The following is a 1,066,111-nucleotide window of genomic DNA, read 5'->3' as shown; positions in this document are numbered from 1 at the left end:
TACACCCAAATTTGAATACTGGTGGGGTTGATTTTGTCATTTGGGAACTGTTGTTGTTGTTCATTTGTTCAGTCATCTCCGACTCTTCGTGACCTCATGGACCAGCCCACGCCAGAGCTCCCTGTCGGCCGTCAGCACTCCCAGCTCCTTCAAGGTCATTCCAGTCACTTCAACGATGCCATCCATCCATCTTGCCCTTGGTCGGCCAATCTTCCTTTTTCCTTCTACTTTCCCCAGCATCATTGTCTTCTCTAGGCTTTCCTGTCTCCTCATGATGTGGCCAAAGTACTTCAGCTTTGTCTCTAGTCTCCTTCCCTCCAGTGAGCAGTCGGGCTTTCTTTCCTGGAGGATGGACTGGTTGGATCTTCCCGCAGTCCAAGGCACTCTCAGAACTTTCCTCCAACACCACAGCTCAAAAGCATCTCTCTTCCTTCGCTCAGCCTTCCCTAAGGTCCAGCTCTCACATCCGTAGGTTACTCCAGGGAATACCATGGCTTTTTTGGGAACTGTAGTTGCTGGGTTTTAGAGTTCACCTACCATCAAAGAGCATTCTGAACTCCACCAACCATGGAATTGACCAACAAAAAATACTGGAAGGGTTTGGTGGGCATTGACCTTGAGTTTGGGAGTTGTAGTTCACCTACATCCAGAGAGCACTGTGGACACAAACAATGATGAATCAGGATCAAACTTGGCACGGATACTTAATATGTCCAAATGTGAACACTGGTAGAGTTTGTGGAAAATAGGCTTGGCATTTGGGAGTTGTAATTGCTGGGATTTATAGTTCACCTACAATCAAAGAGCATTCTGAACCCCACAAACAATAGAATTGGGCCAAACTTCCCACACAGAACCCCCATGACCAACAGAAACTACTGTGTTGTTGTAGGTTTTTTCAGGTTATATGGCCATGTTCTAGAGGCATTCTCTCCTGACGTTTCGCCTGCATCTATGGCAAGCATCCTCAGAGGTAGTGAGGTCTGTTGGAACTAGGAAAAGGGTTTATATATCTGTGGAATGACCAGGGTGGGACAAAGGACTCTTGTCTGCTGGAACTAGGTGTGAATATTTCAACTGACCACCTTGATTAGCGTTTGATGGCCTGGCAGTGCCTGGGGCAATCTTTTGTTGAGAGGTGATTAGATTAGAAACTACTGTGTTTTCTGATGGTCTTTGGTGACCCTTCTGAGGCCCCCTCATGACTTCCCCAGGGATCCTGACCCCCAGGTTAAGAAACACTGCCCTATAGGGACTCAAAATGTCTAACAAGCACACACAGTAACAACAATGTAAAACAAATGCAAACATTTAAAATAATTAAATATTAGTGTGGATATAAATTTACGATCAAGAAATCAAAAAAAGAAGAAGAAAATAGTGAAGATGATGGATCCATCTACACTGTAGAATTAATGCAGTTTGACACCACTTCAACTGCCATGCTCAATGCTAGGAAATCCTGGGGTGGTGAGAAGACTTGCAAAGTGGCCTATGATTCCAAGAGTGTGCAGCCGTAGCAATTAAAGTGGGATCCAACTGCATTAATTCTACCGTGTATATGCCCTAGGCATTGATTCCCTGCTCAGTCCTGAGATCCATAGGCTAACCTTGGGTGAGCCACACACTCTTGGCCCCAGAAAACCCATAAGTTGGAAGTGAAGGCACATGACAACAAAGCAAGATGTATCATAGAATCATAGAATCAAAGAGTTGGAAGAGACCTCATGAGCCATCCAGTCCAACCCCATTCTGCCAAGAAGCAGGAATATTGCATTCAAAGCACCCCTGACAGATGGCCATACAGCCTCTGTTTAAAAGCTTCCAAAGAAGGAGCCTCCACCACACTCCGGGCCAGAGAGTTCCACTGCTGAACGACTCTCACAAACAGGAAGTTCTTCCTCATGTTCAGATGGAATCTCCTTTCTTGTAGTTTGAAGCCATTGTTCCATTGCGTCCTAGTCTCCAAGGAAGCAGAAAACAAGCTTGCTCCCTCCTCCCTGTGGCTTCCTCTCACATATTTATACATGGCTATCATATCTCCTCTCAGCCTTCTCTTCTTCAGGCTAAACATGCCCAGCTCCTTAAGCCGCTCCTCATAGGGCTTGTTCTCCAGACCCTTGAACATTTTAGTCGCCCTCCTCTGGACACATTCCAGCTTGTCAATATCTCTCTTGAATTGTGGTGCCCGGAACTGGACACAATATTCCAGGTGTGGTCTATCCTTTCCACCCCCTTTTCCATGGCCCTCCACAAAGTCTGTGCTGCTTTTCTGTCTCCATTTCCTCAAAGGGTAGCTTGGTGATGAGGTTGCCTTCATGCATTTGGGTCAATGGGACTCTCATTGCCGACTTGGGAGCCTTTTGGTCCTTCTCCCCGCTTTCTTTCTGGCCCTTCTGTCCTGTGCCTATGGAGCGGCTGCTCTGGCGCAGCTTTTGCCGACGCAGCACAAACCCTCCCCTTGGCCTTCGGAAGCGACTGCGGATCTCTCTCTCTGGCAGGCGCCGGAGCCAAGATGCTATAGATAAACGCAAAGTGAGCAAGACAGTTTTAAATAAAGGATGGCTTCTGGAAGGGAGGCATAATTATCATCTCGGGATGCCAAGGCCAGATTAGCTATTATGCTAAGTACACCATAGCAGGGGACTCCGAGGCAAAGCCTTCCAACCAAACACGGTGTACTCTTCCCTTTCCGCATTGAGTGCCACTCTTTTCGGGGATTGTCCCCGGGCTCAGAGGTTGAGAAGCCAAAACCCAAGACTGTGGGGTGATGTCATTAAACATTGTGCATTATGCAATGCACACAGGTTGCTATTCAAACGCACACATTTCCCTGTTTGGGTATTACAACAGAACTCTTTGGCTCCATCCAGACCATCCTATGATGTCATGTGAACTACATGATATGGTCAGCATAGACACATGAATATATGAATCTACACTGCCATACAAGGGTTGAATGAAAAGTAATGCCTCCACCTTTGTAACTCCTCAACAGATGGCAGTACTGGTATGCGGCAGGTACTGGCTTGTTCGGTAGACTCTCCTCTACAGTTCCATTTTGGTGGGAAGCCTTAGCCTCCACCTTCGTAACTCCTCAACAGATGGCAGTACTGGTATGCGGAAGGTATTGGCTTGTTCAGTAGATTCTCCTTTACAGTTCTATTTTGGCAGGAAGCCTTGGCATTAAATGGTTGTGTTGTTAAAGTGCAAAGTATGGAACCCTGCACAGACAGTCTGTCAATGCAACTTAAGCAATGTGCAGAAGGTGTTGCGGCTTATCAGTCTATGCGAAAGCTACCCAGTAGTCTTCCCAGCCCTCTAGTTGAATCACACAGAGTCAGAGTAAAAGGAAAAACAAAATTTACTCTTGAGTAGTCAGAGATAAATATGCAGCTTTACAAAATAACCAGCCTTGCAAATAAACTTAGTCCATTGCAGCAAAATAACTCACACAAAAGTCCAATGTATTAAAATCGTGCATTCTCTGTTTCTTCATTGGTGCAAGTAGTCTTGTAGTAAATTGTTCAGGATCTTCAGCAAGTCCTGTAGTATATGATATATGATACCAAAATGATAAAAGGTCTGGAGAACAAGCCCTATGAGGAGCGGCTTAAGGAGCTGGGCATGTTTAGCCTGAAGAAAAGAAGGCTGAGAGGGGATATGATAGCCATGTATAAATATGTGAGAGGAAGCCACAGGGAGGAAGGAGCAAGCTTGTTTTCTGCTTCCTTGGAGACTAGGACGCGGAACAATGGCTTCAAGCTACAAGAGAGGAGATTCCATCTGAACATGAGGAAGAACTTCCTGACTGTAAGAGCCGTTCAGCAGTGGAACTCTCTTCCCCGGAGTGTGGTGGAGGCTCGTTCTTTGGAAGCTTTTAAACAGAGGCTGGATGGCCATCTGTCAGGGGTGATTTGAATGCAATATTCCTGCTTCTTGGCAGAATGGGGTTGGACTGGATGAAGGCCCATGAGGTCTCTTCCAACTCTTTGATTCTATGATTCTATAAAAGTCCCATCTGGTCTCTTCCTGATCATCTGATTACCATCTCTGAATACACCATAAAGCACTCCTTGTGTTATACTCCATGCAGGGAGTGGCTCAAGCTTAATTGCTTAATTGTCCAGGTGTTCTTCCTCAACACGCATCCATACAGGTAAAAACTTAGCATACATATGCACGTCCTGTAATATTTATTTATTTATTTATTTATTTTTTGCATTTATTGACCGCCCCTCTCAGCCCGAAGGCGACTCGGGGCGGTGAACAGCAACATAAAGAACAGTGTACAATAAATTCCGACAATACAGACGAGACAATACAAACATGACATATACTTATGCTAAAAATCCGCTTCGTCGAAGTTCTGGGGTCATAGCCAAAATTCATAGTCCTAGTCCATTCCAGTGTCGTTTCAGGGTAACTTAGTTGAAGGCCTGCTCGAAGAGCCATGTTTTCAGGCCCCTACGAAAGGCCATCAAGGAGGGCGCCTGTCTAACTTCAACAGGGAGGGTGTTCCACAGCCGGGGGGCCACCACCGAGAAGGCCCGCTCTCTCGTCCCCGCCAGACGTGCCTGTGAGGCAGGCGGGACCGAGAGAAGGGTCTCCCCGGATGATCTCAAGGCCCTCGTGGGCTCATAGGCCGAGATGCGGTCTGCAAGGTATTTTGGGCCGGAACCGTTCAGGGCTTTGTAGGATAACACCAGCACCTTAAATTGGGCCCGGTAGCGAATCGGCAGCCAGTGGAGCTGGGACAGCAGGGGCGTTGTATGCTCTCTGCGTCCTGCTCCCGTTAACAACATGGCTGCCGCGCGTTGGACTAGCTGAAGCTTCCGGGCCGTCTTCAAGGGCAGCCCCACGTAGAGAGCGTTGCAGTAGTCGAGGCGGGATGTGACCAAAGCGTGTACCACCGTGGCCAAGTCAGACTTCCCAAGATACGGGCGCAGCTGGCGCACGAGCCTAAGCTGTGCAAATGCTCCCCTGGTCACCGCTGAAACCTGGGGCTCCAGGCTCAGCGATGAGTCCAGGGTCACACCCAAGCTGCGAACCTGTGCCTTCAAGGGGAGTGCGACCCCGTCCAGCACAGGCTGTAACCCTATACCCTGTTCGGCCTTGCGACTGACCAGGAGTACCTCTGTCTTGTCTGGATTTAGTTTCAGTTTGTTCGCCCTCATCCAGACCATTACAGCGGCCAGGCACCGGTTCAGGACTTCGACGGCCTCCTTAGTAGCAGGTGGGAAGGAGTGACAGAGTTGGACATCATCTGCGTACAGGTGACACCGCACCCCGAAACTCCGGATGATCTCACCCAGCGGCTTCATGTAGATGTTAAACAGCAAGGGGGACAAGATGGAACCCTGAGGAACGCCACAGATCAACGGCTGTGGCGCTGAACAGGAGTCCCCCAGCAACACCTTCTGGGTACGACCCTCCAGAAATGACCGGAGCCACTGCAAAGCAGTGCCCCCAAGAGCCATCTCTGCAAGGCGCCCCAGAAGAATACCGTGGTCGACGGTATCGAAGGCCGCTGAGAGGTCCAGGAGCACCAACAGGGACACACTCCCCCTGTCTAGCTCCCGGCGCAGATCATCGACTAAGGCGACCAAGACCGTCTCGGTACCATGTCCCGGTCTGAAACCAGACTGTGCCGGATCTAGATTATCCGTGTCTCTCAAGAATACCTGGAGTTGTGAGGCCACCACGCTTTCCATGACTTTGCCCAAAAAGGGAAGATTGGAAACAGGCCGAAAGTTGTCCAATTTAGTGGGGTCGAGTGATGGTTTCTTCAACAGCGGCTTTACAACAGCCTGTTTGAGGCTCGCTGGAATCTTGCCTTCCCGAACGGAGGCATTAACCACCACCGTTACCCACTCGGCCAATCCCCCTCTGGCCTCCTTCAGAAGCCAGGATGGGCAGGGGTCTAGGATGGACGTGGTGGGTCTCATTCCTCCAAGTATCTTGTCCACATCCTCGGGTTTCACAAACTGAAAAGAATCCAACAAAATCGGACAAGCAGGTGCTTGTGTCACATCCACAGAGACTGCATCTAATGTGGCGTCCAGCCCAGAGCGGATCAAAGCGACTTTGTCTGCAAAGAACCGAGCAAATGCTTCACAGCGCGCTGCCGAGTTGTCAGGGCTCCCACCTGAAGTAGGGGGAGTTAACAGACCTCTGACAACCCGAAACAACTCCGCCGGACGGTTTTTTGCAGACGCAATAGTGGCCGCAAAGAAAGTTTTCTTTGCGGCTTTTATTGCCGCGGCATATGCCCTTAAAAAGGACACAAACCGTGTTCGGTTTGACTCGCTTGGGTCTGAGCGCCACACGCTCTCTAGAACCCTCTTCTTTCGCTTCATCGCTGCCAGCTCCTCAGTAAACCAAGGGGCTGGTTTAGCTCGGTTACTCGAGAGGGGACGTTCCGGAGCGATCTTGTCAATAGCCCTGGTCATCTCCCCATTCCAGAGAGCGACCAAGGCCTCGACATGATCACCTACCGCGGCGGCGGGAAACTCCCCAAGAGCCGTCAGGAATCCACTCGGATCCATTAGCCTCCTGGGGCGGACCATCCTAATGGGTCCTCCACCCTTGCGGAGGTTAGGGGGCGCAGTGAGCCTAAATCTAATCAGGAAGTGGTCGGACCATGGCAACGGAGAGATAGACAACTCCTCCACACCGCCACTCTGCTCCCATCCCTGACAGAAAACCAAGTCCAATGTGTGTCCAGCACAGTGGGTGGGGCCAGTTATTCGTTGGGACAGCCCCATGGTTGCCATGGCGGACATGAAGTCCTGAGCCGCACCTGTGAGGGTTGCCTCGGCGTGAATGTTGAAGTCCCCCAGCACAAGAAGCCGTTGGGACTCCACCGCCAGGCTCGAGACCACCCCCGCTAGCTCAGGTAGGGAGACTGTAGTGCAGCGAGGTGGACGGTACACTAGCAGAATCCCTATTCTGTCCCGGTCACCCACCCTCAGGTGGACGCATTCAAAATTTGTGGTCTGCGGGATGGGGCTCCTGGTTAGATGGATGGAATCTCTATAGACCACTGCGACCCCGCCTCCCCGTCCTCCAGCTCTTGGTTGGTGTTGCACGGAGAAACCTGGAGGACAGAGCTGGGAGAGGTTTACGCCCCCCGCTTCATCCAACCAGGTCTCCGTGATGCACGCCAGATCTGCCCGCTCCTCCAGGATTAAATCCTGGATCCAAGATGTCTTTCCGTTGACAGACCTGGCGTTCAACAACACCACCTTCAATAGGTGTCACCCCAAAGGAGATTCGTCAGAGAATGCAAGCTGTTTATGATGATTGTGTTGATGTGAGTACTGCGTGATGTTGGGTAAGTTTAAAGATGTTGAGGTTGGAACACTTGAATTGCGCGACAAACAAAGAGTTGGATGTCCTGTGTCAGCAACCACTGAGTTTCACAAGCAAAAAGTTGACAATGTATTGTCGAAGGCTTTCATGACTGGAATCACTAGGTTCTTGTGGGGTTTTTCGGGCTATAGGGCCATGTTCTGGAGGTATTTCTCCTGACATTTCGCCTGCATCTATGGCAAGCATCCTCACTACCTCTGAGGATGCTTGCCATAGATGCAGGCGAAACGTCAAGAGAAATGCCTCTAGAACATGGCCCTATAGCCCGAAAAAACCCACAAGAACCTAAAAAGTTGACAGATTGATTCAGGACGATTGTCGTATCACTCAGAGAGAAATTTCAAGCATAATCAGCATTTCAGAAGAATGTGTGGGTCGCATTATTGCTTTGCTTGGCTATTGGAAGATCTGTGCACGATGGGCACCCAGGATGCTGATGCTGGTTGCGGAAACAGAGTGTCGACTTCTTCCGTGACAGCTTCAGGAAACTTGTTCATCCTTGGCAAAAATATATCCAATTGTCTGGTGATTACGTGGAAAAGTGAATAGTGGTAGTTAAAGAGCACATTCTAAGGATTATTCCTGCATTTGATGTATTAAAGCAATGTATCAAAACATAACCATTTTTAAAATACCAGAGACAAAAGGGAAAACACAATAAACACAGAATATTATTTCAAAGTCATGGTAGGCCAATGGTGATGATGACGATTATGCCATTTTGTCTTGCTTAACAAAGACTAAAAGTGGCAAAGAGACTTCAAAGCTAAACAATAGACAATATAAAACCTAATAAACATGATTACAATAGGATTAAATGTAAACAATGTGTAGCAGGCACTGCTTGCTCTCTTCTAGGCCCCTTCCAGGGTCGCCCATGAGGAATTCCTCCTCTTACCACTTGCTCCAGAGCAAACTCCAATATTGTGTGAGGCTTCTGCCAGTTGTCTTCGGAGAAGCAGAGTCTCCGATTGGCCCCGATTCAGCAAAACACTTAAGCGCATGAATCACTGCCTCAGCACCCTCTCATCCATTATTTGATTAAATCTCCCCTCCTTTTAGAAAAGCGAGATTCTGCTCCTCTCTCTCTCTCCCTGAGTCAAAATTAATAGCCACGTTGCTGTCAGTAGATTGATCCCCCCAAGTTTTTTTTTCTGAATGCCAATGCATTTTTAAGAAATATGCTATCTACCACCTTTCTCTGCATAAATTCCCTTCTGCATATATTGGGACTTAAAGAGATTTGCCAATAAAGATGAGGGAGGAAAATGGCTGGAGAACGAGCACCTTGAGCCTAAAGAAGAGGAGGTTGAGGCAAAGGAAGGACAGCTGTCTCTAAAGAGCGGATGTTGTCATACTCCAGAGCAGAAACACCTCTGACCTTAGACACCACACCAGCTTGGTAAAATCAGCAAGCAGTTTATTGAAGGTTATATGTAAGCATAGCAGTAAAAATAGCAAAAACAATAAAGGTCCAATATAAAAATAGTCCATAGGCTTCACAGGAAAACAAAATCCATGAGTACATTAAACAAGGTACCTGAATCCATGAAACAAGACAGCAAAAAAATCTCATAGGCAAATCTTGAGCTTGGCAAAAACTTGGTACATGAAACTCAGAGCACTTGAAAGCAAGACCATGAGAAAATAACAACATTGACCCGACTGAGGTAACTCTCTCCCATGAATCATTATAAAGCTTTTTCAGATCCCCAAACTGAAAGTGCTTTTCTTGACCTTCCCACCAACAAATATGTATTATCTCTCTTTTGCTTTAGCCCAGTGCTTCTCAACCTATGGGTCCTCAGGTGTTTTGGCCTACAACTCCGAAAAATCCCAGCCAATTTATAGTTCACCTACAATCAAAGAGCATTCTGAACTCACCAACGATGGAATTGAACCAAACTTGGCACACAGAACTCCCAATGACCATGAAAGAATCCTGGAAGGGTTTGGTGGACATTGACCTTTAGTTTTGGAGTTGTAGTTCACCTACATCTAGAGAGCAGTGTGGACTCAAAAACAATGGTGGATCTGGACCAAACTTGGCATGAATACTTAATATGCCCAAATGTAGACACTGGTGGAGTTTGGGGGAAATAGACCTTGACATTTGGGAGTTGTCATTGCTGGGATTTATAGTTCACCTACAAGCAAAGAGCCTTCTGAACCCCACCAACGATAGAATTGGGCCAAACTTCCCACATGGAATCTCCATGATCAACAGAAACTACTGATGGTCTTTGGTGACTCTCTGACACCTCCTCGTGAACCTCACCCCCTCAGGGTCCCGATTTCCAGGTTGAGAAACACTGATCTAGTCACTATGCTCCTTTTGATGTACCCCTTTTTTTAGCAGCCACATCACACTGTTGGCTCATACTGCCTTGGCTCACTGCTATTGACTAATGGAATTTGTAGCTCGCAGAGGCACCAACCCTCTTTGACAGAGATGGCTGAAGATCTTGCAAAGCTACATCTCGCATGATTCCATTGTAATGAATGATGGCAGTTAAAAGTGGTGTCTGCTTCAGAGCTATGTTTTGGGGTGGCTCAAGCTTTAGATTCTGTGGACTTAGAAGAAACCGGAATGACCCACAGCATAGCCTCCCATTCTAGGTCTCCTGTTATGAGGAAAGTAAACTGTGCCAAGAAGAAAGACTGGTTCGTGAATGCACAGGGCAAGACTTGAATGCGGAAAGGGCAGCTCTTTGCATATGCCTTTTGTACCAGACGTTGCTGGGTGGGTCTCGAGGGTCAAGCAAAGAAGCCAAGTAGACCTGCCCTTCCTCAGATGTAGAAGTCTACGGTGTCTTCCCTATTTCCTTGCTCTCTGCGTGGCCCCAGGAACGCCCGCAGCGAGATCTGAACAGGGCAAGGACGGAGGCCAGGATCAAGTGGTGCCCCTGTTTTTGATCCAACACTAACAAAATGGGGACTTTCTTCTCCTCTGCCTCATGCTGCACTGGTACTCAGCACTTGCTCCAAAGAGCTTCCGGGACAGACTTTTAGGGGGCTGAGAAGAGATGCAAGAGGAAGAGGGAATCAGTGATATTGGGAAAAGCAATGGGATCCCTCTAAGGATTCCTGGCCACATGATTCCAAGCCTGAGGGCTTCGATTGATAGATTTTGGAGATTAAAAAATCAAAGCAGACTAAGATCTGCTGGCAAGGCCCTCCTCTCGGTCCGTCACCATCACAAGCATGGTTTGTGGGGACGAGAGAGAGGGTTTCTCGGTGGTGGCCCCACAGTTTTGGATCTCTCTCCCCAGGGAAATGAGACAGGCTCCCACACTGTCTTCCTTCCATAGAGACTTTAAGATGTGGCTCTTCAATCAAGCCTTTGAGAATGTTTAGTCCCTAGTTCTCCTGCATAGTAGTTGCACATCCTGCATTATCCCACGCCCCCCCCCCCCCCTCCATTATTGCAGCTGGCACTTATTTTATTCCTAATGTTTGCAGCTTGGCCATGTTTACAGCAATTTACTGCCACAGTTAGAGGACCATGGTATGATTGAATCTGAGTTGATGCTTTTGTATGTGCATAACAAAATGAAGTTCAACAGGGACAAATGCAAGATACTCTACTTAGGCAGAAAAAACGAAATGCAAAGATACAGAATGGGGGTCAATGCCTGGCTTGAGAGCAGTACGTGTGAAAGAGATCTTGGAGTCCTCGTGGACAGCAAGTTAAACATGAGCCAACAATGTGATGTGGCGGCAAAAAAAGCCAATGAGATTTTGGTCTGCATCAAGAGGAGCATAGTGTCTAAGTCCAGGGAAGTAATGCTACCCCTCTATTCTGCTTTGGTTAGACCACACCTGGAATATTGTGTCCAATTCTGGGCACCACAATTGAAGAGAGATATTGACAAGCTGGAATGTGTCCAGAGGAAGGCGACTAAAATGATCAAGGGTCTGGAGAACAAGCCCTATGAGGAGCGGCTAAAGGACCTGGGTATTGTATTGTCGAAGGCTTTCATGGCTGGAATCACTAGGTTCTTGTGGGTTTTTTCGGGCTATAGGGCCATGTTCTAGAGGCATTTCTCCTGACGTTTTGCCTGCATCTATGGCAAGCATCCTCAGAGGTAGTGAGGTTCAGCCTGAAGAAGAGAAGGATGAGAGGAGATATGATAACTATGTATAAATATGTGAGAGGAAGCCACAGGGAGGAGGGAGCAAGCTTGTTTTTTGCTGCCCTGGAGACTAGGACACGGAGCAATGGCTTCAAACTACAAGAGAGGAGATTCCATCTGAACACGAGGAAGAACTTCCTGACTGTGAGGGCCATTCAGCAGTGGAACTCTCTGCCCCAGAGTGTGGTGGAGGCTTCTTCTTTGGAGGCTTTTAAACAGAGGCTGGATGGCCATCTGTCAGGGGTGATTTGAATGCAATATTCCTGCTTCTTGGCAGGGGGTTGGACTGGATGGCCCATGAGGTCTCTTCCAACTCTAGGATTCTATGAAAACCATTTTTCAAAGGAAAACATAATGTGCTATTGTTACAATACACATTTCTCTGTAGTATTTTAGAAATTCAGAATTTGGGGGTGGGGGCAGAAATATTTGGTAATATTTATTTTCTTCTACTATGGGGAGGATATTACCTAAATTTCTTCGAGTATATGTATAGCAAGGGATGACTTTGCTTGGTGACCAGAAGCGCAATGAATGCTTATCCAGGAGCAGCCATTGCGAACTTGGTCCCAATAACTATGACCGATTGATAACTTTTCTGCCGTGTTCTTCTTCTTTACCAAAAAATTGGACAGCCACTTAAGATTAACTGTCTTTTTCTCCCTACCCTCCATTCCTGTCCAATAATATTTTGTATTTAGCCACAAAAAAGAGGGGGGACACTCCCTCGAGTAGGTTTGGATGATTGAGGGTCAGAAGGAATTTCTCAGACAGATCCATTTCCTGGGATGGCGGGACCCATTATGCAAATCCAACTGGGAGAGAAGTTTAAAAGGCTGGAACCGCCATAGATCTTTATTCCATTAACAACAGCCCAAAGCGGGAGAGTTAATGTGACAAAATGAACTCAATTTCGGTGCTTACCCAAACAGCTCTTTTATAAATTAACAAGATTTGTGATTTTCCTCTCTAACAAGGGACCCCAAATGGCTGTATTAGGAAGGAAGAAGTTTTGCGAGTTGATAGATTTCCATGCTGAACACAGTGCAGTGTTTCAAGGGCTGGACCAGGAGAGAAGGACTCGAGTCCTCACTTCCGTTGTGGAAACCCACTGGAGAAGTCACACTCCACCAAAGAGGAAGGTGATGACAATCTTCATAGAATCATAGTCCTGTTCAACATCTTTATTAATGACTTGGATGAAGGGTTAGAAGGCATGATCATCAAGTTTGCAGACGACACCAAATTGGGAGGGATAGCCAAGACTCCAGAGGACAGGAGCAGGATTCAAAACGATCTTGACAGATTAGAGAGATGATGGGCCAAAACTAACAAAATGAAGTTCAGCAGGGACAAATGCAAGATACTCCACTCGGATTTCTAGTTCACTTACAATCAACCCCACCAATGATAGAATTGGGCCAAACTTGGCACACAGAACTCCCGTGACCAACAGAAAATACAGGAAGGGTTTGATGGGCATTGACCTTGAGTTTGGGTGTTGTAGTTCACCTACATCCAGAAAGGATCGTGAACTCAAATGATGGATCTGGATGAAACTAGGCACAAATACTCAGTATGCCCAAATGTGAACACTGATGGAGTTTGGGGAAAACAGACCTTGACATTTGGGAGTTGTAGTTGCTGGGATTTCTAGTTCACCTACAATCAAAAAGCATTCTGAACCCCACCAATGATAGAATTGGGCCAAACTTGGCACTCAGAACTCCCATGACCAACAGAAAATACTGGAAGAATTTGGTGAGCATTGACCTTGAGTTTGAGAATTGTAGTTCACCAACATCCACAGAGCACTGTGGACACAAACAATGATGGATCTAGATGAAACTAGGGACAAATACTCAATATGCCCAAATTTGAACACTAGTGGAATTTGGGGAAAATAGACCTTGACATTTGGGAGTTGTAATTGCGGAGATTTCTAGTTCACCTACAATCAAAAGGCATTCTGAACCTCACCAATGATAGAATTGGGCCAAACTTGGCATTCAGAACTCCCATGACCAACAGAAAATACTGGAAGAATTGAGTGAGCATTGACCTTGAGTTTGAGAATTGTAGTTCACCAACATCCAGAGAGCACTGTGGACACAAACAATGATGGATCTAGATGAAACTAGGCACAAATACTCAATATGCCCAAATTTGAACACTAGTGGAATTTGGGGAAAATAGACCTTGACATTTGGGAGTTGCTGTTGCTGGGATTCCTAGTTCACTTACAATCAAAAAGCATTCTGAACCCCACCAATGATATAATTGGCCAAAGTTCCCACAGAGAATCCCCATGACCAGCAGAAAATACTGTTTCCTCTAATAGTCTTTGGCCCCTTTGACACCCCTCATGACCCTCTCCCCCCAGTGGTTCCAACCCCCAGGTGAGAAACGCTAGGCTAACAGAAGAAGTGTAGCTTTGGAAAGAGATGTATCAGTGCTTTACACATCATGTCGGCAATGAAACCCATAGACTGCCTTTGGGCAAGTCACACTCTCTCACCCTCAAAGGAAGAAGACAAGCGCACATGCCTTTGACTAGGACTTGCCAAGAAAAAACCCCACTGTTGAGTCTCCTTAGGTTCACCCTAATTCAGACGTGACTAGTTTTGCCCCTGAAGCCAGTTCAAGGCAGAGAGCACCTGATCTCGATTTGGGAGGCATGAACCCTCGTCGGTCAGTCCTTTGCTGTAAAGAACCTGAACATTTTAATTACCTTCAGCCCTACCCGGTGGCTCTCCATTTCAAGCCAGAACAGATCTAACTTTAGCTCCCAGCCATTAAATCCCTGTTATTTGCAAAGTTCACAAGACGGATGAGCTGTCAGCACCAAGCAAACTCAAATGCAGCAAGAAGGAGGGAAAGAGAGGGAAGCAAGCCCAGGAAAGTTAAAAGGTTTCGGTGAGTAGAGAGCTGTCCATGGTAGCTGATCTCAACTGTACTTGGAGGCAAAGTACATGCTGCTTTCTCCTCTTATTTTGGAGGACAGTCCCAGAAATGGAAGGCAAAACATACGTTAGATGATCCTTGAAGTTAGAAGAGACGTCGTCCCCCCCCTGACTATCCAGTCCAACTCCAGTCTGCAGCAAGACACAATCGAAGCTTTCCTGACAGATGGCCACCCAGCTTCTGTTTAAAAGCATGCAGAACAGAAGACGGTATCAAAATCCAAGGCATAATATTTCACTATTGAACAGGTCATAGAATCATAGAATCAAAGAGTTGGAAGAGACCTCATGGGCCATCCAGTCCAACCCCCTGCCAAGAAGCAGGAATATTGCATTCAAATCACCCCTGACAGATGGTCATCCAGCCTCTGTTTAAAAGCTTCCAAAGAAGGAGCCTCCACCACACTCATATGATTCAGGTGGAATCTCTAAGTTTGAATCCATTGTTTTATGCCCAAGCCCAGTGGTTCTCAACCTTGCTAATGCCGCAACCCCTTAATACAGTTCCTCATGTTGTGGAGACCCCCAACCATACAATTATTTTTGTTGCTACTTCATGACTGTAATTTTGCTCCTGTTATGAATCATCATGTAAATATTCAATATGCAGGATGTATTCACATTCACTGGACTAAATTTGGCACAAATACCCAATATGCCAAAATGTGAATACTGGTGGGGTTGGAGGGGACTGATTTTGTGGTTTGGGAGTTGTAGTTGTTGGGATTTATAGTTTGCCTACAATCAAAGAGCATTCATAGAATCATAGACTCAAAGAGTTGGAAGAAACCTCATGGGCCATCCAGTCCAACCCCCTGCAAAGAAGCAGGAATATTGCATTCAAATCACCCCTGACAGATGGCCATCCAGCCCCTGTTTAAAAGCTTCCAAAGAAGGAGCCTCTACCACACTCCGGGGCAGAGAGTTCCGCTGCTGAACGGCTCTCACAGTCAGGAAGTTCTTCCTCATGTTCAGATGAAATCTCCTCTCTTGTAGTTTGAAGTCATTGTTCTGCGTCCTAGTCTCCAAGGAAGCAGAAAACAAGCTTGCTCCCTCCTCCCTGTGGCTTCCTCTCACATATTTATACATGGCTATCATATCTCCTCTCAGCCTTCTCTTCTGAGCTCCACCAATCTTGACACACAGAACTCCCATGACCAACAGAAAATACTGGAAGGGTTTGATGGGCACTGACCTTGAGTTTGGGAGTTGTAGTTCACCTACATCCAGAGAGCTCTGTGGACTCAAACAATGATGGATCAGGAGCAAACTTAGCACTAATACTCAATATGCCCAAATGTGAACACTGGTGGAGTTTGGGGAAAACAGACCTTGACATTTGGGAGTTGTCGTTGTTGGGATTTACAGTTCACCTACAATCAAAGAGCATTCTGAACCCTACCAATGATAGAATTGGGCCAAACTTCCCACAAAGTACCCCTATGACCAACAGAAAGTATTGTGTTTTCTGATGGTCTTTGGTGATCCCTCTGACACTTCACTTCACTTCACTTTATTTCTTAATTAGTCGCTCTCCACCAAGGTGCTCCGAGCGACTTACAATCTAAAAATTACCATTTACACAATATAAAAACATTCAACATAAAAACATTCAGCAGTGACTATTTGGCAAATTAGATCTGATTACTTGAATGCACAACCAAACAGCCAAGTCTAGAGTGCCTTTACAAAAGGTCGCAACTCCGACATTGCTCTAATGTATGGAGGCAATGAGTTCCACAGAATTGGAGCATAGGTTGAAAAGCAATTGGAGCATAGGTATGTATAGGAGATTTTCCTGGGTGGATTGAAGTGACCGCTGATGGGGAAAAGGAATGAGGCGGTCCCTAAGATATAAAGGTCCTTGGCCATTTTGAGCTCTAAATGTCAGGATCAATATCTTTGAAGAGATCTGATGTTCTATTGGTAGCCAATGCAGTTGTTGCAGAATCGGTGTAACCCGTTTAGACTACTGCAACGCTCTCTATGTGGGGTTGCCTTTGAAAACAGCTCGGAAGCTTCAACTAGTCCAACGCTCGGCAGCCATGATACTAACAGGAGCGGGACGCAGGGAGCATACAACCCCCCTGTTGCGCCAACTCCACTGGCTGCCGACTTGCTACCGGGCTCAATTCAAAGTGCTGGTGTTGACCTTTAAAACCCTAAACGGTTCCGGCCCAAGCTACCTTTCCGACCGCATCTCGGCCTATGAACCCACCAGGACTTTGAGATCTTCCAGGGAGGCCCTGCTCTCGATCTCTCCAGCTTCACAAGCTCGACTGGCGGGGACGAGAGACAGGGCCTTCTCGGTGGTGGCTCCCCGGCTGTGGAACGCCCTTCCCACAGATATTAGATTAGCACCATCTCTTATGGTCTTCCGCAAAAAAGTAAATACCTGGTTATTTGTGCAGGCGTTCGAATAATGAGTGCAAGACTGGTAATGACATAGGAATAGAACAATGGATGACGAACCTGGATCATGTTTTTAGTGACGAGACACTAGTGAATGGTTTCATAGTAATTGTGTATTAATTGTGTATTAGATTAGGTTATTAACTGTTTTATATTGGTGTTTGAATTCTGCTGTGTTCTGTGAACCGCTGTGAGTCGCCTTCGGGCTGAGAACAGCGGTATAGAAGCAAAGCAAATAAATAAATAAATAAATAAATAAATAAATAAATATGGGATCTTATAGATGATCCCGCTAGCAGCCTGCCCCCCCCCCCCCCCCGGTTGGTCCCGAACCCCAGGTTGAGAAATGCTGGGCTAACAGAAGAAATGTAGATTTGGAAAGAGAGGTATCAATGCATTACACATCATTTCGGCCATGAAACCTATAGGCTGCCTTTGGGCAAGCCACATTCTCTCAGCCTCAGAGGAAAAGGCAACAGGATATGCCTTTGAACAGGTCTTGTCAAGAAAAACCCACAGTTGAGTCTCTAATTCAGACCCCCAGGTTGAGAAACGCTGCCCCAAAGTCTCATTGTTCCTCTTTGTTGACCTATACATCTGGTAGCCGGAAGCCTGTTATGGTTGCCCTTGAAAACTCCATTTGCTTGTCCAGAATGGAGGCCTCATTGCTGACATGTCTCTTGGGCTGGGTATGCGTGCATTTCGGAGGTTGTGCTCCAAATCTTAAACACCGGTGCTTCCGCTCTGTGCACCCACCGCCCCGCTGAGACCCGTCGGACGCCCATTTCCCACGGAAGAGCTCTCCTCCCTCTTTCCCCGGAGGAGGCTGACTTCCATCTCAGGGGTCCAGGGCTTTTGTTTTACGGAGCCTTGACTCCTCACCTCCATTTGCCAATTCCCGGTCCCCAGCTGGGCCGAACCCCGCCGGCTCTGCATCAAGTGGAGTTTAATTCATCTTCCTGCTCAGTGATGTTTCTCATTCGTTTCTCGCACACGGTTCAAAAATAAGAGAAGGGACTCATTTTACCCAGCAGACTCGCAACACCCTCCCAATTGCTGCGCTGTATGGATGTGCAGGACCGATAGGTTTTTAATGGGATGGCTCCTGAGTGTGGGTGGGAAGACGACAGCCATTTCGACTGCCTGGAGCTATAATGGATGGCGCCAGAATCAGCTGTCTGGCTGCAAGGATTGCTGGTTTTTTTAACACTTCATAGGATGGGGCCATGCTTAGTTATTTTTGAACAACTTAAAGGCAAACACAACCTTCAGTATCCTTGAACCCTAACATTCTATGGAAATTTGCATCAGAATGATAATATTGATTATATTAATGATGGATTGAGAGAACCCGGTGGTGCAGTGGGCTAAACCACTGAGCTGCGGAGCTTTTTGACCAAAAGGTCGCAGGTTCAAATATTTGTTGGCCCTGTTTTAAAGGGAAGGTCTCAGCATTCAGAGTAAACCCAAGAAGACTGTCTTGATAAAACCAAAACAACAAACCCCACAACAAGGAAACGGAGGGCGAATGTCAACTCGCTGCCCACCGGGCTCAGAGTTGCTCCCAGCTGGGAACGTTTCTCTGCTCTGCGGGAGGAGAAGCGGGTGATGGATGCCTTGCCAAAAGGCAAACGCTTGTTGCATTGACCTTTCTGGAAGACAGGGCAGAGCTGTGTCTTTGGGAAGCAAAACCCACATCCTCCGATGGCCACACTTTGCAGTGTCAACATTTGGATATAGAGGAAGTGGTTCCTCCTCCTTTTCTTTCCTAACTCATCTCCATCAATCCATAGCTTTGTGGAGCCTTCTTCTCCACTGGTTCTTTCTGCTTCCAATTTGATTTTGCACAAGATGGAAACAGGGACTTTGTGACGAACATGCTAAAACCCAACTTGGAAAAATAAATCCCTTTATTTGGATTTGTACAGCTCCTAGAATTCTCCAATGGCCATTCTAGGGGATTCTGAGAAGAATTGGTTCTCTGCATCTGATGGACTTAGGGAAATAGGACTCTTGCTAATGTGAAAAACCATAAATAAAAATGGTACTTGTTACCAGACACAAAAAAAGCCCGACTACTCAGTGGAGGGAAGGTCTCTTTCAACTCTAGCATTCTATGGAGTTGTACATGTCCAGGAAAGGCTGGTATTCGTACATTTATGGACATCCACCCACACAATGTAACTTGGCATATGTTTTGGTCCAACTAGGATCTAGGGGAGGAATGGGGCTGCTGTATTCCTTTAGATCTGGTTGTAGATCCATTCTCTATTCTCAGCTGTTGCTCCTTTGACCTTTTATGTCAGGAAGCGCAAGAGGCTGGACCCAGAGCATCTCTAGAGGCAGACAGGGCCCACTGCAGCTCAGGAATGCGTAGAGTTCACCGCGAAAGCCGACCAGGGTTCATTTTAATTACTCAGGAAAGGATTTCTCAAACTGGGCTTGGGAGTCACATAGGTTAGAGATGAGAGCCATCATTGGTGGGAAAAGCTCGTTTTAAGCAACATGATTTTGGGTAATAAAGATGGAGAAATGGCAAAAACTCAGCCAGATAAAATTCAGACTTTGATGCCACCTGTGATAGTTGTGTTAGGAGAAAAATAGAAATGTGGCATCACTTATAAGACAGAGTTGTATTTCTTCGAAGTGGGTTCATATCCACGAAAGCTCATGCTGAAAGAAAAGCCACTTCGTCTCAAAGTGAAGCCACATTCCTATTTTTCTCTCCTTCACTTTCTTCTTTATGACACAAATTTAGTCATATTTTGTGCCATTTCTAATGCAAAGTATCCTAATTCTGGATCTGAGGGCACAAAAGGCCCCATAGAAGGGATGGCCAAATTGCTCCATTGGTGGGGCTGAGCAACAGGGAAACTATCCATGGCTTCGGAGGTATATTTCACCTCCTCTCCCCGTTTGTAGGAAGACTAAGTCTGTTACACACTGACAACAGTGGCTTAGGCCACCTAATCCCTCCTTTACTTGACTTTGGGCTATTTTGAGCAGGAGATTAAAAGCGATTATCGACATCACCTGAGATGTTGCCTTTTCTCTCCCCCGCATGCCCTCCCCTCCCAAAGCTGGCAGTGAGTCTCTGGTATCATCGCAGTTACGTGCTCCTTGGCAAATGGAGGAAACCTCCGCCGCCGAGCTGCCCAATCGGAGGAAGGGCCTGCTTTGCTGGATGCAATCCGCCATCCATGGCAGAAGAATGCAGCACTCGAATTGCTCCATTAATAAAAGTGACGGGAGTGGGAAAACCTAGGAGCTTTCTGTCCCGTGGGATGCAGTGTTCTTTTTGGAACGAATCCGTGAGAGACATGTTTAGGGACGCTTCTAAAAAAGAGGTTTACTCCTTGGCCTCTTTAATGTTACTAGATAGCATCAAGGCCATGCTTGTTTGAGGAAGGACATTCCCAAAAGAGATGTTTACTCATTTGGGTCTTAAATTTTACTAGCTTGCATTCAGGAAAACAAAATCGGCAAAAGTATGATAGCTGGGACCCTATGCATAGCGGTTGTGCAATGCGCGTCAGAATTATTTATTTATTTACTTACTTATTTACTTTATTTATATACCGCTTTTCTCAGCCCTCAGGCGACTCAAAGCAGTGAACAACATCAATACAAAACATCATGAGATAAGTATAGGGCAATTAAAAACAATTGTAACATAAATCATTAAACATCCGTATAACAATCATAGAATCATAGAATCAAAGAGTTGGAAGAGACCTCATGGGCCACCCAGTCCAACCCCCTGCCAAGAAGCAGGAATATTGCATTCAAATCACCCCTGACAGATGGCCATCCAGCCTCTGTTTAAAAGCTTCCAAAGAAGGAGCCTCCACCACACTCTGGGGCAGAGAGTTCCACTGCTGAACGGCTCTCAATCATTAGCGCCTCAACAGTAAAATCAGAATCCAGTCTCATCATCCATTATTCCGTTTTCCTAATCAAATACTTGTTCGAACAGCCAGGTCTTCACTTTCCTCCAAAACGCCAGCAGGGAGGGGGCCGATCTGATATCTGCAGGCAGGGCATTCCACAGCCAAGGGGTCATCACTGAGAAGGGCCTGTCTCTCGTCCCCGCCAAGCACATTTGTGATGCAGGTGGGACAGAGAGCAGGGCCTCCCCAGATGAAGGGAAGTCCACTTGGACTGCTCCCAGCTTCCGGGGCTGCTTTCTTTGAAGGGTGGAAAGTGTGCTGGTGACCGGGGAAGGTTTTTACAAGCACTGTTTCTCAACCTGGGGGTCGAGGGGATCATGAGGGGATGTCAAAGGGGTCGCCAAAGACCATCAGAAAACATAGTATTTTCTGTTGGTCATGGGGATTCCATGTGGGAAGTCTGACCCAATTCTGTAGTTGGTAGAATTCAGAATGCTCTTTGATTGTAGGTGAACTATAAATCCCAACAACTACAACTCCCAAATGTCAAGATCTATTTTCCCCAGACTCCACCAGAGTTCACATTTGAGCATATTGAGTATTCATGCTAAGTTTGGCCCCGATCCATCATTGTGTGAATCGACAGCGCTCCTCTGGATGCAGGTGAACTACAACTCCCAAACTCAAGGTCAATGTCCACCAAACCCTTCTAGTGTTTTCTGTTGGTCATGGGAGTCCTGTGTGCCAAGTTTGGTTCAAATCCATCGCTGGTGGAGTTGAAATTATAGGTGAAGTATAAATCCCAACAAGCACAGCACCCAAATTACAAAATCAATCCTCTCCCAACCCCACTAGCATTCACATTTGGGTGTATTGGGTATTTGTGCTCAATTTAGTCCAGTGAATGAAAATACATCCTGCATATCAGATATTTACATTACAATTTATAACAGTAGTAAAATGACAGATATCAAGTAGCAACAAAAGCAGTATTATGGTTGGGGGTCACCACAACATAAGGAACTGTATTAAGGGGTCACGGCATTAGGAAGGTTGAGAACCACTGCCGTAGTGTGAACAGAGTAGCAGGAACCAGATTTCCCCCCCCCCCCCCCCGCTTCCCCTCTTCTTGTGCTTTCCCCTACCCGCTTTCTGACAGTGGAAGAGCCGAGGCTCCGGGAGGGCAGGACATGTGAACCATAGACTCCCTCCTCCTCCCTCCCTTGCAGCTGTGTCAGTCACTCACTGTGCTGTCTTGTGCATGTGTTCCTTCGTGAATTCGGTGCACAACTAGCGTAGGGTCCCAGCTATCATACTTTTGCCACAAAATCTTTTTTTGGGGATTACAATTCTCACAATCTCCCAACATAAGATATTTGATGATTTGTTGTTCCAAAAAGGATGCTTACCAATTGTTTCCATGCTATGAAGCACCACCCAGTCCGGTGCACCAAAATACAGATTCTACGGTTGTCTCTGGGGTTTCCAGGCCAAAACATGAGACCTATGGATGGATCTTTGTGATGTGACAAAGTTAGGGCAGGAGTTGGTTTTGGGCGGTAGGCTTGTTAACAAAAGACCCTCCTCATAAATATATAGCAGAGTAATTTATTAGCAACATGTAAATGTGAGTAGATCAATCGGTACCACTCGGGTGGGAAGGTAATGGCACTCCATGCTAGCCACATGACCTTGGAGGTGTCTACAGATAACACCGGCTCTTCAGCTTAGAAATGGAGATGAGCACCAACCCCCAGAGTCAGACACGAAAACCTTTACCTAACCTTTACCTAATTTATTAGCAGCAGCATGACCCAGCACCAGTAGGCCAAAGTGATACAAATAACAAAGACACACAGACCAATGTTATCTCTTCCTTAGGAGGCTTTTCTTTGTAGTAAAATAATAGGGTTGTACTATTTGCAAAAACAAGGTTTCCATAACAAAAATAAAGTTCTTTAGTGGTATCAAACAGGATTCATTCTACGGTGTAGATCATCATCATCACTTTATTTCTTAATTAGTCGCTCTCCACCAAGGTGCTCCGAGCGACTTACAATTTAAAACAGTTTATACACAATATAAAACATTCAATATAAAACATTCAGTATAAAAACATTCAACATAAAAACAATCAGCAGTGACTATGGCAAAATTTGATCCGGTTACTTAAATGCACAACCAAACAGCCAAGTCTTGAGCGCCTTTGCAAAAGGTCGCAACTCTGACATTGCTCTAATATATGGAGGCAATGAGTTCCACAGAATTGGAGCATTGATTGAAAAAGCTCTACGCCTTGCAGCTTCCAAATGTGCCTCCCTAGGGCCCGGTATGTAGAGGAGATTTTCCTGAGTGGATCGAGGTGACCACTGATGGGGAAAAGGAATGAGGCGGTCCCTAAGATATAAAGGTCCTTGGCCATTTTGAGCTCTAAATGTCAGGATCAGTATCTTGTAAGAGATCCGATGTTCTATTGGTAGCCAATGCAGTTGTTGCAGAATCGGTGTAATATGGGATCTTATAGATGATCCCGCTAGCAGCCTGGTTGCCGCATTTTGGACCATCCGAATCTTCTGGGTCGTTGACTTCGGAAGGCCGGCATATAAGGCATTGCAATAGTCCAACCTCCTGGTGACTGTTGCGTGGATTACTGTTGCCAGTGCTTCTACCGAAAGGTAGGATGCCAATTTCGTTGCCTGGCGAAGATGAAAAAAGGCCTGCTTACTTATGGCAGTGACCTGAGCCTCCATCATCAGCGATGAGTCCAACACAACCCCAAGGCTTTTAACAGTGGCAGACGGAACCAGAGCTTCCCCATCAAAATCAGGCAGAGACTGGGTTAATTCTGGCGGCTGGCTGGGCCAGAGTATCTCAGTTTTTGCAGGGTTGACTTTTAGTCTGCTTGCTCGTAGCCAACTCATCACTGCTTCCAGACACAGCTTAAAGTTCTCAGGAATCGCAGTTGTTCCAGGTTCGAGACACAAGAGTAGCTGGTAGGCCTGGGTAACAACGCAAAAATTTGTTTCTAAAATCGATTTGTATTTGGGGTTTTTTTTTTGTTTCGATATTTAAAATCATTACAAAATTTTCCTTTTAAAAAGTTCGATATTTACGAAATTTCGTAAATGGTAAAAAATTAACGAATCGATTTCCGAAACAATAACGAATCAATTCGTTAATGGCGGACGCAACCGCGAAATACGCTAAAAAACCTCCAAAAACTTCTGAAGCTTCCCTCTCCCTCTGTTCTTGACTGTTGGTGTGATATTATAATTTTTTTTCACTAATTAAACCATAAAACTGGCCCAGACATGCGGAAATAATAACGAAAGACCTCAGAACAATAACGAAACGAATACAATAACGAAATATGAAGCATTTACAAAACGTGTTTAAAAATTCAGTTTTTTTTAATGATTGCTCCAGAATGGTTCGTTATCGTTTTGTAATTGGAAAAATTAACGAATTGTTAACGAATTACGAATTAACGAAACGAAACCGCCCAGGCCTAGTAGCTGGGTATCATCTGCATACTGGTAGGATCAGTATCTTGTAAGATGCCAAAGCTCCGCACCAGTCCAGCAAGTGGTCGGACGTAGATGTTAAATAACAGGGGCGAGAGGATAGCACCCTGGGGAACTCACTCCACAGCAAAGGCAGGAGCTTTCAGAGCTTTGGCCTGACCACTTCACCCTCTGTCTCCGGTCCCGGAGGAATGAATTGAACCATTTGAGGGCTAAACCTCGTACACCAGACATAGCCAATGTCTGGTGCACCCTAGTTCCATAGAGCCCTGCATAGGGAACACAGGTTGTTATTATTTTCTGTGCAAAAAGCAAAGTGAGATCTGTGAAAACGAATGACTTGCAAAGGAAACGTCCCTCACAGCAAACATTCTGTTTTGCACATCTTCCCAAATCCACCGCTCTCCTTGAAAATGGCACCAGGTCAGGCTTTGCTTCCATCTGCCACTTTGGAAATTAATAGCAATCATTAAAGAGCAGAAGGAGCATCAGCAGCAACAACAAAAAGGAACAACAAACAGGGCCCAAGGTAAACTAATAAAAACAACAACATCATAAAAATGTAGGGCTGTTTCTGCCAAGCAAAAAATTAAAAGTATTTAGACATTGAGCAAGTCGTTTATTACTGCGTTTTTTTCCCTCTTCCACCTGGGGTTTAAATCTCATTACAGTTTGTCCAAAACAGATGTTACCCTTTTAGCGTTTGATTATTAACGACAAAACTCCATTCCTCCAGAGAGAATCGGTGACAGCAATCTCGGGTTTGGGACAGCTTTGTCTTGAGAATGCTCCGACCTGTTCCAATGCTCATGGTCAAAGTTTGGGCAGGCAACTCATCTCCTGAGATCAAAGGTCTGGTTCTGTTTGGATTTCTTGGACAACGTAACCATCACCATGCCAGGAAAGAGATTAAATAGGTGTAGTAACCAGGCAGATGGTGTTATGCGTCCTTGTTAGCATTGTGACCAAAGGTTAACATCCTTGTTGTGTTCTTTCTGGTCACTTCTGACGTACAAGGACCTAAAGGTGAGATTTTCTTGGCAGGATTGGGTTAGAAATTGCCATTGCATTCCCCTGAGACCATGGGAGAATGACTTGTCGAAGGTCATCCAGTGAGTCTTCATGGCTGAGCAACAACCTGAACATGAGGAAGAACTTCCTAACTGTGAGAGCTGTTCGGCAGTGGAACTCTCTGCCTGGAGTGTGGTGGAGGCTCCTTCCTTGGATGCTTTTAAGCAGAGGCTGGATGGCCATCTGTTGGGGCTGCTTTAAATGCGATTTTCCTACTGGATGGCCCACAAGGTCTCTTCTAACTCTAGGCTCTCTGCTGAACGGCTCTCATAGTCAGGAAGTTCTTCCTCATGTTCAAATGGAATCTCCTTTCTTGTAGTTTGAAGCCATTATTCCATTGCGTCCTAGTCTCCACGGAAGCAGGAAACAAGCTTGCTCCCTCCTCCCTCTCACATATTTATACATGGCTATCATGTCTCCTCTCAGCCTTCTCTTCTTCAGGCTAAACATGCCCAGCTCCTCCTCATAGGGCTTGTTCTCTAGACCCTTGATCATCTGAGTTGCCCTTCTCTGGACACATTCCAGCTTGTCAACATCTCTCTTGAATTGTGGTGCCCAGAATTGGACACAGTATGATTCCAGGTGTGGTCTAACCAAGGCAGAATAGAGGGGTAGCATGACTTCCCTGGAGCTAGACACTAGACACCTATTGATGCAGGCCAAAATCCCGTTGGCTTTTTTTGCTCCTCAAAGCTGGCTATGGGTCCACCTCTCCCATTTCCTGAGGACCATAGAAAATGGATCCCCAAGGTGTGAACAGAGCCAGAGAAATTGGCCTTGGAGAATAGAGCTTGGAGAAATTGGGAAAGAGAAGAGAAGGGTTGTAAGAGGGTTGAATGAAAAGAAATGCCTCCACCTTCATAACTCAACAGATGGCAGTACTGATATGCGACAGGTACTGGCTTGTTCAGTAGACTCTCCTCTACAGTTCTGTTTTGGCAGGAAGCCTTAGCATTGAGCGGTTGTGTCGTTAAAGTGCGAAGTATGGAACCCTGCGGATGGTTGGTCAATGTGACTTAAGCAACATGCAGTCATTGAAAGTGTCACCCCAAAGGAGATTCATCAGAGAATGCAAGCTGTTTATTGTGATTGTGTTGATGTGAGTACTGTGCATCATTGGGAGAGTAAGTTTAAAGATGTTGAGATGACACCTTCTGCTGTCAAGAATTCAATGTCTGCATGTTGCTTAAGTCCGTTAACAACACAACCGCTCAATGCTAAGGCTTCCCGCCAAAATGGAACTGTAGAGGAGAGTCTACTGAACAAGCCAGTACCTGCCGCATAGCAGTACTGCCATCTGTTGAGTTACGAAGGTGGAGGCATTACATTTCATTCAACCCTCGTAAATCCAATACGACACATGTAGAACTTCGCTATCCCATGTCCGCCTCCTAAAGAGGAATTCTGAACTGGAAATTAATCCAGGTGTAGACCTAGAGAGCTCTTTTCTACTCTGCGGCAATTCTAAGCTAGAGACGATGCCTTGCAAGTGTGTGGAGACCATGCCAGGAGAATGCCTAACGTGAGCGGGAGAGAGAGACGTGAGCGGATGCCTGCCTAGGAACATCCTTTCCGCACCTGACATCTCCAAAGTGGACGTTGCAGCCATTTAGTGGAGGCTTCATCATTAATAAATGTTTGCCATGCCATCTTAGAGATGTCTCCTTTGATTATTTTACAAGTAACGAATAGCCTTGGCTCATTTTAACGTTTGGTGCCTGCGAGCCAAATCTCCCCCTTCCTCACCCATCTCTTTGCATGATTAAACATTTATCATCCGTAATGGATCGCCGTTGCACTGTCATTGCTCTCTTTTTGTAAAAAGGCAGCTCCCTCATTTATTGATAAACTGACCTGGGTGACGGGGAAGGAGACTCTCCGAGTCTCCTTCCCCGTCACCCAGGAAGGAGGCACAGTGCAGGTGGCAACCTGGAAGGAGGCACAGTGCAGGTGGCAAAAAAGTGGGGTTTGCTATGGAGACAAAGGCACAGGACTGCAAATTGGAATACTGGTGGTGTTGGGGATTGAATTTGTCATTTGGGAGTTGTAGTTGCTGGGATTTAGAGTTCACCTACAATCAAAGAGCATTCCAAACTCCACCAATGTCAGGATTGAACAAAACTTGGCACACAGAACTCCCATGACCAACAGAAAATACTGGAAGGATTTTAGTGAGCATTGACCTAGAGTTTGGGAGTTGTAGTTCACTTACATCCAGAGAGCACTGTGGACTCAAAACAATGACAGATCTGGACCAAACTTCACACGGATACTCAATATGCCCAAATGTGAACACTGGTGGAGTTTGGGGAAAATAGACCTTGTCATTTGGGAGTTGTAGTTGCTGGGATTTATAGTTCACCTACAATCAAAGAGCATTCCAAACTCCACCAATGTCAGGATTGAACAAAACTTTGCACACAGATCTCCCATGACCAACAGGAAGCGTTTGGGAGGTACTGACCTTAAGTTTGGGAGTTGTAGTTCACCTACATCCAGAGAACACTGTGGACTCAAAACTATAATATATCTGGACCAAACTTCACATGGATACTCAATATGCCCAAATGTGAACATTGGTGGAGTTTGGGGAAAATAGACCTTGGGTTGTTGTAGGTTTCTTCGGGCTATATGGCCATGTTCTAGATGCATTCTCTCCTGACGTTTTGCCTGCATCTATGGCAAGCATCATCAAAGGTAGTGAAGACCTCACTACCTCTGAGGATGCTTGCCATAGATGCAGGCGAAACATTAGGTGAGAATGCCTCTAGAACATGGCCATATAGCCCGAAAAAACCGACAACAACCCAGAGATTCCGGCCATGAAAGCCTTCGACAATAAAATAGAACTTGTCATTTGGGAGTTGTACTTGCTGGGATTTATAGTTCACCTACAATCAAAGAATATTCTGAACTCCACCAATGATGGAACTGAACCAAAATTGGCACACAGAACTTTTATGACTAAGTGAAAATACTGGAAGGGTTTGGTGGGCATTGACCTTGAGTTTGGGAGTTGTAGTTCACCTACATCCAGAGAGCACTGTGGACTCAAAACAATGATATATCTGGATCAAACTTCACACGGATACTCAATATGGCCAAATGTGAAAATTGGTGGAGTTTGGGGAAAACAGACCTTGATGTTTTGGAGTTGTAGTTGCTGGGATTTATAGTTCACCTAAAACCAAAGAGCATCCTGAACCCCACCAACAAAGGAATCAAACCAAACCTGGCACACAGAACTCCCATGACTAGCAAAATATTCACTCCTAATTGAAAATGGGTAGCCTGACAGATGGGACTCCCATTGGGAAAAACTAATAAGCAAGCAATAATGGTGTAGTTTTCCTCTGGTTTGCAGCATCCCAGTCGTGGCCAAATGCCAGGAAGGTGCCTTGCTGTTATTGCCTACCAGCATTTGGCCACAATTGGGCTGATATAGAGCTGCATGCATCCACAGGATCTCAGCCAGAGTTTCCTGGAAACTTGCTCCAAACCAGCGGCCAGCAGCTTAAGTCCTAGCACAGATCCATAGACCACCACTTTGAGTCAAACTGTTTAATTTAAAGTAACTCTATGATTGACAATAACTGAGTGATTTTAGACAATTGAAATTAGTACTTCACACCCTCTAAGCCAGTGGCTCTCAACCTTCTTAATGCCGTGACCCCTTAATACAGTTCCTCATGTTGTGGTGACCCCCAAACATAATATTATTTCCATTGCTACTTCATAAATGTAATTTTGCTACTGTTATTAATCATAATGTAATATCTGATATGCAGGATGTATTTTGATTCAATGGGCCAAATTTGGCACAAATACCCCATACACCCAAATTTGAATACTGGTGCAGTTAGGGGTTGATTTCATAGAATCATAGAATCAAAGAGTTGGAAGAGACCTCCTGGGCCATCCAGTCCAACCCCCTGCCAAGAAGCAGGAATATTGCATTCAAAGTACCCCTGACAGATGGCCATCCAGCCCCTGTTTAAAAGCTTCCAAAGAAGGAGCCTCCACCACACTCCGGGGCAGAGAGTTCCACTGCTGAACGGCTCTCACAGTCAGGAAGTTCTTCCTCGTGTTCAGATGGAATCTCCTTTCTTGCAGTTTGAAGCCATTGTTTCGTGTCCTAGTCAGCAAGGAAGCAGAAAACAAGCTTGCTCCCTCCTCCCTGTGGCTTCCTCTCACATATTTATACATGGCTATCATATCTCCTCTCAGCCTTCTCCTCTCAGCCTTTGTCATTTGGGAGTTGTAGTTGCTGGGATTTATAGTTCACCTACAATCAAAGAGGATACTGGACTCCACCAACGATGGAATTTAACCAGTCTTGGCACACCAAACTCCCATTACCCACAGAAAATACTGAAAGGGTTTGGTGGGCATTGACCTTGAGTTTGGGAATTGTAGTTCACCTACATCAGGAGAGCACTGTGGACTTAAACAATGATAGATCTGGAACAAACTTCACACGAATACTCAATATGATCAAATGTGAACACTGGTGGAGTTTGGGGGAAATAGAGCTTGACATTTTGGAGTTGTAGTTGCTGGGATTTATAGTTCACCTACAATCAAAGAGCATTCTGAACCTCACCAACAATAAAATTGAGTCAAACTTCCCACACAGAACCCCCATGCCTTGAAGGGACTCATTGGCACGAGCCTCCCTTCATCCTAGTGTGCTCTCCCTCACCCACACATGCGCACCATACTGCCACATGCCAAGCACGCCTGCTCTCCTCACTTGGAGTCTCAAAAATGGCCTTCCCCTTGGCTGAGAGGCCAGGCAATCACAGCGGTGGGCTATTGGTGGGAAGATTGGTCTCCAAAAAGGAAGAGGAGGATCATTGGAGGGATCTTCAGCCTTCTCTGCCAAAAGGGTTCCTAAGACCATCAGAAAAATATGTTTTCTGATGGTCTTCGGTGACCCCTGTGACACCCCCTTGCACCCCCCCCCAGGGGTCCTGACCCCCAGGTAGAATCAAAGAATCAAAGAGTTGGAAGAGACCTCATGGGCCATCCAGTCCAACCCCATTCTGCCAAGAAGCAGGAATATTGCATTCAAATCACCCCTGACAGATGGCCATCCAGCCTCTGTTTAAAAGCTTCCAAAGAAGGAGCCTCCACCACACTCCAGGGCAGAGAGTTCCACTGCTGAACGGCTCTCACAGTCAGGAAGTTCTTCCTCGTGTTCAGGTGGAATCTCCTCTCTTATAGTTTGAAGCCATTGTTCCGCGTCCTAGTCTCCAAGGAAGCAGAAAACAAGCTTGCTCTCTCCTCCCTGTGGCTTCCTCTCACATATTTATACATGGCTATCATATCTCCTCTCAGCCTTCTCTTCTTCAGGCTAAACATGCCCAGCTCCTTAAGCCGCTCCTCATAGGGCTTGTTCTCCAGACCTTTTATCATTTTAGTCGCCCTCCTCTGGACACATTCCAGCTTGTCAATATCTCTCTTGAATTGTGGTGCCCAGAATTGGACACAATATTCCAAATGTGGTCTAACCAAAACAGAATAGAGGGGTAGCATGACTTCCCTAGGTTGCAAAACCTACAAGGTACAGTACAGTAGTTTAGAGTTTAATACAGAAAAATGCAGCTTCCCAGATCGTCCCAGTTAGCATAACCAGTGATCAAGCTTGCTGTGGGATTTTGAGTTGTAGTCCAAAATCTAGCTTCCCCAAGCCATTCTTAACTTTTTTTTCCCCATTTTGACAAAATGCCTCAAAATGTTAATGTTCTTTCTTTGCTTCAACAGGAGCCCCAAATAACCTGGCACACACGGCGTGGAGAGGTAGAGGAACTGAGGACAAGAATGACGGAACGGGACCCCCGAACCAGAATGGGGTCCGGCAGCAAGAAGAAAACAAGACAGACTGGCACCGAGAAGGAGAGGAGAGCTCGCGCCTGAGTTTCGACACTTCCGCCCCACCTTCTCCAGAGTGACTTTAAAGAAAACTGGATATGATGGAGGAAAAATCAACTTCCCGGGAGGAGTTTTGCTGAAGCTTTGGCTGGTGGTGCCTGGCCAAGACTCAAGACGCGAGAAGCTCTTCCTTCACCAGACACTTCCCTTCATGGTTGGAAACCATGGAGAGAAAGGCAAGAATGGCAAAGCTCTCCACGAAACACTAGCCAAAGGCAGGGCTGTGCCGTCCAAGGAACCTCCCTCCTGTTCCCCTTCCGGCAGATAAAGGGCAAGTCCCCCCAGCTCTGCGCGGCCCTTCCAAATGGCAGGCCATCGCTGGGCCGTGACATCAGCACTGTGCACATGCATGGCGGCCATGTCTCTTCTGTACGTGGGCAAGGTGCAGGCCGACTGCTGGCTGATCGAGGGCGAGAAGGGCTTTGTGTGGCTGGCCATCTGTAGCCAGAACCAACCCCCATACGAGTCCATCCCCCAGCAAATCAACAGCACCATCTTGGACTTGCGGCTGAATGACAACAAGATCAAAAGCGTGCAGTTCTCCTCCCTCAGCCGCTTCAGTAACCTCACATACCTCAACCTGACCAAGAACGAGATCTCGTACATCGAGGACGGTGCCTTTTCGGGACAGTACAACCTGCAGGTGCTGCAGCTGGGCTACAACCGCTTGAGGAACCTGACGGAGGGGATCCTGCGGGGACTGGGGAAGCTGGAGTACCTCTACCTCCAGGCCAACCTGATTGAGACTGTCACCCCCAATGCCTTCGGAGAGTGCCCCAACATCGTGAACATTGACCTGTCCATGAATAGGATCCAGCGCCTGGACAGCAACACCTTCAGGGGCTTGACCAAGCTCTCGGTCTGTGAACTCTACAGCAACCCTTTCTATTGCTCCTGCGAGCTCCTGGGCTTCCTTCAGTGGCTTGAGGGCTTCACCAACATGACCCGTACCTATGACCGCATGCAGTGTGACTCCCCGCCGGACTACTCCGGCTACTACCTTTTAGGCCAAGGGCGGAGCGGATATCGCAACGCCCTGGGCATGCTCTCCTCTCTCTGCACCGGTGGCCCCTACACCATGCCGCCTTTTGTTATCCTACCCAAGAACCCAGTGACCACTGCTCTTCCGGAGAGCCCATGCCCTGAGGAAGAGTGCTTCTCTGGTGACGGCACCACACCACAAATCTCACTCCACACACCTGTGATCGACCCGGGTTTGTATCCGACCATGAAAGTCAAGCATGTGACTCACAACTCAGCTGTGCTGAGCGTGCAGATCCCAGCTCCTTACAGCAAGATGTACACACTGGCCCAGTTCGAGAACGGTCGCTACAACATCCTTGCCAAGCTCTTGAAGAAGAAAGAGGAAATTGAGCTGACCGACCTGGGCCCCAACGAAGACTACACCTACTGCGTGACCTCCTCCAACCGAATCGGGCGGTATAACTACACTTGCCTCACCCTCAACCTCAACAAGCAAAACAGGGAAGAGCCAATACCCAGCCCGTCCACTGCCACTCACTACATCATGACCATACTGGGCTGCATGTTCGGCATGGTGATCGTCTTGGGTGTGGTGTACTATTGCCTCCGGAAGAAGCGCCACCAGGAAGAGAAGCACAAGCAAGCTGCCATCAACATGAAGAAAACCATCATTGAGCTGAAATATGGGCCAGAGATGGAGACCACCAGCATCTCTCAGCTGTCCCAAGGCCAGATGTTGGGTGGGGAGACCATGACCCGTATCCCTTACCTCCCATCTGTGGGGGAGGTTGAGCAGTACAAGCTGATTGACAGCAGCGAGACCCCCAAAGCTACCAAGGGCAACTACATGGAAGTACGAACTGGCGAGCAGCCCGAACGGAGGGACTGCGAGCTCCCTATGCCGCCGGACAGCCAAAGCTCTGTGGCAGAGATCTCCACCATCACGAAAGAGGTGGACAAGGTGAACCAGATCATCAACAACTGCATCGATGCCTTGAAGTCAGAATCCACGTCTTTCCAGGGGGTGAAGTCGGGAGCGGTGTCTACTGCCGAACCCCAGCTGGTGCTCTTATCCGAACAGATCCCCAGCAAACACAGCTTCCTCACTCCCGTCTACAAGGAGAGCTACAACCACCCGCTCCAGCGGCACCACAGCATGGAGGGCCCCCCAAAACGTTCCAGCACTTCTTCCAGCGGCTCCGTCCGCAGCCCCAGATCCTTCCGCTCCGAGGGCTCCGGCCACAAATCAGAAGCCAAATATATCGAGAAGACATCTCCGACCGCTGATACCATCCTCACTGTGACGCCGGCGGCTGCTATCTTACGGGCCGAGGCCGAGAAGATCCGGCAGTACAGCGAGCACCGGCACTCGTACCCAGGGTCCCACCAGGCGGAGCAGCACGAGAGCGGCATGGGTGGGCGCAAGCCTTCCATTTTGGAACCCTTGACCCGCCCCCGCCCAAGAGACTTGGCCTACTCTCAGCTTTCTCCCCAGTACCACAACCTGAGCTACAGCTCCAGCCCCGAGTACACCTGCAAACCCTCCCACAGCATCTGGGAGCGCTTTAAACTGAACCGCAAGCGGCACAAAGACGAGGAGGAGTACATGGCCGCCGGCCACGCCCTGCGCAAAAAGGTCCAGTTTGCCAAAGACGAGGATCTCCACGACATCTTAGACTACTGGAAAGGGGTTTCCGCCCAGCACAAGTCCTGAGTCCTCGGCCTATTCGTGACTTAACCTTGGACCAAACGAAAGACACCAGAATAATAATAATAATAATTGGAAGAAAAAAAATCAGCAGCAGCAGCTATTTCTTTTTAACCCAGACTTCTCTTCGAAAAGGAAAACGAAGAAATAACTTATGAGAATCTACAGCTATTCTATATAATGTATCAGAGAGATGGGGGAGGGAGTATGAGGAAAGAAAGAAGGAAGGAAGCAAAGGGGATGAAAAGGTATGAAAAGGCTGGTCTGACCATTGTGGAATCTGCACCAAATTGGAAGAGCAGGGGAGCCCTTTCCCCCAAATACTTAAATGTGGGGAAGGGGAAGAGTTTATGTTTCTTTTTCTAAAAAAAAAACACAGAAAATTGAATAAAAAAGGAAGGAAGAAAAGAAAGGAAAGAATGGGAGAGAAACCAAAAGTGTGGGAGAGCCAGGCAGAAAACCAAAGGAGTACGGAGTAAACCACCAACACATCGCATGGCTCCTTCTTCTGTGTTCTTGTGGACTCTATGTACAGTTTTGTCTTCTTCTTCTTCCTTTCAGTAACCAAAAAAAGGAAAACTAAACAAACAAAAAACAAAGAGGTAAACCAGGAAAAAAAAGAGTTAGCAGAAGGATTTTAAAAAATAATAATAAAAAATATATCCTTTTGGGCCTTTTGCAAATGGAGTCTTCCAGTTTAGACTATTAATTGCCTGAAGCCCCATTTGTGCAATTTTGATGAGGGTTTGTTCTCTTTTTTCTTTGGTTTTGTTTCTTTGGCGGAAGGATCCGCCGCAATCTCGCATTGTAAAGCGGATGCTGTTCTAATTGTACAGAGAGAAGAGAAATTCTATATTTGCAAAATGTTTGCTGTATAATGAGAGAGAGAGAAAGAGAAAGGAAAAAAATATTACATCTACTAAAAGAAATATATCTATATATTCACCTGTTTGTACCAGGTTTTAATCATGGATTTTAGAAAAAAAGAGAAAAAAAAACCTACCGCTGGGCTTGGTTTGAAGTTTTTTGTTTCTTTGAAGGGGTATTTTGGGGAGGGAAGGGGAGGGGAGGGGGGTCTTGATCCGTTATTCACTGTGGACAGGTGGGGTGTTTCTTGCTTTCAATGAATGTTTGTGACTTCAGTTCTGGTCAATTCCAAGTGCACTGAGAAAAAAAAGACACATTCTGTAAGAGAAACAAAACCCAGAGTTGCTTTCGTTATTCAAGGGTCGAGGGGAACGCTGCCTTCCAGAGCTAAAAAGGGGAAGGGGCAATGGGGGAGGAAGGCCTTCTCAGTGCTGTGACCCAAGCATTTGCAAAAGGAAAGAGACTCCTCCTAGAGATGGTTCCTTCTGCCATCCCTTCTCTCTCACAACACATGCTAGTCATTGTTGTTCTCATGTCCCTCCAACCAATGGTTCCCAGCCTGTGGTCCATGGACCACCAGGGGTCCACAAAAACGAAAATATGGTCCGTGGCCTCACCATTACTACACAGTTGCCTCAAAACCATGTGGCAATGAGAGTAACTGGTCTCATAAAGCCCTCTTATAATGCCGAGGCAATGGGGGTTGTCCGTGGATCACAAATGGTCCACAAGAATGAAAATATGGTCAGCAGACTCACCACTAGTACACCATTGCCTCAAAACCATGCAGCAACAAGAGTGACTGGTCTCATGAAACCTTATTATAGTGACGAGGCAACGGGAGTGGTCTGCGGACCACCAGTGGTCCACAAGAATGAAAATATGGTCCGCAGTCTCACCATTACTACACAGTTGCCTTGAAACCATGAGGCAATGAGAGTGACTGATCTCATTAAGCCCTCTTATAGAGCTGAGACAACAGGGGTGGTCCATGGACCACCAGTGGTCCACAAGAATGAAAATATGGTCTGCAGTCTCACCATTACTACACAGTTGCCTTGAAACCATGAGGCAAAGAGAGTGACTGGTCTCATTAAGCCCTCTTATACGGTTGAGACAACAGGGGTGGTCCGTGGACCACCAGTGGTCCACAAGAATGAAAATATGGTCCATAGCCTCACCATTACTACACCATTGCCTCAAAAATATGTGGCAACGAGAGTGACTGGTCTCATGAAGCCCTCTTATAATGCTGAGGCAATGGGGGTGGTCTGTGGATCACCAATAGTCTACAAGAATTAAAATATGGTCCGCAATCTCACCATTACTGCTCGCTGCCCCATGGTTTTGAGGCAACAGTGTAGTAATGGTGAGGCCGTGGACCATATTTTCATTCTTGCGGACCAGTGGTGGTCCAAAGACCACCCCCGTTGCCTCGAAACCATGAGGCAATGAGAGTGACTGGTGTCATGAATCCTTATTATAGTGACGAGGCAACAGGAGTGGTCTGCAGACCACCAGTGGTACACAAGAATGAAAATATGGTCTCATCATTATTACACAATTGCCTTGAAACCATGTGGCAATGAGAGTGACTGGTCTCATGAAGCCCTCTTATAGTGACGAGGCAATGGGGGTGGTCCGTGGATCACCAGTGGTCCACAAGAATGAAAATATGGTCCACAGTCTTACCGTTACTACTAGTTGCCACATTGTTTTGAGGCAACAGTGTAGTAATGGTGAGGCTGTGGACCATATTTTCATTCTTGTGGACTACTGGTGGTCAACAGACCAGTAGTCCACAAGAATGAAAATATGGTCCAGAGCCAAGACAATGGGTGGTCCATGGACCACCAGTGGTCCACAAGAATGAAAATATGATCCGCAGACTCACCATTACTACACCATTGCCTCAAAACCACATGGCAACATGAGTGACTGGTCTCATGAAATCCTCTTATAGTGCCGAGGCAACAGGGGTGGTCTGTGGACCACGCCTAGTCTCCTGCCATCTTGTCACAGGACTCAATACCATGCTTGTTTTCCCTTATCTCTTTCTCTGTGAGAAATGTCCAGTTTGATAGTGGTCACCGTTTTCGTTTTATATCCCACTTTTAGGAGAAATAGGACAAATGTTCTAGGCACCACAATTGAAGAGAGATATTGACAAACTGAAATGTGTCCAGAGGAGGGTGACTAAAATGATCAAGGTTCTGGAGAACAAGCCCTATGAGGAGCAGCTTAAAGAGCTGGGCACGTTTAGACTGAAGAAGAGAAGGCTGAGAGGAGACATGAGAGCCATGTATAAATATGTGAGAGAAAGTCATAGGGAGGAGGGAGAAAACTTGTTTTCTGCTGCCCCAGAGACTAGGATGTGGAACAATGGCTTCAAACGACAGGAAAGGAGATTCCACCTGAACATGAGGAAGAACTTCCTGACTGAGAGCTATTCACCAGTGGAACTCGCTCTCTGCCCCGGAATATGATAGAGGCTTCTTCTTTGGAGGCTTTGAAACAGAAGCTGGATAGCCATCTGTCAGGGGTGCTTTGAATGCAATTATCCAGCTTCTTGGCAGAACAGGGTTGGATTGGATGGCCCATGAGGTCTCTTCCAACTCTAGGATTCTATGATTCTATAATAAGCAAAACCCTGTAAATTAGACAAAAGATGGGCATTCAATTCTGGACAAGCGACGCTTAGAATCATAGAATCATAGAATCAAAGAGTTGGAAGAGACCTCATGGGCCATCCAGTCCAACCCCCTGCCAAGAAGCAGGAATATTGCATTCAAATCACCCCTGACAGATGGCCATCCAGCCTCTGCTTAAAAGCTTCCAAAGAAGGAGCCTCCACCACACTCCGGGGCAAAGAGTTCCACTGCTGAACGGCTCTCACAGTCAGGAAGTTCTTCCTAATGTTCAGATGGAATCTCCTCTCTTGTAGTTTGAAGCCATTGTTCCATTGCATCCTAGTCTCCAAGGAAGCAGAAAACAAGCTTGCTCCCTCCTCCCTGTGGCTTCCTCTCACATATTTATACATGGCTATCATATCTCCTCTCAGCCTTCTCTTCTTCAGGCTAAACATGCCCAGTTCCCTAAGCCGCTCCTCATAGGGCTTGTTCTCCAGACCCTTGATCATTTTAGTCGCCCTCCTCTGGACACATTCCAGCTTGTCAATATCCCGCATCATTCTGGGACTTTGTGGGAATGCAATTTCCAATAAAATGAGAGGTGCAGGCATTAGCAGGAGACTCTGCTGGAGCCCTGCAGCTTCCTAAAGGTAGGCAAAGTTGCTTTTTGCAGTAAAAGTGCCAGTGCCCCAGAATGCTGGCTCTGGTATTCTAGTACCTTTAGTCCCAAAATGTAATTTCCACAACGTCTGGGGAGGTGCTGAAGAATCTACATGTGATCACTGGACCTTGAACTGCATCAACTTGGCACTCACATCAAGAACCAGGATGAGCCACAAATTTTGAAATTGAAATGTTGGACAACCAGAGATGTGTGCAAGACAACAAAACATTTGATCATAAAACCTTTGAGTTGTAAGAGACCTCATGAGCAATTCAGTCCAACCCCATTCTGCCATGAAGTAGTAATTCCAAAGCAGGAGCCTCCACCACAATCTGGGGTGGTGTGTGGTGATCAAACCCGGACAACCTCCAGATGCTTTGGACTTCAGCTCCCAGACTATTGAACAAGCTAGCCAGGGCTTCTGGGAGTTGGAGGCCCAAACACCTGGAGAACTGCAGGTTGTGCAGGCCTGTATCAGATGCACAAAGCTGCTTACCCCATAGCAATCTTGTTTTTGAACAATCCACTGTAACATGTACATCATGGATGCCCAGGTTCACCAGCCACGACACTCCTCTGCACTTATTTCCATGCCTCAAAGCTGTTTTGACAAGCCTTCTTGCAAAAGGTTGCATGTATTTTGAAGGCAGCAGGGAGAAAACAGAGAGATCCGGATAAGGAGTAAAGGGTTGGCACACACAGGTTCATCCCCTCTCTCTCCCGGTATTTATTTGTATGGACAAGGAGTCATTCGTGGGAATTTATAATGAACAGCACATCCACTCGACATAAAGAAAAAGCCGTTTTCAATCCTTTCCCCTCAGTTCTGCCCTGACTTGTGGAGCCCATGAGGTCACTCCCTGGTACACAGCTTTCGACGTGATTTCCTTGAGGCTGGGCAAAATAAAGACATTGCCTTCCAAATAAGAAGTCTTCCACCCTCCATGAATTTTGCCTTCGGCCCCCACATTTCTAACAGAGAGATATGCTAAAAGTCCTTCAGTGCACCCACTCTTCTATTATTGGGTTGCTGTGAGTTTTCCGGGCTGTATGACCATGTTCCAAAAGCATTCTCTCCTGACGTTTCACCCACATCTATGGCAGGCATCCTTAGAGGTTGTGAGGTCTGTTGGAAACTTAAGTGAGGTTTATATATCTGTGGAATGTCCAGGTTGGGGGAAAGAACTCTTGTCTGCTAGAGGCACATGTGAATGTTGCAATTGGCCACCTTGATTGGCACTGAATGGCCCTGCAGATTCAAAGCCTGGCTGCTTCCTGCTCGAGGGAATCCTTTCTTGGGAGGTGTAACACCTGCAAGGTGGCCAATTGCAACATTCACACTTGCCTCCAATAAACAGGTCTTTCTCCAAACCTGGACATTATTCCACAGGTAGATAAGCCACACTTGCCTAGTTTCCAACAGACCTCACAACCTCTGAGGATGCCTGCCATTGATGCAGATTCAAAGCCTGGCTGCTTCCTGCTCGAGGGAATCCTTTGTTGGGAGGTGTAACACCTGCAAGGTGGCCAATTGCAACATTCACACTTGCCTCCAATAGACAAGAGGTCTTTCTCCAAACCTGGACATTATTCCACAGGTGCATAAGCCACACTTGCCTAGTTTCCAACAGACCTCACAACCTCTGAGGATGCCTGCCATAGATGCAGGTGAAAGCCTGGCTGCTTCCTGCTCGAGGGAATCCTTTGTTGGGAGGTGTAGCACCTGCAAGGTGGCCAGTTGCAACATTCCCACTAGCCTCCAACAGACAAGAGGTCTTTCTCCAAACCTGGACATTATTCCACAGGTACATAAGCCACACTTTCCTAGTTTCCAACAGACCTCACAACCTCTGAGGATGCCTGCCATTGATGCAGATTCAAAGCCTGGCTGCTTCCTGCTCGAGGGAATCCTTTGTTTGGAGGTGTAACACCTGCAAGGTGGCCAATTGCAGCATTCACACTTGCCTCCAATAGACAAGAGGTCTTTCTTCAAACCTGGACATTATTCCACAGGTGCATAAGCCACACTTGCCTAGTTTCCAACAGACCTCACAACCTCTGAGCATGCCTGCCTTAGATGCAGGTGAAACGTCAGGAGAGAATGCTTCTAGAACATGGCCATACAGTCCAAAAAACCTACAATAACCCTGTGATTCTGGCCATGAAAGCCTTCAACAATACAATATCAACAGAGCGCTTGTTTCCTGACCCAGCCTACCCAACTGGGCAACGAATCCTGTGTTCCTCCAAAGCACTCCATCAATGCCAGCGAATATTACCAATTATTTAAATTATTCAATCCTTTCCCTCTATCGTAACCGATCGCTGCCGCCGCAACGTAAACGTTCTCTACCCCAAACCTCCTAAAATAATTTCCTGTATTTAATCACTTGAATATAGACTCCGGGAGGGAGGGGGGGGGGAGTACAGAAGCTGCTATTACTGTGAACAGCAAGACGAGTGGATGTCAAAAGGATGCCCACGCTTTCATGTCTGCGGTTTAAGAGCGTGGTGCCAGTCGAGGGCAACACTGAAAACAAGCCGCAGACACAGCCTGAGTTGGGAATTAAATGCAAGTCTACAAAAGGGTCAGACGGGAGGTCTACAAGCAAAGAGAGCGGAGAAGAAATGGCACCGAGGATGCTCAAAGCCGGAGGAAAATGCAGCCGGCTGTACAGGTTTGCAAGAGAAGTTATATTCATGGCAGTTGTTTATGGACCTGGCTAGCAATAGGGGAAATTTAAGAAATGGCCTCCCATGGTGTACAATAGGCCAGCTAGCATCCTGGATTAGGGAAAAATTGCTGCAGATTCGTAGCCAGAAAAAACAAAACTTGGGAAGTGCTGCCCATGCGAGAATCTGAGACTTGCGGTGCTAATGGGAACATCCAAAAGGAAAGGCAAACACACTCACGTTAGGTACATAACTAACCCACCCCATTAGGCATTTATGTCAGCCATAAACTGAGTTACGATCCCATAAAGGTGAAATGTGACATTGCACAACGCTCCCTTTCTGAGGAAGGGAGAGAAACGTAGTTGAACACATGCCACCATCATTATTATATTTATCTGCACACTGCTTTTTTCCCTCAGTATCGAGACCCAAAGCAGATCACGGTAAAGCAGTGTTTCTCAACCTTCCTAATGCCGCGACCCCTTAATACAGTTCCACATGTTGTGATGACCCCATAACCATAACATTTTCGTTGCTACTTCACAACTGTAATTTTGCTAGTGTTGTGAATCATAATATAAATATCTGATATGCAGGATGTATTTTCATTCACTGGATCAAATTTGGCACAAATACCCGACACGCCCAAATTTGAATACTGATGGGGTTGGGGTGTGTGGGGAGGATGATGTTGTCATTTGGGAGATGTAATAGCTGGGATTTATAGTTCACCTACAATCAAAGAGCATTCTGACTACAAAACACCAATAATGGATCAGGACCAAAGTTGGCACAAATAATCAATATGCCCAAATGTAAACACCGGTGGAGTTTAGCGTAAATAGATTTGACATTTGGGAGTTGCAGTTGCATTTGGGATTTATAGTACACCTACAATCAAAGAGCATTCTGAACTACGACTCCAAAACACCAATAATGGATCAGGACCATACTTGGCACAAATAATCAATATGCCCAAATGTAAATACCGGTGGAGTTTAGGGTAAATAGATTTGACATTTGGGAGTTGCAGTTGCTGGGATTTATAGTTCACCTACAATAAAAAAAAGCATCCTGAACTCTGGTGGAATTGAACCAAACTTGGCACACAGAATTCCAATGACCATCAGGGTTTGGTGGGCAAACCTTGAGTTTTGGAGTTGTAGTTCACCTACATCCAGAGAGCGCCGTGGACTCAAACAATGATGGATCTTGACCAAACGTGCCACAAATACTCAATATGCCAAAATGTGAACACTGGTGGAGCTTGGGGTAAGTAGACTTGACATTTGGCAGTTGTAGTTGCTGGGATTTATAGTTCACCTAAATCAAAGATCATTCTGAACTACGACTCCAAAACACCAATAATGGATCAGGACCAAACTTGGCACAAATAATCAACATGCCCAAATGTAAACACTGGTGGTGTTTGGGGTAAATAGATTTGACATTTGGGACTTGTAGTTGCTGGGATTTATAGTACACCTACAATCAAAGAGCATTCTGAACTCTACCAGTGATAGAATTGAACCAAACTTGGCACACAGAACTCCCATGACCAGCAGGGCATGGACCTTGAGTTTTGGAGTTGTAGTTCACCTACATCCAAAGAGCACTGTGATGGATCTGGACCAAACTTGGCACAAATAGTCAATATGCCCAAATTTAAACACTGGCGGTGTTTGGGGTAAATAGACTTCACATTTGGGAGTTGTAGTTGCTGGGATTTATAGTTCACCTACAAACAAAGAGTATTCTAAACTCCACCAATGATGGAATTGAACCAAACTTGGCACACAGAACTCCCATGATGAAGAAAAAATACTGGAAGGGTTTGGTGGACATTGACCTTGAGTTTTGGAGTTGTAGTTCACCTACAACCAGAGAGCACTGTATGTAGGTGAAGTACAACTCCAAAACTCCAATGATGGGTCTGGACTAACTTGGCACAAATACTCAATATGCCCAAATGTGAACACTGGTGGAGTTTGGGGTAAAGAGACTTGACATTTGGGAGTTGGAGTTACTGGGATTTATAGTTCACCTGCAATCAAAGAGCATTCTGAACTGGGCCAAACTGAGCATTTTGAACTAGAATCAGGCCAAACTTCTCACACATAATCCCCATAACCCCATGTTTTCTGATGGTCTTTGGAGACACCCCCTTGCGACCCACCCCAGGGGTCCCAATCCCCAGATTGAGAAATGCTACTGTAAAGAAATATAATGCAATGACTACAACAGTCAACACATTCCCACAGTCTCCTTCTCTGGAAGGTTTTAAGCAGAGGCTGAATGGCCATCTGTCAAGAGGACTTGGATTGTGCTTTTCAGCGTGGCAAAACAGATTTGGACTGGATTACCCTTGTGGTTTCTTCCAGCACTAGGATTCTATGGTTCTAACTTCAACATCCACAAAACAACATCAGCAGATATAGTTTATTAACTCCACTTAATGTATTACTGCTCTCCTGTCTTACTATTAGTGGACCCTCCATGGTGTGAGGCAGTATAGCCTACTTGGCTGAGAAAAACACACAAATTGCTTTAATATTTGGAAGTTTCCAAGAGACATTTTGCTGACTATTGTGGAAAAAGAGGAACCTGAAGTGTGAACAAGGTATGGTGACAAGACTCAAAGAGGAACATCTAGGGGGGAGAGAAGAAAAGGGGATCTTCAAGGGATCTTGGGGCCTCTTTGGAGACCTAACTGCCTGGCTTTGCCCCAGGAAAAGACAGCGCAGTGAGAGTAATTTACAGCTGGACGCAGTGCGTTCCTCCTCCTATTTTTAGCCTCCGGCGATCTGCGCCTATTTGGAAACCCAGCTCAGAATCTATTAACATTTCTGAGGGCTCCCTGAAAGGAGCAAGGGATGATAAAGTAGGCAAAACATGCCCATAATTTCCAAACACTCCTCCTTGGTTGGCAGCCCTGTTTCTCATTCCGCTGTTAACGCAGTCCTTAATGCAGCGTTACCTGTTCCAGGTGAATATCCATATGGAGGGAAGGCATCTCTCATGGAGCTATACATTCCTTTTCGTGGAAGCAAGGGTCACAAGATCCCCAACAGAAAAAGGCTGACCTGGGAGACCACATTTCTAAGAATCTTTAGGCCCTCCAGCCTTGCTCCATGGCCAACTCTCAGCAGAAGTTGACTACAGGGTCACGCAGGAGGACCAAAAGATTCCTTACAGGGAATGCAATGATGTTGTTGTTCATCCGTTCAGTCGTCTCCGACTCTTCGTGACCTCATGGACCAGACCACGCCAGAGCTCCCTCTCGGCCGTCACCACCCCCAGCTCCTTCAAGGTCAGTCCAGCCACTTCTAGGATGCCATCCATCCATCTTGCCCTTGGTCGGCCCCTCTTCCTTTTGCCTTCCACTTTCCCCGGCATCATTGTCTTCTCTAGGCTTTGCTGTCTCCTCATGATGTGGCCAAAGTACTTCAACTTTGTCTCTAGTCTCCTTCCCTCCAATGAGCAGCCGGGCTTTATTTCCTGGAGGATGGACTGGTTGGATCTTCTCGCTGTCCAAGGCACTCTCAGCACTTTCCCCCAACACCACAGTTCAAAGGCATCTATCTTCCTTCACTCAGCCTTCCCTAAGGTCCAGCTCTCACATCTGTAGGTTACTACAGGGAATATCATGGCTTTGACTAGGCAATGATACAATCCATGAATAATTAAATTGGCACAAGTGAAACCTAGGCCAACATGCTCATCTATAGTGCTAGGATTCCTCATGGACTGCCAGGACAGTGTTTCTCAACCTTCCTAATGCTACGACCCCTTAATACAGTTCCTCATGTTGTGGTGACCCCCAACCATAAAATTATTTTCGTTGCTACTTCATAACTGTAATTTTGCTACTGTTAAGAATTGTCATGTAAATGGATATATTTTCATTCACTGGACCAAATTTGGCACAAATACACAGTACTCCCAAAACTGGTCGGGTTGGGGAGATTGATTTTGTCATTTGGAAGTTGTAGTTGCTGGGATTTATAGTTCACCTACAATCAAAGAGCATTCTGAACTTCAACAATGATGGAATTGAACCAAACTTAGCACACAGAACTCCCATGACCAAGAGAAAATGCTGGAAGGTTTGGTGGCTGCTGACCTTGAGTTTTGGAGTTGTAGTTCACCTACATCCAGAGACTCAAACAATGATGGATCTGGTCCAAACTTGGCATGAATTCTCAATATGCCCAAATGTGAACACTGGTGGAGTTTGGGGGAAATAGACCTTGGCATTTGGGAGTTGGAGTTGCTGGGGATTTATAGTTCACCTACAATCAAAGAGAATTCTGAACTCTACCAACAATGAAATTGAACCAAACTTGGCACACAGAACTCCTATGACCAAGAGAAAATACTGGAAGGATTCGGTGGGCATTGACCTTGAGTTTTGGAGTTGTAGTTCACCTACATCCAGAGACTCAAACAATGATGGATCTGGACCAAACTTGGCACGAATTCTCAATATGCCCAAATGTGAACACTGGTGGTGTTTGTAGTAGCTGGAATTTATAGTTCACCTTAATCAAAGAGCATTCTGAACCTCACCAACGATAGAATTGGGCCAAGCCCCACACAGAACCTCCATGACCAACAGAAAATGCTCCAGCAACCCCTCTGACACCCCTCATGACCCCCCCCCCCCAGGAGTCAGACCCCCCAGGTTGAGAAACACTGACCTAGAGGTTCCTTACAGTGAAAGTAACAATAAAATGCATGAATAATCAAATGTGCAGAAGTGAAACCTAGGCCAAGGGTACACATTTATAGTGCTATGATTACAAGGCTTGTCCCCTTGTAAGGCACCCTGAGTCCCCTTTGGAGAGATGGTGGTGGAAATAAAGTTGCTATATTATTATTATTTTATTAATAATATAATAACAACAATATTTTATTACACATATATTACTTACTTACTTACTTAATTACTTAGGTGATCCCTCGTTATCCGAGTAGGATTGTCCTCCAGGATCAGTGTACTGGCAGTGAGTATGTAGGTGACTGTGGTGCCCTATTCTTGACCTGCATGTTCTCCTGCAATGAGGGCATTAGTTTCCAGGTGGAAGGCGGTTTTGGTCAGGGTTGGCTTGACATGCCTTCCTCTTGGCATGTTTCTCCCTTACGCCATCCATTCCTGTCTCTTCAAATTCTGCAGCATTGCTGGTCACAGCTGACCTCCAGCTAGAGCGCTCAAGGGCCAGGGCTTCCCAGTTCCCAGTGCATATGCCAGAGTTTTTAAGGTTGGCTTTGAGCCCATCTTTCAACCTTTTTCCTGTCCACCAACATTCCGTTAGGAGTAGAGTATCTGCTTTGGGAGACAGTGGTTGGATTCGGACAATGTGGCTGGTTCAGCGGAGTTGATGGCAGAGGACCATCATTCAATGCTGGTGGTCTTTGCTTCTTCAAGCACACTGACATTTGTCCACTTGTCTTCCCAAGAGATTTGCAGGATTTTTCAGAGGCAACATTGATGGAATCATTCTAGGAGTTGCATATGACATCTGTAGATGGTCTACGCCTTGCAGGCATATAGCAGGGTTGGAAGGACAATGTATTTATGATCAAGCCCTTTGGTATCCCTATGGATGTCCTGGTCCTCAAACACTCTGTGTTTCATTCAGAAAAATGCTGCACTCGCAGAGCTTAGGCGGCATTGTATTTCATTGTCAATGTTGATTTTATTATTATTATTATTATTATTATTATTATTATTATTATTATTATTATTCCGCATTGACTGCCATGCTAATAACCTAGGAAGGCTTGGGATTTTGGCAGGAATATTTGGAATTCTAAGCCAGGTTCTGAAAATGACAAATGGGATGTTGCCACAGGAGTTAGAATGGGATCACAGGGCTATTCTATGTCTCCTTCCCACTCTCCCTCTTTTGTCCTTTCTTCAATCATGGCAAACTTTTTTTTATCATGTCAGGCAACCAAACAGTTGCATTACATTTTTGGCAGAACAAACAAACAAACAAACATATAAAAGACACAGAGTTTGCAAGCTTGGTAGTTGATTAAATGTCCTTTGACCAGTATCTGACCACTTGGAGTTGCCGCAAGGAGGTCCTCCATGGTGCATGTGGCAGGGCTCAGGTTGCATTGCAGCAGGTGGTCTGTGGTTTGCTCTTCTCCACACTCGCATGTCGTGGATTCCACTTTGTAGCCCCATTTCTTGAGGTTGGCTCTGCATCTCGTGGTGCCAGAGCGCAGTCTATTCGGGCCTTCCAAGTCGCCCATTTTTCTATGTGTCCAGGGGGGAGTCTCACATTGGGTATCAGCCATTGATTGACGTTCTGGGTTTGAGCCTGCCACTTTTGGACTCTCGCTTGCTGAGGTGTTCCAGCGAGTATCTGGAACACCTCAGCAAACTGAGCTCAAAGTGAAAATTAGTTTGTACCCTATCACCTCAACAAGTTAGAGAGCGAGGAAGAACAAAATTTTGCCCTTTCCAGTGGGGTGAGTCTAAAGCAAACAGCTGCTGCCTCTCCTCGCTTGCGTGTGCTCCCTCGGGAATACCTTTTGCCACCTTCAATCCCTACTTGTTTTGCCATATGTGTCCCAATGAGAGGTCAGAAGCTGTGCCATTGTCTTGAGCTGCCTACAGAACACACAGTTTGTGTCCCAAGGCTTGGTGACACACTTCAAAACCTCAGCTTTGTTGGCCTTGCCCTTCGAGAGGAAACGTGAGAGCAACATGTCTCACATTGCCAAGGTGCGAAGGGTTGTTTCAGGGGAAAAGGGACACGATTACAGAGCTGCCCTTTCAACGCCTGACACTTTACCCTTTTCAAACGAGAGGGAATGGGAACAAATGCTCGCCTTAAGGGCAGGATGGCAGGAAAGAGGAAGAGGAGGAGGAGGAAGAAGAGGAGAAAAACAGGGTACGGAAAGAGCCAATTTAGCTCCCAGACAAGCAAGGCACTGTTCAAAAAAACCCTTGTTATGCGGCAAAAACGACGAAGCAAATGCCAGCGGAGAGACCGGACCCTTCCAGGTCAAGGTACATCTTGTCCCTGCCAAGGAAAGACCCAGATGGGCCTTCGTTTCGTAAGGAGCAAGACTGGCGGCAGCGGAGGAAAAACAAGAAATGGAAATGGGGGGAAAGAGCTGCAAATGTAAAAGATTAGAACTGAGAGAAGAGTCTAAATCAGGGTGGTTTGGGCTGTGAAAAGAGTCCAAATCAGGGTGGGAATTGTCAGGCTCCCCAAATGTTATGCATGAGTCAATGTGGTGCTGGAGTCGTGAGATTTGGGCTACAATAAATCAACAGGGCTCAACAATCTGTTCCCAAATGAAACAATCAGAGACAGCTAATCACCTCCCAACAAAGGATTCCCCCAGGCAGTAAGAAACCACGCCTTGGAAACTGCTAGGCCATTAAATGCTTCGCATATTAGAATCATAGAATCAAAGAGTTGGAAGAGACCTCATGGGCCATCCAGTCCAACCCCCTGCCAAGAAGCAGGAATATTGCATTCAAATCACCCCTGACAGATGGCCATCCAGCCTCTGTTTCAAAGCTTCCAAAGAAGGAGCCTCCACCACACTCCGGGGCAGAGAGTTCCACTGCTGAACGGCTCTCACAGTCAGGAAGTTTTTCCTCATGTTCAGATGGAATCTCCTCTCTTGTAGTTTGAAGCCATTGTTCTGCGTCCTAGTCTCCAAGGAAGCAATCTGTTCCCAAATGAATCAATCAGAGATAGCTAATCACCTCCCAACAAAGGATTCCCCCAGGCAGTAAGAAACCACACCTTGGAAACTGCTAGGCCATTAAATGCTTATCAAAGTGGCCAATTGAAACGTTCACACATGTTGGTTGTGAGAGTGGTCCAGCATTTCTGTGTTCTCAAATAATATCCTGTGCCCAGGTTGGTTCACCAAGTGTTCTTCTATGGCTGACCTCTTTGGTTGAAGTAGTCTTCAATCAAAGTGGCGAACTGGTTTTTAGGTCTTCTTCTGAGTGTGCTCAGACAACGTTATCATTCGCATATTAGAATCATAGAATCAAAGAGTTGGAAGAGACCTCATGGGCCATCCAGTCCAACCCCATTCTGCCAAGAAGCAGGAATATTGCATTCAAATCACCCCTGACAGATGGCCATCCAGCCTCTGTTTAAAAGCTTCTGAAGAAGGAGCCTCCACCACACTCCGGGGCAGAGAGTTCCACTGCTGAACGGCTCTCACAGTCAGGAAGTTCTTCCTCATGTTCAGATGGAATCTCCTCTCTTGTAGTTTGAAGCCATTGTTTCGTGTCCTAATCTCCATGGAAGCAGAAAACAAGCTTGCTCCCTCCTCCCTGTGGCTTCCTCGCACGTATTTATACATGGCTATCATATCTCCTCTCATCCTTCTCTTCTTCAGGGTAAACATGCCCAGCTCCTTAAGCCGCTCCTCAAAGGGCTTGTTCTCCAGACCCTTCCTTGATCATTTTAGTCACCCTCCTCTGGACACATTCCAGCTTGTCAATATCTCTCTTGAATTGTGGTGCCCAGAATTGGACACAATATTCCAGGTGTGGTCTAATCAAGGCAGAATAGAGGAGGAGCATTACTTCCCTAGATCTAGACACTAGGCTCCTATTGATGCAGGCCATTGGCTTTTTTGCTGCCACTTCACATTGCTGGCTCATGTTATTGGCGTTCTATAAAAGATGTTGTTGTGACCTTGGTTTTGGCTTTCAGTCTGCTGAGGTTAAATAGCTCAAATAAAAACCACAGAATCATAAGAGTTGGAAGAGATCCTAAGGGCCATTCTGTCCAACCTCTTCTGCGAGGCAGGAACATACCATGAAAGCACTCCCAATAGCTGCAAGGCTATTCAATGCTATTCAAGGTGGTCAGTTGCAACATTCACACCTACCTCCAACAGACAAGAGTTCTTTCTCCCACCCTGGATATTATTCCACAGATATATAAATCCCATTTTCTTTGTTTCCAATAGATCTCACAACCTCTGAGGATTCCTGCCATAGATGTGGGCAAAATGTCAGGAGAGAATGCTTCTGGAACAGCCTGAAAAACCTACAGCAACCCTGTGACTCTGGTCATGAAAGCCTTCGACAATACATTGTTCCCAAATTGCCACCAAAGATATATGAGAGTGTATTTTGCTGTCCTCTGACGTTGCACTCCTAAACTGTTGAACTACAACTCTCATCATCCCCAAGGAGCCCCCGGTGGCGCAATGGGTTAAATCCTTGTGTTGGCTGAACCGCTTACCAAAAGGTCACCAGTTCGAATTTGGGAAGTGGGGTGAGCTTCCATCTGTCAGCTCCAGCTTCTCATGCAGGGACATGAGAGAAGCCTCCCACAGGATGGTAAAAATATCTGAGCATACCCTAGGTAACATCCTTGCAGACGGCCAATTATCTCACACCAGAAGCAACTTGCAGTTTCTCAAGTTGCTCCTGACACAAAAAAAGAAATCCTCCCCAAACCTCACACAAACACATGCCAGCTGTGCTGGATGGGGAGAATAAAACCTGTTTTCCAACACATCCAAAAGCTACCGGGTTAGTGAAGGATGCATTACAAGTCAATATTACATTACAAACACTGTGTTGGAAAATAAAATGTAAATATGTACTGATATATTACATTCATAACTTCTTCGAAAGCCAGCATCGCGCCAGATTTGGCGTACCTGAAGGATGATGTACTCGGCATCTCCATAGCAACATTTTGCAATGGGAAAACCCATATTTAAAAAATATTCACACTAAAGCTCAAAGTTGCTAGCTTTTGAGAAGACACTTGTATCAAGACAAATGGATCAAATAGGAATATGGTTGGATTGGATTGAGTTAGGCCAGGATAGCTCACCAGCTTCTTCCATTGGAAGGACAGGAGCAGGTTTCAAAACGATCTTGACAGATTAGAGAGATGATGGGCCAAAACTAACAAAATGAAGTTCAACAGTGACAAATGCAAGATACTCCACTTTGGCAGGAAAAACGAAATGCAAAGATACAGAATGGGGGATGCCTGGCTCGAGAGCAGTACGTGTGAAAAAGATCTTGGAGTCCTCGTGGACAAGTTAAACATGAGCCAACAATGTGATGTGGCGGCAAAAAAAGCCAATGGGATTTTGGCCTGCATCAATAGGAGCATAGTGTCTAGATCTAGGGAAGTCACGCTACCCCTCTATTCCACTTTGGTTAGACCACATCTGGAATATTGTGTCCAATTCTGGGCACCACAATTGAAGAGAGATATTGACAAGCTGGAATGTGTCCAGAGGAGGGCGACTAAAATGATCAAGGGTCTGGAGAACAAGCCCTATGAGGAGCGGCTTAAGGAGCTGGGCATGTTTAGCCTGAAGAAGAGAAGGCTGAGAGGGGATATGATAGCCATGTATAAATATGTGAGAGGAAACCACAGGGAGGAGGGAGCAAGCTTGTTTTCTGCTTCCATGGAGACTAGGACGCGGAACAATGGCTTCAAACTACAAGAGAGGAGATTCCATCTGAACATGAGGAAGAACTTCCTGACTGTGAGGGCCGTTCAGCAGTGGAACTCTCTGCCCCGGAGTGTGGTGGAGGCTCCTTCTTTGGAAGCTTTTAAACAGAGGCTGGATGGCCATCTGTCAGGGGTGATTTGAATGCAATAGTCCTGCTTCTTGGCAGAATGGGGTTGGACTGGATGGCCCATGAGGTCTCTTCCAACTCTTTGATTCTATAATTCTATGATTCTATGATTCTAAGGAGATGCATCTAAAGGGGGAAAACAGGTTATTGGAGTCACAACTTCCAGGTCGTCACCTGGTTTGCTTGAGAATATCTATCTGCCCAGAAAGTTCAGACTTCCCTCCTCTCCAAAAAGAGAGAAGCAGAAGAGTGCCAAGAACAAAGGCATGAAAGGACGGCCAAACCTTTTCCTCCTTCCACTGAATCCACGCCGTCTTCCCCTTTGAGATCTGGCTTGCCTTTGATCCACAAAGAAGCCACAAGCTCTATGTGGAAGTTCAGATATCCCTTCAAAGAAAAGTGTGTGCCCCAAAAGTTTCAGTGTTGTGACAGGCAACCATGACAGCAAAGACCAACGTAACATCTTCCTGAGGCTGAAGTGCCTGCCGAAGAGAACAAACCATCCACAAAGTCTCTTGAACATCCTCAGCAAACAAATAAGATTTTTAGAAACCTGCAGTCTGTGACTCCAACAGTTTTACTATGAAAAAAAACAACCCTATGGATAATAGTACAGTGAAAGCATGCCATAGAATCACACTTGAGGACCAAGACATTGCATAGAGCAGTGGTTCCCAACCTTTTCTTGACCAGGGACCGCTTTGACGAGGGACCGCTTTCCAACATTAGCACCAAAAGGGTTACGAATCAGTTTTCGGTCAACTTTAGATTCAGTTTGGTTATTTGGGGCACTGATTCAGAAAATTGCATTGGATAGACAACATCAGCTCTAGTTTCTGATACAGAACATATGCCATCCAGTAGTTGCCATCTGCTCGCCCACAGAAAACTATATTTAATCAGCTTCGGCACTATAACAGGGTTTATTTGTCGTGTCAGGACAACCAGTCAATTGTATTACATTTCTAACAGAACAAAACAAACAGACAGACAAAATACAGAATTTGCTAGTTTGGTAGTTGATTAAATGTCCTTTGACCAGTATCTGGCCACTTGGAGTGCCACAAGGAGGTCCTCCATTGTACATGTGGCAGGGCTCAGGTTGCATTGCAGCAGGTGGTCAGTGGTTTGCTCCTCTCCACACTCGCATGTCGTGGATTCCACTTTGTGGCCCCATTTCTTGAGGTTGGCTCTGCATCTCGTGGTGCCAGAGTGCAGTCTGTTCAGCGCCTTCCAAGTCGCCCAGTCTTCTGAGTGCCCAGGGGGGAGTCTCTCATCTGGTATCACCCACGGATTGAGGTGCTGGGTTTGAGCCTGCCACTTTTGGACTCTCACTTGCTGAGTGTCTCTGTAGATTTTAAAAAACTATTTCTTGATTTAAGTAGTTGACGTGCTGGCTGATACCCAAACAAGGGATGAGCTGGAGATTGTCTCTGCCTTGGTCCTTTCACTATTGGCTGTTACTTCTCGGCAGATGTCAGGTGGTGCAATACCGGCTAAGCAGTGTAATTTCTCCAGTGGTGTAGGGCGCAGACACCCCGTGATAATGCGGCATGTCTCATTAAGAGCCACATCTACTGTTTTAGCATGGTGAGATGTGTTCCACACTGGGCATGCGTACTCAACAGCAGAGTAGCATAGCGCTTCTTGGCAGGGGGTTAGACTGGATGGCCCATGAGGTGACTTCCAACTCTTTGATTCTATTATTCTAAGGGCAGATGTCTTCACTGTATCTGGTTGTGATCCCCAGGTTGTGCCAGTCAGCTTTCGTATGATATTGTTTCTAGCACCCGCTTTTTGCTTGATGCTCAGGCAGTGCTTTTTGTAGGTAAGAGCACAGTCCAGAGTGACTCCCAGGTATTTGGGTGCGCTGCAATGCTCCAGTGGGATTCCTTCCCAGGTGATCCTCAGAGCTCGGGATGCTTGTCTGCTCTTAAGGTGAAAGGCGCATGTCTGTGTTTTAGATGGATTAGGGATCAGTTGGTTTTCCCTGTAATAGGCAGTAAGAGCACCTAGAGCTTCGGAGAGCTTCTGTTCTACCATCTCAAAGCTCCCTGCTTGAGCAGTAATGGCACGATCATCAGCATAGATGAAACTCTCTGTCCCTTCTGGCAGTGGCTGGTCATTTGTGTAGATGTTGAACATGGATGGAGCAAGCACGCTCCCCTGAGGCAGGCCATTCTTCTGTTTCCGCCATCTGCTTCTCTGGCCCTGGAACTCAACAAAGAAGCTCCTGTTTTGTAGCAGGTTTCCTATGAGGCGGGTGAGGTGGTAGTCCTTTGTGATATTATACATTTTTCTCAGGAGGAGGCGGTGGTTCACAGTATCATAAGCCGCTGACAGGTCTATGAAGACAGCTCCTGTGATCTGCTGCCTTTCAAAGCCATCTTCTATGTGCTGAGTCAGGTTCAGCATTTGCGATGTGCAGCTTTCACCTTTCCTGAAGCCAGCTTGCTGTGGAATCAGACAGGGGTCTATATTTTCCATAATTCTATGCAAAATAAGTCTCTCCTGAACTTTGTAGAGGTTCTGGAGTGAGAATATAACAGGGCTTTGAGTGACTAGTCGCTCCAATGGTGTAGTAACGGTGAAGCTGAGGAGCATATTTTAGTTCTTGCGAACCACCGATGGCCCACGGACCACAGGTTGGGAACCACTGGGATAGAGAGTACATATCTCTGGCATTTCTGGGCCCTCCAACACAATTCTAACTGAACAGCATCTTTGGGCAAGGGGGAGGTATGGCTGGGGAGGTGGGAGAGGGGACCGCCAGGCACTGTGCTTTGGTACCTTGCAAGCTTGGTTCTCATCTGCCTCCTTGCCCAAACTGTATTTACACTGCCAGTGACGGATGGAGCCAGCCTCCAGTGCCCCCCACATTGTTCACTGTTCGCTTTCCCAGTCTGGCCCCCTCTCTCTCCAAAAGCCGGGAGGCACTGGGCAGCTGTCCAAGCGGCGATAAAAATGAAAGTATTTTGTGTTTGTTTTACTTAAGAAATAAACAACTCTCCATATCTGCTGAGCCAGCAATTTCATAAATGCCGCAGAGCAAGAGTTTAACCTCAGCTGTTTTCTGGGCGAGTTTTCCTTCGGCTGCAGCACGGAAAGCCATGACAGAGGTGCAAGATTGCCCGAAGGCAGGAAAGGGCCCAGGCCGCAAGGTCGGCCCTTTCTGTCTGAGGCTTTGCTTTAACAAAGATGTCAAGGTGCAAACAATATGCCGAGGCCAGGTGTCATTTCAGCCAAAAGACCAGATTCCAAGGCTTTGCTTCTTTCTTTCACATCAGCAAACTCCCAAATCCAAAGCAAGAAATAATGTAGGAGCCAAGAAATTGAATTTTTTGGGGGGATAGCAATGGGGAGCACAAAAGAATGACACTGCCCTCAAAACACCCATCCAAAAACATATAAGTCAGTGTTTCTCAACCTGGGGTTGGGACCCCCTGGGGGGGAGGTGTCACGAGGGGGTGTCAGAGGGTCACCAAATACCATCAGAAAACACAGTATTTTATGTTGGTCGTGGGGGTTTTGTGTGGGAAGTTTGGTCCAAATCTATCATTAGTGGAGTTCAGCATGCTCTTTGATTGAAGGTGAACTATAAATCCCAGCAACTACAACTCCCAAATGTCAAGGTCTATTTTCCCCAAACTCTACCAGTGTTCACATTTGGGCATACTGAGGATTCATGCCAAGTTTGGTCCAGATCCATCATAGTTTGAGTCCACAGTGCTCTCTGGATGGAGGTGAACTACAACTCCAAAACTCAAGATCAGTGCCCATCAAACCCTTCCAGTATTTTCTGTTTGTCATGGGAGAACTGTGTGCCAAATTTGGTTCAATTCCATCATTGATGGAGATCAGAATACTCTTTGATACACCAGTATTCAAATTTGAGAGTATCGTATATTTGTGCCAAATCCACTTATATCCCCATACGAAAAAAGGGAAATGCGAAAGACTGCTCAAACTTCCGTACAGTGGCCCTTATTTCTCATGCCAGTAAGGTAATGCTCAAGATCCTGCAAGGAAGACTCCAGCAATACATGGAGCGAGAGTTGCCAGATGGACAAGCTGGGTTCAGAAAAGGCAGAGGAACGAGAGACCAGATTGCCAATATCCGGATGCTGGATAATGGAGAAAGGCAGGGAGTTTCAGAAAAACATTTATTTCTATTTTATTGCCTATTCGAAAGCCTTTAACTGTGTGGATCATAATAAATTGTAGCAAGTTCTTGGTGGTATGGGCATACCAAGCCACCTTGGCTCTCTCCTGAAGAATCTGCATAAGGATCAAGTAGCAACACTAAGAACTGACCGTGGAAGAACAGACTGGTTCAAGATTGGGAAAGGCGAATGGCAGGGTTGTATACTCTCACCCAACCTATTCAACTTTTATGCAGAACACATCATGCAACGTGCGGGGCCTGACGAATGCAAGGCTGGGGTGAAAATTACTGGAAGAAACATTAACAACCTTAGATATGCAGATGACACTACTTTGATGGCCAAAAGGAGGAGCTGAGGAGCCTTTTAACCAAGGTGGAAGAAGAAAGCGCAAAAGCTGGGTTGCAGCTAAACATAAAAAACCCCAAAGATTCTGATAACTGGACTGATTGACAATTGGCAAATAGAGGGAGAAAATGGAGGCCATGACAGACTTTGTATTTCTAGGTACTGGAGACGCAGAGTGCAGCCAGGAAATCAGGAGACACTTCCTTCTTGCAAGGAGAGCAAGGACCAATCTTGATAAAACAGCGAAGAGTACAGACATCACACTGGCAACAAACATCCACACAGTTAAAGCCATGGTATTCCCCGTAGTAACCCACGGATGTGAGAGCTGGACCATAAGGAAGGCTGAGCGAAGGAAGATAGATGTTTTTGAACTGTGGTGTTGGAGGAAAATTCTGAGAGTGCCTTGGACAGCAAGAAGATCCAACCAGTCCATACTTCAAGAAATAAAACCTGACTGCTCATTGGAGGGAAGGATAGTAGAGACAAAGTACTTTGTCCACAAAATGAGAAGACAGGAAAGCTTAGAGAAGACAATGATGCTGGGGAAAATGGAAGGAAAAAGGAAGAGGGGCCGACTAAGGACAAGATGATGGATGGTATCCTTGAAGTGACTGGATTGACCTTGAAGAAGCTGGGGGTGGTGAAGGCCGACAGGGAGCTCCTGCCTGGGCTGGTCCAGGAGGTCACGAGGTCGGAAGCGACTGAACGAATAAACAACAACAAATTTCCAACAATAACTAAATGCAAATTTTGCATAGAGTAAGTCTGAAAGTTTTCATCAATACCGGAAAGCCCCACCAGGATTTTCAGGCACTCCAGAAACACATTATTCAACCATTTTTCAAATATTGTTTCCATCCCTACCCCACTCCATGCTGTCTCGCTGGGAAGCATTGAAATACGAAGGAATCCTGCTGTTGTTGATATACAATTATATCTGTCATTGTTTTTGTACAGGGACAGAATGTCTGCAGTCACAGAAAGAAAATGATATCAAGTGCATACTTGCCTGTTTTACCTGTCTTTCTACAAGGAATTCACGGCATCCCGCAACGCTATATTAAAGTGGCAGGGTAATAAGATCAAGACGCAAATTAATATTAAACACGTATCGATGCAGATAGAAACAAAAGGCATGTGTAAGTAACAGCAAAGCAGAGCTTGTGGAGGTAGCACAAAAGAGCCTGAGATTCTTTGCCCATTCTTGCCCACTTTAATTCCTTCTCGGCGTCTCCTTTGTCTCTCGTACTAGATGATAACCTGTCTGGGCAAGGAACGGATGTTTTTCAACTCATTCTTTTAAAAAGTAAACACCACTGCATAATACTTTAAAAGTATGGGATCATTTTGTGGATGGGAATGAATGCAAGAGCCAATACTCAATGGTCCACCTCAGGCATGGGTCAACTTGGGCCCTTCAGGGGTTTTGGATCTAGAATCATAGAATCATAGAATCAAAGAGTTGGAAGAGACCTCCTGGGCCATCCAGTCCAACCCCATTCTGCCAAGAAGCAGGAATATTGCATTCAAATCACCCCTGACAGATGGCCATCCAGCCTCTGTTTAAAAGCTTCCAAAGAAGGAGCCTCCACCGCACTCCGGGGCAGAGAGTTCCACTGCTGAACGGCTCTCACAGTCAGGAAGTTCTTCCTCATGTTCAGATGGAATCTCCTCTCTTGTAGTTTGAAGCCATTGTTCAACTCTCACAATTCCTAACAGTCTTGGGTCCCTTCCTTTTCCCCCTCAGCCGCTTAAGCTTTGGATATATGAGATGATGTGACTCAATGGAAAAGAAAATAACACCCTTTAGGAAAAGAGGAGATTGAATTCCATTCAGGAGTTTGCAAGATTCATAGAATCATAAAGTTGAGACCTCGTGGGCCACCCAGTCCAACCCCATTCTGCCAAGAAGCAGGAAAATCACACTCGAAGCACCCCCGACAGATGGACATCTAGCCTCTGTTTAAAAAGCCTCCAAAGAAGGAGCCTCCACCACATACTGGGGAAGAGAGTTCCACTGCTGAACAGCTCTCTCACACACAGAAAGTTCTTCCTCATGTTCAGGTGGAATCATCTTTCCTGTCCTTTGAAGCCATTGCTTCATTTGATCCTAGTCTCCAGGGCAGAAGAAAACATGTTTGCTCCCTCCTCCCTATGACTTCCCCTCACCTCTTGATTTTTTTTTAAGTCATGTCAGGAGTGACTGCAAGTTGCTTCTGGTGTGAGAGAACTGACCGTCTGCAAGGATGTTGCCCAGGGGATTCCCGGATGTTTTGATGTGTTACCACCTTGTGGGAGGCTTCTCTTATGTCCTCTGATTGCGGGAGCGCATCTGCACTCTCCCTGGATTCAAACCTGTGACCTGGTGGTGTTCAGTCCTGCCGACACAGGGGTTTTACCCACCTTGCCACTGGGGGCTCCTCTAGATACATGGCCCTCATCATGTCTCCTCTCAGCCTTCTCTTCCAAAGGCTAAACATGCCCAGCTCTTTAAGCCACTCCTCACAGGGCTTGTTCTCCAGACCCTTGACCAGACTTGACCAGGATTCATGGAGGTGTCTCATTCATAGGTTTTCCATAAGTCCCAAGTCCACCTGATGGCAAACAGCAACTCTTCTTTCCCATTCCCTTTTTCAAAACCTTTCCCTATAATTCCTCTTTTAAACTCAAACGTGACTTCCTTGGCCATCTTTTACATCCAAATCCACCGTGATTGTGGAGTTCAGCAAAGAGCAACACAAGAAGATTAAAATACTAGTAAATGCAAAGGTAAAGGTTTTCCCCTGATATTAAATCTGGTAGTGTCCGACTCTGGGATTTGGTGTTCATCTCCATTTCTAAGCCAAAGAGCCAGCGTTGTCCATAGACACCTCTAAGGTCATGCAGCCGGCATGACTGCATGGAGTGCCATTACCTTCCTGCCAAAGTAGTACCTATTGATCTACTCACATTTGAATGTTTTTGAATTACTAGGTTGGCAGAAGTTGGGGCTAACAGTGAGAGCTCACCCTGCTCCCCGGATTCAAACCACTGACCTTTCAGTCAGCAAGTTCAGCAACTCAGTGGTTTAACCCACTGCGCCACCAGGGGCTCCATAATAAATAAATAATAATATTTATTGTATTGGGTTGTTGTAGGTTTTTCCGGGCTATATGGCCATGTTCTGGAGGCAATTTTTCTCCTGACGTTTCGCCTGCATCTATGGCAAGCATCCTCAGAGGCAGTGAGGTTTTCAGAGGAAAAATTGCCTCCAGAACATGGCCATATAGCCCGGAAAAACCTACAACAACCCAGTGATCCTGGCCATGAAAGCCTTCGACAATACATTTATTGTATTGTTGAAGGCTTTCATGGCTGGAATCACTGGGTTGTTGTAGGTTTTTCAGGCTACATGGCCATGTTCTAGAAGCATTGTCTCCTGACATTTCGCCTGCATCTATGGCAAGCATCCTCAGAGGTTGTGAGACATGCTTCTGGAACATTGACATATAGCCTGAAAAACCTACAACAACCCAAAAATATTTATTTTATTAAATATTTTTTTTAAAAAAAACTAACAACCTCGACTATGATCTTTAATATAGCATAGATTACAATAATGGATGTCTCAGTTCAAACTCGTGGACAGCAAGTTAAACATGAGCCAACAATGTGATGTGGCGGCAAAAAAAGCCAATGGGATTTTGGCCTGCATCAATAGGAGCATAGTGTCTAGATCTAAGGAAGTCATGCTCCCCATGCTCTATTCTGCTTTGGTTAGACCACATCTGGAATATTGTGTCCAATTCTGGGCACCACAATTCAAGAGAGATATTGACAAGCTGGAATGTGTCCAGAGGAGGGCGACTAAAATGATCAAGGGTCTGGAGAACAAGCCCTATGAGGAGCGGCTTAAGGAGCTGGGCATGTTTAGCCTGAAGAAGAGAAGGCTGAGAGGAGATATGATAGCCATGTATAAATATGTGAGAAGAAGCCACAGGGAAGAGGAGGGAGCAAGCTTGTTCTCTGCTTCCTTGGAGACTAGGACGCGGAACAATGGCTTCAAACTACAAAAGAGGAGATTCCATCTGAACACGAGGAAGAACTTCCTGACTGTGAGAGCCGTTCAGCAGTGGAACTCTCTGCCCCGGAGTGTGGTGGAGGCTCCTTCTTTGGAAGCTTTTAAACAGAGGCTGGATGGCCATCTGTCAGGGGTGATTTGAATGCAATATTCCTGCTTCTTGGCAGAATGGGGTTGGACTGGATGGCCCAAGAGGTCTCTTCCAACTCTTTGATTCTATGATTCTATGATTCTATGAAACCCAGGAAGATATAACAGCCTTTCCCGCCGCATGCAAAACGTTGCCGAGACATGCCTCCCTCATCTATATGTATGTTCTCCTATGTGGTTAAGTGAGAAGTGCGGCACTGTATTATTTTCCAGATACAAAAACAAATAGTTTTGGCAATCCTCAATGCGCACCGACTTGAATTATTCAGACTTTTGCTGTGAAGGCTGTCTCTTAGAAAACAGCAAAAACAAACAAATCAATCCCCTCTTTTCCTCTTGCTAGTAAAACATAAAATAATATGATGGAAATGGATGCTACAACTTCCCCAGCACTTTGGGAAAGGGGAAGAGAAGGCGTGCCACATTCGTAACCTACGTTTTCTCACCTGGGAACAAAGATTACCTTCTGATCCTCTGTTTGGTCTCCCTGAATTCTGCCTTGCTTTCCAAGGCGGCTGGCATTGCCGGGATGCCCAGAGTTAAGCAACTCTCCCTATGCAAATGAGAGTTAATTAATCCTTCTCATCAGCCGCAAATACACCTTCTGAACCCGATTAACATCATGAATATGCAAATCGCACCTTTTCAAGGATCCGGCGTCAAGCTTGATTGTTTGGGTTCTAGTTAGCAGCCTGTAAACCTAGGTGCAAAATTTAATTTCCATTTTAAGTTTCATATATATATATATATATCGGTTGGTAATTAAGTTAATTACAGTTGTTACACTGGGAGAGGAGACAAACAAGAAGGACAAGATCATTCATTATGCTTAATGCCGGCAAGGGAGCCCACGGCTAGGTTTTGCGTCTGTCTGGCATCAGGCAATTACACCGTGGTGCATTTCCCCAAAGTGGAAACCCATTCTGAATCTTTGGTCCAGTAGACTGAGCAGTCAAAGCCTTCTCCAACTCTGAGTACAAAATTACTACACTGTGGCCTCGAAACCTCAAGGCAACAAGAACTAATGGTCTCGAGAAACTCTTATAGTGGGTTGTTGTAGGTTTTTTCGGACTATCTGGCCATGTTCTAGAGGCATTTTCTCCTGACGTTTCGCCTGCATCTATGGCAAGCATCCTCAGAGGTAGTGAGGTCTGTTGGAACTAGGAAAATTGGGTTTATATATCTGTGGAATGACCAGGGTGGGACAAAGAACTCTTGTCTCTTGTAGTGCCGAGGCAACAAGCATGTTGGGAGGGGAGAGGCTGACTACTCACAAAATATTACTACTACCACATCAGCTCTAGATTATTAAATATGGTTTTCTGTGGGTGAGCAGATGGCAACTACTGGATGACATATGTTCTGTATCAGGAACTAGAGTTGATGTGGTCTATCCAATGCAATTTTCTGAATCTGCACCCCAAGTAATCAAACCGAATCTAAAGTTGACTAAAACTTGATTTGTAAGCCTTTAGGTACTAATGTTGGAGAGTGGTCCCTAGTCAAAATGGTCTCTGGTCCAAGTGGATCCTGGTCCAAGTGGTCCCAGGTCAACATGATCCCTGGTCAAAGTGGTCCCTGGTCAAGTCGTCCCTGGTCTAAGTGATCCCTGTTCAAGTGGTCACTGGTCAAAGTGGTCCCAGGTTAATTTGATCCCTGGTCAAAGTGGTCCCTGGTAAAGTCGTCCCTGGTCTAAGTGATCCCAGGTCAAAGTGATCCCTGTACAAGTGGTCACTGGTTAAAGTGGTCCCAGGTCAACGTGATCCCAGGTCAAAGTGATCCCTGTTCAAGTGGTCACTGGTCAAGTGGTCCCTAGTTAAAGTGGTCCTTGGTCAAAGTGGTCCCTAGTCAAAGTAGTCCCTGGTCAAAGTGATCCCTGTTCAAGTGGTCACTGTTCAAGTGGTCACTGGTCAAGTTGTCTCTGGTCAAGGTGGTCCCTGGTCTAGTGGTCCTTAGTCAAAGTAGTCCCTGGTCAAAGTGATCCCTGTTCAAGTGGTCACTGGTCAAGTTGTCTCTGGTCAACGTGGTCCCTGGTCAAGTGGTCCCTAGTCAAAGTGGTCTATGGTCAAAGTACTCCCTGGTCAAAGTGATCCCTGTTCAAGTGGTCACTGGTCAAGTTGTCTCTGGTCAAGTGGTCCCTAGTCAAAGTGGTCCTTGGTCAAAGTAGCCACTGGTCACATTGGTCCCTAGTCGAAGTGGTCCCTAGTTGAAGTTGTCCTTAGTCAAAGTAGTCCCTGGACAAAGTGATCCCTGTTCAAGTGGTCACTGGTCAAGTGGCCTCTGGTCAAGGTGGTTCCTGGTCAAGTGTTCTCTGGTCTATTAAAGTTTGGGAACCACTGCACTAGAGCAGAAATGTTAGTCCCATGCTTAAGGATTTACAGAGGATCCCTGATAAGCTAGCTTTCCCAGATAATATAACATTCCAACATGAAATCCCATGTTCAAACATGTTAGTACCACTTTTAAGGATTTATCACAGGATCCCTGATAAGCTAGCTCTCCTCATAGGCTAGCTTTTCTTGATAGTCTAGCGTTCCAGCAGGAGATCTTTTGCAGAGTAGATTAAAATGTTCAAACATTTAAATCTCATACCGAGGACCGAGATGCGTCTTTCTCTCCCTGCTCAATCATGCAGTTCAATAGTAGCCAATCTCATTTGCAACTACTTTGCCTAAACAGCCAATTTTCCACTCGTGCTAAATGCTGAGCCAGTCCTGGGCCTGTCGATAGTTTCTTCCAAGGGACGGCTGCTGGCCCTCAAAATCTTAGGTTGCATATTACAAAACACCGAAATCTATTTCTTTCTATATTCAGGAAACACTGTTCACGACATCAAGTAACCAAACGCGAATTCTCATAAATCATTCACTGCGATTAAGTTAAGTGCTACACCGTGCAAAGCTTGGGAATACAGAGCTGTTTTTGTTGTTGTTTACTTGCTTGTTTGTCCTCAACTACAGCTTCTACAATTCCTCAACCATCATGACCACTGAGGATTAATCAGAACCATCCAAAATTGGAAAAGCATAAGACAACCAGAATAGATTTTCAAAGAACTTTTAACTGGGCTAAGCACTGAACTGCTGAACTTACTGACCGAAAGGACACAGGTTCAAATCCAGGGAGCAGCATGAGCTCCCACTATTAGCCCCAGCTTCTGCCAACCTAGTGGTTTGAAAACATGCAAATGTGAGTAGATCAATAGGTACCACTCCAGCGGGAAGGTCATTTCCATTTCTGCTTCTCCACAGAGCAATTTGGATCCCTATCCATTTGTGGTTACCCATGCTACCATGTGAGTAGATAAAGGATGGCAAAACATCAAAAACATCCGGGCATCCCCTGGGCAACGTCCTTGCAGATGGCCAATTCTCTCACACCAGAAGTGACTTGCAGTTTCTCAAGTCGATTCTGACATGACCAAAAAAAAAAGCAGTAGTTACTGCTCTGGCGGGAAGGTAATGGGACTCCACACAGTCATGCTGGCCACATGACTTTGGAGGTATCTATGGACAACGCCAACTCTTCGGCTTTGAAATTGAGATGAGCACCAATCCCCAGAGTCAGACACAACTGGACTTAATGTCAGGGGAAAACCCTTACCTTTATTTTAAACAACCCCCCTGCTTAAGCGATGCCTAATTTCTCTACTCACAGCTCCAACTGTTTTCGAACTGCATAGGTGGACAGTAAGCTGGGCTGAAGGTCGAGTGCTCACCCGGACCTGGGCTCGAACTCCCAACCTTTTGGTTGGGAAAGCTCTATTACTGCTGGTGATTAACCGGCTGTGCTAAAGCCCGGCCCTGAGCTTTTAAATAAAATTGCCATTGTAATTTTATTGTAGTCATGTCACAAATATTTAATTGTTTTTTAATTTTGTATTTACCTTTTTTTTTACATGTTTGTAAGTTATTGTTAACTGCCTTGAGTCCCTATGGAGAGAGAGACAGGATAGAAATAAATTTCATTGAACAAACAAATAAAAAAATTAAGGCTCGTAAGTATCAATTTTTGCTTTGGAACCAACCATAGGTCTGCACTTTGTTTCAAGTTCAAGGTGCATTGGTTTTATTTGGCATGGCCAAAGCTTCTTTTAAATTCATGAACATTATTATTTCGTGTCAAAAGCACTGCATACATATGTATAAAACTAATAAAAATAGAAGGAGCACAAGTGGCTAAATAATTTTTGATCAAAACCGCGCAACAGCGACTGCATTGTCCGTAGCTTTAAACAATTCTTCCTCTGCACATAAGGCAGGGCATTGTGGGCAAGCATACAGATGCGGAGTTGTTTGTTCTGCTCCACAGTTGCACAAGGTGGAGGATTCTTCTCCGTAGTACCATTTTGCAAGGTTGTCTTTCGAACTGCCCACTCCACTTCTGAGTCTGCTCAGGGACTTCCAAGTTGCCAGTTCTTGGTTTGCCCCTGGAGGAAAACCCTCCGGGGGGGGGGGGGGGATCCAATGATGAGGGTTGAATGAAAAGTAATGCCTCCGCTTTCCGTTATTTCGGTTTGGATGGGAATATTTTAATAAACCAAATGCAGAAATAATCCTTAGAATCTGCTCTTTAACTACCACTATTCCCTTTTTGACATAATCACCAGACAACTGGATACTTTTCTGCCAACAATGAACAGGTTTTTGGAAGCCATCACGGAAGAAGTCGACACTCTTTTTCCGCCACCCATTGTGCACAGATCTTCCAATAGCCAAGCAAAGCAATAATGTGACCCACTTATTCTTGTGAAATGACAATTATGCTTGAAATTTCTCTCTGAGTGATACGACAATCGTCCTGAATCAATTTGTCAACCTTTTGCTTGTGAAACTCAGTGGTTGCTGTCACGGGATGTCCAACTTTTTTTTTGTCATGCAAGTCAGATGTTCCCACCTCAACATCTTTAAACTTACTCGCCCAACGACGCACAGTACTCACATCAACACAATCACAGTACTCACATCAACACAACACAAACACAAACAGCTTGGATTCTCTGATGAAGCTCCTTTGGGGTGACACTTTCTACTGTCAATAATTCAATGACTGCACGTTGCTTAAGTCGCATTGACAGACTGTCTGTGCAGGGTTTCATACTTCACACTTTAACAACACAACCGTTCAATGCTAAGGCTTCCCACCAAAATGGAACTGTAGAGGAGAGTCTACTGAACAAGCCAGTACCTGCCACATACCAGTACTGCCATCTGTTGAGGAGTTACAAAGGTGGAGTCATTACTTTTCATTCAACCCTCGTAAGATTGCCTGATTTAGCTGCCCACTGGCATGCTCTTGCTGTTGCTGGGAGAACGTTAGAAGGAGTGGTGGTTCTCGTGAAGCTTTTCCTTGATCTGAGTTGTCATGTTGCCAGGGATCTATCTTGTTTAGGTAGAGATTAATCAAACTCCCAGTTTTAACAAACAGTTTAATTAAAACACAAAGCTAGCACACAGCTACGGAATAAACAAAAACTGATAGCAAAAATAACTTCGTAGTCAAAAGGGTCTAGTCCAATGGTTCTCAACCTGTGGGTCCCCAGATGTTTTGGCCTACAACTCCCAGAAATCTCAGTCAATTACCAGCTGTTAGGATTTCTGGGAGTTGAAGGCCAAAACATCTGGGGACCCCAGGTTGAGAACCACTGGTCTAGTCCAATGGTCAAATGCCGAGAGTTCAATAAACAAAGAGTCTATAACGTAGTCAAAAGCCAGTCCAAAAGTTCAAGGTTCCAGGATTCCAAGATTACAGGAGACAGGTCAGGATACCGAAAAATCCAACACTTGGGGGGAAAACCAGCAGTATTCCAACACCAAAATGTAACATATACTTTTCTCCCAAAGATCAGTGCCAAGGATAGCTCCTTATATCCAGAAACACCCAGCTGCAACCCATCTGTTGCATACCTCCACCCTTAATTGCTTTCACGCATGAACTCTTACTTACAGATTACTAAACCCTTTACATCAGTGGTTCTCAACCTGGGGTCCCCAGATGTTTTTGGCCTACAACTCCCAGAAATCCCAGCCAGTCTACCAGCTGTTAGGACTTCTGGGAGTTGAAGGCCAAAAACATCTGGGGACCCCAGGTTGAGAACCACTGCTTTACATTAACCCTTCCATAACCAAGCACCATCAACTGCAGAACATATGACATGAGTCTACTGGGAGGGGACTGATAGCCATGCAATGGGTGGCTTTCACAGTGTTCAACCTTATTTCACTCACAGTTAGCAGCAACTTCCTGTTGCACATGGGGGGGGGGGGTATTTCTCTCACAGCTAGCAGCACATTGGGGGGGGGGGGGGCAATGCCAGCTATCTTATAAATCACAAGCAAAGTGTCCTGCACTTGAATTTGGGCTTGATTCTTATCCTCATTGGCTCTGCATGCATCGATGCATGGTCAGAAAGTTGGACCATGACTTCGGCAAAGGGGTCGGGGGCCTCGTAACGCTCAGCCTTCTCCGCCGCATGGCTCCAGCGTAATTAAATAGGACGCACCGTTCTAAATGGTTAATTATGGTTTACCATGGCAATAATCCCTTAAAATCGGTCATTAGCACGCTTAAGGACTATTCTGTATGTGACATATTCTAATGAGTTAGCGTAGTTAACGAGTGATTTGTTAGAGCCATAATCCACTCAAAGCACCACCTCAGGGTTGTTAACCAACAAATAGTGGCTCTCTGCACAACCATCTGCAGCACCGAAGGATGATGGGAGGGATAATTGTGAAGAAAGCCAGAAAGAAGATGCTGAGGGGGGTCACTCAGTCGGTCCAGAAATTGAGTATTCCTTAACAGTGGCATGTAAACCCCGCCTGCAGAATTGACTCTGACATTCAGATCAGGCCAAACGCATCCCACGGTGGTTCTGTTTTGCCACTCTTCATGCTAAAATCTTTTATTTCAATCCCCGCTTGACAGCTGGAACAGAGTGAATTTGACATAACTTTATGGGCAGGTTTATTAAATCCACGCCGGAAAGACTTGAGAGAAAAGGGAGATGCTACCTGGGGATCATTTATCAACCTGCCCGTTCCAACGCTGCTGACATGCCCGGTTATATTATTTCATTTTCTCATTCCTCTCTCCCATTTTTTTTTTTGGCAAAAGAAACATAAAATTCCCATAATCTTAGAAAAAGGAGCTGTCATTTCAAAAAGCACAACAGTGTTTTTAAGTAGCGATGTTTGCCAACCATGGAATAGGACTCTGCCACAAATGTCCATGAAGCAATCACATAAGACTTCAGGGTTGCGAGACATAAGTCATCTTGCCTTCCAACATTTCCTCAGATGGAAACTGAGACCACGTGGTCAAGATGGCAAAAATTATTAATTAGGAAGTCACACAAGCTAGAAAGGTTGCAGCAGTTTGCTTTTGCCTGAGCCTATTGGGAAGGGCAAGATCTATACGGCTCCGGCCCAGCTTACTTGTCCGAACGTATCTCCCTCTATGTTCCACTGGGCCGGCCACGTTGTCCGGATGCCTGACCACCGTCTCCCAAAGCAGTTGCTCTACTCTGAACTTAAGAACGGAAAACGGAACGTTGGTGGACAGGAAAAGAGATTTAAAGATGGGCTCAAAGCCAACCTTAAAAACTCTGGCATAGACACTGAGAACTGGGAAGCCCTGGCCCTTGAGCGCTCCAGTTGGAGGTCAGCTGTGACCAGCAGTGCTGCAGAATTTGAAGAGGCACAAATGGAGGGTGAAAGAGAAAAACCTGCCAAGAGGAAAGCACGTCAAGCCAACCCCAACCGGGATCGCCTTCCACCTGGAAACCAATGCCCTCACTGCGGAAGAAGATGCAGAGCAAGAATAGGGCTCCACAGCCACATACGGACCCACAGGGAAACCCATGATGGAAGACCATCTTACTCGTCCAATGAGGGATCACCTAAGTAATTTAAGATCCACTGGGGAGGCCCTGCTCTCAGTCCCATCAGCCTTGCAAACACATCTGATGGGGACGAGGGGCAGTGCCTTCTCAGTGGTGACCCCCCGCTTGTGGAATTTGTTGCCCAGCGAGATTAGATTAGCGTCCTCTCTCCTTTCCTTTAGGAAAAAACTGAAATCATGGTTTTGGAACCAGGCTTGTGGCTAGCAGGCACAACGGCACATTGGACATTGAACTGGACCATATGATTATTATGATAATGAAAACGGCTGAATGACTGCATAATTAATGTTATTTGTATTGTCGAAGGCTTTCATGGCCGGAATCACTGGGTTGTTGTAGGTTTTTTCAGGCTATATGGCCATGTTCTAGAGGCATTCTCTCCTGACATTTCGCCTGCATCTATGGCAAGCATCCTCAGAGGTAGTGAGGTCTGTTGGAACTAGGAAAAAGGGTTTATATATCTGTGGAAAGACCAGGGTGGGACAAAGAACTATTGTCTGCTGGAGCTAGGTGGTTAGTTGAAACATTCACTGAGAAGAGTGGGGTAGAAACATTGTAAATAAATAATAAATAATAACCTTCTCCTGCCCTCTCCCTACATTTGCACTCCAAACTCCTATATTGATGCTGTCATTCTGTGCCTTCAAATCATTTCCAACTCATGGTAACTCTATAGCAGTGTTTCTCAACCTTCCTAATGCCGCAACCCCTTAATACAGTTCCTGATGTTGTGGTGACCCCCAACCATAAACTTATTTTCATTGCCACTTCATTACTGTAATTTTGCTACTGTTATGAATTGTTATGTAAATATCAGATAGGCAGGATGTATTTTCACTCACTTGACCAAATTTGGCACAAATACTCGATATGCCCAAATTTGAATACTGGTGAGGCGGATTGATTTTGTCATTTGAGAGTTGAAGTTTCTAGGATTTATAGTTCACCTACAATCAAAGAGCATTCTGAACTCCGCCAATAATGGAATTGAACCAAACTTAGTACTTAGAACTCCCATGAGCAACAGAAAATACTGGAAGGTTTTGGTGGGCATTGACCTTGAGTTTTGGAGTTGGAGTTCACCTACATCCTGAGAGCACTGTGGACTCAAACAATGATGGATCTGGACCAAACTTGGCACTGATGCCAAAATGTGAACACTGGTAGAGTTTTGGGAAGATAGACATTTGAGAGTAGTAGTTGCTTGGATTTATAGTTCACCTACCACCAAAAAGCATTCTGAACGCCACCAACGATGAAATTGAACCAAACTTGGCACACAGAATTCCACTGAACCACAGAAAATACTGGAAAGATTTGGTCGGCATTGACCTTGAGTTTTGGAGTTGTAGTTCACCTACATTCTGAGAGACACAAACCATGATGGATCTGGACCAAACTTGGCACGAATACTCAATATGCCCAAATGTGAACACTGGTAGAGTTTGGGGAAAATAGACCTTGACATTTGGGAGTTGACATTGCTGGGATTTATAGTTCACCTACAATCAAAGAGTATTCTGAACCATACCAACGATAGAATTAGGCCAAATTTCCCACACAGAACCCTCATCACCAACAGAATAAATAAAAATACTGTATTTTCTAATGGTCGTTGGTGACCCCCCCCCCCCAAGAGTCCCAACCCCAAAGTTGAGAAACACTGCTGTATGGCCAACCCTGATCTCCACAGTTATATCCCATTGCTCAAATCACTGCACCATGTTGGCTCTTGCTAACAAATATATATTTGCCATTTATGAAGAAAGAAAGAATTGAAGCCGGACAGTAGAAAAATAGAGGGATTAGAGTCAAAGGTCTGATGGTTCCCCGGCCTTCTTGCAGAAGACAGACAGACTTGATCCATTAGCCATGGTCTCTTGCACAACTCCATTGAATAGAACATGATCCGTGCACGGTCTGCTCCTGGGGACGTCAGCAGCCAATCCAATAGAGGTAATTGCGCCAAGCTTTGGGAGGGGAGCGAGGGGTGGAGAATGGCCTTCTCAATCCCTGCAGGCAATCAACCTGCTCCCTGAAGCATGAGAAGCAATTGCCCTTATTATTTTAAGCTGGCGTCCCAGCCAACGTTGTTGCTAATGGTCATAAAATTACCCAGCCCTTATTTAAACCCAGCTCTTCTCGGCGTCGAGATAACCTCCCCATGGGCTGTGGGCAGCCTGCCAGGCAAGGAGGAAAGGGAGAGGAGAAACTGGGAGGCCTGGGAGAATGATGTGTTGGTGGGTGAGAAGGCTCCACAGCCCACACAAGCCAAGGAGAAACTGAGTGCCTTGAAATGTGAACACAGAGAGCAAGACTAATGGGGACGCACGTAATCAATTAACCAGAAACTTCAAAAAAGGGACCTGGGTAAAACAGGTAAAATAGCTATGTCAATAAACACTACCTGGGCAATGGAGAACCCCACATTTCGTAGAAGACACTGCTTTGCATATAATATATGAAGAGGGGGGTGTCAGAAATGTTAAAAATTAATTAGTAATTTGTATTGTCGAAGGCTTTCATGGCCGGAATCACTGGGTTGTTGTAGGTTTTTCCGGGCTATATGGCCATGTTCTAGAGGCATTTTCTCCTGACGTTTCGCCTGCATCTATGGTAAGCATCCTCAGAGGTAGTGAGGTGCTTGCCATAGATGCAGGCGAAACGTCAGGAGAAAATGCCTCTAGAACATGGCCATATAGCCCGGAAAAATCTACAACCCAGTAATTAGTAATTTTTAATTATAAAAGGATGAGTCAAGCACTGGAAAGGGTTAAACGGATGCAATGACTCCACAAAAGCTGCAATTCAACATATGCCAGTGTGAGGTAGGCCTCAGTGTGAGGAAGGTCTCAGTGTTAGCAGACCTCAGAGAGAGAGGCCTCAATGTGAGGAAGGCCTCAGTGGGAGAAAGTCCTCAGTGTAAAGTAGGCCTCAGTGTTAGTAGGCCTCAGTTTGAGAAGACCTGGTGTGAGAAGTTCTGGTGAGAGGAAGCCCCAGGTTGAAGGCCTCGTGTGAAGCTCCAGTGTGAAGGCTGTGTGTAAAAATAATTCAAAAAAATTGTTGGAGAGGGTGTCAAGAACCAGGAACATACATACATATGTGGTGGCAATGTAAATAAGTAAATAATTTTTGGGGGAAAGTATTTAGAGAAATAGAAGATATAATGAATATGAAAATTGAGAAAAGCCCTAGTACAGCTTTATTATCATTATATAACAATATACAATTGAAAAAGGAGGATAAAGAAGTGATAACAAACTTATTAACAATAGCAAGATTGCTTATAGCAAGGAATTGGAAAAAAGAAATAAATATACAAATAGAAGAGTGGTACAAGGAAGTATGAAAACTGGCAATAAATGATAAGCTTACATGTATATTAAAAGTTTAAAAAGGTATATGGAAACAAAGTGATTTTAATGTTGTATGGGGAAAATTTGTTGTAAATGGTTTAAAAAACAAAGAAGGAAAGTTACCGTCACAAGAAGAATTGAAATTTTGGACAGACGATATGTAAAAGTTGTGGCTTGATATGGGGGGAGGGGAGCACAGTGGTGGGAAAAAAGGGGGAAAATGCTTAAGCAGAATAATAAGATTATACGTTAAAGAGTGTGTTGAATAATATGTAACTGCTATAACCAAACACATAACAAATGTAATAACTATGATAAAACAATAAAAAAAAATTTAAAAAGTAAAGTTCGGTGTGAGAAGAGGCTCTGTGAAAGCAAAGCTGTTTATCTGCATGAGAAAGTAGCCCAGCGTGGAAGCAAAGAGGAAGTATAAATATATTGTTGAAGGCTTTCATGGCCGGAATCCATGGGTTGTTGTAGGTTTTTCTGGGCTATATGGCTATGTTCTGGAGGCAATTTTTCTCCTGACGTTTCGCCTGCATCTATGGCAAGCATCCTCAGAGGTAATAAGGTTTACCTCTGAGGATGCTTGCCATAGATGCAGGCGAAACGTCAGGAGAAAAATTGCCTCCAGAACATGGCCATATAGCCCGGAAAAACCTACAACAACCTGAAGTATAAATAACTTTATTTGTGTTGTAGAAACCTTGTTCTTGTAAATAGTGCAACCATATTATTTTGCTATAAAGGAAATCCTCCTATGGAAGAGATAACATTGGTCTGTGTGTTTTTGTTCTTTCTATCACCTGTGAGTACTGGTGCTGTGTCACGCTGCTGCTAATAAGTTACTCTGCTATATATTTATGAGGAGGGTCTTTTGTTAATAAGCCCACTTGCCCAACAGGGATTTGAATTCAGCATGGGGGACTTTTATAGCCTGGAGAGGCATCTATCTCTTCTTTCAAGCTGCTTCTGCATCTAGTGCTCCTACCATGATGATGGGGCTTCCAAAAACTACAATGTTTGTCAAGAGAAAATATTAATATCTTTATATGAATTATCTGGAGTAGCCTTATCTTGACTCAGACAACCAACTCACCTGCTGTATTACTGTCTGCTCTGAGAGGTCTTGCAGATTCAGGATCACAAGTGGAGCTCTTCCTCAGAGTTGCTGGGCTCCAACTGCAGAAGGACAGAACAGACCCTGGTATTTTTCATGGAAAGCATGCACAAAGGTATGAAAATGCATAAACACATTAAGCTGCTTTATATATCCATCCAACCCAGTACTGACTACTCTTCCCAGACAGAATCCATGCCTTTGTCATCTCCTTCTAACTTGAAATGGCAGAAATTGATCTTGAAATCATCTAGATCCCAAACACACACTTTGTTCAAAAGGTGGGCAACTTCTTTCCACCTGAGAACCCAATGCAATTTCAGAATTTTCTCTAGGGCCACATCCCAGGGGTCAAAGTTGGGACCTTCTAGATACCAACATGTTTTAAGCTCTAAGCTCTTACTGTCAATAAACGAAGCAGTAGGAGAAACTTTGCTGCCCTGATGGATCTCCTTCTCTGGGGGTTTGAAGCAGAAACTGGATAGACATCTGATAGGGGTGCTTTGAGTATGTTTGTTTCTGTGTAGCAAAGGGTTGGACTGGATAGCCTCAGCGTCTCTTCTAACTCTGTGATGCTATGGTAATTACGAGGGTTGAATGAAAAGTAATGCCTCCACCAGATGGCAGTACTGGTATATGGCAGGTACTGGCTTGCTCAGTAGACTCTCCTCTACAGTTCCATTTCGGCCAGAAGCCTTAGCATTGAACGGTTGTGTTGTTAAAGTGCGAAGTATGGAACCTTGCACAGACAGTTGGTCAACCACCGAGTTTCACAAGCAAAAGGTTGACAGATTGATTCAGGATGATCATTGTATCACTCAGAGAGAAATTTCAAGCACAATCGGCATTTCACAAGAACACGTGGGTCACATTATTGCTTTGTTTGGCTATTGGAAGGTCTGTGCACGATGGATACCTAGGATGCTGACGCTTGAAATGAAAGCGCACAGACTCCTTCCGTGACGGCTTCAGAAACCTTGTTCTTCGTTGGCAGAAATGTATCCAATTGTCTGGTGATTATGTGGAAAAGTGAATAGTGGTAGTTAAAGAGCACATTCTAAGGATTATTTCTGCATTTGATTTATTAAAATATTCCCATCCAAACCCAAGTAACACAGGTGGAGGTACTACTTTTCATTCAACTCTCAGACATCCTTTTAGAACCCATACAAAAGCAGGGGAACCCATACAAAAGCAGAGGAACGGTCAACTATGATGTGGCCATCTGAGGATCCCTAGGTGGTCCAAACTAGGATCTGGGAAGGCCAGATTTGGACCAAAGCTTGAGAGATCAGGACCCCTGGAGGGGGGGGGGATAGCAAGGGGGCGTCTGAGGGGTCACCAAAGACCATCAGAAAACACAGTATTTTCTGTTGGTCATGGGTCATGATTAGTTCTGGGTGGCAATTTTGAGCAGTTCTATCGTTGGTAGAGTTCAGAATGCTCTTTGATTGTAGGTGGACTATAAATCCCAGCAACTACAACTCCCAAATGTCAATTCTATTTTTCCCAAACTCTACCAGTGTTCACATCTGGACATATTGAGTACTCATGCCAAGTTTGGTCCATATCCATCATTGTTTGAGTCCAGTGATCTCTGGATGTAGGTGAATTACAACTCCAAAACTCAAGGTCAATTCACACCAAACCCTTCCAGTATTTTCTGTTACAGCTCTTTTCCATGGGAGGTGAGAATACCTAAAGTGGCTTGTGAGTCCATCATGAGGTTTGGCTACACAACTTCTGGTGAAATAAATGGGAGCAGCAGAAAGCACAACTGCTTCTGTGAGGTTCACAACTCCCCCAAGCATCCAGAGCTCGATATTATCAGAATCGTTTCCCGCTTTCCTGTCTTTAATGCTATCAAAATGATTCTACTTGGTGCAGTCACTTACCTCCCTGTGTTTCATAGCAGGGATGGCTCACTTTACAGGTTGTTTCAATCTTAAACTCCATTTAGATGCTGTTGGATGTGTTCCCAAATCCTTCCCTATGGGGAAACACAGTGAAAGGGGAAGAAGCTCCTGGAAATGAAATTCTTAAAAAAAGCCACTGAGCTCAGTCACAGATTTCTATAAATTTTGCAACAGGCTTCTGCTGTTCCATTAAAAAAAATGGGGAGGAGGGGAGAGGAAAGTGCTTCCAAGCTCCGCGTGAGCCCAGAAGGCCCTCGTTCAAAACAGAAGAAACGAGATATTCAGATGATATTTTTAGACATTTCTGTTAAAGCGATTTGGACGTAAGCCACATAGACGCACAGCTTTCCCCGACGAGGAAAGGGGAGGATTTGAGCAGAAATAATACCAAAAAGGGAAAAGCCGGTCTCTTGTTTGCACCAGGTGCTGTTTGCTACTTGGAAAACATCAGACGCATGTAAGTACTGTTGCAGTTAAATTCCAATCTGCTGCAAAAGCAGAAGGCTTCACCAGATGAGCCTAGTTTGCTCAGAAGCAAGGCTTGCAAAGCACCCACCGTTTCCATCCAGAGCGTCAGTGAAATACTTATTTGCCAGTCTGCAGGCTTGGATTCGAACCCAGTGGATGCCAGACAAGCGGGAATGCTGCCCCACTTGAATAGCTGGATAGTTCCACTTTGTTACTTGTGACCACTGTTGCAAGCAGACACCGCTTTCATTCACCCTCGTTCTCAGCTATTTACTAGGCTTGGGCAGTTTCGTTCGTTAATTTCATAATTTGTTATTAATTCGTATTTAAATTAGCTTACGATCCAATATTGAGCCATGCAGGAATAGTGTGAGGAGTAAATTAGATTCGAAACAATTTTTTCAATTTATTTCATAATTGTTTCGTTATTATTTCGTTATTATTTCGTAATTATTTCGTAATTATTTTGTAATTATTTTTGCATGTCTGGTGCAAGTTTTATAGTTGCTGTTTGTTTTATCACACCAACAGTCAACAACAGAGGGAGAGGGAAGCGTCAGAAGTTCCCCCTGTCCCATTTGGAGGTTTTTTTTAGCATATTGCGCAATCGCGTCCGCCATTAACGAATCGATTCGTAATTATACGAAATTTTGTAAATTTCGAAAATTTTAAAAGGAAAATTTCGGAATTCTTTTAAAAAACGAAACGCAATGGACCCCTAAAAACGAAACAAGTTTAGAAACAAGTTTTTCCATTGTTACCCAGGCCTACTATTTACTTATTGTATCAGAAGCAAACTGAGAGTACCGTTGTAATGTATTTAAAAAACACAAAGTTTTAAAAACTTGGCATTATGCTAAATGTCCTTTGAGGCTGACCACTTGGAGTGCCTCTGGTGTTGCCACAAGAAGGTCCTCCATTGTGCATGTGGCAGGGCTCAGGTGTTGTGACTCAGCTTGACTCTGAGTCTGAAGCTGAGCTCTTTGGGCCTTCTGAGCCAGAATTCCTACAGGATGATGGGTTACAGATTTCTGTACATGCTTCAGACAGGGCTGACGATGGGGCTGCTGAAGGAGAAACAGAAGTCAGTTCCCAGGGGAAAGGAATGTTAGTGAGACTGATAACGAGAGTGAATTCCCACACGGCCAGGTGGAGACGTCTTTTCCTCCCCACAGCTGGACCAAGATAAGGGGTTACATAGCCTTGAAGATAATTAATTAATGAGCAGGCAAGATTGTCTGCAATTAAGTCTCCGGAGAAGCACTCGCTTGGCTAGCAAGCGAGAAGCCAAGGGTGCCAAAGGTCATTGCAATGCGTTCATGTCTGCAAAGGGTATTTAGCCTTATAGCTGACAAGCAGGGGTTGTCAGTCCAATGTAGCTTTTCCCATGCAAACTTCTGTGGATTAACTTTGGCTTTTAGCAGTATGCTTCTAGCTTCCTGAGTCTGGGATTTGGGCCTTGTTTTCAACTGTTTTCCATGGACTCTTGTTTGACCATTGCTAAAGGATTATGCTTCATGTTTTTGCCTTTGGATCTTGGGAACTTTGTCTTTGCATTTAAGCCTTTGTCCTGCCTATGGAACTTTTGCATTTTTTTATACTTTGTTTTGATTTTGCCTTTTTCTCAATAAACTACAAAACCTTCAGCTTTGGTGTGGTGGTGTCTGGAGCAAGGTGAAAGCTACCCTGAGTTGCAGCATCAGGCTGCATTATAATAGGCGGTCTGTGGTTTGCTCTTCTCCATACTCTCATGCCGTGGACTCCACTTTGTGGCCTCATTTCTTAAGGTTGGCTCTGCATGTTATGCTGCCAGGGTGCAGTGTGTTCAACGCCCTCCAGGTCTTCCAGTATTCTGTGAGCCCAGGAGGAAGTATAACATTTAGTATCAGCCATGGATTGAGGTTCTGGGTTTTAGCCTGCCACTTCTGGACTCTCGCTTGCTGAGGTGTTCCTTTGAGTATATCTGTAGATCTTAGAAAACTATTTCTTGATTTAAGGCATTGGCTTGCTGGCTGATATCCAAATAGATGATGGGCCAGAGATGTCACTGCCTTGGTCCTTTCATTATTTGCTGCTACTTCCTGGTGGATATCAGGTGGTGCAGTATCAGCAAGACAGTATTTCTCCAGCGGTGTGAAGCATAGACATCCTGTGATAATTAAGAGCCACATTCACTGTTTTAGCGTGGTGAGATGTGTTCCACACTGGGCATGCTCAGCTAAGAAGATAAGAAACAGATGATGCATTTAATAAACAGAACTGAAAAATATAAATGCAAATTTTGTTGGAAGATATGGCTAAAATACACACTTTTTTTTTTTTGCTCCAAAACATGTTTTTTGAGCAGAAAAATACAAATACATTTTCTCTTTGGCAGGAAAGCTTAGAGAAGACAATGATTCTTCGGAAAATGGAAGGAAAAAGGAAGAGGGGCAGACCAAGGGCAAGGCGGATGGATGGTATCCTTGAAGTGACTGGCTCGTCCCTGAAGGAGCTGGGGGTGGTGACGGCCAACAGGGACCTCTGGCTTGGGCTGGTCTAGGAGGCCATGAAGAGTCAGAAGCGACTGAAAAAATAAACAACAACTAACATTTTCTCTGACGAAGTTCCAAATGCTGAAAATTTCAACATATATAGACGGACACACAGAGGCTATTTAACATTCCAGCTTTGTTAGGGTATGCTCGAATTCTGGCCACCGGGGGAGCTGTCGCTTCACCATCCACTTGTGACACCAATGGAATACTTCCTTATTCTTTTGCACACTGCTGGAGATTTTTATGGAGTTGTAAATTAGTTAAATAAGCTTCCCCACATAAAGCGGTACCTAAATTTCCTACTTGACAGATGCAAAGGTCAATAGCAAGCTAGACAAATGGTCAGGAGCTTACTCCGACCTGGGCTGGCTTCGAACTCATGACCTTTTAGTCACTAGTGATTTTAATGCATCTGATTCCCAACCAGCTGTGCCACAATCAAACCCATGCTCACTTTGCAGAAAGTCTGCACTGTTTTGAAGCTCTGTCATGTCCTTTTGTTTTCATGTCCTGGTGTCATTTCTCCCCGTTGCATTCATGCGCTTCCCCTGTCTTTATGCAATTACATTCCCATCATTCCCAATAAAGAGAAGCTGCCTTTTTTGCACAAGATATTGAAGCTGGCATTGGATCAATTTTTTAAAAAAATCAACACGATTCCATAGTGGGAGCATTAAAAAATATTAATGTGTGTTATCACAACCCCGCATCGGGGGAAAGAACACTGTCAAGGAGTGAATCAAATTAAATGTAATAATCTGTAAAATAGCACTTTGGAAAGCAGAATTTCCATTAGCTGGAGGGATCATTGGTCTGGGACCTAAGACATATCAAAATAGCATTTTTTAAAAACCTCCTTTAACTCCATAAATCGGGATATTAAAAAAGGGGAAGGAAGAATTTTCCCTTGGAGTCTCTCCCTGCAAGAGACAGCGTGATAATTATCACCTACTATAATTTCTGGATGGAATCTGTTCATAAAATGCAGCTGGCTAAACCACACTCGAATGGGACCCTGAAGGAAGCGGCTCTGCTATCAAAGGCTCAAAAAGATTTATTTCATCCAGACACGTTTTTAGAAAGGAAGGCGTTTAGCAAAGACCTGGAAGCGCTGGATTGTTGGAAATTGTATCGTGCAACTTTATAAATTACCATTAAAATTACTCACAAACAAGAACCAAATGGAAAGCAAACAGTACTAGGAAAGGGAGCAGAACAGCAGAAAGGGAGACAGATATGGAGGGGAGCAAGAAGGTATGGCCCTCTTCATTAGAAGTCTGTCCCCAATGACATTTTTCTTCAGCCACAAAATTTCTAGCAAGTGAAAGCTTAAAACTTCAACAAAACATTTAGAAGGAGAGTTTAGGCATCCAAAGAAAAGGGACAGACAAAGTGACTGAGGGAATGCAAACATAGCAAAGAGTATAGCAGTGGTCCTCATTCTTTTATAAACCAGGGACCACTTGAATAGGGACCATTTGACCAGGAACCACTTTGACCTGGGAGCACTTGAATAGGGACTTCTTGAAAAGAGATCACTTGACCAGGGACCACTTTGACCAGAAACCACTTTGTACAGGGACCATTTCAATGAGGAACCACTTTGACGAGGGACCACTTGACCAGGGACCACTTTGACGAGGGACCACTTTGACCGGGGACCACTTGAACGGGAACCACTTGACAAGGGACCACGTTGACCAGGACCACTTAAACAGGGACCACTTAAACAAGGGCCATTTGACCAGGGACCACTTTGACCAGGGACCACTTTGAAAAGGGACCATTTGACCTGGGACCACTTGAATAGGGACTACTGGAAAAGAGATCACTTGACCAGGGACCACTTTGACCAGGAACCACTTTGTACAGGGACCATTTCGATGAGGAACCACTTCGACGAGGGACCACTTGACCAGGGACCACTTAGACCAGGGACCACTTGAACAGGAACCACTTAAACAGGGACCACTTTGACCAGGGACCACTTGAACAGGGATGACTTGACCAGGGACCACTTTGACCAGGGACCACTTGAACAGGGACCATTTTGACAAGGAACCACTTCGACAAAGGACCATCTGAACAGGCACCACTCGAACAGGGACCACTTTGACCAGGTACCACTTTGACCAGGTACCACTTAAACAGGGACCACTTTGACCTGGGACCACTTGAACAGGAACCACTTAAACAGGGACCATTTTGACAGGGAACCACTTCGACAAGGGACCACTTGACCAAGGACCACTTTGACCAGGGACCACTTGAATGGGAACCACTTGACCAGCGACCATGTTGACCAGGACCACTTAAACAGGAACCACTTAAACAGGGGCCACTTGACCAGGGACCACTTTGACCAGGGACCAATGGGGAAATCCTTTGTTCCAGATAAGAAACAATCAGGGATAGCTAATCACCTCTCAACAAAGGATTCCCCCAGGCAGGAACAAACTACACCTAAAAATTGTCAGGACCTCAAATGCTAATCAAGGTGGCCAATTGAATCATTCTCACCTAGCTCCAACAGACAAGAGTTCTTCCTCCCATCCTGGACATCATTCCACAAACATATCAACCCCATTTTCCTAGTTTCCAACAGATCTCACAACCTCTGAGGATGCTTGTCATAGAGGCAGGTGAAACATCAGGAGAGAATGCTTCCAGAACATGGCCATACAGCCTGAAAAACCTACAACAACCCAGTTTCCATTCATTGCTGCTGGAAGGTAGATTTAGGGGCAGGAGACACAAGAAGTTCGGAATTGGGCATGCTTATTTATTGAGCCAATGTTCAAATTACATTTGGGATTGACTCATAAAATCCATCCCATCTCCAACTCACCATTTAGAAACCCCAGCGAGACCACCTGAGCCCATCACATTCTTGTTTTGTTCTCAGTGTCTTTCCGTAAACTAGCTTTGTTCCAACAGAACTTCCACTCTTTTCAACTAGCCTAGAAAAACAGCTTAAATCTCCACCCTGGGGTTCAGCCAAAGTTTTCTATGACTGCTCTGCCTCTAGAGATACGTTGGAGCTTGCCCCACAAATCGGCTTTTGTGCCCCACATCAGAACAAACATATTCCTATCCCCAGAAATGTGACCTTCCGCCGCATCTAGGCAGTCAATGAGCAACAAAGAGGAAGCTTCATCCCCAAACACAAGAGAAGGCAGCAGTCGGGTCTCCGACTCCAGTTTGCTCGCCCTGACCCTAGGAAGAGATGAAAGCACCAAACAAACGGGTCTTAAAGGCTTTCTGTAATCTGTCCCTTCCCACCCACCTCGCCTTCCACGCCACCTGCAAGAAATCCGCAAGAGAGGATGGGGAAAAAGAGGCTTTCGTCTCTCCTCTCCTGTCACCGAGAGATGAAGTGATGCTTCCTAGCCCAGTCCACCCCCTTCATGGAAAGCCCTTTGAGAGCGTTTGAAGCAGAAACACCAAACCCTGACCCCTTCTCTCAAATACCCCAAGTCAAATGGGATGCCTCAAAGTGAGAGAGAAGAGCAGATATAAAAGTAACTCTTGAAGCCTGCCACAGAGGGGGAAATTCACCAAATCTCTGTAACAATTGACGTTGTTGGAGACCCAAGCAGCCCATATAGAAGTGACAGTCCTTGTGATCAACTTGCTATTACTCCCATAGATTTGGGCTGACAAGGGCGGCCACAGGGAGTTCGGCTCAGCCTGCCCCCGGATTCAGTAAATCGGAGCATGACAATGACGGGAACAGCTGCAATCTTCTCATCTTCCTTCCTCTAATGCACTGGCCTCTCCATGGAAGCAGGGATGACACTGAGAGAAGATAGTCTCCGAAACGAACAAGCAGGACCTTGTTCGTAACAGTAAATAAAGATCAAAACTCAAACACAGGGGAACTCCAGACAACAATCAGGAACAGCTAATCACCACTCAACAAAGGATTCCCTCAGGTAGGAACAAGCCACAACTAAAAACTGTCAGGCCATCAAATGTTACTCAAGGTGGCCAATTGAAACATTCACACCTAACTCCAACAGACAAAAGTTCTTTCTCCCACCCTGGACATTATTCCACAGATATAATAACCCAATTTCCCTAGTTTCCAACAGACCTCACAAGCTCTGAGGATGCCTGCCATAAATGCTGGTAAAAAGTCAGGAGAAAATGCTTCTAGAACGTGGCCAGACAGCCCGCAAAACCTACAACAACCCAAGCAGGACCTGTTTGAGAATGGCGAGACATGGATAACCAACCACCCATGACTTTCCCCAGGATTTGGATGTACCTTTGTCAGGACAAGATATACCATTTTAGAAAGGAATATTAGGAAGAATTTTCTCACTGTAAAGAGAGCTGTTCAGCAGTGGAATTCTCTGCCCTGGAGTGTAGTGGAGGCTCCTTCTTTGGAGGCTTTTAAGCAGAGGCTGGATGGCCATCTGTCGGGGGTACTTTGAATGTGACTTTCCTGCTTCTTGGCAGAAAGGGGTTGAACTAGATCAGTGTTTCTCAACCTTCCTAATGCCAAAGACCCTTAATACAGTTCCTCATGTTGTGGTGACCCCCAACCATAACATTATTTTCATTGCTACTTCATAATTGTAATTTTGCTACTGTTATGAATCATCATGTAAATATCTGAGATGTAGGATGTATTTTCATTCATTGGACCAAATTTGGCACAAATACCTGATATACCCAAATTTGAATCGTGGTGGGATTTGTGTGCAGGGGGTGGTGGTGGGGGGACTGATTTTGTCATTTGGGACTTGTAGTTGCTCGGATTTATAGTTCACCTACATTCGGAGAGCATTCTGAACTCCACCAATGATGGAATTGAGCCAAACTTGGTACACAGAACAACAGAAAATAATGGAAGGGTTTGGTGGGAATTGACCTTGAGTTTTGGAGTTGTAGTTCACCTACATCCAGAGATCACTGTGGACTCAAACAATGATGGATATGGACCAAACTTGGCACGAGTACTCAATATGTCCAGATGTGAACACTGGTAGAGTTTGGGAAAAATAGAATTGACATTTGGGAGTTGTAGTTGCTGGGATTTATAGTTCATCTACAATCAAAGAGCATTCTGAACTCTAACAACGATAGAACTGCCCAAAATTCCCACCCAGAACCCCCATGACCAACAGAAAATACTGTGTTTTCTGATGGTCTTCAGAAACCCCTCAGACACCCCATCGCTATCCCCCCCCCCCCCCCAGGGGTCCTGATCCTCAGGTTGAGAAGCTCTGGACTAGATGGCCAACGAGGTCTCTTCCAACTCTACAGTTCAACGAGTGTAATCTCTTAAAATAATACAGTGTTGTGCCCTTGTGAAGTTGAACAAAATAAAACCTTCCTACTTCTCCCTGTCTCCATCCCTCTCCAAGCCAACCTTCCCTTGAAGACACAGATTGGGATTACTTTGGTTGTATATTCTTGCTTGGCAGATTGAGTTAGATTGGATAGAACTCTTATGTTTCTGTCCACTGATGTTCACCAGGATTCTCTGGAAGTCTTGATGGACAATGTAACCATTTTGGACCTATCCAACCCTGTTATATGTCTGGGAAACATGGACTGTCTACAAAATCACATGGAACTCCTGGAATAATTCCATCAGCTTTGCCTTCGAAAAATCCTGTAAATCTCTTGGGAAGACAGGCGGTGTGATGTCAGTGTGATGGAAGAAGCAAAGACCACCAGCACTGAAGCGATGGTCCTAAGTCATCAACTCCACTGAACTGGTCACTTTGTCTGAATGCCCGATCACCATTGCCTAAAGCAGTTACTATACTCTCAACTTAAAAATGGGAAACATAATGTTGGTGGACAGGAAAAGAGATTGAAAGATGGGCTTAAAGCCAACCTTAACAACTGTGGCATAGACACTGAGAACTGGGAAGCTCTGGCCCTCGAGCGCACTAACTGGAGGTCAGCTGTGACCAGCAGTGCTGCAGAATTTGAAGAGGCATGAATGGAGGGAGAAAGGGAGAAACATGCCAAAAGGAAGGCACATCAAGCCAACTACCTTCCACTTGGAAACCGATGTCCTCACTGCGGGAGAACACGCGGATCAAGGATAGTCCACAGTCACCTACAGACCCACTGCCAAGGCAATACGTTTGGAGGACCATCATCCTTGGGCTACGAGGGATCACCTAAGTAAGTATGGGGGTAGAGCTGGATGCTTTCCCTATCTCGCTGCAGTCTTCATCAATAATGGAATGGCCCCATGATGGATTCCCCCCCCCAGCAAAACCTTGAGTCCTGGGGTAACTTTGGTAATTGTGGAAGACAGAAAAGAAGAAGAACCTCCATGATGACAAAAATGGGTATTATATAGGCATTCGGGTGAAGCTATGGTTCCACATATCAGTAACGGGATGCTCAGAGTGGAATAGAAGAAGCTTGCTCCCCAGCTGAAAAGTTTCCAGCCTGTATTTCTTTAATGCAGTTTCTCATTCCTTTTAAGTTTGAGGACTCTACTCCCTGAAGGGTGGCAGGCTCGTTGTCAGTTTCCAACACGGCTTCTGCCCGCCTCCCCTCCCCTCCACCTCTGTTTAGCCAAGATAGTAGGTTTATTGTAAATTTATTAATTACTTCATTTCTCCTGTAAGAAGCCTGCGGAACGATATTTTTTCCAGAGGCAGCTGTGGCTCTGCCATTGTGTCGACCGAGGCGCCGTGAGCAGCTGACGTCACAATTCATTTTCTCCATGACTGATGAAGGCGGCTCTCGGTGCCACGCCGTGCATATGAATCAGGACGTGTTCCCCTGGCAGAGAATGCCAGGCCATCCATCTTCACACCCAGACTTTGAACAGCCAAGACAGTATGGAGGGAGAGGAAACTTTGGAGTTGTTCTCCTTGCAAAGAAATCGGAACAATGTCTCCTCCAAGCCATGCTTCAGACCATGCCGTGGCATAAGGTAAAGGTAAAGGTTTCCCCTGACATTAAGTCCAGTGGTGTCCGACTCTGGGGGTTGGTGCTCATCTCCATTTCTAAGTCGAAGAGCTGGCGTTGTCCATAGACACCTCCAAGGTCATGTGGCCAGCATGACTGCACGGAGTGCCGTTACCTTCCCGCCAGAGTGGTGAATCCTGCTAAAATTGAGATACTCTGGCCTGGCCAGCCACCAGAATTAACTCAGTCTCTGCCTGATTTCGATGGGGAAGCTCTGGTTCCGTCTGCCACTGTTAAAAGCCTTGGGGTTGTGTTGGACTCATCGCTGACAATGGAGGCCCAGATCACGGCCATAAGTAAGCAAGCCTTTTTTCATCTTCACCAGACAAGGAAATTGGCATCCTACCTTTCAGTAGAAGCTTTGGCAACGGTAATCCACACAACAGTCACCACGAGGTTGGACTATTGCAACGCCTTATATGCCGGCCTTCCGAAGTCAACCTCCCAGAAGATTCGGATGGTCCAAAATGCGGTGGCCAGGCTGCTAGCGGGATCATCTATAAGATCCCATATTACACCGATTCTGCAACAACTGCATTGGCTACCAATAGAACATCGGATCTCTTACAAGAGACTGATCCTGACATTTAGAGCTCAAAATGGCCAAGGACCTTTATATCTTAGGGACCGCCTCATTCCTTTTCCCCATCAGTGGTCACCTCGATCCACCCAGGAAAATCTCCTATACATACCAGACCCTAGGGAGGTACACCTGGAAGCTACAAGGTGTAGAGCTTTTTCGACCTATGCTCCAGTTCTGTGGAACTCATTGCCTCCATACATTAGAGCAATGTCGGAGTTGCGACCTTTTGTAAAGGCACTCAAGACTTGGCTGTTTGGTTGTGCATTTAAGTAATCAGATCTAATTTGCCAAATAGTCACTGTTGAATGTTTTTATGTTGAAGGTTTTTATATTGTGTAAATGCTGTTTTAGATTGTAAGTCGCTCGGAGCACCTTGGTGGAGAGCGACTAATTAAGAAATAAAGTGAAGTGAAGTGAAGTACCTATTGCTCTACTCACGTTAGCATATTTTTGAACTGCTAGGTTGCCAGAAGCTAGGGCTGACAGCGGGAGCTTATGCCGCTCCCCGGATTCGAACATGTAACCTTTCAATTAACAAGTTTAGCAGCTCAGCCATGGCATAGCACCCGTCTACAATAGTAGTCCAGATTGAGTTCTTAGCATCTGGGTTTTTTTTTGTTTCCTAAGCTTTTTTCACATGGCTGGAGTGGCGCTACAGAGGACAGAATTCAAGGTCCACCACCATGAGCCCACACATGGAGACTTGAACCTTTTCTATTCTGCTTCTCCACAGTGCAATTTGGAGCCCTATCCATTTGTGGGTACCCATGCTATGAGTTAGTCTGTTAGGGAGAGGGTGTTAAGAGTATGTAAAAATCATTTGGTGAGTGTGTTAACCGAAAAATGCAAAGCACGAAGCTGATTGGTTGGGCTATGCCTGGGGTGCTAGCTGAGCCTGGGAGTTTCGGCAACAGTTACATATTGAGGTTTTCTGTGCAAGAGCTTGCCAAGACAAATTAGCATATTTTCTGCTTCTTTTTTAAAATATTTTTATTGATAGGCTTTTGATACATAAAAAACATGAGGGGAAGAAGAAAAAAAATGAGAGAAGGTCTTAGGGGAAAGGGAAGGTAAACTAAAAAATAAACACAAGGGTTTGTTTTTTTTGTCGTGTCAGGAGCAACCACTCCTGTTGTGAGAGAATTGGCCGTCTGCAAGGACGTTGCCCAGGGGACACCTGGATGATTTTTGATGTTTTATCATCCTTGTGGGAGGCTTCTCTCATGTCCCCGCATGAGTAGCTGGAGCTAATAGAGGGAGCTCATCCGCCTCTCCCCGGATTCGAACCTGCGACCTGTCGGTCCTCAGTCCTGTCGCCACAGTGCTTTAGCCCACTGCGCCACTGGGGGCACCAACACAAGAGGTGGAAGAGGGGAAGGGTAATGAACTGGGGGAAAAAGGGGGAAGATGGGTTTTAGGTGTGTGGGGAGGGAAGGGTAGATAATGGAAGGTTGGGGAAGGTTAAAAAAAGGGGGGGGGGGTTCTTCCCTGTCTCTTCATAGTAGTTTTCTCCAATTTGTTGGTCTTCGCTTCTTCGTATTTTACCTTCCTATCTTCTTTCTCCTTGTGGTGGTTCTTTCTGTCTTAATGTTTATATATATATCAGTATTTTCATTTTATTATCTTTACTAATGTACAGTATATTTTCTGCTTCTGAGCTGCTGGAAGGAGATCTTTCACATGGACACCCAAGGACCATTTGGACCTCTCTCAAAGGACATTGTGTGACTCAATGCAACTGTTCCCATGACTCCATATATATATGTTGCTCTGCATAACAAAAAGTAAATACCTTATTCTTTACTGATCTTCTGCGTAGCATATCTTTTCTCCAGCAAGACAGTGTGTGGATTGGTAAAGACATGAATCTTGCGTGATTTTCATTTCACCACAAAATAGGAATAGGATTTGATGATGACGCTCATCAACCTATTCATGTAACTTGGTGTTTGGATCAGACCTACTGGTGTTCCTGGATGCTCTTATTCCTTCTCCATATTGTCTTCCTTTACCAAAACTTCTCATCCTCTTCTTTCCATGGCAGGCTCTTTAGGCAAACATTATGTACAAATATTTGGGACAGGTAAGAGGCCTTTTGGGGAAGGTAGGAGGCCCCCTGAAACATCTACAAAAGCTTGGCCCTAGAAGTGAAGCTTCCCTTTTGTCCCAGGAGTTTGGTTCCCAGTATTCAAAAAACTTCAGGGAGGATATCAAGCCTGGAGAGCCACCTGGCCGGTATGCTCAAACGTCCAAGTTCTCTACAGCCACAAAGGGACATGCAGTGAGGAACATAGGTTCTTGTCAATGACACATAGCAAAGGCTCGTGACAGGTACAAGGTACATAGCCTTCTTTTGCCTAGGAATGAAATCCATATTCTGGCTCTCCAAAATTCTAGTTCAAGGTCACATCTCCAGCATCCAGGTCTTCATGAAGACTGCACAAATATCTTCTAGTCCCAGAATTCAGGAATGGCCCATGGTCCTAGCCTGGTCCTCGGAGCAGAAGCAAATCAACCATCTTTGAATATATTTTCAACTTAAGATATTATTTGCCTTTCACTTTTTTGATTTTGTGGCTATTGCAAACTAACCTGGGCAGGGCCGTAGCCAGGAAAAAAATTCGGGAGGGGTTGAATTTTTTTTGGGGGGGGGGGTTGAAACTTGCCTCTTAGTTCATGGGTCAGGAACCTTCGGCCCTCCAGGTGTGGTGGACTTCAACTCCCACAATTCCTTGAGGCTCGGTAAGCCTTTGGGGCGAATGCCGAGCCTCAAGGAATTGTGGGAGTTGAAGTCCACCACACCTGGAGGGCCGAAGGTTCCCCATGCCTGTCTTAGTTCATACTGAAGCAAAAACCACAGCAGTAAGCAGAGCAGCCTTCAATAGCCTGCAGCTTCGCCCCTGTCAACCACCTCCACCAAGTCTGGCCTCCTTAATGAGAGCATTCAATACACACACACACCCAACTTGGTTGCTTCACTACATCGGCTATTGCTGCAAGTAATAACAGTGTGAATAAATTGTCAATATTGGCTTGAGATAGTGCTTGCAGTTCTGGAGGGACTCTTAATTTTTTTGCATCTCATAGACTTAGCATGGGGATTTGGTTAACCAGTTAAAATTCATGAGTAACCAGGTTTTTTTAAAAAATCTGAAACATTTCAGGGGGGGGGGGGGTTGAACCCCCTAACCCCCCCCCCCCCCTTTCGCTACAGGCCTGAACCTGGGGTATCTTTTTAAAAACGGAAAGGAGGCATTACATAGCTAAAAACACAGATAGGACAGAAGCTGTTGCTGACCCTCAGCTTCTGCATTTGGTGGTCCCTATGTAGACTTGTCCACAGTTGAATGGGATATGCCAGACTCCTGAAGAGGTGAAAGGACCCCCCTCTTGTCCTTTGCTGAATGTAGAATTTGTTGGATTTGCTTAGTGGGTCTGTAGATAGTTTGTATGCTGTGTTTTGTCATCAGCTTCCCTATGTGGTCAGTGGTTTCCTTGATGTATGGCAAGAACAGTGCCCAAACATGAATCAAGGAACATGAGAAGCACTGCAGACTAATTCAAGCAGAGAAGTCAGCCATAGCAGAGCACCTGATGACCCAAACTGGGCACAGAATATTATTTGAGAACACAGAAATGCTAACCAATCCAACTACCATGTCAGACTACAGAGAAGCCATTGAAATCCACAACCAGGTGGACAATTTCAACAAAAAGGAGGAAAACATGAAAATGAACAAAATCTGGTGACCAGTATTTAAAAACTCTAAAATCAGGGCAGTAAATAAAGAACAGAGGAATTCAAGACAAGAATCAATCAGGGCCATTAACACCTCCCAACAAAGGATTCTCCCAGGCAGGAAGCAGCCAGGCTTTGAGACTGCAAGGCTATTCAATGCTAATCAAGCTGGACAATTGCAACATTCACATTTGCCTCAAGCAGACAGGAGTTTTTTCTCCCACCCTGAACATCATTCCACAGATATATAAACCCCACTTGCCTAGTTTCCAACAGACCTCTCAATCTCTGAGTGCCTGGCATAGATGTGGGCGAAATGTCAGGTTAGAATGCTTCTGGAACATGGCCAGACAGCCCGGAAAACTCACAGGAACCTACAAAAATTTGCTTTGCTTCGGAATTTCAATGAGATCAATAAAGAGAGACCTTGAGAGGACAACAGGCCAGGTCAGACTCATGGCCACCTCAAATAGAATCATAGAATCATAGAATCAAAGAGTTGGAAGAGACCTCATGGGCCATCGAGTCCAACTCCCTGCCAAGAAGCAGGAATATTGCATTCAAATCACCCCTGACAGATGGCCATCCAGCCTCTGTTTAAAAGCTTCCAAAGAAGGAGCCTCCACCACACTCCGGGGCAGAGAGTTCCACTGCTGAACGGCTCTCACAGTCAGGAAGTTCTTCCTCATGTTCAGATGGAATCTCCTCTCTTGTAGTTTGAAGCCATTGTTCCACGTCCTAGTCTCCAGGGAAGCAGAAAACAAGCTTGCTCCCTCCTCCCTGTGGCTTCCTCTCACATATTTATACATGGCTATCATATCCCCTCTTTGCCTTCTCTTCTTCAGGCTAAACATGCCCAGCTCCTTAAGCCGCTCCTCATAGGGCTTGTTCTCCAGACCCTTTATCATTTTAGTCGCTCTCCTCTGGACACATTCCAGCTTGTCAATATCTCTCTTCAATTGTAGTGCCCAGAATTGGAAACAATATTCCAGGAAATAGGAAAATGAAAAGCTCACCTTGTGATGAGGAATGAAGTATCCTTCTCTTTCGATGGTAATAGGTACCTTGGGATCCCCATTCAGCATGTTTTATCAATGCAAGAGCTACTACTCAGTTGGAGTAGGAGCAGAGTTGGAGCTTCAGCCTGGAAATGAAGATGTTAATGCATGCACACATATGGACACACAATCCCAGTATACAAGTGGTGCTTTATTGGTAAAATCTTCTTGAAAAATCTTGACAAGGTACAGTGCACAAGTAACAAAAGGTGAAAATGTTCAGGTAGATGCCAAAATCCCAGAGTCCTCCCTTGAGGCAAGTACACCAAACAGAAACACAGGCTAGAGATGCCTCTGTGGATCTGAAGTCGAACCTGAGAAGTCCTAGGCAAGGGAGGAGGAAACAGGAAAACAACAAGGAAGGAAAGTAAAAGAGGCCAGACAGGTTTGGATATAAAAAAGGCCTGAGTGATCATATGAAACATCTATACACTATATCCTTAATCTACCTAATCTCAAAAGCTAACAGGGTTTTGTCTCACATATGCCAACAAGAAGAGAGGCATTGAATTTCTCACATATTGGGTCCCCCTTCGATCTCTGCCAGGGTCATGAGATGTCCGACTCCTAGGCCCCTTTTGAACCACTTCATTGTAGCACTGATTCCAAACTAAAAAATGCAGGAATTTGCAGTTCAGTGACACACTACAGCTCTCCAACTGAGCATTCTAGGATTCCATAGGATGTCTTGTCGAAGGCTTTCATGGCCAGAATCAATGAGTTGCTGTGAGATTTCCGGGCTGTCTGGCCATGTTCCAGAAGCACTCTCCCCTGACGTTTCGCCCACATCTATGGCAGCCATCCTCAGAGGTTGAGGGGACCTCTCAACCACTGCCATAGATGTGGGTGAAAAGTTAGGAGAGAATGCTTCTGGAACACGACCATTCAGGCCAGAAAACTCACAGCAACCCATTGTATAGAACATTTCCAAATCAGTTGGCGTGGAGCCACAGTGACTGCATAGTGAGAAAGAACCCCAGAAATGAGCAAGATCCAGAAGCACTCTCTCCTGATTTTTGCCCACATCTGCCATAGATGCGGACAAAATGTCAGGAGAGAATGATTCTGGAATATGGCCATTCAGCCCAGAAAACTCACAGCAACCCATTGTATAGGATGTTTCCAAATTAGTTGGCGTAGACCCACAGTGAATGCATAGTGAGAAAGAGGCCCAGAAATGAGCAAGATCCAGAAGCACTGTCTCCTGATGTTTTGCCCACATCTGCCATAGATGTGGATGAAATGTCAGGACAGAATGCTTCTGGAATATGGCCATTCAGCTTGGAAAACTCATAGCAACCCATTGTATAGGACATTTCCAAATCAATTAGCATGGACCCACAGCACAATGAATGCATAGTGAAAAAGGGCCCCGGAAATGAGCAAGTTCCAGAAATGAGCAAGTTCCAGAAGCACTCTCTCCTGACGTTTCGCCCACATCTATGACAGGCATCCCCAACCTCTGCCATAGACGTGGGCAAAATGTCAGGAGAGAATGCTACTGGAGCATGGTCATTCAGCTTGGAAAATTCACAGCAACCCATTCCATAGGACGTTTCCAAAGCAGTTGGCGTGGACCCACAGCACAGTGAATGCATAATGAAAAAGGGCCCCAGAAATGAGCAAGTTCCAGAAGCACTCTCTCCCGACGTTTCGCCCACATCTATGGCAGGCGTCCTCAACCTCTGCCATAGATGTGGGTGAAGCATGAGGAGAGAATGCTTCTGGAACATGGCCATTCAGCTTGGAAAACTCACAGCAACCCATTCTATTTGACGTTTCCAAATCAGTTGGCGTGGACCCACAGCACAGTGAATGCACAATGAGAAAGGGCCCCAGAAATGAGCAAGATCCAGCCCTCCAAATTCTTATCAGCCTGAAATTCCCATCATTGCAACAGAGTCAATAGTAAGGAAGGCAGTGAGCTTCTGTTCCACATCTGGAAGGCCACCAATAGTGTACCTCCATTGGCAGACCAGGCACAGGCAAACTTGGCCCCTCCAGGTGTTTTGGACTTCAACTCCCACAATTCCTGACAGCCTAGCGGCTGTCAGGAATTGTGGGAGTTGAAGTCCAAAACACCTGGAGGGCCCAAGTTTGCCCATGCCTGCCTTAGACTCTACAAAACATCAGATGTTACTACTATTTGAGTTCTGGTCACAGTTAGGTGATGGTTTGTCGGCTGAAGAGGTCGAGGGTGACGGCGCTTAGGAACGCGGGGATGCTGTCCTGCTGCAGCAGGTGGAGGTCAATCAACTCGCGGACCGTGCGAGAAAACTCGGTTTCCAAAAGCTGCATCTTTGCTCCGGAGGATCTGGAGGCCTGTGGGGAGAGCAAAAGAGGGGCGGGGAAGAAGAAAACAAAAAAAAAAAAAAAGAAGAGGGGAAAAAAGCCTGTTAATTCACAACTGTTTGTCCTTTCCTGGCACATCCCCGCAACTTTGCCGCTGAGCCTCTTCCAGCGTATCATATTCTAATCAAGGTAACGCTCGCGACTGCTGGGCAGGTGTTCAACACACAATTTAATTGGGCCATTATTAAGATTCTGAATTTCCAAAATCTCTCAGCATCACCCCCTGCATGAGCCTCAGATGAATAATGAATTACGGAGCGGTGGGAAGAATGTGGAGAACGTTTTGAAAACAAACTTGAAAGGGGCTGTCGAGCTCACAGGCTGAAAAGGAGGAGGAGGAGGAGGAAGGGGAAGGAGAAGAAGAAGAAGGAGCGCCACAGAAAGTAATCTATCAATAAAGCCCCTCTCCATGGGACTGAAATATATAAACAGCCCTATCCCTGTCCCATGCAAGATTGATGGTCTTCACCCCTGAGCCCTTCCCTTCTTCCTCTCCTATTCTGTGTGCATGTGTGTGTTTTGAGATCTGCTCATTCAACCCGCAGCACTTTCATTAGATTTCTAAACAGCTCAGCGGCAGTCGCCTTTTGATGAAGGGTTCGTTCCCCCCTGTCAGGGAAGACATCTGCTCAAGAGGAACAACAGGCTTGCTTCATTCCTTGGAAATGTGCATGGAAGAAGCACGTACCTGGGCTCCCTTGGGGATGCCCAACATAAAACAGTTGCCCACCTCACAGAGGTTGGCCAGGAAAGTAGCCTGAGATGCCACCACCCCGCTGAGTAGGTAAACAGTAAGAGAAGGCTTAGACAGGACTAAGATTTTGCAAAAAGGAGTAACTAAATCAAAGGTGACCCCATATTGGCCTCCTTGTTGGATTTATACCCTGCTTTCCTCCCCCAATGAGTCCCAGAATGGCCAACACATCAGCTAAAACTAACCGCTAATTAAAATCTTTTAGAATCTTGTATAAATAAAAATGTAATGTTCGTTTGTGGGATTAACATAACTCAAAAACCACTGGACCAACTGACACCAAATTTGGACACAATACACCTACTAACCCAAGGTTTGTCATTTGTGAGTTGTAGTTGTGGGATTTATAGTTCACCTACAAACAAAGAGCATTCTGAACTCCACCAATGATGGAATTGAACCAAACATGGCACACAGGACTCGCATGACCAACAGAAAACACTAAAAGGGGCTGGGACACAAAAAGCAAGAACAATGGCTTCAAACTACAAGAAAGGAGATTCCATCTGAACATTATGAAGAATTTCCTGGCTGTGAGAGCTGTTTAGCAGTGGAACTCTCTGCCCCTGAGTGTGGTGGAGGCTCCTTCTTTGGAGGCTTTTAAACAGAGGCTGGATGGCCATCTGTTGGGGGTGTTTTGAATGCAATTTTCCTGCTTCTTGGCAGAGGGTTGGACTGGATGGCCCATGAGGTCTCTTCCAACTCTATGATTCTATTTCTGGTCCCAACATAAAGTAGTATTGGAGTGATCTCTCTAGAAATTTGCTAGGTCTTCTAATGCAACTCTAGAATAACTCGGAGGACCTAGAGGGATCATTCCCCTCCGAGTGTGCATTGGCGCATGGGTCCTGCAGTTACAGAGACCTCACTCAACGTTGGCTATAAACTCCGAGCATTATTTCATCCTGTGTGGTAGGACCGAGGAGGAACCGGGCTCCTCGCTTTGCACTATATGACGGTGCCAAGTTCTGGCATCCCTGGGAGAAAAAAGCCTTTAACATAACCGCTTTCCTGCCTGAGACAAGATTAGCTCCCCTCAGGGAGAAGAGAAACATCATCAATCTTCCTTTTAACACTGGGAATCAGTAAATTATTCAGTGCTTTATATTTTTTAATATATATTCCTTTTGGGCGGCGGAGGCTTGTGCAAGAGATCCAGCTGAGTGCCAAGGCTCAGTCCTGGAGAGAGATGGGCGATCCTTTTAGCTGTACAGGGCACATCCGCCTGGGAAGGAGATGAAAGCTGGAGGGGAGCCAAAGCCTCTGAGAAATGGCTGCTCCCGAGGAGGGAGAAACCCTGGGATCAAAGCGCCTCTTTGCTCCAGAATAAGCTATTTTCCTCATCCATTCCTGCTGTCTCATCTTTCCCATTTACACTTATTTTCTCTAATCTGGCCCCAAGAATGTGACTCTCCTCCTCATGCACCCCACATCTATCAATGTCAACAGATGAACTGATGGGGTGGGAGCTAGAAAACTCATGTCAAAGCGAACAAAGGCAAGACCAAATCATTGCTTCTCAACCTGTTTATGTCTAAGACCCCTACCTTTATCCGAAGACATGCACTTGAAGACACAGTTCTTGAACATTTCTTTTGACTAGACATTCGTGTGATGTTTGTGATGTTTGGAATTGTTTGAATGCAGTCTGTATTTAAAATTGAATCAATACACTGTCCACCAACCAGTTATCCATTAAAAAACACAAAACAATAATGCACAAGATGTTGACAAGCTGGAATATGTTGAGAGGAGGGTGACTAAAAAGATCAAGGTTCTGGAGAACAGGCCCTATGAGGAGTGGCTTAAAGAACTGGGCATCTTTAGTCTGCAGAAGAGAAGGCTGGGAGGAGACATGATGAAGGCCATGGATCAAGAGGTGAGGGGAAGTCATATTGAGGAGGAAGCAAGCTTGTTTTCTGCTACCCTGAAGACTAGATAAAGGTAAAGGTTTTCCCTTGGCATTAAATCCAGTCATGTCCTATGACAAGCTGGTATATGTTGAGAGGAGGGTGACTAAAAAGATCAAGGTTCTGGAGAACAAGCCCTATGAGGAGTGGCTTAAAGAGCTGGGCATGTTTAGCCTTTGGAAGAGAAGGTTGAGAGGAGACATGATGAAGGCCATGGATCAAGAGGTGAGGGGAAATCATATTGCGGAGGAAGCAACCTTGTTTTCTGCTGCCCTGAAGACTAGATAAAGGTAAAGGTTTTCCTCTGACATTAAGTCCAGTCGTGTCCGACTCTGGAGATTAGTGCTCATCTCCATTTCTAAGCCAAAGAGCCGGTGTTGTCCATAGATGCCTCCAAGGTCATGTGGCCAGCATGACTGCATGGAGCGCCGTACCTTCCCGCCACAGCGGTACCTATTGATCTATTCACATTTGCAGGTTTTCGAATTGCTAGGTTGGTAGAAGTTGGGTCTAACAGCAGGAGCTAACCCCGCTCTCTGGATTCGAACTGCCAACCTTTTGGTCAGCAAGTTCAGCAGCTCAGCAGGTTAACCCACTGTGCCACTGGAGGCCCCGCCCTGGTTACTAGGACACGAAACAATGCCTTCCAACTACAGGAAAGGAAATTCCACCTGAATATGGGGAAGAACTGTGAGAGCTGTTCAGCAGTGGAACTCTCTGCCCTAGAGTGTGGTAGAGGCTCCTTCTTTGGAGGCTTTTAAGCAGAAGCTGGATGGCCATCTGTCAAGGGTGCTTTGAATGCAATTTTCCTGCTTCTTGGCAGAATGGGGTTGGACTGGATGGACCACAAGGTCTCTTCCAACCTTAAGATTCTATGAAACCCTGTCCCTTCATCATGGTTCATCAGCAAGTTTCATCTTATATGGAATCAGAGTAGAGATGCTTGTCGTATAGTTTGGTATATAATTGTTATCAAGCATGTCTCTGGTTCAAGGTAAAGTTAAAGGTTTTCCCTGACATTAAGTCTAGTCACATCCGACCTTGGGGGACCTAGTGCTCATCTCCATTTCTAAGCTGAAGAGCCAACGTTGTCCATAGACGCCTCCAAGGTCATCTGGCCAGCATGACTGCATGGAGTGCCGTTACCTTCCCACCAAAGTGGCACCTATAGATCTACTCATATTTGCATGTTTTTGAACTGCTAGGGGCCCTTCCAGACAAGCTCTATATCCCAAGATCCGATCTCAGGTTTTCTGTTTATGACAGATTATCTGGCAGTGGGGACTCATATAATTCAGTTTAAAGCAGAAAACCTGGGATTGCACTCTAGGATATAAGGCTTGTCTAGAAGGGCCCTAGGTTGGCAGAAGATGGGGCTTACAGCATGAGCTCACCCTGCTCCCTGGATTTGAACCGCCGATCTTTCGGTCAGTAAGTTCAGCATCTCAGCAGTTTGATCTGCTGCACATTGTCTGTGGTTATTTAAGTATAAGTATTATTTTTATTTTTTATTTGTGTTTATCTTCTGTTCAAAAAGTAATTAAAATATTGAAAAAGGATTCTGTAATATTAGGCAAAATAATGGTGCTTTGGAGAACTGAATCACTCTGCATGTCAATTAATACTAATGAGATTTGATGCATCGATGTAAACTGTGATTGGACAACATTTCCCAGCATTCCTTTCCATTGGAGATGATGGTTAGGACTTTACATCCTGGATGTCTGAATAATTCCCACCAGTACCTTAACATGATACAATATTGGGGTCTGGAATGTCCAAAAGTAGGAATTCCTGTTGTCCTTAATATATAATGATGGCAATGATGATGCTTAGAACAATGGGTTGTTGTAGGTTTTTTGGGTTGTATGGCATGGTTCCAGAAGCATTCTCTCCTGACGTTTCGCCTGCATCTGTGGCAAGCATCCTCAGAGGTTGTGAGGTTTAGAACAGCTTGGCAGCTTGACTCTTTGCAGACATGATGGCCTTTAGATTTGTGAATCCCAAAAAGCAAACACCGATGCAGTCATCACATTTGCTGGGGTTAGAGATGCAAGATCTCAATGAAAGTAGGAGAAAACAACAAATAGAAAAGACCCACTGTGTTGTCCAAGGCTTTCATGGCTGGAATCACTGGGTTGATTTGAGTTTTCCAGGCTGTATGGCCATGTTCCAGAAGCATCCTTTTCTAATGTTTCACACCAGGTAGGAAGCAGCCAGGCTTTGAAGCTGCAAGGCCATTCAATGCATTGCAATTGCAACATTCACACTTGCCTCCAAAAGACAAGAGTTTGTCTTCCATCCTGGACATTATTCCGCAGATATATAAACACCACTTACACAGCTTCCAACAGACCTCACAACCTCTGAGGATGCCTGCCATAGATGTGGGCAAAACATCAGAAGAGAATGCTTCTGGTGCGTGGCCAGACAGCCTGGAAAACTCACAGCAACTTGAGAGACTATATTTCTAGAGATCTCTAGTTCTTCTAGCACAGCTGCGTGATCAACCTCTGTAGACATCGACCATAGAATCCCACTAGAGATTCCATTTTAATCCAATCTTCAAATAATCCAATCTGCAAATGTCAAGACCGCAAACATGGAAGACTGGCTTTTTGGCTGTATTGGAAATCTTTCATAAATGGCTTGAGGGAAACTGATCTACTCCACTCGTAGCATTATTTTTTTCCCCAAGCAGCTCTGATGAGTTGTTACTTTCGGAATGTGTAGAAGGACACAAAATCAAAATGATCCAGGTTGTAACCTTTTCGAATGTCATTTCAAAAAGGGGGTCGAAGATGTTAGAAAAATCACTAATGGCACACGTTGTTGTTATGACTTGCTATTCTATGCAGTTTTATTGGCTTTATGATTAGATATCATCACGTTGCTCCTGTTTTCCTTTGGAAATGGTAAATGGTCTGGAGACTAAATAAGTTCAATACAATTAAACAATGAGCCAAGCCACAGAATATAAAGACAAAACTTGTTTATTCGTTCAGTCGCTTCCGACTCTTCATGACCTCATGGACTAGCCCAGGCCAGAGCTCCCTGTCGGCCGTGGTCACCTCCAGCTCCTACAAATGATCAAGGGTCTGGAGAACAAGCCCTATGAGGAGCGGCTTAAGGAGCTGGGCATGTTTAGCCTGAAGAAGAGAAGGCTGAGAGGAGATATGATTGCCATGTATAAATATGTGAGAGGAAGCCACAGGGAGGAGGGAGCAAGCTTGTTTTCTGCTTCCCTGGAGACTAGGACGTGGAACAATGGCTTCAAACTACAAGAGAGGAGATTCCATCTGAACATTAGGAAGAACTTCCTGATTGTGAGAGCCATTCAGCAGTGGAACTCTCTGCCCCGGAGTGTGGTGGAGGCTCCTTCTTTGGAAGCTTTTAAACAGGGGCTGGGTGGCCATCTGTCAGGGGTGATTTGAATGCAATATTCCTGCTTCTTGGCAGAATGGGGTTGGACTGGATGGCCCATGAGGTCTCTTCCAACTCTTTGATTCTATGATTCTATGATTCAAGGTCAATCCAGTCACTTCAAGGATGCCATCCATCCATCTTGCCCTTGGTCGGCCCCTCTTCCTTTTTCTTCTATTTTCTCCAGCATCATTCTCTTCTCCAAGCTTTCCTGTCTTCTCATTATGTGGCCAAAGTGCTTCATCTTTGCCTCTAATATCCTTCCCTCCAGTGAGCAGTTGGGATTTATTTCCTGGAAGATAGACTGGTTGGATCTTCCTGCAGTCCAAGGCACTCTTAGCATTTTCCTCCAACACCCCAGTTCAAAAGCATATCTCTTCCTTCGTTCAGCCTTCCTTATGGTCCAGCTCTCAGATCCATAGGTTACTATCGGGAATACCATTGCTTTGACTATGCGGATCTTCATTGCCAGCGTGATGTCTCTACTCTTCACTATCTTATCGAGATTGGTCCTTGCTCTCCTCCCAAGAAGGAAACATCTTCTGATTTCCTAGCTGCAGTCTGCATCTGCAGTAATCTTTGCATCTAGAAATACAAAGTCTGTCACTGCCTCCACGTCCCCGTCCCCCCTTTTTGCCAGTTATCAATCAGTTTGCTTGCCAGAATCTTGGTTTTTTGGATGTTGAACTGCAACCCAACTTTTCCCCTTTCTTCTTTCACCTTGGTTAGAAGGCTCCTCAGCTCCTCCTCACTTTTGGCCATCAAAGTGGTATCATTTGCATATCTAAGACTGTTCATATTTATTCCAGCAATTTTAACTCCAGCCTTGGATTTGTCAAGCCATGCATGTTGCATGATGTGCTCTGCATACAAGTTGAATCAGTCGGGTGAGAGTAGAGAGCCCTGCAACAATCCTTTCCCAATTTTGAACCAGTCTATTCTTCCATGGTCTGTTCTTACTGTTGCTACTTGGTCGTTAAACAGATTCCTCAGGAGAGAGACAAGGTGGCTTGGTATCCCCATACCACCAAGGACTTGCTAGAATTTATTATGATCCACACTAGCAGAAGAGATAAAACTAGCAGAAGAGAATACAACCGTTTGACATATAAAACCAAACAAAAACCAGCTGCAGGGTAAGAGAGGAAAGGTGTTGAAGCACTAAAATGTCGAGGAGAGCAGTTCTTAAAATACAAAGGTCTCCAGATGTCTAAGGTATGTACAAGACACATCAATGTATCAAATCACATTAGTATTAATTGAAACATTAATTGTAATGGGTCTCAAACCACCATCTGAAGGCCAATAAATGGACCGGCTATGCAGAAGCCTTAACTGCCTTCACATCAGCTTCAAGGCTGAAGCCATGGAACTTCACATAGCTTTTGCTCCCATCCATAAAAGCAAAGTCAAGGGTTCATTCCATCTCTCACTTGGTCTGTCACATAACAACCAGAACTTGAAAAAGTGTGGACAACAACTCCAAGAATCTTCCAGTGGCAGGATGGCTGGAGACATTTAAGAGCTATAGTCCTCAAAAGAACTTCCCCAAGCTCTGCTCAGAACCACTTCATTGTGTTCCATCAAACACCACAATAAAGATTTTTCTGGAATGTGCAACTCTGTTCTACAATGGTATGGGTTATTTTTATAAAAAATATTTTCTTTTGCCCCAATGGGAAGACTATTGTGCATATATTGAATTGCACAGAACATAAACACAACTATTAAACTTGCAAGTAGCTCTGTTGAGAGTGGCTCAGGACTTCATGTCTGCCATGACAACCATGGGTCCATCCCAATTGGTATCTGGTCCCACACATGCTGTTGGACACACTGTAAACCAGTGTTTCTCAACCTGGGGGTCGGGACCCCTGGGAGGTCATGAGGAGGTGTCAGAGGGGTCACCAAAGACCCCTCATCATTGTTTGAGTTCCCTGTTCTCTTTGGATGTAGGTGAACAATTCCAAAACTCAAGGTCAATACCCATCAAACGCTTCCAGTCACAGGAGTTCTATGTGCCAAGTTTGGTTCAATTCCATCATTGGTGGGGTTCAGAATGCTCTTTGATTGTAGGCAAACTATAAATCCCAGCAACTACAACTCCCAAATGACAAAATGAATCCCTTCCCAACCCCACCAGTATTCAAATTTGGGCGTATCTGCTATTTGTGCCAAATTTGGTCCAGTGAATGAAAATATATCTTGCATATGAGATATTTAAATTACAATTCATAACAGTAACAAAAGTACAATTGTGAAGTAGCAACGAAAATAATGTTATGGTTGGGGGTCACCACAACACAAAGAACTGTAGTAAGGGGTCATGGCACTAGGAAGGTTGAGAAACACTGCATTCATGTTTTTTTTTCATTCCATATTACAATATTCAAGTATGATCCTTTCCATCTCCATGTTAAATGGCATTGCCTAGCACAGAGACATGCGCAGTTGACTACCACCCTGAGGAATAGGGTCCAAATCTTACTCAGCCATGAAAACACAGTGAGTGATCTTGGGTGAGTCTCAGAAAACCTATTATAGGACCACTTTAGGGTCCATAAGTCAGAAATGACGTGGATGCATATAGCAATGACGACGGAGTAAAAATAGTGAAGCTCCAAAGATTGAGTCATCTCATTATCACCCAAGATAATTCACGGGTGTTCCTTCATTCTGTGGTGAGCCAGTTCCTTGGAGAAGTCTGAGCTGCTTTCGTAGCTGTCAACTGGCAACGAGGCACCCCCTCATCCTTGACGCGAGCCAAGAGGGAAGTCAGCCATGCTCTTCAGCTCTCCATGCAGGCATGTGTCAGTCGCCACATCGATATAATAATACAAAAATCCAACCTTCCTCCTTGCAAGGTCACTTTTGTTGACTGGCAGGGCCATGCCGATGTCTGTTAAGGCAATGTGGGAACAAGCGAGCGACAAAGGAGGATCAATGTTGTCACTCCGGAATGAAACATACACGGCTCCAGAGCAGGGGAGCCTTGCTAGACTTGTGGATGGAGTGACAGGACGTGTAGAAACATGACACTTGTCAAAGATTTCAAAAACGTAACCTCCTGAACCTGAACTTCTCTTGACTTTTCCAGCTCCAAGATAATAGAGATGGATGTTTAATTCTCTCCAAGGTGTAGAACAAATGGACGGAGAGACATGTCCCTCCCTCTCAGAGTCGGAGTAGTCAAAACCTCAAGGTTAATCTTGTGGTCAATGCTGCACTGGAATTCTATAGGTGGGTCTCCCCACATCACCTTTACCATGAAAATGGCTGCGGATGTATCTCTTCTGCCCATGCCACCTTTCTGCTGAAAATCTTTCCAAACCTTGCCCGGAAATGTCATTGTTTTGGTGTGCAAAAGGGGCAATGCATTATTTTCAGTGCCGAAATGGAATGAGTCCTCCTCGCTGGATCATCATCTTGTCATGGTGAGAGGAGATGTGTGTTCCAGTGAACCTGTGAGCAAAGCCATTGGGAGTTATGTACTTCCAGCGGAGGTTCCCATGGCAGCAAGGTCACAGGGGAGAAACCAGATCAAGCATGATCTGAAGACCGAAGACCTCAATGGCGGAGCAGGCAAATGATAACATGGTACATGTTACAACAGCTGTGATAGGGGATGAAAACTGCCACAGGTAAGAGGCCACTGGTTGTCATGTTAACCATGCCATTGGATCAAAACCTCTTACTGTGAAGATTATGTGTGGGTTGCTGTACACCAGCTCCACACATAAAACTAATTTGTGCACTGGCGTCTTCCAAGACAAATCAAAACCAACAATGATGAGCAGTGAGTGGTGATGGGGGTAGGTTTGTAAAATCTGGAAGCCCCTAGCCCATGAAACGGCACATGGGCAGTGGATATGGACTCAGTCATTCTAATGGAACCTTTATTGATGACTGAGCAGCCCTATTTAAGATCCACTCTGCTCACCTCATACTGGGTAAGGTAAAGGTAAAGATTTTCCCTTGACATTAAGTCTAAATGTGTCCAACGCTGGAGGTTAGTGCTCATCTCCATTTCTAAGCCAAAGAGCTGGCATCGTCTGAAGACACCTCCAAGGTCATGACTGCATGGAGTGCCGTTACCTTCCTGCAGAAGCAGTACCTATTTATCTACTCACATTTGCAGGTTTTCGAACTGCTGGGTTGGCAGAAGCTGGGGCTAACAGCAGGAGCTAACCCTGCTATCTGGATTCGAACCGCCAACCTTTCGGTCAGCAAGTTCAGCAGCTCAGCAGTTTAACCCGCTGGGAGGAGGCAAGAAAATGTGCCCTAAGCATAGTCTGCTGGACTGTTGGGTCCAGAGTGGTTACCACTTTGCTGAGCTCCTGGTAGCACAATGGGTGAAATACTTATGCTGGCAGGACTGCTGACCGAAATGTCAGTGGTTCGAATCTGAGGAGTGGTTCCATCTGAACATGAGGAAGAACTTCCTGACTGTGAGAACTGTTCAGCAGTGGAACTCTCTGCCCCGGAGTGTGGTGGAGGCTCCTTCTTTGGAAGCTTTTAAACAGGGGCTGGATGGCCATCTGTCAGGGGTGATTTGAATGCAATATTCCTGCTTCTTGGCAGAGGGTTGGACTGGATGGCCCATGAGGTCTCTTCCAACTCTTTGCTTCTATGATTCTATGATTCTATGAGTGGGATGAGCTGCTGTCTGTCAGCTCCAGCTTCCCATGTGGGGAAATGAGAGAAGCCTCCCACAGGATGGTAAATTCTCTCACGCCAGAAGTGACTTGCAGTTTCTCAAGTCACTCCTGACATGAAAACAAAACACTTTATAGTTAAAAAAAGAACTTTGAAACCTGGACCATTTGAACACTATTAGACAACATATTGTCGAAGGCTTTCATGGCTGGAATCACTAGGTTCTTGTAGGTTTTTTTGGGCTATAGGGCCATATTCTAGAGGCATTTCTCCTGACGTTTCGCCTGCATCTATGGCAAGCATCCTCAGAGGTAGTGAGGTCTGTTGGAAATAGGAAAATGGGTTTATATATCTGGGGCAAAGAGCTCTCTGCTGAAGCTAGGTGTGAATGTTTCAGCTGACCACCTTCATTAGCATTTGAAGGCCTGCCTGAGCCTGGGAAAATGTTCTGTTGAGAGGTGTTAAGATGTGCCTGGTTGTTTCCTCTCTGCTGTTTTGCTGTTGTAATTCATAGTTTATGAATGTCCTGAATGTAGGACTGCTATTACTGCAAGGGAGCTGTGATGCTTTAACATTGATATAGAAATAGAGACACAGGCACTAAGAAAGGAACAGTCGAAGGAAGTAAAAGGAGGCTACACCTTTCTTGGAAGGGGACTGACTGAGCAAGAACAACAAATGCACGGAGCCAGCTTTGCTATCAAAATAACCTGGTGAAGCATCTGTTTGAAGCACCCATCGACATTAGCAAACAACTCTCAACCCTCCAAATTAATCTTGCCAAAAACCAGCAGGCAACTATCACAAGTGTAAAACGAACTCCCAAGCCCTTCAAGAGCCCTCTAAACAAGCTCTTCTCCAAACAATGCGTAAGGATCATCTATCCAAAAAACACCCTGAAAATGTTGAGGAATTTTGGAATAAACGGACGACCTCTATCATTACAGCCTACTAATCTGGATTATGCTTCTTCCTATGCCTGCTTTAGTAATGGTGGATATCAATTGAAATGGCAGAATAGATGGAAGATTGAATTATGTATCACCTCTAGCGTCAAAGACAATTTGCACTTGCACACTGGTTGAGTATCTCTTATCCAAAATGTTTGGGAGTATCTTGGAGACGGGAACACAAAACCTGCTGATATTTCCCATCACTGAATACACATTTCCCTAAAGGTAAGTTTAGACAATATTATTAACAAAGTTCTACAGAAAAAAGTTTATGAACTTTGAACAATCAGAAAGCAAAGCAGTCCCTATCTCAACCATCCATGTGGTATTGTCAAAGGCTTTCATGGCCGGAATCAATAGGTTGTTGTGCGTTTTCTGGTCTGTATCACCATGTTCCAGCCGCATTCTCTTCTGATGTTTCACCCACATCTATGGCAGGCATCCTCAGAAGTTGTGAGGTCTGTTGGAAAGTAGGCAAGTGGGGTTTATATATCTGTGGAATAATGTCCAGGGTGGGAGAAAGAACTCTTGTCTGTTGGAGGTAGGTGTGAATGTTGCAATTGACCACCTTGATTAGCACTGAATAGCCTTGCAGCTGTTGTAAGTGCTTTGATGGTATGTTCCTGACTCTCAGAAGATGTTGGTCAGAATGGCCCATAGGGTCTCTTCCAACTCTATGATTCTGTAGTTTTTATATGAGCTATTTAACCTCAGCAGACTGAAAGCCAAAACCAAGGTCTCAACAACATCTGTTATAGAACTCCAATATGCTAATGATAACGTAGTTTGTGTGCACTCAGAAGAAGACCTACACCTTGATTGCAGACTACTTCAACTAGTGAAGTCAGCCATAGCAGAGCACCTGATGAACCAACCTGGACAAACCATATTATTTGAGAACACAGAAATACTGGATCACTCTCACAACCACCATGTCAGACTGAATAGAGAATCAATTGAAATCCACAAGCATGTGGACAATTTCGACAGAAAGGGAGAAACCATGAAAATGATCAAAATCTGGCTAACAGTATTTTTTAAAACTCTAAAATTATAGCTGTAAATAAAGAACAAAACTCAAACACAGGGGAACTCCAGACAACAAACAATCAGGAACAGCTAATCACCTCTCAACAAAGGATTCCCCCAGGCAGGAACAAGTCACACCTAAAAACTGTCAGGCCATCAAATGCTAATCAAGGTGGCCACTTACAGCATTCACATTTGCCTCAAGCAGACAAGAGTTCTTTCTCCCACTCTGGATATTATTCCAAAGATATATGAATCCCATTTTTCTAGTTTCCAGAAGACCTCACAATCTCTGAGGATGCCTGCCATAGATGTGGGTGATACGTCAGGAGAGAATGCTTCTGGAACATGGCCAGACAGCCTGGATAACTCACAACAACCCATCCATGTGGACAATTCTGGATTTAGGATTTTTGGATAAGAGATTCTCAACCTGTATTGTTTTCTTGGAAATAAGAGAAGGGTATAGGCAATGAACAAAATGATAGACCAGAAAGGACTTTGATTTGGACTTAACGTGGCTCTTCTTCTGCACAAAACACCAACTAAATTTAATGTACACCTTTGATTGTCAACTTGCAGATGTTGCATTAAAAATAGTGCAGGGAAATAAGGCATTTCGCCCAATGCATAATTCATTGGTTAAGCTCAAGGCCAGGGCATACCGGCTGGAATGGCATTAAAAAGGACTAGGTGGATACAGTGGTATCGGCGCAGGAGAATAACCGGGTGCACTGTGTCACATTTGCGCTGCCTTCAAAAGGAAAATTTTATGGCATTTTCAACATCAGTTTGCAACATCTTGCTGCTGGACGTTTTCAGTGCCCTGACTTGGTCTGTATTTCCTAATCTCCAACTGCAGCAGTCTTAGATCTTTTCACCAACCAACAAACCAATGTTAAAACATTATTTCTTTTCTGAAACACACACACACACCAGCGTTGACCTTTCAGCACGAAAATCCTTTGGTTTCTGCCTCTCGCTTTAGATTCTCAGATTTTTCTAAATGTCAGGAGCTCACTGTCCAGGCACAGCTTGTCTCTAAAAACGGCACAGCCGCCTCGCAGAGAGACTGTCGGCTCGTTCTGCAATGTTGACACACAAAAAGGGCAGGCCAGGAAACACAGGCAAAGTAGCAAACAATCCATTCCACAGCTGCAACCATTTAAAATCACAACCATTTTTCATTACACAACTGGGAAAACCAGGAGACGAGGAAGCCCAGCTGGGCAGCAAGTCCCACCAACAAAATTAGCTGGGATTTTGCAGATCTGTCCTTCTTGGATCTCCAAAAGGCTTCTATCCTCAAGAGAGATATTGACAAGCTGGAATGTGTTCAGAGGAGGGCGACTAAAATGATCAAGGGTCTGGAGAACAAGCCCTACGAGGAGCGGCTTAGGGAACTGGGCATGTTTAGCCTGAAGAAGAGAAGGCTGAGAGGAGATATGATAGCCATGTATAAAAATGTGAGAGGAAGCCACAGAGAGGAGGGAGCAAGCTTGTTTTCTGCTTCCTTGGAGACTAGGACGTGGAACAATTACTTCAAACTACAAGAGAGGAGATTCCATCTGAACATGAGGAAGAACTTCCTGACTGTGAGAGCCATTCGGCAGTGGAACTCTCTGCCCCGGAGTGTGGTGGAGTCTCCTTCTTTGGAAGCTTTTAAGCAGAGGCTGGATGGCCATCTGTCAGGGGTGATTTGAATGCAATATTCCTGCTTCTTAGCAGGGGGTTGGACTGGATGGCCCATGAGGTCTCTTCCAACTCTTTGATTCTATGATTCTATGATCCTGTTGACCACTGGAAGGGGCTGGAGAGGACCTGAAGATTTCCGATGCTAAAACTGGAATTGGTAGAATATACGTAGATGCACTTAGAGAAGAGAGTCTTGTCTGGAGACACTCCAGAGCAGTCATGGGCAAACTTTCTAACTTGGGGGCCGCATAGCGGGCCGGACCAGGGTGGCCCCCCCCGGGGGGGGGGTGTCTCCCCATGTCCTCTCCCTGCGCTTTCCTCCCCTTCCTCTTCTCTTTCAGAGGCAGAAAGTAAAGGAAAGTCACAAAACAGTTGGATCCCAAAAGGGTTAACCTTGGTCAGGATGAGATGGTGGACTGGAGAGAAAAATTAGACCCTGTATTGCCTACTCCTGATATACAATCCTAGAATCTTAGAGGTGGAAGAGACCCCCAAGGGCCATCCAGTCCAATCCCCTGCCATGCAAGAAGGCATAATCAAAGCACTCCCAATAGACAGCCTCTGCGGAATAGCCTTCAGAGAAGGAGACTCCGCCACGCTCCAAGGCAGCCTACACCACACTCTCCAACAGCTCTTACTCTCAGGAAGTTCTTCCTAAACATTTCAGTCAAATATCTTTCTCTACCATTTGAACCCATTGCGCTCTTGTGCCCTGGTCTCTAGAGCAGCAGAAAAACAGTTTTTCCCCTCCCTCCTCCTCCTCAGAGTAGAGACATCACACTGGCAACGAAGGTCCACATAGTTAAAGCAATGGTATTCCCCGCAGTAACCTGATGCTCCTCTAGTTTGGTTACTATTTCATCTCCTACTGTGGCTTTACCACACTTCTGATACTATTTAGTAGCCAGCATAGCCAATGATGAGGAATGCTGTGAGATGTAGCCTCACTAGATCTGGAGGGCAATCGTTTCTTGTACTCTATCTGGTCCAACAGTAGATCCCTCACAAATACCAAACCCATCTTTCAGAAGCCTAGGAATGGTATTCCCCATAGTAACCTATGGATGTGAGAGCTGGACCATAAGGAAGGCTGAGCGAAGGAAGATAGATGGTTTTGAACTGTGGTGTTGGAGGAAAATGCCTTGGATTGCGAGTAGATCCAACCAGTCCATCCTCTAGGAAATAAAGCCCGACTGCTCATTGGAGGGAAGGATATTAGAAGCAAAGATGAAGTATAATGAGAAGACCATGATACTGGGGGAGGAGGAAGGAAAAAGGAAGAGGGCAAGATGGATGGATGCTATCCTTGAAGTGACTGGCTTGACTCTGAAGGAGCTGCGGGTGGTGACGGCCAACAGGGAGCTCTTCCATGGGCTGGTCCATGAGGTGACGAAGAGTCAGAAGCGACTGAACAAATAAACAACAACCTTCTCCTCAATGGGACACCCTTTGAAATCTGGAAACATGGTTCCCATGTTCGTGTACCTTCTCTTCTCCCAGCTAAACATCCCCCAGGAGGAAAGGAAGAAGGAAAAAGAAAAGGAAGGAAGGGTGGAGGAGGGTGGGAATGGAGGAGGGTGGAAAGAGAGAAGGAAGAAAAGTCAAAAGGAAAGGAAGGAAGGAAGGAAGGAAGGAAGGAAGGAAGGAAGGAAGGAAGGAGAAAGAGACAGGGAGAAGTAGGCAGGAAAGGGGGAAGGCAGAGAGGATGAAAGGGTGGAAGGGAAGGAATGTGAAAAAGGAAAATAAAGAAAGGAGCGAGGGAGGAAGGGAAGATGGAAGAAAAAAGGGAAGGCAGGAAGGATAGGATAGTGAGAGAGAGGAGGATCTGAGAAAAGTTCCCAAGCGGCCACATCCAGCTCCTGGGCCTGGGTTTGCCTATTCCTGGTTCAGAGAGAAGAACTAGTATGAAAGATGGTAGACATTGTGTTGTCGAAGACTTTCATGGCTGGAATCACTGGGTTGCTGTGAGTTTTCTGGGCTATATGGCCATGTTCTTCTTCTTCTTGTTATTTGAAACACAACAAGATTAGTACACAGCAAACAAGATCACTATGCTGGCTGTTGTATTGAATGTGTCTAGGATTGTGTGATGTATCAGTGAATAATGCACGCAGATCTGAGTAGGGGGACCCTTTGCAGCTGACAGATGGTAATTTTGTCAGCGCCGACTGTGTTTAAGTGCAGGCCAAGGTCTTCAGGCACTGCACTCAGTGTGCCAATCACCACTGGGACCACCTTTACAGGCTTGTTTCAGAGTTTTTTTGCTATTATTATTATTATTACTATTACTATTAGTATTATTACTACTACTATTATTTGAAACACAACAAGGTGAGTCCACAGCAGACAAGATCACTCTGCTGGCTGTTGTATTGGATCACACGTCGGACACTTCCCAAGTGTCTAGGACTGTGTGATGTATCGGCGAATGATGCGTGCAGATCCCAGTAAGGTGGCCTTCTGCAGCTGGCAGATGGTAATTTTGTCAGCGTCAATTGAGTTTAAGTGCAGGCCAAGGTCTTTAGGCACTGCACCCAGTGTGCCGATCACCACTGGGACCACCTTTACTGGTTTGTGCCAGAGCCTTTGCAGTTCAATGTTTAAATCCTCATATTGTGTCAGCTTTTCCAGTTGTTTCTCTTCAATCCTGCTGTCACTCGGGATTGCAACATTGATAATCCATACTTTGCTTTTTAACATGATCGTGAGATCCGGAGCATTGTGCTCCAAAACTCTGTCAGTCTGCATTCAGAAGTCCCACAGTAGTTTAATATTTTGTTGTTGTTGTTGTTGTTGTTGTTGTTATTGGTCTGATGCAAGAACCCGGTCTTTATTTCTTTCTTAAGCACAGATAGAAACTCCAACTGACAAATCTCTTCTGTGGGTCATTCCACAACCGTGTGTGTGTGTGTGCATGTGTGATGGAAGGGGAGTTGTGCCTTCAGCCAATGTCTCCCAGAAGCCAATGTCTCCCAGAAAACCCGAGTCTGGATGATACAGAAGAAGGCAGTTCTGCAAGATACCTGGACTGGAACCACGTAGGGCTTTAAAAGGTAATAGCCTACACTCTGTGCTTTGCCCAGGAACAAATTGGCAGCCGGTGTAATACTAAGCGTAACAGCAGCAACAACAGCAGCATTATTTATGCCCTTGCCTTTCCCCCCAAATCGGCACTTAAGGCAGTAAACAAATTGAATCACAACATGATTCAAGCATAAAAAAAAATCAATATTAAAATGGAGTTCAACTACCAAGAACATTTCAAAACAATTTAGAACATACAGTTAAAAATGATGAAAAACCATTTGAAACGGAACAGTTAAAGCAATACAGCCCTTTCCATAAAGCCCCTTCTTGCAGAAACCTCCAGTTTGCATAAGAACTATGGAATGCTTAAAAATTGCTTGAGGAGAGGGTCTCCACCTCCCTAGAAAGGGAATTGCAGTGCCTTCAGAGCAGCTACCAAGAAGGTCCTATCACATCCCATCGAAGATGTCCAAGATGGTGTGGATTTCCAATGCAAGATCTCGTGTAAAAGAGCAAGAGTCCCAGGAGCTAATTTGATAGTATTTTGTGTCTAATAGTACACAAGGAAATGTCTTTCCAGTCATTTATGGATCTGCCGCTAAGACTCTACCTCTGGAAGACAATCATACTTGCTTGTGATGACTCATAGAATTATAGGATCATAGAATCAAAGAGTTGGAAGAGACCTCATGGGCCATCCAGTCCAACCCCCTGTCAAGAAGCAGGAATATTGCATTCAAATCACCCCCGACAGATGGCCATCCAGCCTCTGTTTAAAAGCTTCCAAAGAAGGAGCCTCCACCACACTCTGAAGCAGAGTTCCACTGCTGAACGGCTCTCACAGTCAGGAAGTTCTTCCTCGTGTTCAGATGGAATCTCCTCTCTTGTAGTTTGAAGCCATTGTTTCATTGCATCCTAGTCTCCAAGGGAGCAGAAAACAAGCTTGCTCCCTCATCCTCCCTGTGGCTTCCTCTCACATTTTTATACATGGCTATCATGTCTCCTCTCAGCCTTCACTTCTTCAGGCTAAACATGCCCAGCTCCTGAAGCCACTCCTCATAGGGCTTGTTCTCCAGACCCTTGATCATTTTAGTCACCCTCCTCTGGATACATTCCAGCTTGTCAATATCTCTCTTGAATTGTGGTGCCCAGAATTGGACACAATATTCCAGGTGTGGTCTAACCAAAGCAGAATAGAGGGGGAGCATGACTTCCTTAGATCTAGACACTAGGCTCCTATTGATGCAGGCCAAAATCCCAAGCTCAAGGCCAGACAGTGTTGTTGTCACTCCCAAAAGTAGGGAAGGAATCTCACTCGTACCTTTCCCTATCCTTGGCAATATAAATACAATAATACAAATAAACATAAAGAGGGAGAATGTTATGTTCCAGATCAGTGTTTCACAACCTGGGGGGTTGGGACTCCTGGGGGGAGTCATGAAGGGGTTTCAGAGGGGTCACCAAAGACCATAAGAAAACATGTATTTGTGATGGTCTTAGGAACCCCTTTGGCAGAGAAGGCTGAAGATCTCTCCACCTGTCCTTCTCTTCCTTTTTGGAAACAGATCAGGAATCCTCCAACCAAAAGCCCTCCTCCACTGTGAGCCTCCCAGCCAAGGGGAGGGCTATTTCTGAGACTCCAAGTGGCGAGGGGAGAGCAGGTGTGCTTGGCACATAGCAGCGTGGTCCACATGCGCGGGCGAGGGAGAGCATGCGAGGCTGGAGGGAGGCTTGCACCAGTGAGTCCCTTCAAGGCACAGGGGATCTGTGTGGGAAGATTGGCCCAATTCTATCACTGGTGAGGTTCAGAATGTTCTTTGATTTTAGGTGAACTATAAATCCCAGCAACTACAACTCCCAAATATCAAGGTCTACTTCCCCCAAACTCTCCCAGTGTTCACATTTGGGTATATTGAGGATTTGTGCCAAGTTTGGTTGAGATCCGTCATTGTTGGAGTCCACAGTGCTCTCTGGAGGTAGGTGAACTACAACTCCAAAATTCAAGGTCAATGCTCACCGAACCTTCCCAGTATTTTCTGTTAGTCATGGAAGTTCTGTGTGCCAAGTTTGGTTCAATTCCATTGTTGGTGGGAGTTCAGAATGCTCTTTGATTGTAGATTAACTATAAATCCCAGCAGCTACAACTCCCAAATGACAAAATCAATGTCCCCCCCCCCCCCAACCCCACCAGAATTCAAATTTGAGCGTATCATGTATTTGTGCCAAATTTGGTCCAGTGAATGAAAATACACAATGCATATCATATATTTTCATTACAATTCATAACAGTAGCAAAATTACAGTTATGAAGTAGCAACAAATATAGTGTTATGGTTGGGGGTCACCACAACATGAGGCACTGTATTAAGGGGTCACAGCATTAGGAAGGTTGAGAAACACTATTGTAAATTGAGTGTCTTAGAACAAATCTGGGAGATTAGAGATGAAATCTCACTGGACCATGAAAACCCATTGGGTGTCCCTTGGGCAAGTTATACTCTCTCAGCCTGAGAGGAAGGCAATGGGAGCCTCTCTCCAAACTAATTTTGCCAAAATAACCCCACGGTAGGTTAGCCTTAGGGTTGCCACATGTCAGAAATGACTAGTAGGCACACAACAACAACAACAGCAGCAACAACAGTGGGTTGTTGTAGGTTTTTCCGGGCTATATGGCCATGTTCTGGAGGCAATTTTTCTCCTGACGTTTCGCCTGCATCTATGGCAAGCATCCTCAGAGGTAGTGAGGTCTGTTGGAAGTAGGAAAAATGGGTTTATGTATCTGGTTTATATAGGCGAAACGTCAGGAGAAAAATTGCCTCCAGAACATGGCCATATAGCCCGGAAAAACCTACAACAACCCAGTGATCCCGGCCATGAAAACCTTCGACAATACAGCAGCAACAACAGTTTGCTATTATTCTATGACACTCAAAAGCCGCTAACAAAATAGACATTGTGGAGCTGACCCTGCAGCTTAGACAGGTATCCAAGGCAGCACATTTTGTGTTGTTATGATGATCATGATGTTATTTATACCATGTTTTTTCTTTCCACAAGGAGACTCAAAGCGGCTTACATGGAAAGCATTTCAGTACTATTTAATATACACATAGAAAGATCAGCGGTACGAATCCAGGAAATGGAGTGACCTTCTGCTGTTAGCTCCAGCTTTCTGCCAAACTAGCAGTTTGAAAACATGCAAATGTGAGTAGATCAATAGGTATTGCTTCAGCAGGAAGGTAACCATGCCCCATGCAGTCATGCCGGCCACATGATCTTGGAGGTATCTATGGACAATGCCGGCTTTTCAGCTTCAAAATGGAGATGAGTCGGACACGACTAGACTTAATGTCAAGGGAATACCTTTACCTTTACCTTTAAACGCTGAAACAGAATTAAATATCACGGGTATTTTAGAAATTCAATTAAAATCAATACATACACATTCAAACTAAAATCCACAGCAACCCCTGACTTAATCTTTAAAACCATCTTATTTAAAAGCCTGTCTGAGTGAAAAGGTTTCAGCCGGAAGGACAGCAGGGAGGGGGCCGTTCTGTTAAGTGCAAAGAGCTCATTCTAACACTAAGAAATGGAATCTGCAAGGAACCGAAACACTCATTTGACTTTTGAAAGACTCTCGTGCCCTGCGACTGTCCTGCTGCATAAAGAATTGATAGGAATTGAATGGCAGGGAAAGAAGGGGAACGTAATCAGAAAGGATCAAGCACTTCGGTCTTGCAATTCAATCAGAGGAGAGTTCCAAGGAGCTGCATAATTGCTCGGAAGTTTGCTCTCCTGAGCGCTGATATCATTATCAAAATCCCCCCCGATTGAATCATGCTCCGCTGAGCGGTCTCTCCAAAGCATTCGGCCTTGCTCAAATATCATGTCCCCAGGTAGCGAGTAAATCACTGTAATTAGAAGCCGTTCATTTAAAAATGATAGAAATATGTGAAACACAAAACAAGACAAATTGGCCCACCTGGGTCAGGCGGGTAAGGCGTCGCTTCGGAAGCCCTTCTGCCTATTGTTCCTAGATTTCCCAGTCTTCGTAACTGGCAGGTTTTGATGCCCCCTTGCATCACCCTGTCCTTGTCTCCCATGGGAGAGTTTAACAATGCCGCCTCTAATAAGGATGCTTTGCCATCCATCAATCAGAGGAGAGAGGGTTTTTTCTTCTTCCCCTGGCAATAACCTCCTGCATTTGCTGCTACGCTCATCTTGCCTCAAATATTCTCTTTGTAAGCCAAGAGTGGCCGGCCGGCTCTTTAGAATAATTGCTTCTTGCCAAGACCTCTGACCTCCTGTTGCTGGCTTGATATATAAAGTGAATTTACGAGGAGAAAGGGGGAATAGATGACTACAAAATGACTTCCAGGGAATGTAATAAAAAGAAGCAAATCTTTCAGGGTTGGGCAAGGCAGAGATGTTGGTTAGCTGGGTCACAAAGGCAACGGAATAACAGGGTTGGAGAGGTGAAGAACAACAGTTCAAACACCATCTCTTGCAAACACATTCTATCCTGTTTACACATTTTCTCATGTATGTAGTTTTTTGAAAATTCACCATGATCCGCTCTGTCATATAAGGTGAGTCTATACGAAGAAGAAAAAGTGGGCTTGCCTCAAACTACCATTGGCAATCCCCATGACACACGAGGGGCCTTTATTAAAGACTTCACCTGACCCACTTCCTGTGGACTGAGAGCAATGAAACTTGACAGCGTTCTGAGTCCTTCTCTCCACGGGTGCCACTTCGGGGTACACTCATAATAATAATAATGACACAATATGATGACTTAAAGATCGAACTGCAAAGACTCTGGCACAAACTAGTCAAGGTGGTCCCAGTGGTGATTGGCACACTGGGTGCAGTGCCTAAAGACCTTGGCCTGCACTTAAACACAATTGGCGCTGACAAAATTAACATCTGCCAGCTGCAGAAGGCCACCATACTCAGATCTGCACGCATTATTCGCCGATACATCACACAGTCCTATTTATTTATTTACTTTATTTGTATACCGCTGTTCTCAGCCCTTAGGCGACTCACAGCGGTTAACAACAAGAACAAAATTCAATGCTACCACAACACGGTATAAAAAACAGTTAACATCATAACATATTATAGAAAAGTATACAATTAACAACAATATACAATTAACACTGATAGCCATTCGCTAGCGTCTCATCACTAAAAACATGATCCAGATCCGTCATCCATTGTTCCATTCCTATGTTCCCTGGGAAGTGTCTGACGTGTGATCCAATTCAACAGCCAGCAGAGTGTCTACCGTGAATTCATCTTGTTGTGTTTCAAATAATAATAATAATCATCATCATCATCATCATCATCATCATCTTTATTTATACCCTACCACCATCTCCCCATAGGGACAGGAAAAGAGATTTAAAGATAAGCTCAAAGCCAACCTTAAAAACTCTGGCATAGACACTGAGAACTGGGAAGCCCTGGCCCTTGAGCGCTCCAGCTGGAGGTCAGTTGTGACCAGCAGTGCTGCAGAATTTGAAGAGGCATGAATGGAGGGTGAAAGAGAGAAACGTGCCAAGAGGAAGGCGCATCAAGCCAACCCCGACCGAGACCGCCTCCCCTCTGGAAACCAATCCCCTCACTGTGGGAGAAGATGCAGGTAAAGAATAGGGCTCTTCAGCAACCTACAAACCCACTCCCAGGACACCAAACTTGGAGGATCATCATCCTCGGACTACGAGGGATCGCGTAAGTAAGTAAGTAAGTAAGTAAGCATAGGGGACTTGGAGCAGCTAACATCCGAGAGGCCAAGGGATATATGGTCACTCTCCAAAGGCACGTCCAAAAAGCCAAATTTTTAGATCTTTCTTAAAGGCTACTAGGGTGGGGTCTTGCCTAATCTCACCAGGTAGCAAGTTCCAGAACACACACACACACTTCTCCCATCTTTTTAAGCAACTGTAAACACGTCGCTTGTAGAAGTCGACTGGTTGCTCCAAAAGCCATTCTGACTTTGGAAATCAGAGTCTTATCATCTGAAAAATGCTTGCCCTTCAAAAATAACTTCCTTGTTGGAAAGAGTTGGAAATCAGATGGTGTGAGGTTGGGTGAATAAGGGGGATGCGGTAGAGTTTTAAACCCACAACTGGACTTTAGTTTCAGGATCATAGTGATGCAGTCAGCTTTCACCCTGTGTGATCAGTCTGTTGAAAAAGTCTTATTGGTTTCCATGGCACATAATTGTCAATAGAGCCTGAGAGCATTCGACTCGTTCCTGCTTTTGGAAAGACGTGAGCAGCTGAAGGATCCATCAAGAGGATACCTTATGCATGTGAAGATGGTCTTGGGTGATTTTTCCCCCATGGACTCCACACTAATTTTGACATTTTGGGCTAGGTGGCGAATGGTTATATGGCGATTTTCCAAAATGGCACCCTCTACTTGTTGGTGTGTTCACCAATAGCAGAGTGGGGTCACCCAGGAATTGGAACTGTTTGCACCAAAGTCCGACCACATTGGAATTGATGATGCCAGTTCTTGACTCCATCATATGATGGGGAATCCTCACCATAAGCCTCATTCATCTCATCAAACGTCTCCTTTGGTGTGTGGTCTTTCAAGGAAAGAAACTTGATTTTTTGTGTGTACTATTGTACCCTTACTTGAATTGGCCATCTGCAAGGCCGTTACTCAAGGGACACCCAGATGTTTGAAGTTTTACCATCCTTGTGGAAGACTTCTCTCATGTCCCCGTATTGGAAGCGGGAGCTGATAGAGGAAGCTCAACCTGCTCTCCCCAGATTCAAACCGCTGACCTCTCAGTCAGGGTTTAACCCATTGCACCACTGCAATACACCACTTTGTATTCCACTGGGTCCATTCTCAAACCTCACACCCCTTCAGCATCTGTAAAATCAAGACCGTTCTGAGTTGTAAATTGGCACGTAACCTGTAGAATATTATATCATTCCACATGTGTGGTTTTAGCATTCTGTGATAAATAGAAGTGGGTCAGGGGAAATCTTTAATGAATGCCCCTCATAGGTGAGTATCACAGGTTTTCTTGCTTGAATCTGGCAGTTTCAACAGCCTGACAGAATTTGATTCATCCCCAATGGACACCTTTCCCTGTGTTTATTAGTCTATTTCCTTCTTGCTGGTTGCACAAGTGTCTGTTATAATATCAGAGATAGCTGTGCTTGCATGGAGATCAGTGGCCAGCAAGGAGAGGCATCAGTGGGTCCATATGTTCTTGGCCTGGCTGGATGCCACTGGAGAAGGTTTGGCCAAATGTCCACCATCACGGTTGCACTGGGATACTTTGAACGGCTTTGAAATAGCTGATGTAGATTCACCCTAACATGCCAGTTTTCTCCTGACACTAGGGATAATATGAATTGGGTATTCCATACCAATGAGCTCCTGTCTATACCATGGCTGGAAAAAGATAGGAAGCTGGCTGTCTTGTGCTTACAGGCAGCACATGTCAGGAGAAGCATTTACGAGTGAGTCATGTCAGTCTGGCTCATAATATGAGATCAAAGAAGTATACCAAGGTGGAAATTTAAGCCTCAGCCACTCCAGAATCCAGCCACAAAGGAAAGGCAAAGAGTCACAATCAACTAGCCCAGAGGTCAAGAATCCAAATACATCCGGGAGGCATAAAAGCCAGAAAAATGAACAGTTGCAAACTACAAAAGTACTCAGTAATTGTTGTGGGATTTATAGGTGCTTGAGCACAAAGTGCCAGGTGCCTAATTGCTCAGTGTTATTGAAAAGATTTTGATTTCCTTGCCACTATTCCTTGTCCTGATGGAGTACATCTTCAATGTTCTGGAGAACAAGCCCTATGAGTAGCAGGCATGTTTAGCCTGCAGAAGAGAAGGCTGAGAGGAGACATGATGAGGGCCAGGGATCAAGATTTGAGGGGAATTCATAGGGAGGAGGGAGCAGGCTTCCTTTCTGCTGCCCTGGAGACTAGGACGCAATGGAACAATGACTTCAAATTACAGGAAAGGAAATTCCACCTGAACTTTAGGAAGAACTTCCTGACTGTGAGAGCTGCTCAGCAGTGGAACTCTCTGCCCCAGAGTGTGGTGGAGGCTCCTTCTTTGGAGGCTTTTGAACAGAGGCTGGATGGCTATCTGTCAAAGGTGCTTTGAATGTGATTTTTCTGTTTCTTGGTGGCGGTTAGTCTGGATGGCCCAAGAGGTATGTTCCAGCTCTAGGATTCTATGATTCTATGGTTTTTCAACTTTAGCTGAGGCGATGGTCCACCTTACTAAAGTTCCTCATCCACTGTATTGTCTACCATCTACTCAGAATTTAGGGACAGGAGGAGTCATCTAGAGCCAGAGGTCCTTTTATGTCTGACTGCTCTATGTTGGAATCCTCTGATTTCACTGGACGACCAATGATAGTGCCTTACATAGAGACAACCTCCTAGTCTAACTCATTTGGCACGGACTCTCAAGTATCTTAGGTGGCATTTTCCCCATTGCTTGTTTACCTTCTCCATCCCACCAGCTTCTCTTTTCGCTTTCCTCTAGACTAGTCACAACAAAAGTACAAGCGAAAACTCCTAATCCAAGGTAAGAAAGAGGACTTCAGATGTGATTCACAGTGCAGGTGGGCTGGAGAAGACCTCAGGATGTGGTGACTGTCATCTCAAAATGAATTCTCTTTTTTTCCAGCCAGAGACTCATCTCCTTGAAAGAAACTGTGGGGGTGAAAACAAACAAGGGGAATGGGAGGCAGTAGAGAAGGGAACAGGAACAGAGTGGTATCTTAATGACTATTGCTTTTCAATCATGTAGAAGAATAGCAGGGTATGATTAATCCGTGGAGCTGTTGTTTTTCATATTGTTAATACTCTAAAGGGGAACAGAGTGGGCAGAGAGACAGAACGTGTTGACCAAGATCCCGGGAGTGATGCTGTTTTAGGAAATCCACTGACACTCAGTGTAGGTCAATGCACGGAAGCTTCAATTGAATTTATGTAAAGCAGTGAGAGTAGGGCATGGTTGATCTCCATCTTCAAAGCATCCTAGTTTCAGAGCAACAACGTACGCACTCAACAGCAACTCTCCTCTCTACTCCATGCTTGGTTTAGTCATATTCACTCTACCAAGTTCTTATTTTATCTCAGCCTAGTGCCCTTAGGCAGAACCTCGAGATAAATTAAGAAACAAGAAGAGCAGCATGTGCTTAGTCACTTCCATGCATAGCCACTGATGCTGAATAGAGACGGTTGGGTCTAGAAAGGAAAGAGCGGAAGGAGTTACCATTCTTCATATGGGAGGAGAGGGCTATCCAAAAAAGATGGGGAAAATTCACTCATTAGAAGATTTCTAGTGACTAGTTTATTGTTTGTAAGACACAGGATGTGTTGGGACTCAACAGCTAGCTTCAAATAGCACAGCTTGTTTTGTACAAGGAGCTGTTTAGGGTAGTGCTTCATAGGTATTGAGTTTCATCCTTGACTGCAAAGTCTCCAGCCCTCAATGAGTAGTTAGCCTAGATAGATTAGAATGAGGCATTCCTTGCCCAAGTTGCCTTTGCATGCCACTATCTCCTCCCCCTTTGAATACTTAGCAATGTGATCTCTTCAGGGAAAACGTAACTTCCTCTTTAAAGGTATTTTTATTGCCCTGGGCTGGCCATGTGGCCTATCTCCATTTCTGGATATCTTCTTCCTTTGTTATTCTAGAGTAAGGAGGCATCTTGCCATTCTCCAGACAAGATGTAGTAGATATGGCTATTTTGTTATTTTTTCCTTCTTCTTTTCCTTAGAAGATAGTTCAGTGAAGCTAGTTAGTTCCAAGAATCTTAACAAGAATGGATTTCTTTTGACTTTAATAAACATATTATTTTTGATCCTATGAAGTTGTGGATCTGTAATCCTGTTCCATCCTGTTGAGTGAGCCAATCCTTGCTCACTGCACACAAGCTTTTGTTGGTTATGAACGGTCCTTCTGGCACTCTGCTATATTTTTGTGGAATCACCCCCAAGTGAGGGTTATTTTTGAACCTAACAGCTCCTGATTCCCAACAGGTTATACAAAGTGGTGCACCAGCACTTCTATCCTGCCCTGATACGCTCTGGTTACATCCCGTATAGACTACTGCAACACGCTCTACGTGGGGTGCTTTTGAAGACTGTCTGGAAACTTCAAATGGTCCAATGAATGGCAGCCAGATTGCTAACAGGACCATTGCTCAGGGAGCGTACAACCCCTCTGTTGCGCCAGCTCCACTGGCTGCCAGTTTGCTACAATTCAAAGTGCTGGCTTTAGCCTATAAAGCCCTAAATGGTTCTGGCCCAACTTACATGTCTGAATGCATCTCCCCTTATGAACCATCTAGGATCTTAAGATTGTCTGGGAGGCACTGCTCTCATTACTGCCTTCCTCACAAGTACGTTTGACGAGACGGGGCCTTCTCGGTGGTGGCCCCTCAGCTATGGAATGCCCTCCCTGTAGATATTAGCTCGGCCACCTCCCTTTTAACATTCCGGAAAAAAGTCAAGACGTGGCTTTCTGAACGAGAATTGCAGATGCAGAATAACTGACACAGGAAAATGGAATGACTAGACAATGAGTCCGGACAATGTTTTTAACAAGGAGACACTATGAATTTATATTGTATTGATTTGTCTGGTTTTTATTAGATGTTATGTTTTTAAATGTATTTAAGACATTGTAAGCATTGAATTTTGCCCTGTTAACCGCCTTGAGTCGCCTGCGAGCTAAGAAAGGCGGTATACAAATACAGCAAATATAAATAAATAAATGTGTTATAAAGTAGAGTCTCGCTTATCCGACCTTCGCTTATCCGACATTCCATCTGATCCAAGGCTCTTATTTGATGCCTCCCATTTTCCTCCAGCATTTTCCCTTCAATTAAAAGAGTGCTCCCCAACTCTTTCTCCATTCCCAATAAGTGAAAAAGGCAAGACAAGGAGAAGGAGAAGGAAGGAAAGGGGGAAAAGAGGCAGGACCAGAAGCAGAAGTATCCTCCCTCCCTCCCTCTGTGATTTCCACACTCTTCTTCCGCATCCGGGCACCTCCTGCTGGCCCCTCTAGCCCTGAGGTGTTGCCTTGCCTTAACTCTTTGAGTCCCTATTGTTAGTATTCTAGGTGTCTAGCACTGTGTCGGACGGGGAACAGGAGGAGACTCCATATTATCCGACATTTCCGTTTATCCAATGTTCTGCCAGCCTGGTTATGTCAGATATGCGAGACTCTACTATTCTTGTTCCCAGGATAGAAGAACCACCTCTTCTTTCTCAATTTTGGAGTCTTAACACGATCACCACTGCACAGACCCAGCTTGAATCCAGGCTTATCCCGACAATGCTCTGCCTGTCACAAGATAACTGTCTGTATGGCTGAACTGTAAAGCTTTGAAAACTTCATCTCGTACGTTGCTACGATTGCCAAGCACCTACCTTGAGACCAAAGCATCCCCAAGGCAATCAGCTTCAGATATAAACTAATTGAAGCCTTGTTTTCTGAGTTCAGCATAGCACTTGAATGGTTATAACACACAAGGTACTGTGTTGACTGCAAAAATGATTCAACAAGATGACCAAGCCATGCGTGGCAGAGAACAGAACAGTGGGATGCTGGGAAGATCAATTAATTTGGCATCCCTCAACGATATTTTCTCCCTCTCAAACTCTGCCTTGAAATTCATTGTTGTATAAACATTCAGAAGCTGAGAATCATAGACTGTTGTGTTTACATCAGGCTAATTCCCTGCTTTCTCTAGAAACCACTGCCTTCTCTAGAAGCTTCCCTCAGCTTTTCAAAGAAACCCATAGCTAATTTCAGCATGTGGTTATCATTGGGGTGATCAGATGCACAACAAAAGCCCAGAGCCTGAAGATGGAATGACAGCTATGGGTAAATTTGATTGAAATGACAACTTCACCTTCCAAAAATCATATCCTGGTGTTTGTTCCCTTAATGTTTTAATACAGTTGGCCCTTGAATGCTCCAACACAGGATCCTTGTTGTCATTGAAGGAACAGGAGGAAGGATCGAAAGTTTGAAGCAGGAGGAACAAGAGACTCTGCCAAATCAGCAAGGACAGGGGAGATGCCCGGTTTTACAATGGTCTAATTCAAACCTTGATCCACAAAATCCACAAAAGAGTGACAGCTTTATCAGCCATTCCAAAAAATGTTGTGGTTATTGTCCAGGAGGAGACCCATGTCTGACCAAGAAGCCAAGATTTGAGGAACCAAGCAGTTTCTTTTGGGTGTGTTGCTACCACATTATGAACATGGAAAACAGAGTCTGAGGTTACCTTCTCCATAACCTTCAGTGCTCTGATGCCTGAAAACTGGGAGACAATTAAGAAGACTATTGATGTTTCAGGGGCCTTCAAATTCTCAATGGCCAGATACGACCTTTACACTGTTTCTTGCTAAAACTGGAAATCCAACTCTCATTGTAGCCCATAAATAATATGGATGGGTCACATGCAGGTTGGGGCATATATTTTTGAAATCACCAATTAATAGTTGGAGGGGGGGTGTTAAAAATCCTCTACTTCCAGAAGGCTCTTGGAGGCATGGTTCTGACAGTAATTGCTCTTTCAAGATGCCATCCCTGAAACAGGAAGGAATAGTAATAATACCTCACAGGAGACAGAAAGGAATAGTAATAGTACCTCACTACCTCTGAGGATGCTTGCCATAGATGCAGGCGAAACGTCAGGAGAAAATGCCTTTAGAACATGGCCATATAGCCCGAAAAAACCTACAACAACCCAATAGTAATAATAATAATTGTTGTTGTTGTTGTTGTGGCAATAATAATAATAATAATAGTTCTTATTGTTCTGGCCATAATAATAATAAGAATATTATTATTATTATTATTCTGGCCATCGAAGTCAGCGACAGATTCCAAGTGTAGACTCTGCAAGGAAGCAGATGAAACAATGGATCACATACTCAGCTACTGCAAGAAGATCGCGCAGATGGACTACAAGCAGAGGCACAACACAATTGCTCAGAGGATTCATTGGAATTTGTGCCACAAATACCATCTACCTGTGACAAAGAACTGGTGGGATCACAAGCCTGAAAAAGTTATGGAAAATGAACATGTCAAACTACTCTGGGAATTCAGAGTTTTGGAGCACAATACTCCTCACAATCATGGGAAAAAGCCAAGTATGGATCATCAGTGTTGCAATCCCAGGCAACAGTAGGATTGAAGATAAACAACTGGAAAAGCTGACACAATATGAGGATTTAAAGATTGAACTGCAAAGACTCTGGCACAAGCCAGTAAAGGTGGTCTCAGTGGTGATCGGCACACTGGGTGCAGTGCCTAAAGACCTTGGCCTGCACTTAAAAACAATCGGAACTCTCAAAATTACCATCTGTCAGCTGCAAAAGGCCACCCTACTCGGATCTGCATGTATTATTCGCCAATACATCACACAGTCCTAGACACTTGGGAAGTGTCCGATGTGTGATCAAATACAAAAAGGCAGCATTGTGATCTTGTTTGCTGTGTACTAATCTTGTTATGTATCAAATAATAATACCCAGAAGTACCTAGTTTTGGTTCTGGAAAATAGCAGACTCTGTGGTGTTCTGGAGCACCTGAAAACATGGAAGGTGCAGCCCTCTGACCTTCTGGGGATGCCCATCACATTCCACTCCCTCCATTTGAATCTTGCTGTCTTAATCTGTGATAATTATAGAAATGCCACATTGTGGATCATAGAGAAACCAAAGCCTGTCCAATAAATCTGCTCCAAACATGGAGATCCCTATTGTTGTGGCTGCTGTAAGACTCTCCTAATGCCATCACTCACTCTCTTGAGTTGATAGCCCATTGTGATGAAGACATGAGTAACTTCTTTCCCTCAGAGCTTCTCCGGTGACAGGGATGCGATCCTCTGGTGCAGCTCTTATAGCTGGAGGTGCACCGGGGGAAAGATTTATGCAGACACCATCTCTGCCATTACGAAGAGAGACGAAACGACGCCCAGATCTCATGCGAATGATGCATTTTTGCCAGCAGGCCTCTCCGCATCGTAGATCCTGTAACAGCTGTCACACTTGGGTCTCGTCTGAGCTCCAATCCTGCCTGGGCTTGATGAAATGCACTTTCGGTGAGATCCCATCTCCTCCCTTCGCCGCCCGCTTCCCTGATGTGACCATATTCTCTTCTCCATATGCCACTGGCTGACAGGAAATGTCCCAACTTCAAAGGGGAGGCGGAGGGATCAGTCGCTGTTTCACAGCGCGGCATTGAATTTTTAATGCCGGCTTCTTTCGGCAACACACAGCTAATTAGCAATGACCTCGAGGCAGCCAGATCGTTCAAACAGCAATCGCTGCAACCCTTGGGCATTCCTTAAAATCTGGCCTTTCTCGCTGCATCACATCTTCCAGCGATCACTGCTAATGCCCAAACAGGCAATCTGTTCCTTCTCAGAGTGGGCTGAGAAAAGGACAGGAGGGTCTGTTGAGAGCCCTACGTTCCTAATTTTTCCTCCCAAAGGGAAAGGGAGAAGTCTCTCTCCAAATATTTCTCCTGACTGAGAACCTGCCCTCTAACCCACCTTTCATGCATTCCACGCGTTGCTTTCTTCCTGTCAATATATATTTATTGCTCTAAAATTAACTGCAGAGCAGATCTTCTCTTGGCATCAAATGGATTTTCAGACAGAAGGAGGGAAAAATGATTTTTTTTACCCAAATATTTTTTATCTAAAGACATAAAGACCTTGAACACCCTTCTGCAAATGGGCGTTTTGTGCTTCTCTCAGATGAAAGGTTCCTAACAACTGCCAAAGTACTTTACAGCCGCCACGCTGTAGATTTTTCAAAACAGTATGGTATTTTCCAAGTGGGGTGCTGATAGAGGCCCTCTCAGAACGCAGTGTGCATGTGTGGTCAAGTAGTTTGTCGACTTATGGTGATCCCATGAATTTCACAGAATTTTTAAAGGTAACGAACAGCGTTCTTTTAGAACAGAGAATACAGTACCCAGTATTCCTTGGCAGTCTCCTTTCTTTACTTACTTACTTAGGTGATTCCTCATGGCCTGAGGATAATGGTTCTCCAAGTGTACTGTCTTAGTGATGGATCCATAGGTGGCTGTGGAGCCGTATTCTTGATTTGCATGTTCTCTTGCAGTGAGGACATCAGTTTCCAGGTGGAAGGTAGTCCCGATCAGGGTTGGCTTGATGCGCCTTCCTCTTGGCAAGTTTCTCCCTTTCACCCTCCATTCATTCCTCTTTGAATTCTGCAGCACTGCTGGTCACAGCTGATCTCCAGTTAGAGCACTCAAGGGCCAGGGCTTCCCAGTTCTTGGTGTCTATGACACAGTTTTAAAGTTTGGCTTTAAACCAATCTTTAAACCTCATTTCCTGTCTACAAACATTACATTTCCTATTCTTGAGTTTGGAGTATAGTAACTGCTTTGGGAGACGATGACTGGGCATTCAGACAACATGGCCTGACCAGCGGAATTGATGGCATAGGATCATCGCTTCAATGCTGGTGGTCTTTGCTTCTTCCAAGAATGCTGACATTTGTCCTCCTGTCTTCCAAAGAGATTTACAGGATTTTTTGGAGGCATTGCTGATGGAATCATTCCAGGAGTTGAGGTTGACATTTGTATACAGTCCACATTTTGCAGGCATATAGCAGGGTTGTGAGGACAATAGCTTGATAAACAAGCACGTTGGTCTTTCTACAAATGTCCCAATCCTCAAACACTCTCTGCTTCATTCGGGAAAATGCTGCACTTGTAGAGCTCAGACGGTGTTGTATTTCAGTGTCAATGCTGACTTTTGTAGAGAGGTGGCTACCAAGGTAGCAGAAATGTTCAACATTTTCTAATGTTACATCATTAAGCTGTAATTCTGGCATTGCAGAGGGATTGGCTGGTGATTACTGGAAGAGCACTTTGGTTTTCTTGATGTTCAATGACAGGCAGAGCTTCTCGTATACTTCTGCAAAGGTGTTTAGAGTGGCTTGTAGTTCTTCTGAATGGGCACAGACAATGTTATCATCAGCATATTGGAGTTCTATAAAAGATGTTGTGACCTAGGTTTTGGCTTTCAGTCTACTGAGGTTAAATACCTTGCCATCTGTCCGATAGATGATTTCCACTCCAGAAATCTCCTTTCTAAGGATTAAGTGGGCCTGATGGAGGTACTTCAATTGTGCTTTTCCTGAATGGCAGGGGGTTAGACTAGATGGCCCATGTGGTCTCTTCCAACTCTATGATTTTATGATTCTGTTTACTTTGCAAGATCATATATGATCTGGATGGATAAAATGACACTCATAAGAGCCCATTTCATAACTGGTAAAAGTCACCAATTTGTAATGGAGCCACTAGTAAAATCTCCATGACCTAACAACAAACAAATATTTATCCCAATAGTTAATTATCAATTATCTGGATATGGTAGTCGATATACAGTGGTCCAGGAGCTGCTGTAAAGACAGATAAAGTCTTCTATGTTCTTAGAATAGTTTCTGACCTTTGCAATGAAGAGCAACCTCAGTGTTACGTCACAAAGTACTTCTGGAAAAATGTCCTGATTTCTAAATGAGGTCTGTTTCCTGTCCAGGAGCTCTGTTTCTGAAGAACATCACAAAGCTTCCAGAGCAGAAGTGTCACCAATGGTCAGAAGAGCTTTTTGAGACCAACCCAACCCAAGCCCTAATTCCAACTAGGGTAAACTCACTGGATCAATAGAGCTTACAAGACAAGCTGTGTAACCAAATTGTCACTGATTCAATTGGCCTGTTCCTTCCTCCGCTGTACTACTTTGGAAGGAAAACTTGGAAACTCAATTCTGGACTCTATAATCAGACACAGGGACCAAGAGAAATTGCACCCCACACACACATATCCTTAATTATTTTACAATTCTGTATGAATTCAAAGTATAAGTCACCTCTGAAACAGTCTCAGCCTTCATCTTGTTTTTTTCCTGCAACCACCCGGTGGGGTAAAGCGCCGAAGCTGAGAATCAGATCTTCCCTGCTCTCCCTTCCAGCCAAGCAAAATGTTTACACTGAGATGAATGGAGACGTTTTATGTCTCTCCAACAGCCTCAAAAATGATATCACCTGCATCGAAGAAAGCGCTCGGTATTTATGATCCAATCTCACTTCCAAGGGAATGCACTTTGTGCTTTTATGGTGTTTATATAGTAAATTCAGCTATGTTAAACATACAAGCATTAGGGCACCTTTTCACAGACTGCATAAAGCAGAGTCAGGTAGCTGTTGACTTCCAGAACAAAGCTGGCTCCAAATCATATCCCTTTTCACCGCAACCGTACAGTAGAGACTATTTCACAAATTGCAGGCAAGGTCTGGTTTGAACATCTACTGAGTTATGTTGCCATCCATTTGTCCATCCTATTATCCTTTGCTCTGACTGGCAGTTATTTTCTGGGGTCTTACGTAAAGGTAAGTAAAGGTACAGTGGCACTTATTTCACATGCCGGTAAGGTAATGCTCAAGATCCTGCAAGGAAGACTCCAGCAATACATGGAGAGAGAGAGTGGCTAGATGTACAAGCTGGGTTTAGAACAGGCAGAGGAACAAGAGACCAAATTGCCAATATCCACTGGATAATGGAGGAAGGCAGGGAGTTTCAGAAAACCATCTATTTCTCTTTTATTGACTGTTCTAAAGCTTTTGACTATGTGGATTATAATAAATTGTGGCAAGTTCTTGGTGGTCTGGGCATACCAAATCACCTTGTCTGTCTCCTGAGGAATCTGTATAAGGACCAAGTAGCAACAGTCAGAACAGACCATGGTACAACAGACTGGTTCAAGACTGGGAAAGGAGTATGACAGGGCTGTATATTCTCACCCGACCTATTCCACTTGTATGCATAACACATCATGCAACGTACGTGGCTTGATGAATCCTACGCTGGAGTTAAAATTGTTGGAAGAAACATTAACAACCTGAGATATGCAGATGATAACACTTTGATGGCTGAAAGAAAGAGGAGGTGAGGAGCCTTCTAACCAAGGTGAAAGAAGAAAGTGCAAAAGCTGGGTTGCAGTGAAACATCAAAACAACCAAGATTATGGCAACCAGGCTGATTGATAACTGGCAATTAAGAGGGAGAAAACATGGAGGCAGTGACAGACTTTGTATTCCTGGGTGCAAAGATTACTGCAGATGGAGACTTTAGCCAGGAAATCAGAAGATGTTTTCTTCTTGGGAGGAGAGTAATGATCAATCTCAATAAAATAGTAATGAGTAGAGACATCACACTGTCAACAAAGATCCAAAAAAGCAATGGTATTCCCTGTAGTGACCTATGGATAAGAGAGCTGAGCCACAAGGAAGGCTGTGCAAAGGAAGATAGACCCATTTGAACTGTGGTGCTGGAGGAAAATCCTGAGAGTGTCTTAGACCGCAAGAAGATCCAACCAGTCCATCCTCCAGGAAATAAAGCCTGACTGCTAACTGGAGGGAAGGATATTAGAGACAAAGATGAAGTTCTTTGGCCACATAATGAGAAGACAGGAGAACTTGGAGAAGATAATGATGCTGGGAAAATGGAAGGAAAAAGGAAGAGGGGCCGACCAAGGACAAGATGGATGGATGTTATCCTTGAAGTGACTGGCTTGACTTTGAAGGAACTGGGACTGACCATTGCCAACATGGAGCTCTGGCCTGGGCTGTTCCAGGAGGTCATGAAGAGTCGGAAGCAACTGAACAAATAAACAACAAATGTAAAGGTCTCTTCCAGATCTTTTAAGATGTCAAGGGCAAAATCCTGCCCTTCCAGACACTCAAAGCTCCCTCCCAAGCAAATAAGCAAGGTTTCAATGCATGAATAGCATGCTTTACTTTTGAGAGCATATACCTACAATGTTGCTGCGCATTTCATGAATAAACTTTGGCACTCCCAAGGAAGAAGGTATGAAAACTACTGAAAGGAAGGGGCCTTCACTATCTGCAGATGACACCAGTCACTGGATGGACTACTGATGAAAGCCATGGAAGAAAGTGTAAAGGTAAGGCTACAGTCAAATATCTAAGGAAAAAAACCAACAATGACCACAGGTGTTTTACATAACTTCAGAGTTATGTAATGAAGACATTGGGGCAGTTGCTGATTTTCTATCCTTCGGCTTAGTCATTAATCAAAACAGAGACAGTGGTACAGAAATCAGAAGTCAGCTATGAAGGAGCTAGACAAGAATGCTACATCATTGAATACTAAAGGAAGGATCATCCATCCCACAGCATTTCCAGTTCTTATGTATGGTCGTGGAAGCTAGAGAGTGAGGAAAGCTGACAGAAAGAGAAATAGCTTGTTTCAAATGTGGTGCTGGAAGAGAGGTCTTGTGGACTGCCAAAGAGATAAATAAATGGGTCTGAGAGAAAACTGAGTCTGAACTCTCTCTAGAAGTCAAAACCACCACACATGCAACCACATGCCATGAGACAACACAACTCTCTGAGCAAAACTAGGTATGTGTGTGTGTCTTCAAGTAGCTTGTCGATTTATGATAACCCCATGAATTTCACAAGGTTTTTGTCAGGTGATGAATATTAAGAGGTGGTTTTACCAGTTCCTTCCCTTGAAAAAAGAGCTTACATCTCATGGTATTCCTTGGTGGTCTCCCATCAAAGTTGACCTAGCTTATTTTCTAGGATCAGACAGGATTTGGCATCTTTTAGGGCAGTGTTTCTCAACCTCGGGGTCAGGAACCCTGGGGGGGGGGGTCGCGAGGGGGTGTCAGAAGAGTTGCCAAAGACCATAAGAAAAAACAGTATTTTCTGTTGGTCATGGGGGTTCTGTGTGGGAAATTTGGTCCAATTCTATCATTGGTGGTGTTCAGAATGCTCTTTGACTGTAGGTGAACTATAAATCCCAGGAACATCAACTCCCAAATGTCAAGGTCTATTTTCCTCAAACTCCATCAGTGTTCACATTTGGGCATATTGAGTATTGATGCTAAGTTTGGTCCAGATTCATCATTGTTTGAGTCCACAGTGCTCTCTGGATGTAGGTGAACTACAACTCCAAAACTCAAGGACAATGCCCACCAAACCCTTCCAGTATTTTCTGTTGGTCATGGGAATTTTGTTTACCAAGTTTGGTTTGATTCCATCATTGGTGGGGTTCAGAATGGTCTCTGATTGTAGGTGAACTATAAATCTCAGCAACTACAACTCCCAAATGACAAAATCAATCCCTGCCCCTCCCCCCCAACTCCACCAGTATTCACATGTGGATATTAGGGCTGGGTGGTTTCGTTTCATAATTTTGTAATTTGTTAAAAATTCGTTATTTTTTTTGTTACGAAGCGATAACGAACCATTCAGCAACATCTAAAAAACGAAACGAATTTTTCAATTCGTTTCGTAATTGCTTCGTATTCGTTTTGTATTCGTTTCGTATCGAAATCGTTTCGTTATTATTTCCGCATGTCTGGGGCAAGTTTTATAGCTGTTGTTTGTTTAATTAGTGAAAAAAAAATTATAATATCACACCAACAGTCAACAACAGAGGGAGAGGGAAGTTTCAGAAGTTCCCCCTGTCCCATTTGGAGGTTTTTTAGGATATATTGCGCGGTCGCGTCCGCCATTAACGAATCGATTCGTATTAGTTTCGTATTCGTTTCGTATTGTTTTGTAATTTTACGAAATTTCGTAAATATCGAACTTTTTTAAAGAAAAAATTCGGAATTCTTTTAAATATCGAAACGCAAAAAACCCCAAAAAACGAATCGAGTTTAGAAACAAATTTTTCCGTGGTTGCCCAGCCCTAGTGGGTATATTGGGCATTTGTGCCAAATTTGGCTCAGTGAAGGAAAACACATCCTGCATATCATATGTCTACATTACAATTTAAAACAGTAGCAAAATGAAGTAGCAATGAAAATAACTTTATGGTTGGGTGTCACCACAACATGAGGTCGCAGCATTAGGGGTCGCAGCATTGGGAAGGTTGAGATCCACTGTTTTAGGGTATTTAGGTCACATAGGAAAGACTATTGCTGCTCTGTAAAGCAGTAAGCATTAAGAAAACAGTTTATGAGGAACATGTTACGTAAGAATTCCTTCAGTCAAGGAAACCATGCATGAGTTTGTAAAACCTGGACAGATCAGTTGGTGGAGGAGATGGGTGATTCTTAGAGGTCTCCGATTCACAGAGCCAAAACTGATGTGACAGCAAAAACAAGAGAATGTACAAACACACCAGAGTTGAATCAAGCAGTTTTGCCCTTTCATTCTTTTTTTTTTAAATCCCCAAATTGACAGTGGTTTGGGATACTAATGCATCATTGCTCAGATGGACTACAAACATTATCAAATGGTGGAGATAAACTCCAGTGTCTGCATTCTCCCCCAGTCACTTCCTCGTTGCCCAGATAAGCTTCTGGCTATTGGGAGTCACATGAACCTTGAGCACATGCCTGCCTTGGGATGATTTTCCAGTTCAATTAGCAAGCACTAGTGTGGAGCAGTCATTTGCTACTGCAGCTATCAGCTCCAGGAAAATATTTTTCATTATGTGATGGGGGAAAAAAAGTCACATAGAAAATAAAAACTCATAAAATTACTGCACTGTGGTGCCTGGTGTTTGTTTGGGGATTTAATTACAAATTGCAGTAAGCCATTTAAAGTTCTAGGTTCTTCGAAGAAGCAAACAAATCTTTAAATGAAATGGTAGCTTATACTATAGTAGCCCTCCATAGCCATGGAAGTGAAGTCCAGCCATGTCCAGTAGTGCCAATGCCTTAGGAAGTGTCCTAGTTCATAGTCTTTGATTACAAAGACTATACAGCTTAATGGTGTAACATAAGAAAATGTTGACCATTTCCACTCCCTTGGCAGCCACCTCTCCACAAAAGTCAACATCGACACTGAAATACAACACTTCCTGATCTCCGTGAGCGCAGCATTTTTCCAAATGAAGCAGAGAGTGTTTGAGGACATGCATAGGGATACCAAGATGCTTGTTTATAAAGCTATTATCCTCCCAACCCTGCTATAAGCCTGCGAGACGTGAACTATCTACAGACATCACACGCTACTCTTAGAACAATTCCATCAGCGTTGCCTCTGAAAAATCCTGCAAATCTCTTGGGAAGACAAGTAGACAAATGTCCGCATGCTGGAAGAAGTAAAGACCACCAGCACTGGTCCTTCACCATCAACTCCGCTGGACCAGCCATGTTGTCCGAATGCCCGACCACCGTCTTCCAAAGCAGTTGCTCTACTCTGAACTCAAGAACGGAAAATAGAATGTAGGTGGGCAGGAAAAAAGATTTAAAGATATGCTCAAAGCCAACCTTAAAAAGTCAGGTATAGACACTGAGAACTGGGAAGCCCTGGCCCTTCAGCACTCCAGCTGGAGGTCAGCTGTGACCAGCAATGCTGTAGAATTTGAAGATGCATGAATGGAGGGCAAAAGAGAGAAACGTGCCAAGAGGAAGGTGCATCAAGCCAGCCCCAATCAGGACTGCCTTCCACCTGGAAACCAATGCCCTCACTGCGGGAGAACATGCAGATCAAGAATAGGGCTCCACAGTCACCTACGGACCCATCACCAATACATTGATCTTGGAAGACAATCCTACTTGGACAACTAGGGATCACCTAAGTAAGTAAGTAAGTAAGTCCTTGTTTCCTTCAGCATCCTTTTGTACCACCCATAGCTAAGTATTCCCAGCTATCATTCAGGATCTTTTTCTCCACGTTTGCATTTCAATTTGATGGGACAGTTCCCTATCCCTGCTTAGCTCTTGCTGTCTCTCAGTATCCTGCTCCAGGCTTTGTGAATGAAGATGTTAAGAGGCAATTAGGAGAGGCAGAAAATGTATTCCACACAATAGGAAAGTTGATGTGAACTGAACATTTCAAGCACCTACTTTCTGGGCTATTGTTCAGTCCTCAGAGACAACAACAAATCCAGTTCTGATACCGTTAATTTCTCTTTATGCACCGGAGGAAGATCTTCTCTCCCCTCCCATTCGTGCATCCAAAGTACACCCAAAAGCCACACCGTAGATAATGGCAATGACAGCAACATATAAGCCGAGGGAAGAAGGATTCATTTGCCATTTACTAGGAATGGAAAGAATACTTGAAAGCATTTGAAATGTTCTAAAAATATTTGGAAAATGTTCTCTGTTCAAAATAGTACTTTCAAGTCGACTATCTTTTTGGAATGCACAGATCAAAATCCCATCGGAGACGTATTTTTCATATATATACGTACACACATAAAAACAACACATACTGCAGCATCCCCACAATCCCCAATAGCACATGTCATCTTTTCATAATAAAAAACTACAAAAAACCAAGTCGGTAGGAGTTATAGACAGTGCTGTAAGAGGGGAGGCATTTTGCCATTTTCCAGGCAAAATGTAGCTGCATGGATATTTTGATATTTTATCATATATATTTTGCCCTTCTGAGAATAGCTCTGTAAGCTAGTGAGCTCCAATACCCTTTCTGTCTAGATTTTTATTCCAATACATATTTTGAACCTAACCTTGTGACTCAGCAGTCTAGTGCCATCCTCTATGAATGGAAGCTAATCCTGACTTGCCATACGTAAGTTTCTGCTGGTTATGAAGTGTGCTTCTGGCACTCTGCTATATTTTTAGTGGAATCACCCCAAATGAGTGTTATTTTTGAGCCTGACAGCTCCAATTCCCAACAAAAGCCATGGAGGGTGGTATTGTTGATTGTGGAATCCATGCACTGACTGTACTATCAACACTACTATTTTTAAAAAGACGGCACAGAAGACTTCGCAAGCAAGATGTTGAGATATCCAGAACTCCAAGAGCGGGGGACTCATTTCCACCCACTCCAAATGTTTAGAAATTATAATCCTTGTGTTTAATTTGCCAGTTAGACAGGCTTCCTAAAGTTTCTGCATGAACCATCTAGCCTCAGATTCCTTTCATGAACTAAACATGCCATCGCCGTCTTAGCCAGGGCCGTGTCCCATGGCAGCCTCAAGCTCATTAGATGGTTGTCTGTGGGCAAAGAGGCCTTTCTCCAGCTTTAGTTGCCAAAGCCTTGGGAGTCCACATCCCAGCCTTCTCCTTGTTAGCCTGAAGACTGGGTCTGGTTTGGGAAGGGAGGGCACAGGAGAAAGTCAATGCTGAAACAATTGCCTGTCCGTCAAAACATCACTTCAATTTGGGATTTTCTCATAATGCCACAATGGCTTTCAAGAGGGAAACAGATGGGCTTGTCACACACTGAATGCAATCCCAATTGGAAACTACCAAGCCGGTTAAGTAGCTTCTAGAAACTCGGAAACTTGATTGGGTGCAAAGTTTGAGCTGCTGGATTTGCTCCTGCTTCCAGTTCGTGTTACAGGATGAGATTGCCGTGGGGGAGACATGAGATATTTCAGATCAAAATGGCTTGATGCAGCTTCATCTCCTAAACAGGAGCAGACAATGAAGAAAAGATGCTCCAATTGGGACCAAGTGACAGATACAGAGTTAATGTAACTCTGGAGTCCTGATCTACAAAGCCATTCCATTTCCAATGCCAGGGCAAAATACAATATAATAATTTTAGGTTTCCCATTCTGTTTAGCCCCTGAACCAGCTCCACAAGTGGAGTCCCTCTTTAGCTGCCACAAGTCATGGAGATGTCCACAGGCTTAGAGGGCTAGGCTTTAGCACAGCTGCAGTAACTCTTGCTAATTGAAAGGTTGGCAGTTCAAAGCCTGGGTCAGGGTGAGCTCCTAGTCTTTAGCCCAACTTTCGCCTACCTAGCAGTTCAAAAGCAAATGTGGGTAGATAAATAGGTACTGCTTAAGCAGGGGGGTATTTAAGGTACCCATAAGAAAATGGCAGAAAAATGACGGTGATTCAATCAAGGAGGAAGTTTACGAACGAAGCTCTTTGGCAGGGAAAGTGGAGTGATGGTGCCTCCCGTGACTGAAACCAAGCACAGACTCCAAGATGCCAAAATGGGAAAGCCAATATATACCTCTATCTGTGTACAGTTGTCTGTCTTGTGAATGCATTGAATGTTTGCCATATATGTGTTCTGTGATGCGCCCTGAGCCCCCTTTAGGGTGAGAAGGGTGGAATATAAATACTGTAAATAAATGAATAAATAAATAAACAAGACTTTACAACGAGGAATAGAGATTCACAACAGAGGTTATCAAGCGCAATACGAAACCTGCCAGTTCAGAGGCACTGGGCATCTCAATAGAAGTTGCCAAGGGAAACAACTGGGAAAGCACAATGAGGGCCTTTCCAGGCAGGCCCAATATCCCAGGATCTGATCTCAAGTTTTCCATTTATCTCAGATTATCTGGCAGTGGGGACTCATATAATCCAGTTCAAAGGAGAAAACTTGGGATCAGATCCTGGAATATAGGGCCTGTTTGGAAGGGCACTTGAGAGAAGTAAAATGAGAGAGTAGCCAGGTCTTCAAAGTCTACTTGATGGCCACCAACAGCAACAGAAGTATGTTGCCTAATTTGTAATAGCTGGTTGTTCCCTCATTGTTCATTCGTTCAGTCGTCTCCGACTCTTCGTGACCTCATGGACCAGCCCATGCCAGAGCTCCCTGTCGGCTATCACCACCCCCAGCTCCTTCAAGGTCAGTCCAGTCACTTCAAGGATGCCATCCATCCATCTTGCCCTTGGTCGGCCCCTCTTCCTTTTACCTTCCACCTTCCACCTTCCCCAGCATAATTGTCTTCTCCAGGCTTTGCTGTCTCCTCATGATGTGGCCAAAGTACTTCAACTTTGTCTCTAGTCTCCTTCCCTCCAGTGAGCAGTCGGGCTTTATTTCCTGGAGGATGGACTGGTTGGATCTTCTCGCAGTCCAAGGCACTCTCAGAACTTTCCTCCAACACCACAGCTCAAAAGCATCGATCTTCCTTCGCTCAGCCTTCCCTAAGGTCCAGCTCTCACATCCGTAGGTTACTACAGGGAATGCCATGGCTTTGACTAGGCGGATCTTTGTTGCCAGTGTGATGTCTCTACTCTTTACGATTTTATCGAGACTGGACATTGCTCTCCTCCCAAGAAGTAAGTGTCTTCTGATTTCCTGGCCACAGTCTGCATCTGCAGTAATCGTTGCACCTAGAAATACAAAGTCTGTCACGGCCTCCACATTTTCTCCTTCTATTTTCCAGTTGTCAGTCATTCTTGTTGCCATGATCTTGGTTTTTTTGATGTTTAGCTGCATCCCAGCTTTTGCGCTTTCTTCTTTCACCTTGATTAGAAGGCTCCTCAGCTCCTCCTCACTTTTGGCCATCAGAGTGGTGTCATCTGCATATCTGAGGTTGTTAATGTTTCTTCCAGCAATTTTCACCCCAGCTTTGCATTCATCAAGCCCAGCACATCCTCGCATGATGTGTTCTGCATACAAGTTAAAAGGTTGGGTGAGAGTATGCAGCCTTGCCGTACGCCTTTCCCAATCTTGAACCAGTCTGTTGTTCCGTGATCAGTTCCCTCATATCTGCTTTGATTTCCCATGGAGATTGCCTATGTTAATGATAAAATACATCATTTTGCATGGGCTGAAACGACGAAAAGAGATCCCTTATCAATTCTTACTGTATCTGGTTGTGATCCCCAGATTGTGCCGGCCAGCTTTCGTACTTAAAGTGAGCCATATTCAAAACTGGCCCAAACACAGCCAGTTCTATCTGCAGGACCTTTCTTTCCGCACCATCTATCATGCCAGTATCATCTCTCACGATTCAATTCCTCATGTTTCCTGTCTTCTTCAAAAGCTACAGACTGCACGCACAAATGACATCTTGTAGGAAATGTCAATATTTACTTATCTAGCCCATTTCACAATAGCAATTGTTAGACGAAACGGCAGGCTAAAAGTTAAGAGCGTTGTTGGGTTTTCTTCTTCTGAAGAATGTGATACAGTTGGTTGTTCCTCACTTTCGCGACTCTCTTTCCAACTGCCTGTAATTTCTAGATAACCTCTTTTTTTTTCTGCGGGAGCTCAGTTCCCAGGCTCTACCATACATAATCTCTCTGAGCCATTGTGTTCGATTCTTATAAATTAGCCATAGGGAATATTCTCTCTGATGCGCTCGGGATGTGAGCGATCGTATCTGAGGAATCCATTTCTGTCCCTTAGAAATGTGGTGCTCACTCCTCCATCTTGCTTGGTGATAGCATCTAGGTAGCTCTAACTACAGCAGTCTTCACTCATTTCAGATTTGATATTCCGGGACCTATTAATCCCAAAATTGAAATGCACTGGATCTGTCTTTTCTCCTTTGCTAGATAAGAAGAAGTATCCTTGCATCTTCACTGCAATTTGATATAACCTTGAAAGATATTAGTGTGCACATAGCACATATTTTTTTAAATTGTCTCATAGAGTGTAGATGACGTGGCTACATATTAAATTCATATATTTACCTGCGGACTGATCTAGGCTCTGCTATGATCTAGCCTGGATTTCATTTTAAAGAAAAAAAGATACATAGAATCATAGAATCACAGAGTTGGAAGAGACCTCGTGGGCCATCCAGTCCAACCCCATTCCGCCAAGAAGCAGGAAAATTGCTTTCAAAGCAACCCTAACAGATGGCCATCCAGCTTCTGTTTAAAAGCCTCCAAAGCCTCCGCCACACTCTGGGGCAGAGAGAGAGTTCCACTGCTGAACATCTCTTACAGTTAGGAAGTTCTTCTTCATGTTCAGGTGGAATCTCCTTTCTTGTAGTTTGAAATCATTGTCCCATGTCCTACTCTACAGGGCAGAAGAAAACATGCCTGCTGCCTCCTCCCTATGACTTCCCCTCACATCTTTATATATGGCCCTCATCATATCTCCTCTCAGCCTTCTCTTCTGCAGGCTAAACATGTTCAGGTCTTTCAGCCGCTCCTAATAGGGTTTGTTCTCCAATAATGTCCCGGCTGGGTGACAGAACTCTTGTCTGCTTGAAGCATGTGTGAATGTGTGAACACCTCAGCAAGCAAGAGTTCAAAAGTGGCAGGCTCAAAGCCAGCACCTCAATCCGTGGGTGATACCAGATGAGAGACTCCCTCCTGGGCACACAGAAGACTGGGCGACTTGGAAGGCGCTGAACAGACTGTGCTCTGGCACCACGAGATGCAGAGCCAACCTTCAGAAATGGGGCTACAGGGTTGAATCCACGACATGCGAGTGAAGAGCAAACCACTGACCACCTGCTGCAATGCAACCTGAGCCCTGCCACATGCACGATGGAGGACCTTCTTGCGGCAACACCAGAGGCACTCCAAGTGGCCAGATACTGGTCAAAGGACATTTAATCAGCTACCAAGTTTACAAAATTTGTGGTTTTTTTTTTATCTGTTTGTTTGTTTTGTTCTGTTAGAAATAAAATACAATGTTCTGGTTGCGGATGACACGATAAATAAAATAAATGTATGAATGTTGCAATTGGCCACCATGATTAGCATTTAATGGCCTTGGAGCTTCAAAGACTGGCTGATTTCTATCTGGGGGGATCCTTTCTTGGTATCACACTTGCCTCAAGCAGACAAGAGTTCTTTCTCCCACCCTGGACATTCCACTGATATATAAATCTCACTTGCAACAGACCTCCCAACCTCTGATGATGCCTGCCATAGATGTGGGTGAAATGTGGGGAGAGAATGCTTCTAGAACATGGCCATATATCCTGGAAAACTCACAGCAATCCAGTGATTCTGGCCATGAAAGCCTTTGACAGCACTCTGTGGATTAGATCCCGGATAGTTCTTTTAGCAAAATAATGCTGCCTCTCATTTCCAGATCTATCAAATTTACAATTCTAGATTGAATTTTTGTTTTGTTTTGACCCTAACATTCAATAAAAATGGCCCCAGATAGTTGAGGAAATTCTGCCCAATGCTGCATTTAAACTACACATCCAACAGGCCTCTGTGTTGTACGTTTCTAAATCGGTGCAGCACAATTGTGCCTTTCTTGATATATGAAAGCCAAATCCCATCAGTCCCTGATCAATCAAAGTTGAAATCTGAGAAGAAAAAGAGGGGGTGGGGTGGGATATAGTCATAATGGAGGGATCTGGAATTGACGGAGCAACTTGGGACTACAGACGGAGCACAGAACATTTGTGTCCTACTTCAGAGCAGGAACCCCTCTGGCTTGAAACACCACACCAGCTTCATAAAACCAGCAAGCAGTTTTTTGTAGAGTATATGTAGGCAAAGCAGTAAAAAAGCAAAACAACAAGAGTCCAAAATCCAACATAATCCATAAGCTTTAAAAGTAAACCAGGTCCATTAGTACATCGAAATCCATGGAGCAAGGCATTTGAAAAATGGAACAAAACAGCAGGAATTCTCAGGCAAAAACTTAGACTTAGCTACAACTTGATACATGAAACATAGAGCACTTCAAAATGAAACCAGCATGAATTAATGACATTGACTCAACTGAGACACTAGTCTCCCATGAATCATTATAAACCCTTTCCAAAGGCCAAAACTGACAGGAAAGCACCCTTTCTCACTTTTCTTCTAGATAATAGTTGGTTATCTTTCTTTTGTTGTAAAGGAGCATAATTTCTGAGATTCTGAAAGTTCTGCCTGTTTACTAAAACTTTGTTTCCTGCCCAAGGTTTCACTATCATCTCCTTCTGCACCTGGCACAGCACTCTCATCATCATTTTCAGGCTGCTGCTCTGAGAAAAGAGGTGAAAGGCCTTTCCCAGGAATGTGACCTTGCTCAGGCCTCTCTTCTGAACTTAACTCAGGCCCAGGCAAACTCGTATCCTCAGGCCCATCGTCAGGAACATCATCTCCATTCCCATGATGCACATCAACATGAACATCATCATGAGCATCAATCTCACCATGAGCATCAGAAACAATCACAGGCCGAACAGGCTGACACACAATAATTTGCCCTGGGAGTGCCTTTGCTCCTCACGTCCATGAACTACCCAATGGACTTGCAGTTTCAGAAAAGGCCACTCTTTTCTGTCCCAAAAAAAGCACAAGGAAAAAGAGGAGGAGGAGTATCAGGAGAGTGAATTTTAGATGCTTGAAATTATTAAGAACATCAGCCCTAGCCAGGCCCGTAGCCAGGATTTCGTTTCGGGGGGGGCTAAAAATTTTTTCAGGGGGGGTTTCGGGGGGGGCTGAGTTTCGGGGGGGGCTGAGTCTGAGTGAAAGAGGGTCTAGCCTAGCAAACCTTTTGTATCATTACCCCAATACCCCCATGCATATGGGATATATTGAGTATGGTGATCAGATCATGATATGAATAAACATAACAGTTTAAATAATGCACCAATAAGGCTTTTTTGCGAACCACCATGAAAATTTCGGGGGGGGGGGGCTGAAGCCCCCCGAGCCCCCCCCCCCCCCCCGGCTACATGCCTGGCCCTAGCCTTGTCTTACTCAACTGCCGAGTATGCCTGTCCTATTTGGCACAAGTCTGCCCACACAAACCAGGTGAACATAACACTAAACGAAACATGCAGAATAATCACAGGATGTCTTAAACCTACACCTGTTGATAAATCCTACAAGCTAGCTGGCATTGCCCCCTACCCGATGTGCGATGGAAGTTGCTGCTAACTGTGAAAGAAATAAGGTTGAACACTGAAAGCCACCCACTGCATGGCTATCAGCCTCCTCCCAGTAGACTCAAATCAAGGAAAAGCCTCACGAGAACCACCACTCTTCTTAACGTTCCCCCAGAAACTGCAAGGGTGTCCTTCTGGGCAGCTAAACCAAGAAATCCCAATTGGTCTTCCTCCAGGGGCAAACCAAGAATGGGCAACTTGGAAGTCCCTGAACAGACTCAGAAGCAGAGTGGGCAGATCAAAAGACCACCTGGCAAAATGGCACAACCTAGGAGAATCCTCCACCTTGTGTGACTGTGGAGCAGAACAGAAAACTCCGCATCTATATGCTTGTCCATTGTGCCCTGCCTCATGTACAGAGGAAGAATTGTCGAAGGCTTTCATGGCTGGAATCACTAGGTTCTTGTGGGTTTTTTCGGGCTATAGAGCCATGTTCTAGAGGCATTTCTCCTGACGTTTCGCCTGCATCTATGGCAAGCATCCTCAGAGGTAGTGAGGTCTGTTGGAATTAGGACAATGGGTTTATAGATCTGTGGAATGGCTGGGGTGGGGCAAAGAGCTCTTCTCTGCTGTAGCTAGGTGTGAATGTTTCAACTGCCACCTTCATTAGCATTTGAAGGCCTGGCTGAGCCTGGGAAAACCTTTTGCTGAGAGGTGTTAAGATGTGCCTGGTTGTTTCCTCTCTGCTGTTTTGCTGTTGTAATTTTAGAGTTTTTTTAATACTGGTAGCCAGATTTTGTTCATTTTCATGGTCTCTTCCTTTCTGCTGAAATTGTCCACATGCTTGTGGATTTCAATGGCTTCTCTGTGTAGTCTGACATGGTGGTTGTTGGTGTGGTCCAGCATTTCTGTGTTCTCAAATAATATGTTGTGTCCAGGCTGGTTCATCAGGTGCTCTGCTATGGCTGACTTCTCTGGTTGAAGTAGTCTGCAGTGCCTTTCATGTTCCTGGATTCGTGGTTGGGCAATGCTGTGTTTGGTGGTCCCTATGTAGACTTGTCCACAGCTGCATGGTATACGGTAGACTCCTGCAGAGGTGAGAGGATCCCTCTTGTCCTTTGCTGAACGTAGCATTTGTTGGATTTTCTTGGTGGGTTTGTAGATTGTTTGTATGTTGTGTTTCCTTATCAGCTTCCCAATGCGGTCAGTGGTTCCCTTGATGTATGGCAGGAACACTTTTCCTCTGGGTGGATCTTCATCTTTACTCTCGTGGCTTGTTCTTGGTCTTGCAGCTCTTCTGATGTCTGCGGTGGAGTCTCCATTGGCCTGGAGAGCCCAGTTGAGGTGGTTCAGTTTATCTTGGAAGAATTGTTGGAGGATAAAGACAATGCTGTTGCTGTTGCCTGGTTTTGGTCAAAAGATATTTAGCCGCTTGTGCTCCTTCTATTTTTATCAGTTTTATACTAATTTATGCAATGCTTTCGATACAAAATAAAAAAGATGCTTGATTACTCAACCTAAATGTTTCATTAATGCTGGCCCATGCCTGTTTACGAGTGCAGAGTTTATAGACAGAGCTTATATCTGATGTGACCTTTCATCTGCAAAAGCAAAGGGAAGATGCCCGGGGAGGGCAGACCAGGGGGCTTCTCAAGTCATTAAGGTGCCTTCCCAACTGAAGCCTCTCATGAATTATTTGCAAGTGATTTTCTCACTTATTTCACTTCCCGTGCCCACACAGGCATTTCTTCCCCCCTTAAAAATAAACCAACCAAGACTCCTAGAAACAACCTGTCTGTTGAGTTATTTGTCTATTTCCTTTTCATGCACTGACTGCTGTTGCCAGGTTGATGTTGCTATGCTGCTGTTGGGAGAACAAACAGACCAGGTCAATGTAAATGAAAAACGGACCAAGGGGGAGGAATCCTCAGAGGGCAAGTTAAAATTCAGAAACAGGAAGTGAACCGAACTAGAACAACAATGGAACTGGTGTTGGGAGGGAGCTGGGTTTTTCCCCTTTTCCTCTGTGTGATTTCTATTTATATATACACAGTCTGCTCCAGCTCAGAAACAGCAGGTAGCAATACATATAAATACATATCAAATAGCCAGGTAAACTCCAGATGAATGAAGCCAAGGGGAAATAACAAAATTCTCTCTGATGCGCTCTGGATGAGAGTGATCGTATCTGAGGAATCAATTTTCTTTAAAACCCATAATATTCACAATTTTAGGAAGCTTTCCAGGAAATACTAGCTCATTATTGGTTTGGATGAGAGTTGAACAGAGATGGTATGCAAAGCACCATATCTTGGCATAGTCCTCCTGGTCTGATGTGCAGAAGGCAATGAGGACCATGTGCCTTACAATGACCACAAATGGTGTGATAAAGTGTGTTGGGTTTCATCTCTGAATTGCACAAGTCTCTTATGCCATTGAGTTTCCAGACCTCAATGAGCTGCTAGACTAGAGATGGGATTAAGCTGAGGGATTCCTTTCCTCACTTTACCATGTATGTTTCCCAAAAGATCTTTGTCTTTACTCCTCCTGCTAGCCACAGTCTCCTCCTCCACTCCCTTTGATGATACAGGAATGCAAATTCTGTGAAGGAACTTCCTCTTTGAGTTTTATTGCTCTGGGTTGACCATGAGAACCGCTTCTCAAGCTCGGCTGGCGGGGACGAGAGATAGGGCCTTCTCGGTGGTGGCTCCTCGGCTGTGGAACGCCCTTCCTACGGACATTAGACTAGCACCATCTCTAATGGTATTCCGCAAAAAAGTGAAGACCTGGCTGTTTGAGCAGGCGTTCGGATAATTAGTGCAATGATTGGTTAATGAACACTGGAATGGAACAATGGATGACGAATCTGGAACATGTTTTTGATGACGAGACGACAGTGAATGGGTCGTGTAATGTGTTAGGTTGTTAACTGTTTCTATACTGTAGCACTGAATTTTTGCTGTTCGTATTTGTTGTGAACCGCTGTGAGTCGCCTTCGGGCTGAGAACAGCGGTATATAAGTAAGGTAAATAAATAAATAAATAAATAAATAAATAAATGTGATCTTTGCCATTGTTCTCTTCTGCCTTTCTTCCTTACAGTAAGAAGCATTTTGCCTCTTTCTTGGCAAAATGTAGCTGCATGGACCTTTTTTAAAAAAAACCCTTTTATCTCTTTAGAAGATGAGATTTAGTAAGCTTGTGAGCTCCAAGACCTTTTCTATCAAGAATGTATTTCTTTTACTTCAATAAATACTTTTGAACCTGAAGTTCTGACTCTGCAATCCTGTGGCATCCTAAGGAATTGAAGGCTATCCCAGCTCATCACATGTATGTTTCTGCTGGTTGTGAAGTTTACTTCTGTACTATGCTATATGTATGGTGGAATCACCCCAATTGAGGGTTAGATTTTAGCCTAACAGCTCAGATTCCCCAACAAAGAGGATGGACTACCTTCTCCAGTGTATTAGAACTGGGACACCATAGGACAGGCGTGAGCAAACTTTCTAACTTGGGGGCCGTATGGTGGGGTGGGTGGGCTGGAGTGGGGTGGGTGGGCTGGGAGGGAGGGGGTTCTCCCCAAGGCCCCTCCCTAACCTTTCTTCCTCTTCCTCTTCCTCTTCTCATTCAGAGGCAGAAAGTGAAGGAAAGATGGGAAACGCTTGGATCCCAAAAGGATTTAGTCAGGATGAGATGGTGGACAGAAGAAAAGTGTCTCCATTAGACCCCATATTGCCTACTCCTGATATAGAATCCTAGAATCATAGTACTGGAAGAGACCCCCAAGGGCTATCCAGTCCAACCCCCTGCCATGCAGGAAGGCACAATCAAAGCACCCCCAATAGACAGCTCTGCGGAAAAGCAGAGAAGGAGGCTCCACCACAGCCTATGTCACTTTCCAACAGCTCTTACTCTCAAGAAATTCTTCCTAATATTTTCAGTCAAATCTCTTTCCCTGCCATTTCAAACGATTGCCCCCTAGTGTCTTGGTCTCTAGAGCAGCAGAAAGTCACCCCCCCCCCCCCCCACCCTTCAATGGGACACCTTTTGAAATCTGGAACATGGTTCTCATGTTCCCTCTCAACCATCTCTTCACCCAGCTAAACATCCCCCATAAGGAAAGGAGGAAGGAAAAAGAGAAGGAAGGAAGGGAGGAAAGAAGGAAGGAAAGGTGGAAGGGAATGGAGGCAGGGAGGGAGGAAAGAAAGAGAGAAGGAAGGAAAGACAAAAGAAAGGGAGGAAGGGAGGAAGGGAGGAAGGGAGGAAGGAAGGAAGGAAGGAAGGAAGGAAGGAGAGAGGAAAGAGCGAAGGAAGGAAGAATAAAAGGTTGGAAGGAGGGAGAAAGTGGGAGGTAAGAGAGGGAGGAAAGGAGAAAGGAAAGAGAGAAGGAAGCAAGGATAGGATGGTGAGGAAGAGGAGCGCTTGAGAAAAGAGCCCAAGGGGCCACATCCGGCCCCTGAGCCTAGGTTTGCCCATACCTGCCATGTGAGGTATGGGGAAGGGTGGTTCTACCATGTTTGATGTCTCAATTGACTGTTTAAGGAGAGGTCTTTTATCAACCAGGATGTCAACTGGGAGTCAACTCCCAGTTGACTTCCTAGTTGAAGTAAGAGCTTGCCCTTGGAAATGCCCTTTGAGGTCCTGAGGTGGTGGGTGGGTGGGTGGGTGGGGGGGGGACATTTAAGAACCTGTGGGGCCCTCCAGCAGCTAGCCTTCCATTGTTCCAGGGGTCACCAAGGCAACCCACCATGGCAGCTGTTTCTCATCATAACAGTAACATGATAATAAGGTTCAGACTAGATTCTCAAAGAGTAAGTCAGAAAACAATTGTGGAAAGGCTAGATAACGTCCATTTTTCTTGGACAGAGTTCCTGCTTCACCACAGCAGTTTAAATGACAGCATGGCTGGGCAAGAGGCCTTGCGCTTCTAATTAAATGTCTGCATTTCAGCTGGCTGAAGGAGAGCCTTTGTTCAAGCTCAGCCAATTTCATAAATTGAAGTTTCATAGAAGCAAATACGACTTGGGTCACTAGAGATGAATCGCAGGTAATTTGGCAGAGAGCTGTTATCACAATAATCCTAATCAACGGGATATTATGCTGCGTATGTGCAGTGTGCATGTGTTTGTGTGTGCTTAACACTTTTCAAGATTAGCTCCCGCACTTCAAAACAGATCCCTTCCACCACACAGACCTCTAATTTTGTAGGCCTGACTGGTCATGGTTCTCCAAAATCTTGGTAATGGAGAAATCTTTCCAAACATTGCGTCATGGCTGGTAATTGTTGTCATGCTAGCTTTGACCTCTAGCAATACTCTGAAACTTTCAAGACACTTTGCTCTAGGGCAGTGGTTCTCAACCTATGGGTCCCCAGATGTTTTGGCCTTCAACTCCCAGAAATCTTAACAGCTGGTAAATTGGCTGGGATTTCTGGGAGTTGTAGACCAAAACACCTGGTGACCCACAGGTTGAGAACCACTGGTCTAGGGTCTTGCAAACTCAAGCCATGGCCTCCTTCACAGAGACTCCCCTTCTGTAATGCAGCCTTCCTCTTTTCCTACTGCCTTCATCTGTCTTAATTGCTTCAATTTCTCGAGAAACCCTGCCCCACACAAGCAGAATTGGCTCTCACTTCTAGTGGAGATCTTGGAAACTCTTCAGAAAACAAAACTCCATTGGCGTTCATTCAAAATGGATAAGAGCTAAAAGGAAACATCCAAAGAAAACAAATGATCAATTCTCAGTATGGAAGCCAGTCAAGAGCAAGTTGCCCTGCTGAGACAGAATCACGCTCATAAACATCTGATATGAGGAAAGCTGATTTCTACATGCAAAATCAAAAGTGTGGAACGTCTGGAAGGCCCCTGCTATGGATTCCAATCCTTTATCAAAGCTATTCCCATGAATATCAATATGCCTGTGAGAGAAGAGGCTGTCCTTAAGTGAGAAACAAAGACTGAAGACCTTCAAACAACTCACAATAGAATATTATCTAGTGGGACGGTTGTTTAGTTATTCAGAAGGACAGCTAGCTTGTCTTGAATGGCCAACCTTTCATCCAATGGAGATAATGTAGCACAGGCATGAGCAAACTTCGTCATTCTAGATGTTTTGGACTTCAACCCCAGAAATCCCAGCCACCTTAGCAATTGTGGGAGTTGATGTCCAAAATAACTGGAGGGCTGAAGTCGGCTCATGACTGGGGCAGACCCATAGCCAGGAGGCCAGCAATAGCATTCCAGTAGCTTTATTCTGTCTAGGTTCTTGTGGGTTTTTTCGGGCTATAGGGCCATGTTCTAGAGGCATTTCTCCTGACGTTTCGCCTGCATCTATGGCAAGCATCCTCAGAGGTAGTGAGGTCTGTTGGAATTAGGACAATGGGTTAATTCCAACAGACCTCACTACCTCTGAGGATGCTTGCCATAGATGCAGGCGAAACGTCAGGAGAAATGCCTCTAGAACATGGCCCTATAGCCCGAAAAAACCCACAAGAACCTAGTGATTCTGGCCATGAAAGTCTTCGACAATACATTTATTCTGTCTGCCTTTCTGAAGCTATGGGATGCTCTGACTTTGTATTCTAAGCATACAGTATGACTTTCATAGCTAGGGGAAGATATGTTCCAAGAACCATCATGGAGGTCTTAAGCCAGTGGTTCTCAACCTGTGGGTCCCCAGGTGTTTTGGTCTACAACTCCCAAAAATCCGAGCCAGTTTACCAGCTGTTAGGATTTCTGGGAGTTGAAGGTCAAAACATCTAGGGACCCACAGGTTGAGAACCACTACCTTAAGCCATGGACAATAGAAAAACCTATATCTTGACTATACTTGAGCTGGAGGAATACCATAGGTCCACCTTGGAAGACCGAGAGAAGCTCATAAACACTTCCAAGATATTTTTTGAAAAGTGGGTAAATGAATCCATGGGTATTGAATCCACGGATAAGGGAGATGTATTGTATGTGTGCTGGATTACATGTTCTTTTAATTATATTTTGCTCCAATCTTTCACTGAAGCTGCCTTGGTCCCATTTTGGGAGTAAATCTATATAAATAAAAATGTAATGTTCGTTTGTGGGATTAACATAACTCAAAAACCACTGGACGAGTTGACACCAAATTTGGCCACACGACACCTACTAACCCAAGGAGTGACCATCACTCAAAAAAATTGATTTTGTCATTTGGGAGTTGTAGTTTTTGGTATTTATAGTTCACCTACAATCAGAGCATTCCGAACTCCACCAATGATGGAATTGAACCAAATGTGGCATATAGGACTCCAATGACAAACAAAAAACACTTTAAGGGTTTGATGAGTTTGGGAGTCACCGTTCATCTACATCCAGAGAGCACTGTGGACTCAAACAATGATGGATCTGGACCAAACTTGGTATGGATATTCCATATGACCAAATATGGACACAGATGGAGTTTGGGGAAAATAGACCTTGACATTTGGGAGTTGTAGTTACTGGGATTTATAGTTCACCTACAATCAAAGAGCATTACTTTATTTTCTAGATCACCAGACTGAACCACAGCAACGCATGGGAAGGGACAGCTAGTCAGGATAGAAAATTCAACCAATCTTGCTTGGAGAAGAGCCTGAGTGATTGCTGAAGACAGACCAAGGATCTGGTTTGTTGGCACCAAGCAGGATAAGGAAGCTAAAAGCCCACATTTCACTGACTGGGGTTCTCCATAGGTGATGTGTCCTAAAATACACAGAACACATTCACATGGAGCATTCCCCTCCCTTGTCTCATTCCCCAAGAGGCGAAAGCAAGTGGCCCTTCAGAGAGAAGAACTGTTCCTTCAAGCCAAGAGGCATCCATTGTTGCTCCTCTTCAGGCACTGCTCTGTGTAGATCAGGTGAGGAAACACCCTGGCATTGTGTTCATCCAAAGACTCCACTTGTATCGGTTCTGCAAGTGTGCTACTTAGCAAGGCACCCCAGCATAAAGCAGTGGTGACCCCTGTTTGAATTACCATTGTGTAGATTATTCTTCAGCAGAGTCTGGTTCAAGCAATTCATTAACAGAGGACAGAATGGGAGGACGGGTGGGAAAGGGAATAGATGTGTCTACATTGCATTTTATTTGCACACAGAGGTGCTTTCTCAATCACCAGACACACGTGATCCACAATGATGTTTTCATTCTGGTAATGCCATGTAAATCTGCCTTCCTCCCCAACTCCACTCCATTTGCTTCCTCATTGCAGGGAAATTCTGACTCTGAGGAAAACAGACAGTCTTAGCATTAGATCAATAGACTTTCTTGAAAGCAGAGGGGAGAGGAGTAGAGGGGGGAGAGATGGTTATTTCCTATTGGCCCTTCTCTTTCTCCTTTTCAAGTGGGATATTTATTTTCTCTCCACAAGCCGCTTACTCAACATGGTCGGGGCTTACAAGACGCAGCTGATATCTGCTCGGTTGTAGCTCAAGGACGATCGATACTCAACTGGGATCAAACGCAATGATTGCAAATGCAAAGCAGCGCCATTGACTCCCCATGCCTAGAAGGGCTCCCTCTGAGAAGCAAGGAAGCAAATAGGGGAGGTCCTTCTTCAGTTGAGAAAGGGTACAAGGAGCTCAGGGAGGGAGGAGGTGTGAACCAGCCTATGGTGACCAAGAAGAACATTGCCACCGCAATCAATACCAACACTATGGCTCTTTCAGCAACACAAAGTGAGGAGTGCTGATTCCATTCTATGATTAGGCCAGACTGAGCTGGCCCTGCCCTATGAACGGTCAGTGCCTTTCATGTTCACAGATGAGAAGACTTCAAAAATAGCCCAGTGGGAGCTATTAGAAGGATCAGACAACCCTGGCGCTCCAATTGAAGCTTTAAGGAAGGCTGTAGACCTCAAGAAGATGTCTGCAACCATTTCACCTATGCACCAAAAACCCTATCTAGGCCTGTTCAGCCTTGCATATTTATTTGCATTCAAGGGATGACAAATATCCTCACCCCTCTTAATGAAATTTTCTGCAAAACATAATATGCAATTTCTTTCATTCAATGACTTTCATCTGATTCTGAAGCTAATGAACGACAGTGCAACACAAGTCATTTTTGCCTCCAGACCTGGGCATCCCAATTAGAACTGCTATTAGGCATTCATGCATCTACAATCACTATAAACATGTTCCCCCAATTTCAGCCAAAAGGAAAAATCTGCAGTATCTTTCTAAGACTGAAATATCTAATGAGGCCCTGGGACACAACAGTGAGGTTAGGAATTCAAGAACGGCTTTCTGCAATGGGTGCCAAAGGGTATCAGAATATGCTATAAACTAAAATAATAATTGGGTTGTTGAAGGTTTTTCGGTCTGTATGGCCATGTTCTAGAAGCATTTTCTCCTGACTTTCACTTGCATCTCTGGCAGGCATCCTCTGAGGTTGTGAGACCTTCAACAACCCAGTGATTCTGGCCATGAAAGGCTTCAACAATACATTTATATAAATAAAAATGTAATGCTCATGTGTGGGATTAACATAACTCAAAAACCACTGGTGAATTGACACGAAATTTGGACACAAGACACCTATCAGGATAAGGAGTGACCATCACTCATAAAACACTGAAAAACACAGTGGAAGAGACTTAAAAAAGCCAAAACACTCCAAAAAGACGCTACAGCGCATACACAAAAATGACTCCCCCTGACAAACAAAACACACAATAGCATATCCATACTCTCTTCTGGACTACAGCTCCCAGCGTCCCCTAGACCAGGCCCTTTAGAAGAAGAGATGATCCAAATGCACTGCTTCCAAGATGCAAGCTTTCTTCTCCCTTGATTTCTTGGAGAGCACCCCAATCCCTGCATATTTCCAATTTCCTGTTCCTGGGCTGCAACTCCCAGCAATCCTCCAGATAGATAAGATAGAGAGATTAGATAGAGATAGGTAAGTAGGTAGATAGATTGATCAGGAGGACTGCTGGGAGTTGCAGTCCAAGAATAGATAGAGAAGGAAGAAAGAAGAGAAAGGGGAAGGGAAAGAAAAGGGGGGAAGGAAGGGAAGAGGAAGAGAAGGAAGGCAGGAGAGAAGGAAAGAATAAAAGGGAAGGAAGGAAGTAACGAGGGAAGGAAGGAAGGAGAGAAAGAAAAGAGGAGAGAAAGAGGGAGGGAAGGTTGGCCACAGCAATGCGTTGAGGGTACAGCTAGTAAATTTTATTTATTTTATTTTTTTTGGTCGTGTCAGGAGTGACTCCTGGTGTAAAAGAATTGGCCGTCTGCAAGGACTTTGCCCAGGGGATGCCCGGATGATTTTGATGTTTTATCATCCTTGTGGGAGGCTTCTCTCATGTCCCCGCATGAGGAGCTGGAGCTTATAGAGGGAGCTCATCCGCCTCTCCCCGGATTCGAACCTGCGACCTGTCGGTCTTCAGTCCTGCCGGCACAGTGCTTTAACCCACTGCACCACCGGGGGCTCCAGTAAAATAATAATAATATACTTTATTTATATTCCACCCTATCTCCCCGAGGGGGACTCAGGGCGAATTACAGTACACATATACGGCAAACATTCAATGCTGCTATACAATTAACAAAGACAGACAGTACATGAACAGAGGTAAAGGCTTCCCAACTTTTTCCATCTCCGGCATCTGGAGGCTGTGCTCGTAAACTTGTAAACACCTTCGTGGTACATAGGCAACAAAGATAAGCCATTTATAAAACGATCACTATTAATGAGTTAGCTTCAGTAGAAGGCCAAATAAAATGAGGGTAATGAGTAAGAATAGAGAAACCATTTAAAACCAGCTGGGCTGAGCCTTGGGTGGGTTTTGTCTGTCCCAGCGCTGTCTGTTTCTTCCTCTGACAAAGCAGCCTCCTTCCCAACTGGTCCTTTCTAGCCCTGTGGCACAACACAGACTGACAACACAGAGCACAATGCATTTCAAAGGCACTTGCTCATTTTATAGAACCCGGTGTGATTGCCTGCCAACGCCAAGCTTTAAAATATGAGTTTAAAACGAATAAAAGGAATTTTCCACCCACATGGTTCACAATTGATTTTTTGGAATTTACTGCAATAGGATGGGGTGAAGGCCAAGACTGTAACTGGGTTAAAATTGGAATGCTGAACAAATTCATGGAGAAAGAACACCAAGGGTGAGTCACAAAGGCCTGCATCCTCTGGAAGCTGTGAGATGCAACTAGTATCTCTTTGTTTCACGCGTGGGTTTAAAATCCTCTTAAGCAGGGATGGTTAATCTACATGAATACATGTGGGAGAGACCGGAATTTTGCAAAGTCATTTCAAAGCTGTGTTGTCTTTGGCGGGCGGATGAAGAAGATCAAAGGACCTGCCCACCTTGGAGTGTTGATTTCCCATGGAAATTGGTCCCTCATCTCCGTAGGCGGGGAGGGACAAAGACACGATCCTGTCCTAAAGCATTGTTTTGCAGAACCAGAGAGCTACAGGCCACTATGGTGCCAAACAGATTCTACTACCAAAAGGGCTGAAGTCGGAAGGGACTGCAAGGGACATCTAGCCCAGTGGAGTCTTTGGCCTTCAACTCCCAGAAATCCTAACAGCTGGTAAACTGGTTGGGATTTCTGGGAGTTGTAGGCCAAAAACATCTGGGGACTTCAGGTTGAGAACCACTCATCTAGTCCAGCCTGTTTTCACACATTTTGGGGAGTTGACCATTCAACTTCTGTTTCAAGATCTCCAAAGAAGGAGAACTCAGTACTGTCTGAGACAGTCCATTCTGGCACTGAATAGTTCTTACTATCAGGATACTATTCCAAATGTCAATGTGAACCCTCTTTTCTTGTGATTTGAATACACTGGTTCAATTCCTAGCCTATGGAGGAGGGGAAAACAACCTCGCTCCATTTTCTACATGAAGTTCTTCCTCATGTTCAGATGGAATCTCCTCTCTTGTAGTTTGAAGCCATTGTTCCGCGTCCTAGTCTCCAGGGAAGCAGAAAACAAGCTTGCTCCCTCCTCTCTGTGACTTCCTCTCACATATTTATACATGGCTCTCATATCTCCTCTCAGCCTTCTCTTCTTCAGGCTAAACATGCCCAGCTCCTTAAGCCGCTCCTCATAGGACTTGTTCTCCAGACCCTTGATCATTTTAGTCGCCCCCCTCTGGACACATTCCAGCTTGTCAATATCTCTCTTGAATTGTGGTGCCCAGAATTGGACACAATATTCCAGGTGTGGTCTAACCAGAGCAGAATGGAGGGGTAGCATGACTTCCCTCGATCTAGACACTATGCTCCTATTGATGCAGGCCAAAATCCCATTGGCTTTTTTTGCCACCACATCACATTGTTGGCTCGTGTTTAACTTCTTGTCCACAAGGACTCCAAGATCTTTTTCACACGTACTGCTCTCGAGCCAGGCATCCCCCATTCTATATCTTTGCATTTCGTTTTTCCTGCCAAAGTGGAGTATCTTGCATTTGTCCCTGTTGAACTTCATTTTGTTAGTTTTGGCCATTCATCTCTCTAATCTGTCAAGATCGCTTTGAATCCTGCTCCTGTCCCCTGGAGTATTGGCTCTCCCTCCCAATTTGGTGTCGTCTGCAAACTTGATGATCCTGCCTTCTAACCCTTCATCTAAGTCATTAATAAAGATGTTGAACATAAAGATGTCATGTACCTTTGATTCTCAGGATTGTTATGTTATCCAAGACTCCAGTTTAAAAGTTTTGCCTATCTTTGGATTATTGCTTTCAAGTCTTTTCAGTGACTGTTTTTACATGCACTATATTTTGTATTACTTTTGAATACTTTTATTCTTTTTGCTGAAGCTATGTTTATTTTCTGCTTTGCTTATACACTGAACTCTAGAATGTGGGATTGGTACAGAGGTGCCTTCCCAGCCCTGGTGTGCGTCACCGCCATCCTGAAATACCAAACAACTGTAGTGTTGCTTGGATATGTGTATCAACCTGTTACAGGGTCAAGTGCATGTGGTCCTACCATGCCAACGGGACTTCCTGCCTCTTCATCAATACTTGCCTCCACCAAATATAGTATTTGGAGGAGGAGGTGGTGGCTGAAGCCTTTCGTTTATTCCTAGCAGATCTCCAGCTTGAAAGCATTGCTTGTTAGGACAGCAGCATGCCAGCCCTTTTGTGGAATCTTGATATAAAACTATCTGAGCTCGTTCTAATACGAAGCAGTGATAGGATGAGGAAAATCCCATTAGACTCTGCCCTACCTTTTTTACAAGGAAGTCAGTGCCCTCCCGAACCGTGAAGCCCAAACACTTCTTAATTTGTTATGGGAGGGAAACAAACATCATCTTCAAGGTCACACAGGGCTGACTTGCTAACCAGCAGGGAGGAGACAATCCTGCCTCTCTCTGACTGGCCACCCATACTAATGGCTCCTTTGCAAGGCCATGGCCAAGGTGAACGCTGCGGCTGGTACCTTTGCATTCAGAGCATGGGGGGAACCTGGTCGGCTTGGGAGGAAAACTAAACAAAAGAGTCCACCTTTGTCACTGGTAATTGTTTTTGCACAGACCCACCTCTCTCCTTGGAAAGCATCTGACGGATCAGAGGAGGCTAAAAGAGCAGCAGACAGGCAAGCCAGCAAAGAGCCACAGAAATGCCCACGCTGCAGGAAAATCCATCCCTGCAAGGCAAGGAATTCTTCAAACCAGCCTCTCTTTCCCTATTACTGTGGCAAAATGCTGATCCAGCACCGGTAGCCTGAGATCCAAAGAAGCCAGGGAGACTAAGGGAGGGCTGATAATGAAGACAGGTGCAAGCCTCCCTCCTTTTTCCTAGAGGACATGGATTCTACTGATTCTACAGAAACCGACTGTGCAATAAAATTAGCTGTACCCAAATTGCAAGTGTTGTAGTATAGTCAATCCCTTGTCCAAGAGGAAATTTAGCAATCCCCATTCCTTTCCAAAAGCCTCATGAATATGTATGGAAATGGTTACCTATATCTTCCCACACATTAAAATCAGCATCTGTAGAACTTAATACCCTTGAAATCTCAGCACAGTGGTTTCTCAACCTTCCTAATGCCGCAACCCCTTCATACAGTTCCTCATGTCGTGGTGACCCCCTAAAAGTAAAATTATTTTCTTTGCTACTTCAGAACTGTAATTTTGCTACTGTTATGAATTGTAATGTAAATATCTGATATGCAGGATGTATTTTCATTTACTGGACCAAATTTGGCATAAATACCCGATATGCCCAAATTTGAATACTGGTGGGATTGGTGGGGGGTTTGATTTTGTCATTTCGGAGTTGTAGTTGCTGGGATTTATAGCCCACCTACAATCAAAGAGCATTCTGAACTCCATCAACAATGGAATTGAACCAAACTTGGCACAAAGAACTCCCATGACTAACAGAAAATTTTGGAAAGGTTTGGTGGGCATTGACTTTGAGTTTTGGAGTTGTAGTTCACCTACATCCAGAAAGAACTGGATGTAGGTGAACTATGCCCTATTAACTGTGCACTCAAACAATGATGGATCTGGACCAAACTTGACATGAATACTCAATATGCTCAAATGTGAACACTGGTGGAGTTTGGGGACAACAGACCTTGACATTTCATAGAATCATGGAGTTGGAAGAGACTTCATGGGCCATCCAGTCCAACCCCCTGCCAAGAAGCAGGAAAATTGCATTCAAAGCACCTCCAACAGATGGCCATCCAGCCTCTGTTTAAAAACCTCCAAAGAAGGAGCCTCCACCACACTCCGGGGCAGAGAGTTCCACTGCCGAACAGCTCTCTTTGATGAGATTTAGAGTTCACCTACAATCAAAGAGCATTCTGAACCCCATGGGAATTCTGTGTGGGCCAAACTTCCCACACAGAACCCCCATGCCTGAAAGGGACCTGCTGGTGTGAGCCTCCCTCCAGCCTCGCAAGCTCTCCCTCCCTTGCACATGTGCACCACGCTGCCATGCGCTGAGCATGCCTGCTCTCCCTTCCCCACTTGGAGTCTCTGAAATAGCCCTCCCTTTGGCTGAGAGGCCATCTGAGAGGCCAGCCAATCACAGCAGAGGAGGGCTTTTGGTGGGATGATTCACCATCTGTTTTCAAAAAGGAAGAGATGGATAGGTGAAGAGATCTTCAGCCTTTTCGGCCAAAGAGGTTCCTAAGACCATCAGAAAGATATGTTTTCTGATGGTCTTTGACAACCTCTCTGACACCCCTTCGTAACCGCCAAGGAGTCCCAACTCTCAGGTTGAGAAATGCTGTCTTAGCACATGCATTGTTTATCATAAGCACTCTAATGCTGAAGTACAAGACTCCAGCATGTCCACTGTTGTTTCCATCACCGAGTCACAGTTTTGGTGCCAAGGAGAAGAGACATCACAAAAGTAAGGCCACAACTGCTACCCAAACAAATGTTTACTTGGGAACACCAAGAACAATAAGTCCAAAGAGCTGCAGAGCAATTTATCCTGGTATAAAGAATTGTTAGCTAGAAGCGTTGCTCTGATGCCTCCTGCCCCAACTTTTTTTTTGTGGTCAGTTCCACTGAAGTAAGCTATGCAAAGTGATCCAAAATATTACTGAGATGCTCAAAAGGCCATGTTGACCTGAACAATCAATAAAATATGTGCAAGATGTGGAGGAAAGAGAACATACCTACAGGCATGTACCCTAGCTTCTGCGGCCAGGATCATGGAAGCCAGGAAAATAAATCCAATAGGCCTAACATAACAGCATCTTCCATTTGGCAGGATTTAAAAAAATATTAATATCTTAGTGTACATCACTTGAGTGGATCCAAAGGGCATCTTTTTAGCTGAGACAGTGCCATCTCCTGGTCAGAAGACAGGGCCCATCTTCTGCCTTGATCTGCCAGGAAAGCTCCCAACCCGCCCAGACCAGAAGTGGACAAGCAAGAAAATCCTCAACCTTATCAACATGAATATTAAAACTGAAGGACAAACTTGTCAACCAATTTGAGAACATTCTGAACTCTGGAAACTAATGAGGAACATCCCTGTGGACCTCAGCCTACATCTCTCAAATATGCCTGAGCATAAATCAGCAGACGTTCTCACCACTACTGCCTTGTGAACATGTTAAAAAGAAAATTATAATAAGGGAAAAACCCACCCAGTCCCTTAGGTGGCCAGGAAGGAGCTGAGATGTGTATGGTGTAGGGCCACATATAGGAAAACTGGGACCCTCTATTCAAAAGCAGCCAAGGACATGAGATGAAGGTATGACATGACATTGCGTTTGCAATTCTCTGAATCAGATTTTCCTCTAAAGTCTGCTTTAGCCAGCACCTTCTATTCATGAGTGAGTTGGAATCCCAAAAAGCTGAACTTTTATATTGTTTAGTGTAGTGCTTTCCAACCTGTGGTCTATGGATCACCAGTGGTTCACAAGAACTAAAATATGATCTGCAGCCTCACCATTACTACACCATTACAACGAGAGTGACTGGTCTCACAAAACCCTCTTAGAGTGCCGATGATTATTATACTGTATATGGTTTTCTGTGGGAAAGCAGATGGCAACTATTGGATGGCATATGTTCTGTATCAGAAACTAGAGTTGATGTAGTCTATCCAATGCATTTTTCTAAATCAGCACCCCAAATAACCAAAGCAAATCTAAAGTTGACCAAAAACCGATTTTTAACCCTTTTGGAACTAATGTTGGTGAGTGGTCCCTGGTCCCTGGGAACCACTGGTCTAGTGAGTCAAAGTGGTGTCTCTTTGAGTCTGCAAATACTTTGGACTGCAACTTGTGCAATATATAACTGAGACAAAAAAAATGCATTTGCATGCCAATTAAATCAAGTTTGATAGAACTTCCCTAGAGAGGCTCACTGTTCCCATTGATCAGAACTGGAGTGGGCAACTTGACCTCACCCAGTTGTTATTAAATATTGTTTCCATTCTCCTTCACTGTTGGATATGCTAACTAGACCTGAAGGAATATAAATCAAAGAATCATAATGTTGGAAGAGACCACATAGGCCATCCAGTCCAACCCCCTGACTTGCTAGAAAAGCACAATGAAAGCACCCCCAACAGATGGCCATCTAGCCTTTGTTTGCAAGCCTCCAAAGAGAGAGCCTCCATCACACTCCTAGGTAGAGAGTTACGCTGTTGAACAGCTCCTACGGTCAGGAAGTACTTCTAAATGTTCAAGTGGAATCTCCTTTCTTGTTGCTTGAACCCATTGGTTCAGGGCAGAAGAAAACAACCCTCTAACTTATGAGATCCTTTCAAAGTCCACAACCTCTGAAGACCCATAAGTTGTCCACTCATGGCTTAGAAGTTTTGTGATTCTCTAGGTCAACTGTGTGTCCCTCTATGCCTGAAGAAAAATGCTTTCTTTGTTTCTTTATTTCTCCCACTACATAGCACATTAACAGATTTGTTTCCTGTAGACTCTTTCCCATAAAAAAGCACCTCAGCTCTTGCACAACTGCATTCCCCAGGTATGTATTCATCATTCTAGCTTGCTAACTGCCAGGCTGTCTCTCTGTTTCTGTAAACAGAAAGCAGAGAAGAAAGCTGAAGGCCACGGGGACATCATCTCTGAAGACAGTTACAACATCTGGGCCCTCCAGTAGCCACAGGGCTGTCAGATCAGGCCTAGAGCAAGTAGCCAAAGACAAAACTAGAAAGCTTCAGCTCCAGAATAGACAATAACAACCAGCAAAGCACAGCCAGGTTTTTCCGAGGGCTAATTATTTTCTCCAGGTGAATGAAAATAGCAATTACTTCTTGAATGAGCAAAACCAAAGAGGAGGGTATCCTGTTAGGACCCCTGGGAGGGTTGTGAGAGGGCATCAAAAGTGTCGCCAAAGACCATCAGAAAAAACAGTATTTTCTGATGTTCATGGGAGTTCTTTGCAGGAAGTCTGGCCCAATTCTATCGTTGGTGAACTAAAGATCCCAGCATCTACAGCTCCCAAATGTCAAGGTCTGTTTTCCCCAAACTCTACCAGTGTTCACATTTGGGCATATTGAGTATCCCTGCCAGGTTTGGTCCAGGTCTATCATTGTTTGCATCCACAGTGTTCTCTGGATATAGGTGATCTAAAACTCCAAAACTCAAGGTCAATGCCCACCAAACCCTTCCAGTATTTTCTGTTGGTCATGGGAGTTCTGTGTGCCAAGTTTGACTCAATTCCATTGTTGGTGGAGTTCAGAATGTAGGTGAACTATAAATCCCAGCAACTATAACTCCCAAATGACAAAATCAATCCCCTCCAACTCCACCAGAATTCAAATTTGAGCACATCAGGTATTTGTGCCAAATTTGGTCCAGTGAATGAAAATACATCCTGCATATCAGACACTTACATTACGATTCATAACAGTAGCAAGATTACAGTGATGAAGTAGCAAAGAAAATAATGTTATGGTTGGGGGTCACCACAACATGAGGAACTGTATTAAGGGGTCATGGCATTAAGAAAGTTGAGAACCACTGTGTTATCGGGTAGCATTATAGGGTGATCACCAAGTCATGTTGAAACACACAGGTAGGCGGTAGGGCTATGCAGACGATGGCTGCCTTGGTAAACAGTTGAGAGCCACATAACTTGAAGGTGCAGAGTGATGGGGATATGTCACTATAGTTCAGAATGTGCTTCAAGAAAGGGAAGGCAAAAGGAAAGGCAGATGCTGGCTTATCATGAGCCAGAGACCTAAGAAGAGAAGGAACCCCAGGAAGGAAGAATGAAGGTGAAACCTTACACACCTCTGGAACTGCTCCCTAGAGTAGACGATGTGGCAATGGATGTGGGGTTAAGTAGCAGTAAGGTGATAGATTCCAGACAGTGCTCTGGTAACCACAAACAGAAAAGAGAGGCAATTCTTCGCTAGATTTGCTCTCAAAGGAAGCAATGAGTCAACTGATCAATTCTCTTCCTGCTACGAGAATGTCTTCAACAGCTGTGCAATAGTCAAATATGATTTGCAATTTGGGACTCATTCTACGCAAAATTCACATGGAGTATTTTTGCACAACAAACAGGATCTTCAAAGTAAGAAACAGAATCTGCAGAGGAGAAAATGTGCAAAGATATGTTGCATGAATTTTGTTCTGGACTGAACAGCTTTTTGTCAGTCCAAGCTTTACTTTCCCTCTCAGGGTTTCCCAAAATACAAGAAACTTGGTTTTGAATTTCTGAAAATACCATATATACTCAAAGATAAGTTGAAAATTTCAACCCTTTTTTTGAGCTGAAAAAGCCTCTCTTGGCTTATAATACGGTCAAGGCCATTGCTTGCAATATATATGATATATTTCTCTCTCCTCTTCCCCTCCCTTGACAGTGTGTTTTCTTTTCCAGTCAAAAGGGAGAGAAGGAGGGAAAGGAGGTATATTTCATGTCCTCCTTATCTGTATGGCTCTCTTTCAAACCCATTCAATTTCCTGGCTTTTTTGTGTGTGTATCTAAATGTATTAAGTTCTTGTGGGTTTTTTCGGGCTATAGAGCCATGTTCTAGAGGCATTTCTCCTGACGTTTTGCCTGCATCTATGGCAAGCATCCTCAGAGGTAGTGAGGTCTGTTGGAATTAGGACAATGGGTTTATATATCTGTGGAATGGCTGGGGTGGATATATAAACCACAGATATATAAACCCATTGCCCTAATTCCAACAGACCTCACTACCTCTGAGGATGCTTGCCATAGATGCAGGCGAAACGTCAGGAGAAATGCCTCTAGAACATGGCTCTATAGCCCGAAAAAACCCACAAGAACCTAGTGATTCCAGCCATGAAAGCCTTCGACAATAAATGTATTAACTTTATATGTTCATTTTTGTTCCCTTGGAAGTGTTCACCGGCATTTGCAAGTCCAATAGATCTATAAATATGTTTCTATATATGCATGTTTCTCTTGAAGTCTTTGCAAAACATATACATCCATTAATCTTATAAAAGCATTTTCCCTTGAAATATTTGTTAATCTCTCCTACAGATATTATTGATATACAGAGCTTGCAAATATTACAGGGGGAAATGCATACACAAATATATATATAGACGTGCCTAGATAGATATGAATATAGATCTATAGGGCTTGCAAATATTTCAGGGGAAATGCACATACACACACATATAGGGAAAGAGAGAGGTGTCTAGATAGATATAAACATAGATATATAGAGCTTACAGTAGGTAAATGCACATACGTAGGGAAAGGATTTGCAAAAGTTTCAGGGAAAATGCATACATGGAATTAGTATATATAATTATAGATCTATAGCTAGCTCTGCATTGTTTATATAGGCACTGAATGTTTGTTTGTTACTATATTGGAAGCTGGCGTGAGTCCACATGGGGAGATAAGGTGGGATACAAATGAAGTATTTCCCTGGTGGTGCAGAGGGTTAAATCGCTGAGCTGTTGAACTTGCTGATCAAAAGGTCACAGGTTTGAATCCGGGGAGTGGCGTGAGCTCCCGCTGTTAGCCCCAGCTTCTGCCAACCTAGCAGTTGGAAAACATACAAATGTGAGTAGATCAATAGGTGGGAAGGTAATTGGTGGGAAGGTAATTGTGCTCCATGCCGGCCACATGACTTTAGAGGTGTCTACAGATAACGCCAGCTCTTTGGCTTAGAAATGGAGATGAGCACCAACCCCCGGAGTCGGACACGACTGGACTTAATGTCAGGGGAAAACCTTTACCACCTCCTCCTCCTCATTCTTGTTGTTGTTCATTCGTTCAGTCGTCTCCCACTCTTCATGACCTCATGGACCAGCCCACGCCAGAGCTCCCTGTCGGCCGTCACCACCCCCAGCTCCTTCAAGGTCAGTCCAGTCACTTCAAGGATGCCATCCATCCATCTTGCCCTTGGTCGGCCCCTCTTCCTTTTGCCTTCCTCATTCTTATTATTAAGTTATTGTTGATACCATATTGTTTTTGTTGACTCTCCTTTTCCACTTACAGAGCTAGTTTACTGTTTTTCTTTGAAATACGGCAAATAGCAAAAAAGCATTTAACCTACGGATGCCTCAATTCATGTCATTTTGAGGGTTAAAGCCCTGTGCCGGCAGGACTGAAGACCGACAGGTTGCAGGTTCTAATCTGGGGAGAGGCGGATGAGCTCCCTCTATCAGCTCCAGCTCCTCATGCGGGGACATAAGAGAAGCCTCCCACAAGGATGATAAAACATCAAAAATCATCCGGGCATCCCCTGGGCAACGTCCTTGCAGACAGCCAATTCTCTCACAACAGGATGCTCCTGACACGACAATTGATATCTATTTTTATTTTGAAATTTCCCAGTCGCTGCTATATTTCCAACCCTCGGCTCACACGTGAGTCAATACGTTTTCCCAGTTTTTTGTGGTAAAATTAGGTGCCTTGGCTTATATTCGGGTCGGCTTATACTCGAGTATATACGGTATTTTCACATATTCTTTCGATTCTTATTCTTTCCAGTATCTGGTGTCAGCCAAAGAAAGCAAAATGGGGTTGTTCCCCTTGTGTGATGCTCTCCTTCAATTACCAATTTATGAAACCTATCGAGAAGGGGATCCAAGGGAGAGGTGAAATTACATATTTCTTTGAGAGACGTTCCACCTTTCTCCCGAATCCAAGCACTGGGCGTCTCCCTCCTGTTTCCCTTTGCTCACTTCTCGTCTCAACCTCCAGCTCTTGCCTGCTTTGGTGGGAGGAAAAGGGCAATTTTTATATATATTTTTAAAAGGCATAATTCTAATCTTTTTGCTATGCTGGAAATCTGATCATGAAAGAGGGGCTTTTTTCTTTCTTCTTTTTTAATTAGCACTTGGTAATATTACCAAGCTGTGAGTTTATGGCTTTGTAGATCTTATATTTTTGACACTAATTACTCACAAAGGCTTTTAAAGAAACATTTCAACATAGCAACTGTAATTAAGTCAGAAAGCGGCAAATTCTGCATTTCAGAACGAGAGAGAGAGAGCGAGAGAGAGAGGAACTCCATTCTTAGAGCCAGCATCACAGCTCAACCCTCACAGTATCACTTTCATGAAGAGACCCAAGTACAGGGAGCGTATTACACTCCACATATTCAAAGCGCAAAGCGCCTTCCGTCCCACTCCTCAACGGATGTATTTATAGCTCAGTTCGGTGAGAAGAATCCACAGGGATTCACCGTTTGCATATTGGCAGTTGGCGGAGCTTAGTTAATTTTAGGCTCGCTCGCTTTGACTCTGAGCGAGAAAATATTCTTCCCTCATTCATATGCTTGAACCTCAAAGACGACGCTCCAAGCGCCCCACGTGACCGCACTTCATTTATTTTGTTCCCTTCGTCTAACTATCTATCATCTCTCTCTCTCTCTCTGAGATTGTGGCATTAACATGGGGAAGGTGATATTAGCCTTACTTGAAAGGAGGACAGACACCATGACAGCGTGGAAAGCAGGAAGATCTCCTTACAGCTAGCTAACTGAACAACCAATATTAAGGAGAAGAATGGAAAGGGCTGGTGGCCTCCAAATTCCACCATTCAAATCTCAATTGCTATCAGAAGTGAGAACTGGGGAACTCTGGATAGGATCCATTGTGGCTGGATTGTGTTGCTCCGTTCAGAATATCTATCTATCTATCTATCTATCTATCTATCTATCTACCTATCTACCTACCTACCTACCTATCTATCTATCTATCTATCTATCTATCTATCTATCTATCTATCTATCTATAAATGCTCTGTGCATAATGAGTACCTTAAAAACAAAAGAACCAATGAACGAAATCACACCAAATTTGGCAACAAAACTTCTCACAACACAAGGAGTGACCATCACTCAAAAAATTATGATTTTGTCATTTGGGAGTTGTAGTCGCTGAGATTTATAGTTCACCTACAATCAAAGAGCATTCTGAACTCCATCAATGATGGAATTGAACCAAACTTGGCACACAGAACTCCCATGACCAATAGAAAATACTGGAAAGATTTGGTGGGCATTGACCTTGAGTTTGGGAGTCGTAGTTCACCTACATCCAGAGAACACTGTGGACTCAAACAATGAGGGATCTTGACCAAACTTGGCACAAGCACTCAATACGCCCAAGTATGAACACAGATGGAGTTTGGGGGAAATAGATCTTGACATTTGGGAGTTATAGTCACTCGGATTCTCAGTTCACCTACAATCAAAGAGCTTTCTGAACTCCATCAATGATGGAATTGAACCAAACTTGGCACACAGAACTCTCATGATCAATAGAAAATACTGGAAAGATTTGGTGGGCATTGACCTTGAGTTTGGGAGTCGTAGTTCACCTACATCCAGAGAACACTGTGGACTCAAACAATGAGGGATCTGGACCAAACTTGGCACAAGCACTCAATATGCCCAAGTATGAACACAGATGGAGTTTGGGGGAAATAGATCTTGACATTTGGGAGTTATAGTCACTGGGATTCTCAGTTCACCTACAATCAAAGAGCATTCTGAACTCAACGAATAACAGAATCAGGGCAAGTTTCCCACACAGAATCCCCATGACCATCAGAAAATACTTAAGGCCATCCGATCCAACTCCCCTCATCAGGAAAAGAAAACATAATCAAAATCCTCCTGACAATGAGCCATCCAGCCATAGATAGATAGATAGATAGATAGATATGATTCACACACAGAGAGATATATTATCATAGATTTGAAAGGGACCCTTAAAGAAGGACAATGATATCTTGCATGTTCCAGGGTGGGCAAACCAGACATTCTCCACATCAGCACTGACAAAGAAACAGCAAGAAATACTGTTTACCCATTGCATATATTAGAAACAAACACTTTCTCATTACTTTATTTTCCAGATCAACAGACTGGGCCACAGCAACGCGTGGCAGGGAACAGCTAGTTTATTATATTTATTTATAGGTAAAGGTAAAGGTTTCCCCTGGCATTAAGTCTAGTCACATCCAACTCTTGAGGTTGGTGCTCATCTCCATTTCTAAGCCGAAGAGCCGGCGTTGTCCGTAGACATCTCAAAGGTCATGTGTCCAGCATAACTGCATGGAGCGCCATTACCTTCCCAACAGAACAGTACCTATTGATCTACTCACACTTGCATGTTTTCAAACTGCTAGGTTGGCAGAAGCTGGACCTAACAACAAGAGCTCACCCTACTCCCTGGATTCAAACCACCAGGCTTTCAGTCAGCAAGTTCAGCAGCTCAGCAGTTTAACACACTGCACCACCAGAGGCCCTTATATTTATTTATGCACCGCTTTATCTTCCCCGAAGGGGACTCAAAGCGGCACCCTCCCTTCCTTCTCTGTCCTCATTCTTCCAACAAAACCTCCTGGAGATTGGGAAGTTGTCTGCAACAGAGGTTTGGTGCAGCAAAGTGTGGCCAGGAAGCAGAAGTGGCCCTAGGTAATTTTCAACGGTAAGCAAACAGTATTTTGGCGCTCCCCCCAACCAATCACTGATATACTTTCTGTTGGTCATGGGAGTTCTGTGTGCCATATTTGGTTCAATTCCATCATTGGTGGAGTTCAGAATGCTCTTTGATTGTTGGTGAACTATACATCTCAGTAACTACAACTCACATATGTCAAGGTCTATTTTCCCCCAAGAGCACCCCTGGGCAAAATCAACTATACTGCAAATGCTTACTTTGCGTAATGGGTTGAGCCGTCCCTGCCAGAAAGGGCCCAGTCTGGCTAGCATTGCTGTTGCTCAAATCTAAAATCTCCAAAGTGAGCTTGCTCTACCAGCTATGGCCTGACGCCAGCCAATCTTAGATACCACACCAAGCTTTATGTAGAACTGGAGTGGCATTAGACCCAGGTTACAGTTTTCCCCATGCTAGCCAAACTGTAGCCATATACAACTAAAATCAAATTCATTAACATGATGCTATATTGCCTTTTTTGGAGCCCCCGGTGGTACTGTGGGTTAAAGCACTGAGCTGCTGAACTTGCTGACCGAAAGGTTGGCAGTTCAAATCTGGGGACTGCCGTGAGTTCTCGCTGTTAGCCCCAGCTTCTGACAACCTAGCTGTTCGAAAACACGCAAATATGAGTAGATCAATAGGTACCACTCTGGTGGGAAGGTAACGACACTCCATGCAGTCATGCTGGCCACATAGCCTTGGAAGTATCTACATACAATGCCTTTCCTTTGGCTTAGAAATGGAGATGAGCAGCCACCCCCAGAGTCTGACATAACTGGACTTAATTTATTTTATTTATTTATTTCGAGGTTTTATATACCGACCCTCTCACCTTCAAAGAGGGATTAGGACCGGTTCACAACATGTGTTAACATACAAAGAATATACAATAACAACACAATGCCACTTCATTACACGGTTAAAATATCAGCACTATACACGTTAAAACATTATCATCACAGTTAAAAGAGCCAAATCAGGGGAAATGTCAGGGGAAAACTTTTACCTTTACCTATATTTCCTTCTGCCCCAACCAACATGAGGTAGTTTCACTGAGGGCCACATCAGCCTTATGGTTGCCTTCAAAGGGCTGATCGCAATTGCAAGTCTATTAGAAATGACGTGGCAGGATGGATTTGACAATGTGGCCTACTAATATCTCCATAATGTCTAAAGCAGTGGTTCCCAACCTTTTTTTGACCAGGGGCCACTTTGACCAGGGACCACTCTCCAACATTAGTACCAAAAGGGTTATGAATAGTTTTTGGTCAACTTTAGTTTCAGTTTGGTTGTTTGGGGTGCTGATCCAGAAATTTACATTGGATAGACCACATCGGCTCTAGTTTCTGATACAGAACATATGTAATCCAGTTGTTGCCATCTGCTCACCTATAGGAAACCATATTTAATAAGCCTCAGTACTATAAGAGGGTTTCGCAAGACTAGTTGTTGCAACAGTGAGGCTCGGACCATATTTTAGTTTTTGCAGACCACTGGTGGTCTACAGACCACAGGTTGGGAACCACTGGTCTAAAGCAGTGCAATCTACTCTACCAATCCATGACATCTCATTCTGTAGTACGACAAGATTCTGCCTCTGATGCAAGAGAAAAGGGTTAAGGGCACTACTTTTGTGCCAAAGTTTGTGCCAGTATTGACCACTTCTGTGCCTACATGCCTCTGAGGCCTCTCCTTGGGGATCAGTTTCTACTTCAATCAAGGTTTTAAACAGTAGTTGGGTGGCCATCCATTCGGGACACTAGGTTTCTGCAATATTAAGGCAAAGGATGACATGAATATTGGGGTGGCTTCTGGTTTTACAATTCTATGATGAATTTGAAATTTCTGCTGGTAAAGAGTGGAGATGGCCGAAAGCGAGGAGGAGCTGAGGAGCCTTCTAATCAAGGTGAAAGAAGAAAGCGCAAAAGCTGGGTTGCAGCTAAACATCAAAAAAACCAAGATTATGGCAACAAGAATGATTGACAACTGGAAAATAGAGGGAGAAATTGTGGAGGCCGTGACAGACTTTGTATTTCTAGGTGCAAAGATGACTGCAGATGCAGACTGTGGCCAGGAAATCAGAAGACGCTTCCTTCTTGGGAGGAGAGCAATGTCCAATCTCGATAAAATAGTGAAGAGTAGAGACATCACACTGGCAACAAAGATCCATTGCCTAGTCAAAGCCATGGTATTCCCTGTAGTCACCTACGGATGTGAGAGCTGGACCTTAGGGAAGGCTGAGCCAAGGAAGATCGATGCTTTTGAACTGTGGTGTTGGAGGAAAGTTCTGAGAATGCCTTGGACTGCGAGAAGATCCAATCAGTCCATCCTCCAGGAAATAAAGCCCGACTGCTCACTGGAGGGAAGGATACTAGAGACAAAGTTGAAGTACTTTGGCCACATCATGAGGAGACAGCAAAGCCTGGAGAAGACAATTATGCTGGGGAAAGTAGAAGGAAAAAGGAAGAGGGGCCGACCAAGGGCAAGATGGATGGATGGCATCCTTGAAGTGACTGGATTGACCTTGAAGGAGCTGGGGGTGGTGACGGCCGACAGGGAGCTCTGGCGTGGGCTGGTCCATGAGGTCACGAAGAGTCGGAGACGACTGAACGAATGAACAACAACAACAAAGAGTGGAGAAATATTCCTCCCATTTGGGACATCGACAGTATTGAATCAATGTCTGGGATTCTTTTAAAGGATCCTTTGGATTTTTGTTGCCCTTGGGATGCCCTGCTTATTGGGTGGCTGATACATCTGCATACACATAAAAGTGTTCTGTTTCCGGGCTGGCTTTCATGTTTACTTATTAGGTCAAGTCATCCTCGCTTTTATTTTGAAAAGTACTTTATTTTCCAATTTGCAAGGTGCCTGTAGGTGGATTTGGAGGGGGTGATATAATAAATAAGAAGAGTGTTCGCATTTTTCTTATCCTCTGGCAGGCAGAACGAACAACCACGAAGTTTGATTCTCCAAAATGAGGTATATTAAACAACACCATGCATACGATATGTAGTGAGTATCTGCGACAACAGCAAACCAATTCCGCCGCTGGAATATTCATGCAAATAGGAGCAATTTCACTATGATTAAAAAGCCAATTAACTGGGGAAAAATTGCCAACGATTGCAAAGGCACCCTGTGTGTCAGGGAGGCCTCCACGCAATGGTGAACTGACATTTCACTCACGTTCACCTCCCATCAAGAAGATACGTATAAGCATCATATGCACATGACTGGCTATTACCCCCAAATGGAGGCAGATGCCGGCTCCAAGATAAATCCGAGGCAGTTAAGAAGGACTGCAAAAATCACTACACCTATCCCAGTATTGCTCAACAAAGCACTGGTTTTGTTCACAACTACAAGAGAGGAGATTCCATCTGAACATGAGGAAGAACTTCCTGACTGTGAGAGCCGTTCAGCAGTGGAACTCTCTGCACCGGAGTGTGGTGGAGGCTCCTTCTTTGGAAGCTTTTAAACAGAGGCTGGATGGCCATCTGTCAGGGGTGATTTGAATGCAATTTTCCTGCTTCTTGGCAGAATGGGGTTGGACTGGATGGCCCACGAGGTCTCTTCCAACTCTTTGATTCTATGATTCTATGTAGAACCGAAATGACAACAGAAACCTTCCCAACTAGTGCCATGTTGATTTCTTCCCCATCTTGTTTACTTGACCTAAAGCAGAGTTTCTTAACCTTCCTAATGCCACGGCACCTTAAATACAGCTCCTTATATTGTGTTGACCCCTGTGATGAATTCCCTATCTATTAAGCCTAGGAAGTTCATGAGCCATTTTGGAAAGAGTACCGGGGGCATCCATTTGAAATCTCATTTTCTGAAGGAGGCATGCTTAGAAACAGCTTGGAGGGAAATGAGGGGAGTTAGCTGGGAGAGTGTGGGTGGAGCTTAACTTAGAAAAGGGGAAAAATTGACTTTAAGGGTGGGTTTTAAAACCCCGTCAGCTGAGATTGAGTGTGGGTGTCAGAGAAGTAAGTTAGGAGTTTGGAATGGAGAAGAGAGAGACAGGGAAGCCTAAAGTGGTCAGTTTGCTAGCATAGATAGCCAGTGAGAAGATTTTACAGCTATTAGGGAAGATAGCTGGTGGAGGAGTGAAGAGATAGATCCAGGAACTGACTATCTGTGGTGGAGTTTAGAATTACTTTCAGAGAAGAAATCCTGTCAGTAATTTCTGGAGGGAGAGAGAAGTGTTTATGTACAACTAAGTTTGGGTTGCTTAAAGAAACCACACGCTTTTAAGTCAATACTTCAGAACAGCTAAGCTTAATGCTTGTTTTGTTCAAGTTCTCTTAAATAAACATCATTGTTTTATTGTTCACAACATCTGCCTCACGTGTGCCTCTTTGGGAGAAGTGTTAAAGCAATCTACTGAAGCAATCAAAAGTCTAATGGTGGCAGCGTGTATTTTAAAGAAGTAGTCCAAAGTAATCCTTTCAGTGTTACCTCAGAACACAAGCCTGAGTGTGAATCCAGCACATTCTTGCCTGAGATACTTCAAGTAAGCCAAGCGCTTAACATTACTTTTAATTTGTGGTGGTAGCCAGTGTTATTTTGAAAGGTTTTCCCGCCAGTAGATTGTTTCAGCTTATCACAGCTTTTTGATTTTGGGTTTTCATTACCTAAAGCTACATTCCATTACCAAGTGGTAGTACAGCAGGTGGGATTATTTCACAAAATAAGTCTCTACCCTTTATAACCCTCAACCATAAAATTATTTTTGTTGCTACTTCATAATCGTCATTTTGCTACTGTTGTGAATCGTAATGTAAATATCTGATATGTAGGATGTATTTCATTCACTGGACGAAATTTGGCACAAATACCTGATATGCCCAAACTTGAATATTGGTGAGGTGGGGAGGGACATTGATTTTGTCATTTGAGAGTTGTAGTTGCTGGGATTTATAGTTCACCTATGATCAAAGAGAATTCTGAACTCCACCAGAACTCCCATGACCAATAGAAAATACTGGAAGTGTTTGGTGGACATTGATTTTGAGTATTGGAGTTGTAGATCACCTATGTCCAGAGATCACCCATGAAGCTGGAAAGCTAAATAGCCTCTGTGTCTCTGTCTATATATGTTGTGTGTCTATGGCATTGAAAGTTTGCTATGTATGTGTACATTGTGATCCGCCCTGAGTCTCCTGCGGAGTGAGAAGGGCGGAATATAATTACCATAAATAAATTAATTCTCTCTTTTTCTTCATTTCTCTGTGTTCAGACTTTCATTCTAAGCAGGACCTCTCTTCTTTTCACAAAGGCCAAATGAGAAACAATGGGCAAAGCCTTCAGGTTGAGAAAGGCAATGTGTGTGGAATATGAATGGGAGGCACAAGGAAAGCACTCTATCTCTCCTCAATTATGCTGCCATCTCCATCACCTTCAGCTGTTCTGGGAGAACCATCAAGAAAAAAAATAATTGTTCCGAGGTCACAGAGGGACATCTTCAGCCATTTCTTAGGCCTGGATCCCAATTCCTTTTAATAAAACCCAATGTGCCGAAGAGGAAGGATGCTTGCTGCCCATAGTGCTGAGTATGTACATGAAGGCTAATCAGGTGTGGCTCATTAAGAGATATCAAGAGTTGGGCATTCAGCCCACCACAACTCCGTCCTCTTTTATGCCGCGCATTCACTTTTTTGTTGCTAAGATCAATGTAATTGAATTTTTCTGCAATAAAAACCATCACCAACACTACAGTAATGTGTGTAAGATTCTCATTTGCACCTTTCATTTTGACTGCAAAGTGCTGTGCAAATATATTTGCAAAATGCGGCACTTGGGGTTACATGGAGGGTAGGATTTCCAGTATTTAGAAAAAAAAGCCATAATATATAGGAATGTATGTCTGTGTGAATGCATGCCTCAAGTCCCAAGCACAACAAGCACATCTGATTGAAGATGGTGGGAAAATTACAGCCTGTCCACAAAGCCGAATGCATTCTCTGCACTGTTTCCTCTTTAGGAATGCCTGCCTGGTGAAAAATGGCCGCTTTGTGACCCTGCGGAATGCCTTTTCATCTGAGTCACTCCGGTCATGACGTTACTAATATACAATTCCTGTCACCTAAAGCAAGCAGCATTGATCTTTCAGACTATCAGTTAGTGCCCTGACAGAACTGAGTGGATGGGATGCTGGATTCCTTTTCTCCGAGGAGCACTCAAGCCGTATTGTGCCGGCCGTGCTCTTTCGGCCCACTTTGCCTCACCTGGGCATTGCCAGATTCAAGTGAGTCCCACAGAATACCTTGAGTAGAATCAGACTGATTCAGTATCTGTATTCAGTTTATCTATCCCTCTTGGAATGGCATCCTTCTCTATCAGTAATGGATCAGCAGTACAGTTTTCTCTGGAAAGGTAAAGGTTTTCCCTTGACATTAAGTCCAGTCGTGTTCGACTCTGGGGGTTGGTGCTTATCTCCATTTCTAAGCTGAAAAGCCAGCATTGTCCATAGCCTTTTCCAAGGTCATGTCGCTGGCATGACTGCATGGAGCGCTGCAACCTTCCCGCCAGAGCAGTACCTATTGATCTACTCACATTTGCATGTTTTCGAACTGCTAGGTTGGCAGAAGCTGGGGCTAAAAGCGGGAGCTCACGCCACTCCCCAGATTCGATCCAGTGACCTTTCAGTCCTTAAGTTCAGCAGCTCAGCAGTTTAACCCAAGTGTGCCTAGCCCTTGCTTCACACAGCAAAGAAGAGGCTGGCTTTTAGTTACATTTAATCACAAAGCTGAACAGGAGGTGAGTTTTGGCAGGAAGTGTCTTTACATCAAGGATGAGCAAAGGCAATGAAGTGGTCTAAAATTGGCCAATGAACAGGTTCCAAAACAGGAAGGACAAGGTCCCCAAAATCCAAAGGCAGATGGTATGGCTGAAGAAGAGCTCGTGATCAGGTTTTGAATTTGAAGAGGCAAGGTAACTTGTCTGAGATCAGTGCTCAGCGTGGTGTATAAGGAACTATGCTTGGTGCATAGATATTGAGAGACTAGTTGGCCTCCATTACTGCCTTGGGTCACTTCTATGACTAGACAAAGGGCACCATATGGACCAGCATATGGGACACTACAGAAAAGCAGGCATGCCGCTAATGGCTTTGTTTTAACCTTTGTGAGGTACCTGACCAGTGCCACCAGAATCTCTAAATCAGGAGCTTTTGGCACCTTGTCCTTTCCATAGCTCCAGCAGCTCCATTGTCACCTCTAAGAGCCAAACCTTCACTTAGAACTACAGTGTTCCCTCATTTCTCACGGGTGTTGTGTTCCATGACCATCCGCGAAAAGTGAAAATCCATGAAGTAGGGATACTACATACAAGGATTGAATAAAAAGTAATGCCTCCACCTTCGTAACTCTTCAACAGATGGCAGTACTGGTATGCGGCAGGTACTGGCTTGTTTAGTAGACTCTCCTCTACAGTTCCAATTTGGCAGGAAGCCTTAGCATTGAACGGTTGTGTTTTTAAAGTGCAAAGTATGGAACCCTGCACAGACAGTTTGTCACCGTGACTTAAGCAACATGCAGTCACTGAATTCTTGACAGCAGAAGGTGTCACCTCAACATCATTAAACTTACTTGCCCAATGATGTACAGTACTCACATCAACACAATCACCATAAACAGTTTGCATTCTCTGATGAATCTCCTTTGGGGTGACACCTTCTGCTGTCAAGAATTCAATGACTGCATTGCTTAAGTCACATTGACCGACCATCTGCACAGGGTTCCATACTTTGCACTTTAACAACACAACCGTTCAATGCTAAGGCTTCCAACCAAAATGGAACTGTAGAGGAGAGTCTACTGAACAAGCCAGTACCTGCCACATACCAGTACTGCCATCTGCTGAGGGTTTACGAAGGTGGAGGCATTATTTTTCATTTAACCCTCATTATGTATATCGCATTCCAAGGGTGAGGCAGAAGCGAGAAGAGATTTAAAAGCACCAAGCACCTCTTTTTTTTGCTAGCTATCTCTGCTTTGCTTTACAATCTCTCTGGATTGGCTGCCTCTCTCCCAAGGGAGAGGAAGAGAGATATTGACAAGCTGGAATGTGTCCAGAGGAGGGTGACTAAAATGATCAAGGGTCTGGAGAACAAGCCCTATGAGGAGCGGCTTAGGGAACTGGGCATGTTTAGCCTGAAGAAGAGAAGGCTGAGGGGAGATATGATAGCCATGTATAAATATGTGAGAGGAAGCCACAGGGAGGAGGGAGCAAGCTTGTTTTCTGCTTCCTTGGAGACTAGGATGCGGAACAATGGCTTCAAACTACAAGAGAGGAGATTCCATCTGAACATGAGGAAGAACTTCCTGACTGTGAGAGCCGTTCAGCAGTGGAACTCTCTGCCCCGGAGTGTGGTGGAGGCTCCTTCTTTGGAAGCTTTTAAGCAGAGGCTGGATGGCCATTTGTCAGGGGTGATTTGAATGCAATATTCCTGCGTCTTGGCAGGGGGTTGGACTGGATGGCCCATGAGGTCTCTTCCAACTCTATGATTCTATGATTCTTCCAGACTCCATTGTTGCCAGGGGGCAAGATTAGAACACTGCTCCGGGCAAAGGCAACCATTCATAAACTGAGAGGCAAAAACCCACAAAACAGCAAATCCACAAGTTCTTCTTCTTCTTCTTCTGAAAGTTGTCCGGATGGAAGAGGTTACAGCGGAGTCTTGGCTTGTCCATCTCTGTACCAGTAGATGTTGGATGATACACTTCAGCGATCTGCACTTGAGCAGTCCAAAGCCATAAATGCTCTGAAATGTCTGATGGAGCAGATGTGAAGAGTAAGCAAATTCTGAGATGGTGGGCCAGATTCAAGACAGCTTAAAAGCCAGCTTTATTCATCAGAGTGGAAAAAGCTGGCAGATTTTCACAGGCGGAGGCTAAAAGGTGACCACTATTAAAATGCTCAATATAGATTTTTCATCATAAGGACAATAATAAGGGACTCACCAATAATTCTGCAGGGCTTCTGGGAAAACAAACCCTTAGGTATGCGGATACCAGCATACCCTTCTATACTTGAGTTAAACACAGACCTTCTTCTCATCCATTTTGTACTTCTATTTTCACAAGATCCGTAATTATTTGGGTTCCCACCCTCCTAGAATCATACATGGATGGATTTTTAGTTTCATTCCTCAAGGCACTGGATGTTCTTAAGCAAGAATGCATTGAACAAATTGGACATGATTTATAGAATCATAGAATCATAGAGATGGAAGAGACCTCGTGGGCCATCCAGTCCAACCCCCTGACAAGAAGCAGGAAAATTGCATTCAAAGCACTCTCAACAGATGGCTACCCAGCGTCTGTTTAAAAGCTCCCAAAGAAGGAGTCTACCACACTCCGAGGTAGAGAGTTCCACTGCTGAACAGCTGCCACAGTCAGGAAGTTCTTCCTAATGTTCAGATGGAATCTCCTTTCTTGTAGTTTGAAGCCATTGTTCTGTGTCCTAGTCTCCAGGGCAACAGAAAACAAGCTTGCTCCCTCCTCCCCATGACTCCCCCTCACATATTTATACATGGCTATCATGTCTCCTCTCAGCCTTCTCTTCTTCAGGCGAAACATGCTCAGCTTCTTTAGCCGCTCCTCATAGGGCTTATTCTCCAGACCCTTGATCATTTTAGTTGCCCTCCTCTGGACACATTCCAGCTTGTTAACATCTCCCTTCAATTGTGGTGCCCAGAACTGGACACAGCATGCCAGGTGTGGTCTAACCAATGCAGAATAGAGGGGTAGCATGAATTCCCTAGATCTAGACACTATACTCCTATTGACACAGGCCAAAATCCTGGTTTTTTTGCCACAGCATCACATTGTTGGCTCATGTTTAACTTGTTGTCCATGAGGACTCCAAGATCTTTTTCACACGTACTTGTTTAATCTCTGTACAGATTTAGTCCTCCTCTAGATCAGAATTTCCACTGTCAGAACTACATTTAGTGAGGGAACAAGCTCTCCTGAGGTAGAACAATATTCCTCAACCCAAGCTTAGAATAAAACAGACAACCTCGTTTAGTCCAAGTCAAAGTACAAATCAACTCAATGAGGCTCAATTCCTGCGCAACCTTCCACTATCCTCCAGCAAGAGACTACTGTACCTACTACACTCAATAGTGCTCAGGAATGATGTTCCCTTAAATAAGTGGTTCTCCACCTGTGGGTCCCCAGGTGTTTTGACCTACAACTCCCAGAATTCCCAGCCAGTTTACCAGCTGTCAGGATTTCTGGGAATTGAAGCATAAAACATCTGGGGACCCACAGTTTGAGAACCACTGCCTTAAATCCTAGGAAGCTAGTTCCATCTGGAGCAGTGTTTCTCAACTTTCCTAGTGCCACGACCCCCAACCATCACCTATTAATCTTTCTCATGTTGTGGTGACCCCCAACCATCACATTATTTCCGTTGCTACTTCATAACTGTTATTTTGCTACTGTTAAGAATCGTAATATAAATATCTGATATACAGGTTGGAGTTTCATTCACTGGACCAAATTTGGCACAAATACCCAATATGCCCAACTTTGAATACTGGTGAGATTGATTTTGTAATTTGGGAGTTGTAGTTGCTTGGGTTTATAGTTCACCCACAATTAAAGAGTATTCTGAACTCCACCAATGATAGCACTAAACCAAACTTGGCACACACAACCAACAGAAAATACTGAAAGGGTTTGGTGGGCATTGACCTTGAGTATGGGAGTTGTAGTTCACCTACATCCAGAGAACACTTTGGACTCAAGCAAGGATGGATCTGGACCAAACTTGGCACAGATACTCTATATGCCCAAATGTGAACATTGGAAGTGTTTTGGGGAAATAGACCTTGACATTTGAGAGTTGTAGTTGCTGGTATTTATAGTTCACCTACAATCAAAGAGCATTCTGAATCCCACCACTGATAGAATTGGGTCAAACTTCCCACATAGAACCCCCATGACCAACAGAAAATACTTTGTTTCCAGATTGTCTTTGGTGACACCCCTGACACCCACTCGTGACCTTCCCAAGGGTCCCAACACCCAGATTGAGAAACGCTGATCTAGAGCAATGTTAGAGCATGAGTTGGGGAAATTGTTACCAGGAGATGTACCACCACCATCAGAACTACACCTTCCAACATTGCTGACATATAGTACACAGCTGTGGAAACGTGCATTCAAGATGAATCAAGAAGAACATAGCTTCTTGAAGGAGCAGTAAGGAATGGAAGGTGCCAGATGGGATAGATGGTAGAGATGGAAAGATAGGGGAAAAAGGAGCTGATTTCTCCAGCTTTCGTGAAAATCAAGCTGGAGAAGACTTTGTGAATGGCCACCCTTGCCTTGTATGTGAACCACCAAACTGCATTTTTCCAAATGCATGAAAACGAACATATGTGTCTGCAGTTGATGGTGGTTGGTGGTGGTAGGCCTAGCAGTTGGTGATGGAAGGGTTAATGTAAGTCTTAGTTCTAAAGGATTGAGTAATCTGTAAGTAAGAGTTCATGGTTGAAAGCAATTAAGGGTGGAGGTATGCAAGAGATGGGTTGCAGCTGAGTGTTTCTGGATATAATGAGCTAGCCTTGGGACTGATCTTTGGGAGAAAAGTATTTGTTTTATTTTGGTGGTAGATGCTGCTGGTTTTTCCCCAGGTTTGTGGATTTTTGGTGTCCTGGCCTGCCTCCCAAACCTTTGGAATCCTAGAACATTGAATCTTTGGACTAGCTTTTGGCTACGGTATAGATTCTTGATCTCTGGACTTCGTTTATTGAACTCTCGGTATTTGACCATTGGACTGGACCTTTTGACTACGCAGTTACCTTGAACCTGCAACAGTGTTTGCTGTTATTGTTTTAAATTCTGTGGCTGAGTGCAATCTTTATGTTTTATATTTTGTACTACTAAAACAGCCAGAAAGTAAGTGCTGTTTTAATTAAAATTCTTGATACAAACTGGGTATTTGTTTGGTTCATCTCTACCTGAATAAGGCAGAGCCCTGGCATTGTGACAGTATGCAAGCACCGATCCCTTCTAGACGTCCTTTCCACTTGTGTTGAAGCAACTGCTCAAGAAGAATAAGTCAGATGCAAAAGCACCCACCCGCAATTTAAAAGTTATTCCAGGCACAAAAGAGGCAGTGCGCAATCTTGACCTGAAAATGAGTTAACTGCATTTTCCGCTTCGCTGGTCCCCCATTGCCACGACGGAGCTGCAGTTCCTTCCACGTGGTCCTTGAATGATGCTACAGACATTCTCTTTACCTGGTGCTAAGATGGTGCACCACGAAGACAGGGCTGAATCAGCCTGTGATCACTTTAAATGAAATAAAGGTATACATGAATATAGATCGGATCCCTTCCTAGAACCTTCTGATTTGTATTCTATTCCCCACTTGCCTCCCTTATATATCTTTAAGTCATTTCCTTTCACATGGGAATATTTTCTAAAAAGAATAATCTCTGGATGTGTCGGAGAGGAATTAATTACTGCTCTAATTAAAAGGACGCTGTTGAATATAATCTCGCTTTTGCTGCTGATTTTGTCCTTTTCCTTTTTTAAAAAAAGTAGTTAAAAGGCTTTGATTTCACTCTAAGGAAATTCTCAATTTAAATGGCTCCCACTTTGGAAGACTAGGCACATGCCAGAGCATTATTTTAGTTGAGACGCATAGCATCGATGCAGCCATGTCATTCTAAAGTGACTTTAGCAAAACCTTGCAGACAGTGATTAAGAATTTGAAAGCTGGAAGGGGAGAAATCTTAGGCTCAGGTTTTTCTCTTCCCCTTGCATGGTGTAGGTCCTGAGGAAAGGAAAAGCTGGCCACCATCTCTCCTGTCATGTGAGGATGGCAGTGCTGTGCGGTGATAGGCACTTTCTTAGTTTTGGAAATGCCACACATTCAGCCTTGCAAATGCCCAATGTTTTCACCTTCTGCAGTCAGTCCTGTTGCTAACTCAGACTGCTCCCTATGAATACGTTTTCTATTTCCTCCTCTTCCTTGCGGCTAGTGACACTAGAGCAGTGGTTCTCAACTTGTGGGTCTCCAGATGCTTTGGCCTTCAACTCTCAGAAATCCTAACAGCTGGTAAAGTAAAGGTAAAAGTTTCCCCTGACATTAAGTCCAGTCATTCCCAACTCTGGGGGTTGGTGCTCATCTCCATTTCTAAGCTGAAGAGCCAGTGTTGTCCATAGACACCTCCAAGGTCATGACAGCATGGAACGCCGTTACCTTCACACCAAGGTGGTACCTATTAACATACTCACATTTGCATGCTTTCTAACTGCTAGGTTAGCAGAAGCTGGGTCTAATAGTGGGAGCTCACCTCGCGCCCTAGATTCGAACCACCAACCTTTAAGTCAGCAAGTTCTGTAGCTCAGCAATTTCACTTGCTACACAACCAGTGAGCCCATAAAGAGCTGGTAAACTAGATGGGATTTCTGGGAGTTGTACACCAAAAGACCTGGGGACTCACAGGCTGAGAAGCACTGCACTACAGCAAGGCATCTCAGACTAAAGATTATCTACAAACACTTCCCAAACTCTGTCCTGGGCTCTACCATCTTTGTCTCAAGATTCCTCAAGGCCATAGATCCCCAATTTTGGACTAGGGCTTCCTGAATTCCTGACTGTTGTCCGCTCCAGTCTGAACTCTCCCTCTAGTTACTCTATCCTTGGCTGGTGTTTCTGAGTGCTTCTTATCAAGTGCTGCTCTTTCTAGTCTGGTGCCTGGGGCCTACTTTTATATCAGTCTTCCTCAATCTGGTGTCATCTGGATATTGTGGACTTCAACTACCATTAGAGCAGTGGTTCTCAACCTGTGAGTCCCTAGATCAGTGGTTCTTAACCTGGGGTCCCCAGATGTTTTTTGCCTACAACTCCCAGAAATCCCAGTCAGATTACCAGATGTTAGGATTTCTGGGAGTTGAAGGCCAAAGACTCCACTGGACTAGATGGCCCTTGCAGTCCCTTCCAACTTCAGCCCTTGTGATAGTAGAATCTGTTTGGCACCATAGTGACCTGTAGCTCTCTGCAAAACAATGCTTTAGGACAGGATCGTGTCTTTGTCCCTCCCTGCCTACAGAGCTGAGGGACCAATTTCCATGGGAAATCAACACTCCAAGGTGGGCAGGTCCTTTGACCTGGTTGAGAACCACTGCCCTAGATGTTTTGGCCTACAACTCCCAGAAATCCCAGCTACTTTACCAACTGGTAGGATTTCTGGGAGTTGAAGGCCAAAACATCTGGAGACCCACAGGTTGAGAACCACTGTGTTAGAGCCAACCAGCATGGCACTGGTCATAAATGGTGACAGTTATCAGGAATAGTGGAAGTACCAAAACATCTGGAGGAGCACCAGGTTGGGGAAAGCCATCTGACACCTTGGAGTACTGGGCTGAATCCACTTCCTTCTTAGTATGAAACAGTCTTCTTTTTAGTAGAAGTAGGAGGCTTCTAAATGCCATGGAGTGGGCAACAAATTCATCAGGGTTAGGGAGTTTCATTGGAGCATCTGGGGAAAACGATCATACGAGACTAGATGGATTTGGGTTTGGTCCAGGAGAGTTGCTCGTATTTTTCATTTCATCTCTATAAAACTGACATTTCCTAAAATTGCGGTTGGTGTCACTTGTCACTAAGTGTTAGGTTGGTGATTTACATAGAAATTTCCATACGCTTTTCAATTTCCTCGACCATAACATGGCATGATCCCTCCATAGGTGATTTCACAACACGAAGGCAAGCAACCCTAACTAGATGGATGGACTGCAAAAACAACCGAGCAAACCTGGCCTCAGACAAACTCTCTGGATAATTGCACTGCTTGAAATGTGTGAACGCTGTTGAAGGGAAGGGACGATACACTTAGTTGGTTTCTCCAAGGGAATCAAAAGCAGCTCCAGTGAGATTCTGAGCCCAAATTATATGGATTTGTTTGCAAAACTGTCTGGCAATCTTACTTAATTTGCAGAAAGGCAAGCTGTACTTCCTACTTAGTGAGCATTAGCAAATATTTAGCTAAACTGATGAACATTTAAGGCATAAATTCACTTGCCTGGTAAACCAAGTACTAAGAAATGCAAATACCATCTTCTAGGTAGTAGTGACTCCAAGTGATGCTCCTCTAGTTTGGTTACTATTTAATCTAAAATAAGGGGATGCTTTTACAGCTCTCCTACTATGGCTTTACCACACTTCAGATACTATTTAGTAACCATCATAGCCAATGATGAGGAATACTGTGAGCTGTAGGCTCACTAGATCTGGAGGGCAATCGTTTCTTGTACTCTATCTGGTCCAATAGTAGATCCCTTAAAAGGCGTCACAACAGATACCAAACCCATCTTTCAATAGCCTAGGAATTAGTAAAAGCAATGGTATTCCCTGTAGCAACTTATGGATGAGAGAGCTGGACCATAAGGAAGGCTGAGTGAAGGAAGAGAGATGCTTTTCAACTATGGTATTGGAGGAAAATTCCGAGAGTGCCTTGGACCATGAGAAGATCCAACCAGTCCATCCTCCAGGAAATAAAGCCCGCCTGCTCACTGGAGGGTACCACAATTGAGATATTGACAAGGTGGAATGTGTCCAGAGAAGGGGACTACAATGATCAAGGGTCTGGAGAACAAGCCCTATGAGGAGTAGCTTAAAGAGTTGGGGATGTTTAGCCTGAAGAAGAGAAGACTGAGAAGAGACATGATAGCCATGTATAAATATGTGAGAGGAAGTCATGGGGAGGAGGGAGCAAGCTTGTTTTCTGCTGCCCTGGAGACTAGGACGTGGAACGATGGCTTCAAAATACAAGAAAAGACATTCCATCTGAACATTAGGAAGAACTTGCAAACTGTGAGAGCTGTTAAGTAGTGGAACTCTCTGCCCCGGAGTGTGGTAGAGGCTCCTTCTTTGGAGGCTTTCAAACAGAAGTTGGATGGCCATCTATTGGGGTTGCTTTGAATGCAATTTCCCTGCTTCTTGGCAGAATGGGGTTGGACTGGATGGCCCATGAGGTCTCTTCCAACTCTTTGATTCTATGATTCTATATGTCGGGGGTGCTTTGAATGCAATTTCCCTGCTTCTTTGCAGAATGGGGTTGGACTGGATGGCCATGAGGTCTCTTCCAACTCTATGAATCTGTATTAGAGGCAAAAATGAAGTACTTTGGCCACATAACCAGAAGACAGGAAAGCTCGGAGAAGACAATGATGCTGGGGAAAATGGAAGGAAAAAAGAAGAGAGGCCGACCAAAGGCAATATGCATGGATGGATGTTACCCTTGAAGTGTCGGACGAGTCGGAGGAAACTGAATGAATAAACAACAACAACAGGAATTCTATTACTAAGACCTTTTGCAATTCATGAGAACCCAGCCCAAATCCCACTATTACTACGAGTATATATGCTAGAATCCTGAATATATCTTCACTGAGCTATACCATCTCTGGAGATGTGGAGACAAGTCATACTCTCATCTATCCACACAAAGTGATCCAGGATATTCTTTGGTCACATTTTCACAGCTACTATTGCACACATCTAATATGATATGAATGCTAGCAGACACACTGCAAACCAGCAACAAACCTATATGTTTTTTCCTAATCCTAGAAGTACATAAGAAGCCACCAAATAGTAAACAGGCAGCTCTAACACAGTGGTTCTCAACCTTCTGAATGCCGCGACCCATTAATACCATTCCTCATGTTGTAGTGACCCACAACCATAAAATTACTTTCCATAAAATTACTTCATAACTGTAATTTTGCTATTGTTATGAATCGTAATGTAAATATCTGAAATGCAGGGTGTATTTTCATTCACTGGACCAAACTGGCCACAAATACCCGATACGCCCAAATCTGAATATTGGTGGAGTGGGGGGGGGGGGGGGGTGATTTTGTCATTTGGGAGTTGTAATTGCTGGGATTTATAGTTTACCTAGAATCAAGGAGCATTCTGAATTCCACCAATGATGGAATTGAACCAAACTTGGCACACAGAACTCCCACGACCAACAGAAAATACTGGAAGGCTTTGCTGGGCATTGACCTTGAGTTTTGGAGTTGTAGTTCACCTACGTCCAGAGAGCACTGTAGACTCAAACAATGATGGATCTGGACCAAACTTGGCACAAATACTCAATATGCCCAAATGTGAACCCTGGTGGAGTTTGGGGAAAATAGACCTTGACATTTGGGAGTTATAGTTGCTGGAATTTATAGTTCACCTACAATTAAAGAGCATTCTGAACCCCACCAACGACAGAATTGGGCCAAACTTCCCACAGAGAACCCCCAGGACCAACAGAAAATACTGTGTTTTCTGATGGTCTTTGGTGACCCCTCTGGCACCCCCTGGCGACCCCTCCAGGGGTCCCGACCCCCAGGTTGAGAAACACTGCCCTAACATGCCACTATTTTGACAAGCAAGAAGCAATACACTAAAGTCCTTTTCTAATGTTCAACTGGTTTCAGAACCAAAGCAGTGAACGTTTCCAGCTTGATCTGTATTACTTTTGAGGTTCTCTTCTTTCACCCAAGCTGCAAGCAAACAGAGATTGTTTCCCACTCTCTTTCCCCCTTCTTTGGCACCCGCTGCATCTTGTGTTCTGGTTCTGGTATTCACAGAAGCATTCCTCTTTCTCCTGTGAAGTCGCAGCTGCCGATGCAGCAATACCTGCCTAGCATGGAAAAGATGGACACCGTCAAGCCGTCCGGCCCCCGCTGACTTCTCATTTTGCTTATCACACTGTCATTATTGTAGACAGCCGCATGCAAGCATGGCTGCCCTTCCTCAGCCTGGCCCATGTTTCTGCTCTGTAGGAAATGTGGGTCAGAACAAGATGCTATCACGCCCTCCTGCCTTTGTGTTTTCCCAGCGATCATTCCTCCTGGAGCTTTGGGCAGGTTTGTCGCCGTAGTTGTTGTTGTTCTTCAGCCAGATGCCTGACCTTCCCCAAAGAGCAGCTAAGAGACAAAGTCGGTTGCATTCTTTGCCAAAGAAATATTAGAAAAGGCAGCGCCTGTTCATTCCCATTTCCCAGGCAGAACGGGAAGAGGTGGAAACATACTGATTTGAAGGACACGCAAGGTGACGGAAACAACAGACAACACTAGAGAGGAATGAGGTTTTTTCAAGTCTAATATGTCTGCTGTCATCCTGGCCATCTTCTCTGACATTTATTTATTGTATCAGGAGCAAACCAAGGGCACTGTTGTAATGTATTTTTTAAAACCCATAAAGTTTAAAACTTGCTATTATACTAAGTGTCCTTTGACTAGTTGCTGGCCACTTGGGAGTGCCTCTGGTGTTGCTATAAGAAGGTCCTCCATTGTGCATGGGGCAGGGCTCAGGTTGCATTGCAGCAGGTGGTCTGTGGTTTGCTCTTCTCCACACTCGCATGTTGTGGATTCCACTTTGTGACCCATTTCTTAAGGTTGGATCTGCATCTCGTGGGGCCAGAGCGCAGTCTGTTCAGCGCCTTCCCCGTCACTCAGTCTTCTGTGTGTCCAGGGGGCAGTATCTCAATCGGTATCAGCCATGGATTGAGGTTCCATATTTTAGCCTGCCACTTTTGGACTCTCGTTTGCTGAGGTGTTCCTATGAGTAACTTTGTAAAAAATTATTTCTTGATTTAAGGAGTCTCTCATTTGGTATCAGCCATGGATTGAGGTTCCGGATTTTAGCCTGCCACTTTTGGACTCTCGCTTGCTGAGGTGTTCCTGCGAGTATCTCTGTAAGTAGATCTTAGAAAACTATTTCTTGATTTAAGGCAGGTGTCTTCAAACTTTTTAAACAGAGGGCCAGGTCACAGTCCCTCAAACTGTTGGGGGGGGGGGGCAGATTATAATATGAAAAAAAAGAATGAATTACTATGCACACTGCACATATCTTATTTGTAGTGCAAAAAACACTTAAAATCAATACAATAATTAAAATGAAGAACACTTTTACCAAATACAAACTTATTAGTATTTCAATGGTAAGTGGGTCTGCTTTTGGCTGATGAGATAGGTTGTTTGTTGTTGTTGTGGTGGTGTGCTTTCAAGTTGTTTCAGACTTAGGTTGACCCTAAGCAAGGGCCGGGTAAATAACCTTGGAGGGCCGTATCTGGCCCTCGGGCCTTAGTTTGAGGACCCCTGATTTAAGGTGTTGGCATGTTGGCTGATATCCAAACAGAGGATGGGCCGGAAATGTCGCTGCCTTGGTCCTTCTTTGAAATACCACTACATTCAATGCAGCTGAACTACAGTTTCCTTTTTAAAATGGTTATTACCTAGTAGTTTAAGGAACCAGATTACTTTCCACAAATTTAGACCCATCTTTGTCTGGATTCGATGTGGATTTGTGTTAATCTCAAAGTTTTTGCTGTTTATTCATTCAGTCACTTCCGACTCTTGGTGACCTCATGGACCAGCCCACGTCAGAGCTCCCTGTCGGCCGTGACCACCCCCAGCTCAAGGTGAAGCCAGTCACTTCAAGGATGACATCCATCTTGCCCTTGGTCGGCCCCTCTTCCCTTTCCCTTCCATTTCCCCCACCATCATCGTCTTCTCCAAGCTTTCCTGTCGTCACATTATGTGAATCTCAAAGCCTTTCTAACAATTACCAGAAGAAAGAACCAGCTGCTAAGAACTAGGGGATTTTCTACTCTTCTCTTCAGAAATACTGGGGACCCTTGCTTGAAAACATTGATTACTAGAGAGCAAGGGGGGAAAACAGACTCCGAAGGGTTTTTGATGTTCTGACAAAGCATATTATGTGAAGGTTACATCCTGAATGGGATTAATTCTGCAACCTTCCCAAGAGAAAAAATGGTGTAGGAGATGAAGGGGGCATGGCTGCCTTTTGTGAAAAAAGATAATGTGGAGCTCTTTGTCAGGAACTTTATCTTGATCTGACTGTCCTTGGACTCTCTTGTCTGACCCAGAAATCATCTCAAAGTAGCCTCCAAAGTGATGCAAAGAGCTCTTCCTTTAAAGCTTGTTTGAGCCAGATGAGGAGGAGGAGAAAAAGAGGAGGAAGAGGGAACAAGAAGAGGAGGAGATTCAAACCAGTCAATTGTACACTGAGCTAATGTACTGTAGTAGTTTGAGTGTAGGAAAACAACTTCAGCTGTGGATGGCTGAGAGGAGACATGATGGCCATATATCAAGATGTGAGAGGAAGTCATAGGAAGGAGGTAGCAAGCTTATTTTTTGCTGCCCTGGAGACTAGGACGCAATGGAGCAATGGCTTCAAACACAGGAATGGAAGGAGGTTTCACCTGAACACGAGGAAGAACTTCCTGACTGTGAGAGCTGTTCAGCAGTGGAACTCTCTGCTCCGGAGTGTGGTTGAGGCTCCTTCTTTGGAGGCTTTGAAACAGCGGCTGGCTGGCCATATTTCGGGGGCGCTTTGAATGTGATTTTCCTGCTTCTTGGCAGACTGGGGTTGGACTGGATGGCCCAAGTGGTCTCTTCCAACTCCATGATTCTATGAAACCCATTTGTTTTCTTTGGGAAAGTTTAACTTTCTTGACCTTAGAGGAAGGCAAAAGCAAACCCCTCTGAACAAGTCTTGTAACAAAAAGCTTGTGTTAGATTCACCTTAGTGTTGCAACAAGTCAGAAAGGACTTGAAGACAAACAACAACAGCCAAGTGTTCAGCTCATGGTGATCAGCCTTACACTATATGACCACAGCAATTTTAGAAATGAGAAACAGAGAGACAAATAATTAATTCAGTTCTGTTGATAGGACCAAACTCAAAGTGCTATGGAACATGGCTGCATTTCACCCTCTATTTGTGCACAATTATGTTCACTAACACAGGTTGTTTTTTTTATTTGGGAACCAATTCTTTCCACTCTCAAACTCACAGCAAGTACCACTCCCCTACTCCCCACCCCCAAATCAGAAGTAACCAGATGTCTATTGACAGCCGGAGAAGGAAAAACATCTTTTATTTTGGATGACAAAAAGTGTGCAAGGGCCATGTGCTCCCTTTGAAAGATGAATTGTGCATCCCACATATGTAATTATCCCCGCAGTGGTGATGGAATGGCTCTGGAGAATACAAAAAGAGGTGGAAGTCCCATGTGGCCTGAAGGTTGCCTCCTGTCTTTTAGAAGGTTAACAGACCATCCAAAGGAAGCAACCAGCAATTAAAGATCAGCAGAACCTCTCGTTCCAGCCCCCCAAGGTTGCCTTGATCCAGGTTCGCATTTGAAGCAGACCATTAGCTGCCGCTACCGCCGCCGCTTCTACCCGGCTCTTTGAAGGAGGGAATGTAAAGACACCCAGGTAACGCACTATGATTTAAAAGTCAATTAATGGAGTGATATAAACTGTAACAGCCTCAGGTGTTGATTTCCAGCTAGCATATTTTCACAGGGTTTGGAAGACAGAGTAAAAAGCAAGGACGGGAGTAGGAGGAGAAGAGAAGAAAAGGGATGGAAGAAAGTAATATATATATTTAAAATGTGACTTTAATGTTGCTTTAATACTCATGCTGCTAAACCAATCTGGTTCTGGGATATGTCTAGGACCTTCACGTTGCCTGTTTTTCTTTGAAAAGTAAGGCTCATTTCCACTGTTTTTCATCAGCTTCAGCAGCCAACACCTTGCTTTTGGGCCAAAGTTCTTAATTTGTTCCAGGCACAGATGGCGAAAACAGAAGAACGGCCTGCCGCAGAGGAGCATGTTTGCTCCATCAGTGTTTAACAGTTACACAAATGATCAGCCACTGCCAGAAAGGACAGAGAGTTTCATCTATGCTGACGATCGTGCCATCACCGCTCAAGCAGGGAGCTTTTAAAGGACTGAACAGCAGCTCTCTGAAGCTTGAGGTGCTCTTACTGACTATTACAGGGAAAAGCAGCTGATTCCTAATCCATCTAAAATGCAGATGTGTGCTTTCTATCTTAAGAACAGACAAACGTCCCAAGCTCTGAGAATTACCTCGGAAGGAATCCCACTGGAGCATTGCAGCACACCCAAATACCTGGGACCAAGCTCTGACTTACAAGAAGCGCTGCTTTAATATAATAATAATAATAATAATAATAATAATAATAATACTTTATTTGTACCCCACTACCATCTCCCCAAGGGACTCGGTGCGGCTTACATGAGGCCGAGCCCACAATACATCAGCAAAAACAACAACAGCAATACAAAACAATACAATGAAACTCATAAACATCAATCAAAAAGTGGGTGCTAGAAATAATATCATACAAAAGCTGACTGGCACAACCTGGGTATCACAACCAGGCACAGTGAAGACATCTGTCCTTCTGCTTGGCTACTCTGCTGCTGATACAAATGCTCAGTGTGGAACACATCTCACCACGCTAAAACAGTGGATGTGGCTCTCAATGAGACATGCCACATTATTATCGGATGTCTACGCCCTACAACACTGGAGAAATTATACTGTTTAGCCAGTATTGCACCACCTGACACCTGCCAGGAAGTAGCAGCCAACAATGAAAGGACCAAGGCAATGACATGTCCGCCCCATCCTCTGTTCAGATATCAATCAGCATGCCCATGCCTTAAATCTAAGATCTACAGAGATACTCGCAGAAACACCTCACCAAGCAAGAGTCCAAAAATGGAAGGCAAAAACCTGGAACCTCAAGCCATGGCTGATACCAAATGAGAGACTCCCTCCTGGGCACACAGAAGACTGGGCAACTTGGAAGGTGCTGAACAGACTGTGCTCTGGCACCACAAAATGCAGAGCCAAACTTAAGAAATGGGGCCACAAAGTGGAGTCTACAACATGCGAGTGTGGCAGAGAGCAAACCACAGATGACCTGTTAGAATGCAACCTGAGCCCTGCCACATGCACAATGGAGGACCTTCTTAAAGCAACACCAGAGGCACTCCAAGTGACCAGCTACTGATCAAAGGACATTTAATAGAATGCCAAATTTGTAAACCTTGTTTTTTAAAATCTACATTACAACTGTGCCCTTGGTTGGCTTCTGATACAATAAATGCATTTCCACTGTTCTCTTCTCATCCCACCTAGGATTGATAGCGTGTTGCTTTCTTGAAGCCCAACAAGAAGTAGAGCAACATGGCAGTAATAGTCATGGATTTCAATTAAGGCACAGATAATAAAGGTCATGCAGAATCGAATGATGACATCAAGAACAATTATGTGCTTTGAGAAAAATGGCAGAGAATAAGACTGTTGGGGAAAGATTTCTGGATAGAAAATGAACTGGTGGACAAGCAAGAAGGTCAACTGCATAGAGAAGCTTATTTTAGAGATGAAGAAAACTCCATACAGAAGATATTTTGGAGAAAGTTTTACTGTTTGAGGCCAATCAGGTAGACAGATACAGTAGAGTTAAGGTCTGTTCCTCCATAACCAAGCTCAAGCTATGAAACTATTAGCTGCTGATTTTGATCACTTGAAGTAGATGGATGACAAGACAGAGAAGATCATTTTTATCCAAAGTTTTTGTTGTTTTTTATTCGTTCAGTCGCTTCCAACTCTTTGTGACCTCATGGTCCAGCCCAAGCCAGAGCTTTCTGTGGGCTGTGGCCACCCACAACTCCTTCAAGGTCAAGCCAGTCACTTCAAGGATACCATCCACCCATCTTGCCCTTGGTCAGCCCTTCTTCCTTTTTCCTTCCATTTTCCCCAGCATCCTTCTCTTCCCCAAGCTTTCCTCTCTTCTCATTATGTGGCAAAAATATTTCATCTTTGCCTCTAAATATCCTTCCCTCCAGTGAGCAGTTGGACATTATTTCCTGGAGGATTAACAGGCTGGATCTTCTTGCGGTCCAAGGCACTCTCAGCATTTTCCTCCATCACCACAGTTCAAAAGTGTCTCCCTTCCTTCGCTCAGCCTTCCTTATGGTCCAGCTCTCACATCCATAGGTTACTATGTGGAATGCCATTGCTTTACTATGCGGATCTTCATTGCCAGTGTGATGTCTCTACTCGTCACTATTTTATCGAGATTAGCCATTGCTCTCCTACCAAGGACACATCTTCTGATTTCCTGGCTTCAGTCTGCTTCTGCTGTAATTTTCGTGCCTAGAAATACAAAGTTTGTCACAGCCCCCACATTTTCTCCCTCTATTTGCCAGTTATCAATCAGTCCTTTTGCCATAATCTTGGTTTTTTTGCTGTTTCACTGCAACCCAGCTTTTGCACTTTCTTCTTTCACCTTGATTAGAAAGCTCCTCAGCTCCTCCTCGCTTTCAGCCATCAAAGTGGTATCATCTGCATATCTAAGGTTGTTAATGTTACTTCCAGCAATTTTAACTCCAGCCTTGGATTCACCAAGCCCCGCACATCACATGCATACAAGTTGAATAGGTCGGATGAGAGCAAACAGCCCTGCTGTACTCTTTTCCCAATCTTGAACCAGTCTGTTGTTCCATGGTCTGTTCTTACTGTTGCTACTTGGTCGTTATACAGATTCCTCAGGAGACATACAAGGTTGATTGGTCTCCTTAAACCACCAAGAACTTGCCACAATTTTTTATGATCCGCACAGTCAAAGGCTTTAGAATAGTCAATAAAACAAAAATAGATATTTTTTTTCCTGAAACTCCCTGCCTTCCTCCATTATCCAGCAGATATTGGCAATTTGGTCTCTTGTTTCTCTGCCTTTTCTAAAACAAGCTTGTACATCTGGCAACTCTTGCTCCAAGTATTGCTGGAGTCTACCTTGCAGGATCCAAAGTCCACTGTATTGACAAGCTATTGACATGAACCACCATCATAATATTCTATATATTAAAGCAGTTCTGAGGAGCTAATCTTCACAGATCTGTATATAAACCATGGATTAAAATCCCAGCCTGGCATGTATTTGCTTTCTGGTCGACACACATCTCTGTTTCTCAAATGGGAGTCATTGGTAATTTTCAATGAGTGGCTGGGAAGGCAGGCTAAACATCTAAATAACTATTTGGGATATGATTTGAAGTTCACGCTCAAGGCTTGGCATCTCTTTGATGGCACAAACATCCATTCAAGGAAGAGAGATCGCAGCCCCCCTGGCCTGTTTCTTTATCCGTGATGGTGACAGAGGGTTGGAATGAAGTGTCAATGGATCAGCCTCAGGGTCAGAGGCGCAACTTGGAAGGCTTCAAATCTCAGAAAGCCTTTCAGCATTCTAAGGGAAAGTCCATTTTTCTGTAATTCATCAGGTTAATAAATGACTCCATCGCTCTGCGCAGCCTCTTGTATAACCAATTTTCATTTAGCGTAGTGAAGCTCCCTTTCACTATTAATATTGCTCATTGAGAAATGTAATTTACCAGTTCTATCACAAAGCGTCAGGCGCATTTATCCACTCCATACCCTAGCAGACTGTAGACCACATCACTCACGGGCAGGCTGGCTTGGTGACAATGTCATCTGGTGGAGAATACCGCCTCAAAAGCTCCCAAGATCATTTACATCACTTGAAGGGAACGCTTGGCAGGCCTTGGGCCTTTCAGGGCAGATGGGCAAATGAAGTAAAGGAGTGGAATCCGCCACTGAACTCAACATAAACAACAGGGAAGTGCAGAATATGACATCTCAGGAAGGAGAAGAAAGAAGGGGATATCTGGGGTGGAAAGTAGGAGAAAGTGTTACCTTGCTCACAGTCTTCTACTTTGGAAGAATCACATACCTCTCAAAGAAATGAGCGTTGCCTCTTCCTAATGTACTGTTTCTCAACCCTTGGGTTGGGACCCCTGGGGAAGTTGCGAGGGGGTGTCAGAGGGGTTGCCAAATACCATCAGAAAACCCTGTTTGCTGTTGGCCATGGGGGTTCTGTGTGGGAAGTTTGGCCCAATTCTATCATTGGTGGAGTTCTGAATGCTCTTTGTTTCTTGGTGAACTATAAATCTCAGCAATGTCATGATCTAATTTCTCCAAACTCCACCAGTGTTTACATTTGGGCATATTGAGTATTCATGACAAGTTTGGTCCAGATCAATCATTGTGTGAGTCCACAGTGCTCTCTGGATGTAGGTGAACTACAACTCCCATACTCAAAGTCAATTCCCACCAAACCCTTCCAGTATTTTCTGTTGGTCATGGGAGTTCTGTGTGCCAAGTTTGGTTCAATTCCATCATTGGTGGAGTTCAGAATGCTCTTTGATTGTAGGTGAACTATAAATCCCAGCAACTACAACTCCCAAATGTTAAGGCCTATTTTCCCCAAACTCCATCAGGGTTCACATTTGGGCATACTGGGTATTCAATTCAATCAACCTCCCCTCCCCCAACCTCACCAGTATTCAGATTTGGGTGTATTGTGTATTTGTGCCAAATTTAATCTAGTGAATGAAAATACATGCTACATATCAGATATTTACATTAGCAAAATTACAGTTACGAAGTAGCAAGGAAAATAATGTTATGGTTGGGGGGTCACCACAACATAAGGAACTGTATTTAAGGGGTCGTGGCATTAGGAAGGTTGAGAAACTCTGTTTACATCAAGAAAACAAGATGGGGAAGAAAGCAAGATGGCACTAGTCAATACCTTCCAAACCCTTCCAGTATTTTCTGTTGGTCATAGGAGTTCTGTGTGTCAAGTGTGGTTCAAGTCCGTTGTTGGTGGAGTTCAGAATGCTCTGGTTGTAGGTGAACTCTAAATCCCAGCAACTACAACTCCCAAATGTCAAGGCCTATTTCCCCCAAACTCCACCAAGGTTCACATTTGGGCATACTGAGTATTTGTGCCAAGTTTTGTCCAGATCTATCTCTGTTTAAGTCAACACTAAGGCGGGCCCTTTGTGGTCTATCACATTTTGTTGGACCGCAATGCCCATCATCCCTCACTATTTCTTAATGCTGGTTAGTGTTGACAGTAGTAGAAATTACATGCTTACAGTTCTTCCAATTGCCCATCTATTTTTCACTATCAGGCAGAAAACCAAACAAACAAGCATTCAATAATAATAACTAATAATCAATATTTATTTGAGGGAGCCTCCGGTGGCACAGTCTGCTAAAGCACTGAGCTGCTGAGCTTGTTGACCGAATGGTCACAGGTTCAAATCCGGGGAGAGGCGTAAGCTTCCGCTGTCAGCCCCAGCTTCTGCCAACCTAGCAGTTTGAAAACAAGCAAATTTATTTGTTGTGTCAGGGCAACCAGTCAATTATATTACATTTCTAACAGAACAAAGCAAACAAACAGACAAAATACAGAATTTGTGAGTATGGTAGTTGATTAAATGTCCTTTACCAGTAACTGGCCACTTGGAGTGCTTCTGGTGTTGCTGCAAGAAGGTCCTCCATTGTGCATGTGGCAGGGCTCAGGTTGCATTGCAGCAGGTGGTCAGTGGTTTGCTCTTCTCCACACTCGCATGTTGTGGATTCCATTTTGTAGCCCCATCTCTGAAGGTTGGCTCTGCATCTCGTGGTGCCAGAGCGCAGTCTGTTCAGCGCCTTCCAAGTTCCCAGTCCTCTATGTGCCCAGGGGGGAGTCTCTCAGGACTGGTTGAGGTTCTGGGTTGAGGTTCTGGGTTTGAGCCTGCCACTTCTGGATTCTCCCTTGCTGAGGTGTTCCAGCGAGTGTCTCTGTAGATCTTAGAAAACTATGTCTAGATTTAAGTCGTTGACGTGCTGGCTGATACCCAAACAGGGAATGAGTTGGAGATGTCTCTGCCTTGATCCTTTCACTATTGGCTGTTACTTCCCGGCGGATGTCAGGTGGTGCAATACCGGCTAAGCAGTGTCATTTCTCCAGTGGTGTGGTGTGAGTAGATCAATAGGTACCACTCCGGCCGTCGCTCCATGCAGTCATGCTGGCCACATGACCTTGGAGGTGTCTACGGACAATGCCGGCTCTTCGGCTTAGAGATTGAGATGAGCACCACACCCCAGAGTTGGACACGACTGGACTTCATGTCAAGGGAAAACCTAAATCTTTATTTATATCCCGCCACCATTTCCCCAAAAGGGACTCGAGGGAGGTCACAAAAGCACTCCAAAGTGCAGCACACATAAAATACACAATATATAAGCATATAAAACGATGACAATATAAATTTGCTTCTTGAGGTTTGTTGACCATTACTTCCATGCGCAATGCTACATTTTTTCCCCAATACGGATTAGAGGAGAGAAACAAGACAAGTCATTCTATTACTTCACCACTCAATGCTTTTCAGAAAAATGAAAACAAGCGATAATAGAGCAAGAATCAACTTTGTTTCTTGGTATACGGCAGATGCCGTTGTCAACAAAGATTCGCTTATATCTCCTTCTTCCTTCAAATTCACTCAATAATGCTTTTTACTGCTCTGAATCGAGGTCGTTCTGAGAGGCATTACTCAGTCTGGTGCTGGAGTTGTGGAAAGGTAGAGTGGTAGCATTTAGGAACAGGTAAACTATTGCGTTGACAAAAGTCACACGATGCCAAGGGAGTCCCCAAAAGATCTGGGATTTTGTTCTCGCATGCCAAATAATCAGTTATTTGAATGTATTATGAATGCTGTAAATATAGGCAAATGAGTTACTGAAGATACATTATTAATAGCCACACATTATTGATGACCTTATACACTCATGAATAACCAAGATGCGATGGAGGCTTGGGAAAGGATGTGGAAAATAAAGCAGTGATAAATAATGTAGGCTGTGGACTGCCGCATTCCACATGACAGCGGTACAACCTCATATTTATTCAACTCATTTGGCGTGTTGGCTTCTTAGCCTTTGCAGGATAAAGGGTGGAAGCGTTGGGGAGAATTTGATGCCCGACACAGCTTCGTAATGGATCAAAATGGACAGGTGACTCACGCCAAGGAGGTCTTCTGCATTCCCTTCTCTTCTTTACTTACTTACTTACTTACTTACTTAGGCAATCCTTCGTAGCTCGAGGATGATGGTCCTCCAAGTCTGGTGGCTGTGGAGCCCTATTTTTGATCCACATGTTCTCCCGCAGTGAGAACATTGGTTTCCAGGTGGAATGCAATCCTGGTCAGGGTTGGCTTGATGCGCCTTCATCTTGGTACATTTCTCCCTATTGCCCTCCATCCATGCCTCTTTGAGTTCTGCAGCACTGCTGGTCACAGTTGACCTCCAGTTAGAGCACTCAAGGGCCAGGGCTTCCCGGTTCTCAGTGCCCATGCCATAGTTTTTAAGGTTGGCTTTCAGCCCATCTTTAAATCTCTTTTCCTGCCCACCAACATTACATTTTCCATTCTTGAGTTGGGAGTATAGTAACTGCTTTGGGAGGTGGTGACTGGGCATTCGGACAACGTGGCCAGTCCAGTGGAGTTGATGGTGGAGGAGCATCACTTCAATGCTGGTGGTCCGTGCTTATTCCAGCAGACTGACATTTGTCCATCTGTCTTTCCAATAGATTTGCAGAATTTTTCGGAGGCAGCTCTGATGGAATCGTTCCAGGACTTGAGGGTGACATCTGTAGGCAGTCTACGTTTCACAGGCGTATAGCAGGGTTGGGAGGACAATAGCTCTATAAACAACCACCTTGGTCTCCCTACGGATGTCCCAGTCCTCAAACACTCAGGCGGTGTTGTATTTCAGTGTTAATGTTGATTTTTGTGGAGAGGTGGCTGCCAAGGTAGTGGAAATGGTCAATATTTTCTAATGTTACATCATTAAGCTGTATTTCTGGCATTGCAGAGGGAATGGTTGGTGACTGATGGAAGAGCACTTTGGTTTTCTCAATGTTCAATGAGAGGCCGAGCTTTTTGTATGCTTCTATAAAGGTGTTTAGAGTGGCTTGTAGGTCTTCTTCTGAATGTGCACACACTACATTGTCATCAGCATATTGAAGTTCTATAATAGATGTTGTTGTGACCTTGATTTTGGCTTGTGCTGAGGTTAAATAGCTTGCCATCTGTCTGATAGATGATTTCCACTCTGGTGGGAAGCTTCCCATCAACAAGATGAAGTATCATAGCGATGAAGATGAAAAACACATCCTGGTTTGATACCTGATTCGACCTTAAATGGGTCACTGTGGGAGCCATTGCTTTCTAAGACTATTGTCACAAGCATCACTTGTCTTCATTCTAACAGGCAAAGTGTCTACTGACATTTGTTGCTTTCACCCTTAAACCTTTTGCCATCTTACCACTAAAGATGAAACATGATGGGCTTCCAAAGGTGTTAGAAGAGCTTCAAGGGAGTTGGCTGAGAAGGCTAGGCCTGGATGATGTGGCAGGGCAAAGCTGCTCCAAAGAACACTCAATGCCGCCTGGGTGATCAACCGGGATGAGACAATCTTCTCCCCTCTTTCTGCGGTATGTATCTACACAAATGTGAGCTTTGGTTCCATCTGTTGGGGCTAATTTGTTAATTATTCAATAGATAATTTATCATCTCCACCTGCCTGATCTGTGCTTATTACCTGCTGTCTACAGCAAAGAGAGCACTGTGTGAATAAAGATTGGATTAATTAATAAAGAAATGTTCTGGAGAATGCTAACAGAGAGCAACTGCTCGCAGTCTTCAGATTTGTACAGAGCAAACAACATGTGAAGAACGACGGGGGCAACCTCGTGTTCCTCACCCTTCAAGTGCACAATTATTCTCTCCCATTGAGAAAGATGGGGGTCGCACCCTCTCATTAACACAAAGTGAGACGGCTTCTCAGTTTCACCACACTGACGATGAACAACCTTTTCACAGAGAGTTTGGTCAGATGCTTAGTTTAACTCCATCGTTGGTGGAGTTCAGAATGCTCTTTGATTGTAAAAGGTAAAGGTAAAGGTAAAGGTAGTCCCCTGACATTAAGTCCGGTCATGTCTGACTCTGGGGTGTGGTACTCATCTCCATTTCTAAGCCGAAGAGCCAGCGTTGTCCGTAGACACCTCCAAGGTCATGTGGCCGGCATGACTGCATGGAGCGCCGTTACCTTCCCGCCGGAGCGGTACCTATTGATCTACTCATATTTGCATGTTTTCGAACTGCTAGGTTGGCAGAAGCTAGGGCTGACAGCGGAAGCTCATGCCGCTCCCCGGAATCGAACCTGCGACCTTTCGATCAACAAGCTCAGCAGCTCAGTGCTTTAACCCACTGCGCCACCGGTTTGATTGTAGGTTAACTATAAATCCCAGCAACTATAACTCCCAAATGACAAAATCAACACCCCGTCCCAAACATCACCAGTATTCAAATTTGGGCATATCAGGTATTTGTGCCAAATTTGGTTCAGTGAATGAAAATACATCCTGCACATCAGATATTTAGATGATGATTCATGTTGTTCATTTGTTCAGTCGTCTCCGACTCTTCGTGACCTCATGGACCAGCCCATGCCAGAGCTCCCTGTCGGCCGTCACCACCCCCAGCTCCTTCAAGGTCAGTCCAGTCACTTCAAGGATGCCATCTTGCCCTTGGTCGGCCCCTCTTCCTTTTGCCTTCCACTTTCCCCAGCATAATTGTCTTCTCTAGGCTTTGCTGTCTCCTCATGATGTGGCCAAAGTACTTCAACTTTGTCTCTTGTATCCTTCCCTTCAATGAGCAGCCGGGCTTTATTTCCTGGAGGATGGACTGGTTAGATCTTCTCACAGTCCAAGGCACTCTCAGAACTTTCCTCCAGCACCACAGCTCAAAAGCATCGATCTTCCTTCGCTCAGCCTTCCCTAAGATGATTCATAACAGTAGCAAAATTGCAGTTCGGACGTAGCAACAAAAATAATGTTATGGTTGGGGGTCACCACAACACGAGGAACTGTATTTAGGGGCTGCAGCATTAGGAAGGTTGAGAACCACTGATCTAGCACATCTTTTCATTTCTATAGACACAACTCCAATAGTGTCAGTTTTGTATTTGCATTCTGTTTGGTAATCTACTTCTGAACTCAATTTTAATAACAAAACAGTAAAGTTGAGCACACAGGACCTTGAACCAGGCTCAGGAAACAAACAAACAAGCTGTGGAGCTAATAAACTACTTGTTTTGCTGATAGAATCCCAGTTCTCAGTTCAGTAATTCTTTTGCCATAATGCACTTCTATTGCATGGCCTACTGGAGCAAGACCATCTCTCCCTCTCTTTCTTCCAAATGCTATGTATTCCAGGGTTGTTACTAAGTGCTGAGACCAATTCCCAGATGCTTTCAAGACAGATGACGCAGGCCGGTTGCATGTTACAGACGCAACAAATCAGGGCTACAGCATGGTGAGCGACTGATGTGGCAGCTGCACAAGGCCAGAAAGCAGAGAATATTGTCTTCAGCAGGAAAATCAGGCAAAACAAACTTCTTGTAACCGCAACTATAGCGAAAGAGCAGGCCTGGGACTGACCCATCGCAGCAGAAAAACATGGCAGAACAAACACTTAAATTGCCACACCTTACAAGAAAAAGCAAGGATGCTGACACTAGGGTTGGAAGGGATCCTGCCAATTTGTAGAGGAAGAAAAAAGGTTTGGTGATGGTGGTGAGTGACATCCTGTTGAGAAGAGCTGACACAGTGGTGTGTGGGCCTGACAAAATGTCTCAAGCTGCATGAAGGTTCCAAGGAAAAGATCCATGATGTACAAGAGATCTCGATAAGAGTAATCTAGTCTGGTGTTACCTCTTCCTTCCGAACAATGTGGGAACAAACAATGCTGCAAGGTGTAGCCTTTGACATATTGTAAGGGACAATGAGGTTCCAGAGAGGAAGCAAAGGGTTCTTTGGGGACAAGTTTCATCACTCAAACATTAAGAAGATAGTTCCTGATGGTTAAGAGTGTCCAACATTGGCAACCTCAAAGGGTGGACTTCTTTGGAGGTTTCTGAAGTGACGCTGGATGGCTTTAACTGTGTATAGTTACAATGCAGGGGGCTTCCAACATCATCATAATCATAATTAAAAACACAGCAAGATTAGTACACAGTAAACAAGATCACTCTGCTGGTGGTTGTATTGGATCACACGTTGGACACTTCCCAAGTGTCTAGGACTTTGTGATGTATCGGCAACTAATGAGTGCAGATCCCAGTAGAATGGTCTTTTGCAGCTGTCAGGGGGTAATTTTGTCAGCGGCGATTGTGTTCAAGTGCAGGCCAAGGTCTTGAGGCACTGCACCCAGTGTGCCGATCACCACTGGGACCACCTTGACTGGCTTGTGCCAGAGTCTTTGCAGTTCGATCTTTACATCCTCATATTGTGTCAACTTTTCCAGTTGTTTCTCTTCAATCCTGTAATAGTAATTACTACTACTACTACGGCGACTACTACTACTACTTATTACTACCCTTACAACTTTATGGTTGTGTGATTCCAATCCAACTTGAAATGCCAATGCATTTGGCAAGACACTATCCAACTCTTCAAGGTGGAAAGGGCTCACTTTCTGAAACTGAAATCAAATTCAACAGGGAGAAATGCAAGATACTCATCTTAGGCAGAAAAAAATGAAGTCCAAAGAGACAGAATGGGGGACGATGCCTCAAGAGCAGTACGTGTGAAAAAGATCTTGGAGTCCTCGTGGACAGGAAGGTGAACATGAGCCAACAATGTCATGCGGCAGCTAAAAAAGCTAATGGGATTTTGGCCTGCATTAACAGGTGTCTAGTGTCTAGATCCAGAGAAGTCATGCTACCCATGCTCTATTCTGCCTTGGTCAGACCACACTGTATCCAATTCTGGACACCATAATTGAAGGGAGATATTGACTCTAAGCTGGAATGTGTCTATAGGAAGGCGACTAAAATGATCAAGGGTCTGGAGAACAAGCCCTATGAGGAGTGGCTTCAAGAGCTGGGAATCCTTCGCCTGCAGAAGAGAAGGCTGAGAGGAGACATGATAAGGACCAGGTATCAAGATATGAGTGGAAGCCATAGGGAGGAGGTAGCAGGCTTGTTTTCTGCTGCCCTGGAGACTAGGATACGGGACAATGGCTCAAACTATAATAAAGGAGATTCCACCTGAACATGAGGAAGAACTTCCTGATTGTGAGAGCTGTTCAGCAATGGAACTCTCTGCCCCAGAGTGTGGTGGAGGCTCCTTCTTTGGAGGCTTTGAAACAGAGGCTGGATGACCATCTGTCAGGGGTGCTTTGAATGCAATTTTCCTGCTTCTTGGACTGGATGGCCCACGAGGTCTCTTCCAACTCTAGGATTCAATAAAAAGTTTCTAGCCTTCTACTCAAACCTTCAGAGATCTGTGCCTGCCAAAAGTGGCTAAAGATGTTCCTCCATCTCAGAGGAAGTGTGCCCATTTGATGTCTAGGTAATCCTATCATTGGAATTAGAGCATAAGTTTTCACTCCCAGGCACTTTTTATCATGTTGTGAAACGATCAGACGGGCAACAACAACAATAAGTGCATGATTCAAGCAGAACAGGACCCACCATTTCTGAAGTTGCAATCTAACCAATGTTAATGGGAGTGTGCAGGATATTCATTTAGAGGAGAAGAAAGGTTGGCAACCCACGCTGGGAGGAAAGCTGGAGGATGTTGGCTTGTTAAGACAAGGCTGGTTATACTTGACTGCTGATGTTGTTTCTCTCCCCCTTAAGCTTCCATATGCTTTTGGGGGTATGAGAGCCTCTTTGTCATCTCAGCATTTTGCAGAAACTATTTTCCTTGCTGGATTAATTATGGAAGAGTAAATAGAAACTTTTTTAAAAAAAAAATGCATGTTTCTGTGTGACTGCTCTTTTTTTTTTAATTGGTTGCTTCGGCATCTGATATTTGACTTAATGTTCAACATGATTTTCCCCAACAGAGAACCAGTTCTGACAGACACACAAGTCATTACGGGAGCTCTGCTATCTGTCAAGCTGGCATTGTCCCAGGGCAATGGTTAACTCTTCTGCTTCTGTCGCCTCCTGTTTGCCCGCTGTCAGCATTAATGCAGCGGAATTACCACCACTGTTAACGGATTATGCAGAACAGAGAGTGATCCGTGCTTAGTGCTCTGCCCTGTGGGCTGGACTTTAGTCTTAAATTGGATTTTTCCATGTCCTGCAGTTACGAAGTTAGATCTTCTTCTCCTCTGTTTAAGGTGAGGGGCAGTGGAAACAGCAGGCTGGATTTTATTACAGCCAAGATATCCAATTCACTTTTATCACTCCAATGGTACAGAAAACCACAGTGGGTTTGAATAATTTCATTTATTGTATCCTTTGTCATATTATTAATTCAGACGGCTTCTGGTCACAACCTGGGGATCACAACCAGTGAAGACATCTGTCCTTGTGCTTTGCTATTCTGCTCCTGAGTACGCATGCCCAGTGTGGAACACATCTCATCATGCTTAAACAGTGGAGGTGGCTCTTAATGAAACACGTCGCATTATCACACGATGTCTACACCCTAATCCACTAGAGAAATTACACTGTTTAGCTGGTACTGCACCACCGGACACCCGCTGGGAAGTAACAGCCAATAATGAAAGGACCAAGGCAGTGAAATCTCTGGTCATCCAGATATCAGCCAGCACGCCAATGCTTTAAATCAAGAAATAGTTTTCTAAGATCTACAGAGATACTAACAGGCACATCTCAGCAAGTGAGAGTCCAAAAGTGGCAGGCTAAAACCCAGAATTTCAAGCCACGGCTGATACTGAATGAGAGACTCTCCCCCACTCCTCCTGGGTACACAGAAGACTGGGAGACTTGGAAGGTGCTGAACAGACTGCGCTCTGGCACCACAAGATGCAGAGCCAACCTTAAGAAATGGGGTCACAAAGTAGAGTCCACAACATGTGAGTGTGGAGAAGAGCAAAGCACAGGCCACCTATTACAATGCAGCCCGAGCCCTGCCTCATGCACAATGGAGGACCTTCTTATAGCAACACCAGAGGCACTCCAAGTGGCCAGCTCCTGGTCAAAAGACATTTAGTAAAAGATCAAGTTTTCAAACTTTATGTTTTTAAAATACATTACAATAGTACCCTTTGTTTGCTTCTGATGTGATAAATAAATAAATAAATTCAGACTCATAATGTTTCACAATATTAATTCACGCCCCAAAGTCACAACATGAGACCTGGTACCTATGCCATACTCTGGCTTCTTCCCACTCCTTTTCCTCTGCTTAACGAGGTATTCCTCTTGGTTACTCGTCATCTGAGTTAGTTGATGACCTTAGCTTTTTACATCAATATAACATGACTTAATCATTAATCATTAGTGGTCCCTGGTCAAGTGGTCCCTGGGCAAATTGATCCCTGGTCAAACTGATCCCTGGTCAAAGCGGTCCCTGGTCAAACTGATTCCTGGTCAAACTGGTCCCTGGTTAAACTAATCCCTGGTCAAACTAATCCCCAGTCAAACGGATCCCTGGTCAAACTGATCCCTGGTCAAACTGATACCTGGTCAAAGCGGTCCCTGGTCAAACTGATTCCTGGTCAAACTGGTTCCTGGTTAAACTGATCCCTGGTCAAACTAATCCCCAGTCAAACTGATCCCTGGTCAAACTGGTCCTTGGTCAAACGGATCCCTGGTCAAACTGATCCCTAGTCAAAGTGGTCCCTGCTCAAGTGGTCCCTGGTCAAAGTGGTCTCTGGTCAAGTGGTGCCTGGTAAAAAAAAAAGGTTGGGAACCACTGGTTTAGACCCAGGTTTCAAACCACCAATAGTTTAATTCCATTTCAATCTTATTTTTCTGTAGGTTTTAACTTTATAGCATTTAATTTGCAAGCTGTCTTCAATCCTGGTTTGGAGAGAGGAAGGTGGGACATAAATAAAGTTCACCACCACCACCACCATGATCTAAACCACCACCAACATCTTGCAAGCATTGTCCAAAATGAAACCAAGGGTGGATGACCAACCCCTGCTCCCTCTGCTTCCAATAAGCGGCTTTGCCAGACCATACAAGCAACATGCTGTTTCTCACCAGATGCTCCTGTGAAGTTTATGAGGTTGCAAGAGATCCCCTGCAACTCTTCCCCTCCCCTGTCGCTCGCCCTGGGCATCTCCGGATCAGAGGCAGCCGGCCTCCACATATGGAGGGTGTGCTTAGCTGTCACGGTCAATAGACCTCTCCTCTCTAAATACGCCTGGAATTTCAAAAAGCCACCGAAGCTGCCTCTTATGCTAATGGAGCCTAGTGACACTCCAGTGCCCCTTCCCCACATAGCTTTACACCAGAGATATGGCACTTCACTCTTGCATTATGCACAAAACCCAAGAGAAAGCAAACAACCAAGCAAAATGAGCAGAGCCAAATATGGCTGCAAGGTTCCTTCCCAAACAAAGATCTGATGTTACTTCTCTCCAGGAGTGAGAGAAAGATGTACACTAAAAGGATCTTTGACCACAACCACAATCCACAGAATGGAAAGGTCAACTTTCTCGGAGTACAGTTACGAATTGCAACCCGTTGGCAGATTCTGGGAATTATTGTGCAAAAGTTAAACCACCATAAATGGTGTCGTTCCCACTCTCCTATTGTTTCCCAACAAGGCCAAAGCAAAGCCCTTCTCTTTTCAAGCAAGACGCGCCGCGTTTCGGTTCTTGCCAGGCACTCGTGGGCCTTCATTTGTCACAAATTGCCTTTCTTCATTCCACGAAGCAAGAGTCCAGTCGCAGGCATATCTTGATTTGCTCTAAATTGACTAGTAATGGCGGCTCCAGACACCAGAAATGATTACAATTAACTCTGTGTCAGCAACGCGCAGTTGCGAGTTGGTTATGACAGCAGAGAAAATGGAAGGCGCGGGATCCCAGGGCACGCATTAAGGAGCACGGAGCGGCGGGGTGGGGAAGGGGGACCGCAAAGGAAGCTAAACAACAGTCGATAGAAATCTGTCAGCTCAAAAACAGGCAATTACACCAGGTGATTAAAAATAAATAAAATAAATAAGCTTGAGCATCTTTAGACAAAGCTGAATGGGAAGAGACTGGATGGCAACAAAAACACCCAGGAAGGGAGAAACCGGTCGGAATGGGCACCTGGCAGACAATGTTCTCTCCCTCTGTAATTTCAATCTTTTTGTGAGCAAGATACAGAGCTGGGCGGGAAAGCAGGGGTCACCTTGTCCTAAATAAAGGCAACGTGAAATATGCTGGCAGAGAAAGCAGGCTGGGTCCCTTTCAACACTCTGCTCCCTCCTCTGCTCCTTTCTCCTCCCCAAAACTTTTGGTCAGTAAACAAGAAACCGACACTTAGCTCCATGGGACACAACATCACCGAAGCCAGGGAGATTTTCAAAGGCAACTTTGGGGGAAGAGGAACGGAACACTTCTCTTGACAATGGCAGCACTCAGCCCAGAAATAAAGCCTCTTGATATGCTTAATCCAGACTTCATCTGGATCGGGATGGTATAGGATGGTGGTATATGCATGAAGTTCTGGATGCTATAGGGTACCATCCAAATCGTATAGGATCTGGATGGTATACGATGATGGTATATGCATGAAGTACTGGATGGTATAGGATGGTGGTATATGCATAAAAGTTCTGGGTGGTATAGGATGATATAGGATCTGGATGGTATAGGATGGAGGTATATGCATGAAGTTCTGGATGGTATAGGATCTGGATGGTATAGAATGGTTGTATATGCATAAAGTTCTGGATGGTATAGTATCTGGATGGTATAGGATAGAATCATAGAATCAAAGAGTTGGAAGAGACCTCATGGGCCATCCAGTCCAACCCCCTGCCAAGAAGCAGGAATATTGCATTCAAATCACCCCTGACAGATGGCCATCCAGCCTCTGTTTAAAAGCTTCCAAAAAAGGAGTCTCCACCACACTCTGGGGCAGAGAGTTCCACTGCTGAATGCTCTTACAGATGGAGGTATATGCATGAAGTTCTGCGTGGTATAGGATCTGGATGGTATAGGATGGTGGTATATGCATAAAGTTCTGGATGGTTTAGTATCTGGATGGTATAGGATGATGGTATATACACGAAATTCTGGATGGTATAGGATCTGGATGATATAGGATAGTGGCATATGCATGAAGTTCTGGGTGGTATAGGATGGTATAGGATCTGGATGGTATAGAATGGTTATATATGCATGAAGCTCTGGGTGGTATAGGATGGTATAGTATCTGGATGGTATAGGATGGAGGTATATGCATGAAGTTCTGCGAGGTATAGGATCTGGATGGTATAGCATGGTGATATATGCATAAACTTCTGGATGGTATAGGATGGTATAGTATCTGGATGGTATAGGATGGTGGTATATGCACGAAATTCTGAATGGGATGGGATGGTATAGGATCTGGATGGTACACGATGGTGGCATATGCATGAAGTTCTGGATGGTATAGGATGGTATAGGATCTGGATGGTATAGGATGGTGGTATATGCACGAAATTCTGGATGGTATAGGATCTGGATGGTATAGGATGGTTATACATGTATGAAGTTCTGGGTGGTTTAGGATGGTATAGTATCTGGATGGTATAGGATGGAGGTATATGCATGAAGTTCTGCGAGGTATAGGATCTGGATGGTATAGCATGGTGATATATGCATAAACTTCTGGATGGTATAGGATGGTATAGTATCTGGATGGTATAGGATGGTGGTATATGCACGAAATTCTGAATGGGATGGGATGGTATAGGATCTGGATGGTACACGATGGTGGCATATGCATGAAGTTCTGGGTGGTATAGGATGGTATAGGATCTGGATGGTATAGGATGGTGGTATATGCACGAAATTCTGGATGGTATAGGATCTGGATGGTATAGGATGGTTATACATGTATGAAGTTCTGGGTGGTTTAGGATGGTATAGGATCTGGAAAAAAGTTGTTCATCCTCTGACTCAACCTGAAGGCGAAGACGTATGGCTGCTGGGCTTTGTGAAGGTAAAGGGAAGTAAGCCAAATTCACAATAGACTTCCCACACAGCTGAGATGCTGAGCAGCGGTCCAGAGAGTCCACAGTGAAAGCAGGTGATCGTTAAAGGGATGTTGTGCCTCCCTAGACAGCCTTTAGGCGAAAGCAGCGTCAGGGAAGGAAGCAAATCAGTTTCTAAGAGCCAGTTCCCTCCGGGTCACACTCGACATTCTGGACATAAATTCCCTCCTATTAATGACCCACTCTGGTCCCATCGCCTGCCACTCCATCACGGAGGGCTTTCCAAAGGGCCCGGCTGGAGTTTTAATCTCAGGAAAACGAAAGAGACTTCTCAAATTACTGTTCTTTACTGCTGTCAGCCGGTGACTGGTGTCACTTGCCAAAGGGCTATTAAGGAGGCAGAATAAGCCCTCGCTTCCCAGATCAAAGTGGCACACTAATGACCAGAGGAAAAAAGTTGTTCATCCTCTGACTCAACCCGGCTCAAATCTTTGTCCATATCCTCAACGAACAGACTCATTTGCTTGCAGGGAGCAACACATTCAGTCCAGGGTTGCTCTCATAAATTGAACTTCTTGCCGTCGTGTTTACTTGTCTTGCTTTCCAAAGGAGAGAAGCCTGGACCAGTCTCCAAACAACTAATATTCCTTCCACGATCCAGCAGTAATTTGGCCTGACCAAAGGTGGCATCAATTGATAGCCATATCACATGATTTCACACACATCTATCCAAATATTGCTTATAAGCCAAGGCGGTAAACCAGATATTTCTCTCAAGTCCAAATATTATCCTAAGTAGCAGCAATAATGGGCTCAGGCTCGAGAAAATGTTTGGCCTAGGGAGTTACTTTGAAGACAAGGAGGTGAGAAGGATCAAAACATGAAGAGATAAAATTGGCAAGCGAAAGCATGGATAATACACAGGGTTAGAAGGGCTGGCCCTCCTTGATCCTGTCCTATGAAAAGTAAAGATGGACCAAGGATTGTTTAACATGAGAAGAAATCAAAGCTTGTGAAGATTGTTAGACTATGATGCACTGGATGGCATGTTGAGAAAAAGATGGAATTAAATTAGCACTAGATAGAGGCACTGGATACTCTCTCTCTTCCACTTTTTCCTCTTCTGTTTTGACCTTTCCAAAAGATCGGATGTTTCTAGAACAGATCTTGGACCAAACTACAAAAAGGAGATTCCACCTGAACATGAGGAAGAACTTCTTGATTGTGAGAGCTGTTCAACAGTGGAACTCTCTGCCCTGGAGTATGGTGGAGTCTCCCTCTTTGAAGGCTTTTAAACAGAGGCTGGATGGCCATCTGTCAGGGGTGCTTTGAATGCAATTTTCCTGCTTCTTGGCAGAATGGGGTTGGACTGGATGGCCCGTGAGGTCTCTTCCAACTCTTGGATTACAATTCATGCCCAATTTGTTCAATGCATTCTTGCTTAAGAACATCCAAAGTGCCTTGAGGAATCAGACTAAAAATCCATCTAGCTTTCTATACTTTCTGAAAAAAACTCTCAGAAACCAGCAGAAAAAAATTAGCAATTTTTTCACCTATTACTTAGTACTCAAAATGTTAGTTAGGATTTCCCTAAGTAAGAACTTAACATTTTAAGTATTACGGAGTAGGTGGCAACTCAAACCTGCTCTTCAATGCACTGATGTACAAACAAGCCATACTTCTTTTTTTGGTCGTGTCAGGAGTGACTCCTGGTTTTGAGAGAATTGGCCGTCTACAAGGACGTTGCCCAGGGGACACATGGATGAATTGATGTTTTTAATCAACCTTGTGGGAGGCTTCTCTCATGTCCCCGCATGAGGAGCTGGAGCTGATAAAGGGAGCTCATCCACCTCTTCCCGGATTCGAACCTGCGACCTGTCCTTCAGTCCTGCCGGCATGGGGTTTAACCCACTGCGTCACTGGGGGCTCCACAAGCCATACTGAAAACAACAAGGCTGCTCAATCAAGATATCTAGAAGGATGGATGCTGCAAATGCTTTGGAAACCAATGCTACAGCATACATTGTGTGTGAGCTGGCGCACCAACAGAAAATGCAATGTACCTCTGTTGTGCCAACCCCTTCCCTTATTCACTGCCCTAAGTGTTCAACACACTGCTTTTATCTGATTTTGGAGATATGAGCACTGGAGTAAATTTTCAGAGCTGCTGTGAAGTGGATCTGCCTGGGAGTCTGCACACGAATCCAGGCAACACAGCAGGGGTTTGATCAAGTGCCACTTAGAAAATCAACACCTATGACTCTTCTTCTGGCAGTTCGGTCCTTCTCTTCCAGGTGCTCAGATCCTAGAGCCCTGTTGGATCCTCTGTTTTGAGAATGTTATAAAAGGAAAGTGCATGCACACAAAGTAAATACAAAACCTAAATAGGTTACTTTTCCAAGGAGCTACAAGCACCAGCTAGAAACTGGGTTGTTGTAGGTTTTTCAGGCTGCATGGCTATGTTCTAGAAGCATTCTCTCCTGACATTTCACCTGCATGTATGGTAGGCATCTTCAGAGGTTGTGAGGTCTGTTGGAAGCTAGGAAAATTGGGTTTATGTATCTATGGAAAGTCCCGGGAGGGAGAAAGAGCTCTTGTCTGTAGGAGGTAGGCGTGAATGTTTCAATTGGCCACCTTGATTAGCATTTGATGGCCTGACAGTTTTAAGGTGTGGCTTCTTACTGCCTGGGAGAATCCTATGTTGAGAGGTGATTAGCTATCCCTGGTTGTTTTTTGTCTGGAGTTCACCTGTGCTTGAGTGTTACTCTTTATTTACTATGATTTTAGAGTTTTTTAATACTGGTAGCCAGATTTTGTTCGTTTTCATGGTTTCTTCCTTTCTGTTGAAATTGTCAACATGCTTGTGGATTTCAGTGGCTTCCCTGTGTACTCTGACATGGTGGTTGTGAGAGTGGTCCAGCACTTCTGTGTTCTCAAATAGTATTCTGTGTCCAGGTTGGTTCATCAGGTGCTCTGTTATGGCTGACTTCTCTGGTTGAGTTAGTCTGCAGTTCTTTTCATGTTCCTTGATTCCTCTCTGGGCAATGCTATGCTTGGTGGTCTCTCTATAGACTTGTCTACAGCTGCATGGTATACAGTAGACTCCTGCAGAGGTGAGCGGTTCCCTCTTGACCTTGGCTGAATGGAACATTTGTTGGATTTTCTTAGTGGGTCTGTAGATGGTTTGTGGATTGTGTTTCCTCATCAGCTTTCTAATGTGGTCAGTAGTTCCCTTGATGTATGGCAAGAACACGTTTCCTCTGGGTGGATCTTTGTCTGTACTCTCGTGACTTGTTCTCTATCCTGAAGCCCTTCTGAGTCTCCATTGACCTACAAACCCAGTTTAGGTGGTTCTGTTCATCTTGGAGGAGGTGAGGTTTGCAGATTCTTTTTGTGCGGTCTGCCAGGGCTTTAATTGTGCTTCTTTTCTGATTTGGGTGATGGTTGGAGTTTTTATGTAGATAATGATATCTATCTGTATGTGTAGATTTTCTATAAACTATGTGACCCAATTGTTGATCTGGTTTGCGGATGACTAGGAAATTTAGAAAAGGCAGTTTTGCTTCAGTTTCTTTTGCCATGGTGAATTGGATGTTTGGGTGGATGCTGTTAAGGTGGTCCAGGAACCTAGAATCATAGAATCATAGAGTTGGAAGAGACCTCATGGGCCATCCAGTCCAACCTCATTCTGCCAAGAAGCAGGAAAATTGCATTCAAAGCACCCTCCGACAGATGACCATCCAACCACTGTTTCAAAGCCTCCAAAGAAGGAGCCTCGACCACATTCCGGGGCAGAGAGTTCCACTGCTGAACAGCACTCACAGTCAGGAAGTTCTTCCTAATGTTCAGATGGAATCTCCTTTCTTGTACTTTGAAGCCATTGTTCCACGTCCTAGTCTCCAGGGCAGCAGATAAGTTTGCTCCCTCTTCCTTATGACTTCCTCTCACATATTTATACATGACTATCATTCCTCCTCTCGGCCTTCTCTTCCTCAGGATAAACATGCCCAGCTCTTTAAGCCGCTCTTCATAGGGCTTGTTCTCCAGACCCTTGATCATTTTAGTCGCCCTCCTCTGGACACATTCCAGCTTGTCAATATCGCTCTTGAATTGTGGTGCCCAGAATTAGACACAATATTCCAGGTGTGGTCTAACCAAGGCAGAATAGAGGAGGAGCATGACTTCCCTGGATCTGTTGACCTATTGGGTTCTTCTTCCCCATGGCTCCAAATTGTGAAGGTGTCACCCACATATCAGAACCATATAGTGGGCTTTTTTGTTGCTGTTTCCAGGGCTGTTTTTCAAAGTGTTCCATGTAGAAATTTGCAATGACCGGGCTGAGAGGGCTCCCCATAGCTACTCCATCTTTCTGTTCATAGAATTCATTGTGCTCCTGAAAGTAGCTTGTGGTGAGGCAATGGTGAAACAGAGCTGTGATGTCTTCTGGGAACTTCTGGTTGATTAGTGCGATGGTGCCTGCCATAGATGCAGACGAAATGTCAGGAGATAATGCTTCTAGAACATGGCAATACAGTCCGAAAAACCTACAACAACCCAGTGATTCCGGCCATGGAAGCCTTCAACAATACTAGCTAGAAAGCGGCTGAAGACTCAAACCACAGCTCCAGAGACCTGCCTGCTTCATTGCAATTGTGTGGCATTTTCTATTTTGGGGTCTCAGGATCAGGCACCTGCAGCTCTGGTTGGTGTTTTGCCCGGGGTTTTAAACCTACTCATTAAAAGCAATTTGGCATGTGTGAATGCAGACGGTAGACAGGAAAATCATACAGCTTGTTGAGAACCTAACCGATAGCAAGCTCAGGGCTGACAACCTTGAAAGAGATGCCGTTCGTTCCTCTCCAAATTGGGATAAGGGGACATTAAAGGTTTAGACTGGCATGAAACGCACCCAGAGTCATGGGCCAGAGACTTGAGCTGACAAACGCAGTTGCACTTGGGATGGCAAGCTGCTGTTTGCCATGTTTATTTGCTCCTCCTTGGCATTCCCTTAAGGCAGAGCAGCTGGCGGCACACCTGCAGTGTGCCACACTTTTTGGAAATGCGGCCAACAGCCATCAAGTTGTGTTTGCGCCTGGCGGAACAATGACCCATGGCATTAGAGGAGCCAACGATGTGTCCGTCCAAAGCTCCAATCACCCAGGTGTACGTCTTCACATTCATTCTCTCTCTCCTTGTCTATGTGAGGTGGAGAAATAGCTCTCAGGAGACTCTACAGGCACAACCAGGAGTATGACCTCAGCTAGGGACAGGTGGTCAAGACAAATTAGTTTGGAGAGGAAGCCATCTGCCCGTAAAAGGTTACACATTTGGTCCTCGTTGCGGCTGTCTCCTGCGTTTTAGTACCTTCCTGATTTTCCTTCCCCTTTGCTCATATAAACTAGCTTCTCTAAACTTGGATCCTATTAGGCCGGCTCCCACTCTTTCCCCCTAATGGCATCAGCGATACAAAGCTTGCAGCCAAGGCATATAAGCATTAAAGCTTCCCTGGTGGCCGGCTCTCTCCGTTGACTTTAAAATAAGCAAGGGAAAATCCTAATTTGCACAGGAGGCGGAGGACACCATCCTGTCCAGCTGGTCCCTGAGAATAATCCCTCAGATCTGATCCCAAGAAGCTGAGGCCAGATGGACCAAACAGAGGGACCACACATGATTTCAAGTGGTTTGGATGAGAGTGGGCCTTAAGGTAACAACACCTAGCTTACAAATGCAGGGCCCTTCAAGTTCATTCCAGAAGCTAAACCTGGCCTGGGAAGACTGGGATCTGCAAACCCAGAGGCGGCCCTAGGTAATTTTCAACGGTAAGCAAACAGTATTTTGCCCCCCCCCCCCCCCCACCAATCACTGATATATATTTTCCGTTCGTCGTGGGAGTTCTGTGTGCCATATTTGGTTCAATTCCATCATTGGTGGAGTTCAGAATGCTCTTTGATTGTAGGTGAACTATACATCTCCAGAGGACAGAAGCAGAATTCAAAACGGTCTTGACAGATTAGAGAGATGGGCCAAAACTAACAAAATGAAGTTCAACAGTGACAAATGCAAGATACTCCACTTTGGCAGGAAAAACGAAATGCAAAGATACAGAATGGGGGATGCCTGGCTCGAGAGCAGTACGTCTGAAAAAGATCTTGGAGTCCTCGTGGACAACAAGTTAAACATGAGCCAACAATGTGATGTGGCGGCAAAAAAAGCCAATGGGATTTTGGCCTGCATCAATAGGAGCATAGTGTCTAGATCTAGGGAAGTAATGCTACCCCTCTATTCTGCTTTGGTTAGACCACACCTGGAATATTGTGTCCAATTCTGGGCACCACAATTCAAGAGAGATATTGACAAGCTGGAATGTGTCCAGAGGAGGGCGACTCAAATGATCAAGGGTCTGGAGAACAAGCCCTATGAGGAGCGGCTTAAGGAGCTGGGCATGTTTAGCCTGAAGAAGAGAAGGCTGAGAGGGGATATGATAGCCATGTATAAATATGTGAGAGGAAGCCACAGGGAGGAGGGAGCAAGCTTGTTTTCTGCTTCCCTGGAGACCAAGACGCGGAACAATGGCTTCAAACTACAAGAGAGGAGATTCCATCTGAACATAAGGAAGAACTTCCTGACTGTGAGAGCCATTCAGCAGTGGAACTCTCTGCCCCAGAGTGTGGTGGAGGCTCCTTCTTTGGAAGCTTTTAAACAGAGGCTGGATGGCCATCTCTCAGGGGTGATTTGAATGCAATATTCCTGCTTCTTGGCAGGGGGTTGGACTGGATGGCCCATGAGGTCTCTTCCAACTCTTTGATTCTATGATTCTATGATTCTATCTCAGTAACTACAACTCACATATGTCAAGGTCTATTTTCCCCCAAGAGTGCCTCAAGAGCGCCCCTGGGCAAAATCAACTATACTGCAAATGCTTACTTTGCGTAATGGGTTGAGCCGCCCCTGTGCAAACCCCACCTCCTCCAAGACAAACTGAACCACCTAAACTGGGCTTTACAGGCCAATGGAGACTCCACACAGACATTAGAAGAGCTGCAAGACCAAAAACAAGCCACGAGAGTCAAAACAAAGATCCAACCCGAGGAGAAGTATTCTTGCCATACATCAAGGGAACCACTGATTGCATAGGGAAGCCAATGAGGAAACACAACCTACAAACTATCTAGAGACCCACAAAGAAAATTCAACAAATGCTCCATTCAGCAAAGGACAAGAGGGATCCTCTCACCTCTGCATGAGTCTACTGGATACCATGAAGCTGTAGACAAGTCTATAGAGAGACCACCAAACATAGCATTGCCTAGAGAGGAATCAAGGAACATGAAAAGCACTGTAGACTAACTCAACCAAAGAAGTCAGTCATAACAAAGCACCCGATGAACCAACCTGGACACAGAATACTATTTGAGAACACAGAAATGCTGGACCACTCTCACAACTACCATGTCAGACTACACAGGGAAGCCACTGAAATCCATAAGCATGTTGACAATTTCAACAGAAAGGAAGAAACCATGAAAACGAACAAAATCTGGCTACCAGTATTAAAAAACTCTAAAATTATAACAGTAAATAAAGAACAAAATTCAAACACAGAGGAACTCCAGATAAGAAACAACCAGAAACAGCTAATACTTTCTCAACAAAGGATTCCCCCAGGCAGAAACACGCTGCACCAAAAAACTGCCAGGCCATCAAATGCTAATCAAAGGAGGCCGGTTGAAACATTCATACCTACCTCCAACAAACAAGAGTTATTTCTCCCACCCAGGACTTTCCACAGATCTATAAAATGAATTTTCCTAGTTTCCAAGAGACCTCACATCCTCTGAGGATGCCTGTCATAGGTGCAGGTAAAACGTCAGGAGAGAATGATTCTAAAACATGACCATACAGCTCGAAAAACCTACAACAATCCAGACTGGCATGAGATGCCCCTCTTCTAATGAATTAGCCCTCGAGGTAATTAGCCCTCAAGGTAATATACATCCAAGCCTGAGTTTGTTTAGAGCAAGGGCCTTTTATATTAACAACTTTTGACCACTTTTCATATTCAGAAAGTCCTGGGTTATCTTGGGATGGTTCCTGGAGGGCCCAAGTTAGCAGATCCCTTTCCCACATGGCAGGTGATATAGGCTATCATTCTAATATAATAATACAGTAGAGTCTCACTTATCCAACATAAATGGGCCGGCAGAACGTTAGATAAGAGAAAATGTTGGATACTAAATAAAGTTTAAGGTAAAGCCTATTAAACATTAAATTATGTTATGATTTTACCGATTAAGCACCAAAACATCATGTTTTACAACAAATTGACAGGAGAGGCCCTGCTCTCAATCCCAGCACTCTCACAAACACGGTTGGTGGGGATGAAAGACAGGGCCTTCTCGGCAGTGGCCCCCCTTCTGTGGAACTTTCTCCCTAAGGACATTAGGTTGGCCACCTCCCTCCTGTTCTTTAGAAGACAACTGAAGACCTGGCTCTTGGGCTACTCTTTTCTAAGGTCCACTGGACAGCTATAGGGAGGCCGCACCAGGGCTAGTACCACAAGATAGCATAGGACCGGAGAAGTGTGTAGTGCAGAACAGGGTCCTAACTGATGACCAGGGTAGGGCCTGGGGCTATTCACTATCAAAGGCCTGCTGGACCCACCAGGTCTTCAGGTCCCTGCAGAAGGAGGATAGAGATGGGGCTTGTCATATCTCTCTGAGGCAGGGAGCCACCACCAAGATGGCTCTCTCTCTTATTCCCACCAACTGCACTTGAGACAGTGGTGGGAATGAGAGGAGATCCTCCCTGGTAGATCTAAGAGTCTGCGCCAGTTCATAGGGGGGTTGTGATCACAGAGATAGGTGGGAGCTGAACTGTTTAGGGCTTTATAGGTTATAACCTGCACCTTGAATTGGGCCTGGCAATTTATTAGCAGCCAGTGAAGCTGCTTTAGTAGGGGCGTTGTGCGCTCCTTATAATTTGCTCAAGTTAGAAGCCTGGCTGCCAATCTTTGTACCAGTTAGAGTTTCCAGGCCGTTTCCAAGGGTAGCCCCAAGTAGAGAGTGTTGCAATAGTCCAATCTAGACATAACCAAAGCGTGGACCACCGTGGCCAAGTCAGACTTCTAACATTAACATTAACATTGAAAGTTAGCACCAATATTTCTGTGCTGTTTTTGGACCTTGGAATTTTATTTATTTATTTACTGATTAATTACTGAATTATACTATTGTTGATCCTGAAAGGTAATGCAATGGTGAAACAAACAGATTGTACACCAAGATCTGCCAAAGCAAGAAGACTAATTAAAAAGGCCAATAATCTGGAGAGGTCCAAAAATCAAGGGAATCTTTTTTGTCATCGGAATGCTCTTTCTTCTTTTGAGACTAGGACACAAAAGTTTTCTGATAAACAAACAATAATCACCAGCCTTTGCAAAACACCAGCACAGCAGGCCCTGCAAAAGAGAGGAGTCTCGAGAGAAGGTATTTTACGCTCGGGTGCAAAGGTTGTGTTTAACATACAATTCCCTCCTGGCATCCGCACGTCACGTTTACAAGCCAAGCCATCTGGTTAACCTTGTGGTGGAACTGCATCGCATCCTTTTCCCTGAGTTAATAGGAGCTGGCATCGCTACCTACCTTTTGGGGAAATGGCGTTTTCACCCAGGCTAGGATTTACCTAATCTGAGGTCAGAGTCATTGGACAGCATCTTATTTTCGGCATTAGGAACCTTCTCACAGCAGGAGCTAAATACTTGCGTTAGGTTCAGAATGGCTGTAATTAAACTTACATTGTGTTCGGATCGGTGCCAATCACACTGGATTCCAGCTCGATGCGCTGTTCCCAGAACCAGGTGCCCGGGCATCCCACTCCATTAACTCCAGGGAATTAGCTGTCATTAAGGAAGAGATGCACACTCCTTCGTGTTGTCAAACCGCAATCAGCCGGGTCGCAGGTGAAGAATAAATACTTCCAGAACAAGCCCAATTACACCATTTACATTTCATTACTGGACCTGTTTGAAATACCACTGATGGTCTCCCAAATTCTACTGCCTAATAAACGGCACGTCGGGGGAATTAATGGACCCTGCAGAAATATGCTAATGGTGTCCTCACTGACTATGCAAGAGGGATCATCTCCAAAGCTGATGCCCTGTCTTGCTTGACCATTTCCAAAGTCTGGGTGAAATGTATCTCAAGGCTACTAAATTAACAAGATATTTGGAAGTTCAGCAGATGCTTTTGTGGGAGGCAGTTCAGGTGAAAGCAGCACTCGGTGTTGAGTGGGATACTATGCATCAGTTGGTAGCCTCTATGCATCAGTTGGTACTATGCATCAGTTGGTAGCCTCAACTTGGCTACCATAAAGAGCTAGTAAACAATCACTGAAAGCAAGAATTAAGCTTTGGTTGAGGCTCTGCCATAACAACATGGCCTAGACAGACTCCCAACAAATGTAATGGTGGATCTGTAATTGATTAAATGGACGAACCCAGAGGGTGCTCACCAATGCTTCCTCTTCATCTTGGAAAGAAGTGACAAGTGGAGTGCCGCAGGGTTCTGTCCTGGGCCCGGTCCTGTTCCACATCTTTATTAATGATTTAGATGAAGGGCTAGAAGGCAGGATCATCAAGTTTGCAGACGACACCAAATTGGGAGGGATAGCCAATACTCCAGAGGACAGGAGCAGGATTCAAAACGATCTTGACAGATTAGAGAGATGATTGGCCAAAACTAACAAAATGAAGTTTAACAGTGACAAATGCAAGATACTCCACTTTGGCAGGAAAAACGAAATGCAAAGATATAGAATGGGGAACGCCTGGCTCGAGAGCAGCACGTGTGAAAAAGATCTTGGAGTCCTCGTGGACAACAAATTAAACATGAGCCAGCAATGTGATGTGGCGGCAAAAAAAGCCAATGGGATTTTGGCCTGCATCAATAGGAGCATAGTGTCTAGATCTAAGGAAGTAATGCTACACCTCTATTCTGCTTTGGTTAGACCACACCTGGGCACCACAATTCAAGAGAGATATTGACAAGCTGGAATGTGTCCAGAGGAGGGCGACTAAAATTATCAAGCGTCTGGAGAACAAGCCCTATGAGGAGCGGCTTAAGGAGCTGGGCATGTTTAGCCTGAAGAAGAGAAGGCTGAGAGGAGATATGATACCCATGTAAAAATATGCGAGAGGAAGCCACAGGATGGAGGGAGCAAGTTTGTTTTCTGCTTCCTTGGAGACTAGGACGCAATGGAACAATGGCTTCAAACTACAAGAGTGATACAAAAGGATCCCAGAGGAAAAAAACTGGAACTATAGAGGTCAACGAAAGTCTTTGTTTACAGATTACAGGAGAAAATAGGCAGCAACATTCAGAGTGATTACATGGGAAAGCTGAGGAGATAATTCATGGGAAAAGAAATGACTTCATGGCTGTCTATTAATTAACAAGTTGTTTAGCTCAGAGTTAGTTCAGCATTCAAGTGAAGAAGCTAGGCCTGTGTTCTCTGGTTCTTGTTTCAAGTCAAGCCTTGTTATTGGATTCAAATATCCTGGAAGTTTTCTAAGTTCTCATTTTTGTATTATCGTAGCTTTTTAGGGAATTTCCTCCAAAAAAGCAAAGTGACAGAACAAAGGCAGCATAATCAACCTTAGAATATAAGTAGGTATCAGGGCTTACTGATGGCAAAGGAATTTGGGTACTTTGGATGCGATTTTCCTGCTTCTTCGCATGGGGTTGGACTGGATAGCTCATGAGTTCTCCTCCAACTCAAGTATTCTATGATTCTATGAATGTAATGAAAGGAGGTTGCAGATGACCAACTGGAAGCCTGGATTGAAAGGTATTCAACATTGGTTGGCTTCATTGAGATTTGCCACAAGACCTGTGCAATGTATGAGTGATTTCGTTGCTACTTCATAACAGTCATTTAACTACTGTTATAAATCATAATGTAAATATCAGATATGCAAGAGGTATTTTCATTCACTGGACCAAAATGGGCACAAATATCCAATGCAACCACATGTAAATGCTAGTGGGGTTGGGGGAGGATTGATTTTGTAATTTGGAAGTTGTAGTTGCTGGAATTTATAGTTCACCTATAATCAAAGAGCATTCTGAACTCCACCAGTGATGGATTTGAACCTAATTTGCCACACAGAACTCCCATGACCAACGGAAAACACTGGAAGGGTTTGGTGGGTATTGACCTTGAGTTTGGGAGTTGTAGTTCACCTATATCCAGAGAGCACTGTGGACTCATGCAATGGTGGATCTGGACCAAACTTGGCACAAATACTCAATATGCACAAATGTGAACACTGGTGGAGCTTGGGGAAAATAGACCTTGACTTTTGGGAGTTGTAGTTGCTGGGATTTATAGTTCATTACATTCAAAGAACATTCTGAACTCCACCAACGATAGAATTGGCTCAAACTTCCCACATGGAATCCCCATGCCCATCAGAAAATACTGTGTTTTCTGATGGTCTTTGGTGACCCCTCTGACACCCCTTCGCGACCCCCAGGTTGAGAAACACTGTTCTAGAACATGGCCATACAGCCCGAAAAACTTTCAACAACCTAGGTATTCCTCTTTGATTCAGCGGAAGGTAACTCTAAATCGAAAAGAAGAGAAGAAAGATGTCCAATGCAATTGCAATTGCGATGGGTTTTCCTTTCAAAAGAATCATTCTCACTTTTGGGGCTCAAACTGAACCATCCATGCTGAAGAGAGTTGTTAGCAGGGGAAAAGCAGGAGTTGTGTATTAAGGCAGGGATGGCTGCTTTCTTGCTATAATTCTTCTTCCGTAAGATCTATGCTTGACTTCCTCAATTGCTCAGAAACTGATCCCTGTGCTTTAGCCTCTGTTTACTCCCAATTTCCCCATTTGGTGGTGTTCCCTCTCAGCCCTCCGAACTTCACTCTGTTGCTTGGCTTTGATTGTCTCCTCTTGCCAAGCTTGATTTATCCGCAGCCTGGTGGCTGTTAAAGGGACCCCAGAGGACAGGACACGCAGATGATGGACAGCAGACAAACACATGCTCGCTGGGCAGAAGGGTGGGTGCAAAAAGGAAGCGGGCTGTGTTTAGCTTGCAAAGCTGTGCCTTTGCGACGAGCGTCAGAAAAAGGCAGAAAAAGGAAATGAATCTCTATTTCAGTCAAGGTTTTGCTACAGAAAAGGTTGGAGGTATTGGGAGAAAACATAGTAGAGTCTCATTTATCCACCATAAACGCACTGACAAATTAAGCACCAAAACATCATGTTTTGCAACAAATCGACAGAAAAAGCAGTTCAAGCCCTATGAGGAGCGGCTTAAAGAGCTGGGCATGTCTAGCCTGCAGAAGAGAAGGCTGAGAGGAGACTTGATAGCCAGGTATAAATGCATGAGAGGAAGTCACAGGGAGGAGGGAGCAAACTTGTTTTCTGCTGTCCTGGAGAATAGGACGCAATGGAGCCATGGCTTCAAACTACAAGAAAGGAGATTCCTCCTGAACATTAGGAAGAACTTCCTGACTGTGAGAGCTGTTCAGCAGTGGAACTCTCTGCCCTGGAGTGTGGTGGAGGCTCCTTCTTTGGAAGCTTTTAAACAATCTGGATGGCCATCTGTCGGGGGTGCTTTGAATGCAATATTCCTGCTTCTTGGCAGAATGGGGTTGGACTGGATGACCCATGAGGTCTCTTCCAACTCTAGGATTCTATGATTCAATACATGGAAGCATTATTTATTTATTTCAAACATTTGTACCCCGCCCTTCTCAACCCCCTTAAGGCAGCTTACAGCCAGCAACAATTCGATGTTCCCACATACAAGACATAGTTAAACACGACAATTATATAATAAGTAAAAACATTTGGTTAAAAATCCATTTAAAGTAGTATTAACTAAATAGCCATATCTAAATCCCAGTCCAAAACCTGTCCATAGTCCATTCTCAAAAACACTGTGATTATTGTCAGCCTGCTACCTGAATGCCTGGTCCCACAACCATGTTTTCAACTTCTTCCTGAAGGAAAGGAGGGACGTAGTTGACCTAATTTAACTGGGGAGCTTGTTCCACAGGTGGGGTCCACCACCGAGAAGGCCCTGTCTCTCATCCCTGCCAAGCACCTTTGCAACAGGGACGGGATCGAGTGCAGAGCCTCCCGGGATGATCTTAGACTCCGAGGCGGGACATGGAGGGAGATACGTTCGGACAAGTACGCTGGGCTGGAACCGTATAGGGCTTTATAGGTCAAGACCAGCACTTTGAATTGTGCTTGCAACCAAGTGGACTGGCAGCCAGTAGAGCTGACACAACACGGGGGTGGTATGTCGCTCCAGTGAGTAATCTGACTGCCACTCATTGAACAAGTTGAAGTTTCCGAACGGTCTACAAAGGCAACCCTACATAAAGCACATTGCAGTAATCTATTCAGGATGTTGTAATTATTGTATTTTTGTATTTAGCAGCAAAACATCACAATGTATTGAAACAGCTATGGATCCGGGCAGGAGGCATACTGAGTGGGATCATACAGAATGTTGGATGAGCGAAGGCTGGATAAGCGAGACTCTACTGTATACACATTTGAGATGAGCTCTACAAAAGGCAACAACATGGGAGGGGTAGCTGAAGCGGTAACTGTCTTGTGGTTTATTTTTACATCACACAGCAACATAGGAAGCTGGCTTGGATCAAATGGAATGAATCTGGAGCAATAGAGCCATTACTGACTGGTTGAAGGTCTCCAGGAAAGGTTCTTACCAAAGTACACCCAGACTATAACCCACTTTGTGAGAAAGACACAAACTGCTTTGGAAGATCTGTCCAGTTTGCTGGACCTTGGAACTGGACGTTGGCTATCACCATATTTACTCAAGTCTAATGTGCCACTGAACCTCAATATTCAAAACCTTGAAATCCCAAAAGATATTTACCATATTACGCGAATCTTATGCACACCCTAATTTTGGGAAAGTAATTTAGTCAAAAAAGGTGAGCATTACATTTGAATAAATACAGTATTTTGCAAGCTTCTCTGTCTATCTTGTCTTTTCTAGCCTCTGGTTAATTCCTCAACTTCTTGACCTTTTGTTGTTCATTCATTCAGTCGTTTCCAACTCTTCGTGACCTTATGGACCAGCCCACTCCAGAGCTCCCTGTCGGCCGTCACCACCCCCAGCTCCTTCAAGGTCAGTCCAGTCACTTCAAGGATGCCATCCATCCATCTTGCCCTTGGTCGGCCCCTCTTCCTTTTGCCTTCCATTTTCCCCAGCATAATTGTCTTCTCTAGGCTTTGCTGTCTCCTCATGATGTGGCCAAAGTACTTCAGCTTTGTCTCTAGTATCCTTCCCTCCAATGAGCAGCCGGGCTTTATTTCCTGGAGGATGGACTGGTTGGATCTACTCGCAGTCCAAGGCACTCTCAGCACTTTCCTCCAACACCACAGCTCAAAAGCATCTCTCTTCCTTCGCTCAGCCTTCCCTAAGGTCCAGCTCTCACACTAATTATGTGTGGCTTCTCTCCTTTCCCAATGAACTAAGAAAGCTATATCGAGATCCCAAAGTGACAGACCCATATGTATACAATAGATAAATGATATGGCCTACTTTCCCAATGAGGAAAAAATGGCACAAGATCAATACTCACGGTTTCAGCTACCCACATGCAAGAAATATATGTCCTCCCTAAGAATTTTCTCGGTCCTGTAACATGATTTCATGGCAACATCCAGCAAAAAGGATTCATTTCAATAGGCTGGCTTCAATAGTTTCCTGCTTTCACGGCACATTCAGGAACTTAACCCATGGATACAGGGCATATTGTACTTTACTGATGGAGAAAATGCCTCTTCTTCCCAGTATAAAATGGCTGATGGCAGGTTACTTGGTGCACCTATCTAATGTGTGATAGTGTGACATAAGATTGATATTTCGGATACAGACATTCTTAGAGGCAAACCAGTATTATACTATTAAAACAGTATTTCTCAACCTTCCTAATGCCGCAACCCCTTGATCCAGTTTCTCATGTTGAGGTGTCCCCCAACCATAACACTATTTTTGTTGCTACTTCATAACTGTAATTTGACTACTGTTATGAATCATAATGTGAATATCTGATCTGCAGGATGTATTTTCATTCACTGAACCAAATTTGGCACAAATACCCAATAAACTCAAATCTGAACACTGGTGGGGCTTTGACGGGGGAGATTGGGGTTATGGAATTTGTAATTGCTGGGATTTATAGTTAACATACAATCAAAGAGCATTCTGAATCCCACCAACAATGGAATTGAACCAAATTTGGCACACAGAGCAACAGAAAATACTGGAAGGGTTTGGTGGGTATTGACTTTTAGAGCTGTAGTTCACCTCCATCCAGAAAGCACCGTGGAATCAAACAATGATGGATCTGGACCAAACTTGGCAGAGATACCCAAATGTGATCACTGGTGGAGTTTGGGGAAAATAGACCTTGACATTTGGGAGTTTCAGTTGCTGGGATTTATAGTTCACCTACAATCAAAGAACATTCTCAACCCCACCAATGATAGAATTGGGCTGAACTTCCCACACAGAACCTCCATGACCAAGAGAAAATACTGTGTTCTCTGATGGTTTTTGGTGACCCCTCATGACACCCACAGGGGTCTTGTCCCCTGTATTAAAAGGTTTCACCTTTTCGGGGAAACAGTGACTTTCCCAAAGCAGCCACTTGCCATCCTGTGTTGCACAAATTGGGGTGCTGCCTCAGCTTGCGCATAACATGGTTCCACAAAATCTTCCATAGCAAATAGGCAACCACAGAAGGAGAGAAATCCAATCCCTGCAGCTAAAGACAACCCCAAGGGCAACGGAATGTGCAATGATGAGATGTGTTGTTTTATCTCCTTCTGGCTCAGCTGCTAAGTAGATGGAAAAAAGGTGGGAAGAACAAGAGACATTTCCCTTCTGTTAATTCCCACTTTATGCTCTGAAGTGCTTCCTTTAAGCGTACTCGGGGTGAGGCATTCTGGAAGTAGAAAGGTTCCCGAGTGTCTAATCTCTGTAATTGTTTATCAAGGGGAAAGGAAAACGTTATCTGCTGAATCTTTTCTGGTAAACTCAGCCACTTGAACACATCTTCAAACTTCAACTATCGTCCAGATGCCGGCAGCTGCCTCCAGTAACCTTTCTGTGTTTGATGGTTACACACCTGCTGTTCAAAATAGTCCCAACACTAAGAATGGCCTAGTGATGTCCTGCTCAGCTAGGCAATATGCAGCCTCCTTCTGTTCCCGTTGCCTGTATGCTTTATGCTATCTAACTAGGCCTTCTGAAAAGCACAAGAAACCTTTACAGGACACAGATACAGAACGGCAGCCTAGAAGCTGTAGGGGAGAGCTTGGCACTTGGAGAACAGAGGTAAATAGGAGAAGAGATCCTCCCTGAGAAGAAGAATGTAAGGATCATGAGCACTGTTCATGCCAATGATATGCATGAGTTCTGAACCCTGCTTGCAGCTTGCAGCAAGATTTTAGCTAGAAGGCATGATCATCAAGTTTGCAGACGGCACCAAATTGGGATAGCTAATTCTCCAAAAAACAGGAGCAGAATTCAAAACGATGTTAACAGACTAGAGAGATGGGCCAAAACTAACAAAATGAAGTTCAACAGGGATAAATGCAAGATACTGCACTTAGGCAGAAAAAATCAAATGCAAGGATACAGAATGGGGGACGCCTGGCTCGACAGCAGTACGTGTGGAAAAGATCTTGGAGTTCTCATGGACAACAAGTTAAATGTGAGTCAACAATGTCATGTGGCAGCTTAAAGAGCCAATGGGATTCTGGCCTGCATAAATAGGAACTTTGTGCCTAGATCAGTGGTTCTCAACCTGGGGTCCCCAGATGTTTTTGGCCTACAACTCCCAGAAATCCCAGCCAGTTTACCAGCTGTTAGGATTTCTGGGAGTTCAAGGCCAAAATCATCTGGGGACCCCAGGTTGAGAACCACTGGCCTATATCAAGGGAAGTCATGCTTCCCCTCTATTATGCCTTGGTCAGATCACAGATCACACTGTGTCCAATTGAAGGGAGGTGTTGACAAGCTAGTTGTCCACAGGCGCAGCTAAAATTATCAAGAGTCTATAGAACAAACCCCAATGAGTACAGGCTTAAAGAGCTGGGCATGTTCAGCCTGAAGAAGAGAAGACTGAGAGTAGACATGATAGCCATGTATAAATATGTGAGGGGAAGTCATAGAGAGGAGGGAAGCAAGCTTGTTTTCTGCTGCCCTGGAGACTAGGATGCAATGGAGCAATGGCTTCAAATGACAGGAAAAGAGATTCCACCTGAACATTAAGAAGAACTTCCTGACTCTTAGAGCTGTTCAGCAGTGGAACTCTCTGCCCCGGAGTGTGGTGGAGGCTCCTTCTTTGTTTTTAAATAGAGGTTGGATCACCATCTGTCGGGGTGCTTTGAATATTTCTTGGCAGGGGGTTGGACTGGATGGCCCATGAGGTCTCTTCCAACTCTATGATTTTATACTAGTAGGTAGAGGGCCTAATAGGAAGACCAGAGCCATATGCAAATGGAACACTTCTTTGAGGCATCATTCCTGGGAAGAACTGCCTAAGAGCCACAAATGCCACTTACAAGTTCTGCTCATAGAGAAAAAGCTGATAAGCCAGAAGGCTAGAATGTGAAACGCTTACAGAAGCCCTGTGTATTCATACTGATCAAGAACTGTAACTGCTTGTAGCAAAAGGAATTATTGTCCTCTAATTAGAGTACCTCATTTTTTAAAACTCGAAACATCAGTTAGAATCCTGTTGGTGATTTAGGTTTATGGGAATTAGAATTGAGCAAATCCACAACATCAATATCCAGTAAAGTACTGGTGTTATGTTACTGCATAGAGGAGTGTGCTAAGTGATCAATGTGCTTTGGAATTAAGGCACAACAAGACCAATGCAAAAGATCAATGTGCCCCCTTGACAATACTGACAGGGGAGTGTTCAAGGACAACGTTCTTGACGAATACTTCATAAAGAAGGTTTCCTAGCCTGCTTTGCATTGTATAACTATTTGTAAATGTTCACCATGTAAGAGAATTGTGAATATCATCTTTTGCAGAAAAGCAGTGCATTTTGTCCTTAATACACGCTTTTCCACACAAAAACATTGAATTTTGTACAGAATCTGATCTTTGTGCAAATGTAAGAGAACTAGTGCAATCTTTTTGCACAAAAAGTCCTGAAGTGTGAACAATCTGCTGGCAGATTACCATTTCCTTGGTGCAGTATATCCATATGTCAAAAGATATGTCAAGCAAGTGAGATACTTTACACTCCTTCAAAGCAACACTGCTTGCCCAAGAAGACACTGCATTTCTATCTGCCTTTCAAAGGGTGGATAAGACTTTCCTGTTCCAATAGGCCTTCATTCTCCAATTTCCCTTACAATATTTTCTTGCTCCAGATTGTTTCAAACTGTTTCTAGATCATATTGTTTGATTGCTCTGGAAACCATCTTGAGAGTTCCTGGAGGGCTAATGGGCAAGATATAAATGTTTAATCAGCTTGGTCCTCGTCAAACTGCTGCTAATCTACTGACGCCACCATCTTCAACAGCTGGAGTAACTTATCAGCTAACATGCTTCAATTACACCATATTGCTCTGGCGCTTCCATGTTCCCAAGACTTGACAGTTCATCAAATCACTCAGTTGGCTATTTATCTTCCATCTCTCCCTCTTGGTCTCAATCTCAATTTCAATCTCCCTCCTTGTTAGTATCTTCAATCCTGGAAGGAATCACAAAGGGTCTCTCACACACAGAGCAACCGGAGGATCCCTGGCTAGTAGCCACAGAGTAAAGATGAATGTTTCCAAACAGACAGACATTTACACAGAGAGAGAGAACTCAGGGAGAGGCAACAGTTTAGATTTCCAACCTGGGCACTACGCCAGTGATTCCGGGAGAAAGAAAGCTTCTCTTTAAAGAGTTATCGGGAGTTGCAAAGTTCAGCTTTGAACAAAGCTCATTACAGTCCCCTCTGCCGAAGGGAGGCACCTCCAAACAGCTGTACAGACAAGCGCTCTTCAGAACTTTCTGTCCTCAATCAGTGAAGAAGGAACCAACTCAGAGATGTGCTTCTGACTCCTCTCCCAGGTGAAATATGAACACAATTGCAGTGCTTTGGATAGTTCACTCCCCCCCCCCCCCCCCCCAAGCTGCTGTTGGTGGAGATGATATTGGGATGCTGAATGGCTGATCAAATTATGGTCCTGCTGTTAATGTGCTTTCTTGGAAGAGGAATCCTAATGCATATAAACAAGTACATTGAAAATCACAGCCACTGTTCAGCCTGTGATTGCGTTGGATGTTCATGTTGGCAATGGGGATGAGGATTTTCCTGGGCCTGACTTAAGTCCAGATGAGAGGTCCGAGGTGTCTCATGTATATTCACAAGGTCACATTCCTGGGAGAGGCCCTCTACAGTCTTTCTCTGAGAAACTGTCTTCTGAAGATGAACTGTCAGGTGCAGAATGTAATGAGAGTAAAAGTAGAAAGCAGGGCTTTTGTAAACAGAGACAAAGTTCTCAGGCACAATGAAGGTCCATTCGTTTGCAGTAAAAGAGAGATAAGAAACCCTTATCTGGTTGTAAAGGCAAGAGAAATGCTTTCCTTTCAGTTCTGGGGTAAGGAAAAGCTTTATATTGATGCAAGAGAAAGAACTGCTTCTGTCTTGTTGTGAAGATGTGTATTTTTATTCTTATGGTAATGTGTTGTTTAAACAGTAGTTAATAATGGTAAGTATGTAGAATTATATTTTGTTAGAGATGGTGGCTGGCTTGGCCTGAGTTGCCATAGTACCTAAAGTTACTCATGAAACCTTACTATTGTAACTAACTAAGTTTGTGCCTCTAGAGAAGTAACTATTGAATCTGTTATACTCCTGTTAAATAAATGTGTTACTGTTTTCCTCAAGCCTTGCCTGATACAGTTTCTCCTAAGTCAAACAGCCTATATAAGAAGTAAGACTAAATTAGGGACATTAAATATCAGCTTCGCTATCAAATAAATAAATCCTTCTGTAATTAATAGTCCCTTTATAAACCAACTCTTAAGCTGATACTGATCATTGCCCGGCTTCCTCACAGAATTGGTGGCAGTAATTTTATGCTCCTTCACACTTGTCAATGTTGGAATTTCATGGCTGTCTTGTTTCCAAGTATTCCTCATTTCATGTACCAAGTTTTACTAGGCTCCTGATCGGTGTATTTGGATTTTCATGCAGCCTTGTTCTATGGATTTTGTACCTTTGCATTTTGTGTTTTACCTTGTGTCTTGAAGTTCATGGACCATTCTTTATCTTGGGATTATACTGTTTTTACTATTTTTACTATTTTGCCTATATATATTCTTCAATAAACTGCTTGCTGGTGTGGTGTTTAAGGTCAGAGGTGTTCCTGCTCGGGAGTACAACAGCCACAGATGCAGCGAAAGGTCGGGCAAAAATGTTGCTAGAATATGGCCGCACAGCCCAGAAACCACATAACACCCCAAAAGTAATTCTGGCTCTGAAAGTGTTTGATTATACATCACTTTTCTTTCCCCATCTTTCTCTTCCAATTGAACAAGTTCTTTCCAAGCCTTTTCTTCTCACTGACAAGCCTCTTTGATCCCACAATCATCAGAAAAGATCTTCTCAAGGATCAAAGCGTGTTTGTGTTGGAAAACCACCACTTATCAGATAAATTCATTCTTTTATAGCATTCAAAGCAGCCTTACAATTCCAGCCGGAATTTATCCCCTCTGACAACTCCCAAAAGAAAACAAAGGAAATAAATTCAAGATACCCAAACGGCCCCCTGATAAGTCACTCGGTTCCTCTCCTGGCAGCCAGAAAAAGGTCCAGACAGCCTTTCAGAATGCATCTTCTTTAACCTCCTATTGCCTTTGAGACTGCAGAGCAAGGACAAGGCTGGTGGAGAAGTGCATCGTTCTAGTTCACTACAGCAAGTCAAGTGATCAGCTCCTGTGGGCAACCAAGGAGGAGGCAGAAAAGCCCTTTGAAGAAGAGGGAGCACCAGTTCATGCACATCCAAAGCACCAGATGGCAAGCGTCAGGCCTGGCATGTAACATTTGCGACTCAGCACAGGTTTCCACTCCAGTATGAGAAGTACAGGGGCTCATTTGCAAGACCAGGAGTTGTCCTTAGCTTCACCCAAAGGAGCACAGCGGCAGCAGGCTCCGCCGTATGGAACGGGACCTCGTGACGCCTTTGGCTGGAAAGGGCCGGAGCTCCATCCATCTGTTAGTTACCGGGGTCCCAGGTCGATCATCCATGATGTGGAGGCCAGACCAAAAACATGGAAAGTTATACAATTTATTTCCCAGTTTTCAGCCAGCAATGCAAGTCTCAGCTGCCGTGTTATTGGAGAAACAGAACAACAGAAGCCAGTTCCCTCTGATCAGACATCAGAAATGTTAACATTTGGAAAGAAATGGAAAAAAACTTTATTATGTGTCATTTTCCTAGGAATGGCAGCACCTGACCTAAAAATGTGTTTCTTCAACTTAGGGGGAGAAAAGAACTTTTAAAGGAAGGTACCAATCGGAATCTGCCAACTTAGAAACTTTGGAGTTGGATTCTACAACTTACAAAACTTTTAAAAAGAGACACTAATATGAATCTGCCAAGTTAGAACCTATGAAGAAGTCGGATTCTATCAGTATGGGCATGAAGAGGGATTTCCCATCCCATTATCATTAAAATGAATGTATCCATGCCAAGACAACCTTGTTATCTGTTGGAATTCATCCGTGGATTACGCAAGTCTCTTGTGTCATCAAGCTTCCACACCTCAATGAGTAGATAGACCAGAGATAGGATTAGACTGAGGGATTCCTCACATTCCTATACATGTCTCCTCCTTCCAGCCACTGACTCTTCCCCTTTGAAGATATAGCAATGGAATCTCTGTGAGGGAACTTCCTTTTTAAAGGTATTTTTATTGCCCTGGCCTGGCCATGTGGCCATTCACCACCATTGTCTCTTCTGCCTTTTCTTCCTTTCAGTGAAGACGCATTTTGCCTCTCTTTTTAGGCAAAATGTAGCTGCATGGATTTCCCCTTCCCTTTTTTACCTTTCTTAGAAGATAAGACTTAGTAAGCTAGTTAGTTCCAAGACCTTTTCTATCGAGGATGTATTTCTTTTACTTCAATAAATACTTTTGAACCTAAAGTTCTGGCTCTGCACTCCTATGTCATTCTATGGAGAGAAAGCTTACCCTAGCTCACCACATGTACGTTTCTGCTGGTTATGATGTTTACTTCCGGTACTCTGCTATATTTATGCTGGAATCACCCAAACTGAGGGTTATTTTTGATCCTAACAGCTCAGATGCCACAACATTATCACGTATGATGAAAGGCTACTGCACTTATTTTGCAGATAAAACTATCCAAGACCATTCTGTTGTCCTGGATTCTAACACTGAGTCTATTTTAACTGCCCTGGCCCAATGTTATGGAATTATGGGGTTTGGAGTTCTACAAGGTTTTCAGCCTTCTCTGTCAAAGATGGCTGGTGAATCACCAAACTACAATTTTCAGGAGTGCATACTATGGAGCCATGGTGGCTAAAGTGGCGTCAAAACTGCATTTGTTCTACAGTGTAGATCCACCCCGAGCACCATTAAAGGGGAAAGAAGAGAGGGGAGAAAGCTGAAGAAAACACAAAAGAAGGGCATAATTGTTGTTGATGTACGAACAGTGCCAGAGAGGTGACAAAGAACTTTGGGGTGTCAGGAAGCAATCTCAAGCCAGGCCGACATATAGCGTTGAGCAGAGCCACTTTTCTGAGAAAGAAGTGAGCCGAGTGCAGCAGCGTGCCCTGATGGCGGATGACAGAATCCGCCTGCAGAAACGAGAAATTCTGTGGGTGAGGCTCCTTTTGATGGGAAAGCCGGCTGGTTGCTTTTCTTTGTCGAGCCACTTGCCGCACAGGTATTTACATTTGCGTGTGCAGGAGAGGGAGCACGAGCGAGTTTTTCAAAGGGAAAAAAGAACGAGGGAAAGATGACGTGACCAGGACAATGTGCGCTCGGGGCTACTTCGCTACCTTTACGGTGCACAAAGTCGACAGGCTGTGCTGCTTCCATGAAAAGGGATCCTATTGATCTGACAGCCGACAGCAGGCCGCGGAGCTGGTGATGGGCTGCCCATTAATTGGCACCGAGTTGCCCTAGAATACCACTCCTGGACCCTCTTTTCCCAAGCCACCAGGACCATTGGCCTAAATACTCACTAGCTCTCCTTTTGCTTTGAAGGGATTATTTATAGGCTTCCCTTGTATCAGAAATGTATCAAAAGAAGAAGAAAATTAAAAAGAATGAAAGGAAATTTGGGAGTGGTCTGGAGGATCTCATGGAGGTCCCATCAATCTCAGTGAGTCTGAACACAAACATTTCTGTTGAGAAGAAGGCAAGATCTCTTAAGAACTGACAGAAGATTGGTGAAAGCCAGAGATGTTCAGGTGATGGGTACCCCATATAACAGTGGCTCTCTACCTTTTTTTGACCAGGGACCACTTGACCAGGGGCCACTTTAACCAAGGACCGCTCTCCAACATTAATACCAAAAAGGGTTAAGAATCAGTTTTTGGTCAACTTTAGGGGAAAGGGAAGGGACCTGAGGCTCATAGGAATTGTGGGAGTTGAAATCCAAAACACCTGGAGGGCCCAAGTTGACTCATGCCTGGTCTACCTGGACTTCCTCCCATTCTTTTCCCCTGATCAACTACTATGTCCTCTTATCATTCCTTTCATCCTCAGCATCTTGAAAAGTCAGTTCTGAAGAGCTGCAAACTCTGCTACATATTTGGTGACAGCAGTGGGAACATGGAAAGATTCTAGAAAGAGAGGTAAAAAAAAATTACCTTTATTCCACTGGGATTGGATACCAAAACCCATGACAGGACCTTGGCTTAGACCAGTGGTTCCCAAACTTTTTTTGTTCTGGCCAGGGACCACTATGACCAGGGACCAATTTGACCAGGGACAGCTCTTCAACAGGTTATGAATCAGTTTTTGGTCAACTTTAGATTGTGTTTCGTTATGTGGGCTGCTGATTCAGAAAATTGCATTAGATATACAACATCAGCTCTAGTTTTTGATACAGAAGACATACCGTCCAGTAGTCGTCATCTGCTCGCCCATAGAAAACCATATTTCATAAGCCTTGGCACTAGAAGAGGCTTTCACAAGACCAGTCACTCTTGTTGCAACAGTGTAGTAACAATGGGGTTGCAGACCATATTTTAGCACAGCAGGTTAATCACCAGCTGCAACTGCAGCAAATCTTGCCAACCGAAAGGTTGACAGTTCGAAGTTGGGTAAGGGTGAGCTCTTGACCTTCAGACCAGCTCGGATCAAAAACAGCAATGTGAGTAGATGAATAAGAACCACATTAAACGGGGAGATATATTAGGCACGGCATTTTGGAGGAAAGTTTACGAACAAAGAAAGCTCTTTGGCAAGGAGATGGAGTGACAGCACCCTCCTGTGGCCGGAAACGAGCACAGCCTCCAAAAGATGCCGAATGATGAGAAAAAGCTTAAATATATTTCTATCTGTTGCCTCTCTTGTCATTGTATAATCAGCATTGAATGATTGCTGTATATGTATTCTGTGATCTGCCATAAGTCCCCTTCGGGGCGAGAAGGGCGGAATATAAGTACTGTAAACAAATACATAAACAAATATATAATTCTTGCAGACCACAGGGATCTGCTGCTGCACGGATCGCAGGTTGGGAACCATTTCCATAGAAGCTAAGGTAGGCCAAGAAAGGACAGGTTGCTTATTCTTATTCCACCCTCTATACCAGGCACAGACAGCATTCAGCCAGAATAGCTGCTAAAAACACTGAGCTAATTGGGAGACGCCCTAGCACCTCCTGCGTGGGGAATTCAGGGCTATAAATCAGAGGCAGGAGCAGTCAGCTTTCGCTGGTAGCAACGATCCTAATCCTGCTGTTTTCACTCCAATGGAATCTGCTTTGTGTCTGTAAGGACTTAGTTCATTGCCCACTGTCTGATGGAAGACTGGTGTTTCTTTTGGGACTTTGTAAGAGACTTTAATTTGTGTCTGGATTAAGACTTCCTTGTTTTCTTTTGCACTTTTCAATTACATTGCTTATCCTTTGTGTTTGCTGAAGTAAAGCATTTTTCTTTTACTTTCAACATTGTCTAAAGCAGTGGTTCTCAACCTGGGGTCCCCAGATGTTTTTGGCCTTCAACTCCCAGAAATCCTAACAGCTGGTAAACTGACTGGGATTTCTGGGAGTTGTAGGCCAAAACACCTGGGGACCCACAAGTTGAGAACCACTGGTCTAAAGGCTGTTTTTGGGGGGCAACTGAGGACAGGCCCCTTCCTTTTCCCCCTCAGCCACTTAAGCTTAAGCAGCTGAGGGGGGAAAGGAAGGGGCCTGAGGCTGTTAGGGATGGTCGGAGTTGAAGTCCAAAACACCTGGAGGGTAAAAGTTGGCCCATTCCTGCTCTATACCAAGCAGAGACGTGCACCAGCACTTTATACAGCAAGAAAAAGAAGAAATTGGCAGACTTTTGGGGAAAATGGATAGGTAAAAGAGAGGCTGAAAAAAACATACATGAGAGGGATATAGACTGTTTTATGCAAGGCTCCTATGGTGCTGGTAGTCCCCGATGAAAGCCAACGAGACCATTGCTGGGAATATTAGTGCTGAGAGCCATCACTCATGCTCAATCTGCCCATGTGTGCAAAATAAACCTTATGGAGTAAAAACACTTTCAATCTCTAGCAATCTCATTCCAGGATAAATCAGCCCCAGGGAAAATGTTTGAGTCCCTGGTGTTCTCACTTGCGTAAAAGGAGAGCTACATGACAAATCAGATAAAGACAATGCATGCGTGGAATATACAAAGATGCCCGACTTTAGTGCTGGAGGTCACAGAAGTCCCTTGTCTTGTGTTGATGCCTCCGTTGTTACCACTTCTTTCCTCCTCTAAAAGGAATAATCATCTCTGCCTTGAAAATGCATTACCAAAGAAATAACTGCATCTGCTTCAAAAACACATTACATCCAAGATCAATCTATTATTAACTCTAAAAGAAATGTAATAATCAGAGGGCCTGCTACATTTTGTCAGGCTATTTCATGATATGATATAATTTCACCTATCTGTTGCTCTCTGGCACCAATAAAGTTCCAAACTTTCTAATTAATGGATGGATTTAAATCTAACTGAACAAGATTTTCTGAAGTTAATTTGAATCTATTGTCGAAGGCTTTCATGGCCAGAATCACTGGGTTGTTGTAGGTTTTTTCGGGCTATATGGCCATGGTCTAGAGGCATTCTCGCCTGACGTTTCGCATGCATCTATGGCAAGCATCCTCAGAGGTAGTGAGGTCTGTTGGAAATAGGAAAAAGGGTTTATATATCTGTGGAATGACCAGGGTGAGACAAAGCACTCTTGTCTGTTGGAGCTAGATGTGAATGTTTCAACTGACCACCTTGATTAGCATATAATGGCCTGACAATGCCTGGAGCAAACTTTTATGGAGAGGTGATTAGATGTCCTTGTTTGTTTCCTCTCTGTTGTTGTGCTGTTGCAATTTTATTTATATTGGTAGCCAGATTTTGTTCATTTTCATGGTTTCCTCCTTTCTGTTAAAATTGTCCACATGCTTGTGTATTTCAATGGCTTCTCTGTGTAGCCTGACATGGTGGTTGTGAGAGTGGTCCAGCATTTCTGTGTTCTCAAATAATATGCTGTGTCCAGGCTGGTTCATCAGGTGCTCTGCTATGGCTGACTTCTCTGGTTGACGTAGTCTGCAGTGCCTTTCATGTTCCTTGATTCGTGTCTGGGCAATGCTGCGTTTGGTGGTCCCTATGTAGACTTGTCCACAGCTGCATGGTATCCGGTAGACTCCTGCATTAATTTGAATCACTCCAATTCCTCCAAAGGCAGCTCACCCCTTTGGTTTCGCTGCCTAGGTACATTCTCAAACATCTATTAGAACGCAAGACTCTGCCTTACTTTGAACGGAGCATGAGACCATGGAAAAGTCATTCGAAAAGACAATAATTCTTGCTCAACTGGAAGGCAATAAGAAAAGAGACTATGTATGATTCCATCAAGGCCCCACAACCCCGAGTTGGTAAGAGCTGAGTTTAGGCAGCTGATGGCCAGAGTTCTTAGACTCATATAAAAAACCACAGAATCGTAGAGTTGGAAGAGACCCCAAGGGTCATTCAGTCCAGCCTCTTCTTCTAGGCAGGAACATACCATCAAAACACTTGAATGGCTGCAAGGCCATTCAAGATGGCCAACTGCAACACTCACACTTGCCTCCAACAGACAAGGGTTCTTTCTTCCGCCCTGGACATTCCACAGATATAGAAACCCAATTTTCCTAGTTTCTAACAGACCTCACAACCTCTGAAGATGCCTGCCATAGATGTGGGCGAAACGTCAGGAGAGAATGCTTCTGGAACATGACCAGACAGCCCAGAAAACTCACAGCAACCTGGTGATTCTGGCTATGAAAGCCTTCAACAACACTTCCAATAGATTCAGCTTAATTCCAAGGAATTAAGCTGAATCTATACCACTGGAAGTCTCTCAGTCATACTGTTGCCATAAGTTGAAGTCAATTTGACAGCAAATAAATTAGTAGGCAGGAGAAAAAGAGAAAGTGTTTAGAAGATCTGAGCAAGACTGTTGAGGACAATATGCGGTGTCTCCTTCATAGGATCTCTATGAGTTGAAGTCAATTTCATGGCCATTAACGACAACGACAACAATAACAGCAATACCCTATCAGTTTGGCTGCATCTGAATGTAGCCTAGTATGTTACTATGGCAGTGTTTCTCAACCTTCCTTATGCTGAGACCCCTTAATACAGTTCCTCATGTTGTGGTGACCCCAACCATAACATTATTTTTGTTGCTACTTCATAACTGTAGTTTTTCTACTGTTATGAATCATAATGTAAATGATGATTCGTAACATAATGATATGCAGGATGTAGTTTCATTCACTGGACCAAATTTGGCACAAATACTCTTTACGCCCAAATTTGAATACTGGTGGAGTGGCGGGGGGTTGATTTTGTCATTTGGGAGTTGCAGTTGCTGGGATTTATAGTTCACCTACAATTAAAGAGGATTCTGAACTCCACCAATGATGGAACTGAACTAAACTTGGCACACAGAACTTCCACGAACAAGAGAAAATACTGGAAGGGTTTGGTGGACACCGACCTTGAGTTTTGAAGTTGTAGTTCACCTACATCCAGAGAGCACTGTGGACTCAAACAATGATGGATCTGGAACAAACTTGGCACAGAAACTCAGTAAGTCCAAATCTGAACACTGGTAGAGTTTGGGGAAAACAGACCTCAACATTTGGGAGTTGTCGGGTTAGGGTAAGGGAGTTGTAGTTGTTGGGATTTATAGTTCACCTACAATCAAAGAGCGTTTTGAACCCCACCAACAACAGAATTGGGCCAAACTTCCAACATAGAACTCCATGACCAACAGAAAATACTGTTTTTTCTGATGGTCTTTGGTGACTTTTCTGGCACCCCTTTGCAACCCTTTTTGAGAAACACTGCTCCAGATGCTCTGTGTTTCCTCCACCAATGGCAGATATGTATGTGGATATATACATATACCAAAGGAACTGACATGAGCAAAAGAAAACTACTGTGGACTCAAACAATGATGGATCTAGAACAAACTTGGCACAATTTCGCCAAATATGAACACTGGTAGAGTTTGGGGAAAATAGACCTCAACATTTTTTGGAGTTGTAGTTGTTGGGATTTATAGTTCACTTACAATCAAAGAGCATTCTGAACCCCACCAATGATAGAATTAGGCCAAACTTCCCACACAGAGCCCCATACCTTGAAGGGACTCACTGGTGCGAGCCTCCCTCTACCCTTGCTTGCACATGCGCACCACATTGCCATACACTGGAGCACGCCTGCTCTCCCCTCCACACTTGAAGTCTCAGAAATAGCCCTCTCCTTGACTGGTCAATCACAGCGGGGTGGAGGGCTTTTGGTGGGAGGTTTCACCATCTGTTTCCAAAAAGGAAGAGAGATCTGTAGCCTTCTCTGCCAAAGGGGTTCCTAAGACCATGAGAAATATATTATCTGATGTTCTTTGGCAACCCCTCTGAAACCCCCTTAGAATCATAGAATCATAGAACCAAGGAGTTGGAAGAGACCTCATGGTCCATCCAGTCCAACCCCATTCTGCCAAGAAGCAGGAATATTGCATTCAAATCACCCCTGACAGATGGCCATCCAGCCTCTGTTTAAAAGCTTCCAAAGAAGGAGCCTCCACTACACTCCACAGCAGAGAGTTCCACTGATGAACGGCTCTCACAGTCAGGAAGTTCTTCCTCATGTTCAGATGGAATCTCCTCTCTTCTAGTTTGAAGCCATTGTTCCGCATCCTAGTCTCCAAGGAAGCAGAAAACAAGCTTGCTCCCTCCTCCCTGTGGCTTCCTCTCACATATTTATACATGGCTATCATGTCCCCTCTCAGCCTTCTCTTCTTCAGGCTAAACATGCCCAGCTCCTTAAGCCACTCCTCATAGGGCTTGTTCTCCAGACCTTTTATCATTTTAGTCGCTTTCCTTGTGACCCCCCTCCCCCCGGATCATGACCCCCAAGTTGAGAAACACTGCACTATGTGCATGCTAAGGCCCCAAATCTCTTTGGATGGAATGATGTGTGTCCAACATCCATGACAATCCTGTTAAATTGGTTAAAAGCCAGAAATCTGGCCTCCTCCACACGCCCATTAGTCACTTTCTCCCTCTACCCTTGAATGATTTACTTTGTCTGTACACTTCAGTTTCCAGACCCTGGCATGGCTTTCTAATAGTCCCCAGGATGGATTCACAAACCACATTTATCATGCAACATTAGTCTATAGGGAAAAGCAAGCACAGATTTTCGAGAGTGGGTCAGGCTGTCTTTGGATATGAATTCAGGACCCATCAATGCAGGCAAGGTTTTCCCTGAATACATCAGCGCGTTGTGTTCATTTATTTTTATAGCCCACATGGCAGTGGAGAAATGATCACATCGCTCCATTATTTCTCAGTTGTGATTCATTTCAGTTTGGTGAACGCTTGTTAAAATAATGATGATATTAAGGAATGCCATGGACTCATCCAAGCTGGTGCAAAAGGCACTTTCCGAGCCCGATTCACAAATTCTGCAAACAAAGGACACATAACAGAGGCAGAGAGCTTAGATTTAGATCGACAGGTAAAGGACTTTTCATTTAAACAGGCATTTGAGCACTAAGAGCGGTATAATGAGAAGATTGGGCTGTGCTCTTTGTTTTTATTCTTATGCTTTAAAATGATTTGGCACTGTTTAGACTGAGTGGCTGTTTGATAATGATAGCTTAATTGTATATGTGTGCTTTAGCTGTACTTTTGTTTTAACCTTGTTGTAAGCTACATAGGGTAGTAAAAAGGGATAGAATGGATGGACGGATGGATAGAGGCAGAGAGAGACAGGATAGATAAATCATAAGAGTGCCATCTATATCAATAGCTAATTTATTTATTTATTATGTCAGAAGCAAATTGGGGGTATAGTTGTAAAGTATTTAAAAACACAAAGTTACAAACTTGGCATTATACTAAATATCCTTTGACCAGAAGCTGGCCACTTGGAGTGCCTCTGGTGTTGCCATAAGAAGGTTCTCCATTGTGCATGTGGCAGGGCTCAGGCTGCATTGTAATAGGTGGTCTGTGGTTTGCTCTTCTTCACACTGGCATGTCATGGACTCCAATTTGAAGCCCATTTCTTAAGGTTGGCTTTACATTTTGTGGTGCCAGAGTGCAGTCTGTTCAATGCCTTCCAAGTCTTCTGTGTGCCCATGGGGGAGTCTCTCATTTGGTATCAAACATGGATTGAGGTTCCGAGATTTTGCCTGCCACTTTTGGAGTGGTGATGGTGCAATTGTCAGCATAGATGAAACTCTCTGTCCCTTCTGGCAGTGGCTGATCATTTGTGTAAATATTAAGCATTGATGGAGAAAGCATTATCCCCTGAAGCAGGCTTTTCTTCTGTTTTCGCCATCTCCTTCTCTGGCCCTGGAACTCAACAAAAAAGCTCCTGTTTTGTAGAAGATTTCCTATGAAGTGGGTGAGATTGTAGTCTTTTGTGATAATAAAGGAACTAATAAATTCATTCAATGGGCACAAAGTTGTTGACATATTGACCTATCCTTATGCCTGCATTTGCCTACCCGATGCCTGCATATCACTGAATCAGAGTTGGATGAGACCTCGTGGGCCTCGTGGTGCTTGATGGAGCAAGCACACTCATGGTCCCAGAGCGCAGTCTGTTCCAAATTGCCCAGTCTTCTGTGTGCCCAGAAGGTCTCTCATTTGCTATCAGCCATGGCTTGAGGTTCCAGGTTTTAGGCTGCCACTTTTGGACTCTCACTTGCTGAGGTGTTCCTGCGAGTATCTCTGTAGATCTTAGAAAACTATTTCTTGATTTAAGGCACTAGCATGCTTGCTGAAATCTGAACAAAGAAAGGGCCGGAGATGTCACTGCCTTGGTCCTTTCATTATTGGCTGCTACATCCCGGTGCATGTCAGGTGGTGCAAGACTGACTAAATAGTATAATTTCTCCAGTGATGTGGGGTCTAGACATCCTGTGATAATGCGGCATGTCTCATTAAGAGCCACATTCACTGTTTTGACATAGTGAGATGTGTGCCACATTGGGCATGTGTACTCAGTAGCAGAGTAGCAAAGCGCAAGAAAAGGTGTCTTCACTGTGTCTGGTTATGATCCCCAGATTGTGTGAGTCAACTTTTGTATGGTATTATTTCTAGTACCCACTTTTTGCTTGATAGTCAAGCAGTGCTTCTTGTAAGTCAGAGCACGGTCCAGGGTAACTTCATTATATCTTCGCTGTTTTGATTTCTAACAGAATTTGGTCATCAAGTGTTAACTCTCAGAACATTTAAGATCTCAATGTTGACACTCCTTCACTCTATGTTTGACTGCTTTAAAAATCTTGGCACCTTGTACCCTTATGCTTATATCCTAGCAGAATAGCACTTTATACCACCTTACCTCATGATAACAATCCATAAGATCATATTCTATCAGGAATTTAGGTTGTGTCAAGCAGGGAGGGGATTGGGTGACTGCTTGCTAGGAAGGTTTAAGGAAGGAAGACTTTAGCTACTATATCATTCTAATATAGCAGTCTGAATAACAACTATGGGAAAACTAAGAAGCTTGAAAATCATGACTCGACAGTTTGTATGTTTTGAATCTGTTTTATATGTTTTAACTGTATATAGTTTTTTAACTGTTTTATAATTTTATATGGTATGTTTATTGTTATGTGCATGATGTGGCATTGAATTTTTGCCGTAGTGTTTAAGCCACCCTGAGTTCCCTTTGAGGTGAGAAGGGCGAGGTATAAGCACTAGACACACCAGGTATTTTGGTGTGCTGCAATGCTCCAGTAGGATTCCTTCCTGGGCAATCCTCAGAGCTCAAGATGCTTGTCTGTTCTTAAGGTAAAAACAATGTGCCTGTGTTTTGGATGGATTAGGAATCAGCTTGTTTTCCCTGTAATAGGCAGTAAGGGCACCTAAAGTTTTGGAGAGCTTCTGATCAACTATTTCAAAGCACCCTCCTTGTGCGGTGATGGCACGATCGTCAGCATAAATGAAACTCTCTGCCCCTTCTGGCTGTGGCTGATCATTTGTGTAAATGTTAAACATTGATGGAACAAGCATTATTATCCCCTGAAGCAGGCTGTTCTTCTGTTTTTGCCATCTCCTTCTCTGGCCCTGAAACTCAACAAAAAAGCTCCTGTTTTGTAGCAGATTTCCTATGAAGTGGGTGAGGCTGTAGTCTTTTGTGATAATAAAGGAGCTAATAAATTCATTCAATGGGGCACAAAGTTGTTGACATATTGGCATAGCCTTATGCCTGCATTTGCCTACCCGATGCCTGCATATCATATCTTCATAGAGTTGGAAGAGATCTCGTGGGCCATCCAGTCCAATCCCCTGCCAAGAAGCAGGACAATCACGTTCAAAGCACCCCTGACAGTTGGCCATTCAGCCTCTGTCTAAAATGCTTCATAGAAGGAGCCTCCATCACACTTCGGGGTAGAGAGTTCCACCGCTGAACAGCTCACACAATCAGGAAGTTCTTCCTAGTGTTCAGGTGGACTCTCCTTTCCTGTAGTTTGAAGCCATTGCTCCACATCCTAATCTCCAGGGAAGCAGAAAACAAGCTTGCTCCCCACTCCCTATGACTTCCCCTCACATATTTATACATGGCTTTCATGTCTCCTCTCAGCCTTCTCTTCTGCAGGCTAAACATGCCCAGCTCTTTAAGCCGCTCCTCATAGGGCTTGTTCTCCAGACCCTTGATCATTTTAGTCGCCCTTCTCTGGACACATTCCAGCTTGTCAATATCTCTCTTCAATTGTGGTGCCCACAATTGGACAATTGGATATTTACTGTTTGGGGCCAATTCAAAGCTTCATAATTCCCCTCTCCTCCCTAAATAATTGGATTATGTTGCAATGTGTCTTCCATTTGCTCTAACCCAGTGGTTCTCAACCTGGCGTCCCCAGATGTTTTTTGCCTACAACGCCCAGAAATCCCAGCCAGTTTGCCAGCTGTTAGGATTTTTGGGAGGCCAAAAACATCTGGGGACCCCAGGTTGAGAACCACTGCTCTAACCCATGAGTTGCTAACCGAGACTGAATGGAATGGGAGTCATAAAGCCTGAAGAGCAACAGTTTCCTTCACCCTGACTTCCTCCCACCTATCTCAGTGGGCAATGCCACATCCTAGTGACTTAACTGGCATGAGAGGAAGAGAAATAACCACTGCCATGTTCTCCAAAATGCACAACTTCATCAACTCTCAGGACTCTGCCCCCTCCCACTGTTCTGAAACACATTTTTTCCATCTTGTTTATATCCCAAAGAGCTCCGGGCAGTGTTCATTTATTTTCAATATCTCTGTGCTCCTCTTCAGCTAAAAAAGCTCCCAGTGCGGCAAACAATATTACAATAAAATATTAAAATTAGGAAGGAAACAATCAAATGGGAAACAATAAACAATATCCGAGACATTGAAAATGGGTATAACCGTATAACCAATAAAATGAATATTGGAGCAAAAGAATAATGATTAGCTATTAAAACAGAGAGCCAGCATAATACAGTGGTTTGAGAGTTGGGACTATTACTCTGGAGGCAAAGGGTCACATCCTCACACAGGCAGAGAAATCCCTTAGTATTCAGGGCAGGTAACTCTCACCTAGCCTTGGAAAAAAACAAACAAGTCTTGCTGTACAAGTTTTGCCAAGAAAACCCTGTGGCCTTAGGGTCAGCCTAAGTCGGAAACAACCTGGAGGCACACAACAACAATAATTAAAATGGTCTACCTTCTGCCCTTCTTCATAACAATGTTGTCAAGAGTGGCTGAAAGTTACTAAGTCGTAGGCTGAAGAGCACACAGTGACCACTTGAAAGGTCTGGATAAATAAAAATAAGCTTTATCTGGAATTAGGAAGACCACAAAATTGACATCATAAGAGAATTCATGGCAAAGGTGTCACAACCCAAATTGCTCAGCTCGTCTCCTCTGAAGGCGAGGATACTTGCAAGAAGGACTTCTGAAGATCTCAAATCCAAACCTTTCCCATTCAAGTAAAAAACTCTGACCAATACCCCATTCACGTCATTCAAGCCTTTACCAACTAACGTGACCTTAAAGAGAACCTATCACAGGGCTTCACTGGCAAGATGTGTCTACCATGGCCTTTCTCTGAGATTGAGAAAGAGAAGCTTGTTCAAGATCATCCAGTGGGTCTCGATGTCCAAGCCCTGGTCTCCAGAGTCATTGGCTCTCCATAGATCGTATTGTTTACCATGAATTTATTCTGATATGAAGATGCATAGATAACTCTTTTGTTGTTGTTTGGTGTTCAGTCGCTTCCGACTCCTCGTGACCTCATGGACCAGCCCACACCAGAGCTCCCTGTTGGCCGTGGCCACCCCCAGCTCCTTCAAAGTCAAGCCAATCACTTGAAGGATACCATTCATCCATCTTGCCCTTGGTCAGCCCCTCTTCCTTTTTCCTTCCATTTTCCCCAGCATCATTCTCTTCTCCAAGCGTTCCTGTCTTCTCATTATGTCTTCTCATTTTTTCCTCTAATATCCTCCCTACTTCATTATATTATGAACTTGCTGTACCCGCCACGTGTTGCTGTGGCCAACCTTCTCTCCCTCTTTCTTTCTCTCCTTTCTCTTTTTTTCTTTCCTTCTCTTCTTCCTTCCTTCTCTTCCCCTTCCATTCCTCCCCCCCCCCCACTTTTCTTTCCCTTCCTCTTTCTCCCCATTCTTCCTCCTCTACCTAATCTTGGACTGCAACTCCCAGCAGTCCTCCTAATCTATCTACCTACCTACCTACCTACCTTTATCTAATGTATCAAATTAGAGGATTGCTGGGAGTTGCAGCCCAGGAATAGGAAATTTGAAATATGCAGGGATTGGGATGATCTCAAAGAGATCCAAGGAGAAGAAAGCTTGAATCTTGGAAGCAGTGCATTTGGACCATCCTCCTCTCCTAAAAGGCCTGGTCTAGAGGGAATGCTGGGAGCTGTAGTCCGGAAGAGAGTGTAGATATGATATTGTGTGTTTTGTTTGCTGGGGGGAGTTGTTTTGCACATGTGCTATAGCGTCTTTTTGCTTTTGGGGTTTTTTAAGTCCGTTCTGCTCTGTTTTTCAGTGTTTTTATGAGTGATGGTCACTTGTTGGCCAGATAGGTGTACTGTGTCCTAATTTGGTGTCAATTTATCCAGTGGTTTTTGAGTTATGTTAATCCCACAAACGAACATTGCATTTTTATCTATATAGACTAGCCATCCCCTGGCATGCGTTGCTGTGGCTCAGTCTGTGTATATGCAGACTGTGGCCAGGAAATCAGAAGACGCTTCCTTCTTGGGAGGAGAGCAATGTCCAATCTCGATAAAATAGTAAAGAGTAGAGACATCACACTGGCAACAAAGATCTGCCTAGTCAAAGCCATGGTCTTCCCTGTAGTAACCTACGGATGTGAGAGCTGGACCTTAGGGAAGGCTGAGCGAAGGAAGAGAGATGCTTTTGAGCTGTGGTGCTGGAGGAAAGTGCTGAGAGTGCCTTGGACTGAGAGAAGATCCAACCAGTCCATCCTCCAGGAAATAAAGCCCGACTGCTCATTGGAGGGAAGGATACTAGAGACAAAGTTGAAGTACTTTAGCCACATCATGAGGAGACAGCAAAGCCTAGAGAAGACAATTATGCTGGGGAAAGTGGAAGGAAAAAGGAAGAGGGGCTGACCAAGGGCAAGATGGATGGATGGCATCCTTGAAGTGACTGGACTGACCTTGAAGGAGCTGGGGGTGGTGACGGCCGACAGGGAGCGCTGGCGTGGACTGGTCCATGAGGTTACGAAGAGTTGGAGACGACTGAACGAATGAACAACAACATATTTGTGTATATGTATATTTATATGGTTATGTGTATGTATGTGTTGTAATGTGTGTTTTTTTTGGCTTTTAAAGTCTCTTCTGCTGTGTTTTACAGTGTTTTTATGAATAATGGTCACTCATTGGCCTGATAGGTGTATTGTGTCCAAATTTGGTGTCAATTCGTCCAGTGGTTTTTGAGTTACGTTAATCCCACAAAGTAACATTTTTGTTTATATAGATTATCATCCTTATGCATAGTATTGGAACATTTCACTTTTCCAAGCATATACTGAAGCAACTTCTTCCACATTGATGGAACATTAATTATTCCTAAATGTATATATATAAATAAGAACCATACTGGATTCAGGCAAAATGCGAATCTGTCTGACTTCCTCTTCCCATGACAGCTAATCAGCTGCTCCAATAGGATGCCCACAGGTAGGATATGGGGGCAAGAATTTCCTCCTACTTGTGTTTCCCAGCAACAGTCATCATGACAGTAGAATTATGAGACACTCTATTGATAGCCTTATCTTCCATGCATCTATCCAGTCTCCATAACCTGTAATGATTCCAATGTTCCAAAGGAAGGGGCTAAGAGTGTATCCATTCAATGAATACCTACACACTCCTTGCCCTTCTTGATCCTTCTTAAAACTAGGGGGAAATTGACAGGCCTAAATTTAATCACGCGCTCACCTAGATTACGATCGTTAATCTCCCAGCCACTGATGGGTAATTTAATTAGGGCACATTTGTACTGAATTACAATCATCAATTAGCACCATCACAACGGAATGTGAAATGAACAGAGGGGAGTCAGTAAACTGGTATTGCCGGCCTTGTTAATTATAAATGGGCTCCATGTAAACTCTCCCTACTTCCAACCCATCATGCTGAGGCTCGTATCCAAGCATTTTATTACTGGGTCTTTAGATACAGAACACAAATATTCCAGAAATCCTGTTCTCGAAAAAAAAAAACAGCTCTGTAATTGAAAAGACCATCTGAAGCTTTGGGTGAAACACATGTTAGATGTGAAGCTACTGAAGAGATGAAAACTTTTAATTTGCCAAATGGGAATTCTTTTAAGATTGAAACCATATGGTTGAGTTAGTTGTCTCTTCCCTTGATCACAAAAGCCTTGGAGAAGTCAATCTTCCTCCACTAAGACTTACCAAATATTTTGTAAGATGTCTTTGGAAGCATGAAACACAACATCTTGGAGTTGCTCATGAATCAGACTTGCAATGGCATGAGCCTTTAGTTCAGTGGTTCTCGACCTGTGGGTCCCCAGATGTTTTGGCCTTCAACTCCCAGAAATCCTAACAGCTGGTGAACTAGCTGGGATTTCTGGGGGTTGTAGGCCAAAACACCTGGGGACCCACAGGTTGAGAATCACTGCTTTAGTTGAACCTCAACCAACTATAAGCCTGTTAGGTTAACACAACTTCTCAAATTAGCCTAACTAAGAGAGCAGATGTGAAGATGAAGGGAGTTGGGAGAATAGATGTGATGTGCGAAGGGAAAAGGCATTCTTACTTCGTATAAATCTATATTTATTCTACTGTTACATTTTGTTTAGAAGAAATATTGGATGGCATCTGATTTACACTGGCCACGGATGAAGGCCTAGCTCCTGTTTAAATTAATAGTTCCCAACCTGTGGTCCACAGACCACCAGTGGTCCATGAAAATTAAAATATGATCCTCACCGTTACTACACTATCGCAACTAGAGAGATTGGTATCTCAAAACCCTCTTATAGTGCTGAGGCGTAATAAATACCATTTTCTCTGGGCAAGTAGATGGCAACTACTGGGTTCTGTATCAGAAACTAGAGCCAATGTGGTCTATCCAATGCAGTTTCCTGAATCAGCACCCTAAATAAGCAAACCGAATCTAAAGTTGACCAAAAACTGATTTTGTAACTCTTTTGGTACTAATATTGAAGAGTGGTCCCTGGTCAAGTGGCCCCTGGTCAAGTAGTCCCTGGTCAAAGTGGTCCTTTTTCAAGTGGTCCCTAGTCAAAGTGGTCTCTGGTCAAGTGGTCCCTTATTAAAGTGGTCCCTGGTCAAGTTGTCCCTGGTCAAGTGGTCCCTTTTCAAGTGGTTCCTGGTCAAAGTGGGCCCTGGTCAAAGTGGGCCCTGGTCAAGTAGTCCCTGGTCAAAATGGTCCCTGGTGAAGTGGTCCCTTGTCAAAGTGGTCCCTTGTCAAAGTGGTCCCTGGTCAAGTAGTCCCTGGTCAAAGTGGTCCCTGGTAAAGTGGTCCCTTTTCAAGTGGTTCCTGGTCAAAGTGGGTCCTGGTCAAAGTGGGCCCTGGTCAATTAGTCCCTGGTCAAAATGGTCCCTGGTGAAGTGGTCCCTTGTCAAAGTGGTCACTGGTCAAGTAGTCCCTGGTCCAAGTGGTCCCTGGTCAAAATGGTCCCTGGTCAAAGTGGTCCCTTGTCAAAGTGGTCCCTGGTCAAGTAGTCCCTGGTCAAAGTGGTCCCTGGTAAAGTGGTCGCTTTTCAAGTGGTCCCTTTTCAAGTGGTCCCTAGTCAAGGTGGTCCCTGGTCAAGTGGTCCCTTGTCAAAGTGGTCACTGGTCAAGTAGTCCCTGGTCCAAGTGTTCCCTGGTCAAGTAGTCCCTGGTCAAAATGGTCCCTGGTCAAAGTGGTCCCTGGTGAAGTGGTCCCTTGTCAAAGTGGTCCCTGGTCAAAGTGGTCCCTGGTCAAGTGGTCCCTGGTCAAAATGGTCCCTGGTCAAAGTGGTCCCTGGTCAAGTGGTCCCTTGTCAAAGTGGTCCCTGGTCAAAGTGGTCCCTGGTCAAGTGGTCCCTGGTCAAAATGGTCCCTGGTCAAAGTGGTCCCTGGTCAAGTGGTCCCTTGTCAAAGTGGTTCCTAGTCAAAGTGGTCCCTGGTCAAAGTGGTCCCTAGTCAAACAAAGGTTGGAAACCACTGGTTTAAATGAGGAACTAGACAAGACCTCACAGCATCTCTTTTCCCTCAGCAAATTATTCTTGACTTATGGACCTTCTCCCATATGGCTATTTAGAAAGTGGATTTGAATAATTAATTACTTTATTGATTTATTATATTGGTTATATATTTTTACACTCACACAAACACATTTTCTATTCATACCCTAAACTCTTTCTTCTTCTTTTTTCACTATTTCAGCAAGTTAGGTCTTATCTTTTCTTTTTGTCTCGTAAAGACTTGCTCCAGTCAATGAAAGTTGCAATTTAGGAAGCTTTCTGCGACAGAATCCAACCAGTGTGCCATGCAGCTGTCATGAGCTTGCATCATCCCTGTCTTTGAACATGTAGCCATCAACACCTCGCACTTTGATTCCAGTAGAAAAGAGAAATAAGTAAATGACATGACAGAATGTTCCACCAAGAGGACATTCTGAAGGACTTTGGTAAAGGTTAATTATGTCTTCGCAATTGTTCCAAATACTTTCAGAAATCGCCAAATAGCAGCTAAAGAGAACCTGCAGGAAAGTTTCAAATGTATTGTCGGAGGCTTTTATGGCCAGAATCACTGTAAGTTTTTTCAGGCTGTATGGCCATGTTCCAGAAGCATTCTCTCCTGATGTTTTGCCTGCATCAATGGCAGGCATCCTCGGAGGTTGTGAGGTCTGTTGGAAACTAGGAAAATGGGGTTTATATATCTATGGAATAATGTCAAGGTTGGGAGAAAGTACTCTTGTATGTTGGAGGTAGGCGTGAATGTTTCAATTGGCCATCTTGATTAGCATTGAATGGCCTAGCAGTTTCAAGGTCTGGTTTCTTACTGCCTGGAGGAATCCTTTGTTGAGAAGTGATTTGCTGCCCCTGGTGGTTTCAAATGCCTTTGTGATAAAAGCCAATTTAAGGTTCAGTTTGCTGATTCTGTTAGTACAATTTGGAATCCTATTGCAGGACTACGAAGCAGGCTTAAAGTCCTGCAAATGCAATCTTCTCCAATGTGTGTGTGTGAGTGGGGGGGGGGGGGGGGGGGATGATCCATATGTGCCGGATCATAATTCCCACTATACCCAGCCAGCATGCTTCTTGGAGCCAATTTGGAGAAGAATAACCTAGTGGAATAATAGCAGGAATAGAAAATGAAGAGATTCTCACAGGAAGCTAGTCACCACAAAGCAAAGCACACAGAGATTTAGCAATGGATTTTGAGAAGTGGATTAAGCAAGAGAAAGGACTACATGATTAAAACCTCAGAAGCTCAAAAGCAAGCCTACGTGCTTCCATCACTACAGAAAAGAGTCCTGTGTCAGATTTTCTGTAGACTTGGTACAAAATGACACAAAAGGAAACTTTGGTCAACTGCAGTGCTATACTTAAACCTGCCAAGACTCCTATAGCTGCCATTCACTTCCATGGGGGATGACCCTGGACAGATTTCCAACAGATCAGGCCCCACTGTATGAATCTGGTAATCTGAAACTTAGTTGGGAGTAAGTGATCCATCAGATATCCCAGCCCTAAACCATTACTGAGCCACGTTGTCATGCATTTCCAGATTTAGTATACTGATATTTGAAAGTAACAGTTGGTCAGTCAAGCCGCTTTGATACCGCTTTGGGGAGACAAAGTGAGGAATAATAATAATAATAATAATAATAATAATAATAATAATGCAAAGAACAACTGGAAAAGCTGACACGATATGAGGATTTAAAGATCGAACTGCAAATACTCTGACACAAATCAGTAAAGGTGGTCCCAGTGGTGATTGGCACACTGGGTGCAGTGCCTAAAGACCTTGGCCTGCACTTGAACACAATCAGCCCTGACAAAATTACCATCTGCCAGCTGCAAAAGGCCACCTTACTGGGATCTGCACGCATTATTCGCCGATACATCATACAGTCCAAGACACTTGGGAAGTGTCCGATATATGATCCAATACAACAGCCAGCAGAGTGTCTTATGTGGACACATCTTGTTGTGTTACAAATTATTATTATTATTATTATTATTATTATTATTATTATTATTTTCAACAGAACACTGCTTAAGGAACTATTATTTGTATTTGATGCACTCTAGATCAGTGGTTCTCAACCTTCCTAATGCCATGGCCTCTTAATACACTTCCTCATGTTGTGGTGACCCCCAACCATAACATTATTTTCGTTGATCCTTCATAACTGTCATTTTACTGTTATGGATCATAATGTAAATATCTGATAGGCAGGATGGATTCTCATTCACTGGACCAAATTTGGACCAAATACCCAAGACTCCCAAATTTGAATACTAGTGGGGTTGTGGGGGAGAGAGATTGATTTCGTCATTTGGGAGTTGTAGTTGCTGGGATTTATAATTCACTTACAATCAAAGAGCATTCTGAACTCCACCAATGATGGAATTGAACCAAACTTGGCACACAGAACTCCCATGACCAAGAGAAAATACTGGAAGGGTTTGTTGGGAATTGACCTTGAGTTTTGGAGTTGTAGTTCACTTACATCCAGAGAGCACTGTGGACTCAAACAGTGATGGATTTGGACCAAACTTGGCACAGATACTCAATATGTCCAAATCTGAACACTGGTAGAGTTTGGGGAAAACAGACCTCAGCATTTGGGAACCGTAGGGTTAGAGAGTTAGGGAGTTATAGTTGTTGGGATTTATAGTTCACCTACAATCAAAGAGTGTTTTGAACTCCACCAACGATAGAATTGGGCCAAACTTCCAACATGACCAGCAGAAAATACTGTTTTTTCTTATGGTCTTTGGTGACTTTTCTGACACCCCTTTGCAATCCTGATTGAGAAACACTGCTCCAGATGCTCTGTGTTTCCTCCACCAATGGCAGATATGTATGTGGATATATACATATACCAAAGGAATTGACATGAGCAAAAGAAAACTACCAGAAACTACAACAACTAGCTGGAGAACTAGGTATTTGTGGTCTGTAGGCAGCTATGCCATCGCTCTTGCATTTGAATGAATAGAATTGAATTCTAGTATGCTTTAGGAAGCAACAGAGCTGCAAAAGCTTACATGCTTGGTCTGCAGGGAAGTCGTGTTTTCTGACAGCATTCTCTGTGCTTTTAATATCTCCGTTGCCACGCGTATCCTCTCGCCCGCTTCTCCTTGCTTTGGCGACACCACGCAAGAGAAATTCAGAAAATTATAGCTCAGAACGACATAATTTGATTGCAATAGCTGAAAGGGATGTGGGAGACCTGAATCTGCGTCGATTACTCATTGAAAAGTGTTACTTGAAGTAATGAATTCATTTGAACAAGTTCTCGACAGCATTATGCTGATTTTCCAACAGGTTTTTTAAATATTTCTGGGGGGAAATATTTTCCACACATTGTCTCCGTTGAAAAGAAGGAGCAGGCCGAGTGTTTCACCCAAAGCGGAGAAGAAGCACCGTTCTTGGCAACTTGCAAAGTCAACGGCGTTGGAAGTAAGCTTCGTCCATGCTAAATATATTCCCAAGGAGGAGGTAAAACGCGTGTCCAGCTTCCTAGCTTTGAAAATAACCAGAGGGAGGGAAAACAGCTGACTCTCGAAACAGAGGCGTTGGCACGCAAGTAGTCCTTAATGAGCTGAATATATTTAGTTTGGAAAATTGGGCGCAAAAGAGCCAAGTTGGAAAGTGAGGGGGACCATAAGCAAAAAAGGAAAATTCCATTAGGCGGTTAGCGATGCAATTAAAGGAGGAAGTGGTGAGCGGCGGCAGTTTGCAGCACAGTCCAAGCCCAAAGGCCCATTAGCTCTGGAGCAAGTGTCTGCTGATTAGGCCCAACAGAAGGAAGCTGACAAGATCTGCCAATACGGCTTGCTAAGCGGTTCCCAAAGTTGGTGCACTTTGGAAGAGCTGCAAAGTGGTTCGCTCTGGAAACAGGGAGGCTAAGGATGCAAAGTACTCACTGGAAGTGCTCATGGTGGACAGATGGGTACAGCTCTTGAAGCCACTGTGGAGCCTTCCCAGAATGGACAAACATCTCCCCATTGAGACAGATGCTTCCCAAGTCCTTCTAACTGAAGTATGGCCCATCTCCTTCCAAAATGACTTGTTTGGCCAGCCTCCTTGCAATGCTATCCATCCCCTAACAGCACAGCTGAAATATCTTCCAATGCATTCACTCATCAGTACCAAGCAGTAGACTTGAACTGTTCAACTGCCTCTAGAGCAGAAGACCTATTGCTGGCAATGCTACAAATGTTAGTAGATTTTATTCAGACTGCTGCAGGAAAAATGGACAGTACCTTGTAGCAATATCTTATTGCTGTGGCACAGCTAGTTAGTAGCCAGCTGCATTAAATCACTACTGACCAAGAGATCATGAGTTCAAAGCCAGCACGAGTCGGAGTGAGCTCCCAGCCATTAATAGTCTAGCTTGCTGTTGACCTATGCAGCCCGAAAGTCAGTTGCATTTGTCAAATAAAAAATTTAGGTACTGCTTTATAAGGGGAGGATAATTTAACTAATTTACAACACCATAAACCAGTGTTTCTCAACCTTCCTAATGCCGCGACCCCTCAATACAGTTCCTCATGTCATGGTGACCCCCAAACATAACATTCTTTTGCTACTTCATAACTGTAATTTTGCTCCTGTTATGAAACATAATTTGGGATTTGTAGTTGTTGGGATTTATGGTTCACCTACAACCAAAGAGTAATCAGAACTCCACCAATGATGGAATTGAACCAAACTTGGCACACAGAATGCCCACAACCAACAGAAAACACTGGAAGGGTTTGGTGGGCACTGACCTTGAGTTTGGGAGTTGTAGTTCACCTACAAAGAGCACTATGTACTCAAATAATGATGGATCTGGACCAAACTTGGCATGAATACTCAGTATGCTAAATGTGAACACTGGTGGAGTTTGGGGAAAATAGGCCTTGACATATGGGAGTTGTAGTTGCTGGGATTTATAGTTCGCCTACAATCAAAAAGCATTCTGAACCCCACCAATGATAGAATTGGGCCAAACTTCTCACACAGAACCCCCATGACCAACAGAAAATATTGTGTTTTCTGATGGTCTTTGGTGACCCCTCTGGCATCCCCTGGCGACCCCTCGAGGGGTCCCGACCCCCAGGTTGAGAAACACTGCCATAAACCTTCAAGCAGCGTCTGTAAGAATGAGGAAGTACTCCATCAATGAACTTGGTGTCACAAGTGGACGGTGAAGCAGCAGCTCCCCCTGTGGCCAGAATCGAGTATACTCTCGTGAACCCTGAAAGCTGGTATGTTACATTGCCTCTGTGTCTGTCTATATATGTTGTATGTCTAATGGCACTGAATGTTTGCCATGTATATATGCATTGTAATCCGCCCTGAGTCTCCTGTGGGGTGAGAAGTGCAGAATATAATTACTGTATATACCTTGTAGCAATGAGCTTGGATCAGGCTGAGAAATTCTATATTACCTCCTCCTATCCTTCTTTCGCTTTCCAGCAAATCCTACCTACTATAACCATGGTTACAAATTATATCAATAATTGTAACTGGATTTTTAAAAAAAAAAATAACTAGAATAATCCAGTTCAAGAAGATAATCTGGATTCAGAAACTGGATTATTTGGCAATGCAGATGGGGCCTTAGTCTCTTCAGATCATGTAGTATCTAACTTAGCCAGAGATTGCAATGAAGGCTGGACGTGGGATTTTGTTGGAAGGCTTTCATGGCCGGAATCACTGAGTTGCTGTGAATGTTCTGGGCTGTCTGGCCATGTTCCAGAAGCATTCACTCCTGACATTTAACCCACATCTATGGCAGGCATCCACAGAGGTTGTGAGGTCTGTTGGAAACGAGGCAAGTGGGGTTCATATACTGTGGAATAATGTCCAGGATGGGAGAAATAACTATTGTCCCAAGAATATTGCAACTGGCCACCTTGATTAGTATTTAATGGCTTTGCAGCTTTAAAGCCTGGCTGGTTGCTGCCTGGGGAATCCTGTGTTGGGAGGTGTTACCTGGCCCTGAATATTTATTGTCTGGAATTCCCCTGTTTTTGGAGTGCTGCCCTTTATTTACTGTCCTAATTTTAGAATTTTTTAAATACTGGTTGCCAGATTTTGTTCATTTTCATGGTTTCCTCCTTTTGTTGAAATGGTCCACATGCTTGTGGATTTCAATGGCTTCTCTGTGTAGTGTAACATAGTAGTTGTGAGAGTGGTCCAGCATTTCTGTGTTCTCAAATAATATGCTGTGTCCACGTTGGTTCATCAGCTGCTCTGCTATGGTTGACTTTTCTGGTTGAATTAGTCTTCAGTGCTTTTCATTCCTGCTTCTTGGCAGAATGGGGTTGGACTGGATGGCCCATGAGGTCTCTTCCAACTCTTTGAGTCTATGATTCTATGATTCATGTTCCTTGATCCATGTTTGGGCAATGCTGTGTTTGGTGGTCCCTACATAGACTTCTTGTCCACAGCTGCATGGTATCTGGTAGACTCCTGCAGTAGTGAGAGGATCCCTCTTGTCCTTTGCTGAACGGAGCATTTGTTGGATTTTCTTAGTGGTTCTGTGGATTGTCTACATAGGGACCACCAAACGCAGCACCCAAACATGAACTATTTTTGGAAACCCATTTATGTGTGTGCATGCATTGCTTTCAAATGAGAAGCGGCAGTAAACATAAAATAAAGTTCCTTGTTATTCTTTTCATACAAATTAAAACTGATGTGGCGCTGAATTAAAACGGCATGCTCTTAAAGTGGAAAAACTATACTGAATTTCTGCCTGGAGGAAACTTCAATGCCACCAGTGCAATTTGCCAAAAACAGAGGTTTCTCATAAGGGCCGTTGACAGTTCCTGAGCTGCGACAAGGAGAACATAACATCTCTTTTTGTTCCCACTGGGTCTTCTAATTTGATCCCTTCCTCATTGAAGGCAGAGCAGAAGCAATGGAAAGTAACTGTGTGAAATATTAAAGTTTCTCCGAGAAACCTCTCCACTTCCCTGGCTGCTCCTTCACTGTTTAGAGCCATAAATCTTCCAGTTGTGGGAAGTGACGACCAGAGAACTTATTACTTTTATTAGCCTGGCTGCTAGGAGTTGGGGATGTATTAACAATCCATCAGAAACAACAGTTATACCAGTCCCAGCAAACCTAAAGGACAGCACGTATGCGCTCAGGCATTGTGACTGTAAACACAATGCAGTAAGGACAGGGCGATGCCAGCTGCGGTGGGCAAGAGACAAGTAGGAGATAATACCGGGCATTGGGCAGTTCTTTCAGTGAAGTTGGAGGGTAGGTATTGCACTTGGGTTAATCTAACTGGGATGTGAAACAAAGAAGGAAAGTTGTGTTGCGGTGAGTTTTCTGGAATGTATGGCCATGTTCCAGAAGCATTCTCTCCTGACATTTCACCCGCATCTATGGCAAGCATCCTCAGAGGTTGTGAGGTCTGTTGGAAATTAGGCAAGTGGGGTTTCTATATCTGTGAAATGTCCAGAACTCTTGTCTGTTTGAGGTTGGCATGAATGTAGCAACTGGCCAGCTTGATTAGCATTTAATGGCCTAGTATTTTGCATCTATGGCAGGCAGAGGTTGTGAGGTCTTGAAATCCACAAACATGTGGACAATTTCAACAGAAAAGGAAGAAACCATGAAAATGCACAAAATCTGGCTACCAGTATCAAAATAAACTCTAAAATCAGGACAGTAAATAAAGGGCAACACTCAAAAACAAGGGAATTCCAGACAAGAAATAATCAGGGCCAGCTAATCACCTCCCAACAAAGGATTCCCTCAGGCAGGAAGCAGCCAGACCTTGAAAAATGCTAGGCCATTAAATACTAATCAAGACACAAATTAAGGAAAGGCACTGCAGATTACTTCAACCAGAGAAGTCAACCATAACAGAGCACCTGATGAACCAACCTAGACATACATGGTCTACATAGGGACCACCAAACGCAGCGCCCAAACACGAATCAAGGAACATGAAAGGCACTGCAGACTACTTCAACCAGAGAAATCAGCCATAGCAGAGCACCTGATGAACCAGCCTGGACACAGCATATTATTTGAGAACACATAAATGCTGGACCACTCCAACAACCACCATGAGAAGCCATTGAAATCCACAAGCATGTGGACAATTTCAACAGAAAGGAGGAGACCATGAAAATGAACAAAATCTGGCTACCAGTATTAAAAAACTCTAAAATTACTACAGCAAAACAGCAGAGAGGAAACAACCAGGCACATCTTAACACCTCTCAACAGAACATTTTCCCAGGCTCAGCCAAGCCTTCGAATGCTAATGAAGGTAGTCAGCTGAAACATTCACACCTAGCTTCAGCAGAGAGCTCTTTGCCCCACCCCAGCCATTCCACAGATATATAAACCCATTTTCCTATTTCCAAAAGACCTCACTACCTCTGAGGATGCTTGCCATAGATGCAGGCGAAACGTCAGGAGAAATGCCTCTAGAACATGGCCCTATAGCCCGAAAAAACCTACAAGAACCTAGTGATTCCAGCCATGAAAGCCTTCGACAATACAAACCTAGACATAGTATATTATCTGAGAACACAGAAATGTGGGACCACTCTAACAACTACCTTGTCAGACTACACAGAGAAGCCATTGAAATCCACAAGCATGTGGACAATGTCAACAGAAAGGAGGAAACCATGAAAATGCACCATATCTGGCTACCAGTATTTAAAAACTCAAAAATTATAACTGTAAATAAAGAACAACACTCAAATACAGGGGAACTTCAGACAAGAAACAATCAGGGACAGCTAATCACCTCCCAATAAAGGATTCCCCCAGGCAGTAATCAGCCAAGCCTTGAAGCTGCAAGGCTTTGCAGTGCTAATCAAGGTGGTCAATTGCTACATTCACGCTAACCTCAAACAGACAAGAGTTCTTTCTCCCACCCTGGACATTCCACAGATATAGAAACCACACTTGCCTAGTTTCCAACAGACCTCACAACCTCTGAGGATGCCTGCCATAGATGCAGGTGAAACGTCAGGAGATAATGCTTCTGGAGTATGGCCAAACAGTCTGGAAAACACACAACACCCCAGTGATTCTGGCCATGAAAGACTTTGTCACACCAAAAGAAGGAAAGTCTGCCAAACACTCTTAATTTAGGGTGGTATCACTGTTGTTGTGAGACACTCCATGGTTCAAGCAGTGAGTCCAATACCCTCTGGAAGGACCATCAAAGGTGGGAAATCTTGTTGCCCCACGAAGGCCACCTTTCCTCCATGAAAAGGCACAATCTAAGGGAAGACTACACGGCTCTATCAGTCTCCCATTCTTTTTCAACCCTTAGAACTGGCTGAGCTGATTTGTTTTCTGGATTAATTTACTCCTCTGGTTTGTCAAGCAGGGCTAATGATATATTTCGGCTTGGCAAAGATGCCAGCGGTTGCTAGCCAGTTCGGCAGGAGGAAATCCAACACTTAGCAGATAAGCCGATTTTTATGGTCCCGAAAGTGATTTTAAAATAAATAGGTCACCATCTTAGATAATTATTGTTCCCAAGGGGCCCTCTGCATTGAAACACCTTCCCTCTATGTAACAACTGGATTGTTTTTGTTGTTTTTATTCAAGGCAAGATGACCACCCTTTCCCTTTCACTTGAGTGATGTCCACCATAACTCCATCTCCAAATTGCACTCTTTGTCTGCCATAGAATCATAGAATCCTAGAGTTGGGGGAGACCTTGTGGCCTATTCAGTCCAACCTCATTCTACCAAAATCACACTCAAATCACCCCTGACAGATGGCCATCCAGCCTCTGTTTAAAAGCCTCCAAAGAAGGAGCCTCCACCACACTCCAGAGAAGAGTGTTCCCCTGCTGAACAGTTTGCACAGGAAGTTCTTCCTCATGTTCAGGTGGAATCTCTGTTCTTTCCTGTAGTTTGAAGCCATTGTTCCATGTTCAGTCTCCAGGGCAGAAGAAAACAAGCTTGCTCCCTCCTCCTTATGGCTCCCCCTCACACACATATATATACATGGCCATGTCTCCTGTCAGTCTTCTCTTCTGCAGGCTAAACATGTCCAGCTCTTTAAGCTGCACCTCATAGGGACCCACCGACAGAACATCGACCTTGGAGGACCATCATCCTCAGACTACGAGGGATCGCCTAAGTAAGTCATGGGGCTTGTTCTCCAGACCCTTGATCCTTTTAGTCATCTACTCTGGACACATTCTAGCTTAGAGTCAACATCTCCTTTCAATTGCAATGCCCAGAATTGGACACTGTGTGATTCAAGTTGTGGTGTGACCAAGGCAGCATAGAGGGGTTGCATGACTTCCCTGGAGCTAGGCACTAGACTCCTATTTATGCAGACCAAAATCCCATTGGCTTTTTTTAGCCGCCGCATGACATTGTTGACTCATGTTCACCTTCCTGTCCATGAGGACTCCAAGATCTTTTTCACATGTACTACTGTCAAGCTAGGCGTACCCCATTCTGTATCTTTGCATTCACTTCCAATTCATTTCTCTGTGTTCTTTCAAACAGAATGGGTCCCTTGACAATATATATGAGGGTTGAATGAAACGTGATGCTTCCACCTTCATTACTTGGGTTTGGAAGGGAATATTTTAATAAATCAAATGCAGAAATAATCCTTAGAATGTGCTCTTTAACTTGCTTGAAATTTCTCTCTGAGTGTTTCGACAATCATCCTGAATCAATCTGTCAACGGGTTGTTGTAGGTTTTTCCGGGCTATATGGCCATGTTCTGGAGGCTGAAACAAACAGGCACATAAAATCACTCTCAACAAGGGATTCCCCCCGGGCACTTCCAAGCCATTGAATGCTAATCAAGGTGATCAGCTGAAACATTCACATTAGCCCCAGCAGAAAAAAGTCCTTTGTCTCACCCTGGTCATTCCACAGATATATAAACCCATTTTCCCTACTTCCAACAGACCTCACTACCTCTGAGGATGCTTGCCATAGATGCAGGCGAAACGGCAGGAGAAAAATTGCCTCCAGAACATGGCCATATAGCCCGGAAAAACCTACAACAACCCAGTGATTCCGGCCATGAAAGCCTTTGACAATACAATCTGTCAACCTTTAGCTTGTGAAACTTGGTGGTAGCTGTCACAGGACGTCCAACTCTTTGTTTGTCACGCAAGTCAGATGTTCCCACCTCAACATCTTTAAACTTACTCGCCCAACGACGCACAGTACCCACATCAACACAATCCCCATAAACAGCTTGCATTCTCTGATGAATCTCCTTTGGGGTGACACCTTCTGCTGTCAAGAATACAATGACTGCACGTTGCTTAAGTCGCATTGACTGCGAAGGGTTCCATACTTTGCACTTTAACAACACAACCATTCAGTGCTAAGGCTTCCCACCAAAATGGAACTGTAGAGGAGAATCTACTGAACAAGCCAGGACCTGCCACATACTAGTACTGCCATCTGTTGAGGAGTTACGAAGGTGGAGGCTAAGGCTTCCCACCAAAATGGAACTGTAGAGGAGAGTCTACTGAACAAGCCAGGACCTGCCACATACTAGTACTGCCATCTGTTGAGGAGTTACGAAGGTGGAAGCATTACTTTTCATTCAACCCTCGTAGTTATGAAAGACCATGGGCTCATTACAATTGCGCTACTCAAATTGATGTACCATGGGCTAGTACTGGTCTACAAATCAGTGGCAACCAGGCCATGGTGGGCTCTCAAGAAAGCATTCAAATAGGATAGCAATGTGGCACAAATATAGTGCACATATAGGACAAAATGCATTTGATAACTTAAGAAGTGTTGTACTAGAGTCCCCCAAATTCTAACAGGAACAGACGTGGGCAACTAACTGTCTTTGCCAAATTGCCTCTCATGAGACAAAAGAATGGGCAATCTCACAATTTACAGAGAAATGTTGCAAATCAGCTTGGAGTTTCATCTGTGATTATGAACTCTGCAGGTAGCCATGAGGGAAATGGAGTCACAACACAAATCCAAATAAATAGATTCAGTCTTCCTCTTATGTGAAAAGAAAAGACCAGCTTCCAAAAAAAAAAAATTCAACCATTGGATCATCCCAGAAATCCAGAGCAGAGGCATGGCTGGAGACCGGTGAAGGGGACCTGCCTCTCCCAGTACGATCCACGGACATGTCGGGTTCATTGGGTTTTTCATTTGAAGCTGCCTCTGCATAAACACAGCTGGAAACAACTGGAGAGTTTGTAATTATTTGTTGCCAACTCAGAGGAAGAAAATGCCACAGCTTAATTGCATATGTTAATTAATTTAAATGTATGCAGATTTGAAATTGCATGGCATTGAGCCTAAGCATAAAAAATAAATAAAACCGCTGAGTTTCAAGAGATGTGATATAAAAGACAACACAAATAAGTGGCTGTGGAGTCGATTTGCATAGAACGAGAGGAAGCGGGAGCAATCTTGTTTGATGCTTGCCTGTCGCAATGCCTGATGATAAGGAGCTTTGGCAACAGGTGAGAGCACGCCGAATGAACATCCTGTGCCAGACACATGCATTTAGGCATCTCCTACTGAACCCCTAGCATTCTGTTGGAAGACTCTGAAATGGAAGAGACCAACCATGCATTGATATAGAAAGTGTGACGGGCATGTTTGCTATGGAGCAATGCCTTCAAACAACAGGAAAGGAGATTCCACCTGAACATTAGGAAGAACTTCCTGACTGTGAGAGCTGTTCAACAGTGGAACTCTCTGCCTTGGAGTGTGGTGGAAGCTCCTTCTTTGGAGGCTTTTAAACAGAGGCTGGACGGCCATCTGTCAGGAGTGCTTTGAATGCAATTTTCCTGTTTCTTGGCAGAATGGGGTTGGATTGGATGGCCCATGAGGCCTCTTCCAACTCTAGGATTCTATGATTCTATGCCCTGGAGACTAGGGCACAACGGAACAATGGCTTCAAACTACAAGAAAGGAGATTCCATCTGAACATCAGGAAGAACTTCCTAACTGTGAGAGCTGTTCAGCAGTGGAACTCTCTGCCTTGGAGTGTGGCGGAGGCCCCTTCTTTGTAGGCTTTGAAGCAGAGGCTGGATGGCCATCTGTCAGGGGTGATTTGAGTATGATTTTCATGCTTCTTGGCAGGGGGTTAGACTGGATGGTCCACAAGGTCTCTTCCAACTCTATGATTCTATGATTCCATGGACATGATGGTAAAAACTTTCAGTAAATGTGCATATGGGGATCCAAGTTGCCTATGAAATTATGGTGACACCATACTCAGAGGTAGCTTTACCTGTTCCTCCCTCTGATACAGTCTAGTGTATCTGACATATATTGATCCTAGTACTAAGAAGGGTAAATCCTGCTTAGATTTTAGATACAAGGCTCATGGATATGAGAACTAGCTTTAAAATATCCTTTAACCTTTCACCAACATCAGAACCACAAGGCTAGTTGGATTGCGATTCCCTTTATCCCCAGTCTGCATAACAGATAATCACAAGTGATGGGAGTTGTCATTCCATAATCTGGGGACCCAAGCTAAGTAAAAACTAAATAGCACTGACTAGTGTGTGTGTGTGTGTGTTAGCCACCCCCTGCCACGCTTTGGCCCAGTCTGTGTATATGTGCTTTGTGTGTGTATATTGTGATTTTATATTGTTTTGTGTACATATTTTGTACAGTTTTTAATTATTTTAATTATTTTTTTATTGATGTATTATTTTATGTTGTATATTTGCTTTGTTGTGATTGTTGGTCTCGGCTTCATGTAAGCCATCCCAAATCTCCTTGGGGAGATGGCGGCGGGGTACAAATAAAGTTTTATTAATGTATTTATTGAATATTATATGTGTATATGTTTGTGTGTATATATTTGTGTATATGTGTGTATGTGTGTGCATGGTTTTATTTATTTATTTATTATATGTGTATATATGTGTGTACATATTTGTGTATAAGTGCATATATGTGTTTGTGTGTGTCAGGCATGTAGCCGGGGGGGGGGGCTTTGGGGGCTTCACCCCCCCCCCCCAAATTCTCGTGGTGGTCTGCGAAAAGGCCTTACTGGTACATTATTTAAACTGTTATGTTTATTCGTATCATGATCTGATCACCATGCTCAATATATCTCATATGCATGGGGGTATTGGGGTAACGATACAAAAGGTTTGCTAGGGTAGACCCTCTTTCACTCAGACTCACCCCCCCCCCCCGAATCAAACTCAGCCCCCCCCCCAATCAAAATCCTAGCTACGGGACGTGTGTGTGTGTGTATATATATATATATATATATGGTTTTGCGCATGCATCGTAGTGTATATATATTTTCACTTTTCAAGTCCCTTTTGCTGTGTTTCCCAGTGTTTTTATGAGTGATGGTCACTCATTGGCTTGATAGATGTTTTTGTGCCCAAATTTGGTGTCAATTCGTCCAGTGGTTTTTGAGTTCTGTTAATCCTACAAACAAACATTACATTTTTATTTGTATAGATAGTTGGCCCTCTGTATCCACAGATTCGCTGTCCATGCATTCAACAGCCCTTTGAAGGCAACCATAAGGCAGATGGGACCTTCAATGAAAATTAGTGTGACACCCCTGCCTTAGGATCATTTAGGCCTCACATTCTGCCTGGATACCTCCAATTCCAGAAGTTACATTTATATCTGGAGGCAAGAAGCTGAGTGACTTGTAAGCAATCTGGTGCCAATAGGTAGAGCCAGGTGCTCTTTTTTGACAATGCCTTGAGGCCAACATGTTCAGCAGAAAGCATTGCCCTGCCTGACTCATATTAATCCTGATGAATTTACCCTGTTGATTTTAATGAGACTAAAGGGCGACTCTTGATCAAACACATTGTGTCAAATGACACCCCCCTCTCAAGCCTTCAGCATCTCCTGGAGCCATGGTTTCCCAAATGAATGCCGATGGGCCTTCCAGGTTCAGAGATGCTGCTGCTAAATAACAAGATTTGTTGATCTGTGCCGCTCTACACAAGTGCAAGTCGCGGAGTGGCTCATGGAAGATGGTATTAATTCCAGGAACAATCCGTCAAGACCGCCTGGCTGATTACCTCTCATTCTCCTCTGCTTACAAACAATGATTATGGTCTAATCTCTGCACTCTTGGAAAAGCTATCAAGAGTGCCCTTCATCTACTACAATTACGTTCCACCTCCCTTGGAGTCAGGGCTCTTATTCGCTCCAAGCGCTATCTGCGGACTCATCGCCTCAGCCAGAACAGAGATGGAAATTACTACAAGGAAAAGGAGCTGTATCAGCCTCAAGTTCTGGCTCCAAAGCCAGGAAACGGGAGCCAAAGCATCTTGTAACAGCCAGGAGGCAAAGGGCTGTGTGAACTAGAGCCAAGTGAAACTTTTTACAACTCACACTTCTTGTTTTCTGCTGGGTTTGTTACAAGAGCGCTCTCCTGTCCCATAGCTATGTTGTATTCCTTGATGCCCACCATTGCTAGCTGAGGATGTTGGGAATTGTACTCCAATGTTGCCAGAGGGCATCAGGTCAGAAAAAGCTTGGCCTCACCCACTCATCTATGGCAACGTTGCACTAATACATAAAACGAGGAACTAGAAGGTTCTCAACCTTGCTAATGCCACGACCCCTTAATACAGTTCCTCATGTTGTGGTGAAACTCAACCATAAAATTATTTTCATTGCAACTTCATAACTTGAGGCCAAGCATTTTCTGACCTGATGCCCTCTGGCAACATTGGAGTACAATTCCCAACATCCACGCTCTTGTTACATCCCGAATAGACTACTGCAACGCTCTCTACGTGGGGTTGCCCTTGAAGACTGTTCGGAAACTTCAACTGGTCCAGCGAGCGGCAGCCAGACTGCTCACCGGAGCGACATACAGGGAGCACACCACCCCCGTTATGCCAGCTCCACTGGCTGCCAGTTTAGTTCCGAGCACAATTCAAGGTGCTGGTTTTGACCTACAAAACCCTGTACGGTTCCGGTCCAGTGTATCTGTCCGAATGTATCTCCCTCTACGTCCCACCCCAGAGTTTGAGATCATCTGGGGAGGCTCTGCTCTCGACCCCACCACTGTCACAAGTGAGGCTGGTGGGGACGAGGAGCAGGGCTTTCTCAGTGGTGGCCCCTCACCTGTGGAACTCACTCCCGGAGGGAAATCAGGGCATCATCATCCCTCCTCTCCTTCAGGAGGAGGGTGAAGACGTGGTTATGGGACCAGGCCTTTGGGCAATCTGGCAATTAAAAAAGACAATCAGACGAGTAAGACCAGCAGGATTGACGAAGTGGAATTGAAAATGAGAACTATGAGTTAGCGAACACTGACCGTGTAGGAGGAGGAATTGGGTTTGTATTGGTTTTTATTTATTTTATTGGTATAATGTATGAATTGTTGTTAACTGTGAGTCTGATATAATTTTGTGTTTTGACTGTTCTGTGTTGCAGGCATCAAATTGTGCCTTGCTTTTGTAAGCCGCCCTGAGTCCCCTTCGGGTTGAGAAGGGCGGGGTATAAGAACCCGAAATAAATAAATAAATAAACTTTCATTTGGCTACTGTTATGAATTATAATGTCAATATCTGACATGCAGGATGGATTTTCATTCACTGGACCAAATTTGGCACAAATATCCGATATGCCCAAATTTGAATACTGGTGGTTTTGTCATTTGGGAGTTGTAGTTGCTGGTATTTATTGTTAACCCACAATAGAAGAGCATTCTGAACTCCATCAATGATGGAATTGAACCGAACTTGGCATACAGAACTCCCATGACCAACAGAAAATACTGGAAGGGTTTGGTGGGCATTGACCTTGATTTTTGGAGTTGTAGTTCACCTGGAGCCCCCGGTGGCGCAGTGGGTTAAAGCACTGAGCCGCTGAGCTTGTTGATTGAAAGGTCACAGGTTCGATTCCAGAGAGCGACGTGAGCTTCCGCTGTCAGCCCTAGCTTCTGCCAACCTAGCAGTTCGAAAACATGCAAATGTGAGTAGATCAATAGGTACCGCTCCGGCGGGAAGGTAACGGTGCTCCATGCAGTCATGCTGGCCACATGTCCTTGGACAACGCTGGCTCTTCGGCTTAGAAATGGAGATGAGCACCACACCCCAGAGTCAGACTTGACTGGACTTAATGTCAGGGGACTACCTTTACCTTTACCTTTTAGTTCACCTACACCCAGAGAGCAGTGGGGACTCAAACAATGATAGATCTGGACTAAACTTGGGATGAATACTCAACATGCCCAAATGTGAACACTGGTGGAGTTTGGAAGAAACAGACCTTGATATTTAAGAGTTGTAGTTGCTGGGATTTATAGTTCACCTACAATCAAAGAGCATTCTGAATCCCACCAATGACAGAATTGAGCCAAACTTCCCACAAAGAACCCCCATAACCGACAGAAAATACTTCAACTACAACTCCCAAATGACAAAATCAATCCCCTCAAAACCCATCAGCATTCAGATTTGGGGATATTGGGTATTTGTGCCAAATTTGGTCCAGTGAATGAAAATAAATCCTGCATATCCGATATTTACATGACAATTTACATGACAATTCACAACAGTAGCACAATTACAGTTATGAAGTAGCAACGAAAATAATTTTATAGTTGGGGGTCACCACAACATGAGAAACTGTATTAAGGAGTCACGGCGTTAGAAAAGTTGAGAAACACTGATCTGTGGGAAATTATCCAAGAAGTTCAGATGGCCAGAACTATCATACATTTGCTCTCCTGTTACCATGCACCTGGTATAGAATATAGATTCTCTAGCAGGGCAGAAGACAAATGTCAGTTCATCCCGTGGGAAATGGTTAAGGGGATTTCACAGCCAAATCACAAGAACATCACTACTTAATGCAGAGAATTTCTGCGTTGGAGTGATGTGCTCAGTTCCAAGCAACAAAGGGAGATGCATTCGGACAGATTTTGAATGAGTCAAGAGACCTACAAAGGCCATAAAGGCTCAAGAAGAGACATCGCTTCTGCAAAGGGGACAGGAACAGGACATTTCAGCAATTTCCTTTGATTTAGAAAGTGGGGCGAAATAAGAGGGATGCAAAGAGTCGCCTTATTATCCACTAAGGATATAGCGCGAGGCAGTAAGTTACACTACAGAGAGATTTCCGCTAAGTGCTATAAAACAAATGCCCTACTGTTCTATTTAAGCAGCAGAATAAACTGCAGGGAGGAAGGTGGAATTTTCTCCCTGGGAAATTGTGAAGAAAAGGCTGGAAGAGTATTTTTAAGGGTCCTTTCGCTGCCAGATAACCTGACCCTAAGTATTTACCACTGAAGCAGTAATTTTACCATGTGGATATGCACTTACCAAAACTGTTTCCTACACTATATGAAAACTGTGAGTTTTCATAGAGTGCGTTTTCCAGAGGTGGGAGCAGAATGAAGACCCCAGCCTTTTTATGCTAGGAAGGCAATGTATTTAGAGCAAAGCTTCTCAAACTTGGGGTCCATAACTACATCTGGAGGTCATGATGGGCGCTTCATGAAAAACGTCTTCATCAAAGTGGAGTTGCAGGGGAAAAAGTGAAAGGAGCCCTGATTTAGAGCAATAAGATACGTTTCCTAGATTTCGGTACATCTGGCATACTACAAATTCAGCTGGCACCCAAATAGAGGCCTAAACTATCCAATTCTTGATAGTTGCATCATATACCCAGACTCAAAACACAGTGAAGACATCTGTCCTTGCGCTTTGTTATCAATCCCGACAAGACAGAGGTCCTCCTGGTCGATCGTAAACCGGATCGGGGTATAGGGTGGTTACCTGTGCTGGACGGGGTTACACTCCCCCTAAAGCCACAGGTCCGCAGTTTGGGTGTCCTCTTGGATTCTTCGCTTACACTTGAGGCTCAGGTGTCGGCGGTATCCGGGAGGGCCTTTGCGCAACTGAGACTTGTGCGCCAACTGCGACCATACCTCGTGAAGGCTGATCTGGCCGGGGTGGCCCACGCCTTGGTCACCTCTAGAATGGACTACTGCAATGCGCTCTACGTGGGGCTGCCCTTGAAGACGGCTCGGAAACTTCAATTGGTACAGCGGGCAGCGGCTAGGATGCTAACTGGGGCTCATTATCAAGAGAGGTCTACCCCTCTGTTTAAGGAGCTCCACTGGCTGCCATTTATTTTCCGAGCCCAATTCAAGGTGCAGGTGCTTACCTACAAAGCCCTAAACGGTTTGGGACCACCCTACCTGCGCGACCGCATCTCCATCTACGAACCCACACACTCACTTCGATCATCTGGGGAGGCCCTGCTCATGATCCCATCCACGTCGCAAGCGCGCTTGGTGGGGACACGGGACAGGGCTTTCTCTGTGGCGGCCCCCCGACTTTGGAACGCCCTTCCAAAAGATCTCCGACAGGCCCCTACCTTAGCAGTTTTCAGAAGGAATTTAAAAACTTGGCTGTTCCGCTGTGCCTTCTCAGAATAGGAACCCCCATCCCAAGCCATAGTAGCACTTTAGCACAACTAATGTCCCTGCACACCGCACTTTTATCCTACGTTCCTCCTACCATTTCAGCACTTTTAACCCTGTACCCCATTGCACCGGCCGAGCCAGTTTTAAATAATGTCTTGATGTATTGCCATTGTTGTTGTTTTGCTTAATTGTTTTGATTTGCTTTGTTTATTGTTGTGTTACGTTTTCTATTGTATTGTGTTTTGAGGCTTCGGCCTGTGTAAGCCGCATCGAGTCCTTCGGGAGATGCTAGCGGGGTACAAATAAAGTTAATAATAATAATAATAATAATAATAATAATAAACATGCCCAATGTGGAATATATCTCACCACGTTAAAGCAGTGGATGTGGCTCTTAATGAGACATGCTGCACTATCACAGGATGTCTGTGCCCCACACCACTGGAGAAATTATGCTCAGGTATGGGCAAACTAAGCCCCGGGGACCGGATGTGGCTTTCTGGGTGCTTACCTGAGGCCCTCCTCATTTTCCCTGTCCTCTTGGTATAAGGCCATGGTAGGCTGCCACATCTTTATGAAGAAAGGATGGGGAGAAAGGCACGCAGCAACCGAGAGCCCTCTGGAGTGCTCTTAGCCACCGCGTGTCTTTCTCTCCTCCTGGCATAATGAGCTATCCTCTTCTTATACAGGGAGGATGGCTTGAGGAAGGCATGCAGTGATTGAGAGCCCTCCGGAGCACTCTCAGACGTTCCCAGACTCACCCGAGAGGACAGCCTGAAGATTGAGGGAGGAGGATCGGGGCAGTTGCTGCATTTCTCATCCACCCTCACCTGGAATAAGGGTGATCAGCCCCGACCTTATGCCAGGAGGACAACCTGAGGATGACCCACCCTCTCCTGGCCCTGCTATCTCCTAGGCAAAAAGTTTGCCCAAGCCTGGTTTAGGTGGTATTGTATCACCTGGCATCCATCGGGAAGTAGCAGCCAGCAATGAACGGGCTAAGGAATTGACATCTCTGGCCCACCCCGTTCAGATATCAGCCAGCAAGCCAACACCTTAAGTCAAAAAACAGCTTCTAAGTTCTAAAGAGACACTTGAGGAAACACCTCAGCAAGCGAGAACCCAAAAGTGACAGGCCAAAACCTAGAACCTCAATCCGTGGCTGATGCCAGATGAGAGACTCCCTCCAGGGCACACAGAAGACTGAGTGACTTGGAAGATGCTTCACAAACTGCGCTCTGGCACCACAACGTGCAGAGCCAACCATAAGTAATGGGGCCACAAAGTGCAGTCCACGATATGTGAGTGTGGAGAAGAGCAAACCACAGACCACCTACTATAATGCGATCTGTGCCCTGCCTCATGCACAATGGAGGACCTTCTCACAGCGACACCAGAGGCACTCCAAGTGGTCAAAGGAAATTTAGCATAATGCCAAGTTTTTAACTTTGTTAGTGTTTTCTTCTATACATTGTCACTGTATTCTCAATTCTCTTCTGACACGATAAATAAACCAAATAACTCAAGAAACCACCTAATAACAATGAAATAAATAACTTGGCTGCTTGAGATGAAAAACAAGATTTCAGTCCAGCTTCTATTCCAAGCACACATTTCCTAGGCTCTTTGCTGCAGTCCTTGCTCTTAACTGACTAGGATAGGAAACGGATGGTGCCCATTAAATATTTAAAAGAACCAAGAGCGGCGAAGGAAAACAGTTCGAACTGCATTTGCTTCACCTGCTTAATAAGAATACAATAGAGGCCAATGTCTACGGTCAGGCTCTATCACCATCACAACTTGGGAGGTGGCAGAAGGTTTAAACACAAGAAGCAGAGGAAGCCAGAAAAAAAAAACAGAAAACGTGATGCAGAAAAATTAAATAGGTCATAAAAAAGATGTGAAGCACATAAAAGAATACCGTCTGAAAAGTCCAATGTTTACACTGATTGACAAATAAAACCTCTATGTGCTCCTATGGAAGAGAAAATGCCAAAGAGTAATGGTCCCAATTTTATTATTCATTTATTGCATTTCTACACCGCTTTTCTCATGCCGAGAAGGGGGGGGGGGGGCTCAAAGCGATGTACAACATAATAAATGGCAAAATTCAATGCCTCACATGGATATAAAAATATATCACATATGTAAATCAAAAACATATAACTGTAGCTTAATACTATAAAAAAAATCAAACATAGGCATAAACAGAAAACATTTTAGACATTGCGCCACCAATCTCAAGGTTGTCATTTACCGTAATTCAATATTGCTATCACTACTGAATGCTTGCTTGAATAACTAAGTTTTAAGTTGTTTCCTGAATGCTAGGAGGGAGGGGGCTAATCTAATCTCACTGGGGAGGGAGTTCCACAGCTGAGGGGCCACCATCGAGCAGGCCCTGTCTCTTGTCCCCAGCAATCACACCTGCGAGGGCGGCTGGACCAAGAGCAGGACCTCTCCAGCTGATCTTAATGCTTTAATTGGCTCATAAAGGGAGATGTATTTGGACAGATAAGGTAGACCAGAACCATTTAGGGATTTATAGGCTAAAGCTAGCACTTTGAATTGTGCTTGGTAGCAAACCAGCAGCCAGAGGAGCTGATGTAACAGGGGGGTCGTATGCTCCCTGCACACCACTCCAGTGAGCAACCTGGCTGCTGCCCATTGGACTACCTGAAGCTTCCAAACAGACTTAAAAGGCAACCCCACATAGAGAGCATTGCAGTAGTCTATACGAGATAACAAAAACATGGATCACCGTGGCCATGTCTGGCTTCTCAAGGTATGGGCGCAGCTGGCACAGGAGTTTTAATTGTGCAAATGCTCCCCTGGCCACCATCGAAACCTGAGTTTCCAGGCTCAGTGATGAATCCAGGATCACTCCCAAGCTACAAACCTGTATCTTCAAGGGGAGTGTAACCCCTTCCAACACAGGCTATAATCCTATACTTGTTTGGCCGTACGACTGACCAGGAGTACCTCTGTCTTGTCTGGATTCAGTTTTAGTTTGTTCACCCTTATCCAGATTGTCATAGCTGCCAAGCACTAGTTCAGGATCTGAACAGCCTCCTTAGCAGCAGGCGGAAAGGAGTAATAGAGTTGAACGTCACCTGCATACAGATGGCATTGAACTCCAAAACTCTAGATGATTTCTCCCAGAAGCTTCATGTAGATGTTAAACAACATGGGGGACAGTACTGAGCCCTATGGGCCCCACAGAACAATGGCTGCAGGGTCAAGCAGGTGTCCCCAAGAATGCCTTCTGGGAACAGTCCTCCAGGAACGACCGGAGCCACTGCAAAACAATGCCTCCAAGCCCCATTTCTGCAAGGAGTCCAAGTTTGAGAATGCCTGGTCTATGGTATCGAACGCTGTTGAGAGGTCCAGGAGAGCCAACAGGGACACATTCCCCTGTCAAGCAAAATACCTCTTATTTGAAAATCAGGAAAAAGAAGCCAAGATCCAGTGGGGAACTTCCATTGGATCTCACTTCCTCTTCCAAAAGCACCAGTCTTTTATTTCCTTCTATCTTAAAATGTGGTGGGTGGGATTGGGATCCCTACTGAGGAAATTCTTGCAGCCAACAAATACAGGAAGGAAAAAAGGAAAGAAATCCATCTGTAACACAATACTGGATAGTGGCCAGAGACATCATGAGCCCCACAGAGCTTAATAAATATTGGGTAAATGGTATAGTCATTTTGGATCAAGAGTCGGAGTCAGTTAGCATGACAATGAAGAATAATTTCCCAAGGATGTGTGAAGCAAACCTCAGTGCAATGGATTTGTGCCAAAAGAAAAGAAAATCAGAAGAAAAAAATGGAAAACATTAGATAGAAAAGTCTTGGCAAGTTTGAAAAGAAGACCTTATGATTTGTGACAAAACATAATCCATATTTCCTTTTAAGCATCTTTTTTTAAACATTTATCAACTTCAGAGTTGGCAGCTGAAATGAAGGATTTCTCTGTTTCAAAAGTTTGTTCTTCCATGTTTTTTTTTATCGTGCTTCTGGTTTTAATTACAGAACAGCACATAAAACAACCGGCATGCTCATCTTCCATTCATCACTACCTATCTGGGAGATAATTAAGGCTGCAAGACAATTGCTTAAAGGAAATGGCTACGACTCAATAGTCTATGATGCAATGAAAGGCTGAAATTACAAATACAACATGTGATAGATCCGTTTGATGTGTCACTACGTATCTCCCTACCTACCCAATCTTCGATCTGTTTTTAATCTTTGTCGTAACATATTTAACAGAACAAAATACACTTCTAAAATGTATTTCTCGGTAAAACCTGGTAAATGCCTTTTGGTGGTAGAATTAATTAGCCTGGATCAGTATGCAAAGAGATTTTGTAGCACCGTGGAGATGAACTGAGAGAGAAGTTGGTAGGAGAAACTTTTGTAGGCTTAAGTCTGTTTCAACAAATGCATGGAGTGAATGGCCTAGCAAAGGACCGTTTTAGTTAGTTAGTTAGGCGATCCCTCGTTGGCCGAGTAAGATGGTCTTCCATCATGGGTTTCCTTGTGGGTCCGTATGTGGCTGTGGAGCCCTATTCTTGCTCTGCATCTTCTTCCGCAGTGAGGGCATTGGTTTCCTAGCAAAGAACCATGATAGTGATGAATGGGTATGCTATCTGTATGAAAACAGTAGATATGAATAGCAATAAATGGGTATGGGGATGAGTAACAATAGATAGATATGGGGACTGCTAAGAACAGCAATAGATAGGTATAGTGATGGGGTGACAAGCGCAAGTTGTTTTGTGGGTTGAACAGAGACAACGGTTTCCTGGTATTCTATCTATCTATCTATCTATCTATCTATCTATCTATCTATCTATCTATCTATCTATCTATCTATCTATCCATCCATCCATCCATCCATCCATCTATTTGAAAATATTTATTTTGGATGTATACTTGTTTGTGCCTCAATGGTTCCTAATATCAGTGTAATGTTAATATATATTGTACAAGTTTAAAATGTCCATGCTGCTAGCTGTGAAAAAGTTAACCTTTAGAAGTATGTGTGGAACAGACAAGGAAGATCTTGCAATAGACCAGGTGGCTGGACACTGAATTAATGAGCTGATAACAGTGGGGTATAAATATAGCTTTATATGTTCTTTCTCTTCTGTCTTGCATCTGACCGTGCTAATGAGTAACTGTTATTGCAATGAATGAAATGTAAATAAAGATAAGAGCCGCTACTGAAGCAGAAACAACAGTCTGAAGTCAGTTAATTGGATGATAAGAAGCAAGTTGGCCAGAAAATTGCATTGATACGTAAATGGCTTAATGGACTTGGACCAAATTTGGTACACATACCTGCCACTATTAAACTTAAACACATCCTTTTCGCTATGTACTCTTCATCCAACATTGGCAGTCTATGAGCCTCACACTCAGATGCAACCACAGGAGGACAGTATATAAGTAGAAAGGCTACTTTAGAGGGAGACATGACAAATAGACAAGGATTGGAGCATCAGCAGGGAGAGTCTGATAGAGCCTACCCAGCAATAAGGGGTCTCTCAGAGGGTCAGATCATTGCCATGGAAATGTTCTACGAAAGACCTTCTCAGTGGGCCAGGAAAATAAGTGTGTTGGAGAAGAGAGAAAGGAGGTGGGCACTGGTCTCTCTGACTTGGCTTCCATGTTTCCTCTCTCATGGCATTTGAGAGGAAGGAACAAGGAATATCCAGGTGACACTGGATAAACAGTATATTATAACTCTAGTGCCATGATTACTCTCTTGCTCATTTCATCACATATTCTTTCTAGTTCCTAGCCAGCATCACACTATATTTCAATACTTCCCTCCACTGTTCATATGGCTATCTACTCACCTTAGTTTTAAGCCATTGATGTCCAACCTTTGGTCTTCCAGATGTTTGGGACCCCCCCCCCTTCCAGAAGCCCAATTATAGGAGCTGGAGCCCCTAATTCCCTGAGGACCAAAGGTTGGACAAACATTTCCTTTTGCCTTTGACTCCAACTTGTCACTTCATGCTCATACTGTACCTCTAAGTTATGCATTTCTATACTGTAAAACCATAGCGATGAGGTGAGAAGTTGGAGGACACAGTCTGCCTACAAAGGTCTGTTATTAGGCACTTTGCTGAATGCATCTACAGAAGTAGACTTACTCCATGAAAGCTTCTGCTACAAACTTCCTTCTCTCATTCTCAAAGGTGCTGCAAGAGCCTTTTACAAATGGGTAGAAGGTCTACTCAAGATGAACTGGCCAAGTCTACTGTCCAATAATTGCTCCTGGCCCTAGGAGCAGAAACTGAGTGGAGCAGGGATAGGAACCAGGTCAAAAACAGAGAGGAGAAGTTTGAGGGAATGACCTGATCAACCCAAGGGTGAGATGGCCCAATTTAACTAATGATAGCTTGAAGATCTAATGAGTAATTTCTTCCTGGAGAAACAAAGCCTTCCTAGATTATAAAGAAGGGAGGAATATTAATGGCCTTTCTTGATTGTGCAAATCAAGTCATTTGGATTCCTCTTTACAATATAAATTACTAAGTTAATCAAGGCGAACGCAGCACCGCGAAATCTGAGGGGTTGAATGGCAGATGATATTTGGGGCGGATGAATCAAGCGCGGTGCAGACTGTGCGTGGAGCTATTTACTTACGTTGCCTAGCTTTAAATTAAATGTTACCGTCCAGGAAGAAAACTTGAAGGAGTCACTGTGGGCAGCTCGGTGGAAACCAGCGTTTGCTATGAAGTCTGAATTCCTTTAAAATGACAGCAACAAAATAAATAGGAGCCAGAGCGTCTTCCATCCAACACTGCTCCATGCATTGCAATTCAAAATTAGTTGGATGCTCCAATAAATGACATTTCTGCCTTTTGGTAACTGAACTGAGAAACAGATTTCTACTCCAGGAAACAATGGGAAACATATTCAGTCTGCAGACCGTTGGTGCCCTCCTGCCAACCGCGATGTGGAAAAGTGGGGAATGGCTGTTTTTAAATCAGTGTTTACAACAATGTCATTTCCTGCTCTGAAATTCATAACTGAGCGCTGCCTGGGTCTAATAATTGCTATACATTATGAAATGTCAGCACTATTAATCATACATTTCATGCCACACAATATTTATGGAGCTTGTGTTTGCAGTGATTCCTTGCATAGCACTATTCATGGGCAAACTGGTCTAAAATAATCCTCATTTGTCATAATTTTTTAAAACAATCACTCCCTGAGGTAGAGGAAATATAACTAATTTATAGATTGAAAGCGGCAGTTGAAATAAAACAGCTTGCTCAGATGCTACTCAAGTAAGATTATGAGTAAACCATAACCAGAGTACAGGTTCCTATCGTATTTTGTTATATACTAACTGGCTCCAGTCAATTATCTTGGTATAGATACCATACAGATGTTTTGGACTACATCTCCCAGAAGCTATAGCCTGCCACATGAAGAAGGTACCCATTTTAACTCACTGTAGTTATCTGCCACTGAGTTGGGCTCCAACTTAATGCTAACGTTACAAGTGGGAGGGCTTCAAGATATTCTGTTATTAACAACCCAGTTTGGGTTTCACAAGCATGACTCTTGATTGATGAACTTCAATTCATATATACCAGTGATTCCCACCCTGCGGTCCATGGACCACCAGTGGTCCCCAAGAACTAAAATATGGTCTGTGGCCTCACAGTTACTACACCATTGCAACGAGAGCAACTGGTCTTGCGAAAATCTCTTATAGTGCTGAGGCAATGGGGTTGTTGGGAGGGGAGAGACTAACTACCCATGAAAGGCATGACAACAAGTCTCTGACTGCTACTTTTCCTCCTGCCTTCTCCTTAGTGGAGCTGTTCCATGTGGCACCTGGAAGCAGGGCCGCCTTGGTGTCTTTGTTTTTAGGCCTGTTCCTGGAGTTATTTGGGATCCTGATTCTGAAAATTGCATTCTGGTCTATCCAACAACAGATCTAGATTATTAAATATGGTTTTCTTTGGGCGAGCAGACGGCAACTACTGGATGGCATATGTTCTGTATCAGAAACTAGAGCTTATGTGGTCTATCCAATGCAATTTGCGGAATCAGCACCTCACCTAATCAAAGCAAATCTAAAGTTGACCAAAATCTGATTCGTAAACCTTTTGGTATTAATGTTGGAGAGTGGTTCCTGGTCAGGTGGTCTCCGGTCAAATTGGTCCCTGGTCAAGTGGTCCCTTGTTAAAGAGGTCCCCGGTCAAGTAGTCCCTGGTCAAAATGATTCCTGGTCAAAGTGGTCCCTGGTCAAGTGATCCCTGGTCATGTGTTCCTTGGTCAAAGTGGTTCCTGGTCAAAGTGGTCTCCGGTCAAGTGGTCCCTGGTCAAGTGGTCCCTGCTCATGTGTTCCCTGGTCAAAGTGGTCCCTGGTCACGTGGTCCCCGGTCAAGTGATCCCTGGTCATGTGTTCCTTGGTCAAAGTGGTTCCTGGTCAAAGTGGTCTCCGGTCAAGTGGTCCCTGGTCAAGTGGTCCCTGCTCATGTGTTCCCTGGTCAAAGTGGTCCCTGGTCACGTGGTCCCCGGTCAAGTTGTCTCTGGTCAAAGTGGTCCCTGGTCAAGTTGTTCCTTGTCAAAGTGGCCCTTTGTCAAAGTGGTCCCTGGTCAAATGGTCCCTAGTGAAGTGGTCCCTGATCAAAGTGCTCCCTGGTCAAAGTGGTCCCAAGTCAAGTGGTCCCTCGTCAAAAAAATGGTTGGTAACCACTGATAGATAGATAGATAGATAGATAGATAGATAGATAGATAGATAAGTAGACAGACAGACAGACAGACAGACAGACAGACAGACAGATAGATAGATACTAGGTAGATAGTGCATTTATATAACAACCATTTCCTGGAATAGATTTGATGTTATTGTTCTGGATGCATTTGAATAGACTCTGAACTATGGCGACCCTATTATGGGTTTTCTTGGCAAGAAAGATGTGCTACGAAAGTTAGAAAGTCTTCTGCTCAACTCTTGTCCAAGCCACCAACTGACTAGTGCCTTCAGGCAAGTTACTTTTCTTAGCTTAGTTCTCTCATTCTATCTTCATCTGCAATGTGTTGCTGTGTGCCTTCAAGCCATTTCTGACCTATACAGACCTTAAAGTGACCCCATCACAGAGGTTTCTTGGCAGATTTATTCAGGAGTGCATTGCCTTTGGCTTCTCTGAGACTGAGGCAGTATGACTTCTCCCAGGTCACCCAAAAGGCTTCCATGGTGGAGCATGGATTTGAACCCTAGCCTTTCTGTATGTGACTCCAACACTCACCATTCTGGCTCTTTGCAGTACAGAGGGTCATAAAATTGTCTGCCCTACAGTGTTTCCATATCAAGTAAGATGCTTATATACATATATTATTCTGAGCATTGGGAAGATACAAAACACTCAGCATTATTACAAAGAGAAAGCTGAGTAGGTAACTTGGCACAGAAGAAGCCCTGCCTCTGTTCTGAGCTTGGCTGCCTCTATATTTGGGTTTGGATTTAATCAGTTAGATCACTTTTCCGACAAAATCCGACGTCCTCTTTACCTGCCCTTCAGGTAGGTGACGGTCCTAGCGATTGGGAAGCTGGTTGAACATGAAAGCTGATCTCAAAGTACGAAGTGCAGGTTAAATTGCGTTTGTGGCACTGAACAATGAGCTTTAAATTTTGTTTTATATGCAAATTAAGAGACAGAGGTAATTAGCGATACCTCGCCTTGATAATTACGTTTTCTCTGTGCCTTGGCTCACCCTCTGCTTTAAGGATGTACTTTCCAAATCTAATTAAATATTTGTGAGTGGCCATACCTGGAACCATTTTTCACAGGAGAGAAAGAGAACGTACATTCGGTGGCATTCGGAGTTGCTTTCAGCTCCTCCCCAAGGAAGGTAAACAACGGAGACTTCATTTCCAGACCTTTGGGGCATAAAAGTCCTTAATTCTTCTGCAAAACAGGCATTCCTCATGTAATGCAGAAGCTTCCAAGGTTGGAAATTTTGAATTGTAAGCCAACTTGACTTCACATTAGAAAGCTATAGCCATCTGACGCTTCCGGAGAGAATGAGGAGGGAAAGGGTGGATTAATGATAGTTGATAATTACAGTGGAAGGTTCAGCTCATCATGTCACAAACCAGTATGAAAAGTTAATCAAGTGTTCCAGGTTCCCCAGGAGAGCAATAAGGCTGGAACTTGTCAATGGGAGGCAAGAAGAGACAAGGGCATGACTGCTGTATTACAGCCACTATAAATCCGTTTAAGCGCTAAAGCCATTTTGAGAAAACCCCTGGAGCACCATTGAGACCATTAGCTCCACATTTAAGGTCCTGCATCGTATTTCTGTTGATCGTATTACTTCCCTGCTGTCTTCTCTGGTTCAGAGATTGTCACTGCCCTTCCGGAAACCTACCTGAGTGGGTCTTCTGCATTGGAAATGAATTGCCAATGAAATCGGAATGAGGAACAATTTTACATTGAGCTGCATCCTCAATTTAGAGTCCACGTGAACACTTCTAGTTTGTTGGAGCTGACAAAATTCAATCATAAAAAGCCCTGTGAATCCAGGGAACTGGGAATACACCATCAGGATGCTTGAAATCTGTTATTGTAGAGGGATATTAGGATGTGTTGTAATCAGACAATGTTTGTACCTAATGTCAATGAGGAAGTGGAAGTGGATGACAGGATTTCTAGGCCAGTGTTGGGGTTCAGCCTGAGTTTGAACTTGAACCTGATTCTCTGTTTGTTCCTCCTGATGCTAATGAAAGTATATTTACTGATGCTAATGGAAATGTACCTTTTGATGCCAATGCTCCTGAAATTAGTGAGGAAGAAACTGCTGTAGGTTTGGAAAATGCCAATGTTCCTAAAATTAGTGAGGAAGGAACTTCTGTAGATTTGGAAAATGAAAGTACCAGTGTTCATGAGAATGTTTCAGAGGGAGACCTTGAACTCTCCCTCCCTTCTGCACCTGTTAACTGTAATGACAACAGAAGGGGCCAAATTTGGGAAGACAGAAGTAAATCACTCAGTTTGTGTCGATCCTCCCGAATTCAAGAATTAAAAACATTGGCTTCAAAAAAGAAGGGCGGTTCACGGAACCAATTCTTGAATTTTAATTGCCTTACGCCGGGCTGACTGTCTCAGTTCAGGCATCGTTTCAGAATTGATGAAGACCTTGGCAGTTCTCCCGGTTCCCTGGCCATAGTTTGGGAAGATTTCTAGGATATCAAGTACGGTTAGTGGATTGCTAACAGTTTCCAGTATTTCCCAATGAGGCTTTTGGTTTTGCTTTGTCCATTTAAATTCATGTTTGCTGATTTTGCTGTGGCTTTTGACTTGCATTTTTCCTTTATTTTGTAACCATTTTTCTTCAATAAAAAAGGATTGTTTTTCACAGCCAAGTGTGGTGGATAGTTATCTTAGGGCCTTGTTCCCTGCTCTGGATTGCAACAGCCTGCGAACCAGCAAGAGGTTTTTAGGCAAGTGATTTTAAGTCCTGAAATTGAGTGTTCTGTGTCTTCTGTATTCAGTGAAGGCCACATTCCAGAGAAGAGCCCAGCTTTCTCTAGGGAAGCAAGTTCAGAAGATGAAATGCCATGTGGCGAGACTAATGAGCCAAAAGATAGGAGACACAGCTTTGGTGACCTCCGAGCTGATTCTCAGTCTCGTCAAAGGTAATTACACTTATTAGAGAAAAAGGCATTATCTGTTCGAAGGAGTAAACGGAATGACTTCATGGCTTTATTAGAGACACGAAAAGGATTTCCCTCCAGTCTGGTTAACGTTGGATTCTAAGCAACATCTTGGGTTCAGCTCTAGCCAAGTTTTTCAAGGGACTTCCAATTTCATGTCTTTCATTGTTCAAGTTGTAAGGATTATTCTTGAGTTCTGTGTTGTGGATTTCATGCTGGACCAAATTTGGCACAAATACCCAACACGTGCCAATCTGAATACTGGTGGGATTGGGCGGGATTGATTTTGCCATTTGGGAGTTGTAGTTTCTGGGATTTATAGGCCACCTTCAATCAAAGAGCATTGTGAACTCCATCAATGATGTAACTGAACCAAATTTGGCACATAGAACTCCCATGACCAACAGAAAATCCTGGAAGGATTTGGTGGGTATTGACCTTGAGTTTTGGAGTTGTAATTCATCTCCATCCAGAGAGCGCTATGGACTCAAACAATTATGGATCGGGACCAAACTTGGCATGGATACTCAATATGCCCAAATGTGAACACTGGTGGAGATTGGCGAAAATAGACCATGACATTTTGGAAGTTGTAGTTGCTGGGATTTGTAGTTCATCTACAATCAAAGAGCATTCTGAACTCCACCAATGATAGAATTGGGCCAAACTTCCCACACCAACAGAAAATACTGGAGGGATTTGGGAGGAATTGATAGTGATTTAGTGGAGAGCACACCTGCTCTCTCCTCCCTGCTTGAAGTCTCAGAAACAGCCCTCCCATTGGCTGAGAGGCCAGCTGAGAGGCCAGCCAATCACAGCAGGAGGAGGGCTTTTTTTGGGGGGGGTGGTGGCAGAATTCACCATCTGTTTCCAAAAAAGGAAGAAGACAGGTGGAGAGATCTTCAGCTTTCCCTACCAAAGGGGTTCCTAAGTCAATCAGAAATATGTGTTTCCTGGCAACCCCTCTGAAACCCCTGTCACGACTCCCCCGAAGTTGACAGGTAAATTGAAGACCTGCACACATACCTACAGAGGCAGGAGACTGCTGTAGAAGGGCAAAGAGCCAAGTGAAAGGGACTGAAGCAAGTACTTCAAAGGAGCAAATGGAATGAAACGGCATTATAAGGCCCCTCAAAAATATGGAGAGGTTCCAAGACTGGCTGTGATGCATCTGGCTGTGATGCATCTGAAAAGAGAAGGCAAATGACAGGTGATTGCCTTCCTCCCTGAACTACACGCAGAGAGAGATTTAATCTCTTTTTCTCCAATTTATTCTATGAAAGTAGCCAAAATGGAGAACGCTCTCCTTATCGGCAAGAGGCTGGCCATCATTACGGCTCTGCGGTGCCTGCAAATGGAAGCGAGGCTGCAGCTGCTGGAGCATCTCTGCCATTACCCGAGAGCTTCCCCAACGGAGGAAAGAAAATGAGGTGCTGGAGTGAATATTCATCATATACAACTCCTCTGAGCATACAGATGCGGGTCATCTTTTTTCCCCCCTTCCCTTACTGGAAATTTCTAGAGATGAAGTGCTCTTGAAGCAACAAATGGAAGCTAAAGGAACCCAAGACTCCGAAAGCTGGAACTGTCAGATGCATGCTAGGGAAGTCGGAAAATGTATGTAAATCCCGACATGGGCTGCTCAGTAGAGCTGACTAAGGAGGCATAATGTTCCCTTTGCTCAACCATCCAGGCTCAATTCAATGTATTGATAGGACCTATAAAGAAATCTGGGACTATATCCGAGTCAGTTCGAGTTTTAGGACCTCTGGGACAGGCCCTTCTTCTCAGTTCTTTTATCTTCCCAGGGTCATTTGATGGGAGCAAATGAGAAGATCTTCTTGAGGTGCTCCCAGACTTTGGACAGCCAAACCTAGGGATAGTTAGATAGTCTCTCCTCTTTCGTCACAACTGAAAACCTACCTTTTAGAAATGAATTGCAAAAGTATTTAAGGCGACTAAAATGATCAAGGGTCTGGAGAACAAGCCCTATGAGGAGCGGCTTAAGGAGCTGGGCATGTTTAGCCTGAAGAAGAGAAGGCTGAGAGGAGATATGATAGCCATGTATAACTATGTGAGAGGAAGCCACAGGGAGGAGGGAGCAAGCTTGTTTTCTGCTTCCTTGGAGACTAGGACGCGGAACAATGGCTTCAAACTACAAGAGAGGAGATTCCATCTGAACACGAGGAAGAACTTCCTGACTGTGAGAGCCGTTCAGCAGTGGAACTCTCTGCCCCAGAGTGTGATGGAGGCTCCTTCTTTGGAAGCTTTTAAACAGAGGCTGGATGGCCATCTGTCAGGGGTGATTTGAATGCAACATTCCCGCTTCTTGGCAGGGGGTTGGACTGGATACCCCATGAGGTCTCTTCCAACTCTTTGATTCTATGATTCTAGGTATGTTCTTGTGTTGACGTTTTAATATTCTGTCTTGGGGTGATCCTGGACTTGTCACTGTCCCCAGACCTGGTGGACAGGAGCATCTTCACACAACTAAAACTTGTGAGCCAGCTGAGCCCATACCTTGAGATGCCAGACTTGGCCATGGCTGTCCACGGTTTAGTCACATCCCACCTAGACTACTGCAATGCTCTCTACAAGGGGAAGCCTTTGAAGACTGCCCGGAAGCTTCAACTGGTTTAGAGATCAGCAGCCAGATTACTAACTGAAGCCCCATACAGGGAGAGAGCCAATTGGCCATGGTAATCCACGCCTTAGTCACATCCCGTCTAGACTACTGCAATGCTCTCTACATGGGGCTGCCTTTGAAGACTGCCCAGAAGCTTCAACTGGTTTAGAGATCGGCAGCCAGATTACTAACTGAAGCCCCATACAGGGAGAGATCCACTTGGCCATGGTAGTCCACACCTTAGTCACATCCTACTTAGACTACTGCAACGTTCTCTATGTGGGACTGCCTTTGAAAACAGCTCGGAAGCTTCAACTGGTTCAGAGATCTATAGCCAGATTACTAACTGAAGCCCGGTACAGGGAGAGATCCACTTGGCCATGGTAGGCCACGCCTTAGTCACAACCCACCTAGACTACCTCAACACTCTCTATGTGGGGCTGCCTTTGAAGACTGCCCAGAAGCTTCAACTGGTTCAGAGACCGGCAGCCAGATTACTAACTGAAACCCCATACAAAGAGAGATCCACTTGGCCATGGTAGTCCATGCCTTAGTCACATCCCACCTAGACTAATGCAACACTCTCTATGTGGGGCTGCCTTTGAAGACAGCTCAGAACCTTCAACTGGTTCAGAGATCTACAGCCAGATTACTAACTGGAGCCTCATACAGTGAGAGATCCACGTAACGGGCATTTGTGCCAAATTTTGGTGTATTGGGTATTTGTGCCAAATTTGTCCAGTGAATGAAAATACATCCTGCATATCAGATATTTACATTACATAGTAAATGAATAAATTACAGTTATGAAGTAACAATGAAAATAACTTAGTGTTGGGGGTCACCACAACATGAGGAACCGTATTAAAGAGTTGCAGCATTAGGAAGGTTGAGAAACACTGATGTAGTCCACTTTCTTCTCAATCTGAATTCCTCCTGAAAATGTGCAGGCCATCATGTATCTGCACAAACACCACCCTTTCTCCTGCAGTGATTGGTATTCCAAGCAAAGGTTGGTTCTCCACTCAGCCATAAAGCTCACTTGATTCTCAGCTTACTTAACAGAATTGTTATGAGAAGACAGAATGGGGAGGGCTGATCCTTAATCCTTTGGATGCCATATGCTTTCTGTGAGAGTGGAGGTTTTAAAGATTTGATGACATTCAACCCATTCACATCTGGGAGATTAATTACTGAGATTGCGCAAGTGTCTACAAGCCCGCACACACATATGGTGGGCATGAAGATGAATAGATGGGTGGGTGAGTGGAGTTTTTCTTCCAAGCCAGGCCATTCCAAAATTCACAGCTTGTCATTTTCCAACCCATTTGGATCTGTTTCTTTTAGAGATCAAAACAACTTTCTGCTGAAAAATAGAAAGAATGACTAATTTGCTTGAGCATTATCTTTTGCAAAGAACACTCTTACTGTTTGAGACAAAGAGAAGACACCTTTCTTTGTTATTTCTCTTGCCACACATATAGTGAAATGGAGAAATACAGCAATCTCTCAGAAACTTTCTAATGGATACTGCAAAGAACTGTGAACAAGAGGCACTTAGCAGGAAAACGCCCAAGGTCTCACCCATTTACTCAGTATTAATTGGTCCACACACCAACTGACAAAAACACACCCAAACTTTTATCCCAGTTCAAGGACAGGAGGAGGAGAAAAATCCAAAACTGCACACACACAAAAGACTTCTCTCAGTTTACCCAGACACAAAGAAAGGAGCTCTCCAGTGCTAAGTGTATCGATAAATGGATTTTCCAAAGGGCAGAGAGTCCAGCACCTCCCATGGAGAAAGGAGTCCGGATGTGTCTTCCTAAATAGACTTGAGAATGGATCTGTTTTTAGCCGTTTCTTTCAACCTATCCGGCTTCTTTGGCTAATTCGAGTGGCCGTAACAACAAGGGCCCAGCCATCACGGTTTCCTGTCCATAACGGGACCACACAGCAACTGATCGCAGCTCCTCTTCCCCTATTCAGCATCACAGTTGAATCTTTTTGATTTTCCTGGGAGTTGGGGATGTGTGGGATGTGGGGTGCGTGCCCATGCATTTGAGGGTTTGGAGAGTTTCAGCTGCTGCTGCTTCTACTTCCCTTCCTCTGTTTCAGAAAATACTTCTAAAAGATAATAATTAAAGAAGAATTATAAAAACTACCACCACTTAGTTACTTCTCCTCTAGAGTAGAAAGTAGAAACAGCATTCAGGAAGCATTAAACCCGAAGCAGAAAAGAGACTGAAGCGTGCCACTCCAGACAGGGCCTGCAGTAAGGGAAAAAGAGGGCTTTTTAAAGGAAGCCTAGGGTAGTTAGCTCCAGGTCATTGCTCTTCCTTCCCTGGACCTCCTTAAAATGCCTTGGAAAGATGTGTGCGTGCTGAAAGGGGAGAGAGCATGCACACCTTCCTGCAGTGTCTCTCCTTTAGAGTAGAAAGTAGAAATAGCTTTAAGGAAGCATTAAACCAAAGCAGAGAGGGGATTGAAGCATGCCATTCCAGGCAGGGCCTGCAGTAGAGGAAAAAAGAGGGCTTTTTAAAGGAAGCCTAGGATAGATAGCTCTAGGTCATCGCTCTACCTTCCCTGGGCCTCCTTAAAATGCCTTGGAAAGATGTGTATGTGCTGAAGGGAGAGAGAGAGCATGCCTGCCTGCCTGCAGTGCCTCTCCTCTAGAGTAAAAAGTAGAATCAGCTTTCAGGAAGCATTAAACCGAAGCAGAAAGAGGACTGACACATGTCACTCCAAGAGAGAATGCAGTAGAGAAAAAAGAGGGCTTTTAAAAGGAAGACCAGGGTAGATATCTCCATGTCATCACTTTTCCTTTCCTGGGCCTTCTTAAAATGCTTTGGAAAGCTGTGTGTGTGCTGCAGGGAGAGAGAACATGTGAGCCTGCTTGCAGCGCCTCTCCTCTAGAGTAGAAACAGCTTTAATGAAGCATTAAACTTGGTCTACTCTACAGACAGAAGGGAAAGAATTGCAGAAAGAGTGGTATCTTAACCTTGAAGCTTTCATCCAAGTCTTAATGGAGGATATAAGGACAAAAGATGCCTAAAATGATGGGAAGGGGAGCCTGGGAACCCTCTCTCCCCAAATAATGGAATTCCTTAACCCCATTGCTGGAACTCAGGCTCCCTTGAAGGGAAGAAAGGAAAGGGTCCCAGGAACAGAAAGGGGAGCCTCATAAGTTCCCCATTGCCAATGGGATGGATCTAGCCTTATTTTTTTGGGTGAAGACCAAAAAAGGCTATCCAGCCACCCACCAATTTTTGGGAGGTGCCCAAAAACGGATACTGGGGACTGAGAGAAGGTTCTCCCCGCAAGATCTCAGAGCCTGCACTGTTTCATAGAAGGAGGTGCAGTCTCGAAGACAGGTTGGACCCAAGCTAGGGAAATGGTTCTCAAGCTTCCTAATACCATGACCCCTCATGTTGTGGCGACCTCCAACCACAACATTATTTTTGTTGCTACTTCATAACTGTAATTTTGCTACTGTTTGGCAGAAATACCAGATACACCTGGTTTGGGGGAGGGGGGTTGATTTTGCCATTTGGGAGTTGTAGTTGCTGGGATTTATAGTTCACCTACAATCAAAAAAGCACTCTAAACTCCACCAGTGATGGAATTGAACCAAACTTGGCGCACAGAACTCCCATTACCAACAGCAAATACTGGAAGGATTTGGTGGGCATTGATCTGGAGTTTGGGAGTTGTAGTTTACCTACATCCAGAGAGAACTGTGGATTCAAACATGGATAGATCTGGACCAAACTTGACAGAGATACTCAATTTGCCCAAATGTGAACACTGGTGGAGTTTGGGGAAAATAGATCTTGACATTTGGAAGTCGTAGTTGCTGGGATTTATAGTTCACCTACAATCAAATAGCATTCTGAATCCCACCAATGATAGAATTAGGCCAAACTTCCCACACAGAACCCCCATGACAGAAAATACTGCAGGGATTTGGGAGGAATTGATAAGTGATTTAGTAGACAGCATGCTTGCTCTCCCCTCCTCACTTGGAGTCTCAGAAACAGCCCTCCACTTGCCTGAGAGGCCAGTCAATCACAGCAGGAGGAGGGCTTTTGGTGGGAGGATTTGCCATGTGTATCCAAAAAGGAAGAGAAGGTCAGGAGGAAATATCTTCAGACTTCTTTGCCAAAGAGTTCCTAAGACCATCAGAAATATGTTTTCTGGTGGTCTTTGGTGACCCCTCTGAAACTTTCTCACAACCCCCCCAGGGGTCCCAACCTCCAAGTTGAGAAACACTGGTAAAGGGCTTCATAGGTAATAACCTGCACTTTGAAGAGCGCCCGGAAACATGTTGGTAGCCAGTGGAGCTGCTTTAATAATAGTATGCCCCTATTAAAGAAGAAAAGCAACGTAGGTTTGCTTCCTTGGATGGCAACTTATTGCGCCACTTAGACGTTTCTGTGCCATTATTTTGTAAAACTAATCCGACAGGATGACTCCGGTATCCGTTTTTCTTGGCTTTTGTCAACCCAGGTCCACTGATACCAACCTGCCTCCTGTAACAAGGTAAACAAACCAAAATATCTCAGAGCACGAAATCTCAAGGACAGACCCAATATAAAGTATGTGAGTTATGTATTTGCTGCCTTGAATGCCTATATTGGGAGAAACACGGAATGAAAATAAAGTAAATAATAAATATTTCAGTATTCAAAAGCCAATCTGATCTTGGCCACAAATTGCTGTCTGGTTTTGAGCTCCCTGGCTCAGAGAGAGGGATTGGGGAGAAACGGAGACCAGAGCTGCAACCACAAAGTAATATGCAAGACCACAGCCTTTATTAGGGAAGAGAGAGGCTGACAGGGGAAGGCAAACATGTGAAACAGTCCTTAAATCAAACCTCTGGCTGCCCAAAACAGTAGATAATCCAGCAGGTTTTAAACTCCTGCCAGTATCCGAGGCATCTCACTTCACCAGTCGTTCTGACTGCAATCGATAGCAGTCCTGTCTGCAGAGGCTGCCGAGTCAAAGAGTTGTTTTTCCCCTCCTCTCAAACTAAGACTCTGAAGAAGGGGGATTTTTCACACTCGGTAAAGAAAGATCATTCTAGAGGTTGTGTTGGCTATAGGATGAAGACAAATGGCCTCTGTGAACAGAAGGAGTTGTTGCTGCGTGCCTTCAAGTCGTTTCCTTCCCAACACTTCTCCTCACTCATAAAAATCTTGAGTCCTGGCAGCTCTGGCCAATGGATCTTAAGAAACTCAATGCCACTGAATAGTACATCTGGAGAAAAGACAAGGCTTCAGTTGCTGAGTTTCCACTGGCACATGGCATGGTCTCCCTAGACACCCAAGTCAATGGCTGGGTAGATGTCAGCATTTCTGAGTTGTTTGTTACTTCGGTTCCACTGAGTGGGTTTTAGACAGCGCTTAGTGAGGCAAGACTAGGCTGAGAAGCAATACAGCCAAAAACGTTCTCTTTGCAAAGTTCTCTAGGGAGTCTATGTCCATATATCTGCTTATCTCCTGGGTATGCCAAGATCAACCATATCCATACATGATGTTCAAGTTGAAGCTTTGGTTTCCAAACTTTCTACCTTTTGGTGACAACTTATCCACCAAGGACTCTCTATGTCGCACATTTATTATGAGGTGCACCAAGGGCATGGTGCATGGGCAAACTTTCTAACTTGGGAGCCGCATGATAGACTGGAGTGGGGTGAGCGGGCCAGGATGGGGGGGGGGGTCTCCCCAAGCCCCCTCCCTGCCCTTTCCTCCCCTTTCTCTTCTCTTTTGGAAGCAGAAAGTGTCAGAAAGATGGGAAACGTTTGGATCCCAAAAGGGTTGGTCTTGGTCAGGATGAGATGGTGCATGGGAAAGAAAAAATGTATCCATGAGACCCCGTATTGCCTACTCCTGATATACAATCCTAGAGCTGGAAGAGACCCCCAAGGGTCATCCACTCCAACCCCCTGCCATGCAAGAAGGTGCAATCAAAGCACTGCCGATCGACAGCCTCTGAAGAAAAGCCTCCAGAGAAGGAGACTCTATCACACTCTCCAGGAAGTTCTTTCTAATCTTTTTAGTCAGGTCTTTTCTTGCCATTTGAAAGTATTGCTCCCTTGTGCCCTAGTCTCTAGAGCAGCCGAAAATCAGTTCCCCACCTCTCCTCCTCCTCCTCCTCCTCCTCCTCCTCCTCCTCCTCCTCCTCCTCCTCAATGGGACACTCCTTTAAATCTTGAAACATGGTTCTCATGTTCCGCTCTACCTTGCAATGCAAGAAGGTGCAATCAAAGCACTCCTGATCGACAGCCTCTGCTGAAAAGACTCCAGAGAAGGAGACTCCACCACACTTTCCAGGAAGTTCTTCCTAATCTTTTTAGTGGAATCTCTTTCCCTGCCATTTGAAACCATTGTTCCCTTGTGCCCTAGTCTCAAAAGCAGCCGAAAATGTTTTCTCCCTCCTCCTCCTCAATAGGACACCCCTTTAAATCTTGAAACATCTCATGTTCCTCTCTACTTTCTCTTCTCCCAGCTAAACTTCCAGCTAAACATCCAGGAGGAAAGGAGGAAGGAAAAGAGAAGGAAGGAAGGAAAAAAGGAAGGAAGAGGCACATGGAAAGAAGGAAGGAAGGGTGGAAAGGAATGGAGGGAGGGTGGGAAGGAGGGAAGGGAGAAGGAAGGAAAGACAAAAGGGAAGGAAGGAAGGAGAAAGGGAGAGAAGAAAGGAGGAATAAAGGAGGGACGAAAGGAAGGATGGAAGGGAATGATGGAAGGAGAAAGAGGGAGGTAAGGAAAGAAGGGAGAGAGGTAAGGAGGAGCAAAAGAGAAGGAAGGAGTGAGGATGGTGAGAGAAGAGAGCCAGAGAAAGGAGCCCAAAGGGCTCTCGGGCCTGGCTTTGCCCATACCTAGTATACAGAAAATCCACCCTGGGGTGTTTAGAAAGTGGGGAAACCCTTAGAAGATTCCTATACCAGAAGACAACCTGGTATAGCCCTTTATCTGGGATTTGACTGTCACTGATGCTCCTCTTATTAAGAAATATGCTTTGATAAAATCAGGGCCCCTGTTTCAAATGGGAACATTACAGAATTAAATCAAGAATTTGATCCCAGCATCATGATGGTCATGGCCTAAATATCCTGAAGGCACCAGATCTCAGTTGATCACAGAAGCTAAGCAGGATCAGCCCTGGTTTGTATTTGGATAGACAACTACCAAGGAATACTAAATGCTGTGGGCTATATTTCAGAGCAAAGGTAAGCCAGCTCTGGGTATTCGTTGTCTAAACAAACCCTATTGAATTAATGGGGTCACCATAAGTCAACACATTACTTGAAGGCACATAGACTGCTCTCAGTTTTGTAAAATTATCCCTCTTTCCTCCCTTCTTCCTTCCTTGTCTCTTTCCCCCATTTTTCAGGCTCTAGTATTTTCGGTAGTGTATTTTGCAAACCTCCAGCGTTATGTCCCAGGAACAGGAGTGTTTTCCTCCTCTGGCACATACCGTCAGGCCTTAACTGTAAGGTTTCAATTACTACTGCACAAGACTATAAAAACTGCTCAAGTTGAAACAAGTGCGGGGAGCGATTTTCTAAACTCGCCTTCATCCACCTTTCCCTGTCAGATGTTGGAATCTTTTCTCATTTGTGCTTGGCTGAAAGCTACATTAAAGGACATATCAAAGCATCCCTTAAGCACACAAAACTTCAAGGCCACTGCTTGAGGGGAGACCGATGTTGCAGTATTTTACATGGCAAACGGGGTGCGTAATGTTTTCCAAGCCCCTCACCTCAAATAACCTATATTCAAATTTCCCCCGTGTTCAGGAGCAGGTGGGTGGATGTCTCCTTTCCCTTGGAGTATTTTACAATGACTGTGAATCACTGCAACAGTGATCTTCAACCTCACCTCTTTGAAGAGCAGCCCATGAACAAGATGGCCAAAACAGAGTATTCCCAGAATATCAACTTTCAAGGCCAAAGACTGAGTTGACATAAGGCAAGATGTGGGTAATTTTCCACCTCCAATCCTCTTCTCTGAGCAGCAATCTCACCTGAAAATATCAAAACACTTCCTCTTCCCCGTTTCTCTTTAAAATGGCAACCATAAATGGCCTACAGGAGACACTGAGGGAACCGGGTTGCTGTAAGTTTTTCGGGCTGTATAGCCATGTTCCAGAAGCATTCTCTCCTGATGTTTCACCTGCATCTATAAAGGCATCCACAGAGGTTGTGAGGTTTGTTGGAAACTAGGAAAATTGGGTTTACATATCTGTGGAATGTCCAGGGTGGGAGAAAAAACTCTTGTCTGTTGAGCTAGGTGTGAATTCAGATGCCTGCCATAGATGCAGGTGAAATGTCAGGAGAGAATGCTTCTGGAACATGGCCATATTGACCGAAAACATACAGCAACCCAGTGATTCTGGCCATGAAAGCCTTCGACAACACATTGAGGGAACTTCTGGAAGAGTTCAGGGTGGCTAAATGGGTCTGGGGCCCATATGTACCTGTCCAGGTGAAGCAGACCCTGCTTTTGCTCCTGGACCAGCATTTCCTGGTCTAAGCCCTCCTTGAGAATGCCAAGCCTTGGAAGCTCCTTACTTGGATGGTGCTCCTTTCTGCACTAATGACCTTGAATCTAGGGGAAGAAAGATGCTGACAGACAACAACACCTGAGTAATAAGCAAGGTTCTTTGCAGAAATTCGATACGCTGATCCCAGGGCAAGATACAGAAAGCCTGCTAAAGCTAAGCAGACCTGAGTGGGAGAGAGGTGGGAGCCTCACAGACCTTGCCTCGAGCTCCACAAAGTAAGAAACCTGGGATTTGTATGCATTAAAGAAATACATCACAAATGTTGATCCAGAGTGCTGCCGTACTCCAAACTCCTTAAGAGGTCCTACAGTAATGAGTGTTGACAGAGAACGAACCAGTTAATCTTCTCTGGGTATTGGCGGAAACTTTAAAGGAGTTGTCCAGGGTGCTGAAGCTCTTTTGGAGATGAGGTTCGGCACCTTTAAAGTCTGAGTTAAACCATGGAGGGGATCTACCATCTCATTAACTTGGAAGTCAATTACAGCCATTGAAGGTAAGGGGAGGGTACCCCAAAGGGAGGGAGGGGTTGCTTCAGCAATGGTAAAGTTCAGTCTGAGACCCCTTCTACACTGCCCTATATCCCAGAATCTTATCCCAGATAATTTCATAGAATCGTAGAATCCTATAGCTGGAGGAGACTTTGTGGGCCATCCAGTCTAACCCCATTCTGCCAAGAAACAGGAAAATTGCATTCAAAGCACCCCCGATAGAGGGCCATTCTGACTAAAAGACTCCAAAAAAGGAGCTTCCACCACACTCCGGGGCAGAGAGTTCCACTGCGGAACAGCGCTCCCACTTAGGAATTTCTTTCTCATGTTCAGGTGTAATCTCCTTTCCTTTGGTTGAAGCCATTGTTCCTAGTCTCCAGGGCAGCAGAAAACAAGCTTGCTCCCTCCTCCCTATGACTTCCTCTCATGTCTTGATAGGATCATAGAATCGTTCAGTTGGAAGAGACCTTGTGGGCCATCCAGACCAACCTCATTCTGCCAAAAAGCAGAAAATCGCATTCAAATCACCCCTGACAGATGGCCATCTAGTCTCTACTTAAAAGCCTCCATAGAAGGAGCCTCCACCACACTCCGGAGCAGAGAGGTTCACTGCTGAACAGTTCTCCCAGGCAAGAAGTTCCTCCTAATGTTCAGATGGAATTGCCATTCTTGTAGTTTGAAGCCATTGTTCCATTGCGTCCTAGTCTTCAGGGCAGCAGAAAACAGGCTTGCTCCCTTCTCCCTATGACTTCCTCTCACCGTTTGCTTTAAACTGGATAATATAAGTCTCCACTGCCAGATAATCTGGGATAAGAAGATAATCTGGGATCAGATCCTGGGATATAGGGGCAGTGTGGAAGGGGTTCAAGACCTACAGGCCCTAATGGACTAAACAGGTCATTTCTCCCATCTAGGTCTCAGCCTGGCACCTTCCTGGACTTCCTCTTTCCCCCAAGGTAGACCCAAATGAAGCACATTAATGGGTTAGCTCGCTCAAGAATAGGGGAAGTCCATCTAGGAACCTTCCTGGATTCACCAAGGACTTCACTGGAACTCCCAACACCCTGCTTCGATCACTTATTTAGTTTGCTTTTTTAAAGTACCATTTTCAATCATACTAGCTTTTCAGACAATTTTTGGGGAAGGCAGTGACATTTTTAGAGAAGAGCAGAATGGTCTTGGAGGACTATACAGGAATGCAGAACTTCCAGGAAGACCATATTTGATCACAAAAGGCCCCGCCACAAAAAGATGCACACTATTCAGATCAGGTGGGTGACGCCAATTTAAATTATTTCTGATAGGAAATTATGATAGGCAAGATTCCTTTACAGAGAAAACCAGCATGGCATCAAGAAGGCGAGGACTCCTTGCATCAATAAGCACAGGTTGGTGGGGGCAATTGTTTTGTTTTACAGATATGGAGACTTCTGCCAAGGAATCCTCCCTCTGTACTTCTCAATGATAGAGATCACATAGGGAAGTAAGAATTCCTATCTAAAGCAGGTCAAGAATGAGACCTCTGAGAACTGTTCCTTGGTTCATACTGCTTTGCAGCTGTGCATGCAGCTGTGGACAAGTCTATATAGGGACCACCAGAAGCAGCAATGCCCAAACACGAATCAAGGAACATGAAAGGCACTGCAAACTAATTCAACCAGAGAAGTCAGCCATAGCAGAGCACCTGATGAACCAACCTGGACACAGCATATTATTGGGGAACACCAACCACCATGTCAGGATACACAGAGAAGACATTGAAATCTACAAGCATGTGGACAATTTCAACAGAAAGGAGGAAACCACAAAAATGAACAAAAGCCTCTAAAATTAGGACAGTAAATAAACAGCAACACTAAAAAAAAAACTGGATAAATCCAGACAGGAAACAATCAGGGCCAGATAAAACATACCAACAAAGGATCGCCCAGGTAGCAACCAGCCAAGCTTTGAAGCTGAAAGGCCATCAAATACTGTACTAATCAAGGTGATCAACTGCAGCATTCATGCTTGCCCCAAGCAGACAAGAGTTCTTTCTCCCACCTTGGACATTATTCCACAGATATATAAACCTCACTTGCCGAGTTCCCAACAGACCTCACAATCTCTGAGGATGCCTGCCATGGAAGTGGGTGAAAAGTTTTTGCAGTTTAATAAACTTTCCCCATGTTTTTATGATAGAACCAATTGGGTAAATTACATTTATAACCCAGGGACAACAATTGTGTTACATAGTGTAATCTGCTGCTTGTTGGAGGATACAGCAGTGACACAGTAACAAAATCAGGTGCGAGACCACCTTGTCTTCATCTCAGGCAACTAAACCAATTGAGCAATTTTGTGTTTGTGGAACCAGCCATGGCTTTGAAGCTGCAAGGCTGTTCAATGCTAATCAAGGTGGTCGATGGCAACATTCACACTTGCCTCAAGCAGACAAGAGTTCTTTCTCCCACCCTAGACATCATTCTACAGGAATATATATATATATATATATATCTCCTCACTTGCTTAGTTTCCAACAGACCTCCCAACCTCTGAGGATGCATGCCATAGATGTGGGTGAAATGTCAAGAGAGAATGTTTCTGGAATATGGCCATACAACTTGGAAAACTCACAGCAACCCAGCAATCAACTTGGAAAACTCACAGCAACCCACTAAGCAAGTGGGGGGGATATATATATATATATATATATATATATATATATATATATCCCCCCCCCACTTGCTTAGTTTCCAACAGACCTCACAACATCTGAGGATGCATGCCATAGATGTGGGTGAAATGTCAGGAGAGAATGTTTCTGGAATATGGCCATACAACTTGGAAAACTCACAGCAAACCAGTGATTCCAGCTCTGAAAGCCCTCAACAACACATATATAGCCAACTTTCAACAGGAATGTGATGGGAGAAGAAGGGAGTTTACTTATCCGAGCGGATTGATCCATTTATTTTCATTTTTCACCCGAGTGTTCATCTGCGCTGACTGACACACACCTGCTTCCGCCCTACATTTTGGCCACCGGCATATGTCTATTAGGCAGGAACACGACCGGATCCATCTGTGTGAGGGCAGAGGGACCGCCTGTTCGTGCAATAATGCCAGCCCCATCTGCGAGGGAGCCTTTGCTCCACACTGGTGGGATTGTATGATGGAAGATGGAAATGAAGTGCCACCCCACTTGTTTTGGAAAGGTTCCTTTGACAACCCGATGCAGATGGAATCTATCAACTACAAAGAAGGTTCATAACGATCTGTCAGTGTGGTGAACGATTGGTTCCTTTCTAATTGTGCACCAAAAAAACCTCCCCAATTGCTTCTTTATTTTCTTCTACTGCAAAAAGTGTGGGGGGAAAGGAAAGGGAAACTTTGGCAAATGAATCCACCTGCACTGCCTGCATATTGGGGAGAAAAAGTGTGACAATATCCATAATTTATCAGAGCTGCCCAGAGGCAAATTGCCTGCAGTCTGTTAGAGGCAGACACCGCGCTCTTTCCCTGGTTACATTTTTTTCCTACCAATTTGGCAAGAGGGGAAAGCTTTAATTTCTAATTAATCTGCCTACATGGAACCCTTCTGGCTTGCTTTAAATAATAGTAATAGCAATAATTGACACCTTTAGCGTCACAAAAGGCAGCGGCCAGCAAGGAGCAACACCTCGGTGGCTGCGCCGGATGAGCCCTCCGCCAATCGGATGATGACAATGACAAAAGCCATCGACTTACTTACTGCGGCTGCCAGAGAGGGCATTGCAGGGATTGGCTTCCTGCTCTCTAGACTTGGCAATGAGATCCTGAGAGGTCTCCTGAGACTGAAGAAAGGAGCAGGAAAGTCCCTGTCCCTCTCCGAGTCTCGACATGGCTTCAATCCCGTGTCGTAACCTGCTTTGTTTGTCAACGCTGTCAGGTCAAGCCAGAGGAACAACTACACCGGCTTGCCAGGTTCTCTCTCTGCATGCGCCAGACAACTCTATCCAACACAGAGCTGGATGTTGATTCTGGTCCATGCTTCCTACCATCACAGCCTGCTAGCTTCAATATGTGTTGGATTCTCTTTCTGGCTGCTCCATGAATACTCCTCATTTCTTGGATTTTGCCTTGCTCAGCAAAGGGAGATGTTGACTCTAAGCTTCCAGAGATAGGTTAAAGGTAAAGGTTTTCCCCTGACATGTCCGACCCTAGGGTGTGGTGCTCACCTCCATTTCGAAGGCGAAGAGCCGGCATTGTCACAAGCATCAAATGATGCTACCAGCATATATACAATCAAAAATTACATTTAAAACATTAAAAATCATTTTAAAACCACATTATACAATTCATTAAACAATAAATTAAACATGCCAATTAAAACCAAATCTAAGACAGGGTAAATCCAATGTCGCAGATATCTTAAGTTTCTTTGCAATTGCCGCTATTTGCTAATTGAACGCCTAGTCCCAAAGCCAAGTCTTCAATTGTCTTCTAAAGGACAGGAGGGAGGTAGCCAACCTGATGTCCTTAGGGAGAGAGTTCCACAAATGGTGGGCCACTGCGGAGAAGGCCCTGTCTCTTGTCCACACCAACTGTGTTTGCGAAAGTGGTGGGATCGAGAGCAGGGCCTCCCCTGACGATCTTAGGCTTCGTGATGGTTCATAACAGGAGATATGTTCAGACAGGTAATCTGGGCATGGAGCGCCATAACAGCGGAAGCTCACGGTGCTCCCCAGATTCTAACTTGCGACCTTTTGGTCAACATGTTTGGCAGCTCAGCGGTTTAACCCACTGCACCACTGGGGGCTCCATGTCCAGAGAAGAGTGACTCAAATGATCAAGGGTCTGGAGAACAAGCCCTATGAGGAGCGGCTTAAAGAGCTGGGCATGTTTAGCCTGAAGAAGCGAAGGCGGAGAGGAGACATGATGAGGATCATGTATAAATATGTGAGGGGAAGTCATAGGGAGGAGGGAGCAGGCTTTACTCCTGCTGCCCTGGAGACTAGGACATCGAACAATGGCTTCAAACAAAAGGAAAGGAGATTCCACCTGAACATTAGGAAGAACTTCTTCACTGTGAGAGATATTCAGCAGGGAGGAAGAGATCCATCAGTTATGTACCATGTAATCAAGTGCTTTGGGTAAACCAACTGTCCTTCAAACACTTGATGTCATGTCCACAGCATATACAACACAAGTCATTATGTTAATGTTTCTAATTGCCCCACCAGGTAAGGGATGGTTGGTTCCATCATAAATCAAACTATTATCAAGTCTATCTCAATATCTCCACATTTTATTGGAGAGATTGCAGCACACCCAAATACCTGGGAGTGACCCTGGACCGCTCTCTGACCTACAAGAAGCACTGCTTGAATATCAAGCAAGAAGTGGGTGCTAGAAACAATATCATATGGAAGTTGACTGGCAAAACCTGGGGATCACAACCAGACACAGTTAAGACATCTGCCCTTGCGCTTTGCTACTCTGCTGCTGAGTACGCACACCCAGTGTGGAACACATCTCACTATGCTAAAACAGTGGATGTGGCTCTTAATGAGACATAGCGCATTATCACAAGATGTCTACACCCAATACCACTAGAGAAATTATACTGGTTCGCCGGTATTGCACCACCTGACATCCGCTGGGAAGTAGCAGCCAATGAAGAAAGAACCAAGGCAGTGACATTGCAGACTCATCCTCTGTTTGGATATCAACCAGCATGCTAATACCTTAAATCAAGAAATAGCTTTCTAAGATCGAGAGAGATACTCGCAGGAACACCTCAGCAAGCAAGAGTCCAAAAGTGGCAGGCTAAAACCTGGAATCTGAACACATGGCTGATACCAAATGAGAGACTCCCTCCTGGGCACACAGAAGAGTGGGCAACTTGGAAGACGCTTAACAGGCTGCGCTCTGGCAACACGAGATGCAGAACCAACCTTAAGAACAGGGCCACAAAGTGGAATCCACGACATGCAAGTGTGGAGTAGAGCAAACCACAGATTGTTTACTACCATGTAGCCCGAGCTCTGCCACGTGCACAATGGAGGACCTCCTTATAGCGACACCAGAGACACTCCAAGTAGCCAGCTTCTGGTCAAAGGACATTTAGGACAATGCCAAGTTTTTAAACTTTGTGTTTTTTAAATACATTACAACTGTACCCTTGGTTCGCTTCTCATACGAGAAATAAATATTGGAGAGATAGCTGCTGAGGAAGAAGACAGGTAGAGATGGAGGAAAAATAGCTCATATTTCACTTGCGGTGAAGTTAGACACTTGTTTTATACTAAACCGTTTGGACCGAACAGAGGTGAGAATGGAAATATTATTAACTTTATTTGTACCCCGCTAGCATCTCCCGAAGGACTCGATGCGGCTTACACAGGCCGAAGCCTCAAAAACAATACAATAAAAACATAACACAACAATAAACAAGCAAATCAAAACAATTAAGCAAAACAACAACAATGGCAATACATCAAGACATTATTAAAACTGGTTCGGCCGGTGCGATGGGGTACAGGGTTAAAAGTGCTGAAATGGTAGGAGGAACGTAGGATAAAAGTGCAGTGTGCAACAACATTAGTTGTGATTAAAGTGCTACTAAGGCTTGGGATGGGGATTCCTATTCTGAGAAGGCACAGCGGAACAGCCAAGTTTTTAAATTCCTCCTGAAAACTGCTAAGGTAGGGGCCTGTCGGAGATCTCTTGGGAGGGCATTCCAAAGTCGGGGGGCCACCACAGAGAAAGCCCTGTCCCGTGTCCCCACCAAGCGCGCTTGCGACGTAGGTGGGATCACGAGCAGGGCCTCCCCAGATGATCGAAGTGAACGTGAGGGTTCGTAGATGGAGATGCGGTCGCGCAGGTAGGGTGGTCCCAAACCGTTTAGGGCTTTGTAGGTAAGCACCTGCACCTTGAATTGGGCTCGGAAAATAAATGGCAGCCAGTGGAGCTCCTTAAACAGAGGGGTAGACCTCTCTTGATAATGAGCCCCAGTTAGCATCCTAGCCGCTGCCCGCTGGACCAATTGAAGTTTCCGAGCCGTTTTCAAGGGCAGCCCCACGTAGAGCGCATTGCAGTAGTCCATTCTAGAGGTGACCAAGGCGTGGACCACCCCGGCCAGATCAGCCTTCACGAGGTATGGTCGCAGTTGGCGCACAAGTCTCAGTTGCGCAAAGGCCCTCCCGGATACCGCCGACACCTGAGCCTCAAGTGTGAGCGAGGAATCCAAGAGGACACCCAAACTGCGGACCTGTGGTTTTAGGGGGAGTGTAACCCCGTCCAGCACAGGTAACCACCCTATACCCCGATCCGGTTTACGATCGACCAGGAGGACCTCTGTCTTGTCGGGATTGATCTTCAGCTTGTTCCTCCTCATCCAGATCGACACAGCGGCCAGGCACTCGTCTAGCACCTGAGAAGCCTCCTTGGAATTAGGTGGGAAGGAGTAGTAGAGTTGTGCGTCATCCGCATAGAGATGGCACCCAACTCCAAAACTCCGGATGACCTCTCCCAGCGGTTTCATGTAGATGTTGAAAAGCATGGGAGATAGAATAGAGCCTTGCGGGACCCCACAGGTCAAAGGCCAGGGGTCAGAGCAGGCGTCTCCCAGCTTCACCATCTGGGTTCGTCCCTCCAGGAAGGACTGGAGCCACGACAGAACCGCGCCCCCAAGACCCATCCCAGAGAGACGACCCAGAAGGATACCATGGTCGATGGTATCGAAAGCCGCTGAGATGTCCAAGAGAACCAGCAGAGTCACACTCCCCCTGTCCAGCTCTCTGCGGAGGTCATCCACCAAGGCGACCAAGGCTGTCTCAGTGCCGTGACCAGGCCTGAAACCAGACTGTGACTGATCTAGGTAGTTAGTATCGTCTAGGAAGCCCTGGAGCTGCGAGGCGGAAATATCAGGTAATACACAGAAGGACAGGCAATGTGTAATACGTTAAGGGAACACAGATGGGAAGGATACATGGATTTAGTAGAATGAAGACTCACTGCAAATAGTTCCTACCAGTTTGAAACGATCCCCTGCCTGATCCCCAAACCATGTTCCCTGCCCCGTATTCTCCCTGTCCCCCAAATGCCTCTCATTCCCTGTATTCGTTATTAATACTGCTACAAATTTGCACTTTGGTTCCTAAAAAATTAATTGAAGAATTAAAATTTCAGTCCCTGCAGAATGGATGGAAGTGCAGCAAACTACAGATGCCAATTTAACGAGGGTTGAATGAAAGGTAATGCCTCCACCTTCGTAACTCCTCAACAGATGGCAGTACTGGCATGCGGCAGGTACTGGCTTGTTCAGTAGACCCTCCTCTAGACTTCCATTTTGGTGGGAAGTCTTAGCATTGAACGGTTGTGTTGTTAAAGTGCAACGTATGGAACCCAGTGCAGATGGTTGGTCAATGCAACTTAATCAATGTGGAGTGATTGAATTCTTGACAGCAGAAAGTGTCACCCCAAAGGAGACTCATCAGAGAATGCAAGCTGTTTATGGTGATTGTGTTGATGTGAGTACTGTGCGTCGTTGGGCGAGTAAGTTTAAAGATGTTGAGGTGGGAACATCTGACTTGCATGACAAACAAAGAGTTGGATGTCCTGTGACAGCAACCACCGAGTTTCACAAGCAAAAGGTTGACAGATTGATTCAGGATGATCGTCGTATCACTCAGAGAGAATTTTCAAGCATAACCGGCATTTCACAAGAACGTGTGGGTCACATTATTGCATGGCTTGGCTATCAGAAGATCTGTGCACGGTGGGTACCCAGGATGAGAGATACGCTGGTTGCGAAAACAGAGTGTCGACTTCTTCAGTGACGGCTTCAGAAAACTTGTTCATCGTTGGCAGAAATGTATCCAATTGTCTGGTGATTATGTGGAAAAGTGACTAGTGGTAGTCAAAGAGCACATTCTGAGGATTATATCTGTGTTTGGTTTATTAAAATATTCCCATCCAAACCCAAGTAATGGAGGTGGAGGAATTACTTTTGATTCAACCCTCGTATAGTTCTGTGTGTATTTGTGAGAACATGTATCTGGGCTCACAGACACTGGAGTGTGATCCAATTCATTGCACATGTTTTCAAAGTTTTTCTTCTGGGATATTACAACCAAAAGAAGAAACTCTGGTTTGGGGTGTTAAACCTCAGAGGTCAAAGGAGAGTAAAAAATCCTAATTGCATATATATATTGTCAGGATTATTTAGATATGCATGTGTGTTTTTCAATGTATTTCTATGTAATTCAAGATGGATTCTATTCTGCTCTTTTGTGTATTAAAAATGCTGGCTGAGGCAGAGAAAATGTAACCTTGACAGAAATGAGATAACGTGGCTGGGAAGAAGAGGGAGGATCCGGTCTCAGCCAGAAGTCAGATAAGCAAATGTTCAGAAACTGTTGTGTTGTGCTTTGTAGTTCCTGATTGTAGCTCGCTGTGTGAAGACGTGTCTTATATGTACTTAGTAAAACTTAGTTTCTTTTGAAACTGTCAGACTGCAGAGTCCTGATTTTTGGAGTACTGTGTCTGTTGATCTAGCTAACCTTCCGCTGCGCACCCCCCCCCCCCCCCCCCCCCGCAAGCTCTGACCTGTTGCAAATTAATTCCTATTCAATACTTTCTGAACCCAAATCATGGAATCTGAATGAAGATACAGGAGAAAATGTGAATTGTAGCACAATCCCTTTGTAGTCTTCTGGTTTTACCCTGGACGTTGTCCCTGGGCTATTGCTTTCTTGCAGAGTCAGGGAAAATCAGATTTATAAATAGATAGGAGAAGGCTGAAAGGAGACTCTTTGTGGAGGTTCTGCTCGTTGCGCCTGCAGAAATTGCAGACCCATCAAAGCCTATTACGCAGCTTCCATTCCATCCATCTTTTTTACCAACACAAAGTGGCCCTTTCATCAAGCCTTTCCTCTGTTCCAGCATCAAACTATCATCACTGTAATGGATTTCAGCAAAGACGCGTGTCGTTGGGGTTCACCGACTTGCCTGCCAAAAGAAAAAGGCAAGAGCATTGCGTCCTCCTTTCCCACTGAAGTATTTTCTTCTCTCTTGTCCGAGGAAATGACAAGGGCTGTCTGCCTCGTCCAGCGGGAGGGCAGGTAGACAGATCTCTCATGCTTCATTGGTCCAGTGCGGGCTTTCAATGATTGCTCCATTAAAGAGACGTTGATTGTGCAAACCTGAGTCCACAGGCCGGAGCGCAGCGGAGATCGTGCTAGGAGCAGTAAACATTTAATGGGCCACAAAAATGTATACGTTCAAGGATAAAACAAAACAAGAAGGGCCTAAATGTTGCACAAATCCTCAGTCTAAATAAAGGGAACAAAGCTTCTCAGACGGGAGTCTCTTCAAAGTCAACCTCAGTGAAGACTCCAGGGCCAAAAAGCCAGGAAGGGTCTATTGAGGTCCCAGGAACACAACTGGAGAGGTGGTAACATATTCCCAATTTCTTAGCAGCATGTTTTAAGTGAAGCCTGTAGGGATATAAACATTTACTATGATCTAAGAGGTTTTCTCTCCAAGTGGGGGTTAATTGCTTGAGCCAAAGAGGGGCAGTTTTGGAGAGCTGTACGGTATATAGATTGGACAAAAGGTCCAGAAATCATCAGGCTCAACAAATCACACAGGAATAAATGGATTTTGCAATGCTATCAGGTATTATGGCTAAAGAACTATATAATGAATATGGGCTACTTTTCCAATATAGTACAATAGCAGCAAGAATATTGTTTGCTCAGACTTAGAAAGAAACCAAACCATTGGCAATGGATTATTAAAGTTATCTATTAATTGATGTTGCCAAATTAATATGGAACATAAAGGGAAAATTAATTAAATATTTCCCAAAGGGTTGGAAGCAGTTTATGGACTTCTCCAGCAAGAATCTATGGTTACTTGTGTTAAAATTTACAGTAGGATTATCTAGCTAGATTTTGAATGGTAGAATTATGTTTCTCCCCTTTTCTCTTATAATTTAGTTTGGGGATCAGTGCTTCATGGTTAATTAGGTGGTAGCACTTCATATTCAATTTAGTATGGTGTATTAATCTTTGTATAGGGTTTCATTTCAATTGCAATTATTTTGCCTGCCACTTTTGGACTCTCGCTTGCTGAAGTATTCCTGCAAGTATCTCTGTAGATCTTAGGAAGCTATTTCTTGATTTAAGGCATTGTCTTGCTGGCTGATATCTGAACAGAGGATGCACCGGAGATGTCAATGCCTTGGTTCTTTTAGTACAAGCTGCTTCTTCCTGGTGGATGTCAGGTGGTGCAAGACAGACTAAACCGTATAATTTCTCCAGTGATGTGGGGCATAGACATCCTGTGATAATGTGTCATGTCTCATTAAGAGCCACAACCACTGTTTTAATGTGGAGAAATGCATTCCATGATGGGCATGCATATTCAGCAGCAGAGTAGCAAAGAACAGGGCAGCTGTCTTCACTGTGTCTAGTTGTGATCCCCAGGTTGCACCAGCCACCTTTCGCATGATATTTTTTCTAGCACCCACTTTTTGCTTGATAGTCAAGCAGTGCTTCTTGTAAATCCAGAGTGACTCCCAAGTATTTGGGTGTGCTGCAATGCTCCTACAGATGAGATAGAAAAGGAAAACTTCATACTGTTTTCCAATGCAGTAAGGTATGTCCACGTGTGCAGAGAATCATGTAGTTGCAAATGAGACTTACAGCAGAGCTATAGCTATGAATGTTTGCCTACTTCTCTCAGCTTTTGAGCAGATCAATACGAGGGATGAGTTGCACTTCATTTAAGGGAAGTCACGATCAGAGATCATGGTGCTGTTAGACTTTCCTGCCTCCTGGACTAACCTTTGCTGTTGGGAATTTTAAGGAGCAGGTTAAGGCAGGTGACACTTGAGAAGCTTTGAATAACCTCTGGTTCAGGTTATCATGCTCACATCCATATGATGAAACACTTGGAAGCGGCTGAGCTCATCTTGGGATTGTTATCTTTTATAAAAACATCAGTTTACACAACTTTGCACTCTTTGCTCAACCTGAATTGTTTCCTTGCATTTGTTTCTGTTGCTCTCCTTTTCTTTGTCAGTGAAACAGCTTTTAATACCGCTCTTCTTAGTCTAAATACTGCTCTTCTTAGTTTGAGGACTGAGACATCCATAGGGAGACCAAGGGGCTTAATTATAAAGCCATTGTCCTCCCAACTCTATTATATGCCTGCGAAACGTGGACTGTCTACAGATGTCACACTCCTGGGACGATTTCATTAGTGTTGCCTCTGAGAAATCCTGCAAATCTCTTGGGAAGACAAGTGGACCAATGTCAGCATGCTGGAAGAAGCAAAGTTTACCAGAATTGAAGCGATGTTCCTCCACCATCAACTCCACTGGACCACCCGCATTGTCCGAATGCCCGATCACTGTCTCCCAAAGCAATTACTCTACTCCCAACTTAAGAACGGGAAACATAATGTTGGTGGACAGGAAAAGACATTTAAAGATGGGCTCAAAGCCAACCTTAAAAACTGTGGCATAGACACCGAGAATTGGGGAGCCCTGGCCCTTGAGCACTCCAGCTGGAGGTCAGTCACTGGCCACGTTGTCCAAATGTCCAAAGATCACCGTCTCCCAAAGGAGCTACTCTACTCTGAACTCAAGAACAGGAAAATGTAAAGTTGGGTTGTTGTAGGTTTTTTCAGGTTATATGGCCATGTTCTAGAGGCATTTTCTCCTGACATTTCACCTGCATCTATGGCAAGCATCCTCAGAGGTAGTGAGGTCTGTTGGAACTGGGAAAATTGGATTTATATATCTGTGGAATGACCAAGGTGGGACAAGGGACTCTTGTCTGCTGGAGCTAGGTGTGAATGTTTCAACTGACCACCTTGATTAGCATTTGATGGCCTGGCAGTTTTTTTGGTGTGGCTTGTTAGTGCCTGGGGGAATCTTTTGTTGAGAGGTGATTATATGTCCCTGATTGTTTCCTCTCTGTTGTAATGTTGTAATGTTGATGGACGGGAAAAGTGACTGAAATATGAGCTTAAAGCCAACCTTAAAAACAGTGCCATAGACAGAACTGGGAAGCCCTGGCACTTGAGTGCTCTAACTGGAGGTCAGCTGTGACCAGCAGTGCTGAAGAATTCAAAGAGGCATGGATGAAGGGCAAAAGGGAGAAATGTGCCAAGAGGAAGGCGCATCACGCCAACCAAGACTGCCTTCCGTCTGGAAACCGACGTCCTCACAGCAGGAGAAGATGCGGATCAAGAATAGGGCTCCACAGCCACCTATGGACCCACCGCCAAGACACTACATTTGGAAAACAATCATCCTTGAGCTACGAGTGATTGCCTAAGTCAGTGGTCCTCAACCTCCCTAATGCCGCGACCCCTTAATACAGTTCCTCATGTTGTGGTGACCCCCAACCATAACTTTATTTTTGTTTTGCTAATTTATAACTAATTTTGCTACTATTATGAGTCGTCATGTAAATACCTGATATGCAGGATGTCTTTTCATTCACTGGACTGAATTTGGCACAAATACCCAATGCACTCAAATTTGAATCCTGGTGGGGTTGGGAGGGGGGGTTGATTTTGTTACTTGGGAATTATAGTTGCTGGGATTTATATTTCACCTAGAGTCAAAGAGCATTCTGAACTCCACCAATGATGGAATTGGGCCAAACTTCCCACACCAAACTCCCATGACCAACAGAAAATACTGGAAGGGTTTTGTGGGCATTGACCTTGAGTTTTGGAGTTGTAGTTCACCCACATCCAGAGAGCATTGTGGACTGAAACAATGAAAGATGTGGGCCAAACTTGACACAAATACTCAATATGCCCCAATGTGAAGAGTGCTGGAGTTTGGGGAAAATAAACTTTGACATTTGGGAGTTATAGTTGCTGGGATTTGTAGTTCATCTACAATCAAAGCGCATTCTGAACCCAATCAATGATAGATTTGGGCAAACTTCCCATATAGAACCCCCATGACCAATAGAAAATACTGTGTTTTCTTTGGAGACCCCTCTGACACCACCATGCGACCCCTCCAGGGGTCCCGACCCCCAGATTGAGAAACACTGGCCTAAGTAAAGTAAAAGTCTTAGTCAAAAGTCCCCTCTGTATTTATTATTATCACTCCTTTACTTACAAGAAAGCAGAAAGAGAAAAGCAGCAATCCCAACCCCACTGGCCAGTAAAAGCTTTATTTGAGCGAGTGGTGCCGAATTGTGATGAAATATATTTTTCTTCCTCTGAATCAACTTTCTGTGCAAATATAATGCAAACACAGCTTTTCATCAAAGATATGAGGATTTGTAAATCCACACGCTGCAATGATATGGAACATTATACATGGATCTGTAGTGCATTGTGACTAAGCCCATCCTTTTTCTGCCCTGTTCGAGAGAAGCGGGGAACTTGAGCATGCAGGACACACAAGTGCATACAAACAAGGGCTCTGATGTGCTTCCAAGCATCTGCAATATTTGCTGGTTCGTAATAAAGAGATGATACTTGAAATCAAAGGAGAACAAGCAGGATGATAAGAGAGGAAAAGTGTGCATTAATAACACTCTTTTTTATGAGGAAGCCACCAGGGATGCCAACCAACAGCTTTTCTAGCTTCATATGGAGAGTCATTCAAAGTGGCAGCATCAAAGGCTTTTGGGGAAAGATCCTGGGTTTCTGCAAACTGTCCTAATATTAATGTGCTCTCAAAGGCTTTCATGGCTTAAATCGCTGGGTTGCTGTGAGTTTTCTGGGCTGTATGGCCATGTTCCAGAAGCATTCTCTCCTGATGTTTCGCCCACATCTATGGGAGGCATCCTCAGAGGTTGTGAGGTCTGTTGGAAACTAGGCAAGTGGGGATTTTTATCTATCTATCTATCCATAGTATCTATCTATCCATAGTATCTATCTATCTATCTATCTATCTGTGGAATGATGTCCAGGGTGGGAGAAAGAACTCTTTTTCTTTTTGAGGCAAGTGTGAATGTTGCAATTAGTCACCTTGATTAGCACTGAATGGCACTGCAGCTTCAAAGCCTGGCTGGCTAGTACCCTGCTTCCACAACCACATAATTGCTCAATCGGTTTGGTTGACTGAGGTGAAGAACCCAACTTCGGCCCTCCAGGTGTTTTGGACTTCAACTCCCACAATTCCTAGCACGGGCATGGGCCTACTTTGGCCCTCCAGGTGTTTTGGACTTCAACTCCCACAATTCCTAGCACAAGCATGGGCCAACTTTAGCCCTCCAGCTGTTTTGGGCTTCAACTCCCACAATTCCTAGCACAGGCATGGGCCAACTTTGGCCCTCCAGGTGATTTGGACTTCAACTCCCACAATTCCTAGCACAGGTGTGGGCCAAATTTGGAGCTCCAGGTGTTTTGGACTTCAACTCCCACAATTCCTAGCACAGGTGTGGGCCAAATTTGGAGCTCCAGGTGTTTTGGGCTTCAACTCCCACAATTCCTAGCACAGGCACGGGCCAACTTTGGCCCTCCAGGTGTTTTGGGCTTCAACTCCCACAATTCCTAGCATAGGCATGGGCCAACTTCGACTCTCCAGGTGTTTCGGACTTCAACTCCCACCATTCCTAACAGCCTACCGGCTGTTAGGAATGGTGGGAGTTGAAGTCCAAAACACCTGGAGGGCCAAAGTTGGCCCATGCCTAGGATAGCCTGATCCTATTCTGCCATTCCTCCCAAAGTACATATCTTCACTAATTCCTTCCTGAAAAAGAACCTAAGAGCCATCTGTGGCCACCTTCCGTCAAAATGGCCCGCTTTCTCCACCGCAGTCTATTTAAATTCAATAATGGTATTTTAATGAGGGTAGAAAAAGAGATAAAAAGGGGAACAAAAGCCCAGGCCTGGGCAAAGCCACAGCAGGATTATAATTAGGTTAATTATGATGATGGCAGAGATGAGAGAGAGAGAAAGACAGATGCTGGGCAACATGAGAGGCCTGGCTTTTGGTCGAGGTGGCACGCAACAACAATGACCTTGGCGCCAACCAGGAAAATGGCCATCCCTTTGCCGGCTCTGATGGCTGGACCTTGCAGAAAAGGAAGCAGACTGAGACTATTGAGGATGAGACAAAGAACGAGAAGAAAAGAGGAAAGAAGGGAATCTGCACAGACTCCTAATGAAGCGAGAAGCTTCTTGGAGATGCCTCCTGAAAAACCCCAAAGAATTAACTTCCATCCACTGGAGACATAAAGACAGAATGCATCTACACAATCCAGTCTGCTCCGTTTTGAAATTCCGCCTTTGCAGGGAAATATAATGGACTCCCTATTCATGGAAAGATGTTGCCATACATTAATTTACCAGACAGATTTATACCGCACCATCCTGCCACTACAAAAAGGAATGGTTATTTTTTAAATTATAGTTTCTACACAATAGAGCTGAAGCTATATCATTTCGTAACTGCGTACCAGTTGCTACTCCAGAGTAGGAGAAATTACACTGCTTAGTCGGTATTGCACCACCTGACATCCGCTGGGAAGTAGCAGCCAATAGTGAAAGGACCAAGGCAGAGACATCTCCAGCTCATCCCCTGTTTGGGTATCAGCCAGCACGCCAACGACTTAAATCAAGAAATAGTTTTCTTAGATCTACAGAGACACTCGCTGGAACACCTCAGCAAGCGAGAGTCCAAAAGTGGCAGGCTCAAACCCAGCACCTCTATCCGTGGGTGATACCAGATGAGAGCTTCCCCCCTCAATACAGAGGACTGGGCGACTTGGAAGGCGCTGAACAGACTGGGTTCTGGCACCACGAGATGCAGAGCCAATCTTAAGAAATGGGGCCTCAAAGTGGAATCCTCGACATGTGAGTGTGAGCCGCATCGAGTGAGCCGCATCGAGTCCTTCGGGAGATGCTAGCGGGGTACAAATAAAGTTAATAATAATAATAATAGTGTGGAGAAGAGCAAACCACTGACCACCTGCTACAATGCACCCTGAGCCCTGCCACATGCACAATGGAGGACCTTCTTGCGGCAACACCAGAGGCACTCCAAGTGGCCAGATACTGGTCAAAGGACATTTAATCAACTACCAAGTTTGCAAAATTTGTGTTTTTGTTTTTTTAAATCTGTTTGTTTGTTTCGTTCTGTTAGAAATGTAATAAACGTTCTGGTTGCGGATGACACGATAAATAAATAAAGTAGGAAAAGACCAGAATTGAACCATCCCAAATAGGGTGCATTCAGGATCTCAAAGGAAGCTTCATTAGGCCAGCTTCGAAACAGGGCTTAGAAAGTCTGTTCAACAACACCTATTGCGAATGTATACATGTGTCCACAAAACGAAAAGGGTTTGCATACACAAATGGCTCAAAGCTGGGCTCCTTGTCCCTTCAACTTTGTCAGAAATATTAAATACTAGCCGTCCTCCGCCACGCATTGCTGTGGCCCAGTCTGGTGATCTAGAAAATAAATTAATGAGAAAGTGTTGGTTTCTAATATATGTATTTTCTCTATGCTTGTGGGTAAACAGTTCATGGGGTTCAGAATGCTCTCTGTATTGACAAGCCGGAATGTGTCCAGAGGAGGGCGACTAAAATGATCAAGGGTCTGGAGAACAAGCCCTATGAGGAGCGGCTTAAGGAGCTGGGCATGTTTAGCCTGAAGAAGAGAAGGCTGAGAGGAGATATGATAGCCATGTATAAATATGTGAGAGGAAGGCACAGGGAGGAGGGAGCAAGCTTGTTTTCTGTTTCCCTTGAGACTAGGACGCAATGGAACAATGGCTTCAAACTACAAGAGAGGAGATTCCATCTGAACATGAGGAAGAACTTCCTGACTGTGAGAGCCGTTCAGCAGTGGAACTCTCTGCCCCGGAGTGTGTTGGAGGCTCCTTCTTTGGAGGCTTTTAAACGGGGGCTGGATGGCCATCTGTCAGGGGTGATTTGAATGCAATATTCCTGCTTCTTGGCAGAATGGGGTTGGACTGGATGGCCCATGAGATCTCTTCCAACTCTTTGATTCTATGATTCTATGATTCTATGTTTGTAGGTGAACTGTAAAACCCAGTAACTACAACTCCCAAATGCCAAGGTTTATTTCCCCGAAACTCTATCTGTGTTCATATTTGGTTATATTGAGTATTCCTGTCAAGTTTGGTCCAGATCCATCATTGTTTGAATCCACAGTGCTATCTGGATATAGGTGAACTATAACTCCCAAAGTCAAGGTCAATGGCCACCAAACCCTTCTAGTGTTTTCTGTTGGTCATGGCAGTCCTGTGTGTCACCTTTGGTTCAATTCCATCATTGGTGGAGTTCAGAATGCTCTTTGATTGTAGGTGAACTATAAATACCAGCAACTACAACTCCAAAATGACAAAATCTATTTTTTTTAGTGATGGTCACTCCTTGGGTTAGTAGGTGTCTTGTGGCCAAATTTGGTGTCAATTCGCCCAGTTGTTTTTGAGTTATGTTAATCCCACAAACAAACATTGCATTTTTATTTATATAGATTAACTAGGTATTTTTAATTACAGAAATGTGGGTCAAGCACCGAAAGGGTTAAATGAATGCAATGACTCAGCAAAAGTAGGTGTGCCTGTAGCTTAGTAGCTATCAGTCTGAGGTAAACCTCAGTGGGAGAAAGGGCTCAGTCTGTGAGAAGGCTTCACAGTATGAAGTAGGGCTTGGTCTGTGAGAGAAGCCACAGTGTGGGGTAGGCTTGGTGTGAGAAGTTATGGTGAGAGAAGCTCCAAGTTGAAGGCCTCATGTGTAAAGCTGTGTGTAAAGCTATTGTATGAAGCTCCTGTGTAAGTTCAGTGTGAGAGGAAGTTCTGTCAGAGTGAAGGTAGAAGCTGTTTATCTGCATAAGAAACAAGCCAAGCATGGAAGCAATGAAGGAAGTAGAAAGAACTTTATTTGTGTTATAGAAACCTCGTTCTTGTAGAATCAGTGGTTCTCAACCTTCCTAATGCTGTGACCCCTTAATACAGTTCCTCATGTTGTGGTGACCCCCAACCATAACATCATTTTTGTTGCTACTTCATAACTGTAATTTTGCTTCTGTTATGAATCGTCATGTAAATATCGAATTTGTAGGATGTATTTTCATACACTGGGCTAAATTTGGCACAAATACCGATACACCCAAATTTGAATACTGGTGGGGTTGGGGGAGATTGATTTTGTCATTTGGGAGTTGTAGTTGCTGGGATTTATAGTTCACTTACAATCAAAGTTCATTCTGAACTCCACCAGCGATGGAATTGAACCAAACTTGGCACACAGAACTCCCATGACCAAAAGAAAATACTGTAATGATTTGATGGGTATTGCCCTTGAGTTTTGGAGTTGTAGTTCACCTACATCTAGAGAGAACTGTGGACTCAAACCATGATGGATCACGACCAAACTTGGCACAAATACTCAATATGCCCAAATGTGAACACTGATGGAGTTTGGGGAAAATATATCTTAATGTTTGGGAGTTGGAGTTGCTGGGATTGATAGTTCACCTACAATCAAAAGAGCATTCTGAACCCCACCAATGATGGAATTGAACCAAACCTAGCACACAGAACTCCCACAACCAACAGAAAATACTGGAAGGCTTTGGTGGGTATTGACCTTGAGTTTTGGAGTTTTAGTTCACCAACATCCAGAGAGAACTGTGGACTGAAACCATGATGGATCTGGACCAAACTTGGCACAAATACCCCAAACGCCCAAAATGTGAACACTGATGGAGTTTGGGGGAAATCAACCTTGACATTTGGGAGTTGTAGTTGATGGGATTTATAGTTCACCTACAATCAAATAGCATTCTGAACTCCACCAACGATAGAATTGGGCCAAACTTCAACACAGAACCACCATAACAAACAGAAAATGCTGTGTTTCCGATGGTCTTTGGTGACCCCTCTGACACCCCCTTGTGACCCCCCCCCCCAGGGGTTCGGACCCCCAGGTTGAGAAACGCTGTTGTAAATAGTGTAACCTTATTATTTTACTACAAAGCAAAGCCTCCCATGGAAGAGATAATATTGGTCTGTGTGTTTTTGTTCTTTTTATCAATTTTGGCTACTGCTGCTGGATCATGCTGCTGCTAATAAATTACTCTGCTGTACATTTATGGGGAGGGTCTTTGGTTAATAAGCCCACTCACCCAACAACCTTCAACCATCAGCAAGTAAATTCGAACCCAGCGTAACACTATGCATGTCTGTACAAACTTGAGAGCATCATTAAAAACACTTTTTTTCTGCTGGAACTCAATGAATTATGGAATATTGCAGAAAACCCATCAACCAGCCCCTTCCCCCAGCAAACAATTATTTATTTCTCATTTTTTTTAAAAGCGTTTGCTTCCCTTCCAAATCCCGATAACACCCTCCCCGCCCCTTTTGTCCGACTTGCAGAAAACTTAACATTTCAAAGGCTTGAAAAGACGCAAGTGGGCCTTAAAAATGGCAAAACGCCTGTCGATACGGAGAAGAGCGGCGATCTCCATTCAGTTCTTATTCCGCTGGGGCTATGTGATAAAAGGATTATCTTTCAGTTGGGTTTCTTTTAGATTAAGCTATTCTTTAGGAGATCAGACTAATTTAAAAAGGAAAAAAATCGACTTAAGATTCCACCAGGAGGTAAGGAAATTGTTTAGCAAAAGGGGGGAAGAGAAAGATGTAAACTGTATAAGATGTGCATCGGGACTGAAACGGCAACGGCTTGGAGGGAATGAAGGGATGCGAGAGGGCTGGGACAGGGTTCAAGATAAAGGACTTAGACCTGCCTCCTACGCAGAGATGGTTGGCAAGCCAGATCTCTTTTTTGGAGTGGCAGATTATAAAACACACACACACAGAGAGATAGAGAGTGTGTGTTGACCTTTCCTGCAAAATCTGATGCAGCTCATTTGGCAGAAAGACATTACGCTCGCTCACAAATGGCATGCGCCTCCCGCAGCTGAGACGAAACTAAAGCCTTGGAAACGGCGGCGCACGAAAATTGAAAACAAAATATATAAAAAAGAAAATAACGTGTAATTAACAAGAATGAGGACTTAATAGAGGCCCGCAATCTCTAATCAATCTCGCTCTGCCTGGCCGGCTCCACCGATGAGCTCCATTGTGAATTTCTGATTGTGTGTGCAGGGGTGCGGGACGGCAGCTGAGCAAAGGACGGCGGCACTCCGTCAAAACGGGGGGCGCAGGCTCAGCGAGCAGCGGGGGGGCAGCAAGCGCAAGCCCATTCTGAGGGACGGACGTGGGGAGCAAGCAGCAGTGAGCAGCATGAAGGGGCGGCATGCTCTTTCTCAGCCAGCTGAAGGAAACAGCTCCTGGTGCTACACAGTCTGGTTGCACTTTTCTGAAACGTATAGAATCCTAGAGTTGGAAGAGACCTGGTGGGCCATCCAGTCCAACCCCATTCTGCCAAGAAACAGGAAAACGCATTCAAAGCACCTTGGGAAGTTTGACTTGGCCACAGTAGTCCATGCTCTTGTTACATCCCGTTAAGACTACTACTAGGCTTTGAAAAAGAAGACACGATATGTGAGAAAATCATAAAGACAGACAGTAAACATATCAAGAAAGTATACCAGCAACTACTGACATGGGAAACAGAGAAAGAACAAATAAAAGACAATATGGTTAAGTGGGCTCGAGACATAGGTCGCCCTATAAAACTAGAGGAATGGGAGGAAATATGGACAAAAAAATTAAAACTCACCTATGCAAATGAAATCAAAGAAAACTGGTACAAGCTTTTCTATAGGTGGTATTTAACACCGGAACAGATAGCTAAATTTAACAAAGGAAAAATAGAGGGGAAATGTTGGAAATGTCAGAGAGCCAGTGGAAGTTTCAAGCATATGTGGTGGAGCTGCAAGAAGGTTAAAGCCTTCTGGCGTCAGATTTGTAAAGAAATGGAAAAAATCCTCCAAATAAAAATTAAATTAAAGCCAGAATACTTTTTGTTGGGTATTATAGATTTTAAGTTGGAAAAGAATGAAAACAAGATCTTTTTCTACCTTTCCACAGCTGCCAGAATTAAGCTAGCCCAGCTCTGGAAAACCAACAAAGTACCGACACGAGAACAATGGATCCTGAAAACATATGACATGATGAATATGGACTTATTGACACAAAAACTCTCAAGCAACATAGACAAGACCAAAAATACAGACTGGGATAGGTTCCTGAACTATCTCGAGAACACAAAGAAATGAATACAAAGAAGGTCTATCACCGTCTACAAAACAAGGAAACTTGAAAGGAGTTCAAGCAGAGATGAAAAATAAGACATATTTATCTCATCTTCGCAGACCTACTCGGAAGTTTTTACCCTTTCACCTACCCTTGCACTTTCCCGCACCCCACCTTCTCCTGTTGGAAAGAATGCTGAGACTGGACATAAGATGTAGAAGTGAGTGAATGAACACCAATTCCCCCCCCCCCTCCCTTCTCCTGTGTGTGGATGGAATTCCTTCCCATCCCCTTCTTCTACCCCCACTTCTTCCCCCTCCCCTCATGCACCCCGATTTTTATATGTGTATTTAAAAGCTTAATAAAGGCATTCTTAAAAAAAAAAGAGACTACTACTAGGAACTGGGAAGCCCTGGCCCTTGAGCGCTCCGGCTGAAAGTCAGCTGTGACCAGCAGTGCTGCAGAATTTGAAGAGGCACGAATAGAGGGTGAAAGAGAGAAACGTGCCAAGAGGAAGGCGCGTCAAGCCAACCCCGACCGGGACCGCCTTCCACCTGGAAACCAATGCCGTCACTGCGGAAGAAGATGCAGATCAAGAATAGGGCTCCACAGCCACCTATGGACCCACAAGAATTCTGATCCTGGAAGACTATCCTACTCAGCCAATGAGGGATCACCTAACTGATCTGAATTGAAGATTACTGCAACGCACTCTACGTGGGGTTGCTTTCGAAGACTGTTCAGAAGCTGCAAATAGTCCAATGTGCTGCAGCCATGTTGTTAACTGGGGAGCATACAACCCCCATGTTGTGGCAACTCCATTAGCTGCCGAGCATGATTCAAAGTGCTGGCTTTAGTCTATAAAGCCTTAAACAGCTCTGGTCCAACTTACATGTCCGAACGTATCTCCCTCTATGAACCAGTTTGTAGATTAAGAACTTCCTGGGAGGTCCTGCTCTCAACCCCACACGCCTCACAGGTGTGGCTGGTGGGGACGAGGGACAGGGCCTTCTCAGTGGTGGCCCCACAGCTGTGGAACTCCCTCCCGAGTGAGATCAGGTTGCCTCCCTCCCTCCTGATCTTTAGGAGACGGAAAAAGACCTGGCTGTGGAACCAATCATTTGTTTGGTCCATCATAGGAATATTTAAAGTTAAAGTGAAAGTTGAAAGTGCAATGACTCCGGACTGTTTACAACAATGGCTATGTGATAGGTGATGTTATTTTACGTGATGTGTTTAATAATGTTTAATCTGGGGAGGGTCATTTTTAATGTATGGCATTGAACTGTTGCCAACATTGTGAACCGCCCTGAGTCCCCTTTGGGGTTGAGAAGGGCAATATATAAATATCACAAATAAATAAATAAATCCCCAACAGATGGCATCCAGCCTCTGCTTAAAAGCCACCAAAGAAGGAGTTTCCACCGCCATGAGCTCCCGTCGGTCAGCTCTAGCTTTTCATGCAAGGACATAAGAGAAGCCTCCCACAGGATGGTAAAACATCCAGGCGTCCCTTGGGCAACGTCCTTGCAGAAGGCCAATTCTCTCACACCAGAATCGACTTGCAGTTTCTCAAGTCGCTCCTGACACAAAGAATAAAACCACATCCTTAGGGAAAACTTCTTGATAGCAACAGTATTTGACAATGGAATAGAATATGTTGTCTGAGAGTGTGGTGGGGCATTTTTTCTCTAGAGGTCTTTAAGCAGAGGCTATCTTTCAGGAGAGCTTTAATTGTGTCTTCCTGCATTGTGAATTGAGTTGGACTGGATGGCCCTTGAGGTCTCTTCCAACTCTAGGGTTCTATGATTCTATGTCTCAAAACAAGAACTTCTGTCTACTGTCCCACAGCTTGACCCAACTTGGGATGTCTGTTTGTGGATGAGGAATTGCTAGGCCACTTACCAGTACTTCATCATCTTGCAAAGCATCATTCCAAAATAATCTGTGTAAATATTAACAAACTTAAGTCTTGGTCAACCCTGAAATAGTTCCTGAACACATTTAAGTGCCACATTCTCTTAATCAGCCACCCTCAAATTCTGGCCCTCCAGCTAGTTGGGCCTCTAACTTCCAGAAGCCCTAGCCAGCTTGTTCAACAGTCAGGAATTCTGGGAGTTGAAGGCCCAAGATGCCTGCTCTTAACCATGGCTTCTACAGCTTTGCCTAGTGATATCCTGCATCAGCTGTGACGCTGCTGAGAGACCTGAAGCTCAGGGTGCGAATGGATATTCTGCTCAGCCCATGCTGCCTTACGACAGGAATGCCATGCCAACATCTTCCCCTTTTCTTGCCACTCTGCTCTATGCCACCGACACCATCATCAATGCTCCAGTTCTGCTTGCCATCCACATTAACTCCTGCTTTCCATATGTTGCTTGTCTTCCAACAGGTCACTTGGTTAGTGGGTTCTCTCCCGCTCTGGATAGATGCCACTTTCTGGAGGTTAAGGTAAAGGTTTCCCCCTGACATTAAGTCCAGTTGTGTCCGATTCTGGGGGTTGGCGCTCATCTCCATTTCTAAGCCGAAGAGCCGGCGTTGTCCGTAGACACCTCTAAGGTCATGACTGCATGGAGTGCCATTACCTTTCCGCTGGAATGGTACCTATTGATCTACTCACATTTGAATGTTTTCAAACTGCTAGGTTGGCAGAAGCTGGGGCTGACAGCGGGGGCTTACACCCCTCCCTGGATTCGAACCTACAACCTTTTGGTCAACAAGTTTAGCAGCTCAGTGCTTTAACTACTATGCCACCGGAGGCAGGTTAGACTCCTCAAAAGTGGGTGGGAGAGGTCCCTCCCTTCCTTGAGAGAGAGCATATCATCATCATCATCATCATCACATTTTATTTATATTCTGCCCTATCTCCCCAAGGGGACTCAGGGAGAATCACAGTACACATACACGGCAGACAGGACAGAGACAGATAGAACAGAAAGGAGGTATGTTGTGTCGACATCCAGCTTTTTGGCAGCTTGGAGGTTGTGCTTGAATCCAGCCACAGGGGGTACTGTTGCTCCATCCTCTATGATGAAGAGCCATCAGGACTTCCTTCCTTTTGGTCACCAGGCATTTTCTGCTCTCTTTTTTTCCTTTAGGGTGTTGCAAAATACCTCCCCAGCTTATTTTACGGTAGCTAATTTCTCTACTTACAGCTCAAGCTGTTTTCAAGCTGCTTAGGTGAACAGTGAGCAAGGCTGACAGTCGAGAGCTCATGTTGACGTAGGGCTTCAAACTGGCAACCTTTTGGTTGGTAGATCTTATCATTGCTAGTGATTTACCAGATGTGCTAAAGTCCAGCCTCTGATTGTATTGCATAGTTCAGTGGTGTAGCTACTGGGGAAAGGACAGGAGAGCATTTTGACATCTTCCTTTCATCTCTCAATTTTTAGCATTGCGAACTATTTGCCCTATCTGCACTGTGTAGGTCACTCACTACTCCTTTTCTTTGGTTGACTAAATTCTATTTCATCTTCTTAATGCTAGAAATTTGGAGACTGAAAGAAAGGCTCATAAGATAGAGTTCTTTTTTATGGGGAGGGCAATATCTTCATTTTTGGTCTGTAACAACACATACACACATACATTCACATACATACATATCCCTGCCGGTGGCAAAGCACATGATTTCCATGGAAAAGAACCAGATTCAATCAGCCTTTCAGTGAGCGGCTGCTGCTATCCGAAAGCCTGGAGCTCTACTGTTAGGTCAGATGGACTAATGATTTGTCTCTGTATACAGAAACCTCCCACATTGCTATGAGATAATGCAGCTTTTTGGTGACCGGTTTTGAATGATGAGCAGCCAGGGAGAGAGTCTACATATCACCACCTGAGATGAGTGGAAATCCAGGGTCAGCTCGGGCCGTGGATTGAAAGCGGAGAGATTTGCTGGAGCCCCCTGAGCTACAAACAGATTTAAGATCGTAGAAAGAAACGAGGAGTTATGGGCCAAACGATAAGAGCGCTTCATTTATATGCATCACCAGGGATGCCAAATGAACTATATAACAGACAAAAGAAATGAGCCTGGGTTTCTGTCGCTACCCAATGTGGCTTTATCGTCGCGCGCTTGCCCCTTCAGGCTTGCACAATAAATAGGCACGTTAATGCATATTATTAATATGTGTCAATGCCTCGCAGAGGTTTCCCTGCTCCGTTAATTCCGTTCTGTTTAAATACGACTGGTTCATACTGGTTCGCCAGCCCTCAGAAGGAGTTAGGATCAGTGATGCAGATTAAAATTTTATTCCCATCCCTGTGTCTTCTTCCGACTGCAAACCCTTCAGTAGTTCTTTACACAGACGTGAATCAAATGTTGGGGTGTGTGCTCCGGCTGCAAGTTAACAGACCTCGCAGGAGGGGAAATGCTCTTGGTTTTACTGCACCGGGAACTAGTCAGGCCGGACAGTAATAAAGATTGTATTTTTTTGCAGGAGCTTTGCCAGACACATTGCAAGTCAGGTGTCTCCTTCCCACACAACAACCCTTGCGATTCTAAAAATATCTCTCTCTCTCTTAGGCTTGTTTCTCAATGAATCACAATCAGATAAAAAGCAGGTAACTACACGAGCTCACAAAGAAGAGGAAGAAAGGGAAAGATCAGTTCGGAAAGGAATACTTTTGGAAAGGGAGGAACAAATGTTTAAAAGGATCAGAGTTCCAAAAAGGGTTGGAGTGAGGCATAGCCTGTGTTCCAAAAAGGGTTGGACAAAGGTACGGGTCTTATTTCCACTCGGAGTGGAATTAATCTATCAGACAGATCATAGAATCATAGAATCAAAGAGTTGGAAGAGACCTCATGGGCCATCCAGTCCAACCCCATTCTGCCAAGAAGCAGGAATATTGCATTCAAATCACCCCTGACAGATGGCCATTCAGCCTCAGTTTAAAAGCTTCCAAAGAAGGAGCCTCCACCACACTCCGGGGCAGTGAGTTCCACTGCTGAACGGCTCTCACAGTCAGGAAGTTCTTTCTCATGTTCAGATGGAATCTCCTCTCGTAGTTTGAAGACATTGTTCTGCGCCCTAGTCTCCAGGAAAGCAGAAAACAAGCTTGCTCCCTCCTCCCTGTGGCTTCCTCTCACGTATTTATACATGGCTATCATATCCCCTCTCAGCCGTCTCTTCTTCAGGCTAAACATGCCCAGCTCCTTAAGCCGCTCCTCATAGGGCTTGTTCTCCACGCCCTTGATCATTTTAGTCGCCCTCCTCTGGACACATTCCAGTTTGTCAATATCTCTCTTGAATTGTGGTGCCCAGAATTGGACACAATATTCCAGGTGTGGTCTAACCAAAGCGGAATAGAGGGGTAGCATTACTTCCCTAGATCTAGACATTATGCTCCTATTGATGCAGGCCAAAATCCCATTGGCTTTTTTGCCGCCACATCACATTGTTGGCTCATGTTTAACTTGTTGTCCACGAGGACTCCAAGATCTTTTCCACACGTACTGCTGTCGAGCCAGGCATCCCCCATTCTGTATCTTTGCATTTCGTTTTTCCTGCCAAAGTGGAGTATCTTGCATTTGTCACTGTTAAACTTCATTTTGTTAGTTTTGACCCATCTCTCTAATCTGTCAGCATCCACCCTAACATCCAGTTCACTATGGAAAAAGAAAAGGAAGGAAGACTGCCTTTTCTAGATGTCCTAGGCATCCGCAAACCTGATCAACAACTGGGTCACACCGTTTACAGAAAACCCACACACACAGATAGATATCTACATAAAAACTCCAACCATCACCCAAGTCAAAAAAGAAGCACCATTAAAGCCTTGGCAGACCGTGCAAAAAGAATCTGCGAACCCCACCTCCTCCAAGATGAACTGAACCACCTCAACTGGGCTCTCCAGGCCAATAGAGACTCCACCTCAGACATCAGAAGAGCTGCAAGACCAAGAACAAGCCACAAGAGTAAAGATGAAGATCCACCCAGAGGAAAAGTGTTCCTGCCATACATCAAGGGAACCACTGATCGCATAGGGAAGCTGATGAGGAAACACAACATACAAACAATCTACAAACCCACCAGGAAAATCCAACAAATGCTACGTTCAGCAAAGGACAAGAGGGATCCTCTCACCTCTGCAGGAGTCTACCGTATACCATGCAGCTGTGGACAAGTCTACATAGGGACCACCAAACGCAGCGCCCAAACAAGAATCCAGGAACATGAAAGGCACTGCAGACTACTTCATCCAGAGAAGTCAGCCATAGCAGAGCACCTCATGAACCAACCTGGACACAGCATTTTATTTGAGAACACAAAAATGCTGGACCACTCTCACAACCACCATGTCAGACTACACAGAGAAGCCATTGAAATCCACAAACATGTGGACAATTTCAACAGAAAGGAAGAAACCATGAAAATGAACAAAATCTGGCTACCAGTATTAAAAAACTCTAAAATTAAAACAGCAGAGAGAAAAACAGGCAGGGACATCTAATCACCTTTCAAGAAGAGTTTGCTCCAGGCACTGTCAGCCCATTGTATGCTAATCAAGGTGGTCAGTTGAAAAGATTCACACCTAGCCCAACTTACAAAAGCCTTTTGTCTCACCCTGGTCATTCCACAGATATATAAACCCCCTTTTTTCCCAGCTCCAGCAGACCTCTGAAGATGCTTGCCATAGATGCAGGCGAAACGTCAGGAGAAATGCCTCTAGAACATGGCCATATAGCCCGAAAAAACCCACAAGAACTGATTCATTTTGTTAATTTTGGCCCATCTCTCTAATCTGTCAAGATAGTTTTGAATCCTGCTCCTGTCCTCTGGAGTATTGGCTCTCCCTCCCAATTTGGTGTCGTCTGCAAACTTGATGATCCTGCCTTCTAACCCTTCATCTAAGTCATTAATAAAGATGTTGAACAGGACCGGGCCCAGGATGGATCCCTGCGGCACTCCACTTGTCACTTCTTTCCAAGATGAAGAGGAAGCATTGGTGAGCACCCTCTGGGTTCGTCCATTTAACCAATTACAGATTCACCTCACTATTTAACCTCAGCAGACTGAAAGCCAAAATCAAGGTTACAACAACATCTGTTATAGAACTCCAGTATGCTGATGATTATGTTATCTGTGCACATTCAGAAGACCTACAAGCCACTTCTACAGAAGCATATGAGAAGCTCGGCCTCTCATTGAACATTGAGAAAACCAAAGTACTCTTCCAGCAGTCACCAGCCAATACCTCTGCAATGCCAGAAATACAGCTTAATGGTGTAACATTAGAAAATGTTGACCATTTCCGCTCCCTTGGCAGCCACCTCTCCACAAAAGTCAACATTGACACTGAAATACAACACTGCCTGAGCTCTGCGAGTGCAGCATTTTTATGAATGAAGCACAGAGTGTTTGAGGACCATAGAGACACCAACGTGCTTGTTTATAAACCTATTGTCCTCCCAACCCAGCTATACACATATGAAACGTGGACTGTCTACAAACGTCACACTCAACTTCTGGAATTATTACATCAGTGCTGCCTCTGAAATGTCCTGTAAATCTCTTGGGAAGTCAGGCAGACAAATGTCAGTGTGCTGGAAGAAGCCAAGACCACCAGCATTGAAGCGATGCTCCTCCACCATCAACTCCGCTGGACTGGCCATGTTGTCTGAATGCCCAAATAACACCATCTCCCAAAGCAGTTACTATACTCCCATGTCAAGAATGGGAAACGTAATATTGGTGGACAGGAAAAGAGATTGAAAAATGGGCTTAAAGCCAATCTTAAAAACTGTGGCATAGACACCCAGTTTTACATACCATCTCCTTGTACCATCTCTAGATTTCTGTAAGTAGACATCTCTCTCACTTGGCATGTTGTGTTAACTTCCAGACCACTTGAACACAGTTAGCTCCAACAAAACAGCTTCTCATATGACCCTGGCCTTCTGTGCTCCAAAGCCTGGCTGCGGAGAACATCTTATTTATTTCCCAGGTTTCCTTCCCAAGCAGATACTGTGTGAATTATTCTTGATGTTCTGCAGAGACTGGAGTCGATATTCTCCTCCCACACAAGGACTGCTCATCTGTATGCCTTGCTCCAAATAATGTCATTTTCAGAAAAATGATCTGCAGTACAACCCCAGGATCCACATGGCATATGTTCCTGAATTTCTTGTGGAAACAGGAAACTATGGAGAAGAGTGAATTCTAGAGAAATGAACTACTTCTGCCAGTAGGTACCAAAGAGTCATCCTGAAGGACCAATGGACCCACTGCCAAGACACTACACTTGGAGGACCATCATCCTTGGGCTATGACCATCATCCTCGGGCTTTCTAAGAATTTGCTAGATCATCCAGTATTACTCTATGGTCACCTATGGCAGAAGTATCTGCCAGCATTGGATCTAAAATTTTCTATAAAAGAGCATATTTTGTTGGATGTGGGTATGTGAAACTGTGGATACAGGGTCATATCGTAGTTGTATTTCAGGTTCTATTATGACAAGAGACCTTTCTTGTGGGATCTATAGCATGCTACTTCTCTGTCTTGAGTTGAACATGCTTCCCAAAACATTTATAATTTTATCTATGTGTTGTCGAAGGCTTCCATGGCCAAAATCACTGGGTTGCTGTGAGTTTTTCAGGCTGTATGGCCATGTTCCATCGGGTGCTCTGCTATGGCTGACTTCTCTGGTTGAATGAGTCTGCAGTGCCTTTCATGTTTCTTGATTTGTGTTGGGGAAATGCTGCATTTGGGGGTACCTATGTAAACTTGTCCTGCATGCTATACGGTAGACTCCTGCAGAGGTGAGAGGATCCCTCTTGTCATTTGTTGGGTTTTCTTAGTAGGTCTGTAGATAGTTTGTAGGTTGTGTTTCTTCATCAACTTCTCTATGGGTTCAGTGGTTCCCTTGGTTTCCTGATGAACCAACCTGGACACAGCATATTACTGGAGAACTCAGAAATGCTGGACCGCTCTAACAACCACATGTCAGACTACACGGAGAAGTCAATGAAATCTACAAGCATGAGAACAACTTCAACAGAAAGGGGGGAAAAACCATGAAAATGAACAAAATCTGGCTACAAGGATTTAAAAAACACCAGAATTAGGACAGTAAATAAAGAGCAATGCTCAAACAACAGGGGCATTCCAGACAGGAAACAATCAGCACCAGCCAGACCCATAGCCGGGGGGGGGGGGGGGGGGGGGGTAGATTCAGCTCCCCCCCCCCCACGAAATTATCAGGGTGGTCCACGAGAAGGCCTTACTGGTACATTATTTAAACTGTTATGTTTATTCATATCATGATCTGATCGCCATACTCAGTATATCCCATATGCATGGGGGTATTGGGATAATGATACAAAAGTTTTGCTAGGATAGATCCTGAGTCCCCCCCCCCAAATCAAACTCACCCCCCCAATCAAAATCCTGGCTACAGGCCTGGGACCAGCTAACACCTCCCAACAAAGGATCCCCCCAGGCAGGAAGCAGCCATTCAATGCTCATCAAGGTGGCCAATTCTGACATTCACACTTGCCTCAAGCAGACAAGAGTTCTTGTCTTAGATGGAGGTGAAACATCAGAAGAGAATGCTTCTGGAATGTGGCCATACAGCCCAAAACCTAACAACAACCCAAGAGTTCTTTCTCCCACCCTGGACATTCCACAGGTATATAAACCTCACTTGCCTAGTTTCCAGCAGACCTCACAACCTACCATAGATGTGGGTGAAACTTCAGGAGAGAATGCTCCTGGAACATGGCTATACAGCCTGGAAAACTCACAGCAACCCAATTTTATCTATGCTGACATTTATTGCCTTTGAACTTTTCTATTTTCTCCTACTTCTCAGTTTATGAAAAAAGAGACCCATGCTACTCAAAGGTTTGCACAATATCTCTTGAACTTGGGCTGCTCCTTCCAAGATGGATTACTTTATAGAGTCTTGGACTGTCAGAAGCAGCTTCTGCAGAGTGATAATTCCCATTACAATGCCACTAAAGGGTATTCATCCATTCTAAACCCCATGACGGAGGTTTGGGAACTGGCAATGAGAGAGGGATAGATACAATGCACTCTCTGCAACATTTGGCAGCATCTTTAATGCAAGAATGAAACATCTGAAACATCTGCCATCAGAGTTTCTATCAAATGGACACCTCACTACCTCTGAGGATGCTTGCCATAGATGCAGGCGAAACGTCAGGAGAAATGCCTCTAGAACATGGCCCTATAGCTCGAAAAAACCCACAAGAACCTAGTGATTCCAGCCATGAAAGCCTTCGACAATACATCTGAAAAATGCTCCATACTGCCTTTGAATAAATCAAGACCACATCAAGTGAACACCCTTTTTCTTAGCAATGGAATGGATCCATGCACAAAGCACTACTTCTTGTAAGGACCTGGCGGAGTCCTTCAAAGAAACCAACTCTTCATTATTCTGTAGGAGCTTTGACTTTCACTGGTCCACCCAGTGTGGGTTCTGAACTCTGAAGTACCCAGAGAAAAGAGCTGGGCCAAAACTAACAAAATATATTTCAACAAGGAGAAAAGTAGGATATTCCAGTAGGCAGGAAAAAAATTGAAATGCACAGATACAGGGTGGGTAGCTTGACAACAGCCTTACATGTGAAACGTATCTTGGTGTCTTCATGGTCAAAATGAACATGCGTCAACAATGTGATGCTGGGGATAAAAAAAACCAATGGGATTTTGAGCTGCATCAAAAAGGGTATAATGTCTACAAGGGAAGGCATGATGCTCATCTCTTCTGTTTTGGTCAGACCTCACCTGTCCAATTCTTGACACCACAATTTAGAAGAGAGATTGACTCTAAGCTAGAGCATGTCCAGAGGAGGGCAACCAAAATGATCAATGCTCTGGAGACCATCGATCCCTCTGAGAAGCCACTGAAAGAGCTGGGACTCTTCAGTTTCAAAAGAGAAGGGTGAGAGGAGACATGAGATCTGAAAGGATGTCATAAGGAAGAAGGAATTGGACACAGTATTCCAGGTGTGGTCTGCCTTAGTTAGACCACACCTGGAATACTGTGGCCAATTCTGGGCACCACAATTGAAGAGAGATATTGACAAGCTGGAATGTGTTGAGAGAAGAGCGCCTGAAATGATCAAGGGTCTGGAGAGCAAGCCCTATGAGAAGCCGCTTCAAGAGCTGGGCATGTTTAGCCTGCAGAAGAGAAGGCTGAGAGGAGATATGATAGCCATGTATAAATATGTGAGAGGAAGTCACAGGGAGGAGGGAGCAAGCTTGTTTTCTGCTGCCCTGGAGACTAGGACGTGGACCAATGGCTTCAAACTACAGGAAAGGAGATTCCACCTGGACATTAGGAAGAACTTTCTGATTGTGAGGGCTGTTCAGCAGTGGAACTCTCTACCCCGAAGTATGGTGGAAGTGCCTTCTTTGGATGCTTTGAAACAGGGCTGGATGGCCATCAGTTGGGGGTGCTTTGAATGTGATTTTCCTGCTTCTTGGCAGAATGGGATTGGACTGGATGGACCATGAGGTCTCTTCCAACTCTAGAATTCTATGATTCTATGGAACAGGCTTGTTTTCTGATTCCCTGGAGACTAGGCCTTGGAGTAATCGGTTGAACTCTCTGCCTTGGAATCTGGTAGAAGCTCCTTCTTTGGAGGCTCTTAAACAGAGGTTGGATGGCTATCTGTCAGGAGTGCTTTAATTGTGCTTTCCCTCCATAGCAGGGGATTGGACTGGATGGCCCTGAGGTCCCTTTCAACTCTAGTATTCTATCCATAGCTGCAACCTGAAGAAGCTAGCGTCTGAAAAATTAGAATTTGAAATTGCTACAAGTGATAGCATTTACCTAAGAAAAACAATTAATCAGGAGTAATTTAGTAAATTAAAGAGAATGATTGATCTTACTGGATAAAGATGGAGAGATAAACAAACCTGAAACACCCTCCCAGTTCTTACTAGAGGTAAGCCTACAGAAACCATTGAATGCAGCTGCCAAAGAAAGACATGTTGAATGCGCCATTCTGTTAAAGATGTTCCTGACAACAGACAAGAAGCAGCATTTGATAATGATGGGCTAAAACTCTCCCCTTCCTCCCCTAATTTATTATTTCTCTATTTCCTGGAAGGTATTTTGGAGAGAGGGCACACAGGCGGATATTGAGAAGTGCCATCCTTGCCCTGGAGTCTGAGATGATATGGCCAATCTCTCATCTGTAATCTTAAGCGCCTGAGTGGTTCAACAGGGCACAGTGGAGGAAATAATATTTTAAGAGCCCCCTTCTTATTTAGCCACAGGTCCTTGGAACAGAGAAGCCATCAGAGATGGATTACGAGGACATTCCTTCCCCCCGCCGGCTAAGGGCAGGAAAAACATTAGATGCAAGATTGGAGCAGAAAACTAAATAAGCGCAGCCTCTACATATACATCATCGAGCTGCTTGCACATTACCGTCACTCACATAAATGAAAGAAATATGTATAACCAACTAAGACCTTTAATGAACCAGCAGCAGTAATAGACTACATCTGTCAGAAGGCCGATAATTGTAATATATAACCTTCCATAAAATCATCTACATCTGAAATCCTGGTGGGGTGTTTACATGAGAACTTCTGCTGGATTTAATGTACAGAAAGGAGACACAGCGTCAAAACACAGAGATGTGTCAATTTTGCCTATGCTCCAGAAAGCAACCAGCATCTTTCAACATAGACCTACTCTGTCTAGGGCAGTGTTTCTCAACCTTCCCAATGACACGAGCCCTTAATACAGTTCCTCATGTTGTGTTGACCTCCGGCCCTACTTACCTCTCTGAACGCATCTCCACCTATGAACCGACTAGGACATTAAGATCGTCTGGGGAGGCCCTGCTCTCGATCCCGCCTGCATCACAGGCGCGCCTGGTGGGGACGAGAGACAGGGCCTTTTCGGTGGTGGCCCCTCGGCTGTGGAATGCCCTATCTGTAGACATCAGACAGGCCCCGTCATTGTAGACGTTCCGGAGGAAGGTGAAGACCTGGCTCTTCGAACAAGCGTTTGGCTAAATCAGTGCAATTGATTATAGAAATACGGTGCAATCGAACTTGGAACAAGGATTATGAGAATGGTTCTGATTTGGTGCTGAGGCGTTATGATAATGATTATTTGTTGATATTGACTGTTATGTATAATGTGTTTTAATTGCCTTTGACATTGTTTTGTGATTTGTACTGTGTAAACCGCTTTGAGTCGCCTACGGGCTGAGAAAAGCGGTATAGAAATAAAGTAAATAAATAAATAACCACAACATTATTTTGTTGCTACTTCATAACTGCGATTTTGCTACTATGAATTGTAATGTAAATATCTCATATGCAGGATGAATTTTCATTCACTGGACCAAATTTGGCACAAATATCCAATTCATCCAGATTTGAATACTGGTGGGGTTGGAGGGGATTGATTTTGTCATTTGGGAGTTGCAATTACTGGAATTTATCTTTAATCTACAATCAAAGAGCATTCTGAACTCCACCCACGATGGAATTGAACCAAACCTGGCACACAGAACTCCCACAACCAACAGAAAATGCTGGAAGGGTTTGGTGGGCATTGACCTTGAGTTCTGGAGTTGTAGTTCACCTACATCCAGAGAGCACTGTGGACTCAAACAATGATGAATCTGGACCAAACTTGGCACAAATATCCAAAATGCCCAAATGTGAACACTGGTGGAGTTTGGGGAAAATAGATTTTGACATTTGGGAGTTGTACTTGCTGGGATTTATAGTTCACCTACAATCAAAGAGAATTGTGAACCCCACCAACAATAGAATTGGGCCAAACCTCCCACACAGAACCCCCCTGCTTTGAAGGGACTTGCTGGCGTGAGCCTCCCTCTAGCCTTGTACGCTCTCCCTTGCCCACACAAGTGCACCACACTGCTATGCACCGAGCATGCCTGCTCTCCCATCCCCACTTGGAATCTCCTTGGCTGAGAGACCGACCAATCACAGTGGAGGATTGCTTTTGGTGGGAGGATTCGCTGTCTGTTTCCAAAAAAGAAGAGAAGGACAGGCGGATAGATCTTCAGCCTTCTCTGCCAAAGGGGTTCCTAAGACCATCAGAAATATATGTTTTCTCATAGTCTTTGGTGACCCCTCTGAAACCCCTTTGTAACCCCACGAGGGGACCCAAACCCTAGGATGATAAACGCTGGCCTAGGGGAATCCCCTTGCTAAGAGGCAAAATGCATTTAATGGGTGGTGGAAATATCTCTTTATTCACATACTGGGAGGAAGCTTGGGTCAACTTTTTGACCGGTGCTTATTTTCTCAGAGAGATATGGAACCACACATGAGGCATTGTTAGGATATTGGCTGTCAAATAATCATTCCCTTAACTCTGTTTACAACATCCATGCCTACATCTGTCTCTGATTCCAAGACAAAATGCCAAGGTGGCATTGCCAGGGCTAAATGGGCCCGAGAGCAAATCAAGCCTGAACTCTCCCTAGAAGCCAAGATGGTGAAACTGAAACTGTTGTACTTTGGCCATATCATGAGAAAGTATGACTCGGTTGAAGTAGAATAGATAGACTCCATTAAGGAAGTCAAGGAAACCCTGACCTGCAACCTGAGATGAGACAGAGTGTCTTGGAAGTCTCTCATTCATAGTGTCACTATGGGTTGAGGTTGACTGGATGGCAGCTAACAACCACAAAAAGTGTATGTGTGCAAGAAAAATCATTATTAGCATGGCTGGACCGCTGCCAAAGGATGGCCTGAGTAGAAATTCTCCATACCCTGATGTTTCATAGTAGACTCTATAAGTATGACAATCCTCAAATGCAAATCCCTGCTGAGCCCAATTCTGGAAGTATCATCATCCCCACCACCATCCTCCCCAATATTGGGACTCAAGAGTGTTTTAAAGAACATTGATTCAGAAGAGAAGGAAATTCCAAGTTTTTTTGTGCTGACTGCAGGTGATCTCTTAGACTTTTCAGGTCAGAAGTAGATAAATTATAAGGGACTAGAAAATATTTCAGAAGCGGACACAAGTGCTTTTATCCTGCAACCTGGTTGGCAGCTAGAAACCAATGGGTCTGTGCGTATGAATGTATTTTGGCATCTTGTTTCCCCATGAAAAACAGGAAAAGAGACTCAGCTTTACCTGGCACAGTAACGGAAAGGTCAGAGGTTCCCCCTGCCTGGAATGCAATCCATGGGGGAAACAACCCTGCTTCAATCAGAAGTGTTCTCTAAATATTACTCGGAAATAACATACTCTGAATGAGAGTGGAGTGTATGCCTTCCATCTGAGAAGGAAAGGTAGCACTTCATTCAAGCTTTCAAGGAAAGCAAGTGGTGTTTTGGACAGAGCTGCCCAGAAAATTAAAAGGGGCTCAAATTGAAATTCTATCCTAAAGTTTATGGGTGAGCGGTGGAAATCCTCAAGGTGCCAAAGGACTTGTTTGTTCTAATTGCATGGCATCCGCTCCGTGAATGACACAAGCGAGATAAACACCAGCGCTGCATGCTTTGCAGGCTCCCCAAGTTAATGACATGCACACAATCACCTGCGGCCGGTTAGAGGCCACTGGAGCGCAGACACAGGGAGGCTGCTGGGCGCAACACACCAAAAGTAAATGTTCCCATTCCTGATCAGCCGCAAATTGCATTGGCTGGCGGCACACGCTCCAAGTCGCTCCATTACAGCCGCAACCCCCTATCTGCAAAACGCTAAAATATAGAGGAATTGATCTGTCTCATGCATTTAATAACTGAACGGGATAAGGACTAGTCTCTATGCACCTCCTTCAGGGAACTGAAAATATTGTAAGTATCAGATAGTTAAAGAAGTATGTTGCTGTTACTGTTGTTGTTGTTGTTGTTGTTGTTGTTGTTACTGCTTCTACCACTACTACTATTATGGGACTTCTGAATTCAGACTGACAGTTTTGGAGCACAATACTGGAAAAAGCAAAGTATGGATTGTCAATATTGCAATCCCAGACAATGGCAGAATTGACAAGAAGCAACTGGAAAAGCTGACATGATACGAGGAACAAAGCTTGAACTCTGGCACGAGCCAGTCAAGGTGGTCCCAGTGGTTATCAGCACACTGGGTGCAGTGCCTAAAGACCTTGGCCTGCACTTAAAAACAATCAGCGCTGACAAAATTATCATTTGCTAGCTGCAAAAGGCTACCCTACTCAGATCTGCACAAATTATTTGCCGATACATCACAGTCCTATGTGTCCAACGTGTGATTGAATACAAAATCCAGCATAGTGATCTTGTTTGCTGTGTATTAATCTTGTTGTGTACATAATAATTTTATTTCTTGCCCATCTCTCCTGGTTTGAGGTGGGTTACAGAACTATTAAAAGACATAGACACAGCTAAAACACTAGAAACACATATATTAAAACGTATCTCTCTAAAATACATATTAAAATACACAAAACAGAGATTAAACAAAGGACACGCATTTTTAAAAATGCAGATTGAAAATATAAGCATTGGGCTCCTTAGCTCCAACCTCCTTCACTAGTGCAGAAGCTTCCATTAATGTTCTGAATAAGTACCACTCAATTATGGTTTGAGAAATAGTGACAACTTCAGACAACACCCAACACGATAAACAAGGGCTCATCTCAGTCTAAACCAGCCTTTCTCAACCTGGGGGTTGGGAGTGTCGGGGGGGGGGGGGGCGCCAAAGACCACCAGAAAACATGGGAACTGTATGGGAAGTTTGGCCCAATTCTATTGTTGGTGGGCTTCAGAATGCTATTTGATTATAGGTGAACTATACATCCTAGCAACTACAACTCCCAGACGTCAAGTCTATATTCCCAGACCACCAGTGTTCACATCTGGGCATATTGAGTATTCGTGCCAAGTTTGGTGGTTGACCTACATTACCAGCTGCACATAATCATTACCATCATAAGGTTTTTCTTCAACACACACACACACGGTCCTGCTACAACTTACTGTAACAAATATTTATTTATTTATTTATTTAAATACAGTATTTATATTCTGCCCTTCTCACCCCGCAGGGGACTCAGACACACAGAGGCTACTTAACTTTCCAGCTTTTGATGAGGGTATTCTGGACACCAGGGGAGCTATCGCTTCAGCGTCCATTTGTGACACTGATGAAGTACTTCCTCAATCTTTGCATGCTTGCTGGAGATTTTTATGGCATTGTAAATTAGTTAAATTACCCCCCCCCCCCCCCCCCCCGCATACATGGTACCCAAATTTCCTACTTGACAGATGCAACTGTCTTGCAACTGTCTTTCAGGCTGCAAAGGTAGACAGCAAGCTACACAAATTGGTTGGAAGCTCACTCCGACCCGGGCTGGCTTCGAATTCATGACCTTTCAGTCAGTAATGATCTTAATGCAGCTGACTCCCAGCCAGCTGTGCCACAGTCCTGGTGCAATATGCCCAATTGTGAACACTGGTGAAGTTTGGGAGAAATAAACCTTGAAATTTGGGACATTTGGAAGTTGTACTTGTTGGGATTTATAGTTCACCTACAATCAAAGAGCACTCTGAACCCAGCCGACAATGGATCTGCACCAACATTGCATACCGATGGGGTTGGGACGGGCTGTTTTTGAATTCTGGGGGTTGTAGTTCACCAAAACCAAAAAGGAAGAGAAGGACAGGTGGAGAGATCATCAGCCTTCTCTGCCAAAAGTGTTCCTGACCATCAGAAATATGTGTTTTCTGATGGTCTTTGGCAACCTCTCCGAAAACCCTTCGTGACCCCCCAGGGGTCCCAATCCCCAGGTTGAGAAACACTGATATAGAGAGTTGGATGAGACAAGGACCTCACGGCAACAAAGGACTATTGCTGGATGGCATCCTATTGTGATTCATTGCTGAAATCATTGTACAGCTTCCGCAATGAAGAAAGCCAGTGAATCTTTAGCATCACAATAAGAGGAATACCAAGGCCTGGAAAGGCATCAACGTTTTTTTAAAAGAGGCATCAACTGAGGGTTATTACCACTAATGGCTTGGTTTGGCTCTTCAGTGTGGCAAAACAGCTGTGTTGCTAAGCAGGAAAACAAGCTACGGGAACAAAATGATCTGTATCCCAAGCTGAAACCTTGTGTTCTTCACAAAGGGTCTCATTATAGGATGCTTGTTGCTTTAGACAGCAATGTCCACTCCCTTCCCCTACCTTTGTTGTCTGCAGCATCGGGGAGAATGAATGAACATACAAAGGGCCAGTTGGGGGAAAAAGAAGAGTGTAACAATCCTGGAAAACGATATAAATTCTTAAGAAATGTTGAGAAATTTCCTTAAGTAAGTGAGCCATGAAATGGAACTCGAGCTTGCAAATCAAACAACTGGCTGACAATGAAGTCAAGTTTCCTATGGGTGGGGGGTGTTTTCAGATTAGTCATTATTTAACGATTGCTCAGGGCTTAGTCTACATGACTGTTGTTCATAATTTACCTGCTCCTCCAGTCAGCTAGTTCAATAGAGTACAGAACTTATGAGCCCAGATTTCAGAGTCGTGGCGTTATTTGCAAAAGGGAAACAGTGAAATGATCCCCTTGCTAACATTTGCAGCTTTTCGATAATCTCCACAGAAGTGAATACTCATAAAACTCAGGTTAAGCAAAGGATGAGGCCTGGTGCAGCAAAATGTTCCCACAGTGAGAGAAAGAGGAAGAGACTGGAAACTTAACCACTGGAACATCTGCTCCAGTTATCGCTTGGCATCTGAGCCAACCGTGATATGGCAAATCAGCTTCATAAGCTGACTGGCACAACCTGGGGATCACAACCAGACACAGTGAAGACATCTGCCCTTGCGCTATGCTACTCTGCTGCTGAGTACGCATGCCCAGTGTGGAACACATCTCACCACACTAAAACAGTGGATGTTGCTCTTAATGAGACATGCCGCATTATCACAGGGTGTCTGTGCCCTACACCACTGGAGAAATTACACTGCGTAGCCGGTATTGCACCACCTGACATCCGCCGGGAAATAGCAGCCAATACTGACATCTCCAGCTCATCCCTTGTTTGGGTATCAGCCAGCATGTCAATGACTCAAATCAAGAAATAGTTTTCTTAGATCTACAGAGACACTCGCTGGAACACCTCAGCAAGTGAGAGTTCAAAAGTGGCAGGCTCAAACCCAGCACCTCAATCCGTGGGTGATACCAGATGAAAGACTCCCCCCTGGGCACACAGAAGACTGGGCGACTTGGAAGGCGCTGAACAGACTGCACTCTGGCACCACAAGATGCAGAGCCAATCTTAAGAAATGGGGCTACAGGGTGGAATCCACGGCATGCGAGTGCAGAGAAGAGCAAACCACTGACCACCTGCTGCAATGCACCCTGAGCCCTGCCACATGCACGATGGAGGACCTTCTTACGGCAACACCACAGGCACTCCAAGTGGCCAGATACTGGTCAAAGGACATTTAATCAGCTAACAAGTTTGCAAAATTTGTGGGGTTTTTTTATCTGTTTGTTTATTTTGTTCTGTTAGAAATGTAATACAATGTTCTGGTTGCGGATGACACGATAGATAAATAAATAAATAGCTTCATACCGCTATGTGGGCCAATGACTGAGGATGCCCATCTCCACCTATAATAATAATAATAATAATAATAATAACAACAACAACAACAACAGCAATAAAGTTGACGACAGATCCCAAGTGTAGACTCTGCAAGGAAGCAGATGAAACAATAGACCATATCCTCAGCTGCTGCAAGAAGATGGCACAGACAGACTACAAGCAGAGGCACAACACCATTGCCCAGAAGATTCATTGGAACTTGTGCCACAAATAGCATCTGCCTGTGACAAAGAACTGGTGGGATCACAAACCGGAAAAAGTTACAGAAAACTATTCTGGGACTGACAGAGTTTTGGAGCACAAGATTCCTGACCTCATGATCGTGTTAAGACACAAAGTACGGATCGTCAATGTTGCAGTCCCTGGTGACAGCAGGATTGAAGAGAAACAACTGGAAAAGCTGACACGATATGAGGATTTAAAGACTGAATTGCAAAGACTCTGGCACAAGCCAGTCAAGGTGGTCCCAGTAGTGATCGGCACACTGGGTGCCATGCCTAAAGACCTTGGCCTGCACTTAAACGCAATTGGTGCTGACAAAATTACCATCTGTCAGCTGCAAAAGGCCACCTTACTGGGATCTGCACACATTATTCGCTGATACATCACACAGTCCTAGACACTTGGGAAGTGTTCGACGTGTGATCCAATATAACAGCTAGCAGAGTGTCTGCTGTGGACTCATCTTGTTGTGTTTCAAATAATAATAATAATAACCCCCTGATGGGTGCCACCTTGTCGTGGTCGGGGGGGGGGGGGGGGGCTTAACTGCTCTAAGGATGCTGAGAGCTGTGCTAGCGGTAGTATAACTATTAGCAGGTTCAACCAAGTCAGAGAGGTCTCAGCTGAGGAATGGAACCAAGAGCACCTAACCCATTAGCACTATAGAGAAGCAAACCAAAACGAAATCTATACTGGCTCTGACGACGCCCAGGATAAAAAGGACCGCGGTGGGTGTTGCTGATTCTAGACATCCATCGACAAGTGGGCTACAGAATCAAAATACAAATGAACAATCACAGAAGCGACAGAAATATACAATGCCGGAAAACTACACAGTTATGAAATACTATTACAAATACAAAAACAACAGTAAAAACTCAACTGTTATCAAGACCTCAAAATCAAACTGCAAAGGCTCTGGCATAAACCAGTTCAGGTGGTCCCAGTGGTCATTGGCATACTGGGTGCTGTGCCAAAAAATCTCAGCCGCCTTTGGAAACAATAAACATTGACAAATTCACGATCTGTCAACTGCAAAAGGTCACCTTACTTGGATCTGCGCACATCATTTGAAAATACATCACACAGTCCTAGACGCTTGGGAAGTGTTTGACTTATGATTTTGTGATATGAAATCCAGCATAGAGATCTCATTTGCTATGACATACTGTGTTTTTGTGTTAATAAAATAACAACAATAACTGACAAGGAAAAAACATGGATGCGGCTCACAAATGGAACTTTGAAATACAAGATTCTTACAGCCCGAGAACAAGCCACTAAAACAAATGCCATCAAAGCCAAAACTGAAAAGTCAATGACAGATCCCAAGTGCAGATAGACTCTGCAAGGAAGCAGATGAAATAATACATCACATCGTCAACTGCTGCAAGACGATTACACAGACAGACTACAAGCAGAGGTATAACACCGCTGCTCAGATGATTCATTGGAACTTGTACCACAAAGACCATCTGCCTGTGACAAAGAACTGGTGGGATCACAAGACTGAAAAAGTTCCAGAAAACGAACATGTCAAACTACTCTGGGACTTCCGAATTCAGACTGACAGAGTTTTGGAGCACCATATTCCTGACCTCACAATCGTGGGAAAAAACAAAGTATGGATCGTCGATGTTGCAATTCCAGGCGACAGCAGAGATTGCAACATCCTCTGGAAAATATTTCATCTGGACAACATTTACAGCTTCTTGCCTCTACCTGCCCTTAAATTATGCATGAGTAAAAAATAAAATAAAACAAACAAGAAGTATGTGAACAAGAAACAAGACAGTGATGATCAAGAGACGGCACAAAAGGCAAGGATGGTAAAGACTTAAACGGCCGACCATCCCATCTCCATCTTTATCTCCAGAGGCAAAGCATGAATGGGTAACTTGGAAGTCCCTGAACAGACTCAGAAGTGAAGTGGGCAGATCCAAAGACAACCTGGCAAAATGCCACTACCTGGAAGAATCCTCCACCTTGTGCAACTGTGGAGCAGAACATGCAACTCTGTACCTGTATGCTTGTCCACAATGTCCTGCCTCATGCACAAAGGAAGAATTGTTAAACGCTACAGACAATGCAGTCGCTGTTGCCCATTTTTTGGCCAAAAGATATTTAGCCACTTGTGCTCCTTCTATTTTTATTTATACTTATTTATGCAATGCTTTTGATACAAAATAAATAAATCCCATCTCCATCAAATGCAATGTCCCAGAGCCAATGCTGGAAGCAAAGTCTTCCGGTCCTTGTACATGAAGACCATTAAAAGCATATTTTTTTTCCCACAGCATCTCTCACCTTGCATGTATGTATTATCGCTTCAGCAGCTAAGATCTCATGAACCACCAGACAGGGAAGGAAGATGCTACAGAAGTGATTCCACAAAACATGTTTATGTATAACGGAACGAAGGTGAGGAATTCAACTTACCTTAAAGATCAAGCAGTCCTCTTGGTGCTCCGCATAGAGCGAGGTCAGCCGGTACTGGTTATCCGTCGTCATGTCAATCTGATAACCCGTCAGCTTGTAGCACACCTTGCGGAACTCCTGGATCTTGGTCGAAAAGACTTCTTTTAAGCGCTGGTTTTTCAGTTCGGCACTCTCCACTTGCTTCTTGAGTTCTGTGAAAGAGAGAGGGAGGGAGAAGTGTTTTGTTGCATGTTGCAAACAGTACTTCTATGTTTTTCTTTTTCCCTCCTGTGTTCAGAAAAGCACTGGGTAGGGAAGGATTGAGTAAAACAGCAAGGGAGCAAGAAACAAACCTAAAAGGTAGAACTCTAATAGGTCACTAGGGGACTCAAAATGTAGGTTCAGGTATCTTATTCCTGGCAGTCCGAATTCAGACTGCTGTCCACATTACTACAGTGCCACCAGTATGGAGCAACCATTGTTCAATCAAAAGAACTAAGTTGACCTGAAGGAACAATAGAACCTAGTAGTATTAAAAGCTCATTTAGGAGACTAATGGCACAAAGCATCTTGGTTTATTAGTCATCAAACTTCCAGCTCACTTCTTATCCTGTTTCTGTCCCACCGATTCCCATCTGTGTAACCTGGTCATCAAATTGTATCACCAAAATTTAGCCAAGGTGAAAGCGCAAGTCCTCTGTTCTTGTCATGAAGGAGAGCCATGCAATGCAAGTGTTACTTACTAATTGTGTGTGTGTGTGTGTGTGTGTGTCAGGAGTGACTTGATAAACTGCAAGTCGTATCTGGTGTGAGAGAATTGGCCGTCTGCAAGAACGTTTCCCAGGGGACGCCCGGATATTTTACCATCCTGTGGGGGGCTTCATTCATGTCCCCACATGGGAAGCTGGACCTGACAGATGAGAGCTCACCCCACTCTGCAGATTCAAACTGCTGACCTTTCGGTCAGGTCAATAAGAATAAGAATAATCCATGGACAGTTCCTGGGAAAAACTGAGAGCCAAATTGACAAAGAAAAAACATGGATGTGGCTCACAAAAGGAACTTTGAAAAAGGAGACAGAGGGCCTGATTCTGGGAGATCAAGAACAAGCCATTAGAACCAATGCCATCAAAGCCAGAATTGAAAAGTCGACAACAGATCCCAAATGTAGACTCTGCAAAGAAGCAGATGAAACAATAGATCACATCCTCAGCTGATGCAAGAAGATCACGCAGACAGACTACAAGCAGAGGCATAACACTGTTGCTCAGATGATTCATTGGAACTTGTGCCACAAATACCATCTGCCTGTGACAAAGAGGTGGTGGGATCACAAGTTGGAAAAGTTACAGAAAATGAACATGTCAAACTCCTCTGGGACTTCCGAATTCAGACAGACAGAGTTTTGGAGCACAATACTACTGACCTCAAGATCGTGTTAAAAAACAAATTATGGATTGTTGATGTTGCAATCCCAGGCAACAGCAAGGTTGAAGAGAAACAACTGGAAAAGCTGACACAATATGAGGATTTAAAGATCGAACTGCAAAGATTCTGGCAGAAGCCAGTCAAGGTGGTCCCAGTGGTGATCGGCACACTGGATGCAGTGCCTAAAGACCTTGGCCTGCACTTAAACACAATAGGCACTGCCAAAATTACCACCTGTCAGCCACAGAAGGCCACCTTACTGGGATCTGCACGCATTATTCGCCGATACATCACACAGTCCTAGACACTTGGGAAGTGTCCGACATGTGATCCAATACAACAGCTAGCAGAGTGATCTTGTCTGCTGTGGACTAATCTGCTGTGGACTGAATAAAGTTTATTATTATTTGTGTTTCAAATAATAATAAACTTTATTTGTATTCCACTCTATCTCTACAAGTGGACTCAGGGCGGATTCCAGCATAACAATGGCAAACATTCAATGCCTACATAAAACACATGATACTAACATAAAATCCCAGAAAACCCCACATATAAAAGTAGCATTAAAGCCTAACATCAAATTAAGCCCTAACATCAGTAAATTGAACATGACATCAATAAATTTAACTACACATAGTAAGACAAAATTCTATAATAACATAAATCTAAACAAATCATCCACATCAGTGTAGAACAGCCAGCAAGGGTTCACAAAACGGTATGGGTTGGTTATGTAGTCAAATGAGGGTTTAACCCATTGCGCCACTGGGGACTAAATAGGAAATCGAGTTAGTGACTTAAGGGAATGTTTAGAGAAGAGCACCATTATTATAGACCCTATTCATAATAATGCCCAGGAATGCAGCATATGATATACACATACCTTGCCACAAATTAAACGCTACAGATTACTTACCTGGAACATTCAGATTATCATCTCAATAACCTGAGAGAAAAACCACCCTTTTGTTCATATGTGAGAAATGAGTTCTCCATCTAATTCAAACCAGGAAGCCATGTTTACCAACTTAACAAACAAGACAAAATCTTAAGCCAATCTTAAACTTTGATTTAAGATTCTGGCTTGTTTAACGTTTGCTCAAAAGTTGAAAACAATAAGTAGGGGTTCTTGTGGGTTTTTTCGGGCTATAGGGCCATGTTCTAGAGGCATTTCTCCTGACGTTTCACCTGCATCTATGGCAAGCATCCTCAGAGGTAGTGAGGTCTGTTGGAATTAGGACAATGGGTTTATATATCTGTGGAATGGCTGGGGTGGGGCAAGGAGCTCTTCCCTGCTGCAGCTAGGTGTGAATGTTTCAACTGACTACCTTCATTAGCATTTGAAGGCCTGGCTGAGCCTGGGAAAATCCCTTGCTGAGAGGTGTTATGATGTGACTGGTTGTTTCCTCTCTGTTGTTTTGCTGTTGTAATTTTAGAGTTTTTTAATACTGGTAGCCAGATTTTGTTCATTTTCATGGTCTCTGTTGAAGTCTGTTGTAGTCTGTTGAAACAATCACACCTAGCTCCAGCAGAGAAAAGCGCTTTGCCCCACCCCAGCCATGCCACAGATATATAAACCCATTGTCCTAATTCCAACAGACCTCACTACCTCTGAGGATGCTTGCCATTGATGCAGGCGAAACGTCAGGAGAAATGCCTCTAGAACATGGCCATATAGCCCGAAAAAACCCACAAGAACCCAGTGATTCCAGCCATGAAAGCCTTCGACAATACAATAAGTAGGGGCTTTGGTTTTCCATTTGGAAGAAATTGAAAACAATGGTGTCCTTGTGTATATCTCGGTGCTCCATGGATACAATCCTTAAGTGTTCTAAAGAAAGATAAAACCCAGAAGGAAAAATCCAAATCGGAAGAGCAGACCCACTCTTTCCGTACTGGTAGATTCCTGGTAAAGAAAACCCAAGAGACACATGACCGCCACTCAACCAGTATTTTATGGCTAGAAAGGTTTGCTGCTAGCATTGTGAATCCTTCAAGAGGATACACAACAATTACCATTAATCTTTCATCCAAGGTACTTTCTGAGTAATTAAACAGTAATTTATGCCCCATTAATTACGAGGACTGGCTTTAGTTAAACATAGGTTGGAGATGCTGCCTAACGGCGTGTTTCGCCAACATGGCAGCTCCAGGATGAGCAAAGAAACATCCATTTCCTTAAGTAAGGAACAGAGATGGGCTCTACGATATCGGGCATATCCCCACATTGTCACTCTCTGCTGAGCAACGTGACCTTTTAGGCCACAAAAACAGCAAGGATTGCTCAAGTAAACACACATGAAAGATCTGCAGCATCCAAGAAGTCCTCTGTTTTATCTGGTATTGTTATTAGTGCTCATTCTTACAATACAGCACTATCAAGACGTACAACACTCTTTGTCCAGCTTCCTACTTAAAATATAATATGTAATATGCTATCTAAATGCTAACGGCATAGACCTCGCTATGATTCACCACGAGAAAGATTGTGGCGTCAGTGTTTTTGGAGGGAAAAGGGGTTTTGCTCATTGATTTCTTGGAAAGAGGTGAAACAATCAATGCTGCAAGATATTGTGAGACCACTGACAAACTTCACAGAGCCATCTAAAACAAACATCGTGGGATGCTGATGGCGGGAGCCAGTTTCCTTCATGACAATGCGCAGGAGACCCCAGTGGCACAGTGGGTTAAACCCCTGTGTCGGCAGGACTAAAGAACGACAGGTCACATGTTCGAACCCGGGGAGAGTGCGGATGAGCTCCCTCTATCAGCTCCAGCTCCTCGTGCGGGGACATGAGAGAAGTTTCCCACAAGGATGATAAAACATCAAAAACATTCGGGCGTCCCCTGGGCAACGTCCTTGCAGACGGCCAATTCTCTCACACCAGAAGCGACTTGCAGTTTCTTAAGTCACTCCTGACACGACAAAAAAAATGACAATGCATGTCCGCACACCGCTCATGCAACACAAGAGTTGTTGACTTGGTTGGGATATTTGAAGTCACCCCTCTCACAGCCTCCAATCTCGCACCCAGTGACTCTCATCTGTTCACTAAATTGAAGGAACACCTGGGTGGAAAACACTTTTCCGATGATGACGAGGTGAAAATCGAAGAGCTGAACTGCCTGAAAAAGGGTGGCAGGAGATTTCTATGATACAGGCATCAAAAAACTCATCTGTCAGTTGATAAAATGTATTGAACTGAATGGTGATTATGTGGAAAAATAATGCAATGCCTATGCTACAATCCACGTAAGTTTTGTTCAAATATAGTCATTCTTTGTATTTTTAAAAAAATATTGTAACTTTAATTTCCCTTCTATAATGCTATAGTCACCAACCAAAGTTTGCCCTACTGTCAATTTTGTGATTAAACTATATAGATATCACCCACCTTCTCCTGCATTGTTAGTATGTTGGTATACCCCCTGGGGCTTATAATGAGCTTGGGCATGCAATGGATGGCTGTTTGGTTGTGAATGCCAAGGATGCCTTCTAGCACAGACTCTGATGCTTGAAGGGCCCAAAACAAAGAGTGTCAGCTGGAGCATCCACTGGGTGCTTGATCAGAATGGGAAGGTGCCACACGACATCCCCTCCAGGTAATGTGTGCTTCCCACCAACCTGCCAAACCTCAGCTTCACTCTCATCCGTGCGGTGCAAAGAAGACTAGCACGAAAGGAGAAGGTGGGTGAAGAAGAAAAGACATCTGTTTCTCAAAATCCATCAAAGTTGAAAGGAGTAATCTTTTCTTCCTCGCTCACCAAGGAAAGGAAAGGAAGTATACAGGGGAGAGAGAATAGGAATGAGAAATGGGGTTTTGTGAGCACAGATTGACATGGGATACAGAACAAGGAGGAGGTCCCTCTCTTTCTCTCCATCCCTGATATGATGGATGATAGGATTGGATTGGGTACATGCATGTGTATGAGCAAGGGAGCACTGGAAGACTTCAGAGCCTTTGCAATAAGTAAAGCAGTGTTTCTCAACCTGGGGGTGGGACCCCTGGAGGGGTCGCGAGGGGTGTCAGAGGGGTCGCCAAAGACCATCAGAAAACAGTATTTTCTGTTGGTCATGGAGGTTCTGTGTGGGAAGTTTGGCCCAATTCAATCATTGGTAGGGTTCAGAATGCTCTTTGATGGTAAGTGAACTATAAATCCCAGCAACTACAACTCCCAAATGTCAAGGTCTCTTTTCCCCCAAACTCCACCAGTGTTCACATTTGGGCATATTGAGTATTTGTGCCAAGTTTGGTCCAGATCCACCATTGTTTGAGTCCACAGTATTCTCTGGGTGTAGGTGAACTACAACTCCAAAAACTCAAGGTCAATGACCACCAGACCCTCCCAGTATTTTCTCTTGGTCATGGGAATTCTGTGTGCCAAATTGATTAAATTCCATCATTGGTGGAGTTCAGAAGGCTCTTTGATTTTAGGTGAACTATAAATCCCAGCAACTCCAACATTCCCAAATGACAAAATCAATCAACCCCAACCCCACCAGTATTCAAATTTGGGTATATCGGGTATTTGGGATATGAAAATACATCCTGCATATCAGATATTTACATGACGATTCGTAACAGTAGCAAAATGACAGTTATGAAGTAGCAACAAAAATAATGTTATGGTTGGGGGTCACCACAACATGAGGAACTGGATTAAGGGGTCACGGCATTAGGAAGGTTGAGAAACACTGAAGTAAAGGATATAATAAAAATACTTGGGACACAACTAGTTATCTGCTGTTGGTGGGTGGCAGATTCCAAGTATCCGAGGAATGCTGTCTTCAGGGCAACCTAATACATGTGTATTAAATCCAATTATGCAGCAGAAGCAATTGCAAGCAGGGATGGTGTGCTCAACAAAAGAAACCTCACCATAAATCCTGATCACCCACTCTTTTCCTCATCCTCCTCTTCCTTTCACTTGGGTCATGTTTTATGGATTCTTCCCTGAGGTGACCACACGGTTGGATGCAACTCTCCCTACCACAGGATGGTGTAAATCCACAGAGCGCTCAGCCAAATATATCTCCAGTCCCTTCCTGGTCTTGCTCTTGTGCACTGCAGCCTTTTCCCACCTGGCAATGGTCTATGATTCATTGAGTCATCACTGGTAGAAATCAGGAGGTTAACTGGCAGCCACAACTCCAAGATTCCTCCCCTCCATTTCTGCATTCATCCAGATTGTCCCTACACCAGGACTATTAAAAATCCCACAGATGACAGAAATTCTGTGCCCTCCAAAAAATAAACCTCATCCAAAATTGTCTGTGCTTTAGTGGCAAGCCATATCCCAATCTAGGCAGGAGGACAGCTCAGATTCCAGAAGTTGTGTTGCTGAAGATGTGTAAGACTTGAGAATGGCCAACTTCTGTGATTTCACAGAAAAAGCTGGCATCTGTGGATTCTGCCTCCATGGATCCCACCAGCCACAGATTAAAGTTAAAAATCTTGATTTTGATGTTTTATATCGAGGATACCAGATTGCAACACCATTAATATAATGGTATTTAGGATGCACACCCAAAATTAATAAGGACATCACCCCTGGCCTTGTCTTACTCAAATGCCGAGTGTGCCTGCCTCGTCTTGCATAAATGAAGCAGGTGAATAAAGCACTGAATGAGACATGCAGGATAATCACAGGATGTATTAAACCTACACCTGTTGATAGACTCTATAAGCTAGCTGACATCCCCCCCCCCCCCAATGTGTGACGAGAAGTTGCTGCCAATTGCGAGAGAAATAAGGTTGAACACTGTGAAAGCCATCCACTAAATGGCTATCAGCCTCTTCCCAGTAGACTCAAATCAAGGAAAAGTTTCATGAGAACCACCAGCAACAGCAAGAGTCTCCCTCTGGACAGCAAAATCAGACAATTCCAGTTGGATGCCCCCCACGAGAGTCTTCCTCCAGGGGCAAACCAAGAATGGGCAACCTGAACAGACTCAGAAGTGAAGTGTGCAAATCCAAAGACAACCTGGCAAACTGGCACTACCTAGAAGGATTCTCTACCTTGTGTAACTTTGGAACAGAACAAACAACTCTGCATCTGTATGCTTGTCCGCAGCGTCCTGCCTCATGTACAGAGGAAGAATTGTTTAAAGCTACAGACAAAGCAGTTGCCGTTGCTCATTTTTGGTCTAAATCTATTTAGCTGCTTGTGATCCCTTTATTTTATCTGTCTGAAACTTATTTATTCATACAATGCTTTTGACACAAAATAAATAAATAAATAGGTCTTGAGAATCTAAGAACATTTGGCATCAAATCCAAGCAGATACCAAGGGCCCAAGACAAAGGAATAAACTATTATTCCCTAAGCTTCAGATCAGAAGTCTCCAAACTTTTTGAGTGGAGAGCCAGGTCACGGTCCCTCTGATTGCTGGCGGCCAGACTAATTATGTGTGTGCACAAGTGTCATGTGTGTGTGCATGAGGCAGCAGTTTGTGCTGCCACCATGCACTAGTAGTGTAGAAGACATGCACCATTCGTGTGTGTAAGCACATGTGGCAATAGGAAGGGACGTGAAAGACTTTAGTGAGCTGCATTCAGCCCATGGACCTTAGTATGGGGACCCCTGTTCCAGATAGATGCTAGTGATCTAGAGATACTACCACCCTTCACTGTTGACTAGGACCATTGATAGTTTCTGTTCAGCACCATATGTCTCAAACCGTCCAAAGCCTTACATTTCACCTACACTTCTTAAGGTTTGGCTTAGAATAGCTCACACAGCAGTTTTCCAACTTCTTCCAAAGGGAACTTCAAGCAGCGTTTTCCTTGAAGCAGTGTTCAGCTCCATTGTCCAAAGCTGTTCCATGCAGTGCTGCCCTTGAAGACGGTCCGGCCGTTCTCATTTCTTCAAAAGGTTGGCACTTGACTTTTGACTCGTACTGACCAAGGAGGCCACAGGACCTGCCCTACCATTAGGGAAGGTGAAGTGGCCACCTCAGGCTGCTGACAGTGGGGATCACAAAAGAGCCACAGATTGTTGGTTATTTAATTCATTATTATTATAGTGTTGGGAATTGTGAGGTTTTTTTCCTGCTTCATCTGCCAAAATAATTTGGCTGGCTTTAGCTAAGGTTGGAAGGTATAAAGTGACGCCTGTGTGCATACATATATGTGTGCGTATGGCTGACTTCTCTGATTGAAGCCGTCTGCAGTGCCTTTCATGGGATTGAAAAACAGTCTAAGAACGTAGGTTCTTGTGGGGGTTTTTTGGGCCATAGGGCCATGTTCTAGAGGCATTTCTCCTGACGTTTCGCCTGCATCTATGGCAAGCATCCTCAGAGGTAGTGAGGTCTGATGGAATTAGGACAATGGGTTTATATATCTGTGGAATGGCTGGAGTGGGGCAAAGAGCTCTTCTCTGCTGGAGCTAGGTGTGAATGTTTCAACTGGAATGGCTGGGGTGGGGCAAAGAGCTCTTCTCTGCTGGAGCTAGGTGTGAATGTTTCAACTGACCACCTTCATTAGCATTTGAAGGCCTTTGCCCCACCCCAGCCATTCCACAGATATATAAACCCATTGTTCTAATTCCAACAGACCTCACTACCTCTGAGGATGCTTGCCATAGATGCAGGCGAAACGTCAGGAGAAATGCCTCTAGAACATGGCCCTATAGCCCGAAAAAACCCACAAGAACCTAGTGATTCCAGCCATGAAAGCCTTCGACAATACAGTCTAAGAAAGATTCCCGCAGGTACTGCCAAGCCATCAAATGCTAATTAAGGTGGTCAGTTGAAACATTCACACCTAGCTCCAGCAGACAAGAGTCCTTTGTCCCACCCTGGTCATTCCACAGATATATAAACCCATTTTCCTACTTCCAACAGACCTTACTACCTCTGAGGATGCTTGCCATAGATGCAGGCAAAACATCAGGAGAAAATGCCTCTAGAACATGGCCATATAACCCTGAAATACCTACAACAACCCAGTGATTCCGGCCATGAAAGCCTTCGACAGTCTAAGAATGGCTTCTCTGCCAAATATACTACATACTACGCCTAAACTCTCTGAAAAGCAAAGGCAATTGTGCAAATGTTTCCCTGGGACGGCTGTCCATTTCCCTTTCTCAGCATCAAAGTACATTTGAAGCCGGAGACAACGGCAATCGAGTGACTTGTCACTGCCTCGCAGCATCCAAAAAACTCAGGCTGTTGTTAACTTCTGACTACTATTTTCAGAAAACTTCCTTCAAATAGTATCTTTACAAAGCATCGTTTGAACACTGAAATTACTATCTTTAGAGCACAGGAAGTGAACCAATGGCGCCGTCTCTCTGTTTTTGCCACTCAGGCAGAAATGCTAAGGTACTTTGAGGGAAGTTTTTTCCCGTCGGAATGAATGCAAATCAATTAACAAAAGGCAAATATCTGATTGAAGCTGGATATTTTTAAAAAATATATTCCAATTACCATTCATTTCCTTTCAAAATAAATAAGTAAAGAAGCCGCTTTCTGCCAAAATCTGAATGGAAGGCAAACATATTAAATCCAAGCCTATGCATTTATAATCTCTTGAAACTGAATCCGTGACCCTCTTTCTGTGTTCAATGAGATTCAGGTGCAGAAATTGTACTGTTGGAAATTCATGGAAAAGTCGGTTGGAAGGTATAAAGTGATGTGTGTGTGTGTGCATACATATATGTATGTATATATACATACATGGACCCCTTGATAGTGCAACAGGTTAAGCCACTGAGCTGCTGAACTTGCTGACTGAAAGGTTGGCGGTTCAAATCCGGGGAGTGGGGTGAGCTCCCGCTGTTAGCCCCCGCTTCTGTCAACTTAGCAGTTCGAAAACATGTAAGTGTGACTAGATCAATAGGTATCGCTTTGGGCAGGAGGCTCCTTCTTTGGAGGCTTTGAAACAGAGGCTGGATGGCCATCTGTCAGGGGTGCTTTGAATGCAATATTCTTGCTTCTTGGCAGGATGTTGGACTGGATGGTCCATGAGGTCTCTTCCAGCTCTATGATTCTATGATTCTATGAAGGTAACAGCACTCCATGCAGTCATGCTGGCCACATGACATTGGAGGTGTCTATGGACAATGCCGGCTCTTCAGCTTACAAATGGAGATGAGCACCATCACCCAGAGTCAGACACGACTCCGCAAAGGGGAAACTTTTGTAATTGCATTACAATTGCTGTCTGCTTAAAATGCCTTCTTTAAAAACAAAAGTGTTAGCGCACCAAGGCTTTCAGCAATGGAAAAGAAAACTTTGTGGTGTATCTATGCCAGGCATGGGCCAACTTGGGCCCTCCTAGTGTTTTGGACTCCAATACCCACAATTCCTAACAGCCTTAGGCCCCTTCCTTTCCCCCCTTAGCCGCTTAAGCAGAACTCAAAATGATCTGAACAGATGAGAGAGATGACGCGCCAAAACTAACACAATGAAGTTCAACAGGGACAAATGCAAGATACTCCACTGAGGCAGAAAAAAATGAAATGTAAAGATACAGAATGGGGGACGATGCCTGGCTCGAGAGCAGGATGTGTGGAAAAGATCTTGGTGTCCTCATGGGGAGGAAGGTGAACATGAGCCAACAATGTCATGCGGCAGCTAAAAAAGCCAATGGAATTTTGGCCTGTATCAACAGGAGTCTAGTGCCTAGATCCAGGAAAGTCATGCTACCCATGCTCTATTCTGCCTTGGTCAGACCACACCTGGAATACTGTGTCCAATTCTGGGCACTGCAATTGAAGGGAGATGTTGACAAGCTGGAATGTGTCCAGAGGAGGGAAGGGGCCTGAGGTTAACCCTAACCCTAAAACAATCAAGGGTCTGGAGAACAAGCCGTATGAGCAGCGGCTTAAAGAGCTGGGAATGTCTAGCCAGAAGAAGAGAAAGCTGAGAGGAGACATGATAGCCATGTATATGTGATAGGAAGTCATAGGGAGGAGGGAGCAAGCTTGTTTTCTGCTGCCCTGGAGACTAGGATGCAATGGAGCAATGGCTTCAAACTACAAGAAAGGAGATTCCACCTGAACATTAGGAAGAACTTCCTAACTGAGAGAGAGTTGTTCAGCAGTGGAACTCTCTGTCCTGGAGTGTGGTGGAGGCTCCTTCTTTGGAGGCTTTTAAACAGAGGCTGGATGGCCATCTGTCAGGGGTGCTTTGAATGCAGAATGGGGTTGGACTGGATGGCCCATGAGGTCTCTTTCAACTCTAGTATTCTATGATTCTTCTCTCCGGTGGCGCAATGGATGCAAAGCAAACAAGTAGCAGGGAGTGAGATGGTTAAGATGAACCTCCCTACCCACTCACCCACCTACTTTCAGATTGTCTGCTACAATATCTGGCATTGCATGGGATTGTGAAACACATTATGTATCACCTACACCGAATTCAGTTTGGACTTTAAGCAGATTCAGTTAAAGGCTGGTCCTCTTTCCATCAAGACTCCAAGAGACAATATCTACCTTGGGAGGTCAAGCACTCTAAATGCAGCCACAAGCGGCCACATGCAATGTTTATTAATATGGGCCCGTTCCTGGACGTTATCGGCCACCGTTCATGGAAATCTCGGCAATTTAAATCGCTGGGGTGTAAATCAATCTGCCTTCCTCGCCCTGAGCTGTAGGAAGCAATTTCTCTTGGCAAGAACAGAATCACTGGTATAAACCCTTTGCCACTCGTCCTGGATAGAGAGAGATAGAGCCAGAAACACAAGAAAGGATTTGTTGGAGAGCCAGGTTCAAGTGAGCTTCTGTTTTTCCATTTCTTCTGGAAGGGAAAATGGAGCTAGAGATGTGAATCTGCCATAGAAATTAATGTATGGATGACAGAGGGCAGACTGGAGAGGATCCAAGACGTCCTTTTGACTTTTCCCTTGCCAAACAGTCAACACTCTCTACACCCCACAAATGAAAAAGTTCTGAAACTCTGCTCCAATTTTCAAAAGCAGTTTGAGGCTGCATGGACTAGTTTAACCAACTGGATTCAAGCCAGTGTCTTGAGGCAAACCAGGCTGTACTGAACAGGGCTGGAGGCAAAGGGGTTGTGGGCGAACAGAGTCTGGAAGCAGCATCCTCGGTGCCATTTTGGGAAATGGAAATCTCCACCTCATTAACTCCCTCTTGTAGTATCTGCCCTACACATTTTGTCCTCTCCACCCAAAGTCACGAACACACACGCAACACGCTTAACACGAGCATGAAATGAATCATTCACACTATTTTGAATAAAGGATGGGCTGGGCCTCCTCGGTCTTGGAATGGAAATGTCACTGCTCTCAAAACAAAATGTTAGCCGGCCAACCTTTTGGCGACGCCTGGATCCAATTACTGTTTGGTCACTAAGCATGTTGCTGGTCTCTACATAAAACAGGAGCAAGGCTGGCGTCAACCCAAGAGTAAAAGAAAATAAGAAGAAAATAAGAAAAAAAAAACTTTTCATAGCCGGACCTCTTCGTTGCACCATTTCTGATTTGGACTTTGCTTCTTAGATGACTTACAGACAGGTCACCAAGGAAATGGATAGCAAATTGAGCTCCTGGGGAGGCATCTGATTGTCAAATAGCCAAACAAGCAGGCCCAGATTCTCTCCCGTTCCCCATCCCCATTTTAACATTTAAAATGCCGGGTTCCAAGATTTATTTATTTAAAAACATTTGTATCCCGTTCTATTCTCGCCCTCCGAAGAGGGACTTGGGGCGGCTTCCAACAATTACATAAAATGATAATAAATATACATTTAAAAGCGGTTTGCCAAGTTTAAAACATGCTCCAAATCAGTCCAAAAAATGTGGTCCATACAATCTCATCTAAGCCAATAAAAAACGTCGATTCTGGGAACACTTGCTCCCACAGCCAAGTCTTAAGTGTCTTGCAAAAAGTCAGAAGGGAAAGGGCAGATCTAACCTCTTTAGAGAGGGAGTTCCACAGCCGGGGGACCACCACAGAGAAGGCCCTGTCTCTCATCCCCACCAAACGCGACTGTGATGGTGGCGGGACCGAGAGCAGGGCCTACCTAGATGATCATAAAGATAATGTCCATCTACAGACTTCTCTACAAAAGAGTATGTCTTGCATACATTATTATCCTGCTCTTATTCTGTAGGGGAATCGGAGGTGTTAGACTCAAAAATAACTCTCGGTTGGGGTAATTCCACCATAGATATCACAGAGTCCCTGGTTGCACAGCGGGTTAAACTGATGAGCCGCTGAACTTGCTGACTTTTTTTTTGTCATGTCAGGAGCAACTTGAGAGACTTCAAGTCGCTTCTGGTGTGAGAGAATTGGCTGTCTGCAAGGACGTTGCCCAAATGACGCCCGGATGTTTTTATGTTTTATCATCCTTGTGGGAGGCTTCTCTCATGTCGCTGCATGAGGAGCTGGAGCTGACAGAGGGAGCTCATCCGCGCACTCCCCAGATTCGAACCTGCAAACAGTCGTTCTTCAGTCCTGCAGACACAGGGGTTTAACCCACTGCACCACCGGGGGCTCCAACTTGCTGACAGAAAGGTCTGGGGAGCAGGGTGAGCTCCCGTTGTTGCTTCACACTGGTGATTCACAAACTTTGGTCCTCTCAATGTTTTGGTGTTCAGCTCCCAGGATCTCTGATCATTGGCCAAAATTGTGAGGCTTTTGAAAGCTTAAGACCAAAACACCTGAAAGCCCAGCATTTGGAAATCATTGGGCTTTCAGGTGTTTTGATCTTAAGCTTTCAAAAGCCTTTCATTTGGACGCAGGTGAAGACATCAGACTGACAGCAGAAGTCGTCTTCAAGATAGTTTACTTTTGGCCAAGAGCACGTGACAGTTAGCTAATGCCCAGAAAACGCACTGCCACACTTTCCCTGTAGTGGCTTTCCAATTTATAGAATTTTACACAAGCATGCGCAGAGAGCTTACTAACAATGGAATTTGCTGGTTATTATAATCCTTTTGGACATGCTTAGTTGCCTTGTAATTTACATATGTCATAATTCATCACATCAGGTGAAGTGTCCATAGTTTGTTCCACATATGCACTATCCTCAGGTGACATGTTCCTAGTTCATCCCACCTAGGCATTATCCAGCAAACCAATTCATTTAATGCGGTTTGCATGACCTTATCTTGTGAGCAAAGAGCAAATGTCAGGCAGAAGATCTCCTGTCAACACTTTCACGGAAAAACAAGATTTTGAGTAAGAGTCATATAGGTAAGGGATAAAAAAATTCCTACAAAATGGAGCCCCTCACCCTTGAAACCAGCATTTCTCAACCTGGGGGTCGGGACCCCGGGGGGGGGGGTCGCAAGAGGGTGTTAGAGAGGTCACCAAAGGCCATCAGAAAACACAGTATTTCCTGTTGGTCATGGGGGATCTGTGTGGGAATTCTGTCGTTGGTGGGGTTCAGAATGCTCTTTGATTGTAGGTGAACTATAAATCCCAGCAACTACAACTCTCAAATGTCAAGGTCTATTTTCCCCAAATTCCACCAGTGTTCACATTTGGGCATATTGAGTATTTGTGCCAAGTTTGGTCCAGATCTATCATTGTTTGAGTCCACAGTGCTCTCTGGATGTAGGTGAACTACAACTCCAAAATTCAAGGTCAATGCCCACCAAACCCTCCCAGTATTTTCCGTTGGCCATGGGAGTTCTGTGTGTCAAGTTTGGTTCAATTCCATCACTGGTGGAGTTCAGAATGTTCTTTCATTGTAGGTAAACTATAAATCCCAGCAACTACAAATCCCAAATGACAAAATCAATCCCTCCCCCAATCCCACCAGTATTCAAATTTGGGCATATCAGATATTTGTGCCGAATTTGGTCCAGTGAATGAAAATACATCCTGCATATCAGATATTTATATTACACTCCATATAAGTAGCTATGAAGTAGCGACCAAAATAATTTTATGGTTGGGGATCACCCCAACAATTTTTTTTCGTGTCAGGAGTGACTTGAGAAACTGCAAGTCACTTCTGGTGTTAGAGAATTGGCCGTCTGCTAGGACGTTGCCAAGAGGACGCCCAGAAGTTTTACCATCCTGTGGGAAGCTTCTCTCATGTCCCCGCATGGGGAGCTAGAGCTGACAGAGGGAGCACATCCGTGCTCTCCTCAGATTCGAATCTCTGACCTGTTGCTGGCACAAGGGTTTAACCCATTGTGCCACCCCAACACAAGCAACTGTATTAAGGGATCGCAGAATTAGGAATCACTGCTTTATTTTAACCTTACTGACACAAGGAAAACACCAATCTTTCATCTCTTAAACACAGCAGTTTGTGCTCTTAAACACAGCACAAATTTCTAAAAAGCAATGCATTATTATAACCACAAAACATGCTTTAAATTGACTGAATTTTAATTTTTTTACTGTGTCAGAGGCAAATTGAGAATATATTGCAATTCGCTTCCGACGTGAGAGAATTGGCCGTCTGCAAGGACGATGCCCAGGGGATGCCTGGATGTGTTACCATCCTGTGGGAGGCTTCTCTTATGTCTCCACATGGGAAGCTAGGGCTGACAGATGGGAGCTCACCCCATCTCGCGGATTCAAACCGGCAACCTTCAGATCAGCAGTTCAGCCAGCACAAAAATTTAACCCACTGCATATTTTAATAATCTGGGGACATAAACCCTGCAATTTCCCAACATGAAAGGGTCAGCCACCCCTCATTCACATCCCTAATAATCTCTCCACAAATATCCATTTTCCATGGACTAGAGGGAGAAAATGTGGAGGCCGTGACAGACTTTGTATTTCTAGGTGCAAAGATTACTGCAGATGCAGACTGTGGCCAGGAAATCAGAAGACGCTTACTTCTTGGGAGGAGAGCAATGTCCAGTCTCGATAAAATAGTAAAGAGTAGAGACATCAGACTGGCAACAAAGATCCATTGCCTAATCCAAGCCATGGTATTCCCTGTAGTAACCTATGGATGTGAGAGCTGGACCTTAGGGAAGGCTGAGCGAAGGAAGATACATTGAAGATAGATGCTTTTGAGCTGTGGTGTTGGAGGAAAGTGCTGAGAGTGCCTTGGACTGCGAGAAGATCCAACCAGTCCATTCCAGGAAATAAAGCCTGACTGCTCACTGGAGGGAAGGATACTAGAGACAAAGTTGAAGTACTTTGGCCACATCATGAGGAGACAGCAAAGCCTAGAGAAGACAATTATGCTGGGGAAAGTGGAAGGCAAAAGGAAGAGGGGCCAACCAAGGGCAAGATGGATGGATGGCATCCTTGAAGCGACTGGACCGAACTTGAAGGAGCTGGGGGTGGTGACGACCGACAGGGAGCTCTGGCGTGGACTGGTCCATGAGGTCACGAAGAGTCGGAGACGACTGAACGAATGAACAACAACAACAGGAGGCAAACCATGGCTGTCATCTCTCAGAGTCACACTTCCTCTGAACAAGGCTTCATTTAAGTACGATAAGCTTAATGGATACAAGCAGACCTACCCTTATGCCATTTATTTGGAGGGTGGGGGAGAGTTGCTACCATGCAACCATAACAAAGTCTCCTTCCACATTCCGTACAGTAGACCTACAACACCCCACACAATCCTTTCTGTACCCCAGAAGTTTGAAATATTTCCTTACCTTACTTACTCTTTGTGCTGTGGCAACACTAACTCTGCCAAAGCCTTGAGCTGAAAGCTTATTTTCATGCTTACTTTATGACACAAAAGTTTTGTAATAATGTGTGAAGGACACCACATAAAAATAAATTGTATAGCATTAAATAAAGGCCAATAGAAGAGGAGCAGAGAGCCACCCGATCCACACAGGTTTATGATCTCCATTCAGAGAGAGATAAAAACCAACTTGTTCTGTTTTATGCGTCTCCTTTGGGTCTAGGGCGCAGTGCTGGCAGAATAGAAAGGGATGGAAAGAAGGACTGCCGCACTGTCTGGATGGCAACACATTTCTGTAGTTGCCTACACGGTTGAGCAAATAATAACACTATAATAAACCTTGGTTTATATTCCACCCTATCTTCTCAAGGGGACTCGGGGCGGATCACAATACACATAGATATGGCAAACATTCAATGCTGTTTTGAATAGACAAGACAGAGAAAGACAGAACAAAAAGGAGGTATGCTGTTTCGACATCCAGCTTTTTGGCACCTTGGTTGTGCTCAAATCCATCCAGAGGAGTGTGCGGTTACTTCATCCTCTATAACGAAGAGCCATCTGGACTTCCTCCTTTTTTTGGTCACTGGGTATTTTCTGATCTTTTTCTTTATGGTGTCATAGAATATCTTCCCCCGCTTGTTTTAGAGGTACTTAATTCCTCCACTTACAGCTCAGCTGTTTTCGAACTGCTTAGGTAAAGAGTAAGGTAGGCTGACAGTCAGGAGCTCATGTCGACCTGGGGCTTTGAACTGGCAGCCTTTCGGTTGGTAGATCTTTTAATTGCTGGTGATTGACCATCTGTGCTAAAGCCCGGCAAATTCACATTAAGCTTGAAGTTGGAATCAGGGAGGGGAGAGTCCTGTGCTAAATGACATCTCAACCACAAATGCATTTTCAAGTTTCATAAAACAAGTTTCAAACTAACCAATTTTGCATTATGCCATTTTTGATATAAATTATTTGATGCTAGGCCATTAGCATCAAATAATTTTAAATGATTTTTCCTTTTAATATTTATGTGTTGTTGGATAATTCCATGCTTATGTTGCTGTTACTGTTATTTTTTGTTCATGTTGTGACTCTGTATGTTTTGATGTTGTTGTTTGGAAACCGCCCTGAGTTCCCCCGGGGAGATAGAGCAGTATATAAATAAAGTTTTATTTATTATTATTATTGTACTACGTTGCTCTATTTTTGCACTATTTTGTAAGTGGAATACCAAAGGGTGAGGGGAAAATCAAATGGCAGAACTGAGGCATCCGAAACTAAATGGGTCATTTTGTTGGAGTGCCATCATTCTGTCAAAGAAGTAGACCCAACTGCATATTTGGTCCGAAGGCAACTGAAATGCCATGTGCTTCATGAAATTAGGGCAGAAATCCTTCTCTTCTATAGCTTGATGCCAGACAGAATCCTTGACCACTCTTTCTGTCCCACAGACAACAATGTAAGTCAACTTTCCTGCCAGGTCAGACTAGCAATTTTTAATTTGCATCCATGGACCAGGTGAATGGTACTCCTTTTACTGTGAGCAACAAAGCATCAAGATTGTTGATCCGCTGTGAAAAACACTAATTTTCTCCTTCTATCATAGAATCATAAAGTTGGAAGAGACTTCATGGGCCATCCAGTCCAACCCCATTCTGCCAAGAAGCAGGGAAATCACATTCAAAGCACCCCCAACAGATGACCATCCAGCCTCTGTTTAAAAGCCTCTAAAGAAGGAGCCTCCACCAAACTCTGGGACAGAGAGTTCCGCTACTGAACAGCTCTCACAGTCAGGAAGTTCTTCCTCATGTTCAGGTGGAATCTCCTTTCCTGTAGTTTGAAGCCATTGTTCTGTGTCCTAGTCTCCAGGGCAGAAGAAAACAAGCTTGCTCCCTCCTCCCTGTGGCTTCCTCTCCCATATTTATACACGGCTATCATATCTCCTCTCAGCCTTCTCTTCTGAAGGCTAAACATGCCCAGCTCCTTAAGCCGCTCCTCACAGGGCTTGTTCTCCAGAACCTTGATCATTTTAGTCACCCTCTTCTGGACACATTCCAGCTTGTCAATATCTCCCTTCAATTATGGTGCCCAGAATTGGACACAATGTGATTCCAGGTGTGGACTATCCAAGGCAGAATAGAGGGGACCCCAGCATCTGGTGAACGCAATGTCTCTCCAAAGAGACTTGTCTTGCTTAGTCTTTTAGACGAACTTCTGAAATTGTCACACCCTGGTTTAGCTCACTGAAATCCCTGCCATGGATTGAAAGCTAAGCACATCTTACATCCTCTTGCTAACCATTCGTATTTGCTCCCGAGCCCTCTCTCGTTCCCTTGATCTTTTCTTTGAGTCAACATGCCTGGCTTGCAACGCAGAACCGTTCCTTTGGGTGTACTTTCAGATGGCCCTCCGACCTCTTTGCCAAAGCCCTGGACCAGGAGGTTCTGCTCCTTCTTTATTGGAATATTTGTCATGGTCCCCTTGGCTTCCCAGGGTGTCCTTTATGAAAACCATCATTTACAAACAATACTGCTGAGGTGGAATAAAGCCAACAAGCTTCACAATGGCTGGAGATGGGGTGGGGGAAATAACATGAGAATATCAGCCGGGAAAGAAAGGGAGAGAGAGCTTCTGTCAGAAGAAGAAGAAAAGTGCAGGAAAGGAAGAGATGGCTAAACTTTGGTGTCGGTCCTTAGAGAGATGAGACGCTTGTAAGGGGAGATCTCTTAGGAGTACTAAAGGAGAAAGATGCTCTAATATGGCTTTGGATCAGCTAACTTAGGACAATGACTGCATTTCTTCAGAATTGTGTGTCTTGAGTTTTCCTCCAGAAAAACAATGAGAGTTTTAGCAAGTCATATCTACCTCCAATAGCACTTAAGACTTAAAGGCATTCTGACTGCAGAAGTCTTGGAAAAGTTGGACACCTCACCTGGGAAGATAATGTCAACATTGGGTCATGAATTGGAAGGTTGGTCTGGAATATGTACTGAATTTAAGGATTCCTTTCCAATTGGATTCTAGTCTTCCAAGGTATGGGACCAAAATATATTCAATTCTTGTTGAAGGCTTTCATGGCTGGAATCACTAGGTTCTTGTAGGTTTTTTCAGGCTATAGGGCCATGTTCTAGAGGCATTTCTCCTGATGTTTCGCCTGCATCTATGGCAAGCTACCTCTGAGGATGCTTGCCATAAATGCAGGCGAAACGTCAGGAGAAATGCCTCTAGAACATGGCCCTATAGCCCAAAAAAACCTACAAGAACCTATATTCAATTCAATAAAGTCAAAAACATTGCCTTCTAATTTTTCGTGGTTATTCAGTCATGCTTGCCGGCTAAGGTATCTACCATGCATGCCTTTCCCTCTATACCAATGTTTCTCAACATGGGGGTCAGAACCCCTGAGGAGGTCATGAGGGGGTTTCAGAGGGGTCACCAAAGACAATCAGAAAACACATATTTCTGATGGTCTTGGGAACCCTTTTGGGATAGAAGGCTGTAGACATCTCCGCCTATCCTTCTCTTCATTTTTGGAAACAGATGGTAAATCCTCCCACCAAAAGCCCTCCTCGTGTTTTCTGGATGTAGGTGAACTACAACTCCGAAACTCAAGGTCAATGCCCACCAAACCCTTCCAGTATTTTCTGTTGGTCATGGGGGTTCTGTTTGGCATCATTGGTGAGGTTCAGAATGCTCTTTGGTGAACTGTAATTCCCAGAAACTACAACTCCCAACTGTCAAGGTCTATTTTTCCCCAAACTTGACCAGTGTTCACATTTGGACATATTGCGTATCCATGCCAAGTTTGGTCCAGACACATTATTGTTTGAGTTCGCAGTGCTCTCTGGATTTAGGTGAACGACAACTCCTCTAAATTAGAGTGAATTCTTCCCATACCTCTTGTTCAGTTGCTGATCAATTCTTGTTTGCTTTCTGGATGTAAGGTGAACTACAACTCCAAAACTCAATCCCACGAAACCCTTCCTGTATTTTCTGTTGGTCATGGGAGTTTGCGTGCCAAGACAGGTTCAATTCCATCGTTGGTGGAGTTCATAATGCTCTTTAATTGTAGGTTAATTATAAATCCCAGGAAACTACCACTCCCAAATGACAAAGTCAAACACCAGTATTCAAATTTGGCCATATCAGGTGTTTGTGCCAAATTTGGTCCAGTGAATGTAAATGTGTCCTGCATATCAGATATTGACATAACAGTAGCAAAATTACAGTTATGAAGTAACAACGAAAACAATTTTATGGTTGGGAGTCACCACAACATGAGGAACTGTATTAAGGGGTTACAGCATTAGGAAGGTTGAGAACCACAGCTCTATACAAAGGAAAGGCTTCTCCATGGAGGACCCACATGGTTGGAAATGGCCAAGACACCCAAGTGGGCCAATCCCACAAGTTGGTTGCAAACACCGGAATGCGGCAACCGTGCCTCCACCCCATGACACGCCGTGCCTCATTTGCAGCCTGTGAATTATTCATCACATGCTCACTTCAAAAACTATTTCAGTTTTAAATTTTTAAATATTTAATAATTGCGTATTAAATATTCATGGGATTTTATTAGAAAATGTTGGGGAAGTTGGGCAGGAGAGATCTCACTGTTAAGTTTATCACAGGGAACTGATTGGCTGCCCGCAGACGCTCCCGAGTTTATTAAGGGAAGGCGAGAGGGAAGTGCGTGATCACGAGCCCAGAGAACACAGAGAGATGAACGACTGGATTGGCTGAGATCTCTATAGCCGTCTTTCTCTGCAAAGAATCCACCACCAGCATGGATCCCTTCACAGAATGATTAATGAGCTTTAAATAGATGGGATACAAAGGAGTTCTTTCACTCACAAAACTAACCAAAGACTGAACAAAAGTGTGAGATCTCTGGCTTGATAATGCATTAAGCATAATAGGCCAATATGAGCCCAAAGGAGGATTGGAAGGCAATTCCCTATAATCAGCATCACATCCGTTTCAACAAAGAAAATCATTTTAGTCCTACATTTCGTTTCCATGCCAAAATTTCTATAAATCTCCAAAGCATTTAGATGCAACTGCTGTAGACGAGGACTTTTCTTACAAATGGAATTGGTAATTCAGACTTTAAGGTGATGATAGAAATGTATTCACTCCATCTCCAGGCTCAGCAGGTCTCTGGTTTCAGCAGGGTTCTCTGATTACGGCCACTTTTTGTAGGGAAAGTGGCCATAAGAAGTGAGAACTTAGAAGCATACTTTTCAAATAAATCCTTGAAAAAAATAAGATAGTAATTCATCTCATGCTATGTATCCTTTTTCCAACTGCAAACCTGGGTTTTTCCTCCCATGAGCAATGCTGAGATGGAATGAAAATTAACCTTAAATTAGCTCTTAAACATCCATGATGTTCCAAGATTCAATGGCAACCTATATACATGGGTTGTTGTTGTTGTTCATTCGTTCAGTCGTCTCCGACTCTTCGTGACCTCATGGACCAGCCCACGCCAGAGCTCTCTGTCGGCCGTCACTACCCCCAGCTCCTTCAAGTTCAGTCCAGTCACTTCAAGGATGCCATCCATCCATCTTGCCCTTGGTCGGCCCCTCTTCCTTTTACCTTCCACTTTCCCCAGCATAATTGTCTTCTCTAGGCTTTGCTGTCTTCTCATGATGTGGCCAAAGTACTTCAACTTTGTCTCTAGTATCCTTCCCTCCAATGAGCAGTCAGGCTTTATTTCCTGGAGGATGGACTGGTTGGATCTTCTCGCAGTCCAAGGCACTCTCAGAACTTTTCTCCAACACCACAGCTCAAAAGCATCTCTCTTCCTTCGCTCGGCCTTCCCGAAGGTCCAGCTCTCACATCCGTAGGTTACTACAGGGAATACCATGGCTTTGACTAGGCGGATCTTTGTTGCCAGTCTGATGTCTCTACTCTTTACTATTTTATCGAGACTGGACATTGCTCTCCTCCCAAGAAGTAAGTACACATGGGACAGAACCTTTATCTAAAATAAAGGTTTTGGGATGGTAGACAACTAAGATGAACATGGTCAAGAAATGCAATGTTGTTAGATAGGGTATGGTTGGCATTGTCGTGCACCAGAGCAGGAACACCTCTGACCTCAGACCCCACACCAGTTGGTAAAATCAGTAAGCAAAGTTGTAAAATTGCAAAACAGTACAGATCGAAAGCAAAGATTAGTCCATGAGCTTCTAGGCAAAACAAGATCCATAGGGATATAAATCCATGGAGCAGGCACCAAAATCCATGAAACAGGGCAGCATGAAAAATCCAATACACAAATTGGCAAAAACTTGGTACATGAAACTAAGAACACTTGAGAGCAAGGCTAGACATGAAATTCCAACGTTGACCCAACTGAGGCAACTCTTCCCCATGAGTTGATATAAGGCTTTTCTAGATCCCAAAACCAAAAGAGAGGCATTTTGCATGACCTTTCCTCCAAATAAAGGTTTTATATATATATATTTTCCTGTAAACGAGCTGATCTTCTTTGTGCCTGGGCACTCTGTCATTGTTTACAAAAACCTTTACTCTTATTAACTTCTGCACTTGACAAATCATCTCCAGACAGCTGCTCTGAGAAAGACTGTGAAAGGCCTTCTCTCAAGAATATGACCTTGTGAATTTTCCAGAGACAGCTCGGGCCTCCCATCTAAGTTTAACTCAGGCCCAGGCAAACCCTCATCCCCACTGTCAACAGACCCAGGACCACCATCAGCAACATCATCCCCATTCCAGCATGAACATCAGACACAATCACAGGCTGACATACAACAGGCATAGTCTTCATACAACATGTTTTGTTGTTGTTTATTTGTTCAGTTGCTTCGAACTCTTCGTGACCTCCTGGACGACCCCATGCCAGAGCTCCTTGTCAGCAGAAGACACCCCCAGCTCCTTCAAGGCCAAACCAGTCACTTCAAGGATACCATCCATCCATCTTGTCCTTGGTCAGCCCCTCTTCCCTTTTCCTTCCATTTTCCCTGGCATAATTATCTTCTCCAAGCTTTCCTGTCTTCTCATCTAGGGCTATTTAAATTTGAAGTCAATCCATTCAAAGGATTGAAACTCTCAAATAATGTGGAATCTCATATACATGGAGGATTGTACACATATTTGGCCAAACGCACAAGGATCACCACTTCTACTCCTTCTGCTTGAAGTTGCAACTGACAAGGATGATGAAGGCAAGTCTGACAAAGGCAAGCCTGAGACCCTGTGGAAGGAAATGCTTGAATTCACTTCCATTCAGGTCCACCTGGATGGTTCAAGGTGATACCTAAATTTGCAAAGGCTCCCCCTAATTTGGGGTTAGCATGCTTGGTTAAACCAATCGTTTATCTCTAAACATCTCCTTGCCTCCCATTCTGTGTTAAAGAGGAGGCACTGCTTTAATTCTGATCCAGGAGGAGGGACAGCCCATTTCTGCCTCTCGCTTCATTTTGAATGTGCCTTCCCTGTTGTGCTAGAAATTACATGGTTTACACAAAGGATGACATCGAAGCCCCCAAATTATATGCAAACGAGCCGCTTCGTTCCTTGAGTCTTACCACGGCGCTACTCGCCTCCCAACTGACGTGTTGGGTAATTTCTGTGCCAGCTTTCAAACAAGGGCCACCGCCATGTTATTAACATCTTGCTCCGATAAACAATGTGTCACCTTCCGTCAAAATTATCCAGGGGAAAAACCCACCGGCAATTATCCTCCAACGAGATTATGGGTTGGCTCCATCCCAGGACGGTGGCCAAGGGAGAAAGTGACATGATATTTGCTGCAAAAATGTTGCCCTGCCCCAAAGTTGAGAGGAAGATTAGACAAATTAGGCAACCGAAATGCATCTCGATGCGGCCAGAAGAAAGGAAGCCCAAACCAATGTTCTTGATTCCTTAATATGAGAAGACTGTGGGATGTGGAAACAATTATATTCCAAGCTGGCAACTTCAAAGGGTATTCTCTAATAGCTACCATGCAGAGATTGCTTTAATATATTGCTCTGGTTGTGCTTTAATTCATCACTCTGGATGCAAGCTTTGGTTCCGTTAATTGGTAGATTAACCAAGGGTAGTTTTTAGTTGATTCGCTGGTGGGACAAATCCGAGGGTGAGGCTGTTCAAATCAACGGTGTTTATCTTGGAGGCCATTTCCACCCAGGGATTAGAAAAAAGGAAAGGGAAATATGAAAGGCAGCCTTTCTTTCAGATTGTTTTTGTTTTGACACCTCACAGCCTGCATTCAATAACTCAAATAAGGCATCTCTGCTCCGTTTTGATGAATATGAACACTTACGTACATTTGATTAATTGGCTGAAAGGTAGACGATTAATCAACTAAAAACTCTTGAATAATTTAACAAGGCTAATTATCACCCAAGGCTGCTCTCTCTCCGTACAGATGTTTCGGCGCAGAGCATTTTTCCACATCGGCACAACAACTCCTTCCACAAAGTGTGGGGTACAAAAATGAACACAAGGGATGAAGCCTGGCTTCCCCACCCTGGGATCCTGCAGACGAGTTGGGACTAAAATTCCCAACATCGCCAGTCTCCCTGGACATTGGCTGGAACTGCTGTTGTGGTTTATTAATGCTCAGACCATAGCTCAGCATTTCTCAATCTGGGGGTCAGGACTCCCAGGACTCACCAAAGACCATCAGAAAACATATATTTCTAATGTTCTAAGAAACCCGTTTGGCAGAAAAGGACGAAGATCTCCCCACATGTTCCTCTTTCTCTTCCTTTTTCGAAACAGACGGCAAATCCTCCCACCAAAAGCCCTCCTCGGCTGCAATTGGCTAAGCTCTCAACCAAGGGGTGGGCTGTTTCTGAGACTCCAAGTGGGCAGGGGAGAGCAGGCGTGCTCGGCACATGGAAGCATGGTGTGCAGGCATGGGCGAGGGAGAGTGGGCGAGGGAGAGTGTGTGAGGTTGTGGAGGCTCGCGCCTGCAAGACATTTCATGACATGGGGGTTCTGTGTGGGAAGTTTGGCCCAATTCTATCATTGGTGGGATTCAGAATGCTCTTTGTTTGTAGGCAATGTATAAATCCTAGCAGCTACAATTCTCAAATATCTAGGTCTATTTTGCCCAACCTCCACCAGTATTCCCATTTGGACATATTGAGTGTTCATTCCAAGTTTGATCTACATCTATCATTTTTTGGGTTCATAGTGCTCTCTGGATGTAGGTGAACTACAACTCCAAAACTCAAGGTCAATGCCCACCAAACCCTTCCAGCATTTTCTGTGTGCCAAGTTTGGTTCAATTCCATCCAAGTTTCTTCATGGTCTCACAATATATTCTGTACTCATTTTGTCACATCCTGTCTTGATATTACATCCTCTCCATAAACTGAAATGATTTCGCGATAAATCCCAGCGTCGTTCGTGCCCTTAGCATTTCGGTAGCACATTACAGCATGAACTTTGCACTTGGAGGGAAATGAAATGAGGATGCTCAACTCTAACCTTCACCACAACGCCAGTTGATGAGCTACTGACAACTGGTCCTGCTTGTTCGCTTCCGCTGAATTCCCTCTACACGGCAGTGATACCAACTTCCCCTGTGAAAATTCACCACAAGAGCCACGTGCCTTGTAATCTTACTTTCCAAATATCCCTCATACAGCACGAAGAAAATGGAATGAGGATGCTAATCTCTAACCTTCACCACAAGGCTAGTCGTTGAGCTACTGACAACTGGCACTGCTTGTTCACCCCTAGTTTTCCGCCACACGGCAGTGATACCAACTTCCCCTGTGAAAATTTTCCACGAGAGCTACGTGCCTTGTAACCTTACTTTCCACATATCCCTCATACAGCATCAAGGAAATGGAATGAGGACGCTAATCCCTAACCTTCACCACAAGGCTAGTCATTGAGCTACTGACAACTGGCACTGCTTGTTCACCTCTAGTTTTCCGCCACACGGCAGTGATACCAACTTCCCCTGTGAAAATTTTCCACGAGAGCTACGTGCCTTGTAACCTTACTTTCCACATATCCCTCGTACAGCGTGAAGGAAATGTAATGGGGACGCTAATCTGTGTTGGATGGGGTTACACTCCCCCTGAAGACGCAGGTTTGCAGTTTGCGAGTAATCCTGGACTTATCACTGAGTCTGGAAGCCCAGGTCTCGGTGGTGGCTGGGAGAGCTTTTGCACAAGTAAAACTTGTGTGCCAGCTGCGCCCGTTCCTTGGGAAGTCTGACTTGGCCATGGTGGTCCACACTCTGGTTACATCCTGTATAGACTACTGCAACGCTCTCTACGTGGGGTTGCCTTTGAAGACTGTTCAAAAGCTCCAAATGTTCCAATGGGCGGCAGCCAGGTTGCTAACAGGAGCGGCGCCCAGGGAGCATGCAACTCCTCTGTTGCTCCAGCTCCACTGGCTGCCAATTTGCTACCGAGCACAATTCAAAGTGCTGGATTTGGCCTATAAAGCCCTAAACAGTTCTGGCCCTGCTTACCTGTCCGAACGTATCTCTCCTTACGAACCCTCTAGAAATTTAAGATCTTCTGGGGAGGCCCTGCTCTCGGCCCTGCCATCTTCACAGGCTCGATTGGCAGGGACGAGGGATAGGGCCTTCTCAGCGGTGGCTCCTCGGTTGTGGAATGCCCTCCCCGGGGACATTAGATCAGCCCCCACCCTCTTAACGTTTCACAAAAAAGTTAAAACCTGGCTATATGAGCAGGCCTTCCCAAACGCAGTGTAGCTATTAAACTCTGATCTCGGAACGGTTGGACAACGTGACTGGATAATGACTGGTAATGAAATGTGGAGGACTTATGGTTTTATTGTGTTACTGATGTTAATTGTAATGAATTTTTTTACCTGTGTTAAATGTTTTTAATGTTTAAATTATTTCTGTACTGTTGTGGGCATTGAATTGTGCCATTTTGTAAACCGCCATGAGTCGCCCTCGGGCTGAGAATGGCGGTATAGAAGCATAGTAAAGAAAGAAAGAAAGAATAATCTCTAACCTTCACCACAAGGCCAGTCGTTGAGCTACTGACAATTGGCACTACTCGTTCACTTCCCCTAGCTTCCTGCTACATGGCAGTGATATCAACTTCCCCTGAGAAAATTCCCCATGAGATCTACGTGCCTTGTAACCATACTTTCTGAATAACCCTCACAACTACAGCATTTTAATTCAGATTAGTACCCTTAAAGAGAACACTGAAGCAAACTGCTCTTTTGCAAAAATAAAATAGTATAAAAATAAAATAAAATACATAAATTCTAAAGAAAACCTGGATATCTGGCGGCAGAAAATCTTGACAAATGGTATGACTATCTTTTATAAATTTGTATTGTCGAAGGCTTTCATGGCTGGAATCACTAGGTTCTTGTGGGTTTTTTCGGGCTATAGGGCCATGTTCTAGAGGCATTTCTCCTGACGTTTCGCCTGCATCTATGGCAAGCATCCTCAGAGGTAGTGAGGTTTGTTGGAATTAGGACAATGGGTTTATATATCTGTGGAATGACTGGGGTGGGGCAAAGAGCTCTCTGCTGAAGCTAGGTGTGAATGTTTCAGCTGACCACCTTCATTAGCATTTGAAGGCTTGGCTGAGCCTGGGAAAATGTTCTGTTGAGAGGTGTTAAGATGTGCCTGGTTGTTTCCTCTCTGCTGTTTTGCTGTAGTAATTTTAGAGTTTTTTAATACTGGTAGCCAGATTTTGTTCATTTTCATGGTCTCCTCCTTTCTGTTGAAATTGTCCACATGCTTGTGAATTTCAATGGCTTTTGTTAAATTTTGAAATTTTGTTAAAATTTCTAAATTTAAAAAAAAGGGAAGGGAAGAAAGTGCTTATGTACTGATTGGGGAGATTAATTCGAGCTTTTGGGGTTGAATCAAACCCAAAAGGAAGCTTCAATGAATGGGAATATCCCTTTCAAGAAAATATTATCTGGGAGATTATTTGATAACAGGGAAGAGGATTATTTAACAACATTTCTTTTTAAAAAACCCACATTGGTCACCATATTCTGGAGACATGACAAACCTCTTGGGATCAAGGCTGGAAAATCCTGCTACTAGTCATGTCATATTTAGCAAGTCAAAGATATGTTTGTATAAGGCTGGAGAGGGCTAAATCCATTTTACATGCTGTATGTATTATTAATTTCTGACAGTGGGCTTAGAAAAACCTAATTCCCTGGAATGCGCGCTTCCTTTGAGCAGAGGGAAGCCTTTTCAGAACTCATCTTTTATTGACCGAGTCATTTTGGAGTCAATCTGTCTGCTTTCGGCAAGACAAGGGTTTTAAATCTTCTCCCTTTTCTTCTTCCTCTCCCGAATCGGTGGCAAGTCTATTAAAACCTGCTAATGTATGCAGGAGGGCCGCCGATTTGAAATGTAATGAATTCTTCAGATAAGTGACAGATTGGGGAGGCGGAGAGAGAGGATGAAAAACACCCAACAGCCTCTCCCCTGCAAGACAACTTGAGAGAAAAGAAGAAGAAAGTTGGAGCTGGTTAACTCTCCTCAGCCTCAAAAACACGCTCACAGGTTTGCGGAGGCCCAAAGAAGCGGAACGTACGACTCTGTGTTGCAAAGTCTCTCCAGGGTTGCCTGAGGCTAAATGAGAAAAGCCATTTCAATCAACTTCTCAGTCTCTTTCCCTAGATGATACTTATACCATACACACCGCAAGACAACACATGCGTTCCCTTTCGAATTGGGGCTCTTCCCTCTCTCTTCCCGCCCCTTCCATTTGCAACTACAACTTGCTGTAAATACATCCAGAAGTGCATATTATCCAATGGATTTTGTGCAAAGACACTGACATCCCCTCCTCCTTTATATTCTAACCGTATCTCGGTCTCAAACAGCTCTAGTCCTGCGTTTAAAGACAGAAATGTATGTTTTTGTGGGTCATGAACAGGAATCAGCGCCAGAGCAGTCGGTGTAATGACTACGATGTATGCATTTTCCGCTGAAATTAGTACGTGGGTTGTTATTTGTGTGCTTATTTACATTAGAGAGACAATACAGAATATTTGAGCTGAAGCAGAGATACTGAAGAGGTATTCTTCAAAACCATCACAAAAAAAACACCATTCTTCTTAGTGGCTGTGGCGGCACAACGGGTTAAACTGTTGAACTGTTGAATCTGTTGACCTGAAGATTGGCAGTTCTAAGCAGGGTGAGCTCCCACTGTAAGCCCTAGCTCCTGCAAACCTGGCAGTTCAAAAACATGCAAATGTGAGTAGATCAATAGGTATTGCCTCGGCGGGAAGGTAATAAAGGCATCCATGCAGCCATGCTAGCAACGTGGCCAGGAGGTGTCTATGGACAATAGATTCCTTAGCTTGAAAATGGAACAAGAGCACCTCCCTGTGGCCAGAATTGAGCACTGTCTCCAGAAGCCGGAGATGAAAGGGGAAGCCTTTACCTTGGTTCTGTGTATTCGTGTATCATTGTTATTCTCAGTGTATTACATGTATTTCTGTATTTATGTACTCTATTTAAACCACGCATTTTTCTACCCCAAAGTGGACACAAGGCGGCTTACATAGAGGCAATTATTCAATGCCTTAAAACACATACAATTTTAAAAAAATAGATTAGATTCAAATCAAAGCATATTAAATATTTAAAAATATTACATCCCATATTAAAATCACGCCATCCATTAAAGGCATTGAATGCTTGCCTATCTGTGTATGTTGTAATCCACTCTGAGTCCCCTCGAGGAGATAGAGCGGAATATAATATAGTGTTATTATTATACACACAACAAGAGTAGTACACAGCAAATAAGATCACTATGCTGTGTATTTTATTGGATCACACATCAGACACTTTCCAAGTGTCTAGGACTACGTAATGCAGTGGTTCTCAACCTGGGGTCCCCAGATGTTTTTCACCTTCAACTCCCAGAAATCCTAACAGCTGGTAAACTGGCTGGGATTTCTGGGAGTTGTAGGCCAAAACATCTGGGGACCCACAGGTTGAGAACCACTGATGTAATGTATCGGCAAATAATGTGTACAGATCCAAGTAGGGTGGCCTTTTGGTAATTTTGTCTGTGCAGATTGTGTTTAAGTGCAGGCCAACATCTTTAGGCACTGCACCCAGTGTGATTATTATTATTATTATTATTATTATTATTATTACTATTAGGCAGCCTTTCATGATCTTATTGTTTTCCTTAGCTAGTTGTTTAACAGTTACAGTGTCACATAACCAACCTTAATTGGCTACAGACATATACATATACGTACGCACACACATACATATATGTATATATTTGTGAATATACATATATTTGTGAAGCTGTCTCATTACATGTTACATTTCTGATTGAATGTGATCACCCACATGAGAAAAGCCACAAGCTGAAAAAAGTTGCAATGATCGCAATTTGGAACAAACCAAAACAATGTGTTTCTCTCATATTAAAGACACAAGTGTGTGCTTTCCATCTACGTAACCAGGAGACCAACAAGACATTGAAAGTTACTGGGGAAGGCCAACAGCTCAAACACTATTTCTATCCTAAATATCTTGGTTTCACCTTAGATCAAACACTAACATTTAGGAAACACTCCATGAACACCAAGCACAAAGTAGCTGCGTGAAGTAACATCCTACGGAAACTTCGTGGCCGAGCATGAGGAGCAAACTCAGAAGTGGAGTGGGCAGATCAAAAGACAACCTGGCAAAATGGCATGACCTAGAAGAATCCTCCACCTTGTGCAACTGTGGAGCAGAACAAACAACCTCAGTACCTGAGTGCTTGTCCACAATGCTCTGCCTCATGCAGAGGAAGAATTGTTTAAAGCTACAGACAATGCGGTTGCTGGTGCCCAGTTTTGGTCATACATTATTTAGCTGCTTGTGCTCCTATTTTTATCGGTTTTATACTTATTTATGCAATGCTTTTGACACAAAATGAAACAAATACTAAAATGAATCACCCAGAAAATCCAATGTTTGAAAAAAAAATCAATATATTATGGAATATTACACTTGGAAAGGACTTGGATAGCTCATCTGCTCCAACCTACTCATGCAGAAATTCCTGTATTTTGCTAATATTCTGTAATCCAGGATTGGGTATGAATTTATTTCCTTGCATCTTCCAACTGTCTAAAGTTTTAAGGGAGAGCTGTCTCAATATGATTTGGATACTACTGATAACATACCAGTCCCAAAGATGAGGTTTTCAAATATCTTTTCATAATTTTATTCTTGGCTTTATCCTAACCTTCAGAAGAAGACGAAATTACAATTCAGCAATAGCTTCGTACGACTCACAAAAGCACACACTTGTTTGCAGGCCTGAACTTAAACTCCTACCGAAGTTTGCCGAAATGCCACATCAATATGGTGGCGTCGGCAGGGAGGAACAGGTGGGGAAGCAAATAATTGTTTCAGTGGCGGTATGTAGCACATTTTCACCTGAAAAAAGAGCGTTATTAAAGGAGAACTGCGGGGAATTTTTTTTTTTGCTAATGCTGGAGAACAACTACTGAGAACTCCACTTAATCATAACACTGTAAACAAGGAAGTTAAGGCAGCATTTAAAAATATCTGAGCATGTTTCAAAATCCCCCTCGACTTAAATGAGGCAGCTGTGTAATCACTAGTCCTGCAATTTTAATGAAAATTCCAAAAGGAAATGCAGATTTGATTATACTTATTAGCTGGGAAAGATCAGACCGGAGAGCAGCCGTCAGGCGCCTGGGTGCCTCCTCCCTGCCCACGCTCCCTCTCTGCTCCCTTTCAGGCAGGGCCAACAGCAACCAACTTACCTGCCTCTTCCCTTCAACAGACTGGGCTCCATGGGATTGACTACCTGCCGCTGGGACCTTCCTGTCCCCTTTCACGCCATCGGGCAGAGCGCTTTGGAGGATAATTAGCAATTCGAGTCAGGCTCTGCGGCAGATCAAGCATCTACCCACAGCTTGATATTCCATCGCAGTTTTCCTTCAACATACTTCGGGGGCATGTTATATACACTTAATTAGTTGGTGGTTGTACACTACTTGGAGAATACACAACACCACGGAAAGCCTACGGCGCGTGAGAGGCAATGAAGGAAGAGTGCCATCGGAAGTCAACTCAGGGAAGGGCTCAATAGAGACAAGCAAGCATTGGTTCAAGGAGGAATCACAGGATCCTGAAGAGACCCCCAGGCCCATCCAGTCAAATTCCCTGCCATGGGGAACATGCAAAGCACTCCTGGCAGATAGCCATCCAGCCTCTGATTAAATCTCAAGGGAAACAGGCTCCATTGAACTCTGAGGAAGCATATTTCACTCTTGATCAGCTTTTACCACCAGGAAGTTCTTCCAAATGTTTAGGTACAATCCTTTTTCTGAAATCTGAATCCATGCTCCACTGTGTCTCAGCTTCAGAGCAGGGGAAAACAAGTGTTCTCCCTCCTCAAATCCTTTCAAATATTTAAGCATGGCTATCATGTTTCTTCTCAGCCTTCTTTTCTCCAAACTAAACATTACCAACTCCATAAGCCATTCCTCAGAGGGCTTGACTTCCAAAGCTTTGATCATTCTGGTCACCCTTCTCTGGACACGTTCTAGCTTGTCAATATCCTTCTTGAATTGTGGTGTTGATGGCGAAAACAACCTCATATGACAACAGGACTCTTGATGTCATGGGAAACCACGCATTGACCCCGGTCCTCCTTCAAGCAGTGAATGCAAAATGCATTGGGATAAGAAGCCCATAGACAGAAATTGAAGGTTGCTTACCTGTAACCGTGGTTTCCTGAGTAGTTACCTGTGAATTCGCACAACATGGTATTCCTGCGCCAGCGCAGGCCAACTTCGGAACCTTCTAGAAGCTTAAAACTACTGTATCCCCCCTGGCCCCTCCCCTCTCTCTCTCGAGTATATAAGACCCCTAGGAGGGGCCAGCCGCCATTCCTCTTCCGCCGCACAGCAGCCAGAAGGGGTGGCATGACACTCGAGGGGAGGAGGGAGGGTTTGTGCGAATTCACAGGTAACTACTCAGGAAACCACGGTTACAGGTAAGCAACCTTCAATTTCCTGTCGTAGTTAACTGTGAATCGCACAACATGGTAGACTAGCGAGCTGTAAATCTGGTTGGTGGGGTCATGCCACCGCAGAAAACAACACCGCTCTACCAAAATCAGCTTCTCTCCGAGATACTTTGTCCACTTTATAGTGAGAAACAAAAGTAGTGGGAGAAGCCCAAATAGCCGCCTTACAAATGGCTTCCAAAGGAACACCCTTCATAAAGGCGGCCGAAGTAGCCACAGCCCTCGTAGAGTGACCTCTAACCTGCTGTGGCAATTCTTTTCCTGCCGATCTGTAGCAGGTACGAATTGTCGCCACAATCCATGCCGAAAACCGCTGAGAGGAAACTGGGAGCCCCCTAGTGTCCTTCCGATATTTCACAAAGAGTCTCGGAGACTTCCTAAACTCAGCTGTTCTATGTACATAGAAGGATAATGCCCTTCTGACATCCAGAGAGTGCAATCCTCTCTCCAACGGAGTCTCAGGGTTCTGAAAAAATGCTGGCAAAACAATATCCTGTGAAACATGGAACTTTGTAGCCACCTTCGGTAAAAACGCCAAATCCATCCGCAAAACTACCTTATCGCTATGAAACTTTAGATACGGAGGATCCACTCGCAAGGCACATAGCTCACTAGCTCGTCTAGCCGAAGTTATGGCTACTAGGAACGCCACCTTCCAAGTTAGAAACCCTAATTCCGATGAGGCCATAGGCTCAAAGGGCGGCTTCATCAAAGTAGAAAGCACCAACTCCAGGCTCCACGATGGAGCTATGGGAGCCACCGGAGGCCTTACATTTTGAAGTCCTCTTAAGAACAGCTTGACCAACGGGTCAGCAAAACAAGAAGGGAGTCCTTTCTTCCTTCTAAACCAGGAAATGGCCGCCAGATAACACTTTAGTGATGAATTGGAAAGTCCAGAATCATAAAGTGCCGCTAAGAAGTCCAATACTATTGAAATCGGGGCTACGTCTGGTTCCTGCCCCATTTCCCTAGCAAATTTAGCAAATTTGTTCCATTTAAAAATGTATGATCTTTTCGTAGAGGGTCTGTGTGCTGCCTCCAGGATAGTTATAACTGTTTGGGGAAGAGGTAACTCTAACCCCAATGAGGTGGTACTACCAACCACGCCGTCAGCTTGAGAAGGTGTACATCCGGGTACAATACTTGTCCCCTCTGCGATGTCAAAAGATCTATTCTGCTGTTGAGTCTGTGAAACTGTCCCCTCGACAGCTGCAGAAGCGGTGCGAACCACTGCTGACGGGGCCACCAAGGCGTTACTACAATGCAATGAGAGTGATCCCTCTGTAATTTCGCTACCACCTTCAATAGTAACGGAAACGGAGGGAAGGCGTACAGTAGAACGCCCCCCCAATGATGGAGAAACGCATCTCCTAGACCCTCTTGCGTCCTCTGAGGATCCCTGCGGGAGCAGAACCTGGCGCACTTCGTGTTCTCCTTGGTTGCAAAGAGATCTATCTCTGGGAATCCCCATAAATGGAAGATTTCTAGCGCCTCTTCCTGATTGAGGGACCAATCGTGGTTCCCCAGTGGATTCCTGCTCAGTGTGTCTGCCAGGGAATTCTCCTCTCCCGGGAGGTGGGAGACTAGAAGATACACCTCCCTCTGGATGCACCACTCCCAGATTTGAAGTGTGAGGTTCAGTAGCTGAGGGGAATGAGTCCCTCCCTGCTTGTTCAGATAATACATGACGGTTGTGTTGTCCGTCAATATCTGAACCACTTGGCCGTGAATTAACCCTTCGAACGACTTTAGCGCTCTTTCTACTGCCTTTAATTCCAGAACGTTTATGTGAATGCCGGTCTCGCTTGGAGACCATTTGCCATGGGCCACTAGGCCCTGGGAATGGGCACCCCATCCCGTAAGCGATGAATCTGTTGTGATCATCCTGGTGGGATACGGGAGCTGGAAGGGGAGACCGACACATACAAATTGAGGGACAGTCCACCATTCTAAAGAACGACGGACCTCCTGCGGCAGGGTAAATGTGGCTTGGGGCGAATCCCTGAGGGGGTCGAACACTGTACCAAACCAAGCCTGGAGGGGGCGCATACGGAGGCGTGCAAAAGGTGTCACTGCCGTAGTGGACGCCATATAACCCAATAGGGTTTGGATTTGATGGGCTGATACTACCTGGGCCCGTACAGTATTCAGGACCTGTGTCTGCAAATTGGAGAATCTGTCCGACGGGAGGTAAGCTCTCTGGGATACCGCATCCAGGAAAGCTCCAATGAAGAGAATCCCACGTGCCGGCTGTAACGAGGACTTCTCCGTGTTGACCACCAGGCCCAGCGACTGCAAAAGAGACAACACGAAATGCACATGAGCCTGGAGCTGGTCCGCTGACCTTGAAACTATCAGCCAATCGTCTATGTATGGGTATACCACGATGCCGCGGGTACGGAGGTGCGCTACCACCACCGCCATGCACTTGGTGAAGACCCTAGGGGCCGTACTGAGGCCAAAGGGGAGGACATTGTACCAGAATGCTCTGTCACCTACTTTGAAGGTAAGGAATCTACGGTGATGCTGCACTATCGACAAATGGAAGTATGCATCTCGTAGATCTATAGTGGCAAACCACGCGTTCTCCGGTAACAAGTGCATTATAGATGAAAGAGTCACCATGCGAAATTTCTTTGGTGAAATGAATTTATTTAGCTCTCTCAAGTCCATAATAGCTCTAAAACCTCCACCCTTCTTAGACACAACAAAGTACTTTGAGAAAAAACAACGTGTAAACAACGAGGGATGAACAGGTGAGATGGCTCCCTTTTCAAGAAGCACCTCAATTTCATTAGTTAACACATTGGAAGGGGGAGTAACCTTGACCAACCCCACAGGTGGGGTGTCCACAAATTCGATGGCATATCCCTGATGTACTATCGATAGCACCCATTTGTCGGTGGTAATTCGTGCCCAATTAGAATGGAATGCTTGTAGCCTATTTCCGAATACCACAGGGGTGGGTGGATGTGAGGGCAGGGAAGTAACATTGTAACCGGGGTTAACAGAGAGCTCTTGAACTTCCTCTAACGGAGGGCTGGGTTGAGCTATAACCGAATGGGGTTGCGACATGCCGGCATCAAAGCCGCTTCCTTGAGGCTCCTTGATTTCTGGGTTTACCCTGATAGGGTTGATACCTCGACTTAGGCTGGTAATTACTTTTCTTGCCTCCCTGGTACCTAGGGGATGAGGGCCCCCTCCCCCTGAACGACCCAGAGTAAGAATTAGTATAGCTCTTACGATAGGAATTGGGAGCTGACTGCCATCTGGGTTTATTTTGGTAGGGTTGCCAAGTGAAACCAAACTTGTTGGCCGCTTGGCGGACCTCTTGTTTTTCCTTGATTGTCACGTCTGTCTCCGGGTTGAAGAGTCCCTCCTCATGGAGAGGGAGCTCTTCTGCGAGGGACTTCCCCTCCTCGGAGAGATTTGCGGCTCTCAACCATGCGTGCCTCCTGATGGAGGTCGCTGTCGCAAATAAGTGTCCCGCTGATTCTGCCAGGTGCTTTGCGAAATCCTTCTGGATTTTCGAAAGCAAGAGTGCTTCAGTCTGCAGCGCCTTGGGGAAGCGCTGCTCCTCCGGGGGGAGCTTCTCCAAATGCGGGAGCATCCTATTCCAAAGGAACGTCTGATAGCCACTCATGTATGTTGCATAATGCGCCATACGTGTGACTAAACCTGCCGCCAGGTGTGCCTTTTTTCCCAACATGTCGATCTTTTTCCCCTCCTTATCCGGCGGGGCAGAGAGGGTACTTTTCGGCTTCTTTGATTTCACCACCTCCGCGACCACGGTGTTCGGTTTAGGAGGGTTGGAAACCCACTTGGCCGTAGCCAGGTCAATCCTATATAAGGAGTCTACCCTCCTGGGTGTGGCGGGCACTGCGGTTGGAGGTGTGTCCAATATTTTAGCAAGCTTTATAAGGTAAGGCAGAACTGGAAGTGACGTGGATGTGGGGACATTTTGCTCATCCGATGGAAACATAAAATCTTCCACATGTTCAGGCGCTCTTGGGGCCGGAATATCCAGCGCCTTAACCATTCTATCGACCATGGATGAAAACTTATTGAAATCGGCCGGCAGAGGAGCAGCGTCCGCTGAGGCCTGAGTAAGTTGTGGGTCCCGAGATTCTGCTGAGGAATCTGAGTCCTCCACTTCGGGGGGATTAATGTCACCCGTAGTTACAGTTGTCTCCTGGGGCATTTGAGGAGTGCGGGGCTCCTCCACATGGGCAGGTAACAGTGCCTCTGTATTAGCATCGCTTACATTTTGAACCAAAGACACAGACCGTTCAGCACAATTACGTTCTACACATATAGCATTTCGATCAACAGAACTAGCATCAACACAATTGTTCAGTTCAACACAGCTTGTCTGTCCAAGTCCAGTCACGGAGGGACGGGTTGCTGTGGACACCACAGAGGTGGACGAGGGAAAAACCGTGGTTGAGGTCCCAAAGCCCCTCTGTGGAATTCCCTGTATGGCCTCCATCCTCGGCAGAGGGGCAAAGGAAGATGCAGGATGCTGGGGGTAGAGAAATTGCCCCGCTGGGCCCATCTGCCAAAATCCTGGGTGGGGAAATGGATTGGGCCCATAAGGTCCCCATTGATTGGGGGTGGAGTGGGGGCGCCGAGAGCGACGCGATCTCCTCGATGCCCTCGATGCCGAAGAGGAGGAAGAGGAAGAGGAGGAGGATGATCCCGATGAAGAGGAGGGGGATCTTGGCCTGGACCTCCCTCTAGATGCTCTCCGGTGCCTCTCCCTCCGTGCGCGGCGGCTGCGGCGCGAGGGGGAGCGTGAACGCCTCCTGCTTCCCTGGCCCTCTCTCGGTGTCGTCGGCCTCGGAGCAGGAGCAGCTGGTCTGGGGAAGCCCTCTGCTGAGCAGGGAGAGAAACTCCTCCTGTCGGCCGATGTCGGAGCGCGCTCCCCCTCCCTTCCTGTGGGCGGAGCCGCAGGCAGCAAGGGAGTAGCTCCGCCCTCAGCCGAGGCTGGCCTTTCAGTTTCGATTTCGGGAGGCTCCTCGATGATCGGAGCGGAGGCTGCTTGTCCCGGTGTCGGTTGCCTGGAGCGCGCCGCACTCTCCGTCTCCCTCGGGCGCTCCGCTGCCGGTGGAGAAGCGCTCGGCGTCGAGGCAGGCCCCAATCCGGGTCCAGTTGAGCTCCCCGGCGTCGGCGAGGTAAGCGTCGGGGGTAGTTGGGCCTGTACCTGCTCCCCCATGTTTGTCAGCAGGGGGAGCGGTCTTTCCCTTTGCAGGGATGGAGGAGCGACGGGGGCAGCCCTTCCCGCTTTTTTGCTAGAAGGCCCTGGTTGCACACCTTCGGTGCGGCCATCTTGCGGGGCCCTCTTCTTAACTTTTTTCTTCAGGCCAGTCTGCTCAGGCCTGGTTTTAGCAGGCAAGGGAGCCTCCGTGGAGGGTTGAGGCCTGTTGGTAGGCGGCGGGAGCAGGGCTCTTTCATATAAAGCTGCCTTCAGCCGCGATTCTCTGTTTTTCCGCGTTTGCGGAGTAAAAGCAGCGCAGATGCCACAGGGTTGTGACAGGTGCGCCTCTCCCAGACATGTAAGGCACAGGACGTGTCCGTCTGTGTCTGGGAGGATGTTGGGGCAAGTTGAACACTTCTTAAAAGAAGTTGTCGCCATGGCAGAAGGAGAATCCAAATCCGGTCCGATGTGGGGGGAAAACAGAGTACCTTGTCCAGTCAAAGTCCAATCCGAGTCAAAAACCGATAATTGCAGTAATGAAGGTTCACCAGTTGATAGCCTACTAACGGCGGAAAAAAGAGGAATGGCGGCTGGCCCCTCCTAGGGGTCTTATATACTCGAGAGAGAGAGGGGAGGGGCCAGGGGGGATACAGTAGTTTTAAGCTTCTAGAAGGTTCCGAAGTTGGCCTGCGCTGGCGCAGGAATACCATGTTGTGCGATTCACAGTTAACTACGACAGGAAACCATACCTATCAAGGGCTCATCTATCCAGATTTGGAGAAGCACTATGCTTGGAATCCAAATGCTGGTTTCTCTACTGCAGTAGCTCCTAACCTTTTATTTATTTATTTTTGACCAGGGACAACTTGACCAGGGACCACTTTGACTTGGGACTACATTACCAGGGACCACTTTGACCAGGAACCACTTTGACCAGGAATCACTCTCCAACATTACTACCAAAAGGGTTATGAATCAGTTTTTGGTCAACTTTAGTTTCGGTTTGGTTATTTGGGGTGCTGATTCAGAAACTACACTGGACAGACCACATAAGCTCTAGTTTCTGATACAGAACATATGCCATCCAGTAGTCACCATCTGCTCGCCCACAGAAAACATATTTAATAATCTAGAGCTGATGAGGTAGTAGTAATCTTTCGGGGGTAGTCATCCTCTTCCCTCCCGACATCCCTGTTGCCTCGACACTATAAGAGGTTTTTGCGAGACCAGTCGCTCTCATTGACCACAGGTTGGTAACCACTACTCTACAGGAACAGGTTGTCTTGATGTCATGGGAAACCACGCATTGATCCTGGTCCTCTTTCAAGCAGTGAATGCAAAATGCATTGGGGTAAGAAGCCCATAGACTGAAACCATACCTAACAAGGGCTCATCTATCCAGATTTGGAGAAGCACTATGCTTGGAATCCAAATGCTGGTTTCTCTACTGCAGTAGTTCCTAACCTTTTATTTATTTATTTTTTGGCCAGGGACAACTTGACCAGGGACCACTTTGACTTGGGACTACTTTACCAGGGACCACTTTGACCAGGAACCACTTTGATTAGGGACCACTCCCTAACATTAGCACCAAAAGGGTTATTAATCAGTTTTTTGTCAACTTTAGATTCAGTTTGGTTATTTGGGGTGCTGATTCAGAAACTACATTGGATAGATCACATCAGCTTTAGTTTCTGATACAGAATATACACCACCCAGTAGTCGCCTTCTGCTCCCCCACGGAAACCCATATTTAATAATCTAGAGCTGATGAGGTAGTAGTAATCTTTTGGGGGTAGTCATTCTGTCCCCTCCCAAAATCCATGTTGCCTCAACACAATAAGAGGGTTTCGCGAGACCAGTCACTCTTGTTGCTGCATGGTTTTGAAGCAACGGTGTAGTAATGGTGAGGCCATGGATCATATTTTTGTTCTTGGGGACCACTGGTTGTCCACAGACCACAGGCTGGTAACCACTACTCTACAGGAACAGGTTGTGCAGATTCTGCAGAGAAACTGAACTTGACATTAGTGTACCTATCTTTGCGATTATGGGAGTCTAAGGGCTTTGGAAACAAATAAAGCAAACATTTCTTAACCAACCTGAAGCAGTTATTTCATGTTAAAAGCAAACATTTGATTTCATGCTCAGTTGTGAATAGGTCAATGGCCTTTTTACAGCTTCACTTTTTGAAAGAGAAGGGAAAAAAGGAGTAAACATTTTAGTATTTGTATTGATGTGTGACTGCATCATTTTAAAAATGAGTGGAATGATTCAAGCCAGATTTAATATCTCAGACTCTCACTTCAAAAGGCAGAGGATATTGGGAATTCTCTCTCTCTCGCTCTCTCTTTTGGAGGAACAGCCACACCTGGAAGTGGGGTGAAATTGGATGAGCAAACAAGTTGCACAAAACGGCTGTGATAAACTACTGGTCTCTCCTTTAGGACCAACTTCTGTTTTCCTTCCAGCTTTATAGGAAGAATCACTAAGGAAGATGATGCCCGGGAGCATCTTAAAGGAAAACAGTAGCAAGGATAAAGTAAATATTGCCTAAATATTTGAGCAGCTGCTCTGCACAGGACTAGCTCAGCTGCAATGGAGTGATACAAGCCAGGAAACTTTCAGGGATCTTTGGACATAGGACACATTCAAAAGAAATATAATACTGTTAAAGAGGACAATATTCTTACATAGAGGCAAATAGTTTTCAAAATACGAATGCAGAATCCCCTAGAAATCTCTAAGTCCTCCATTCTATCTCTATCATCAACCTCTGAGCATATGGACTGGGCTAGTGAGTAGCCAGCTGCATTAAATCACTACTGACTGAGAGGTCATAAATTTGAAGCCAGCCTGGGTCGGAATGAGCTGCCAACCATTAATAGCCTAGCTTGCTGTTGACCTTGATCCCAGCAGAGAAACTGGACTTGACATTAGTGTACCTATTTTTGCTATTATGGGAGTCTAAGGGTTTTGGAAACAAATAAAGCAACTCATAACCAAGGGGTTTTTTTCCATGTCAGGAGCAACTTGAGAATCTGCAAGTCACTTCTGGTGTGAGAGAATTGGCCATCTACAAAGACGTTGCCCAGAGGATGCCTGGATGTTTTGATGTTTTACTATCCTTGTGGGAGGCTTCTCTCATGTCCCCACATGGGGAGCTGGAGCTGACAGAGGGAGCTCATCCACGCTCTCCCTGGATTTGAATCTCTGACCTGTCGGTCTTCAGTCCTGCCGGCACAAGGGTTTAACCCATCGCACCACCGGGGGCTCCATAGGTGAGATGATCTAACTTTAGTGTGCCTGTGTCTTCAAAGTTTGTGTTGACTTGACAGCAACCCCATTAATTTCACAGGGTTTTCTTAGACAAGAAATACCCAGAGGTGGTTTTGACAACTCCTTTCTCTGAAATATAGCCTACAACACTTGGTATTTGTTGGTAGTCTCTGTCTAAGCACCAACCGAGGCAGAAAGGGAAGGACAAAGTTCTTGTGGGTTTTTTCGGGCTATATGGCCATGTTCTAGAGGCATTTCTCCTGACGTTTCGCCTGCATCTATGGCAAGCATCCTCAGAGGTGAGGTCTGCTGGAGCTGGGAAAAAAGGGGTTTATATATCTGTGGAATGACCAGGGTGAGACAAAGGACTTTTGTCAGTTGGGCTAGGTGTGAATATTTCAACTGACCACCTTGATTGGCATACAATGGGATCTGGTGAGCCTGTGGTGTTTTGAAAGTCCTTTTGGCTGCGAGAAATTGTGGGATGGTATCTGTGTCTTTGCAGCGTAGAAGGAAAGTCAGGGAGCACAGTAGATGTGCTTTCCTGGTCCGTAGTTTTTCCAATTTTCATGTGTCTTGGAACAGTTTCTCCCCATAGAGATGTTCAATGTATTGTCGAAGGCTTTCATGGCTGGAATCACTAAGTTCTTGTGGGTTTTTTTCGGATGCTCCCTGACTTTCCTTCTACGCTGCACCCTGGTCATTCCACAGATATATAAACCCTTTTTCCCATTTCCAACAGACCTCACCTCTGAGGATGCTTGCCATAGATGCAGGCGAAACGTCAGGAGAAATGCCTCTAGAACATGGTCATATAGCCTGAAAAAACCCACAAGAACTTAGTGATTCCAGCCATGAAAGCCTTCGACAATACAGGGAAGGACAAAGCCTCAGGCAATCTGCAGCTTTTGTTAGAGCCAGATCTAAACTTGCTGCTATCCAAGGTGCTGAAATGCTGCCTGCCTTCCCTGTGTCTTCCCACTGACAACAGGTCACAACAGTGACTGGCTGGTAAAATGCAAAGATATTTCAACCAGATCTGAATGTATTAAATCAATGTATCCATGCTTCAGCAGAGTAAAAGAGATGACAACGGAGGACTGTAGCAACATATGTCAGAAAGCAGAAAGGCATTTTCTCTGATTTGAGAAAGCAACCAAACAGAGAAAAGAGCAAGGGAAACTGTTTGGCAGGCCCTCTGATGTCCCATAAAGACGAACGATGGAGACGCAAAGCAATGAACAGAATGACAGAAAACCGAGCCCTGGGGGCTTTCCTCCGTACTTCCTCTGTGCTTATACAATGGATGACTAAACGGTGTAAGCCCAATTAACCAATTAGCAAAGACAGATAGTCTTTACTGCCTGGCCTTTTAAGATTACATAAATGACAGGCAGCTGCACTGTGCCCATCTGAGCTGCGGGATGGCACCTTATACCATTTATCCATTAGTTTCATGTTTCTGATGGGAGCAGTCTAAAAATCCAAATCTGATCCAGACAATGTTTGCAAAGCCAGCTTTCTGCACGTGCAAAAAACCCCAATAGTCCAGGAACTTTGCCTTTCATTCACCCCAGCCATCTTAGTAGCTGACTTTCATCTGGTGAACTTTTATTGTTTTATGCTTGTTCTACAACTCTGTGGATTTGTGCTCTACTGTTCTCCTGCTGTCAATATAAAAACTATCCTTGTGCTTTTGTATCTATTCCTATAATTGTATAGAGTTACTTTTAAAGGTGGATCATGCAGCGGCCCAGACTACCTGTCCGAACGCATCTTCCTTTATGTCCCGCCTCGCAGCCTAAGATCATCGGGGAGGCCTTGCTCTTGGCCCCACCAGTTTCGCAAATGTGTTTGGTGGGGACGAGGGACGGGGCCTTCTCGACGGTGGCTCCGCACCTATGGAACTCACTCCCTAGTGAGATCAGGTCAAATTCTTCCCTCCTTTCTTTCAGGAAAAAACTAAAGTCATGGTTCTGGGACCAGACCTTCAGGCAGCAGGCATGACAGCACTTTGGATGATGATCTAGACTGGAAATGACTATATGGTTTGACAACCTTACTTAAATTGTTTTTAATTCAAGTGTCTTATTTATGGTTTTAAATAGTTGTTATAACTGTTTATATTGACTGTTTGTTGCACCGTTGAATCGTTGCCAGTGTAACTCCCAGCATATCCTGACAACTGGTTAAGTGAGTGGTAGCTCCTGGAACTTACCATCCCGAACAACACTGGGATCAACAATCCCCAGAAATAAGGTTGAACACTGTGAAAGCCACCCTCTGCATGGCTATCAGTCTCCTCTCAGGAGACTCAAATCAAGGAAAAGCTTAATGAGGATCACCACTCCTTTTAATGTTCCTCCAGCAACAGCAAGAGTATCCCTCTGGGCAGCTAAACCAGGAAATCCCATGAGGATCTGCTGCCAGGGGCAAACCAAGAATGGGCAACTTGGAAATCCCTGAACAGACTCAGAAGTGGAGTGGGCAGATCAAAAGACAACCTGGCAAAATGGCACGACCTAGAAGAATCCTCCTACTTGTGTGTCTGTGAAGCAGAACAAACAACTCCGCACCTGTATGCTTGTCCACGATGCCCTGCCTCATGCACAGAGGAAGAACTGTTTCAAGCTACAGACAATGCAGTTGCTGTTGCCTGTTCTTGGTCAAAATTATTTAGCTGATAGTGCTTCCTCTATTTTACCCATTTTTATACTTTTTATGCAGTGCTTTTGACACAAAATAAATAAATAATCTCCAAATGTTGGTCTCCCAGATGTTTAAGACTTTAGCTCTCTGAATTCCTTACTGTTGACCATGACAGTTAGAGCTTCTGGGAACTGAAGTCCAAAACACTGAAGTCAGGAATCACTGATCAAAATTATTGCTATCTCTGTTGGATTTTCACCTGTTTCAGTGTTTGGTGTTTATTTAAGGGTCATCAAATAACTTTGTAACAACTAAGGACACACCATCCATTTGACTTCTTTGAGGTTCTGGACAGAAACATTGCCTTTAACTGGTCTATTTTGTTCTGGGAATAATGTTGATATTGTCGAAGGCTTTCATGGCCGGAATCCATGGGTTGTTGTAGGTTTTTCTGGGCTATATGGCCATGTTCTGGAGGCAATTTTTCTCCTGACGTTTCGCCTGCATCTATGGCAAGCATCCTCATTACCTCTGAGGATGCTTGCCATAGATGCAGGCGAAACGTCAGGAGAAAAATTGCCTCCAGAACATGGCCATATAGCCCGGAAAAACCTACAACAACCAATGTTGATATTGTTTGCAAGCTGAGACTATCCCTGTATAATTAATACTCAATGCTCTTCCAAAAATGTCTTGGGTCCTTCCCCAGGAGAAAGGCAGAATATAAATGAAATACAATGTATGCTGGAAAACTGAATTCAACTCTACTAACACTATTGTTATTCCTACGGTATAGGTATGATACAGAGGTACAAAAAGCACTGCTTGTTCAAATAAGAAAAGCATGCCTGACAAATCTGATTTATTCTCACTTTCCAGGGAAGCAGGAACATGCCGAGAGAAAGGAACCTTGTATTCCTTTGCCTTGGTATGTCTTGGCTTGTCCTTAACAAAACCCTTGGCGTTCTTGGACTGAATTTCTTGCTTTGTCCAGTCCGTTCATGCTCTTTGCTCTCTTGAGGCACAGCAAACCCTTTTTAGGGGGCTTCTTTCCCCTGCAATTCCTTTGCAAGCCATGCCAACAGAGACCAATGTAATTACAAATGAAATCTCAGCTGATCAGATTTGGCTGCATAATGACACTGCGGAGGACAGGAGGACATAGCCGCAAAGGGAGGTACAATTTCAACAACTTAGCAAACAGATTTGCAAGGAATGCCAGAAAATAGAAAGTAGATTGCTTTTGCACCATCATCAATGTTCAAACCAAAGTTTAGCAGACCAATCATATGCAACTAGGCAGCTAATAACTCATTGTGAAAGATGGTTGTGGTGATTAGCTCCTTACTTGTCCAATTTCATGTCCACTAGGCTTCACTTCAGTTGCCGCAGAGCTATAGACAGAGATCCACAAAGTTACATTAGATATTGTGTTCTATCACAGTTCTAATCTTAATGTCCAGACACAAAGAGTGCTGGCACACATGCCATGCCGACAGATGGCAAAATTGCCAACTCATCTAGCTATGCAACCAACTTCCTCCATTCCAGCCTCTCTTTCCCAGGGAAGACTTTGCTTTCACATTTCTAACAAAAGGAAATCTATCCTGACAGGATGGCTAGCATGATGGTCAAACTTGCTGACACACACAAACTAGCCAGCATTTAAACCACTTGGAGATAAATCATTCAAGGAAGACAGTAATTAGGAGAGACACTTCATTATGTTGGAAGCCTTCCTTGAGCACTCCCTACATGAAAATGAAACAACAGTCTTTCCATTGTAATGCAGCTTTCAAAAGGCCCTTCTCTGCAGCTATATGCATTTCAAAAAGCTTTTTCTCCCTACGCTTGATTGGAAGAACCTTTGAGCTGAAACCTTTCTTCAAAACCTTGGTAGCAACTTAACTGCAGTAAGAAGAGCAAATTATAGCTCTGTAGAAGGATCCTATAGTTTTCAGTTTTTCTCCTTGAGTGACCTTCTCACTTTCCATATTCTTTGGTATCATTATATCTGGATGATAGCCCTCCTTTCAGATCTTCTATCCATCTAAGTATCACTGTACTGTGGAAGGCTTTCACGTCCAGAATCACTAAAGTGTTGTGTAGTTTCCAGGCTGATTTCAGAGATGCTCTGAAGATGCCAGCCACAGATGCAAGTGAAATGTCAGGAAAAAATGCTGCTAAAACATGGCCATACAGCCCAGAAACCACACAACATCCCATCTAAGTATCTCTACTTTCCTATCTAATGTATCATCTTGGGTACCACATCACGGTTATCAAAAAGCAAACCATTTGCGTTTCTTCCCACAATGGTTCTATCTTGACAACATCTTGAGGTCTGCACTTCGGGCCACATCTTGGTTTCTTCTCCCTCCTTTGCTTGACACACTCAACACATGACAAGTTGGGTGTCTTCTCCCTTTAAAACACTATCAAAACACTTCTGTTCTTGGTTGTTGTAGGTTTTTTTCGGGCTATATGGCCATGGTCTAAAGGCATTCTCTCCTGACGTTTCGCCTGCATCTATGGCAAGCATCCTCGGAGGTAGTGAGGTCTGTTGGAACTAGGCAAAAGGGTTTATATATCTGTGGAATGACCAGGGTGAGACAAAGGACTCTTCTCTGCTGAAGCCAGGTGTGAATGACCACCTTGATTAGCATACAATGGCCTGACTGTGCCTGGGGCAAACTTTTGTTGAGAGATGATTAGATGTTCCTGCCTGATTCCTCTCTGTTGTTGTGCTGTTGCAATTTTAGAGTTTTTTAATACTGGTAGCCAGATTTTGTTCATTTTCATGGTTTCCCCCTTTCTGTTGAAATTGTCCACATGCTTGTGTATTTCAATGGCTTCTCTGTGTAGTCTGACATGGTAGTTCTGAGAGTGGTCCAGCATTTCTGTGTTCTCAAATAAAATGCTGTGTCCAGGTTGGTTTATCAGGTGCTCTGCTTTGGCTGTTCTTGCTGACCTAGTGCTGAAAACTATGGTCATGCCTTGTATGGACTGCTGAAATTTTCCCCTCCACATTTGTCCTCTTCTCTCTATGTTCAGAACGTCACCGCCAAATCCTTCCATTGCTTTAAGCATGAAGTATCTCTACCGACTTCTGAATTCTAAAACTATGCACAAGTTTGATTCACCTATCTTTTGCCTTTTCGTATCATTATGTCCTTGCTGAAATCCTCCACTCCTCAGTTCTACCGTTCTCCGCAGACCAAGGGTCTCTTGATTCCTCCAAAAACTCTCTCCATCTTTTCTAGCCTCATAAATGGAACCTCCAAGGATTAAAAAACTTTCTGAAACCAAGGATTGTAGGCTATCAGAATGGCAGAGCCTCACACAATTTGCAATTTGGATGGTAGGCTATATCATAATATGGCAACCCACAGACCACTTACTACAATGCAGCCTGAGCCATGCCATATGCACAATGGAGGACCTTCTTACAGTGACACCAGAGGCACTCCAAGTGGCCAGCTTCTGGTCAAAGGGTATATAACATAATGCCATAAAAGTGAAAATATGGATGCGTGTACATGGCTGGGGTGCCCACTTCCACAGACACGATCCCATTTCCACAAACAGCCTTACCCCACAATGCTGAGGAGCCACCAAAAGCCCTCCCTCCAATGGCATTTCAGGTTCTAGAAAGCGCCATGAACATGTAGCCCAAGCCCTGCCAATGTTCTCCCCAAATACTATACCGCCCACCACCCAAGGAATGCTTTCATTCGGGGACAATTTCACCTTAATTTTTACCTGTTTCCTCCACCACAGACATCCAAGTGTTTCTTAGTCTCTCCACTGGTTTGGAATTTGCATGATCCCACCCAATACCTCTCCCTTAACCCTTTCTTACCCTTTTCAATTCTGTCCGCACAATAAACAAAGCATAATAAATCAGCAACTAAACATACTGGAGAAGTTTGGGGACTTGACTCCACTTGATGGAAGTTACAGTTCACCCAGCATCAAGTCAGAACACTGTGACCCCCACTGACAATGGACCTGAACCACATTTGGCACACAGAACCCCATAACGTAAGAAAAATATTGAAGAGTTTTGGGAGAAATTCACCTTGATTTATAATTATTGTAGGTACTGGGATTTATAGTTTACCTGCAATCAAAGAGCACTCTGGACTCCACCAACGATGGCCCTGGACCTAACTTGGTACACAGAACCACCATGACCAACTGAAAATGCTGGAGGGGTTTGGGGGTGGGGGACGGATCTTCATTTCTGGAAGCTGTAGTTCACTTACATCCAGAGACAATATGACCACCACCGATGACAGATCTGGACCAAACTTGGCAGACAGAACCCCATGACCAACTGAACCTACTGGAGGGATTTGAAGGGACTGACCCACCATGGTTGGAGCTGTAGTTTATCCTGCAGCCAGAGATCACACTGAAACCCACCAATGATACACCTAGAGCAAACTTGCCCAACATGACAAAACATCAAAACATCCAGGTTGTGGGTGAACTACTGATGGAGTTTCAGGGGGTTAATCTGGCATGATGTGAGTTGTAGTTCACCCACAACCTGGATGTTTTGATGTTTTACCATCCTTGTGGGAGGTTTCTCTCTTGTACCCGCATGGGAAGCTGGAGCTGACACAGGGAGCTCATCCGTGCTCCCCCCAGATTCAAACCTCTGACCTGTCAGTCTTCAGTCCTGCCAGCACAAAGGTTTAACCCACTGCACCCCCGGGGGCTCCAATCTGGGCATTTGCTATCTTCCATTCAAATACACATACGTATTCACACAAGATTTTACTATTCGGCTTCCTCCCTAAAGATTCACTCAATTGGCCAAGGATGGTATTGCAAGAGGAATGGAGAACTCCAGCAGATTGGTTTTTTTGCTGGCGTTCATTGTTTTTCTCTCTCATTCATTGGACTAAAAACCAATTTGAGTCTCAAACTGGAACAGAATCATGGAAGTAAATGGGACTTTTGGGTCATTATTTACACAGTAGAAGCTTCTTTGATTTCATTGCCTTAATTCTAATTGGAACTAAAATTGGATTTACCCAATAGCTGTGTTTTTATTTTCCAGTATTTTACTAATTTTGCAAGATGTCTCGAATTAAATGAGGAATGGTGGGGTATAAATGTTTTAAATTAATTAATCACATCCATTCTCCTTGAAAACTCTATTAAAGCAACACTGGATTCAAAATTTAGGGAAAAGATTCAGTAGGAAATATATTTTATGTGGCAGATGAGCTAATACAAAACCAATTCCAGTTTTTAAAGGAAGTGAGTCAAATGAACTACAATATCCTCATTGGGACCATCTTGGTATATTATGCAGGAAAGCATCGAGGATCAATTGAAGATACATTTCTTCCTTTTCCAGAGCAAGAATTTCTGCTGCTTCCCATTCAAATGAAACATTCTGTTGATGTTTTATCTCATTTAAAAGTAATCATAAATGGAATTACAACATAGACAAATACAGGAATTATGCAGAATCGAGATTTATCTGACTACCTGAAGTGCTCAAGCTGATTCCTTTGGTGCTGTTAATCTCAAGGTTTCTGATGCCACCTCTCTAGACTCAAGATAGATTGAAGCTGTTTAATGAGCTCTGGTTTCTGATCTGGCCCACTAGCGCCGGGCTTTAGCACAGCAGGTTAACCACCAGATGCAGTAAATCTTGCCAACCCAAAAGCCTGGGTCGGGGTGAGCTACTGGCCTTCAGCCCAGCTTCTGCCCGCCCAGCAGTTTTGAAAATAGCAATGTGAGTAGATAAATAGGTACCACTAAGCAGGGGAGGTATTTTTAAGGTACCCATAAGAAAATGCCAGAAAAATGCTGGCAATTTGATCAAAGAGGAAGTTTACGAACAAAGCTCTTCAGCAGGAAAAGTGGATTGACGGCACCCTCTGTGGCCGGAACCAAGCACAGCCCCTAAGATACCGAAGATGGGAAAGTCTATCTATACCTCTATCTATTTTATTTATTTTATTTATTTACAGCATTTATATTCCGCCCTTCTCACCCCGAAGCGGACTCAGGGCGGATTACAGTGTACATATATATGGCAAACATTCAATGCCAATTTTTGACATGCAAACATATGCAGACATACACAGAGACTATTTAACTTTTTCTGGCCGCCAGGGGAGCTGTCGCTTTCATCGTCCATCTGCGACGCTGATGAAGCACTTCTGCATTCCCCACATGCTTCTCCGCTGGAATGCTTTGCTGGAGTCTTCTTTTATGGCCTCATAAATTAGTTAATTTAGCCTCCCCACACTTTAATGTGGTACCTAATTTTCCTACTTGACAGATGCAACTGTCTTTCAGGTTGCAAAGGTCGGCAACAGGCTACACACAATTGGTTGGAAACCCACTCCAACCCGGGCTGGCTTCGAACTCATGGCCTTTTGGTCAGAGTGATCTTAATGCAGCTGACACTCAGCCAGCTGCGCCACAATCCCGGTATCTATATATACTTGTCTGTCTTGTTAGTGTATAACAGCATTGAATGTTTGCCGTATATGTGTTCTGTGATCTGCTCTGAGTCCCCTTCGGGGTGAGGAGGGCAGAATATAAATACTGTAACTAAATAAATAATTTTCCATTGAGGGCCACATCAACCTTATGGTTGCCTTCAAAGGGATGTCGAATCCATGGAAACAGAATCCAAGGAGACAGAGGACCAACTATACCTATCGTTCTTACCCAGTTTGGGTCTCCAGATGTTATTGAATGAGAACTCCCATCACTTTTGATTATCTGCCATACAGAATAGGGATGATGGGATAATGTGGTTTTGCACATGCATTGTTAAGTATTTTTTGTTTTTTGTTTTTTTGGCTTTTAAAGTCTCTTTTGCTGTATTTTTCAGTGTTTTTATGAGTGATGGTCACTCGTTGGCCTGATACATGGATTGTGTCCAAATTTGGTGTCAATTTGTCTAGTAGTTTTTGAGTTATGCTAATGCCACTAACAGACATTACATTTTTATTTATATAGATTTCTATTTTTAATGTTGAGCCTTAGGATGAAAAAAACCTAAAATTTTGGGTCTTGGGCTTTTGCCTTTGATGCTGATTGCTACTAGAATGCAATATATTTCTCTAAAATATACTCCAGCCGAGATAGCTTATCTACTCTACTTTAGATCCAGCTTGATCAATTTATCATTAGTGAACTGAAAACAGAGGGAGTCATCTTCTTAATCCATGTTGATTTAGGTCCTTTTTATTTTCTCAAAATAAAAATGGAGAAGGTCTTATTTATTTCCACCCCATGTATGATTCCCCGTGGTCTCCTTGGGCCTGGAAATGAAATGTCTTTGAATCAGCCCATAAGTGTGTGTGCCCACGCAATCATGAGTCTCAGCATCAGTCCCATTACAGGGAAATATGTCAACAAGCGTCTGGAAGGCACATCAAAACTATGACAACTGTCGAAAGCATCGGATGCAGCACCCTTGTTTATTTCCTCCCTTCCTGAATTTGTATCCCTCCTTTCCAACCAACTGGTGCTTAAAGTAGCTCTTGGAAAGTGTCTTGATGGGAGCCTGACATTCATCATCCTCACTGGGAAATCTCCATCCCTTGTTTGTGGAGGCGGGAGCTGTCTGTGTAAGCGGACACCTCCACCACATACACACACACACACACAGTAGAGTCTCACTTATCCAACCTTCACTCATCCAACGCTCAGTATTCTCCAACGCAGTCTGCCTCCTGCCTGGATCCACAGCTGTTTTAATACATTGCAATGTTTGGGTGCTAAATTCATAAATACAGTAATTACTAGATTATGTATTGAACTGCTTTTTCTATTGATTTATTGTAAAACATGATGCTTTGGTGCTTAATTTGTAAAATCATAATGTAATTTGACATTTAACATCCTTTTCCTTAATCCCTCCTTATTATCCAACACTTTTGCTTATCCAACATTCTGCTGGCCCATTTATGTTTGAAACTCTACTGTATGTGTATATATATATACACACACACACACACTATATATATATATATATATATATATATATATATATATATATATATATATGGCGCTCCATGCAGTCATGCTGGCCACATGACCTTGGGCGTGTCTACAGACAACACCGGCTCTTTGGCTTAGAAATGGAGATGAGCACCAATCCCCAGATTCAGACACAACTGGACTTAATGTCAGGGGAAAATATAAATAAAAATGTAATGTTAGTTTGTGAGATTAACATAACTCAAAAACCACTGGACGAATTGACACCAAATCTGGACACAATACACCTACCAGGCCAATGAGTGACCACCACTCATAAAACACTGAAAAACACAGCAGAAAGGACTTAAAAAGGAAAAAAAAAAAGGAAAAAGCCACTACAGCACAAGCGCAAAAATGACTCCCCCAGCAAACAAAATATACAATAGCAAATCCACACTCTCTTCCAGACTATAGCTCCCAGAATCCTCTAGACCAGGCCCTTTAGGAGAGGAGGATGATCCAAATGCACTGCTTTCCAAGCTGCAAGCTTAGAATCTCCTTGGATCTCTTTGAGAGCATCCCAATCCCTGCATATTTCTAATTTCCTATTCCTTGACTGCAACTCCCAGCAGTCCTCCAGAAACATAGATTAGATTGAGATAAATAGATAGATAGATAGATAGATAGATAGATAGACAGATCAGGAGGACTGCTGGAAGTTGCAGTCCAAGAATAGATGGAGAAAGAAGAAAGCAGAAAAAGAGGAAAGGAAAGAAAAGGGGGGAAGGAAGGGAAGAGGAAGAGGAAGGAAGGAAAGAGAGAAGGATAGAGAAAAGGGAAGGAAGGCGAGAAAGAAAGAAAGAAGGAGAGAAAGAGGGAGGGAAGATTGGCCACAGCAACACATGGTGGGTACAGCTATTGTGTGTGTGTGTGTCTATCTATCTATCTATCTATTCACTATGGACCGTTCTCTGACCTACAAGAAGCACTGCCTGAACATCAAACAAAAAGTGGGTGCTAGAAACAATATCATACGAAAGCTGACTGGCACAACCTGGGGATCACAACCAGATACAGTGAAGACATCTGCCCTTGCGCTATGCTACTCTGCTGCTGAGTACGCATGCCCAGTGTGGAACACATCTCACCACACTAAAACAGTGGATGTGGCTCTTAAAGAGACATGCCGCATTATCACAGGGTGTCTGCGCCCTACACCACTGGAGAAATTACACTGCTTAGCTGGTATTGCACCACCTGACATCCGCCGGGAAGTAGCAGCCAGTAGTGAAAAGACCAAGGCAGAGACATCTCCAGCTCATCCCCTGTTTGGGTATCAGCCAGCACGTCAACGACTTAAATCAAGAAATAGTTTTCTTAGATCTACAGAGACACTCGCTGGAACACCTCAGCAAGCGAGAGTTCAAAAGTGGCAGGCTCAAACCCAGCACCTCAATCCATGGGTGATACCAGATGAGAGACTCCCCCCTGGGCACACAGAAGACTGGGCGACTTGGAAGGCGCTGAACAGACTGTGCTCTGGCAATACGAGATGCAGAGCTAATCTTAAGAAATGGGGCTACGAAGTTGAATCCATGACATGCGAGTGCGGAGAAGAGCAAACCACTGACCACCTGCTGCAATGCAACCTGAGCCCTGCCACATGCACGATGGAGGACCTACTTGCGGCAACACCAGAGGCACTCCAAGTGGCCAGAGACTGGTCAAAGGACATTTAATCAACTACCAAGCTTGCAAAATTTGTGGGGTTTTTTTTAATTTTATTTTATCTGTTTGTTTGTTTTGTTCTGTTAGAAATGTAATACAATGTTCTGGTTGCGGATGACATGATATATCTATCTATCTATCTATCTATCTAAATATATATGGAGAGAGAGAGAGAGCGCTAATCTCCATCATCAGAGAAGTTTAACTACATCTTTACTGCATTATTCCCAATTGCAGCAGATCCAAAAGTGCCTTTGAGAACTATGTGGAAGCATCTCTATGCCTCACCCCCACTAAGTCACCAACTAAAACTTTTGCTTAATCCAGTTCCAAAGCTGGCATCTCTAATTGAAAAGCAGATAAATAATCAAGTCTCTAGCCAAAATTCTAACTCCAAATGGTGTGACTCCTTTTCCCCAAACAGCTGCAAGTTGTCAGCATTCATGCGCTGTTGGAGGACATCAAATCACACACAAAAAAGATGGAAACTGGTGCATATGCTTATCGAGGTCAAGCCAACTGTCATGTGGGAGCCATACGACGGTGTCTCTTGACTTTTCTCTGATTAAAATATCAATCTAATTGTTGGATTTCTGCAGCTCCCCTTGTTTAATATGGAAATCAGTCTCGTGTATCACACAGCTAGGCGGATGTGTTCCTCCGTTTACTTGATTAGGCTGGGAATTGCTTGGTCCTGCTGTCGCCATGTTTACAGTTTTAGCGACAAATTTTGCATCTCAGATTCACATCATGCTCTGCCATCGGTTTGCCTGTTAAACACAAAACTCTTTAATAGGGTCCGCCTTGTTCCAGCCTGGTGTTCATTTCCTGTCGTGAGGCAAACTTTTAGTTTTGCAGCTCTTCATCTCGTTTGATTAAGATCTCGTTTAATTGGACAGACAAATGAGCTCCAAAAGCAAATTAGCTTCGTAGGCAAACTATCCAGGCTGACAACAAAGTCGAGCAAAATGTTACACTCAAGTAGCTTTGCCCCCTTTGCAACAGGATTACTCAACTCAACCTCTAGGACTGCCATACCTTAGACATCTCCTCCCTGAAACCCAAGTATGGCACCAAAAGCATGGCTTTCAAACTATCCTTCTCACATCTTTTCCTATAAACATTATTGACAGAGTGGTGCCTCAAATCATGAACCAAAGAGAAAATAGAATAATCTATTGGAAATTCCATATCCTATTGGAAATAACTGCACCATAACCTAAAAATGATGTCACATCCATTTGGCAAATGTGGATCTCCATAAATATGTGGAGACCACCTTTTAAAACCACCAGTCAAGAAAAAGCATGCCCTTGTTAGAAGTCAATCCTTTGAACAAGTGACATCTATAAGTATTCATGTAATGGCACACAGGTAACTCAGCTGTTAAACTGAAGAACCATGTCTTTAAACAACCAAGGATAAAGACATCCCACTACAGAAAATATATTTGGTTAGGAGAGTATGATTGTTTCTTTGAAGTTTGAAATTGCAGTTACCCAAAAGGTATACTATTGTAGTACAGCGTGATAGTAACGTTACTACTACTGCGGGGAGCGGCGTGATCTTCCGCTGTCAGCCCTAGCTCCTGCCAACCTAGCAGTTTGAAAACATGCAAATGTGAGTAGATCAATAGGTACTGCTCTGGCGGGAAGGTAACGGCGCTCCATGCAGTCATACCGGCCACATGACCTTGGAGGTGTCTACGGACAACGCTGGCTCTTCGGCTTAGAAATGGAGATGAGCACCACACCCCAGAGGCAGACATGACTGGACTTAATGTCAGGGGACTACCTTTACCTTTTAAGTAGGGTAAAGCAAGACCCAATGGTTATGGAATACCACAGTACTTCAATTTCATCACGTAAATTACCTGGTAGGCAGCAAGTTAATATTTCTCTTAAAGAAATTGCCATATTTACAAAAGGCAACTTCCTTGTAGAGTTCTTAGATTCTACAAGCTAGCTAGCATTGCCCCCCCCCCTCCCAAATGTGTGACAGGAAGTTGTTAACTATGGGAGAAATAAGATTGAACACTGTGAAAGCCACCCACTGCATAGCTATCAGCCTCCTCCCAGTAGACTCAAATCAAGGATAAGCTTCATGAGAACCACCACTCCTCTTAACGTTCCCCCAGCAAGAACATCCTTCTGGACAGCTAATCCAGGAAATCTCAATTGGATGGTCCTCCACGAGGGTCTTCCTCCAGGGGCAAACCAAGAATGGGCAACTTGGAAGTTCCTGAACAGACTCAGAAGTGGAGTGGGCAGATCAAAAGACAACCTGGCAAAATGGCACGACCTAGAAGAATCCTCCACCTTGTGTGACTGTGGAGCAGAACAGACAACTCCGCACCTGTATGCTTGTCCATTGTGCCCTGCCTCGTGTACAGAGGAAGAATTGTTGGAGGCTAAAGACAATGCTGTTGCTGTTGCCCAGTTTTGGTCAAAATTATTTAGTCACTTGTGCTCCTTCTAATTTTATCAGTTTTATACTTATGTATCTAATGTTTTTAAAATGAAACATAAAGGGCAACTTTCTTAAGTCAGGAAGCATGGCACAGACACTAATGCTATTGCAACACTAGCAACAAATATATTTAAGATTAACCTTAAATAGACTTATTCTATTTTTAATTATTTATTTTTTTAAAAATCCGTGTGATCTTTCCAAATTAACCATTGACTTTTAACTCAACTGGCCCACAAGTCTCTGTTTGGTGCTGTAATCATCGCTTCATCCAATGACACTTTTGGAGTGAAGATGTTTTAAGACCATGGCGCTAATATCATACATTTCCAACCTCTCCGGATGCTGACTTTCAGCTGAGGCCACTTAATGCAAACCAGATTCCACTCAACTAAGTTACCTGAGAATGGCAGCCTTGAGGTGTTGCTGAAGACTGCAAATGCAGACAAATGCCAGCTCCTGCTCAATGTGTTTAGCTGGAAATTGGAAGCTGAAGAACTTGGAGATTAAATGTGAGTTGAGCAAACTTTTCTGCTGATCAGCAATGCTGTCATCCTGGAACTTGTTGCAGGTACATGTCTTCAAGTTGCCTTCTGACTTATGCCATGAATTCTGCAGGGGTTTCGTAGGCAAGGAAGGCTCAGAAGTGGCTTTGCCAGCTCCTTCTTCTGAAACAAGAGTCTATGGCACCTGGAATTGGTTGGTGGCCTCACTTCCAAGTTCTAACATGGACATACCCTGCTTAGATAGAAAGATTAGATGATCCGGTGCTTCCAAGGAATTTAAGGCCCTTGCCCTTGGACCTATAGGACATATATTAAATAAGGCCAGGGCATTAGTCTCTTTTCTTAAAACGTTTGCCCTCTCAAACTCTACTTGAAATAGATTGCCCCCCCCCCTCATTTATTTCCTCAAATTATAAGACTCAATACAACACATCCAGCCATTTTACACTCCTCTTCTAATAGGTTCCACCCTGCCTTGCTGTTCCCTGAGACACGAGGCTTTGATTTCTAGGAGAAACAATGCCGAGACAACATGCTGGGCAAAGATCTAAGGCTCCCCTCGCACCCCCTCGTGCTCTGCCATGCTGGCAGACTGGTTTTTCTAATGTCAGGGAATTTGTGTCGGCCTGGATTTGAGACATCAGCACAAGTCTTTCTTCTCATTCCTGCTGATGAATGAAAGAGCATTTTCAATTGTGTACAATCCGGCAGCCCTTATAGCACTTCGCTCCTCATCAAAGGCCACGGCTGTGATGCTAACGGCTCCGAGTGGCAATTCCCAGCGCAAAACCCACTAGGGATAAAGGACAGCTGGGGAACACTGTGCCACACTGCTCTCTGACAGGGAAATGGATGGCGCCAATGGAGGCACCAACAGCGAGGTCCAGGACCCTGTAAACAGCACATCCAGGGTGGGAGCCAAAACAACACCACTCACTTCGTATCTAAAAAAAAAAAAAATAACAATTCTATTCTCTGGAAAGTGTTTTGGTGGAAGGCACCTTCCCTGGAACAGTACATAATTTGCATGCTGAAGACTACAGGTGCAAGTCCATTGAGAGGGTCTGTCCAAGGTTCTCCAAACACTATGGCAGTATTGCCCAAGCTTTTGTATTCCAAGTGTTTTGGTCCTGAGTTCCCAGAATTCCTAACTGATCGCCAAGCTAGCTGAGGCTTCTGAGAGCTGAAGTCCAAAAGGTCCAGAAGATCAAAGTTTAGGAACAATTGCTCTATGGCAGTGGTTTCCAACCTTTTTTGACCAGACGCCACTTGACCAGGGACCACTCTCCAAAACTAGTACCAAAAGTTTTTGGTCACCTTTAGATTCAGTTTGGTTATTTGGGCTGCTGATTCAGAAAACTGCATTGGATAGACCATATCAGCTCTAGTTTCTGATACAGAACATATGCCATGGTCAGTGATAGAGAAGGGGTGGCAGGTTTCACCCTGCTTTCATAGAATCATGGAATCAAAGAGTTGGAAGAGACCTCATGGGCCATCCAGTCCAACCCCCTGCCAAGAAGCAGGAATATTGCATTCAAATCACCCCTGACAGATGGCCATCCAGCCTCTGTTTAAAAGAAGGAGCCTCCACCACACTCTGGGGCAGAGAGTTCCACTGCTGAACGGCTCTCACAGTCAGGAAGTTCTTCCTCGTGTTCAGATGGAATCTCCTCTCTTGTAGTTTGAAGCCATTGTTCCGCGTCCTAGTCTCCAGGGAAGCAGAAAACAAGCTTGCTCCCTCCTCCCTGTGGTTTCCTCTCACATATTTATACATGGCTATCATATCCCCTCCCAGCCTTCTCTTCTTCAGGATAAACATGCGCAGCTCCTTAAGCCGCGCCTCATAGGGCTTGTTCTCCAGACCTTTTATTATTTTAGTCGCTCTCCTCTGGACACAATCCAGCTTGTCAATATCTCTCTTGAATTGTGGTGCCCAGAATTGGACACAATATTCCAGGTGTGGTCTGACCAAAGCAGAATAGAGGGGTAGCATGACTTCCCTAGATCTAGACACTATGCTCCTATTGATGCAGGCCAAAATCCCATTGGCTTTTTTTGCCGCCACATCACATTGTTGGCTCATGTTTAACTTGTTGTCCACGAGGACTCCAAGATCTTTTTCACATGTACTGCTCTCGAGCCAGGCATCCCCCATTCTGTATCTTTGCATTTCGTTTTTCCTGCTTTGCTGTTCTTTGAGGCTTTGATTTCTAGGAGAAGAAATAAAATAAAGGAGAAGAAATAAAATAAAGAGGAAAGAGGCTCACGGACCAGATTTTTGTCTTCGCATCTCACTGGTGATCCATGGCCCACAGGTTAAGAAACATTGCACTAACTGCATAATTGAGGACACTCTATATTTAGAGATTCTGTAGCAGGTTCTACTTAACACTAGAAGATTCCACCTGAACATTAAGAAGAAATTTGTTTACTGTAAGAGATGTCCACAGTGAAATAGATTCTCACATGATGGTGGCTCTCCATCTTTGGAGGTCTTTAAACAGAGATGGGCACCTTTCATTAGGGCTTCAGTTGTGTATTTCTAAATGGAAAAAGGTTGAACTATTGTCCTTATGCTTCCTTCCTGCTCTAAAATTCTAGGATTCCAGGCATAATTAGCCTTGGATATTGGGAGGATTTGGATTCCCAAGGAGGTCTAAGGGTATATAGCTGTGCTAGGAATTGGGGAAAGCAGTGACAATTCTGACAACTCTGCAAAAATATGCGACTTCAAAGCAGAAACAAGCTTGAAGAGACCAGGGATTGAGGGAGAACTGTTGTTCCTTGCTCCCAAACTGTGACGGTAGTTGGAAGTGTTCCTGCATTTGGGGAGTGGGGCAGGTTAGAGGAGACAAAGAAGGAAGAAAGAGAGGCTCTCCTTAGCTGTCATGCCAGTCTCTTTGAGCGTCTGAAGTACCACCATCCATCTCTCCTTAGCCAGAGGCGGTTTTGCCTTCAAGAAGAGAAAACGTAATGAGCAGTAAAGGGACCTGAAAGCTGGTTCTGTTTGTGCTGAAAGCATCCACGGAAATATATTGTGCTTTTCCAGTTGCTGGGGATTTAGCAGCATCTCTGACCCTTAACAAATAGCATCTTTGGGACAGAGATGCTTCTGGTAATGGCTATTCAAATGAAACAAAACTCAACACCTTATGGCTGACCAGTATGAATAAAAAAATATGAATAATGTCTTAACAATTAAGGTGTATATAAGTCCACCAGATCTCATCTCATCTTGGAAGCTAACTAGCATCAGCCTTGGTCTGCACTTGGATGGGAGATTGCCAGTGGACATAAAGTATTGTGGTCTATATTTCAGAGAAAGGAAGTAGCAAAACCACCTCTGATTATACCTTGCCTAAGAAAACCCAGAGACCGAATGCTTTTCATGGTTTCACGGTTCCAAGTGTTCGGCGATTGCTTCAAATGACGAAGGTCTTGCTGCCTTAGATCAATATCCACCTCATCTGCCCACCCTTTATAAGGAAATATCCACCTCAACTGCCCACCCTATATAAGAAAAGGGTGGGCAGTCGATTCTACCAACCATTTATTTATTTATTTACAGCATTTATATTCCGCCCTTCTCACCCCGCAGGGGACTCTGGGCGGATTACAATGTACACATATATGGCAAACATTCAATGCCAATTAGACACACAATGTATATAGACATACACAGAGGCTATTTAACTTTTTCTGGCCAACAAGGGAGCTGTTGCTTTCATAGCCCATCTGCGACACTGATGAAGTACTTCCGCATTCCCTGCATGCTTTAGCTGGAGTGCTTTTTGCTGGAGTCTTTTTATGGCCTCATAAATTAGTTAATTAGCCTCCCCACACATAAGTGGTACCTAATTTTCCTACTTGACGGATGCAACTGTCTTTCGGGTTGCAAAGGTCGACAACAAGCTACACAAAATTGGCCGGAAGCTCACTCTGACCCGGGCTGGCTTCGAACTCATGACCTTCTGGTCAGAGTGATTTTAATGCAGCTGACACTCAGCCAGCTGCACCACAATCCATGGCTCACAACCATTGCTCACAACCTGATTTTTCTGTATTGTAGTGGGGTTGACAGGTGTCCCTTATTGTAAAGGATCATCTTCACCATAAGTGATTCCTCGTGGCCAAGCATTCCAAGGGTAGAATCTTGGTGATGGGTCCATAAGTGACTATAGAAACCTATTCTGGATCCGCATGGTCTTTCATAGTAAGACATAGATTTCCAGATTGAAGGGTTTGCTTGAGGAGCCTTCTTCCTCTCGGCAGGCTTTTCCCTTTTGCCCTCTATTCCTGCCTCTTCCTAATCCATAGCACGATTGGTAACAGCTTCCCAGTTCTCAGTGTTCTCATTGAGGTTAGCTTTAAGCCCATCTTTTGCTGAGATAAAAAGTCAGTTTTATGCTACTGACTTTTATCTGTAACCTCTGTCTCTCTTGAATACAGACAGATGCTACCTTCCCCTTCACCAAGTTAACAGCGTTACGCTGGTGTCCTTCAAAGCCAAGGCATTTTTGTCAAGGCCTTTGCCATCATGTTCAGGCTTTCTTCAGAGAGGTTCCTCTAGCCCAGCTCTTCTGTGCTTGCTTCAACTTTGGGCTGTTGCCAGGCAATGAGCACGACACGGTTTTACTCTAGAGACAGGCGTGTTCCTAACACTTTGGAGCCAGCGCCGACACAAAGATATTGAGGACTTTGCAGAATGTACTCACAAAGGATGCGACCTTGGGCAGCATCTATTAAGCTTTTGAGGATATTTTGCTACTTTTTGCCCCACTGATATGTTCCCCACCAATATCAATGCAACTAATCATCCTCTCCATTCCCAGAAGGGGTTAGAATGGAAACAAAAGAGTTTCCATTAAAAGACAAAAATTAATTAAATCCTTGTAAAGTATTTGAATATACGAGTACCAAAGCAGCTCTCCGATGACAAATGCAGCTTCTCTTTCCACTTAACAGAAAGCAAAAAGAAATCAAATATAGCATGCATAGATCTCGTCATTCCAACGCAACATAGTCAGTAGCTCTTCTTTTTCAACGTCAAAACTAAGTAGCAGAAGAAATGTTTTAAAATAATCACAAAGTATGATCAAATACACCACCGAGACGTATTCAGCATTCAAAGAGAACAGTGTCAATGACTGGCTTTTACCCCTCCCAAGTTTCGATATATAATCTTTTTCTAAAGGGAAAAGAATCAGCAAGCATGATTCACTACAACTTTCATGAAGAGCCAGCCCTTTCATGAAGTTGTGATGTAAGCGTCTACAGCCAAACACAGACTGGGTATTTCTTGCCCTTCCATGCACAAGATATCTCTGGAGGCACGCTCTGTCTCCTGAGTGTGTGGGTGGGATGGGAGGTAGTAGAAGAATGGAATCACAGAGCTGAAAGACACCACAAGGACCATGCAGTCCAAGCCCCTTCAGCCATGCAGGAAAATACAATCAAAGCCCTTCTGACAGATGGCCATACAGCTTCTGCTAGAAAACCTCCAGAGAAGGACACTCCACCAGGTTTGCAGGCAACACATTCCACTGTCAAACAGCAATTACTTCAGTAAGTTCTTCTTAATGTTGAGGAAGATGCTTAGATTAGATAGACGGGACAAAACTGTTTAGATTAGAGAAATTATTGGCCAAAACTAACAACACTGGCTCCACAGCAGTATGTGTGAAAAAGATCTTGGAGACCTCATGGACAGGAAGATGAACATGAGCGAACAATATGATGTGGCAGCTAAAAAAATCAATGGGATTTTGGCCTGCGTAAATAGGAGTATAGTGCCTAGAAGATTGAGGGAAGTCATGCGACTTCTCTATTCTACCTTCGTCAGACCACACCTGGAATCACACTGTGTCCAGTTCTGGACACCCCAATTGAAGGGAGCTGTTGACAAGCTGGAATGTGTCCAGGGGTGTGTGAGTCAAAGGATCAAGGATCTGGAGAACAAGCCCTATCAGGAGAGGCTTGAAGACATGTTTAGCCTGAATAAGAGAAGGCTGAGAGGAGACATGATGAGGGCCATGGATCAAGATGTGAGAGGAAGTCATAAGAAGGAAGGAGCAAGCTTGTTTTCTGCTGCCCTAGAGACTAGGGCACAATGGAACAATGGCTTCAAACTATAAGAACGGAGATTCCATCTGAGTATTAGGAAGAACTTCTTGACTGTGAGAGTTGTTCACCAGTGGAACTCTCTGTCCTGGAGTGTGGTGGAGGCTCCTTCTTTGGAGACTTTTAAACAGAGGCTGGATGGCCATCTGTCAGGAGTGCTTTGAATTAGATTTTCCTGCTTCTTGTCAGAATGGGATTGGACTGTATGGCCCATGAGGTCTTTTCGAACTCTATGATTCTAGGTGGAATCTCTTTTCTTGCAGTTTGGATCCATGACTCCATTGTGTCCAAGTCACCAAAGCAGAAGGAAACAAACTCCTCAATGTGAATCCTTCCAAATATTTAAACATGGCCATCACTGTCCCTCTTAACTTTCTTCTTGAACCTACCCAGCTTCTTGAGTCAACCTTCGGAGGGATTTATGGTTCCAAAGCTTTGACAACTTTGGACACCTTCTATCTTGCCCATATTCTTCTTGAATTGTGTTGCCCAAAACTAGACACAAGGCTATTCCAGGTGATGTCTGATCAAGGCAGGACACAGTGGGACTATTACTTCTAGACACTATCTTGACTATACTGAATGCCTTCTTCTACAGTATCCAAAATAAACCAATGCTGTTGAAAGCTGTTGCATCTTGAAAAACAGAGCCTGAAGTTCTTGCTGCAAAGGCACAGTAGAGTAGTACTCAAGAAGAACGCTGTGTTTCCCTTGCTGTATTTCAAGTGGAAAAGAAAGAAGGTCTATCTGCACCTCATACATTCCCACCTGACCCTTCTTTCTTCAAGCCTCACCTATTATTTGTTTGCTAGCCTAAGGCATTTGTTTTCAGATGAAACAGAAAACCAGACGGGACCTCTTGCTCCTTGCAGCATCTTGTTTATCTGCCAACATGGCAGGAAAGAGAAAACTAGTCAACCCACTGGTATGCTGGATATTTCTCCTTCTCCCTTTTGCAAAGGAAACAGCAGAAACCAACCATGATCCCTCCTAATGGCATCCTGCTGCCTCGCTTTCTGTCATGCTCAAAGGCCATATGCGCGCACACATGCACTCTCTCTCTTGCTCTCATTCGCTCATCAGCAGAGCAGGCGGACTGGACAGTGACTAATTCTACTGTCTCCAACTTGTCACTTCAACAAGATTAGATTATTTTAATGTTAATTCATTACCCAATTTAATTCCAATTAATAATCTCTATTACAAGGGCTCGCCACGGCAGCGATCACATGGGGAAGTTTTCTGCAGAAGTTCTCGACAAAACTAAATGACTGCAAAGCCTTTGTCTGCTTTGCAAGAGACCACTTAAAAGGAAAAGGCCCTCCAGACAATATTTCAGGAGTTGTCTCTGTAGACGGTTGGGCTGCGGCAATGTTGGGAGGCAAAAAGAGGTCATTGCGGCTGTTTGAAACCATCAGTATTCTGCCTCTGCATGAAATGTTACTTCCGTCCCCAAATTTCTACCATTGTAATAACTTAAAACACCAGTTGAGTTTTGAAAAACACAGCTAAGCATGGAAATATATTGAATGCAAGGAGCCAGGCAAAGTGACCAAAGGAATGTAAACTCAACATTGTGTGTTTGTGTGTGTCAGGAGAGACTTGAGAAACTGCAAGTCGCTTCTGGTGCGAGAGAATTGGCTGTCTGCAAGGACGCTGCCCAGGGAACGCCAGGATGTTTTTTGATGTTTTACCATCCTTGTGAGAGGCTTCTCTCATGTCCCTGCATGGGGAGCTGGAGCTGACAGAGGGAGTTCATCCGTGCTTTCCCCAGATTCGAACCTGTGACCTGTCGGTCTTCAGTCCTGCCGGCACAAGGGTTTAACCCACTGCGCCACTTTAACTGTGAAGGGTTACAAAGGCAAAATAATGGGGAGCAACTCAAGGCACTTTGCTGAGTAGTGGTCTTCGTAGTTATGACCACTTATCTACACACACGCGCACACACATACACACACCTACTAAATATAGACAAGGGATGTCACCTGTAGCTGCTACTCTGGAGACTGAAGGAAAAGTTCACTGGGGAGGATAAATTTGTATTTTTGGCAAGAGGAGGTGGAGCTCGTTTTGGCTCATCCCATATGCAAACTAAGGAAGAGGTTGCAAACCAAAGAAAGTCATAGAGGTATGAATATCTACCTCTGTGTTTTCTTATCCATTTAGGCAATGGGTGGATCTTCTCTGGATAAGGGGAAGAGGGTAATGTTTCATTCCAGGAGTGAAATTTTGTTGTTGTTGTTTATTTGTTCAGTCATTTCCAACTCTTCGTGATCTCCTGGACCTGCCAACGCCAGAGCTCCCTGTCGGCTGTCATCACCCACAGCTCCCTCAAGGTCAAGCCAGTCACTTCAAAGATACCATCCATCCATCTTGCCCTTGGTCGGCTCCTCTTCCTTTTTTCCTTCCATTTTCCCCAGCATCATTTTCTTCATCAAGATTTCCAGTCTTCTCATTATGTGGCCAAAGGACTTCATCTTTGCCTCTAATATCCTTCCCTCCAGTGAACAGTCAGGCATTATTTCCTGGAGTATGGACTGCTTGGATCTTCTTGCGGTCCAAGGCACTCTCAGAATTTTCCTCCAGCACCATGGTTCAAAAGTGTTTATCTTCCTTCACTCAGCCTTCCTTATGGTCCAGCTCTCACACCCATAGGTTGCTACGGGGAGTACCATTGCTTTAACCATGTGGATCTTCAGGTCTTGTTTTCACCGACTGGATGGATGTCCACCACCTTTGGCTTCAAGGGATGTATTCAATCTGATTTTGATTTTGACCATCTGGTGAAGTCCAAGTATATTGGAGAAGAAAATGCGAAGATAATGTATATTATGCTTGAAGACTCCAAAAATGGAGAGGGAGGGGGAAGGAACTCATTACAGAGAGTTGTATCTGAAGAGTTGAGTAAAACAACTCTAACCACCACGCAAATGCTCTGGCTTCCTCTTCCACACAGAGGCACCACGCTGACACTTGGAGAAAGACATGAGTAATATATACTTCCAAAGGGTTTGCCTTGCTTTCTTTCCTTGTCACTTTCTGACAGAAATTAATTGTCTAGATTGATCTGCAGCGCAGTAGACCTGCTCACTAGCAACTAAGGAATTCCATGGAGGGTTGTGTCCAAGTAGCGAGCAATAAAAGTAAAGGGAGGGAGCCTCAGAGCCTCAGAGGCAAGTTTACAGGCGAACATTAAGAAAACAAAAATAATGGCTACAGATGACTTACAGAACTGTAGATGATGAAGACATTGAAACAGCTCACGGTTTTCTATACTTTGGCTGAGTCATTAATCAGAATTGGAGGCTGCAGTCAAGAATTCAGAATGACTTCAAAAGGCAGCTATGAAGGAACTAGACAATACTTTGAAAAGTAAAGAGATTATACTCAACTGTAAAGTTAGAATTGTTTATGCCATCAAGGTTTACTTTCTATGTATGGTTGTGAGAGCTAGATAGTGAAAAATGCTGATATAAAGTGAATCAAGGCAATTGAGATGTGTTGGAGAAGAGTTCTGTAAATACCAAGGACTGCTCAAAAGACATACAAGTGAGTCCCAGAGAAAATCAAGTTTAGAAACCAAAATGACTAAATTGAGATTGCTGAAAGATGGACATATCATGAGAAAACAAGGAAGGACAATAATGCATGATAAGGTAGAATGCTGTAGAAGACGACCACATTCCTGATGGATAGACTCAATCAAGGAAGTCATGGCCTTAAGTCCACAAGACCTGAGCAAGGTTGTTGAGGATAGGGTGACTTGGAGACCGGCCGCTCATTCATAGGGTCACCATAGATTGAAGTCAGTTTGAGAACAATGACCAATGACAACAACGTTATTTAAGTCAGAAAGAGAACAAGTTTGAACAGATGCAAGAACACAAGTGCACAATTAAGATGGACTCTCTACAGATGTCACACTCAACTCCCAGAATGATTCTATCAGCGTTGCCTCTGAAAAATCTTGCAAATCTCTTGGGAAGACAGACAGACAAATGTCAGTGTGCTGGAAGAAGCAAAGACCACCAGCACTGAAGTGATGCTCCTACGCCATCAACTCCACTGTTTGAATGCCCGATCACTGTCTCCCAAAGTAGTTTCTGTTGCGATGAAGTGTGTGTAGTCACAAAAGTCACGGAAGTTTTCCCCCTCCGATCAAGGAGCAAACTCCCACCTTTATCTTTGCAGCAGACTTTATACTAACTGGAATACTTCTCCAGCCTTTTTCTCCTGATACTTCCAGATAACGGGAGACTTCTTACTTGCAGCAGGCTGGTTTTGTAGTCCACTTCTTCTTGATGCTCCAACCTTCAGTCTCCTCAAGCCACAAGAATCTCATAACTCCAACTTTCAGTAAACACCAACACTCCAACTCCTCAGCAACCTCCAATCTTACAACACCTCCCAACACCTCCCAACACATCAACAACAAATTGAAATTGAATCCAGACAAGACAGAGGTACTCCTGGTCAGTCGCAAGGCCGAACAGGGCATAGGGTTACAGCCTGTGTTGGATGGGGTTACACTCCCCCTGAAGACACAGGTTCGCAGCTTGTGTGTGATCCTGGATTCATCGCTGAGCTTGGAACTTCAGGTTTCAGCGGTGACCAGGGGAGCATTTGCACAGTTAAAACTTGTGCGCCAGCTGCGTCTGTACCTTGGGAAGTCTGACTTGGCCACGGTAGTCCACGCTCTGGTCACATCTCGTATAGACTACTGCAACGCTCTCTACGTGAGGTTGCCTTTGAAGACGGTCTGGAAGTTTCAACTAGTCCAACGAACAGCAGCCAGGTTGCTAACAGGAGTGGCGCTCAGGGAGCATACAACCCCCTTATGGTGCCAGCTCCACTGGCTGCCTGTTTGCTACTGGACCCAATTCAAAGTGCTGCCGTTAGCCTATAAAGCCCTAAACGGTTCTGGCCCAAACTTACCTGTCCGAACGTGTCTCCCCTTACGATCCATCGAGGACTCTAAGATCTTCTGGAGAGGCCCTGCTCTCGGTCCTGCCTTTGTCTCAAGTACGTTTGGCGGGGACGAGAGACAGGGCCTTCTCAGTGGTGGCCCCTCGGCTATGGAACACCCTCCCTAGGGAGATTAGATCTGCGCCCTCCCTCTTAACGTTTCAAAGGCAAGTTAAAATGGCTGTTCGAGCAAGCGTTTAGAAATGCAGAGTAGTTAGTATAGGAAATCGAACGATTTGACAATGCTTGATAATAATGAGAGGCTAATGATGTTGTTTTTATTGCATTTGTGGTGTTTCATATTGTTTAATGTTTTAATATGTATTATGCTTTTTAAAATAGTTTTATTAGATTTTACACATAGGTATCTATAAAACAACCACCCCACAACCAAAACAAATCAGATAAAGAACGTATTGTCGAAGGCTTTCATGGCCGGACTCACTGGGTTGTTGTAGGTTTTTTTCGGGCTATATGGCCATGTTCTAAAGGATGTAACGAGAGCATGGACCACCATGGCCAAGTCAGACTTCCCAAGGTATGGGCGGGAGCAAGAGAAGACCCTCTCCAGAAGATCAAAGACGTTGCGTGGGTTCGTAGAAGGAAATTTGGTCACGCAGGTAGGCGGGTCCCAAACCGTTCAGGGCTTTGTAGGTAAGAATCTGAACCTTGAATTGGGACCGGAAAATAAACGGCAGCCAGTGGAGCTCCTTAAACGGGAGGGTTGACCACTCTCTGTAATTAGCACCAGTTAGTAATCTGGCTGCCGCCCGTAGAGCAAATTGCAATAATCCAATCTAGAGGCAACTAAGGCGTTGACCACCGTGGCCAAATCCAACTTCACGAGGTATAGTCGCAGCAACAGATCTTGAGATGAAAAATGCCCCAAGCTAGTAAGAACGATTTCAGGAAATGGAATGTAAACATAAGAAGGTAGCAACTGAATAAAAGTTCCCCTTCCTATTCATATAAATGTGCTACTCAAACTTTTCTTTGAAGGGCAGACGAATTTGGGAGAGCCCCTCCACATACAGTAACCTGACTGCAGTCAACACTGTTTCAGGAGCCAAAGGTAGTAATCATGAGCTCCAAAACTGTGAAGGACTATTATCTCCTTTATATAATGGAATTGTGGCAGTTAATAAGTCCTGACCCACTCCACTTGCCATTTTCGGGCCACAAAAGGATAGAAAATGAGGGAGAGCCTGTGTTCATAGGGAACACCGTTCAAAGTGCTCCTCCTCGCTCACCATGCCGTCCATTTTAATGCAGGCTATTACGAAGCAAATGAGAGGAAAGCATCAATGAACCCCATGGCAAGTTGCCAAAACTATGATACGGCTTCCACCGGCTGCACTGAAAAGAGTCCAGCGTAACCTTGGTTTTTAATGGAGTCACATTTAATGAGCTTTCGTGCCCGTCGTAAAAAAAATCCCTTATTACCTAACCCACGAGTCAGAACCGCCGAAAGCGAGAACATGGCGCATCCCCATCCACGGCATGGTTTTAATAGCAGCCCACATATTATACTCAAAACCCATCAGCATTCCCATCCTTAATGTTTTCTTGATTATTTTTGTTGCTGTAATTATAACCCACTGAAGCTTACATTTAAAGTTCTAGGGGTCACAACAAGCTTTCTGGGCATAGCAAAACTGGCGCGGGCGATGTGCCATCCCTATCGGAGGCTTTGCAGGTTGAGATGACAACTCGGGGCGCAGACATTTTAGTCCAACGTGCTAAATGATTTATGTTGAAGCACAGCAAATGTATTTGCTTCTCCCCTAATAGCTTTGCAAAGCAATACACAAATCTATTAAAGCAAAGCCATAAAATTAACAGTGTCGTTTACCTGTACAGCCAATTCTCGCTGCATTGATGTTGACTGACGGAACCTGCCAAGAGTCCAGCTTTCGTCAGGTATATACTTCAGCATTTACTTTCCATTCAGATTAGAATCTTTTATTTATGGATTCGTGGACACACTTACATTTCTATAGCTAAAAATCTCTGGGCAGTTCAAAAAACAGAGGTTAAAGCCATCAAATATAAGCACGTAATAAAAACCTGGTGTAAAACTGACACAGATTTTAACAGCCACAGAGTAAAACTGAAGTAAAACCAACAGCAAAACAGAAAAGCAGTGCAAAGGCAGAGACTAAAAGATCATTGCATTAGATTGCATTTTTTCACATAAGGTGCTGCAAAGGTAGAATTGTCAGGAGCCAAAGTGATACAATGGGTTAAACACTTGTGCCGCCTGTAGGTCAGCGGTTTGAATCCGCGAGACAGGGTGAGCTCCCATCGGTCAGCCCCAGTTTCCCATGTGAGAAGCCACCCACAGGATGACAACACATCCGGGCGTCCCCTGGGCAATGTCCTTGCAGACAGACTATTCTCTCACACCAGAAGCAACTTGCAGTATACTGTCAAAGGCTTTCATGGCTGGAACCACTGGGTTGTTGTAGGTTTTTCCGGGCTATATGGCCATGTTCTGGAGGCAATTTTTCTCCTGTTGTAGGAAAAACCTACAACAACCCAACTTGCAGTATATTCTCAATTCGTTTCTGACACAATTTTTAAACATGGTAAAATTGGATTGTTGTAGGTTTTTTTGTGCTATACGGACATGTTCTAGAGGCATTCTCTCCTGACGTTTCGCCTGCATCTATGGCAAGCATCCTCTGAGGATGCTTGCCACAGATGCAGGTGAAACGTCAGGAGAGAATGCCTCTAGAGCATGGCTATATAGCCCGAAAAAACTTACAACAACCCAGTGATTCCGGCCATGAAAGCCTTTGACAATACAATGGTAGAATTGATAATCCATTTAAAGGAGAAATATTGATTCAACAGGTCAACATCAAGAATTTTTTAAGACTCTTAACATTTCTTGCCTCCAACCAACAATGAGAATACCACTTTATTGAGATTCCTGCCATTTGCACCAAAAAATCTGCACCCAAACTAATAACTTGTACCTTTATTAAACAGAACAGACGCATCAAGTACAGAAGGACTTATCAGATGAACACAAGTCATCGTAAGCCTACAGCAGTTACCATAGGTTTAGTTATATAATTTGCACAAAATGAGTCCCACAAATACAAAAGCTCCTTTGAGAACACTAGAAAATATTTTTGCATCCCACAGAAAGGAAAAATTACATTTTGTGTTCTTATACCAGAGGTTAAAACCATCAAATATAAGCACAGAATAAAAGTTGGAGTTGGAAGAGACCTGGTGGGCCATTCAGTCCAATCCCATTCTGCCAAGAAGCAGCACAATTGCATTCAAAGCATCCTCGATTAGAACGCCACTCTGGGCAACAGCAACCATTCATAAACTGGGAGGCAAAAACCTGCAAAACAGCAAGTCCGCGAAAAGTGAACCGCGAAGTAGCGAGGGAACACTGTAGTTGTAGACAAGTGGTTCCCAACTTGTGGTCCGTGGAACTAAAATATGGTCCACAAGAACTAAAATATGGTCCGCGACTTTACCATTACTACAACATTGCAATGAGAGCGACTGGTCATAGAATCATTGAGTTGGAAGAGACTTCGTGGGCCATCCAGTCCAACCTCATTCTAGCAAGAAGTGAGTAAATCACATTCAAAGCACCCTTGACAAATGGCCATCCAGCCTCTGTTTAAAAGCCTCCAAAGAAGGAGCCTCCACCACACTCCAAGGCAAAGAGTTCCACTGCTGAACAGCTCTCTCTCACAGTCAGGAAGTTCTTCCTAATGTCCAAATGGAATCCTCTTTCTCATAGTTTGAAGCCATTGCTCCATTGTGTCCTAGCCTCCAGGGCAGCAGAAAACAAGCTTTCTCCCTCCTCCTTATGACTTCTCCTCACATATTTATACATGGCCCTCGTCATGTCTCCTCTCAGCCTTCTCTTCTGCAGGCTAAACATGCCCAGCTCTTGAAGCCACTCCTCATAAGGCTTGTTCTCCAGACCTTTAATCATTTGAGTCGCCCTCTTTCTCTGAACACATTTCATCTTGTTAACATCTCCCTTCAGTTGCGTTGCCCAAAATTGGACACAGTGTGATTCCAGGTGTGGTCTGATCAAGGCAGAATAAAGGGGTAGCATGTCTTCCCTAGACCTAGACTTTTGTTCATGCAGGCCAAAATCCCATTGGCTTTTTAAGCTGCCACATGACATTGTTGGCTCATGTTTAACTTGTTGTTCATGAGGACTCCAAGATCTTTTTCACACGTACTGCTATCAGGCCAGGCATCCCCCATTCTGTATCTTTTCATTTCAAGGGAGTATATATATATCCCAGTAGTACCCCATCTCAAGTTTGTGGAAAGGTACATGTAACAAATTCATTTACCATCATCATCACCACCACCACCATCATGATCACTACCACACATTTCAACAGAATATGAACACTTGAAATAGAAAAGTGGAAGGAAAAGGAGAATACTTGAAGGCAAGGCAAGTGGGCAATTTGCAAAAATTCAGGAAGGCAATTTCTAGAGTATGGAACCACAAGTAAAAAGGATGAAGCAGCCCAAGGAAGGGGAAAGTCTTGATTGGTTGAGAAGTCTACAAGGAAGATCTTGAGAAGACAGTAAAAAAGAAGTACAGATTGACCAACATGTTGTGAAGAGCTCTGGATGCTACAACTGGAAAACCATACTGCATCCTAAGAGGAATTGATAATTAATGGAGAAATCTCAAAAGTGAAGTCAAAACAACGAGGCGAAAGGCAATGTTGAATGGCATCCAGAGGACCAAGGTGGGATGATGGAAGACCAGTCAAAAGAAGATTGCAGTGAATGTCAGGAGCAGACATATAGTATCTCTGGCAGCAGCAATTGCTCAAAGGTAATGGTACTTTTTGGTGTCATTGCAGTGCAATACGACAGAGTTTCCAGGTCCACCTTGGTCAACTTTTCACAATGACCAGTCAAAATCCCCTGGAAAGTCCTGAAGCAGAACATGACTGCTAAAAATGCAAAACTTCAAAATAACTGAAAACAAACAAACAAACAAACTAGAGGGTAGGGAGCTTTGATGTGAGTTATTCAGACAACTACCCCTCTCCCCTCCAAACATTTGGCAGAATAAGGCTTTAATGGAATTAGACCGCCCAATGCACAGGAAGGCCCGAAGCTAGTTCTCTCACATGGGGAACGCTGCAAAGAAAGTCTAGCACGGGAAGGAAACTCTGAGAGGTCAGATACATGGCTTAAGGAAAGTTTGGGAGAGATGACAACAATGAATGATGAATCAGAAGGCTCAGACTTCAGAGAGAATGGGTTTCATAAGAGCCAATTATACTCCATGGTGTCACTGGGATAGCCAGAGGCAATACTTCATAGCAACAGTCTCAACGTGAGCAATAACTCGCTCCTCCCAACATTGTGGGGAGGGGGGTTGCGGAGCTATGGGGTTTCTAGAGCTTGCAAGGAATTGGCCGTTTCATAGAATCATAGAGTTGGAAGAGACCTAGTGGGCCATCCAGTCCAACCCCATTCTGCCAAGAAGCAGGGCAATCACATTCAAAGCACCCCCAACAGATGGCCATCCACCCTCTGTTAAAAGCCTCCATAGAAGGAGCCTCCACCACACTTCGGAGTAGAGAGTTCCGCTGCTGAACAGCTCTCACAGTCTGGAAGTTCTTCCGAATGTTCAGGCGGAATCTCCTTTCCTGTCGTTTGAAGCCATTGTTCCATTGCATCCTAGTCTCCAGGGAAGCAGAAAACAAGCCTGCTCCCTCCTCCTTATGACTTCCCCTCACATGGCTATCATGTCTCCTCTCAGTTTTCTCTTCTCCAGGCTAAACATGCCCAGTTCCTTAAGCCGTTGCTCATAGGGCTTGTTTAGATACTGCTACACTCCAAGTGAGCTCACAGGACATCAGATTGTGTTGCTTCACATCACAAAACCCTTCTTGGCGTAATGTTATTTGCCCCTCACCATAAGTTGTCGCTCTGAATCAACATTGAAAAACAAAATCCATACCACAGAAATGTAGAAGCACGCCTTCCAAAGTGCAATAGCACAATGCTCCAAGTAGGAAATCCCAGCAGAACCAAAGAGAAGCATGAGAGAGGTTGTGAGTAAAACACACAGCCATGGGATTCATTCAGAATCTCCACCTGGCTTCATATTCCAAGTTTCACAGGGAGGATTTGCTGCTTCATTGGGCAACACAGCTTTTGCAGCAGTGCCTACACCAATGCCCAGTTTTTTTTTTTTGCGGTGTCACTACAACAAGTTACATGCAGGCAAAATCTAATGTGACTCAGCACAAGCCCACCGTAAACTCAAAGCACAAACAAGCCCCATGGGCCTCGAAGGCATTAAGACACGCTAGGTGGAGCAGAGAGTCCCACTTAGCGTGATTTAAAGAGGACTGTTCAGCGGTAAATTAGTGCCACTGACCCAACAACTCCGCTTGCTCGCTCGCTAGGCACCTGGAGATGCCACCGAAGAGACAGACGTTGCCCATCTGCTCCAGGGAGAAGTGCCACCCCCAAAGCTGAGGAAGGCAATATGTTGGCCTTCTCTGTCTCATTGGCTCCCTTCATTCCCCTAAACAGTGTCCAACTGACCAACTGTAGTGAAGCACAAACTGCTGAGGAGGAGAATTGCCAATGATTTAGCAACAGGCTGTTCTCTCTGTTGCTAAGCCTGCTTATAGAAAGAGGATGCAGAGGTTATCATCCCAAGGTGATTTATCCTCCTATCCTTGGCCACAAGTGACTATTCTGGCTCCTTCCAATGCATCAGTCTATAACAAATGCCACCTGCCAGGACTTCACAGCTTAACCTGGAACAGAAGAGTCCTTGGTGTGACAAGGCAATCTGGATACTTTTTCAGACCTAGGAAAGACTTCTTATAAGTAAGGCTACTCTCACAAGAGCAAGGCCCTTGTGTACTTCCTCGTGATCTCTGTCCCTGGCTTGTCAAGTCTGAGGCATTACTTGTAGACTCTCAAGTAAGAGCTTTCATGGACACATCAGTCTCCCACAATGATGAAGAATTCTGCAGAGCTCTCCTCGTTAAAAACATTGTCCGGTCTCATTGTCGTGATTCCGTTTTCCTTACAGTCTTCCAACATTTTCTGTCTCCAGTGGAATTTGGATCTTCCCCCTCCTCTTCCTTACATTCCATGGACCAACATGGCTTTGTTTCTGTTCTGTGCAAAACTGGTGGGATCAAGGGACTTTCTCCCTCCCCTCTATCAGTTCACTGGTTCTAAACCATGAGAGCCAGGACGGTAGTGGGGACAGAGAGGGAACGAGATTAGGAAGATCTGGTTCCTCAATGCTCAAATCCAGCATATCACAACCTGGGCGTCGGGACCCCTGGGGGGTCACAAGGGGGTTTCAGAGGAGTCACCAAAGACCATAAGAAAACATATATTTCTGATGGTCTTAGGAAGCCCTTTGGCAGACAAGGCTGAGATCTCTCCGCCTGTCCTTCTCTTCCTTTTTGGAAACAGATGGTGAATCCTCCCACCAAAAGCCCTCCTCCGCTGTTATTGACCGGACTCTCAGCCAAAGGGAGGCTGTTTCTGAGATTCCAAGCAGGGAGGGGAGAGCAGGCATGCTCGGCACATGGCAGCGTGGTGCGCATGTGCAGGCAAGGAAGAGTATATGAGGCTGAAAGGAGGCTCACACTAGCAAGTTCCTTCAAGGCATGGGCGTTCTGTGTGAGAAATTTGGCCAAATTCTATCATTGGTGGGGTTCAGAATGTTCTTGGTTGTAGATGAACTGTAAATCCCAGCAACTACAACTCCCAAATGTCAAGGTCTGTTTTCCCCAAACTCCACCAGTGTTCACATTTGGGCATATTGAGTATGCGTGCAAAGTTTGGACCAGATCTATCCCTATTTGAGTCCACAGTGCTCTCTGAATGTAGACGAACTACAACTCCAAAACTCAAGAGCAATCCCATCAAACCCTTCCAGTATTTCCTGCTGGTTGTCGTAGTTCTGTATGCCAAGTGTGTTTCAATTCTATCACTGGTGGAGTTCAGAATGGCCTTCGATTATAGGTGAACTAAGAGACCAGGGGGTCTCTTTCAACTCTATGAACCATTAGACAACTTCTCAAAAAAATAAGTGTGAGAGGCTTAAAGACAAGAAAATGCCTTTTTCTAATTTAACTCTATGTCAAAAGTCACTCTGAAATCCCCCCTTTTTGGTACTGGATCTAACAACACTGGCACATTTAGAAATGTGAAATCAGTAAGATGACAGAGGCAAACACAAACCTGCAATTTCTTGGGTCAACTGGAGAGGCGCAACTCCCTCAAGGTTTTCTGGGATGGAGCCTCCTTCTTGTAGAACCAGCTGTCTCAAGCGTTCATTTTCTTCCTTCAGCCGTTGATACTCCTCAAGACGCTGCTGCTTGGCCAGACTGGCTGGGTTCAAACCAAAGTGGAGCACTTTGGTTTTCGTGGGATCATGATAACCCTACAAGAGATGTAAATGTCGCCAATTAGGATCAGCTGGGGTCAATGAGCCAAGAGAAGAATCAACGTGGTATTTATTTCTCACTAGCTGCACCCGCCACGCGTTGCTGTGGCCTTACCTCCCTCTTTCTCTCCTCCTTTCTTTCTTTCCTTCCTACCCTCCCTCTTTACTTCCTTCCTTCCCTTTTTTCACTCTCCCCTTCCTTTCTTCTCTTCCTCTGCCCTTCCTTCCCTTTTCTTTCCCTTCCTCTTTCTCTCCTTTCACCCTTCTCTACCAATTCTTGGACTGCAACTCCTAGCAGTCCCCCTGATCAAACTATCTACCTATCTACCTATCTATCTATCTATCTATCTATCTATCTATCTATCTATCTATCTATCTATTTATCTGGAGGATTGCTGAGAGTTGCAGTCCAGGGATTGGGATGCTCTCAAATAAATCCAAGGAGAAGAAAGCTTGCAGCTTGGAAGGTGTGCATTTGGATCATCCTCCTCTCTTAAAAGGCCTGGTCTAGGGGATGCTGGGAGCTGTAGTCCAGAAGAGAGTGTGGATATGCTATTGTGTGCTTTGTTTGCAGGGGGCGTTGTTTTTGCGCATGCACTTTAGTGTCCTTTTGCTTTATTTTGGCCATTTAAGTCCCTTGTTGTGTTTTTCTGTGTTTTTATGAGTGTTGGTCACTTGTTGGTCTGATAGGTGTCATGTGTCATAATTTTGTGTCAATTTGCCCAGTGTATTGTTGAAGGCTTTCATGGCCGCAATCACTGGGTTGTTGTAGGTTTTTTCGGGCTGTATGGCCATGGTCCAGAGGCATTCTCTCCTGATGTTTTGCCTGCATATATGGCAAGCATCCTCAAAGGTAGTGAGGTCTGTTGGAACTAGGAAAAAGGGTTTATATATCTGTGGTATGACCAGAGTGAGACAAAGGACTCTTGTCTGCTGGATCTATGTGTGAATTTTTCAACTGACCACCTTGATTAGCATACAACGGGCTGACTGTGCCTGGAGCAAAGTTTTATTGAGAGGTAATTAGATGTCCCTTTTCCCTAGTTCCAACAGACCTCACTACCTCTGAGGATGCTTGCCATAGATGCAGGCAAAACGTCAGGAGAGAATGCCTCTAGACCATGGCCATACAGCCCGAAAAAACCTACAACAACCCAATTTGCCCAGTGGTTTTTTGGGTTATGTTAATCCTACAAATGAACATTACATGTTTATTTATATAGATTGACCTTAAGAGATAGTAGAAGTTGCTTCTATGGACTGCATTTAGCATAGGACAGCGCAGGTCATTTCACTGAACCACTTTTATCCTGGAACTTATTACATAATGATTGTGTTAACAAATGATCCAAGGTGAAGGTACCTTATAATACTTTGAAAGACAGAACCTAATGTGTAACACCAAATGGCTGGGATCTTTCTATGGCGTGCATCACAAAAGCCCTGAAGCCTGCAGTGGGACACGGCATCCAGCTAATTCCGTACTGCAGTCTTCTGACATCACTGGACTCTGGTTCTGGCCAACTCATTACTGAATGGTGTCAGCTTTTCTTCAGCACACTACTCAGAGACATTTCGTGTTGCACTTTTCCCGAGAGGTGAAATATATTTATAGCAGTTTAAGTGATGAGCCAGATCCTAGAATAGCTGATTAATTTCCCATCAATGTGAGACAACAGCCGAGTTAAACTTGTGCCTTCAGAAAATGAAGGCACGTGCTTGGCAGGCAGAGAACTTTGCATCAACGAAAAAGGAGAGGGCAGAAGCAGGCATGACTCCGCTTCTCTAGAAAGCAAGGCCCAAAGGCATGGCATTCTGGACTGACATTCTGGACTTCCACAGCAAAGATTGACATCCAATGAGTCAATGTATTGTCGAAGGCTTTCCTGGCTGGAACCACTATGTTCTTGTGGGTTTTTTCGGGCTATATGGCCATGTTCTAGAGGCGTTTCTCCTGACGTTTCGCCTGCATCTATGGCAAGCATCCTCAGAGGTAGTGAGGTCTGTTGGAACTGGGGAAAGGATTTATATATCTGTGGAATGACCAGGGTGGGACAAAGGACTTTTGTCAGTTGGGCTAGGTGTGAATATTTCAACTGACCACCTTGACCATTCAATGAGTCATTTTATGTGACATCCAATGGGCCCCTTACACATACAAGCCTCTCTGCATATGGGATTGTGGCCAGCAGAAAGGATGGACAGGAAGTTGCTGAAAGTCATTTCTAAAGGAAGGGAGCATCAGAGAGGATGATACAGGGAGGAACCCAAAAACAATGGAAGATGACAAATGGATCAAGGAAAGGAGGCAATTGGGTTGATCTACAGGGCTCCTGGTGGGCCAGCAGATTAAACTGCTGAGCTGCTGAACTTGTTGACCAAAAGGTTGGCGGTTCAAATCCAGGGAATCCCGCTGTTAGCCCCAGCTTCTGCCAACCTAGCAGATCGAAAACATGCAAATGTGGGTAGATCAATAGGTACTGATTTTGTGGGAAGGTAACGGCGCTCAATGCAGTCATGTCAGCCACATGACCTTGGAGGTGTCTACGGACAACGCCAGCTCTTTGGCGTAGAAAAGGAGATGAGCACCACCCCCCAGAGTCGAACACGACTAGACTAAGGCGCAGGTTCGCAGCTTGAGTGTGATCCTGGATTCATCGCTGAGCCTGGAGCCCCAGGTCTCGGTGGTGACCAGGGGAGCATTTGCACAGCTTAGGCTCGTGCGCCAGCTGTGCCCGTACCTTGGGAAGTCTGACTTGGCCACGGTAGTCCACGCTCTAGTTACATCCCGCTTAGACTACTGCAACGCTCTCTACGTGGGGTTGCCCTTGAAGACGGCTCGGAAGCTCCAATTGGTCCAACGTGCGGCAGCCATGATACTAACAGGAGCGGGGCGCAGGGAACATACAACCCCCCTGCTGTACCAGCTCCACTGGCTGCCGATCTGCTACCGGGCTCAATTCAAGGTGCTGGCATTGGTCTATAAAGCCTAAACGGTTCCGGCCCAAGATACCTAACTGACCGCCTCTCGGCCTATGAGCCCACGAGGACTTTGAGATCTTTCGGGGAGGCCCTGCTCTCAATCCCGCCTGCGTCACAGGCACGGCTGGCGGGGACGAGAGAGAGGGCCTTCTCGGTGGTGGCTCCTCGGCTTTGGAACACCCTTCCCGTAGACATCAGGCTAGCCCCCTCCCTGTTGATATTCCGCAGGAAGCTAAAGACCTGGTTGTTTAAGAAGGCATTTGAATAGAAGTGCAATGACTGGTAACTCGACCATAGGAATGGAACAACGGAAATGGTATTGGATTGTGAATTTGACGATGAGACGACTCAGAATGGCTTGTAGTAATGTTGATGTTTTTGATGAGATGTTTTGATAATGATGTACTTTTATTTTATGTTTGTATTTTGCACCTGTTTTCTATGTTGTACACCGCAATGAGTCGCCATTAGGCTGAAAATTGCGGTATATAAGCGAAGTAAATAAATAATAAATAAAATAGACTTAATACAAGGGGAAACCTTTATCTTTACCTTAACAGCGAGAGCATATGTGTCAAACAAAAGGTCCATGGGGAAATCTGGCCTACCACATCCTTTTGTGTGGCCCATGCACCTTTCAATGTCAGGTAAATGTAGTTACATTTCTACAGTCTTAGAATTACAAACAGACCATTTGAAGGCAACCATATGGCTGATGTGGCTCTTGGTGAAAATGCGTTCAGTAAGAGCCTGAGCTAGAAAAACCATTCTGACCATTTTTAGCCTCTCAAAAGACAATCCTGATTGCCAGAGTCTAGCATTTAACTGAGGATCAGGCTCATCCTGCACATTCAGTAAAAACCCACAGCCTGATGATGCCACCAATGTCTTGCCTCCACTGAGTGAATGTTGGGTGTGCTATAGCTATCCTGGAGTACTGAGTAATGAGGATGGAGTTTCTCTCATGTGAGCATGCCACTTGTTGACATGGAGAATACATGATAAGACTTTCTTAGTCAAGGAATACTCAGATGTGATTTTGCCCACTCCTTCCTATGAAACATAGCCCAGAGCATCTGTTATTCATGGGCTATCTCCCATCTAAGTTCTAACTAGGACTGACCTTGCTTACTTTCCAAGATCAAACAGGATTTGATACCTTTAACGGATTTTCTGCCGCATTATAATAGGATGTCTACGTCCTACACCACTGGAGAAATTATACTATTTAGCTGGTATTGCACACATGACATCCAAAGGGAAGTAGCAGCCAGCAATGATAGGACCAAGGCAGTGACATCTCCAGACCATCCTCTGTTTGGATATCAGCCAGCAAGCCAATACCTTAAATCAAGAAATATCTTCCTAAGATCTACAGAGATACTCACTGGAACACCCCAGCAACCAAGAGTCCAAAAGTGGCAGGCTAAAACCTGGAACCTCAATCAGTGGCTGACATAGGATGAGAAACTCCCTCCTGGGCACACAGAAGATTGGGCGACTTGGAAAGCCCTGAACAGACTGCATTTGGCACAATGAGATGTAGAGCCAGTCATAAGAAATGGGGCTACACAGTGGAGTCCACGACATGCAAGTGTGGAGAAGAGCAAACCACAGACCACTTACTACAATACAGCCTGAGCCCTACCACAAGCACAATGGAGAACCTCCTCACAGCGACACCAGAGACAGCTTCTGGTCAAAGGAAATTTAGTAGAATGCCAAGTCTTTAACTTTGTGGGTTTTTTTCCTATACATCATAACTGCAGTCTCAATTCACTTTTGACATGATAAATAAATAAGGGATCTTCATCCCTTAGCAAAGCAAATGATCATGTGAAGGATAATATCTAACTTCTGGTGACATTCAACGAAACATGAAATCAATGTCACAGGGAGCAAATAAATGATTGTTATTATTATCATTATTTGAAACACAACCAGGTGAGTCCACAGCAGCCAAGATCACTCTGCTGGCTGTTGCCGGACACTTGTCTAGGACTGTGTGATGTATTGGCGAATAATGTGTGTAGATCCCAGTAAGGTGGCCTTCTGCAGCTGACAGATGATAATTCTGTCAGCACCGATTGTGTTTAAGTGCAGGCCAAGGTCTTTAGGCACTGCACCCAGTGTGCCGATCACCACTGGGACCACCTTTACTGGCTTGTGCCAGAGTCTTTGCAGTGTGATCTTTAAATCCTCATATCGTGTCAGAATGGTAATTATTATTATCATTACCATTACCATTAGGTAAAGGTTTTCCCCTGACATTAAGTCCAGTCATGTCCGACTGTAGGGGTTAGTGTTCATCTCCATTTCTAAACTGAAGAACCGGCTTTATAGACACCTCCAAGGTCATGTGGCTGGCAGGAGCGGTACCTATTGATCTACTCACATTTGCATGTTTTCGAACTGCTAGGTTGGCAGAAGCTGGAGCTCATGCCGTTGCTCCCCAGATTCAAATCTTTGACTTTTGGTTAGCAAGTTCAACAGCTCAGCATTATGTTTATTTATTCCCCACTCTTTCTCTCTAAAAAGAGCCTCAAAGAGGTTCAAAAAGGTGATAAAAGGAGCAGAAAAAACTGAGAAAGTGTTTGCTTATGCTAGAAATTCTTTGCTTGCTTGATTTTATAGTAAGCCAATTCCACTCTCTATAAGAAAATGCTTGCAAAACTCCAAACAATGTATTATGGGAGGGGTGCATAAAGTCACCAATCAGACAGCTGTTTGTACAACCAGCTTAGCCAAAAGGGAAAGGAAGAGAAAGAAAAAGGAGTGAAAAATGGGCCTGGTTTTATTTTCTCATACATATATATAATTTATTATTTTTTTGTTTTCCTACAGAGGAGTAACAGTGGGTCCAAAACTTCATGCCCGACACTTCCCCAGCGAGCCATAAATCCTCCTGTAGAATTTGTATTATGGTTTATGATTTCACAGCGGTTCCATTTTAGAAGCAAACCTATAAACATAAAAGGCCATTTTCAATTCTGGAGCGGAGTTTTGCAGAAGACCCCACGGATGTAAGACGCCTCAAAGATCTCACAGCTGTTTGAGTGCCCTCTAGTGACACTCCATCGCGATCTCAGACACCAAATTATACAACAAGAGGAAAAACCTCGGTTGCAAATGTGTTAGAAATCAACACCATGGCTTAAAATCGCATTCAAGTGGCCAGCGTCCTGGATTTGTCAAGTTGCGGGACAAGACGGTGGCCCAAAGACAATCCAACTAACAGGGCTTTTCTTGCACAAGGTGTTTTATATGCATGTAAGCGCACACCATGGCTGCAAGTAGAGGCAGCCGGCAGCAATATCCCCGTCCCCTGAGAACACAATAAAGGCAGGGCGCTGCAGATCAAAACCAAGGAGGAAGCCGGTCTTTGCAGCCAGGTGCCTTTCCGCACTTCTGAAGTGTCAGAAATGACATGAGTTGCAGAATCCGCGCAACGTTTTTGCCCACGTTTGCTTCCCCATTCCCCTCCCCAAAAGAGCCACAGACTTCAAGAGCTGCCGGCAGCACATTAAGATTTTATTACATTTATTTCATTAGGTTACATTACATTTCCTTCCCACTCATGCCTCCATCTGGTTGAAGCAAGGCCCCACATTCACTTTGGAAAGGAGGCAAAAATGAAATAAAGATCAAAAATTACAAGCGATTAGATTGTCGTTACATGGAAATGTTAATCGGGATAGATCTGAGGGCGTGACTGCAGAGCTGCGACTGCAGAATTGGGGGATTCGGTGGTCGTCCGGATGTTGAAGTTCAGGAGACCAGCCACTTCATCACACTAGAGAATGAATCCACTTTAAATCCAGTTTCTGCCTCCTGCAGAAGTCTGGGATTTGGAGTCTAGTGAGGTTGTTAAAGGCTCCTCCCTACACTACAAACTCCAACATTCTGCAGGAGGCAGCAACCAGATTTAAAGTGGATTCATTCTCTAGTGTGATGAGACTGCTAATTGGCATAAGCAAAGCAGGAGTGAGAAATTCTGAAAATTACACCCCGGAATAAATGTAAAGGTGACAATCACTGTTGTTGAAAATTCTCACTCTTCTTTCAGATAAAGGGTTGGGAAATTGCAGTCCTCCAGACTGTTAAAACAGTTTCAGAGTTGTAAATAGCAAAACTCCTGGAGGTTACAATCAGTGGTTTTCAACCTTCCTAATGCCGCGACCTCTTAATACAGTTCCTCATGTTGCGGTGACCCCCAACCATAAAATTACTTTTGTTGCAACTTCATAACTGTCATTTTGCTACTGTTATGAATCATAATGTAAATATCTGATATCCAGGATGTATTTTCATTCACTGGACCAAATTTGGCACAAATGACCCATATGCCCAAATCTGAAGGCTTGATAATGTTATTTGGGAGTTGTAGTTGCTGCGATTTATAGTTCACCTATAATCGAAGAGCATTCTGAACTCCAACAGTGATAGAATTGAACCAAACTTGGCACACAGAACTCCGACAACCAGCAGGAAATACTGGAAGGGTGTGGTGGGCATTGACCTTGAGTTTAGGAGTTGTACTTCACCTACATCCATTGTTTGAGTACTGTGGACTCAAACAATAATAGATCTGGACCAAACTTGGCAAAAATACTCAATATGCCCAAATGTGAGCACTGGCGGAGTTTGGGGAAAACAGACCTTGACATTTGGAAGTTGTAGTTGCTGGGAGTTATAGTTCACCTACAATCAAAGAGCATTCTGAACTTCACCAGTGATGGAATTGAACCCAACTTGGCACACAGACATTCCCATGCTCAACAAAAAATACTGGAAGGGTTTGGTGGACATTGACCTTGAGTTTTGGAGTTGTAGTTCACCTACATCCAGAGAGCACTCGCTGGGATGTATAGTTCACCTACAATTTAAGAGCATTCTGAACCGTACCAAGGATAGAATTGGGCCAAACTTCCCACACAGAACCCTCATGCCTTGAAGGGAGTGGCTGGTGAGAGCCTCTCTCCAACCTCACATGCTCTCCTTCGCCTGCACATGCGCATCATGCTGCCATGCACTGAGCATGCCTGCTCTCCCCTTCTTGCTTGGAGTGTCAGAAACAGCCCTCCCCATGGTTAAGAGGCCGGCCAATCCCAGCAGAAGGAGGGCTTTTGGTGGGAGGATTCAAGGTCTGTTTCCAAAAAGGAAGAGAAGGACAGGTGGAGAGGTCTTCTGTCTTGTCTGCCAAAGGGATTCCTAAGACCATCAGAAAGATATGTTTACTGAAAGTCTTGGTGACCCCTCTGAAACCCCTTCATGATCCCCCCAAGGCAGTGTTTCTCAACCTGGGGGTCGGGACCCCTATGGGGGTTGCGAGGGGGTGTTGGAGGGGTCACCAAAGACCATCAGAATACAAAGTATTTTCTGTTGGTCATGGGGGTTCTGTGTGGAAAGTTTGGTCCAATTCTATCGTTGGTGGGGTTCAGAATGCTATTTCATTGTGGGTGAACTATAAATCCCAACAACCAGAACTCCCAAATGGCAAGGTATATTTTCTCCAAACTCTACCAGTGTTCACATTTGGGCATATTGAGTATTTGTGCAAAGATTGATCCAGATCCATCATTGCTTGAGTCCACAGTGTTCTCTGGATGTAGGTGAACTGCAACTCCCAAACTCAAGGTCAATGCCCACCAAACCCTTCTGGTATTTTCTGTTGGTCATGGGAGTTATGTGTGCCAAGATTGATTCAATTCCATTGTTGGTGGAGTTCAGATGCCCTTTGATTGTAGGTAAACTATAAATTCCATCAACTACAATTCCCAAATGACGAAATCAATCCTCCCCGCAACCCCATCAGTATTCAAATTTGGGTGTATCGAGTATTTCTGTCAAATTTGGTCCAGTGTATGAAAATACATCCTGCATATCAGATATTTATGTGACAATTCAGAACAGTAGAAAAATTACAGTTATGCAGTAGCAACAAAAATAATTTTATGGTTGGGGTCACCACAACATCAGGAACTGTATTAAGGGGTCGCGGCATTAGGAAGGTTGAGAAACACTGCCCCAAGGGATCTCGACCCCCAGGTTGAAAAATATTACTTTAGATCCTCACATCTGACATAACAGAATTCGTACTTGAACTTGAGACTGCCTTGCAAAAATTCCAGTGCTACCGTGCAGAGCTGAAATAGAAATGGCAGGTTACTTTACATCCGACTAGACGTTGCCTTGTTCCTTCCTATTTCTGCTCCCAAATATACTCCCAATATACACTGGGCTCTCTTATCTCTCCCGACCCATTGTATCCACTTCTTTTCAATGCGGTGGTGTTAGAAGAGCACACTCTTCTACGAGCTGCCCAGGCCAGAAGTCAAACGCATCCCATTCTTAAGAGAATGCTCACAGTCCATCATTGTTTGGGAAATTGTTCCCTTGACATTAAAGACAGGCTCGCGCTGGAAAAAAACACATTGTGCTCCCCCTGCCAATACCGAAGAGCTGTAATAGAATCAATTTCATTTTGAATTTCTGGAGGAGATTGTTAAATGTATTTTTATGCCAATGCCGGGTGTTCATTTGAAAGCCTACAGCCCAAGAAAGAGATGGTGCGCTCCATTGTATCGCATGAACTGCAGAGCAGACAAACAGCACTTCCATAAAGAGCAACTGAAGCTCGAGACTCTTTTGCACCAACAGACAATAACACACGGAACAGAAGAAGCCTTATTTTATGATCTTGCCTGGCAAGACCTCGTCTGCGTGTAAGCTTTTCATTGGCTGACCCGGGCATGGAAGCAAGGAATCTCTTTGAAAACGGACAAGTGAAAACGTGAAGATCAGCTCAAGCACAATAAAAGAAAGCACGAGAAACGCTTTACGTTGGCTTTATTTATATATTGTGTCAGAAGCGAATTGAGTATACAGTTAAGGGGGTCACAAACTGTATTCGTGGTTCCAGAATACAGTCTGTTCAGTGCCTTCCAAGATGCCCAGGAGGGAGTCTCTCATTTGGTATCAGCCATGGCTTGAGGTTTCGGGTTTTCACCTGCCACTTTTGGACTCTTGCTTGCTGAGGTGTTCCTGCGAGTATCTCTCTCAATCTTAGAAAGCTATTTCTTGATTTAAGGAATTAGCATGCTGGTTGATACACAAACAGAGGATGGGTCAGGATGTAATAGGTGGTCTGTGGTTTGCTCTTCTCCACATTAGCATGGTGTGGACTCCACTTTGTAACCCCATTTCTTAAGGTTAGCTCTGCATCTTGTGGTGTCAAGAGTGCAGTCTGTTCAGCCCCTTTCAAGTTGCCCAGTCTTCTGTATGTCTAGGGGGGAGTTGCTCATCTGGTATCAGCCACTGAATGTGGTTCCGGGGTTTAGCCTGCCACTTTTGAACTTTTGCTTGCTGAGGTGTTCCGGCAAGTATCTCTGTAGATCTTAGGAAGCTGTTTCTTGATTTAAGATGTTGGCATGCTGGCTGATATCTGAACAGAGGATGGGCCGAAGATATCAATGCCTCAGTCATAGACTCATAGAATCAAAGAGTTGGAAGAGACCTCATGGGCCATCCAGTCCAACCCCCTGCCAAGAAGCAGGAATATTGCATTCAAATCACCCCTGACAGATGGCTATCCAGCCCCAGTCATTTCATTATTGGCTGCTACTTCCCAACGGTTGTCAGGTGGTGCAATACTGGCTAAGCAGTATAATTTTTCCAGTAGTGTAGGGCATAGACATCCTGTGATAATGCAGCATGTCTCATTAAGAACTACATCCACTGTTTTAACGTGGTAAGATGTGTTCCAAACTGGGCATACGTATTCAGCAGCAGAGTAGCAAAGCACAAGAGCAGATGTCTTCATTGTGTCTGGTTGTGATCCCCAAGTTGTGCCAGTCAACTTTCGTATGATGTTATTTCTAGCACCTACTTCTTGCTTGATATTCAAGCACTGCTTCTTTTAGGTCAAAGCACGGTCCAGAATGATTCCCATGTATTTTGGGGTGCTGCAATGCTCCGGTGGGATTCCTTCCCAGGTCAACTTCAGAGCTCGAGCTGCTTGTCTGTTCTTAAGATGAAAAGCATATATCTGTGTTTTAAATGGATTAGGGATCAGCTGGATTTCCCTGTAATAGGCAGTAAGAGCACCTAAAGCTTTGGAGAGCTTCTGTTCAGCCATTTCAAAGCTCCCTCCTGGAGTGGTGATGGCATGATCTGGAGAACAAGCCCTATGAGGAGAGGCTTAAAGAGCTGGGCATGTTTAGTCTGAAGAAGAGAAGGCTGAGAGGAAACATGATGGCCATGCATCAAAATATGAGAGGATGTCATAGGGAGGAAGGAGCAAGCTTGTTTTCTGCTGCCCTGGAGACTAGGAACAATGGCTTCAAACTACAGGAAAGAAAGGAGATTTCATCTGAACATTAGGAAGAACTTCCTGAATGTAAGGAGAGCTGTTCAGCTGTGGAACTCTCTGCCCTGGAGTGTGGTGGAGACTCCTTCTTTGGAGGTTTTTAAAGCAGAGGCTGGATGGGTATCTGGGGGGAGGGGGGCTTTGAATACGATTTTCCTGCTTCTTGGCAGGGAGTTGGACTGAATGGTCCACAAGATCTCTTCCAACTCTATGATGCTATGATTTTATGATTCCTTAGCTGCCTACCTTGTCTCTCTCCTGAGTAATCTGTATAAGGACCAAGTAGCAACCGTAAGAACTGACCACGGAACAACAGACTGCTTCAAGATTGGGAAAGACATACGGCAGGGTCGTATACTCTCATCCAACCTATTCAACAGAACACATCATGTGATGTGCGGGGCTTGACGAATGCAAGGCTGGGGTTAAAATTGCTGGAAGAAACATTAACAACCTTAGATATGCGGATGACACCACTTTGATGGCCGAAAGTGAAGAGGAGCTGAGAAACCTTCTAACCAAGGTGAAAGAAGAAAGTGCAAAAACTGGGTTGCAGCTAAACATCAAAAAAGCCAAGATTATGGCAACAAGAATGATTGATAACTGGGAAATAGTGGGAGAAAACGTGGAGGCCGTGACAGACTTTGTATTCCTAGGTGCAAAGATTACTGCAGACGCAGACTGTGGCCAGGAAATCAGGAGACTCTTACTTCTTGGGAGGAGAGCAAGGACCAATCTTGATAAAATAGTGAAGAGTAGAGACATCACACTGGCAACGAAGATCCGCATAGTTACAGCAATGGTATTCCCCATTGTCACATACGGATGTGAAAGTTGGACCTTAGGGAAGGCTGAGCAAAGGAGGGGAGTTGCTTTTGAATTGTGGTGTTGGAGGAAAGTTCTGAGAGTGCCTTGGACCGCGAGAAGATCCAACCAGTCCATACTTCAGGAAATAAAGCGCATTGGAGGGAAGGATAGTAGAGACAAAGATGAAGGATTTTGTCCACATCAAGAGAAGAAAGGAAAGCTTAGAGAAGACAATGATGCTGGGGAAAATGGAAGGAAAAAGGAAGAGGCGCCGACCAAGGGCAAGATGGATGGATGGATGGCATCCTTGGAGTGACTGGCTTGACCTTGAAGGAGCTGGGGGTGGTGACGGCCGACAGGGAGCTCTGGCGTGGGCTGGTCCATGAGGTCACAAAGAGTTGGAAGCGACTGAACGAATGAACAACAAAGCTGCCTACCTTTGGCCCGGCTGAAAACAATCTGTGCCACATCTATCTCAGCATCAGCATAAGTGAACGCCAAATAACTCTTTACCAACTGCTCCAGGACACATGTAAGCCCTCCTGGCTGGATAAGTAAGCTACATCAAGCCTTGAGAACTACATAATATCAGAGTGACTAACTATTCCCTCAGGTCAACAGCAGCCTTTAATAATTCATCTGAGGAGAAGAAGGAGAGATGGTAACATGGACTCCTTTGTTGTCTTTACGCAAGGATTGATATGGAAATTGGATAAAGCAAAAGAAATGACGATTTCTGAGTCTACTGTGACAGAATTTTGCACTTTGTTCAAAGGGTCCCAGAAGGTCAAGCACAGGCTGTGGCAGTAATCCTAAACCACCTATGTTCAAGTGCTGGAAATAAAAAAAGAAGCAGTCTTTAGGAGGAGGAAGAGGCACCAAAACAGAATAACAATATCGCAGCAGTGCTTTTTGCGAGTGTGAAATGCAATTCTGGTGAAGATGCCCCCATCCTTTGTTGACACTCTCTCTTTGTGGAAGCAACCTGAGTAGGTGGTCAATCCAAAATGAAATGCATTCTGGCTCAATGCAAAATTCATGTTCTGATCTCCAAGCAGCTGTGAAACGCAGAGAGACAACTGGAGAACAATTCTGGAGAGATGAAAAGAGAGCAAGACACACACAGAGAGAGAGAGGAATACAAGATCGACAACCATTTTACTGGAAGGATTTAGAAATGGATGAGATTTTGACAATTTGGCAATCATATTCAGACCGAGTCTTTTCTGAAGAAACACATTATTCAGACATACTGGAACTAAAGAGCTAAGCTGTTATTTCTCCTGTACAGTATGTGCCTTCAAGTCACCTATCTACTTTCTCGGGCAATAACTATTCAGAAGTCTTTTTGCCCAATCCTTCTTCTGAAAGGTAGCCTACAGCACCTGCTATGGGTTGGCAGACTCGATTTCAAGTAATAGCCCATACTGAACCTGCCTCATGTCCAAGATCAGATGGGATCAGGTGCCTTTAGAGCAGTGGTTATCAACCTTCCTAATGCCACGACCCCTTCATACAGTTCCTCATGTTTTGGTGACCCCCCAATCATAAAATTATTTTCATTGCTACTTCACAACTCCAATTTTGCTACTGTTATGAATTGTAATCTAAATATCTGATACACAGGATGTATTCACTGGACCAAATTTGGCACAAATACCTGATTCACCCAAATTTGAATACTGGTGGGGTACAGGGGGTGACTAATTGTGTCATTTGGGAGTTGTAGTTGCTGGGATTTATAAAGGTAAAGGTAAAGGTAGTCCCCTGACATTAAGTCCAGTCATGTCTGACTCTGGGGTGTGGTGCTCATCTCCATTTCTAAGCCGAAGAGCCAGTGTTGTCCGTAGACACCTCCAAGGTCATGTGGCCGGCATGACTGCATGGAGCACCGTTACCTTCCCGCTGGAGCGGTACCTATTGATCTACCCACATTTGCATGTTTTCGAACTGCTAGGTTGGCAGAAGCTAGGGCTGACAGCAGAAGCTAGGGCTGACCCTTGGGCTGACCCTTGACATTTGGGATATATAGTTCACCTAAAATCAAAGAGCATTCTGAACTCCACCAGTGATGGAATTGAAGCAATCTCATCACACAGAACTCCCATGACCAACAGAAAATACTGGATGGGTGTGGTGGGCATTGACCTTGAGTTTAGGAGTTGTAGTTCACCTACATCCAGAGAGCACTGTGGACTCAAACAATGATAGATCTGGATCAAACTTGGCACAAATCTTCATTATGCCCAGTGGTCCCCAACATTTGATTTTCCGGGTGTTTGAAACTTCAAATCCCAGAAGCCCATGCCAGCTTGGCCAACAGTCAGGAATTCTGGGACCTGAAGTCCAAAACATCTGGAGATTCAACAAGTTGGGAGCTGCTGTTCTAGGCAATCAAACAGTGTCTGTTTATGAGAAATAGGAAGAGCTAAGTATAATCTGCTGCAATTTTCTTTTGTTGATCCTCCTAACTGGGAACATACTGAGAGGGTATCTATGTGGTTCCATCTCACTTTTTCACTCTATCCTTGGCTTTAGCCGGAAACAAAGCTAGAACATCCAAAACTGTACACTCTCTCTCCAACTCTCCTGCCTTTCTTGATGCTGAAATTTCAACCATTGGCTTCTTAAGACACGGCTAGGTTGAAGAATAGAGCTGTGACTTTAAATATCTTTTTTCAGATGCACTGCTTCTGTTTACAATAGATTGTAATCCATGTGGAGCCTCTGGAATGGAACAGACTAAGAAGTCTGATCAGTCGAAAAGGCAGTGTTACAAGCAACGGACCCATCAGCCTCCCACTGAACTGATTGGGATTGAAAAAAACTTGAAGAAGAGGAGGCTGAGAGGAGACATGATAGCCATGTATAAATATGTGAGCGGAAGTCATAGGGAGGAGGGAGCAAGCTTGTTTTCTGCTTCCCTGGAGACTAGGACGCAATGGAACAATGGCTTCAGACTACAAGAAAGGAGATTCCATCTGAACATGAGGAAGAACTTCCTGACTTTGAGAGCTGTTCAGCAGTGGAACTCTCTGCCCCAGAGTGTGGTGGAGGCTCCTTCTTTGGAGGCTTTGAAACAGAGGCTGGATGGCCATCTGTCAGGGGTGCTTTGAATGCAATTTTCCTGCTTCTTGGCAGGGGGTTGGACTGGATGGCCCATGTGGTCTCTTCCAACTCTATGATTCTATTATTCTAAGAGTTTTGAGTTTAGCCATATATTCATATGTGTTATCTGTACTATTGGTTTGAGAATCATAATAGTGCAAAAGTGCTACTTTTCCAGAAACTATTTCAAAGACAAACAAAACGGAAAAGTGGAAATGACTGGCACCCGCTATGGCTGATATGATTTTGATCCTACAATCTGTTGCCTCTCATTTGTGAGCATTTATTCCCTTGTAGGGCATTCAAGCCTTTTTGCTTTGTGCCATTTCCAGGAAGCCTGTCTGTCTGGCTGAAAGATTCTCCTCAGAAAACACAGCACCTTGAACAGAGTGCGTCCGGATTTGCTTCCCTTTTGTGATTGTCTTGGCAATGCCAGGGTTTAGTCCTCCAACATTAAGGAGGTGGAGGAGCCTACCCCTCCACTCAATGTGTGGCAACAACAAAGGAAAACTAATCCTCTCCCTCCTTACTCCCCCGAAAAATGCAACATGAATATAATCACAGAATTGTTGCCTTCTGTGTTTTGCCTCTTCGCTCAGCCTTGTTGAGTGTGATTAGAGGAAAACCCTAAACTAAACTGCCTCCCAACCATCCCTCCGGGACCCGGCATACAAAAGGCAAACATGCTGACCAAACGCCCAATTCCCGCGTCGTGGCAGATAACCGCGCTCCGGGGAGCACTAAAAGCCTCCCGAACACACTGTATTCACACAGAAATGGCACACAATGACAAGACGAGACGTAGCAAGCAAACAGCAGCCACTAAACAGGCCACCTGCTCCTCACAGTTCTCTGCCAGAAGAACATCCTTGGAGCACGGCACATATCAATGCCATTCCCATCCTTTGCTTTTCTCTCCCAAATCTATTGTATGCCATTTCCAGAAACCTGGGCACCAAGCCATGAGGTGTACCATAGGTTATGGTTCAGGGGAAATAGTAAAAGAGCAAATCTTAAGATGAAATGTTATCTTAAAGAAATATCCCTTTCATTTCAGCTTCAGCTCAGCTTCCCTATTGCAATATAAAGTAGGACTATGAGGGAACTTCAAAAAAGGAGACTGCATTTGAACTTTATGTCTATATGACTGAGGGCACATCCACACAGCACCCAAAATGTGCGCCCTCACACTTTTATTTATTATTTATTTATTATTTATTTACCTTACTTATATACCGCTGTTCTCAGCCCGAAGGCGACTCACAGCGGTTCACAACAAATACGAACAGCAAAAATTCAGTGCTACAGTATAGAAACAGTTAACAACCTAACACATTACACGACCCATTCATTTTATTTATTTCATCTACTTATACCCCACCCTTCTCACCCCGGGGGGGACTCAGGGCCGTCTCGTCATCAAAAACATGTTCCAGATTCGTCATCCATTGTTCCATTCCAGTGTTCATTAACCAATCATTGCACTAATTATTCGAACGCCTGCTCAAACAGCCAGGTCTTCACCTTTTTGCAGAATACCATTAGAGATGGTGCTAGTCTAATGTCCGTAGGAAGGGCGTTCCACAGCCGAGGAGCCACCACCAAGAAGGCCCTACCTCTCGTCCCCGCCAGCCGTGCTTGAGAAGCAGGCGGGATCGAGAGCAGGGTCTCCCCGGAAGATCTCAAACTCCTGGTGGGTTCATAGGCAGAGATGCGGTCAGATAGGTAGCTTGGGCCGGAACCGTTTAGGGCTTTAAAGGCCAACGCCAGCACTCTGAATTGAGCCCGGTAGCAGATCGGTAGCCAGTGGAGTTGGCGCAACAGGGGGGTTGTATGCTCCCTGCGCTCCGCTCCTGTTAAAATCATGGCTGCCGATCGTTGGACTAGTTGGAGCTTCCGAGGCATCTTCAAAGGCAACCCCACGTAGAGAGCGTTGCAGTAGTCTAAACGGGATGTAACCAGAGCGTGGACTACCGTGGCCAAGTCAGACTTCCCAAGGTACGGGTGCAGCTGGCGCACAAGCTTTAGCTGTGCAAATGCTCCCCTGGTCAGCGCCGAAACCTGGGGTTCCAGGCTCAGCGATGAGTCCAGGGTCACACCCAAGCTGCGAACCTGCGTCTTCAAGGGGGAGTGCGGCCCCATCCAACACAGGCTGTAACCCTATGCCCTGTTCGGTCTTGCGACTGACCAGGAGTACTTCTGTCTTGTCTGGATTCAATTTCAATTTGTTCGCCCTCATCCAGACTGTCACAGCGGCCAAGCACCGGTTCAGGACCTCAACAGCCTCCTTAGTAGCAGGTGGAAAGGAGTGACAGAGTTGGACATCATCCGCGTACAGATGACACCATACCCCGAAACTCCGGATTATCTCCCCTGGAGCATCCAAACAACGCTTCAGGTAAAAACGAATTTCTTCAGCACAAAGCAGAAAGCACTGTTTTGTGCCAAAGTAATTTGACAGCTGGAAAGACTCGGGTGTTTCAGAAGACCCGGGTCTTTCCAACTGCAGGCGTTGTGTCGATGGGGCCCGCAGATCACACCACGTGACTTCCGGTGCCCATCCACACAGCTGTCTTGGGGACACACACCCCAGGAAAGTGTGGATGTTGGGGGAAGTTGTCTGGACTTCAACCTGGGCCCAATTGGATTTAAGAAACCCGACTGTGCTCGGGTTAAAGCCCTGTGTGGAATCGTCCTGGGTTTCCCCAGGGAAGGGCCTACTGTTCCTTTTAAAGTCCTATTTCACAGACATCTAGATCATTTACATAGCAGTGAGTGGCAAAGTGTGGCTCATAGGCCACATATGGTCAATGGATTACGTTTTTATAATGCCTGAAGTCCCATACCCATTCCCCAATGCTTCCAACTCCACTTCTATTTTTTTAAAAAGATGGGCTTGTTGTGGGGTCATGCAACACAGAAGGGGTACCAAAAGGATGTAATTCGCCCATATCTGATTTTAACCTATAAAGCTCTATACGGCTCTGGCCCAGCTTACTTGTCCAAACACATCTGCCTCTATGTCCCACCTTGTAACTTAAGATCATCTGGGGAGGCCATGCTCTTGCTCCCACCAACATCACAAACGTGGCTGGCGGGGACGAGAGACAGGACCTTCTCAGTTGTAGCCCCCCGCCTGTGGAACGCGCTCACCAAATGAAATACAATCGGCCCCATCCCTCCTGGCATTCAGGAAGAAATTAAAATCTTGGGTTTGGGACCAGGCTTTCGGACAATAAACATAAAGCAGCACTTTGATTGGAAATGGATTGGCAAGGTGATATATATGAGGATATGGTTATAATTAATTGCTATTGTTTTAACATTGTATGTATTTATGATTTGTTATTGATTTATGGCATTGAATTGCTGCCTATGTTAGCTGCTCTGAGAATGGCAGCTCTGAGAAGGGGTTGAGAAGGGCAGGGTAAAAATGCTGTAAATAAATAAATACCCAATTTAAACTCTTTGAGACCTAAGCTACAACGCCCACGATTAGCCGAACTCCCAAACAAACCAAAACATTGGACAACATAATACAGGAATATTGAGCACCATGATACAACAGTAAAGGACAAGTAGGTACACTTCTAGGACACCAAACCACTTCCGTTGGCAAGTAAAGACAATGCTTGCTGGAAATTCAACACACTTTGTAAAGGGCTCCATGGAAGAAGGTTGAGCAGGGTTTTCTTTAGAATGCTGAAACCTCAGGTGGAGAAATACTTAGAAGAAGAATGCAGTCGTAACACTATAAAGTCATCTCACATTAGATGTCGAAATTATGTGACCTACCAAATAGGTTGTCATACTGAGATGCTCATCCTGTTGTCACCACTGGTTAAGTTGACTTGGGCTAATTTATTTATTTATTTACTCTATTTATATCCTACCTTTCTCTACCCCGAAGGGGACTCAAGATGGCTTTACAAATGGCAACAATCCAATGCCTTTGGACAACAAACAGAATACACGGAAACTGCACTCCAAAAACACCTGGAAGGCTATTCTAACTCAATGAAGGCATACTGGTCTCTATTGGTAATTTACATTATTTGAAAAGAAGCCTATAGTTCAGTGGTTCCCAACCTGTAGTCCATGGACCACCAGTGGTCCGCAAGAACAAAAATATGGTCCGTGGTCTCACCAATTACTACACTATTGCCCCAAAACCAAGAGGCAACAAGAGTAACTGGTCCCATGAAACCCTCTTATAGTTCCAAGGCAACAGGGGTGATCCGTGGACCACCAGTGGCCTGAAAGAACGAAAATATGATCTATGTCCTACACCATTGCCTCAAAACCATGTGGCAACAAGAGCAACTGGTCTTGTGAAACTCTCTTATAGTCTCAAGGCGACAGGGAGGGGAGAGGTTGATTACCTGTGAAATATTACTACTATCACATCGGCTCTAGATTATTAAATATGGTTTTCCGTGGGCGAACAGATGGCGACTACAGGATGGCATATGTTCTGTGTCAGAAACTAGAGCTGATGTGGTCTATCCAATGCAATTTTCTGAAGCAGCACCCCTAATAACTAAACAAAAACTGATTCATAACTCTTTTGGTACAAATGTTGGAGAGGGGTCAAAGTGGTCTCTGGTCAAAGAAAAAAAAGGTTGGGAATCACTGCTATAGTCCATGGTTGTTGTTATAGGAAACATATGCTCTTACTCAGGAGCCCCCGGTGGCGCAGTGGGTTAAACCGCTGAGCTACTGAGCTTGTTGACCGAAAGGTCACAGATTTGAATCTGGGAGCGGGGGTGAGCTCCCGCTGTCAGCCCCAGCTTCTGCCAACCTAGCAGTTCGAAAACATGCAAAATGTGAGTAGATCAATAGGTAGCGCTCCAGCAGGAAGGTAATGGCGATCCACGCAGTGATGCCGGCCACATGACCTTGGAGGTGTCTACAGACAACGCTGACTCTTCAGCTTAAAAATGGAGATAAGCACCATACCCCAGAGTCGGACACGACTGGACTTGATGTTAGGGGAAAACCTTTACCTTTTACTTTTACATATGCTCTTACTCAGTGTAGCTCATCAACATATACAACTGGAATCAGAGATAGTGAATTCAATATACTTTATTCTATCAAAGTTTGCAAAACATTTAGTGTGGCTTGTTTTTAAGTTAATGCATATAGCAGCACCACTAACACTAAACAACAGAGCTTTCCAAACTTTTCACACTGGTGACACACTTTTTAGGCATGCATCCTTTTGCAACACAGTAATTCAGCTAAAGCAACCCTTTATAAGTTTCCTCAGGGGAAACCTTTACCTTTACCTAATGTAATATTGGTGCAGAAGAGAGGAGGCAAACATAATTATGTGAATGCTCATACTTTCTTGGGAGTTTGGTCACTACTCTTCCATATCAGAAATTGGGAAACTTTTGCATGTCGTCAGCTATTCTCCTTCGAACCTACACTGGTATGTCAGATGCTTCAAATATTTTCTCATCTTGCAACTCTTCTCGGGGAGGAAAAACCATCTTCTGTGAATTCAAGTACTGGTAGGAACTGACTTAGGTAATAAGGGATGTGACCTAGCTAAGAGATAAGGGTCATCAGGGGATAAATCAATTTGCTGAAGAATGCTCCTGAGTGATTTTATTTGTCCAAAAAGGCTATACAATCAGGCACAATTAGAGGAAAACGTAAAATTGCCTCTACAGAAAGTGATTCCGCAACCTTCAAAGCACTGCTTTCGAGTGCTAGAGGATTGCTCAGGTTTGTTTTCCTGCCATCATAAAGCGCAAACCTTCAGCAGGGACTTTTACTCAAGAGTTGTGTGGACTCTTCCGACAGGAATATATCTTCCACAGCACCTAGTTATTTACCTTCATTGCCCCTTGTATTGATAAAATAAATAAGAAGCATTGCTTTCTAGGTCAAATTCCTTGGGCTGATCTAATTTTACCTGAAATCGTAAAGTGCAAAATATGGGTTATTCTGTTTACTTATATAACAAGAACAGGTCAAGTTCCTAAATCATGGAATGGTGGGGTAGTCTTTCCAATTTTGAAGAGCACACATAGATCACAGCCTCATAACTTGACATTCTCCGTCTGTTATTCGGCCTGAATTTATGTCCAGACCTTAAGAGTATGGAAACTTCCAAAGTCTCACTACTCTTTGCCTGGATCGGCGTTTCTCAACCTGGGGGTCAGGACCCGGGGGAGGGGGGGTTCATGAGGGGGTGTCAGAGGGGTTGCCATAGACCATAAGAAAAAACAGGATTTTCTGTTGGTCTTGGGGGTTCTCTGTGGGAAGTTTGGCCCAATTTGATCCTCAGTGGGGTTCAGAATGCTCTTTGATTGTAGGCGAACTACAAATCCCAGCATCTACAACTCTTGAATGTCAAGGTTTATTTCCCCACACTTCACCAGTGTTCACATTTGAGCATACTGAGTATTCGTGCCAAGTTTGGTCCAGATCCATCATTGTTTGAGTCTACAGTGCTCTCTGGATGTAGGTGAACTACAACTCCAAAACTCAAGGTCAGCGTTCACCAAACCCTTCCAGTATTTTCTGTTGGTCATGGAGTTCTCCACCAGTGTTCACATTTGAGCATACTGAGTATTCGTGCCAAGTTTGGTCCAGATCCATCATTGTTTGAGTCTACAGTGCTCTCTGGATGTAGGTGAACTACAACTCCAAACTCAAAATCAATGCCCACCAAACCCTTCCAGTATTTCCTGTTGGTCATGGAGTTCTGTGTGCCAAGACTGGGTTCAATTTAATCACTGGTGAAGTTCAGAATGCTCTTTGATTCTAGGTGAACTATAAATCCCATCAACTCCAACTCCCAAATGACAAAATCAATCCAATCCAACCAGTATTCAAATTTGGGCGTATTGGGTATTTGTGCCAAATTTAGTTCAGTGAAAGTATATCTCCTGCATATCAGATATTTACATTATGATTCATAACAATAGCAAAATTACACTTATGAAGTAACAAGAAAAATAATGTTGTGGTTGGGGGCCACCACAACATGAGGAATTGTATTAAGGGGTTGCGGCACAAGGAAGGTTGAGAAACACTGGCCTAGATGAAAACCTCATGACTTGCAGAGGGCAGAAATGGACCCAAATCACAAAAGGAAGCATATGTGGCATTTGTAAAAACAGTGTCTACTGCTTTCCATTTATTGGCTTCATTTCCAGTCACCTCGCAGGTGACATTTCCATCTGTATAGATGTCCCATCTAGGCCAGCCTTCAGCAAGATAGAGACCTGTGATATCAAGACTGTGACTCTTCCTTCCCTACTTCTGTGTTACCATCTTTGCTTGAGAAAGAAGCTAATCAGCTTCCAAAATGAGAATGTGGCACCTTTTGGTAAGTCTAATATAGCCATCACCACAATAAAAATGCAAACCAATTAGTCTATTACTGCTTTCAAAATTATGCAATGAAAATGGAGGTATTTATAGTACAAAGAAAGCAGAGTTCAAGGAAGGAAGGAAGGAAGGAAGGAAGGAAGGAAGGAAGGAAGGAAGGAAGGAAGGAAGGAAGGAAGGAAGGAAAGAAAGATCAAAGGTATAGCTCATTTTATCTAAACAAACTGAGAAAAATATCAAACTACCCACAACAATCCTTTTTTTTTTTCAAATTTCACAACTCTCAGGCTTGCAATGGATTCCATCTTCAGGGGAAATAGTCTTGAATTTCAATTGATAAAATGCTACTTTTATTTATTTATTTATTTATTTATTTGGTATGCTTGTATACCGCTAATATCTCAGCCTGTGCGGCGACTCATTGCGGTTTACAACATGTTAAAATATACAATTCACTTTAAGCATATAAGATTAAAATTAGGAATATATACAAAAACATACATAGTATTGGGCCACCAATACAGATCGGGACATCTCATAGTTAAAATCGTAATCCAATTCGTTATCCTTGATTGCAATCCATGGTCAGACAAACATCACGTCGAAGATCAATTGAAGACTTGCTCGAATATCCAGGTTTTTAGTTTTTTCCTAAATGCCATTAGCGAGGTGGCTGATCTTAATTCAGTAGGGAGGGCATTCCAAAGCCGGGGGGCCACCACAGAAAAAGCCCTATCTCTCGTTCCCACAAGCCGCACCTGTGAAGCAGATGGGATAGAGAGAAGGGCTTCTCCTGAAGATCTTAGGGTCCTGGTGGGCTGATAGGCCGAGATACGTTCGGATAGGTATGTAGGGCCAGAACCGTTTAGGGCTTTAAAGGTCAAAACCAGCACTTTGAATTGGGCTCGGTAGCTAATCGGTAGCCAGTGGAGCTGGTACAGCAGAGGAGTTGTGTGCTCCCTGCGCCCAGCCCCTGTTAATACCATGGCTGCCGCCCGTTGGACTAGTTGGAGCTTCCGGGCCGTCTTCAAAGGCAACCCCACGTAGAGAGCGTTGCAGTAATCAAGACGGGATGTAACCAGAGCGTGGACTACCGTGGCCAAGTCAGACTTCCCAAGGTACGGTCGCAGTTGGCGCACGAGTCTTAACTGTGCGAATGCTCCCCTGGTCACCGCCGAAACCTGGGGCTCCAGGCTCAGCGATGAGTCCAGGATCACACCCAAACTGCGAACCTGTGTCTTCAGGGGGAGTGCGACCCCGTCTAACACAGGCTGTAACCCTATACCCTGTTCGGCCTTGCGACTGACCAGGAGCACCTCTGTCTTGTCTGGATTCAATTTCAATTTGTTCGCCCCCATCCAGACCGTCACAGCGGCCAAGCACCGGTTCAGGACTTCGACAGCCTCCTTAGTAGCGGGTGGGAAGGAGTGACAGAGTTGGACATCATCTGCGTACAGATGACACCGCACCCCGAAACTCCGGATGATCTCACCCAGCGGCTTCATGTAGATGTTAAACAACATGGGGGACAGTATTGAACCCTGAGGAACCCCACAAGACAAAGGTTGTGGGGTAGAGCAGGAGTCCCCCAGTGACACCTTCTGAGACCGACCCTCGAGGAATGACCGGAGCCACTGCAGAGCAGTACCTCCGAGACCCATTCCCGCGAGGCGTCCCAGAAGGATACCGTGGTCGACGGTATCGAAGGCCGCTGAGAGGTCGAGTAGCACCAACAGGGACACACTCCCCCTGTCGAGCTCCCGACGGAGATCATCCACTAAGGCGACCAAGGCTGTCTCGGTACCATGTCCCGGCCTGAAGCCAGACTACTGGAATGTTTGTGTATATATATTTGACTGGGATTTCCCAAGTTTCTTTTCTGGTGCATGGAAGAAAACATTACTGTTTTTCTCAAAGGGATGTAAAGGTTTGTAGACTATTACTAACAGATCCACTCCTCTGTTACACTTCTCACAACTCCCACCACACTGCAGTGAAGCATGAAAAATAGCAAACAACCTTGAGTCAGCTACATACAGAAATGTTCAGGAGACCAACAATGGAGTCTCAGTCTCTCTCTGTCTGTTCTCATTCCAACTAAGGAATTTCTATGGGCCATAAGTCCCTAGGTAAAGGTAAAGATTTCCCCCTGACATTGAGTCCAGTCGTGTCTGACTCTGGGGTGTGGTGCTCATCTCCATTTCTAAGCCGAAGAGCCAGTATTGTCCATAGACACCTCCAAGGTCATGTGGCCGGCATGACTTCATGGAGCGCCGTTACCTTTCCGCCAGAGCAGTACCTATTGATCTACTCACATTTGCATTTTTTTCAAACTGCTAGGTTGGCAGAAGCTGGGGCTGATAGCGGAAGCTCATGCTGCTCCCCGGATTCAAACCTGCGACCTTTCGATCAACAAGCTCAGCAGCTCAGTGCTTTAACCCACTGCTCCTTTAGTCCCTATCTATGCCCTAAACCAGTGGTTCCCAACCTGTGGTCCATGGACGACCAGTGGTCCACAACAACGAAAATATGGTCTGTGGCCTCGCCATTATTACACCGTTGCCTCAAAACCATGTGGCAACAAGAGCGACTGGTCTCACTACATCCTCTTATAGTGCCGAGGCAACGAGGATGTCGGAAGGGGAGAGGCTGATTACCCACAAAAGATTACTACTACCACATCAGCTCCAGATTATTAAATATGGTTTTCTGTGGGCGAGCAGATGGTGACTCCTGGATGGCATATGTTCTGTATCAGAAACTAGAGCTGATGTGGTCTATCCATCCAATTTTCTGAAACAATACCCCAAATAACCAAACCGAATCTAAAGTTGACCAAAAACTGATTTGTAACCATTTTGATACTAATGTTGGGGAGTGGTGGTCCCTGGTCAAGTGATCCCTAGCCCAAAAAAGATTGGGAACTACTGCCCTAAACGATTCTTCAGTTACTACCAAATGAGAGCCATAACCACTCAGACAAACTCCCAGTGGGGCCACCTAATTCCTCCTTTCATGCTGAACTTAATTTTGACTTTCCCCCATAAAGCTCATTTTTGGAATTAATTCAGAAGGGATTTTCAAGAAGGGATCCCAGGAGAGAAAAGTAGCACAAATCCTGCAAGCCAGCCTGGAACCCTTATTATTCAAACATGAGGCAGAGAATCACTTTACATCTACAGTATGGGGTGCAGAGAGGCCTCCTCTTTTGACAAGAGGCATCTCTTCAAAGAAAGGACAACTTTAGCCTAATGAGCTTTAATACACCTAATTGTGGAAGCTCGTTTTAAAAAGCCCACTGTCTTACTAAAGTTCTATTGGGAATATTAAAAGGAATCAACACCGAGATGAAAACTGGCAAGTAAATATTCTAGTTCATTACGACAAAACCAGAAAAATGTATAATATTAAAGGTACTTCTTGATCATAGAGTGGCTTATGTTTTGATTGAGCACAGGTGAAATTAAGCAAATGCAATAGGCCCTTCATTTCGTTAGAGGAACAGAACCCCCTGTGAAATTGAGGGGAAACACAAATAAAATCCTGATATTTTTTAACCTGAAGGAACATCTCTCTAAGTCGTTCAGGACAAGTCTATGGTAAATTCTACAAATTGAATATCAAGCAAAAAGTGGGTGCTAGAAATAATATCATACGAAAGCTGACTGGCACAACCTGGAGATCACAACCAGACATAGTGAAGACATCTGCCCTTCCGCTTTGTTACCCTGCTGCTGAATACACATGCCCAGTGTGCAACACATCTCACCACATTAAAACAGTGGATGTGGCTCTTAACATGCCGCATCATCACAGGATGTCTACACCCAACACTGCTGGAGAAATTATACTGTTTAGTCGGTAAAGTACCACCTGACAGCCATCACCCAGGTCAAAAAAGAAGTCCAACAGACCTCACAACCTCTGAGGATGCCTGCCATAGATGCAGGTGAAACATCAGGAGAGAATGCTTCTAGAACATGGCCATATAGCCTGAAAAACCTACAACAACTCACCCTCCATTGTTGGCTCTCTCTCTCTGCCTTTTCTTCCTTCCAGTGAGGAAGCATTTTGCCTCTCTCCAGGCAAAATGCAGCTGCATGGATATTTTGACTTTTTACCCTTTTTCTTCTTAGAATATGCATTTTAGTAAGCTAGTTAGCTCCAAGACCTTTTCTATCTAGAACTGATTTCTTTTTTACTTCAAGAAATATTTTGAACCTAAAGTTCTGACTCTGCAATCCTGTGCCATCCTGTTGAATGGGTGCTTATCCTGGCTCACCACACGTATGTTTCTGCTGGTTATGAGGTTTGCTTCTAGCACTCTGCTATATTTATGGTGGAATCGCTCCCAACTGAGGGTTATTTTTGCACCTAACAGCTCAGATTCCCAACAGCTAACACCACCATTCATGATGATGCCACCCCCTTCTTCCTCCCTAGTTGTCCTTTCCTTTCTTCTATCCATATCTCTTCCAAGCGGAGGGATCCTCTGCACCCCCTGCTTGCTCTTTAACTCTTCTTCTTCTATTTCCCCCAGAAATAGAGGGAGTACTCTCCATCCCATTTTACTCCCTCCAAAAGAGGAGTAGCATGAAAAAGAAAGAAAGTAAGAAAAGGAGGTGGGAAAAATAGAGGGAAGTAAGAGGTTTAAAGGGTGAAAGAAATGTGGGTAGGAAAAAGAGAAGGAAATCAGAAAGTGTGGTGTGGTTCTGAACCCACTGGGTGCCTTTAAGCAATGGGATTTTGGCCTGCATCAATAGGAGCATAGTGTCTAGATCTAGGGAAGTAATGCTACCCCTCTATTCTACTCTGGTTAGACCACACCTGGAATATTGTGTCCAATTCTGGGCACCACAATTCAAGAGAGATATTGACAAGCTGGAATGTGTCCAGAAGAGGGCGACTAAAATGATCAAGGGTCTGGAGAACAAGTCCTATGAGGAGTGGCTTAAGGAGCTGGGCATGTTTAGCCTGAAGAAGAGAAGGCTGAGAGGAGATATGATAGCCATGTAGAAATATGTGAGAGGAAGCCACAGGGAGGAGGGAGCAAGCTTGTTTTCTGCTTCTTTGGAGACTAGGACGCGGAACCATGGCTTCAAACTACAAGAGAGGAGATTCCATCTGAACATGAGGAAGAACTTCCTGACTGTGAGAGCCGTTCAGCAGTGGAACTCTCTGCCCTGGAGTGTGGTGGAGGCTCCTTCTTTGGAAGCTTTTAAACAGGGGCTGGATGGGCATCTGTCAGGGGTGATTTGAATGCAATATTCCTGCTTCTTGGCAGAATGGGGTTGGACTGGATGGCCCATGAGGTCTCTTCCAACTCTTTGATTCTATGATTCTAAGTTATACTATCTCAGCTTCAGATGAAGACAAAGACAAAGCCCCTTTGAATACATCTTGACAAGAAAACTCTTTGGTAGGATTGCCTTAAGGTCACTCTAAGTCTGAAATGACTTGAAGGCACACAATAACAACAACAAGCTATGGTTTGGTCCACCAACTGTGAACTGGCTCTCTGTTTACAATGTTTGAGGATCCTTGACCTGATCTGACAAATATTTGAGGCATAATGTAGGCCTGTGACTCTAACATTATAATATTTTCCTGTATGATTTTTATCTTTGCCTGATGGAGAAACCAGTGAAAGTTCAAATGCTTGCATGATGGATTTTCTGCATATTGACTGGCCAATAAAAGTAGCGTTCGTCTATGGATTTTGTTGTTTTGTGGACAAAGCGTGTCCACAAAACAACAGCCCTGCATAATCGGGTCCTCTCCAGATATCTGGGTGGGATTTCCCACAATTCTTGGCTCAAATTGGGATTGTCGGGGGTTGGGAGTCCAAAATAGCTAGAGGGCTCCAGCTTGGAAAAGGTTGCATTACAGAAAATCTGTTTCCATGCACTCAGCTCCACAAGTGAAAAGTGTAACAAATGTTTTTGACATCCCCGCTGAAAATACAAATGCCTCGGAGGCTCTGGGGTTGGCAAACGTGGTCAGCAAAGGCCACATTTAAGCATTATACGGGGATTTAGAGTGGACTGGCCCTCCATTGTCAACTTCCATCCCTCAGAGATAATCCTCTTGTAATGAAACTGTTATCAGCATCTGGACAGGTGTTAAATGATGAGCCGCTGGGGATTATCGCCTCCCACTCCTCTCCTGTCAGGAGCTGAAGGACGCCGAGGCAAGAGACAGTCGGACGGCCACAATCCTGGCAGAAGATCAAGGCTTTGCCTCCCTTTTTGAACACATCTTTTTCATTATGACTCCAATTAGAAAACCAAGAAGGCAAGATGGTTGTCTGCTGAGACACTAGAAGCAGCCCAAGAAAGAAGGAAAGCAAAAGGAAACAGTGATAGGGGGAGATATTCCCAACTAAATGCACAATTCCAGAGGTTAGCCAGAAGAGATAAGGAACTATTTTCAAACAAACAATGCATGGAAGTGGAAGAAGATAACAGAATAGAAAGGACAAGAGACCTCTTCCAGAAAATTAGAAACATTGGAGGTAAATTTCAGGCAAAAATTGGCATGATAAAAAACAAAGATGGCAGAGACCTAACAGAAACTGAAGAGATCAAGAGAAGGTGGTGAGACTATATAGAAGATCTTTATAGGAAGAACAAGAATAATATTGTGGATAGTTTTGATGGTGTGGTGTGTGAATTAGAACCAGACATCCTGAGGAGTGAGGTTGAATGGGCCTTAAGAAGAATTGCTAACAACAAGGCAGCAGGAGATGACGGGATTCCAGCTGAACTGCTTAAAATCCTGAAAGATGATGCTGTCAAGGTGATGCATGCCATATGCCAGCAAATATGGAAAACACAAGAACTGCCATCAGACTGGAAAAACGCAACTTATATCCCCATACCAAAAAAGGAAAATGCTAAAAAATGCTCAGACTTTCGTACAGTGGCACTTATTTCACATGCAAAAGAAAATTTAGACGCTGAAAATGGAGGAAAACACGGCCCAATTTAGCCATAGCCTGAATATATAATAAGAGAAACTGTTCCAACCAGGGATCTCTCAGCTTATTTGGAATTTGTCTAATTAAATATCTAGCTGGCTTCTTCTTTGGATTCCTAAAAGTGACTTTCATGGATGCCCACTGAGCCATCAGCCAGTCTTAGACCTCATTAGCTCTAACAACGCAAGGGTATCTTGTACCATGATGCTCTCTGACCCATATAGTGCCGCTCGCTCACAGCTCTACAACATCCGCATTTCCTTTTCAGGAAGAGCCTCTTCTTCTTTTTACTTTCTGAGCACTGAAGTTTTTTTTTTCCTGCAGACTTGGGATTAGCACACTCTGGAAAGGTCCCAAACTGTGAGAATAGGGCTGTCACCCGGCGACTGGCTCTGCATGCAAAGAGCCTTCGACTGAAAGAGTCAGCAATGCAAGGAGAATTAAAAAGCACAGTTAAACAGCCCCAAATCCTCATGCATATTTATAAGCAGCACAGCAACGAGGCTAAATCAATACTCCTCCCTTCGCTCATTACATACGGCTTGGGAAAGTAAGATCCAGTAATACACTCGTGTGGTTCTTCTTTTTTAAAAGTAAGATCCCAGGAAACCAGCCCTTAATAAGGGTCATGCGCCCATCTCCATTTCACTTTGGATGGTAAAGAAGGAGAAGAGGAAGCTGCCTACATCTTCCTTGTTCTGCTCAGCGTTTATGATGAACGTATGTACCATAACTAAGCCCTGATTTAAAAGTTATGGTGGGGTGGGTGCCGGGAAAAAGTATTTCAGCTTGACCACCTTGATATATAAAATCTCAGCCCGCATATGTTTGTGCACACAAAACTTGAAAAGTAGTCAATCGATTGACTTGACATTTCAACACAACATTGCATTCCAATATGCGCTCTACAACATCCGCATTTCCTTTTCAGGAAGAGCCTCTTCTTCCTTTTACTTCCTTTTACTTTCTGATCCTGCGCATGTTCTTAAAGTAAAATGAAGCATTGACACAACATGGCATTTGAATACACACGTGTATTTAGTGTAAAACTAGAAGTCCGGGAACAGACAAAGTGGAGTCTGCGATGCCCAAAGCAACTACTCAGAGCCTAGCTTCCATTTTACCTCAGTAGTATAAGAAATGAAAACAGAGCTCTAGCAACCAATCGCTACACAGCTTACCATTTACTTTAGTAGTAAAAGAAATAACAAGCTATCACTGAGCAGCTTTCGTTTTACCTCAGCAGTAGAAGAAATAACAACCAATCACAGCACAGCTTTCCTTTTACCTCAGCAATATAAGAAATGAAAGCTGAGCTGTACTTGCTTGCTATAGGCATACCACTCACTCCAACCAACGTGGTGTTCAAGTACTAACAACTTCAATTTTCAATACGTCTTACATTTGCAATGACGATCGATAAAGGGTGGGGAAATCTTTGCAAGTGTGCAGTTAGAATTTTGAAAACAATGGCTTCTCTCATGGGAACTTATATGTCGCACGCTCCAGAGTCGGTAAACTATCAGATCTATATGTTTATGCAGAAAATGGACAAACCAAAAATGTAGGCAATCCACTAGCATTACAATAAAAAAATGATTTCTGGTAAAAAAACCCTCTTTCTCTTTCCTTTCCTTTCATTCCACACAGACACAGCAACGCAAGGCAGGGTGTTGAATTGAATGATGTGTGTTCTCGGTGAATCTATGTTCGCAACAATACTTTTATTTAGCATCTCAATTGCAGTGCCCAGAATTGGACACAGTGTGATTCCAGGTAAAGTGGTCTGACCAAGCCGGAATAGAGGGATAGCATGACTTCCCTGGATCTAGACACTAGACTCCTATTTATACAAGCCAAAATACCATTGGCTTTTTAAGCTGCCGCATTACATTGCTGGCTCATGTTTATCTTCCTGCCCACGAGGACTCCAAGATCTTTTTCGCACATACTGTTGTCAAACCAGGCTTTGTCCCCCATTGTGTATCTTTGTGTTTCCTTTTTTCTGCCTAAGTGGAGTATCTTGCATTTGTCCCTGTTGAGCTTAATTTTGCTAGTTTTGGCCCACCTCTCTAATCTGTTAAGATCATTTTGAATTCTGCTCCTGTCTTCTGGAGTATTAGCTATCCCTGTGAAATCCACAGTTCACATGACAAATTTCACCTAGTTATGATGGAAGCGAAATACAAACCAGTAAAAAAGGAGGACACCCTAATTAGCCTTCATGAATACATGGACAAACAAAAACCAAAAGTGCTATTACATATTGAGGTCCCCCCTCTGTCTTCATCCTTTTTCTGCTGCAAGAGACTAACATATCTTCGTCTCTGAAGATTATTACAATGATGAAAAGGATGTGTTCCTCATCTCAGTCATCTCTCCAAATAAACTCATCAATCCCAACCTACAACCAACTAATCAACCATGAAGTTTCACAAAGCTCTTCAAGAGTATCTCAACTGACAAATAACTGCACAACGAGAGCTTATTTCGCTTTCCAAGTTCAAACATTGTGCTCAGCTTCTGTCAGATGGCCAAGTGCTCCCAGTAATTAGAAGTGGGGCTAAGATCTAAAGAAAGGCACAACAACTCTAGATTTCTTGGACTGTCGCCTTCTGAATTATGGAGTTGACCACATTTAAAGGACAGGCAACTGTCCAAAGCTGTCAGAAGAGTATAATGATTGAGACGTTAAAAGAAAGAAGTCAAATATATGACTCTGCATGGCCAAGTGCCTGGGCATGTTCTTGGATCCAAGCAAGAGACTATAACTACCATGGTGTGCGGAATAGCATATTTCAAGTCCCTGCCTAATTTCAGGTCCACACAAATACACACACAATCCAGAGAGAACCAAATGGCTTTGAGGATGTTCCTGGTTTAGACAACATTCTTCAAAAGTGAGTTGGATAACACTAGAGTGGGATGTACATCCAGATCTGTCTCTGGAAAGGATTTCTGTTCTAATATCATCACAAACACAATGCTTCAACATTTGATTCTAAGACGGAAGAAATATGGTGATGAATGAAGCAACTGGTTTGTGGCAATGGGGTTGTGAGCTCAATCCTAGTCCTGAAAGCAAAATCCTGGCACATAACTCAAAGTAGCATGAATTTTAATGAGGTGGCCCTTCCCCATCCAGCATAAGGTACATGTGGCCCTATTTGTTGGCCATGGTAAAATAAGCAAACAAGGAAATTACACAGAAGACTGATGTCTGCTTTTCCCAACACTAAGGGATTACCAATAACTGATGCTGAGGATGGTCCCATTTACTCCCTAGTACTGGAACTATTATTCCTCGTAATATGAGATGCTGGGAACATGAGTAAGAAGGCACTATTATACTTATGTCCTTCCTGTGGACTTTTCTGGGGAATGTGGCTGAACATTGTGAGGATGGAATATTAAACCAGGCAAGTCTTTGATCTGATCCAGATGGTCAACGTCTATTATAGAGCCTTTTCCTGACTTCCCTGGAAGAAAACACGCAGTTAATGAGGGGTCATGGCATCTGCAGAGTCACATCCTGATTATGTTGCTCATAGAGGCAGGTTTTAACCGACAGAAGCACTCTGCCTTCACACTGCAGCAGTGGTGCAATGGGTTAAACCCTTGTGCTGGCAGGACTGAACACTGACAGGTCCCAGGTTCAAATTTGGGGATAGCGTGGATGAGCTCCTTCTGTCAGCTCTGGCTCCCCATGAGGGGACATGAGAAAAGCCTCTCACAAGGATGGTAAAACATCAGAACATCCAGGTGACCCATGGGCAACGTCCTTGCAGATGGCCAATTGTCTCACACCCAAAGAGACTTGCAGTTTCTCAAGTTGCTCCTGACACGGAAATAAATAAATAAATAAAATTGCTGTCAATGACCCCAGGCCACAGAAGCAAGTGAGACATCATCTCTTCCTGTAGATCCCATTTTGATTTCTGATGTTACCTTTGGAAAAAGCGAGCTTCTTCCCACACTACACCAACACCATATATGGGAAGAGTCTAGATCAGTGGTTCTCAACCTGTGTTTTTCAACCAGGTGTTTTGGCCTACAATCCTCAGATATCCCAGCCAGTTTAACAGCTGCTAAGATTTCTAGGAGTTGAAGGCCAAAACATCTGACTATAGGCCAACAGAAGTTACACCTCTTCTGGATATTATGTAGGACGAGGGCCCCATCTACACTGCCATATAATCAAGTTTCTGAATCCAGATTTATCTGTTTTGACCTGGATTATGTGGCAGTGTAGATTCATATATCATTTCAGAAACTGCACCACATGCCAGTTTAGATCCAGCCTAACTCTCACCCCCAAAACCATTTGCAATGTGGTTCTGAAGGAGAGTTCTGCAGATACCACAGACAGCCAAAGCCACAAATGAATGGGTCCCAAAAGCAAATCAAGGCTGCACTCTATCAAGACGATAAAGCTGTGATTATTATACCTGTGGACATCATCATAGAAGACATGAATCAGTAGAAAAGACAGTGGTGCTTGTTAAAGCAGAAGGCATCAGGAAAAGAGGAAGAGAAATGGATAGGAGCATCTATAATGAAAGGACCAAGGCAGTGACATCTCCGGCCCATACCCTGTTCAGATATCAGCCAGCATGCCAATGCCTTAAAGAAATAGTTTTCTAAGATCTACAGAGATACTTGCAGGAACACCTCAGCAAGCAAGAGTTCAAAAGTGGCAGGCTAAAACCCAGAACCTCAATTCATGGCTAATACCAAATGAGAGACTCCCCTCTGGGGCAGACTGAAGGTTGGGCAACTCAGAAGGCACTGAACAGGCTGTGCTCTGGCACCACGAGATGCAGAAATGGGGCCACAAAGTGGAGTCCACAACATGCGAGTGTGGAGAAGAGCAAACCACAGACTACCTACTACAAGGCGGTCCAAGCCAACCTTAGGAAATGGGGCCACAACATGGAGTCCATGACATGCAAGCAAACTACAGACTACCTACTACAATGCAACCTGAACTCTGCCACATGCACAATGGATGACCTTCTTATAGCAACACCAGAGGCACTCCAAGTGGCCAGCTACTGATCAAATATAATGCCAAGTTTTTAAACTTTGTGCTTTCTTAAAATACATTACAACTGCATCCTTGGTTTACTCTGGATACAATAAATAAATATAGATGGATAGAATCAAGGAAGCCACGGCAAGCACACTACACCCAGGACCATCTTTAGGTTTAGATTGCACTATTAAGTCAGCTCCACTCTGGACGTTCGCTTGTCTTTTAAACTTTCTCAATGACAAAGCAAACGGCACAAACCTCATGAATCTCTCTACAGATTTGCATCCCATTTTTCACTGCCGTTACAGTCGCCGTGATTTTCTCAGAGACAGAACTTCTGCAGCATTTGGGAAGAAGTAATTTCCCTCCCGAAACAGATGCCCGCAAGCATTACCGTGCTGTTCCTTATGTTACTTAACAATCTTGCCATAATGTCTTTTGCAGAATGAGTTAGTTGTTTAATTTTGACTCTATGCCTTTTTCAACCTCCGCTTGATGCAACTCAGAAATTGTCTCAACCTGGAGATGGCCTACTTACTTTACTTAGGCAATCCCTCGTAGCTCGAGGATGACTGTCTTCCAGATGTGGTGTCTTGGTGGTGGGTCAGCAGGTGGCCGTGGAGCCCTATTCTTGATCTGCATGTTCTCCTGCAGTGAGGACATCGGTTTCCAGACGGAAGGCAGTCCTGGTTGGGGTTCGCTTGACGTGCGTTCTTCTTAGCACGTTTCTCCCTTTCGCCCTCCATTCATGCCTCTTCAAATTCTACAGCACTGCTGGTCACAGCTGACCTCCAGCTAGAGCACTCAAGGGCCAGGGCTTCCCATTTCTCTGCGTCCACAGCTTTTAAGGTTGAGCCCATCTTTAAATCTCTTTTCCTGCCCACCAACATTCTGTTTTCTGTTCTTGAGTTCGGTGCAGAGTAACAGCTTTGGGAGATCGTGATCAGGCATCTGGACAACATGGCCGGTCCAGCGGAGTTGATGGTGGAGGACCATCACTTCAGTACTGGTGGTCTTTGCTTCTTCCAGAACACTATTTGTCCGTCTGTCTTCCCAAGAGATTTGCAGGATTTTTCGGAGGCAACGCTGATGGGATCATTCCAGGAGTTGCATGTGATGTCTGTAGATAGTCAACGTTTCGCAGGCGTATAGCAGGATTGGGAGGACAATAGCTTCATAAACAGGATCCCTATGGATATCCCGATCCTCAAACACCCTCTGCTTCATTCAGAAAAATGCTGCACTCGTAAAGCTCAGGCAATGTTGTATTTCAGTGTCAATGTTGACTTTTGTGGAGAGGTGGCTGCCGAGGTAGCGGAAATGGTCAACACTTTCTAACATTACACCATTAAGCTGTATTTATGGCATTGGAGAGGGATTGGCTAGTGACCGGCGGAAGAGCACTTTGGTTTCCTCGATGTTCAATGAGAGGCCGAGCTTCTCATATGCTTCTGCAAAAGTGTTTAGAGTGGCTTCTAGGTCTTCTTCTAAGTGCGCACAGACAACATTGTCATCAGCATATTGGAATTCTATAACAGAGAAGCCACCATATCTGGGGCAAGCACCTCCTTAAAATGGCCAGTTTGGGACTACAGAGATGATGGTAGCTGTCCCAATCAAGTTCAGGTATTTTCATTTTCTGTATTTTCAATAGTATAATGAGCCATTGTGCCTGGACTTCTAGAGGAGACGTGGCCATAATGAAAAGAGACAGGTCCTGAATTCAGCTGAAGTGAAGCAGAAACTGTGGGCTGACCTGGAATGGCAGCTTCGCGTCATTATCAAAATTCAGAATATGGCCACATCATTGGCAGTTGCGTTTCTCCATTGTATAATCAAAATTCATGTAACTCTTCCTCCTTCAAGAAAGTTCCTTTGAAGTGACTGTTTGATCTTGGAGAATCCAGACACAACATCTTGAAATGAACAGAGATTGGTTTTTAATGCGCCTTCTCTGTCTTCCCCCAGAAAATTATTGGTGATGATTATCCAGCTACGTCCAAATTGTTTATTTCCAGCCATTACTTTAAAATTGGCTCTGATGAGTTGCAGTAAATTCACACGCTCATGTTTTCTGATAGCTAATTTATTCATTTGCACTATTGATTTGTGCATTGCTTGGTTATTGCGCTTGGAAATCAGAAGGCAGCTTGAGGCTTCTAAACGCAGCATTGGAAAGGCTGAAAACTTAAATCTGCATTAAGGAAGCCAGGTGTCCCTTCTTACATGGTTTGGGATTATATGTGTTGGATTTTAACCCTGTTGTACCCCACCTCAAGATGTAATCATCTGCATTAAGGAAGCCAGGCAACCCCTTCTTAAATAGCCTGGTGTTATATGTTTGGGTTTTAACCCTGTTGTCTCTCCCCTCGAGATCTAATCATCACCACAACCACCATCATGATCATCAACACTGCTTATTTGGGAGCCAGAAATCTTGTCTCTTAATATAAGAGATGTTCCTGGCTCGACGCCTGGCTCAGCAGCAGTAAGTATGGAAAAGATCTTGGAGTCCTCGTGGATAGGAAGGTGAACATGAGCCAATTATGTCATGCGGCAGCTACAAAAGCCAATAGGAATTTGCCCTGCATCAAGAAGAGTCCAATGGGTAGATCCAGGGAAGTCATCCTACCACTCTATTCTGCCTTGGTCAGATCACACCTGGAATCATGCTGTGTACTATTCTGGGCACCACAACTCAAGGGAGATGTTGACTCTAAGCTGGAATGTGTCCAGAGGAGGGCGACTCAAAGGATCAAGGGTCTGGAGAACAAGCCCTATGAGGAGCGGCTTAAAGAGCTGGGTATGTTTAGCCTGAAGAAGAGAAGGCTAAACAACTATTAAAAACTATTTTTTAAAAAAAACAGAAGAAGAGAAGGCTGAGAGGAGACATGATAGCCATGTATAAATATGTCGGGGAAGTCATAGGGAGGAGGGAGCAAGCTTGTTTTCTGCTGCCCTGGAGACTAGGACACAGAGCAATTGCTTCATATTACAGGAAAGGAGTTTCCATCTGAACATTAGGAAGAACTTCCTAACTGTGAGAGAGAGCTGTTCAGAGATGGAACTCTCTGCCCCTGAGTGTGGTGAAGGCTCCTTCTTTGGAGGCTTTGTAACAGAGGCTGGATGGTCATCTGTCAGGGGTGCTTTGAATGGATTTTCCTGCTTCTTGGCAGAATTTATTTATTTTTATTTATTTAGAACTGTTATATACCGGTCTTCTCACCTCCGGAGAGGGACTCAGGCCGGTTTACAACAAGATTCATGAACAGTAGGTTAAAAACATCACACCACATAACATTCTAATACATAAAAATACATCAAAAAGCAGTCATGTACTTACATAAGGCCAAGTCGTCAAAGAGAAAACAAAATTCATTATTCATGTCAAGACCCATTCTCTAAACCACGTTTCCTTCTACTACTAGTAGTAGGTGCATGAGACAAACGCTGAGTCTCAACACTTCATTACCATCCGTCCGTGTGGTCAAAAATTATTGACTTACTAATCAATGGAGCCCCCGATGGCGCAGTGAGTTAAACCCCTGTGCTGTTAGGACTAAAGACCGACAGGTCGCAGGTTCGAATCCGGAGAGAGGCAGATGAGCTCCATCGGTCAGCTCCAGCTCCTCATACGGGGACATGAGAGAAGCCTCCCACAAGGATGATAAAAACATCAAAATCATCCTGGCGTCTCCTGGGCAACGTCCTTGCAGACGGCCAATTCTCTCACACCAGAAGCGACTTGCAGTTTCTCAAGTTGCTCCTGACATGACAAAAAAAAAACAACTTACTCATCAAATGCTAAATTCCAGAGGTAGGTCTTCACCAATTTTCTAAAAGTCGGGAGAGAAGGTGCAGTTCTAATCTCCAGTGGGAGAGAGTTCCAGAGCCGAGGGGCCACCACCGAGAAGGCCCTGTCCCTCGTCCCCACCAGACGCACTTGCGAGGGTGGTGGGACCGAGAGCAGGGCCCCTCCAGAAGATCTTAACAACCTTGATGGTTCATAGGGGAGAATCCGTTTAGATAGGTAAACTGGGCCGGAGTCGTTTAGGGATTTATAGGTCAACACCAGCATTTTGAATTGTGCTCGGAAGCTGATTGGCAGCCAGTGGAGCTGGCTCAACAGAGGAGTAGTATGCTCCCTGTACCCTACTCCTGAGGCCCACGAGGTCTTTTCCAACTCTAGGATTCTATGATTCCCCATTTGAGTGTTGGAAAGCTTTTCCTTTTATATGGATTGGAAAAGATGCCCTCCAAAAACCCATATCCATATTTTGGTCTGTCAGCCCTTTACAAAGACCGAAAAGTGTGCAATGTGTAACTTAGGAACATGAGCAATATATTCATTTTGCAGATAAATACATAGCTGAGTTACATGAAACCAATATTTTCATTTGGCCTTTAGGTAAAGCACAAATGATTTGATAGCTATTTCCTCAATAAAATCCATGGTATGCAGGGTTGACAATGTTGTTTATTGTCATTTAGAAAACCTGGCACCACTATAGTATTCGCTAAAGTAGCATTCCTCAACCTGGGTGTCAGGACCACTGGGGGGGGGGGGGTCATGAAGGGGGTGTCAGAGGGTCTCCAAAGACCATCAGAAAACACATTATTTTCTGTTAGTCATGGGGTTCTGTGTGGGAAGTTTGGCCCAATTCTATCGTTGGTGGGGTTCAGAATGCTCTTTGATTGTAGGTGAACTATAAATTCCAGAAACTACAACTCCCAAATGTCAAGGTCTATCTTCCCCAAATTCTACAGTGTTCACATTTGGGCATATTGTGAATTTGTGAAGTTTGGTCCAGCTCCATCATTCTTTGAGCCTACAGTGCTCTCTGGATGTAGGTGAACTACAACTCCAAAACTCAATGTCCATCAAAACCTTCCAGTATTTTTTTGTTGTTCATGGGAGTTCTGTGTGTAAAGTTTGGTTAAATTCCATTGTTGGTGGAGTTCAGAATGCTCTTTGATTTTAGGCAAACAATAAATCCTAGCAAATGCAACTCACAAATGACAAAATCAATCCCCCCTCCAATCCCACCAGTATTCAAATTTGGATAGATTGGGTATTTGTGCCAAATTTGGTGCAGTGAATGAGAATACATCCTGCATATCAGATATTTACATGACGATTCATAACAGTAGAAAAATTACAGTTATGAAGTAGCAACAAAAATAATTTTATAGTTGGGGGGGTCATCACAACATGAGGAACTGCATTAAGGGGCCGCGGCATTCAGGAGGTTGAGAAGCACTGCTCTAAAGCATCCTTTCCCATCCTAAAATTCTCTTGCTGGAGGCATACAAAAAGCAAAACCGACATGCAACTATTTTGGAAGTAGAGAAAACTGTAGGGAAATAAAATCAATTGATATCAATTGCTTGATTTTTTTTTTAAATAGGTCTCCTCAAATTAATTGGATGTTTTTCTTTGACAACAATTCAAGATTAAGTTCAAAGGCGCAGCCATCGACAAAGCACATTTAAAGCTCTGCAATTGATTTTTGTTTGTTTGCCCACCCCAACCCCACCCCTCAGAACATTATGGCATTCTGATTAAAAAATGGAAGGTAACAAAAAAAAAATCAAAAGGATAAGCAAAGTGGATTTGAAATGACGAACTGACAAGAGACAGAAGGAAGGGAAAAGGAAAACAGTGCCGATCATGACATCAACCAAAAAAAAACGACAACAGCAAACACAGGCAGGCTCAATAACTAGCTGTCAGTAACATTTGACAAAAGAAAACAAAACAACATATGTTAAAACATGATAGTTGGATATGGCACCTCTGAGCATTCCCAGGAAGTTTACATTTACCAGATCCCACCCACCTGTTTCCAATAAGGTATCTAAAGCAGATACAGGGTATAGAGACATATAAGCTGTATATACTCGAGTATAAGCTTATGCAAATATAAGCCGAGTCACCTAATTTTATCACAAAAAACTGGGATAATAATAATAATAATAATAATAATAATAATAATGATGATGATGCAATCAAAGCCACAATTGAAAAAAGTCGGCGACAGATCGCAAATGTAGACTTTGCAAGGAAGCAGGTAAAACAATAGATCACATCCTCAGCTGCTGTAAGAAGATCGCACAGACAGACTACAAGCAGAGGCACAACACCGTTGCCCAGATGATTCATTGGAACCTGTGCCACAAATACCATCTGCCTAAGACAAAGAACTGGTGGGATCACAAGCCAGAAAAAGTTACAGAGAATGAACATGTCAAGCTACTCTGGGACTTCCGAATTCAGACTGACAGAGTTTTGGAGCACAATACTCCTGATCTCACAATCGTGTTAAAAAGCAGAGTGTAGATTGTTGATGTTGCAATCCCAGGCAACAGCAGGATTGAAGAGAGACAACTGGAAAAGCTGACACAATATGAGGATTTAAAGATCGAACTGCAAAGACTCTGGCACAAGCCAGTAAAGATGGTCCCAGTGGTGATTGGCACACTGGGTGCAGTGCCTCAAGACCTTGGCCTGCACTTAAACACAATCGGCACTGACAAGATTACCATCTGCCAGCTGCAGAAGGCCACCTTACTGGGATCTGCACATATTATTCGCCGATACATCACATAGTCCTAGACACTTGGGAAGTGTCCAGTGTGTGATCCAATATAACAGTCAGCAGAGTGATCTTGTTTGCTGTGGACTCATCTTGTTGTGTTTCTAATAATAATAATAATTAGGTTCTTGTGGGTTTTCTCGGGCTTGCCATAGATGCAGGCGAAACGTCAGGAGAAATGCCTCTAGAACATGGCCCTATAGCCCAAAAAACCCCACAAGAACCTAGTGATTCCAGCCATGAAAGCCTTCGACAATACAATACAATACAATACTAATAATAATAATAATAATAATAATAATAATTTATTTATTAGGTTCTTGTGGGTTTTTTCGGGCTATAGAGCCATGTTCTAGAGGCATTTCTCCTGACGTTTCGCCTGCATCTATGGCAAGCATCCTCAGAGGTAGAGGATGCTTGCCATAGATGCAGGCGAAACGTCAGGAGAAATGCCTCTAGAACATGGCTCTATAGCCCGAAAAAACCCACAAGAACCTAGTGATTCCAGCCATGAAAGCCTTCGACAATACAATTTATTTATTTATTGCTCTATCTCCCCCAGGGGACTCAGGGCAGTTTCCAAAAGCAAAACAACAACATACAGAGTATGCAAAACGTAAGCATAGAATTATCAAAACAACACAAATACATTAAAGACAATCCCTCCCAATGCTTCATGCAAAGATTACTGTTAGGGCAAACATTTAAAAAATGTGCCTAGGTGAATTGAAAGGGAAGGATCGAGACTAGTGAAAAAACAGGACATGGGGGAATGGGTAAGGTGCAATAACCGGTCTCAACCATAATAATAGTGGGGCCTGTGGCTGCTCAATTTCAGGGCCTATTAGGGGAATGTCCAGGATAGAAGATGGGGGTGCGAGGCCAGATTCTAATAGTGTCCAGGGGCTGGGTTGGCACTAGTCATTCTCAAAGTCGTGATGAAACCACCATGTTTTCAAGTTCTTATGAAAAGAGGAGAGAGATGGGGCCTGTCTTATTTCCTTTGGAAGGGTGTTCCAGAGGCGGGGGGCCACCACTGAAAAGGCCCTCTCTCTTATCCCCACCAGTCGTACTTGTGACGGTGGTGGGAACAAGAGAAGGGCCTTCCTGAAAGATCTTAGAGGTCACGCCAGTTCATAGAAGGAGATGCAATCACGAAAATAGGCGGGAGCCCAACCGTTTAGGGCTTTATAGTGTATAACCAGCACCTGGAATTTAGCTCAGCAACTTACTGGCGGCCAATTGAGCTGTTTTAGTAGGGGTGTTGTATGCTCCTATAATTTGCTCCAATTAAGAGCCTGGCTGCGGCCCGTTGCACCAGTTGAAATTTCCGGCCTGTCTTCAAGGGCAGCCCCACATAGAGTGCATTGCAGTAGTCCAACCAAGGCGTGGACCACCCCGACCAAGTCAGACTTCACAAGGTATGGTCGCAACTGGCGCACAAGTTTGAGCTATGCAAAGGCCCTCCCAGCCAACACTGATACCTGAGCCTCAAGCGACAGTGTTTAATCCAGGAGGACTCCCAAGCTACAGACCTGCGCCCTTAGGTGGAGTGTAACCGCATCGAGCACAGGTTGCCACCCAATACCCCGGTCGCCCCACGACTGACCAGGAGGGCCTCTGTCTTGTCTAGATTAAGTGTCAACCTGTTAGCCCTCATCCAGTCCAGTACAGCTGCCAGACAGTGGTTCGAATTCCGGAAGGCTTCCTTGGAGTTTGGTGGAAATAAGTAGTAGAGTTGGGTGTCATCCGCATACAGATGGCACCGAACTCCAAAACTCCGTATGACCTCACCCAGTGGTTTCATTTATAGAATCATAGAATCATAAAATCAAAGAGTTGGAAGAGACCTCATGGGCCATCCAGTCCAACCCCCTGCCAAGAAGCAGGAATATTGCATTCAAATCACCCCCGACAGATGGCCATCCAGCCTCTGTTTAAAAGCTTCCAAAGAAGGAGCCTCCACCACACTCCGGGGCAGAGAGTTCCACTGCTGAACGGCTCTCACAGTCAGGAAGTTCTTGTAGTAGAAGAAGAGAATGTATGGTCTAAAAGAAGACGTTTCATATATTCATACCTGTTGCAATATTTTATCTCTTTCAGATGGAATCTCCTCTCTTGTAGTTTGAAGCCATTGTTCTGCGTCCTAGTTTCCAGGGAAGCAGAAAACAAGCTTGCTCCCTCCTCCCTGTGGCTTCCTCTCACATATTTATACATGGCTATCATATCTCCTCTCAGCCTTCTCTTCTTCAGGCTAAACATGACCAGCTCCTTAAGTCGCTCCTCATAGGGCTTGTTCTCCAGACCCTTGATCATTTTACTCCCCCTCCTCTGGACACATTCCAGCTTGTCAATATCTCTCTTGAATTGTGGTGCCCAGAATTGGACACAATCTTCCAGGTGTGGTCTAACCAAGGCGGAATAGAGAATGGGTAGCATTACTTCCTTAGATCTAGACACTATGCTCCTATTGATGCAGGCCAAAATCCCATTGGCTTTTTTTGCTGCCACATCACATTGTTGGCTCATGTTTAACTTGTTGTCCACGAGGACTCCAAGATCTTTTTCATACGTACTGCTCTCGAGCCAGGCGTTCCCCATTTTGTATCTTTGCATTTCGTTTTTAGATATTAAAAAGCTTATTGACTCAAGTATAAGCCAAGGGTGGGAAATGCAACAGCTAAACAGATGCTGGGAATAAGAAAGGGGCACCATGTCACACACACCTAAATGTGAAAAGAGCAGGAGTGGGGATACACAGATCCCAGGTTGTTTGAACAAGAGAGCGACCCACTGCTCCTCTGGGCTAGGCCTGCTTTATTGAGGGAGGAATAACAGGTAAGCCTTTCTGACGACACTTTAAACCCACTGAAAAGAAAGTTGAGAGCCTGCTTGACCAGGTACTACAATTATCCACACAGGAAAGACATATCTGATACAAGAATGCAATTTAATCCATCAGACAGAGATGTACCATGGAATTAAGCCAGCTAAGCTCACCCTGGAAATAAGGTGATTATTTGTAACAGCAAAGAAAATAGCCTTGGGAAACTGATAGCCAACCAATGGGGACAATGCTATGTCACTTCAGGGGCTTGATCAAGATATGATCTCTTTTTAGAAAGGTGTACTTTCAATCAGCCTTTCTAAACTCGGTGTCCACTTATAAGTTAATTGTTGCACTCTAGGCTTGGAACACCTTTTCACCCAGCACCACACAGAGTCCAGTAGTTACTAACTACGGCAGTTTATTTACACAACCTGTATAAAGGGGAAAGAAGGATCTTTTCCAAAAAGCAATAGAAAAGGTGCTATGAAATAGCAGTAGTCCATATATACAAAAGATCCATAGTTCAAGATAACAGGAAATACAGGAGGTGAAGAATATAGGAATAAACCCATAAGCATGAAAATAGGAATTTTTCCAAGGCAATTTTTTCAGGAACATGGGCAAACACAAGAGACTGGAATCATGGAAATGAGAGCTCAAACGTGAACTTGAATCTATGGCAACATTGTCTGCTCTGGAGACCACAAGTAAATGTCACTTAATTTAAGCTCAGGCCTGACCATGAAACCATGAGGTCATGTCTCTGAGACCTAGGTCTCAAGGACTTCTCACAAAGTCTTTCTGAACGCCTAATTAATCTATCGTTGACTCTCTCCATGCCGAGGCCTAATCTGATATCATGGGAAAACTCCCCATCTGCACCTGCAGCAGGCCCTGAAGTCCTATTCCCAAGAGAAATGTACTTTTCCCTGGTTGCTCAGGAATTGACATTGGAATCCCAAACATCCCCATCCTGTCTCCTCTGCAACTGCCGGCACTTATCTCTGAGTTGAGGCCTGTAAATCACCCTGATCACATACAGACTCGTCCTCTGAGGAATCCCCAGCATTTGCCGCTGAACCCCAACATTAATTATGTATGGAAGCTATAATTCAACACATCTGGAAGTCTTCAGGTTGACTTTCTGGAATTATTTCATGATGTCTGGAATTATTTATTTGATCTGACCCCAGAGGTCTGCCCCATTGTTTACATTGAACTGCATTTGTGATTTTATAGCTAACCTGTTCAGTGTGGAGAGACTGATTCAAAGGTCTTTCCACCACATTATTGCTCGTTATTCAGAATTCACTATCTAAGACCCAAATAGAGATGGTGTTAATTGACAGGGAGTTCATCTGAATTTGTATTTTGCTCCCATCCTCTTCCTACAGTGTTCAGCCTTGGCTAAGATAAACACGCTGCTCATATATTCCCACTCGAGTGTAGGCTGTCAGGAGCTTTAATAAATGATTTATGGGTTCCTCCATAGGCCATGCACAGATTTGACACTGCAGCTCCTTAAAGTTACAGCCCACCAGTTCCTGGCTTTACAAGGAAACAGTCCCACACCAATAATGGAAGAAATCTACTTGTACGAGCACTTGTTCTTGAAGCATATTGACACATCCCCAATAGGACTGGTCCAAAGCTGGAGGCAGAAAAATCGGAATTTTTGTTTTCATCATAAAGGATTCATTCTCTCGGCCATTAAGGAGTGACACCAAGTCGCCAAAGTTCAATAGTAAAGACTTCTCCCCATCAATACTTTAAAATCATTTTAACAGCAGCTTAGTATATTCGTAGCACTTCTGTTTAGAAAAGTTCAATATACAATCGCAGTAATTCTTAAAGGTGCCATAACATCAATGGGCAACTAGATAATGCTGGGCTTTATCTCCAATCTTGATCCATTCATGGTCTAATAGCCGGGATGTACCCCCATCTCCATACTAAGTTGGATGAGGAAAGTGGGGAGGAAATGGTGTTTTCAACCCAGTTTGCAGCTAGATCAGCGTTTCTTAACCTGGGGGTTGAGACCCCTGGGGAGGTCAGAGGAGTCGCCAAAGACCATCTGAAAATATAGTACTTTCTGTTGGTCATAGGAATTCTGTGTAGAAAATTTGGCCCAATTCTATAATTGGTGAGGTTCAGAATGCTCTTTGTTTGTAGGTGAACTATAAATCCCAGCAACTACAACTCCCAAATGCCAAGTCTCTTTTTCCCAAGCTCTACCAGTGTTCACATTTGGGCATATTAAATATCCAAGTTTGGTCCAGATCCATCATTGTTTGAGTCCATAGTGGTTTCTGGATGTAGTTGAACTACAACTCCAAAACTAAAGGTCAATGCCCATCAAACCCTTCCAGTATTTGCTGTTGGTCATGGGAGTTCTGTGTGCCAAGTTTATTTATTATTACATTCATTAAATACATTTCTATCCCGCCCTTCGCCCCACAAGGGGTCCAATTCCATCTTTGGTGGAGTTCAGAATGCTTTTTGATTGTAGCTGAACTATAAATCCCAGCAACTACAACTCCCAAATGACAAAATCAACCCCCAACCCCATCAGTGTTCAAATTTGGGCGTATCGTATACTTGTGCCAAATTTGATCCAGTGAATGAAAATACATCCTGCATATCAGATATTTACATTAAAATTCATAACAGTAGCAAATTACATTTATGATGTAGCAACAAGTTATGAAGTGGGGGTCACCACAACATGAGGAACTGTCTTAAGGGTCACGGCATTAGCAAGGTTGAGAAACACTGAGCTTGATAGACCTCTAGTCTGATATCAGCAAAGGCAGCCATGTATGGGAAGCAATTGAGATGTACATGACTCTTACATGAACAGGCTCAACCCCAGGCACACTCAGAGAAATGACCACAGCTACTATGGCGAGGAAACATAATACATTTTTCAGTACCAGACTAGACAACAAGCAGCAGCATTAATATTGGATGTCTGAAACATCTTCCTTATTCCTTTCCATCTTACACTCCCCTCCCACTGCGGTGTTCTGTCTAACTACGGACACAGAGGGCAAATGGTCTTTGCATACCACAGTAGCACTGGAGGACTTAGAGGTTTGTAGAAGACATCCCCTCTAGAAATTTGCTATGTCTTCCAACTATATAGTAACTCTATAGAACTCGATAATAACTTCTGGGGAAAGTATACCATAGAATTGCCTAAAGATCCTAGTAAATTCTAAGTGAACCTATTTTCCTCCTGTCACTAGCAAGTGAAACTGTGGATACCCCAGAAGACAGGAGCAGAATTCAAAACGATCTTCACAGATTAGAGAGATGACTGGCCAAAACTAACAAAATGAAGTTCAATAGGGACAAATGCAAGATACTCCACTGAGGCAGAAAAAATGAAATGCAAAGATACAGAATGGGGGACAATGCCTGGCTTGACAGAAGGAGGTGTGGAAAAGATCTTGGAGTTCTCGTGGGGAGGAAGGGGAACATGAGCCAACCATGTCATCCAGCAGCTAAAAAGGCCAATAGGATTTTGGCCTACATCAATAGGAGTCTACTGTCTAGATCCAAGGAAGTCATGCTACCCATGCTCTATTCTGCCTTGGTGAGACCACACCTGGAATATTGTGTCCAATTCTGGGCACAGCAATTTAAGAGAGATGTTGACAAGCTGGAATGTGTCCAGAGGAGGGTGACTAAAATGATCAAGGGTCTGGAGAACAAGCCCTATGAGGAGTGGCTTTAAAAGCTGGGCATGTTTAGCCCAAAGAAGAGAAGACATGATGGGAGCCATGGATTAAGACGTGATGGGAAGTCATAGGGAGGAGAGAGGAGGCTTGTTTGCTGCCCTTGAGACTAGGATGCAATGGAACAATGGCTTCAAACTACAGGAAAGTAAGGAGGTTCCCCCTGAACATGAAGAACTTCTTAGTGGTAAGAGCTGTTCAGCAGTGGAACTCTCTGCCCCAGAGTGTGGTGTAGGCTCCTTTTTTTGACACTTTTAAACAGAGGCTGGATGGCCATCTGTCAGGGGTGCTTTGAATGCAATTTTCCTGCTTCTTGGCAGAATGGGGTTGGATTGGATGGCCCACAAGGTCTTTTCAAGCTCTATGATTCTATATGGGTTTTGCAACTATGGTGGTATTACTTATACCTATTTATCTATTTATATCTATCTATATCTTCTATATAGAATTCAATTCAAAGTGCTGGCTTTGGCCTATAAAGCCCTAAACGGTTCTGGCCCAACTTACCAGTCCGAACGTGCCTCCCCTTACGAACTACTGAGGACTCTAAGATCGTCTGGGAAGGCCTTGCTCTCGGTCCTGCCTTCGTCTCAAGTACGTTTGGCAGGGATGAGAGACAGGGCCTTCTCAGTGGTGGCCCCTCGGCTATGGAACACCCTCCCTAGGGAGATTAGATCTGCTCCCTCCCTCTTAACATTTCGGAGGCAATTTAAAACAAGGCTGTTTGAGCAAGCGTTTACATATGTAGAGCAGCTAATATAGGAAATCGAACGATTTGACAATGGAACTGGACAATGCTTGATAATAATGAGATGCTAATGGTGTTGTTTTTATTGCTTTTGTGGTGTTTTATATTGTTTAATGTTTTAATCTGTATTATGTTTTTATATGTACTGATTTGTTGGAAACCGCCTTGAGTCGCCGATTGGCTGAGAAAGGCAGTAAGTAAGTAAGTAAGTAAATAAATAAATAAGTAAGTCCATGATAAAAGTGAAAATATATTTGTATATATGTATGCAAGTATCTATGTTTGCATACATAGATACTTGCATACATATATACAAATATATTTTGTATATATGTGGGTATGTATTTATGTTTGTGAACGATTTCCAAGACGGCTCCCACATCCCGTGTTTCCTGCCAACAACAAATCTGGACCAAACTAGGCTCACAGACCAACATGATTAATAGAAAATACTCCTGGGGTACAGAAATCTGTACAAGGACCAAGTAGCAACAGTCAGAACTGACCACAGAACAACAGACTGGTTCAAGATTGGGAAAGGCGTACGGCAAGGCTGCATACTCTCACCCAACCTTTTTAACTTGTATGCAGAACACATCATGCGAGGATGTGCGGGGCTTGAGGAATGCAAAGCTGGGGTGAAAATTGCTGGAAGAAACATTAACAACCTCAGATATGCAGATGACACCACTCTGATGGCCGAAAGCGAGGAGGAGCTGAGGAGCCTTCTAATCAAGGTGAAAGAAGAAAGCGCAAAAGCTGGGTTGCAGCTAAACATCAAAAAAACCAAGATCATGGCAACAAGAATGATTGACAACTGGGAAATAGAGGGAGAAAATGTGGAGGCCGTGACAGACTTTGTATTTCTAGGCGCAAAGATTACTGCAGATGCAGACTGTGGCCAGGAAATCAGAAGGCGCTTACTTCTTGGGAGGAGAGCAATGTCCAGTCTCGATAAAATAGTGAAGAGTAGAGACATCAGACTGGCAACCAAGATCCATTGCCTAGTCAAAGCCATGGTATTCCCTGTAGTCACCTACGGATGTGAGAGCTGGACCTTAGGGAAGGCTGAGCGAAGGAAGATAGATGCTTTTGAGCTGTGGTGTTGGAGGAAAGTGCTGAGAGTGCCTTGGACTGCGAGAAGATCCAACCAGTCCATCCTCCAGGAAATAAAGCCCGGCTGCTCATTGGAGGGAAGGAGACTAGAGACAAAGTTGAAGTACTTTGGCCACATCATGAGAAGACAGCAAAGCCTAGAGAAGACAATTATGCTGGGGAAAGTGGAAGGCAAAAGGAAGAGGGGCCGACCAAGGGCAAGATGGATGGATGGCATCCTTGAAGTGACTGGACTGACCTTGAAGGAGCTGGGGGTGGTGACGGCTGACAGGGAGCTCTGGCGTGGGCTGGTCCATGAGGTCACGAAGAGTCAGAGACGACTGAACGAATGAACAACAAACTCCTGGGGTTTGGGAGGGGAGATAGACCTTGGATGATGGGAATGGTACTTTACTGTATCCTTATGCATTTCCTAATGAGACCATTCATAAAATCCAAAAACAAACCATGCCTTTTTTCTAATAAGAGCGTTACAAATTCTCTAACTTGGGCATCGACGGGTACCAAAGCTAGTTCAAAATACAAGTGGTAGTGACTGGCACCTGTTTTCAAACATAGTGAGACATTGAGCAAGGCACTTCGACAGGGCTTGGCTCAACGCTCACTTCTCCTGCAGGTTCAACGGAACAGAAGTTAAAACGTTCAAGGCAGGCTCTGCCTACCAGCTCAAGAGATATCTGTCACAAAGAAGCAAGCGCTGGCAAATTAGCACACACCTGAGAGACCTTCGTGGCTGCATTCCCAGGTGTTACTCATCCAATTACAGCTCAACTGAATTAATAATGGTGGGGTGACACAAATACCAGAAGGAAAGGAAATTCGGAGCAAAAATGTGAACAAAAATGGAGATTACCCCTCCCTCCTTACTTCTGAAAGGAGCTCTTTTGCTCACCTACCCCGCCTCGTAGTCAAAGTCTTCCCAGATTCCATAAGGTTTTACAAGCTTCCAGGTTTTTATTTCCAGGTTATCTAAAAGGATTATCAGAAGCTTTACAGTGTGATGGTGATGATGGTGATGATGTTTATTTATACCCTGTTTTTTTCTCTCCACAAAGGAGACTCAAAGCATCAAACCACATCAAACCACTGGGTGAGGTCATCCAGAGTTGGGCACCATCTCTATGCAGATGACACACAACTCTACTACTCTTTTCCACCCCATTCCAAGGAAACTCCCCAAATCCTGAACCAGTACCTAGCAGCTGTGGTGGACTAGATGGGCGCCAACAAGCTGAAGCTTAATTCAGACAAGACTGAGGTCCTCCTGGGGCCCTTCCACACAACCCTATATACCAGAATATCAAGGCAGAAAATCCCACAATATCTGCTTTGAACTGGGTTGTCTGAGTCCACACTGAGTCCATATTCCAGTTCAAAGCTGATAGCCTTGATATTCTGGGTTATAGGGTTGTGTGGAAGGACCTCAGGAGGACCTCGGTCTTGTCTGAATTAAGCTTCAGCTTGTTGGCGCCCATCTAGTCCATCACGGAAGGGCCTCTGGTTAGTCACAAGGACAATCGGGATATAGGATGGGAACCTGTGCTCAACAGGGTTACACCCCCTCTGAGGACTCTAGGGACCCTTTCAAGTTGGAAGCTGGTCCTGGTCAGGGTTTGCTTGACACATAATTCTGCAGCACTGCTGGTCACAGCTGACCTCCAGTTAGAGTGCTCATGAGCCAGGGCCTCCCAATTCTCAGTGTCTATGCCACAGTTTTTAAGGTTAGCTTTGAGCCCATCTTTAAAACTTTTTTCCTGTCCACCAACATTACGTTTCCCATTCTTGAGTTAGGAGTATAGTAACTGCTTTGGAAGACGGTGATCGGGCATTTGGAGAACGTGGCCAGTCCAGCTGAGTTGATGGAATAGGAGCATCGCTTCATTGCTGGTGGTCTTTGCATATTTCATCACGCTGACATTTGTCGCCTGTCTTCCCAAGAGATTTGCAGGATTTTTTGGAGGCAGCACTGATGGAATTGTTCCAGGATTTGAGTGTGAAATCTGTAGACAGTCCATGTTTTGCAGGTATATAGTAGGGTTGGAAGGATAATAGCTTTACAAACAAGCACCTTGGTCTCCCTACAGATTTCCCGGTCCTCAAACACTCTCTGCTTCATTGAAGAGGTAGGTCACATTTCAGAGGAGAGAACTAGCAAAACCACCTCTGAGTCTTGACTATGAAAACCTTATGAAGTTCATGGGGTTTCCTTTACATACCCTTTAGTATTTTCCCACAATAAAGCATAACCTCTCTCCACATTTACCTGTTTTGAACCACTTCATCCATAGCATTAGACCACAGGATGGCTCTCCAAAAAAAAAGAGGAAAGCAAACCTTCTTAGTCGCTGAGCTTGCCCTCCACCAGCTTCAAAATATCCACCAATATATCTGAATAATGCATAAGGAACTCACTAACGCAGTCCTAAACAATGCAGCCACAGCATTTTCTCTCAATTTCCAGCAAAACTAAAGTGGTGAGTAAAGAAAGAGCCCCCTCAACTTGCTTCTCTACACCTGTGGAAAAAAATAACTGTATGCACAGGGAATGAGCATTTTCATATGAAGGAAAGTGGCACTTTTCTGAGGAAGTGTGATGGGGGAGACTGCAAATGAGCCACTTGTCTCACAGCTGAACTGCAATGTCTGCATTTCTATTGACACCCAAATGTAAGCTGAAGGGAAAGGGCTGACAGGAAAAAGACTGCCTTGGAAACACACAGATTCCTGAACTTCACATTGAGGACTTCATCTGCCAACTGACTTTGTGATAAGCAGAAGCAGCCACAAACCTAAATTCCAGGGCAGGACCGGGGATTGTTGGGCCCTCCAGATGTACTTAGGCTGCCACTCTGATCAACCCTGGCCAACAAAGGCAATAATAAGAGATGACAAGAGATGCCATCCAACAGTGTCTGCAACACAACGCATCAGTGTCAGCCGGTGGCTTCCAGGTCAGTGGGACAGTGGAGCTGAAGATTGACTTCAAAAATGGTCTCCAAGGTGTTGAGCTCTATTCTTCTCCCTGGTAAGTTTGCCACCTTGGACAGCTCACAATGCTCAGTTGAAGTCCAAAACACCTAGAGAGTCCAAGTTTGCTCATGCCTGGGCGAAATAGTTCTATTGCATGGACACACAAAACCCCCACCACCCTTGTCCTTATCTATTGAACATGAGCACAGAGAGAACACGATAATAAAATCTGGAAGCAAATGAGTCATGAATAGTATTAGGATTTGAAGTCCTCTAGATTTGAACTTGAGTGTCTGGGATTGGGAATTGGCCTTGGATTGCATGCTCTTGTGTAGAAACATAAAACAACTATAGTCATTGATCAGCAACATGACACACCAGTGTGTCATACAGGGAAGCATCCTACAACTATTACTCAAGGATTGGGACCTGGGGTGAGTGGAAAGAACATTGTTGGAACTGTGCTTTCTTCACACACCCCAAAGTCTTGGGGCTTGTGCATCAGGTGGAGGTCGCCTTCACCAGAACAAACAGATCTTGGCAATGTGTAGCTTGTAGTTCACATCAAGGTTTGACTCATCATCAATTTAAGAGGGTTGTCTTGTATGTCAGCCTGTGATTGTGTCTGATGGGAATGGGAGGTGATGTTCCTGATGGTGGGCCTGGGTCTGTTCGCAATGGGGATGAGGGTTGGCCTGGGCCTGAGTTAAGCTCAGACGAGAGGCCAGATCTGTCTTAGGAAGATTCACAAGGTCAAATTCCTGGGGAGTCCCTTCACAGTTTTTCTCAGAGCAACTGCCTGAAGATGATTTGTCAGGTGCAGAAGTTAATGAGTCAAGTTAGTGAGAGTGTCAATAGAAGGCAAGGCTTTTGTAAACAAAGACAGAGTGCTCAGGTGCAAAGAAGATCAGTTCGTTTACAGGAAAAGAGAGATAAGAAACCTTTATCTGGTGGCAAGGTCAAGAGAAATGCTTTTCTTTCGGTTTTGGGATCTGAAAAAGCCTTATATTGATTTATGGGAAAGAGTTGCCTCAGTTGGGTCAACGCTGGAATTTCATAACAGTCTTGCTTTCAAGTGTTCTTAGTTTCATGTACCAAGTTTTTGCCAAGCTCTTGTTTTCTGTATTGAATTTCTCATGCTGCCTTGTTTCATGTTGTTCCAATGGATCTTATTTTGCCTTGAAGCTCATGGAATATCCTTTGTTTTGGAAACTTTACTGGTTTTGCTAATTTTGCTGCTTTGCCTACATATATTCTTCAACAAACTACTTGCTGATTTTACCAAGCTGGTGTGGTATTTAAGGTCAGAGGTGTTCCTGTTCTGGTGTACAACAGGTTGACATAAGACAACTTCTGCTTCAGTCCTTGTCTCCATGCAGAACTGAATTGTTTCAGATCTCCTGACTATATTAAGAGTTCGGAAACTCATGCCCATAATCAGTTAAGAAGTGGAAGAGCCCTATTAGTTTAGATACAGGCCTAACCCTTTCTCACATAACAAACGTTTCTTTCAAATCTATAATTCAGCTTTATAAATCAAGCCCCAGATCATCCATTACAGTCAGGCCTTGGGATTAAAGTCTTGCTGATCTCACATTTTAATCAGCACTGAAAGCTCTGCTTCACTACGGCATGGGATTCAATCATTACCGATCCAAAGCTGCTTATGGCCAGCAACAAGTTCATAAACAGAGAAGAGATGTGGGGAGATGACTGTAGATTCCAGTTAATTCTGCCTCAATCTGCATTACAGGGTTTAAATGACTGGGACATTAAATATATTTTGAGGTAAGCCTTTCATAATAAACTTTGCATCTTTTTATGGTTATTGGAACCAGCTGCCAATACATCTAATTCGGCTATATTCTGCTGTCATTTCATTTTCCCTCCCATCCTGTGAATTGTTTGCCATTAAGAGCCTTGCCTTCTTGTCTCCAGGGTTGTTTTGTATGCCAGGCCGCAGAAACTCTCCTGGGAATGAGATTGCTATATGCAGATTGCCTGGAGGAAAGGTTTGAATGCAAGAATTTCGCCCAAAGAAGGGTGTTTTTTATTCTTTCCGAGAGAAGTCACAAAATAACCCTGGAAATACAAACCAGTCTGAGTGAGCCGCGCTTGGGCTCTGCACCGAAGCGTGACTACAATCTCTGTTATCGTCAATTCATCTTTCCACTGCTGCAATACGACACGACCAACTATTTAATTTAACTCGGGAGCAATTAATTTCAACTCCATTAAAAGCTGGTGCAGACTCAAATGGAGGAACGGATGGACGGAGGCAGAGAGCAGTTGAGGTCAAGGAGTTTTCCATCCATGAAGCATTCGAGCAAACTGAATCCTCTGCCTCTCCTGCCAGGGCTTGCCAAATCTGTTGACCCGGATCCTTGGCAGCAATTGGCATGGCGGTGCAATAGCCATGGAAATTGTAAGCTGCTTGTAGTGATAGATCTACTGACTGCCAGCAGCTTACCCCAGTTTGGCAAGTGTTGGGATACCTAGCGAGATCTTGGAGGGCTGACAAAATCAGCAACGCTGTAGGTAGAGAAAGTGATGAAGATGGAGGCAAAGAGAGAAAGAAACAACCATCATTTTCTGCCTCCACATTCTGTGTGTATGCTACCTTTACTATAGATTCCTCTCTGCTTTTTTTGATATGTACTTTAATTGTACTAGGACGGTACTACAAAAATGTGAACATAATATTTGGTTATGCTGTGGATCAGGATCCGGAATAAAAAAAACTCAAGGAAACCATCTTGAGAACCTTTTCATCAGAGAGTAATGTTGGCCACATCATTCCCCATGACTCTGGCAACGGAATGCACACGTTTGTCCAAACTAATGCATGAAATAAATGTGGACATATTCTTCAGAAATTTGAGCAGGAACAGATATTCCTAGAAGTACTGGGGACTAAAGTTCTAGTATGTCCCAAAACAGGGCCAGATCTTGGAAAATCAGAACTGGAAGTGACTTGATTTCTACTTCATTCTATTGTCATTTTCTGTGAATGGTAGCTTTGCATCTTTTGATACACCCTTAAGCATTGACAATCCCTCTTCACACACTTTGCATGTTCACACACTTGTTTTTGAACCCGTCTCATTCAAACCATTGTTTTAGTGTTACTTTTTGTTCAGTTGTTTTTAATCTTTCTAATCTACATTAATATATTTTAATCTAAATTAATACATTAATGGAGAGCCAAGGTGGCACAATGGGTTACTCTTGTGACGCTGAATTGCTGACCTGAAGGTTGGCTGAACTGCTGACCAAATTTTCGGCAGCTGGAATCCGCAAGACAGGTTGAGCACCCATCTGTAAGGTCCTGCTCCTGTCAATCTAGCAGTTCGAAAACATGCAAATGTGAGTAAATAGGTACCGCTTTGGCGGAAAAAAGGCAAAGAGACACTCCAAGTAATCTTGAAAGCACCTCCCCAGAGACATAGATGAATATCACCTCCAGAAGCTGGAAATGAAAGGAGAAGCCTCTGCCTTTGTTTATGTTTGTCTGTCCCATTGTATCTGATTGTAAAGGCATTGAATGTTTGCCCATACAGTAGAGTCTTGCTTATCCAACCTTTGCTCAAACAAAATTCTGTATTATCCAATGCAGTCTGCCTCCTGCCCAGATCCACAGCGGTTTCAATACATTGCAATGTTTTGGTGCTAAATTTGTAAATACAGTCATTACTACATAACGTTACCGTGTATCGAACTGTTTTTTCTGTTGATTCGTTGTAAAAACATGATGTTTTGGTGCTTAATTTGTAAAATCGTAACATAATTTGATGTTTAATAGGGTTTTCTTTAATCCTTCCTTATTATTCAACATTTTCGCTTATGCAATGTTCTGCAGGCCTGTTTATGTTGGATAAGTGAGACTCTACTAAATGCTGTAATCCGCTCTGAGTCCCCTTGGGGAGAAAGGCAGAATATAAATAAAGTGTATTATTATTGAGTTGCTGTGAGTTTTTCAGGCGGTATGGCCATGTTCCAGAAGCATTATCTCCTGACATTTTTGCCTACATCTGAGGTGGTGAGATCTGTTGAAACTAGGAAAATGGGCTTTATATACGTGTATCTGTGGAAAGTCCAGGGTGGGAGAAAGAACTCTTGCCTATTGGGAGGGGGGTGTGAAAGTTTCAATTGGCCACCTTGATTAGCATTTAATGGCCTAGCAGTCTTCAAGGTGTGGCTTCTACTGCCTGGGGGAATCCTTTGTTGAGAGTTGATTACCATACCATGCAGCAATGGACAAGTCTACATAGGGACCACCAAATGCAGCGTTCAAACACAAATCAAGGAACATGAAAGGCACTGCAGACTACTTCAACCCGAGAAGTTGGCCATAGTAGAGCAACTGATGAATCAACCTGGACACAACATATTATTGGAGAACACAGAAATGCTGGACCACCCCAACAACCACCATGTCAGACTACACAGAGAAGCCATTGAACTCCACAAGGATGTGGACAATTTCAACAGAAAGGAAGAAACCATGCAAATGAACAAAATCCGGCTACCAGTATTAAAAAAAACTCTAAAATTGTATCAGGTAATAAAGACAAATGAGCTCCAGACAAGAAACAATCAGGGACAGCTAATCACCTCTCAACAAAGGATTCCCCCAGGCAGTAGAAGCCACACTTTGAAAACTGCTAGGCCATTAAATGCTAACCAAAGTGGCCAACTGAAACATTCACACCTACCTCCAACAGACAAGAGTTCTTTCTCCCACCCTGGACATTCCACAAATATATAAACCCCATTTTACTTGTTTCCAACAGACTTCACAACCTCTGAGGATGCCTGCCACAGATGTGGGCAAAATGTCAGGAGATAATGCTTCTGGAACACGGCCAGACAGCCCGGAAAACTTACAGCAATGGAGTGATTCTGACCACGAAAGCCTTCAACAACACATTGTATTATTATCTATATAAATAAAAATGTTCGTTTGTGGGATTAACAGAACTCAAAAACCACTGGATGAATTGACATCAAATTTGGACACAAGACATCTAACAACCCAATGTATGCCCTTCACTCAAAAAAATTGATTTTGTCATTTGGGAGTTGTAGTTGTTGGGTTTTATAGTTTACCTACAATCAAAGAGCATTCTGAACTCCACCAACAATGGAATTGAACCAAACTTGGCACACAGTTCTCCCATGACCAACAGAAAATACTGGAAGGGTTTGGTGAGCAGTGTCCTTTGGTTTTTGAGTTGTAGTTCACCTACATCCAGAGATCCCTGTGGACTCAAACAATGATGGATCTGGACCAAACCCTGCACGAATACTCAATATGCCCAAATGTGAACACTGGTGGAGTTTGGGCAAAATAGAATCTTGACATTTGATAGTTGTAGTTGCTGGGATTTGTAGTTCACATACAATCACAGAACATTCTGAACCCCACCAATGACAGAATTGGGCCAAACCTCCCACACAAAACCCTTATGTGGTCCACAGCAATGCGTGGCAGGGGATGGCTAGTCATCTATATAAATAAAAATGTAATGTTAGTTTGTGGGATTAACAGAACTCGAAAACCACTGGACGAATTGACATCAAATTTGGACACAATACACCTAACAGGCCAACAAATGACCATCACTCATAAAACCCTGAAAAACACAGCAGAAGAGACTTGCAAAGTAAAAAAAAAATACATCAGATCACATGCGCAAAACTACAAATATACATGCAAACACACATATACACACATATATACATACACAAAACACATATACACTGATTGGGCTACAGCAATGCATGGCAAGGGATGGCTAGTTATTATATAAAAGAACATGTGGTATAAATTCAGAGTCCGAAACATACCCAAAAGTAAAAGATTAAAACTAGTGAGTCTGAATGTTCTGAAAGCTTGTGATATTCTCCATGATGTTAAATAGGACGGCAGACGCATCATATTGACGGCATACTATTTACAACAAGGGAGCGAGACCAAAAGTATACAACTCTTGACTCCCAATATCATAGCCTTTGAGACAAATGTGTATCATTGTCTAAACATTCGGACAGATGGTAGTTGAATACCAACCGACTGCACTTTACACAAAGCCAAACATGGCAATTTACTCATAGCAGAGGCCGCTCGCTTTGCTGTACCATTTTTCCAGCTTCATGAGTCCATTCATTTTATGGCTTTAATTTTTAAACAGTGAGCTCTTATAATGTAGTTGTATTTAATCAAGGTTGTGAGTCAAAAGGTGGCATAGAAATATTGGAAAAAGTATAGATAAATAAAGAAATAAATGACTAAACAAATCTTCTTGCCTTTGCCTACCTCAAAGTCCAAAATGTTCTTTATTCGAAAGAGGAAAAGTCGCCAAGCGTCTCTCTTCTCCCCTCCCTCTTCCTCATAACACAATGAATGGAATGAATACTTTTGAGAGAATGCTAGAAACTCATTAGCAAAGCTCACAATGCTACATTTGCAGAGGAAAATATAATGATCTTATCACCCTTCTCTGTGCAAACTCAAAGCTCCGTTGCTTCTTCCCCGCAAAGGAATGCAACCCCAAGGAACGCAGAGATTTTGCCAAGTGGAATCCGCAAGTTATCTTCATTCAGAGAACTAAGTCCGGCCTGGGAAAACACCGGAATATTGAAGAGAATGGCTGCAGGGCAAAATCAAGGAAATGTGCAACTCTAAGGATTCTTGGTAGAGAGGAGAGGAACACAAGCAATAGCCTTAGGAAAAACTTATTTCCAATTCATTCCCGCTGTGCACGAGTCCATCACTGGGCAACCCAAGTTGTTGGCTAAGCAAACCGAGTGATCCGAAACCACTGCAGGGTCAGCAACAATAAACTGAATATTTGATAGGTTTTAACTATTTTTTAAAACTCTTATGCTGTAATATTTTGCCAAGTTTTATTTAACATTTTGCAATCCAAGTTGGGTTCCTTGGTGGGAGCAAGGTGAGGATTGAGATCGAATAAACAAATGGATAGATGTCAAAATGAGAGAGATGGGGCAAAGCAGGAGTCTGTATAAACAAAGGCATCTACTTTACAAACAGCAGCATTTCACTGCCATTAAAAAACATGCATCTATATCATGTGCTTGTACAAAAATTGTCTTCAATTGTCGACAATCTTGAAGCGTGTCCTAAATTCTGAACAAAATATACATAGTAGAGCCGGGAGGTTTATATATCTGTGGAAGGATTTTCGTAGTGGGTCTGTAGATAGTTTGTAGGCTGTGTTTCTTCATCACCCAGAGGGAAAGTGTTCTTCCCAGACATCAAGGGAACCAGTGACCACATAGGAAAGCTAATGAAGAAACACAACATACAAACTATCTACAGACCCACTAAGAACATCCATCAAATGCTACGTTCAGCAAAGGACAAGAGGGATCCTCTCACTTCGGCAGGAGTCTACCGGATACCATGCAGCTTTGGACAAGTCTACATAGGGACCACCAAATGCAGCAGCATTGCACAAACACGAATCCAGGAACATGAAAGGCACTGCAGACTACTTCAACCAGAGAGATCAGCCATAGCAGAGCACCAAATGCTACGTTCTGCAAAGGAGCCCCCGGTGGCCCAGTGGGTTAAACCCTTGTGCCAGCAGGACTGAAGACCAACAGGTTGCAGGATCGAATTCGGGGACAGCGCGGATGAGCTCCCTCTGTCAGCTCCCAGCTCCCCATGCGGGGACATGAGAGAAGCCTCCCAAAAGGATGGTAAAACATCAAAACATCCAGGCGTCCCCTGGGCAACATCCTTGCAGATGGCCAGTTCTCTCACATCCACGATTCCTTGGTCAAAAGAGCCCTTGAGGAAAATTGATTGACAACCAGAATAATTTCTATCTCTCTGTCTAATTTTATATTCTTTTTGTCTGTCTCTCTGTCCATACCACAAAGGCTATTGCTAGGTTAAGTGGCCTCTGTGATATCACTGGGAAAGAAAGGTGAATGTGTAGGAAGGGAAAGGAAAGGAGAAAGAGGGAAGGGAGGAAGGGAAGAAAGAAAAAGGAGAGAAGGAAGGAAAGAAAGAAGGAAGAGAAGATGAGAAGGGTATGGCAGAGGGGAGCAAAAAAAAGAGAATGATGGAAAGGAGAAAGAGGGAAGGGTAGAAGAGAAGAAAGAAAGGAGAGGGAGGGAGGGAGGGAGGCAGGGAAGGAAGGAAGGAAGGAAGGAAGGAAGGAAGGAAGGAAGGAAGGAAGGAAGGAAAAGCAAGGGGGAAAGGTATGGCAGAGGGGAGCAAAAAAAGAGAATGATGGAAAGGAGAAAGAGGGAAGGGAAGAGGAGAAGAAAGAAAAATGAGAGATGGAAGGAAAGAAAGAAGGAAGGAAGAGAAAGGGGGAAAGGAATGGCAGAGGGGAGGACAAAAGAGAATGACGGAAAGGAGAAAGAGGGAAGGGAAGAAAGAAAAAGGAGAGAATGAAGGAAAGAAGAAGAGAAAGGGGAAAAGGTATAGCAGAGGGGAGCAAAAAAGAGAATGATGGAAAGGAGAAAGAGGGAAGGGAAGAAGGGAAGAAAGAAAAAGGAAAGAAGGAAGGAAAGAAGGAAGGAAGGAAGGAAGAGAAAGGGAGAAAGGTATGGCAGAGGGGAGCAAAAGAAGAGAATGATGGGATGAAAGCAAGGGAACAGTACCATCTCTGGCATCAGGACAATGCTGGGTATATATGCTAATACAACACTACAAATAACCATCAATGACGCTAGATGCCAAGGAAAAAGTGTCTGGAGAGATTGCATGGTTTCTTTCACAATTATGAACAATTGATATTTCCAACCGAGGAGAAGAAAGACAAATCCAGAAACTTATTGTCAATCCCAGTTTGATGTGCTAAAGACTTGCGGCTGGACAACCCGCCTGGAGTGACAATAATATTTGCATGCTTATCGAATTTCCTGTATGGCTCAAAGGTCTCCCCCTGTGTGTGCGGCCCTGTGAAACGAGCAAGGCTTCGATTTCATCAGCAGAAACTAATCCGAGGAAATCATCCTATCGCCCACTTTGCTCCTCTTAAGAAGCTAAAAGATTCTTATTTCTGATTAGCCTGCCTGTAGCTACAACTAACTCTTATTATTATTTAGTACCAAGGGTATACTTCTGAGACTCAGGCAAGGCAGTGTAATTTAGCCAAGATTAAATCAGGCAAACATTAATATATTGTATAAACACACACTCACATCCACACGCAATTCCCCACCCACAGAGCGTTTACACACAAGCAAAGGCTGCTTTTCTTTGGCATAGCGAATTCCAGGGCATCAGCGCCATTTCTAGGAGGAGAGATGAGGATCCATCCTGAAAGGGTGGCTTCCCTTGAGCAGAGAAGTTTTAGCAGAATGGAGAATGTAAACATCCATCATTCAAATTATGTTGTAAAGCAATGCTGTCATTGAGCCCCAACTTATTGCACAACAAGCAGTTTTCAGTCCAAGGAAAAACTGCACAGCCCAAATTCTTAATCTGACTGAGTATATTCAGGAAGAATATCAGAAAGGTTACATTACAGGAAGTTTTGGTGGACCTTACGGCAGCCTATGACACGGTGCAACATAGAAGATGCTGCATAAAGTCTACCATATCACCCGGGACTATGATTTTACAAAAACTGTCCAGACCCTGCTAGAAAACCGCATCTTCTATGTGGAGTTTCAAGGCAAGAAAAGTAGATGGAGGAGGCAAAATAATGGTTTACCTCAAGGCAGTGTTCTTGCACTGACCACGTTTAACACTTTTACTAAAGATCAGCCACAGCCATTACTCACAAAGAGCTTTATATAGGCTGATAACCTTGGCTCAGTGTTTCCTAACCTTTTTTGACCAGAGACCACTTGACCAGGGATCACTTTGCCCAGGGACTACTTCACCAGGGACCACTTTGACCAGAGACCACTTCACCAGGGACCACTTGACCAGGGACCACTTTAACCAGGGTCCACTTTGACAAGGGACCACTTGATCAGAGATCACTTTGACCAGAGACTACTTGACCAGGGACCAGTTTAACCAGTGATCGGTTTGACCAGGGACCACTTTGACCAGGGATCACTTTGACCAGAGACTACTTGACTGGGGACCATTTTGACCAGAGACCACTCTCCAACATTAGTACCAAAAAGGTTACGAATCAGCTTTTTGTCAACTTTAGATTCGGTTTAGTTATTTGGAGTGTTGATTCAGAAAATTGCATTGGATAGACCACATCTGTTCCTGATACAGAACACATGCCATCCAATAGTCACCATCTGCTGAAAGTTTTGCAAGACCTGTCACTCTTGTTGCTACATGGCTTTGAGGCAACGGTGTAGTAATGGTGAGGCTGTGGACCATATTTTCGTTCTTGTGGAACACTGGAGGTCCACAGATCACAGGTTGGGAACCACTGCCTTGACCTAACAACAGAAGCAACAGATATTGAAACAGTTGAAAACCAACTTAATAATGCCTTGAAAGATCTCTCTAGCTATCATAAAGATAACCATCTGAAACCCAACCCTGCCGAGACACAAGTATGTGTTTTCTACCTATGTAACCGTGAAGCTAACAGGAAATTGAAAGTTACCTAGGAAGGCCAAGTGCTCGAACACTGCTCTCATCATAAACATCTTTGAATGCAATTTTCTTGCTTCTTGGCAGGGGGTTGGACTGGATGGCCCATGAGGTCTCTTTCAACTCAAGGATTCTATGATTTTATGATTCTATCTTGGTATCACCTTAGACCAAACACTAACATGTAGGAAACAATGTATGAACACCAAGCACAAAGTAGCTGCATGCAATAACATCCTGTGGAAACTTATTGACAGCACATGGTTTGCAGACTCAAAATTAATAAGAACATCAGCCCTGGCCTTGTCTGACTCAACTGCTGAGTATGCCTGCCCTGTTTGGCACAAGTCTGCCCACGCAAAGCAGCTGAACATAGCACTGAATGAGACATGCAGAATAATCACAGGATGTCTGAAACCTACACCTGTTGATTGACTCTACAAGCTAGCTGGCATTGTCGTGCCCCCCCCCCCCCAAAAATAAGTGACAGGAAGTTGCTGCCAATTGTGAAAGAAATAAGGTTGAGCACTGTGAAAGCCACCCACTACATGGCTATCAGCTTCCTCCCAGTAGACTCATATCAAGGAAAAGCTTCAAGAGAACCACCACTCCTCTAAATATTCCCCCAGCAACAGCATCCCTCTGGGCAGCTAAATCAGGAAATTCCAACTGGATGGCCCCCCACGAGGGAGGGTCTTCCTCCAGGGGCAAACCAAGAATGAGTGACTTGGAAGTCCCTGAACAGACTCAGAAGTGGAATGGGCAGATCAAATGACAACATGGCAAAATGGCACGACCTAGAAGAATCCTCCACCTTGTGCAACTGTGGAGCAGAACAAACAACTGTGCACCTGTATGCTTGCACACAATGCTTTGCCTCATGTACAGAGGACAAACTGTTTCAGGCTACAGACAATGCAGTTGCTGTTGCCTGTTTTTGGTCAACTTTTTTTGGTCAGCTGCTTGTGCTCCTTCTATTTTTATCGGTTTTATTTTTATTTATGCAATGCTTTTGACAACAAAATAAAGTAGTTCAGATTATATTGTGAAATGGTATAGCCATGGAAAGACTACAGCACACTATACCAAAGTATGGTTTGCTGGGGGGGGGGCGACTTTCATCTGGCTTCAGCGTAGAAACCAAGCACGACAAGGTTTTATGCTTGTATCTCTTCCAAGCTATTCATATTCACAGACAGTGGATCAATAATGTCTAATAAGCAAACCTTTGTCCAAATCCACTATTAACTAGGGAGGAATTGTGTTTTGTATGAAAAGTGTGAAGAGATGCAGTAAACCAGATTTTACAAAGGGAGGTGGCTACGATTCCTAGGAGAAGAAAAGGTCTAACAGAGAAAGAAACTAAGCAAGGCTAAGAAGAGAACATCTGCTACTGAACCAAATAATAGAATACTCAGAAGTGCTTGGAGGCTATGAAAAAAAGCTTTGTGTGTATGTATGTATATGCATACACACACACACACACACATACACACACACACACAACATGTTGTGGAGAAAGGAGTCTTGTCTCCTTCCTCGCTCCAGATGAGGGAGTTACTACCCTCTGGACCTAACAGGAAAACAGTAAACAGAACAATTCAAAACTATTTCCCCCTCTCAGAGATGTGAAATTATTTTCCTTTGTGGTTGCATCCCATAATAACAATAGCATTTGTATCAGGAAAATAACTTAAGCAAGCAACACAAGAGCAACAGCAGCATTTTGACCACAAAATACAACGGAGGCCATCAAAAAAATGCCTCTCTTTGATTAAAAAGGGAAAGGTGCAGCCAATGTATTTATTTCTGCTGTTTGTCTCTATATAGAAATGGCTTGAGGAGGTGAACGTCTGTCTCCGTAGCCATTAATCAGCACCATGATGCTGAAATGTTAACAGTCTGAGAAACCAGAAGATGCAAAATGTATGTAACTTAACTGTTTTAGGTGACTATTTGTTGGTTCTGGTCTCTGACGCAAAAAATATTCTAATAATCAGTGTCATCTGACAGTAAATTTGCAAAGAGTTGATTGAACAAGCAGTGCATTTATACAGAATTACAGGACAAATCTTAAACTCCAACAGAACCTACATCTCCCCCTCAAAAATTATCATTATCACAACCATAGAAGTCACTAGATTAGAATGCTTGACTATCAAGCAAAAAGTGGACACTAGAAATAATATCATATGAAAACTGACTGGCACAACCTGGAGATCACAACCAGACACAGTGTAGGCATCTGCCCTTGTGCTTTGCAACTCTGCTGCTGAGTACGCATGCCCAGTGTGGAACACATCTCACCACGTTAAAGCAGTGGATGTGGCTCTTAATGAGACATGCTGCATTATCACAGGATGGTTATGCCCTACACTACTTGAGATATTATATTGCTTAGCTAGTATTGCACCACTTGACACCCATCGGGAAGTAGCAGCCTGTAATGAAAGGACCAAGGCATTGACATCTCTGACCCACCCTCTGGATATCAGCCAGCAAGAGAACGCCTTAAATCAAGAAACAGCTTTCTAAGATCTACAGAGGTACTCGAAAGAAACATCTCAGCAAGCAAGAGTCCAAAAGTGGCAGGCTAAAACCCAGATGCCAGATGAAAAACTCCCCCCTAGACATACAGAAAACTGGGTAACTTGGAAGGTGCTGAACAGACTGCACTGTCGTGTCACGAGATGCAGAGCCAACCTTAGGAAATGGGGCCATAAAGTGGAGTCAACATGTGAATATGGAGAAGAGCATACCACAGACCACTTACTGCAATGCAGTCTAAGCCTAGCCATATGCACAACGGAGACACTTCTTACAGCGACACCAGAGGCACTTCAATAGCAGCTTCTGGTCAAAGGAAATTTAGTATAAGTTTCCTTTGTTTGTGGTCTTTCTATTCATTATAACTATATTTTCAGTTCGCTTCTGACACGATAAATAAGTAACCAGATTAGAAAAGACAGGGCTCAAGAAGTTCAGACTAGTGTGAGGAACCCTCACATGAAAAGCTACTTTTGTGCACAAAATGTGAAAAACATCTTATAGCGATTAGTCATTTTCTTTTTTCTTGTTATTTGAAGAAGTCTGAGGGTAGTCTTTTTATCCATGCTCCCAACTAGTGTGGAAAACATGCATTGGCTTGCATGGTGTGCATCCCATCCCTAAAGAAGCAAAAGTTTAAAAGCCCTTGCTTATCTGCAGAAAAACCAACGCTCCAGAGAACTGACCTCATTTCCTCCCAAGGAACCTTGGTACCGGCTTGAAGAAAATAAGAAAGTATTGCCTATCAAAGGGATTTACAAGGAAAGAATGTCTCTGCAATTGAGCCGCATCCTTCTGTAACAAGGAGGCCAAGTAAAACCAAAGGAGGTCCTCTCCCCGTGTGAAATCTGGGCCCTTAATCCTTCCAATATATAGACTAATTTGGGAAATCATCCCCTTTGGAAAAACACATTTCTTTTTGTTTTCCCAGGCATACAGAAGTCTGCAAACAGTGTATTTTGGGTACAGCAACCCTAAGGATCCTGCATAGAATCGGTCATGCCTAGAACAATGTTTATTGTAGGTTTCTCTTGTGTCTCTTTTTCTTCAAATTGGCCAATTGCCAGGTTAGAGATTAGACTCTTACTTAAACTGACCTCCCTTGACTCTGCAGAGGCATTGGCGGGTTTATAATTTCACCCAAGAAGCTTCAATCAGACCTGTCTCTCTTTTTGGCTGGTTTAACACATCACATTCTCAAATCCTCTGAGTGAGAAGCAGAGAGATGTGGGTGGCAACGAGACAATAGAGGTTTGTGCTTTCAGTTGATTACTTGGCTTAATATTTAATTGCTTGGAGCTTTCATTAACTAATGCCATGAGGCAGCTAACTGGCATTTCTCTTGGACTTGTGATGGATCCAGGGAGCAAATGAGACAAACAGAACTGCTTCCTATCCTCCAGAAGAAAAGTAGTTAGGAGCGGGATCTCTCTTTTTAAAGTGTGCCAGCACTTTACAACAAAATGTAACTATGGCATACGAAGTCTGAGTGTCACTTTGCCCATCTGGGAAAACATTACTTCATCAGAGCCTCAAGATGTTGAGTACTTGGACACCAATTCAAGGATTGTGCCATCTGCCATGAGGAATCTATACAAGGGGCGTTCATTAAAGATTTCCCCTGACCTACTTCCATTTATCACAGGTCACTGAAACTGCACATGTGTAATCATTTGTCTCTTTGGTTACATGCCAATTTACAATTCGGAACTGAGAACTGTCTTGATTTTACAGGTGCTGAAATTGTGTGAGGTTTGAGAATAGATCCAGTGGAATCCAGAGAAATCCTCAAGTTCCTTTCCTTGAAAGGCCACACACCAAAAGAGACATTCAATGAGATGAAAGAGGTTTATGGTGAGGATTCCCCATCATAGGATGGAGTCAAGAACTGGTATCGTCCATTCCAATGTGGTCGGACTCCAATACCAGGGCGACCACACTCTGCGATTAAGGAACACACCATCCAGCAATTGGAGGTTGCCATTTTGGAAAATCGCCACATAACCATTCGCCACCTAGCCCAAAATGTCAAGATTAATGTGGGGTCTGTGGAAAAAATAATCCAAGACCATCTTTACCTGCATAAGGTATCTGCTCGCTGGGTCCCCCGGCTGCCCACACCTTTCCAGAAACAGGAATGAGTCAAATGCTCTCAGGCTCTATTGACAATGATGTGTCATGGAAACCAGGAAGACTTTTTTCAACAGACTGATCACACAGGGTGAAAGCTGGGTCCATCACTCTGACCCTGAGTCTAAAGTCCAATCGATGCAATGGTAACATCATGACTCACCACCTCCAAAGAAGGCACGTGACCAACTCTCGGCAGGCAAGGTCACGTTCACAGGATTTTGGGACCAACATGGAATCGTTTTGATGGATTTCCCAGCAAAGGGGACCATGATTACTGGGGAATACTAGGCTTCACTGCTGCGGAAATGGCGAGAAGCCATCAAAACCAAGAGACAATGTGGCATGCTCACCAAAGGTGTCCACCTTCTGCAAGACAATGCACCAGTTCACAACTCATTCACATGCTGCCTAAATGGAAGAATCATGCTCCTGTGGCTTTGAAATTCCACCTCATCTCCCCTATTCACATGACCTCACACCATCGGACCTCCACCTCTTTCCAACAAGGAAGTTATTTTTGAAGGGCAAGCATTTTTCAGATGATGAGACTCTGATTTCCAAAGTCACAACATGGCTTTTGGAGCAACCTGTCGACTTCTACAAGCAAGATGTTTCCAGTTGCTTAAAGAGATGGGAGAACTGTGTCCCTAGGTGGCACCAATGGACAGAAGGACTCAGAACTGGGCCAAGTTTCATTGCTCTCAGTCCACAGGAAGTGGGCCAAGGGAAATCTTTAATGAACGCCCTGCACCTAAAAGAACAATGTCCATGATTTCACCTACGAATATTAAAAAAAATGTCCATTTAGGTATTTTTAAGATCCTTCAGGTCTTCAGGTGCTTCCAGTGGAGCCTATCCAAGAATCGCACTGAAGGACCTAGCAAATTCCTAGAAAAGATACTCTCCAGTAATTTCTAGGTCTTTGAATGCAACACTGTAATAACTTCAATCAAAAGTCATTAATTTCAATAGCTTTTGCAACAATACATAGTTTTATATTTCCAGGATAAGTTCAAGAATGTATCTCCTATGGATACTGGGGATACTGTATATCAGACATGGGCAAACTTGGGCCCTCCAGGAGTTTTGGACTTCAACTCTCACAATTCCTAACAGCCTCAGGCCCCTTCCTTTTCCCCCCTCAGCTGTTAGGAATTGTGGGACTTGAAGTCTAAAACTTCTGGAGGACCAAAGTTTGCCCAAGCCTCCTGTATACTGAATCCAGCTCCACAAGTAGGTTTGATTTTCAGATATTGTGGTCCTAAAGAAAACTGCACCGTATCAGCTCACAACTGCTGTGACTACACAATAGGTTTTACTAGCGTATGAGTGTGTTTATGCTTTTTCAAGTCAACTCTTGATTTATGGCGACACCATAAATTTCATAGGGTTTTCCTAGTTTAGCCCCAAACAGTACTTACAGCAAGTTGCCATTTTGATGAATGGCCTTTAAGAAGTAAAAATAAAACACATATTCCATTAACTTTGTGAAGACTCCAGTTGCTCGGTTGGCTAGAGGAGAAACCTCCTTGCTAAAGTTGCCAGGAAAGTAGCTGCTTAGAAGGCTGAATATTCTTTAGTTTTAAGTGGCGAGGAAAACAGCTTCAAATGGACAGAGTATAATTTGTGTTGTTGAAGGCTTTCATGGCCGGAACCACTGGGTTGCTGTGAGTTTTCCGGGTTGTATAGCCATGTTCCAGAAGCATTCCCTCCTGACGTTTCAGTCACATCAATGGCAAGCATGCTCAGAGGATGTGAGGTCTGTTGGAGACTAAGAAAGTGAGGTTTATGTATCTGTGGAATGTCCAGGGTGAGAGAAAGAACTCTTGTCTGCTTGAGGCAAGTGTGAATGTTGCAATTGGCCACCTTGATTAGAATTTAATGGCCTCATAGCTACACAGCTTGGCTGATTGCTGCCTGGGGGAATCCTGAGGTTTATATATCTGTGGAATGTCTGAGAAAATCCAACAAATGTTCAATTCAGCAAAGGACAAGAGGGATCCTCTCACCTCTGCAGCTTGTTGTTGTTGTTCATTCGTTCAGTCGTCTCCGACTCTTCGTGACCTCATGGACCAGCCCACGCCAGAGCTCCCTGTCGGCCGTCACCACCCCCAGCTCCTTCAAGGTCAGTCCAGTCACTTCAAGGATGCCATCCATCTGCATCCTGCAGCTACCATGCAGCTTTGGACAAGTCTACATTGGGACCACCCAACGCAGCACCATTGCCCGGGCACGAATCAAGGAACATGAAAGGCACTGCAGACTTCTTCAACCAGAGAAGTCAGCCAAAGCAGAGCACTTGAGGAACCAACCTGGACACAGAATATTATTTGAGAACATAGAAATGCTGGAGGATTCTCACAACCACCATGTTAGACGACACAGAGAAGCCACTGAAATCCACAAGAAGCATGTGGACAATTTCAACAGAAAGGAGGAAACTTTGAAAATGAACAAAATCTGGCTACCAGTATTTAAAAACTCTAAAATCGTGACTGTAATTAAAGAACAACACTCAGAAAACAAAGGAATTACAGACAGGAAGCAATCACCGTCAGCTAACACCTCCGAACAAAGGATTCCCCAGGCAGAAATAAGACAGGCTTTGAATCTGCAAGGCCATGAAATGCTAATCCAGGTGGCCCATTGCAACATTCACACTTGCCTCCAACAGACAAGAGTTCTTTCTCCCACCCTGGACATCATTCCACAGATATATAAACCTCCCTTGCCTAGTTTCCAACAGACCTCTCAAACTCTATGGATGCCTGTCATAGATATAGGTGAAACGTCAGGAGTGAATGCTTCTGGAATATGACCATACAGCCTGGAAAACTCACAGCAACCTGGATTATAATTTGTGACACCAAAGCTTTCTATTTTCTATCTAATTGTATGTTGTCTTATTGATAATGTTATATGTTTATCGTCTATGTTTTATTTTAATTGCTTTTATTGTTGTGATTATTGCTTGTATTGTTGTGTTTGGGCTCAGCCTCATGTAAGCCGCACTGAGTCCCTTGAGGAGATGGTAGCGGGGTACAAATAAAGTGTTGTTGTTGTTATTATTATTATTATTATTATTATTATTATTATCAAGGTTACGCAGCAATTGGATGAAATACACCTGAGTAAAGCCATCATTGCTGAAATGCCTAAACTTGCCATTACCTGGTTTGACACGTATGATTGATGATGGTATCATAGGTTGCAAATACAGTGACATATTTAAAGAACTTACCATGTTTTTGAAAAGCAGATAAGCCCCAAATAGCTCCAAGTATGTTGGTAGAGTTTCAGGAGTTTGAGCTCCAGTCTTGATCATGCACCACCACCACCACAACAACAAAAGGGAAAGAGGGGGTTTGTTTATGTAAACTATTTATATTACATTTTCAAAAGAGGCTTTTGTACATGAGAAGCATGGAGAATGTATGTAATTCCTTTATCATCCTTGCATCTTTCCTCCTTCAGCAAGAATCATGCTGCTGTGTATTTTCACAACTGATAATTTGTAATTAATCCCAATCAATTCATGTGCCTTTTTTTTCTTGCCCAGAATGAAGGATTTCTGCCCCAGCAGTCTGCCGGCTTACACAATGCATAAATCACATATTAATTCTGAAATTACCAGCTTCGCATGTAGTTTGTCATAATTCCAAAATGACAGGAGGAGCTGATTGGGGGGGGGGGGGGGGGGGGGCTGGCCTGCAAGGCGGAAGCCAAACTGTGTAACAGAGGAGTGAGAAAAAGGATAGGAGGGGAAGGCATTAAGGAAGGAAAACACTTCGACTCATGCCACATACCAAGCAAAGCGCTTAATGATTTGATAGAAGGACACCTTCAAAGGGTGTGCTCTCACTTCAGGTTTTTTGGCAGTGCAAATGGCCCCACAAGTGTGATGATTCTGAGCTGTTGCCTAATGCTCCTCAACCGGCAAGTGACTTAACCTTCATACCAGTTCATCACCTCTTTGGAAGTTATGAAAGACTTAGGCGGTTTTTGAAAAGGAGGGAAAGGCTGGCTGTATGTCGAGGAAGCTGTTAATGGACTCTACTGTGAACTGTCAATACTTTAGAATCACTTAACCCCACCTTAAACTGCTAGCTGAAGGAAATCTGCTGACCGAAGCGTCAGTGGTTCAAATCTGCAAGTCAGGGTGAGCTCCCGGCTGTCAGCCCTAACTTCTGCCTACATATTTATTAGGTTCTTGTGGGTTTTTTCGGGCTATAGAGCCATGTTCTAGAGGCATTTCTCCTGACGTTTTGCCTGCATCTATGGCAAGCATCCTCAGAGGTAGTGGGGTCTGTTGGAATTAGGACAATGGGTTTATATATCTGTGGAATGGCTGGGGTGGGGCAAGGAGCTCTTCCCTGCTGCAGTTAGGTGTGAATGTTTAGCTGATCACCTTGATTTGCATTCAATGGCTTGGAAGCGCCTGGGGGGAATCTTTTGTTGAGAGTGATTTTATGTGCCTATTTATTTATTATTTATTTACTACATTTCTACTCCGCAGTTCATATTTATTTATTGGGTTGTTGTAGGTTTTTCCGGGCTGTATGGCCATGTTCTGGAGGCAATTTTTCTCCTGACGTTTCGCCTGCATCTATGGCAAGCATCCTCAGAGGTAGTGAGGACTGTTGGAAGTAGGAAAAATGGGTTTATATATCTGTGGAATGACCAGGGTGAGACAAAGGACTTTTCTCTTCTGGGGCTAGCTGTGAATGTTTCAGCTGATCACCTTGATTTGCATTCAATGGCTTGGAAGCGCCTGGGGGGAATCTTTTGTTGAGAGTGATTTTATGTGCCTATTTATTTATTATTTATTTACCACATTTCTACCACACAGTTCATATCATCTGTATCTGTTTGGAGGTCACCTCAGTTGCTTGGGCCTCCAATTCGTAAATCTTTATATAGTCCAAAGTTAGTATCAACACTTCACTTAAGCATTCTTAAGTATTAGAATCTCAGGACACTAATGTGGGAGGATAAGGCCAGCTTTAGCATAGAATCCAAGAGTTGGAAGAGACCTCGTGGGCCACCCAGTCCAACCCCATTCAGCCAAGAAGCAGGAAAATCACATTCAAAGCACCCCCCTGACAGATGGCCATCCAGCTTCTGCTTAAAAGCCCTCCAAAGAAGGAGCCTCCACCACATTCTGGGACAGAGAGTCCCACTGCTGAACAGCTTTCACAATCACGGAGTTCTTTCTAAAGTTCAGGTGGAATCTCCTTTCTTGTAGTCGCCTTTCTCACTCCGGAGGCAGCTTTACATACAGGCAACGATTCAATGCCTTAGAATACAATGTACACTTGAATAAACATTAAAATAGAATTAAAAGTACATTGAAAACAATTAAAACATTGTAAAACAATACATTCAGAGTTAAACAAGCAATCCACAAGCGTAATCCGGGCTGTTCCAATGGTCATTGCACATTGTTCCAAGTCTAGCCATTGAAGAAGTTCTCTGAAGGCTTGATCACAAAACCACATTTTGACTCTCTTGTGGAAGGTCAGGAGGGAGGGGGTTGATCTAATATCCCTGGGGAGGGAGTTCCACAGCCGAGGGGCCACCACTGAGAAGGCCCAGTCTCTCGTCTCCACCAATCACACATGTGAAGAAGGCAGGACCAAGAGCAAGGCCTCCCCAGAGGATCTTAAACTCCGTGGTGGTTCATAGAGGGAGATACGTTCGGACAGATAAGCTAGCAGTGCGATAGCATGTTATGCAAACAGATCAATAGGTATCACCTTGGCAGGGAGGTAAAAGCCCCCCCCTCCCCCCCCCCCAAGCAGACATGCTGGCAACATGATCAGATAAGTCTATGGACAACAGGCTCCTTGGCTTGAAAAAAATGGAACAAGATCGCCTCCCTATGTCCGAGTTGAGCATCACCTCCAGATGCGAGAAATGGAAGGGGAAGGCCTTTATCGCTGTCTTTGTATTGTATATAGAATCATAGAATCAAAGAGTTGGAAGAGACCTCGTGGGCCATCCAGTCCAACCCCCTGCCAAGAAGCAGGAATATTGCATTCAAATCACCCCTGACAGATGGCCATCCAGCCTCTCTTTAAAAGCTTCCAAAGAAGAAGCCTCCACCACACTCCGGGGCAGAGAGTTCCACTGCTGAACGGCTCTCACAGTCAGGAAGTTCTGTGAGTTACTGTTGGTTGTTGGTTACTATCTAAAAAAGCATTGAAGTTTTGCCTTATGTATGTAAAACTGTAATCCACACTGAGTTCCTCCAAAGAGATAAAAGTGGAATATAAATAAAATATATTATTGTTGTTGTTGTTATTATTATTATTATTACTACAATGTAGATGGATTTGGAGAGAAGGGCATTAGAAAGAAAGAAAGAAAGAAAGAAAGAAAGAAAGAGACACTCACATCCTCACTCATGACTATACTATAGAAAGCCTGATTGGAACTGCTGTTTATTAACATTTGAAGAACCATAGTTGTATCTTTCTCTAAAGGAGGCAAAGAACTGATGGCGGAGAATAGAGTCCATATGTCTATTTATTCTAAATTCTAGAAGCTTATTTGATAGAGAGGCAATAGAGTAGAGAACATTTCATAACAAGTCTTTGAGATGGGAAATGAGTGTGACCATTCCTCTCTCTTTTAGCCTTTTTTCGTGTCATTAACCTGCCAAGCTTTCAACAATGCTAGAGTATATTTACAAATAAAGTAAAAGTAAAGGTTTCCCCTAACATTAAGTCTAGTCATGTCCAACTCTGGGGGGCGGTGCTCATCTACATTTCTAAGGTGAAACAAAACAAGAATATGTTGTTTATTTTCTTCTTGTATAATGATTTCAAATAAATTGTCAGGCTTTACTTTTACAGAGAATAGTCTTATAACTTGAGTTTCTTAAAACGAAGTTCTACACACAGGAATACAAACAGGATCTTCTGAACCTTTTGAATCCTCTTTCCACACCAGCACTCTAATACTATAGAGGCCTACTATATTTCTTCTTTTTTTCCCTGAAGGCTATAACTATTTTCCTCAAAGAGATACCTTTCATATAACAGTTCCCAAAACCCTTCCTTCCTTCCTTCCTTCCTTCCTTCCTTCCTTCCTTCCTTCCTTCCTTCCTTCTCTCCTTTTCCTTTCTTTCTTTCTTTCTTCCTTCCTTCCTTCCCTTCCCTTCCCTCTTTCTCCTTTCCATCATTCTATTTTTTGCTCTCCTCTGCCATACCTTCCCACTTTCTTTTCCTTCTTTCTTTCCTTTTTCCTTTCTTCCCTTCCCTCGTTCTCCTTTCCATCATTCTCTTCTTTCGCTCCCCTCCGCCATACCTTTCTTCTTTTCTCTTCCTTTCCTTCCTTCTCTCCTTTTTCTTTCTTCCCTTCCTCCCTTTCCTCTTTCCTTTCCCTTCCTACACATTCACCTTTCTTTCCCAGTGATATCACAGAGGTCACTTCACCTAGCAGCAGCCATCCCAGTGAGATTTCAGAGAGCTACTTCACCTAGCAATAGCCTTTGTGGTATGGACAGAGAGACAGACAAAAAGAATATATAATTAGACAGAGAGATAGAAATTAACTTGAGTTTCTTAAAGCAAAGTTCCACACACAGGAATACAAACAGGATCTTCTGAACCTTTTGAATCCTTTTTCCACACCAGCACTCTAATACTATAGAGGCCTACTATATTTCTTCCCTTATTCCCTGAAGGCTTATTTTCCTCAAAGGGGTAACTTTCATATAACAATCCCAAAACTCTTCCTTCCTTCCTTCCTTCCTTCCTTCCTTCCTTCCTTCCTTCCTTCCTTCCTTCCTTCCTTCCCCTTCAAAACTCCTAACTTCTTCAAACACCAAACTCCCAAACTACAGCTGCCTTAGCTCCTTCCTTTCCCTCTGGCTCCGCTGCCTGATTGCTCCACCTCCTTGCTCTCCTTAGTGTTTTCAAGCCAGGCCTGTTTTCTGCCTTTACACCAACCCTGTAAGGTAGGCCAATCCGTTATAGATGCCTTCTGAGTTTTAAAGATTTAAAGAAGATGTTGTTTCTTCTTTGCAGAGCCAGTCCTCTGAGGTGCAACCAGCGTTCTCTCTCCACCAACCAGCTGCAGGTCCATTAGAAGTCATCCTAACTATCTGAAGCACCCTCTCCAAGCATATGGATCCAATTAAGTCGCAGTGCAGCTGATTTAAAACAAATCTTCCTTGAAGCAGCCACAGAACTTTTTTTCAATAACAGAAAATTCTTTTTTCCCCCTTCAACAAGAGCAGGAAAGGCAGGATTTGCATAAGGAACACTTCACCCGCCACCCCATTGCCTGTAAACATAGGGCCCCTTGCAGAAATAAATGCTAATTGAGCACTCTTCAGAAGTCTTTCCTCCCACTTCACCAAGCAGCACTGATTTGATCAATTCTTTATTTCCTGGATACACGATGCCAGCTCCTTCGTGGATTTGGAGAGGAGGAGGGGGGCATTTGGAGAGATAGAGAAAGAGAGAGAAGGTCTCCATCTTTAAGTCTTAAGTCACTTTTTGGAGTAACATTACAACAGGCAATTACAAAGCCACGTCAGGCTCTAGGCCACCTCCTAAAGGAGACATGAGATTAAAAAAAAATAGAAATAACAGGTAAAGTTAAAGGTTTTCCTCTGACATTAAGTCTAGTTGTGTCTGACTCTGGGGGTTAGTGTTCATCTCCATTTCTAAGCCGAAGAACTGACGTTGTCCATAGACACCTCCAAGGTCATGTGGCCAGCATGACTGCATGGAGCATCATTACTTTCCCCCTGGAGTGGTACCTACTGATCTACTCCCATTTGCATGTTTCCAAATTGCTAGGTTGGCAGAAGCTGGGGCTAACAGCAGGAACTCATTCCACTCTCCAGATTCGAACCGTCAACCTTTCGGTGAGCGTGTTCAGTAGCTCAGCCATTTCACCCACTGCGCTGCCAGGCCAATTTATGTTCCTTATACTAACCCCCAGGGCCATAGCCAGAAAAATATGCTCCCAAAACTATTTAAAATTTAAGGTACACAGGGGTGTCATCACCCAGCAATTCCCAGCTTCTCTTCTCTTTCTATAACCTGAGGATTTTATTAGCAGTAAGGATCCGAACAGTGAGTAATATCCAAGCTGCAGACTTTTAGAAAAATGAAGGGAAATCAATGCCGCCTGCAGCGAGTTGTCAGAAGCCACGGGGGTGGCAGAGGAGGGCAGCTGCGGAGGAGAATGGCGCCTCCAGCCATAATTGGAGCTGTCCCAACACCGGTGGAGAGAAGGAACTGATGTCAGGTGCTATCCAGGCTGCTGCACATGATCATCATTATCTCAGTTTCATCACTTGCTAATATCAGGTTTAAAGCACCGCAGAACGGAAACCAAACCTAAAGTGTTCACAGTGTAAGACTACAAGCTGCAACACCAATCACAGACCTCTCATTGTATCCACAAGTTGTCAGTCCAGATGTAAAACCAGTTAACACCCAGAGCAGGGGTTTAGTAGTGCCAGAAGTAGTTGGAGGAAACACAAAGTAGTGGTCAAGCCTTCCATTGAAGAGAGGAGGTCCTACATTCAAATGCAAGAGTATCTAACTTCACTGACATAGTTTACATATTCTGTTTTAAAACTTCACCAAGTATGCATTAATTTAATGATTCCCAAACTCTAGTCCAGTGGTTCTCAACCTGTGGGTCCCCAGATGTTTTGGCCTTCAACTCCCAGAAATCCTAACAGCTGGTAAACTGGCTGGGACTTCTGGGAGTTGTAGGCCAAAACACCTGGGGACCCACAGGTTGAGAACCACTGCTCTAGTCCTACAAATGCTTAGGACTTTAGCTCTCAGTGGCCTTAGCTGTCTTAGACAATGATCAGGGATGCTGGGAGCTGAAGGCCAAAACACTTGGAATACCAGAGTTTGGGGAATAATGCATTAGTGGCACTGAGAAAGATTGCATTGGCAACCTCATACACCAATCTAGATGTTACTCAACCTGGGCCTAACTAATAATGAGTAATAACAGGAGCTATAGTCAAGCAAAACTTGGAGACAGATGTGCTCCCTTAGCAACAGACTCAAAACAAGTAGGTGTAGGATCCTGATACTGGTGCCGAACTTCTGTGTAATTTGTACTGGCTTGTTGAATTGTATTGTGCCTTAACCAAGATATTCCCCTACCTCAGGTGCCTTGCTGCTTACCAAGCTCCCATCACAGAGAAGCAACAGATGAGAGTAACTTTGACCACTCAACTGGAGTTGTTGTCATGTGTCTTCAAGTCAACTCCAACTATCCGAGGGTTTTCTTGGCAAGATTTATGCAGGTTTGCCACTGCCTTCCTCTAAGACTGAGAGAGGTTGACTTGCCCAGAGATATCCAGTGGGTTTCTACATCTGAGCAGGGATCTGAACCTATTCCAGCACCTAGTTTATTAGCCAGTCTGCTGGGGCTCAGCAGCAAGATGCTGGGGAATCCTCAGAGAACGAGGGGGGGGGGGCATGATGGTTTTCCCACTGAGTCTATGTGTAATCGAGCTAAAACACAGGCTGAATTGCAGGCCTTAGATCAAAGAGGAGTGATGGCAGTCACAGATGAGATAGAAGGATGTCTGAGATTCCATTTCTCTTGGGAATTGGCCTTCAGCAGATGGGGAATTTTCCTGCAATATCAGATTAGGCCTTCACACAGAGGGAGTGAAGGACAGATTAAAAAGGCAGTCAGAAAGACCCTGTGAGAAGTCCTTGCAACCCCATGAGAAATCCTTGAAACCCAGGTGCCAAAGGCATGATCTCATGTCTTCTTGTTCGAGCCTCAGCTTAAATTAAGTGATGATTTCTTGGTGTCTCCAGAGCAGACAACATTGCCATAGAATCAAGTTCCTGTTTCAGCTCTCATGCTCATGAGTCTAGTCTCATTTACCTATGTTCCTGTAAGAGTTTTGCCTTGGAAAGGCTTCTGTTTTCATGCTTATGAATTTATGCCAATGATCTTGATTTCCTGGATTCCTTGCCTTTTTGGACTACTTAACTTTGCATATATGGACTACAACAAGAAAATGTTATTTATATACCACAGTATCTCCCCAAGGGGACTCAGAGCGGTTTCCAAGTAACATCATCAATACATAGAGAGTAAACAACATAAACATAAAATTAACTAAACAATATAAGCATAAAATTGTCACAATAATAGATATACATTAAAAGTAATATTGCCTGTTCAAGTGTTATTTTATAACACTTCTTCTACTGCTTTTTGGAAATTGCCTATTTAAATGCTTTTGTAAATAAACCGCTGTAGTTAGATACAACTAGATTCTTGCGTGGCGCTGGGTTAAAAGGTGTTCTCAAAGCTAAAGTGCAACAAAATCCAAGTTTCCTATTTGGATGTACTCAGAAAATCATAATTTGTTCATAGACCTCAGTTTGATCTCAAAATCATATATTTATGTTCATCCCTGCATATGCAAATCATAAATTACTCCGTTCAGTCAAAAAGCTGAAACTAGCTTTTGTTGCTAAGACAAGATCCAAAATATCTAATTATTGTACAACAATGTAAGGAATGCATGACCCAAGGTACATGGTTATAACGCTAAACTATGGTTTGGTTTTGGGGTTTTTTTGGCCGTGTGATCTACACAGGTTTTCAAAACGGTTGTCTTCTAAAAATAACAGATTTGTCTGCCATTCAGTCAGACAAACTCCAGCTATCTTTGTAGAATCGCACAGTTTCAGAGCTCCCATTAATTCCATCAGAGCTCAGACAGGGAACATTCTACTGCATTGTGTCTCAAGCACATCCAGCATTGAGATAAACTACAGCATACATGGGCTTCCTTTCCATTACAGCTGTGAACTCCAAAACCAATTATTATCCTGAAAGGGAGCCCAGGAAACTAAACATTTGTCAATGCATTGCTTTTAATTCTGTAATAGTTTCATTATACTCACTTCATGTCTTCTATTTAGTGTGTTGCTCATGCAAAATAAAACGCAGGAGGAAGAATACATTTCCAAACAAACTGCTACAACCCAAACAGTGCGGCAATGAAAAGCGGAGAAGCCAAATGCACTTGTCCAATCTGTGTGATGTGTCTCCCTAGCAGAAAAGATGGCTCAGTCTAGAATCCTGCTTCCCAAACTGGGATGCAGATGCACCATCAGGTATTCCTTATCCTAGACTGGCTAACACAGACCAATTTGTAGTTCAACAACATCTAAAAGCCCATAGCGTTCCTCACCCTTTGCATGAAACACCCTTGAGGTGTCTCGAATTATGGCTGGATCTGCATGACTTAACAATTCTACAGAGGGAAGGATAAAATTATGCAGTGTTCAAATGACTCATGGTGTAAATCTGAGTGGGCATGTAATTGCACTCTAGACCACATTAGTGAACTAACTGCAAGGCAACTGGAACTACCTGAGAAGAGAAAGTCGGCATCGGATAATCCAAACACTAAGAATGGAGGATGAAAAAGAAAACAAGAAAAAAATCCAGGAACTCAAGATCATAGGCATAAATTCATAAGCATGAAAACAAGCTTTTCCAAGGCAAAACTCTTACAGGAACATAGGTAATAACAAGAGACTAGACTCATGAGCATGAGAGCTGAAACAGGAACTTGATTCTATGGCAATTTTGTCTGCTCTGGAGACACCAAGAAATCATCACTTAATTTAAGCTGAGGCTCGAACAAGAAGCCATGAGATCATGCCTTTGGCACCTGGGTTTCAAGGATTTCTCATGGGGTTGCAAGGACTTCTCACAGGGTCTTTCTGACATCAGACAAACTTGTGGCTTATGGCACCGTTTTCGTTTTCGAGCGCTGCTTCCGAAAACAGGGCCTTTCCAAATGAGCTGTTTCATTCTTTTGTCCAAATGAACAAAGAAAAATGGACCATTGACCAACATGGGTGGCCTTCACTGGCTCCCCTTCCCCTCAGTGTTAGGTCTAAAAGGGTGAAAACCACCACACACGGTGGACATATCGACCACTCTTAGTCCACCAAGTTTAGTCACTTCCAGATTGGATTACTGTAATGCACTCTACGTGGGGCTGCCCTTGAAAACGGCCCAGAAATTCCAACTGGTCCAACGGGCGGCGGCCAGGCTGTTAACTGGTTCTCCTTACAGGGAGAGGTCAACCCTCCTGTTTAAGGAGCTCCATTGGATGCCATTCATTTTCCGGTGCCAATTCAAGGTGCAGGTGCTTACCTGTTGTTGTTCATTCGTTCAGTCGTCTCCGACTCTTCATGACCTCATGGACCAGCCCACGCCAGAGCTCCCTGTCGGCCACCCCCAGCTCCTTCAAGGTCAGTCCAGTCACTTCAAGGATGCCATCCATCCATCTTGCCCTTGGTCGGCCCCTCTTCCTTTTTCCTTCTACTTTCCCCAGCATAATTGTCTTCTCTAGGCTTTGCTGTCTCCTCATGATGTGGCCAAAGTACTTCAACTTTGTCTCTAGTCTCCTTCCCTCCAGTGAGCAGCCGGGCTTTATTTCCTGGAGGATGGACTGGTTGGATCTTCTTGCAGTCCAAGGCACTCTCAGCACTTTCCTCTAACACCACAGCTCAAAAGCATCAATCTTCCTTCACTCAGCTTTCCCTAAGGTCCAGCTCTCACATCCGTAGGTGACTACAGGGAATACCATGGCTTTGACTATGCGGAACTTTGTTGCCAGTGTGATGTCTCTGCTCTTTACTATTTTATTGAGATTGGACATTGCTCTCCTCCCAAGAAGGAAGCGTCTTCTGATTTCCTGGCCACAGTCCGCATCTGCAGACCCGCCTAACTCCGTGACCGCATTTCAGTGTACGAACCCACACGATCCCTGGAGAGGCCCTGCTTACGATCCCACCGGCATCGCAAGCGTGATTGGTGGGGACGAGGGATAGGGCTTTCTCGGCAGTGGCCCCTCGACTCTGGAACTCTCTCCCTAAGGGCATCAGGCAGGCTAGCAATCTTTAGGAGGAGCTTGAAAACATGGATGTTCCAGTGTGCCTTTCCAGAATAAGGAAACTCCTAGCATTATGTCCCAACACACTTTATTCAGAGATTTAGGATATCTGCATGCCCACCCCCCTCCAAACACCCCCTTTCATGCTCAGCACTTTTTAATTTTAATTTTAATTATTACATTTGGCCCGGCCATTGTTTTTAACTGCATCATTGCGTGTTGTTAATGTTATTGCTTGGTTTTTTTTTTTATTTTGCTGTATTATTGTTGTTGTTGTTTTATTGTTGTATTTTGGGCTCGGCCTTGTGTAAGCCACACCAAGTCCTTCGGGAGATGGTAGCGGGGTACAAATAAAGGATTATTATTATTATTATTATTATTATTATTATTATTACATTTGGGTCATCCCCAGATTTTTAGGGATTTTTTTTCTTTCTATAAATAAAATCTCCTTAAAAAACATTCCCTCTTTCCCTTCCTCTCAATCTGCAGAAGACACCTGAGGTTAAGGGGGGGTTTAACCTCAGATACCACTGGTGGGGCAGTCTCCCCATATATAACCTGGTGACATCACTGTTTTCTTGGGCTCTGATATGCCCAAACATCTTCTTCTCCTCCTCAGAGGCATGAAGAAGGCAGCGTGAACGAAGCCACAAGGCCCAAAAACCAAACAAAGCAATGGTAACCATGCAACTTCCTCTTTCGTTTCAACCCTCCTTCAATACAAAACTTGTATTTTCGTTTCGTGCCATCCAAATGGACAGTACGAAACGAAAATCCGAATGAAACAAATTAGACAAATACCGGGTCCATGTCTAATCACCACCACTGAATCATATGGATCTCAGAAACGGAGAGGCACATTGCCTCTGATATTGAGGATATTTTCTAATTTTTAATGCACCCAAATTTGTAACCTGCCTAGTGGTTTCATCCATTCTGCACCCAAGTGGCTACACCGGTTGTGCTGTCGCACGCTGGGCCTGTGCATAAGACTGCAGACAGGACATAAATTCTGTGTGCCCAAAGGGACGCCGGGGCTGCCTCAGATTAAAGGCCTTTGGATTTCCTTAAAACAGAGTCTTTAGATTGCTTAAAGGTTCAACAAAGTTCTTTATTAATGAAAACAAACAGGTACTTTAAGGCTTTCTTAACAGTCTATTAGCTCTCTCTCAATCTTGTCCACAGGGAACAGGCACTATCTTCATAACTGTAACTAATGGGGAAATCCTTAACTTCTAATCTGGGCAGTCTGTCTTTGCCTCTGTTGGCGTGGAGCCCCTGCACCCGGTACCAACTGCTTCTGGCTTCCGCGAGTGACCCTTACCAAGCAGAGCTTTGTAGACTTCCAGGGGAAAAAGAACTCAGGTTTCCGTGATGGCTGGCTGAAGTCCCTCGGCAAAGGAGCTGTAAGGCTGTATAATCCTCGGCCAAGCTATGGGACCTTTCTTCCCGGCCAAGCTGTAAAGCTGTATATCTCCCAGCCAAGCCGTAGAAGACGAAGCTTTCTGCAGGAGCTCTTGGTATTATGTCCTGCATGAAAGGCATCTCTGTGTAGACTGAACCCAAAATGGTTCCTATTTCCTTTAAAACCCAAAAAGGGGGCGGGACCAGGGAACCTAACGATAATTGACAGGTGGCTTGCCCTATGATTGCAGCCAAAAGAAGCCACCTATCTGCAGAGTCCCTGAAACTTAGGACTACAACAAACATTCAATGCAAAGCAAACAAAATTGGAGCTCCTGGTACAGTTGTACCTGCACACCGGTATTTGTGAGAAACATCAGCCAATGGGAGCATGCAACACTCAACCGTCTCAACCTGAGATTAATACAATCTTTTCCAGAATGCCTTTCTGAAGCAATGAAAATTCGACTCCCTTCCGTCTGCGATATTTTTAGAATGCCAAGTGGCTGCATAGATTCGTAGCAGCATGTGGCACTAAAGCCATAGGTGATGTGAGAATTAAATAGATGTTTAGTACACGGAAGGGCTCCTCAGTGCCCGCGAAGAAATATGTGTCTGTGATGATGCCTGCTGGCACATCTCAGGGGAATTCAGCCTTTATTTCATTTGGATCTCAAATTAGGTTCCTCTGGAGCAAATGAGATTGCAAGCCCTGAAGGCACAGACTGAGTTCTCGCCATTCCTTATCTGTACGGACCCAAATATGTGATCGACTCAAAAGTAATGTTAAATAAGGGTGCGTAAGAGTCTTCTTGTAGAACATAACACCAACGTTAGAGAAATAAGTTGCTTCACTGAAGCAGTGTCATGCCTCCGTTTTAGAAGACTCTCAATCCTAACAAAGTTAAGGGAGCTAGACGATGGAGTGGCTGACATGCATTCCACCATCACCGCTGATCCACTTACGCTGCTGAGATAAACGTACAAACTGTTGTATTAAAGTAGTCACTACTTCACTTAATACTGGAATGTTTTTAGGCAACCTACAGGTAGCCAAAGATTTTTCAAGAGTGAATCTTGATTGTCGAAGGCTTTCATGGCCAGAATCATTCAATTCCGAGCTCAATTCCGAGCACAATTCAAGGTGCTGGTTTTGACCTACAAAACCCTTTACGGTTCCGGTCCAGTGTATCTGTCCGAACTTATCTCCCTCTACGTCCCACCCCGGAATTTGAGATCATCCGGGGATTCCCTGCTCTAGACTCCACCACTATCACAAGCGAGGCTGGTGGGGACGAGGAGCAGGGCCTTCTCGGTGGTGGCCCCTCACCTGTGGAACTCACTCCCGGGGGAAATCAGGACATGAACATCCCTCCTCACCTTCAGGAGGAAGGTAAAGACGTGATTGTGGGACCAGGCCTTTGGGCAACCTGACAATTAGATATGGAAACCAGATGGATAGGACTAAAAGAACTGACAATTGTGGAATTGGAATTTAACTATGAGATTGTGAAAAGCTGACCGTCAAGGAGGTTTGTATGGATTTTTATTGCTTTTATGGTTGTTTTTACCCATAATAATTATTGTCTTTATGGTAATTGTGGTTATTGTTAGAATTGCTGTTGTTAAATGATGTTATTGTCTTTTGCTGTTATGTGATGCGGGCATCGAATTGTGCCTCACTTTTGTAAGCCGCCCTGAGTCCCCGTCCCCCCCCGGGGTGAGAAGGGCGGGGTAGAAGCAACCGAAATAAATAAATAAATAAATCATGGCTGGAATTCCCGACAGGAAAGAATCAGGGACAGCTAACACCTCCCAACAAAGGATTCTCCCAAGCAGGAAGCAGCCAGGCTTTGATGCTGCAAGGCCATTCAATGCTAATCAAGGTGGCCAATGGCAACACTCACACTTGCCTCAAGCAGACAAGAGTTCTTTCTCCCACCCTGGACATCATTCCACAGATGTATAAACCACACTTGCCTAGTTTCCAACAGACCTCACAACCTCTGAGGATGCCTGCCACAGATGTGGGAGAAATGTCAGGAGAGAATGCTTCTGGAACATGGCCATAGAGCCTGGAAAACTCACAGCTACCCAGTGAGTCTGGATTGTTGTCTAGTTCTTCTCTTCCACATGTCATTCAAGAAACAATTCATGTACAATTTGGAGAAAGAGTAGAAGCCTAAAGAAAGACTCAACATAGCCCGGTTTCAGACAAATGAACCCAACATTGTTCCTTCATGATTTCAATTAACAGAGAATGCAAACATGATATGAGGTAATAATAATGCAACCCCACTGGAGCATTGCATCGCACCCAAATACCTGGGAGTCACTCTGGACCGTGCTCTGACCTACAAGAAGCACTGCCTGAACATCAAGCAAAAAGTGGGTGCTAGAAACAATATCATACGAAAGCTGACTGGCACAACCTGGGGATCACAACCAGACACAGTGAAGACATCTGCCCTTGCACTATGCTACTCTGCTGCTGAGTATGCATGCCCAGTGTGGAACACATCTCACAACGCTAAAACAGTGGATGTGGCTCTTAATGAGACATGCCGCACTATCACAGGGTGTCTGCGCCCTACACCACTGGAGAAATTACACTGCTTAGCCGGTATTGCACCACCTGACATCTGCCGGGAAGTAGCAGCCAATAGTGAAAGGACCAAGGCAGAGACATCTCCAGCTCATCCCTTGTTTGGGTATCAGCCAGCACGTCAATGACTTAAATCAAGAAATAGTTTTCTAAGATCTACAGAGACACTCACTGGAACACCTCAGCAAGCAAGAGTCCAAAAGTGGCAAGCTCAAACCCAGAACCTCAATCAATGGCTGATACCCAATGAGAGACTCCCCCCTGGGCACACAGAAAACTGGGCGACTTGGAAGGCGCTGAACAGACTGCGCTCTGGCACCATGAGATGCAGAGCCAACCTTCAGAAATGTGTCACAAAGTGGAATCCTCGACATGCGAGTGTGGAGAAGAGCAAACTACAGACCACCTGCTGCAATGCAACCTGAGCCCTGCCACATACACAATGGAGGACCTCCTTGCGGCAACACCAGAAGCACTCCAAGTGGCAAGATACTGGTCAAAGGACATTTAATCAAAGCTTGCAAACTTTGTGTTTTCTCTGTTTGTTTGTTTGTTTTTGTTAAAAATGTAATACAAATGTCTGGTTGCTGATGACACGATAAATGAATGAATGAATAAATAAATAAATGCAACTTCAGTGGCCCCAAACAATCCCACCCCATAAGCACTATGCCATCCCCACTCCCACTCAACATCACATAATTCGATATGGTCATGTTGGAGAATCGTTGTTTTTCACATGTATTTATACTGTCCATATCTCCAGACTCGTGAAAAGCATTGCAGAATGTGCTATTCTGCACCAAACCTGAACTGGATGTATCTATTCTGATCTGATGCGTGGACAAATTGTTCCAAATCAGCCCAATTTGCTTTGCTATTTCGGTTATACAGTCATAGCTGTAAACTACTTTGACAAAGACTGCTATTAAGTCGAACAACCTGTGCATTGCTGTGCCATAATTCGCATTTCACAAGTATGTTCCATGATGCCACATGAGGCATAATATGCCAGCCAACTGCTTTCACCAACCAACTAATCCTCGCTGTGAAGAGGACAATCCTTGCCTTAAATTAAATGGCAAACAACAGCCTTCCTGGGTCATTCCTTTTTTAACAGAGGAGAAAACCAATTTTGAAGCATGGCACTTACCAATGTCAAACTGAAGCAGTTATTAAAGAGCAGCCCCTAATGCTCTTTGAATTAGCAGTGCCAACTGCTTCCCCAGCAATCTGCCTCAGTCACGACCGCACCAGCAAACGGCACTTGACAAATGTGATGACCCAACTAATGGATTTTATGGGCCACCTACACAGAATGACAGCATTATCAAAATCATATCTCCCATTTTGGCAATTCTGGGTTCCCAGTGCAGCTCGATGCTTGAAAGATTGTTAAAAAAAAAAGAAAACAGCCACATAGTCTCCTATTCCCTTTCCTTGGAAGAGCATAAAAGGATGGGTTAATTAGTAAATGGAAGCAGAATAATTGGACTGAATAATTCCTGCCGCTGGCAGATCTCAGAGGCTAGATCAGCGCTTCTCAACCTGGGGGTTGGGACCCCTGGGGGGTTGCAAGGGGGCTTCAGAGAGGTTGCCAAAGACCACCAGAAAACATGTATTTCTGATGGTCTTAGGGACCCCTTTGGCAGAAAAGGCTAAAGATCTCTCCGCCTGTCCTTCTCTTCCTTTTTGGAAACAGACAGGGAATCCCACCACCAATAGACGTCCTCTGCTGTGATTGGCCAGCCCCTTAGCCAAGGAAAGGACTGTTTCTGAGAATCCAAGTGGAGAGGGGAGAGCAGGCATACTCGGTGAATGGCAGCATGGTGCGCATGTGCTGGCAAGGAAGAGCGTGCAATGCTGGAGGGAGGTTCTGTGTGGGAAGTGTGGCCCAATTCTATTGTTGGTGGTGTTCAGAATGCTCTTTGATTATAAGCGAACTATACATCCCAGCAATTACAACTCCCAAATGTCTATTTTCCCCACATTCCACCAGTGTTCACATTTGGGTATATTAAGTATTTGGGCCAAGTTTGGTCCAGATCTATCATTGTTTGAGTTCACAGTGCTCTCTGGATGTACGTGAACTACAACTCCAAAACTCAAGGTCAATGCCCACCAACCCTGCTCTTTGATTGTAGGTTAACTATAAATCCCAGCAAATACAACTCCCAAATTACAAAATCTATCCCCCCACTGATGTTCACATTTGGGCATATTAAGTATTTGTGCCAAGTTTGGTCCAGATCTATCCTTGCTTGAGTCCACAGTGCTCTCTGGATGTAGGTGAACTACAACTCCAAAATTCAAGATCAATGCCCACCAAACACTTCCAGATTTTCTTTTGGTCACAGGAGTTCTGTGTGCCAGGTTTTCAGGATTTATTGAGTTATGTATGCGTTTTAAATGTGCTTCTTTGTATTGCAAATATGGATGCCATTGAGAATGGAAAATACTGTGCTGAAATGTTTAGAGTTGAGGCTGTGATTATGTGAACTTGAGAACTTGAGATCTAGCTATGTTCTGATGAGAACTTCAAGGGAGTTGCCAACTTGAAGCTAGGGAAAGATAAACAACTGCAGAAGAATCATAGAATCATAGAATCAAAGAGTTGGAAGAGACCTCATGGGCCATCCAGTCCAACCCCATTCTGCCAAGAAGCAGGAATATTGCATTCAAATCACCCCTGACAGATGGCCATCCAGCCTCTGTTTAAAAGCTTCCAAAGAAGAACCCTCCACCATACTCCGGGGCAGAGAGTTCCACTGCTGAATGGCTCTCACAGTCAGGAAGTTCTTCCTCATCTTCAGGTGGAATTTCCTCTCTTGTAGTTTGAAGCCATTGTTCCGCGTCCTAGTCTCCAAGGAAGCAGAAAACAAGCTTGCTCCCTCCTCCCTGTGGCTTCCTCTCACATATTTATACATGCTTCAGAATGCTCTTTGATTGTATTTATTTATTTTTATTTATTTAGAGCTTTTATAACCCGGTCTTCTCGACCTCTGACGAGGGACTCAGGCCGGTTCACAACAGGAGATTCATAGACAATAGTATAAAAATCACAACCTCATAATACATTAATACATAAAATACATTAAAATACTATAAATCCCAGCAACTACAACTCCCAAATTACAAAATCTATAAATCCCAGCAACTATAAATCCCAGCAACTACAACTCCCAAATTACAAAATCTATCCCCCCAACTAGTGTTCGCATTTGCGCACCCGGTGGCGCAATGGGTTAAAGCCCTGTGCCGGCAGGACTGAAGACCAACAGGTCACAGGTTCGAATCCGGGGAGAGGTGGATGAGCTCCCTCTATCAGCTCCAGCTCCTCATGCGGGGACATGAGAGAAGCCTCCCACAAGGATGATAAAAACATCATATCATCCAGGTGTCCCCTGGGCAACGTCCTTGCAGACGGCCAATTTTCTCACACCAGGAGTCACTCCTGACACAACAAACATTTGGGCATATTAAGTATTTGTGCCAAGTTTGGTCCAGATCTATCAGATCCGTCATGGTCCAGATTTATCCTTGTCTGAGTCCACAGTGCTCTCTGGATGTAGGCGAACTACAACTCCAAAATTCAAGGTCAATGCCCACCAAACCCTTCCAGGATTTTCTTTTGATCACGGGAGTTCTGTGTGCCAGATTTGGTTCAATTCCATTGTTGTTGGAGTTCAGAATGCTCTTTGATTGTAGATGAACTATAAATCCCAGCAACTACAAGTCCCAAATGACAACATCTATTTTCCCCAAACTCCACCAGTGTTCACATTTGAGTATACTGGGTATTTGTGCCAAATTTGGTTCAGTGAATGAAAATACATCCTGCATATCAGATGTTGACATTACGATTCACAACCGTTTGCAAAATTACAGTGGTGAAGTAGCAATGAAAATAACATTATGGTTGGGGGTCACCACAACATGAAAAACTGTATTAAGGGGTTGCGGCATTAGGAAGGTTGAGAAATACTGGGCTAGACTAAAAACATGGTTGGTAACCAATTTCAAATCTTCCAAATCTCCATCAAAAAAGCAGAGATTTACTGCGGGCTAGGCTACGCTGCCCCAGAGCTATGAACCGACAGCTATCCTCGCACGGGGACGTTGCCTGAGATATGAAATGAGCAAGCAGTAACCTTCTGTGGAACCAAACCCGCTGTAAGTGCTCCTGGGAGACTGGGGCATCCAAACACCAAGCCCAATCCTTTCATCTCCTCCTGACAACAGCAGCCCAATTAAAGGAGAACCCGGTGACAAGCTTCATGCTAAATGCTGCTTGGTTAAAAGCGCTCCGTCGCTCCAGACGCCCCGTTTTATCAAAGCTGTCACTGCTGCCGCCCCCGTTCCTCATCCCAATCTTTAGGAATTGGTAATAAAAGGGAAATTTGATCAGCTTCTAACAGGTGTCAAGAGAAAAATCAATGGCCTGCCTGGAATCTAGGTGATTTCAAACCTGGCATTTAAAAATCACCTGCTATCTCCACCAATAAACAATTTGCAGGAGGGAAAGGGGGAGAAAATGAAAAGAATGGAGCACCCTAACAATGCGGCGCTTGGCACATCTGAGAGAACACAGAGAAACAGTGATTACACAATATTCCTTTGAGTCAGACAAGGTTTGATTTAATGCAAAGATGTTCAGGTTCTCTCATTTGCTATCTTCAAACAGGAAATCCTTAAAAAGCAGGTGCTATGGTGGAAAAGGGAGGAGGCACAGTAACTCTTTCTCTTTCTGACTGTGTTCCAAAACAAAATGCTAACCCTCTTCTGTTTTGAGAAGTGTAACCTCCCCATCCTGATCTCTGGCAAGGGCCACACTTTCAGAAAGTTATGATGACTTTATAACACCTGATATTTGATACAGTGGGGTGCAAGTAAAGACTAAGGGAAAGTAGGAAAATTGTCAGTGTCATCCAATCAATCAATCTTTAGTTCTGTGGCATATAAAACTACCATATTTCATTGCATAATAGTCGCACCCCCATTTTTGTTTGGCAAAAGGGAAGAGGCACAGTAACTCTTTCTCTACTTAGGAAGAGAACTGACTGTGTTCCAAAACAAAATGCTAACCCTCTTCTGTTCTGAGAAGTATTTGTGTGTTCTTCACATAATGGTTGCAGAGCCATTTGGGGGTGATTTCCCCTCCTTCTTTCTCTGAATACAAAGCAGTTTAAAAAAACCTTAACCAGAGATCTCTGAAACTCAAATCTTCCCTCCTTCACCCTTTCTTCAGACGTTGCAATCCAATCAATCATGTTACAGTTCTGTGATATATAAAACTATCATAATTCATTGCATAATAGTCGTACCCCCATTCTTTGGTTGGGACAATTGGTACTTTTGTGTTCTTCATATAATGGTTGCAGAGCCATTTCGGGGTGATTTCCCTTCCTTTCTCTGAAGACAAGACAATTTTTAAAAACCTTAAATGGAGGACTCTGTAACTCGAATCTTCTCTTCTAAGTCCTTTCTCCAGATTTTGTAATCCAATCAGTCATGTTACAGTTCTGTGATATATATAAAACTATCATGATTCAGCGAAGGAAGATAGATGCTTTTGAACTGTGGTGTTGGAGGAAAGTTCTGAGTGCCTTGGACTGCGAGAAGATCCAACCAGTCCATCCTCCAGGAAATAAAGCCCGGCTGCTCACTGGAGGGAAGGATACTAGAGACAAAGTTGAAGTCCTTTGGCCACATCATGAGGAGACAGCAAAGCCTAGAGAAGGGAATGATGCTGGGGAAGGTGGAAGGCAAAAGGAAGAGGGGCTGACCAAGGGCAAGATGGATGGATGGCATCCTTGAAGTGACTGGACTCACCTTGACGGAGCTGGGGGTGGTGACGGCTGACAGGGAGCTCTGGCGTGGGCTGGTCCATGAGGTCACGAAGAGTCGGAGACGACTGAACAAATGAACAACAACAACCATGATTCATTGCATAATAGTTGCACCCCCATTCTTTGGGTGAGACAATTGGTACTTTTGTGTTCTTCATATAATGGTTGCAGAGCCATTTGGGGTGATTTCCCTTCCTTTCTCTGAAGGCAAGACAGTTTTTAAAAACCTTAAATAGAGAACTCTGTAACTCGAATCTTCCCTTCTTCGTCCTTTCTCCAGATTTTGTAATCCTATCAGTCATGTTATAGTTCTGTGATATATATAAAACTACCAGAATTCATTGCATAATAGTCGTACCCCCATTATTTGGGTGGGAGAATTGGTATTTTTGTGTTCTTCACATAACGGTTGCAGAGCTACTTGGGGGTGATTTCCCCTCCTTCTTTCTCTGAAGGCAAGGATGTTTTAAAAACCTTAAATAGAGATCTCTGTAACTCAAATCCAACCCTTCTTCTTCCTCTGAGGCAAGGAAGTTAAAAGCAAACAAAGAGAAATGGAGCTTGTTAGTTTGAGACTAAATCAGACCTTCTCCTCCTCCTGTCTCGGAGGTGAGGCACTTAATGTTTTATTTTTAAACCCAGAAACTGGAGAATCAAAGGCAGATATTTTACATCGCATAATAGTCGCAACTCTTTTTTTTTTACAAAAAAGAATAAAATTTTGAATATTATGCAATGAAATATGGTTTCCAATTTGCTCTCACCTCTGCTACCTTGGGTGAATGCTCCAAACCTAGTGATTTTCCATTTTCAAGACAGAAAAAAAACACAAGGACCCAATTGTATTGTTGTCATTTCACAATAAGCTCACAGTCATCTTTATTTTGATATCCACAATTAGGTGCTCCCTCTTAAAATATATCTACATCCTTAAGCAACAATCAAGTGGGTTACACAAACATTGATTAGTGCACACAATAGCTAGAAAACTATCTTGGTAGTTCTCCTCATTGGTCACATTTCAAGAGTGTAAGGGAAGACCAAAGATACAGCAGGGTGACATACACAACAGGTTTAGTCATTTAGCAACATGATCAACATGAGGAGTGAGGGTCCATGCAGTTCTGCAGGCAAAGAGTTGTACTTAGACCTTGGAGAGCAGGGTTCAAGCTCCAGCTCAGCCATGGTTGAGAGAAAGTCATTTGTCTTCTCAGACTCAGTTCCCCACCTGCAAAATGGGAATGTAAGTGACCTATCTCATGGGCCTTCCAAGAGCATAAAGCAGTTCAGTGTGGTAAAGCACTTTTCACAATGGAAATATCATTTCTACTATTATGGCGAAACATTCAGAGCACCAACAACGAGACTTTATTACAGTCCTTGACCAGCACAGAGTGGGGCACAAACGCCCTGGGATGGCCAAACACAACTCCCTAGAGAGGCAGGCATTAAAAAGATTAGAAAATAGATTTTTTTTAAAAAAAACAACACTGTTTAAAGACAAAGTTATCATAGCAGGTATAGGACTGAGGAAGGGGAAAATCTAATAAGAGGGATACAACATTAGGGGGGTACCAGAGGGAGAGGGAGGGGCACATTACAAGCCCAGCAGCAGCTCAGCTGCAACAGGTTGCTCCAGCCGCATTCCCGTCAGGGTGCTGCCCTGTGAGGTCAATCATCATCTGTCGAATCTGGCATGCAGAACCCAACAATACTGTAAATTATTGTAATGCTAGAGTCCAAGACCAGCAGGGTAGCATAACATTTTCCGGTGCTCCCTGGGTATTTAAGAAGCGATGGTGTAATGAGATTATTTCTGATGTCTTTGTAAAACATGCACATGTTCGGTTGTTTCTGTGTGTCTGGACTCACGGGGCACAATCTCTCCTTGAAGGGGGTCTTCTGATACCTGTCCTCCAATACAGTCGATGGGAGGTCATGGCATTTTGCCAGGGTAAAAGCTCTTCAGTGTTTGGGCACCTCCAGGTCTGTTAAGTATGCCATGGAGGCAGTGAGATATCTATTAGCTTCACTAACAATAAAGGCTGGGGAGCTGGGAAAGTCCGATCGGCACTCTATGTCCAGGATCCGTTGCTTGATGAGATCCTTGGCTTGGTCCCATTTCATGCTTAGTAATTGTCCTTGGGAGAAACCTAGTGTTGCGATCTTTGCTGCCATGTGGACTGGAAGTCGACCCTCATGGTTAGAGTGGCAAGACCATGCAGGGAGAAAGATAGGCATAACCAATAGTTGAGAACGGATGTCCATACTCTCCCCTCCACTTTCACGAAGCCTGTCACTAATTACAGGGTGGTGTTAGAGACACATCTGGGAGCCTGTAGAGCTGATCTTAGGAATTTGGATTGAACATGCTCTGGTGGGGCATAATTTGAAAAGGGGCCAAGCTGAGCTTCATACAGCATTTGTGCAATTGGATTAGCTTCAAAAAGTTTAAGTGCCACCAGCATTAAGTAGCCTCCTCCCACCTTGAGGTATCATCATCATCATCATCATCATCTCCAAAGGGACTCGGGGCGGCTCATAGAAGCACTCCAAGTGCCACATGCAGACAACAATACATAAGTATAAATACAATGACATAAGTATAATCAACAGCGCATAAAAATCTCATTAATACATTTTTTAAAAATTGAAAATTATAAAATTCCTAAAACACAATGGAACCTGCCAGCCAGCAATCTATCATAACAATCAATCAAAGTGTGGGCCAGTACTATCAATGATTCATCACATTGGCCATGGATTACTCATGACCAAAGGCCTATCTGAAGAACCAACTATGTTTTAGACTCCCCTGGAAGGCATAAAGAGAGGGGGCTAATCTAATTTCCATAGAGAGAGTACTCCAGAACTAGGGAGCCACCACCGAGAAGGCCCTCTCTCTCTCATCCCCACTAACCATGCTTGAGAGGGTGGTGGGACCAAGAGAAGGGCGTCTCCAGCAGATCTTATGCCCATGCCTGTTTGTAAAAGGAGATGCGGTCTCGGAGATAGGTTAGACCCGAAGAATATAGGGCTTTATAGGTAATCACCTGCACTTTGAATTGGGCCTGGAATCTTATCGAGAGCCAGTGGAGCTGCTTTAAAAGGGGGTGGTATGCTCCCTAAAGCTCACTCCAGTTAATAATCTGGCTTCCTCTCTGCAGTTTCTAAGTCATATTCAAAGGCAGCCCCATGTAGAGTGCATTACAGTAGTCAATTCTGGATGTAACTAAGGCATGGACCACCATGGCCAAGTCAGGCTACTCAAGGAATGATCGCAGCTGGTGCACAAGCTTTAACTGTACAAAAGCTCTCCTGGCCATCACTGACACCTGAGTCTCAAGCATCAGTGAAGAATCCAGGAGAACCTCTAGACTGTGGACTTGTTTCCTCAGGGGGAGTGTGACCCCACTGAGCACAGGTTCAGTTGTAACCTCATGGACTAGACCACGCTCAATCACAGGTTGCCACCCTAGACCCCAATCAGCCCTGTGACTGACCAGGAGGATCTCTGTCTTGTCTGGATTAAGCCTCAGCTTGTTGGACCTCATCCAGTCCAACACAGTTGGCAAGCACTGGTTTATGATCCGAGGAGCTTCCCTAGAATTAGGTGGAAAAGTGTAGTAGAATTGTGTGTCATCTGCGTAGAGATGGCACCCAACTCCAAAGCTCTGGATGACTTCACCCAGTGGATTCGTGTAGATATTAAAGAGCATGCGGGAAAGAAGGGAACCTTGCAGGACTCCACAGGTCAATGGCCAGGGCTTTCTTAAGATGGCATGCAAGCTCATTTGCACTGTCTCTGCTGTTTACTCTGCGTGGGCTTTCCTGCTGTTATTGCAATGGAGGAGTACTCCCATGTATTCAAAACCTGAGACCGGCTCAATTCTGTGTCCACCAGACATGATACATAAACCCATACGATTTAGAAATTTGTGAATGGAGAGCAGGAGTTATGTACAGGCAGTTCCAAAAAAGCAAGCGTCATCACTCCAAGTTCAAACCCATTAGGAGGAAAACTACTCATATTTAGAAAAATTCATCCATTTCTCATTCAGACATAATAAAAATAAAAAAGGACAAAGATAATCATCAATACAGCAACGTCAGACCATTCCTCTTTGCGAACATACTTTTTAACACGCAAATGCCTTGGAAACAATGTCGGGATGTGAAAGAGAGAAAAAGAGAGAGAAAAAAGAAAGAATGAATCACAGCTAGTAAGGAGATAGGATGCAGAGAAAATATAATCACTCTTTGAGCTACTGCATATATTACAGTAGGTTGGAAGCAATACAAAGTTGTACTCATTATTGCCAATGTAACTCATTCTCACAGGTGTTTATGATGACTTCCTAGTCATGGGACTTGTGTGAATTATCTACACAAGTATGGGAAACGGGCCTCTGAGTGGAGACAAGAAGGGATATAAATCCACTTATTTTGCTCTTGCATGAAAGAATAACTTTCAAAGTGATTGCTTCCCATTAGGCACAATTATAAAAGGCTTAGCTCAGATTTTTCACATTTTGGAAATTTTCTGTGGAAAAAAAATGTTCAAAATAAAATCCACCAAAACCCAAGTCTAAACACAAAGTTCATATACATCTCATACAGCCTGCTGATAATTTTACATATAAGACTTTTAGTGATTTCATATATGAAACAAAGTTTGTGCTCACTGAGTGATCAGAGAGCAAAGGTGTCACTACCTCAGCCACCCATTTGGACAATTTCGGATTTTGGATGATTTCAGAATTACAGACACTCAATCTGTATTTCCTGTAAAGCAGCCCACAGCACCACTGTATTATCGTTAGCATCTCAATGCGTGTCAAATAGTTGGCTTCATCGTAACGCTCTGATTAAGCACAACCAAATCCCTTTCTTGGGACTTACATAGGTCTAGAACAGTGGTTCCCAATCTGTGGTCTGTGGACCACCAGTGGTCTGCAAGAACTAAAATATGTATTGTCGAAGGCTTTCATGGCCAGAATCACTGGGTTGTTGTAGGTTTTTTGGGCTATATCGCCATGTTCTAGAGCAGTGTTTCTCAACCTAAGGGTCGGGACCCCTGGGGGGGTCACGAGGGTGTCAAAGGGGTCACCAAAGACCATCAGAAAACACAGTATATTCTGTTGCTCATGGGGGTTCTGTTTGACCAAATTCTATCATTGGTGGGCATCAGAATGCTCTTTGATTGCAGGCGAACTATAATTCCCAGCAAGTACAACTCCCAAATGTCAAGGTCTATTTTCCCCAAACTGCACCAGTGTTCAGATTTGGGCATATTGAGAATTCGTGCCAAGTTTGGTCCAGATCCATCCTAGCTTGAGTCTCTGGATGTAGGTGAACTACAACTCCAAAACTCAAGGTCAATGCCCACCAAACTCTTCCAGTATTTTCTGTTGGTCATGGGAGTTAAATGAACTATAAATCCCAGCAACTACAACTCCCAAATGAAAAAATCAGTCCCCCCTGCCCAACTCCACCAGTATTCAAATGTGGGTGTATCGGGTATTGGTGCTAAATTTGGTCCATCCTGCATATACATCCTGCATATCAGATATTCACATTATGATTCACAACAATAGCAAAATGACAGTTGTGAAGTCGCAACAAAAATAACGTTGTGGTTGGGGGTCACCACAACATGAGGAACTGCATTAAGGGGTCGCAGCATTAGGAAGGTCGAGAACCACTGTTCTAGAGGCATTCTCTCCTGACGTTTCGCCTGCATCTATGGCAAGCATCCTCAGAGGTAGTGAGGATGCTTACCATAGATGCAGGCAAAACGTCACTACCTCTGAGGATGCTTGCTATAGATGCAGACAAAACGTCAGGAAAGAATGCCTCTAGAACATGGTGATATAGCCCAAAAAACCTACAACAACCCAACTAAAATATGGTCCGCAGCCTCACCGTTACTACACAATTGCACCGAGAGCACTGAACTCACAAAACTCTCTTATAGTACCGAGGTGCTCCCCTCCTCCTTCCTCCCTGAGAAGAAACGCTTCATGTGGCTACAAGAAATGGGGGAGCCTTGGTGTCTCTGTTTTTAGACCTGTTCCTGGGGTTATTTGGTATGCTGATTCAGAAAACTGCATTGGATAGACCACATCAGCAATAGATTATTCAATATGGTTTTCTGTGGCCGAGCAGATGGCGATTACTGGATGGCATATGTTCTGTTTCAGAAACTAGAGCTGATGTGGTCTATCCAATGCAATTTCCTGAATCAGTACCCCAAATAACCAAACCGGATATAAATTTGACCAAAAAGTGATTCGTAACCCTTTTGGTACTAATGTTGGAGAGTGGTCCCTGATCAAAGTGGTACCTGGAAAAGTGGTCCCTGGTCAAAGTAAAGCCTGGTCATGTGGTCCATGGTGAAAAAAAGATTGGGAACCACTTGTCTAGTAGGAAAAAGGGAGATTCTAGGGGGAGAATCAGAACTCTATTTGAGGAAAAATCACAAAAATTAATTTTTAGGCCTTAATTCATTTGGTAGTCCCAACAAAAGTTGGAATCCCACGAAATTAACTAGACACATGAGCCCTTGGTGGCGCAATGGGTTAAACTCTTGTGCCAGCAGGATTGCTGACCAACAAGTCAGCGGTTTGAATCTGGGGAGAGTGGGTTGAGCTCCCTCTGTCAGCTCCACCTCCCCATGTGGGGACATGAGAGAAGCCTCCCATATGGGTGGTAAGATCTATGAGCCAGGGCAAATTGGATGTTGTTATTGGTGAGATGTCAAGACTAAAGATAGACATTCTGGGGGTCAGCGAACTGAAATGGACTGGAATGGGCCACTTCACATCAGATGACCACCAGATCTACTACTGCGGACAAGAGGAACATAGAAGAAATAGAGTAGCCGTCCATGAGGTCACGAAGAGTCGGAAACGACTGAACGAATGAACAACAACAACATGGGTGGTAAAACATCAAACATTTGGGCATCCCCTAGGTAACGTCCTTGCAGATGGCCAATTCTCTCACACCAGAAGCAACTTGCAGTTTCTCAAGTAGCTCCTGACACACACACACGAACTAGTCACACTGAATTAACTCCTAAAGTTTAAGTCAATACTTAACACAAAACCTGTGAATTCAATAGGTCTAAGATTCAGGACAAAATCTACAATCTGATGCTTAGATCAAAGTCTCCCAACCATAATAATATCCATGTACTTAAGCGGCTGAAAATAGCCTAATAGTAAAGAGTAGAAAATATCTTCCATTTCATTAAAAAAATGTCTGCCATGACATTATTATGAAAAAGCCAACAGGTCTTGGTGAGATTACCTTCGTGCACTCCTGTTTGTAGGGGTGAAAGGCCACAAACACAGGACACCACTGTTCCAGCCCATATTTGTAAGCATGCTAGGAGGGCATGCTTCTCAAGATGGATTAAGATTTCCAAATGCTTACCTGGAAGGTTATCTGTTCCAGCTTCATCTCCAGAGACCGGTTCTCCTCTTCTAATCGCCTTCTTTCAGCTTCTAGTTCCTCAATCTTTAATCTAGGAGAACAAAGATGATACTCAGAATTCCTAGAATTTCCTTCTTGGTGTTACAATCATATCACGTGAGCCTAACTACTAGGCATCTGTGATTGACTGAAAAATATTTCAAAAAGTCATTACAAAATTAGAGAGTGCTGGCATTTTGTTTCTGAAGTATAGTTAATGAAAACTTCATTCCTAAAACAAAAGTAATGAAATTTTGTTACTTTTTTATTATAGTAATTGCACATAATTACTATAATTAGGGAAACTTCAGGGGCTCATTTCTCCCTCATTTTTACAACTTTTGGAGTGAAACTTGCTACAATGGAAGAACACATTTACCACTATTAGCCCATCAAGTTTCAGAACATTTCACTTATCCATGAAGTTTTGGGGAATTTTCAAAGTTTTTATAAACAACATTTAAAAAAGACTACAAGAGCTATCACCTTGTTGAATATCCTCTTTGCAGATTCAACAATTTCTTTGAACTCTGGCTGGCTGCTGCTAGGAGGAGCAAATCTTTTCCCTCTCCTGATTGGGGCTTTCTGATGAGAACAGAATTTTGGGGAATAAAGTTTAGAGCATTCTCTGCCTTAGGGCTCCTCGCCTTCCCAAACTACATTTCCCAGAGTTCTGTGCTTTCTTTCCCAGCAAACTCTGCTACCTCCCTGCTTTCCCTCTCCTAATGGTGAGAGGCCATTAATCTAAAGAGGAAAGGCAATCTTTGCTTGCTTGGAGTGAAAATAAAATTGACTTTGGGAGGCTTCTGAGATTTACAAAATGCAAACAAAAAAGTATTGGGTAAGTTCAAATTCTTAAGATTTTGGTATGGGCCACTCCCATGTATCAGATATTACCTCGTAAGTAGGAATTTAATGAATTTGATACAACTTACCAGAATTAATGAAAAATGCACATCTCTAGTAACTACAACCGAGAGAAAGGGTGAACAATGAGCACCACAGGTGGTCAGAAGAAACTTCCAGCATCATGTTACAGAGACCTTCTCCATCTTATCCCATTTCTGCTCCACGTATCTTATACCAGTATGAAGGGAACATTGCAGGTTTCCTTAGAGATAGCCCCTCCAAGTTTGTATTCCTCCCTCAAGAGCTGGAAGGAGCTCTACAAATTGTTGAGCCTTTACCTCTTGGGCAAGTAACACCAATTATGATATTTCGGTTTTCGTTTCTCTCAAGACCTATTTAAACGGCTTATCTATGTATACAATAAACGTGAAAATAATATTTCATGTATATATGTAGATTATCTATCTATCTACATTGGTATTTTCCAAGAAGGTTCCCACATCCAGAGAGCCCTGGGACTACAACCAGCAATGGATCTTGACCAAACCTGGCACACATATCTAAGCAAGTTAGAAGATAAAAACAGAATTGTCTGATTGTCTACATGACTACAGCTTAAACCAGTGGTTCTCAACCTGTGGGTCCCCAGATGTTTTGGCCTTCAACTCCCAGAAATCCTAACAGTTGGTAAACTGCCTGGGATTTCTGGGAGTTGTAGGCCAAAACATCTCAGGACCCACAGGTTGAAAACCACTGGGCTAAACCATCTTTTTGCTAGCTTTGCCTTATGACATGTATTGGATCGGAATGAACATTCATGTTGCTTTAAGATGGTGGAAACCATCTTGCAAACACATCTGAAAGACACTGGGTTGGTGAAATCTTGTTTCAACAATCTTAGTAGCTATAACGTCAACATTTAGAGAATCTTTTAAAAATAAAACAAACTGTTTTGTATTTGAGACTCTCTTTTTTGTATAATTTAAGATTATCTATTCTATTGTGCTTCTAAATGGGATTGAATATGATATTTTGGTTCTTCTTTCATCCTGCAAATCCAGGGCCCTTCAACACAGCCATATAATCCAGAATATCAAGGCAGATAAACTACAATACTTCTTGGGAGGAGAGCAAAGACCAATCTCAATAAAACAGAGAAGTGTAGAGACATCACACTGGCAACAAAGATCTGCATAGTTAAAGCTATGGTATTCCTTGCAGTAACCTATGGATGCGAGAGCTGGACCATAAGGAAGACTGAGCAAGGGAAGAGAGACACTTTTGAACTATGGTGTTGGAGGAAAATTCTGAGAGTGCCTCGGACAGCAAGAAGATCTAAAAAGTCCATACTCCAGAAAATAAAACCCGGCTGCTCACTGGAGGGAAGGATATTAGAAGCAAAGTTGAAGTACTTTGGCCACATAATGAGAAGACAGGAAAGCTTGGAGAAGACAATGGAAGGAAATGGGAAGAGGGATCGACCAAGGGCAAGGTGGATGGATGGTATTATTGAAGTGACTGGCTTGACCTTGAAGGAGCTGGGGATGGCCACAGCCCACAGGGAGCTCTGGCCTGGGCTGGTTCAGGAGGTCACAAAGAGTCGAAAGCGACTGAACAAATAAACAACAACAAATCCACAATATCTGCTTTCAACTGGATTATCTGAGTCTGAGTCCACGTTGCCATATTTGTTGTTTACACCGCCATATAATCCAGTTCAATGTGGATTTTATACAGCTGTGTGGAAGGAGCCCCAGTGTGTCATCAAAGTTGGATTAAGCAAGCTTCCAGGAAACGAAACAAGTTTTACTAACTGTAACCTTAGGAGAAGCCAGTTATTTGAATACATACTTCACTATACTATAATATACTATACATACTATACATTCCCCACCTACCCTAGTGTCCATGTCCCAGTTTAGGTGGTAAGAGAGTGTTTACACTCAAAAGCAAAGACCAGTCTGCACACATTCAATTGCATATTCTCTTTACTCTTATTTTGTTTGTTCTAAGACTGAGTTGAAGAAAAACTGCACAGCGAAGGTCTGATGTGGCTCAAACAATGCCACGGATATAGACAACACCACTGACGATTCTGCACCCAATTAATTATGAAGAGCCTTTTCCAAAAGCGTGATGGTTGAAAATATGAAAAAGAATTTCAGCTGTAGGGATTGCTTCAAATCCCTCCAAGGGTTTTCCTGAGCAGCTGTAATTGAAATTGAAATTATCCTGAAAAGCAGACTCTGAAGGGCCTAGGAATGCAGCATTCAAAGGCCTTCTGAGAACATTTTAGCTTGGAGGGAAACTCTCCCACAAGTTGCCTCTGCACCAAGATTCATATCTGCTTTTTCTTGAGGGTTAGCCTCCTAAGACACATGCATAAGAGAAAAAAGCAGGCACCCAGGAACACAGGAACCATTGATAAAAGAGAGACATCCACAAAGACTCTAAAGAGAAAAGAGAGGCCATTTCACATTGGGTCTTGCTCATATTCCTCAGGCGGTTTAGTTACACCCCATATAAAAATAAACCACAACTGGGGAAAAAAATGAAATATAGATTTATAACAATAGTACCACGTGCAAACTGTGATGTCTTGCTCAATTTAAGATTAATTTAAGAACACATTTTGTGATGGAGAATTGCACATTATTTTCAAAAACTGACTATATGGTGAGTTGCATTGTAAGAGATCTAAAACGTGAACTACTGAATTCAAAATGATGTGAACAGATTAGAGAGATGATTGGCCAAAACTAACAAAATGAAATTCGACAGGGACAAATGCAAGAGACTCCGCTTAGGCAGAAAAAATGAAATGCAAAGACAAAAATGGGGGATGACGCATCCCAGTGTCTAGATCCTGGGAAGTCATGCTAATCCTCTATTCTACCTTGGTCAGACCACACCTGGCATCACACTGTGTCTAATTCTGGGCACCACAACTGAAGACAGATGTTGACTAAGCTGGAATGTGTCCAGAGGAGGATGACTAAAATGATCGAGGGACTGGAGAACAAGCCCTATGAGCAGCGGCTTAAAGAGCTGGGCATGTTTAGCCTGCAGAAGAGAAGGCTGAGAGGAGACATGATGAGGGCCATCGATCAAGATGTGAGAGGAAGTCATAGGGAAGAGGGAGCAAGCTTGTTTTCTGCTGCCCTGGAGACTGGGATGCAATGGAGCAATGGCTTCAAACTATGGGAAAGAAAGGAGATTCCACCTGAACATGAGAAAGAACTTCCTGACTGTGAGAGTTGTTCAGCAGTGGAACTCTCTGCCCCGGAGTGTGGTGGAGGCTCCTTCTTTGGAGGCTTTGAAACAGAGGCTGGGTGGCCATCTGTCGGGGGTGTTTTGAATGTGATTTTCCTGCTTCTTGGCAGAATGTTGTTGGACTGGATGGCCCACCAGGTCTCTTCCAACTCAATGATTGTATGATTCTGTGGAAATCCACTGGGTGACTTTGGTTAGTCACATTTTCTCAGCCTGAAAGGACAACAGAAGCTGTGAGAGCTGCTCAGCAGAGGAACTGTGCCCAGTGTGGTGGAGGCTCTTTCTTTGGAGGCTTTTAAACAGAAGCTGGATGGCCATCTGTCGGGGGTGCTTTGAATGCGATTTTCCTGCTTCTTGGCAGAATGGGATTGGACTGGATGGCCCACCAGAAGAACTTTATTTTTTTTCTACCTCGCCTCTATCTCCCCGAAGGGACTTGGTGAGGTCTCTTCCAACTCAATGATTCTATGATTCTGTGGAAATCCACTGGGTGACTTAGGCTAATCACATTCTCTCAGCCCAAAAGGAAAACAGAAGCTTTGAGTGCTGTTCAGCAGTGGAACATTCTGCCCTGGAGTGTGGTGGAGGCTTCTTCTTTGGAGGTTTTTAAACAGAGGCTGGATGGCCATCTGTCAGGGGTGCTTTAAATGTGATTTTCCTACTTCTTGGCAGAATGGGATTGGACTGGATGGCCCACCAGAAGAACTTTATTTTTTTTCTACCTCGCCTCCATCTCCCCGAAGGGACTCGGGGAGGTCTCTTCCAACTCAATGATTCTATGATTCTGTGGAAATCCACTGGGTGACTTAGGCTAATCACATTCTCTCAGCCCAAAAGGAAAACAGAAGCTTTGAGTGCTGTTCAGCAGTGGAACTCTCTGCCCTGGAGTGTGGTGGAGGCTCTTTCTTTGGAGGCTTTTAAACAGAGGCTGGGTGGCCATCTGTCAGGGGTGCTTTGAATGTGATTTTCCTGCTTCTTGGTGGAAAGAGGTTGGACTGGAGGTCTCTTCCAACTCTAGGATTCTATGACCAGTCACTCTCGTTGCAATGATATAGTAACGGTGAGGCCACGGACTATTATTTTAGTTCTTGCAGACCACTGGTGGTCCCTTGAGCACAAGTTGGGAACCACTGGTCTACAGATACTTACTTTAGAAAAGTTCTAAAAGAAGTTGACAAAATGCACTTGGGTACATTCCCTATCAGGAAAGCCTGGAGAAGACAATTATGCTGGGGAAGGTGGAAGGTAGAAGGAAGAGGGGCCGACCAAGGGCAAGATGGATGGATAGCATCCTTGAGCTGTGGTGTTGGAGGAAAGTTCTGAGAGTGCCTTGGACTGCGAGAAGATGCAACCAGTTCATCCTCCAGGAAATAAAGCCCGGCTGCTCATTGGAGGGAAGGATACTAGAAACAAAGTTGAAGTACTTTGGCCACATCATGAGGAGACAGGAAAGCCTAGAGAAGACAATTATGCTGGGGAAAGTGGAAGGAAAAAGGAAGAGGGGCCGACCAAGGGCAAGATGGATGGATGGCATCCTTGAAGTGACTGGACTGACCTTGAAGGAGCTGGGGGTGGTGACGGCCGACAGGGAGCTCTGGCGTGGGCTGGTCCATGAGGTCACGAAGAGTCGGAGACGACTGAACGAATGAACAACACATTCCCTATTCTTGGCCAGGTCCCACCCATTCCTCTAAAAAATATTTTCCTCGCAGCATGGTCAACAAAAACAAATATTGAATCGGCCTTGGCCATGCGGTGATTGCAAAGAGCATGGCTAATGCGATTTATGGGAGGCAGGCTGCAGGTGAGGGACTGACAGTGTTAATATTGCTTCTGCCGTCTCCTCAGAAGTAATAATGTTGGAAGAGAATTTCACATTTAATGTTATATAAAAGGTTTGATGAAAAGAGTGCTTTGTTCTCATGAGGAGAAAGGAACGGGGAAAGGGAGAAATAGATAAAGTCTTTCAAGCTTCCCAGGGAAATTTTACTTTCCATATTAAAGAAAGAGAAGACAAAAGAATGGTGTGTTGGTTTGAGAGAAAGAAAAAAGCCCTCACACATCAGATGTGAATGCAGATTTGGAGGATTGGCATGGATGTCTCTGTCCTTCCATTTCTACCAATTTGTTTTTGGAGAGTAAGCTTTTAACCACAAGGTCTGTATCAGGTATGAGCCAACTTGGGCCCTCCAGGTGTTTTGGACTTCAATTCCCACAATTCCTAACAGCCGGTAGGCTGTTAGGAATTGTGGGAGTTGAAGTCCAAAACACCTGGAGGGCCCAAGTTGGCCCATGCCTGGTCTAAATGGAAGACACTAAAAGGCACAGGGTGCTTTCTCTTTTTAGGGCCTTCCACTGATAAGGCTTCTGTCGAATAGTAAAGTAGAAGGGTTGGCCGGAGAAGCAAGGAGACAGTTACTGACACATCAAGGCACATGACAACAAATAGAAGCTGGAGGGGAAAATGCTCTCTAGAGCCAAACAGAATTTCATTTGCTCTTTCCAATTTAACAACTACCATGTCAGACTATGGAAATCCACAAGCATGAAATGTTATATGGTTCTGGCCCACCTTACTTGTCTTACGTATCTCCCCCTACATCCCACCTTGAAACTTATGATCTTCCGGGAAGACCCTGCTCTCAATCCCACCTTAGTCGCAAACACGCTTGGTGTGGACGAGGGACAGGGCCTTCTTGGCGGTGACCTCCCGCCTATAGAACCCGCTCCCCAGCGAAATTAGATCAACAGCTTCCCTCCTTTCCTTCAGGAATCATAGAATCATAGAATCATAGAGTTGGAAGAGACCTCATGGGCCATCCAGTCCAACCCCATTCTGCCAAGAAGCAGGAACATCGCATTCAAATAACCCCCGACAGATGGCCATCCAGCCTCTGTTTAAAAGCTTCCAAAGAAGGAGCCTCCACCACACTCCGGGGCAGAGAGTTCCACTGCTGAACGGCTCTTCCTCATGTTCTTCCTCATGTTCAGATGGAATCTCCTCTCTTGTAGTTTGAAGCCATTGTTCTGCGTCCTAGTCTCCAGGGAAGCAGAAAACAAGTTTGCTCCCTCCTCCCTGTGGCTTCCTCTCACATATTTATACATGGCTATCAGGAAAAAGCTGAAGATGTGGCTATGGGACCAGGCATTCAGATAGCAAGCTGACCATAAAAATGACGACAATGCTATGGAAAATGGACTATGGAAAGGCTTCGGATTAAGTTGTTGATCGTAGAACTCGGACTTGATTGCCAACTAATTTAATTTGCACTATTTTAAATGGTTTTTAATCATAGAATCATAGAGTTGGAAGAGACCTCATAGGCCATCCAGTCCAACCCCCTGCCAAGAAGCAGGAATACTGCATTCAAAGCACCCCTGACAGATGGCCATCCAGCCCCTGTTTAAAAGCTTCCAAAGAAGGAGCCTCCACCACGCTCCGGGGCAGAAAGTTCCACTGCTGAACGGCTCTCACAGTCAGGAAGTTCTTCCTGATGTTCAGATCTAATTTTAATATTTAATGTTTTACTTATTATGTAACTGTTGTTTTATCTGTTGAATCTGGGGGCATCAAATTGTTGCTGGCTGTAGGCTACCCTGAGTCCCCGTTGAGGGTGGAGTACAAATATTTGAAATAAATAAATGAAATAATAAATTAACTCTAAGCTGGAATGTGACCAGAGGAGGGCAACTAAAATGACCAAGGGTCTGGAGAACAAGCCCTATGAGGAGCGGCTTAAGGACCTGGGCATGTTTAGCCTGAAGAAGGGAAGGCTGAGAGGAGTTATGATAGCCAGGTATAAATATGTGAGGGGAAGTCATAGGGAGGAGGGGGCAAGCTTGTTTTCTGATGCCCTGGATACTAGGATGCAATGGAGCAATGGCTTCAAACTACAAGAAAGAAGATTTTACCTGAACATTAGAAAGACCTTCTTAATGGTGAGAGCTGTTCAGCAGTGGAACTCTCTACCCCAGAGTGTGGTGGATGTTGCTACTAGAGGTTTGCAACAGGCTTTTTCTAAATAACAGGAAGGATCAGAAGCTTTTCTGTTACAGCTGCCACAATTGGGTGTGTTATGTGTTTCAGCATAGAACAAGGCACTAGGTTTGCAAGCTTTGAGCTTTGCTTTTGACTTAGCTTGATGGCTTATTAGAGCCGAAGAAACCTTTGGCTGTTGCTGGGAGTGGTTATGCAGAATCCTGAAGCTGATGACTGAAGCCATTTGGAATGACAAGGAAACTGCTTGTTTATTGCAAGATAAGGACATTTTACTGATAACTAAGTAGAGAGACTGTATTATTTTGCTATGTGTTTGCATACTGTCTTGTAAAGAAGAAGACTCACCAAATATATTGTTTGTTGTATATTAGTGAGAACAATTCTTCTGTTTTGCTTTGTGTTTTGAATCTACAGAGACTAGAACTATATTTTTGCTTGTACTTAAAGCAACAGACTCGTGTATTGTTTGAGTTTTATCACACTGAGAGTAAAAGGGGCTGAGACATTCTGCGGAATGCTAACACTATTCTGACAGTGGGGGGGTTCTTCTTTGGAGGCTTTAAACAGAGGCTGGATGGCCATCTCTCAGGGATGCTTTAAATGTGCTTTTCCTGCTTCTTGGCAGAATGGGGTTAGACAGGATGGCCTACAAGGTCTCTTCCAACTGTAGGATTCTATGATTCCTACAAATCCTAGGCACATCCTCTTTCACGCGAGTCCCAACTCCAAACAGGCTCCTTTGCACAATTCAAACACTGCAAGCAAATTGCATTGCACATTTAATTTACAGTTGCTCTGGTGAAGAAGAGGAAATATTGGCATAAAAGAATTCAGTCAATTTTTTTTGTCCCCAACGAAGCAAATAGGGTCACAGACAAGCTCCAAACAATATCACCTGGAAAGAGGAGTAGCAGAAACTGTCTTGTGAAATAAAGGGTTGCCTCTAAATGCAACCAAAGTACACACAACACAAGCAGAGGGGGAAAAAGAAAAAAAGAAGGTTCTTCTGACCAGTTTTGAACCTGAACTCTACTGGGATGGCTCAGTAGAGCCCAGAACACATTCTTCCTGTATTTGTCCTCTTTCATATCCAATTGACTGAAGCTTTGCCCTACTTGCCTAAGGACAGAGCATTGAGGATAACTTTGCAAAACTCAACCAGCTACAAGGGCAAAACATGTAGTTTCAGGCTTGTTGGATTTTGTGCGCAAAGCCTTTCAAATTCGTACCTCTGAGACAACCAGGACTTTTAAGAGTGACAACACAGAAAGCATAAGAGAACTAAAAGTGAAAGGAACACACGGCACCCAAACATCCCGTTCGCCCAGAGCACGACTGAAAAGGAGTTGTGAATCCACCTGGCTTTCTCTCAGGTTTGTTTTCCAATTCAAATTAAAAGAACGACATATCCCAACCTTTCTTGTGGTTGTTGACATGGTTGCTTTTGCTGAAGCTCGGTTATTGGCATGGCTGCTTTGGAGAGGGAGATGTAAAAGCTTCAATCACCGAATGAAGAGCGATCCAGTCCTACCGTAGCTTTTCTAAGGGCCTCCATACCCTCTGCTGGAAGGCTGTTTTATAACTTCTCTCTTATTCAATCACAACATGGATACATCTGCCGTCTGTAACGGCACACTAGGGGGACTATTTTTCTGCTGGAAGCACATCGGCTTCACAAAAAGGCAGATTTGGAGCTGTTCCTACCTGGATGCCGACAGATCCTCCGCTTAAAAGGCAGGCAGCTAGTTAAAATCAGAAACAAATGGCCAGGCTGGCTCCACAGGGAAGGAAGTAAATGGCATCAAGGAGCCACATACATCAATGCCCAATGGTGGAGGGAAGGAGATAGAAGGGGCCTCCAAAATGGGACAGGGTTGGGGTGGAGTTGAGAGAGAAGCGGAACCATTCCCCACATATTATCTTCCCTGCAATAGCAATGCGTCAGAGACAGGAGATGGAAAGTAGAGAGAAAGTCAAGACTAAAATGGAGATAGATTAGTTTCTTTCAAAAATAATTTCCATAACAAGATTATAGAGATGGAGGGTCACTGTTTTGGGCGGTGGTGCTCATCTCCATTTCTAAGCCGAAGAGCCGGTGTTGCCCGTAGACACAACCAAGGTCATGTGGCCAGCATGACTGTAAGGAGCACCGTTACCTTCCTGAGGGACCAATACCTATTGATCTACTCACATTTGCATTTTTTCCAACTGCTAGGTTGACAGAAGCTGGGGCTAACAGCGGGAGCTCCCGCTGCTCCCTGGATTCGAACCTGTGATCTTTTGGTCAGCAAGTTCAGAAGCTCAGCACTTTAACCCACTGCACCATCAGGGACTTATACACACATATAACACCCTGCAGCTCCAATCTCCTTCGAAAATCGAAGCACATTGTCTATCGTCTATGCATTTTCTTTATTACTCATTCCACCGAAAGCCAAGGAGGCTGCACTAGTCTGACAATTATGATGGTCTGGATGAGGGCTCACAAACTGAAGCTTAATCCAGACAAGACGGAGATCCTCCTGGTCAGTTGCAAGACAGATCAGGGTATAAGGTGCCAACCTGTGTTGGATGAGATAACACTCCCCCAAAGCCATAGGTCCACAGCTTGAGGGTCTTCATTGTTGATGCTTGAAGCTCAGGTGTCGGTGGGAGCTGGAAGGGCCTTCGCACAGTTAAAACCCGTGTGCCAGCTGTGACCGTACCTCGAAAAGTCTGACTTAGCCACAGTGGTCCATGCCTTAGTTACATCTAGAATGGACTACTGCAACGCACTCTACATGGGGCTGTCTTTGAAGACAGCTCGGAAACTGCAGTTAGTGCAAAGGTTGGCAGCCATATTGCTAACAGTGGCTAGTTACAGGGAGCACACAATGCCCCTATTAAAGCAGCTCCATTGGCTGCCAACAAGTTTCCGGGCTCAATTCACCAAAAGCCAAGGAAGCAGCCCAAAGCCTGCACCAAGGAAGCAGCCCAGATCTTGTCGTGGACTGGATGAGGACAAATTGAATCCAAACAAGACAGAGGTCCTCCTGGTCAGTCGTAAAGCAGATGAGGGTATAAGGTGGCAACCTGTGCTGGATGGGGTCACACTCCCCCTGAAAACACAGGTCCACAGTTTGGGGGTCCTCCTGGATTCATCACTAACTCTGGAGGCCCAGGTGTTGGCAGTGGTCAGGAGGGTCTTTGCACAATTAAAACTTGTGCGGCCAACTACATCTGTACCTTGAGACGCCAGACCTAGCCACGGTGGTCTACACCTTGGTTAGATCCTGGATAGATTACTGCAATGCACTGTATGTGGGGTTGCCTCTGAAGACGGCTTGAAAAATACAACTTGTGCAAAGTTCTGCAGCCAAACTACTAACAGGAACTGATTACCGGGAGCACACTACTCCACTGCTAAAACAGCTCAACTAGTGGCCTATTTGTTTCTGGGCCCAATTCAAAGTGCAGGTCATAAGCTATAAAGCCCTACATGGTTCAAGTCCAGCTGATTTCCCCTTCATTCCCCCTTATGAACCAGCTTGAGCCCTGAGGTCTGCAGAGGAGGCCCTCCTCTCAGTCCCACCCCCGTCACAAGCACAGCTGGAGGGAACGAGGGAGAGGACCTTCTCGGTTGTAGCTCCCTGTCTCTGGAATGTCCTTCCCAAGGAAATTAGACTGGCTCCCCTCTTGTTGATTTTTAGAAAGCAACTTAAAACTTAGCCTTTGGAAGCAGTCTTTTTGTAGATTATCAATTTTAAACTTAACTATTTTAATAAGATTGGTGTTTTTAATGCTTTAATCTAGCAAGAGCAGCACATTTTGATGTTATGCTGTGCTCAGGCCTGTAGCGAGGGGGTGGTTTTAGGGGTTCAACCCCCCCCCCTGAAATGTTTCAGATTTTTTAAAAAAACTGGTTTACTCATGAATTTTAACTGGTTAACCAAATCCCCATGCTAAGTCTATGAGATGCAAAAAAATAAGAGTCCCTCCAGCACTGCAAGCACTATCTCAAGCAAATATTGACAATTTATTCACACTGTCATTACTTGCAGCAATAGCCGATGTAGCGAAGCAACGAAGTTGTGGGGGGGGGGTGTTGAATGCTCTCATTAAGAAGGCCAGACTTGGTGGAGGTGGTTGTCAGGGGCGGAGCTGCAGGCTATGGAAGGCTGCTCTGCCCCCTCCTGTGCTCTTTGCTTCAGCGTGACATAGGAGGCAGGTTTCAACCCCCCCCCCCCCGCGAAATTTTCAAACCCCTCCCCCCCCCCCCGAAAATTTCAACCCCTCCCGAAATTTTTTTCTGGCTACGGCCCTGGCTGTGCTCTTATATGTTTTCAGTCATTGCAATGGTTCTATTTTAAATTATGTTAATTTGACCTACGTACTATTGTTTTCTGTATTGTTTTAGCTGTTACTTGCTGTAAGTCGCCCTGAGTCTCTTCCAGGAGAGGGGGCGGGATATAAATAAAACAACTTCTTATTATTATTATTATTATTATTATTATTATTATTGGGTTGCTGTGAGTTTTTCAGGTTGTCTGACCATATTCCAGAAGCATTATCTTCTGATGTCTTTCCCACATCTATGGCAGGCATCCTCAGAGGTTGTGAAGTATATTGGAAACTAAGCAAGGGAGATTTATATCCCTGTGGAAGGGCCAAGGTGGGAGAAAGAACTCTTGTCTGTTGGAGGCAAGTGTGAAGGTTGCAATTGGCCACCATATAAAAATCCAGAACCCATATCTGGACATACCAACAGCTAAGAAGTTAATCCAGACAGGGGAGAAATCCACTAGTTCAACCAATCTGGATACAACCTATTCTGGATGGATTTCACGCCATTCAAGGGAGAAGATGGATGAACTTGGGAGTGCTTCTGAACCCACCATTGCTCCACAAGCATCAGGTGCTTGCTCTGCCCTGGCGTGTCTTTCCATAATTTCAGACATTGCTTTTCCGAGAGAAGGCATAATGAGTTGCAATGATTGATACCAATCCCCTTCTGTTAAGAGTACTGCATTGTATTCTATTTCGAGCAGCCATTGAAGAGCTTCTGGAAGCTGCAGCTGGTGTGAAATGTGGTCACCAAATTGCTTGTGAGAGCATCATTTATCGTCTTGTAAAACCTGTCTTAAATTAACTAAACTGTTTCCCAGCTGTTTCTGGACTCGGTTCAAGATTCTGCTGCTTACCTACACAACCCTGAATGGTTTGGAATCAGGATATTGCAAAGGTTATCATCTCCTGTTTGAGCTGGCTCATAAATTACAAGCTCTTCAAAGGCACTGTTTTAAATTCCGCTGCCCAGAGAGATCAGATGGATGGTCACGAGATACGCTGCCTCTTCCCTGATAACACCCATAGAAGAAAGTCAGACACATTGTTGCCTAGATTTTAGTTAGATTTGCTCTTTATGGGTTTCACTGTTATCATTTGATTGAACCGAGATACAATTGTCTGTGGATACAACACATTTCTTGGAGGCCCTTTTGAACAGAGAGATGATGTATCAATATAATATAGCCAATAATAAGTTAATGTTGCTCTTTCATTAGGCAGGAGGGAGTCAAAGTCATCTCCACTTTTTCCTTAGTTTCAGCTTGCCAATTAGTCAAGAGAGAAATTTTAATCTGTGATTAAAGTTTAGTTAATTAATCACCCCGATTAAAGCTCACAACCCTATCACGAAAGCAATTTTACTTCTTCTCAGAAGACAAATGTCCTAATTAGAAAGACTGAGCCCTTTCCCGCTCCCACAGGAATGCCGAGAAGAGGACGGGATGCTCACCTCAGCGCATTCACCTCCTCTCTGGCAACGAAGGCACTTGAATCCGTGGCGGGCGCCTGGCTCCTCAGCATCTGCAGCTCTACCTCCAACTGCAAGGGAAGGAGAAAGCAAGCGAGTTACCTCTTTTCCTGCTGTCTTTTCCACTGCCCACCCAAATAATAGCACATGGGATGCAGACCCAAAATTAGTAAGAACATCAGCCCTGGCCTTGTCTGTCATGCACCAGAGCAGGAACACCTCTGACCTCAAACACCACACCAGTTTGGTAAAATTAGCAAGCAGTTTATTGAAGAATATATGCATCAAAGCAGTAACAATAGCAAAAACTGTAGAAATCCAATACAAGTAAAATAGTCCCAACACTCCAAGGAAAATAAGATCCAAAAGTACGTAAAAATCCATGGAACTAGGCACTTGAAACCATGAAGAAATCTCATAGACCAAACAGGAACTTGGCAAGAACTTGATAAATGAAACTAAGAATACCTGAAAACAAGACAATGATCAATTTCCAACGTTGACCCGAATGAGGCAACACTTTCCCATGCATCCATATAAGGCTTTTCAAGTTTCCAAAACTGAAAGGAAAGCATTTCTCTTGACCTCCCTACTAGATAGCAGTTTGTTATCTTTTTTCAGCTGTAAGCGAATGGATTGTCTGAGTCTTTGCAGACTCTGTCTCTGTTTACAAAAACTTTGCTTTCTGTCTAAGCTCTCATTATCATAGAATCATAGAATCAAAGAGTTGGAAGAGACCTCATGAGCCATCCAGTCCAACCCCCTGCAATGAAGCAGGAGTATTGCATTCAAATCACCCCTGACAGATGGCCATCCAGCCCCTGTTTAAAAGCTTCCAAAGAAGGAGCCTCCACCATACTCCGGGGCAGAGAGTTCCACTGCTGAACGGCTCTCACAGTCAGGAAGTTCTTCCTCATGTTCAGATGGAATCTCCTTTCTTGTAGTTTGAAGTCATTGTTCTGCGTCCTAGTCTCCAAGGAAGCAGAAAACAAGCTTGCTCCCTCCTCCCTGTGGCTTCCTCTCACATATTTATACATGGCTATCATATCTCCTCTCAGCCTTCTCTTCTTCAGCTCTCTTTGAGCTCTCATTATTTTCTGCACCTGACACATTATCTTCAGACAGTTGTTCTGAGAAAGGCTATGAAGGGCTCCTCTCAAGAATGCAGCCTTGGGAACCTTCTTCTTCCTGAAACAGCTCAAGCCTCTCGTCTGAGCTCTCGTCTGCCAACCTAGTGATTTGAAAGCATGTAAATCAATAGGTATCACTCTGGCAGGAAGATAATGGCGCTCCATGCAGTCATGCTGGCCACATGACCTTGGTGGTATCTACAGACAATACCTGTTCTTCAGCTTAGAAATGGAGAGGAGCACCAACCCCCAGAGTCGGACACCACTGGACTTAATGTCAGGGGAAAACTTTTACCTTTCCCTATTGAATGAAAAGCTTATGACCAATGGGACTGTGATACTTTCCATTTTCAAAAAGCATTGAGCCTGAAAACCTAAGTAGCCACGATCTCCTAGTAGAAAATGCTTTCTTAACACTCTACCAGAAAGGGAAGGACATGCTCAGGTCATTCGAGCTTAATTTTTCTCCTTAGAGCCATTTTGAAGAATCGCAGCATCCAAACAGCACCAAGACTCAGCAATATAAGGAGTCACAGCAAAATCATTCCATAACTGTCTACAGAGGGCCAAAGGCCTTCAAGCTGGTGTTGTTCTAAAATAAAAGGGTCTCCTCGCCAAGGGTAGGAAGGGTAAACTAAACAGTATCATCCTATCTGTGCTGTGACAGTAAAGGTAGAGTCTCAAGTCACTTGCTTTTCATTGAAGTGTTCGCTCTTACAAACAAACAGGGACAAGGTGAGTGAACAATTCTGCCTGTTCTTTACTGAATCAGCTCCTCTCTCTGCATGAAAAAAGAAGGCTTCTTCCTCCACACAGTCTGATAAGTGGATATGTTTTAGCCTAATCAAAGATCATATCCAGGTTTAGGGCACATGTATGAAAATGTGATGAAATCCCCCAACGCTGTTCCCTCCTCCTGGTCAGCCTTCTCACCCTGCACCCATCTCTGCTAAGGCTGGGTTCCTTTCCTCCTTTTTTTTCTCGCCTTTGCCATCTGCCATCCTTTTGAAAAATACATGATAAAAATGCAGAGCTTTCTGTACACGTAGGAAAATAACAAGCAGGCAGTGCCCTAATTAGAGATGCAAACCCAAAAACACACACCGAAGTCTCCGTCTCCGGCACCAGGGGAGATAAGACATTAGCATAGAGTATCCTTCAACAGCACTGACAAGGCCTGTATGGCATCCTAATTCTATCACAGTCAACGGGATCCAACTGCAACCAGATGGCACCCAATACTGAGCCTCATTGGGGAGGGCAAGAAGGACAGGTGGAAAGAATCATAGAATCAAAGAGCTGGAAGAGACCTCATGGGCCATCTAGTCCAACCCCGATCTGCCAAGAAGCAGGACAATCGTGTTCAAAGCACCCCCAACAGATAGCCATCCAGCCTCTGTTTAAAAAGCCTCCACCACACTCCAGGACAGAGAGTTCCACTGCTGAACAGCTCTCACAGTCAGGAAGTTCTTCCTAATGTTCAGGTGGAATCTCCTTTATTGTAGTTTGAAGCCATTGCTCCATTGCGTCCTAGTCTCCAGGGCAGCAGAAAACAAGCTTGCTCCCTCCTCCCTATGACTTCCTCTTACATATTTATACATGGCTATCATGTCTCCTCTCAGCCTTCTCTTCCTCAGGCTACACATGCCCAGCTCTTTCAGCCGCTCCTCATAGGGCTTGTTCTCCAGACCCTTGATCTTTTGAGTCACCCTCCTCTGGACACATTCCAACTTGGCAAACATCTCCCTTCAATTATGGTGTCCAGAATTGGACACAGGGAGGCCCATTTATAGACAACTGGGAGCCACATCTCTGTGTAGAAACTAACAACAAATGAAGACATTTTAACACACTGGAGGGTCACCAAAATACCCGTGAAGGGCATTCATGAAACCACTGGGAGAGGTCATTCTGAGTTTTAGAATTCGGTGCCACCTATATGCAGATGCCAACCTAGCAGTTCGAAAACATGCAAATGTGAGTAGATCAATAGGTACCGCTCCGGTGGGAAGGTAACGGCGCTCCATGCAGTCATGCCGGCCACATGACCTTGGAGGTGTCTACGGACAACGCTGGCTCTTCGGCTTGGAAATGGAGATGAGCACCACACCCCAGAGTCAGACATGACTGGACTTAATGTCAGGGGACTACCTTTACCTTTTACCTTTATATGCAGATGACACCCAATGCTACTACTCCTTTCCACCTAAGACCAAGGAAGCTGTCCTGATCCTAAACCAGCGCCTGTCATCAATAATGGACTGGATGAGGGAGAACAAATTGAAACTTAATCCAGACAAGACAGAAGTGCTCCTGGTCAGTCAAAAGGCAGACCAGAGAACAGTGATCCGGCCAGTTATTGTAGTTTAGCCCATGATTGTGCCTGATACTCATGTGAATGTGGATGTCAATCATGGGGATTTTGGGCCTGCAAACCATCATGAGAATTTAAGTCCAGAAAATGAGCAGTCTGTGTTTCCGGCCAGTAGTCAAGGCCACATTCCAGAACGGTGCCGAGATAACATTGCAGAGCTGTTCTCTGGTGAACAGAGTTCAGGGGATAAAATCCCAGGTGCCAAGACTAATGAGCTGGGAGATAATGAGATAGTTAATAGGAGACTTAGCTTTCGTAAACTTCGGGCTGAGCAGCAAAATCTTTGAAGGCCACAGCAACTAGTACTGAAGTTTTAGTTCCTTGTCTTGTTCCTGTTTCATGCTTCCAAGTTTGGAGGATTGTTCTTGGATTTTGTATTGTAGTATATACCGTTCTGAACTTTTGTTGTTCCTTGTTATCCTGTGCTGGATTGCCTGTGCTTTTGGGATCCGTGATTATTCTTGTACATTGAACCTTGTGGACTATATCATTCATATGGACTTTGAAGTTTTTACTACTTTTGCTGAAGTGCTTTTTATACAACATTCAATAAACTGCTTTGTTGACTTAACTTGGACTGGAGTGTGGTGGTTAAATATAGAGGTGTTTCCTGCCCTGGAGTGCAATCACTAGGCTGGATAGCGGGGTCACACTCCCCCTGAAGACACAGGTTGGCAGTTTGTGGGTCCTCATGGACTCGGCACTGAACCTGGAGGTCTTGGTGTCAGCGATGGCTGGGAGGATATTCTTTGCACAATTAAAACTTGTGAGCCAGTTCCTTAAGAAACCAGATGTGGTCATGGTGGTCTATGCTTTAGTTACATGCTGTAAGACGCTCTATGCGGGGCTGCCTCTGAAGATGGGGTATAAAATAAAATTATTATTATTATTATTATTATTATTATTATTATTATTATTATTTGAAACACAACAAGTTGAGTCCACAGCATAAAGATCGCTTTGCTGACTGTTGTATCGGATCATATGTCGGACACTTCCCAAGTGTCTAGGACTGTGTGATGTATCAGTGAATGATGCATGCAGATCCCAGTAAGGTGGCCATTTGCAGCTGACAGTTGGTAATTTTGTCAGCGCCGATTGTGTTTAAGTGCAGGCCAAGGTCTTTAGGCACTGCACCCAGTGTGCCGATCACCACTGGAACCGCCTTCACTGGCTTGTACCAAAGTCTTTACAATTATTATTATTTGAAACACAACAAGATGAGTCCACAGCAGTCACTCTGCTGGCTGTTGAATTGGATCACATGTCGGACACTTCCTAAGTGTCTAGGACTGTGTGATGTATCGGCAAATGATGCATGCAGATCCCAGTAAGGTGGCCTTCTGCAGATGGCAGATGGTAATTTTGTCAGCACCGATTGTGTTTAAGTGCAGGCCAAGGTCTTTAGGCACTGCGTCCAGTGTGCCGATGACCACTGGGACCACCTTTACTGGCTTGTGCCAGAGTCTTTGCAGTTCGATCTTTAAATCCTCATATCGTGTCAGCTTTTCCAGTTGTTTCCCATCAATCCTGCTGTCGCCTCGGATTGCAGCATTGACAATCCATACTTGGTTTTATTATTATTATGTTTATTTATATCCCGCTTTTACTCTCCATTTGGAGGCTCATGACTAAAAGCATTGCAACACAACTTAAAATATACAATTATACAAGTGTATTAAACATGATTAAAAGCATATAAAAATGACAACAGCACCTGATAATCTTTAAAAACTTCTTCTTTAAAAACTGGGTGCAGTTTTTAAAGACCTTGGCCTGCACTTAAACACAATCAGTGCTGACAAAATTACCATCTGTCAGCTGCAAAAGGCCACCCTACTCAGATCTGCACGCATTATTCACCAGTACATCACACAGTCCTAGCCATTTGGGAAGTGTCCGACGTGTGATCCAGTACAATAGTGATCTTCTTTGCTGTGTACCAATCTTGATGTGTTTCAAATAATAATAATAATAATAATAATAATAATAATAATAATTCAGATATTGTTGGTTTAATAGACTCTGGAAAAGAAGTTGACCTTGTCCTTAAAGGACCCTTATCCCTGTAGTAACCTACGGATGTGAGAGCTGGACCTTAGGGAAGGCTGAGCGAAGGAAGATCGATGCTTTTGAACTGTGGTGTTGGAGAAAAGTTCTGAGAGTGCCTTGGACTGCGAGAAGATCCAACCAGTCCATCCTCCAGGAAATAAAGCCCGACTGCTCACTGGAGGGAAGGAGACTAGAGACAAAGTTGAAGTCCTTTGGCCACATCATGAGGAGACAGCAAAGCCTAGAGAAGACAATGATGCTGGGGAAAGTGGAAGGAAAAAGGAAGAGGGGCCGACCAAGGGGAAGATGGATGGATGGCATCCTTGAAGTGACTGGACTGACCTTGAAGGAGCTGGGGGTGGTGACGGCAGACAGGGAGCTCTGGCGTGGGCTGGTCCATGAGGTCACGAAGAGTCGGAGACGACTGAACGAATGAACAACAAACCTAAAGGAGCAATGAGTTGAGGATTACTAGATTATTTCATGGATCAACTTCATGAGGATAATCCAGTCTGTTTGTTAATATCTTCTTCAAATACCATGCTCATTGGTTGACCATCAAAGTCAATTACAATGACGGGGGTGAAAGGCAGAGCTTTTAAATAGTAGTCTCACAATACTGCTCCAGAGTTCCTACTCTATACCATTACTTTCCTAGAAGAATTGTTGTGTTTTCCACAATTTTCTGTGGGTTGGTTCTGGTCTCCCATACAGCTCACACCCTAAAGCAGTGTTTCTCAACCTTCCTAATGCTGCAACCCCTTAATACAGTTCCTCATGTTGTGCTGACCCCCAACTATAAAATTATTTTCGTTGCTACTTCAAAACTGTAATTTTGCTACTGTTATGGGTCATCATGTAAATATCTGATATGCAGAATGTATTTTCATTCACTGGATCAAATGTGGCACAAATACCTTATTCACCAAAATTTGAATACTGGTGAGGTTGCGGGAGGAGGTGTATTGATTTAGTCATTTGGGAGTTGTAGTTGCTGGGATTTATAGTTCACCTACAATCAAAGAGCATTCTGAACTCCACTAATGATGGAATTGAACTAAACTTGGCACACAGAACTCCATGACCAACTGAAAATATGAGAAGAGTTTGGTGGACATTGACCTTGAGTTTTGGAGTTGTAGTTCACCTAAATCCAGAGACCAAATGATGGATCTGGACCAAACTTGGCACAGATACTCAATATTTCCAAATGTGAACACATTTGGAGTTTGGGTGGAGTTTGGGAGAAATAGAACTTGATATTTGGGAGTTTTGGTTGCTGGGATTTATAGTTCACTTACAATCAAAGAGGATTCTGAACCCCACCAATGATAGAATTGGGCCAGATTTCCCCCACAGAACCCCCATAACCAACAGAAAATACTGTGTTTTCAGATGGTCTTTGGCGACCCCTCTGACACCCCTTCGCGACCCCTCCAGGGCTCCCGACCCCCAGGTTGAGAATCACTGCCCTAAAGGATGGACTGAAGCACCTAAAGGAGTTCCAGGTCTTTATTCCACCTAAAACTTAACTCCGATTGCTTCCCAAATCCAAGCCACGATGGCATAAAGGGAGGCATAAGGCTGCACCTGTATCCTCCAAGTTAATTCATATTGGCTGGCCGATAAGATTATCACAGCAAGAAACATTTTCCTCAATTTTCTGATTACTGAGCCGCTCCTCTCTTTCCGCACAGCCCATCACAGATGGCCAGGATAAGACAGGTGCTCGAGCTAATTCCAAGGAGGCGCCTTCCAAGACACCAGGCCTGGCAGGAAACTTCCAATTCCACCCCACCTCTCCAGCCAGCACACAAAGCCATTTATTATGTGCTTTGCCTTTCCGTTCTTGCCGAAGGTTGCAATGAGGTTTGTTATTATAGTTCTGGGCTGCTCCCCGGCCTGTGTGCGGACAGCATCCAAAGATGCAGCCCCAGTAAATAGGCTATTTATCATTGGCTAAGCGGCCTCAGCCTTGAGTCCAACTGCCACCTGCTTGCTTGACATGAGCAGATAAATTGCCGCTGGCTCCCTTTAGAGGAAAAGGCACAGCGTTAGTAATAGATTGCCATGGCTTCTGATGGTGTGTTGATGGCAAAAGGAAAAAGGTGTGCTTATTAGGAAAGCATGCATGTATGCACGAGAGAGGGAACAGCTTGTGTGTTTTGAGGTCAACATCAGATGTAGTCTCAACTGGGGTGATAAGGTGTCCGTTCCCATCTTCATCCTTGCGCGGCACAAAGACTGAGCTAAAACATGAAACTATCCTGAAAAAGGAACACTATTTACATAACTGATCAATGGAAGCCATCACATTGAACTCATACATAATTTTTAAATGAATACATTAGTTCTTAATGTATTGTCAATGGCTTTCATGGCCGGAATCACTGGGTTGTTGTGAGTTTTCCGGGCTATATGGTCATGTTCCAGGAGCATTCTCTCCTGATGTTTCACCTGCATCTATGGCAGGCATCCACAGAAGCTATGAAATCCCACCAACTACAACTCCCAAATGAAAAGGTCTATTTTCAATGACAATGTCAAGGTAGGGAGCAATGTCAAGACAATGTCAAGGTGGGGAGCAGAGTCCAACTCCTTGCTCAGGGTAGGATCTCCAGCTTGAACATCCTCAGCGTTTCTTTGGATGATGAAACACCAACCACTCAACAGGAAGTCTTAAAACTAGGATGACTAAGAGCCAGAACAAACCTAATCTCAGTTTTTCAGCTAAAGGCAATCTCAAATGGAACATTTGCCAAGCCTGCCAGAAAGACAGCGTATCTCACGTGGGGAAGGAGTTTCATATAGGGCCTGGAAGGAAGAAAAAGGCACAGATAAGGATCTTTGCTTGATCTTTAGTTTTAAAAGGATATGGAAAAGGGTCAGCTAGAAATAACCAAGTGCATCTATAGCAGTGTTTCTCAGTTTGGGGGTTGGGACACCTGGGAAGGGGGTCGCAAGGGGTGTCAGAGGGGTCACCAAAGACCACCAGAAAACACAGTATTTTCTGTTGGTCATGGGGGTTCTGTGTGGGATGTTTGGCCCAATTCTATCATTAGTGGGATTCAGAATGCTCTTTGATTGTAGGTGAACTATAAATCCCAGCAACTACAATTCCCAAATGTTAAGCCTATTTTCCCCAAACTCCACCACTATTCACATTTGGCCATATTGAGTATTTGTGTCAAGTTTGGCCAAGATCCATCATTGTTTGAGTGAACTATAGGTGAACTACAAATTCCAGCAACCACAACTCTCAAGTGACATAAGCAAACCCGTCCCAACCCCACTAAGTATTCAAATTTGGGCGTATCAGGTATTTGTGTCAAATTTGGTCCAGTGAATGAAAATACATTCTTCATATCAGATATTTAGATTACGATTCAAGGTGTATTTTCCCCAAACTCCACCGGCATATTGAGTATTTGTGCCAAGTTTGGTCTAGATCCATCATTGCTTGAGTCCACAGTGCTCTCTGGAGTTAGTTGAACTACAACTCCAAAACTCAAGGTCAAGGCCCACCAAACCTTTCCAGTATTTTCTGTTGGTCATGGGAGTTCTGTGTGCCAAGTTTGGTTCAATTCCATCATTGGTGGAGTTCAGAAAGCTCTTTGATTGAGGGGGAACTATAAATCCAAGCAACTACAACTCCCTATTCAGTATTCAGATTTGGGTGTATTGGGTGTTTGTGTCAAATGTTGCCCAATGACATCCTGCATATCAGATATTTACAATTCATAACAGGAGCAAAATTACAGTTATGAAGTAGCAACGAAAATAATGTTATGGTTGGGGGTCACTACAACATGAGGAACTGTATTAAGGTGTTGTGGCATTAGGAAGGTTGAGAAACACTGCTCTGTAGGTTGATTGTAATTATCCCTCACTTTTCATTCAAGTTTCGCACCAAAACTTGAATGAAGTCCATACCTCAACGCATCATACCCCTAACCAATATACAGGGCTATTCATGAGGTCTTTTTTCAGGTCCTTGGCCTTTCATGTCAGGAGACCTGGTTCCTGTCCTTGGAAAGTTAATTTTAAGCCAAACCTATGTAATAATATGCCGGCGCTCCCTCTGAATCAGCACTTGGAAGCTTACTTTTAAGATAAACCTATATAATGACACACTGAAGGATACTGGGATTCACAGGATCTGCCCATCCGGAACTTGGAAATGTTACCTCTTTGGACTTCATGGTCAAGAATTAACATAGCCAGTGGCCATACCAACTGGGGGATTCTGGGTTTTGTAACTCAGAAAAGTACATTTCCAAGCTGCCTACCATTTCTGATGCCTTCAGCATTTCCTTCTTAGTTTTGCTCTTTCTGCTACATGTTGAATGAGGTCTTGGTACTATTTGTTGGTAAAGATGCCAATCCATAGCAATAGATGTGTCTTGCTAATTCAACTCAGAGGTTGATTCATGGTTGCGCAATGGGTTGAACCCTTGGGCTGGCTGAACTGCTGACCTGAAGGTCGGCAGTTTGAATCCGCAAGACAGGGTGAGCTCCCACCAGTCAGCCCCAGCTTCCTATGCGGGGATATGAGAGAAGCCTCCCACAGGATGGTAACACATCCTGGCGTCCACTGGGCAACATCCTTGCAGACATCCAGGTGTCTCCTGGGCAATGTCCTTGTAGACATCCGGTCATCCCCTGGGCAACATCTCTACAGATGGCCAATTCTCTCACACTAGAAGCAACTTGTAGTTTCTCAAGTTGCTTCTGACACAATAAAAAAAAACTCAGAGGTTTATTATTATTCTAATAGTGGCCAAATGGATACCCATAAACATGGGAACAATCCGTCTTTCCCCTTGTATTTCCATGCTAGCTCTCCTATCGGATGTAGTACAGTGCCATCATTAGAAGCCGCTGGTGGCCTTATTATATCCTGCAGGAATTTGACTAATCCTGCTTTAAAGCCACCTTAATGGATAGCCATTAGCGCATCTTGTGATGGCGAATTTTACAGTGGAAATTGTGTGTGTCTGCCTTCAGTCCCAGTTCTTCCTTTGATCTGCAGCGTCTCTGGCACCTGATTTCTATTTTGTGCCCTAAATGCATGTTTGCATATACAACAGAAGCTGATTCGCATGATCTTGTCATTATGTGATAATTGCTGCTGTCACAGACTTATTGAACTGAGGGGGATGAACCGCGTCCCACCAGGATCACAGCATATGTTTTTCCGCATCAGCCTCCCGTTTATTCATTGAGCCATCGGGACCGTTTTAGTAAAGGCACATAAATACAAACACAGATGAAGTACATGCCCTAAGTAATACAACAAGGTAAGAAGAAATTCATCTGGACTTTGTGTTGATGAAGGCTTTCATGACTGGAATCACTGGGTTGCTGTGAATTTTCCGGGCTGCCTAGCCATGTGCCAGAAGCATTCTCTCCTGATGTTTCGCCCACATCTATGGCAGGCATCCTCAGAAGTTGTGAGTCTGTTGGAAACTAGGAAAATTAGTTTTATATATATGTTGAATGATGTCCAGGGTGGGAGATAGAACTCTTGTCTGTTTGAGGCAAGTGTGAATGCTGCAATTGATAACCTTGATTAGCATTGAATAGCCTTGCTGCTTCAAGGCTTGGCTGCTTCCTGCAGGGGAGAATCCTTTGTTGGGAGGTGACTAGATGGCCCTTATTGTTTCTTGTCTGGAATTCCCCTATTTTTGAGTATTGTTTTTTCCTTACTATCCTAATTTTAGAGTTTTTAAAATATTGGTAGCCGGTTTTTGTTCATTTTCATGGTTTCCTCCTTTCTGTTGAAATTATCCACATGCTTGTGGATTTCAATAGCTTCTCTGTGTCATCTGACATGGTGGTTGTTAGAGTGGTCTAGCATTCCTACCTGTGTCCAGGTTGGTTCATCAAGTTCTCTGCTATGGCTGACGTCTCCGGTTGAATTAGCCTGCAGTGCTTGGGGAATTCCATTCAAGAAACAATCAGGGCCAGCTAATCACCTCCCAACAAAGAATTCCCCCAGGCAGAAAGAAGCCAAGCCTTGAAGCAGCAAGGCCATTAAATGCTGATCAAGGTGATCAGTTGGAACGTTCACACTTGCTTCAAACTGACAAGAGTTATTTCTCCTGCGCTGGACATAATTTCACAGATATATAAACCCCACTTGCCTAGTTTCCACAGACCTCGCCACGTCTGAGGATGCCTGCCATAGATGTGGGAGAAATGTCAGGAGAAAATGCTTCTGGTACATCACCAAACAGCCTGAAACACTCATAGCAAGTCATCTGGTATTGTTTAGGGCAGGGGTCCTCAAACTACGGCCTGGGGGCCAAATATGGCCCTCCAAAGTAATTTACCCGGCCCTCACTCAGAGTCAACCTAAGTCTGAAACTACTTAAAATCACACAACAATCCTATTTCATCAGCCAAAAGCAGGCCCACACTTCCCATTGAAATACTAATAAGTTTATATTTGTTATAATTGTTCTTCATTTTAATTATTGTGTTGTTTTTAAGTGTTTTTGCATTACAAATAAGAAATGCGCAATGTGCATAGGAATTCATTCATGTTTTTTTCCATATTATAAGAGGGACTGTGACCTGGCCCTCGGTTTAAAAGGTTTGAGGACCCCTGGTCTAGGGTTTTGGTTTGGAGAAACACACTGCAGCTGAAGAGAGGGTTAAATACATCTTCCAACAAATAGCTGCCTATAATGTCTGTATGGTGTAATGTATTTGGATACACGCGCACCAGTCATGCTGACTTCAGCTTCTATCAAATACAGTTTGGACGGTGTGCGCGCATTCTCCCTTCCTGTGGCTTTTAAAAGAGAGCAATTTTTCAAGTTTATCCCAAATGTCACTCTATTTCATTTCCAAATATAATCTCATGGCGAGAAGGTTCGCGCTCGCCCATTTTCAATCTCCAAAGTTAATACATGAATTTATATTCTTTTCTCCCACCCGCTCTCCTAAATTAAGAGGCGTAATTACCAGGAGCGCTTGCTTACAAGCGAATAAACCGCCAGGGGAGGAGGCATGCTCGCCCTTTCCTGCCGCTGACGGCTGCCCCCTTCTCCCCCTTCACACAGATCCTATTGATGAGGAAGTTTCCATCTTTCCCATTAGCAGCCTTTGCTCACATCCAGGGCCAGCATGCAACTGCTCCTTGCATCATGGAATCCATATACTTCACATTTCTTGAGAATTTCAATCCATTGCTTGTATTCATGACAGGGCTGTCCTGTTGCAAGACGCAGTCTTTCAAATCCCTGTTTTCCTATCTAGGGTACTCAATGATTCCAGTAGCTCAGTGGTTCACCTACATCCAGAGAGCTCTGTGGACTCAAACAATGATGGATCTGGGCCAAACTTGGCACAAATAGTATGCCCAAATGTGGACACGGGTGGAGTTTGGGGGAAACAGACCTTGAATCATAAATATCTGATATGAAGAATATATTTTCATTCACTGGACCAAATTTGACACAAATACCTGATACGCCCAAATTTGAATACTTAGTGGGGTTGGGAGGGGTTTGCTTATGTCACTTGAGAGTTGTGATTGCTGGAATTTGTAGTTCACCTATAGTTCACTCAAACAATGATGGATCTTGGCCAAGCTTGGCACGGATACTCAATATGCCCAAATGTGAATACTGGTGGAGTTAGGGGAAAATAGACTTAACATTTGGGAATTGTAGTTGCTTGGATTTATAGTTCACCTACAATCAAAGAGCATTCTGAACCCCTCCAACGATAGAATTGGGCCATACTTCCCACACAGAACCCCCATGACCAACAGAAAATACTGTGTTTTCTGGTGGTCTTTGGTGACCCCTCTGACACCCCTCGCGACCCCCTTCCCAGGTGTTCCGACCCCCAAACTGAGAAACGCTGCTATAGATGCACTTGGTTATTTCTAGCCGACCCTTTTCCATATCTTTTTAAACCTAAAGATCAAGCAAAGATCCTTATCTGTGCCTTTTTCTTCCTTCCAGCCCTATATGAAACTTCCTCCCCACGCGAGACACGCTGTCTTTCAGGCAGGCTTGGCAAATGTTCCATTTGAGATTGCCTTTAGCTGAAAAACTGAGATTAGGTTTGTTCTGGCTCTTAGTCATCCTAGTTTTAAGACTTCCTATTGAGTGGTTGGTGTTTCATCATCCAAAGAAACGCTGAGGATGTTCAAGCTGGAGATCCTACCCTGAGCAAGGAGTTGGACTCGGCTCCCCACGAGGCCCCTTCCTACACTCTTACTCTATGTTATACACGCACTAAATAGGGGGGCCCTAGGTAATGTTAAATGGTGCCATGTTTGCGAAAATTAAATAAACAGCTGAGCCCCGCATGCCTATACCAATTTACAGAAAGGCTCCACCCATAAGCTCTTAAGATTTTTCTGTAAAGGAAGCTGAAAAGTCGATCATAAATATTTAAGAAGCAATGGGCTGATGAAATGTTTCCAAAAGCTTCTTTGGAGAGGAGAAGGTCTTTAAAAAGGCAAAGATAAATAAGAAGTGAGCTGCAGAGAGATGGCATGATATACTGAAGTGAAAAGCTGTGTGTTTGACTAGAAGTCTCAACCCAATTCAAGGAGCTATTTAAACCCATCAGTATTTAAATGCGTGTACGCAAGGCTGCCCTCAGAAAGGGAAATCTGTGTCGGAACATGTGAACGACAAGGAAAAGACTCAGATGCATGCCCTATGCGCCCCATATTTAACCGTTTTAGCACACCAATACCCCAAGGATGTAAAACTGCTGTAAAGGGGGAGATGAGGTGAAAATCATGCGTAAAGGTGAAAATTGTATTTGCAATGGTTGTTGCAATGGGCAAACATAGAATTCTATTTTTTTTTCTCTATGCTCCAAGGAAAAATAGCTTATGGCAAAACAGTTTAGCCTTTCTCAACCTGGGGGTCAGGACCCCTGTGGGGGTTGCAATGGGGTGTCAGAGGGGTCGCCAAAGACCATCAGCAAACACAGTATTTTTGGTTGGTCATGGGGGTTCTGTATGAGAAGTTTGGCTCAATTCTACGTATCATTGGTGGGGTTTACAATGCTCTTTGATTGTAGGTGAACTATAAATTCCAGCAACTACAACTCCCAAATGTCAAGGTTTATTTTCCCCAAACACCACCAGTGTTCACATTTAGGGGCATATTGAGTGTTCGTGCCAAGTTTGATCCTGATCCTGATCCATCATTGTTTGAGTCCTCAGTGCTCTCTAGACATAAGTGAACTACAACACCAAAACTCAAGGTCAATGCCCACCAAACCCTTCCAGTATTTTCTGATGGTTATGGGAGTTCTATGTGCTAAGACTTGTTTGATTCTATCATGATGGAGCTGAGACTGCTCTTTAATTGTAGGTGAACTATAGATCCCAGCAACTACAACTCCCAAATTACAAAATCAATCCCACCCAACCCCAACAGTATTCAAATTTGGGCGTATCGGGTATTTGTGCCAAATTTGGTCCAGTGAATGAAAGTACATCCTGCATATCAGATATTTACATAATAGTAGCAAAATTAGAGTTATGAAGTCGCAATGAAAATAATGTTATGGTTGGGGGTCACCACAACATGGGGGACTGTATTGAGGGGTCCTGGCATTAGGAAGGTTGAGAACCACTGATTTAGATGATTAATTTCAAAGTTTTGATATTCTGATTTCCAATAAAATTAATTCCAATTCATTATGACCAAGGAATAGCAAAACTGTGCCATTATTTCTGAGAGACACTTCACACAGTTTGGTCCTACAATGTCTATTTTGTTGAGAAAGGTTGACTACACAGAGGCCAACAAATTAACCAGAAAACCTGTCATGGATGCTTTCTAATTAAACGGCTAGGACTGGTGCTTGTTGGTATGCAGCACATCGGAAAACGTCACAACAATGTGACACGGACATACAGAAAGTCCAATGGCATTTTTTAATTCATCCAGTATCACTGGCCAGAATATCTTTCTCCTCACTTTCGCGCTATTAGGACAACTGTCTATTTCCAAGAATAGGGGATCAAAAAACTTTTGAAAGTACGTACAACGGGCCAAGATCAGTCCCTGGCATCTCAAGCTAGACCTGAGGAAACTCCAGAGAGAATCAAAGTGAAGTTGGTAGTTCAAGACTAGGTGGCTCAATGACACATGACGCTGAAACCAGTTTCCAAAGATTATGCAGGAAACAAGGGAAACGTTCCTCTAAAAGCTTTCTGTGTCTTATCTATATAAATAAAAATGTAATGTTAGCATCGAAAATACCATTATTTTCAATGCTACTTCACATCTGTAATTTTGCTAATGTTATGAATCATAATGTAAATATCCGATATGCAGGATGTATTTTCATTCACTGGACCAACTTTGGCACAAATACCCATTATGCCCAATCTGAATACTGATGGGGTTGGGGAGGGGGATTGATTTTGTCATTTGGGAGTTGTAGTTCCTGGGATTTATAGTTCACCTATAATCAAAGAAGATTTTGAACTCCACCAACGATGGAATTGAACCAAACTTGACACACAATACCCCCATAAACAACAGAAAATATTGGAAGGGTTTGGTGGGCACTGGCCTTGAGTTTTGGAGTTGTAGTTCACCTACATCCAGAGAGCACTGTGGACTCAAACAGATGGATATGGACCAATGATGTGAATTCCACCAATGATGGAATTGAGCCAGTCGTGGCACACAGAACTCCCATGAGGAACAGAAAATACTGGAAGGATTTGGTGGGCACTGATCTTGAGTCCTGGAGTTGTAGTACACTTACATCCAGAAAGCACTGTAGACTCAAAGTATCATGGACCTGGACCAAACTTGGCACGAATCCTCAATATGACCAAATGTGAACACTGGTAGAGTCTGGGGAAAACAAACCTTGACATTTGGGAGTTGCAGTTGCTGGGATTTATAGTTCACCTACAATCAAAGAGCATTCTGAACTCCACCAACAACGGAATTGAGCCAGTCTTGGCATACAGAACTTCCATGACCAACAGAAAGTACTGGAAGGGTTTGGTGGGCATTGACCTTGAGTTTTGGAGTTGTAGTTCACCTACATACACAGAGCACTGTGGACTCAAACAATGATGGAGCAGGACCAAATTTGGCATAGATACTCAATATGTCCAAATGTGAACCCTGTAGGGTTTGGGGAAAATAGACCTTGACATTTGGGAGTTGAAAATAACTGGGATGTATAGTTCACCTACAATCAAAGAGCATTCTGAACCACACCAATGATAGAATTGGGCCAAAATCCCCACAGAGAATCCCCATGACCAACAGAAAATACTGTGTTTTCTTTGGCGACCCCACTGACATCCCCCCTCCAGATCCCGACCCCTAGGTTGAGAAACACTGGCTTATATGAAGCTGGTCTCCTGGATTTCAACCCCAAGGGGATCTGTAAATCTGAAGAATATAGGCAAGTGTTTGTGATGCTGGGGTTTAGTTTTGCCTTCTGACAGCCAGGATAATTCTGCTTCCATAGCAGCAAACTGAAATAAGAAAGCCTCAAGGAGTAAAGTAAAAAAAAAAAAGAAAGACAAGTTACACTTGAAAGCAAGTGTTTGGAAACAGGACTAAAATGTGCAAATGGTCTTTGGGACTGAGAGAGCTCCTGCCATCGGTTGGAGAGTGAAATGAGCCTCAAAGAAGACAAGAGGGTTAATGCTTTTCTATAAAAACGCCACAGTCAGAAGTAACTCCAACAGGACAGAGCCTGGCAAGAGCTTGGAATGAAGCAGCCAGTCTTTAGAGGTTAATAAAATATTCATAGATGTGGGGTTGTTGTGTTTTTGAAAAAAAAATCACTTGACAAGCCAGAGCCTGTAATACAACAAAGAGTTGTCAGCCTCAATTAAGTAATTCCGAATAGGGAAGGGAAGGGAATCCATAATTTATCAAAAGGTCGCCAGGAAAGTTCAGCGGCATGATCTCTTTGCCTCGGAGAGGATGCGCAGCAACTCCGGAGTAAAAAAGTGCTCACTTTTGCTCAATGGCGGAATAGCTATAGATGTGAGAACAACAGAGCCACTCACTCGAGACCCAAGCATGAAAAGGCTATGGTTGCAAAACCAGCCTATTTAGCAGGGTGAATTTCTGACTGAACATGGATAGGATGAAGATGGCACTTTCTGCCTCTTGATTTATCCACAGAGAGCTGGAAGGGTGGGGGCTGCTGAAGCCTAACACTGACACTTGAGATTGAATTATTTCTATCCCTCCAATATGCTCCATAGGAAAACATTTCAGAATTCTGCACTGAGATAAATCAAGTATTATGCTTAAATATACATTCTGCAGCCTGTGCACTAACAAGGCCAGCTGAACAAACTTTTCCACGTTTTGCATAATTTATTCTGCAAGTTTAATTATTTCACATGATTAATCTGGGTTTTGCAAATCATGCTAAGATGGTAAGAAGCAACGAACGAGAAAGAAGCCTTCCCTTCAGCCACAGGCAGGCAGACTTAGTCACCTTCTTGCTTGGAAAGGTTTATGGAGATAGTACCCAGGTTCTTTCAAATCTAGCATTATAGTCATACCATCTCTAAATATTTCTTTATGATACCTCGAAAGCTGAATCATGTGTCTGAGTCTATGCTCCCATATAATAATACTGCTGTGCATAAAAACAATCTTCCCACAATTGGAGACTGGGAAAGCATAGCTTGACAGAGGAACACAATGTACTCCAGAGCAGGAACACCTCTGACCTTAGTTACTACACCAGCTTGGTAAAATCAGCAAGCGGTTTATGGAAGAATTTATGAAGGCAAAGGAGTAAAAATGGTAAAAACAGTATAGTCCCAAGATAAAGAATAGTCCATGAGCTTCAAGACACAAGATAAAACACAAGATTCAAAGGTATAAAATCCATAGTACAAGGCAGCATGAAAATCCAATACACAGATCAGGAGCCTGGCATAACTTGGTACATGGAACTAGGAAAACTTAGAAGCAACGTTGATGAGACTGAGGTAACTCCTTCCCTTGTATCACTATAAAGCTTTTCCTGACCCCAGAACTGAAAGGAAAGCATTTCTCTTGCCTTTACAACCAGGTAAGGGTTTCTTATCTCTCTGTTCCTGCAGACAAATTGGCCTTTGTTGCGCCCAAGAACTTTGCCTCTGTTTACGAAAGACTTCTCTCTATTTTCACACTCATTAAATTCTGCACCTGACAAATCATCTTCAGAAGACAGTTCCTCAGAGAAAGACTGTTGAGGGCCTCTCCCAGGAATGTGACCTTGTGAATCTACATGAGATATCTCACCTGGGCTTAACTCAGGCCCAGACAAAGCCTCATTCCCATTGCCAACAGACCCAAACCCAGAACCTCTTCATCCACATTCCCATTATGCACATCAGACACAATCACAGGCTGAACAACAACACACAATTTGAAGGAGTTGGCATTTTGATTGGCATCTCTAGTTCAAAAAAGCAAAGATCAAGGGACAAAAGGACCTTAGTCTGCCTGTTAACCTGGGCAATCATAGCTAGTCAGAGCAAGCACCACCATCATCGGCCAGGCATCCTCAAATTCTGGCTCTCCAGCTGTTTGTGTCTCCAACTTGCAGAAGCCCTTGCCGGCTTGCTCAATAGCCAGGAATTCTGTGAGTTGGAGGGCCAAACAGATGGAGGGCCAGAGGTTGAGGACGCCTGTTGCAGGCTATAAATCGCAACCAAGTATGATTGTCTTCCAAGTATAGAGTCTTTGTGTTGGGTCCATAAATGACTGTAGAGACCTGTTCTGGATCCGCATGATCTTTCACAGTGAGCACATTGATTTCCAGATGGAAGGCAGTTCCGACAAGGGTTTGCTTGATGCATCTTCCTCTTGGCACCTTTCTCCCTCTCTCCCTCTATTCGTGCCTCTTCAAAATCCATTGCACTGTTGGTAATAGCTGACTTTCAATTAGAACGCTCACGTGCCATGGCTTCCGAGCTATCTGTGTTTATTCCATATTATTTCAGGTTAGCTATATGCCCATCTTTCAATCTCCTTTACGATCCACCCACATTCTGTTTTCTGTTCTTGAGCTGAGAATGAAGTAACTGCCTTGCAAGATGGTGATGAGATATTCAGACGTGGCATTCGGTCCAGCAAAGTGGATAGTGGCGGATCATTGCTCCAAGGCTGCTGGTATTTGCTCCTTCCGGGATGCTGACATTTGTCAGAGCAACCAATACTAAACTAAATGAACGAAGTCGCCTGAATCCTGTTGTTAGACCCATCTAGAATAAATCACTTGAATCAATGAAATGTACCCATCGGGGCTGATTCACTATTCATCACTGGATTCATTGGGTCTGCTCTAATTGAGACTAACCATGGTCTGGTCTATAGAATCATAGAATCAAAGAGTTGGAAGAGACCTCATGGGCCATCCAGTCCAACCCCCTGCCAAGAAGCAGGAATACTGCATTCAAATCACCCCTGACAGATGGCCATCCAGCCTCTGTTTAAAAGCTTCCAAAGAAGGAGCCTCCACCACACTCCGGGGCAGAGAGTTCCACTGCTGAACGGCTCTCACAGTCAGGATGTTCTTCCTCATGTTCAGATGGAATCTCCTTTCTTGTAGTTTGAAGCCATTGTTCTGCGTCCTAGTCTCCAGGGAAGCAGAAAACAAGCTTGCTCCCTCCTCCCTGTGGCTTCCTCTCACATATTTATACATGGCTATCATATCTCCTCTCAGCCTTCTCTTCTTCAGGCTAAACATGCCCAGCTTCTTAAGCCGCTCCTCATAGGGCTTGTTCTCCAGACCTTTTATCATTTTAGCCGCTCTCCTCTGGACACATTCCAGCTTGTCAATATCTCTCTTGAATTGTAGTGCCCAGAATTGGACACAATATTCCAGGTGTGGTCTAACCAAAGCAGAATAGAGGGGTAGCATTACTTCCCTAGATCTAGACACTATGCTCCTATTGATGCAGGCCAAAATCCCGTTGGCTTTTTTTGCCGCCACATCACATTGTTGGCTCATGTTTTACTTGTTGTCCACAAGGACTCCAACATCTTTTTCACACGTACTGCTCTCGAGCCAGGCATCCCCCATTCTGTATCTTTGCATTTCGTTTTTTTTTGCCAAAGTGGAGTATCTTGCATGTGTACCTGTTGAACTTCATTTTGTTAGTTTTGGCCCATCTCTCTAATCTGTCAAGATCGTTTTGAATCCTGCTCCTGTCCTCTGGAGTATTGGCTCTCCCTCCCAATTTGGTGTCATCTGCAAACTTGATGATCCTGCCTTCTAACCCTTCATCTAAGTCATTAATAAAGATGTTGAACAGGACCGGGCCCAGGACGGACCCTGCTGATGGCACTCCACTCGTCACTTCTTTCCAGGATGAAGAGGAAGCATTGGTGAGCACCCTCTGGGTTCATCCATTTAACCAATTACAGATCCACCTCACCGTAGTTTTGCCTAGCCCACATTGGACTAGTTTCCTTGCCAGAAGGTCATGGGGGACCTTGTCAAAGGCCTTACTGAAATCCAGGCACGCTATGTCAAGCTCCTATGTTGCTACTGAGGTCCACAACATGACCAATGTTTTATTCAATTTGATATGCGTGTCTTCACAAAAATCAATGCAAGGCAGCATCACCATCTTCAAGGGAACAGGGAGATCACAACACATTCACGACTGATCTCCAGCAAAGCCATTCTGGCTCTCTAATTGTAAATAAACCTCCCCTCTTCATCCACTTCACACTTCGTAGAGGTTTCACAAGAGCAACCACAATGGGAAAACATTCACAGAAGCCCTTACTAACTCTCTGTAAATAAATGATGGCTCTCCACTGCTTGTATACTTCTTATCCTGCCAGGTCCCCTTTTGCTCCACAATATGAATTTTGTAATAGATCCAGCTTCCAAAATCAGTCATTCTTGCAGGAGACAAAATTGAGCATGCAGCATGAAAGAAGGACACTTTTTTTTTTAGTATTGCTGCACTGTGACCAAGTTGTATAAATCCATAGATCCTTTTTTATTTGATTCTATGCTCATCCCTGAGATGCTATAATCTCAGATCTTAATAGCAAAAGAAGCCTTCAAGCTTAAATTTAATCCCATGCAAGCTTGCTTCTGCAGAAAAGTTCCTTACGGTTACAATGGAAAGTGAATATAATCATGCTACAGTATTCAGTAATGAATATCTATGTTGGTAAAATCGAAGCAATATGAAGATCCCTTTCGGAGTAATTCTTCTCATCTACTTGGTCAGATTTGGAACCCCATTTTTATGTATTTAGGGGAGGCATGTAACTGAAAATAAAGTCTCCTTTCATAAATCTAAACTTCATTTTGGGCCCATCACAACCAAAATCCAAAACCAGTGTTTCTCAACTTGGGGGTCACAAGGGGAGTTTCAGATGGGTCCCCAAAGACCATCAGAAAACTCATATTTCTGATGGTCTTAGGAACCCAGATCCCTCCAGTATTCTCTGTGTGGGATTTTGGCCCTATTATATTTTTGGTGAGGTTCAAGGGGCTCTTTGATTGTAGGTGAACTATACATTCCAGCAACTACAACTCCTAAATGCCATGGCCTATTTCCCCCCAAACTCTATCAGTATTCACATTTGGGCATATTGAGTACTTGTGCCAAGTTTGGTCCTGATCCATCATTGTTTGCGTCCACAGTGCTCTCTGGATATAGGTGAACCACAACTCCCAATTCAAGGTCAATGCCCAACAAGTCCTTCCAGTATTTTCTCTTCGTCGTCGGAGTTCTGTGTGCCAAGTTTAGTTCAATTCTACCATTGGTGGAGTGCAGAATGCTCTTTGATTCTATGTGAACTATAAACCCCAGCAACTACAATTTCCAAATGACGTCACAACCTCTGAGGATGCCTGCTATAGATGTGGGTGAAATGTCAGGAGAGAATGCTTCTGAAACATAGACAGTCAGCCAGAAAACTCACAGCAACCTGGTGATTCTGGCCATGAAAGTCTTCGACAACAAATTGAATTTTACAAGGACATTGTCCAGGCCAATCCAGCCAATGACAAACCAAAATTCAATATAGTATAGGAATGCAAAACAGAGCAAATGCACAACAGTTGATTATTATCCTATTTTCGCCATGTATTCATTACCATTCACCTCATCAAGGTTCCACATCTGAATTTGTGGCACGTCTGGTAATATACAACAGATGGCTTTAATTTTTCCAGGGCCTTCTAAACAGAACATCAATTTCCAAAGAGGGTACATGAGGCAGATGTACGGTGTCCACCGGAGGGAATTCTTCCGGCGACCATTCATTTCGACTGACTTCAGTACAAAAGAATAAATAGATGCTAAGCCCACAGTCAGGAGGTTACTGTGGACCCCCCCCCCCCCAAAAAAAAAGAGGAGAAAGTTTGTGTACCTTAATGCATAAATTCTGAAAAGAATCCACACTAAGAACACATATATCTGCCTATATGCATTGTGTGTCTATGGCATTGAATGTTTGCCATGTATACGTACATTGTAATCCGCCCTAAGTCCCCTGTGGGGTGAAAATGGCAGAATAGAAATAGTGTAAATAAATAATATAAATAAATAAATAATACAAATAAATAAATAAATAAATCTCTATAAATAATAAGCTGTCTTTGGGTTGCTGTGAGTTTTCTGGGCTGCATGTCCATGTTCTAGAAGCATTCTCTCCTGACGTTTCGCTCACGTCTATGGCATGCATCCTCAGATGTTATGAGGTCTGTTGGAAACGAGGCAAATGGAGTTGATAATCTGTGGAATGTCCAGTATAGGAGAAAGAACTCTTATCTGCTTGAGGCAAGTGTGAACGTTGCCACCGCCCACCTTGATTAGCACTGAATGGCCTTGCAGCTTCAAAGCCTGGCTGATTTCTGCCTGGGGGAATCCTTTGTTAGGAGGTGTTAGCTAGCCCTGATTGATTCATGTCTGGAATTCCTCTGTTTTTAGTGTTGCTCTTCATTTACTGTCCTGATTCTAGAGTTCTTTTAATACTGGTAGCCAAATTTTGTTCATTTTCATGGTTTCCTCCTTTCCATTGAACTTGTCCACATGCTTGTGGATTTCAATGGCTTCTCTGTGTAGTCTGACATGGTGGTTGTGAGAGTGGTCCAGCATTTCTGTGTTCTCAAATAACATGCTGTGTCCAGGTTGGTTCATCTGGTTGGATTAGTCTGCAGTCTCTGGTTGGATTAGTCTGCAGTGTCTTTCATGTTCCTTGATTCATGTTTGGGCAATGCTGAGTTTGGTGGTCCCTATGTAGACTTGTGGCAAGTTCTTGGTGGGATGGACATACCAAGCCACTTTGTCTCTCTCCTGAGGAATCTGTACAAGGACCAAGTAGCAACAGTCAGAACTGACAACAGAACAACAGACTGGTTCAAGACTGGGAAAGGCGTACGGCAAGGCTGCATCCTCTCACCCAACCTTTTTAACTTGTATGCAGAACACATCCTGCGAGGATGTGCGGGGCTTGACGAATGCAAAGCTGGGGTGAAAATTGCTGGAAGAAACATTAACAACCTCAGATATGCAGATGACACCACTCTGATGGCCGAAAGCGAGGAGGAGCTGAGGAGCCTTCTAATCAAGGTGAAAGAAGAAAGCGCAAAAGCCGGGTTGCAGCTAAACATCAAAAAACCAAGATTATGGCAACAAGAATGATTGACAACTGGAAAATAGAGGGAGAAAACGTGGAGGCTGTGACAGACTTTGTATTTCTAGGTGCAAAGATTACTGCAGATGCAGACTGTGGCCAGGAAATCAGAAGACGCTTCCTTCTTGGGAGGAGAGCAATGTCCAGTCTCGATAAAATAGTAAAGAGTAGAGACATCAGACTGGCAACAAAGATCCGCCTAGTCAAAGCCATGGTATTCCCTGTAGTCACCTACGGATGTGAGAGCTGGACCATAGGGAAGGCTGAGCGAAGGAAGAGAGATGCTTTTGAGCTGTGGAAGAAAGTGCTGAGAGTGCCTTGGACTGCGAGAAGATCCAACCAGTCCATCCTCCAGGAAATAAAGCCCGACTGCTCACTGGAGGGAAGGATACTAGAGACAAAGTTGAAGTACTTTGGCCACATCATGAGGAGACAGCAAAGCCTAGAGAAAACAATGATGCTGGGGAAAGTGGAAGGTAAAAGGAAGAGGGGCCGACCAAGGGCAAGATGGATGGATGGATGGCATCCTTGAAGTGACTGGACTGACCTTGAAGGAGCTGGGGGTGGTGATGACCGACAGAGAGCTCTGGCCTGGGCTGGTCCATGAGGTCACGAAGAGTCGGAGATGACTGAACGAATGAACAACAACAACATGTAGACTTGTCCACAGCTGCATGGCATTTTTATCTTTGTGTATGCTGCTTTGGTCAACATCAGTGATTTTTTATTTATTGTTATCTATCTATTACCTTTATACCCTGGCAGGGATGCAAGGCAACTTTCAACTTAATTAGAGGGGAAAAGCTACCAATAAAACTGCAATCACAGATATTAAAATATAAATCAAACTAACCTTGCTATTAAAACTCTAATTAAAGTTTCCTCTGTAATAATACATTAAAATTAAAATATTGAAACCTAGGTAATCCGTTTCAAACCTATGTCCTTATTAATCGGTCTGAATAGGCTTTAGGAAGTTTCTTCGGAACACAAAGATACACTGAGGTCACAGGTGAATAGCAGGCTGGGAGCCATACTGATGACCCTATGGAGTGCAAAGCAAGTTTCATATGCTTCAGCTCAAATAATTGATTCCCCCCCCCCCCCCATGGACATCAGGGAGATGTTAAGTGCCAGCTCATGTTCACATATTGGGATAAAACATGAGATTTTTCAAACAAAACATGAAGAAGTCAACTCCGCAGAGAACGCTTTTTCTGAAACCAAAGCCTTTCTCTTGTTGAGGGTCATTTCGCTTTCCTGACATGTATTAAAACCTAGTTTAGACTGTAAAGATGTCTTAAAGACCATTTGTGTAATGCAGTGTTTCTCAACCTTCCTAATGTTGCGACCCTTTAATGCAGTTCCTCATGTTGTGGTGACCCACATCCATAAAATTATTTTCGTTGCAACTTCACAACTGTCATTTTGCTACTGTTATGAATCGTAATGTAAATATCCTATATGCAGGATGTATTTTCATTCACTGGACCAAATTTGGCACAAATACCCGATACGCCCAAATTTGAATTCTTGGAGGAGATTGAGTTTGTCATTTGGGAGTTGCAGTTGCAGGGATTTATAGTTCACCTACAATCAAAGAGCATTCTGGACCCTACCAACGATGGAATTGGGCCAAAATTCCCACACAGAACCCCTAGCATAGTTTTCTAAGATCTACAGAGACACTCGGTGGAACACCTCAGCAAGCGTGAGTCCAAAAGTGGCAGGCTCAAACCCAGAACCTCAACCAATGGCTGATACCAAATGAGAGACCCCCCCCCCCCCCGGGCACACAGAGGACTGGGCGACTTGGAAGGCGCTGAACAGACTGCGCTCTGGCACCACGAGATGCAGAGCCAACCTTCAGAAATGGGGCTACAAAGTGGAATCCTCGACATGTGAGTGCGGAAAGGAGCAAACCACAGACCACCTGCTGCAATGCAACCTGAGCCCAGCCACATGCACAAGGGGGGGACCTTCTTGGAGCAACACCAGAAGCACTCCAAGTGGCCAGATACTGGTCAAATGACATTTAATCAACTACCAAACTCACACATTTTGTATTTTTTCTGTTTGTTTGCTTTGTTCTGTTAGAAATGTAATATAATTGACTGGGTGCCCTGACACGAGAAATAAACCCCTCTGCCTTGATGGGACATGCTGGCGTGAGCCTCCTTCCAGCCTCACATGCTTTCCTTCACCCGCACATGCACACCACACTGTCATGCGCTAAGCATGCCTGCTCTCCCCTCCTCACTTGGAGTCTCAGAAAAAGCCCTCCCTCTGGCTGAAAGGCTGGTAAATCACAACGGAGAAGGGTTCTTTGTGGAAGGATTCGCCATCTGTTTCCAAAAAGGAAGAGAAGGACAGGTGGAGAGATCTTCAGCCTTCTCTGCCAAAGGGGTTCCTAAGACCACCAGAAATATATGTTTTCTGATGTCTTTGGTGACATCTCTGAAATCCCCTCGTGATCCCCTCAGGGGTCCTGACCCCCAGGTTGCAAAACATTGGTGTAATGCAATATCAATTCCAATCTCCAACCACGCACACACTTTTTCACCAACACCAACAAATGAACTTCTACTCATGTAAACGATGCTCTGACACTGAACTTCTTTCTGTGCATACTAATTCGACTATGTAGCCCCTGCTTCTTGTGTAACCAACAGAGTTACCCAAGGACTACATAGCATAAAAGAAGATATCATTGCTGGCAGTAGTTGCAATATGGAACAATACAGCTAGCAAGCCTACAGTTTCACGTAGTTGACTTAAACGGATTGATTTTGATTTTCCTTCTGGAAATCACAGTCCAAGAAAGAAACAATATGGATATGAAGATATGTGAACCTTAGTGGCAAAAGTACACAAAGCAATAAAGAGTGAAAATAATAAAAGGTCCCTCCGTTCTATATCCACAGCCTTCGGCGAGAGGTTAATTCTGCTTAAACTGCAAAATAAATCCCAGGTCCAGACTCATGACAGAATATGAAATACAAAAAGGAGCATCTCGACGGCTCTAATCGCAAACACATTGCTCCAGCCACCGCCGCCCATGCTTAATGAGGGTGAAGTATGTTAATGATAGGATGGCTCAGCCCAGAGACCGTCTTCAGTTGCGATATTAATTGCGTTTAGAGAAAGAGGCATGAATTGCGCTTATACAAGCTAATTAGTATGGGTTTGCTAATTAATACTAGAAAGTCAAACTGCCTTTGTCTTGTCAACTGCAATTAGCAGGAGCTGTTTAAATTTCTCTCTCTTTTTCCCCAAGTAGTAAACGGACTTTTAGCAGGAAGGTAATTGAATCATGAGCTGGAATGCACTGTGTCAGTTAGCTATGCAGGGCTATTACCCTTGAATGCAGCCGTCTTCGGCTGTGCAATGTCATCGGGAGCAAGTGCTGCCAAGCTTTCGGGGCATCCCTGGTGGCAACCTGGTTCTGCCTGGCGCTACCAGAGACCCTGCACGTCTCTTGGCAAGAAAGGTGGACAAACGTCAGCATTCTGGAAGAAGCAAAGACCACCAAAATCAAAGTGATGATCAATGTATTGTCGAAGGCTTTCATGGCTGGAATCACTAGGTTCTTGTGGGTTTCTTCAGGCTATAGGGCCATGTTCTAGAGGCATTTCTCCTGACGTTTCGCCTGCATCTATGGCAAGCATCCTCAGAGGTAGTGAGGTCTGTTGGTATTAGGACAATGGGTTTATATATCTGTGGAATGGCTGGGGTGGGGCAAAGAGCTTTTCTCTGCTGGAGCTAGGTGAGAATGTTTCAACTCCACCTCCTCCAAGATGAACTGAACCACCTCAACTGGGCTCTCCAGGCCAATGGATACTCCACCTCGGACATCAGAAGAGCTGTAAGACCAAGAACAAGCCACGAGAGTCAAGATGAAGATCCACCCAGAGGAAAAGTGTTCCTGCCATACATCAAGGGAACCACTGACTGCATAGGGAAGCTGATGAGGAAACACAACATACAAACAATCTACAAACCCACCAAGAAAATCCAACAAATGCTACGTTCAGCAAAGGACAAGAGGGATCCTCTCACCTCTGCAGGAGTCTACCGTGTACCATGCAGCTGTGGACAAGTCTACATAGGGACCACCAAACGCAGCATTGCCCAAACACGAATCAAGGAACATGAAAGGCACTGCAGACTACTTCAACCAGAGAAATCAGCCATAGCAGAGCACCTGATGAACCAGCCTGGACACAGCACATTATTTGAGAACACAGAAATGCTGGACCACACCAACAACCACCGTCAGACTACACAGAGAAGCCATTGAAATCCACAAGCATGTGGACAATTTCAACAGAAAGGAAGAGACCATGAAAATGAACAAAATTTGGCTACCAGTATTAAAAAACTCTAAAATTACAACAGCAAAACAGCAGAGAGGAAACAACCAGGCACATCTTAACACCTCTCAACAAAAGATTTTCCCAGGCTCAGCCAGGCCTTCAAATGCTAATGAAGGTGGTCAGTTGAAACATTCACACAAAGAGCTCCAGCAGAGAAAAGCTCTTTGCCCCACCCCAGCCATTCCACAGATATATAAACCCATTGTCCTAATACCAACAGACCTCACTACCTCTGAGGATGCTTGCCATAGATGCAGGCGAAACGTCAGGAGAAATGCCTCTAGAACATGGCCCTATAGCCCGAAAAAACCCACAAGAACCAAAGTGATGATCCTCCGCCATCCCCTTCACTGGACCAAATGCCACATTGTCTGAATGCTCTATCACAGTCTCCAGAAGCAGGTACTTTATTCTCACTCAAGAATGGAAAACTAAATGTCGGTGGACAACAGAAGAGACTGAAAGATGGGCTTGTTTGTTGTTTATTCATTCAGTCGCTTCCGAGTTTTTGTGACCTCCTGGATCAGCCCACACCAGAGTTTCCTGTCAGCTGTGGCCACCCCCAGCTCCTTCAAGGTCTAGCCAGTCACTTCAAGGATAAGATCCATCCATCTTGCCCTCAGTTGGCCCCTCTTCCTTTCTCCTTCCATTTTCCCCTGCATCATTCTCTTCTCCAAGTTTTCCTGTCTTCTCATTATGTGGCCAAAGTACTTCATCTTTGCTTCTAACATCCTTTACTCCAGTGAGCAGCTGGGCATTATTTCCTGGAGGATGGACTGGTTGCATCTTCTCACAGTCCAAGGCAATTTCAGAATTTTCCTCCAACACCACAGTTCAAAAGCACCTCTCTTCCTTCGCTCAGACTTCCCTAAGGTCCAGCTCTCACATCCGTAGGTGACTACAGGGAATACCATGGCTTTGACTAGGCGGATCTTTGTTGCCAGTCTTATGTCTCTACTCTTCACTATTTTATCGAGACTGGACATTGCTCTCCTCCCAAGAAGTAAGCGTCTTCTGATTTCCTGGCTACAGTCTGCATCTGCAGTAATCTTTGCACCTAGAAATACAAAGTCTGTCACGGCCTCCACGGTTTCTCCCTCTATTTTCCAGTTGTCAATCATTCTTGTTGCCATAATCTTGGTTTTTTTGATGTTTAGCTGCAACCCGGCTTTTGCGCTTTCTTCTTTCACCTTGATTAGAAGGCTCCTCAGCTCCTCCTCGCTTTCGGCCATCAGAGTGGTGTCATCTGCATATCTGAGGTTGTTAATGTTTCTTCCAGCAATTTTCACCCCAGCTTTGCATTCATCCAGCCCCGCACATCGCATGATGTGTTCTACATACAAGTTAAAAAGGTTGGGTGAGAGGATGCAGCCTTGCCGTACGCCTTTCCCAATCTTGAACCAGTCTGTTGTTCCGTGGTCAGTTCTGACTGTTGCTCCTTGGTCCTTGTACAGATTCCTCAGGAGAGAGGGAAGGGGGCTTGGGATGCCCATCCCACCAAGGACTTGCCACAATTTATTATGATCCACACAGTCAAAGGCTTTAGAATAGTCAATGAAGCAGAAGTAGATGTTTTTCTGAAACTCCCTGCCTTTCTCCATTATCCAGCGGATATTGGCAATCTGGTCTCTTGTTCCTCTGCCTTTTCTAAACCCAGCTTGAACATCTGGCAACTCTCGCTCCATGTATTGCTGGAGTCTTCCTTGCAGGATCTTGAGCATTACCTTACTGGCATGAGAAATAAGGGCCACTGTACGGAAGTTTGAGCAGTCTTTCGCATTTCCCTTTTTTGGTATGGGGATATAAGTTGATTTTTTCCAGTCTGATGGCCATTCTTGTGTTTTCCATATTTGCTGGCAAATGGCATGCATCACCTTGACAGCATCATCTTTTAAGATTTTAAACAGTTCAGCTGGGATGCCGTCGTCTCCTGCTGCCTTGTTGTTAGCAATGCTTCTTAAGGCCCATTCAACCTCACTCCTCAGGATGTCTGGTTCTAATTCATTCACCACAGCGTCAAAGCTATCCTTGATATTGTTATCCTTCCTATACAGATCTTCTGTATAGTCTCGCCACCTTCTCTTGATCTCTTCAGCTTCTGTTAGGTCCCTGCCATCTTTGTTTCTTATCATACCAATTTTTGCCTGAAATTTACCTCCAATGTTTCTAATTTTCTGGAAGAGGTCTCTTGTCCTTCCTATTCTGTTGTCTTCTTCCACTTCCATGCATTGCTTATTTAAAAATAGTTCCTTATCTCTTCTGGCTAACCTCTGGAATTGCGCATTTAACTGGGCATATCTCCCCTTTTCACTGTTTCCTTTTGCTTTCCTCCTTTCTTGGGCTACTTCCAGTGTCTCAGCAGACAACCATTTTGCCTTCTTGGTTTTCTTTTTCTTTGGAACGTACTTTGTTGCCGCCTCCTGAACAATGTCGCGGACTTCTGTCCATAGTTCTTCTGGGACTCTGTTTACTAAATCTAGTCCTTCAAATCTGTTCTTCACTTCCACTGTATATTCGCTAGGAATGTTAGTGAGATCATATCTAACTGGTCTGTGTATTTTCCCTGATCTCTTTAGTTTTATTCTAAATTGGGCAATAAGAAGTTCGTGATCTGAGCTACAGTCAGCCCCAGGTCTTGTTTTCACCGACTGGATGGATGTCCGCCACCTTTGGCTGCAAAGGATGTAGTCAATCTGATTTCGGTGTTGACCATCTGGTGAGGTCCATGTATAAAGCCGTCTTTTAGGTTGTTGGAAGAGAGTATTCGTTATACACAGCGAGTTTTCCTGGCAGAATTCTATCAGCCTGCGTCCCGCTTCATTTTGTTCTCCCAGACCATGCTTGCCTGTGATCCCAGTTGTCATTTGACTTCCCACCTTGGCATTCCAGTCTCCTGTAATGAAAATAATGTCTCTTTTTGGTGTATTATCCAGTAGGTCCTGCAGATCCTCATAGAACTGATCTACTTCTGCTTCTTCAGCAGCTGTGGTTGGGGCGTATATTTGGATCACTGTGATGTTGAAAGGCTTTCCTTGCACTCGAATTGAGATCATTCTGTCATTTTTTGGGTTGTATCCAAGCACCGCTTTAGCGAATTTCTTATTAATTATGAAGGCTACTCCATTTCTTCGATGTTCCTCTTGTCCGCAGTAGTAGATCTGGTGGTCATCTGATGTGAAGTGGCCCATTCCAGTCCATTTCAGTTCGCTGACCCCAAGAATGTCTATCTTTAGTCTTGACATCTCACCAATAACAACATCCAATTTGCCCTGGCTCATAGATCTTACATTCCAGGTTCCTATGGTGTGTTGATCTTTAGAACATCGGATTCGTCGTTCGCCTCCAGTACCGTCGGCCGCTAGCCTTCCTTTCGGCTTTGAGCTAGCTGCGTCATCACATCTGGGGCTAGTTAAACTTATCCTCTGTTCCTCCCCAGTAGCATTTTGGCCATCTTCCGACCTGGGAGTCCCATCTTCCAATGGCATACCGACATATCTCTGGTTGTACTGGTCCATTTAGTTTTCTTGGCAAGGATACTGGAGTGGTTTGCCATTGCCTTCCCCAGGGATCACGCTTGGTCTGACCTCTCTGCCACAGCCGTCCCGTCTTGGGTGGCCCTTCACGGTTTCGCTCATGACATCATTGAGGTGCTCAAGCTCCAGCGCCCCGACAAGGCGGTGATCCTTTGCTGGAGGAAGCCTCCTACAAGGATGATAAAAACATCAAACCATCCAGGCGTCCCCTGGGCAAGGTCCTTGCAGACAGCCAATTCTCTCACACCAGGAGTCACTCCTGACACGACCAAAAAAGCTGTGGACAACCCAGCTTTTGCACTTTCTTCTTTCACCTTGGTTAGAAGGCTCCTCAGTTCCTCCATTGTGCATGTGGCAGGGTTCAGTCCACATTGTAGAAGGTGGTCTGGGGATTGCTCTTCTCCCCACTTGCATGTCATGGACTCCACTATGTGGCCGCATTTCTTAAGGTTGGCTCTGCATCTCATGGTGTCAGAGTGCAGTATGTTCCAACGCCTTCCAGTCGTCCAGTCTGTGTGCCCAGGAGGGAATCTCTCATCTGGTATCAGCCACTGATTGAGGTTCTGAGTTATTGCCTGCCACTTCTGGACTCTCACTTGCTGAGGTTGTCCTACGAGTGTCTCTTTAGATTTTAGGAAGCTATTTCTTGATTTAGGGCATTGGTGTGCTGCTGATATCCGAACAGGGGATGGGCTGGAGATGTCAAGGCATTGACATCCCCAGGCATAAGCCCACGATAACAATATAGGGCTGAAAATGGAATCCAGAGCACTATTTCAGCCATAGAGCTTACCATATGATTTTGCAAAAGCTACAATGTCTTAGCCTCACTTCTGCTTTGCCTCCAGATAGTTGGGGGACTGACTTTTCGATATGCGGAGGAGGGTATTGGCTTTTCTATTTTCAAATATCAATTTAAAACATTTGGGGCAAAAGGCTCTGGGGTTTCAAAAAAGATCTTCAGTGACTACAAAATCAGGTTCCACAGGAAAATACTTTCCACAACAATATAGCTGAAGGAAAGAACTGTTTTTTTGCTTCAACAAATCTTATTTAAAGAAAAAAATGGACTACATGAGTTCAAGAGCGGCATAGATTTTAGCACCTCTTCCCTGTTGATATAAACTTAAAAGCTTCCTTAGGTCAATATCGGACTCAATCGTCTATCAGGCAAAGCAAGGCACTCGCGGCAGCAAAAGCATTTTGAAAAGATTCCTGCAGAGTCCAGACCTGCTCAAGACCAAACTAATGAGAGAAGAGCGAAGAATATGGACAGTATTGATACTAGCAAAGTAATTTGTGGGAACTCTGGATTCTTCAGAATGAAGATAATTACAACTTAAAAGGATGTATCAACGTTGGGTCTCAGTCCAGACAGAAAAATAAGGTACAAATAAATATCATCAACAACAACGACAACAACAACAACAACATTGGCTTCCATCAAGAAGTTAGATGAGTACCTGCATAATTATAGACCCAAAAAATGACTTTGGAGAGCATTCATGGGCATACATACCAATTCCCAATCCTTGTTTCAGACCTTTCATGACATAAAACCTATCAGAGCTCAGGCGCAAATATACATCACAATATTCAATGTTCTTCAAAGTGCGAGTGAAAATTATTATTTTTATTTATTTATCGTATCAGAAGCAAATTGAGAATACAGTTATAATGTATAGAAAAACCACAAAGTTAAAAACTTGGCATTATATTAAATGTCCTTTGACCAGAAGCTGGATACTCCGGAGATCCTCGGGTGATACTGTAAGAAGTCCCTCCATTGCACATGTGGCAGGGCTCAGACTACATTGCAGTAAGTGGTCTGTTGTTTGCTCCTCTCCACACTCGCATGTCATGGACTCAATTTTGTGGCCCCATTTCTTAAGGTTGGCTCTGCATCTCATCGTGCCAGAGCGCGGTCTGTTCAGTGCCTTCCAAGTCACCCAGTCTTCTGTGTGCATAGGAGGGAGTCTCTCAACTGGTGTCAGCTACTGATTGAGGTTCTGGGTTTTAGCCTGCCACTTTTGGACTCTTGCTTGCTGAGGTGTTCCTACAAGTATTTCTGTAGATCTTAGGAAACTATTTCTTGATTTAAGGCTTAGCCATGCTGGCTGATATCCGAACAGGGGATGGGCCGGAGATGTCAATGCCTTTGTCCTTTCATTACAGGCTGCTATTTATTTTCTTATTCATTTATGATATTTCTGTCCTCCCTTTCTCAAGCCTGGAGGCGACTCAAGGTGGCTTACAAACTAGCAGCAATTTGATGCCATAACAACATTTTGATGTGACTTCCTTGCGGATATCAGGTGGTGCAATACTGGATAAACAACTGGATAAACAATATAAGTTCTGGGTTGTTGTAGGTTTTTCTGGCTATATTGCCTAGAAGCATTCTCTCCTGATGCTTCGCCTGCATTTATGGCAAGCATACTCAGAGGTTGTGAGAATATAAGTTCTGCAGTGGTGTAGGACATAGACATCCAGCATTATTTTCAATTTTAACTTTACATTTGGCCTTCCCACAGTTTTAATTATGTGTTGTCTTATTGATAATGTGGTATTTTTATTGTCTATGTTTTTGTTTTAACTGCTGTATTGTTGTTATTATTGCTTGTATTGTTGTGTTTGGGCTCGGCCTCATGTAAGCTGCACCGAGTCCCTTGGGGAGATGGTAGCTTCCCTATGCGGTCCGTGGTTCCCTTGATGTATGGCAGGAACACTTTTCCTCTGGGTGGATCTTCTGGGAACCACATCAAGAGAACCACTGACTGCATAGGGAAGCTGATGAGGAAACACAACATACAAACCACTTACAGACCCACCAAGAAAATCCAACAAATGCTACGTTCAGCAAAGGACAAGAGGGATCCTCTCACTTCTGCAGGAGTCTACCGTGTACCATGCAGCTGTGGACAAGTCTACAGAGGGACCACCAAACGCAGCATTGCCCAAACACGCATCAAGGAACATGAAAGGCACTGCAGACTACTTCAACAAGAGAAGTCAGCCATAGCAGAGCACCTGATGAACCAACCTGGACACAGCATATTATTTGAGAACACAGAAGTGCTGGACCACTCTCACAACCACCATGTCAGACTACACAGAGAAGCCATTGAAATCCACAAGCATGTGGACAATTTCAACAGAAAGGAGGAAACCATGAAGATGAACAAAATCTGGCTACCAGTATTAAATAACTCAAAAATTACAACAGCAAAACAACAGAGGGGAAACAAACAGGCACATAAAATCACTCTCAACAAGAGATTCCCCCCAGGCGCTTCCAGGCCATTGAATGCAAATCAAGGTGATCAGCTGAAACATTCACAGCTATCCCCAGCAGACAAAAGTCCTTTGTCTCACCCTGGTCATTCCACAGATATATAAACCCATTTTCCCTACTTCCAACAGACCTCACTACCCCTGAGGATGCTTGCCATAGATGCAGGCGAAACGTCAGGAGAAAAATTGCCTCCAGAACATGGCCATATAGCCCGGAAAAACCTACAACCCGTATGTCAGAATATTGGTCAAGGAGCAGCCTTTGTCGTACCTTTTCAGCCACACCAGCATAGCATCAAAGTAACAAGGACTCAATCACTGAGAAATAATAGGATGAAGGCGTTGAAAAGAGATTGGAAAGGATGGAACAGGGAAAGACTGAACATCACAAGATATCCAAAATCAAAGGAACAGAGTGTTATAAGCTAAACTAAATTTGAAAAAGCCAGTTGGGTTTTGGCACAAAATAGCTGGAGCGGGTCTGGTGAGGGATGTGTGCTTCCTCCTCCACGACATGGCATTAAGGACTATCTAGTGCCACAAATCCTTGAGGCCCTCAGGTGGCCTTCCAAGAGAATGGCAGCATCCAAGCAGAAAAGTGTTTCGTTTTCTTGTTTATACAGGCAAGAATGATGCATTGGGGAGAAGGAAAGCACTGTAAAACAAAGAGCCACTACAGAAAAGCAGGTTAAGCTACGTCTCTCTCAGGAAAATAGCAAGAAACTGAGGCATCAAGATTTACGGTATATTTATGGTAAGTGGGAAACCACCTTTCTGGGCTCTTCGGTGGTTCCTTTTCCTCTCCAACTCAATGTAACTTATTCATACTAGACTATGTGAGATAACTGTGCAACATGGAAGATATTTAAAGCGAACAGGCGACATACGAGGGTTGAATGAAAAGTAATGCCTCCACTTTCGTAACTTCTCAACAGATGGCAGTACTGGTATGCGGCAGGTACTGGCTTGTTCAGTAGACTCTCCTCTACAGTTCCATTTTGGCGGGAAGCCTTAGCATTGAATGGTTGTGTTGTTAAAGCACGAAGTATGGAACCCTGAGCAGACGGTCGGTCAATGCAACTTAGGTAACGTGCAGTCATTTAATTCTTGACAGCAGAAGGAGATTCATCAGAGAATGCAAGCTGTTTATGGTCATTGTGTTGATGTGAGTACTGTGCATCGTTGGACGAGGAAATTTAAAGATGTTGAGGTGGGAACATCTGACTTGCGTGACAAAGAATTGGACATCCTGTGACAGCAACCACTGAGTTTCACAAGCAAAAGGTTGACAGATTGATTCAGGATGATTGTCATATCACTCAGATAGAAATTTCATGCAAATTAAAGAGCACATTCTAAGGATTATTTCTGCATTTGATTTATTAAAATATTCCCACCCAAACCCACGTAACAAAGGTGGAGGCATTACTTTTCATTCAACCCTCATACTTCTAAACAGCAGAAGAGTTTAGAAAGAGTAACCGAGTCTCCAAACCAGAAGTGCTTATCTGCCTTTATTGCTTGCAACAGCAATCTTGTGAACGACCACAATCGGATATCAGACATTCACCATTCATAGGAGCCAGGTTGGATCCTTTCAGGGTCTGGCCAAAAAGAGACTGATCGTGTTGTTGAAGAATGCGGAAGGCACTCTTTTTCACCACCCTTCAGTCCCATCAATCCTGGTACCTTTCTGAGAGGTTTAGATGATGTGTTTTGATATGTTATGGAGGTTCCCATTCAATCTAGTGGAAGAGTGTCAGAAGTTGGGGAAGGAGGAGTACTGGTCCAGTCCTTGGCCCTTGGGAATCATTAGACTAGACAGTGATTAGACTCTCAGGACAGAGAGATGCTTTAGATTATGGACTATTGATTATGAGAAAGATGCACTACACAGAGAAACTACTTCAAATCTACTTGTAACTGGATTGATATGCAAAGTACCTCTATGCTGAATACATGAAGTTTGTGAGTAAACCAACTATGTTGCTTTTAAAGAGGTCTGCTTATTTTCATCTCTTGAGAGCTTGATTTAAAGTAAGAAGTTTTAAGAGAGAGTAGATGTTTTGGGGTAACTAAAGAACACTTCTGCAACTCTGCTATGTGTGTGTATGTGTATGTGTGTTTTGTGCATTGACATATCTTTGTTCCTAACAGAACAAAGAGATATCTAAGTTTATCAGTCTAACCACTGAGAAACCTAATTGCCTTGCATGAATCCCATTTATGTCTCTAACAGGTCATGCTTTTTAACCAAGTGATTATGGCATAATTGTTCAAAAGGTTGTGACTTTAACAAGGTCATAATCCCTTTCCAAAAATCATAAAATCTCCAAAAAGATTATGGAGATTTCCATAGTTGGGAGTCCAGTCTAGAGAGAACTGCAATCCTATGAAAGACAGGACATCACAGGATTGGTAGACTTCCGTTTTTCGTGACTTAGCAAGTTTTCAATGTATATGACTAAAGGCTTTAACTCTGCTCATTTCGATATGAGCTTAAATTTTCATTGTATCATGCCTTGTTTGATTTTGTCCTGTTCTATGAACATCCTTGATGGCTAAGGCCCTCAAGCTGTAAAACATGCCCTTCTATATGAATAAATAATACTTGAACAATTCCAGTTATTAAAAAAAGATGGGATGAATGAATGAAGTGTTGTAGAGCCAAATCTGCCACCAAATGAAGTTATCACATCTCTATTAGAACCCATTTTGCCTCAGATCAGTCTGCAGCAAATCCTTAAGGAAAGACTATCCATTACACAGCTTGACACAGCTGGCAGCTTCCCTGATAGAAGGCCCAATACCAGGAGTGCAAAATAGTTACAACCCAGCTGGAAGATGTTGGCATGGATATGGCACTTCATTACTGAAATCACAAGGGTACTAGCAATGAAAACCAAAATGCGTGAATGAAGCTGTCCCAGGATTCCTCAAAAACCTGACAGGCAAGAATGTGCAGAGGTTGGACTGGAACGTTAAAAGATTTGTGAAGGAGAGATACACTGCCCTTGAAAAGTGACCAGTACCTCAAAGAGTTATGAGATAGCCTCACTGAAGGAATTGCACTTGCCATATACACAAATTCTAGGATGCTCTTCAAAGGACCGTGTAGCGACCACAAATTTTTGTGGTCAAAGGGAGCATTCATTTGTCCAGTACCTTTGTATCACTAAGCATGTCAGCAATTAGATCAAGTATAGGCAAATCCAGGCCTCGGGGCTGGATGTGGCCCCTTGGGCTCTTTTCTCAGGCTCTCCTCTCTCTCACCATCCTATCCTTCCTTCTCTCTTTCCTTCCTCCTTCCATCACTCCCTCCCTCTCTTCCACCCTTTCCTCCCTCCTTCCTCCTTCTCTCTCCTTCCTTCCTTCTTTCCTTCCTTCCTTCCTTCCTCCCTCCTCTTTTGTCTTTCCTTCCTCCTCTCTTTCCTCCCTCTCTCCTTCCCTTCCTTCCTCCCTCACTCCATTCCCCATCCATCCATCCATCCATCCATCCATTCTTCTCTTCCTTCCTCTCTCCCTCCCTCCCTTCCTTCTCTTTTTCCTTCCTCCTTTCTTCCTGGAGGATGTTTAGCTGGGAGAAGAGATGGTAGAGAGGGAATATGAGAACCATGTTTCAAGATTTGAAAGAGTGCCCCATTGGAGGGGGGGGGGGGCTGCCTTTCTGCTGCTCTAGAGACCCCAGCACAAGGGAGCAATGGGATCAAATGGCAGGGAAAGAGACTCAAGTGAAAAGATTAGGAAGAACTTCCTGAGAGTAAGAGCTGTTGGAGAATGCCATAGGCTGCTTGGGAGTGTGGAGTCTCCTTCTCTGGAGGCTTTCCCACAGAGGCTATCTATCGGGAGTGCATTGATTGTGCCTTCCTGCATGGCAGGGGGTTGGCCCTTGGGGGTCTCTTCCAGCTCTAGGATTCTAGGATTCTGTATCAGGAGTAGGCAATATGGGTCTCATGAAGACACTTTTTCTCTCCTGTCCACCATCTCATCCTGACTAAAGCCAATCCTTTTGAGATCCAAACGTTTCCCGTCTATCCTTCACTTTCTGTCTCCAAAAAAGGAGGAAAGGGCAGAAAGAGGGCTTAGGGAGAACTACCTCCTTCCCAGCCTGCCCACCCCACTCCGGCCCACCATGTGGCCCCCAAGTTAAAAAGTTTTCCAATGCCTGATTTAGAGAGTCAATAATTCTGTGCAAGCAGAAGATGCAAGCATTGGATATCTCTTATGAAGTACATTAAATATCTCTTATGAAGTAATGATGGTAAATCCCTCTACCTGAGATACTGACAGGTCTTTGCCAGTCAGTTTTGTGCTGCACATGCCAATACAGCTTGACCTAACTCCTATATCAGGTTGGATTCATGGATGGCAGTGCTGAAGTGAATACTTTGTGATTTAGGGTCTTCCAAAATCAGATGCTGGACCCAAGAGGTTCAGCCACAAACCCAACCAGCAGAAGGTTCCAATGGGAGACCAAAAGTGGAGAAAAGAAGCAAGGCTCTTTATATGTATATGAAGCCTGGCCTATTCAGTTATTTCATCATGCCTCACAATCGCCTTATGCATGACAAAGGCTCTATGCTCCATGTTTTGAGGTCATGTGGTACCCAATTCACCCCCAGAGTTCTTGAAACAGGAATTCTGTTTCAGGAACTCGTCGTTATTCAGAAAGCAGAGCCTTTGGAGACTTCAACAATGTATGAATGCTCCATGGAAATGGAGAAAGGCAGGTGGTTTCAGCAAGCAGCATTTAACCAAGAACCACGGTGTCCGTTTCCTTCAGTGACATTTTGTCCCACGTGTTTCTCTTGCCTTTCACAAATACAAACAGATCCATTTAACGTTCACCATATTTTGTGCTACTTAGTTGTTAGGTGTGCAATTTCATTGTTTGAGTTGAAATGTTCTGACCATGAAGCCTTGTAACCCACTTATTTGCAGGTCGTGAAATGCCAAAATCTGCCCTGTAAGTTATGGGTGAATATAAAGAAAGGTACAGAAAAACAAAATTGCGGCATTGTTTGTGAAATTCCAGCTGCCTCTAATCCATCCGCTGGATGTGTTAAGCAGCTGGCTGAGGAACAGAAGGGAGGAGAAAATTAAGCATTGCTACAGAAACCGTTTGCAGAATATTCTGCATAATCACACCAGCAAACCCCTTTAAATAGCTTTGATAAATAAGTAGCTACCTCAAGAAAACATCTGACAGTATACAAAGGGCTGTGTTTCTGTTCATAGCCATCAGGAGAGTCACAATTTATTTTTGAATGTGACAAGCCTATTTTTCCCACTTTAATACTTCAACGTTTAATCACGGATATCAAAGTTCTGAACAACGTGCCATGAAATGTGCAAATCTTTAAGCCAAGAAATAAGTACTCCTTTAGTGGATATTAAATGCAGCCCTCGAGCTCTGTTCTAAAGCAGCATGCAGAAAGGAAAAGGAGAGGTTTCCCACAGTACATCCAGGCATAGGTCAGGGATTTCAAGTGGAAGACTGGGGGTGCCTATGGACAAACTAACTAGTCCAAAGATTGGTTGCTTTGAGTTTTCTGGGCTGTCTGGCCATGTTGCAGAACAAGCATGGGCAAACTAAGGTGCAACCCTTTGGGTGCTTACCTCATGACCCCCTCATTTTCCTTGTTCTCTTGGCATAAGGACACGGTGGCTCTCCATGTCCTTATGCCAAAAAGATGAGGGAGGGAGGAAGGCACGCAGCAGCTGAGAGTCCTCTGGACTGCTCTCTGTCACTGCGTTCTCATCCTCCTTCCGGCAGAAGGACAGTGTGAGCGGCATCATCTCTATGTCAGGAGGATGGCTCAAGGAAGGCATGGGGGCAGCTAAGAGAACTATCAGCTATCGTCCATCTTGCCCTCCTCCTAGCATAATGCCAAGAGGACAGCCTGAGGATTAGGGGAGGAGAATCAGGAGGGAGGATCGGACCAGTCACCACGTGTCTTGCCTTTCTCCCAGCATAAGGATGGGGTGAGCAGACCCGTCTGTATGCCGGAGAACCACCTGAGGATGACCCAGGCCCTGCCCTGCCCTTTCCTGGCCCTCCCTCTCCCGGACCCAGCCCACCCAGCATGTAATAATAATAAATAATAAAACTTTATTTATACCCCGCCTCTATCTCCCCAGGGGGACTCGGGGCGGCGAACATGAGGCCAAGCCCAACCAATACACAAAGCAAAAGAATACAATGTAAAAATCATAAAATAATACATCAAATAAAATACAATAAAACAGATCAAAGAAGATAGTACAAAATAAATACAAGGTATACATAAATAACAAAACATTGAACCAGGTGGGCAGGGCCAAATACAATGGATAGGATTTTTAAAACCCTGGGTGAAATGGATGAGTGGGGTAACATACCTGGTGGGAGGTTCGGATGGGACAAACAATGGGATTTAATTCACTGAAGGGTGAGATAAAGTGCATAGAAGGACATTATGTACTGAGTTGGTCTGGGATTTGTTGTTAATTCCTCGAAGGCACACCAGAACAGCCAAGTTTTTAGGCTCTTCCTGAAGGTTGCCAAAGTGGGCACTTGCCTAATTTCACCGGGTAGTGAGTTCCTGAGTCTGGGGGCCACCACAAAGAAGGCCCTCTTCCTCGTCCCCACAAGTCGTGCTTGCGACGGAGGAAGGAGCAAAAGGAGGGCCTCCCCAGATGCTCGAAGGGATTGTGCAGGTGCATAGACAGCAATGTGGTCACAAAGGTAGGCGGGTCCCAAACTATTCAGGGTTTTGTAGGTGATAACCTGCACCTTGTATTGGGAACGGGAAATGAAAAGCAGCCAATGGAGCTCCTTAAACAGGGGGGTGGACCGCTCCTTGTAATTTGCTCCAGTTAGAAGTCTGGCAGCTGAATGCTAGACAATTGAAGTTTCCAGGCCACCTTCAAGGGCAGCCCCACCTAGAGTGCACTGCAATAGTTCAATCTAGAGGTAACTAAGGCATGGACCACCGCGGTCAGATCAGACTTCACGAGGTATGGTCGCAGCTGGTGAGCGAGTGCCTGGCCTTCCTCCCTCCTGGCCTGGCCCTCCTGGCCGCACCCGCAATGCAGCCCCATGGCAAAAAAGTTTATTCTTGCCTATTCCAGAAGCATTCTCTCCTGATGTTTGGCCCACATCTATGGCAGGCATCCTCAGAGGTTGCAAGGTCTGTTGGAAACTAGGCAAGTGGGGTTGATATTTCTCCTCCTTCCTCCTCTCCGCCACCATCGAGAATCCAAAGATGGATGGAATGCTTCAGCTAAAGCCAGGAGGTGTTCACAAGTCTCAAGGATTCATATGGGCCAACATAACTGTTCCAATTAAAAACTCAAGGCTTTGACACAATTAGCTTCCCGCTTGTATAAAGCAAACCTCGCAAGAGTGGAAACTTTGGAAGTTACACTAGGTTTCAAAATGGCTCAACTTTCTCCAAGACGAAGGGCTTTTGCCAAGGAAACCCACAGATTCAACGTATTCCCATTCTCACAATACAGAATGAAACAATTGCCCCCCAACCCTAAAACTTACCATGTCTGCTCGTTTCTTCTGGTTTCCTGCCTCCTCCAAAGTCTGGGACCACTGGGCCTTCAAGATAAGAAAGAAAAATCATTCAGCAAAACAAAACAAGAGACAAGAGATGAAAATCACTATTAATGTAGCAAAGAGTTGTAAATAGAAAGTTCCTAGTTCAAATGTCACCTTGGACTGGCTAGAAATTCCACACATATTTTAATGGGGGAAAGATCACAAGGTGAAAATCTTCTCAAATCCAAGAGGGTATCCCTGTGCAGATATCCAGGGAAGTCATGCTGCCTCTCTATTCTACCTTGGCCAGACCATACCTGGAATCACACCGTGTCCAATTCTGGGCACTGCAATTGAAGGGAGATGTTGACTCTAAGCTGGAATGTGTCCAGAGGAGGGTGGCTAAAAGGATCAAGGGTCTGGAGAATAAACCCTATGAGGAGCGGCTTAAAGAGCTGGACATGTTCAGCCTACACAAGAGAAGGTTGAGAAGAGAGATGATGTAAGCCATGGATCAAGATGTGAAGGGAAGTCATGGGGGGGGGGGGGGAGCAGGCTTGTTTTCTGCTGCCCGGGAGACTAGGACGCAATGGAACAATGGCTTCAAACAACAGCAAAGGAGATTCCACCTGAACATTAGGAAGAACTTCTTGACTGTGTGAGAGAGCTGTGGAACTCTCTGCCCCAGCGTTAAGCAGAGGCTGGATGGCCATCTGTCGGGGGTGCTTTGAATGTGATTTTCCTGCTTCTTGGCAGAATGGGGTTGGACTGGATGGCCCACCAAGTCTCTTCCAACTAGCTATTCTATGATTCTATGAAATGATCAGAAATACACCATAACTTGAAAAAAAACTGTTTTTCTGATTTGAATGTTTCCCAGTCAAAACATGAGTATCAAAGCTTAAGGCACAACAGAGGAGAGAGTGTGCAACAATGACAGAAAACTCAGTTCTTGTGGGTTTTTTCGGGCTATATGGCCATGTTCTAGAGGCATTTCTCCTGACGTTTCGCCTGCATCTATGGCAAGCATCCTCAACAATGGCAAGCATCCAACAACAATGACAGAAAAGTCACATTTTGATGATACCACCATATACACAATGACAATTACTTGATCCTCCAGGTTGTCTCCTTTTCTCACAGAAAAGGAGTGATTGGATAATGTTTGAGAGGTTAATAAACTCTTGCAACAAAAATAAATCAGGTAACCTTTGGAAAGAAAACTTCTTGAATGGGAAGACAGCCAGAGCAACATGAGTCTTTTTGGAAAGTCTTGTGTAGAAGGTCCTCAGCAAGAGAAATTCCAGGTTCAAACTGGTATTCTCTCCTTGTTTTGAAAGAAACAGCATGCAAACAAACTCCTATTTCTCCTCTGATCTTTCATGACACCATGTTAGAGACCAATCATCTTCCCTGCAGCTCCACACAGAGAAGCTTGAAGAAAAAACTCAACTTATGACACAATAACTCGTTTCAACCCATCTAAAGACACCCAACAAGAATGGGAGCCTTTCATACAGACTAATTCATGTCATTGAAGGCAGTTGTTCATTAAAACTCGCCAGGGTCTTCTGAAAAACATCCCCGCACGGCACAAAATGATCTTCACAAGCACATTACCCAAAAGCAGAGCTGAACAGCAAGTGATTCACTACAAAGAAGTGGTGCCATTAGAGGAGTGCAAAGAAAGCCACAAAGGCACCGAAAGCTAATAATCATACAGAAAGGGGACAAAACAAAAATTACTGACTCAAGAGCTCTTCTCACCAAACAAACACAACAATTTTATTTATTTATTTATTTATTTACGACATTTAGACCCCGCCTTTCTCAATCACAGGCTCAAGGAGGCTTTACAACAGTGCTTCTCAACCTGGGGGTTGGGGCCCCTGAGGGGGTCATGAGGGGGTGTCAAAGGGGTCGCCAAAGACCACCAGAAAACATAGTATTTTCTGGTGGTCATTGGGATTCTGTGTGGGAAGTTTGACCCAATTCTATTGTTGGTCGAGTTCAGAATGTTCTTTGATTATAGGTGAACTATAAATCCCAATAACTACAACTCCCAAATGTCAAAGTCTATTTTCCCCAGACTGCACCAGTGTTCACATTTGGGCATATTGAGTATTCGTGCCAAATTTGGTCCAGATCCATCATTGCATGAATCCACAGCACTGCTCTGGATATAGGTGAACTACAACTCCCAAGGTCAATGCCAACAAAACCCAGGGTTTTCTAATTGTCATGGGAGTTCTGTGTGCGAAGTTCGGTTTAAATCCATTGCTGGTGGAATTCAGAATGCTCTTTGATTATAGGTGAACTATAAATCCCAGCAACTACAATTCCCAAATTACAAGATCAATCCTCCCCCAACCCCACTAGCATTCAGATTTGGGCATATTTGGTTTTTGTGCTCAATTTAGTCCAGTGAATGAAAATACATCCTGCATATCGGATATTTACATTACGATTTATAAAGTAGTAAAGTAGCAACGAAAACAATATCATGGTTGGGGGTCACCACAACATAGGGAACTGCATTAAGGGGTCACGGCATTAGCAAGGTTGAGAACCACTGCTTTACAACATAGGCAGCTATTCGATGCCATTAAAAACAATGCAAAATTAAATGAATATTTAAAATATATATAAATAAAAATGTCATGTTCGTTTGTGGGATTAGCATAGCTCAAAAACCACTAGATGAATTGACACCAAATTTGGACACAAGACGCCTATCAGGCCAATGAGTAACCATCATTCATAAAAACACCGAAAAACACAGCAGACGAGACTTAAAGAGCAAAAAAACCCCATTACAACACATGCACAAAACCACATATACACAAATATATAAACACACACAAAACACATATACACAGACTGTGCCACAGCAAGACATGGCAGGGAACGGCTAGTAGGATTATAAAATACACCAAAACAATTAAAACAATATCACCACACCATTCATAATCGTAATCCGGGCCATTCCAATAGTTCTTGAGCATAATTCTGTATCTGTCTATTGCACAGATTCTGCAAAGGCTTAATCAAAGAGCCATGTTTTCACTCTTTTACAGAAAGTCAGGAGGGAGGGGGCTGATGTAATATCCTTGGAAAGGGCCGAGGGGCCACCACTGAGAAGGCCCTGTCTCTCATCCCCACCTGTTGCACCTGCGAAGAAGGTGGGACCGAAAGGAGGACCTCCCCAGACAATCTCAAACTTCAAGATGGTTCATAGGGGGAGATCCATTTGGACAGGGAAGCTGAGCCAGATCCAGGACTTTATAGGCTAAATACAGCACTTTGAATTGTGTTCGGTAGGAGACTGGCAGCCAGTGGAGCTGACACAACAGGCTCAACAGCTCTGGTGAGCAGTCTGGTTACCGCTCATTGAACCATTTGAAGCTTCCAAAGAGTCTACAAAGGCAATCTCATGTAGAACGTGTTGCAATATCTCTTCGGGATGTAACCAGAGCGTGGACTACTGTGATGATGAGGCTGCCCTGGATGCTTGGAGAACTACAACTAAGTCACAAGGCTTGGCTTTGCTCACCCAGTAATCATATCCCATTATTAATCAAACTAAATTTATTTCCCTCAAATCCAGTGGTTCTCAACCTGTGAGTCCCCAGATGTTTTGGACTACAATTTCCAGGAATCCCAGCCAGTTTACCAGCTGTTGGGATTTCTGGGAGTTGAAGGCCAAAACATCTGGGGACCCATAGGTTGAGAACCACTCCTCTAATCTAAACTCAGCGCCTGGTCTGAAGTCATGGAATCACAAATACCATATTAAAGACCACATGGTAGGTTTTTTCCAGTTTCAGTGACAAGAGCCACAGGAGAGCCATAATAAAATTACTGCAAAGTTTGTACGTGAAACAATGGGAGGTTGTGGAATCTGGAGACAAATTCTCCTCCAATATTTAATCAGACTGAATTGCATCAGCAGGTTGGAGTCAACCCTGAGGTACAAAGAGGGAGATGAGAAGTTTTCTTGGCAACTATGATCACAAAGTTCTTCACAGGCAGAGACTGCTTTGATCTTCGCCCCAAATCAAAACAGTAAAAAGAGAAGAAAAAAGGAATCCTCTGATATCTGAAAAGAAACCCATCTGAATAGGATGTGCATGTGCGAAATGCCAACTAACAGGGCGCCGTGTGCCGTACCAGTTCTGTTCTCACATCGGCAATCTGATCAGACTATCTAACCAAGCTTTGATATGCAAGAAGCAATTGTGGTTGGTTCACCCATATTGAAAGGAGCCCCCAGTGGCTGACTGACAGGTCAGCGGTTCGAATCTGAGGAGAGCGGGTGAGCTCCCTCTGTCAGCTTCAGCTCCCCATGTGGGGACATGAGAGAAGCCTCCCACAAGGATGGTAAAGCATCAAACACCCAGGAATCCTTGCAGACAGCCAATTCTCTCACACCAGAAGCAACTTGTAGTTTCTCAAGTTGCTCCACTCACACACAAATAAACTCAAGATTGAAGTTACCATTTTAGCCAACCTATATCTTTTTTCTAGCTTAGCCCAAAGTGCCAAGAGGAAGGCACATCAAGCCAACCCTGACCGGATTCACTTTCCACCTGGAAGCTGATGTCCTCACTGCAGGAGAGCATGCTGATCAAGAAGAGGGCTCCACAATCACCTACGAACCCATGGCCAAGACAATACACTTGGAGGACCATCATCCTTGGACTACGAGGATTGTAAGTAAGTAACCCACAGTCTGTGGTGTTGGAGGAAAGTTCTGAGAGTGCCTTGGACTGCGAGAAGATCCAACCAGTCCATCCTCCAGGAAATAAAGCCCGACTGCTCACTGGAGGGAACGAGGTTAGAGACAAAGATGAAATACTTTGGTCACATCATGAGAAGACAGCAAAGCCTAGAGAAGACAATGATGCTGGGGAAAGTGGAAGGAAAAAGGAAGAGGGGCCGACCAAGGGCAAGATGGATGGATGGCATCCTTGAAGTGACTGGACTGACCTTGAAGGAGCTGGGGGTGGTGACGGCCGACAGGGAGCTCTGGCGTGGGCTGGTCCATGAGGTCATGAAGAGTCGGAGACGACTGAACGAATGAACAACAACAACCCACAGTCTACTGAGGCTATTAATCTGAATCCAAGGTCTACCAGAGATGGATAATAACTTAGTTTCAATTATTTATTTTTATCACAATGTAGTATAATTCAAATATAGAAGAAAATAAAGCTGGCATATTTGCTCCCCTACCCCCAGAGAGAAATTGTATTTTTATTTCAGGATACAATTTTTGAGTGCCAAGAATGAAAACTATATTATTTCTCCATCTCTAATGCCTACGTGGGTAGTAACTGCAAGAACAGCATAACAATATATTTTGCCAGGGAATCGTTATGTTATACCTTTCAAGAGGCAGCAGCATTTTGTAGTGGCAATTTTCAGCTGCAAAAGCCTTGAGAAGAAGGTGCCAAAATAGAAAGAAGAAGCGCTGGGATTGTAGAAACCTTGAGTGTGTCATCACTTAAGTATTTTACCCTATATCCTCAGTATATGTCATGGACTTCCATGTGGAATGGTTCGGAGAGCTCAAGAAGCATGTGCTTAGATCTGAGAACTATGACAAATTTCTCCTACCGCTTTTGTTTCTTTGAGGAACATCTGCTTGTCTGGTCAAACAGCACCGACTTGCAGGGCTATTCCACAATGCGCAAGAGAAAGTCGAAATCTTATCACCGAGAGCCTGACAGTCACGCACGCACAGTTAATTAACAAAGAGAAATCCAGCTCTGAACTTACCCAGTGGCTCGTTTAATCAGTCTGCTCCATGAAAGCTGTTGTGGCTCCAACAGCTTAAAAGAAGCAGCTGGGAAGAGACTTGGGAAGGCACAACGCTACCTGTTGCTCTCCCTTGATCCTGCCAGACTTGAGGGGTTTTGTTTTGCTCTGTTTGAACTGGATAGTCTCAGAGAAAACTAAAGGAAATTGGTCCCCTGTACGTGATATTTCAGAGGTGAACCAACTGTTTTCATGTTTGTTAGAAGGCATGATCATCGAGTTTGCAGACGACACCAAATTGGGAGGGAAGCTAATACTCCGGAAGACAGGAGCAGAATTCCAACAATCTTTTTTTTTTCCTTTTTTATTTAATTTTCCGACACAAATATAATACCATCACATCCGCTCATTGTTAGAAATTCAGTTACTAAATTACATTCTGTAAACATATCACATACCATATAACACATATCCCATTATAATTACCTAGTGCTCTTATCTGTCTCCCCTTCACCTTGTGTCTTTCGATTTTACACCCCTCCTCCCCCCTCCCCCACCCTTCAGGGAACAGTAAATACCTTTATTCAGAACTTAATTTAAGTGAACAATTGTATAGAGAGAATGGTTTAGCACCTTGTATCTTTCATTTCCTTCCACTTTTTCCATCAGTCTTTCCCATTTCTGCATCCAAGTTTTCTTAAGTCGGCTTGTTGAGTATTTGCTTCTTTTTTCATAGATGTATTCGTGGAGCATATATTCTGCTAAATACTCGTACCATTTTTTAACCTCCCATTTTCTATAATCTTTCCACCCCAACGCTACAGTTGCTTGGGCAGCTAATATCATGTATTTTATAATTTCCTCCCAGTCTTTGCAATTATCTTTTTTGTCTAATTTCTTTGTAAAAAGTTCTATTTTATTCAAGGCCAGTTTATAACCTATTATATCTTCCATTTCCTTCATTACCTTGCTATAGAACTCTTGTACTCTATCACATTCCCACCACATGTGGGAATAAGAGCCAATTTTCCCACATCCATGCCAACAAAGATTTGTGGTGTTTTTAGTCATCTGGGCTATTTTAATTGGGGTTCTGTACCATCTAGTCAATAATTTCCTTTGTGTTTCTCTGATCTTTATATGCTTAAGACTTTTAATTGAGTCAATCCAATTTTCTATTTCTAAAACTTTATTATTTAAATCTTCTTTCCATATTTCTATCAAGGCTTGTTTCAAGTTATATTGTATTCCAATTAATTTCTTATAAATAAACCCCATCCAGCCTCTGTTTCAAAGCTTCCAAAGAAGGAGCCTCCACCACACTCCGGGGCAGAGAGTTCCACTGCTGAACGGCTCTCACAGTCAGGAAGTTCTTCCTCATGTTCAGATGGAATCTCCTCTCTTGTAGTTTGAAGCCATTGTTCTGCATCCTAGTCTTCAGGGAAGCAGAAAACAAGCTTGCTCCCTCCTCCCTGTGGCTCCCTCTCACATATTTATACATGGCTATCATATCTCCTCTCAGCCTTCTCTTCTTCAGGTTAAACATGCCCAGCTCCTTAAGCCGCTCCTCATAGGGCTTGTTCTCCAGACCCTTGATCATTTTAGTCGCCCTCCTCTGGACACATTCCAGCTTGTCAATATCTCTCTTGAATTGTGGTGCCCAGAATTGGACACAATATTCCAGGTGTGGTCTAACCAAAGCAGAATAGAGGGGTAGCATTACTTCCTTAGATCTAGACACTATGCTCCTATTGATGCAGGCCAAAATCCCATTGGCTTTTTTTGCTGCCACATCACATTGTGATGATTCAGCTAAGCATAAGAAGAATGCCCAGAGTCCAAATTGGGTCTGCATCCCACCTCATAAGCTACAAACCCTCACAACATCCAGTTAAATTGAAGGGTACTTTCAATACAGATGGGAGAAGACTGAAATCTCCATATTCGCCATAAGAAGAATCCAAAGTAATAATGTCAACGAGGAATTCTGACTTATAGCATCTGGACAACTATACAATTATGCATCTGGACATTGACATGAAGGAAAAAATAAATCAGAAAAGCATTACAAATATGCAGATAATAAAGATAATATATGGCCACTCTACAGAGCTGTATAGCAAGATAATGGCAAAGTCCTCTTCTACCTGAATCTTCTACCTGAATATACTGAAAGGGGACATCCAAGTGAAAAGGTGAATGTGAAAATGGAGGTGGTAAAGGACAGAGATGAAGGTGTAATAGGAAATGTAGACTTAGGAAAGGATCTGAGAGGGAGAGCAAAGCATGCAAGAAGCAAAGAGGAAAAGCAATATGTGGCATAAAGAGCAGCAGGAGAGAAGAAGCAACTCCTTTATTATAGCAAGAGAAAAGGGAAAAGCAAAAAGGAGTTTCGTCTCGATGTTTGCGAAGAGGAGCCAGCTTGACTGAGAGCCGCACTGATTTTATCCCACCACCCTGAGGTCTTAAAAAGCAAATAATTTAATGAGCACAGCTAATACTAAACTTCTAGGAAGAATAATCAAATAATAGGAGTACAATGAGATCTCATAATTTCTTAACCTGCTCTGCATGCTAATTGATTCGCCTATGTGTAAATAATGAAAACCAGACGCATGCCCAAGATTTACCAGAAAGCATTTCCCTATCCCAGTGTTTCTCAACCTTCCGAATGTGGGGAGGGGGGATTGATTTTGTCATTTGGGAGTTGTAGTTGCTGGGATTTATAGTTAGCCTACACAACCAAAAAGCACTCTGACCTCCACCAACGATGGAACTGAACCAATCTTGGCACAAAGAACTGCCATGACAAACAGAAAGTATTGGAAGAGTTTGGTGGGCACTCACCTTGAGTTTTGGAGTTGTAGTTCACCTACATCCAGAGAGCATTGTGGACTCAAACAATTATGGATCTACACCAAACTAGACACAAATACTCAGTATGCTCAAATATGAACACAGATGGAGTTTGGGGGAAATAGACCTTGACATTTGGGAGTTGTAGTTGCTGGGATTTATAGTTCACCAACAATCAAAGAGCATTCTGAACCCCACCAATGATGGAATTGGGCCAAACTTCACATACAGAATCCTCATGCCTTGAAGGGTCTTAAAGGCTGGTGCGACCCTCCCTCCAGCCTCCCAAGCTCTCCCTCGCCTGCACATGCGCACCATGCTGTCATGCGCCAAGCACACCTGCTCTCCCCTCCCCATTTGGAGTCTCAGAAACAGCCCTGCCCTTGGCTGAGAGGCCAGCCAATCACAGTAGAGGGGGGCTTTTGGTGGGTAGATTTGCCGAATGTTTCCAAAATGAAAGCGAAGGACTGGCGGAGAGATCTTCAGCCTTCCCTGCCAAAGGGGTTCCTAAGACCATCAGAAATATATGTACCTGATGGTCTTTGGTGAGCCTTCTAAATCCCCCTCACAACCCCGCCAGGGGTCCCAACCCCCAAGTTGAGAAACGTTGGCCTAGTCCTAAACATCCATGTCCCATCGGAAAGAATGCCCAACTGCAGAGACAAGCTTCCAAAATAATGCTGCAGTTTCACTTGAGATATAGCGACCTTTTCAAAGGCAAAAAAAGAAGTGTTTCCTACTCCTCTCAACTCCAGTGTTTTTCAATTCAATTGCATCAAGCCTCTCCTAAAGAAGAGTAAATGTAACCGTATCAAAATATCCTCAAGTTGTGTACGAAAGCTCAGGAATAGGGAAGGATACATCTAAGAAGACCCAAGACACAAATTCAATTAATCCCAGTAGCCCATGACCATTGCTTTCTTTTCTTATTGTTGTGGAGTCCATCAAGCAACCATGATAGCCATCTTCTGCATCTGGAACAATTGGGATAGCAAATAATAAACCATTTCAGGCACAACCTATCCATTAACTGTCTGGCAGATACATTGGAAATATCTGCACTGGGCTCATTGTAAGGAAGGGTGAGATATAAATCAAATACATTACATAAATAAACCAACACACTCCAACTGCTTCTTGCCAGACAGACTAGGAAGCCATCGCCCTTCCTGACAGATCTATCTGCTTCATCGGATAGTACAACTCAAACACCGGCAAAGAACTTTGTTCACAAAATGCTGGACTACCATCTCAGGTCATCAGCAACTTCTGCTGGAGTTCAGCCACTTAAGCTAATGGTGGAGCCATCCATCTAGTGCAGCGTATCTCAACCTAGGGGTTGAGACCCCTGGGGGGGGTCACCAGGGGGTGCCACAAGGGTCACCAAAGAAAACGCAGTATTTTCTGTTGGTCATGAGGGTTTTGTGTGGGAAGTTTGGCCCAATTCCACTGGTGGGGTTCAGAATGCTCTTTGATTGTAGATGAACTATAAATCCCAGCAACTACAACTCCCAAATGTCAAGGTCTATTTTCCCCAAGCTCCACAAGTGTTCACATGGGGTCCCCATGTTATGATCTGGTCATCGACCATAAAAAAGAAAAAAGAACACATCTGGGCATATTGAGTATCTGTGTCAAGTTTGGTCCAGATGAACTATTGTTTGAATCTGCAGTGCTCTCTGGATGTAGATGAACTACAACTTCACAACTCAAGGTCAATAAGGAAACGTGAACTGTCTAAAGACGTCACACTCAACTCCTGGAACAATTCCATCAGCGTTGCCTCCAAAAAGTCCTGCAAATCTCTTGGGAAGACAGGCAAACAAATGTCATCATGCTGGAAGAAGCAATGACCACCAGCACTGAAGCGATGCTCCTAGGCCATCAACATTGTCCAAATGCCAGATCACCATCTCCCAAAGCAATTACTCCCAACTCAAGAACGGGAAACTTAATGTTGGTGGATAGGAAAAGAGATTTAAAGATGGGCTTAAAACCAACCTTAAAAACTGTGGCATAGACACAGAGAGAACTGGGAAGCCCTGGCCCATGAGCGCTCTAACTGGAGGTCAGCTGTGACCAGCAGTGCTGCAGAATTCGAAGAGACACAAATGGAGAGCGTAAGAGAGAAAGGTGCCAAGAGGAAGAAGCATCAAACCAACCCTGACTGGGACCGCCTTCCACCTGGAAACTGATGCCGTCGCATACAGTTCAAGACTAGGGCTCAACATCCACCTACAGATCCACTGCCAAAACACTACACTTGGAGAACCACCATCCTCAGGCTATGAGGGATCGCCTAAGTAAGAAGCTGTTCAATAACATCTAGAGATCCAAATTGTACAGACTAAAGAGCACCAATGACTACGTAAAGAAATTATACTTGGTCCTCTGTATCCACAGATTCTCCGTCCATGGATTCAAAAGCCCATAAGGCTGAGGCGGCCCTTGATGAAAATGAGTTTGATACTCCTATTCTAAAGGTTTTGCTTGAGATACCTCAGTCCAAACCATGGACCTGGGCAGGCATATCTTTGTCCCATTCCACTTGAGGACTATGCCCCATGTCTATGGCAACACCCAAATGAGCCTGCCTGGATCAGGATCAGTTATCTGACGTGAGGCAGGAAGGGCAGCATAACAATCCAAACTCTAGCCTTTCTTTTTTAATGCAGCCAATGCTTAGGAAATCTTCCCTATCCTTTTTTGTTCTCCTCGTAACAAGGCCGGTGGATGCAAACCTAGCAAGTCAATTTGGGTGCTTCTTGCCCTTTTCTACCCACAAGGTCACCGACACAAAATGAATCGCTCTACCGAAAGTGGTATCTGAAATGAAGCTCAGTCAAGTTTGATCAATATCTAGGAAGAACTTCATCGTCTCTGCGTTTATTTTTATTTATTTTTTAAAAAAATGTATCAAAAAATTCTGCTGGGGAATCACAAATCCAGGCCGCTTCAGCATCTTGGTTCGAAAACTTCAATAAAGCTAAGCAAGTAAGTGTTTGTGATGAAATGCCAAGGCATCGCTTTATTTTCTTTGTTTTCCAATCTAGGGATGGGGAAGAAAGACATTCTTTCCGTAAGTTCCTTTTGGGTGAGTTATGCATAATACGGACAAAATTGGGCTGTTGTTTTTTGGGGGTTTTTTTGTCGTGTCAGGAGCGACTTGAGAAACTGCAAGTCGCTTCTGGTGTGAGAGAATTGGCCATCTGCAAGGCCATTGCCCAGGGGACGCCTGGATGATTTTTATGTTTTTATCATCCTTGTGGGAGGCTTCTCTCATGTCCCCGCATGAGGAGCTGGAGCTGATAGAGGGAGCTCATCCGCCTCTCCCCAGATTCGAACCTGCGACCTGTCGGTCTTCAGTCCTGCCGGCACAGGGGTTTAACCCACTGCGCCAACGGGGGCTCCGGGGCTGCGGTGACACAGTGGGTTAAAAAGCTAAGCTGCAGAACTCGCTGACCGGAAGGTTGGCAGTTTGAATCTGCAAGACAGGGTGAGCTCCTGTTGTTAGCCCCAGCTTCTAGCAACCTAGCAGTTAGAAAACATGCAAATGTAAGTAGATCAATAGGGCAAGTAGGACATACCTGTTTCGACAGGCCTTTGATTTCTGATATTGCTGTTTTTAAATTGTTTTAGATAAATTGTGTTAGATTTTAGCCATTCTTGTAAGCCGCTGCGAGCCCCAGTGGAGTGCTCCATGTAGTCATGGCAGCCACGACCTTGGAGGTATCTACAGACAACGCTGGGCATGTTTAGCCTGAAGAAGAGAAGGCTGAGAGGAGACATGATGGCTGTGTATAAATATGTGAGGGGAAGTCCTAGGGAGGAGGGAGCAAGCTTGTTTTTTTGCTGCCCTGGAGACTAGGACGCAGAACAATGGCTTCAAACTACAAGAAGGAGATTCCATCTGAACATGAGGAAGAACTTCCTGACTGTGAGAGCTGTTCAGCAGTGGAACTCTCTGCCCCAGAGTGTGGTGTAGGCTCCTTCTTTGGAGGCTTTTAATCAGAGGCTGGATGGCCATCTGTCAGGGGTGCTTTGAATGTGATTTTCCTGCTTCTTGCAGAATGGAGTTGGATTGGATGGCCCATGAGGTCTCTTCCAACTCTAGGATTCTATGTTTTTTAGGAACTAGTTTGCTCATTGTGAAACAATCAAGAGATTTCATTAATTAACGGCTTATCTAGGAAAGTTTTCTCTCTTTTTCTTGCATCTGGAGACAACAGAAGCAGTTGTTCTCATCGAAAGAAGGCCAAAAAAGATTACGAAATGGGACTTGTCAAATACCAACAGTTGCAGCTAAAGATTACATGTTCTGATATTTAGCGGTTACAGGTCTCGTGTTTGAAAAATGTGCCGAGACAGTTAAAAAGGTTAATTTTCAAAGACACAGAAAATACATTTGCCCTCTTGTATGTGGCATTTTCATACATTTTTCTACTTCCGCAGCCGTAGCGGGGAGCTTTGATTTCAAACAGCTGTGAACAGCTCTATTGTGTGGGAGGAAAGGATTGTGACAAAAGTTCCCACAGTTGCCGCTGCTAGACTTCGGTTTATTTGCATACTGCAATTCGGCGCATTAAAATATTGTGAAAGCTGATATGAAAAAAAGTAATTTCCGTCAATAAAACATGCCAATTTAGGGCACTGTGTAAAATGCATTTCTATAGCTTAAGTGAAGCTGCTGAATTGGCCCTTTCAGACTACACCTGACCAAAAAAACTACACAATACATTTTTAAAAGGGTGAAAAGGAGGGCTGGTCCAAAGGGGATCTACAACTTCATACAGAATGACACTGGCATGTTGGGCTGAAGTCTATGTTACCGCTATAGGGTGAGTTCCTCCATTACTTACACAGGCATTTTCATCACCTATCCTTACAATTCTTAGTATTTCTTGTAGGAATTGTATGTACTGGGATGTATAGTTCACCTGTAATCTAAGAGCACTCTGAACTAGAATCATAGAATCATAGAATCAAAGAGTTGGAAGAGACCTCCTGGGCCATCCAGTCCAACCCCCTGCCAAGAAGCAGGAATATTGCATTCAAATCACCCCTGACAGATGGCCATCCAGCCTCTGCTTAAAAGCTTCCAAAGAAGGAGCCTCCACCACACTCCGGGGCAGAGAGTTCCACTGCTGAACGGCTCTCACAGTTAGGAAGTTCTTCCTAATGTTCAGATGGAATCTCCTCTCTTGTAGTTTGAAGCCATTGTTCCGCGTCCTAGTCTCCAAGGAAGCAGAAAACAAGCTTGCTCCCTCCTCCTCCCTGTGGCTTCCTCTCACATATGTATACATGGCTATCATATCTCCTCTCAGCCTTCTCTTCTTCAGGCTAAACATGCCCAGTTCCCTAAGCCGCTCCTCATAACTCCACCAACAATGGACCTGGAACTAACTTGGCACACAGAACCCCCATGATCAGCAAAAAATACTGGAGGTCTTTGGGGAAATTTTACCTTGATTTGGGGGAATTGTAGTTCACCTATACCCAGAGAGCACTGTGAACACAAACACTGATGGATCTGGACCAAACTTGGCACACACACCTGATATGCCGAAATTTGACTACTGGAGGGGTTTGGGGGAAACTGGGCTTTCTTTCTGGGAGTTGTAGTTCACCCACAACCAGAGAAACTGTAACCTCCACCGATGATGGACCTGGACCAAACTTGGCACACAGAACCCCCATGACTAACTCAGCCTACTGGAGGGGTTTGAGGGGACTGAGTCACCATAGTGGGAGTTGTAGTTTACCTACATCCAGAGACACTGTGACCTCCACCGATGATGGACCTGGACCAAACTTGGCACACAGAACCCCCATGACTAACTCAGCCTACTGGAGGGATTTGAGGGGACTGACTCACCATAGTGGGAGTTGTAGTTCACTCTACAGCCAGAGAGCACACTGAACCTCACTAATGATGCATCTAGAGCAAACTTGCCCAACATAACAAACTTGTAAGTACTGATGGAGTTTCTTGGGGTTAGCATGGCATGATGGGAGTTGTAGTTCACCAACAACTTTATGCATTTTTATAATTAAAAATGACTTTTTAAAATAACCCGGGCAATTCCAAAGTTTACTATTATTATTATTATTATTATTATTATTATTATTATTATTATTAGCTGTGGAATTGCCCAGGTTATTTGAAATTATTATTATTATTATTATTATTAAATCATCATCATCATCATCATCTCCAGCAGATATCAAGAATCAGTTGTATCTACTGCTCAAAAAGTTTTTCTCCCAATCATAATCTCTTATAAAACCCTGAGATTCCAAGGAATTTTGACTCAGAAACCGAATTTGATAAACAAGCCACATCAAAAAACACCAGGCCATTAAATGCTAATCAAGGTGGCCAGTTGAAACATTCACACATAGCTCCAACAGACAAGAGTTCTTTCTCCCACCCTGGTCATTCCACAGATATATAAACCCATTTTCCTAGTTCCAACCGACCTCACTACCTCTGACAACAGTCAAACAACAGGGGAATGCCAGACAGGAAACAATCACGGCCAGCTAACACCTCCCAAGAAAAAACTCCCCCAGGCAGGAGGCAACCAGGCTTTGAAGCTGCAAGGCTATTCAATGTTAATCAAGTGATCAATTGTAGCACTCACACTTGCCTCAAACTGACAAGAGTTCTTTCTCCCACCCTGGACCTTTCACAAATACATAAACCCAATTTTCCTAGTTTCCAAGAGACCTCACAACCTCTGAGGATGCCTGCCATAGATGTGGGCAAAACGTCAGGAGAGAGTGCTTCTAGAACATGGCCATACAGCCCAAAAAACCTATAACAACCCAGTGATTCCAGCCATGGAAGCCTTCAACAATACATGGAATTTGAAATTGATCAAGGATCCCAAGGAGGTTACTGGGTTTTCAGAAAGCATACCACACAATTTAGGAGAAAGGAGAGAGTTTTGCCTAAATAATCACTGCAAGGATATTACAGAGAGAGAGGGAGAAAGAGTATCTGATAACGTGGCTGGGATGAGAGGCATGCAATAATTATACAGAGGTATTTGAATAGGGACAGGCACACTGAGAAATCACTGCAATAGCTACATTATAGAAGTTTATACATGAATGCCACAGGAATCAAGCTGCGTTATACAGGCATGAGCACTGTTTTCAATTTACTGCCTCGAGAGCCTCAATGAAAGACAAGACTCAACAGAGTAGTTCATCTCTGGCGTAACTGTGGATTTCTTTACTTCTGACTGCAACCCTCTGCGGCATTTCCTGCCCTTCAGAGCATATTTTTTTAAGATTTTCGGAGGAAGGAACACCGATTACAAACGAAGCAGGAAGATCCCATAAATGCACACCACAGGATCCTGGTCCCACAGTTTAACTCATCTACTTGCTGATTGAGTATTCCTCATCCAAAATATTTGGAACCAAATGTGTTCCATATTCAAGACCTTTTTTTTCAAATTTCAGAATATTTACATACATGCATGATGAGCTATTTGGACGATGGGACCCAATTCTAGGCACAAAATTCATTGACGCTTCATATATATCCTATACACATAGTCTGAAAGCGTATTGTCGAGTAAGAAATTTAGATACCACTTTATGCCGGGAGGGTAATTTAACTAATTTACGACACCATAAAACCTTCCAGCAGCATGCAGAAGAATGAGGAAGTACTCCATCAAAGGACTCAGTGTCTCAAGCGGACGGTGAAGCCATGTTTGCCATGTATATGTGCATTGTCATCCGCCCTGTGTCCCCTGTGGTGTGAGAAGGGTGGAAGATAAATACTGTAAACAAATGAATGAATAAATAAATAAATATTGTTGAAGGCTTTCATGGCCGGAATCACTGTGTTGTTGTAGTTTTTTCAGGCTATATAGCCATGTTCTAGAAGCATTCTCTCCTGACGTTTTGCCTGCATCTATGGCAGGCATCCAGAGGTTTTGAGGTCACAACCTCTGAGGATGCCTGCAGGCAAAACGTTAGGAGAGAATGCTTCTAGAACATGACCATATAGCCCGAAAAAACTACAACAACACAGTCTGAAGGTGATTTTATAGACAACTTTTTAATAACTATCATGTATAATGGATGCTCAACCTGTATCTGAACCTGCTGGGCTCTAATCTCTACTATTCTCTGAACCCACCCAATCTATACACATAAAGTGAAAATGTGTGTGTGTATGTGGCTTTCACAAGCAGCTTTAACCCACAGTGCTGGGGAGCCACCAAAGCCTTTCCTCCACTGACATTGCAGGTTACAGTGAGCACCACATCCCAGTGTTCCTTTCTCTCTCCATTGATGTGGAATTTGCATGACCCAACCCACTATCTCTCCCTTACCTTTTCCTATTCTTTTCTATGCCACACAGCATGGGAACATAACCAGAGAGATTTGGGGAGAATTCACCATGATTTATAGGAGTTGTAGGGACTGGGATGTATAGTTCACCTGCAATCTAAGAACACTCTGAACTCCACCAGTGACAGATCTGCGCCAAACTTGGCATACAAACCCAACATGCCCAACTGTGCATTCAGGCTGGGTTTGGGGGTGATTGCCCTAGGCATATGGGACTTGTAGTTCACCCACATCAAGATAGCACTGAACACAACCGACGTCAGACCTAGACCAAACTTGGCACACAGACCCAACATAGCCAACTTTGCATTCAGGAAGGGTTTTGGGGTGATTGCCCTAGGCACATGGGAGTTGTAGTTCACCTGCATCAAGATAGCACTGAATGCAGCCGATGTAAGATCAGGACCAAACCTGGCACACAGAACCAACATGGCCAACTACTGGCAGGGGTAGGGGGTGATTGACATTGGCATCAGGGAGTTATAGTTCACCTGTATTCAGAGAACACTGGACCCAGCAGATGATGGATCTGGACCAAATTTGGCACACAGACCCAGGATGGCCAACTGACAGGGTTTGGGGAGGACTGACCCAAGATTTTTGGAAACTGCAGTTCACCCACATTCTTATGCACCTTGTAATGGGGACATTCATAAAAAAGCAAAAGCAAAGACTGAGGCTTTTCTAAGAAATAGCATAACATATGACCAAACTCATATTACCTAACATCCAAAATCAAACAATGCCTTTCAAATAACCCAGACACCGATGGGTACTCAGGCTAGTACATCTATAAAAATGCATATACAGGAGAAATAGTTTGGCTTATCTAAACTCAAGGCTCCACTTTCAGACTAACTTTGCCTTCTCCAGCCTGGCACATCCACCCCAGACATCATGGCAAACAATAAGGATGAAGTTCAAAACACCCAGAGGGCACAAGGTTGGGGAAGGTTGCCTTGGGCGATGTCAACAACTGACAGGCCACATAAGGTTTTCATTCAAGACTTCTGAAAAATACTCTGACTTGAGATCCTTGGGGACCCGAAGGAAAAGAAAACATTTCGGAGATGCTTTAAAAACAATGCTTCATAAACTCCATCCTCGCTTCCCACATGATTTGAACGCAGCTGAAGGTTTTGGTGGAAGAGAAATGTTTGTTTTTTTTTCATGACGTGCCACCACAAAATCCCAGTAACATTTTCTTTCTTCAGCACCAACATCATTGTCAAAGCATAAAAGGGACTTTAGGCCAGGATGCTGGAAAGGGCATGCTTGAAAACAGTAGAATTTATCTGCATACTCTACTTTGAGTCTCCTTGTGGAGGGAAAATAATGGGCTATAAACAATCATCATCATGTGTTGTCGATGCCTTTCATGGCTAGAATCACTGGGTTGCTGTAAGTTTTTCGGGCTGTATGGCTGTGTTCCAGAAGCATTCTCTCCTGGCGTTTCGGCTGCATCTATGGCAGGCATCCTCAGAGGCTGAACGCAATAACATCCTGTGGAGACTTACTGGCAGCACATGAGGTGCAGACCCAAAATTAATAAGAACATCAGCCCTAGTCTTGTCTGACTCAACTGCCAAGTATGCCTGAGCCCGAGCGCGGCGGGGAGCCCCGCCTTCACATTGGTGTGAGCTGCAGCGGAGAGTTCCGCAGTTCCTGGACCAAGCTTTTGGGACCAACAGATGAAATGCGCCCCAGCAGCTAGCTCAAAGACCAGGAATGCTTGCAGTTTCACCTAGCCTTCCCCTTCCCTTTACTTTGTATCCTTCCCCCAATAAAAGTACTTGAATCTTGCAACTTTTTATCTTTCCGCATGCTACTTTTGTATCCTTTCTTGACTCAAACCAAATAACATTGCAATAAACCTTTTTTTGGGCTCCGGAGAGCCGTGAGCCCGCGGGAGGCGCCTTCGGGTGCCCCCCGGACCCCGAATCTGCGTTCGCCTAGATCGCGGATACGGAAACCGCCATTTCAGACCCCCTTATCCACGAAAACACCTAAGATGGCGGATCGCCGCCGTTCCAATTTTTATATTTTTCTACAACTAATTCTAAGACTAACTGTCATTTCCCTTTTCTCGTTTTGGGCTCCTTCACCCGGGAAAAATTAGTTTTGTTTTAAGTATTTTATCTTGCAGAGAAACAGCTGATTGTCAAACCGGCCAGGCTTTCCGCTTCTTTTTGGCAGCGCTCGCTCCCGCTTGGATCCAACAGCCAGGGACCCTCTGCGGCCACCCGCAGGAGTCCCGGAAAGGCGGCCAGGCATGGACCCTGGCCCCTGATCAGGGAAATGTAGTTTCCCAAAGGACATTGCTCCACAGATCGCAACCCGGAAACCCCCTTGGACTCTCTTGGACTCTCTTGTTTGCCCTCTCCTATTGACTTTCTGCCCCACTTCCCGGACTGTTTTCAGCCACGTTTTGAACGTTTTGAACGTAAAACCTTCAGCTCCGGCTTGCTCCGATTCACAAGCAGCCTCTGCTTCCGTGTGCCTTCGCCAGGAGTCCGTGAATTTCTTTCAATAATAAAGTGACTGAATATTTTTATTAATAAACTTTTGCTGGGGAGGGGGATGGGATTTGCCATATGAAATGTATGTAATGAATGAAATGTACTTTGGTTTCCCTCTCCCCGCTTTTCCTCTCTGACCCTTTTGCCCCAAAAGGAATGTGACCCAAGGATTACTGCGACAGGGAGGAAATCCTTTGTCCTCCCAAAACAGTCCATATTTACATTTGCATGGGCCCGTGATTGATTCCGTCTCAAAGCTTATTTTCAGAGCAGACAATAAGATAAGGGATGGGTCAACAAAACTCAGGAAGAAAGATTGATTAACTCAATTTTTTGGTATTTGTTGATCCCCCTTGTACACAAGGCCCCTTTTGTTTGCGAGGCCCCTTTGTTTACAAGGCTCCGAGGTCCGAATGCCACCGATAGCTCCTTCTTTCACCTTTTCATATTTCCTCCCAAATCCAATCATCCCCCCAGAAAACTCATTGTCCCCCTTGTCTGCCACCCCGCCGATGAGAACAAAGGCTCAGCAACAGCTGGCGGATGCCCCCTGGGCATCCCATTTCCCCTGAGCTGTCAAACTTCGTCCCGCCTCCTGGCTGCTGATTGGACCATCTTCGGAGGCGCTAGGAAGGCGCCGATTGGCCCCCTAGAGGCGGCAACGCTCGCTGGTTGGTCGAGGGGCGGGACGTGCAGCCAAGCCTCCTCCCAGCTGTTCCGGGGCCAGCCAATCAGGGCGAAGCCGGCCAACAGAGGGCGGGCGGGATTTTCAAACTGTTTTTCCTTTGTTCCGACTGTATAAAAATGCCGGAAAATCTTTATGCTGTATGCTTGTATGTGAATTATCACTGCAATCGCATCCTTTTCAGCTGAATCGCAGAAATAAACGCTTCGGTCACTGAACACCTCTTCAGCCTCTGGTGAGATTAATTTTTAATATTTTGCGCTTTGGATTGGCTCTCGCTGGCTGCTCACCGAGGTCAAAAGACCCCTTTAGCGGTCTTCAGGGATCTCCCCCGCAGGGAGAGCCCCACAAAAGAGCTCGATATCATGCCTGTCCTGTTTGGCATATGTCTGCCCATGCAAAGCAGGTGAACATAGCATTGAATGAAACATGCAGAATAATCACAAGATGTCTTAAACCTACACCTGTTGATAAACTCAACAAGCTAGCAGGCCTTGCCCCCCCCCCCCAGACAAGAGTTCTTTTTCCCCAACCTGGACATTCCATAGATATATAAACCTCACTTTCTTAGTTTCCAGCAGACCCCTCAACCTATGAGGATGCCTGCCATAGATGTGGGCGAAACGTCATTAGCGAATGCTTCTGGAACATGGCCATAATGTCTGGAAAACTCACAGCAACCTATTGATTCCGGCCATGAAAGCCTTCGACAACACACTTATTGTACACTTTGAACGTGAGTGGAAGATAAAAGGTTCCATCCCAAGAGTCTGATGGTTCCTTTCTCCTTATTTTTCTTTCAAAACCCTTGACTACAAGGAGTACAAAATGTAAAAAAATCGACATCAGCAACATGGGAACGCTGCGTTTTGCACTGCCTGCTCCCTTCTGGCATCTAAACGGTGTGGTGCCGCTATTCCAAGCCAATGGTGTTGTAGCCTCCTGGGAGGCAACATGCTGCCAAGCAAAAATGCCAAGTTGCAGCTCCCTCGACAGCAAAAGGAACGTGAGTGATGAAGTTCTGCCAAGCCGACTGCTGCTGGAGTTGCATGGCAGCTAGAACAGCATCTCGCAGTCACAGACGAGTGAACCTCTGATGCTGATGGACTCCAAGGGACTCACTGAACATCCTTGGAGCCCGACAGGAGAAGCTGAAAGCTAAAGCCCTCCCTCCTGAGCACAAACATTGTTCCCATCACAAGCAGTTACGCATACACAAAAGCAGCTGGGTTTTTCTTAGCAGGCACTATCATCAAGGATGCTCCACTCTGTTAACTACATGTCCAGCTCACTATAGGTAACGCTTAAGTCCAATTAATAACCCAACACGACCCTGTCCCCTCCTGTTCCCAGGCCAAGAAGGCTAGGTACCAGGGAAAAAGAAATCTGAGCATAAGGAAAAGCAATATGTGAGCACAAAGTACAGCAGTAGATTCCGCCTAGGAAAAACCACAAGAAAAAGATTGCACATCCCTAAAACATGAAGAACTTCAAGTCAGGTATCTGGCCCGGTATATACAGTATGCTCCCCATATCTGTGGGGGATATGTTCCAAACTGCCACTAATAGCAAACCATATATTTTGAAGAACCAAGGAATTTTATCTTCTTACATGTTGTTGTTGTTGTTCATTTGTTCAGTCGTCTCCGACTCTTCGTGACCTCATGGACCAGTCCACGCCAGAGCTCCCTGTCGGCCGTCACCACCCCCAGCTCCTTCAAGGTCAGTCCAGTCACTTCAAGGATGCCATCCATCCATCTTGCCCTTGGACGGCCCCTCTTCCTTTTTCCTTCTACTTTCCCCAGCATAATTGTCTTCTCTAGGCTTTGCTCTCTCCTCATGATGTGGCCAAAGGACTTCTACTTTGTCTCTAGTATCCTTCCCTCCAGTGAGCAGTCGGGCTTTATTTCCTGGAGGATGGACTGGTTGGATCTTCTCGCAGTCCAAGGCACTCTCAGCACTTTCCTCCAGCACCACAGCTCAAAGGCATCTATCTTCCTTCGCTCAGCCTTCCCTGAGGTCCAGCTTCTCACATCCGTAGGTTACTACAGGGAATACCATGGCTTTGACTATGCGGATCTTTGTTGCTAGTGTGGTGTCTCTACTCTTTACTATTTATCGAGATTGGACATTGCTCTCCTCCCAAGAAGTAAACGTCTTCTGATTTCCTGGCCACAGTCTGCAGCTGCAGTAATCTTTGCGCCTAGAAATACAGTCTGTCACGGCCTCCACATTTTCTCCCTCTATTTCCCAGTTGTCAATCATTCTTGTTGCCATAATCTTGGTTTTTTTTTTTTATGTTTAGCTGCAACCCAGCTTTTGCGCTTTCTTCTTTCACCTTGATTAGAAGGCTCCTAAACTCCTCCTCGCTTTCGGCCATCAGAGTGGTGTCATCTGCATATCTGAGGTTGTTAATGTTTCTTCCAGTAATTTTCACCCCAGCTTTGCATCTTGCATACAGATTATTATTGCTTTGCCGATCTTTTTCTGCCTGAATGTAAGTGGAGTCTTTCTCACTACTCACTGGATCATTTGTAGACATTCCTTGTCTTAGATGTAGCAGGAATTTGCATGCATGTGACTTCAAGCCACATACTTACTGCCTCATGATTTTATTTTATTTTTCCGTGTCAACAATGAATTGAGAAACTACAAGTCTGGGTTGTTGTAAGATTTGTGGCCATGTTATATATCTGTGGAATGCCCAGGGTGGCAGAAAGAACTCTTGTCTTTTGGAGGTAAGTTATGAATGTTTCAACTGACCACCTTGATCAGCATTTAATGGCCTAGCAGTTTCAAGATGTCACTTCTTACTGCCTGGGGGAATTCTTTGTTGGGAGGTGATTAGCTGTCCCTGATTGTTTCTTCTCTGGATGTCCCCTGTTTTTGAGTGTTGTTCTTTGTTTACTATTATGATTTTAGAGGGTCTTTTTTTACTACTGATAGCCAGATTTTGTTCATTTTCATGGTTTCTTCCTTCCTGTTGAAATTGTCCACATGCTTCTCTGTGTAGCCTGACATGGTAGTTGTAAGTGTGGTCCAGCATTTCTGCATTCTTCAACAGACCTCACAACCTCTGAGGATGCCTGCCATAGATGTGAGCCAGGCATGTAGCTGGGGGGGGGGGGGGCTTGAGGGGCTTCAGCCCCCCCCCCCCCCAAATGCTCATGGTGGTTCGCGAAAAGGCCTTACTGGTGCATTATTTAAACTGTTATGTTTATTCATATCATGATCTGATCACCATACTCAATATATCCCATATGCATGATGGGGGTATTGGGGTAATGATACAAAAGGTTTGATAGGCTAGACCCTCTTTCACTCAGACTCAGCCCCCCCCCCCAAAAAAACTCAGCCCCCCCTGAAAAAAAATCAACCCCCCCCCCCCCCCCCAGAAATGAAATCCTGGCTACGGGCCTGATGTGAGTGAAAGGTCAGGAGAGAAGGCTTCTGGAACATGGCAATACAGCCTGAAAAGATTACAACCCAGTAATTCTGGCCATGAAAGCCTTTGACAATACAAACGACAAGTCACTTTTGGTGTGAAAGAATTGGTTGTCTCAAGGACGTTGCCCAGTGGACACCCGGATGTGTTACCATCCTGTGGGAGGCTTCTCTCATGTCCCTGCATGGGCAGCTAGAGCTGACAGATGGGAGCTTGCCCCACTCCGTAAATTCGAACCGCCAACCTTTGGGGTCAGCAGTCCTGGCAGCACAATGAATATCCCAAGAATATCCTAATTTTTAGACAAGGAATATTCAGGTGTGGTTTTGTCCGTTCCTGCCTCTGAAATGTAGCTTACAGCATCCAGGATCCCTCCTCAGTTCCCCATAAAAGTACTACCCAGGACTGACCTTACTGAGCTCCCAAGACAGGATCTGGTGCTTTCAGTGCATTTAGGCCTTCAGCAGAAACCCAGATCAGCTCTGTGAGAATATTGAAAGGAGACATGATAGCTATGTTTAAATATGTAAAAGGATGTAACGAGGTAGAGGAAGCAGGCTTGTTTTCTGCTGCCCTGGAGTCTGGACTCAATGGAGGAACGGGTACAAATTACAAGAAAGGAGATTCCACCTGAACATTGGAAAGAATGTTCCTGACTGTAAGAAGAACTGAGAACAGTGGAACTCTCTGCCTCAGAGTCCAGTGGAGGCTCCTTCTTTGGAGGCTTTTAAACAGAGGCTGGATGGCCATCTGTTGGGGATGCTTTGGTTGGGCTTTTCCTGCCTGGCAGGCGGGGGTTGGACTGGATGGCCCTTGGGGATTCCTTCCAACTCTATGATTCTATGGTTCCAAATGCAGGTCAACTAGCTATGGCCATTTACTAGCAATGGATATTTTGTTTGTTACGGTCTCACTCATAATTCCTTCCCAGTAACTTGACCATTTCTTCACCATGCAAGGTCCCCGTAATGCAGATCTATTGTGCTGCATCAACTTGATTAAGCATCCAAATAAGCTATCCTTTCTGAAAGGGGAGAACAACACAGAAGGTGCCACTGCCACTCAAAACTGGGGGAGAGAGAGCTGTGTCATCTACTAAAAGAACAGGGTGAATAAAAGCTCATCAGCTCTCCCAAATGGCTATGTAATTGCAACCTGCCTTCCAGGTATGTCTGACCAATGAATGTTTGTCTGGCAAAGTAATGTTTTGGTAACCCTTTCTCCTGGGGGCATGCAGCTAAGAGCTTGTGTGCAGAACATGCCTTAATGGGCTGGCACAGGTCTTTCGGCGTAGGCGGCACATTTTATTTACTGATCAGTCAAACATAGGCTCAATGTGTGAGGTGAAAAGAGCAATCCCCATTGCTTGCGCCAAGAGATCCCAATAATAGAACAGAACGAACTCAAGCAAGGATGTGCTGTCAAAGGCTTTCATGGCCGGTCTCACTGGGTTGCTGTGAGTTTTCCAGGCTGTAAAGCAATGTTCCAGACGCATTCTCTCCTGACATATCACTCACATCTTTGGCAGGCATCCGCAAAGGTTGTGAGGTCTGTTGGAAACTAGGAAAGTGAGGAATAATGTCTAGAGTGGGAGAAAGAACTCTCGTCTGATTGAGGCAAGTGGTAAATATTGCAGTTGGTCACCTTGACTAACATTAAATGGCCTTGCAGCTTCAAAGTCTGGCTGTTTCCTGCCTAGCATAATCCTTTGTTGCAAGGTGTTAACTGGCCTTTATTGTTTCCTGTCTGAAATTCCCCTATTTTTTGGTATTGTTCTTTATTCTCCATCTGCTTGTGAATTTCAATGGCTTTTCTCTTGCGGTTTATCAGTCTATGCGGAAGCTACTCAGTAGTCTTCCCAGCCCCAACCCTCTAGTTGAATCACACAGAGTCAGAGTAAAAGGAAAAACAAAATTTACTCTTGAGTAGTCAGAGATAAATATGCAGCTTTAAAAATAACCAGCCTTGAAAATAAACTTAGTCCATTGCAGCAAAATAACTCACACAAAAGTCCAATGCATTATCTGCTTCTTCATTGGTGCAAGGAGTCTTGTAGTATATTGTTCAGGATCTTCAGTAAGTCCTGTAGTATAGAAGCCCCATCCGGTCTCTTCCTGATCATCTGATCACCATCTCTCTAAACCACCATGAAGCACTCCTCATGATATACTCCATGCAGGGAGTGGCTCAAGCTTAATTGCTTAATTGTCCAGGTGTTCTTCCTCAACACACACCCATACAGGCAATGATCCTTATAAAAACTTAGCATACATATGCACATTCTGTAATATTCTCTGTGTAGCCTGACATAGTGGTTGTGAGAATGGTCCAGCATTTCTGTGTTCTCCAATAATATGCTGTGTCCAGGTTGGTTCCTCGGGTGTTCTGCTATGGCTGACATAAGATTGAGTTGGTCTGCAGTACCTTTCCTGTTCCTTGATATGTGTTTGGGTAATGCTTCTGCATTTGGTGGTCTGCAATTAATCTGCAGTGCCTTCCATGTTTCTTGATTCCTGTTTGGGCAATGCAATTTGATGGTCTGCAATTAGTTTGCAGTGCCTTCCATGTTCCTTGATTCCTGTTTGGGCAATGCAATTTGATGGTCTGCATTTAGTTTGCAGTGCCTTTCCTGTTCCTTGATTTGTGTTTGGGCAATGCTACGTTTGGAGGTCTACAATTAGTTTGCAGTGCTTTTCCTGTTCCTTGATTCCTGCTAGGGAAAGGCTGCATTTGGTGGTCTGCAATTAGTCTGCAGTGCCTTCCATGTTCCTTGACTCATGTGTGGGCAATGCTACATTTGGTGGTCTGCAATTAGTCTACTGTGCCTTTCCTGTTTGGGCAATGCTACATTTGACGGCCTGCAATTAGTCTGCAGTGCCTTCCATGTTCCTTGATTCCTGCTCGGGCAAGGCTGTGTTTGATGGTTCCTATGCATGGTATACAGTGGACTCGTGCAAAGGGGAAGGGATCCCTCTTGTCCAAGCAAGGATGTTGGAATGGCCGCTTCATTATTGAAACACTGGTCTATGTTTGGTGGTCTGAAATTAGTCTGCAGTGCCTTTCATGTTCCTTGATTCGTGTGTGGGCAATGCTGCGTTTGGTGGTTCCTATGCATGGTATATGGTAAACTCCTGCACAGGAGAAAGGATCCCTCTTGTCTAAGCAAGGATGTCAGAATGGCCACTTCACTGGACTATGACTTTGGAGACCAGGGTTTGATTCCCTTTGAGTCAGGTGTCTATCATCCCCTTGCTTCCTCTAACAGCTCTACCTTTCAATTCCACTTTCCTGGCTTTCTTTCAGTTCTCCCTTGAAACCAGTCTCTTCTCTGGAGCACTTGGCACAGATCCCATCGCCTCCAAAGTAAAAAATAAATAAATGCAAGCTTTTCATGTTTATCTCTGCCCACATCTCTACTTCCATTATTTCCCCTGTTGTCAATTTTTATATCATAAGTTTCTCACATCCTTTTCCGCTTATGTTTTGCAAAGTGCCATTAACGGCAAATGTAACACTTGTCACGAGGAAACCGTATAATAGGAAAAAAAATGACCCGGGATCCCAAGAGGAACATGGGAGAGATTGAAATAAAACCAAACTCAATAGAGACTGTATTAGCCAAATAGTCAACAAGGGAGGTGGTAACAACAACAACAACAACAACAACAACAACAACAACAACAATAATCTCAACCCGGATTCCAAAATACAAAAAGGCAAACATTCAACACCTTGATAAAACAAAAAGGTACTAATAAAATAATCCAGAATAACCCCGCATGTAAGCATAAATTTAGAACCTAACATCAGTAACTTAAACAAAACATAAGAAAACAAAATTATATAATAACATAAAACTTTAGCATTGATTGTGTGGCCAATGATGACTGCTGGGCCAACATGGGCTAACAGGGTCCAAATAGAACAACAGTTCTCAACCATGTTAGGCGATCAGGTTACACCGTCCCTCGTAGCCTGAGGATGATGGTCCTCCAAGTCTGGTGTCTTGGTGGTGGGTCCATAGGTGACTGTGGAGCCCTATTCTCGACTCACATGTTCTCCTGCAGTGAGGATATCGATTTCCAGGTGGAAGGCGGTCCCAGTCAGGGTTGGCTTGATGTGCCTTCCTCTTGGCACATTTTTCCTTTCTCCTCCATTTGTGTCTGTTCAAATTCTGCAGCACTGCTGGACACAGCTGACCTCCAGTTAGAACACTCAAGGGCCAAGGCTTCCCAGTTCTCGGTGTCTATGTCACAGTTTTTAAATTTGGCTTTAAGGCCATATTTCAATCTCTTTTCCTGTCCACCAACATTAGGTTTTCCGTTCTTCAGTTGGGAGTAGAGTAACTGCTTTGGGAGATGGTGATCGGGCATTTGGACAATGTGGCCAGTCCAGCAGAGTTGATGGCATAGGAGCATCACTTCAATGCTGGTGGTCTTTGCTTCTTCCAGCACGCTGACATTTCCCTGCCTCTCTTCCCAAGAGATTTGCAGGGTTTTTATATTATTTTATAAATTATTATTATTATTCAGTTCTTGTGGGTTTTTTCGGGCTATATGGCCATGTTCTAGAGGCATTCTCTCCTGATGTTTCGCCTGCATCTATGGCAAGCATCCTCAGAGGTGAGGATGCTTGCCATAGATGCAGGCGAAACGTCAGGAGAAATGCCTCTAGAACATGGCCATATAGCCCGAAAAAACCCACAAGAACTGAGTGATTCCAGCCATGAAAGCCTTCGACAATACATTGAACTATTATTATTATTATTATTATTATTATTATTATTATTATTATTTTCAAATTCTGGCTAAATTTCCGTCCATTTTCCCACTTATCCACTCCCTCCTCATAAGTCATTTTAATGAGATTTTATTATCATCTAGCACAACTTTGAAAACTGCCCAAAAGTGGGATACAAATCTAAAATGAACAGAAAACGAGCCACAAAGTTTCACCAAGGCCCTTTGATTTGAAGATCTTCAAGGGGGAAAATGACATCTCCCCGTTTCCCTTGTTGACATTTTTCGCAGTCTGCAGCGCAATGAAAAGAGCAAGGCCTTTTTTGAAAAAAAAAACTTTGTTGTTTTATTTATTTTTTAATATATGAAAATGCATTTCCAAATCAACCAAGCCCAAGAGAATTTTAAATGTGCTTCAAGGGCTTCAAGTAAACTATCAATCTGGCTCCCCTGGAACAAGCAAATCAACAAATGTATTCCCTGTGGCATCCTCCTTTTAAAGGATTCACTGCTGTTCTAATTGACTGCCACTGAATCAAGTTAAGTCTATAAATAGGGAACAGAACAGAGAGAAACAAACACATTAAAAGTAGTGGCAAACTGGAAAGGTACCAGGAGTCGGCAGGGAGGGGGGATTCCAAGGTGCAGCAAGATAGAGTCTTGCAGCACCTCCAACACTAATGCATTTGGGTATGTTTTGGTGGCTTATGATAGGCATGGGCAAACTTGGGACCTCCAGATAGTTTGGACTTCAACTCCCACCATTCCTAACAGCCTCAGGCCCCTTCCTTTTCCCCCTCAGCCGCTTAAGCGGCTGAGGGGGGAAAGGAAAGGGCCTGAGGCTGTTAGGAATGGTGGGAGTTGAAATCCAAAACACCTGGAGGGCCCAAGTTTGCCCATGCCTCGCTTACAGCACGCTACACATCTATCTAAATAAAAATGTAAACATCCGTTTGTGAGTGACCTCATAACTCCCAAAACATGCAACCGATTCCTTCGAAATTTGGACACAACGTAGCAATTGAACAGGCAAAGGTTTAAAGTTGTCAAAATCCAACTACTATACAGATGTCATACCTGTGACAGGTAAAAACATGTTTCGCTTCAAAAACACCGCCATCTGCTGGACAGCCAAGGAATTGCTAAGGTTCTAAACCTTGCATCTCCCATTATTGGAACCGCCTCCTCTCCCTCCCTCCACCCTATCTACGCTATCTATGGTTCACTGGCTGGAGGAGAAAGTTCCCACCTTACCCACTGATTGGCACTCTCTTCCCACCGGATGCCACAAGTGGCGGTTGCCTTGCCGATGAGAAGGAAAGAAGGAGGAGGGCAAGGTTGTTGAAGGCCATTTGGAAAGGACCCTATGGAGAAGGCCGAGGAGGCAGTCTGTGAGGCTGCGCAGAGGCAGGGGACTCAAGAGGAAAGCAGGCCAGGCAAGAAGACACCAACAAAGCCCTCCAGGCAGATGGCCAGCCAGCCATAGATAGGGTAGATTCGCATGCACACACTTGATAATATATCACAGATCTGGAAAAGACCCCAAGGGGCCATCCAGTCCAACTCTCTTCTACCATGCAAGAAGATACCATCAAAGCCCTCCAGACAGATGGCCAGGCAGCCATAGCTATGAAAAACTATATAAATATATGGTGATATGGCTGACAATATTGTTTTTATCGTTTTAATTAATGTTCTATTTATTGTTTTAAATTGTTGTTATATTGTTGCATTTGTTATATGTTGTGGCATCGAATTGTTGCCAAGTGTAAGCCATCCTGAATCCCCCTTCGGGGGTTGAGAAGGACAGGGTAGAAATGCTGGAAACAAACAAACAAACAAATACACACACACACACACACACATACATACATACATACATATATATATATATATACACACACACACACACATACACATACACATACATACCCATATGATAGATATCATAAACCTGGAAGAGACCTCCAAAGACAATCCAGTCCAACCCTCTTCTATCATGCAAGAAGAAACCAGCAAAGCCCTCCAGACAGATGGCCGGGCAGCCATATCACACACATACACACACATATATACATACACATACACACACAAACACATATAATAGACATCATAAATCTGGAAGAGACCCTTAAAGGCGATCCAGTCCAACCCTCATAGGTGCATGATTTTATGTTTTCACGTACCTACTATTATATAGATGTCACACCTGTGACAGGTAAAAATATGGAACAACAAAAATATTGTATACCCACAAGCATTGTGAAATCACATACATTAGAAACCAGTTCTTACTATTTTCTTTCTTTTCCATTTAAGCAGACTGGGCCACAGCAATGTGTGGCCGGGTACAGCTAGGACATCCTATAAAAATCTTTACTAGATTTTAAAACTCTTTTATGAATGGCTAGCCCCTAGAAACAGAAGTAATTAATGTAGAGACGTTGGGTTTCGAAGCAGAAAGTTGGTAGAATAATGCAATGGGATAGAAAAACACGACCACAATCTGAAGGAAGAACAGCAAGCCTCCTTATGATGCACCGCACTGATAAAGCAGACACATTCTCAGTCTGGAGACAGTGACAACTAGTGTTTTATTACAACACAACACAGTGTCTAGTGCCATGGATCTCAAAACTCAGTCATGGAGAACTGCACCATGGCACAGGGGTTAAATTAAGCTGTGATCCCACATAAATTGATTTGTGGGAGAAACACACTGACTCAAGATTTGACAGTTGGTAGGTTAGCAGCACAAAAAAAGAAGGCAAACTATGGACGGGCAACATCATGGAATGCTTCCATTTAACTGCCAGACTTTATATCCAGACGCAAAGCAATGGGAAATGTACATCTGTGTGAACATCTAAGAGACAGCTTTCAAAAGCATCTTGAAGAGGGTGTAGGGATACAGCCTTTGCTGGATGGGGTTACACTCCTCCTGAAGTCACAGGTTTGCAGCTTGGGAGTTCTCCAGGATTCATCACTGAGTCTGGAAACCCAAGTTTTGGAAGTGGCCAGTAGACTTGTTTGATCCAAAAAAAATGGTTCAAAACTTGTTTCAGATGTAGGACGCTGGTGGTTCGGATCTAAAGTCAATTCCGATTTTCACCAAAAAAAAGTTCAAAACTTTTCGAAACTTCTGAGACTTCCAAATCCTTCGTTAATGGTTTCAAAGTGTTATTTCCTGTTTCATTGGGTGGTCTTTACTTTGAAAGTAGTTGTTTTATTCTGGAAGCGGAGATGAGGGGGGGAGAAATCGTGGGAGGGAAAGGAAACAAAAGGAATCCATGCAAACTGCGTTAAACTGCATCTCTCACCCAAGGCTGACTGGGAGGGACAGGCAACCGAAGGGAATCCATGCAAACTGTGTTAAACTGCATCTCTCACCCAAGGCTGACCGGCAGGGACAGGCAACCAAAGGGAATCCATGCAAACTGTGTTAAACTGCATCTCTCACCCAAGGCTGACCAGGAGGGAAAGGCAACCAAAGGGAATCCATGCAAACTGCGTTAAACTGCATCTCTCACCCAAGGCTGACTGGGAGGGACAGGCAACCGAAGGGAATCCATGCAAACTGCGTTAAACTGCATCTCTCACCCAAGGCTGACCGGGAGGGAAAGGCAACCAAAGGGAATCCATGCAAACTGCGTTAAACTGCATCTCTCACCCAAGGCTGACTGGGAGGGACAGGCAACCGAAGGGAATCCATGCAAACTGCGTTAAACTGCATCTCTCACCCAAGGCTGACCGGGAGGGAAAGGCAACCAAAGGAAATCCATGCAAACTGCGTTAAACTGCATCTCTCACCCAAGGCTGACTGGGAGGGACAGGCAACCGAAGGGAATCCATGCAAACTGTGTTAAACTGCATCTCTCACCCAAGGCTGACCGGCAGGGACAGGCAACCAAAGGGAATCCATGCAAACTGTGTTAAACTGCATCTCTCACCCAAGGCTGACCAGGAGGGAAAGGCAACCAAAGGGAATCCATGCAAACTGCGTTAAACTGCATCTCTCACCCAAGGCTGACTGGGAGGGACAGGCAACCGAAGGGAATCCATGCAAACTGTGTTAAACTGCATCTCTCACCCAAGGCTGACCGGCAGGGACAGGCAACCAAAGGGAATCCATGCAAACTGTGTTAAACTGCATCTCTCACCCAAGGCTGACCCGGAGGGAAAGGCAACCAAAGGGAATCCAGGCAAACTGCGTTAAACTGCATCTCTCACCCAAGGCTGACCAGGAGGGAAAGGCAACCAAAGGGAATCCATGCAAACTGCGTTAAACTGCATCTCTCACCCAAGGCTGACCAGGAGGGAAAGGCAACCAAAGGGAATCCATGCAAACTGTGTTAAACTGCATCTCTCACCCAAGGCTGACCGGGAGGGAAAGGCAACCAAAGGGAATCCATGCAAACTGTGTTAAACTGCATCTCTCACCCAAGGCTGAGCAGGAGGGAAAGGCAACCAAAGGGAATCCATGCAAACTGTGTTAAACTGCATCTCTCACCCAAGGCTGACCGGGAGGGAAAGGCAACCAAAGGGAATCCATGCAAACTGTGTTAAACTGCATCTCTCACCCAAGGCTGACCAGGAGGGAAAGGCAACCAAAGGGAATCCATGCAAACTGCGTTAAACTGCATCTCTCACCCAAGGCTGACCAGGAGGGACAGGCAACCAAAGGGAATCCATGCAAACTGTGTTAAACTGCATCTCTCACCCAAGGCTGAGCAGGAGGGAAAGGCAACCAAAGGGAATCCATGCAAACTGTGTTAAACTGCATCTCTCACCCAAGGCTGACCGGGAGGGAAAGGCAACCAAAGGGAATCCATGCAAACTGCGTTAAACTGCATCTCTCACCCAAGGCTGACCAGGAGGGAAAGGCAACCAAAGGGAATCCATGCAAACTGCGTTAAACTGCATCTCTCACCCAAGGCTGACTGGGAGGGACAGGCAACCAAAGGGAATCCATGCAAACTGCGTTAAACTGCATCTCTCACCCAAGGCTGACCGGCAGGGACAGGCAACCAAAGGGAATCCATGCAAACTGTGTTAAACTGCATCTCTCACCCAAGGCTGACCAGGAGGGAAAGGCAACCAAAGGGAATCCATGCAAACTGCGTTAAACTGCATCTCTCACCCAAGGCTGACTGGGAGGGACAGGCAACCGAAGGGAATCCATGCAAACTGTGTTAAACTGCATCTCTCACCCAAGGCTGACCGGCAGGGACAGGCAACCAAAGGGAATCCATGCAAACTGTGTTAAACTGCATCTCTCACCCAAGGCTGACCAGGAGGGAAAGGCAACCAAAGGGAATCCAGGCAAACTGCGTTAAACTGCATCTCTCACCCAAGGCTGACCAGGAGGGAAAGGCAACCAAAGGGAATCCATGCAAACTGCGTTAAACTGCATCTCTCACCCAAGGCTGACCGGGAGGGAAAGGCAACCAAAGGAAATCCATGCAAACTGCGTTAAACTGCATCTCTCACCCAAGGCTGAGCAGGAGGGAAAGGCAACCAAAGGGAATCCATGCAAACTGTGTTAAACTGCATCTCTCACCCAAGGCTGACCGGCAGGGACAGGCAACCAAAGGGAATCCATGCAAACTGTGTTAAACTGCATCTCTCACCCAAGGCTGACCAGGAGGGAAAGGCAACCAAAGGGAATCCATGCAAACTGCGTTAAACTGCATCTCTCACCCAAGGCTGACCAGGAGGGAAAGGCAACCAAAGGGAATCCATGCAAACTGTGTTAAACTGCATCTCTCACCCAAGGCTGACCGGGAGGGAAAGGCAACCAAAGGGAATCCATGCAAACTGTGTTAAACTGCATCTCTCACCCAAGGCTGAGCAGGAGGGAAAGGCAACCAAAGGGAATCCATGCAAACTGTGTTAAACTGCATCTCTCACCCAAGGCTGACCGGGAGGGAAAGGCAACCAAAGGGAATCCATGCAAACTGTGTTAAACTGCATCTCTCACCCAAGGCTGACCAGGAGGGAAAGGCAACCAAAGGGAATCCATGCAAACTGCGTTAAACTGCATCTCTCACCCAAGGCTGACCAGGAGGGACAGGCAACCAAAGGGAATCCATGCAAACTGTGTTAAACTGCATCTCTCACCCAAGGCTGAGCAGGAGGGAAAGGCAACCAAAGGGAATCCATGCAAACTGTGTTAAACTGCATCTCTCACCCAAGGCTGACCGGGAGGGAAAGGCAACCAAAGGGAATCCATGCAAACTGTGTTAAACTGCATCTCTCACCCAAGGCTGACCAGGAGGGAAAGGCAACCAAAGGGAATCCATGCAAACTGCGTTAAACTGCATCTCTCACCCAAGGCTGACCAGGAGGGACAGGCAACCAAAGGGAATCCATGCAAACTGTGTTAAACTGCATCTCTCACCCAAGGCTGAGCAGGAGGGAAAGGCAACCAAAGGGAATCCATGCAAACTGTGTTAAACTGCATCTCTCACCCAAGGCTGACCGGCAGGGACAGGCAACCAAAGGGAATCCATGCAAACTGTGTTAAACTGCATCTCTCACCCAAGGCTGAGCAGGAGGGAAAGGCAACCAAAGGGAATCCATGCAAACTGTGTTAAACTGCATCTCTCACCCAAGGCTGACCGGCAGGGACAGGCAACCAAAGGGAATCCATGCAAACTGCGTTAAACTGCATCTCTCACCCAAGGCTGAGCAGGAGGGAAAGGCAACCAAAGGGAATCCATGCAAACTGTGTTAAACTGCATCTCTCACCCAAGGCTGACCGGCAGGGACAGGCAACCAAAGGGAATCCATGCAAACTGTGTTAAACTGCATCTCTCACCCAAGGCTGAGCAGGAGGGAAAGGCAACCAAAGGGAATCCATGCAAACTGTGTTAAACTGCATCTCTCACCCAAGGCTGACCAGGAGGGAAAGGCAACCAAAGGGAATCCATGCAAACTGCGTTAAACTGCATCTCTCACCCAAGGCTGACCAGGAGGGAAAGGCAACCAAAGGGAATCCATGCAAACTGTGTTAAACTGCATCTCTCACCCAGGGCTGACCGGGAGGGAAAGGCAACCAAAGGGAATCCATGCAAACTGTGTTAAACTGCATCTCTCACCCAAGGCTGAGCAGGAGGGAAAGGCAACCAAAGGGAATCCATGCAAACTGTGTTAAACTGCATCTCTCACCCAAGGCTGACCGGGAGGGAAAGGCAACCAAAGGGAATCCATGCAAACTGTGTTAAACTGCATCTCTCACCCAAGGCTGACCGGGAGGGAAAGGCAACCAAAGGGAATCCATGCAAACTGCGTTAAACTGCATCTCTCACCCAAGGCTGACCAGGAGGGACAGGCAACCAAAGGGAATCCATGCAAACTGTGTTAAACTGCATCTCTCACCCAAGGCTGACCGGGAGGGAAAGGCAACCAAAGGGAATCCATGCAAACTGTGTTAAACTGCATCTCTCACCCAAGGCTGACCGGCAGGGACAGGCAACCAAAGGGAATCCATGCAAACTGTGTTAAACTGCATCTCTCACCCAAGGCTGACCAGGAGGGAAAGGCAACCAAAGGGAATCCATGCAAACTGCGTTAAACTGCATCTCTCACCCAAGGCTGACCGGGAGGGAAAGGCAACCAAAGGGAATCCATGCAAACTGTGTTAAACTGCATCTCTCACCCAAGGCTGACCAGGAGGGACAGGCAACCAAAGGGAATCCATGCAAACTGCGTTAAACTGCATCTCTCACCCAAGGCTGACCAGGAGGGAAAGGCAACCAAAGGGAATCCATGCAAACTGCGTTAAACTGCATCTCTCACCCAAGGCTGACCAGGAGGGAAAGGCAACCAAAGGGAATCCATGCAAACTGCGTTAAACTGCATCTCTCACCCAAGGCTGACCAGGAGGGACAGGCAACCAAAGGGAATCCATGCAAACTGCGTTAAACTGCATCTCTCACCCAAGGCTGACCAGGAGAGAAAGGCAACCAAAGGGAATCCATGCAAACTGTGTTAAACTGCATCTCTCACCCAAGGCTGACCGGGAGGGAAAGGCAACCAAAGGGAATCCATGCAAACTGCGTTAAACTGCATCTCTCACCCAAGGCTGACCAGGAGGGAAAGGCAACCAAAGGGAATCCATGCAAACTGCGTTAAACTGCATCTCTCACCCAAGGCTGACCAGGAGGGAAAGGCAACCAAAGGGAATCCATGCAAACTGCGTTAAACTGCATCTCTCACCCAAGACTGACTGGGAGGGAAAGGCAACCAAAGGGAATCCATGCAAACTGCTTTAAACTGCATCTCTCACCCAAGGCTGACCGGGAGGGAAAGGCAACCAAAGGGAATCCATGCAAACTGTGTTAAACTGCATCTCTCACCCAAGGCTGAGCAGGAGGGAAAGGCAACCAAAGGGAATCCATGCAAACTGTGTTAAACTGCATCTCTCACCCAAGGCTGAGCAGGAGGGAAAGGCAACCAAAGGGAATCCATGCAAACTGCGTTAAACTGCATCTCTCACCCAAGGCTGACCGGGAGGGAAAGGCAACCAAAGGGAATCCATGCAAACTGCGTTAAACTGCATCTCTCACCCAAGGCTGAGCAGGAGGGAAAGGCAACCAAAGGGAATCCATGCAAACTGTGTTAAACTGCATCTCTCACCCAAGGCTGACCGGGAGGGAAAGGCAACCAAAGGGAATCCATGCAAACTGCGTTAAACTGCATCTCTCACCCAAGGCTGAGCAGGAGGGAAAGGCAACCAAAGGGAATCCATGCAAACTGTGTTAAACTGCATCTCTCACCCAAGGCTGAGCAGGAGGGAAAGGCAACCAAAGGGAATCCATGCAAACTGCGTTAAACTGCATCTCTCACCCAAGGCTGACCAGGAGGGAAAGGCAACCAAAGGGAATCCATGCAAACTGTGTTAAACTGCATCTCTCACCCAAGGCTGAGCAGGAGGGAAAGGCAACCAAAGGGAATCCATGCAAACTGTGTTAAACTGCATCTCTCACCCAAGGCTGACCGGGAGGGAAAGGCAACCAAAGGGAATCCATGCAAACTGCGTTAAACTGCATCTCTCACCCAAGGCTGACCAGGAGGGAAAGGCAACCAAAGGGAATCCATGCAAACTGTGTTAAACTGCATCTCTCACCCAAGGCTGACCGGGAGGGAAAGGCAACCAAAGGGAATCCATGCAAACTGCGTTAAACTGCATCTCTCACCCAAGGCTGACCAGGAGGGAAAGGCAACCAAAGGGAATCCATGCAAACTGCGTTAAACTGCATCTCTCACCCAAGGCTGACCAGGAGGGAAAGGCAACCAAAGGGAATCCATGCAAACTGCGTTAAACTGCATCTCTCACCCAAGACTGACTGGGAGGGAAAGGCAACCAAAGGGAATCCATGCAAACTGCTTTAAACTGCATCTCTCACCCAAGGCTGACCGGGAGGGAAAGGCAACCAAAGGGAATCCATGCAAACTGCGTTAAACTGCATCTCTCACCCAAGGCTGAGCAGGAGGGAAAGGCAACCAAAGGGAATCCATGCAAACTGTGTTAAACTGCATCTCTCACCCAAGGCTGACCAGGAGGGAAAGGCAACCAAAGGGAATCCATGCAAACTGCGTTAAACTGCATCTCTCACCCAAGGCTGACCAGGAGGGAAAGGCAACCAAAGGGAATCCATGCAAACTGCGTTAAACTGCATCTCTCACCCAAGACTGACTGGGAGGGAAAGGCAACCAAAGGGAATCCATGCAAACTGCTTTAAACTGCATCTCTCACCCAAGGCTGACCGGGAGGGAAAGGCAACCAAAGGGAATCCATGCAAACTGCGTTAAACTGCATCTCTCACCCAAGGCTGAGCAGGAGGGAAAGGCAACCAAAGGGAATCCATGCAAACTGCGTTAAACTACATCTCTCACCCAAGGCTGACCGGGAGGGAAAGGAAACTGAAGGGAATCCATCCACACTGGTTTGAAAAGCTGAATAATTTCAGATTCGCTTACTGATTCGTAAGAGAAATGGCGGAAAAAGCTTCAGAAGGGCAAAGGGACTTCTGGTTTCCTTAAAAACGTCGAAATCGCTTCAAAAAGGAAATATTTCCTTATTTATTCCGAATTACGAAGATTCCGACTGAACCTAACCATGCCTAGTGGCCGGGGAGTTTTTGCACAATTAAAATATGTGTGCCAGCTGCACCCGTAGCATGGGAAGTCTGACTAGGCCACGGCAGTCCACGCTCTGGTTACATCCCAAATAGACTACTACAACGCGCTCTACATGGCGTTGCCTTTGAAGATTGTTCAGAAGCTTCAAGTAGTCCAGTGGTTCTTAACCTCTGGACCATGGACCACCAGTGGGCTGCGAGGATGAAAATCTGGTTTGTGAGCCTCCTTCCTATTTATTTTTTTGTTTTGTTTCCTCTCCTTTCACACCACCTGCCACTCCTTCCCTGTTGCTGACCCTGGCATATGTTCTGTATCAGAAACCAGAACAGATGTGATCTAACCAATGCAATTTTCTGAATCAGCACCCCAGATAACCAAACTGAATCTAAAGTTCACCAAAAAGTTCGCCAAAAACCCTTTTGGTACTAATGTTGGAGAGTGGTCCCTGTTCAAAGTGGTCCCTGGTCAATTAGTCCCTAGTCAAGTGGTCCCTGGTCAGTTGGTCTAACAAGCTGCAGCCAGGTTCCTCACTGGAGCTGCGTACAGGGAGTATACAACCCTTCTGTTGTGCCAGCTCCACTGGCTACCAGTCTGCTACCGAGCACAAGTGCTGGCTTTAGCCTATAAAGCCTTAAAGGTTTCCGGCCCAGTTTACCTGTCTGAACTTATCTCCCTCTACCAACTCAGAGGTTAAGATAGTCCAGGGAGGCCTTGCTCTTGATCCCACCCCCTCTGCAGGCACGTCTATCGGGGACAAGAGACAGGGCCTCCTCAGTGGTGCCCCCGCAGCTATGGAATTCCCTCTCCAGTGAAATTAGATAAGCACCCTCCCTCCTAACCTTCAGAAAAAAAGTGAAGACATGGCTATGGGACCAAGCCTTTTCAGTGCCATAATTTTCAGTGGAAATGTGGTTATGGAACAATGCAATTGACGACCGGAATGGCTCCAGGAATATGCTTTTGGATTGTGTCATTTAATTAACTGTTTTAAGATTGATATGTTTTGATTATTGATATGCTTTAATGCTTTAATTGATTATTGATATGCTTTAATTGATTATTGATATGTTTTAAGGGATGTTTTATTATCTTGTGTATGTATATATGGCACCGAATTTTGCCTGTTTTATGAGCGGGGTGAGAAGGTCGGGATATAAATGCAGTAAATAAAAATAAATAAATGTTCTGGTTCTTAATGTTACATTGATCATGAATTAAAATAGATGGCCATCTGTCAGGATTACTTTGATAGGATATTGGACTGGATGGCCCTTGTGGTCTCTTTAAACTCCATGATCCTATGATTCTATAACAAAAAAAATTCATTCCTTCATTAACATTATGCACCAATAAAAGTAAGACAGGAGTATTAATTTCCTTGCTTTCTTCGTTTGCAAAATTTCGTTCAACTTAATTTTGGAATTATGATTTTCTTCCTCATAAGTAGACAAGGCCACAGAGTGTCCCACAAAGTTAACAGCCTTTGGATGGCAATTCAATTATAACTATAGTAGATAGAAAAGTCTCACACTCAAATGATCCAGCCCTCTTCCACCATAAGACAAATAGGTAAGCCGAACTGTCCTTGATGCAATGGCCAGTGTTGGATAAGGTTCAAATCTGCAGTCTCCCATGAAACTCATTAGGCTGAGTCATTATCTCTTAATCTTGGAAGACTGTGGGCATATATATACATTGGTTTCGCTTCCTTGGAGAAAGACAGAAGGAACAAGGACAAAAAATGTGGAACTGCTGGATCAGACTCAAGGAGAAAGAGGTTTCCGTGGAGCACGTCTACATGGTTCTTGCTGTTTTCATGTCTTGTCTCCTCTCACAGTCCACAAAATTGCCTCGTAAGTTGCAAGGCTCTCCGACTAGATCTGCACTGATGAAGAAGAAGACCCAAAGGACTACATAATCAGGCCAATGTAATCCATATGCTACGGAAGCAAGCTCAGCAAAACTCAATCATGCTGCTTTCCATCTGCCAATTACAGTGAGGCTGACAACCCAATCATACCTGATAAGAATCTGTCAGCAAGAAGCCAGGGCTGCCAATCAGGACCTGACTCAAAGCACAGCAGGCTCCTGGAGTAAAACCAGGCTGCAAACGTTACCTTCTCCATCACCAGGAGCAGAAGGACAGGCACACAACAACAAGACTCCCTACAAAACAAATTAAGAAAGCAATGGAGTGATCTCCATTTTCTGTTTGTCACTGTCATTTGCGTGTCTCAACTCGGAAATGTAAAAAGGGATACCCTAATGATTGAAGGCTGACTGCTTCAACAGACAATGATAGAAGTGATGATGCAGTGAGAGATGAATTTGGAAGGATAGTGAAACATACTTTTGAGTTTATGCCTTAACATCATTCTTTGGGCCACTCTGAAGAATAATATGGCCTGCCATTTATAGGATAGCCATTCTTAGTGTCCATAGGATGAGAGTAACATCTCAACAATATCTGTCGGATCTCAGTGTGTCCACTCCATAGTTGAGTTTCCAAGCCTAGACGAAGCCATATGGATGACATTTGTTGAAGACATCTTTGTCTTGTTTCCACCTTAGATGCATCCCAGAATTGTGAAAGTATTGTTCAGCATACTGGAAAATATAAACTACCATAAACCAGGCATGTAGCCGGGGGGGGGGGGGGGGTTGAGGGGCTTCAGCCCCCCCCCCCCCCCAAATTCTGATGGTGGTTCGCGAAAAAGCCTTACTGGTGCATTACTTAAACTGTTATGTTTATTCATCTCATGATCTGATCACCATACTCAATATATCCCATACGCATGGGGGTATTGGGGTAACGATACAAAAAGTTTGCTAGGGTAGACCCTCTTTCACTCAGACTCAGCCCCCCCCCCGAAACTCACCCCCCCCCCCGAAACCCCACCCTGAAATAAACTCACACACACACCCCCAAATCGAAATCCTGGCTACAAGCCTGCCATAAACACTAGAAAGAGTAATATCCACAATATAAAAACAAGAACCTATGGGGTGCTACTGAAATAATCATAATAATCACCATCATCATCTTTTATTTATATCTCACCACCATCTCCCAGAGGGACTTGGGGCAGCTCCCAAAACACTCAAGGTGTGACATGCAAAATACAACAAGTGCAAAACAAAACACACACGTAGACAATAAACAACCAACAAAACATCATAAATTAATTTTATCATGTCCTGGCCCAAAGCCAGACTGCGCCAGATCTAGATAATCCATGTCTTTCAAGAACACCTGGAGTTGTGAGGCCACCACACGTTCCAGAACTTTGCCCAAATAGGGGAGATTGGAAACTGGCCAATAGTTGACGAATTGAGTGGGGTCCAGTGATGGTTTTTTCAACCGTGGTTTTATAACAGCTTGTTTTAAGCTGGCTGGAATTTTGCCTTCCCAAAGGGAAGCATTAGCCACCACCTTCACCCACTCTGTCAAACCCTTTCTAGCTTTTTTTACAAGCCAGGATGGGCAGGGGTCTAGGATGCATGTGGTTGCTCTTGCTTCTCCAAGAATCTTGTCCACATCCTCAATCTTCACCAATTGAAACAAATCCATCAAAACCAGACAAGCAGGTGCTTGTGTTACATCCTCAGAGACTGCCATGAACATGGTGTCCGAGTTGGAGTGGATCAGAGCAACATTGTCTGAGCAACCGAGCAAATGCTTCACAGCGAGCTGCCAAATGGTTAGGGACCCCACCTTGTGAGGCAGGGTTCAATAAACCTCTGACCATTCAGAACAGCAAACAAAAAGAAAACCCAAATTCTCTGAAAACTATTCCTACCTAGTTACCTCTCATCTAGGGTAGAAAGTAGAAGCAGCTTTAACGAAGCATTGAGTCTGGAGATTGAAGCATGCCAGCCCACTCCAGACAGGGCCTGCAGTAGAGCAAAAAGAGTGTTTTTTAAAGGATAGCTCCATGTCGAGCATACTTTCTTCCCTGGGAAGTGGGAAGCCTCCTTAAATGTTTAAGAAAGCAGCATGCAAAGAAAGAGTGTGCATGTGCCTGCAGACTGTCTCCTCTAGAATAGAAAGAAACAGGTTTAAACCCAGTAGACAGAAGGGAAAGGATCCCAGAAAGAGTAACTCTGATGCTTTTAATCCAGGTCTTAGAGAAGGATATGGAAGGGGAGCCTGTAGGAAGTCCACCCCATAACTGGATAGAATGCTTTCTTAACCCCGTTGCTGACACCCAGTCTCCCTTGAAGGAAAAAAGGAAAGGCTCCCAGGAACGGAAAGTGGAGCCTTGTAAGTTCCCCATTGCCACCAATGGGCCGGATCCAGCCACAGTTTTTGGCTATGGACCAAAAACAGCTATCTGGCTACTCACCCGTTTTTGGGAGTTGCGCGAAAATGGATATAGGGGGTCTAACGGTATCCAGCCAGCAGAACAGATTGAGGTTTAGCTGAAATCCACAAGCTTAGTGCATAGCCAAATCAAACTATAGAATCAATGATCTGGGACAATGCAAAATGGTGGACTGGGGTCAGTCCATAAAACATTGCCCATTGTTCCTGGGAGAGTTGCTAGCAATGAAAGATACACCTGGAATAATGCACTGGACCCTGGCATAAAACTGCTGGCCTTCCGCACCAGTCACCTGATAAACACTGCTCTTTAAGATACTCTTACTGCATTATGGTAAACCAAATGCTCTTACTGCATTTGGTCTACCATAATGAGCAAACTAAACTTAATAAACTAAAAACATAAAACATGAATGTTAAGACGTCACGCAGTCCATCCTTTTCCTATTGCTATCAAAACCAGTGTTTTCAAAATACCAACTGTATTCATTATTTTGTTTTTACATAGGGCATAAACAAATATACTTTTGCTATGACACAGACGTAAACAGCAGTGACATACAAACAGCTTATTTTGCCTTATTTAGAATTTTGAACTACTGCAAAGAAAAGGCTTCGTATCATCTCAATTCTTCCCCCCAGTAATTCATAATTGAAATAATTTCCCTACAAAATGGTGTGGTAGTCATTTCAGTTTTTATTTTTCTAATTTAGATGAACAAGGGGATTGTCCAAATGCCACTAATTGTTCAGCTAAACAAGCCTCCTTTGAGACTCAATGATATCTCCTAATCTTGTAATATCCTCACTGCTGCCAAGACCTCCTTCCAAAACGGCACAATCTTCGCTCTTTCTGCTTGGCTCCTCCAACACAAATAATTCTGGAGAATATAACCTTATTGCAACCATTGCGGGGTTCGCATATCATCCAAACTACAAATTTATATAGACCTTAAGAGCTGTATTAAACACTACTGCTTGTTCGATGAAGCAGAATAAAATAACACTGGAGGAAATCCATTACCAGATCTTCTGAACCATTTGTGATGTGTTACAAATGAAAAGGTTTGCTGTTTGCTGAAAAGCTTTTGCAAGAACTGAAGCTTGTTTGACTTTAAACACCGATTAAGCCAAATGGATAAACAGCAAAGCCTACAAACTGAATGGAGTGGGACAAATTCCCAAAGACCTGTAGAGTTTTGCAGAATAGATTATCATCTGCAATTTAGAGTTTTCCTGATGGTTTAGCAAAAGATCCTAGAAAACAGTTTCCCTTTTCTCTTCTACACATCTCAAGAGCAAAGAGGAAACCTTCTCCTCCTCTTATCACAGTCAAGAGAAACAATCCCATCTAGACAATGGCACAGAGATACAACAGAACACGTTTCCAACTACCATTACAATTAGTTGAACGTTTAGTTACATCAACTGAAAGATCGTATACATTATTAGGTAACCAATTTATAAAAAGTATAAAATTTCTATACCGCTTTTCTCAGCCCTTAGGCGTCTCAAAGCGGTTTACATAGTACAAATTATCACAAGACAGTATCATAGGCAAATTAAAACACATTATACATAACAGTCAATATCAATAAACAATCATTATCATAGCGCCTCAACAACAAATCAGAATCCATTCTCGTAATCCTTTGTTCCATATTCCTATGTTCGATTGCACTGTTTAGCCAAACGCTTGTTCGAAAAGCCAGGTCTTCACCTTCCTCCGAAACGCCAACAGCGAAGGAGCCTGTCTGATGTCTGCAGATAGGGCATTCCACAGCCGAGGGGCCACCACCGAGAAGGCATGTCTCTCGTCCCTGCCAGACGTGCCTGTGATGCAGGCGGGACCGAGAGCAGGGCCTCCCCAGACAATCTTAATGTCCTGGTCGGTTCATAGGTGGAGATGCGTTCGGAGAGGTAAGTAGGGCTGGAACCATTTAGGGCTTTATAGGCTAACGCCAGCACTTTGAATTGTGCCCGGTAGCAAATTGGCAGCCAGTGGAGCTGGCGCAACAGAGAAGTGGTATGCTCCCTGAGTGCCGCTCCTGTTAGTAACTTGGCTGCCGAGCGCTGGACCATTTGAAGCTTCCGAGCAGTCTTCAAGGGCAACCCCACATAGAGAGCGTTGCAGTAGTCTAGACGGGATGTAACCAGAGCGTGGACCACCGTGGCCAAGTCAGACTTCCCAAGGTACGGGCGCAGCTGGTTTTATTAATATGCTGGTTTAGGGCTGGGCTTTAGCACAGCAGGTTAACCACCAGCTGCAGTAAATCTTGCCAACCAAAAAGTTGACAGTTCGAAGCCCAGATCATGGTGAGCTCTTGGCCTTTAGCCCAGCTACTGCCTACCTAGCAGTTTCGAAAACAGCAATGTGAGTAGATAAATAGGTACTGCTTAAGAGGGAGGTATTTAAGACACCCATAAGGAAATGCCAGAAAAATGCTAGCAATTCGATCAAGGAGGAAATGTATGAACAAATGCTCTTTGGCGGGGAAAGTGGAGCAACATCACCCTCCTGTGGTCGGAAACGAGCACAGCCTCAGTGACGCTGAAGATGGGAAAACCTATATATACTTCTATCTATGTACCGTTGTCTGTCTTGTCAGTGTATAACAGCATTAAATATTTGCCGTATATGTGTCCTGTGATCCGTTCTTAGTTCTCCGGGGTGAGAAAGGCAGAATATAAATACTGTAAATAAATAAATAAATAAAATGTAAAACCAACTGGTTTACCAACCAAACCCTTTAAGTCCTGAGATAGTTTTTAAGCAACTTTTATTGTGAATATAAGTGATTTTAATGTTTGTATATATTATTTAAGTCAAACGTTCTGAAATGTGATGGGCTAACAGTGGTAAATGTGTTCTACCATTTAAGCAAGTTTCATCTGGATAGCTCAAAAAATGAAGAGAGAGAAGCCCTTCAAGTTTCCCCACTGACAGTAATGTTTTCCATTTTGATCATGCACAACTGCCATTAATGAAGTACTTACAAAGATTCGTAAGTTTTGTAAAGTTTTGAAATTTTTACCCCCAAATTCAGAAGGACTTTAGAAACAAAGCGCCAGCACCCCCTACTTTTGAACACATTTAGAACATTGTTTTTTGGATTGCACATGCCTATTGACAACACCACCCCATTTGGTAAGTCAAACAGAATCCTTTCCAAATTAAATGCCACAGAAGTGGTGATATCATGCTATAGAAGGCATGGGCAAACTTTGGCTCTCCAGGTGTTTTGGACTTCAACTCCCACAATTCCTAACAGCCTACCGGCTGTTAGGAATTGTGGGAGTTGAAGTCCAAAACACCTGGAGGGCCAAAGTTTGCCCATGCCTGTGCTATATAGGATGGAAGTACCACTGAAAAGACTTCACTTTTTTGGGATTCCATGAGCTTTATGGGGGTTTCATTTCAGCAAGGAATGCTCAGAAGTGATTTTCCCCATTTTCTCCCTCTGAAATATCACCTCCAGCACCTGGTATTCACTGGTGGTCTCCAATCCAAGTACTACTCAGGGCTGATTCTGCATAGCTTCAAAGCTCAGTCAGGATATGGGGCCTTTAGGGTCTTTTGGTTCCTGCTCATTATACGAGTGTTCCTTGCATCATGAACAGTTTCGGAAGCTCGGAAGCTCTGTCACGAAGAAGCCTTTCTTTACTGCCATCTGGTGGGGACCAAATGAAGATCTGCAACCAATTCAGACACATCTCCTTCCCGCCTTATAGGAAAGGGGAATGGTCTATCTTCAGAAACAGACTGGACCACTCCAAGGGCTGCATTCACCGAACACTCGGCTCCCGCGCTGAAATTGTCTCTTCCCTTGTGACCAAACGTGAATGAATCGTAAATGAACGTTAGTTATCTCCTCCTTCCAAACCTCCCTTGGAAAAGAACTCAATTTTAAATCCTCTATAGAAGTGAGGCTCTTGTTATCATTTTGCTACTTTTCACAGCCAGGTAGACTTAAAGCGTTGAGTCAAAGTCCCTGGATGAGAAGGCGGGGGGGAGAGAAGCCTCTGCAAATACGGACATGTGCCACTGCTCTTGCTGACGAGCCTCTTTTTAAACAGGTTACACATTTAACATTTCAAAAGAGACACCCAAAAGGGACTGCAAAGAGATAAGGAGCCCCGAGTGCCAATGTATTTATTTGCTTGAAAAGTATTATTTTAGTCAAATTAAACATACGAAAAGCAGTTAAGACAACCAAGTCTGAACGACATTTAATCTCAGTAAGATGCTCCGCTGAGAGCAAAACCTTCTGGGAGGCTGAAAGGGCTGGGGAAATAAACAAAACACGCTTCTGTTTATTTCCATTTAGCACAACTTTGCTGGCAAATTAACCAGAGGGCTCACCACCGCATTGCGCATGGCAATGTTATTGTTGTCAGGTCAAATGCTGAGTAAGCAACAGAGTCAAAAATAGTAAAACCCATGGACACCTGGAGCCAGTTATAAGCCGGATTTAAATGGGAATGCAAAGGTTTTAATTAACGTAATATGTTGCTGGCAATGAAGGTCTGCATAGTTAAAGCAATGGTATTCCCTGTAGAAACCTATGGATGTGAGAGCTGGACCAGAAGGAAGGCTGAGCGAAGGAAGATAGACGCTTTTGAACTGTGGTGCTGGAGGAAAAGCCTGAGAGTGCCTTGGACTGCAAGAAGATCCAACCAGTCCATACTTCAGGAAAGAAAGCCTGACTGCTCTCTGGAGGGAACGAGGTTAGAGACAAAGATGAAATACTTTGGTCATATCATGAGAAAACAGAAAAGCTTGGAGAAGAGAATGATGGTGGGGAAAATGGAAGGAAAAAGGAAGAGGGGCCGACCAAGGGCAAGGTGGATGGATGGTATCCATCCTTGAAGTGATTGGCTTGACCCTAATCAACTGGGGGTGGCCACAGCCAACAGGGAGCTCTGGCCTGGGCTGGTCCGGGAGGTCACGAAGAGTTGGAAGCGACTGAACAAATAAACAACAAAAGGTTGCTGCTGGGTTTTTCACTGACGACACAAGGCAGATGTCATTATTCTGTAGTCATACACAGTTTTCTCTTATTTGGAACCAATTTGCCTCCAAGCTTCATGGAACGTGCTCATTCTGGCCTTTGAAGCCCTAAGACCACCATTCCACAGCATCCCATCTTCCCACATTTCTGTACTAAAACACCAAGTGCTACTCAAAGGTCAAAGCAGAAGAGTCGGCAGCAGAGCCTAGAAAATATGTAAACAAGAGGCAGGGTTTTTGGCTTGTGTTGCTGAAAATTTGGAATACTCTCCCAAATGCAATACATCACTACTGCTCTCCCAGATTTGTTAGTCCCTACTGAACCTCTTCTCTCTCTCTCTTTCTCTTTTGCCTTCTCCAATTGCCTCCCCATTCAACATCTGACTCCTGGAGCTTTTGTTCGTAAACTTTCCTCCTTGATCGAATTGCAGGCATTTTCTGTCATTTTCCCTATGGGTGCCTAAATACCTTCCCACTTTTAAAGCAGTACCTATTTATCTACTTACAGTTGCTGTTTTGAATCTGCTAGGTTGGCAGGAGCTGGGCTGAAGGCCAGGAGCTCACCCTGACCCGGGATTCGAACTGCCAACCTGCCTATTAAAAAGATTTCCTGCAGCTGGCGGTTAACCTGCTGTGCTAAAGCCCATTGGATTCCATTTTCCAAAGATGTGGGAGGATTTTATGCCATACCTATCCAAATATTCCCAGCCCCGTCTACCTCATCGTTGCACTTTTCTTGCGCTCCTTTCAACTTTGTACTCCACTCATGGAGCCTGAACCTCAGTTATGTTCTAGCTCTGTTCTTTCTCAGCCATATTATTTTGATGTTGTTTACAATTGTGATTGTTTTTATATTTTATCTGAGGTTTTTAATTGATTGTGTTTTATTTGTGATTGTTGAGCTTGTCCCTTGTAAGCCGCCCCGAGTCCCCATGGGGAGATGGTTGGTGGGATATAAAAATAAAGTTATTATTATTATTATTATTATTATTATTATTATTAAATATATCAGCTATCTTGAAATCCTTCAAGTTCCTTATCAACCTATAGAGACTCCATTCATTGTATAGGGTTTTCTTAGCTCAGGGACACTATGAGGTGGTGTTCTCTAGTTCTTGAAATTTAGCCCACAGTATCTAGTAATTCTTGGTGGACTCCCATCCAAGTATCAACAAGCATTAATCCTGCTTAGTTTTCAAAGTTGGAAGGGTCTAGTAGTGGGTTGCAAAAGTCAACGGAGTGAAGTGAATATCCTGGAAATCTGATAAGGGAAAGTAGATGGTTTGCCCTGCACCTGATCGGCTGACAGATCTTTAAACATACGGTAGCCTGTCTACACAAAGTTGTAAGCAGCATCTGTTAAGCAAACACTTGCTCCAACATGAAGTAAGAGCAAGTGTGTGCTTTTGTGCGTCTCTATCCTTGGAGGGATGCCCTGTCAATAGCAGGGGCCTCTTGCAGGCATTTTTCACAGTGAACTCTCCCCTTCCACACACACAGCTTGAGCCCCTCTGCCATTTAATTCACTGGCAGGCCCAGCCTGGCCAGATGGCTCAGCGTGAAGGAGGGACAAAGCACCGATGCTAAATCCTGTGACATACGCCAACCTTTGAAGCAGAAGCGGCTTTGCCCTAACCGACATCACAGAGGACTCAGAAGGAAAGAGGATGGAAATTAATAGGGAGAAGTGTGCAGATTGGAGAGCGATTTGGGCTAAATCAGGAAAAGAATGGCCAGGAATAGTTTTTATTGTCCCAGGCTCATAAAATGAATGTGATGAGAAGTGAATGTTAGTCACAAAAAGTAGTCTTAAAGAGAACAGTCAAGATTTAAGCACACAACGGCAGTGACAGCTTCCCTACAAGCATAGTGTTGGGATTCAACCTCACACTGCTCAAGTCTCTAGTCCTCAATGAGGAACAGTTTAGTTAGTTTGGAATGTATCTAATTTCTTCTCTCATCTTTGCTTCTGCTCTCATTCTGACTGGTTGTTTACAATGGGTACTTTTCTACTGCAAGCCTTTTTTAATCTGCTTTCTTCTTACACTTTAGTATGGAGAGTATGTGCTGTGTGCTTTGAGATCTCTCTCTGCTTGTGTTTCAGGAGAGATGTAAGGGCTGAGTTTTTCCCTCTCTTGAAACCTTAGAAGAGATGGGTGCTGAGAGTAGCTCAGACCCAGTTCTTGATTATTATGAAATGTAGTTAGTTCTTTATTATTGTAAATAAACCTTTTGTGGTTTTCTTAAGATTGGACTCTGCATGTTTGCCTCCGAAGCTCCGAATTCTTTACAGCCAGGCCAACAGCACATCATACTTCGCATGCTGAACTTTTTGTATCCTGTTTGATTTTTGAATTCTCTGCTTTATTTTAGGGTAGTTTTCCCTAACACATAGTACCTACATTCATCCACCATACCTAAATGAGAGCGGCATAGTGCTCATTTCAAAACAATGGCATATGGACCTTTCTATCATACTTTGTCCAACCAAAGTTTAGAGACGAGCTCTTCCCACATTACTATTCTTGAAACCACCTTCTTGAAATTGTTATCTATATACTGGTAAGAATGTTTAAAAAAAAAACCAGAACTGTGCATAAACTATTCCAAATAACAGAAATTTCTCCTGCCATCAACTTAATGCCAAAAGGCCTATCTACTTAAACATGTATGATATCCTTGCTGAATGGGAAAGGGCCTCTCACACCTATCTTTCTACAAGTTAGCAGTCTTCCTTGCATGGACCAACATAGAATCATAGAATCCAAGAGTTGGAAGAGACCTCATGGGCTAACCCCATTCTGCCAAGAAGCAGGAATATTGCATTCAAATCACCCCTGACAGATGGCCATACAGCCTCTGTTTAAAAGCTTCCAAAGAAGGAGCCTCCAACACACTCCGGGGCAGAGAGTTCCACTGCTGAATGGCTCTCACAGTCAGGAAGTTCTTCCTCATGTTCAAATGGAATCTCCTTTCTTGTAGTTTGAAGCCATTGTTCCATTGCATCCTAGTCTCCAGGGGAGCAGAAAAAAAGCTTGCTCCCTCCTCCCTGTGGCTTCCTCTCACATATTTATACAACACTGAAGTCTTACCCAATGGTTACTGACTGTTTTCTATGTTTGTAGGACAGTAAATACTGTGTTTCTTCCAAAATAAGACACTGTCTTATATTGATTTTTCCTCAAGAAGATACACTGTGGGTGTCTTATTTTTTATTTAGTATGGTACAACAGCTTTAATGTGTTTGTGGGGGGTGAAAGAGATCCACAGACTGTTGCTGGTTGGTACTGGCAGAGAGAGGCCCACAGTACTGGGCAGCCACAGCTTTACTTCTTTCCCCAGATGACACACAATACCTAAAGGAGAGCGTCCTGCTTCTCACTTCACTGAGGAGACTTTCACTTTCGCTTTCTATGACTCCCTCTCAGCCTCAGCTTGCAGCATGCACAGAATGACCAGGACCTGACAGGGGGAGCTGACCATGTTAATGAGGCTGCTTGCACCTCTCCGGTCACCTTTGAGATAGCAGCCGTCACGATGGGACAGATGAGAAGGGCTGTCTGTCCACAAGAAGCCTGCAAGAAGCCCTGGCAGCAACCATGAGGAGGAAGAGGAAGGTAAAGAGGGCAAGGAGGGAGGAAGAGCCGCCCCTCGTCCTCTTTACCTTCCACCTCCTGGTCGCCGCTAGGGTCTCTTGCTGCCAACCATGACCGACCATGAGGAGGAAGAGGAAGGTAAAGAGGGCAAGGAGGGAAGAAAAGCCGCCCCCTTCAGCAGTGGAACTCTCTGCCCCGGAGTGTGGTGGAGGCTCCTTCTTTGGAAGCTTTTAAACAGAGGCTGGATGGCCATCTGTCAGGGGTGATTTGAATGCAATATTCCTGTTTCTTGGCAGGGGGTTGGACTGGATGGCCCATGAGGTCTCTTCCAACTCTTTGATTCTATGATTCATCCTCTTTACCTTCCACTTCCTGGTCGCCGCTAGGGTCTCTTGCTGCCAACCATGAGCGACCATGAGGAGGAAGAGGAAGGTAAAGAGGGCAAGGAGGGAGGAAGAGCCGCCCCCTCATCCTCTTTACCTTCCACTTCCTGGTCGCCGCTAGGGTCTCTTGCTGCCAACCATGAGCGACTATGAGGACGAAGAGGAAGGTAAAGAGGGTGAGGAGGGAGGAAGAGCCTCCCTCTCATGCTCTTTACCTTCCTCCTCCTGGTTGCCACCAGGGCAAGAAGCCCCAGCGGCTACCATGAGGAGGAAGAGGAAAGTAAAGAGGGTGAGGAGGAAGGAAGAGCCGCCCGCTCAGCCTCTTTACCTTCCTCCTCCTGGTCGCGACCAAGGTCTCTTGCTGCCACGATTGAGGACCCGGCAGAGGTGGTACAGGGCCCAAATGGTGCCAACACGCCTGTAGCCAGGATTTTGATTCAGGAGGGGGGGTTAAGTTTGATTGGGGGGGGGGGGTGACTGAGGATCTACCCTAGCAAACCTTTTGTATCGTTATCCCAATACCCCCATGCATATGGAATATACTGAAAATGGTGAGCAGATCATGATATGAATAAACATAACAGTTTAAATTATGTACCAGTAAGGCCTTCTCACGGACCACCCTGTGAAGTTCAGAGGGGGGGGGGGGACTGACGCCCCTGAAGCCCCCTCCCACCCTGGCTACATGCCTGGGCACCAAGAAGCCCAGGCCACCACAGCATACAGTGTTCCCTTGCTATATCACTGCGAAACAGTGAGTCCGCTGGAAATGAACCGCGAAGTAGCAAGGTAAAACTGTATATACCTGGGTTTAGCTTGAACCTTAGAAGAGCCATCCATGGTGCTGAAGCTACTTTGGGTACAGAGCGTATCCCCCTGGGAAACTCTGATAAAATGCAGAATAACATCTCCCAAAGATCTCAAATGTGACAATTCAGAAAATTACCAAGATTACAACTGCTCAAGCCCACTTCACACAGGGCCATCTTCTTTGAAGCAAAGTGCAAGCTGACCTTGTCACAAGCAATGGGTCCATAAAAGCTTCAACACTGTGCTGTGACGTCTGCCATTCCCAAAGAAAAGGAACCTCATTTTAAGTCCAGGATGCTCTCTTGTTACCAAGAAGGAAGAAGATTTTGCGCGTCAGCCTGCGGAGCAATTCCCAGAGAGTTATCTGAATAGACATTATACAATAGACATTACAGTCTGCCGCAAGCCTCCCTGCCACAAAAGCTATAGCAATTTTAATTAAATTGCCTTTATGGCACAACTTCAGTCAGTTTAACACACTGCAGAGCCATGTGAGTCTTCCTGTGTTTCTCAGTGATTGGAGTTTTTAAAGGAAATGTTCAAATAAGTGTCGTGATTCTCAACATGATTTGGTCCACACACAGACAGAAGGAGAGGCGATGCCAGCACACATGCATTGCGTACATACGCTGTCGTCTTGAGAAAAACCACAATCTCAGTCTCCTTGGCTGGATTTTGGTAACACACACTGAGAGTCAGAAAGCAAAAGAGTGTTGTGAGCCTCTTCTTCAAAACACTGGCAAGAAAGTATTACAGTCTAAGATCAAGTCAATTAGTCCATGGTAAAAACAGGACCAAAGGGAACAAGTGGAAGGGACAGACAAGTGTCCAGTCCAGAGCCAAAGCCAAATAGCAGTATGGTAAGCAAAGAGTTTGTGACCACAAGTCAGGAGTCGTAGTGCAGGAGCAGTCCAAATTCAAACAGATACACGAGAAACGAGGTTCTAAGGTCCAGGCATGGATACAACAGCTGCAGCCAACAATCAGATAACACATTGCAAACCCTTAAATCAGTGTATTGTCGAAGGCTTTCATGGCTGGAATCACTAGGTTCTTGTGGGTTTTTTCGGGCTATAGGGCCAGGTTCTCTAGAACATGGCCCTATAGCCCGAAAAAACCCACAAGAACCCTTAAATCAGTATTTCTCAATCTAGGGGTCGGGACCCATGGGGGGGGGGGGGTCACAAGGGGGTGTCAGGGGGTCGCCAGACACCATCAGAAAAAAATTCTGTTGGTCTTTGGGGTTCTGTGTGCCAAGATTGGTTCAATTCCATCATTCGTGGAGCTCAGTATGCTCTTCAATTGTAGGTGAATCTTAGCAACTACAACTCCCAAATGTCAATGACTATTTTACCCAAACTCCACCAGTGTTCACATTTGGACATATTAAGTATTTGTGCCAAGTCTGATCCAGATCCATCATTGTTTGAGTCCACAGTGCTCTATGGATGTAGGTGAACTACAACTCCAAAACTCAAGGTCAATGCCCACCAAACCCTTCCAATATATTCTGTTGGTCATGGGAGTTCTGCGTGGCTCAATTACATCATTGGTGGAGTTCAGAATGCTCTTTGATTGTAGATGAACTATAAATCCCAGCAATTACAACTCCCAAATGTCAAGGTCTGCTTCCCCCAAACTCCACCAGTGTTCACATTTGGGCATATTGAGTATTTGTGCCAAGTTTGATCCAGATCCATCATTGATTGAGTCCACAGTACTCTCTGGATGTAGGTGAACTACAACTCCAAAACTCAAGGTTGGTGTCCACCAAACCCTTCCAGTATTTTCTCTTGTTCGTGGAAGTTCTCTGTGCCAATTTTGGTTCAATTCCATCGTTGGTGGAGTTTCAGAATGCACTTTGATTGTAGGTGAACTATAAATCCCTTCAACTACAACTCCCAAATGACAAAATCAATCCCCAACCCCAACAGTATTCAAATTTGGGCGTATCGGGTATTAGTGCCAAATTTGGTCCAGTGAATGAAAATACATCCTGTATATCAGAGATTTACATTATGATTTGTAACAATAGCAAAATTACAGTTATGAAATAACAACGAAAATAATGTTATTGTTGGGGATCACAACATGAGGAACTGTAAGTTGTGGTGATCAGGAAGGTTGAGAACCACTGCCTTAAATTCCGCTTTCACAGCTGATCCCGACTTCTGGGCTTCTTCTCAGCAAGATGGGCTGATCTCCTCAGCTGAGCCTTTGAATCTAGTTCAACAGCCAGCCTTCACTAAGCAAACCCTCATCCATGCTATCCATGACAAGAGGTAACTAACTATCTCAGCCATCTGTGCGGACAATTTTTGATTTTGGAGCATTCTGAATTTCCAACTAAGGGATACTCAACCTGTAGTGCACCAAACATGATGTACACGGAAATACTTGCAAACATTCTGCAAAATATATTGCTCAGAAATCTGAATTAGTGCACCTGAAACACAGATAGGAAAGGAAAGCAGCCAGAAGTCAAAGGGTAATGGGGAATTTTGATAACCACCATCATGCTAGACTGCACAAAGAAGCCATTGACATCCATCAGCATGTGGACAATTTCAACAGAAAGGAGGATACCATGAAAACGAACAAAATCTGCCTACCAGTATTTAAAAAAACTCTCAAATCAGGACAGTAAATAAAGAGCAACACTCAAAAAACAAGGGAATTCCTGACATGGGCCAGCTAACACCTTCCAACAAAGGATTCCCCCAGGTAGGAAACAGCCAGGCTTTGAAGCTGCAAGGCCATTCAGTGCTAATCAAGGTGGCCAACTGCAACATTCACACCTGGCTCAAGGAGACAAGATGTTGCATCCCAGATCAAGAAACGAGATCATAAGATTAAATCCACCACACTGGACTGTAGGAAAAACAATCCTTGTTTATTGATGAAAAATTGGTTACAAAAGAAAGGTAAATGCAAAGTCAAAAAGCCACAATAGAAACAGTCAGTAAAATCTCTGAACTTGAGCAAAATTCCAAAAGCCACAATACAAGAACCAGGAACCTGTTAGCCTCTCGCTAACCATGAACTTGAAAACTAGAAGCCTCTGGGATTACCGGCCATGGAACACAGGAATTCTGCCAAGGCACAGCCACAGTCCCAAACGTTGCTTGATCTAAAGAGACACCCGGCAGGAGGCCCCTTAAACCAAAGAAGATATTCTTTGAAACGCCCCTTGACTTTGAAGCCTGGGCCTGTCTCTCCTGTAAACAATTTGACCTTTGTAGAAACTGTGAAACATTTCTGTCTCTAACTATCTGTTCTCTTCGGTCCTCATTAAAAAACCCAGGTGGAGAGATATCACGGCTAGCTTCCAAAACATTTTCCTCCAGCTGTTCAGTTTCACTTTCCTCGCCGCTGACCTCAGCATCAACAACAGATTCCACACTGTCAGGGAGAGCTTGCTCAGTTGGAAAAACTATCAGAGAATCCGGTTCACACAGATCAGGATCAGGCTGAACCCCAACACAAGAGTTCTTTCTCCCACCCTGGACATCATTCCACAGATATACTAACCCCACTTGCCTAATTTCCAACTGACCTCACAGCCTCTGAGGATGCCTGCCATAGATGTGGGTGAAACGTCAGGAGAGAATGCTTCTGGAAAATGGCAATTCAGCCAAGTAAACTCACAGCAACCTGATTTTTAAAACTTTTTTTAATGTCCATGAAAGGAGCCTGATAGTAAATTAAACTTAAACTCCATAGTTCATTTAATGGCACAGTGCTGGGTGGAATCCGGCTTAGTAGCCCAGGGTTCCACATCAAACAAGCAATTAAACCAACATTATATTGAATTCTCACAAAAGCACGCTGAGCAGCAAAACGCGATGACACACAATAAGGAGCAAGCACTATTTCTTAGGCATTGTTCCTGCATAGTAAGCGGCTGGATTGGATGACCCTTGTCACCTGTGACAAATTTATGAGTCTATGAACTGTGGTAACTCACACTGGTTCTTTTTATCTCATTTGATGTTCTGGCTGTTATATGAATTGAATGTGTCAAAATATTTCCAAACACAGCTCATAATGTTTTTTTCCCCCCGTTTAACTTAGAATCATTAAGAACTTCAACATTTTCTGCATCTAAGCAAATTGCTTTCTTCAACTATTTTCTGCCTTATGGTCACCTGCTGGCTCTCTCCCTTCAAAGGAAGCTGACCAAGAAAAGTATGCGGTGATAAGAATAGATGCATCCATTACATTTTGGGGTATCCCTGAAGAAAGGAAGGCATATAGAGCAGGCATGGGCAAACCCAGGCCCGGGGGGTGGATTGGGCCCCTTGAGCTCTTTTCTCTCACCATCCTATCCTTTCCTTCCTTCCTTCCTTCCTTCCTTCCTTCCTTCCTTCCTTCCTTCCTTCCTTCCTTCCTTCCCTTTTTTCTTCCTGCTTCCCTCCTCCCTTACTTACCTCCCTCTTTCTCCCTCCCTTCTTCCCCTTCCACCCTTTCGTCCTTCCTTCCTTCCCTCCCTCCTTCTCTCTCTTTTTCCTTCCTTCCTTCCTTCTCTTTTGTCTTTCCTTCTGTCTCTCTTTCCCTCCCTCCCTCTTTCACCCTCCTTCCTTCCCTTCCACCCTTTCATCCTTCCTTCCTTCCCTCTTTCCTCCCTCCTTCCCCCCTTTCCTTCCTTCCTTTCCTTTTGTCTTTCCTTCCATCTCTTCTCCCTCCCTCTTTTGCCCTCCTTCCTTCCCTTCCACCCTTTCGTCCTTCCTTCCCTCCTTCTCTCTCCTCTTCCTTCCTTCCTTCCTTCCTTCCTTCCTTCCTTCCTTCCTTCCTTCTCTTTTGTCTTTCCTTCTGTCTCTCTTTCCCTCCCTCTTTCTCCCTCTTTCCTTCCCTTCTACCCTTTCATCCTTCCTTCCCCCCCCCTTTCCTCTCTCCTTCCCCCTCCACCCTTTTCCTTCCTTCCCTTTTGTCTTTCCTTCCATCTCTCTTTTCTCCCTCCCTCTTTCGCCCTCCTTCCTTCCCTTCCACCTTCATCCTTCCTTCCTTCCCTCTTTCCTCCCTCCCCCCCTCTTTTTCCTTCCTTCCTTCCCTTTTGTCTTTCCCTCCATCTCTCTTTCCTCGGTCCCTCTTTTTTTCATCCTTCCATTCCTTTCTACCTACCTTTTTGTCTTTCCCTCTCCTTCCTTCCTTCCTTCCTTCCTTCCTTCCTTCCTTCCTTACTTCCCTTTTGTCCTTCCCTCCATCTCTCTTTCCTCGCTCCCTCTTTTTTCATCCTTCCATTCCTTTCTACCTACCTTTTTGTCTTTCCCTCTCCTTCCTTCCTTCCTTCCTTCCTTCCCTTTTGTCTTTCCCTCCATCTCTCTTTCCTCGCTCCCTCTTTTTTCATCCTTCCATTCCTTTCTACCTACCTTTTTTGTCTTTCCCTTCCTTCCTTCCTTCCTTCCCTTTTGACTTTCCTCATTCTCTCTTCCCTCCCTCCCTCCCTTCCTCCATTCCCTTCCACCCTTCCTTCCTTCCTTCCTTCCTTCCCTTCCACCTTTCCTTCTCTTTTTCCTTCCTACTTTCCTCCTGGGGAATGTTTAGTTGGGAGAAGAGAAGATTGAGAGGGAACAGGAGAACCATGTTTCCAGATTTCAAAGGGTGTCCCATTGAGGAGGAGCAGGAGAGGGAAAACTGACTTTCTGCTGCTCTAGAGATCAGGGCACAAGGGAGCAATGGGTTCAAATGGCAGAGAAAGAGATTCAACTGAAAAGATTAGGAAGAACTTCCTAATCTTTTCAGCGTTTTGATTGTGCCTTCTTGCATGGCAGGGGGGTTGAACTGGAGAGCCCTTGGGGTTTTGTTCCAACTCTGAGATTCTAGAATGCTCTATGAGGAGTAGGCAATACGGGGTCTAACGGAGACACTTTTTCCTCTCCTGTCCACCATCTCCTCCTGACCAAGGCTAACCCTTTTGGGATTCAAATGTTTCCTGTCTTTCCTTCACTTACTTGGTATTACTGCCGCATACCAGTACTGCCATCTGTTGAGGAGTTATGAAGGTGGAGGCATTACTTTTCATTCAACCCTCGTATATACCACTTAGACCTGCCAAGGCTTTTGACTGGAAGTCAGAGGTCTTGGTCTCAAGACAAAATACCCCAAATACACACTGAAATCTCCCTTGAGGCAGAGATCCACTTGGCATACTCTTTCCTCTCCTTAGAGGGGAAAAAATAATATTTGATTTCAATAGCGCAATCTCTGCTGCTGCACTTCAATTGCTTTAAACCTGATTGCATTATTTATCCCATTTTCAATATGTTATACTCTCAGTATTATATTTGGTTTTGATTCACGTGAGCCACTGGCTGCACGAGGAGCTTAAGAGCAGAATATAAAATCTATTACATGCTAAATGCTAACTAATAATGCTAATGACAACACTTGCAAAGTAAGCCAGCGAGCAAATTATATATTTTACATTCAAAAGTGACAGATTAGCTCCAAACATTTCCAAGGTCTGCTGAATTCTGTTCAGCGGCTCGTCTCTGGGGGAGGGGGGAATGGCAAGCTTTCCTTCCACACTTTTGCACGGTTTACCTGGCTGCCAGCACATGCCACTTCCCACCGCAGGTACTTGCCACCTGTCCAGCCCTCGGAGCTGAGAAAAGGGCTTGCTAACACTCCAATCTGAGCACCTGACAGACTCCTAGAGACCAGCGCACACATTTGCAAGCCAGGAGACCAGCACTGCCAGATAGAATGCAATGGAATATGTGAACAAGACCCAAACAGCCCATGCCGTATGTCTTTGGAGACTGGGAAAGCAGGGCTGGGGAAACACATACAACGCATTTCGACTTTCCTGACAAAACAAGCAAGTTTAGAGGTTGCTCAAGCGGAAGAATACACACATAAATCCTCGGTTGCGGTTTTCAGGCCACATCCCAGGAGAGGCCCCATACTGCATTTGAGATTTGACCTGACACAAAGATTGGCTTTGGAAGAAAAACTAAAAAGGGGAAGGTCTGAGAAACAAGGTCCAAGGAAGCGACTCAGCACCAACAGACAGAATGCAAGTGTCAAGAGAAGGAACTATTAACTCCCCAGATAAATATATCTGGAGGGCGACTAAAATGATCAAGCGTCTGGAGAACAAGCCCTATGAGGAGCAGCTTAAGGAGCTGGGCATGTTTAGCCTGAAGAAGAGAAGGCTGAGAGGAGATATGATAGCCATGTATAAATATGTGAGAAGAAGCCACAGGGAGGAGGAGGGAGCAAGCTTGTTTTCTGCTTCCCTGGAGACTAGGACGCAATGGAGCAATGGCTTCAAACTACAAGAGAGGAGATTCCATCTGAACATGAGGAAGAACTTCCTGACTGTGAGAGCCATTCAGCAGTGGAACTCCCTGCTCGGAGTGTGGTGGAGGCTCCTTCTTTGGAAGCTTTTAAACAGAGGCTGGATGGCCATCTGTCAGGGGTGATTTGAATGCAATATTCCTGCTTCTTGGCAGGGAGTTGGACTGGATGGCCCATGAGGTCTCTTCCAACTCTTTGATTCTATGATTCTGTGATATTATCCAATTTTCATTTAAGTTTTAAAGAGATACAGGGATCTGTCTTATGGTTATTTTTCTGAATACTGACAGTACCCTTTGCACCTTGCCCTTAGCACCAACCAGGAATCCATAATCAGTAGTAAAATAGTTTTTTTTTTAAGAGAGTAGATATACAAAGGGAAAAATCACCAAAAAGAATGAGAAAGGCAAAATCCAACAAGTAATCAGAAAAGGTCCTCAATTTGTAAAAACCAACCAAGCTAGTGAGGATTAAAGCACTTAAAAGGCAATAGTCCAAATAATCCAAATGGTGAAGGAAAACAAGAATTATAACATGAGACTAATCCGAGAAAACAAAAATCAAAACATGAATATGAATCCAGAGAAAAACATGGCTATAAGAACTTCTTAAAACATGAATCAAAACTCCCAAGCACTTGAACTAAAACATGAACTAGAAGCAGGACTTGATATGCTTACTTTTAAGCAGTGTTGCCTGATCTGAAATCTCAGTGAGACCATCTCTAATTTAAGGGCTGCAAAACATGAAGACATTTCTTTGACCTTGAGGTTCTGGCTTGTGAAACTTTAACTGCGCTTCTGTCTCATGAATTTGTTTGGATTTCCTGCATCTGATGTTATTTTCCCTCAGATCCAGTCTGATATCCCTGTCTAACCCAGGTGTTCTTGGTCTGCCACATCTTTATCAGTGATTGTTAAGCTCCTTGTGGACAAAGGGACATCTCCCTGTCTGTTGGAGTCCAAAACAGTACCACTTTCAAACTCCGTCTCACAGATAGAATCTTGCTCTGAAGTCCCACATTTCAATCATCAAAAGAACCATCTACCACTCTCCCCAATCCCCTCATCTTCTTCTATCTGAACCACAACAGTTCCAGATGTTAGTGCCAGCAGATGTGCTACAGCTATTAAGGGTTAAAGAAATGGTAAGAATGCCAGGTATTTTCAGGCCACAACACAAGATCAACCCTCCTGCCTTGGCCCTCCACCAATAATCTATTGGGAGAAGACAACTAGAACGTATGGCACTTGACGTGTGGAAACCGCGAGGCTCATAATTAACTGATTAGAGCACATGCGGAGTTCCCATACAACATAAATCTCTGTGTGTAAAAAATGCTGTGGACTATTGAAGGTGTCAGCTTGAGTCTCCCCTGCAAATCTCTCTTCATTAATGCTTCATGCTGCGCCAAATGCATCGTAATGAAGCTACTGTGAATAGAGTTACATTCATGGAGACACGTTACTGATGTTAACCATTTCAAAGCCAACTTTAACGTCACTTGCCTCTCAAAAACAATGGCAAACCCTGGTCAAGGGGTATCGAATTTTGCTTACGGAGAACAAAACCCATGATTTTCTTTCAGCTAGATAGGAAAATACTATAGAATCATAGAACCATTGTGTTGGAAGAGACCTCATGGGCCATCCAGTCCAATCCCCAGCCAAGAAGCAGGAAAATAGCATTCAAAGTACCCCCAACAGATGGTCATTTATTCATTCATTCATTCATTCATTTATGGTACTTATACCCCGCCCTTCTCACCCCTGAGCCTCTGTTTAAAAGCCTCCAAAGAAGGAGCCTTCACCATACTCCAGGGCGGAGAGTTCCACTGCTGAACAGCTCTCTCTCACAGTCAGGAAGTTCTTCCTCATGTTTAGGTGGAATCTCCTTTCCTGTCATTGAAGTCATTGTTCTATTGCGTCCTAGTCTCCAGGGCAGCAAGGAAACTTGCTTCCTCCTCCCTATGACTTCCCCTCACTTCTTTCTACATGGCCCTCATCATGCCTCCTCTCAGCCTTCTCTTCTGTAGGCTCAACATGCCCAGCTCTTTAAGCTGCTCCTCATAGGGCTTGTTCTCCAGACCCTTGACCATTTTAGTCGTTCTCCTCTGGACACATTCCAGCTTAGAGTCAACATTTCCCTTCAATTGTGGTGCTCTATAAATTGAGATGTTCCACAAGCAGATATTCTATGGTAAATAACCTTGTGAAACAGTGCCATTTGTGTTCATTACCACACTGCCGTGACATTTAGTTTCATCTACTTTCTTTAGCAAACTCATCACACCGTCAAAAGGCTGCTAAATGTTGATGGATTCCAATTCCCAACATTCCAGGCTAGTATGGCCCATGATCAAGGATGATGGGAACTGTTATTCAGCATTGCAAACTTTCCCTATTACAGATCTAAAAGGGGATATCTTGTTATGTTGTGGGGATAGGGAAGTAAGTATGAAAGAATTACCATTTCCATCATTTTGTGTTTGGTTCTAGAGTTCTAAAATGGTCAACTTTAAGAGCTTTTTTTGCACATGAGATGTTGGACATTTGCAGAAAATGTTCTGGGCACAACTGTCAAATTTTCATCTCAGGAATCTGACAATTAAGTAACAAAGTGCGCTCACAAGAGGGTCAAAGGTCTGGCACTGTAGCAGACCCATTAAGACGAAAATGCAACTTAACCAGGACTCTCCTCTCCTCATGATAAGATGGAAGGAAATAGAAAATATTCGACACAGCACAGCTCTCAAACAGAGCACTTCGTTGTGGTCCGGATGGATTGTATATCAGAAGCAGTTCCTCTGGGGCATTAATCTCTTAGCTTTGATTAGTGAGCTAACTGTTCAAAATCTTCTGGAATATTTGCCATTGTCTTATTAGATATAATATTTCAGGGAAAAACAGAATAATTTTAACCAAAATTGCATTCTTCGTCATACATATCCACTATCCAGTATTCACAGCTACGCGGGCTGTTAATTAATGTCAAAAGCAAAATGTCTATTGAACGGAGACTGGGAATCGAGCCGGGGAAGGAGGAGAGGACAGGTTACACCGCAGACTACAACCTGCGTCACCCCAAGAAATGCACCACAAGGAATATGACATTTTAGCTTTGTTATAATGTAAATTAGGAAAGGTACGAAGAGAAAGATAGAGATGTATGAACGAAAGGCAGTAGTTAGCCTGCGTGAAAAGCCTGCTAAAGAAAATAAAGTTTTTTGACTTGAGGAGCAAATTAAGACATTTGGGAAACCAGCTGTATGACACCTCTGTTATCTATCCTATAGCACAGAAAAACTTTATTTTCTTTAGCAGGCGTTTCTCAACCTGGGGGTCGGGACCCCTGGGGGGTCCCAAGGGGGTGTCACAAGGGTCACCAAAGACCATCAGAAAACAAAGTATTTTCTGTTGGTCATGGGGGTTATGTGTGCAAAGATTGGCCCAATTCTCCTATTGGTGGGGTTTAGAATGCTCTTTGATTGTAGGTGAACTATACATTCCAGCAACTCCAACTCTCAAATGTCAAGATCTATTTCCCCAAAACTCCACCAGTGTTTACATTTGGGCATATTGAGTATTTTTGCCAAATAATAATGGTTCAGATCCATTATTATTTGAGTCCACAGTGCATTCTGGATGTAGGTGAACTACGACTCCAAAACTCAATTTCAATGCCCAACAAACCCTTCATAGAATCATAGAATCATAGAATCATAGAATCAAAAAGTTGGAAGAGACCTCATGGGCCATCCAGTCCAACCCCATTCTGCCAAGAAGCAGGAATATTGCATTCAAATCACCCCTGACAGATGGCCATCCAGCCTCTGCTTAAAAGCTTCCAAAGAAGGAGCCTCCACCACACTCCGGGGCAGAGAGTTCCACTGCTGAACGGCTCTCACAGTCAGGAAGTTCTTCCTAATGTTCAGATGGAATCTCCTCTCTTGTAGTTTGAAGCCATTGTTCCGCGTCCTAGTCTCCAAGGAAGCAGAAAACAAGCTTGCTCCCTCCTCCCTGTGGCTTCCTCCCACATATTTTCTGTTGGTCATGGGAGTTCTGTGTGCAAAGTTTGGTTCAATTCCATTGTTGGTGGAGTTCAGAATACTCTTTGACTGTAGGTGAACTATAAATCCCAGCAGCTACAACTCCCAAATGTCAAGATCTATTTCCCCCGAAACTCCACCAGTGTTCACATTTGGGCATATTGAGTATTTTTGTCAAATAATGTTTCTGATCCATTATTGTTTGGTTCAATTCCATTGTTGATGGAGTTCAGAATGCTCTCTGATTAGTGAGCTAATTAGTGTTCTATAAATCCTAGCAACTACAACTCCCAAATGACAAGGTCTATTTTCCCCAAACTCCACCAGGGTTCACATTTCAGCGTATTGGGTATTTGTGCCAAATTTGGTCCAGTGAATGGAAATACATTCTGCATATCAGATATTTACAGGACTATTCATAACAGTAGCAAAATTACAGTTATGAAGTAGTAATGAAAATAATTTTATGGTTGGAGTCACCACAACATGACGAACTATATTATGGGGTCATGGCATTAGGAAGGTTGAGAACCACTGCTATAGCACATCTTACACTAAAGGCAGACAATAATGAAAAGAATCTGGATGACGACTGACTCAACCACAGTCCATGTGAAAAAGATCTTGGAGTCTTTGTGAACAACAAGTTAAACATAAGCCAACTATGTGATGCAGGAGCTTAAAAATCCAATGGGATTTGGACTGTATCCAAAGGATCAAGGGAAGTCATGGTGCCTCACTATACTGCTTTGGTTAGACCTCACCCAGAATCCAATTCTGAGCACCACAATTCAAGAGATATACTGATTCTAAGACGGAAGGTGTTCAGAGGATGTCAACTAAAATGATCAAAGGTCTGGATACCATGAGTCCCCCTGAGGAGCATCTTAAAGAGGTAGATCTGTTTCACCTCCGGAAGACAAGGTTGAGGGGAGGCATGATCGCCTTGTTTGTATATTTGAAAGGATGTCATAAGGAAAGGTAAGCAGGCTTGTCTTCTGCTGCCCTGGAGATTAGGACGCAATGGAGCAATGGGTTCAAATGACAGGAAAGGAAATTCCACCTAAACATGAGGAAGAACTTCCTGACCATACGAACTGCTCGACCATGGAACTCTCTGCCTCAGTGTGTGGTGGCAGCTCCTTGTTTGGAGGCTTTTCAACAGAGGCTGGATGGCCATCTGTCAGGGGTACTTGACAGCTCTGGTTACATCCCATATAGACTACTGCAACGCTCTCTACGTGGGGTTGCCTTTGAAAACTGCCGGGAAGCTCCTAATGGTGCAACGAGCGGCAGCCAGGTTGCTAACGGGATTAGCACTCAGGGAGCACACAACTCCTCTATTGTGCCAGCTTCACTGGCTCCCAGTCTGCTAACGGGCACAATTCAAAGTGCTGGCTTTAGCCTATAAAGCCCTGAATCAGTGGTTCTCAACCTGGGGTCCCCAGATGTTTTTGGCCTACAACTCCCAGAAATCCTAACAGCTGGTAAACTAGCTGGGATTTCTGGGAGTTGTAGGCCAAAACCATCTGGGGACCCCAGGTTGAGAACCACTGCCCTAAATGGTTTCAGTCCTGCTTACCTATCCAAACGTATCTCTCCTTATGAACCATCTAGGACTTTAAGATCGTCTGGGGAGGCCCTGCTCTTGATCCCGCCTTCAGCGCAGATGCATTTCGCAGGGACGAAAGACAGGGCCTTCTCAGTGATGGCCCCTTGGCTATGGAACACCCTCCCCAGGGATATAAGATCGTCTCCTTCCCTTCTAACATTCTGCAAAATGGTTACGATCTGGCTCTTTGAGCAAGCTTTTTCTACTGGAACATAATTAGAGGTAAACGAATATATGGAATGACTGATGATGCAACTGGACAACGATTTTAGCAAGGAGATGCCGAGGATCTTGTTTTTACAGATATATTTCCTTTTTATGTTACATTTTAATTGTTTTAATAATTGTTTTAACTGTATTTTGTTATGGCATCGAATCGCTGCCAACTATGAACCGCCTTGAGTCGCCTCTGGCTGAGAAGGGTGGTATACAAATGCGATAAATAAATAAATAATACTTTGTGCTTTTCCTGCATAGCGGAGGGTTGGACTGGATGACCCATGTGGTCTCTTCCAACTCTATTATTCTAGATAGGGGGGGATACACTACATGATAGGGGTCATCTGCAGGACACTTTGTGGCTCAAGCAACAAACCATGGGTAACAGAAATGTGGCTTATTTGGATAAGCCAACCCATATGTCTATCTCCTTAAAGCACAAACCAAAGATGAGATGGGAGGCTACACAATGCACACCGGGATTCCGCATTACCTCTATTTCAGCACAGTGCGCTTCTACCCTTTGCACCATTTCCTCAGCCTCCCGAACGCGGAAAGTCAGCTGGGGAGAGAGCTCTGATGGGTTCAGTTCGTTGTCGTAGGAATCCAAGATTGCTCTCATTCCATCGCGTGCCTGTTGCAATGAAGAAAAGGAAACAACAGCTTTTTACTAAGCAGATCCAGGTTGCATGTTCTAGCTGCCAGAGAAGCAACGTTTTCATTCCTTTCCTCCTGGGAGAGAAGGCTGTTTTCCTGCTTTATAGTTCTGCCTCTACATCTCTGACACTATTGTTGACAATTCTAATTAAACAAAAATATTGGAATGGGGAATACATTGCCTTTAAATAAACTCTTCATTAGAAAGCTATGTTGCTCACAGAGGCAGATTCACATGTGTTGCCTCCTCTGCCACATTAAAAATACACAACGAAAAGAATTAAAAGCAGAAACAGTACAAAGCGAAATGGCCTCTTTGGTATACAGTCAGATTCAGAAAAGCATCAACATGTTACTCAGGAGACAGGAGCTAAAATGAGCACTAAAACAGATTCCAGTGAGCATTGTGTACTAACACTGCAGATGCAACGCTTACCACATCAAACAGGATTTAGATGGCCTGCTACATAACACAGAGTGAAGTTTTAACAACATTTCCATCCACAATTTGACAGCAGCTGCATAAAGAGTATAACGAGTCTACACCTATTTCATGAACTATTTTAGATCTGTATATAGTATAAGATTAAACCAGTTCACCAAAGTTCCTTAGCCTAAGATGAAATAACTAGCATATGAACTGACACATACATGTATATTCTCTTAATCCAGCATTCCTCAACATGGGTGTCGGGACCCCTGGGGGGGTCACGAGGGGGTGTCAGTGGGGTCACCAAAGTCCACCAGAAAACACAGTATTTTCTTTTAGTCACATGTGGGAAGTTTGGTCTAATTCTATCATTAGTGGGATTCAGAATGCTCTTTGATTGTAGGTGAACCATAAATCCCAGCAACTACAACTCCAAAATGTCAAACTCTATTTTCCCCAAACTCCACCAGTGTTCACATTTGGGCATATTGAGTATTCATGCCAAGTTTGGTCCAGTGAATGAAAATACATCCTGCATATCAGACTCTGAGTCCACAGTGCTCTCTGGATATAGGTGAACTAGAACTCCAAAACTCAAAGTGAATTGCCCACCAAACCCTTCCAATATTTTCTGTTGGTCATGGGAGTTCTGTGTGCAGAGTTTGGTTCAGTTCCATCGTTGGTGGCATTCAGAATGTTCCTTGATTGCAGAAGAACTATAAATCCCAGCAACCCAAAAACCAATCACTTAGCATTACTATGGAGTTATCTCCTCAGGAAGCTGCACTGACTATGAGAAACCGAGCAACTGTTAATTGTGAGCTACAATACACAACAGTCTCTCTGGGGCCATCACCTTTCCTTCCTTCACAGTTGGCTGGTTTTCCAGATGTTCCTCAGCAATGTATAATATCCAGAGAAACAATACCAGCTCGGATAATCCAGTTCCCTTGCCAAAACTTCTGCAGATTGGACAGCAAAAACTCCGTCTCTGCAGCCTGTCAAAACTCCAAGAAGGACCCTTTGTGATCTCAAGTCTTTTTTCTCACTAGTGTCCTATGAATTATTGAGAGAAATCTGTTTCTCTTTGCCAACCTAACAGCACTGAAATGCTTCTCCTGTACGCTTCCCCTCAGGGGGAAAAGCCAGTCAGGAGAAGTTATTAATTTATTTTGCCCGTATAGAAAGGATCTCAAAAGGAATTGGCACCTCTTCCACTCTACCATCCAATGAAAAAAAAAGTTGCACTTCAGAAATCGTACCTGTAAGGCTAACAAATCTATAACCCAGCATTTCTAGAGTCAAGATTCTGGGGCCGTCTCCAACCCGGCTGTCAAAACGTCAAATGTTTAATAATCTACCAGGCTGAAGAAGGGCATATAAATTCAGTGTGAAAAGGAAGGTGGGAATACCTGCTGGAAATGTTATGGATGTGTTCAAAACACTTTTGGAAATGAAAGGTCAAACTGGAGAGGTTGGTGATGGCTCATCGGATGAAACCAAAGGACAGCTTCAGGCAACAGAAAGAGAGTTAATGAAGGGGAACAGGGAAGGTGGATGAGGGTTAGACAGGTAGATCGGGCACAGCTACCCCAAAATGGACATTTTGCTTCAAAGTGTCCACACAAATTAAGCTACGAAAGGGTTCAACGGGTCAACGTGGCCTACCATGTGCGGAAACTTCACACTTCCCAATTTCGATGCTGCCTAAAGAGACTTTACTCTCAAACTGCAGGAGTCAAGGATGTTTTCAGGAGATACGTCTCCACTTGTGGCAGCCCCTGATTGATAGGCAAGTCTTTACTGTAAAGCTGCCAAGCAGATGAAAGGTCCATCAACCCAGGCAAGGCATTTCTGCCATCATCAGCTTTGACACTAATGCAGGCCTATCACAATGTCAAACAGTCCCGCAGACTCCCTCCACTTCCCTCAAAGAGCAACCAATATCCTCAACTGAGCAACTGAATGTTGCTTTCTTGCAGCAACTACTCAAAAATCACTAAGTTTAGGAGAAAAATGGATCATAAACTGCCACTATTAACCAGAAGGTGAAAAGGCAATTAGCATCCAGCAAATGCAGGGTAGAAGGGCTAGATAAGCCAGAGTTTGGATCTATTCTGAAGCATCCTTTTCAAGCTCACACATATTTGACATTTCTGGTCACATAGTTCTTTTCAGCAATGCAGTCAGGAAGAACATATACAGCAGTGGTTCTCAACCTTCCTAATACCGCGACCCTTTAATACAGTTCATCATGCTGTGGTGACCCCCAACCATAACATTATTCAGTTCTTGTGGGTTTTTTCAGGCTATATGGCCATGTTCTAGAGGCATTTCTCCTGACGTTTCGCCTGCATCTATGGCAAGCATCCTCAGAGGTAGTGAGGTCTGTTGGAATTAGGACAATGGGTTTATATATCTGTGGAATGGCTGGGGTGGGGCAAAGAGCTTTTCCTGTATGATCCTGTTATGATGTGTACACTACCTCTGAGGATGCTTGCCATAGATGCAGGCGAAACGTCAGGAGAAATGCCTCTAGAACATGGCCATATAGCCCAAAAAAACCCACAAGAACTGAGTGATTCCAGCCATGAAAGCCTTCGACAATACATAACATTATTTTCATTGCTACTTCATAACTATAATTTTTCTATTGTTATGAATCATAATGTAAATATCTGATAGGCAGGATGTATTTTCATTGTTACTTAACTTTCTCCCTGAGATTCAGCCATGAGGGGGCACTCCACCCCTCTCTAAGCCTGCCCTCCCCCCAGGCCCATCCTCCCTAGCCCTCCCTCACCTTCTCACTTCTCTCCTCCTTCCTCTTCCCTCTTGGATCCAAACCTTACCCCCATCACTCCCGTCTCTTCCTCCTAAAATGGTGGAGAGGGCAGAGGGGATGGGGCTGATTGACATCACCACCTCCCTCCAGAGAAGAAGAAGAGACCTCTGGGAAGTGAAGGGTGTGGGGAGAAGTTAGCAGTGTCTTGGTTCCTAAGACCATTGCAAATATGTGTTTTCCGATGGTCATAGGCAACCCCTGTGAAAGGGTCATTTGACCCCCAAAGGGGTCGCAACCTCCAGGTTGAGAACCACTGATATATAGTAAGAGCACAAACAAAAACCAAGGACAATTTAAACTCATTATGCTGGACAACTGGATCTGGTTTGTAGTAAGAAGGATGCTTGTTTTATTTTAATGTTAAAATCAATTAATGTTATTTTAATGTTAAAATGGTTGGAGTCTAGAATGCTATATTTTTTAAAAAAGCAACACAAAGTTGTGGTCCTTGATCCCTAACCTGCAGAGAGGTGGCACTTTCTATTTTTCACTCTCTGAAAAGGTAATATATTCCCGTATATCTCTGTTTAACTTTTCCAAACCAATGTCACTGTATGGGAAAAACTCTTTCCAGAGAGGAGAACTGGGACAACTAAATCCCTTTAAGCACTTTATTTTTTATCTTTTTGGCATTTATTTCACATGCCAGTAAGGTAATGCCCAAGATCCTGCAAGATAGACTCCAGCAATATATGGAGAGAGAGTTACCAGATGTACAAGCTGGGTTTAGAAAAGGCAGAGGAACAAGAGACCAGATTGCCAATATCCGTTGGATAATGGAGAAAGGTGGGGAGTTTCAGAAAAACGTATCTTTCTGTTTTATTGACTATTCTAAAGCCTTTGTGTGGATCATAATAAATTATGGCAAGTTCTTGGTGGTACATTTGGGAATCCCAAGTCAACTTTCCTGTACCCTGAGGAATCTGTATAACAACCACGTAGCAACAGCAACAACAGACCACGGAACATCAGACTGGTTCAAGATTGGGAAAGGAGTACGGCAGGGCTGTCTACTCTCATCCTCCCTATTCAACCAGTATGAAGAACACATCATGCGATGTGCAGGGCTTGACAAATCCAAGGCTGGAGTTAAAATTGCTGGAAGAAACATGAACAGCCTTAGATATGCAGATGATACCACTTTGATGGCTGAAATTGTGGAGGGGCTGAGGAGCCTTCTAACCAAGGTGAAAGAAGGAAGTGCAAAAGCTGGGTTGCAGTTGAACATAAAAAAAAAACTAAGATGATGGCAACCAGACTGATTGATAACTGGAAAATAGAAGGAGAAAACGTGGAGGCAGTGCAGACTTTGTATTTCTAGCGTGAAGATGATTGCAGACGCAGACTGCAGCCAAGAGACATTTCCTTTTTCGGAGGAGAGCAAGGACCAATCTCGATAAAAGAGTGAAGGGTAGAGACATCACACTGGCAACGAAGATCCACATAGTTAAAGCAATGGTATTCCCCGTAGTAACCTATGGATGCGAGAGATGGGCAATATGGAAGGCTGGGTGAAGGGAGAGACATTTTTGAACTGTGGTGCCAGAGGAAAATACTGAAAGTGCCTTGGACCACAAGAAGATCCAACCAGTCCATCCTCCAGGAAATAATACCCGGTTGCTCACTGGTGGGAAGGATAAAAAAGCCAATAGGATTTTGGCCTGCATCAATAGGAGCATAGTGTCTACATCTAGGGAAGTAATGCTACCCCTCTATTCTGCTTTGGTTAGACCACACCTGGAATATTGTGTCCAATTCTGGGCACCAAAATTTAAGAGAGATATTGACAAGCTGGAATGTGTCCAGAGGAGGGCGACTAAAATGATCAAGGGTCTGGAGAACAAGCCCTATGAGGAGCGGCTTAGGGAGCTGGGCATGTTTAGCTTGAAGAAGAGAAGGCTGAGAGGAGATATGATAGCCATGTATAAATATGTGAGAGGAAGCCACAGGGAGGAGGGAGCAAGCTTGTTTTCTGCTTCCCTGGAGACTAGGACGCAATGGAACAATGGCTTCAAACTACAAGAGAGGAGATTCCATCTGAACGTGAGGAAGAACTTCCTGACTGTGAGAGCCGTTCAGCAGTGGAACTCTCTGCCCCGGAGTGTGGTGGAGGCTCCTTCTTTGGAGGCTTTTAAACAGAGACTGGATGGCCATCTGTCAGGGGTGCTTTGAATGCAATATTCCTGCTTCTTGGCAGAATGGGGTTGGACTGGATGGCCCATGAGGTCTCTTCCAACTCTTTGATTCCATGATTCTATGATATTAGAGGCAAAGATGAAATACTTTGGCCACACAATGAGAATACAGGAAAGCTTGGAGAAGAGAAGGATGTTGGGGGAAATGGAAGGCTAAAGGAAGAGGACAAGATGGATGGATGGTATCCTTGAAGTGACTGCCTAACTTTGAAAAAGTTGGGGGTAGCTCTGGTGTGGGCTGGTCCAGGAGACAATGAAGAGTTGGAAGTGACTGAATGAATAAACAACAACACCAGCAAATCTCTCTTTTAAGATCTCCTTTTAATGACATAGCCTCAATTTCTATTCTCCATTAAGTATATAAAGGCACAGTGAGAAGGAAAACCTGTAATAGAAAAACAATACCTGAGCAATTATATTTTATTCTTACATCCATTACAGTCATCGAGCCCTCTCTTGCATTCGGCCCCTTTTTCCAAGCTGCCCATTTAAACCCTTTAAAGGATGTGCGTGATATTTGACAGTGAGTTTCTAATTAGTTGTAAAATACACACACCAAAATCAATGGAAACAAAATTAAAGTTACAAATCTAAGTAAAGTCAATCAGATGTCTGGGGAAAACTTGTTCCTGAGGTAAAGTTTATCTAGTGTCATAATTTTATTGAAATCCTTTATCTTCCTATTGACTTTTATGGTTTCCAGCGAGAGGCTAGAGTTATCATTATTAGCGCCTCCGTGTTGCTCGCAGGGCCAAAGAGGGACTTTCCCCTTTATAAACAAGCTGTAATTGTCTGCTTTATTGATCAATAAATCTCTAAACTGACTCACTTCACCATGCTTCCATTATATTATGTCTTCTGCATCATTTTCCAAAGGAAAATATAGTGGTTTTCCCCCTTCTCTTTTCTGAGTTTTTTTTCCAAGGGAGATTGTTTTGTCATTAGCTGTAACAGAAGAAGGAACTATGCTGGTTGGCTTTCGTAATGAGTTTTTAATGACAAATTCTAGTCACAGTTAAATCTGCTTTATTTCTACATGAGTGAACTTCAACTATTAATCCAAAGGCAAACACATAGCTCACTGGCTCTCAGAAATTTAGCACAGGCAGAAGCCCAAAGCCCCCTGCTTCAGAAAGTTCAATTGTGATGCTATTTTCCACCCGATACTTCTTTCACGGGATAGAAACAGCCCCGGCCCTAGCATTAAACTTGCAATTTGCTTAATTAACAGTGGTTTAAAGGGAATACTAATAGATTGTTTCGTTGCTTTCAAAAACCGAGAAATACTGTTCAATCTGCTCCTTCAGATTACCAAGTCCAATTAGCCATGAAAAATGAGGCATTTTCCACAAGAAAACTAAAACGCCTGATTTCCATGCTCAATGGCAAAATCATATTTGAAACCAGGTTGCTGTGAGTTTTCCGGGCTGTCTGGCCATGTTCCAGAAGCATTCTCTCCTCACATTTAACCCACATCTTACTTACTTAGGCAACCCCTCGTTGGTTGGGGTTGGCTTGATGTGCCTTCCTCTTGCCATGTTTTTCTTTTTTGCCCTCCATTCATGCCTCTTCAAATTCTACAGCACTGCTGATCACAACTGACCTCCAGCTATAGCGCTCAAGGACCAGGGCTTCCCAGTTTTCGGTGCCTATATCAAAGTGCTCCAGCAGTCACCAGCCAATCCCTCTCCAATGCCAGAAAAACAGCTTAATGGTGTAACATTAGAAAATGTTGAACATTTACGCCACCTTGACAGCCACCTCTCCACAAAAGTCAACATTGACACTGAAATTCAACACTGCCTGAGCTCCGCGAGCGCAGCATTTTTCCAAATGAAGCACAGAGTGCTTGAGGACCGGGACATCCATAGGGATACCAAGGTGCTTGTTTATAAAGCCATTGTCCTCCCAACCCAGCTACATGCCTGCGAAACATGGACTATCTACAGACGTCATATGCAACTCCTGGAACAATGCCATTAGCGTTGCCTCCGAAAAATCCTGCAGATTTCTTGGGAAGACAGGCAGACAAATGTGAATGTGCTGGAAGAAGCAAAAACCACCAGCACTGAAGCGATAGTCCTCCACCAGCAACTCCGCTAGAGCTGCCACGTTGTCTGAATGCCCAACCAACATCTCCCAAAGCAGTTGCTCTACTCTGAACTCAAGGACAGAAAGCAGAATGTTGGAGGACAGGAAAAGAGATTTAAAGATGGGCTCAAAGCCACCCACATCTATGGCAGGCATCCTCTGAGGTTGTGAGGTCTGTTGGAAATTAGGCAAGTGAGTTTTTTTTCCTGCTTCCAGGCAGGAAGCAGTGAGGCTTTGAAGCTGCAAGGCCATTCAATGCTAATCAAGGTAGTCAATTGCAACGTTCACACTTGTCTCAAACAGACAAGAGTTCTTTCTCCCACCCTGGACATTATTCCACAGATATATAAACCTCACTTGCCTCGTTTCCAACAGACCTCACAACTTCTGAGGATGTCTGCCATAGATGAGGGAGAAACATCAGGAGAAAATGCTTCTGGAACATGGCCATACAGCCTGAAAAACTCACAGAAACCCATCAAAGCCTTCAACAACTCATATTTGAAAATTGCAACTGGTCTTGACACCCCAAAGACAAAAAGAGTGATTCCGCTGTGGATCAAAAGCCTTTGAGATGGCTGATCAAGCAGGACAGAGATACAGAAGTCAATGTAGGAAGAGAACTGTTTGCTACAGGAGACATGCTGTGAATCATGGACAACTATGGCCTGCCAGTTTCATCCAGGTATCCGTAGCAAGGTTTGCAACAGCCACAAATATATTCTGCCCAAAGCAATATGGCTTGGGGGTCGGTAGCAAGAAAAAGAATGCAAGAGAAGCTCCATTATGAGATATTCCAACGATGAAGCAAAGAAAAATCCCAAAGGTTAGCAAAGCAGAAGACTATACAACAAAGAAATTGGACTGTTCCAAAACTTTGATGCTGTGGACAAAAAGGATCTAAGTTACATTGAGGGGGAAATTGCTGGAAAATTGTAGGGCCAGGCTTTAACAGAGCAGGTTAACCACCATCTGCAGTAAATCTTGCCAACTGGAAGGTTGACAGTTCAAAGCCTGGGTAAGGGTGAGCTCCTTGGCTTTAGCCCAGCTTCTGCCTACCTAGCAGTTTTGAAAACTGCAATGTGAGTAGATAAATAGATACTACTTAAGCGAGAAGGTACTTAAAGGCACCCATAAGAAAATACCAAAAAAAATGCCAGCGATTCGATCAATGAGGAAGTTTACAAAGCTCTTTAGTAGGGAAAGTGGAGCGACAGCACCTCCTGTGGCAGGAACCTAGCAAAACCTCCAAGATGCCAAAGATGGGAAAGCCTATATATACCTCTATCTATGTACAGTTGTCTGTCTTATCATTGAATGTTTGCCGTATATGTGTTCTGTGATCTGCTTTGAGTCCCCTTCAGGGTGAGAAGGGCGGAATATAAATACTGTAAATAAAAATAAATAAATAGAGTTCCTAGCAAAACAAAAGTAACCAACTTTTGAATCTCTGAAACCTTCATAGGAAGCTCCTTCTGGGCATTAAGGAAGATACTGGGTTTCATCCCTAGACTGCACAGGTCTCTTTTGTCATCAAGTCTCCAGCCCTCAATGATATAGGATTAGAGTGAGGGATTTCTTCCCCCACATTCCTATGCATGCTTCTATTTACTCTTATTACTTGTCGCTATCTCCTGCCCCTTTGAAGATGTAGCAATGGACTCCCTGTAGGGGATGAGGTAACGTCCTCTTGAAAGGTATTTTTATTGCCCTGGCTTGGTCGCGTGGTCACTTTCCATTGCCCTCTCTCTGCCTTTGTCTCCCTTCCAGTGAGGACGCATTTTGCCCTTCTCCAGGCAAAATGTAGCTGCATGGATACTTTTCATATTTTATCCTTTTGCCTTCCTTAGAAGATGAACTTAGGAAGCTAGTTAGCCCCAAGACCTTTTCTATCTAGGATGTATTTCTTTCCTTGAATAAATATTTTGAACCTAAAGTTCTATGTATTGTCGAAGGCTTTCATGGCCGGAATCACTAGGTTGTTGTAGGGTTTTTTTGGGCTATATGGCCATGTTCTAGAGCAGTGGTTCTCAACCTGGGGTCCCCAGATGTTTTTGGCCTTCAAGTCCCAGAAATCCTAACAGCTGGTAAACTGGCTGGGATTTCTGGGAGTTGTAGGCCGAAACACCTGGGGACCGACAGGTTGAGAACCACTGTTCTAGAGGCATTCTCTCCTGACGTTTCGCCTGCATCTATGGCAAGCATCCTCAGAGGTAGTGAGGTCTATCCCTGCAATCCTGTACCATCCTGTTCTATCCCTGCAATCCTGTACCATCCTGTTCTATCTCTGCAATCCTGTACCATCCTGTTGAATGGAAACTTATCCTGGTTCACCACGTATAAGTTTCTGCTGGTTATGAAGTTTGCTTCTAGTACTCTGTTATATTTATGGTGGAATCACCCCAATTGAGGGTTGTTTTTGAGCCTAACAGCTCAGATTCCCAACAAGGAAGCTCCTTCTGGGCATTAAGGAAGACAATGACAAAGAATATATATAGATATATTCCTTGAATAGGTCAATGTATCCTCCTTCATTGAAAATATCCATCCTTCTGAGCCTTGTCTGACCAAAGGGAATTCACTGCAAAAGTCCTGTCATCAAGCTTTGGAACTTCACAAACCTAGAGAGCTTCAGCTCATTTCCAGCCTGGGAGGAAATTGCAGAGATTGCAGGTTTGTATTTACAGGGTGCCAATGAGCAGGAATTGCCATCTCATCTGGTGTTGACTGTCTGCCTTCACTATATGTAGGTTTTGTTTTCCCTTGTGGAAGTCTGCTGTGCTGCTGAGCTTTGGAGCGCTTCCACCAGCAGAAGGGTTTTCACTCGCTGTGGTGGCGGCTCATCAATGGAGAGCAGCTGGTTGTCCATATTTTATTTAATTTTTAAACATGTATATGCCCTGCCTTTTCTCCAAAGACTTCGAAGCAGACTTACCAACTTCGGAAAACCATTTTTAAAAATATAACAACTAAGAACATCCATTGAATTTGCAACACATAATCAGGAAAACAGCTCTGCGCTGCAACAACACAGCTATCAATGCGTTTTCAAAATCTCATAAACAGATTTTTTAAAGCATGATAGATTTGGAAATCGTTTTTAAAAGAAAGCTGTCAGCCTTGTTGACGTTTTAAAATAGGATTCCCTGGGTTGTTCAACCTCCGATACCTCAAGAAGGAGATATGGAAGCCAAGAAATCTTGCAAGCAGCGGGAAGAACCAAGCAAAGAACTCAGCTGAGGATGAAATGCTGAGCAAGAGATGGCCTAATAGAGCCAACCAACTTCTAAATAGTATTGGGAAACAAGGTCTGGGATGGCCTTTCATTAGCAAGAAATAAACCAGACTTCCAAGGCTGAAGATCCAAAGGGTATCGTGTTTCTTTTACCATTTGATTTTATCAACTTTCCCTTGTAGTTTGAGCCCAGCAAACAATCATCCTGGATTTTAACTTCTGTATTGCACCTCTTAAACTTGTTTTGTGTGGAGTAGAGTTGTGCCCAGAATTTGCTTCTCCCGTTTCTTTCATTTCTTTCAGTACTTCGGAAGCACATAACGGGAAGGCCTCTATCGATACGAAAAAGAGCTTGACACAAAAGCAAGCAGGAGACAATATCAGCTTCTTGCCTGCTTTTCATGAGCCTTGGAAAGTGTGTGTGTGTGGTATGCAGGAAGTTCATAGAATCACAGAATTGGAAGAGACCTCGTGGGCCATCCAGTCCAACCCCCTGCCAAGAAGCAGGAAAATCGCATTCAAAGTACCCCCAACAGATGGCACTCTAGCCTCTGTTTAAAAGCCTCCAAAGAAGGAGCCTCCACCACACTCCGGGGCAGAGAGTTCCACTGCTGAACAGCTCTCTCAGTCAGGAAATTCTTCCTCATGTTCAGGTGGAATCTCCTTTCCTGTCATTTAAAGCCATTGCTCCATGATAATAATAACAACAACAACAACAACAACAACAACAACAACAACAACAACATTCGTACCCCGCTACCATCTCACCAAGGGACTCGGTGCGGCTTACATGAGGCAGAGCCCAAACACAACAATACAAGCAATAATCACAACAATATAAGCAATTAAAATAAAACATAACATATAACATTATCAATTAGACAACATACAATTAAAACTATGGGAACTCCATTGCATCCTAGTCTCCTGGGAAGCAGAAAACAAGCCTGCTCCCTCCTCCCTATGATTTCCCCCCACATCTTGATCCATGAGCCTTCTCTTCTGCAGGCTAAACATGCCCAGCTCTTGAAGCCACTCCTCATAGGGCTTGTTCTCCAGACCCTTGAATGCACATGTGGTGTGTAGGCCTCATAGGGCTTGTTCTCCAGACCCTAAAATGATCAAGGGTCTGGAGAACAAGCCCTATGAGGAGCAGCTTGGGGAGCTGGGCATGTTTAGCCTGCAGAAGAGAAGGCTGAGAGGAGATATGATAGCCATGTATAAATATGTGAGAGGAAGCCACAGGGAGGAGGGAGCAAGCTTGTTTTCTGCTTCCTTGGAGACTAGGACACGAAACAATGGCTTCAAACTACAAGAGAGGAGATTCCATCTGAATATTAGGAAGAACTTCCTGACTGTGAGAGCCATTCAGCAGTGGAACTCTCTGCCCCGGAGTGTGGTGGAGGCTCCTTCTTTGGAAGCTTTTAAGCAGAGGCTGGATGGCCATTTGTCAGGGGTGATTTGAATGCAATATTCCTGCTTCTTGGCAGGGGGTTGGACTGGATGGCCCATGAGGTCTCTTCCAACTCTTTGATTCTATGATTCTATCCTTTTAGAGAGCTCCACTGCCCCGCGCCTGCATGGCTGAGTGCCTCCCCTCTGTAAGAAAGTCAGAAGAACTAAGTTGCCTCCTTGGCTTGGAGAATGCACATGTGGTGTGTAGGCCCAGAAAGTATGTGCGCCTGCCTAGAGTCAAGCACCTCTCCTTTAGAGTAGAAACAGATAAGAAGAAACCTCCTTAAAGAGTGCACCTGCCTGTCACTGGGCACCTCTCCTCCAGAGCAAAACTACTTAAATGCCTAAAATGACAGGAAGGGGAGCCTGGGAAGCCCCCCCCCTTCCAATAATTGGTCAATAGAAAACCGATCTTTCAGCACCCCAGAGTGATAACAGATACCTGCCCTCTCAATTTTGTGAGGCTCCCAAAAAACGGATTGAAAGCCAGGACATGAAACAGGTCAAGATTAATCACAAAAGCACAGCCCTATTGTGAAGTGTTAGCCACCTTGAGTCCCCACAGAGAGAAAGGGGTGTATAAATAAAGATCATAATAATACTAGATATCTAGATATTAGATATCTTCTTTCAGATCTTGTCGCTGACAGTGGATTGCTCTGTGTGAAGGTTGTTTTTAGAGGTAGTGAAATCCAACATTTCAATCCTTGCATCAGACCTGCCTTTGGATGTGCATTCTCAAAGCACAAACATCTCTTCCATGCTTCCTGTTGTTTGTACAGAAAATAGCCTCCAGCTCTTCTAACAACAGAACAACCTAAAGAGCAGTGATCCTAACTGAATTATTAACTAACCAGATCACTAGACAACTCAGAGAAGAAATACCTTGTGGTTCGAGCTTTATTGGTTATTACATCCTTAGTGTGTATGTGTTTATGTGTGTATTCATCCAGGTAAAAATGTTATTCTATTCCAATTATGTTTAGCACAAGCATTGTAAAAGTGAGTAACAAACAAGAAAAAAAGCATGTTGATACTTGACACAGATTATAAACAAGCAGCATTCACCAGAAAGAGTGCCAAGGCCATGTCAATATGATAGAAACATCAAATCCTATCAATAACTCCTGCTAAGGTGGGGGAGCTTCTATACTCAACAAACTGTAATCAAAGCAGCAAACTCTTGATGTGTGTAGTAGTCGAGATGATGATGATGATGATGATGATGATATACTTTCCCACTGAATATGTTGCAATAAACAATCAGTTTTCATATATATTCTCATTCGTTGGGCAATATTCTGGATGGTGAAACACTGTCATTCAAAGCTGGATTTATGTAATATTTATGCAATATTTAGTAAGAATGAAGACATCATAACTTCTGAGCTGACGTATGCAACAACTTTTGTAGCCTTTTTATTGTTGTGTGCCTTCAAGTTGTTTCCAACTTAATGGTATCCCTACATGAGCTTTTCCTGGAAATATCTGTTCATAGGGGATTTGCTTTTACCTCTTTTTTAGGCTGAGAGAGCGTGACTTGCCAAAGCATCCCATGGATTTCCATGGTTAATGGGGATTTGAATCCTGGTCTCCAGAGCAATAATCCAATGCTCAAACCAGGAATTGAGATCGGGCTTAGCACAGCAGGCTAAACCGCTGTGCTGCAGAAAAATCCTGCTGATCAATAGGTCGGTAGTTCAAGCCCGGGTCATGGTGAGCACCCACCGTTAGCCCCAGCTCACCTGCCAACTTAGCAAGTCGAAAGCTGAAATGCGAGTAGATGAATAGGTACCACTTTTGGCGAGCAGGTAATAAAGGCGTCCTTAAAAACATCGATCTGAGGAAAGCTCCTCGGCAAGATGGAGGGACAGCACACACACACACACACACACACACACACAAACGTGACCAGTGTCGACACAGCCTTCAAGATACTAGAAATAAGATGGGGGGGGAAACTGCCTTTATCTCTTGTTTTGTTATCTGTCCTTGTTAACTGTATAATCGGCATTGAATGTTTTTGCCGCATGTGTATTCTATAAGCTTCTCTGAGTCCCCTTCAAGGTGGGAAGGGTGGGGTATAAATAAGTGTAAATAAAATAAACCATTATACTATGCTGGCTCTAAACCTTATGTATCACTCCAGATATGTAAACAAATCAGTTCCTGCCATGGAAACTTCCCATTGATGCCAAAATAGGTAGGTGCTCATGTTCCATTATATACAATGGTGTAGTAAAATAGCATCCCTTATACAAAATAATATTGTGAAAAGGCTTGCTTTTGGAATGATAGATAGATATTTAGATAGATCCGTTGGCACAGTGGGTTAAACCGCTGAGCTGCTGAACTTGTTAACCAAAAGGTCACAGGTTCGAATCCGGGGAGCGGCGTAAACTCCCACCGTTGGCCCCAACATCTGTCAACCTAGCAGTTCGAAAACATGCAAATCTGAGTAGATCAATAGGTATCGCTCCAGCTGGAAGGTAACGGTGCTCCATGCAGTCATGCAGGCCACATGACCTTGGAGGTGTCTACAGACATCGCGGGCTCTTCAGCTTAGAAATGGAGATGAGAACCAACCCCCAGAATCGGACACGACTGGACTTAATATCAGGGGAAAACCTTTACCTTTACCTTAGTGGATCGTTGACTCTGGATGCAGAATCTGTGGGTATGGAGTATTGACTACCTTTTGAATAAAATGCTCTCACATGGTCAATATATGGTGAAAAGCTAAATATGGCTAGCCAAATAAGTATGTACTGGCAACATGGCATAAATGAGATATCTGAAAGAAATTCAGAATTCCAGTAATTGCATAATGATCTTCAGCATTTAAATCAGGCATGGGCAAATGTCGCCCCAATAGGTGTTTTGGACTTCAGCTCCCACAATTCCTAACAGCCTCAGGCCTTTTCCTTTTCCCCCTCAGCCGCTTAAGCGGCTGAGGGGGAAAAGGAAAAGGCCTGAGGCTGTTAGGAATTGTGGGGGTTGTAGTCCAAAACACCTGGAGGGCCAGAGTTTGACTATACCTGATTTAGACGATTCCCTCATAGTTGTGTTGTTTCCCTCCTCCAGTGTGGACAACGCGCAGGAAGAGCACGCTGAAGTCCAAAATACCTGGTGGGCCAGAGTTTGCCCATGCCTGATTTAAATGATATGACTACTACTCAAATCAGATTTGAAACAACAGATAGGGAATTTCATTTCCCATTGAGGAGACTGTTCCCTTTCTGCATCTGAATTCAGACTCTGGATAAATACCTAACTTGAGCCATTTGCAGAGGTTAGCAACAGGCAAAACCAATAAGCCTCCGCTCCCCTTCTCAACCCACATTCAAGGCTGTTCTCCTCTTCCTTTACCCTGGAGTGCAGCTCAAGAAGCACCAGCACTATGCATCTCATTAGGTCAATCAATACCAAATACTCGGCAGCCGTCTTCAAATAGCAGAGAAAATCCAAATCATGAAATTCAAGTGCCCTGAGCGCCCAGGCTCTGCACTCTTGAAATGATGTTTCAAAACTAATCAAAAATAGGTCTTTCCATCTTTGCTATTGTTATCAGGGCTTCGCTGGACCAGGAGCCTGGATGTCTGAGGACTTTTTCTGCCCAACACAGACAGCAACTCATATAAAACCCATGGTTGCAATCTGTGTGCATTCAGATGTATCTCCAAGTAACAGAGAGACAACACAAAAACAACTACAGTAACTAAAAACTGCAACAGTAAATAACTAAACAATGTCTCTAAAATCACAGAATCCTAGAGTTGGAAGAGACTTCATGGGCCATCGGTCCAACCCCCTGCCAAGAAGCAGGAATATTGCATTCAAAGCATCCCTGACAGATGACCATCCAGCCTCTGTGTAAAAGCTTCCAAAGAAGGAGCCTCCACCACACTCCGGGGCAGAGAGTTCCACTGCTGAACAGCTCTAATATTAATTAAGTTGGAAAGTAACATACCAAGTTAAATTCCTTTTGGAGAAGATGAGGAGATGATAATCTCTTTCATGATTAACTCCTACATTGTAATTCACAGATAGGCATATTTAACACTTTTTAACAAAGTTTGCCGAAACTGAAATGGGCCAGCTTGGGGAATAATCTAGCTGGTTCCAAAGTGGTAAAGTGACAATTTGGTGATCCTGCATGGAGAAGCACTCTCAAGGTGGAGATAAAGGGTTTTTTTCAGCAAAAAGTTTGATTTTCCTTCAGGAAAATAAGAGAATGAAAGAATCAGTTGGAAGTAAACCCCTTGAACTGACACATCTGTGAATATCTTAGCAGGACACAACTGCCACGTTGTCCGAATGCCAATCACTGTCTCCCAAAACAGTTACTCTATTCCCAATGCAAGAATGGAAAAAGTAATGTTGGGAAGACAGGAAAATAGATTTAAAGATGGGCTTAAAGCCAACCTCAAAGACTGTGGCATAGACAACGAGAACCGGGAAGCCCTGGCCCTTAAGCGCTCTAACAGGAGGTCAGCTGCGGCCAGCAGTGCTGCAGAATTTGAAGACACATGAATGGAGGGAAAAAGGGAGAAACGTGTCAAGAGAAAGGCATGTCCAGCCAACCCTGACCAGGACCACCTTCCATCTGGAAACCAATGTTCTCACTGCGGGAGAACATGTGGATCAAGAATAGGGCTCCACAGCCACCACAGAGACATTACATCTGGAAGACCATCATTCTTGATCTACAAGGAATCGCCTAAGTAAGTAAGTAATAATGCCAATAGTTCATAAAGCTTTCCATGTCAGTATGGACTCAGTTAATGCTAAAACGACACAAAGGGCTTATCACAGAAAATAACAGATGGAAGAAAATGAGGATAAATTTAGATCTACTCCAGTATTTTGTGGCAAATCCTTCACATTTATTCCAAAACTTTTTTCCCCCCTGCAAGTTGAGGAACAACTATTTTCATAGAACATTTTTTAGCACACACAAAATCATTAATTTCAATCCAAAGATGCACTGAACCTAAGAATTCCAATTTAGGAAGTGGGCCTTCCTCGTTCTCAAACCACAGTTTAAATTGCCTGCAGCGTTAATTATGCATGCCCCAAAAACAAAAACAAAAAACTTCTCGCCACTGAATGTTTAGCATATATTTGCAAAACGATGGCCATGCTTTTATTTTGGTGCAATAAACCATCTCAAATCCATAGCTCTGTTAGAATCATAGATTTGGAAGAGACCTCATGAGCCATCCAGTCCAACCCCATTCTGCCAAGAAGCATAAAAATTGCATTCAAAGCACCCCCGACAGATGGCCATCCAGCCTCTGTTTAAAAGCCTCCAGAGAAGAAGCCTCCACCACATTTCAGGGCAAAGAGTTCCACTGCTGAACAGCTCTCACAGTCAGGAAGTTGTAAAAGGCTTTCATGGCCGGAATCACTGGGTTGTTGTAACTTTTTTCGGGCTATATGGCAATGTTCTGGAGGCATTCTCTCCTGACGTTTCGCCTGCATCTATGGCAAGCATCCTCAGAGGTAGTGAGGTCTGTTGGAATTAGGACAATGGGTTTATATATCTGTGGAATGGCTGGGGTGGGGCAAAGAGCTCTTCTCTGCTGGAGCTAGGTGTGAATGTTTCAACTGACCACCTTCATTAGCATTTGAAGGCCTGGCTGAGACTGGGAAAATCTTTTGTTGAGAGGTGTTAAGATGTGCCTGGTTGTTTCCTCTCTGCTGTTTTGCTGTTGTAATTTTTGAGTTTTTTAATACTGGTAGCCAGATTTTGTTCATTTTCATGGTCTCTTCCTTTCTGTTGAAATTGTCCACATGCTTGTGGATTTCAATGGCTTCTCTGTGTAGCCTGACATGGTGGTTGTTGGTGTGGTCCAGCATTTCTGTGTTCTCAAATAATATGCTGTGTCCAGGCTGGTTCATCAGGTTCTCTGCTATGCCTGATTTCTCTGGTTGAAGTAGTCTGCAGTGCCTTTCATGTTCCTTGATTCGTGCTTGGGCAATGCTGCTGCGTTTGGTCGTCCCTATGTAGACTTGTCCACAGCTGCATGGTATATGGTAGACTCCTGCAGAGGTGAGAGGATCCCTCTTGTCCTTTGCTGAACGGAGCATTTGTTGGATTTTCTTGGTGGGTTTGTAGATTGTTTCTATGTTGTGTTTCCTCATCAGCTTCCCTATGCGGTCAGTGGTTCCCTTGATGTATGGCAGGAACAATTTTCCTCTGGGTAGATCTATAGCCCGAAAAAACCCACAAGAACCTAGTGATTCCAGCCATGAAAGCCTTCGACAATACAGTTCTTCCTCATCTTCAGGTGGAATCTCCTTTCTTGTAGTTAGAAGCCATTGTTCCACATCCTAGTCTCTAGGGCAGCAGAAAACAAGTTTGCTCCCTCCTCCCTATGACTTAACCTCACATATTTATGTTTCGTCTCAGCCTTCTTTTCTTCAGGCTAAGCATGCCCATCTCTTTATGCCACTCCTCATAGGGCTTGTTCTCCAATCTACCTCAAGAGTAAGATCCTCTTGCCCTTAGTGAGATTCTCCGGCATATAGAAACTGTAGCTCTGTCTGAAATGATAGCGATCTAATGAACAGAAAGATTACATAATGAAGACAATCCACAACGGATCCCCTCCCATCCTCATTTGCCACAATATACCAGAGAGGCATTATCAATCCATTTTTAAACTCTCCGAGAAAGGGAAAATTAAGCAAAAAATTAAACTAAAATTGCATCGGGTGAAAAATGATCTGAATCAAATTATTACTGTCTATTGCCATTGAAGAGCAGAAGGTAAGAGAACTGCCAAAATAGGCAGCACCAAGGGGGCACGTCAAAGCCGGTTGTTAGGGGTTTTTTTTGGTTTTTTTTTTGCTTTGTTCTGTTTTATTTATGATTTTTTTTTTTTTTGCTTCTTGTGATCAGTGGATGCACATCACAGGCGCCAAGACATAAACAGGATTCATGCAATGCCGCGTGGGAACAGAGCGCTTGCCAATGGCAAAACATCTGCTTCCCAGCCATATATGGAGAAATGAACAGGTTCTAAATTAACAATCAAGACTTTCAAAGTTTATTTCCCAAACAAGTAAAACAGAGTAATCTGCATGATTTAGCACCCGGCTCCTCTCTGTACTCAACAAACCAGAGAGGAACAATTACTCAACAGAAGCAACCAGCTGAGAGACCAGTCCTCCGTGAATAGGCTACAGCGAAATGGATATTATACGATATATATCGTGCTGGAGAAAACAGCTCTGGCCTGATGTTGGAGAAGACGGGGATGGCTTCTTAACCCAGTAAAATGCCTGAAGGATCATAAAGGGTTCAGGATTCAAACGTCTAATTTCCAAACAAATCCTTTTGAGTTACTGTGAGTTTTCCAGGCTGTCTGGCCATGTTCCAGAAGCATTCTCTCCTGACGTTTCGCCCACATCTGTGGTAGGCATCCTCAGAGGTTGTGAAGTCTGTTGGAAACGGCGCAAGTGGGGTTTATATATCTATTGAATGACGCCCAGGGTGGGAGAAAGAACTCTTGACCTCACAACCTCTGAGGATCCGTGCCACAGATGCAGGTGAAATGTCAGGAGAGAATGCTTCTAGAACATGGCCATACAGCCAGAAAAACCTACAACAATGCAGTGATTCAGGCCATGAAAGCCTTCGACAGTAAATCCTTTTGAGTTACTGTGAGTTTTCTCGGCTGTCTGGCCATGTTCCAGAGGCATTCTCTCCTGACATTTCACCCACATCTATGGTAGGCATCCTCAGCGGTTGTGAAGTCTGTTGGAAACTAAGCAAGCGGAGTTTAGATATCTATTGAATGCTGTCTAGGGTGGGAGAAAGAACTCTTGTCTGTTTCAGGCAAGTGTGAATGTTGCAATTGGCCACCTTGATCAAAATCTGGCTACCAGTATTAAAAAAAAAAAAACCTCTCAAACCAGGACAGTAAATAAAGAGCAACACTCAACAACCAAATTCCAGACAAGAATCAACCAGGGCCAGCTAACACCTCCCAACAAAGGATTCAACAGCTTGAATAATGGATTATGGATTTAGAAAACAATTTGGACATGAGATCATGACTCGGTATTTTATATGGTTTTTAATCTGTTTAACTGATTGATTTATATGTGTTTTACTTGCCTATATATCTAGGTAAAGGTAAAGGTTTTCCCCTGACATGAAGTCCAGTCGTGTCCGACACTGGAGTGTGGTGCTCATCTCCATTTCTAAGCCGAAGAGCTGGCGTTGTCCATAGACACCTCCAAGGTCATGTGGCCAACATGACTGCATGGAGCACTGTTACCTTCCCACCAGAGCAGTACCTATTCATCTACTCACATTTGCATGTTTTCAAACTGCTAGGTTGGCAGGAGCTGGGGCTAATAGCGGAAGCTCACGCCACTCCCCGGATTTGAACCTGCGACCTTTCGGTCAACAAGCTCAGCAGCTCAGCGCTTTAACCCACTGCGTCACCGGGGGCTCCCTGCCTATATAGCTAGATTATTTATATTTTGATGAGATGTGTTTTATTGTTTACCTGTATGGCACTGAATTTTTGCTGGATTTGTCGGGATTGAGAAAGGCGAGATAGAAACGAAGTAAATCCCCCCAGGCAGCAACCAGCCAGGCTTTGAAGCTGCAAGGCCATTCAATGCTAATCAAGGTGACCAATTGCAACATTCATCCTTGCCTCAAGCAGACAAGAGTTCTTTCTCCCACCCTGGACATCATTCCACAAATATATAAACCTCACTTGTCTAGTTTCCAACAGACCTCACAACCTCTGAGGATGCCTGCCATAGATGTGGCGAAACGTCAGGAGAGGATGCTTCTGGAACATGGCCATACTGCCTAGAAAACTCACATCAACCCAGTGATTCTGGCCATGATGCCTGCCGCTGCCATAGATGTGGGCAAAACGTCAGGAGAGGATGCTTCCGAAACATGGCCTTACAGCCCAAAAAACTCACAGCAATCCAAATCCTTTTGACTTCAACATTTCCTAGCAATCTCAGAACTAGACCAGCAACTATACTAAATAAAGTTGCCCATTGTTGGCCAAACACTGACTTTGAGAACAAGATCCACAGGAGTACTGATCCTGCTTTTCTCAGATTTGGCAGGTTGGACAGCTTCTAAAATGCTCATGGAAATGAGTTCTACTCTGTGCAAGGTCTTTGTCTTATTAATTAGAACGAAAACATTCTTTCTTTACCTCTCTATTAATCCATTGTCATGCACTGACTGTTCGTTGTGTGCAGTTTTTTCAAGCAGAGAGAAGGAAAGTTTTGGATTCACTTCTGTTTATGGCAGCGGTTCTCAACCTGTGGGAACCCAGGTGTTTTGACCTACAACTCCCAGAAATCCCAGCCAGTTTACCAGCTGTTAGGATTTCTGGGAATTGAAGTCTAAAATATCTGGGGATCCACAGGTTGAGAACCACGGGTTTGGGGAAAACAAACTCCAGCAGATGTCCTATTTTACCCAAAATGGAGCAAACACAGGTAACAGAGATACACTCAGAGGTAGGACGTTCCTGGGAAATAGGTTCCTCTTTAGAAGCTTGGTGAGAAGAAGACCATATAGTGAGCAAAATGAAGATAAAATCGTATTCTCAAACTTAGGTTCATTTCACACAGAAAGGCCCACTGAAATGAAACTGAGACCAATACCTTAACTCTCAATGGGACACTCATGATTAAACATGGCCAACAGTTCTGAGCATATTTCCCCTATAAATCTAAACAATACTTACAAGGCGGCACTTTATGAATGCAGTTTTGGGTTCAGTTTAATAGCACATGCATTAATATTTACTAATGTGACTCTAGAGTATATACAAACCATAGGCAGTCTGTAACACCCTCAGTAGTTATGGTGAATAACATTCCTACCAGTATTAAAAAAACTCTAAAAGCAGGACAGTAAATAAAGAGCAACACTCAAAAAACAATAATCAATCAGGGCCAGCTAACACCTCCCAACAAAGGATACCCCAGGCAGCCATCAGCCAGGCTTTGAAGTTACAGGGCCATTCAATGCTAATCAAGGTGGCCAACTGCCTCAAGCAGACAAGAGTTATTTCTCCCAAACCTCACTTGCCTAGTTTCCAACAGACCTCACAACTCCTGAGGATGCCTGTCATAGATGTGGGCAAAACATCAAGAGAGAATGCTTCTGGAACATATCCATATAGCCTGGAAAACTCACAGCAATTCAGTGATTCCGGCCATGAAAGCCTTCAACAACACATTCCCCCCAAAGCATAGTCTCAAAAGGGATAAATATGCCTGGATTTCATCTCATTCCAGATAGTCCTAGTCCAGTGCTTCCCAACACAAGGAATGATATCTAGTTGAAGATGAGGCCCAGGAGGAGTGGATGCACATGACTACCTTTGGGTCCTCTGGGGTCACAACTGATGAGATCATATTCTAAGGCAGAGTATTCACTTGTTCAAGGAGAGAGAAGAGCCAGGCTGTGATCTATCAAAGATATTCAGGTAGCGGCACCTGCCACCTTTTTCAAGACAGATACTGAGACCAGTGTTTCTCAACCTGGGGGTCAGAACCCCTGGGGGGGGGGGCGTTGTGAGGAGGTGTCAGAGGGGTCACCAAAAACCATCAGAAAACACTTTTTTCTTGTTGGTCATGGGGGTTCTGTGTGGGAAGTTTGGCCCAATTTTATCATTGGTAGTGTTCAGAATGCTCTTTGATTGTAGATGAACTATAAATCCCAGCAACTGCAACTCCCAAATGTCAAGTCACTTTTGCTGAAACTCCATCAGTGTTCACATTTGGGAATAATGAGTATCGGTGCCATGTTTGGTTCAGATACATCATTCTTTGAGTCCACAGTGCTCTCTGGTTGTAGGTGAACCACAACTCCAAAACTCTAGGTCAATGCCCACCAAACCCTTCCAGTATTTGCTGTTGGGTCATGGAAGTTCTGTGTGCCAAGTTTGGTTCAATTCCTTCATTGATGGAGATCAGAATGCTCTTTAATTGTAGGTTAACTATAAATCCCAGCAACTACAACTCCCAAATGTCAAGATCGATTTCCCCAAACTCCACCAGTATTCACATTTGGGCATATTGAGTACTCGTACCAAGTTTGGTCCAGATCCATCATTGTTTGTGTCCACAGTGCTCCCTGGATGTAGGTAAACTACAACTCCAAAAGTCAAGGTCGATGCCCACCAAACCCTTTCAGTATTTTCTCTTGGTCATGGGAGTTCTGTGTCCCAAGTTTGGTTCAATTCCATCGTTGGTGAAGTTCAGAATCGTCTTTGATTGTAGGTTAACTATAAATCCCAGCAATTACAACTCCCAAATGACAAAATCAATCTCCCTCTCCCGAACATCAAATTTGGATATATCGGGTATTGTGCCAAATTTGGTCCAGAGAATGAAAATACATCCTGCATATCAGATATTTACATGATGATTCATAACAGTAGCAAAATTACAGTTAGGAAGTAGCAACAACAAAAATAATGTTATGGTTGTGGGTCACCACAACATGAGGAACTGTATTAAGGGGTCGCAGCATTAGGAAGCTTGAGAACCACAGACTTAGACAGTGCTGGATCAATACTGACTCTTGTTTCACTACTGAGACAGCTTTGCTTATTCCCACCATCCTTGTCCTCACTTGTCCTTGCCTTTGTTATGTCAGAGCCTCCAAAGAAAGCGGCCTCTGCCCTTTGGACGAAGACTTCTGCTTAACTACAATCATGTAGCCGGAGGCCCAAAACAACGCCAAGGCACTCAAGAACCATCTGCCCAGGTTGTCAGCACAGCATTTAATCCACTGTTGAAGCTGGCAGTGTTGAGCCGGTGGGAATTGCTGGGGTCAAAATGGTCTCAAAACAGACAGTACGTATCCCTTTGCCCAGCTGTTCCCTTAATATCGCAGTGTAAAGTGCAGAGCGCTGGAGCTTTCGCAAATTAAAACCTGCTGCCTCCAAACTCTTCTCCATCCCTAAAATTTATTCCATTAGTCAAAGAGAAAACAAGATTACCAGCAGTGCGCCTAAAAAGGAATGAGTTAGCAAAGGGGAAAAATACAGACCTAGCACAGTTTTCTCACCCGAATGTACCAAGACGTACAACTTTTAGAATCAGAAGGGATATTAGAAAATAAGAACAAAGCCGGACCTGGAGGAGGGGGCAATCCCCCTGTTCTCTGACGGTGCCAAAACCTCCGTGCCCCAGTACACAACCTCCCTACCATCTGCTCAATTACTTGTGACTCAACACAGACCAAATATATTCCACCTTTTTGTCTGATGGCATGCCAAATGGTCGTCACCCAAAATTTCTATCCAATTGATTTGTGGCTTGTAAAATGCAGAAGCCGGGACCCCATGGACATCTCTCAGACGGCTCTCACATCATTACTCTCACCAACCTGGACTCTTTTTTCCTTCCATACCTGAGTATGTACACATTAAGTGCTAAGATAATGAGCCATGGGTTGATAGCCTCTTCTCTAGTACATTCCCAAGGAAGGGGCAAAAGAACAATCATCGCCTGAACGGATTCAGATACAGAGGCATGGCTTTGCAGCCTTCTCATTATGTTGCCAAGAAGCAGCAGCCAGGCTTTGAACCTGCAAGGCCATTCGATGCTAATCAAGATGGCCAATTGCAACATTCACACTTGCTTCCAACAGACAAGAGTTCTTTCTCCCACCCACAGATATATAAACCCCACTTTCCTGTGACTCAACACAGACCAAATCTATTCCACCTTTTGTCTGATGACATGCCAAATGGTCGCCACCCAAAATTTCTATCCAATTGATTTGTGGCTTGTAAAATGCAGAAGCCGGGACCCCACGGACATCTCTCAGATGGCTCTCACATCATTACTCTCACCAACCTGGACTCTTTTTTCCTTCCATACCTGAGTATGTACACATTAAGAGCTAAGATAATGAGCCATGGGTTCATAGCCTCTTCTCTAGTAGATTCCCAAGGAAGGGGCAGAAGCACAATTGCTGCCTGAACAGATTCAGATACAGAAGCATTGCATGCAGCAAGACATGTTTGCAGATTTATCATTATGTTACCAAGAGGAAGCAGCCAGGCTTTGAACCTGCAAGGCCATTCGATGCTAATCAAGATGGCCAATTGCAACATTCACACTTGCTTCCAACAGACAAGAGTTCTTTCTCCCACCCACAGATATATAAACCCCACTTTCCTGTGACTCAACACAGACCAAATATATTCCACCTTTTTGTCTGATGACATGTCAAATGGTAGTCATCCAAAATTTCTATCCAATTGATTCGTGGCTTGTAAAATGCAGAAGCCGGGCCCCCATGGACATCTCTCAGATGGCTCTCACATCATCACTTGCATCGACCTGGACTCGTTTTCCTTCCATACCTGAGTATGTACACATTAAGAGCTAGGATAATGAGCCATGGGTTCATAGCCTCTTCTCTAGTACATTCCCAAGGAAGGGGCAGAAGAATAGTTGTTGCCGAGCTTTAGCACAGCTGGGAAAGAGGGCTGGGAAAGTGGGAAACTACAGACTGAAATGGGAATAAGAGGCTGGAAATTGGGAAAGGCTAGGGTAGAAAGGAAGCTGGAAAAGTGGGAGAGAGGAGCTGGGGATAATAAATGGGGTAGGAAGGGGAGAACTGGAAAAGGAAGAAAAGTGTGGGAGGGGGGAACTGAGGTGGGAAGTGAGTATTACAACAACAAAAACTTTATTACGGTCACTGACCAGCACAAAGCGGGGCACAAGCGCCCTGGGAGGGGAAGGACAACTCCCCAGTAAAGCAGTTATTTAAAAGTAGATTAGAAAACAGTTTAAAATCACATTTTAAAACACAAGATATTGTAACAGGCATGGATCCGAAAGGGGGGGGGGAGAGAGAAATTGATAGGAAGGATCAAAAACACGGGGGGGGGGGCACTAAAGAGGAAGGGAGGGGCACATTGCGAGTCTAGTAGCATTTCAGCTGTAACATGTTGCTCTAACTACATTCCCAAGAGGGTGTTGCCTTGTGTGGTCAATCATCATCTGTCTAATTTTAAATGCAGCAGCACAGAACTTAGCAACACTGAAAGTTGTTGTAGTGTTAGAGTCCAAAAGCAGCTGTGGACCATGCAGCTGTGGACAAGTCTACATAGGGACCAAACGCAGCGCCCAAACACAAATCAAGGAACATGAAAGGCACTGCAGACTACTTCAACCAGAGAAATCAGCCATAGCAGAGCACCTGATGAACCAACTTGGACACAGCATATTATTTGAGAACACAGAAATGCTGGACCACTCTCACAACCACCATGTCAGACCACACAGAGAAGCCATTGAAATCCACAAGCATGTGGACAATTTCAACAGAAAGGAAGAAACCATGAAAATGAACAAAATCTGGCTACCAGTATTTAAAAACTCCAAAATTACAACAGCAAAACAACAGAGAGTAAACAATCAGGCACATCAAATCACTCTCAACAAAAGATTACCCCCCAGGCACTTCCAAGCCATTAAATGCTAATCAAGGTTGTCAGTTGAAACATTCACACCTAGCTTCAGCAGACATAAGTCCTTTGTCCCACCCGGGTCATTCCACAGATATATAAACCCATTTTCCTACTTCCAACAGACCTCACTACCTCTGAGGATGCTTGCCATAGATGCAGGCAAAACGTCAGAAGAAAATGCCTCTAGAACATGGCCATATAGCTCGGAAAAACCTACAACAACCCAGTGATTCCGGCCATGAAAGACTTCGACAATATATTTTTCACTGTGCCCTGGGTATTTTAGAAGCTATGGTCTAATGAGATTAGAGCTAAGATCTCTGTAGAACATGCAATGAAGAAGCACATGCTCAGTGGTTTCTACATGACCAGACTCACAGGGGCATAGTCTCTGCTTGAAGGGGGTCTTCCGATACCTTCCCTCCAATACAGCCTATGTGAGGGCATGGCATCTTGCCAGGGTAAAAGCCGTTCGGTGTTTGGGCACTTCCAGGTCTGTTAGGTATGCCATGGGGGCAATGAGGTATCTAGTGGCTTCCCTAACAATAAAGGCTGGGAAACAGGCTAGCCAGATTGACGCCCTATGTTGCTTAATGAGATCCTTGGCTTGATCCCATTTCATGTTTAACAGTTGTCCTTGGGAGAAACCAAGATTATTGGGAAGGACTAAGGAGAGGAATGCACACAGCCTCCCTTCTCAGCACAGCAACTCAGGACTTCTTTCAGCCCCACGACTTCCCGCCAGGACCATCACTCTATAAGCTGGGGAGGGGGCCTTTTCAGCCTAAAAAAAGCGCTGAAAAACTAGGCTTATACTCAAGTATAGATGGTATCCAACCAGCCCATTGCCACCCACATTAACAAGTAACAGTAAACCTCTCACATCGTCAGGCTTATGCACACCATTACTGGCATAAAGCAGTAGCCGAAAAGCAGGAAGGTCGATCAAAGGGTTTGGGGTGGTATCGGCAGCGTGCTTTTCCACACGAGTAACTTGTTTATGCTAGGGTAGCTTCCAAATACACAACTTTCAGTTAAGAGGTAAAACAGATGGTCCATGCAGATTAAAGCGGAAGGGTTACCAGGATGAAATAGTGCACTGCTGCATGCAAATCCCACAGTAATTACAGCATCCACGTTATTTCACTAATGATGCTGTTGCTGCGAACTGGGACAAATTAGCACTGAAGTACATACAGGCTGGTGACTTAAAGCCTTGGGGAAGGGAAAGATAAGGCACAAGCCCCAGGGCCAGAACACAACACGGCTGCAAGGAAGCACAAGCAGGGCAGAACGGGGAAGCAAAAGAAACCCAGCCTTTCCCAGATATCCTGGGACTGTCTGAATCCTACTTGATGCAAATAATCCCTTTGCATTTAATTTTCCAAAGGGACTATGTAACCTTCCAATGCCACTTCCAAAAGCATGAGATATATATTGGTAACTAGCTGTACCCGCCACACATTGCTGTGGACAACCTTCCCAATCAGTTCTCTCCTTCCTTCCCTCCCTCTTTCCTTCCTTCCCCCTTTTTATTTCCCTTCTTCTTTATCTCTCCTTTCTTCCTTCTCTACTTCCTTACTTCCTTCCTTCTCTACTTCCTTCCTGGAGAAATTGGTTCCATCCTTCCTTCTCTCTCCTTCCTTCCCTCCCTCTTTCTCTCCAACTATCCTTTTCTCCTTCCTTCCCTCTCTTTCCTCCCTTCCTTCCCTCTCTTTCCTCCCTTCCTTTTCTTTTTTTCTTTCCTTCTCTCCTTCCTTCCTTCTCTACCTCTTTCCTGCGTACCACCTTCTTCTTTCCTGCCCTCATCCTCTCCTTCCTTCCTTCTCTACCTCTTTCTTTCCTTCCTTCCTTCTCTGCTTTTTTCCTTCATTCCTGCTTTCCTTCTCTCTTTCCTTTTTTCCCTCCCTCCTTCTCTCCTTCCTTCCTTCCTTCCCCATTTCCCCCCTTCATTCCTTCCCTCTAGACATAGGATGGAAAAGAGTTGGGCTCGAAGGTAGTGTTTGAGAGAGGTGCATCCCTGCTCTCTGCAGAGCAAGGGCTCCACTGTTAGTAAGCCGGGAATCTGCATCTGTATTGCCATTTAGCTTTTTGGGGTTTTTAAGTTCTTTCTGCTGTTATTTGGGGGGGGGGGGTTAGGAGTGATGGTTACAAACAAACATTACATTTTTATTTATATAGATTATTTTTGAAATAAGGCAAATGGATGAACTACGGCTTGCCTGGTTGTTTTAGGAAACCAGAACCGTTATACAGGCAGTCCCCAAGTTATAAGCAACATCGGGTCTGTAGGTTTGCTTTTAAGTTGAGTTTGTATGTCAAAACAAGCACATTTTAAGTGTAACTCCAGTCAAAATATATTTTTTTCAGTTTTGGTTAGCATAGGGAGGAGTTGACATTGGAAAATTGAAATCTCCATAACCTTTTAGATAAATTATGATCTTTAGGATGGTATGACCTTGTTTGAAATCATAATCTTTTGGGGAAATGATGCCATAACCTTTTGGGGAAATGGCATTCATTACCATTTCAGAAAATCAGGAATCTTCCTTAGAAGAGTTGAAAACTCACTTGAGTCAACCGTCTCCTTAGTAGTAAATAAATATCCACTAGTATCCATGCAAGGCAAAAACAGTGGGTGTGGCTCCTAATGGGACATGCCAAATTATCACAGGATGCCTACGCCCAACACCACTGGAGAAATTATACTGTTTTGCCAGTATTGCACCACCTGGCATCCGTTGTGAAGTAGCAGCCATTAATGAAAGGACCAAGGCAGTGACATCCCCGGCCCATCCTCTGTTCGGATATTAGCCAGCAAGCCAACGCCTTAAATCAAGAAACAACTTCCTAAGAACTATAGAGATACTCGCAGAAACACCTCAGCAAGCGAGAGTCCAAAAGTGGTAGGCTAAAACCCAGAACCTCAATCAGTAGTTGAGGTCTGATGAGAAACTCCCGCCTGGGCACAAAGAAGACTGTGAAGGGGCAACTTGGAAGGTGCTGAACAGGCTGCGCTCTGGCACCATGAGATGCAGAGTCAACCTAAGAAATAAGATTACAAAGTGGAGTCCACGACATGCAAGTGTGGAGAAGAGCAATACACAGACCACCTACTACAAGGCAACCTGAGCAACGTGCACAATGGAGGACCTTCTCACGGCAACACCAGAGGCACTCCAAGCTTCTGGTCAAAGGAAATTTAGTACAATGCCAAGTTTTTAATTTTCTGATTTTCTATACATTATAACTGTATTCTGAATTCGCTTCTGACATGATAAATATGTACATTCTGTTCTGTCCACAGGAACTTTTATAAATATACTGAATAGGATAGAAATGGAGTTCCCAACAGTTGTATGTCAGCCTGTTCAGCCTGTGATTGTGTCTGATGTTCATGTTGATGTTCATGATGGGCCTTGGGCCTGAGTTAAGTTCAGAAGAGAGGCCTGAGCTGTCTTAGGAAAATTCACAAGGCCACATTCTTGAGAGAGGCTCTTTGCTGCTTTTCTCAGAACAACTGTCTGGTCATGATTTGTCAGGTACAGGTGTTAATGAGGGAGAAGATAACAAAAGCTTGGACAGAAAGCAAAGTTTTCGTAAACAGAGACAAAGTCTTCAGAGACTGAGACAATCAGTTTGGCTACAGCAAAAAGAGAGATAACAAACCATTATCTGGTGGGAAGGTCAAGAAAAATGCTTTCAGTTTTGAGATCTGAAAAGGCTTTATAATAATTCATGGGAGAAAGTTGCCTCGGTCGGTTCAATGTTGTTATTTATCCCCATCTTGCTATCAAGTACTCTGAGTTTCATGTACCAAGTTTTTGCTAACTTTAATATTTATCTATGAGATCTTCCTGCTGTCTTGTTTCATGGATTCAAGTGCCTAGCTTCATGAATTTTTATGTACTCATGGATCTTGTTTTGCTTTGAAGCTTATGGGATATTTCATATATTGGATCTTTACTGTTTTTGCTATTTTTCACTGCTTTGCCTACATATATTCTTCAATAAACTGCTTGCTGATTTTACCAAGCTAGTGTGGTGTTTAAGGTCAGAGGTGTTCCTGCTCTGGTGTATAACACCAACTGTCTTGCTTGAATTTCGGTCTGGTGTATAACACCAACTGTCTTGCTTGAATTTCGGTCTGGTGTATAACACCAACTGTCTTGCTTGAAGTACTGATGCCTTACTTTTCTAAAAAATCCCATCAGATCAGACATCGTCCCTTGTTTTACAACTATTAATGCTTCCTCTTCATCTTGGAAAGAAGTGACGAGTGGAGTGCCATCAGCAGGGTTCCGTCCTGGGCCCGGTCCTGTTCAACATCTTTATTAATGACTTAGATGAAGGGCTAGAAGGCAGGATCATCAAGTTTGCAGACGACACCAAATTGGGAGGGATAGCCAATACTCCAGAGGACAGGAGCAGGATTCAAAATGATCTTGACAGATTAGAGAGATGGGCCAAAACTAACAAAATGAAGTTTAACAGTGACAAATGCAAGATACTCCACTTTGGCAGGAAAAACGAAATGCAAAGATATAGAATGGGGGATGCCTGGCTCGAGAGCAGTACGTGTGAAAAAGATCTTGGAGTCCTCGTGGGCAACAAGTTAAACATGAGCCAACAATGTGATGTGGCGGCAAAAAAAGCCAATGGGATTTTGGCCTGCATTAATAGGAGCATAGTGTCTAGGTCCAGGGACGTCATGCTACCCCTCTATTCTGCTCTGGTTAGACCACACCTGGAATATTGTGTCCAATTCTGGACGCCACAATTCAAGAGAGATGTTGACTCTAAGTTGGAATGTGTCCAGAGGAGGGCGACTAAAATGATCAAGCCCTATGAGGAGCGGCTTAAGGAGCTGGGCATGTTAAGCCTGAAGAAGAGAAGGCTGAGAGAAGATATGATAGCCATGTATAAATATGTGAGAGGAAGCCACAGGGAGGAGGGAGCAAGCTTGTTTTCTGCTTCCCTGGAGACTAGGACGCAATGAAACAATGCCTTCAAACTACAAGAGAGGAGATTCCATCTGAACATGAGGAAGAACTTCCTGAACATGAGGAAGAACTTCCTGACTGTGAGAGCCGTTCAGCAGTGGAACTCTCTGCCCCGGAGTGTGGTGGAAGCTCCTTCTTTGGAAGCTTTTAAACAGGGGCTGGATGGCCATCTGTCAGGGGTGATTTGAATGCAATATTCCTGCTTCTTGGCAAGGGGTTGGACTGGATGGCCCATGAGGTCTCTTCCAACTCTTTGATTCTATGATTCTATGATTCTATTATTGCTTATTTGAGAAGCATGGAACCAAGTTGGTCCCGACTGTGAATCTACCCTATGAGACCAGCCACATCATGACTAATCCTTTGTAACGTATTTTCCCCTCCATCTGTACAATGGTGCCTCATTAAAGGAAGTGTTATTTACTAGGAATGACAAGAACAGAATCATTAGGAAGCACAAAACACTTCAAATCTCATTGTAAAAGACCAATACTGGGTTTTCTATTACGGTGTTCCCTGATAAATGACAATGCTGGACCCAGACGAAAGGGAGCAGTTATGACTCAAAATTGGGTGCATGATTTAAACTTGTTTTTTAAAAGCTATGAATTAAAATTACCTGCAGATGACGATAATTTCGGCTTCCGATGAAGGGAGGAAGTTAAGGGGGTCTCGCATAATTCAACGATAAATGCTAAAAGGTCAGGTATTGAAATGCACTTTTGTGGTTCCTGCTCTTATCTCATATTAGCCAGAATGGCATGCGCTAAAAACAATCAGCTCTTCCACATCATTTCTATATGAAACATGTACAGACCACCTTTTGCAGAAACAACTCCCTTCTCATCTCCTTTTCCAGACCTGGCCTCAAATCTCTGAGCGCTTAATATATTTGGAAACCATCCTGAACTATAATTAACTGCAGGCAGAATAAAACACAGACTGATTTACTGAGTAATAAATTACCGGAGCCCTTTCAACCATATTTGAAAAAGATACACTAAATTCTCCCTTTGCCATTCATGCACTTAAGGTTAATTGTCTCAAATAGGTTACAAACTTCCCAACAACTGTTGATATCCAGCAGATTTGTTGCAAGGTCTATTGGCCCCTAAAGCAACAGTAACTATTTAAAATGACCAGTAGTAAAACACAGTCTTTCCTTGGATTGTTGTGAGTTTTCCAGGCTGTATGGTGATATTCCAGAAGCATTCTCTCCTGACATTTTACCTGCATCTGTGGCAGGCATCCTCAGTGGTTGTGAGATCTCTGAGACTTCTGAGAATGCCTTCCATAGATGCAGGCAAAACATCAGGAAAGAATGCTTCTGGAATATGAGCATACAACCCGGAAAACTTACAACAACCCATGAAAGCCTTTGACAATACATTAAACATCTCTATGGGGAGGAACTGTTCCAAGACACACAAAAATTGGAAAAACTAAGGACCAGGAAAGCACATCTACTGTGCTCCCTGACTTTCCTTCTAAGCTGTAAAGACACAGATACTATTCTGCAATTTCTCGCAGCCAAAAGGACTTTCAAAATACCACAGGCTCACCATATTGATGACCATCTAGAACTCAACCTCTTAGGAGAGAGAATTCACACCATCGGTGCATTCGGAACTTGCTATCACAGCTATAATACTTTGGGCCAACTTATTGGCAAATATACCATCCAAGCATTTCACAAATACTACTATCCATACTGGTGTATAAATATGTAATCCGGTCAAAGTTATTTTGCTACAGAAGGGAGAAATCCTATAAGTGCCTACAAAGATAAAATACAAATTAAATTAAAAATTCCATCACCTTTCACGACATCCAAATTCTATTATTTGAGATTCCCCCTTCAATCTATAGAATTGAAGAACTGAACTGGCCTTTTCTTATATTTGGGACCTCCATGTCCATGGAATTGTTATTCATGGTTTCCAGTGAAATATATCCTTTTGGCATTTTGTACGTCTTCTGACATACAGGCGAAACGTCAGGAGAAATGCCTCTAGAACATGGCTCTATAGCCCGAAAAAACCCACAAGAACCTCTTCTGACATAGCTAAACAACATTCTTGGACTAGATGTCCTTCAATTGACAGTTCTGGCAACATGAAGGCCTTCTGTATTTATATCCTGCCTTTCTCCTGGTACTCTAGTTAGTTAGTTCTCATTGAACATTGAGAAAACCAAAGTTCTCCTCCAGCAGGCATCAGCCAATCCCTCTGCAAAGCCAAAAATACAGCTTAATAGTATAACATTAGAAAATTTTGACGTTTCCGCTCTCTTGGCAGCTACCTCTCCACCAAAGTCAACATTGACACTGAAATACAACACCGCCTGAGCTCTGCGAGTGCAGCATATTTCTCAATGGAGCAGAGAGTGTTTGAGGATCAGGACATCCATAGGGAGACCAAGGTGCTTGTTTAAAAAGTTCTTATTCTCCCAATCCTGCTATATGCTTGCAAAACGTGGACTGTCTACAGACATCACACTCAACTCCTGGAACAATTCCATCAGTGTTGCCTCCGAAAAATCCTGCAAATGTCTTGGGAAGACAGGCAGACAAATGTCCGCATGCTGGAAGAAGCAAATACCACCAGCATTGAAGCGATGCTCCTATGCCATCAACTCCACTGGACTGGCCATGTTGTATGAATACCTAATCACCAACTCCCAAAGCAGTTACTATATTACCACTCAAGAACAGAAAATGTAATGTTGGTGGACAGGAAAAGACATTTAAAGATGAGCTTTAAGCCAACCTTTAAAACTGTGGCATAGACAGAGAACTGGGAAGACTTGGCCCTTGAGTGCTCTAATTGGAGGTCAGCTGTGACTAGCAGTGCTGTGGAATTCAAGGAGGAACAAAAAGGAGAAACAAGCCAAGAGGAAGGCACATCACGCCACCCTGACCAGGGCCACCTTCCACCTGAAAACCAATGTCCTCACTGTGGAAGAACATACAGATCAAGGGGTCCACAGTCACCTACAGACCCACCAGTAAGACCCTACACTTGGAAGGCCATCACACTCGGACAACGAGGAATCGCCTAAATAAGTTAGTTAGTTAGTGTTAGAGAACTTGTAACCACCCAAATAATTTGGACTGTAGCTCCCACAATTGCTTTGAATTGAGTGAGATGAAGCCCCTAACACTTGGAGAACCAAAGATTTCTCATCCTTGACTCATTGGCTGCCTTTCTCTGATCTAGAAGGCTTTTTTTCAGGAACTCTCATCCATCTCCTTTATAACTCAAATAACATCCTTTGATGACATGCATGATTTTCAGATTATCTCTACAGTTTGAGGAACGTTTGTTTCCCTCTTCCTTCCCCTCTCCATCCAACTCAGTTTTTGTCTGTCTCACTGATCCATCCCGACAGAGCTCACTCTTGGATGCAACAAAATCCATCTCTGGAAGCCCAAAAGACACCAGTTCCAACACTCAATTAATAATTCTGGGCTTGTGCAGCATCTGCCCTGACAAGTCATCCTCTTCTGAAAACTCTTCCCGAAATTTGGAGCAGGCATGCAGAAATATCCTATTTTCAGCAGTATGTATTTACACACGGAGACAGACACAAATCATTTCACCATAGCAGCTCTCTAAATATGTGTTTCGAGATAAGCTTTAAATCCTACTTGGAAAGTTTATTAAAAATTAAAATGTGAAGGGAGGGTTAAAGGGAGAGACTCTTGTTCCTTAAAATTACCCAAAAGCGGAGGAGGAAGGGAGGGAGGGAAGCACCACTAAATGAAATTGCCTACCATTGACCCAGAGTCACTGATACACCACAATCAATATTCCACCCAGTCCTCCCCTTTACCTTCCAAGAGGCGATTTACTCCGTCATAAAACTGGTCACATGTAATTTGCACATATAAAGACCTCTCTATTTCCTGGTACAATGACTCTTGCATGATGCTATTAAATCACGGCAGCAAACTAGTAAAGTTTGGAGCTATTTCACAATGACAAAAAAGGAATAAGAAAAATCACTACTACTGGCCTGTCGACCCACTCCTAAATAATTGAGCAACTACAAGATAAAAAAATTAATAGATTAGAAATTGTTTAATCCTTAAAATAGGGTTGGGGTGGGGGGCATGGGTAGGTAAAACTAGTGGAGTGTCCATATTAAGTTTTTAAGTTTGAGTTTTGTTGATGGCAGCAAGGTTGCCTCTCTCTGCTTCCATCTTCTCACGGACGGCCAGCGCTTTTTGGGTAAAAAGGGTCAATTTTAAAATAGAGTTTTTATCTGAACCCTGAAGGAGGATGTGCAATTTCTCCTTATTCTCTGAGTAAGTATGATTCTCCAGCAGAGGCTCTAGGTAGTAAGACCGGATCCTGTTGTAGTAGGGACATTTTAAGAAAAAATGTTCTGAGTCCTCCACTTCTGCATCTACCTCACGGCACCCACAGTTCTCCTCGTGTAGGGAATATTCTGATGTCGTCCCAACTTGTACTTAATGTCGAGCTGCTCGAATCTAGCCCGGGTAAAAACATTTCTAATATAAAGTGGAAGTATAAAAGAGAGGTATGGTTCCATGCCCACATTACATTTAAATTTGGCCAGGTATGGAGTGGCTCTAGCTCTAGTTGGCTCATAAGGGGAGATGTGTTTGGACAGGTAAGTTGGACCAGACCAGAACCCTTTGGGGCTTTGTAGCCAAAGCCAGCAATCTGAATTGTGCCTAGAAGCACACCGGCAGCCAGTGGAGCTGATGGAACAGAGGAGTTGTATGCTCCCTGTACGTTGCTCCAGTAAGGAACCTGGCTGCCGCCCGTTGGACCATTTAAAGCTTCTGGGTTTCTTCAAAGGCAACCCAATGTAGAGAACGTTGCAGTACTCTATGTGAGATGTAACAAGAGCATGGACCACCGTGGCCAAGTCAGACTTTCCAAGGTACAGGAGCAACTGGTGCACAAGTTTTGATTGTGCAAAAGCTTTCCTGGCCACTACTGAGACCTGGGATTCCAGGTTCAGTGATGATTCCAGGATCCATTCCAAGCTGTGAACCTGCATCTTCAGGGGGAGTGCAACCCCGTCCAACATACGCTGTAACCCTATGCCCTATTCGGCCTTATGGCTGACCAGGAGTACCTCCATCTTGTCTGGATTCAATTTCAATTTGTACTGCAAGCAGTGAAAGCACAGAAAACCAACCCAAAAGAATACTGAATCTGTAAACACTCAATACGCAGCTTCCTCCTCGACCATTGATCACCACCATTAACAAATTTCAAGCACAAAATATTTTATTTTCTTCTTGATATTGTCGCCTCGTGAAAGAATTGGGGCTCATGCTAGTTGCTTTCATAGTACTAAGTCCCCTTGGACTGTCAGGACAAAGAATGTAGTAAAGCAACGACAGAAAAAATAACACACACCGAACTCCCATTGCTCCTCTCCTTCCTTTCTCCGCATCTGTGTAAAAACTCTTAATGCATTTTTAAAAAGCTGTTCAGGAGACAGTTTGCAGCCTTTCCTAGCTTCACTAGGAAAGCGAACCCAAATCTCTTTAGTAGGACTCTGCATCTCTGCCTTGTTTACAAGCTGGTTTTCAAGTTTCAAAAGCACTCCAGATGACATTTTTGTGTCACAAAAAATGGAGATTGCTCTTCTAAAAGGGAATATCTTCCAGGGTAGTGACACTAATATGGGCGGCAGATGCAGATCATAGCAATAACAGAAAGCGTTTCCAAGAAGCAAAGATGTACCAAAGTCTTCCTCACCCATAACAACCAATGAGAGGAGCAATCTCCTACTCAAACCAAAACATCTAGAACAGTGGCTCTCAACCTGTGGGTTACCAGATGTTTTGGCCTTCAACTCCCAGAAATCCAGCTGATAAACTGGCTGGGATTTCTGGGAGTTGTACCAAAACAACTGGGACACACAGGTTGAGAACCACTCATCTAGAACAATGTCACCCATTGTGGTGTCTGCCAGGTGTGCTCGACTTAAGCTTGTTACTCAGATTAATGAGTAAGCCACTTCCGTCTCAGGACTCAAATCGTAAATGGTCCTGGACAACAGTGATACAAAGCTACTGCTTCTGGATGAAGGCAGCAGAAAGAGATAGATGAATGAGATTTGGTCAAAACCGCAAACCTGCCTTTTCACAAAAATAAAAGTTTTCATACTGAATAGGATAGATTCCAAGACGCATATACCATTATCCATGGGTACTTGAACCCGTGGATAATAATAAACCCTATATTTTGAGTTCACTTGGGCCAGTGGCATATCATAGATTTTCTGCTTCCCTGGAGACTAGGACGCAATGGAACAATGGCTTCAAACTACAAGAGAGGAGATTCCATCTGAACATGAGGAAGAACTTCCTGACTGTGAGAGCCATTCAGCAGTGGAACTCTCTGCCCCGGAGTGTGGTGGAGGCTCCTTCTTTGGAAGCTTTTAAACAGAGGCTGGATGGCCATCTGTCAGGGGTGATTTGAATGCAATATTCCTGCTTCTTGGCAGAATGGGGTTGGACTGGATGGCCCATGAGGTCTCTTCCAACTCTTTGATTCTATGATTCTATTTTTACCAGAGGACCTAGAAAAAATGATAAAATATATATTTTTGGAGAGTGGATAAGTGAAGCTGTGAACACTGAATCCGTGTTTTCTCCTGATCCCAAACCACCTTCTTTTCATCAGACAGAATGTTGTGTTGGAGAAAGGACTGGGAAGGGGGAGTTGTTGTTATCTTGGATGTGGGTACAAGAGTCTAGAAGTGGCCACCTCAAAGGCCCTTTCCCACATCTCCACCAACGAGATCTTTGAAAACAATTGGAATGACAGCAGTGCTTCACCAGGGGCAAGTTCATATTTATTTATTTCATATCAAAAGCATTGCATAAATTACTATAAATCTGATAAAAATAGAAGGAGCACAAGCGGCTGAATATCTTTTGACCAAAAATGAGCAACAGTGACTGCATTGTCTGTAGTCTCAAACAACTCTTCCTCTGTACATGAGGCAGGACATTGAGAGCAAGCATACAGATGCGGAATTGTCTGTTCTGCTCCACAGTCGCACAAAGTGGAGGATTCTTCTTGGCCATTCCATTTTGCCAGGTTGTCTTTTCATCTGCCCCCTCCACTTCTGAGTGTGTTCAGGGACTTCCAAGTTACCCAGTCTTGGTTTGCCAATGGAGGAAGACCCTCGTGGTGGGCATCCAATTGGGATTTCCTGGTTTAGCTGCACAGAGGGAGTCTTTGCTGTTGCTGGAGGAACGTTAAGAGGAGTGGTGGTTCTCATGAAGCTTTCCCTTGATTTGAGTCTCCTTGGAAGTGGCAGATAGCCATGCAGTGGCAAGTTCATACAGATATGGCTTAGGTTCAGTTACCCTGGACCTAAGCCATACCCACACATTGAGTTGACTTTTGAGTATACCTAATGGTAGTAGTGCATTCTTTTTCCCCTAAGTGCAGCAGGGAAGAATCAAAATTCTCCTTTTCCATACCTCCCCTTTGGAGCCCCCACTGAGCTGCTGGACTTTTTATTTATTTATTTATTTCCTATATTTTTGCCCCATTCTTCTCACCCCCGAGGGGGGACTCAGGGCAGTCTCACAAAAGCATAATAGGATGCCAACATCATAAAAACAATCAACAATCACTGGGTTGTTGTAGGTTTTTCCGGGCTATATGGCCATGTTCTGGAGGCAGTTTTTCTCCTGACGTTTCGCCTGCATCTATGGCAGGCATCCTCAGAGGTCAGGTCTGTTGGAACTGGGAAAAAAGGGTTTATATATCTGTGGAATGACCAGGGTGGGACAAAGGACTTTTGTCAGTTGGGCTAGGTGTGAATATTTCAACTGACCACCTTGATTAGCATACAACCTACAACAACCCAGTGATTCCGGCCATGAAAGTCTTTGACAATACAATCAACAATCAGCAATACATTAAAATATTAAAACAGTAATTAAACAATTGATTAAAAACACGCCTGTTAAAATCAAGTTCGACCAAAAGGTTGCAGGTTTGAGTCCAGGGAGTGGGTGGAGCTCCCACTCTTAGCCCCAGCTTCTGCCAACCTAGCAGTTCGAAAACATGCAAATGTGAGTAGATCGATATGCATCGCTCCGGCTGGAAGGTAACGGCGCTCTATGCAGTCATGCCAGCCACATGACCTTGGAGGTGTCTACAGACAATGCCGGCTCTTTGGCTTAGAAATGGTGATCAGCACCAACCCCCAGAGTAGGATACTGGACCTTTAACTTTTCCTATACCTCCCTTTTACATATTTTTCTATAGCCATTGAAACAAAAACTTGAAACAACACAGCACTGATTTATTTGGCAAAGGGGTGAAGCCATCAATTCCGATTTTCTTCGTTTCCTTCATATACATTAACAAATTAATATGAAACAATATCAGCACTTTCCCCTGTCCAAAACGGAAAATGAGGCCATCATGGAGTGACAGAGGGAGATGCTTATGCTTGCTGTAAAAGCAAAATTTACATTTCAACGTCGTGGGCTTCCCCCCCCCCCCCTTTACGTCATTCTCTTTATTTGTGAAATTGCTTGTGTTAAGATATGACAGTGTATAATGTGGAAAATTATTATGCAGCACCAGGCTCAACCTTAATGGCATGAATTATATTCAGTCAGATCACACACTCCTGAAAATATGCAAAATGTACAGTGCCACTGACGTTCAATTCATATATATATATATATATATATATATGGAAAGAATTCTCATCTCATTAGTTTCTACTGTTTCCTTGTGTGATAATATGCCCAGTGCTGACACCTCTCCTATTCTCCCTGGCAGGCCCCACATTAGCATGTAAATAGCTGGAAGATAGGAGGAAATGGAAGCACGGAAGAGCTCTTTAATTAACTTTAATCCTCTGCAACTCCATACAACAATCTGCTCTGACAGTTTCCTACACAAGATCTTCCTAGGAGGTCCCCCAACATTGTGTGTGCCAGACCAGAATGAGGAGAGTGAATGAACAATCCAACCTTGGACACAATATTGAGACATTTCTCTTCGATTAAATGCTGTCCTTGACTGCCATCTGGCCTTATCGGGCCTATCATTACTCTGAGTCTGGCAGCGAAACAACAAGGTGCCACATAGGAAAGGACAATTTCGTCCTTGCCATCTTGCCAACCCCTTCTCCTTCGCTTCCGGAGCAGGACAGGCAGGTCCCCTTGGAAAAGACAGATGGTTTTCAGTGTAGAGGCTGGACATCCCTACAGATGACACTCGCATCGTTCAGTACAAAGCATACAAAGTGAGACATGCTGTATTTGGATGAAGGCAAACAGTTTAGGTCTCTTGCCTTGGGAGCATTCAAGAACCAACACATTGAGAGCAGGAGTAACCCAGCGCCCTCTTGGTTCCTTCTCTTCTGGATAGCCATCTGTCAGGGGTGATTTGAATGCAATATTCCTGCTTCTTGGCAGGGGGTTGGACTGGATGGCCCATGAGGTCTCTTCCAACTCTTTGATTCTATGATTCTATGATTCCTTCTGAAGTGGGTCCCCAGATGTTTTGGCCTTCAACTCCCAGAAATCCTAACAGCTGGTAAAGTAAAGCTAAAGGTTTCCCTTGACATTCTAGTCGTGCTCATCTCTATTTCTAAGCCAAAGAGCCGGCATTGTCCATAGACACCTCATAGAATCCTAAGTTGGAAGAGACCTCGTGGGCCATCCAGTCCAACCCCATTCTGCCAAGAAACAGGAAAATTGCATTCAAAGCACCCCCGACAGATGGGCATCCGACCTCTGTTTAAAAGCCTCCAAAGAAGGTGCCTCTACCACGCTCCAGGGCAGAGAGTTCCACTGCTGAACAGTTCTCACAGTCAAGAAGTTCTTCCTCATGTTCAGGTGGAATCTCCTTTCTTGTCGTTTGAAGCCATTGTTCCGTGTCCTAGTCTCCAGGGCAGCAGAAAACAAGCTTGCTCCCTCTCCGTATGAGTTCCTCTCACATATTGATACATGGCTATCATGTCTCCTCTCAGCCTTCTCTTCTTCAGGCTAAACATGCCCAGCTCTTTCAGCCACTCCTCATAGGACTTGTTCTCCAGACCCTTGATCATTTTAGTCGCCCTCCTCTGGACACATTCCAGCTTGTCAATATCTCTCTTCAATTGTGGTGCCCAGAATTGGACACAATATTCCAGGTGTGGTTGAACCAAAGCAGAAGAGAGGGGTAGCATGACTTCCATGGATCTAGACACTAGACTCCTATTGATACAAGCCAAAATCTCATTGGCTTTTTTAGCCGCTGCATCACATTGTTGGCTCATGTTTAACTTGTTGTCCACGAGGACTCCAAGATCTTTTCTACACGTCCTACTATCGAGCCAGGCATCGTCCCCCATTCTGTATCTTTGCATTTCATTTTTTCCTGCCAAAGTGGAGTATCTTGCATTTGCCACTGTTGAACTTCAATTTGTTAGTTTTGGCCCATCATCTCTCTAATCTGTTAAGATCTTTTTGAATTCTGCTCCTGTCCTCTGGAGTATTGGCTATTCCTCCCAATTTGGTGTCATCTGCAAACTTGATGATCATGTCTTCAAACCCTTCATCTAAGTCATTAATAAAGATGTTGAACAGAATCGGGCCCAGGACGGAACCCTGCAGCACTCCGCTCATCACTTCTTTCCAGGATGAAGAGGAAGCATTGGTGAGAATCACCCTCTGGGTTCATCCGCTTAACCAATTCCAGATCCAACTCCAAGGTCATGTGGCCAGCATGACTGCATGGAGAGCTGTAACCTTCCAGTTAAGGTGGTACCTACTGATCTAAGTCCCCATGGTGCAATAGGTTAAACCCTTGTGCTGGCAGGACAGCTGACTCAGAGGTTGGAGGTTCGAATCCAGAGATAGAGGGTTGAGCTCCCTCTGTCCAACCTATTGATCTACTCACATTTGCATGTTTTTGAACTTCTAGCTTGACAGAAGCTGGGGTTAACAGTGGGAGCTCATGCCGCTCCCCTGATTTGAACTACTAACCTTTCGGTCAGCGTGTTGAGCAGCTCAGCAGTTCAACCTGCTGTGCCACCAAGGAGACCATAAACAGCTGGTAAATTGGATGGGGACCTGGGGAGCTACAGGTTGAGAACCACTGCTTCAAAGGAGTGCATTCAGCAAGATAAGTACAAATATCCTTTAATGCCTGGATCAGGAATAAATGAGAGGGAGATAACTGTGTAAGAAAGGAAATATAGATTTTGTGTTGATGGGTGATAGAAGCAGAAAGAGACAATGGTATAAGGAAAAGGCAAATTGCAGTTCTCTGTCTTACGAAGGGCATTCAATATCTTTGCAGGGATACCTTCTCCTCCTGGGCCAAATGTCATGCCCAACCTAGGTCATCAGGGGTCAGATAAAAACAAAAGCAAAAAAAGAAACTTTCTAAATAAAGACAAAAACTTTAGGTAGCTCATAAGGTACCAGTTCAAGAGGAATGGGGAGAACTTTAGTAAGGTAAATGAAATACCAACCAGAAGCCATTTATGGCAGCAATACACTTGAAAAGATATGCTCTCCAGAACATATACAGTGTGTGTGTGGGTACGTGGGCCTTCAAGTTATCTATCAACTTATGGTGAGGTGACTCCATATGCTTCATAAGGTCTGATGGTGCTTTCTTCTGGAATACAGCCTGAAGGACTTGGCATCTAGTCTCCAATCCAAGTACCAGCCAGGTACTGTTTAGCATCTGCGGCTCAAGTAATGCTTGTTCATAAACCCCTCTTTCTCTTACATTTTCTGGAAGGCATGATTCAACCTTCCAGGTGTATTCAACACAATACCATCTCTAAATATTCAAGACCAGGAGAAGACAAACAAGAGCCATGGGGGACAAGACAATGTTGCTGACAAACTAACCCTCTAACTAAGGTTGATTTAACTTTAAGTCTTACTAACTTGAAAGAAAGAAAGAAAGAGAATGAACTAATTTCCATTTCACAGAGATGTTCCAGCACAAAACGGGGACCGAACTGAAACCAATAAAAGCTTATTGCAGGATGTCCAAAGATAAAAGGAACAGGCCTGCTCAAGAAATTAAGCTACAGCAACAGATAGATCTTTTAATTTGACAGCTCTAAAGGGACCTAAGATTTACTTTAGCCAAGAAGCCAACAAAAGACGCAGCTGAACGTTAAATACAGCAGCTATATCAAAATAATTGCAAAGCAACATCGCCCAATTACCATCATTTAAATAAAAGCTGAAGGCCATAAGCCATTTCCATCACAAACCAATATATTTTACTGGATCATTAGGAAAATTAGTTTGAAAAACTTACAGAATGAGAATGGATTTCTACATAATGAAGGATGCGTGTGATTGTGTACGGGTAGAGGCTCGATATAAAGCCTGTGCCTCTCGATACTGATTCAATGGCAGTATCCTTTTATCTTCACCCACATTATTTGCAATACAAGGCTGAGCAGTCCTGCTTATGAAATTAAGACTAGTTCAATTCATGAGACGCCTACAAGTGTCCACATTAGGACATGTCATGGAAAGATTCACAAAGAAACTATGGATGTAAATCAGGCCTGGGCAAACTTTCTAACTTGCGGGCTGCATACTAGCTCTCCCTGCTAAGAAGACTGGCTTCCCAGTGATGGAAGGAAGGAAGGAAAGGAGGAAGGAAAGAGAGATGGAAGGAAGAAAAAGATGTAAAGAGAAAGAGGGCGAGAAGGAAGGAAGGAGGAAAGGGGGAAGTAAGGAAAGGATGAAAAGGTGGAAGGGAAGGAAGGGAAAGATAAATGAAAGAAAGAAGGAAGGAAAGACAAAAGGGAAGGAAAAAAGGATGAAAGGGTGGAAGGGAAGGAAGGACGGACGGATGGAAGGGAGGGAAAGATAAATGAAAGAGAGAAGGAGGGAAAGACAAGAGGGAGGGAGGAGAAAGAGGTACAGAGGAAAGGAAGGAAGGAAGGAAGGAAGGAAGGAAGGAAGGAAGGAAGGGGAGGATGGAAAGAGAAAGAAGGAAGAGAGGGAGGTAAGGAGGAAGGAAAGAGAGAAGGAACGAAAGACAAAAGGGAGGGAAGGACGAAAGGGTGGAAAGGAAGGGTGGAAGAAAGGAAGGGAAGGAGAAAGGAAAGAGAAGGAAGGAAGATAGGAAGGACAGAAGGGAATGGAAGGAAGGAGAAAGAAGAAGGAAAGGAAGGGAGGGAGGGCAGAGAAAAGGACAAAAAGACAGAAGAGAAGGAAGGAGGGAAAGAAGGACAAATGGATAGAAGGGAAGGAAGAAGGGAGAGAGAGAGGGACGGAAGGAGGAAGGAAAGAGCGGAAGGAAGGAAGGAAGGAAGGAAGGAAGGAAGGAAGGAAGGAAGAAGGGAGGGAGGGAGGGAGGGAGGGAGGGAGGGAAGGGCGAAAGGGTAGAAGGGAAGGAGAAAGTGGGAGGGAAGGAGGAAGGAAAGAGAAAAGGAAGGAAGGATAGGAGGATGAAAGAGAGGAGGGCCTGAGAAAAGAGCCCAAGGGGCTGCATCTGGCCCCCAGGCCTGGGTTTACCCATATCTGATGTAAAGTAACACCAAAATGTTCCATACAAATATTTGGTGCTTATTATTTCAAGCATGTAGAAGGCAGCAAAGAACCAATATCCACACCTGGTACCATTGAAGCAAGAAGAACCTGGGTCTCATTCATGACTACTAGGAATTAATGCCATTTGACAAATGCCATGACTGCCATATAAATCCTGCATCTCAAAGGTCAACATGGAAGCCCCTTTGGCATCCATCCTCAAAACTAGGACTGCCCAAAACGATGCTCCATAGTCCACAGACTATTGCATTTGACAAAAGCCATAGAAATCCTGCCCCTCCAAGATCCCCTTCACCAAATATCCTCTAAACTAGGGTTGTCCAAAGTGCTGGTCCATAGAACAGTTGCAGTTTGTGAGCCATTGGCTGGTGTCTACTGCAAGCTTCTAGGAAAGCAAAAAAACTGCTGTATCTAATGGGTATCAATATGGTACACAAGGCACTAGCACTTCAGCTGGTACTAGCTCTCAGACCAAACATCCTTGGATTCCTTTCACTTCTGCAATGTGAACCCTTTTCCCCAGTGAGAAAAGTTGGGCAATAATTTGCCATGGCACACTTTAGTGAGTACACTGGAGAATTCCTACTTCTAAGAGTAGTGTCAAATACTTGAAGTTGAAATGTGCCAATGCAATGACAAAAGCAATCTATCATGAAGGATACCAATGCTATTAGTGCTCATCCAAAAGCTCCCAAGGGCTACAAGCTGTTGCTGCATGTCTGCTCGGGCCAACGGCTGTAACAGGTCTCTTGCTGATTTGTTTGTTTTCTCTTTCCTCTCTTCTGTGGCCAAGGCTTGGAGGAAGCTCAAAGGCCTAGTCGCTTACCTGATAACTCCTGGGCTGGAATGGAGACCTGACAGACTATACTGCAAAGCTGTTCAAACATTTCCAAGCCATTCTCAAATGTACTAAACTCTATGCAAGAATAATTTCTGATCAGCTAGTTTATTGCAAATACATTTTCCCCTGTTAAATATTCAATTTTCTTTCAGCCTATCTTCCTAGCACTGTAGCAGCATCCCAAAAGAGCCTACTCAGGACTTGGACCAATTTTCAAATATTCTCTTTCTGAACTTCAGAAATTGTTCACTGACAAGTTTCTCTGAATCTATATGAACAAATTAATATATACCCACTACAGAGAGGAGAAAGAGGGTTCATTCAGTAGGGTTTTGTGTGTGTGTGAGTGTGTGCGTATCAGTCACTTCTGATGTGAGAGAATTGGCCATCTGCAAGGACATTGCCCAGGGGACGCCCAGATGTTTTGATGTTTTACCATCCTTATGGTAGGCTTCTCTCATGTCCCTGAATGGGAAGTGGGAGCTGGCAGACAGGAGCTCACCCCGCTCCCTGTATTCGAACCGCCAACCTTTTAGTCAGCAGTCCTGCCAGCACAAGGGTTTAACCCATTGCACCACAAAGGACTCCTATTTAGTAGGTGACAAAACAAGAAAATGTGAAACTTTAAAAGAAAATCATTTGCAGGGATGCAGAAAGACCATGATATTCTAAGAGAGATCTCAGGCAAATCTTGAAGAAATCGTGGTACTCTGGGGATTGATGGGTAGATACTGTAACATCATACACACCCTATGCACTACCAATTCCTGGACTACCATGATTTCTTCAAGAGCTCTCTTTGACAGCCAATGATTAAAACAGTGTATAGCCACAGGAGGCTAAAGGGGTGAAAGAGACCTTGTTGATGTTGTGGTCCTTCAAATTGTTTCTGACTTCTGGCAACCCTAGAGGAACGTTTTGATGGGGTTTTTTTTCTGGGGCTGAGAAAGTGTGTCATGCTGTTATAGTTCAGCCTGTGATTGTGTCTGATGTCAATGGGGATGATGGTTTCCTGAGCCTGAGCTTCCAAGTCTTGGCCTTGTTGAAAGGCCTGAAGTTTCATGTATTGAAAATGAATTGAATGCTTCTCCTGTGGATTCTGAAGGTCAAATTCCTGAAAGGGGTCCATGGCAGCCTTTCTCTGGGTTACTGTCTTCTGAGGATAAATTGTCGGGTGCAGAAGTTAATGAGATAGAAGATAGAAGGCAAGACTTTTGTAAACTAAGAGAAAGTTCCCAAGCTCACTGAAGGCCAGCCTGTTGATTAGAAAAGAGACAAAAGAGGTCCTATGGGGTGGTAAACAGAATGTTTTCCTTTTGTTTCATGAGACAGGAAAAGCTTTATATGAGATGGGGAAAGGATTTTAGATCAGTCTGGCCAAGGTTGGAGTTTCATGAACATCTTGTTTCAAGTTTTGCCAGGTTCCTGTTCTATGTATAAGATTTTTATGCTGCCTTGTTTCTCTGGGTTTTGCATCCTTGGATCTTGTGTACCTTTGTACTTTGAAGTTCATGGACTATTTGTGATCTCTGGACTATACTGTTCTGCACTATACTGCTTTTACCATTTTTACTGCTTTGGTTACATATATCCTTCAATAAACTGCTTGCTGATTTTACTGAACTGGTATGGTGATTAAGTACAGAGGTGCTCCTGCTCTGGGATATAGCACATGCCTAAGACCATCCACTGGGTTTATGTGGTCAAGCAGAGAAACAAACCCTGGTGAAAGTCCAACACTCTCAGCACTAGACTACAGAGAGGTGCAATGGTCAGCAGTTCGAATCCACGATATGGGGCAAGTGCCCATCTGTCAGCTCCAGCTTCTCATGAGGGGACATGATAGAAGCCTCCCACAGGATGGTAACACATCCGGGCATCCCCTGGGCAACGACTCTGCAGATGGCCAATTCTCTCACACCAGAAGAGACTTGCAGTTTCTCAAGTCACTCCTGACACGATTTTTTAAAAATGAGCTTGCAATTAATTTCAACCTCAAAGGGCCTCTGCATCACAGGAAAACAGATTCTACATTTACATTATGTCTCACTCCATCAAGGTGAAAGGGAGCCATTAAGAACACCTAATTATTCAAGACTCATTGCTTAGATCTTCAGCTTGATTCGGGCTCGATATACCACTTTTCTCTGCAAACAAAGGCGTAATGGAAGGAATTATCTCAAACAAATTCTGTCAACACCTCTAGTTAAATTACCGCTCACTTGAAATCTGTATATTAATAAGATCTTGCTAATATAATCTGAACTCTCAACATTGTGGGAAACTGAACTTTTTAATATTCATCTTTTAAAACTTGCTTTGACAACAGCTTTCAAAACACCATGCGCTACATCTGCTATTTGGAACCACACGGCAACCTATTTAGTAAGCGCTGGAAAATGACAGTTTAATGTGCCGGCCAGACTTTTATAAGCTCGGGAAGAGGGGCCACAGGGGCACTGAATGTCATCTTGTCTTCACAATAAAGTGCAAGAGACATATTTGGATTAAATAAGCTGGATGAGAACAACATAGTCATATTCAGCAGTTGGAGTTTTTGCAGCTTCTTTTGGAACGGTGCAATGAAATGCCTGAAGAACTATGATGTGGTTAAACTGGCCAAAAAGGCATAAAGACAGCAGATCAGTGAAACATAGCTTCATTTTGTTACCATGGCATATCCTGCAGGTAAACAGGGATTTCGTTGCCTATCTCAGAGGTTACAAAATACAGTAGAGTCTCGCTTACCCAACATAAACGGGCTGGAAGAACATTGGATAAACAAAAATGTCGGATAATACGGAGTCTCCTACTGTTACCCATCCGACGCAGTCTTAGACCCCTAGAATACTAACAACAAGGACTCAGGGTTAGGTAAAGGTTTTCCCCTGATATTAAGTCCAGTTGTATCCGACTATGAGGGGTTGGTGCTCATCTCCATTTCTAAGCTGAAGAGCCAGCGTTGTCCATAGACACCTCCAAGGTCATGTGGTCTGCATGACTGCATGAAGCGCCGTTACCTTCCCACCAGAGCGGTACCTATTGATCTACTCACATTTACATGTTTTCGAACTACTAGGTTGGCAGAAGCTGAGGCTAACAGCGGGAGCTCACCCCACTCCCTGGATTCGAATATGCAACCTTTCGGTAAGCAAGTTCAGCAACTCAGTGGTTTAAAGCATTGCACCACCAGAGGCTCAAAGGGGTAAGATAAGGCAATGTCTCGGGGCTAGAGCGCCCCAGCAGGAAGTGCCCGGATGCGGAAAAGGAGCGTGGAAATCACAGAGGGAAGGAGAGAGGACGCTTCCGCTTCTGGTCATAGAATCATAGAATCAAAGAGTTGGAAGAGACCTCATGGGCCATCCAGTCCAACCCCCTGCCAAGAAGCAGGAATATTGCATTCAAAACACCCCTGACAGATGGCCATCCAGCCTCTGTTTAAAAGCTTCCAAAGAAGGAGCCTCCACCACACTCCGGGGCAGAGAGTTCCACTGCTGAACGGCTCTCACAGTCAGGAAGTTCTTCCTCATGTTCAGATGGAATCTCCTCTCTTGTACTTTGAAGCCATTGTTCCATTGAATCCTTGTCTCCAGGGAAGCAGAAAACAAGCTTGCTCCCTCCTCCCTGTGGCTTCCTCTCACATATTTATACATGGCTATCATATCTCCTCTCAGCCTTCTCTTCTTCAGGCTAAACATGCCCAGCTCCTTAAGCCGCTCCCCATAGGGCTTGTTCTCCAGACCTTTTATCATTTTAGTCGCTCTCCTCTGGACACATTCCAGCTTGTCAATATCTCTCTTGAATTGTGGTGCCCAGAATTGGACGCAATATTCCAGGTGTGGTCCTGTCTCTTTTTCCTCTTTCCTCCATCCTCCTCCTCCTCCTGAACTTGCCTTTTTCACTTATTGAGAATGGAGTGAGAGTTGAGGAGTGATCCTTTAATTGAAGGGGAAATGCTGGAGGAAAAGAGGAGCGTTGGATAAGAGAGTCGGATAAGACGGAATGTTGGATAAGTGAACGTCGGATAAGCGAGACTCTACCGTATGTATAAAAGCACAGAGGGTTACAAATCCGTTTTTGGTCACCTGTAGATTTGGTTTGGTTATTTCGGGTGCTGATGCAGAAAATTGCATTGGATAGACCACAGCGCATTTCTGATACAGAACATTTACCATCCAGTAGTCACCATTGTGTCCAATTCTGGGCACCACAATTCAAGAGAGATATTGACAAGCTGGAATGTGTCCAGAGGAGGGTGACTAAAATGATCAAGGGTCTGGAGAACAAGCCCTATGAGGAGCGGCTTAAGGAGCTGGGCATGTTTAGCCTGAAGAAGAGAAGGCTGAGAGGAGATATGATAGCCATGTATAAATATGTGAGAGGAAGCCACAGGGAGGAGGAGGGAGCAAGCTTGTTTTCTGCTTCCTTGGAGACTAGGACGTGGAACAATGGCTTCAAACTACAAGAGAGGAGATTCCATCTGAACATTAGGAAGAACTTCCTGACTGTGAGAGCCGTTCAGCAGTGGAACTCTCTGCCCCAGAGTGTGGTGGAGGCTCCTTCTTTGGAAGCTTTTAAACAGGGGCTGGATGGCCATCTGTCAGGGGTGATTTGAATGCAATATTCCTGCTTCTTGGCAGAATGGGGTTGGACTGGATGGCCCATGAGGTCTCTTCCAACTCTTTGATTCTATGATTCTATGATCTAATCTAGAGCTGTTACTCTTAGAAACAAGAGACAATTGTGCTGAAGACAGAATGGTTCAAATAGGAACCACTAACTTCAATGGATGAGAGCAGCTCTGGCTGCTGGAAATAAATCTGATGTCCTCCAAAAAAAAATCCTTTGGCATCCATGAGAGATGGAAGGCATTGTAGCTCCTAAATAAGGGTTTTGGGTAGATACAGGTGTTTCTTTAAAAGTGCCTGGCTATTAAAACTTGTCTTCAGAAGGAACTGGGATGCAATATTTGGAGTGAATGATAGAATGCTTCCACAATAATTGCCTTTAAATGCTTTTTAAAACGGAGAATGGAGACTCCAAATGTGTTTGCCATGCCAATTCCTGCTCTCATGTTCATCTAATGCACACAAAAATGCACACAACGTGTCACTACCACCAACTAAATTTTGTTCTAAACTACGCCAGATACAAGTTGGTGATATCTGCCTTCCACACCAAGTTTACCCAGGAACAATCTTAATAAGCATCTTTCTGGAAGGGAGCGAGAAAAAAAAAAGAAGAGGTGGAATTTTTTCTTGTTTTTGTTGTAACCCTGAAATTGCTTTTCCTTCCCTCGCCACCAAGTTACAAGCTGCTCCCAACAGAAGAATAATGCAATAATATTTGAACACGTTCAGCATAATATCTTAGTAAATGGCATTTCTCAGTTTCAAAAAAATAAGAGGTTTTTTTTCCCCACTTTGAATTTTTTTCGAGACTGGATAAATGCTATCCAAGGACTTTGGAATACATTTTCACAGCAGAACAGACTTTACCAAATAGAGCATTCCCAATTACCGAAAATGTTTGCATACTGTTTATCTAGCAGCCTGAAGGGATTTATGGAACCACTTCTGCCTAAAATAATGACAATAACTTGATGAAAAATTAAAACAAAGGGGCACTTAATGTAGAGTGCTGGCTTTTGCCCACCTTGTGCTCTGAATTGGTGAATTAGATCTGACTGCTCGCTCTTCTCCTAGTCTTATGAAATTGCACAACCACCACCTAAAGACCAGAGCTAACTCTAGTTAGTAAAAGAATATACTATGTAACCTTTATATCAGTGGTTCCCAACCTGTGGTCCATGGACCACCAGTGGTCCGCAAGAACTAAAATATGGTTCGCAACCTCAACATTACTACACCATTGCAACGAGAGTGACTGGTCTCGCGTAACCCTCTTGTAATGCCGAGGTTTATTCAATATGGTTTTCTGTAGGTGAGCAGATGGTGACTACTGGGTGGCATATGTTCTGGATCAGAGACTAAAGCTGATGTGGTCTATCCAATGCAATTTTCTGATTGTTTAGTATTTTTTGGTTTCTGATTATTGGTAAATTTTGGAATAAGAATACCAGCTTTGGAAGTATTGACATATTGCATTGTCGAAGGCTTTCATGGCTGGAATCACTCAGTTCTTGTGGGTTTTTTTCAGGCTATATGGCCATGTTCTAGAGGCATTTCTCCTGACGTTTCGCCTGCATCTATGGCAAGCATCCTCAGAGGTGAGGTAAATATTGACATATTTATGGTTGCTATTCTTCCCATTAGGGATAATTTCATATTTCCCCATTTTTCTAAATCTTTTTTTATTTTTTTCCATTTTTCGATATAATTGTTTTGAAACAGTTGTAAATTTTTTCTCAATCAGCACTCCAAATAACCAAACTGAATCTAAAGTTGACCAAAAACTGATCCATAACCCTTTTGGTACTAATGTTGGCAAGTGGTCCCTGGTCAAGTGGTCCCTAGTCAAAAGATGGTTGGGAATCACTGCTTTATATAAAACTTCTGGGAGAAGTTGTTTAGAAGTTTGGTGTCCAGTGTCATGAATGTATAGATGACATCGAACTCTGTTACTCCTTTCTAAGATCCTGATCTGATCTCTGTTATCAATAATGGGCTAAATCAGTGGTTCCCAACCTGTGGTTCGTGGATCACCAGTGGTCCGCAAGAATGAAAATATGGTCCGCAGCCTCACCATTACTACACCACTGCCTCGAAACTACATGGCAACGAGAGCAATTGGACTCATAAAACCCTCTTATAGTGCTGAGGCAACAGGGATGTTGGGAGGAGAGAGGCTGACTACCTACGAAAGATTACTACTACCACATCGGCTCTAGATTATTAAATATGCTTTTCTGTGGACGAGCAGATGGCGACTACTGGATGGCATATGTTCTGGATCAGAGACTAGAGCTGATGTGGTCTATCCAATGCAATTTTCTGAATCAGCACCCCAAATAACCTAACCGAATCTAAAGTTGACCAAAAACTGATTCATAACCCTTTTGGTACTAATGTTGGTGAGTGGTCCCTGGTCAAAGTGGACACTGGTCAAGTGGCCCCTAGTAAAAAGATGGTTGGGAACCACTGCTTTATATGAAACTTCTGGGAGATGTTGTTTACAAGTTTGGAGTCCAGTTCCATGAATGTACAGATGACACCCTTACTAAGAGTAACAGCTCTAGATTAGATCATAGAATCATAGAATCAAAGAGTTGGAAGAGACCTCAGGGGCCATCCAGTCCAACCCCCTGCCAAGAAGCAGGAATATTGCATTCAAATCACCCCTGACAGATGGCCATCCAGCCCCTGTTTAAAAGCTTCCAAAGAAGGAGCCTCCACCACACTCCGGGGCGGAGAGTTCCACTGCTGAACGGCTCTCACAGGCAGGAAGTTCTTCCTCATGTTCAGATGGAATCTCCTCTCTTGTACTTTGAAGCCATTGTTCCATTGCGTCCTAGTCTCCAAGGAAGCAGAAAACAAGCTTGCTCCCTCCTCCCTGTGGCTTCCTCTCACATATTTATACATGGCTATCATATCTCCTCTCAGCCTTCTCTTCTTCAGGCTAAACATGCCCAGCTCCTTAAGCCGCTCCTCATAGGGCTTGTTCTCCAGCCCCTTGATCATTTTAGTCGCCCTCCTCTGGACACATTCCAGCTTGTCAATATCTCTCTTGAATTGTGGTGCCCAGAATTGGACACAATGGTGACTACTGGATGGTAAATGTTCTGTATCAGAAATGAGCTGTGGTCTATCCAATGCAATTTTCTGCATCAGCACCTGAAATAACCAAACCAAATCTACAGGTGACCAAAAACGGAGTCGTAACCCTTTTGGTACTAAAGTTGGAGAGTGGTCCCTAGTCAAAAATAGGTTGGAAAGCACTGGACTAGATGATGGTGACCAAAAGGATCTGGTACTTAGAGGCAATCCCATCCCCAATTAGTTTGATCAGAGATTCGTTTAAATTTTGCTGGGATCTGCGGAGTTTGAAGTTGCATCAATTTATAGTTGCTATGAGAATCCCTTCAATCTGCAAACACTGTCTGTTTCTGCTTCCTTTCTTTTCTAGTTCCCCTCAGATAGGCTCCAGACTCCATCCCTTCCAGTTATTTCAGTACAAATATACTTTCTCCTCCCCATATGTAAGCATTACAATTCAAGGAAGCATGAGCATTGTGACAACTCACAGAAGAAATCGATGTATAAAAGAAGTCACCAGTCATCACAAAATACCAAACTCCAAAGTCCCTGATTTTAGTGAATCTAAATTCTCAGCCATAACGCGGGATTAATCTAGTTCCTGGCTATAAAATATTCTTGCTTGTGGAATCTGAGAAGGTGATGCCTCCCAGGAGAAGTGTAGATAATGAAGGTCAGATAAATCTCTCTCTTGTTCATGTATTTCTAATTTTCATAAACTAACCTTCGAGCAGCAAGCGGGATATTAATGTTCTTTCGCTCAGGAGAAAGCAGAATCCATTAGCTGTTCTGGATGAGGAGCTACTCTTAGGGCTTCCAAAAGGCCTTGCAGGATGGACCAGAGTTTTTATGATGATTTAATGTTACCTTAATGGCTCATATCAATCTGCCATTAGAACACCTTTATCATAAATTAATGTTAACAGGCAATGTGCTGCAGGGGGAAAGGCGACACTCTGCCTTAAAAAGCAAAGAAACAAAAAAGGTCGTTTGCTGCCGTTTTAGCACTATTTGCACAGCTTTCGGAGCATATTTTCTGATTCAGGGCATGCTCATATAAAAATCTGAACTTCTTGGAAACACTGCATGTTTGAGGCATTCAAGCCACACTGCATAGGTATAACTTGTTGGAATATGTAAAAATCGGTTGGTGAGTGTGTTCATTGAAAAATGCAAAGTGTGAAGCTAATTGGTTGGGCCATATCCAGAGGCTAGCTGAGCCTGGGAGTTTTGGCAACAGTTACATGTTTAAGTTTTCTGTGCAGGAGCTTACCCAAACAGTTTTGTATTTTTGTTTCTTGGTTGCTAGAAGAAGATCTCTCACATGGACACCTAAGGATAATTTGAATCTCTCAAAGGACGTTGTGCAAGTCAATGCAACTGTTCTCATGTTGTATGAATCAGGTATGGGCAAACACAGGCCCGGGGACCGGATGCGACCCCTTGGGCTCTTTTCTAAGGCCCTCCTCCCTCTCACCATCCTCTCCTCTCTTTCCTTCCCCCTGCCCTCCCTCTTTCTCCTCCCCTTCCACCCTTTCATCCTTCCTTCCTTCTCTTTTCTTCTTCCTTTCTTCCCTGCCTTCCCTCTTTCTCCCTCCTTATCTTCCACCATTTCATCCTTCTTTCCTTCCCTCTCTCTCTTTCTCCTTCCTTCCCTTTCTGTCTTTCCTTGCTTCATTCTTTCCTCCCTCCCTCCATTCCCTTACATCTTTTTGTCCCTTCCTTATCTCCTTTCCATCCACCCTTTCATCCTTCCATCCACCCCTCTCTTTTGCCTTTTCTTCCTTCTCGCTTTCCTTCCTCACCTCCTTCCCTCCCCTCCTTCTTTCTCCTTCCATCATTCCTTTCCACCCTTTCATCCTTCCTTCCCTCCCTCTCCTTCCTTCCTTCCTTCCTTCCTTCCTTCCTTCCTTCCTTCCTTCCTTCCGTCTGTCCCTTTTCTTTATCCTTCCTTCCTTCCCTCTCTCCTTCCTTCTTCCTTTCATCGCCAAGCAGCCAGTCCTCCTAGCAAAGAGCGCTAACATGTGGGCTCCCAAGTTAGAAAGTTTGCCCGCATCTGGTATATATGTTGCTCTGCATAACAAAAAATAAGCACCTTATTCTTTACTGATCATCTGTGTGGCATATCTTTTCTCTAGCAAGACTTTGTGGATTGGTAAAGATTTGAACTATGCATTATTTTCATTCCGTCACAAAACTTGCCTGAATCCCAACATTTTGAAATACTGATTAATGTGCCTTAAGAAAATGCCACAATCCTGCCTTCTAAATCTAGCTACATGTGAAATGCTCCAGGGAATTTTCCACCAAGGAAAAAGTGTGAAAGTAAGAAGAAAATGATTTAATTGTTTTCCCCATTTTTCTTTACTGCTAAGCTTTAATGCCACCCCCCCCCCCCAAAAAAAAAAGCAAAGACACTCAATACCCAAAAACAAGAATCTTCAAATTCAGGGCAGCATAACTCATCCGAGTGACAACGGAGAGCGGCTACAACCAACAAGGTTTCCATATTAACCCAAGCAACCCTTAGCAACACGAGGAAACAAACCCATTAGCTGTAGCTCAGCAATGCAGTCATTTATTGGCATTTGTAATGTATCAGCAACCCTGAAGACGCCAGTACAGATACAACCCAATTAACAAAGTCGATAGGTTCTGGAGCATTACTTCTTTAACAGCAGCTTTTGGTACAAGAGGGAGAAATAGCATAGAAACAATAGGTTCCTACACGACAGAAAAATGTGGGGAGCGGAGTCGGCAAACCTTCTATTCAAAACTAACATTATGTACATGTGAAATGAAGCAACCAGGTCAGATAAGCCTTGCATGAATAAACTGAAACATTTTGTTTCTTCTAAAGTGCATCATGGTGTGTGTGTGTTTTCTTGTTTTCTTTTCAACAGGTACACTTTTTATGATTTTCACAAAATGTATGTACATGCTGCAGAGAGCTGGCTTTGTTTTTGTTTTTTCATGTCTGGAGCAACTTGAGAAACTGCAAGTCGCTTCTGGTGTGAGAGAATTGGCCATCCATGTTCATCATTCATAGTTCCGTGTTATCTATTCTGCTGCATTTTCAAAAGCTTGCTCAAAGAGCCAGGTCTTTACTTTTTTTTGGAAAGTCAGGAGGGAGGGGGCCGATCTAATATCCCTGGGGTGGAAGATCTCTAGCTGGGTGACCACCACTGAGAAGGCGAGATCAAGAGCAGGGCCTCCCCAGACGACCTTAAGCTCATAAATGGTTCATAGGAAGAGATACATTCAGACAGATAAGCTGGGCCAGAATCATTTAGGGCTTTATAGGCTAAAGCCAGCACTACCAAATTGTGCTAAGTAGCAAATTGATAGCCAGTGGAGCTAACGCAACAGAGGAGTAGTGAGTTCCCTGAGCGCTGCTCCTGTTAGTAACCTGGCTGCTGCCCTTTGGACCATTTGAAGCTTCTGAATAGTCTTCAAAGGCAACCCCACATAAAGCGCGTTGTAGTTATCTATTTGGGATGTAACAAGAGCGTGGAACACCATGGCCAAATCAGACTTCCCAAGATATGGGCACAGCTGGCGCACAAGTTTTAACTGTGCAAATGCTCCCCTGGTCACAGCCGAAAGTTGGAGTTCCAAGCTCAGCGATGAGTCCAGGATCACTCCTAAGCTGCCAACCTGCGTCTTCAGAGGGAGTCCAACATAGACTGTAACCCTATGCCTTGTTTGGCCTTTCGACTCTTTATACAAAACACTGCTATAAACCAACACTGAAATCCTGTCTTTCTCCAGCCTCTGTTACCATCCTTCCAATGTCAATCTTGCAACCAAACCAAAAACCCTTTGGGCTAAGGATCAGAAAAGTAGGGATGCTGTGCTCACATAAAAAGCTTCTTTGTCAGAGGCTTTGTTAGCTGACTTATACCTGTTTAAGCCTTACAGCAGCTCTGCTTTGGCTGATATTGAAACAAAGCAACAGACCATCCATTTAGGTATATAATTCATAAGGTAACATATGGTGAAAACCATGGTACGGTACTCAATGCCCAGAATTATGCAGATTTACATTCATGCCTGCATTTTTTATGCATGGTTTTTCACTTGAAGCACAGCCATCAATATATTTTGCTTAGCAAATTGCTCAAGCGTTAAGCTGAAAACCTCGTCCTTTCCACGGTCTTGCAACACATTCTCCTTAAAGAGGTGCCACAAAATGATATTAGAGGTACTCTCCAAACAGCCCCAATAAAACAAGAAAAACGTTTTCAGTGTTGGCTTAATTCTAGCAGCACATCTCCATTTGCTTAATATAGTCATGATATTTCACTAAGGTAATTATACTCTTAGCTATCAGTAACAATTAAATCCTTAGATTTTGAGTTGCTTGATAAAGGTCTCAAAATAAAGCAGCACACCCCAAACATGGGGTTTCTAAATGTCAAGCACGCGAGTAATGCCTTTCAATGAGCGCAATGATGAAACACGCCATTAATCAGCATGTGTTACCCAGCCTAGGTATAAAACGATAGCAATATCCCATTTGGAGGGCTGAGCAATTCTCATCACTGCTTTCATAGAAAAGGGACTGGTAAGAATGGAGATTGCAAAAGAGAGAGAGCATTAAGAATGAGACTTGCTGCTGTTACTTTCAGACTGGGGAGTGCAACAAATTGTAAAAAAACACCAAGTACACAATTTCCTCCAATCTCTCTGATAGAGGAAGTAACGTATTTAAAGCAGAGTTGTTCGAATGTCTGTCCATATTCCATATACCCTCTTCCCAAGCTATAGAAATCAGGAGCGGGGGCATTATTGTCAATCCTTCTGTAACGGCAGACACTCCACATGTGTGAATTCACAGAGACCACGAAGAAAAAAGAAAGGAGCTAATGAAGCCAGAGTTAGCTCAGTTGGGAGTTTGGAGTCTGGAAGGGATATATTAGGACAGTGTTTCTCAACCTGGGGGTCGGGACCCCCATGGGGTCACAAAGGGGTGTCAGAGGGGTCGCCAAAGACCATCAGAAAACACAGTATTTTCTGTTGGTCATGGGGGTTCTGTGTGGGAAGTTTGGTCCAATTCTATCGGTGGGGTTCAGAATGCTATTTTATTGCGGGTGAACTATAAATCCCAACAATTACAACTCCCAAATGGCAAGGCCTATTTTCTCCAGACTCTACCAGTGTTCACATTTGGGCATATTGAGTATTTGTGCCAAGTTTGATCCAGATCCATCATTGCTTGAGTCCACAGTGTTCTCTGGATGTAGGTGAACTACAACTCCAAAAAACTCAAAGTCATTGTCCACCAGACCTTCCCAGTATTTTCTCTTGGTCATGGGAATTCTGTGTGCCCAGTTTGATTCAGTTCCATCATTGGTGGAGTTCAGAAGGCTCTTTGATTTTAGGTGAACTATAAATCCCAGCAACTCCAGCATTACCAAATGACCAAATCAATCACCCCCAACCTCACCAGTATTCAAATTTGGGAGTGTTGGGTATTTGTGCCAAATTTGGTACAGTGACTGAAAATACATCTTGCTCATCAGATATTTAGATTACCATTCATAACAGTAGCAAAATTACAGTTGTGAAGTAGCAACGAAAATAATATTATGGGGGTCACCACAACATGAGGACCTGTGCTAAGGGGTCGCGGCATTAGGAAGGTTGAGAACCACTGTATTAGGAGATTTGAAGGGGAAGGAAGAGTTTTTTAGAAAGATATCTCTTTGAGGAAATTAGTTAAAGGCTTCAGGGAGAAGGAGTAAGAAATAGAGTAGGCCTCTATAGTGTTAAGAGTGCTGGTGTGGAAAGAGGATTCAAAAGGTTCAAAATAACCGGTTTGTATTCCTGTGTGTGGAACTTTCTTTTTAAGAACCTCAAGATAGAAAACCATTCTCTGTAAAAGTAAGCCTGTCAGTTTATTGAAACAACTACACATCTTTACTGCTCAAGAACAAAACAAACAACATATTCTTGTTTTATTTCACCTGAAGAGTATGTGTGTCTTCTTGAACAGTCTAGCAAGGAGGTGGCCTATGGATCAATAAATGGTGACAGCAGAAGAAATCTTAAGAATAAATCAATGGCAGCAAAGAAATATATAATATACAGTGGTAGCACCCCACTGTCCTGTCTTGTGTGTGTGATAACGTGTCCTTGTCTCTCTTGGCCTCGCTGACCTGTCGCCTTTTATTGCACCTTCCCTTCCAAAATGTACCCACCAACATGTATGGTTGAGGAAGAAAGCATGAAGATAACCATGCAATAGAAAGCCAAGCTCAGACCTGGGAGCTTGTCTGGGAACGGCTTCTGGAAGGTCAGGAAACCCAAAAAGCAGTCATGCATGTGCCATAAAGGTTTATACATATTCCACACTGCATGCAGCTGAGACAAGCTGATAATAAATTTAATATAGACCTAATCCAGTGGTTAGGCTGATCTGGCCGGGGTGGTCCACGCCTTAGTCACCTCCAGACTGGATTACTGCAATGCGCTCTACATGGGGCTGCCCTTGAAAACGGCTCGGAAACTCCAACTGGTCCAACGGGCAGCAGCCAGGATGTTAACTGGGGCCCACTACAGAGAGAGGTCAACCCTCCTGTTTAAGGTGCTCCACTGGCTGCTGTTTATTTTCCAAGCCCAATTTAAGGTGCAGGTGCTTACCTACAAAGCCCTGAACGGTTTGGGACCACCCTACCTGCGTGACCGTATCGTTGTCTACGAACCCACACGTTCACTCCGGTCATCTGGAGAGACCCTGCTCGTGATCCCGCCCGCGTCACAAGCGTGCTTGGTGGGGACACGAGACAGGGCCTTCTCTGTGGTGGTCCCCCGCCTCTGGAATGCCCTCCCGAAAGACCTCAGACAAGCCCCTACATTGGCAGTCTTCAGGAAGAATTTGAAAACCTGGCTGTTCCAATGTGCCTTTTCAGACTAGGAACCCCAGTACCAAATCCCAGAAGCACTTTAGTTAGAACCAAGATCACCGCACACCGCACTTATACTATAATCCCATATCCCTCCGACACATCAGCGCTTTTAATCCTGTACCCCTACTCTGGCCAGCTCAGTTTTAATAATGTCTCGGTGTACTGCTTTTGTTATTGTTTTTGCTTAACTGTTTTATTTGCTAGGTACTGTATTGTTGTATTGTGTGGGCTTCGGCCCGTTGTAAGCCGCATCGAATCCCTTGGGAGATGCTAGCGGGGTACAAATAAAATTATAATAATTATAATAATAACCTTTTTTGGACCACTTCAGCCTCTCTAAAACCCTGGTGCCCTTTTGCCATGACATATAATTAGTTTTCTCTAATTGCCCCCTTAAAAATCAAATTGCCCTCCTATGGGGTGTTTGCCCCATGTTGGGAACCAAGGATCTGATCAAATGAGACAATATCAGCATGTGAGTTGTTAGAAAATGCAAGCTGAATTTCACTGAATTTCGAGGGTAAATCAAAGAGAGAAGACTTCTCCCTTTTCAAGAAAGGATTCCAATACAAGGTCCGCCTTAGGGGGAAAAAAATGATATTATACTGAATGTTATCTTGACTTTTCTCAGCCACGGATTCTGAAAATGTTTACAAAGTAGTTTCATCCTACAGCACTGTTTTCTGGCAATCCTTTCAGCCGCAGACACTGGAAGAGTTATTCATACAATTAGTATTGACGGTTGAGATAATGCCTTCCAGATACACTACATAAACAAGTTGGTAGAGTTGGTTAATCGATACATATATTATCCTGTCCATCAAAGAAGCTTCGCTGAAATTGTGTTGTGCTTAATGGCAACCCAAATCGCAAACCCAAAGCCACAAAAACATGGCCGAGCATCACTAAGAGCCATCTGCAGTTTTCTGCTTGTAAAGAACCACAACAATGAAGTCGGATGACTACAAGCAAGAAGCTCAAGTGGGAAAAAGACAGTCTCAGTGTTATCCCACAAAGTATTAGGAAAAGGCCATGTCTCTCAAAAGCAATATTCCTAAAGTATTAAACTGGATTGTAGGAAACTCAGCTTGTTATTATTCCAAAATGATTAGTATTGCCTCTGCATATGAAATAGAAGAACAATTCAGGTATTCGTGCTGGTTACATTAAATCAAGATTAATGCTACTGTTAGAGGAGATGTGTAAATATAATATAGTTCAAAGCAAGCTAAAATCATCTCAATGGCAAGTGGTAGGAAACAGCTTATGGTACGGCTCAATCATTCAATAAACTTCTTTGTTTTAGCCAATAATCATGATGGGGACATCAACATTATTTTTGCAAAAAGAGTATATGACACACAATGTTTACTCTCTGTGACTGAAATGTTTATTTATAGAGTCGTAGAGTCAAAGAGTTGGAAGAGACCTCATGGGCCATCTAGTCCAACCCCATTCTGCCAAGAAGCAGGAATGTTGCATTCAAATCACCCCTGACAGATGGCCATCCAGCCTCTGTTTAAAAGCCTCCAAAGAAGGAGCCTCCACCACACTCCGGGGCAGAGAGTTCCACTGCTGAACGGCTCTCACAATCAGGAAGTTCTTCCTCGTGTTCAGATGGAATCTCCTCTCTTGTAGTTTGAAGCCATTGTTCCATTGCGTCCTAGTCTCCAAGGAAGCAGAAAACAAGCTTGCTCCCTCCTCCCTGTGGCTTCCTCTCACATATTTTTCTATCATATCTCCTCTCAGCCTTCTCTTCTTCAGGCTAAACATGCCCAGTTCCTTAAGCCGCTCCTCATAGGGCTTGTTCTCCAGACCCTTGATCATTTTAGTCGCCCTCCTCTGGACACATTCCAGCTTGTCAATATCTCTCTTGAATTGTGGTGCCCAGAATTGGACACAATATTCCAGGTGTGGTCTAACCAAGGCGGAATAGAGGGGTAGCATTACTTCCTTACATCTAGACACTATGCTCCTATTGATACAGGCCAAAATCCCATTGGCTTTTTTTGCCGCCACATCACATTGTTGGCTCATGTTTAACTTGTTGTCCACGAGGACTCCAAGATCTTTTTCACACGTACTGCTCTCAAGCCAGGCATTGTCCCCCATTTTGTATCTTTGCATTTCGTTTTTCCTGCCAAAGTGGAGTATCTTGCATTTGTCACTGTTGAACTTCATTTTGTTAGTTTCGGCCCATCTCTCTAATCTGTCAAGATCGTTTTGAATCCTGCTCCTGTCCTCTGGAGTATTGGCTATTCCTCCCAATTTGGTGTCGTCTGCAAATTGGGGGAGTCATTTTGAGGAGGACTTCTGGCTTTTGATAATCTATTTCTTTTTTAAAAAAATGTTTAATTAAAATATTTAGAGTCACTTTCAGAGTAAGAAGAAATGTTAAATTAGTTAATTAGAAAAATAATTAATTAGAGATAAAGACAAACTTCTCCCCAACTAGAACCTATTCTCTCCAAATGAGATCTCACCACAATTCTGTTCTCCATTGGCTATTTCCTCCGTCAGGATCACCCTTTTACGTGACCCTACGTATATCTATATAAATTAAAATATAATGTTTGTTTGTGGGATTAACATAACTCAAAAACCACTGGAAGAATAGACATCAAATTTCGACACAATACACCTATTGGGCCAATGAGTGATCATTGTGTTATGACAGTATTTCCTGCCCAGTTTACTGTATTGTTGCATTTTCCTGTGCTCCTGTAAAAATGTATTGCACTCATTGAATCTGTACCTCAGTTATGTTTCTTTCAGCCGTATTGTTTTTATATTGCTTTCAATTGTGTTGTTATTTGTTTTATCTGATGTTTTAATTGGTTAAAGTGTTTTACATGTGTGTTTTAATTGTAATCTTGGGCATGTCCCTTGTAAGCCGCCCCGAGTCCCCTAGGGGAGGATGGTTGGCGGGGTATAAAAATAAATTTATTATTATTATTATTATTATTATTATTATTATTGCAAAAAAGATGCTACAGTGCATGCGCTAAACCATATATATATATATATATATATATATATATATATACACACACACACATACATACGCGCGCACACATACACATACACACACACACAAACACAATACACACACAAAGCAGATGCCTTTGAAGACAGCTCGGAAGCTCCAACTAGTCCAACACTCGGCAGCCATGATTTTAACAGCATACATCCCCCCTGTTGCGCCAACTCCACTGGCTACCGATCTGCTACCGGGCTCAATTCAAAGTGCTGGCGTTGGCCTTTAAAGCCCTAAACGGTTCCGGCCCAAGCTACCTATCCGACCGCATCTCTGCCTATGAACCCACCAGGACTTTGAGATCTTCCGGGGAGACCCTGCTCTCGATCCCGCCAGCTTCTCAAGCTCGGCTGGCGGGGATGAGATATAGGGCCTTCTCGGTGGTGGCTCCTCGGCTGTGGAACGCCCTTCCTACGGACATTAGACTAGCACCATCTCTAATTGTATTCCGCAAAAAAGTGAAGACCTGGCTGTTTGAGCAGACGTTCGAATAATTAGTGCAATGATTGGTTAATGAACACTGGAATGGAACAATGGATGATGAATCTGGATCATGTTTTTGATGATGAAACGACAGTGAATGGGTATTGTAGTAACTGTTTATTAATTGTGTAATGTGTTATGTTGTAAACTGTTTTTATACTGTAGCACTGAATTTTTGCTGTTCGTATTTGTTGTGAACCGCTGTGAGTCGCCTTCGGGCTGAGAACAGCGGTATATAAGTAAGGTAAATAAATAAATAAATAATAAATAATATACACAGACTGGGCCATAGCAACGTGTGGCAGGGGACAGCTAGTAGGTATATAAAATAGGTATAAGAACCAAACATTTACTGAAAACAAATCAGCATAACAAGTTGGTAGACCTGGTTAACTAAGTCCTATATTAGTCTTTTTGTGGAGTCCACCTTGGAAAGCGCTGAACAGGCTGCACACTGGCACCACGAGGTACAGAGCCAACCTTAAGAAATGGGGCTACACATTGGAGTCCACAACATGTGAGTGTGGAGAAGTGCAAACCGCAGACTTCTGACTACAATGTGCCACATGCACAATGGAGGACCTTCTCACAGTGACATCAGAGGCGCTCCAAGTGGCCAGCTTCGGGTCAAAGAAAATCTAGCATAATGGCAAGTTTTTAACTTAGTTTGTGTTTTTAAATATATTATAACTGTACCCTCAATTATTTATTTATGATAAATAATAAATCAATACAATAAACAATGCACATTGTTGCTAAGCTATTTGTCTAAATGGATAGCATTCAGAGATCTTTTACTGTTGCCAATTTTTGGGAGCCCAACATGGAGCTAAGGGGACCCCATTATTTACGAGTTTGCCAGAAATCTCAGTGGAACCCCATTTGTTGGCCGAGTGCTGTCCAATATGGCTTTCTCATCTAAAGCAGTGAAGCATTATGTTCCTAATTGTGAGATATTTCTGTATGACCCAAAGAGTTTGGAAATCAAAGGTACTCCAAGCTGAGATGGAGGAGCCATGAGAGCAAAGCTCTGCAATATGCAATTATTGGGTTTTTGAATGCTTAAATGTCAGAAGAGCCAAAAGGAAAATAGCCTCTTTTTAAGCAGTGCATAATAAACACACAGCGGTGACATTTCAAGTCCTTCCTTCATCCACATTCACAAAGAGAAAAGGAACTGCCCTTTTAAGAATCATTACAAGGTGCTAGCACTGGGGTATCTCAAGCTCCTCCAAACACAATGGCTGCCCTGCTGAATCGGGTCATGCCAAAGGTCTATCCATGTCCAGGAATGTTTTCCCCAAAGAGTAGATCGCTATAAGAGGCCCGCATGCAACACATGAAAAACACAAAGGAAGCCTTATCCTATTAATCATAGAATCATAGAGTTGGAAGAGACCTCATGGGCCATCCAGTCCAACCCCCTGCCAAGAAGCAGGAAAATTGCATTCAAAGCACCCCTGACAGATGGCCATCCAGCCTCTGTTTAAAAGTTTCCAATGAAGGAGCCCCCACCACACTCTGGGGCAGAGAGTTCCACTGCTGAATGGCTCTCACAGTCAAGAAGTTCTTCCTAATGTTCAGATGGAATCTCCTCTCTTGTAGTTTGAAAGGAGATTCCATCTTGCTGTCCTACAGAAACTTGGGATTCAAAGGCATTCTGCATTTTATCTTAAACTTGCTCTGCCAAAAAGGCAGAATGGCTTAGCACAACATTTCCCAATCTGGGGGTTGGGACCCCTGGTGGGGGTCACGAGGGGGTGTCAGAGGGGTCGCCAAAGGCCATCAGACAACAAGGTATATTCTACTGGTCACGGGGCTTAGGTAGGAAGTTTGACACAATTCTATCATTCGTAGTGTTCAGAATGCTCTTTGATTGTAGATGAACTATAAATCCCAGCAACTACAACTCCCAAATGTCAAGGTCTATTTTCCCCAAACTCCACCAGTGTTCACATTTGGGAATATTGCCAAGTTTGGCCCAGATCCATCATTGCTTGAGTACACAGTGCTCTCTGGATGTAGGTGAACTACAACTCCAAAAGTCAGGGGCAATACCCACTAAACCTTTCCAGTATTTTCTGTTGGTCATGGGAGTTCTGTATGCCAATTTTGACTCAATTCAATTGTTGGTGGACTTCAGAATGCTCTTTAATTGTAGGAGAAATATAAATCCCAGTAACTGCAATTCCCAAATGTCAAGGTCTATTTTCCCCAAACTCCAACAGTGTTCACGTTTGGGCATATTGAGTATTCATTCCAAGTTTGGTCTAAAGTCATCATTGCTTGAGTCCACAGTGCTCTGCGGATGTAGATGAACTACAACTCCAAAACTCAAGGTCAATGCCCACCAAACCCTTCCAATATTTCCTGTTGATCATGGGAGTTCTGTGTGCCACGTTTGGTTCCATTCAATCATTGATGGAGTTCAGAATGCTCTGTGATTGTAGGTGAACTACAAATCCCAGCAACTACAAATCCTAAATGACTAAATCAATGCCTTTCCCAACCTCACCATTATTCAAATTTGGACGTATTGTGTATTTCATAGAATCATAGAATCAAAGAGTTGGAAGAGACCTCATGGGCCATCCAGTCCAACCCCATTCTGCCAAGAAGCAGGAATATTGCATTTAAATCACCCACGACAGATGGCCATCCAGCCTCTGTTTAAAAGCTTCCAAAGAAGGAGCCTCCACCACACTCAGGGGCAGAGAGTTCCACTGCTGAATGGCTCTCACAGTCAGGAAGTTCTTCCTCATGTTCAGATGGAATCTCCTCTCTTGTAGTTTGAAGCCATTGTTCCATTGCGTCGTAGTCTCCAGGGAAGCAGAAAACAAGCTTGCTCCCTCCTCCCTGTGGCTTCCTCTCACATATTTATACATGGCTATCATATCCCCTCTCAGCCTTCTCTTCTTCAGGCTAAACATGCCCAGCTCCTTAAGCCGCTCCTCATTTGTGCCAAATTTGGTCCAGTGAATGAAAATACATCCTGCATATCAGATATTTACATTACGATTCATAACAGTAGCAAAATTACAGTTGTGAAGTAGCAACAAAAATAAATTTATGGTTGGGAGTCACCACAACATGAGGAATTGTATTAAGGTTGACAAACACTGGCTTAGCAGGACATTTTGTGGGGGAAAGAAGAGCTCTTAAATGCTTCTCATAACTGTCTCAGAAAAAAAAAACGACGTCTCCCAAGGCCTTTCTGTGTTCAGAATATACACAAATCCATTACTCTGGAGGAGCCTGGGGGGCATCAAGAGCTGCCTTGCCTTCCCCTCCCTTTTCCCCTTTCCAATGATACTTACTGCAACAGTGTTTACCGTGGAAGCTACTAATTAGATCATTAAATAACAGCCTGGGTTATAAAGCTTTCAGAGCAAAGTTATTATTTTTAACAGGTAATATATTTGCTCAATTTAATATTAAATTACACCATCATTTCCTTTTAATTAAAATGGAGTCCTCCGTCCTAGGGTTATGGGCAAATTTTGCCAAGTGAAGTATTTACACACTTGTCTCAGTTTTCCACCATACAAATCAGTTGCAACAGCAAAATCAACTCACGGAGCAATTGCACAATGGGCATTTTAAGTGGGACTGCAAAGAAAACAAGCGGGAAAGGGTGGCTCGCAATGGAAACGGGTCCACAGAGACAGGTGCTTTCAAACTCTACTGTTACAGCTACAGCTTCAGAGATATACGAGAGCTTCAAAAAGATTCAGTGAACATTAGGAAGAACTTCCTGACTGTGAGAGCCGTTCAGCAGTGGAACTCTCTGCCCCGGAGTGTGGTGGAGGCTCCTTCTTTGGAAGTTTTTAAGCAGAGGCTGGATGGCCATCTGTCAGGGGTGATTTGAATGCAATATTCCTGCTTCTTGGCAGAATGGGGTTGGACTGGATGGCCCATGAGGTCTCTTCCAACTCTTTGATTCTATTATTCTATGATTCAGTGCCCTCGATTTACATTAAGCAGCCACATCTTGAATCCACCTATGGATTATGGGCAAATTGACTAAACAAGAGGCAGTTTTCTGAAGCAAAGGAGCCTTGAAAAGCATTGGGTCAAGCAATGGCTCACAGAGTTACAGAGGGCTCAAAATACTGCACATATTTCACCCAAGATTTAACCTCTAGATCAGCGTTTCTCAACCTGGGGGTCGGGACCGCTGTGGGGGTCGCGATGGGGTGTCAGAGGGGTCGCCAAAGACCACCAGCAAACAGTCATTTTGGTTGGTCATGGGGGGTTCTGTGTGGGAAGTTTGGCCCAATTCTACGTATCATTGGTGGGGTTCACAATGCTCTTTGATTGTAGGTGAACTATAAATTCCGGCAACTACAACTCCCAAATGTCAAGGTTTATTTTCTCCAAACACCACTGTTCACATTTGAGTGTTCGTGCTAAGTTTGATCCTGATCCTGATCCATCATTGTTTGAGTCCTCAGTGCTCTCTAGACGTAAGTGAACTACAACTCCAAAACTCAAGGTCAATGCCCACCAAACCCCTCCAGTATTTTGTGTTAGTTAAGGGAGTTCTGTGTGCTAAGACTGGTTCGATTCCATCATGATGGAGCTCAGAATGCTCTTTAATTGTAGGTGAACTATAGATCCCAGCAACTACAACTCCCAAATGACAAAATCAATCCCCCTCCCCCCCCCCCAACCCCACCAGTATTCAAATTTGGGCGTATCGGGGATTTTTGCCAAATTTGGTCCAGTGAATGAAAGTACACCCTGCATATCAGATATTTAATAATGTTATGGTTCGGGGTCACCACAACATGAGGAACTGTATTGAGGGGTCCTGGCATTAGGAAGGTTGAGAACCACTGCTCTAGATCACAGAATCAGAGTTGGAAGAGATCTTGTGAGCCATCCAGTGCAACCCCATTCTGCCAAGAATTGAGAAAATCACATTCAAAGCACCCCCGACAGATGGCCATCCTACCTCTGCTTAAAAGCCTCCAAAGAAGGAGCCTCCACCACACTCTGGGGCAGAGAGTTCCACTGCTGAACAGCTCTTACAGTCAGGGAGTTCTTCCTAATGTTCAGATGGAGTCTCCTGAGCTACATAAGGAAATCTTACAAAAAGAGACACGTCTGAACATGGAGTGAAAATTACAAATTTTTGAAGGGAGTTCTTCCAACATTAGACCAGACTACCACTATCAACGAAGTTAAAGATGCTAGTGGGCAACAAGGGGAGTCATACAATAGTCTGTTTAAAACCCTCCAAAGAAGGAGCCTCCACCACACTCTGGGACAGAGAGTTCCACTGCTGAACAGTTCTCCTTACAGTCAGGAAGTTCTTCCTAAACTTCAGATGGAATCTCCTTTCCTGTAGTTTGAAGCCAATGATCCACGTCCTAGTCTCCAGGGCAGCAGAAAACAAGCCTGCTCCCTCCTCCCTATGACTTCCCCTCACATATTTATACATGGCCCTCCTCATGACTCCTCTCAGACTTCTCTCCTCATGACTCCTCATAGGGCTTGTTCTCCAGACCCTTGATCATTTGAGTCTCCCTCCTCTGGACACATTGCCAGCTTACACTCAACATCTATGTGGCTAAGTCTGGAAGGCCACAAATATTCGGAACTGGTGTAGGCTCTGCACTGTGAGACTTGCCTTTCCCTGAAAAATCCCATGGAGTGCAATGGTCAATCTACATCAAACCTTAATACAGGATGCTCCCAAAAGATGGACCTGAGTTTAAATCAAATCACCCATGAATGAATTTCTTACCACTTGAAGAGATGGAGTATAGAGTTTAAAAATCCACTTACACAGTTTTAAGGATTTTAACTGTGTGTTTTAAAAACTATTAATATTTAATTCTATTTTAAATTTTGGGGGTTTTTTTTAGTTCTGAATTGTACTAAAATTAACATCATCATCATAATTATTGGAAATAGCAACCTTCTCAAGAATCCACTAGTTATTTGTTATCTATATAATGCAGTTTGCTTACTGTATTGTATATGTGTGTATTGGTATGCAATTTTACATTAACTCTTTGTTGTGGGAGGGGTTGCAGACTGGGATTGTTCTGACCTCAGACTCCATTTTAGAACTAGTATGCTTAGAGACTTCAGTAGGAACAGATGTCTCAGATTCTCAGGCTGTACAGACTCCATTGGACTTTCACACTAGACAGAGACTCTATTAGACTCTCAGAACAGACAGATGCTTTAGATTAAGTACTGTTGATTATAATAAAGATGCCCTGTGCAATCTACAAAGAGAAACTACTTCAAATCTTATTTGTAACTAGATTGATATGCAAAGTACCTGTATGCTGAATACATGGTTTGTGAGTAAACCAACTGTGTTACTTTTACAGAAGTCTGCTTATTTTTGTCTCCTGAGAGCATGATTTAAAGGCAAGAAATTTTATGGCAGAGTAGATTTTTAGAACACTTCTGAAACTTTGCTACATATGTGTGTGTTTTGTGCATTGGCATATCTTTGTCCCTAACAGTTCAAAGACATATCTAGGTACATCAGTTTAAAAGCTGAGAAACCTGAATGCTTTGCATGAATGCCATTTTCCCAGAAGGTTATGGCATCATTTTTCCAAAGGTTGTAACTTCTAACAAGGTCATAAAAATCATAAAATCTCCAAAAGGTTATGGAGATTTCCATTTTCCAAAAATAACTGCCATTATCACTGAATAGACAGATCCTTGCCTCAGTCATTCGCAACCCTGCAACTTAAAACTGAATGAGATATTCTCCATTTGCTGACTTGTTTTTTCTGGCTCAAACAGGTTAGTAAACCTTGATAATTCATAAATGATTTGGAACTTTTTTGTGTGATTGCAACATGTTATTACATTGTTATTTTATACTGCTTTGAACCTTGGTTCAACATTTTGAAACACCCTGTGTATGTACTGTTGCATCTGAGGAGTCCCAAAACTCAATATGTTATGGGGCCGGGCTCAGCACAGCAGTCTCAGCACACATCATGTTATGGGGCCGGGCTCAGCACACAGATCAAAAGTTCGGCAGTTTGATCCTGGGTCAGGGTGAGCACCCGCCATTAGCCACAGCTCACCTGCTCACCTAGCAGGTCAAAAGCAGAAATACGAGTAGATAAATAGGTACCAGTTTTAGCTAAGAGGTAATAAAGGCTCATTTTAGGACTCTTATTGGAGGAAAGCTCCTCGGCATTGAAAATGGAGCAACAGCACCCTCCAATGGCTGGAGTCGAGCACAGCTTTCAAGATGCCAGAAATAAAATGGGGAAAACTGCCTTTGCCTCTGTTATGTTGTCTCTCTTTGTTAACTGTATAATCAGCATTGAATGTTTGCTGTATGTGTGTTTTGTAAGCCACTCTGAGTCCCCTTCAGGCTGAGAAGGATGGGGTATAAATACTGTGAATAAATAATACTTAAGCAGCCAAGTTATTAGGCTGAAGATTCTCTACCCATGTGAATACAGGTCCTCATCATCAACAACTTTAATTAATTTGACTCAAAGCATGTGCCACAAGAACTCCAGCACTGGTTCATGTGAGTAGATGAAAAGAAAAAGAGGAAGCTGCATGTCGCTATGAGGAACGACTTCTCAGTGAAGGAACATCTAGACAAAATCGTTGAATCCAAGAGACCTACCATGATGAGGAGATGCTCACGCCTCTGCAAGCACTTGACCATGGCTTCATGCTGCTCACGTTTTTTCTTCTCCTCCAGAAACTGGTTCTGAACCTTCAGTAATTCCTCCTGGAGCTGCTTCCGTGCTTTCTCCAAAAGCCTGGCACTAAATAATACAAAGTGATCAAATGTTCAGTAAGTGTCAATGACATGGTTCTACTAAAAGTCATTCATTTTGAAAGGGTTCACGATTCATGGTTTCCTGTAACCATGGAAAGTCCAGTAAATGTACTGGAGATAATGAAGTCATACCCTACAACACTTACCATAACTGGAGTTTGATACAAGACCAAAGATGAAAACAAAAACATGTAATCATATTATTGTTGAAGGCTTTGATGGCTGGAATCACTGGGTTGTTGTAGATTTTTTTCAGGCTATATGGCCATGTTCTAGAGGCATTCTCTCTTGACGTTTCGGCTGCATCTATGGCAAGCTTACAACCTCTGAGGATTCTTGCCATAGATGCAGGCGAAACATCAGGAGAGAATGCCTCCAGAACATGGCCATATAGCCTGAAAAAACCTTCAACAACCCATGTAATCATATTTACACTATATTATAAATAGGTCAGAGTTATGTTCATGATAAAAAACCAAAAGAAAACAGGTATCATAATAACAACTAGGTATAGCTGCATAAACCGATTTAAAGCAGCAACAACATTTTATTATGGTCCACAGACCCATCAGTAAAACCAACCATCATTCTAAATTATCCTATCTCTGGAGAAGTTCATTTTACAAGATAAATCTACATGGTTTCAAGTGATACCCCTATTAGATGTTGTTTTCTTTCTCAACCTTGTTGCCACTGTGAGAAATTTTGCCTCTATGAGAGTCATCCTGTGGCACTTGTCCTCTAAAAGATATCTCACAATCCCTGCATATGGGGAATGGCTGGCTATGCGAGACAGGTTTGGATATAAAAGTTGGCTACATTGTACTGTGTAGTAGTAGCACTTCAATAAAATGTGATCTATTGTTTCTAATTCATTTCCGTCACAGAGACATAGTCTTTGGGAGTAAGGAATTCCAGACAGTTAGCACCTCTGAGGGAAATACTTTAATCTCGCTTTGTAAAGAGTCTGAGATATTTAGTGACTGTAAGACTGTTTAGGTATTCTCATGTGGAGTATCTTGTATTTGTCACTGTTGAGCTAACAAAATGAAGTTCAACGGTGACAAATGCAAGATACTCCACAGGCAGAAAAAAGGAAATGCAAAGATACAGAATGGGGGATGCCTGGCTCAAGAGCAGCACGTGTGAAAAAGACCTTGGAGTCCTCGTGGACACAGAGGCGGCCCTAGGTAATTTTCAATGGTAAGCAAACAGTATCCCCCCCCCCCCCCAAACCAATCACTGATATATATTTTCTGTTTGTCGTGGGAGTTCTGTGTGCCATATTTGGTTCAATTCCATCATTGGTGGAGTTCAGAATACTCTTTGATTGTAGGTGAACTATACATCCCAGTAACTACAACTCACATATGTCAAGATCTATTTTCCCCCAAGAACACCCCTGGGCAAAATCAACTATACTGCAAATGCTTATTTTGCGTAATGGGTTGAGCTGCCCCTGAGTGGACAACAAGTTAAACATGAGCCAACAATGTCATGTGGCGGCAAAAAAAGCCAATGGGATTTTGGCCTGCATAAAGTGGAGTATAGTGTCTAGATCCAGGGAAGTCATGTTACCCCTCTCTTCTGCCTTAGTCAGACTACATCTGAAATACTATGTCCTATTCTGGGCACCACAATTGAGGGAGATGTTAACAAGCTGGAATGTGTCCAGAGGAGGGTGACCAAAATGATCAAGGGTCTGGAGAACAAGCCCTATGAGGAGGTGCTTAAAGAGCTGAGCATGTTTAGCCTGCAGAAGAGAAGGTGAGAGGAGACATGACGAGGGCCATGGATCAAGATGTGAGGGAAAGTCATAGGGAGGAGTGAGCAGGCTTGTTTTCTGCTGCCCTGGAGACTGGGACACAATGGAACAATGGCTTCAAACTACAAGAAAGGAGATACCACCTCAACATTAGGAAGAACTTCCTGACTGTGAGAGAGAGCTGTTCAGCAGTGGAACTCTCTGCCCCAGAGTGTGGTGGAGGCTCCTTCTTTGAAGGCTTTTAAACAGAGGTGGATGGTCATCTGTCAGGGGTGCTTTGAATGCAATGTTCCTGCTTCTTAGCAGAATGGGGTTGGACTGGATGGCCCACAAGGTCTCTTCCAACTCTAGGATTCTATGATTATATGTCTTAAATGGCTCCCAGTATGGTAAATTTAGAACTCTGGGTAAGCATAGTGAATATGAGTGAGTTCTAAGCTCTCAAAGGGCAGTATCATGCAACCTTTGCTTTAGGGATTCTTGAGCCATTTTGAGTCCCAAATGCAGCTGAAGGGGTGCAGATAATCAAATTTAAACCAGGAATGGGTTTAAACCAGGAATGGGCCAATTTCAGCCCTCCAGATATTTTGGACTTCAACTCCCACAATTCCTAACAGCCTACCGGCTGTTAGGAATTGTGGGAGTTGAAGTCCAAAACATCTGGAGGGCCGAAGTTCGCCCACGCCTGAACGAAATTCTAAAGCATATTTTTTGGTTCCCAGGGCAAAACCTTAAAAATAATGACCACAGCCAAATCCTTATCCAACTGCTATCGACTACGGAGTTTGATATTACATAAGTCAATGATTTGAAATGGTATCTGCAAGTTCCAGTTCAATTCAACACTATTCATGTACCAATTTAATAGTCAGAGTGTAAAATAAGATTTCTTCCATTGTCATATTCAGGTGGGAAAGTTAATCACGAAGGCTATGAATCGGCTGTGGAAAAATGGCTAATTTAATAACCAGAACATCACTGTGCCCCTGTCCTTTTTTCCTGTTTTAATTAATTAGTTACATAGAGAATGAAACCTTTGCCATAGAGTGCCATGTACATCTTCTGTTAAAACAATTACGAGAGCCAGAAATTTCAATCATGCGGATTCTCAAAAGGAAGGAATGGTTTTTCTTTTTCATTCCGAAGTTTGACCGCTAAGATTTCAGAAGGCAGATGAAAGAACCCAATTTTATGCATGACCATTCTCGGACAGACTAACTGTAGATGATACCGCTGCGGAGAAAAGGTGCATTATTGTAGCTAAACACGAAAATGAGGATTGCGGTGAATTTTCATTCTACTTGGGAACAGGATCATCTTATATGATGAGGCAGAACTGACTGGCTGTGAATCACAACAGAGTTAAAGCACCAGGCTCTCCTTTCATCCTGAAAAGTTCAAGGTTGTCCTATTTATTATTGCTTTTAAATATATGGCAGCTGAAAGAACTGATGCCTAGGATTTTAAATTTAACTGGAATTAATGGATTCTGGTTCTGAAAAGGCAGTCAATAGATAAAAGATGCAACGGATTAAACCATTGAGCCTGAGTTTGCAATCCTAAAGGTTGGCAGTTCAAATCTGCAGGACTGAGCAAGTTCCCGCTGTCAGTCTCAACTCCTGTCAACCTAGCAGGTCAAAAGCATGCAAATGTGAGTAGAGCAATAGGTACTGTTCTGGCAGAAAGGTAATTGGGCACCCCACGAAGTCATGTCGGCTACGTGACCAGGAGGTGTCTATGGACAACACAGGCTTCTCGGCTTGGATATGGAGATGAGCACCTTCCCCAGAGCCAGAGATGAGCACCGCTTTCAGATTCGGAAATGAAAGGGGAAGCTTTTGCCTTTGTCTGTGTATTTGTGCTTCAATCTGTGTTTCAAAGGCATTGAATGTTTGCCTGTATATGTGCTGGAATCTGCAATAAGTCTCTTCAGGGAGATAGGCCAGAATACAAATAAAGTGTTGTTGTTGTTTCAGAATGGAAGGGCAAATAAGCAAACAAGCACAAAAGGTAGGAAATGCCAACCAATAATTAAGATCGTCTGGGGAGGCACTGCTCTCGGGCCTGCCTGCGTCACAAGTACATCTGGCAGGGACGAGAGACAGGGCCTTCTCAGTGGTGGCCCCTAGGCTGTGGAACACCCTTCCTACAGATATTAGATGGGTCCCCTCCTTGTTATCTTTGCGGAGGAAAGTGAAAACCTGGTTGTTCGAGCAGGCATTTGAATAGGCAGTGTAAAGAATAAAGGAATATGGAACAATTGGATGATGAAACTGAATCCTGATTCTAATTACGAGATGCTAATGAGATGTTTATTGATATATAATGGATTGTTTTAATATGCTACTGTTTTAACTGTTTTATGTTATTGCATTGAATTTTGCTATTGTTAACCGCTTTGAGTCGCCCAAGGGCTGAGAAAAGCGGCATACAAATATAGTAAATAAATAAATAAATAATATTAACTTTTGTAAGAATTAAAGAAGGACTTTCTTAAGGACCATCGTACACTTGAGGATCCCTATGCCTTTTTGATCATGGGATATAAAACTACCCATATCAACCATTATTGGAACGACTGGACGATGAAATGGATAATGTTTTTACTTAGGAGATGCAAATGGCTTATGTTTCTATTACTTTTGTTTGGTTTTCTACTATGTATTAATGTTTTAAATGTTTTATGATGTTTTTGGGCATCAAATTGTTGCCTCTGTAAACCACCCTGAGTCACCTGAGGGCTGAGAAGGGCGTTATACAAATATAGTAAATAAATATAAATAAATAATGATTACCAATTATTTTTCTTCTTTTTGTGATATTTTGGAGAGGTTGGGGATAGAAGCAATTCAAACTAATAGTTGCTTATTTTTAATTTAAAATCCAAACTCTGTTGATTAAGTGAGGCATTCTAATCTCTATCCAGAAAGTTTATTCCAAGGAATGGCTTACTACTCAATGACCTGCAAAAGGATTCATAACCCCAGCATCTCACATATACTTAGACTAAACAAAGAGCAACACTCAGAAAACAGGGGAATTTCAAACAGGAAAGAATCAGGGCTAGCTAACACCTCCTAACAAAGGATTCCCCAAGGTAGTAAGCAGCCAGGCTTTCAAGCTACAAGGCCATTCAATACTAATCCATTGCAACATTCACACTTGCCTCAAACAGACAAGGGTTCTTTCTCCCACCCTGGACATTATTGCACAGATATATAAACCTCACTTGTAGAGTTTTGAACAGACAAGCTCTGGGGATTCCTGACATAGATGGGGGTGAAACTTCAGGAGAGAATGCTTCTGGAACATGGCCAGACAGCCCAGAAAACTTACAGCAACCGAGTATACAGGGGTTCTGCTAGAAATCACAGAAGGTACTTCCCCCTTCCCTTATACAACTGATATTTTACTGTTGTTTTTCAGATATTGTGTTGATTTTTCTATTTTAATTTGGATAGAGTTTTAGTACACTCAATACACTTGGCATGCATTGTTTCAATAAGTGCAATTGTTCGTCTTTAAATCCTATAAATTAGGAGGACCCACATGAGTTAATGCCAGCTAAGATTTGAACTGGAAGTGTTTCAGTTTACAAGTCTTAGCTGCTAAACAACACACAGTACCCCCAGAACATGTTACGCATTATTGACTGCCTTTACTATAATCTAAATTGGCAAAATCAGAATTACCATCTCCATCCCTCCATTAAGAATCCCAGTGTGCAAACACTGAAGCATAGTGCATAAAAATGTTTGCAACAGCTTTATATCTTTACATTAAATATCTAAAGCACCTTCCCATTTAGCAGAACTTAATGAAAGGCAGTAAACCTGGTTCTCCTTCTACTCCTTCAAGTCTCTTGAATTGCTCCAAGCAGCAAATAGTATCTCAAAACCCAGTTGCGATGAAGTTATGGCTGTTTGCACCACCTTTCAGTCCCTCACACTCTTCCAGGTGCGACCAATTTGGCGCTGTGTTGCCCAGCTGTACCCACTTTCCTCTTTTCCACTCCAGACCGCAAGACTTCAAGACCCAAGGTTAGATTGGGGAACTAGGTGCAGCTCCTGTGTTTCGGGCTTCTTCCTTTACAACAGCCTATCCCCTTCGTTGCTTTTCTTTCCCTCTGTTCTGGGCACTAAAAGGCTGAGGTTTACATAGTGCAAACGCTTCAATTATTTTAATTTTATTTATTTACTTACTTACTTCATTTATATACTGGTTTTCTTACCCCCGGGGGGACTCAAAGTGGTTTCCAACATATTCACGGCAAAATTCAATGCCTCACAAAACATGAAAACCTGATATAAAACATCAGTAACATAAAACTATCCATTAAATGATAAAACGTAACTACAATTGAACATTAAAACAAAGCATTAAAAACCTATAAACATTAAAATCACATGAGCCAAAAGCATGGTCCAGACCGTTCCAGTATCAAATAACAATTGCACATAATCCGTCTCTGTTTCTTGTCCTGGTTACTACGCAAATCCTTGGTTACACAGCCATGTTTTTGCTTTTTTTCTGAAGGCCGAGAGCACTGATCAAATTTTTCATAAATAATGTTTTTCAAAAAACTTTTCATAAATAATGTGTTTTTATACTTCCACATATTGAAGTCTAATAAATCCAGGACATTGGAATAAAAAAGAATACAAAATTAAGTAAACTGTTGCTTCAAATAAGAATTCAGAATAAAAGTATTAAAGATAGTAACAACCTGAAGTTTCCTTCAGGTTGTTGGGGAGGGAATTCCACAGACAAGGGGCCACCACTGAGAAGGCCCTGTCTCTTGTCCCCACCAGTCGCGCCTGCAAAGGAGGCGGGACCAAGAGCAGGGCCTCACCAAACGATGTTAATCCCTGAGATGGTTCATAGAGGGAGATACGTTTAGACAGGTAAACTGGGCCAGAACCGTTTGGGGCTGTATAGGCTAAAGCCAGCATTTTGAATTGTGCTCGGTAGCAGACTGGCAGCCAGTGGAGCTGGCATAACAAGGGGGTTGTGGGATCCCTGTACCCCGCTGTGGTGAGTAATCTGGCTGACGCTCGATGGACCATTTGGAGCTTCCGAACAGTCTTCAAAGGCAACTCCATTTGGAGCAAATTGCAGTAGTCTATTTGGGATGTAAGTAGAGCATGGATTACTGTGGCCAAGTCAGACTTCCCAAGGTATGGATGTAACTGATGCACAGGCTTTAATTGTGCAAAATCTCCCCTTGGCCATTGCCGAGACCAGGAGTTCCAGGCTCAGCCTTGCAGCTGACCAGGAGGACCTCTGTCTTGTCTGGGTTCAGTTTCAATTTGTTTGCCCTCATCCACACCATCACAGCAGCCAAGCAGGACCTGAACAGTCTCCTTAGCAGTGAGTAGAAAGAAGTAGTAGAGTTGAACGTCATCTGCGTACAGACGACACCCAACTCCAAAACTTCAGATGATCTCTCTCAATGGCTTCATGTAGATGTTAAACAACATGGGGGACAATATTGAGCCCTGCGGGAAAGATAAAGGCTGTGGGGCAGAGCAGTTGTCCCCCTAGCAACACCTTCTGGGAACGGTCCTGCTTGAAGGACCTGAGCCGCTGTACAACAGTACCTCCAAGTCCCATTCCCGCGAGGCATTCCTGATCAATAATGTGGCCTATGGTATCGAAGGCCACTAAGAGGTCCAGGAGAACCAACAGGGACACACTCCCCCTGTCCAGTTCCCTATATAGATCATCCACAAAGGCAACCAAGGCTGTTTCATTTCCATGACTGTGCCAGATCCAGATAATCCATGTCTTCCAAGAACACCTAGAATTGTGTAGTTATCACACATTCCATGACTTTGCCCAAAAAGGGGAGATTGTAAACTGGCTGAAAGTTGTTCAATTGAGTGGGGTCCAGTGATGGTTTTTTCAGCAGCAGTTTTATAATAGCTGTTGAATATTGTGTCCAATTCTGGGCACCACAATTGAAGAGAGATATTGACAAGCTGGAATGTGTCCAGAGGAGGGAGACTCAAATGATCAAGGGTCTGGAGAACAAGCCTTATAAGGAGCGCTTTAAGGAGCTGGGCATGTTTAGCTTGAAGAAGAGAAGGGTGAGAGGAGATATGATAGCCGTGTATAAATATGTGAGAGGAAGCCACAGGGAGGAGGGAGCAAACTTGTTTTCTGCTTCCTTGGAGATTAGGACGCGGAACAATGGCTTCAAACTACAAGAGAGGAGATTCCATCTGAACACGAGGAAGAACTTCCTGACTGTGAGAGCCGTTCAACAGTGGAACTCTCTGCCCTGTAGTGTGGTGGAGACTCTTCTTTGGAAGCTTTTAAACAGAGGCTGGATGGCCATCTGTCAGGGGTGATTTGAATGCAATATTCCTGCTTCTTGGCAGAATGGGGTTGGACTGGATGGCCCATGAGGTCTCTTCCAACTCTTTGATTCTATGATCCTATTATTCTATAGCCTCTTTTAGGCTCACTGGAATCTTGTCTTCCCGTCAGGAGGCATTAACCACCACGTTCACCCACTCAGCCAGGATGAGAAGGGGTCTATGATGCATGTGGTTGCTCTCGCTTCTCCAAGTATCTTGTCCCCATCATCGAGCTGCACCAATTGAAACGATCTATCAAAACCGGACAAGCAGGCACTCGCGTTACATCTTCAGAGACTGCCATTAACATGGTGTCCAAGTTGGAGTGGATCAGAGCAACATTGTCCACAAAGAACCGAGCAAATGCTTCACAGCAAGTTGCCAAATAGTCAGGGATCCCATCTTGTGAGTTAGGAGTCAACAAACCTCTGACCATTCAGAACAGCTCCGCTGGACGGTTCTTTGTGGACGCAATGTTGGACGATGAAGGGGGAGTATACCATGTTTGGTCTACATCAGTGGTTCTCAACCTGGGTTCCCCAGATGTTTTTGGCTTTCACTTCCCAGAAATCCTGACAGCTGATAAATTGGCTGGGATTTCTGGGAGTTGTAGGCAAAAACATCTCAGGACCCCAGGTTGAGAACCACTGGTCTAGATCCATCAAGTCATGGAGGAGTCTTTGTGGTACAAACGAACCAACATACACACCAATTCTGACAGATAGATGCGATGGATACTTAAAGGTTCAGTGAGCATGGTCAACAGTCAGGTTGTAGCAGATGTAGTTCAAAGTCAATGGAGGGCACCTAGCCATGAGAGGTCACTGCAGCATATCCATTTCCATTTTTTGCCACACTTTGAGTAACTCAGCCTGGTATGTTGGATAAACTTCTGGCTCTTTTGAAGCCAAGACATTGTTCAGTCCTGCCCTTTCATTTCTCAAAACTCATAAAAAATTAAACCTCACCTCCAATGGTGGAACTGAACTCAGAAAGGAGTGGCATTTTCAGAAATCTTTGCCAGATCAAAGTACATATTCTCTCTCAGTCTCAGAGAGAAAAGCCCACTTTTGTGTTTATCAATCTGTTACTGTTTCTCACTGGCCCGCGTCCATTGAAGGAAGCAGCCGGATCTTTGTATTCCCAGCAGCTTTTAATGCTGCACTCGTCCTTTCTTTGGGCTACTCTAATATAATCTTAATGATAAGACTCCACTTTCCAGAATGTCCTCAGCCATTCTAAGAACAATGAGGGAGACAGTGAATAAGAAGCTATAAGGTGCATTTTAATAGCTTTTCCTTTAGAAAAGCAAGTCTACTCAAAAATAGGTATTTTTCAAGCGAGCAACTGACAGATATGGTAAAAGTAGATAGAGAATAAAAAAACAAACATGTTCTATGTGTTGTCGAAGGCTTTATTGTTGGAATCACTGGGTTGCTGTGAGTTTTCCAGGCTGCATGACCATGTTCCATAAGATTCTTTCCTGATGTTTCACTCACATCTATGGCAGGCATCCTCAGAGGTTGTGATGTCTGTTGGAAACTAGGCAAGTGAGGTTTATATATCCTTGGAATGTCCAGGGTGGAAGAAAGAATTCTTGAGGCAAGTGTGAATGTTGCAATTGACCAGCTTGATTAGCACTGAATAGCCTTGCTGCTGCAAAGCCTGGCTGCTTCCTGAGTGGAGGAATCCTTTGTTGGGAGGTGTTAGCTGAGGCTGATTGTTTCCTGTCTGTATTTACTATCCTGATTTTAAAAATGCTGGAGCATTCTAACAACCACCATGTCAGACTACACAGAGATGCCATTGAAATCCACCATGACGTGGAAAATTTCAACAGAAAGGAGGAAATCATGAAAATGAACCAAATCTGGCTACCAGTATTTAAAAACTCTAAAATAAGGACTGTAAACAAAGAGCATCACTCAGAAAACAGGGGAATTCCAGACAGGAAACAATCAGGGCCAGCTAACAAAGAATTACTAAGTTCTTGTGGGTTTTTTCGGGCTATATGGCCATGTTCTAGGGGCATTTCTCCTGACGTTTCGCCTGCATCTATGGCAAGCATCCTCAGAGGTAGTGAGGTCTGTTGGAATTCTCCTAGGCAGGAAGCAGCCAGGCCTTGAAGCTACAAGGCCATTCAAAGCTAATCAAGCTGGCCAACTGCAACATTCATGCCTGCCTCACAGACAAAGATATATATATAAACTCCACTTGCCTAGTTTCCAACAGACCTCACAACCTCTGAGGATGCCTACCATAGATGTGGGCAAAACATCAGGGGAGAATGCTTCTGGAACATGGCCATACAGCCTGGAAAACTCACAGCAACCCAAACATGTTCTACTAAAATGATTATTGGGGTACAACATGAATTCAGGTATAAACTGTCCATACTGGACGAAGACCATGAAAAGAGCAAGTGAGGCCAAAGAAGAATTTCGTGTGAATGTATGAAACCAGGGAGTAACAGATGGGAGCAGATTTATATCAAATGCATGGCCTTAAAACGGTACAGACATGGGACAGCTGGCAGTATAAGCACATTTTGGACACACGGAATAGATAGTATATTGAAATAGCCCTTCTTCTGAATCAGACTTGTCCCCAGCACACAGGTACAGCACGCACAATGTTAAGACAAAAAAGCACATGTGGAGCATACATAACATTTGCATAACAGGTACAATTATTATGGGAAAGTGATAGCATTATGTAAAGAGGGCCTTGAGAACGATGCCAAGGGTCCTATTTATCTGAAGGCAGACGTCTCAGTGCCTAATCTCAGCCTTAATTAACAGAAACACCAAACAGGGATGCAGAATAGCCATCTGCAGCAAATGGCATTATTACGAATATCCCTTTCTTGTTTCAGAGAATGTTTTCTCAATGGTGCATTGCTTTCTCTCAAAGTCCCTGAGGCAACTTTGGGTGCACAAATGGCCCAAAATATCATCAGTACCTCTCAGCATCACTGTCTTTTCCTTTACCAAGAAAAGCATTCCAATGGGTCTGCATACTCTATTCACTATGAATCTCAGGCTTTGAACCTGACTTGTCCCCACAGTGCTTAGTTTTTAGGCTAGTCTCTTAGAAATGCTTTGTATTGTTTACTTTGAGACTTACAAAGCTTTGTTTGTGAAGGCATGTGGAAAATAGCCGGTCAACTCCAGAAACAGGGAAACTAAATGCCAGGTTAGCTGCTAGATGAGAGCATCATGCCAAGGGACTTTTGCCTAGTTATGTAATTGAGACTTTTTGTACATTTAGAGGAATCTGCCTTATGTCAAACAACATTTAAGCCAGCATTGCCAACTGTGCCAGCTTGGAGGTAAGTGGCCTTCTCCCATCACCTGCTATCCAATTTGTAATGGAGATGTCAGGAAATGAAGTGGAAACATGTTGAATGAAGGGCATCTGCTCTATCACTGAGCTACACTAAACAATGTTGGACAATGCTTCACACTTTTCAATGCATATGAACAGTTTTGCAATCTTGTGGAATAAGATGCCAGAGCATGCAAGGACTCCACTTTGGCAGGAAAAACGAAATGCAAAGATATAGAATGGGGGATGCCTGGCTCGAGAGCAGTACGTGTGAAAAAGATCTTGGAGTCCTCGTGGACAACAAGTTAAACATGAGCCAACAATGTGATGTGGTGGCAAAAAAAGCCAATGGGATTTTGGTCTGCATTAATAGGAGCATAGTGTCTAGATCTAGGGAAGTAATGCTACCCCTCTATTCTGCTCTGGTTAGACCACACCTGGAATATTGTGTCCAATTCTGGGCACCACAATTCAAGAGAGATATTGGCAAGCTGGAATGTGTCCAGAGGAGGGCGACTCAAATGATCAAGGGTCTGGAGAACAAGCCCTATGAGGAGCGGCTTAAGGAGCTGGGCATGTTTAGCCTAAAGAAGAGAAGGCTGAGAGGAGATATGATAGCCATGTATAAATATGTGAGAGGAAGCCACAGGGAGGAGGGAGCAAGCTTGTTTTCTGCTTCCTTGGAGACTAGGACACGAAACAATGGCTTCAAACTACAAGAGAGGAGATTCCATCTGAACATGAGGAAGAACTTCCTGACTGTGAGAGCTGTTCAGCAGTGGAACTCTCTGCCCCGGAGTGTGGTGGAGGCTCCTTCTTTGGAAGCTTTTATACAGGGGCTGGATGGCCATCTGTCAGGGGTGATTTGAATGCAATATTCCTGCTTCTTGTCAGGGGGTTGGACTGGCTGGCCCATGAGGTCTCTTCCAACTCTTTGATTCTATGATTCTATGATTCAGTGAGTGTGTGTGTGTATCAACTATAAAATAAGATGCATTAAGCTGATTGGTCAGGCAAGGCTCGGGGAGCAGGCCGAGCCTGGGACTTTTGGATAATGTTGCATTTTTGTTCAGGCTTGAGCTATGCAAGGGCACAGGGAGAAGCAAAGAGAGAGACAGTTTGGAGTGTGCTCTTGCTTCATGAGCTGCTGAAGGAGTTTATCCACATGGACAAAGAAAGACTATTTTAAATCTCTCATAAAAAGGACATTATGTGACATGATGCAACTGATCACAATGTACAAACGATGTTCTGAACTACGAAGAGTAAACTACTTTTTCTTTATTGTTCACCTGCGTGGCATATTCCCTTTCTCTGGCAAGGAAGTGTGTGGGCTGATCAAACGTGAACTACACATGGTTTATTTTACATTACGCCACATAAGATATACCTACTTCCCTTGGAAGATGCTTCAACTATCTTTTGAGAGTCACGGGACCCCGTCTATAGATACAGACAGAGGTGAAATCCTGTGAGAAAGGGGGGAATCGGGAAGAGAAAGACACTGGCTCCCCCAAGTTGCAGCCTAGGCTGCCTGCAGCTTGTTATTTCAACTGTCTCATTCCGTTTCTAAATACTTCAGAGTGTCATTACACGTTTTGGCTTTGAAAAAAACAGAAATCCAAACAATTGAAACAAAACAGAGAATGAAAAAAAGAAAGCAAGAAAGCAAAGACTAAAATAATTACAAATCAAAGGGGAGGCCAGGGCATGGAATGGTGAAGCCACCAGCCATTTCAACCCAATCATTTCTCTCCATGTCACCCCTGATGAGTTTTATATTTCTAACATTTCATCAATTGGAATCACCAAATTCAATTTGCATCCACAGATAAACAGAGAAAATGGTAAATACCCTCATTTGACCTTGAAGTGTATCAGAGAAGGGGGGGAAAAAGCTGTCCTCCACAATTTCAACTCAATCTGAACCATAATGAATAATCCAATTTGCTCCATCAGTTTTCTATCTGTAATCACATCGTTGCTTACTTCTGGAATGAGTTTTGATGCCAAAGCACAACACAGGGATGCACTGTCCCTTTTCATACACAGAGGCGCGCACACACAAAGCAGCTTTTCCACAAAAACCTATGGAAATAAAGTGATAGTTGTCCCATAGACTACAAGGAGCATCCATGACATGACAAAACGGACTCAGGTCTTACAGGAAGGAAGGAAGGAAGGAAGGAAGGAAGGAAGGAAGGAAGGAAGGAAGGAAGGAAGGAAGGAAGGAAGGAAGGAAGGAAGGAGAGAAGGAAGCAAGGAAGGAAGGAAGGAAGGAAGGAAGGAAGGAAGGAAGGAGAGAAGGAAGGAAGGAAGGAAGGAAGGAAGGAAGGAAGGAAGGAGAGAAGGAAGCAAGGAAGGAAGGAAGGAGAGAAGGAAGGAAGGAAGGAAGGAAGGAAGGAGAGAAGGAAGCAAGGAAGGAAGGAAGGAAGGAGAGAAGGAAGGAAGGAAGGAAGGAAGGAAGGAGGGAGGGAGGGAGGGAGGGAGGGAGGGAGGGAAGGAAGGAAGGAAGGAAGGAAGGAAGGAAGGAAGGAAGGAGAGAAGGAAGGAAGGAAGGAAGGAAGGAAGGAAGGAAGGAGAGAAGGAAAGAAGGAAGGAAGGAAGGAAGGAAGGAAGGAAGGAAGGAGAATTAATAAGAGCCATGTTTGTAATTCCCTTCCATTGTTCCTAATAGAGTTGAGCGCGGAATTTTTTTCTCCCCTTTCATCCGTTCTTTCGTTCCTTTTGTTCCCTTTGGGAGCACATAACGGAAGGCCCCTCCTGGTACAAAAAATCAGCTCGACACGAAAACAAGCGGAAGCCAATAACTCCCCCTCTGCTTTCGTGACCACATGGTGCTTCTAGCTCGACTGAGCTCCAGGTCATTGGTTCTTCCATCCCTGGAAGAACCAATTGGTTCTTCCATCCCTCTTTGAAATGACTCTTGGAAAGCTGTGTGGTTTCTGGTGCTGTTAAGAGAAAGCAGGCGCACCTGCCTCTCCTCTAGAGTGGAACAGCTTTAAGAAGCATTAAACCTGATCTCCTCCTCTACAAAGGGAAAGGATCCAGAAAGAGTGGTAACTCTGATGCTTTCAAAAATCCAGTTCTTAATGAAGGATAAGGTCAAACAATCCCAGAAAGAGGGGTATCTTTAACCCTCCCAGGTCCGGCCAACAACATGGAAAACTTTAGCAGCAGCCAGGCTTCCAATTCGCATAGGCAGAAGGGGGGGGGGGGGTGTCAAGGCTAAGCGCACAAGACAAGGGCCAAGGAGCTCCCCCCCTCCCTCCTTCCCTCTCTCTCTTGGGGAGACGGACCCGGTGCCATAGGAGCCTCAAAGCCAAGCCGTGTCCTGCCTTTTCTCTAGAGTAGAACAACTTTAAGTAGCATTAAACCTGGTCTCCTCCTCTACAAAGGGAAAGGATCTAGAAAGAGTAGTAATTAACTCTGATGTTTTTAAAATCCAAGTCTTAATGAAGAATATGTAAGAGGAGACTGTGGTGAACCCCTCCACCCCATAATGAGTACTTTCTTAACCCTGTTGCTGCCAATGAGCTGAAAAGAACCGGGTTTTTTTCTGGATGCTAAACGAAAACCCCATTCGGCAGCCCGTCTGTTTTCGGGAGGTTCTGGAAAGCGCATATGGGGGGCTTCAGTTCAAAAAAGTATAAATGAATAGCAATTCTACACAAATGCACAACCTTAGTTCCTAAGGTATATTTATTTCTCGTGTGAGGGCAGCCAGTCAATTATATTACATTTCTAACAGAACAAAGCAAACAAACAGAGAAAATACAAAATGTGTGAGTTTGGTAGTTGATTAAATGTCCTTTGACCAGTAGCTGGCCATTTGGAGTGCTTCTGGTGTTGCTGCAAGAAGGTCCTCCATTGTGCATGTGGCAGGGCTCAGGTTGCATTGCAGCAGGTGGTCAGTGGTTTGCTCCTCTCCGCACTCGCATGTCGAGGATTCCACTTTGTAGCCCCATTTCTGAAGGTTGGCTCTGCATCTCGTGGTGCCAGAGCGCAGTCTGTTCAGCGCCTTCCAAGTCGCCCAGTCTTCTGTGTGCCCAAGGGGGAGTCTCTCATCAGGTCTCAGCCATTGGTTGAGGTTCTGGGTTTGAGCCTGCCACTTTTGGACTCTCGCTTGCTGAGGTGTTCCAGCAAATGTCTCTGTAGATCTTAGAAAACTATGCCTGCATTTAAGTCGTTGACGTGCTGGCTGATACCCAAACAGGGGATGAGCTGGAGATGTCACTGGCTTGGTCCTTTCACTATTGGCTGCCACTTCCTGGCGGATGTCAGGTGGTGCGATACCAGCTAAATGGTATAATTTCTCCAGTGGTGTAGGGCGCAGACACCCCGTGATAATGTGGCATGTCTCATTAAGAGCCACATCCACTGTTTTAGCGTGGTGAGATGTGTTCCACACTGGGCATGTGTACTCAGCAGCAGAGTAGCACAGCGCAAGGGCGGATGTCTTCACTGTATCTGGTTGTGATCCCCAAGTTGTGCCAGTCAGCTTTCGTATGATATTGTTTCTAGCACCCATTTTTTGCTTGATGTTCAGGCAATGCTTCTTGTAGGTCAGGGGACGGTCCAGAGTGACTCCCAGGTATTTGGGTGCGCTGCAATGCTCCAGTGGGATTCCTTCCCAGGTATATGAAACAGTATCCAATAAGTTTTTCGGGAGAGGGAACGACAGAGGAACTGCAGGAAAACATGTAATTTGCTTGCTGTTCCTCTGTTACGCAAATCTGCCTACACATATTTTGGAAAATGCTGTTTAAAAAAAAAAGGACAGACTGATCACCACTAACCAGAAGAACTCATAGGAAGACAATCTTGCATCAAGACAGGTATTAAAATGCAGAGAACATATTACAGCATCACACTATCAACAGACGTTCCTACTGCAATGCTCTTGAAGATATGACAATAGCTGGTTTTAATAAAATAAGAAGGAATAGGAAAAAATGATGTGAGAACTTATTAGAAAAACCTTAAAATCAGTGCACCACTTTAATGACAAAGAGTCCTCGCAGATTCATGACTCATTACTCTTTATGAATGCTCCCCAGGATGGTCGGAGCTGACCTTTTTCAATCAGGCCTCATTCGGGATGCATATTATCATCCTCCCGCAGGAAATGAGCATCACATGCTGCTGGTCATTCACAGTTTTCTAATCGGAATGTTTTTATTTCACAACTGGCTACTCCTTTGTAATTTGGTTTTTCTGAAATAGCCTTCAGGGAAAGTGGGGGAGGACATTATTTGAGGGACCCACGCAGTTATCGTGAATAAAATTACAGCATTTCAGTATAGGTGCACATTTAATTTCCAGATACAGATTGAGCATCCCTTATCTAGAACTCCAAAATACTCCAGAATCCAAAATTGTCCACATGGGTGGCTGAGATAAGTGAGCCCTTGCTTGCTGGTAGTTCAATGTAGATGAACAAAATGCAGGAAATCATTACAATGGCTGTGTTTACAATGACCTTCAAACTATGTTTATAAAATTTTACATGAAACCTAAATGGCTTGTACTCCATCTCTAAGATATCTTGTCATAGGCTTATATGCAAATACAGATACTCCCAAATCCAAAACAATTCTAGCCATAAGTATTTTGGATAAGGTATACTCAACCTGTACTTGGCCTCTAAATACGTTAATGTTCCTTGGCATTTCTGACTGATAGCTCCTCACAAATGATAGTTATTGTTGTGGCTCAGCAAGCAGCAGGGGATTGTTCTGATGTTTCAGAAGATGAGGGAATTGATGGGTTTCAAAGTGAACAGTCTGCTAGTGACCAGAGAGAATTGCAGGCAAAAGGAAGCCATTGCTTGGGATTCCTGTACTCGTTTCCCAGGCAACCGAAAGTGATGATTTCAGTTCTCTTGTGAAACGACCTTTGGCTAATGGGGAATTTTCCAGAGAAACCAGATTAGGGTTGAGAATGGAGGGAGTGAAGGATAGACTAATTAGATGTTCTGAGAGTATCCACCAGAACTCCTTGAAGCCCAGGTGCATTCAGCATGATCTCATGGCTTCTTGGTCAGACTTAAATTAAGTGGTGTTTACTTTGTGCCTCTCCAAGGCAACAACGTTGCCATAAGGAAGACTATCCAGTCTGATAAGTTCATGATTCAAGTTTCCTGTTTTTGCCTATGAAGGGGTTTGCCTTGGAAAAAGTTACTGCTTTCGTGCTTATAGATTAATGTTTAAGATTTTGGCTCTCTTGACTTCATGTACTTTGACAATTTTTGGTTGCTGCTATTTTATATTTCCTACTCTACTGCACTTCTGGGAAATGCCCTTTTCCCCTTTGTACATGCTTTTCGTAATAAATTTTTGTAGATAGTACTATGGGACTCTGGTTTGGTGCTGGGTGAAAAGGTGCCTCAAGGCTAAAGTGCAACAGCTATTCTGAGAATAAACTGAGAGTGCTGCAAGTGACTCCAAAGTGCTACAAGATCACTTAGCATCCAATAGGATGGCCCATAACTCAAGGGATCTGTTCCAAAACCATTTGTGCAACACAGTTTTCACATATAAATCTATTTTTATTACCATAAACGAAGAATATTGGGCTTCTTGCCAAAATATACCACAGAACTGCACGAGAGGAATTAACAATGCCTCTCTCTAGGCTTCCAGTGCAATTCTATAACCAGCCTCCACTGCAACTTCCCATGGAAGTTGATCATAGAATTGCATTGGAGGCCCAGAGAAAAACCCTTCCATCCTCCTGTATGATTATTTGCTATTCAAGGTTCTTCTCATATGACTGAAGCCACATTCAATAAGCTCATGTAGTAAGTGTTGTATGTCAGCCTGTACAGCCTGTGATTGTGCCTGTTGTTCATAATGATGTTCATATTGATGTGGATGAGGGGCCTGGGGATGAGGGGTTGTCCAGGCTGGAGATAAGTGCTGAAGAGAGGCCTAAGCAAGGCCACATTCCTGAGAATGACCTTTCACCACTTTTCCCAGAGCAACAGCCTGAAGCTGATGCTGAGATTGTTTTGCCAGGTACAGAGGGAGAGGATAGTGAAACCTTGGATAGAAAGCAAGGTTGTAGCAAACAAAGGCAGGGCTTTCGGAATTTCAGGAGTTCCAAGTTGTTTACAGCAAAAAAGTGATATCAAATCTTTATCTAGTGGGAAAGTGAAAAAATGCTTTTCTCACAGTTTTTGAACTTTGGAAAGGGCTTATAATGATTCATGAGAGACCAGATCCTCAGTCGAGGCAACATTATTAATTCAGGCTGGTTTGTTTTCAAGGGTTCTCTCTTCCATATATCTTGTAATTGCCAAGCTCAAGTATTTGCTTGGAAGTTTTGTTGTTTTGTTTCATCGTCTCAAGTTTGTGGCTTCACTGTTTTCAATGTATTAATGGACCTGGGTTTTTGCTAAATTCCTGGGTTATCTTGGACTGTGGATTTTTATTGTTTCACTATTTGTTACTGCTTTGCTTACATATATTTGACAATAAACTGCTTGTTGACTTTATCAAAGCTAGTGTGGTGTTTCAAATCAGAGGTGTTCTTGCTCTGGAGTACGACAGTAAGCAAGCCTCATGCACTGGCACAGATATGTCTCTAAATTCTCATTAAACCGAAAGTTAGTAATTAGAAGGTTCTCCATTGTGCAAGACAGGAAAAGTAATGCCTAACTCAAAGGGGTTGAAGATCTACCCAACCTTATGTACCATCAACAATAAGATGGACCGTAAAGTCTATTTCAAGTATATCAAAGAAAGCAGATACAGAAGAACAATGGAAGGCTTGTACCGTGTTTCTATTCAACTCTTCCTTTCCAATCTCAGAGATCTTTAATGCGGCATCAGCAGGGTTTCCTAAGACCACTAACTGGATTCACCATTGTTTGAGTTTGACAACACGACACCGTCAGGTGCTACAGTATCATTCCCTGCACATTTTGCAGCTCTGTGAGAATGCAAATGAATAAAGTAAAATGCTAATTTTACAAGGAGAACATTTCCTACTGAGGGACAAAGATGAACAGAAAAAGGCAACAGAGACAGCTATGTTCAAGGCCAGCAGGATACAAACTTGGAAGACGGTGTTTTAATTCGTTTCTGCACCTTTTTTTCATGCAAAGTACCGCAATGGATTTCGGCAACTTGCAGATCAGTTTTGTAACATCTCCATATAATGTTTACAATATAAGTACAGAAATTAAATGAGGAATATGTATTCAGCGTCCTAAAATGGTAATGGGCCAATGTAAAATGCTGTTCAAAAACAAAACACCTCTCTTGTTATCACTGCAAATAATGTGCCACTACAGACAGATTTTTATTATGCAAACAGTATGTATCAGGTATGGGCAAACTTCGGCCCTCCAGGTGTTTTGGACTTCAACTCCCACAATTCCTAACAGCCTCAGGCCCCTTACTTTGCCCCCTCAGCTGCTTAAGAAAGAGTCTGAAGCTGTTAGGAACTGTGGAGGTTGAAGTCCAAAATGTGGTGGAATTAAAACCATGTCTTTACTAATCCACACACTGTCTTCCTTGAGTAGTGGTTTTCAACCTGTGGGTCCCCAGAAATCCTAACGGCTGGTCAACTGGGTGGGATTTCTGGGAGTTGTAGGCCAAAACACCTGGGGACCCACAGGTTGAAAACCACTGTCCTAATGAAAAGATATGCCATGAAGATGACCAGTAAATAATAAGGTGTTTACTCTTCGTATTGTCGAAGGCTTTCATGGCTGGAATCACTAGGTTCTTGTGGGGTTTTTTGGGCTATAGGGCCATGTTCTAGAGGCATTTCTCCTGACGTTTCGCCTGCATCTATGGCAAGCATCCTCAGAGGTAGTGAGGTCTGTTGGAATTAGGACAATGGGTTTATACATATCTGTGGAATGTCTGTTTACTCTTTGTTATGCAAAGCAATATATATATATAGTCACATGAACAGTTGCACTGATTCACATAATGTCCTTTGAGAGAGATTGAAATGTTCGTTAGGTGTCCATGTGAAAAATCTTCTTCCAACAGCTCAGAAGCAGAAATGTAAACTGATTTGGTAAGCTCCCTGCACAGAAAAACCAGCCATGTAACTGTTGCCCAAACTCCCAGGCTCAGCTACCCTCTCGGGCATGGCCTAACCAATCAGCTTCGTGCTTTGCATTTTTCAGCTAACACACTCACCACCTGATTTTTACTTGCTTCAACACAAAACACCTGAAGGGCCGAAGTTTACCCACGCCTGGTATATATCTAAGTTCAGTCATTTGCTGGCACAGTGATAGCCTGGGAAAAAATAGACCTAACTGTCACCAATTTATAAACACTTTCCGACTTTCTCATCTGGAGACAATTCTTAGTAGCCATAGGCTAGGAGACATAAAGTTATTTACAAACTGCCCATTGAATCCTTTACCACAGAAAGCCATTAGCACAGAGGAAGAGAAATCATTCTGACAGCTTTATGGGAGTGCAGGTGCTTTATCTATTACCCTTAAAAAGATTTTTATCACCTCTGTTTACCAACATGTTCAGAGAGCACAATTTTTCTCCCTGCACTTCGGCATCATGGAGGAGACCCCTTTCATCCACACTCTTAACTCACTTTGGGGCTCATAAACAGACAGGCATCCATGAGTTGTCAGAAATGACAAGCGGGAGCCGAAAGCTTCTCTTCAGCACATCCTTAGGTCTATTCGACAGACACCGCAGGAGCAGGAAAAACCAAGCTCCAGGAGGAAGCCGTGACAAGCGAAAGCCATGTTTCTTCCTCTCCCTGAGGAAACCCAACCTCCCAATTAGCAGGTCTGATATCGCTGGACCCTACATCTCCTGCGATCGATACCGACACTTCAGCAGCCAACATTAGATCGCTCCTTTCGATCGACACCTGTGTTCCATTATAATCTTCCCTGCTGCCTCCGATGGACTTGATTAATAAGGCCTATTCTTCCTGTTTATTTCCTTATTGATCTCACCATCCCCAACATGGGGAAGACAAGTCAATGCAGCTGGCTTCCAAATCCAGTTTATAGATTCAGCCAGTGTTCTACCTCCCCAAAAGTCTAGTAACAAAACACTGAAGAGACTCCCATCTATCAGCATTGTCACAAAACTGCCCCTATCTTTTATATTACTTGCACTGGCAAATCTTTGACTTGCTATCAGTGGACCAATGGACACATCTAGGAATCATCCTAGTAAAGTGAAAAGGAGGACCTCCATGTTTCTCTCCATAAGAGGAATACACCAAAGCACAATGGATGATCCGCCACCCCGTTTTTGAGATCTATCAGCCAAACCATTTACTTATTTAATCTCTCTTTTCTACGTCCTTTAGCTCGGGGGCTCCGAAAGTTGACACTTGACTTAAAAAACGCCAACTCGAAGCAGTTTTATTTCCTCTTGAACTTTAAGAACTGACTGAGATCGGAGTGACCTTTAAAAAGGCATGACTAGTTCCTTGCATGGAAAGGATAGAAGTGTTCTCTGCTTACACAGCATGGAAAGCTACTAAACAAATCGCATATGCAAACACCTGCTCCCTTTGAGGAGCACTTTGAAATCCTGGCGCCTTAATTTGAGGAAGTAGGAGTTCTGTAAGAGAAAATATAAAATCTGTTCCTTTGACGCAAAGCTAAGGAGAAAAAGACCGAAAGATTACCATTTGCCTTCAGTGAAGGACACTGCAGGTGAAGCTTTTGCTCCACAGAAAAATTTATCCAGAGTCAACAGTGTGACCTATATTACAAACTACTTGCCTTGTAAACCTGTGCATCCATCCTCCCCAGCATTGTGCAGGCAAAGTGATACAGATGGAAAAGTTTGCCAAATCTTCATTTAAACTCCTTGGCATTTAATAATCTGACTCCAGTTGCTAATCCCAAACAAACTACATTTATTGAATCAATCTTCCTAAAATTGAGAGAGATACTCAAAGGAACACCTCAGTAAGCGAGAGTCCAAAACTGGCAAGCTAAAACCCGGAACCTCAATCAGTGGCTGAGACCAGATGAGAAACTCCCCCCTGGGCACAAAAAAGACTGGGTAACTTAGACGGTGCTGAGCAGGCTGCACTCTGGCACCACAAGATGCAAAGCCAACCTTAAGAAATAGGACTACAAAGTGGAGTCCATGACATGCGAGTGTAGAGAAGCAAAAAGTGGGTGCTAGAAATAATATAATACAAAAGCTGACTGGCACAACCTGGAGATCACAATCAGACACAGTGAAGACATCAGTCCTTGCACTTGGCTACTCTGCTGCTGAATACAAATGACCAGTGTAGAATACATCTCACCACATCAAAAAAGTGGATGTAGCTCTTAAGTAGTCATGCTGCATTATCACAGGATGTCTACGTCCTACACCACTGGAAAATTATACCGTTTAGCTGGCATTGCACTACTTGACATCCGCAGGGAAGTAGCATCCAATAATGAAAGGACCATGGCAGTTACATCTCCGAGTCATCCTCTGTTTGGATATCAGTCAGCATGTCAAAGCCTTAAATCAAGAAATAGTTTCCTAAGATCTACAAAGATATTCACAGCAAGCAAGAATCCAAAAGTGGCAGGCTAAAACCAGGAAGCTCAATCAGTGACTGAGACCAGATGAGAAACTCCCCCCTGGACACATAGAAGACTTGGTGACTTGGAAGGTGCAGAGCCAATCTTCAGAAATGGGGCCACAAAGTGGAGTCCATGACATACGAGTGTGGCGAAGAGCAAACCACAGGCCACTTACTACAATGTAGTCTAAGCCCTGCCACGTGCACAGTGGAGGACCTTCTCACAGCGAGAGCAGAGGCACTCCAAGTGTCCAGCTTCTGGTCAAAGGAAATTTAGTACAATACCAAGTTTTGAACTTTGTTTGTGGTTTTTCTGTACATCATAACTGTATTCTCAATTTGCTTCTGACACGATAAATAAATAAAAATTTATAATCTAGGAACAAAAATCGTCTTACATAGTGTTATGAGCTAAATCTCCAGTTTTCCTTGACTTCAGTTTAATCAGTTTGTTTGTAGCTATAGTAGAGAAATCTTCTAGAAACCGACCTGCGACTTCATAAAGACACTATATGACTACAAATTGCTGCACTCCTAATGTTTCGCCTTATTGGTCCATATAACCCAGGCATGGGCAAACTTTGGCCCTCCAGGTGTTTTGGACTTCAACTCGCACAATTCCTAACAGCCGGTAGGCTGTTAGGAATTGTGCGAGTTGAAGTCCAAAACACCTGGAGGGCCAAAGTTTGCCCATGCCTAATATAACCTCTCTATTTTACTTTCCTTGTCCAGACACAGTATATATTATAGCTGCTGCTTAGAACCGAGACCAATATTGAGAACATGATGACTCCAATACCATATTCCCCTTCCGAAGCTTCCTCTAATACTGTTTTGCAGATTTTGAGATGTTAAAAGCATGCAGGCGTTCTTGTATCCTTTTAGTTGACATAATAAAGATACTGTTTCATTTCCACGAAATGTAGATTTCCCAAACTCTTGCTCCCTTTAGGGTAAATAAAAACACACTTCCCCATACGTCTGTTAAAGACAACTATCTTGTTTCCAAAGCAGCGGTTATTATCATGTCGCCTAGAAATCAACTTGAACGAAAATCAGCATTAACAAAATAAGAACACACATTAAACTGCGATTTTCCCGTTTAAGCTATATTTAGCATCCTTATTGTTAAGGCCACAATAATTGAGGCAATTAAATATTGCAGCCCAGGTGTGTGTGTGTGTGTTTTCGCATTACATATGCTGGCTTTCTTTCTGGCCAATTCCCAAGAGGACTCAATTAGAGACATCGACTCTAGGGATTGTATCGCAAGGCTCACAATAATCGTTGTTTGTTTGTATGCCCACCATTAGATGAAAACATAATAAATGCAGTTTATTTAGACATGTAGTTTCTAGCTATCCCACTATAAATAGAGGAAAGGAAGCAAGTGAGAACTAAATGATCTCCAGCAGAACTTCATAACCTTAAAGTCTGTAGAAACGGGGGAAAGTCAGCATATGATGAAGTCCCCAACCGTCATATTTTTAGGGACTTCATCATATGCTGAGGTTAGTGAGCCTCATTATCATGTTTTCCAATATCACCTATCCATAGGATTTCCTTATGGAGCTTTGTTTGCTGTCTGTTGTATGCCAGCTTGTTCAACCTGTGATTGTGTCTGATGTTCACGTTGATGTTCATGATGGGAATGATGTTCATGTTGATGTTCATGGTGGGAATGGAAATGGTGTTCCTGAAGATGGGCTTGAGGATGACGTTTTGCTTGGGCCTGAGTTAAGTTCAGAAGAGACGCCTGAACTGTTTCAGAAAGATTCCGAAGGCCACAGTCCTGGGAGAGACCTTTCACCACTTTGCTCAGAGCAACTGTCTGAAAATGATGCTGAGATTGATTCGCCAGGTGTAGGGATTAACAAGGGCAACGATAGTGAAACCTTGGACAGAAAGTGAAGCTTTAGAAAACAGAGGCATAGCTTTCAGAGGCTGTGGCATTTACTTGATCTATAGCAAAAGAAATATAACAAATTGTTATCTAGCTGGAAAGTCAAGAAGAATGCCCTCTTGTCAGTTTTGGGTTCTGGGAAAGTGTTATAATGATCCATGGGAGTGAACTGCCTCAGTCGAGGCAACATTGTTATTTGATCACAGTCTTGGTTTCAAGTGCTCTGAGTTTCATGTGCCAAGTTATGCCAAGCTATATTTTGCCTATGGGATTTTCCTGCTGTTTTGTTTCATGGTTTCATGTGTCTTCCTTCCTGGAGTTCTATATACTCATGGATCTTGTTTTTCTCTAAAGCTTATGAAGTATTTGGGATTTGGGATTTTTACTATTTGTTTATTTTTTACTGCTTTGCCTACATGTTGTATATTATAAAATAAACTTCTTGCTAATTTTACCAAATTGGTGTGGTGTTTAAGGTCATAGGTGTTCCTGCTCTGGTGTGCAACAGAAACTACTAAAGGCACTTATTTTAAGGTGGGATGGGAAAGGGTTATAATGATTCATGGGAGTGAATTGCCTCAGTCAAGGCAATGTTGTTATTTGATCACAGTCAGAAGGGGAAAAGCTTACTACCCACAAAAGATTACTACTACCTCATCAGCTCTAGATTATTAAATATGGTTTTCTGCGGGTGAGCAGATGGTGACTACCAGATGGAGTATGCTCTTTATCAGAAACTAGAGCTGATGTGGTCTATCCAATGCAATTTTCTGAATCAGAACCCCAAATAGCCAAGCCAAATCTAAAGTTGACCAAAAACTGATGCGTAACCCTTTTGGTACAAATGTTGGAGAGTGATCCCTCATCATAGTGGTCCCTGGTCAAGTGGTCCCTGTTGGAGCATGTAAGAGAATCAGTTACTGAGTGTTTTAACTGAAAAATGCAAAGTATGAAGCTGATTCGTTGGGCCACACCCAGAAGCTATCTGAGTCAGGGAGTTTTGGCAACAGTTACATATTTAAGTTTTCTGTACAGGAGCTTGCCAAGATAGTTTTGTATTTTTGCTTCTTGGCTGCTGTAAGAAGATCTTTCACATGGAAACCTAAGGACCATTTGAATCTCTCTCAATGGACATTATGGACATTATGTGAGTCGATGCAACTGTTCACATGACTGTATATATGTTGCTCTGCATAACAAAGAATAAGCACCTTATTCTTTACTGGTCATCCGTATGGCATGTCTTTTCTCTAGGAAGACAGTGTGTATGTAGATTGGTAAAGACATGAACTACGCGTGATATTCATTCCACCACAGTCCCTAGTCAAAAAAAGAGAAGAAGCTTGATTGAAGAAGTAAATGTGGACTTTGATGGTCTGTTTCTATGGAGAACAATATCGAAATGATGTTCAGTCATGGACACTTGCATCAGAAGAAGCTGAATGTATATCTTTATCACCCACACATGTTATTTCAATCCAAAGAAGGGTTATTCACCTTCAGTCTTCACTTGGTACATTTTACCAAGCAAAACAATTGGAAGTTTGTCTAAGTAGAAAACCAAGTAGAAAACCAATTCCTCGTACAAACCTACCAAGATAACCATGCTAATTAGAATGGAGAAAACTTCTTTCCACCCAGTCGCTTTGTTGGAGACGCCTTTTAAAGTCCGGCCATCTGTCTCTAGGATTAGTGCTCAAACGCTGCAGGTATCGTATACTCATTTATCCTGCCGATACATCGGAAATGAGCAAAGATACAGGTCAGACTACACCTCACCCAAACTTTTAAAATAGATTTGGCCAGATGGAGGCATGTTTATCAAGATCCCTGCAAACTTCCAGACAATTAAAGCACTGAAACTACCATGAATTGTGCTTTCAAACAACTGAAGTGGGAGGGAGACACTTGCACATTCTGATTTGTGACTCCGCAAAAGAATATATCCTCTATGAAAAATGAAGAAAAATCAACTCTAATTTTATTTGTTCCCTCTGCTGATAATTTATTTAAAAAAGATTCCTCCTTTAAAAAGTTGAAAAAGAAAAAAACATAATAATCTCCACTCAGCAGCATATACTTAGCTACAATAGCATACTAAAACCAAACTGAACTTAATTCAACAGTTCTTGTTGAATATGGAAATAAATATGAGTGTCAGAGTAGCAGAAGAGCAACTCAACATTAGCTGACTACCCAGCAACAGCTGTACTGTTTAAACCCCAAACAAATATCAGAAATTAAACCTTTTTTTACTCCGGAACTTCTATGTTTATTGAACAAATCTGTGTCAATTCCAAATAACTATAGCTAGATCCACTGGTATATCTCTTGTAAGTTATTGAAGATTTCTTCTATCCACACTCCCATTGCTTTTCTTGTGACCCTTAAACTTTGCTCCAAAGGGTTTCCAAGGGTGTTTTTAAGAGCTGCAGAAGGAAGACATAGCAGAAATGCACCCTTACATCCAGGGCCAGAGAAGCTGATACCGAAAACCAAAGAACAGCCTGCCTCGGAGAAGCATCCTTGCTCCATCAATATTTATCATTCACATAAATTATCAGCCACTGCAAGAAGGGATACTTTCATCTATGCTGACGATTTTGCCATGACTGCTCAAGCACAGAGCTTTGAAATTTATTTAGTTATTTACTACACTTACATACCCCCCCCCCTTAGCCCAAAGGCGAAATAGTTGAACGAAGCTTTCTGAAGCTTTAGGTGCTCTTACTGCCTATTACAGGGAAAACCAGATTATTCCTAATCCATCTACAATGCAGACGTGTGCTTTTCGCCTTAAGAACAGACAAGCATCCTGAGCTCTGAGGATCGCCTGGAAAGGAATCCCACTGGAACATTGCAGCACACCCAAATACCTGGGAGTTACCCTGGACCATGCTCTGATTTACAAGAAGCACTGCTTGACTATCAAGCAAAAAGTGGGCACTAGAAATAATATCATACGAAATCTGAATGGCACAACCTGGGGAACACAACCAGACACAGTGAAGACATCTGCCCTTGTGCTTTGCTACTCTGCTGCTGAATATGAATGCCCAGTGTGGCATACATCTCATCACGTCAAAACAGTGGTTTTGGCTCTTAATGAGTGATGCTGCATTATCACAGGATGTCTACGCCCTACACCAGGGGTCCTCAAACTAAAGCCCGGGGGCCGGATGCGGCCCTCCAAGGTCATTTACCTGGCCCTCGCTCAGGGTCAACCTAAGTATGAAACTACTTGAAAGCACACAATAACAACAACAAACCTATCTCATCAGCCAAAAGCAGGCCCACACTTTCCATTGAAATACTAATATGTTTATGTTCATTGAAAATGTTCTTAATTTTAATTATTGTATTGTTTTAAAATGTTTTTGCACTATAAATAAGATATGTGCAGTGTGCATACGAATTCATTTATTTTTAAAAATTATAATCCGGCCCTCAAACAGTTTGAGGGATTGTGACCTGGCCCTCTGTTTAATAAGTTTGTGGACCCCTGCCCTACACCATTGGAGAAATTATACTGTTTCGCTGGCATTGCACCACCTGACATCCACAGGGAAGTAGCAGCCAATAATGAACGGACCAAGGCAGTTACATCTCCAACCCATCCTCTCTTTGAATATCAGACAGCATGTCAATGCCTTAAATAAAGAAATAACTTCCTAAGATCTGCAGAGATACTCCCAGGAATATCTCAGCAAGCGAGAATCCAAAAGTGGCAGGTTAAAACCAAGAACCTCAATCTATGGCTGACACTGGATGAGAGACTCCACCCTGGGCACACAGATGACTGGGCGACTTGGAAGACACTGAACAGATTGTGCACTGGCGCCACAAAGTGCAGAGTCTACCTTAGGAAAGGGGGGGTACAAAGTGGAGTCCACAATGTGCGAGTGTGGAGAAGAGGAAACCCCAGACCACTTATTGCAATGCAGTCTGAGCCCTAACACATGCACAATGGAGGACCTTCTTATAGCAACACCAGAGGAACTCCAAGTGGCCAGCTTCTAATCAAAGGATATTTAGTATAATGTCAAGCTTTTAACTTTGTTTGTGTTTTTAAATACATGATAACTCTACCCTCGATTCGCATCTGACATGATAAATAAATAAAAATCGTGGTCCATAGGATATAGCAACCATTCACGCATATTTTGTTGTGGCATTTGTGGTTGTTGTCCTTGTGAAGCTTTAAAACAGCAAGACCACATAAACCCTATTAGTTTGACAGTTGAAGAGCACTGTGAAATGCTTCTTCCAAGCTTGGCTTTTTCTTATCTGCATTCAAATGGATCCATTCTCTTTATGAGACCAAGCTGGCTTTCAAAGTTTGCTCACTGCCTAGCTGTGTAAATTGTCACTCTTTCACATATTATTCTAAGTCTAATGAACATTTAGAATGAGAGTAGTAACGTATGTGGCATATATGATTGAAGAAAACTAAAATGTGGACACATTGGATGCTTTGAAAAATAAGAAAGATCGAATTAGAAAACAACAGAAGCAGTGCATCTTCAATCCATTCGTATTTACCCTCTAACATTCAGCACACTGTAGCTGTTTGCTTCATACAAATATTCTGGCCAAGGAAAGGCTGGGGGTGGCGAGGCAAATCCAATACCGCAGTCTGAGTGATCAGTAGTCACTTTCCTGAGACTTCCTGCTGAGATGTGTGAACCGAGAAATTGATTTTGCCTGGTTTAATTGCTGCTATTCTCAAACATTTTGGAACAGTATGCAGGCATTCGCCAAGTTACGAACAAGATTGATTCTGTAGATTCTCAAGTTGAATTTGTATGTAAGTTGGAACATGTTCACTTTTAAGATGGACCAGTTCTGACGTACAGACAAATCCAACTCCCGCTTTGGATATCATGGGAAGAGTTAACACCCCTGTGGTGTTTGCTTTGCTTTGCTTTGCAAAAGAGTTCATCTCACTTTCTGTCCCTGTGATCACTGGATTTTGAAAAAAATAGGTTTGTGGTAGAAACAAGGATTGGTACTAAAGCTTCACTGGAGACCCCTTTTCCCCATGATAACTCTTTTAGGAGTGAATTTCCCTTCTTAGGAGTAGATTCTGTGGCATAATGTAAAATAAACCATGCGTAGTTCACAGTTGATCAGCCCACACTCTGCCTTGCCAGATAAAGAAAATATACCATGCAGGTGAACAATAAAGAACAAGTAGTTTATTCTGCATAGTTCAAAAAAACATATGTGCAATGTGATCAGTTGTATCAACTCACATAATGTCCTTTTTTATGAGAGCTTTAAAATTGTCTTTCTCTGCCCATCCTGGAAAGAAGTGACAAGTGGAGTGCCGCAGGGTTCCGTCCTGGGCCCGGTCCTGTTCAACATCTTTATTAATGACATAGATGAAGAGTTAGAAGGCAGGATCATCAAGTTTGCAGACGACACCAAATTGGGAGGGAGAGCCAATACTCCAGAGGACAGGAGCAGGATTCAAAACGATCTTGGCAGATTAGAGAGATGGGCCAAAACTAACAAAATGAAGTTCAACAGGGACAAATGCAAGATACTCCACTTTGGCAGAAAAAACGAAATGCAAACATACGGAATGGGGGACAATGCCTGGCTCGAGAGAAGTACGTGTGAAAAAGATCTTGGAGTCCTCGTGGACAACAAGTTAAACATGAGCCAACAATGTGATGTGGCGGCAAAAAAAGCCAATGGGATTTTGGCCTGCATCAATAGGAGCATAGTGTCTAGATCCAGGGAAATAATGCTACCCCTCTATTCCGCCTTGGTTAGACCACCCCTGGAATATTGTGTCCAATTCTGGCCAGCACAATTCAAGAGAGATATTGACAAGCTGGAATGTGTCCAGAGGAGGGCGACTAAAATGATCAAGGGTCTGGAGAACAAGCCCTATGAGGAGCGGCTTAAGGAGCTGGGCGTGTTTAGCCTGAAGAAGAGAAGGCTGAGAGGAGATATGATAGCCATGTATAAATATGTGAGAGGAAGCCACAGGGAGGAGGGAGCAAGCTTGTTTTCTGCTTCCTTGGAGACTAGGACGCGGAACAATGGCTTCAAACTACAAGAAAGGAGATTCCATCTGAACATTAGGAAGAACTTCCTGACTGTGAGAGCCGTTCAGCAGTGGAACTCTCTGCCCCGGAGTGTGGTGGAGGCTCCTTCTTTGGAAGCTTTTAAACAGAGGCTGGATGGCCATCTGTCGGGGGAGCTTTGAATGCGATTTGCCTGCTTCTTGGCAGGGGGTTGGACTGGATGGCCCATGAGGTCTCTTCCAACTCTTTGTTTCTATGATTCCATGTGGATAAACTCCTTCAGCAGATCATGAAGTGAGAGCACACTCCAAACTCTGTCTCTTTCTGCTTCCCTCTTCTTCTCTCTCTGTGCACTTCCATAGCTCAAGCCTGAACAAAAATGCAACATTATCCAAAAGTCCCAGGCTCAGCCATCTCCCCAGGCATTCCCTGACCAATCAGCTTCATGCATGTTATTTTACAGTTGACACACACACATTAACCGATTCCTTGCATGCTCCAACAGATTCCTCTCACTTCCTGTTATCCCACACCTATTCTTCACTATGACTTATTTGTAACTTTGTTACCCTAGTTAGGGAGACTAGTAGGCGACACGGTGAGTCATACAAGAGTAGCACCTTCACACTGTCTCTATATGGCCAACACCAGAAGCCACACGGAAAAAACCATACTGACATTCTATGAATTCACATGTGAGAGTTATACAAATCTGCTTTCATATCTGTCTCTGAGATAACTTCTCCCAGAAGTCAAAGATAGTGGACAGAGCCAGGAGAAAAATCTAGTCCTTGCAGATGGATCTTCTATCATAAATAGTTTTCACCCAGAGAGCTACTTCAATGAAACATCAAGGCAGAGACAGGCAGATGGGGACCGCGATAAAGCACGGGAAGAATAAAACAAGAAGAGACGGGCTTTATCATCTCTCTCTTTCCACTGAGGAACAGCATCCGGTGGTTCCACAGCACCACCCTCGCCGCTGCCTAGACTTGCAGGACTTATAATGATTTTGTCACATCCATTTATTTGAACATCTTTTCTCGAGTTTCGCTACCATGATGTGCCCATAAATCTAAATTAAAAATCACAAAATTGTCTTTGGGCTTAAAATGGATTTAAAGGGCAAGTTAATAAACAGTGGCTCTTCCAGGCAGATAAAAGTGCTGGGGTGGGGGACCTTTTAGCTTTTTAATTCTGTTTTTGTTTCATCAAAGACACTTTCAGAGCTGGTTTTTTCCCCATCATCTGTTGGGCAATACACATAACCCACTGATATTCTACTTAACCTGTTCACTGAGCATTCCTCTACCTTATAAAGCCCAGTGGATAACTACTTATAGTTGGCAAAACTCAGGTGCCAGTTCTTGAAAATGAGGGCAAACATTCATCAGGGTAGGCATGGAAAAAACCTATGAAGAGGAATTCAAATTAGATTTTAAAATCCACATAAACAACAATATTTTAGTCTCCTATTGCATCTAATTTGCATCCAATCTCTTCTAATGCAAAAAAATGTCTCTGCAAGCACAATTCCGGTTGATGATTCTTGAGCACATCGGAATCAACAACCGAAAGAGGGAAGGGGGACACAAAATGTGATTTGGCAGCTGTTTTTCAGCCAGGAGAAAAGAAGGGTGTTGCTCTACTTGATCTCAAGTATAACCACTGGGAAATGGCAGTTTTTCTCCCATATAAACAAACCAAGACCAAGAACTTTTAAGGAATGATGGCTGAGAGGAGACATGATGAGGGCCGTGTATAAATATGTAATGGGAAGTCATAGGGAAGAGGGAGCAGGCTTGCTTTCTGCTGCCCTGGAGACTAGGATGTGGAACAATGGCTTCAAATGACAGGAAAGGAAGGAGATTTAACCTGAACATTAGGGAGAACTTCCTGACTGTAAGAGAAAGCTGTTCAACAGTGGAACTCTCTGCCTGAGGGTGTGGAGGATACTCCTTCTTTGGAGGCTTTTAAACAGAGGATGAATGGCCATCTGTCAGAAAAGCTTTGAATGCGATTTTCCTGCTTCTTGGCAGAATGTGGTTAGATTGGATGCGAGGTCTCTTCCAACTTTAGGATTCTATTAATTTATGTATTTTATTTATTTATTTGCTTTATTTCTATACCGCGTTTCTCAACCTAATTAGGCGACTCAATGCGGTTTACACAATGTAATTTAACACAACAATAACAATTAAAACATATCATACACAGTGACAAACACACAACAATCATACATAATGCCTCGATCACAAAACAAGATCCAGTCTCATAGTCCTTGTGCCATTAAGAGGATACTATGGTTGCTTACCATGCCAGGGTTGCCCAAAGGGCTCAGTTCTCATTTGTACTATTTAGAGCAGCATTTCTAAACCTGGGGGTCAGGATCCCTGGGGGAGGGGGTCACGAAAACACAGTATATTCTGTTGCTCATAGGGTTCTGTGTAGGAAGTTGGCCCAATTGTATCGTTGGTGGGGTTCTGAATGCTCTTTGATTGTAGGTGAACTATACATCCCAGCAACTACAACTCCCAAATATCAAGGTCTATTTTCCCCAAACTCCACCAGTGTTCATGTCAGCAGAGTTATAATATCAAATAAAAAATAACAATTCTACAGCAGAAGCTTACTTTATTATAGCTTCATAGTGGAAACTCAGAAATCAAACATCAGACCCTAAACAAAAACCTCCAACCAAATCCAATACCAAGACCTAAAGACTGCAGGCAGATGCAAACCATTATAACAGCAGCAATGAGATCCACCTGCACCCAATTGACCAAACCCAAACCACAAGCATTTCAGCAATTAAAGGCACAAACTCACTTACACAAATATAACCAAATACATACAATGAACAATATAATTTTGCACATTTTACAATACTTCTAACACTCCTCCACAAAATTATATTAGTTCATATTTATACATTCATAAATTCAATTTTTCACAAAACTGGTTATGTTTTTCACAAGTAAGAGGTTTCGTCAAAATATCTGCAACATTTTCAACTGAAGGAACATAATTGAGAACAATTCTTTTGTCCTTAACAAATTGTTGCACATTTGAATATCTAACATTAATGTATCTAGACTTCGTTTTCATATTTTGACTTTTACCCAAAGCGATGCAGGTTTGAGAATCAACATAAACTTGTATTGGCAATTCTAAATCAATGTTCAGACTTTTAATCAAAGATTCTAGCCATTCTGCTGATGTCAAAGCATCAGACAACGCTGAGAATTCAGCTTCTCCAGTACTTAATGCCACAATGTTCTGTTTTCTGCTCTTCCAGCACACTGGTGTATTTGCGTATTTTATTACAAATCCAGTAACAGATTTATTTTCCTTTAGATTTGCGAAAGAACTATCGCAATGTATTTCTAAAGACTTTTTGTCATCTGGACAAATTCTGAAAACTTTTTCAGCAGTTTGTTTTAAATATCTCAGAACTCTTTTTACTCCAGCCCAGTCTGTATGTGAGGGATTTTGAATCCTTTGACTTAGGATACCAACAGAAAAAGAAATGTCAGGCCTTGTGTTGTTTGCAATGTACAATAAAGAGCCAATAACTGAACGATAAATGAAATTGTTATCAAACACTTCTCCATCTACATGTTGTAAAAACTGAAGAGCCATGGGTGTATTAACAGTGTTTGCATTTTCCATTCTGGTTCTTCTCAAAAGATCATAAATCTTGTCAGTTTGGTTTAATTCAAAACCACTTTCATTTCTGGCAATATTTATGCCAAGATATCTATTAACATCTCCAAGATTTTTGATTTTCAATACTTTGCTCAAATTCTGAAATACTTCCTGAATGTTTTCCTCAGATCCAATACATAACACATCATCCACATAAATTACAATAAACATTTGTGTGTCTCCACTTCCTTTTGAGTACAAACAAGGATCAAAACTATTGGCAACAAAATTCAACTTTGTCAACACTTTGTCTAAATGTAGGTTCCAATTACGTGCACTTTGTTTAAGACCATAAAGACTTTTCTTAAGAAGATAAGTCCCTTCAGGAAGGTCAGATTCAAAACCTGGGATAGCAGATATATAAACTTTCTCCTCCAAGTCTGCATGAAGATACGCAGTATTCACATCAAAATGTTTGACTTTTAAATTCTTATTACTGGCAATTGCAAGGGTTATTTTTAGTGCTTCCCCAGACACTGTGGGGCTAAATATCTCATTAAAATTTTCTCCATATATCTGTTCAAAACCTCTAGCAACTAACCTGGCTTTGTACAAAAAACCACCATCCTTTGTTTGTTTACGTCTATAAACCCAACGACAACTTAGAACCTTTACATTGTCAACTGTTTTAGACTTCTCCATGACTTGCAAATCTTTCAAAGCATCAAATTCACTTTGCATTGCTTTTAACCAAAGATTTCTCTCAGTCTCATCTCTTTTCAACATCTCTTTATAACTTTGAGGTTCAGACCAGTCATGTTCTTGTATTTTCACAACTTCACAATGGTATCTCTTTGGAGGAATACCCTTAGTTGTCCTAGAACTGCGCCTAGGAATGGTCCTAGTACTATCTCCTCCATCAGTCTCATCAGTTTCTGAATTACTAGAGCTAGTACTTTCTGAACTAGAAGATTCAGCTTCAGCTTTTCTCTTCTGAGGTTCTGTCCTTTTAATTACAGGACTACTGCCTTGTAACTGACTAGAAACAGATTCTTGCTTCACTTGCACTTGTGTTCCAAACTGTGTATCTTGAGATGTGCTTGGTTGTATATTTTGCTGTGCAGTCTGTTGTGAAACTGATTGCACTTGTGTAGCAGGCCGCTGTGAAACTTGCTGTGTAGTTGGCTGTGTGGTTAGTGGTGTGTGCATTTGAGTAGTATTGAAAGGCAGAAACACTTCCTTATTTGAATGAATCCTTTCCCAACCACTGTGTTGTTGGAACTTCACATTTTTAGAAACTAACACCCTATTATTACCACACCAAAATCTCCAACCTTTTGACTCAGAAGCAGGGCCTAGATATTTCAATTTCTTCCAAATAGAATCCTTTTTATGTCTTTGTTGAGAAGGAATTAAGACATATGAGTCACTTCCAAAAACTCTGATTGAACTCAAATCAGGAGTTTTTCCAAAAAACAACACATAAGGAATACTATTGACACTTTTGCAAAAAGAACGATTGAGCACAAAAGTGGCGTTTGCCATGGCTTCAGCCCACAATCCATCAGATAAACTAGCATCTCTTAACATTTTTCTAGCCACAACCTTTACAACACCTATCCACCTTTCTGCAACCCCATTTTCACTGGGTGAGTAAGGATTTGTTAACCTGTGAACTATGCCAAACTTTTCAAGCAAATTTTGCATTTGTTTGGACATAAACTCAGCACCACGATCACTCTGAAAAGCTTGTACTGGGTACTCAGGAAACTGTGTTTGCATTAGCTTCAGCCAAGCAGAAATTTTTTGAAAAACTTCACCTTTAGTTCTTAGAAAGAAGGTGAACTTCAACCGTGAAAAATCATCTACCAAAATCAAAAAATATTTTGACCCACCTACAGAAGTAGGATGAGGACCAGATACATCAATATGGACAAGCTCTAAGACCCTTTTTGAAACTCTAGCACTGTATTTTGCTATAGGAGCTTTCTTAAGATTTTCTGCTGCACAAATTTCACAATCTAGAAAATTCTTACATCCTTGAATAGGAATCTCACACAACTCAGCTGTCTGTCTTAGATACTGCCATGACAAATGACCCATTTTCCTGTGAAATTCATGAATACATTTGTCGTGTAATGGCCTGGGATTATCAGGTATCTGCTTAATGCAAGCAGACACATTTGTAGCAGACTTTAAAACAAAAAATCCCTTTTCTTGTCTCAGTTGCACTTCATTACCTTGAAGATCAATTAGCATAGACTTTTCTTTCTTTAAAGACACCTCAAAACCTTCATCCAAAAGTTTGTTGACACTGAGAATATTATACATAATTTCTGGTACATAGTACACATTCTCAAGAGTACATTTCAGACTGTCAATATAAAGATCACCACAAGAAAATACTTTAACTTTTCTATCATCTGCCAAAGAAATAAAGTTTATATCAGAGTCTCTCACATTTGTCAACAGTTCTATAGTTTTTACCAAATGCTGAGAACAGCCTGAGTCAATAATGAAAGAGTTCATTGTATCCTTCTTAGAGGTCACCAGGAAAGCATGCTGTAAGTCCTTTGAAGAACTAGGTCTCTCCACTTGCTTGTTTCTCCATTGTCCTGGATTCTGTTTGCAATTCTTAGCATAATGCCCTTTCTTTTTACATTTAAAGCACACAATTTGTGACTTTGGCTTAGCAACACAAGCAGTGTCATTAGAAGCAGTCCCAGAACTTGAACTCTTCTGCATAGGAGCAAAACTTCTCAATTTGCGTTGAGCTTCAAATTCCATAATTTTCCCCGAAATAAAAGGTATCGTAAGATCCCTGTCTGGAATTCCATGAAGAGAGTCCATAAACGCATAAAAAGGGCGAGATAGAGATCCCATCAAGATTAACGCTTGTTGCTCAGGGGGAAAAATAATGTCTCTTGCTCTCAATTCCGAAAAAAGAGCCACAACTTTTGTAACATGAGTTTGAACTGGAGTGCCCTCCTCATGTTTGAGGTTAAACAGCTGTCGCATAAGAATTATCTTTGAACCACTTGATTGTCTTTGAAACATATCTTTAAACAGATTCCACGCAGTTTGTGCATGAGGAATATTATGAAGGTGAACCAACAAAGAATCTGACACAGACAACTGAAGAAGCGCCAAAGCTCTTTCATCTTTTTGTTGATCCGCAGGAGTTAGTTGAGCTGGCAAATTCTCAATTATGTCCCATAAATTCTGGGAAACAAGATAAGCTTTAAATCTGATGCTCCAACTGAGCCAGTTACTATCAGATAGTTTATCAAAAGGGAGTGAACCAACTTGAAGAGGCGGCAAAGCCATTTTGGTATTTCACTTTAAAGTCCCAAAGTTCCAGAAACAAATACTTACTGCACCAAAAAAGAAAGGACCCCCAGTATACCCGGGTTTCAGCCCAGCCAATTTATATTCACTTCTTCAAGTAAAATTGGCTTCTAGCAGTCCAATATCTTTCAAAACTTTGCAGTAATTCTCTGGAATTCAAACACAGGGTCTGACTCACAAACTGTTTGCTTCTTCTTTTGGCTTCAGAAACATTTGCTGAAAAAACCTTTTGTGCAAGGCAAGACAGGAAAACAACATAGTTGGCCCTTGCTGCTCAGGCACGTAGAAGGCAAATTCTCCAACATAGCAAGCCATAAATCTTCTTGATTTCTCTGAAGGCAGTTCTTCCAAGGTTTAGTGTTCAGCAGCAAGCTATCACTTTAAACCTCGCTGCTCACCAAAGCAGCCAGGAGCAGAAGACTCAAAAATGCCTTCAAAAAACTTCTTAATGTTCCACCACATATTTCAAAAACAAACATCACCTCAGACACATGGATTATGCAGCGTTCTGGGCCCATAACCTGTCAGCAGAGTTATAATATCAAATAAAAAATAACAATTCTACAGCAGAAGCTTACTTTATTATAGCTTCATAGTGGAAACTCAGAAATCAAACATCAGACCCTAAACAAAAACCTCCAACCAAATCCAATACCAATACCAAGACCTAAAGACTGCAGGCAGATGCAAACCATTATAACAGCAGCAATGAGATCCACCTGCACCCAATTGACCAAACCCAAACCACAAGCATTTCAGCAATTAAAGGCACAAACTCACTTACACAAATATAACCAAATACATACAATGAACAATATAATTTTGCACATTTTACAATACTTCTAACAGTTCACATTTGGACATATTGAGGATTCATGCCAAGTTTGGTCCAAATTCATCATTGTTTGAGTCCACAGTGCTCTCTGGATGTAGGTGAACTACAACTCCAAAACTCAAGGTCAATGCCCTCCAAACCCTTCCAGTATTTTCTATCGGTCAGGCGAGTTCTGGGTGCCAAGTTTGCTTCAATTCAATCATTGATAGAGTTCAGAATGCTCTCTGATTGTAGGCTAACTATAAATCCCAGCAACTACAACGCCCAAATGACAAAATCAACAACCAGTATTCATTGTATTGTCGAAGGCTTTCATGGCTGGAATCACTAGGTTCTTGTGGGTTTTTGAACCAGTATTCAAATTTGGCCATATTGGGTATTTGTGCCAAACTTGGTCCAGTGAATAAAAATCCATCCTGCACATGAGATATTTACATTAGGATTCATAACAGGGGCAAAAATACAGTTGTTAAGTAGCTACGAAAATAATGTTATGGTTGAGGGTCACCACAACATGAGGAACTCAGGGGTTGTGGTGTTAAGAAGGTCGAGAAACACTGATTTAGAGAGAGCGGTGAGGACAGCAAGGAAAATGTGGATACAGGTAAACACCGTTCACTCTGAAAAATCCCTGTGAAGGCACAAAAGGATTATGACCTACATATTTCAAGCAAAATGTCGAGTCCTTCCTCCAGCTGCCCCTACCATCCAATACAGGTGTTGACCGCATTGTTGCTATCTACTTATGAAATTCTCTTCTCCGAAAGACTCAGTTTGCATTATTGTTATTATTGTCCTTTTGGTATAAGGCAAAGACTTTAAAAATATTCCAATACAGTTAATGCTTTAATATATATTCTCTTTTACCATGCTATCTCATATTTCATTTATGCACAGTCGTGCATTTTAAAACTGCTTTAGAATATCTGCAAAAGGATAGTATATAAATCTTTTAAACAGATATGCATGTAGACTGTGATCATGGCTTTTCCTGCGCTGTTTTGGATGCTGAAAACAATCGACGCGAAAGGAAGCCACACTGCTTTCCTATTTTCGCTATGCAAATTTGCATTTTAAAAAATCAGGGCAATGAAAGGAAATTTCCATGAGGTCGTCTGACAAGTTTCCGGGCCTTCCTTGAAATGAAGTATTTTCCCCCAAAGAAAAACCAGAGAGGCATATGGATCAACAGGGAAGAAACTCACCCAATAAACTTTTAAAAGGATAGAACAACTTCTCCGTGGGTAGCAATAGAAGGAAACAGTATGACAAAAGTAAATTCGGCTAGCCTAAAATGGAAGTCATATTCACATTCCATTAGTGGAAAACCTGTAAGAGACCCAGAGGTGGCAACTATTACACAGAGCACATGTTTTATTGCATTTTTCAGCACAATTCCTGGAGTTGTTAAAATAGTGAATACATAAACAGTATGTCTTCTAATAGGCTCATTTAATCGAAGGAGGACATGAGAGAAGCCTCCTTACAGGATCGTAACACATCCGGGCATCCTCTGGGCAACGTCTTTGTAGATGGCTGATTCTCTCATAATCAGAAGTGACTTGCAGCATGCAACCAAACAAACAAACAACACAATTCCTGGAGTTGTTAAAATAGTGAATACATAAACAGTATGTCTTCTAATAGGCTCATTTAATCAAAGGAGGACATGAGGGAAGCCTCCCCACAGGATTGTAACACATCCGGGCATTCTCTGGGCAATGTCTTTGTAGACGGCTGATTCTCTCATAATCAGAAGTGACTTGCAGCATGCAACCAAACAAACAAACAAACCAATGTACCTTTTCATGACCAACTATGACAATAATCTCATGTCGCATTATCATAGGATGTCTTCGCCCTACACCACTGAAGAAATTACACTGTTTAGCCGGTATTGCACCACCTGACATCCGCCGGGAAGTAGCAGCCAATAATGAAAGGACCAAGGCAGTTACATCTCCAACCCATCCCCTGTTTGAATATCAGCCAGCACGTCAATGCCTTAAATCAATAAATAGTTTTCAAAGAGCTACAGAAATACTCACAAGAACACCTCAGTAAGCAAGAGTCCAAAAGTGGCAGGCTAAAACCCAGAACCTCAAGCCATGGCTGATACCAAATGAGAGACTCAGCCAGCCTTAGCTTTTTGGGTCATAGTTTCTCTATATTCTTTCCATGAAAGCGTATGGTGGAAGGTGATGTTGTGACTCAGCTGGAATCACAGAGTGATAGAATCAGAATCACAGAATGATTCTGATGGGGATGATGAGATTGAGATTCAGAGTCAGATGCAAAGCAAGGATGTGCCTGTGTTAGACGAGGAAGACCAGGATCAGGAGGCAGGAGTTCAGTTGTTTCCCACAGCAAGGGTTGACGATGGGAAAATTGAAACTACTGAGACTGAATGCCAGGTGCCTGATGAAGGAATTAGGGAGGATAGTTCTCAGCCAGCTAACGAGGGATTTGACCTCGATGAGGCCGGTGAGTTAGATAGGGCTGATTGCTTGGAACTGAAAGTGCGAAGGAGTGTCAGGATCGCCGGGAGGCGAGAGAGAGAGGCCCGTGAGGCCCGAGGCCATAGGAACGCCTTCATGCTGGCCCAAGGGTATTAAACGGTCTGGTTGGATGTGCCTCAATGTCAGAGCAACTTCACGCTTTAACCAAGAGCCTTTGGGATTTATCTTATAGCTTTCCATGTTCATGTTTTAGGACTTTGCCTTGTACTTATGGGACTTTGCCCTGCCTGTGCCTTCATGGATCTTGTTTGCCTATGTTACCTTGGACTGATCTTTTGAAATATATTTTTGCCTTTTGAACTTTTTATCTTTTATTTTAAATAAAACCACAAAGACAACTGCTGGTGTGTTCTTTGGTGTCTTAAGCAAGGTGGTTCTACTCTGAGGTGCAACAGGTGAGTCCCAGGTATTTATATGTTTACTACAGATATGTGATTTCACAGCGATTGGACTTTCAGCCACTGGGCTTAGCTTTGGGAAACCTGGCTTTATGTCCTTCCTTTCTGCAATGAATTTCTGGAACCTTCGTAGGTCAATACCTCCCAACCTTCCTCCCTCGTCCATGGAACCGCAATTCTCACAAGCTAACTCGAGGGATTTTTTGTGTGTGAGAGTGAACATTATTCAAGAATCTTGCAAATTAAAATTGTTGCATAAAGAGACAGAGTGGTGATATGGGAGGATTGCACTCAACACTGATTTCACAATGTAGCCTTAACCATGATTTATAGTAGAGATTTTCGGCAAAAGTCGCACTGGATTTAGCCCAGTAATTTGAGCAAAATTAGCCTTCCGCATCCTCAAGAGACTCACCTTCACTCTCTGAACTTGCCTGACAAGTTGACTTTTTTGTTTTAATTTTTATCGTTGATGTTACAGCTGTGTTATTAACAGATTCTCATTTACACATGTCAGAAGAGGAGAAAAATTGCCTAATTAACTGCTTTCCACATGAGGAGGAGGAGGAAGGGGGACGGATGCAGGCTGCCAATTTATTTTCCAATCCAACCCCCCTCCCTTTTAAATGCGGGAGATTTACAACCACTTGTCAGATATGAGCTGTAAGAATCATTTTCTAATTACCACGATTTCTACCATACCAACTTCGAATTGTTGGGGCCTTTTCCCCTGTTCCTTTTAAATTAGGAAACAATGCCATTGAAGCAGTGCTTCATTTTCCGTTAGGCTCCAGCGGCAGCCCGAATCTTTTCCCTTTGTAATTGATATTCAATATATGTTATTAATGGCTCGGCCAAGAGAACATGGGCAAAGCAAACAAGTAAACACACTAATTTCAGTAGCTTAGCCACACTCCCAATAAAGAAGGGGAAGGTGAAATAATAGCAGCCTATTGCTGGGGATGCAATATTGAAGCTGTTTGTCTTTTGAGGCCACCGCTGGATCGAAGGCACTGCTTTTGTTTCCCTCTCTCTAAAAGGGAAAACATGGCCCTACTGTAAACTTATAGTCACCCCATGCATCTGAAGTCTCGTGTAGGGTGTTGTGTGGGTTTTCGTATTTGGCTGCTGTTTCCATGGGTTCTATGGTGCTTCTTCTAGGTGACAAGATCAATGGTATTCCCCATAGTAAGCTATGGATGTGAGGGCTGGACCATAAGGAAGTCCAAACGAAGGAAGATACATCAGTGGTTCTCAACCTGGGGTCTCCAGATGTTTTTGGCCTTCAACTCCCAGAAATCCCAACAGCTGGTAAACTAGCTGGGATTTCTGGGAGTTGTAGGCCAAAAACATCTGGGGACCCCAGGTTGAGAACCACTGATGATTTACTGTGGTGCTGGAGGAAAACTCTGAGAGTGCCTTGGATCACAAGAAGATCCAACCAGTCCATACTTCAAGAAATAAAGCCCAATTGCTCACTGGAGGGAAGGATATTAGAGGCAAAGATGAAGTCCTTTGGCCACTTCATGAGAAGAAAGGAAAGCTTGGAGAAGACAATGATGATGGAGGAAAATGGAAGGAAAGAAGAAGAGCTGGCCAAGGACAAGGAACCAAAAACGGTTCTGACAAAGTTTGCTTGTCCAAACGTATCTCCTTCTATGACCCACCTCAGAGTTTACGATCATCGGGGGAGGCCCTGCTCTCGATCCCACCACCCTTGCAAGCGCGACTGACGGATATGAGAGACAGAGCCTTCTTGGTGGTGGCCACCCGTCTGTGGAATGCACTCCCCAGTGAAATCAGGGCAACTCCATCTCTCCTCTCACTTCAGGAAAAAACTCAAGTCTTGGCTCTGGGACCAAGCATTGGGGCAGCTGGCTGAACAACAACTGTAACGTCTTGTGAGAAGTGTCAATGCGGAGACCTTGGACTGAAACTCTGGACTATGATTTGGATTTGTGGACTCAGACTTGGTTGTGTTAATATTTTAAGGGCCATTATTTTTAATGTATTTTAATGTATTTTTACTGCTGTTGACCTGTTTATGTAAATTTGTTGTTCATTTGTTCAGTCATTTCCGACTCTTCGTGACTTCATGGACCAGTCCACGCCAGAGCTCCTTGTCGGCCGTCACCACTCTCAGCTCCTTCAAGGTCAATCCAGTCACTTCAAGGATACCATCCATCCATCTTGCCCTTGGTCAGCCCCTCTTCCTTTTTCCTTCCATTTTCCCCAGCATCATACTCTTCTCTAAGCTTTCTTGTCTCCTCATGATGTGGCCAAAGTACTTCATCTTGGCCTCTAATATCCTTCTCTCCAATGAGCAGTCGGGCTTTATTTCCTGAAGTTTGGACTGGTTGGATCTTCTTGCTGTCCAAGGCACTCTCAGAACTTTCCTCCAACACCACAGTTCAAAAGCATCTATCAGCCTTCCCTATGGTCCAGCTCTCACATCTGTAGGTGACTACGAGGAATGCCATTGCTTTAACTATGCGGATCTTTGTTGCCAGTGTGATGTTTCTACTCTTCACTATTTTATCAAGATTGGTCATTGCTCTCCTCCCAAGAAGCAAGTGTTTCCTGATTTCCTGGCTGCAGTCTGCGTCTGCAGTAATCTTTGCACCTAGAAATACCAAGTCTGTCACGGCTTTCATGTTTTCTCCCTCTATTTCCCAGTTGTCAATCTTTCTTGTTGCCATAATCTTGGTTTTTTTTAATGTTTAGCTGCAACCCAGCTTTTGCGCTTTCTTCTTTCACCTTGATTAGAAGGCTCCTCAGCTCCTCCTTGCTTTCGGCCATCAAAGTGGTGTCATCTGCATATCTAAGGTTGTTAATGTTTCTTCCAGCAATTTTCACCCCAGCTTTGCATTCGTCAAGCCAAGCACATCGCATGATGTGTTAATATTTTAAGGGCCATTGTTTTTAATGTATTTTAATGTATTTTTTACTGCTGTTGACCTGTTTATGTTAATTGCTGTGCTGTAATTGTTCTTTGTTGGCATCTAATGGTTGCCAATTGTAAGCTGCCCTGAGTCCCTCTACGGGGGTTGAGAAAATGAAGCACTGCTTTAATCACATTTATTTATTTTAATTAATTAATTAATTAATTAATTGGATGGATGGATGGATGGATGGATAGTATACTTGAAGTGATTGGCTTGACTTTAAAGGAGATGGATGTGGCCACGGCCAACAGGGACCTCCTGGTCTAGTCCAGGAGGTCATCAAGAGTCGGAAGCGACTGAACGAATAAACAACAACCAGGTGACAAGGGGAGTGACATGTCATGAATCTTAGTCGTTTATGGACACTTTGTTTTGAATTACCGTGGGAAGTTGTCCTCCCAAGGCTGAGATCTTTGATTGATGGGTGCAGAGAACCAGGAGATCATCCTGCTTTAATAGAACCACTTTGTAGTGGATTATTATTTCATCTTAATTAGCATGCTATAATCTCCTCCCTTAGATGAAGGACATCACTACACTTGGTCAAAGAACCAGTTTCATGGTATCTTAATGGAAACATGCCTCCTGTTAACTGTGAAATCTATACGAGACATATCCGGTGCTCCACCTGAAAGGAAAGCACATAAAATGACTTGAATGGTCCAGCAGGTCAGAAACTTAAATCAAAAGAAGGATATCTCTAGAATCCAGACATGTTTTGTTAGCTTCACCAGAGATGTATAAAATCTTCGGATATGATGCGGCAATTATCGTTTGCTTGTCAGTTGTGCCATTTTTCTTCCCTCTCAGAATATCTGTTCACGTCCAATAAATGGATCAATGATGGCAATCAAGATTTGTTGCTTGTCCAAAGGTAAAGCAACAGGTCCTGACTGCAAACATTGATCCCGTTGAGATCCTTGTTGATATTTGACATTCTGTTAGAGCATAACATTTACAGGTAATGAATAAAGGTTTTCGTAGTATAGTTTGTCCTTCTACATTGCTATTCTGTTTCATACAATTAGTTGCCAGATACCCGGTCTCAAATAATGCAGAAGATAGACCCTAGAGCAGTGTTTCTCCACCTTTCTAGTGCCGTGATTGCTTAATACAGTTCCTCATGTTGTAGTGACCCCAACCATAACATTATTTTCATTGCTACTCAATACGGTAATTTTGCTATTGTTATAGATCGTAATATAAATATCAGATATATGGAATGTATTTTCATTCACTGGACCAAATTTGGCACAACTATCCAGTACACGCAAATTTGAATACTGGTGGGGTTGGGGGAGGCATTGATTTAGTCATTTGGGAGTTGTAGTTGTTGAGATTTATAGTTCACCTACAATCAAAGAGCATTCTGAACTCCACCAACAATGGAATTGACCAAACTGGGCACACATACCTCCCTTGACCAACAGAAAGTACTGGAAGGGTTTGGTGGGCATTGACCTTGAGTTTTGGAGTCGTAGTTCACCTACATCCAGTGAGTATTGTGGACTCAAACAATGATGGATCTGGACCAAACTTGGCACGAATACTCAATATGCCCAAATATGAACACTGCTGGAGTTTGGGGGGGAAATAGAGCTTGACATTTGGGAGTTGTAGTTGCTGGGATTTATAGTTCACCTACAATCAAAGAACCCCTTGAATCCCACCGGTGATGGAATTGGGCCAAAGTTTCCACACAAAAACCCCATAATTAACAGACAACACTGTGTTTTCTGGTGGTCTTTGGCGAACCCTCTGACACCCCCTTCACAATGCCTCCTGAGGTCCCGCCCCCCAGGTTGAGAAACACTAAGCTAGGCCAATGATCATCCAATGTCAGGGATTCTGGGATTTGAACTCCGAAACATACTCAGTATGCCCAAGTATGAACACTGGTGGAGTTTGGGGAAAATAGCCCTTGACATTTGGGAGTTGTAGTTGCTGGGATTTATAGTTCACCTACAATCAAAGAGCACTCTGAACCCAGCCCAAAATAAATCTGCACCAAACTAGGCATGCTACTTACATGGTCAGCATTCAATACTGGTGGGGTTGGGGGTGTGCTTTTGAATTCTGGGAGTTGTAGTTCACCAACACCCAAAAGAAAGATAAGGATAGGCAGAGAAATCTTCAGCCTTCTCTGCCAAAAAGATTCCTAAGACCATCAGAAATATGCATTTTTGATGGTCTGGTGACTCCTTTGAAACCTGACCCCCCCCCCCTTTCCAGGGGTCCTGACCCCCAGGTTTAGAAACACTGCCCTAGAGTGTATAACTCCGAGATAATTTAGTGATTGAGCATATTTGAAATGGTTAGACTTGAAGAGGAAGAGGCATTCGTTTTAAAGAGGAGAGGGAGTGAAGATTCTAATTTGAGCACAGATATTATTGCTGCAGAAATAATAAAGAAGCAGTGATTGCTGTTGTGCTTCGAAAAGTTGAATGCATTGATTGACAGTGACTGTAAAGATGGACTTCTAAAACGACAGAGCTTTGTGTGCTCCCAACTTGTTTGTTTTTGATTTGGTGGCAAAGCCGTTGGTGGCTGGTATTTACTTAATCAGCCCTTTCCTTTCCTCGCTAGCCCTCTGACCTGTTTCCCCTGTAAAATGTTGATTGGGCGTTGTTAAAGGAGGCAGCCAAGTGTAAATTTAATTTTTGGCTTCAGCTCATGTTGCCGTTACAGGTAGATTTACACATCTGCAAATGTCCATTGGCTCCAGGCAGGAGCACACAGATCAATAGGTACATTTGAAAAATGTTAAAAACATCTAGGGGGGAATGTTATTTTGATGGGCCCTGATTATAGGAGCATTCCAATTTCATCTCAAACATACTTGCCCTCTGGCAACACTTATCATAATTCAAAGTTATTTGAAAACATGTAAACTCTTTTCTGTTGAAAGAAAGTTGGCCTCCAAAGAGTAGTCAGATTTAGATGTGTTGAAAGGCAGCACAGATAGACTTAGGACAGTGCTTCTTGAAGTAGGTAAGGTAAAGGTTTTCCCCTGACATTAAGTCCAGTCGTGTCTGACTCTGGGGGTTGGTGCTCATCTCCATTTCTAAGCCAAAGAGCCGGCGTTGTCCGTAGACATCTCCAAGGTCAGGTGGCCATCATGACTGCATGGAGTACTGTTACCTTCCCACCGGAGAGGCACCTATTGATCTACTCACATTTGCATGTTTTCAAACTGCTAGTTTGGCCGAAGGGTTATCAGCGGGAGCTCATACCACTCCTTGGATTTAAACCTGCATCCTTTCAGTTAGCAAGTTCAGCAGCTCAGAGGTTTAACCCACTGCACCACCGGGCCTCCATTCTTCTTGAAGTATTTACTATTTATTTTAGTGGACAGATCCTGAAGACTTTATGCAGGATTTTGGGGAGGGTCGTATGAAGAGGGTCCCATGTGGTCATAAAGGGCTAGTGAGACTCATTACCATGTTTTCCAATATCACCTGTCCATGCAATTTTCTTTTGGAGCTCTGCCTCTCTCCCTTTACCCTCCATCCATTATAGAAAGGAGGAAGTCTGTCAAACAACTTCATTGGGTTGTTGTAGATTTTTTCAGTCTATACAGCCATGTTCGAGAGGCATTCTCTCCTGACGTTTCACCTGCATCTATGGCAAGCATCCTCAGAGGTAGTGAGAGGTACTCCAGGAAAGGAACAACTTCATTGTTCCTTTCCTGAAGTTGTCTTGGGGCTCAGCAGCAGGATGCTGGGGAATCCTCAGAGGATGGGGGGAATTTTTTTTTTTTTCAATGAATCTGTGTGATCAGGCTGAAATACTGGCTGAATTTGCAGGCCTTAGATCAGTGAGAAGGGCTGGCAGTTACAGAGAATGTTTGGGATTCCATTTCTCATGAGAATTGGCCTTCAACAGATGAGGAGTTATCAGATCGTTTTATCAGATCGTGCCTCCGTGCAGAGGGAGTAAATGTTAGATTAATTAGATGGTCAGAAAGACTCTGCAAAATAAGTCCTTGAAATTCCATGAGAAGTCTTTTAGGCCCAAGTGTCAAAGAGATGCCCTCATATTATTATTGGTGGCCCAATAATTTGTATTGTATATGTGTTTCATGTTTTAAATTGAATACTGTTTTTAATTGTTTTTAACTTTTTAGTTGTTGTAAACCGCAATGAGTCGCCGACTTAGGCTGAGATATTAGCGGTATACAAGCGCATAAATAAATAAATAATATCTTCTTGGTAGGGCCTGAGCTTAAATTAAGTGTTGTTTTCTTTGAGTCTCCAGAGCAGACAACATTGCCAAAGAATCAAGTTCCTGGATCAGCTCTCATGCTCATGAATTTCGTCTCCTGTGTTTGCCTATGTTCCTGTAAAAGTTTTGCCTTGAAAAAGCTAATGTTTTCATGCTGATGGATCTATGCTTATGATCTTGATTTCCTGGATTTCATGTACTTTGCCTTAATGGACTATTGAACTTTGTATATATGGACTACGGCTATATTATAGCTCCTTTTCTACTGCTTTTTGGAAATTGCCTTTTTCCACTTTAGTATATGCTGTAGTGAGGTACTACTGGACTCAGGTGTGGTGCTGGGTGAAAAAGGGTGACCTCAAGGCTAGGGTGCAACAAGTGGATTCTTCCTTAATCTAAACTGTAATGTGAGATCAGGGAAGATGGGGCATGTCAGAAAAGGAGGTTGGATGATGACATGAAACAATCAAGGAAATGACAAAAAATAGAAGGGAGGGAGAGACGGAGGGAGGGAGAGAGGGAGGAAGAGAAGGATGGAAGAAAATGGAGGGGAGGGAAGAGGGGGGAGGGAAGGAAGGAAGGAAGGAAGGAAGGGAGAGATGGAAGGAGGGAGGGAGGAAGGAGGGAATGAAGGAAGGACGAAAGGGTGGAAGGGAAAAAGGAAGGGAGAAAGAAGGAGGTAAGGAAGGAAGGGAAGGATGGAAGGAGGAAGGAAAGCGAGAAGGAAGGAAGGATAGGATGGTGAGAGGGAGGAGGGCCTGAGAAAAGAGCCCAAGGGGCCACATTTGACCCTCAGGCCTGGGTTTGCCCATACCTAGATTAAATGCATATCCAAGGCTTTAGGACTGGAGGGTTGTAACATTCATTCCCTCAAGTGCATATTAATCCCTTTCTTGAACATAATTCCAGTCTCAATCTTCTTCCAAAACAAACCAACAGCCAGCTTTCAAGAGATCACCATGGCAAGACATGGCTGTTCAACCAATTGGTGTCTTGACTATAATTATTATTGTATGAGAGTTCAACACACAAGACTTTCAGAAAGTTTGTTTTAAATTACTTTCCTTTTAATATAATTAAAAAGCACTGACATATATTCTCATAGATCTCCCAACTGCACACAGAAATCCCATAAACACAAGTGGGAAATCCATTTGTAAGTTCACAACTCATTTCACCGCCTGCAAATTGTACTCAAAGACACCACACAGACACGACTCACAGCTGAATAAACCATCGTGTAAAAAATAAAAGAGCTAGAAGAGCTAGAAGTGTCTAGAAATTCAGACATAAAGACAAGTATTTATCTAGCAAGCTCTGTAGAGTGAATCACTGCCAGGTAGGTAAGTAATAATCATAGTTTCACAGACCAATTGCAGCACCAGTCTCTATTATTACTATGCTTTGGTAACTATAAAACTGTTTTGAAACAAATAAAGATCACCTGATTGTAAGTGAACAGAAAGCTAAAAGATACTATAGATAGCAGCTCACGACTAGCTAACAGCACAGCAATTTCACCCCAGCTGTTTAGGGGCCATCCTGATTCTGAGGAAATTATATACCTGGCATTCAAGACAGACAAAACAACCATCGGTGAATTGAAGGCTGCAGAAGCATTTCTGGCTTCTTAACTAACTATTTTTATCTGATGAGTTCCAAGAAAAGTTGAGCAAGAGCAGGCAAAAGAAACTACCGTACTTTAATGCAAAGCAGAGGAGCATCTAAGAGTCACAGCAATGTCTTTACTAAATTCTTTACTTTGCCAAGCTTCGAAGGTCAGAAGTGATGTGGTGAGAACCATGATCCTGCTGCAGATTGCTTCTGCTTGCAGATATAAACTAAGCAACTAAATAACTAATTATTAATATACAAATTGCTAATATTACATACACCAAAATTGATTATCCAAAAAAGCACAAATCTCGTTATTGTTGTGTTTTTAGACACTACATCATAGCCCTGGCTTACATAAAATATGCCCATAAATTGTTTTGCAAAGTTGCACTTTAGAAAAACATTTAAACTATTCCAGTGTTCTCAGAGTTGTTTCTAAACTCATTTGTATAAAATCTGAATAATGAAAAAAGGTGAGAATTAAAGCAATGAAAGGCTAGCAATCCACAATTACCCAAGAACATGCCGTACTCATTATTCCAATCCCTTTTCACACGGTTCTGGGAAACTAATCTGACATTTCTTACAAGGGTCAAGCTCAATCGATGAAGCCCAATCGTCACAGACATCATAACAAAATCCAATAGTTGATCCCAAATAGAGCATACAATTGAATAACTGGAAAGTAAATAAATGTGAATCTCATTAATTCAAATGGTCTACTGTGATCGGGACTAGGAATTTCCCTTCTTGGGGGGGGGGGGTAGATTTCTGTCTCTTCCTGTTGTCTCACCCCCGTTCTTCCACAGGTCGTGCCAGTCAGCTTTTGTATGCTATTATTTCTAGCACCCACTTTTTGATAGTCAAGCAGTGCTTCTTGTAAGATATCTACCCTTGCGCTTGCTACTCTGCTCCTGAGTATGCATGCCCAGGGTGGAACACATCTTACCACGTTAAAACAGTAGATGTGGTTCTTAATGAGACATGTCACATTAGCACAGGATGTCTACACCCTACACCACTAGAGAAATTACACTGTTTAGCCAGTATTGCACCTCCTGACATTCGCCAAGAAAAAACAGCCTGTAATGGAAGGACCAAGGCAGTGACATCTCCAGCCCATCCCGTTCTGATATCAGCCAGCACGCCAACACCTTAAAAGAAGAAACACCTTCCTAAGATCCACAGAGATACTTGCAGGAACATCTCAACAAGCAAGAGTCCAAAAGTGGCAGGCTAAAACCCAAAACATCAATCAAACTGGATGAGAACCCCCCTCTTGGGCACACAGAAGACTGGGCAACTTGAAAGGCGCTGGCACCACGAGATACAGAGCCAATCTTCAGAAATGGGACTACATAGTGAAGTCCATGACATGCGAGTGTAAACAAGAGCAAACCACAGACCATTTACGACAATGCAGGCTGAATCCTGCAACATGCACAATGGAGGACCTTCTTTCAGTGACACCAAGAAGGCACTCAAGAGGACCTTCTTTCAGTGACACCAAGAAGACACCAGAGGCACTCCAAGTGGCTAGCTTCTGGTCAAAGGATATTTACTGTAATGCCAAGTTTTTAACTTTGTTTGTGTTTTTAAATACATGATAACTGTACCCTCAATTCGCTTCTGAGATGATAAATAAATAAATAACCCATGTTCTTAACTAAGAGTTGTATGTAAGTCTGATATATGTAACTCCAGGACTACTTGTATATAGCAGTATAAATGGAGCCTGAATCTCTGTTCTCAGAAAGCATCATGTCAAACAAAGAAAATGGAGGTCCTTCCCTTGGAGCTATCCAAGGTCCCTTGAGCCAGTTATTTATTTATTGTATCATGAGTGAATCAAGGGTAGACTTGTAATGTATTTTTTTAAAAAACACAAAGTTTTAAAACTTGGCATTATGCTAAATGTCCTTGGATCAGTAACTGACCATTTGGAGTGCCTCTAGTGTTGCTATAAAAAGGTCTTCCATTGTGCATGTGGCAGGGCTCAATTTGCATTGTAGTAGGTGGTCTGTGGTTTGCTCTTCTCCACACTCGCATGTCTTGGACTCCACTTTGTGGCCCCATTTCTTAAGGTTGGCTCTCGTAGTGCCAGAATGCAACCTGTTTAGCACCATCCAAGTCACCTTTCAAGTCGCCCAGTCTTCTGTGTGCCCAGGAGGGAGTCTCTCATTTGGTATCAGCCATGGTTCCGGGTTTTAACCTGCCACTTTTGGACTCTTGCTTACTGAGGTATTCCTGTGAGTGTCTCTATAGATCTCAGAAAACTATTTCTTGATTTAAGGTGTTGGTGTGCTGGGTGATATCCAAACAGGGGATAGGCCAAAGATGTCACTATCTTGGTTCTTTCATTATTGGCTGCTACTTCCCGGCGGATGTCAGGTGGTGCAATACCAACTAAACAGTGTAATTTCTCCAGTGGAGTAGGGCGCAGACATCCTGTGATAATGCGGCAGGTCTCATTAAGAGCCACATCCACTGTTTTAGCCAGTTAAAAGTACTAGATATCCGCTATGGTTTTTAGTACGGCTCAATCACGGAAGCCTTCAAAAGAACCTTTTAAAGGAACAGATGGAGATTTCAGTCACATCCTGATAGCATTGTTCCAAATGAACATTTCAAAGAACGGCAACTATGCCCATCCAACTTATATCAGAATTCCACTAGAGTTACAAACAGGTGACAACGGCTTAATCAAAGCATGTTCGCACTTATTTATTTATAAACCACCACTGGAGCTACACAAACATGGAACAACATTTTTATCAAAACAGAGCGAACCGCAGGGATTATATGAAATCAATTCCAGTTGGATTTGTGTCCACGCTAATCCCCTATTCAGTCTCAATCTCATTAACATACCAGCCTTAATTGGCATTTCATCCCTGTATTGTGTCTCCAAAGCGAACAAGGTGTAATTATGTTAAAAAGAGCAGTTCAACCGTTTTGGTTTAATTCATGTCATTCAACCACATCAGAATGAGCACAGATGTTCTATTGCAGGATACGGAGAGAGATGAGCGTCTTTGGGGTGGGGTGGGGGGGGGGGAGAAGAAAACACTTTCTTAGTTGGAAAACTTTTTTTAAAAGAAAGTTATTTGAGTCAAACATGCCACACTGTTATTTTTCCTCCTTTGTCTCCGTTGCTATACAGCATTAACTTTCAAAAGCGGGTTCTGCTTAATTTGATTTTTCATTTTCAAATGAACAGCTGTGTTTAAGTCTAAAAGCTCTTTGTTTAAGCATACAAAGCTTCAGGAAAAAGTCTGAACAAAGCATCTTTCTGTAAACACTTGATTACCAGGAAATACAGTTTTCAAAGTAATCTATCATTTTATTTCATTTTTTATTTTTTTTAGAGAATTAGAATCCCAAAGGGGGGAAAAAAAGCCAGACGTGCAAACTAGTCCCTCGACAAAAGGGACCCACATTTCGCCAACTGCATACATTCAAGGTGCATAAAGAAATGGACATGAAGGGTTTGCAAAATAATCACCCCCATCAATGCAAATGAGAACAGAAGGGGAAATACGTAGGTTTCAGAAAGTTTCTGCATCTGAAATTGAAAAAGATTGAAAGCAGTAAATTTACTCCCCCTGAAGTCACAGGTCCGCAGTTTGGGAGTCCTCTTGGATTCAACGCTTTCGCTTGAGGCTCAGGCGTCGGCGGTGTCTGGGAGGGCCTTCGCACAACTGAGACTTGTGCGCCAACTGCGACCGTACCTCGCGAAGGTGGATCTGGCCGGAGTGGTCCATGCCTTGGTCACCTCCAGATTGGATTACTGCAATGCGCTCTACGTGGGGCTACCCTTGAAGACGGCTCGGAAGCTCCAACTGGTCAAACGATCAGCAGCCAGGATGCTAACTGGGGCCCCTTACAGAGAGAGGTCAACCCTCCTGTTTAAGGAACTCCACTGGCTGCCGTTTATATTCCGAGCCCAATTCAAGGTGCAGGTGCTTACCTACAAAGCCCTGAACGGTTTGGGACCAGCCTACCTGCGTGACCGCATTTCCATCTACGAACCCACGCGTTCTCTTCGGTCATCTGGAGAGGCCCTGCTCGTGATCCCACCGGCGTCGCAAGCGCACTTGGTGGGGACGCGGGACAGGGCCTTTTCCGTAGTGGCCCCCCAACTGGAACACCCTCCCCAAAGACCTTAGACAGGCCCCTTCATTGGCTATCTTCAGAAAGAACTTAAAAACCTGGCTTTTCCGATGCGCCTTCCCAGATTAGGAAATCTCCACTACCGAGTCCCACAAGCACTTTACCAGAACCAATGATTGCTGCACACCGCACATCGCACTTGCCCTAGTAACCCTCTATACACCTCCTGTCAAATCAGCACTTTTAATCCTTGTACCCATCTTTTGGCCCGGCCCAGTTTTATTGTGTTTTAATGTACTGTGCTTGTTGTTTACTTTGCTTTAATTTGTTTTAATTGTTTGATTTGCTTGATTGTATTGTTATGTTGTGTTGTTGAGGCCTCGGCCTGTGTAAGCCGCATCGAATCCTTTAGGAGATGCTAGCGGGGTACAAATAAAGTTTAATAATTAATAATAATACTGAGTAGTAATGACTTGGCCACGGTGGTCCACGCTCCAGTTACATCTCGAATAGACTACTGCAATGCACTCTATATGGGATTGCCTCTGAAGACTGCTCGGAAGCTTCAGCTAGTCCAGGGGTCCTCAAACTAAGGCCCGGGGCCCGAATACGGCCCTCCAAGGTCATTTACCCCGCCCTCACTAAGGGTTAACCTGTCTGTTACGACTTGAAAGCACACAACAACAACAACAACAACAATCCTATCTCATCAGCCAAAATCAGGCCCACACTTTCCATTGAAATACTAATAAATTTATATTTGTTAAAATTGTTCTTTATTTTAATTATTGTATTGTTTATAAGTGGTTTTTGCACTACAAATAAGATATGTGCAGTGTACATAGGAATTCATTCATGTTTTTTTCAAATTATAATCCGGCCCGCCAACAGTTAGAGGGACTGTGAGCTGGCCCTCTGTTTTAAAAGTTTGAGGACCCCTGACCTAGTCCAACGCTCAGCAGCCAGGTTGCTCACAGGAGTGGGATACAGGGAGCTACAACTCCCTTGCTACGCCAGCTCCACTGGCTACCCATTAGCTTCTGGGCTTGATTCAAAGTGCTGGTTCTAACCTAGAAAGCCCTAAATGGTTCCGGTCCAGTTTACCTGTCCAAACGTATCTCCCTCTACGAACCATCTAGGACCTTAAGATCATCCAGGGAGGACCTGCTCTCAGTCCCACAGCCATCGCAGTCACATTTGGTGAGAATGAGAGGCAGGGCCTTCTCCATGGAGACAGGGCCTTCTCCGTGGTGGCCCCTCGGCTGTGAAACTCCCTCCCCAATGAGGTTAGATCTGCCCCTTCCCTCCTGACCTTCTGAAAGAAACTTAAATCCTGGTTATGGGATCAAGCGTTCACAGAATAGTTTATTTTACGGGGGATAACAAGATTTTATTGGACCATACTTGGACTGATCTGGACAACAAGTGGGTTTCAATGTATATTTATTACTATTTTAATTGTATGTGGATGCATTTATTACGTGTTTTATGTTATGTTTGGCATTGAATTGTTATCTGTTTGGAAGCCGTTCTGAGTCCCTCCTCAGAGGTCAAGAAGGACGGGGTATAAAGGTTTTAAATAAATAATGTACAACCACAAAAGTGGGCATCCAATTGATAGGGTTTCATTCTGGATATAGTGCTCTTTTGCTTAAGAAATATCTTGACAATCTGGAATATGTCCAGGGTTTTGTAAAGTCACTAGTGTTCCTGTAGCTTTTTATCTGTTTTGGGCTACAGTCTCTTCTGCATCACCTGTTCTGTATTCACCACGAGTACTGTTCTCCTTTTATGAAAAGACCAAGGCAAAAACATTGTAGGGTCGTTCTGCTTTCTCTCTGTTGCCCATTTTGCTGTATTCTCTGGGTTAAACCACTGAGCTGCTGAACCTGTTGACCAAAAGGTCACAGGTTTGAATCCAGGGAACGGCGTGAGCTCCTGCTGTTAGCCTCAGCTTCTGCCAACCTAGCAGTTCGAAAACATGGCAAATGTGAGTAGATCAATAGATACTACTCAGGTGGGAAGGTAACGGTGCTTCATGCAGTCATGCCAGCCACATGTCCTTGGAGGCGTCTATGGACAATGCTGGCTCTTCACCTTAGATATGAAGTTGAGCACCAACGCCCAGACTTAATGTCAGGGGAAAACCTTTATCTTTACTTGTTGTTGTTCATTCGTTCAGTCGTCTCCGACTCTTCATGACCTCATGGACCAGCCCACGCCAGAGCTCCCTGTCGGCTGTCACCACCCCCAGCTCCTTCAAGGTCAGTCCAGTCACTTCAAGGATGCCATCCATCCATCTTGCCCTTGGTCGGCCCCTCTTCCTTTTGCCTTCCACTTTCCCCAGCATAATGGTCTTCTCCAGGCTTTGCTGTCTCCTCATGATGTGGCCAAAGTACTTCAACTTTGTCTCTAGTCTCCTTCCCTCCAATGAGCAGTCGGGCTTTATTTCCTGGAGGATGGACTGGTTGGATCTTCTCGCAGTCCAAGGCACTCTCAGAACCTTCCTCCAACACCACAGCTCAAAAGCATCGATCTTCCTTCGCTCACCCTTCCCTAAGGTTCAGCTCTCACATCCATAAGTTACTACTGGGAATACCATGGCTTTGACTATCTTTATCTTTACTAGTAATGTACAAAATAGCCAAGCCAATGCATTTTATACCTAATATAAAGCCAAGAAACATGGAAAATTTACAGAAGAGTCTTTTCAAAAGTGCTTTTTGTTAGGGAAAACGACCCTTAAATATAGCAGAGCATCCAAAACAAACAGGATACAAAAGTTGAGCATCAGGTCATTAGCAAGCAAAGCGTGAAGGTGCCATGTGATGTGGCTGTAAAGAATTAAGAGCTTAGGCAGGCAAAGATGCAGAATTCAATCTTTAAAAATCACAAAATATTTATTTACCATAATAAGAAATAATTGCATTTCTCGATCATCGATAACTGGGTCTCAGCTACTCCAAAACCCATCTCTTCTAAGGTTTCAGAGATGGGAAAAATCATCCAAGCACTACATCTCTCTGACACACAAGTAGAGAGAGACCTCAAAGCACACGGCACATACTTAGATGTAAGAATCAGAAGTCAGATTTTTAAAAGACTTCCAGTAGAAAAGTGTCCATTTTACACAACCCAACAGAGAGGAGAGAAGAAATAGATGCATTCCCAAATGTCATACAGGAAACATGGGGAAAGGAAAATCTTCCATCTATTCTAAGCTAATTAAACTGTTCCTCACTGAGGACTGCAGATTTGAGCAGTACAGGATTGAATTCCAACACTTTTAGCATCACAGACCATCAACTCCAATTAATTAAGAATCCCTGCATTTCCTAAAGTTTAAACAAAACCCATGCATTACTCTTATTTATATATACAAGGCTTGACCTATAAGATCTGTATAAATATTGTAGTATGTTTCTTTCACTTTCTTTACAAAACACAGATGTTTTACGAAGAGTCTAATTCCTAGGTTTCAGATTTTAATACGTTTCAAACAGAATGAAGTGATGCAATATTCAATAGTGTGGGGCTATGCAATCATAATAGAGCATTTCAGATTTCTCACAATGTACATTACTTGATCTGAAGGAATAATTATTTAGTGGCTAAAGAACGAACAGGCTGGAAATCAATGAATCAACAGGCCATGACAGCTGCTTGCTCATTGCAAATCAGACTGATTAAAACATTCAAGCAGAGATCAACTTAAAAATTAGAGGTTTCAAGAACTTTTAAAATAACTGAGGGAGAATAGATTAAAGGAAAACAACCTACAGGTGCCAGTTTTGACACAAACTGCTTTTATAAAAAGTAACACAAGAATGCAGGCAAACATTTGAGAAAGGACCTTAGACCTGGTTTGGTCTATAAATATTTCTCTGGAGTCCAATTGTATTAACTAGCTTGGGTACCTGGCGTTGCCCGGGTTATTAGAAAAAGTCATTTTTAATTGTACCAAATGCATAAAGTTGTGGGTGAACTACAACTCATATCATGCCAGGTTAACCCCACGAAACTCCATCAGTACTTAAAAGTTTGTTATGTTGGACAAGTTTGCTCTAGATGCATCGTCGGTGGGGTTCAGTGTGCTCTCAGGCTGTAAGGTAAACTACAACTTCCATTATGGTGAGTCAGTCCCCTCAGTAGGTTGAGTTAGTCATGGAGGTTCTGTATGCCAAGTTTAGTCCAGATCCATCATCGGTGGAGGTCACAGTTTCTCTGATTGTGGGTGAATTACAACTCACAGAAATAAAGGTCAATTCCCCCAAACCCCTCCAGTAATCCAATTTCAACATATCAGGTATGTGTCCCAAGTTTGGTCCAGATCCATTGGTGTTTAGGTTCACAGTGCTCTCTGGATGTAGGTGGCCTACAACTCCCCCAAATTAAGGTGAATTTCCCCCAAAGAGCTCAGGCATTTTTTGCTGCTCATGGGGGCTCTGTGTGCCAAGTTGGTCCAATTCCATCACTGATGGAGTTCAGAGTGCTCATTGATTGTACGTGAACTATAAATCCCAGTGTCTATAACTCCAAAAATGTCCAGGCCACTTCTCTTCAAACCCCACCAGTATTTATATTTGGGCATATTGGGTAAGCATGACAAGTCTGGTCCAGATCCATCATTTTTTGGGTTCATAGTGTGCCTTGGATGTAGGTGAACTGCAACTCCTATAAATCCCTCCAAAGACGTCCAGTATTTTTTGTTGGTCATGGGGCTTCTGTGTGCCAAATTAGATCCAAGTCCATCATTGGTGGAGTTCAGAGTGTTGTTAGATGAACTATACATCCCAGGATCTACAACTCCTATAAATCGTGGTGAATTCTCCCAAAACCTCTCTTGTTCAGTTGCTGATCAATTCCTTTGTTTGCTGTGTCCCATAGAAAAGAATAGGAAAGGGTTATGGCAGAGGCAGTGGGCTGGGTCATGCAGATTTTGGAGAGACTAAGGAACACAGTGGTGTCTGTGGTGAAGGAAACACAGAAAATCTGGGATGAAATTTTCCCTGTATGAAAGCCTTCACTTGGGTGGGAGCAGTATGGTGTTTGTGGAGGACATTGGCAGGGATCTTGGACATGTTTACAGCACTCACTATAACTTGCAATGTCATTGGAGGGAGAGCCTTTGGTGTCTCCTGAGCAGTGGGAGCTATAGTTGTTTGTGGAGCAGAAGCATGTCAGTGTAAGTAGACACCCAAGCCACACACACGTACATATTTTCACTTTTATTGTGTGTATAGATATGAAGTTCCACACACTCTAGTACAGTGGTTCTCAACCTGTGAGTCCCCAGATGTTTGGGCCTTCAACTCCTGGAAATCCTAACAGCTGGTAAACTGGCTGGGGTTTCTGGGAGTTGTAGGCCAAAATACCTGGGGACCCACAAGTTGATAACCACTACTCTAGTATGTTATTAATACGAAGTGAAATAATTAATTATTATATACTAGCCGTCCTCTGCCATGTATTGCTGTGACCCAGTCTGTTGATCTGGAAAATAAAGTAATGAGAAAGTGTTGGGTTTCTAATATATGTAATTTCTTTCTGGTTGTGGGTAAACAGTATTTCTTGCTGTTTCTTTGTCAGTGTTGATGTGGAGAGTGTCTGGTTTGCCTACTCTGGAACAGGCAACATATAATTGTCCTTCTTCAGAGGTCCCTTTCAAATCTATGATACTATATCTGTGTATGTATGAATCATATATATCTATATCTATGGCTGGATGTATCTTCGTCAGGAGGGCTTTGGTTATGTTTTCTTGGCCTGGTAAAGGGAGTTGGACTGGGTGGCCTTAAGTATTTTCTGTTGATCATGGGGGTTCTGTGTGGGACGTTTGCCCCAATTCTGTCGTTGGGGGGGGGGGGGGGGTTCAGAAAGCTCGTTGATTGTAGGTGAACTATAAATCCCAGTAACTACATCTCCCAAATATCAAGATCTATTTCCCCCCAAACTCCATCTGTGTTCATATTTGGGCATATGGAATATTTGTGCCAAGTTTGGTCCAGATCCATCATTGTTTGAGTCCACAGTGCTCTCGGGATGGAGGTGAACTACAACTCCCAAACTCAAGGTCAATGCCCACCGAACCCTTCTAGTGTTTTCTGTTGGTCATGGGAGTCCTGTATGCCATGTTTGGTTCAATTCCATCATTGGTGGAGTTCAGAATGCTCTTTGATTGTAGGTGAACTATAAATCCCAGCAACTACAACTCCCAAATGATAAAACCATAATTTTTGAGTGATGGTTACGGTAAAGAAGATAGATCGTTTTAATGCCACCGAATGCCACCAATTTGTGAAGAAGTGTGGTTAAAGCTTACTGCCACCTAATCTGTGAGGAAAGCCGGGCAACAATCAATATCGGCTTAGGAGCTATTTTATAAAGGGACTATTAATTACAGAAGGCTTTATTCATTTGATAGCGTAGCACCCACTGTCCCTGGCTTGACCTTACTTCTTATGTAGGCTGTTTGCCTTGAGAGAAACTGTATCAGGCAAGGCTTGAGGAAAACAGTAACAAGTTTATTTTAAACAGGAGTATAACATGTTTAACTGTTTCTTCACAAGAGGCACAAATCTTGACTGGTTACATTAGTAAGGTTTCATGAGTAATCTCAGGCACAGACTTCAAGAGGTTTCTATAAGCAGATGTAACTCTTCTGGACAACTGTCCTAATAAAACAAATAAGCTAAAAGGCTTATTAACAGAATTGGCTCCCAGCCAAACCTTGATTCTTAACTCAGAATCAATAACCCACTGTAGTTTTATCACTACCAGGTCCTTTTCTGTAACCCCTTTGGTCACCAATTAATTCCCTGAATCTCCACCCAGAGACTCAGTCTTCCCAGTAGCTCACCGGCTTACTGACTGACTTTCAAAACAGCTGCCCCGTGAAGAGGCAGTTGGCTCCGCCCCTGTTGCTATGGCAACCCAGCTAATGCCAAGCCACCATCTCCAACAAAATATATTCCTTCATACTTACCATCCATAAACCACTATTTAAATTACACACAAACATGAGAATAAAAGTTACACATCGTCACAGTTACTCCTTGTGTTGTGAGGCATTTTGTTGCCAAATTTGGTGTGATTTCGTTCATTGGTTCTTTTGTTTTTAAGGTACTCATTATGCACAGAGCATTTATAGAGAGAGAGAGAGAGATTTAAACACAATGTTCCTCAGGTTGTCTTAATTTGGATCCACAGTGAATGCTTGAATCTGTGAATACAAATGGATATAAATTTATTGGCATATATCAAAACTTAAAATGTCTAATGGGCTTCAAACCAGCCATGGACCGCAGGGGACAGCCATGACAAATGTAAGAATGGAAATTTCCTACTCTTCAAGATCTCCCAACTGTAAAAAGGTCAATCACAGAAAAGCCCTGCAAGAAATATGGGAATAAAGTAGAGTTCTAAACCCTGCAGGACAATGCCGAAAGTTCAATGGCAATATGCATAAGAAACAAACAGTGAGAAGGTTAGAAGTATTTAAAGAACAGTTAAGGTTACAAATCAAACTTCTGCTGTGCAAAATCGAAACAGCTGAAAGGGCAAGATAAATCAATGCGGCTAAATAGAGAGGTAAATAACATCGTGCGTGAATATGGTAAGAAACAGAAGAAAGAAGCATGTACGTTTGAAAAGAGGCTGGATTAAATGCGACCAAAGAAGCTCAATGTACGATTTCTCAAATATGCTGGACAAGAATCTTAGGGTACTTATGGGAGATTATCTACTCTTGCTATGGCCTATTTTATGAGACATGAGAGGAAGGATCTAGATCAGGCATGAGCAAACTTAGGGCCTCCAGACTTTTTGGACTTCAACTCCCACAATTCCTAATAGTCTCAGGCCCTTTCCTTTTCTCCCTCAGCTGCTTAAGTGGAAAGGAAAGGGCCTGAGGATGTTAGGAATTGTGGGAGTTGAAGTCCAAAACACCTGGAGGGAGGGCCCAAGTTTGCCCATGCATGATCTAGAACATGATCTAGAACATATTTTATTTATTTATTTTATTTATACTGGCATTTGTATCCCATCTCTTCTCTATCCTCGATGGGGGACTGCAAGACCGCTACATCACAATTACAATAATATAACACAATCAAATCTTAGGGTACTTATGGGAGATTATCTACTAGATAATCATTAAAAACCAATCACACCGGTCATCTGGAGAGGCCCTGCTCGTGATCCCGCCTGCGTCGCAAGCGCGCTTGGTGGGGTCTCGAGACAGGGCCTTCTCTGTGGTGGCCCCCCGACTCTGGAACGCCCTCCCAAAGGATCTTAGACAGGCCCCTACATTGATTCCTTATCAGATTAGGAATCTCCAATACCAAGTCCTAGAAGCACTTTAGTAGAACTAAGATTGCTGCACACCGCACACTGCACTTACTTTATAATCCTACATACCTCCTGCCACATCAGCACTTTTAATCTTGTACCCATTACTCTGGCCCGGCCCAGTTTTATAGTGTCTTGATGTATTGTTTATTGTTTGTTGTTTATACTGCTTAACTGTTTTTAATTTGCTTTAGGTATTGTATTGTTGTATTGTGTTTTGAGGCCTTGGCCTATGTAAGCCGCATCGAGTCCTTCGGGAGATGCTAGCGGGGTACAAATAAAGTTATAATAATATAATAATAATAATATAACATTAATTAAAACAGTAAAACAAAGTCATAATGTCATCTGCCACAACGCCATTCCAGTCAATGTCCATTATGATGCAAATTACATCTGCTGCCCGAAGGCCTGGTCCCAAAACCACGATTTTAATTTTTTCTGAAGGCCAGGAGGGATGGAGCTGATCTTATTTCAATTGGGAGTGCATTTCATAGGTGGGGGGCCACAGCCGAGAAGGCCCTGTCTCTCGTCCCCGCCAAACACATTTACGATGTTGACGGAAGCGAGAGCAGGGGCTCCCCGGATGATCTTAGATTGCGAGATGGGATGTAGAAGCAGATGCGTTCGGACAAGTAAGCTGGGCCAGAACCGTATAGAGCTTATATTTAGTAGCTCTCACCTCTCCTAGCATCCTGTTTGCACACTTTGACCCCAGATCTTTAACTAGAGATCTAACCTTTCCATGATTTCCACTTCTTATGTTTGTGTTTTAGTTTACCTTTAAGCATTCAAGTGTGTTTCTCTTTCATGTTCAAATTTGTAGAGACAAAATTACTGGATTTCACTTGTTTCTTGAATCTTATATGGAATATTTTTTTATTTTTGTTGTTGTTGCTGCTGCTGTTGGCTACGCTACAAGATCCCATCAATTCTCTCCTTCCTTCCCAGTGTCTTAGGAGTGTTTTCCTTAGACCCCCTTAATAGATTTTATTTCTATATAATATGCTGTGAATCACTGTGAATTTAAGAGTTCCAGCAGTTTTGATGGGTCTCAGGCGTGGCTGTTGGGGACGAGAGAGGGGGCCTTCTCCATGGTCAAACCTTACCTTGGGAATTCCCTCCCAAAAGAAATCAGAACAACCCCTAGACTCCTCTCCTTCAAGAAAGAGCTAAACCCCACCTTTGTGCGCTTGCATAAGGAGAAGAGGATGAATAACATCACTGACTCTTTAAATCAGTAGTTCTCAACCTTCTTAATGCCGCAACCCCTTAATACAGTTTCTCATGTTGTGGTGACCCTCAACCATAACATTATTTCATTGCTACTTCATAACTGTCATATTGCTACTGTTATGAATCCTAATGTAAATATCTGATAGGCAGGATGTATTTTCATTCACTGGATCAAATTTGGGACAAATACCCTATACGCCCAAATTTGAATACTGGTGGGATTGGGGAGGGGGGTTGATTTTGTCATTTGGGAGTTGTGGTTGCTGGGACTTATAGTTCAACTACAATAATAGAATCATAAAATCATAGAGTTGGAAGAGACCTCGTGGGCCATCCAGTCCAACCACCTGCCAAGAAGCTGGAAAATCACATTCAAAGCAGATGGTGAAAAAGCATTCTGAACTCCACCAACGATGACATTGAACCCAACTTGGAACCCAGAACTCCCATGACCAACAGAAAATACTGGAAGGGTTTGGTGGGCATTGACCTTGAGTTTGGGAGTTGTAGTTCAACTACATCCAGAAAGTACTGTGGACTCAAATGATTATGGATCTGGACCAAACTTGGCACTGATACTCAATATGCCCAAATGTGAGCCCTGGTGCAATTTGGGGGAAACAAACCTTGGCATTTGGGAGTTGTCATTGGCAGGGATTGATAGTTCACCTACAATCAAAGAACCCCTTGAATTCCATCAGTGATGGAATTGGGCCAAAGTTCCCACACAAAACCGCCATAATTAACAGACAATACGGTGTTTCTCTCAGTTCTTGTGGGTTTTTTCGGGCTATATGGCCATGTTCTAGAGGCATTTCTCCTGACGTTTCGCCTGCATCTATGGCAAGCTTCCTCAGAGGTGAGGTCTGCTGGAGCTGGGAAAAAAGGGGTTTATATATCTGTGGAAAGACCAAACTTGGAACACGGTGTTTCTCGATGGTCTTTGGTGACCCCTCTGACACCCCCTTCACGACCCCCCCAGGGGTCCCGACCCCCAGGTTGAGAAACACTGAGCTATGCCAATGATAAACCAATCGTCAGGGATTCTGGGATCTGAACTCCGCAACACCTGAAGGACCAGAAGCACTGCACTAGGGACTGCCTTACCTGTTAGAAATACATAGCATACAGAACTGAATTAGCATACAGAACTGAACTAGAAATACATAGCATACAGAACTGAAGTAGTATCAACTTTTTGAAAAGATGGCCATAGACACAGCTTCTCTCCCCATACGCTATATCATTACGTTGCTCTCTCCCAGCAATTCTTTCCCACTCCATTTCATGGGGAAACGGGCAGCAAGGCATACTTCAGCATAACCCCCTCCTTCCTCTTCAAGCTGGCAGCTCTCCTCACATATCAATTCACCAATCAAGACACCACAATTATCACAATAAAAATAACAGTTGGTTTTCGATCCTTCTTCACAGATTACTAAGTGGCTGACAAGTAAAAAAACATGCATCTCCCCATATTAGAAGGTAGGAACCGTAGATTTCTTGTTAACTAAATGGTATTTTTTCTGAAGGAACACCACCTCATGCTGAGCAGACAGATTTCCCCTCCTACCGCATTTAATTCACTCCTAACCATTTTGTCTTGCCAAACTAACACTTCTCCGTCGGAGTAAAAAGAAAAACATCTCCCTCGGCAGATGGACTATAAGCACAATGTTTAAAGCACCGAGATCAGCTGCATTAAGATCGCTCTGACCAAAAGGTCATGAGTTCAAAGCCAGCCCGGTTTGGAGTGCGTTTCCAACCAATTGTGTGTAGCCTGTTGACGACCTTTGCAACCCGAAAGACAGTTGCATCTGTCAAGTAGGAAAATTAGGTACCGCCTTAAAAAAAAGTGTGGGGAGGCTAAATTAACTAATTTATGAGGCCATAAAAAAAAGACTCCAGCAAAAAGCATGCGGGGAATGCGGAAGTACTTCATCAGTGTCGCAGATGGACGATGAAAGCGCCAGTTCCCCTGGCGGCCAAGAAAAAGTTAAATAGCCTCTGTGTATGTCTGTATATGTTTGTATGTGGAAAATTGGCATTGAATGTTTGCCATATATGTGTACACTGTAATCTGCCCTGAGTCCCCTGCGGGGTGAGAAGGGCGGAATACAAAAGCTGTAAATAAATTAATAATAATAATATTTTTTATGCTGCATTTTTTTACTATTTTTAAGCATAATCACACTTATATAGGGTGGGATCCCATTCATGTACTGAATGTCAATACAAACAACCATGTATTTGAACTACCATGCAATTATTTGAAACTAAGGCTGTCCAGACTTTAAGAGAATGGTTTTGCCACCAGAGCAGGCATGGGCAAACTTGGGCCTTCCAGATGTTTTGGACTTCAACTCCCACCATTCCTAACAACCTACAGCCTCCTTTTCCTTTTATGCTTAAGCAGCTGAGAGGGGAAAGGAAGGGGACTGCAGCCGTTAGGAATTGTGAGAGTTGAAGTCCAAAACACCTGGAGGGCCCAAGTCTGGCCATGCCTGATCAAAACATTAAATAAACTTCTACAGTTCACTTAAACCAGACATCCCATTCCATAGATCACTGTATCCAATGGATTTAAAGGGTTTTTATTAATGTGTGCAATATTACTGTGATGAAAGCAAGTGGTGCTTGAAGACACTTGAGACCTAAAACTATCTTCTTCAGAGCTTTAGACTATAGCTTCCTTCATGTTCTACCACAATGAACAATAAACCAAGTATTTATTTATTATTATTATTTTTTATTTATCGTGTCAGTGCAACCAGTCGATTATATTACATTTCTAACAGAACAGAGCAAACAAACAGACAAAATACAAAATTTGTGAGATTGGTAGTTGATTAAATGTCCTTTGACCAGTATCTGGCTACTTGGAGTGCTTCTGGTGTTGCTGCAAGAAGGCCCTCCCTGGTGCATGTGGCAGGGCTCAGGTTGCATTGCAGCAGGTGGTCAGTGGTTTGCTCTTCTCCAAACTCGCATGTCGAGGATTCCACTTTGTAGCCCCATTTCTGAAGGTTGGCTCTGCATCTTGTGGTGCCAGAGCGCAGTCTGTTCAGCGCCTTCCAAGTCGCCCAGTCCTCTGTGTGCTCAGGAGGGAGTCTCTCATTTGGTATCAGCCACTGGTTGAGGTTCTGGGTTTGAGTCTGCCACTGTTGGACTCTCGCTTTCTGAGGTGTTCCGGCGAGTGTCTCTGGAGATCTTAGAAAACTATTTCTACATTTAAGTCATTGACGTGCAGGTTGATATCCAAACAGGGGATGAGCTGGAGATGTTTCTGCCTTGGTCCTTTCACTATTGGCTGCTACTTCCCGGCGGATGTCAGGTGGTGCAATACCGGCTAAGCAGTGTCATTTCTCCAGTGGTGTAGGGTGCAGACACCCCGTGATAATGCAGCCAATAAACCAAGTAAGAACACTGATCAAGGATATACTTACACATAATCCTTCTGTGTACTTACCATCACGATACCACCTGAAACTCTTGAGATAAACTAATATCTGTAAAATATTAAACTTGTATTGAATAATATTGTTGTAGTTCAGCCCATGGTGGTGTCTGGTATTACTGTTCATGGGGAAGCAGTGCCTGAGATTTTAAGTCCTGAAACTGAACAGTCAGTGTCTCCAACTAGTCAAGGCCACATTCCAGAGGATGCAGCGGAGCCGATCACTAGGGGAAGGAGTTCAGAGACTGAAACTCCAAATGCTGAGAACAATGAGCTTCAATATAACGGTAATTAGTTTGTTGATAGGAGACCCAGTTTTAGTAGACTTTGGACTGATCAACAAAGAATAAGAAGTTCAAGGCTCTTATTAGAAAACAGGCCCGTATATGAATCTCATGCAAAAAGACATGATTTTTTGGATATATTAGGGAGGTGGGGAGTTTGGCCCAGCAGTCTGGTCAATGTTGATAATGGAGACAACAGCTCTTGTCAAGCCATGCCTGCTGAGAGATCTCTAATTTCATGTCATTGTTCATGTTCTTTTTTCAAGTATCAGGGATTGTTCCTGTATTTCTGTACTGGATTCTATATTTCTTGGGTTTTCTTGTATTCCTGGTTTTTGGATGCCTTGCTGTCTTGGAAAAAGGTACATGCATTGAAGTGGCACTTGGAATGGGTAGTTGTATCTGGTTTTGCCGCGTATGTGGCAGCCACTACAGGTAACTCTGGGTGTAGCACTCCATATGTTCCTGTTTGTGCTTGGAGCTGATTTGTTGTAGCTACATAAAGATGTTGTAAATTCGCCTTCTAATGATTATCCTTGCACCCGGAATCTTATAGATTAGTGATACATTTGGACTTTGAAGTTTTTTTTGTTTTTGTTTTTAATTTTATTTACTGTTTGCTTTTTATATAAATGGCTTTGCTGATTTAATCTGGACTGTGGTGAGTGATTAAGTGCAGAGGTGTTTCCTGGCCTGGGGTGCAACAAATATGCTTTCTTTGAATGCAGATTTGCTTTAACCTGTATGTGCCAGAAATAGTGAAAAAGTGATAAGAGAGCACACAAGACTGCCTTCGACAATATAAGAGTAAAATTCTTTTTTTTTTCTAATCAAAGATAGGAACAACAATACATATACTACTCACATTGATATCAGTTTACAGCTTTGTACATTCCATTCTGAATTATACAGAAAAGTTTTTTTTTAATCCCAATAATAATTTTCAAACTTTTTAAAACTCACATGTTCAGATTATTTGTAACAGGTTTTATGCATAAATACTTTCTTACAACAATTCTAAAGACTTACTCAACTTTTCCTTTCAACCTTTACTACTAAGTACACTTATTGGAAATACCTAAGGCGCTGCTGCAAGGAAGCATGCCTCATTCTACTAAACCGCATATGAAAACAAAAATAACCGTGTTGTTTCAAAATAATTCCTTTGCCCTACCTGTTTTCAGAGAATGAAAGCCAGTTTTTTTCAACTAAAATGAATGAAGGCTTTACAAGAAAAGGGGAAAAAATGCAAACACTTAGAAAACCCAATCTAAAGCAGGAACCAGGTACAATAAAGTGTACTCCTAATAAAGGTCAATTAAATAGATTCAGCTAGCTGTGTACAATCAACAGATTGCTTTGGTTTTGTGTCCCTTCGACTCAGAAATCAATCGAGTGCCTAACTCTGTTCCCGCAGAGGAAGCAAATTTGTTTGCAATTCAGGAGCACACAAAAACCTATATGCATAGCCTGGGAATGAAGCAGCACCTCTTTGTTTCCATAGCCAGAGCAATTAATGCAGGGCAGGCTAGCAAGCGCAGCAGTCACATTCCATTAGAAGGTGGATTTACAACATCTTAATGTAGCTACAACAAATCAGCTCCAAGCACCAACAGGAGCATATGGAGCGCTACACCCAGAGTTACCTGTAATGGCTGCCACATAAACCAGATACAACTACCCATTCCAAGTGCCACTTCAATGCATGTGCCTGTTTGTAAAATATGTAGGTACAAGGCACAGGCAGTCCCCAAGTTACAAACAAGATAGGTTCTGTATGTCAGTTCTTAAGTTGAATTTGTATGTAAGTCGGAATAGGAACATTTTAAAGTGCAACTCCAGCCATATGTGTGTGTGTGTCATATCAATAGAATGTGCAGATTTGATAATTGTGCATTTATTTATTTATTTGGGGTTCTTTTACCCCGCCCTTCTCACCCTGAAGGGGACTCAGGGCGGCTTACAGAAACAAGGAACAATTTGATGCCTGTATCATAAACAATCATACACAAAATTACAACAATTCACAGTTGACATGCATGCATTATAACCATAAAATCATAAAATCAATAAAATCATTAAAAACCAAATACAAACCCAATTTCTCCTCTTACATGGTCAGCGTTCGTTAACACCTAGATCTAGTTTTACGTTCCATTCATCCATCCTGCTGGTCTTACTCGCCTGATTGTCTGATTTAATTGCCAGAGTGGCCAAAGGCCTGGTCCCATAACCAAGTTTTCACCCTCCTCCTGAAGGAGAGGAGGGATGATGATGCCCAGATTTCCCCCAGGAGTGAGTTCCACAGGTGGGGGGCTACCACTGAGAAAGCCCTGCTCCTCGTCCCCACCAGCCTCACTTGTGACAGTGGTGGGGTCGAGAGCAGGGCCTCCCCAGATGATCTCAGACTCCGGGGTGGGACATAGAGGGAGATACGTTCGGAAGAGGGAGATACATTCAATATGTGTGGGTATGAATGGACTGAATGAAAGGAATGAATGAATGAGAGCAAAGAATTTTGGAGGCACCATTCTGAAATTAAGGTTTGCAATGACTAAACCATTAACTATCTGCTTGCTGAACTGTAATTAAAACCTGCTAATGAGAACTGAAATGATTGATCTGCCTAGTAAACTGTAATAATAATAATCATCATCATCATCATCATCATCCTTTATTTATAACCCGCTCCCATCTCCCGAAGGACTCGGTGCGGCGTACAAGAGGCCGAGACCCAATACATCAATAAACAACACAACAACAATACATCAATAAATAACTCAAGCAATAGACATTAAACAGCAAGAGAACTGTGACAATGATTAGAGAAATCTGTCAACATTTGCTGATTGGGTTAACTCAAAAGGAAATGATCTCTGTTTACATTGAAGCCAAACCCAGAACACAATGCTTCATTACCTGAAGACCAACATCTATGTCAGGAGGTGAAGACTCAAGATAAATCACAATTTTGGATCAGCAGAATAGTCCTATAAAAGACTCAATCTAATAATTCTCAAGTGTGACAGACAGCTGTGCTGTTCACCCGCCATGCTCTATTGAAAGTGATGGTGTACCTTTCGGCGTGGCAGATCTGCAATGGACCGCAGTCTGGTCACTTGCTCCTTTTCTCATGGGAAGAGAAAGGAGTGAGATTTTGGAAACATGATACATTTATTGCAGGGTGTCAGTTTCTGCTGTAGGAAAAACAGGGATCTGATCCTTGGCATTGTTCTTAAGGAAAGAAGATGCCTTTTGGCATTTCGGGGTTTTGTAAGGTTTGGAACTGTGTGTTGGCAGGCTGCAGGGAAAGTAGGATTTGGCCTAAGCAGGTGCTTCTCCAAGAAGGGAGAAAGGATATGGTAAAATTTGGATGCATGAGGATGAATGAACATGTCGGGATAATGTGAATGCTTGATAACGCAATGGAATAAGATCGTCTGGAGAGGCCCTGCTCTCGGTCCCACCGGCTTCGGAAGCGCGTCTGGTGGGGACGAGGGACAGGGCCTTCTCGGTGGTGGCCCCTCGACTCTGGAACTCTCTCCCAATGGAGATCAGAACCGCCCCGTCTATCCTGACATTTAGGAAACAGGTGAAGACTTGGTTAGGGAGACAGGCATTCGACGAGTGAGCCAACACCCTGAGATATGGATGGAGGATGATGAGCAACGATTTTAGTGTGACGACTGACCATTATAGTTATTGATTGTAATGGCTGTTTTAATGTTTTACTGTAATATGTATTATGATGTTTTATTGATTGTATGTGATATTATGGTTGGAAACCGGTCTGAGTCCCTCAAGAGAGGTGAGAAGGCCGGCATACAAAACTTTTAAATAAATAAATAAATAAATAATAACGATTCGACATGGAGACACTCACGATAATGTTTTAAGGCTTTGTACGGTTTTTATATTTTTTATATCATATGCTATTGTTTTTAACAGAATTTCTTGATTGTTTTTACTTAATATAATTGTTGAGGCATCGAATTGTTGCCAATTTGTGATCCGCTCCAAGTCACCTCTGGGCTGAGAGGGGCGGTATATATATTTAGTAAATAAATAAATAAATAAATAAATAAATGCTGAGCAAAAAAGTAATTCCGCTTTGTTTGTTAGCCAAACAAACGGGACTGAGCATCTCACTGAAAACGACCAAAAACATTTAAGGAGAGCTATAAACATAATGCATGTTGGCTTGAAAAATAACAGACAACAGGCTTATAGAAATCAATTATGCTCTCAATTTGTTTGGTTAGCTTAGGAGAACATTTGCTAAGTTAAACAGCAATTATTCCCGACCTACAGCTCTTTGACTGTTCCAAAGAATTTCCTTTTGCACTCGGCTAACAAACACAAATGCCTTCTATTTCAGTTTGATAATTAGACCAAACAGACGGGATCAGAGGAGCAAACCGCAAGGGCAGAGCAGCACAAAGTAAAGAGCAGGAGAATCTTCCTTTGCTGTAAATATACCTGGATGTGAAGAACATAAATTGTGACCCAGTTGGAGAAGAGCAGCAGAGATCTTTTACAAATAAATAAAAGCCGAGAAAAAGAATCTCTCACACTCCCAGGTTGCTGAAATAACGCATCAGAGGAATCCAAAATATATTTTGTAATGTAAGGAGTTTTACTCCAGTATTAGACTCCAACAATTGTTCTCAAAAGAGCCCTTTTCCACATGCCTGAAATAGTATTTTCCACCTTGATCTGGTTGGTAAACTTCTACTAATATCGTAAATGATGCAAAAATCTGATGTCTATCCACATCTGACACAAACAAAATGGAAAAAAATACAGGTTGATACTGGCTCCCAATTTGCCTATAAAGCTCTAAATGGTTCCGGCCCAACTTACCTATCCAAATGTGTCTCCGCTTACGAACCTTCCAGGAATTTAAGATCATCTGGGGAGACCCTGCTCTCATTCCCTCTTGCCTCACAGGTGCGCTTGGCGGGGATGAGGGACAGGGCCTTCTAAGTGGTGGCCCCTCGGCTGTGGAACTCTCTTCCTGGGGATATTAGATCAGCCCCTCCCTACTGACCTTTAGGAACTTTAGGAATAGAGTAAAAACCTGTTTCTTCGAGCAAGCTTTTGGAACCTCATTGTAACCAGATAGAGTCAGTATTGTGAATGAATATGGAATGGCTTAACGATGCCATTGATTTTAATAGTTTTAAATTGTTTTTATATGAATTATGTTGTGTGATTTAACCTGTTTAAAACAATGTATTTATGTGTGTTCGGCATCTAATTGTTGCCAGTCTGTACGCTGCCCTGAGTCGCCTTCGGGCTGAAAAGGGCACGATAAAAGTGTGGTTAATAAATAATAAATAAATAAAACCCAGAGCCACTGAAAATGAGAGTATCTATGATTATTCCTTCAAAGTGAGAAAGAAAAACCTTATTTGTTTTCAGTTCCCACCAGAAAGTCCTAACCATTACCTCCTTGGGAAAATTTGTTGTTGTTGCTGCTGTTTATTCATTCAGTCATTTCTGACTCTTGGTGACCTCCTGGACCAGTCCACACCAGAGCTCCATGTCGGCCGTGACCACCCCCAGCTCCTTCAAGATCAAGCCAGTCACTTCAAGGATACCATCCACCAGCCTTGGCCTTGGTTGGCCCCTCTTCCTTTTTCCTTCCATTTTCCCCAGCATCAACTGTCTTCCCATTAAGCTTTGAAGCATCCTTGCAAATAAACAGAATATTCCAAAGATGCATCTCTGTTGTTGTTTTGTGCCTTCCAAGTACTGCTAACTAATGGCAGCCTATCACAGAGGCTTTGTGACAAGATTTGTTCAGTAACACCTTTGACAAGCTCTCCTCCACCACTGCCCATGATCTTCTAGCAAACTAAGTAGTAAAACGTGGGCTAGACAATACTTCTGTTAGGTGAATTTGTGGTTGGTTGAGCTGCCAAACCCAAAGAGTACTTCTCACCAATGGTTCCTCTTCATTCTAGTGGGGTGACTAATGGGGTGCCATAAAGAGGTATCCGCTCTAGGCCTTACAGCACTGGTTCAACATATTTAGTATTAGCGTTGCTGTGAGTTTTCCAGGTTGTATGGCCATGTTCCAGAAGCATTCTCTCCTGATGTTTCGCCCACATCTATGGCAGGCATCCTGAGAGGTTGTGAGATCTGTTGGAAACTAGGCAAGTGATGTTTATATATCTACTAGCTGTGCCCTGCCACGCGTTGCTGTGGCCTATAGTAAAACTTATCAAAGTTGAGGTAGATATCTGGACTATTATGAAAGACTATTCCTACCCCCTTTTCCTCCCCCTTTCTCTACTTTCTTCCTTCTCTACCTCTTTCTTTCTTTCCTTCTTTCACTACTTGGTTTCATCCTTCTCTCTTTCCTTCATTCCCTCCCCCTTTCTTCCTTTGCCTTTCTTCCCTCCCTGTTTGCTTCCTTCTTTCACTTTTTATTTCCTTTTATTTCACCACCATCATAACAATAACAATCATGCAATGCATTGCCTCTGGGACCTGACACCTCTCCCATTCCCCCTAAAAGGGTCTCAGAGGAATCATAGCATCATAATAATCATAGGAATAACAACCTTTACCCGCCACGTGTTGCTGTGGTCAATCTTCCCTCTTTCTCTCCTTCTTTCCCTCCCTCCCTCCCTCCCTCCTTCCTTCCTTCCTTCCTTCCTTCCTTCCTTCCTTCCTTCCTTCCCATCTTTCCTTCTCCTCTTCTTTCTCTATCTCTTTCCTTCCTTCCCCCTTTTTCTTTCTCTTCTGCTGTCTCTCTTTTCTTTCCTTCCATCTTTCCTTTTCTTTCCTTTTCTTCTTCCTCTAACTTTCCTTCCCCCTTTTTCTTTACCTCCCTTTGTCTTTCTTCCTTCTTTCCTTTCTTCCTGTCTTTCCTAGTGTAAAGAAGTTGATTATAAATTGTATGACTTTAACTGTATTTGTGTTTGGATTGGTTGCACTAATGCTGGAGCGGCCTAGCTGAGAGGAGTGCGTTACCATGGAGACGGTGCTGTAGAGAAGTGGGAGGAGCTTAGAGGGGAGAGTTTGAAAAACGACAGTTTAAGTTCAGTCAGAGTTAGGGTTTAGGGTTAGAGGAGTGAGCAGTCAGGAGTTAAGATTGGAGGGTGAGGAATTGGTAGATGAAAGATTAGGAGGTTATAGCTGTAAAAGAGTGAATTGTGAAGCAAAGTTTCGAGGCTTTGGAAAGCCAGATTAAGCTACTGGAAGTTTCTTAGCCAGAGAGTCTGATAAGGGAAACATAACCAGTATTCCGTTAGTCTAAAGAAAGGCTAAAGAATAAGCTTATTAAGTATCTGATCAAGGGAGGATCAGATAAGGGAGCCATCCCTGTATTGGAACTTTGTTCTGTAATAAGTGCTTCACCTCAGGAAGATACTGTATAACCTGAAAAAGTGTAACATTCAACTAACCAAGCATTATTCTGAGTTCTATAAGAAAAGTTACAACTTGCAACCACACGCTTTGTGCTCAATAAACTTGTTAACTTTTGTTTGAAGACTGCCTCACCTCCATCAATTCTGCGTCCAGTGTGCCATATCTCCCAATAATACCTCACATCACACATTGGTGGCACCATTAAGAGTAATAAATAATAAATCGTCACTCCTCTCTCCTAATTCGTTACACCTAGATTTTGACAGGGCGGGAAGGGGCGGGGTGGGGTTTGGAGATGGCCTGAAGTAAAAGGAGGTAAGATTGGGGCAGGGGAGTGATGGAGCGTGGGGTTGCGTGTGTGCGTGCGGCGGCGGGGGGAGTGATGGAGCCTGGGGTTGCGTGTGTGTGTGCGGCGGCGGGGGGAGTGGGGTTGTGTGTGTGTGTGCGGCAGCGGGGGGAGTGGGGTTGCGTGTGTGTGCGGCGGTGGGGGGAGTGATGGAGCGTGGGGTTGCGTGTGTGTGTGCGGCGGCGGGGGGAGTGATGGAGCGTGGGGTTGCGTGTGTGTGTGCGGCAGGGGGTGTGTGTGTGTGTGCGGGAAGCGGCGCGGCGGGGCTTGGAGTGGGCATGGTTTCCGCAGAGGGAACGTTGGCTGGAAGGCCATGTGCGCGCGCGATGGAACTTGCTCAGTTGTTTTGCCGTTGTGTGAGTGTGTTGTGTTGTTTTTCATTTTGAGTAGATATGTTTGTACCTTGTGGGTTGTGTTATGGGCATGGGAATTTTGGTTAAGTTTCGTTGGGGTTTTTTTGAGTTTTGTTCTTTTGCCGTTTTGTGAGTGTGTTGCTGTGTTGTTTTTCATTTTGAGTAGATATGTTTGTACCTTGTGGGTTGTGTTATGGGCACGGGGATTTTAGTTAAGTTTCGTTGGGGGATTTTTGAGTTTTGTTGTTTTGCCGTTTTGTGAGTGTGTTGTTGTGTTGTTTTTCATTTTGAGTAGATATGTTTGTACCTTGTGGATTGTGTTATGGGCACGGGGATTTTAGTTAAGTTTCGTTGGGGGATTTTTGAGTTTTGTTGTTTTGTCGTTTTGTGAGTGTGTTGTTGTGTTGTTTTTCATTTTGAGTAGATATGTTTATACCTTGTGGGTTGTGTTATGGGTACGGGGATTTTGGTTAAGTTTCGTTGGGGGATTTTTGAGTTTTGTTGTTTTGCCTTTTGTGAGTGTGTTGCTGTGTTGTTTTTCATTTTGAGTAGGTATGTTTGTACCTTGTGGGTTATGTTATGGGCACGGGGATTTTAGTTAAGTTTCGTTGGGGGATTTTTGAGTTTTGTTGTTTTGCCGTTTTGTGAGTGTGTTGTTGTGTTGTTTTTCATTTTGAGTAGGTATGTTTGTACCTTGTGGGTTGTGTTATGGGCACGGGGATTTTGGTTAAGTTTCGTTGGGGGATTTTTGAGTTTTGTTGTTTTGCCGTTTTGTGAGTGTGTTGTTGTGTTGTTTTTCATTTTGAGTGGATATGTTTGTACCTTGTGGGTTGTGTTATGGGCATGGGAATTTTGGTTAAGTTTCGTTGGGGTTTTTTTGAGTTTTGTTTCCTCGTTGGATGCCCCTAACAAATTTATATATATAGATGGCATCATCTCCAGGGTGGGAGAAAGAACTCTTGTCTGCTTGTTGCAATTGGCCACCTTGATTAGCACTGAATGGCCTTGCAGCTTCAAAGCCTGGCTGTTTCCTGTCTGGAGGCATCCTTTGTTAGGAGGCATTAGGTGGCTCCAATTGTTCATTCTCTGGAATTCCCCTGTTTTTTGAGTGTTTATTTACAGTCCTGATTTTAGAGAGTTTTTTAAATAGTGGTGGCCAGATTTTGTTCATTTTCATGATTTCCTCCTTTCTGTTGAAATTGTCCACATGCTTGTGGAATTCAATGGCTTCTCTGTGTAACCTGGCATGGTGGTTGTCAGAGTGGTCCAGCATTTCTGTGTTCCCAAATAATATGCTGTGTCCAGGTTTGTTCATCAGGGTGCTCCGCTATGGCTGACTTCTCTGGTTGAATTAGTCTACAGTGGCTACACAGTGATGCCACTGAAATTCACAAGCAAGTGAACAATTTCATTCAACAGAAAGGAGGAAACCATGAAAATAAACAAAATCTGCCTACCAGTATTTAAAAAACTCTAAAATCAGGACAGTAAATAAAGAGCAACACTAAAAAAACAGGGGGATTCCGGACTTGAAACAATCAAGGCCAGCTAACACCTCCCAACAAAGGATCCCCCAAGCAGGAAGCAGCCAGGCTTTGAAGTGCTAATCAAGGTGGCCAATTGCAACATTCACACTTGCCTCAAGCAGACAAAGGTTCTTTCTCCCACCCTGGACATTATTCCACAGATATATAAACCCCACATGCCTTGTTTCCCACAGACCTCACAATCTCTGAGGGTGCCTGCCATAGATGTGGGCAAAATGTCAGGAGAGAATGCTTCTGAAACATGGCCAGGCAGTCCGGAAAACTCATAGCATCCTAAACTTTGTATTTTTCCTGACCGTTGTGTTTCTAGTTTTTTTTTATGCTGGAGGCTTTCTAAGTAGAAATCCAACTTGCTTTAAAATGATAGATGTAATAAATACTAATGCGCCACACCAATTATCAAAGCTTAAATTACAGAGTCTTTAGTGGCATGGGATGATGTGCAATCAATTGCCAACTGCTCCTACCACCAATGCACACCTTTTCCTCTCTTTTGAATGCCATCCTTTGTCACATCACAAAAAATGAAGGAAGAAGTTGCCCTAAACTCACTACTTGGCCCTAGGATGACTTGAAAAACTTTAGGCAACTCATCAGTGAGCTAAACGTGATGTGAAAAGCCTTCTTCCCTTTTCCATTTGAACAAAGAGAACAAAAAACAAGAATCTGCAATTCAGAATAGAGAAAAAGTACTCGCCAGGCAGAGATTAAAGAGCTAACACTGATTGAATGACCACAGCTTCATGAAACCTCTGTTCCTGCTGTTACCGTGTAATCTGTGATTGAGATTTGTGTCAGAGTCTAAGCTTAGCGCAGGGAAGGGATGCATTAACTCAGAAACATTTTTGGCTCCTGCGAGAAAGAGAAATGCACGAGCAGTGGGAGGCCGGAGCAAATGAATACCTGGCCAGGAGTGACAGTTTAGCTTTAAAGCAGCCCTGGCCCCAAACCCTCCAGAATACAAAATGTATTTGGGGGAGGGGAGAGGGCTAAAAAACATCAATGAAAACCAAAATCAATTTTAGGTTTTCTTTTCAGCTGGAAATCGATGGTAATCGCACAAGGCATCATGCTGCCGGAGCCTTGGAATGAAAAGTAGAAGCTTCCTTCCTCTGCCTTCAACCTACCATTCATATTGCCTTCATTTAAATTCTCTATGAAGAAGGAATACAAGAGTGATCAAGTATCCCATATATAAAATTATCTGAAAGTCAAACTGCAAATAACTGAAAAAGTCAAATCTGCATGAAAAATATGGCAATCTTTGTTGAAATACTGGAATCAAAATACAAACATAGGTAAGGTAAATGTTTCCCCCTGATATTAAGTCCAGTCGTGTCCGACTCCGGGGGTTGGTGCTCATCTCCATTTCTAAGCCGAAGAGTTGGCGTTGTCTGTAGACGCCTCCAAGGTCATGTGGCCGGCATAACTGCATGGAGCACTGTTACCTTCCCACGGAAGTGGTACCTATTGATCTACTTATCGAGCCCCCAGTGGTGCAGTGGGTTAAAGTACTGTGCCGGCAGGACTGAAGACCAACAGGTCGTAGGTTCGAATCCGGGGAGAGGCAGATGAGCTCCCTCTATTAGCTTCAGCTCCTCGTGCAGGGACATGAGAGAAGCCTTCCACAAGGATGATAAAACATCAAAAATCATCCAGGCGTCCCCTGGGCAACGTCCTTGCAAACGGCCAATTCTCTCACAACAGGAGTGGTTGCTCCTGACACGACAAAAAAAATCTACTTATCATTGCATGTTTGGCAGAAGCTGAGGCTAACAGTGGAAGCTCACCCCGCTCCCTGGATTCGAACCGCTGACATTTCAGTCAACAAGTTCAGCAGCTTTGTGGTTTAACCCACTGCGCCAGAGGGGCTCCCCAAACATAGAAAGACGATGTTTTACACAAATGTTATAGTAGTTTTGCTTCTTCCATTTTTTATTATCCTTCTTTCCTTCTTTAGTCAATTTTTATTCAACTTTCTGGATTTTAATCAAACAGAAATGTAAAGAAACCTCACTACCTCTGAGGATGCTTGCCATAGATGCAGGCGAAACGTCATGAAAAATGCCTCTAGAACATGGCCATATAGCCCGAAAAAACCCACAAGAACCTAAACATAAATAATCAATTGCACACCATATTCTTTTCAGATATGCAATAATCTATTTTTCTAAAGCTATTTTTTCCAATTACCTATTTGCTTTCTCTTCACAAATCCTAAACGTTCAGAGTTTCTGTGCGATTCCAATATACGAAGCTAAACTAGTGCAACAATGCTTTTCATTGGCATGCGTTGCTTCGAACGCTAACATTTAGTAAATACTGTGCAAACATCAAGCATAAAGTAAGCTGCATGCAATAACATCCTGCAGAAACGTACTAATGGTGCATAGAGTGCAGACCCAAAATGAATAAGAACATCCACCCTGGCTTTGTCTTACTCAACTGCCAAGTATGCCTGCCCTGTCTGGCGTAAATCTACCCATGTGAAGCAGGTGAATATAGCACTGAATGAGATATGCAGAATAATCACAGGATGTCTCAAACCTCCACCTGTTGATGGACTCTTGTGCGACCAGAAGTTGCTGCCAATTGCAAGAGAAATAAGGTTGAACACTGTGAAAGCCACCCACTGCATGGCTATCAACCTCCTCCCAGTAGACTCAAATCAAGGGAAAGTTTCATGAGAACCACCACTCCTCCTAATGTTCCTCCAGCAACTGTCTCCCTCTGGGCAGCTAAATCAGGCAATCCCAATCAGATGGCCCTCCACGAGGGTCTTCCTCCAGGGGCAAACCAAGAATGGGCAACATGGAAGTCCCTGAACAGATTCACGAGTGGAGTGGGCAGATCAAAAGACAACCTGGCAACATGGCTCTACCTAGAAGAATCCTTCACCTTGTGCAACTGTGGAGCAGAACAAACAACTCCACATCTACATGCTTGTCCACAATGCCCTGCCTCATGCACAGAGGAAGAATTGTTTAAAGCTACAGACAATGCAGTCGTAGTTGCCCGTTTTCGGTCTAAAACTGCTTATGATCCCTTTATTTTGTCAGTTTTAAACTTATTTATTTATGCAATGCTTTTGACATTAAGGAGCCCTCAGTGGTGCAGTGGGTTAAACCACTGAGCTGCTGAACTTGGTGACCAAAAGGTCGACGGTTCGAATATGGGAAGCGGGATGAGCTCCGGCTGTTAGTCCCAGCTTCTGCCAACCTAGCAGTTCAAAAACATGCAAATGTGAGATCAATAGGTACCGCTCCGGTGGGAAGGTAATGGCGCTCCATGCAGTCATGCTTGCTGCTTGACCTTGGAGGTGTCTACGGACGAAGCCGGCTCTTCAGCTTAGAAATGGAGATGAGCACTACCCCGCAGAGTCGGGCACGACTGGACTTAATGCCAGGGGAAATCCTTTACCTTTACCATTACATGAAATGAATAAAATTTGCAAAAGGATACATCCCAAATTTGGTTTGAATGGACTACACAGAAGGTACATTTCTACAATAAACATGTAGTTGGATGCAATAGATTTCTCACAATTTTGCATGCCAGGAAAGGAAATTAAAAAGATCGGTTGTGATGACTGATAGAATCATAGAATCATAGAGTTGGAAGAGACTTCATGGGCCATCCAGTCCAACCCCATTCTGCCAAGAAGCAGGAATATTGCATTCAAAGCACCCCCGACAGATGGTCATCCAGCCTCTGTTTAAAGTCTTCCAAAGAAGGAGTGTCCACCACGCTCCGGGGCAGAGAGTTCCACTGCTGAACGGCTCTCACAATCAGGAAGTTCTTCCTAATGTTCAGAGGGAATCTCCTTTCTTGTAGTTTGAAGCCATTGTTCCATTGCGTCCTAGTTTCCAGGGCAGCAGAAAACAAGCTTGCTCTCTCCTCCCTATGACTTCCTCTCACATATTTATACATAGCTATCATAATGCATTCAGAGAATTAATTTCACAAACCTGCATTAGTTTGGGATCTTAGTTCTACAGCTAGGGCTACATCATATGTATTACTCTTTCAGGACAACCACTGTACAATCGCATTTCGTATTAGAAAACTTTTGAAGGAACCACTCAGTACAAGTTTGCAGAGTCCTCAACTAACAAGTCACTGGCTTACACAATGATGCTGCTTTCACATTGCAATTTCTCACTCTTTGGATCAATTATACCACAGCGAAGTGACTGAACAATCACAGAGAAAAGTGTTTGCCCACAGGGAGCAAGGCGATCCAGTTTCATTTCTATTGTGTTGGCAAAGTCTCATTTCACCTAGGGTTGCATCCTTCTCTATAGGAGACATCTCTAACAAATGCCGCATCTGAAAAACAATAGTTTCAGGAGACCCCCTACCAATGTCCTTTTCTGCCAAATTCTTTCTCTTACAATCATATCCCTCTATGTTGTGTTAACACCGATGTCTTTAGCACATATAACACCTACAAGCAGGGCGACCAAAGGAGAAAGCTGCGGACTCTTTGTTTTGAATGCTCAAATGTTCCAACATGAAAGGTGTCCTACTCTCAGAAGAGGAAAAACTACTAGTTCTAATTGCAAAGCCACTTGGAAAGATGACTTGGTTGTTTCAACTCAACCATTGTCCAATGACCCAGCTATTCCAACTATCCCTTTCAGGCAAGGATAAAACAGGTACCCAAGAGAGAAGACAAAGTCCGTGGGGTACCTTAAACAACCATGTGCTTACTCTGATAAAGGAGAAGTTTACAATAGCTTTTCCGTTTTAGGTGAGAGAATGAGTTTCATTGTTATACAGCTGGAATCCATGACTGCAACACAATCTATACACATAATAGAAGTGACAATATGTATGTGTATTGTCGAAGGCTTTCATGGCCGGAATCACTGGGTTGTTGTAGGTTTTTCTGGGCTAGAACATGGCCATATAGCCCGGAAAAACCTACAACAACCCAATATGTATGTGTGTCTGGGGTGTCCACTTACACAGACAAGCTCCTGTCTCCACAAACAGCTATAGCTCCCACTGCTCAGGAGTCACCAAAGGCCCTCCCTCCAATGACATTGCAGGTTATAGTGAGTGCCATGAACATGTCCAAGAGCCTTGCCAATGTCCTCCACAAACACAATACTGACCACCATCCAAGAGAACGCTTTCATAGGGGGACAATTTCATCCTAGATTTTCTGTATTTCCTCCACCACAGGCATCCCAGTGTTTCTGACTCTCTCTCCATTGGTAAACTCCATAAACATGTCCAAGAGCCCTGCCAATGTCCTCCACAAACACCACACTGCTCACCACCCAAGTGAAGGCTTTCATATGGGGACAATTTCATCCTAGATTTTCTGTGTTTCCTCCACCACAGACTTCCCAGTGTTTCTGACTCTCTCTCCATTGGTAAACTCCATAAACATGTCCAAGAGCCCTGCCAATGTCCTCCACAAACACCATACTGCCCACCAACCAAGTGGAGGCTTTCCTATGGGGACAATTTCATCCTAGATTTTCTGTGTTGATAAGTAACTGAACATACTAGAAAGGTTTGGGGAAAATTCGCCATAATTCATAGGAGTTGTAGGTTCTGGGATGTATAGTTCACCTGCAGTTAAGAGCACTCTGAACTCCACCAACAATGAACCTGGAATTAACTTGGCACACAGATCCCACATAACCAACAAAAAATACTGGAGGTGTTTGGATGGATTTATAGGAGTTGTAGTTCACCTACATCCGGACAGTACTATGGACCCAAACAATGATGGATCTGGACCAAACTTGGCATACCTACACGATATGCCCAAGTTTGAATACTGGTGGGTTTTGAGAGGAATTGGTCAGGACATTTTGGAGTTGTAGGTACTGGGATTTATAGTTTACCTGCCCTCTGAACTCCACCAAAGATGGAATTGGACCAAACTTGGTACACAGAGCCCCATGACCAGCACCAAATACTGGAGGTCTTTGGGGAAAATTCACCTTGATTTGGGGGAGTTGTAGCTCCTGGGTTGTACAGTTCACCTAACAGCATTCTGAACTCCACCAACAATGGACTTGGAACTAACTTGGCACACAGAAGCGCCATGACCAACAAAAATATTGGAGGTCTTTAGAGGGATTTATAGGAGTTGTAGTTCACCTACATCCAAAGCACACTATGAACCCCAACAATGATGGGTTTGGACCAAACTTGGCATGCTTATCCAATATGCCCAAATTTCAATACTGTGGGGTTTGAGGAGAATTGGCCTGGTCATTTTTGGAGCTATGGGCACTGGGATTTATAGTTCACTTGCAATCAATGAGCACTCTGAACATCAAAGATGGAATTAGACCAACTTGGCACACAGAGCCCCCATGAGCAGCAAAAAATACTGGAGCTCTTTGGGGAAATTTCTCCTTGATTTGGGGGAGTCGTAGGTCACCTACATCTGTGAACCCAAACACCAATGGATCTGGACCAAACTTGGGACACATACCTGATATGTTGAAATTTGATTACTGGAGAGGTTTGTGGGGCCGGGGGGGGTCAGATGACCTTCTTCTCTGGGAGTTGTAGTTCACCCACAACCAGGAAAACTGTGACCTCAACTGATGACGGACCTGTACCAAACTTGGCATACAGAACCCCCATGACTAACTCAACCTACTGGAGGGCTTTGAGGGGACTGACTCATCACAGTAGGAGTTGTAGTTTACCCTACAACCAGAGAGCACAACCAGTGATGCTAGAGCAAACTTGCCCAATATAAGAAATTTTAAGTACCAATGGAACCTTTTGGGGTTAACCTGGCATGATGTGAATTGTAGTTCACCCACAACCTTATGCATTTTGTACAATTATAACCCAGGCAATGCCGAGTACCCAGGCTAGTACCAAATAAAAAATAGTGTACAACTTTTTTAAGGGGCACCACTCATTTCATAAAGGGCACAGATAACCTTAGGTTTTAACAAGTTTTGCAAACAAAACTTGTCATATTTCTTTAACACCTTGCAAGAAGAAGATTAAAAGATATGATACCTGAAAATACCATTGTTTCATGCTTCAAAAGAACATCGATCTTAAAAACCTGTTCCATGTGAGAATGAATAAAAGGAGCTTTTTCCAGGCAAGAGGTTAGAAATGAAGCCAACTGTGCCAGAATTAGATTGTTGGGATTCTGAGAGGATGCTCCTTCCTAATGAACTACAATTTTCTTTGTCATTACTCTACATCTGACATCATGCTTAATAAGGCAAGACGTCTATTAAAAGCATGGAAATGACCCAGCCTCAAACCAACTCTAGGTCTATGCTGCACCATAAGCGAGTGGTTCTCAACCTGTGCGTCTCCAGATGTTTTGGCCTTCAACTCCCAGAAATCCCAGCCAGGTGGTAAACTGGCTAGGATTTCTAGGAGTTGTAAGCCAAAACACATGGGGACCCACAGGATGAGAGCCATTGCCATAAGCCAAGGAGTAGACTAGAAAGCCCAAATAGTTTGTTTTGCTACCCGTGCCCCTGTTCAGAAGATTCACCTCACTTTCTGTCTCTGTGAGAAATGGATCTTGAAAAATTTGGTTTATTTGGAAATAAGAATTGGAGAGAAAGCTTGACTGATTTATCTACTTGTTTATCCTTCAGGATATAAAAAATAGCCATTCCAATGCACAGTGAGGAATAAGTTGAATGTTTAGCTCTGCCATGGATAGGCTCTTGTTTTTATTATCAGCTGTTTTAACTACCATTTAAATGTAATACTGTGTATAGTGTTTACGGTGAGGAAATATGAAACAGCAATAAAGCTAGCAGAGCATAGAAATTGGGGAGTCTTATACATCCCTTCTGTCTTTTTCCCTTTAGACATATACAGAAGTTGGATGGACCTTAAATAAGAGGAAACATAGGACAGTTTGGAAGTTTTTAGAGTAAATATTACTTGCATCTCAAAGCGCTCGTTGACTCCACTTATGCTTCCATGCTGAAACGTATTTATAGAAGAATAATCTCAAACATTCATAATTTTCTGATCAGTTGCTGCACTGAAGAACCGAAACACCTCTTCACCCAGCACCACACCAGAGTCCATTAATACTATCTATAAATGTTTATTAAAGGAAGATGAGACAAAAGGGGGGAAATGCATTTCCAAAAGGGTCAGTAGAATGGAAAATACAAAATAGCAATAATCCAAAAATAAGGAATACAAAATAGCAGTAATCCAAAAATGGCCAAGTACATAAAGTTAAGAGAACCAAAATCAGATCATTCAAACTTAGATCCATAAATCATAAAACAGGAGCTTCTTCCAAGGCAAATCCTTACAGGAACAAAGATATGAACCAGAACAGGAAACTCAAATTATGAACTTGAGAGCAGAGACAGGAAAACCATCATTTAGCAGTGCTGACTCCTGAGAGGCTTGAAGCCAAACTACTTAATTTAAGCCCATCCAGATGCCCATGAAAACATGCCGGATGCACCTGGACTTCAATGTCTTCCCATGCATTCTGAGAGAATGTCTAATCTGTTTCTTGCTCCCTCCATTCTCAGGCCAAATCTTTTCTCCCGGGAAAACTCCCCAACAGCCCAAGGTTTTTCACTTTCCCCCATTGCTTGGGAACCAGAATCGGAATTCAAAACATCCTCTGCCTCGATCTATACGTTCTGCAATTCTCTACGATCACACACAGACGCCTCATTTTGAAACCCATCATCCTCATCCTCTGACAAATCCTTGGACGCCTGCTGTGTTACAACATCAGTTGCCTTCAGGTATCTCTTGTCCAAAAGTCAATTGGTTTTGAAGTGAGTCCACAGTCCAGCAATGTCTATTTTAATTCCACACACCTTTCCGTTTTATATCACAACCCTTTCTTTCTTCCATGCTTGCACTAAACCTCTCCTCTTCCCTATATATGCCATGAAAGCAAAATGTATCTATGATTATACAAGCTAAACTGTGCCAATCATTTCTGCTGCCACTATCCAAATAATTCCGTTGGGCTAAAGAAAAACCCTTGTGTTAAATAGATAAGTTAAGAAATACTGCCCCTTTCTGTTTTTGAGATGAAGATCGATCCCTCTCTTCCATTTTTCAAAATACATCTCTTGAGGGCATTGGCTACGGTTTCTTCTTTTCTTCCATTGCAGCGCAAGCCTGCCAGGCAAGAAAGAAAAGGGCAACTCTGCTCAAATGTCTTCTCGTTGCAACTCAAAAAGAAACATATAGGGCCAGGATATACTTTCAAACTGTGCAGGGAAACAGAAAAACTGAGAAAAAGCTGCCAATCAGGAAACTGATAAACAGAGAGTAAATTGTCCATATTGTATCATTTATTTTGTCATAGGACTCCAACAAAAGATAAAGCAAGTTTCATATATGGTGGGACTTGTATAGCTACATACAAGTTTCATAATGTATGTATCTGTTTCCCAGATTGTAACAGCCTCTATGTATTGTACTTCCAAAGTGGATCTCAGAATATGCACACTGGCATTATATCAAGAAAATAGAGCAACATGGAAGCGAAATGTTAGAATACAACCTGAGGCTGATGGGTTCACTGATGGTTTAAGAGAAATTTGTGGAGCACAAAGTGATGAAAACTCAAGTCAAATGAATGATGGCTCTCTCTGGGAAAAACCTGATTCAGAAAGTGCAAGACTCCAAAGTAAGAAAGACGAGCCAGAAACTGCAACATTAGATAAGGAGGTGAGTGAAGAGCTAAGTGATACAGAAGGATCCCAGGGAAAAAAAACACCTGGAGCTATGAAGGACAACAAAAGCCTTCATTTACAGATTAGAGCAGAAAATAGGCAACTCCGATCAGGGTGCTTGCGTGGGAAAGCTGAGAGAATTCATGGGAAAACAAATGACTTCATGACTGCCTGTTGATAAGCAAGTTGTTTACCTAAGAGTTAGTTCAGGCAACGTAGAATTCAAGAGAAGGCGCTAGGCCTATGTTCTCTGGTTCTTGTTTCAAGCCAAGCCTTGTTATTGGATTTAAGTATTCTAGAAGTTTTCTGTGTTCTTGTTTTTGTATTCTTGCTCAAGTTTTACTAAGTAGACCTTTGCTTGTGGACTTATGCTGCACTTGTGACTTTCTGGCTACTTCTGGACTATATTACTTGGGATTTGCATGAGGCAGTTGGATTACTACAGTACATGGTTATCACCTGTTGCTACCCCTTTTTTTGAATTATACATCTTCTTTCCTTATTCTTGCTTTTTCATATATATATTTACGTGTTTTTGCAATAAACTGTTTGCTTATACTCTGGACTTTTATGTGGTGCTGTGGGCATAGGGGTTTCCAGGCCTGGGGTGCAACACTAAAGCTATGTAATACATAGAAGGTAAGAGCCAAAGGAACCTATTGCTGCCTGACCTAGCAACTCTCACCTAAAGAAAACAGCAGCTCATGGATTCAAGTACCTAATTTATTTGCATGCCCATCATCTGTTGTGTGGAGGCTTTAAAACTCAGCTCACATTGCGCCTTTCTGTAAGCTTATTTGCAAAATGAAACAACGAAATGTTATCTCATACATCATCATCTAGCAGCGCAGGGCAGGCATGCCTTCTTCCAAATCAAACAATATTAAGGGGCATCTCGCTGTAAATTGGAATCTGCACATACATGCCAGGGGGCTATTTTTTCTCATGAAGGAGAATGGAAAGGTGGGGAGAATACGATGGGCATCGGAAGAGCATAGGGTTTCAAACAGAATTCACAGCAAAAGCCTTGCAGGAGCTATTCTCCCAGAACCTAACCTGTCTCCCAGGGTTTGCTAAAATGCATTGCTAAAATGAAGGCTGAAAATGTGAGCAGTGTTTTCTGCTTCCTTGGAGACTAGGACACGAAACAATGGCTTCAAACTATAAGAGAGGAGATTCCATCTGAACATGAGGAAGAACTTCCTGACTGTGAGAGCCGTTCAGCAGTGGAACTCTCTGCCCCGGAGTGTGGTGGAGGCTCCTTCTTTGGAAGCTTTTAAACAGAGGCTGGATGGCCATCTGTCAGGGGTGATTTGAATGCAATATTCCTGCTTCTTGGCAGGGGGTTGGACTGGATGGCCCATGAGGTCTCTTCCAACTCTTTGATTCTATGGTTCTATGAAAAGATCTCACAAACCCACATATTTTGCAGGTTTTGCCACCCGAGAACTTAGAAATATAATATTTTAGTTCAAATGTTATTTTAAAAAGGAAACAAAGGCCCTTGCAACATGCAGAGACTGGCTATGCAGAGACTACTTTTCCAAATAGTTTCTTATCAAACCATAATGAACATAAAGCATATGAACTATTGTGTTGCTAAATGTAAAGCTTGGTGGTTGTGTTGCTCCACAAAATGCCAAGCACTTGTACTGTTTAAGGTAAAGGTTTCCCCCTTAACATCAAATCTGGACTCTGGGGGTTGGTGCTCATCTCGATTTCTAAACCGAAGAGCTGACGATGCGCGTAGACATCTCCAAGGTCATGTGGCCAGCATGACTGCATGGAGCACTGTTACCTTCCCGCAGAAGCGGTACCTGCTGATCTACTCATATTTGCATATTTTTGAAATGCTAGGTTGGCAGAAGTCGGGGCTAACAGTGGGAGCTCATCCCTCTCCCTGGATTTGAATTCCTAACCTTTTGGTCAGCAAGTTTAGTAGTTGTGCGGTTTAACCCGCTGCGCCACCAGGAGGCCCTTGATACTATTTAAATATCCCTAAAAGAAGATATGGGATGAAAGTAAGAAATGGCAACATGTCATCCAAAGGATCTGATCAGAGCACGAAAGAGGAAAATATTAAGAAATGCAAGTCTTTCCTTGATGCATGTCTCTTGAATAGGTAACTGCATGGCAGTTGAAAACCATATCATTTCCCAGGAAGGAATGCCTGTGCATTCAAGTTATTAAGTTTAGGTACAACTTGGCCAATATGAGATAAAGTTTGACGACAAAGAAAAATATAGCACATACAGCTCTTCTGGAATAACAATGAAAAAGGAAGAATATCTGACTAGCTCCAAAAAGATGGCACAGCAGGAAGCCCTGAAGGTAGAAAGAAAAAATCTAAGGGCATTAAAACCACCCGCAAGATCTCTGCCTAATACTTTGATGGATAGAGTGCACACCATAGTTGTTCTTGGGTGCCTTCATATCATATTCATATTCCACGGTGGTGCAATGGGTTAAACCCTTGTGGCGGCGAACTGCTGATCTGAACGTCAGTGGTTCAAATCTACAATACGGGCTGAGTTCCCATCTGTCAGCCCCAGTTTCCAATACAGGGACATGAGAAAAGCCTCCCAAAGGATGGTAACACATCCGGGCGTCCCATGGGCAACATCTCTGTAGACAGCCAATTCTTTCAAACTTGAAGACCTGAAGGTCGGCGGTTTGAATCCACGAGATGGAGTGAGCTCCCATCTGTCAGCCCCAGCTTCCCATACAGGGACATGAGAGAAGCTTCCCATAGGATGGTAACACATCCAGGTGTCCTGTGGGCAAGGTCTCTGTAGACAGCCAATTCTTTCAAACTTGAAGACTTGAAGGTCGGCAGTTTGAATCCACGGGACAGGGTGAGCTCCCTTATGTCAGCCCCAGCTTCCCATACGGGGACATGAGAGAAGCTTCCCACAGGATGGTAACACATCCAGGTGTCCTGTGGGCAAGGTCTCTGTAGACAGCCAATTCTCTCAAACCTGAAGACCTGAAGGTTGGCAGTTTGAATCCACGAGACAGGGTGAGCTCCCGTCTGTCAGCCCCAGATTCCCATACGGGGGACATTAGAGAAGCCTCCCAAAGAATGGTAACACATCCTAGCGTTCCCTGGGCAACGTCTCTGTAGACAGCCGATTCTCTCACACCAGAAGGGACTTGAAGTATATTCTCAATTTGCTTCTGACACACAAAAAATATATAACCTCTGACTTACAGCAGATCTAACACAGGGCTTACTTGCTCAGCAGAGGATTGCTGTTGCCTTTCTCTGAGTGTGGTTTGTCCAAGGTCGCTCACTGGTTTTACATAGCTGAGCAGGGATTTGAACCCTCAAAACCTCAAAACATGCCGACTGGAAGAGTGTACATGTAATTATCACACCAAGTCCCTAAATTATCTTGTCTAGCTCTAGGACAACAGAGTTAACTCAGCAGGTGCTATAGATCCATGTTGTGTTGTGTTATGTTGTGTTGTAGGATGTTTCAAAGTGTCAGTGAAAGCTCACTTCTGAGCGCTCCCTCGGAAGCACTCTCCATGGCTGGCACATTCACATGAAGATATTTGCCAGCTTTTAGCTTCTTCCCTTTCATTTGCAACATTTTTTATCTAATTGGCTTCAGAATTTATAATCCCGGTGACAGCGGCGTTCCGGCTGTGTGCCGCACAAGATGGGCTTGTGGGGGAGGAGAGGAAACAGCAAGGAAGCGAGCAAAGGCTGAAGGCACCATCTTCTGTCTGGATCACATTACTGCAGCGGACGACAGGCTTTCCATGCACACCTGCTGCTACTTTTGCCACCCTTAGAAACTCACAAAGATGATGATCCTCCGCTCCAAGAAATGCTTTTCCTTCTCGAAAAGTAACAGGGGCACCTGACAAGTTTTCTGCACACTCGAGAAAAAATGAATCCGAAGCTGAAGTGCAACGTGAACAGCCAGGCTTTGAAAAGACTAGATTAAGCAAAGGGGGAAAAATGCAATTAAGGCAGCAAAAAATTAACATTTCACCAGCAGGAACTGTACAATAAGAAGGTTTGTCAGGCACCCACTTAGTTGCCACATGTTCGTCTCCGTCGGCATTTACATGATAAATCCCAATTTTCAGCCATTGTTGAGGCAACCAAACAAAATTTGGTATGCAACTTTTCAGGCCCAGATGCTGAAATAAATTATGCACATTAGTCATTTACACATTTCAGAGCAGCAAAAAGCTATTTCGCAAGTTTTGACAATTTGGACACTTTTATTTTTTTGCCAGGCACAGCTAAAAGCAAGACTTCTTCTGATTTAAACTTCTTAAAAACGACTCCTCTATAACAAGCTAGGAAGATGTTTTTGCTGGAAAAATATGCACATGCAACTCAAGGCAAAGTGACGATATCTGATTACTAGTGAAGTATAATATGTTGGCCGAAGAAGAAGTGCATGCACAGGCATGTCTACATCAACAAAAATATGGAGACATGACAAGAATGAAATAACCTTGAAACACAACCAGATACAGTGAAGACATCTGCCCTTGCGCTGTGCTACTCTGCTGCTGAGTATGCATGCCCAGTGTGGAACACATCTCACCATGTTAAAACAGTGGATGTGGCTCTTAATGAGACATGCCGCATTATCATGGGGTGTCTGCGCCCTACACCACTGGAGAAATTACACTGCTTAGCCGATATCGCACCACCTGACATCCGCCGGGAAGTAGCAGCCAATAGTGAAAGGACCAAGGCAGAGACATCTCCAGCTCATCCCCTGTTTGGGTATCAGCCAGCACGTCAACGACTTAAATCTAGAAATAGTTTTCTAAGATCTACAGAGACGCTGGAACACCTCAGCAAGCGAGAGTCCAAAAGTGGCAGGCTCAAACCCAGAACCTCAATCAATGGCTGATATCAAATGAGAGACTTCCCCCTGGGCACACAGAGGACTGGGCAACTTGGAAGGCGCTGAACAGACTGCGCTCTGGCACCACGAGATGCAGAGCCAACCTTCAGAAATGGGGCCACAAAGTGGAATCCACGACATACGAGCGCGGAGAAGAGCCAACTACAGACCACCTGCTGCAATGCACCCTGAGCCCCGCCACATGCAACATGGAGAACCTTCTTGCAGCAATACCAGAGGCACTCCAAGTGGCCAGATACTGGTCAAAGGACATTTAATCAACTACCAAACTCACACGTTTTGTATTCTCTCTGTTTGTTTGCTTTGTTCTGTTAGAAATGTAATATATTTGACTGGCTGCCCTGACACGAGAAATAAATAAATACCTTGAAACTCTCTGAAAATAAAGATATCCACAGCAATTGGTGTCACTTCTAGACTGGCCTCCTGGTCGGGCAGTGGGTTAAACCGCTGAGCTGATGAACTCGCTGACCAAAAGGTCACTAGTTCAAATCTGGGCAGTGGGGTGAGCTTCTGCTCTTAGCCCCAGCTTCTGCCACCTAACAGTTCCAAAATATGCAAATGTGAGTAGATCAATAGGTACCATGCAGTCATGGTGGCCACATGACCTTGGAGGTGTCTACGGACAATGCCAGCTCTTCAGCTTAGAAATGGAGATGACCACCAACCCCCGGAGTTGCACACAACTGGTGTTAATGTCAAGGGAAAACCATTTACTTTTACCTAGACTAGAACATGAAAACAAATACAACATATGGGACCCTGACCTTGCCACTATTTCCCATGTTGTGTTTTTGCTCTGCTAACTGTGGAATAGGAAGATGACACACGTCACTGAGATACATTGATTTATAGCATACTTGCCTAAACATTTACAAACAAACTAGTCAAATGTGTTCACGAGTAAAGAAGCCCAATGAACCATAGGCTTGACTGTGTTTTAGAAATTTTAAACTCAGTTAATTCAATTAATTTATGTATTGTTCTGGTACTATACAATTTTATTGTTCTGTGTGGCACCTTGACTGCTTTTGTGAGCTGCCCCGAGTCCCTTCATGGAGATGGGGAGGGGTATAAATAAAGTTTTATTATTTCTTATTATTATTTACTAAATGTGGGCTAGACAATAGTAATGTCAGGCAGATTTGTAATTGGTTGAGCGGCCAAACCCAAAGGGTGCTTCTCACCAATGCCTCTTCATCTTGGAAAGGAGTGACTACTTGGGTGCCATAAAGACAGTTCTGTCCTAGATGTTTCAGGGCTGTTCAAAATCTTTCTTAATGACTTGGATAAAGGTTTAGAGGGCATGGTTATCAAGTTTGCAAATGGCACCAAATTGGGAGGGATGACTAATACTCCAGAAGACATGATCAGAATTCAAAAGAACCTTAATGGACGAGAGAGGTGATTGTCCAAAACTAACAAAATAAACTTCAACAGGGAGTGTACGATATTTCACTTAGGCAGGAAAAACAAAATGCTCAGATACAAAATGCCTAGCTTGACAACAGAGTTAGATGTGAAAAACCTTGGAGTCTTAGTGGACAACATGTTGAACATGAGCCAACAGTTTGAAGCAGCAGCTGAAAAAGAAATCCAGTAAGATTTTGGGCTGAAGCAAAAGAAGTCTAGTGTCTAGATCAGTGGTTCTCAACTTGAGGGTTGCGGCCACTAGAGGGATCAATCTGGTATTACAGGGGGGTCACGCCACCACCTCCTTTGGCTGATGCGGTTGAAGGTACTGCAAATCCCATCATCTGTTTCCATCCTCTCTCAAATCCTCCAGTATTTTCTGTTGGTCATAGGGTGCCTCTGTTGCCACCCATGTTGAGGGGCCTGGTCGTAGGCGGGAAGCCAATGTTGCCCCTCCTTCTCCCCGGATGTGTGTGGCTGTCCCGGAGCCCTCCCAGGCCTTGTAAGCCTGGGGTTCTGATGATGGCCTCCTCCCTTTGCGACGCCTCCAGTGCCTTCCCTTCTTCTTTCTCCTCCTCCTCATCTTGTTGGGCACGATGACCACTCTGACCTTGCTTCCTTTCTCTGGGCACCACATCCCACTTCGGAATCTGGGCCCGTCCTCGACCTTCACACACCACAGGGCTACCTTGAGACCAACAATTTCAATTCATGATGCCCCTCTCTTCTGCTTTAGTCAGACCTCATCTAGAATAATAACCCTGTGTCCAGCTCTGGACCCCACAAGTTCAGAGAGACACTGACTCGATGCTAGAAGGTGTTCAGAGGATGGCGACAAAAATTATCAATGGTTTAAAAACTATAAATCCCTGTGAGGAACAGCTTAAAGAACTGTGCAGATTGCAGATGCCCAAACACGAATCAAGGAACATGAAAGGCACTGCAGACTACTTCAGCCATAGCAGAGCACCTGATGAACCAGCCTGGACACAGCATATTATTTGAGAACACAGAAATGCTGGACCACTCCGACAACCACCATGTCAGACTACACAGAGAAGCCATTGAAATCCACAAGCATGTGGACAATTTCAACAGAAAGGAGGAGACCATGAAAATGAACAAAATCTGGCTACCAGTATTAAAAAAACTCTAAAATTACTACAGCAAAACAGCAGAGAGGAAACAACCAGACACAACTTAACACCTCTCAACAGAGCATTTTCCCAGTCTCAGCCAGGCCTTCAAATGCTAATGAAGGTGGTCAGCTGAAACATTCACACCTAGCTTCAGCAGAGAGCTCTTTGCCCCACCTCAGTCATTCCACAGATATATAAACCCATTTTCCTATTTCCAACAGACCTCACTACCTCTGAGGATGCTTGCCATAGATGCAGGCGAAACGTCAGGAGAAATGCCTCTAGAACATGGCCCTATAGCCCGAAAAAACCTACAAGAACCTAGTGTTTTAATATATTAATTTTAATATCTATATCCACAGATTTTATAAGTGTCACATATGAGGCTGATTAGAATGGTTCCATATCCTGGACTTCTGCTTTTAATGTCAATGGATTTTTTTAAAAAAGAATCCTCTGATTTTAATGTTCTACACTCCTGGTTTATGACAATAATAATAATAAAATTCATTCATTCCTTCAAAGAGCTAGGTATATTTAGCCTGCAGAAGAGAAGGTTGAGAAAAGACATGGTAATCATATATAAATATGATCACTACCTCTGAGGATGCTTGCCATAGATGCAGGCAAAACATCAGGAGAGAATGCCTCTAGACCATGGCCATACAGCCTGAAAAAAACTACAACAACCCAGTGATTCCGGCCATGAAAGCCTTCGACAATACATATATAAATATTTGGAAGGATGCCATAAAGAAGAGGGAACAGGGATGTTTTCTGCTGCCCTGGAAACTAGGACTCAGAGCAGTGGGTTCAAACGACATGAAATGAGATTCCACCCGAACATTAGGAAGAACTTCCTGACTATAAGAAAAGCTGTTCAGTAGTGGAACTCTCTGCCTCAGCGTCCGGAGGAAGCGCCTTCTGTGGAGACTTTTAAACAGAGGCTGGATGGCCATCTGTCAGGAACACTTTGATTGTGCCTTCCCTGTATGGCAAGGGTTGGACTAGATGGGACATGTGGGCTCTTCCAACTCTTATGATTCTATGATTCAATATAATCAGGTAGAGATCTCACAAGACTTTTGTGATCAAGGGTCTGGAGAACAAGCCCTATGAGGAGCGGCTTAGGGAACTGGGCATGTTTAGCCTGAAGAAGAGAAGGATGAGTGGAGATATGATAGCCATGTATAAATATGTGAGAGGAAGCCACAGGGAGGAGGGAGCAAGCTTGTTTTCTGCTTCCTTGGAGACTAGGACGCGGAACAATGGCTTCAAGCTACAAGAGAGGAGATTCCATCTGAACATTAGGAAGAACTTCCTGACTGTGAGAGCCGTTCAGCAGTGGAACTCTCTGCCCCGGAGTGTGGTGGAGGCTCCTTCTTTGGAAGCTTTTAAGCAGAGGCTGGATGGCCATTTGTCAGGGGTGATTTGAATGCAATATTCCTGCTTCTTGGCAGGGGGTTGGACTGGATGGCCCATGAGGTCTCTTCTAACTCTTTGATTCTATGATTCTATGATTCTATAACCAATTGGTTTGGTTAAACAAAAGATAACCGGTCAGGTTCATAAAGTTTGTGCACAAATATGCTTTGATAAAAATTATTTGAAAGATAAAACATGTTATAGTGTTATAGTCGGCTCTTTAAATGGGTGAGTGGCTTGATGGCAGTTATTCAAAGCCTAACATGCATTGATTTCAGCAAACAAGGTATTATTCTCCCATAACATATCTTGGTATCATGATTGCCTCCGTGAACTATATTTTACTCTTTATGCATTGAAGAGAAAATAATCTATCATTTTCAGTATAGTTACTCTTGCCATTCGTTACACTTTTCAAGACAGGGATCTACCATCATAAAACCAAGACCGTTTCATAGTGCAGCAACCACCCCAATTATTTGCATTGATTCGGAAAATGGTTAATGCTCTTCCAGAGACATAAAACAGATGACAAAGAGGGGCTGGTTGGTTAGTAAAATAGGTATATACCACATTGAATGCAAAATACTGTGCGCAACCATAGAAATCAGTATAAAATATTTTTACTATCGATTCACACATTCACACACATATATATGCCATGATCATATATTCCAGTTAAAGTTATTCTGAGTACAGTTCAACTACTGGATTTAAATTAATTGGAATCTTCGTAATTAGTCCCAGCCAAAGTAGAATTAATTACTGAATGGTGACTTGACGTGTACATAGATACAGGGGATTCAAAGTACCTACTCTATTCAGGAATAACAACAAGATTTACAATATTTCACTTCGGTTCTTGTGGGTTTTTTCGGGCTATAGGGCCATGTTCTAGAGGCATTTTCTCCTGACGTTTCGCCTGCATCTATGGCAAGCATCCTCAGAGGTAGTGAGGTCTGTTGGAAATAGGACAGTGGGTTTATATATCTGTGGAATAACCAGGGTGGGGCAAAGAGCTCTTCTCTGCTGGAGCTAGGTGTGAATGTTTCAACTGACCACCTTCATTAGCATTTGAAGGCCTGCCTGAGCCTGGGAAAATCTCTTGCTGGGAGGTGTTAATATGTGCCTGGTTGTTTCCTCTCTGTTGTTTTGCTGTTGTAATTTTAGAGTTTTTTAATACTGGTAGCCAGATTTTGTTCATTTTCATGGTCTCTTCCTTTCTGTTGAAATTGTCCACATGCTTGTGGATTTCAATGGCTTCTCTGTGTAGCCTGACATGGTGGTTGTTGGTGTGGTCCAGCATTTCTGTGTTCTCAAATAATATGCTGTGTCCAGGCTGGTTCCTTGGGTGCTCTGCTATGGCTGACTTCTCTGGTTGAAGTAGTCTGCAGTGCCTTTCATGTTCCTTGATTCGTGTTTGGGCAATGCTGCGTTTGGTGGTCCCTATGTAAACGTCAGGAGAAATGCCTCTAGAACATGGCTCTATAGCCCGAAAAAACCCACAAGAACCTAGTGATTCCAGCCATGAAAGCCTTCGACAATACAATATTTCACTTCATTTATCAATGTATATACTTCATAATTAAAATGATGATGGAGTCAACAACACCATTAATATTTTATATTCCCAAAAATATAGAGAGCCTTACTGACATCATATTATTATTGTAGGGGCCACAGTAGCACAGTGCTTAAAACTGCTAGTTACAGGAAATCCGATGACCGGAGGGTTAGCAGTTCAAAGCCGCGAGTCAGGGTGAGCTCCCAGCTGTCAGCCCTAGCTTGTGGCTACCTAGTAGTTCGAAAGCCTGTAATGTGAGTAGATCAATAGGTGCCAGGGAAGTAAAAGGGTGTCTATGGACAACAGGCTCATCGGAATGGGAAAAAATGGAACAAGAGCACCTCCTCATGACCAGAGTTGAGCATTGCCTCCAAACGCCGGAGATAGAAAAGGGAAGGCCTTTAGCTCTGTCTGTGTATTGTATGTCATTTGTTCACTGTGTTAAAAAGGCACTGAATGGGTTGTTGTAGGTTTTTTCGGGCTGTATGGCCATGTTCTAGAGGCATTCTCTCCTGACATTTCGCCTGCATCTATGGCAAGCATCCTCAGAGGTAGTGATTCCGGTCATGAAAGCCTTCGACAATACAAGGCACTGAATGTTTGCCTTATATATGTAAACTGTAATTCACTCTGAGTCCCTCCGGGGAGATAAAGCGGAATATAAATAAAGTGTATTATTATTACTATTATATAGTTATTATTGTTGTTGTTATTATCATCATCATCAACAACAACAAAAACACCATTATATCATTACAATGAGCAGAAGAAGTCAGAAAATAATACTAAATGAAAGCTCCACCTATATAAACACTTTGATAAACTCAATGTTGTGAGCATGTGTACAATCCATTGTGTACAATCAGTACGCAGACTGATTGTCAAGGAGCTCCTGGGTTAAACCCTAGTGCTGGCAGGCCTGAAGTCCAACAGGTTGGAGGTTTGAATCCGGTAAGAGCACGGATGAGCTCCTTCTATCAGCTCCAGCTCCCCATGCGGAGACATGAGAGAAGCCTCCTGCAAGGATGGTGAAACATCAGAACATCCGGGCTTCCCCTGGGCAACGTCCTTGCAGACAGCCAATTCTCTCATACCAGAAGCAACTTGGAATTTTTTCAAGTTACACCTGACACAGAAAAAAAAGATTAAAATTCTGTATTTCTGTAAAAATACAGAAAAGAAGAAAACTAATGTCAAATCTGCTCTAATCCTCATTAGTTTTCCTCCAAAGGTACATGATATGCTGGCAGCTGTATTGGAAGGGTTATTAATTACATACATAGGAAATACATGAAAAGTACACGTAATAAAAACAATGTCATAATTTTTTATCTGCTTTGATTGATGTAAGAGTTTTGCTCCCATTAATACCAGCTCCTTAGTCTTTGGTTCCAACAGCCAACACAGCTCGGCTCAAATGACTTCTAGCAAAGCACGATTTCCTTCTCTACTGTTATCATTAATATGTACAAAGATGGAAGTGGAAATTTCTAAAACATTCATACTGAAAATCCAGTTAGAATTATAATGTTCCTACAAGAACAGAGGGAGCCTGATTGTTGGAGAGATATCCAGTGCTCAAATGAAGCACCAAGCTGAAGGAATCCCACTCGTGCATTGCAGCACATCAAAATACCTGGGAGTTACTCTGGACTGTGCTCTGACTTATAAGAAGCACTACTTGAATATCAAGCAAAAAGTGGGTGCTAGAAATAATATCAGACAAAAGCTGAGTGGCACAACCTGGGGATCACAACCAGACACAGTGAAGACATCCTCCCTTGCGCTTTGCTACTCTGCTGCTAAGTACACATGCCTAGTATGGAATGCATCTCACCACGTTAAAACAGTGGTTGTGGCTCTTAGTGAGACACGACGCATTATCATAGGATGTCTACACCCTACACCGCTGCAGAAATAATACTGTTTAGCTGGTATTGCACTACCTGATATCTCTCGGGAAGTAGCAGCCAGTAATGAAAGGACCAAGACATGGACATCTCCAGCCCATCCTCTGTTCGGATATCAGTCAGCAAAACAATGCCTTCAATCAAGAAACACCATCCTAAGGTCTACAGAGATACTCACAGGAACATCTCAGCAAGCAAGAGTCCAAAAGTGGCAGGCTAACACCCGGAAACTCAATCAGTGGCTGATACAAATTGATTTTGAAATAAATAAATACAAATGAGAGACTTGGAAGGCGCTGAACAGACTGCATCACAAGGTGCAGAGCCAACATTAAGAAATGGGGCTACAAAATGGAGTCCACAACATGCAAATATGGAGAAGAGCAAACCACATACCATCTATTACAATGCCGCCTGAGCCCTGCCACATGCACAATGGAGGACTTTCTCATAGCAACACCAAATGCACTCCAAGTGGCCAGCTTCTGGTCAAAGGAAATTTAATATAATGCCAAGTTATTTAACTTTGTTTGTGTTTTTAAATATATTATAATTGTACTCTAGATTCGCTTCTGACATCTATATAAATAAAAATGTAATGTTTGTGCGATTAACAGAACTCAAAAACTACTAGACGAATTGACACCAAATTCGGACACCAGACACCTAACAACCCAATGTATGTCCTTCACTCAAAAAAATGATTTTGTCATTTGGGAGTTGTAGTTGTTGGGATTTATAGTTCACTAACAATCAAAGAACATTCTGAACCCCACCAACGATGGAATTGAACCAAACTTGGCACACAGTTCTCCCATGACCAACAGAAAATACTGGAAGGTTTTGGTGAGCAGTGTCCTTTGTTTTGGAGTTGTAGTTCACCTACATCCAAAGATGATTGTGGACTCAAACAATGATGGATCTGGACCAAACTCTACAAGAATACTCAATATGCCCAAATGTGAACACTGATGGAGTTCGGGGGAAATAGAATCTTGACATTTGGGAATTGTAGTTGCTGGGATTTATAGTTCACCTACAGTCAAAGAGCATTCTGAACCCCACCAATGATAGAATTGGGCCAAACCTCCCACACGGAACCCCAATGTGGGCCACAGCAACGCGTGGTAGGGGACGGCTAGTGATAAATTAAAAAATAACCAAGCTGCTAATAGGATGCTCTGTAGGACAGGTAGAAAAACTATGAAGCTAATGAAGGGATCTCTCTAACTATTGGAGATTGGAAGCATGTTAGAGAGGAAATATTCACTTCTCATCACAGACCAAATGGATCGCAAGACTGTCCTGCACAGAATTATCCTAAAATCTTAGGGAAAAAATCTTTTCCAAAAGTACAGGCTGCCTTTACTAGTCTTCTCAGTGCGGAACTCCTCTAAACATTTGTCCTAAAGCATCAAGAATAAGCCGCAAGAGTCAACAGCTACAAAACATACTGAAACCAGGTGTTCTTTCAAGAACGGCACACTGTGATTTCAAGTGTTTACACAAAGAATTGGCCTGCTGAGCTTTTACCAAAGCACTCAGCTACCACACCGTGCTGTTGCCACTTTGTACTCATTTAAGAACTATTTTCCAGCAGCTAGCTCTGTTATGTCAAGGCTGTACTAACCAATGCCTTGGGATGCAGATACACAAGACTTCCGGGTGGCGAAAAATTGGAGAGACAAACCACAGTGTTATGTTTATGTTTGCAAAAACTACTGACACTTCTAATGACAGGATTAACTAAAAATTAAAAAGGCCCAAATGAAATTTGTTGGACAAACCCAAATTATATTCTGCAGAAAAGGCTGATGCTCATTTGGAGACTTTAGATCAGTGGTTCTCGACCTTTTTTCGACCACTTGACCAGGGACCATTTGACCAGGGACCACTCTACAACATAAGTACCAAAAGGGTTACGAATCAGTTTTGGTCAACTTTAGTTTTGGTTTAGTTATTTGGGGTGCTGATTCAGAAAATTGCATTGGATAGACCACGTCAGCTCTCGTTTCTGATACAGAGAAAATATGCCATCCAGTAATTGGCATCTGCTTGCCCACAGAAAATCATATTTATTATGCCTCGGCACTATAAGAAGGTTTTGTGAGACCAATTGCTCTAGTTGCAACGGTGTAGTACCAGTGAGACGATGGACTATATTTTAATTCTGATAGACCACTGGTGGTCCAGGGAACACAGGTTGGGAACTACTGATTTAAACAGAAGCTAGGCCTTCATCCGTGGCCAGTGTAAATCAGATGCCATCCAATATTTTCTCTAAAGAAAATGTAACAGTAGAATAAATATAGATTTATACAAAGTAAGAATACCTTTCCTCCTTCACACATCTCAACTATTTATGTCTTGCTGATTCCCTTCATCTTCATCTGAAGGCTAACTTGAGATCTAGTTTCTGATACAGAACATATGCCATCCATCTGCTCACCCCAGAAAACCATATTTAGTAATCTAGAGCTGGTGCAATGCTTGTAGTAACCAGGGACCACTTTGACCAGGGACCACTTTGACCAGGGACTACTTTGACCAGGGACCACTCTCCAACGAATCAGATTTTGCTCAACTTTAGATTCAGTTTGGTTATTTGAGGCGCAGATTCAGGAAATTACATTGGATCAACCACATCAGCTCTAGTTTCTGATACAGAACATATGCCATCCAGTAGTCACCACTTGCTCACCCACAGAAAACCATATTTACTAATCTACAGCTGATGTGGTTTCTTCAATGCAATTTTCTGAATCAGCACCCCAGGAACAGGCCTTGAAACAAAGACACCAAGGCATCACTGCTTCCAGGTTCCACATGGAACAGCTCCGCTTAGAAGGAGGGAGGACGACGAGAAGCTTGTCATACCTTAAACAGTGTAAATGCCTAAAATGACAGGAAGGGGACCCTGCCCCCCCTCCCCCCGCCCCATAATGGACCGATAGAAAAAGATCTTTTGGTACCACAGAGCAAAAACAAGCATCTGCCCTCCCAAATTCAGTAGGTTTCCAAAAAACAGATCAGGGGCCCCACCGAAAGCCGGGACACCGAAACGGATCAAGATTTACCTGGATTGCACCAGCGTACTATTTAACAACTCGGCAGGAATCTATGAAGAGCAAACTAAGACTAAAAGCCTTTATTTGGACATTCTTACAAAGCCAGCAGGTTCAGCTGACATCCTTTACTTATGTCGTCTACATATTTTAATTAGTACTTAAAACTCCAAATATTTGCACCCTGGGGATTATGGGACAGCTAACAAAACAAATGTGACACCAGTCAGTTCCTTGGCAAGTCTCTAGGAAAGTGTAAAACAACCAGAAAATCAGTCAAATATTAGAAGGAGAAAGTTACCGCTCAACTTCTGATGAACTACACTATCCATAACACCAAAATGGACATTGTCCATTTAATCATGGGGTTACTAAGGCCTGAACTTCTTTATCTTAACTAATCACAAATCTAGCTACAGTTCAATATTATTTACATCTAATAGTTCACAAATACTACACAAAATAAGTTTAAACTATCAAAATAACTTTAACACAACCTTTGTTATTTGCTAGCAAGATTTGTATAGTTCTGTATGGACTTAAAAACATTTAACCAGGTGGTCAGCCACATATTTTTAGAACTCCAGTATCAAAATCAGTATCAATATCCAATATCAAAAAGCTTTCCACCTTTGTGCTACATGGAATCATAGAATCATAGAATCAAAGAGTTGGAAGAGACCTCATGGGCCATCCAGTCCAATCCCCTGCCAAGAAGCAGGAATATTGCATTCAAATCACCCCTGACAAATGGCCATCCAGCCTCTGCTTAAAAGCTTCCAAGAAGGAGCCTCCACCACACTCCGGGGCAGAGAGTTCCACTGCTGAACGGCTCTCACAGTCAGGAAGTTCTTCCTCTTCCACATCTCCAATTAGTATTCCTACAGCTGAAACTGTCACCCATAAACCAAACACGAGAGATACAAAATGCACAGCCAGAAACGCTCCGAAATCACGATCAGGTGTTTTCCATTTGAAGCCTTTAAGGTCACTTCAGAGCTGTTACGCAACAACATCCTCACATTCTGAAACACTCAAATCATGTTTAAAATGCAAAGACAAGTGGGGTTTGGACGCCGTGGCTTTTGCTCTTTTCCCAAATGTTTTCGGAAGCACAACAAATACGGACGCCCAATGAACTGTTTACAATGCCAACCTCAGAATGACAAATGAATATTTGTTGGTACACACTCTCACAGCGTGCATGCAGCTCAGCACTAGACATAACGCCTTCTCATTTCAGTCCCTATTGAAGTCTGTTGACAGTCCTACCTGCTGGAGATGGCAGAGTTTTGCTCTTTCAGTACAAGCTCCCGTTGCTGAAGAGCAACGATGTGGCTGGAGAGATCATCGGGGCTTCTAGACAAGTGAAAGACAAGCAATCCACGGTTAGAGAAGCACAGATATAGTACTCATTAGAAGAGACAGAGCTGTGTTCTACAAAATACACATGTATAAAAAAACCCAAACTGGCTATAATTCCGTAGAAGCTGACCAGAAGAGTTACCTTTCTTCATTTAGCAGAGGGGAGATACTGTCTTTATGGAGCAAGTCCCCTGCATTTAAAGCACCCCTGGCAGATGGCCATCCAGCCTCTGCTTAAAAGCTTCCAAAGAAGGAGCCTCCACCACACTCCGGGACAGAGAGTTCCACTGCTGAACGGCTCTCACAGTCAGGAAGTTCTGTTGAAAGTATTATAATGTTTACAAAATTATATAGTTCATAGAATGATTTTAGTTATGTTTATTTTCCTATTTCCTATATTTTAGAAAATAAACATTGTATAGTTGGTAGGCTTGTACCTTTAACTGTTTTGTTGTTCATTCGTTCAGTCGTCTCCGACTCTTCGTGACCTCATGGACCAGCCCACGCCAGAGCTCCCTATCGGCCGTCACCACCCCCAGCTCCTTCAAGGTCAGTCCAGTCACCTCAAGGATGCCATCCATCCATCTTGCCCTTGGTCGGCCCCTCTTCCTTTTGCCTTCCACTTTCCCCAGCATCATTGTCTTCTTCTTTAACTGTTAGTATGCTTGAAATTTGAGTCTTACCAATCAGATACAGGTGGAGCTTATTGCTTTTGTTTATATATTCTGCATCCTGATTGTATTCTCCCCCTTATATTTTTTGTTCCCGCATTGAAACTATATTATGCTTCTGTTCCAGCAATAAAGATAGCTTTATGCTACAATGCAGCTTCTCATTGACCACATTACTTCGGGGCTGTGCTGCTGCTGCAGTTTTTTTTTCTTTTGATATTCTGCAACATGAAGATTATAACTTTGCTGACAAGTTCTTCCTAATGTTCAGATGGAATCTCCTTTCTTGTAGTTTGATGCCATTGCTCCATTGCATCCTAGTCTCCAGGGCAGCAGAAAACAAGCTTGCTCCCTCCTCCCTGTGGCTTCCTCTCACATATTTATACATGGCTATCATGTCTCCTCTCATCCTTCTCTTCTTCAGGCTAAACATGCCCAGCTCTTTAAACCGCTCCTCATAGGGCTTGTTCTCCAGACCCTTGATCATTTTAGTCATCCTCGTCTGGACACATTCCAACTTGTCAATATCTCTTTTCAATTGTGGTGCCCAGAATTGGACACAATATTCCGGGTGTGGTCTAACCAAGGCAGAATAGAGGGGTAGCATGACTTCCCTGGATCTAGACACTAGGCTCCTATTGATGCAGGCCAAAATCTCATCTACAATGTTTGAAATAATTGTCCCCAGCAGTAAAGGGTCTACTGAAATGCAGCGGAAGAAGATGAGATGAGAAGCCATACTAACAATGGGAGACCTTAAAGAGCTGGGCCTGTTTAGCCTGCAAAAAAGAAAGCTGAGAGGAGACATGATGGAGGAGACATAAATATGTGAGGGGAAGTCATAGGGAGGAAGAAGCAGGCTTGTTTTCTGCTTCCCTGGAGACTAGGACGCAATGGAACAATGGCTTCAAACTACAGGAAAGAAAGGAGATTCCACCTAAACATGAGGAAGAGCTTCCTGACTGTGAGAGCCGTTCAGCAGTGGAACTCTCTGCCCTGGAGTGTGGTGGAGGCTCCTTCTTTGGAGCTTTTAAACACAGGCTGGATGGCTATCTGACAGGGGTGATTTGAATGGGATATTCCTGCTTCTTGGCAGGGGGTTGGATTAGATGGCCCATGAGGTCTCTTTCAACTCTATGAGTCCATGATTCTATGACCTCCTGGATAGTCGGAAAGCAGGAGAAGTTTTTTTACTGACTTTATGTAAGGTGTTTTGGAAGAGTTTTCACATGAGGAACATGAAAAAAATGCTTCAGTAAAAGAATGTAGGTACAATTTGGAATACACAGTAGTGTAAATATTTTTGCCACTTGTATTGAGAATCAGCTCCAGACAAAGAACCTTCTCCATATACTGTATATACCCAAGTATAAGCCGACCCAAATATAAGCCGAGGCACCTAATTTTACCACAATAAACAGAGTAAATGAATTGATTCGAGTTTAAGTCAAGGGTGGGAAATGCAGCAGCTACTGGTAAAATTCAAAATAAAAATAAGATATCAATAAAATTGCATTAATTGAGGCATCGGTAGGTTAAATGTTTTTGAATATTTACATAAAACTGTAATTTAACATAAGACTGTCCAACTCTGATCAAATCATTATTCTAACCTTCTTCAATGTAAATGTGCTGATGTATCCTTCCGGTAATAATAAAGAGAGTAAAATAATAAATGTAATAATAATAATAATAATAATAATAGAGTAAAATAATGGAACTATAATAATAAGAGTAATAATAGAGTAAAATAATAAATATAATAAGAACAATAATAAATAGAGTAAAATAATAAATGTAATAATAATAGAGTAAAATAATAAATGTAACAATTATAATAAATAAAGCTAAATAATTAACATAATAACAACAATAGAGTAAAACAAATGTAATAACAATAATAAATAAAATAATAATAAATGCAATAAAGTAATAATAATTAGAGTAAAGTAATAAATGCGATAAAATAATAAGAGAGTAAAATAATGTAAATGTAATAATAGAGTAAAATAATAAATATAATAATAAAGCAATAAATGTAATAATAATAGAGTAAAATAATGTAAATGTAAGAATAATAGAGTAAAATAATAAATGTAATAATAGAGTAAAACAATAAAATAATAATTAATAAATGTAAAAATAATAATAGGGTAAAAATGTAAATGTAATAATAATAATTATTATTATTATTATTAGAGTAAAATAATAAATAACTTTGACTATAGTATAAGCCAAGGGGGGCCTTTACAGGCTAAAAACATGGCTGAAAAACTCAGCTTATTCTCAAGTCTATACTTTACTATTTCCCTACCTCCCATTTTAGACACAAAACCCAGGAAAACTTGTGCTTTTTTAAAGTAGGAATTTACATCTGTTCTACCTGTTGCAAATACTGAACTGGAGGATTTCCTTAAAAGCACATTACCTCCTATTTCAGCAGCAAACTAGCAGGCAACTCGCAGCAAATACAGCCGGTGAATAAAGGCTTTCACTTTAGTAACAGGCAATAACACAAAGCACCACTGGAAAGATACATGGCTGTTTAAGTGATGAAAGATTGAAGCCGGCAGAGGAAACTACAAAAATGGTTCGGTATGCCTCTCAAACTCAATAAGAACCTGAATTACTCTCTCATTTAGCTAGTGATTAGAGGAACTCAATTTGTGAGCCTGAAGCAGATTTCTATACACTGTATAGCACTGCCATCCGTTGAATCGAACTCTGGAAAATGTTCATATACTCTAACACAGTGGTAGGAATGCTCCAGAAGTCGCACGTCCCAGACTGCAAAACATATAACGAGGAACACTGGGAGTTGCTGTCCAAAAAGGCCTGCAATGCCACACAACTCCCACTCCTGGCCTATGAAGAATGGCAGAACCAAGCGTTTGCCTTATCTTGAAATCTCTTTGGACCAAGCAAGCGGAATAGAAATGTCTAAGCCAAAAAGGAAAGAAACTTGAGCCAGGCAAAAAGAAAACACACAAACAAAAAAACCCACACACACAATGACTTGTTACATCTATATATATAAAAACGCTCTGTGCATAATGAGTACCTTAAAAACAAAATAACCAATGAACGAAATCACACCAAATTTGGCAACAAAACGTCTCACAACACAAGGAGTGACCATCACTCAAAAAAATATGATTTTGTCATTTGGGAGTTGTAGTTGCTGGGATTTGTAGTTCACCTACAATCAAAGAGCATTCTGAACTCCATCAATGATGGAATTGCACTAAACTTGGCACACAGAACTCCCATGACCAACAGAAAATACTGGAAGGGTTTGGTGGACATTAATCTTGAGTTTGGGAGTTGTAGTTCACCTACATCCAGAGAGCACTGTGGACTCAAACAATGATGGATCTGGACCAAACTTGGCACAAGCACTCAATACACCCAAATATGAACACTGGTGGAGTTTGGGGGAAATAGACCTTGACATTTGGGAATTGTAGTACTGGGATTCACAGTTCACCTACAATCAAAGAGCATTCTGAACCACACGAACGACAGAATCGGGGCAAACTTCCTACACAGAGCCCCCATGACCAACAGAAAATACTCAAAGCCATCCTGTCCAACTCCCTTCACCAGGGCAAGAAAACTTAATCAAAGCCCTCCTGACAAAGAGCCATCCAGCCATAGATATAGATAGATATGATTCACACACAGAGAGATATAGTGTCATAGATTTGAAAGAGACCCCGAAAGGACAATTATACATTGCATGTTCCAGAGTAGTCAAACAAGACACTCTCCACATCAACACTGACAAAGAAACAGCAAGAAATGCTGTTTACCCACAAGCATAAAGAAATTACATATATTAGAAACCAACATTTTTTCATTACTTTATTTTCCAGATCAACAGACTGGGCCACAGCAACGCGTGGCAGGGGACAGCTAGTAATTACTTCTCTCATCATCCACACATTCTTTTGCCTGCAATGTTATCTGTTCTGGGTACATTCCTCAATTCCCATGGATACATATGTCTCATGCACAGACTGATCCCAGCATGTTTCTGTTGTCCCCTAAATAGTCTGATAGTCTGGAGGTACTGCAAGTTCAACATCAGGCGCACATGGTGGCGCAATGGGTTGAACCCTTGTGCTGGCTGAACTGCTGAACTGAAAGTCGGCAGTTCGAAACCACGAGGCAGGGTGAGCTCCCATCTGTCAGCTCCAGCTTCCCATGCGGGGACATGAGAGAACCTCCTACAGGATGGTAACACACCTGGGCATCCCCCTAGGCAACATACTTGCAGATTTATTTATTTACAGTATTTATATTCCGCCCTTTTCACCCCGCAGGAGACTCAGGGTGGATTACAATGTACACATATATGGCAAACATTCAATGCCAAAGACACACAACAGATATAGACAGTCAGAGGCTATTTAACTTTTTCTGGCCACCAGGGGAGCTGTCGCTTTCATCGTCCATCTGCGACACTGATGAAGTACTTCTGCATTCCCCGCATGCTTTTTGCTGAAGTGCTTTGTGGAGTCTTTTTTATGGCCTCGTAAATTTTGTTCAATTAGCCTCCCCACACATAGGTGGTACCTAATTTTCCTACTTGACAGATGCAACTGTCCTTCGGGTTGCAAAGGTCGACAACAAGCTACACAATTGGTTGGAAGCTCACTCCGACCCGGGCTGGCTCCAAACTCATGAACTTGTGGTCAAAAGTGATCTTAATGCAGCTGACACTCAGACAGCTGCGCCACAGTCCTGGCCAATGGGTTAAACCCTTGTGCCGGCTGAACTGCTGACCGGAAAGTCGCCAGTTCGAAATCACAAGACAGGGTGAGCTCCTGTTTGTAGCTCCAGCTTCCCATGTGGGGACATAAGAGAACCTCCTACAGGATGGTAACACACCTGGGTGTCCACTGGGCAACGAACTTGCAGACAGCCAATTCTCTCACATCAGAAGCAACTTGCAGTTTCTCAAGTTGATTCTGACACACACAAAACATCATAGTTAGTTGCAAAGGAGGTGAGCATATGCCAGCCAATAGTTATGGCTTGGGTTACAGTTCGCAGTAGCAAAGCCAACCATGATACATGATCTTGGTTGCAAGAAACATACCACATTTCCTCAAGTCTAATGCGTCATCCTACCTAATGCGCACTTCAATTTTCAAAAGCTGATGGAGAGGAGGATTCAGAACTGGGCCAAATTTATTTAGTATTATTATTATTTACAATATTTGTATACCACTTTTCTCACCACAAGGAGGACTCAAATTTCATTGCTCTCAGTCCACAGGAAGTGGGTCAGGGGAAAATCTTTAATGAACGCCCCGCGTATACACACACTATTATCAGCCAGCAATCTTTTCTTGTGTACAGCTATCTTGTACAAAGCAGGTAAATGTAAGAATTTTTCAACCATTACATGATATCCCTAACCATTAAAAACATAACCGAACAGTGTATAATTAAGAAGTGAAGCATAATAGAAACCAAACAATTTGACAGGAAAAGGATAAGGGAAGGTTAGAGAGGCTTAATTGCATCCATCAAACTGTGTTTCTCCCAACTCGAGGGTCAGCAGTGCAGGGATTCAAGTACATCTAATTAAAATTAGCCAAAGGCACAGTAGGAAAGGAACCACAAGCAAACAGAGCACATCTTCTAGATGTGCAAAAGGTTATGACAAGAGCATTCTGACCAGCAAAGAAACATAAATTAATACAATTATTCCGAAGTGTATACTATTCCTCAAACAGGCAGAAACAAGAAAGACCCACATTTCAAAACAATGTGGAGTGTGGTGCTGAAGAAGCAAATATTTCTTGATCCAGGCCCGGTTAACTTCCAAATCATCAATCTTTGGACTGAACAGTAACACAATAAATATGTTTCATGTGCAGAAAGCTTTTCAGCTGGAAACAAAAAGAAAATATCATTTTCCTTAAAGAAAGAAAAAAATACTGCATTGTTGTAGGTTTTTCGGGCTGTATGGCTATGTTCTAGAACAGTGGTTCTCAACCTTTTTAATGTAACCCCTTAATACAGTTCCTCATGTTGTAGTGACCCCCAACCATAAAATTACTTTCGTTGCTACTTCATAACTGTAATTTTGCTATTGTTATGAATCGTAATGTAAATATCTGATATCCAGGGTGTATTTTCATTCACTGGATCAATCTGGGCACAAATGCCTGATACACCCAAATCTGAATACTGGTGGGGTTGGGGGGAAGTCATTTGTCATTTGAGAGTTGTCATTTCTGGGATTTATAGTTCAGCTACAATTAAAAAGCATCCTGAACTCCACCAGTGATGGAACTGAACCAATTTGGCACACATAACTCCCATGAACAAGAGAAAATACTGGTAGGGTTTGGTGGGCATTGACCTTGAGTTTTGGAGTTGCAGTTCACCTACATCCAGAGAGCAGTGTGGACTCAAACAATGGTGGATCTGGACCAAACTTGGCACAATACTCCATATGCCCAAATGTGAACTCTGGGGAAGTTTGGGGAAAATAGACATTGACCTTTGGGATTTGTAATTACTGGGATTTATAGTTTGCATACAATCACAGAGTTTTCTGAACTCCACCAACAATGGAATTGAACCAAACTTGACACACGGAAGGAACCCCCTTGACCAACAGGAAATACTGTTTTCTGATGGTCTTCGGTGACCCCTCTGATGCCCCCTCGTGACCCCCTCAGGGGTCCCAACCCCCAGGTTGAGAAACCCTGTTCTAGAAGCACTCTCTCCTGACGTTTTGCCTGCATCTATGGCAGGCATCCTCAGAGGTTGTGAGGTCACTTCTGCAACATGGCCAGACAGCCTGGAAAACTCACAGCAACCCAGTGATTCCGGCCCTGAAAGCCTTCGACAACACTTTCAATGTATTGTTTCATAACATTGGTTAATAAATAATGAATGACTAAAACAGTCAAATGGCAAAATCAAAGTTGTAATTAAATTTCCCTGGTAACTGCCCTTAGGAAGCTTATATTCTATGGAAGCAGCTCTTCAGGAATGCTAAATTAATATGTTACGCTTTAAGTAGTTTCGTCCTGCTCCTTCCATCTAAATTATGTAAGGGAAATGTCTTTCTGTTAAGTGGTCTACTATTAAGTGTCCTGGTCTTTAAACATTAATACATATATACTAATGCAAGTAGTTTTCAAGTAAAGCTTTGTCTTGTGTATATAGCATTTAAAGCATACTTTATTGATTTTTTCCCATACTACAAGGTTTCAGTACAACTGCTGTTGACTGCTGGTAAAAATGAAGGTTTATATAGCAAGTAACTTTGACATAGCATTTGTTTTAAAGAAGCATTTTAATATAGTTAGATATATGCATTGAAGACATTACTGTTCATTCTAAAACACTGTTTCTCAACCTTCCTAATGCCGTGACCCCTTAATACAATTCCTCATGTTGTGGTGACCCCCAACCATAACATCATTTTCGTTGAGAATCACTGGTCTAGAGCATCTCAGATGTAGGGCGATTAATAAGTAATTAAAGATGATGATGATGATTTCCTATACTTTTATCCTCCCTTCTCACCCCCAAGAGGGGACTCAGGGCGGCCTCACAAAAGCATCATCGGATGCCGGCATCATAAAAACAATCTGCAATACATTAAAATATTAAAAACAGTAATTAAACAGTTAAATAAAACAGGTCTGTTAAAATCAGAACCCCTTCCTTTTCCCTTTCCTTTTCCACTCAAGCAGCTGAGGGGGAAAAGGAAAGGTCCTGAGGCTGTTAGGAATTGTGGAAGTTGAAAACACCTGGAGGGTCCAAATTTGCCCATACCTGGTTTAACCAAAGGAGAGATATCCATTAAAGTGCCCAATAGATAAGTATGGTGTTAAGGATTTGTTCCTGTGTGTGGAATTTGGAGCCAATGGCCAAGAAAACTTGAGACATTTTGTACTTGAGTTAATTTTCTCTGCTATTCTGTAAGTATGAGAGCGATATAGAGGATTTGCCTTGCCCTTTGTCCCCTATTATTTATGAGTGTATCATTAGCTCGGATCCTCAAGATGGGAAAGGTGTCTAGGAGGAGGTCTGGTGAATGGAGAGAAGGGCCAAGGGAGGGACGGAGGGAGGAAAGCTTGCCCTGCGCCACTTCTCCGGCTCAACCCACTCTTTATGAACTTCGTTAAAAAGAGTCAGCAAAGTAATTAAAGTGTAACTCTCTGTGCTTGTACACAGATGTGTTTGCCATCATTAAGAGTGGGAGGTCAGTGCTTTCCTTGCAATGTATCCGTGTGTGGAATTAATTGAAATAAACTTTAATCTTCCAAAAGTCACCATAAGGCCAGAGAAAGAGGCTTTGTACCTTTACAGGCACTTTCTTTCTTGAGCTGCATACAATGAAATTTGAAGTCACTTTTTGACTGCAAGCTCTGATGCCATGGTGCAAGAAAAAGGCCTCTCTTCCTTTCTAATGTCGTGTGTCACATTTAGCAGCAATTTGTGTTGCCTTTTTTGCTTTTCTGTAAATAATTGTTTTCTGAAGTCTGGCACACCAAGTGGTAACTACTTGGAGATACCCTGGAACCTTGGAGAGATAAACACTCAACTCTTGGAAGCTACTTAAGTGAATGATACGGCTTCAATGACTTCCGCGAGAATAGTAGTGGTCCTGTCAAGTGTAAATTGTAATTTGACAGTAAAGGAAAACTGTTTCCATATATAAATAAATATTTATCAGATCAGGAGCAAACCAAGGGTACAGTTGTGATGTATTTAGAAACACAACATTATTACATTTGGCCCGGCCATAGGTTTTTAAATCCTTGGGTGTTACTGTTTATTGGCTATTGTTTATATGTGATTTATATTAATTGTATTGTATTTATTGTTTTTGTTTATTGCTTTTGTTTATTGATGTACTGTTGGGCTAGGCCTCATGTAAGCCGCTCCGAGTCCCTTGGGGAGATGGTGGCGGGGTATAAATAAAGTTTTATTATTATTATTATTAACATTAAAAAAACTTGGTATTATATTAAATATCCTTTGACCAAAAAACCATTCTTCCACAGTAAGGACATCGGTTTCCAGATGGAAGGCAGTCCTTCCTCTTGGCACATTTTCCCCTTTTGTCCTCCATTCATGCATCTTCAAATTCTGCAGCACTGCTGGTCACAGCTGACCTCCAGTTAGAGCACTCAAAGGCCAGGGATTCCCTGTTCTTGTTCTGGTTCTTGGCGGCAAAAAAAGCCAATGGGATGTTGGCCTGCATCAAGAGGAGCATAGTGTCTAGATCTAGGGAAGTCATGCTACCCCTCTATTCTGCCTTGGTTAGACCACACCTGGAATATTGTGTCCAATTCTGAGCACCACAATTCAAGAGAGATATTGACAAGCTGGAATGTGTCCAGAGGAGGGCGACTAAAATGATCAAGGGTCTGGAGAACAAGCCCTATGAGGAGCGGCTTAAGGAGCTGGGCATGTTTAGCCTGAAGAAGAGAAGGCTGAGAGGAGATATGATAGCCATGTATAAATATGTGAGAGGAAGCCACAGGGAGGAGGGAGCAAGCTTGTTTTCTGCTTCCCTGGAGACTAGGACGCAATGGAGCAATGGCTTCAAACTACAAGAAAGGAGATTCTATCTGAACATGAGGAGGAACTTCCAGCACTGGAACTCTCTGTCCAAGAATGTTGGTGGAGGCTCCTTCTTTGGAAGCTTTTAAACAGAGGCTGGATGGCCATCTGTCAGGGTGATTTGAATGCAATATTCCTGCTTGAGGTCTCTTCCAACTCTTTGATTCTTTGATTCTATGATTCTATGGTGTCTTGGTGGTGGGTTGGTAGGTTGCTGTGGAGCCCTATTCTTGATCCGCATGTTCTTCCATAGTGAGGACATCGGTTTCCCGTTTGAAGGTCGTCCCGGTCAGGGTAGGCTTGACGGCTACTTGGAGTGCTTCTGGTGTCGCTGTGAGAAAGTCCTCCATTGTGCATGTGACAGGGCTCAGACTGCATTGTAATAGGTGGTCTGTGGTTTGCTCTTCTCCACACTCGCATGTTGTGGACTCCACTTTGCAGCCCCATTTCTTAAGCTTGGCTCTGCATCTCGTGGTGCCGGAGCGCAGTCTGTTCAGCGCCTTCCAAATCACCCCACCTTCTGTATGCCCAAGACAGGTCTAAAATATCTCACGGCTTGTGTTATTAGACAGTCCACACTGAAACAAGATTGCTTGGCTCTGAAGTGTGTGGCTGCATGGTCCCATTGCCAAGAATATAAGATTTTAAATATTCAGCGCACCAGTTACACTATGTGAACTCTTCATTATCTCACTTAATTTCACAGAAATCTACTGCTCACTTTTCCACTGGAATGATCTTCATACACATTGCTTCATTTCTGATAGATTAAGTGGGTACTTAATCCATAGTATGTACTTACTTGACAGTTTTAACTGTTTTAACTTCTAAGAAATGATGATTTTTAACCTCTAAGAAATGTATATTGAGTATTTACAACGGCCCTGCACAGACTCAATACACATAATAGATTTATTGAGAGCCAACACACAAATTCAAACACACTGTTGATTAAATATCTATCTAATATCCTTGCAAGGGACTAAGTACCCTAAAGGTACCAGATTCTGATTGATTTTGGAAGCTAAGCAGGTTAATACTTGGATGGGAGGCCACCAAGGAATACCATGTGCTGCAGGCTGTATTTCAGAAGACGGAACTGGCAAAACAAACTCTGAGGATTCCTTGACTAAGAAAACCCTATACAATTTACAGGGCTGAAAAACCAGCAAACTGGCATCCCAGTAAATGAGTGTTTCTCAACCTGGAGGTCGGGACCCTGGAGGGGGGTCTTGAGGGGGTGTCAGAGGGGTCACCAAAAACCATCAGAAAACACAGAATTTTCTGTTGGTCATGAGAGTTCAGTGTGGGAAGTTTGGTCCAATTCTATCGTCAGTGGGATTCAGAATGCTCTTTGATTGTAGGTGAACTATAAATCCCAGCAACTCCAACTCCCAAATGTCAAGGTCTATTTTACCCCAAACTCCACCTGTGTTCATATTTGGGCATACTGAATATTTGTGCCAAGTTTGGTCCAGATCCATCATTGTTTGAGTCCACAGTACTCTCTGGACATAGGTGAATTACAACTTCAAAATTTATTTATTATTTATTTACCGCATTTTTATCCCGCCCTTTTCAGTCCGATACAGATAGGCAACGAATGTCATAACATACATACATACATATCAATTAAAACAATATCACATAATAAAAATCCACATAAACTCAAGGTCAATGCTCACCAAACCCTTCCAGTATTTTCTGTTGTGATGTGAGTTCTGTGTACCAAGTTTGCCTCAATTCCATCATTGGTGGCGTTCATGCTCTTTGATTGTAGGTTAACTATAAATCCCAGCAACTACAACTCCAGAATGACAAAATCAATCTCCCCACCACCACCTCAACAGTATTCAAATTTGGGAGTGTCAGGTATTTGTGCCAAATTTGGTCCAGTGAATGAAAATACATCCTGGATATCAGATATTTACATGGCAATCCATAACAATAGCAAAATTACAGTTATGAAGTAGCAACGAAAATAATTTCATGGTTGGGGGTCACCACAATATGAGGAACTGTATTAAGTGGTCGAAGAAATTAAGAAAGTTGAGAACTACTGCAGTAAATGATGTGTGTTATGTGCTGTGAAGTTCGAACCTGCATTAAAAGTTTGTGAATTATCGCAATTTTGCAAGTTAAGAGCTTGGGATGGGGCTTCTTGCTGTCAAGTCCTTGCCTCCAGTTGAATGGTTTCAGATTCCTAAAATCATCCTTAAATTATTCCTTTTTAAACGATGTGTACTTCAAAGCAATTCAAAGAGCTTTTCTTAAGAGTGATTTTTGGCTTTTATTCCCTTAGTTTCGATGCTGGGCTAATGTGTGCCTTAAGGGTAAAATCTTTTCCTTTAGAGTCTAAATGCTGGTTATTTCAGCTGGGATAATGAGGAGGTTCTCTCCCTGCTTAAAAATATGCCATCGGTGCTGTACTTTACTTATTGGGAGACACTGGCACAAATGGTCGCTATGGATTCTTAGATTTATTTGTGGGTTGTTAATTTTTTTAAATTGGTCATTTCCATCTAATTTTTGTGAATAGGCTATTACTCTTGGATAACAGTAAACAACTTAGCATTTCCAAGTAACAGAATAGAGGAACATCTGAGTACGAGGTACATCTGACGCAATGGAAGACAATTTGCTACAGAAATGTGACCTCTTGTTCCTGTACTGTATGAAGAAATATTGCGTTACCCCTTAAAGCATTAGATGATGTTTGTTGTTTATTCATTCGGTCACTTCCAACTCTTCTTCTGACCTCCTGGACCAGCCCACATCAGAGCTCCGTGTCGACCGTGGCCACCCCAGCTCCTTCAAAGTCAAGCCAGCCACTTGAAGGATACCATCCCTCCACCTTGCCCTTGGTCGGCCCCTCTTCTTTTTTCCTTCCATTTCCCCCAGCATCATTGTTCTCTCTGAGCTTCCCTGTCTTCTCATTATGTGGCCAAAGTACTTCATCTTTGCCTCTAATATCCTTCCCTCCAGTAAGCAGTCGGGCTTTCTTTACTGAAGTATGGACCGGTTGGATCTTCTTGCAGTCCAAGGCACTCTCGGCATTTTCCTCCAACACCACAGTTCAAAAGCGCCTATCTTCCTTCGCTCAGCCTTCCTTGTGGTCCAGCTCTCACATCCATAGGTTACTACAGGGAATACCATTGCTTTAACTATGCAGATCTTCGTTGCCAGTGTGAAGTCTCTACTCTTCACTATCTTAATGAGATTGATCCTTGCTCTCCTCCCAAGAAGGAAACGTCTTCTGATTTCCTGGCTGCAGTCTGTGTCTGCAGTAATCTTTGCGCCTAGAAATACAAAGTCTGTTTCTGCCTCCACATTTTCTCCTTCTATTAGCCAGTTATCAATAAATCCGGTTGCTATCATCTTGGTTTTTTTTTTAACTGCCACCCAGCTTTTGCCCTTTCTTTTTTAACCTTGACTATAAGGCTCCTCAGCTCCTCCTCGCTTTCAGCCATCAAAGTGGTATCATCTATCTAAGGCTGTGAATGTTTGAAACAAATGAAAGTTTCATAACAACTTAACCACTAAGAGTGTAAATATTTTAGATCTGATCAACTTTTACTGTAAGTTCGGGAACGTTTGGGTTCAGGAAATCTGTCAAATGTGTTGTCGAAAGATTTCATGGCCAGAATCACTAAAGTGCTGGCTTTAGCCTATAAAGCTCTAAACCGTTCCAGCCCAGCCTACCTCACCGAACGTATTTTCCCCTATGAACCATCTCGGAGATTAAGATTATCTTGATTGTAAGTGAACTATAAATCCCAGCTACAACTCCCAAATGACAAAATCAATCTCCCCAACCGCACCAGTATTCAAATTTGGGCGCATTGGGTATTTGTGCCAAATTTGGTCCAGTGAATGAAAATCCATCCTGCATATCAGATAAGCACTTTGAATTAAAATGCAACACACAATTCAAAGTGCTGCTTTTAACCTACAAAACCCTATACGGTTCCGGCCCAGTTTACCTGTCTGAACGTATTCTCCCCTATGAACCATCAAGAGTATTAAGATCATCTGGAGAGGCCCTGCTCTCGGTCCCGCCACCTTCACAGGTGCGTCTGGTGGAAACGCGACAGGGCCTTTTCTGTGGTAGCTCCTCGGCTATGGAATTCCCTCCTGAATAAAATTAGATTTGCCCCCTCCCTCCTGACCTTTAGGAAGCTAGTGAAAACTTGGCTGTGGAACGAAGCTTTTGCAGAATGATGTCTGAGACTGGCAATTGACCAAAGTTACTGACCGCAATATATGGACTGAATATACGGACTGAGTTGACATGATTTTATCTTGGCAAACGGCTGTTATGTAATTTATTGGTTAATTTTAATGTTGATGTATGATATTTTAGATTTTAGTGTTAGCCTTGAATTTTTTCTGTCAGCCGGTCTGAGTCCCTCTACGGAGGTAGAGAAGATTGGGATATAAAAGTTTTAAATAAATAATAATAAATAATATTTACATTACGATTCACAACAGTAGCAAAATTACAGTTATGAAGTAGCAACGAAAATAATGTTATGGTTGGGGGTCACCAGAACAATGAGGAACTGTATTAAGGGATCATGGCATTAGGAAGGTTGAGAACTACTGTCTTAGAAGGAAGATGACTAATCAACTGAATTTTTTCAACAGACAGTTCTTTGTGTGGTTATTTTTTGAAAAACACATGGGTCAGATGCCACATATAAAATGCAACGCACGTACATACATAAACACCCGGCAGTCCTTCACGTTTTGAGTCCCATAGCCTCACTCCACTGTCCGCAAGCTGGTAACTCAGCTTAAGACGTTAGGAGAAATGAATTACACGCATCCCCAGACACATGTAAATAAAATGGAGAAATTTCAGATTTACAGCCACTGCCTTCCAACTCCTTTTCCCAAGCTCAGGGAGGATTAAGAGGACTTCAAAGCAGCCCAAGCTCCAATTAAACCAGTGTGACCACCCCAGGGAGGCAAGACTATTCCTCTGATTAGCAAGATGCACTCTTTGAACTGTTTAGCTATGAAAAGGAAGCTTTCAGAACTTTAAACAAATGAGGCAATCCTCTGCTGATTTTTAAATATATTTTTTTAAATATGCATGTTTGGAAACAAGGACAAATTACAGTTCGGGTCAAAAACCTTCATGGAAACTCATTAATAGGTCAGCAGCCAGTGCTTTTAACCTGAAAGTACAAAGTAAACCACAAAAGATTTCTTGCCAGGCTCATAGTAGAAAGGATAGCCAATTAAATGCCCTGCTTTCTTAAGTCTGTTTGATTTTGCAACTTGAATTATTAGGTCAGAGGAGACAATCTACAAGGAACATAAGACAGGCACTGCTTTGGACATCATTAACCCATTTAGCCCCACACTGTCCGTCCTGACTAGCCAAGTCTCTTTAGGATTTCAAATAGGAGATGCAATCATTTTACTTGGAAAAGACCAGGACTGAACCCAGAACGGCCTATGTGCAAACATCAGTACTATGCCACTGAGTGACTTCTTTTCCCTGTTCACAACCTGAAAGCTTATTTTCTTGTTTTGGCCATACAAAACTCTTCTTTCTCATTACCTCCAGATGTCAACCAATCTATTTTGCAGTATGGATCATCTCTGATAACCCACATAGCAGTTAGATAGGCTAAGAGGAGGCTTTCTCCCACCACTCACCCCATGGGAGGAAGCCACAAGGACTGTGGCTGCAGTGGAATTCCTGGTTTCTCCAGTCAGAAAATGATGAGAAACACCTCTGGACAAAATCAGAGCAGACAACATGGGCCTAGAATGATTAAAAATCCAATCAAGCACTACCTATTTTGATCTTTTGTTAACTTTGGATGAAACTTTGTCACAATAGGTTAAACCGTTGAGCTGCTGAATTTGCTAACCAAAAGGTTGGCAGTTCGAATCCGTGGGATGAGGTGAGCTCCTGCTGTTAGCCCCAGCTTCTGCCAACCTAGCAGTTCGAAAACATGCAAATGTGAGTAGATCAAGAGGTAAATGGTGCATCATGCAGTCATGCCGGCCACATGACCTTGGAGGTGTCTATGGGCAACGCCGGCTCTTTTTTTCCTGGCATGACTGCATGGAGTACTGTTTAAAAATGGGCTTAAAGCCAACCTTAAAAACTATGGCATAGACACCGAGAACTGGGAAGCGCTGGCCCTTCAGTGCTCTAACTGGAGGTCAGCTGTGACCAACAGTGCTGCGGAATTTAAAGAGGCACACATGGAAAGCAAAAGGGAGGAATGTATCAAGAGGAAGGCGCATCAAGCCAACCCTGATAAGGACTGCCTTCCACCTGGAAACCAATGCTCTCACTGTGGAAGAACGTGCGAGTCAGGAATAGGGCTCCACAGTCACCTACAGATCAACCGCCAAGACCCTTGAAAGGCCATGGTACTCAGACAATGAGGGATTGCCTAAGTAAATAAGATTATAATGGGAAAAAACATGAATGAATTCCTATGCACACTGCACATAACTTTTTCATAGTGAAAAAAACACTTTAAAACAATACAATAATTAAAATGAAGAACAATTTTAACAAATATAAGCTTATTTCAGTGGGAAGTGTGGAGCCCCCAGTGGCGCAGTGGATTAAACCCCTGTGCCGGCAGAACTGAAGACCGACAGGTCGCAGGTTCGAATCCAGGGAGAGGCGGATGAGCTCCCTCTATCAGCTCCAGCTTCTCATGCGGGGACATGAGAGAAGCCTCCCACAAGGATGATAAAAACATCAAATCATCCAGGCGTCCCCTGGGCAACGTCCTTGCAGATTGCCAGTTCTCTCACACCAGGAGTCACTCCTTACACGACAAAAAAAAAAAGTGGGAAGTGTGGGCCTGCTTTTGGCTGATGAGATAGGATTGTTGTTGTTATTGTTGTAGTTGTTGTTGTGTGTGCTTTCAAGTCATTTTAGACTTAGGTTGATCCTGAGAGAGGGCTGGGTAAATGACCTTGGAGGGCTATATCCGGCCCTCGGGCCATAGTTTGAGGACCCCTGCCCTAAACAGTTCAGGACCTGCCTATCTTCGTCATAGCTTCTTCCCCTACAAACTAATACAAGCCCTAAGATCATCCGGGGAAGCCCTTCTCTTGCTTCCGTATCCGTCTCAAGCATGGTTGGTGGGGACGAAGGAGAGGGCCTTCTCAGTGGTGGCCCCCTGGCTCTGGAACTCTCTTCCTAGGGAGATCAGGCTGTCACCTACCCTGTCCACCTTCAGCAAGAACATAAAAACATGGATGTTCTGCTGTGCCTTTGACTAGGCCGTTCCAAAGAATTATCCCAATGTTACCTTCAGCCTGACCCTCCGCTCTACAATCCTGACATTTTAAGGCCCATGAACATTATTCTTCCAGCCCTGCCTTCTGAATTTTGCACTTTCCCTTAGCTCTATCTAGGAATTTGCACAAACCCAGAACTCAGTACTTTTATCATTCTGTATGGTACTGTTTTTATGATGTTATGTTTTATTGTGATATGTTTTTATTTGGTTTTGTTTTGATACTATCTTATTGTGTTATGTTTTTAAGTTTGTGCTCCTTTGTAAGCCGCCCCGAGTCCCTTAGCGGAGATGGAGGCAGGGTATAAAAATAAAGTTATTGTTATTAGTAGTAGTAGCAATAGTATTTTAAAAGAACTTTTCCAAGTTTTGATTAAGTCAAAGTTGCAGAACCCAAAATGGGGGATGGACATTAACACAAGTGGTGAATAATAAGCACCCGCCTAAGTGTCAAAGGCATTCAGTGCTAAATGGGGATAATAAACCTTTGAAAAGACGCCAACTCCCATCACTATCTTCCATAAATAATGCATAATTCGCTCCAGAAGGAAATTGAAACGGACTTGAAGACTCATTCATAGAAAGTGAACTGCTGGAGAGTAATCGCATTACAGATGTAAACAGTGGCATCCCGGCAATTACTGTTCTCCTTTGCCAGATCCCTCCCCACCAAACTGGCACTTTGGTGGAGTTGCCTGGATCAGACACAGCGCTCAGATCAGCCGCATGCCTTTACAACTCCCTGCATCTCTGCCCCAGGCCCCTGCGACGAGGATTAAGATAAGGGCTGGATCATTGCAGCACATGCTAGCACCTCCTCTGCTCCTCTCCTAGATTTCTACATTTTTTGCTGTTTAATGCATTATTTTAGCGTCTGCCAATGTGAAAAGACTGCATTTCAACAGATCAAGGGGTACGCACAATAAATGGTTTTTGGCACAACTGGGAAAAAAAACAAGTGTGTCCACGTCTCGTTTTTGACTTGTACTTCTCTTTTTTGACTTGTGTCCACGTCTCGTTTTTGACTTGATATTGACAAGCTAGAATGTGTCCAGGAGAGCAATGTCCAGTCTCGATAAAATAGTGAAGAGTAGAGACATCAGACTGGCAACAAAGATCCGCCTAGTCAAAGCCATGGTATTCCCTGTAGTCACCTACGGATGTGAGAGCTGGACCTTAGGGAAGGCTGAGTGAAGGAAGATCGATGCTTTTGAGCTGTGGTGTTGGAGGAAAGTGCTGAGAGTGCCTTGGACTGCGAGAAGATCCAACCAGTCCAGGAAATAAAGCCTGACTGCTCACTGGAGGGAAAGATACTAGAGACAAAGTTGAAGTACTTTGGCCACATCATGAGGAGACAGGAAAGCCTAGAGAAGACAATTATGCTGGGGAAAGTGGAAGGCAAAAGGAAGAGGGGCCAACCAAGGGCAAGATGGATGGATGGCATCCTTGAAGTGACTGGACTGACCTTGAGGGAGCTGGGGGTGGTAACGGCCGACAGGGAGCTCTGGCGTGGGCTGGTCCATGAGGTCACGAAGAGTCGGAGACGACTGAACGAATGAACAACAACAAAAGAATGTGTCCAGAGGAGGGTGACTAAAATGATTAAGGGTCTGGATAACAAGCCCTATGAGGAACGGCTTAAAGAGCTGGGCATGTTTAGCCTGAAGAAGAGAAGGCTGAGAGGAGACACGATGAGGGCCATGGATAAAGATGTGAGAGGAAGTCACGGGGAGGAGGAAGCAAACTTGTTTTCTGCTGCTCTGGATATTAGGACGCAGAACAATGGCTTCAAACTACAAGAAAGGAGATTCCATCTGAACATTGGGAAGAACTTCCTGAATGTGAGAGGTGTTCAGCAGTGGAACTCTCTGCCCCGGAGTGTGGTGGAAGCTCCTTCTTTGGTGGCTTTTGAACAGAGGCTGGATGGCTATCTGTCGGGGGTGCTTTGAATACAATTTTCCTGCTTCTTGGCAGAATGGGGTTGGACTGGATGGCCCATGAGGTCTCTTCCAACTCTATGATTCTCTTTGAAGCGTCATTAGGAGCTGATTTCCTCATACTGAACTACAAATTAATCAGAGAAGTTGTTATGTTTTCTGAGTAATGCTGAATCCACAGGACGAATACTAGAGGTTTAACTGCATGCATCTGACAAACTATGTTCTCTCTAGGAATTTGCAAGGTCCTCCAGGTGATGCAATGGAATAAATGTCATAGATACATAGATTTCATACACACTACATCACTGGAGAAATTATACTTTTTAGCCGGTATTGCACCACCTGTTATCTGTCAGAAGTAGCAGCCTGTAATGAAAGGACCAAGGCACTGACACCTCTGGCCCATCCTCTGTTCGGATATTAGCCAGCACACCAACGCCTTAAATCAAGAAATAGCTTCCTAAGATCTACAGAGATACTTGCAGGAACACGTCAGCAAGCAAGAATCCAAAAGTGGCAGGCTAAAACCCAGAACCTCAATCAGTGGCTGAAACTGGATGAGAGATTCCCTCCTGAGCACATAGAAGATGGGGTGACTTGGAAGATACTGAACAGACTGCTCCGGCATCACAAGATGAAGAGCCAACCTTAAGAAATGGGGCTGCAAAGTGGAGTCCACAACATGCAAGCGTGGAGAAGAGCAAACCACAGACCACCTACTACAATGCCACATGCACAATGGAGGACCTTCTCACAGTGACACCAGAGGCACTCCAAGTGACCAGCTTCTGGTCAAAGGACATTTAGTACAATGCCAAGTTTTTAACTTTGTTTTTATATACATTATAACTATATTATCTATCTGCTTCTGACACGATAAATAAATAAATAGATTTCATGGTACAGGAATCAACATTAAGGACATTAAAGCATGTGAAATTTATAAGCCCACTCTATGGGTTGTGTGTCCATTAAAATATTTGTTTAAATTCCAAAAAGGAAAACTTTATTTTACCATTATATATCAGGGACACCAACTTATTATGCCTTTGTATACAACAGAACTTGAGCATCTATAGATTCTGTTATCCACATGGAGTTCTTGTACCAAAATCTCACAGACACACAGTTATTGGTATTGTAAGCAGACTCAAGTTCTTCCATTAGCTTACACTCTATAAGCAGCAAAGATCCAAAAATGTCAACAATAATCAAGCCTTTGGTTAGTTTTAGTGTCTTTTATACTTGTTGCATGTCATAGAAAGTGACAAAAGGATTGTTTGTTGTTTCAAGTCAGCGTTTCTCAACCTGGGGGTTGGGGCCCCTGGGGGGTCGTGGGGGGGGGGAGATTCAGAGGGGTCACACATGTTTCCGATGGTCTTAGGTACCCGATTGATGGAATAGGCTGAATATCTCTTTGTCTGTCCTTCTCTTTCTTTTTGGAAACAGATGATGAATCCTCCCACCAAGAGCCCTATTCCATTGTGATTGGCCGGCCACTCAGCTAAGGGCAGGGCTGTTTCTGAGACAAGTTCTGAGTGGCAAGTTTACTAGTTCCATCACCAGTTTGGTACAGAGTGCTCTCTGAGTGTTGGTGAACTACAACTCCCAGAATTCAAAAACAGCCCCCCCGGCCCCACCAGTATGCAATGTTGGCCATGTAGGTAGTGTGCCAAGTTTGGTGCAGATCCATTGTGGGCTGAGTTATAATGTTCTTTGATTGTAGGTGAACTATAAATCCCAGCAACTACAACTCCCAAATGTCAAGGTCTATTTCCCCCAAACTCCACCAGTGTTCACATTTGGACATATCGCGTATTCATGCCAAGTTTGGTCCAATCCATCATTATTTGAGTCCAAAGTGCACTCTGAATGTAGGTGAACTACAACTTCAAAACTCAAGGTCAATGCCCACCAAATCCTTACAGTATTTTTTGTCGATCATGGGAGTTCTGTGTGTCAAGTTTGGTTCAATTCCATTGTAGATGGAGTTCAGAATGCTCTTTGATGGTAGGCTAGCTACAAATCCCAGCAACTACAACTTCCAAGCAACAATATCAATCCCCTCTCTGACCCCTCCAGTATAAAAATTTGGGCATTATCAGGTATTTGTGCCAAATTTGGGCCAATGAATGAAAATACATCCTGTATATCGGATATTTACATTACGATTCATAACAATAGCAGTTATGAAGTAGCAAAAAAAAATAATGTTATGGTTGGAGGTCACCACAACATGAGGAACTGTATTAAGGGGTTGCGGCATTCGTAGGGTTGAGAAACACTAGTTTACCCCCTTCTTGCTAGTTGCACAAGTGTCTGTTATAATATCACAAATATCTGTGTTTGCATGTGTATGTCAAGTTTGGTTCAATTCCATTGTTGGTGGAGTTCCGAGTGCTCTTTAAACTACAATTCCCAAATGACAAAATCAATCCAAAACACCTGGAGGGAGGGCCAAAGTTTGCCCATGCCTGTTATAGCCTCACAGTCACCTGCTATCCCATCATGCCCAAAGGAGAGAGTGGAAGAGGGTTTCATTAATAAATTTATTCCAACTCTTTTCAATGGTGCTGAAAAATTATGCAAATCCATTCGTAATTAGGTTTAAAAATTCCATTTCATGGGATAATCAGACTTCAAAAAACTCAATTTTAGTTTTTAATCAGATTTTAACAAGGACATTAACTCCATTTCGTTTGGAGAGGGGGGAGAGAGAGAGAGAGAAATGGCAAATTCAACCCCAAAAAATGTATTCAAGCTTAGCCCTAGGAGATAATTAAATAAAATTAATTTGGCATAGGTTGTCTGCACGTGGAAGAATTCCAGACACCAAAGCTTGCCTCTGAAAGAGGGAAATGCAACTCGTTGTTTCACAAACAGATATTTAAAAAGCTTATTGTGTGGGCAGGAGGGAAATCTCAAGCCTTCTCCAAAAGCAAGGCAACCAGGCCCGGCCAGCTGCCTCTGAGAAAAGAGTACCTTGCGGACAAGATAGGATTGGACAGTCTGCCCTGTTTGGTTAAGCTTCTTAAATTCACCTGGGAAACAAGAGTCTCACAACAAGGACAAAAGCCCATACAAAAGGGTCCAGAGCCACCACGCGCTGAAAATGATACCCCTGGAGCTACAGAGGGATGGCGACAGCGCTGTCACGTATTGTACAAAGCACTCCGCACATAAAATACACCAGAAGGATTATTCTGTGGATGGGAGAGGTGCTTGAGACCATCATTGGAGGCATTATGCAAAACCACGGCTTGCACTAATGATAGCTTAGGACCCAAATGTGGTTTGAGCTTCGACACATGAAAACTATTATTTTCGTCTGTGTTTTATTTCTCTGCCTTTTGTTAAATCGCTCATGTAGCCTCTTTACTTGGCATAGAATAATAGAATCCTAGAGTTGGAAGATACCTGGTGGGCCATCCAGTCCAACCCTATTCTGCCAAGAAGCAGAAAAATCGCGTTCAAAGCACCCCTGACAGATGGCCATCCAGCCTCTGCTTAAAGGTCTCCAAAGAAGGAGCCTCCAGCACACTCCACTGCAGAGAGTTCCATTGCTGAACAGCTCTCTCTCATAGTTACGAAGTTTTTTCTCATGTTCAGGTGGAATCTCCTTTCCTGTAGTTTGAAGCCATTATTGTTCCATTGCGTCCTAGTCTCCAGGACAGCAGAAAAAAAAGCTTGCTCCCTCCTCCCTATGACTTCCCCTCACATCTTGATACATGGGAACATCTGTTATAGAACTCCAGTATGCTGATGACAATGTCGTCTGTGCGCATTCAGGAGGAGACCCACAAGCCACTCTAAATACCTTCACAGAAACATATGAGAAGCTCGGCCTGTCATTGAACATGGAGAGAACCCAAGTACTCTTCCAGCAGTCACCAGCGAATCCCTCTCCAATGCCAGAAATAGTTTAATGGCGTAAAATTAGAAAATGTTGATCATTTCCGCTCCCTTGGCAGTCACCTCTCCACAAAAGTCAACATTGACACTGAAATACAACACCGCCTGAGCTCTGTGAGCTCTGTGAGTGCAGCATTTTTCTGAATGAAGCAGGGAGTGTTTGAGGACCGGGATATCCGTAAGGAGACCAAGGTGCTTGTTTAAAAAGCTATTGTCCTTCCAACCCTGCTAGCCTGCAAGACGTGGACTGTCTACAGACGTCACATGCAATTCCTGGAACGGTTCCATCAGCGCTGCCTCCAGAAAATCCTGAAAATCTGCTGGAAGAAGCAAAGACCACCAGCATTGAAGAGATGGTCTTCCACCATCAACTCTGCTGGACCGGCCATGTTGTCTGGATGCCCGATCGCTGTCTCCCAAAGCAGTTGCTCTACTCCGAACTCAAGAATGGAAAACAGAATGTTGGTGGGAAGGAAAAGAGATTTAAAGACAGGCTCAAAGCTAACTTTAAACTGAGAACTAGGAAGCCCTGGCCTTGAGCACCCCAGCTGGAGGTCAGCTGTGACCAGCAGTGCTGAAGAGGCACGAAGGGAGGGCCAAAGAGAGAAATATGCCAAGAGGAAGGTGCATCAAGCCAACCCTGACCGGGACCGCCTTCCACTTGGAAACCGATGCCCTCACTGTGGGAGAAGATGCAGATCAAGAATAGGCGTCCACAGTCACGTACGGACCCACCGCCAGTACACTGATCTCAATCCTACTCGGACAACGATGGATCGCTTAAGTAAGTAAGTATTGGTCATGATAGGCTTTCCAGTGGGACTGCATTGCCCAGTACTAGTTTCTGAATATTCTAGAATTAAACACAAAAATGGCAGCTCCACAGAAAACAGTTAAAACTTTCAAGAAAGCCAATAGATTAAATGGTTTTAATTACCAACAGGCTTTATGTCAGCACCAAATGCAACAGAGTTCTGCTGTGGGAAACTGCAAAGCTGGGAATAACAATGCTTATGCAAATCATATGCCCAAATGTAATGGGAACAAGTGGGTACATGCTTGCCAAAATGGAGAAAAAACACTCATAAATAAGAAATAAAAGTATCTCCTTCCACGCGTAAACACCACATCTGTGATAAACACAGGGGAAACTATTCAAACCGAGCGTCAGACGACCCACAGAAGGCGCATTCCCCTACACCACGGAATTGTTTGATTTACTTCCTAGATTCATCCAAAGCTTTTCAGGCATACAGAAGGAGATAGGGAACAGCATTAAAAATTAACTCATTCAAGTTAGAGAATATGCAATCTAACGAGGTCAAAGCAAAGCCAGGTTTTCCAAAGCAGGGACAACCTAAAACTGCACCCACATGAGGAGGGTGACATGTCTTCTTCAATGGGAAACACAGGACCCAAATATACAGCTCATCCAAAATCCTTCAATATAGGGAAAACATTAGGCCAACTGGTTTCAATTTCTTCATCCCCACTGGAACACCCCTCTTATTATCTGCGACTCCATTCCAATGCTGTAATAAGGACCCAAACTCTCAAGATGCAAAATCCATGGCTTGGTTAATTTTTCAATTTTCACTAAACCTCTAGCACTTCAATACCATTTCTTCAGGGAACTGCTTGAAGGAGGGACTGTTCTGTCGTACGCTGGGTCTGTAAAGACTTTCCTTTAGAATAGGACGTGCAACCTTTGCCCAGCGGGAAGCCAGGGGGCACAAAGAGAAGTTCTCAGAGGGTTTTCACCACAAATAGTCTTTAGATGGCTTGTGAAGTACAACAAAGTCTTTTATTAAAGAACAATCAAACAGAAACTTCTCTTGTCTTCACTAAAGTTAAGCAAATGATTCCAAGCTTTTAGGCAACTGGTGAATTGCTAATCTTGCCCACGAAGGACAGGCAACTGTCTTCAATAACTTCTTCTTTACTTTAAAAGAAAGTCTCCTTTTTAACTTCTCCCAGGCTGACTGTAATCTAACCCTTACTGATGTGGGCTCCGCTAACGGGTCGAACTGCTTCTCGAACGCTGAGTGAACCTACCAGTAAAGGCTTAGATGTTCTCCAGCTGGAGTTCTTTGGTCTTTAGGGCTGTTTCCTGGAAATTCTTAAAGGGTGAAGCTTTTGTACAGGGGAAGCTTACACACATCCTATACATTAGCTTTTCTTGCTGAGACTAACTAAAAATGGCTCCCTTCCCTTCCCAATTGCCCTGAGCAAGGGGCGGTACCAAAACTTAACGATGATGGACAGGTGACTTGCCCTATGACTGCAACCAAAAGAAACCACCTATCTGCAGAGTCCCTGAAATCCAGGACTGCAACCAAACATTTAATACAAAGCAAATAAAGTTGGAGCTCCTGGTGCAGCTGTACCAGAACAGGGACATTTGGGACATAAGTAACTGTCTCAACCCATTCTATAATCAAAGTGGGTGCAAATAGCCATGGCTCACTGCAGCGTTGGTTGAACACAGGGGTTGTTGTGAGTATTCCAGGCTGTCTGGCCATGTTCCAGAAGCATTCTCTCCTGATGTTTCACTTGCAGGCATCATCAGAGGTTCTGAAGTCTGACGGAAACTAGGAACAAGGGATTTATATATCTTCCTAATATATATAAATGGGGTTTATATATCTGTGGAATGTCCAAGGTGGGACATTCCAGACCTTGAAACTGCAAGGCCATTAAATGCTAATCAAGGGGACCAATTGCAACATTCACACCTGCCTCAAACACACAAAAGTTTTTTTCTCCCACCCTGGACATCATTCCACAGATATATCAACCTCACTTCCCAGTTTCCAACAGACATCACAACCTCTGAGGATGCCCGCCACAGATATGGACAAAATGCTAGAGTCTATATTCGATCCCACATTTCTAGGCAGTGATCAATAATTGCGCCAGTCCAAAAGACTGACATTTCCATGCCTTCTTGCCAACAGTCTCCAGTGTGTTGCTGTGAGTTTTCCAGGCTAGGTTGTTGTATATATGGCTATATGGCCATGTTCGGGCTATATGGCCATGTTCTAGGGGCATTTTCTCCTAACATTTCGCCTGCATCTATGGCAAGCATCCTCAGCTGCCTGAAAAAGCTTACTACAACAACCTGGTGATTCCAGCCATGAAAGCCTTCAACAATACATTTTCCAGGCTATCTGGTCATGTTCCAGAAGCATTCTCTCCTGATGTTTCGCCCACATCTATGGCAGGCACCGTCAGAGGTTGAGGGGTCTGTTGGAAGGCAAGTGGGGGTTATATATTTGTGGAATAATGTCCAGGGTGGGAGAAGGAACTCTTGTCTGCTGGAGGAAAGTGTGAATGTTGCATTTGGCCACATTGTTTATCATTGAATAGCCTTGTAGCTCCAAAGTCTGGCTGCTTCCTGCTTAGGAGAACACAGAAATGATGGACCACTCTAACAACCACCATGTCAGGCTACACAGAGGGGCCACTGAAACCCACAAGCATGTAGACAATTTCGACGGAAAAAATGAATCCATGAAAATGAACAAAATCTGGATACCAGTTTTTAAAAGAACTCTAAAATCAAGAAAGAGCAACACTCAGAAAACAGGAGAATTCCAGACAGGAAACAATCAGGGCCAGCTAACACCTCCCGACAAAGGATCTCCCCAGGAAGGATGCAGACAGGCTTTGAAGCTACAAGGCTATCCAATGCTAATCAAAGTGGCCAATTGCAACATTCACACTTGCCTCAAACAGAAGAGTTCTTTCTCCCACCCTGGATGTCATTCCACAGATATATTAATCTCACTTGCCTAGTTTCCAACAGACCTCACAACCTCTGAGGACACCTACCATAGATGTGGGTGAAATGTCAGAAGGGAATGCTTCCAGAACACGACCATATAGCCCGGAAAACTCACAGCAACCCAGTGATTCTGGCCAAGATACCTTCGACTACACATTGAACACAGGGGTGCTTGCTGCTGAATAATGTGTGACACTGCCCTAGGAAGTACCGTCTTTTGTTCAAGTTAACTTTCAACCAGCTTTGAAAAGTGTATCTTCATTATCTACCAGGTTTCTGAAAATACTGCATTAGCAATTTTCACCCACTACTAGATCAGTAGCATAAAATCTGCTGCTAAGAGGGTTTTTTTCCCCAGGTTTCTGCTGAACATACAAATTCAAGGGAGCCTCAGCCTAGCCAACATTTACTTCAAAAACCTGAAGTTTTCACAGATGTCAAAGCAACAATTCCCTGAATGGCCAGGTCCTGCGCCAGCTTTCGTTTAGCTTGCTAGCTTCAAGCAGAAAGATCTTCTCCAGACCGCAAGCCTTTCCCAGTATCTCTCAGAGGTATACCAGAGTCAAGATAAAGGAGCAAAGAGAGCAGCCAGAAGGCCTGAGAGCAAATTAAACACACAATGGAAAAGGTTAAACCAAGCCTTCATATTTCAGAGGTTATTGCTATTTTACTTCTTTTACAAGGCAACTTCTATCGAAATTCTTTGGGTGGGGAGAGCACTGCAGTGCATACATTTTCTAAAATATTGCCATATATTACATTGGCTTCCTATTTGCTTCAGAGCTCAATTCCAGGTGCAGGTTCACCAGGTGAGGCCTTAATCATCATCACCATCACCATCACCATCAATCTATCTACTATCTATATAATAAAAGTCAGTGTCTGTATGTATGAGAAATTGTTTCCTTCTGCTTTCTGATTGGCTGCCACTTCCACAAACCATTGTGATCCCCACGCATGACGGACCTGCACCAAACTTGGTACACAGCCCACCCTCCATGACCCACCTCACATTCTGGTGCAGTTTGGGGGAGGATGTACCATGGATGATGGGACTTGCAGCACCACCACTCACTTCTTGACACTACTGCAACCCACACCAATGATGGATCAAGATTAAACTTGGCACACAAGAGCCCCCATGACCCACTCTATGTCCTGGTGTAATTTGTGGGACGATGGACCATGGATGATGGGACTTGCAGTCCCATCAATCACTTCTTGACACCACTGCGACCCACACAAATGATGGATCAAGATCAAACTTGGCACACAAGAGCTCCCATGGCCCACTCTACGTCCTGGTGTAATTTGTGGGATAACGGACCATGGATGATGGGACTTACAGTACCTTCACTCATTTCCTGGGACCACTGCAACCCACATCAATGATGGATCAAGATTCAACTTGGCACACAAGAGCCCCCATGACCCATTCTATGTCCTGGTGTGGTTTATGGGACAATGGACCATGGATAAAGGGACTTGACACCACTGCGACTCACAACCAATGATGGATCAAGAACAAACAAGAGCTCCCATGGCCCACTCTACATCCTGGTGTGGTTTGTGGGATAACGGACCATGGATGATGGGACTTACAGTACCTTCACTCATTTCCTGGGACCACTGCAACCCACATCAATGATGGATCAAGATTCAACTTGGCACACAAGAGCCCCCATGACCCATTCTATGTCCTGGTGTGGTTTATGGGACAATGGACCATGGATAAAGGGACTTGACACCACTGCGACTCACAACCAATGATGGATCAAGAACAAACAAGAGCTCCCATGGCCCACTCTACATCCTGGTGTGGTTTGTGGGACAATGGACCATGGATGAAGGGACCTGCAGTACCATCAGTCACTTCTTGACACCACTGCGACTCACAGCCAATGATGGATCAAGATCAAACAAGAGCTCCTGTGGCCCACTCTATATCCTGGTGTGGTTTGTGGGACAACAGGCCATGGATGATGGGACTTGCACTACCTTCACTTATTTCCTGAGACCACTGTGATCCACACCAATGATGGATCAAGACGGAACTTGGCACACAGAGCCCCCATGACCCACTCTACATCCTGCTGCAGTTTGGAGGAGGATGGACCAAGGACAATGGGACTTTCATATGGGAGTTGAAGTTCACCCGCACCCACTGAACCCAGTTGACATTGGATCTAGACCAGTAGTTCTCAACCTGGGGTCCCCAGATGTTTTTGGCCTTCAACTCCCAGAAATCCTAACAGCTGGTAAACTGGCTGGGATTTCTGGGAGTTGTAAACCAAAAACATCTGGGGACCCCAGTTTGAGAACCACTGATCTAGACTAAACAGCAAGTTCAGTAGCTCAGTGGTTGAACCCCTATGAATGTTCCATCTTTACAGCAGAAACATTAGGTATTATGTCGATTCCTGTGACATCCCAGTTCTGGACTGTCCTCCCAAGGCAACTAGTGCCAAGCTTATATTCTTTTAAAAGTCAAATTAAATATTCATTTGGTGCTGCCATTTCAAGTTGATTGTATTTCAGTTGCTTGAATAGCTCCATAATTGTTCATTTCATTACTCTTTAAAATATCAATTTAAATATAAATACAGTTTGACTGTATCCTATATATATATATATATATATATATATATATATATATATATATATATGGTATACTAGCCGCCATGCTCTCAGTATCAGTGGACCTGGAGAACAGAGCTCTTCAATGCGAGCCCATTCCAGTCAGGTTTTCAGCACTGAATGATGACAAGGTGCAGAGTTTAGAAGTGAAATGAAGGACAATTAAGCAGAAAGAGGAAAAAGTTAAAATTATAAATCACTCTGAGAATTTGGCAGTTATTCTGTTTGTAGAAACGTCAGGAAGAGACAGATTGAATAAAAATAAGATGTGAACATTGGAGTCTTCTGACAGCAGCGCTCCATCCTCTTGCCGATTAGCCTATGCTATATAAATGATAATTTCCCTGTAGTTACATTAGGCATGACTGTTTGCCTAGAAGTGGTTTTGTACAGAAAGGGAGGAGGAGAGACGCACGCGCTGGAAACATCTTCTCTTTACAGCGTACAGAACACTCAAGTTCAGCTATTTACATTTTTATAGCCTCAACCTCACACTTAAAAGGAGGTAGAGCCACTTTTGCACTGGCTAGAAATGAAATAACAAAAGCATAAACACTTCATTGCTTGCCATTCTGTTTACAACTGTCAGATACATTTGGTACTTCCATAAGCAGAGCAGGAGCGTGATGACCTTCATAGCTGTCAATTCCCTGCATCAGGTAAACCCTGGGAGTTTTCACTTGGTTACAATAATGAGTAACAACAAGTGGGCATGGACCCTTTCAGTGTTCTAGTCGACCCCAAAACTAGAAAACTAAAATGGATCTAATGTCAGCTTAGGACACCAAAGTAATAACCTGTTTTCCCAAAAATAAGACATCCCCTGAAAATAAGACCTAGTAGAGGTTTTACTGAATTGCTAAATATAAGGCCTCCCCCGAAAGTAAGACCTAGCAAAATTACAACATCAAAGCAACAGAGAGGAAACAGCAAAACAACAGAGAGGAAACAATCAGGGACATCTAACCACCTCTCAACAAGAGATTGCCCCAGGCACTGCCAGGCCATCAAATGCTAATCAACGTGGTCAGTTGAAACATTCACACGTAGCTCCAACAGCCAAGAATTCTTTGTCCCACCCTGGTCATTCCTCAGATATAAAAACCTATTTTCCTAGTTCCAACAGACCTCACTACCTCTGAGGATACTTACCATAGATGCAGGTGAAACATCAGGAGAGAATGCCTCTAGAACATGGCCATATAGCCCAAAAAAACCTACAACAACCCAAGACCTAGCAAAGATTTTGTTTGGATGCATGCTCCCCTGGTGTACAGTATATAATAAATGTTCATTTTTCTCTGTTCAACAACAAATGTGAATTCTTCCTCATGGAAAAATAAGACATTCCCTGAAAAAAAGACCTGGCGCATCTTTGGAGCAGAAATTAATATAAGGCACTATCTTATTTTCAGGGAAACAGGGTAGTTCAGCCAAATCATGTACCCTGAATGGCATGTAATGTCACCACTCCACAGCACTGACTCATTTCAGTGCCTTATTTTTCTTCCTTTTCTTGCAATTCGAGCTTTAGCATAGCAGGTTAACCACCAGCTGCAGTAAATCTTGCCAACCAAAAGGTTGACAGTTCAAAGCCAGTTTCAAGGTGCTCCTGGCCTTTTGCCCAGCTTCTGCCTGCCTAGCCGTTTCGAGAAGAGCAATGTGTTTAGATAAATAGGTACCACGTAGCGAGGAGGTATTTAAGGCACCCAAAAGGAAATGCTAGAAAATGCTGGTGTTTCAATCAAGGAGGAAGTTTACAGACAAAGTGCTTAGGCAGGAAAGTGGAACAACAGCACCCTCCTGTGGCTGGAACTAAGCACAGCCTCTAAGACGCCGAAGATGGGAAAGCCTATATATGTCTATATCTACGCACAGTTGTCTGTCTTGTCAGTGTATAACAGCACTGAATCCCAACAAAGGATTCCCCCAGGCAGCAAGCAGACAGGCTTTGAAGCTGCAAGGCCATTAAATATTAATCAAAGTGGCCAATTGGGACATTCACACTTGCCTCAAGCAGACAAGAGTTCTTTTTCCCACCCTGGACATTATTCCAGATATGTAAACCCAATTTTCCAAGTTTCCAACACACTTCACAACCTCTGAGGATGGTCTTGACCTACAAAATCCTATACGGCTCTGGCCCAGCGTACCTGTCCGAACGCATCTCCCTCTACGTCCCACCTCGGAGTTTGAGATCTTCTGGGGAGGCTCTGCTCTTGACCCTACCTCTATCACAAGTAAGCTTGGTGAGGACGAGGAGCAGGGCCTTCTCGGTGGTGGCACCTCACCTGTGGAATTCACTCCCCGGGGAAATTAGGTCATCGACATCCCTCCTCTCTTTCAGAAGGAAATTAAAGACATGGTTGTGGGACCAGGCTTTCGGGCAATCTGGCGGTTAGATAAGGACAATGACAACCAGAATCGATAGTGCTTGACAATGTGGAATGAATTTCTGGACTCTGAGATGGCGAACGCTGAGCATTAGATTGTTTTTATTGTTTTTATTGATTTTGATGTATAAACCGACTGTCTTAATTGTTATAATTGCTGTTTACATGTTTTCTCCATTGTTATGTTTATGCTGGCATCGAATTGTGCCTTTGTAAGCCACCCTGAGTCCCCCCTCGGGGGTTGAGAAGGGCGGGGTAGAAATGCGCGAAATCAATAATAAACAAATGCCTGCCATAGATGTGGGTGTAACGTCAGGAGAGAATGCTTCTGGAACATGGCCAGACAGCCTGGAAAACTCACAGCAACCCAGTGATTCTGGCCATGAAAGCCTTCGACAAAACATTATAGAGATAGCTCTTGCTCATCAGTGTTCCTAATAGCAAGCAATAGAATCCGCCAGAAATTAATTCTTCATGACTGAGCACTATCGAATATTGTAACTGTTCAAACATTTTTCTTTCAAGCTCTTCACTATTTCAAGTGTTACTTCAATTACCTTAAGACTCATTAATAAGCTGGACTCTACATCTTTTTCCCAAAGCAGATATCGCTGGCATCTGAAAACATGGAACAGGGAAAACCCTGTTTGATAATTTCCATGGGTTGTCTCGGTGCCACAGTGACAAGTGGGGAAGTGACAAAAGCAGAGAATAGCTGTGTTCCTCTTCAATATTTATTCTTCCCTTCTATATGCAGGAAATCTCCACTCTGATGTGACAACTTGCTTTACATAGGGAAGCTTGTGAACAACCACCATGAAGCTACATTCTTTTTACAGCTCATAAATCATAACTAACATCTGAAAATTTATAAGCCCCATCCACGTTTTCATACTTTGGGACTCACATTTTTCTACTGATTTGAAAGCAGAAAGCTGAACGCCCTTGGGAAAAAATGGTTCAAAGTTCCAAAATTCTTCACTGAATTATTGCTGTTATGTTGGAAGAGACCTCGTGGGCCATCCAATCCAACCCCATTCTGCCAAGAAGCAGGAAAATCACATTCAAAGTACCCTTGACAGATGGCCATCCAGCCTCTATTTAAAAGCCTCCAAACAAGGAGCCTTCACCACACTTTGGGGCAGAGAGTTCCACTGCTGAACAGCACTCACAGTGAGGAAGTTCTTCCTAATGTTCAGGTACAACAGTGGTTCTCAACCTGGGGTCCCCAGATGTTTTTGGCCTTCAACTCCCAGAAATCCTAACAGCTGGTAAACTGGCTGGGATTTCTGGGAAATGTAGGCCAAAAACATCTGGGGACCCCAGGTTGAGAACCACTGAGGTAGAATCTCCTTTGCTGTCGTTTGAAGCCAATGCTCCATTGCGTCCTAGTCTCCAGGGCAGCAGAAAATAAGCTGGCTCCCTCCTCCTATGACTTCCCCATATATTTTGATCCATGGCCCTCATCATGTCTCCTCTCAGCCTTCTCTTCTGCAGGCTAAACATGCTCAGCTCTTTAAGCCGCTCCTCATGGGGCTTGTTCTCCAGACATGTGAGCATTTTAGTCGCCCTCCTCTGGTCACATTCCAGTATAGAGTCAACATCTCCCTTCAATTGCAGTGTTCAGAATTAGACACATTGTGATTCCAGGTGTGGTCTGACCAAGGCAGAATAGAATAGAGCATGGGAAGCATGACTTCCCTGGATCTAGACACTAGACTCCTATTGATGCAGGCCAAAATCCCATTGGCTTTTTTAGCTGCCACATGACATTCCTGGCTCACGTTCATGTTCCTGTCCACAAGGACTCCAAGATCTTTTTCACATTTCCTGCTGTCGAGCCAGGCATCATCCCCCATTCTGGATCTTTGGATTTCCTTTTTATTTATTTTTTTGCCGAAGTGTATCTTGCATTTGTTGCTGTTGAACTTCATTTTGTTAGTTTTGGACAATCATCTCTCTAATCTGTTAAGATCGTCTTGAATTCTGCTCCTGTCTTCTGGAATATTGGCTCTCCTTCCCATTTTTTGGCCCAATTCTATTGTTGGTGGGGTTCAAGGGATTCTTTGATTGGAGGTGAACTATAAATCTCCAGCAACTGCAACTCCCAAATGTCAAGGTCTATTTGCCCCAAACTCCACCTGTGTTCACATTTGGGTATATTGAGTATTCATGCCAAGTTTGGTCCTGATCCATCAGTGTTTGAGTCCACAGTGCTCTCTGGATGTAAGTGAACTACAACTCCAAAACTCAAGGTCAATGCCCACCAAACCCTTCCAGTATTTTCTGTTGGTCATGGGAGTTCTGTGTGCCACGTTTGGTTCAATTCCATCATTGGTGAAGTTCAGAATGGTCTGCGATTATAGGTGAACTATAAATCCCAGCAACTACAACTCCCAAATGACAAATTCAATCCCCCCAACCCCACCAATATTCAAATTTTGGAGTATCGGGTATTTTTGCCAAATTTGGTCCAGTGAATGAAAATGCATCCTGCACATCAGATATTTACCTTATGATTAATAGCAGTAGCAAAATTACAGTTATGAAGTAGCAACAAAAATAATGTTATTGTTTTGTGGAGGTCACCACAACATCCAGAACTGTATTAAGGGGTTATGGCATTAGGAAGGTTGAGGACCACTGAGCTAAGAGCCTCCTTCCAAATATGTTCCTCAGCTTTTTCCAAAGGCACAATACCCAATGGTAATGTCTAACTATCATGGCCAGTATATACTGATAGTCTTGCCAACACATGCTTCTCGGTTAGACTACACCTGGAATATTGTGTCCAATTCTGGGCACCACAATTCAAAAGAGATATTGACAAGCTGGAATGTGTCCAGAGGAGGGCGACTAAAATGATCAAGGGTCTGGAGACAAGCCCTATGAGGAGCGGCTTAAGGAGCTGGGCATGTTTAGCCTGAAGAAGAGAAGGCTGAGAGGAGATATGATAGCCATGTATAAATATGTGAGAGGAAGCCACAGGGAGGAGGAGGGAGCAAGCTTGTTTTCTGCTTCCATGGAGATTAGGACGCAATGAAACAATGCCTTCAAACTACAAGAGAGGAGATTCCATCTGAACATGAGGAAGAACTTCCTGACTGTGAGAGCCGTTCAGCAGTGGAACTCTCTGCCCCGGAGTGTGGTGGAGGCTCCTTCTTTGGAAGCTTTTAAACAGAGGTTGGATGGCCATCTGTGAGGGGTGATTTGAATGCAATATTCCTGCTTCTAGGCAGGGGGTTGGACTGGATGGCCCATGAGGTCTCTTCCAACTCTTTGATCCTTTGATTCTATGATTCTATGGTATCTTGGTGGTGGGTTGGTAGGTGGCTGTGGAGCCCTATTCTTGATCCGCATGTTCTTCCATAGTGAGGAAATCGGTTTCCCGTTGGAAGGTGGTCCCGGTCAGGGTAGGCTTGACGGCTACTTGGAGTGCCTCTGGTGTCGCTGTGAGAAGGTCCTCCATTGTGCATGTGACAGGGCTCAGGCTGCATTGTAATAGGTGGTCTGTGGTTTGCTCTTCTCCACACTCACATGTTGTGGACTCCACTTTGCAGCCCTATTTCTTAAGCTTGGCTCTGCATCTTATGGTGTGGTGGAGGCTCCTTCTTTGGAAGCTTTTAAGCAGAGGCTGGATGGCCATCTGTCAGGGGTGCTTTAAATGCAATATTCCTGCTTCTTGGCACAATGGGTTTGGACTGGATGGCCCAGGAGGTCTCTTCCAACTCTTTGATTCTATGATTCTACATGACATGCCATTGATTATATTTAACACTTGAAGCAAAGTTAGACCAGTGAGAACATTTCTGTGCAACTAAGCCCTCTCTCACGTTTTGAGAATATCAAAACGACGGGCAAGGATAATGCATTGGAGGCCTTATATTGTTAAGGCAAGTAGTACAAATGGGAATGTGATTATAATTGCAGCAGTAGCCATTGTGATCTTTATCTGCCAAGAAGGAAACTAAGAGAACTATAATGACAAAGAATTAAATCCATTTCTGCAGCCGCTGCCTCTTTGCTTTATTAAGGGTCATTCACAAAAAGACGCATTCCTTCTCTCCTGTCCTTACTTTCAATAAAAGAGAGATGCTTATCAGACTCAGCCAGACGTACCGTGGTCCTGAGTCCGATGCTGCACCTGCTCTGCTATAAGAGAGATGATAATCAGACTTCCTCAAACAATGGAGTGCGGTTTGGTACTCCCTTTCATTGGATAGCAAAAGAAGCCAGATAAAAGACCATCGGAGAAAGCTCTGAGTAATTAAGCTCAATTAGCAAGTTTCACTCTCTCACTGTTACTGTTCTTAAGGTGAAAGGCACATGTCTGTGTTTTTGATGGGTTGGGAATCAGCTGGTTTTCCCTGTAATAGGCAGTAAGGGCACCTAGAGTTTCAGAGAGCTTCTGATCAACCATCTCAAAGCTCCCTGCTTGAGCGGTGATGGCACAATCATCAGCATAGATGAAACTCTCTGTTCCTTCTGGCAGTGGCTGGTCATTTGTGTAGATGTTGAACATGGATGGAGCGATCACGCTCCCCTGAGGCAGGCCATTCTTCTGTTTCCGCCATCTGCTTCTCTGGCCCTGGAACTCAACAAAAAAGCTCCTGTTTTGTAGCAGGTTTCCTATGAGGCGGGTGAGGTGGTAGTCCTTTGTGATATTACACATTTTTCCCAGGAGGAGGCGGTGGTTCACAGTATCACGACAAATAAAAATGCTCTCTCACTTCAAGCCAGGGAATAGCTGGTGCTTAGCAGTGGCTATGTGTTGCGTTCCACCTCCAGAAAGCATTATTCTAACCTCCTTCAATGTAAATGTGCTTAGGTATCCCACCAATAATAATAAAGAGGGGAAAATAATAAATGTAATAAAAATAATAATGCTCGAGGGAAATAATAGAAATGTAATAATAACAGGAATAATGAGAATAAAATAAAAATGTAATAATAATACAGTAAAATAAGCAGAGTAAAATAATAAATGTAAGAACAATAATAGAGTAAAATAATAATAACTGTAACAATAGAGTAAAATAAATATAATAAAAATAATAATAGAAAAAAATAAATACATATAATAATAAATAAGAGTAAAATAATAACTGTAATAATATAATAAAATAATATATGTAATAATATGTGGCGCAGCTGGCTGAGTGTCAGCTGCATTAAGATCACTCTGACCAAAAGGTCATGAGTTCGAAGCCAGCCCGGGTTGGAGTGGGTTTCCAACCAATTGTGTAGCCTGTTGTCTACCTTTGCAACCCGAAAGACAGTTGCATCTGTCAAGTAGGAAAATTAGGTACCACCTTAAAGTGTGGGGAGGCTAAATTAACTGATTTATGAGGCCATAAAAAAGACTCCAACAAAGCACTCCAGCAAAAAAGCATGCGGGGAATGCGGAAGTGCTTCATCAGTGTCGCAGAAGGACGATGAAAGCGACAGCTCCCCTGGCGGCCAGAAAAAGTTAAATAGCTTCTGTGTATGTCTGCATATGTTGTATGTCAAAATTGGCATTGAATGTTTGCCATATATGTGTACACTGTAATCCGCCCTGGGGGTGAGAAGGGCGGAATATAAATGCTGCAAATAAATAAATAAATAAATAAAGTAAAATAATAAATGTAATAATAATAAATAGTGAAAATAATAAATGTAATAATAATAGAATAAAATAAAAAACAAAACAACAATAATAGAGGAAAAATGAATGTAATAATAATAATAATAATAATAGAATAAAGTAATACATGTAATAACAATAAAAAGAGTAAAATAATAATAACTGTCATAATAACAGAATAAAATAATAGTAGAAAATATAATAAATGTAATAATAATAGTAATATTAAAGAGAGTAAAATAATAAATGTAATGACAATGATAGAGTACAATAATAGATTTAGCAAAATAATAATAGAGTAAAATATTGTAAATGTAATAATAGAATAAAATAATAAATGTAATAATTATATGAAATCCAGCATATAGATCTCGTTTGCTGTGACATACTGTGCTTTTGTGTCAATAATAATAATAACAGAGTAAAATAATAAATAACTTTGACTGACGTATAAGCTATGGGAGGCTTTCTCAGTATAAAAAAGGGCTGAAAAAGTCATCTTATACTCAGTTCACAAAGAAACCATTATGCTACATGTCTTAAAATTATCTCTGCACCTCTCTTCCACATACGTGAAGTTTCCAAGTAGCCTTCTACTCGGACTCTGAACAGATCCTGACTTGCTTAGCTTTTGCAAGATTACCACACTGCATTACCTATGTTGTCAAACATTAATCCTTGGTTTTGCACTACAATGTTATTACTTAAAAGAAGAAATGTTAACATGAGGCTAAATTGTAGCAATGGCTTCATATCAGCCAGATTCATTCCATTCTGGCAAATATTCCCATTTATTTGCACCTTAGATTGAACATTAACATTTAGGAAATTTAGCACAAAGTAGCTGCATGCCGTAACATCCTGTGGAAATTTACTAGCAGCGAATGGGGAGCAGACCCAAAATGAATAAGATCATCAGCTCTGGCCTTGTCTTACTCAACTGCTGAGTATGCCTGACCCGTCGGGTGTAAATCTGCCCACACAAAGCAGGTGAATATAGCACTGAATGAGACATGTAGAATAATCACAGGATGTCTTAAACTTACACCTGTTGATAGATTCTATAAGCTAGCTGGCATTGCAAACCCCACCCCCCGATGTAGCCCAAGGTTGCATTACCAACATCATATGTGTTTACAATATAAATTCTTATTGAAACTAAGGCAGAAAAATTATTCTCAATGGCCTGCATCTATAGTATAGTGTCTAGATCTAGGGAAGTCATGCTCCCCATGCTCTTGGTTAGACCACACTTGGAATATTGTGTCCAGTTCTGGGCACCACAATTGAAAAGAGATATTGACAAGCTGGAATGTGTCCAGAGGAGGGCGACTAAAATGATCAAGGGTCTGGAGAACAAGCCCTATGAGGAGCGGCTTAAGGAGCTGGGCATGTTTAGCCTGAAGAAGAGAAGGCTGAGAGGAGACATGATAGCCATGTATAAATATGTGAGAGGAAGCCACAGGGAGGAGGGAGCAAGCTTGTCTTCTGCTTCCCTGGAGACTAGGATGTGGAACAATGGCTTCAAACTACAAGAAAGGAGATTCCATCTGAACATGAGGAAGAACTTCCTGACTGTGAGAGCCGTTCAGCAGTGGAACTCTCTGCCCCGGAGTGTGGTGGAGGCTCCTTCTTCGGAAGCTTTTAAACAGAGGCTGGATGGCCATCTGTCGGGGGTGCTTTGAATGCAATTTTCCTGCTTCTTGGCAGAATGGGGTTGGACTGGATGGCCCATGAGGTCTCTTCCAACTCTAGGATCCTATGATTCTATAATGGTGAAAGCCCACTGAAAAAGGGAATCCACAATTGGGTTGTTATAGGTTTTTTCAGGCTACATGGCCATCTTCTAGAGGCATTCTCTCCTGACATTTCGCCTGCATCTATGGCAAGCATCCTCAATTTCCTGCACAGTAGTAAAGGTGTGGACATCTGCTTTCTCCTCAGGCTTATCAGGGGGCATTATAAACCTAACCTTCTATCTGCCATAATCTCCCTTGATGTATTTGACTGCATAAAGAGCAGAAAAGTACTACGAGAAAATCAAGTTTTCCTAAGGAAAAAAAAATCCAGCCGTTGTCTTAGTCCATTCCGAAGAAGTATGCCATCTGGTGGATAATGGCCTATTTCCATATGCATGAACCACCTTTTAAATTGTTAGACAACAGAGTTGTGCCATGAATGCATTTAGCATTTCACTTTAGAAGGGGGAATTTTGCCCATCACAGAGAAGTTGGTAGACAGAATATTAGGGATTCAAAGCTTCAGTTCCCCAAATCTCATTACATTTAATGTCAAAGGACTTTATGTGTTAAGCAGTTACTCTAAGCAGTCCCTGCACCATCACATGTTCCGATAATGTCAAAATCTCCCTGCTTCGTAATGTTTCCTAATATACAAAAGAAATCAGTATAGAGAACTACCTGCTCTGTATAATCTCAGAGTGTATAAGGTAAGATCACATGCCTCACAACTACTCTAAATTTTAATAATATCCTCCTGTTATCAAACCCACAGGTTGAGGAGAAACACACAGCATTTTCTTCATCTATTTGTCTACTAATCTACTACTACTACTCTACTACTACTACTCTACTACTACAAAGCAAAGTTTAAAAGCTAATGGTCCACCAAGGCTGATAATGTTGGAGAAAGCAACCTTCTCAAGCCTCCTCTATTTATTGCCGAAGGCTTTCATGGCTGGAATCACTGGGTTGTTGTGAGTTTTCTGGGCTGTATGGCGATGTTCCAGAAGCATTCTCTCCTGACATTTCACCCACATCTATGGCAGGCATCCTCTGAGGTTGTGAGGTCTGTTGGAAACTAGAAAAATAAGGTGGGAGAAAGAACTCTTGTCTGTTCAGGGTACGTGTGAATGTTTCAACTGGCATTCACACCTACCTCGAACAGACAAGTGTTCTTTCTCCCACCCTGGACATTATTCCACAGATATATAAACCCCATTTTCCTAGTTTCCAACAGACCTCACAACCTCTGAGGATGCCTGCCATAGATGCAGGTGAAACATCAGGAGAGTATGCTTCTGGAACATGGCCATACAGTTCGGAAAACTCGTAACAAGCCTCCTCTATTTAATGTTATGTCTCTTTCATGGCTGGAGTCACTGGGTTGTTTTGAGTTTTCCGGGCTGTATGGTCATTTTCCAGAAGCATTCTCTCCTGACATTTTGCCCACATCTATGGCAGGCATCCTCTGAGGTTGTGAGGTCTGTTGGAAACTAGAAAAACAGGATGGGAGAAAGAACTCTTGTCTGTTTAAGGTACGTGTGAATGTTTCAACTGGCCAGACAAGATACAATCAGAGCCAGCTAATCACCTCCCAACAAAGGATTCCCCCAGACAGTAAGAAGCCAGACTGTGAAACTGCGAGGCCATTAAATGCTAATCAAGGTGGCCAATTCAAACATGCATGCCTACCTCCAACAGACAAGAGTACTTTCTCCCACCCTGGACATTATTCCACAGATATATAAACCCAATTTTCCTAGTTTCCAACAGACCTCACAACCTCTGAGGATGCCTGCTATAGATGCAGGTGAAACTTCAGGAGAGAATGCTTCTGGAACCTGGAAAACTCATAGCAAGCCTCCTCTATTTAATGTTATGTCTCTCTATAATGTGTCGTTATTGCCCCCGGTGTCATGGTCCCCGGTGGCGCAATGGGTTAAACCCTTGTGCTGGCAGGACTGAAGACCAACAGGTCAGTGGTTCGAATCTGGAGAGAGCGGGTTGAGCTCCCTCTGTCAGCTCCAGCTCCGCATATGTGGACATGAGAGAAGCCTCTTACAAAGATGGTATAACATCCAGGCATCCCCTGGGCAACATCCTTGCAAATGGTCAATTTTCTCACACCAGAAGCGACTTGCAGTTTCTCAAGTCACTCCTGACACAAAAAAATGTGTATTTTTATTTCCTGAAGTGTGTCTTCTTTGGTTTGCAGTTTCCTTAGCTCTATGTACTTGAGGCAGTGGGAGGGGCTGCAGATCACGAGACTGGTCAGAATGCATTTTAAACATGATGACAGTTGAGGAATGACAGGTGAGGTCTGAGTCAGTTAGAATACAGAAGCCAGTGTTAGAAGTTAAAAAACTGTTGGGTCTTGAGTTCCTTTGAAAGTAGACTATTATGAAAGAGAACTGTACAGGAGAATATATTTTTGAAGAGATTGTTAAAGACTATAAGTTAAAGACACAAACTGAAATGTTTTAAAGTTTAACCTGACAAGAAATGTACCTGTATATTTAAATACATGAAGTTATGAGTAAAGTCGACATGTTGTTTTAAAAGAAGTCTACTTGAATCTTTGTCTGCTGAGAGCATGGAATAGAAACAAGATATTTACAAGCCCAGCAATCATCCATTACTCAATAAACTGAAGGAACACCTCTATACCCAATAGGTTGTGATCCTAACAGGTCATAATCCATAATCCCCAATAGGTTGTGATCCTAACAGTTCATAATCCATAATTCCCAATTGTGGTGAAGTGTGAGTTTTAATCTACAATTATGTATAATAATAGATAGGTATTTAAAAGGGTATTTAAACTAGCATAATTGGGGGATGGTAGCCAGCTTAGCTCACTCTGAGCTGAGTTACCATGGAAAAAGGGGTAGAGCCAACTGCCACTTGGCAGGGCAGCCATTTTAAAACAGTTAGTCTGTAGTCAGTGAACTACAGGCAAGGCTGGTTCTGTACTGTATTGAGAACCAGTAAAGTAGTCTGTAGTCTAAGAACTACAGGGAAAGGCTGATTCTACTGTGTTGAGAATCAGGAAGGTTTTGGCTTTTAACTGGCGTAGTTTAGATAGGTCGAGTTGACTTATTTATATTATTAGTCAGTGTATGAGTAAAAGGGGGAGAGAACCCTAATAAGAATCTTTATTGCAACAGAAATAACATAAGGAAAAGATAAGCTTGTGCCTGAAGTAATCTGTTAAAGAAAGAAACACATTTTGAAGGAAAATAAGTTTGAAACCTGTTTAGTGGAAGGAATAGTCCTCTTAAGAGTTGGTTTATGAAATGTTATAAATGTAACTTCTGAAGATATGTGTCTCTAAGAGTTAAGATACATTGAAACCATCAAGCTTCTTCTATACTTCAGTAAACTTGTTATGGTTTATTCTAAAGCCAAGTCTCTGTTACAAATACTTTCAAGTTAAGCCACGCTACACATTGAAGAAAACACAAATCAATATCACAAGCTATTAGTTGTGTTATCAATTTAATAAGTCCTTCAAAGTGGTGTCTCCTTTACAAACCGTTACAAATTGGTGGAATCCTTACAAACTGGGTGCCATCTTTACAAACTGGTGGCCTCTTTACACCAATAGGTTGTGATCCTAACAAGTCATAATCCATAATTCCCAATAGGTTGTGATCCTAACAGGTCATAATTCATAAACCCCAATAGGTTGTGATCCTAACAAGTCATCATCCTTATTCCAATAGTGAAATGCTGCAATTTTTTTCAACATACCAGTGAATTATCAAGGGCACTATATATATAACCATCCATATATTGTATAAATGATAGAAAACAAGGGACATAGTCAACTCTCTTATACTGTGTAATAGGGATAGAACTCATGGCTCAAAATTTCACTACTATTCTTCACTTACTTGATATCTAAACCAGTGCTCTGGTCCAGCTTCTCCCAGGTTTTCAGCCTTCTCTGGAGTTTCTGAAGAAAGAAAAAAAGAAAAAGAGATTTGCAAACAAAAAAACCCCAATATACTAAAGTTGAATGTACAGCTACCTTTCGTTTTGAAAAATGAAGTGTCATTCATTTTACAAAATGTCTATGGACCCTATAAAGAGACTTTATTAGTACGCAAACAGAGTAAAAGATGCTCAAATCACCCTCAGATTATTCTGTATCCAAGCATCATTACCAGATTGATTGCACGGATCTGGACCAAACTTGACTTACATATCCACCATGACCAATTTTAGTGCTGGCGGGATTTGGGGGAAATGACAGAGGACAATGGGAGTTATAGTTCACCCATATATAAAGTGTGTTGTGAGCCACACCGACAATGGATCTAGATCAAACCTGGCACACATACCCATCATGACCAACTTTAGCTACTGGTGTGGTTTGGGGGCAATGATGTAGTTTACCCCCATCCTTACGCATTTTCTAATGGACAGTTTGTAAAACCCAAGAAGAAGAAGATGAAGATGAAGAAGAAGAAGAAGAAGAAGAAGAAGAAGAGGAGGAGGAGAAGGAGGAGGAGGAGGAGGAGGAGGAAGAGGAGAGGAGGAGGAGGAGGAGGAGGAAGAAGAGGATTTAAAGATCGAATTGCAAAGACTCTGGCACAAGCCAGTCAAGGTGGTCCCAGTGGTGATCGGCACACTGGGTGCAGTGCCTAAAGACCTTGGCCTGCACTTAAACACAATCGGCGCTGACAAAATTACCATCTGCCAGTTGCAAAAGGCCACCTTACTAGGATCTGCACGTAGTATTCACCGATACATCACACAGTCCTAGACACTTGAGAAGTGTCCAACGTGTGATCCAATACAACAGCCAGCAGAGTGTCTGCCGTAGACTCATCTTATTGTGTTTCAAATAATAATAATAATAATAATAATAATAATAATAATAATAATAATCTTTATTTATATCCCGCCACCCTCTCCCCAAGGGGACTTGGGGCAGCTTACATGAGGCCAAGCCCAACAGTACAGCAATGCAAATAAACAACATACAATAGTAAAATATAAAAATAAAAATAAAATGCAAGAAACAATATAAATAAACATAAACAATGTAAAATCACAATAATTTAAACACAAAAAATAAATCACAGTGGGCAAGGCCAAGACCCAGGATTAAAAAACAAACAACAACAACAATCTTTTATTTATACCCCGCCATAATCTCCCATAGGGACTTGGGGCAGCTTACAAGCACACAATGGAGCCATACAACATACAAAATACAATATGACAACATTAAAAGCAATAACACATGTAAAACCGAACATATAAAATTAATAAAAGCATTACGATCAATAAAATATGGCAACTTTCATTAATTAAAAGATCCATACAATCAATTTAGCTTTCTGTAGCAAAAGATAGTGATCTGGTTGCAATTTTAGTAGAGTTATGTGTCATCTGCATAGAGATGGCACCCAACACCAAAACTCCGGATGACCTTACCCAGTGTCTTCATGTAGATATTGAAAGCCATGGGGGATAGACTGGAACCTTGTGGGTCCCCACAGGTCAATGGCCAGAGGTCTGAGAAGGTGTCCTTCAGCATCACCATCTGGGTCCGACCCTCCAGGAAGGAGCAGAACCATTGAAGGGAACTGTCCCCAAGACCCATCCCAGACAGCTAACTTACAAGGATACCATGGTTGATGGTATCGAAAGCTGCTGAGAGATCCAAGAGAACCAGAAGGGACACACTCCCCGTCTAGTTCCCTCTGGAGGTCATCCACCAAGGAGACCAAAGCACTCCCCGTTCCATGACTAGGCCTAAAACCAGATTGCAAGGGATCCGGTAATCGGTTTCATCCAATTCCTGGAGCTGAGAAACTTCTAGAATGGCCTCCCTAGGGAACGATGACTTTGCTACCCATCTTAAGAGAGTGTGATCTGCCCAAACTCACCCAATGGGTTTACATAGCTGAGCAGATATTCAAGTCCTAGTCCAGCAGTCAAACCACTACATCACAATGGCTCCCCGCAACTGTCCTTGCTATGAATTATTCTTTCTAACAGAAAATTCACCTCCAGGCTCATATCCTTTTTTAAACCAGGAAGTTGAGTGGATTGGATGTGCTATCATCAACACCACTATTGTGTGCTATAACAACTATTTTCACACCAATATGGAGAAATCAATGGTATTGATCCAACACTGTACTTAGTCTCGCTTAAGAGCTGCAATGATTTATGTGTAAATTCCAGTTTCTTCTTTTCTATGTGCACTAAGGGCTACCATCTGTATGTAATTCCTGGTTAGCAGGAGACATCCAAAGGTGTTTTCAAATAAAAGCTGTCACAATAGTGATAACAGCCTGGTTTAGAGTGTCAACAATACACAGCACTCTTGCCAGATTGTTTATATACTTTTTGCTTTATTCTATTTTTTATATCTGTCTTGTAAACTTCACAACCTGTGAGGATGCCTGCCATAGATGTGGGTGAAACATCAGGAGAGAATGCTACTGAAACATGACCAGATAGCATGGAAAACTCACAGCAACCCAGTGATTCCGGCCATGAAAGCCTTCGACTACACATTGTATCTGTCTTATTTCAAACTAGTTGGGTACCCAGCGGTGCCTGGAATATTTGAAAAAGACATTGTTTGTTTTGGGGTGTTGGGTAATATCAGGTACTCCAAGTCCCATCATCTGTGGCAAGTTTGGTCCAAATCCATCGATGGTTGGATTCACAAAGCTCTCTGGATGTAGGAGAACTACAACTCCTATAAATCAAGGTCAATTCCTTCAAACCTGGTCATGGGGGTTCTGCGTGCCAAATGTGGTCCAGGTCCATTATCGAAGGGGGTCAAAATGCTCTGCCTTGATGCAGAGTGAACTACAACTTCCATGCTATTGAGTCAGTCCCCCAAAATCCTCCAGTCCGTTCAGTTGCTGATCAATTGCTCTCTGTTTGCTTTGTGCCATAGGAAAGGCTAGAAAAGGCAGTGGGCAGGGTCATGCAAATTCCACTCAAGGAACCCTGGGATGCCTGCCTGTGGTGGGGAAAATATGTCAAATCTGGGATGAAATTCTCCCTGAATGAAAACATTCCTTGGGTGCTGGGACGTAGTATTTTGGGAGGACATTGGCGGTGTTCGGGCTACATGTTCATGGTGCTCGCTATAACCTGTCAGTTGAGGGAGTGCCTTTGGAGGCTTCTCAACACTTGGAACCATGGCTTGTTTGTGGAGGTGTGAGGCTATCTAAGTAGACACCTCCACCACATACACACGTACACATTTTTCATTTTTATTATGTGTATAGATAGATATAGATAGATAATACTGGGTGTGTTTATTTGCTAGCTACCTTGAGTCCCTGTGGGGTTAAAGGCAGGATAGAGATAGCAATAATAATAATAATAATAATAATAATAATAATAATAATAATAATAATAACAACGTATTTTTTCTCTCAGAACAAATTTTTGAGCAAGCAGGCTAAAAATTCTAGAGATGCAATGTGTATGTTAACATTAGAAAATTAACTCAGAATAATTGTTATATTATTGAAACCTCACCTCCTTCTCCAACTCCAAAGCCACCATTTCTGCCTGAACCTTCTCATAGCGTTCCAGTTTCCTCTGGAGACCCTCCACTTCCTCTTTAAGCAACCCATTATTTTCTTTCATTTCTCTGAGAAGAGAAAAGGGAAAAAACCTTATTCAAGACATCCTTTACAGTTGAGATTAACTTCACAATTCAGCAGCAGATCAGTTGCACAACTTCAGCGCTTTCCAGTAGCTTCCTCCTGCACAGTATTTTCAGTCAACTGCTCCCACAGCCTGCAGTCACTCAGGAACCTTTTACAGACGCTTGAGCACATGCCCGGCCATTGTCAGTTTTACCATTGTCTTTCCCCCAGTCTAGATGGTATTACAAACTTACCACAGCATACAGTTATATCTTGTTTTTGCAGACAGGTTCTTTAATTACATAAAGCCTTTGACGAACAACATCACAGCACAAGGAGAAATATACACTGTACATGACTTCCTTATATAGAATTCATTTACACATAGCAATCACCGATTGGTTCCCAACTCATTGACTCAACTCAAACCCAGGATTGCATCATTCACAATCACCTGGACTAGGCCAGAACACATTTCCCAAATGATTCCCTATATACAGTTAATGCATGACTCAGCATTTCCAATAGAAGCCCATTAGCAGTGCATTACTCAGCTATATTACATTACAATACATTGTAAAACCTAGTTGCGTTCTGAGAAATCCAATGACAAAAAATCAATTACTACTATTGTAAATATTACCAGTTAAAACTATAATCATGCAATGATTATTATGTTGTCAATCAAGAATAAAGAGAATTGATTTTTGACTTCTGGAGTCAAGATATCAAGACCCAACAATGGAAACTCAGTGCAAAAGCAGCAACAGAGGGACAGGAAGAACAAAGACAAAACAAACACTATCACAACTAAATATGTCCATTTTTGCCTTCTAACCTAAGGTAAGCATTCTCCTCTCGAAGCTGCTGCAGCTCCCGCTCCATTTTTGGAAACTGTGCTAGCTCTGTCTTCATGTTCTTCACAATTATGGCATCTTGTTCTTGCAATGAGAGCTTTTGTTCCAGATCCTGAAAATCAAAAGATCAAGGGGATAAGAAAAAAAAAACTAGTTTCAAAAGTCACACTTATAATGGATACATTTATCTTGACTGCCTAACCAAACCAATAAGTCACAGAGCCCAGAAGAAGCCTATCAAACTCATTTGCATTGAGGGCCAACTCAGCCTTATGATTGCCTTCAGAGAACAACTGAATCATGTACATCAGTGGTTCCCAACCTTTTTTTTGATCTAGGACCACTTTGACCAAAGACCACTCTCCAACATTAGTACCAAAAGGGTTACTAATCGGTTTTTGGTCAACTTTAGATTCGGTTTGGTTATTAAGGGTGCCGATTCTGAAAACTACATTGGATAGACCACATCGGCTCTAGTTTCTGATACAGAACATATGCCATCCAGTAGTCGCCATCTGCTCGCACACAGAAAAATCATATTTAATAAGCCTCGGGACTATAAGAGAACAAAATAAGTTGGCAGGTTTTAAGACCCAGAATGTGGTCATGCTCAACCAATGAAATCACTTCCTTTACACCCAGTGCGTTATTTGGTATAATACCACTGGGAAAATATTATTATTAACTCTTAATATTATTATTAACTCTTTGTGAGACCAGTCGTTCTTGCTGCAATGGCTGAGACTATGGACCATATTTTAGTTCTTGTGGACCACTGGTGGTCCATGGACCGCAGGTTGAGAACTAGTGATGTATATGGATACAGAGGGCCAACTATAACATTTTTACATAGTGGTCAAAGCTCTATAATATTTGCCCAATTTGAGTCCTCAGGAAATTAAAGGAAATATTAAAGTTGGACATCATACCCATGAGCCTTGTCTCTAAATCCAACCCCACCCTCACCGAATTAAACAGAACCACCTGTAGCCTTCTAGATCAGGCATCCTCAAATTGCGGCCTTCCAGCTGTTTGGGCCTTCAACTTCCAGAATTCCTGACAATTGAACAAGTTCATTGGGGCTTCTGGGAGTTGGAGGCCCAAACAGCTGGAGGGCCGCAATTTGAGAATGCCTGTTCTAGATATTTTTGTATCCCAACTTCTATTGGCTCCAGTCATGATGTCCAATGATGAGGAATACAGGTATGGGCAAACTTGGGCCCTCCAGGTGTTTTGGACTTCAATTCCCACAATTCTTAAAAGCTGGGTAGGCTGTGAGAAATTGTGGGAGTTGAAGTCCAAAACACCTGGAGTGCCTAACTTTGCCCGTACCTGATCTATACAGTCACATAAAATGACATGGCAGGCCTGATTTGGCCGGTGAGCTTTGAGTTTGACACATGTGGTCTAGAAGATGTGTCCATGAATAATTCAACACAATAGAAAATGGACAATAGAAAAATAAAAATCCTTTACGTAACTTTGATTTTCTTTTTGAGTTTATTTTTCAATTGCAAGGTGGAAGAAGAGGCTGGCATTGTTCTAAAGTCAGTCTGCTACAGCAGTTCTTTCCAGGCTACCAAAGGTAGTGGGCTAGCAATGATTTTATTTTACAGTGTGCCAAGGATTTACTGCGTGCCATGGGGCTGCGCTGGCGCAGAGGGGTTAAACTGCTAAACTGTAGAACATACTGACCGGAAGGTCAGCAGTTTGAATCTGCAAGATGGGGTGAGCTCCTGCTGTTAATCTCAGTTTCTGCCAACCTAGCTGTTTGAAAACATGCAAATGTGAATAGATCAATAGGTACTGCTTTGGTGAGAAGGTAACAGCACTCCATGCAGTCATGCTGGCCACATGACCTTGGAGGTGTCTACGGACAATGCTGGTTCTTCGGCTTAGAAATGGAGATGAGCACCAACCCCCAGCGTTGCACTTGACTAGACTTAATGCCAAGGGGAAACCTTTACCTTTAGCTATGGATTGGCGCCATATTTAGGCCCATTGTTTACAATTATTTCTTTCTTTCCTAGAACCTAATGAAGGACTGACACCTGACAGCTCAGGGACAAGGATTGATCCAAGTAGCACCACTCTGAGATGACACTGAAGCATACAGAGAATCAGCAAATCATTAGACGAATAAAAGATTCTCACCTTCACTTTCTGCTCCATCTCAATCACCTGCTCCTCCTTTGCTTGTAGAGCCTGAATTTGCTGACTGGCTTCTTGCCATTTTCTATTGAATGTAAACATGATATCTATTTATTATACGCATCAGCACATTGCAAATCACAAGCACACAACTTACATATACTTTTATCTGTAATTTATCAGTGGCAGAACACTTCTGTATACTGAACAAAAGTATCATTCACACAATGTTTAATGGTCTCAAGGATTATTTCCCATAGTGACATTTTATTTTATGGAGATGTTCTGTTCTAGAATCTTGCATAGACCTAAAATTGTATTTATCGTGTACCAAACAAGAGACAGGTTCTGACTGGAAGTGTGTTGGTGTGCTTAACTAGCAAAATTTCCAAAATCATAACACTTTTAATTTGGCTGCATTGCACTACTAAGAAAGATAAAAGTGCAACTATCATACGATTCATATGGCTCATGGGCCATATGCAGCCCCAGGGCTATTTGTGTAGTACTAGTCATGTGCATTCGGGGAAAACCTTGTCCCTTTTAGTGTTTTGGCTTTTTATGGAAGCACAGATTTATTTTTTTGTAAGCCTCCCAAAATTGGGAGGGTTGTATTCTGTTCTTTCATTTTGGGACCCCAAAAATCGGACCATTATGAGGGGAGGGGGGTTTCCACCCACTGGCTCCCCTTTCTGGTGTGTGTTCTTCTTACCTGATGCCTGCTGTTTCTGCTCTAGAGTAAGAGACACCAAGCTGTAGGCAATGGCAAGGATGTGCTTTCCCGGCCTGTCTGTACACACACGATCTTCTTGGAAAGTGTGTGTGTGTGTGGTGGGGCGTGCAGGCAATCCCAGAAAGAACGTGGCAGCCAGTGCAGCCAAGTGCCTCTTACTCTAGAGTAAGAGGCGCTCAGCTACAGGCCCGCTCTGGGCCTTTCTGCACGCCCCACCACACACACCACTCAATACTCTCCAAGAGTACATGTGTGGTGGGGCATGCAGGCGGGCCTGGAAAAGGCGTGTGCCTGCCAGTCTCTGCAGCCAAGTGCCTCTTACTCTCGAGTAAGAGGCATTCAGCTACAGGCCCGCTCTGAGCCTTTCTGCATGCCCCACCATGCATGGCCTGCCACACTTGCCTCCTTGCTTTGGAAAGAGAGTGCATGCATGGTGGGACATGCAGGCATGCCCAGAAAGTGTGCGTGCCTGCCAATGCCTGCAGCCGTGCACCTTTTACTCTAGAGTAAGAGCCGCTCAGTTGCAGCCCCCCTCCAAACCTGCTTGAAAACTCCACCCTGCTGCCTCACTCTACGAGAGTGCATGTATAGCAGGATGTTCAGGCAGGCTTGAAACATGCCTGCAGACGAGCTCCAGGCCTGGAGCATGTATGCCTGCCTGAATGCCCCACCACACACGTACTCTCTTTCCAAGGCAAGGAGGCAAGTTCGGGTGCACACAAAAGCAGGCGGCAGGCAAGCTTTCGTGTCGAGTGGATTTTTGTGTGGGGAGGGGGCTTCCTATTTTGTGCTTTTGAATCAACAACAAGAAAGTAAGAACAAATTTAGTGCGCATATCTATGTAGTACTGAGCGTATTTCAGTGTCAATATTTTTTCTTGCAAAAGGTCAGCTCATTCTGCTGCACTTCCTATAGTGAGAAAGGACCTCATTTAGGTCTAAAATGGTTCATCAAGAATTGTGGTTCTCAACCTGGGGTCCCCAGATGTTTTTGGCCTACAACTCCCAGAAATCCCACCCAGTTTACCAGCTGTTAGGATTTCTGGGAGTTGAAGGTCAAAACATCTGGGGACCCACAGGTTGAGAACCACTGATCAAGAGGCTTGAAAACCTGGCAAAAATCCACCTACATCCTATACAGGTGTTCTGGGGCCTGAGGGGGTGGGATGTTACATTTTGTGGAGATGCAGCTATCCAGGCATGGGCAAAGTAGGGCCCTCCCTCCAGGTGTTTTGGGCTTTAACTCCCACAATTCCTAACAACCTCAGGTCCTTTCCTTTTCCCCATCAGCCGCTTAAGTGGAGGAGGGAAAAAATGAAGAGGCCTGAGGCTGTTAGGAATTGTGGAAGTCCAAAACACCTGGAGGGAGAGCCCAACTTTGCCCATGCCTGGTGTAAATCACAATATATGGACTGAATATATGGACTGAGTTGGACACGATTTTATCTTGGCGAATGGCTTTTATGTAATTTATCCTATATGTATTTGGTAATTTATTGTGGATGTATTATGTTTTAGATTTTTAGTGTTAGCATTGAATGTTTGCTGTCAGCCGGTCTGAGTCCCTCTGCGGAGGTAAAGAAGATCGGAATATAAAAGTTTTAAATAAACAATTTTTTTTTGGTCAGGTCAGGAGCGACTTGAGAAACTGCAAGTTGCTTCTGGTGTGAGAGAATTGGCCGTCTGCAAGGACGTTGCCCAGGGGACGCCCGGATGATTTGATGTTTTTATCATCCTTGTGGGAGGCTTCTCTCATGTCCCCGCATGAGGAGCTGGAGCTGATAGAGGGAGCTCATCCGCCTCTCCCCGGATTCGATAAACCCCTGCTCCAGCAGGACTGAAGACCGACAGGTCACAGGTTCGAATAAATATGGTTTATTGTCGAAGGCTTTCATGGCTGGAATCACTCAGTTCTTGTGGGTTTTTTTCGGGCTATAGAGCCATGTTCTAGAGGCATTTCTCCTGACGTTTCGCCTGCATCTATGGCAAGCATCCTCAGAGGTGAGGTCTGCTGGTACTGGGAAAAGAGGGGTTTATATATCTTGACCAAGGACAAGATGGATGGATGGCATCCTTGAAGTGACTGGACTGACCTTGAAGGAGCTGGGGGTGGTGATGGCCGACAGGGAGCTCTGGCGTGGACTGGTCCATGAGGTCACGAAGAGTCGGAGATGACTGAACGAATGAACAACAACAACATATATCTGTGGAATGACCAGGGCTTTTGTAAGTTGGGCTTTTGTAAGTTGGGCTAGGTGTGAATCTTTCAACTGACCAACTTGATTAGCATACAATGGGCTGACTGTGCCTGGAGCAAACTCCTCTTGAAAGGTGATTAGATGTCCCTGCCTGTTTTTCTCTCTGCTGTTTTTGCTGTTGCAATTTTAGAATTTTTTAATACTGGTAGCCAGATTTTGTTCATTTTCATGGTTTCTTTTTTTTCCAGTTCCAGCAGACCTCACCTCTGAGGATGCTTGCCATAGATGCAGGCGAAACGTCAGGAGAAATGCCTCTAGAACATGGCCATATAGCCCGAAAAAACCCACAAGAACTGAGAAATAATAAACCATCAGCATTTCTGGTAAACAAAAACATGAGAAGCAAGACAGAAGGATAAAAGAAGAAAGCACGTGTTCCCCTTGAACTAGCCTTGCTCAGCACCATCAATAAATATGGATTCCAATTCCTTACAGCAGAGAAGTTGGGGAAGATTTTTGCAATTAGAATATTTCCCTTCCTTTAAAGTAATTTCCATTTCCTACTTTTTTATTTTGTTTTCAATGCATCACATTTTCAGCACTATACGTCCTGATCAAAGCAACCCTTTGAACTGCAAAAATCAAAAGCTGTTGAAACTTTTATTTTTTTCCCTGAGTGACACCAGCTGCCAAGGACTAAAGGTTTTATTTCCTGGCAGCCTGGTTAATCCCCTACTCACTTGTGTAGTACATCCAGCTGTTCCGTCAGTTCCTGCTTCTGCGATTCACAGTTCTTCATTTGTAACTCCTGATCCAGTAAGTTCCACTGCAACTGTGATATCTTCCCTTTCAGCACAGTGATTGTCTGAGGAGAAAGGATGCACAAATATACCACTGGAACGCCAAACTGGGTGCCAGAGACAACCAACTGCCTCTGATCAAAAACTGCCGATGAGAGCAAAGGAGCACAAACTCATAATCAGACCCTTGAAGACGTCGTTTCAGAACAAAGGCGAAGCCAATGCTTTGCGCTCTCATCTGTCACCCTTACTGTCGGCACCAATTAAGGAGGTAACCTCAAGTTGGCATGCAAAGAGCAAGATTCAAAGCTAAACTCTGCATCTACACAAGGATCCATCACAAGGATGCAAATTGTTCCACGCAACACCATATGAATGTTTTCTCTGCAGCTGAATTTCTAATAGAAGCTGCATAATTTCCCCCCAAAGACAACAGCATTTAAGTTTCCAAGAGAGCTGTACAAATCAGTGACTTCTGAACTAAGTGACTGCATATCCAAAGGATGTGGGCATTATATTATTATATTTATTGTATTATCCTCAGCAAGCGAGAGTCCAAAAGTGGCAGGCTCAAACTCAGAATCTCAACCAATGGCTGATACCAAATGAGAGACTCCTCCCTGGGCACACAGAAGACTGGGCCAACCTCAAGAAATGGGGCTACAAAGTGTAATCCACGACATGCAAGTGTGGAGAAGAGCAAACTACTGACCACCTGCTGCAATGCAACCTGAGCCCTGCCACATGCACAATGGAGGACCTTCTTGCAGCAACACCAGAAGCACTCCAAGTGGCCAGCTACTGGTCAAAGGACATTTAATCAACTACCAAACTTACAAATTTTGTATTTTGTCTGTTTGTTTGCTTTGTTCTGTTAGAAATGTAATATAAATGACTGGTTGCCGTGACACGACAAATAAATATTGTATTATTATATTTATTATATTATATATTATTATATTACTAATAATATTACAATATAATGGTGTAGTACAATATAGTCATACATAATACTGATATTGTACTATGCTAATAATATAATGTACGTAGATATATCTTGTAAGCCGCTCTGAGTCCCCTTCGGGGTGAGAAAGGTGACATATAAATGTAAATAAATAATAATCTATATAAATAAAAATGTAATGTTCGTTTGTGGGATTAACAGTACTCAAAAACCACTGGACGAATTGACACCAAATTTGGAAACAATACACCTATCAGTCCAATGTATGTCCTTCACTAAAAAAAAATGATTTTGTCATTTGGGAGTTGTAGTTTCTGGGATATGTCGTTTATGTACAATCAAAGAGCATTCTGAACCCCACCAACGATGGCATTGAACCAAACTTGGCACACAGTTCTCCTATTATTATTATTATTATTATTATTATTATTATTAAACTTTATTTGTACCCCGCTAGCATCTCCCGAAGGATTCGATGCGGCTTACACAGGCCGAGGCCTCAACACACAACACAACAATACAATCTAAGCAAATCAAACAATTAAAAACAGAATAAAGCAAAATAAACAACAGGCACAATACAGTAAACACAATAAAACTGGGCCGGGCCAGAGCAATGGGTACAAGATTAAAAGCGCTGATGTGACAGGAGGTGTATATAGGGCTTCTAGGGCAAGTGCGATGTGCGATGTGCAGCAATCATTGGTTCTGATAAAGTGCTTATGGGACTTGGTAGTGGAGATTTCCTAATCTGGGAAGGCGCATCGGAAAAGCCAGGTCTTCAAGTTCTTTCCTATGACTAACAGAAAATACTGAAAGGGTTTGGTGGGCAGTGTCCTTTGGTTTTGGAGTTGTAGTTCACCTATATCCAGAAAGCACTGTGGACTCAAACAATGATGGATCTGGACCAAACTCTACACGAATACTCAATATGCCCAAATGTGAACACTGGTGGAGTTTGGGGAAAATAGAATCTTGATATTTGGGAGTTGTAGTTCCTGGGATTTGTAGTTCACCTACAATCACAGAGCATTCTGAACCCCACCAACAATAGAATTGGGCCAAAACTCCCACACAGGACAGCCATGTGGGCCACAGCAACGCGTGGCAGGGGACGGCTAGTAGATAATAAATTCTGTTGGAGTATGCAAGGAATCAGTTACTGTGTGTGTGTCAACTGTAAAATAAGCTGATGAAGCTGGTTGGTCAGGCAATGCCCAGGAAGCAGGCGGAGCCTGGAACTTTTGTATACTGTTACATTTTTGTTCAGGCTTGAGCTATGCAAGTGCAGAGAGAGAAAGTTTGAAGAGGGAAGCACAGAGAGAGAGAGTTTGGAGTATGTTCTTGCTTCATGAGCTGCTGAAGGAATTTCTCCACAAGGACAAAGAAAGACCATTTTAAATCTCTAATAAAATGACATTATGTGAGTGGATGCAACTGATGACACTATACATATCTTTGGCAGGAAAAACGAAATGCAAAGAAACAACATGGGGGACGCCTCGCTCGAGACCAGTACGTGTGAAAAAGATTTTGGAGTCCTCGTGGACAACAAGTTAAACATGAGCCAACAATGTGATGTGGCAGCAAAAAAAGCCAATGGGATTTTGGCCTGCATCAATAGGAGCATAGTGTCTAGATCTAGGGAAGTCCTGCTCCCCATGCTCTATTCCGCTTTGGTTAGACCACACCTCGAATATTGTGTCCAATTCTGGGCACCACAATTCAAGAGAGATATTGACAAGCTGGAATGTGTCCAGAGGAGGGTGACTAAAATGATCAAGGGTCTAGAGAACAAGCCCTATGAGGAGCGGCTTAAGGAGCTGGGCATGTTTAGCCTGAAGAAGAGAAGGCTGAGAGGAGATATAATAGCCATGTATAAATATGTGAGAGGAAGCCACAGGGAGGAGGGAGCAAGCTTGTTCTCTGCTTCCTTGGAGACTAGGACGCGGAACAATGGCTTCAAACTACAAGAGAGGAGATTCCATCTGAACACGAGGAAGAACTTCCTGACTGTGAGAGCCGTTCAGCAGTGGAACTCTCTGCCCCAGAGTGTGGTGGAGGCTCCTTCTTTGGAAGTTTTTAAACAGAGGCTGATGGCCATCTGTCAGGGGTGATTTGAATGCAATATTCCTGCTTCTTGGCAGGGGGTTGGACTGGATGGCCCATGAGGTCTCTTCCAACTCTTTGATTCTATGATTCTATATGTTGTTCCGAACCACGAAGGGTAAACTACCTGTTCTTTACTGTCGACCTGTCTGGTATATCTTTCTTTCTCTGACCTCATTGTAGTGACCTGAGCTACTCCAGAATTATAAACCATGCATCAGTCACTACACATTTCATCCCAATGTTATTGCTACACCCAAACAACCCATCATGTTTTGTAATCTATTTATTTATATTTTTATTAAGGTTTTGATAATAACATAAATGATAGGATCAAGAAGGGGTGGGGAAAAATAAAAATAAACAGAAGCCAAAAGTGCGGGATTGGTGTTTGGAGGGCCTTTGTAGTCTTCCTTTTCTCTTCCCATGTCTTTTTCTTTGTTTTCTGTCCCTGTGTCTTTACTCTCTCCTATCTGATTCTTTCCTCTATCAAGCTCATGACTGTAGTCCAATCAGTCTCCTCTTTTATTTTCCCTTATTTGTTTCTTAGTTTTTGTGTAAGACAGTCCATATTCATAATGTCTGACACTTTTAATATCCAGTCTTCAATGACTGGTGTATCTTTCTCTTTCTACTTTTTAGCGTATATGATTCTTGCAGCTGTGGTCAAGTAACTAAATAATTTTTCCTTATTTTTATCTATTTTTATCCATTTATTTATTTACTGTATTTTTATACCGTCTTTCTCAGCCTGTCGGCGACTCAAGGCGGTTTACAACAAGTCAGTATACATAATATCAAAATACAAATTAAAACATTAAAAGCAATATAAAACCACAACAGAAACAATAAAACCAGCATCATTAGCGTCTCCTTGTTAAAACATTGTCCTGTTGTGGTGGTCTTATAAAAACACCTCCGATTCCGTTTCGTCTGATAAACAATGGGAGCTTGAGGCAAAACTATTCTTGACAAATGCTCTCTTTAGACCACCTTCCACTGTGATATCTTCCCTTTCAGCACAGTGATTGTCTGAGGAGAAAGGATGCACAAATACACCACTGGAACGCCAAACTGGGTGCCAGAGACAACCAACTCCCCAGTTTTTGGTTTTTGTTGTTTGTTTGTTTTGTCGTGTCAGGAGCAACTTGAGAAACTGCAAGTCTCTTCTGGTGTGAGAGAATTGGCCGTCTGCAAGGACGTTGCCCAGGGGAATGCCCGGATGATTTTGATGTTTTTATCATCCTTGTGGGAGGCTTCTCTCATGTTCCTTCCTGTATGAGGAGCTGGAGCTGATAGAGGGAGCTCATCCGCCTCTCCCCGGATTTGAACCTGCAACCTGTCGGTCTTCAGTCCTGCCGGCACAGTGGTTTTACCCACTGCGCCACTGGGAGCTCCCCCCCCCCCCCCCCGTGGCACAATGGGTTAAACCTTTGTGCCAGCAGGACTGCTGACCGAAAGAACAGCGGTTATGAATCCGGGGATGGGGATGAGCTCCTGTCTGCCAGCTCCAGCTTCCTATGCGGGGACATGGGAGAAGCCTCCAGGCGTCCCCTGGGCAATGTTCTTGCAGACAGCCAATTCTCTCACACCAGAAGTGGCTTGCAGTTTCTCAAGTCACTCCTGACACATAAAAAAATAAACCTTCCATTGTTGAAATGTTCAGCCATCTACTGAAACAAAAATCAAAACACTGAGAATGTTCATGTTATCAATATTATCATGTGTCCCAAGTGTAACAGCTGTTGATATCAATCCCAAAGTATACTCAGAAACTGCAAGAGGTAAATATTTGAAAAACAGGATTGGTTTTACCTCATTGGCTTCAGACAATTTATTCTCCTTATCCTGCAGCTTCTTATTCAAGGACTCGGCGTTCTTCTGACAGGTTTTGTTGATTTCAATTTGTTCCTGGAGCTTATTTTCAATCTCCGCCTCCCTGTCCTGATAATTCTTGATGCGTTTTTTGAGGTCTTGGTTATGGTCAGACTCCCGCTAGAGAAAGAAAGAAAAACCAAAAAAAAAAAACTATTTGAAAACAGAGGTACCCTCCCTATAACAGACATGGGCAAATCTGGGCTCCGGGTGTTTTGGACTTCAACTCCCACAATTCCTAACAGCCTACTCCAAGTGGCCAGCTACTGGTCAAAGGACATTTAGTCTACAGCCAAGTTTTCAACTTTGTTTGCATTTTAAAATCCATTATAACTATACGCTCAATTTGCTTCTGACATGATAAATAAATACCACATTGTAAGTCTTCTTTTCTAATGTGTAGTAGGTAGACATTATTTAAGCTTCAGCACGAGAACAAACAAAACAAACAACATCCTAGGCCCAGTCCTGTTCAACATCTTTATTAATGACTTAGATCAAGGGCTAGAAGGCAGGATCATCAAGTTTGCAAATGACACCAAATTGGGAGGGAGAGCCAATACTCCAGAGAACAGGAGCAGGATTCAAAATAAACTTGACAGATTAGAGAGATGATTGGCCAAAACTAACAAAATGAAGTTCACCAGTCACAAATGCAAGATACTCCACTTAGGCAGAAAAAACGAAATGCAAAGATACAGAATGGGGGACAATGCCTGGCTCAAGAGCAGTACGTGTGGAAAAAGATCTTGGAGTCCTCGTGGACAACAAGTTAAACATAATGTGATGTGCTGGCAAAAAAAGCCAATGGGATTTTGGCCTGCATCAATAGGAGCATAGTGTCTAGATCTAGGGAAGTAATGCTCCCCATGCTCTATTCCGCCTTGGTTAGACCACATCTGGAATATTGTGTCCAATTCTGGGCACCACAATTCAAGAGAGACATTGACAAGCTGGAATGTGTCCAGAGGAGGGCAACTAAAATGATCAAGGGTCTGGAGAACAAGCCCTATTTATTTATCGTGTCATCAGCAACCATTGTATTACAATTCTAACAGAGCAAAACAAACACAGAGATTAAAAAGAAAGAAAGAGAAAAAAAAAACCACACAGATTTTGTAAATTTGGTATTTGGTTAAATGTCCTTTGACCAGTATCTGGCCACTTGGAGTGCCTCTGGGGTTGCCGCAAGAAGGTCCTCCATCGTGCATGTGGCAGGGCTCAGGGTGCATTGCAGCAGGTGGTCAGTGGTTTGTTCTTCTCCGCACTCGCATGCTGAGGATTCCACTCTGTAGCCCCATTTCTTAAGATTGGCTCTGCATCTCGTGGTGCCAGAGCGCAATCTGTTCAGCGCCTTCCAAGTTGCCCAGTCTTCTGAGTGCCCAGGGGGGAGTCTCTCATCTGGTATCACCCATGAATTGAGGTGCTGGGTTTGGGCCTGCCACTTTTGGACTCTCGCTTGCTGGGGTGTTCCAGCGAGTGTCTCTGTAGATCTAAGAAAACTATGTCTTGATTTAAGTCGTTGACGTGCTGGCTGATACCCAAACAGGGGATGAGCTGGAGATGTCTCTGCCTTGGTCCTTTCACTATTGGCTGCTACTTCCCGGCGGATGTCAGGTGGTGCAATACCGGCTAAGCAGTGTAATTTCTCCAGTGGTGTGGGGCGCAGACACCCCGTGATAATGCGGCATGTCTCATTAAGAGCCACATCCACTGTTTTAGTGTGATGAGATGTGTTCCACACTGGGCATGCATACTCAGCAGCAGAGTAGCATAGCGCAAGGGCAGATGTCTTCACTGTGTCTGGTTGTGATCCCCAGGTTGTGCCAGTCAGCTTTCGTATGATGTTGTTTCTAGCGCCCACTTTTTGTTTGATGTTCAGGCAGTGCTTCTTGTAGGTCAGAGCACGGTCCAAAGTGACTCCCAGGTATTTGGGTGCGCTGCAATGCTCCAGTGGGATTCCTTCCCAGGTAATCCTCAGAGCTCGGGATGCTTGTCTGTTCTTAAGGTGAAAGGCGCATGTCTGTGTTTTAGATGGATTAGGGATCAGCTGGTTTTCCCTGTAATAGGCAGTAAGAGCACCTAGAGCTTCGGAGAGCTTCTGTTCTACCATCTCAAAGCTCCCTGCTTGAGCAGTAATGGCACGATCATCAGCATAGATGAAACTCTCTGTCCCTTCTGGCAGTGGCTGGTCATTTGTGTAGATGTTGAACATGGATGGAGCAAGCACGCTCCCCTGAGGCAGGCCGTTCTTCTGTTTCCGCCATCTGCTTCTCTGGCCCTGGAACTCAACAAAAAAGCTCCTGTTTTGTAGCAGGTTTCCTATGAGGCGGGTGAGGTGGTAGTCCTTTGTGATATTATACATTTTTCTCAGGAGGAGGCGGTGGTTCACAGTATCATAGGCTGCTGACAAGTCTATGAAGACAGCTCCTGTGATCTGTTGCCTTTCGAAGCCATCTTCTATGTGCTGGGTCAGGTTCAGCACTTGCGATGTGCAGCTTTTGCCTTTTCTGAAGCCAGCTTGCTGTGGGATCAGACAGGGGTCTATATTTTCCATAATTCTATGCAAAATAAGTCTCTCCAGAACTTTGTAGAGGTGGCACAACAGGGAGATTGGTCTGTAGCTTTTTGGGTCATTACGGTCTTTGCCTGGCTTCAAGATGGCGATGAACAAGCCCTATGATTAGTGGCTTAAAGAGCTGAGCATGTTTAGCCTGAGGAAGAGAAGGCTGAGAGGGGATATGATAGCCATGTATAAATATGTGAAAGGAAGTCACAGGGAGGAGGGAGCAAGCTTGTTTTCTGCTTCCTTGGAGACTAGGACGTGGAACAATGCCTTCAAACTGCAAGAGAGGAGATTCCATCTGAACATGAGGAAGAACTTCCTGACTGTGAGAGCTGTTCAGCAGTTGAACTCTCTGCCCTGGAGTGTGGTGGAGGCTCCTTCTTTGGAAGTTTTTAAACAGAGGCTGGATGGCCATCTGTCAGGGGTGCTTTGAATGCAGTGCAATGAACTACAATGAATTATAGGAATCGGAACAACAGATGACGAACTTGGATAATGATTTTAGTTATGAGACGCTATTGAACTGTTATTGATGTTATTGATGGTCACTGATGTTATTTGCTTAATGTGTTAGTGTGTCAATTGTTTTTTAAATGGCTGTATGGTGTTGCTTTGAATTTTTGCTGCTTCTTATTGTTAACCGCTCTGAGTCGCCTAATTGGCTGAGAAGAGCGGTATACAAGTAAAGTAAATAAATAAATGCAATATTCCTGCTTCTTGGCAGAATGGGGTTGGACTGGATAGCCCATGGGGTCTTTTCCAACTTTATGATTCTATGATTCTAAAACTCCCACATTGCTCTCCTCATTTTCTTTTGTGTCATGTCGTAACCAGACTGTAAGCCTGAGGGCAGGGAACTGTATTGTTGTTCTTGTACTTGTAAGGCAGTATGTACAGTGATGGCGCTATACAATTATAATAACAAAACAACTTTCTTGAAAGCAGAACTAATTGTTTTAATGGTTCTGTTTCCCCACTTACTTCCCACAAATTAATTGCCTTCCTTAGTGTCAGGATATGTATGCTGAGCCTCCCTGAAAACATTTATGGACAATTGTCACATTTCACACATCCTATTTAATCACCCCACAAACATGTACCATGTGGGTATATACCTGAAGCCTGAATATTGCCCTCTATGCATTAATGCTAAAACAAATATGCATGTTGTAAAGGTGCCACAAGACTTTGCCTTCTAACAGTCTAAAGACACACAGAGACTGAATTCTGCTGAGAGATTTCATTCCACCTTCACCACCACTTACGAATTCCAAAAGTATTTCCAGCAGTTTCCATTTACTTCCAACCCAAATTGATTAGCGCTTATTGGAAAACGCATAGCAAATTGCTCTGCTAATCAAAGCAAAACAAGCTACGGATTTACATACTAAGCAAGGATTATGCAAATCGGCACAAGGTTCCTAAAACCTTATCCACATGGCTCCCAAAATGCAGAATCTGAGCAGGGTAATTACCACAATGTTGGATTAATGCTGCTCCTTTTTTTGGTATGAGGATTTTAAGTGTTTCTCTGACTGACTCAGCTCGATTTTGGGGTTGGACTGACACTGGAATAATCCACAAAATCACTTGACTCAAAAGTGGAAACAGGAACCTCCTCGGATATTCGTCTTTTCTTTGCCACAATACTGATCCAACTTCAGCTCTTTATTGTGTGAAGCCTGCATTAAAGCTTCTAAATTTCTGAACCACTTTACAGAAATAAATGCATGTTAAGTTTTTATATGTGGCAAAAACGTAGGCAATATATGCCAGTGGATCTCAACCATCCTAATGCCGTGACCCCTTAATACAGTTGGTGACCCCCAACCATAACATTATATTCATTGCTACTTCATAACCGTCATTTTGCTACTGTTATGAATCATAATGCAAATATCTCATATGCAGGATGTATTTTCATTCACTGGACCTATGCCAATACCCAATATGCCCAAATTTAAATACTGGTGGGGTTGTGAGGGGTTGATTTTGTCATTAGGGAGTTGTAGTTGTTGGGATTTATAGTTCACCTACAATCAAAGAGCATTCTGAACTCCACTAATGATGGAATTGAACCAAACTCGGCACAGAACTTCCATGACCAACAGAAAATACTGGAAGGGTTTGGTGGGCATTGACCTTGAGTTTTGGAGTTGTAGTTCACCTACATCCAGAAAGCACTGTGAACTCAAACAATGATATATCTGGACCAAACTTTGCATGAATACTCTATATGCCCAAATTTTAACACTGGTGGAAAAGAGACCTTGACATTTGGGAGTTGTAGTTGCTGGGATTTCTAGTTCACCTATAATCAAAGAGCATTCTGAATCTCACCAATGATACAAATGGGCCAAATTTCCCACATGGAACCTCCATGGCCAACAGAAAATACTGTGTTTTCTGATGGTCTTTGACAAACCCTCTGACAGCTGTTCATAATTCTTCCCCCCAGGGGTCTCGAGCCCCAAGTTGAGAAACACTAATATGCAGTCACATCACACAGGCTAGTTGCCATTTTGGCTCTTCAGATCCTAGATTTGTCATGTATTGTGCCACAAGATGTTGGAAATTACAACCTTCTTCAAGTCTCCTCTAGTAATTTGTTTAGCTATAATACTGTTACTTACTTACTTATTATATGTATGTTCTGGAATGCAGCTTTCTTTCCTTGCTCTATGTTTTTCCTGAGAAGTTGTGAGAGGAGCTGCATAGCACATGATCCGCTCTGGGATGAGCACAGACTTCTTTGGGACTGCTCAGATCACAGACTTGCAAACACTTGCCTGCTGTTTATTGAGAGATTTTCTGACCGGATGGCCCAGAAACTATCTCAAACATATCTGTAACTAACTGATAAGCTGTGTACCTGTGTATGCTGAACACATGAAGGTCGTGAGTAAACCAAATATGTTATTTTTACCAAAATCTACTTTATTTTGTCTTTTGAGTGCATACCATAAAAACAAGATGTTTTATGGGAGACCAGGTGTATTTTGGGCACTGAAAAACACTTCTGAAGAACTGCTATTTTTACGCACTGGCATATTCTTGATTTCTTAACAGATCAAAGACAAAGGTTGTTCAGTCCAACAACTGAAGACAATTGCCTTGCATAATTGCATTTGGTTGTATATCACTTGAGAAGATTATACTCAAATGGGTTTCTGGCTGTTCTCTAAAAGGTAATGATCGCTAAAAGGTGATGATTTTAGGAGTCCCTGGTGGCAAAATGGGTTAAACCCTTGTGCTGGCAGGACTGAAGACCGACAGATCGGAGGTTCAAATCTTGGGAGAGCATGGGTGAGCTCCCTCTGTCAGCTCCAGCTCCCCATGTAGGGACATGAGAGAAGCCTCCCACAAGGATGGTCAAACATCAAAATATCAAATATCTGGGCACCTCCTGGGCAAAATCCTTGCAGATGGCCCATTCGCTCATACCGGAAGCGACTTGCAGTTTCTCAAGTCGCTATTGGCACACACAAAAATCTCTAAAAGTTGCTGCTTTTCTAAAATAAGATCTATCATTGTTGTGTGCTTTCAATGTGATTCTGATTTATGGTGACCTGTCACAAGATTTTCTGAGGCTGAGAGTGTGTGACTTACTCTGAGTGACAAGTGGGATTCCAGGGCTTAGTGAAGATTCAAAGCCTGCTCTCCAGAGTTGTAGTCCAACACTCAAACCACTATGCTATGCTGTCTTTGCCCTACTCGAAACCCCAAGTCCCAGTTACATCTCCCAAGTCAATGTCACAGTTCTCTAAATTCTCTATAAAAAAAATGGCTATGGAACGAGACATTCCCAGAATAATGGCGGAGACTGGCAATTAACTAAAGTTATCAGCCACATATGTGGACTGAGTGGGACATGATTTTATCTTGACAAACTGGCTTCTATGTATTTTAGTCTTTATGTATTTTAATTTATTGTTGATGTACCATGTTTTAGATTGTATTGTTAGCATTGAATCCTTGCTGTTAGCCGGTCTGAGTCCCTCTACAGAGGTAGAGAAGATCGGGATACAAAAGTTCTAAATAAATAAATAATAAATTACGTTGAAATGGTCCTAAACAGACCTGGGCTACCTGCAGAGCTAGGACCTCTGAACTTTCAAAGGCCTCTGCTAGAGATTTATTTAGTCTGTGAACAGTAATCTGTCTTCCTTCTATGGGCCCATTGCAGAAAGGAAAGAGCATGAAGACATCAAATAGAAAAGATAGGACAACAGCATTTGGTCATTTTGGGTTCTGACTCAAATACTTTCTGTTCCACCCACCAGAGATATATTTTATACCCTAAATGTTGTTGTTGTTCATTCGTTCAGTCGTCTCCGACTCTTTGTGACCTCATGGACCAGCCCACGCCAGAGCTCCCTGTCGGCTGTCACCACCCCCAGCTCCTTCAAGGTCAGTCCAGTCACTTCAAGGATGCCATCCATCCATCTTGCCCTTGGTCGGCCCCTCTTCCTTTTGCCTTCCACTTTCCCCAGCATAATTGTCTTCTCTAGGCTTTGCTGTCTCCTCATGATGTGGCCAAAGTACTTCAACTTTGTCTCTGGTATCCTTCCCTCCAGTGAGCAGTCGGGCTTTATTTCCTGGAGGATGGACTGGTTGGATCTTCTCGCAGTCCAAGGCACTCTCAGCACTTTCCTCCAACACCACAGCTCAAAAGCATCAATCTTCCTTCGCTCAGCCTTCCCTAAGGTCCAGCTCTCACATCCGTAGGTGACTACAGGGAATACCATGGCTTTGACTAGGCAATGGATCTTTGTTGCCAGTGTGATGTCTCTACTCTTTACTATTTTATCGAGACTGGACATTGCTCTCCTCCCAAGAAGTAAGCGTCTTCTGATTTCCTGGCTACAGTCTGCATCTGCAGTAATCTTTGCTACCCTAAATGTAGCTGGCTTGATTTGCATGTTGCTGTTGTTTTACTACTAAATGTACATTGATAGCACTACATATATGATGATACAATAAACCTGGCCCTCAACAGAAGAAAAGGAACCCAACCATTCCCCAAAAGCAACCTTGCATTCTGTACTTTCTCTTGCACCTAGACATCACAAGAGGACACGAGAGCAAATCAACCAGGTAAAATCAGACAGGGACAGTCGAAAACTCACCTGAAAATTCCTTGCATTTGTATTAGCCTCCTTCTCGAGCTCAATTCGAGCCCGTTTGTGGCTCAACTCCATCTGCATTTTCTCCCGTTCCACCTGCAAGAGCCGGGTCCCTGACTGGATCTGTCCAGCTTGCTCTTCCAGCTGACCGTTGCCAAAGAAGGAAAGAAAGAAGATTTGTCACAGATTGTGTTCCTACAAAGTTTTTCAGTGAAACACCTAAACCCATTCTGGAAGTGATACGGGTTTGCCTCTTATATTCCACCAAAGAGCTCAATACATGAGATAGACTAGAAGCACACAGATCAGTCGCTATGGAAGTAACTACACCTTTGGATGAGAAGCCAAATAGTCCTTCTCGGAGTTTTAACGAAACCCAGTCTCTCTGAAGGAAGCAACATTCATCTTCATGTTACAAAGGAAACAAGCTGAAGCAGGCTTCTGCCTCTCAACATTGCCTTATAAAAAACTAAAAGTTCTTCCTTTGGAAATGAGAATTGCCCACACTGGGCAGATAACAGAAGCCTGTGGTCTCTATCCAAATTATCCTCTTAACATGCTTTAGCCAAGGAGTTAAAGCTGCAGTTAAAGGAGAAACGTACATGATTAGCACATCAGAGGAAGCTACCTCCATTACTGGCAAAAGGTAATGAAAGGAATTTGAAAGAGGAGCCTATGCTAATAAGCCGGCAGCTGAAACATGGAAAAGTGAAAGACTGTAAGGATACATGAAGCACCAGCAGCAGTGTACAAAATGTAAATAATTATCCATTTACAAGTGTCTTATTTCCACCAATCTATCTTCTATAAAAAGGTAAAGGTAGTCCCCTGACTCTGGGGTGTGGTGCTCATCTCCATTTCTAAGCCGAAGAGCCAGCGTTGTCCGTAGACACCTCCAAGGTCATGTGGCCAGCATGACTCCATGGAGCGCCGTTATCTATCTTCTATACACATAATAAAAAAGTGAAAATATGTATGTGTGTATGTGGCTGTGGTGCCCACATACACAGACAAACTCCTGCCTCCACAAACAGCTATAGTTCCCACTGCTCAGGAGACACCAATGGCCCTCCCTCCAATGGCATTGCAGGTTATAGAGAGCACCATGAACACGTCCAAGAACCCTCCAATATCCTCCACTAACACCATACTGTCCACCTCCCAAGTGAAGGCTACCATACGGGGATAATTTCATCCTAGATTTTATGTGTTTCCTCCACCACAGACATCTCAGTGTTTCTGATTCTCCATATGGCACACAACAAACTGAGGACCTGATCAGCAACTGAACATACTAGAGAGGTTTGGGGAGAATTCACCATGATTTATAGGAGTTGTAGGTACTGGGGTTTATAGGAGTTGTAGGACTTCCCTCTAATCACATTGCAGGTTATAGTGAGCACTGTAAACATGTCCAAGAGCCCTGACAATGTCCTCCACAAACACCACACTGCCCACCACCTGTGAAGGCTATCATATGGGGACAATGCCATCTTAGATTTTATGTGTTTCCTCCACCACAGGCATCCCAGTGTTTCTTACTGTCTCCATTGGTGTGGAATTTGTATGACTCCCCCCCCCCCCACTGCCTCTCCCTTTCATCCCAGATTTTCTGTGTTTCCTCCACCACAGACATCCCAAAGTTTCTTAGTCTCTCCGGAATCTGCATGACAACTGCCACTGCCATGTTGTTGTTCATTCTTTCAGTCGTCTCCGACTCTTCGTGACCTCATGGACCATCCCACGCCAGAGCTCCCTGTTGGCCGTCACCACCCCCAGCTCCTTCAAGGTCAGTCCAGTCACTTCAAGGATTCCATCCATCCATCTTGCCCTTGGTCGGCCCCTCTTCCTTTTTCCTTCCACTTTCCCCAGCATAATTGTCTTCTCTAAACTTCGCTGTCTCCTCATGATGTGGCCGAAGTACTTCAACTCTGTCTCTAGTATCCTTCCCTCCAATGAGCAGTCGGGCTTTATTTCCTGGAGGATGGACTGGTTGGATCTTCTCGCAGTCCAAGGCACTCTCAGAACCATAACCCTTTCCTATAACCATAACCATAACCCTTTCCTATTCTTTTCCATGGCAAACAGCAAACAGAGGAACTGATCAGCAACTGAACGTACTGGAGGGGTTTGGGGAGAATTCACCGTGATTTATAGGAGTTGTAGGTACTGGGATGTATAGTTCACCTGTAATCCAAGAGCACTTTGAATTCCACCTATGATGGACCTGGAACTATCTTGGTACACGGAGCCCCCATGACCAACAAAAACCACTGGAGGGATTTATAGGAGTTGTACTTCACAAACATCCAGAGTGCACTACGAACCCAAACCATGATGGATCTGGACCAAACTTGGCCTGTATACCGATATGCCCAACTAGTGGGTTTTGAGGGGAACTGGCCTAGACATTTTGGAGTTGTAGGTAAAGTAAAGGTTGTCTCCTGACATTAAGTCCAGTCATGTCTGACTCTGGGGTGGGTGCCCATCTCAATTTCTAAGCCGAAGAGCCGGCATTGTCCATAGACACCTCCAAGGTAATGCGGCCGGCATGACTGCATGGAGCGCCGTTGGAGTTGTAGTTTTTGGAGTTGTAGGTACTGGTATTTACAGTTCATCTGTAATCTAAGAGCACCTTGAACTCCACCAAGGATGGAATTGGACCAATGTCCAGCAAAACATACTGGAGGTCTTTGGGGAAAATTCGCCTTGATTTGGGGGAGTTGTAGTTTACCTACATCCAGAGAGCACTGTGAACCCAAACACCAAAGGATCTGGACCAAATTTGGCACACATACCTGATATGCCAAAATTTGATTACTGGTGGGGTTTGAAGAAAGCTGAACTTCCTTTCTGGGAATTGTAGTTCACCCACAACCAGGGAACTGTGACCTCCACCGAGGATGGACCTGGTCCAAACTTGGCACAAAGAACACCCATGACTAACTCAGCCTACTGGAATGGTTTGAGGAGACTGACTCACCATAGTGGAAGTTGTAGTTTACCCTACAGCCAGAGAGCACACTGAACCCCTCTGATGAGACATCTAGAGCAAACTTGCCCAACATAATGAACTTTAAGTACTGATGGAGTTTCAGGGGGTTAACCTGCCATGATGTGAGTTGTAGTTTACCCACAACCTTATGCATTTTTTACAATTACAAAAATGACTTTATCAAATAACCTGGGCAACACCGGGTACCCAAGCTAGTTTATCAATATTTATGAAATAAGCAATGCAACAGCCTCAAGAAACCAAAGGAGCCCACGGGCCTTTCAGTTTATATAATTACAAACAATTATGACACCAAAATGGGGTCTTAACCCCCTTGGTCAGTACTGAAAGTATTCTGAATGCATTTTAATTGATGCCCAAGCCCTTAAATAAATGTATGCATTAAAGAGCAAACAAACCAAGGTCTTACTTTCATCATTTGCTGGTACTGTGTCTGCAGAGAGCCTTGAGGAAACTGTGGAGTCATCAAAGATGTTTGCTCCGCCGACTGCGATATGAATTCGTTGAATGATTTCAAAACAGAGAAGACCAAGGTATTTCCCTCTGTGTCCTCCATCAGATTTCTGCAAAGGAATGAGATACAAAAGGTCAACAAAAGATTCACTAAACCCAACACAGAACCAATAGATGAATTATTTACTCCATTTCCCAAATGTCTTTATATAAACACACTTGGGGGCATTTTTGTGAGTCCCAAAGTTGAAAATGCTCTTGTGTGGGTATTTTTGTCCATTTTGTCTATTTTCTTTAATGGGCAAGCCATTTTAGGAAGTCAATGTCATATACTAGCCATAGTAATAGGATTGTGAAGAGAAACTGGAGAGGAGATCTATGAAGAAATGGGACAAGAAAGATACAAGGGTTGAATGAAAAGTAATGCCTCCACCTTTATTACTTGGGTTTGGATGGGAATATTTTATTAAATCAAATGCAGGAATAATCCTTAGAATGTGCTCTTTAACTACCATCTGGGGACCCCAAGCTGAGAACCACTGCACTATTCACTTTTCCACATAATCACCAGACAATTGGATACATTTCTGCCAACAATGAACAAGTTTTCTGAAGCCGTCACGGAAAAAGTCAACATTCTGTTTCTGCAACCAGCGTCTCACAGTTCTCTCATCCTGGGTACCCATCATGCACAGATCTTCCATTAGCCAAGCAAAGCAATAGTGTGAACCACACATTCTTGTGAAATGCCAATTATGATTTCTCTCTGAGTGATACGACGATCGTCCTGAATCAATCTGTCAACCTTTTGCTTGTGAAATTCGGTGGTTGCTGTCACAGGACATCCAACTCTTCGTTTGTCATCCAAGTTAGATGTTCCCACCTCAACATCTTTAAACTTGCTCGCCCAATGACACACAGTACTCACATCAACACAATCACCATAAACAGCTTGAAGCCTATATTTCACCATTTCAAAAGGGACTCCCAAAGGGCATCTAGCCCAACCCCCTTCTGCAAGGCAAGAGGACACAGCAGATAACCACCCAGCCTCACTTAGAAACCCTCCAAAGGAGGAAGACTCAACCATTTGAAAGGGACCCCCAAAGGGCATCTAGTGCAATCCCCTTCGGCCTGGTAAGAATGCACAATCAAAGCACCCCCGACAGAGGGCCATCCAGCCTCTGTTTCAAAACCTCCAGAGATGTCTAATCCCTACAGAAGTGTTGTTTTCAAGGGTTGAGACTGTTGTAACATTGTATAAACTAGCTGTCCCCTGCCACGCGTTGCTGTGGCCCAGTCTGGTGATCTGGAAAATAAAGTAATGAGAAAGTGTGGGTTTCTAATCTATGTAATGTCTTTCTGCTTGTGGGTAAACAGTATTTCTTGCTGTTTCTTTGTCCGTGTTGATGTGGAGAGTGTCTGGTTTGCCTACTCTGGAACATGCAACATATCATTCTGTTCTTGGTGGGATTCAGAATGCTCTTTGATTGTCGGTGAACTATAAATCCCTGTAACTACAACTCCCAAATGTCAAGGTCTATTTCCCCCAAACTCCATCTGTGTTCTCTCCTGACGTTTCTGTTGGTCATGGGGGTTCTGTGTGGGAAGTTTGCCCCAATTCTGTCATTGGTGAGGTTCAGAATGCTCTTTGGTTTTTGTTGTTGTTGTTCATTCGTTCAGTCGTCTCCGACTCTTCGTGACCTCACGGACCAGCCCACGCCAGAGCTCCCTGTCGGCCGTCACCACCCCCAGCTCCTTCAAGGTCAGTCCAGTCACTTCAAGGATGCCATCCATCCATCTTTGGTTGTAGGTGAACTATAAATCCCTGTAACTACAACTCCCAAATGTCAAGATCTATTTCCCCCAAACTCCATCTGTGTTCATATTTGGACGTATAGAATATTCATACCAAGTTGGTCCAGATCCATCATTGTTTGAGTCCATAGTGCTCTCTGGATGTAGGTGAACTACAACTCCCAAACTCAAGGTCTATGCCCACCAAACCCTTCTATAGTGTTTTCTGTTCATCATGGGAGTTCTCTGTGCTAAGTTTGGTTCAACTCCATCCATAATTGGTGGAGTTCAGAATGCTCTTTGATTGTAGGTGAACTGTACATCCTAGCAACTACAACTCCCAAATGAACTCAAGGTCAATGCCCACCAAACCCTTCTATAGTGTTTTCTGTTCATCATGGGAGTTCTCTGTGCTAAGTTTGGTTCAATTCCATAATTGGTGGAGTTCAGAATGCTCTTTGATTGTAGGTGAACTATAAATCCCAGCAGCTACAACTCCCAAATGAGAAAATCAACATTTTTTGACTGAAGGATGTACATTGGGTTGTGAAGTGTCTTGTGTCCAAATTTGGTGTCAATTGTCCCACTGGTTTTTGAGTTCTGTCCATCCCACAAACTAACATTACATTTTTGTTTATATAGATTTGCAATTCAATGCAATGCTGGCAAGAGACCATAACGAAGAGATAGTACAGCCTAGCCATTGAAGGGAGAAGTTATACAGATGTAAACAAACTGTGTTACAGTCTAACCCAAGCATGGGCCCTGCAGGGAGTTTAGGACTCCAACTCCCACAACTCCTCACAGCCTCAGGCCCCTTCCTTTTCCCCCTCGGCCGCTTAAGCGGCCGAGGGGGAAAAGGAAGGGGCCTGAGGCTGTGAGGAGTTGTGGGAGTTGGAGTCCCAAACTCCCTGCAGGGCTCAAGTTGGCCCAGGCCTACCAGAAGGTGACCACAAACGCATGCGCACGAGGGTAGTCACGTGGCAAGACTCACCCTCCCGCCTCAGCCATGGCTTCCCTTCGCGCTCGCCTTTCCTTCTCTCTCTTCTGCTTGGATCTCCCTCCTCCCGCACCAACTCTCGCGAGAGCTTTCTCATCCCAGCTCTGGCTCAGTCCTTCCTGGCCTGGGCCACGCCCCTTTACCGCAATGCCTCGAATACAAGCGCACTCCTCTCCCCTTCACCGTAATGTTTGGAATAGGCGGGCATCCAGGAATTGCTTTTCCATTATCTCCCCCACGCCCTAACCCAACCTTTCTGGTGTAGGTGAACTACAACTCTGTCAGGTTTTATAATGTATTGTAATGTAATATAGCTGAGCCATGCACTGCTAATAGGCTTCTATTGAAAATTCTGAGCCATGCATTAACTGTATATAGAGCTTCATTTGGGGAATGTGTTCTGGCCTAGTCCAGGTGATTGTGAATGATGCAATCCTGGGTCTGAGTTGAGTCAGTGAGTTGGGAACCAATCAGAGATTGCTATGTGTAATTGCATTGTTGTTAGGTTCTTGTAGGTTTTTTCGGGCTATAGGGCCATGTTCTAGAGGCATTTCTCCTGACCTTTCGCGTGCATCTATGGCAAGCATCCTCAGAGGTAGTGAGGTCTGTTGGAATTAGGACAATGGGTTTATATATCTGTGGAATGGCTGGGGTGGGGCAAAGAGCTCTTCTCTGCTGGAGCTAGGTGTGAATGTTCCAACTGACCACCTTCATTAGCATTTGAAGGCCTGGCTGAGCCTGGGAAAATCTTTCATTGAGAGTCGTTAAGATGTGACTGGTTGTTTCCTCTCTGCTGTTTTGCTGTTGTAATTTTTAGTTTTTTAATACTGGTAGCCAGATTTTGTTCATTTTCATGGTCTCTTCCTTTCTGTTGAAATTGTCCACATGCTTGTGGATTTCAATGGCTTCTCTGTGTCGTCTGACATGGTGGTTGTTGGTGTGGTCCAGCATTTCTGTGTTCTCAAATAATCTGCTGTGTCCAGGCTGGTTCATCAGGGAAAAGGAAGGGGCCTGAGGCTGTGAGGAGTTGTGGGAGTTGGAGTCCCAAACTCCCTGCAGGGCTCAAGTTGGTCCAGGCCTACCAGAAGGTGACCACAAACGCATGCGCATGAGGGTAGTCACGTGCCAGGACTCACCCTCCCGCCTCAGCCATGGCTTCCCTTCGCGCTCGCCTTTCCTTCTCTCTCTCTTCTGCTATGGGTGACTCTGCTATGGCTGACTTCTCTGGCTGAAGTAGTCTGCAGTGCCTTTCATGTTCCTTGATTCGTGAAAAAAACCTACAAGAACCTAGTGATTCCAGCCATGAAAGCCTTCGACAATGTATTGTTGTTGTTCATTCATTCAGTCGTCTCTGACTCTTCTTGACCTCATGGACCAGTCCACGCCAGAGCTCCCTGTCGGCCGTCTCCACCCCCAGCTCCTTCAAGGTCAGTCCAGTCACTTCAAGGATGCCATCCATCCATCCATCTTGCCCTTGGTCGGCCCCTCTTCCTTTTGCCTTCCACTTTCCCCAGCATAATTGTCTTCTCTAGGCTTTGCTGTCTCCTCTTGATGTGGCCAAAGTACTTTGTCTCTAGTATCCTTCCCTCCAGTGAGCAGCCGGGCTTTATTTCCTGGAGGATGGACTGGTTGGATCTTCTCGCAGTCCAAGGCACTCTCAGCACTTTCCTCCAACACCACAGCTCAAAAGCATCTCTCTTCCTTCGCTCAGCCTTCCCTAAGGTCCAGCTCTCACATCCGTAGGTGACTACAGGGAATACCATGGCTTTGACTAGGCAATGGATCTTTGTTGCCAGTCTGATGTCTCTACTCTTTACTATTTTATCGAGATTAGACATTGCTCTCCTGTGCAATTGTATAGAATTGTATATAAGGAAGTCACACGGTTATATCTTATATTAGCAGACAGGTTCTTTTAATCAATTATATAGAGCCTTCGACGAACAGCATCACAGCACAAGGAGAGAGTATACACTCTACATGACTTCCTTATATACAATTCTATACAATTACACTTGTATAAAAGGAAGTCATGTAGTGTATACTCTCTCCTTGTGCTGTGATGCTGTTCGTCAAAGGCTCTATGTAATTGATTAAAAGAACTTGTCTGCTAAGACAAGATATAACCGTGTGCTGTAGTAAGTTTGTAGTGTCATCTAGATTGGAGAAGAAAACAATAGTAAAACTGACAATGGCCGGGCATGTGCTCAAGTGTCTGTAAAAGAGTTCCCGAGTGACTGCAGTTTGTGGGAGCAGTTGACGGGCTATATGGGCATGGTCTAGAGGCATTCTCTCCTGACATTTCGCCTGCATCTATGGCAAGCATCCTCAGAGGTAGTGAGGTCTGTTTGAACTAGGGAAAAGGGTTTATATAACAGAGAGGAAACAAACAAGGACATCTAATCACCTCTCAACAAAAGTTTGCTCTAGGCACTGTCAGGCCATTATATGCTAATCAAGGTGGTCAGTTGAAACATTCACACCTAGCTCCAGCAGACAAGAGTCCTTTGTCCCACCCTGGTCATTCCACAGATATATAAACCCTTGCTCCTACTTCCGACAGACCTCACTACCTCTGAGGATGCTTGCCATAGATGCAGGCAAAAACGTCAGGAGAGAATGCCTCTAGACCATGGCCATATAGCCCGAAAAACCTACAACAACCCATTATTATTATTATTATTATTGACACAAAAGTACAGTATGTCACAGCAAATGAGATCTCTATGCTGGATTTCATATCACAAAATCACAAGTCGAACACTTCCCATGCGTCTAGGACTGTGTGATGTATTTTCGAATGATGCGCACAGATCCAAGTCAGGTGGCATTTTGCAGTTGACGGATTGTGATTTTGTCAATGTTTATTGTTTCCAAATGCCGGCTGAGATCTTTTGGCGCGGCACCCAGTGTGACAATTACCACTGGGACCACCTGTACTGGTTTATGCCAGAGCCTTTGCAGTTCGTTTTTGGGGTCCTGATAACAGCTGAGGGTTCCTCTTGTTTTTCCACAAATTATTATTATTATTATTTGAAACACAACAAGATGAGTCCACAGCAGACACTCTGCTGGCTGTTGTATTGGATCACACATTGGACACTTCCCAAGAATCTAGGACTGTGTGATGTATCAGCAAATAATGTGTGCATATCCCAGTAAGGTGGCCTTTTGCAGCTGGCAGATGGTAACTTTGTCAGCGCAGATTGTGTTTAAGTGCAGGTTTTTAGGCACTGCACCCAATGTGCCGATCACCACTGGGACCACCTTGACTGGCTTGTGCAGTTCGATCTTTAAATCTTCATATCGTGTCAGCTTTTCCAGTTGCTTCTCTGCAATCCTGCTGTCACCTGGGATTGCAACATCGACATACTTTGTTTTATAACATGATCGTGAGGTCAGGAGTATTGTGCTCCAAAACTCTGTCTGAATTTGGAAGTCCCAGAGAAGCTTAACGTGTACATTCTCTGTAACTTTTTCCGGCTTGTGATCCCACCAGTTCTTTGTCACAGGCAGATGGGATTTGTGGCACAAGTTCCAATGAATCATCTGAGCAATGGTGTTGTGCCTCTGCTTGTAGTCCGTCTGCGCGATCTTCTTGCAGCACTGAGGATGTGATCTATTGTTTCATCTGCTTCCTTGCAGAGTCTACATTTGGGACCTGTTGTCAACTTTTAAACTTTATTATTACTAATGACACAAAAGCACAGTATGTCACAGCAAACGAGATCTATGTGCTGGGTTTCGTATCACAAAATCACAAGTCAAACACTTCCCAAGCGTCTAGGACTGTGTGATGTATTTTCGAGTGATGCGTGCAGATCCAAGTCAGGTGGCCTTTTGTAGTTGACAGATTGTGATTTTGTCAATGTTTATTGTTTCCAAATGCCGGCTAAGATCTTTTGGCACGGCACCCAGTGTGCCCATGACCACTGGGACCACCTGTACTGGTTTATGCCAGTACATTATTATTATTATTATTATTATTATTATTATTATTATTGCCAAATTTGGTCCAGTGAATGGGAATAGATCCTGCATATCAGATACTTACATTATGATTCATAACAGTAGCAAAATTACAGCTATGAAGTAGCAACAAAAATAATGTTATGGTTGGGGGTCACCACAACATGAGGCACTGTATTAAGAGGTTGCGGCATTAGGAAGGTTGAGAAACAATGTTTTAGAAGGCAGTAACATTTTTCAAATTATAACAGTTTCACTGAAATGAATACAATATCTAATAGAATAAGAAAAAGAAACCTGTGCAAAGTTACTGTGGTTTGTAGACTTTATCCCTGAAACAGGAGGAGGTGAGGAAGAAGAAAAGGAGAATATAGAGAAGGAGAAGAATGAGAAAGATCAATAAAGCAGCTCATAAACAAAACCCCTCTTTTGACCCAATCCTGAGACTGAAATCTTTGATACCAATATTTAATTCCTAAAGACACAACCCTCCCTTTTTATGCTGTCTGCTATGTTCTTGATTTGTAGAGTTTTGCCAGGTAATACATCTCAGCCGACTCTTTCCTGCTGGCCTGGGGTTTCAGGCTCTTCACTTCCTTGAAGTCTTGCGCCAGTCTCTTCTGGAGGAGGCGGCTCTCCTTGCACTCCCAGAACTTACACAGCAGGGTCCCCCCAGGATGCAAAACGTGCGGGGCGAGATCCAGCAAGGAAAAGCAGAGCCGGATCAGCTTGTCGTGATCGAGTTCTCGAATCCCGGTAGCGTTCGGTGCCATGTCGCTCAGGAGGACGTCTGCCTTCCCTTTGGGGAGCAAATCTCGGATTTTCTGGCGGGTGCTCGGATCTGAGAGATCAGAATAAGGCAAAAAAACAGCTCCTTCCAAGGGGGAAATGTGAAGCAAGTCGAGTCCAAGGACAAAACCAACAGGTGCCTCAGGATCTGGAAAGAAAATGGATTGTGTAAGACAACGCAGTCAGTGAGCTTGGCCTACCTAACAAGGTTCTTGTGAGGATGAAGGATGGGATGGAAGGGAGTTGATATGCACTATCCTGAGCTCAAAGGAGGAATATCAGCATAGCAAAAAAGCAAAAACAAAAACAAAAAAAACCAAGGGATTTCAATCCCTTCTCAATTGTAATGATTTAAATACTAAACCTAAAAGCTCCAGATTTTGGAAGCCCCCCCCCCCGATTCTGTCTCTTTGCATTTCGTTTTTTCTGCCTAAATGGAGTCTCTTGCATTTGTCCCTGTTGAACTTCATTTTGTTAGTTCACCTCTCTAATCTGTGAAGATTGTTTTGAATTCTGCTTCTGCCTTACATTAAGTCATCAATTAGGAATATTCAATTTAAGTACTAAGTAGAAATCGTTGTTTAATATAACCATTATACATACATATATATATTCCATACTTCAGGAAATAAAGCCCGACTGCTCATTGGAGGGAAGGATAGTAGAGGCCAAGATGAAGTACTTTGGCCACATCATAAGAAATGAAGGCTTAGAGAAGACAATGATGCTGGGGAAAATGGAAGGCAAAAGGAAGAGGGGCCAACCAAGATGGATGGATGGCATCCTTGAAGTGACTGTATTGACCTTGAAGGAGCTGGGGGTGGTGACGGCCAACAGGGAGCTCTGGCGTGGGCTGGTCCATGAGGTCACGAAAAGTCAGAAACGACTGAACGAATGAACAACAACACAACAACAACTATATATATATATATATATATATACACACACACATACATACATACATACAGACACAGAATTATTCCACACTATGGGGTGTTTTGCTCTGGAACTCCTTTAAAGGCTAGGGAGATCGGAATGGCTCCTCTCTTGTTTTCCTCTTGTCAGAAGACTTGTGTGAATTATTTTCTCATTTTCAGGGTTCTCCAGGAGCCCCCGATGGTGAAATGGGTTAAACTCTTGTATAGGCAGGACTGAAGATCGACAGGCCACAGATTCGAATCCAGAGAGTATGTAGATGAGCTTCCTCTGTCAGCTATGGCTCCCCATGTGAGGACATGAGAGAAGCCTCCCACAAGCATGGGAAAACATCAAAACATCTAGCCATCCTCTGGGCAACGTCCTTGCACACGGCCAATTCTCTCACACCAGACACGACTTGCAGTTTCTCAAGTCGCTCCTGACACAGAAAAAAAAGAGGGGCTCTCTAGTGCTCCTTCCAATGGGATCCATCCTGCTGTTCCTGATGGGTTTAGTCATTATAGACATTAGCCAGGATGCAAGGGTACACAGTGAGGCCTTGGCATCTGTTGAGGTTTGATTCCCTGTAGATACCACAACATGTGAATACTTAAGTTCCATCGTGTACAACGAAGTAGTAAAATTGTGCCCTTTGACTCAAATGGCAAGATCAAAGTTTGACTTTGGGAATGTTTTCTCTCATCTCACAGATGGTTGAATCTGTGAATACGGAGGGCTCTGCATTTCCATTGGACCCTGCCGCTTCTCTCAGAATTGAAGGTCAACTCTGAACCACAAAAACCTTATTTGGAAGGCTTTGTGAAGCAGGAGGAAAGAGGAGAAACTTCAGATTCCACTAATGTTGAATATGAACATATACTATTGGATCTTAGCCACTTAATGAAGCTACAGTTTGCACATCAATACGCAAGAAAGTGTTTCCCCTCTTGCCCTCCTTAGGAAGCCAGCTAGCCCCCATTGTTTGCTGACAAATTGCTGCCAGGCCCACCCTTGCCCAGAATACTAAATCCACCCCAGTCCCATGGATGTTATTTTTAGCAAGCTATTTTAAAAGCAAGCCTCCCTGTAAAGATCAATATTTTAGAAATCGTCTTCATCGATCACTGTCTTGTCCTGTTGTCAAGCTGCTCCAACAAGCAACAAGATTTTTCTGCTGCCTGTGCACTTTTGCCTGCCATTAATGAATTAAATCAGATGTCGGTCGCCACTGTTCTCCAGAGGGAAAACCGCAGATATATGGAAATTGAGTATCTGGATGGAGCACGAAAACAACTCTCTTATAGCAAGAGATATTTCCAAGACAAATAACATAGTTGTCTAAAGAGCTGCTGAGATAAAAGTGGAATACAAATAATAATAATATTTTAATAATAGCTCAAAGTTGCGTTAAAAAACAAAGTATGGATCTTCAATGTTGCAATCACAGGTGACAGCAGAATTGACGAGAAGCAACAAGAAGAGCTTACACGATACGAGGATTTAAAGATCGAACTGTAAAAACTTTGGCACAAGCTAGTCAAGGGGGTCCCAGTGGGGATCAGCACACTGGGTGCAGTGCCTAAAGACCTTGGCCTGCACTTAAAAATAATCAGCACTGAAAAAATTACCATCTGTCAGCTGCAAAAGGCCACCCTACTTGGATCTGCATGTATTGTTCCCCAATGTATCACACAGTTCTAGACATCTGGGAAGTGGCCAACATGTGATTGAATACAAAAGCCAGCACAGTGATCTTGTTTGCTGTGTATCAGTCTTGTTGTGTATCTAATAATAATAATAATAATAATAATAATAATAATAATATTCCTTTTGAAGACTTAGATAGAAATAAACAAACAGATAAATAATATAAATAAATAAATGGTAATAAATAGTAATAAAATATATATGTGGACCACAAGAGAAGTTGTTACTGCTGTCATCCTCATTCTCAAAACCATCCTTATTCTCATTATGTGTAGCCTACTTTTCTCCCAAAATTGTGACTCACAGCAAAAGAAAGCTATTAAAACCTGTTTTAAAAGCTTATCAAAATAGGAAGACTTTTTTTTCTGCTGGCAGAAGAGCAGCAAGAAAGGAGCTACTCTGGCCTCCATTGCAAAGAAGATTCAAAGTCAATGGGTAGTCACTAAGAAAGCCCTCTCTCCATGGATTTATTTTAAACTAGTAGTTTTAAAGTTGGAAATGTCACATATGCCTCCAATGGCAACGATAACTGCTCGTAATTTTAAACAGTGAAATTTAAATAGACACTCTACTTGTAGCCATGAAGCTGCAAAGTTAATCAGTGAAGGTATCTGCATAGAGGTAGCCTGGGCTTTGCTGCCTGGAGGCATACTCTGTTTGGGAGGTGTTAACTGGTACTTGATTGCTTGCTATCTGGAGTTCTTTCTGAGTTTGAGATTGACTTTGCAGCTTCATGGCTACTCAATGTTATTCAAGCTTACTCATTACAACATTCACACTTGCTTCAACATACAAGCATTCTTTCTCCCATCCTAGACAATCCACATGTATATATATATACACTCCACTTGCTTCATTGGCAATAGAACCTCTGAGGATGTTTGCCACAGATGCAGATGAAATGTCAGGAGAGAATGCTGCTGGACCATAGCCATACAACCCAAAAAACTCACAGCAACCCATTATCACTATAGCAAAGAAACTGATGCGGTCTATCCAATGCAAGTCTCTGAATCAGCAAAAACCTCAGCAAAGGGCCTAAAAACCAAGTCACCAAGAAAAAAAATATGTTAGGCTGTTTTTATATTATTAGTATATAGGCTGCTGATCATTATTAGCTTCCTATCTGCCAAGGTGACCTTTTAAGCCAGGTATTGGCCCTCTTTCTCCAGGTGTTTTGGACTTCAATTCCCACAATTCCTAACAGCCAGTAGGAGCAAGTTTGCGAAAGTTAAAGTTCAAAACACCTGGAGGTCTGAAGCTGGTCCATGCCTATTCTAAACCAAACTTTCCCAGCTCTGAATCCTTCCAAATGTGTGAATTTACAATTCGGGGTAATGATGAATGCTGTCAACATATTGGAAGGCAGCAATTGGCACAAGCATGGCCTGGCGGCACTCACCGAAGCCTGCAGCATTGACTCTCTGGACAGCAACCTGAGCCCAAGCCCCAGGGGCCGCACCACAGTCCACCACGTGGAGCCCTGGACGAAGTATGCCATGCCTGTCGTCAATTTCAATCAGTTTGAAGGCACTCCGGCAACGATAGTTGCGCTGCCTGGCCTTCTTCACATATGGGTCACTGAAATACCGCTCCAACCAGCGTTGCTCTGCTCCTGTTTTGGTCTTCAGGGGCGGGATTGTAGTGTGGAACCTTTGGCAATGCAGGAAAAGCCATGGCACCCGCCAGTATCTGTTGGGAGAGGAATGCCGGCCATTACGTTATCATTTTTCCTTACAACTTCCTTTTCAGTGCCTATAAATACACATAGTAAAATCATTCCTCTCTCTATAAAACTACATCACATTTATCTTTAGATAATAAATCTTTCTAACTCTCAAAAGTCTCAGAAACCAAATCATTTTATTTTATTTATTTATACCCTACCTTTCTCCCCAAAGGGCTGGCCTGAGCCAACTTTGGGCCTGCAGGTGTTTTGGACTTCAACTCCCACAATTCTTAACAGTAGGTAGGCTGTTAGGAATTGTGGGAGTGGAAGTCCAAAACACCTGAAGGAAGGGCCAAAATTTGCCCATGCATGATCTAAAGCGATCAATGCTCACTGCTTTCTTTACCAGGCTCTTAAAAATAATAAAAAATAATTCCAGTGGAAGAAATGCGACAATGGAAGGTCACAGAGCATAACTAATATACATAAGTTATAAATATATGCATACGCTATGAATAAATATATGCATAAATATAGACCAGTGTTTCTCAACCTGGGGTCGGGACCCTGAGGGGGTCGCGAGAGGGTGTCAGAGGGGTCGCCAAAGACCATAAGAAAACACAGTATTCCATGTGGGAAGTTTGAGTCAATTCTATCGTTGGTGGAGTTCAGAATGATCTTTGATTGTAATGAACTATAAATCCCAGCAACTACAACGCCCAAATGTCAAGATCTATTTTCCCCAGACTCCACCAGTGTTCATATTTGGGCATATTGAGTATTCCACCATTGCATGAGTCCACAGTGGTCTCTGGATATAGGTGAACTACAACTCCCAAACTCAAGGTCAATGCCCATCAAACCCTTCCAATGTTTTCCATTGGTCATGGGAGCAGAGTTTGGTTCAAATCCATCGCTGGTGGGGTTCAGAATGCTCTTTGATTATAAGTGAACTATAAATCCCAGCAAATTACAAAATCAATCCTCCTCCAACCCCAGTAGCATTCACATTTGGGTGTATTGGGTATTTGTGCCCAGTTTGGTCCAGTGAATGAAAATGCATCCTGCATATCAGATATTTACATTATGATGTATAACAGTAGTAAAATGACTGTTATGAAGTAGCAACTAAAACAATATTGTGGTTGGGGGTCACCACAACATGAAGGATTGTATTAAGGGGTCACGGCATTAGGAAGGTTGAGAACCACTGATATAGACAGACCTTAAAACTTCTTCCTGTTCTATGACTTCATGAATTGCTAATTTATACCTGAAGGCTGGCTGCCTAACACACCAAACACCTTCTGCTCCTGTTTTCCGGTGCCTATAATCTGATTTTGCCCTTGGCCCTTACGCCTGGGGACAAAGGGCATTGCAGTCCAATCCGTCTCAAGGGTTCTGTGTGGAAGACGGGGAAAGAAGGCTGCTTTAGCTGAATCCCTCCTGGCCTTGATGGACTCACTTCATGTGACTGCCCAAATGCTTGCACTTGCTCAACTCCCCAGGAGATCCAGAAGCATACAGCACCTGTTGCCCTTTCCTGCCAGCCTGGAGCAAATGCCTTGATTTGATGGCTTTGCAAGAAGCAATCACACTCACCAGCATGTTACTAGAATAGAAGCCAACGGTATGCAATGATTTTTTCTTATTTCCATTGTGAAAATCCCAGATTCTGGGAAAGGAGTTCTTGCATCTATCCATCTATGCTTAAGGTTCATAGCTTCAGATTGTAAACACGGCATACTGCACTAAGGTTTCATGATGACTCAGGAATGCCAGAATTTACATTCAATCCCATATCTCTGGGCAGTGAACCTTATTTCTGCCAGTACAAAAGACTGACATTTCCATGCCTGGATTGCTATGAGTTTTCCGGGCTGTATGGCCATGTTCCAAAAGCATTCTCTCCTAACATTTCATCCATATCTCTGGCAGGCATTCTCTGAGGTTGTGAGGATGGCTGCCATAGATGTGGGTGAAACGTCAGGAGAGAATGCTTCTGGAACATGACCATACAACCAGGAAAATTTACAGTAACCCAGTGAATCTGGCCATGAAAGTCTTTGACTGTCCATGCCTTCTTGCCAACAGTCTTCAGTGTGTCAGTGAGAAGCAGCATCCTTCTTTATTTCTTTATTTACGACATTTATATGCCGCCCTTCTCACCCCGAAGGGGACTTAGAGTGGATTACAAGATATATATACATGCAATATATTATGTTATGAGCATAGTACAATATCAGTATTAAATATTACTATATTGTACTATACAACTATATTGCAATATTATTAGTAATATTACATGTAATACAAATATACAATTATAATATCATATTATTAATAATATTAATATTATATGTATATACAATATATTATATTACATTAATAGCTCAATAATAGTCAATAGCTCTACTGGCTGTTGGGAATGGTGGGAGTCCAAATCACCTGGAGGGGCCAAGTTGGCCCAGGCCTGCCATATTGGGATTCATTTGCCTTATATCCACCTTTATCTTTTGTCTCATAGAATCATAGAGTTGGAAGAGACCTCATGGGCCATCCAGTCCAACCCCCTGCCAGGAAGCAGGAATATTGCATTCAAATCACCCCTGACAGATGGCCATCCAGCCTCTGTTTAAAAGTTTCCAAAGAAGGAGCCTCCACCACACTCCGGGGCAGAGAGTTCCACTGTTGAACGGCTCTCACAGTCAGGAAGTTCTTCCTCATGTTCAGATGGAATCTCCTTTCTTGTAGTTTGAAGCCATTGTTTCGAGCCCTAGTCTCCAGGGAAGCAGAAAACAAGCTTGCTCCCTCCTCCCTGTGGCTTCCTCTCACATATTTATATATGGCTATCATATTTCCTCTCAGGCTTCTCTTCTTCAGGCTAAACATGTCCAGCTCCTTGAGCCGCTCCTCATAGGGCTTGTTCTCCAGACCCTTGATAATTTTAGTCGCCCTCCTCTGGACACATTCCAGCTTGTCAATATCTCTTTTGAATTGTGGTGCCCAGAATTGGACACTATATTCCAGAATTGGACACAATATTGGTGTGGTCTAACCAAAGCAGAATAGAGGGGTAGAATGACTTCCCTAGATCTAGACACTATGCTCCTATTCCAGGTGTCGTCTAACCAAGGCAGAATAGAGCATGGGGAGCATGACTTCCCTAGATCTAGACACTAGAATCATAGAATCAAAGAGTTGGAAGAGACCTCATGGGCCATCCAGTCCAACCCTATTCTGACAAGAAGCAGGAATATTGCATTCAAATCACCCCTGACACATGGCCATCCAGCCTCTGTTTAAAAGCTTCCAAAGAACGAGCCCACACCACACTCCGAGGCAGAGAGTTCCACTGTTGAACGGCTCTCACAGTCAGGAAGTTCTTCCTCATTTTCAGATGGAATCTCCTTTCTTGTAGTTTGAATCCATTGTTCCATTGCGTCGTAGTCTTCAGGGAAGCAGAAAACAAGCTTGCTCCCTCCTCCCTATGACTTCCTCTCACATATTTAATCATGGCTATCCTATCTCCTCTCAGCCTTCTCTTCTTCAGCTCCTTAAGCCGCTCCTCATAGGGCTTGTTCTCCAGATCCTTGATCATTTTAGTCACTCTCCTCTGGACACATTCCAGCTTGTCAATATCTCTCTTGAATTGTGGTGCCCAGAATTGGACACAATATTCCAGGTGTGGTCTAACCAAAACAGAATAGAGCATGGGGAGCATTACTTCCCTAGATCTAGACACTAGAATCATAGAATCAAAGAGTTGGAAGAGACCTCATGGGCCATCCAGTCCAACCCCATTCTGCCAAGAAGCAGCAATATTGCATTCAAATCACCCCTGACAGATGGCCATCCAGCCTCTGTTTAAAAGCGTCCAAAGAAGGAGCCTCCACCACACTCCGCGGCAGAGAGTTCCACTGCTGAACAGCTCTCACACTCAGGAAGTTTTTCCTCATGTTCAGGTGGAACATTAGGCCATTGTTCCATTGCGTCGTAGTCTCCAGGGAAGCAGAAAACAAGCTTGCTCCCTCCTCCCTGTGGCTTCCTCTCACATATTTATACATGGCTTTCATATCTCCTCTCAGCCTTCTCTTCTTCAGGCTAAACATGCCCAGCTCCTTAAGCTGCTCCTCATAGGGCTTGTTCTCCAGACCCTTGATAATTTTAGTCACTCTCCTCTGGACATATTCCAGCTTGTCAATATCTCTCTTGAATTGTGGTGCCCAGAATTGGACACAATATTCCAGAATTGGACACAATATTTGGTGTGGTCTAACCAAAGCAGAATAGAGGGGTAGCATGACTTCCCTAGATCTAGACACTATGCTCCTATTGATGCTTGCCAGGTGGGAGAATACTCCCCAAAAGATCACTTGTATAGGGCAGCACAGGCCTTGTCCACACTGTCAATTTAACACAGCTCAAAGCTGGTTTCAAACTGCAGCAAGCAGGCCACAAACTCCCACAAAAGTGGGCAAAAGGAAGCCTGGCCCCTAGAGATGCCTCTGCTTAGCAAGCCTCTCCCTCAGAGCAGCAGCATTTTTCCCGCCTCTTCTTACCGACTCATGGCCCTGCGAATGAGAAGAGGGGGATGCTTTTCACCGTTGCACAAAACATGTCCTTCCGCTCAGCCTTCCCCCCGGAAACGCGACCCCTCCCTTGGCGTTCCGTTCCTGCCTGTGGCCCCTCCCCTTCTCCCTTGGCAGCATGGCGGCGAGCAGGCTGTTCACTTTAGTGCTGGTCCTGCAGCCCAAGAGGGTCCTGCTGGGGATGAAGAAGCGCGGATTTGGGGCCGGGCGCTGGAATGGCTTCGGAGGGAAGGTCCAACCCGGGGAGACCATTGAGCAGGCGGCCAGGAGGTCAGCAGAAGCATCTGTGCCTGATTTACTTAGACAACTTTGCAGATGGGACCAAATTGGGAGGGATAGCTCATGCCCTAGGCCAGTGTTCCTCAACCTTCCTAATTTCCTTGACCCCTTAATACAGTTCCTCATATTGTGGTTGAAGTCGAACATGACACCCCCCCCCCCCCTAAAAGATAGTAACTTATAGTTTTGCTAAGAGCAAGGACACCAGACTGGATAATAAGAGTTAAGCCTTGGTCAATTTGGCAAGACACTAACAACAACAAGGACCCTTCCCATGTTAGATAGTGTGTACATTTAATCAGAGGCGGTCCTAGGTAATTTTCAACGGTAAGCAAACAGTATTTTGCACACACACCCCCCCCCCCCCCCCAACCAATCATTGATATATATTTTCTGTTTGTCGTGGGAGTCCTGTGTGCCATATTTGGTTCAATTCCATCACTGGTGGAGTTCAGAATGCTCTTTGATTGTAGGTGAACTATACATCCCAGTAACTACACTTGCCGCACTTGCTCCCTTGCCTGGCCCGCTTTGGGTCCAGAGGCGTGCCGGAAGACCCCCGGCATGTGCACCAAAAGTCACCTCTTCTCCTGACTTTCTCCTCAGCCATTGGGACAGAGAGAGAGACAGAGGTGGAGATGCCCACCTTTCCTGAAGGTAGGCGCAAAAACAAAGGAGGGAGCGGAGGTGGGAGATACCTCCGGCCGGAGTGGCTCTCTCTCTCTCTCTCTCTCTCTCTCTCTCTCGGTCCCAAGGGCTGAAGAGAAAGTCAGGAGAAGAGGTGACTTTTGGTGCACACGCTGGGGTCTTCAGACACACCTCCGGACCCGAAACAGGCCAGGCGCGGCGGCTCTGCCCCTTGGCCCACCCGCAAATTGGGAAGAGGAGAGGAGGCGGGTGGAGCACCAGGGGATCGAGAAAGGGAGCCGGTCATGGGGCAGGAATTGAACACGGAGAACAATTGAGCGCCGGCTCTGCTCGCACACCCGGTGGCCTGGTGTAGCAGGAATGAGAGGGGTTAGGCGAGGCTCAAGGGCCCGGCCCCTTTGGGAAGAAGATCGCCCGGCAGCGAGGCAAGAAAGCCGAGGCTCCCCCCTGACTGCTAGGGTGTTGTGAGCTGAGGGGGCGCTCCTCAAGTGGTGGTCAAGGGGTATTTACAGAGGCACCTCTGCACCCCTGGCAAAAAAAAAGTGTTCTGCGACCGCTTACTTCGCGTAATGGCCCCTGCATTTAATCAAAGTTGAAGTCCTTTGGCCACATCATGAGGAGACAGCAAAGCCTAGAGAAAACAATTATGCTGGGGAAAGTGGAAGGCAAAAGGAAGAGGGGCCGACCAAGGGCAAGATGGATGGATGGCATCCTTGAAGTGACTGGACTGACCTTGAAGGAGCTGGGGGTGGTGACGGCCGACAGGGAGCTCTGGCGTGGGCTGGTCCATGAGGTCACGAAGAGTCGGAAACGACTGAAAGAATGAACAACAACACATTTAATCAAGGTTTTATGCCCTAGGTTTCATATATAGCAGAAGGTAACACATTTATTGCTGAGAAACCCCCTCCCTTTACACTTAGGTGCTCTCTTGAACTTCTATGGGACTCTGGTGGGAGGGATAAGTGGGTATGTTCCTATTTAAATGATCCTATTTCATCTCCGCATTTCCAGCATTTATTGTTTTGATTTTTGTAATATCTTGCTAGTTTCTCTAGTTTCTAGGTTAGGTACCCCCAGAAAAACATTTTGTACCATCTATGCCAAGCATCCTCAAAGGTTGTGAGGACTATTGGAAAATAGGCTTACATATCTGTGTCCAGGGTGGGAAAAAGAACTCTTGTTGGCTAGAGGCAAGTGTGAATGTTGCAATTGGCCACCTTGATTAGCATTGAATGGCCTTGCAGCTTCAAAGCCTGGCTACTCCATGCCTGGGGGACTCCTTTGTTGGGAGGTGTTATCTGGCTCTGATTCCACAGATATATAAATCCCACTTGCCTAGTTTCCCACAGACCTCATAACCTCTGAGGATGCCTGGAAAAACGTCAGGAGAGAATGATTCTAGAACAATGGTTCTCAACTTGTGGGTCCCCAGATGTTTTAGCCTTCAACTCCCAGAAATCCTAACAGCTGGTAAACTGGCTGGGATTTCTGGGAGTTGTAGGCCAAAACACCTGGGGACCCACAGGTGGAGAACCACTGTTCTAGAATATGGCCACACAGCCTGAAAAACCTACAATAGCCCAATAGATATAAAGTTGGAAGTGGGGGGATTTCTGAACGGAACAAGTATTAATTCTGCTTCAACATGCAGGGAGCTCCAAGAGGAGTGCGGACTGACTGTGGATTCTTTAGAAAAGACCGGCAAGATCACCTTTGAGTTCGTAGGCAACATGGAACTGATGGAAGTCCACATCTTCCGGGCTGACAGCTTCCAGGGAGATCCCACAGAAAGCGAAGGTAGGGATGAAGATGACAGTAGAAGCATGTTTTCTCCTCTTTCCTTGTACTTCACATCTCTTTGTACTCCAGTTTTTAATCGACACTATGGCTCAATGCTATGGAATCTTAAGAGTTATGGTTTTATGTGTTGTTGAAGGCTTTCATGGCTGGAATTACTGGGTTGCTGTGAGTCTTCCGGCATGTCTGGCCATTTTCCAGAAACATTCTCTCCTGACGTTTCGCCCACATCTATGGCAGGCATCCTCAGAGGTTGTGAGGTCTGTTATCTGTTTGAGGTAGGTGTGAATGTTGCAATTGGTCACTTTGATTAGCATTTAATGGCCTTGCAGTTTCAAGGCCTGGAATGTCCCACCGTGGACATTCCACAGATATATAAATCCCATTTTCCTCATTTCCAACAGACCTCAAAACCTCTGAGGATGCCTGCCATAGATGAAAGCGAAACACCAGGAGAGAATGGGTCGTTGTAGGTTTTTCGGGCTGCATGGCTATGTACTAGAAGCATTCTCTCCTAACGTTCTGCCTGACAATCTCTGAGGATGCCTGCTATAGATGAAAGAGAAACAACAGGAGAGAATGGGGCGTTGTAGGTTTTTCGGACTGTATGGCGATGTTCTAGAAGCATTTTCTCCTGACGTTTTGCCTGACAATCTCTGAGGACCTCACAACCTCTGAGGATGCCTGCCATAGATGCAGGTGAAACGTCAGGAGAGAATGCTTCTAGAACATTCATACAGCCCGAAAAACCTACAATAACCCAGTAATTCCAGCCATGAAAGCCTTTGACAATACATCAGGAGAGAATGCTTCTGGAACATGGCCATACAGCCCAGAAAACTCAAAGCAACCCAGACTCTTGCTCACTTTCTTTCATTTAAAAAAGGCCTGTACTCAGCCTGAAGATGCCCAGGAAGCTCCCAAAAAAGCATGGAAATGCCCTATCAAGTCTTCCACAGTGGACCACCCTTGCTCAAGGATCACCCTTGCTCATGGATCAGAACCCAGTGCTCCAGAAGAAGTGTCACACAGCAGATTATTTTGACCACTGACAAAAGGCAAATGGGAGTTACATAAAAACCAATGGTCTGTTTTCATTTTAAAGTATTCTTTCTTGTCTCTCTTTATAGAAATGTGCCCGCAGTGGTTTGAACTAGACCACGTTCCCTTCGAGAGCATGTGGCCGGATGACATCTATTGGTTTCCCCTTCTGCTCCGGAAGAAGCGTTTCCATGGCTATTTTAAGTTCCAGGGGCAGGACACGATCTTAGACTATACCCTGAAGGAGGTGGAGAGCGTATAAAGCGGAGACTGAGAAGAACAGAGGCTGGATTTAAATCGTAGCCCATATTGGGCAAAGAGGCAAATGATTAACGTTTCATACCAATAGCCCTCTTTATCAACTCCTTGCCAAAGGAAACAACTCTTTACACAAGTGGACATTGGGAAGACGTTTGCAGGGAAAGAAAGGACCATTCTTATAAATGCATGTTCAGTGGCCTTGTTCTGGTGCTGTGGGGTATTCCTTTCTGCTTGGCTTTTGCAATTTTCCTAGCCTGTCTTAGTACATGGCATGATTTAGCTTTCTTCCAAATGCCAGATTGTATTTTATTTGTCATGTCAGATCAACCAGTCAATTATGTTACATTTCTAACAGAACAAAGCAAACAAACAGATAAAATACAACATTTGCGAGTTTGGTAGTTGGTTAAATGTCCTTTGACCAGTATCTGGCCACTTGGAGTGCTTCTGGTGTTGCTGCAAGAAGGTCCTCCCTTGTGCATGTGGCAGGGCTCAGGTTGCATTGCAGAAGGCGGTCAGTGGTTTGCTCTTCTCCACATTCACATATCGAGGATTCCACTTTGTAGCCCCATTTCTGAAAGTTGGCTCTGCATCTCGTGGTGCCAGAGCGCAGTCTGTTCAGCGCCTTCCAAGTCGCCCAGTCTTCTGTGTGCCCAGGGGGGAGTCTCTCATTTGGTATCAACCATTGGTTGAGGTTCTGGGTTTGAGCCTGCCACTTTTGGACTCTCACTTGCTGAGGAGTTCCAGCGAGTGTCTCTGTATATCTTAGAAAACTATGTTTTGATTTAAGTCGTTGACGTGCTGGCTGATACCCAAACAGAGGATGAGCTGGAGATGTCTCTGCCTTGGTCCTTTCACTATTGGCTGCTACTTCCCGGCGGATGTCAGGTGGTGCAATACCGGCTAAGCAGTGTAATTTCTCCAGTGGTGTAGGGCGCAGACAAATGCCAGATGGAGCCAACTGATTTCAGTAGTTGCACTCTAACAACAGGACTAGCCTCATAACTTCCAAGTTAGTTATTATAGTGCTTGGCCAAGTTGGTGGCTCAGCTATTTTTCTTTCCCAGCAGTGGTTATGAAGCAAAGCTTTTCACCCCTGAACTTAAAAACATTTTTTATGAGAAACTCTTGTTGATGATTCAAAGAGATTGAGGAGAACGGCCACTATGTTGTATCAAAATGTCTTCTACTTCTAACTTGGAGAAAAAGACTGTATTCTGATTGGCCTTTGAGACAGCTTGTATCAGTGCTACTCAAAGAGGTAGACCATAGACCAGTGGTTCCCAACCTTTTTTTGACCAGAGACCACTCTGACCAGGGATTACTCTCCAACATTAGTACCAAAAGTGTTACAAATCAGTGTTTGGTCAACTTTAGATTAGGTTTGGTTATTTGGAGTGTTGATTCAGAAAATTGTATTGGATAGACCACATCAGCTCTAGTTTCTGATACAGAACATATGCCATCCCGTAGTTGTTATCTGCTTGCCCACAGAAAACCATATTTAATAAGCCTTGGGACTATAAGAGGTTTTCGTGAGACTATTTGCTCTCGTTGCAATGATGTAGTAACGGTGAGGCTGCGGACCATATTTTAGTTCTTGCGGAGCACTGGTGGTCCATGGACCACAGGTTGGGAACCACTACTATAGACCAATGCTGGTCCACAAGCCACTGGTTGCCAATGCATAACAAGTTTTCCATGTTAAAACTTGGAACTTATATGAATGGTCTTTGCATTCATACAAAACAGGTGCCTGAACTTACTGTTGAAAGAGGAAACTGAGGGTAATAGCGATTGCTATTGACTTCTGCTAGTAGTTACCACTGAGTGTCACTGGAGGATCGAGAAAAATTCCTAAAGAGTCTGATGCAGATAAGTAAACCTTCTGCTACTACAGTGGTTCTCAGCCTTTCTAATACCACAACCCCTTAATACAGTTCCTTATGTTGTGGTGACCCCCAACCATAAAATTATTTTCGTTGCTACTTCATAACTAATTTTAATACTGTTATGAATTGTAATGTAAATATCTGATATGCAGGATGTATTTCCATTCACTGGACCACATTTGGCACAAATACCCAACACATCCAAATCTGAATTCTGATGGTGCTGGGGGGATTGATTTTGTCATATAGGAATTGTAGTTGCTGGGATTGATACAATCAAAGAGCATTCTGAACCCCACCAATGATGGAATTGGGCCAAACTTGGCACACAGGGCTCCCCTGACCAACAGAAACTGGAAGGGTTTGTTGTGCATTGACCTTGAGTTTTGTAGTTCATCTGCATCCAGAGAGCACTGTGGACTCAAACAATGATGGATCTGGACCAAACTTGGCACGAATACTCAATATGCCGAAATGTGAATCCTGGTGGAATGTGGGGACAATAGATCTTGACATTCAGGAGTTGCTGGGATTTATAGTTCACCTGCAATTAAAGAGCATTCTGAACCCCACCGACGACAGAATTGGGCCAAAAGTCCCACATGGAACCCCCATGACCCACAGAAAATAGTGTTTTTTGATGGTCTTTAGCAACCCCCCTCATGACCTCCCCAGAGGTCTCAAACGCTGTCTTACTGGAAGTCATACTGCATATCGCATATGTAATGTAATGTATCGCATAGGTATATTGTAAACCGCTCCAAGCCTTAGGGGAGTGGCGATATATAAAACTGATTAATAAATAGATAAATAAATATCCACAAACATAAGAAAAAGTACCAAATTTTTAGAAGAATGGCCTTTTAAAGGAAAAAAAGCTGCTAAACAGTTAGAACCACATAAGCAATTAAGTGGCGACTTAAAAGTGTTCAGTAGCCACATAACAGTAAGTAACTCTTGAGGGAAAAATCCTGGAAATACTGGTAGGAAGGTAAATATACATACCAGAAAGACTTCACTCATCGAACTATGGCTAAAGAGACCAAATGCCACCCATTTGCTGTTGCAGACACAGTGATCAATAAACAAATGACACATTTAAAACTGAAAAAACTTTCTCAATGTTTTATACAGGTTTTACAGATCTCTTAAAAATACATACTTTTGTAACATTTGATAGCATTTTTTGGGAATGTCATAACTCTGTAAACATTTCTTTAGTCTACCAGCTGTATTAAGGCATTCCTGCGGTTTAATAAAGTGCTCTGTTTTGTAAAAAATAAAAAAACATTAGCAAGGCTACTTTTACAAAAGGGCAGAAGGCACGGCGTTGGCAAAATCTAAAAGGGAAAACGTCCCTCTTCGACTGGGGAGCGAGCAAAATCCAAGGCGAGGTTTAAACATTTACTTGGTGGTTCTTCCACAAGACATGCACACGTTACCGTTTTCCATTGAAACAGCTCTCCCTCTTAAGACACACATTTTTAATGTATATATTCCCTTTAGGTCCCGAGTCCCTCAAAAGAAGTCTTAAGTTTTGCAGGGAGAGGGGTATCCATGCTAGGATGCCACCACAAAAACCACTAGGCATCTGGTGGTACTTCGCAAGTAGTATAAAAACGCCCAAAGCTATTGTTGGAATCACTGGGTTGTTGTAGGTTTTTCAGGCTGTATGTCCATGTTCTAGAAGCATTCTCTCCTGACGTTTCGCCTGCATCTGTGGTAAGCATCCTCAGAGGTTGTGAAAACCAGACAGGAAACAATCAGGGCCAGCTAAAACCTCCCAACAAAGGATTCGCCCCAGGCAGGAAGCAGCCATGCCTTGAAGCTGCAAGGCTATTCAATGCTAAACAAATGATCAATTGCAGCACTCACACTTGCCTCAAACTGACAAGAGTTCTTTCTCCCACCCTAGACATTATCCCACAGGTATATAAACCCCACTTGCCTAGTTTCCAACAGACTTCACAACCTCGCAGGATGCTTGCCACAGATGCAGGCGAAACGTCAGGAGAGAATGCTTCTAGAACATGGCCATATAGCCTGAAAAACCTACAACAGGACCAAAACATTTTGCCAGCTCCATCCACAAAGGACAATAAGCCATTTGTATAATTGTTTCCTGATTTGCAGTATTTCTCCTTTTTTTTTGAACACCATTTTCCAATAAACTAATCCTCAATGACTTTGTTTTTTAACTAAAGAAAGAATTCCCCTGTTTTGAAGCCTCTTCTAAAGCTTCAAAACAATTAGCTTATCTGAATGGCTTTTTTTTTAAAGAAAAGAAAAATCCTTTTGTTCAGCTGAAACTGAAGTATAATATATAAAATATAATACTTTAAATCTCCATCATAAAAAACATTTACAAATATTCTGTATTAACATATCAAGGCAGTTTTTTTTCTCTATAGAAATGTATATTGCGTGGGCCTCTGAGCTGGTTTCATGACAGGCAGTGTGTTGAAACTGACAGCCTGAGCTATCCATTTGGTCCTAAACAGGCAAATAGTTGAATGACGGAAGAGAGGTGGTCTTAGACTCCTCCCTGAGTCTCCTCTGTGTCTAGGATAAGGTCATAACACAGTGGTTTTCAACCTGTGGATCCCCAGGTGTTTTGGCCCACAACTCCCAAAAATCCCAGCCACTTTACCAGCTGTTAGGATTTCTGGGAGTTGAAGTCCAAAACATCTGGAGAACCACAGGTTGAAAACCACTGCCATAACAGTTGTTGTTACCTTTAAGTCATTTGCAACTAATGCTGACCCAAATCAAAGGGTTTTCCCATATCTTCCTCTGAGGCAGAGGGAGTGTGACCCCCAATAGCTCAGTGGGTTAAACCCTTGTGCCAGCAGGACTGATGACCGACAGGTCAGAGGTTCGAATCCGGGGAGAGCGGGCTGAGCTCCCTCTGTCAGCTCCAGCTCCCCATACAGGCACATGAGCAAAGCCTCCCACAAGGATGGTAAAACATCAAACATCCATGCGTCTCCTGGGCAATGTCCTTGTGGACAGCTAATTCTCTCACACCGGTTTATTGCCGAAGGCTTTCATGGCTGGAATCACCAGCTGTTGTGAGTTTTCTGGGCTGTATGGCCATGTTCCAGAAGCATTACCTCCTGACGTTTCACCTGCATCTATGGCAGGCATCCTCAGAGGTTGTGAGGTCTAGTTTCTGTGACTTTCCAAGCTCTGAGGATGCCTTCCATAGATGCAGGCGAAACGTCAGGAGAGAATGCTTCTGTAACATGGCCATACTGCCTGGAAAACTCACAACAACCCAGACGTGTAGTTTTTCAAGTCACTCTTGACATGACAAAAACAAAAACAAACAAACAGTGGGTTGCTTGAGTTTTCCAGGCTGTATGGCCAGAAGCATTCTCTCCTGATGTTTTGCTCATTTCTAGGGCAGCAATCCGGAGGTGAGGTCTGCTGGAAACTAGGCAAATGAGGTTTATATATCTGTGGAATAATGTCCAGGGTGGGAGAAAGAACTCTTGTCTGCTTGAGGCAAGTGTGAATGTTGCAAATGGTCAGCTTGATTAGCATTTAATTACTGAGAGAGCTGTTCAGCAGTGGAACTCTCTGCCCTGGAGAGTGGTGGAAGCTCCTTCTTTGGAGCCTCCACCACACTCCAGGGCACACATTCTTCTTTTTAAGCAGAGGCTGGATGGACATCTGTTGGGGGTGCTTGCAATGCAATTTTCCTACTTTTTGGCAGAATGGGGTTGGACTGGATGGCCCATGAGGTCTCTTCCAACTCTAGGATTCTGTGATTAGCATTTAGTGGCCATTTACAACATTCACACTTGCCTCAAGCAGAAAAGAATTGTGTCTCCCACCTGGACATTATTCACAGGTATATAAACCCCACTTACCTCGTTTCCAACAGACCTCACAACCTCTGAGGATGCCTGCCACAGATGTGGGTGAAATGTCAGGAGAGAATGCTTCTGGAACATGGCCATAATGCCCAGAAAACTCATAGCAACTCAGTGATTCTGGCCATGAAAGCCTTCGATGTCACCCAGTGGGTTTCCACGGTTGAGCAGAGTCATAATTGTGAACTCAAAGCCCTCTACTGTACTGGCTCTCCCTTGCCCAAAGCACTTGGTGACAAGTAAACCTAATTTTGACTGAAGCATGAATTAAGTAAAGGTAAAGGTTTTCCCCTGACATAAAGTCCAGTTGTGTCCGACTCCATTTCTAAGCCGATTAGCTGGCGTTGTCCATAGACACCTCCAAGGTCATGTGGCCGGCATGACTGCATGGGGTGCTGTCACCTTCCTGCCGGAGCAGTACCTATTGATCTACTCACATTTGCATGTTTTCGAACTGCTAGGTTGGCAGAAGCTGGGACTGACAGCGGAAGCTCATGCTGCTCCCCGGATTCGAACCTGTGACCTTTCGGTCAACAAGCTCAGCATCTCAGCGCTTTAACCCACTGCGCCACTGGGGGCTCCTAGGTACAAATAAAAAAACTATCACAATGGAAAGCAGTACAATACTAGCTTTGAAATGTGCCAGGCAGATTTGTGCAAACCAATCTATTCAATACTGTTTTTGTTTCATCTCCCATATTAATTTCTCCTTTTGGTTTTAAAAGGTATTGTGATCCTGTGCATTTAACCCTTTGCTTAAAAAATGTGCTCTGCAAATGGCCAGGGAGTTATTTCAGGAATTTTACAGACAGTGATCCTGCTGTGAATTTGAGAGACTTTCCCTCTTCGGAAAATAAAAAAATACCCTTTGGATAAAAGAAATCCCTGTCCACACCCTAACCTATGAGTCTGACACATTGACATTCAATCAAGTGAAAGAGAGGCTTGGTAGGAATAGGCCCTCACACACCATCTTCAAACCATGACCTAAAGCAGAAATCCCACTAAAGGGCCTTCAATCACATTCCACAGCTAGGCTTCTCTCAGGAAGGATCCAGCTCAGGCATGGGCAAACTTTCCAACTTCGGGCCGGAGAGAGGTGGGTGGGCCTGGAGGGAGGGGTTTCTCCCCAAGCCCCCTCCCTGCCCTTTCTTCCCCTTCCTCTTCTCCTTCAGAGGCAGAAGGCGAAGGGAGACAGGAAAAGTTTGGATCCCAAAAGGGTTAGCCTTGGTCAGGAGGAGATGGTGGACAGGAGAGGAAAAAGGTTCTCCATGAGACCCCCGTATTGCCTGCTCCTGATAGAGAATCCTAGAGCTGGAAGAGACCCCCCAAGGGCCATCCAGTCCAAACACCTGCCATGCAAGAAGGCACAATCAAAGCACTCCCAAAAGCGTCTGTGGAAAAGCCTCCAGAGAAGAAGACTCCACCACTCTCCCTAGGCTACTCTCCAGGAAGTTCTTCCTAATCTCTTTCCCTGCTATTTGAACCCATTGCTGCCTTGTGCTCTGGTCTCTAGAACAGGAGAAAGTCAGTTTTCCTCCTCCTCCTCTTCCTCAATGGGAGACCTTTTGAAGTCTTGAAACAGAGTTCTCATGTTCCCTCTCTACCGTCTCTTTTACCAGGAGGTAAGGAGGAAGGAAAATAAGAAGGGAGGGAGGAAAGGAGGAAGGAAAGACAAAAGGGAAAGAAGGAAAGAAAGAAGGAATGATGGAAGGGAGGATGGATGGAAGGAAGGAAGGAAGGAAGGAAGAAGAGAGGGGGAAGGAAGGAAGGAAGGAAGGAAGGAAGGAAGGAAGGAAGGAAGGAAGGAAGGAAGGAAGAAGGAGAGAGGGAAAGTGTGAAAGGAAAGGAGGGAGGGAGAAAGAGGGAGGCAAGGAAGTGAGGGGGAGAGGGAAGGAGGAAGGAAAGAGAGAAGGGAGGAAAGATAAAAGAGAAGGAAGGATGAAAGGGTGGAAGGAAGGGAAGGAAGAAGGAAAAAGGGAAGTGAGGGAGGGAGGAAGAGAAGGGTGGAAGAAAGGAAGGGAAGAAGAAAGAAAGGAGAAGGAAGGAAGGAGGGAGGGAAGAAAGAAGGAAGGAAAGGCAAAAGGGGAAAAAGGAAAGAAGGAAAAAGAGGGTGAGAGGGAAGGAGGGGGGAAAGACAAAAGGGAATGAAGGAAGAATGGAAGGATGGATGGAAGGAAGTAAGGAAGGAAGGAAGGAAAAAAGAGAGCGGGAGGAAGAAGGGGAGAGAGGGAAGGATGAAAGGGTGGAAGAGAAGGAAGGCGGGAGAGAGAAAGAGGGAGGCAAGGAAGTGAGGGAGAGAGGGAAGGAGGAAGGAAAGAGAGAAGGAAGGAAAGACAAAAGGGAAAGAAGGATGAAAGGGTGGAAGGGAAGGAAGAAGGAAAAAGGGGAGGGAGGAAGAGAAGGGTGGAAGAAAGGGAGGAGAAGGAATGAAGGAGGAAGAGAGAAAAGAAGGAAGGAAGGAAAGACACAAGGGAAGGAAGTAACGAAGGAAAAAGAGTTTGAGAGGGAAGGAGGGAGGAAAGGAAGGAAGGATGAAAGAGTAGAAGGGAAGGAAGGAGGAAGGTAGGAAAAGGGAGGGAAGGAAGGGAGGGAAGGAAGGAAGGAGGAAGAAGGGAAGAGATGTTAGGATGGCAAGAGAGGGGAAGGCCTGAGAAAAGAGCCCAAGGGGTCACATCCAACTCCTGGCCTGAATTTACTCATACCTAATCTAGCTCTTTGCCAATGTATTTGACCACAGGGGGTCCTCCTTTACACTTTCCTCCCCCTCACAAGTATATCTTGCACACTCGAAAGTCGCAAATGAGGCGAACACGTCACACATCCTTTGTAACTAGGAATCTCGGAGCTCCTTCAAGTGGATTCTCTCATCACCCTAATGAGTAAGATATTCCACATACAGACACATCCAAAAACAGCTCATTGCTATTCAGGAATGAATACACAAGCGAAATCAATGAGGAGAGGAACCATATGCGGCCCAGTGAGCAAGAAAAACATGTTGCCAAGAACATCAGAGGCACACCAGTGAAAAAGATAACATCTGAATTACGACAAAGAACGATGGGAAGGGGCTGAGGTGATATATTTACATGGTTGGTGTTTGCCATAACTTCTATAAACATTAGAAGAAATCAAACAGCAAACATTGAATTTTGCAAAATAAATAATGTGCTGATACAAATATTATAATTGCAATCAAAATTCAATTTTAACTTCTTCTTTGTTTTGCCCAATATCTTCAAAACAGATAAAAACAAAGCTAGTTGCTTTCAAATGGTTTCAGTTACCTATGGTTAACTGTGGTCTGAAAATAACACTTAGTATAGATTTGGTACTAGTCCTGGTTTGAGACAGCGGCAAAGAAGTCTTCAACTGTATTGGCCAGATAAGAGTGGGGAGTAGGCTGTATGTAGTAAGTGCTGTGTTGCCCAAAACAGGCATTTTTAACACAGGCATTTTGCAGTATAGCTTACTGACCTCTTTTTCACCAGAGTACATTTTTAATATATCTTGGGATGGGCCACATATATTGCATAATGAGAAAATACCATAGTCAGCTGCAAATGTACAAATAGGAATATGGAGTGTCGAAACGTTCTCTACAAGTGCCAAACCGCCTTTGGACCCCTTCAAGGCATTGCTTTATACTTTCCTAAGTTTGCAGCTGTAATGCCAGCAAATAAGGCTGGACTATCTGGACAAAACTTGATCCTATCTACTGTCGAAATCTCTCATGGCCGGAATCACTGGGTTGCTGTGAGTTTTCTGGGCTGTCTGGCCATTTTCCAGAAGCATTCTCTCCTGATGTTTCGTCCACATCTATGGCAGGCATCCTCAGAGGTTGTAAGGTCTGTTGGAAACTAGGTAAGTGGGGTTTACATATCTGTGGAATAATGTCCAGGGTGGAAAAAAGAACTCTTGTCTGCTTGAGGCAAGTGTGAATGTTGCAATTGATCACCTTGATTAGCACTGAATGGCCTTGCCCCTTCAAAGCCTGGCTGGTTGCTGCCTGGGGGTCCTTTGTTGGGAGGTGTTAGCTGGCCCTGATTGTTTCATGTCAAGAATTCTCCTGTCATTTCTGTGTTGTTTTTTATTTACTGTCCTGATTTTGGAGTTTTTAAATACTGGTAGCCAGATTTTGTTCATTTTCATGGTTTCTTCCTTTCTGTTGAAATTGTGCACATGCTTGTGGATTTCAATGGCTTCTCTGTGTAGCCTGACATGGTGGTTGTGAGAGTGGTCCAGCATTTCTGTGTTCTCCAATAGTATGCTGTGTCCAGGTTGATTCATCAAGTGCTCTGCTATGGCTGACTTTTCTGGTTGAGTTAGTCTGACAGGAAACAATCAGGGCCAGCTAACACCTCCCAACAAAGGATTTCCCCCAGGCAAGAAGCAGCCAGGTTTCGAAGCTGCAAAGCTATTCAATGGAATGGCGATTTGACGGACGAGATTGTTTTATTGTTTTAATTATTGTTTTATTGCTTGTGGCTGTACTTTTTTGTTTTTTTAAATATTATTTTTTTAACTTGTACTGTTTTTAACTTGATTTATGTCTAATTGTAGTGTACAATTGTAATTGTTTGTACTGGAACTGAATTTTGCCATTACTTATGTGTAAATTGCTTTGAGTCCCTCTCGGGGTGAGAAAAGCGGTATACAAATACTGTAAATAAATAAATAAAATAAATAATAAAGGCAGTCAATTGCAACATTCACACTTGCCTCCAACAGACAAGAGTTCTTTCTCCCACCCTGGACATTACTCTACAGATACATAAGCCTCACTTGCCTCATTTCCAACAGACCTCACAACCTCTGAGGATTTTTTTTTTGTCGTGTCAGGAGCGTCCTGTTGTGAGAGAATTGGCCATCTGCAAGGACGTTGCCCAGGGGACACCCAGATGATTTTTGATGTTTTATCATCCTTGTGGGAGGCTTCTCTCATGTCCCCGCATGAGGAGCTGGAGCTGATAGACAGAGCTCATCCGCCTCTCCCCGGATTCGAACCTGCAACCTGTCGGTCTTCAGTCCTGCCGCCACTGGGGGCTCCACCTCTGAGGATGCCTGCCATAGAGGTGGGTGAAACGTCAGGAGAGAATGCTTCCTGAATATGGCCAGACAGCCCAGAAAACTCACAACAACCACTGACCCTATCTGTGTGTCAGATTAGGCCTACGGACCTCTAGCTGCTCACACAGCCTCTTCCAATCTGATGTCCAGAGATGTTGCTTTGCTTAGTCCAGCATTATTTCTTCAGGCAAACAGCAACTTTCCAGGTTCTCGGTCTCTTTCTAGGCATTTCTATTAATTGGAAATGCCCATAGCTGAACTTGAGATTTTCTGTCTGCAACGCATGTCTACCTATAAGTCTATGGTTCTCTCTACCTCATAAACATATCTCATAAACATACACACATATTCTGTGCATGAGCTTAGCACTAGACAATTGTATGGCTAGTTGTTGTTGTTCATTCGTTCAGAGTCGTCTCTGACTCTTCGTGACCTCATGGACCAGCCCACGCCAGAGCTCCCTGTCGGCCGTCACCACCCCCAGCTCCTTCAAGGTCAGTCCAGTTACTTCAAGGATGCCATCTATCCATCTTGCCCTAGGTCGGCCCCTTTTCCTTTTACCTTCCACTTTCCCCAGCATAATAGTCTTCTCTAGGCTTTGCTGTCTCCTCATGATGTGGCCAAAGTACTTCAACTCTGTCTCTAGTATCCTTCCCTCCAGTGAGCAGCTACATTTGGGCCAGAGTAAAATTAAAGTAAAATTAAAGTATCTAAGAGGGCTGGGGAACCTGTGGCCTTCCACAGGTTGATCACTTAGGCATGAGAGGAACCAAAGTCCAAAAACACATGGAGGATTGCAGGTTTCCCATCCCGTAGTAAATCAGCAATGGAAGATTCCTAGCGCTCTGCCAAGTGTAGCACAAACAAAAGCTTTAGTCATCCCTACCATGGAGAGATTCAAAATGGAAACTCAAATAATTTAAAGAGAGAGAGAGAGTCCTTCACTCGATGCACTCTATCACATTTCCCGGCAGCTCAAAGCAGCGAAGGGGGCAAAAAGTACAAAAGTAGCTAATGGGAGGCAAACTCCGTGCAACTCTTTGCCAATTGCATAGGCCTTCCCCGTGGCTCTCCCCACCACACCCCACACACCCCAGAGTTCTAAAGCATTAACTAGAAAAGAGGTTGCCGTCCTGCGGGGACAAGGGCAGTGCTTGCGTGTTGCTGGATCCTGCAAAGAGGCAGCTCAGCTTGGGCGTCAGTTCATTCCAGACTTTGCTCATCTAGAGGAAAGAAGAGAATGGAGTGAGCTGTCACAAAGGCAAAGCTACAAGAGGGATCACAACCGATGAATCAAAGGAAACAGGTCAAGTGTTTATAGAGGAATTTCAAGAAAAACTGTAAACATCTGACCAATATGAAAATATGTAACGTATTCCTAAATTGCCTCCTAGCCTATATAGCTGCCTGAGGCAATGAAGAGTTGAAATATAACAATTTAAAAAAAGAAACAGTCTAAAAACAATCACAAACCACAATTTTAAAAAGTTAAAACACAGCGATGTGTGGTCGAAGGCTTTCACAGCCAGAATCACTGGGTTGCTGTGAGGTTTCCGGGCTGTGTGGCCATGTTCCAGAAGCATTCTCTCCTGAGTTTTCACCCACATCTATGGCAGGCATCCTCAGAGGTTGTGAGGTCTGATGGAAACTAGGTAAGTAGGATATATACCATATATACTAGAGTATAAGCCAACCCGAATATAAGCCGAGGAACCTAATTTTGGCACAAAAAACTGGGAAAACATATTGACTCGAGTATAAGTCGGGATGCTTGTCTGTTCTTAAGGTGAAAGGCACATGTCTGTGTTTTAGATGGATTAGGGATCACCTGGTTTTCCCTGTAATAGGTGGTAAGGGCACCTAGAGCTTCGGAGAGTTTCTGTTCTACCATCTCAAAGCTCCCTGCTTGAACAGTAATGAGAATGCTTCTGAAACATGGCCATATAGCCCGGAAATCTCACAGCAAGTGATTAAAACAGAGCAATTTGAAACATTAAACATCACTGGAAACTCAAAAGAGATGGCTCCAACCTAACTAAAGGGAGTCCCATAGTCAGGATGCTGCTAAAGAGAATCCCCTGTTATGTTTAGGACAAAGCACTCAAAAGCAGCCTTACCTCTTTATGCCCTTGGATCTGAGAGTTGACAAACGCTCCCAAAATGTGAGATGTGAGAGGAAGATAAATATGGATGAGCTGAGTCTCTTGGTGGAGGCAATACAAGGAGAAGTAATTGCGCAGCTCCATTGTCAGGATGGCGTTCTCTTGCTGGGAAATAAAAATTAATTACCAGGATGTTCTGATGATACAGAAAGGGAAATTCAGATCTCTGCTCTGGAATGTCCACAAGAAGCCCCGCCATGTTAAATCCTCCCTCATATTATCTTTCTCTACTCTGGATTGTACTCAAGCAGCTGGCCAGTGGGTAAACAAATGTGGAAGTGGGAAATAGAGTTGGGAAAAGGCATTTGGGGGCCAGGATGTGCAACAGAGCCGGGAAGAGCTGCCTCTGCTCCATAGGAATAAAGAGACAAACATCCCAGCATGCACAAAAAAACCACAAGTGGGATTCCAAGTGCCTTCTGTTCCTTGAAAGGAGCAAATGGAAGCAGTGTTGTATGTCAGCCTGTTCAGCCTGTGATTGTGTCTAATGATCAGGTTGCCTTGGATGATGGGAATGACAATGTCATTCATGTTCAAGGTGATTCCTCTGATGGGAATGGGGAGGCTGTTCATGAAGATGTTCCTGAAGGGAATGGGGATGATGGTCTGTTTCCTGGGCCTAGTTTGAGGGATGTGGGGCCTGAATGCAGTTCAGTTGATGGCTTAGACAGTTCAGTTGATGGCTGCAAAGGGAATCTCAAGGTCTTGAGTCTGGGGAAAGCTCTGAGCTGCAGTCCCAGGGTCAGTTATCTCCAGGTGCAGATTTTAATGAAGCCTTCAACAGACGAAGAGCTTTTAGCCAACAAAGACGAACAAATCAGAAAGTAAGGCGCTCAGCCAGATTAGAGCAGAAGCTAGTAGAGAAACCAAAATTAAGGAAAAATCTGTTCCTAGCTGTTTGGGAAGCAAAGTACCATATTTTCCGACGTATTGGATGACTTCTTAACCTTGGAAAATCTTATGAAAAGTCAGGGGTCATCTAATAGGCTGGGTATAAAATAAAAATAATAATAATTAAAAGAAAATAATAAAATCCAACTCCCTTAGTGGCCCAGTCTGAGGAGGGAGGGAGGGCACAGGGAGGAGGAGCGGCAGGTTGTATTCCCATGAAGGCCGGCCGGAGATGATGACCCACTAGGCTGTCCCCGCGGCTCTCCCCACTCTACTTTCAAGACCCTCCTCCGTCCCCGAAGTTCACCTCCTCCAAAGGCCACTGAGCTTGTCTAGGCCCAAGGAAGCTTGGATATGTTCACTGAGGCACTCTGGGAGACATAGTTCCCTGACTCCTACGGCTCCCAGAATGCCTCAGCAAGCACATCCAAGGCACACTGCCGCCTGGGGCTGCAAGGAGTCGGCGTCCAGAGGTGCTTCTCCTGGGGGGTCTGTATGGCAATGTGGAGTAGTCTTAAATAGCGAGTATATCCCTAACTCTGTATTTTGTCTTGAAAAGTTGGGGGTCCTCTTATTTCCCCAGTTGTCTTGTATGCCGGAAAATACAGTAGATATATAGTGCCAAGTACGGACTCTAGCTTCAGACGAAGCAATGTTGGATTCACTAATAGTTCTCCATGCCATGTTCCTGGACCCTGGTCTTTGTTTGATTCCTGTTTAAGTGTCTTTGCTGTTGTTTTTGCCTTTGAAACCAAGCCTCTGGTTTAATGGACTTTTTTGGACTGTATCTCTGTGGATTTATTGCTCTTTTTACTTCCTAAACAATTGGATTTGCCTTTTTACTGTGGATTACTTTTATTGCTTTGGCTTTTACTATCTTCAATAAACTGCTTGCTATTTTAACTCAACTGTGTGGTGCTGAGAGTCAGAGGAAATCCTGCTCTGGAATACAACAAGCAGTATGTCAGCTTTGTTTAAAAACACTAAAAATAAAAGAAAGGCTTAAAAACTAAATCACAGCCTTCAAGAACTTCACAAGTCTTAAAAAACTAGTCTGTGGTTGACCATCTCATGTTATGCCCAATTACTAAGCCCAAGAGAGATATTTCTTTCTTTCAGAAGAGCGTGGGGATATATAAGATGGGAATGTAACTAACAGCACTGGTATGGAGACGGGGATGTAGCAATCTGGGGATACCAGATGGACAAACTGGGAGCCCAGGAGGGTCAGACTTGGCTCTAGGACTCAGTGGTTCCCAATCCCTGATCTATTACCATTTAATATGTGTCTGTATTTACCCACAGTCTAAATGATAAAGACTGTAATATTTCCTAAATTTACATAGTGTCACAACTCAGGATAGATTCACCTTGCTCAAGGCACCACCACACACCAAGGCTGTAGTTTTTGTAGTTTACTGAAGAAAAAGCAAAATCAAAAACATAGAAGTAAAGTTGCAAAAGTTCAATAGCCAAAACAGAGTATTAAATGCAAAGGCAAAGTTTCCAAGATCCAAAGGCAAATAACATGAAGTATAATCCTTTAGCACTGGTTAAACAAGAATCCATGGCAGCATGATAAAGTCCCCAAAAATCAAGATCAAAACCAAAGTTCCAAAGAGCTAGAAGCTTACCCCAAAAGGTGACGTAATTTCAGAGAAGTTAACAGGGTGTAAGCAACATTGCACTGACAAAGGACAGACTTCAATCGGATCGTTAAATATGTTTCCCCAGCATGAAAGCATTACGTTGACCTCGAACTTCCTGTTTGTTGGCAAGGTGCGCACTTCGGCGAACCCTTAATTGCAAACGGTCCTCCCTAATCAAATCTCCACCATCTTCAAGGCCGGATACCTCATTATCCTGGGACTGGTCACCCTGGGAACCGAGAGGCACTGAACTCCCAGATGGGGCCAACTCTTACACCTGCAGCTGTGAAGTTTCACCATCTTTATCTAAAACAACATTCCTTTCTCTGGGGAACAGAAATGCCGTTTCTTCTTCAGAATCAACACTGTCTGCCTCAATAACAGGGGCATGTTCAGAAATCTGTAACCCCTCATCCTCCTCATCCTGTGGAAATTCAGGCTCAGAAAACTCAGGCTCAAAGTTAGCCACAACACATAGCCAGTTGTAGGGAGTAGCAAATCCCATAATCTAGGAAATTAGCCCCAAGATCAAGAAATCCGACTTCTCCTCCCAAACCACTTGAATCTTGGCTTTCTAGCTTCCGAAATTCCACCACAAAAGACCAGAAAAGATGCAAGACTCTTTAGTCTGTGCTCGAAACTGCCCATTTCTGTGAAGGCATGGAGGCCCCTTCCAGATAGGCCCTGTATCCCAGGATCTAATTCCAGGTTTTCTGCTTCAAACTGGATTATATGAGTCCACACTGCCAGATAATCTGGGATAAACAGAGAACCTGGGATCAGATCCTAGGATACTGGAGTCACATGATAGACACAGATCTGAATGTTTAGTTGCAAAAGAGGGAGAGGACGGTACCTCCACAATCCGGGACTCCAGCTGCTCCACAGACTCTGGCTCCTTGTTCTGGACAGAGGCGCTCATCATTTGCCGCTTCATCATGCTGTATTTGTGCAAGGCCCGCTGGTGCTTGTGCAGAACTCCTTTCTCATGCCGCTCACACAGATCCTGCAAAAAATCAGATTGTGGAACTGAGATGCCCTTGGAGTGCCTATATTCATTGTTTTCCAAATTCCTTGGACTGCACAGCATCTTATGAAACATTTTAGAAAGGCAGCAGCCTTCTGAGGAACTTTATACTAATCTCTCCTTGTATGAGCTGCTCATGCATAAAGGGAAGGATCTCCAGATGTACTGGAACTAGATCTCCTCCGATTCCTTAACACTGGCTAAGCTAGTTCAGCGGATACTTGGAGAGTTCCATGTTACTTCTCTCATATTAAAGGACATGTTATTCGTAATTTTTGTGTGTGTCAGGAGCTACTTGAGAAACTGCAAGTCGCTTCTGGTGTGAGAGAATTGGCCATTTGAAAGGATGTTATCCAGGGGACACTTGGATGTGTTGATGATATATCATCCTTGAGGGAGGCTTCTCTCATGTTCCTGCATGGGGAGCTGAAGCTGACAGAGGGAGCTCACCCGCTCTCTCCCTGGATTCGAACCTCCAACCTGTCGGCACAAGAGTTTAACCCATTGTGCTACCAGAGGCTCCACGTGATAGCTCGACCCCAAATTCATGCTTTCACTAAGTCCGTTTTTGTGTCGGGATCTAAGGTGCTCACCTCAAGCTTTCCTTGCTCCTCAGGACAAAGATTTTGCTTTTTTGGAAGCCCTTTGACTTGTAGAGACTGAACTGGGAGACATAGTTCCCACTGTTGGAGTCTCCAGGGTCCCCATGCCTTGCTTTAATGGAATAAACAGTCTCATGGGTGACCTTATCATGGTTTCTAAACTGTTTCTATTTGTTGTCTCATTCATTGCTGTCACTGTTTTTTCATGGTACACTTTGGTATTTGTTTTATAATATTCTGATATATCTATATCTATATACCTGTGTGTATGTGGCTGGGGTGCCCACTTCCACAGACAGGCTCCCGCTTCCACAAACAGCTTTAACCCACAGTGCTGAGAAGCTACCAAAAAGCCTCCCAGCAATGGCATTTCACATTATAGCGCGTGCCATGAATATGTGGCCCAGCCCCTGCCAATGTCCTCCCCAAACACCATACTGCCCATAATGCTTTCATTAGGGGACAATTTCATCCTAGATTTTACGTGTTTCCTCCACCACAGACATCCCAATGTTTCATACTATATCCATTGGTGTGGAATTTGCATGGCCCCGCCCACTCCCTCTCCCTTAACCCTTTCCTACTCTTTTCCACTCTGTCTGCACAACAAATAGAGCAGAACTAACCAGCAACTAAACATACTGGAGGGGTTTGGGGGATTGATTCCACATGATGGAAGCTGTAGTTCATCCTGCATCAAGTCAGAGCACTGTGACCCCCACTGACAATGGACCTGGATCACTTTGACACACAGAATCTTTATAACCAAAGAAAAATACTGGAGAGGTTTGGGGGGAAGTCACTCTGATTGATAGCTGTTCTAAGTACTGGGATTTATAGTTCAGTTGCAATCAAAGAGCACTTGGACTCCACCAATGACGGCCCTGGACCTCACCTGGCACACGGAACCACCACAACCAACTGAAAATACTAGAGGGGTTTGAGGGGAACTGACCTTTATTTCTGGAAGTTGTAGTTCACTTACATCCAGAGACACTGAGACCACAACTGATGATGGATATGGACCAAACTTGGCAGACAGAACCCCCATGACTAACCAAACCTACTGGAAGGATTTCAGTGACTAACCAAACCTACTGGAAGGATCCACCATGGTGGGAGTTGTAGTTTATTCTGCAACCAGAGATCACACTGAACCCCACCTATGATGCATCTGGAGCAAACTTGCCCAACATAACAAACTTTCACTACTGGTGGAGTTTCAGGAGGTCAACCTGGCATGATGGGAGTTGTAGTTCACCCACAACCTTATGTGGCACAACCGGGACTGTGAGTCAGCTGCATTGAGATCACTACTGACTGAAAGGTCATGAGTTCAAAGCCAGCCTGGGTCGGAGTGAGCTCCCAACCAAAACTGTGTAGCTTGTGGTCGACCTTTGCAGCTTGAAAGGCAGTTGCATCTGTCAAGTAGGAAATTTAGGTACCACTTATGTGGGGAGGCTAATTTACGAGGCCAGAAAAATTTATGAGGCCAGAAAAAAATCTCCAGGAAGTATGCAAAGAATGAGGAAAGTACTTCATCAGTGTCACAAATGGATGGTGAAGCGACAGCTCACCTAGTGGCCAGAAGCTGGAATGTTAAATAGCCTCTGAGTGTCTGTCTATATATGTTGTGTGTCTATGGCATTGAATGTTTCCCATGTATATGTGCATTGTAATCCTCCCTGAGTCCCCTGAGGGGTGAGAAGGGCAGAATATAAATACTGTAAATAAATAAATTATGCATTTTGCAAAATAAAAAAAAAAACTTTTTCAATAGCCCGGGCAACGCCGGCTACCCAAGCTAGTAAATCTAAATAAAACATAATTATCTTGTCATGAAATGACAACACACTTTAACACAGTCAATTGTTCCTCCTTCAATTGGTAAGTAATAGTTTTGCAGAGTTTACAGATTTTTTCGGAGTTCATAATAATAATAATAATAATAATAATAATAATACTAATAATAATAATAATAATTCAATTAAAATAGCAAAAGCTGGCTCAAACTCCCTGCCACCCCAGCCTGCATTAGTTATTACAAATGGTAAACAGACACGTCATAATGCCCAACACAGGAATTAACTTTTCCATAGTGCTGTTGACTGATGTTTTTTGCAACAAAAAAGGGACAAAAAGGCAGCTTGATGTATTTTAAAAATGAAGATGGGGTTAAAAGGTTCAAACCTCTGACCAAACCTCCATCACAAAGAACTGTCAAAAACCATCCGGAATCTGCATGTTGCCTCCTGGTCACAGGAAACCCAAACTGGTCTGGTTCTTCTCTACAGTACATTTTGAAAAACGCTATTAATTATCTCGCGTTACATACGGAGCAGCATTAGGGAGCACAGAGAACGGTCAAGGGCAAGAATAATGAGCAGAGCAGAGGAACTAATGAGTGCGGCAAAGTGCCTTTTCTGCCAGCAGAGTCTGACCTTTACCTGCCCTCCCAAGTGGCATCTCTAAAGCTGAACTAGTAGATCAAAATGGCCAAGCAAGTGGTCAGTTCACCAGAGAAGTCTTCAGTTCAAGTTTCATTGGAAACCCTAGACCAGTGTTTCTCAACCTGGGGGTCGAGACCCCTGTGGGGGTCGCGAGGGGGTGTCAGAGGGGTCACCAAAGACCATCAGAAAACATAGTATTTTCTCTTTGTCATGGGTGTTCTGCGTGGGAAGTTTGTTCAAATTCTATCATTGGTGGGGTTCAGAATGCTATTTCATTGTGGGTGAACTATGAATCCCAGCAACTACCACTCCCAAATGGCAATGTCTATTTTCTCCAAACTCGACCAGTGTTCACATTTGGGCATATTGATTATCTGTGCCAAGTTTGATCCAGATCCATCACAGTTTGAGTCCACAGTGTTCTATGGATGTAGGTGAACTACAACTCCAAAAACTCAAGGTCAGTGTCCACCAGACTCTCCCAGTATTTCTCTTGGCCATGGGAATCCTGTGTGCCAAGTTTGATTCAATTCCATCATTGGTGGAGTTCAAAAGGCTCTTTGATTTTAGGTGAACTATAAATCCCAGCAACTCCAACATTCCCGAATGACAAAATCAATCCCCTCCAACCCCACCAGTATTCAAATTTGGGCGTCTTGGGTATTTGTGCCAAATCTGGTCCAGTGAATGAAAATACGTCCTGCATACCAAATATTTATATTACGATTCATAACAGTAGCAAAATTAAAGAATTAGCAACGAAAATAACGTTATGTTTGGGGGTCACCACAACGTGAGAACCTGTACTAAGGGGTCGCGGCATTAGGAAGGTTGAGAACCACTGCCCTAGACGAACCAACCTCCTTCTGCAGTTATCTTCCATTTATTACACTTACATCCTATTTTTAAGATTCTTGCTGTCCCCCATGAATAATGCTCCCTAAAGATAAAGGCTTCCCTTTGACATTGAGTCTAGTTGAGTCTGACTCTGGTGGGTGGTGCACATCTCAATTTCTAAGCCGAAGAGCCAGCATTGTCTGTAGATACCTCCAAGGTCATGTGGCCGGCATGACTACATGGAACACTGTTACCTTCCCACCAAAGCAGTATCTACTGATTTGTTTTCGAACTGCTAGGTTGGCAGAAGCTGGAGCTAACAGCAGAAGCTCACCCCATCCCAGGGATTTGACCCGCCAACTTTCCGGTCAGCAAGTTCTGCAGCTCAGCTGTTTAACCAGCTTCACCACTATGGCCCTTATCACTCCCTAAATACAATGAAATAGCACAATACAAAAGCAAGGATGTGTTGTCATTTAGACTGTATGGAAATACAGGCTTGCAATGAAATGGATGCTATCTGCCCTTCTCCAGGATTAATAGAAAAGTAAGCTATTTTATGCAAATGATATTTATCTGCATTGCTCAGGTCACATAACTCAACTATCTTGATGCAGATTTCCCTCCTCTATCATCTAGAGCAGGGGACCTCAAACTAAGGCCCGGGGGCCGGATATGGCCCTCCAAGGTCATTTACCCGGCCCTCGCTGAGGGTCAACCTAAGTCTGAAACCACTTGAAAGCACACAACAACAACAACAACAATCCTATCTCATCAGCCAAAAGCAGGCCCACACTTCCCACTGAAATACTACGAAGTTTATATTTGTTAAAATTGTTCTTCATTTTAATTATTGTTATGTTTTTAGCGGGGGGGGGGGGGTTGCACTACAAAAAAGATATGTGCAGTGTGCATTGGAATACATTCAATTTTTTTTTTCAAATTATAATCCGGCCCTCCAACAGTTTGAGGGACTGTGACCTGGCCCTCTGTTTAAAAAGTTTGAGGACCCGTCATCTAGAACAGTGATTCTCAACCTGGGGATCGGGACTCCGGGGGGGGGGGGGGGGGTTGCAAGGGGGTGTCAGAGGGGTCGCCAAAGAAAAAAACAGTCTTTTCTGTTGGTCATGGGAAGTTTGGCCCAATTCTATTGTTGGTGGGATTCAGAATGCTCATTGTAGGTGAACTATACATCCCAGAAACTACAACTCCCAAATGTCAAGGTCTATTTTACCCAAACTCCACCAGTATTCACATTTGGGTATATTGAGTACTTGTGCCAAGTTTGGTCCATTGTTTGAGTCCACAGTGCTCTCTGGATGTAGGTGAACTACAATTCCCAAACCCACCAAACCCTTCCAGTATTTTTTGTTGGTCATGGGAGTTCTGTGTACCAGGTTTGGTTCAATTCCATCATTGGTGGAGTTCAGAATGCTCCTTGATTGTAGGTGAACTATAAATCCCAGCAACTACAACTCCAAATGACAAAATCAACACCCCCCCCCCCCCCGCAACCCTGCCAGTATTCAAAATGGGACATAGCAGGTATTTCTGCCAAATTTGGTCCAGTGAATGAAAATACATCCTGCATATTAGATAAGTCACCAGGGGACCAGGGGACAGTCCCATCTTGTCTCCTGTGCTATTCTAATAATATAATATAATATATTGTCTATAGATATAATGTTTATAATATTATAATGTAATGCAATAGAATACTAATAATAATATGATATTATAATTATATATTTATATAACATGTAATATTACTAATAATATTACAATACAATGCTATAGTACAATATAGTAATATTTAATGCTGCTATTGTACTATGCTAATAATATAATCTATTGTATGTATATATACCTTGTGAGCTGCTCTGAGTCTCCTTCAGGGTGAGAAGGGCGGCATATAAATGTCATTAATAATGTAATGCAATATAATACTAATAATAATATGATATTATAATTATATATTTATATTACATGTAATATTACTTATAATATTACAATACAATGGTATAGTACAATATAGTAATACTTAATACTAATATTGTACTATGCTAATATAATATATTGTATGTATATATACCTTGTGAGCTGCTCTCACCCTTTGGGGTGAGAAGAGCGGCATATAAATGTCGTAAATAAATAAATATTTACATTATGATTCATAATAGTAGCAAAATTACAGTTAGGAAATAGCAACAAAATAATTTTATGGTTGGGGAGTCATCACAACATGAGGAACTGTATTAAGGGGTCAGGGAAATTAGGAAGATTGAGAACCGCTGATCTATATTGTGAAGCCTCTGTTATGTTTACATCCTACATTTAGGGCAGTGACATATCCAGCTCATCCCTTGTTTGGGTATCAGCCAGCATCTCAATGACTTAAATCAAGAAATAGTTTTTTAAGATCTACAGAGACACTGGCTGGAACACCCCAGCAAGCAAGAGTCCAAAAGTGGCAGGCTCAAACCCAGAACCTCAACCAATGGCTGATACCAAATGAGAGACTCCCCCCTGGGCACACAGAAGACTGGGCGACTTGGAAGGTGCTGAACAGACTGCGCTCTGGCACCACGAGATGCAGAGCCAATCTTAAGAAATGGGGCTACAAAGTGGAATCCACGACATGCGAGTGTGGAGAAGAGCAAACCACTGACCACCTGCTGCAATGCAACCTGAGCCCTGCTACATTTACAATGGAGGACAACACCAGAGGCACTCCAAGCGGCCAGATACCGGTCAAAGGACATTTAATCAACTACCAAGCTTGCAAACTTTGTGTTTTGTCTGTTTGTTTGTTTTGTTAAAAATATAATACAAATGTCTGGTTGCTCCTGACACGATAAACAAATAAATAAATAAATAAACTTTTAAGATTCTGGCTGTCCACCATGAATAATGCTCCCTAGTTAAAATGAAATAGCACAATACAAGAGCAAAGATGCGTTGAAGGAACATCTAGCTTGCAATGAAACTGGTGCTATCTGCCCTTCTGCAAGACTAATAGAAAAGTAAGCTATTTTATGCAAATTGTATTTGCATACATTGTTCAGGTCGCATTATTTAACCAGATTTCCCTCCTCCATCATCCAGAGCAGGCATGGGCAAACTCCGGCCCTCCAGGTGTTTTGGACTTCAACTCCCACAATTCCTAACAGCCTACCGGCTGTTAGGAATTGTGGGAGTTGAAGTCCAAAACACCTGGAGGGCCGAAGTTTGCCCATGCCCGATCTAGAGGCATCCAAGATACAATGAACCTCTCACTGTCTCATATTTCCAACATTTAATTCAGACTCATGGCAAGTTCTCTGGCTGGATTTCCACTGGCCTGATGCACTGCCTTCCTGCAAATGCACACAGCTGTTTCTGGGCAGCTGACTCACACACTGGCAGAAAGAAAGCAAGACTCACTTTGTAAGACTGGAGTAAGTCCAGGAAAAGATTCAGCTTCTCCACCACATCACTCTCTTCCTGTTTACCCTAGAAAGCGGAAGGACAAGCGAATGAAAGAGACAGTGTGAATTTGGGCAGCAAAGCACATACACACACACAAAGGACATTTACAAGTCTCCAATTTTTAAAATTACAATATAGAAGGAGTCTTTAGGGTTCAAGGGCTTCGTGGCTGAAGCTGTTGCTCCAAGGAGGAAGAAGGGAAGGGAAGGGAAAGGACCCTGTGTGCCTTAATCTTGGGCACCAAGACAGCTATTAAATGCAGGAAGCGGTATGGCATGAAATATATACTTCAGTTTAACATCCTGACTGTGAGAGCTGTTCAGCAGTGGAACTCTCTGCCCCGGAGTGTGGTGGAGGCTCCTTCTTTGGAAGCTTTTAAACAGAGGCTGGATGGCCATCTGTCAGGGGTGATTTGAATGCAATATTCCTGCTTCTTGGCAGGGGGTTGGACTGGATGGCTCATGAGGTCTCCTCCAACTCTTTGATTCTATGAACATCACAGTTGAATCAGGTGATCTGTGCAGCCCAGTCAGACTTATATAACCACTGCCCGAGGCATCGTTCCCAACAAAAAGCAATTTTTGCAACCAAGCAATTTTTCCAACTACTTGTTCTGCAAATGTTTTAGACAGATGTCAAAAAGTGCACACAACAAATCGAGGGAAGGAGGATGCCTGTAAGCCTCTGAAAACAGAGTAGCATATGTCATTTAGGGCCCTTGTTCGATTTCATTCAAACTACCGTATATACTCAAATATAAGCTGAGTTTTTCAGCCATTTTTTAAGGTTGAAAAAGCACCCCCCCCCCAGTTATATTCAAATCAAAGTTATTAATTATTTTACTCTGTTATTAATATTATTTTTATTACATTTACTATTTTACTCTATTTATTATAATTATCATTATTATTATTACATTTACATTATTTTACTCCATTATTATTTTTATTATTTTGCTCTATTTATAAGTATATTTATTATTTTACTCTATTTGTTATTGCTATTATTATATTTATTATTTTACTTTATTATTGTTATTATTACGTTTACATTATTTTACTCTATTTTTATCAGATTTATTATTTTACTCCAATTATTATTATGACATTTCTTATTTTACTCTATTATTACTACTACATTTATTATTTTACTCTCATTACTACTACATTTATTATTTTACTCTATTAGTTACTGTTACATTTATTATTTTATTCTATTATTACTACCACATTTATTATTTTACTCTATTATTGTTACTATTACGTTTATTATTTTATTCTATTATTACTACTACATTTATTATTTTACTCTATATATTATTGTTACTGTTACATTTATTATTTTATTCTATTATTACTACTGCATTTATTATTTTACTCCTTTTGTTATTCTTATTAATACATTTATTATTTTACTCTATTATTACTACTACATTTATTATTTTACTCTTTGTGTTATTATTATTATTACATTTATTATTTTACTTTATTATTATTATTACATTTATTATTTTACTCTGTTGTTTTTATTATTACATTTATTATTTTACTCTATTTGTTATTATTATTACATGCATTATTTTACTCTATTATTACTACATTTATTATTTTACTCTATTCTTACTGTTATTATTACATTTCCATTACTTTACTTTATTATTGTTGTTGTTGTTAAATTTATTATTTTACTCTCTTCATTATTATTGGAAGGATACATAAGAAAAATTCACATTGAAGAAGGTTAGAATAATTATTTAATCAGAATTGGACAGTCTTATCTTAAATTACAGTTTTATGTAAATATTCAAAACATTTAATCTACAGATGCTGCAATTATTTTAATTTTATTGGTATCTATTTTTATTTGGAAATTTACCAGTAGCTGATGCATTTCCCACCCTTGGCTTATACCCGAATCAATACGTTTTTGGTGGCAAAATTAGGTGCCTCGGCTTATATTCGGGTCGGCTTATACTCAAGTACATATGGTACTCCTAGGGCAGTGTCTTCATATAACTGCCCACATATCCAGAACCAACGTATTACCAGGCTTACGGAGTTTGGTGGGTTCTCCTTTCAGGGATGCATGAGGCCTAAGAAGATGCATCATATCTCTCCCAGCCACCCATTTTTCCATGCTTTTTCTCCATCCATGTTTGGAAAGGACCCAGAACATACAGAGTCCATAAAGAGAGGGGTGAATATACCTCTAGAAGGGCAAGAAAGAAGCCACAGGAGCTCACCTGTTGCACGGCTTTGTCGGCCAACAGCGCAAACTCAACAGAGAGGCCCCTCAGAGCCTGCTTGAGATTGCCCCAAGCGCTATTGTTCAAAGCGGCCCAGGAAGGGAGCGGAGTTGTGTCGGAGCCTAAAGCACTAGAGGAAGAAAAAAAGCCGTTATTAAGATCTAGCGAGTGTTGGGATTCAGCCCCACACTGCTCAAGTCCTCAATGAGGAACAGGTTAGTTAGTTTAGCATAACAATGTGTATGTGGCGGAGGTGTCCATTTACACAGACAGCTGAGAAGCCTCCAAAAGCACTCCCTTCACTGACATTGCAGGTTATAGCAAGCGACATGAACATGTCACTCAAACCCTGCCAATGTCCTCCACAAACAATACGACCCACCACCCAAGGAATGCTTTCACTCAGGGATAATTTCATCCTATATTTGACATTTTTCCTCCACCACAGGCAGGCATCGCAGGGTTCCCTGTGTGGAATTTGCATGACCCTACTCACTGCCTCTCCTTAACCTTTCCTACTAGGTCCTATGGCACACAGCAAACATAGAGGAATTGGGCTGTTGTAGGTTTTTCAGGCTATATGGTTATGTTCTAGAAGCATTCTCTCCTGACGTTTCACCTGCATCTATGAAAAGTATCCTCAGAGGTTATGAGGTCTGTTGGAACTAGGAAAATTGGGTTTATATATTTGTGGAATGACCAGGTGGGACAAAGAACTCTTGTCTGTTGGAGATAGGTGTGAATGTTTCAACTGGCCACCTTGATTAGCATTTGATGACCTCGTAGTTTTTTTTGGTGTGGCTTGTTAGTGCCTGAGGGAATCTTTTGTTGAGAGGTGATTAGCTGACCCTGATTGTTTCATTTCTGGACTTTCCCTGTGTTTGAGTGTTGTTTTGCAAAGAGCAAAGTAACAGCAAAATTTTATTTATACCCCACCATCATCTCTACGAAGGGATTCAGGGTGGCTCACAGAAGCACACCAAAGTGCCACATATAAACAAACAATACATAAGTGTTGGTGTGTTTTGAAATGTACAATGTAGGTTTCAAAGTGTGTATGTATGTTTAAAAAATGCAATGCTATGTGCCGAGAGTATTCCTGTGTAGAAAGAGGTCACAAATCTTAGTGCAGAGAGCAATGGACGCAGCGTAGTGCGTCATACATCACTCTGGAATGGGGGAAGGTGTGGACTAATGCTGATAGCAACGCGTTCTGTGTTCGTGATGTAGCTGCCGAATGGAATGGAAGCAGTATTACGATGTGCTTAGCTTCTAATGTAAATAGTTGTACAATAGTTGTATAGCCTAAAGGAGACTGTGCTTGATGTGTTTCCTTGCCTTGCTGTGCGGAGATGCCACTGATAATAAGCCTTGCGGGACTTATCAGCTTTCCGCAGGGCATGTAAGACATATCTGTTTCGACAGGCCTTTGACCTTTGATATTGCTGCTTTTAAATTGTTTTTAAATTGTGTTATATTTTAGCCTATTCTTGCAAGCCGCTCCCCAGGGGAGTGGCAGCATATAAGCTTGAATAATAAATAAATAAATAAAACTGCAAAATTTAGCTGGTAAATCACCAGCAACTATAATATCTATCAACTGAAAGGTTGCAAGTTCGAAGCTCCAGATTGGCGTGAGCGGCCAACCGTCAGCCCTGCTCACTGTTTACCTAAGCAGTTTGAAAACAGCTTCAGTTGTAATTAGCGAAATTAGGTACCTCTAAAAAAAGTGGGGGAGGTGTTTTACAACGACATAAAGAAAGAAGATCAGAAAATGCTGGGTGACCAAAAGGAAGGAGGAAGTCCTGACAACTCTACGTCATAGAAGATGGAACAACAGCACCCCCTGTGGCTGGACTTGAGCCCAATCTTTCATGGCATCAAAACAACACACCTTTTTCTATTCTGTCTGTCTGTGTACTGTCTATACAAAGCGGCACTGAATGTTTGCTGGGTATGTGTACTGTGATCCACCCCGAGTCCCCTTGGGGGTGAGAAGGGTGGAATATAATTAAATAAATCTATTATTATTATTATTATTATTATTATTATTAGACTCAAAACAACAAACACACATAAAACCCCATCTGATAAAATTCTTAATTTCCTAAAACGCAAATAAAGCTGGCTAACTACAGTAACAAATCAAAGTGCGGAGTGAAGCCACCACTGAGTCCTCAAATCTGACCACAAGGGCAAAGGCCTCTTTATAGAGCCATGTTTTTGCACTAGCCCGAAAGGTTTGGAGAGTGGTGTCAAACCTAATTGAAAGATGACAAACTCTCTTTCTGTGCACCATTTCTCATGATTCAAAAAAATCTCCAGAAAATTGCTACCTGCCATATAAGGGAGACCTCCATTTGCAGGAGGAAAGGGTTACTCCACGCCCCTCATAACCACAGTCTAAATTCAGGTCCGTTGTCCACTGCTGCTATTTGCCAAAATGTAAAGTGACAGGTGATTAAAGTTACAGACCCCCTTTCTTTATCTTTATTTGGGGGTTGCAAAAATTCTCTCAGTTTAAATCCATTTACCTTAGTTCCTTCCCAAAAATGAGGAGGTCAGCGGCATTGTCAACTGCTCGGGAGGCGATTCTCTCCGCTCGGTCTCGCAGTTTGTAAAAGCTATTGTAGATGTTTCGGATCAGCTCCCTGCTGGCAGCAAACTGTGCCTGGATGTCAGCTGGCAGGAAATCCTAAAAAAGCACAAGAGAGGTCAACCGGTCCTACAAGAGCTTCAGGCAGCTGCCAAACGCGTAAAGAACACATCACAAAAGAAGCAAGGTGCTTGCAAGCTCAGAGGAAAAGGAGAATGTGTCGATCATAGATCTCTTTACAATTCCCCACACAAAACAATGTTCAAAGCAACAGGAGGTTGTGCACAAATCCCAAGTTACTAATGCAACAAACTCGTACTGGTGTGACAACGTGGATCATCTATTTTTGAGTCATAGGATGAGGTAAGTGGCATGTATGAGAAATTGGATGGCATTTTGCTAGGGTTGCATCTGAACATAAACAACATGGGTGGGGACACAGCATGGCTGTAGATCGAGAAACCTAAGGATCAAACTGGACAACAAATTGGAGATACATAATAATATATTTCATTTTTTAGAGGTTTGCTGTAAGAGGTCCCACCCTTAATCAAGATTCCCAGGTTAAAGGAAGGTATTAATTCTACCCTGACTCAAGTTCTGCAGTTAGGCTGGTGGGCACTGAAGTCCAAAGTATCCATAGGACATTAAACTGGGGATTCTGTTGTATAATGTGATGATACAGATATCTATATAAATAAAAATGTAATGTTAGTTTGTGGGATTAACATAACTCAAAAACCACTGGACGAATTGACACCAAATTTGGACATAGCACAAATTTGGACATAGCACAAGGTGCAGGTGCTTACCTACAAAGCCCTGAACGGTTTGGGACCACCCTACCTGCGTGACCGTATCGCTGTCTACGAACCCACATGTTCACTTTGATCATCAGGAGAGACCCTGCTCGTGATCCCGCCCGCGTCACAAGCGCGCTTGGTTGGGACGCGAGACAGGGCCTTCTCTGTGGTGGCCCCCCGCCTCTGGAACACCCTCCCGAAAGACCTCAGATAAGCCCCTACATTGGCAGTCTTCAGAAAGAATTTGAAAACCTGGCTGTTCCAATGTGCCTTTTCAGATTAGGAACCCCACTACCAAATCCCAGAAGCACTTTAGCAGAACCAAGATCACCGCACTTTGCACACCGCACTTATATACTATAATCCCATATCCCTCCGACACATCAGCACTTTTAACCCTGTACCCCACTCTGGCCGGCTCAGTTTTTAATAATGTCTTAATAATGTATATTGCTATTTGTTTGCTTTCTGCTTAACTGTTTTTGTTTGCTAGGTATTGTATTGTTGTATTGTTGTATTGTTTGGGCTTCGGCCTACTGTAAGCTGCATCAAATCCTTTGGGAGATGCTAGCAGGGTACAAATAAAGTAATAATAATAATATAGCACACCTGTCAAGCCAACAAGTGACCATCACTCATAAAAACACTGAAAAACGCAGCGGACGAGACTTAAAAAGCCAAAACATAAAATTAAAAATACGTAACATTACAATATATGCCCATAACCAACAAGCTAACAAGTGACCATCACTCATAAAAACACTGAAAAACACAGCAGAAGAGGGTTAAAAAGCCCAAAAAAAATACGTTACAACGCCTATGCAAAACCACATATAAACACACAAACACATATACACATATATACTCGCACAAAACACATATACACAACGTATGGCAGGAGACGGTTAGTTAATTATATATATTTTAATGCAGTGGTTCCTAATTTTTTTTTGACCAGGGATCACTTGACCAGGGACCACTCTCCAACATTAATACCAAAAGGGTTACGAATCAGTTTTTGGTGAACTTTATATTTGGGTTGGTTATTTGGGGTGCTGATTCAGAAAATTACATTGGATAGACCACATCCTAAGAGACCTAAGAAACTGTCCCTTACGGCTTTAATAATAATAATTATAATTATAATTATAATTATAATAATAACTTTAGGGGACGAAACAGGGTCTTACAAAGGGCCCATTTCCCATAACTATTCTTGTTTTTAGCCATGGGAACTACTACTAATAATAATAATAACAACAACAACAACAACAACAACAACAACTTCTTTAGGGAACAAAACAGGGTCTTACAAAGGGCCCCTTTCTCATTACTATTCTTGTGTTTGGCCATGGGAGATAATAATAATAATAATAATAATAATAATAATAATAATAATAATACAAACTGTCAACTGCAAAAAGCCACCTTACTTGGATCTGCACGCATCATTCAAAAATACATCACACAGTCCTAGACGCTTGGGAAGTATTCGACTTGTGATTTTGTGATGTGAAATCCAACATAGAGATCCTGTTTGCTGTGACATACTGTGGTTTTGTGTCAGTAAAATAATAATGGTAATAATAATAAACTGGTGGGATCACAAGCTGGAAAAAGTTACAGAGAATGAACACATCAAGCTACTCTGGGATTTCCAAATTCAGACTGAGTTTTGGAGCACAATACTCCTGACTGCACGGTCGTGGAAATACACAAAATACGGATCATCAATGATGCAATCCCAGGCGACAACAGAATCAACGAGAAGCAACCAGAAAAGCTTACGCGATATGAGGATTTAGAGACTGAACTGAAAAGACTCTGACACAAACCAGTAAAATTGGTCCCAATGATGATCGGCACACTGGGTGCAGTGCTTAAAGACCTTGGCCTGCACTTAAAAATAATTGGTTCTGACAAAATTACCACCTGTCAGCTGCCAAAGGCTACCCTACTTATGATTTTAGTTATGAGACGCTAGTGAGTTGTTTACTGATGTTTACAGATGGTTATTGATGTTACTTGCTTACTGTATTATTGTGTTAATTGTTTTTTTAAATGGCTGTATGATGTTGCATTGAATTTTTGCCGCTACTTGTTGTTAACCGCTCTGAGTCGCCTAATGGCTGAGAATAGCGGTATACAAATAAAGTAAGTAAATAAATAAATAAAAATGCTCAGATCTATATACATAATTCGCCGATACATCACACAGTCCTAGACACTTGGGAGGTGTCCAACGTGTAATTGAACACAGAAGCCAGCATAGTGATCTTGTTTGCTGTGTACTCATCTTGTTATGTATCAAATAATAATAATAATAACAACAACAACAACAACTTTGAGGGCCTAAATGGTATTAAAAAGGGCTGCTTTCCCATTACAGCTGATGTGAGGCAATGGGAGATAATAATAATAATAATAATAATAATAATAAACCACAGTCCTAGATGCTTGGAAAGTGTTCGACTTGTGATTTTGTGAGATGAAATCCAGCATATAGATCTCGTTTGCTGTGACATACTGTGCTTTTGTGTCAAATAATAATAATAACAACAACAACAACTTTGAGGGACTAAACGGTATTAAAAAGGGCTGCTTTCCCAATACAACTGATGTGAGGCAATGGGAGCTAATAATAATAATAATAATAATAATAATAATAATAATAATAATAACAATAATAATAATACACAGTCCTAGATGCTTGGAAAGTGTTCAACTTGTGATTTTGTGATATGAAATCCAGCATATAGATCTCGTTTGCTGTGACATACTGTGCTTTTGTGTCAAATAATAATAACAACAACAACAACAACTTTGAGGGACTAAATGGTATTAAAAAGGGCTGCTTTCCCATTACAGCTGATGTGAGGCAATGGGAGATAATAATAATAATAATAATAATAATAATAATAATAAAATCACACAGTCCTAGACGCTTGGGAAATGTTCAACTTGTGATTTTGTGATACGAAATCCAGCATATAGATCTCGTTTGCTGTGACATACTGTGCTTTTGTGTCAAATAATAATAATAACAACAACAACAACTTTGAGGGACTAAATGGTATTAAAAAGGGCTGCTTTCCCATTACAACTGATGTGAGGCAATGGGAGATAATAATGATGATGATAATAATAATAATAATAATAATAATAATAATACACAGTCCTAGACGCTTGGGAAATGTTCAACTTGTGATTTTGTGATACGAAATCCAGCATATAGATCTCATTTGCTGTGACATACCGTGCTTTTATGTCAGTAAAATAATAACAACAACAACTACTACTTTGGGGGACTCTTCTCTCTCTCTCTCTAGGTAAAGCCAATGGCATTTTGGCCTGCATCAATAGGAGCATAGTGTCTAGATCTAAGGAAGTAATACTACCCCTCTATTCTGCTTTGGTTAGACCACATCTGGAATATTGTGTCCAGTTCTGGGCACCACAATTCAAGAGAGATATTGACAAGCTGGAATGTGTCCAGAGGAGGGTGACTCAAATGATCAAGGGTCTGGAGAACAAGCCCTATGAGGAGCGGCTTAGGGAACTGGGCATGTTTAGCCTAAAGAAGAGAAGGCTGAGAGGAGATATGATAGCCATGTATAAATATGTGAGAGGAAGCCACAGGGAGGAGGGAGCAAGCTTGTTTTCTGCTTCCTTGGAGACTAGGACGCAATGGAACAATGGCTTCAAACTACAAGAGAGGAGATTCCATCTGAACATTAGGAAGAACTTCCTGACTGTGAGAGCCGTTCAGCAGTGGAACTCTCTGCCACGGAGTGTGGTGGAGGCTCCTTCTTTGGAAGCTTTTAAGCAGAGGCTGGATGGCCATCTGTCAGGGGTGATTTGAATGCAATATTCCTGCTTCTTGGCAGAATGGGGTTGGACTGGATGGCCCATGAGGTCTCTTCCAACTCTTTGATTCTATGATTCTAAGCGCTAGCCTCTCCCTCCTTGCTTCCTTCCTTCTTTTCCTCTCCTTCTCTCTCTTGCTCTTCTCCAACAGTGGCATGAACACCCCTGGCGCAAGCACACTAGCAGTCCCTCCGTGTGTCGTTCCCGCCCCACATGTCTCATAGACCTTATTTTAGGTCTCATGGCCCACAGGTTAGGAACCACTGTTGTAATAAGTTGAATTAGCATGCCCTTCATTACATGAAATCAACAGTTCGCAACATGATTAAACTTCTAAATAACTGATCAAAGTCTATGAAATTTCAACCAGCAGCTTTCCTTATCACAGAAGAAGCTTTGGAAATCTCATGTTACAACAATGCCAACTCTATTTTCCAAACAGGTAGAAGGCTCCCAATGTTACACAGCTTAGAGGATACCTTGGCCTGAGTTGCTAGTTTGCAAATCATGAATTCGTCTCCCACGCCCTGCACCAGCTCTCTCAGCTTGTTTTGCACATCCTGGAAAAACAGGAGAAAAGAGATTTTTTACAATACAAAACAAAAAGGAGTCTTTAAAAAAAAAAAAAAAAAGCAATCTGGTGATTTATCTGCAATCAGCATCTGACCAGAGTTTTTGCTTCTCTCAGCAAGCGGTCCAACATTTAATTGCTTCTGCTTGGAGGAGGGGGCAGGCAAAGAGGAAACTGACCTCTCACACCAAATCCAGGCTGAAAACAAAGCTGACTCCAAGCTTTTTGTGGGAAAGAGATCTTCAGGGCCAACTCCCTCCATTTTTTTTTCTTGTCAGGACCAACTTCAGAAACTGCAAGTTGCTTCTGGTGTGAGAGAATTGGCTGTCTGCAAGGATGTTGCCCAGGGGACGCCATGACGTTTGATATTTTACCGTCCTTGTGGGAGGCTTCTATCATGTTTTTGCCTGGGGAGCTGGAGATGATAGAGGGAGCTCATCCACGATCTCCCCGGATTCGAACCTATGACCTGGTCGCAGGTTCCAATCCAGGGAGAGTGTGGATGAGCTCCCTCTATCAGCCCCAGCTTCCCATTGCAGGGACCTGAGAGAAGCCTCCCACAAGGACGGTAAAATATCAAACATCCGGACATCCCCTGGGCAATGTCCTTGCAACGTCCATGTGGGGGCAAAAAAAGCCAATGGGATTTTGGCCTGCATCAATAGGAGCCTAGTGTCTAGATCTAGGGAAATCATGCTCCACATGCTCTATTCTGCTTTGGTTAGACCACACCTGGAATATTGTGTCCAATTCTGGGCACCACAATTGAAGAGAGATATTGACAAGCTGGAATGTGTCCAGAGGAGGGTGACTAAAATGATCAAGGGTCTGGAGAACAAGCCCTATGAGGAGCGGCTTAAGGAGATGGGCATGTTTAGCCTGAAGAAGAGAAGGCTGAGAGGAGATATGATAGCCATGTATAAATATGTGCGAGGAAGCCACAGGGAGGAGGGAGCAAGCTTGTTTTCTGCTTCCTTGCAGACTAGGACGCGGAACAATGGCTTCAAACTACAAGAGAGGAGATTCCATCTGAACATGAGGAAGAACTTCCTGGCTGTGAGTGCCGTTCAGCAGTGGAACTCTCTGCCCCGGAGTGTGGTGGAGGCTCCTTCTTTGGAGGCTTTTAAACAGAGGCTGGATGGCCATCTGTCAGGGGTGCTTTGAATGCAATATTCCTGCTTCTTGGCAGAATGGGGTTGGACTGGATGGCCCATGAGGTCTCTTCCAACTCTTTGATTCTATGGTTCTATGAAAACATCAAAACATCCAGGCAATGTCACCTGGGCAACGTCCTTGCAGACAGCCAATTCTCTCACACCAGAAGCAACTTGCAGTTTCTCAAGTGGCTCCTGACACACAAAAAAGTCTATAGAAGCAATTCTTGTGTTCTTAACATTTTCTCCATACATCAAGCATTCTTTTATATACCTCTGAGTCTCCTCCTTTTCATTCCTGGTCAGTACATGCACTTTGCCACCTCAAAACATTAAAATAGAGCAATCTGAAAACAATATATCATATGAAAAGGAGCTATAATCACATTAAGCACAAATCAAGGGCCAGCGAACACCTTCCAACAAAGGATTCCCCCAGGCAGCAACCAGCCAGGCTTTGAAGCTGCAAAGCTATCCAATGCTAGTCAAGGTAGACAACTGTAACATTCACATTTGCCTCAAGCAGACAAGGTTTCTTTCTCCCACCCTGGACATTACACAACAAATATATAAACCCCGCTTGCCTAGTTTCCAACAAACCTCACAACTTTTGAGGATGTCTGTCACAGATGTGGGCGAAACGTCAGGAGAGAATGCTTCTGGAACATGGCCAGCCAGCCAGGAAAACTCACAGCAACCCAGTGATTCCGGCCAGGAAAGCCTTTGACAACATATTAACCACTTCTTATCCAAGATTATCCTTGAAATCCCAAATACACAGAGATAGCTTTTCAGGAATGCTCACCGATCCACTGAAGGAGAGGAAGAGCTTCAAAAGCACGTCTTCTGAGAAGGGAGGGTGTCGAGCCACCAAGTTAACAAACCGCTTTAATGCACGTCGCCTTGTCTCAATGAATTCTCGATCAGCTGTAGGAAAGAAAAAATAAACAGTTTTTTTTATTTATCATGTCATCAGCAACCATACCATCGTATTACAATTCTAACAGAACAAAACAAAAAAACATAGCCCCATTTCTGAAGGTTGGCTCTGCATCTCGTGGTGCCAGAGCGCAGTCTGTTCAGCGCCTTCCAAGTCGCCCAGTCTTCTGTGTGCCCAGGGGGGAGTCTCTCATTTGGTATCAGCCATTGGTTGAGGTGCTGGGTTTGGGCCTGCCACTTTTGGACTCTCGCTTGCTGGGGTGTTCCAGCGAGTGTCTCTGTAGATCTAAGAAAATTATGTCTTGATTTAAGTCGTTGACGTGCTGGCTGATATCCAAACAGGAGATGAGCTGGAGATGTCTCTGCCTTGGTCCTTTCACTATTGGCTGCTACTTCCCGGCGGATGTCAGGTGGTGCAATACCGGCTAAGCAGTGTAATTTCTCCAGTGGTGTGGGGCGCACATACCCCATGATAATGCGGCATGTCCCATTAAGAGCCACATCCACTGTTTTAGTGTGGTGAGATGTGTTCCACACTGGGCATGCATACTCAGCAGCAGAGTAGCACAGCGCAAGGGCAGATGTCTTCACTGTGTCTGGTTGTGATCCCCAGGTTGTGCCAGTCAGCTTTCGTATGATGTTGTTTCTAGCGCCCACTTTTTGCTTGATGTTCAGGCAGTGCTACTTGTAGGTCGGAGCACGGTCCAGAGTGACTCCCAGGTATGTGGGTGTGTTGCAATGCTCCAGTGGGATTCCTTCCCAGGTAATAATCCTCAGAGCTCAGGATGCTTGTCTGTTCTTAAGGTGAAAAGCACATGTCTGTATTTTAGATGGATTAGGGATCAGATGGTTTTCCCTGTAATAGGCAGTGCACATTGAGGAACACCTCTGTTTCTACAAAAACATAAACCGAGCACTGTTTGCTTTCCAACCTTACCAATTGCATATTGATTCAGTGACCAATGAGTTAGCATTGCAATCTTCCATTCTTTCTTTGTCTTGAGGCTCATGTTTACAAACTTTTAACTAACAGGGAATGCTCACCAAAACTGCATTGGATATAATACCAAAAAGCGCTTGTTTCCCACAGACCTGAAGCTTCGTTTGCATGTGAACTGTGCATATTTTTAATGTTGGAAATAGCAACTTTCCAAGCCTCTTCTTAGGTGATCCCTCGTTGTCCGAGTAGGATAATCTTCCAGGATGGGTCCGTAGGTGACTATGGAGCCCTATTCTCGATCTGCATCTTCTCCCACAGTGAGGGCATTGGTTTCCAGGTGGAAGGCGGTCTCGGTCGGGGTTGGCTTGACACGCCTTCTCTTGGCACGTTTCTCTCTTTCGCCCTCCATTCGTGCCTCTTCAAATTCTGCAGCACTGCTGGTCACAGCCGACCTCCAGCCGGAGTGCTCACAAACCAGGGCTTCCCAGTTTTCAGTGTCTATACCAGAGTTTTTAAGGTTGGCTTAAATCCATGATGGTGAACCTATGACACGTGTGTTAGCACTGACACGCGTAGCCATTTTCGATGAAACACAGTTGCATGCGGCCGCATACAGAGAAGATGGGGCCACATCCCAAGAAGGACATTTCATCCTCGGCTCCTACACCAGCATTTTTCTATAATGCCAAGATATATGGCATTATAGTAAAAGCAAGTAAGTTAAATAATTAGTTTTTAGTTTATTAAATACAGTTATATATTACAATAATATAGTTTTGTTATTAAACTATAAATATCATGAAATTATGGTTTCTTTCTTGAAGTGACACCCCACTCGAGTTACGCTCGTTTTTTTTTTTTTTGGCAAGTATTGACACACCAAGCTCAAAAGGTTGCCCATCATTGGCTTAAATTGTGAACCTATATTGTATGTACATTTTGGTTTGCCAGTTTGACTGTACCTCTTTGGTGTGGGAGGAGATTCAGACACAGGACTCCATTTTTGTTATGGATCTCAATGGAGGTGGGGATGCAGTTTGTCTCCTTTTGGACTTCAGTGAGTACAGTTATACTTACTTACTTAGGCGATCCCTCATTGGACGAGTAGGATAGTCTTCCATGATCAGTATTCTTGTGGATCCGTAGGTGGCTGTGGAGCCCTGTTCTTGATCTGCATCAAGGTGCAAGGCGGTCCCGGTCGGGTTTGGTTTGACGTGCTTTCCTCCTGGCATGTTTCTCCCTTTCACCCTCCATTTGTGACTCTTCAAATTCTGCAGCACTGCTGGTCACAGCTGACCTCCAGCTGAAGCGCTCAAGAGCCAAGGCTTCCCAGTTCTCAGTGTCTATGCTAGAGTTTTTAAGGTTGGTTTTGAGCTCATCTTTGTGAAGTTCTCTCACAAATCCCACAACAACAAACCAGGGATGAGCTTGTAGTTATACAGTTTGGACTATATCTATATGCTTAAAGACATTGTACTATGAAGTAGTATGCTGAATAAATACAATAGGTTTGTTAGTAAACCTGAGATGTTATTTTTATTGTCTCTTGTATGCATGTTTTAAACCAAGAGATTTTTAAGGGAGTGTTTACCTTTTGGGGCGATTACAACTTCAATTTTCAACTGCAAAGAAACAATGATCCTCTGCTAACCAAATATATATATTTGTAATGACATGTCTTTATCCTTGGCAGTTTAAAGACATGGTTCTTCAGTTTAACAGCTGAGTTACCTGTGTGCCATTCCATGAATGCTTGTGAATACCACTTGTTCTAAGAGTTGACTTCTAAAAAGGTAATGCTTTCCTTGACTTTGTTGTTGTTCATTTGTTCAGTCATTTCCGACTCTTCGTGACCTCCTGGACCAGCCCACGCCAGGACTCCCTGTAGGCTGTCACCACCCCCAGCTCCTTCAAGGTCAGTCCAGTCACTTCAAGGGTGCCATCCATCCATCTTGCCCTTGGTCAGCCCCTCTTCCTTTTGCCTTCCACTTTCCCCAGCATAATTGTCTTCTCCAGGCTTTGCTGTCTCCTCATGATGTGGCCAAAGGACTTCAACTTTGTCTCTAGTATCCTTCCCTCCAATGAGCAGTCGGGCTTTATTTCCTGGAGGATGGACTGGTTGGATCTTCTCGCAGTCCAAGGCACTCTCAGAACTTTCCTCCAACACCACAGCTCAAAAGCATTTATCTTCCTTCACTCAGCCTTCCCTAAGGTCCAGCTCTCACATCCGTAGGTGACTACAGGGAATACCATGGCTTTGACTGTGTGGATCTTTGTTGCCTTTCAAGCCTCTAAAGACTCTTCCAGAGGAAAATCCTTAGGGCCTCTCTATCAAGGCACCCTGGCTTCCCGCTGGGCACAAAGTGCACGTCCTGTTCAAAAGACAATTACAGGCCCAGCGCGTGACAGCACAGTGATGTCTCTACTCTTCACTATTTTATCAAGATTGGTCCTTGCTCTCCTCCCAAGAAGGAAACATCTCCTGATTTCCTGGCTGCAGTCTGTGTCTGCAGTAATTTTTGCACCTAGAAATACAAAGTCTGTCACGGCCTCCACGTTTTCTCCCTCTATTTCCCAGTTGTCAATCATTCTTGGTTTTTTTGATGTTCAGCTGCAACCCAACTTTTGCGCTTTCTTCTTTCACCTTGGTTAGAAGGCTCCTCAGCTCCTCCTCGCTTTTGGCCATCAAAGTGGTGTCATCTGCATATCTAAGGTTAATGTTTCTTCCTGAAATTTTCACCCCAGCCTTGTATTCCTCAAGCCCCGCACATCACATGATATGTTCTGCATACAAGTTGAAAAGGTTGGGTGAGAGTATACAACCCTGCGGAATGCCTTTCCCAATCTTGAACCAGTCTGTTGTTCCATGGTCAGTTCTTCCTGTTGCTCCTTGGTCCTCATACAGATTCCTCAGGAGAGAGATAAGGTGACTTGGTATGCCCAGACCACCAAGAACTTGCCACAATTTCATAGAATCATAGAATCAAAGAGTTGGAAGAGACCTCATGGGCCATCCAGTCCAACCCCCTGCAGGAATATTGCATTCAAATCACCCCTGACAGATGGCCATCCAGCCTCTGTTTAAAAGCTTCCAAAGAAGGAGCCTCCACCACTCTCCGGGGCAGAGAGTTCCACTGCTGAACGGCTCTCACAGTCAGGAAGTTCTTCCTCATGTTCAGATGGAATCTCCTCTCTTGTAGTTTGAAGCCATTGTTCCGCGTCCTAGTCTCCAAGGAAGCAGAAAACAAGCTTGCTCCCTCCTCCCTGTGGCTTCCTCTCACATATTGATACATGGCCCTCATCATGTCTCCTCTCAGCCTTCTCTTCTTCAGGCTAAACATGCCCAGCTCTTTAAGCCGCTCTTCATAGGGCTTGTTCTCCAGATCCTTGATCATTTTAGTCGCCCTCCTCTGGACACATTCCAGCTTGTCAATATCTCTCTTGAATTGTGGTGCCCAGAATTGGACACAATATTCCAGGTGTAGTCTAACCAAAGCGGAATAGAGGGGCAGCATGACTTCCCTAGATCTAGACACTATGCTCCTATTGATGCAGGCCAAAATCCCATTGGCTTTTTTTGCCACCACATCGCATTGTTGGCTCATGTTTAAATTGTTGTCCATGAGGACTCCAAAATCTTTTTCACTCGTACTGCTCTCGAGCCAGGCCTCATCGTCCCCCATTATGTATCTTTGCATTTCGTTTTTTCTGCCAAAGTGGAGCATCTTGCATTTGTCACTGTTGAACTTCATTTTGTTAGTTTTGGCCCATCATCCCTCTAATCTGTCAAGATCGTTTTGAATTCTGATCCACACTTGATTAGTGGTTTTCCAGGTTTTTATGGAGATTCAAATTTGCCAAATGGATGTGACATCGTTTTTACCTTTTCAATTAGGTTATGGTGCACTTATTTCTAAAAGGTTATGGAATTTCCAATATTTTATGGATGTAAAACCATGATGTGAAGTTGATTTGCAAACTAATGTTTCTACTCTCTGAGATTTGCCACCCCCATCCCATCAGCCCAAGACTTGCCTCCAAGCATTCTTTTGGGGGGAAGCGCAGGGACCATCCGATACGGGAACTTTTGGAGAAGCATCTCATGGAAGACCACAAAGTCATTGTACCGCCTGTACACAGAACACTTGAAACGCTACAACAGAGATGGAGGAAAAGTTTTAAGTGCTTCTGCAGGATCACCAATAACATTCTTTGAGTGAAGGGGAGAATTGTTTGACTGGAAGTGTGCCGCTGGTCATCACTGTGACAGATCATCCTCTTTCAAACCATTCCAGAGTTAATACAACTGTATTAACTTTTCCCAGTATGTACTGGCAAAGTTAATATTAACTTGTTGACTATCTTGACAAGTATATTGTGCAGAACAGCTAGCTAGGGAAAATGGTGTACTTACTTAAGGAACATTGCATATGGCCAAATGAATATGAGATCTGAGAATATATATTTCCTCTAAGTAATTCACTTCTGCGTATTGTCGAAGAATTTCATGGCTGGAATCACTGGGTTGTTGTAGGTTTTTTCAGGCTATATGGCCATGTTCTAGAGCAGTGGTTCTCAACCTGGGGTCCCCAGATGTTTTTGGCCTACAACTCCCAGAAATCCCAGCTAGTTTACCAACTGTTAGGATTTCTGGGAGTTGTAGGCCAAAAACATCTGGGGACCCCAGGTTGAGAACCACTGTTCTAGAGGCATTATCTCCTGACGTTTTGCCTGCATCTATGGCAAGCATCCTCAGAGTTGGTGAGGTCTTGTTGGAACTAGGAAAATGGGTTTATATATCTGTGGAGTGACCAGGGTGGAAGAAAGAACTCTTTGTCTGTTGGAGCTAGGTGTGAATGTTTCAACTAACCACCTTGACTAGCATTTGTTGGCCTGGCAGTGCCTGGGGCAATCTTTTGTTGAGAGGTGATTGGATGTCTAAAATTACAACAGCAAAACAACAGAGAGGAAACAATCAAGGGCATCTAATCACCTCTCAACAAAAGATTGCCCCAGGCACTGCCAGGCCATCAAATGCTAATCAAGGTGGTCAGTTGAAACCACAGACCACCTGCTGCAATGCAACCTGAGTCCTGCTACAATTCAGTGGTTCTCAACCTGGGGTCCCCAGATGTTTTTGGCCTACAACTCCCAGAAATCCCAGCCAGTTTATCAGCTGTTAGGATTTCTGGGAGTTGAAGGCCAAAAACATCTGGGGACCCCAGGCTGAGAACCACTGTGCTACATGCACAATGGAGGACCTTCTTGCGACAACACCACAGGCACTCCAAGTGGCCAGATACTGGTCAAAGGACATTTAATCAACTACCAAGCTTGCAAATTTTGTTTGGTGTCTGTCTGTTTGTTTGTTTGTTTTTGTTCTGTTAGAAATGTAGTACAGTGGTCTGGTTGCCCCAGACACGATAAATAAATAGTTGAAACATTCACACCTAGCTCCAACAGACAAGAGTCCTTTGTCCCACCCTGGTCATTCCACAGATATATAATCCCATTTTCCTACTTCCAACAGACCTCACTACCTCTGAGGATGCTTGCCATAGATGCAGGCGAAACGTCAGGAGAGAATGCCTCTAGAACATGGTCACATAGCCCGAAAAAACCTACAACAACCCAGAAGGATTTGCCTCAACACATTCGACTTGTTTCACATTCCAATGACCAGTAAAAAACCAAAGCATTCTGAATAGGAAATGCATAGTTCAGGAAAATCAAATGCAATGACAAACAGACGTTTTTCACGACTCTAGGGGAAATATGCAATTTGCTTAATCTAGTTTGACACTTTGAATTTCTCCCTTTAGCTATCAATCAGCTGGAAGTGTTTTGAAAATTTTACTGCAGCCAGTCATGCACCAAGGTGAGCAAGTTGTTTTTCCACTTTCAGAAGTCCTTATGTCTGTTCAGGTGCAAGCAAATGGCTCCAAAAAAATCTTTGAAAACATGCACATTCTTGTGTCTGTTCTAGCATGACTGCTTACGACTGTAGCCCATTTTTTACTGTTTGACTAAGTGAATGAGAATTGTTAAACAATGATTAAGTATCTTGTATGTAAAATCATTGTTCCTCTTATTGATCCCAGAATTGCAAAACAAACATAATAGAGTAAAATAATGGAAATGTAATAACAGTAATAATAGAGTAGAATAAGAAATGTAATAATAGAGTAAAATAATAGCAATGTAATAATAGATTAAAATAATGAAAATGTAATAATAATAGTAATAACAGAGTAGAATAAAAATGTAATAATAATAATAATAAATAGAGTAAAATAATAAATATAATAATAATAGAGTAAAATAACAGCAATGTAATTTTATTAAAATAAGGGAAATGTAATAATAATAGTAATAGAGTAGAATAAGAAATGTAATAATAATAATAATAATAATAATAATAAAGAGTAAAATAATAAATATAATAATAGAGTAAAATAATAGAAATGTCATTATAATTGATTAAAATAATGGAAATGTAATAATAACAGTAATAATAGAGTAAAATAAGAAATGTAATAATAATAATAAGAAGAAGAAGTAGAATAAAATAAAAACATAATAATAATAATAATAATAGACTAAATTAATGTAAATGTAATAACAGTAGTAACAGAGTAGAATAAGAAATGTAATAATAATAATAATAACAGTAATAATAGAGTAAAATAATAGAAATTAATAATAGATTAAAATAATGGAAATGCAATAATAGAATAATAGACTAGAATAAGAAATGTAATAATAATAATAATAATAATAAATAGAGTAAAATAATAAATATAATAATAATAGAGTGAAATAATAGAAATGCAATTATAATTGATTAAAATAATGGAAATGTAATAATAATAATAATAACAGAGTAGAATAAGAAATGTAATAATAATAAATAAAGTAAAATAATAAATGTAATAATAATAATAATAATAATAATAATAATAAATAGAGTAAAATAAGAAATGTAATATTAATAATAATAATAATAATAATAGAGTGAAATACTGGAAATGCAATAAGAAGAGCAATAATAGAGTAAAATAATAAATGCAATAATAATAGTAATAATAGCGTAAAATAATGGAAATGTAATAACAGTAACAATAGAGTAAAATAAGGGATGTAATTATAACAATAATAAATAGAGTAAAATAATAAATGTAACAATAACAATAATAATAAAGTAAAATAATAAATAGGTTCTTGTGGGTTTTTTCGGGCTATAGAGCCATGTTCTAGAGGCATTTCTCCTGACGTTTCGCCTGCATCTATGGCAAGCATCCTCAGAGGTGTGAGGTAATAAATGTAATAATAATAGAGTAAAATGATAAATGTAATAAAAATAACAATAATAACAGAGTTAAATAATAAATAACCTTGACTCAAGTATAAACTGAGGGGGAGTTTTTCAGCCTTAAAAAAAGGGCTGAAAAGCTAGGCTTACACTTGAATACGTGCAATAATCCCCATTCCTAGGACTATCCCAGGCAGGCATTTGCTGTGAACCCACAATACAAACATCCGAGACCAGTTGGCACTCTTACGAGGCAAAAAGACAAAAACAAATCTGAAACGTTCTGGTCTCTTCAGTCAGTCCGGCTATGCCCAAGAGACTTTCAATCAAGCAACTTCCCTAAAGAAAAGCAGCTTGAGAAAGCGATTCCCAGTCTTCCCTCTGCTTACCAGCAAGCGGCATTACCTTGCTCGAAACCTCATACTCCACATGCTTGACGAAGAGACCCTTTTTCTCCGGGATCAGCTCTACCTGCACCGTGTCCTTGCTCAGCAGCTCCTGCAAGGTGTGAGAAAGAACTAGCGGGTTTCCCGGGGGTGCCTCCATCGGAGGATCGTCGGCTTCTTTTACGTCACTTATCAGAGTCTTTGCCAAGTCTAGAGGAGGAGAAGAAAAAATAAAATAAAATGCCAGAGAAAACGCTGCTGCTGCTGCTGCTAAAAACCACAGCCCTGTAAACACAAAGTTGGTCCTTTAGGACTTGCAGGTAAAACTGAGTCCAGAAACACCCAGAAAGCCACTTCTTCCGAATGAGACGTGCCCACAATGAAGAGACATCATCACCTTCCTTCTGATAACATCAGGTAGAACTATATTCACACCTACGAGCTAATAAAACAGGCTTGCTCTTCTCAAGCAGGACAGATGCCAAAAATCCTACACTGCAAGCCAGCCAAGAGTTCAGTATTTCCTGCGTAGCTTGCTTCCACTAAGAGAAGAATTTGAGCAAATCCCCGAGTCGGCATTTTTGGATCCGATAACAACAAACTGGAAGGAAAAGAACTATTATTTTACCTCTATGTGCTACTCGAAGCATTTAAAACGGTTCCTGTCAAGCAGATGTTGCATTTCATCTGTCTTGAAACCCAGAAATGTCAGGGCAAAAGGACTTCAATTAAGACAACATCAGAAGTCCCCCACTAATTAACTACATGGAGAATAATTTAACAAAGTACTGCTCTCAACCTCCTCCTCTCGGGGATGGAAGGGCAATCTATGCCCTTCAATTAAAACAGCTACAAACGAGCCTTTTATGACTAACATTCTCAAGACAGGATACAGTAGTAAACATCGCAATGTAATAAAGCAATTGAGAAGAAAAGAATGGGAATAATAATAATAGTAAGTAGGTTCTTGTGGGGTTTTTTGGGCTATATGACCATGTTCTAGAGGCATTTTTTCCTGATGTTTCGCCTGCATCTATGGCAAGTATCCTCAGAGGGGTGGGGCAAAGAGCTCTTAATAATAATAATAATAATAATAATACTTTATTTATAGGTTCTTGTGGGTTTTTTCGGGCTATAGAGCCATGTTCTAGAGGCATTTCTCCTGACGTTTCGCCTGCATCTATGGCAAGCATCCTCAGAGGTTGCGAGGTCTGTTGGAAGTAGGAAAAATGGGTTTATATATCTGTGGAATGGCTGGGGTGGGGCAAGGAGCTCTTCCCTGCTGCAGTTAGGTGTGAATGTTTAGCTGATCACCTTCATTAGCATTTGAAGGCCTGCCTGAGCCTGGGAAAATCTGTTGCTGGGAGGTGTTAATCTGTGCCTGGTTTTTTCCTCTCTGTTGTTTAGCTGTTATAATTTTAGAGTTTTTTAATACTGGTACCCAGATTTTGTTCATTTATATCCCGCTCCATCTCCCTCCAAGGTGACTCGGTGCGGCTTACATAAGGCCATGCCCATCAGCACAATACACAACAATATAACACAATAAAACCAAAAAATAAAATACATAAATGCAAACAATACAATATCAACACAACAATACCAAGGCAGAGACATCTCCAGCTCATCCCTTGTTTGGGTATCAGCCAGCACGTCAACGACTTAAATCAAGAAATAGTTTTCTTAGATCTACAGAGACACTCGCTGGAACACCTCAGCAAGCGAGAGTCCAAAAGTGGCAGGCTCAAACCCAGCACCTCAACCAATGGCTGATACCAAATGAGAGACTCCCCCTTGGGCACACAGAAAACTGGGCGACTTGGAAGGCGCTGAACAGACTGCGCTCTGGCACCACGAGATGCAGAGCCAACCTTCAGAAATGGGGCTACAAAGTGGAATCCACGACATGCGAGTGTGGAGAAGAGCAAACCACTGATCACCTGCTGCAATGCAACCTGAGCCCAGCCACATGCACAATGGAGGACCTCCTTGCAGCAACACCAGAAGCACTCCAAGTGGCCAGATACTGGTCAAAGGACATTTAACTACCAAGCTTGCAAACTATGTGTCTTTTGTATGTTTGCTTGTTTGTTCTGTCAAAAATGTAATGCAACTGTCCAGTTGCCTGACACGATAAATAAAATAATTAAAACAGCTACAAATGAGCCTTTTTGGACTAACCTTTACTACAGTAGTAAACATCACAATGTAATAAAGCATAAATAATAAACGGTTCTGGTCCTGCTTATCTGTCCGAATGTATCTCTCCTTATGAACCATCCAGGAATTTAATTTCTTCTGGAGAGGCCCTGCTCTCTGTCCCTCCTTCACAGGTTTGGTTGGCGGGGATGAGAGATAGCGCCTTTTCAGTGGTGGCCCCCTCGGCTATGGAACACCCTCCCCAGAGATATTAGATTAGCTCCCACTCTCCTAACATTCTGAAAAAAAAGTCAAAACCTGGCTTTGTAGCAGGCTTTCTCAAATGCAATGGAGTAAATAATTACTTGACCTCGGAATGGCTGGTCAATTACAATTGGATAAAGATTCTGGAAATTTGATACAGAGGATTTATGTTTTATTGATTTTATTGTTTATGGATGTTTATATGCTTTTAACTGTTTATATTATTGTGCCATCGAATTGTGCCAGTTTTGTAAACCGCCCTGAGTCGCCCTCGGGCTGAGAAGGCCAGTATAGAAATATAGTAAATAAATAAATAAAATAAATCAAAGGAATGGAGAAGAAAAGAATGGGAAAAATCCACAACAGCCATTAAAAAAACTCAATGCAATGTCAGCCAATTGTCAAAAAACAGAAGTTTTCTTTGCCTGTCTTCCCCCAATTTTGGTGTTTCTCCACCAGTTCCACAATCTACCAAGAAAAGGGGAAAAAAACTTCAACCCTGCTATGGATAGTGACAACTTCCTGTTATTCTTAAAATAATGTTTTGTTTTAATATCATTGTAACATATTGCTTCTGTGCACCACATATCAGCAGAATATTATATTGTGCATGCATTATGCAGGAGTTCCCGATAGCGCAGCGGGTTAAACTGCAGGTTTTATAATTGGTGGAGGATTAGAAAAATAAAAGCTCACCACATTTATTTTATAATTGGTGGAAGATAAATACATTTAGCCCTCTGTGGCGCAGCAGGTTAAACTGCTGAGCTGCTGAACTTGCTGACCAAAAGGTCGGTGGTTCGAATCTGGGGAGTGGGGTGAGCTCCCGCTGTTAGCCCCAGCTTCTGCCAACCTAGCAGTTCAAAACCATGCAAATATGAGTAGATCAATAGGTACTGCCTCGGCGGGAAGGCAACAGCGCTCCATGCAGTCATGTCAGCCACACCAAAAGCCCACCACATTTATTTTGTAATTGGTAGTGGATAAATACATTTAGCCCTCTGTGGCGCAGCAGGTTAAACCGCTGAGCTGCTGAACTTGCTGAACAAAAGGTTGGTGGTTTGAATCCGGGGAGCAGAATGAGCTCCCCATTAGTCCCAGCTTCTGCCAATCTAGCAGTTTGGAAACATGCAAATGTGAGTAGATCAATAGGTACTGCCTCAGCGGGAAGGTAACGATGCTCCATGCAGTCATGCCAGCCACCACATTTATTTTATAATTGGTGGAAGATAAATACATTTAGCCTTCTGTGGTGCAGCAGATTAAACCACTGAGCTGCTGAACTTGCTGTCCAAAAGGTCAGTGGTTTGAATCTGGGGAGCAGAATGAGCTCCCCATTAGTCCCAGCTTCTGCCAACCTAGCAGTTCGAAAACATGCAAATATGAGTAGATCAATAGATACTGCCTCGGCGGGGAAGGTAATGGCGCTCCATGCAGTCATGCCAGCCACACCAAAAGCCCACCACATTTATTTTGTAATTGGTAGTGGATAAATACATTTAGCCCTCTGTGGCATAGCAGATTAAACTGCTGAGCTGCTGAACTTGCTGTCCAAAAGGTCAGTGGTTCGAATCCGGGGAGCTGAATGACCTCCCCATTAGTCCCAGCTTCTGCCAACCTAGCAGTTCGAAAACATGCAAATATGAGCAGATCAATAGGTACTGCCTCGGCGGGAACGTAACGGCGATCCATGCAGACCACATGGTCTTGGAGGTTCCTATGGACAACACCGGTTCTTTGGCTTGGAAATGGAAATGAACACCAACCCCCAGAGTCAGACACGACTAGACTTCATGTCAAGGGGAAACCTTTACCTTTGCATTATGCACAGGTCACAATTACTATTATTTCTGAGATTGTTATTACTCTTAAACTGACAGGGAGCAGCTACCTGACTATGGGCCAAAAACACCTGCCTTTGAGCACTGCCAGGAAAATAGGATTTCATACTACACGCCTACTTGCAAGACAGATCTTCCAACCGAAAGACCATTTCTCACATAAAGGAAATCCAATACGATATACTTGTCCCCACTCTAGTTGTTATTTACACACTCCGACACTCGTTTTCACAGTTCAATTCTTCTGCAACACTCTCCCATCTGTTATGAATATATGTCTTCCAAAAGAAAGATGAGAACCAGATCCTAGATGAGAGGTTTTTTTAAGCATGATATCTTATCTATCGCTTCCGTTCTTCTGGTGCATGGTCCACCCAAGGCATGGTTTCATTAGATAACCAATCAGCAACAACAAGGTTGTTAAAATATTACAGTTGCCTCTAAAAGGCAAACAGGAAATGCATATGTGCTTCTGCTGGGTTAGCAGTACAGAAATCCCTCACGCATACAGAACCGGGATGTGTTATTGTCCCAATCTTATTTTCCAACCTCATCGCTATGATACTTCATCTTCCCACCTGAGTGGAAATTATCTGTATGACAGATGGCAAGCTATTTAAAGCCAAAACCAAGGTCTCAACAACATATGTTATAGAACTCCAATATGCTGATGATAATGTAGTCTGTGCACATTCAGAAGAAGACCTACAAGCCACTCTAAACACCTTTGCAGAAGCATACAAAAAGCTCAGATTCTCATTGAACATTGAGAAAGCCAAAGTGCTCTTTCAGCGTATTCCCTCTACAATTTCAGAAAATGTTGACCATTTCTGCTCCCTTAGCAGCCACCTCTCCACAAAAGTCAACACTGACACTGAAATACAACACCACCTGAGCTCGGCGAGTGCAGCATTCTTCTGAATGAAGCAGAGAGTGTTTGAGGATCGGGACATCCGTAGGGAGACCAAGGTGCTACTAGCCGTCCCATGCCACGCGTTGCTGTGGCCCACATGGGGGTTCTGTGTGGGAAGTTTGCCCGAGTTCTGTCGTTCGTGGGGTTCAGCATGCTCTTTGATTGTAGGTGAACTATAAATCCCAGTAACTACAACTCCCAAATGTCAAGGTCTGTTTTCCCCAAACTCCATCTGTGTTCATATTTGGGCATATGGAATATTCGTGCCAAGTTTGGTTCAGATCCATCATTGTTTGAGTCCACAGTGCTCTCTGGATGTAGGTGAACTACAACTCTCAAACTCAAGGTCAATGCCCACCAAACCCTTCTAGAGTTTTCTGCTGGTCATGGGATTCCTGTGTGCCACGTTTGGTTCAATTCTACCATTGGTGGAGTTCAGAATGCTCTTTGATTGTAGGTGTACTATAATTCCCAGCAACTACAACTCCCAAATGACAAAATTGTGTTGTTGGTTTTTTTTTTTTGAGTGATGGTCACTCCTTGAATTGTCAGGCATATTGTGTCCAAATTTGGTGTCAATCAATCCAGTGGTTTTTGAGTTATGTTAATCCCACAAACGAACATTACATTTTTATTTACCGTATATACTCAAGTATAAGCCGACCTGAATATAAGTTGAGGCACCTAATTTTACCACAAAAAACTGGGAAAACTTATTGACTCGAGTATAAGCCGAGGGTGGGAAATGCAGCAGTTACCGGTAAATTTCAAAATAAAAATAGATTCCAATACTATGACATTAATTGAGGCATCAGTAGGTTAAATGTTTTTGAATATTTACATAAAACTGTAATTTAAGATAAGACTGTCCAGCTCTGACTAAATCATTATTCTAATCTTCAGTTTAAATGAGCTTATGTATCCCTCCAATAATAATAGAGTAAAATAATAATAATAATAATAATAATAACGAAATCCAGCATATATACCTAATTTGCTGTGTCATACTGTGTTTTTGTGTCAGGATAATAATAATAATAATAATAATAATAATGAATTGTTGTAGGTTTTTCGGGCTATATGGCCATGGTCTAGAGGCATTCTCTCCTGACATTTCGCCTGCATCTAATGCAAGCATCCTCAGAGGTAGTGAGGTCTGTTGGAACTAGGAAAATGGTTTATATATCTGTGGAATGACCAGGGTGGGGTAAAGGACTCCTGTCTGTTGGAGCTAAGTGTGAATCTTTCAACTGACCCCCTTGATTAGCATTTGATGGCCTGGCAGTGCCTAGGGCAATCTTTTGTTGAGAGATGATTAGATGTCCTTGTTTGTTTCCTCTCTGTTGTTGTGCTGTTGTAATTTTAGAGTTTTTTAACACTGGTAGCCAGATTTTGTTCATTTTCATGGTTTCCTCCTTTCTGTTGAAATTGTCCACATGCTTGTGGATTTCAATAGCTTCTCTGTGTAGTCTGACATGGTGGTTGTAATAATAATAATAATAATAATAATAATAATAATAGAACTGTAATATCAGTAATAACAGAATAAAATTATAAATGCAGTAACAATAAAAATAAAGTAAAATAATAAATGTAATAATAATAAAGAGTAAATAAATAAATAAATAATAGTAATAATAAATAGAGTAATAAAATAATGATACTGTAGAGTAAAATAATGTCCAGTTCTGATTAAATCATTATTCTAATATTCAGTGTAAATGTGCTTATGTATCCCTCCTTCTTTGGAAGCTTTTAAACAGAGGCTGGATGGCCATCTGTCGGGGTTGATTTGAATGCAATATTCCTGCTTCTTGGCAGAATGGGGTTGGACTGGATGGCCCATGAGGTCTCTTCCAAGTCTTTGATTCTATGATTCTATGAATGTAAAAATAATAATAATTAATATAGTAAAATAATTCATGTTATTTATTTATTTTATTTATCGAGTCATTAGCAACCAGTCATTTATATTACATTTCTAACAGAACAAAGCAAACAAACAGACAAGATACAAAAACACAAAATACAGAATACAAAATTTATGAGTTTGGTAGTTAATTAAATGTCCTTTGACCAGTATCTGGCCACTTGGAGTGCTTCTGGTGTTGCTGCGAGAAGGTCCTCCATTGTGCATGTGGCAGGGCTCAGGTTGCATTGCAGCAGGTGGTCAGTGGTTTCCTCTTCTCCACACTCGCATGTCGTGGATTCCACTTTGTGGCCCCATTTCTGAAGGTTGGCTCTGCATCTCGTGGTGCCAGAGCGCAGTCTGTTCAGTGCCTTCCAAGTCGCCCAGCTTTCTGTGTGCCCAGGGGGGAGTCTCTCATTTGGTATCAGCCATTGGTTGAGGTTCTGGGTTTGAGCCTGCCACTTTTGGACTCTCACTTGCTGAGGTGTTCCAGCGAGTGTCTCTGTAGATCTTAGAAAACTATTTCTAGGTTTAAGTCGTTGACGTGCTGGCTGATACCCGAACAGGGGATGAGCTGGAGATGTCTCTGCCTTGGTCCTTTCACTATTGGCTGCTACTTCCCAGCGGAAATGACATGGGGACATGAGAGAAGCCTCCTCGCAGGATTGCAAGATATCCGGGCGTCCCCTGGGCAACGTCTCCGTAGACGGCTGATTCTCTCGCCACAGAAGCGACCAGCATGCATGCAAGCAAGCAAAACAACCAATAATTCATGTAATAAAATGATACTAATAACCAAGTAAAGTAATAAATAACCTTGACTCGAGTATAAGACGAGGGAACTTTTTCAGCCTAAAAAGGGCGCTGAAAAACTAGGTTTATACTCGAGTATATACAGTATATAGATTCCTAATCTTGGAAGGGACCGTAAAGCAGAATGCAGGCATCCCAGCAGCAGCCACAGCATAACAAAGATTCCAATAACAAGAGAAGAAAATATGATCCAGGAAACACAAGTAAATCCATCAGGAAGAGCAGTCAAGGTTTCATCATTGAAGGAAGAGGGGGCTTCAAATAGTGTGGGGAGCCCAGTTTCCCCTTAGCAAAAAACAGATGTTTCCCTATCCTTCCAGAGCCAAAAAAACTGAACACAATAATGAAAAAACATTGTTCATCAGCATTTCCTTTTCTTCTCTCCTATCTTCCCCTGTAACAAAAAATAAAATATACACAAAAAAGCCAGAAGCTAGAAATGGAATGCAGTTTACCAAAGGTCAATTCCAAAGACTTTTTGAAAGTCCTGCTTCCTAAAAAACGAGTACTTGAAGCAACAGGGGAAACACGCACGCCATCAGAAGATAAACAACCTTCTAATAAGAAGTTCTTAGAATGAAGGGTGTTTGTGCAATGCTGTGTTTTTAAGAGGAAGTCCCCAGTGACAACAGCACAGCGAGAACTTTGTGTGAAGCTTCCTTAAGAGACAGAGACCATCTTGCTTCTGGAGTTCTTCCCTTCCTCCAAAGCCAGGAAAATCTCTCTCAAAAACAATCTTCAATAAGAAACAGCTGCGTTGCTTGGAATATTCTGTCTGGCCCAGCATTGTTATACGAGGGTTGAATGAGGGTTATTTAACATCTATATGCGACCACTTGCTCAGCTGGTTCGAGGTTTTGGGCTTGAGTGTTATCAGTATGCCGATGACACTCAGCTGGTGCTGAAGATGGAAGGCCGACCGGACTCTGTACCCGATTGTTTCCATCAGTGCCTCGAGGCCGTTACTGGATGGCTGCGTGCCAGCAGGTTGAGGGTGAATCCAGCAAAGACGGAGATCCTATGGCTGGGCAGTGGGGACATCCAGCTGCCTACCCTGGACAGTGAGGCGCTACGCCCGTCATCATTGGTCAAGAGTCTGGGAGTCCTTTTGGACCCTCTGCTGACGATGGAGGCCCAGGTCTCCGCCGTTAGCAGAACCGCCTTCTTTCATCTGCAGCAGGCTAGACAGTTGGCCCCCTACTTATCCAGGGACGACTTAGCTACGGTGATCCAGACCACGGTCATCTCAAGACTGGACTACTGTAATGCCCTCTACATTTGCCTTCCCCTGTCGGTGATCCGGAATCATAGAATCATAGAATCAAAGAGTTGGAAGAGACCTCATGGGCCATCCAGTCCAACCCCATTCTGCCAAGAAGCAGGAATATTGCATTCAAATCACCCCTGACAAATGGCCATCCAGCCTCTGCTTAAAAGCTTCCAAAGAAGGAGCCTCCACCACACTCCGGGGCAGAGAGTTCCACTGCTGAACGGCTCTCACAGTCAGGAAGTTCTTCCTAATGTTCAGATGGAATCTCCTCTCTTGTAGTTTGAAGCCATTGCTCCGCGTCCTAGTCTCCAAGGAAGCAGAAAACAAGCTTGCTCCCTCCTCCCTGTGGCTTCCTCTCACATATTTATCCATGGCTATCATATCTCCTCTCATCCTTCTCTTCTTCAGGCTAAACATGCCCAGTTCCCTAAGCCGCTCCTCATAGGGCTTGTTCTCCAGACCCTTGATCATTTTAGTCGCCCTCCTCTGGACACATTCCAGCTTGTCAATATCTCTCTTGAATTGTGGTGCCCAGAATTGGACACAATATTTCAGATGTGGTCTAACCAAAGTGGAATAGACGGGTAGCATTACTTCCTTAGATCTAGACACTATGCTCCTATTGATGCAGGCCAAAATCCCATTGGCTTTTTTTGCCACCACATCACATTGTTGGCTCACGTTTAACTTGTTGTCCACGAGGACTCCAAGATCTTTTTCACACGTACTGCTCTCGAGCCAGGCATCGTCCCCCATTCTGTATCTTTGCATTTCATTTTTTCTGCCAAAGTGGAGTATCTTGCATTTGTCACTGTTGAACTTCATTTTGTTAGTTTTGGCCCATCTCTCTAATCTGTCAAGTTCGTTTTGAATTCTGCTCCTGTCCTCTGGACTATTGGCTCAAGTTGGTACAAAATGCAACTGCTCGGCTTCTTGCGGGAATTCCGATGAGATGCCACATAACCCTAATCTTACTGCAGCTGCATTGGTTACCAATTGAGCACCGGATCACTTTCAAAGTGATGGTTCTCACCTTGAAGGCCTTGCATGGTCTGGGGCCGATGTACCTGAAGGACCGCCTCACCCCCTACCAACCCCAGAGATCCCTCCGTTCTGAGGACCAAGATCTATTGGAAGTCCCCAGTGTCAAGACCTTGCGTCTAACAGCAACCAGACGCAGAGCCTTCACAGCAGTGGCACCATCAGTCTGGAATACTCTGCCACCTGAAGTCCGTGCCTTGCGGGACTTACCAGCTTTCCGCAGGGAATGTAAGACATACCTGTTTCGACAAGCCTTTGATTTTTGATATTGTTGTTTTTAAATTGTTTTAAATTGTTTTTAAATTGTGTTAGATTTTAGCCTGTTCTTGTAAGCCGCTCTGAGCCCCAGGGGAGTGGCGGCATATAAGTTCGAATAATAAATAAATAAATAGATAAATAAATAAAATGAAAAGTAATGCCTCCACCTTCGTTCCTTGGCTATGGATGGGAATATTTTAATAAATCAATCACAGAGGAGCTCACTCCCTCTGAGGATGCTTGCCATAGATGCAGGCGAAACGTCAGGAGAGAATGCCTCTAGACCATGGCCATAGAGCCTGAAAAAACCTACAACAACCCAATCACAGAAATAACCCTTAGAATCTGCTCTTTAACTACCACTATTCACTTTTCCACAAAATGCTTCTGGAACAAGACACCTACTAACCCAAGAAGTGACCATCACTCAAAAAAATTGATTTTGTCATTTTGGAGTTGTAGTTGTTGGGATTTATAGTTCACCTAAAATCGAAGAGCATTCTGAACTCCACCAATGATGGAATTGAACCAAACGTGGCACACAAGACTCCTATGACCAACAGAAAACACTAGAAGGGTTTGGTGGGCATTGAACTTGAGTTTGGGACTCAGGTTATCTGAGTCCACACTGCCATATAACCCGCATTACCTACTTTGAACTGAGTTATCTGAGTCCACACTGCCTTATAACCCGCATTACTGGGTTATCTGAGTCCACACTGCCATGTAACCCGCAATACCTACTTTGAACTGGGTTATCTGAATCCACACTGCCATATAATCCGCATTACCTACTTTGAACTGGGTTATCTGAATCCACACTGCCATATAACCCACATTATCTACTTTGAACCGGGTTATCTGAGTCCACACTGCCATATAACCCGCAATACCTACTTTGAACCGGGTTATCTGAGTCCACACTGCCATATAACCCGCATTACCTATTTTGAACTGAGTTATCTGAGTCCACACTGCCATATAACCAGCAATACCTGCTTTGAACCGGGTTATCTGAGTCCACACTGCCATATAACCCAGTTCAGTGTGGGATTTGTATAGCTCTGTGTCAAAGCCAGGCCATGCCTGTTTCCACTCCCTTAGGGCCTGCTCCTTCCCTGAAGCCCCGGCCTTTCCTGAGAGGAGTGCCCGCCCAGGGCCTCCCCTTCCCGGATAAACCCCCCGGCCGGTGGCTCACCTTCCCCGCCGTCCATGGCGCCAGTCATGTGAGCTGGAGAAAAAGGAGAAGGAGGAGGAGGAGAGAAAGGGAGGGAGATGGGGCCTCCTCTTCCCTCCCCTTCAGGCTGGAGGAGGGGCACCAAAGCCATCTACACGGCTGAGTTAACGCGCTTTGGCACCGCTTCACCCGCCTTGGGAAAGCAGCCCCTCTTGGGCAGTGAAGGCCCAACGAAGCTGTGGATATAAACCTATTTCACAGAATACATTTCCAAGGCTTAACATATAGTTGCAGGATATATACAATATTTATGTTCTCTTTCTCTCTATAAATATATTTCTAAGACACACATATATATAATATTTAAGTTTATTTATTACCTATTTCTAAGATCTAACGTATGTTCTTAAATATTTAATGGAATATATTATATTTCTAAGGCATAATATATATGTTATATATATATATATATCATATATATTATGCCTTAGAAATATAATATATTCCATTAAATATTTAAAAACATACATATACATACACACACACACACACACACACACACATATTATATAGTACTATTTATATTTAATTATATATCAAGCTGGAATGTGTCCAGAGGAGGGCGACTAAAATGATCAAGGGTCTGGAGAACAAGCCCCATGAGGAGCGGGTTAAGGAGCTGGGCATGTTTAGCCTGAAGAAGAGAAGGCTGAGAGGAGATATGATAGCCATGTATAAATAGGTGAGAGGAAGCCACAGGGAGGAGGGAGCAAGCTTGTTCTCTGCTTCCCTGGAGACTAGGACGCGGAACAATGGCTTCAAACTACAAGAGAGGAGATTCCATCTGAACATTAGGAAGAACTTCCTGACTGTGAGAGCCGTTCAGCATTGGAACTCTCTGCCCCGGAGTGTGGTGGAGGCTCCTTCTTTGGAAGCTTTTAAACAGAGGCTGGATGGCCATCTGTCAGGGGTGATTTGAATGCAATATTCCTGCTTCTTGGCAGAATGGGGTTGGACTGGATGACCCAAGAGGTCTCTTCCAACTCTAGGATTCTATGATTCTATGAGACAAGAACCCACAAGAACCTAGTGATTCCAGCCATGAAAGCCTTCGACAATACATTCTATGATATATTTCTAAGATATATATAATATTTAAGCTTTTTATTACATATTTTTAAGATCTAAGGTATGTTGTTATATATTTAATGGAATATATTATATTTCTAAGGCTATATATATATATATAGGTATAGGTATATAATATATATACAGTACTATTTAGGTAATATATATACCGATATATAATATATATACAATACTATTTATATTTAATTATATTTCATATATTTCTAAGATATATATAATATTTAAATTTGTTATATATTTCCAAGATCTAAGGCATGTTGTGATGGCGGAGGGCCCCCGCCAGCGATTGGCCTGCACAGCAGCGGAGAGTTCCGCAGTTCCTGGTTGTCACAATTGGAAGAAACTGGTGGAATGTGCTCCAGCAGGCAGCTCAATAATAAGACTGCACTCAGCCTTTCTTTGCTTTCCCTTCTCCCTACATTGTAACATTCCCCTAATAAAGCACTTGAAACTTGCAACATTTAATCTTTCCGCTTGATACTTTTGTATCTTTCCTGCCTCAGACTAATTCAACATTAAAATAACCCTTTCCCCAGGCTCCAGAGGGCCGTGGGCCTGCGGGGAGGTGCCTCCAGGCACCCCCCAGACCAAGGATCTGTGTCCGCCCAATTCGCGGATACTGAAACCGCCATTTTGGACCCCAGTAACCACTAAAACAGTAATATGGCGGGTCGGCGCCGTTCTAATTTTGTATTTTTCTGCCATTAATTCTAAGACTAACTGCTATCTTGCTTTCCTCATTTTTGGGCCCCTGCGCTCGGGGAATAATCGTTTTGTTTAAAGTATTATCATTAGACAGCAAACAGCCGATTGTCAATTTGACTGGGTTTTCCGCTCCTCCGCGGCAGTGCTCGCTCCCAATTGAATCCAGCAACCTGGGACCCACGGCGGTCGCCCGTAGGAGCCCTGGAGAGGGGGCCAGGCATGGGTCCCAGGCCCCGACCGGGGAGATACAGTTTCCCAAAGGACATTGCCCCCACCATCTACAGTTTGGAAATCCTCTTCGGACTCTTTTGCCCTCACTTATTGACTTTCTGCCTTATTGCCTTGGACTGTTTTCCCTGCCATGCTTTTGGACACAAACCTCAGACCGGGCTTGCCTGGAAGGACAAGCAGCCTCAGCCTACGTGCGCCTTCACCAAGAAGATTATGGTTCCAACAAAAATGAAATGCATTATTATTATTTTTAATAAACTTTGCTGGGATGGGGGTGGGAATTCATTTATGAGATGTATGAAGTATATGAAGTATATAAGATGTATATAGTGGGATATCATATGAAATGTACCCTGATCCCTCTCCCTGCCTTTCCCTCTGAACTTCGCCCCAAAAGGGAATGTGACCTAAGATTACTGCTAAGAGGAAATCCTTTGTCCTCTCGAAACTGATCATATCTACATTTGCATGGGCCCGTGATTGATTCCATCTCGAGGCTTATTTTCAGAGCAGACAGTAAGATAAGAGATGGGTCAACAGAAACTCAGGAAAAAGGTTGATTATATCATTTTCTAGGTATTTGTTGATCCCCCTTGTTTACAAGGCCCCCCTTGTTTACAAGGCCCCGATGTCCAAATACCATCAATAGCTCCTCTTTTCACCTTTTCATACTTCCTCCCAAATCCAATCATAGACCGGGGGAAACTCATTGTTCCCCTTGTCTGCCACTCCGCCGATGAGAACAAAGGCTCAGTAACAGCTGGCGGATGTCCCCTGGGCATCCCATTTCCCCTGAGCTGTCAAACTTCGTCCCGCCTCCTGGCTGCTGATTGGACCATCTTCGGAGGCGCTAGGAAGGCGCCGATTGGCCCCCTAGAGGCGGCAACGCTCGCTGATTGGTCAAGAGGCGGGACGTACAGCCAAGCCTCCTCCCAGCTGTTCCGGGGCCAGCCAATCAGGGCGAAGCCGGCCGGCAGAGGGCGGGCGGGATTTTTTGAAAATGTTTCCTTTGTCTGTGCACTATAAAAATGCCTGGAACTTCTGTATGTGAATGATCACTGCAATTGCATCCTTTACAGCTGAATCGCAGAAATAAACGCTTCGGTCACTGAACCTCTTCAGCCTCTGGTGAGATTAATTTTTAATATTTTTGCGCTTTGGATTGGCTCTCGCTGGCTGCTCACCGAGGTCAAAAGACCCCTTTAGCGGTCTTCAGGGATCTCCCCCGCTGGGAGAGCCCCACAAAAGAGCTCGATATCAGTTGTTATATATTTAATGGAATACATTATATTTCTGGCATGATATATATGTAATATATGTATACCTGTATATGTTATATATACTGTACTATTTATATTTAATTATATTTCATATATTTCTAATATATATATACACATATATATATAATATTCAAGTTTGTTTATTACATATATCTAAGATCTAAGGCATGTTGCTATATATTTAATAGAATGTATTGTATTTCTAGGGAATATATATATATATTTCATAGATTTCTAAGATATACATAATATTAAATTTATTATATTTTTCTGAGATCTTATGTATGTTGTTATATATTTCATAGAATATAATATATTTCTAAGGCATAATATATATTTCATATATATATATATGCAATTTATATTTATTTATATTTCATATATTTCTAAGATATATTTCTAAGATATATATATAGATATTTAAGTTTGTTTATTACATATTTATAAGATTTAAGATAGCTTACATATTTAAGTATATTATATATTTATATATTACATTTATAAGATTTACTATATATATATAATACTTCAGTATACTTATTATATACTAGCTGTCCCCTGCCACATGTTGCTGTAGCCCAGTCTGTGTATATGTGTTTTGTGTGCGTATATATTTGTGTATATATGTGTATTTGTGTGGTTTTGCACATGCATTTTAATGTATTTTTGGGGGGGGGGGTTGCTTTTAAAGTGTTTTTCGGTGTTTTTATTAGTGATGGTCACTTGTTGGCCTGATATGTGTATTGTGTCCAAATTTGGTGTCAATTTGCCCAGTGGTTTTTGAGTTATCTTAATCCCACAAACGTATATATAATACTTATTGGACTATTGGATTATGGCCTGTTAGGATCATAACCTATTGGGTAACAGAATTTCAGAAGTGTTCCTTTAATTTATTGTGTGTGTCAAGAGCAACTTGAGAAACTGCAAGTTGCTTCTGGTGTGAGAGAATTGGCTGTGAAAGAATGTTGCCCAGGGGATGCCTGGATATTTTGATGTTTTACCATCCTTGTGGGAGGCTTCTCTCATGTTTCCGTATGGGGAGCTGGAGCTGAGAGAGGGAGCTCATCTGCACTTTCCCCAGATTCGAACCTCCGACCTGTCGGTCTTCAGTCCTGCTGGCACAAGGGTTTAACCTACGGTGCCACCACTGTTTTCCCTGGGCAACGTCCTTGCAGACAGCCAATTCTCTCACACCAGAAGCGACTTGCAGTTTTTCAAGTCGCTCCTGACACAAAAACAAACAAACAAACAAACATATTAATAGAATCATAGAATCAAAGAGTTGGAAGAGACCTCGTGGGCCATCCAATCCAACCCCATTCTGCCAAGAAGCAGGAATATTGCATTCAAAGCACCCCTGACAGATGGCCATCCAGCCTCTGTTTAAAAACTTCCAAAGAAGGAGCCTCCACCACACTCCAGGGCAGAGAGTTCCACTGCTGAACGGCTCTCACAATCAGGACGTTCCTAGCAGATAATAGAAAATACTGAGGAAAATCAAGACAGAAGGTTCATTGGCTGGGTCTACTTGCAATTCCAAATTTCAAAATGCTCCAGATGTTTTGTATTTATTTGCAAATCCTATTGTAGTATTTTGACCTGTTTTATGGGGATGTATTTCCTTCTTTGCTCCATGAGCTGCTTTTGGGTTCCCCAAGTGGAGGAAAATGGGAGTGATGCAAGTCCAGCTCCCGGAGAAGCCTTTCTTCAATCAGTTCCCAGCTGTTTCTCAAGTGGCTCCTTGCTGGTTTTGTAGACTCAACTCACTAACAGACTTGGGAAATGACATGTTCTCTTCCTTTCTTCACTGCCAGTCTAAAACAACAAAGTTTTTCTTCTTTTAGATAAGAAAAACACTTTTATGGGGGTTGGCTTCATTCTACTCTTCCTTGTGTTGTTGATCTTGTCTCCCTGTTGCTTTAAAATAGTGACCACAACAACAACAACAACAAAAGCTCCTATAGCTCAGATAAAGACCCCTTTCTTACAACTAGCTTTTACCCTTTCTTGCAGGACTTTAAGATCATCTGGGGAGGCCCTGCTCTCGATCCTGCCTTCGTCACAAGTACGTCTGGCAGAGACAAGAGACAGGACCTTCTCAGTGGTGGCCCCTCGGCCATGGAACGCCCTCTCTAGGGATATTAGATCAGCCCCTACCCTTTTAACATTCCAAAAGAAAGTCAAGACTTGGCTTTTTGAGCAAGCGCTTGCAGATACAATTTATTTATTTATCGTGTCATCCGCAACCAGAACATTGTATTACATTTCTAACAGAACAAAACAAACAAACAGATTTAAAAAAAACACCCAAATTTTGCAAGCTTGGTAGCTGATTAAATGTCCTTTGACCAGTATCTGGCCACTTGGAGTGCCTCTGGTGTTGCCGCAAGAAGGTCCTCCACGGTGCATGTGGCAGGGCTCAGGTTGCATTGCAGCAGGTGGTCAGTGGTTTGCTCCTCTCCACACTCGCATGTCAAGGATTCCACTTTGTAGCCCCATTGCAGATACAATATAACAGATATAGAAAAAAAACCGGAATGACTGGACGACGCTATTGGATAACGCTTTTAACAAGGAGACTCAAATTGATACCTGTTTTTATTTATCTTGATTACTTTAGTTTTATATTTAAATTAACTATTTTAATTGTATTTTATGTCATTGATGTTGATTGTAAAACACCCTGAGTCGCCTGTGGGCTGAGAGGGACGGTATATAAAAATAGTAGATAAATAAATAAATAAATAAATAATACAGGGAAAAAGGGAGGTTAATTGCATCGTCTCCTTTCACCTCGAAGGGGGGAATTAAGTTATTAAAAAATCTATAATGATAACTATAAATTTGTAACATAGTTTTAGAGCTTGGCTGGGTCTCAGCCAAGCTCAACCCTAGCCCAACCCCAAACATTCCTGGGAGGATTAATCTAATCATTTTCCAACTGTATGTGTGATGGTGGAAGCAACAAGAGAAGGGTCTCTCCAGAAGATCTTAATGATCAAGCAGGTTGGTAAGAGGTGATGTGGTCAGATAGATAAGCTGGGCCTGAACTGTTTAGGGCAGGGGTCCTCAAACTAAGGCCCGAGGGCCAGGTACGGCCCTCCAAGGCCATTTACCTGGCCCTCGCTCAGGGTCAACCTAAGACTGAAATGACTTGAAAGCACACAACAACAACAACAACAACAACAACCCTATCACATCAGCCAAAAGCAGGCCCACATTTCCCATTGAAATACCAATAAGTTTATATTTGTTAAGATTGTTCTTAATTTTAATTATTGTATTGTTATTAAGTGTCTTTTGCACTACAAATAAGATATGTGCAGTGTGCATAGGAATTCATTCATGCTTTTTTCAAATTATAATCCGGCCCTCCAACAGTTTGAGGGACTGTGACCTGGCCCTCTGTTTAAAAAGTTTGAGAGCCCCAGGTTTAGGGCTTTAAAGGTCAAAACCAGCACCTTGAATAGGGCTCGGAAACATATTAGCAGCCAGTGTAAGTGCTGTAACAAGGGTGTGATATGTTCTCTGGGTCAGCACCTGTCAATAAGCTGGTTGCAGATCTATGAAATAGTTTCAAGATCTGAGGGAATCCTTTGTTGGGAGGTGATTTGCTGGCCCTGATTGTTTCTTGTCTGGAATTCCCCTCTTTTTGAGTGTTGTTCTTTATTTACTGTCCTGATTTTAGAGCTTTTTTAAACTCAGCTGTTCATCAGTGGAACTTTCTCTGCCCTGAGTGTGGTGGAGTCTATTTCTTGGGAGACTTTTGAGCAAAGGCAGGATGGCCATCTGTCAGGGGTGCTTTGAATGCGATTGTCCTGCTACTTGACAGAATGGGGTTGGATTGGATGGCCCACGAGGTCTCTTCCAACTCTATGATTCTATGAATATATTTTCCAGTTGACCCACTTGGAAGAAGAGATCATCCCACCTTTTCAGCTACTTTTCAAATGTTTTGTTTCTTTCTATTCTTCCCACCTTCCCCTTTATCTTCATCTTACTTTACGTACTTAGGCGATCCCTCATTGGCTGAGTAGGATAATCTTCCAGGATCAGAATTCTTATGAGTCTATAGGTGGCTGTGGAGCCCTATTCTTGATCTGCATCTTCTTCCGCAGTGAGGGCATCGGTTTCCAGACGGAAGGCGGTCCCGGTCGGGGTGCGCCTTCCTCTTGGCACATTTCTCTCTTTCACCCTCCATTCGTGCTTCTTCAAATTCTGCAGCACTGCTGGTCACAGCTGACCTCCAGCTGGAGTGCTCAAGGGCCAGGGCTTCCCAGTTCTCAGTGTCTATGCCAGAGTTCTTAAGGTTGGCTTTGAGCCCATCTTTGAATCTCTTTTCCTGTCCACCAACATTCCATTTTCCGTTCTTGAGTTAGGAGTAGAGCAACCGCTTTGGGAGGCGGTGGTCGGGCATCCGGACAACGTGGCCGGTCCAGCGGAGTCAATGCTGGTGGTCTTTGCTTCTTCCAGCACGCTGGCGTTTGTCCGCCGGTCTTCCCAAGAGATTTGCAGGATTTTCCGGAGGCAGCGCTGATGGAATTGTTCCAGGAGTTGCATGTAACATCTGTAGACAGTCCACGTTTCGCAGGCATATAGCAGGGTTGGGAGGACAATAGCTTTATAAACAAGCACCTTAATATCCTTACGGATGTCCTGGTCCTCAAAACTCTCTGCTTCATTCGGAAAAACGCTGCGCTCGCAGAGCTCAGGCGATGTTGTATTTTGGTGTCAATGTTGACTTTGGTAGAGAGGTGGCTGCCAAGGTAGTGGACATTGTCAACATTTGTTACACCATTAAGCTGTGTCTCTGGCATCTTCATCTTACCCCAAAAGTAGTTTGCAAACAGCAAAACAAGGGAGAGAGAAGAGAAAGGGCAGAATTATACCATTTCCGGTAAACTCAGGCAGCCATGTTACTAACAGGAGCGGGACGCAGGGAGCACACAACGCCCTTGTTGTTCCAGCTCCACTGGCTGCCGATCTGCTACCGGGCCCAATTTAAGGTGCTGGTGTTATCCTACAAAGCCCTAAACGGTTCCGGCCCAAAATACCTTGCGGACCGCATCTCGGCCTATGAGCCCACGAGGGCCTTGAGATCGTCTGGGGAGGCCCTTCTCTCGATCCCGCCTGCTTCACAGGCACGTCTGGCGGGGACGAGAGAGAGGGCCTTCTCGGTGGTGGCCCCCCGGCTGTGGAACACCCTCCCTGTTGACATCAGACAGGCGCCCTCCCTTATGTCTTTCCGTAAGGGCCTAAAGACGTGGCTATTTGAGAAGGCATTTAACTGAGTGCTACATTTACTGGTAATGACAACTGGAACGGAATATGGTTTACGAGCTTGGTTATGATTCTACGATAAGACGGAGCGGATTATTTAGTGTAATTTATTATTGTGTATTAGTGTTTATGGCTTATTGTAAATGTGTTTTTATATGTTGTACACCGCCGTGAGTCGCCCCAGGGCTGAGAACGGCGGTCAACAAATGCATAAAAAGTAAAGTAAAGTAAAGAAACAAACTTCTGCATCCTCTCCTACTCTGCATATTCGTCCTCTTTAATAATAATTTTTGCCCTCTTGGGCACACTCTAATGTTTCTTGGCCATATATGACCTAGTTTTCATTTATTAAACGTCAAATAATGTGTAGCAAAGCGGAAAGAAATCAATAAAGCCCATAAAACATTCATTAAAAGGTAATAAAAAGAGGCAGCGTAGAAGAAAACTCTTCTTCAATCAATCTTGCAAAAAAACAAAAATTCATGAACAACTAAAAGGTGCATAATATCTGCTATAGCAAATACTTTATGACACAGTAAACATGGCCTTGGGGTAGCGAAAGGATAAAATATGCAAATAATTGCACGAGAATAGAGCCTCGGGGTCGGAGTTTTATGAAATAGGAATCCAGGAGGGAAGGAATTTAATATAAAGCTTGTGCAGAGAGAGAGGGAAATAGGAAGGATGTTGCTGAGACGCGGGAGGACTGTGTTGCAGTAATGATCATACATAAAATCCTGTCTGAGATGAAGACTTGGCGGGACGAGCGGTCCAATTCTCTTCAAAGGCCAAGAGTGAATTATCGTCAATCATAATGAGGTTCATGCTCGCAGCGTAGCGCTGGCAGAATTGTATTGATAGATACCGCAACAGACCGAAACCCTGCCTTCTTGAATCAGGTTTCATTCCTTGCGATCCGAAATCTAATTTCCCTGCCAATAGCAAAAAATGAACGGAAAGGTGTGTAATCTTAACCGAATCCAAAGGGAACATATTTGGCATTTGTGCTCTCTGATGCTTTATCTATATTCATATTGACTTTGCCATTCGAGATATCTCAATAGCAGCACTTGGGTTTGCTTCTCGCCAGAACATTTCCCAATGACCTTAACAGATAATATTGTCAACACGATTGTTATGTTTTGATCCGGCACGAATCCAATATAATCATATGCGCCTCTACGAGTGCAATGCCAAGTACAATTTTAGATTGCTATATGAAGATACTGTTTGGAAAGGCGCAAACAAATAGTTTTGTGCAGAATGAAAATTAATGGAGTAGAAGGAATTGAACCAAACTAGAAGCAATGTGGTACAGTGCAGTAAAATGGTTACAATGCAAAAGGAGGCACAGTGAGTTTCAGGCTCAAATCTGGATCTGTACTGTAGAATTAATGCAGTTTGATACCATTTTAGTTGTCATGGCTCAATGCAATGGAATCCTGGGATTGCAATTTGGGAAGGAACCAGGACTCTTTGGCTGGGAAGGCTCAAGCCCTTTTGTAAAACTCCGTCTCCCATGATTCTAGTGCTTGCTTACTTAGGCGATCTTTTGTTGTCTGAGTAGAATAATCTTCCAGGGCGGGTCCGTAGGTGACTGTGGAGCCCTATTCTTGATCGGCATCTTCTCCTGCAGTGAGGGCATTGGTTTCCAGGTGGAAGGTGGTCCCGGTGGGGATTGGCTTGATGCGCCTTCCTCTTGGCATGTTTCTCTCTTTCACCCTCCATTCACCGTGCCTCTTCAATTTCTGCAGCACTGCTGGTCACAGCTGGCCTCCAGCTGGAGCACTCGCAGGCCACAGTTTCCCAGTTCTCAGTGTCTATGCCAGAGTTTTTAAGGTTGGTTTTGAGCCCATCTTTAAATCTTTTCCTGCCCAACAACATTCCGTTTTCCATTCTTGAGCTCGGAATAGAGCAACTGCTTTGGGAGACGGTGATCGGGCATCTGGACAAGGTGGCCGGTCCAGCGGAGTTGATGGCGGAGGACCATCGCTTCATTACCTACAACAACCCATGGATTCCGGCCATGAAAGCCTTCGACAATACAATTCTGATATTCTTTGCTTCTTCCAGCATGTTGACATTTGTCTGCTTGTCTTCCCAAGAGATTTGCAGGATTTTCTGGAGGCAGCACTGATGGAATCGTTCCAGAAGTTTCTTGTGACGTCTGTAGAAAGTCCACATCTCGCAGGTGTTTAGTAGGGTTGGGAGGACAATAGCTTTATAAACAAGCACCTTGGTATCCCTACGGATGTCCCGGTCCTCAAACACTCTCTGCTTCATTTGGAAGAATGCTGCACTTGCAGAGCTCAGGCAGTGTTGTATTTCGGCGTTGATGTTGACTTTGGTGGAGAGGTGGCTGCCAAGGTAGCGGAAATGGTCAACATTTTGTAATGTTACACCATTAAGCTGTATCTCTGGCATTGGAGAGGGATTGGCTGGCGACTGCTGGAAGAGCACTTGGGTTTTCTTGATGTTCAAAGAGAGACCGAGCTTCTCGTATGCTTCTGCGAAGGTGTTTAGAGTGGCTTGTAGGTCTTCTTCTGAATGTGCACAGACGATGTTCATTCTAGTGCATTGAGCCATGGGCTGTTAAAGTAGTGTCAGGCTGCATTAACTGTGCAGTGTAGACACTCTTTCTCAAACTTTCCCACCTTAGAGGGCTGTTGTGATGATAAAATGGGGAGGGATGAGTGAGAGAACCAGAGGATGAATTCAGAGTGAGTGTGGTATAAGTCCCAGGTCATTTTGTTAGTTTGCCTGACCCACAGTTTGAGAATACAATGTTCCCTCACCTTGCCAAACTTCAAATCCTGGAATTCCATTGCTTTGAACCATAGCAGTTAAAGCTGTATCAAACAGCATTAATTCTAGTGTAGACGTACCCTTAGTCTTGTGGTTTCCTTGCTTCAGTCTCTGTTCTGATTGAAGGAGACAAAGTATTGCAAATCTTTAATAATGTCAGTATTTTCATAATCTATGCTGACAATCCTGCCATTACTGCTCAAGCAGGGAGCTTTGAAATGGTTGAAGAGAACCCCTCCGAAGCTTTCAGTGCTTTCACTGCCTATTACAGGGAGAACCAGCTGATTACTAATCCATCTAAAATGCAGACCTTAAGAACAGACAAGCATCTCGAGTTCTGAGGATGACCTGGGAAGGAATCCCACTGGAGCATTGCCACACACCAAAATACAAGGGAGTTACCCTGAACTGTGCTCTGACTTGTGCTCTGACTGCTTGAATGGCTGCTAGCATTAATGTCATATGAAAGCTGACTGGCACAACCTGGGGACCACAACCAGACACAGTGAAGACATCTGCCCTTGCACTTTGCTACTCTGCTGCTGAATACAAATGCTCAGTGTGGAAGACATCTCACCACATTAAAACAGTGGATGTGGCTCTTAATGGGACATGCCACATTATCACAGAACGTCTTCACTGCTGGAGAAATTACACTGTTTAGCCGGTATTGCACCACCTGACATCTGTTGAGAAGTAGCAGCCTATAGTGAAAGGACCAAGGCAGTGAAATCTCTGGCCCATCCCCTGTTCGGATATCAGCCAGCATGCCAATGCCTTAAATCAAGAAACAGTTTCCTCAGACCTCTAGAGAAATGCTTGCAGGAACACCTGAGTAAGTAAGAGTCCAAAAGTGGCAGGCAAAAAACCCGGAACCTCAATCAGTGGCTGATACCAGACGAGAGACTCCCCTCTGGGCACACAGAAGATGGGGTGACATGGAAGGTGCTGAACAGACTGCGCTCTGACAGTACAAGATGCAGAGCCAATCTTAGGAAATGGGGCCACAAAGTGGAATCCACAACATGCGAGTATGGAGAAGAGCAAACCACAGATGACTTACTACAATGCAGTCTGAGCCGTGCCATATGCACAATGGAGGACCTTCTCACAGTGACACCAGAGGTCCCAGCTTCTGGTCAAAGGACATTTAGTATAATGCCAAGTTTAACATTGTTTGTGTGTTTAAATACATTACACCTGTATTTGCTTCCGGCATGATAAATAAATAAATAAATAATATACAGGTAAAGTAGGATTCGATTGGGATGAAGCAACAACAACAATACAAGATATGTAGATGATACCATACAACTAGCAGATAATTGCAAAGACCTGGGACCATACCTGAAGGAACTCAAGGAAGGTTTGCAATTAAGTCTTGAAGAAACAAATATAATGAACCCAGACTACTCACTGGAGCGTCATACAGAGAGCATACCACCCCTTTGTTAGGTCAGCTCCATTGGCTGGCAGTCCAATTCCGAGCACAACTCAAAATGCTGGTTTTGACCTATAAAGCCCTATACGCTTCTGGCCCAGCTTGCCTGTCCGAACATATCTTCCTCTACGTCCCACCTCGAAGTTTAAGATCTTCTGGGGAGGCCCTGCTCTCGGCCCCGCCTTTAGTGCAAACACGCTTGGCGGGGATGAGGGACAGGGCTTTCTCGGTGGTGACCCCCAGCCTGTGGAACTCGTTCCTCAGCAAAATCAGGTCAACAATATCCCTCCTCGAATTCAGGAGAAAATTGAAAACGTAGTTATGGGACCAGCCCTTTGGGTAGCTGGCAGATAATTGACAATGGTAATAATGATAATGTTATGGAAAATGGACTATAGACAGGCTTCTGATTGTGTTGTGCTCGCTGAATTCATTTCTACATAAGGCTAGACAGCCAGTATAGTTGCACTTTTTATTAATGTACTTTTTATTTTGAAAATTAATTTACTGTGTTTTATATGTAATTACTGTATGTATTATTGATATGTAATGCCATCGAATTGTGCCGGATGTAAGCTGCCCTGAGCCGCCTCCCCTCCCCGGGGGTGGGTTGAGGAGGGTGGGCTACAAATGCTTGAAATAAGTAAATAAATAAATATTTAGCTTAAGACTCAATTGCAAGCCTTCCTCGAGTTCCTTCAGTTATTGTCTCAAGTCTTTGCAATTATCGGCTAGTTGTACGGTATCATCTACATATCTTGCATTGTTGATGTTGCTTCATCCCAATCGAATCCTACTTTACCTGTATAGCAAAACAGATAATCTGGCGGCAATTCGTCCTGTGGTTTTTGAGTTATGTTAATCCCATAAACGAACATTACATTTTTATTTATATAGATTACACTATAATATATATATATATCTATATATATAAATCTGTTAGGTTGGTTCAACCGGACAGCAAAACTCCACAACCCCCCAACGAAACTTAACCAAAATTCCCATGCCCATAACACAACCCACAAGGTACAAACATATCTACTCAAAATGAAAAACAACACAACAACACACTCACAAAACGGCAAAACAACAAAACTAAAAAAAACCCCAACGAAACTTAACCAAAATTCCCATGCCCATAACACAACCCACAAGGTACAAACATATCTACTCAAAATGAAAAACAACACAACAACACACTCACAAAACAGCAAAACAACTGAGCATGCGCATTGGTGCCCAGCCGCAAGTTCCCTGGAGCGCGCACACAGTCTTCCGGCCAACGTTCCCTCTGCGGAAGCCATGCCCACTCCAAGCCCCGCCGTGCCGCTTCCCGCACACACACACCCCCTGCTGCACGCACACACACAACCCCACGCTCCATCACTCCCCCCGCCGCACACACACATGCAACCCCACGCTCCATCACTCCCCCCACTGCCACACACACACGCGCAACCCCACTCCCCCCCGCTGCCGCACACACACACGCAACCCCACGCTCCATCACTCCCCCCGCGGCCACACACACACACACACACAACCCCACGCTCCATCACTCCCCTGCCCCAATCTGACCTCCTTTTACTTCACGCCACCTCCAAACCCCACCCCGCCCCTTCCCGCCCTGTCAAAATCCAGGAAAGATAGGAAGGAAGGAAAGAAGGAAGAAAGAGAAAGGGAGATAAAGAAAAGGGGGGAAGGAAGGAAAGTTAGAGAAAGAAGGAAGAAGAAAAGGAAAGAAAAGGAAAGATGGAAGGAAAGAAAAGAGAGACAGCAGAAGAGAAAGAAAAAGAGGGAAGGAAGGAAAGAGGTAGAGAAGGAAGAAATGAGAGACAGAGGGAGGGAAAGAAAAAGGGGGAAGGAAGGAAGGAGAGAAAGGAAAAAGGGAATAAAGGAAGGAAAGAGGGAGTGAAGGAAGGGCGAAGATGTAGAGAAAGAGGGAGGGAAGGAAAGAAGGAAAGAGAGAAGGAAGAAAAGACACCAGAAGAGAAAGAAAAAGGGGGAAGGAAGGAAAGAGATAGAGAAGGAAGAGGAGAAGGAAAGATGGGAGGGAAGGAAGGAAGGAAGGAGGGAAAGAAGGAGAGAAAGAGGGAAGGTTGGCCACAGCAACACGTGGCAGGTAAAGGTTGTAATTTCTATTATTATTATGCTATTATTCCTATTAGAGCCTTTTAGGGGGAATAGGAGAGGTGTCAGGTCCCAGAGGCAATGCACTGCATTATTGTTATTGTTATGATGGTGGTGAAATAACGGGAAATAAAAAGAGAAAGAAGGAAGCAAACAGGGAGGGAAGAAAGGCAAAGGAAGAAAGGGGGAGGGAATGAAGGAAAGAGAAGGATGAAACCAAGTAGTGAAAGAAGGAAAGAAAGAAAGAGGTAGAGAAGGAAGAAAGGAGAGAAAGGGGGAGGAAAAGGGGGAAGGAATAGGTAGGGACCTCTCTTTCATAATAGTCCAGATATCTACCTCAACTTTGATAAGTTTTACTATAGGCCACAGCAACGCGTGGCAGGGCACAGCTAGTATATATATATATAAACAAAGATATAATATTATATACATTACATAAATTGCAAATCTTCCTTGATTTCCATCAGTTATTGTCCCACGTCTTTGCTATTACCTGCCAGTTGTACGGTATCATCTGCATATCTTGCATTTTTGATGTTGTTTCATTCCAATCGAATCCTACTTTACCTGTATAGCAAGACAGATAATTTGGCGGTAATTCGTCCAGTGGTTTTTGAATTATGTTAATCTCATAAACGAACATTACATTTTTATTTAAATAGATTACAAAGATATAATATTATATACATTATATAAATTGCAAGCCTTCCTTGATTTTCTTCAGTTATTGTCCCAAATCTTTGCTATTATCTGCCAGTTGTATGGTATCATCTGCATATCTTGCATTGTTGATGTTGCTTCATCCCAATCGACTCCTACTTTACCTGTATAGCAAAACAGATAATCTGGTGGCTATTCATCCAGTGGTTTTTGAGTTACGTTAATCCCATAAATGAGCATTACATGTTTATTTATATAGATAACATTATAATATATATATATATATATATATATATATATATATATAAACAAAGATATAATATTATATACATTATATAAATTGCAAATCTTCCTTGACTTTTTTCAGTTATTGTCTCAAGTCTTTGCAATTGTCTGCTAGTTGTACGGTATCATCTGCATATCTTGCATTGTTGATGTTGCTTCATCCTACTCAAATCCTACTTTACCCGTATAGTAAAACAGATAATAGTGATCAAATGTCACCACTCTGTAATTACTACTTATTTACATCTGGAGGGTTTCTCAAAATCATGTGAACATCACACAGCTGATGTGGCTTTTCCTTCTTGGATCAAACCACTTCACAGTGGCATACACGACTGTTTTTTTTCTCTCTCAAAAAAACGTATATCCTGTTATCATACCGTATTTAATTTTACTTTGAAGTTAGGACTGCCAAGGCCAGCTTTGGGCACTTTAATGTGTCAAAAGAGGCAATCTTACAAACACGCCCCCTCTGTCAGAGTTGGTACAGCCCACGTTACCGGTGCGTCATCTTAAGGGACCATTCCATTATGCTCATTGGAGGGGAGCCAGTGGTTTTTCCCTTTGCCACTATTACTTGATATCCTTAAAGCAGACCTACCTAAAAAAAATCATTATTGCTGATCTATCTATCTATCTATCTATCTATCTATCTATCTATGTAATGTAATGTAATGTAATGTAATGTAATGTAATGTAATGTAATGTAATGTAATGTAATGTAATGGGTAAGCTATGCAATGGAATGGTCCAACAGCGCCCCCCCCCGCAGGCCTATACAGTGGACTCGTCCATCAGCGCTGCTTTCAAAGCTACCAATTGAACGCCATCTTGGATTTAACCATTATGCGAAAGGGGGGTCATCTGCGTGCGACTAACAACGTCCCCTTGTTTGTGAGGAGCTAAAACTCGAATAGTTACAGACACAGATCCTATTATTAATAATAATTCGTTTTAAACGGGAGACGGAAAAAATAATAAAGATTATTCGCCATTCTTAGAGATTTTTCCCCCTCTCCTGGAAAAGATGGTTTGGCCCGGGCCAAGCCTCGCGAGAAGTAAGGCAAGGTCTCGCGCACATGGCCCGGCAAAGGAGGCGACTCCTCGCTCGGTGTACGCATGCGCACGCATGCGCGGTTCCTTTTTCCCCCTTTCTGGAGCGGCGGGCGGCTGGAGTGACTCCCCTTCGGTGCGTGAGGCGAGCGGGGAAGGCCGCGACGCCGGTTTGTTCCCATGCAGGAGACCGAGGAGAGCCTGGCGCCCGCCGTTCCCGACGGGGCGGAAGCAGAGGAAGCGGAGGAGGGCTCCGAAGGGGCTGGGAAGAAGCCGGGCGGGCCTAGTGCTTCGGAGGAGCCTGAGGCGAGCAAGGCCGAGGCTGAGGCCTTGCGGGACCACGACGACGAGGAGGAGGTGAAGGAGGACGGCGAGGAGGCAGAGCAGGAGAAGCCGGCCTCGCCCCCGCCTCAGGCCGCTCTCCCCACCGCTGAGGAGGAGAAGCCCCTCAGCCCTGAAGTGAAGGAGGAGGAGGAGGAAAAGGAAGCTTCCGAGGAAGAGACATCTCTAGGAGAGGAAGCCAAAGAGGAGGAGGAGGAAAAGGAGGAGAAGGAGGAGCAGCCCATCACCACCCTCGAGGAGAAGGAGCCTCCCGAACCGAAGGAGGAGAAGGCAGGCGAAGGCGAGGAGGCGCCTCCCTCAGAGAGGGAACCAGAGGAGGAGGAGGAGGAAGAAGAAGAGGAGGAGGAGGACGACATCTCTTTCAGCGACCCCGAGGACTTTGTGGACGACATCGATGAGGAAGGTGGCTATTATTATGGCTTATTATTATTATTATTATCTTGGGTATCAAGTGTTGCCCAGGTTATTAGAAGTCTTTTTTTATTTTACAAAATGCATAAGGTTGTGGGTGAACTACAACTCATATCATGTTCGTGATTCCGCCTGCGTCGCAAGCGCGTTTGGTGGGGACCTCAGACAGGGCCTTTTCTGTGGTGCCCCCCCCCCCCCCCCACTGACTCTGGAACACCCTCCCCAAAGGAAACTAGTCCAATGTGGGCTAGGCAAAACTACAGTGAGGTGGATTTGTAATTGGTTAAATGGACGAACCCAGAGGGTGATTCTCCCCAATGCTTCTTCTTCATCACTGAAGTTGCAGTTCAGGGACATTTTGAGGTCTGTATTTTGCCCACTGATGTATCTCTGTTGCTTGGTCCTTACATGTATTTCTGTGGAAATTGCTGCTTAGGACTCCAATCAAAGTTTTGGGAACTTGTGGCATATTTTATATTTGCTTCTTTTGACATTTAGCAGAATTGTTTTAGGGTCAGTGTATTTGTCATTGCAGAGATAACCTGACATTTTTACTTGACAAAAGATATTAGATATCAATGTGTAGGGTTTGTATTTCAGGGGAGCAAAAATAAAGTTTTATGCTTGTTTCTTAGTGGAACCCATGTGCTTAGATGTGTCTGTGTACCCAGATAACATAGCAGAGGGGATGTGTTGATTCAAGAAAGAATTCTCCCTCCATAGAATGGCTATAGCTGTGATAAGACCTGGATCCAAGTGGCCTAAAGCAGAGTTTGACGCTTTCTTAGCTGGACAATTCTGAGTTATTCTAAGCACAGTAGAAAACAAAAGACCTCCAGTTATCCTGATAGGAACACATACAAAACAAGCATGTCTTGTTTTATTTCTGAATTTCATGGGTTGAGTTCATCAGAATGGCAAACTTCTCTCAGAGCAGTTATAATAGTGGCTGGGATCAGTCTAAATACATAAACTAGAAGAAGCTTCCATCTTCCTGCAATTCTTTTACAATGTATAACAAAAGCATTGTGTTGCCATACTGTGAATAGCATTATGGAGAACAATAATCTTGTTTAGAAGTATCATGCAACCAACTTAGCTCTGTGTGTAATTCTTTATTTGCATTTACAGATTGTGATTTAATTTGAACTTTGTGTAGAACTTGAAGTATACAAATATTGATAGTTTTGCAAAAATTATAGTCATGTAGAACCATTGGTTCTGTCAGTTCATTTTGTGGAAGAGACAGATGCATTTAGTGAAAGGCAACAGTGCCATGGTTTCATCTTGATTTGCTTCTGGATAGGATTAAATGACTCTTGGGAAGCTAGGAAAACTTGTTCAGTTGCTCTGATTAAAGACTTTGAGTATAGTTTTCCTGCTAATTATAATGACGCTACAATGCTCCTCAAAGCATTTGACACAGAAAAGAGGTGGGGAGTGTGTACCTCTCCACATGTGATTACATTGCATCTTTCATTACATTTGTAGGTGGATATACTGTCAGAAGCTGATGGATCTATGGAGGGTGGCATATTCCCCACCCTGACAAAGGGTCTCTGGAAGCATAGGATGACCTCATAAGATTTTAAATACAGTTGTGGACTTGGCTATTCCTTTCCTCCATAGACTCTGAATGCCAATTTCCCCCTTATCTTACCTTCTACAGAATTACTTGGAGATATTCTACAAGAACGTCCACAGGAGGCAGATGGAATTGATTCAGTGATTGTCGTGGACAATGTTCCTCAGGTTGGACCAGACCGTCTTGAGAAACTGAAGAATGTTATCCATAAGATTTTCTCAAAGTTTGGTAAAATTACCAATGAATTCTACCCTGAAGCTGACGGACAGACTAAAGGGTAAGGGCATGAGTGTGATCCTGCAAATTCTAAATGGGTAGATGGGTATTGTGCTCCTTGGAGACTCAGAGGTGAGGTGCACATAATGCTACAATTCCAAAAAGTTAAAGAGGCCTCAATCTGAGATCTTTGCTTGGATCGGGGATTGTCACATGATTTATACACATCTCTGCAGCTTCAAAGTTAGGATGAATGTTGGTATCTTGTCATGCCATGATACTTGGAGCACGGGTGTCTGTTAGTGAAACTACACCTTCACAAACAGGGCTGAAATTTCATTTAAATAGTTATCAATTGAGGGATTCTGGTACAATAAATTATAGAACCATACAAGTTGTGCCACAAGTACACAGTTATACATTTCATATCGTTCGCCAGTTCATTTTAAAAGTGTTATACTAGTATGAAGAATAGCAGAGCTGATCAATAAAAAGTATTGATTAAAAATTCTTATTTTCGGGTCTTGAAAATAGCCTGGAGGTTGTGGTCACATGGCTAGTATGTCATCTTTCTTCTCTCATGTCAAGCTTTCAAATTCCTGTTAAAATTTCTGCTGTCAATTCTGTTGGCCTTAAACAGACCTTCTATTTTTATCCTATCCTGTTCAGTTCGTTTTTGAATCTTAGTTTCTCGTTCAGGTGAAATGTGTGCGGCAAGCGTGTGGTATCTCAGGATTGCTTCTTAGTGGTTTTTTTGGGACACAGTGCAGGATGAACCAATGTTTTTGCCCTTGAAAGAATGTTTGCTGTATGTGAAGGGAAGGGTCTTGCCAAGAGCTGGTTGCCATCCCAGCTGTTGGTCAACATTGTATGTCATTTGCTTATTTATACAAACAAAGTTGGAAGCTGTTATTGACAGACAGCAAGAAAGGATTAGTATTACATTGTTTCCAGTTGAAGTACTGATGTTATTGCTAATTTTTGCTTGAATCCAGAGTATTTTGCCCCTTCGTTTGATGCATCTTCCCTAAGTACACTATGATCTCAAAGTTGCTAGCCAGCATTAAGTCAGTTTTACTTACATTTTTGCAGGTATATCTTCTTGGAATACATGTCTCCAACCCATGCCTTGGATGCTGTTAAAAATGCAGATGGCTACAAGCTGGACAAGCAGCACACTTTCAGAGTGAACCTTTTCACTGACTTTGACAAGTAGGTGCAGTTTTGGATACATTCTTCCTTAGAGATGCAAGGCTGAGTTTTGTAAATACTGTATATACTTGAGTATAAGCCTATTTTTTCAGTCCTTTTTTTAGGCTGAAAAAGTCTCCCTCGGCTTATACTCAAGGTTTTTTTTTATTATTTTACTCTATTATTATTATTATTATTATTATTATTATTACATTTATTATTTTACTCTATTATTATTGCAAGGATATGTAAACACATTTACACTGAAGAAGGTTAGAATAATGCTTTAATCAGAGGACAGTCTTATCTTATTTATTTAAAAACATTTAACGTACCGATGCCTCAATTAATGCAATTTTACTGCAATTTTAATGCAATTTTAATGCAATTTTACTGCTATCTATTTTTATTTTGGAATTTACCAGTAGCTGCTGCATTTCCCACCCTCGGCTTATACTCGAGTCAATCCGTTTTTCCAGTTTTTTATTGTAAAATTAGGTGCCTTGGCTTATATTCGGGTCGGCTTATACTTGAGTATATACAGTACATGCCGCTTTGAATCCCACACATGGGAGAGAAGCGGGATAAATATAATACATAATGATAATAATTCCAATAATATACACATAGATATTATATATTTGGATTTAATCACTTTTTTCAGATATATGACAATCAGTGATGAGTGGGAAATTCCAGAAAAGCAGCCATTTAAAGACCTGGTAAGTGTCAGAAAATACGTTGGTTTGTAAAGTTTAATCTTAAACCACTATGGTTATTATCAGCAGAACAAATGAAAAGTTTGGAGTTGTGTAAAGGAAAAAGCATTCCTTGTTTTCCTTCTTAGAACTGTCTGAAGGCCTAATATTTTATGCTTAATGTTGTTCTTATGGAGTGTTTGAAATGATGAATTTGTTTCTTTTTCTATAGCCAGATAGCCATGTAATATGAAGAAAAGAGAGAGTGTTACCGTACAGCACATTTTAATTTTTTTTTTCTTTGCAGGGGAATTTGCGCTACTGGTTGGAGGATCCAGATTGTAGAGATCAGTACAGTGTGATCTTTGAATCTGGAGATAGGACTACTATATACTGGAATGATGTCAAAGATCCTGTCACAATTGAGGAGCGAACTGTAAGTGTCTCTTGGAGGTTTCTCTGCAAAGTTTGTTTAGTAGCTGTGAATACGGGAAAATCAAATTGGTCATTAGGCTGAATATTCAGTAGGCGGGTGTATGATCCAGGAAACACAGGAAGTTGAGAGTGCATTAATGCATGGCATCAGGTAGTTGGTTCTGCCAGTGAGAGAGTCTCATGTTCTCAAGATTCATATCTTCAAAATACAAAGTGGAATAAAACGATTTTTTAATAAATTGATACGGGGATTGACATCAGGCCTTGTTTGCTTACTTAAGTCAAGGAATTAGCTTCTTGAAGATTAAAGGAAAGGTGTGTGTGTGTGTGTGTGTGTGTGTATATATATATATATATATATATATATAAATATAAATGTAGATTATCATCTAGCAAACAGTATTTTTAATTTGAGATATTCTACCTTCCCATTTATTGGCATGCAGTGTGTGTGTGTGTGTGTGTGTGTGTGTGTGTAGATAAAGAGAAAGAAGGTTATAGTGGTTTTACGAACCTTCCAGGAATTTAAGCTCATCTGGGGAGGACCTGCTCTTGATCCCATCTGCCTCACAGGCGCGCCTGGTGGGGACGAGGGACAGAGCCTTCTCAGTGGTGGCCCCTCAGCTGTGGAACTCCCTTCCTGGGGATATTAGATTGGCCCCTTACCTCCTGACCTTTAGGAAAAGAGTAAAAACCTGGCTCTTCGAGCAACCTTTTGGAACCTCATGGTAACCAGATAAATTCAGTATTGTAAACGAATATGGAACGGCTTAACGAGACAGATGGACATGGATTTAAACCCAGAAGTCATTGATTTTAATAGTTTTAAATTGTTTTTATATGAATTTTATGTGATTTAACCTGTTTTAAACTATGTATTTATGTGTATTTGGCATCTAATTGTTGCCAGTCTGTACACCGCCCTGAGTCGCCTTCAGGCTGAAAAGGGTGGGATAAAAGCGTGGTAAATAAATAAATAAATAAATAAAACCCATCACTTCTAACTCTTGCCCCATTTTGAGCTCAGTATTGCTTTCCTTTCACTTTAAACATCTTTTTGGGAGTCTGGGATCTATGTATCATTCTCCAAATAATATTTTGTACATCTATTTTTAAGCAAGATAGAAAACGCATGCTGCATATTTTGTTCCCCACAGCGATGGACAGAAACGTATGTACGCTGGTCTCCAAAGGGCACCTATCTGGCTACATTCCATCAGAGAGGCATTGCACTCTGGGGTGGAGAGAAATTCAAACAAATTCAGAAGTTCGGCCATCAGGGAGTACAGCTCATTGACTTCTCGCCTTGTGAAAGGTACTCTTAAACAAGGATCCTGTTGCATCCGAAGGAATTGGAAAAAAATGTTACTGTTGCACCAGCTTTTGGGATACTCTTCAGTTTGTTATACGTGTAAAGCATTAATCTCAACTTGGGATTTGTCAGTGGTAAAAAATGAGGGCAGCAAGACCTGGAAGCAGAAAGGGATAATTACCATCATTGTGATCATTCACAATTGTTAGATAATATCACAGATATAATCGTGTTGGTGAGTTTAAGTGACAAATGTAATCTGACTTTAAAATCTTTGTTCAAGATTTATTCAATTGTTTTGAGTCGAATGTTCAGTAGTTCAGAAACTGACTATTACACTGAAAGTGTCCAGAAAGGTTCTTTAGAATATGAAATGTTTGGGTGTCAAAACAGAGCATATTATTCATATAGGAATCCTGATACAGGGATAGGCAATGTGCCAGCCCAACTGTTGGTGAAGGATGATGGGAATTCTAGTTCTACAACATTTGAAAGAGAGGTGACATGTCAAGGTGGATCATGTTTTTCAAGGCTATGCCATTCTATCATCCCGGTATCCTCCATGGCCTGTTTATTTGTATTGCATACTTTGCAGGGCGCAGTGTGAAGCTGATAGTTTGGGCTGTTGCCCAAGCAGTTGTAAATAGCTCTGTTGAAAACTGACCAGTGTGATCTTAATTTAATTTTCTGACTTGGCCAATTGAGCCAGGCCTGAATGGGATGCCTGTCTTTTCCTGAGTCACGCTGACAGCAAGAATAGTCTCTTGACTGTTAGACACAACCTCCTGCAGACATTAGTATCCTACATCCTCACAATCATGGAAAAGCAGAAAATATGTCTTTTGATAAGGCATGGTTCCTGACAATACAAAAGATATGCTTGTATTACTCAACGTTATAAACCAGAACCAGACTCTGCAGTTTTCAGACTTGCTTTATGCTTGGTTTTAAAGCAGGGGTCATCAAACTTTTTAAACAGAGGGCCAGGTTACAATTGGAAAAAAAACCACATGAATGAATGGGTTGTTGTAGGTTTTTCCAGGCTATATGGCCATGTTCTGGAGGCAATTTTTCTCCTGACGTTTCGCCTGCATCTATGGCAAGCATCCTCAGAGGTAGTGAGGTCTGTTGGAAGTAGGAAAATGGGTTTGTATATCTGTGGAATGACCAGGGTGAGACAAAGGACTTTTGTCTGCTGCATGAATTAATTCCTATGCACGTTGCACATATCTTATTTGTAGTACAACCCCCCCCCTTAAAAACAATGCAATAATTAAAATGAATAACAATTTTGACAAATATAAACATTAGTATTTAAATGGGAAGGTTGGGCTTGCTTTTGGCTGATGAGATAGGATTGTTGTTGTTCACTTTCAAGTTGTTTCAGACTTAGGTTGACCCTGAGCGAGGGCTGGGTAAATGACTGTATCCGGCCCCCGGGACATAGTTTGAGTACCCCTGTTTTAAAGGATAAAAACTGTATATTTGAGTCTGGAACCTCAAGTCTCAGTGGTGTCCAGGGGAGCATTTGCACAATTAAAACTTGTTCCAGTTGTGCCTATACCTTTGGAAGTCAGACTTGGCCACTATAGTCCACGCTCTGGTTACATCCCGAATAGACTACTGAAATGCCCTCTATGTTCAGACAGTTCAGAAACTCCAAGTGGTCTAATGGGCAGCAGCCACATTGCTTACCTAAGCAGCATACAGGGAGCATACCACCCCACCCATTGTGTTAGCTCCATTGGCTGCCCGACTGCTACCGAGCACAATTTAAAGAGTGGCTTTAGCCTATAACGCCCTAAACAATTCCAGCCCAGCTTATCCGTCCAAACGGATCTCCCTCTGTGAACCACAGTCAGCTACTTCCCTTTTAGTTTTCAGTAAGAAAGTTAAAGCATGGCTATAGGGCCAAGCTTTTGGAGATTAACTGCAGTGCAATAAATGCACAAAGAATGGATTACTGCAGTGCACTCTACATGGGTCTGCCTTTGAAGACTGTTCAGAAACTCCAGCTAGTCCAACGGGCGGTCTTGACCTATAAAGTTCTATACGGCCCAGTTTACTTGTCAGAACGCATCTCCCTCTAGGTCCCACCTTGTAGTTTAAGATCATCCGGGGAGGCCCCGCTCTTGCTCCTGCCAGCATCGCAAATGCATCTGGCGGGGACGAGAGACAGGGCAGTGGTTCTCAACCTGTGGGTCCCCAGATGTTTCGGCCTTCAACTCCCAGAAAACCTTAACAGCTGGTAAACTGGCTGGGATTTCTGGGAGTTGTAGGCCAAAACACCTGGGGACCCACAGGTTGAGAAACACTGAGATAGGGCCTTCTCGGCTATAGCCCCCTGCCTGTGGAACTCGCTTCCCAATGAGATAAGACCGGCCTCATCCCTCCTGTCTTTTAGGAAGAAATTAAAATTGTGGTTTTGGGACCAGGCTTTTGGACAGCAGGCATAATAGCACTTTAGATGTGGAATTCGACTGGAATGGTGATATATGGCTGACATTACTGTTTTTATGGTTTTAATTAATGCTTTATTTATTGTTTTAATTGTTGTTTTATTGTATTGTTATATGTACCAGCATCAAATTGTTGCCAAGTGTAAGCCGTCCTGAGTCCCCCTTCGGGGGTTGAGAAGGACAGGGTAGAAATGCTATATATAAATAAATAAATAAATAAATAAAATATGTGCAATGACATTTTGGAATGACCCTGGACTGCGACATTGGATTATGTGATTTTAATAATTGATGCAACTGTTTTTATATGTTTTAATTCAGTTTTTAATGTAAATGTTTTTACCAATTGTATGTTTTTAAGGCATTGAATTGTTGCCGATATGTGAAGCTGCTATGAGTCCCCCTAGGGATTGAAAAGGGTGGGGCGCAAATATAGTAAATGAATGAATATATATATATGGAGAGGTGATTGCAATTTATATGTTGCTATAAAACATCTTTTTTTCTCCTCTGTGTGAAGGTATCTAGTGACCTTCAGTCCTCTAATGGACACGCAAGATGACCCTCAAGCGATCATTATCTGGGATACCTTAACTGGACAGAAGAAACGAGGATTCCACTGTGAAAGCTCAGCACATTGGCCCATTTTTAAGTATGTTATAAAGGGCGACCCCCCTCCCTGGCCCGCAAAATAATAAACATAGATATACTACATATACTCGAGTATAAGCCTAGTTTTTCAGCCACCTTTTTAGGCTGAAAAAGCTCCCCTCGGCTTATACTTGAGTCAAGGTTATTTATTCTTTTACTCTGTTATTAGTATTATTTTATTACATTTATTATTTTACTCTATTATTATTATTATTATATTTACATTATTTTGCTCTATTATTATTCTATGCATTATTTTTCTCTATTATTATTACATTTACAGCATTTTACCCTATTATTATTATTATTAGTAGTAGAAGTACATTTATTATTTTAATATTATTATTATTATTACATTTACAGTATTTTACCCTTACTACATTTATTATTTTACTCTATTATTACTGTTTTTATTGCATTTTCATTATTTCACTCTTATTTTTATTATATTATTTTAATAATAAGTACATTTACATGGAAGTAGGTTAGCATAATGGTTTAATAAGAGTTGGACAGTCTTACCTCAAATTACAGTTTTATGTAAATATTCAAAAACATTTAGCCTATTGGTGCCTCAATCAATGTAATTTTATTGGTATCTATTTTTATTTTGAAATTGACCCATAGTGGATGCATTTCCCACCCTCGGCTTATACTCGAGTCAATACGTTTTCCCAGTTTTTGGTGATAAAATTAGATGCTTATATTCGGGTCAGCTTATATTCGAGTAAATACGGTATATATATATACAGTTGTCAAAGAAAACTAAATCAGTTTTCTTGAAATTCTTTCTTTTTAGGTGGAGTCATGATGGAAAATTCTTTGCTCGAATGACATCTGATACACTTAGCATCTATGAAACACCTGTAAGTTAGTTAGTTCCTTCCCTTCTTCCATCTTATGACCTAATTGATGTTTCTAAGTGTTATGTGCTTAAAGTTAAATATATGTTTAGGAATTAGAATGGAAACACTCATAACTAATCAATCCTAAACCTCACATGCCATGAGGGTTTTATCTGAGTGGAGTATGGGTTTGCAAAAATAACTTTGTGGATGTCTTCTCTTGCAGTCTATGGGTCTGTTGGACAAGAAAAGTTTGAAAATCCAAGGGATCAAGTAAGTATCCTTCACTTCCTTTTTGATTCCCAATTGATGTGCCTGATTTCCATTCTTCTAGATTAGAAATGGATTTATTTCCTTTACTGAAGTCTGGGAAATTAGACTTTACACTCTTTTGAAAATAAATGTGTAAAGAGGCAGTGATGTCGTAGTTTTTAATTCCTGCTTTTTGTCCATCAGAGATTTTTCCTGGTCTCCCGGTGGCAACATAATTGCCTTTTGGGTGCCTGAAGACAAAGATATCCCTGCAAGGGTGACCCTGATGCAACTTCCGTCCCGACAAGAGATGAGAGTGCGGAACCTGTTCAATGTGGTGGACTGCAAGCTGCACTGGCAAAAGAATGGGGATTATCTATGCGTAAAGGTTGACAGAACCCCTAAAGGGACACAGGTAGGGAGCTCTTTTGCTTATCTATGAAACTAGTTGGTACTCTGAAAAGTTTTTGATTTTTATTATTGTCAAAACCAATGATGATACAAGCACATTCTTTCTATGTTGGATATTTGCCAGTCTTGTTCTAGCTTAGCATTTGCAGTTAGTTACCGCCACCAAGAAGAGCGCTGTAGTTTTGATGTTTGGTGCATAATTCTCATTCTTGCTGTAGTAAATAAGCAATACGAGCCCATCTTTTTCTAGGGTAGAAATTAGAAATTGTGGATGTCTGAGGGCTCCCCTTTTCTCATTTTCAGTCCTTTGCAATAATGAACTAAAATTCTAGTTTTTTACCTTTTAGCATTTGGGGCTTTTTGAGGGGATGGGGAATAATAATTAGCAGAAAGCTATACTTACTGGGATTTTTAAAATATACAAGTCTGTTTTTTATCAGGAAAAGTCAGATGTGCGGATCAAAAACCTACTATAGATCCCATAATGCTTACTCCTCTTTGGATTGAGATTTTTTTATTTCATGTCAAAAGCATTGCAAATAACTGATAAAAATAGAAGGAGCGCAAGCAGCGAAATAGTTTTAGACTAAAAACAGCGACTCGTTGACTGTAGCTTTAAACAGTATTTCCTCTGTGCATGAGGCAGGGCATGGTGGGCAAACATACAGGTGTGGAGTTGTTTGTTCTGCTCCACAGTTGCACAAGGTAGAGGGTTCTTCTAGATAGTTCCATTCTGCCAGGTTGTCTTTTGCACTTCAGAGTCTGTTCAGGGACTTCCACATTGCCCATTCTTGGTTTGCCTCTGGAGGAAAACCTTTGGGGGGGGGGGGGCACCCAGTTGGAATTGCTTAATTTTGCTGTTAATGGAGAAGCATTTAGAGGAGTGGTGGGTCTTATGAGGCTTTTCATTGATTTAAGTCTACTGGGAGGAGTGTTGTAGTAGGCATGCAGCTGGCTTTCATAGTGTTCAACCTTATTTCTCTTGTAATTGGCAGAAACTCTTGTAATTGGCAGTGCCAGCTAGCTTATAGAGTCTACCCACAGGTCTAGGTTTGACGCATCCTGTGATCATTCTACATGTTTCATTCGGTGTTATATTCACCTACTTTGCGTGGAAAGATTTATGAATGAGATTATATATGTAGATGAATGCTCAAATGTAAATGGTTACAAGCCAGCTACTTTCACTCTGTTAATCATGTTTCTTTTGAGTTCTTAGAATGATGATGTGCATGTATTTCCTTTCCAGGGTGTAGTGACTAACTTTGAAATCTTCCGCATGAGGGAGAAGCAAGTTCCAGTTGACGTGGTGGAAATGAAAGGTAAAGGATGCATTTTGGATTGATGCGGCTTGATAATATGGGGCTTTCCTTATTCTCATTTTTTTTATTTCTGTATTATTTTTAAGACGAGAGAGGCATAATTAACTCCAGAAGCCATAATTCTTTGTTCCAGTGAATGTTTATATCCTGCTTAGGCTGGAGCTCACACTGGTTTAAGAGAAGGTTCCCAGGTAGTCACCCATCCAGTGCCTGGCCAAATCTTGACCTGCTTGTTTTAATTTGAGTCCCTGTGCTATTTGTTTTCAGATAATCTCATAGGGCACTTTGGATGATCTTTTTGCCGTGAATTGGAAAGGTGTTCATAGAATCTCTAATCTTCCTTTTTCCACTTCGCTGAACTAACATTACCAGTCTTATAAAGTCTTTTGTTTTTCTTGCAGAAAGCATCATAGCCTTTGCTTGGGAGCCAAATGGAAGCAAGTTTGCTGTGCTGCACGGAGAATCGCCACGGATATCCTGTTCCTTCTACCATGTGAAGAACAACGGGAAGATAGAGCTCATTAGTAAGTGGAGTTTCATCTGTTGCCATCAAAAGGAGTTTGAAAAGCTTTTGTGCAAAGTGCAACAACAATGACTTCTGGAACCCACTGTTTAGAATGTTATTTGATTACTAAGAAGTATTAAATGTTAGAGAGACTAGATATCTAAAGGATATAAATAAATAAATTATTATTATTATTATTATTATTATTATTATTATTAAGATGCACCCTAATTTCAGTATTACCACCGCCAACAAAAAATAGAAAAGTTACATCTGTGATTCTAAGACACACCAATTTTTTAATAGGAAAAAAGTGTGTCTTTGAATTAAAGGAATGGTTTGTGTGAATTTATTGCTAGATACCTTATTACCTAAAAAAGAAGGAAGTTAAATCATAACGTCATGGTCTTTTTTTTCCTCCTCAGAAATCTTTGACAAGCAGCAGGCCAACACGATATTCTGGAGTCCTCAAGGACAGTTTGTGGTGCTGGCTGGCCTCAGGAGGTGAATATCATGACTAACTTAAGAGAGAATCTCAGTGGCAAACACAACATACCATATATACTCAAGTATAAGTTGAGTTTTTCAGCAGTTTTTTTGAGGCTGAAAAAGCCTCCCTTGGCTTATATTCGAGTCAAGGTTATTTATTATTTTCCTCTCTTATTGTTTTTATTACATTTATTTTACTCTATTATTACTATTATTACATTTTCATTGCTTTACTATTACTGTTATTACATTTATTTTACTTTGTTATTATTGGAAGGATACATAAGCACATTTACATTGAAGAAGGTTAGAATAATAGTTAAATCAGAGTTGGACAGTCTTATTTTAAAGTACAGTTTTATGTACATATTCAAAAACGTTGAACCTACTGATGCCTCATTAAATGTAATATTGGTATCTATTTTTATTTTGAAATTTACCAATAAGCTGCTACATTTCCCACCCTCAGCTTATACTCGAGTCAATACATTTTTCAGGTTTTTTTGTGGTAAAATTAGGTGCCTTGGCTTATATTCAAGTCACCTTATACTCATAGAATCCTTGAGCTGGAAGAAACCTCATGGGCCATCCAGTCCAACCCCATTCTGCAACGAAGCAGGAAAATTGCATTCAAAGCGTCTCTGACAGATGGCCATCCAGCCTCTGTTTAAAAGCCTCCAAAGAAGGAGCCTCCACCACACTCTGGGGCAGAGAGCTCCACTGCTGAATGGCTTTCACAGTCAGGAAGTTCTTCCTAATATTCAGATGGAATCTCCTTTCCTGTAGTTTGAAGCCATTGTTCTGCATCCTAGTCTCCAGGGCAGCAGGAAAAAAAAAGCTTGCTCCCTCCTCCCTGTGACTTTCTCTCATATATTTATGACTGGCTGTCATGTCTCCTCCCAGTCTTATCTACTTCAGGCTTAACATGTCCAGCTCTTTAAGCCGCTTCTCATAGGGCTTGTCCTCCAGACCCTTGATCAGACCCTAGAGTATAAGCCTAGTTTTTCAGCCCATTTTTTAGGCTGAAAATGTCCCCCTTGGCTTATAATCGAGTCAAGGTTATTTATTCTTTTACTCTGTTATTATTATTATTATTATTATTACTACTACTACTATTATTTCATTTATTATTTTATTCTATTTATTATTATTACATGTATCATTTTACTCTATTATTATACATTTATTATTTTACCGTATAATTGTTGTTATTGCTACATTCATTATTTTACTCTTTTATTATTATTACATTTGTTATGTTGCTCTCTTTATTATTATTGGAAGGATATGTAAGCACATTTACATTAAAGAAGGTAAATAATCATTTAATCAGAGTTGGACAGTCTTATCTTAAATTACAATTTTTGTATATATTCAAAAATATATAACCTACTGATTTCTCAATGAATGTAATTTAATTGGTATCTATTTTTATTTTGCATTTTACCACTAGCTGCTGCATTTCCCACCCTCGGCTTATACTCGAGTCAATCCGTTTTCTCAGTTTTTTGTGGTAAAATTAGGTGTTGGCTTATACTCGAGTATATATGGTATTTTTGGGGGTTTTTTTTTTTTGGCTTTTAAAGTCTCTTCTGCTGTGTTTTTCAGTATTTTTATGAGTGATGGTCACTCATTGGCCTGATAGGTGTATTATGTCCAAATTTTGTGTCAGTTCGTTCAGTGATTTTTGAGTTATGCTGATCCCATAAACAAACATTACATTTTATTTATATAGATATTTCTTTGGTGCCTCATAGCCATTTAATATTTCTGGGCTGTAAGATGAACTGTTACTTGGAACTGTTCTGTAGAATCTTAGATCAGTAAATTTGCGTTTTCCTTTCATATGGAAGAAACATAAGTCCCCTTTTCCAAAAAGTGTGTGCGTTCGTTTACTATACATACAATTTTTTTCCCTTTCTGTGCAGCATGAATGGTGCCTTAGCATTTGTAGATACATCTGACTGCACCATGATGAACATTGCTGAGCATTACACTGCCTCCGATGTCGAATGGGATCCCACAGGCCGCTACGTCATCACCTCCGTGTCTTGGTGGAGTCACAAGGTATTCTGAAAACTATTTTCGTATTTTATCCAACTTACGTTTTAAAGGATTGAGTGCATTGCTATCCATTTAGATAGCGTTTTGTATTTGAGCCCTTGGCAGGTCTATTCATGATTACACTGCTCTGGAAGATTCAGGACATCATTGTTTCTATTTCTCTTTTTCATTCCTGGGAGAAGTATATAGCAGTTCTGCTCTTACTAAAAAGAACAGTAGTGATGCAAACATCACCACGGTGTTTGTTTTCCCAAACCAAGTGCTCTATATATTCAGTAGGGTTCATAGTTCCTGAGGAAGGATATGATTTTATGACACTGCCATTCTCTTCTTGTTTCTGGCTCTATTGAATCACCCTTGAAGTATGTACTTTAGATTTTTTCAGGCTGTTTCCTCATTTCATTGTGATGCTTTGATTTCTCCTGGTGAATGACAGTCTGTGTGAATGCATTTTTCCACATAATTCAGATCATTATACTAAACTAGGGGTCCTCCAACTTTGTAAACAGAGGGCCAGGTTTATAATTTGGAAAAAAATATGAATGAATTCCTATGCACACTTCACAATAATTAAAATGAAGAACAATTTTAACAAATATAAACTTATTAGTATTTCAATGGGAAGTGTGGGCCTTCTTTTGACTGATGAGATAGGATTGTTGTTGTTGTTGTTGTTGTGTGCTTTCAAGTTGTTTCAGACTCAGGTTGACCCTGAGTGAGGGCAGAGTAAATGACCTTGGCTGTATCTGGCCCCCGGACCTTAGTTTGGGGACTCCTGTACTAAACGTTTACCATTTGAAAGTGAAAGCACATGTTTGTTCTGTTTAGACGTTTCACATTGTAGTACTGGTGGATGCTCTGGCCTCAGACCTGCATGTTGGCAACCACAGAATGCTGCAGCATGTATGTTACAACTTGATTGTAATGTATTTCCAGGTGGACAATGCCTATTGGCTGTGGACTTTCCAGGGACGCCTCCTCCAGAAGAACAACAAAGACCGATTCTGCCAGTTACTGTGGAGACCCAGGCCGCCTACTTTGCTCACCCAAGATCAGATCAAGGTGTTGTACCCCTTCTAGTGAGAGGCTTTGTGTAATCTGCTACAATTAGATCCCATAACTGTGTAACCACATCCACAGTTTCACACCTTTGGCGGGAAATTATGCCCTTATGAATTTGATATACCCTCCAGGCTTCCCTTGGAAGTCACCATAGTTACCCTGGAGGACCTCCAAATTCCAAAATAGAATACCTCTCTAGGAATTTCTGTATCCTCCAGGGCAATACTATGATATGCTGGGACCAAAAAAGAAGCAATTTAATGGTGTTTGGCTGTATCCACAGTTTTATGTAACTGTGGTCTGGCCAAGAATTAATCTTGCCCACTAGTCTTGCCATAGTAATGTTTTTTAAAAGTAGAACTCACTGATTAGCAATTGGACTGTTTGTACTTAGATAGTGATTATGCAAAATTGCTGTTACCGGGAACCACCTCTGTACTTAACACACACTCCAGTCCAAGATAAAATAACAAAGCAGTTTATTGAAGAATATATATGAAAATCAAATCATATATATGATGCTATGGCTGTTAATACTGTTTTTATTGTTTTTAATGAATGTTCTATTTATTGTTTTAATTGTTATTATATTGCTTTGCTTATATCTAGTGGCATCAAATTCATGCCAAATGTAAGCTGTTCTGAGTCCCCCTTCGGGGGTTGAGAAGGAACAGGGTAGAAATACTTGAAATAAAAAGTAAATTAATAAAATTCAGCAAAATAGTCCAAATATCAGGAATAATCCACAACAATCAAAGTACAGGAGTAGCATCAAAAACCAGGAACACCAAAGCAGAATAAATCCAAAACATGAGGTTCAGGAACAATCTGCAAACTTGGAATCATGAGACATGAACAAAAGGAAACATGGAACTAGAGATCCCTTGACTTGACAATAGATCTATACTCAATCACTACCATTACCTGGACTAACGGACCCATCTGCTGAGCTAGCTAATATAGAGAGAAAATCATGCCTTCTGCCCTTGGAAACTGATAAGCATTCCTTTGCTAACAATTGTCTTGAGTTTCATACACTCTTCTGAGAAGCCCTATGTTGATGGAACGTTAATCTTCTATCTAACTGCTCAGAAGCTTGTCCACCTGGACTGTCCTTTTCATCCTCTGAACTCAGATATGTTTGTGACCTGGCTTCCCTAATGAACGTGGGGACAAGAGACAGGGCTTTCTCGGTGGTGACACCCCCCCACCTGTCGAACCCATTCCCCAGCGAAATTAGGTCAACTGCTTCCCTCCTGTCCTTCAGGAAAAAGTTGAAAACGTGGCTATGGGACCAGGCATTTGGATAGTAGGTTGATAAATGATGACAATGCTATGGTAAATGGACTATGGACAGGCTCTGGACCAAGTAGTTGATTGTAGAACTCAGATTTAGATTTGGCCAATTAATTGAATTTTCACTATTTTAAATGGTTTTAATTTATATTAATGTTTTACCTATTTTGTAATTGCTGTTTTATTTGTGTGTATATGGGAGGCATCGAATTGTTGCCAGCTGTAAGCCACCCTGAGTCCCCCATCAGGGGTAGAGAAGGGCGCGGTAGAAATACTTGAAATAAAATAAATAAACTGTGTTTTAGGAATGTGGCCTTCAGACCGCTCATTTTCAGGGTATAAAATCTCTGGTTGACTTGCAGACCCAGAATCCCCAATGTCATCAGAATGACTTTACAAGCCCAGAAACCCCAGAGAGATCTGGTACAGGCACAATCAAAGGCTGAACTACAACAATTGCCCTTTATCAATTTAATTACTGGTATGAACAGAAGACTAAAGGGAAATCTGGAAGATTCGGGACATCTTCATAATTAAGGGGGGAAAACCTGTAAAATATTCTAAAAAATCTGGAGGATTGTTGCATAGGTTACTGAGTGCTTGAAAACCACCAACTTTCCATATTAACAAGAAAACCTTATTGACATGCTTTTAAACTATTTTTTCCTCCTTGTAGCAAATCAAGAAGGACCTGAAGCGCTACTCCAAAATATTTGAACAGAAAGATCGTCTCAGCCAATCCAAAGCCTCAAAGGTAAACTAAATCATTCTTCCTATGGGAAAAATGGAGCAGAAATTATAATTTGGGAGTAGTACCCCAAACTGTCTTTTCACCATAAAAGTGGACATTTTGTTTGCACTAGAGAAAACTGCTTGGTACTGTAGTTCTTTGGAAATATTTGACAAGGAAGAATTTTGAGAACTACAGTCTTGGAAGAAACTACTTTTTCCAAATAATAACAATTGGACAGATTTCTAAGTACAACATGAAGGCAGGTTTTAACAGCAACCTTCTTTTCCGTAGGAATTGGTAGACAGAAGGCGAACAATGATGGAAGAGTTCAAGAAATACCGCCAAATGGCGCAAGAGCTGTACATGAAACAGAGGGATGAGCGGCTAGAACTCAGAGGAGGTAACTTGGGAGACATTGCCACACGAACGGGGGATAATGGGTATTGTAACCAAACAGCACTTGTGGTTCTGAGGTTAGGTAAAGACTAAAGGGCATTTTAATGCCAGACATCCTATCCACTAGACTTGTATCTAAATTCATACCCCATTCTCCTGACTAAACTGAACAAATTGCAGGCTTTCCGGTGTCATAGTATCCCCACACCTATCGGCTCTAGTCATGATGTCTAATGACGAGGAATATAGGAGTTGTGGGCCACATAAAATGACATGGGGAGCTGGATTTATCCCATGGGCCTTGAGTTTGACACCTGTGCTGTTAGTGGAAGAACGTACATGGCATCACTTTTGAAAAAATGGCACTCAACCTTCTTGAAAAGGAAAAACGATGTCATATCCTTTTGGCAAATGTGAATCTCCATGAAGATCTGGAGACCACCTTTTGAAAACCACTGGTCAAAGAAAGGCAGGACCTTGTTAGAAGTCACCCCTTTCAAATAGTGATGTTCACAAGCATTCATGCAATGGCACACAGGTAACTCAGTTGTTAAACTAATAAACTGTATTTGAACTGCCAGGGACAAAGACATGGCATGGCACGTGCACACACACAAAACTAGCTAGCAGAGAAATGTTTCTTTGAAGTAGAAGTTAAAATTGCAGTTGTCCAAAACATATACTCTCCTTTGAAACCTCTTAGTTTAAAAACGTGTACTGAGACAAAAAAAGGTCTTCTTGAAAAAAGTTACATACCTTGTTTACTCACAAACATCTTGTATTAATTCAGCGTACAGGCACATTTATGGAGTTTCTCTGTGTTGAGAACACAGGGCATCATTCTTAATCAATAGTCCAGAGTCTTTAAGTATACATCTTATGAAAGTCCAAAGTGTATAACTGTATTTACTTCTTCTCAAAGCAAACAAACAGGAAAGGAGATTCCACCTGAATATTAGGAAGAACTTCCTAACTGTGAGAGCTGTTCAGCAGTGGAACTCTCTGCTCCGGAGTGTGGTGGGCGGCTCCTTCTTTGGAGGATTTTAAGCAGAAGCTGGATGGCCATCTGTGGGGGGGGGGGGGGGGGGCTTTGAATGCGATTTTCCTGCTTCTTGGCAGAATGGGGATGGACTGGATGGCCCACAAGGTCTCTTCCAACTCTGATTCTACATAATAAACTGTTCCTGCATAAGTCCAAAAGGTATCTGCTTCCATTGAAGTCCAAAAGCGTACTGAATAACAAAAATTGAGTCTTGAGTCTGCACATGTGTGTAGCCCCTCCCACACCAAAGAGGTACAGTCAAACTGGCAAATCCATATATATGTACAAAACAGTTTAGCAAATATATACATTAACAAACAAATAGTGAAGGCTTGGAAGGGTTGTTATTTCAACAGTCATTAACTCAGAGCCCCTCCCCAGCACTAACCGCTGCTCTGAGATCAGAGTGAAGAAAGGGGCCAGGAAGGCAGTTTGATCTTGTCTCCTGCACTGTGCTTATAATATAATATATAATATATAATAGTATATACATAATATTGATAATATTATAATGTAAGACAATATAATACTAATAATATGATGTGACCTTATAATTATATATTTTATATTAAATGTAATACTACTGATAATATTACAGAATAATGTTATAGTACAATGTAATCATAGAATCAAAGAGTTGGAAGAGACCTCCTGGGCCATCCAGTCCAACCCCCTGCCAAGAAGCAGGAGTATTGCATTCAAATCACCCCTGACAGATGGCCATCCAGCCTCTGCTTAAAAGCTTCCAAAGAAGGAGCCTCCACCACACTCCGGGGCAGAGAGTTCCACTGCTGAACGGCTCTCACAGTCAGGAAGTTCTTCCTCATGTTCAGATGGAATCTCCTCTCTTGTAGTTTGAAGCCATTGTTCCTTTGCATCCTAGTCTCCAAGGCAGCAGAAAACAAGCTTGCTCCCTCCTCCCTGTGGCTTCCTCTCACATATTTATACATGGCTGTCATATCTCCTCTCAGCCTTCTCTTCTTCAGGCTAAACATGCCCAATATATAATATTGTGTTATGGTTATAATATATATTGTATTTACTTTTTACTTATAAGCCGCTCTGAGTTCCCTTTGGGGTGAGAATATAAATGTCGTAAATAAATAACTCAGGAAATGGACCTGTCATCTCAGCAATTTCGCTGTGCGCTAGTATGATTCACAGTCTGTTTTATCTGGAAGATAATGGAATCTGCAAGACTTTGGTGAATCCAGGACTTATGTCTTCCCCTTTGTTCCAGGAGTGGACACCGATGAGCTGGACAGCAATGTAGACGACTGGGAGGAGGAGACCGTTGAATTTTTTATCAATGAAGAAATTATTACAGTTGTCGAGCCAGAGTAATCCGAAAACTGTGGTAAGCTCTCCTTGTGTTAGATCAGTGGTTCTCAACCTTTGGGTCCCCAGATGTTTTGGCCTACAACTCCCAGAAATCCTAACAGGTGGTAAACTGGCTGGGATTTCTGGGAGTTGTAGGCCAAAACACCTGGGGACCGACCACTGTGTTAGACGGTTAGTAAGAAGTGGTGGTGGGCAGCATGTTGAAATGCTCAAGTCCTTAAGTTAACTTTCTCCTCATTCTCTTGCAGCACCACCACATCTTACATCGAGAAGGGAAATCGTTCATTTTCAAAAGGTCTACACAGCTTGGAATTCTGACAACTCCATCTTATCTCTCTGGACGGTGAATGCCTAGGGTTTATTCATTCTGACACATTGTAGTGCCTTCTGGTTCTCACTGCCTCCCGTGGGGTCCTTTGAAAGGCGGCACTGCTTTTAAATTTTTATTCTATTCCCAGGAGAGGGTTTGGCTTAATTTTTAATATTCTACCCACCGGTATTTGCTGCTTGGCACACCTGAGCAGGGCTCCCTAACTGGGCAGCTTGGAACTGTTGCCCTTTCCAGCACAGCCTTGGCCCATTTTCCAGCATCTTGCCACAACACACACCATGCTTCAGTTTGCAGTGGACTGCGTCCCAAACGCACGGACCGGCGTGGGTTTTGTCAGGGCAAAGACCAGCAAAAGAACAGTTCTCTGCGCGGCGTGCTTTAGTGTGCTGAAGCAGCACTACAGTGGGCTTTACCCTCCTCCCTTCAGATTGACAGGATCTCTCCACAGGTTGAAGATTGGAAATAAAGCAGACCTGTATGCTTAACAAAGGAAGCTGTCTTGCGTGTCATTTGAATCACTGAAATGCCTTGGTTTGGTGTTTCCTGTCAAATTTTGCATCCATTTGCATCCATATCCTTTGTGCCTCATGTTGGGCGAGTGGGCTTATTAACAAAAGACCCTCCCCATAAATGTATAGCAGAGAGACTTCTTAGCACCAGTAGCCAAAAACACACAGACCAATGTTACATCTTCCATAGGAGGCTTTTCTTTGTAGCAAAATAATATGGTTGTGCTGGTACGGCTGTACCAGGAGCTCCAACTTCCTTTCCTTTCTATTGAGTGTTTGCGTGTATTCCAAAGTTCCATGCATTTTGCAATAAGGTGGCTTCCCTTGGTTTGCAATCATAGGGCCAATGATCCATCAATTATCATTATGTTCTTTAGTTCGCCCCTTCTTCTGGGTTAAGGAGGGAAAAAGGGGACCTCTAGTTCAGGTCACACAGAGAAGCCTTTCGTACAGGACGTGAATCAGTTCCACCTGTAGAAAGCTTCGTCTTTTTCAGCTTTGCTGGGGGATCCAGTCCCACAGCTCTACAGAGAACTACAGCATAGCCTTTGTTGGGGAATTTAGTTCCACAACTCTACAGCCAGCTCTTTGCTGGAGAAATACAGGTCCATTGTTTTATAGCCAGCCTTCGCTGGGAATTGAAAGCCTTCTTTCCTCTTGGAAATCTACTAAAGGACTCTGTTTGGTAAGAACCACTTGCTGCAGCCATAACGCAAATTGGAACCCGGTGTAGGGGCCCCACGCCAACAAAACCTAAATATAGATTGCCCAAGGAGGGGTCAAGGATTTCCCTTGTAGGAGGAAGAAACAGTTTATGAAAAAAGCCTGTTCCTTGTGGACAAGATATAAGCAAGCCACCACTTGATTCAAAGCCCTGAAGTATTTGTTTGATTTATTGAAGATTTAAGCAACAATAAAAACTTTGTTGAACTTTCTAAGTCTTTAAAAGAACTTTGTGTGGGGAAATCCGAAAGGCCTCTCAGCCGAGGCACCCCCGGCGTCCCGTTGGGCATTCAGAAAACATGTCCTGTCTACAGACTCATTCACAGGCCCAGCGCGTGACAGCACAGTTGTTAAAGTGTAAAGTATGGAACCCTGCGCAGACGGTTGGTCAGTGCGACTTAAGCAACGTGCAGTCATTGAATTCTTGACAGCAGAAGGTGTCACCCCAAAGAATATCAAATCAGGGAAGAGTTAAATATGGAAAATGTAAGCGCCAACTGCCAGGTTAATAGACTGGTACTACTACTACTTTGCTTCACCTCGTTTGATATATATTTCTCATTCAATTTTATCATCTGTGCGCAGATGAGTTTCTCTCTGCTGGAAAGCTGTGCCTGATTGCTCCGATTTACGCATCTCTTGTTGTTTGGCTCTTGGCCTCACTCTTTCTCTCACTATCTAAGGTCATTGGAAAATGCCAGCTGGCTGTATCAAATGGTCTCGGCAGGCGATGAGTGTAGAAAGCTATTTTGTGCCGATTGAATGGGTGTGAAGAGGGAGCGTGCGCGAAGAGAGAAATGTGCTAAGAGATGGAGATGAGTCATGCAATGCTCACATTCAGAAGCTGGATTTGGATGGGCACAACCAACTGACCTATGGGAGAGACTCAGTCAAGCCATTTGAAAACCAGAAGTCCAGAACGTTTGAGGCAGCGAACCTCTTTTTAGATTATTTAGATCCAATTATTATTAAATATTGCAATATCTATCTATTAAACCGCTGAACTTGCTGACCGAAAGGTCAACCATTCGAATCATAGAGTTGGAAGAGACGTCATGGGCCATCCAGTCCAACCCCATTCTCTCAAGAAGCGGGAAAATTGCATTCAAAGCACCCCCGACAGATGGCCATCCAGCCTCTTGAAAAGCCTCCAAAGAAGGAGCCTCCACCACACTCCGGGGCAGAGAGTTCCACTGTTGAACAGCTCTCATAGGAAGTTCTTTCTAATGTTCAGATGGAATCTCCTTTCCTGTATTTTGAAGCCATTGCTCCATTGCGTCCTAGTCTCCAGGGCAGCAGGAAACAAGCTTGCTCCCTCCTCCCTATGACTTCCTCTCACATATTTATACATGGCTATCATGTCTCCTCTCAGCCTTCTCTTTTTCAGGCTAAACATGCCCAGCTATTTAAGCCGCTCCTCATAGGGCTTGTTCTCCAGACCCTTGATCATTTTAGTTGCCCTCCTCTAAAATCTGGGGAGTGGGGTGAGCTCCCGCTGTTAAGCCCAGCTGCTGCTAACCTAGGTGTTTGAAAACATGCAAATGTGAATAGATCAATAGGTACCGATTCAGAGGGAAGGTAATGGTGCTTCATGCAGTCATGCTGGCCACATGACCTAGGAGGTGCCTATGGACAACACCAGTTCTTCGGCTTAGAAATTGAGATGAGCACCCCCCCCCCCCCAACCTAGGAGTTTGAAAACCTGCAAATGTTTTCAATAGGTACCGCTTCAGTGGGAAGGTAATAGCGCTCCATGCAGTCATGCTGGCCATATGACCTAGGAGGTGACTATGGACAACGCCAGTTCTTCGGCTTAGAAATTGAGATGAGCACTATTCCCCAGAGTTGGATACGATTAGACTTAATGTCAAGGGGAAACCTTTACCTCTATCTATCTATCTATCTATCTATCTATCTATCTATACACACATACACACACAGAATAGGATCCCCCATATCCACAGGTGACATTACTTCAATATCAAAAATCTCTATGTAAATAAAAATGTAATATTTGTTTGTGGGATTAACATAAACTCAAAAACCACTGGACGAATTGCCACCAAATTTGGACACAAGACACCTATTAGGCCAACAAGTGACAATCTATCATAAAAACACTGAAAAAAACAGCGGAAGAGACTTAAGAAGCCAAAAATAAAAAATACATTACAATGCATGTGCAAAACCACATATATACACACAAAACACGTATACACAGACTGGGCCACAGCAACGCCTGGCAGGGGATGGCTAGTTAATTATAAACATGTCTAAGGAAGACCAATTGCAAACTTTATGATTCTAAGGGTGAGTCTACACTGTAGGATTAATGCAGTTTGACACCACTTTAACTACCATTTGTCAATGCTAAAGCATAGCATGAGCTGTCATTTTGCAAAATCTTTACCTTTCTTTGCCCAAGAGACCATGCTACAACTGCCATGAATCTGTAACAGTGAGTCATGACAGTTAAAGTGGTGTCAGACTGAATTAATTCTACACTGTGGATGCACCTTTAGTCTCTTTGGATGGGTGACCTGTTCTTTGATGTGTGCTTTGTGGCCACGAGAGGGTGCTGTGGCCGCTTCTATATCCCAGGATCTGATCCCAGATTATCTGTTTATCCCAGATTATATGGCAGTGGAGACTCATATAATCCAGCTCAAAGCAGATAACCTGGGACCGGATCCCGGGATATCAGGACAGTGCAGAAGGGGCCTGAGTCTGCAAAAGTTGTTTTTAATCAGCAGAGGAAATATCTTAGGGAAAATTAAAGCTTGTTGTGCTTTCAAGCCTAAACAAAACAATATTTTATTTGGGTTGTTGTAGGTTTTCCGGGCTATATGGCCATGTTCTAGAGGCATTCTCTCCTGACGTTTTCCCTGCATCTATGGCAAGCATCCTCAGAGGTAGTGAGGTCTATTGGAAGAAAGAAAATGGGTTTATATATCTGTGGAATGACCAGGGTGGGACAAAGGACTCTTGTCTGCTGGAGCTAGGTGTGAATGTTTCAACTGACCACCTTGATTAGCATTTAATGGCTTGGAAGTGCCTGGGGGGAATCTTTTGTTGAGAGGTGATTTGATGTGCCTGATTGTTTCCTCTCTGTTGTTTTGCTGTTGTAATTTTTGAGTTTTTTAATACTGGTAGCCAGATTTTGTTCATTTTCATGGCTTCCTCCTTTCTGTTGAAATTGTCCACATGCTTATGGATTTCAATGTCTTCTCTGTGTAGTGTGACATGGTGGTTGTGAGAATGGTCCAGCATTTCTGTGTTCTCAAATAATATGCTGTGTCCAGGTTGGTGCATCGGGTGCTCTGCTCTGCCAACTTCTCTGGTTGAAGTAGTTTGCAGTGCCTTTCATGTTCCTTGATTCGTGTCTGGGCAATGCTGCATTTGGTGGTCCCTATGTAGACTTGTCCACAGCTGCATGGTATGCGGTAGACTCCTGCAGAGGTGAGAGGATCCCTCTTGTCCTTTGCTGAACGGAGCATTTGTTGGATTATCTTGGTGGGTCTGTAGGTGGTTTGTATGTTGTGTTTCCTCATCAGCTTCCTTATGCGGTCAGTGGTTCCCTTGATGTATGGCAGGAACACTTTTCCAATGGGTGGATCTTCATCGTTACTCTCGTGGCTTGTTCTTGGTCTTGCAGCTCTTCTGATGTCTGAAGTGGAGTCTCCATTGGCCTGGAGAGCCCAGTTGCCCAGACAGTGCAAAAAGAATCTGTGAACCCCACCCAAGATGAACTGATGAACTGAACCACCTGAACCCCCAGGCACTTCCAAGCCATTAAATGCTAATCAAGGTGGTCAGTTGAAACATTCACACCTAGCTGCAGCAGACAAGAGTCTTTTGCCCCACCCTGGTCATTCCACAGATATATAAACCCATTTTCCTACTTCCAACAGACCTCACTACCTCTGAGGATGCTTTCCATAGATGCAGGCGAAATGTCAGGAGAACATGGCCATATAGCCCGGAAAACCTACTACAACAACCCAGTGATTCCAGCCATGAAAGCCTTCGACAATACAATGTTTTATTTAATACTAGCTTAGGGACCCAGCGGTGCCCATGTAATTTGAAATAGGCATTGTTTATTTTCATGTGTTAGGAAATATCAGTTTGTAGCACTATTTCTTAGAAAAAAGCCAGTCTTTCCTGTTGTTTTTATGAATGCTCCCATTAGAAAATGCATGCAAGTCCCTTCATCCATTGCCAGTGTGGTCCAGATCCATCGTTGGTCGAGTTCACAGTGCTCTCTGGATGTAGGTGAATTACAACTCCTATAAATGTGTCCAGAGGAGGGCGACTAAAATGATCAAGGGTCTGGAGAACAAGCCCTATGAGGAGCGGCTTAGGGAACTGAGCATGTTTAGCCTGAAGAAGAGAAGGCTGAGAGGAGATATGATAGCCATGTATAAATATGTGAGAGGAAGCCACAGGGAGGAGGAGGGAGCAAGCTTGTTTTCTGCTTCCTTGGAGACTAAGACGTGGAACAATGGCTTCAAACTACAAGAGAGGAGATTCCATCTGAACATTAGGAAGAACTTCCTGACTGTGAGAGCCGTTCAGCAGTGGAACTCTCTGCCCCGAGTGTGGTGGAGGCTCCTTCTTTGGAAGCTTTTAAGCAGAGGCTGGATGGCCATTTGTCAGGGGTGATTTGAATGCAATATTCCTGCTTCTTGGCAGGGGGTTGGACTGGATGGCCCATGAGGTCTCTTCCAACTCTTTGATTCTATGATTCTATGAAATCATGGTGAATTCTCCCCAAACCTCTTGTTACGTTGCTGATCAATTCCTCTGTTTGCTGTGTGCCATAAGAAAGGGTAGGAAAAGGGTTAAGGGAGAGGCAGTGGGAAGGATCATGCAAATTCTACACCAGTGGAGAGAGTAAGGAACCCTGGGATATCACACCCCGCACCCAGGATTTGAATCACCAACCTTTTGGTCAATACGTTCAGCAGCTCAGCAATTTAACCCACTGAGGTTGAGAACCCGCGGTTTGACCCATTGCGCCATCGGGGGCTCCGTCTACATTGTAGAACTATAATACAGTTTGACGCCCATTTGAGATATCTCCCTAAAGTTTTGCAAACTTGGCTCGCCAAATGCTGTGGATGTTTTCAGTGAGTCAAGTCAAAGAGGAAACACGCTTCCTTGTCTTCCAAACGGCAACAAACAAACCGCTCTTTCTTCTGTGATGTTTGTTTTGCAAATAGACAATACGCTTATGATTTTGCGGCTGCGCTATTTATTCCCGGGATGACCAATGTTTCCAAACTAAAAGAACATTTATCTCCCAGGAACGTAATAGGGAATGCAGGGGAAGGAGTGATACAACACAGGCATATATTTGCCTTCTTGATCCAGTCCTAGATAAACAAATCTACTAATTGGTTTCTTCTTTGTGGAGTCTGAAAATTGCACATATGGGTTTTGCATATGCAGCCAAAACCCATATGTGCAAATTTCACAGACTACCACTAGAAGAAATATGATTACAGGTAAGCAACCCTTACTTTTCAGATAATTTGGGCAGTTATTAAAGGTCCCTATTGTCCATGGACACCTTCATGAACGAATCGCCGGCATGTCTACACTGGCACCTTTTACCTCCCTACCAAAGCGGACCTACTGATCTACTCACATTCGAACTGCTAGGTAGGCAGGAGCTAGGGCTAATGGCGGGAGTTCACCCCACCCACAGCTTGAACTTCCAACCTTCCCACTGGGCTACCATAGCTTCTCATTGATGTGGCTTTGGAGGCTGTGTGGTGGTGGTGGGAATGTGAAGGCAGGTGTGTGTTGTTTTGTGATGTGTGCTGGAGAAAGCTTTCAATTTTGTTGTACAATGGCAATAAAGTTATTCTATTCGAGTCTATTTGGTGACCTTGCTTTCTCTCTTTTGAAACGCTAGTCCATTCCTTTCAATTAGAGCTCCCTAGTAGATAATTCTAAGAATCTTACTATGAGGGTTGAATGAAAAGTAATGCCTCCACCTTCGTTACTTGGGTTTGGATAGGAATATTTTAATAAATCAAATGCAGAAATGATCCTTAGAATGTACTCTTTTATTGGGTTGTTGTAGATGTTTTGGACTATATGGCCATGTTCTAGAGGCATTCTCTCCTGACGTTTCGCCTGCATCTATGGCAAGCATCCTTAGAGGTTGTGAGCTCTGGGTTGTTGTAGGTTTTTTGGGCTGTATGGCGATGTTCTGGAAGTATTCTCTCCTGACATTTCACCTGCATCTGTGGCAGGCATCCTCAGAGGTTGTGAGGAGAGAATGCTTCTAGAACATGACCATACAGCCCAAAAAAACCTACAACAACCGTGTGAATCCAGCCATGAAAGCCTTCGACGATCTGTTGGAAACATTTTCCTAGTTTCCAACAGACCTCACAACCTCTGAGGATGCCTTCCATAAATGCAGGCAGAACGTCAGGAGAGAATGCTTCTAGAACATGACCATACAGCCCAAAAAAACCTACAACAACCCAGTGATTCCAGCCATGAAAGCCTTTGACAATATATTGTGAGGTCTGTTGGAAACATTTTCATAGTTTCCAACAGACCTCACAACCTCTGAGGATACCTGCCATAGATGCAGGTGAAATGTCAGGAGAGAATGCCTCGAAGATGGCCATATAGCCCGAAAAACCTAGAACAATCCAGTGATTCCGGCCATGAAAGCCTTCGACAATGCTCTTTAACTACCACTATTCACTTTTCCACATAATCACCAGACAATTGGATACATTTCTGCCAACGATGAACAAGTTTTCTAAAGCGGTCACGGAAAAAGTTGCCTCCGGGCTGATATGAGCGGGGTAGAAATAATGCAAATAAATAAATAATAAATAAAAGTCTGTGCGCTTTCATTTTAGGCGCCAGTATTCTGGGTACCCATTGTGCACAGATCTTCGGATAGCCAGGCAAAGCAATAATGTGACCTACACAATATTGTGAAATGCCGATTATGCTTGAAATTTCTCTCTGAGTGATACGACGATTGCCCTGAATCGAATCTGTCAACCTTTTGCTTGTGAAACTCAGTGGTTGCTGTCACAGGACGTCCAACTCTTTGTTTGTCACGTGAGTCAGATGTTCCCACCTCAACATCTTTAAACTTACTCACCCAATGACACACAGTTCTGACATCAACACAATCACCATAAACAGCTTGCAATCTCTGATGAATTTCCTTTGGGGTGACACCTTCTGCTGTTAAGAATTCAATGACTGCACATTGCTTAAGTCGCCTTGACCGACCATCTATGCAGGGTTCACACTTTATCAACAAAACCATTCAATGTTAAGGCTTCATGCCAAAATGGATCTGTAGAGGAAAGTCTACTGAACAAGCCAGTACCTGCTGCATACCAGTACTGTCATCTGTTGAGGAGTTACGAAGGTGGAGGCATTACTTTTCATTATTTATTTATTTATTTATTTATTTACAGTATTTATATTTATAGAATCCTAGAGTTGGAAGAGACCTCATGGGCCATCCAGTCCAACCCCCTGCCAAGAAGCAGGAATATTGCATTCAAAGCACCCCTGACAGATGGCCAGATCTGCCCTTCTCACCTTGCAGGGGACTCAGGGCAGATTACGAAGTACATATACATGGCATACATTCAATGCCATAGACACACAACAGATATAGACAGACACACAGAGGGCATTTCACATTCCAGCTTCATGAGGGTATTCTGGCCACCAGGGGAGCTGTCGCTTCACCGTCCATTTGTGACACTGGAGTACTTCCTCATTCTTTGCATGCATGCTGGAGATTTTTATGGCATCGTAAATTACTTAAATTAGACTCCCTACATAAGCAGTACCTAAATTTCCTACTTGACAAATGCAACTGTCTTTCGGCCTGCAAAGGTCAACAGCGAGCTACACAATGGTCGGAAGCTCACTCCAACCCAGGCTGGCTTCGAACTCATGACCTTTTGGTCAGTAGTGATCTAATGCAGCTGACTCCCAGCCAGCTGTGCCACAGTTCCGGTGCAGTCAGTCAACCCTTGTATATTATGTTAAAGATGGGCTCAAAGCCAACCTTAAAAACTCTGGCATAGACACTGAGAACTGGGAAGCCCTGGCCCTTGAGCGCTCCAGCTGGAGGTCAGCTGTGACCAGCAGTGCTGCAGAATTCGAGGAGGCACGAGTGGAAGGTGAAAGAGAGAAACGTGCCAGGAGGAAGGCGCGTCAAGCCAACCCCAACTTTCCACCTGGAAACCAATGCCCTCACTGCGGAAGAAGATGCGGAGCAAGAATAGGGCTCCACAGCCACATACGGACCCACAAGGAAACCCATCACGGAAGACCATCTTACTCGTCCAACGAGGGATCGCCTAAGTATTACGTTACACTACAAGTCACAGGATTCTATAACATGCAGCCACAATAAAGTGCACAATTAAGCAAGGACATGGACTATCCCAGGCCTTATGTTTTTAGTAGGTCCTGCTCCAGTGCAACACAACCTGGGAAACTCCACTTGCACCAGAGAGTTGTGTCAACTGGATATGAAAGGAGGAACCAGACAACCACGAGGGGAAAGCAACCTAGATTTGGTCAGGAATTATCTGAAGCATGAAAGTGATAGAGGGAAGTCACAGAAGAGGGATTGACTTTACCCAGGAGGCTGGGGACTAGGAGATGGGAGGAAAGAAAACTTTCTGGAGCATGGCAGGGTGAATGGAGGACTCGGTGAATGAAGCCGAACAGAGGAGTCCTTCATCCCAAATGGAGGGACTCCAAACACTCTTGGCTCCTCTGGGTTGGATTAAAATGCTGCATTTACATCAGAGTGGGCAGAAGGGAGGTCAGGAACTACTGATGGACTTAACTAGTGGAAGATCACTGAGTGTTGCTGCAGTCCAACTGTGTGTCCACAACAACAACAACAGAACGATCCCTCTAGATTTCCATTAGGGAACTGAAATAAGTTCATGTATCTATGAGACTGAAAGAAGCATGAGTTCAAATATGGTTTCTGAAAACAGACACAGGCTGAGTATGTACTGAGAGGCACGCTTGTTCCTTCATTCTCGCCACCCGCTTGCACCTGGCTCCGGTTACTGGAGTTCAAACGTCCCATTTTGGAAAGAAAAAAAGTCAGTGATCTGAGCCCAAAGTCTGCCTGACTTTAGTTTATGTTGTTCGAGATGTAGAAATTGTCAAGACATTCTTGCAAAGGCGCAAGTCACAAGGAAGCTGGAAGAAGAGGAGGAACGTCAACAACATTTAACATTTCCAGCCTTGGGTGGGGTCTGGTGAGGAGGAGAGATTTCCAATAGCGGAGTGAAGCCAAGGCTGACAGAGCCGGAGCAATCAGACATCTGGATTTAGAAGCAAATACGACATTGTCTGACATCTCACCCGAGATCCCCCTGCAATCTTTAATTCATAGGAGACATGGCTTTCCTCATTCCTGCTCCAACAATAATATGCTGCTCTTATTTTTCCCCTGTTGTTTATTTGTTCTGACTCTTCGTGACCTCATGGATCAGCCCAGGCCAGAGCTCTTTGTTGGCCGTGGCCACCCCCAACTCCTTCATAGTCAAACCAGTCACTTCAAGGATCCCATCCATCCATCTTATCCTTGGTCGGCCCTTCTTCCCTTTTTCCTTCCATTTTCCCCAGCATCATTATCTTCTCCAAGCTTTCCTGTCTTCTCCTAATGTGACCAAAGTACTTCATCTTTGCCTCTAATATCCTTCCTTCCAGTGAGCAGCCGGGCTTTATTTCCTGGAGGATGGACTGGTTGGATCTTCTCACGATCCAAGGCACTCTCAGCATTTTCCTCCAACACACAGTTCAAAAACATCTCTCTTCCGTCGCTCAGCCTTCCTTATGTTCCAGCTCTCACATCCATAGATTACTATGGGGAATACTATTGCTTTAACTATGTGGATCTTCATTGCTAGTGTGATTGATGTCTCTCCTTTTCACTATTTTATCGAGATTGGTCATTGCTCTCCTTCCAAGAAGGAAACGTCTTCTGATTTAATGTATTGTCGAAGGCTTTCATGGCTGGAATCACTGGGTTGTTGTTGGTTTTTCTGGGCTATATGGCCATGTTCTAGAAGCATTTTCTCCTGATGTTTTGCCTGCATCTATGGCAAGCATCCTCAGAGGTAGTGAGGTCTGTTGGAAGTAGGAAAATGGGTTTATATATCTGTGGAATGACCAGGGTGGAACAAAGGACTTCTGTCTGCTGCATCTAGGTGTCAATGTTTCAACTGACCACCTTGATTAGCATTTAATGGCTTGGAAGTGCCTGGGGGGAATCTTTTGTTGAGAGTGATTTGATGTGCCTGATTGTTTACTCTCTGTTGTTTTGCTGTTGTAATTTTTGAGTTTTTTAATACTGGTAGCCAGATTTTGTTCATTTTCATGGTTTCTTCCTTTCTGTTGAAATTGCTTGTGGATTTCAATTGCTTCTCTGTGTAGTCTGACATGGTGGTTGTGAGAGTGGTCCAGAATTTCTGTGTTCTCAAATAATATGCTGTGTCCAGGTTGGTTCATCAGGTGCTCTGCTATGGCTGATTTCTCTGGCTGAAGTAGTCTTCTGATTTCCTGGATGCAGTCTGCGTCTGCAGTCATCTTCGTGCCTGTTGTAATGGGAAGTATGAGAGTTATCCGAAAAGTAAGGTTACTTTTTAAAATACAAATAATGAATCTATTTTAATAAAACTAACATGGATTGTAGCATACGGATTACATTATTTTTCCACATAATCACCATTCAGTTCAATACATTTTGTCATCCGTGGGATGAGTTTTGGATGCCTGTGTCATCCAAGTTTCCCTCTGCCTTTTTCAGCCAGTTCATCACTTCGATTTTCACCTCGTCATTGTCGGAAAAGTGTTTTCCACCCATGTGTTCCTTCAATTTAGTGAACTGATGATGGTCACTGGGTGTGAGATCAGGGCTGTGAGAGGGGTGGCTTATAACATCCAAGCCAAATGGAGTCAACCACTGTTGTGTTGCATGAGCGGGGTGCGGACGCACACTGTCATAAAGGAGACAGATTGCTGCCATCAGCATCCCACGACGTTTGTTTTGGAAGGCTCTAAGTAGTTTCTTCATGGCTGCACAATATATTCTGTATCCATTTTGTCACATGCTGTCTTGGCGTTATGTCCTCTCCATAAACTGAAATGATTTCGCAATGAATCGCGGCGGCATTCATGCCCATAGCATTTAGCATATTACAATGCAAACTTCACACTTGGAGGAAAATGGAATGAGGATGCTCATCTCTAACCTTCACCACAATGCCAGTCGATGAGCTACTGACAACTGGCACTGATCATTTGCTTCTCCTGGCTTCCCACTACACGGCAGTAATACCAACTTCCCCCTGCAAGAGCTACATGCCTTGTAACCTTACTTTCCAGTTACCCCTCATACAGCACGAACATCGCACTTGGAAGGAAACGGAATGAGGATGCTCATCTCTAACCTTCACCACAACGCCAATCAATGAGGTACTGACAACTGTCACTGCTCGTTCGCTTCCGCTGGCTTCCTGCTACACGGCAGTGATACTAACTTCCCCCGAGAAAATTCCTTGTGAGAGCTACATGCCTTGTAACCTTACTTCCCAGATATCCCTCATACAGCACGAACATCGCACTTGGAAGGAAATGGAATGAGGATGCTCATCGAACATCACATTTGGAAGGAAATAGAATGAGGATGCTCATCTCTAACCTTCACCACAACGCCAGTCAATGAGCTACTGACAACTGGCACTGCTCGTTCGCTTCCGCTGGCTTCCTGCTACACGGCAGTGATACTAACTTCCCCCAAGAAAATTCCTTGTGAGAGCTACATGCCTTGTAACCTTACTTTCTGGATAACCCTCATATTTGGAAATATTTTGAACAAGCAATTAAGAGTCATCCACTTTCCAAAAGACCAGCTCGCAAGGGAACTGAAAACTCCAACTAATGGTTTATTAGATCTATGTTATTGTTGGCATGTTTTTCCACCTCTTCATGGGCAATTCTTGCATGCCAAAGTTCACTTGAGGATTCTTTGAGCTATGCAGAATCAGAGGCTGGAGAACATGAACCCAACTGTATGGCCCACAGCACAGTAATGTCACAAGGTTGGATAAAAACTACGAGGCTGGTACATCAAAGCTTGCCTTTCATTTCTAATGAGAGACCGTGTGGTGCAATGGTTTGAGGGCTGGAATAAAACTTCAGTCGTGATGGAAACCCATGCCATTGGCACTGGGAAATCATGACAGCTCCGACCAGAGCGCATGTGCATTAGAAGATTCAGAAAGGAAAATAACTATCAGGTTTTGGCCGAGTATATCCATGGCCAAAACCTACAGGGTATAATTGTAGAAACATTTTTAAGTCTGCATGAAAATATTATGGAAAGACATTGTGTTGGCATCGCTCCCTTGGATGTTGCACCCCTTCCTTCCCTATAGTGGTGCCACTTAGGATGCATCTACACTGAAGAAAAATGCAGCTTGACACCACTTTAACTGTCATAGCACAATGTTATTTATTTATTTACTTATTTACTGCATTTGTATACCGCCTTTCTCAGCCAGAGGCGACTCAAGGTGGTTCACAGTCGGCAGCGATTCGATGCCATAACAAATATCAAAATACAGTTAAAACAATTATAAAAACAATTCAACATTTAAATATAATATAAAAACATGTAATATAAAAAGCAAATATATCTGTAAAAACAAGATCCTCAGCGTCTCCTTACTAAAATCGTTGCCCAGTTGCATCGTCAATCATTCCATATATTCGTTTACCTCTAATTATGCTCCAGTAGAAAAAGCTTGCTTGAAGAGCCAGGTCTTAATCATTTTGTGGAATGTTAGAAGGGAGGGAGCCGATCTTATATCCCTGGGGAGGGCATTCCATAGCAGAGGGGCCACCACTGAGAAGGCCCTGTCTCTCGTCCCCACCAAACGCATCTGCGAGGAAGGTGGGATCAAGAGCAGGGCCTCCCCAGATGATCTTAAAGTCCTAGATGGTTCATAAGGAGAGATACATTTGGATAGGTAAGCCGGACCGGAACAGTTTATGTTATGCAATCCTGGGAGTTGTAGTTTGATGAGAAGTTGTAGTTTCAGCTCTTTGGCAAAGAAGGCTCAAACCCTTGTAAAATTGCAACTTTGAGGATTCCATAGCATTGAGCCAAGACAATTAAAGTGGTGTCAAGTTAGAACATAGAAAGCCGCAGTGGCACAATGGGTTAAACCCTTGTGCCAGGTGACCTGCTGACCTTTAGGTCGATGGTTCTGTGAGTATCAGCCCCAGCTTCCCATGAGGGGACATGGGAGAAGCCTCCCACAGGATAGCAACACATCCGGGAGTCCCCTGGGCAACATCTCTACAGATGGCCAATTCTCTCACACCAGGAGTGACTTGCAATTTATCAACATGATAAAAAAGAGTTGTAACATGTCCAGAGAAGGGTGACCAAAATGATCAATTTTTTGAAAGCCAAGCCCTATCAGAAGTGGCTCAGGAGCTGGGTCTCTTTAGCATGGAGAAAAGAAGATTGAGAGAGGACATGACAGCCATGCCTAAATATTTGAAGAAAGTTCCCATTGAGGAGAGGGTGCTTCTTCAGAGATTAGGAGACAATGTAGGAAGACAGGAATCTCCTATAATAAAACCAAGACCTTCCTTGAAAGTTTTTAAACAGAGGCAGGCTGACCATCTGTCAGAGGTGCTTTGAGAGTGCCTTTCCTGCATGGGGTTGGACTAGATGGCCCCATGTGGTCTCTCCCAGCTCTATGACTCTCTGATTCTATTCTTTCCTTAAAGAGAACTCCTGTGAAAAGGCTGCCCAAGCATTTTATGGGTCAGGGAGCTGGGGTCACTTCCTCCTCTGATGTGGTCTGCACCCCCTTGGTTTATTTATTTATTTATCGTGCCATCAGCAACCATACCATTGTATTTCAATTCTAACAGAACAAAACAAACACACAGATTAAAAAGAAAAAAAAAAACCACACAGATTTTGCAACTTGGTAGTTGGTTAAATGTCCTTTGACCAGTATCTGGCCACTTGGAGTGCCTCTGGTGTTGCCGCAAGAAGGTCCTCCCTTGTGCATGTGGCAGGGCTCAGGTTGCATTGCAGCAGGTGGTCAGTGGTTTGCTCTTCTCCACACTCACATGTCATGGATTCCACTTTGTGGCCCCATTTCTTGAGGTTGGCTCTGCATCTCGTGGTGCCAGAGCGCAGTCTGTTCAGCGCCCTCCAAGTCGCCCAGTCTTCTGTGTGCCCAGGGGGGAGTCTCTCATCTGGTATCACCCATGGATTGAGGTGCTGGGTTTGGGCCTGCCACTTTTGGACTCCCGCTTGCTGGGGTGTTCCAGCGAGTGTCTCTGTAGATCTAAGAAAACTATGTCTTGATTTAAGTCGTTGACGTGCTGGCTGATACCCAAACAGGGGATGAGCTGGAGATGTCACTGCCTTGGTCCTTTCACTATTGGCTGCTACTTCCCGGCGGATGTCAGGTGGTGCAATACCGGCTAAGCAGTGTAATTTCTCCAGTGGTGTGGGGAGCAGACACCCTGTGATAATGCGGCATGTCTCATTAAGAGCCACATCCACTGTTTTAGTGTGGTGAGATATGTTCCACACTAGGCATGCATACTCAGCAGCAGAGTAGCATAGCGCAAGGGCAGATGTCTTCACTGTGTCTGGTTGTGATCCCCAGGTTGTGCCAGTCAGCTTTCGTATGATGTTGTTTCTAGCACCCACTTTTTGCTTGATGTTCAGGCAGTGCTTCTTGTAGGTCAGAGCACGGTCCAGAGTGACTCCCAGGTCTTTGGGTGTGTTGCAATGCTCCAGTGGGATTCCTTCCCCCCTTGGTGAGGACCTTGAGTTGGAAACCCTTCCCGGAGGAGGGGTTTCTCCTCTCGAAGCCTGTCCCATTCGGTGACCCACAAATCCGAAGTCTTAGGAGAAGGGGAAGGGGGTGTCTCTGGGCCTCTCCCCTCTTGGAAGGCGGCGGGCGGAGCATCCGGAGAGCTCAGCCTCCTCCTTCTCCTCCTCCTCCTTCGGTGGCAGGGCTTTCTCGCGAGACAGAGGAGGAGCCGTGGGGCTGGCCGGGGCCCGGGAGGGGCCTCCGTCGCTGGAGGACCCGGGGCATCCCTCAAGGAGGCCGGAGAAGCAGCCGGACAGGCGGGGGGAGCCGGAGAAACCGTGCGACAGAAGCCGGGCGTCCAAAGCGGTGCGTAATGGTGCGGCTTTGGGGAGGGTGCCTTGGAGCCTCGGAGGGAGAGGCTGGAGAGGGGCCCTCCCCACCTTCTCGGCCCCCTCTTCCCCCCTCCGAGATTCCCACGTGGATGCCAGCCTCGCCCTGGGAAAAGGATGAGGAGGAAGTGGGCGAGATCCCCATTTCTCCCCATCTCTCTGGGGATCTCACCTTCTCCAGTTTGGCTGAAGAGCCTTCTTGCAGCCTCATCACACTAGAGAAAGAATCCACTTAAAACCCTGCAGAATTCTGGGGTTTGTAGTTTAGGAAGGAACCTTTAACAGCCTCCCTACACTACAAACCCCAGAATTCTGCAGGAGGCAGAAACCGGATTTTAAGTGGATTCTTTCTCTAGTGTGATGAAGTGATCATGACTCCTTTGTCTCCCTTTTCCTCTCCTCATGCTCTCCTTCCCCATGGGCCATCTCTTTTGACCTTCTTTGTACAGCACCACTTGAACTCCCATGGCTCCGTGGAATGGAATAGAATAGCTTTATTGTCGGGCTTTGAAGCTGCAAGGCCATTCAATGCTAATCCAGGCGGCCAATTGCCACATTCATCCTTTCCTGAGACAAGAGTTCTCTCTCCCACCCTGGACATCATTCCACAGATATGTAAACCCCACTTGCCTAGTTTCCAACACACCTCACAACCTCTGAGGGTGCCTGCCATAGATGTGGGCAGAACGTCAGGAGAGAATGCTTCTGGAACATGGCCATACAGCCCAGAAAACTCACAGCATCCCAGTGGGTGAAACATCAGGAGAGAATGCTTCTGGAGCATGGCCATACAGCCAGAAGGGGACAAAAAGACACATTGAGGATGGCACCAGAAGCCAGCCAGCCTAGCAAGACAGTTCTATCTATCTATCTATCTATCTATCCATCCATCTATCCATGCATCCATCTATCTTTCCATCTATCCATCCATCCATCCAGCTATTCATCTATCTATCTATCCATCTATCTTTCCCTCTATCCATCCTTCCATCTATCCATCTATCTATCTCCAACAAGGCCACCACAGCAGGTTAACTGATTTCAAATACACAGCCCAGAAAACTCACAGCATCCCAGTGGGTGAAACATCAGGAGGGAATGCTTCTGGAGCATGGCCATACAGCCCAGAAAACTCACAGCATCCCAGTGGGTGAAACATCAGGAGAGAATGCTTCTGGAGCATGGCCATACAGCCCAGAAAACTCACAGCATCCCGATGGGTGAAACATCAGGAGAGAATGCTTCTGGAGCATGGCCATACAGCCAGAAGGGGACAAAAAGACACATTGAGGATGGCACCAGAAGCCAGCCAGCCTATCTATCTATCCATCCATCCATCCATCCATCCATCCATCTATCTATCCATGCATCCATCTATCTTTCCATCTATCTATCCATCTATCCATCCATCCATCTATTCATCTATCTATCTATCTATCTATCTATCTATCTATCTATCTATCTATCCATCTATCTTTCCCTCTATCCATCCTTCCATCTATCCATCTATCTATCTCCAACAAGGCCACCACAGCAGGTTAACTGATTTCAAATACACAGCCCAGAAAACTCACAGCATCCCAGTGGGTGAAACATCAGGAGAGAATGCTTCTGGAACATGGCCATACAGCCCAGAAAACTCACAGCATCCCAGTGAGTGAAACATCAGGAGAGAATGCTTCTGGAGCATGGCCATAGAACCCAGAAAACTCACAGCATCCCAGTGAGTGAAACATCAGGAGAGAATGCTTCTGGAACATGGCCATACAGCCCAGAAAGCTCACAACAACCCATAATAAGAATTGCTCACATTGGGCCCTTCCACACAGCCCTATATCCCAGAATATCTGAGTGTGCATGGGCCAGGCCAGTGATAGATGGATGGAGAGTGTATGTGTGAACTAATTCACACAATGCAAACAACAACAACAATAATATTTAATTTTTTTAAAAAAAATAACACCAACATAAATTTACAGTAAAAGACCCCCCAGAGTCATTCAGTCTAATCACCTTCTGCCATACAGGAAAAACACAATCAAAGCACCCCCAACAGATGGTTGCTCAGCCTTTGTAATAATAATAATAATAATAATAATAATAATAATAATAGCAGGAAACCCAGAGGAGGTGGGGTGCCCGTGGAGCCCCTGAGCTGCTTTCGCAGAGCCCCAAGGCTATGAATTAACTCTGTGTTTGAGTCTGAAGGCCCTGTCTCTCATTTCTGCCAATTGCATCTTCAAAGGGGGTGGGACCGAGAGCAGCGCCTCCCCAGATAATCTTAAACTCCTAGCAGGTACATAGGGAGAGATACATTCGGATAGGTAAGCCAGACCGGAAGCGTTTGGGGCTTTAAAGGCTAAAGCCAGCACTTTGAATTGTGCCCAGTAGCAAACTGGCAGCCAGTGGAGTTGGTGCAACTGAGGAGTTGTACGCTCCCTGAGCACCGCTCCTGTTAGTAACCTGACTGCCGCCCGTTGGACCATTTGAAGCTTCTGAACAGTCTTCAAAGGCAGCCCCACATAGAGCGTGTTGTAGTAGTCTATACGGGATGTAACCAGAGTATGGAGTACTGTGGCCAAGTCAGACTTCCCAAGATACAGGCAGTGTAGACTGTAAATTATATGGCAGTGTAGACTCATATAATCCAGTTCAAAGCAGATAATAATGTGGATTACTTGATTTGATAATCTGGATTTTGTGGCAGCGTAGAAGGGGACACAGACATCGATGTCTCTTAGATATCTCAAAGTGGAAACCTTCAATATGGAAATGTTTTTCATGTATATACATAACACATGTTGAAATAGGTAAACAAATGGTCACTTTTGCAAAATGATTCTGGTTAATCGGTACAGTATTTGAATTTTGTCCCATTTCCTCTACATGTTACAATGTTGGAAAAGGAATATATTGTTACTTTACTTCTTGTTACTGTTTTGAAAATAACCCTTTTAGGACTGGCAACAAAACAGCATAAAAGTTGCAAAAACAATTCCTCAAATAACTTTGATAAATAACTTTGAAAAGTTGTTAGAAACTCTAAAACAGTGGTTCTCAACCTTCCTAATGCCGCGACCCTTTAGTACAGGTCTTAATGTTGTGGTGACCCCCAACCATAACGTTATTTTCGTTGCTACTTCATAACTGTAATTTTGCTACTGTTATGAATTGTAATGTAAATATCTGATATGCAGGATGTTTTTTTCAGTCACTGGACCAAATTTGGCACAAGTACCCAAGACGCCCAAAATTGGAATGCTGGTGAGGTTGGGGGTGATTGATTTTGTCATTTGGTAATGCTGGAGTTGCTGGGATTTATAGTTCACCTAAAATCAAAGCGCCTTCTGAACTCCATCAATGATGGAATGGAATCAAACATAGCACATAGAATTCCCATGACCAAGAGAAAACACTGGGAAGGTCTGGTGGACATTGACATTGAGACATTGAATTTTTGGAGTTGTAGTTCACCTACATCTAGAGAACACTGTGGACTCAAGCAATGATGGATCTAGATCAAACTTGGCACAAATACTCAATATGCCCAAATGCGAACACTGGTAGAGTTTAGAGAAAATAGACCTTGCCATTTGGGAGTTGTAGTTGTTGGGATTTATAGTTCACCAACAATGAAATAGCATTCTGAAGCCTACCAACGATAGAATTGGACCAAACTTTCCACACAGAACCCCCATGACCAACAGAAAATACTATGTTTTCTGATGGTCTTTGGCGACCCCTCTGACACCCCCTCGTGACCCACACAGGGGTCCTGACCCCCAGGTTGAGAAACACTGCTCTAAAATGTCCTTTTGCTTTTAACTCTTTACGTGGCTTTACACTACTGGAGTGGAAGGAAAAGTCTGAGTAAAGTTGGGAGAAAGAACCCTCCCTTTCTCTCTCTCTCTCCCTCTCTCTCTCTCTCACTCACTCACTCACTCTCTGCCCGTGGGCATAGTCTTTTGAAAGGGAGACATTGCCTCAAGCAGCCTGGATGTTTATTCCCGTGGGTGTGCCACAGCAGCATTCTGGGTCTGTTTGGAGAAACTTTGCTCAGATAAGTATTTTAAGAGGAACCTGTTTTTTCTTCTTGTGAGACACCTCTAATTGGTTTACATCAGTGTTTCTCAAACCTGGGGATCGGGACCCCAGAGGGGGTCACGAGGGGGTGTCAGAGGAGTTGCCACAGAATATGAGAAAACACAATATTTTATGTTGGTCATGGGGGTTCTGTGGAAATAATGTAAGGCCTTTGAAGCAAGGTGGGGTTCCTTTAGTACACTCAATAGTTGAGTCTAGAGTCTGAGTCTGTTTATAGTTGAGTCTAGAGCAGTGGTTCTCAGCCTTCCTAATGCCACGACCCCTTAATACAGGTCCTCATGTTGTGCTGACCCCCAACCATAACATTATTTTCGTTGCTACCTCATCACTGTAATTTTGCTACTGTTATGAATCACGATGTAAATATCTGATAAGCAGGATGTATTTTCATCCACTGGACCAAATTTGGCACAAATACCCAATATGCCCAAATTTGAATACTGGTGGGGTTGGGGATGATTGATGTTGTCATTTGGGAGTTGTAGTTGCTGGGATTTATAGTTCGCCTAAAATCAAAGAGCATTCTGAACCCCACCAACTATGGAATTGAACCAGACTTGGCCACACAGAACTCCCATGACCAATAGAAAATGCTAGAACAGTTTGGTAGGCATTAACCTTTAGTTTGGGAGTTGTAGTTCACCTACATCCAGAGTGCACTGCGTACTCAAACAATGATCAATCTGGACCAAACTTGGCACAAACAGTCAATATGTCCAAATGTGAACTCAGGTGAAGTTTGGGGAACATAGACCTTAGAATCATAGAATCATAGAATCAAAGAGTTGGAAGAGACCTCATGGGCCATCCAGTCCAACCCCATTCTGCCAAGAAGCAGGAATATTGCATTCAAATCACCCCTGACAGATGGCCATCCAGCCTCTGTTTAAAAGCTTCCAAAGAAGGAGCCTCCACCATGCTCCAGGCAGAGAGTTCCACTGCTGAACGGCTCTCACAGTCAGGAAGTTCTTCCTCATGTTCAGATGGAATCTCCTTGACATTTGGGAGCTGTAGTTGTTGAGATGTATAGTTCACCTACAGTCAAAGAGCATTCTGAACCCCACCAATGATAGAATTGGGCCAAACTTCCCACACAGAACCCCATTGCCAACAGAAAATATTATATATTCTGACAGTGTTTGGTGACCTCTCTGACGCCCCCTTGCGACCCCTCCAGGGGTCCCGACCCCCAGGTTGAGAAACACTGATCTAGAGTCTGAGTCTGTTTATAGTTGAATCTAGAGTCTGAGTCTGTTTACAGTATGGCGCCCTCTTTTTTAAAAAGGTTAGCTTTTAAATGCACAAGTGATGAATTAAGGTCTTAATGGAAGCCTTCTTAGATTCATAGGTATTTGACAATATTCGATCCTGGCCAAGTCACTTTGGTAAGTTGATGCTATTTTGGCCAGGCATTGCAAATATGTCAATGCAGCTTGGTATGAAGATGGTGAAATTGTAACTTGCTGCAGCAGTTGACTAGAGGAAGTGCAAAGGGGGAACTTGCAGATGTAGTTGTATCAAGCTTTAGGGAAGTTGTTCCCGCAACATCGGTGGAATGGCCAAGAATAACTAACCACAATGGTAGAAGTTTTCTTCTCTATTGCAGGTTGCTACATGGCAATTGCTGTATCTCTTATTGTATTTGTAATATGTGGAGGCACCAGTAAGAATTTCCTATTCTTTGGTAACCTCTGCAGCCGTTGATTCTTCAGATGTTCTGCACCAGGAATTGTGTAAATCAGCAACATCTGGAGAGTCAAACATCTCACTTGCATGCTTCTTATGCTTCCATTTCTCTGGAGCATTTGGAATGACCCTCAGCTTGGTTTGGTTTTTACGATTTTTAACATAGATGTAGTTTGACAGGGAAACACAGATTATGGCCTTGGATGTCGTTTTGCAGACCCTTGAAGTCTCTTTCCACAAGTACCCCCCCCCCCCACGTGTATAATATGATTTTGGGGGACTTTGTGCTTCACAACCATACAGGTAAAGGTAAAGGTTTCCCTTACATTAAATCCAGTCATGTCCAACTCTGAGTGTTGGTGCTCATCTTGATTTCTAAGCTGAAGAGCCAATGTTTCTAAGCTGAAGAGCACAATTGAGACTCGTGCACCAACTGCGACCGTACCTCGTGAAGGCGGATCTTGCCAGGGTGGTCCATGCCTTAGTCACCTCCAGATTGGACTACTGTAATGTGCTCTACGTGGGGCTACCCTTGAAAACGGCCCGGAAATTCCAACTAGTCCAATGGGTGGCGGCCAGGTTGTTAACTGGTGCTCCTTACAGAGAGAGGTCAACCCTCCTGTTTAAGGAACTCTATTGGCTGCCGTTCATCTTCCCATCCCAATTCAGGTGCAGGTGCTTACCTACAAAGCCCTAAACGGTTTGGGACCCATCTACCTGCGTGACCGCATCTCCGTATATGAACCCACATGATCTGGAGAGGCCCTGTTCACGATCCCACCTGCGTCACAAGCACATTTGGTGAGGACGAGGGACAGGGCCTTCTCTGTGGTGGCCCCCCAACTCTGGAACTCTCTCCCCAAGGATATCAGACAAGCCCCAACGTTGGCAGTCTTTAGGAAGAGCTGGAAGACGTGGCTGTTCCAGTGTGCCTTCCCTGAATAGGAAACTCCCAGCATCATGTCCCAAATGCACTTTACTAGAGATTTAAGTCTGCACACTGCACCTATCTCCAAAAAACCTATCCATTCCACCTGTCATGTCCAGCAGTTTTTAAAATTTTATCCATTACATTTGGCCCGGCCTCAGTTTCAAATGCATCATGGTGTTATTGTCTAATATTTATTGCTATTGTTTTAATGTTATTGTTTTGCTTTATGAGTTTACTTATTGTTGTATTTGTTATACTGTTGTTTTATTGATGTGTTGACCTTGGCCTCTTGTAAGCCACACCGAGTCCTTCGGGAGATGTTAGCTGGGTATAAATAAAGATAATAATAATAATAATAATAATAATAATAATGTTGTCCATAGACACCTCCAAGGTCATGTGGCCAGCATGACTGCATGGCGCACCCTTACCTTCCTGCTGGAGTGGTACTTTTTGATCTACTCATATTTGCATGTTTTCGAATTGCTAGGTTTGCAGAAGCTGGGGCTAATAGCAGGAGCTCACGCCGCTCCCTGGATTTGAACCTGTGACCTTTTGACCATACAACTATACAGAAAGCCTCCCAAATGCATGGAAAGGTGCATTGCCTCCCAAACACAACAGAAACCCATACTATCTGAAATACCTGGGCAAGATTATCAAGTGTAAAGATACTTGTGGGTTTTGCCTAGGTATTTGCTAGGACTGTGCATGCTGTCATATTTCCTATTTGTTATGCATGGTTGTGAAATCTGGACAGTGAAGAAAACTGAGAGGAAGAAAATGAACTCAGTTGAGATGTGGTGCTCGAGGAGAGTTCTCCTGATACTGTTGACTGATAAAATATCTCATACAGCAAATTCTCCCTAGAAGCCAAGATCTCAAATGAGGTGGTCGTATTTTGGCCATAGACCTGTCAACAGCCTATGACATGGTAAATCACTTCCTTCTCCTGAGAAAACCTTCTAATATCACAAAGGACTACCACCCCATCCACTTCATAGGAAATCTTCTACAAAACAGGAGCTTTTTTGTTGAATTCCAGGGCCAGAGAAGCAGATAGCGAAAACAGAAGAACAAACTGCCTCAGGGGAATGTGCTTGCTCGAGCAATGTGTAACATTTACACAAAGAGCAGCCATTGCCAGAAGGGACAGAGAGTTTCATCTATGCTGATGATCATGCCATCACCGCGCAAGCAGGGAGCTTTGAAATGGTTGAAAGAAGCTCTCTGAAGCTTTAGGTGCTTTTACTGTCTATTACATGGAAAACCAACAGATTCCTAATCCATCTAAAACACAGACGTGTGCTTTCCACCTTAAGAACAGACAAGCATCTCAAGCTCTGAGGATTGCCTGGGAAGGATTCCCACTAGAGCATTGCAGCACACCAAAATACCTGGGAGTTATCCTGGACTATGCTGTGACTTACAAGAAGCACTGCTTGACTACCAAGCAAAAAGTGGACACTAGAAATAATATCATGTGAAAGCTGACTGGCACAACCTGGGGGTCACAACCAGACACAGTGAAGACATCTGCCCTTGCACTTTGCTACTCTGCTGCTGAATACTCACGCCCACTGTGTTATCCTGGACCATGCTCTGACTTACAAGAAGCATTGCTTGACTATCAAGCAAAAAGTGGACACTAGAAATAATATCATATGAAAGCTGACTGGCACAACCTGGGGGTCACAACCAGACACAGTGAAGACATCTGCCCTTGCACTTTGCTACTCTGCTGCTGAATACTCACGCCCACTGTGTTATCCTGGACCATGCTCTGACTTACAAGAAGCACTTCTTGACTATCAAGCAAAAAGTGGACACTAGAAATAATATCATATGAAAGCTGACTGGCACAACCTGGGGAATCACAACCAACAGAGTGAAGATATTTGTCCTTGCACTTTGCTACTTTGCTGCTGAAAATGCATGCCCAGTGTGGAACACATCTCACCATGTTAGAACAATGGATGTGGCTCTTAATGAGACATGCTACATTATCACAGGATGTCTATGCCCTACACCACTGGAGAAATTATATTGTTTAGCCAATATTGCATCACCTGACATCCATTGGGAAGTAGCGGCCAATAATGGAAGAACCAAGAAAGTGACATCTCTGGCCCACCCTCTGTTTGGATATGAGCCCGCAGACCAATGCCTTAAATCAAGAAATAGCTTCCTAAGATCTATAGAGATACTAACAGGAACATCTCAGCAAGCAAGAGTCCAAAAGTGGCAGGCGAAAATCCGGAACCTCAAGCCATGGCTGATACTGAATGAGAGACTCCCTCCTGGGCACACAGAAGACTGGGCAACTTGGAAGGCACTGAACAGACTGTTTTCTGGAACCACATGATGCAGAGCCAACCTTGAGAAATGGGGCCCCAAAGTGGAGTCCACGACATGTGAGTGTGGAGAAGAGCAAACCACAGACCACCTACTACAATGCAGCCTGAGCCCTGCCACATGCACAATGGAGGACCCTCTTATAACAACACCAGAGACACTCGAAGTGTCCAACTTCTGGTCAAAGGACATTTAATATAATGCAAAGTTTTTAAAAATTGTGTTTTAAAAATACATTACAACTATACCCTTGGTTTGCCTCTGATACGCTAGAATAGGACTCACTAGAAAGGGAAACAGTACTTGGAAAGGTGGAAGTAAATGAAGACTGTAGTGCACAGATGGATAAATTCCATCAAGGAAGCCATGTCTTCCCTGAATCTTCAAGCTCTGAGTTAGGCTCTTGGTAACAGGATGACTTGGAGTTATCTTGTTCATATGGTTGCTACAAGCAGGAATTAGACTTGAAGATAGTTGACAAAGTTTTGGTGACAAACCAGAGCCAAATCTCAAATAATGTATTCCATTGTAAACTGTTCCAGTTTGGTGTCCCCCCCCCCCCCGCCCCCCAGACAAGCCCACATCACTAGGGCGACAAATGTCGACTTGCAAACATGGATTATATTTACACCTGCACCTGGAAACCAAGATTAGCTGTGGTTTGTTTGCTGAGAGAACACTCTGTGGTTAATTTGTCCTAGCCGAATCTGTGAAATGACTCTTAGTGTTTTTTGCTTGTTGACAAGGGTCTGTGGAGTCCTTACATCCAGTTTTATGTTTTTCCTACAAGGTTTCTGCTGAATCCCTTTGGCCACTGCCTCCCAGAAGGAGCGAGTCTGCAGTCTCAGCCCAGTCTCAGCACCGGGACTCTGGCGCAGTTGGCTGGGAGTCAGCTGCATTAAGATCTGTACTGATTAAAAGGTTATGAGTTCGAAGCCAGCCCAGGTTGGAGTGAGCTTCTGACCAATTTGTGTAGCTTGCTGTCGACCTTTGCAATCCGAAAGACAGGTGCATCTGTCAAGTAGGAAATTTAGGTACCGCTTATCCGGGGAGGCTGATTTATGACGCCATAAAAATCTCCAGCAAGCATGCAAAGAATGAGGAAGTACTTAATCAGTGTCACAAATGGATGGTGAAGCAACAGCTCCCCTTGTGGCCAGAATACCCTCATGAAAAAGCTGGAATATTGAATAGCCTCTGTGTGTCTGTCTATATATGTTGTGTGTCTATGGCATCGAATGTTTGCCATGTATATGTACATTGTAATCCGCCCTGAGTCCCCTGCGGGGTGGGAAGGGCGGAATATAAATACTGTAAATAAATTAAAAAAATAAAAACTGGCTCTCATCATGCATGTCAACGATGTTCATGCAGGGTAGATCTACACTGTAGAATGAATGCAGTTTGACACCACTTGAACTGCCATGGCACCATTCCTTGTAAACATGGAAACAATCACTACAAAAGGCAAAAATCGTGAGATTTCCAGGTGCAGGAATATCGTGGTTTTGAACCAAATATGCAGATCTTTGCATGTTTATATGTCCCTTCCATCAGAAATCATGGGATTTTTTTTAATCTGGCTTTGTTCCCAGGTTTTAGATATTTGTTCCTGATTGTTTGGTTCCTATAAAGAAGGTGACCCTTTGAGTAGAAGGCAAAAAATGTGTTTGTGCACCAGAAACGTCATGAAATTTGTGGAAGATGCATTTTCTCTGCCCAGGAAAAAGTTGTGGCCTCCTAGTCAATGTTGTACATCCTTTTGCAAGAAGAGCAATCAGGAACAGCCATGTATAACCCAGGAACAGCACCCTGTTGTTTGATGCCACAAGTACATGACCAAATCTGTCTGTACAGATGGCAAGGCAGCCAGGCTCTATTATTTATTTATTTATAACATTTCTACCCCACCCTTCTCACCCCTGGGGGCGGGGACTCAGAGCGGTTAACACAGGCAGCAATATCAATAACAACAATGTAAAATCATAAATACATAGTAGATTAAAAACAGTATTTATTATTCATTTATTTACAGTATTTATATTCTGCCCGTCTGATCCCGCAGGGGACTCAAGGGAGATTATAATACACACATATATGGCAAATATTCAATGCCAATGAGACATACAACATATATAGACAGAAACAGAGGCAATTTCACATTCCAGCATTCCAGCTTCATGAGGGTATGCTCGATTCCAGCCACAGGGGGAGCTGCCGCTTCACCGTCCATTTGTGACACCGATTCCTTTGATGGAGTACTTCCTCATTCTTCTGCATGCTGCTGGAAGGTTTTATGGCATCATAAATTAGTTAAATTTGCCTCCCCACATAAAGTGGTACCTAAATTTCCAATTGTCTTTCAGGCTGCAAAGGTCGACGGCAAGCTAGACTAATGGCCGGAATCTCACTCCAACCTGGGCTGGCTTTGAACTCATGACCTTTTGGTCAGTAGTGATTTAATGCAGCTAGCTACCATCTAGTTGCGCCATAGCCTGGGCTCTCAAAAATGTCAATTATGACAAAATTCTGTTCCTGGTTTGAAGTCCCTGTTTGATTGTTCCGTGCTGACTTGGGCAGAAGTGGTCCTACCCTGTAAACTTTGTTTATGTGGCAGATACTTCATGAAACATCTGGAAGGCATAGTTTCTGTGGTCAGGACCAAGAACAGAACTTTTGCAGTAATTTGCTGCAGTGATTCTCCGCATATCTGCATCTTTGGCGGGACTTCGCTGAAGTTTCCGGTGGAAGTCCCGCGGTGGCCATCTTGGAGCTTCAAAAACTTACAACAAAGCATCAAGTCTAGACAACGGAGGCAGATATCCCGGGACCAAGAGGTCTGTATGTGGACCTCTTCTGAAGTCCCGGGATTTTTTGCTCCTGATTAAAACCTGCAATTAATTAATTAATTTTATTTATTTATAGCTGTTATATTCCGCCCTTCTCACCCTTCAGGGGACTCAGGGCGGATTACAGTGTACACATATATGGCAAACATTCAATGCCAATTTTGACATACAAACATATACAGACATACACAGAGGCTATTTCACTTTTTCTGGCCGCCAGGGGAGCCGTCGCTTTCATCGTCCATCTGCGACACTGATGAAGCACTTCCGCATTCCCCGCATGCTTCCCCGCTGGAATGCTTTTGCTGGAGACTTCGTTATGGCCTCATAAATCAGTTAATTTAGCCTCCCCACATTTTTTAAGGTGGTACCTAATTTTCCTACTTGACAGATGCAACTGTCTTTCAGATTGCAAAGGTCAACAACAGGCTACACAATTGGTTGGAAACCCACTCCAACCCGGGCTGGCTTCGAACTCATGTCCTTTCAGTCAGAGTGATCTTAATGCAGCTGACACTCAGCCAGCTGCGCCAGAATCCCGATTAAGTGCTGTCTGGAAGCGTCCTTAATAATAATAATAATAATAATACTTTATACCCTGCTACCATTTCCCGAGGGACTCAGTGTGACTTACATGAGGCCGAGCCCACAATACTTCAATGATAAAAGCAATAACAATTAATACAGACAATAAAATAAAACTCATAACAAAAAATAAACAATAGTAGTAACACAACGACATTTAAAAACCTATGGCAGGGCCAAATGTAATAATTAAAATTTAAGAATAAGGCTGAGCATGAACAGATGAAATGTGGACTAGGATAAAGTTTTCAGAGAGGGATGGGGTGTGCAGACAGTGCATTTTGAGGACATATTGCTGAGAGTTTCCTTATTCTGGGAAGGCACACCGGGACAACCACGTTTCAGGCTCCTCCTAAAGACTGCCAGAGTTGGGACATGCCTGATGTCCTTGGGGAGTGAGTTCCAGAGTTGAGGGGCCACCACCGAGAAAGCCCTCTCCCTCATCCCCACCAATTGTGCCTGCGATGGAGGTGGGAGCGTGAGCAGGGCCTCTCCAGATGATCAAAGGGATTGTGTGGATTTGTACACAGAGGTGCGTTCACGCAGGTAGGTGCGTCCCAAACTGTTTAGGGCTTTGTAGGTAAGAACCTGCACCTTGAATTGGGACCGGAAAATGAACGGTAGCCAGTGGAGCTCCTTAAACAGGAGGGTTGACCTCTCCCTGTAAGGAGCACCAGTTAACAACCTGGTTGAACTAATTGAAATTTCCGAGCAGTTTTCAAGGGTAGCCCCACGTAGAGTGCATTACAGTAGTCCAATCTGAGGTGACTAAGGCATGGACCACCCTGGCCAGATCCGCCTTCACGAGGTATGGTCGCAGTTGGTGCACGAGTCTTAATTGTGCAAAGGCCCTCCACCGATGCCTGAGCCTCAAGTATGCTGTCGCACGCTGGGCCTGTGCATATGACTGTAGACAGGACATAAATTCTGTGTGCCCAACGGGACGCCGGGGCTGCCTCAGATTAAAGGCCTTTGGACCTCCCCAAAACAAAGTTCTGTAGAGGCTTAAAGTAAGTCCAACAAAGTTCTTTATTGATGAAAACAAACAGGTACTTTAAAGCTTTCTTAACAGTCTATTGGCTCTTGCAATCTTGTTCACTGGGAACAGGCACTATCTTCATAACTGTATACTAACTAATGGGGAAATCCTTCTAATCTGGGCAGTCTGTACTTGCCTCTGTTGGCGTGGAGCCCCTGCACCCGGTACCAACTGCGTCTGGCTTCCGCAAGCGGCCCTTACCAAGCAGAGCTTTGTAGACTTCCAGGGGAAAAGGAGTTCAGGTTTAGGTGATGGCTGGCTGAAGTCCCTCATCAAAGGAGCTGTAAGTCTCTATGATCCGCAGCCAAGCTGTGGGCTGTATAACCCCGGCCAAGCTGTAGAAGACGAAGCTTTCTACAGGAGCTCTTGGTTTTATGTCCTGTGCGAAAGGCTTCTCTGTGAGAACTGACTCAAAAAGGCAAATCCATCTTGCTCGGTGACTGGAACAAGTCCAATGAGAGGGGAAAAAATGATCCATGCAGCCCCAGACTGGAGTACGAGGGTTGAATGAAAAGTAATGCCTCCTCCTTTGTTACTTGGGTTTGGATGGGAATATTTTAATAAATTGAACACAGAAATCATCCTTAGAATGTGCTCTTTAACTACCACTATTCACTTTTCTACATAATCACCAGAAAATTGGATACATTTCTGCCAAAAAATGGAAGGAAATTGGATACATTCCCTCCAAAACTCAAAAAGGGGCGGGACCAGGGAACCTAACGATAATTGACAGGTGGCTTGCCCTATGATTGCAAACTATAACAGGAAGCCACCCTGCTGCAAAATCCCAAGCCTGGGATTGCAAACAAACATTGAATGCAAAGCAAACAGAATTGGAGCTCCTGATACAGCTGTACCAGCACAGTAAGTGATGACTCCAGGAGGACACCCAGACTGTGGACCTGTGACTTCAGGGGGAGCGCAACCCCATCCAACACAGGTTGCCACCCTATACCCTGATCCGGTTTACGATCGACCAGGAGAACCTCTGTCTTGTCGGGATTAATCTTCAGCTTGTTCCTCCTCATCCAGACAGCCACAGTGGCCAGGCACTCGTCCAGCACCCGAGGAGCTTCCTTGGAATTGGGTGGTCCTAAAACTGCTAGAGACAAAGTGGAAGTACTTTGGCCACATCATGAGGAGACAGCAAAGCCTAGAGAAGGCAATTATGCTGGGGAAAGTGGAAGGCAAAAGGAAGAGGGGCCGACCAAGGGCAAGATGGATGGATGGCATCCTTGAAGTGACTGGACTGACCTTGAAGGAGCTGGGGGTGGTGACGGCCGACAGGGAGCTCTGGCGTGGACTGGTCCATGAGGTCACGAAGAGTCGGAGACGACTGAACGAATGAAAAACAACAACAAAACTGCTTGATGTCCTCCAGATATTTTGAATGGCACCTTCCACAATTTTACCTTTTGCCATTTTAGCTGCAGCATATGGGAATTGTAGTCTGAAGCTTGTAGAAACTTGTGCTTGGTTGCGATCGCCTCCAAGGCTTTGGCGCATGAAACGTTTATAGGCTTTGTGGGGTTGTTTTTTGTTCTAATGCAGCAACCTGACAGATGCAGTCAGTTTGTGTTCTTTCTCAAAGCAGATGCGGTTCCTGCGGCCAGTTCACATGCCAGCAATGGTTTTGTTTTTCTCTAGCTGTTTACATATTTTTCTTCCCACATCATTGATGAGATTCTCTCAAACAGAGGAACAAAGCCTGAGCAAATCCATCCTGCTCGGTGACTGGAACAAGTCCAATGAGAGGGGAAAAATGATCCATGCAGCCCAGACTGGAGTACGATGGTTGAATGAAAAGTAATGCCTCCTCCTTTGTTACTTGGGTTTGGATGGGAATATTTTATTAAATCAAATGCAGAAATAATCCTTAGAATGTGCGCTTTAACTACCGCTATTCACTTTTCCACATAATCACCAGACAATTTGATACATTTCAGTCAACGATGAACAAGTTTTCTGAAGCTGTCATGGAAGAAGTCGACACTCTATTTCCGCAACCAGTTCTCTCATCCTGGGTACCCATCGTGCACAGATCTTCGGATAGCCAAGCAAAGCAATAATGTGACTCACACATTCTTGTAAAATGCCAATTATGTTTGAAATTTCTCTCTAAGTGATACGACGATCGTCCTGAATCAATCTGTCAACCTTTTGCTTGTGAAACTCGGTGGTTGCTGTCACAGGATGTCCAACTCTTTGTTTGTCACGCAAGTCAGATGTTCCCACCTCAACATCTTTAAACTTACTCGCCCAACGACGCACAGTACCCACATCAACACGGTCACCATAAACAGCTTGCATTCTCTGATGAATTTCCTTTGGGGTGACACCTTCTGCTGTCAAGAATTCAATGACTGCACGTTGCTTAAGTCGCATTGACCGACCATCTGTGCGAGGTTCCATACTTTGCACTTTAACAACACAACCATTCAATGCTAAGGCTTCTCACGAAAATGGAACTGTAGAGGAGAGTCTACTGAACAAGCCAGTACCTGCTGCATACCAGTACTACCATCTGTTGAGGAGTTACGAAGGTGGAGGCTTTACTTTTCATTCAACCCTCATACATAGGATAATGTAGAGTGTGGGTTGGAATCACAGTGGGCGAACTATGGATGCTATAAGACTGTTTTTGTGATCCTTAGATGTCCATACCCCTATGGATTCATGGGCTTGTTTCTTATTCACACAGACCTACCTCACAGATTTGAAACAATATTATAACGATTGTTTTCACCCTTGAAGAAGAATTCTCAGAGATCTTTCTTGTTATTGTCAAAGGCTTTCATGGCCAGAATCACTGGGTTGTTGTGAATTTTCCAGGCTATATGGCCTTGTTCCAGAAGCATTCTCTCCTGACATTTCGCCTGCTTATATAGCAGACATCCTATGGCAGACAACTTCTGGAATATTGTGTCCAATTCTGGGCACCACAATTGAAAGGAGATGTTGACAAGCTGGAATGTGTCCAGAGGAGGGCAACTCAAAGGATCAAGGGTCTGGAGAACAAGCCCTATGAGGAGCGGCTTAAAGAGCTGGCAATGCTTAGCCTGAAGAAGAGAAGGCTGAGAGGAGACATCATAGCCATGTATAAATATGTGAGAGGAAGTGGCATCAAATAGCTGCCTTTGTTAGCCACTCTGAGTCCCGTCCCCCCCCCCTCCCGGGGTAAAAATGCTGCAAATAAACAAACAAACGGCATAGGGAGGAGGGAGGAAGCTTGTTTCTGCTTCCTTGGAGACTAGGACACAATTGAGCAATGGCTTCAAACTACAAGAAAGGAGATTCCATCTGAACATGAGGAAGAACTTCCTGACTGTGAGAGCTGTTCAGCAGTGGGACTCTGCCTCAGAGTGTGGTGGAGGCTCCTTCTTTGGAAGCTTTTAAACAGAGGCTGGATGGCCATCTGTTGGGCATGCTTTGAATGCTATTTTCCTGCTTCTTGGCAGGGGATTGGACTGGATGGCCCATGAGGTCTCTTCCAACTCTAGGATTCTGTTGTTCATTTGTTCAGTCACCTCCGACTCTTCGTGACCTCATGGACCAGCCTACCCCAGAGCTCCCTGTCGGCTGTCACCACCCCCAGCTCCTTCACAGTCAGTCCAGTCACTTCAAGGATGCCATCCATCCATCTTGCCCCTCTTCCTTTTATCTTCCACTTTCCCCAGCATAATTGTCTTCTCTAGGCTTTGCTGTCTCCTCATGATGTGGCCAAAATACTTCAACTTTGTCTCTAGTATCCTTCCCTCCAATGAGCAGCCGGGCTTTATTTCCTGGAGGATGGACTGGTTGGATCTTCTCGCAGTCCAAGGCACTCTCAGCACTTTCCTCCAACACCACAGCTCAAAAGCATCGATCTTCCTTCGCTCAGCCTTCCCTAAGGTCCAGCTCTCACATCCGTAGGTGACTACAGGGAATACCATGGCTTTCACTAGGCAATGGATCTTTGTTGCCAGTGTGATGTCTCTACTCTTTACTATTTTATCGAGATTGGATGATTCTATGCAGGCAAAACATCAGGAGAGAATGCTTCTGGAACATGGCCATACAGCCCAGAAAACTCACAACCACCCAATCTTTCTTTAAGAATGCAAAGGTTGGCACCATTTGGCCCAAAATGGCATCAAAATCTTTCAGGCAGCACAGTGTGTCTCCAAAGTGGCCTGTGCTTAAAACGAGAGCGGATCATGGCAACACATAGAGATGTATTGACCAGATTCAAGTGAAAGTATTTCCCCTGTTTTTTTCCCCTTCCACTGGTCACAGTGCATAAAGAGCCAGTGTAGGGTTGTGGTTTGGGTACTGGAGGTAAGCCAAGGAGATCTGAGCTGTCTCCCCAGAAGTTGCCTTGGGCTAGAACTGTCTCTTTACTATCCTAAAAGGGAGCATGTTTTGCAAGCGAAGAGCTCCAGGTCGCAGATAACTCTAAAGCGATGCCATTCTCTGCAACTTTGAGGAATTGTGTCTTCCTTGGATGGGTGCAAACGGCAGGCGATGGAATGCAGCCTGATTGTAGGGCAACATTCTTTTTTCATGCCTCCTCTTGATGAAAATTGCTCCTTGGGCTACTTACATTTTATTGCAGTGCTAAAAAGGTGCGGCCTTTTTTGTCTTTCATTTGGTGTTCTTTGGCAACTTGCGCAATTGGAAAACTCCATGCTGAGTCCATGGGAAATGGGGGACAGGTTGTTTCTACTATCTTGTAAATGACTATTATTTATTTATTTATTTATTTGCTTCACTTTTATACCGCATATTTCAGCCCTTGACAGGCGACTCAATGCGGTTTACAGTGTAATTAAAATACAGCAATACAACAACCGGGACGACAACGTCGCTCCACAACAATTAACATCAGACAGACAAATCAACAAACAACATATATAACGCCTCCGTTAAAGTCAGATCCATTCTCATAGCCATTGTGCCGTTCCTATGTTCAGTTACCGTCTTCCTTAGTTAGTTGCATTGCTTAGCCAAACGCTTGTTCGTAAAGCCAGGTCTTGACCATTCTCCGAAACGCCAGCAACGAAGGTGCCCGTCTGATGTCTGCTGGCAAGGCATTCCATAGCCGAGGGGCCACCACTGAGAAGGCCCTGTCTCTCGTCCCCGCCAAGCGCACCTGTGACGCAGGCGGGATCGAGAGCAGGGCCTCCCCAGACGATCTTAACGTTCTAGTCAGTTCGTAGGCGGAAATGCGTTCGGAGAGGTAAGCGGGGCCAGAACCGTTTAGGGCTTTATAGGCCAAGGCCAGCACCTTGAATTGAGCCCGGTAGCGGATTGGCAGCCAGTGGAGCTGGCTCAGCAGGGGAGTGGTGTACTCCCTGAGTGCCGCTCCTGTTAGCAACCTGGCTGCCGAGCGCTGGACCATCTGAAGCTTCCGGGCTGTCTTCAAGGGCAACCCCACGTAGAGTGCGTTGCAGTAATCAATCCGGGATGTGACCAGAGCGTGGACCACCGTGGCCAAGTCCGACTTCCCAAGGTACGGGCGCAGCTGGCGCACAAGTTTGAGTTGTGCAAATGCTCCCCTGGACACCGCCGAAACCTGGGGTTCCAAGCTTAGCGAGGAGTCCAGGATCACACCCAAGCTGCGAACCTGCGTCTTCAGGGGGAGTGTAACCCCGTCCAACACAGGCTGTAACCCTATACCCTGTTCGGCCTTACGACTGTTCCCCTGCCACGTCCTGAATCAATCTGTCAACCTTTTGCTTGTGAAACTTGGTGGTTGCTGTCACAGGACATCCAACTCTTCGTTTGTCATCCAAGTTAGATGTTCCCACCTCAACATCTCTAAACTTGCTCGCCCAATGACACACAGTACTCACATCAATACAATCACCATAAACAGCTTGCAGCCTATATTTCACCATTTCGAAAGGGACTCCCAAAGGGCATCTAGCCCAACCCCCTTCTGCAAGGCAAGAGGACACAGCAGATAATCACCCAGCCTCACTTAGAAACCTTCCAAAGGAGGAAGACACAACCATTTGAAAGGGATCCCCAAAGGGCATCTAGTCCAACCCCCTTCGGCCTGGTAGGAATGCACAATCAAAGCACCCCCAACAGAGGGCCATCCAGCCTCTGTTTCAAAACCTCCAGAGATGTTTAATCCCTACAGAACTGTTGTTTTCAAGGGCTGAGACTGTTGTAACATTGTAAAATCTAGCCGTCCCCTGCCACGCGTTGCCGTGTCCCTGTCTGTTGACCTGGAAAATGAAGTAATAAGAAAGTGTTGGTTTCTAATATCTGTAATGTCTTGATGCTTGTGGGTAAACAGTATTTCTTGCTGTTTCTTTCTCAGTGTTGATGTGGTGAGTGTCTGGTTTGCCTACTCTGGAACATGAAACATATACTGTATATACTCAAGTATAAGCCTAGTTTTTCAGTCCTTTGTTTAGGCTGAAAAAGTCTCCCCCGGCTTATACTCGAGTCAATGTTATTTATTATTTTACTTTGTTGTTATTATTATTATTATTATTACATTTATTATTTTATTATTATTGTTATTATTACATTTATTTTACTCTATTTATTATTGTTTTTGTTACATTTATTATTTTACTGTATTGTTATTCTTACATTTATTATTTTATTATTATTGTTATTATTATGTTTATTTTACTCTATTTATTATGGTTATTGTTACATTTATTATTTTTCTGTATTGTTATTCTTACATTTATTATTTTATTATTGTTGTTGTTATTACATTTATTTTACTCTATTTATTATTGTTATTGTTACATTTATTATTGTTATTGTTACATTTATTATTTTACTGTATTGTTATTATTACATTTATTATTTTATTATTATTGTTATTATTACATTTATTTTACTCTTTATTATTGTTATTGTTACATTTATTATTTTACTGTATTGTTATTCTTACATTTATTATTTTATTATTGTTGTTGTTATTACATATATTTTACTCTATTTATTATTGTTATTGTTACATTTATTATTTTACTGTATTGTTATTATTACATTTATTATTTTATTATTATTGTTATTATTACATTTATTTTACTCTATTTATTATTGTTATTGTTACATTTATTATTTTACTGTATTGTTATTATTACATTTATTATTTTATTATTGTTGTTGTTATTACATTTATTTTACTCTATTTATTATTGTTATTGTTACATTTATTATTTTACTATATTGTTATTATTACATTTATTATTTTATTATTGTTGTTGTTATTACATTTATTTTACTCTATTTATTATTGTTATTGTTACATTTATTATTGTTATTGTTACATTTATTATTTTAATGTATTGTTATTATTACATTTATTATTTTACTGTATTGTTATTATTACATGTATTACTTTATTATTATTGTTATTATTACATTTATTTTACTCTATTTATTATTGTTATTGTTACATTTATTATTTTACTGTATTGTTATTATTACATTTATTATTTTATTATTATTGTTATTATTACATTTATTTTACTCTATTTATTATTGTTATTGTTACATTTATTATTTTACTGTATTGTTATTATTACATTTATTATTTTATTATTATTGTTATTATTACATTTATTTTACTCTATTTATTATTGTTATTGTTACATTTATTATTTTACTGTATTGTTATTATTACATTTATTATTTTATTATTGTTGTTGTTATTACATTTATTTTACTCTATTTATTATTGTTATTGTTACATTTATTATTTTACTGTATTGTTATTATTACATTTATTATTTTATTATTATTGTTATTATTACATTTATTTTACTCTATTTATTATTGTTATTGTTACATTTATTATTTTACTGTATTGTTATTATTACATTTATTATTTTATTATTGTTGTTGTTATTACATTTATTTTACTCTATTTATTATTGTTATTGTTACATTTATTATTTTACTATATTGTTATTATTACATTTATTATTTTATTATTGTTGTTGTTATTACATTTATTTTACTCTATTTATTATTGTTATTGTTACATTTATTATTGTTATTGTTACATTTATTATTTTAATGTATTGTTATTATTACATTTATTATTTTACTGTATTGTTATTATTACATGTATTACTTTATTATTATTGTTATTATTACATTTATTATTTTACTGTATTGTTATTATTACATGTATTATTTTACTCTAATATTACTGTTATTATTATATTCCATTATTTTACTCTATTATTATTATTATTATTATTATTATTTTACTCTATTGTTATTGGAGGACATGTAAGCACATTTACATTGAAGAAGGTTAGAATAATGGTTTAATCAGAGTTGGGCAGTCTTATCTTGAATTACAGTTTTATGTACATATTTAAAAACATTTAACCTACTAATGCCTAAATTAATATAATTTTATTGGTATCTATTTTTATTTTGAAATTGACCAGTAGCTGCTGCATTTCCCACCCTCGGCTTATACTCGAGTCAATACATTTTCCCAGTTTTTTGTGGTAAAATCCAGAGCCTCGGCTTATATTCGGGTCGGCTTATACTCGAGTATATACGGTAATTGTCTTTCTTTAGGGGTCCCTTTCCAATCTATGATACTATATCTCTCTGTGTGTGAATCATACCTATCTATATCTATGGCTGGATGGCTCTTTGTCAGGAGGGCTTTGATTACATTTTCTTGCCCTGGATGGCCTTAAGTATTTTCTGTTGGTCATGGGGATTCTGTGTGGGACGTTTGCCCCAATTCTGTCGTTTGTGGGGTTCAGAATGCTCTTTGATTGTAGGTGAACTGTGAATCCCAGAAACTACAACTCCCAAATGTCAAGGTCTATTTTCCCCAAACTCCACCAATGTTCGCATTTGGTCATATTGAGTATCCATGCCAAGTTTTGTCCAGAGCCATCATTGTTTGAATCCACAGTGCTCTCTGGATGTAGGTGAACTACAACTCCAAAACTCAAGCTCATAGAATCATAGAATCAAAGAGTTGGAAGAGACCTCATGGGCCATCCAGTCCAACCCCCTGCCAAGAAGCAGGAATATTGCATTTAAATCACCCCTGACAGATGGCCATCCAGCTTCTGTTTAAAAGCTTCCAAAGAAGGAGCCTCCGCCACACTCCGGGTCAGAGAGTTCCACTGCTGAACGGCTCTCACAGTCAGGAAGTTCTTCCTCATGTTCAGATGGAATCTCCTCTCCTGTAGTTTGAAGCCATTGTTCCGTTGTGTCCTAGTCTCCAGGGAAGCAGAAAACAAGCTTGCTCCCTCCTCCCTGTGGCTTTCTCTCACATATTTATACATGGCTATCATATCTCCTCTCAGCCTTCTCTTCTTCAGGCTAAACATGCCCAGCTCCTTAAGCCGCTCCTCATAGGGCTTGTTCTCCAGTGCTACTTTAAACATAACTTTATGTGTATTTTTGTAAACATACATTTCCCTTACGGTGTGTGCTGCTAGGAGACCCATCTTTGGGGGAAAAATGCAATTTGAATAAATCAATATGATGTGATACCTTAAAACAATACCCTGTCGCCATCTCCTGGAGGGACCCGGGGCGGCTCACAAGGCACTCAAAGGTGCAACTCCCAAAATACAAAAATTGCAGAAACAGTAACATGACAATAACAGCCAACATAAATATCTCACTTCATAAATCCCCCTGGTAAAATCAATAAAATACAGCAATAGCTGCAGAATTAAACAATGCCTTGGCATTACATGTGTTCCTCCCCCATGTTCATTTGATAACCCCCTTTTTATGTTTACATTTTAAAAATATAATTTTATTAAATGTTTACAGTATCTACAATTTTGCAGTACAGAAATCAATCACAATTTGAAATCTTGCTTTTATCTCATGCACCCTTCCCTCTCCCTAATTTCCTGATAATCCTCTCACTAATAAGTTTTCCTCTACTCAATTGTCTAATTGTATTGATAATAGTCATATCTTCCCCTAATCATTTATTCAAAATGTCACCTGATTTGCTATCTCTCATTTTTCCTTCCTTCCTTCCTTCCTTCCTTCCTTCCTTCCTTCCTTCTTCCTTCCCTCCCTCCCTCCCTCCCTCCCTCCCTCCCTCCTTCTGTCATACTCTCCTTCCTTCCTTCCTTCCTTCCTTCTTCCTTCCCTCCCTCCCTCCCTCCCTCCTTCTGTCATACTCTCCTTCCTTCCTTCCTTCCTTCCTTCCTTCCTTCCTTCCTTCCTTCCTTCCTTCCTTCCTTGTTTTTTCCCTTCCTTCCTTCATTATTTCTTCCCTCCATCTTTCTTTCCTTCCTTCCTTCCTTCCTTCCTTCCTTCCTTCCTTCCTTCCTTCCTTCCTTGTTTTTCCCTTCCTTCCTTCATTATTTCTTCCCTCCACCTTTCCTTCCTTCCTTCCTTCCTTCCTTCCTTCCTTCCTTCCTTCCTTCCTTCCTTGTGTTTTCCCTTCCTTCCTTCATTATTTCTTCCCTCCATCTTTCCTTCCTTCCTTCCTTCCTTCCTTCCTTCCTTCCTTCCTTCCTTCCTTCCTTGTTTTTCCCTTCCTTCCTTCATTATTTCTTCCCTCCATCTTTCCTTCCTTCCTTCCTTCCTTCCTTCCTTCCTTGTTTTTCCCTTCCTTCCTTCATTATTTCTTCCCTCCACCCACCCTTCCTTCCTTCCTTCCTTCCTTCCTTCCTTCCTTCCTTCCTTCCTTGTTTTTTCCCTTCCTTCCTTCATTATTTCTTCCCTCCATCTTTCCTTCTGTCCTTCCTCCCTCCCTTCCTCCCTTCCTTCCTTCCTTCCTTCCTTCCTTCCTTCCTTCCTTCCTTCCTTCCTTGTTTTTTCCCTTCCTTCCTTCATTATTTCTTCCCTCTATCTTTCCTTCCTTCCTTCCTTCCTTCCTTCCTTCCTTCCTTCCTTCCTTCCTTGTTTTTTCCCTTCCTTCCTTCATTATTTCTTCCCTCCATCTTTCTTTCCTTCCTTCCTTCCTTCCTTCCTTCCTTCCTTCCTTCCTTCCTTCCCTCCTTCCTTCCTTCCTTGTTTTTCCCTTCCTTCCTTCATTATTTCTTACTTCTTATTACTTCCTTCATTATCCTTCCATTCCTATCCTTCATTATTGCTTGCTTGCTTGCTTGCTTGCTTCTGTCATATTCTCTTCCTTCCCTTCCCTTCCCTTCCCTTCCCTTCCCTTCCCTTCCCTTCCCTTCCCTTCCCTTCCCTTCCCTCCCCCTCCCCCTTCCCCTCCCCCTTCCCCTTCCCCCCTCCCCTTCCCTTCCCTTTCTTCCTTCTCTCCTTCCCTTCTTTTCTTCCTTCCTTCTAATAATTTTTCCTGGGAGTATAGTTTTAATATATTCTGTTTCTTCCTCTTGCAGAACCAAACTGCGCCACAACCAGCCATGTTGGGTTTCTGCTTTTTCCGGTCCAGCTGGAGGTAAGCTCAGCTCATGGCGTCTCCCGCCAGGATGACCAAAGCGCGGCTCTTCCGCCTCTCGGTGGTGGTGGGCTCCCTCTTCATGATCCTGCTGATCATTGTCTACTGGGACAACGTGGGCACGGCTCACTTCTACCTCCACACCACCCTCTCGAGGCCTCATGGTGTGCTCCCCACCGCCTTCCAAGGGGACAGGCAGGAATCGTTGGCAGAGGTGGACGAATTCTTGGAGACACTCTTGAGCTCTGACCTGAAACAGAGCTCGGTCAAGCTCGGTCGAAGGACAGAGCAGCCTCTTTTGCAAGCTTCCAGCCGGCCCGTCGCTGGCAACTTGGAGGAGAACGTCCGGGGCTACGACTGGTCCACACGGGATGCCAGGCTGATCTTGGACCAAGAGAAGCTGCAGGCTGAGAGGCGGAGGACCTTGCGTGAGTTATGTGCCAATTCCAGCTTCACCTTCCCGACCAAGGAGCGCTCCTTTGACGACATCCCCAACTACGAGCTCAACCACCTCATTGTGGACGACCGCCATGGTGTCATCTATTGCTACGTCCCCAAAGTGGCCTGCACCAATTGGAAGCGGGTGATGATTGTCCTGAGCGAGAGCTTGATGGACCAAGGCATCCCTTACGCCGACCCTTTGGATATCCCCCGCGAGCACGTCCACAACACCAGCACCCACTTCACCTTCAATAAGTTCTGGCGCCGCTACGGCAAGTTTTCCCGGCACCTCATGAAGATCAAGCTGAAGAAGTACACCAAGTTCCTCTTTGTCCGCGACCCCTTTGTGCGGCTCATCTCGGCCTTCCGCAGCAAATTCGAGCTGGAGAACGAGGAGTTCTACCGGCGCTTTGCCGTCCCCATGTTGAAGCTGTATTCCAACTTCACCAGCCTCCCGACCTCGGTGAGCGAGGCCTTTGAGGCCGGCCTCCGGGTCTCCTTCTCGGATTTCATCCAGTACTTGCTGGACCCTCGGACAGAGAAGATGGCCCCTTTCAACGAACACTGGAGGCAGGTCTACCGCCTCTGCCACCCCTGCCAGATAGAGTACGACTTTGTGGGCAAGCTGGAGACATTGGACGAAGACGCGGCCCACCTCCTGCAGCTCCTCAAGGTGGACCATCTCCTCCGCTTCCCTCCCAGCTACCGGAACAGGACAGCCAGCAGCTGGGAGGAAGACTGGTTTGCCAAAATCCCCGTGGCGTGGAGGCAACAGCTGTACAAGCTGTACGAGGCGGACTTTGTCCTCTTTGGTTATCCCAAGCCGGAGAACTTGCTGAAAAACTGAACACAGTGGAACTTGTTGGGAGCTGGGAGGGGAAAGAGAGCGTTCGAAGTACCAAAAGAGTTCTCTATTTTTATTTGGCAAACACAAGAGTCCTTCTGTTGATGGTGACGCACTCAAGCATCCCATTTTGCCTCCTGTTTGCTTGAGTTCACCATCCTTGAATCTTCCTTTGGAGGAGGGCAATGTGTGGGTCCCTGTTTGCCCCCCAAAACGTGTCCTGTTTTCTCTTGGCCTCCAATACCACATGAGATGAGCTGCTCCTGTTTGGATGCTTTTTACAAAATGCATTTTTTTTTTAAAAAAAAGAGAGGAAAAATGGACAGAAAAGAAAGAAGAATTAATATATTGAAATATTTAATACGAATCCTGCTGTGCAAAAGAAAGAGAGAGAGTAAAAGGGTTCACCACCTTGTGTTTGCTCTTGTGGAGTTATTTAATATGTCCCCTGGTGACGCAGTGGTTTAAACTGCTGAACTTGCTGACCAAAAGGTCAGTGGTTCAAATCTGGGAAGCGGGATGAGCTCCCACTGTTAGCCCCAGCTTTGACCAAAAGGTCAGTGGTTTGAATATGGGAAGTGGGGTGAGCTCCCACTGTTAACCCCAGCTTTGACCAAAAGGTCAGTGGTTCGAATCTGGGAAGCAGGGTGAGCTCCCACTGTTAGCCCCAGCTTTGACCAAAAGGTCAGTGGTTTGAATCTGGGAAGCGGCATGAGCTCCCACTGTTAGCCCCAGCTTTGATCAAAAGGTCAGTGGTTCGAATCTGGGAAGCAGGGTGAGCTCCCACTGTTAGCCCCAGCTTTGACCAAAACGTCAGTGGTTCGAATCTGGGAAACGGGGTGAGCTCGCACTGTTAGCCACAGCTTTGACCAAAAGGTCAGTGGTTCGAATCTGGGAAGCGGGGTGAGCTCCCACTGTTAGCCCCAGTTTTGACCAAAAGGTCAGTGGTTTGAATCTGGGAAGCGGGATGAGCTCCCACTGTTAGCCCCAGCTTTGACCAAAAGGTCAGTGGTTCGAATCTGGGAAGCAGGGTGAGCTTGCACTGTTAGCCGCAGCTTTGACCAAAAGGTCAGTGATTCGAATCTGGAAAGCAGGGTGAGCTTGCACTGTTAGCCACAGCTTTGACCAAAAGGTCAGTGGTTCGAATCTGGAAAGCAGTGTGAGCTCGCACTGTTAGCCCCAGCTTTGACCAAAAGGTCAGTGGTTTGAATCTGGGAAGCGGGGTGAGCTCCCATTGTTAGTCCCAGCTTTGACCAAAAGGTCAGTGGTTTGAATCTGAGAAGCGGTGTGAGCTCCCATTGTTAGCCCCAGCTTTGACCAAAAGGTCAGTAGTTCGAATCTGGGAAGCGGGGTGAGTTCCCACTCTTAGCCCCAGCTTCTGTCAAGCTACTAATTAAAAAACATGCAAATGTGAGTAGATCAATAGGTACCGCTCTGGCAGGAAGGTAATGGTGCTCCATGCAGTCATGCTGGTCACATGACCTTGGAGGTGTCTATGGACAACGTTGGCTCTTTGGCTCAGAAGTGGAGATGAGCACCAACCTCCAGACTCAGATACAACTAGACTTAAAGTCAAGGGGAAACCTTTACCTTTACTTTACCAAGATTATAATCCCACCTCAGCAATGGTTCTTTTTTATTGCAGACCAGAAGTGGGACCCCTGTTGCCCTTTGAACTGCAAGTCCCAGCAGCTCTAGCTAATAGCAACAATGGTGAGGAATTCTGGAGACTGCAGATCGGCAAGACATTGAGGTTCACATAAGTTCCACCCAATTGGCAAAAGAGGAAGGGGTACTGTTATTGTTGTAAGATGCACCTATACCATAGAATGAATGCATTTTTGCACCACTTTACTTTGGCTCAATGCTAAGGAATGCTGGGAGTTGTAGTTTGGCGAGGTGTTTCTTTGGCCAATTGCAACATTCACACTTGCCTTCAACAGACAAGAGTTCTTTCTCCCACCCTGGACATTATTCCACAGATATATAAACCTCACTTGCCTAGTTTCCAACAGACCTCACAACCTCTGAGGATGCCTGCCATAGATGTGGGAGAAACATCAGGAGAGGATGCTTCTGGATTATGGCCAGACAGCCCGGAAAACTCACAGCAACCCAGTGATTCCACCCATGAAAGTCTTCCGACAAGACATAAAACCATAACTCTTTGGTATCAGCCATTGGTTGAGGTTCTCGGCTTGAGCCTGCCACTTTTGGACTCTTGCTTGCTGAGGTGTTCCAGCGAGTGTCCCTGTAGAAGCGACCAGAAGTGACTTGCAGTATGCAAGCAAGCAAGCAAAACAACCAACAGGCCATGGTAGCTGAAGTTATGCCAAACTGTATTCATTCAAATCCTAATTTGACCGATTGCTTCCACAATCCTTTACCACTAGTCTATGTTGGTGGGAACTCTAGGCCAGAAAAAGAAAAGAAAAAAGGCCTGTGTCCACCAAATGGGCTTCCATAGTACAGCAGTGTCTCCAGAGTTGTAGTACAGCACTAACACCAACGCACCTATTGTCTCTCCACTAAAATAATAATAATAATAATAATAATAATAATAATAATAATCTTTCTTTATATTCTATTCTATTTCCCCGAGGTGGATTACAAAACATATATGGCAAACATTCAATTAACTAGGACAGACAATACATAAACAGAGGTAAAGGCTTTCCCATCATTTTCCATCTCCGGCATAGAATCATAGAATCAAAGAGTTGGAAGAGACCTCCTGGGCCATCCAGTCCAACCCCATTCTGCCAAGAAGCAGGAATATTGCATTCAAATCACCCCTGACAGATGGCCATCCAGCCTCTGTTCAAAAGCTTCCAAAGAAGGAGCCTCCACCACACTCCGGGGCAGAGAGTTCCACTGCTGAACAGCTCTCACAGTCAGGAAGTTCTTCCTCATGTTCAGATGGAATCTCCTCTCTTGTAGTTTGAAGCCATTGCTCCGCGTCCTAGTCTCCAGGGAAGCAGAAAACAAGCTTGCTCCCTCCTCCCTGTGGCTTCCTCTCACATATTTATACATGGTTATCATGTCTCCTCTCAGCCTTCTCTTCTTCAGGCTATACATGCCCAGTTCCTTAAGCCGCTCCTCATAGGGCTTGTTCTCCAGACCCTTGATCATTTTAGTCACCCTCCCCTGGACACATTCCAGCTTGTCAATATCTCTCTTCAATTGTGGTGCCCAGAATTGGACACAATATTCCAGGTAAAGTGGTCTAACCAAGGCAGAATAGAGGGGTAGCATGACTTCCCTGGATCTAGACACTAGGCTCCTATTGATGCAGGCCAAAATCCCATTGGCTTTTTTTTGCCGCCGCATCACATTGTTGGCTCATGTTTAACTTGTTGTCCACGAGGACTCCAAGATCTTTTTCACACGTACTGCTCTCAAGCCAGGCATTGTCCCCCATTCTGTATCTTTGCATTTCGTTTTTTTCTGCCTAAGTGGAGTAACTTGCATCTGGAGGCTGTGCTCGACTCTCGCCACAGGGAGGTGCTGTTGCTCCATCTCCCATGCTGAGGAGCTTGTTTGTTATCCGTAGATATCCTCCTGATTGAGTTGCTGCCATGTCCACATGGGTGCCTTTTATTCCTTCCCTGCTTAAAGCAGTACCTATTTATCTACTCACATTGCTGTTTTCGAACTACTAGGAGAGCAGAAGCTGGGGCTGATAGTAGAAGCTCACCCCGACTCGTGCTTGAACTGCCAACCTTTCAATGCCATTATACAATTAACTAGGACAGACAATACATAAACAGTGGTAAAGGCGTTCCTATCTTTTTCCATCTCCAGCATCTGGAGGCTGTGCTCGACTCTTACCACCGGGAGGTGCTGTTGCTCCATCTCCCATGCTAAGAAGCTTGTTTGTTATCTGTAGATGTCCACATGGGTGCCTATTATTCTTTCCCTGCTTAAAGCAGTACCTATTTATCTACTCACATTGCTGTTTTCGAACTACTAGGAGAGCAGAAGCTGGAGCTGACGGTAGAAGCTCACCCCGACTCGTGCTTGAACTGCCAACCTTTCGAACGGCAAGATTTTCTGCAGCTTCGCAGTTTAACCCGCTGTGCTAAGCCCGGCCCCTATACTAACCCTATACGTGACTCAAGAAGCAATTATATCCAGGGCTAGGTGCATTATTTTGGTACCTGAGTTAGAAAATACCCTTGCCATAGATGCAGGCGAAATGTCAGGAGAAATGCCTCTAGAACATGGCCATATAGCCCGAAAAAACCCACAAGAACTTAGAAAATACCACCTGTATTTCCCACCCTTAATACTACAATGCTGCTTGACTTTTCATAACACCTCCAACCAGCTCCTTGAGGCAGGCCTGTCACTTGGCCTGAACAGTTGGATGCCTTTGCAATGAGTCAATTGAAGAATTTCAGTGAAATCCAGCGCGGCTGGTCATTTTTCTTTACTTTTTTACGAGGAGGGTTGAGCCAGTCGCTGCAGCCAGGAAAAATGAGGACTGAGTGCCAACTTCGCTCTTCTCCATCCAGAAAAAGAAATGCCATTTAAGGCATTTGAGTTCAGAAGCCAGGAAAACAAGGAAGGAATGTCCCAAGTGAGGCAAAATGGTTTGCTAAAAAAAAACAAAGGAAGGGAAAGGTGGAAATACGTACCTTTACTTGTTGGTCTATATACATTGACTATGAATGGTGTCTGGGATGCTGTGAGTTTTCCGGGCTGTCTGGCCATGTTCCAGAAGCATTCTCTCCTGACGTTTCATCCACATCTATGGCAGGCATCCTCAGATGTTGTGAGGCCTGTTGGAAACTAGACTAGTGAGGTTTATATATCTGTGGAATAATGTCCAGGGTGGGAGGAAGAACTCTTGTTTGTTGAAGGCAAGTGTGAATGTTGCAATTAACCAAGAGAACACCTCGCCAAACTACAACTCCCAGCATTCCTTAGCATTGAGCCAAAGTAAAGTGGTGCAAAAATGCATTCATTCTATGGCATAGGTGCATCCTACAATGATAACAGCATCCCTTCCTCTTTTGCCATTTGCATTACTTCAGTGTTTTTCAACCTGGGAATCTGGACTCCCGGAGAGGTCAGAGGAGTCTCCAAAGACCATGAGAAAACACAGGTTTTTTTTTTTTGGTCATGCAAGTTCTGTGTAGGAAGTTTGGCCCAATTCTATTATTGGTGGGGTTCAGAGTGCTTTTTGATTGGAAGTGAACTATACATCCCAGCAACTACAATTCCCAAATGTCAATGTCTATTTTCCGCAAACTCCACCAGCATTCACATTTGGGCATATTGAGTATCCGTGCCAAGTTTGGTCCAGATATATCATTGTTTGAGTCCACAGTTCTCTCTGGATGTAGGTGAACTACAACTCCAAAACTCAAGGTCAGTGCCCATGAAACACTTCAAGTATTTTCTATTGGTCAGGGGAGTTCCGTGTGCCAAGTTTCGTTCAATTCCATCATTGATGTGGTTCAGAATGCTCTTTGATTGTAGGTGAACTATAAATCCCAGCAACAACAGCAACTACAACTCCTAAATGTCAAGGTCTATTTCCCCCAAACTCCACCAGCGTTTACATTTGGGCATATTGAGTATTTGTACCAAGTTTCGTCCAGATCTATCATTGTTTGAGTCCACAGTGCTCTCTGGATGTAGGTGAACTACAACTCCAAACTCAAGGTCAATGCCCAAGAAACATTTCCAGTGTTTTTTTGTTGGTAATGGGAGTTCTGTGTGCCAGGTTTGGTTCAATTCCATCATTGGTGGGGTTCAGAATGCTCTTGGATTGTAGGTGAACTGTACATCCCAGCAACTACAACTCCCAAATGACAAAATCAATCCCCTTCCTCAGCCCCACCTGTTGGGTGCATCGGGTGCCAAATTTGGTCCAGTGAATGAAAACACATCCTCCATATCAGATATTTACATTACGATTGATAATAGTAGCAAAATTACAGTTATGAATTAGCAACAAAAATAATGTTATGATTGGGGGTCACCACAACATGAGGAACTGTATCAAGGGGTCGGGGCATTAGGAAGGTTGAGAAACACTGATCTTTTATCTTTGTATCATCTGCATATTACATATCTATCAAGATTTGCATATTTGTCATCTGTATATCCATCTATTTACATATCTACAAATATCAATCATAGAATCACTGAGTTGGAAGAGACCTCATGGGCCATCCAGTCCATCCTCATTTTGCCAAGAAGCAGGAATATTGCATTCAAATCACCCCTGACAGATGGCTGTCTAGCCTCTGTTTCAAAGCCTCCAAAGAAGGAGCCTCCACCACACTCTGGGGCAGAGAGTTCCACTGCTGAACAGCTCTCACAGTCAGGAAGTTCTTCCTCATGTTCAGATGGAATCTCCTCTCTTGTAGTTTGAAGCCATTGTTCCACATCCTAGTTTCCAGGGAAGCAGAAAACAAGCTTGCTCATCTGCATATATTTCATCAGCCTATCTATTCAATAATCTATCATCTACCCATATCTTCATACCTTTCCATCCATCCATCCATCCATCCATGTATATGTAATCCATTCATTTATCATCTGTCATTTTTACCCATCCATCCATCCATCCATCCATCCATCCATCCATCCATCCATCCATGTAATCGCCGTATATATCTAGTTATATATCCATTCATCTATTATCTATGAAGTAGCAATGAAAATAGTGTTATGGTTGGGGGTCACCACAACATGAGGAACTGTATTAAGAGGTCGCGGCATTAGGAAGGTTGAGAACCACTAATCTACAAGCTCTGGGAAGCCAACAAGTATTGCTTTTAATCGTATACAATGGTGCAAAGAAGTGTGGTGGAAGCTCCTTCTTTGGAAGCTTTTAAACAGAGGCTGGATGGCTTCAAACTACAAGAAAGGAGATTCCATCTGAACATGAGGAAGAACTTCCTGGCTGTGAGAGCTGTTCAGCAATGGAACTCTCTGCCCTGGAGTGTGGTGGAGGCTCCTTCTTTGGAAGCTTTTAAACAGAGGCTGGATGGCTTCAAACTACAAGAGAGGAGATTCCATCTGAACATGAGGAAGAACTTCCTGGCTGTGAGAGCTGTTCAGCAGTGGAACTCTCTGCCCTGGAGTGTGGTGGAGGCTCCTTCTTTGGAAGCTTTTAAACAGAGGCTGGATGGCTTCAAACTACAAGAAAGGAGATTCCATCTGAACATGAGGAAGAACTTCCTGGCTGTGAGAGCTGTTCAGCAGTGGAACTCTCTGCCCTGGAGTGTGGTGGAGGCTCCTTCTTTGGAAGCTTTTAAACAGAGGCTGGATGGCTTCAAACTACAAGAGAGGAGATTCCATCTGAACATGAGGAAGAACTTCCTGGCTGTGAGAGCTGTTCAGCAGTGGAACTCTCTGCCCTGGAGTGTGGTGGAGGCTCCTTCTTTGGAAGCTTTTAAACAGAGGCTGGATGGCTTCAAACTACAAGAGGGGAGATTCCATCTGAACATGAGGAAGAACTTCCTGACTGTGAGAGCTGTTCAGCAGTGGAACTCTCTGCCCCGGAGTGTGGTGGAGGCTCCTTCTTTGGAAGCTTTTAAACAGAGGCTGAATGGCTTCAAACTACAAGAGAGGAGATTCCATCTGAACATGAGGAAGAACTTCCTGACTGTGAGAGCCGTTCAGCAGTGGAACTCTCTGCCCCGGAGTGTGGTGGAGGCTCCTTCTTTGGAAGCCTTTAAACAGAGGCAGGATGGCCATCTGTTGGGGGGGCTTTGAATGCAATATTCCTGCTTCTTGGCAGAATGGGGTTGGACTGGATGGCCCATGAGGTCTCTTCCAACTCTAGGATTCTATGATTTTATGATCATTTGCAAAAGGCAAATGATTGCTGCATATGGTCGTCTTTTTCCACCCTGAATTCTAACCTGAAGACGTTGAATCCCTTCCTGTTTTGGTCACTGCTCTTTTGTGCAGCGAAGATGCCTAAGGATGAAAGCTGCCTTTGGATGCATTCCTTCCTTGGCAGAGAGGGAGGCGTTTTGGTTTGAAAAGTCATCTATTGCCCTTGTTCCAGCCAAGGGTGGACGAACCGTGAGCCAAAGTGGCATGTTCCTCATTCTCTGTGTAATGGCTTCCTTTCGTTCTTTTTTGTTATTATTATTTTGTGTGGGCGACTCGGCGAGAGCAAATGAATCAAGTTTGAGAGTGTTGCGGAACAAAAATATGGAGTACGATGAGATTTATAGGCATGGGAGTGCCCCGATGTGGTGGCTTTTTCTTGCCACCTCGGCAGGAATGCAGAGGGAATGGAAAAGTCTGATCTGGAAGAGAGTCGTGTTGTGCGTATTTGGATATAATTTGGCACGGAAAAACAGGAGGGGTTTTGGCGAGGAATGGAGCTCAGCCGGCGAAATCGCATGATGCAAGTGGGGATGTACCCAGGGACAAGGACAACAAGGCAGAGAAACACAATCCATGTGTTGTCGAAGGGTTTCGTGGCCGGAATCACTGGGTGGTTGTAGGTTTTTTCGGGCTATATGGCCTGAAAAATATCCCTCCCAATTTGGTGTCGTCTGCAAACTAGAAGGCATGATCATCCAGTTTGCAGACAACAGCAAATTGGGAGGGATAGCCAATACTCCAGAGGACAGGAGCAGGACAGATGAGAGAGATGGGCCGAAACTAACAAAATGAAGTTCAACAGTGACAAATGCAAGATACTCTACTTTGGCAGGAAAAACGAAATGCAAAGATACAAAATGGGGGACGCCTGGCTTGGAAGCAGTACGTGTGAAAAAGATCTTGGAGTCCTCGTGGACAACAAGTTAAACATGAGCCAACAATGTGATGTGGTGGCAAAAAAAGCCAATGGGATTTTGGCCTGCATCAAGAGGAGCATAGTGTCTACATCTAGGGAAGTAATGCTACCCCTCTATTCTGCTTTGGTTAGACCACACCTGGAATATTGTGTCCAATTCTGGGCACCACAATTCAAGAGAGATATTGACAAGCTGGAATGTGTCCAGAGGAGGGTGACTAAAATAATCAAGGGTCTGGAGAACAAGCCCTATGAGGAGCGGCTTAAGGAGCTGAGCATGTTTAGCCTGAAGAAGAGAAGGCTGAGAGGAGATCTGATAGCCATGTATAAATATGTGAGAGGAAGCCACAGGGAGGAGGGTGCAAACTTGTTTGCTGCTTCCTTGGAGACTAGGACGTGGAACAATGGCTTCAAACTACAAGAGAGGAGATTCCATCTGAACACGAGGAAGAACTTCCTGACTGTGAGAGCCGTTCAGCAGTGGAACTCTCTGCCCCGGAGTGTGGTGGAGGCTCCTTCTTTGGAAGCTTTTAAACAGAGGCTTGATGGCCATCTGTCAGGGGTGCTTTGAATGCAATATTCCTGCTTCTTGGCAGAATGGGGTTGGACTGGATGGCCCAGGAGGTCTCTTCCAACTCTTTGATTCTATGATTCATGATTCTATGTTCTAGAGGCATTCTCTCCTGACATTTCACCTGCATCTATGGCAAGCATCCTCAGAGGTAGTGAGGATGTCTCTGAGTATGCTTGCCATAGATACAGGCGAAACGTCAGGAGAGAATGCCTCTAGAACATGGCCATATAGTCCGAAAAAACCTACAACAACACAATTCATGTGTATTAAGGATAACTGCTTGAGTTATCATGCTAAGTCAGGATCAACCACTTTCAATGTCCCTTGAGGCTTAAATAAAATAACACTATGTAACACGAGTTTTGTTCCTGGGTTGTAAATGTCATTTCCTAATTGGTTCTATCATGAAAACATGGAAAAAGTTTATTAAACTGCCAAAACTTTATTTTTGTGGGACACCCTGCAGCACATTTTGCTATAGTTTTTTTAAGTAAGTATCTCATAAGAGTCTCAACCAATTCAACATAGTTTGTGGCAGCTTTGAAAAACAACTATTCTGGAGTAGAACAACTACTTTCAAAGTACGTACCTTACAATGAGTGGAGCCTCCGGTGGTGAAGTGGGTTAAACCGCTGAACTGCTGAATTTGCTGATCGAAAGGTTGTGGGTTCGAATCCAGGGAGCTCCCACTGTTAGCCCCAGCTTCTGCCAACCTAACAGTTTGAAAACATGCAAATGTGCATAGATCAATACGTGAATCCAGATTGTCCCTGGCAAATCAGTATAGTGGGCTTTGGAGAACATTTGGGAGCCAAAAGAAGGGCCCTAGAGACTGTGCCTTTGAATCCTATGAATTTCGTAGGGTTTTCTTAGGCAACATCTGTCAGAGGTAGTTTTGCCGCTTCCTTTGAAATTTGCCTACAGCACCTGGTATTCATTGGCAGTCTAACCGGGACTGATCCTGCTTAGTTTCCAAGATCAGATGCCTTTAATCCGGTGGTTACCAACCTTTTTTCGACCAGGGACTGTTTGACCAGGAACCACTCTCCAACATTAGTTCAAAAGGTACTTTTGGTAACAACATTAATACCAAAAGATGGTGACTACTGGGTGGCATATGTTTTGTATCAGAAACTAGAGCTGATGTGGTCTATCCAATGCAATTTCCTGAATCAGCACCCCAAATAACCAAACCAAATCTCAAGTTGATCAAATACTGATTTGTAACCTTTTTGGTCAACTTTAGATTTGGTTTGGTTATTTGGGGTGCTGATTCAGGAAATTGCATTGGATAGACCACATCAGCTCTAGTTTCTGATACAGAACATATGCCATCCAGTAGTCGCCATCTGCTCGCCTAAAGAAAACCATATTTAATAAGCCTGGGCACTATAAGAGGGTTTTGTGAGACCAGTCGCTCTCGTTGCAATGGTGTAGTAACGATGAGGCCACAGATCATATTTTAGTTCTTGCGGACCACTGGTGGTTCATGGACCACAAGCTGGGAACCACTGCTTTAAGGTACTTAATCCCAAGAGACTAAGAGTCATAAAAGCTGTGGAGCACAGTTTTCCTATCCCAGGTCTCTTGCATTTCCTCTTTCTTCCTGTATGGGAATGCATAACAACATGTCAAGGAGGTGTACATCTTTTGTAAGGCTAATGTCCCTTACCTACTTCACACCCACCATTCCCAAATATTTTGTGTTGCCAAAAGGACAACTGTGCCGTCGCGCCTGGGGACTATAACTCTTAATGAGAGAGGCATAGACGTGGCATCTTTCCCCAGGGGATTGCTTCTTGCCCTCCTATAGGAAACTGGAACTCCCAAAGACCAAAACACAACAGATAACTCGAAATGGTATTTATTGTTCACAGTGAGTGATCTTTCTCATGCATAAGCTTGATGTTTCAACAGGGATAAAGGAAATATACTTTACAGTCTCTGAAGTCCAAGGAATTTGCAGCTGAGAAGCTTTTCCTGTTTCCTCTTTCCTCAATGGCTGTGAATATCGTAATAAACACAACCCCAGTCCAATAGCCTATGTTGAAGGGACAAGACCTTCCTCTGGTGCCAAAAGAACCGGTTTGAAGGTGCTTGGGTCTCCTCAATGTTGTCCAGGACGATCTGGACATAAAGCATGAGTCCCAAGGGTAAAAAAACCTTAGAATTGGTGCTGAGAGGTAATTTAATCAGGGTCTTTAGGAGCCAAGTCTCTTACTCACATCCATCTGATAGAAACTCTGATAGCAGAATGAAAAAGGGAAGCACTCCCCTCCTCCAGGAAGAGGTGGAGCCAAACAATTGAGCTTGAGAAAGCAATTCAAATGTTGCAAACAACACTGATTGACAGCTATAAATAACTAATCAATCCAACTATACATAAGTAGGGTAAAAAGGCAGGATTAAGCATGATATGACATGATACGACAGTTTAAAACTTGCAACAGTTCTATACATAGGTGGCGCCACTCGCGCCATCACAACAACTCATTGATTCCCCTACTGTGAGGTCTGCAGCAAAATAATGGGAGAATGGGGCTGTTGGGCTGAGAGGCAATGTCATAATGCATGTTCCTCACATGTCTACACTTGTTCAAGTGGCCAGCTTCTGGTCAAAGGATATTTAGTATAATGCCAAGTTTTTAAACTCTTTTTTAAAAAAACATTACAACTGTACCCTCGTTTCACTTCTGATACTTCTGATACCATTACTGCTCAAGCAGGGAGCTTTGAGATGGTAGAACAGAAGCTCTCCGAAGCTCTAGGTGCTCTTACTGCCTATTACAGGGAAAACCAACTGATCCCTAATCCATCTAAAACACAGACATGCGCCTTTCACCTTAAGAACAGACAAGCATCCCAAGCTCTGAGGATTACCTGGGAAGGAATCCCACTGGAGCATTGCAGCGCACCCAAATACCTGGGAGTCACTTTGGACCGTGCTCTGACCTACAAGAAGCACTGCCTGAACATCAAACAAAAAGTGGGCGCTAGAAACAACATCATACGAAAGCTGACTGGCACAACCTGGGGATCACAACCAGACACAGTGAAGACATCTGCCCTTGCGCTATGCTACTCTGCTGCTGAGTATGCATGCCCAGTGGGGAACACATCTCACCACACTAAAACAGTAGATGTGGCTCTTAATGAGACATGCCGCATTATCACAGGGTGTCTGCGACTCACACCACTGGAGAAATTACACTGCTTAGCCGGTATTGCACCACCTGACATCCGCCGGGAAGTAGCAGCCAATAGTGAAAGGATCAAGGCAGAGACATCTCCAGCTCATCCTCTGTTTGGGTATCAGCCAGCACATCAATGACTTAAATCAAGACATAGTTTTCTTAGATCTACAGAGACACTCGCTGGAACACGCCAGCAAGCGAGAGTCCAAAAGTGGCAGGCCCAAACCCAGCACCTCAATTCATGGGTGATACCAGATGAGAGACTCCCCCCTGGGCACTCAGAAGACTGGGCGACTTGGAAGGCGCTGAACAGACTGCGCTCTGGCACCACGAGATGCAGAGCCAATCTTAAGAAATGGGGCTACAGGGTGGAATCCTCGGCATGCGAGTGCGGAGAAGAACAAACCACTGACCACCTGCTGCAATGCACCCTGAGCCCTGCCACATGCACGATGGAGGACCTTCTTGCGGCAACCCCAGAGGCACTCCAAGTGGCCAGATACTGGTCAAAGGACATTTAACCAAATACCAAATTTGCAAAATCTGTGTGGGTTTTTTTTCTTTCTTTTTTTTTCTTTTTCTTTTTAATCTCTGTGTTTGTTTTGCTCTGTTAGAATTGTAATACAATGGTTGCTGATGACACGATAAATAAATAAAAACTTCTGATACAATAAATACAATCATGTCTATCCACTCCAAAACGTGGCAGATGTTATCACCCTGGAACAAAGCAGACGTCATGGGCTTCACTGTCTCCGATCTTCATCTGAGCCGCGAGAATGTGTCATTTTGTCTCTGCTCCCTGCCACTCGTTGACCTGCCTTTCTTGAGCACAATCAATATCCAGAATGACCCTGGACAAAATGCATAAGAGATATCATTTCACACTGAATTACCTCCCTCGGCTTTTTAGATGCTATAAAAGAGAAATGGGAAATTGAACAAAATGATGTGTGAATTGTTTCACTTTCTTGAAGGAATGATCCCTGGAAGTTCAAACGACAAGAGTTGGATGAAAATGAGTTCGATCCCCTGTGGCCCCAGTTCTTCTCCTTGGACTCCAAAATGGGATTGTTAATAGCATCATTGGGCAATGCAAGTGGGGATGGAAACTTATTTTTTCACCAATTTCCCTCTCAATTTTCCTCCCAAACAGGTTGAAGATAATAGGAATTGCCATCTACAACAACGCAAATCTGCCTATCCTAGCACACTTATCTATCTATCTATCTATCTATCTATCTATCTATCTATCTATCTATCTGTCTATCTATCAGTTGCATATTGTATATCTATCAAGATCTGCATATCTGTCTATCTATCATCTGTATATCCATCTTTTGGCATATCTGTAAATATCAATTATGTGCATACTTTTCATCTGTCTATCCAATGATATATCATTTTTCCATATCTCCATACCTCTCCATCTAGCCATCCATGTCATCACCATATCTAGAGAGTTTCATCTATGCTGACGATTGTGTCATCACCGCCTAAGCAGGGAGCTTTGAAATGGTTGAACAGAAGCTCTCTGAAGCTTTGGGTGCTCTTCCTGCCTATTACAGGGAAAACCAGCTGATTCCTAATCCATCTAAAATGCAGGCATGTGCTTTTCATCTTAAGAACAGACAAGCATCTCAAGCTGTGAGGATTACCTGGGAAGGAATCCCACTGGAACATTGCAGCACACCCAAATACCTGGGATTGTGCTCTGACCTACAAGAAGCACTGTTTGAATATCAAGCAAAAAGTGGGTGCCAGGCACAATATCATATGAAAGCTGATTGGCACAACCTGGGGATCACAACCAGACACACTGAAGACATCTGCCCTTGTACACATGCCCAGTGTGGAATACATCTCATCATGTTAAAACAGTGGATGTGGCTCTTAATGAGACATGCTGCATTATCACAGGATGCCTACGCCCTACATCACTGGAGAAATTATACTATTTAGCTGGTCTTGCACCACCTGACATCTGCCAAGGACCAAGGCATTGACATCTCCGATCTATCCTCTGTTCAGATATCAGCTAGCATGTCTTAAACCAAGAAATAGTTTTCTAAGATCTACAGAGATACTTGCAGGAAAACCTCAGCAAGCAAGAGTCCAAAGTGGCAGGCTCAAACCTAACACTTCAACCCATGGCTGAAACCAAATGAGAGGCTCCCTCCTGGGCAACTTGGAAGGTGATAAACAGACTGCGCTCTGGAACCATGAGATACAGAAATGGGATGACAAAGTGGAGTCCATGACATGCGAGTGTGGAGAAGAGCAAAGCACAGACCATCTACTACAATGCAGTCTGAGCCCTGCCACATACACAATGGAGGACCTCCTTATGGCAACACCAAAGGCACTCCAAGTGTCCAGCTTCTGGTCAAAAGACATTTAGTATAATGCCAAGTTTTAAAACTCTGTTTTTAAAAAATACATTACAATGGTACCCTCGGTTCACTTCTGATACGATAAATATAACCATATCTATCAATTCAGCTATCATCTATGTCATTTCCATACTTTTCCATCCATCCATCCATCCATGTCATCTCCATATCTATTTATATATCCATTCATCTATTATCTACGTCACATCCTTCCATCCATCCATGTCATTTCCATATCCATCTATGTATCCATTCATCTATCATCTGTTTATGTCATCTCCATATCCATCCATCCATCATTTTGTCATCTCCATATCCATCTATTCACTCATCTATCATCTGTGCATGTATCTATTCACTCATCTATCATCTGTGCATGTATCTCTAGCAACCATTTGCAAATCTATCTGCATATCTACTACCCATCCATGTAGCATCTATCTATCTGTCCTCTCTGCATCTATTTGCATATCTACCTATCATCTGCATATTTATCTAACTTGCCTACCTATCTGTCTACCTACTTGGTTTCCCTGCCAATGAGTTTGAGGCATCGTACATTGAGTCACCAGCTTTTTCCACCCGTTCTCACTGAAATCTCGATCATTGATCATCTAGTCCCAGCCTAACATTGGTATCTACACCTCACTAGTCTATGAGCATGAACCAGGAAAACATCTCACACATCACAGCCATGCATAGGAGTGCTGCATCAACCTTTGCCAAAAATATTAAAATATTCTTTGCCTGGTATTGCTCTCATTTGGGAGTTGTATTTGTCAGGAGGAGAGGCTGTTCCTTGGTGCACAACTGTTGCAGTTTGGTGTTTGGCCATTGCTTCATTTTTGGAAAGGGCCCGGCTCCCGGCAGAACAGGAAACCGCGCACACCCATTGCTGGCTGACCAAAAGCATGGCTGCAGCTTTTATTTTGTGTGAGAGTGGTTGTAGCCACATTTATTGTACTCTGATGCTACTCTGGTTTCATCCTATGCACACTGAAAGCCAAAACCAACGTTACAACAACATCTGTTATAGAACTCCAGTATGCTGATGACAACGTCGCCTGTGCGCATTCAGAAGAAGACCTCCAAGCCACTCTAAGACCTCCAAGCACCTTCACAGAAGCATACGAGAAGCTCGGCCTGTCATTGAACATCGAGAAAAACAAAGTGCTCTTCCAGCAGTCACCAGCCAATCCCTCTCCAATGCCAGAAATACAGCTTAATGGTGTAACATTAGAAAATTTTGACCATTTCCGCTTCCTTGGCAGCCACCTCTCCACCAAAGTCAACATTAACACCGAAATACAACACTGCCTGAGCTCTGCAAGTGCAGCATCTTTCCGAATGAAGCAGAGAGTGTTTGAGGACTGGGACATCCGTAGGGATACCAAGGTGCTTGTTTATAAAGTTATTGTCCTCCCAACCCTGCTATATGTCTGTGAGACATGGACTGTCTACAGACGTCACATGCAACTCCTGGAATGATTGCATCAGGGCTACCTTCGGAAAATCCTACAAGTCTCTTGGGTAGACAAATGTCAGCATGATGGAAGAAGCAAAGACCACCAGCATTGAAGCGATGATCCTCCGCTATCAATACCGCTGGACTGGCCATATTGTCCGGATGCCTGACCACAGTCTCCCAAAACAATTGCTCTACTCCAAACTCAAGAACGGAAAATGGAATGTTGGTGGGCAGGAAAAGAGATTTAAAGATGGGCTCAAAGCCAACCTTAAAAACTCTGGCATAGATAATAAGAACTGGGAAGCTCTGGCCCTTGAGTGCTCCAGCTGGAGGACAGCTGTGACCATCAGTGCTGTAGAATTTGAAGAGGCACGAATGGAGGGCGAAAGCGAGAAACGTGCCAGGAAGAAGGCGTGTCAAGCCAACCTGACCGAGACTGCCTTCCACCTGGAAACCGATGCCCTTACTGTGGGAGAAGATGCAGGTCAAGAATAGGGTCCACAGTCACCTACGGACCCACCGACAGGACACTAACCCTGGAAGACTATCTTACTCAGACAACGAGGGATTGCCTAAGTATAGAATCCTGGGATTGATGACTTTTTGAGAGATAGAATCATAGAATCATAGAGTTGGAAGAGACCTCATGGGCCATCCAGCTCAACCCCATTCTGCCAAGAAGCAGGAAAATCACATTCAAAGCACCTCCGACAGACGGCCACCCAGCCTCTGTTTAAAAGCCTCCAAAGAAGGAGCCTCCACCCGTTGGACTTTACTGCCAAATAGTGTCTTCCTAACTATAGATCCCAGTCTCCTCTAGGCTTCAGTCATGTCAGTTAAAGCTCAGTTTAAAATGTAATTGTGTCGTGTTATTATGAAATTTGTGGATTTGCCACAAGTCTGCAGGCAACCTTAAGGCACAGAATGGAAAACCACTGGTATGTGTGGATAGGGATGTTATGTTAAGTACACTTCTCCTCGTTGCCCTTGATGTGCCTTAAAGCAATTCTGCAAAGTGCGCCATTAATTTTTAAGCACTCTTGCATGCTCATATCACTGTAGGATGATGTGCTGCAAGAAAAAAGAAAGAAAGAACAATTTTTAGGGTTGTGTGTCCTAAAAGGAATGCTGAGAGCTGCATTCCCTCAACCTCTGGAGGGCCTTCGGTAGAAGAGGAGGAAGAGAAGGAAGAGAAGGAGAAAAAGAGGAGGGGAAGGGGAGATGATCCACTCTGAGTTTAACCAGCTTGAAGACATTAAAGTAGTGTTTCTCAACCTTCCTAATATCACAACCCTTTAATACAGTTCCTCATGTTGTGGTGACCCCCAACCATAACATTATTTCTCTTGACACTTCACAATTGCAATTTTGCTACTGTTATGAATCATAATGTAACTATCTGATATGCAGGATGTATTATCATTAATTGGACCAAATTTGGCACAAATGCCCAATACGCCCAAATTTGAATACTGATGAGGTTGAGCGGGTTGATTTTGTCATTTGAGAGTTGTAAATCTGAATACTTGTGGGGCTGGGAGTGGGGGTTGATTTTGTTATTTGGGAATTGTAGTTGCTGGGATTTATAGTTCACCTACAATCAAAGAGCATTCTGAACTACACCAACAATGGAATTGAACCAATCTTGGTACACAGAACTCCCATGACTATCAGAAAATACTGGAAGGGTTTGGTGGGCATTGACCTTGAGTTTTGGAGTTGTAGTTCACCTACATCCAGAGAGCACTGTGGACCCATTAAAGATCTGGACCAAACTTGGCACAAGTAATCAATATGTCCAATATGTCCAATCGTAAACACTAATTGAGTTTGGGGAAAATAGACCTTGACATTTGGGAATTGTAGTTACTGGGATTTATAGTTCACCTATAATCAAAGAGCCCCTTGAACGCCACCAAAGATAGAATTGGGCCAAACTTCCCACACAGAACCCTCATGACCAAGAGAAAATACTGGGAGGGTGTGGTGGGCATTGATATTGAGTTTTGGAGTTGTAGTTCACCTACATCCAGAGAGCACTGTGGACCCATGATAGATCTGGACCAAACTTGGCACAAATAATCAATATGTCCAATATGTCCAATCATAAACACTAGTTGAGTTTGGAGAAAATAGACCTTGACATTTGGGAGTTGTAGTTACTGGGATTTATAGTTCACCAATAATCAAAGAGCCCCTTGAACCCCACCAAAGATAGAATTGTGCCAAACTTCCTACACAGAACTTTCATGACCAAGAGAAAATACTGGGAGGGTGTGGTGGGCATTGATATTGAGTTTTGGAGTTGTAGTTCACCTAATCTAGAGAGCACTGTGGACACAAACAATGATGACTCTGGAATTTTCCGATGGAAGCTCTCTTGGAAACTGATCGGCATGTGAGATATCAGCGGACACTCCCGAGGGAGATTTCTTTTAATAGTATTGGTTCCTTGTGTACGCACCTCATATGTTTATTTCGTAGCATCCCAGCCGTCCGTATTTGCTGGAGCGTGCTGTTCCGTTCTGCTGGAGAAAGGATAATTTTAGGGCATATGAACCTTTCCATTGGTGCATCCAATGATTTGACCCTGAGCCTACCAAGTAATTTAGCACAGTGATGCGCAGACATTCAGGAGTTTTCTAGCCACAGACATTGTGCTCCGGGCACTTCGATGAGTTTGGGTCTTAGACAGAGTAACCAGCTTGAATCTCTATGGAAAGACATCTTTCCACTCTCCTTGTGAATCCAACCAGTACCTGGAGTATATTCTCTTTGTCTGAGTTACCATCCTTGTGGGAGGTTTCTCTCATGTCCCTGCATGAGAAGCTGGAGCTGACAGATGGGAGCTCACCCCGCTTCTGGTGTGAGAGAATTGACTGTCTACAGGGACATTGCACAGGGAACGCCTGGATATTTTATCATCCTTGTGGGAGGCTTCTCTCATGTCCTTGCATGAGAAGCTGGAGCTGACAGATGGGAGCTCACCCCGCTTCTGGTGTGAGAGAATTGACTGTCTACAGGGACATTGCACAGGGAACGCCTGGATATTTTATCATCCTTGTGGGAGGCTTCTCCCATGTCCCTGAGTGAGAAGCTGGAGCTGACAGATGAGAGCTCACCCTACTCCCGGGATCTAATGAATGACTAGAAAAGGGTGGAATTTGGTTTAATTCTCTTATTGCTGCACTTCATCCCATCCAATTAGTTAACTAATTCCCTCTCGCCATTTTCTTTTCCTGTTACACTTTGGCAAAAAGGAGCCCCCATTGGTGCAGTGGGATAAACTGAAATGTCAGCGGTTCAAATCCAGAGGCGGGGTGAGCTCCCATCTGTCAGCGCCAGCTTCTCATTCAGGGACATGAGAGAAGACTCCCACAAGGATGGTAAAACATCTGGGCATCCCCTGGGCAATGTCCTTGTAGACGGTCAACTTTTTCAAACCAGAAGCGGGGTGAGCTCCCATCTGTCAGCTCCCGCTTCTCATGCGGGGGCATGAGAGAAGCCTCCCACAAGGATGGTAAAACATCCGGGCATCCCCTGGACAATGGCCTTGTAGACGGTCAATTCTCTCACACCAGAAGCGGGGTGAGCTCCCATCTGTCAGCTCCAGCTTCCCATGTGTGGACATGAGAGAACCCTCCCACAGGATGGTAACACATCCAGGCATCTCCTGGGCAACGTCCTTGCAGATATCCAGTTCTCTCACACCCGAAGTGATTTGCAGTTTCTCAAGTTGCTCCTGACACAAACACACACACAAACTTTGGCAAAATACTTTTTGTACCATTGGGTTGTTGTAGGTTTTTTCGGGCTATATGTCCATGCTCTAGAGGCCTTCTCTCCTGACGTTTCGCCTGCATCTGTGGCAAGCATCCTCAGAAGTAGTGAGGATGCTTGCCGTAGATGCAGGCGAAACGTCAGGAGAGAATGCCTCTACAACATGGCCATATAGCCCGAAAAAAACCTACAACAACCCAGTGATTTCAGCCATGAAAGCCTTCGACAATACTTTTTGAACTAATTGGACAACCAACTTTGACAATAAGGGAGAATTCACTAGTGACTTTGGCCCCTTCCACACAGTTGTATAAAATCCATTGAACTGGATTATATGGCATTGTGAACTCAGATAATCCAGTTCAAAGCAGATATAGTGGATTGTATGCCCTGATATTCTGGGTTATATGGCTGTGTGGAAGGGCCCTTTGTGAAACTCCAGCAAGAGTGAACGTGTTGTGTGATGCCCCCCTCTTGTGGCGACAGCTAGGATTTAATGTGTTATCAAAAGTTTTCATGACAACAGACCTCCAACAGACCTCACAACCTCTGAGGATGCCTGCCATAGATGTAGGCAAAACGTCAGGAGAGAATGCTTCTGGAGCATGGCCAGAAAACTCACAGCAACCCAGCTAGGATTTAATCTCTACCAAGAAAGAAGCAAAGACTTACCTGGGAAGTGTTGATTCCATCAATGGCCACAGGGGTGTGTGTTCATACAACACAATCAACCCCTAACTCAGTGGTTCTCAACCTGTGGGTCCGCACAGGTTATCTGAGTACACACTGCCATATATTCCAGTTCAAGGCAGAAAATGTGGGATTTTAATCAGCAGCATGGAAGGGGCCTTAGGCCTGATTATTGCAGCCCAAGAACAAGCAATCGGAACAAATGCCATCAAAGCCAGCATTGAAAAGTCGACGACAGATTCCAAGGGTCCTTCTGCACCGCCCTGTAACCCAGAATATCACATTATCTGAGTGTGGACTCAGATAATCCAGCTCATTGTAGATTTTGTGGGATTTTCTGCCTTGATATTCTGGGATATTCTGTGTGGAAAGGCCCCAAGTGTAAGCGCTGCAAGGGAGAAGACGAAATGATGGATCGCATACTCAGCTGCTGCAAGAAGATTGCGCAGACGGATTACAAGCAGAGGCATAACGCCGTTGCTCAGATGACCCATTGTGCCACAAATACCATCTCCCTGCGACAAAGAACTGGTGGGATCACAAACAAACCTGAAAAAGTTATGGAAAATGAACACATCAAACTATTCTTGGATTTCCAAATTCAGACTGACAGAGTTTTGGAGCACAAGACTCCTGACCTCACGATCGTGGGAAAAAACAAAGTATGGATAATCAATGTTGCAATCCCAGGTGACAGAAGGATTGAAGAGAAACAGTGAGAAAAACTGACACGATATGAGGATTTAAAGATTGAACTGCAAAGTCTGTCACAAGCCAGTCAAGGCGGTCCCAGTGGTGATCGGCACACTGGGTGCAGCGCCTAAAGACCTTGGCCTGCACTTAAACACAATATGTGCTGGCAAAATCACCATCTGTCAGCTGCAAAACGCCACCCTACTTGGAACTGCACGCATTATTCGCCGATACATCACACAATCTGAGACACTTGGGAAGTGTCCGACTTGTGATCCAATACAACGGCCAGCAGAGGGATCTTGTCTGCTGTGGACTCATCTTGTTGTGTTACAAATAATAATAATAATAATAATAATAATAGTAATAATAATAATAATAATAATCTTTATTTATACCCCACCACCATCTCCCCAAGGGGACTCGGGGTGGCTTACATGAGGCCAAGCCCAACAGTACTAATCTTATTGTGTATCAAATAATAATAATGAGACATACCACATTATCACGGGGTGTCTGCGCCCTACACCACTGGAGAAATTACACTGCTTAGCAGGTATTGCACCACCTGACATCCGCCGGGAAGTAGCAGCCAATAGTGAAAGGACCAAGGCAGAGACATAGTGTCTAGATCCAGGGAAGTCATGCTCCCCATGCTCTATTCTGCTTTGGTTAGACCACACCTGGAATATTGTGTCCAATTCTGGGCACCACAATTCAAGAGAGAGATTGACAAGCTGGAATGTGTCCAGAGGAGGGCGACTCAAATGATCCAGGGTCTGGAAAACAAGCCCTATGAGGAGCGGCTTAAGGAGCTGGCCATGTTTAGCCTGAAGAAGAGAAGGCTGAGAGGAGATATGATAGCCATGTATAAGTATGTGAGAGGAAGCCACAGGGAGGAGGAGGGAGCAAGCTTGTTTTCTGCTTCCCTAGAGACTAGGACATGGAACAATGGCTTCAAACTACAAGAAAGGAGATTCCATCTGAACACAAGGAAGAACTTCCTGACTGTGAGAGCTGTTCAGCAGTGGAACTCTCTGCCCCGGAGTGCAGTGGAGGCTCCTTCTTTGGAAGCTTTTAAACAGAGGCTGGATGGCCATCTGTCAGGGGTTATTTGAATGCAACATTCCTGCTTTTTGGCAGAATGGGGTTGGACTGGATGGCCCATGAGGTCTCTTCCAACTCGTTGATTCTATGATTCTATGATCCAGCTCATCCCCTGTTTGGGTATCAGCCAGCACGTCAACAACTTAAATCTAGAAATAGTTTTCTAAGATCTACAGACACACTCGCTGGAACACCTCAGCAAGCGAGAGTCCAAAAGTGGCAGGCTCAAACCCAGAACCTCAATCAATGGCTGATCCCAAATGAGAGACTCCCCCCTGGGCACACAGAAGCCTGGGCGACTTGGAAGGCGCTGAACAGACTGCATTCTAGCACCACGAGATGCAGAGCCAACCTCAGGAAATGGGGCCACAAAGTGGAATCCTCGACATGTGAGTGTGGAGAAGAGCAAACCACAGACCGCCTGCTGCAATGCACCCTGAGCCCTGCCACATGCACAATGGAGGACCTTCTTGTGGCAACACCAGAGGCACTCCAAGTGGCCAGATACTGGTCAAAGGACATTTAATCAACTACCAAACTCACACATTTTGTATTTTGTCTGTCTGTTTGTTTTGTTCTGTTAGAAATGTAATACAATTGACTGGTTGCCCTGACACGACAAATAAATAAATCTCGAAACCTATGTACTCACTGCGAAAGAACATGCGGGTCCAGAATAGGTCTCTACAGTCACCTACAGACCCAACGCCAAGACTCGTCACTTGGAAGACAATCATAGAATCATAGAATCAAAGAATTGGAAGAGACCTCATGGGCCATCCAGTCCAACCCCCTGCCAAGAAGCAGGAATATTGCATTCAAATCACCCCTGACAAATGGCCATCCAGCCTCTGCTTAAAAGCTTCCAATGAAGGAGCCTCCACCACACTCCGGGGCAGAGAGTTCCACTGCTGAACGGCTCTCACAGTCAGGAAGTTCTTCCCAATGTTCAGATGGAATCATATTTGGCCACGAGTGATACCTATGATGATGACTTCCTCCAATCTAGAAACTGCATTGAGTAGAGAGTTGAACTCAACGGCCCATGGATCATTCCAACGCTATGAGCCTACGAGTAATGAGCCGCACAGAGACTGCGAAACCCCGCGCGCTGGACAAAAGGTCACAAAGCAGTGACACAAACTGTCAGAAAAAGATGACGAAAGGCCTCTCTCGCTCTGCATGTGATGGGCAGGACGGCGTTTATCTGCCGCAATTAGGCAGGCATCAGAGCCCTTGACGTTCCCTTGATGAATGAGACATTGTCCTCTTCTGCCTTGAATGCTCTGTCCCCGCTGCGCCTGGTTAAGATTTCTCAAGATCCGCGGGACAATAGCGCGTAGAAAAGAGGGCGGCGGTGGACAAAAGGAGGACAACGCTTTCCCAGAGAAGAGATCTGCCCTCCAAATGAAATTGTGCTTCGATTCACACAATTGGAGTCACGTAAAACTTTAGAAATATGTCATAAGCATCTTCAGAAAAAGGGCAAAAGAGTTCCAAGCGCCAGTAATTGTCACCGCCTTACTTTCTGTCGTGGGAGAAATTTGAGAGGCAGAATCCTTATTTTGCAGGGCAATGTCTTCACTGTGTTGTCAAAGGCTTTCATGGCCAAAATCACTGGGTTGCTATGAGTTTTCAGGGCTGTATGGCCATGTTCAAGAAGCACTCTCTCCTGACGTTTCTCCCACATCTATGGCAGGCATCCCCAGAGGTTGAGAGGTCTGTTGGAAACTAGGCAAGTGGGGTTTATGTACCTGTGGAATAATGTCCAGGTTTAGAGAGTGTTGCAATTGGCCACCTTGATGAGCACTGAATGGCCTTGCAGGTGTTACACCTCCCAACAAAGGATTTCCTCCAGCAGGAAGCAGCCAGCCTTTGAATCTGCAAGGCTACTCAATGCTAATCGAGGTGGCGTGCTGTATTGCCAAGTTCCAGAAGCATTCTCTCCTGACGTTTCTCCCACATCTATGGCAGGAAACTAGGCAAGTGGGGTTTATGTACCTGTGGAATAATGTCCAGGTTTAGAGAGTGTTGCAATTGGCCACCTTGATTAGCATTGAATGGCCTTGCAGGTGTTACACCTCCCAACAAAGGATTTCCTCCAGCAGGAAGCAGCCAGCCTTTGAATCTGCAAGGCTACTCAATGCTAATCGAGGTGGCGTGCTGTATTGCCAAGTTCTAGAAGCATTCTCTCCTGACGTTTCTCCCACATCTATGACAGGCATCCCCAGAGGTTGAGAGGTCTGTTGGAAACTAGGCAAGTGGGGTTTATGAACCTGTGGAATAATGTCCAGGTTTAGAGAGTGTTGCAATTGGCCGCCTTGATTAGCATTGAATGGCCTTGCAGGTGTTACACCTCCCAACAAAGGATTTCCTCCAGCAGGAAGCAGCCAGCCTTTGAATCTGCAAGGCTACTCAATGCTAATCGAGGTGGCGTGCTGTATTGCCAAGTTCTAGAAGCATTCTCTCCTGACGTTTCCCCCACATCTATGGCAGGCATCCCCAGAGGTTGAGAGGTCTGTTGGAAACTAGGCAAGTGGGGTTTATGTACCTGTGGAATAATGTCCAGGTTTAGAGAGTGTTGCAATTGGCCACCTTGATAACATTGAATGGCCTTGCAGGTGTTACACCTCCCAACAAAGGATTTCCTCCAGCAGGAAGCAGCCAGCCTTTGAATCTGCAAGGCTACTCAATGCTAATCGAGGTGGCGTGCTGTATTGCCAAGTTCTAGAAGCATTCTCTCCTGACGTTTCCCCCACATCTATGGCAGGCATCCCCAGAGGTTGAGAGGTCTGTTGGAAACTAGGCAAGTGGGGTTTATGAACCTGTGGAATAATGTCCAGGTTTAGAGAGTGTTGCAATTGGCCACCTTGATTAGCATTGAATGGCCTTGCAGGTGTTACACCTCCCAACAAAGGATTTCCTCCAGCAGGAAGCAGCCAGCCTTTGAATCTGCAAGGCTACTCAATGCTAATCGAGGTGGCGTGCTGTATTGCCAAGTTCTAGAAGCATTCTCTCCTGACGTTTCCCCCACATCTATGGCAGGCATCCCCAGAGGTTGAGAGGTCTGTTGGAAACTAGGCAAATGGGGTTTATGTACCTGTGGAATAATGTCCAGGTTTAGAGAGTGTTGCAATTGGCCACCTTGATTAGCATTGAATGGCCTTGCAGGTGTTACACCTCCCAACAAAGGATTTCCTCCAGCAGGAAGCAGCCAGCCTTTGAATCTGCAAGGCTACTCAATGCTAATCGAGGTGGCGTGCTGTATTGCCAAGTTCTAGAAGCATTCTCTCCTGACGTTTCTCCCACATCTATGGCAGGCATCCTCAGAGGTTGAGAGGTCTGTTGGAAACTAGGCAAACTAGGTTTATATATAGAAGCATAGAATCATAGAATCAAAGAGTTGGAAGAGACCTCATGGGCCATCCAGTCCAACCCCCTGCCAAGAAGCAGGATTATTGCATTCAAATCACCCCTGACAGATGGCCATCCAGCCTCTGTTTAAAAGCTTCCAAAGAAGGAGCCTCCACCACACTCCGGGGCAGAGAGTTCCACTGCTGAACGGCTCTCACAGTCAGGAAGTTCTTCCTCATGTTCAGATGGAATCTCCTCTCTTGTAGTTTGAAGCCATGGTTCCATTGCGTCCTAGTCTCCAGGGAAGCAGAAAACAAGCTTGCTCCCTCCTCCCTGTGGCTTCCTCTCACATATTTATACATGGCTATCATATCTCCTCTCAGCCTTCTCTTCTTCAGGCTAAACATGCCCAGTTCCCTAAGCCGCTCCTCATAGGGCTTGTTCTCCAGACCCTTGATCATTTTAGTTGCCCTCCTCTGGACACATTCCAGCTTGTCAATATCTCTCTTGAATTGTGGTGCCCAGAATTGGACACAATATTCCAGGTGTGGTCTAACCAAAGCAGAATAGAGCATGGGGAGCATTACTTCCTTAGATCTATACACCAAGCTCCTATTGATGCAGGCCAAAATCCCATTGGCTTTTCTATGGAATAATGTCCAGGGTGGGAGAAAGAATTCCTGTCTGTTGAAGGCAAGTGTGAATGTTGCAAATAATAATAATAATAATAATAATAATAATAATAATAAATAAACTTTATTTATACCCCGCCACGATCTCCCCAACGGGGACTCGCCTTGATTGACATTGCAAAGCCTTAATTAATTAATTGCCTTGATTAACATTGCAAAGCCTTGCAGCTTCAAGGCCTGGCTGATTCCTGCCTGGGGGAATCCTTTGTTGGGAGGTGTTAGCTGGTCCTTATTGATTCTTGTCTAGAATTCCCCTGTTTTCTGAGCTGTGTGGCCATGTTCCTGAAGCATTCTCTCCTGACGTTTCGCCCACATCTATGGCAGGCATCCTCAGATGTTGTGAGGTTTGTTGGAAACTAGGCAAGTGGGGTTTATATATGTGTGGAAGGCCCAGGGTGGGAGAAAGAATTCCTATCTGTTGGAGGCAAGTGTGAATGTTTCAATTAATCGCCTTGATTAACATTGCAAAGCCTTGCAGCTTCAAGGCCTGGCTGATTCCTGCCTGGGGGGAATCCTTTGCTGAAAGGTGTTAGCTGATCCTGATTTATTCTTGTCTAGAATTCCCCTGTTTTCCGAGCTGTGTGGCCATGTTCCAGAAGCATTCTCTCCTGATGTTTCACTCACATCTATGGCAGGCATCTCCAGAGGTTGTGAGGTTTGTTGGAAACTAGGCTGTTTCCAAACTTTGGTTTTCCAGGTTTTGGACCTCAGCTCCCAGAATCCTGATCATTACGCAAACCCAAAACACCTGGAAAACTAGAGCTTTGGAATCTCTGAGTGAGAATATCCCCAGCCTCATGTTGTTAAAGGATTTCAAGACTGGAATCACTGGGTTGCTGCATTTTCTGGGCTGTATGGCCATGTTCCAGAAGCATCCTCTAATGATGTTTCACCCACATCTATGGCAGGCATCCTCAAAGATTGTGAGGTCTGTTGAAAACTAGGCAAGTGGGGTTTATATATCTGTAGAAGATCCAGGGTGAGAGAAAGAACTCTTGTCTATTGAAGGCAAGTGTAGATGTTGCAGTTGGCCACCTTGATTAGCGCTGAACGACCTTGCAACTTCAAAGCCTGACAATAAAGCTATTCTATTCCATTCTATGGAGCCAAGTGGCAACTCTGGCATAGACACTGAGAACTGGGAAGCCCTGGCCCTTGAGCGCTCCAGCTGGAGGTCAGCTGTGACCAGCAGTGCTGCAGAATTTGAAGAGGCACGAATGGAGGGCAAAAGAGCGAAACATGCCAAGAGGAAGGTGCGTCAAGCCAACCTCGAACGAGACCGCCTTCCACCTGGAAACCAATGCCCTCACTGTGGGAGAAGATGCAGGTCAAGAATAGGGCTCCACAGTCAACTATGGACCCACCAGAACACTGATCCTGGAAAACTATCCTACTTGGCCATTGAGGGATCACAGAAGAAGAAGAAGAAGAAGAAGAAGAAGAAGAAGAAGAAGAAGAAGAAGAGGAGGAGGAGGAGGAGGAGGAGGAGGAGGAGGAAGAGGAGGAGGAGGAGGAGGAGGAGGAGGAGGAGGAAGAGGAGGAGGAGGAAGAGGAGGAGGAGGAAGAGGAGGAGGAAGAGGAAGGGTTATATATCTATAGAATGTCCAGGGTGGGAGAAAGAACTCTTGTCTATTGGAAGCAAGTGTGAATGTTGCAATTAAATCACATTGATTAGCATTGCAAAACCTTGCAGCTTCAAAGCCTGGCTGCTTCCTGCCTGGGAGATCCTTTGTAAGGAGGTGTTAGTCCTATAATCTGGATTATATGGCAATTTAGACCCAGCCTCTGTTGTGCCTTTGTTTTTTAAATGCTTCTGCTGTTTTGGGGGGGGGGGGGATTTCCATTACAGATACCCCTGCCTTGGCTCAATGCTATTGAAACATGGGAGTTGTAGTTTTCCAAGCTCTTTAGCTTGGGGCGCATCTCTGTTCGGGTGAGATATCCCATTATCCTGTTATTCACAATCCGGAAAGCTCGGTTGATTGCTCAGTTGGTGGTAAAATGGGAAAAGATGTACCTACTTAGAGCATGTTGGGAGAAGGTAAACTAATCCAAATGTGATGCTGAAATCCCTCCATCTCTGTAGAAACAATGGAAAGGAAAGCACTGGAGGCAATTAGCGAGAAGGAAGCAAAGCTGCCAGAGGAGCATTAAAGGGCCCAGGTAGAGGTGCTAATGTGTTAGGATAATCAAGGCGCTGGCCATTACATTAATGAAAGTATTGACTCTACAACTGCGAGCACAAAGGCAAAAGATGCAATGTGCCATTTGCTAGGAGGTGGAAGGGGACAGCTTTCTCTTCCCTTTCAAACTCAGTTATTGTCAAGCATAGGCATGGGCAAACTTGGTCCCGCCAGGTGTTTTGGACTTCAACCCCCACAATCCCTAACAGTCGCCCTCAGATCTTGACATTTGAGAGTTGTAGCTGCAGGGATTGATTGTTGTTGTTGTTCATTTGTTCAGTCGTCTCCGACTCTTCATGACCTCATGGACCAGCCCACGCCAGAGCTCCCTGTCGGCCGTCACCACCCCCAGCTCCTTCAAGGTCAGTCCAGTCACCTCAAGGATGCCATCCATCCATCTTGCCCTTGGTCGGCCCCTCTTCCTTTTGCCTTCCACTTTCCCCAGCATCATTCCCTTCTCTAGGCTTTGCTGTCTCCTCATGATGTGGCCAAAGGACTTCAACTTTGTCTCTAGTCTCCTTCCCTCCAGTGAGCAGTCGGGCTTTCTTTCCTGGAGGATGGACTGGTTGGATCTTCTCGCAGTCCAAGGCACTCTCAGCACTTTCCTCCAACACCACAGCTCAAAAGCATCGATCTCCCTTCGCTCAGCCTTCCCTAAGGTCCAGCTCTCACATCCGTAGGTTACTACAGGGAATACCATGGCTTTGACTAGGCGGATCTTTGTTGCCAGTCTGATGTCTCTACTCTTGACTATTTTATCGAGACTGGACATTGCTCTCCTCCCAAGAAGGAAGCGTCTTCTGATTTCCTGGCCACAGTCTGCATCTGCAGTAATCTTTGCGCCTAGAAATACAAAGTCTGTCACGGCCTCCACATTTTCTCCCTCTATTTCCCAGTTGTCAATCATTCTTGTTGCCATAATCTTGGTTTTTTTGATGTTTAGCTGCAACCCGGCTTTTGCGCTTTCTTCTTTCACCTTGATTAGAAGGCTCCTCAGCTCCTCCTCGCTTTCGACCATCAGAGTGGTGTCATCTGCATATCTGAGGTTGTTAATGTTTCTTCCAGCAATTTTCACCCCAGCTTTGCATTCATCCAGCCCCGCACATCCTCGCATGATGTGTTCTGCATTAGGGCTGGGCGGTTTCGTTTCGTTAATTCGTAATTCGTTAATAATTCGTTAATTTTTTCAATTACAAAACGATAATGAACCATTCTGGAGCAATTATTAAAAAAAACGAATTTTCAAAAACATTTTGTAAATGCTTCGTATTTCGATATTGTATTCGTTTCGTTATTGTTTTGAGGTCGTTTCGTTATTATTTCCGCATGTCTGGGCCAGTTTTATGGTTTAATTAGTGAAAAAAAATTATAAT

The 1,066,111-nt window shown here is 43.7% G+C and overlaps 7 protein-coding genes across 9 annotated transcripts in view; 4 read left to right on the top strand and 3 right to left on the bottom strand.

Moving 5' to 3' along the window:
• LOC137095350 (protein ELFN1-like) overlaps positions 1 to 34,998 on the top strand; it is a 314,403-nt gene extending 279,405 nt beyond the window's left edge. For all 3 annotated transcript variants that reach the window (XM_067461898.1, XM_067461899.1, XM_067461901.1), the window contains one exon: positions 31,137 to 34,998. In XM_067461898.1, coding sequence (XP_067317999.1) covers positions 31,609 to 34,002 — 2,394 coding nt within the window. In that variant the 5' untranslated portion in view covers positions 31,137 to 31,608 and the 3' untranslated portion in view covers positions 34,003 to 34,998. The remainder of the gene's footprint in view (positions 1 to 31,136) is intronic.
• Positions 34,999 to 91,845: 56,847 nt separating this feature from the next.
• LOC132782155 (mitotic spindle assembly checkpoint protein MAD1) lies at positions 91,846 to 880,744 on the bottom strand. Its single transcript, XM_067461825.1, has 18 exons — positions 880,652 to 880,744; positions 877,817 to 877,970; positions 874,395 to 874,535; positions 866,640 to 866,819; positions 861,692 to 861,816; positions 858,025 to 858,106; positions 855,852 to 855,982; positions 854,901 to 855,015; positions 851,273 to 851,334; positions 807,684 to 807,770; positions 703,609 to 703,753; positions 631,530 to 631,670; positions 565,209 to 565,265; positions 522,254 to 522,342; positions 508,317 to 508,407; positions 409,014 to 409,215; positions 331,860 to 332,050; positions 91,846 to 92,122 (listed from the first exon to the last, which is right to left on the bottom strand). The coding sequence occupies exons 1-18, from the start codon at positions 880,666 to 880,668 to the stop codon at positions 91,964 to 91,966; spliced, it is 2,169 nt and encodes a 722-aa protein (XP_067317926.1). The 5' UTR covers positions 880,669 to 880,744; the 3' UTR covers positions 91,846 to 91,963.
• A 4,334-nt stretch (positions 880,745 to 885,078) lies between these two features.
• LOC132779986 (rRNA methyltransferase 2, mitochondrial-like) lies at positions 885,079 to 894,339 on the bottom strand. The gene is made up of 3 exons (XM_067462261.1): positions 894,272 to 894,339; positions 889,443 to 889,732; positions 885,079 to 885,563 (listed from the first exon to the last, which is right to left on the bottom strand). The coding sequence occupies exons 1-3, from the start codon at positions 894,277 to 894,279 to the stop codon at positions 885,136 to 885,138; spliced, it is 726 nt and encodes a 241-aa protein (XP_067318362.1). The 5' UTR covers positions 894,280 to 894,339; the 3' UTR covers positions 885,079 to 885,135.
• A 63-nt stretch (positions 894,340 to 894,402) lies between these two features.
• Positions 894,403 to 901,347, top strand: LOC137095153 (oxidized purine nucleoside triphosphate hydrolase-like). The gene is made up of 3 exons (XM_067461471.1): positions 894,403 to 894,571; positions 896,883 to 897,028; positions 898,159 to 901,347. Exons 1-3 carry the CDS (start codon positions 894,420 to 894,422, stop codon positions 898,329 to 898,331), a joined length of 471 nt encoding a protein of 156 aa, XP_067317572.1. The 5' UTR covers positions 894,403 to 894,419; the 3' UTR covers positions 898,332 to 901,347.
• A 6,654-nt stretch (positions 901,348 to 908,001) lies between these two features.
• On the bottom strand, positions 908,002 to 954,802 carry LOC132781567 (sorting nexin-8). Its single transcript, XM_067461470.1, has 11 exons — positions 954,719 to 954,802; positions 943,092 to 943,282; positions 939,410 to 939,527; positions 934,301 to 934,422; positions 932,250 to 932,330; positions 927,039 to 927,199; positions 924,502 to 924,634; positions 922,215 to 922,283; positions 914,732 to 914,881; positions 911,291 to 911,440; positions 908,002 to 910,396 (listed from the first exon to the last, which is right to left on the bottom strand). The coding sequence occupies exons 1-11, from the start codon at positions 954,744 to 954,746 to the stop codon at positions 910,283 to 910,285; spliced, it is 1,317 nt and encodes a 438-aa protein (XP_067317571.1). The 5' UTR covers positions 954,747 to 954,802; the 3' UTR covers positions 908,002 to 910,282.
• Positions 954,803 to 971,792: 16,990 nt separating this feature from the next.
• LOC137095118 (eukaryotic translation initiation factor 3 subunit B-like) lies at positions 971,793 to 993,597 on the top strand. Its single transcript, XM_067461397.1, has 19 exons — positions 971,793 to 972,464; positions 974,142 to 974,334; positions 975,366 to 975,485; positions 976,129 to 976,186; positions 976,470 to 976,598; positions 977,755 to 977,912; positions 980,889 to 981,020; positions 981,819 to 981,885; positions 982,091 to 982,137; positions 982,321 to 982,531; positions 983,777 to 983,849; positions 984,251 to 984,373; positions 984,780 to 984,858; positions 986,772 to 986,910; positions 987,844 to 987,969; positions 989,942 to 990,019; positions 990,290 to 990,398; positions 992,677 to 992,793; positions 993,026 to 993,597. The coding sequence occupies exons 1-18, from the start codon at positions 971,900 to 971,902 to the stop codon at positions 992,778 to 992,780; spliced, it is 2,511 nt and encodes an 836-aa protein (XP_067317498.1). The 5' UTR covers positions 971,793 to 971,899; the 3' UTR covers positions 992,781 to 992,793; positions 993,026 to 993,597.
• A 15,831-nt stretch (positions 993,598 to 1,009,428) lies between these two features.
• LOC132782160 (carbohydrate sulfotransferase 12) lies at positions 1,009,429 to 1,036,246 on the top strand. The gene is made up of 2 exons (XM_060786878.2): positions 1,009,429 to 1,009,597; positions 1,034,488 to 1,036,246. The coding sequence occupies exon 2, from the start codon at positions 1,034,560 to 1,034,562 to the stop codon at positions 1,035,832 to 1,035,834; it is 1,275 nt and encodes a 424-aa protein (XP_060642861.2). The 5' UTR covers positions 1,009,429 to 1,009,597; positions 1,034,488 to 1,034,559; the 3' UTR covers positions 1,035,835 to 1,036,246.
• Positions 1,036,247 to 1,066,111: the final 29,865 nt, after the last annotated feature.

Source organism: Anolis sagrei, chromosome Y (assembly GCF_037176765.1).
Source record: "Anolis sagrei isolate rAnoSag1 chromosome Y, rAnoSag1.mat, whole genome shotgun sequence".
NCBI classification, from domain to species: Eukaryota; Metazoa; Chordata; class Lepidosauria; order Squamata; family Dactyloidae; genus Anolis; species Anolis sagrei.
Note: the sequence above shows the minus strand (reverse complement) of the source record. Positions and strands in the feature narration are given on the sequence as shown.

What these genes read in the sequence shown, in the direction of transcription:
- LOC132782160 (XM_060786878.2), top strand. Translation starts at nt 1,034,560, where the DNA reads ATGGCGTCTCCCGCCAGGATGACCAAAGCGCGGCTCTTCCGCCTCTCG.
- LOC132779986 (XM_067462261.1), bottom strand. An exon ending in AGTCAATGCTGCAGGCTTCG is followed by an intron (nt 885,564 to 889,442) that starts GTGAGTGCCGCC and finishes TTTTCTTTCCAG; the next exon opens with ATCCTGAGGCACCTGTTGGT.
- LOC137095153 (XM_067461471.1), top strand. Translation starts at nt 894,420, where the DNA reads ATGGCGGCGAGCAGGCTGTTCACTTTAGTGCTGGTCCTGCAGCCCAAG. An exon ending in ATTGAGCAGGCGGCCAGGAG is followed by an intron (nt 894,572 to 896,882) that starts GTCAGCAGAAGC and finishes TTCAACATGCAG; the next exon opens with GGAGCTCCAAGAGGAGTGCG. An exon ending in AGATCCCACAGAAAGCGAAG is followed by an intron (nt 897,029 to 898,158) that starts GTAGGGATGAAG and finishes CTCTCTTTATAG; the next exon opens with AAATGTGCCCGCAGTGGTTT.
- LOC137095118 (XM_067461397.1), top strand. Translation starts at nt 971,900, where the DNA reads ATGCAGGAGACCGAGGAGAGCCTGGCGCCCGCCGTTCCCGACGGGGCG. An exon ending in GGACGACATCGATGAGGAAG is followed by an intron (nt 972,465 to 974,141) that starts GTGGCTATTATT and finishes TACCTTCTACAG; the next exon opens with AATTACTTGGAGATATTCTA. An exon ending in GACTTCTCGCCTTGTGAAAG is followed by an intron (nt 977,913 to 980,888) that starts GTACTCTTAAAC and finishes CTCTGTGTGAAG; the next exon opens with GTATCTAGTGACCTTCAGTC.
- LOC132782155 (XM_067461825.1), bottom strand. An exon ending in AGTACCAGCAAATGATGAAA is followed by an intron (nt 874,536 to 877,816) that starts GTAAGACCTTGG and finishes GGCAACGGTCAG; the next exon opens with CTGGAAGAGCAAGCTGGACA. An exon ending in AGAAGAAACGAGCAGACATG is followed by an intron (nt 522,343 to 565,208) that starts GTAAGTTTTAGG and finishes CTTCCCTTGCAG; the next exon opens with TTGGAGGTAGAGCTGCAGAT.
- LOC132781567 (XM_067461470.1), bottom strand. Translation starts at nt 954,746, where the DNA reads ATGACTGGCGCCATGGACGGCGGGGAAG. An exon ending in TCCTCTCCTTCAGTGGATCG is followed by an intron (nt 932,331 to 934,300) that starts GTGAGCATTCCT and finishes CTGTTTTTCCAG; the next exon opens with GATGTGCAAAACAAGCTGAG. An exon ending in ACTTACTCCAGTCTTACAAA is followed by an intron (nt 914,882 to 922,214) that starts GTGAGTCTTGCT and finishes GATTTTTTGCAG; the next exon opens with GATCTGTGTGAGCGGCATGA.